Source organism: Hypanus sabinus, chromosome 10, assembly GCF_030144855.1.
Source record: "Hypanus sabinus isolate sHypSab1 chromosome 10, sHypSab1.hap1, whole genome shotgun sequence".
Taxonomy (NCBI): domain Eukaryota; kingdom Metazoa; phylum Chordata; class Chondrichthyes; order Myliobatiformes; family Dasyatidae; genus Hypanus; species Hypanus sabinus.
In genome coordinates, this window is record NC_082715.1 from 118,591,859 (window position 1) to 119,600,416 (window position 1,008,558).

The window sequence follows — 1,008,558 nt, forward strand, 5'->3', positions numbered from 1 at the left end:
AAACCTCAGGGAGTAATCACCCCTAGATTGCAGGAGTCAGGTACCGAAGTGTCTGGCAGGAGAAGGAAGAGAAAATGACAGCCATTGCAGAGTAGACCTATGAACATTCCCCTCAATATAAAGTATAAGGTTTTAGATGCTGTTGAGGGAGGGGATGGCCAACCGGGGGCGAACAACCAGGTCTGTGGCACTGAGTACTGCACTGTTTCAGATCTGGTCCATAGCATTCCAAAGGGGAGGGGGTGATGAGCAGCCAGAAGTCTTGGTATATACTTTTACCAATGACGTAGGTAGGAAAAGGCAGGAGATCCTGAAGAGAAAATTTGGAGAGTTAAGTAGAAAGCTAAAAAGTGGGAAGTCCAGGTTATTAATCTCTGGATTGTTGCTTGTGCCACATGCCAAAATGAATGCATGGCTGAGGAACTGGTGCAGGGGGCAGGGCTTCAGATTTCTGGATCATTGGGATCTCGTCTGGGGATAGAATGACCTGTACAGAAGTTATGGGTTACACCTGAACCCGAGGGGAACCAACATCTTGAGGGCAGGATGTTGATTGGACCAGATGGACTACACCCCAGGGTTCTGAAAGAGGTGGCTGAAGAGATCTCAGAGGTATTAGTAATGATCTTTCAAGAATCACTACATTCTGCTATGGTTCCAGAGGACTGGAAAATTGAAAATATCACTCCATTCTTCAAGAAGGGAGGGAGACAGAAGAAAGAAAATTATAGGCCAGATAGTCTGATCTCAGTGGTTGGGAAGAAAATGAAGTCAATTGTTAAGAATAATTTTTAAGAATACTTGGAGGCACACGATAAAATAGGCCAACATCGGCATGGTTTTCCTCAAGGGAAAATCTTGCCTGACAAATCTGTTGGAATTCTCTGAGGAAATAACAAGCAGGGTAGACAAGGTGCCACATGTGAGCCTGCTTAACAAGTTAAGAGCCAATGGTATTACAAGAGAGATATTAACTTGGATTGAGGTTTGGCTGTTTGGCAGGAGGCAAAGTGTGGGCATAAATGGAGCATGTTCTGGTTGGCTCTTGGTGACTCGTGGTATTCCACAGAGGCGTGTTGGCACTGCTTCTTTGTCTGTATGTCAACGATTTGGATGACAAAGTCCTGACAAAGGGTCGAAAGGCCCGCAATGTCGACTGTGCTTCTCCCTATAGATGCTGCCTGGCCTGCTGTGCTCCACCAGCATTTTGTATGTGTTGTTGGTTGAATTTCCAGCATCTGCAGATTTCCTCGTGATGGCTTTGTTGTCAGGTTTGCAGATAATATGAGATAAGTGGAGGGGCAGGTAGTGTTGAGGAAGCAGGAGTGCTGAGTGCTGCAGAAGCACTTAGACAGATTAGGGAAACGGGCAAAGATTCGGCAGATGGAATTAAAGTGTTATGAAGTGTATGGTCATGCACTTTGGTAGAAGGAATGAAAGCATGGGCTGCTTTCTCAATAGGGAGAAAATTCCAAAATCCAAGTTGCAAAGGGATTTGGAGTTCCTTCCGTAGGATTCTCTAAAGTTTAACTTGTAGGTTGAGTTGGTGGTGAGCAAGGCAAATGCAATGTTAGCATTCATCTCAAGAAGACTAGAATATAAAAACAAGGATGTAATACTGGACCTCAATAAGGCACTGGTGAGAGCACACTTGGAGTATTGTGAGCAGTTTTGGGCCTCTTATGTAAGAAAGGATGTGCTGACATTGGAGGGGGTTCAGAGGAGGTTCATGAGAATCATTCTGGGAATGAAGCAGTTATTGTACAAGGAGTGTTTGTTGGTTCTGGGTCCGCAATCGCTGGAATTTAGAAGAATGGGGGGGGGTGGAATTTTATTTAAGCCTACTGAACATTGAATAGCATAGTGTGGATGTGGAGAGGATGGTTCCTACTGTGGGGTCTAGGCCTCAGAATAGAGGGACGTCCATTTGGAATGGAGATGAGGAGGAATTTCTTTAGCCAAAGGGTCATGAATCTGTGGAATTCTTGATTCAGTGGGCTGAAAGGGCTGTTTCAGTGCTGTATGATTTTAAGGTTAACCCTAAATGTCATTTGAAGTGACATTTAATTGAGTAAAACGGTAACAGTATTGACACCGTTTTTTAACAGTGTACTTATTTCCAGCAAATATAACCTCTCACTTATGCATCACAGAGCTCCATAAATTGTAAGCTGGCAACCATGTTGATTAACATGTAAGTATTGTCTTGGAAACTGGGGGAACCTGTTCTCCAAAATAATCTCATTTTATATCAATGTTAGAGTGTTGACGGTTGGTGGGAATGACTTCTTATCTGAAAAGCATGTAAATTGATAAAAGTTGTGTCGTTTATGGTCAAATGGTCTGCTGTCCTTCAGTTCTGTAATAGCTTCCTGTTGGGCTACAACTGGTAAGATCTTTGTTCTACCTAAGCACAATGTCACAGCAAGGAGAAGCATAGAGGGAAATAAATGATAAGAACAAGACATTTTTAAACTACATGTACGCAACGCTTCTCGTGTGGTTTTGATACTTTGCACATTTGTGAACTTCCTTAGTAAAGTGATAACCGCATCAACAGAAAGGAAATTTCCATTGCCGCCTCTCATTGTCTCCCATAGGTGGCACCATTGATATCTTTTATCTTCTGCTGCTTGCCAGTGAATCAGAAGCAAGTTTAATATCACAGGCATATGTCATGAAATCTATTGTTTTGCGGCAGCAGCTCATTGCAATACATGATAATAAAAGCTGCAATTGCTCATGTAAATATGTGTGGAAAAAAGCGAGATAGTGTACATGGGTTCATTGTCCATTAGAAATCTAATGGCGGAGTTGAAGAAGCTGTTAATGAAATGCTGAGTGTGTGTCCTCATTCCAAGAACTCCTTCCTGACCGTAGCAATAAAAAGATGGCATGTCCCGGATGATGAGGGTCCTCAGTGATGGATGGTGCCTTCTTAAGGCATCAACTTGTGAAGGTGTCGTCGATACTGTGGAAGCTGGTGCCCATGATGAAGTTGGCTAAGTTTACAACTTTCTCCAGCCTTTTCAGATCCTGTACAGTGGTTCCGCCATACCAGATGGTGATGCAACCAGTTAGAATGCCCTGCATGGAACATCTATAGAAATTTGAGAGAGTGTTTGTTGACGTACCAAGTCTCTTCAAACTCCTAATGAAGTATAGCTGTTGTTCTGCCTTCTTTGTAATTGCACCTAGAATAGATCTTTAGACACGCAGGAACTTGAAACTGCTCACGCCTTCCACTGAGCACTGATGTGTGTTCCCTCAATTTCCACAATCAATTCTTGGTCTTACTGACAGTGAGTGCAAGGTTCTTGTTGTGACACCACTCAACAAGCTGATCTATCTCTCTCCTGTGCAACTCATCAACCTCAGAAATTCTGCCAACAGTAGTTGTGTCAATGGCAAATTCCCAGATGTTGTTCGACCTGTGCTAAGCCACACAGTCATGGGCGTCGAGAGAATAGAACTGTCGGCTAAGTACGCAGCCTTGAGGTATACCAGGGTTGATTGTCAGTGAGGGGGTGTTATTTCTGATCTTCCTGATCACCCTGCTCTGCTGAGTGAGAAGCTGACAGTGATGTAGGTGGATGCTTCCCTAGTGTCATGGATTATCGACTGTCCTGTCTCCCTTTCTCTTCACCATCTACACCTCAGACTTCAACTACAACACAGAGTTTTGCCATCTTCAGAAGTTTTCTGATGACTCTGCCATAGTTGGATGCATCAGCAAGGGAGCTGAGGCTGAGTACAGGGCTACGGTGGGAAACTTTGTCACATGGTGCGAGCAGAATCATCTGCAGCTTAATGTGAAAAAGACTAAGGAGCTGGTGGTGGACCTGAGGAGGGCTAAGGCACCGGTGACCCCTGTTTCCATCCAAGGGGTCAGTGTGGACATAGTGGAGGATTACAAATACCTGGGGATACGAATGGACAGTAAACTGGACTGGTCAAAGAATACTGAGGCTGTCTACAAGAAGGGTCAGAGCCGTCTCTATTTCCTGAGGAGACTGAGATCCTTTAACATTCGCTGGACATTCTACGAGTCTGTGGTGGCCAGTGCTATCATGTTTGCTGTTGTGTGCTGGGGCAGCAGGCTGAGGGTAGCAGACACCAACAGAATCAACAAACTCATTCGTAAGACCAGTGATGTTGTGGGGGTGGAACTGGACTCTCTGATGGTGGTGTCTGAAAAGAGGATGCTGTCCAAGTTGCATGCCATCTTGGACAATGACTCCCATCCACTCCATAATGTACTGGTTCGGCACTGGAGTACATTCAGCCAGAGACTCATTCCACCAAGATGTAACACTGAGCATCATAGGAAGTCATTCCTGCCTGTGGCCATCAAACTTTACAACTCCTCCCTCGGAGTGTCAGACACCCTGTGCTGGTCCAGGCTGGTCCTGGACTTATTCCACTTGGCATGATTAACTTATTATTATTTAATTATTTATAGTTTTATATTGCTATATTTCTTCACTATTCTTGGTTGGTGCGGCTGTAACGAAACCCAATTTCCCTCGGGATCAATAGAGTATGTCTGTCTGTCTGTCTGTCTGTAGTCTTCCAGAGAGAAAGTCAAGGATCCAGTTGCAGATGGAGGTACAGCGGCCCAGGTTTTGGAGCTTGTTGATTAGAACTGAGGGTATGATTCTATTGTAATCAATAAACAGCAGTTTGATGTAGATGTTGGTTTTGTGCAGGTGTTCCGAGGCCAGTGGAAAGCCAATGAGATTGCATCTTCTGTAGACCTATGAGGCGATAGGCAAATTGCAGTGGGTGCAGATACTTGCTTAAGCAGGAGCTGATTATGACCATGACCAACATCTCAAAGCACTTCATCACATCAGATGTGAGTGGAACTGGGATGATAGCCATTGAATCAACTCACATTGCTCTTCTTGGGCATTGGTATGATGGGTGTTTTTTGAAGCAGGTGGGGACTTTCAACTGCAGCAGTGAGAGATTGAAGATGTCCTTCAACACTCTCAATAGATGGTTTACACAGGTTTTCAGTGCCCTACCAGGTACACCATCAAGGTATGATATGTCGCAAGCTTCACCCTCTTGAAAGTTTTTCTGACATCAGCTTCCAAGGCAGAGATCACAGGGTCATCAGACGCTGCAGTGATTCTTTTTTCTGCAGTGTTGTTTTCTTTCTCCATTTCAAAAAATGCATAAAAGGCATTGAGTTCATCTGGGAATGAAGCATCACAGCCACTCATGATGTCAGGTTTCACCTTGTAGGAAGTGATGGCCTGCAAACCCTACCAGTGCTGATGTGCATCTGATTTCATCTCTAGCTTCAATTGAAATTGTTTCCTCACTCTTAAAATAGCATTCCGTAGGTCGTACCTGGATTTCATGTACAGTTCGGATCACTAACTTGAGCGCCACAGATCTAGCCTTCAGCATACTGTGTACCTCCTGGTTCATCAACGGCGTTTCATTTGGGTATGTTCGAAGTGTTCTTGAAGGCACACACTCATTCTCAAAAGTCTTGATGAAGTCAGTGACAACTGTGACATATGCATTCAAATTTGAAGATGAATCCCAGTCCACCAACTCAAAATCAGCTCTGTAAATGCTCCTCCACCTCACTTGGTCATACCTCCTTGATCCTACTGATGCAGTGGTCTTTAGTCAATGCGCCAGTGAATGTACAGGCTGCTCATGAAATATGAATCCTTCCATATATATTTCCATATTATGAGGAAGTCAGGCTAAGATTACCTGCCTCTCTGCGGAGAAGCACAGCGGTGCAGCTGTTACAGTTAAAACCAAACTGCAGGAACTGGAGGAACTCTGGGTTGAGCAGCACCTGTGTGTCTGGCAACAGGTGTGAGGGTAGGAATTGTCATGTTTTCAGTACAAGACCTACATCAGGACTGAGAGTGGAGAAGATGATGGACAGTAAAATGAAGAGAGGATCATTAGCAGGACAGGAGCCTGAGGTGACTGGAGAACTGAGGAGGGATGAAGAAAAGAGAGAGAGAGGCTGGAGCTGAGAATCAGAGGCAGGTCGATGATGGAAGCAGACGGAACAAAGGTCTGATGGAGTGACGTGGGGAAGAAGGGAGGGTAAAGGTGGAGATAGCTGTTGGAAGGAGATAAACAGGAACACAGAGGTCCCCAGAGATGGAATCTGTTAAGTAAGGAAGGTGATAACGGGAACTTCTGGAGGAGAGGTGAAGGGCAGATAGAACCAAAACCAGAAGTGAGGATGGGGGAACCAGTAGGTGACATGGGCGTGCAGTGGGTAGATGGAACTGGGAAAGGGAGAATGATGAAAATGGATGATTGGAAACTGCATGAAAAAGGAATAGAAGTAGGAAGATGGAAGGAGAATCTAAAAGGAGAGCAGGATGTGAGGGAATAACACTGGATGTAAGGGTTACCTCAAATTCTAAAAATCAATGTCCAATCATTGAGCAATAGACTACCCCAGCAGAATATGAAGTGTTGTTCCTCTTGTTTACCTTGGGCATCACCCTAACAGTGGAAGATGCTGAAGATGAACAGGATGGTGTGGGAATGGGAAGGGGGATTTGAATGGAATGCAACTGGGAATTAGGGATGGGCATTATGAGCAGAAAGCAGCTGCTCTGCAGGTCTCTTATCTGTAGGAGGAACTGAGCAGGTCAGGGAGAGTCTGTGGGGGTCATGTTTCAGTCAGGCACCTGTAACAGAACTTATCCCTTTGCCTCTACAGATGCTGCTACAACAAAGTGTTTTTGCGCAGATTACACCATCTGCAGTCTCTTCCTTCTCCTGCTGGTGAAGTGATCTCCTCATGACCCCAGATATTAGGGTTCATTGTTGACCTTGGGTTCTTCCTCTTCCTCCCATATCTCAGAAATATGTGGTTTGGTAGCTTAGTGTGTAGATAAACTGGAGGAGACTGATGGAATTACAGGGAGAATAGGAAAAAATATATACTGGAATGAGCCAACATCAATATGAAAGGCAAATTACCCTTCCATAACGTATGGAAATATGGATCCAATTGAAGTAGTTTTAGAACATCTCTTGACAAGTCTTCAGGCATGTAACCTCTTGAGCTTTAGTGTCTGCCTCTACCATTTCCTCCGGCAGCTCGTTCCAAATACGCACCACCTATGTGAAAGTATCCTTGGTGCAGGATTTTGACCCAAGACATCACCTATTCCTTTTTGCCTGCAGATGCTGCCTGACCCATTGAGTTCCTCCAGCTGATTTCTTGTGCTTCCAGCATCTATGGCTCAATTGCACCTCAGATCCCTTTTAAATCTTTCCCCTCCCACCTTAAACCTATGCCCTCTGGATTTAGACTCCCCTACCCTGGGGGAAAAAAGACTCTCACCATCCACCTTATCCTTGCCCCTCATGATTTGATATACCTCTATAAGGTCTGTGTTGTGTACTAGATGCTTTCTCTTTGTTCCTATCTACTTGTAGAGAGATGGGACTTCCCTTTATTCAATCAGGAGGGTGGGGGGGGGGGGGGAGATAAAACATTGGTCCTGAAGCAATCTACAGATAGCATTTTAAAAATTCCCTAGATGTTTCATGACAATGCTGGGGGCACGTTCCAAAGAAGGTTCACACACGTTACACACACAAAATGCTGGTGGAACACAGCCGGCCAGGCAACATCTATAGGAAGAAGCACAGTCAACGTTTCAGACTGAGACCCTTCGTCAGGACTAATTGAAAGAAAAGATAGTAAGAGATTTGAAAGAGGGAGGGGGAGGGGGAGGTCCAAAATGTTTGGAGAAGATAGGAGGGGAAGGGATGAAGCCAGGAGTTGGAAAGTTGATTAGCAAAAGGGATACACAGCTGGAGAAGGGAGAGGATCATGGGATGAAAAGCTTAGGGAGAAAAAAAGAGGGAGGGGAGCACCAGAGGGAGATGGAGAGCAGGCAAGTAGTGATTGTGAGAGGGGCAGAGAGAGAAAAATGAGAGAGGGAAAAAGGGGGGGGGATAATAAGTAAATAAACATATAGATAGATAATAAATAAATAGATAGATAGATAGATAGGGGATGGGATAAGAAGGGCATTAACGGAAGTTAGAGGTCAATGTTCATGCCATCAGGTTGGAGGCTACCCAGCCAGTATATAAGGTGTTGTTCCTCCAACCTGAGTGTGGCTTCATCTCGACAATAGAGGAAGCCATAGATAGACATATCAGAATGGGAATGGGGTGTGGAATTAAAATGTGTGGCCACTGGGAGATCTTGCTTTCTCTGGCGGACAGAGCATAGGTGTTCAGCAAACACGTGTTATCTTGGCACAATAATGTAGGAACCAATGTGAACACTTATTCGCCATCAGCACCATCAAAGCTCAAAGACTTGGACACCCTGTATCTTTAAAGGTGATCTTGTTTTAATTGTTTGGCTCCAAAATGGGTGCATTGTAGGAAATGATAGCATTTATTGACCATCACTAATTGCCCTGGAATTGAGGAGGCAGTTGAAAGCTAACCAGACGGGTGGGTCTTCAGTTACAGATAGGCCAGGACAATTAAAGGCAGCAGGTTTCATTCTCTGAAGGACATTTGTGAGCCAGATGGATTTTTACGATCTAATGGCCAGAATTACTGAAACAGGTTTTACTTTTAAACAAATTTCAAGATTTTAATGAAGAAAAGAAGAAGAAGAATTTGCAAGGCCTTGTCATTTTGGACATGTGGTTGACCACTGTTTTCAGCTACAGGTGACTGCTGCTTTACAGCTGCTCAGTAATGGAATTTCACCCTTACAGAATTCAGAAATATCTCCCAAAAACTCTAGAATACAGAATTCAAATTCATTCTTAAGACATTTTTGTGAAAGTAAGTAAATAAATGAACACAATTTATTTTCTTTGGTTTGCATTTCTTGATATATGTGTAGATGACATAGCTTCACATTATCAAAAATTGCGAACTGGACTGATTTTGCAGAACATAGCTCTCCCTCAACATTGCTATTTTCTGCAAAATATTAAAATGTCTATACTATAATATATGTTATTTTTATAATCCATTATATGTAGAAATGTTACCTGAAACTGTCTTCTCACCATTCCAGTAATGGTAAGTTCTGTCATTACTTCACACCTCACTGCCAGAAATCTCCTCTTTGTGATGAATTTGCAAAGCAACGAATTTCACTTCATTTAAGTTACTACTAATAAATATGATTCTGAATTAACTTAAGGGCATCTGGAAAAACTCGGCAGGTCAGGCAGCATCGATAGAAGAAACCGAACAATGCCTCGGCTCAAGATAGACTCATCATCAGGAGCCTTCATCAGCCAGTCCTCAGGAAGGGTCTCAACCAAAACATCAAATGTGTTTTCCCTCCATAGATGCTGCCTAACCCACTGAGTTCCTCCAAAGTTTTGTATATTGTTCCTGATTTCAGCACCTGCAGTCTCCCTTGTGTCTGTGAATCTGAACTGATGACTCCTATTTCATAGAGTTACAGAGAAGTACAGCACAGAAACAGGCCCTTTAGCCTGTCTAGTCCATGCTGAAACCATTTAAACTGCCAATTCCCACGGACCTGCACTGAGGCCATAGCCCTCCATACCCCTGCTATCCATGTACCTATCCAAACTTTTCTTAAACTTTGCAATCAAGCTCGCAAGCATCACTTGTGCTGGCAGCTCATTCCACCTCTCATGACCCTCCGAGTGAAGAAGTTTCCCCTAATGTTCCCCTTAAACTTCTCACTTTTCACACTTAAGCCGTGTCCTCTGGCTGTAGTCTCATCCAACCTCGGTGGAAAAAGCCTGCTTGCATTTACCCTATCTATACCCCTCATAATTTTGTGTGCCTCTATCAAGTCTCCCCTCAATCTTCTATGTTCTAAAGAATACAGTCCTAACCTATTCAATCTTTCCTTACAACTCAGATCCCCGAGACTCGACAACATACTTGTAGATTTTCTCTGCACTCTCTCAACCTTCGTTACATCCTTCCTGTAGGCAAGTGACCAAAACTGCACACAGTATTCCAAATTAGGCTTCACCAACATCTTATACAACTTCAACATAACATCTCATCTTCTGAACTCAAGCACATTGACTTATTCAGATTCAGATTCAGTTTATTGTCATTTAGAAACCACAAATGCAATGCAGTTAAAAAATGAGACAACGTTCCTCCAGAATGATATCACAAAAGCACATGACAAAACAGACTACACCAGAAAATCCACATAATGTTTGGCAATCCCCAATCCAGAGTCCGGAGAGGCTGCTGCATATTAATATCACGCTACCATCTTAGCGCGTTCTCCGGAAAGGAGCTCCAAATCCACCAGACAAACAAGACCAAAAACTAAAGCTACAAGACCTGCACAAAACCACATAGTTACAACATATAGTTACTACAGTGCAAACAGTAGCATAATTGATTAAAAAAAAACAGACCATGGGCACAGTAAAAATAGTCCAAAGATGTTAAAAGACTATAAGTTTGAAAGAGACCACCATACCGTTCCCACAAGTCCTCAGGGTCCCGACAGAATCACCATCCCACGCAGGCGGCAGAAGGGAATGCCCTCGCTATGGACTTCCATGGAGCTACCAGACTCAACCTTGCAGACACAGCACACACTGAAAGCGACCTGACCGCAGCGGACTCCGAGTCTGTCAAACCTCTGAGCCTCCGACCATCCCCTCCGGCACAGCTTCTCCGAGCACCATCTTCTGCCGAGCGTATTAAGATGGCCCCGCCAACGGCCATCGGCAACGCGACCCCGAGGACTGGGGGCCTGTTCTTCCCAGCAGAGTCCTGGAGCTCACAGCAGCAGCAGCAACGAAGAAGGTCTTCCTGGAGATTTCCAGATGTTCCTCTGTACTCCCAAGTCCGTTTTCAATCAATTATGATTGTGCACGGCACCCTGCTTCACAAATAACAGATAATCAACTTCGGAGTGGCCGCTGCAAGCTGCGTCGCGCCGCCATCTTGGATCGATGAAGGCCAATGTGCCAAAGCTTTCTTTACGACACTATCTACCTGTGCTGCCACTTTCAATGACTTATGTACCTGTATTCCCAGAACCTTTTGTCCTACAATACTCCTCAGTGTCCTGCCATTCACTGTGTAAGACCTACCCTGGTTGGTCTTACTGAAATGCAAAACCTTGCACTTTATTTAAACTGCATCTGCCATTTATCAGCCCATTCTTCCAACTGATGCAGATCCCTCGGCAAGCCATGATAGCCTTCCTCACTGTCCACTACACCTACAATCTTGGTGTCATCTACAAATTTACTGATCTAGTTAACCATATTATCATCCAGATCATTGATATAGATGACAAACAACCCAGCATCAATCCCTGTGGCACACCACTAGTCACAGGCCTCCAGTCAGAGAAGCAACACTCTACTACCACTCTCTGGCTTCTCCCACAAAGCCAATGTCTACTCCAATTTATTACCTCATCGTGAATGCCAAGCGACTGAACCTTCTTGACCAGCCACCCATGTGGGACCTTGTCAAATGCCTACTAAAGTCCATGTAGACAGCATCCAGTGGCCTGCCTTCATCCACTTTCCTGGTAACTTCCTCAAAAAACTTTATCAGATTGGTTAGACATGACCTACCATGCACGAAGCCACGCTGACCCCCTAATCCACCCATTTCAATCCAAGTACTTATATATGTACATACATGTTTTCAATGAGGTGAGGGATTGACACCTAAAGTAGATAGTGAGTCACAGGTCTTTCATATTGACTACCGTCAAATACTTCAAGGCAATCTTGAGAGATACCACGGAATATTTTACCCCCATCAACCCTTAGAGCTGGGGTTCCAAGCCTGGGCTCAGGGATCCCCTGTTAATGGTATTGGTCCATGGCACAGACAAGTCGGGAACCCCCACTTTACAGTGACACAGCTGGTGGAGCTGTCATCTCACAGCGGCAGAGGCACGGGGTTCTATCCTGACCTTGGGTCCCATTTGTGTGGAACTTGCACATCCTCCCTGTGATTACAGGTACTCCATTCTCCTCCCACATCTCAAAGACATGTGGGTTTGTAGGTTAGTTGAGCACCGTCACATTCCCCTAGCTTGGAGGAGAGAGGCAGAATCTGTGGTGAATGATTGAGAATATGGCGAGAATTAAATAAAAAGAATGAGAATCAGGTTTATTGTCACTGACATATACAGTATTTGTTATTCTGTGGCAGCAGTTCAATGGAATTAATGCAGAATCAGTGACAATAGATGCTTGATAGTAGGTCAAGGGGTTATTCCTGTGCTATATTCTTTCAGGCTCTATAAATGTCCACTGTTATTAAACCTTTAATATAGGCTGTTGGCTAATAGAACAATATATTAACAATATGTGTGAGAAAGTAAGTTGCAGGAAATAAGTAAGTAAGTAGGAAATAAAGCCAGAGGAAGGAAGACTGGGTATATTCAAGTCCAGAAGGTGATTGGACCACACAGTGGCACAGCCAGTAGCGTCGCTCCCTTGCAGCGTCAGAGACCTAGGTTCAATCCTGAATTCGGATGCTGTCTTGTGTGGAGTTCGCCCTCTCTCCATCTGACTCATCTTTTGACTCTGTCTAAGCCAAAGATGCAGCAATCCAGAATAGGAAGGAGGAAGGCATCAGCAGGGTCTAAATTACACTGCCTCCCCTATAAAACTCAGTATGATTGATAAGATGGAAACAGCGGAACAAGTGTATTTGGATTTCCAGAAGGTTTTCAATAAGGCTCTGCCCTGGAAGTGGTCTACATGGCATTGTGGATCAAGTTCGAAGATGGACTGAGAATTAATTATTGGAAAGAAAGAAAAAAGTAAGGATAAATGGAGACACGACAGACTGCAGATGCTGGAAAAAATTGCAAAGAAATGAACTGCTGGAAGAGATCAGGCAGAATCTGTGAAGGCAAAGGTTTAGCCGATGGATTGGGTCAAGAGTTGTGACAAGACTGAGATGTACCACTTACTAGACTCTTCCCTATATCTTTTCCCTCCCCATCCAGTTCCACCTACCTGCTTTTTTCCCCTCATTTGTTTCCATCTATCACTTACCAGCTTCTTCCTCTCCCCACCCTCCCTCTCTCCATATATCAGTATCTCCTGGTAGACAGAGGATCCTGATGCAAGGCCTTGACCCTAAATGTTGACAAGGCCCACTGCCTGGCCCGCTAAGTGTTTCTAGTAGCTTGATGTTTGCAATTACATTAACGGAATCTTTCTCAGGTCGACAGGATGTGACTGATAGATTATTGCAATGAGCTGTGTTCAGGCCCGAACTTTTCAAAATCTGTACCAATGATTTGGCTAGGACAATCAAAAATCATTATTTTCAAGTTTTCTGAATATATTAATAAAGGGGGGAGAAGGAAGTAATGATGCTAGAAGGGTTGATGAGCAATCTGAGTGTATGGGGAAAACGTACCAGATGGTACGTAAAACAAAGAAAAATGAGGTTATTTACAAAACAAAGTACTTGTTAAATGTGAGAGATTTGCTGGTGTTAATGGTCAAAGAGACAAAGGTGTGTTGAAAGAGCAGCAACTGGAATTTAACATTCAGGTGGAACAAGCAATTAGAAAGGCAAATGGTATTTATGTAAATGGATATTACAAAAACATTTGATTTATAAGAGTAAGGAATCTGTATTACAATCGTACAGGATCCTGATGACACTGCACCTGAAGTAATGTGTATAACTTTGGTCTGTTTATCTGAGAAAGGATGTGGTTGCAACTGAAGGAGTGGAACAAAGATTCACTAGACTGGTGCCAGGAAGGGCACATTTGCTGTATTGGGCAGAGTAATACTATATTCCCTAGAGTTTACTAAATTCTTTATACTCTAAAGAGAGCTCATTGAAACTTGCACATTTTTAAAGATGAGATACAGGAAGAATGCTACTCCTTTCACAGGAATCTAGGACCAGGGACACATCTTAAGAATAGAGGCTAGGCACATAGAATGGAGATGAAAAGATTCTAGATGTCTAGGTCCCACTTAAGTTTTTGAGAAATGCAATTGAGTTGAATATTGACTTGGACAGTCATCAGAGACTAGTAAGTTTCTACAGACGTACTGTGAAGCACATTCTAACTCATTAAATCTCCACCTTGCATTGAAGGGCCACTGCACAGGATCGGAAAAAGCTGCAGAAAGTTGTAAACTCAGCCCGCTACATCATGGGCACTAGCCTCCCCTGCACTGAGGACACTTTCGAAAGGTGATGCCTCAAGAAGGCGGCATCTATCATTAACTCTAATCACCTAGAAAATGCCCTGTTCTCAATCCTACCATCAGAGAGGAAGTACAGGAGCCTGAAGACACACACTCAACATTTTAGGAACAGCTTCTTCCCCTCTGCCATCAGATCTCTGAATGACAATGCACTAACCCATGGACACTACCTCACTTTTTGTTTTCCTCTCTTTTTGCACTGATTATTGAACTTAATTTTTAAATATATAAGTGTGTTTCTTATTGTAATTGATAGTTTTTTTAACGTATTGCCTGTACTGCTGCTGCAAAACAACATATTTCATGACATAGTCGTGATATTAAACCTGATTCTGGTTTATCATTGACACCCCTACTTCTGACCGTCTTAATGATAAAGCAGCTGAAGAGGGTTGGGAAGAAGACACTGACCTGACAACTACCTACAGTGTTGCTCAGGAGCTGGAAAATGATGACCCACCCACCTCTCCCCCCTGCAATCACAACCACATTTCGTTTGGGTCAATGAATCACAGTTACACAGCAAAGAAACAGGCACTTTCGTCCATCGTGAACATGACATCAAAAATGTCTGCCTCAGTTAGTTGAACGTGCCTGAACTTAGTGCATATCTAATATTCTTTTCCTATGATACTTTTGTCTGACTTCAACAAGATTCAAAATTGAATTTACTATCATATACATGAGTACATATATGCACAGGTACAATGTAAAACTTACCTCCAGCAGTATGTCACTGGCAGATAGATCATTTTAGCAGCATCCCAAAGAAAAAAACATAAAATGTACACATTTTTACAAGAGTGGACACAATTAGATTAAAAAAGTTGATTTCACTGCAAAGTGACTAAAGTGATCATAGTGTTGCTATACCGAAGCAATAGTTGGAGGTACTGGTTGGTTCAAGAAGCAAATCATTGTCAAAGTAAATTTATTCACCACAAAACTACATTAAGATTCATTTTCTTGCAGGTATTTACAGGAAAATATAGAGATATGACAGAATTTATGCAAAACTATGCATTAACAAAGACATGAAGTCTGAAAACCAATGTGCAAAAGAAGACAAATTGTGTAAATTTATGTATTTATGTGTGTGTTCATATATATATGTGTGTGTGTATATATATAGATATATATATATAAATAATACTGAGCTTAAAGGGAAACTAGAGGCTGCAAATTGCAGCGATGACAGTTCAGAAAATGTGCATCTAGTAGTTTTCTGAGCTTCCCACAAAACATCGCAGTATATTGCCAGCTGTTCTTGAACCTGCTGGTGTGGGACTTCACTTTTCTGTACCACTTGCCAATGTTAGAAGTAAGAGGATGACACTGGAATGTTTTCCCGTTGATGCACACCAACTTTCCCTTTACCGAGATCCCGGGATCACACTGCATTAAATGCTCCCTTGATATCAAGAGCCTTCACTGTCTCTCCGGGATTCTACTGATTGAATAGTAGTTGTGATGGGTCCTGGAGCAGGGTGCTCTGGGGTGGAACTCAATTCTTGGTGAGTCTGTTAATGGCCTGTATGTGCTGTGAGTTAAAGATATCTATCTGTTGCTGCTGCATATATTTAGATCGAAATCAGTTTCAGCAGCAGCAACAACAGGAAATGGTATCTGTAGACAGGAACTCTGCATCCTTCTTGAGATTGCCGATAAGCAAGCCACATTTGCGTCAACCGCAGTTCAAAACATAACACATCTGAAAAACCATTTTGTGCTGATATTGCTATCCCTAGATATTTGTACATAAAATCTCGAGCCTTTGCTCTTCCTTGAGCTGTTAGTCTTTAATGGCCCATCTTTGCTGTCAGCCTACTACAATTTACAACAAACATCATTTACCTTTATCAAGTGCAATGAAGCATTTAAATGCATTTATCACTCCATGACATGACAATGCATGATGTGTGCTACTTGCCTTCATCTGACAAGATTATAGGCTCTGAAAATCCTTTCATAAACTTTCTCAACTATTTGCTGGAGCACAATAGTTCTGACAGTAATTGTGGAGGGAAATAGACAGTTGATTTTATAGGGTGAGACTCTTCATCTGGTCCAAAAGAGTGAAAAGGGAGATAACTGCTTTGTCAAACATACATAAAATGCTAAAAGAACTCAGCAAGTCAGGCAACGTCTACGGAATGGATTAAACAGAAGATGATTTGTTTAATGTTGTCCCCTTGTTCAAAAAAAGTAATAGGGATAGTCCAGGTAATTATAGACTGGTGAGCCTTACGTCTGTGGTAGGAAAGCTGGTGGAAAAGATTCTTAGAGATAGGATCTATGGGCATTTAGAGAATCATGGTCTGATCAGGGACAGTCAGCATGGCTTTGTGAATGGCAGATCATGTCCAACAAGCCTGTTCGAGTTATTTGAGGTGGTGACCAGGCATATAGACGAGAGTAGTGCAGTGGATGTGATCTACATGGATATTAGTAAGGCATTTGATAAGGTTCCACACGGTAGGCTTATTCAGAAAGTCAGAAGGCATGGGATCCAGGGAAGTTTGGCCAGGTGGATTCAGAATTGGCTTGCCTGTAGAAAGCAGAGGGTCGTGGTGGAGGGAGTACATTCAGATTGGAGGGTTGTGACTAGTGGTGTCCCACAAGGATCGGTTCTGGGACCCTTACTTTTCATGACCTGGATGTGGGGGTAGAAGGGTGGGTTGGCAAGTTTGCAGATGACACAAAGGTTGGTGGTGTTGTGGATAGTGTAGAGGATTGTTGAAGATTGCAGAGAGACATTGACAGGATGCAGAAGTGGGCTGAGAAGCGGCAGATGGAATTCAACCCGGAGAAGTGTGAGGTGGTACACTTTGGAAGAACAAACTCCAAGGCAAAGTACAAAGTAAATGGCAGGATACTTGGTAGTGTGGAGGAGCAGAGGGATCTGGGGGTACGTGTCCACAGATCACTGACAGTTGCCTCACAGGTAGATAGGATAGTTAAGAAAGCTTATGGGATGTTAGCTTTCATAAGTCGAGGGATAGAGTTTAGGAGTCACAAGGTAATGATGCAGCTCTATAAAACTCTGGTTAGGCCACACTTGGAGTACTGTGTCCAGTATTGGTTGCCTCACTATAGGAAGGATGTGGAAGCATTGGAAAGGGTACAGAGGAGATTTACCAGGATGCTGCCTGGTTCAGAGAGTATGCATTATGATCAGAGATTAAGGGAGCTAGGGCTTTACTCTTTGGAGAGGAGGAGGATGAGAGGAGACATGATAGAGGTATACAAGATATTAAGAGGAATAGATAGAGTGGACAGCCAGCGCCTCTTCCCCAGGGCACCACTGCTCAGTACAAGAGGACATGGCTTTAGGGGTGGGAGGTTCAAGAGGGATATTAGAGGAAGGTTTTTTACTCAGAGAGTGGCTGGAACGTGGAATGCACTGCCTGAGTCAGTGGAGGAGGCAGATTCACTAGTGAAGTTTAAGAGACTACTAGACAAGTATATGGAGGAATTTAAGGTGGGGGGATATATGGGAGGCAGGGTTTAAGGGTCAGCACAATATTGTGGGCTGAAGAGCCTGTAATGTGCTGTACTATTCTATGTTCTATGTTCTATTTGGGCTGAGACCCCTCATCAGGACTCAGACCAAAATGTTGACTGTTCATTCCCCTCCGTAGGTCCTACTTGACTTGCTGAGTTCTTCCAGCATTTGGTGAGTATTACTCAAGACTTCCAGCATCTCAGAATCTCTTGTGCTAATGATAACCTCTTTGTACTAGCTCTCTCCCAATCTTTCAGTCTGTCTTTGACTGAAAGACTGGCTGTCTTTCAGTCCAGATTTAGGGTTCTTATCTCAAAATGTCAACTGTTCTCTTTCCTCCTCAGATGCTACCTGCCCTATTGAGTTCTGTACAGTCCTTTACTCCAGATTCTAGTGTCTGCAATCTCCTCAACTCTTTACTTCTCTTTCCTGCTTTGAGACATGTTTTAAAAAGTTATCTTCTTGACCACCTTTATGAATACCTGGAGATGCTCCCAAGAGCAATATTGCTGGACAAGAACTGTCTGGAGTTATAAATAAAAACAGAAGTTTCAGCAGGTTAGGCAGCATCTGTGGTGAGAGAACATCTTTTGGTTCTTCAATTTCCCTGATAGTCAAGAACATTTAAATACTACCCAAACATAATAAACAATTACAATAGTTTTAAATTGTTAAGTAGAAGTCAGAAATTGTCAAGGGTGGCACTGCAGCGTAGTGGTTAGCATAATCAACACATGCAAACAAGCTGGATGAACTCAGTAGGTCAGGCAGCATCCGTTGAAATGAGCAGTCAACGTTTTGGGCCGAAACCTGACGAAGGGTCTCAGCCCAAAACGTTGACTGCTCATTTCAACGGATGCTGCCTGGCCTGCTGAGTTCATCCAGCTTGTTTGTACGTGTTGATTTGACCACAGCATCTGCAGTGTACTTTATGGTTAGCATAACATAGCCAGTGACCGGGGTTTAATTCTTGCCACTGTCTGAATGGGGTTTCTACGTTCTCTCTGTGACAATGTGGATTTCCTTCGGGTGCCTCTCACATTCCAAAAATGAATGAGTTAGGGTTAGTAAGTTGTGGGCATGCTATGTTGATACCAGAAGCTTGGCTATACTTGCGGGTTGCCCCCAGCGCATCTTCGGGCTGTGTTGGTCGTTGATGCAAAGAATACTTTTCACTGTGCATTTCAATGTACATGTGACCAATAAAGGCAAGCTTTAATCTTTAATCTAATCAAAATCAAGAGACACATTTTTCTTAAATAACATGCTAATAATCGTCAATGTGTTTTAGGGGATATAATTTGAAAGATTTTGTCCTGTGACCTGACGGCTGACTGAGCTGCACACTGTTGAGTGAGGAATCTTCCAAATTTAGTGCGTCTGTCGTAGAACACCACAGTAAAACATTTGTCCTAACGCTGGAAGAATCTCCTTTATTTAGTTAAAGTACATTTGCTGTGGGTTTGAATTATAAACTATTTTTTCAATAACTTATAGAATGAAATACAGGATACTGAGACAGAAGTAATTAAAAGGATTACTGTAAATGCAAATAATTTGAAGAGAGTGACATAGAATATATGACCCATGGTCTGACATTTTACATTGAAGCCAGAAACTAAGTGAACTCAGTAAGTTTCTGAACAAATCTGGCATTGGATGTGAGGGCAGATTCTCCAGCAAAAACATAGGGGAATCTTGACTAGCAACAATTCGACCAACAGATGGAGTGCTGCGCTGCATTATACTGGTATCACAATGGAAATTTCCAGCAAACTTGTAGGGGCATTTTTAAAAACTTCAGAGTCTTTATTTGTTGAGATACAGCGCGGATTAGGCCCTTCCAGCCCTTCAAGCTGTGCTGCCCAGCAACCCCTAATTTGCCCCTTGCCTAATCACAGGACAATTTACAATGACCAATTCACCTACCAGCTGGTAGATTTTTGGAATGCGGGTGGAGACCGGAGCACCCAGAGGAAACTCACACAGTCACAAGAAGAACGTACAAACTCATTACAGGCAGTGGCGGGAATTGAACCTAGGTTGCTGGTACTGTAAAGCATTGTACTAATCCCTATGCTTCCGTGCCACCCCATACGTAATGTGCAAGACCCACGTATGACAGCACTTACAAAGATAAATGTCAGCAGTCCGTGTATAATTCAGCCTAAATCCAGTGTGTTAACACTCTCTGAGATTCCACTAGAAAAATTGTTACACAACCTCATGATCTCCCAGTCAACCTTGTCGTGGCTCATAGACTTTATTTGTCTACCTGCGCTCACTTTCTCTGCAGCTATAATACCACATCCTGCATTCTGTTTTCTATTTCCCCATCCTGAGAGTTGGCAAAGTGGTGTACGGTATCACAGCAACTATATCTCCCTTATTCTCTTTGGTGACATCTGCATGGAGTTTTGCACATTCTCCCTGTGACGACATGGGTTTCCTCTGGGTGATCTAATTTCCTCCCACATCCCAAAAATAAACAAGCTGGTTAGCTAATTGCCCAGTATGAAGTGCAGAGATGAGTGGCAGAACTTATTCTTTGGAGGAAGGGGGAGGCAGGGGAGGAAGTTGAGGTGAATGTGGCAAGAACAAGCCAAGATTGGTGTAGGATTAATGTAAGTGAGTGTTTGATGTTCACCCAGTGGACTGAAGGGCTTGATTCTTCTTATGATCTAGCTAATGTTCCTGTGAATGGTATTTAAACTGAAACATTACATAGAACATTGATGAGTACAGTACAGGAACAGGCCTATGATGTTGCTGCTGAACACAGTACTGAATTAAAATAATTAAACTAAACCTTCTGCTTGTATATGATCCATTTCCCTTCATTTCTGGTTTAATCATATACTGTACCTGTCTAACATCTCATACATATCAGTGTAGTATCTGTTACCCACCAGCACTCCAGGCAGCCTGTACTCTCTGAGTGAAAAAAACATGCCCTGCATATCTTCTTTAAACTTACTCCCTCGCCCCTTAAATGCATTCGTCTAGTATTTACATTTCCACCCTGGGAAAAAGATTCTATCTATCTTATCTAGACCAATCATAATTTTATAAACTTCTATCCATTCTCCCCACAGCCTCTGACATCCCAGAGAAAAGTAAGCAAAGTTTTTTTCCATCCTCTCCTTATATTCTCTAAAGTAGGCTGCATCCTGGTAAGCCTCTTCTGTCCCCTTTCCGAAGCCTCCCCAATTTCCTGGTAATTTTCTGGAACCCCCTTCCTTTTTCCTCAGATCCTGCCTGACCTGCTGTAGGGTTCCAGCAATTTCTCTTTAATTTCAGATTTCCTGCCTTCACACATCTGAAGTGTTTCTGCTTAATTTTTTATTTTTCTCCTGAAGGATTGGAGTATTGACATTGACATAGGGAGACATTTTTGTTGTATTAAAGGTGCTAATAAAGGCAAGCCTTTGACAACATAAAGCACGAGACTGTACTACTTAACCAGAAGTAGCATCTAATTGTATCAACAGAAAACAATAATTAAAATCATGAACTATTTCCAAGAGGCTTTCAGCTAATAAGGCTCTGTTAATCACATGGATCTAATTGTGTTGTGTTGTCTCACTGCCTGTTAAGGGCCTGTTACTATGCTGAATCTCTAAATAAAAATTAACTAAAAAAGACTCACCAAGTGTCTGCACTATAGTCAATTTATGTTCATTGGCAAACCACTGATGCCATTCGGTTCCTGTTTATTACCCTCTCAACTGCCTTCAGTCTTCACACTTTCCTACCCTCCTTTCTCCACCTGTTTCAATGTCTTGCTCCATCTATCATTCACCTGTATGTCTCCCTCCTCTTCCCTTATGTGGTTAGACCTGCCTGACATGTGTCCTCAATTCAGCAATCACCCCGGGCTCCTTTCTCACCACTCACTTCTCCTCTTTATCCTAGCCATCTCCTGTCTCTCCACTCTGATTCAGTGTTCAGTTCCTACCAACCATACACCCCACCCCACAGGTACCACTTGACCTGCTGAGTTCCTCCAATAGTCTGTTGTTCTTGACAGTCATTGTGATTGCAACATCTTGAGGTAAATTATATTTTGTCCAAATCAATCTCATTTGGCATGTGTTCAGTGCGATCCATCTAACTCTGATGACATCAGACCCAGATCATGTTGATCAAGATTCACTATAGAGCGTGCAGATGATCAGGAGGTACAGTCCAAGGTTTTCATTTCCATGAAAATAGCCGTAGAAATGCTTTTATGGAACCTCCAAAATAGCTCTGAGTTATATGTTCTTGGGTAACGTGACCCTGTCTGTTCCCCAGTACCCAGCAAAGCGAAACTAACTGCATTTACCCAGATCAGCTTTGTTCCAGAAAATGTGGATGCTTTGAAGGCAACCATCGTGACATACTGTATGCATTTTCCCAGAGGGTATAAATTACTGTGGTTGAGAACAGTTTAGTAGTTTACTTGTGCTTTCACCAATATTGTGAAATGCACTTGGTTCCTGTGAGGTGCTCTGCTCACTTGAGAAAGCAAAAGCAAATTGGATGACTCCTTTGCAGAATGCTGATTGTCACCTGAACTCTTTTGTCTTTGATTTCATTTACTGTTATTGGGTAGGTCCAATGTAAGTTTGAGGAGCAACAATGTTGATGATCAAAAGTGTAACCAGCATAATAACCCTGAGTTTGACCACTTTGATGCCCTTGCACATAGTGGGATTTGTTTTTTCCTCTTCTAATTGAATTCTTTCTTGAAAAAAACTGTATATAATTAAACTTTAATGTATGTTTTATTTTTCTCGTGAATGCTGTTTATCTGATTCTAGGTGCCCGTGATTCTGCTGCAAGTAAGTTTTTCCTTGCACTGATGCATACATGTACTTGTGCATATGAGAATAAACTCGTCTTTGATTTTGAGCTTAATACCTTCTGCGTAGGCAGGTTACTCACTGCCCTTGGCATTCAACATTAAATGCAGCAGTTTCAGAAAGGCTGACTTTTCAGTTTGTCGCAGATGGGCAACTTTTGATGAAGTCGACCTATAAAGTTAACTCAGTCTTTCCTTCTGTAGTGGCTGGGTATTTCCAGGTCTTTCGCTATATCAGATTTACAGTAAATGACATTCTGTTTGTCCCACAGTTCCAGCACTTAACTTCAATTATTCATGTATGAATACGTCAAGGATAGCACTGTGGTTGGTAGAAGTTCAGATGATGACAGATAGGCATACAGATTTACTGGTTGAGTGGTGTCATAACAAGAACCTTGCAGTCAACATCAGCGAGACTGTGGACTTAAGGAAGGGGAAGTTGGAAGAACATGCACCTGTCCTCACTGGGGATGGGGGAGGAGTCAACAGCGGAAAAGGTGAGCAGGTTGAAGTTCCTGGGCATCAGCATCCTGGAGGAATTATCCTGGACCAACCACAATCAAAGGCAACACGAGTGAATCTGCAGATGCTGGAAATAAATAAAAAACTGAGTTCTGCCAGCATTTTGTGTATTTTATGACAGTAGCTCAACTATTTTAAGATTTTGAGGAGATTTAGTATATCATCAAAGACTGCAAATTTCTATAGATGTATGGTAGAGAGCATTCTGACTAGTTGTATCTCAGCCTGATATGGAGGCCTCATTGTTCAGGATCACAAGAATCCGGAGAGTGTTGTAGACTCAACTAGCTTCATCACAGACACATCAAAGAGGATTCCATATGGAGCAGACTCAATGGGCCAAGAAGCCTAATTTTGCTCCTTTGTCTTATGGTGTTATAATTTACCATCTTCTGGTTCAAGATATTCCTCCTCATCTCTGCTCTTAAGGGATGTCCCTCTATTCTGAGGCTGAGCCCTCTGGTCCCATTTGAAACATACTCTTCATATCCACTCTATCTAGGCCTTTCAAGATTCAATGAGATCCTCCCTTAGTCTTCTAACTCCAACAAGTTTCGGCTCAGAGCCATTAAATGATCCTCGTATATTAAACCTCCTCCTGATCTTTTCAAATACCAGCACATCCTCTCTTAGATATCGGGCCCAAAACTGCTCATAATACACAAAATAGGCTTAAGGTATTCTACTGATGCCTTATGAAGCCTTAGAATTATATCTTTCCTTTTATAATTTAGTCCTTTCAAAATACATGATAACATTTCATTTATCTTCCTTTCTGCCTGTAAGTTAATCTTTAGGGATTCCTACACTAGTTCTCCCAAGTCCTTCTGCACCTCTGATTTTTGAATTCACTACCTGTTTTGTTTCCCTACTTCAGAAGGTTTATATTAGTGCTGGAGGCAGCCCTAAACTGATTCACTGGGCTTATCCTTGGAATGAAAGGGTATTTCAATCACCAGCAGTTGAAGGCACATGATTTGTATTCTGGGTTTAAAAAAAAGATCAGTAGTCTCATTGAAACAAGCAAAGAACCTACAACATCAAGATGTTTCCCACTAGTGGGAGAAGCTTAAATGAGGGATTTTGTTACAAGCTAAGGGAGCAGTTGTTCATGACAGAAGTGCAGAAGAATTTATTCCCTCAGAGGCTAGCAAGTCTCTGGGGTTCTCCAACATGAAGGGTTGTGGATCTAGAGGTAACTGAAGAATGATAGATCTACCTTTGAGAAATTGGGGAATTGTCTACACCAGGAAACTGGCTCACAAGAGGAGATGAGGCTTGGAGCAGATTGGCCATGATCATTTTGAACAGCAGGCTTGAAAGTCCGAATGTGTAAACAAACCTTTCCAATTCAAGTTTATTGTCATGTGCACGGGTACAGTGAGGGATAGTTATAATGAGTACCTTGCTTGTAGCAGTATCACAGGCACATAGGTATGGACAGCAGACAGAATATAAAGTTATGCACAAAATTCAACATTCAGTAAAAGAAAGCACCGTGCAAAAACAAGACCTTAGTGCAAATCAAAACAAAGTCATAAATGAAGAGGAGTTCATCATGATAGAGCCAGAGGTGGTCCATCATGTTGCATTGCAGCGTTTGGCTCGTGCTCGTCAGTTCATGAACATGATGGCTCTATGAAAGTTCCTGAACCTGGTGATGCAGGACGTTAGGCGTTTGAACCTCGTGTCTAACAACAGTAGTGAGAGGATATTGGCCAGTTTCTCACAGTTTATAATCTGCTTCTTTTCCTATTACTCCATTTCTCCACACTGTTTTTGCCACAATTACTGAATCTGACTTGGTGTGCACCGATCATTCCAAACCAATTTTATACCAGAATCAGAATCCAAATCAGGTTTAATATCACTGGCATATGTTGTGAAATTTGTTGTTTTTGAGGCAGCAGTACAATGCAATACATAATAATAGAAAAAATGTGAATTAGCACAAGTACATATTAAAGAGTTATATTAAACAAGTAGCACAAAAATAGAAATTAAAAAGGTAGTGAGGTGGTGTTCATGGGTTCAACGTCCATTCAGAAATTGGATGGTAGAAGAGAAGAAGCTGTTCCTGAATCACTGAGTGTGTGCCTTCAGGCTTCTGTACCTCCTACCTGATGTTAATGAGTACAAAGCATGACCTGGGTGTGATACAAGCTGGCATCAGTGATTCACCCTCCTACTTACCCTGGTGCAGTGCCCCCTAATTGAAGTGAAGATGGCCCTGAATGACAACCTGAAATGAGAAGGATCTCTTCTAGTTTTTGGCCGATACACTGGTATTTAAAACTGAAATTTGTAATTAGTAATGGTTTATTATTATCATGTATGAGAGGCACTGAAAAGCTTTCTTTTGCAGGCCATCTAAAGAGATCAGTCCAAACGTAAGTATAGTGAACGTAAATGTAGTGTCACAGTTACAGAGAAAGTGCAGAGCAGGTATATAACTAAGGAGCAGGGACCATAACAAAGTAAACAGAAAAATTGAGAGTTCACCTTTCTCCTACAGGAGGTCCATTCAAGGCTCCTCTAACAGTGGGATAGAAGCTGTTCTTGAGCCTAGTGGTACATGCTTGAAAACCTCTTCATCTTTCGTCAAATGGAAGGAGGGCAAAGGGAGAATGACCGGGGTTGATTATGTTGATTATGTGGCTGCTTTACTAAGGCAGTGGAAAATGTAAGCAGAATCAATGTATTTCACAATAGACTGGGCTGAGTTCAAAACTCTGCAGCTTCTTGTTGTTTTGGATAGAACTGTGATGCATTTTTTGATAGGATGTTTTCTGTGATACATCCATTAAAAAATCATCATCAGGGTCACGCCTTTCTTTGTTGTCCCATACAATATCAGTGTGGGAATCCTTTCTTCTATATGGTAATTGGCCCAACCAGAGAACTGACCTACCTGGGTGGTCCCAAGTTGAGTTACCCCAAAATTGTGTTGTTCCCAGATATCCCTTCTAGCAGAATGGCTCAAGAATACATGGACAGAACTAAACAACTTTAGCATCAGTTAATCCTTACTAATTTATACTAACCATTCCGAATTAATTTCAAATCTACCCCAGAGTGTTTCTTCCAGTGGGACTGTCTATGGTAGGTCAGTCATCATAGCAAGGTGGTACAAGCTTTGCCCAGGTCAATTTTGACTCTAACTTCCAGGCTCTGAATGACTGAATGGTTACTGCTGAAGTGATAGAAGAAGAAGAGTGGGGTTGTGGAGAAGGGGAAAGAGAGGAGGGATGAGGAAAGGCTAGGGAACAGAAAGAGGAAATTGAGTGGGCAAAAGGAGGAGGAAGAAGAGGAGGAATTGAAGTGAAGAGAGCAGAAAATAGGAGGAGAGAAGGCATGCAGGAGATTGCGGGAGAGATGATGAGGTGATAGATGGAAGAAGCTCAGGACAGTGGAAGGGTCATTGGATGAGAATAAGCTATTGGAGCTATTCAAAATGACATCTCCCCAGCTTCTGGAGACCCACCTTGCATGTGAAGCAGAGTCAATATCTTTTGGTCATGTTTGAATAGAAGCACGTAGAATCTATGAAATGTGAGGTTCAGGTTTGGGATGGTTAGGAACTATGAATACTAGGTAGGAGTTCAGATTGATAGAGGTTGTTGGTTGTTTATTGATATGAGTTGGAGGCAGAGGTAAATGGTAAGACCATAAGACATAGGAGCAGAATTAGGCCATTTGGCCCATTGAGTATGCTCTGCCATTCAATCATGCTTGATCTTTTTTTCCCTCCTCAACCCCATTCCCAGCTTTCTCCCCATAACTTCCAATCAAGAACCTATCAATCTCTGCCCAATACACCCAGTGACCTGGACTCCACAGCTGCCTGTGATAACAAATTCACCACCCTCTGGCTAAAGAAATTTCTCCACATCTCTGTTTTAAATGGATGCCCCTCTATTCTAAGGCTGTGCCTTTTTGTCCAAGACTCCCCCATCATGGGAAATATCCTTTCCACATCTACTTCTAGGCCTTTTAACATTCAAAAGGTTCCAATGAGATCCCTTCTCATCCTTGTAAATTCCAACGAGTACAGACCCAGTGCCATTAAACGTTCCTCGTATAACCCTTTCATTCCCAAAATCATCCTTGTGAACCTCCTCTGGACCCTCTCCAATGCTGGCACATCTTTTCTTAGATGAGGAGCCCAAAACTGCTCACAATACTCAAGGTGAGTTCTCACCAGTGCTTTATAAAACTTCAGCGTCACATCCTGTTCTTGTATTCTAGACCTCTTGAAATGAATGCTAACATTGCATTTGCCTTCCTCACCACCGACTCAACCTGCAAGTTAATCCTGAGGGTGTTCTGCATAAGGACTCCCAAGCCCCTTTGTATCTCAGATTTTTGGATTTTTCTCCCCATTTAGAAAATAGTCTGCACATTTACTTCTTCTACCAAAGTACATGATAATGCATTTTCCGACATTGTATTTCATTTGCCACTTTCTTGCCCATTCTCCTAATCTGTTTAAGTCCTGCTGCAACCTACTTGTTTCCTCAACACAACCTGCCCCTCCACCAATCTTATATCATATATCATCTGCAAACTTGGCAGCAAAGCCATCTATTCCATCATTTAAATCATTTATATACAACATAAAAAGCAGCCCCAACACCAACCCTTGTGGAACACCCTAGTCACTGGCAGCCAATCAGACAAGGATTCTTTTTTCCCCACCCGCTGCCTCCTATTGTCGGCAAAATTTTAGATGGTGACGCGAGGGCATACAGGAGCAAGGTACATCAGCTAGTTGAGTAGTGTCGCAGCCTTGCACTCACTGTCAGTAAGACCACAGAACTGATTGTAGACTTCAGAAAGGGAACATACACCAGTCCTCATCGAGGGATCAGAAGAGGAATGAGTGAGCAATTTCAAGTTTCTGGTTATCAATATCTCCGAGGATGTATCCTGGACCCATCATATGGATACAGTGACAAAGAAGGCATGACAGCTGCTGTATTTCATTTGGAGTTTGAGGAGATTTGCCATGTCACTTATGACACTCGTAAATTTCTGTAGATGTAGCGTGGAGAACATTTTAACTGGCTGCATCACCAGCTGATATGGGGGATGGGCGTGGAGTAGGGGGCTACAGCACAGATCGAAAGCTGCAGAAAGTTGTAAACTTAGATTGATCATGGGCACTAGCCTCTGTAATATGCAGGACATCGTCAAGGAGAGATGTCTCAAAAAGGTGGCCTCCATCATTAAGGACCCCATCACCCAGGACATGCCCTCTTCTCAATGCTACCATTAGGGAGGAGGTACAGGAGCCTGAAGGCACGCAGTCAATGATTCAGGAACAGGTTCTTCCCCTCTGCCATCAAATTTCAGAATGGTCATTGATTCCATGAACACCACCTCACAATTTTTTTAGTTTTTATTTTTTCACTATTTATTTAATTTAACTATTTAATATATACCGTATATACACTTACTGTAATTCATGTGTTTTCTCTCTGTTATTACGTATTGCATTTTTCCGCATCTGCAAAGACAACAAATTTCATGACATATGCCAGTGATATTAAACCTGATTCTAATTCTGATTCTGTCGAGCAATGTGCTTTGCTTTAGAATCACATACCTCTTACTCAAAGTCAGTAAGTCAGGAACAAGCTGATTATTGACTTCAGGAGAAGGAAACCAGGGGTCCATGACTGAGTCAGCATCAGAGGATTAAAGGTGGAGGGAGTCAGCAGCTTTAAATTCCTTAGTGTTATTAATTTTAGAGAATCTGTGTGAGTCCAGCATGTAAGTGCAATTGCAAAGAAAGCACAACAGCACCTCTTAGGAGCTGTTAGGAGCTTGCGAAGATTCAGCATGACATCTAAAGCTTCGACAAGCTGCTGTAGATGTATAGTGGAGGGTATACTTACTGACTTCATCATAGCCTGATATGGAAACAACAATGGGCTTGAATGGAAAATCCCACAAAAAGTAATGGATTCGGCCCAGTACATCCCAGTAAAGCCCTCCCCACAAATGAACACATCTACGTAAAACACTGTCACGGGAAAGCAGCATACATCATCGCAAACCCCTCCCACCCAGAATATGCTCTCCTCTCACTGATGCCATCACAAAGAAGATACAGGAACTTCAGGTTCAGAAATAGTTATTACCCCTCAACCATCAGTTTCTTGATCTCAACTTCACTAGGCCCATCATTAAAAAAGTTCCCACAGTTTATGGGCACACTTCCAAGGATTCATCATCTCCATCTCATGTTCTTGATACTTACTGGTTATTCATTTATTATTTTTCTTTCTTTTTGTATTTGCACAGCTTGTTGTCTTTCGCACACTGGTTGAGTGCCCAAGCTGATGCGGTCTTTCATTGATCCTGTTATAGTTACTATTCTATGGATTTATTGAGTACGCTGCAAGAAAATGAGTCTCAGGTTTGTATATGGTGACATTTATGTACTTAGAACATAAACTTACTTTGAACGTACTCTTTTAATGTAACCATCATCAGGAGTCAATACGCGATGTCAGCATTTGTTGCCTGTCGCTGATAGTTCCTAATCTAAATGACAGCCATTTCAGTTGCCCTGGCAGCAAAAGTACAGATGCAGGATGAGAATCTAAGGAAGAACACCTTCCCTGCAGGATATCTGAGAGACTTTCAATAACTTTCTGGCAGTTTCATAGTCACCACCAGTAAAAATTCACTTTTGATTTCAAATTTATTGAACTAGTGAAACTACTTTTTTTTTACAGATGGTGGGATTAAAATTCTGGATCAATGACACAGACCACTAATTGTTAGCATCCACTTTAAATCCAATGAACAACCCTTTCTCCACCACAATGTCAGGAATTCTAGACTCATCATTCTTTGGAGAAATTCTATCCCTCAGCTTCCTTCTGACCTTTCCCCCATGACAAGACTACATTCCCTAGCCATTGCCCTGTCTCAAACCTGCTCATCATGTCTAAATCTTTCATTATCTTACAGAATCAGGGAAAGTTATATACTGAAACAGTGGCCCAACAAATCCACGACCATTAATCACATATTCGCATTAGCCAGTTCCACAATTAGATCTCCCCTCAGCAAGCAGCTAGTGGAGCTATTGCTTCTCTGTAGTAACTCAGAGGTCAATCCTGACTTTGTTTGCTGTCTATGTGGAGTTTGCACATCCTCCCTATAGGTTTCCTCTGGGTGCTCTGGCTTCCTCTTAAAATTACAACTCTATGCAGGTTGGTGCTTCAATTGAACACTGCAGATTGTCCTTAATGTGTAGATGACTGAGAGAATCTGGAGGGGGGTGGAATTGAAAGGAGTGTGGGGAGAACAAGATGAGATTACTGTCATGCATAGTAGCGTTGGTGTGGATTTAATAGGCTTGAAGGCCTGTTTTCATGCTGTGTTAACTAACTCTATCACTCTCTCGTGTAGTATTCCCCAGATCAAAAATATACCCTAAATGTGGTTTTGCGTTTTATACAGATACCACATAATCTTCTGAGCCTCATTCAATAACCATGCAAGCCTTCCTAATCACCACATCTGCAGATCTCAAGCTACAGAGCTGAGCCTGCTCTTGTAATACTATGTGTGGTGAAATAATGGTTAAATCATGTGCTAGTGGCCAGATATCATTGAAATGTATTTGAATGGCAGCTGGAAAATTTAAGTTGAAGTGATTACAGAATCCTGGAATAATGAAGTGGTTTGGTCTTAGCGATGGTAGCCATAAAGCTACTAGGTTGTTACAAAAATCCATCTGGTTTCCTTCAGGGAGAAAAATCATCTGCTTCATCTGGACCTAGTCCCAGTGTGACCCAGACCCACAATAATAGGACAGTACAGCACAGGAACAGGCCCTTCAGCCCACGATGCTGTGCTGTAATTAAGCTAATATCACCTAACTGGAAGTCCATATTCCTTTGCTCTGCATATTCATGTGCCTGACTAAGAGCTCTTTAACATCTCTACTGTGCTTGCCTCTACCAACACCCCAGTAGGCATTCCAGTAAACTATAAACACAAGAGTTTCTACTGATGCTAGAAATCCTGCGTAACACGTACGAAATTGTGCTTCAGACAAAGCCAGCCTTATCTTTCCAATGCCTTTTTATAGCACATGCCCTCTAATCTGGGCAGCTTCCTAATAAACCTTTTCTGCACCCTCTCTGTAGTTTTCATGTGCTTCCTGTAATAGGGTGATCAAGAATGAATGCAAATTTCCAGATGTGTCCTAACAAGAGTTTTATAAAGCTGCAACATAACTTTCTGACTGTTTTTCTCAGTGCCTCGATTGATAAAAACAAGTATATCATACTCCGTTGTTATCGCAGTGCAGGCAACCACGACCATATGGTTACCTTCATTGTGTCCTCAGAGCACTGGCCAGTGATGTATAGTAAAACACTGATACTCTGAAACCTTTGGAACTTGCAGATACTCTGGATTGTTGAATATTACTCCCGTCAGTACCCCAAATCCACTTCTAAGTTACTATTTCTGAATGCAAACACAGTGGCATAACAACTTTTCCAGTGAACCGTGTGAGGTCATAGAGTGTGTAGGAAATAGGTCCCTGCAGAGCTTAGGAGCAGTGGGTGAGTGGGGCTGTGGAAAATTCAAAATGAGATTGAGAACTTTGCCCTGGTCATATTAAAGACGTGCGCAGCAACAGGATTCCAGTAAGCTCAAATGGAGCACAGGAAACAGGGCCCTAGTGGGTTTAAAGAGTGTGCAGGATTCAGGTACACCTGACTTCATGGAAATGTGGGCAATAGGGCCTCAGCGAGTTTAAAGAAATATCAGGAATGCAGTCATAGTGGGCTTAAAAGGGAAGTGCAAATTGGGCCTTGATGTTTGGTTAAAGGGATTGTGGGAAATGAAACCAGGCAAGCCAGATGTCAAGTCATTGTGTCTTCCTAAAAGTATGATAATGAGTTGCCCTATTTTTACTGCAATGAATGAATAATACAGAAGATAATTGGCTCCTTGCTTTCAACTTCTTTGTAGCCACTTGGGAGGTTTGTTATGGATATTCATGAGATCCTGATTTTCCCATTGTGGAAGGCTGGGTCACAAGGATGTGATACAAGAGACTGTAGATGTTGGAATCCGGAGCAACAAACAAGATGCTGGACGAAGGCAGCATCTGTGGAGAGAAATGGACGGTTGAAGTCATGAGTTGAGACAATTCATCAGGACACACTGTTGAGTCAGTCCTGTCTAGAGAGGCTCCCCAGATGGCACTCGTGTTGTGGAAGTGGAGGATAAAGTTACAGGAGATACGGATGGCACAGCTACACACTAGAAGAAAGAATGCAATGGGTTTAGGTAAGGTTGAAACAAATACATGCTTGATAGTCATTGTGGACTCAATGGGCCAAAGAGCCCCTTTCCGTGCCTTATCTCTTAATAACACTGTGATTGAAGAGTAGTAAGAGTTATGGTTAATATAGTTGCATAGCCTCAAGATAAGATGTGAACAAAGATTTTGCAGTTGATTCCTGCTGGCATAGCCACCCCTTCTAGGAGATGGCTCAGAGCTTTCTCCAAAGTTGCCCATTGGGAGTACTTGAGGAAATCTGCAGATGCTGGAAATTCAAACAACAACACACACAAAATGCTGGTAGAACACAGCATTTTGTGTGTGTTGTTCATTGGGAGTACTTGCTGGAGGATCCGAGTCCTGAGAGGAGCAGTGCAGTAAAGCAGCCTTACTATATTAGAGTCATGGAAACAGCAGGGAAATAGACCCATCGAGTCCATGCAACAATCGACCACCCAAATATACTAATCTCACCCTAACCCATTTTATCCTCCCACAGTCCCAAAAACTCTCTCCTGGATGCCACCACTCATTTACACACTTCGCAGTGGCAATTTGCCATGGACTTGCCAATCTGCACATGGCAACAGGAAGAGCATGCAGACTCCATGCAGACATCTCTTGGGGTCAGGATTGAACCCAGCTTGCAGGATCTCTGAGGCAGCCACTCTGCCATTGTGAGATTCTTGGTGCTATCTCCTGCAGGAGGCGATGATGAAAATCAGAACTGCCACCTAGTGATATGTAGGAGAGAGTTGAGGTTTATTGACAAAGGTAAATCAGGTAGCATCAACTTGATGAAGAAATTACCATGAAGGGTGTTGGATCTGAATTATTTACTCTTTTCTCTCTCTCCACAGATGTTGCCTGACCCACTGAATGATTACTGCATTTTCTGTTTATACTTCAGGTCTCCAGCATCAGGAGTCCTTTGACTTTCATTGAGAGATTAGATTTATTGGACAAACTGTTACTTCGCTTCTATTATACATCTTTTGGTAATTGGTAATAGCCTCTCCTTCCTCAAGAGATATCAAAATTCAGTGTGTCCCATTTGACCCTCAACTATTTTTAAAAGTACACCATAGCATTTACATTACACAGTAGGGTCATGTAGTGGTTAGCATAATGCTTTAAAGCACCAGCATTCGAGGTTCAAGTCCTGATGCTGTTTGTAAGGAGCTTGTGCATTCTCTCTGTGACCATGCGGGTTTCCTCTGGGTGCTCTAGTTTCCTCCCACATTCAAAAAACAGTCAGGTCAGTGAGGGTTAGTAGGTTGTGGACTTTTGGCACAGGAAGCACAGTGACTGTTGCAGACTACCCCTCAGCACATCATCAAACTGTATTGGTGATTAACACATACAACACATTTCACTGTATGTTTTGATGCCAATTTGCACATGACAAATAAAGCTAATGATGAAATATTTTAACCTTTGGAAAGCAACCTGTTCAGATGCATCATGACAACTTCTCTGCTTGAGGTCACAAGACACTACAGAGAGAGCTCAGCACGTCACAGAAAGCAGCCTCCCCTCCATGGACTCTATCTACACTTCTCACTGCCTTGGTAAAGCAGCCAGTGTAATCAAAGACCCTATTCATCCTGTACATTTTCTCTTCTCATCCCTCCCACTGGGTGGAAGATTGATAAAAAAAAGCCTGATGGCATATACTACCAAGTTCAAGGACAGCTTCTATCCCACTGTCATAAGACTGTTAAATTGTCTTCAATACGATAAGATGGACTCTTGCCCTCACAATCTACCATGTTATGGCTTTGAACTTTATTGTTGGCCTCCACTGCATTGTCTCTGTAACTTCAACATCTTATTTTCCATTCTGTTTTTTTTTACCTTGTGCTACCTCAATGCATGCTAAACAAAGATTTTCACTGTATCTAGGTCATATGATAAGAGTAAACCGTTTAATCATTTTATCAATTTATCAATCAGTACATTAAGGTAGTATAAGGGAAAAGAAATAACAGAATGCAGAATAATATGTTACAATTATGGAAATATAGAAAATGTAGTGTAGACAGACAATAAACTCAATTTTGAACCTTGTATTAGTTTAATGTTTTGAAGTTACAAAGCATAAGCATTGGCCACAAGGTATTTTTAAAGTGAACCTGAAGCAGATAGCGACCTGTTAAAGAAGCCCATACTGAAAAAAAGAACAGTGCCCAGCACAAGCGGAGATGGTTGAGTTTTAAAAGAAGGTGGGTAGCAAATGTTCTTCTGAAGGGAAGACACGATTAAGTTTTCTTTCAAAAAAGGCAGAAAACTGAAGAATTCCCGGGTTAATAAAGAGTAAGCACCAGTTAATAATAATAATTTTAAAAATCAGAAATGGCTGGCTACATCGGAAAGTTTGATGAACATGATTACACAACAGTTAATTGGCTCGTGTATACTGAGCTGTTGGATCAGTATTTTGAAGTGAAAGGACTGTCCAAAGAGAGTACCAATTTTCATTAGTGCATTGGGTTTTAAAGACATACTGTTTGCTTCAAAGTTTGACTGCTCCAACTGAACCAGAGCTTTGCTGATGTAGTAAAAGTAATGAAGGAACACAGAACCAAAGATATTGTTGATTGCAGAAAGCTTTAGGTTTCATAAGCAGAATCAAAAGGAAAAGGGAGTCCATTTCAACATACAGGCTGATCTGAAGAGATTGCCTAAGCATTGTCTGGGCTTTATACTGAGAGATCTTTTAGGTTGTGGAATGAAAAATACATACTAAAACAGCTCCTAACTCATGACAGTGCATCTACGAGAGCTGGTGCAGCTTTAAAGGCAAAGAGTAGTAACACCAAATAGTGATTTAATTTAGACTTTTATTACTGTTTACTGCTCTTTATTGTAATTTTTTGATATTTAGAAACTTTTCATTTTATTGTTTTTGAAAGCACCTTTGCTTTCAGATTTTTTTTACATAAACTGGGACCTCTTCCCACAGACTGTTGTTTCAAATGAGAGCATCAAATTGCATGCATTTGGAACCACCTGTTAGAACTATTCATGTCCCCTACCATATTCTCCCTGCCAGAACAATCTACTCTTCTCCAACTGCACTGAAAAGTTGCTGTGGGGCAAAAGTCAAGAGTTATGGTTTGAATGGATTGGTAGCTGTCTCCTCCTGTGTCAGGATGAAGGACGGACATGGCAGCGGTCTTGCATTAAGATTGCCATGTTGGAAGTGTGTGGGTTGCATTGGAAGGGTTCAGCAAGCAAATGTCTGACAGGAAATATTGACAGGAATATTCTGTGGAGCTGTGTATGGAAAAAAGTAATAAATTATACAATCTTCTTGTTATTTTAAAAGGAAATGGAAAATTATTTGCCAAGGAGGTCAGCAGATTATTTTGAGTGGATTTCTAATATGCCAAATACCAAAATAAAGTAAAAGAATCTAGAATATCATTGTGAAATGAGTAAATTTACTCCTCTACCTTGTGGTAAATTACTCTCCGATGACACAGTTTGTCAATGTACAGGCCTATAACTCAGTTGTAGACTTTTCTGTAAATTAAGCAATACTTGGAAGAGCCAAAACATTCATTTTAAGGATGAAATATTAAAGAGTGTGTCAAAACTATTATGATAAACATGCCATCTATGAATTTGTACTGAAGATACAACAGGGCAAAGAATTCCCAATGCGCTTCCCTTGAATTGCATATTTGGAGTATTAGACTCTTTAACACTGGCAATTCTGCTGAATATATTGAGTTCAGAAAATGATTGGAAAAGCAATGCAGTCTAGGAAGCTTAGGGTAAAGATTCAAAGTTAATTGCTCAAAAGAGACTTGGAATTCAATTGAATTTCAAGTTTTTAATATTTTGAATATTTAATCCCTAGGAGTGATCATAGCCCAGACCCCAATTGAAAGGTCCAGTGGGTTTAGAATCATAGGATTGTAGAATAGTTCTGGCATAAAACAAGTATAGTCAGTCCATTGTGTCTGCACCAGCTCTAAGCTCAATAATTCTACTAATCAGCTCTTTCAGCAATAGTTTTTTCTCTCCATCCTATATTCATCCAGTTTCCTCTTCTGCATTCTCCCAATCCTTTTCCAATTGCATATCGCATAAAAAATACAGATATTCATGTCACTCTTAATTCTCTTCCCTTTATTTCACACTTTTGAAAACCAAAGGAATCAACTTCCAACTTTCCTCTCTGTCCAGACCCCACATCACTGTATATACTTCACATTCTCTTCTTTAACACAAACAGTCTCATTATCCGTAGGCTCTCATAAATGTAGTTCCTCATCCCGGAAACTATTCTCACAATTTTTTTTCTGGTCCCTCTCAGTACCCTGACATCTTCCTGTAATGTGGTGACCAGAACTGAACAGAAAACCTTATTTCAGACTGAGCCAGTGTTTTTATAAAGGTTTGGCATGACTTTCTAGCTTTGATGCTTCTATTAATTAAGCACAGAATTGCGCATACCTTATGAGACTGTTCTATCACTTCCAATGGCTTGTGTACCTATATCCCTCCCCAGACCCTGACTCGGCCTCCAACTCTTTCAGAACTGTTTCCTTAATTCTATATTTTCTCTCTTTTCTTTTTCTCTACCAAAATGCATTACCTAACATTTAGTCTGGTAGCGATTATGTTTAGGAGTCTAATTTGCTCGGTTTGACAGGGACAATGACAAACCAGTGAAGTTGGCCTTGACACTTGAGGAGGACACAACACTGAAACCGAGCATGGATGAGGTGAGACGTGCTCTTCGCAGTATCAACACACACAGAGCAGCTGGACCACACGACGTACTCGGGGACTACAAGGTAGAGGTTTACACTGAAATCTATAACCTCTCTCTGCCCCTTACTGTGGTCCCTGCATGGTTCAAAACATCAACCATATCAACCCCAAAACAGTCAGTGGTACCATGCCTCAAAGACTCTAGACCAGCTGAATTTACCCCGTAGCCGCTAAGTGCCTGGACGGACTGATTACGTCCCACATTAAGAATATCATCCCTGCCCTTCTGGACCGGCACTAGTTTGCCTTTAAGGCAAACAAGTCAACCAAGGCTGTCTTCTCCATCACTCTTCACATCATTCTGGAACACTTGGTGCATAAGGACACCTACACCAGAACACTTTTTATTGACTACAGTTCTGCCTTCAACACCATACTCCCCGACAAATTGACCATTAAAATACACAATCTGTGACAAAATACGTCAAATTCTGGACTTTCTCACCAATCACACACAGGCAGTCAGACTAGGCAGGTACACATCATCGTCCCTGACCCTGAACACCAGTGCACACAGAGATGTGTACTGAGCCCACTGCTTTACACTCTTTTCACCCAAGACTGCTCCCGTGCCTGTGTCACCAACACCATCATCAAACTTGCAGGTGACACCACAGTGATTGGTTTTATTACAAATAATAAAGGAACAGCAGATAGAGAAGAGGTGCAGAAACGTTCTGGATGATGCTATTACCATAACCTTTCACTCAACATAATAAAAACCAAAGAAATTATTATTGATTTCAGGAAATCAAGTTGTGAATAAGCTCCATTATTCATAAATGGTGAAGAAGTGGGAAGCATCTCCAGCTTTAAGTTCTAGGGAGTGAACATCACAGAGGAGATCTCTTGGACCACCAACACCTCCTTGGTAGTAGGGAAGCCTGAACAGCACCTATACTATCTTAGGAGTTTAAAGAGAGTAAGTCCACCCCAAAAGCTGCTGGTAAGCCATTATCGATGTGTAATTGACAGCATGCTGACCGACTGCATGACGATATTGTACACTAGCCACAACAGGATAGACCAAATTGCGCTTCAGCAACTGATCAGGACTGCACGGAACATCACTGGGACACAACTACCAGATATGGAGACAATCTACACAACTCTCAGCATCTATGGTAGGCTCACAAAATCGTGATGGATTCATCCCCACCCCAGTAATTTCCTGTACAATTTCCTACCATCCAGCAGGAATACAGAAACATCCCTGCATGGACAGCCAGGCGGAAAAACAGCTTTTTCCCCAGGGTTGTCAAACAACGGAACAATGCCCCATTTTAGAGTTGGTTGTTTTTAATTCAGTTGTCACTCAGATGTTATTTTAAATTTAGTCCTTGTGTTTTTAGTAACTGAATTGCCAGTAGGCTGTCATGTATCGAATGGAGTAGAATAGCAATCTCATTGTCCACAGCAATGACAATAAAGCTCCAATGAACTAACTAATCAAGGGATATGGATGGTTCATGTACTCAACAATGCAGAGCTGGAAGTGAATACAGACTGGGATCTAATCAAGGGGTTCAGGGAGTTTATAGATAGAATAATGGACGCCTGGGATTGATTACGGACTGGAATCTAATCGTTCTTTGTATAGCTTTGAACTCGTTCATGTCCAGAATCAGCTGGCTCAGCATGTTTGTCTTTATGGTTTGTGAGAAGCAAGGAGACATCTAGACTCTTGTATGTCGAATGGTCTAATCCTTGATCATTCCCAGTGAATGTGATTACTGATGCAAAGGTCCTTTGATTTTAAATTGCAATGGTCAGGACAGTCCTTAAGAGCTTTGTATTCATCCTGATCAATGAAGGATTCATCAGTGTTTCATTGTCTTCTGGGCAAGTGAGAGCAGCCTCAACTCAGCATAACGCACTGATTGTGAAGGACAACTAGGACAATATTATTGATAGTACAGATTCTGGAAAGGTTTAATGTCAAACTAACAGAGAAGTACAATACAGAAGGGAAAATGTTGACTGTATTTTAGTCCTCACTAGAACTCTTTGGTCTAATCCTGCACAAAATGACGAAGGAGCTCAGCAAATCAGGCAGCATTGATGAAGGGAAATGAAAAACCAACATATCGGGTTGAGCTTCCTAGTCAGGGTTGAAAAGCGAGAGAGCAGAAGCAAGAAGCTTTTCCTCCCTTTCTTCTGAAACATCAACTGTTCATTTCCCTCCATAGATGCTGCTTAACCTTCTGAGTTCCTTCAGAATATTGTCTGTGTTGCTCAGAATTTCCAGCATCAGCAGAACTTCTTGTGTTATGGTCTAATCCCAGTTCCTACATTTTATTGAATATCATTGTATCAAGGTTAATCATATTTGACAGAGTCTCAAATGGCTCCTCTGACAATGCATCCCATCATGAACTACTCCTTTTTAGCTTTTAGATTTAGACATCAAGAAGAAAGTATGATTTTTGTATTGTGCTTGTAATGAACAAAAATTAGTTCATTTTTGTGTTGGGGGATTAATTTGGGGGTGATTATGAGAGTCATGAGATCAGACCTTAGCATAACACAATGTCCAAAGGTAGCTTTAATGTAGGACACCAGTACACAATAAAATAGGAACAGGAGTCCTGCTGAAGGGTCTCAACCCAAAATGTCGACTGTACTCTTTTCCGTAGATGCTGCCTGGCCTGCTAAGTTCCTCCAGCATTTTGTGCGTGTTGCTCAGATTTCCAGTATCTGCAGATTTTCTCTTGTCTGGTATTTAAGAGATTGGTGCCTTGCAGCTGTTTGTGCATGGGAGGGGGGGAGCTGGGGGGGGCCTCTGGGGTTCTAACATTTAACTGTCATTCATACTTTCAGGCACTCCTCTGTTTTCGTGAATGTTGGGGAAGAAAAATACTTCAGGGTGTATATTGTATACATTCCTCTGACATTAAATTGAACCTTTCTCCTTAAGCCATGGCTGGTTTGGTGGTCAGTCCACTAGGTATCCGGCTTATCAAAAGCAAGAAGTCTTGATGGCCAGACTGAGCTGCCAGTTACCTGGGAGGTGCGGGACTAACTTTCTGAGAAGCAGTATCTATGGGTATAATGGCCTCAGCTGCTGCAGATATGTTGTGCTCAATGGCATGCTTGTTCTATCTGGTTATAGTAGCCCTCGGATCTCATGCTCTTCATTCACCTCCCTGCCCCACACAATTTCAGGTCTACTCGCACTAAGATGGTACAGTGTACCACTAAAGAAATAGCCAATGTAATCAACTCAAATAAATTAAGTGTTATTGCTGTGACCCTACCAGGAAGACATTTAAATTACTCTCACCCCTTGTTTTATCTTACTTTCTTCTTTTTACAAAAGAGAGAAAAATCTATTGGTGAACATCTTATGGTTTGACTGAGTAATAGTCCAGTAGGTGAAACTAAGGGTGAAGTTGAGAGAAAGGTGTAGTAGATTGATTGTGGATGCAGTTATATGAGTGATGACAATGCACTGTTTTGGTTACCAATTCAATTGTTGAGTGAAGAGTTTGTTGATTCCTTCATTGACCTTCTAAAGCGGGGGGTTCCCAACCTTCTTTATGTCATGGACCAATACCATTAATCAAGGGGTCTGTGGACCCCTGAATGGGATACCCTGTCATAGAGGTATCAAGTCTTGAATTAAAGTGACAATGGGATTAATGTGAAGATGAAGATAAAGTGACTGTGATACCCCTCTGCATTAAGATATTAGTTTGTAAGTTGCTGGTATAAAATAATTGAGCCAGGTATCGTGAGTTGTATTGAATTGAAATGAATTGGTTTATTATTGCCAGATGTATCAATGTACAGTGGTAGCCCTGTTTTGTACGTCATCCATACAGATCATTTCAAGACTACAGTGCATTGAAGTCATACAAAGAATGACAGTAACAAAATGCAGAATGAAGTGTTACGGTTACAGAGAAAGTGCAGTGTAGACAGAAAATAAAGTGCAAGACCATAACAAGATAGACTATGAGGTCAGGAGACCATCATACTGCACTAGGTGATCAACTAATAGTTGTATAACAGCAGGGTAGAAGCTGTCCTCAAGCTGGTGGTACTTACCTTCAGGCTTTATTATCTTCTGCCAGATGGGGTTGGGGTGGTGGGAGAAGAGAGAATTTCCATGGTTTCTGCTGTTTTTGATCATGTTGGCTGCTTTACTGAGGCAGTGAGAAGTGGAGACAGTGTCCATGGATACCGTGATGTGCTAAGCTGTGTCCATAACTCTACTGTCAGTGTGTGAACTGCTGCAGTCCTTCTTACACTGGGTCAGGAGTTCTGGGACTTAAATCCAGCAACTGCAAGTTCAAGTTCACATTTATTGTCATAGGCATACAGACCCAGGCCAAAAAATGATGTGAAAGTTAGTCTTTTGTGACAGTAACAATACTGTACATTGCACACATGATGAGCGTAAATTATACTTAATTTGCATTACATAATAAACAAAATTTCATAGCATTATTGAAAATTGAGGTACTGTAAATATAGTCCTGGGAAGAATTTGGCTTTTTTTTTTGCTGGCTCAAAAACCTATTACTGAAACTTGAGATGTGAGTCTTCAGGATCCTGTACCTCCAGCATGATTACGTCAGCCAAAGAGGGCATGGTCCGGGTGATAGCAATTCTTGATGCTTGATGTTGCCTTCCTGAGGGATTACTTCTTGCAGATGTCTTTGATGGCTGGGATGGTGAAGGACGAGTGATACATCAGCATGGTCTACAACTTGGAGGGGAGTCTAAAGGTGACAGTGTTCCCACTCACTTACTGCCTTCATCTTTTAAGCTTGGTGGGTCTGGAATATGCCTGGGTAATTAATGCAAAGTATTTTGTTGATAGCAAATGCGACAACCACTTTATGCCAATGGTGATGGGAATGAATGTTTTACCTTGTGGTTTGTGTGCTGCTCTGTTCTGGATGGCATCACGTTTCTTGGGAGTTATAGAATCCTAAAGTAGGGAGGGAGGTGCTTCAGCTCATCTGATCCAATCTGACCAAGTTGTCTGCCTGCACTGATCCCATTTGCCCGCATTAGGCCCGTATCCCTCTAAACCTTTTCTATCCATGTACTGGTCCAAATATATTTTAAATGGTATCATCATTCCTCCATCTGCACTTCCTCTGGCAGCTCCCCATGCCCTGTATGTAAATTTGTCCCTATGGTCCCACTTGAATTTTTTTACCTCTCAACTTAAACATATGCTTTTTACTTTTGGACTCCCCTACCTCGGAAAAAGACTGTGACCATCGACCTTATCTATGCCTCTCGGCCATCCATGAGGTCACACACTTCTGGTCTTCTTATAGCCCAATGCTTCCAGTCCCAATAACATCCTTGTGAATTTTCGCACATCCTTCCATCTTAATCCTTTTAGTAGCCGGGCAACCTGGACAGTGCACGATATCCATCAATGTCTTATATAGTTGAAGCTGTAGTCATCCAGGTAAGTTTTTCCATCATGCTCCTGGCTTGTGCCTTGTTGATGGACAGGCAGAGACGAACCACTCACCACACCCAGCCTCATGGAGTTCATCCAATGGGACAGTTGGCCATTCAGTCAACTGGGTCCATGCCAGTTCTCTGGAGACCACGTTCAAAGCAAGTTGAGGTTTTACATGAACAAAATGTTTCCCAAGGATATGAGTAATAAGTATTTTTGCCAGTTTAGACTAGTCAGTTAAATTTAATGATGTCAAGGGTCAGAATGTTCTCACCACAAACACAATAACCAGTTTGTTTTAGTTCAGAACATGGCTGACTGGTGAACATAACATACGGTTGAGGTTAAGTTACACTACTGTGGGGCTGTTTCATGAAGCCTACTGAGATATGTCACAGAAAGTATGAACAAACCATAGACAATAACACAGACATTAGTTGGTCAGATCATGAAGCTGCTAGATGATAATTAAAATTTAAAAGGGTTCGCAATCCCAGATGGCAAACCATTCAAGCAATATTCACCGCACTCCTTGCATTGAGCCATAAGGCAACCTTGGGTTAGTGAACTCCGTAGTTGGTCCACTGACCAAATGATGCTGCTGACAGAGGGGCAATCAATGAGATGCTCCTTCCCCACAACCACTGACAGTAAACAGACCCTGCCTATAAGTAAGAGAAGATTTAAGAGGGACCTGAGGGAGATCTTTGTCACACAAAGGATAGAATGTATATGGAACGAGCTGCTGGGGGAAGTGGTTGAGAAGCAGTTGGATAGCAAAAGTTTAGAGGGATATGGTCCAAATGCAGGCAGGTGGAACTAGTTCAGGAGGACATCTTGTTCCGTACCGATAAGGGGCCTGTTTCAGTTCTGTAAAATTCTATGATGCTATCATTTCTACTTTCTGGGCGCACACCATCAAAAGTTGTGTTCACATCAACCCGTATGGAATGGTGAAAAGAGAAAGCAGTGCGGAGTTGTGATGCAGCGTTTTGACCAAGAATGCCGATGATTTCTTCCATCCTGTAGATGCTGCTCGACCCGATGAATTCTTCCAGCAGCTTTAATCATTGCTATAACAGATGGTAACATTTGCTTACCATATCCCAGCCCTTCCATTACTGAGTCTTCTTTCAGAGGGATTTGGACCATGAAAGAGTTTTCTTCATTCCAAATCTTTATATCAACCACTAACCAAACCTATTCTCCTCCATCTTACTCCAAGTCAGCCTTAACTCATTCAGTAGAAATCTATCCAGTGTGTGCCCTCTTGTCTAGAGACAGGCTTCACCAGCCTATATTCACAGACCCAATGTTCCTTTTGTACCTTATGTCCAGTGGAATTGGGGAGAAGAGAGAATGTTCAGGTGAGAGAGGGTCTTTGATTATGCTGGTTGCTTTTCTGAGGCAGCAAGTAGTGTAGACAGAGTCTATGGAGGAGAGATTTGTTTCCCTGATGGACTGAGCTGTATCCACAACTCTCTGCAATTTACTGTAGTTTGGGGCAGAGTAACTGCTAGACAGATAAGAAGCTTTCAGTTGTGCCTCCATAAAAGTTAGTGAGGTCTAATGGGGCCATGCCAATTTTCATAGTCTTAATTATAAGGCGTGTTTGGATAGGTGTGGTTTATCCTCACTGGAACATAGGAAGCTGAGGTGTGACCTCACAAAGATTATAAAATAATGATAGACACTATCTTTTACAAGACAGGATGAATAGTCAGAGTCTTCTGCCTCAGATGGGGAGCCTAAAACTGGAGGGAATAGGATGAAGGTGAATGGAGAGAAATTCAGTGATCTGAAGGGTAAGTTTTTAAACACTGAGGGTGGTGGATATATAGAACAAGCTGCCAGAGGAATTGGTGAAGGCAGATACAGTTAGAATGTCGGGAGGTACCTGAATAAGAACGGAGTGGAAAGCTTGGGCCTAAGGTGGGCAAATGAGATCAACAAGGGTGGGAATGAATGAACTGGCCCTATGGGTCTGCTGCCATGTTTCCATGCTGTATCTATAAACTTACCCTATGATTAAAAACATACATTAAAGCAAAATAACTTAATTAGCTGCATACATATAAGATTGTGGTGAACTATGTGCCTGTCTGGACACGCCCCCTTCTGACTGCTCCTGTGGCTCCTCCCACAGGCCCCTGTATAAAGGCGATTCAGGTCTGATCCTCTGCCTCATTCTCCAGGATGTAATATGATGGTCACTCACTGCTGGTTCCTTCTTCAGTCAATAAAAGCCGATATCTCGCCTTACGTCTCAGAGTGAGTTATTGATGGTGCATCAATTTTATTGACTGAAAGTTTTAAAACATGGAAACCGTTTTACGTCCGGAAAGGTTGGATTTGGACCCTCAAGACCCTGAAGCAGCTCTTGCCTTTGAACTCTGGCTTGCATGCTTCCAATCATACTTGGCGGAGCTTTGTGCGACTGACCCTGCCGTTATGTACAGAATTCTCCTCTCGAGGGTCACCCCAAAAGTTTATTCCATTATCCGGGACCTGCTGACCTACGAAGGGGCACTGGACGCCCTCAAAAGACAGTACCTGCGGCCGGTGAACACCGTCTACGCGAGACATCGTTTAGCTACCCGGCATCAGCGGCCTGGAGAATCGAGCACCGAGTTTCTCTGAGCACTACAGACACTCATCCGAGCTTGTGACTGCAAGACGCTCACGGCAGAACAGCATGCGGAGCTGCTAGTGCGAGACGCCTTTGTGACGGGACTGAGGTCAGTGTACATGCGCCAGCGATTGCTGGAACACTCCGACCTTACCTTACGCTCGGCGATCTAGACGGCCAATGCTCTGGAAGCTGCGCTGCACTACGCCGACGCTGTCCAGTCACGTGATTCCCCGCCAGTTCCGTGGACGCCTCAGACCCCGCCACCGCCGGCTCCCGCGAGCGAAATCACCGCTGCCAGTCGCGATTCCACGAGCTCCCGGAACCCGACCACAGCGGCAGCCCATCAGAAGCCCGTGCTTTGTTATTTTTGTGGCCACAAAAAGCACCCTCGTGAACGCAGCCCAGCGCGAGAAACGACCTGCTCCAGCTGTGGAAAGCGGGGCCATTTCGCCAAGGTCTGTAAGTCTAAACTGCGAGCGGAGTGCAGCGCTGCGGGTGAAACATGGGGGCCGCCATCTTGCATGCCCGGATGTGGGCGGCCATCTTTGTCGGCGTCAGCACGCCCCGCCCCCGACCCTCCGATGCTTACCGGGTACCCCGACGGCGATTCAACTCTGGCCACTGTAACTCTCGACCAAAGCGCCCCACACCAGCTTGCAAGGTCCATGATGGACATCCGGGTGGAGGGGCACAGGACTAGCTGCCTGTTTGACACAGGCAGCACTAAGAGTTTCATCCACCCGGACACAGTGCAACGCTGCGGACTCGCAACACGGCCAGTAAGTCAGAAGATCCATTTGGTTTCTGGATCGCATTCCACAGACATCCGGGCGGGTTGTGTAGCGACATTGGTGGTGCAAGGCACAGAATATCTGAACTTTGCACTACTGGTCATGCCTAATCTGTGCGCACCTGTGCTATTGGGGCTGGACTTCCAGAGCCACCTCGAAAGTGTGACTATGGTATATGACGGGCCCCTCCCACCACTCACTGTCCGGAATCCTCAGTTCTGTGAGCCTTCATCACCACTGACCACACACACACAGCGACACACACATCCCATCCAACACGACAGCTGCGCTACCGACACTACTTGCAGTCTCTCCACTCTCAAGGTCCCTCCCCCGCCGCTGTTCACCAACCTGACCCCGACTGTAAACCGGTGGCGACTAAAAGCAGGAGGTACAGTGCAGGGGACAGGGCCTTCATTCAGTCAGAGGTGCAGCGGCTGCTCAGGGAGGGGATCATTGAGCCAAGCACAAGCCCTTGGAGGGCCCAGGTGGTTGGATGGTGGCCCCACCCCCCCCCCTCGCGAACTCCTATTCTCTTTTCCCAGGAAGTCTGTCACTGGGACCGCTCTACCAGTTTGGCTGATGTCCCCGGGGCCAGTGCTGCTCCGGAAACATGTGAGGAGCAATAAATACTCCCCGCTGGTCGAGAGGGTTCACCTTCTGCATGCGAACCCCCAGTATGCTTACGTGGTCTTACCTGATGGGCGGGAGGACACGGTCTCCATCCACGACCTGGCGCCCGCAGGTGCAGCAGACCACTACCCTGAACACTCTCCGGTAACTATGAACCCTGTACCCGAGGTGACACCACGCTCACCAGGCCCTACATGGACTCCTCATGACACTTATATACCAGGTGCCTCGCACATGCATGAGCTGGAACCAGCACAACCTCCGTCTCCTGTGCAATCTCCAATGTTGCCGGCATCGGTGCAATCACAGCCGGTGCTACGTAGATCGCAGCGACAGATTCGACCACCTGATAGACTTGACCTGTAAGAAACTTCGCCACATGGGGACTCTTTCAAACAAAGTGGGGGGGGGGGTGAATGTGGTGAACTATGTGCCTGTCTGGACACGCCCCCTTCTGACTGCTCCTGTGGCTCCTCCCACAGGCCCCTGTATAAAGGTGATCGAGGTCTGATCCTCTGCCTCATTCTCCAGGATGTAATATGATGGTCACTCACTGCTGGTTCCTTCTTCAGTCAATAAAAGCCGATATCTCGCCTTACGTCTCAGAGTGAGTTATTGATGGTGCATCAAAGATAAATCATATAACAGTACAGCACAAGAAAAAGGCATTCAGACCATGATGTCTGTGCCAAGCATGATATAATTTTGACCTATTCTCTGCTGCCTACACATGATCTATATAACTCCATTCCCTGACAACGCATAGGCCTATCCAAAGGCCTCTTGAATGCCACTAAAAAACCTACTGCACAATACAGGCCCTTCAGCTCAGAATGCTGTGCCAGTCATGTAATTACTTTAGAAATTACTAGTGTTACCCATAGCGCTCTATTTTTCTATGCTTCGTGTAGCTATGCAAGCGTCTCTTAAAAGACCCAATCGTATCCGCCTCCACCACCGTCGCCGACAGCCCATTCCACACACTCATCACTCTCTGTGTAAAAAACGTACCCCTGACATCTGCTCTGTACTTACTTCCAAGCACCTTAAAACCGTGCCCTCTCATGTTAGCTATGTACTTCCACCACCACCATCGGCAGCTCATTCCATACACTCAGTAGACTCTGTGTAAAAAAAAAAGGCCCACATATCCTCTTTAAACAATCCATGTTACCCTAAAGCTATGCTTTCTATGTATTCAATGTTTGTAGACAGGAGAAAAAAAGAGATTTTCACTGTCTATGCTATTTATGCCACTCATAATCTTGTCAACTTCTTTCAGTTCTTCCTTCAGTCTCTGACACTCTGGAGTAAAGAACTCAAATTTGTCCAACTTCTCTTTATAGATAATACCTCTAATCTAGGCAACATCCTGGCAAACATCTTTGGAATCCCCTCCAATTCTTCCACATTCATCACGTAATGGAGCATCAGAAATTCATCCAGGCTGAATGCAAGCTTACAAAATAAACCAAGCGTTTACATGTACTTGGTGACCAGTGAGTAAATGTTGATGGTCTTCTGCTGCTGTAGCCTTCCTCTTCAAGGTCCAATGTGTTATGCATTCAGAGATGCTTTTCTGCACACCATTGTTGTAATCTGAAGGTATTCAAGTTACTGTTGCTTTCCTGTCAGCTTGAACCAGTCTGTCCTTTCTTCTCTGACCTCTCTAATTACCAAGGCATTTTTGCTCACAGAGTTGCCACTCACTTCATGCTTTTTGTTTATCGCACAATTCTTCGTAAACTCTAGAGACTACTGTGCATGGAAATCCCAGAATATCAGCAAATTCTGAGATCCCCACACCACCCCATCTGGCACCAACAATTATTCCATGGTCAAAGTCACTTGGATCATATTTCTTCCCCATTCTGATATTTGGTCTGAACAACAACTGAACCATAAGACAAAAGGATCATAAGACATGGGGGCAGAATTAGGCCATTCGGTCCATCGAATCTTCTCCACCATTCCATCATGGGTGATTTATTATTCATCTCAACCACAGTTTGCCACCTCTTTCTGTAATCTTTGACACCCTGACTAATCAAGAACATGTCAACCTCTGCTGAACTATACCAAATTACTTGAACTCCACAGTAATATGGGGCAATACATTCCACAGATTCACCACCCTCTGGCTAAAGAAATTCCTCTTCATCTCTGTTCTAAATCTCCCTCTATTATAAGGCTCTGTCCCAGGCTTCCACAATATAGGAAACATCATCTCCAAATCCACTCTATATGGGCCTTCCAATATTCAACAGATTACAATGAGATCCTCCTTCATCCTTCTAATCTCCAGCGAGTACAGGTCCAGAGGCATCAAATGCTCCAGATACATTAATCCTATCATTCCCAGAATCTGTCTTATGAACCTGCTTTGGCCGTCTTCAATACCAGTACACCTTTTCTTAGACATAATGCCCAAAGCTGTTCACAATGCTCCAAGTGCAGTCTGACAAATGCCTTATAAAGCCTCAGGATTACATCCTTGCTTTTATATTCTAGTCCTCTCAAAATAAATGCTAACATTGCACTTGACTTCAAGTTAAATTTGAAGGAACCCTGATTAAGTACTCCTAAGTGCCTTTGCAACTCTGAATTTTGAACTTTCTCCTTGTTTAGAAAATTGTCTACATCATTATTCCTTCTACCAAAATGCATGTCTATACATTTCCCTACATTATATTCCAATTGCCACTTCTTTGCCCATTCTTCTTATCTGTGTAAGTCCTTCTGCAGACTCCCTGCTTCCTCAACTGTACCTACCACTCCACCTCTCTTCATATAGTCCACAAATCTGGCTACAAAGCAATCAATCCCATCATCCACATTTTTGACATACGATGTGAGAAGAAGTGGCCCCACGCTGATTCCTATGGAACACCACTAGTCACTGGCAGCCAACCAGAAAAGGTCCCCTTTATGCTCTCTCTTTGCCTCCCGCCAGTCTTCGAATTTTCTATTCATGCTCGCATCTGTCCTGTATTACCATAGGCTCTTGTAGAGCAGCCTTATATGAGGCAAAGGCCTTCTGAAAATTCAAATAAATAATGTCCACTGACTTTCCATTGCCTGTCCTGTCTGTTGTTTCCTCCAAGAATTCTAATAGATTTGCTAGCCAAAGTGTCCTTTTAAAGTGTGATTTTTGATATATTTTATTATGTGTCTCCAAGAAGCCAAAACCTCTTTCATAATAATGGATTCCAACATCTTACCAACTGCTGAAGTTAAGCTAACTGGCCTTTAATTTCCTTCCTTCTGCTTCCCTCCCTCTTTAAAGTGCAGAGTGACATTTGCAATTTTCTATTTCTCTGGAAACTTTTCAGAATCCAGAGATTCTTGATAGATCACTACTAATGCATTCACAATCAGTTCCACTGTCACTTTCAGAACGCTGGAGTGTCATCCACCTGGTCCAGGTGACTAATCTACCTTCAGTCCTTTCAGCTTTCCAAGCACCTTCTCCCTAATAATAGCAATTACACTCATTTCTACCCACTGACACTCTCAAATTTCCAGCATTCTGCCAGTATCTTCCACCGTGAGGACTGACACAAAATACTTACTACGTTGGTCCATCTTTTCTGTGTCCCTCATTACTAACTCTCCAATGCCATTTTGTAATGATCTGATATCCACTGTCACCTCTCTTTTACTCCTACTATATCTGAAAAATATTTTTGTATCCTCTTTCATAGTACTGGCTACCTTATCTTCTTATTTCATCTTTTCTCTCCTTATGGTTCTTTTAATTGCCCTCTGTTGGTTTTTAAATGTTTCCAACTCCTCTAATTTTCCACTAATTTTTGCTCTGTTATATACCTTCTCATTTCCTTTCATATTGTCTTTCACTTTCCTTGTCAACCATGGTCATTTTCTCCTCCCTTTAGATTTTTCTTCTTCTTTCAGGAGTATCTCTCCTGCACCTTCTGCATTGCTTCCAGAAACTCCAGTCATTGGTCATTTGATGTCAACACTGCTAGTGTCTTCTTCCAATCAATTTTGGCCAGCTCCTTTTTCATGTGTCTATAATTCTCTTTACTCCACTGTAATACTGCTGCATCTGACTTTAGCTTCTCTCTCTCAAACTGTAGGGTGAATACGATCGTATTATGATCACTGCCTCCTAAGGGTTCCTCTACATTGAACTCGCAGGTTGCCTTTTCCCTAAGAAAAATAATGTGAGCTGTCTTAATGACTATCGTCCAGTAGCACTCACATCGACAGTGATAAAATGTTTTGAGAGGTTGGTCATGACTAGACTGAACTCCTGCCTCAGCAAGGACCTGGACCCATTGCAATTTGCCTATCGCCACATAGGTCAACAGCAAACGCAATCTCAATGGCTCTTCACACGGCTTTAGGCCATCTGGACAACAAATACCTAAATCAGGATTCTGTTCATTGACTATAGCTCAGCATTTAATACATTCATTCCCACAATCCTGCATGAGAAGTTACAGAACCTGGGCCTCTGTATCTCCCTCTGCAATTGGATCCTTGACTTCTTAACTGGAAGACCACAATCTGTGCAGATTGGTGATAACATCACCTCCTCACTGATGATTAAAACTGGCATACCTCATGAGTGCTCTACTCTCTCTACACCCATGACTGTGTGGCTAGGCATAGTTCAAATACCATCTATAAATTTGCTGATGATACAGCCATCTCAGGTAGAATCTCAGGTGGTGACGAGAGGGCATACTGGAGCAAGATATGTCAACTAGTGGAGTGGTGTCGCAGCAAAAACCTGGCACTCAACGTCAGTAAGATGAAAGAGCTGATTGTGGACTTCAGGAAGGGTAAGATGAAAGAACACATGCCAATTGTCATAGAGGGATCAGAAGTGGAGAGAGTGAGCAGCTTCAAGTTCCTGGGTGTCAAGATCTCCGAGGACCCAACCTGGTCTCAATATATTGATGCATTTATAAAGAAGGCAAGACAGTGACTGTACTTCATTAGGAGTTTGAAGAGATTTGGTATGTCAACAAATACACTCAAAAACTTCGATAAATGTACCGTGGAGAGCATTCTGACAGGCTGTATCGCTGCGTGGACTGTGGGGGTAGGGGGGCACTACTGCACAGGACCGGAAGAAGCTGTAGAGGATTGTAAACTTATTCGGCTCCATCTTGGGCATGAGCCTACAATGTGCACAGGACATTTCAAAGGAGCCGTGTCTCAGAAAGGCAACATCCATTATTAAGGACTCCCAGCACCCAGGGCATGCTCTTATCTCACTGTTACCATCAGTTAGGAGATACAGAAGCCTGAAGACACACACTCAGCGATTCAGGAACAGCTTCTTCCCCTCTGCCATCTGCTTCCTAAATGGACATTGAACCTGTGAACACTACCTCACTTTTTTAATATATTATTTCTGTTTTTTGCACAATTTTTAATCTATTCAATATATGTATACTGTAATTGATTTTTTTTGCTGTCTTCTATATTATGTATTGCATTGAACTGCTGCTGCTAAGTTAACAAATTTCATGACACATGCCGGTAAAAATAAAACTGATTTTGATCTCTTTGCTTTTAATAGTCCTTCCTAAATATTTATTGTATTTCCTCAGTCACTTAAAGAATGTCAACCTTTCTTTGTTGACTCTCACCAGATGCAACATAAAACACATCCTATCGGGATGTACTACAACTTGGTATGGCAACAGCTCTGCCCGGGACTGCAACAGAACTGTGAGAGATGTGGACATACATAAAACAGACTTTCATGGACTCTATCTATACTTTTGCTGCCTCAGTAAAGCAACCAACATAATCAAAGACCCCATCCTCTTTTCTCCACCCTCCCCACCAGGCAGAAGAAACAAAAGCCCGAAAGCACATGCTATCAGGCTCAAAGACAGCTTCCCAATGTTTAAGACTTTTGTATGATAGGATGGACTCTTGATCTCACAGTCTAATTCAGCATGGCCTTGAACCTTATTGTCTGCCAGCACTGCACCTTCTCTGTAACTGAAACACTTTATTCTGCATTCTGTTAATGTTTTCCTTTATACTATTTCAAAGTACTGTACTGAGGTGATGAAATTATTTGTATAGATGGAAAGTAAAACAAAGAATTACACTGTACTTTAGTACATGTAACAATAATAAACAAATTTACTAGTTTATCCTAATTTCCTCTTCTGTTTCCAATGATTTATATCTGTGATATCAAAGTCAAAATCAATTAGCTACTTAAACGTCTGGATTCGATCCTGAAAAATGATATCTCATCACAGTTTTCCAAATCCCACAGGCTCCTGCCCATTTCACAATTTTGCCCTGTCATTCCTGAACTGGCCTTACCATTATGTTCTTCTTTGCAAATGTTGAGAGGCAGGCTTTCAAGTGCCCCTCTTTAGCAGACAATGTGCTAATTAATCTCAGACATAAAGTCATAGATTTATAACAATATGGAAACAGGCCCTTCATTCCACCTCCTCCAAGCTGACGTGTTTTACTGAGCCAACTTTGTTCCTCTTAACCTTTCCTATCCATGTGCTTGACCTAATATCTTTTAAACATTGTCATTGTACTCATCTTGACCACTTCTTCTGGCAGTTTGTTCCTGAAACCACCATTTACTGTGTGAAAAACGTTCCTCTCAATCACTTACAACGAAGCAGACATCTCTTTCAATGGCATTGATCTTGCCCAACTATTCTGTCATGATGTGTGGTCTAAGCATGTTCTTGACTTAACATGAATGTTTCCTAGACTATTGACATCAAATATATGGTGGCTGCAACATGATGCAGCGTGCCTTCATAGTGCACTTCCATTTAAATTTAAATATATTTGTTAATAAACTGCTTTAAGTTCATTTCAATGCTGCCTTCTAGTGTTTTCTCTAAATCCTTCTATCTCTTGTTGGGAAATGAGTAGACTCACTTGCCTTAATATTGGATGACTATGCTAAGAAGCCAATGAGAGTAAAGGTTAATAGATAAATTGTGGAAAGCTAACAGAGAAGTACTATACATTTATCAGTACAAGTGCAGAGCTAGAAAGCTCTGCTCAAGGTTGCTTCTGGTAGAATGTTGTATATAACATTTGCTGCTATGACTTTTCGGAGACAGAGATTAGTGCGTTATTATTTTGGTAGAATGGTACACTGATTAGTGTCTACATTTGCCCTGATAATGGCCCCAGTGATCAGAACAGCATGAGAACATAGCAGAAGAACAAAAAGAACAGGAGCATGAGTCTTAGAACCTACTCCACCTCAGCATCATTACTCAGTATTATCCCAATATTTTTTAATATCCAGGAATCAACCAAGCTCCTCTCTGAATGAAGACAAAGGAAAGTACAAATGCTGGAATCTGGAGCAAAACACAAAACATTGGAGGAATTCAGCATATCAGACAGTATCTATGGAGAGAAATAGACAATAGACATTTTGGGTCAAGACTTATCATCCTGACAGTCCAGATGAAGGGTTTCAGTCCGAAATCTCAAATGTCCACTTCTCTCCAAAGATACTGCCTAGCCTGCTGAATTCCTCCAGCATTTTGTGTGTTGCTTCTGTTCCGAATAAACTCAATGGCTAAGTATCCATAACCCTCAGGATAAAAATTTCTGAAGTTCACCACTCTGAGCGAAGATTTTTTTCCTTAACTCAACTCTAAACAATCCACTGTTTATTCTCAAATGTTGTCCCCCAGGTCCTAAACCCCTCAGCTGAAGGAATCATATGCTCTGGCAACTAGCCTATCAAACCTTTGAATAACTTTGCAAGTTTTAATGTGATCTCCTATACTCAAGAGAATACAATCCCAGACTACTTAATATCTGCTTATCCCTTGAACCAGTATCTTGAATTCTTAATGCACTCCTTCTATGGCAAGTGCACCTTTCATAGGTAAAGAGACCAAATCTGTACAAGACCATGTACAATTGGAACAAGACACCTAGAATTAAACTGTATGATTTGATTTGCATACAGTCTCCTTACAAATGATGTCAGATCATTCTAGCCTTACTGCCATCCTAAACACATGACCATTGGAAAGCAACATGGTCTAGGGAGTCGTTGTTATCCACACTAAAGTTCTAAATCTCAGCAGAGAGGAAATTAGTCATTGTTTGACAACATCACCATCTTGAGCCACTGAGAGATTCATCCTGAGGACAGAATTCGGGCTGTGTTGGAGCAGGATTATGGTCTTATGGAACTTTTCAGCCTACACCAAGCCGATATGAATCCTATTTATTTTCCCCACATTCCCATCGATTCATCCCAGATTCTACCGCTCACCACACATTTACACTAATTATGCTACCAGCTCACATTTCTTGGTGGCAAAATCCATATTGTGACAAGGAGAACATGCAAGCTCCACACAGATGGCACTCGAGGTCAGGGTTGAAACTTGGTCTCTGGACTTGTGGGACAGCAGCTCTGTTAGTTGTGGGTATTGTATTGTGTTGCTCCAGTCCCCTGTGCTGCAGAAATCAGTTTATTGTGTACACAGCAGGAGGGTCAGTTAGAGTTAAAGTAAATGCCACTTTTAAACTGGTTATAATAAACAATTAACAACAGCTTGCCTAAAGGTAACATACTGCTGATTTTAGAAATCTAAAATAAAAACAGAGAATGTTGGAAATAGTCAACAGGTCAGGCAACATCTATGGAGAGAGAAATGGCCTTGATGCTTTAGGTCAATAAGCTTTCAACAGATTTGGGAAGATTTACAAACAGAACTAATTTTAAGGTGAAAATTGGGGGGAAAGATGTGGTGTCGAAGAGGAAGGATAGTGAGAATTGAGGGATCTAAGCGGATACTGGAGATATTGACTGGAACTTCAAATTGCAGGGGTTTCAGATAAGAAATTGTTCCAAGGATTTTCCACAAATAATACCAGTGGAAAGGAGGAAAGGAGGTAATTGTCTTTCAGTCCAGATGAAGGGTCTTGAATATCCCTTTCCCTCCAAAGATGCTGCCTGGCCTGCTGAATTCCTCCAACAGTGTGCAAATCACTCCACATTCCAGTCCCTTAGGTCCTGACTTTAATCTTCACCAGACAGGGTTGAATATGAGTGAGGAGGGTGGAGGCAAGGATTGTACAGATCATGAAAGGATGCCCAAGGTTGCAGAGATAGGCCATGGAGGGATTTGATCAAGATGATGAGAATTTTACAATCAGTTGTTGACAATCCAGGACTCAACAAGCTGGTGCAAGGCTGGACTTCATCTGTAGATTTTAAAGACTGCAAGATTCCTGGATCTGTCCATAGTATTTCAGCTGTTCCAAATTCTTGACTTCTACTTGAAAACTAGCCCAGACTTTACAGGTCCTTGGGTAATCACTCATATCTCATTCCATCACTCTGCCAGTAATCTGTAATAAATGTGTCAAAACTTGAATGAGCAAATGCATCGCACACCCAGGAACAGATAAAGCATTAGGGATGGGCGGCACCGAGCTTTTCCAAGAAGCCCTTCCCTTCACTTACTGACATGCCAACGGCAAATTGTTGTTCCTCTCCAGGCCTTGTGGTACATCAGGTGGCAAACGTATTGTTTCTTTTAGCGTTTTGTCTATTTTGTTATGAAGCCAAGTTGCTAGTTTGATGCTCAGCCCAGCACGGATGAAAAGCGTGCAAGGAGCTGTCCGGATTCGAACCCGGGACCACTCTCTTCGAAGTCTGGTGCTGTCACCACTATACCACTGGTCAGCAAGGGTAAATTATAGGGCCGAGTTCACCTACCAACCCACACATCTTTGGGATGTTGGAGGGAACTGGGGCACCTAGAGGAAACTTGAATGAATGGAAAGAGCACAGGAAATTCAGCAATGAGCTGATAGCCATGACAAAGTCAAAAGCAAGTTTATTGTCGTATATACGTGTTTGCATAGACACAATGAAAATCTTACTTGCAGCAGCATCACAGGCATGCAAACATCATTCACTTGAAAAACGTAAACTGAACACAAATTATACACAAGCTTTACGAGAAAGAACACAATCAGAAGGGAAAAAAATTTAATTTAACGCGAAGTGGACTAAGTGGACTTAGTGTAGCTGAACTGTAGTGATTAGGGTTTATCTGGTTGGTTCAAGAAGCAAATAGTTGAAGGGATGTAGCTGCAAGAAGATGGAATGACCTGGTAGGTGGGAATCATTGATGACTGGTGTTGGCTTCTTGAGGCAGCACCAGTGCTGGGGTGGGATATGCCTATGATGTATTGGACTGAGTCCACAACCCTCACCAGTTCTTACATGCCAGCACATTCAAATTACTGTACCACATCTACGATGCAACCAGTTAAGATGCTTTCAACAGTACATCTGCAAAACTGAGTCAGAATGTTGGGAGATTAGCTGTACCTTCATAACCTCCTAAGAAAGAAAAGGCACTGATGCACATTTCTTGTGACTGCTTGGATTATTTAAAAGCTCCATCAAGACTATCTATGGTCTAATCAGTTATGGACACATCTTTACCACTCTCCTTCATTGGATAGGAAGGTTCTTAAATTGAGGCACCAAAAACTAAAATCACTTGAGAGTTCTGAATAGCATGGTATGGCGTATCGAGAGCAGTGCAATAATACAACTTGTAGAGCTGCCAGCTCACAGCTGCAGAAATCCAGGTTCAGTCCCGACCTCCGCTGCTGTGTCTGTGACCCTGTGACCACATTGGTTTCTTCTGGGTTCTCTGGTTTCCTGCCACATCCCAAAGGAGTGCAGGCTGTCAAATTAGCATCCTTTGCAAATTGACCTGAGCACATAGGTGAATGGCAGAATCTAGTCAGAGTTGATAGGGATGTGGGAGAATAAATTTGAGGATTGGTTAGCATTCTAAGTACCTAGTTCCCTAAAAGTGACATGCACAGGTGCACAAGGTGATGAAGAAAGCATGTAGCGTGCTTACCTTTGTAAGTCAGGACGTAGAATTAAGAGTTAGGATGTTATATTGCAACTTTATAAAACACTGTTCAGGGTACACTTGGAGTGTAGTGTGCAATTCTGATCACCAAACTCTTGAAGGGATGTGACTCCACTGTAGAGACTGCAGGAGAGATTCAAAAGGAAGTTTTGTGGATTGAATAATGTTAATTACGCCAAGTGATTTGATAGGCTAGATTTATTTCCAGGAGTGAAGGAGGTGGGGGAGGTGGGGTAACTTGATAGAAATATTCCTGATTAAGGGAGATGTAGGTAGGGAAGAGAGTTAAAATCTTTTTCTAATGATAGGAGAATCTAAAATAAAAGTGCATAGGTTAAGGTGAGTGGAGGGGATTTTAAAGGGGATCAAAGAGGCAGGTTCTTATGCACTAGTTGGTTTAAATCTAGAGCATATTGCCAGAGGAAGTAGTGGAATAAGATAAAATTGCTAGGTTGAGACATTTAAGCAAGGCATGTAAGGGGATAAAGCATAGAAAGGTACTTTGGTAATGTGAGCAAGTGAGGTGAGTATAAATGGGTAAAAAAGGTCCACTTCTGCACTGCACAATTCTCTGAATCGATAATTACGCGTCTGGTGTAAAGAGGCAGTTTTAGTCAGTGTGGGCTCAGTTGTCGCTGAGCTTTGCGCTGTTATGGCCCACAGCTGGCATTTACTGTAACTGAGACAAGCAGTTGCTTAAAATGTATTGATTAGTTATTGTCACACATACAGAGATAGAGTGAAAAGCTTGGTTTTGTAAGACATCCATACAGATCAATTAAAAACAAGACGTTTGAGGTAGTGTAAGGGGAAATCATTAACAGAGTGCAGAATACAGAGTTAAAGCTACAGAGAAAATACACGTAGACAATAAGATGCAAGGGCAATGACAACATCGATTGTGAAGTACCTTGTCTAAAATAACATGATGAAACAAATTCAGAAAAAAGTAAACATTCATATACCCCCATCCCAAAGTTCCATAAATGCCTGAAACTACTATGAACCCTTTTGGTTCTTGCTGAAGATAGGAAGCTGCACCATTAAAGTACTGTGACTGTTTTTCCTCAACCATCCACCTTCCTTCACACATGCCATTCAGCGACTAAGCTAAAAACGCACAGGAATTGCATATGCATGAAAGACAAGGGATTAACTGATGCTGAAACAGAAAGGAAGAATGAATCATAAAACCCTGTTTTTAATATTGAGTGGGGGAGGAATTAGGTCAGATGATATAAGGGTAAACAACAACCTAGTTTCCGATTACTCCTGAGGAACCAGAAGATAATTCTATGCCTCTGCTGCCCTGATGAGGGCTCAGCTGGAATCTTGCAGCAACCAACCTTCCTCGCATACCTGTGTTCAGGAGGTTAGCGGCTAGCTACCTGCTAGAGTGAAGCAGCTGACCAATGAAGGTTGATGAGGGCCAATCATTGTCTTCAGAGACATTCAACATCAGGAAAAGTCATTCATTGTTGAAACATGAACAGCTGCTGTGCTTCCTATATTACAACAGTGACCACACTGGAACAGAGGGAAGAATTTTATGCAATCTCAGACTGTGGAACATGTCTTTCATTCATTCAGTTTTACTGCTCGATTTTCTTTCAGCTTTGTGTTTCTCTTCTTTTTCTGATTTTTTTTTACTTTGTTCTGTCTTTTTATACTTCACTTTCACTCCCTTTTAACAGCTTACTTTCTCTTTCCATCTTTTTCCTCTGTAGTTTTCTATCCTCTCTCTCATGTTTTTCCCATCTCCATCATTCTTTTATTTATCTTCTTCTATCTCCACTTTGTCTTTTTTCTATTTATCTCTCTCCTCCTTTTCATGATTGTCTTTTTTACCCACTCTCTTCTTTCTGTTCCAACCCTTTTCATACTGTCCCACTTGATCTCAAAGCCCTTTGATTGAATTCTCAGTTGAACACGACTAAGGTTTGTGGCAGAGTTTCACATTTCAAAATGTGGAATGTGCAAAATATGATCCAAATTCCTCTTTAATGTGTTTGATGATTGCTGTACCATATTTACTTTTGATCCCTGTTGAAGTTTTCCATCAAACCACCTGTATCGGCAATATCTTAGTAAGACAATATCACCACTCAGTTTGTCTAACATGTAACTAAATAAACCGAGAACTTAATCTGATACCAGTAGTTTATACCCAGAACGGGGCAGATAGCAGCAGCAAGATGTCTAGATTGACAGGATAAAACCGAAGGCAATCACACGCTGCATAACAAGTGTAGAGCTTGTAAAGTCTGTTCAATGAGGCATGGAAGAAATAATTTGTGAATCAGTAATAACTTCATATTTAGTTCTTTCTCAGTCCACATCATTTTATGCATAGCTTATTTGCCTCTTTTATTGAAGATTTTGCAAAGTTTGCAGCAACATAAGAGGGGGAATAGGACTAAAGGCATTTATTTGCTAGGAGTTATGTTGGATGTGGTGAGCCAAATGGTTGCAGTAAAATTCTTTGTTGCAGTAAATTTTGGAATTGAATAATCCCTTCCTGAAGAGATTTAATTCAGTTTGTTCACTGGCAGATGGCACTGTGGTCCAAGAGAGATAATGCCCTGTAATAACTAACCTGAACATTTCATAGTTTTTCCTATGCTTCATCATGATGCCACCATTTCCATGTCTTCATCCAGGGCACCCGTATAACCTTCTGTCATCTGATGAAAAGAACATTTGAAGACCTGGAATTATTAAGTAAAAGCACATGAATGTGTGGAAGACCATGGAAGGGTGACTTACCTGGAATGAGCATCCTTCACATACTCCTGATTGATAACCAAATATCAGTAATCTAGATTAAAACATATCTACAATCAGATCTTTCTACATGAACGAGAGAAGTATCATTCTACCAGCTAGGATTTACTTTTTAAAAATAAACAGAAGACAGTGTAAAGTGTCCACCAAATACAGAGATGCCCACTTGACCCAACCTTCCACTCTGTTCATGAGAGGCTGAGCCCTTCTGCTTTCCCTCCCATTAAGGCAATAGTGTCCAAGGTTATTCATTCATACAACACTTAGGGAGAGTTGAGTGTCGTAGAACGGAGGGATCCTGGAATTCAGGAACATTGTTTATTAAAAGTGGCATCACAGATAGAAAGTGTGGTGAAGAAGGTGTCTGGCACGTTAGCTTTCATTCGTCAACATGTTCAGTATCCTGTAGAAATTGCATGTAAGTTTGCAATTGTACCAGATGTTGGTGAGGCTGCACGTGGTTTATTGTGTATACTTTTGGTTTCTCTATTATTAGAAAGACTTCTTAGAGAAAGGACATAAAGAAGATTTCATAAAGAGGGAGTGGTTGCACAGAATTTTATTCTTGATGTGAAGGAAACTGAGGGATAACCTTATAGAGATATATAAAATCATGAGGGCATAAACAAGGTGAATGCATGGCCCATTTTAATCAAAAACTAGAGGGTGTGGGTTTGGGGTGAGAGGAAAAAGATTTAAAAGGGACCTGATGGGCAACTTCTTCACACATTCCATTCATTCTTCATGTATGGAATGAGCTTGCGGAGAAAGAGGCTGATTTGAAAAATGGGTACATGGGTAAGAACTATTTAGTGAATATGGGCCAAGGGTGGCCAATGGAAACGGCTAAGATGGGAATCTTGGTTGGCATGGACTAGATGGGTTGAGGGGCTGGTTTCCATTCCATATCACCCTGTGAATCTATGACCTAACACAGTGGTGTTTACTTGACATGACTATGCTCTGAGTAGTCCAAATCCATTGCATTCAGTGTCTTTATCACTAGGGATCTTCCTAACTCTATCCAGGTCTTTCTGTAGCTTACCACCCGTCATATTTTTCGATGAAAGTTGGCTATGGCATACTGTATAGCTATCCAGAAGCCCACTCTGAATAATAGCATAGCCACAAAGGTAAAGAACATACTTCCTTCTAATCTCTAGCCTTATCCCTGCCATGTTTCTTTTTTTTATTATTTTTTATGAGTTTTTACAATGCAACAAAACAAAAAAAAACAATAAAGAAAGGTTTATGCAGTGCAAAACAAACATATCAAATGTACGGTTCATAACAATTAAGAAAAACACACATAGTAGAATGGTATAAAGTTAGTTACCACCCCACCCTCCCACCACCCAACTCCAAGCCAACCTTATGATATATAAAAAAGTTAATCAGAACTATATCACTACAGCTGTGTTGATAAAAAGGTATATTGCCTGCATTTTTAAAAAAACCCATAAATCTTAACTGTAAGAAGTTGGAAGTAAGGAATTGCCATGTTTCTTTTAGTGTATTTATACCTCAATAACATGGTAATCAGCAAGGGATATTAATATCAGAATGGAACAAAGTCACACAAGTGTATTCTTCTTTTCAATCACTCTCATATTCTGAGGGATTCTGAGCTATTTACATGAGGACATCGGCCTAGAAGTGCCTTGTGCATCTCAGGCCATTTACATGAGGACATCGGCCTAGAAGTGCCTTGTGCATCTCAGGCCGTTTACATGAGGACATCGGCCTAGAAGTGCCTTGTGCATCTCAGGTCAATGGATGCTTATTCCAGGAACCACAGCTGCATAATATCTTTCAACTTAAGTCCCTAGGTATTATTTGCAATGGATGTGTGCCAGTCTTTCTTCCTCACTAACACTGAGATACTGGTTTGGGTGGGGGGGTGTATATATTGGAGGGGTGGACAGGGGCCATAATTCATGCTGCTGATTGAGGGGAGATTCAGGATCTCAAGAAGGATCTCTGTTAGTCTTTTTATCATTGCTGTCATTACCAGAGGTTGTGGTACAGGGATAGTACCGATCCCAGCACCAGACTTCACAGGCTGAGACCTGAACTTGCACCTTTTCCTAACTCGGTGGAGAGCACGGTGACCCTGTAACAGATCGTAAACATAAAGAGATTTTGCAGATGCTGCAAATCTTGAGCAACACTCACAAAATGCTGGAGGAACTCAGCAAGTCAGGCAGCATCTATGAAAGGGAATAAATAGTTGATGTTTTGGGCTGAGACTTTACATTAGGACTGGAAAAGAAGGGGGCAGAAATCAGAATAAGAAGATGGTGGGGGAAAGGAAGGTGCACAATTAGGCAGGTAATAAGTGAAACCAGGTGAGGGGGAAGGTGGGTGGGTGAGGGAGGGGGAATGAGTTAAGATTTCGACATTCAATAGAATCATTTCTCAGAAGATGTCCTTGCTGGGTCTTAATCAAGAGTCAGGATTACTCTGTAATCTTGGACTTCTTAATGGAGAGTCTTCAGATAATCCACGTTAGTAGGCACATCTCTAGCTCCATCATGCTAAACATTGGTACCCCTCAGAACTGCATGCTCAGCCCACTGCTGTTCACAATCCTGATGCATGACTACTGCCAAATCCAGTTCTAATCACATCATTAAGTTCACTGATAAGACAGCTATGGTTGGCCTCATCAGCAACGATGATGAGTCGTCAGATAGGCAAGAAATAGAGTAGCTTGTGGATTGGTCCAAACACAACAATTTGAGTCTTTTTGTGGACAAGTCTAAAGAGATGATTGAGACCTTAGTGATTGTGCAGGTTGACCACTCCCTACTACACGTCCACAACTCCTTCATGGAGAGAGTCAGGAGAACCAGGAGTGCCCAGCATAGATGATTTCACCTCTTTGGTCAAGGAAACACAGCCACTCCTCTACCTGCTGAAGAGACTGAGGTAAGCAAGACTCCCAACCCCTATTCTAACCACATTCTACTGGAGCACCATCAAGTGCCCTGACCAGCTGCATCACCATCTGACATAAGAAGTAACGGGCATCTGACTGCAAGGCCCTGCAACAGATTGAGAGGACAGCTGAATCATCAGGTTCTCTACCCCCCCCCCCCAATATTCCAGGACATATACTAGAACCACTGCAGTTGCATTGTGAAGGACCCCACCCATCCCTCCCACAATCAGAAGCATAAGCACAAGGATTGATAGGCTGAGTAACAGCTTCTTCCCCTAGGCTGTGAGACTTCTAAACACCCACTACCACCCAGTACAAATTATTTATGATAGTAACAGGAGCTGTCCTGGTACTGTGGTATATATAGCTATATGACATATATGCACTTGATGTCAACTTGATGACAGAGTATTTTTATCTGTTAACGTTATTGTGTTAATGTTACTTTACAGTATAGGATATTTGTATTGCATTTTGCACCTTGGTCCCAGAGGAACGCTGTTTCGTTTAACTGTATATATGCGAATGGTTGAATGACAATAAATTTGAACTTGAACTTGAAGAAGCACAAGGGAAGAAGTAAAAGGTGAAGAGGAAGAAACTTGATAAGAGTGTACAGTAGACCATGGAAGAAGAAGGGGCTCCAGAGGGACGTGATGGGCAAGTGAGAAGAAGGGGTGAGAGGGGAATTCGATTGGGGAATGGAAAAAGAAAGGAGGGAAATGGGGAGGGGGAAATAAATTTCCCCAACTTCCAATATTTCTTCCCCCTCCCTCCCTCTCATTTTCTATTCCCCATTCTGGTTACCCTCTCACCTCGTCTGTAGTCCTCTGCACCTGTAATGTGTAGAGTTATTTCAAGATGAGTTCACACATTATTCATAGACTGAGCAGGCACAAGTAAAGCTCATGGATTTGACAGCTTTGTTGCCTGATGCAAATACTGTCTCTGACAGCTTCCATACATTTTCTAGGGTATATTAAAATGCATAAGTGTTCATCTTGAGCTGTATTAGAGCTATGTTTGCTCTAATGTAAAACATTCATTTGACCACGAGTGGAGCAATAACTCCTATTCTAGCCACTACACTTAGACATGAATATAAAGGACCATGAGCTAATGCAGAAAAGATTTAGTGGAATAGTTGTAAGAATGAGGAACTTTGACCACAAGCTTATATTTTCCTTAGAGCAAAGATTGATAATTTGAGAAATTTAACAGATAAATCAATTTATTATTGCCACATCTGCCAAGGTACAGTGGAAGAACTTTGTTTTGCATGCTGTCCCTAAAGATCATTTCATTGAGATGAAATTTGATGATGGAACGTAGAACAGTACAGCAGGGGAACAGGCCCCTTCGGCCCATGATGACTGCGCCGACTGTGATGCTTGTCCAAATTAATCTCATCTGTTTTCCCCTGGTCTGCATCACTCTATTCCCTGCCTGTTCATGTGTATGCCTACATGTCTCTCATATGCTATCATGTCTACTTCTGCTACCCTCACTGGCTGCATGTTCCAGGCACTCACTATGCTCTGTGTGAGAGACTTTCCTCAGAAAACTCCTTCAAACTTTTCCCCTCCTCTCTCCATAAGCTTATGCCTCAAGTATTTGGCATTTCCACCCACTCTGACCATCTAACTTACTCATGCCTCTCATAATTTTGTATATATCTCTGCAAGGTTGTCCTCCAACCTCCAGAGAGAACAACTTCTGTTTGCCCAGCCTCTCCTTACAGCTACCACTCTCTAATCCAAGAAACATCCCAATGATTAAGGCAAGTATGTCATACATCTTCTTCACCCACTTGTGGCCACTTTCAGTGAGTTGTACACTAACACCTCAAGGTCCCTATTCACACTTACACTTAACTTCCCAAAGTGGAACCCCTCATACTTGACCACATTAATATCCATCTGCCATTTCTCCTCACTGGGTTCCAACTGGCTTTTTTTCTCCAGTCCTGCTGAAGGGTCTTTGCCTGAAACATCGACTGCACTCTTTTCCATAGATGCTGCCTTGCCTGCTGAGTTCTTCCAGCATTTTGTCTGTGTTGACTGTATCCTGAGACAACCTTCCTGGCTCTCAACGCATTTGCCAATTTATGTGTTAAATAAAAACTTACTAATCAGCCTACATGTATTTTCATTCATATCATTTACATATTTCACAAATAACAGGGGTCCCAGCACTGTGGATCACTACTGGCCATTGACCTATAGCCAGAAAAATACACCTCTGCCATTATCCTTCATCATGTATGACCAAGTGAAGTATTTATTGACCACATCAACATGGATTCTGTGTGAATTAATCTTCTTGACCAGCCTGCCATGAGGGACCTAATCAAGTGCTTTCCTAAAATCCTCATAGACGGTATCCATGGCCTTGCCCCTGCAATCATCTTCATCACCTCCTCAAAATAAGTTTATTCAAATTTAGTGATGTTGGACCTCTGCCAGTTTTAGCCAGGGAGATTATAAAGTATAACTGGCCAATGTAAATTGTATTATCCAAGTATGTATATGTTACCATATAAAAACCTGTGATACATTTTCTTGTGTGCATAGTCAGCAGACCTATAGAATAGTAACTAAAACTTCATCAATCTCTAACAAGCAATGCCTTTTCAAATGCAGTAAGCACTATCCCATGGAATCTTCTCAAATAATTTCCTCACCACTAGTGTAAGGCTCAATGGGCTATAATTTTCTGGATTATCCCTTTAGTCCTTCTTAAATAAATAGTTCTGCATGGACCTCACCCAGGTTTGGAAAAGATACAAAGATTTCTGTCAAGATCCCAACAATCTCCACTCTTCCTTCCCTCAGTGGCTTGGGGTGGATCCCTATGGGCCCTAGTGTCTTATCCACTCTAATGTTATTCGAGATCCAGCCATTATTCCTTCCTCATATTGAAATGTCCTAGAATATCAACATACTCCCTAATGTTACCACCATTCATATCCTTCACCTTGGTGAATACTGATGAAAAGTACTCTTTAAGAACCTCACCATTTCCTTTGGCTTGCAACATAAATTCCCTCCTTTGTTCCTTCAGTGAAGCTACCCTTTTCATGCTACTCCATTGTATTTAATATAATGCTTTGGGATTCACTTTAATCTTACTTGGCAGGGTCATTTCTGCCTGCCTAATTCTTTGTTTAAGTTCTCTCCTGCTTTATGTTCCTCAAGGGCCTTGTGTAATTTCAGTTTCAAAAACCAAAATAAAAACAAATAATAAAACACTGGGCTTATCAAAACAAAGCACAGAAGCACAGAATGCTTGGAATGCCCAGTAGGTCAGACAAAGTCTTTGGAAAGAGAAACAAACTTAATATTACAGGGCAATGTCATTTCATCAGAACTGGGAAGATTGTTAAGACAGTCATGGAGTCGGAAGGTCATGCAGAACAAAAACAGGTTCCTCTGCTCAACTATTCCATGCTAATCATGGTGCCCAAATAAATTTGCTTTTGGTCTTAACTTTCTGTATCCATATACCTTTCCAATCCCTTTTAAATGTTGTTAATGTAACTACCTCAATGACTTCCTCTGAAAGTTTTCTCCCTATATTGACCCCCCCCCCCCCCCCCGGGAGAAAAAGTTGCCTCTCTGGTTACTTTCAACCCACTCTCCTTTTAACTTAGACTGAAATAGTCTAATCTGTTCCGCAATCCTGGGGAAAATACGTGCATTCAATCTGTCTATACCTTTCATGGTTTTATACACCTCTTTAAGATGTGGGAAAAGAGAGAAATGGCAAAGAGAGGGTGAAAAGCAGGAACAGTAATATGATGAAAGGAGATAATTATGCAAGGTGAGAGGATGCATTCTGTTCTTCCAATTCATTCCTCTTCCTTCTGTGCTGTATCAGAATCAGGATTAATATCACAGACACATGTTATGAAATCTGTTGTTTTACAGTAGCAGTACATTGTACATTGCAATACTATAAATTACAATAAGAAATATAAATATACAGTTATACACATACATATGTGTATTCGAAATGAAAGATAAGATTGGTAGCTCAGGTAGGCTGCTTATGTGTAGGGTTGTTTGCCAAGCCTGGAGTTCAGGTTGCAAATGTTCCATCACCAGTGCGCAACTGAGTGTTGTTTCTGCCGAGTGTCCGCGTTAATATTGTTCTGAATCATTGTTCTGACTGCTTGGCTGCCGTGCTGGGTCCCGGACAGCCAGATTGCTGAGTGATCCCCACTGGCCCGTATACCTGGCTATTGGTCTTTTAACCTTTTAACTCTGACTGAACAGACAAGAAAGAGGCTAAACCTACCATACATCAGGAATATTTCCAAAATGATGGCAAGACTGTTTCAACCACACGGAATAATGGTAGAATATAAACCCAGTACAACCATCAGAACGTTCATCTTGAGATCCAAAGATCCAACAGCCCACGTGTTGGATCAAAATACCAAGTTCAATGTGGAGACTGCCCCATATACTATGTGGGACAAACAGGGAGAAAACAAGGTTAATTCCTGGGATGTCAGGACTGTCTTACGCAGAGAGGTTAGAGAGACTGGGCTTGTACACACTGGAATTAAGGAGATTGAGAGGGGATCTGATTGAAACATATAAGATTATTAAGGGATTGGACAAGATAGAGGCAGGAAATATGTTCCAGATGCTGGGAGAGTCCAGTACCAGAGGGCATGGTTTGAGAATAAGGTGTAAGTCATTTAGGACAGAGTTAAGGAAAAACTTCTTCTCCCAGAGAGTTGTGGGGGTTTGGAATGCACTGTCTCGGAAGGCAGTGGAGGACAATTTTCTGGATGCTTTCAAGAAGGAGCTAGATAGGTATCTTATGGATAGGGGAATCAAGGGATATGGGGACAAGGCAGGAACCGGATATTGATAGTAGGTGATCAGCCGTGATCTCAAAATGGTGGTGCAGGCTCGAAGGGCCGAATGGTCTATTTCTGCACCTATTGTCTATTGTCTATAAAACTATCCACGAGACAACGTGAACATCAGCTAGCCGTAAGAAGATACATTTCTCTGTCACTTTTCTCAGTACACCAGTTTGTTTAGGAAACCACTGAAGTCCTGGCAGGAGTACAAAACAAGAAATCAAGAGAATTCTTAGAAGCTTGGTTCTCAATGGAAGACTCTATTAATAAGCATATTGAACTGGATGCAACTTACAGGATTAGCTGCAGGATTGGGGCAAAGGGGTGAGCCATGGACACACAAGCAGCCAATGCACACAAGGACCAATAACCAAGTATATGGGCCAATGGGGATCACTCCTCCAGTCCCAGCAAAAACTTTGTAAATCAACTTCCCCATCCTGAAGTCCACAATCAGCTCCTTGGTCTGTAGAGGAATTTGCTGTCTCTGTTGGGCAAAGCTGATTGAATCTCAATTTAGTTTGGTTGCCCAGCAATTCATTTTCACGTGCCAGAGACCAGAACAAGGAACTTCTCCAAAATAGAAAGAATTAAAAGTGATCATAAGGCTTCTCACAGAACAAGGAATCTGAACACGTGGTTACACGTGCTTGGGTTAGTGCATATATGGGTTCCCTCGGACACTGCAGTTTCAAGAAAGGGCAGATTCTGAAATCTGGGGCATACGAGAAAACTGCTGGATTATCTCAGAGGGTCAGGCTGCATCTGTGGTGGTAGAGGAACGGTTGACATTTCAGTTTCAGACCCTGGATCAATACAGAGAGTGTCAAGAGGAGATAGCCAGTGTATATAAGTAACAAGAGCTGGAATGAGACTGGGGAAGAGAGGGTTTGGGAGGAAGCAGGAGTTGCCGTGAGATGAGGGATGATGCAGGCAGCACCAGATGGAGGAGGAGCACGTGGGAGTTTTGAGACTGGCGGATGATCGGTGGAAACAGATAATGAAGAAACAAAATGAGCCAGATGGAGCCAGGTGGAGGGAAGGGATGGAAAATGGAAAAGGTGGAAAAAAGGAGAGAGAACCAAAGTGGACCAATAGGTGTGGGTTACCTGAAATTCAAGGGCTCTGTCTCGGAGTGATATAATGAAGAAGGTTGTCTAAGGGAAATGGTCAATGTAACAGCAGATGGATTTTAACTCAGGCAAATGCAAAGTCATGCATTTTGGGAAGTTAAGCCAGAGCAGGACATATGCAGTGAATGGCAAGTCCACGAACAGAGACACCAAGAGGTATAAGCAGACAGCTCATTGAACGTGATGGCACAGGTGGATAGAGTGATGAAGGTATGTGACACATTTGTCTTCATTGGTTGGAGCAGCGAGTACAAGAATGGGGAAAATCATGTTACAGCTGTACAAGATATTGTTGCAATTACACTCAGAGTTTTGTGTGCAGTTCTAGTCACTGTGCTACAGAAACGATATCAATAAGCCAGAGAGGATGCAGAACAAATTCACAAGGAGGTTGCTGGGACTGGATGGCTTGAGATAGAGGAGATACTGGTTTTCAGCTGTTTCCACTGCAGTGGAGGAGGCTGAGTAGTGACTTTGCGGAGGTTTATAAAATCATGAGATACACAGATAAGGTGAATGGTCACACTGCATTTTCCTGGAATCTTTGGGTGGCAGGGTCGAGATATGTCTCTCAAAAGGAGGTGTAAGGTGCTCCTTCCCTCCACTAGCCTGCAGGTCACTCTTGGGCAAGGTGGAGCACCTGCTTAGCCCCCAATCAGGGCCACATGAAGCTATGGGAGTAGATGGTGGATGGTCGTACAAGCAGCTGGTGCATATCACAAGTCCTGGTTATGTGACCACTGATACCAGGCAGACAACCTCTGAAGAGTATTAATAATGTCTAGGGTCACCCGCCTTGTAAAGACACTGCCGGAAGAAGGCAATGGCAAACCACTTCTGAAGAAAAATTTGCCAAGAACAACCAGGGTCATAAGACCACAATCAGCCATGTCAAATGACACGGCACATAATAATGATGGAGGAGAATACAAGATGAGAAGAGAAATGTTTAAAAGGAACATGAAGGATAACCTTTGCACACAGAAGGCAACAGATACACGAAATAGACTGCTGGAGGTGGTGGTAGAGCAGGGTACAATTACAGCATTAAAAGAACATTTAGATAGGATAGGAAAGTTTGAAAGTAATATGGGCCAAATGCAGGCAAATGGGACCATCTCAGGGATGTACCTTGTTTGGCATGGATGAGTTGAGCCGTATTTAGTATTTCTGTATAACTCTATAACTATGGTTTCTGCTCCAAGATACTCAACAAAGTTGATGAAACTTCGTAAATATCAATCCATCATGTTCCAGAACCCTCTTGACTCAGGAATTATTTCCTTCAATCACACAATTGCCATTGCCATTTATTATTAAAGAAAAGTTGGATTGATAGAGCAGGGAGTTGTAGTCCTCTTTGTCTAGTTTTAGTTGCAGGGAAAGCTCAGCTCTTCACCTGAATATCTTCCCTGCACACTCTCAGTTCTGATGCAGGGTCTTGACTCAGAATGCTGACCATTCCTTTGCCTCCATGGATGCAGCCTGATTCATTCAGTTCCTCCAGCAATTTTTGTGCAACTTCCTTTGAGTTACAGGCTGTACATTTTCCTATTGTGCCTCTACTTTGTTTCAGGGAACTGCTGCAGTTTTTGTGTCAGACCCATGTCCCCTGACTTTATTCCAACATCCCACAAATCTGCACGCTTGTACTTCAATTGGCTCAAAGTGTGGGTCGTAAAATCTGCGGGGTGTTGATGGGATCATAAGGAGAATAAAATAGGATCAGTGAAAGATTTTAGTAAATTGGGTGCTTAATGGTTGGTATGAACCAGATGGACCGAAGGGCCTGTTTTAATGCCATCCAATCCAATAACTTAGTCATTTTGTCCTTGGACATTTATTGTTTTGATTCCACTTTGAGCTCTTATCTCTGTCTGTGCCTTGACAATTGGTTTTTCACATACATCAGCTCAGTTAATCCTCTTTTTAGGAGCATTTTGTTGTAATTTTATCGAAAGCATTTCTGGGTTTAAAGTTGAATTGAAATTTTCACTGCTTTGATTATCAACACTAGGCAATAAGTAATCAAGTTGTACATTGCATTTGAGACTGGTGTGATGAGTGAAGAATGTGTAGTAATTAAATGAAATTTGTAGCAAATAATAAATGTGATCTGGATTAATTAGAGGACAAATGTAATCTTGATTTACCTTGCAGGTTAGAAGTCCTAAAATTCCAGATTTTTAATTTAACATCACCCAATGACAAGGGCAGTATCATGTAACAAAGCACATTCAAAAGTGAACAATAGTAAAGCTGTTGCTTAAGGAAATCAAGGACATTTTTGTAATACTGTTACAGTAAAGAAGCAGGAAATTTGGCCCTTTGAGTCCATATTGACCAGTGGTATTGTTTCTCCCTTTCCCTATTGCACCAAGTTAATGTTTCCATCCAATTCTTTTTGAGAGCCTTGATTAATTATATTCTGTCACCCCTACAAGAATGCGTATCCCAGATGCTAACTATTCCACCTCGAAATTTTCAACTTGCCTGTTTCTACTTACAGATATCTTTCCCCAATCTCACCACCCAATCTGAATGCTTTCCTTCTTGAAGTGGAACATTTTATACTTACCTGTATTGAAATTGATTTACCAATTTTATTCTCCTTGAGCAAGATTAATAACATCCGTTAATTACTGTCTTGCATTTTTCAGAATGATTGAAGCTGATGTAATCATTCTGTCCCAGGATACCCAACACCGAAGCTCTAACCACAATCTGTTGGCTCCAATACTAGACTCCCTAAAGGCCTGGATGGGTGGACATGGAGAGGATGTTATCTATAGTGGGGGAGTCTGGTACCAGAGGGCACAGCCTCAGAATACAACAATATCCCTTTAGAATAGAGACATGGAGGAATTTCTTTAGGTAGAGGGTGGTAAATCTGTGGAATGTCTTGCCAAAGATGGCCGTGGAGGCCAGTGCACTGGGTATACCTAAAGCTGAGGTTGAGATTTCAATGGTTACGGGGAGAAGACAGGAGAACGTGGTTGAGAGGGATAATAAATCAGTCATGAAGGAGAGGCAGAGCAGACTCAAGGAGACAAGAGCAGAGTAAGATTCAGCCTAGTTCTGCTCCTTCATCTTATGATCTGCTGGTCTCTGAGGATACCCAACACTGAAACTCCAAGTACAGGCTGTCAGCTACAATGCTAGACTTCTGATACTGTGGTGGAGATTGGCATATTTTGCCTGTAAGTGACTACCGGTAGGAAAGAGGAAATGCTCCCAAAGCCATCCTTACTGACTCGTGGGATCAACAGAGAAAAGTAATATCCTGACACAGAACACTGCGAATCACTTTGAGGAGAGCACAGCAGGTCCCTAAAGTAAAATGTAGTTGAGCACGCTTATTCCTAAATTATCTACCTACTTTGAGGATTACAACAGAACTATAATGCTATACTACTGAGGCTTTAAAAGCATTGGTCGGACAACATTTGGAATAGTACAGTATGAGCTCCCATATCTAAGGAAAGATATACTGGCAATCGAAAGGGTGCAGCAGAGGTTCACAAGAATGATCCTGGGAATGAAAGGGTTAATGTAAGGGCAGCATATGATGGCTGTAGGCTGGTATTCGATGGAGAGGGGAGGGAATCTCATGGAAACCTATGGATACTGAAAGGCCTGGATAGAGTGGAAGTGGAGATGATGTTTCCATTAATAGGAGAGTCTAGGATATGAAGGCACAGCCTCAGAATAAAAGAATGCTCCTTTAAAACTGAAGTGAGAAAGAATTTCTTCAGCCAGAAGGTGGTGAATCCGTGGAATTCATTGCCACAGAGAGCTGGAGCCATCACTGGGGTGTATTTAAGGCAGAGGTGGATAGTAAATGATTGGCAAGGAAAGGGTTACCATGAGATCACAAGGCATGGGATCAGAATCAGGCTATTTGGCCCATCGAGTCTGCTCCATCATTTGCTCATGATTGATTTTTTTCCTCTCAGCCCCATTCTCCTGTCCCCATAACGTTTGATGCCCTTACTAATAAAGAACATCAACTTCTGCTTTAACTATACCCAATGGCTTAGCTGCAACAGTTACCCGTGGCAATGACTTCCTCAGATTCACCATGCTCTGGCTAAAGAAATTCTTCCTCTATCCTCTTCTGAAGGGACATTCTTATATTCTGAGCCTGTGCCCTCTGCCCCTAGACTCCCCCACTATCGGCAACATCCTCTCCACATCCAACATAAGCCTTTCAATATCTGGAATGCCAATCATGCATTAACCCTTTAAATCTCAGGTTAATTTGTGTGACCCTCTCCAATGCCAGCACATCCTTTCTTAGATAACTGGTCACAATACACCAAGTGTGGGCTGATCAATGCCTTATAAAGCTTCAGTTTTACATTCTTTATCTTTATGTTCTAGTTCTCTCTAAATGAATGCTAACAAGATTCCTCTTAAGTTTACCATGATGACACCCCAAGTGGTGAATATTTGAAAAGGATTATTTTTCAGCTTTGAAGCCTCTTTTTTGCGGCACGGTAGCGTAGTGGTTAGAGCGACACTGTCAGAGCTCGGGGTGTGGAAGATAGGTCAGTGTTCAATTCCAGCACCATCTAGTCTGGGTTGCCAACCTACGACGGACTCCTCGGTTAATGATAGGGGTTCATAGCATTAAAATGGTGGAAACTCCTGGGACTTGTCAAAGATGACTGGTTAGTATTCTTTAATACCTCTGTAACTAGAGAGAATATGCGGAGACCAGGCAGAATCTTTGGGGAAAAAAGTACAAGGTACTTGTCAGGCCAAGATCCTGCATTTACTTGGCATAATTTACTTATTATTATTTATTTATGGTTTTACAAACCCCATTTCCAGAAAAGTTGGGACATTTTCCAAAATGCAATAAAAACAAAAATCTGTGATGTGTTAATTCACATGAACCTTTATTTAACTGACAAAAATACAAAGAAAAGATTTTCTATAGTTTTACTGACCAACTTAATTGTATTTTGTAAATATACACAAATTTAGAATTCGATGGCTGCAACACACTCAACAAAAGCATGTTTACCATTGTGTTACATCACCTTTCCTTTTAATAACACTTTTTAATTGTTTTGGAACTGAGGATACTAATTGTAGTAGATTTGCAATTAGAAATTTTGTCCATTCTTGCTTGATATAAGACTTCAGCTGCTCAACAGTCCGTGGTCTCCGTTGTCTGATTCTCCTCTTCATGATATGCCATACATTTTCAATAGCAGATAGATCTGGACTGGCAGCGGGCCAGTCAATCACACACACTCTGTGTCTACAAAGCCACGCTGTTGTAGCCCGTGCAGAATGTGATCTGGCATTGTCCTGCTGAAAAAAGCATGGACGTCCGGGGAAGAGACGTCACCTTGATGGCAACATATATCTCTCTAAAATCCTAATATATGCCTCAGTCAATGGTACCTTCGCATACATGCACCGCCATACCTTCGCAGATGCTGGCTTTTGTAGAAAACTAGCTGAAATGTGGACTCATCTGACCACAGCACACTGTTCCACAGTCTTTCGGTCCATCTGAGACGAGCTCGGGCCCAGAGAACTCACCAGCGTTTCTGCATAGAGTTGATGTATGGCTTCCTCCTTGCGTAATACAGTTTCAAGTTGCATTTCTGGATGCAGCGACGGACTGTGTTAAGTGACAATGGTTTTCCGAAGTACTCCGGAGCCCAGGTGGCTATAATCGTCACAGTAACATGACGGTTTCTTAGGCAGTGCCGCCTGAGGGCTCGAAGATCGCGCGCATTCAACAGTGGTTTCCGACCTTGCCCTTTACACACTGAGATTTCTCTGAATCTTTTCACAATATTATGTACTGTAGATGTTGAAAGACCTAAATTCTCCACAATCTTGCATTGGGAGATGTTCCTTTTGAACTGACCAACAATTCTCTCATGAATTTTGGCACAAAGGGGTGAGCCACGACCCATCCTTGCTTGCAAAGACTGAGCCATTGATGGGTGCTACTTTTATACCCAGTCATGATACCTCACCTGCTACCAATTAGCCTACTTAATGTGGAGTCTTCCAAACTGGTGTTACTTGAATATCTGTGCACTTTTCAATCTTATTTTAACTCTGTCCCAACTTTTGTTGAGTGTGTTGCAACCATCAAATTCTAAATTTGTGTATATTCACGAAATACAATTAAATTGGTCAGTAAAACTATTGAAAATCTTTTCTTTGTACTTTTGTCAGTTAAGTAAGGGTTCACATGAATTAACACATCACAGATTTTTGTTTTTATTGCATTTTGGAAAATATCCCAACTTTTCTGGAAATGGAGTTTGTATATTGCTAAATTTCTACACTATTCTTGGTTGGTGCGACTAATGAAACCCAATTTTCCTCAGGATCAATAAAGTATGTCTGTCTGTCTATCTCTCTCAATCAACAAGGGAACAGGTTGTATTAGATCTCATGGTAATCAATAAGCTAAATATAATTGTTAGTGTAATGGTGTAGGATCATTTATCATCTTATAACAGCATTAAATTTAAAGTTGTTTAAAATTGAGAAATGCTGACTGAAGATTCTAAGTGTGTGCAAGACTGACTTTAAAGTGACAGTCCAAGTTAACTAGACAGCCTTGTAAGGGCAAGTTAATCTGACGTATTGTTATTGCTTGGGAGAAAGGAGGAAAACATGCCAAAAAATCAAAAGTTAGAATCACGTGTCAAAGAAATGGAGGTCATGTACACAGATCATCAAAAATTCACAGATAAGGACAGATGATAATTCAGACTTGCCACTTTATCAAAGGCCATGTTTGGAAAAGCAAGGTTAATACATCAACTGCATCTGTCCACCCACTGCCTGATTTTGAGTCCATTGTGTACATTGACAACCACGTTAAGAGTTGGTGTTTGCAACAAATATAAATATACCATTATTAAATTATTTTGTCCAAATTAAATCCAAAATACTTGCAGGGTATTATAAATAGACGAACTAAGCTTTGCAGAAAAGCCATAGAAGATGGACTATGCTTGGCATCCTGTGTAACTCATTATCAATTCTGGGAAAATGTTTTATTAACAACCTTTCACCTTTAATTTTCAAATATACTGTTGACTATCAGTAATTATGTTGGATAAGAATATTTTATTGTGTAGATTTGCAGTGGAATTTCATGCTTATTGCCCACGCATTATCCTGCATTACATGACAGCATTAACAGTGCGATCCTTAAACATCTTGAACAAATGATAGTTATCAGGGAGCTGTATCTGTATCACTCCAGCAGATGTGCCAGCAAAAAATTATCAAAATGCACAGTAAAGCTAACATCACCCAGAGCAATTGCCACATAGAACTGCTCATTGATAACATAAGTTATAAAAGATCTACTTGAGATATCAGAGCCATGATAGACTGCCAAGAATCGCTTTGCAATAAATACTTGTTGAGACTTCCTCATTTAGCTTATTGGCTTGAAAGTGGTCACTACTGCGAGAATAAACTGCAGTTTAACTGAAATGCATAATTTATGAAAATACTCTGTAATGTCCATTGATCTGAAAGGCTAATTCTGCTTCCATCTCCATGGGTGCTGCCTGACGGTGAATAGTTTTATTCAGAGGGTGGGTTCAATTTACAACCTGATCCAGTATCTAGAAGCCAGGATCTCTGTTCAGGGATCGATTGCATCTGAGAATGCATGTTCAGATAACTAAGTACATTTGGAATAAAATGCTTGCTTCAGTAATTGTGATTGGAAGAAGTCCAATGTACTTTCATTGGGGATCAAGGTTTACAGTGAAAGAATCATGATCAAAACACTAATTAACTGCCCATTACTGTAACTATCAGAACACTGCATCTCTCTTGCCGACTCCATTAGGATACTCCGATCATCAAGTACTCATCTACACCAATTGCCATTTACCATCTCAGGGCCTGTAGCCTTCTATGCTCTGGAAATTTAAGTTTTTCTCATAATATTTCTTAACTATTGAGAGAGCTGTGACCTCCTCGACCCTCTCACTGCGTTCCAGATCACACCCACCCTCTCAGTAAAAACTATCTTTCTCAGATCCGTTCTAACCTGTTATACCACACCTTAAACCTATGCCCTCTAGTTTTAGATAAGGCAAAAGTTTCCTACCATCAAAACTCCCTGTAGATTTCATCATATTATGCTCTTCTTTCTTGATTCCCCTTCAGTCTCCTCAAAGAGAAACATAACCCAGCCTGTCTAGCCTCTTTCTCGGACCTAAAACACTCCATCCCAGGCAACTTCCTCGTGGACCTGCTCTGCACCCTCTCCAGTGTAATCACATCCCTGCTAATGTGTCATGACCAGGACCTCACACAATACTCTGCATTCTAGCTGTCTCCGTAAGGAGAGTTAGGGATAGGCAATAAAAGTTGGTCTCGCTACCAATGGCCTCTTCCAGAGAAGAGGTTCTAAAAATCTCTATGTTCGATATTTATTCAACATGATTCAACATTGATTATTGAAGTATGCATTCATGAATACAACTCTGAGGCTTGTCTACCTGCAGGCAGTCACAAAACAAAGAAACACCATGGAATCTGTTCAAGAAAAACCATCAAAGAGCCAATGCACCAAAGAAGAACAAGTTGCACAAATGGCAAAAAGCCAGTGAACGACACATAGAATATCAAATCAGGAGTCCAGGAGTATTCAGTGTAGCCCAGCTTGTTGGTCGTATTCATGTATTTAAAATGATGATTTTACCAAAATTTTTATATTTATTTCAGAATATTCCTGCTTTTTTGATTAAGAATTTATTTTGATCGGATTGATTCTATTATTCTATCTTTTATTTGGAATAATAAAAGACCAAGAATTAGTAAATGTCATTTACAAAAGTTGAAAAAGGACTGTGGTCTTGCTTTGCTTAATCTAAGAATGTATTACTGGGCTGTTAATTTGCGATATATGTCCTTTTGGTTATATTGGGTTGATAGGAATGATTGGCCAATTTGGGTAGACCTGGAACTGAGAGCTGTAAAACAGTTTTATTTAACCTCATTATTGGGAGTTGCTTTACCTATACAATTAGCTAAAGTTGCTCATTTAAACCTATATCCTGTGGTTAAGCACTCTTTACAAATTTGGCTCCAGTTCCACAATTTTTTTTAATCTTAAAAATTTAAACTTTGTAGTTTATTTTATTGTAATTACTTTTTTAAACCTTCTTTGAGTAATCCAATTTTTTAAACTTTGGAAAAAAGGTATTAATTCTTTTTTGGATTTATTTAAGGAAGGCAGATTGATGTCTTTTGAACAATTAGTCAATAAATATTCTCTCATTTTTTACAATACCTTCAAGTTAAATATTTTTGTAAAACAGGTTCTACGTAATTTTCCTTACATATTGGAGGCTGACCTGTTAGATACTATTATGAGTATGAACCCTTCGATGAAGGGTTCCATTGGAAGAATTCATAATTTATTATAAATGGGATAAGCGTCTTTTACTTAAGATTAAACAAGATTGGGAAAAGGAACTGAATTTGACTTTTATATGGAAGGATTGGGCACGGATTCTGAAGCTGGTTAACTCTTCTTCGATCTGTGTTAGTCATTCACTGATTCAATTTAAAATTGTACATCGTTACCATTTGACGAAGGAGAGACTCTCTAAAATATTTCCCAATGTTGATAGTTATTGTGATAGATGTAAAACTGAGATAGCTACATTGACACATAAGTTCTGGTCGTGTTCTATATTGGAACAGTTCTGGAAGCCAGTCTTTTCGACAATTTCTAAAACACTCAGAATTAACCTACAACCTAATAAACTGACTTCGCTTTTTGGAATAATTCCTCAAAATATCCATGGTATTTCTTTTTCTGACCAAAATGTTATTGCATTTGTTACATTGATAGTTAAGAGGGCCATTTTGTCGAAGTGGAAGGATATATCAGCTCCTACTTTGTTACAATGGCTCTCTTAAGTGATGCTGTGTCTTAGCTTGGAGAAAATTAGAAGTCAAACCTTTGAACCGTTATTTGATTTTAAGAGATGGGGCTCATTTGCTCGCTATTATCATTTGAGCGAATTGATAGATCTTTTCTATGATCTAATTGTAAATTTTTTGATATATTTTTCTTTCTTGCTGGCAGTTTGTTTATTTTTAGAAGCTTTTTGTATGACGCGCGGCTCTGGGGTTGTACCCCCAGTGGGTTTTTTTTCCCCTTCACTTTTTTGCTTAGTAGGGTTTTTTTTAATTCACACAATTTTCAATCTTTTAGATAATTTTTTCCTTGAGGCATTGTAAGTGTTGTTACTTCAATGCACTTGTGTTATTTTTGAATAATATAATAAAAAGATTTGAAAAGAAAAGAAAGCTCAGTTCACCATTGCACAGTTAACAGAATGCATGCAGCAGAACCAGTCCTTCGCCAAGGCGCCCCACTTTGCACCAATCATCCCTCTCAAACGAAGGAAAAACATCAAAAGAGAAGTAACCAGAATCCAGAAGGACATACTACATGAGCCTCAAAGTCCCCTGAAAAGAGTTCACAGCCACGGGCCTTGCCAATCAACCCTTGCAGCATGAAACCCAAGACATCTGCACTTCCCACCCAGAGCAGCTAGGGAAAGGGAGAGGAAGACTGGTCAAAAGCCGCCAAACACCCACCTGTCCTCTGCTCCTGACCTCATTGGCTTCAACCTTGCACGACACCTCAATCGGAGAGAATCAATGGAGCCAATCATAGGCTGCACCTCACCTCCAGGCTGTGTACTCTGCTCCAACCTTCATCAAACTCCCTTGGAGACAGTGAAGTACAATATTACTCAATCAGCACAAAAACACCATCAAAATGTAAATCATAGTTCTAATCACACGTAGTTTAGTAGTGGAATCATATTTGAAAGAAATAAATGTGCTAGAAGAAGTAATTTTGTGAACTGTCTTCAGGACATCACCATTGGTGAGGTTGTTCTTCCTGAACAAAGATCAAGGCAACTTGCAGCTTTCCCTCCTGGAGTCTTCCTTATTCAGTGTAAAGCACTTTGATGGGACTTACTGTGTAAAGACTGATATATCTGTAGGAACAGAAGATGTTGGCAATACTCAGCAGGTCAAGTAGATTCTGTGGGATGAGAAACACAGGCAATATTTCAGGCTCAGCCCAATACATCTCATGCACATCCCTTCCCAAAATTGGTACTATGTCTTTGATGATGGGCATTGCCTTCTTGAGATGCATCAATACTATCTCAAGAAGGCAACATTCATCACCAAAATCCTGCCATCCTGGACATGCCATCCTTTTGCAGCTATCATCAAGCAGAAGGTACATACACCTGAGGTCCAACACCACCAAACTCAAGAACAGTGACTTCCCTTCAGTTATTTGGTTCTCAAACTAAATGCCAAAGCATTAATAAGTTCAGTTCAGCAACACCATAATCTCTTTGATTACTTTGAACTAAAATTGACTGTTCTTTTGTTCTGATTGTCTGCTTTCTTGTAAAAATTGTGCATTATTTTTTTCATTTATTCTCTTTTTGTGTGAATGCTACTTAGCATTTTCAATGTGCCTGTGATGCTACTACAAATAAGTTTTTCATTATACCTCTACACACATGTACTTGTGCATACAACAATAGAATTGGCTTTGAGATATTTGGAACTCTGAAACTTTTGCAAGAGTGATTACTAAACACAGGGCAAGTGAAGCTTTTTGTAAGGCACTAAGGGCAGTAAGATCCCTACTAGTTTCCTCACCTATGTTGAGCCGAACGGATCCATATTCATCCTCATCACTATATGTCATTTGGCACAGGCATTTGTCATCTATATGACCATGTTTGTTCTTGGCAAATGGTTTGATAAGAAGTGGTTTGCCATTGCCTTCTCCTGGGAAGTGTCTTTACTATTCGGGTGTACCCAGCCATTATCAATACCCTTCAGAGATTCTCTGCCTTGTGTCAGTTGTCCCATTACCAGGACTTGTGTTATGCAACTGCTGCTCGTCCGACCATTCATGGGTTCACGTGGCCCGGATCAGGAGGCTAAGCAGGAACTACACCTTGCCCAAGGGTGACCTGCAGGCTAGTGGAGGGAAGGAGCATCTTACAACTGCTTCGGTCGAGACTTATCTCCGCCCCGCCACCCAGTATCCATAGAACAGTGATAAAAGAGTAGCAGAGATTCCCAGCCATATCCATTGTCTGGGTAATGGCTGCAGTTTTAATAAACAACTTCTTCCCTCCACCCATCTCCCCCCTCATCTCCATCACACTTTCAAGCTAGCCACTGCTTCACAATGCCACAGACCTAGGTTCAAGCCTGACCTTGGGGGTTTCTACATTCTCCATGTGACTGTATGAACTTCCACCAGTTTATCCCATTTTTTCTCACATCTCTATGGAGTACAAGTTGGTAGGTTAATTACCAATGTAAATTGTCCCAAATGTATATGTAAATAGCAGAGGGTGGGAGACTAGACGAAAATTTTGGGAGCATAACATGAATTAATTTTAAATTAATGTAAAATAGAACTATAATACAAAAGCAAGGATGTAATGCTAAGGCTTTATAAGGGACCAGTGAGGCCTCACTTGCAATATTATGAGTTTTTGGTTCCCTTATCTAAGAAAGGATTGAAGAGGGTTCAAAGGATGTTCATGAAAGAGGGGGGCATCTCAATGAAACCCATTGAAAATTGAAAGGCCTTGATAGAGTGGATGTGGAGAGGATGTTTCCAATGGTGGGGGAATCTACGACAAGAGGTATCAGAATAGAGGGACGTCCATTTAGAACAGAGATGAGGAGATTTCATTTAGAACAGAGATGAGGAGGAATTTCTTTGGCCAAAGAGTGGTTAATCAATGGAATTCGTTGCCATAAGGGCTGTGGAGGCCAAGTCATTGGGTATATTTAAGGCAGGGGTTGATAGATTCTTGATTAGTCAGGGCATGAAGGGCTATGGGGAGAAAACAATAGCTTGGTACTGAGAGGGAAATGGATTAGCCATGCTAATACGTCAGAGGAGACTCATTGGCCTAAATGCTTAATTATACTCCTGTTTCTTATGATCTTATGGTCTAAAATGATCGGTTGTTGGTTAGCATCGACACAGTGGGCCAAAAGGCCTGTTACCCCACTCTGTGATTTTGTGCTCGGAAGATGAGTTCAGCTAAATATTGACAGCTGGTTGGCAGGTTAACTGACCACTGTAAATTGCCCTTGCAAGTTTTAGGTGAATACCTAAATCTGGTTTACTGGTTCTCTATTGTCAGACGCACTGAGATAGAATGAAAAGCTTTTATTTCAGGTGCCCCCCAGATAGATTATGCCATACACGGAGATAATAAAAGGAAAGCAGAATGGAAGTAAATGGGAATATAGGGAGTGAGCACTCTATATATTGAGATACACTGAATATCGAAACATTCCTTCTGTAAACTGGTTTATGACGACAGCCACTGCGATGAGAAGCTCAAAGAATCATTGACCCAGTGGACTTGCCCTGAATGAGTTCCCGCATCACAACAAGGTTATAAAATACTGTCAAAGGGCTCAAAGGTTCTTTCAGCACCATAGATTAATAAACAGGTGTGGTGCAGTTTATAATTAATGTACTTTACCTGATAAAGCTGCCAGCTGTATCATACTCCTGTTATTAACAGTCCTTGATTTGATAAGACTGAAATATATATATTTTGTGGTGCGGAAGAGAAACTAGAACACAATGTAGCTGAAGAAAACAAGAAGCCATTGTTTCAGAGAGTTAACAAGATGGTTATAAATATTTCATCTGGTAGTAACAGTAAGTAACTATTAGCCCACAGATCACTGCAGGCCTGGCACATGGCTGTTATTTATTATTTTCTTCCATTGTTCTCCAGGGGCCTATTTCAGGGTCACCAGCATTAAAGGAATGACAAGTGTGAGACTTTGTGCCTCCAGTAAGGAACAAGGTGTTTGAACCACTCATATGACTAAATGCACAATTGCTTTCAGGAAACACTGAAGATGCACTGAAATCTTGGCTCTTTTCCTATGAACATGGTACTACGTACCATTCTTGAAGCCCCCAACCTCAAGGACAACTTCTACTCTACTGTTATCAGATTCTTGAACAGACCTGTCAAACACTAGAAGATGAAAGCTTTGTTTCCCAATCTACCTTACTTGTCTATCTGTGTGGCTTTTTCTGTGTAACTGTAACTTAGCATTCTGCATTCTCATGCCAGTTAAACTTCTTTGTAAGCAGGCAGTGCTCGAGCCAGCAGCACAGTGGTGCAGGAAGTGGAGCTCCTGCCTTAGAGTTCCAAGGATCTGAGTTCATTCCTGACCTCAGGTGCTATCTGCCTGAAAGAGATCCATTTTCTAATGGGGAGCCGGTTTCCTCTCACATCCCAGGTTTGGTACGTTTACAGTATTGGGGAGGTGAAATAGGGCTGCTGAAATTGCTCTTTTGCGAGCTGGCTCAGACCCAATAGATGGAATGGTCTTCTTCTGCGTCATAATAAGTAAACAAAATGCAGCAGCAGTTAATATGGTCATAGCAATGGCTGATAGAAATCAATCCTGATAAGTGTGATGCAATCTGTTTGGCAAAGAATTATAAGTGTAGGACTTGCACAGTGAATGATATGTCTATTGTTTCTAAGAAATAGAGGAGGCTTGATGTACATGCCCAAAGTTCCCTGAAGGTGTCAGCACAGGGAGATAGGTTGGTAAAGATGGCATACAGTGTACAAAATCAGGAAGAGCGTAGATAGGGTGAATGGGTATAGTCTTTTTCCAAGGGTGGAAGAATCAGGAATTGGAGGACATAGGGCCATGGACCAATTGAGCAAGGGGCCTACAGACCCCAGATTGGGAACTCCTTGTTCATGTGAGGAAGGGGATATTGCACAGGAACCTGAGGGGCAAATTTGTAACCCAGTGGGTAGCCCATAAATGGAATGAGTTGAGAAGCCATCATGACAGGTACATGAATGAGAAAGGTTTAGTAGAATATGGGCCAAATGTAGGCAAATAGGATGAACTTCGATGGGAATCTCGGTCAGTATGGACCAGTGAGGCCAAAGAGCCTGTTTCCATGCTGTATGACTGACTCCACAGGATAATTGCCTTTATTAGCCTGGACACACAATATAACATCAAGAAGATTATGATACAATTATGAGCAATCTAGTGACTCGTCAATTCTTCATCAGTTTCAGTCCATCACACAAAGCAGCCTCCCCTGCATGGACTCTGTCTACACTTCCTGCGAGCTCAGGAAAGCAGCCAGTATAATTAAGGACCTCACCCACCCGTTCATTGGCTCTTCTCCCCCTCAGCCCCCCCTCCAAGGGCAGAAGATACAAAAGCTTGAAAGCACATACCTTCAGGTTCAAGGACTTCTATCCTATCCTGCTGCCATATGCTAAAGATGAGGTCCATGATTTCCCAATCGACCTTTTTTCAGCAACTGCTCTTTATTTGTTTACCTCCCCTGGCCTTCCTCTGTAATCTAATACTAAAAGGAAAACAGAATGCATAATATTGTATCTCAGGTAATGATGTGTGGCATTAATTGTCTCGATGGCATGCGAAGATTTTCACCTTATCCTGGTACACATGACAATCAACCAACACACACCGTTTCAATCTGTTGAAATGAAGCCATTTCAATCTGTTGACTGCAGCAACCTTTGCCAGCTCACAGATCAATAATTCAGCAACACACACAAAATGCTGGAGGATCTCAGCAGGTCAGGCAGCAGCTATGGAGGTGAATAGATTGCCGACATTTTGGGTCGAGACCCTTCCTCAGGGACAGGAAGGATCTCGGCCTGAAACATTGTTCATTTCCATCGATGCTGCCTGACCTGCTGAGTTCCTCCAGCATTTTGTGTGCATTGCTCTGGATTTCCAGTCTCTGCATACTCTCGCTTTTAAGATGAATACCTCTACTTTTTTCCCTGTAAATTTTCTCTTTAAAACTTCCATAATCTCCATCTCCCCACCACGACTGATTCTACCCCTCGTCAATGCATGTGGAATAAATTACAGAAGATAATTAACCCAGCAAGCCACACATCTTTGGATAAGGAAGGAATATGGAGCACCCAGAGGAAACCCGCGTGAGGACGGCGCAGTAGCTGAGATTGAATCTAGAGATGAGGCAGTGGCTCCAAGTTGTGCCACTGTGCCAGTCAGGTGGCTGAGTAGGGTAGGTGTGTGGATTCATGTGCGTTTGTGAGTAGCACTGGGCAACAGTGGCTGAAGGTAAAGTTTGTTCTCAAGAATTCCCTACCATTTAAGATTCCAAGATCCTTGTACCCAATATATCGCAAATTGCAGCAGCCCTCTGTAATTTCCACAAAAATCAATGCTCATGGTTCAACCACATAAAGGCAATGGATAAGTTTTGTTCACAATTACGAGAAAATCTCCAGATGCTGGAAATCCAAAGTAACACTAACACACTATGTTGGAGGAACCAGCAGGTCAGGCACCATCTATGGTAAAGAGTAAACAGTTGACATTTCAGGCCAAAACCCTTCATCAGGACTGAAAATAAAGATGTGAAGTCAGAGTAAGAAGGTGGGGGGGGGAGGGGAGGAAGAAGTACAAGGCGGTGGGTCTTAGGTGAAACCAGAAGGGAAGAGGGATGAAGCAAAGAGCTGGGAAGCTGATTGGTGAAAGAGATAAACAACTGGAGGAAGGGTGAATCTGATAGGAGAGGACAGAAAACCATGGAAGAAAGGGAAGGAGGAGGTGCACTTGTGGATAAAGTTTGTTACTTGGAGTGTTGCAAGTGGCATAAGACAAACAGGACGCCATATCTGGTAAGAAGGAAGTCCTCATCAACATATCCCTTTGCTGACTAACTTTGTATTTTACACAGTTTAGTTCCACCAGTTCTAACAAAGGGTCTTAGGCATGTAATATTAAATCGAATTCACTATCAACACTTATTCCCAGAACTGCTGGGTTCTTCTGTTTTTGTTTCTGCTTTCCAGTATCTGCATTTGTTTTCAGTTTCATCTTTCTTCGCTATAACTTGCTATTGCCGTCTGATATCAGGAGTGTTTATGCACAAATATATCAGCTACTTAACTGGAAAATGGTCCTGAGTCACTCCGTTATCAGGTGCTATGAATCCCAGAAAGTATTTCAACTCTAGTGCAAGTAACTGGTGACCTTCTTGTTGACTCAAAGGTAGTAGCTCAACAGTCAAGCCGAAGTGTTTGTGAAAGTTATTCTATTCTCTGATTTTTTTTAAAAAAGAATGTTTTTCTCCCAGAGCTGAGTAACACTGGCAAGTTTTCCTTGAACTGAGTGGCTTTCTGATGCAGTTCAACATTAACCACATCAATGAATCAAGGATCTCATTTACACACTAAAACAAGTTTGGCGGATGTCCTCCTTTACAAAGCGTTCAGAAGCTGAGATTTTTTACAAAAATGTAGTGATTTCTTCTGGTCATTATTATTCATAAATAGGGATTTTCCTTTCAACTATGAATTAAATTGACATGGCAATCTTTAAACTCAGGCTTACCAAGTTACAAAGTCTAACCATTCATGCCTGTACTATCATCACCACTGTGGGTTGATTGATAGCACTCTCATCTCTTGAGGTAAAAGTTATCGATGCTTAAGGCAAAAAGCTGGAACTGTTGCAGTGCCATGCTCTGAGGGAGCTGAGGGAGTCATCCTTTTGAAGAGGCATTTAACAATTCCACGCCCAATTGGAAGCAGAGCATTCCAGTGTCCATCCTTCACTGTCCAAGCCCGCATTGTCCTCTCCTACACGTGTAAGGCCGAAAATCTCATTCCATTTGTGAGAGCCTGTCGTGAGCAATCAAAATCATGTGACCAAACTTCATACAATGTAAATAGAAGCTATTCTTTATCTGTAGAGGAGGGTTGTTCTGAGACGGAGTTAAGTGTTAGAAGGTTAAACAGTGCAGAAACAGGTCCTTTGGCCTAAGTGTTCATACTGGAGACTTTAAATGATCTCATTTACCAGCATTTGACCTGATCTTTCTATATCTTGGTGATTCAAGATTGTCCAAGAATCTCATAGTGCCTTTGTCTCCATGCTGCCTATAAAAATTAAGCTAAATTGGCCAGATCTAGAGCTAAATTAAGACTGTTGTCCAGTTCCAGGGACAGAAACCCGAATATTTAAAAGTTATGTAGACTCCTAGGCATTTAGGTTGGTGTAGGGATAGGAAAGGTTTAAAGGAATATGGGTCAAAGGTGGCAAATGCAGTAAGCTCAGGTTGGCAACTCGGTCGCCACAGACAGAGGATTATTGAGGCAAACAGAAAAAACAGATCCTTCAGCACAAATGGTCTACCCCAACCAAAATGCTCCTACCAGTTGTCCCATTTGCTGGCATTTAGCATTTAGTCCATAAACTTCAAAACATTTCCAAATCAGGTACCAGTCCAACAATCTTTTAAAAGATATTATTGTACCTGCCTCCAGCAGCTCATTCCACAGAGTTACCACCCTTTGGGTAAAACATTTCTCCTCAAGTTCCTCATAAATCTTTCCTCTCATCTTAAAACTCTGCCCTCGAGTTCTTAATATCCTAACCCTGTGAAAAAGACTACGGGCATCCATTATCTTGATCTCTTAGTCTGCGACACTCTAAGGAATAAACTCCGAGCCAGTCCACCCTCTCACTCTAACCCAGAACCTCAAGACCTGGTAGCACACTTGTAAATCTTTTCTGCACTCTCTTCAGTCTAATAGCATCTTTCATATAGCAGGGTGACCAAAACTGAACTCAATATTCCAACAATGGTCTTGCAGCTACCCAGATATGTCGGGTCAAAGTGCCTGTTTACATGTTGTATGACCATGTCTCAGTAACCCTAGGTAAGGATTTTGCATAGTGATAAAGATTTCAGGCTCCACTACAGTTGAATTGTTCACATACATAAGGAGTAAAAATTTTTACGTTACGTCTCCGTCTGGATGTACAATGTGCAAATTATAGTAATTTGGAATAAATGGAATGTACAGTAAGATATACAACAGGACAGTCAATATAGCTTAGAAATAAAATTATACCATTGTGAATTAATCAGTCTGATGTTCTGGTGGAAGAAGCTGTCCTGGAGCCTGTTGGTCCTGACTTTAATATTGCAGTATCGTTCCCCGGATGGTAGCAGCTGGAGCAGTTTGAGGTTGGGGTGACTCAGGTCTCCAATGATCCTTCAGGTCCTTTCTATGCACTTGTTGCTGTAAATGTCCTGAATAGTAGGAATTCCACATCCACAGATATGCTGGGCTGTCCACACCACTCTCTATGGAGTCTTGTGATTGAGGGAAGTACAGTTCCCGTACCAGGCAATGATACGTATCCTGATCCTGTCAATATCCTGATACCAGGCAATGATATGTATACGACTGACCAGGCCAGTTGGGATGCTTTCAGTTGTGCCCCTGTAGGAAGTCCTTGGGATTTTGGGACTCATGCCGAACTTCTTCAACCATCTGAGGTGAGAGAGGCACTATTGTGCTTTTTTCACCGCACAGCCAGTATGTACAGACCAAGTGAGAACATCGGCGAAGTGTATCCCTAGGAACTTAAAGTTGTTCACCCTCTCAACCCCAGGTCCATTGATGTCAGTAGGGGTTAGCCTGTCTCCATTCCTCCTGTAGCCCATGACCGACTCCTTTGTTTTTGCAACATTGAGGGAGAGGTTGTTTTCTTGACACCACAGTAGGCTTCTCTGTAGGCTGCCTCATTATTATTTGAGATAAGGCTAATCAATGTAGTATCATCTGCAAATTTAATTGGCAGATTGGGGCTGAGGGTGGCAACACAGTCATGGGTATACAGAGAGTAAAGGAGGGGGCTTAGTATATAACCCTGAGGGGCTCCTGTGTTGAGAGTCAGAGGGGTAGAGATGAAGGGGTCCACTCTTACCAATTGCCTGTGATCTGACAGGAAGTCCAGGATCCAGCTGCAAAAGGCAGGATGAAGCCCGAGGTCTCTGAGCTTCTTGTTGAGCCTGGAGGGAATTATGGTGCTGAATGCTGAACTGTGGTCCAAGAACAGCATTCTCACATAAGCATCCTTCTCCAGGTGTACAAGGACAGTGTACAAATCACCACTTGTTGCTTCCATACAAATGTAGGTTCCTACATTATAAACTCCTCTGCGAAAGATATATTCATATTTGCTGTGTTATTCTTCACTGTTTTGGCCCATGTTGACATTGTATTAAAATTGTACCTTGGTACAGCTGGTAGAGACCCTTCAATAAAAGACTTTGGCCGGAAATGTGGATCATTTACTTTTTTCCTTAGATGCTGCCTGACCTGCAGGGTTCCACCAGCATTGTATGTGTGTGTTGCTTTGGATTTCCAGTATCTGCATATTTTCTTGTGTTTGTGATATTTTTATAGAATTGCTTTCACTATTAAAAAACAACTATTTTTTTTTTTTTTTTGCCAATTTTCTACCTGAATCAAGCTCCTGGGCATTAAAAACATTAAAACAGCAAACCATTTTTAGGTTGAGCTAAAAGGCTGACATTATGCAGCCAAGCATATAATGAACAGTAGACGGAGAAGTGAGTCAGAAAAAGTAAGAAAGTCAGCTGCGTGATTTATTGCTGAATTAGAAGCAGCAAAAGACAAACTAAAATACATATGGGAATGTGTCCAAGCTCCAAAGAAAGATCTGGAAATATTTCTTTTTGCACAGTTTTGTTGGTGAATGGAAGCCTTTAATAAGCTCCCCATCTGTGGCTATCTCTGAATGAGGCCCTGTAGCTGATGTTTTCAACAACATGCTTGTTGTCACACAGTTACATTTTATCAGACCTTCTCACACCAGAAACTGTCATAAGATGGAACAAATCCATGAACCAAGATAAATTGCAACAAATTTGAAGGGTGCACAATGTGCAAGGAAAACAAATCCTCAAGTACCCAATCTGATGTGTCTTCAATAATTCCCACACTGCTCTTGACACACCTACCGTCTCCTTGCTCTCCAAGAGTTGAATCTCACCCAGTCTTGACTTTGACAAACCCCAGACCACTTATAGCTGGATGCATTGTCACTGGCTGACTCAGGAAAGGGACGTTGGGGGAAGATACTGTGGTAAACTATGTGTATACCTGCCTGGACATGCCCCTCTGCTAACTGTTCCTATGGCTCCTCCCACAGACCCTGTATAAAGGCGATTGGAGGCACTGCTCCTCCCTCAGTCTCTAAGATGTTGTGGTCACATTTGCAGCAAATAAAAGCCTATCGTTTGCCTCCCGTCTCCAAGAGTTATTGATGGTGCTTCAGATACAAATTCCTGAGAGCTCAAACCAACATTCAAGAGCACAAATAGGTTCAAGCACAGCTTCTAGTCCACTACCATCAGATCCCCAAGTAGACTTCGAATATGCTAAATGATGAACTCTTGATCTCCCAAACTATCTCAGTTATCCGTTTGCCTTCACTGAATTTTCTCTATAATTTATCACTACTGCATATTCTGCATTGTTTAATGTAATTATATATAGCATGAACTACCTGGATTGCTTGAAGACAGAAGTTTTTCACTGTATCTCTGTATCTGTGATGATAATAAACTAATACCAATAGAAGGATCATTGTGAAGACCTTCTCAACCATGATTCTGTCCTTACTATTAGTTATTGACATTATTATTATAGTCCCATGTACCAAGTTGCATGTCTTTCATACTGTTCGTACAGATCAGATCATTACACAATGAATAATGAGCTAGAATAAGGTAAAACAATAACAATGCTTAGCAAACTGTAAAAGTTACTGAAAAAGTGAAATGCAGGTAAATGATAAAGGCAAGATCATAATATGGTAGATTGTGAGGCCATGAGTCTATCTTATTGTACAAGTGATCAATTCAAAAATCTGATGAAAATGGGGTAGAACCTCTCCTTGAAGTGTTGGTACAAGGTTTCAGGCTTTTGTATCTTCTGCCTGAGGAGAGGGGGAGAAGAGAGAATGTCTGGAACACGTGAGGGTCTTTAATTATCTTGCTGTTTTACTGAAGCAGCAAGAAGTGTAGACAGAATCCATAGAGGAGAGGCTGAGGACCATGATGTGCTGAGCTGTGTCCACAATTCTGCAATTTCTTGTGGTCACATGCAAAGCAGTTCCCATTCCAAGCTATGATGCATCTCCTCCTTGTTGATAATCAACACAGGCACCCCTCGAGGATGCATGCTTAACCCACTGCTATCTCTATTCTCTTCGCTGTGTGGCTAGGCACAACTCAAATACCATCTATAAATTTGCCGATTAAACTACTATTGTGGGCAGAATCTCAGATAGTGATGAGGATGCTTACAGGGGCAAGATAGATTGGCTTGTTGAGTGAGTGTCACAACAATAACCTTGCATTCAATGTCAGCAAGACACGAAGAATTGATTGTGGACTTCAGAAAGTTGGGAGAACACACCAATTCCCATTGAGGAGTTAGCTTCACCTCAGATGCTATTCTGGGCCCAACACATTGATACAATCATGACAAAAGCACACCAGCAGCTCTACTTCATTGGGTGTTTGAGGAAATTTGGTATGTCACCAAAGGCTTTTTATAGATGTAATATGGAGAACATTCTGACTAGTATGAAGGCTCCAAAGCACAGCTTTGCAAGAGGCCGCAAGGAGTTGAAGACACAAACATCTGCATCACGGGCACAACAAGCCTTTCTAACATCAAGGACATCTTCCAAAGATGGTGCTTCAGGAAGACAGTATCTATCATTAAGGACCCTCACCACATGGAAAATGCCCTCTATTCATTACTATCATCAGGATGTGGGTACAGGAGCCTGAAGACCTGCACAGAACATTTTAGGATCTGCTTCTTCCCCTCTGCCATCAGATTTTGGAATGGTCCCTGAACACGTGACACCACCTCACTATTCCTCTTTTGCATTGTTTGTTTATTTATTTGTTTGTTTAGTATAACTTATTGCAATTATTTTACGTATTTAACTGTACTGCTAAGTTAACACATTTCACAGCATGTATACATCAGTGATAGTTAACCAGATTCTGATTTACTGAACATAGTCTTTGCTATTCTACCATTTCAAGAAAAATACAGGGACAGTACCAACCAGTACACATTGCTGTTGACATTATTACTCTTCTACGATAGTGCAACACCTTGCTCAAATTCATCTGTTCCTCACTAGTTTAAGTTGGCTTCCTAATGGAATGCAAACCATGATCCTCGTCAATGCCAATGCCAACCACTGGGTCAATCTCATTGGAAAACAAGGCTGTGCCATTGCCCAAGCTCTTCAGAAATATAGAACAGTGCAGTGTAGGAACAGACCTTCAGCTCACAATGGTGTTAAATTAAACTAATCAGCTTTGTCTGCACAGGATTCATATCCCTCCATATTTATGCATCTATCCGAAAGCCTCGTGAACACCAGGTTCTTTTTACTTCCATGACCATTCCTTCCAGGCACTCTCTGTGTAAACACTTGCCCTGCACATCCCTTTAAATATTTCCCCTCTGGCCTAAAGTTATGTCCTCTAGTATTCAACATTTCCACACTGGGAGAAGGATTCTGCCTCTCTACTCTATTTCTACCTCTGATAACTTTACAAACTTCTGCCAAGTGTCCTTTCAGCCTCTGATGTTGCAGAGAAGACAGGCTCCATGCCATCAGTGACTCAATCTTTGAAGCAGGGGCCCGCTCATCATCCACAAGACAGAACCCCTTTCCCTGTTGTAACACACCACAGTACAGCAATAAAGGTAACTGGCCACACCTACCAACAACAACCCCCCCCCCCCAAAAAAAACAAACATTCGATTTCAAGCCATCATGGGAAGGTATTCCTATGAAAACAAAGGAAAAGATTCAAAGCATAAACAGAAAAATTTCTGCAGATGCTGGAAATTCTGAGGAACACACACGGAACTCAGCAGGAAGTCAGTAAGTCAGACAGCATCTGTGTAGGGAAATAAACCATTGACATTAGGATGGTTAATGGTGCCTGATGGCAACTCCTTAGCTTCCATCTTCGGAAACAGCTCTATTTCCATCTTTAATATCTCTATTTTAGAGCTCTTTTGAAGACCCTGACCTAGAATTACATGCTAACTACGGTTCTTTGCGGGAATAGGACCCACTCTTGGGGTTCCATAACTGGCCATTGTTCGGCATGCCAAAGGATCAGCCTAACAGTCCAGCTCGCATCCAGAAGCCTAGGATCGATGTTCTGGAGACAGGTGGATCGAGGGTTGGTGTCACGATAGGAGACCTGTGTGTCATCAGGGGAGTTGAGATAACTGCTGTGTGCCTGAAGACCCTGGATCTTTGCAATCTTCAGGCACAGAGCTTGAAAAATGTGATGTACTGGACTTATAAAATCGTAAACCAGAGTTATTTATTAGGTCTCCTCACTCGCTGAGTAAATGGAGACATCTCTTTCTCCCTTATTAGAGAGAGAGAGAACCTATGGTATGTCGAATACCGGGTGAAATGCAAAGTCTTTGGGGTAACTGCAAGTCTGTTTCTTTGCTATTGCTTTGCTCACACTTAAGTGCTTAGTGGCGGTGCCGATGCTTTTGTTTGCCAGTGAGGGGTGAGGGGTATTGTTGCTTGTTGCCACTTATGCGCAGAAGGGGAGAGCTGGGGGGGGCACTTTGGCGTTCTAACATTTAACTGTTGTTCATTCTTTGGGGCACACCTCAGTTTTTGTGAGGTCAGCTGAAAAGATCATCGGGGTCTCTCTTCCTGCCATCACGGACATTAATACTACATGCTTTATCCACAAAGGAAACAGCATTATGAAGGACCCCATGCACCCCTCATACAATCTCTCCTCCCTCCTGCTGTTTGGGAAAAGGCTCCGAAGCATTCAGGCTCTCACAACCAGACTATGTAACAGTTTCTTCTCCCAAGCTATCAGACTCCTCAATACCCGAAGCCGTGACTGACACCTTGCCCTATTGTCCTGTTTATTATTCATTGTAATGCCTGCACTGTTTTTGTGCACTTTATGCAGTCCAGTGCAGGTCTGTAGTCTAGTGTAGCTTTCTCTGTGTTTTTTTTTTAATTACTTAGTTCAGTTTAGTTTTTTGTACTGTGTCATGTAACACCATGGTCCTGAAAAACATTGTCTTATTTTTACTATGCACTGTACCAGCAGTTATGGTCAAAATGACAATAAAAGTTGACTTGACTTGTTTTCGTGGATGGTTGCGAAGAAAACGCATTTCAGGATGTATATTATATACATTTCTCTGACATTAAATTGTACCTTTGAACCTTTGGACATTTCAGACTGACACTCTTCATCGGGAGTTGGAAAAAAAAGGAGGCAAAAGCCAGAATAAAATGAGTAAGCAATTTTGTCCCTTTGTTCCCATACAAATCTATCCCTTCTTATTTTAAATCTACTGTATTGTAGGCCGTCTACTCTTACTCTACTCCACACTAGGCAAAAGAAAGAACATCCACATTACAGCCCTAATGATTTTATGAACATCTCTAAACTCACCCCTCAACCTTGTTTGCACTAGGGAAAGCAATCTCAGTCTATCCAGTCTCACTATTTGCTGTAAACTAGGCCCTGCAATTCCAGCAGGGAATCTTTGGGAATCTTTTCTGCACCCTCTCTACTTTATTCACATCCTGGCTATAGTGTGGCAAAAAGAAGTTCACACAATGCTCCAAGTGCAGTCTTACTAATGTCTTGGGCATCTTGTATATGAGGTCCCAAGTCTTCTACTCAGCACCTTGACCAATGAAGCAAGCATGCAAAACGCCTTCTTCAAGATTGAGGTCAAGTTTGTTCTCCTATGTACAAGTTCATGTATGCACAGATGCAATAAGAAACTTGTTTACAGCAGCATCACTGGAAGAAAAACATCGCAGCATCCCAAGAGAAAAACTAACCTTAATATAAGTTATACAAGAAAGAGCACAATTAGAAAATATAAATAAATTCTATTTAGTGGAAAGTGATCAAAATGGTCACGGTGTTGCCAAACTGGAATGGTTGGAGTTTTGCTGATTGGTTCAAAAGCCAAACAGTGAAGGGAAGAAGCTGTTCTTGAACCTGGTGGTGTGGGACTTTGGTCTTCTGTATATTCTGTCTGACTGCAGACTGGTGAGGGGGAGGATGTGTGGGTGGGGGAAGGAGGTTGAAGTAAGAAGCTGGGAAGTGATAGGTGGAAGAGGTAAAGGGCTAAAGATGAAGAAATCTGAAAGGAAAGGACAGTAGATATTGGAAGAAAGACATGGAGGAAGAGCATCAGAGGGAGATGTTGGGCAGGTGAGTACAAGTAATCAGAGAGCAACCAGAATGAAGAATGGCAAAATAGAGAAGAGGGAAGGGGGAGGAATTACTGGAAGTTAGAGAAATCGATGTTCATGCCATTATGTAGGTGACTACCCAGACAGAATATGAACCTGAGTGTGGCCCCATCATTTCAATAGAGCAGGCCATGGACTGATATTTCAGAGTAGGAATAGAAATTAGAAGTTGAATTGAAATGGGTGGCCACTGGGAAATCCTGCCTTTTGCAGAGGACAGAATGAGAAAGCAGTCCCCCAATTTACATAAAGTTTCACCAATGTGGAAAAGACTGCACCAGGAGCACCAGATATGTCAGATGACCCTGACAGACTTGCGGGTGAAATGTCACCTCAATTAGGAGGTTTGTAGAGGCCCTAAATGGTGGTGAGGCAAAAGGTGTAGGGTTTGGGTAGCACATGTCCTGCTTGCAGAGTTAAGTGCCAGGTGGGAGATCAGTGGGGAAGGACGAGTGGGCAAGGTAGTCACATAGAGAGTAATCCTACGGAAAGGTGAGAGTGTGGGGAAGAAAATGAAATGCTTAGTGGTAGGATCCCATTGTAGATGGCAGAAGTTATGGGGAATGATAGTTCCAAGTTCATTGAATATATTTATCCAGGTGAGATGGGGAGGTGAGGAGGCTAGAAGGGTCTGTGAGAAATCGGAATATATGGGAGAGAATATGGCAGATGGAATATAATAAGTAAAAATACAAAGCCATTCACTTTGGTGCAAAAAATAAAAGTACTTGTTAAGTGTGAGAGATTGGCTGGTGTTGATGGTCATAAGGCTTCTATCGCCCCATTATCCTCCACCTCACCTGGCTCTGCTCAACACCTACCAGCCCTTGTCTCACTCTCACCCTCTCCTCTCTATCTTGGCTACTTTTCATTTTTGCACTCAGTCCTGATACAGGGTCCTGACCTGAAACATTAACAATTCCATTCCCATCACAGATGCTGCTCCTCCAGCAGTTTGTTTCTCTGTTCCAGATTCCAGCATCTGCAGTCTTTTATCTTATTGCAGACTCCTGAAATTTGCCTATCGTTATTTTCTCCATTCATATCTCTATTTAGTTTTCCATTAACATTCTTTGGTTTCCTGGTATTTGTCACTGTGAAAACAAATGTTCAATTACTGTTTATTCACTTCTTGATTTTCAAATACAATGTTTTTTTTAAATCTCTTCCTTGACAAGGATGTGGCCATTGCTGGCAAGGCCAATCTTCAATACCCAATAGCCCTTGAGAATACAGCATTATATAGAATCACATATAGGTATGTTAAATTAAATAAGTAATGCAAACAGTGAGGCAGTGTAGATGGGTTCATTGTCCATTCGGAGATCTGATGGCAGTGGGGAAGAAGCTGTTACTGAATCATTGAATGTGTGGTGAATGTACTCCTGCTGTTGGGCCAGGGGTTTCAGGATTAATCCTAGTCTTGAGTGTAGGATAGCACCGTGAAACTGTTGTTTCATAGATTTAGCAACCCAGATTCAATACTGACCTTGGGTGCCATTAACATAGAGTTTGGATGTTCTCTCTGTGATCTCTGAATGCTCTGATTTCTTCCCATACCCTGAAGATATGAGTTGTTTTGCTTATTTTCCCACTCTATATTGTCCCTTGTATATAAAATTTGGGAGTTGATGGAAATGCTCAAAGAATAAACTAGGTTTTAGGATTGAGTTAATATACATCAGTATTTGTTGACATGGGCAGTGAAATGATCTTCCCCTTTCCATGCTCTAACTCTCTTCAAAAATAACGTTGAAGGAACTGCATTTATTTTAAATCACAATAGTCTGCAACTTGGAGAGAATATCACAGGCAGAAATGAATCCGAACTAATTGTAGAGGTCATGAGTTGGGGAGGTGTTTTGTGCCTCCTGTACCTGTCATAAAGGAGTCCACATTACACCTGGCCATCTTCTGTTGTCATATGTCTGTAAAAAAAAATCCTTGTTGCTCTCAATCTTTCTCCTTGTCTCCCTTCATACCTCTGTAGCCTCTTTCCCAGTTACTCTTCTCCATCTGTGGAATCTCTGATATTCCTTGCCTTCACTGATGACTGTTTCTCGTTTGCTTTTGCTAACTAAAACTGGATAGTTGCATAAATAGAAACTTATCTTTGAAGGGTATGTGAAGGCAACACGAGTGAATCTACAGATGCAGGAAATAAATAAGAACACAAAATGCTGTCTGGCCTGCTGAGTTCTGCCAACATTTTGTGTTTTTATTTGAACGGTATGTGCATGTCTTTTACATCTAAAATACTTCTTTGGCACTGTTTTACCACTTCCATTAGGAAAATTTGGCCTTCTCTATTCAAATCTAAATATAAAACTTTATTTTATGCCCTTCCCTTCTCCTGTTTAAACCCAATAGCAAATTATTTTATATTTCACTCATTTTGAGCTAAATATTCTCACACTTTTGCATTTCGCTGATTATCTTAAAATGTTAATTGTTAACACGGAACCTAGTTTGGCTCCTAGATTAGTGTCAAGAGAGCTGAATTGATTGGGATAAGATAAGGGTTATAATTCATGTACATTCCAAGACCAACCTTATACTGAGCTGGCAGTGTTATCAGGAATGCGGATGGAAGTTATCAATATTCACAGAAAGGATGTTTGTACATTAAAAAGCTATTGTTACCCGGTAGAAGATCAGTAATGGGTGACTAACGATATAGACTGGTCACAAAAGGAACAAAGTCACCTCAGCTTGGATCACTGGAGCTGAAAAAGACCTGTTTGCAAGCTATTCCACTTATTGTTATCAGAACATAAATTGCCATAGAAACAGTGAGAACAAGCTCCCACAGGGCAAATGCGCTCTCTTAAAGGAGCAGTAACACTCTACAGGACCCCTTCCAACATTTTTGACTTCTGCACACTAACTTATATGTTTAGCTCTGAACTAAGGTGTGCAAGCAGCAGGTGACATTACTTGCTGGCATTCTAAATGTCCCTGATGCTGTGAAGGATGTGCCTCCCTCACTGCCTGAGCCAGCTGGATGTTGCCTCACTACCTGTCCTTTGTGGTAAAGTTCTTTCAGATAAGTACCATTGACCACAATTTCATCAGGCAGCGGTCAGCACGGAAATGCCCTGCGGGCGCCTCAGAAGTACAGGATTGTTGGGTGGTTTTCTGAGCAGACTTACAAAACTATCTTGCAGAAATGCTCATTGCCAGACCCTCAACAAGAAGCACCAGCCCTTGCTGGGCTGGCACTGTTAGGGGATCCTCTCTGCATGGTCATACCTCTTCCCCATTGCAAGCTGCCCTTGGGACAGCTGTGCCAGAGATGAGACTGGCACCCAGCTCTCCATCGGCTGTGAGTTTGCAAAGAAGGGCCAGAATAGGTTGCAAAAGTCCTGGTCAAGGTTCATCCCGAGCAGCTGCTTAAGAGGACTCGTCGATCTACAGCCTCTTCCTAGGACACATAGCATAAGGAAGGTCATCGGCACAGTGAGAGGCATACTGTGGTCTGCCTAAATCCTACTGCTCTCCAGTACAGAGAGACGTTTGCAACAAAGTGCTGCCAGCTGGCATATTCCAGGCTGCAAAAGTACGTGCTAAAGGATGCACTGAAGCTTGACAGCCACCACAAAGGGTTTGTGTGGAAGGCCTGCAGTGCAAAGTCCTTCTGCCAGCAGACATTGAGGGGATAAACCCTGTCTAAAAGCCTCTCAAACACTTGAAGCTGGCATCATGCAGCAGGCCACAGGCAGAGCAATGATGTTCTGTACACAAAATGTCCTAACATGGCATACATAACACTGATATTATGAAATAGAAGAATACTGTACACTTTCATTATATATTTCTGATATATTTTCATGAACACAAATCATATCTCGATAATGAACAGGTTGCATTTCTACAGATGTCCATACATTCACTTTGTCCAATAGTTAGAAAACTCTGGGGAAAAAAAAAATCACTCGATGTGATAATGATACATCCACAATATTGTAATGAATGGCATTGAAACAATTTAGGACAGATAGAAAAAACTATGAAAAGGGTGGAGAGAGGAAGAGAGAAAGAGTGAGAAAAAAAACTAGATCGCTATTCATTGGAATGATCAGCTGAATGTAAGATTCTGAATTTAATAGTATTATGAGAAATCACTCAATTGTACAGATGACCATAAATCAGGCTTGTGAAGATTATTTTTAAAATTTTAAAAATTGGGTTTTTAGCAAGTAGCCATAGTCCAATAGTAGCTGTGGTTTTGTAAACTCTTTCAGACTGTGTTCTGCTCCAGAGGAGTGAGGAATGTTTTATAGAATCAAGCAAAGTGGCAGATCAGCCACAACTGAAGAACAGAAAAGTTTGCTCAGAGGGCCAAGTAAACCAAATCCTGATGTTATAACGCAGGTCAGCTTCTCATGTGGGTTTTGAACTTATGTCCCTAGATTAATGGCCTGGAACTCTGAACACTAGGCTATTAAATCAACCATTACACTTCCAGACTCTGTAGTGCCCTTTTTGAATCTCCGGAAATAAAATATTTGCATTCTCAGAGCATTCTATAAAGCACTTTGAAAAATCTTGTCCTGTAGGGAATGCAAACAAAAGGGTGAAGATAGTCAATTAATTGATTTACATGATGGTGTGTAAAGGACAAAGATCATGCAGGACACTGGAGACAGCTCCTCTGTTATTCAAAATAACATGGGATTACATTACTTCCATCTGAGTAATCAGATGGAATGTCTCACGCAGAGGTCAGCAACCCAGGCAAGGTACTTCTTGAGTGCCAGCTCACAAGATAGGTTTAAGTGTTTATACAAGGACTTGAACCCGTGACTTGTCTCAGAGACAGGTCATGTGCCACGGTAATAACCAAACCGACACAATATTGTGCTAACAATGCACATTTCCAATTCAGTTACAGATGATTTTTTTCCTTTGCTGCATAGATCAGAGGAGAAGTGAGAGAACTACTATGATTCAGGGAGTGGCAAGATCTTGGAAATCACAGCCTCGAAAGGTGGTGGCCCTCAACAGCCCTCAACACCTGTAAAAAGCATCTGGACAAGTTCCTCTTCTTTGGTATCATAGTTCTTCTTCTTTGTCATGAAGGACAGAAACAGCCCCTTTAGACCAGTTCATTCATGTCAAACAAGATGCCAACGTAAGCTAGTCCCAGTTGCTGTATTTGACCCATTTCCCCCTAAACCTTTCCTACCCATCTGCCTGTCCAAATGTCCTTTGCAAGTTGTCAATATACCTGAATCAACCTCTTCCTCTGGCAGCTGGATTCATTTACCCACTACACTCTGGAGAAAATATTGCCCTTCTGTCTTTCCCTTCTCACATTAAAATCCCTCAGGATTCAGGTCGACTTCCTTCTAGTCCAGGATTCTGAGATGACCAATGTGAGAATCATGACCTTCCTCAGTCAGAACATGAGGTGGGCAGATTGCTTATTTCAGATGAAGTTTAATATCACTGGCATATGTCAAGAAATTTCTTAACTTAGTGGCAGCAGTACAATGCAATACATGAAAATACAGATAATATAATAAATCAATTACAGTAAATATATGTGTGTGTTCAATAGTTAAATTAAAGTTAGTGCAAATACTGAAATAATTTTAAAAATAAGTGAGGTAGTGTTCATGGGTTCAGTGTCGATTCATGATTCGAATAGCAGAGGGGGAAGGAGCTGTTCCTAAATTGCTGTGTGCCTTCAGGCTTCTGTACCTCCTTCCTGATGGTAACACTGAGAAGAGGGCATGTTCTGGGTGACCGGGGTGCTTAAAAATTGGATTCACCTTTCTCAGGTACCATTCCTTGAACATGTCTTGGATGCTGCAGAGGCTAGGACCCAAGATGGAGCAGGCTAATTTTACAACTTTCTGTAGCTTGTTTCGATCCTGTGCTGCAGAACACCACCCCCCCCCCCCCCACCCCATTCCGGAGTGTGATGTAGCTTATCAGAATACTCTCCACAGTACAGCTGTAGAAGTTTGAGTGCTTTAGGTGACACACCAAATCTCCTCAAACTCCAAATGAAATATGGCTCTGCACCTTCCACATAGCCTGGTGATTTCCAAATCCAGCCCATTTGCATCTGGGATGGCACAAAAAAAAACTCAGGTAAGTACCAAAGACAATGTTGGTGGTTATGGAGCTGGGAGGTGAGATTAGCCTCAATGAAACGCAGGGCCAATCGCCTCTTTCTGTGCCCTAGTTTATGTCCAGCTCCATCTACCCAGGACCAAACAAAAGGGTGGGAAGGATCTGCCTTCACTTGACATTGATGCTAAAGGCAGATCTGTACTCTGTGACCATGTCCTGTGTGGGAGAGGTTGATAAATCCTACAATAGTGGATTTAAAACTTTATTCTGTATCATTGTTATAGATAAGGGCTACGCAATAAGTGAAATATGTACACAATAGATAACATTCAAAATTTTCTGCAAAACAGAAACCCAATTTATTTTTTAAACGAAAGTTGGCACCATGGCAAGGTCATGTTTAATTGTGGCTGGCTTTGGAAAGGGACAATACTTGCTTACGTGAGTCATCAGGTTTCTTACTTGTTTGCTTTAAAGGCTCCTCCCCCCATGTTTATTTTGGACAGGTAAAGTCTATATACTAACCTCAAGTTATTAATAACTGTTTCTTCAGTACTTTCTCCAGATCTACTGTGGAGATTTGAACTCAGCCAGAGATTTATGATACAAGAGTGGGTAAAATCTGCCTTAAGATGACAAGTTGCAGACGAGACATATGTTTTCTTTGGTGGAGGTCATTAGAGTCATAGTCATAGAAATAGGCCCTTCAATGCATCATTTCCATGCTAACCTTTTTGCCCACCGATTCTGATCTAATTTGTCCACATTTAGGAATGCCCACAAATAATATCCTTCAATGCCTTTCAGGAATATACATGTAAGGCTGCTGCATAGCCCAGCATTCAAAGCAATCATCCCATCCAGACTTACCATCGCGCTTCGAGGCCTGGACCTCTGTACCTCTCTCAAAGTACAAAGTAAATTTATTATCAAAGAACGCATACTAAATACAACTTTCAGATTAATTTTCTTGCAGACATTCACAGGAAATCAAAGAAATACAATAGAATCCTGAAAATAAAATCACAAACAATGACTGACAAACACCCAATGTGCAAAAGGGGACAAATAGTGCAAATAAAAAAAAATAAACAGGAAATACATCAGACCTGAGCCTCAGAGTCCCCAAAAATGAGTCCACGGGTTGCAGAATTGGTTCAGCACTGAGGCAGATAAAACTTGTCCAGGAGTCAATGTCTACAGAACAACTATTTCTGAACCTGTCAGTGTGGGACCCAAGACCCTACACCTCAGACCTGATGGTAATAGAGAGAATAGAGGGAGACTGATCAGCCTCACATCAGTAGTGGGGAAGTTACTTGAAGGAATTCTGAGACAGGATCTACTGGCATTTGGTTAAACAGAGTCTGTTAGGAGCAGTCAGCATGGATTTGTGTGTGGGAAATCATGCTGGAAGCCTTTTAGAATTCTTTGAATAAGTAATAAGTAACAATAATGTAGATGAAGATAGGGCAGTGGATACTATCTACTTGGAATTCATCAAGGCCTTTGACAAACTCCTGCATGAGTAGGATGGTCTGGTCCCATGGTATCCAGGGAGAGCTAGGTGGATTCAAAATTGGCTCAAAAGTACAAAGCAATGGATACTTGATTGGAAGTTGTTTCTTGGAATGGAGAGCAGAGAAGAGACTAGTGGTGTGCCCTGGTGGCTGGTGTTGGGACACTTGTTGTTCACTAGTTATGTAAATGATTTGGATGCAAATGTCCAAGACTTGATCAGCTAGTTTGTGGATGATATGAAACTAGGAAGTGTCCTTGATAGTGAAGAAGGTTATTGCAGATCACAGGGAAGTCCTGATTAGTTAAGGAAGTGGGCCAAGGAGAGGCAAATGGATTTCAAAACAGGTAAATGTGAGGTGATGTATTTTTGACTTCAAACCAACATAAGACCTGTGTTATCAATAGTAGGGCATTAGCGAGTATGATGAAACAGAAGGACCTAACAGTGTAAGTGCATAGCTTGTGGAAAGTAGGTCGCAGGTCGACAGGGTGGTGAAAAAAGTGCTTAGCACTCTGGCCTTCATCCATCATGACACTGAGTATTTTATTTTATTTAGAGATACAGCACAGAATAGGCCCGTCTGGCTCTTCAAGCCTCACAGCCCATCACGGAATAACTTACAATGACCCACTAACCTACTCTGTGTCTTTGGATGGCAGGTGGAAACAGGAGGACTCAGAGAAGACCCACACATTCCATGGGAAGGACATTTAGAGACTCCTTACAGAGGACACCAGGACTGAACTTCTAACTCTGATGCCCCAAGCTGTAATAGCATTGCGCTAACAGCCACACTGGTGTGGCACCCCAAGTATAAGACCCGGGACGTTATGTTGGAGTTGTATAAATGATGCCACATTTGGAGTACTGCGTACAGCAACGGTCACCTTGTTATACAAAAGATGTGGTTAAGCTGGAAATAATGCAGAAAAAAAAATATTGCCAGAACTATGGGGCCTTGAGTTACAGGGAGAGGTTGGATAGGCTAGATTTCTGGAAACGTAGGAGAATGAGGGGTGACCTTATAGAGATATGTTTGAAGTTATGAGAGATATACATATGGTGAATGGTAAAAATCTTTTCCTCAGGGCAGGGGAGAACAAAATGGGGAGGGGGCGGGGGTGCATAGATTTAGGGTTAGTTGGGGAATGTTTAAAAAAAACCTAAGGGGGAACTTCTTCATGCATAGGGTGGTGAGTATGTGGAATGAGCTGCTAGAAGAAGTTGTTGAGGCAGACACAGTAGAATCATTTAAGAAGCACTTAGACGGGTACGTGGAGGCATGGAGCTTAAAAGGAGATGGATCTGCTGCAGGAGATTGTGATGAGATGTATGGGCATTATGGTCAGCAGGGACTCATTGGGCCAAAGGAACTGTACCCATGCTATGTCTCTATGCTATCTTGTGATAAGTCAGCTTGCTACGAGTGATGCTGCAACAACAACCTCTTGCTCAGCTAAAGAAGTGACTGATGACTTCAGGAAGGGGGAAGGAGGACAAACATGCGTCTGTCTACACTGGAAGGCTGGCAGTGGAGAGAGTCAGCAGCTTTAAATTCTTGGGTGTTATCAAGCGGCCTGTCCTGGGCCCAAAACGTAGATGCATTCATAAGGAAGGCACACAGGTGTCTTTACTTTCTTAGGAGGTTAAAGAGGTTTGGCAAACATTCTGACAAACTTCTACAGATGTACTGTTGAAAGTACATCCTGACTGGCTGCATGATGGTCTCACACAGTAGTTTGAATGTGCAGGAGCACAAGAAGCTTCAGAAAGTAGTAGACTCAGTCCAATACATTCAGAGGTCATCACTTCCTAACATCTCTTGTATCAGAATCAGACTTATTATCACTATCTACTATGATGCAAAATCAGTTGTTTTGTGGTAGCAGTACATGGCAAAGACATAAAATTACAATAAATTACGGCATAAATAAAAGGTGCCCAAAAAAGGACGGATAAGGTGGTGTGAATGGACAGTTCAGAAATCTGATGGAAGATAGGAAGAAACTGCTTCTGAATCATTGTTTCTCTTCAGGCTCCTGTAACTCCACCCTCATGGTAGTAATGAGAAGAGGACATTTCCTAAGTGACGGATGCCACCTCCTGAGGCGATACCACCTGAAGATGTCCATGGTGCGAGGGAAGGCTGTGCTCACGGTGAAGACTGGCTGATTACCTAAAGCTTAACTTTCAGGTCGGGTTGGTTGTAAAGAAGGCAAGTGCAACATCAGCATTCTTTTCAAGAGAACAATAATATAAAAACAAGGATGTTAAAGTTGAGGCTTTGTAAGGAATTGGTCAGACCACACTTGGAGCATTGTGAGCAGCTTAGGGCCCCTTATCTAAGAAAAATGTACAGTCATTGGAGAGGGTCCAGTGGAGGCTCATGAGAATGATTCCTGAAATGAAACGGTTAACATACGAGGAACATTTGATAGCTCTAGGCCTGTACTCACTGGAGTTCAGAAGAATGAGGAGGAACCTCATTGAAACCTATTGAATATTGAAAGGCCTAAATAGAGTGGATTTGGAGAGGATGTTTCCTATAGTGGGTGAGTCTAGAACCAGAGGGCAGAGCCTCAGAATAGTGGAATGTCCATTTAGAACAGAGGATGGAATTTCATTCGTTAGAGGGGGCTGGGTCAGTGGAATTCACAGCCTCAGATGGCTGTGGAGGCCAAATCATTTGGTATATTTAAAGCAGATGTTGATATGTTCTTAATTATTCAGGTTATGAAAGGTTCTGGGGAGAAGGCAGGAGAATAGGATTGAAAGTGATAATAAATCAGCTATGATGGAATAGCAGAGCAGACTCAATAGCTGAAAGGCCTAATTCTGCTTCTATGTCTTATAGTCTGAATCTCTTACCCCTTGTCTTAAAACTATGTTCTCTAGTTTTTTATCTACATCTGATGTGAGGATAAGTTTCCTGCAGTCTAATCCACTCATACTCGCTTAATATATCCCTCAATCATGTACTTTCCAAACCTCTTCCACTCTGGGGAAAACAGAAACAGCCTCTCAAATCGCTCTTCATGAATGAAATGCTTCATCCCAGTCAATCACCTCTGCACCTTCTCCAGTGCCGAAACATTGTTCCTATATTGAGGTAACTGCTAGCTTAATACCAGTTTTCTCCTTTATCTCCATATCTTGTTATTCCTTTCATAGTCAGAAATCTATCACTGGCTAGATTGAATAGATTCAGTGGCTAAGCTTCCCCAGGATAGAGAACTCCAGCTTATCCTCATGTAGTGCTAAATGTCCTGCCCCTAGGAATGCTGTATCCCTGGTTGTTTGAAGGGACATAAGCCTCACATAAGCCATCATAAGCTGATTAATGGATTGGTGCGTGTGTAAAAGTTTCCTCTGTTGAGAGAGTCCAAAACATGACAACGCTCTCTTGACACTAGAGCTGAGCTAATCACTAGTCTCATCAAACAAATCCTTCTGCACATGGAAAGGTAATGGATCAAATCCTCTCCCTCAGAAACTGGGAGAGTTGATTAAAAATTTGATACTAAGGTGCCCACGGCAAGTCCAGCAACCCTGTGCATCCTGATCCCTACCCAAGTATTAGGTACTTCAATGATGCTTCCAATCCCCTCACTGCCTCACTCTATGCAACTTCTCTAGATATGCAGCTGTCCAAGATAAAACATAACATTCTGCAAACATTCAGTAGATCAGACAAGTTCTGTGAAACAAAATAAAAGTTTCAGGTTGCTGACCTTACAACACATGAGAATTTTGTGCTTTGTTAACAGTCTGCAGAACTTGTTCTGGCATATTTAAAGGTTTGCAAACTTATCTCCCAAGGTCTGTTTGCTTTTGTACTCTTGTATCTTAGTTCAGTGTTGCACCTGCAATTTAATTCTTTTTTTCTCAGGCAGGCTATCAGTCAGTCATGTTGTCTCCTCATCAAAGCTTCCTCGACGATATACAACATCCTTGCTGACTCACAGGAACCTCTGGTGCATGACCTCTCCTGTTCAAAAAGGGGCATTCAGGACAGAACTGACAGCCTTGAGGCCTTGTATCAGGAACACACAAATGCTTCAAGCAAATGGTGGAAGTTCTCTTCTTCACCAATCATCCACCTTATCAAACACTTTTTAACCTATCCAAGGAAGAATCTGTGGATCCCACATCTGGTGAAAGGTGAAATATTTAAGGGGAATCTGTGGGGAAATTTCTCCAGTCGGAGGGTAGTGAGAGTGTGGAATGAGCTGCCAGTAGAGGTGGTAGATGTGGGTTTAAATGTAACACTTAAGAGAAGTTTAGATAGGTAAATATATAGGAGAGATAAAGAGGGATATAGTCTGGGTGCAGGTAGATGGGACTAGGCAGAAAATTAGGCCGCTATGGACAGCTAGGCCTAAGATCCTTCTTCTGTGCTGTAGGCATCTGTGATTCTATGACTCTTGGAGACATTGGAGAGAAAGGGTTTGCTTTTCTTGAAACAGTGGTAGCCATGATAGAGATATACAAGATTGTGGGAAAAACAGAGTGGACAGACTAAATAAAACTTACTTTGTGATTCAGAGGTTTGGAGATCGACTGTCGATTTGTTTTCAGTAAGAGATACTAGTACATACTGCCTAAAGTATTGGTGGAGGAGAGTAGTTTCACAACGTTTCAGAAGCACCTCAACAAGCAGCTGAATTAGCAAAGTAAGAAGGGTACAGATAAGTGCAGAATTAACATAGATGGGTACTTGATGTTTGTCACGAATAAAGGGGCCATTTCTGTGTAATATGACTTCATAGTCCCATCATCCTTGATCCCATTGGGCCTCTAAAGCTTATTTACTGTTGTCCAAGGCACAAATTATTTGCAAACTTTGAAACTGTAAGACGTTCATCCAGATTCTGAATATTATTGTTGTTCTGTCTGTACAACTACATTTCAATTAAATTAAGTGCACACACGCAGGAGATGGCTTTAACTGGAGTGTTCATATTGCAGTGAGAGAGAAAGAGATCAACATGCATGTAGAGACAACAGTCCATACGTACTGCTAAGGGGAGTCATACTTTAAAAGAAATAGATCCTACACTATACATGTACAAAACACTTAATTTCCCTTTTACTCACCATATTCCAAAATAAACATGCTTTCACAATAACACTCCATAATTAACCACTATACTAAAGATTCAGTCTTTTGGGTGGTGCTCTGTTTCTTTCAATAGAGAATAGGTGCAGAAGTAGACCATTCGGCCCTTCGAGCCTGCACCGCCATTCTGAGATCATGGCTGATCATCTACTATCAATACCCAGTTCCTGCCTTGTCCCCATATCCCTTGACTCCCCTATCCATAAGATACCCATGTAGCTCCTTCTTGAAAGCATCCAGAGAATTGGCCTCCACTGCCTTCCGAGACAGTGCATTCCAGACCCCCACAACTCTCTGGGAGAAGAAGTTTTTCCTTAACTCTGTCCTAAATGACCTACCCCTTATCCTCAAACTATGCCCTCTGGTACTGGACTCTCCCAGCATCTGGAACATATTTCCTGCCTCTATCTTGTCTAATCACTTAATAATCTTATATGTTGCAATCAGATCCCCTCTCAATCTCTTTAATTCCAGCGTGTACAAGCCCAGTCTCTCTAACCTCTCTGCGTAAGACAGTCCAGACATCCCAGGAATTAACCTTGTGAATCTACGCTGCACTTCCTCTACAGCCAGGATGTCCTTCCTTAACCCTGGAGACTAAAACTATACACAATATTGCAGGTGTGGTCTCAACAGGGCCCTGTACAAATGCAAAAGGATTTCCTTGCTCTTGTACTCAATTCCCTTTGTAATAAAGGCCAACATTCCATTAGCCTTCTTTACTGCCTGCTGCACTTGTTCATTCACCTTCAGTGACTGATGAACAAGGACTCCTAGATCTCTTTGTATTTCTCCCTTACCTAACTCTACACCATTCAGATAATAATCTGCCTTCCTGTTCTTACTCCGAAAGTGGATCACCTCACACTTATTCACATTAAACGTCATCTGCCAAGTATCTGCCCACTCACCCAGCCTATCCAAGTCACCCTGAATTCTCCTAACATCTTCATCACATGTCACACTGCCACCCAGTTTAGTATCATCAGCAAACTTGCTGATGTTATTCTCAATGCCTTCATCTAAATCGTTGATATAAATCATAAACAGCTGTGGTCCCAATACCAAGCCCTGTGGCACCCCACTAGTCACCACCTGCCATTCCGAGAGACACCCATTCACCGTTACTCTTTGCTTTCTATCTGCCAACCATGTCAATATCTTCCCCCCAATGCCATGAGCTCTGTTTTTACCCACCAGTCTCCTATATGGGACCTTATCAAATGCCTTCTGACTATCAAGGTACACTACATCCACTGGATCTCCTTTGTCTAACTTCCTGGTTACATCCTCGAAAAACTCCAATAGATTAGTCAAGCATGATTTGCCCTTGGTAAATCCATGCTGGCTCGGCCCAATCCTATCACTGCTATCTAGATATGCCACTATTTCATCTTTAATAATGGACTCTAGCATCTTCCCCACTATTGATGTTAGGCTGACAGGATGATAGTTCTCTGTTTTCTCCCTCCCTCCTTTCTTAAAAAGTGGGATAACATTAGCCATTCTCCAATCCTCAGGAACTGATCCTGAATCTAAGGAACATTGGAAAATGATTACCAATACATCCGCAATTTCCGGAGCCACCTCCTTTAGTACCCTAGGATGCAGACCATCTGGACCTGGGGATTTGTCAGCTTTCAGTCCCATCAGTCTACTCATCACCGTTTCCTTCCTAATGTCAATCTGTTTCATTTCCTCTGTTACCCTATGTCCTTGGCCCATCCATAAATCTGGGAGATTGCTTGTGTCTTCCCTAGTGAAGACAGATCTAAAGTACTTATTAAATTATTCTGCCATTTCTGTTTCCCATAACAATTACACCCAATTCATTTTTCAAGGGCCCAACATTGTTCTTAACTATCTTCTTTCTCTTCACATACCTAAAAAAGCTTTTGCTATCTTCCTTTATATTCCTGGCTAGCTTGCGTTCGTACCACATTTTTTCTCCCCGTATTGCCTTTTTAGTTAAGTTCTGTTGTTCCTTTAAAATTTCCCAATCATCTGTCCTCCCACTCTCCTTAGCTCTGTCATACATTTTTTTTTAATGCTGTGAAATCTCTGACTTCCTTTGTCAACCACTGTGGCCCCTTTCCCCCCTTTGAATCCTTCCTTCTCTGGGGGATGAACTAATTTTGCACCTTGTGCATTATTCCCAAGAATACCTGCCATTGCTGTTCCACTGTCTTTTCTGCTTTTCCACTGTCTCTTTCTGTATTATTTTGCTGTATTTAACATGTGCAATAAAACTAGTTACTGGGCAAAAGTGATTTTATTTTTATCTAAGTAAAAGTGAAACTTACAATTTTCCTTTTTTGGCCTTAACACTTTCACATCTTTGCCAAACATAAGCTACTACTTAAAAATGACTTTTTGGAAGTAGTGACAATTGTATCTATTGAATGTTTGCACAAGCAATCATTAATAAAGCACCTTTTTAAATGTATAAATCATGTCTACATCAGTGTTATCTTGTATTTCCGTACAATGTTACAGTAGGTTGTTACACATCTATTCTCAGAGAAGTACTTGCATAAATAGGTAAACCACCTTCATACAAGCAAGGACAGAAAACAGGGCAAAGTGAGTATACTTATTTATTCAGTAAGTTATGGGTCAAAGTATTTGGTGAGTACATTTCTAACTCTCCTGGCTTCAGTCTGTTCTGAAATTGTTAGGTTGTGTGGGGGGTTGAAATTCTCTGTCATACTGCAAAGCTGCAGTAACATTCTGCTCAGGGACAGTCTCCTGAAGTCATCCACCATTGTGGTTGTGGTGTTGGAGGTTGCATTCAAGAAAACAATGAAATGCTGCGCTGCCGCTGCCATCTGTTCCAACACACCATGACAACTTTTTTTTTTTTAAACGTTTCGGTTACCCCATACACACTACACTGCCCAATCGGCATTTTCAGATCCATACACTCTGGAGAGAGTTTTAGAAAAACTCTGTTTTTGGGGGAGGAAAACGCTGTTTCCATATGGACAGAGTGTCAAAACGAAGAGAAAAAGCTTTGGTTACGGATTTATCTGGTCTAGTGTGGACATAGCCTTAGAAAGCAATCTTTTGTCGTCAGACTCTGAAATTATAGACACCAGGCACATCTAGTGTGATCCATATGATTCTGTGATCTGCTTCAGTAATACTATTCAATTCTAGGCATGACATCTCACCTTTGTCAAACTTTGTTGTCTGATTTTGTTTCACATTTGGTCACATTTGCTTGGTTTTGTGTTTGAATCTTTTCCCTCAGTTGTGCTTTCTGTCTGCCTTGCACAATCTCTCTATGTGACCTTGTCTGTGACACTTCCTGCAAACTTTTTCCTTGAAGCAACGGTCATTTATATCATGGGAGGATTTGACACATCAATAACATTTTTGGCTTTTGCACCATAAGGACATTTTGTGCATTTCACATTCTATCCTTTTTTTCTATAGTTCCGCTGCATCCTTTGCTGCAGTCTCTCATGATATTCCTGATGCACCATCAATAACTCACTCTGAGAAGTAAAGGCGAGATATCGGCTTTTATTGACTGGAAAGAGGAACAAGCAGTGAGTGACCACCATGATACATCCTGGAGACTGAGAGGCCAGGCTCAGGCCTTGATCGCCTTTATAGAGGGGTCTGTGGGAGGAGCCACAGGAGCAGTGAGCAGGGGGCGTGTCCAGCCAGGTATATGTAGTTCACCACAATTCCAATGATCCATGCCTGTTCTAAAGTTAGGTCGCTTTCTGACAGTTACCTCTTCTGAGTGCTTTAACTGTGCAAGCCACATATAAGCCTGTCCCTTACTGCATCAAAAAGTCCATCTCTAAAGTCACAGTACTGGGAAAGTTTGCGCGGTTCTGCAATGTATTCAGAAATACTTTCATCCTTTGACTGGTTCCTTTTGTAAAATCTAAATCTCTCAGCTATTGCCAGCAGCTTATGGCTCAAGTGATTTTGTAAAATTGTAACAATTCCATCTAACATCTTGATTGCTGGGTTTTCAGGGATTACTAAGTTGCATAGAAGACTGTACATCCTAGCACCCATTAAACTAAGAAGCGTGGCGGCTTTCTTTAGCTCATCGATGTTGTTTGCCTTACAATACAGTTCAGCCCTTTTGATGCACAACTCCCAGCCTTCATTAGCACTATTGAATTCGTCAACTTTGCTGACTAGAGCCATGTCACATTATTTTCACTTTAACTCTCCTAGTTGTGCATCTTTCACTGTGTAGTATACCGTACTCGCATGTCCCTTTGTTAGCTTCCATGACCGCCTTCTCCATACTATTTAACTCTTTCCTCTCACTGTTTCATTCCATAAGTGTCGGTGCAATTGGTGATATTCTCTGACATTCAGGTTTGTACTTGTTGCCAATTTGTTGTGTCTGTTCAACTACATAATCCATTAAAAGAAAGGATCACACGCAGGAGTTGGGTTTAACTGGTGTATGCACATTGCAGTAAGAAAGAGATCAATAAATGAGGATGCATAGACAACAGCCTATACATTATGCCAAGGGGAAGTATTGCTCTAAAAGAAATAGATTCATACATTACAAATGTATACTAAATGCTCAGACCTACATCTCTTGCAAGATACCACTGCAATAATGAAAATAAGAAACATAGAAATATAGAAACATAGAAAACCGACAGCAAAATACAAGCCCTTAGGCCCACAAAGCTATGCCGAACATGTCCTTACCTCAGAACTACTTAAGTTTTACTCATAGCCCCCTAGTTTTCTCTGCTCCATGTATCCATCCAGGAGTGTCTTAAAAGACCCTATCGTTTCCACCTCCATCACTGCCGCCGGCAGCCCATTCCACACATTCACTACTCTCGGCATAAAAAATTTACCTCTGACATCTCCTCTGTACCTAATTCCAAGCACTTTAAAACTATGCCCTCTCATGCTAGTCATTTCAGCCCTGGGAAAAAGCCTCTGACTATCCACACTATCAATGCCTCTCATTATCTTGTACACCTCTATCAAGTCTCTTCTCATCCTCCATTGCTCCGAGGAGAAAAGGCCAAGTTCACACAACCTTTTCTCATAAAGCATGTTCCCCAACCAGTCAACATCCTTGTAAATCTCCTCTGCACCCTTTCTATCATTTTCACATCCTTCCTGAAGTCAGATGATCAGAATTGAGCACAGTACTCCAAGTGAGGTCTGATCAGGGTCCTATATAGCTGCAACATTACCTCTCGACTCTTAAAATCAATTCCATGATTGATGAAGGCCAATGCACCTTATGCATTTTAACCACAGAGTTCACTTGGCATAGCAGCTTCAAATGTCCTATGGACTCGGACCCCAAGATCCCCCTGATCCTCTGCACTGCCAAGAGTCTTGCCATTAATGCTAAATTCTGCCATCATATTTGACCTATCAAAATGAACTACTTCACACTTATCTGGGTTGAACTCCATCTGCCACTTCTCAGCCCAGTTTTTCATCTCGTCAACGTCCTGCTGTAAACTTTGACAGTCCTACACAGTTTCCACAACACCCTAAACCTTTATATCATCAGCAAACTTACTAACCCATCCCTCCACTTCCTCATCCAGGTCATTGATAAAAATCACAACGAGTAAGGGTCCCAGAACAGATCCCTGAGGCACACCACTGGTCACCAACCTCCATGCAGAATATGACCCGTCTACAACCACTCTTTGCCTTCTGTGGGCAAGCCAGTTCTGGATCCACAAAGCAATGTCCCCTTAGATCCCACGCCTCCTTACTTTTTCAATAAGCCTTGTATGGGGTACCTAATCAAATGCCTTGCTGAAATCCATATACACTACATCTACTATTCTTCCTTCATCAATGTGTTTAGTCACATCCTCAAAAAATTCAATCAGGCTCACAAGGCATGACCTGTCTTTGACAAAGCTATGCTGACTATTACTAATCACATTATGCCTCTCCAATTGTTCATAAATCCTGCCTCTCAGGATCTTCTCCATCAACTTACCAGCTACCAAAGTAAGACTCAGTGGTTTATAATTTCCTGGGTTATCCCTATTCCCTTTCTTGGATAAGGGAACAACATTTGCAACCTTCCAATCCTCCGGAACCTCTCCCATCCTCATTGATGTTGCAAAGATCATCACCAGAGGCTCAGCAATCTCCTCTCTCACTTCCCATAGTAGCCTGGGGTACATCCCATCTGGTCCTGGTGACTTACCCAACTTGATTCTTTCCAAAAGCTCCAGCACATCCTCATCCTTAATATCTACATGCTCAAGCTTTTCAGGCCACTGCAAGTCATCCCTACAATCACCAAGATCCTTTTCCATAGTGAATACTGAAGCAAAGTATTCATTAAGTACCTCTGCCATCTCCTCCGGTTCCATACACACTTTTCCACTGTCACACTTAATTGGTCCTATTCTCTCATGTCTTATCCTCTTGCTCTTCAATACCTTGGGGTTTTCCTTAGTCCTGTCCGCCAAGGCCTTTTCATGGCCCCTTCTGGCTCTAATTTCATTCTTAAGCTCCTTCCTGCTAGCCTTATAATCTCCTGGATCTCTAATCATTACCTAGTTTTTTGAATCTTTTGTAAGCTCTTCTTCTTGACTAGATTTATAACAGCCTTTGTACACCACAGTTCCTGTACCTTACCATCCTTTCCCTGTCTCATTGTAACGTATCTATGCAAAACCCCATGCAAATATCCCCTGAACAAGAGGTAAATATTTCATTGAGTATATGGTGGGTATATGGAAAGAGCTGCTGAAGGAAGTTGCAGAGACAAGTAAAATTACAATGTTGAAAAGAGTTTTGGAGAGGTATATGGAAAGGTTCAGGGGGATATGGGTTGAATGCAAACAAACAGCTCAGCAAGACAGCTTGGATTGCATGGACAAGGTGGGCCAAATGGCCTGCTGCTGTACTGTGTAACACAATGAGTCTATGAAAATAAACATTCGGCATGATTCTTGGCTGCCTCTTGGCCCATTTCACATAATAAATTTGCCAATACCCCTTTAATCCTATAATTTTTCAAATTTGTGAACAAGTCAACTGTATATATTATACAAAAAGCAAATGCCTTTTGAAATTCCTGGTATTTATCAAAACTGCTGCCTTTGCCCAGCTTTTTATTGTTTCATCAGAGGCAGTCGAATGTGAACCTTTTATTGCTCATTTGAAGATGTATGCAATTAAACTTCTATAAAAACAAAATTAACTGGTGACTGAATTCAATGACTTATCAGGTGGGGGGGTGAATGCAGTGATTTTGCTGTTGAGACACATCTTGTTTGACATGCAGATGCTTTCAGATGTGGAAGAAACTGGAATTAGGCTCACAGCTGGACATCATTTTTATAATTCCACTGATGTTGGCCCGGTCTGTAACCACAGGTTAAGAAGCAAGACTTAATAGAACATTTGAGAACTGCCTCAACATGGAAAATCAAAGACAGAGAAGATCATTTAGCCCATTGTTCTATGCAATTCCATCTTCCAACTTGGAACTGAAGCCTTGCAGACTGCAACTTTTCAAGTACACATCCATTTATAAGTGATGAACTGTCACCTGTACTTTTTGCCATAGATGCTGCCTGGCCTGCAGAGTTCGTCCAACATTTTGTGCGCGTTGCTCCACCACATACTACCTTAATTATCAAGAACCAGTCCACCTCTGCATTGGAAACTTTGAAATATTCCAAATAGTCATGGCCCTTAAAGTGAAAATGACTTGCCCCACTTCTGTCTTAATTACATGGCCCCTATACTAGACTTGTTTACAAGGGCAAACATCCTCTCTGTATCTACCCTGTTAAATTCCCACAGCAATCATTGATGTTGTACAACACGTAAGCAGGTCATTCATTCCACTCTGTCCATGCTAACCTACTTGCCCATCTACACTAATCTCATTTGCTTGCAATAGGAATATATCCTTCTATGATTTACTTATTTATGTTTCTTTCAAAATGCCTCCTAACAGAATTAATTACATCTGATTCCACCACCTTTAGCAGATATCAACCACGCTTGGAATAAAATTTTTACCCCTCCAAACACCAACCATTCACCCTAAACCTATGCCCTCTTGGTCTTGATACCCCCGACACGGGTGAAAGACTGACTGTCTACCTAGCTACACCTCTCATAACCTTAAGTGTTTCAACTAAGTGCCCTCTCACTTGCCTAAATACCAGCAGATGCAAGCCTAGCCTGTCCAACCCTACCTCATAAACCAACACACCCATTCCAGGTGTCAGTCTTGAAAACATCTCTAAACTGTTCCAATGCATTAAAACGTAAAAAAAAAACTGAAAATAACCTACATTGTTTTCTGTTTCATTAGCACAATATTGGCATTTACAGTTGTTTGCAGATGAATTTCCAGGCCATTGGCTTTCGAGGTATTTAATCACTTGAATTTAAATTCTCCTGAAACAATGTGGCAGTATGTGAAGTTGTCCATGTGAATTAAATCCTCTAAATATGTTCAGCATTCTGTCCAACAAATCAAATGTAGATGGCATGGATGTGGTGAGCCTGTTTCTATGCTGTATAACTCTGCTATTCTATGCTACTGTCCCTCATCACTTAAAAGGCAAAAATTGTCTATGTACTGCTTAAGGTGTCCAAGGATTGCTTGGAGCATGACCAGGATAGTACTTCATGAGCCTATGGTTTTAATATAGTTCGGCCCCTGAATGTGCGAGTTTTGGCCATGCCGCAAAAGGGGAATCCAGATGCAATAGAGAGATATTTTACAGTTGCTGCAGAAAAAGTAGATGTTAATGTGGGAGAGTTCTGCTCCTCCACGAGGTCATAAAGGGTCATCGACAATCTGGTCCAGCATTTCCAAGCACTGGGGAATGATGGAAAGGTACTCTGCTCCATGCCACAGGTGCAAGGATTTGTTGAAGATCTACCAACTGCACATGCTGGAGATCTGTGCTGTCTGTGTGGAGTCTGCATGTTCTTTCCATAACCATGTGGATGCTTTGGATTTCCTTCCACATCCCAGAGTCACAGGCTGGCTGGTTAACCAGCTACTCTGCAGGTAAGTAAATCAAATGGTGTTCTATGTGCGGTAGAGAATAAGCTTCAAGAGTACAGAGAGGTGGAATGGTTCTGATGGATTTGCTCTGCTGTGAGCTAGTATTGGCCCTAGGGGTTGAATGGTCTTATGCCTGAGATCACATATATTGATGGGTCTATATTCAAGAATTCCTTATCACATTGTAGGAGTACCTTCAGTAGAGAGACCACGTTTCAAAAAGATGTTTCACCAGATCTTACTCCAGAACAACTTGAGCTGTAAAATTAATGTTGACATAAAGAGACACAAGAGAGAAAGGGTCTTCAGTTCACCAAGTCCACAACCATTATTAGCCAGCAATTTGAATTCACTCTGCATTTTATGGATACAAGGAAAACATACGAACTCTGCAGAGGGAGGCACTGGGAGTCAGAATTGGACCTGGATCTCTGGTGCTGCAAGGCAACAGCTCTACTAGTTGTACCACAGTCCTGTAATCAGCTTCATCTATAAATTGTAATTGTATTAACAAAAACAATGGGTAAGTCATTCAGTCCCTTGAGATTGTTCAATCTACACTCAAACTCTCCATAGATACTTATTCTCCAAATCTCTTCATGACTTCTTCAATAAGCTCTGACCAGTATCAACATAATGTTGACAATCAGCCTAGCTTTGATTGTCAGTTGGGACCTGTGCATTGCTGCCATGTTCTACATGAAACAAACTGGCAACAGAACAGGAATCACAGAGACAGGGAGGAAGAATAATAGAAAGAGATGATGCACAAGGTGAGTGAGATAAAGGAACAAATTAAAGAACACACATACACCCCACACATCCACAATTCATACACAACCTATACATGTACACCTACACAAATTGATATGTATGCATGTGCAATAACAAATAGATGTAAATGTCAGGGTACGTATATGCACACATATAGAGTACTCAGTGTAGAATAAACAAAATGCTCAAACTCTTAGTAATTCCATATTTTTTCTTACAACATAGTAAGGAGCTATTTAGTCTACTAAGTCTTTACAAAACCTTGGAGCAATCTTGCTTCTCCACTTATTCTCCCTCTCATGCCTGTCAACTCTGCCTAGTTCTCTTGCCACCCTCTTTCGTAGGGGTAATTTATAAGAGCAAATTAACTTAGTGACTAGCACATCTTTGAATTGTTTTCTTTACAGAGTCTTTACTGAAACAGTATAGTGGCGCCAGAGATTGTGATGCCAGATGAGGTTTTGGAATCAGATACTATTATTATGCTTTAAAATAGGCTAAGTATATAAAGATTCAGTCCTAATATAGGCAAATGGGATTACTGTAAATAAAACATGAAGCAGTACAGCACAAGACAGGCCCTTCAGCCCGTGATCTTGTACTGAACTAATCAAACCAATGACTCGCATTTAATCTAGTCCCGCTTCCCCACACATTGACCATATACTTCCCTTCTCTGCATAGTTATGTGCCTATCTAAGTCTCTTAAATGCTTCTATACTATCTGCCTCTATCGTCACCCTGGCAATGCATTCCAGGCCTCCACCACTCTGTGTAAAAAGCCTGCATTGCTCATTTCCTTTGTAATTTCCCCCTTCTCACCTTAAGTATATATTCTCAAGTACCAGACAGTGGAAAAAGATACTGCCTGCCTAATCGATGCCTCATGTAATTTTATAATCTTCCATCAAATCTGCCCTCAGCCTCCACAGCACTAGAAAACAGCCATAACTCATCCAACCTCGCTTCATAGAGAGTGTAGTCCAAGTCGTGCAGCATCCTGATAAACTTCCTCTGCACAACAATCTCCAAAGCCTCCACATCCTACCTATAAAGAGGTGAATGAACTGAATGCAATACTCTGGATGTCGCCTAACCAAGCTGTAGCATAACTTCCTGGTTCTTCAACTCAGTGCCTCAACTAATGAAGCCACGTATCTTCCTTACCACCCTATCAACTACTCTTAGAGAGCTGTGCACCTGAACCACAAGGTCCATCTGTTCTTCAACAGTGTTAAGGATCCCACCAATACCTGCCTTTATTTGGGGTCTCCCAAAAAGCAACATATCATACTTGAATAGGTTAAACTCCATCTGATACTTCTCTGCCCATGTCTGCAACTGATCTACAGCATATCCTACTGAATATCCTTTCATAATCTTCTATGCAATCCACAGCCCTAACTTTGCGTCATGTGCAAACTTACTCACACACACTACTGCATTTTCATCCAAATCATTTGTAACTATGACAAATAACAGAGGTCCAAGCACAGAGCACCAGTAGCCACAGAACTACATCCAGAATAAGCCCCACCCACCACTACTCACTACCCTCCTGTGTAAGTGGACAAAAGGATTGGCATGGGTGTGATGGGCAGAGAGGCCCATTTCTGTGCTGTACAACTAATTCCACTATGGCCAAGTAGGAATAAGTCTTAGGGGAAGTATTCAATTCGCGGAAAACTTGTTCACAATGAGCCATAGGATCTCCTTCTATGTCATGGTAATAAAGTCGCCAGTATAGTAAATTTGTGCTTACTTTACATTATTTCTACAAATTATTGAATTGCAAGGATATACAGACATTGCTGTGAGATATAAACAAACTTTCTACGAAATAGTGCAATGGTGCTACATTCCAAAATAGGCTGGAACCAGATGGGATGTACTCCAGGCTACTATGGGAGGTGATGGAGGAGATTGCTGAGCCTCTTGCGATGATCTTTGTTTGCTGCATCAGTCGGGATGGGAAAAGTACCGGAGGAATGGAGGGTTGCAAATGTTACTCCCTTGTTCAAGAAAGATAACCCAGGAAATTATAGACCAGTGAGTCTAACTTCAGTGGTGGATAAGTTGTTGGAGAAGATCCTGAGGAGGATTTATGAGCACTTGGAGAGACATAATCTGATTAAGGATAGTCAAGGGTTGGTCGTGCCTTACCAGCCGAATTGAATTCTTTGACAAAACAACATTGATGTAGTGTATATGGATTTCAGTAGGGCATTCGATAAGGTTCCCCATGCAAGGCTCCTTCAGAAAGTAAGGAGGCATGGGATCCAAGGACACCTTGTTCTGTGGATCTAAAATTGGCTTGTCCACAGAAGGCAAAGGCTGGTCGCATTCTGGATGGAGGTCGGTGACCAGTGGTGTTCTGCAGGGATCTGTTCTGGGACCCCTCCTCTTTGTGATTTTTATAAATTACCTGAATGAGGAAGTAGAAGGGTGGAATAGTAAGTTTTCTGAATGACACAAAAGATGGGGATGTTGTGGATAGTGTGGAGGGTTGTCAGTGGTTACAGCAGGACATCGATAGGATGCAGAACCAGGCTGAGAAGTGGCAGATGGAGTTCAACCCAGATAAGTGTGAGGTGGCTCATTTTGGTAAGTTAAATTTGAAGTTAAATATAATATTAATGGTAAGACTGTTGGAGGTGTGGAGGATCTGAGTGATTTTGGGGTCTGTGTCCAACACTCAAAGCTGCTGCGCAGGTTGTTAAGAAAGTGTACGGTGCTTTGGCATTCATCAACCATGGGATTGAGTTCAAGAGCCATGAGGTAATGCTACAGCTATACAAGACTTTGGTCAGACCCCACTTGGAGTACTGTTTTCAGTTCTGATCACCTCACTACAGGAAGGATGTGGAAACTATGGAGAGAATGCAGAGGAGATTTACAAGGATGTTGCCTGGATTGGGGAGCATGCCTTATGAGAATAGCTTGAGTGCACTTGGCCTTTTCTCCTTGGAGCAACGGAGGACGAGAGGTGACTTGATCGAGGTGTATAAGATGATGAGGGGCATTGATCTTGTGGCTAGCCAGAGGCATTTTTCTCGGGTGGAAATGGTTAACACTAGGGACATAGTTTTAAGGTGCTTGGAAATAGGTACTGGGGGAAGTTTTTCCAGAGGCAAGTTTTTCCACAAACAGAGTGGTAAGTGCATGGAATGCACTGCCAGTAAAGGCGGTAGGGTATATTAAGTCTCTTGGATAGGTACATAGAGCTTAGGAAAACAGAGTGCTATGTGCTAAGGAAATTCTAGTCTGTTTCTTTAGTAGGTTACATGGCTGGCACAACATTGAGGGCCGAAGGGCCTCCAATGTGCTGTAGGTTATTACGTCTGTTTCTTTTTCTATTAATGCACAAAAGACAATTGAAACGTTCAAATGTATCTTGAGTGAATTGTGGAAAAGAACCAGTTGAGACAAAAATAAAGTTTTATCTTAATCTAAGCAAAAAAAAAATTCCCCGACATGATCAAACTTGTTAACCATTGAGCAAGTCTAACATTTAGGAATGGGAACTCGAGTGATAATTGAGGTAGGTAATTAAAAAATATCTTGTGAGAATATGGGAAATAATTTGAAATGTGTGCATAAGTAACTTAATTCCATCAAAGGATGCAGGATATCAAAGGATTATGATCTTGAGTAGATGCCAGAAGTTAATCCAATTGAAACAGCAATTTGCCAAAGCACAATGTTCTGCTGAATTGAATCAATTAGGGACACTTTTCTCCCGTCACAAAATGGATGGACCATCAACACAATTTCATGAGTAGGTCAAAGAGTAAGACTATGGAGAAATTAAATCTGCAAACCAAATGAAAATTTGACTCACTGTTTCTTTTGAAAATGGGAAGTAGTGTCGTGTATGCAAATACACTGTTTATCACTTGGTTGGTGTGAGTGTTAACATGAATTGTAGGTTGGTTATACAGTCATACAACACAGGAGCTGGCCCTTCTGCACAAGTAGTCCATGCCAACCAAGATTCCCATCGAAGCTTGTCCTGACCTACCACCCTACCAGCCTTCGCATCCAGCACATAATTCTCCGTAACTTCTGCCATCTCCAATGTGATCCCACCACTAAGCACATCTTTCCCTCCCTCCCCCACAGGAATTGCTCCCTTATCCACTTAACCCTCCCCAATGACCTCCGTCCTGGCACAAGCAGAAGCAGAACAAATGCCTCACCTGCCTTCACATTTTATCCCTCACTGCCACTCAAGGCCCCAAATGTCCTTCCAGCTCAGGCAACACATCACCTGCGAGTCTGTTGAGGTCATCTACTGTATCTGTTGCTCACAATGTGGCCTCCTGTACATCAGTGAGACCTGCTGTAGATTAGGAGACCACTTCACCGAGCACATACATTCCACCCGGCAGAAAACGCAAGATTTCTTGGTAGCCACCCATTTCAATACTACTTCCCATTCCAACTTGTCAGTCCATGGCCTACTCTACTGACATGATGAGGCCACACTCAGGTTGATGGAGCAACACATTATATTCTATCTGGGTAGCTTCCAACCTGATGGCATGAACATCGATTTCTCAAACTTCCAGTAATTACCCTGGTCATTTCCTTCACCATTTCCCATTCTTCATTACCCCTTAGACCTTATCTCCTTACCTGCTCATCACTTCCCACTGGTGCACCCTCCTCCTTCCCTTTCTTCCATGGTCTTCTGTCCTCTCTCTTCTCCAGCCCTTTATCACTTTCACCAATCAACTTCCCAGCTCTTGACTTCACCCCTCCTCCCAGTTTCACCTATCACCTACCACCTTGTACTTCTTCCTCCCCCTTCCCCCTACCTTCATGCTCTGACCTCCTCCTTCTTTCCAGTCCTGATGAAGAGTCTCGGCTCAAAATACCAACTGTTTACTCTTTTCTACAGACACTGCCTGACCTACTGAGTTCCTCCGACATTTTGTGTGTGTTACATTGAATTTCCAGCATCTACAGATTTTCTTGTGTTTTTCATCTATGCTAGTTACATTTGCTTGTGTTTGGCCCCAATGTTTCAACAGATTAAGTAGGTATATTTAATGTTAGAGAAATGTAAACAATATACATCCTGAAATTCACAAAAGCAGATAAGTGCCCTAAAGAATGAATGCCACTTAAAACATTAGAACCCCAAAGCCCCCCCCAGTTCCCTTACACACATAGCAGCAAGGTAATAACCCCACCCCCAAAAAGCATCAGCACCCTCCAACGAGCACTCAAGCGTGCAGCAAAGCCCCAAAAACTACTTGTTCACCCAGTAATTCAACATACCACAGAGTCTCTCTCTCTCCCCCTCTCCCCCCCCCAATAAGGGAAAAAGAGGTGCCCGTTTCAAGATGTTAAAAGTCTGTTGCATCGCTTTTTCCAAACTCTGTGCCCACAGAGTTGACACCAACAAGGCGCAGCTCTCTGGACACACAACCCCCGGCAGCTAACCCGTTATTCCCAATGATCCCTGTCCTCCCGCGATGCTTCAGTCAGGGGCACCAGCCTAGAATTAGCGCATTTCAATCAATGTTTCTAAATGTTCCCCATCTATGCACCTGTCCAAGCTTTCTCTTCAAGTGTTGTTAATGCAGCTACCTCAGCCATTCCATGCAGCTTGTTCCATACACTGACGCCATATGGATGATAAAGTTGTATCTTGGTTCCTATAAAATCTTTCCTTTCACCTTAAACCTATGCCCTCTAGTTTTTGTTTCCCTAGATCTGGGAAGAAGACTGCTCCTTCAACCTATCTATGCTCCATTTCATCATTAAGGAGAAAACAGTTGGAATAAGTAATTATTTTTCAGGTTGGGATGATGTAACCAATTGAGTGGAACAAAGAATCAGTTCTTGGCTGTAATTATTTAGTGCCAGTATTAACTACCAGGAGAAAGTAGCAGAGGGTAAGGTTGTAGTCAACATCAGTAAAATGAAAACTGATTGTGAACTTCAGAAAGGATAAGATGACGGAACACATACCAATCCTCAGAAGGATCAGAAGTGGAGAGAATGAGCAGTTTCAAGTTCCTGAGGGTCAAGATCTCTGAGGATCTAACCTGGTCCCAACATATTGATTCAGTTATAAAGAAGGCAAGACAGCAGCTATACTTCATTAGGAGTTTGATGAAATTTGTTATGTCAACAAAAACACTCAAAAACATCTATAGATGTACCATGGAGAGCATTCTGACAGCCTGCATCACTGCCTGGTATGGTGGTGGGGACGGGGGGAAGCTACTGCACAGGACCGAAAGAAGCTGCAGAGGGCTGTAAATTTAGTTGGCTCCATCTTGGGTACTAGCTTACAAAGTACCCAGGACATCTTCAAGGAGCAGTGTCTCAGAAGGGCAGCATCCATTATTAAGGACTTCCAGCACCCAGGGCATGCCCTTTTCTCATTGTTACCATCAGATAGGAGATACAGAAGCCTAAAGGCACACATTCGGTGATTCAGGAACAGCTTCTTCCCCTCTACCATCTGATTCCTAAACGGACATTGAACCCATGAACACCACCTCACTTTTTCAATGTTATTTCTGTTCTGCACAATTGTTAACACTGTATATTCAATATACATACTCTAATATTTATTTATTCTTCTATATTACATATTGCATTGAACTGCTGCTGCTAAGTTAACAAATTTCATAGGATATGCCAGTGATAATAAACCTGATTCTCATTCTATTCTGTTTGCCAACAGTATGAAAACAGGTGGAAGGGTGTGTTGTGATAGAGGTGATTATTTGGTTAAGTGAACAAGAGAAAGGCTGGCTTGCCTAATGAACTGAGGATGTTTTCACAATGCTCTGCAGTTTCTCTTCAGTAGTATCGTTGTATAACTCTCGATGACTCAGTAGGATAGCCTCGTATAAGCTAACTGATTTTCAAGATAAGTTCATTCAGAACTGAGGAGCATAGGAAGTACTTCTTGCAGAGGGCAGTTAATCTCTAAAATCCTTATCCTGTTGTGGAGGCTAGGCCACTAAAAAGAGGTAAATACATTTTTAAAAGACTGGGTAATAAATGGATATGGTGAACTGGCAGTGTAGTGGTGCCTGAGACAGATCAACTATGGATGTATTCTCTAGCACTCCTGTGCAGATGTAATGTAAATACATATGAATTTTGTCCAGGATGAATGGAATAAACAACAGTTACACAGTTCTTCATGTCAGCTAACAATTCACTACTTCTTTGGCTCTACATACCTTTAGAATAAGAAACTTGCACTGAAAACCAATTGCCCCATCCAGCACATGTTAGGCTCCAGGTGACAAAGTACACACAGACTACCTACTCCACACAAACACCATATTAGCTACTAAAATATATCATGGGCCAATTGAAAAAGTCTTTGAACTCCTCCTTCCTCCCCAACTTTAATACCAAACAGCACTTTTGGAGAGCTCTTTGGAACTGATTTCTGTCATACTGTACATCAACATCTAGAACTCATACACTGAAAAAAATGGAGAGAAGACCCCATTGCAGTTAAAAGGTGGAAATAGAACATGTTTTTAATACTTTGCAGGTCAGAAAACATATCTATTTCCCTCAGGATTTTATATGTCTCTGTAAGATCACCCGTCATTCTCCTACACACTAATGGAAATAGTACAAACCAATTCACCCTCCCTCCATAACTCACTCCCCTGAGTCTTGGTGAATCTCACTGGTGCTGCTTGCAATATTACTGTTATTTATTTTAGACAAGAGGACAAAAACTTACACCATATTTCAGCTGAGGTCTCACAAACAGCCTGCACAATTGCAACACAACCTCCATCTTTGTTAAACTGCAGCCTCTTTGCAATGAAAGCCATAATGCAATTTGCCTTCTTATGTACTTACCGAACTTGCCTGAATCACTTTTTTATTACTGATTCTTGCTCTAGAACACTTGGATTCCTCTGAATTTCAATCAGTTGCACATTTTTCCCATTTAGTTAATAAACCACTTTTTGATTTCTCTCACGTGACAATAATCCCCTCATTAAACTCTGCTTACCAGTCTTTTGCCTTCTCACTCAATCCATCTGTGTCCTGTTGGTGAATCACAATATGCTTATCACTCTTGATTAGCAGGGGAGTGGGAATGACTGGAAGAATTGGATTAGCCCATGATTGAATGGCGGAGCCAACAATGGGCCAAATGGCCTGCTTCTGTTCCTATATCTTATGGTCTTATGGTCTATATGTCCTTCCACCTATTTTTGTAACATTGGCAAATTTGGAAAACATACATACTGTTCCTTCCTCTCATCATTAATGTAAATAGTAAACAATGAGCTGATCTCTGTAGTCCTTCACTAGTTACCCATTTCTGAACTCAAAATAATCCATTTATTCCAAATCTCTGCTTTCTATGAGACAGCCTCTTTTTTTTAATCCATTGTTATAAATTCATCCATTCTGTCAAATGGCTTTTTGAAATCTAAATAGACAATTGCTACAGGTTTTTCTTTATCAGCTCACCATGTTACTTCCTCATATACCCTTGTTGACTTGGTTTAATTATATTCAGATGTTCTAAATTATTAGTTGTTTTCTGTCTGATTATTGACTTGAGTATCTTGTAATTAATAAATGTTAATCTAACTCAAAACCAAAGGTAAAGTCAAGTTTATTGTCATATGCCCTAGTTAATGTTTGCACTGGTGCAATGAAAAACTTACTTGCAACAACATCAAGCACACAGCATCAGAGACACACCATTCAAAAGAGGGTAGCAATGAATATCATCTAATAAAGATATGTCAAATTTCAACAGATGTTAAATTGCTTTGTTTAATGTTTCCAAAGAAAATTGCTTAAACAACTGTCAAAAATCAATTAGAAAAAAAATTAAAATGCATTGCTACATTACCATTTATTGTCAGATGAATTGGAGTGGAAAATCAGGAGGTTGTGTTTCAGTTTCTCCGAAATGAGCACATTTATGCTTTGGAAGCTGTTCAGAGGAGGTTTCCTTGACTGATACCTGGAACCTGCTCACAATACTCCAAGTGAGACCTCATCAGTACTTATAAAGTTTCAACATTACATCCTTGTTTTTATATTATAGTCCTCCTGAAATAAATACTAACATTGTATTTGCCTTCCTCATGATAGACTAAACCTGCAAGTTAACCTTTAGAGAATTCTGCACAAGGGCACCCAAGTCCCTTTGTGTCTCAGTTTTTCGTCTTTTCTCTCCATTTAGAAAATAGTCAACCCTTCCATTTCTTCAACCAAAGTGCATGACCGTACACTTCCCGACACTCTATTCCGTCTGCCATTTCTTTCCCCATTCTCTTAATCTGTTGCCTCTCTACTTCCTCAAAGCAACCTGCCCCTCCAGCTATCTTGATATCATCTGCAAACTTTGTAACAAAGCCATCAATTCCATCATCCAAATCATTAACGTATAATGTAAAAAGAACTGGTCCAAACAGACCACTGTGGAACACCGCTAGTCACCACCAGCCAATCAGAAAAGGCTCCCTCTATTCCCACTCTTTGTCTCCTGCCAGTCAGTCACAGTTTTATTCATGCTAGAATCTTTCATGTAATACCATGGGCTCATAGCTTGTTCTCATGTGTGGCACCTTGTCAAAGGCCTTCTGAAAATTCAAGTACTCAACATCAACTGATTCTCCTTTGTCTATCCTGCTTGTTACTTCTTTTTAAAAATAATTTTTTATTGCATTTTTAAATGATTACAAAGTATGAAAAAAACAATGTATATAACCCATACCCCCTCCCCTTAACCCCTCCCCCCTAACTACCCCTTAGAGAAAAAAAAAGAAAGAAAGAAAGAAAGAAAGAAAGAATGCCTGGTGGTTGGAAGATCTCCACATGCTCCATGGAGTTCGTAATAATTTTAATATGTATATTTATTTCTTTCCCCTAGTAACCAATTGTTTCATCTTAAAAGCATCTATATATTTAATCCTGTCTTTTGTAAATAAGGGTTCCAAATTTTCAAAAATGTTTCATATTTATCTCTTAAATTATAAGTAATTTTTTCTAATGGAAAACAACCATAGATTTCTTTCTTCCAAGAATCTATACTTAAATGTGAGTCCGATTTCCAAGTAACTGCAATAGTACCAGGAAACTGGTACTTTTTTACATTCGACATGGTCTTGCTCTAAAATTCAACCTTTTTGGACAAATTTAAGACTTTTACTGGAACAAATTACAGGAACACAATTTCCTCATAATCCAATATTATTTTTACTAGGTGATATTGAAGGGATAAAACCGAAACTCAAACTAAATAAGTATCAGAAAGAATTTATAAAAATTGCACTGGCAGTAGCCAAAAAAGCTATTGCAGTTGCTTGTTACTTCTTGAAAAGATTCCAACAATTTTTTTAGGGAAGATTTTCCTTTGAGGAAACCATGTTAACCACAGCCTATTTTATCATGTGCCTCCAAGTACCCTGAGACATCATCCTTAATAATCAACTCTAACATCTTCCTAACCACTGAGATCAGACTAAATGGCCTATAGTTTCCTTTCTTCAACCTCTCTCCCTTCTTGAAGAGTGGAATGACATTTGCAATTTTCCAGTCTTCTGGAACCATTCCGGAATCTAAGGATTCTTGAAAAATCATTAATCAACCACCTCTTTCAGAACTCTGGGGTGTACAACATCAGGTCCAGGTAACTTATCTACTTTCTGACCTTCCAGTTTCCTAAGATCCTTCTCTCAAGTTATGGTAACTTCACACACTTCACACCACCTGACATATAGAACTTCCATCATACTGCTCGTGTCTTCCACAGAGAAGACTGATGCAAAATACTTATTCAGTCCATCTACTATTTCATTGTCCCCCATTGCTACCCCTCCAGCATCGTTTTCCAACTGTCCAATATCTATTCTTGCCCCTCCTTTACACTTTATGTATCTAAAGAAACTTTTGATATCCTCTTTAATATTATGGGCTAGTTTACTTTTGTATTCCACCTTTACCTTCTTAATGACTTTATTAGTTACTTTCTGTCAGTTTTTAAAAGCTTCCTAATCTTCTAACTTCCCACCAATATTTGCTCTAATATATGCCTTCTTTTTGGCTTTTATGTTGGCATTGACTTCTCTCCTTAGCCATGGTTGTGGCATCTTTCCTTTTAGAATCCTTAGGGGTGTTGACAGGATGTACGTGGAGAGAGTGTTTACTCTTGGGAGAGAATCTCAAACCAAAACCACCAATCTGCACCACTCTCTGCAGAGTACTGCGATTGAGACGGAAAAGTGGTAGGAAGAGGAATTTTATCAGGATCGGCACTGAGACCATTGTTATTCACCATATCTTCAAACAGCTTGAAATCAGAAAATAGTTCTCTCGATATGTGTTCGGCATCTGCAATCATGTTTTTCTACAGACCTTCCTGCCAGGGCCTGCTGGTGTTTTGATATTGCAGCCCTTGTGCAAACAGCATGCTTCATTCAGAGACTGCTGTTGTGCAGTTTGCCCGGGTTCTCTCGCATCCCGCACCATTCCCCTCCTGTCCTTGGAGCACTATCCATTGGCAGCACACCCCAGGGACTGGAAGACTATTGATTTGTAATGATGTTCCTTTTTACGGGCTGATTAGAAAACCATCTGTGAAAACTTAGGATAAGTTAGTTGAGAAGGCAGCACCAGAATCTCATAATCAAAGGTCTCACTCTTTCAGGGACTTTCATAAGCAGTATTACAGTGACCCTAACACAACTTTAGAACACCAGAGGATAAAAGGCCCTCAGCAGTGGGGAAGGCTTTCTAGGCTTGCAGTTGCATCTGGACCAGCTGGAAAATTGGGCTGAAATTAATACAGTGAAGTGCAAGGTGTCACATTTTGCGATGACGAATGAGGATAGGTGTTACACAGTGAATGGCAGGGCACAGAGGAGTGCAGTAGAACGTAGGGATCTAGGAATACAAATTCATAACTTCTTGAAAGTCGTGACACAGGTAGATATGGTCATAAAGTGAGCCTTTGGCAGTAAACCATTGAGTACAGGAGTGGGGATGTTATGTTGAAATTGTATGAGATGCTGGTGAGAACAAATCTCTGTATTGTGTGCAGTTCTGGTCACCTATCTTCAGGAAAGTTATCAACAAGATTGAAAGAGTACAGAGAAAATTGATAAGGATGTTGCCAGAAATTGAGGGCCTAAGCTATAGAGCAAGGTTGAACAAGTTAGGATTTTATTCCCTGGAGCATAAGTGAATGATGGGAGGTTTAACAGTGGTATACAAGATTAGGAGAGGTATAAATCCAAGCAGGCTTTTTTCCATCGAATTTGGGTGATACTGGAACTAGAGGTCATAGGTTAAGAGTGAAAGGTGAGTATTTAAGGAGGACATGAGGGGGAACTTTCCTCAGAGGGTACTGCGAGTATGCAATGAGCTACTACTGGATGTGATTGATGTGGATTCAATTGCAACATTTAAGAGAAGCTTGGATAAGTACATGGATCGGATAGGTATGGTCCAGACAGGGATCAATGTGATGAAGCAAAATAATAGTTTAGCATGGACTAGGTAGGTCAAAAGGCCTATTTCTGTGCTATAGTACTCTATGAATAACATATGGACTCAGACAATGAAGCAAGCTAAGGCTTGTGATCCTTGAAATAATTTCTCTGTAGAAAAAAGGCAAGTGATTTTTTTAGGATTGACTAATGAACATTCTCCATGATATCTGACTTCTAAGAGCAAGCAAAAAGCAGGGATAGGTAATGAGAATTAAAAAAAAAATAATCATGCGTATGTACTATAAAAGTAGAAGAAACAATATGAACATCACATGTGACTGGTAATTAGTCATCCACCGAATGAGCTTGCTCAGTCAAAGATTGAGTACCAAATAGTGCAAAGGAACATAAAGAGACGGGAATGCATGGCCTCAGATTCATGAAAGTAGCAGGAAAATTACTGTAGATGTGCTTAATAAGCCATACAGGGTACCAGTTTATAGGCCTTCCAAACACAGGGATTAATATTAAAATTATAACATAAATTAAATTAGTGCAAAAAATGGCAAAGATAGTGATTTAGTGTTCATGGGTTGGTTCACTATCCTTGCAGAAATCTGATGGTAGAGAAGAAGAAGCTATTACTAAAATGCACAAAATGAAAAATGTTCTGACATTGGCCCCTGAGATAGAGATCACAGAGTCACCAGATGCTGCAGGGATTTGCACAGCTGTAGTATTATTCTCTCTTTAACAGTCCGCATAAAAGGCAATGAACTCAGTGAGTGAGGCATCACAGCCATTGGGCTTTTGCCTTGTAGGAAGTAATGGCTTACAAATCCTGCCAGAGCAGATTTATTTCCAACTTCATCTCTAACTTCAATCAAGATTGTTTTTTCACTCTGAAAATAGCCTTCCGTGGTTCATAGTTGGATTTCTTATAGAGTTCTGGATCACTGCTCCTGAGCACCATAGATGTTCAAGACTCAGCAGACAGTGACGGTCTTGATTCATCCATGGCTTCTAGTTTTGGTATGTCCAGTGTGTGCTCAAAGGCACACATTCATCCACCTAAGTCTTCATGAAGTCGATGACAACAGAGACAAATTCCTTCAGATCAAAGATGAATCTCTGAATTTTGACCAGTCCACCAACTCACGGCAGTTCTGTAAGCGTTGCTCCACATCCCTTGACCATACCTCTGCTCCTACTGGTGCTGCCAATAGAAGTGCAGCCAGGTAGTCAGACTTGCCAATTTGCAGGTGTGTGATGCCATGATAAATGTTCTTGATGGTAGTGTAACAGAGGTCAAGTGTGTTGGTTCCTCTGCTTCCACAGATTATATGTTGGTGGTTGCTGATCACAGATTTCTTCAAGCTGGCCTGGTTGAAATCCCCTGCAAAAATCAGGAAGGCATCAGGGTGTGTTGTTTTGTGACTGCTGATCATGGTCCTCAGCTCCATGGTGGAATTTTAGATTTATTAGCCATAAAAGGATTTTATCAGAGGTGTGCAATTTGAGGTGATACAATGACATAGCAAGTAAAGGTTCAGCCATGTATTTCCATGACCGGTGCTTAGTCCCTGACTTCTGGAGCTGACCGTGTGGAGTTTGTGCATTCCCTCTGTAACTGCATGGATTACCTGAAGGTAATCCAATTACATCCCAGATCCCAGAATTGTGCAGTTTGGCAGTGACCACTGAAAATTTTCCCTGGAGTGTAAGTGGGTGGCAGAGTTCAGGACAGTTAATAAAATGTGATCAGACCAGAATAGAGGGATGAGTGTAAATGGGTGCTTGATGGTCACCACAGAATTAATGGAAGAAAACATCTGATTCTATCCCACAAGATGGATAAAGGCCCTTCAGCCCACTGTCTGCACCAATTATCAAACACCCATCCACAGGAAACCTACATTACACCCATCACATTCTCCCCACACATTCTACCACTCACGTAGAGATTGATGGGCAATTTACAGAGGCCAGTTACTCTCCCAACCCACCAGTCTCTGGGATGTGGGAGGGGAAAGGATAACACGGCGAAAATCTATACAGTCACAGGGAAAGCCTACAAACTCTGCAGAGACAGCACCGGATATTTGCATTGATACAAACCTGGAGCATTGTGACAGCAGCACCACTGCGCTGCATGAATTTGTGATCATTTAGAAAAATTGTCTGGGCTGTGGTTGTTTCCTTTGGAAATGGAGAGACGGAGAAGTCATTGTGGAGGTATAAGGAGGAGACGTGCCTGGGCAAGGTGAACAGACATGATCATATCCCACAGCAATGAGTAGAGTAATTAATGCAATTAAATTAATTGGTTGGGGGGAGAAAACTCACCCAGTGAGAGGTGCCTAAGACATTTGCAAATTACATCTGGATGATCAGTTGAAGGAACATATCCTAGAGACTGAGAACCAGACAGTGAAATTAGGTTGTCTGACTTCACCGTAGCTGATTGGATACGAAGAAATGAGTGACAGCCCTGCGTGCCCCACCCCCACCCCCACAGTGTGCTTTAACACTTCCAAATAGCTTTACCTCCCAGGAAGAATCAAATTGCCTGTATTTCCTTCCTCAAGAAAAGTGTTTGATGCGTAACTTGATGGAGTGCCTCAAAGAACTTGAAAGCATTTGGAAAGCTTGACACATGCCTCTTCTTTCAGGCAAGAGCTGAAGTAGGGGCCATAAAGTGCAAGCGGTTTGCAAGAAATTCCCCAGAGAACGGAAAAGGTCTGGTAAAATGGGAAACTCACTGCTTAGGCATCAGTTGAGAGGTCAACAGTAACATCCACTTTGGAGAAAGTAGAGAGAAGAATAACATGAGGGAGGGTAAATCGAGACTCAGGTGAAGCATATGTCCATGGCAACAGATGGCGTTTTTTTAAAGGACTGTAAGATGCATCAAGATTAAAAAATACATAAAATGTCCCCTGCATTTATATCAGCAACAATGTAGACCATGACAAAATCTCACTTCCTTTTGGGTATTTTCCACTTTCAAGTTTCTTTTGAAGAACTTGTTCCCCCAACAGTGAGCATGAGTGAGATCACTGACAGGAAAATGACTTGTGGTTGATGATTCAGAATGCTAACTAAATAAGTTCAGATATTTATTTCAAACTGTTAGTAAGCTTTGACTACTAACTGACTATAGATTTGACTGTTCCTTCTGTCTATTGCATCATTCAAACCTTCACCCTTACCACCACCCCACTTCTAGTGTAGCTCCTTGATGCAATAACTCTCGGAGACGTGATTTAAGGTAGGCTTTTATTGGCTGGAAGAAAGCACTGTCAGCAGTAAGCGACCACCACACAACATCCTGGAGACTGAGGAAGGAGCAGTGTCTCCAATCGCCTTTATACAGGGGTCTGTGGGAGGAGCCACAGGAGCAGTCAGCAGGGGGGCGCGTCCAGACAGGTATATGTAGTTCACCACATTCACCCCCCCACTTTGTTTTAAAAGAGAGTCCCCATGGGGCGAAGTTCCTTGCAAGTATATTTACAGGTTAAGTCTATCAGATGGTCAAATCTGTCCCTGTGATCTACGTAGCACCGGCTGTGATTGCACAGGTGCCGGTGGTGATGATTGCACAGGTGCCGGTGGTGATTGCACTGGAGACGGTGGTTGCGCTGGTTCTGGCCTGACTGGAGGTGTCAGCCCATTAGGCGTCAGTGATCCCTCATGCGCGTGCGAGGTGCCCGGTACATGCGTGTGCGAGGCTCCCGGTATGGGAGTGTCGTGAGGAGTCTGTGCAGGGCTTGGTGTGCGCGGTGTCAGGTGGGTATACACCTCGGTGGGTACAGGGTTCATAGTTACTGTGGAGTGTTCGGGGTAGTGGTCTGCTGCTCCTGCGGGCGCCGGGTTGCAGACGGAGACCGTGTCCTCCCGCCTATCAGCTAAGACCACGTAGTCATACCGGGGGTTCGCATGAAGTAGGTGAACTCTCTCGACCAGCGGGGAGTATTTATTACTCCTCACATGTTTCCGGAGCAGCACTGGCCCTGGGGACGTCAGCCAAGCCGGTAGGGTGGTCCCAGTGGCAGACTTCCTGGGAAAAGAAAAGAGTCACTCATGATGGGTGGCATTGGTGGACGTACATAACAGGGAGCGGATAGAGTGGAGTGCCTCAGGGAGGACCTCCTGCCATCGAGAGACTGGCAACCCTTTTGACTTAAGGGCTAAAAGTGTGGCCTTCCACACTGTGGCATTCTCACTCTCCACCTGTCCATTTCCCCAGGGATTATAGCTTGTGGTCCTACTAATAGCAATGCCCCTAGCTAGCAGGTACCGGCACAGCTCGTCACTCATGAAGGAGGACCCTCTATCACTGTGGATATAGCAGGGATATCCGAACAGAGTGAAGAACTGGTGCAGGGCTTTTATGACAGACGTGGTAGTGGTATCGGGGCAGGGGATGGCAAAGGGGAACCGTGAGTACTCGTCGATAATGTTGAGAAAGTAGACATCATTGCGGTCGGTGGAGGGAAGGGAGCCCTTAAAGTCAACACTCAGTCGCACAAAAGGGCAGGTGGCGTTGATAAGTTGCGCTTTTTCAGGACGGTAGACGTGCGGTTTGCACTCAGCGCAGACTTGGCAGTCCCTGGTCATCGTCTTGATGTCCTCAAGGGAGTAAGGCAGGTTCCGGGCTTTCATGAAATGGTAAAGTTGGGTGACCCCCGGGTGGCAAAGATCTGCATGGAGGGCGTATAGCCGGTCGAGCTGCGCGCTGGCACATGTTCCCCGGGATAGGGCATCAGGGGATTCATTGAGCCTTCCAGGCCGGTACAGGATATCATAGTTGTAGGTGGAGAGTTCTATTCTCCACTGCAAAATTTTATCATTTTTGATTTTGCCCCGCTATTGGTTGTTGAACATGAACGCAACTAAGCGCTGGTCGGTCAGCAAGGTGAACCTTTTGCCGGCGAGATCGTGCCTCCAGTGCCTAATAGCCTCCACTGGCCTGGGCTTCTTTCTCCACCATGGAGTGCCGAATTTCAGGGCCTTGCAGGGTACGAGAGAAGAATGCTACTGGCCTGCCTGCCTGATTGAGGGTAGCAGCCAGCGCGAAGTCGGAGATGTCACTCTCTACTTGGAAGGGAATGGTCTCGTCCACCGCATGCATCGTTGCTTTGGCAACGTCCCCTTTAATGCGGCTGAAGGCCGCGCGGGCCTCGGCAGAGAGGGGAAATGTGGTGGACTTGACCAGGGGGTGGGCATTGTCTGCGTGATGAGGGACCCATTGGGCATAATAGGAAAAGAAGACCAGGCACCGTCTGAGGGCTCTGAGGGTGGTGGGAAGAGGGAGTTCTAACAGGGGGCACGTACGGTGGGATCAGGGCCAATGACCCGTTCTCCATGACATACCCAAGGATAGCGAGTCGGGTGGTTCCGAACACACACTTGTCCCTGTTATAAGTAAGGTTCAGGACTTTGGCCACTTGGAAAAATCATTGGAGGTTGGTGTTGTGATCCGGCCAGTCGTGACTGCAGATGTGATGTTACCCAGATATGGAATTGTGGCCTTCAGTTGGCACTGGTCCACCATCCGGTCCATTTCCCTCTGGACGACAGAGTCACCATTCATGGGCCCAAAGGGGATGTGCAGGGAGTAATAGAGCCTGCCGCCCGCCTTGAAGGTGGTGTAGGGGCGGTCCTCCAGGCGGATGGGGAGCTGGTGGTAAGCAGATTTCAGATCTATGGTTGAGTACACTTTGTACCGAGCTATCTGGTAGACCATATCTGTGATGCGGGGTAGGGGGTACACGTCAAGCTTCGTGAACCTATTGATGGTTTGACTATAGTCCACGACCATCCTATTTTTCTGCCTGGTCTGAACAACAACCACCTGGGCCCTCCAAGGGCTTGTGCTTGGCTCAATGATCCCCTCCCTGAGCAGCCACTGCACCTCCGACTGAATGAAGGCCCTGTCCCCCGCGCTGTACCTCCTGCTTTTAGTTGCCACAGGTTTACAGTCGGGGGTCAGGTTGGCAAACAACGGTGGGGGAGGGATCTTGAGGGTGGAGAGGCTGCAAGTGGTGTCAGTAGCACAGCTGTCGGCATAGTGCTGGGTGGGATGTGTGGGTTGGTGTGTGTGGGTGATCAGTAGCGGGGTATATGACGAAGTCCCACAAAACTGAGGATTCCTGACAGTGAGTGGTGAGAGGGGCCCGTCATATGCCATAGTCACACTTTTTAGGTGGCTCTGGAAGTCCAGCCCCAATAGCACAGGGGCACACAGTTGAAGCATGACCAGTAACGCAAAGTCCCGGTATTCTGTGCCCTGCACCACCAATGTCGCTACACAACCCCCCCAGATGTCTGTGGAATGCGACCCAGAAGCCATGGTGACACTCTGGCTTACCGGCCGTATCACGAGTCCGCAGCGTTGCACCGTGTCCGGGTGAATAAAACTCTCAGTGCTGCCCATGTCAAACAGGCAGCAAGTCCTGTGCCCCTCCACCAGGATGTCCATCATTGACTTTGCATGCTGATGTGGGGTGCTTAGGTCGAGGGTTACGGAGGCCAGAGTTGAATCGCGGTCTTGGTGCCCAGTAAGCACCAGTGGGTAGGGGGTGGGGCGAGGTGGCACCAACAAAGATGGCTGCCTCCATGCCTCGCACAAGGTGGGCAGGCAAGATGGTGGCGACCAAGATGGCCGCCCCCATGCCTCGCACAAGGCAGGCAGGCAAGATAGCGGTGACCAAGATGGCGACCTCCATGCCTCACACGCGGCACTGCTCGACCCCGCTTGTGGTTTAGACTTACAGACCTTGGCGAAATGGCCCTTCTTTCCGCAGCTGGAGCAGATAGCTTCTTAGGCCAGGCAACGTTTTCGGGGGTGCTTTTCAAGTCAACAGAAGTAACACTGTGCGGACTTGTGACTGGCAGCAGCTGTGGTCGCTTTGCTGGAGGGTTTCAGGGATTTTTGGACTCGCGAGTGGCAGCAGCTGTGGTCGATTCACTGGCGGGTGGCAGGGTCTGCAGTGTCCATGGGACCGGCTGGAGATCGCGCGGCTGGACAGAGCAGCATTGTGCAGAGCAGCCTCCAGCGTGTCAGCCAGCTCGATCATCGAGTGTAAGGTAAGATCAGCGTTTTCCAGCAGCCACTGGCACACGTACACTGACCTGATCCCGTAACAAAGGCGTCTCGTACCAGAAGCTCTGCATGTTGTTCTGCCGTCAGTCCCCTGCAGTCGCAGGCCCGCATGAGTGAGTGTCTGTAGGGCCCGGACAAACTCAGCGCTCGACTCTCCGGCCCGCTGCCACCGCGTCGCTAAGTGATGTCTTGCATAAACGGTGTTCACCGGCTGCAGGTACTGTCTTTGAGGGTTTCCAGTGCCCCTTGGTAAGTCGGCAGGTCCCTGATGAGGGAGTAGACCCTCGGACTAACCTTGGAGAGGAGAACTCTGTGCATAATAGCAGGCTCAGTCACGCGAATCTCTTCCAAATACGATTGGAAGCATGCAAGCCAGAGTTCAAAGGCAAGAGCTTCTTCTGGGGCTTGAGGATCAATGTCCAATTTTTTACGGACGTAAAATACTTTCCATGTTTTAAAATTTCCAGCCAATAAAATTAATGCACCATCAATAACTCTCAGAGACGTGAGTTAAGGTAGGCTTTTATTGGCTGGAAGAAAGCACCTTCAGCAGCAAGTGACGACCACACAACATCCTGGAGACTGAGGAAGCAGCAGTGCCTCCAATCGCCTTTATACAGGGGTCTGTGGGAGGAGCCACAGGAGGTGGGGTGCGTGTCCAGACAGGTATATATAGTTCACCACACTCCTGGAAGACAGTTCTCCAGACTGACATCAGTATTCACTGTTTACCTATTCTAAGGATGGCATGTTCAAATATGTTTACATTCTTCAAGGAAACTGCTATGCTTCATAACTTCAAAATTAATTGAAAGAAAACACAGGAGAGCCAGAGGCAACGTGTACACTTAGTTTTGTATTAATTTAGCAAGGTGCATACTTATGACATAGTGGCGTGATGACGTATGTCATTCACGTACTTTTACATACAACCCATAATGAATTATGTAAACAAACAAGGAATGCTTAATCAAACAAGATTCTTACAAAATTATTCAAATATAGCCAAAATATTAAATACACAACACTCCTCCCTGCTTGGCTATAAACTCCAACTCCATACAGAATGCATCTCAACTCTCGTGTAATATATAATACTAATACTATATAGACATCAATAGCATTGTAAGTTTTAAATTGCCCCATCCAGGCCCAGAGATTTAATCACTGTGGAAGTTTACAATGGGATGACAACTTCCCTGGCAAGTGAGGGCCATGCTGCTTAGCAGGTGAGACTTGTGGCTGTCACTCAATCTCGGGTTCTCGGGCCTCCTCTGTGATGGTTGTAGGGATTGAATCTAGGACTACAAGAAATGGTTCCGACAGGTTTTAACACCCTTCTTCTTTTTTCTTTATTCTCCAAGATCCTTTTGGCATCTTCCAAACAGTGCATGGGAAGTGGCTCAATCTGCTGATCTATCCCAGGCCACCAGACAAAGCTTCAAGCCAATGCTTTCATTTTGACCGTGCCTAGATGACAGGCATGCAGCTCCTCCAACACTTCAGCTCTCAGTCTGGATGGCACAACAAATTTCAATCCCCACATAAGAAAACCTCCAAAAGCAAGTTCATCCCAGCCTGTAAAAATGGAGAAAATGGAGTTTCTGTTAGACATTCCAGACATTTTGAGTGTTCATGTAAACCACAGATGGTGTGGGGTTTTTTTTTATTTCCCTCTGGACTATCTCTGCAGTAAAAGGGAGAAGTTTGATTTGCATTGGGGAGAATACGTTAAGAGGAGTATTGTAGCGGTGTGCTACACACAGCGCTAAAATTACGACACAGAGTCGGTAACTGCAGTCGAAGGAAAAAACTTTATTCGAAATCCTCAGCCTCACTCTTAAGCCTCCCTCAACCTGCCCCCCCCCCCCCGTGGCGCAGAGGCTCCAAAGCTCTGTGCTCGCAAACCCCCGTAGGCTATCTAATTGTGAGCCGGTTTGGATGTGCCAGGAAATGGGTCGCCACATAACCGCCCCCCCCAGAACCGGCGATACACCCCCCAATGTCCACAGTCTGGGCCAGAACCTGCTTGGGAGGTCAGCCTCTGCGCCGAGGTGCCGGAAACTCGGCCGGTTGTGCCAGGTCCACATGGGCCGGTTTGAGGCGGTCCACCGTGAAAACCTCTTCTTTCCCCCCAACGTCCAGCACGAACGTGGACCCGTTGTTCCAGAGCACCATAAACGGCCCCTCGTATGGCCGATGCCCGCCCCTTCGTACAAACACAAACTTACAGTTCTGCAGGTCTTTGGGTACGCAGGTTGGGTTCCGCCCGTGCTGTGAAGTGGGTATGGAGGCCAGGTTACCGAGCTTCTCGCGTAGTCTGCCCAGGACTGCTGCGGGATCTTCCTCTTGCCCCCGTGGGGCTGGTAGGAGCTCCCCGGGGACGACCAGGGGCGCGCCGTATACCAACTCGGCCGACGGGGCATGCAGGTCGTCCTTGGGCGCTGTGCGGATGCCGAGTAGGACCCAGGGAAGCTCATCCGCCCAGTTGGCTCCTCGCAGGCGGGCCATGAGGGCCGACTTCAGGTGACAGTGGAAACGCTCCACTAGCCCGTTCGACTGTGGGTGGTAGGCAGTTGTGTGGTGCAGCTGAGTCCCCAAAAGGCTGGCCATAGCTGACCACAGGCTGGAGGTGAACTGGGCGCCTCTGTCGGAGGTAATGTGGGCTGGTACACCAAAGCGAGATATCCAGGTGGTGATCAGGGCTCGGGCGCAAGATTCGGAGGTGGTGTCGGTGAGCGGGACCGCCTCTGGCCATCTTGTGAACCGGTCCACGATAGTCAGGAGGTGCCGCGCTCTGCGCGACACTGGCAGGGGGCCCACGATATCCACATGAATGTGGTCGAAACGCCGGTGGGCGGGATGGAACTGCTGCGGTGGGGCTTTGGTGTGCCACTGCACCTTGGCAGTCTGGCAGTGCATGCACGTTTTGGCCCATTCACTGACCTGTTTGCAGAGTCCGTGCCAAACGAACCTGCTGGAAACCATCCGGACAGTTGTCCGGATGGAGGGATGCGGCAAGTTATGAAGGGAGTCGAAAACACGGCGCCGCCAGGCTGTCGGGACGACGGGTCGGGGCTGGCCGGTGGCGACGTCACAGAGTAGGGTCCTCTCACCCGGGCCTACAGGGAGGTCCTGGAGCTGCAAACCGGAGACTGCGGTTCTGTAACTCGGAATCTCCTCATCTGCCTGCTGTGCCTCTGCCAGCGCCTCAAAGTCTACCCCTTGGGAAAGGGCATGAACGGTAGGGCGAGAGAGCGCATCTGCCACGACATTGTCCTTACCCAAGACGTGCCGGACATCCGTCGTGTGTTCAGAGATGTAGGACAGGTGGCGTTGCTGGCGGGACGACCAGGGGTCGGACGCTTTCATAAACGCAAAGGTAAGTGGTTTGTGGTCCGTGAACGCGGTGAAGGGCCGACCTTCTAGGAAGTACCTGAAATGCCGGATTGCCAGGTAGAGCGCCAACAGTTCCCGGTCGAAAGCACTGTACTTGAGCTCGGGTGGCCGCAGGTGCTTGCTGAAAAACGCCAGGGGTTGCCAGCGACCTGCGATGAGTTGCTCCAGCACCCCACCGACTGCCGTGTTAGATGCGTCCACTGTGAGGGCGGTAGGTGCGTCCATTCTGGGATGTACTAGCATTGCGGCGTCCGCCAAAGCTTCCTTCGTTTGAACGAAAGCGGCGGCGGACTCCTCGTCCCAGATAATGTCCTTGCTCGGACCTGACATCAGGGCGAACAGGGGGCGCATGATCCGGGCAGCTGAAGGGAGGAAGCGGTGGTAGAAATTTACCATACCTACGAATTCCTGAAGGCCTTTGATCGTGGTGGGTCGGGGGAAGTGGCGGACCGCATCTACCTTAGCGGGCAGGGGGTTGCCCCGTCTTTAGTAATCCTGTGGCCCAGGAAGTCAATGGTATCGAGTCCGAACTGGCATTTGGCGGGGTTGATTGTAAGACCGTACTCACTCAGTCGGGCGCAGAGTTGACGGAGGAGGGACAGATGCTGGCTATGAGGATGTTGTCCAAATAGATGAACGCGAAGTCCAGGTCCCATCCCACCGCGTCTATTAACCGCTGGAACGTCTGTGCGGCATTCTTCAGGCCGAACGGCATGCGGAGGAACTCGAAAAGGCCAAACGGGGTGATGACAGCCGTTTTGGGGACGTCGGCAGGATGCATCGGGATTTGATGGTACCCTCGGACGAGGTCTACCTTGCAGAAGATCCATGCGCCGTGCAGGTTTGCTGCAAAGTCCTGAATGTGTGGCACAGGGTAGCGGTCCGGTGTGGTAGCCTCGTTCAGCCTGCGGTAATCGCCGCATGGTCTCCAGCCTCCCGTCGCTTTGGGCACCATGTGCAGGGGGGAGGCCCATGGGCTGTCGGACCGCCGGATGATCCCCAATTCCTCCATCCTCTGGAACTCCTCCTTCGCCAGTCGGAGCTTGTCCGGGGGAAGCCGCCGAGCGCGGGCGTGGAGGGGTGGTCCCTTGGTTGGGATGTGGTGCTGTACGCCGTGTCGGGGCATGGCCGCTGTGAACTGCGGTGCCAGAACCGATGGGAAATCCGCCAGGACCCTGGTGAAGTCGTTGTCGGACAGCGTGATGGAGCCGAGGTGAGGGGCTGGCAACTGGGCTGCACCCAGGGAGAACGTCTGAAAGGTCTCGGCGTGTACCAGTCTCTTCCTGGGCAGGTCAACCAGTAGGCTGTGAGCCCGCAAAAAATCCGCACCCAGAAGCAGTTGGGCTACGGCAACCAGTGTAATGTCCCATGTGAACTGGCTGGAGCCGAACTGTAGCTGCACCTGACGGGTGCCATAGGTCCTTACTGTGCTGCTGTTCACGGCCATCGGGGGGGACCCGGTGCCCTGCTGCGGGTGTCGTAACTCGTCGGAGGTAAAACGCTGATCTCAGCACCAGTATCGACCAAAAACCGGCGTCCCGACCTTCTATCCCACACATACAGGAGGCTATCCCGATGGCCAGCCGCCGTAGCCATCAGCGGCGGCTGGCCCTGGCGTTTCCCGGGAACTTGCAGGGCGGGCGACAACGGCAGGCTTCTGCGCCCCACCGCTGGTGGTAGAAGCACCAGTGTTCATTGGGCCGGGGGTTGGCGGGCTCTGCAGCCGGGCCTGGACTGGTTTGCTGCTGGAAGCGTGGCTGGGAGATCTGTGCGATTTTTGCCCCGCTCACCTTTTTGGCGTTCCACAGCAAGTCCGCCCGGGCTGCCACCTTCTGGGGGTCACTGAAATCCGCGTCGGACAGCAGCAGGCGTATGTCCTCGGGCAGCTGCTGCAGGAATGTCTGCTCAAACATGAGGCAGGGTGTGTGTCCGTCGGCTAGAGACAGCATCTCATTCATTAAAGCTGATGGAGGTCTGTCGCCCAAGCCATCCAGGTGCAGTAAACGGGCAGCCCGCTCGCGCCGTGAGAGTCCGTAAGTCCTGAGGAGCAGGGCTTTGAATTCCGTGTATTTGCCGTCCGCCGGGGACGACTGTACAAACTCTGTGACCTGGGCCGCTGTGTCCTGGTCGAGGGAGCTCACCACGTAGTAGTAGCGGGTGTCTTCTGAGGTGATCTGGCGAACGTGGAATTGGGCTTCGGCTTGCTGGAACCATAGGTTCAGTCGCTGTGTCCAGAAACCCGGCAGTTTCAACGAAACCGCATGAACAGAGGCGGCGTCGGTCATTTCTGGTCCAAAAATCGTTTGGACAGTCGGGGTCACCAATTGTAGCGGTGTGCTACACGCAGCGCTAAAATTACGACACGGAGTCGGTAACTGCAGTCGAAGGAAAAAACTTTATTCGAAATCCTCAGCCTCACTTTTAAGCCTCACTTTTAAGCCTCCCTCAACCTGCCCCCCGTGGCGCAGAGGCTCCAAAGCTCTGTGCTCGCAAACCCCCGTAGGCTATCTAATTGTGAGCCGGTTCAGATGTGCCAGGAAATGGGTCGCCACAGTATCCTCTTTTGTAAATTTTTCAGGTATTTCCTTTTCCAAAGATAAAAGGGACAATCCACTAGCACTAGATTAGTCACCCTCTTGAATTTGATCTTGTAACCTCCACACAAAATGAAGCCTATCTGTGCATTTGTGTTGCTGCTATTAATGAAACACCCTTCTGTGGATTGAAAATGGACACCAGCAGCTGATGATTGGTAATGAGGGTAAACTCTCTCCCATACAAGTCAGGTTGAAATATTTCAGACTCAATACCAGACTCAAGGACTCCCTATAAATCTGTGCACAATATTTCTCTGCGCAGATAAGGGAAAGTGATGCAAAAACTATGGACATTCACTTCAATTACTCATAACTTGTGTCATGACTGCACCTATTCCTTAAGGCGAGTTCTCACAGGCAAGCTTCACTGGATGATGTGTCAGTACCATGCCTGACATCACCATTTCCTTTACCTTGTGGAAAGCAACCTCAGACTGCTTTGTCCATTACCATTTCTTCCCATCTCTGGCAATTTCAAGGGATGGAGCACATTAGCCAGGTTTGACAAGAACCCGTTATAGTAATTGACAAACTGTGAAAAAGGCTGCTACTGTGACATGTCCTTTGGTCTTGGTGCATCCAGCTCTGCTTGAATTTTCTCAGCACACTTGTGTAATTCTTGTTGTCAATGATGTGACCACAGTGTGTGATGCTTGGTTTAAAGAATTCACACTTGTTACATCATGCTCTGGGCCCATAATATTTGAATCTTTTTAACATAGTCTTGAGATTCTGGTGATGTTTCTTGCCATTCTCACCGGTAACAATGATGTCCTCGAGGTAACGCTAAGTGCCTAGACACCCTTGCAGCACCTGGTCCACAGCTTTCTGTCAGAGTACAGGTGTTGAAGCCACTCCAAAAATTAGCCTATTACAGCGATAAAGCCCTTTGTGAGTGTTTATGGTGAGAAATAATTTAGACCCTTCTTTCATCTCCATCTGTAAGTAGTCCTCAGCTAAGCCCACTTTATCGAAATGTTTTCCTCCAGAATGATCTGCAAAGATATCCTTTATTCTGGACAGAGTGTATAGATCTGCTTTCAGTACTGGGTTGATGGTGACCTTAAAATCACCATCGATCCTAAAAGATCCATTGTTCTTGGCTACTGGAACCATTGGTTGCCCATTGGGTCTACACAAACTTGGAAAGAATTCCTTCAGTCTCCGTATAATCTAGCTCACTGGCTACTTTTTCATGCATGGAATAAGGAACCAGGTGGGTTTTGTAAGACTTGGGTATAGTGTTTTCATTTAACAATATTTTACCTTTGATATGTTTTGAGTTTTCCAATGCCATCCTTGAACACTGCTGTGGCATCATTAAGTATCTTTCTTAATTTGCTTTCAGTTGTCTCTGTTGGAGGGAATATGGCAAGCAAATGGTGGAAAGATCTCCAAACAGGTTGTAGTTGGCTTAGCTACTCACAGCCCCACAATGCTGGCCATCATGTTTTTACCACGTGAAAGCCCAAAGTGGGTTGATGATTGTTGTATTTCACTGTTATGAATGCCATTCCAAGAGGAGTTATCTTTTCTCTAGTATAAGTTCTTAGTTGGATATCTGCAAGCTTTAGTTCAGTGTCTTTGAAATGTCATTCAGATTAATTTTGTGAAATGATTTAAAAAGCTGAGCCAATCTACTTTAATTAATTTGCCATTCACTTCTGGTGTAAGCCATATTGCTTGTCTATTATTAGTTTTCTCATTGTAAATCTCAAGGCTATTCAGTCCTGTGTCAATCTCATCATTTTGATCTTTATCAACCTGACTTTATCTTTTACTCTTCCCTGTGCAGTCCATTTATTTTTGTCTGCCCAACATGCTTTTTGTAGGTGTTGTACTTTGTTGCATTTTCTGCAAGTTTCGCCTATAAACCTGTATTGTTCTAGTGTATGTGAGCCCCAGCCGCAATTGTAATACAATTTGTTCTGCTAGGCAGGTTTCTGTTTATACATAATTTTGTCCATGCTCGATTTCTTTCCTGGCTACAACTTAAGTGTATCTCTGTCTGTGGTTTCCACTAACACAATAATTTCAACTGCTCTTTTTAATGTGAATTGTGCTTCAGTTAAGGAGCCATTTTTGAATGCTTTCTTGCATGATTCTACAAACTAAACAATCTCTCAGTGCATCTTTAAGCCCATTACTGAACTTGCAGTGCTCAGATAATTTCTTCAATTCAGACATGAAAGCTGAAATGGATTCCCTTTCCTTTTGATTTCACTTATGAAACCTGAAGCATTTTACAATCAACAATGGTTTTGGTTCTAAAAGTTCTTGCATTACTTTCACAATATCAGCAAAACTCACTTCAGCTAGCTTGGTTGGAACAGACAAACATGGAAGCAAACTGTATGCTTTCCCACCTATTGCATTCATCAAAAGTGGAGCTTGTTTCTCATTGGCTGTTTCAACACTTTACAGTACCAGCAATCTGGTTCAACTCTTGCCACTGCCTGTAAGGAATTAGTACATTCTCCCCATACCACTTGGGTTGCCCCCCCCCCACTGTCCAAAAATGCACCAGTTGGTAGGGTAATTAGTCATTGGAATTTGTCCTGTGATTGGGCTAAGATTAAATGGGAGTATTTTTGGGCAGCGTTCCTCGAAGGGCCATAAGGATGTAGTCTGCACTGTATCTCAATAAATAAATAATAAATAATAATATTTAGAATGTTACTCAAATATTAAATACACAAACAAAAAGGTACTTGCAGCTTCTGTGTAATCTGGATTGATACTTATGGGTGCCTCACAGCCATTGCTGAAAGGACTGTGGATAGGTGATGAGGTCCACGGAGGGAAAGTGGACAGTAAAGGAGGTGGTGGGCAGGTAAGGAGAGAAGGTGAGAGAGGGAAATGGGAATGGGAAATGGTGAAGGAGATGGGGTATTACCTGAAGTTTGAAAAATCGATGTTCCTGCCATCGGGTTGGAGGCCTCCCAGACAGAATATAAGGTGTTGGTCCTCCATCCTGACCATGGCCTCATTGCAACAGTAGAGGCAGCCACGGACTGACATATCCAAATGGGAATGGGAAGTGGAATTAAAATGACAAAGCAGTCTTCCATTCTACAACAGGCCTCATCAATATGCAGGAGGTCTCACCGGGAGCACCAGATACAGTAGATGACCCCAAACGACCCACTGGTGAGTGTCTCCTCACTTGGGTTGCTGTACTGAGCACCTACGCTCCATCAGCCAGAAAAAGCAGGATCTCCCAGTGGCCACCCATTTTAATTCCACTTCCCATTCCCATTCCAACGTGTCAGTCCATGACCTCCTCTACTGTCACAATGAGGTCATATTCAGGTTGGAGGAGCAACACGTTATATCCCTCTGGGCAGCCTCCAACCTGGTGGCATGAACATCAATTTCTCACATTTCCAGTAATGCCCCCCTGCTCTTCACCATTCCCATTCCATTTTGACATGTCAGTCCATGGCCTTCTGCCCTTTCTTTTTCTTTTTCAATCTTTTTATTAATTTTTATAAAAAAAACATAACATAGTATTATATTAAATAGGTTATGAATACATTAGACTTAGAATTAAGTTAGTAACAAGATAACAGTATCTTATTAAACTATCAGCAAGAAAAAGATCGTACAATAATCAATCTAATCTATATTGATTATACATGAAAAAGATTAAAAATAATCATCAAAAGAAAAAAAAGTATAAAATACAAGAAAAAATGTATATTTAAGAAATAAAAAAAAATAAACCTGAACTAACATGGGCAATAATAACAGTTTATGTGTATATGATAGTGTCAAAAACTCCGGAACTCCATACCAGAACAAGAATAAAAAGAGAAAAGGTCTGGAAGAAGCCAAATTAATTCATATGAAAGTGTCGAATCAACGGTCCCCAAGTTTCTTCAAATTTAATTGATGAATCAAAAACAGTACTTCTAAATTTTTCTAAACTTAAACAAGAAATAGTTTGAGAGAACCACTGAAACGTGGTAGGAGGATTTACTTCTTTCCAATTTTGTAATATAGATCTCCTGGCCATTAATGTTACAAAGGCAATCATTCGTCTAATTGAAGGGGAGAGTCGACTATCATCTTCTTTTGGTATACCAAAAATTGCAGTGATAAAATGAGGTTGTAAATCAATATTCCAAATTGAGGAAATGGTAGCAAATATGTCCTTCCAATAATTATGTAAGGTAGGACATGACCAAAACATGTGGGTCAATGAAGCCACATCTAAATGACATCTGTCACATTGAGGATTAACATGAGAATAAAACTGAGCAAGCTTATCTTTAGACATATGAGCTCTATGTACGACCTTAAATTGTATTAGAGCATGTTTAGCACATATAGAAGAAGAATTAACCATTTGTAAAATTTTTTCCCATTTTTCCGTTGAAATATTGTATTGAAGTTCTTTTTCCCATTCCTGTTTAATTCTGCCCGATACCTCTGGTTGTATCTTCATAATCATATTATAAATAAGAGCCACTAATCCCTTCTGACAGGGATTTAAAGTAAAAATCATGTCTGAAAAATCTATCAAAGTTGAATTAGGAAAGGATGGTAAAACTTTATACAAAAAATTTCTAATTTGTAAATATCTAAAAAAATTAGATTTAGGTAACTTAAATTTATTAGAAAGTTGATCAAAAGACATCAAACTACCTTCAGAGAAAAGATCTCGAAAACATATTATACCTTTCCTTTTCCATATGCTAAAAGCTTGATCTGTTAAAGAAGGTTTAAAGAAAAAATTAAGTAAGATAGGGCTATCAAGAACGAAGTTTTTCAGAGTAAAAAACTTACGAAATTGAAACCAAATTCGTAATGTATGTTTGACAATAGGGATTCTGCCCTTTCTTGTCAGATTTCCCCTTCTCCAATCAACTTCCCAGCTCTTTGCTTTACCCCTCCTCTCCATTCGGTTTCAGCTATCACTGAGTTTCTTCCTCCCCTTTCCCCACCTTCTAACTCTGACTCCATCTTTTTTCCTCCAATCCTGATGAAAGGTCTTGGACAAAAGTTATTGACTCTACTCTTTTCCATAGATGCTGCCTGGCCTGCTGTGTTCTTTTTGCATTTTGTGCTTGCATTTCCAGCATCTGCAGATTTTCCCTTGTTCGTGCAATGTTGTTATGTAAAACTTCAGTATGACTGGAATTGTTTTGCATGCATTAATCTTGAAGAAATAAGTATAATACCACACTTACCAAGGAATCAAGGATGACTTTGCTGATTCTGAGTCAGAAGGGCACAGATTCAATTCCAAAAGCTTGAATAACAAACAGCTAAGTTCTAGATTTAGGCTGCACTAAACCCTGCAGCAGAAGCACCAATTGCTTAAACCATGCTGCTATCAATTCTCCCAAGTGCCACATTATTGTCCTGAAGATATGCTCATGTGTCCGATCCAAGATTGATCTGCAAAGCAGAAGATTATTTTTGGAAAGGGAACTGCAAAGCATTTAACTGCACACTTGGGAAGGAACTGTTATCATCTCACGGAGCTTCCCTCATGACTGTTTGATTCTCTGCAGAAGAAAAAAATAACATTTTAACATTTAAAAAATGCATTTTTCACATTCTTATATTTGCATTGTTGAGTATGTGACCTTGCTGCATGCAATGGCCTGCTGTCATTTCAAGCCACCCAGGACATCCCTTCTTCTTATTTCTCCCATCAGAGAGGAGGTGCAGGAGCCTGAAGACACACTCTTAACATTTTAGGAAAAGCTTATTCCCTGTCATCAGATTTCTGGATGGTCAATGAACCTATGAACACTCTTTTTGCTGTTGTTGCGCCTCGCACATATATATGTATAGTACTGTGTGAAAGGAAGTGTTAGGCACATATATATGCATACCAAGGCTGCCTGAAACCTTTGCACAGCACTATATTTGTCAACGCGGAGTGGAGAGCGAGTTTGTAAATCCAGCAGGAGCAAAGGATGTTGGGAATGGTGAGTGTGGACAGGTGCAGGAGAGGTGTGGGACAGGTGGCAGACAAGGAGCAGCAGGGGCAGAGGCTTAGCGTGGGTGTAAATACACCCAGCCCTGAGATGCTAGGCAAGGTCATTTGGTTTCAAGTAATTGTTTTATTGGACATTACAAAATGTCTCTCCTCCCTCCTCTCTCCCTTCCCCTTGCCCTAATCATGATTTCCCATTCCTTGCTCCCTTCCCACTCTCAGTCCACGATAGAGACCCATATCAGAATCAGGCTTACCATCACTTACATGTCATGAAATTTGTTTTTGATTGTGGGAGGTGTGTGTGTATATATATATATAGTTCTTATTGAAATTTATAGTATATTTTATATATTGCACTGTACAGCTGCCACGAAACAGCAAATTTCACTATATACATAAGTGATAATAAACCTGACTCTGCTAGTGAGCTTTTTGATTGTATCCATATTAACAATTTGAATGTGAATATAGATGTGACTAATGTTTTCAGATTATATATAAATAGATAGATTCATTTGTCAGAGTCAATATATTAGAGTCAACAATCAAACATGAAATAGCTAATTATTAATGGCACCTGTATACCAAGGAAGAGTGAAAAACATTGTTTTGCATGCTAACCAAACAGGTCATTTTATCACATCAGCACATTGCTCAGGGAAAAGCAAAAACGGAATGAAAGATAGGGTGTTACAGTTACAGAGAAAGTGAAGTACAGGCAGACAATAACATGCAAGGCCATGACAAGTAGAAGGTGATGTCAAATATCCATCTTTTCCTATTAGTGAACCATTCAACAGTGGTATAGAAGCTGTCCTTGAGCCTAATGCTGCGTACTTTCCGGCTTTTATTTTTCATCAAAGAGAGGGGGAGAAGAGAGAGTGTTTGGGGTGAGTGGGATCTTTGATTATGTAGGCTGCTTTACCAAAGCAGCAAAGGTATAGACAAGGTCCATGGAGAAAAGCTGGCTACCATGATGTTTCTACAATTCTCTCTGCAGTTTCTTGTGGTCTCAGGAAGTTGAAAACCAAGATATGAGGCATCAGTCAGCATGCTTATCTATGCTATGTCTATAAAACTTGTTGAAGGTCAAAGGAGACATGCCAAATTTCTTTAGCGAGGAGTGTTGTCTTAGGCTGCAGGAAGATATTGATGGGCAAAACAATGGCAAGTAGAATTTAATAGTTGATAAGAACATTTTGGAAGCTGTACCATGGCAATGATATACAACATGAATGGTAGGGCCACAAGGACCCAAAGAAATATTGAAATACTGTGAACTTTACATACGGTGGGTAATAAGGTTCAACAGCAGGACCAGAAAACCAGATTTAAAACTCCCAAATGTTGGTTGATGTTTACAAAGTAGATGTCAGTATGAATCAGTGGATATACAATAGTCCTGTCACCTCTTATGCAGAGGGTTCATTAATTGCAGTACAGAAAATTGAGCTAAAAAATTTGGGCTGACTCTTCTGTGTTGGAGACACCATATGCCAGGTGAGGTGTTAAACAGAAGCTTTACTTTCTCAATAGGATGTAAATGATGTTTGTGGTATAATTGAGTTTGGTGGGTGATGGTTTAATAATGGCCAATATGTATCCCTTAACCAACTTCAATTTGACCATTCTGCTAGAGGCAGATAAAATGAGAGGATACAGATAAAGACAGATAAAATGGAAGATATCGACTGAGACAGATAGTCAACATCGAAGTTGATTTCATTGTCAGATGCACAAGTATATGTACACACGGGTGCAATGAAAACTTACTTGTAGCAGCATCAGATATATAACATCCGATACACAGCATTCACAAGAAAAATGCCAATCAAGCATAAATTATATGAATATGTTAGACAAAAGAAAAAATTAGAACAAAAAAAATCCATCTTAGTGCAAAGTGATCAAAGTGCTATACTGAAGTAATAAGCGCTGTGCCAATTGGATCAAGAACCAATTGAAGTAACTGTTCTTGAACTTGGTGGTGTGAGACTTCAGGCTTCTGTATCTCCTCTTGATGATAGCTGTGAGTAAATGGCATGACCAGTACAGTGGGAACCATCAGTGATGGATATTGTCTTGTTGAGGCAGCGCATCATGTAGATACAAATAACTTTTGGGATGGATACGTGTGCAAAACTGGAGGATGTTAATCTGAGAGTTAGAGAGGATCTGAGAGGAATCTCTTTCACCCAGACACTGAGACAGCAGGTTGGAAGCAGAATTGCTGACAGAATTTAGGGGTCACAAAAGACTGCAGATAGTGTAATCTGAAATCAAAACAAAACTGCTGGAGGAACTCAGCAGTTCCTCCTTCTGTGAAGGAAAAGGCATAGTTGTCAATGTCAATTTGGGTTATGACCCTGCAACAGGGGTTGAGAGACGGGATGAGAATGTGGTATAGGAGGATACGAGCTAACCACTCAAAGATGAGATTAATACAGATGAATACCCACTGATTAACATCGATGTGGTGGGTCAAATAGCCTATTCCATGTTGTATGATCCCATGACTCTCACATTCATGAATGCTTGCTGAATGCCAGTTGGCTGATGACTCCAGGGATGAGAACATTTTGTTATGCAGACTGACATGAGAAGCCAATGGAACAGAGAAGAATGCAAGTTACCCAATGGAGGTGTTTAAATATTCATGAAGTGTCTGGAGGAGAGAGTAAAAAAAGCTCTTCTCATCGGCAGAGGAGCCAAGAACTGGATGGTAGAATGATTGCAATGGTGGCAGAAGGATTTCTTTTTACACATCGAGTGGTTTGATTCAAAGAAGGTAGGACATAGAACATAGACTATAGAACAGTACAGCACAGTACGAGTCCTTCTGTCCATGATGCTGTATCGGCCGGTTAACATATTCCAAAATCAATCAAACCCTTCCTTCCTGCATCACCCATATCCCTCCATATTTCTGTCATCCATCTGCTTAAATGTCCCTAATGTCTCTGCCTCTACCATCACCCCTGCAGTGCATACTAGGGACTTGCCACTCTCTGAGTGAATAACCTTTCTTTGATATCTCCTCTAAACTTTCCTACTATCACCTTAAAAGCAGGTCCTCCGACATTAGCCATTACCACCCTGAGGACAATGTGCTAGCTATCCACTCTATGTACGCCTCTCATAATCTTTCCAACTCTATCAAGTCACCTTTCATCCTCCTCTCCAGAGAAAAAAAGTGGCAGCTCACTCCATCTTCCCTCATAAGCTATGTTCTCTGATCCAGGCAGTGTGAACTGCCAAGGGCAGTAATAGAGGCTGATTGAATCGTCGTATTTAGTGAGGAACTGGCTAAGTATCTGAAAGGGATTGGCAAGCTGAAGAGAAGAGAAGCTGGGTCTTTTGGATTTCATATTGAATTGGTAAAGCCTTACATAGAACATAGACCAGTAGAGTACAGGGATGGCAACTTCGCCCCATGACGTCTGTCCTAATTATGATGCAGAGATAAACAAATACCATCTGCCTGTACATGTTCTATATCCCTTCCACTCCCTGCCTGTTCAAATGTTAATCTAAATGCCTTTTAAACCATGATGATATCTATTTCCATCACTACCACACTCACCTCTGGAAACGTGGTGAAGACACCCACCACTTCCTGTGTAAAAAAAACTTACCTCACATATCTCCTTTAAACTATCCCCCACTTGGCTTAAAGCTATGTCCTCTATTATTTGACAGTTCCACCCTGGGAAAAAGACTCTCACTTATACCTCACATAATTTTCTAAACTTCTCTCAGGCATCTCCTCATCTTCCTAAGTTCTAGGGAAAACAAGCCAAGTTTGCCAACCTCTCCTTATGGCACGTACTCGCTAATATGCTGATGAACATCCTTTGCACTCAGTGCATAGCTCACTTTTATAAGGAAACCATGACCACTTTGACCATGTCTTTTTCTTTGTTCTAATCACGTTCTCTCTTGTGCAATTTATATTGTTACTTTTTTTCTTATGAACGTTGAGTCTGTAATAGAATGTGCCTGTGAAGATGACACAAGTGAGCTTTTCATTGCACCTCCGCATATCTGCACTTCTGCATGGGATGATAAACTCAACTTCGAATTTTACTTAACATGGATACTCTTTGGATCCTCTGTGTGAACTCTGCTCTTCTCCTCCCCAACTCCTGCTCTTCACCTCCCCACAAGACTGTGTCAGAGATTGATAGCTCATTGGAGTGAGGGTAGCCATTTCCTCAGGCACTTCCTGATGTTCTATACCAGATGGCTTGCCACAAAGGAAGAAGTGAGAGACAGCTCATCGCCAGGAAAACATAACTTTGAAAACAACTCTGTATATAAATGAAACTGCTTTTAGGGCATGGTTTGCACCTGAGGGAGATTTTCTAGCCAATATTTTGAAAATATTTTGCAAGCAATCCCCTGTTACACAATAAACACAAGAAAGTCTGCAGTTGCTGGAAATCCAAAGTAACACACACAAAATGCTGGGGGAGCTCAGCAAGTCAGACAGCCCGTATAGGAATGAATAAACAGTCGACATTTTGGGCCGAGACTCTTCTTCAGGACTGCCTCATTACAACAGCACAGGGCAAACTGCACACAACTGAAGTTGTTTGTAGCTGATCAAGTGATAATGTCTTTTAATGAAAGAAAGTGGAAAACAAAATAAACCACATCTCTCTCACTGATGGGTTACACCCCAAGTAATTGAGAGAGGCATGAGGTATTATTGCTGAGGCTTTGACCAGGATCCCTGTGACCTCTCAAGCCATGGGCAATGTCCTGGATGACTGGCCTGCTGAGTTCCTCCAACATTTTGTGTGTGTTGCTCTGATTTCCAGCATCTGCAGATTTTCTCTTGTTTGTGAAGCTATTGTATTGGGTCAGTTCCACTCTCTCAACCTCAGAAGTCCAGGTCCAGTGGTATGAACAAGTGTCACAAACTGGGCTCTTCCTTGGTTGCAGAGAGTGACACTGGCGACCTCTGTACCTTCTCAGGTCTCCGCAGAGCTTTGCAATTGTGGTGAACTATGTGCCTGTCGGGACACGCCCCTGCTGACTGCTCCTGTGGCTCCTCCCACAGGCCCCTGTATAAAGGAGACCTGCGGCCTGAAGCTCGGCCTCAGTCTCCAAGACCTTGTATGATAGACACTCACTCCTGGTTCCTTCTTCCTGTCAATAAAAGCAGATATCTCGCCTACGTCTCAGTGTGAGTTATTGATGGTGCATCAGCAATATTGCCTTCCTTGCTGTTGGATCTCACGGTAGATCTTATCCATCCAGACCATTGGAGGTGTTTTTGCATGCTCGGATAGGAATGCCCCTATCTCACCAGGATTTGAGGCCATCAGCTACCCTCACCTGCCTTAGACCGCCTGCCAAAGCAGAGTACCAGTGTGTGGCTGCCGTTTTGTGCAAACTGCTACTTGGAGCTACAGGTGAGAGCTGAGTATCCGGTGGAGACCAGAACGGACACAAGACAAGCCCCTTCCCCAAATGCGCTAACTCTCCATGGACATATATAAATATAAAAACTTGGGCGAGTGGTTAGTAAGTTTATAGATGATGCAAAAACTGGTGGTGCTGTGGATAGTGTAGGAGATTGCTAAAGGATACAGCAATATAGATCAGTTGTAGATATGGGCAGAAAAAATAACCAATGGAGTTCAATCCAAGCAAGTGTGAGGAGTTGGACTTTGGGAGATCAAACAGAAAGTACACAATTATGGCAGGACCAGAGATGTACGAGAGATCTTAGAGTCCATTTGAAAGCAGCTGTGCAAATTAATATGGTGGTTTAACATAAACATTTGGCAAGGCAGTGAGTTCAAGAATCAGGAAGTTAGGCTGCAGTTTTATAAAACTTTAGCTAGGCCACATCTGGGGTGTGCATTCATTTCAGGTCTCACCATTACAGGGAAGATGTTGGGGCTTTGGGGAAGGTGAGGAACAGATTTACAAGGATGCTGCCTGGATTAAAGGGCTGATATAAGGAGAGTATGGACACGCTTGGGTTACTTTCACTAGAACAGTTGAGGCTAAGGGAAGACCTGATAGAAATTCATAAAATTATTACAGACATAGATGGTTTGGACAGTCGGGATCTTTTTCCCAATGTCAAGCTGCCCTATACTAGAGAGCATGCACTTAAAAGTGAGGGTAAATTTAATGGAGATAGGCAGGGCAGGATTTTAACAAAATAGTGTTTGCCTGAAAGGCAGAGACAAACATGACGGTGGTGTTGAGGATTGAGAGACATCAAGTGTGTGCAAGCAGAAGGGATTAAGTGTGATTAGGCATCATTTGCTTAATTAGTTTGACACACCATAATGGGCAGAAGGGCCTTTTCCAGTGTTGCACTGTTCTACATTTTATGTTCTATGTTCTGTGCAAATTCAGCAAGCAATTAAGATGGTAAATCTTACATTGGCACTCAGGGTGAGTGGATTTGAGTATAGAGGTAAGGACACTTTGTTACAATTATGCAGGGCCTTGGTAACCTTCAGCATTGTGTGCAGTTCTGCTTTTGTTACCCAAGGAAGGACATGGGGAGCACAGCACAGCTCCTCCTGACTGATTTCTGAATGACAGAATGGTTGTATGAAGAAATATTTGAGCAATTAGGCTTATATTCACTGGAATTTATAAGGATTAGAGGGGATCTCATTAAAAAAAACAACAAAATTCTAACAGGGTGTTTCAGACTAAATGCTTGAATGAAGTTCCCAATGGCAGGAGTTTAGGACCAGAGGTCACAGAGTAAGGATTCAGCGGGCCATGTAAGACTGATATGAGGAGAAATTTCTTCACCCAGAGAGTGATAAGTTTGTGGAATTCTCTACCACTAAATGCAACAGAACCCAAAATATTGAACACATCTGGGAAGCTATTGTCCTTAAGGCCAGAGGAATCAAGGGATAAGTAAAGAAAGCAGGAACAGGAACAGAACTTGAATGATTAACCAGGTTCAGAATGAATCACAGAGCAAATATAAAAGCATAAATGTCTTGCTTTCTATTTTCTAAGCTGGGAGCCAATGTAAATAACCAAACACAGAGGTGGTCAGGGAACAGGGAGAAGGCTAGGCAGCCGTGCCATCTGAGCTCAAAATTAAGGCAGCAGTGAGGTTGGAGATCATCAAAGATGATTTTGAAATAGTTGAGTTTGATGAGAAGAAGGACCATCAGAATCCTGAGCTGGGGGTGGGGGGGTGGGCGGGGGGCTGATGTTGATAGGAGATGGTGAAAGAACTTAACTCTGTCACTGAACTCAAGCCACATCACAAAAAGGCAACACACACAAAATGCTGGAGGAACTCAGCAGGCCAGGCAGCATCTATGGAAGAGTGCATAGTTTTGGGCACAGAAGGGCAGATGAATTATTCCACTTCTAACATGCAGAGGACATTGAAGACAATTTGGTTGCTATGTCCAGAATCCAGCCCAACCTTGTTGCAAATAACAGCACCACTGACTACTGACTAAATTAGGACATTCTAACATAGGGTGGGGACATAACTGATTATTCTCTGGCATGCTTCCAGTACTCAACAAGCACTGACAACCACAGTAAAGTAATGTACAGTGCTCAATTGCCTCTGAAATTTCTGCAGTGCACAATTTCCTCCTTTACAAACAGCAGTTAGTCTAAAGTTCAAAACAGGAGTTCACCGTAACTGAGAGCTAACATTTGTACTTTATATAATGACAGTGTCAGAGTGTGGCAGAGGTATCATTATAGTACCATTCTGAACCCTGGTGTCTGCAGGTCTTTAATCAGAATCTAATGTGGTTATTTCAAGCCTCTCAAGGAGAGGTTTAGTAGGAACCTGAGATGCAACCTTTTTACCCAGAGGGTGGTCATTTTGGGGATGAGATGCCAGAGGAAGTGGCTGAGGCAGGTGATGCACCATCAATAACTCTGAGACGTGGGTTAAGGTAGGCTTTTATTGGCTGGAAGAAAACACAAGCAGCAAGTGACCACCACACAACATCCTGGAGACTGAGGAAGGGTCTGTGTCTCCAATCGCCTTTATACCTGGCTCTGTGGGAGGAGCCCACAGGAGCAGTCAGCAAGGGGAGCGTGTCCAGACAGGTATATGTAGTTCACCACAGCAGGTACATTGCCAAGCTGTAAAAGGTACTTGGACAAGTACATGGGTAGGAATTGGAAATGGCTTAGATGGGAACCTCAGTCAGCATGGGCCAGTTACGCTGAAGGACCTGGTTCTATGCAGTGACACCCTGACTGCAACACAGCACTGTGACTATGATGCCATTGGGCACATCTTTCAGCTAGGGGCCAGCTTGTCAGTGATATATGAGGCTGCAGCAGTTCGTGTTGCTGCCTTACAGATCTTGGGATCAGGCTTCAGAATCAAAATCAGGGTTTATATCACCGACATATTTCATGAAATATGTTGTTTTGCATACCTTATCATATATACAGTATACATATTCCAACATGTAAAAAATAGTGAGGTAGTGTACGTGGGTTCCTTCTCAATTCAGAATCTAATGGCAGAGGGGAAGAAGTTATTCCAAAAACATTAAGTGTGTTCAGACCCCTGTACCTCTTCCTTGATGGTAGCAGTGAGAAGAGGGCATGCCCTGGGTGATGGGGATCCTTTATGACAGATACCACCTTCTTGAGGCATTGCTTTTGAAGGTGTCATCAGTGCTGGGGAGGCTCATGCCCATGATGGATCTGGATCAGTTTGCAATATTCTGCAGCTTTTTCCGTACCATACCAGATATTTTTTCCCTACATACCGGACAGTGATACAACTAGTTAGAATGCTCTCCACCATGCAATTTAAAACCCTTTGATGACATAGCAAGTCTCCTCAAACTTCTAATGAAATATTGCCCCTGCTGTATTTCTTCATAATTACTTCAATACGTTGGGTCCAGGATAGATGTTCAGAGGTTGACATGCAGGAACTGCTTACTCTTTCCACTGTTGTTCTTGACTGGTGTGGGTTCCCTGAGCATTGCCTTCCTGCAGTCCACATTCAAATCCTTCGTCTTGACATTGAGTGCAAGGTTGTTGTTTCGGCACAACTCGACCGGCTGACCCAGCTCGGCTGTATGCCTCCTTGTCACCACCTGAAATTCTGTCATCAGCAAAATTTATAGATGGTGCTTGAATCAGCCACACAATCATGGGTGCAGAGAGAGTAGAGTAAAGGGCTACGCTCGGACACTTGAGGTGTGCCAGGGTTGGTTGTCAGCAAAGAGGAGATGTTATTTCTGCTGTGCACTGGAAAATACAGATGTGTTGTCCAAGTGATCCAAGACCTAGTGGAGAGCAATGAGATTGCATCCACTATAGACCTACTGTAGTGATGGGAAATTGCAGTGGGCCCAGGCTCTTGCTTAAGCAGGACGTTGGTTCTGCCCATAACCAACCTCCCAAAGCACTGCATCACAGCAGATGTGAGTGCAACAGGATGTCAGTCATTGATGCAGCTTATCCTCCTCTTGGCCACTGGTATGATTGCTGCTTTTTTGAAGCAGGTGGGAGCTTCTGACTGCAGCAGTGAGAGATTGAAGATGCACTCCTGCCAGTTGATTGGCACAAGTTTTCAATGCTCTACCAGGTAGAGCTTCAGGGCCTGACACCTAGTGAGGGTTCACCCTTGTGAAAGATGTTCTGATGTTCTGAGACAGAGGCTACAGGGTCACCGGATCCTGTAGGGATTTGCACAGATGTAGTTTTATTCTCCCTCTCAAAGCATGCATAAAACCTTATCGGGGAGTGAAGCATCACAGACATTCATAATGTTCAGTTTCACCTCGTAGGAAGTCATGGCCTGTAAACCTTGCCAGAGCTAAAATACATCCAATTCCATCTCTAAATTCAATCAGAATTGGGTTTTTTTCCTCTTAAAATAGCCGTCCATGGGTCATAACTGGACTTCTTATACAGTTCTGGTTCACTGGTCTTGAATCCCACACATCTAGCCCTTAATTCTCCTGATTCTCGGCTATTGGTTTATGTATGTCCAGTCTGTTCCTGAAGGCACACACTCATCCACAAAGGCCTTGGTGAAGTCAATGTCAACTATAATGTATTCATTCAGATCCAAAGATGAATCGCTGTATATTGATCCTAGGCTCAGACACATTGTATGCAGTTTGCACATCCTTCCTTACTGTATGTCTTCAGTGTCCTCTTACACCCCAATGGCATTGATAGTCCACTGTAAATTATCTCTTAGTGTACCAACATGGCAAAATAATCAAAGGGGAGTTGAAGGACACAATGAGAGGTATACAAGGAAATAAGAAGAAGCTGGTTTATGGCTCTGACTATAGAAGGTATGATGTTATGTTGCAGTTGTACAGGATGTGGGTGAGACCGCATTTTGAATATTGTGTCACTATCACTCTATCACTCTACTCAGATAGTTTCTAATATAGGCTTCATGAGACAAGTGCCCACCTTCTATGTCATAGTGAGTCATTTCATGCATAAAGAGGGTCTTATACAGGGTTTACTTTGGGTGCCAGCTGTGCCAATGGACAACCTATGGTCTAAAGTATTTTTAATGCATATGAAAGCCACAATTGAGCTGCTGAAGTCTTACTGTGTATGCAGTTGGGTACTTGCTGTGAGGGAGCCCGTGTCCTGCACCATAGCTCCCTGATGTGTCGGGTTCCATCCTCCCAGCAAAGGAATAAACTCAAGAACACATAATCCAAGGGTGGGTAACTAAGAACCTGGGGGCTGAAGTAGATGTCACCTCCATAATGCTTAATTAGCTTGACTGTTACAGAAGAAAATTGGCACCCAACCAACTGGGAGAATACTGGGAAACAGAAGCACAAGATTCTGCAGAAGCTGGAATCTGCAGCAGAAAATAAACTGCTGGAGGAACTCAGGGGGTCATGCAGCATCTGTGGAGTGTATGAGTAATTGATGTCTTTAGTTGAACCCCTTCATCTGGAAGCATTTCCCAAAGAGGTAGACCTGAAGAAAAATATCAACAAAGCTGAGGTGGTGAGAAGATTACCAAAGTAATATAGGATTAGTGCAAATGTCTGCTTGATGGTCAGAGCAGTCTTGATGGGCTGAAGGGCCTGTGCAGTGACTAAATATTTCTCATTTTCAAGAGCTTGGCAGCTGAAGGTGTGGCTAAGGTTGATGAAGTGCTCAAAATTTTAAAAAAAGCTTGAGTGATTGCTGAGAATGATTAAGGCCTAGTGGAAGCAAATGGGCTGGGAGGGACAAGGATTCATAATCAGCAGGTGCATTTTTCAAGTTGAGGTATTTCAGTACTGGGTTGTGCAATATTTGCAACAGGGACAATGGATGAAGCAAAGTATTCAAGTTAGGTAGCCTACCCTCACCAATCTTCTAGATTGGTGTAGGTTAAACAACAGCTTCTACCCCAGGTCTAAAACTATTGAGCTGTGTCTTAGTATGATAAAATGCACTATTGATCTCAAAATCTACCTCATTATGGCCTTTCACCTTATTGTCTTCGTACAATGTACTTTTCTGCAACAGTAACACTTCCTTCTGTGTACTGTTATTGTTTTTCCCATATACTACCTCAAAGTACTGACATGATGAAATGATCTGTATGAATGGCATAACCAACAAAGACTTTCTCTGTACCTCACTAATGGGACAATAATAAACAAATTACCAATTTGCATAAAAGCTGAAGTTCAGTGAGGGAGCCTTACCAGGAGAGCACTGGTATACTTGGTGTGATCTGATAGATGGCAAAAGGTTTTTTCTGCACCTTGGTACATGTTATGATTTAAAAAAAACAAAATCGATAAAACATGAATTATTTCTCTTCCCACAGGTGTTACCTGCCTACTGATTTCTTCCAGCATTCTCTGTTTTTATCTGAGATTTCCAGCACCTTCTACTTCCAATCTTCAGGAGCATATTGATTCCAGGAAATGAAAAGGAGAATAATTGAAACAAAGAGCTCGTGTGAATGCGTTGCTGTTAACAGTCCAGTTAACATGACCCAGAACAATGATCTTAGCTAAGCTCTCTATCCTAGACCAGTACATAGCCAGTTCCACTCCCTGCCATTTTTCAAAGAACAATGCAATCACTGATTACAAATCTTCCCATAGACCACTTGCCAAAACCAGTGATCCCAATGTGATCTCAGTTGATTAGGGTTTGCTTTAGTCTGGAATCAGCCATTTGTAAAATCCTGCCCAAACCCATGAAATGATGTCAATCCAAAAACCTACAGGATAACACCTCCTCTTGCTGACAATCAACTCAGGTATATCTAAATAATATGTGTTTATCCCACTGCTCTTCTCTCTCTACACTCATGATATTTGTGGCTAGACACAGCTCATACAGACCAAAAAGATAAATTACCTGAAACTGTCAAATTCAACTTTGAGTCAAAAAGGCTCTGGGGACTCAGTGTAGATTGGGAGACTGCTTCACCAAGCTGCCAGAAAAAGGGGTTCTCCCAGAGGCCACCCGTATTAATTCCACTTCCCATTCCCATTCGGACATGTCAATCCATGGCCTCCTCTATTGTCGCAATGAGGCTAAACTCAGGTTGGAGGAGCAACACCTTTAATCTGTCTGGGTAGCCACCAACCTGATGGCACGAACATTGATTTCTCAAACTCTCAGCAAAGCCCCCCCTTCACCATTCCCCATTCCCTTTTCACTCTCTCACCTTATCTCCTTGCCTGCCCATCACCTCCCTCTAGTGCCCCTCCTCATTTTCATTTTTCAATGGCCTTCTGTCCTCTTCTATTAGATTCCCCCTTCTCCAGCCCTGTACTCCTTTCACCAATCAACTTCTCAGCTCTTTACTTCACCCCTCCCCTCCTCGATTCACCTGTACCTTATGTTTCCTCCTCCCCTCCCCCCCTTCTAACTCTGACTCCTCATTCTTTTTCTCTCCACTCCTGATGAAGGGTCTCGGCTCAAAACATTGACTCTACTCTTTTCCATAGATGCTGCCTGGCCTGCTGAGTTCCTCCAGCATTTTGTGTGTGTTGTGTTAATAAAGGAAATACTAATTTCCATGATGCGCTAAGCTGTGTCCACAACTTTCTGCAGTTCCTTGTGGTTTCGAGCACAGCAGTCGCCATACTCAGTCAAGATGCATCTACATAATATGCCTTCTATGGGGCATCTGTAATAATTGGCGAGGGTTAAAGGGGCAAGCCCAATCTCTTTATCCTCCTGAGGAAGCAGAGGCACTAGTATGCTTTTTTGGTTAAGACGTCTACATGGTTGGACTAGGATAGGTTATTAGTGACGATCATTCCTAAGGACCGCTGAAAGAACTTTCAATCCCCTCGACCTCAGTATCGTTGATGTAAACAGGAGTGTGTGCACAAAGCCTTTCCTGAAGTCAATGACCATCTATTTTATTATACATGGTATGTATCATAGATTAGAGAGAAAAGAGATGGAGAAAAGAATTGTACTGTGCACCAAAATAATTTCAATGAGCTGAATAGGAAATGAGCTGAATAATTTCATCTGAAATATGTGCAAACCAGTGATTATTGTCTCCTGTCATACTTCAGGTCATCTTTCAACACAAGACCTAACTTAGTTGTGACTTTTTCCAAGCTCCAGAAATGTGCCAAAGGTTGCTCAGTTCCCAACCCACGATATATATTTTTTACACTGAGGGTCACTATGTCAATTTGCATACCTACAAGCGTGGGGAGACATTGAGCACATTGGGCATATTGTAGGGAGTGAGTTTTCTAAACATTACACAAAGCAAAAGAAACAAATTCTGCTCTTAATTCTGCCTCTGGTAATAGGTCCAAGCTGGCTCTCTGGTGTTTATGGAGGTTCGAATGCAGTTTGATATTATGGGCAGTAATTTCTGCTGTGAAAATTCACTGCGGTAACATGAAAATGATTGTGAACATGTGTTAGTTATGCCATTTTGAAAGGTTCCATCCTGGATCCCTAATTCAAACAGTTTGGTTAGCATTGAACTCCAAATCATCAAATTAAATACAGAGGCTCTGATAAGATTTATAATTAAATTTAAAATAAGATGCAATGTAACAGCAGACCTGAGGTGGCTTCTGTTACCTGCACAGGTGCAGTAGAAGAACCATGCTTTGATTTTCACTTACTGATGTTCCACATTAGCCAGAGGGAGGCGAGTCTGTGGAATTCATTGCCACAGGCAGTTGTGGAGGCCAAATCACTGGGTATATTTGAGTCAGAGATCGATAGATTCTTGATTGGTCAGGGCATGAAGGGATATGGGGAGAAGGCAGGAGACTGACGCTGAGAGGGAAAATGGATCAGCCATAATGAAATGGTGGAGCAGACTCGATGGGCCGAATGGCCTAATTCTGCTCCTATGTCTTATGGTCTATTACCTCTGGTGAATGATAGTATGAAGTTTGTTCGAGGGCATGGGAGTCCTGGCTGAGTGGGATTGATGGGAGGAGCACACAAGCTGCTGGAAGAACTCAATGGTCAATTCATTGTGGCATTTGTGGGAGGAAAGAAATTGTTAATGTTTTGTGTCAAAACTCTGCATCAGACCTGAAAGCATAAAGGCGAGGTGGCCAGAACAGAAGGGGTAAGGGGAGTGACAAGTGAGCTTACAAGGCAATTGATGGAGTGAGGAGGGGTGTGAGATGACAAACAGGTTGTGTTGGTAGGAGGGGTGAATGGGGGAGTGGGGCTGGAGGTGGAAGACTGTATCAGTTAAATGATGGAGGCTTGGTTCACTGCGGTTGATTGGAATAATGGTTTAGTGGGAATGATGAGAATCCCAGCTCTGTGGGATTAATGAGGAATCCTGCTTCAGTGGGATTAATGGAAATCTTGGTTCATCTGGCAGAAATCTGTTGTGTGAACTTTTTCAATTGGCTGACCACATGCCGATTACATTCTGTGAAATGAGATATGATCAACACAGTCCCTGAATATAGAATTGGATTCATTGATATGGGCAATTAAATTGACCTTATGCAGTTATTCACTAACTTCACACCTTGCCATGCCAGATGCTTTCTTAAACACCTTGTGTAGCATATCGACCTTAGGGAAGCAAACATCTTACTACCAACAGCTCAGACACTTTACATAGGATTGAGAATTTGCATTCTGTTTATGAATATCAAAACGAAAAAAGGCTGGTAGCAATAAAAATGACCTTAAGAGCCATAAAGCCATTGGATTGCGAGGAGAAAGCCAACTGGCCCACTAATGTCTTTCAGAGTAGCAGACTTCCTGTCTTGAGTCAGTCTAGGGGATACTTACTTCCAGTCTTGCACTCACAAGCCAATATAACAATTAGCATCATGACTAGCTCATTCAGCTCCCTGAGGCCTGGTCCACCGTTCGATATCATGGTTATGGCAGTCGACAGTACCAAAGCACTAAGATGTTCGGTTTTACAAAGTGTCTAGAATCACAGAAAAGTGCAGCAAAGAAGCAGGCTTCATAGCCCACTTTGCCCATGCCTACTATGATGCCTGTCTACGATACACTAATCTCATTTGTCTCCATTAAGTCCATACCCTTTCCTGTCCAAGCATATGCCCACATTATTTTAAATGTTGTCATTGCATCTACCTCGACCACCTCTTCTTTGGCACGTGGCCAAGTGGTTAAGGCGTTCATCTAGTGAACTGAAGGTCACTAGATCGAGCCTTGGCTGAGGCTTTCGTGTGTATCCATGAGCAAGGCACTTCACCACACATTGCTCTGTGACGACACCGGTGCCAAGCTGTATGGGTCCTAATGCCCTTCCCTTGGACAACATCAGTGGCGAGGAGAGGGGAGACTTGCAGCTTGGGCAACTGCCGGTCTTCCGTACAACCTTGCCCAGGCTTGCGCCCTGGAGACTTTCCAAGGCGCAAATCCATGGTCTATCGAGACGAACGGAGGCCTACTACACCACCTCTTCTTGCAATTCATTCCAGATAACCTCTGTGAAAAAACATATCCCACAGATCTTCAATTGTTCTCTTCTCACCTTAAACCCATGCCATCTGGTTCTCGAGTGCCTTACATTGGGAAATTATCTTTGTTCCTCATCGATGTTGAACTAAACCTATGTTCCTCCTAATTTTATAAACCTCTATAAGATCCTCCCTCAGCCTCCTATGTTCCAGAGAGAATCAGCCTAGCCTATCCAATATTTCCTTATAACAACAGATCCCTAAGCCAGACAAGATGATAGGAATGGATTATGGATACCAAACTTTGCTGGCAGCACCGACAATGTATGGCTGAATACATTTTTAAAGAAGGATGTGTTCTAGTTTATTTTTTTCTATTGTTACGAACCCAGTAACTGGGTCACTTACCAGCAAAGATAGAGAGGTCCATTGAAGTCTGATGGTACTATTTTTAACAGTATTTATTAGTAAAAATACACAAAAATAATATCAATGCAAATACACAGATAATATACGTCGTCAATACTAAATCTAAAAGTGTGAGTATAATAATAATAATCAATAAGAAATAGCTCTATCGTTCTCTAGGGGTTAATGTATTGTCCGATGGAAATATAAAAGTCAATCAGTTCATGCAGGCTGCAGCCTTTGGTTGGAGAGAGACAGATTTTAGAAACCTACCGGCTTTCCTTTATCCGATCTTGATCCGTATCCGTCCTTTAGCGAGGCCGTTCCGTGGACGACTTGTCATCCGGGCAAGGATGGACACACACACAAGTCCCCACCGGTCTCATACGTTTCTCCTGGTGCGTCTAAAGGGGTTGTTCCCCAGCCCCTCTTTTATCCTTACTCACGGGGTCTCAGATGTTAATCATGTTGGGATGATGCAATCCCTCAACCAGCCCACTCTGGTCATCCCCCTGAGGGGCTTCAGTGAATAGTACAGTACTCAATACACAATTCCGTCTCCAAGAGACAATGGCTGTTATCCGTGGCTTTGTCTTGCTGAGGCCAGGACACATTCCAAAACCTATGTATTCTAGATGTCTCCCTCTCATTTCCTGGATCCCAGACCCGAATTAATAGCGATCTTGCGATTCTCAAAAAGGAGGGGGCTACTTTGTACCCTTCGACCCCTCAGAGTTGTGGCACATTCGTAACACTATACATCTTTTGAACTGTTAGCAGCATAACGTAAGCAGGGAATCAAGATAACCTGACTGAGGCCCCAACAGGGAAGTGGGGCAGAGCATGAGAACGTATTGGTTAATAAGATACGGGAGAAAAGCAACAAAAAATCTGTTCGTACCAATCATAACTTAAAGATTCTCCAGGAAAATTGCTGCTAAATAAAAATATATATATGTTTTCCACATAACCTGTTCCACGGGATATCCTAAATTGTTTACAGCTTAATATAAACTCTATGGGCCAAATGGCCTTCTTCTGACCTTAAGAGAAATGCAATTAAAGTCATAGGACAAATACAGCAGCCAATTTATTCACAAGAATAGAGAACACTAATGAAATAACTAATGAGAAAGCACAAGTTAAAAGTTAAGACAATAAACAAGGTTAATGGTTTGAACAGCATCCATGGGGTGAAAGGAATTGTCAAAGCTTTGGGTTGAAACCCTGCATTAGGACTCATGTAGGGTTTCAACCAGAAACATCAGCAATTATTTTCCACCACAGATGCTGCTCGACGTGCTGAATTCCTCCAGTAGGATGTTTGTTGGTAAAATTCTAGTACCTGCAGTATCTCATGCCATCAGCTGAAAGTTAAATCTTGTCTGAAGCACAAGGAATACATCCCTGCCCTTCTTATAGTGCAAAGTCTAAGACATAGCGAACTTTGTTTGTTATATGCTGTGTCCTATGATGTAGGTGATCATGATCTTTCTATGACCATAACTGTTCTTGGCAAATCTTCCCACAGAAGTGATTTGCCATTGCCTTCTTCTGGGTGACCCCAACTATTATCAATATTCTTCAGAGACTATCCAGCTGGTGTCAGTGGTCGCATAACTAGCTCTTGCAATACACAACAGCTGTGCCTACAACCATCCAGAACCTGCTCGATCGGGTGCTAAACCCTTGCCAAAGGTGACCTGCAGGTAGTGGAAGGAAGGGGCATCTTACACCTCCATTGGTAGAAACGTATCTCCACTCTGCCACCCCAAGGTATCCTCACTTCATATCTCATCTTATTGCCAGTGTGGAAGTAATGCATAAGTTCAGCTTGATATATAAGTTCAAGTTTCAGGAGAGGGACTTGAACTCATAACCTTCTGTCTCAGATTCTCCATTCACCTACTTGAAGTAAAGTTGTTGCTGCAGCACAGTCATTAGCCTCCAGTAGTTTTATGAAAAAATAAACCCATTAGACAAAATAAGCTAAGGCAATGATTTACAATTATGAGCTAAATCCTAGTGAGCCAAGCAGACCCTCATGCTAGACAAAATAGTTGTTTTCTCTCAAGTCAACTGGAGACATCTGAAGGTCTAATGAAGAAATAATGTGTCAATACAAGAAGAGAGTACAGGGTTGAAGGATGTATTAGGAGGTGCTGTAAAATCATGTGGGTAGGCCAAATGGTCTCAAAAATTGTAAATTCTATGCTTATGATTATGCTCACATGCAAGTTTTGTATAATTTCTGTAATTTGACTCTCTTATGCTTGTCCTTGTCTTGTAATATACTGTGCTGAGAAAAATAAACAATAAACTTAATAGGGTTGAACTTGATAAATTTACCATCCTTATTTTCAAATCTCTCCATAGATTTCCGTCCTTTCTCCGGCACTGCCCTGACAACCCCAGGGGATCTCACATCGTGAGCTTTTCCAACTTCATCGTCACCTCAGCAGCTGAGACTCCCAGTCTCCTGAGCTCCATCTTAAAGTGAACATGTGCACGAGGATCATGGCTGTTCTGATTATGATTTCAAGTTCAAATTCCTAATAACCTTGCACTCTTTACTTTCTCAATATCTAACTACTCTGCATTAGAAAAAGCATTCAGACTGTTTCTACGGTCCTTGAGGAGGATAGTTCCAAAGACTGGGAGAAAAAAAATGCCAGTAAAACTCAGTTCATCTCTAATTCCAGTCAGTTCTGCCTCACGTGTACTGGTGCATAAACACTAAAAAGAACCAAACCCAAGGGATGTGGCCTCTCATGCCAAGGACAAATCAATTTACCTGCAACACAGAGAAAATGCTGGAGCAAGTCAACAAGTCAGCTAACATCTACGGAGGGAATAAACAGAGGAAGTTTTGGGCTAAGACCCTTCATCAGGACTGGAAAGGAATGGGGCAGAAGGCAGAATAAGAAGGTGAGAGAGGAGAAGGAGTACATGTTGACCGATGATAGGTGAGAGCCACAGATGAAGGGTCTCAGCCCTAAACATTGACCATTTATTCATTTTCATGGATGCTGCCCAACCTGCTGAGTTCTTCCAGCATTATGCCAAGTGAACATAGTTTTAAGATTAGAGGTGAGAAATTTAAAAGGGACATTGAGACAGCCTCTTTACTCAATGGGTGGAGTGTATTTGAAATGAGCTGCCAGAAGTAGTAGTTGAGATGGGCACATTAGCAACATGTAAAAGCCATCTAGATAAGGGCATAGATAGGAGAGGCTGAGAGGTCTATGGGCTAGCCAAAGACGGGCAGTTGGGCTAGCTCGTTAGGCAATATAGTCAGCATGGATGAGTTGGGCCGAAGAGCGAGAGCCTGATTCCATGCTGCATGTTATTCTGGAACAAATCACATTTTATTCTCACGTTGTCATTAACTCCACCCCAGACTTTGCCATTAATCACACACTGGGGCAATTTACAGTGGCCAGTTAACCCAACAACCTGTACATCTCTGGGATACAGTAGGACACTAGAGCACTGGGGGTGACCCACTCGATCAGAGGGACAAAAGACTGTGCAAAAACAAGATGGTGCAAAGAAAAAAGCAGACGAGGACATGAGCCATGATGGTGGAATCCTTGAAGTTAGATGCCAACTACTTAAGGCAGTGCCTCCTGTAGACACCGTCAATGGTGGAAAAATGGATGCAGCCATGATGACCAGCTGTATCCACTATACTCTTGTGTTCCTGGGCATTCAAGTTACTATACCAGGCCATGACACAACCAGGCAGGATACTTTCAACAGTGCGTATATAGGAGTTGGTTAAAGTACTTGGTGACATGACAAATCTCCTGAAGCTTCTAGGAAAGTAGAGGCACTGGCTTGCCTTCTTTACAAACTAATTAAATTATCTCATGATATTTTTGTGAGGAAACCAGATGTCGGGGTTGTGAGAGAGTGGAACAACCTGTCAGCGTGAGTAGTGCATGCAAGCTCCATTTCAACCGTTAAGAGAAGTTTAGATAGGTACATAGATGGTAGGGGTGTGGAGGGCTATGGTTCTGATGCAGGTCAGTGGGAGAAGGTAGTTTAAATGGTTTGGCATGGGCTACATGGGCCAAAAGGCATGTTTCTGTGATGTACTTTTCTATAGCTCTACGATTCTATGCATATTGTTAGGGGAGTATATGCAGACTCCACGTAGTCAGCACCTGAAGTCAGTATCAAACCCAGGTCACTGCAGCACTAACCGTTACACCACCATGCCACAGTTAACAGATTACACCTGCTAAATAATCTGAACTTTTGGTTAACAGCTAAGGTTTTCTTGCATCTTGGGTTTAATTTTTGAAACTCAAGCTCTTTCTGGTGTCCCTAAGTGAAAACAGTGAAATCCTCAGGTGTTTGCAAAACCACCACTTCAACAGGGAAAAGGAAGGAAAGACCTTTATTTTCATCATGCAATTTCAGCTCTCAAAGTGCTCATGAAATGCTTCCTGAAGATCTATCATTGGTTTAATACAGGAAATGCAGCAGTCTATTTATGTACAGCAAGCTCTGGCTAACCACAAAGCAACATTGACTTCAAACATAGTAGAAAGTTTGATTCTCGTTCTTGCTCTGCCATTCAATGAGATCACGGTCCAGCCTTCTACCTCAGCTTCAATTCCTGTCCTAATACTGTATCTATTCCCCCCTTTCTTACCTTAATGTTCATTGATCTCTGAATTGAACTTTCCTGGTGAACGAGCTTACATGAGCAGTTAAATTCCAAGATTCACCATGCTCTGAATGCAGAAATGTCCCTTTATCTTTCTATCCTGAATGGCTGATCCTTATGTGGAAACTGTAACTCTCTGGTTCTGGATATTTCATGCAAGTTAAGTTATTTCGGTGACTTCAAGTGAATGAAGGATAAATATTGGATAAGAATCGGGGTATGACTCTTCTCCAAAATAGTAGAGTGTAATATTGATTTGGAAGAGTAGATTGGATCCTGGCAAAGAGACACCCAAACTTTGTCCAGCACTCTGCAGAAGTAGCTTGGAGCTCTGCTGTGGGACTTCATAATCCTTTCAGTGGGGAGGAAACAGTTCCAACTGCATCCTCACTCAACTTTAACCTCTGTCTTTCTCAAGACTCCCAGCATAACGAAATAAGAAATAGAAGTATTATTGGACTATTCAGCCCCTTGTGCCTGTTCCATCATTCAATAAGCCCGTATCTGCTGCTTCCCTTAATATTTAGAATGTGTTGGTTCCTTTCTTAAACATATTCAGACCAAGAGCCTCTACTGAGGCAGCAACCATGATGCTGGGGAATGGGTCAGACAGCATCTATGGAGGAAAATGGATAGTTGACATTTCGGGTCAAGACCCTTCATCTAGGGTAGTCTGTTTCAACATTTTGCATTTTCTTCCATGGATGCTTGTGTGTTGCTCCAGGTTCCAGCACTTCTAGTCTTTTGCATCACCTTCTACTGAAGTGCTGGTAGAGATTTCCAAAGATTCAACTCTCTCTGAGTGAAGAAATTTCTTCTCTCCATCTTTAATGGTGGCTCCCCTCTTCTGTGAGTGTGACCCCTGTTTCTAGACACCCAGGCCAGGTTGGTGGGGATGGGAGAGGTATAAGATAGTGAGATTGTTTCCTGTCCTGGGAGTATCCAGAACCAGAGGGAATGGTCTCAGAATACAGTGGCACCTACTTAAAATTGACATAAAGAAGAATTCCTTCCTTCAGAGATTGTGAGTCTTGGTGTACAGAGCTGTAGGGATAGAGGCCCTTGAGGCTGAGATTAAAAGACTTTGAACCAGTAAGAAACCAAGAGTTATAGGGAAAGGGCAAAAAATGGATTGAGGAATGACATGCCTCTATGATCTTATTGGTTGATGGAGCAGGACAACAGGGCTGACTTGCCTATTTCTGTTCCTACACCTTATCAACATGCTATCCAGTTTTATAAAATGCCACTTCCAATGGCAAAAACCATTGTTTTCCTCTACAAAAAGGAAAAGGAAAAATAAAAGAAACCTGTTTATCACAACCTTAATTTGTCTGATAATGGTTTGCAGCTAATGAACCACTGCTGAGGTGCAGCCAGACTAGTGACATAGGAAAATGATTAGGCATCCTCTCAGATATGATTTGCATCGACGGATCAGAATTGTCCCGGATGCTTTCAGCTGTGCAGCTGATGTGGTACAGCTCCTACCAACAGCTATGCTTTACTTAAGTAAGGTTGACTGAAGTTTTTGTGTTGGTCAAGATATTGGGAATAACTTATCTACCTTCCTTTAAAAACAATGGGCGGCATCAATTTGAGTAAGAAAACAGACAATGGGTTCAATGTTTAAACCAAAAATTAAACAACTCTATATTCTTTCTATTAGTGATGCATGCATTCTGTGCCATACTTGTCATCTAGAATCCTTCACCTTGACTAAAAGGCAAGGATGTAACAAGGTTTGTAATCACAGGCCTTTTGGCCTATTGTGTTGACTATTAAGCAGCCAACTACCTGAATCTTCTCTTTAACCTACACATTACAGATACGAGAGATGCTCTGCTCTTTGGTTGTAGATACCCTTGCATGGGGAAAGTTCTCCAATTATCCACCCCTATCTATGTTCCTCAGCATATTGTATATCTCAATTGGGCCCCTTTTCAGCCATCTCTATGTTAAGAAAAACAAACCCAGCTTATCTATTCTCTCCACAAAACTGAAATATCCCACCTGCACAGTGGATACTAATCAGCTAAGACACTGGTTTGCTCTCTCTCTCCTAGAGTCTGGTCTCAGCATCTTTCTAAGACTGAGGCATAAAATCTAGAGCAAATTCTTCCATCCGATCAGCTAAACTAAATAATGACCTTAAATGCATCCAAGCAGGAGGCCATTAGCTGTGCATCGTTATCAGATGAGCAGAATTTGTGATACAGTAAATGCAAGTTTTAGAGATTTTGACCCTGTCAGTATGTCTTATGTTAGTGCACATAAGACATACTGACAGGGTCAAAATATCTAAAAGCATCTTTTAAGGTCAGATGGAGTAATTTCAATGAATTGCGGGGCAACTGGTGGGTAGCTGGAATAGACTGCCAGGGCTGGTGGTGCTGTCTGTTCTGTTCGGTGCAGTCTTTCATTGATTCTATTGTGTTTCTTATGCTCACTGTGATTGCCTTGGGGTTGCACATGGTGATATATGTAGTTTGATAATAAGTTTACTTTGAACTTTGAATAAACAAGATGCTAGGGTTATCAGTGGATCAGGTAGCATCTGTGGAGGGAAATGGACAAATTGTATTTTGGGTTGAGATCCTTCATTTGGACTGACAGAGTAGAGGGGAGGTAGCCAGAGTATAGAGATAAAGAGAATGAATTAGCATGTGTTACATGGATCCAGATGAAGAGCAGTAATAAGCAGATAGAGGAGGGAAAAGTGGAAATAGAGTCCAAGGCTGGGAGGTGACAGAGGGCAGCAGATGATGGAATCTGATAGGGAAGGAGGTGCATAAGACCTAGAAAAGGAGATAAACAGATAGAAACAGTAATGAGAGAGGTCCAAGTGGGAGGGGCAGATGGCGTTTGGGCAGAAGGCTAGAGAACCTGGGTGATAGAGGGATAGGGTGACTACAGTAGGAAATGGGTACATCCGATCCGACACCTCCTCCCTCAACCGTTCAGGGCCCCAGACAGTCCTTCCAGGCGAGATGACACTTCATCTGTGAGTCTGTGGAGGTCATCTATTTTAGCTGGTGCTCCTGGTGCAGCTTCCTCTGCATCAGTGAGACCCTATGTAGAAACGAGGACCACTTGGTTGAGCACATTTGCTCTGTTTATCATGAAGGACACAATCTCCCAGTGTCTACCCATTTTAATTCAACTTCCCATTCCTATTTTGACATGTCTATCCATGAAGAGGCCAAAGTCATGTCTGAGGAGCAACAACTCATATTACATTTGTTTGGCCTCCAGTCTGACAGCGTGAGCATTGATTTCTTCAACTTTTGGTGATCTCACTGCTTCCCTCCTTCTGTCTCTTTCCATAACCATTTCTGATAGCTTCTCACCCCTTCTCTTCTCCTCACCTGCTCATCACCTCCTATTGACTCTCTCTCTCTTTCTTGACTGTCCTCTCCTGTTAGATTCCTTCTTTAGCTTCTTAATTCATACCCTTCCCCTTCACCTGGTCTCGCCTATCACTTGCCAGCTCGTACTCCTTCCCCTCCTCCCACCTTCTTATTCAGGCTTCTGGCCCTCTTCTCCATTTCAGTCTTGATAAAGGGGCTCAGCCCAAGATGTCAGCTGTTTATTCCCTTCTGTAGATGCTGCCTGACTTGCTAAGTTTGTCCAGCAGTTTGTGTGTGTTATTCAAGATTTCCAGTATCTGCAGACTCTCCAGTGTTTCAGACAAAAGATGATGCGGGGATAACCTTAGGCCCTATGCTCTTTTTCACTTCCCGTTTTCCCTCATCCCACTGGCCTTTCCATGTGCAAGTGCAGGAAAGATACGACCTTTCCTCTCTCATCACTCTCTTCAACAAGCTCTATATTCTGCCGAAGGTCCGCACCAGAGAGTAAAGTGCACCTGCTCACAAATTGGATTGTGCTATTGGCCCATTAATAATTGTTGTTTATTAATCCATTAGTTAAGAATATCATAAAGCAGATAGGGCCTGATTAGAAATTCATCAGCTAATATCTCTATTGTATTGCTGAAAGTCACTCATTGTTTAAAATTGAGCAATGTGACCCAGGAAGTCTTGCGTAAGTGTTTCCCCACCTTGGTGGAGCCAGGCATATGAAAGTCCTGGTGTGTACACAGGAAGATGAACATAGTGTCACTGCCTACAAACTTTCTACATTGCACAATGGAGCCATGCAGTTATATAGCATGGAAATGAATCCCTGAGCCCTATTTGTCCATCACGATCAAAATGTCTGACTTGAACTAGTCCTTCTTATCTCTGTTTTACCCACATGCCACTAAACCTTTTCTATCCATATACCCATCCAAATTTTTTTTAACATTATAATTCTTTCAACCTCTACCACTTTCCTGGCAGCTTGTTCGTTGTACCCAGCATTCTGTGTGAAATTGTTACCTTTCAGATCCCCTTTAAATCTTCCATCACTCACGCTAAACCTTTACCCACTAGTTTTGGAGTCTCCAACCCTAGGGAAAAGACTGTGGCTATCCACTTTTTCTGTGCTGGGTGATAAAGTGAATGGTTATAAACCTTCAGCAAGAATGCTTTAATGGAATACAAACATCTTCAGCTGTAAGGATACCTGAATTGATTGTGGAGACAAAGGAGACTGCAGATACTGGAATCTGGAGCAACAAGCAATCTGCTGGAAGAACTCTGTGCTTAGTAGCATCTGTGGAAGGGAAGGATTTATTTAAAATTAACACCACTTTTATGTATTTTGGACTAGGATAATACTCTGGTACATGCAGTTTGTGATAACCATAAGGGTACAGAAAACATTTTCAAGGATGTTGCTGGGGGAAGTTTCAAAATGTGAGGAGTGATTTGATACAGCACAGAATGTAGAACATAAAACATAGAACAGTACAGGTTCTTGGGCCTACGATTTTCCAGCCTACTCCAAGATGAATCGCTCACATATAGCCCTCCATTTTTCATTCACCCGTGTGCCTATTTAAGAATCCCTTAAGCGTCCCTAATTTATCTGCCACTACCACCACTCCTGGGGCAGTATATTCCACACACTTAATACTCGTTGTGTAAAAAAAACTACCTCTGACACCACCCTTTCCTCCCATCACCTAAAAATTATGCCTTCTCATAATAGACATTGCTGTCCAGGGAGAAAAGGTGCTGGTTGTCCATTCAATCTATGCCTGTTGACATCATATGCCGTACACCTCAAGCCATATCTCATCCTCCTTTTCTCCAAAAGATAAAAGCTATAATTTGATACTATCTTCCCCTGAACAAAGGAGGTTGAGGCTTATTCAATTATGAGGGACATACTGTAGGCTGGTTAGGTAGTCACAGTCATTATTCCAGGGTAGGGGAGTCTAAAACCAGAAGCTATCGGCTTAAGGTGAGAGGGGAAAGATTTAAAGGGGATCTGAAGGACAAGTTTTTTGAAGGTGATATAGTGACTACGTGGAACAAGTTGCCAGAAGAAACCATTGAGGGGATACATTTACAATGTTTAAAAGACGCTTAGATAAGTACAAGTACAGAAAAAGTCTAAAGGGATAGAGACCAAATGCAGGCAGTGTGATTAGTGTAGGTAGGCATATTGATTGACATGATGCATTGGACTGAAGGACTATTCCTGTACTATAGGACCATGAAGCTTTGACTCTCATCTTATACTTAGAAGGTGGGGCTGAGGTTCTTGCCACAGCATCTAAGTACTTCCAGATTAGAGATTGCTATGTGGCTGAACTTTAGTGCAAAGGTGGAAATCTTGCTGTGTATTTCATATTTCCAGATGATGCCGATAAACCGGACGTTTATTTATTTGCTCAGAGGATGCAGTCTTCACTACCTGTCCCCAGTTGTCCCCAAAACTGAAGGGGAAGTTAAAAGCTGACCACGCTGACAGATCTGGACTAACATAAGGCTGGCAGATTTCCTCCTCTGAAGACGATTAGAGAGTCAAAAGGTTTACAGCAGCTCAGGAGTTTTATGGTTACCTTGACTGAGGGCAATTTTACTTAAAACAAAATACAAAATTCACTTTTTTATGCAGCGCGTTTGATATCTGGGACTTGCTGTCAGAAGAGGTGGTGGAATCAGATACAATCAGCACATTCAAGAAGCATTTAGACCTGGTGTTCCCAACCTTTTTTATGCCATGAACTAATACCATTAAGTGAGGAGTCCATGGACCCCAGGTGAAAGAATCCTGATTTAGACAGATACTTAAAAAGGGTGGCGGGTCTGAGATACATCTCTAACAAAGAAAGTATAAGGCACCCTTCCATCCGTTATCTTGAGCAAGATGTAGCATTTGTTTAGCAACCCCCCTCCCCACCCAGATCAGGATCATGTGAAGCCATGGGAGCAGGTGGTGGATGGTCGTATGGGCAGCTGGTGTATATCACAAATCCTAGTTATACAACCAGGAATCTGAAGAGTATTGATAACACCTGGGGGTCACACGTCTTGTAAACTCTCCAGAAGAAGGCAATGCAAACCACTTCTGAAGAAAAATTTGCCAAGAACGGTCATGGCCAATAGACCATAACCACCCAAAAGACACAGCACATAATGATGATGATGATTAAAAAAAAGTATGGAATGACATGGTGATATTGTAGGCTAATAGCATTAATGTAGAGGCCATACCAGGAGCACCGGATACAGAAGATGACCCCAACAGACTCACAAGTGACTCCTAACTCTGACTCTGCATCTTTTTTTCTCTAGTCCTGATGAAAGGCCTCGGACCAAAACATTGCGCTTTTCCATAAATGCTGCCTGGCCTGCTGAGCTTCTCAAGCTTTTTGTGTGTGATTCTTCCAGTCCACTGAAGAACAGACTACTTACTGATCATCCTCTGGGAAGGACGCTTGATAAAATTGGAATAATTGGACAAAGAGAAACGAAGTTAAGCTCCATGTAACGATATAAAATGTCACAAATGTTAATTATTATTTTCGTTATTTGTTTTTTGAGATCTCATCAGAGGTAAGGCCTCTGTTTTCTGCCCATCATTAATTGCCCCTGAATTAAGTGCCTTGCTTGTCCATTTCAGAGACCGATAGTGATGTACAGTGCAGAAAGTAGTTCAGCCACTACACCGTGCCAACTATTACACCACTCTATAATAAGCACTTTTATCAGGACTGACCCAACCGATGCCTTGGCGATTCAAATGTTTTTCTAGATGCATCTTAGATGCTGTGTGAGTGCCTGTCTTCACCAGCTCCTTAAGGAGCATGTTCCAGATTGTAACCACTCTGTGTGTGAGTAAAACATGGCTATTTAGTCAATGAGTGATTGGGAGCAGCTGAAGAGTGGGCACACAGGCAAAAGTACATGGTCAAAGAATGTGAACATTGCAAAAAATGGAGCACGGTGACAAACCCAGCAAGGCATTAAGGACTTACAGAGAGGCAAGAAATGAAAAAGAGAATTAGGCCGCTCGACCTATTGATTCAGCTCTGCAACACAATCATGGCTGATTTTGCTTTTAACTCCATTCTTATTAATTTATTTAGTGATACATACTGGTCTGGTTAGACCCTTCCAGCCACTCAGGCTATGTCACCTCAGCCATCTCCAACAACCCCGATAAACCCTAACCTAATCACGGGACAATTTACAATAACCATTTCACCTACCCAGTACATCTTTGGATTGTAGGAGAAAACCAGAGCACCCCGGGAAAACTCCATGCATTCAACGGGGAGGATGTACAGAGTTTTCTTACGGATCATGCCGGAATTGAACTCCGAACTCCTGCACCCCTAGCTGTAAAAGCATCATGCTAACTGCAACAATACCATGGCGCCTTCTCCCAGTAACCCTTAATCTACTTACCAATCAAGAACCTAACAATCTCTACCTGAAATTTCACAGAAACACCACCTTCTGGTTGAAGAAATTCATCTTCACCTCAGTTTTTAAAGGATGTCCATTTAGTCTGAGGCTACGTCCTCAGAACATTGTGAAATCAGTATACTGGATTGGGAGAATTGTATGTGAATTGTTGCTTCTCCTAGGAAGATTCTTTGGCTCCTGGGTGGAGGGAAGGAAAGAGGTGAAAAGGCAGGTGTAGCATCTCCTGTAGTTCAAGGGGAAGTGCCATAAGAGGGGAAACAGTTGATGGGAATGGAAGAATGGATCAGAGAGTCAGAAAGGGAACAGTCACTGCAAATGCTGAAAGCAGATGCTAGTGGCAGATATGTCTAGTGATGGAACCCATCTGAATGTGGTCAACATGAATGGACTCTTGATATCACCATCTACCATGCTATGGCTTTGCACTTTATTGCCCACCGTATGGAACTTCCTCTGCAGTCATAACACTTTATTCGGCATTGTGTTATTGTTCTTCCCTGAACTTACTGATGTGATGAAATGGTCTGTATGGATAGAAAGCAAGACAAAGGTTTCACAATACCAATTAACATTGCAGAAAATGGTTTATTGAATGTGAAGGTTACTGGGGTGAACGAAGGGCAATAATCCAAGAATTATAGGACAGTGATCCTCACGTCAGCGGTAGGGAAATTGTTGGACTGGATTCTTAGAGACGGGATTTATGCACACTTGAAAAAGCGTAGGTTTATTGAGGATAGTGAGCATGGCTTTGTGCACAGTAGGTTGTGCTTGCGAACTTTATTGAGTTTTTAAGCAGATACTGAAGATAGTTAATGGGAGAAAGGGAGAACATGTTGTCCACATAGACTTCAGTAAGCTATTCAACAAGGTCTGTTGTACAAAGCTGATTCAGACACACAGAGTTCATAATGACTTTGAGCCAAAGCTGGCTTTCCCATAGAAGGCAGTGAGTAATGTGGAGTGGTGTTATTCTGTCTAGAGCCCCGTGACCAGTATCATTCTACAGGGATCAATGCTGGGACCTCTATTGATTGTGATCTATATAAATGACTTGGACAGAAATGTAGGTGGATTGATTGCCAAGTCTGCAAACAGCACAAAAACTGGCATGGTTGTGTATGGTGAGGAAGGGTTTCTCAAGAGATTTAGATTCAGATATACCACACCATAACAGGGCTTTCTGTCCCAGCAAACCCAAGCTGCACTATTATACCCATGTGACCAATTAACTCGTACATCTCTGGAATATGTGAGGGAACAGGAGCACACAGAGGAAACACCTGTGGTCACAAGGAAAAAGTACAAACTCCTTACAAACAGCAGAGGGATTGAATCCATCTCACTAGTGCTGCTATAGCATTACACTCACCACTATGCTACCCTGCAAGTTACTTGTAAATGTTGGTGGTTGTCCATCATGTCCAGCAATAACTTGTTCCAGAGAGCTTTTAAAGTGGAAAATCCATTGCAATGGGAGCTCCACTCCCTTGACCTCAGAGTGTGGGTCTAGTGGTCCAAACAAGCATCACAAACTGAGGTCTTCCTTGGTTGCAGTGTATGACCATGACGTCCTCTCTCCCTCTCCATGGAGCGTTGCAGTACCGTCTTCCTGGCTGTTGGATCTCACTGTAGATCTTAGCTTCCCAGTCTGCCAGAGCTGACTTTGCATGTTACGATAGGCATGTCCCTATCTCACCAGGGTACGAAGCCACTGGCTACCCTCACCTGGTTTCGCTCACAAGTCAAAGTGATGTATGGGAGGGGCGGGGGGGGGGGGGGTGGCCGTTACCACATGAAAACAACTACTTGGAGCCACAGGTGAGAGCAGAGTGACCAGTGAGGACCAAAGAAGAGTGAGCTGCCACAGAATGGACACGACAAGCTCCTACATCAGACATGATTCCCCTTCTTGGACACCCCATATACCCCATTTGTAAATATAGGCAGAGAGGTGACAGATGAAGTTTAATTCAGGCAAATGTAAGAAAAAGATATATTTCAGGACCTTTAGGAGCATTGATGTACAGTAGGATCTGGGGATGCAATTCCATAGCTCCCCAAAAGTGGCAATGCAAGTAGGTAGTGTAACAAAAAAGGCATATGGTATATTTGTCTTTATCATCAGGCGTCCAAGTTTGAAAGTTGGCAAGTCATGTTGCAACTGTAATAAACTTTGCTTAGACCACATTGGGAGTATTGAGTTCTAGCATTGCATTAAAAAAAGGGTGTGAAGGATGCTGAAATGTTCACCACAATGTTGCTTGGATTAAGCTATTAGCTGTAGAGAGAGAGGGCGGGCCTGATGTAGATTGGAGGACCGCTTTGCCAAACATCTCAGTTCCGTCCGCAAAATGCAGAAGGTCCCAGTGACCAACCATTTCCTTTGCTATCCCCATTCCCATTCTGACATGCCAGTCCATGACCTCCCTTTCTGCCACGATGTGGCCACTCTCAGGTTGGAGGAGCATCATCTCACATTACATCCAAGTAGCCTCCAAGTTGATGACATGAACTTTGATTTCTCCACTTTCCCCTTCCACTTCCCTTTTCTTCATTTCTCCATTCTGGCCTCTTACTTTTCTCCTCCCCACTTCTTCCTTCCCTTTCTCCCATGATCCACTCTCCTCTCCTGTCAGATCCATTCTTCTCCAGTCATTTGCTTTTTCTACTTATCACCTCTCAGCTCCTTACTACATTCCCCTTCCCTACACACCTGGCTTTAGCTATCACCTTCCAGCTTGTCCTACACCCCAAACCTCCACCTTCTTATTCTTGCATCTTCCCTCTTCCTTTCCAGTCCTTGGCTCGAAACATCAACTGTTTTTTCATTTCCATAGATGCTGCCTGGCCTGACGAGTTCCTCTATCATTTTGTGTGTGTTGCTGGTGGCGGATAAGCTTGCTTTTCTCTGGAGTATTGGAGGGTGAGGGGTGACATAATAGAAGTATATAAAATTACTAGGAAGGATAGATTGTCAGAATCAATTTCCCAGGATGGAGAAGTTCAATCCTGAAGGGCATGGATTTTCGGTGAGTGGGGAAAGGTTTAAAGGAAATTTCTAAGGCAAGTTTTTTACACTGTCTGTAGTAGTTCCTTGGAACTTGCTGTCAGGGGAGATGAGGGAAGCAGGTACAATAGCAATATTTAAGAGGCAATTAGACAGACACATGAACAGATAGAGAATGGGGGAGGGGGTAACAGACCATGTATATACAGAAAGGATTAATTTAAATTGCCATCATGGTTGGTACATACCAGGTGGGGTGAAAGGGCTTCTTCCTGCGCTGATCTGTTCTATGTTCTATATGGTTAGTTGCTATGGTTAGGGAACTGAGATTGGCTCAGGTAGCTAGCATAGACAAGAAGGTCCACTAAGTCAACAAAGCCCAAGTGTCCCACTTGCTCAACCCACTCAGCAACCTGCAGCAGGTATAATCAACCTTCCCATGGTCTTCATGTTTGGCCCTTCCTTCAATTTAGGTATTGCTGGCAAAGCTAGCATTTACTACCATCCCCAGTCGACCTTGAAATAAATTGCCATTTATGGCTGGTTAAGAGCCAAGCACATTGCTGTGGTTTTGGTCTGACATAGAGCCTGAATTTATTTCCTTGAAAGTGAACAAAGAGATCTTTTACAAAGGTTAATAGTTATGTGGTCATCTTGCTTATTTATTACAGACAGTGTGTAAAATTCAGAAGTCTATGAATAGAATGAATGCAGACAGTATTCCTCCGCCCACCACCCCCCCCCCACCACCACCACCACCACCACCCCAAGGTTGTGGAATGAAGAACTGCAGGTCATTGGTTTGATGTCAGAGCAGAAAGATTGAATAGGGAGCTGAGGGACAACTTTTAGAATGAGCCGCCAGAGGAAGTGGTTGAGGCAGGTGCATGAGCAACGTCTGAAAGGTACTTAGACAGATCCACATGAACAGGAAGGGTTTCAAGAGAAGTAGGCCAAATGGGTGTAGCTTAGATGGAAATTTCCATCGGCCTTGACGGATAGGGCCGAAGGACCTTTTTTCATGTTAATATGACTGTATGACTCTAACACTGTATGGATGAGCCCAAGCCACTGTATTCCTTGAACCCTATTTAACCGCTGCTCTAATATTTCAAGCCCCACAAGCTCCTACGAGGTATCTTCATGATTTGTTGCCTTGATTAGTGGAATGTTGTTGGTCATGCCCTCAGATTTAATAAGAGTTTCTTGGTTTCGTAATTCTGAAGAGCTGGCTATGAAAGGTGGGCACAGTTTCACGGAATTTGTTTTTGTTGATTTAGTAAATATGGAATGCTACGTGTTTTCCACAGAGGCTTCAGTAGAGGAGTCAGAGCAGCAGCTTGGTAAACAAAAGGTTAGTAATTCAGGTCTAGAGGAAATTCAAAGCCAGAATTCAAAGAAGAGCGTGAGGAAGCATGTTATAAAGGGAAACAGTTGACTATCTCACATTTCAATGTACAGTACTTTGGGTTGTTTTCTCTGGAGTGACAGAGGCTGAGGGGAGACCTGATTAAGATTTATAAGATTACACAAAGCATAGATAGACAGCCAAATCTTTTCCTCATAGTTGAAATGTCTAATGCCAGAGGACATGCATTTAAAGAGAAGGGGTTAAATTTAAAGGAGATATGCAGGGCAGGAGGGTTACACAGAGAATGGAGGATGCTTGGAATGCACTGTGCGGGGTCGTGGTGGAGAAAGATGCAATAATGGTGCTTAAGAGATTCTCAGATAGGCACAGGAATGTACATAAAATGGAGGGATGTGCAATGTAGGCAGAAGGTATTACTTTAGCTAGGTATTTAATTGCTGGTACAGTTAGTTCGGCACAACATCATGGGCTGAGGGTCTGTTCCTGTGCTGTAATGTTCTATTACCTACATTCTCACTTTATCCTATTATAGGATATAGGTGTCAGTGGCAAAATTGTAGTTATTTTTCTACTATCCTGGAGAAGAGCCTTTTTGAACTATTACAGTTTATATTGTGCTGTTAGGTGGGATTGCTATCACTGTGGTGATGTAGTTTCAAGCTATGAAGACACCTGCACAACATTTTGGTGATGGTACAATATAATTTCCACTGAGTGAATCAGAGAGCGGGGGATAATTGACGTTGGTGCAGAGATGTTGGTCAGTAAGTTCCTTTCACTAGGATTCTGTCAATTTTCATAAGTGTTATTGCACTCCTCCAGCCAAGTGGAAATGATTCCTTCCTTCTCCTGACTGGTATCTTGTAAATGTGATGTCAGGAGGTAAACCAAACAACAGAGTCTAAGACAAAGTTGAGTTTGTTGTCATGCGTACAAGTACACATTTGTAATGAAAAACTGCAGCAGCATCACTGGCACATTGTATCATATAAGCAATGTACACAAGAAAAAACATATTTAACTTAAATTATACAAACATATTGCAAGAGAGAACAGAGTTAGAAAAAAAAGCAAAGTCCATTTTAATGCAAAGTGATGAGGTGGTCATAATGTTCCCTAAACTGTAGTTATTGTGATCTGCAGGTTGATTCAAGAACCAAATATTGAAAGGGATGCAATCACAGGTGAAGCCCTCCCCACCACTGAACACATCTACACAGAGTTTTGTCACAGAAAAGCAGCATTTGTCATCAGGGTCCCCCACCACCCAGGCCATACTCCCCTTTTGCTGCTGCTATCTGGAAGAAGGTACAGAGCCTCAGGACTCACCACGAGGCTCAGCAACAGTTATTAACCCTCAACCATCAGGCTCTTGAACCGAAGGGCAGAACTTCACTCAGCTTCGCGTGCCCCTCATTGAAATGTTCCCAAAACCCATGGACTCACTTTCAAGAACTCTTCATCTCATGTTCTTAATATATATTATTATTATTTATTTCTTTTCTGTACGTGCACATTTTGCTGTCCTTTGCACTCAAGGTGAACATCCAAGTTAGTGAGGTCTTTCACTGATTCTATTCTGACTATTATTGTATTATGGATTTATTGAGTATGCCTGCAAGAAAATGAATCTCGGGGTTGTATATGATGACACATCTGTACTTTGATATTAAGTTTGCTTAGCATTTTGAACTCTGTTCTTAAACCTGGTGGTGAGGGACTTCAGGCTTATGTACCACCTGCCAGATGGTAGCTGCGAGATTACATGGCCCAGATGGTAGAAATCTTTAATGAAGGATGTTGCTTTCTTGAGGCAGCACCTCCTGTAGATTCAACTGATGGTGGGGAGGGAAGTGCCAGTGATGTACAGTATTGAGCTGAGTCCACTACTCTCTCCATTTTAATTTCCATTCCAGTCTATGATACAACAAATCAGGATACTTTCAATAGTTCATCTATCAAAGCTTGCTATCACGTTCAACAAGTTGAACATCCATAATGATCTAAGGAAGTAAAAAATAAAGCACTGGTGATCCTGAGAAATACACACAAAATGCTGGAGGAACTCGGCAGATCAGGCAGGACCTGTGGAAAAGAATAAACAGTCTACGTTTCAGACCGAGACCTCTCTTCAGGACTGGAAAGGGAGGAGGAAAGGTTAGAATAAAAAGGAGGGCGGAGGGGTGAAAAAAACAGCTAGAAGGTATTAGGTGAATCCAGGTAGGTGGGAAAGGGCTGGACAAGAAGGAATCCTGACAGGAGAACCATGGGAGAAAGGAAGAAGGGGGGCATTAGGATGGAAGTAGAACAGGTAAGAATGGGGAATACAAGCAGATGGAGGGGGGAGGGGTAAATTTCCAGAAGAAGTCAATATTCGTGCCATCAGGTTGGAGGTTACCTAGATGGAGTATTAAGTGTTGATCATCCACCCTGAGAGAGGCCTCAGCATGGCAAAAGAGGAGCCATGGACTGACATCTCAGAACAGGAATGGGGATAGGAATTAAAATGGCTGGCCAGCAGGCAATTCTGCTTTTGGCAAATGGAGCAAGGGTGCTTTAAAAAGCTGTCCTCCTCTTTATGTCAGGTCTCAACAATGTAGAGGAGGCTACATCAGGCATCCATCTGCTGGAATGAGAACAGGTTACTGGAAGGAATCTAAAGCTGCTGACTCTTTGTACCAGTGTAAATGGTCCATTTAAATTTCGATTCAATGGTGATGGTGCGGAATGCAACAATGCCTAGATTGCATTTAAGGACAATGAAGAGATGGTCATGGGAGGCAAAGGAGTGGCTACCTGATTAATTTAAGTCAATGGACTTGCTGTGTTGAAGTACTCATTAGAGGATCTGAACGAATATACCATAGTTGTTGTAGAGTTTATAAAAATAGTCGTAGAAGTGTCTGTGCAACTACATATGAATTAAATAAAAGCACACACACAGGAGATGGCTTTAACTAATGTATTCACATTGCAGCAAGAGACAGAGAGAGAAAAAACAATGTGCATGCATAGTCAACAGATCAATATGCATGCGTAGACAGCAATCCATACGTAGTGCTAAGGGGAGTCATTGCTCTAGAAGAAATAGATCCAGACATTACACTTCCCTCCCACTTTAGATCAATTCAACATAAAACTGTATATGCATAAAAAATTCAGCTTCCCTTTCATAACCCATATATCAGATAAACATGCTTTCACAATAATGGTCTATAACCAGCTTCACTATTCTAAAGATTTCAGTCTTTTGGATGGCACTCTGTTTCTTTCCAGATAGCCACTCTGGACTATAGGGTGGCATTAGGTTTAACATGTGTCTTGTCTGGTGTTACATTGCTGTCAGTGACATGATCGTCACTGAGAGGTAACTCCAATGGCTGTGATGTGTCCATCTTGTTGGTTGCAATCTTAGGTGTGTTCTTCAATTGAGCATCCAGTACCTGGTCCACGTCATGTCTCCATGTATGATGCCCAACATCCACTGTGATCCAGTTCTTGTAGCCATCCTACCAAGTGTCCAGTTGTCTTCTCAATAATCACACACTAGGACTTCCTGTCCAACTTCGAAGTTCCTTACTAATTCACTTGGCAACTGGCTGAACTGTTTATTCAGCACTTTCCTCTATAGATCTGGTTTCAGCAGGTCTCTGCGAGATCTCAGATTCCTGCTCATGAACAGCTTTGCTGGTGTTTTATTTGTCATCACATGAACAGAGTCCTGATACACAAAAACAAAATTGTTCACCTTGTGCTGCAGAGAAATGTCTATAGCTTCAACGGACTTCTTGAAGGTTTGTTGCTGGATGGTGAGCAGCTGAATTGAAATGTCTGATGCCATTTTTCTTCATGAACAGTCGGAATTCTTCTGATGTGTATTGTAGACTGTTGTCACTCACAATTTGTTCTGGTAAGCCATTCCTGGCAAAGATAGTCCTCAGGGCGGAGATGATCATTACTGGGGTGGTTGACTTCATTGATACAACCTCCAGCCACTTTAAATGAGCATCCACGGCAATCAGAATCATAATGTCCTGAATGGTCCAGCAAAGTCAAAATGTACTCTTTGCCTTGGTGATGATGGTCACTCCCGTGACCGTGTAATGGTGCCTGTGGGGGTGCATTTTGAACTTCTTGGCATCCCAAACAGCTTTTGGCCAAGTCTTCAATCTGTCTGTCTATTCCCAGCCACCTCACGTAGCTCCGGGTGAGACTCTTCATCTTGACCATACCCAGGTGTCCTCCATGCAGATTCTCTGACACTCTGGCGTGCAGTTTAGAAGGAACCACAACACAAGAACCACACATCAGCATTCTTTGACATACCGACAGTTGGTCTGGTCTCACTGAGAACTCTAGGAATGTAAGGTTACCATGAGCTGGCCTTTCTTTCATGGTGATGTCATAGACCTTTGACAATGTCAGGCCATTCCTTGTTTCTCTTTGTTACCAGCAACTTGTCCACCAATGCCATGTGGAACACTTCTGCTGGGTCACAGTATGAAGACTTTTCTTCTTCAATTGCCAATAGTGGAAGACATGACAAGCCATCAGCATTGCTGTGTTATATTGGTGCCCTTGAACTCTATGTCGTAAGAGGGGGCTCCTAGGAACATTGCCCAACGTTGTAACAGGATAGCAGTCATCACTAGAATTCCCTTCTGGGGGTCATCAAGGAGTAGTGATGGAACTTCTTTATTACCTATACCAAACTAAGGGCCTGTCAGTTGATCTGTACATTGTTGTGTTCTGCACTTGTCAGTGATCTTGAAGCAAACACAATCAGGCATTCAGATCCATCCTTCGTAGTGTGTGACAAAACGGCCACAATGCCATAAGGGGATGCATCACACATTGGGCTGATGGGCTGCCATGGATCATAATGTGTGAGCAGTTCATCTAATGTTGTTAGTTTTCTTGCTTTCTTGAATGCTCTTTCATTTCTTTCTCATCATCCCCACTTTGCTCCTGTCTGTAACAGTGTGTTCTGTTGGTGCAGCACTGTAGCAATGTTTGGGACAAACCAGTGATAGTAGTTTACAAGGCCCAAGTATGACCTGAGTTGTGACACACTTTCCGGTTTGGGTGCTTGCAGCACTCCTTCAGTCTTCTCTTGTGATTTATGTAAACCATGCTTGTCAATGAAATGTCCACAATATGAGATTTCATTCTTCAAAAACTCACATTGCTCTCGCTTTGCGTGCTGACCATACTCACTCAGCCTGGTAAACACTTTACCAGGGTCCTAGAGGTGCTCTTCATCATTATTGCCAGTCGCAATAATGTCATCAAAGTAACAGTGTGTTCTTGGGATACCTTGGAGCACCTAGTCCATTGCTCTTTGCCAAATTGCTGTAGCTGATGTGACATCAAAGACAAGACTATTATACTGGAACAGTCCCTTGTGAGTGTTGATTGTGAGGAACTTCCTGAAATGCATTCTATTCGTGGCAGGGGATACTGTACAGTACACAGCACTGGGTTGATTCTCACCTTGAAATCTCCACATATGCATACAGCTTTTGACTTTCCCTTTCTTGATCATCGGGACAATGGGCATGGCCCAATCGCTCCACTCAACTTTAGAGAAAATTCCAGATGCTTCCAAGCTTTGCAGTTCAGTATCCACTTTAGGACGTAGTGCATAAGGCATTGAACCCACTTTATGGAATTTTGGTGTTGATTGTTCATCCAGTTCAATTCTGGCCTTCTTGCCTTTAAGTTTACCAATTCTCTTCTCAAACACCTTCTCATAAGCATTAAGCAGCTGTGCCACAGTTTGGTGAGGGCTACCATTTAGGCTGCAGTTGCCTGTTGATGCCACATTGGGAGCTTCGATTGAGTGCCTGCCTAGTTGGATTTTTCTCAACCATTCTCATCTGAAAAGTGCTGGCACTCCACTTTTTAATGTAAAGCTTTAACTTTATATCCATCATATTCACTTTCAGTTTGCCTTTGGGAGACGCTTTTACACTTGTGTAGGTCTTTAGCATCACTGAGGTTTTCTCTAATGGTATCTTAGAAAATAGTCTGTTGTAGACAGCCTCTGAAACTATAGAAAAAGCTGACCCTATATGCAGCTCCATTTTCAGTTTACACCCAACACATCTATTGTGATACTTGCACCATTCTGCATTGTAATCAGAAATGGTTTCAAGCTTTGACTGGTTCCTTTTGTAAAATCTAAATCTCTCAGCTATTACCAGTGGTTTAGGGCTTACGCGATCTTGTAAAATTGTAACAATTTTGTCAAACATCTTGCTTGCTGGCTTTTCAGGGGTTACTAAGCTGCATAAGAGACCATGCGTTCTGGCACCATTTAGCGAAGAAGCGTAATACTCTCTTTTGCTCACCCACATTGTTCACATTATAATGCAGTTCAACCCTCTCGATATAGAACTCCCAGCTTTCATTAGCGCTATCAAGTTTGTCAACTTTCCTGACCAAAGCCATCGCCACGTTATATTCACTTTAACTTTGCTAATTGCGTCTTTCAAGGTGCACTATGCATGATTACTCACAAATCCTTTGTTGGCGTCTGTGACTGCTTTCTGTGTTGTTCAACTCTTCCTTCTCACTGTCTTGTCCCATAACTGTTGGTGCAGTTTGTGAGATTCTGACTTTCACGTTTGTACTTGTTGCCAATTTGTTGTGTCTGTGTAACTACATATCAATTATACAAAAGCTGCATGCAGGAGATGGCTTTAACTGGTGTATTCACATTGCAGTGAGAGAGAGAGAGAGAAAATCAATACACATGTGTGGACAACAGATCATTATGCAAGCATAGACAATTGTCCATATGTAGTGCTAAGGGGAGTTGTTGCTTTGAAAGAAATAGATCCATACAATGTAGCAGATAAGTATTTCCCTGCAATATGACTCAGAGTTTTCCCCAACCAAACACCATGTATGAACCATGAGATCTGCAATCTGTTGAGGGCCAGATCAGTGGCATTCTGGTCTGGTAAACAAGCAAAATTCAAGAGGTCCAGGTATAATCTCTGGAAAGCTATCTCATGCATGAAGTGACAATTCCAGACCAAATCTGAATCACTGAAGAATGATCAATGGATGTGGTAGGGCATTCAAGCTATCTCCTCTGACAAAGTGTAGCCAAGCCACATATGTGTCAACAAGGTTTTGCTCCCCAAATGAGCTCAATGACTTTTGTGTTCACTTTAACCAGAAGAACATGGAGGCTGTGTTGCCTTTATGGCAGTTATTTAGTTTATAATATTTTCACTTTAGTAAGTCATTTGTTAGCATTCTAGTTAAAGTTAGGATAGTTTAAAGTAAATTCGTTGTCTGTGATATATCGCGGCATGCGATGATGTCACATCCGGTTTCGCCGCGTCCTGTGGGAAAATACCAGTTTGGAGAAACGGGAAGGTGAGGGCCACATATATGCGAGTCCAGTGCAAGAAAAGTTGTCTTTCCACGCATTAGAAACATAGTGAGGCAATGCCGTAAGTTCATGAGATAGTTGATATGTTGAATTAAAATGTTAACGCCGATTCTGTTAAAAGTTACGATGGTCGATAAGGTTTAAGTTTTCGCTAGTTAAAGAGTTGCGGATAGTTTGTGTTGAAGTGTATTTAAAGCAGTCAATGGCGTAGGTAGATTCTGACTGTATGCTGCACTTTAATGTAATGTAGTTGTTGTAGTTTTACCTTTGCAAGTATTTATGATGTAAATGTAATATCAAGAAGGAAACAAATGCTGTACAAATCTTGTATTGTTTTATCAACAGTTTTCACCATACATTAATATGGAAGAGTGAACAGTAAATGGTTAATCTTACTGTGACCCTGTCTTCATTAACAACGGTTTACCTTGGTGTTTAGTTCAGCATTATCTTACACGCCGAGCGAGAACACTACAGAAGCACCTTCACAAACTCCCACGGCCCCCAACAGTCATGTGATTTCAGACTCTGCTGCCATTGAGAAAGTATCCTTTAGAAAGGTGAATCCATAGAAAGCATCCAGCCTAGACAGAGTACCTGGCCAGGTACTAAAGAACTGTGCTGATTAACCGGCTGGAGTGTTCACTGAGATCTTTAACCTCTCACTTTGGCAGTCTGAGGTATCCACCTGCTTCAAGCAGAATTCAATTATGTTGGTGCCTAAGAAGAACGTGGTAACCTGCCTCAATGACTATCGTCCATTAACACTTACATCCACTGTAATGAAGTGCTTTTAGAGGCTGGTGATGAAACGTATCAGCTCCTGCCTCAGAATTGGCCTGGATCTGCTCCAATTTGCCTACTGTCACAACAGATTCACAACAAATGCTATTTCATTGGCTCTTCACTTCACCCTGGAATATCTGGACAGCGAAGCTGCAAATGCCAGGAGGCTCTTCATTGACAACAGCTCGGCATTCAATACTATCATCCTCTTAAAACCAATCTATAAGTTTCAAGACCTTGGCCTCAATATCTCCTTGTGCAAATGGATACTTGATTTTCTCACTTGCAGACCCACCACAATCTCCATCAGGATAGGAACCATAGAACCATAGAACATTACAGCACAGAAACAGGCCTTTTGGCCCTTCTTGGCTGTGCCGAACCATTTTTCTGCCTAGTCCCACTGACCTGCACCTGGGCCATATCCCTCCAAACCCCTCTCATCCATGTACCAGTCCAATTTTCTCTTAAATGTCAAAAGTGAGCCTGCATTCACCACTTCATTTGGCAGCTGGTTCCACACTCCCACCACTCTCTGCATGAAGAAGCCCCCACTAATGTTCCTTTTAAACTTTTCCCCCTTCACCCTTAACCCATGACCTCGGTTTTTTTTCTCCCCTAGCCTCAGTGGAAAAAGCCTGCTTGCATTCACTCTATCTATACCCGTCATAATTTTATACACCTCTATCAAATCACCCCTCATTCTTCTACGCTCCAGGGAATAAAGTCCTAACCTATTCAACCTTTCTCTGTAACTCAGTTTCTCAAGTCCCGGCAACATCCTTGTAAACCTTCTCTGCACTCTTTCAACCTTATTAATATCCTTCCTGTAATTAGATGACCAAAACTGCTCACAATACTCCAAATTCAGTCTCACCAATGTCTTATACAACCTCACCATTACATTCCAACTCTTATACTCAATACTTTGATTTATAAAGGGCAATGTACCAAAAGCTCTCTTTACAACCCTATCTGCTTGTGACGCCATTTTTAGGGAATTATGTATCTGTACTCCCAGAACCCTCTGTTCCACTGCACTCCTTAGTGTCCTACCATTTACCTTGTATGTTCTACCTTGGTTTGACCTTCTGAAGTGCAATGCCTCACACCTGTCCGCATTAAACTCCATCAGCCATTTTTCTGCCCATTCCTCCAACTGGTTCAAATCCTTCTGCAAGCTTTGAAAACCTTCCTAACTGTCCACTACACCTCCAATCTTCATATCATCAGCAAATTTGCTGATCCAATTTGCCACATTATCATCCAGGTCATTGAGATAGATGACAAATAACAACAGACCCAGCACTGATCCCTGTGGCACACCACTAGTCACAGGCCTCCACTCAGAGAAGCAATCCTCCACTACCACTCTCTGGCTTCTTCCATTGAGCCAATGTCTAATCCAGTTTACTTCCTTTCCATGTATACCTAGCGACTGGATCTTCCTAACTAACCTCCCATGCCGGACCTTGTCAAAGGCCTTACTGAAGTCCATGTGTACAACATCCACTGCCTTCCCTTCATCCACTTTACTGGTAACTTCCTCGAGGAACTCTAATAGATTGATTGGACATGACCTACCATGCACAAAGCCATGCTGACTGTTTCTAATAAGTCCCTGTCTATCCAAATACTTGTGGATCCTATCTCTTAGTATTCCTTCCAATAATTTACCTACTACCAATGGCAAACTCACTGGCCTATAATTTCCCAGCTTACTTTTTGAGCCTGCTTTAAACAACGGAACTACATGAGCTACATGAGGAGGGAGATTGAAAATCTGGCTGAGTGGTGTCACAACAACAACCTCTGACTCAATGTCAGCAAGACCAAGAGGCTGGATATTGACTTCAACAGAAGGAAACTGGAGGTCTACAAGTCAGTCCCTATAGGGGGACCAGAGGTGAAAAGGGCCAACAACTTCAAATTCCTTGGTGTTATCATTTCAGGGAATCTGCCCTAGGTCCAGTACATAAGAGTCATTATGAAGACAACACAGCAACACCTCTGCTTTCTTGGAAGTTTTCAAACTTTCAGCACGTCATTAAAACTTAGCAAAAATCCAGTGGATGTGCAGTGGACAGCACATTCACTGGTTGCATCACACAGAAAAGCCTACAAAGAGCAGTGGATACAGCCCAGTCCATCACAGATAAAACCCTCCCCACCAGTGAGCACATCTACACAGGAATGCAGCTTCTACCATCAGGGAACGCACCCCCCCCCCGCCCCCCCAAATCAGGATCACGCTGTCTTCTCACTGTTACTGTCAGAAAGAAGATATAGTATTCCAATACCTTCATGCTCTTGCAGCAGAGGGATAACTTCACTCAACTTCACTCACCCCATCACTGAACTGTTCACACAACCTATGGACTCATTATCAAGGACTCTACAATGAATTTTCTTGATATTTATTGCTTAATTATTTACTGTTATTCCTTTGTTTTATTTCCCTTAGTTTGTATTTGCAGTTTGTTGTCTTTTGTACATTGGTTGTTGTCTGTCCTATTGGGGGCAGTCATTCATTAACCCTGTTCTGTACTTGATGTGAATGCTCGCAAGAAAATGGATGTCAGTGTTGTATATGATGGTATATGTACTTCAATAATAAATTTAATTTGAACTTTGAAATGCGATGCCATTGAAAGCAGTGCACTGTTCACCCGATAACATTAATTTGCTTAAGAGCTGTGGATAGAATTAAACATTGTGCAGTTATCAGCAACATTCCCACTTTTAATCTTGAGATAGATCTTGAATCTGACGCAGATACTGAGCAGGGATAGGTCCAAACAAGGTTGAAAGGGAGTGTTGCATCAGGTTAGGAAGTCATGCCCTCTCTTTCTGAGCAAAAGCTAGAATATGCACCTTGAAATAGATAACGATGAATCTCAATCCAGCCTGTAATGCATCCAATTACACACAAACTAAAATTCACCTTGTGATTTACAGCGCACACTCATCTGTGTGTCATGGCAATGGTATGGGGTTAATCAATAAGTCAATATGTTTGACATCACACTGTATGTACTCGGCTTGTAGATAACGCTAATTTAGATGTAAAACTATGTGGCTTTGAGCTTTATCTTATCTTGAGTTCAATGTCCTTGTCTGGCTCACACATCTAACAACAGCCATCTTTGGTTCAGAAATTATCCGCCCTAGATTTACTACCCTGTAAATCTTAAATTTTCAGAGTCAGAATCAGGTTTAATATCACTGCTGTACCATATGTCATGAAATGTGGTGTTTTGCAGCAGTAGAACATTGCAATACATAATTTAAAAAATATAAATTACAATAAGAAATGAATATTTACAAAATTAATTAAGCAGTGCAAAAAGAGAGCCAACAAGATTGAGAGGTAGTGTATATGGATTCATTGTCCACTCAGAAATCTGATGGTGGATGGGACGGAGCTGCTCCTGAAATGTTGAGTGTCTTCAAGCTCTTATACCTCCTCCTTGATGGTAGCAACGAGAAGAGGGCATGCCCTGGGTGATGGGGATCTTGAATCGTGGATTCCACTTTTTTGAGGCCTCACCTTTTGAAGATGTCCTCAGTGCTGGGGAGGTTAGAGCCCATGATGAAGCTAGCTAAGTTTGCAGCTTTCTTCTGTTTTTTACCAACCCTGCGTAGTGGCCTCTCCGTACTGGACACTGTTACAACCAATTAAAATACTCTCCATGGCACATCTGTAGAAATTTGTTCTGGTCTCTGGTGACATAACAAGACCCCTCAAACTGCTAATGAAGTACAGCTGCTGCCATACTTTCTTTGCAATTGCATCAATGTGTTTGGCCTAGGATAGATCTTCAGAGATGTTGACACCAGGAACTTGAAACTGCTCACCCTTTCCACTGTAGATCCCCCAGTGAGGACTGGTGTCCATTCCATCAACATCTCCTTCCTGAAGTCCACAATCAGTTCCTTGGTCTTACTGACAAGTGCAAGGTTGTTGTTGTGACACCACTCAACCAGCTGATCAATCTCACTCCTATTCGCTTCCTCAGCACCATCTGAAATTAAGCCAACAATAGTCATATTTACATTTTCTCCCCACTTTTCAGGTATTGTGATAGAGTTCTGAGAGAAATCCAATGTAAAACACAGAGATAATTGGTCATTTATCCAATAGTGAGGAGAGCATAGAGCAAACTGGTTGTTCATTTTGTTACAGGACAGCTGGATGCCAAAAAAAATACCATTGAGATGCAGCAGCAATATAGCATGTTGCCTTCATAATACTTTTCTCTCATTACTCAAAGTGACTTTGGCCTTGTGTCTCTGCAAGTCTCCGTTATCACTGGTTATTAAAAGGTCATTTGCAGTTCATGGTCCTTCCTGAACTTCTCTGCACATCGCTCAGTTTTATGTCTCTTGGTGATAAGAAGTGCTGAAGAAGAATGTGATGTACGTTTTCCATCTAGTTTATCAACGTAATAGTTATTATGATTGAAAGTAGCATTAATGGCTATCCATTCCCACGCTTCTGCTCTCAAGTCAAGTCTCAAGCGAAGTTTATTGTCACTTAACTACATAAATGTATATAATGTATATAGAAACAAGACAATGTTTCTTCGAACCAGGGTATAAAACACATAACACACAATAACTTATGAAGGTAGGGATAAAATTTACAGATCAATCACACACACATAAATACGATTAACCAGTGACACTTTGAATGTATCCCCCTCTTCCTGAACAGAACTAGTCCTTATCATCCACCCCACCACTCCTCTGCATTCAATAGTTTGTCCTTCACAATTTCTGCCAACTACAGTAAGATTCTACCAGCAGACACATACTTCACTCGCTGACTGCTTAAACAGAGAACAGTCCAGAACAGGAATAGGGCCCTCACCTACCATGTCTGCAACAAACACAATGCCAAATCAATCTTAATCTCTTCTGCCTGCGAACAATCCTTACCCCACCATTCTCCGCATATTCATGTGTCTATCTATAAACCTCGTATCTGCCACTGTTGTATCTGTTTCCACTACTTCCCCTGGATGTCCATGCCATGCGAGGTGCAACAAACTTGTCCAGACTTGCACCTTTTCACCTTAAATTTGACACTTGACACCCCTAATATTTGACTTTTCTACCCTATCCATGCCTCTCAGAATTTTATAAACTTCTGTGTAACTGCCGTCAGCTGCATCATGGGCACTAGCTGCCGTAGTATCCAGGACACCTTCAAAGGAGCGATGCCTCAAAAAGGTGACATCAATCATTAAGCACCCCCATGACCCAGGACATGCCCTCTTCTCCTTGCTACCATCAGGAAGGAGGTACAGGAACCTGGAGGCACACACTCAGTGATTCAGGAACAGATTCTCCCCATTCTTCCCCTCTACTTATTTAATTAAACTACTTTATATCTATCTATCTATATATATATATACTTACTGTAATTCACAATGTTTTTTCTCTATTATTATGTGCTACATTGTATTTCTGCTGCAAAGATAACAAATTTAATGACATATGCTGATGATATTAAACTTGATTCTGATTCTGGCACTGATTCAGATCTCCCCGCTGCCTATGACCCTCCAGCAAAAGCAACCCAAGTTTTTCTAACCTTTCTATATAGCTCATGTCCTTTAATCCAGGCAGCAGCATGGTAAAATTCTTTATTACTCTTTCTAAAGACTCCACATCCTTCCTATAATAGGGTGAGCAGAACTGTCACAATACACCTGGTGTAGCCTAATCAAAGTTACATTCTGCTGCAGAATAACTTCCTGACACTTCAGCTGTGCTTTTCACCCTGCTACTCACTCCCCATCAATGTACTTTTCCATGTAACCGCAAGAAGTGCAACATCTATCCTGTCACCATCCATGAATCCCAGCAATTCTTCCAGGTGAATCCACAATTCACTTGCACACCATCCAAATTGAGGAACTGCACTCTGTATGCATGATGTGGTCTTCTCCGCATTGGAGAACCTAAATACAGATAAGGTCATGGCTTTGCAGGGCATTTGCACTCTTGCCACAGGAATGACCCTGAGTTTAATGTTATCTTCTGCACCCATGCCACTCACACACCGATCTGCCTGTGGCCTCCTACATTGTTATAACAAGGCAAACCACAGGCTTGAGGAACCATACCTCATTCTTTGGGATGAAGCAGCCTGCAGGTCTAAATATCGAATTCTCCAACTTTAGGTCATTCTTTCTTACCATCAGAATCTGCCAGTTTGGCCTGTTATTATTTTGGATCTGTTACTCTTCGATTCATATGGTCTTGGCGGCTGAACATGTCCCACAGCCTTACTGGTCTCAATGCTTTATACAAGTATAAAAGCATACATTCCCATTAACTCATGTGGTCTACCCTTTTTGGAGATAGTCCCTCAGTTCTGCTTATCCTTTCCATATCATTCCTACTTGGGTGAAGGGGTTGGAGATACTTCTTTACCAAAGGAGGTGTAAGGTGCTCCTTCCCTCTGCTGCCCGCAGGGCATCCTTGGGCAAGGTGTAGCACCTGCTTAGCCCCATGGTCATGGTCATGTGAAGCCATGGAGGCAGGTAGTGGATGGTCAAATTAGCAGCTGGTGTATATCAAAAGTCCTGGTTTGTGACCACTGATGCCAGGCAGACAATTTCTGAAAAGGATTGATAATGGCTGGGGTCGCTCATTTTGTAAGGACAGTGTCCAGTTAAAGGCAAGGGCAAACTAGAAAAATTTACCAAGAACAATGATGGTCATGGAAAGACCACAATCACGTACGATATATGATACAGCCCACAAACGATCATCCCTGCGACTGAAAGTGAACTTACTTTGTTCTCCTTCCCAGTTCTGAGCAAGGATCACACAGACCTAAATGTTAACTGTTTCCCCTTCCACAGCTGCTGTGGACCTGGCTATCGGAGTATTTTACGTCTCATTGTGACAGATGGCAAGTGCACATGGAAGAGGAATGAGCCAGGTTATAATTCTGCATTGTGTTTGATCCTTGCAATTTCCTGTCCTCTTTCTTTCTTGATCCTTTGTGGCCCTGTGAAGCTCCAGACCTTGAAGAAGTTCACCAAGATGCTGCTTGGATTAGACAGGGGAGATTGGATAGATATGGGCTGTTTTCTTCAGAGCATCATATGCATAGACGGGCTAGGCTGCCAGTATCTTCTTCCAGGCTCAAAATATCTAAAATAAGAGGACATGTATTTAAGGTGAGAAGGGGCGATGCTTTTACACAGAGAGTGCAGTTGCCTTAAATTCAAGATCTGTAGCTCAATGACATTCAGCTCATATGGGAGGATAAGGAGGTGATAGATAGGAGCTACAGGAGGTAGTAACCCCTGAGTTGCAGGAGCAGGTACCTGTGAGTGGGAAAGGGAACAGGCAGAGTATGCCTTTGGCTGTTCCCCACAATAGTAAGTATACCACTTTGAATTATGTTGTGGGGCATGACCTACCAGGGAGAAGCAGCAGTGAGGGGGTCTCTGGCATTAAGTCTAACTCTGTGGATCAGAAGGGAAGGGGAATGAAGAGGCAAGCTGTAGTGATAGGGCATTCATTGATAATGGGAACAGAAAGGAAATTTTATGGCTGGAATGAGATTCCTGGATGGTTTGATGCCTCCTGGGTACCAGAGTTAGGGACATCTCAGATCAAATCCGTGGTACTCTTAAGTGGGAGGGTGAGCAGACAGAGGCTGTGGTCCACATTGATACCAATGACATGGGTAGGATGGGAGATGGGGTCCTGAAAAGTGAGTTAGGTGCTAAGTTAATAGACAGGACCTCCAAGGTTGTGATCTCTGGATTGCTACCTGTGCCACATACTAGTGAGGCCAGAAATATGAAGATCACACAGTTTATCATGAGTTGGTGCAGGAGGGCTTCAGATTTTTGGATCATTAGGCTCTCTTCCAGGGAGGGAGGTTTGTACCTGAATTGGAGGGGGACCAATATCCTAGCAGGAAGGTTTGCTAGTGCTGTGGGGTGGGGTTAAATTAGAGAAGCAGTGGTATAGGAACCAAAGTGCTACAACAGATAGAGGAGTGGTTGTGGAGAAAAATATTTTTAAAGTTACATACAAGGTCAAGAATCAAAAGGTTGAGCGTGGTGAGGCTAATGTTCTGAGCTGTGTATATTTCAACACAAGAGTATTGTAGTAAAGGTGAATGAGTTTAGGGCATAGATCAGCACGTGGAACTATGACATTGTAGCCATTAGCCAGGCTTAGTTGTAGGAAGGGCAAGACCAGCAACTCAGTGTTCTGTGGTTTCATTGTTTTAGACGTAACAGAGCAGGAGGGATTAAAGGAGGAGCAGTGACATTATTAGTCAGGGAAAATATCACGATGGTGGTCAGCCAGAACAGGCTGGAGAACTCATCTCGTAGACTTTCTGGGTAGAACTGAGGAATAAGAAAGGTATGACCATATTAATCAGATTATGTTATAGATCACCCCAAAATTCTGTGGGATTTCAAGGAGCAAATTTGTAGAGAGAATGCAGACTGATGCAAGAAATATAAGGTTCTGATAGTAGGTGATTTTAACATTCCAAATATTGAATGGGATTCCCAAACTGTAAAAGGGCTGGATGGGATAGAGTTTGTCAAACATTTTCAGGAAACTTTCCTTAATGAGGACATAGAAGTCCCAATTAGAGAGAGTTGATACTAGATCTTCTATTGGGGAATGGGGGAATGAGACAGGGAAGGTGACAGAAGATTGTGTTGAAGAAAAACTTTGCATCTAGTGATGATAATGCCATTAGTTTCAAGATAATTACGGAAAAGGATGGGTCTGGTCCTCAGGTTGAGAGTCAAAATTGGAGAAAGGCCAGTTTTGATGGTATCAGAAAGGATCTGGGCAAGTTTGAATTGGGATAGGTTGTTTTCTGGCAAAGAAGTACCTCATAAATGGGAGGTCTTCAATGGTGAAATCTTTGAGAGTAGAGAGATTGTATGTTCCTATCAGAATAAAAGGCGTGGATAACAGGTTTATGGAACCTTGGTTTTCAAGAGATATTAAGGCTCTGGTCAAGAAAAATGAGATTCATAGCAGGTATAGGCAGGACAAATGAAGTACTTGAGTATAAGAAATGTAAGAGAACACTTAAGAGTGAAATCAGGAGGGCTAAAAGAAGACATGAGGTTCCTCTAGCAGGCAAGGTGAAGGAGAATCCTAAGGGCTTCTACAGATATTCTAAGAGTAAGAGGATTGCAAAAGACAAAATTTGTCCTCTGGAAGATCAGAGAGAAGCTGAAAGAGATGGGGGAGATCTTAAATGCATTTTTTGCATCTGTCTTTACTCGGAAGATGGTCACGGAGTCTATAGATGTGAGGAAAGGGGTGGGGGTGGTGTTCACTGTCTTAAGGCATGTGGAGTGGATAAATCTCCAGACCCCGATAAGGGGTTCCCTTGGACTGTATGGGAGGCTAGTTCAGAAAATGCAAGGGTCCTAGCAGAGATATTTAAAACATCTTTAGCCACCAGTGAGGTGCTGGAGGATCAGATAATAGGTAACGTTGGTCCGTTGTTTAAAAAAGGCTGTAAAAATAAGCCAGGAAATTATAGGTTAGTGACCCTGACATCAATAGTGGGGAAGCTTCTGGAAGGTATTTTGAAGGACCGGATATATAAATGTTTGGATACGCAGGGGCTGTTTAGGAATAGTCAACATGGCTTTATACATGGTAAGTCATGTCGAACCAATCTGATAGAGTTTTTTGAGGAAGTTACTACAAAATTTGATGAAGGCAAGGCAGTGGACGTTGCCTACATGAACTTTATTAAGTCTTTTGAGAAGGTTCCACAGGGAAGGTTTGTCAAGAAGGTCTAGTCTCTTTGTCTTCAAGATGAGGTAATAATTTGGATTAGACATTGGCCTTGTGGGAGAAACCAGAGAGTGGTTGTAGATAGTTACCTTTCTGACTGTGACTAGTGGTGGGCTGCAGGGATCGGACCTGGGTCCATTGTTGTTTGTCATCTATATCAATGATCTGGGTGATACTGTGTTACACTGGAGCAGCAAATTTTCAGATCACACCAAGATTGGGGGTGCAGTTATTTTGATAGCGAGTTAGATTATGAAAGCTAGTAGTGGGATCTGGACCAGCTGTAAGAATGAGCTGAACATGGCAGATGGAATTTAATGAAGACAAGTGTGAGGCGTTGCACTTTGGGAGGACCAAACATGCTGGTCAATGCAGAGTGTGGTAGAACAGAGGGATCTGGGAATACAGATCCATGATTCCTTGAAAGTGGCGCCACAGATAGGATCATGAAGAAAGCTTTTAGCAAATTGGCCTTCATTAATCAATGTACTGAATTGGGCTGTTAGGTTGAAATTGTACAAGATGTTAGTGAGGCCTAATTTGGAGTATCGTGTGCAGTTTTGGTCACCTAGCTACAGGAATGGTGTAAATAATATTGAAAGAATACAGAGAAAATTTACAAGGATGTTGCCAGGACTTGAGGACCTAAGTTATACTGAGAAATACTGAATAGGTTAGAACTCTATTCCCAGGACCATAAAAGATTGAGGGGAGATTTGGTACAGACATTCAAAATTATGAGATGTATAGATAGGGTAAATGCAGGCAGTCTTTTTCCACTGTGGTTGGGTGAGACTACAACTAGAGGTCATATATTAAGGGTGAAAGGTAAAATGGTTAAGGGGAACATGAAGGGAACTTCTTCATTGAGAGGGTGGTGAGAGGGTGAAACGAGCTGCCAGTGGCAAATGGTGGATGCAGGGTCGATTTCAACACTTAAGAAAAATTTGGATTGTGTATCAATGAGAGGGGTATGGATGGCTATGCCAACACATACAAACAAGCTGGGTGGACTCAGCAGGTTGGGCAGCATCCGTTGAAATGGGCAGTCAATGTCTTGGGCCGAGACGAAGGGTCTCAGCCCAAAACGTTGTCTGTTCACTTCAATGGATGCTGCCCGACCTGCTGAGCTCACCCAGCTTGTTTGTGTGTTGATTTGACCACAGCATCTGCAGTATACTTTGTGTTTGGATGGCTATGGTCCAGGTGCAGTCAATGGGACTAGACAGATTAGTGGTTTGGCACAGACTAGATGGGCTAGTGGGACAGTTTCTGTGCTGCAGTGTTCTATGACTCTGTGACCCTGACTCTATGACTATCAAAATATCCAGTTATGTGGCACAGATCCTGATTAAAAATTACAAATACAATCAGCCAAATGAATAAAGGAGTTGAGCTCTTACCCATACCGAACCAATGTAGTTCTATATTTCCATAGAAAGAGGCCATTTAGTCCATCTAGTCTATACTGTTCCTCAAAATGACTACATCATCAGGAGCCATTAGTGAAGGGCTGTAACTGCTGTCATTGCCACTTTTCACAAAATTCCGTGAGTTGATAAATAAGGATGAAAATTAATGTGTAATTGTATTATGCAACTCTGCAGCAGTATATAAACATATATAATTTTGGACACAGTAGTTATTAACTCAAGGCATGTAGTTTACTGGGAGGTCTTGGTGAAATTAGACCCTATTCAAATATCACTCATTCAGTTAAGTGATGGTTTATGTTTTTGCCAGCCTAAAATGGAAACTGGCAGGTGGACAAGACTCACGTCAGGACATGACTGCTGAACATTACAGTTCATAGAATCCAAAAGCCAAAGTATTTGAAGGCCGATGGGATGTTGGCCATTAATATATAAGCAAGATAGCCTAAATTTACTCAGTTCAAATCAGCCCAAGCTACTGGTTTGGAGAAGAGAGGAATGCAGATAACACAACCAGTTTTGCATCTATTAGATCTCAGGATACCAGTGGAAAGATTCCCGGTCCTGTCTATGGTAGAGCTCTGGAGAACGTTTTGCAGAAATAGGGGTGCAAACACTTAGTTCCCTGAAATGGCAACACTGTGAAGAAAGTGTTCAACATTTAATTGGCTAGAGCACTGTGTATGAGAATTGGGATGTCATGTTACAGTTGCTCAAGATGTTGGTGAGACCGCACTTGAAGTATTGTGTGCCGTCCTGAATACCTTTTATAGAAAAAACATCAAACTAGAAAGCATGCAGAAAATATTCACAAGGATGTTGCTGGGACCAGGGGAAGAAGAGGTTGGGTTATATGGAGAGACTAGATTGACTGGGACTATCCCCCCTGGAATGGGGGCATGAGTTTATAGCGGTTCATAAAATTATGGAGGCCATAGATAAAGTGGATGGTCAGTCTTCCTCCCAAGAACAGAGGAGTATAAAATGAGAGGGCATAGATTTAAGGTGAGAGGGGAAAAATTTAAAAGGGATGTGAGGGACAACTTTTTCCCCCACAAAGTGGATGGTGTGTATGTGGAATAAACTGCCAGAGGAACTAGTTGTGATACATGGATAGGCAAGGGTTAGAGGGATATGAGTCAATTGCAGGCAAATGAGACTAGTTCAGGTAGACAACCCCTTATCTGGCATGGACAAGTAGGGCTAGAGTACCTGCTTTTCTGCCATATAGTTATGTAACCTTATGTGGGTTTGTACAGATCCTGCATATCTATGTAGCTTCATGTGGGTTTGTACAGTCCCTGCATAACTATATAGCTTTCTGTGGGTTCGAACGGTTTCTCTTTGACAGGATGCATTTCCTGCCACTTCCTGAAGTCATGTGACATAGATTACTATCCCACAATAAATTGCCTCAAATGCAGCAGCAAATGGTGGTACCAGTAATGAGTCAATGAAAAAGCGGCTGAAGTGGTTGAAGGGAAATATTAATGGGGTGAGATTGGTTTTTTGGCAAGTCTGTATAGAATTGATGGGCAAAAAGATCTCCCTTGTAAGTAGAATAATAAAGCTGTATAAATGTGGGTAAAAAAGAGAGAAATTTACCATGAGGAAAACCAGGGAAGCAGTGTCTTCTGGGGGATATAGACAAGCCATCCATGACAAGAGCTTCATTATGGTTACAGCTTTCCCCACTGTTAACAAGACCTGCAAAAGGAGATAATTCAGGAATGCAGCATTCATCATCAAGGATCCCTCGCCATCAAGGCCTTGTTCCCTCCTCAATGCTGCCACCGGGCAGGAGGCACAGGAAACTGAAGACTCACACCAAAATGTTCTCTTCACCGTCACGTTCCTGAATTCACCTGGAAAACCCTAACTGTACTATGTTTCTTTTATTTTTCTTTTCTCGATTTGCACAAGTAATATCATTATGTTTATTTATTATGCACAATTTATTCTAGTGTGTTTTATTTTCTATAATGTACGGTGCTACTGTTGTATAAAGCTATGTTTCACAGCATTTATATTTGATTTTGCATGCTTATAGCAATAAACTTGAACTTGACTTGAGTGACTTGATAACAACATTGCACTTGATGAACTTTATGCACCTCGGGTGTGTGCTTATCCCACTGCTCTACTCTCTCTATACCCATAACTGTGTGACTAGGCATAGCTCAAATATCATCTACGAATTTTCTGATGATACAACCGTTGTTGGTAGAATCTCAGGTGGTGACGAGGGCGTACAGGAGTGAGATATACTAATTAGTGGAGTGGTGACACAGCAACAACCTGACACTCAACATCAGTGAAACGAAAGAGCTGATTGTGGACTTCAGGAAGGGTAAGACGAAGGAACACATACTAATCCTCAGTGAGGGATCAGAAGTGGAGAGAGTGAGCAGTTTCAAGTTCCTGCGTGTCAAGATCTCTGAGGATCTAACCTGGTCCCAATATAATCGATGTAGTTATAAAGATGGCAAGACAGCAACAATACTTCATTAGGAGTTTGAAGAGATTTGGCATGTCAACAGATACACTTCTATAGCTGTACTGTGGAGAGCATTCTGACAGGCTGCATCACTGTCTGGTATGGAGGTGGGGGGCTACTGCACAGGACCGAAAGATGCTGCAGAGGGTCATTAATCTAGTCAGCTCCATCTTGGGTACCAGCCTACCAAGTACCCAGGACATCTTCAGGGAGCGGTGTCTCAGAAAGGCAGTACTGTATTCATTATTAAGGACCTCCAGCACCCAGGGCATGCCCCTTTCTCATTGTTACCATCAGGTAGGAGATACACTCAGCAATTGAGGAACAGCTTCTTCCCCTCTGCCCTCCAATCCCTAAATGGACATTGATCCTGTGAACACTACCTCACCTTTTTAATATTATATATTCTGTTTTTGCACAATTTTTAGTTTTTTCAATACACATATACTGCAATTATTATTTTTTCTTCTATATTATGTATTGCATTGAACTGCTACTGCTAAATTAACAAATTTTGCAACACGCACTGATGATGAAAAACCTGATTCTGAAAGCCAAGGTGGTGCAGTAGGTGATATAAAAAGAACTTATTACATTGTTGCAAGCCTTAATTGCGAGACAACTGGAACATACATGTTAAGCTCTGTTACTGCTGTATTATATGTCCTTAACAGAGCACAGTGTGAGGTATCATACGAGTTCAGTTCTCCTCACTCAAGGAAGGAATTAGTTGCAACAAAGAAAATGCAATGAAGATGTACCAGGCTAATTATGTAATGGGAGACTTGCCATACTATGAAAGACTAAACAGGGATAAAATCTGTATAAATTTCCTACCAGTACGGTAATGAAACATTATTAATGGGCCTCTGGAAACCAGCAGATACTGATTCTACTGTTAATGGATGCCACGGTAATGTAATGGTTAGCTCAATGCTATTATAGCTTGGAGCCTTCCAGAGTTCAAAGTTCAATGCTGGGGCCATCTATATGGAGACTGTATGTCCTCCCCATGGTACAATTGGGTTTTCCCTGGGTGCTCGGGTTTCCTCCCACAGTCCAAAGATATACCGGGTAGGTCACTGTAAATTGTCCCGTGATTAGGTTAGGGTTTAATTGGGGTTGTTGGGGTGCTGTGAGTTGAAGGGCCTGGAGGGGCCTACTCCACACTGAACCACTACATAAAAGGAACAAAATAAACTCATTGTACAACAGAGTGAGACTGTGGAGGAGGAGTCTTTCACTGATTCGTTTAAATTATGATGAAACATCAACTGATTTCTTTCTGCCGGATGCTGCTTGGCTGGCAAAGTTCTTTCAGCTTTTCAGTTTGGCTTCAGAATTGCAGTGTCTGTGGTTTTCTTTGTTTTCTATTACCTGCTCGGCATTATAAAAGCTGTAGGGCATTTGACTGCTCGAGACTTCTCTTTCGTGCCGCTGATATGCGGCTAACTGAATAAGCCAGCTGTTTAGTTCAGACGTGAACGGTGGCAATTATGAAATATTAGAAGAGAATGCAGCAAGTAAAATATTGCAGAGACTGGGAAATAGAAATAAACTCAGCAGCTCACACAGGAGAAGAGTGCTCAAGGATTATGCTTTTAATTAGAACGGAGAAAAGTTGGGTGTGGAAGATGAAGAGAGAACAAGTGGAAGGGTGGGAGGCAAATGAGAGGAAACTAGGGGATGATGGAGCTGCGTAGCAATGCATAAACATGCAGGGTTACATACAGTAGAAGACAGAAGGAAATGATATGGTGTGGGGCACAATGTCTGACTTCACAGATTATTTAAAACTGCTTTAAGTATTATTGTCATAAAACCTTAAAGTCATAATTTTAAAATAACTAAAATGAGTCACTTGCTACTGTATACATATAAAAAAGTTTATTTACATTCTCAAACGAACATACACATAAATTAGGTCCACAAATTACAGAGACCATCCAAGACAGCACTTTACAAAAGACTTTCCAGGAATAAATACAACAATAGGTGTTGGAAGATCAGCAGTTACTTGATTCACATAAAAATGGAGTGATGCTGTGAAAGAGAAAGCTTTCACTCGTTCTTTTTCCTGCAAGGGCTTTCCAAAAATTGTCCCACCAGCGACACTCTTGCACTCTTGAAGAGATAATGAGCCCTTCAGAACATAAGGTGTGTGTGTGTGTGTGTGTGTGTGTGTGTGTGTGTGTGTGTGTGTGTGTGTGTGTGTGTGTGTGTGTGTGTGTGTGTGTGTGTGTGTGTGTGTGTGTGTGTGTGTGTGTGTGTGTGTGTGTGTCAGAGACAGCTAGATAAGCTAGTATTACTCTTCAGACATCTACTTTTAGTTATTACATCCACTGTAATCAGTTAATTTTATCACCACTGCCCCTTTACTCCCTTGTTCTGCTTGAACTAAAGTGACTGGTAATTCTCAGCAACTGATCATGTGAAAAATGCCTGGCAGCAAATGTTAAGGCAATAAGAAGTACTCTATATTTTGCCTATCTACTCACTGGTTTACAGAGTCATCTTAACTTCCTGTTTTTAAGAAGATCATTCAGTCATTGCTTTGTAACTGGCTCTTTGGTTTCCAACATCCAAAGTGAAGTCAAGTTTTTGTTGTACATTGGCTCTGCCAATGAAGTGTTCCAGGAGATTGGATATCTCCACAAAGTACAGCAGGACACTTGGTCCTGGCAGGCTTGTAGTTTGCTTTTCAGCCTTTTCTCTACCTTAGCCAACATTTTAAAAGTTGTGCATACTTCATACCTGGAGATGGTTATAAAAGGTTTCTTAATGAGACTTGCAAAAATTATCCCTGCAACTTAAAACCAAGTAAGGAGCGTGTTCCATTAAATATTTCTTTAGTTCCCATTTGTTAAGTCAAAAACAATAAAACAAAATTAAAACTCTTTGAAAAAATATTTATAATCCTTAATCACACTCCTTCATCTCGCAATTAATCTTTAATGGTTAATCAATGCCTCACCACATTGGTCTTCAACTCAGTTTATTAATCTAAGAAAGTTTTTTTTTTAAAAGTCAACTGCTTGGATACAAAGAAGAAGAATCCGGAGAGGCAAGATTCCACCATCTGGAAGTTGAAAATGACCTAACGGTCAGAAATTAATTAAATTGGAAGCATGGAGTTTTTGCACAAGGTTTCACCAATCTAGTTAAAGACGAGTTTCACTGGCAACCTTGCCTTGCATGTACAAATGCTATTGGCATCTTATGGACACTGTACCACTTTGGGAAATGGTCCCACTAATCCACGTTAGTGCGAGCACCTCCATTTAATAGGACCTTTGTTCTCAAGCGATCGTGGAAGTTCACATTAAAAGCAGAAAAGTGCAATGGAAATGAATTCCTGCAGCAGCTCCTTTCTGTAACCGATACATATATAGTCTTTAAAAGACATAACCACATTAACTAATGGATTAGATCAGTGAAAACATGCTTGTGGTATGTGTTTCTTTTGGCACACTTGGGTCTGACAATACGCAACAGGCCCCTGGATCCATCTGCCATCACCCTATCTGCAAAAGTCAGATAGCTGCCTGCCTCTCTCTGAAATGAGTACCAGTCTGGTGCTAAAATGTAAACAATTAAGTGCTAATTTTTTTTTGTGTTTTTTTCTTCTTTGTTTGGATACCTTCATCTCATACAAAAGTGCAACAACAGAGCAAAGGAAATCATGTACACTGGCTCAGTCGCACTGTTAGTTATGGATTAAATTGTGAAGTGAATGGGGAATGTACAATGGAAGGAGGCTTATCAGATAATCCTCACTTCCTCATCAGATAATTCCTCTGCTTCTAACAATGCTCAGATAAAGTTTCTTCACTTCAATTGAAATGTGCATAGCGGAAGCCACTTGACTTATTTAGGTGCCCTTCGACCTTTCAGATTGTTTACCCCTCTCCCCCAACACCTTGGAGATAGCCTGGGACAAAATTAGAAAATAAAACCTGCCTCCAAGTGTTTGCTGAAAAGTCAGAAACAGAGGCAAAAATAAAAATTACAGAATTTATCCAAGATTCACTGAGTAGTAGAGCCAAACTTTTAAACAGATGGGTTTACGGAGTGGGAGGGGCCAGTTTACTGCTCCACACAGATTCTGGCAAAAAAAATAATAATTTCATGACTGACATACGTGATTAGCGATAAACCTGACTTTGATATGGGTCTCTATTATGGTCTGGGAGTGGGAAGGGGGAGCGGAGGAAGTGGGAAGCACCAGAGAGGACTTTCTGTATTGATCAATAAACCAATCTGTTTGGAATCAAATGACCCTGCCTGGTGTCTCAGGGTGTATCTGCACCCAGCCATCCTCCACCACTGGCACACCCCCTCTGCCACCTGTCCCACACCCCTCCTGGGGCACTTCACCCTCACCCAACCTAATAGCCCCTTCTCCTGTCAATTTACAAAATCACTCTGCACTCCACACTGACCAATACAGTACTGAGTCTCAGGCCTCTTAGCTCTATATATCTGCCTAAGATTTTTGCACAGTACTGTAAATCCAGCTCTTAAAACCCATCCAACATCTAACCCCACCCCAAATTTCTCATGTTGAAAACACGAGCGTGTGGACCTTCTACATATAATTTTGGTACGCTGTTAAATCTAAGTCACAGGGAACCTTCTATATCAATATAGCCTCAAAAATACTTGGAACCAAAAGCAACGGCCTTGTTTATGATCTACAGTACTGGCTCGAAAGAATCTTCAAATATTTACTTTAAGACAAACTGGTCATTTGGGAAAAAAAAACTCACAGTATTTTTCAAGAAAAGTTCTTTTCAGTATCTTTACATGTGAAAACATATTCCACATCAGTCTATGTTTGTTCTGGAAGTTCTGCTCTCCAATTCTCCCATTGAAAGAGGGTTTTCAGTTCCCTGCCCTTCCTTCAGGCTGATAAGAAGAACATGCTTATGCCTTGGAGGCATTCGTACCATAGAGCCAAATGTCATTAACAGCTCTCATCTTTCCCCTTTTGCCCAGGTCACCTTGTTGAATGGGCAAGGGAGCGCCAGAGGAGGGGGTTTGGAGAACAAAGCCCAGATGCGCTTGGCTATATCACCACCTCAATGTTGTGTACCTTGTTGTAACCATTCATCAGTTGCTCATAGTCAAGTGGACCTCCCAGATTGTAGGTATGGAAGTCTAAATGGTTACAATCTGGTGATTCCACAAGTATGTCTGACTCTCCCTCCTCCATCAGGTTCTCATCCACCGACAGGCTGGCCTTCTCATCACTGCTGAGAATATTTTGTTCATCTATAAATCGGATATTGGCATTCTCAAAGAATAATGGCGGATGGTTGCGCGTGTCCCATGCTGAGTGATCTTCTGGAACAGTTTTATCCAGTTGATTCTCTTGCTGTGCGTGAGGTGTCTGAGCGTTGAGGTCTTTCTCTTCATTTAAGGGAACTGTAATTTCAGTGTCTTCAATGGCAGGCAGGTTGGGTGGGTCATAGCGAAACCTCTTCAGGCCTATTTTTCGGAACTCAATTGCACTCAGTTTAACACTACTTTTGTCCTTGGTTACCACTTTCACTGGAACCTCAACACTCAGTAGTTTATTGCTGTTATTCTTCAAAGTCTTTGAGCCGATCTGCTTGATGAGATCATTGTAGCTCTCCTGCTTCTGGGAAAGGAAGCGAAATATGTTCACCTCCGTCGAGTCTGTCATCTTAGAGTCTGCAAGTTTAGTGTTGAGAGCTCCAGGGCTCACATTTTCCAAAGATCTTCTCATTCGCTTTCGCCTCTTCTTGATGGCTTTGTGTGCCTGGACAAACATGCTCACTTTCCAGTTGAAGAAGAGGGAAATCCATGCCAGGCCCAGGTATATCCACAGCTCTACAAAGTACCTGTAGAGGATGTGATAGTCTGCATTTGGGTTGACACCTACAGTAAAAGGTAAAGTTACAAGTTAGTATGCAACAAAAGATGCAAAATTGTGAAAAATATTGTTCCAAAGTAAGTTGGATTCCACAGTGCATTTGTATAAGCACCACATCCTTTCATTTCCCCTTTATTCGGCCTTTCCAGTCTTTGAGTCACGTTAAAACTTCAGGTTGTTAAGAAGGTGTTAATAAGACTACAGGTTAATAGACCTCTGAGAAGCAGGAAATTCCAGTAACTACCCTTCATCTTCCCTCTTCCTATTCCACAGGGAGATAGCTCAAATTTCATGCAAACGGGCAGTGAAAGAGGATGGAATTAGGAAGAGGGTAAATTAAAAAAAAAGCCTGCTTTCACAGAACTTCATCACCCTGCTTTCAGGAAGGCCATAAGGTTTGAAAACGCAAGAGATCATAGATACTAGAATCTGGCGCATATGTATATATGTGTGTATGTATGTATATTAGAAAAAGAAACTGCTGGAGGGATTCAGCAGATCATGAAGCTTCTATAGAGACAAACAGATGGTCAATGTTTTGGGTTGCGACACTTCATCTGGACTGGGTTCCTCCAGCAGCTTGTTGGTTACTCCAGACCACTGAGTTTCACTGGTCAGGACAAAGAGGGGTTCAAAACACTAAACAAGTGGAGCATACACTACTGGCCAGCCACCGACAGGTCTACCTTCTCATCATTGCTGAGAAGATTTTGTCCTTCTATAAATTGGATATTGGCTGCCCAGACATTATTCAGTAAGTAACTAGCGTCCTTAAATGATCCCAGCATACAGAACTTCTCATGAGAAAGTTGATGGGGAAAATTTTGGCCTCGTGTAGAAATGATTTCCATCCTATCACACCCTTTCCCTTTTTTCTTTCTGGCCCTTCCTCCCTCGTTCTGTAATTTAAAATTTATTTCATTTCTAGCTTTCCCACTTCCGATGGTCATTGAATTTGTGCAGAGAGATTTGTGACAAGACTGTGGTTATTCAAAAATAAGCAATGTAAAACCAATACTGGCAAAAATAAAATTCCTTCTCATTCCCCATTCCCATTCCATTTCAATCTACCTGACCCTAGATTAAGTAACCTAATTGCAATAACTGAAGCTCATTATATGATGACATAGGTATATATATTTTGACTATAAATTTATTTTGAACTTACCTGCCACAAAGTCTCCAAAGCCAATGGTGGAGATCGTAATAAAGGAAAAGTACAAGCCTTCAATGTATGACCATCCCTCAGTCACCTTGAAGATGAAGGGTGGAATCATCAGATGAATCAGAACACCCCACACAATGAAAATGGCTGTGCAGGTTATCTGGGCCTTCCGCTATTAAATCAAAGGATGAGATATATTAAAGCAAGAACAGTATTCAGCACAGAAAATATTCCACAGCAGTAAAAACTACTTTCATGATGACATTACTATTGCTTCATTGTCTGGAATAAGGAGTTTTCCCTCCACCTAGAAAATATTGATCTTCCCTACTTTTAATTACCAAATAATTCATGACATTAAAATTGGAAAAGTGTGCAAGTAAGATGTAGGAGATTGTTGCCAGGATTAGAGGATCTGAGTTACAGAAAAGTTGAGCAAGCTTGGAATTCATGCCAATTAGAGAAGACTGAGTGGCGACCTTCTAGGTGGTATATAAAATCCTGAGGGACATAGATAAGCTAAATGCACACAATCCTTAAACCCACTGATTTTGGTTCCCTTTCCCTGCGGAAAAGGAGAGGAGAAAGATTTACACAGGACCTGAGGGGGTGAATATAATGTAGTGAGCTGCCAGGGAAAGGTACAATAACAACACTCAAGAGATATTTGAACAAGTTCATGGACAGGAAAAGTTTAATGGGACATTGGCCAAACTCAGGCAAGCTCGACTAGGCTCAGTTTTGTTGTTAGTATTCTTTAAGCCAGGTTAAAATCCCACTGCAGAGATGTCCAGATGATGCAGTTGGACACGTTCTTTCAGCAAGTTTCCATAAAGGGGATTTGCATTCAAACTATTTGTCATCTGCATTTCCCAATTTAGTTAGTGTAGCAATCAACAGGAAAAGGGAGAGTGTGACTCTTACCGGACTCACGCCTTTCCTGGTTAAGGCTTCCCCCAGCTTCTTGGCCCTTCCTCCAAAGAACTTGCCTAAGGCACTAATCCAAGAGAGGCAGAGGGGTGTGCCAAACAGCCCATAGAAGATGCAGAAGAGCCGGCCTGCCGAGGTCTTGGGTGAAATATTTCCATACCCTGTGCCATAGACGGGAGGAGAGGGGAGAAGAAGACAAGCACATAAATTATCCAGTACTCCAACAAGATCACCTCGATGTTGAGATGAACCATCAATGAAATTTACTTACCAATGGTGGTGATGACTGTAGCAGCGAAAATAACTGCGTTGGGCCAGTTCCAGTTGTTGAAGGTCTTATTGCCAGTGATGGTTACCCCTTGTCCAGCAGCTTCTTCAACAGTCTGAAAGCACAATTGGAGAATATTTAACAATTGATTGAAGATTATGAGACCCTCATAAATGCAGAAGGACTAACGTCAACACAAAGCAAACCCGTATTTTGTCTTCCTGAAATTATACTAACTCTCCCCTTCACTGTAAGGACATGGTAATTTACTTTAAAACTAGAGGCAATTCCACACTCTCCCCATGGTCCATTTCAAATCTGGGAAACATGCTTTTGTCCTGGTACCGGACAAGTTCTTGAAGATAAATTACCAAAGACATTTTCAAATGGATAAATGGACAAACCATCCAGTTTCCTCAACTCATATAATGCAATGCTTGTTCTTGGAGAAAACATCCCATGCACCATCAATCTTCAGGCCAGACTTGTGTTAATATTATTCTTGTGACTGTATGTGCTATCATAACTATATGTGCTCTGTGCTATGTGTGATTGTGCGTACTGTGCTTTACACCTTAACTCTGGAGGAACACTGTTCAGTTAGCTGTATATTTGTGTATGGTTGAATGACAAATAAACTTGAAATTGAACTGGAACTTGTAAAAATATCAGGAGAAGGCCCAATAGAAGGTGAGCACGCACATATACCTGGATAATAAGGATGAGAACAAGTTTGGGCCCATGGTTTCTGCATTGAGTGGAGAGGAGAATGCAGGTGACTATTTGGGGGAATTGGTGAAGGGGAGGTATGCATAGACACAGAAGGCAGCAAACCATCCTGAAACTATTGCAAATTGTGAGGTGTTGAGCAGACAGGGCCAAACGAGAAAGGTACTAAAGGAGAAACTGAATAGTCAAAGAGCGAAAAGCAAAGTGGGGGCCTTGGTTATCCTGTCTGTAATTGTCAGCAGGTGAACAGCAATGAGTCAGAAGGGAATTTCAAAAATGGTACCTATACCTGCCATTTGAATTTTACTCAGTCAAATTATGAATGTGAATGAAGATATGATCCAAGTTGAAATGGGGCGTTGCTGGTTAGAAATGAAAGCAATGCAGGCAATGGGACAGACAGAATGATGAATAGGGGCGAGACTGATCGGGGAACTATCTCACAGCTCTGGTAACTAGGGTAGAATCCACTGCTGCCCCGTGTGGAGTTAACACGTTTCCACACCCCCTCCCCCACCATCACAGATGTTCTCATTTCTTCTCACTCAAGAGAGGTGAGGGTTAGTCGGTTAGCTGATTCCATTGAAGGTAGGTGGCAGGAAACCCAGGGACGCGAAGGGAGTTAATGGGTGTGCGAGAGTGAATAGATTATTGGGAGGTATGGGAGTGCTCCAAGAGCAAGTGTAGAATCAATGGGCTGAATTTCCTTTCATGTCATAATAAAATATGGGAAACCGAAACATACTAGAGCTGTCAATAGACAGGCTTGGGAACAATGCGGATGAGGGGACTCTAGCAGAATGTACATTTACTCCATGAAGAATGATCTGCCACACACAATTTCACATCCAATGTCCCATGGCCAAGGGGACAGGCCAATTGCTGAGCAGATCTTGATGATCAACACACTGTGACCCAGACAGTGAGGAACAGCACTCTTAAACAACGTGTCACTTGCAGCCATTAAAAAAATGAGCACTCAGGTTGTGCCAGTCACATTTGCTGAATGGCCCCCAGCGATTTCACAGTCAATCATATTAAACATACTCCAGCAACACAGTCAGAAGCTTACGTTGCAGCATGTGGTTAGACCGAGCACACCTCAGGAGTAGGAATGGAACAGACAGACAGAATACACAACGTCAGTTTTCTTTTAAAATAGTTGAAGTTTCAGAACTCATTGTCATGGAATTTGAAAGCGTAAAGACCAGGCAGGATCTTAAAGAGCAAGACCACAGAACTGGTGAGGAGTAATTACAGAGAGGGTTGACAGCACAGCTCAGGAAACAGAAAGCTGGATCCGCCATTGACAGCGTTGTGCCCAGGAGAAAGTGGGCAACTTTGAGACTGGTGCTAATTCAGCAAGTGATCTTTACAAACTCAGCAAAACAATATGCAAATTTCTAGGAAATATTTAGTGTACCAGTGCCCTGGTGGCACCGCTGATGCTGACAGACCTCACTATTGCAAAAATAAACACAAATAATTTACTTTCTGTATATATAAAATATGGATAACATCAAATGCAAAGGCCATGTCCTCCAACCTCGCCCAATGCCAACCATAGTTTGTCAACCAAGAAGTCTTGAATTCTAATGCTGGAGCACATAGCATGGCCTAGTGTTGTTAATGGTTCTTTCTGCCTCTCACGCACAAGGGCTTCTGAGCCGCATGAACACCTGTGACTGGGAATTATACCAGCCTTTTCCACATCTGCCATAGTATCTCTTTTCCTCACTCTCAAAAACTCATTGTTAACAAGGCAATTCTTTGCCCACTACATGTGACGTTACTAAACTAATTACACTGTGAATTAGTTTCCCTTTATAATTACCCCTCCAGGATAATTTACAATGACCAATTAGCCAACCAACCATTAGGACTGTGGGAGAAAATCAGAGTACCTGGCGGAAACCCACACAGTCACGGGGTGAACACACAAACTCCTTACAGGCAGTGACGGGAATTGAACCTGGGTCGCCTGTGCTGTAAAGTATTGTAATACCTTGATGCATTTGTCTCTGTAATGATCTTTTTGGATGGCATGTAAAATACGTTTTGCCCACCGTATCTCAGTACATGTGATGTTACTAAACTAATTACACTGTGAATTAGAGCAATTGACCGTAGCAGAAGTACGAGCCTCCCTTTCTCTTCTGCCTGCTGATCTACTTATCTACACAGCAAGGAATAGTTATGGATGACAGGAAAAATACACCATCCTATTTGGAGAAAAACCAGCCTGAAACTGAAAGAAAAGCTCAAGAGACAAGTTCAGGCAAAGCTGTTATTTGCAGGGAAGGAAGGCAAGCGAACAGATCTCATAAACAATCTCTACTAAATCCACTGACTAATGACAGCTGGTAAACTACTGCTGTGCGGAAGTGAGAAGGAGACGAAGGGTTAAATGGAGTTAGATTGGTTGAATTATAGCCGCAGTTTCATTCCAGTCTTATGTCAATTAACACAGCAATGTACATGTGATGATACAGTTGTCCAGTTAGGTTCTGGAGTACAGCAGCTTCAAAAGAATATATAAAGACACTACTTTTCTGCTTCCTCACAGATGCAAGGAGTCACTGCACCGCACCACAGTGGTCTTGTTGGTTCCACTAGTCAGGAATAAAGACACTCAAAAAGCTGCTGTGCAGGTTGATGCAGTGGTTAAGAAGGCGTACGATGCATTGGCCTTCATCAATCGTGGGATTGAGTTTAGGAGCCGAGAGGTAATGTTACAGCTATATAGGACCCTGGTCAGACCCCACTTGGAGTACTGTGCTCAGCTCTGGTCACAGGAAGGATGTGGAAATCATAGAAAGGGTGCAGAGAAGATTTACAAGGATGTTGCCTGGATTGGGGAGCATGCCCTATGACAACAGGTTGTGTGAATTTGACCTTTTCTCATTGGAGCGACAGAGGATGAGAGGCGACCTGATAGAGGTGTATAAGATGATGACAGGCATTGATCATGTGGATAGTCAGAGGCTTTTTCCCCAGGGATGAAATGGCTAACACAAGAGAGCACAGTTTTAAAGGTGTTTAGAAGTAGGTACAGAGGAGATGTCCAGGGCAAGTTTTTTTTAATGCAGAGGGGGGTGAGTGCGCGGAATGGGCTGCCGGCAACGGGGGGTGGAGGCAGATACGAGACTCCTGGATAGGTACATGGACCTTTGAAGAATAGTGGGCTATGGGTAACCCTAGGTAATTTCCAAAATAAGTACTTGCTCGGCACGCTTTGTGGGCTGAAGGACCTGTATTGCGCTGTAGGTTTTCTATGCTTCTGAAGAAATACCTTTGAGCACTACTACTATTAGATTCCTGCTGAGCAGCTGCCCCACCCATTTCCTCTTCCTCTCCCAATGCCAGCTAATTCTACCCCAAAAAGTAGGGCAGCCAACACTTTGGAAGATGTCAGCCAGCTTTCTGTTCTGATGCACAACGAGAAATTCAAGTGTCATCAAGAAACAAACCACCTGCTCTCGTCTCTTACAGAGAGGGGAAAACTAATTGCCTGTGAAAGTGTCAACGGGGCCCAGACAGCAGCTGAAGTGTCGTGGGCTCCTGCTAATGGACGAGTGTTACTGCAGATGGTTAAAATGGGACTGAATGGGTTCTCTTGTCCTGTAGATTCGCATAGGTGGCTGTTTAAATAGTAAAGTTCTGCTGAAACACCAAGCAGTCTTGCTTCATGTATACTCCCAGTGACAATGGGCAGATGAAACAGACAGCAAAAATAATATTTCTACATTATCATCTCATCCATTTTGTTTGCTTCCATTGGTTTTTAATATCAACAACAATAATGAGGTGACATTGTTATAAGCTACTAAATGCACCACCTGGAAGAAATCTCAATGCTAACTATTGCCTAACCAAGGACGGTTTGTGAGGTTGGTTGAGGGAAGGTAGAGGCCATGACTTTAACTATACCTCCCTACATACATGCTGTTATTATGTGGTGCAGATAGATTTAGACATTCTAGAAGCTAATTTTATTCATTACAATATCCAGCCAAACTTGGCATCCAGGCCTGCAGTTTATGATATTTTGCAAACTTACAACACAACACAGTGCAGGCCCTTTAGCCTACAATGTCGCGCTGACCATTTAGCCCTCCATTTATCTTTCATCCATGTGCTTATCCTAGTGTCTCTGAAATGTTCCTAACTTATCTTCCTCTGCTCCCAGCCTTAGCAAAACATTCCGTGTACCCACCACTCTCAAAGTAAAACAATCTACCTCTGGCATCTCCCTATACTTTCCTCCAATCACCTTAAAATTATGTCCCCTCGTGTTAGATGTTTACACCCTGGGGAAAAGTCACTAGCTGTTCATGCTACCTATGCCTCTTATCCTTTTATGCACCTCGATCAAGTATCCGCTCATCCTCCTTAGCTCCAAAAACTCTGAGCTCGCTTAACCTCTCCTCCTAAGAGCTGCTCTCTAATCCAGGCAACATCTTGGAAAATCTCCTCTGAATCTTCTCCAGACCTTCCGCATTTATCCACCTATCATGTTACATGATACTCCAAGTGAAGTCTAACTAGATCTACTATGTATTCAACACTGGCCTTACAGTCCGAGCAGTGACCACCGCCCCCCACCCCCCCCCAACCAACACACTCCAACTCAACAACAATAAATTAAATCTCAAGAGGCGAACGTGAGAAAGAAAGGGGGTCAGTAGTCGCACCACTTGATGAGGGATGAAACTTGTTCACTAATATAGGGAGTCCCATCTAAGATTCAGTGAAACTGGCTTCAATTGTTCAGTTTATTTTGCTGGTGTTAAGGATGGCCAGGGTGCGTTGTGGTGGTGGGAAAGGAGCAAACTCATGGCCTTTGTTGTAATCTAACTTTAGATTTTGTAGATCCTTTGATGTGCACATGACAAATAAAGTTATTTTGAATCTATGAGTTTACTCTTCTAAATTTAAGACAATGAGGGACCAGCTCACATTCACCTTGCAACCTGTGATCTCTCTGTACCAGATATCAACAGGGAAGCCTCAAAACACCATGTTTCAGCCTTACCTCTGTTCTTTCCAACGCCTTTAGTGCACGTCTCTGTGACTAGTACAGATTACAATCTAATGCTCTTACGATAGACAACTTGTTCTCTAAGTCAAGCTTTAAAATCAAAAACAGCTCAAAACTCAAAATAGAGAGCACACCCCCTGGTTGCTTCCAGAAGGACACACCCAGTATGTTTGTTGCAATTAGCGGGTTGCTCTTTATTTTGATGCATTTCTCTTTGCCAGTTTTCCTTCTACCACAACATCACCCCTAGTAGTTTGTCTTTCATACCCAACAGACAGTCCCCTGGTTTTCCAGCTAAGATTAAGGGCATCTAATTCAAAACCCTGTGGAAAAAAAAAACTAACTGAATTATGCACTCATGATCTTCATAAACCTCTAAGGTCAACTCTGAATATTCTATGCTCCAGGGAAATCAGTTCCAGCCTATCCAAGCTCTCCTAATCACTCAAGCCTTCCAGTCTAGGAAACAATCCCGTGAATCTTATCTGCACCCTCTTTAACTTAATCACATCCTTCCTATCGTGTGACGACCAGAACTGTACAAAAGAGTTGGCATACAGCCTAACCAATGACTGGTATAACGATAACATGACATCTCAATTCCTGAACTCAGTGCCTTGGCCAAAGACAAGCATGTTGTATGTCTTCTTCGCTGCACTGACACTTTCAGGGAACCAGTTACTTGATCCCCACCCCCACCCCCCCAAAAGTTCTCACTGTTCAATAAAACTCTCAAAGGCCACACTATTCATCATATTCCCTTGACCAATTTACCCAGTTAACCTAAATCCTACCGTATCCTTAATAAACCTTCTTTACTGTTCACTACACCACTTATTTTGTGTCACCTGCAGACTTATTAATACTGCCAGATCTTCGATTCACTTTCAGATCATTAATACCTCTGATCTGCAATAAAGGACCAAAGCAGTGATCCCTGCACAATACTCGTAGTTACCGCTCTTCAATCAGAAAAACAACTGGTGTAGTGCTTCAGGAGAACAAAACTATCTTTGCAAAGGAGACCAAAACAAAATAAATTCCATTTCAAAGTACTCAAAAAAAAAGTCTAAGGTGTTTGTTGAAGAGCAGCTTCATCACTCCCACCTCTGCCACCCAACCCCACCTCCATGCTGTTTGGGACGACACAAACCCTTTCACCTGATGTCTACTGCTATTTTTCAGAGAACTGCATTCCTACATTACATTACGAAACTTAAAAACTTATACAGTGGCATTAGATTACCTTTGGGATGTCAAGGATGTGAATAGTGCAATAGAGGTTAATTTTTTTTCCCTCTTTGCTATTGATCTTAATGGGCAATAACTATTTGAAATAATTTTAAAGTGCTATGCAATGTTAGGATAAGCAGCCATAAACATGGCTATGTATGGTGACCAACCTCATGGCCATGATGTCTATGGCACTCAGAGTTGAAAGCAATGGAATAATTCAAATATATTTCCATCAATTGACATTCCCATTAATGTCATTCTATTTCCTTTAAAATTGTTTAAACAGAAACAAACTATAACAATCAAAAGGAGTATTAAATACAAATGTCATCTTGACAATTATGAAATTTGGCAAGTTAGTCAGGGTTGAATAAAGCTGTTGAACTCATCACACTCATCAAATCTAAATGTTCTCAAGCCATCCACTGAATGTCAGGTGAGTAATATCCACTAGAATATGCAGAAGTCCAAAATGTATACTCAACACTAACAAGAAGGTTTAAAACCTTGTAGAAATACCACAGTAAAGGCACCATTACTCATGAATCTCATTGGGGTGACTGGACCCATGGCAGTAATTTGGTAGTAATTTGATAGTGGATTTCCTTGCCCCACTTCAACTATTCTCCTTTCCACTGTGCAATGGAAATACGATGAAAGGGCCTTTTCATTCCTCAGCCTGTAGAGGCTGATAAATCCTGAGTAGCTGAAGTTACTATGAGTGAATGGAATGAAAATTTATGCAATAGTCCACCTTATCTGATGGTCCACCACCCACTTAATTGCTAACTAGGGAAGAGAGCTAAAACTTTAAAAGAACATTTGAAAAGTTGTATCAGCCATTTCTGACTAGGATCTACATTGAAATACAGTGGCAGACACAAGTGGTAAACATCCTATCAGTCTTTGTATATACAAGCACAATTTTTTTTGTCAGGTATCAAACTGACGTCTTGATGGTGCTGTTTATAGAACAGGCTCACGTCTGTCTAATGGTGAGCCACACTACAGGTAATCTGCCATTAACAAAGATGCCAATAATCTCACTGATCGTTCTTTTAGCTATCAGAAGCATTGCCAAAGGAAGTCTGCTGTAAGAAATAGCAGCAATGGCCCTGAAATGGCTTTGAAAGTTCCAAAACAACCAATATTTGTAGCTAGAAAAACAAAGCTGGCCAACCATAAAATCATAGACAATGCACACACAAAAAAAACCTTTGAGAAGGCTGGCACTCCACCAGGATTCCGGTTAATATTTATTACACACCAGTGTAGTTCATCAATTCAGGCAAATAGTTTTATAAGCAATGATTACATCAGCCACGATGACAGGGCATCTTTAGAATGGCTTTATAGCAATCCACTTATGGAAAAGCCAAGAAACAATGCATTTGTATTATGTTTTTATAACACAAGTAAAGTCAGAAATGGGAGAGAAAACCAACAGGGAATGGGGAGAATGTTTAGCCTCCACTAACACTGGAAGACAGGACTGATCCGGCGTCACTGAAACCAGAGACCTTTTGCATCACCTCCTCCAGGTCACATACTGGCTAAGGGTCCAAAGACTAATTTTTTTTTCCCAACTTGAAGTTCAATCAGTTGGGCCTCTGCCAAATTCTTTCAATACCCATTTCTCAAGGTCATGCAAATCTGGTTCATGGACAACTAACGGTCCATTCCTTCTCTACGCTGCCACTTATGTGAAAGCTCCCAGTCTCTTCAGATCTGGTTGTTAGAGGCTGTTTAAAACATACAAACACACATGCGCAAACACACATGCGCACACACACGTTACATCCAGTTTCACCTAATCCTGGAACACTTGGGCTCATCTCTTGCCAGTGTTAACACACAGCCAATTTGAATAATCAGACCATTTAATGTTGAGACTGATGGGGACCTTGTGTATTCAGAGTCAGGTTATTACAGCAAGGCCAGTATTGATTGGCCATGCATAATTGTTTTAGCAGAGTTGACAGTAAGACATCTTCATTATTAGCTGCAGTTGGTAAGAAGACACTCCTTTAGTGTTGTTCCAGAATCTTTGTCATGGCCTTTGTTCTAGGATTGGTGACATCCTTCTATAATAGGTTGCTATGCGGCCTGGAGTGGAATGAAGATGGTGATGTGTGAGAGAGGAAACTGAGGTGCAGACAGAAAAAGGTCAGTGTTTTGCTGTAGTACATCTTGTAGATGGCACAACCATTCAGCTTGGGTGTTCCAATGACTCTGATCCACATAAACTGTTCCTTAAAAGATACCAGCACCAAAGAACTACTAACTGAAACAGAAGTAGGAGCACACAACTGTCACAACACGAAGACAAGTGAAGGCAACTTCAGAAAGGTCAAAACAATTGAGGAAGGGTTGACTGAGAGCTAGGATGCAAGCCTTGCCATTATAAATGACACGGATGGTTTCACGCTCAGTGTTGACTCTGGCTCTGCCGAGAACATTTGTTTAGACACAGCCCCACTATCAAGGTGTTACGGAATCAGAATTATTTTCTGAAAACAAGTCCGAGCTGACAAAATCATCAACCGCAAAATAACTAACTTTCCACTTCTAAAGCATGTTTCTCACAGTTAAAAAATTCCCAAGGAAGGGCACAAGAGCAACATTGAAGAAAAATATTTACTCTTTGGTTTCTTGGTTAACGGAAAACTCACTCATGAGTGCACTGAGGAGGAAAGGCACAGGGTCTGGACATCTGAACGGCAACTAATTTTGGATGAGCAAGGTGACAGAAGTGGAGAAGGTCATGTTTCTCAAGAGGACAGTAGAGGGCAGTGGATTACAAAGGATAGAGCACTGACCAGGTAATTTAAAAATCAACTGGCTGCCACTGCAGTTCAGCAAATGCGGACTTAAAAGGGCAATTGTTTTTCTGGATGATTTAATGTTACAGGGGTGATGTGGGGGAAGAAGTTGGACTGAAATGGTCATGACGACACCACTGCCATAGGCCCATTCAAAGGTGGTAATGAATCTGCAATTGAAAATCCGGCTGATTGGTGCCATAATGACAACTTCTTACTCAACGTCAGCAAGGCCAGGGAGCCGAGTGGAGGACATTCCTGAACTTCAGGAGGACACCAGAGATCCGTAAGCCAATCTTCATCTGGAGATCAGAGGTAGAGAGGGCCAGCAACTTTGAATTCATCAGTGTTATCATTTCAGAGGACCTAAACCATAGGGGATAATTTCATTTGTCCCATCACCGAACTATTCCCACAAACTTTGGACTCCCTTCCAAGGACTCTTCATCTCGCATTATTGATTTTTTTGCTTATTTATTATTATTAGTTTTTCTTTTATTTTCCTTTTGGTATTTGCACAATTTGTTGTCTTTTGCACACTGGTGTCCACCCTGTTGGTAGAGTCTTTCATGAATATTGGATTTATTGAGTATGCCTGCAAGAAAACAAATCTTGGGATTGTACATGGTGATATACACAAACTTTGATAATAAATTTACCTTGAACTTTGACGAATGAGGATGTTGGCAATAGATAAGGTAATTAATAAGTTAAGATTCACCGGTGAACTACACAGAACTCCTAACTATTTGGTCCCACATAATTCTCCTATTGCAATAAACCTAATGATACCCACAGTTTCTTGTAAATCAAACTTAGAACAAGGCCCTTCAGCCAGCTGGCTGGGTGAGTACACTGCACTGCTGAGGCGTACGGAAGGGACTAACAGCCGGAGCACTTGTCCAAGTGCATCCAATGTACCTGTCCATTGCAGAATGATCCTTATTGTGTCCATACAAGTGACCAATTAACATTCTAGTCTCATTAAAACAAAACTGTCAAATAAGCAAACACTGATTTTTTGAGGGCCAATCAAATCAAACAGCTTGGAGTGGTTATTCCACCATAATTTCTCAACGCTATGGCCTCTAACCTAAAAGGCCTGTACGCACAGTGCATAATGTTAATATGTAACAACTATGAACTGAATACATTGGAAATGTCCATTGTATTTATGTTGACTTCTAACTTGGGCATCTCAAAATTAAGCACATTGCATCCCACCCACTGCCCCCTTGCTGTCTCCCAGAATTCCACACCAATTCTTTAATTTAGTAGATCACAGAGCATGGTTTGGTTGATGTTACTCCATGCAATAAAGAATTTAAAATTCCAACAATTATTCCCAGGAATTGAACTTTAGTTTTCTGCTTGATAAACCTAGGTACTTGTATCAATCATACTGTGCTTTTTTTTAAAAAAACAGGTAAATAATTCATTGAGTCACCTCGCAACACAAAGCAGAACTGCTCAAGTCACACACACAAAATGCTGGTGGAACGCAGCAGGCCAGGCAGCATCTAAAGGAAGAAGTACAGTCGACGTTTCGGGCTGAGACCCTTCGTCACTGTATTTCTTCCTGTAGATGCTGCCTGGCCTGCTGCGTTCCACCAGCATTTTGTGTGTGTGTGTTGCTTGAATTTCCAGCTTCTGCAGATTTCCTCGTGACTGCTCAGGTCATCTCCATAAAACAATGAAGGTGCAATTTATTACTAAGTTGGCTTTCGGACTGTTGGGCTGAAGTGCAACAGATAATCTCTATGCAAAATATCAAGGTTCAAAATTCAAAAGCAATCACTTTCTAATTTAATTATGCACCCTAAGCTGAAAACAGATATGTCTGAGGATATTTTTCTACAGTAAAGAAGCTATGGGAATACAATTTGCCACCAGTGACACGCTTCTTAGGAGTAAAAAAAACTATTTGCTCCTAGGATGAAGTCACAGACAAGGCCAGCATTTACTGTCTTTCTCTAATTGCCCCAAACGAAGACAACACTAAGAGTCAGCGTCACCGACAAGACCATAGGTCAGACTGTGCAAATCTGACAGATTCTGTTCCTGCAGGGTATGTGCACCAGATGAGTTTTTACAAAGTAGATGTTACACTGTTCCTCTTACTGAGACTTTTCAAACTCCATATTTTATCTCCAGCTGCAATGATATAATTAAACTTGTATCTTCATATCAATGATCTAAATATTGGACTGTTACCCCAGTCATTTGACCTTCACATCACTGCAGTCCTTAGGTTTTTATTACTGCATCAGGCTGTGGCTAGTATTCCACTCCAGATTCTACCCTTTAGATAATCGCCATTTTGTAGTGGAGTTTGCCCGGTAATTAGAACATTAAATATTTAATATCCATCAGATGAAAAGTGAAATCAAATCAAAATCTGAGACGGCTCTGGTGGAGTTTTCTGCCTATGAGGATTATGGTTACATTACTAAGATAAGGAAAGAAGGACTTTATAAAAACAAGTGCAGACCTCACTGACGAGATGCCAAAAGTTCTCCAATGTCAAGATCTAGGGTCTAGAACTAGGTGGCTTAAGTTTCATGATCTGGAATCTTGGCATCTGGCATCATCTGGAATTCTCCTATCTGTAGTTGCACATTCACAGGGCACACTTGAGGCTAAGATTATGAGATCTTGAGTTTCTAAAGGAATGAAGAGTAGTAATGGGATGGGTAGGAGTGGGCAAGGATCAATTGTGATTTGACCAAAGGTAGAGCAGGTTAAAGGGATTTTATGTTCTCCTCCTGCTCCAGAATTTTATGTTCCCAAATAAGTCAGTTATTAATAGATAACCATGCCTACACATTTGTATTTCATAATCTCTTTAACCAAAGCCCTATAAAATGCTAACTTTATGAAACCAACTACAATATTACACTAGCAAACAACTGCATGTTGACTTCAAATAAAAAAAAATCATCTGTCCATTGTCAGTTATGCATTATGATCAATGCAAAAGGTTAAATGAGAACAGAACAATGACTGAAGTTGCATCATTCTTTTGAATAACCTAACAGGTCTGTTTGCTGCAATTAACTCTGTTTTGCTTTCATCTCACACCTCCCCAGTTTCTTGAATTTTGGCGGCAATTTCCATAAGCACGTTCTCAAATGAGTGCAAGATTCTGCAGGGGCGCAAAAAAAATTGTGATTCACCGCTTGCTCAAGTTCTTGCTCAATTCAGTCATTCTTTCTTTCTATATGACAAGCTGGTGTAAAGAAACCACAGGTCCGATGACAGTTTCTGATGCAATGACATTAGCGGCACTGACAAAGATTGAACATTTGCCTGGATTCTAGTTTTTCCAAAACCAGACAAAATATTTCCTCAGCAAGAGATCCAATAGCATGCCAAGAAAATCACCGGTGTAATGAAAATTTTCCTGCGTATACAAATGGTCTGGCATTTTATATCCAGGAGAATGTTGTTTTCTGCCAACAGACTCAAGACAGGATGAGAAAAACTTCAGGCAATGAATAACCCTGCTGTGCAAGGGCTGAATGCTGTTGGTGCTTCAGCTGGATGATGGAAGTAGAAAACCTGGTTCACTCCTTTTGGAGTTGGGTGGTGCAGCAAGGGAGATGCAAGCATACTGGGAGCCTTCCAAATGGTCTCTTAGGTGCAGATGCAAAGGGAGGTGTGTATGTGTGCTATGCAACAAATCCAGTTTCTTCTCACTGAAAAAAAAGTATGAAGCAACATAGTCTACATACAAAATGGCAGAGTCCGGCCAAGCCAAACTAGGATCTAACCACATCTACATATTCTGCTGTTGTTTGGAAAGCTACAAGATGGGGAGAGGGAGGTGTGGATGGGAAATTTAATAAAGATTCTCCAGTTGTCATTCTTGGAAAAATGGAGAGAGTTACCATCAAGTGTTCTGGCAGAACTACTTCAATAAGCAAAGTGCCAGAGAGGGAAAGAAGGCCACTGACAAAGAAAATGAGAGTTTCCAGCACTTTCCAAGCACTGGAGAAGGTTTTTGGTATATCAAACTCAGTGCTATTCTGTAGCATCAGTAACTTTAATCATGAAACCGCACAAGAAATAGAAGCATTTGAAATAAATATATTTTGTTTCTAAGTAGCAATGGTTAGTATCAGGTGGGAGAGATTGTAAGCCGCAAATAACTACATTGCCTGAAATAACAACTAATACTTTTCTTGCAAACCATTCAATTTTAGTAAAAAAAGTATGCTTGCAGAACAAGTCTAAAACATAAAATATAGAGAATAAGGATGGTGCAAAGTTAAAAATGAGAAGTGCTGGAATACTCAGCACGTCAGGCAGCATCTTAAACTCATGACCATCAATACCAAGACAAAAGCTTTTTGCTTCACTTCTAATTAACACAATCAGCCCAAGACAAACCCTTCTTCTCTCTCCTCAGATGCTGCGAGGCTTGCAGATTTAAAATAAAATCCAAATGGGAATGGGATGCACATGAACCCAAGGTGGGAAAACAGTAATGCCTGAATAAATGGCTGATTCCAAAAGGCAAAATACCACAATACTGACTGGTTAAGAATTTCCTGTATCATTTCTTGCCCCATGCAAACTAACACAGGCTAAACAGAAAGTCACCTTCCCTCTTTTCAACCAAACATCATACCATTCCTTCTTTCACACACAGCACAAACTCACAATGACTTTTTCCCCTCTATTTACAATATACCAGCTCTACCGAGCCCGCCAAGAGTCTTGGGAAATGTCATCCAAAAGCAACATTGCTAAACACAACCATGTCTGTATTTACAATCTGCAGTTTACTTTCTGGAAGTGTGTCTACAATGCAGTCATTGAGAGCAGAGCTGGGTTGTGACAGGTTAGAATTGACATAAATCTTTTCCACTTCAGTCCATCCTTTTGTATTTCTGCTACCCTTGGCAATCAACTTTAAACAACCAGAAAAAAGGGCTAAAAATTTGGTTCAGGCAGCCCTACAATGGCAAACATCCATTGGGAATAATACTCAAAACTAAAAGGTGATGCCTGTATGAAATTGGTCATCAAGTCTCAAAGCATCAAGAAGATAGTTTTGCTGTGAAAGAGAGTGTCAAGTTTCTTTCCTGCTGTCTCCACACCAACGCAAAGCCAAAAGTCTACAGTTCCATAGCCTATATCATGCCAGCATCTGCAGTTTCTTTTAAAAAATCTTCAAGGTCAAGTGGCTGGAACTGGAAAAATTAGTTGGAATAAATATGGCAGATGCCTCAATTTTCCACGAGAACGCAAGTGTTTTATATTGGAAAAACGTGTAGAATATCACTAATTTCTCCCCCAGAGTGTCTTCAAAAGTTGTGTCTGCCAGCTCTATTTTGTTTCCTTCTGCAGTGATGGCAACAAACCAGTTGTGCTGGCCGGAGTCTCAAAGTTGGTTGCCTTCAAAAGAAGCCTCCACAGCGGTCAAACCTGCCACAATATTCCAAGATTAGGCACCAACACCTTCACTCTAAGGGGGGCGCCAGATGAGGTTGTGGCTACAGTACCTGCCTATAAATTTCACAGCTACCATCACAAGTTTAATCCAGCACATGTAATCTTTAACAAGGGATCTTCTGCTAAGTGGGTTAAGCAAAAGGAGATCCGTTCAGAAGGCAACAAGTACTATAACCACACAGAGCACATCCAGAAAACAGTATGCAATTATATCAGTGCTTTCAGGCTGATATTTAAATCCTCTGTGTGAGCACAAGTCAACAATTGTTTTGTAGCTGTACAACTGGTCTGTGAGACTCATTTTAACATCAGTAGAAGTTAAATAAAATATTACTGACTACTGACTTCTCTATTTATGTAAATATATTTGAATGTCAACAGTAATTTATGTGTACAATGCCACCAAGTACGACAAATGTCACCCACATATGCATATATAAGGCGGAACGGGCGTCATCAAGTTAAATTGTTCAACTTTTAAGAGTTGTTCAATGAAAGGCAAATCTGGTCACTCAAATTTAAGAGTACACCTTAAAGTGAATGAACGTTTGCAGACACTGTTGCCTGTTGTCTTTTCTTAGACATAGATGTGATGCATTTTAAGCACGACTCTGCACTAACTAAATCTGGGGGAAAATTTGTGACTTGCCCGTTGATACTCCGGTACAATTTCGCCCGAGTCCTTCTGTGCTCCCAGCAGGCAGCAGGGTCAAAATCGAGAGACATCAGCGTTCGTTGCATTGCCTCCAGCAGCACCCTGTTGCAAAACTTAACGCATGGAACAAAAAGAGAAAAGGATAAAGTTAGGAGTGAAAACGGAGACCAGCGGACCCCGGTGTGGGTGGTCAACTGGTTTTTATAGGCTACAGGAGGCAAAACATATGTAGCCTGATGGTCTGAATAAAAGGGGAAAAGAGAAAGAATAGCACACAGCTTCTTCCACAAAACCCATCTTGGGTGAAACCTTTAAGGGGCTATTGACTCTAGGAATAGCAAAGTTGTCAATCTAGAGTCTGAAGTCCACCTCTGGTCCAATGGACAACTCAAGAGAAATGATAAGTGGGCAGCTTGCACACTGGTTGGCCAATCTCCACAACCGTTTTTCCATCTCATCAAAGCTGAATTTCAACCCTCCCCCTCACAAACTACTTGGTCAGCGGTGTTGATGGTTTCCAGATCAGGTGAGTGGGGTCAGATGAAGAGTGAAAATTCCCTTTCATTTGGCCCAGCAATGAGTGGATATACTGGTCAGTGCAACTTTTGATTCAACCCCCCCCCCCCCGTGGCAGACAGTGTCCTGCAAGGCCGTCAAGAGAGACTGCTCACTATGAGCATGTAGCATGGGACATTTTTGTGCCATGGACTTTTAGAATACTTCAGAAGATGAAAGACCCCATGGAATCTGGGTTGTGTTTATACCCTATCCCCAGAGAGGACTGGAAAACACTAACACACAGATTTTTCCAAGAATTTTGTTCACCACAGGAAGGGGCATCATTGTTTCAGAAAATAAATAGATGGGGCTAGGGGGCAAAGGGGAGGGGAAAAATCTTTAAGAATAAAACTAAATCTTTGTCCATCTTTGTGGAAAGTAATGAGATTCTTCCCCACTTTCACTGACTCCTACTGGACATGTTAGGGTAGAACAGGATAAGCACCAGCTATGACTATCCCAGCAGTCCAACAACTAGCCAATGCCGACAGTCAAACCTTGCATAAGGACAATTTAGATGCAGAGGGCTCTTAATGACCCAGGGAACTGCACACCAAACAAGGTGTCAAAAAAAAAGACAGGGGAAGTCTTGTTTTAAAGTTACCAAGACACACAACAGATGGCCAGCACTTAAGAATGATTTGGATAGAGACCATGAGAAATTCGAAACAAGTCATTAGATGCATGTTGGAACACAATAATAAGATGCTATTAAAATGAGTGAGGGGCAATCACCATAGCTACAACGGAACTCAAGCAGATTCAGAATCAAAACAAAAGAGTTTCTATCTAACCCATTGTGGGGAGTTGGTGGAGGGGGAGTTAACATGATGCCTGGAGCTGAGACTGTAACGTGGACATTCAACCAGCTTGATGCAGAGGGAATTTAAACCCCTTCACAACAGTCAAGTGAAAAGAGAGGAAAAGTCAGTCATTTCAGCTTACTGAAGAGGGGGGATGGGGTCACCAACACTGCAAACTGCTGGACGGACTTTCCCACAGCGCTCACGCACGAGGCGACGTTACCCAGTTCAGTCACGGTGTAGTTACGTCGCCGACCATAAGCTGCACGAAAAAATACAGTTTAGAGTGCACTAAAAATAAAGACTTTCAGATGCCCGATCAGATCCCACGATGCAATTGTCCATATTGCAGCTATCGCAAGTGGACACTCTCCCCTCTCCCCAGCCCATTCCATCTGCTCCTTGGATTTGCAAGGACTTCTTCTGGAACAGTTCCACAAGCAGGGTGTGTGAGACAAAGCATAAATGAATGAATTCAGCTGACTCCAACATAAGTGGCTGTCTTCTTCACCAGCCTCACTGTTGGTGAGGGTAGGCAGCGTGTCAGCACTACTTATGCCATACACAAAGCAAGTCATCAAAAATTCCTCGAGCCACATGTACCTTTGATATAGTCTTCACGGCAAGCAGAAATATTTACGCACCTCATCACCTTTCCTCCTACCCCGAAGTCTTCCTAATGACTTGCCCTCCTGAAGCCACCAGTTTACTTCAGCAGAAATCCACGAGTGCCGGCTTCCTCGGATAGGTAGCGATTCTTCAGCTGAGAGCACTGGCTGGGAGATACCTCACAGTCAAAACTGACCAGGCATTTCAGAGGGTCTCTACATACACTTCCATCAGAATCGGAAAACTGATCGATTTGACCTGTCTCAACTAGCCAATTCCAGGACTGCAGCTCTGACCAGGACTGATTGGTGACAACCAATTTTTAAAAAAAATTTCTGTGCAATACCCAACCAGTATTCCTAAACTGAGTGCTGTTTTATGGGAGCTTGCTAATGTAAATGTTAATCAACCAAATAATGATTTTCAGTGATTTTTGATCAAGGAATAAGTATCTTTCAGGAAACCAGGACAGACTACCTGCCCTTTGGAATCTCCTCCTCAACCCCCATAACCTGACACACCAGCCTGAACGTCTATCTGAATGACTGCAGCTCCAGCAAGGTAACACATCCCAACAGCCACATCATGTGCTCAAGCAACAAGGGTGCATCTTCAACACATAATGCCCCTAGGAACCCTCATGACTTGCAGGCACACACACTACTAAACCAATGATGCTAGAGCCATTCAAAAATCAACACTGAGCAATGTCCTGTAGTCCATTTTAGGTAAAAGTGCAGAATCGTTATGGCACAGAATAAATCCTATCAAGTCTACACCGGCGTGAGTCAGTCCCATTTGACCCTTCCTCCCCAGGCCTCAGTATGATAGATACCCATTTCCTATACCGTTCCTTTTCAAGTCAACCCTGCCACACTTCAGATTCTCAAACTCTTAATTCTACTACTTGCTAGTGACAATCCAACATTTCTTGCTGCATTGTCTTGATTTGTACTACTATACTTTGCATCATCCTATTGATTTACTCACTATATTTATTGTATTTACAATTACATGGATACTGTTTTCTTTGTGAGGTTCATGTGGGTAAGGAATTTCATTGCACCCTGGTGTATGTGACCGACAGATCTGATCATCTCCACTTCCTGCACAGCAAGTTCCAGATCATTACTGTTCATTGTACAAAAGAGCTTTTCATAATATACCCTCAAGGTCTTCTGTTTGAACCTTAAACCTCAGTCCCATCAGCCAATGGGAATAGGCTCACCTCAATCAAAAAACCCCTCGAATGACTTTGCAACAAACAACTCCAGCCTAATTGTTGCATCAGCCAATGGGAATAGGCTCACCTCAATCAAAAAACCCCTCGAATGACTTTGCAACAAACAACTCCAGCCTAATTGTTGCAAAAATATCTTAACCCCTTGAAACCAGGATGGCCAACTCAAAAGTGTGGCGGTACTCATTCCTTTAAGATTCATATATAATTGCCACACCTTGTATTTTCAGCAGGATTGAATGCTCAGGCCAATTTACTTTGAGAACCTGATGCTGAGTGGAAGACACAAAAATGGGTCAAGAGAAAGCAATTTAAAATGCCGGTCTATTAAAAAATGAGGGAAAATCTCCAGATTTGGAAACTTTTAAGTTTGTGAGAACCTGTTGTAAAAACCAGATACATGGGTCAATCTACAGATAAAGTAGATATTTCACCATGCTCCAGTATCTTCACGCCAAATACAATTCAAAAACCAGCACAAGCAAAAAAGTAAAGTGAAGGATAGCCCTTTTTATCTTGAGTGCATTTATCTGGAAGGAACCGGGCCTCCACCTTGTACACTCTTGCACCAGACAATCTAGTGAGAATAAGTTGTCTAAACAAAAGCTTTTTGATGTGTAAAGGACATTAAAATAATTTTTTTAATCTGTGTTTTTTTTTTAATCCCCATTTCTGTGCCTTCCATGACAGTGATTCCTGAAAACAATGTATTTTGTGTGGCAATTCTGCAGATGCGGAGAGATTGCTCGGAATTTTACAGAAGAGAAGCAAAGTTCCCCTTCACACATTATTTTAATGGAATCTGTAGTTCTTTGAAGTGTCTCACTCACTACATGGATCTTAAATACAAGGTCCAAATTTTGACTGCTTGGGATAACGAAATCTCTATTAAATTAGATCCATTAGTTCCTGTAGAATTATTGAGGGATCGAAATAAGTTCTTCTTTAATGATGAGAAATGATTCCATGTTTTGACACACTCCCTATAACTGCCTTGCAGCTGCAGAAACCATTTGATTTTTACCCAATCACCCTCCCCTCAAACACTAGCCAATTCTGAGCCCCTCAGCAGCCTGGCCACATTTCAACACATCCTCCTTCCAGATATCAAGTGCTGCTGTCTGTAACCACAATGCAAATTCCCACCCACGGACACCACGATCCGCATTCTATTTCTCACTCACCAAGTTTCACTGCTGCCGAGAACTGCCAGTGGCGTCTCTGAAAAAACAAAACATGTGCAACTTGACTGTGCAAACACCCACCTGCTTGCACCCGCAGCTCCCAACCACCCCTCGCCCCTCAGCCATTTTGGACAAATTGCAAAGCAAGCAGGTTCACATGACACCAAGTGAAGATGACACGGGGTGGGAGGGGGCAGGGGAGTAGGGAGTCCAGCTGCTTCATGAAGCCGGTTTTGGATCAAATGCCTGAAACGGATCAGGAAAGAACTACTGTGCTGGCAATTTATTTCAGCATTCAGTCATCAGCCCTTTTCACTACTATTCGTAGAACTTTGGACAGATACTTGCATTACAGAACCCCTCAGTGTGCCTGCTCAGACATTCAAAAGTTGTGATGTTGGTTTTTGGCTTGTCATGAAAACATTTCAGTTCGGTCTCAAACCGTCATCTCTTAGCATTCACTTCTCAGCCACCCTGCCTTTTTTTAAATGAAAGGCCTATTCATTACTTGCACAAGCAACCCACAGCCCTCCCGCCCATCCACCCCTCGGCACACACAGTGTGACCCCATACCCTCTCGGGCTTTGCTCCTGCTGTCTGTTTTATATTCTTTTGTCTCCTCTGCTTGGTTGGTCTGTGTACACAAGTGCAATTCTGTCCGCTGTGCAGAAAGAGAGAGTGAATGAATTATCAATAAGCAAACGACACATTCTAATTCCTTGTTTCGAACTTCGGATCTTTTCAGGCCTTGAGGGAAGAGAAATGCTCGGGGAAAATAACAACTTTCTTTCAAAGGGTGGGGGTGGGGGGGGGGAGTCGGTCGCCTGCAATTTAACCCAGTGGTTCGCAATCTCCCCCCCCTCCCCCTCCCCCTATAGGCGAAGGAGGCAAACTCTGCATCCGCATGGAAAGGAACTGCCTGTTCTCACGGCTGTTCGCCGTTTAAGGGTAAATAACGTGGAAGCTTGCACACAAAATATCTACACAATCACGCTCAGAAAGTCCTCAGCATGTGCTAAGGAGGGGAAGAAGGCGATATGAAGACACTGAATGTGATCCTCAAGACAATCTGAAAGCCCACAGATCCCCAAGATACACTTTCAGGCAATTTTGGAAGGCTGGTGCACTTTCTAATTCTTTTAATCACACGTGAAGTCCATGATTACCTCAGATATACAAATCTTCCCCTGCTTGGAGCGAGCGCTCACTCGGGATCAACACTCCCAACTAGAGGTCAGTGAAGCGATAATCCAGCTCCAAAAACACTACCCCTACTCAGAATCGGGTTTCACTGGCATTTATTTTTTTGCTGCTCTCCTCGCGCTTCAAATAAACTCATTGCCAACACGTCTTTTATTCGAAGTACTGTAATGTGAAAATCTGACAGACACAACTTCTGTTGAGGGAGGACTTGGGAAACACTCCAAATGAAACAAGTCACGAGTTGTAGAGAACAAATTTCTGGCAGTCCAGCGTCTACAAAACAGCATCTGATCCCTCAAGGAAAAAATTATATTTTCATTTCCATGACGACTTAACGCTCTTCACCAAGAGCTCCTCTGACAGCAAAACGCCAGATAACTTTTTTTTGTGTTGGGCGTGGGGAAGAAAATTGCAAGACTAATACGAATCGTAACCCAGGCGCGATTTCAAACCATATGCGCTCGCATTAGAAATGGTCCTAATGAACAAATCGCTGAAAACACTTTAAAACTCTAAATCATAACTGTGATAGGTTAAAGTCATATACAGATTGTAACTCAGTAATTCCAATCACATTGCTACGTGCAATGTTGTAACTGTGAGCAACTTTAATCACACTGGCAAGACAGAAGAGTAACTATGAGTAATTTCAGTCACATTGCGACGTTTTAACTCCATATACATACCATATCTATGAATTGGACATTTAAAGTCATGTGCGATTGATAATATTAATGGAAAATTTTAAGTCTTAACTTAGAGGTTTTAAAATCGAAAGTAATTCCTAAAATTTAAGGGATTTATATACTTGGTTAGAACCATGGCTTAGAGGGGATGGAGCAAGTGTATTAAAGAATAAGTGAGCATTGCTGAAAGGAAAAAGGAGGATTAAATGATAGTTCTGAGAGCGGGAGGAAATGAATGAGACCAAGAGCTAGTGGTGGGAAAGCGAGTAGTGGTGGGAAAGCGAGTTGACTGGAGAACGGAGGTCCTTACCGCTAAGATCTTTTCCAGAGCTGCCTTGGTGAGGCAAGGATATTCTTCAAGGATCTCCGACTTTTTGATCTTGTACTGGTTGACGGCCTCGGTCCAGTTCGGCTCTTCCAACACTTGGAAGATGGCAGCGCCGATTGACAGATAGAAGATGATAGCGGAGGTCAATAAAGGGCCCCTGTCTACCATATTTCGCGCTGGGGTTCCCACTCATATACACCGCCGCCAAACGGGAGGGGAGTAGGGCAAAGTTACAACAAAAAAACCTTTATCCCTACAAAAAAAAACCCTCACACGTATAGGGTGAAAACTCTGGGAAATTAACATTCGAATTTCGGACGCTAATGTTTCGCGCCTGCGTCCCAGCCGCCAAACTTTCCAAAAGGGGGAAAAGCTTATTTCTTATTAATTTAAATGTAAACAGTTCCGTATAAATAGTCACCCCGTAGTCGGATTAAACTCAAGTCGACACGTATAGGAAATAAAAGTTAACGTTCCAACTAGATCCTTTCCCTAAATATATCCTTTTAAACTGTTTCAAGTTTGTTAACACCAAAAAAAGTCTGTTGCTTTGTGGAGGATTTTTCTTCCCTCTCTCCAACGACACGTGTCGGACTAAGAGAACGGCTCTAAGTGTGGCCAGCCGGTAGGAAAGTTCATATTTGAAGTGGCTGCGAGGAATTTCAGAGGGCGGAGCCACAGTAGTTTGCAGATATATACATTAACTCATCAACTCGGTTAGTAACTTCACTCTGATAATTTTCCTTCTCTCCCCAAACGTTAGGTGTCAACATTACCTGCTTAAACAGCAGACGACCAACAGGGTTCACACACACACGGGCGCGCGCGAGCGACTTAGAAGTTTAATTTTCTCAAATAAGTGTCTCCGCGTTTACACTTGGATGAGTAGGTGGGACACAGTTAGGGACGAGGATGGGAGTTTCCGTGGGGCAGTTGGAATGAATTTGCCTGAGATTTAAACTTTTTCTGTATGCGGTACCGAGGGGAGACTCGTATTCAATTCCTCCGACCCTTAGGCGGTGTTCGCTGGAGAGGAGTGTGGGGTGTGTGTGGGCGGGGTGTCGGGTGATTGTGTGGGGGGGGGGAGAGGCAAGATTGAGGAATACAAGGTGAAGGGGCAGAGTGTGGTGGAGCGTGTAGATATAAGTATGGACGTATGCTGGAGCATTAGGGGAGAGGAGAGTGGGGGGAGGGACGGTATTTTGGAGATAAGTGTGTGGTGGTGTAGGGGAGGGGACTTTAAGGGGTACGGAGTGTGGGAGTGTTTGGTTGTCGGGGAGAGAGGGGACGGGTGGGTGGAGGAAGTGAGGATGTTTGGTTATGTGCAGTGGTAGCCATAACAGAAGTTTGACTCACAATGAGACATAACTGGCTCTTAAAATATTCCCCGAATGAAATTGATTCATTTTTTTTAATTTAATGATACAGCCTGGAGTTGGCCCCGGGCCACACAACCCCCTCCCCCTCCCCCTACAACCCCCCCCCCCCCCCCCCCCCCCCGTCCCCGCCAAACCCGATTAACCTTAACCTAATCGCAGTACAATTTACAATGAGCGATTAATTTATCTGAAACATCTTTGGCCTGTGGGAGGAAACCAGAGCACTGGGGGAAACCCCAGGCATTCCACTGGGAGGACGTACAGTGACAACTTGCAGATAGGTGCAGCCATTGAACTTGGACACCCTGACCTGTAGTAGCATCACGCAGTATTCAGGAAGAGCAGGGAAGAAAATAGAGTATTATTCATTAAGGAAAATATTACATTGATAAAGATATGTCATAAGGATACAGATCTATAGAGAAAACATTCACTGGTTCTGTTCTATGAGTTACTAATGAGTGAGAGATAGCGAGGAGTTGGTGACAATGGTGGAACTTTAATTATTCAATTATAAACTGACACAGTTGTAAGGGCAGAGTGGGTGAATCACTTTGTAAATAGTCCAGATAATTTTCTTAAGCAGTGTGTTTCTGTTTGGAGGAGGAGGAAGTCAATGCTGGACCTGTCTCTTGGCAATGAGGTGGGTGAAGGGTACCAATTAGGAGATCACGATGTCATCATATTTAGGTTCAATATGGTAAAATAAAAGGAGCAATGCAAACTAAAGATGATTAGGAAAAGGGAGTCCGATTTCAATAAAATAAATGTGAATCCAGAAGCGGGAATAATCAATGAGCAGGTCTAAAGGAAGTGTTGGTTCAGGAGCAGTTAAGGCACGTTTCTGTAAGGACAAACAAATCCAGAGCTCTCTGCATGATGAAAATGGTGCACAGAGTGATATATCTAAAAATGGTTATGGATGATGAGCTTGGCCCATTTAAAAAGGATGTCGTGTGAATTCCACCACTCAGGCCATGCTCTCTTCTTCCTGCTGCCATGGGGAAGGAGGTACAGTAATCTTGGGTTCCATACCGCCAGGTTCAGGAACAGCTATTAGCCTTCAACCATCATGTTCCTGAACCAACATGGATGACTTCACTCAATTCAACACTGAACTATTCCACAACCTATAGACTCACTTTCATGGACCCACAACTCATTATTTATTAATTTTTGTTGTTATTAGTTTATTTTCTAATTGCACAGTTTGTCTACATTTGCACATTGGTTGTTTGTCCATTTTTCGTGGGTCATTTTCATTGTTTCTATTGTGTTTCTATGTATCTACTGTGGATGCCCACAAGAAAATGAATATCCCCTCCCCTCCTCCTATCCCCCTCCACCTCCCACCTTTTCTCTTCTACCCCCTATCTCTCTGTCTCTATTTATCTGTGATGGTGCCCAATTCCTTTTTCTAGGCAGATAACTGAAGGCTGGTTGGAAAGTACCGTTGCACTAGGGGGAATTAAGCTGTTGTTTTTGTATCTACTTGTTTGAGATAAATTTTGAGGTTCTTTTGATTTCTGGATTTTTATATTTTAATATGAGCTCACAGACCAATGGGAAGACTAATGCTACATTGGGGGAAGCAGAAGGTTGAGCAGAAAGTTCTCAGCTCAGTACGGAACTTGAACTCAAATGTCTGTGCCCAGTCAAGCCAAGAGGTTTATTGGCACGTGCAAGTACAGTGAGAAGGGTCACAGGCACGTGGGTCACTCTGTGTACTGTCTGTACCTGTCCGGTTGCCATGTACTGCTAATAAAATCGGTAATCACATGCTGTTTTCATTTTTATTTTGAAATATTGCCCTGTCAACTTTGATTCTGATTGCGCTACCGACTTTAAATTTGAAATTCAGTTGGACCAGGTGAGGACTGCAGCCATTTTGTTCCAGTGGCTTTTTCAGTCAGCCTGAAGCATGTTTGCTCAGGACTCTGTTGTCTTCCTTTTACTTGTGCCATTGTAAATCATCATCTTTTTACTCTAACTCAATTGTGCGTGTACGTGCTGCCCAAATAAAGCACCAGGAGTTTGGATGCCATATCCTTGCGCCCACCTTCAGATAAGTGGAGTTTACCTTGCTGCTGAATTGTGGACTTTCTACTTCACACACAAAGAGAGCAGTACACATGGACTGGGGTCCTGTGAAACACTTTGCTCTGTGCACAGATAATTCCATCACCGTTTGTGTGTAACTCTTCACTGATTCTATTGTGTTTCTTTGTACCTACTGTGAAAGGCCACAAGAAAATGAATCTCAGGGCAGTAAATGGTGACATGTATATACAGTATGTACTTTGGTAATAAATTTACTTCGAACGTTGAAATCCAGAGCAAAACAGACATAATGATGGAGGAACTCCAGGCAGCATCTTTTCAGTCGACATTTCAGGCTGAGGCCCTTCGTCAGGACTGTGCACCCTTCCTTTCCAGTTCTGATCCTGTTTAACTAGTAAGTGAATTTTTTTTAAAACAACTGACGTTGGAAATCCAAAATAAAAACACAGGAACAGCATTTTGTACTTTCAGTTCAGGATGAACCATTTCAGTAAGATTTTTGCTGAGGTAATGGAGGGAGTTAATCAGGGTAAAGCAGTTGATGTGAAGTACATGAACTTTCATGAAGCTTTTGACGAGGTGCAACATAACTGACTTATCAGTTGTGAATCATATAACAAAAGAAGGCATGTTGATAGCATAGGTACAAAGTTGGCTGAGTAACAGACAAAAGATTGATGTGACGAATGGGTTTTTTTAGACTGGAGAGAGGCAAGTACTTTCATTTCCAAGAGGCCAATCGCTTTTTTTAAGACCTGTATTAATGACAAAGAATTGGAAGTTCAAGCCCCAACGTATAAATTTATGGATGACACAAAACCTAGCAGTGTTGTGAACTGCAAAGAGGATACTGAAGTGATTGTTGCAGCCCGTAACCTGTCCAGTGGAACGGGCAGATGAAGTTTACTCTGGAGAAGTGTGGGATGATACTTTTTGATCGGAAATGAAGAGGAGAAACAATGTGAAATAAAGTATGTTGGTCACGTTGAAGGAGGGGTTGTGGACATCATGTGGCAAGGGAAATGTCAGGAGTGGTACAAGGAAAAGCTTTTTATGCCGAATGGGGTTGCAGTCTGGAATGCAGGTACATTATGGTATTTCCGTAGTGGCCTTTGAGAGGGAATTGGATAAATATGTGGTGGAGCAAAGCATACAAGAGATGAGATTGACGATGGGACAACTGAGTGGTTCTATTAAAGAGCCGGCACAGATGTGGTGGGTGGAGTGGGGTACTTCAGTGCTGTGGCCATTCTAAACTAAGTTAGTATCCTTCAGAGCTCTGCCCCTGCTAAGCTTTACTTTTAATACAGTACCTATTAGAAGTATTTATTCCCCCCCCCCAAGAAGTTTTCATGTTTTATTGTTTTACAATATTGAATCACAGTGGATTTAATTTGGCATTTTTGACACTGATCAACAGAAAATGACTCTTAAGTGTCAAAGTGAAAATAGATCTCCTCAAAGTGATTTAAATTAATTACAAATTTTAAAAAAACAAAATAATTGATTGCATAAGTATTCACCCCCTTTAAGTCAGTATTTAGTAGATGCACCTTTAGCAGAAATTATAGCCTTGAGTCTGTGTGCAGTGTCCATTTCTGGACACTGCATTTTTCTTCTATTCTTCTTTACAAAACTGCTCAAGCTCTGTCAGATTGCATGAGGATCATATCCAAGTCCAGCCACAAATTCTCAATTGGACTGAGGGTGAACTTTGACTTGGCTACTCGAGGACATTAACTTTGTTGTTTTTAAGCCATTTCTGTGCAGCTTTGGCTTTACGCTTGGGGTCAGAGTTGCTGGAAAACAAATCACCTCCCAAGTTGTAATTCTCTTGCAGAGTACATCTGGTTTTCTTCTAGGATTTCTCTGCATTTTGCTGCATTCATTTTACCCTCTACCTTCCCAAGCCTTCCAGGGCCTGCTGCAGTGAAGCATCCCCACAGCGTGATGCAGCCACCACCATGCTTCACGGTAGGGAAGATGTGTTTTTGATGATGTGCAGTGTTTGACTTCCGCCAAACATAGCGTTTAGTCTGATGGCCAAAAAGCTCAATGTTCGTTTCATCAGACCATAGAATCTTCTTCCAGCTGACTTCAGAGTCTCCCACATGCCTTCTGGCAAACTCTAGCTGAAATTTCAAGAGTTTTTTTCAACAGTGGCTTTCTCTTTGCCACTCTTCCATAACTGGTGAAGCACCCGGCAACAGTTGTTGGATGTACAATCTCTCCCATCTCAGCCACTGAAGCTTGTAACTCCTCCAGAGCTGTCGGTGTCTTGCAAATTTTCTCGTATCCATCTCCTGGCTTGTGCTTTTAAACAACCTTTTTCCAGAGCTGCTAGGAGTGTTCTTTTCTCTTCATGATGTTGTTTTTGCCTGGACACTGGCTCGCCAGCAGTTGGACTTCCCAGATAAAGGTGTATTTTTACTACAGTCAGTTGAAACGCCTTGACTGCACACAGGCAATCTCCATCGAACTAATTATGTGTTTTCTAAAGCCAATTGGCTGCACCAGTGATGATTTATTATGTCATATTAAAGTGAGTGAATACTTATGCAATCAATTATGTTGTGTTTTATATTTGGTATTAATTTAGATCACTTTGTAGAGATCTGTTTTCACTTTGACATGAAAGAGTCTTTTTCTTTTGATCAGAGTAAAAAAAAGCCAAATACGAATCCACTGTGTTTCAATGCTGTAAAACAATAAAACATGAAAAATTCCAAGGGCGGGAGGTGTGAACACTTTTTATAGGCAATGTGTGATTTGCAGTAAATGCAATAAACACAATAGGATCAATGAAAGACTGCCCCCAACAAGATGAACACACAACCAATGTGCAAAAGGTGAAACTGTGCAAATACAAAAAGAAAGATAAAATGAAATAATAATGAATATTAAGCAATAACTATCAAGAAAATAAGATGAAGAGTCCCTGAGAGTGAGTCCATAGGTCGTGGGAACAGTTCAGTGATGGGGCAAGTGAAGGTGAGTGGAATTATCTTCTCTGGTTCAAGAGCCAGATGGCTGATGGGTAATAACTGTTCCCAAACCTGGTGCTGTGGGTGCCGATGCTCCTGTATTTCTTTCCCGATGGCAGCAGTGAGAAGAGAGGATGGCCTGGATGGTGGGGGTTCTTGATGATGCATGCATCATCTGGGATTGGGACTGCGCTGCCTGCAGATGTGCTGAATGGTGGGGTGTGTTTTACCCGTGATGGACTGAGCTGTATCCATTTTTGTTTTAGGCATTTCTGTGAAAGGGCTTTGGTGTTTCCACATCAGGCCATGATACAACCAGTCAATGTACTCTCCACCACATATCTATTGAAGTTAGATAAAGCCTTACATGACAAGATGAAACTTTGCAAACTCCTAAGAAAGTAGGGTTTCGGCTTTCTTTGTAACAGCACTTACGTGCTGTTCCCAGGACAGATCCTCTGAAATGTTAGCACTGAGGAATTTAAATTTGCTGACCCTCCCCACCTCTGATCTCCTGATGAGGACTGACTCTTGAACCTTCAGTTTCCTACTCCTGAGGTCAATAATATTTAGAGGGGATTTGAGTGAAGAGTACCGGGAACACACTTGCCAACAAGAGTGGCGGAAGTAGTCATTGACAGTACTTCTGTGTGAGGAAACACTTACATTACCTAGTCACGGGAGGTCATGAGCCAAATGCTGAGAGGATGGAATTAACGTAGATCCTGAGGCATGGTTTTGGCCCAAAGTATTGACAATGCCTTTGCTCCCACAGAGGCTGCTCAGCCCACTGAGTTCCTCTGAATCTAGCCTGTCTGGACCGGATAGAACTCCGTAAGTTTCTCTGAGATCTGTTGAACTATTCCAGTCTCTCCTTGTACAGCAGTCCTACCACCTCAGGAATAAACCTTCACTGCATACGCTCCATGCCAAAGTCATCCTCCATTACAAGATGGTGATAATTGAACTTGGTCTATTATTATCACGTGCGCGGAGATACAGCAAAAAACATTTCATTTCCATTGCATCCAGGCAGATCATACCATACAGAAGTATATTGAGGTAGGAAAAAAGATAACGGTGCAGAATATAGTGTAACAGATTGGAGAACGTGTGGATAAACAAATAAAGTTCAAGAGCTCTGATTAAGAAGATTGTGAGGTTAATAATTCATCTGTAGTGTATGTAAGGACCGTTGAAGAGTTTGATAACAGTGAGATAGAAGCTGTCCTTGAATCTGGTGCTTGCTGCTCTCATGCCTCTGTACCATAACCTGACAGCTGCAGTAAGACATGCTTGCTCCTGTGTTCATGTTTTCTTGAAGTGAGATACAACATTGCATCAACTTCCCAGAGCCTGATGCATTCTGTTGCTTGTTGTCAGTGATTAGTATGCAAGAACTTTGCATCCTAAGACCAAACCTCACGTGCAGCAATGTAACTTCAATGATAACATCCCCACAAGCAACATCAGTGACATTATTTTGAATTACTTCTGGTTTTGTTTAAACTTGACTCTTCTATCCCATCAGATTCCTTCTTCTTCAGCACCTTAGCTCTTCCACCTATCACCCCCAACTTTTCATTTCTTATCCTCCCCTAGCCACCGACTTTCCCCCTCATCTGGTTTCATCTGTCACTTCCCATCATGTACTGTACTATTTCCCCTTATTCCACCTTTTTTTATTCTGGTTTCTTCCCCTTTCCTTCCCAGCCTTGAAGATGGGTCTCAGCTACACAAGTCAGCAGTTTATTCCTCTCTATAGATGCTGCCTGATCAGCTGAATTTTCACCCTCTCACTGCCACGGGCAGAAGTTCCCACTTGCTTCAGAAAGGCAACAATTATATCAGTGCCAAAGAAAAATAATGTGAGCTGCCTTAATGACTATTGACCGGTAACGCTCACATCGACAGTGATGAAGTGCTTTGAGAGGTTGGTTATGAGTAGACTGAACTCCTGCCTCAGCAAGAACCTGGACCCATTACAATTTGCATATCGCCACAATAGGACAACAGCAAATGCGATCTCAATGGCTCTTCACACGGCTTTAGACCACCTGGACAACACAAACACCCACGTCAGGATGCTGTTCATTGACTATAGCTCAGCATTTAGTACCATCATTCCCACAATCCTGATTGCAAAACCTGGGCCTCCCTCTGCAATTGATTCCTCACCTTCCTAACTGGAAGACCACAGTCTGTGCAGATTGGTGATAACATCTCCTCCTCGCTGACGATCAACACTGGTGTACCTCAGGGGTGTATGCTTAGCCCACTGCTCTACTCTCTATATACACATAACTGTGTGGCTAGGCATAGCTCAAATACCATCTATAAATTTGCTGACGATACAACCATTGTTTGTAGAATTTCAGGTGGTGACAAGAGGGCGTACAGGAGTGAGATATGCCAACTAGTGGAATGGTGTGGCAGCAACAACCTGGCACTCATTGTCAGTAAGACGAAAAAGCTGATTGTGGACTTGAGGAAGGGTAAAACGAAGGAACACATACCAATTGTCATAGAGGGATCAGAAGTGGAGAGAGTGAGCAGCTTCAAGTTCCTGCGTGTCAAGATCTCTGAGCATCGAACCTAGACCCAACATATTCATGTAGTCATAAAGAAGGCAAGACGGCGGATATAATTTATTAGGAGTTTGAAGAGATTTGGCATGTCAACAAGTACACTCAAAAACTTCTATAGTTGTTGCATGGAGAGTATCTGAGGTTACATCACTGCCTGGTATGGAGGGGCTACTGCACAGGACTGAAAGAAACTGCAGAATGTTGTAAATCTTGTCAGCTCCATCTTGGGCACTAGCCTACAAAGTACCCAGGACATCTTTAGGGAGCGGCATCTCAGAAAGGCAGCGTCCATTATTAAGGACCTCCAGCACTCAGGGCATGCCCTTTTCTCACTGTTACCATCAGGTAGGAGATCCAGAAGCCTGAAAGCACACACTCAGCGATTCAGGAACAGCTTCTTCCCCTCTGCCATCCGATTCCTGAATGGACATTGAAGCTCTGGACACTACCTCACTTTTTTTTAATATAATTGTTGTTTTTACATGTTTTTTTAATCTATTCAATATACGTAATTGATTTACTTGTTTATTTATTATTATGTTTTATTTTATTTATTGTTATTTTTTCTCTCTCTGTTAGATTATGTATTGCATTGAACTGCTGCTGCTAAGTTAACAAATTTCACATCACATGCCGGTGATAATAAACCTGATTCTATTTCTGATTCTGAATTTCTCCGGCATTTTGTGTCTGTTGCTGTGCTTAAATCATTCTGCTACTGGTTCTTCGTCATTTGCACTTTCCTGATAATTGCTTTTCTTCTGCTTTCTTTTATAAAAAAAGTTAATGATTGAAACATTCTTCAATCTTTTCAGTTGAAATGGTGCAGTTTCACTACTCTCCGAATTTCTTTCACTTCCCATCTTTCAGTTTTGCTTTAAAACTTTGCTGATTCCTGTTAAATATTACAACAGGAGGACCCTGAATATTTATTGCTTAAAAACAAGAACACAGGGAGAGAGCTCTGATTTCATGTGACAGCATGGACAATGAGATGCTTTGAGGTGCTGGCACTGATGTAACATGGGAAATGTGGCAGCCTGTCTGTGCACAGGGCGTCCCCACAAACTCCGTGACCTAGAATCACAGGGATGTTGCTGCAGACCCAGGTCATTCAGCCCCTCGCTTGTGCTCTCATGTCCAGTGACTTGTGGATTATCTCCACCTGTACATCTGGTTTGTTGCCTTAACTGTGTAGATGGTGATAATCCACAAGTGTCTTTTTAAAGAGTAGTAATGAAGAGGATGTGATAAAGCCCTCCCTACTAATGATTCATCTGCTGCAGGTGTCTTGCAGTTTCTGCGAACCCAGCTGGGAAACAATAACAAGGGATATTCAATATTCAGGAGGGATAGACAGGAAAGAAAAGGAGGTGGGGTAGCATTGCTGGTTAGAGAGGAGATTAACGCAATAGAAGGGAAGGACATTAGTCTGGAGGATGTGGAATCGATATAGGTAGAGCTGCATAACACTAAGGGCAGAAAACACTGGTGGGAGTTGTGTACAGGCCACCTAACAGTAGTAGTGAGGTTAGGGATGGTATTAAACAGGAAATTAGAAATACATGCAATAAAGGAACAGTAGTTATAATGGGTGACTTCAATCTACATATGGATTGGGTGAGTCAAATTGGTAAGGGTGCTGAGGAAGAGGATTTCTTGGAATGTATGCAGGATGGTTTTCTGAACCAACATGTCGAGGAACCAACTAGAGAGCAGGCCATTCTAGGGTATTGAGCAATGAGGAAGGGTTAGTTAGCAATCTTGTCATGCGAGGCCCCTTGGGTAAGAGTGACCATAATATGGTGGAATTCTTCATTAAGATGAAGAGTGACGTAGTTAATTCAGAAACAAAGGTTCTGAACTTAAAGAAGGGTAACTTTGAAGGTATGAGACGTGAATTAGCTAAGATAGACTGGCAAATGATACTTAAAGGGTTGACGGTGGATATGCAATGGCAAGCATTTAAAGATCGCATGGATGAACTACAACAATTGTTCATTCCAGTTTGGCAAAAGAATAAACCAGGGAAGGTAGTGCACCCGTGGCTGACATTAGGCATAGAATCAAGTCCAAAGAAGAAACATATAAATTAGCAAAAAAAAGCGGCACACCTGAGGACTGGGAGAAATTCAGAGACCAGCAGAGGAGGACAAAGGGCTTAATTAGGAAAGGGAAAAGAGATTATGAGAGAAAGATGGCAGGGAACATAAAAACTGACTAAAAGCTTTTATAGATATGTGAAAAGAAAAAGATTGGTCAAGACAAATGTAGGTCCTTTACAATCAGAAACAGGTGAATTGATCATAGGGAACAAAGACATGGCAGACCAATTGAATAACTATTTTGGTTCTGTCTTCACTAAGGAGGACATAAATAATCTTCCAGAAATAGTAAGGGACCGATGGTCTAGTGAGATGGAGGAACTGAGGGAAATACATGTTAGTAGGGAAGTGGTGTTAGGTAAATTGAAGGGATTAAAGGCAGATAAATCCCCAGGGCCAGATGGTCTGCATCCCAGAGTGCTTAAGGAAGTAGCTCAAGAAATAGTGGATGCAATAGTGATAATTTTTCAAAACTCCTTAGATTTTGGATTAGTTCCTGAGGATTGGAGGGTGGCTAATATGACCCCACTTTTTAAAAAAGGAGGGAGAGAGAAACCGGGGAATTATAGACCGGTTAGTTTGACATCGGTGGTGGGGAAAATGCCAGAGTCAGTCATCAAAGATGTGATAACAGCACATTTGGTAAGAGGTGAAATCATCGGACAAAGTCTGCATGAATTTGTAAAAGGAAAATCATGTCTGACGAACCTTATAGAATTTTTTGAAGATGTAACTAGTAGAGTGGATAGGGGAGAGCCAGTGGATGTGGTATATTTAGATTTTCAAAAGGCTTTTGACAAGTTCCCACACAGGAGATTAGTGTGCAAACTTGAAGCATATGGTATTGGGGGTATGGTATTGATGTGGATAGAGAATTGGTTGGCAGACAGGAAGCAAAGAGTGGGAGTAAACGGGACCTTTTCGAATGGCAGGCAGTGACTAATGGGGTACCGCAAGGCTCAGTGCTAGGACCCCAGTTGTTTACGATATATATTAATGATTTAGATGAGGGAATTAAATGCAGCATCTCCAAGTTTGCGGATGACATGAAGCTGGGTGGCGGTGTTAGCTGTGAGGAGGATGCTAAGAGGATGCAGGGTTAGGTGAGTGGGCAAATTCATGGCAGGTGCAATTTAATGTGGATAAATGTGAGGTTATCCACTTTGGCTGCAAGAACAGGAAAACAGATTATTATCTGAACGGTGGCCGATTAGGAAAAGGGGAGGTGCAACGAGACCTGGGTGTCATCGAACACCAATCATTGAAGGTGGGCAAGCAGGTACAGCAGGCGGTGAAAAAAGGCAAATGGTATGTTGGCATTCATAGCAAGAGGATTTGAGTACAGGAGCAGGGAGGTTCTACTGCAGTTGTACAGGGCCTTGGTGAGACCGCACCTAGAATATTGTGTGCAGTTTTGGTCCCCTAATCTGAGGAAAGACATTCTTGCCATAGAGGGAGTACAGAGAAGATCCACCAGATTGATTCCTGGGATGGCAGGACTTTCATATGAAGAAAGACTGGATCGACTAGGCTTACACTCACTGGAATTTAGAAGTTTGGGGGGGATCTAATTGAAACATACAAAATTCTAAAGTGATTGGACAGGCTATATGCAGGAAGATTGTTTCTGATGTTGGGTAAGTCCAGAACGAGGGGTCACAGTTTAAGAATAAAGGGGAAGCCTTTTAGGACCGAGATGAGGAAAAACTTCTTCACACAGAGAGTAGTGAATCTGTGGAATTCTCTGCCACAGTAAACAGTTGAGGCCGGTTCATTACCTATATTTAAGAGGAAGTTAGATATGGCCCTTGTGGCTAAAGGGATCAGGGGGTATGGAGAGAAAGTAGGTACAGGGTTCTGAGTTGGATGATCAGCCATGATCATACTGAATGGCGGTGCAGGCTCGAAGGGCCGAATGGCCTACCTACTCCTGCACCTATTTTCTATGTTTCTACAATTTGAAAGTGCAGGCTGAAATTCAATGACCAATAGTGGAATAGACAGGGCAACGACCGGAAATCCTTATTCCAGCACAAAAACATTCTGGGTTCATTGACCCTGTTCAGACCACCCACGATTGATTGGAGACACAAGGCACTGCAGATACTGGAACCTGGAGCAACATCAAAAGTGCTGAAGGACTTCAATAGGTCAGGGAAATCCTCTGGAGGGAAATGGATAGGCAGTGGTTCGGGTTGAGAGCCTTTATTTAGACTTTGACCTGAGGGAGGGTCTCAACTCAAAACATCAACTGTCAATTTCCCTCCATAGATGCTGCCTGATCTCCAGCACTTTTTGTAATACTCATGATAGATGTTTGCATGTTCAACACATGTGTTTGATGGTCATAATGTAACAGAAGCAGGCCCACCATAGCTACGTACCAATCCCAAATGGCAGCTCTTGTTCTATAGCTCTCTCTGCCTTGACGTTTCACATTCCTATCTAGATACTCCTTTGAAGTTGTGAAGTATCTGCCTTCACCTCCTCAGGCATTTCATTTCAAATTCCAGAAGGTTCTTCCTTCGATTCCCTCTAAACTTCCACATCCTTATTTGAAAGATGTTTTATGTTAGATAATTCTGCTATTGGGGAAAAATTTCCTACTACCTACCCTATCTATGCCCCCCCCCCCACCCCACCGAAATGTTGTATATCTCTAACAGATCTTCTCTGCTCCAAGAAAGACAAACGCTGCCCCTCGGTGATCAGCTCTAAATTCTGAGAAGAAGTTAAGACAGTCTCCACAATGTTGACATTAGCTCTATGTCCATTCACAATGTAATTCGGCATGAGAAAGCTCAGAATGCAGAGAAGATTTTAGAGGGACCCAGGTGAGCAGGTGGATCAGCAGGTCTACAGACTGGCTGCTGGCACTTGGGATTAGTATGAATGGGTACTTGATGGTCACCAGGACGTAGTTCCTCAAAGGACTTGTTTCTGGACTGGAGAAGCGTGACTCTGGAACAATATCAGAATAACTACACAAACTCCATCAAAAATGCATCAAGCTACAAAGTGCTGGAGAAACTCAGTGGGTCAGGCAGCATCTACGGAGGGCAATAGAGAGTTGACATTTCAGATGAAGACTCTTCACCTGGACTGAAAGAAAAAAATGGAGATTGTTATCCTAATAAAGGCAGAGAGAGGGGGGAGGAGCAAGAGCCGGCACACGATAGGTGAGTCCACATGAAGGGTGGGGTGATAGGCAGATGAGGGAAGGAGGAGATTGCTTCTCTGATAGGGCAAGACTGGAAAACTGAATGAAGTAGTCAGAATCAGATTAAGCTTCTGTTTCTTTCTCCACAGATATGCCTCACTCACTGAGTGATTTCAGCATTTCTATTTTAGATTTCCAGCATCTGCAAACTTATTTTTGGTTCTCTGTTATCGAGGAAGATCCATGTATGTAGGGAGTGTGAGTGAAAGACATCATTGCACCCACCACAAAACACGGAGGAGTGTATGATAGCTCCCAGACGTCCTTTAATATTACAGGCCAAAATAATTAAAGATGATAGAAGCTGAATGAAAAGTGCAGGGCCACGCACTCTGTCAAATGGGTTAGGAGCAACTTTATTACAGCCATTTGCGATGAGCCCTGCTGAATGTGAAGGCTTTGCTTTGCATACTTGCAGCAGGCTCAGTGCTCTCTGTAATAATTTACCAGATGTCACCAGCAACAGCAGCAGCAGCAGCAGCAGGGGGAATGGTCAAGCTGTAACGGTTTATGCAGGGCTTTATCAGCAAGTTGTCATCTGCAGTGGGGAGGAAGCAGATGTTCTTATTTAGATTTCCTGTAACAGTTTTTGTAACACTTCAAACTGAATTAGATCTCAATTTCCCAGAAATGCATTTCGCTGTTCTAGCATCTTGGTCAGACGTTTCCACCCCTATCTTCCACATTAAAATGCCCAAGTAATGGTATGCACTTTGTTTCAGCTCACTGTTGGCCCTGCATGGCTTCTTCTGCACTCCTTTTGTTCCTGCTTAGGTTCAGTCACAAAGCCGGGATCATTTTCACCCCTGTTTTCATTTGGCCCAATCCCAATTTTGTCCTATCCCCCAAGATTCTGACGACCTAATAGGTGTGCACCAGGACATTTTGTGAGCTCTGGCCTTCTGCGTCCTGTTTTCCTAGCTGTACTAGATGTGCCGTGGTGAGCATTCTGAAGGACTGTATCACACTCTGCTATGGAGGAGCCAATGCAAGGGATCGTAAGAGGCCTCAGAGACTTTTGGACTTAGCCTGCTCCATTACAGGCACAAGCCAATCCAGCTTTGAGGAGATCTTCCAAAGGCGGCGGCATCACTGCTAACTGCCCTCACCATTCAGGTCATGCCTTTTCTTATTATTAACATCAGGGAGGAAGTACAGGAGCCTAAAGACCCAAACTCAGTGCTATGGAATTTCTTCCCCTCTTTCATCTGACTTCTGAATGGTCCATGAATCCATCAAAACTACCTTGCTACTCCTCTTTGGTGCCATTTATTTATTTACCTTTACTGTAACTTAGAATAATTTGTTTTGCCTGCACCATACTGCTGCCATAGAACAACAAATTTCATGACTTATGTCACTGACAACCAACCTGATTCTGATTCTAACTCTTTCAGAGGGTAGTAGGATGGGCAATAAATACTTGTACTGCTAATGGTGTCCACGTCCCATAATGAATCAATTCTTTAACCAAAAATAACATCTTTTTAGCTTAACAGATCAATTCAAACTAGGACATGCTTGAACTATTTTCATCGAATCTGTCAGGAACCCTGTGGGCCTCTGTGGCTCGTTGTAAAACATTGGTCTTCCAGGTTTCTCAAGAACCTGTATTTACCAACTGTTATCTTTAACTAGAGCCGTTAGTCTTTGTGCTTTCAATTTAATCCTGTCAGGTTAATTGTGACTGGCATGTGGTGTTTGCATTCTATGATCATTTAAAGGGGTCTCTAGTTAGCTCTTCAGTGGAGTCCTACTGGGTTAAAGAACCATAGAACACTACAGCACAGAAAACAGGCCATTCAGCCCTTCTAGTCTGTGCCAAAACTTTATTCTGCTAGTCCCATTGAACTGCACCTAGTCCATAATCCTCCAGGCCTCTCCCATCCATGTATCCATCCAATTTATTCTTAAAACTTAAGAGTGAGGCAGCATTTACCATGTCAAATGGTAGCTCATTCCACACTCCTACCACTCTCTGAGTGAAGAAGTTCCCCCTAAATCTTTCCCCTTTCACGCTAAAGCCATGTCCTCTCATATTTATCTCTCCTAATCTATGTGGAAAGAGCCTACTCGCATTTACTCTGTCTATACCCCTCATAATTTTGTAAACCTCTATCAAATCCCCCCTCATTCTTCTATGCTCCAAGGAATAAAGTCCTAACCTGTTCAATCTTTCCCTGTAACTCAGCTCCTGAAGACCCAGCAACATCCTAGTAAATCTTGTCTGCACTCTTTCAATCTTACTGATATCTTTCCTATAGTTAGGTGAACAGAACTATACACAATACTCCAAATTTGGCCTCACCAATGTCTTATACAACCTCACCATAACATCCCAACTCCTGTACTCAATACTTTGATTTATGAATGCCAGGATGCCAAAAGCCTTCTTTACAAATCCGTCTACCTGTGACACCACTTTCAGGGAATTATGTATCTGAACTCCCAGATCCCTTTGTTCCTCTACACTCCTCAGTGCCCTACTGTGCACTGTGTAAATGGTACACAGAGAATGACTTGTCTTGAGGTGTCGCACAGTCATCCCTCCAAGGCTCTGTTGGTATCCCTATCCTCTTACTTCTGCCTCTTCATGAGGATTCGGCCATTCCTCCGCCCTTGGGTCAAGTCGTGAGCCTGCCGTCTGCCACTCCAGGGTTGAGCTGGTGCCAGTGACCACCTTGACAGAGAGTGTCTGCCATTCCTCCGTACTAGGGTCAAGTCCTACGAGCACACACCGTGACAGAATCATATGGTGCTGTTATCAAAACTCTTGCACTGACCTCTCCTATGCTAAAGGTGAATGTCTGATCTCCCAGTTACCTCGTGGTGGCATTGGCACTTAATTTGTGTACCTGCATTGCAGTTTTTCAGCAGCTCTGCATTCTCCATTCCATTTTCTTTTTACCACCTCAATGTCCTTAGGAGTGGAACGATCTGCCTAGGTGAATAAAGATTTTCACTGTATCTCAGTACATGTTACAAACCCAGTAACTGGGTCACTTACCAGCAAAGATGGAGACGTCCGTTGAAGTCTGATGATACTATTTTTAACAGTATTTATTAGTAAAAATACACAAAAATAATATCAATGCAAATACACAGATAATATATGTCGTCAATACTAAATCTAAAAGCGTGGGTATAATAATAATCAATAAGAAATAAGCTCTATCGTTGTCTAGGGGATAATGTATTGTCCAATGGAAATATAAAGTTCACTCAGTTCATGCAGGCTGCAGCCTTTTGGGACCGTTGGGTTGCAATTTGTTGGAGAGAGAGAGAGATTTTGAGAAAAACTTGCCGGCTTTCCTTTTATGATTTCGATCCATCGGAGTCTCGTTGGTGTGGCCGTTCACTTGTGGCCTCTCCTTTAGCTAAACCGTTCTTCCGTGATGAGCCCGCCACCCTGGCAAGGGAGGACGCACACGAGCCCCCACCGGCTGTCACTATTAAATGCTGTCACGGGATCTCTAGCATTTCTCCTGGTGCGTCTAAAGGGGTTGTTCCCCAGACCCTCTTTTATCCTTACTCACGGGGTCTCAGATGTCAATCAGGTTGGGATGATGCAATCCCTCAACCAGCCCACTCTGATTGTCCCCTGAGGGGTTTCAATGAATAGTACAGTACTCGATACACAATTTCGTCTCCAAGAGACAATGGCCGTTATCAGTGGTTCCATTTCACTGAGGTCAGGACACATTCCAAACCTTGTGTATTCTGGACATCTCTCTCTCATTTCCTGGGTCTCAGACCCGAATTAACAGCGATTTTGCGATTCTCAAAAAGGAGGGGGCGACTTTGTACCCTTCGGCCCCTCAGAGTTGCGTCACATTCATAACACCCCCTTCCTTCTAAGATTTTTACCACAGGTAAAAATTAATACAGAGTCTTACAGGATTTCAGAATCTAACACAATACAAAAGAGTTTTTTTTCACTACAGAGTAATACAGTTATACATTCAATTCAGCATCTAAACAGTTAGCGATTACATTGTCACTTCCTTTAATATCTTAACATCATGTACCTTAATAAATTTTTGTAGCATCAGACTCCAATTTAATAACCACCTATTTTTATTCCTTTTCTTCAGCAAAACACAACTAAAGAGTTGTGATCGAATCTTATATGTATATTACAAAAGGTCATGCAAATACTAATCTTTATTTTACTTTCAAACTTAACAGTCAACCTTCCATGGGGTTATCTTTATTCGTTACATGCTTTGTCGAAATCCCTTAAAACCGGATCCTGTTATTTAAAGTGGCATCCCGTCAACCCTCGCCCCTTTTCCAGTTAACTCCCACATGGTTAGCTTGTGCACCAGTGTGGAATAGGCTTTTGCATGCTCCTCTCTTAGGAATTATTTTATCAACAATGGTTTCCAAACGTAGCCCATTTGCCGAATTTCCACACAATTCTTTATTTTTAAGCAAGTCATTAATTTTATCTTCAGGAACCTTCATTCTATTAGTTTTCAATTTAAGATCTGCAAGCGATCCCTCCTTGTCCAAACAGCATTTCAAATTCTGCCTCTTCACAGCACACTCTTGAATAACAACAGTGCGTGGGGCACCTTTACATTCCAAATCAACCTGTAATTGATTCGCAGGCACCAAGCCATTGTCTCTGCAGCCTGGTTACTGCTTCTGACATCAATCCAGACTTTAAATTTTCTTCATTCAATTTAGGAACTACACTTTTCCCTTTTCCTTCAATAATAAGATTCACATCACCACCTTTTATCTCCTCACTAACTTTTAACACACCTTCGAACACAAACAACTGGGAATTCTCACTTCCCACTAGTACCACGGTTAACCCTTTCTTCACTGAACCAAGTCCATCTGACCCACAAGGACTGCATTCCTTTTCAACTGAATCAAATACCTCAGACTTTTTCTGAGTTCCATTACTAGGTTCAGTACCACGTGCATTCACATCTTGAACACACTCAAATGGGACATCTGCCTCTTCCAGGCTTTCAATACCTGTCCCCTTTTCAAATTCTAAGTTCCCCTGATCCTCCCAGTTTCTCTCTGGGCAACTCCCTTCCGGAGTAAACTCAAACCTGCGGGCTGAAACAACCTCATCTGCCAACCCAGCAGACTTCTTCAAGGTAATGGCATCCTTTTCATCTAGGACTGCCCTCATTTCATTATCGGGAACACATTTAAAATTTTCAACTTCTTCAGACAGTTCTGCCAAACCAGACAGATCATCCATGTCCAACCCTGGACCTTCTTACAGCCTTATCTGTTTCTCATTTTTACTCCATGTCTCTATAAATTTCCTCCTGGTTAAGGGCAGGTCTACCTCCCCTTACTCTCTTTCACCTCCCTATTCTCTATTTTACCACCCTCTAACCTCTCTTGGTACAGGGTCGGTAAAAACGTCTCAGCCAAATCGATACTGGCCTCCTTCTCAGCTGCCTTTCTCGACATGCTGCGAGTGGTCGCGCATGTGGGGTAGATCTTGGAATCTAGGGGTGGGTCCTCAACACTCACAGGCTGGCTCGGCAGATCCATGGCCGACCAAACATCACCACCAGTTAAATCGTTACCCAGAAGGATGTCTACGTCAGTTCTCGGGAATTCTGATCGCACCCCTATTTCAACTGGTCCAAATACCAGCTCAGAATTTATAATGATCCTATGCAAAGGCACAGCTTCTGTCCCTTTTCCTATGCCTCTCAAAGCTACCTCTCTCGTCTCAGGACCAAAATCTAGTACCGTACTGCGAATCAATGACAGTTCAGCTCCCGTGTCTCTCCAGATCCGCACTGGAACTGGTGTGTCTCCCTCTTTCACAGACACAGTTCCTTCTGAAATAAACTTCTCAGACCCCTCTCGTATTCTATCTACCTGGGGCTTTCTCGTCGATTTACTGATCACCACAATACATCCTGTAGGGACTGCTGTTCTCCATTTTCCTACCTCCTTCCTCGGAGCAAGGCACTTAGATGCAATATGACCCACCTTTCCACAATTAAAACAGGTCAAGCCAGGACCTCTCCTGCCGTCTTGCCTTTCCTCCTCCTTAGTTTTACCACTAGCTCCCGACTGGATCTCTGCCTCAGCCGGTGGGCTTTCTCTACCGTTCCCATGGTCTTTCTGGTAACTTTTATTCGAGGAAAAGTTTGACTTGTGGGTTAGGGCATATTCATCTGCGAACCTAGCAAATTCGGATATGGACTTATTCGGCTTCTCATTCAAATACATCCGGATATCATCCGAAACACAACCTTTAAATTCATCAATCAGAATTAACTCCCTTAAACACCGAAAATCCTCTTCCACCCTTTCTGCCACACACCAACAATCCAAGAGCACACCCTTCTCATAGGCGAACTCTGCATACGTCTGATTCCACACTTTCTTTAAATCTCTGAACTTTTGTCTATAGGCCTCAGGTACCAATTCATAGGTCCGAAGAATGGCCTCCTTTACTTTCTCATAATTCACAGACTCCTCCATGGACAACGCCACATATGCCCGTTGTGCCTTCCCTTTTAACAACGCCACCCACTGATCTCTGGGCCACTTCCGATTCACTGCCACCTTTTCAAAATGCAAGAAATAACTATCAACATCAGTCTCCTGGAATGGAGGTACTAACCTAAACTCCCTACTAACATAAAATCTCTCCTCTCGGTCTGCCCCTTGAGCTCTTCACTCTTGTCTTAACTTCTCCATGTCCAGCTCATGCTGCCTCTGTTTCTCCTTCTCCCTTTCCTCTGCGTCAAGCCCTTTTAACCTGATTTCATGCTCCCTCTGCTTCTCAGCTCTGTCCTGCTCTTTTTCCTTTTCGGCTGCTTCCAGCTGTTTTAACTTAATTTCATGTTCCAACCTTAATTTCTTCAACTCTAACTGAGCCGTCCCACTAGCTGGTACCTTTTCAGGGATATTTTCCAATACCTCAGCAGAAAACACATTCTTCACAAGATAATACTGAGTTATGGCCCTCCGCACCTCCCGCTTTTTCTTCGACAACCTCACCTCTGCGAGGTTTAGTCCTTTTGCAATATTTATCAAGTCCGACTTTGTGGCAGCCTCTAGCACCTCCAGAATTATATTTTATATAAATTTGTCTACGTCCATCTTTGCTGGCTCCCGTCTGGTTACCCGTGCAACCAGATCCAAGTTTGGATTTAAAAGCCCGATTCACTGGCCCTCCAATTTGGTATCGAATCTTGAGACGAGGCCCCACGTTGTTACGAACCCCGTAACTGGGTCACTTACCAGCAAAGATGGAGACATCTGTTGAAGTCTGATGATACTATTTTTAACAGTATTTATTAGTAAAAATACACAAAAATAATATCAATGCAAATATACAGATAATATATGTCGTCAATACTAAATCTAAAGGTGCGGATATAATAATAATCAATAAGAAATAAGCTCTATCGTTGTCTAGGGGATAATGTATTGTCCGATGGAAATATAAAGTTCACTCAGTTCATGCAGGCTGCAACCTTTGGGGACCATTGGGTTACAATTTGTTGGAGAGAGAGAGAGATTTTGAGAAAAACTTGCCGGCTTTCCTTTTATGATTTCGATCCGTCGGAGTCTCGTTGGTGTGGCCGTTCACTTGTGGCCTCTCCTTTAGCTAAACCGTTCTTCTGTGATGAGCCCGCCACCCTGGCAAGGGAGGACGCACACGAGCCCCCACCGGCTGTCACTATTAAACGCTGTCACAGGATCTCTAGCATTTCTTCTGGTGCATCTAAAGGGGTTGTTCCCCAGACCCTCTTTTATCCTTACTCATGGGGTCTCAGATGTCAATCAGGTTGGGATGATGCAATCCCTCAACCAGCCCACTCTGGTTGTCCCCTGAGGGGTTTCAATGAATAGTACAGTACTCAATACACAATTCTGTCTCCAAGAGACAATGGCCATTATCAGTGGTTCTGTTTCGCTGAGGTCAGGACACATTCCAAACCTTGTGTATTCTGGATGTCTCTCTCTCATTTCCTGGGCCTCAGACCCGAATTAATAGCGATCTTGCGATTCTCAAAAAGGAGGGGGCGACTTTGTAACCTTCGGCCCCTCAGAGTTGCGTCACATTCATAACAATGTAACGATAATAAACTATTTACCCATTCTTGCTATTCTGCTCCAGAATGTAACATATCCCAGCATATAGGCAGAGACTAAAGCATATAGGTGAGGACCAAGAAGGTATGGTCAAGTGAGGTGGAGAAGCCCTTACAGGATTGCTTTGAGCCGGTGGACTGGACAATATTCAAGGATTCATCTTCAAGTCTGAATGAATATGCAATAGTTGTCGTTGATTTCATCAAGACCTGTGTTGATGAGTATGTGCCTTCAACATATTGGATATACCCAAACCAAAAGCTGTGGATGAACCAGGAGATTCGTAGTCTACTGAGGGCTGGTGATCAAGACCAATGCTCCAAATCTACATAAGAAATCTAGTTACAAACTACAGAAAGTTATTTTAAGAGCAAAAAACAATTCTGATTGAGGTTAGAGGTGGATGCACATCAGTTCTGGCAGACTTTGCAGGCCATTACCTCCTAGAAAGTGAAATCTAGCATCATGAATGGCTGTGATGGTTCACTCCCAGATAAGCTCAATGTCTTTGATGCACGCTTTGAGAGGAAGAACAAAACAACACCTGTACAAACCCCTGAAGCATCATGTGCTCTCTATCTTGGAGGCCAATGTCAAAACATCTTTCAAGAGGATGAACCATCACAAGGTGTCAGACCCTGATGGTGCACCTGCTAGGGACTCTGAAAACCTGGGCCAACCAGCTAGTGGGAGTTTTTAAGGACATCTTCGGACTCTCACTAATGCAATCGAAGGTTCCCATCTGCTTCTAAAGGGAAACAATTGTACCAGTGCCCAAGAAAAGCAGAGTGAGCTGCCTCAACAAATATTGCCCAGTGACACTCACATCTACTGTGATGAAGTGCGTTGAGAGGTAGGTCATGGTTAGAATCAACTCCTATCTAAGCAAGGACCTGAACCCTCTGCAATTTGCCCATCACCACAGTAGGTCTATACTGGATGCAATCTCACTGACTCTGCACCCAGGGCTTGCATCACTTGGACAATAGGAACACCTATGTCAAGTTGCTGTTTATTGATTACAGCTCAACATACAACACATACCCTCAGTTCTAATCAACAAACTCCAAAGTCTGGATCTCTGTGATTGAATTTTTGTCTTCCAATCTGAGGGACCACAGTCTGTACGGATTGGAAATAACATCTCCTTCTCAGAATTAGAATCAGTTTTATTAACACTGGCATCTGTTGTGAAATTTGTTAACTTAGCAGTAGCAGTGGATGTAATACATATAATATAGATAGATAACCAAGTAAATCAATTGCAGTAAGTATATATATGTATATTAAATAAATTAAATATAGCACAAAAACAGAAATTATATATATTAAAAGAAAGAAAAAAAGTGAGGTAGTGCTCATGGGTTCAATGTCCATTTAGGAATCATATTGCAAAGCGGAAGAAGCTGTTCCTGAATTATTGAGTTTGTGCCGTCAAGCTTCTGTACCCTTTTCTTGACAGAAACAATGGGAAGACAGCATGCCCTGGGTGATGAGGGTCCTTAATAATGGACATCGCCTTTCAGAAACTCTGGTCCTTGAAGATATCTTGGATACTACGGAGGATAGTACGCAAGATGGTGCTGACTAATTTTATAGCTTTCTGTAGGTTCTTTCGGTCCTATGCAGTAGACCTCTTCCCCCTCACCCTCCCCCCCCCAATACCAGACGGTGATGCGGCCTGTCAGGGTACTCTACAAGGTACATCTACAGAAGTTTTCAAGTGCGTTAGGTGGCAAATCAAATCTCTTCAAACTCTTAATGAAATATAGCTGCTGTCTTGCCTTCTTTATAGCTACATCGATATATTGGGACCAGATTATATCCTAAGAGACCTTGACACACAGGAACATGAAACTGATCACGGTTGCGCCCCTGTCCAAACATTTGACACCCATCTTTTAGATAACTTTACCATAATATCAGCTCAAAAATGCAAGTCAAGCTCGTTAATCTTTTAATTAACAAATTATGGCACTGCATGAAAATTATAACTGCACCTTCCTTGCTTTCACTGGTGCAATTGGTCTATGATGTGATCAAAGTCAGTTTTGTCAGTTTCTTCTCTTTCTACGCTCAGCAGAGCAAGATCACAGAGTCTGCCTTGACCCATGGAGGCTCTCAAATACAAAAGTATTAGTTTTAACTTTCTGAATGATCTCTCACAGCTGGCAATGGAAACTGCAATGGTTAGCAATATCTGAATAGCAATGTGAAGATTGGGGAAGATGCTGTCATCTCCATACTGATCAATAAATTCAAGAAGCTCTTCAGGTCTTGATATTTTCATGTTGACCCGCCTTGATAACAACATTCTGCAATCCAAAATTTCTTCATATAGCTGCTGTCCATCAACATCAGAGCTGTACAATTTGGCCAAATTTTTGCACTTCTTCTTTAGGACATTACTGTCAGTGCCATAACACAGTCCCTCGACATCGAGAAGGAACCCAAACCTGGCGTCAGTATCGTGCAAATAAGCGAACCTTTCGTCCATTTCTCTGTGAAGATGGTCGAGTGTTCCCTTCATGACTCTCTCCTTTTCCTCTTTAGCTGTTAACCCAGCGTCTCTCAAGTTCTCATCAGCCATTCATTTCTTTCGTCTCTGATGTCTTTCAACTTCAATATTCCATTTTTGACAGAGACCGACTCATTCTTTGAGTGACTCACTGACCAACACTTCTCTTTCATCATAAAAATTACCTTGGAGGGCTTTCAAATCCAGGGCAGCATCGTGGAAGTTCATGCTAGGATCCTGCAGCCTCCTTTGAAAACATTCAATGCCATTGAGTACTTTGTTCCAAAATCCTAGCAAAATCAGAAAATCGTAACTCAACATGCAGTTGTACAGCTGCCTTGCATCACTCACTGGTCTTGTTTTCATTGTCTATCATGTCCTTTAAGTATCTCCTCAAGGTACTTGTTGACGAGCTTCACTGCTTCTGTCCTTGCACTCCACTTGGTTTCGGATCCAACTTAACAACCACAGTCACTGCATTTTTGAGTTTTTCCCAGCACTGTGTTGAACAAGAGAAAAACACATAGAGAGCTTCAATGGTTGCAAAAAATGTGACCATCATTGTATCTGCTTGGCTGCATGTACACCCACCGAGTTGAGTGAGCGATTGTCGCAATTCACAAACACTGCCTGGTTGTTTTTCTCACTTATTCTTTGATGAACACCACTTCTGTGTCCAGCCATCACAGCAGTGTTGTCATAGAACTGTGACTGACAATATTGAAGCTCCATTTCGTCCTCCTCTAGCTGTTTCAAGATGTCTTCAACCAAGCTCTCAGCATCCTTCTGGCTTATCTGGATAAAACCAAGGAAGGACTCTCTAACACGGACTGTTTTCCCTCTCAAAAACAACTTCCACATACCTCACTACTTCTGACATCTGCTCACGGTGTGCCTGATCAGGAGTCAAGTCAAACATGAGACCATTGCACTTGGCTTTACGAATGCTTCTCAGTAAACTCTGGAAAACAGTAGATGCCATCATGTGGATGAATTCATTCTGGACACCCGGTGAAAGATAACACATGGATCCAGTATGACTTTTCAAATGAGTGAGGTGTTCTTTTATGACAGGGTCAAAGATGGCCAGTAGTTTCAGTAAGCTGAGGAAATTTCTCACATTGGAGTCATTGTCTAGCTGAAGTGACTTCCTGTGTCCTTGCAAAGCCTGCTTCTGAGTCACAAGGAATCTTATGCAGTGAAGGGTTCTCATCAAGATATCACGCCACTTCTGCTTTTTCTTCTGAGTCTGTGACTGAAATACCACATCAATAATCCCTCTGTTTCCAGCTAAATTTCTTTCCATTTCTCTCCACTGTGTGAACCATTCCCAATGATTCTTGGCATTTTCATGAACACTAATCCATCAGGTGCTTTCCACGGGTTGAATCCACTTTCTTGCTCCAATGAGGATTGATGGTCTGACCGGGAATAGAGTAGACAACAGATACAAAATGCAGACTTTTTAGAAGGGGAATAGAACAGCCATGAGCAAGTCGCCTCCTCACCACAACCATTTCCCAATTTCCTCTTGAACTAAGTTTTGTTCATCGTGTTATTGGTAGGAAAGGCCACTCAACATTCTGGAAATACTTTGAACCCAGCTTTATTATTTCTGTTCTCAACGCGTCAGGCAGAATTGTTTTTCCAGTATCCTTGTCAAACTTCAGAAAGTCCAATGCATGCTGTTCAATCACTTCTGGTATGACAGTTTGAGGTTCTTTGACACCATCCAGTTCACTAGGTTCAGTGTCGTCAAGTCCAATCTCGTCAGGTAAAATCTTGTCAATAAACTCAACATCACCACCACCATCATCATCTTCCCCTCCTGTCATGTCCACATTCTCTGTGGCAACCTCACTCTTAATCTCGTCATACTCAAATTTGTCTGACTTGACTCCCTCCTCACCTTGTGATGCATTTGTACTTGTTCCACCTTCAGATTCTAACAAACGTAGCAGGTGCAGGCAACTCCATGGAACGTGTCGAACTACTTGTTCCGGGCTTTTCAAAGAAGGGCATGAAGAACTTGCTCAACTTCTTGCTTCCTCTGCTTCCAACTTTCGTCTCTTCTGTCCTTCAGCTACACTTTCTTTCTTCTTCGTGAAGAAACGTTGCATGGTCTTCTTACACAATGCTCTGAAATAAGGCCATCCTAGTGCTTCTCACCCAAAGACAGATCATACATCTGAAGAAAATTCTTTTTTCACTATCTGAGGATGGCTTGTCTGACTTTATTAGAAACTGCTCAGTGGTGCCCCCCTTCAATGGTGCCCAGGGCATGTGCCACACCTGCCATACCTTAGATACGACACTGTAAGGCTATGTGAAGAGCTATTGAGATTGCATCTGTTGTAGACCTATTCTGGCAAAAGGCAAATTGCAGTGGGTTCAGCTCCTTGCTGAGGCAGGAGTTCATTCCAGCTATGACCAACCTCTCAAAGTATTTCATCACAGTGGACGTGAAGGTCAGTGGACAACAGTCATTAAGGCAGCTCATACTACTCTTCTTAAGCTCTGGTATAATTTTTACCTTTTTGAAGCAGGTGGGAACTTCTGACCATAGCAGTGAGAGTTTGAAAATATCCATGAATACATCCGCCAGTTGGTTGGCACAGGTTTTCAGAGCCTTCCCAGATATTCCATCTGAGCCGGCCGTCTTATGAGGGTTTACCCTCCTGAAAGACAGTTTAACATCAGCCTCTGCGACAGAGATCACAGGGTCATCAGGTGCAGCAGGGATCTTCACAGCTGTAGTTGTGTTCTCCCTTTCCAAGTGGGCATAGAAGGCATGAGCTCATCTGGTAGTAAAACATCGCTGCCATTCATACCATTAGGTTTGGCTTGGTAGGAAGTAATGTCTTGCAAACCCTGCCAGAGTTGATGTGCATCCGGTATTGCCTGCAACCTCACTTGGAATTGTCTCTTGGCTCCTGAAATAGCCCTCGATAAGTCATACCTATTTTTCTTGTACAGACCTGGGTCACCAGACTTAAATGCCACAAACCTCGCCCTCAGCAGATGACAAAACTCCTGGTTTATCCACGGCTTTTGGTTTGGGAATGCACAGCAAATTTTCAAAGACACACACTCATCCACACAGGTTTTAAAAAAGTCAGTAACAAATGTGGCAATACTCATCCAGATTCAAAGGTGAATCGCTAAATATGGTCTTGTCTACCTAGTCAAAGCAGTCCTGTAAGTGCTCCTGTGTTCTCTGTGTCCATACTGGTGCTACAGTCTTCAGTCTCTGCATATTCTCAGGGAGTAGAAGTGGCTGGGGATCAAACTTTCTGAAGTGAGGGCATGGAATAGCACGGTGGGCACTCTTGATGGTGCTTTAACAGTGGTCTCTGGTGCTACAAGTGATTTGTTGATAATTTTAGTGACTTTTTCAGGCTGGCTTGGTTAAAGTCCTCCATGATGATGGTGAAGGTGTCAGAGTGTGCTGCTTCATGCATATTGATCACATTGTTTGACAATCAGCACTGGCACACCTCAAAGATACGTGTTTAGTCCACTGCTCTACCCAAAGTTGTGTGGCTAGGTATAGCTCATACACCATCTATAAATTTGCTGATAACACATTATTGTTGGCAGAAATTCAGATGGTGACAAGGAAATATGCTCTCAGCTGGTTGAGTGGTGTCGCAAACACAACCTTGCACTCAGTGTCAGTAATACCCAGGAACAGATTGTGGACTTCAGAAAGGGGAAATAGATGAAACACCAGTCCTCATCGAGAGATCAGAAGTAGAAAGAGTAAGCAGTTTCAACTCCTTACATATCAACCTCTCTGAAGGGCCCAACTTATTGATGTTACAAAGAAGGGACAGCAGCAGCTTGTTTCATTAGCAATTTGAGGAGAGTTGTTATGTCACCATACGCATTCACAACTTTTCTACAGATCTACAGATGTACCGTGAAGTCTTCTAACTGGTTTCCTCACCATCTGGTGAGGAGAGGCAACTGCACTGGAATGGTGTCAACTCAGCCAGCTCCAACATGGGCACTTTCCTCCTAAGCAGTAAGGACACCTCCAAAAGGTGATGCCTCAAAAAGGCAGCATCGATCATTAAGGATCTCCATCACCCAGGACATGCCCTCTTCTCATTGCGGCCAGTGAGGACAAGGTGCGCATGGTTGAAGACAGACGCACAACAGTTCCGTAGCATCTTCTTCCTTTCCATCATCAGATTTCTGAATGGATAATGAACCAGTGAACACTACCTCACTATTTTTTCCCTCTCTTTTTGCACTACTTATTTATAATATGTATATACACACTTCCTATTGAAATTTATGGTTTTTATTATTACGTATTGCTGCTGCAAAACAACACATTTCACAACATATGCCAGTGATGTTAAACCTGATTCTGTGCTGATCCTGCCAGACAGACTTGTGGTCAAAGGTACTTGTGTGAAGGAATTTTCTGTTATGTTTTGTCACTCCAGAAACTAAAAGAAAGAAGAACGGGAGTTGGGATATTTGTCTACCTAGTTTCCCTTTCCTGTAGCAAGGCACTCACATGTGGCAGCACAAAGACGTTTCTCATTCACATACAATACTTCTTACATATAACCTGTCATGAATTATGTGAACAAAGAAGGCTTAATCAAACAATATATTTACAACATTACTCTAATATTACGACAATATTGAATACTCTACACTTCCCTATGAAGCAAGTGGTACGGCAAGTCCAACTGACTGGTACACTGCATGACAATGGGGTCAGGCCTGTTCGTTACAATACGAAGTGCAGGTAGAATTGTAGCATGTGGTGCCATTTAGTTGTTGCAAACTTAAATTCTACATCTGGATGCAGCCATAAGCTAAGGTAGTCATCAGGATGAAGGCAATATGGACAATTTTTTACCCTTATTTTCCGGAGACTTGTGCATCACAACCTATTTGACGACCTTCAGCTTGGATCGCCACACATACCCAATCATAGGAGATCACTTTGACTTCTTCCTCCCTTGCAAAGAACATTACCATCTTTGTTACTGTGCTTTGACTCTATACAATAGGGCTTTAGTGGTCATATTTCCCAACTGGAAGGAACAGTGAGTTCAGATATCAAGACTTAAACTGGCCAAGTGAAATGGGGCAGAAGTCAAACATGAAGATAACATTCTCAGATCACAGCAGGAGAAATGTTACTGCTGTGATGTATAATGGTGCAAAGCTAGTGAACAATCAGAATTTCAGGACTTGCTACTCTGCTGTAGTTGAAGCGCGCCGTTAGGGTGGTTAGCTTATCTTCACCACACATTGCTGCTCAGTGGGAGGGACACAGGGCCCGGTCAAGCACACAACCTATTGAACCATTTATTGTCTCAGAAGATACTGACCTCTTGTCAAATGAATTGTTAGGATGTTAACCCATTCTTGTTGCTGCACAGCCTATTGTTTTCTGAGGTTATCAAAAGCACAGAACATTCCAATTTGGAATTAATCTGTTTCAGAAAGAAAATGAAATAATTCCTCTGTGAACAACAATAATGACTTGCATTTATATAGCAGCCTTAATATAGTAATATATTCTAAAACACTAGAGCGCTTAGAAACAATTATGTACTTCGAGCCATTATAAGGGGACTTTAGACCAAGTGGTGAAAGTGGTGTAGGGTTAAAGAGCATCAAAGAGATCATTCAGAATGTTTGAAGGAATGGTGGAGCAGCGAAAATTAGGGATGTCGTAGAGTTCAGAATTGGGACAGGATTTCAGAAGGTTAAGGTGGAAGTCCAATAGTGAATGTACCATATGCCCATTTATTGACCTGCATATTAGCTTTCAGTGACTTGTGCATAAGCACATCCATGTCTGTTTGGATGTCAATGACTCCCATTCTCTCACCATTTAAAATACTCTGCCTTTCTTTACTTTCTATAAAGGTGGGTGATTTTGTAACATTTCTCATCCACTCACTGAACTTGTGGTGCTTTCTCCACACTCACCTCTCTAAATGTTTCCACCTCTGGCAAAAAGGATATCTGTTTTTCCTCTTCAGTCTTTTCTTTTTACTTACCATGGAAGCTCCTTCAGCCTGTTTCCTCTTCCTCACCAGTATACCTCCACATTCTAACTTTCCTTTGAAATCAATTTCATGCTTCTCCTTTGCCAAGTTTTAAAATACCACCAAAGCTCAAGCCTACTGTTATTTCTATCAAATTTATATGTCTCCCTTTGATCTAATTTCCTCTGTCAGACACAAATGAATGACAAATAACAAAGATACAAATTTTGGCAACATGGATTTATCTTTATATCCTAATCATTAATTTTCTACTATCATCCTTTCCAATGTATTTTGCCAGTCAGCCAGAGACAAATTCCTTCTGATTATGGGCACTCTTCCCCCATGAACAAGATCATCATTTTTTTTCCTTGTCCAAAGTAATTGTTAATATAGAAACACAAGCAATTCTACAGATGCTGGAAACCTTGAGCAAAATGCTGAAGGAACTCAACAAGTCAGGTTGCATTCATGAAGGGAAAATGAGAAATTGACATCTTGGACAGAGACCTTACATCAGGACTGTCTATATATAACATGGCCTGATCTAAAAGCCATGTGGAAATATTCCATTAACTTAACTCACCCAGTTCATGTGTAGTTTAAAACCCCTTGTTTCATTCATTCTTTCTTGGTTTCCATCCCATCACAAGCATTCCTTTCTCCTCCCCTCTGCGACTTAAAGAATCTTCGATTTCTAACTTCTTCAGGTTTTAATGAAAGATATTCAACCATTGACAGTACTTCTGTTTTCATCTCCAAAGCAGTGGATGAAACCAAAGTTTTGGAATTCAGGAGTAATACAGCACTGAAGTGGTCTTGCCTACCTGCACATGCCATTAACCACCCATTTACATGTATCTCACATTAATCCCATTCTCCATTCTCCACACATTCCCCTCAACACTCCCCCTAGTACTCATTTATACTCACTAGGAGAAATTTACAGAGGCCATTTACCCTATCAACCTGCATGTCATTGAGATGTGGCAGCTAATGAGAGCGCCTGGAGGGAAAGTCCACATCCACAGGGAAACTCCACACTGTCATCATTTGAGGTCAGGATCAAACCTGGGTCTCTGCGAGGGAGTGGCTCTACTAAACTTTGCCCTGTCTTCCTCTTTCCCATTCATGTTCCAGTGCTTCTTTCTTCCAGTCATTTTTGTTATGGAACCCAGAAATAGAGTTTTTGGCCCAACCAACTTGACAGCCTACACAGTCCATTGGCCTGTGTTTGCCCCTTACTCCTTTAAGCCAGGGATTCTTAACCTGGAGTCCATGGACAGTTTCCAGGGGCCTGTGAACTTGGATGGGGAAAAGAATTTGCATCTTTATTTTCACTAACCTATAACTGAAGTTTAGTGTTTCTTTCAATTATGAATGTAGGCAACAAACCACAGTCTTAGCAGTACCTGTGACTTTGTCACTAATGGAAATCTCAGATATTTTCATATCACATTCCAAATATCTTAAAATATTGTTTATGGCACACTCATTAGTCCTGTGGTAGTTATTAGCTCTACCTCCGTGATCGCAGTTTTCCCGTCCACAGACACGTGCAATGTAACTGGTCAAGCATCAAGCAGCTGTGCAATTGGATGTTAACATGACATGTTAGCATGTTAACGTGGCTTTGTCAAAGACCAGCCCACAGTTTAATGTTCTTCATCAAGCTAAGCAACAGCAGCCTTCATACCAACATGTCTTTAAAAATGAAAAAAAAATTAACTAGTCTAGATTTTAGATGTATAGTCTTGTTATTTAATGTGTTAATAAAGAAGAACATATATTTTTACATCACAAATCTGTTTTTTATATTTTCATAACTGTATTTTGATATAAATGATTTCCGCTGAATTGATATGTACTTTATTTATTAAGATACAGCACAGTAAAGTCTTTGAGATGCACTGCCAGCATTCCCCTCCTCCCCCCAATTTAATCATAGCCTAATCATGGGACAGTTTACAACGACCAATTAACACACCAACCAATACATCTTTGGACTGTGGGATGAAATTGGAACACCCAGAGAAACCCACGTAGTCACAGGGAAATTGTACAGACTCCTTTCAGACAGCAACAGGAATTGAACCTGGATCGTGTTGTGCTAACCACTACGCTACCATGTTTAAATACATTATGCAGCATGGTGTCTATAGGCTTCACCAGACTGCCAAAGTTGTCCATGGCATGAAAAAAGGTTAAGAACTCCTGCTCTAAACCCTTCCTATCCACATAGCCGTCTTTTACACCTCATAACTGTATCTGCCTCAATCACTTCCTCTGACAGTTCATTCCATATACCCATCATCCTCTGTGTGAAAAACTTGTCCTTCAGGACTATATTAAATCTTTTCCCTCTCACCTTATACCTACAGTCTTCCCTCTAGTTTTGAAGTCCCCAACTCCAAAAGACATTCACCTTATCTGTGCCCCTCGTAGAATAGAGAGCAAAGCAACCTCTTTGGCCCAAGATGTCTGTGCCAATTATGATGAAAATTAAATTAAACCTATCTGCCTATACATTATCCATAACTGCCCTGCATGGTCATGATCTTGTAAACATCTGTAAGGTCAACTCAGTCTTTTATGCTCCAGTGAAAGTATATAGCCAGCCTAAAGGTAAATTTCCAGAGGCTTACTGCAATGTCAGAACAGACTTATGTAACTTGACTTTTCTGTTCCTTGTTAATCTCAAAAAAGCAAGTCATACTTTGAGAATTGTTTTTATTACAAAATACCACGGGTGTGCACCTCACTAAAGGACTGGATCTAAGATAATATATCTTCTGCACAAGAAAACCAGGTATGACTTGCGGAAGGCAAGTTCAGGAAACAAGAGACAATTCTGAGCGAGATTGTAGATGACAAGGGATGCACAGCAACTCTGGCAGTGTTTGCAAGACATTACTTCCTACGAAGTGAAACCCAATAGCATGAATGGCAGTGATGCTTCACTACCAAATGAGCTCAACACATTCTATGCCTGCTGTGAAAGGGGGAACATAACCACAGCTGTGAAGATCCCTGCTCCGCCCGTAGACTCTGTCTCAGAGGCTGAGGTCAGGCTGTCTTTCAGGAGGGTGGGCTCTCGCGAGGTGGCAGGTAAGGCTCTGAAAACTTGTGCCAACCAACTGGCAGGAGTATTCAAGTTCACTTTCAAATCTCACTGCTATGGGCAGAAGTTCCCACCTGCTTCAAAAAGGCAACAATTATACCCTGCCTAAGAAGAGTAGTGTGAGCTGCCTTAATGACTATCACCCAGTGGCACTATATCTACGGTGACAAAATACTTTGAGAGGTTTTTCATGGCTAGAATGAACTGCTGCCTCAACAAAGACCTGGACCCACTGTATTGCCACCATAGGTCTTCAGCATTCGCAATCTCAATGGCTCTTCACGTGGCCTATGATCACCTGGTCAAGTCAAACACCTATGTCAAGATGCTATTAGTTGACTCTAGCTCAGTGTTTAATACCATTGTTCCCACGGTCCTGATTGATAATCTACAGAACCTGGGCCTCCCTCTGCAATTAGATCCTCGATTTCCTAACCGGAAGACTACAATCTTGTGGATTGATGATATCTCTTCTTTGCAGATGATCAACACTGGCACATTTTAGGAGTGTGTGCTTAGCCCACTGCTCTACTCCCTCAATACCCGTGACTGTGTGGCTAGGTGTAGCTCAAATGCCATCTATAAGTTTGCTGATAATACAACCACCTCAGATGGAGATGAGAGGGCATACAGGAGCAAGTTATACCGGCTAGATGAGTGGTGTTGCAGCAACACCCTTGCACTCAATGTCAGTAAAATGAAAGAGCTGTTTGTGAATTTCAGGAAGGGTAAGGTGAGGGAACATGAACCAATCCCCATTGGTGGTTCAGAAGTGGAGAGAGGGAGCAATTTCGAGTTCCAGGGTGTCCAGATCTCTGAGGATCTAATCTGTTCCTAACGTATCATTGCAGCTATAAAGAAGGCATGACAGCAGCTATATTTCATTAAGAGTTTGAAGAAATTTGATTTTTGACCAATACAGTTGAAAATTTCTATAGTTGTACTGTGGAGAGCATTCTGACAGGCTGCGTTACTTCTCATATGTCGGGGCTACTGCACAGGACTGAAGGAAGCTACAGAAAGTTGTAAAATTAGTCAGCTCCATCTTGGGCACCAGCCTCCATAGTATCCAAGATATCTTCAAGGAGCAGTGCCTCTGAAAGGTGCCTCTCTGTCTTGTGGGGGCTGGGTCATTAGATGTATATAAAAAAGTAGTCATGAAGTGGCCATTCATTCCTCCCCTCTAATCTCACTTTCAGCACTTACCCCTGCAAGAAGCCTAAGCACTACACCTGCTCATTCACCTTCATTCAGGGCCCCAAACGATCCTTCCAAGTGATGCAACGCTTCTCCTGTGGATGTGCTGGGGTCGCCTAGTATGTCCGGTGTTCCCAACACAGCCCCCTTTACACTGGTGAAACCCATCATAAATTGGGGGACCGCTTCGTAGAGCACCTTAACACTATCCGCCACAAGCGGGACTTCTCGGTTGCTAAGCGTTTTAATTCCATTTTCCATTCCCATTCCAATACGTCGGTCCATGGCCTCCTCTTGTGCCAAGATGAGGCCACCTTCAGAGCGGAGGAGCAACACCTCAGATTCCTTCTGGATAGCCTCCAACCTGATGACATGAATCTTGATTTCTCCAGTAATCAAGTATCCCCCGTCCTCTCCCTCTATTCTGCACTCTGATCTTTTACTTCTTCTGACCTGCGTATTTCTTCCCCCTGAATCTCCTCCTCCTTCCCTTTCTCCTGTGGTCCACCCTCCTCTCTTATCAGGCTTTTTCTTCTCCAGCCCTTGACCTTTCCATCCACCTGGCTTCACCAATCACCTTCCAGGTAGACCCCTTCCCCTACCCCAACCTTTTCATTCCAGCAACGTCCCCTTTCCTTCTCAGTCCTGAAGAATGGGCTCAGCCTGAAACATTGACTATCTATTTCATTCCATAGATGTTGCCTGACCTGCTGAGTTCCTTCAGCATTTTATGTGTGTTGCTTTGCATCTGCAGACGTTCTGCATGTTTTGAATGACTTGAGGATTGAGGGCTATGGTGAACTGGAACTGAAGAGGGAAAGAGGCCTGGGGTAGATCAGCCATGATCATACTTAATGGCAGGGCAAGCTTGAGGGGGCAAGTGGCTTATTCCTGCTCTTTCTTTTCATGATCTTAGGCATCAGGTTTCTCTCAGATTTCTGCAGTTCACTTTTGTTTTTACGTTCTGAAATTTAGTTCAAATGATTCAACTCGTTCTGTTTTAACATCAAGAATGTATACGGTATAAAATCTGAAATTCGTACTCTTCACAGACATACACTGAGAACAGAAGAGAACCCCAAAAGAATGAATGACAGAAAATCATTAGAATTCGAAAGCCTCCTCTCACCCTTCCCACACACAAGCAGCAGTGAAGCATTAGCCCCCCCCCCAAGCAACAACAAAGCCCCCAATGGGAGAACATGATCTGCAGTCAAGAAAAGCTATTGTTTACCTGACAGTTTGATATGCTCTCTCTCTCTTACTAACAATGACAGAGAGATGTCACCATTCCACAGTGAAAGGGAAGACCAGCGAACAGTCGTCGTTACGATATTACAATCTACCACATCGCTTTTTATTCCGAGATTCTCCGACTCAACAGTTGGCAGCAACCTCTCCCCACCATCAAGGGCGAGCGATCGCCCGACTACAGAGACCTCCATCCTAGCATCTACCACCACAAAATCCTGATATCCTTTCTTCCGCGAAGACTCAGTCAGTGGCACCTGCCTCGAATTGGTCGGCCACGGGGCTGCATAGGGCCACACCCCAGAAGCATGCACCTTCCAGGCCACTCCTGGAGAATGTCGTTGAGCTCCGAGAGCGGGAACTCAGCCGTCGTGAAAAACCACAATCTGAGTGACATTGCAGATCAGGGACTTAGACAGAACCCCAGCAAACTTGAAAAGAGAATAAAAGAGACATTAAAGAGATGAATTTAGAAAGAAAAAATGTAGCAAAAATAGTGTTAACCATAAATCCTTCCGCTCTCCCCTTTGGTATTCGCTTTCATGGATGAGAGATGAATGCATCAATTTATACTAGGGCCAGGGTATGTGCACAGCAACAGTTGTTTCAGTGTGACAAATTTACAAATGGAATATAACAGGTCTTCACCCAAACTGTCCCATGACCAGAAGTGAAAAGAAGCAGAACTTGGCAAGTGTGGAGCTAAGCAAACTTTGCTCAATTTACTTCAAACTCCTTATTCGTGTATTACTGAAGGAATATAGAATAAACTAATGAACTAAAATTTACCTGCTCACACCACATAAGAAAACACTGGTAGACTATGTATTTTATCCACTTGTGACCGGCTTTCCTCTTAACCCTTATTTAACCTTAGTTTGAGGTGGTTCTTTGTTGACAAGGTTGAATGCTGCCTTAAGGCTGCTTTACTTTTATTGGAAGTCACTGGCAAGGCTCGTGTTTATTGACCACTCCTTTATACCCTTGAGAAGGTGGAAGTGAGATACTGATACAGAAATGCTGGAGGAACTCAGTAGGCCAGGCAGCATCTATCGAGAAAGTACAGTCAACACTTCAGGCCAAAATCCTTCAGCAGGACTGGAGAAAAAAAGTTTTCTTAAACTATTGTCTTTTTGGCTTAGGGGTCGTTCCAGGATTTACCACAGGTGATGGGTCAGTGGGGTGAGTGGCCTGGTGGTGAACCTTCAAGTGGTTGGCATTCCCCTGCATCTACTATTATTGAGCTTCCAGATGATAGAGTAGGTGAATTTAGTAGGTGCCTCTAAACAATGTTCCTCTCATCCCTCTTGTATTAATTGCGTATAGTCATATCTGGAATTATGTTGTTCTTGATGGAATCTGAACTGATTTTGCTGAGTGAATTATTGGTAAATGTTGCTTAATTTCTGATGACTTATTAAATCTTTCATTTAAGAGGAAGCTGAGCAAGACAGCTCTTTGTCAAGTCAAGTTTATTGTCCAGTGCAGAAATACAGTGAGGTACAAATGCAACAGAAAACATACAAGCACATTGGCTTAGACAACATATGGTCATAATTTGGACATGACTTATACAAAACATTAAAGAGAAACAAGACCTTAGTGAGCAAAGGACACGATCAAAGATGAGTTTATGGTAGTGCAAGAGATCTATAGTGATCCTTTGCTTAGCTAGGATTACACTTGTCTAGGTCAGTTTTAGAGCAAGATGGTTGTAGGGAACTGGTTATTTCTGAACCTGGTGGTGTGGGAATTCACAATCCTGTAACTCCTGACAGTAACACTAAAAAGAGAGCACAGCTCTGATGGTTTGGATCCTTGAAGGTATACAGTATGCCGCATCCACCTCCTCTAGATGCTGTCATTAGTTAGGTTTGGCTACGCCGGTGATGTGTCCGGTACTCCCTAGAGTTCCTGTGCATTGGAACTACCTTACCAGATCATGACACAATGAGTCAGGATACTTCTAACAGGGTATCTATAGAAACTTGTCAGGATAATTAGTGCCAGGCCGAACCTGCTGAAACTGATAAACAGGTAAATTCATTTAATTATTGTCACATGGGCGAAACTGTCTACACAAATTATGTAGTTGCAACAGTGCAATGGAAAACAGTAACAAAATGCAGAATGAAGTTTCACAGAGGAAGTGCAGAGCAGTCAGTTAATAAAGTGCAAGGCCATGACGAGGTAGATCGTGAAGTCAAGAGTCCATCTTATTGTACTAGTGGACCATCCAATAGTCTTAGAACAGTGAGATAGAAACTGTCCTTGGCCTGGTGGTACATGCTTTCAGTCTTTTGTATCTTCTGCCCATTGGAAGAGCAGAGAAGGGAGAATAGATGGGAGGGTGGTGTCTTTGATTATGTTTACTGCCTTACCAAGCTTCTAAGAAACTAAATGCTCTGGTGTGCTTTTTTCACAATATCAGTGTTTTAACTGGGTAGATATAATCATACTGATGTGTTACCAATTTTTAACACTGTTCAACACAACTTCAACTACTTATTTTTTGTTTGATTGATCTGTTCTGGTCAGAGTTTTAAGTCTTTACCTGGCTCTTATCAGCAGGAGTCATCATACAAGTACTAATTACTGTGAGGATATGTGTCGTGTCACCAATTCTACAGAAACTTGTCATCTATTTACACAAGACGGGTAACTACACAGAAATTGCCATAAAATATTTATAGAAGTGAAATACAATGCAGTAGGTGGAGGAGGTTAATGTCATGATGAAGTGTCAGAAAGAAAGAATGCCATGCAAGAATTTGCTTAAAACTGAAAGAAGAACTGGGAGACAACTGTGGTAAATTGCTGAATAAGTAAGTACAATTACTGAAAATGAGAGTGGTGCAAAAAATATTGTTGCTTGAAATATGCAAAAGCAAGAAAAAAAAAGTTCTCTTAATCAATAAAGAAAGTAAGGTTTTACATGAAATCTGTGAGTCATTAACATGTAGGAACCTGTATCAGTAGTCTTTACTTAGTGCTTTTGTTCTGTATTTTCCAATTGGGCACTGTACGTTTTGTGGTTTTAGCCACTTTGAACAAACAGCAATAACTAACGCCTGTGATTGATGAAGTGCTTTTACCGAAGCAAAGTGTCCCAAGGTGTTTCACATGAACATGATTAAACAATGTTTGACTGTGAAACACGATGAGATAGCAGAAAACTGCAGTCTAAGGAGTACTGAAATAAGAAATATAAGGAGTAGAAAGCCATTTGGCCCCTTGACACTTTGAACCTTGTTTCCTGTAAGAACACAATCTCTTTTCTCTTAGCTTCACTGTCTCTGTTGGATTTGTTCGCAAAGTGAGGATTTTGATTCTCATACTTCTGAAATGTCCTTCTTTTCCAGAAACCATGTACTACTGTAGTTAACAGGGCCCTCATTTTCATTTCCACCACCTCCTAGCATCGCTCTCAAACTTTCTCTCTCCAGTCAAAAAAGGGATAAAGTTCCCGGGGTCTCACCTTTCACCCACAGGTCTCCACATCTAGCATATTATCCTTCACCATTTCCACCAGATGCAGGGGGATCCCACGGCCAGTCATATCTTTACTTCTCCTACCATTTCAGTTTCTTGTGGGGACCACTTTCTCCATGTTTGAGGTTGTGGCCTGCTCCAGCTGTAGTGATGCTTGACTTTGCGTCTGTGGTCTCACAGCATTTGCTCGGCTCTGCACTGAACTGAGGCTGTGGCCTGCTCCAGCTGCAGTGATGCCTGTCTTCGTGTCTTTCTTAAGACTCCAGTTCTGAATGATATTTGTTTATTTTTATCTTTCACATGATATTTTTTTTCTCTCTGTCTCCACACTGGGTGTTTGACAGTCTTTTTTTAATGGGTTCTTTTAGGTTTCTTTGTTCTGTGGCTGCCTTTAAGAAGGAGAAAAATCTTAAGATACTTCGATAATAAATGTACTTTGAACTTTGTGTGTTAACACTTCATGTCCACTCCTGTCCATGTCACCCTTGTGCCACTTGGCTGCACTAATGCCATATTTTATGATTCCCTGAGAATCTAAAAATCTATAGAACAAAATAATTTGTTGAAGGAACTCAGCAGGTCAGGGAGCTTCAGTGGGATGAAAGAATTTTGTGTTGAAACCCTACATCAAGATAACGTATGCTACAATCCAAAAGATTGACAGTTCCTCCAGCTGTTTGTTTGTCGATCCAGATTCCAACATCTGCAGCCTCTTCAGTCTCTAAAAGTCTATAGATCTTGGAATGGAACACAGAATCTAGATCAGAATCAGGTTTATTATCACTGTCTTACATGATGTGCAGCAGCAATGGGTGTGAAATTACTATAAATTATAAGATAAATCAATAGTGCAATGAAAAGGACTAATGAGCTACTGTTCATCGGCCATTCAGAAATCCAATGGCAGAGGGGAAAGAAGCTGTTTCTGAATCTCTGAATGTGGGTCTTCATTCTCCTGTACCCTCTGCCTGATGATAGTAATGAGAAGAAGGGATCTACCGGATTGTGAGAGTCCTTCAGAGCAGGCGACAAGGCAGCCCTAACAACAGCAAGGGCCAAGCTGTCCTGAGCCATCAGAGAGGGAACGTCTGCACACACCCAACAAATCCATAGCCACTTCCAGGACAGTGGTGACACACGGTGCATGTGGAAGGGCATTCAGGACATCACCAACTACAGGACATCACCTGCCTGTGCTGGTGATGCCTCCCTCCCAGATGCGTTGAACAACCTCTACGCTCATCTTGAGGCGGAAAATGACGTGGTGGCGAGGAAGACCACTCCTCCTCCCAATGACCAGGCGCTGTGTCTTTCCGTGGCTGATGTGAGGAAAGCTCTATGCAGGGTCAACCCACGGAAGGCTGCTGGACCAGACAATATTCCTAGCAGAGTGCTCAGAGGATGTGCAGACCAGCTGGCAGATGTCCTCACTGACATCTTCAACATCTCCCTGAGCAGCGCCATCATTCCAACGTGCTTCAAGGCCGCCACCATCGTCCCCATGCCGAAGAAGTCTTCAGTGTCCTGCCTCAATGACTACCCTCCCATTGCACTCGCATCCATCATCATAGTGTTTCGAGAGGCTCGTCATGTGGCACATAAAGGCCCTGCTGCCCCCCTCACTGGACCCCCTGATGTTTGCATACTGTCCCAACTGCTGCTCAACAGATGACCCCATCGCCACCACCCTCCAACTGACCCTCACCCACCTGGACAAAAAGACACATACGTTCGAATGCTGTTCATAGATTTCAGTTCAGCATTCAACACAATCATCCCTCAGAAACTGATTGGAAATCTAAGCCAACTGGGCCTGAACACCTCCCTCTGCAACTGGATACTAGACTTCCTGACTGGGAGACCTCAGTCAGTCCAGATCGGGAGCAGCATCTCCAACACCATCACACTGAGCGTGGGGGCTCCCCAGGGCTGTGTGCTCAGTCCACTACTGTTCACTCTGTTGACCCATGACTGTGCTGCAACACACAGCTTGAACCACATCAGCAAGTTCGCCGATGACATGACCGTGGTGGGTCTCATCAGCAAGAACGACGAGACAGCTTACAGAGAGGAGGTGCAGCGACTACAGACTGGTGCAGAGCCAACAACCTGTTTCTGAATGTGAACAAAACAAAAGAGATGGTTGTTGACTTCAGGAGGGCACGGAGCGACCACTCCCCGCTGAACATTGTCGGTTCCTCTGTTGAGATCATTAAGAGCACCAAATTTTGTTGTGTTCACCTGGCGGAGAATCTCATCTGGTCCCTCAATACCAGCTCCATAGCCAAGAAAGCCCAGCAGCGTCTCTTCTTTCAGCGAAGGCTGAGAAAAGTCCATCCCCCACTCACCCATTCTCACCACATTCTACAGACGATGTATCGGGAGCATCTTGAACAGCTGCATCACTGCCTGGTTCGGAAATTGCACCATCTCAGATTGCAAAACCCTGCAGCAGATAGTGAGGTCAGCTGAGAAGAATATTGGGGTCTCTCTTCCCGCTATTACAGACATTTAGACCACACACTGCATCCACAAAGCAAACAGCATTGTGAAGGATTCCACGCACCCCTCACACAAGCTCTTCTCCCTCCTGCCATCTGGCAAAAGGTACCGAAGCATTCGTGCTCTCATGACCAGACTATGCAACAATTTCTTCCCCCAAGCCATCAGACTCCTCAATACTCAGACTCTAGACTGACATTGTAATTTGTCCTCTACTGTGCCTATTGTCTTGTTTATTAATTATTGTACTGCCCTGCACTGTTTTGTGCACTTTATGTAGTCCTGTGCAGGTCTGTAGTCTAGTGCAGTTCTTATATTGTTTTACGTAGTCTAGTGTAGCCTTGTGCTGTCTCAAGTAATCTAGTGTAGTTTTGTGTTGTTTCATGTAGCACCAGGGTCCTAGAGGAACGTTGTTTTGTTTTTACTGTGTTCTGTACCAGCAGTTAATGGTCGAAATGACAATAAAATCAACTTGAACTTGTGACTGTGATGCAGCCTTTTGCAATCCTGTGTGTTGGAGCCTGCACGTAGGCTGTGATGCAACCGGATGCTCTCCAACTTATATCTATAGAAACTTGTAATACTCTTTGGAGACATACCAAATCTCCTCAAACTCCTAACAAGGTAGAGCCGCTAGTGTGTCTTATTTATGATTTTCATCAATATGTTGGGCCCAGGTCAGATCCCCTGAAATGTTGACACCCCGGCTCTTAATGCTGCTCACCGTTTCCCTTGTGACCTCTCAATAAGGACTGATGCATGCTCTCTTGACTACCCTTTCCTGAAGGACACAGTCAATTTCTTGGTCTTCCTGACGTTGAGTGTGAGGTGGTTGTCACATCACAACTCAACCAGCTGATCTACTTCACTCCTGTACACCCCCTAATCACCATCTGGAAACAACAGTGCTCTCATCCTCAAATTCATAGATGCCATTAGAACTGTGCTTAGCCACACAGTCAGGCGTGCAGAGAACATAGAGAGTGAGCTATTCACACATCCTTGAGGAGCTTCTGTATTATTTTTCAGTGAGGAGGAGATATTACTACCAGTACTGACTGGTCAGAATTAATTCAAGCCTTAAGAGAGCATAGAGAGTGGGCTATGCACACACCCTTGATGTGCACTAATATTCAGTGATTTGGAGATATTATTATTGATCTGTACCGACTGGTAGGAGTTAACTCTAGTCTTAACCAACCTTTCAAAGCACTTCATGACAGTAGATGTAAGTGCTACCAGATAATGGTCATTGAGGCAGCTCACCCTGCTCTTCTTGGGCACCAGATCACAGCAATGAGGGGCTGAAGGCATCGAACACTCCAGATAATTAGATAGCACAGCATTCCAGTACCAAACTAAAAGTACACTGTTGCAGCCTGATGCCTTGTAGGGGTTCAGCTCTTTGACATCAGCTTCTGAGATAGAGGTTACGTGGCTGTTGAATGCTGTGGGGACTCACACAGTACACTGTTATTCTTCCTTGCAAACTGTTCATAAAAGACATTATGCTCACTGGGGACTGAAGCACCACTGCCATTTACGCTGTTCAGTTATGCTTTATTGGAAGTAATGAGATGAAAAACCTGCCACTGCTGTCACGTCTGTCTAATTTCACAAGCATGTGCCTTTTGGCTGTCAAGATGGCCTTCTGTAGGTCATACATGGACTTCTCATAGGGTTCTGGATTGCCAGTCATGAATGCCCCAGATCTAGCCCTCTGCAAATTGTGGATCTCCTGGTTCATGCAGGCCTTCCAATTTGGAAAAACTCATTATGATCTCCAGATCCGCACAGATCTTGAGGAAGATGATGATGGCCAAACCATGTTCATTCAGATCCTAAGATGGATCCCTGAATATGTCCAATCCACCATTCAAAGCAATCCTGTAAATGCCCCTCTACCTTCTTGACAATCCTCAGCATTGGTGATGTGATCCTCAGTCTCTGTCTAAATGTCAGGTGTTTGGTCTTGCCAAGGTGTGGGTGCAGGATAGCACGGTAAATGCTCTTAATAGTGCCATAACAGTAATCAAGTGTGTTGGCACCTCTGCTTCTTCAGGTGACTTATTGCAGATGATCTGTTAGGGACCGTCTTCAAGCTGGCCTGGTTGAAGTCCTTCATGATGATGAGGAAGGCATTAGGGTGCACTGTCTCGTGACTGCTGATCTTGTCATCTCATTCAGTTCCAGTTTACCATTTGCCAGGAGTGGAATATACACTGCTACTGGGATGACAGCAGAGAAAATTTATTACAGATTGCTATCAATTTCACATTGCACATTTAGATGGAGATATAACATAAAGATTTTTACTCCTCATGTATATGAAGGATGTAAGTAATAAAGTCAATCCAATTCAATTCAGCTCCCTCAACTGGTAGAATGGATGACACTTAACTGCCAGGGATTCCAAAAGGGAAAACAAGACTGAGTCAGATCTGTCTCATATGCTTTGTGACTGAACCTCTACAGCTCTCTTGGGTAGAGAATCCACTACCCCTCTGGTTGTCATCCAACTAGCAATGTGCCTGCCTCACACTGTAGTGACCTTGTTTCTAATCTGACCTTGGATGCTGTCTGTTTGTACATTCTCCATGTAATCATGTTGGTTTCTTTGGATGTTGAAATTTTCTTCTGAGTCCCACAGATGTGAAAGAATCAAGCTGCTGAGGAAACTTAGTGGGTTGAGCAGCATCTGTGGGGGGAAGAACTGTTGGTGTTTCGGGTCAAAACCCTGCCTCAGGACTGGTGCCTAACCATCATCATTCTCGCTCCCTCCTCAGCCTTCTCTGCTCCAAAGGAAAAAAAAACCTAGGCTATCCAATCTCTCCTGACTGAAGTGCTCCAATCCTGATACATCCTGGTGAATCTCCTCTGCCCCTTCTCCAACACAATCTCATCTTTCCGATGGTCCAGTGACCAGAACTGCCCAAAGTACACCCGATATGGCCTCACCAATGTTCCGTAAAACTCTAATACATCCCTGCTTGTAAAGTACATTTGCAAGATTCACCAAGACTGAGGCCTTTTCACAAATAACAAGGGCAAATGTAGCAGTGCCAAGGGATCAGATCCACAACATACGTCATCATCATCATGTGCTGTGTTGTACGACATAAATGATCATGATCTATCCATGACCATGATTGTTTTTGGCAATTCTTTCCACAGAAGCAGTTTGCCATCACCTTCTTCTGGGCAATATATTAAATGACTTTACAAGACAGGTGACCCCAGCCATTATCAATACTCTTTAGAGGTTGTCTGCCCAGGGTCAGTTGTTGCATAACCAGGACTTGTTATAAGCTCCAGCTGCTCATACCTGCTCCCAAGGCTTCACATGGCTCTGAGTCTTTAGTAGTCCGATCTTAATCCACCTTAACTACCAAGTTGACTCAAAGGTGTGAATCTCCAGAAATAGAAGTCATTGTGGCAACCTGATCAATGTTACCAAAATTGTCAAAGGGCCAGCTTTGTACAGGGCTTGTATCTGCTTCGTAGGAGTAGGAATCATGACCTCAAGTTATAAATGGATGCATCTCAGATGCGTGAGAAGATATTGTTCTTTCTCCAGAACAAACAGCAATCTGATGGATCGTGCAGCAGAGGCTGACTTGTTGTATTACTTCATGGAAGAACTGTGCTTATTTCTGATGAACTCTGCAGTCACCTTACACAAGAAGTAATTAGTTATAGAGTTATTCAGCATACAAACAGGCCCTTCTATGAAGCATCCATGTTGATCAAATTGTGTACTTGAGATAATACTGTTGCCCATATTTGACCTTTTAACCTTTCCTGCCCATGTCTAAATGTCTTTTAAATATTATTACTGCAGCCACCTCCACCATTTCCTCTGACAGCTTGTTCAATTTCTCCACCACCCTCTGTATTATAAGACACTTGAACAGGATTCTTTTCCGTTAAAGGCAAACTTCTGTCCACATAATATGCTTCATCATTACCTTGGTACCTTATTGTCTGCCTCTACTACACTTTCACTGTCACTATAATACGTTCTGTAATCTGTTATTGTTTTCCCCTGTACAACCTCAGGGTATTTATGCTTTGAAATGATCTGTATGAATGGCTCGCAAAACTACGTTTTTCACGGCATTGCAGTGCATGTGACAATCGTAAGTCAATACCTCCAGCAATACCTAAAGTTCTCTGATCTGTTTTAAACATTTCCCCTTTCAACTTAACTCTATGCTATCTAGTTTTAGACTCCCCAACCATAGGAGAAATCTGTACCATTCATCTTAACTATGCCTCTAATGATGTTATAAATCTTTCAGCTTTTATTCTAAGGAAAAAAAGTGCTATAATATCCATATTAGACAAGCCCTCCAGACCTGATTTCATCTTTGTGAATCTCTTCTGCACCACATTTGTGCAGGGAAGTTTAGTAAGTTTGCAGTTGCACTTAAGAAGGTGGATAACACTTACACCAGTGGTTTGCTTGATTCAAGCATGTTAATATAATGAAGTCAACGTTGATGTTCTGTAGTATAGTATGCATGATTGGGATGTCCAGCAGTATTTGTGATGAGAGAAATAGATTTAATGTTTCAGATTGATGGTGCTTTGTCAACAAAAAAGGACAAAATAGAGATAAAACAAAAATTCAGAGAATGCAAGGAAGGCAGGGAGTTGGAAAGAGAAGGTCGACAATAGGATGAAGGGCAGGAAGGATTGAATAACAAGCCAGGCAATGAGACAAATGAAAGGGGAGAAATTAAAAGAGAAAAATGGAAATCCTTCACTGATAAGAGCAGATTATCTTCAAATTAGGCATTCTGGAGGACTTTTTTTAGCCAGAGAGTAGTGAATCTGTGGAATGCTCTACCACAGACGGTGGTGGAGGCCGAGATGTGACCATATTTAAAGTGAACATTGATCATTTCCTGATCGGTCAGGGCATCAAAGGTTATGGCGAGAAGGCAGGTGTATGAGGTTGAGTAGTATCCAGGATTAGTCATGATGGAATTTCAGAGCAGACTCAATGGGCTGAATGGCCTAATTTTGCTCCTATGTCATGGTTTTATAGTCTATTCCTGGACGAAGAGTAACAATGTATTGAATTATCCAATGTTAATATAATCCTTTGCTGAAAATAAACTAGAAAATAAACTAGAAAAATATTTAGAGCAGGCAGGATTGTGTAACAGTCTCCCAGAACTTTGGATGTCATAGGAAGATTTTCCACACCATTTAGAAAAATTCTATTCTTTTCCCATCTATAAATTTTTATTTAGGAAGATCCATGTCATAATGTAGAAGGGACTGTAATTATTTCAGGTAGACTATGTGATCCATTTCATTTTCACTAGATCATTTATAAGAACATCAGTGACCAAACAAAAGTGAGGGTGACATCCCTTCACTTGAAGCATTCACAATCCCCAAATGTCCCAAATCACCTTCAGGTCAAACTGGTACTTTTGAAAGATTGTCTATATCACAATTTGAGAAACAGGGTCTGGCCTATTTTCACACAGCAAAGTCCTAGAAAGAGAAATAAGATTAATGATCAGTGAAGCCTGTTGAAGAACTCTTTAAAAGAGTGTTTAACAGAATGTGAATGGTGATTTGGAATGGAAGATGGTTCAGAGCCCTGTTTCAAGAGTTGCGTCCATGAATGGTAGGTGGAAGGCAGTGAGAGATGTAGAAGATTTGAAAGTGTGAGGAACTCAGATGATTTGATAGGTTGGAAGGATGGATACATAAGGTAGCACCTGTTATGTCATAGAGAGCATTTGCATTACTCGTTTAATCAAGTATTATCATAATACAATCAATATTTAGTAATGTAATATGCAAACAGAAATGAAGAAAAGTTTTACCCAGTCGGAACTAACTAGATAAGTCACACACATCAAATGCTTCTGTGACAGAAAATGACATGCTGACCTTGTCAGCGGTAACAGAAAGTTCTCGCTTTGTAGCATACAGCTCGATGAAGTCTGATACCGAATTATGAAAGGATAAAAAGTATATTTGTTTGTCTATGTGGCTTTCTCAATAAAATATGTGTGAATTTTTACCCTATTACTTTGGAAAGAGAAAATACATTTGAGGATGTGGGTCACATAATCGTGGCCTAATTCAGGCAGGATTGTCACCCATATTGTTTTTGTCAAATTTTGTGACTTACCACGCTCCTGTGATGTATGGTACATTGTTTATTATGACCATGTGAAATTCCATTTTTAAATCTTTTTCAGTGCAGAGGAGTCATATTTCATAATTCCTTCCAATTTTTTTCATGAAAACATTTTGACCTTTAAAATTATTAAAGAAGTGAGCAACATCCCACACTCTATTGCGCATGAGGATCATTGAAATAAATAACATGGATTAAAAGCTCAAGCAAATGGAGGAAGACACTTCACGGATAGTCCCGGACTCAACAATATGTGTGGAAAACCAGGCTGGAACCAGGGCCGTGGATGAAGAACAGATGATGAGTAAATCCCAAAATGGACATGAGCCAGGTTCAGGAAGGGAGATGAACAAGTATCAGGAAAAGGTCACTTAACACCTCTTTTGCTACATCAGATGTAGTTGTCATGAAAGCAAATGTGTAGACTACAGATACCAGAGTCAAGAAAGCACACCATTGCCTCTATTTCCTCAGGAGGTGAAAGAACTTTGATCCTCACATCCTCGCAATTTTTTTTATCAATGCGCCATGGGAAACATCCGATCCGGATGTATCACAGCTTTGTATGACTGCCGCCCTGCCTGAGAGCCCACGAGACCGCCGAGCTGCGGACACCCCTCAGCACCTCAGTGAAACCAGGCTTCCCTCAATGGACTCTGTCAACTCTTCTCACTGCCTTGGTAAGAAGGCCAACATAATTAAAGACCCTTCCCATTCCGGACATCATCTCTTCTTTCCCCTCCCATTGGTTAAAAGATACAAAAGCCTACAAGCATGTACCAATAAGCTCAAGGACAGCTTCTATCCCATGGTTATAAGATTATTGAACAGATCCTAGCACAATATGATGGACTCTTGACCTCACAATCTACCTTGCTATACTGTAGCTTTACACCTCGCTGTCTGCCTGCACGGCAGTTTCACTGTATCTGTAGCTGTTGGCGTATTGTAACCGTAGACAGTGTTGGTGCCTCAAGAACAGTCACCTCAGAGTCCAACCAGAAGCCCTGGCTGAACACAAAGGCACACTGCTTTCAGGTCCAGTGAAAATCAGCCAGGGGAAATGTCACTTTGGGCATCAAGAGGGCAAACACCACCTAGGCAACAAAAAATTTCGGAACACCTGGCTGATAATAATCTCCAGCATATGTGACTGGGCATCAAGGGCATTACTAACTACACTAGGTAAAACAGCTTTGACTGTACCAGTGACACCTTTCTCCCTGATGCTCTAAACAAGTTTTATGCAACACAATGCTGGCCATGAAAGCTACTCCCCAGGCAGCACTAGTCTCAATAACAGGCTAGTGTCACTTTATGGACATACATAAGCTATCTTACGAATTTATATTTATTAAGTGTGTCTTTTCATTTTAATTCTGTTCTTTGTCTTTTTTGTTTTTTCGTGCTGGAGTAACAATTATTTCATTCTCTTACACTTGTATACAGGAAGTGACATTAAATAATCTTGACACAAGCAAGAGAAAATTTACAGTTGCTGGAAATCCGTGCAACACACACAAAATGTTGGAGGAATTTGGCAGGCCAGGCAGCATCTATGGAAACAAGTACCGTCGACGTTTAGGATCGAGGCCCTTCGGCAGGACTCAGTCATGAATCTTGAATTTATTCTGCATTCAGTCATCGTTTTACCTTGTGCTACCTCAATGTGCTGTAATTATCTGGATGGATAGCATCCAAAATAAAATTTTCACTGTAGCTCAGGACATGTAACAATAATAAACCAATTTACCAATTCTACAATTCAAGGCACAATCACTGGAATTATCATCACCGTGATCCCATCGAATTCCCTGGAGTGTCACAAATGACTGAGCTGGATACTTGAGTAAGTGGGAGTGGTGGTGTTCTAATTATGTACGTAACCCAACTATATTTTAATCTCAAATTTGAAGAAGGGCAGGTCAGATGTTCTGAATAACCCAAAGTTTGTCTACTACATTTATTGCACGTGAGAAATCGGAATTAAATTGAAACTTGCCAGAGTTTCTTGTGAATGTTGCTTAAACTATGCCATGTGTCTGCGATGCTGCTTCAAGGAAGTGTTTCATTGTACCAGTGCATACGTGTACTTGAGTAGGTGACAATAAACTATACTTTGATGTTGGACAAAATGCAGGTTAGATTGCATAAGGAGTATTGTGTACATTTTTGATCACCATGCTGCAGGATGGATATGATTAAGCTAGAGAGAATGAAGAAAAGATTCATAAAGATGTTGCCTGGACTGGAGGTATAAGTTGGAAGGAAAGAAGAATAGGCTGATCTGTTTTCTTTGGAGCGAAGGAGATTGAGAGGTGACTTCATAGAGGTTTATAAAATTATGATGAACATTGATAAGGTAATGGTCACAGAATTTTTCCCAAGTCCAAATCTGGAGGGCATTGCTTTAAGATGAGAAGGGAAAGATTTAAAATGGGATTTGAGTGGCAATATTTTTGCCCAGGGGGTAATAGGTATATGGAACGAGCTGAAATGAAGTGGTGGAGGCAAGTACAATTGCAGCATTTAAAAGACACTTGGATAGGTCCACAGTGGGAAAGGTTAAGGGAGGTGAGGGGCAAATGCAGGCAAGTGGGATTAGCTTAGAGAGCCATTTTGGTTGGCAACAAGAAGTTAGGTCAAAGGTCTGCTTCCATACTGCATAACTCTATGAATTAACATGGAACACAATAGGAATCTGGATCTCACTGGCCTGAAATCATGGCGGAGACACAAAGCCTCATGACATTAAAACAACTTCCTATTCTGTTAGCCCAAGGCTACTGGCCAAAAGCTGGAAGGCACGATTCATCTCAATTACTCATAGTTTGGATGTGATGGGCTGAATGACCTCTGCATAGTATATTTCAGTGACTGCATCATCACCCAAGATTTGTTTACCTTCTTGAAGTAAATTGGTGCCAGCCTTGCAAATGGCACCCACGGACTGAGAGTGAACAACACGTTCTCTGACGCAGATAATTGAGTTAGTTCCTGTGCTTATTTCTGCCCAGATGAAATTGGGCCAGGATTGTTTTTGTTCAAAGTGCTAAAAATATTCCTATGAGTCTACTGTCTTTGCTATTTTTAAATCTGAGAAGATGAAACCTCTTAAAATCTGTATTAATGTGGGTAACAAAGTTGAAGTCTGTGTATTAGTATTGGGGACGTTAATGCATTAAAACAATCAGGATTTATGGTTTACATTGATGTAGCAAAGTAAGAATTTCATTCTATCATGTTGATTGTTTAAGTAATAACATAATTGTATAAAATTGTGTTTAATAAAATGCCTTAGTAATTGGTGAAATATGTAAGAGTTAGCAAATAGTGTCCGAGATTCTTGCTGAAGTTCTTCCCTACTCAGTGATGAGTGGAAAACAATAAACATTGTTCCAATTTGAGAGAGACATCAGAGTCAGGATTTTGAGAATTCTAAACTTGTCTGCATGACAGCTGTGCCTGCTGAGCAATAGGGGAAATTTTTCTTTTTCCACTATCTGTGACAAGTCATTGCTTGAAAGGGATGTTTGTGATATTGTTGTGCATAACATGTAGAACAAATTCCTGCAGAAGGGGCCACCATAGTATTTTGCAAAACACAGTTCAGGCTATACAATTAACGTTACGGCTTCTTGAAGGCTTCAGGCAAGTCGGTTTAAAATGTATTAATATTTACTTATTGAGGTACAATACAGAATAGGTCCTTCCAGCCCATTAAGCCACGCCAGCCAGCAATCCCCCAATTTAATCCTAGCCTAATCACAATTTACAATGACCAATTAACCTACTGCCCAGTATGTCTTTGGACAGTGGGAGGAAACCAGAGCACCCAGAGGAAACCCATGCGGTCACAGGGAGAAAATACAAGTTCCTTACAGGCAGCAATGGGAATTGAACCTGTGTCACAACACCTATAAAGTGTTGTGCTGACCACTATGCTACCATACCCTCTGCTTTTAAGATTCATAGCACAGAAGCAGACCCTTTGCTCTATCATGTTCATGCCAACGATTGAGTACCCATCTAGGTTCAGAGGTTAATACAGTTGAATCACTGGTCACCAGTTTAACGCTCTTATACAGAGACAGTAGATGCCAGAATCTTGAGCAAAAATCAATACACTGGAGGAACTCGGCAGGTCAAGCAACATCCATGGGGAGTAGAGTGCCAAAAAAATGCCAAGGTCGATGTTTTGGGTCAAAACTCAGTTGGGCTTTGCAAGGTTTTAACGCAAAACCTTGGCATTTTCTGTTTCCCACAAAGCTACTTGACCTGCTGAGTTCCATCAGCAGATTCCATTAGTTTATGAAGAATCCTCCACTGTAACTGTGCAGAGAACTAACTGAGAGCAGGCACATTCTGAGATCAATCAGGCATTGGTGAGGGAATTTACAGATTGTCAGCTGCTTGCAAATTCCAAACTGCTGGTTAGCCAAAGAATAAATTTGACCACAGAAATTTTCTATTTTATGAAATCTAGGTATATATATTTTGACAAGGTGCTGTGGTGTGTCTGAAGTAAGATGTAAGCATTTTCATGGTGTTTACTAAAGGCATAATTTCCATATACATTTTGGGAGATCCCAAGGTAAACCCCTAGAGGAAACCCTAGGATTTCACAAGACCAAAAAAAGCTGCAGAGGGTTGTAAATTTAGTCAGCTCCATCTTTATAACTGCATTGATATGTTGGGACCAGGTTAGATCCTCAGAGATCTTGACAGCCAGGAACTTGAAACTGCTCACTCTCTCCACTTCTGATCCCTCTGTGAGGATTGGTATGTGTTCCTTCATCTTACCCTTCCTGAAGTCCATAATCAGATGTTTTTGAGTGTTTTTGTTGACATATCAAATCTCTTCAAACTCCTAATGAATTATAGTCACTTTCTTGCCTTTATAACTGCATCGATATGTTGGGACCAGATTAGATCCTCAGAGATCTTGACACCCAGGAACTTGAAACTGCTCACTCTCTCCACTTCTGATCCCTCTAAGAGGATTGGTATGTGTTCCCTTGTCTAATCCTTCCTGAAGTCCACAATCAGCTCTTCCATCTTACTGACATTGAGTGCCAAGTTGTTGCTGCGGCACCATCCACTAGTTGGCATATCTCACTCCTGTACACTCTCTTGTCACCATCTGAGATTCTACCAACAATGGTTATATTGTCAGCAAATCTATAAATGATATTTTTTCTGTGCCTTGCCACACAGTCATGGGTATAGAGAGATTAGAGCAGTAGGCTAAGCACACACCCCTGAGGTGCACCAGCGTTGAATGTCAGCGAGAAGGTGATGTTATCACCAATTCGCACAGATTGTGGTGTTCCGGTTAGGAAGTCGAGGATCCAATTGCAGAGGAAGGTTCTGCAACTTCTCAATCGGGATTGTGGGAATGACGGTACTAAATGTTGAACTACAGTCGATGAACAGCATCCTGACATAGGTGTTTGTGTTTTCTAGGTGGTCTAAAGCTGTGTGAAGAACCATTGAGATTGCGACTGCCGTTGACCTGTTGTGGCAATAGGTGAATTGTGATGGGTCCAGGTCCTTGCTGATGCAGGAGTTCAGTCTAGTCATGACCAACCTCTCAAAACATTTCATCACTGTAGATGTGAGTGCTACCAGGGGATAGTCATTAAGGCAGCCCACTTTATTCTTCTTAGGCACTGGTATAATTGTTGCTTTTTTGAAGCAAGTGGAAACTTCCACCCATAGTAGTGAGAGATTAAAAATATCCTTGAATACACCCGCCAGTTGGTTAGCATAGGTTTTCAGAGCCTTACCAGTGTTCACTCTCTTTAAAGACAGATGATGAGGTGCAACATGGATCTTCTCCCTTTCAAAGCGGGCATAGAAGGCATTGAGTTCATCTGGTAGTGAAGCATCGCTGCCATTCATGCTATTGGTTTCACTTTGTAGGAAGTAATGTCCTGCAAACCCTGCCAGAGTTGTTGTGCATCTGATGTCACCTCCAACCTTGTTCGAAATTGTCTCTTTGCTCTTGAAATAGCTCTCTGCAAATCATACCCAGTTTTCTGGTACAAGCCTGGGTCACCAGACTTGAATGGCACAGATCTAACCATCAGCAGACAACGTTCCTCCCGGTTCACCCTTGGTTTTTGGTTTGGGAATGTACAGTAAGTCTTTGTAGGCACACACTCATCCACACAGGTCTTCATGAAGTTGGTAACAACTGCAGCATAATCATCCTGGCTCGAAGATGAATCCCTGAATGCAGTCCAGTCCACTGATTCAAAGTAATCCTGCAAGTGCTTCTGTGCTTCTCTTGTCCAGACCTTCTTGGTCCTCACTTCTTTAGCTTCTCCTCCTCAAACTGCAGGGTGAATTCTATTATATTATGATAATTTTCTCTGAGGGCGCCCTTTACCATATGACTATTGTTATGAAATCCCGTAACGGGATCACTTACCAGCAAAGATAGAGAGGTCCGTTGAAGTCTGATGGTACTATTTTTAAAAATCTTTATTTATGAAAGGGGCACAAACGTAAGATTAATACAAATACTCAAATATACGTAGTCACTACTTAATCTAAAAGCGCGGGTCTAATAATAACCAGCAATAAGAAACAGCTCGATCGTTTGACTAGGGGATAAATTAGTGTCCGTTGGAAATATAAACGTCACTCAAATTCCTGCAGACTTCTGGTTTTCGGGGGGGGGGGGGGTGCTGGGTTTTCACTTGTTGGAGAGAGAGAGAGATTGGTGAGAAAAGAAAAACTTGCCCGGGTCTTTATGAAGCAAATCCGTTGAATCAGGGGAGCGGGCTTCTCCATTGTTAGCTAAAAGCGGTTTTCCGTGATTCCAGCCACAGATTCCAGGCCCGGAATCTAACTCACGTGGCTTCCTTCAAAATGGCTTCCCGCTACGACGGGATCGCTATCGTGTCTTCTTGGTGCGTCTGAAGGGGTTGTCCCCCCCAGACCCTCCTTTATACTTCCTCATGGGATCGCAGGTGTCAATCAGTTTGGGATGATGTAATCTCTCTCTCACCAGCCCACTTTGCCTGAGGGCTTTACACGTGGTCTCCATGAGACAATAGTCAATGTCGCCTTATTTTGCATCTCGGTGGAATGCGGTATTCGGCACGTCTCTCTCTCTCTCTCTCTCTCTCTCTCTCACTCTCTCTCCCATTTCCTGGGTCTACTGACCCCCCCTCAACGAGTGCTCTTGTGATTCTCACAAAGGAGGGGGTTACGGACATAACACTATCAAATACAGGAGCAGAATTAGCCCATTTGGCCCATCGAATCTGCTTCAAAATTTCATCATGGCTGATCCATTTCTCCTCTCAGCCCCAGTCTCCTGCCTTCTCCCCGTATCCATTCATGACTAATCGAGAAACTACCAACCTCTTGCTTAAATATGCTCAATGCCTTGGCCTCCACAGCTGCCTGTGGCTTTACATTCCACAGATTCACCACCCTCTGGTTAAAGAAATTCCTCCCCATCTCCATTCTGAAAGGACTCTCCTCTATTCTGCGGTGGTGTCCTCTGGTTATAGACACTCCCACCATAGGAAACATCCTCTCCACATCTACGCTTTTGAGACCTTTCAACATTCGAAAGGTTTCAATGAGGTCGCCCCTCATTCTTCTAAATTTCAGTGAGAAGAAACAAGATCCACCTTTTAAAAGCTCTTCAACTGACAAGCCTTTCAACCCCAAACCCTAAGCTCCCAAATCAAACGTGGGTCATTACATAACATAACACCCAATTCAGAATTGCCTTTCCTTCAGTGGGCTCAACCACAAGCTGCTCTAAAATGCCATCTCATACGCTTTCTACAAGTTTCCTCCCTTGGGATCCAGCACCTACCTGATTTTCCTAATCTACCTGCATGACAAATTCCCCGTGACTGTTGTAACTCAGTGATACCCACACATCACACCTGCCAATCTCTAACTGTGCTACAAGATCATCCGCATTTTTCTCAATACTCCATGCATTAAAAAATAACATCTTCAGTCCTGTATTCATCACTCTTTTTGAATTCCCCCCCCCCCCACAGTACACTAGCTCATTCCACTGACTACAATTTTGCTCGCTCACCTGACTCCTTGTTCACAGTCTGCATCTACCTGTATACCAACAGCCCATCACTCCGGTTCCCACCCCCCTGCCAATTTAGTTTAACCTGTTTAGTGTAGTATTTCTCTACAACTCTGTGACTCTGACACTAATTTCTGAGCATTAAGTGTTTTATCTGCATACATAAACACATTGAAAGCTTGGATTTCATCCATTGGCAATTAATTTCACTATGACCACTTGAGTTGTGTAAAATTACTGTGGTTAGTTTTGAAAAGACCCTTATGTCAAACAGCTATTGCGTAAGGGCCACATTCTAGTCAATTGCTTGGTTGACACAAATGTGTGTCCTGCAGATTGTTCCTTGTTTTAATATCAATAACAATTTCACCAACAAATAGGTTGAAGGCTTGTGGTTTCTACTAACTATACTCTGTGACCATATCTCTCTCTCTCTCTCTCTCATCTGTAGCAACAAGTGAATTACCAGAGGAACTCTGTGTGACAGGCAGCATCAGTGGACGGAAACACACATTCATCATCTTGAGCTGCGACCCCTCATCTCAAGACCACTCAGACCATTACTTCCTAAAAAGCAAAACCCAAAATCATCAATGGCAGCAATGCTTCACTACCAGATGAGCTCAGATTCTCTTATGCTCACTTTGAAAAGGCGAGCTATGGAAAGATGCTCTACTCTCTCTAAACCCATGACTGTGCGGCTGGGCACAACTCAAATGCCATCTATAAATTTGCTGATGATACAACCATTGTAGGCAGAATTTCAGACAGTGATAAAAGGGCATAAGAGAGCAAGATATCCCAGTGGTGTCGTAGCAACAACCTTGCACTCAACATCAGTAAGACCAAAGAGCTGATTGTGGACTTGCAAAAGGATAAGACAAGGAAGTTCAAACCAATCCTCATAGAGGGATCAGAAGTGGAGAGAGTGAGCAATTTCAAGTTCCTGGGTGTTAATATCTCTGAGGACCTAATCTGGATGCAGCATATTGATGCAACTATGAAGGCAAGATAGCAGCTATATTAGGAGTTTTAAGAGATTTGTTTTGTCAATTAAAACCCTCCAAGGTTTCTACAAATGTACCGTGGAAAGCATTCTGACTGACTGCATCACCATAGGCTGTTGGGGTGGGGGGTGCCGATAAGATTCAGAATCAGATTCAGGTTAAGTAATCTGCAGAAACTTGTAAAATTAGTCAGCTCCATCATGTCTCCATTAGCCTAGCCTCCATGTTATCCAAAACATCATCAAGGAGAATGCAGTTCAGTTTTTTTTCTCTACATTCATTTATCATGTATTTCATTGTACTGCTGTCATAAAGTTAACAAATTTCATGAATGTGCTTATGATATTAGCCTGAATTAACCTGATTTTGGTTCTGATTCATCTGGACTGAAAAAGCTGAAATAAACAGCACTGCCAAGAGAGAATTTGCAGATACTGGAAATGAGTGACCCACACAAAATGCTGGAGGAACTCAGCAGGCCAGACAGCATCTATGGAAAGGAATACAGTCGACGTTTTGGGCCAAAATAACAGTACTGCTTATGAAGATCTCTAACCAAAATGCCAACTGCCATTATAAAACCTCCACAGATGCTGCTTGAGCACTGGGACCCTCCAGAAGTCTGTTTTTAGCTCCAGAAACCAGCATCTACAGTGCCTTGGATTTCTACTTCTCCCTCGCTCACTTCCCTCCTCTCTAACAAAGATGATTAAAATTCATGACTGAATTGTTGTGCAGATGGTTCAACAGGAAATTGCAGGCGGTTTTGAAGAGGAAGTAAACAAATTCCTGCATCTGAATGGCTTCTGCTTGCTGACTGAAATGGAGATAAGTAAGTTTTGCTTGAAACTGAGGGGAAAGTGAGTTAAATAGACAGAGGTATGGAGATGTGGTGAGTGGAAGAGCTTAATGTGACTGGGCCTGAAGCTCTGGAAGGTTTTACCTCTGATTTCCACAATGATGTTAGTTCAATCTCACACAAGCAGTATAAAGATAAGATGTCATTTTGATGAATGCCCTCAGTCACACATTTGAGGTGTTATCACATTATTCTTGCTGCTACTGGGGCTACACTGAGTTCTGTACATTCCTAAGTAGCTGCAGAATTTACCACTGTGTTTCAAGTAAAATGCAACTAACCTCTGTACTCCTGTCCAACAGACGGTGTTGCATCTCCCCACCCCCCAGCACTGTGACTAGAACCAGATACCTTGGCACAGACAAGAGATCAAAGTTCATAAGATTAGTTTCTATCATGTCAGAGTGGTGATCCACTCTTTGCCCAATGCCATTGTTAATGGTGGCTTTAACAATGCAGCACCCCCACCATACTGTCGGACTGTTGAAGTCCTGGACTTAACAACATGTGAGAACGAGTTAGCCACATAAACCTCTGAATATACACTGCTTTTTGATAAGATCATGGATGATCTGATCATTGTTGTCTGGCCTTCAAAGCGCTTGCTTCTCAAATGATCCTCGAACATTTCAGCCTTGAAAGTGGTAATGACTTATTCATCTATAGCTCTCTGGATTAGAATATCATCGGTGAGGAAGGGAATCTGTGGATGGAAAGGCTCCTGGTGCAGAGGTTCGAACTGAATCATCAACAATTCCTCTCCTCCCACAGATGCTGTTCAGGTCACTGAGTTCCTCCTGCTGACTGGTTGTTGCTCAAGGTTTAGAGGGAAATGGACCAAATCCGGGTAAAAGGGATTAGTGTACATCAGCACCTTGTCAGGTATAGTCAAGATGAGCCTAAGGGCCTGTTTCCACACTTATAACCCTATATATCTATGACAAACATTTACCCTGTCAGGCTCCCTCATATCTAATGTGCTCAGTCCTATTTCTAAATTCTTGAGAATATGGGCCTCTTCTGCTCAATGTTTCTTCAAAACGAAATTAATTCTGGGAATTAACCTCTAAACCCTCCTTTGCACTTCCTCCAAGGTAAGTGTTCCCTTCCTCAAAAAAAGGAGACTAAAAACAGTACACAGGACTCCAAGTGAAATAGAGTTGTCAAAAAAAAATTCTTACTCACTTACTTTCTTCCCGTTACGCCACTAGTGTTTAGGACTGCAATGACGGTCCTCCATCTCTGGTAGTGTTTGTCATTCCAGTAGTTTCTTCATGGATTTCACTGCTCGAATAAGTCCTGGGTGGAGTCTGAGAGCTACAATCGCACTCAGGTACAGAAGGACTCTTCATTGTTGTGTCCGTAACAATTGTGTTTTACCAGTCAAGGTTGTTGGCCCTGAGCTGAACCCCTGAACCTGGAGGACTGGTGGAGCACCCTTAATCTGGCCTCTACCCTTTGACCTGTCCGGCTTGGTGACTCTACAAAGGATCAAAGCGTAGAACCCTGTCTCGAGCCAACACAGCTCTCTGGGTTATTAAGACATGCAACCTCCAAACCACGACAAGGTTGTGATCCTCTTGGAGGAAAATACACCTTCATAAACCCTAAATTCTGTCATCTTTTGCAATGAAGACCAGTCTTTCACTTGTCTTCCAAACTGGGGAAATGCTTTGGACTAGCTATTTGTGTAGGGACAGTACCCTTCACCTTCCTTTGATACTACCCAGCACTGTAGGAAAGATGTGATAGAGGATATTCACCAGGTTGTTGCTGGGTGAAGCATCTTAGTTAGGAGGAGAGACTGGAGAATCTAGGTCTGTTTTCTCTGGACCACAGGATATTAAGAGGGACAAGTCAGATATGTATAAGATTTTGAAGGTTATCTTAAGAACAGATTACAGGATAAAATTAGAAGATATGATTTTAATGTAATGGGATAAAGATTTGGAGGGAAATTGAGGGGGACTTTTATCACCCAAGGGCACTGGTAAGTCCCTGCAATACACTGCCAGAGAGAATCACTGACAACATCCATGAAATTGAGCACTTGAATCACCGAGGTGTAGAATGCTATAGGCCAAGCGCTGAAGAAGGGATTAACACAGATGGGCCAGGTTGGACATAGTTGGTCAAATGCCCTGTTCCTTTGCTGTACGTCTCAAAGCCACGAAGTCACAGTCTCCTGTATTCAAAGTCACAGTCAATGTTGAGTTCATTGTCATATGCAGAAGTATGTGTCTGCACAGGTGTAATGAAAAACTTACATGCAACGGCTTTACAGACACATAGCATCTTATAAGTGGTACCCACAAGGAAACATAAATTAAGCTTAAATCATACACAATTTTTTAGAAGAAATAATGCAACTGCAGGAATTCAGTTAGAACAAATTCCATTTTTGTGCAAAGTGATCAAAGTGGCTATGATGTTACTAAACTATAGAGACTAGGGTTCTGCAGGTTGGTTCAAGAAGCAAATGGTTAAAGAGAAGTAGCTCTTCTTGAATATGGCAGTGTGGGACTCAAGCCTTTGTACTCCTACATTGAACCTGTCTAGGTGGAGTCAAAGGTTACAAACGAGAGACGCTGGAAATCTAAGCAGCACACACTAAATGTTGGGGGAACTCAAACAGAGCCTTCAGATGAGGCAACTCTGATGAGTCTGTTGGAGTCATCTGCTGTATCCAGTGCTCCCAGTGTGACCTCCGGTAAATTGGTAGGGCCCAATGTAGATTGGGAGAACGTTTTGCCAAGCACCTACACTCCGCCCACCAGAAAAACGTGATCTCCCAGTGGCCATCCATTTTAATTCCGCCTCCCTTTCCCATTACGTCATGTCAGTCCATGGCCTCCTCTACTGTCGCGATGAGGCCACACTCAGGTTGGAAGAGCAACACCCTACATACTGTCAGAGTAGCCTCCAACCTCTTGGCATTGACATTGATTTCTTGAACTTCCAGTAATGCCTACCATCATCCATTCCCTTCGCCCTCTCTTGCCTTTTTTCCCTACCTGCCCATCACCTCCCTCTAGTGCTCCCTAACCCCACCTTTTCTTTTCTCATGGCCTTCTATCCTCTCCCATCAGATTGCCCCCTTCTCCAGCCCTGAATCTCTTTCACTGATCAAATTCCCAGCTCCTTACTTCACCCCTCCAGCTCCATCCTGCAGTTTCACCTATCACCTTCCACCCCTCCCCCACCTTATAACACTGACTCTTCATCCTTTTTCTGTAGTCCCGATTAAGGGTCTCAGCCAAAAACATTGAATGTATTCTTTTCTGTAGAAGCTGCTTGGCCTGCTGAGTTCCTCCAGCATTTAGACTGTGTTACAAGGGTTGCAAAGCAATATAACTGAATATGCTTCTGGTTATTAATTTGCTGTCCAAATGCTATACAAATACAAATCTACTATTAGCATACAGTACAGTTCCCTTTAAATGACAGTACTCTGCAGATCTCTCTTCAAATGTAAATTATTTTAAAACATTTCACCCATGATTCATGATTTCAGTTCCTTTGTAAATTGCTAACGTTTGCCCCTGAAGGCTCCTTCCTTAATGGTATAAAAATCACACCTGTGACAATTTGATTCAAGCAATGCTCACTTGTACAAACTTTATCAAGTCTGGTTGTAAATCTATGAGCTAATTAACTTAGTAAACCAGTCCATTGTCAACAAGGTGTTATTATTCTATTCGATGTTCACTCATCATCATCGATCAGGTGTTTAGATTGTTAGTTTCAAGTCTGCCTTATCCCATTACCCTTGATTCCCATGTTGTTCAAAGGTTTTGCAACTGCAATCTTAAATATGACGACAACGGGAGGGGGGGGGAAGCTCTGAGTATATTACAATACCAAAAGGCTGCTGAATATCATTTTCTTAGGAGGTACTCCGATGTCAGTGCTTTTAAAGGGTGCTGGGGATTAATTCAGATCTGGTGCAACTGTGGTTGTTAAAGTGGGTTCCAAGAAGAAAGCAGCAGTTAAACTCCAACAAGCAGATATCATTGTGATCCAATTACTTTATTTAGTACAGTGGGTTAGTGTAAAGTCAGTGGCGTGTTCCTATCTACATACGTGTGTGGATGTGTAATTGGTAAATTGGTTTATTATGTCCCATGTACCAAAATAGAGTTCTGTTTTGCATCCAGTCCTCACAGTCCATTGATGCAGTGCAAGGGGAAGCAGTAACCCAATGCAGAATACTGTGCGACAGGTACAGAAATGTACAGTGCAGGCAGACAATAAGGCACAAGGCCATGGCAAGGTCGATTTTGAGGTCAAGAGTTTAACTTATCATAGAAGATGGCCATTCAATACTCTTACAACAACAGGATAGAAGTTATTCTTCAGCAGGGTGGTACATGCTTTCAAGTGTGTGTGTGTGTGTGTGTGTGTTGTCTATATGAGTATATGGAGTTTGAGTCTATACGTCTTGCTGCCTCAGTAAAGCACTCAGCATAAACAAAGACTTGACCCAACGCGGACATTCTCACTTCTCCCCTCACTCATCGGCCAGAAGATACAAAAGCCTGAAATCAGGTTGCATGGATATCTATTTATGTTTCACTTAGTCTGTGTTTTCAGGTGGAACTGTTCAGTACCATGAGTAAAGGATGTGAAGCAAACTGGATTGATTACACAACAATGAGTTCCAACAGGCCTTTGGGCCTGTATTATACCTCTGTTATAATGAAGCTCAGTGAGACACAGTTCTCAAGTTAAACTTCATGATCACAACTCAACAGCAAGATATCATGTTACTGTGAAAACATTAGCCCAGGAGGCTAAGATAAATTTCAGTGCTACTTATGTTGCCTTTCCAGGCTTCTGGTGACCTTTGTTCAACTAATTTGAGGAGAGCACTCTCAGTTTTTCTCTGACCCAGATAGGTACATAGAAACATAGAAAATCTACAGCACAGCACAGGCTCTTCGGCCCACAAAGTTGTGCCGAACCTATCCCTACCTTAGACATTACTAGGCTTACCTGTAGCCCTCTATTTTTCTAAGCTTCATTTACCTATCTAGAAGCCTCTTAAAAGACCCTATCGTATCCACCTCCACCACCGTTGCTAGCAGCCCATTCCAAACACTCACCACTCTCTGAGTAAAAACCTTACCCCTGACATCTCCTCTGTACCTACTCCCCAGCACCTTAAACCTGTCCTCTTGTGGCCACCATTTCACCCCTGGGAAAAAGCCTCTGACTATCCACACGATCAATGCCTCTCATCATCTTATACACCTCTATCAGGTCACCTCTCATCCTCCGTCGCTCCAAGGAGAAAAGGCCGAGTTCACTCAACCTATTCTCATAAGGCATGCTCCCCAATCCAGGCAACTATAAAAATTATTTTACAGTTTAAAATATTTTGTCATTACAATTTCGACTTAAGTTAAATTATTGCTTGCTGGCAAGCAGTAAATTTGCATGGGCTTGTCAGTGTTCATACAAGTAAGTACTAATTCCCCTTAAAGGAGCATTCAAACTGTTACGTTCTATATTTACCCATATCATATTTGAATACAGTCGGCTCTCGTTATCTGCGGGTTCCGCATGCGCAGATTCAACCTGCCACGGATCGGGAAAACCCGGAAGTTCTCTCTCCAGCACTCGTTGTTTGAGCATGTACAGACTATTTTTTCTTGTCATTATTCCCTAAACAATACAGTATAACTACTATTTACATAGTATTTACATTGTATTAGGTATTATAATTAATCTAGAAATGACTTAAAAGTACAGGTAGTCCCTGGGTTATGAATGAGTTCCATTCCTGAGTCCACCTTTAAGTCGGATTTGAAGTCAGAACAGGTACATCCAGTATTATTTAGCATCAGTTAGTCAAACATTTGTCTTAGTATATAGTACATATTTTACCTTTCTATGCATATAAAACACTTAAGAAATGTATGTATTTCAATAACTAAACCACTGCGTTGCTTAGTAATAATTGTAGCTTTCATTGGGGCAGGGCCTTTCACATGCTCCATTAAAATTGTTCCGATCGTTGACCGACTGTAGCCTAACACTTTTCCAATGACCGATGGCATTTCACCTCTTTCTGATCGCTTTATTACTTCCACCTTATTTTCAATCATGATCGTAATTATTTTCGTGAACAGAAACACCACGAATTCAGAGCTACACTGGCGGGTCCTAATGTCCACTGCACTGAACATGTTAAATAAAGTCTGGGGTTCTGCTGGGTCCTAAAGACCACCTCACTGAGCCAGGTTAAATAAGGGACTTGAGCATCCGCGTTTTTTGGTATCCGTGGGGTGTCTCAGAACCAATCCCCTGCAGATAAGGAGGGCTGACCGTATGTTTATTTATTGGCAAGTCAAAGGTCTATCCAGTTGCAGAGGGAGATATTAACTGCCCAGGGTCCAGGGTTTGGTGATGAGTTTGATTGGCATAATAGTATTGATGGCAGAACTATGGACCACAAACAAAAGTCTGACCTAGGTGTCTTTACTGTCAAGATGTTAAAAATGTCTGCAAGTACCTTTGCCGTCTGATCTGCACAGGCTCTAAGGACACAGGCCATGGGCACCATATGACCCTATAATGCTATGACTCAGGCACTAAGCAGCCTACAGCCCACAAGTCTTTGGGACGTGAAGGGAAATTTTAGTATTGAGTAAAACCATGATCCCTGATGAAGATGGTGGAGCTTGTCATCAAAACGTCAGTTATAATCGATCCCTGTACCTGACAGGAAGCTCGAGAAGAGTTTATTTGACATATCTGCCGGGAAAGCACAAGATCCTTTCTCAGTAATAAATCAATTACCAATTACCAGGAGAAGGTGCGAGAATGGGATTAATAAAAATCAACCATGACTGAATGGCATAGTAGACTTGATGTGCTGGATAACTGAAGACCATAAGGCTATATGACATAGGAGCAGATACAATTGACCTGTTGTATTTGCTCTGCTACTCCATCATATCTGATTTATTATCCCTCTCAACCCCATTTTCCTGTCTTTTCCCCGTAACAGTTGTGAAAGTGCTTTTCACCCAGTTATTACTGCCTCACCTTCTTACCTCTTCTTTCAGGGAATTGGCAAAAGGTGGTAGGTTCTGCTAAGACAAGACCGAACATGGGTAAGAAGTGCTGGGGGACCATTGGTCATCCAGGAAGTTGGTGATTGGGAGGCTATGGGTGAGGATAATATGGGGAACATCTGTAGTGGTGGGTTACATGCAGCTGGAGTTTGTGGCTGGTAGGATGGTGCAGGTGCATGTGCTTGGTTGATAAAATTTAAAATGGACAAGGTTAATTTAGAGAGGTTGCGGAGGAGGTTCACCACTGTGTTGACTGTGTTAACCAGCAGCAATCAAGTCAAGTCAAGTCACTTTTATTGTCATTCCGACTATAACTGCTGATACAGTACATAGTAAAAATGAAACAACGTTTTTCAGGACCATGGTGTTACATAACACAGTACAAAAACTAGACTGAACTATGTAAAAAAACAACACAGAAAAAATACTACACTAGACTACAGACCTACCCAGGACTGCATAAAGTGCACAAAACAGTGCAGGCATTACAATAAATAATAAACAGGACAATCGGGCAGTAAGGTATCAGTCCAGGCTCTGGGTATTGAGGAGTCTGATAGCTTGGGGGAAGAAACTGTTACATAGTCTGGTCATGAGAGCCCGATTGCTTCGATGTCTTTTCCCAGACGGCAGGAGGGAGAAGAGTTTGTATGAGGGGTGCGTGGGGTCCTTCATAATACTGTTTGCTTTGCGGATGCAGCGTGTAGTGTAAATGTCTGTAATGGCGGGAAGAGAGACACCGATGATCTTCTCAGCTGACCTCACTATCCACTGCAGGGTCTTGCAATCCGAGATGGTGCAATTTCCGGACCAGGCAGTGATACAGCTGCTCAGGATGCTGTCAATACAACCCCTGTAGAATGTGATGAGGATGAGGGGGTGGGAGATGGACTTTCCTCAGCCATCGCAGAAAGTAGAGACGCTGCTGGGCTTTCTTTGCTATGGAGCCGCTGTTGAGGGACCAGGTGAGATTCTCCGCCAGGTGAATATCAAGAAATTTGGTCCTCTTAACGATCTCTACTGAGGAGCCGTCGATGTTCAGCGGGGAATGGTTGCTTCGTGCCCTCCTGAAGTCAACAACCATCTCTTTTGTTTTGTTCACATTCAGAGACAGATTGCTGGCTCTGCACCAGTCCATTAGCCACTGCACCTCCTCTCTGTAAGCTGTCTCGTCGTTCTTGCTGATGAGACCCACCACGGTCATGTCATCGGTGAACTTGATGATGTGGTTTGAGCTGTGTGTAGCAGCACAGTCATGGGTCAGCAGAGTGAACAGCAGTGGACTGAGCACACAGCCCTGGGCCCCCCCGCGCTCAGTGAGATGGTGTTGGAGATGCTGCTTCCAATCCAGACTGACTGAGGTCTCCCAATCGATATGAAGCTGAGGCAGGGTTTATAAACAAACCACAAGATGTATTAACCTCTGCTCAAAAACATTGAAAAGTAAACAAACAACTAACTTAACCAGAAGTTAAGAATTAGGCAGCTATATCTAACAAACAATCAAACTTAGAAACTGTTCTTAACAAATTCTCATCCAAGCACAGGCCTAGAGTGGTAAGTTCAAAAGTCCATGTGATTTATACAGTCATTAAGAAGAGACTTCCCCGAAACAATGATACCTTCGAAGTAATGTCGAATCTGCTGATCCCACAGCCAAAGAAATCATAAGGAAATAAAAGGAACTGACTTCTTAACTGGAGAAGTTTCACTGAAAATCACCTTGCAGGTGTTTAACTCAAATGTGCACGCCACAATTCCCGAATGAAGATTCAAAAAGGTCAGTCATTCCCAGGACGCTGAACGACATTAACTTTATCCAATCCTTTGAACTCGGATAACTCCGGTAATGCCTTTGCTCTCCGATACTGGACTGTAAGGGAAAAATAAACGTGCAACAAACAAAACCAATGGCATCTCCAAACATCCAACTGACAACAACAACGTTGCACAAAATTAAAAATGAGAACTGCCTCACAGATCGCAGGCTTTGTTAAAATACTGTTTGGAACATGCCATCACATGACATTAATATCACCCATGGTCATGAGACAATTACAACATCCACTCACAAGACCATTGCATCATCCCACTGTCCCGTGATCAAACTGTAGGCAGGTAACACCTGGAATGGAGTGTCCTAGAGTAATACAGCAAGGCAACAGCGAATCCGCACCAACACTTTTACCCTTATCCAACCTTGATCCCGTTTTTTGCTATTCTCCCCACATTCCCATCAATTCCACCCAGATTCTACCCCTCACCTACACACTAGAGGTGATGTGAAGTGGGTGACTAAGCTTGCCAACCTGCACGCCTTTGTGATGTGGGAGGAAAAGGGGGCACTCAGCCTCATTTGTTATTTATGTACCTGTTCAAGTGCCTTCTGAACATCATATAGATGCCTACACCTCTACAGCTTCGCTGGCAGCTCATCCCATAACCTCTGTCTGCAATATTTGCCCGAGAGACTCTTCTACTCTTTCTCCTCTCACCTTAGACCTATGCCCTCTAGTTGACTTCCATACCCTGGGAAAAACACTGTGATTCTTTACTTTATCTATGCCCCTCATGATTTTATTTACCCCTCTCTTAGGTCATCTCTTAGCTTCATTTGCACCAGAGCAAACAATCAGCCTCTCCTTATAAACCAAGCCCCTCAGTTCTGACGACCTTCTTGTGAATCTTTTCTGCATCCTTTCTGGCTTATTGGCTTCTTTCCTGTAGCATAGCAAGTAGAACTGCACACAGATGTGCAAGGTGCAACTCAATGGGCTGAAGGGTCTGTGTCTCTGCTATAAATCTATGTTGAGTATGACAATGGGTTAGGAGGTGTGAGCGGTCTCATCTGGTCACTGCAATTGAGAACAAAAGCAAAACGTTCTTGAGGGCAGATGATATTAAAATGTTGGGGGAAGACAGAGAAATGCAGTGACGGTGGAAGATGATATTGTAGGTTCTGGTAGGGACATAGATGATGGTAAGTCTACAGGAGTCACAAACAGGATCACACAAGTGTGAGAACCCATGAAAGCCTTGGAGCTAGGATATGGCAGATACATCCAGGGCCAAGAGGAATGGTGGATGAACATAGAGATACCTGCAACTTCCAGACCATTTGTGCTGGGTCATTACAGTGTCACCTAGTGTGTAGATCAGTGGATGAAAGTACTGAAGTGGCCTTAATGCTATGAGAAGCATGTGGATTTGTATCTGTCCAAAGGTAACTTGGTAAATTGGTTTATTGGTTTAGTATTGTCACACCTACTGAGGTAATGTGGAAAACTTTATTTGGCATTGATATAGTACAATGGAAAAAGAATGCAAAGTGAAGTGTAACAGTTCCAGAGAAGGTGCAGTGCAGGCTGAGAATAAGGTGTAAGATCATAGTGAGAAAGATTGTGAGGTCAAGAGTCTACCTTATCACCCACCAAGTGGCCAGGGTAGAAGGTGTCCTGAAGCCTGCTGCTACATGCTTTCACACTTTTTACATTTGGCATCAAGTGGGTGTCACTTCCATCCAGACACAGCTCTGAGATGCAAGTCTGAACCAACACCAACGCCGTGGTCATTTTCTTGGCCAAGTTACGCAGATGCTAGAAATGGATTTGGTAAGTCATATGAAATCAAATGTCAGGAGGCCTTGTCAGGGAAATATCAGCAAGCATTCAAATTTTTAATCTGGTGCTTTATTTGGGAATAGTATGAATATGTAAGACTCTGTAAAAGTGAAGAGCCGGTAAGGATGTTATGATACTTAAAGCCTGGATAGAGAGGGGCAGAAGTGTGTAGGATGCTCCTGCTGCAGCACTGTTGAAATGGATGGAGAGGAGATGGGAACAGGAATGCCTAATAGTCTTTCTTACCAACCAAGGAGTGTGATAAGGAAGCAACCATAAGTGTATGCAACAATACTGTTGCACATTTGTTTGTCCTGGGCCAGGAATGTATCAGAAATTTCCAATGAGGCGGAGCAAAACAGCACCGGGGACACCTACAGGAAGGAAGCTCCGTCTGGGAAGAGTCCATTCCTTGATATCAAGGGACAAAATTGACCGAGTTGAAGATCAGCATGGCCATCTAAACATGGAGCCGAAAGAGACATAGGAGGTCTTAAATGTATGTTTTTCCCATCTGTATTTACCTGGGAGACGGACACAGAGTCTAGAAATGAGGCAAAACTGTAGTTAAGTCATGGACAGAAGGAGAGATGTTTGCTGTCTTGAAGCAAGTTAATGTGGAGGTGTTCTCTCAGACCTTATGGTCATCAGATTGAGATTGTGAATTGGAAAAAAAAGCCAATTTTGATGGCATCGGAAAGGATAAGGCAGACATGGATTGGGATAGGTTGTTTTCTGGCAAAGATGTGCCTGGGAAGTAGAAAGCATTCAAAAGCAAAATTTTGAGAGACAGAGTTTGTATGCTCCTGTTAGAATAAAGGCAATGCTAATAGGTGCAGAAATTGCAGGGGCCCTGGCAGAGGTATTTAAATGTCCTTAACCCTGAGTGATGTGCCAGAGGGCTGGAGGATAGCTAATGTTGGTCTATTGTTCAAGAAAGGCTTTAAGAATAAGCTAGGAAATTTCGGGCCAGTGAGGCTGAGATCAGTAGCAGGTAAATTATTGGAAGATGTTCTAAGGGACAGGAATATATCAGTATTTGAGTAGACAGAGCCTGAATAGTTAACGTAACTTTGTGCTCATGTCTAACTAACCTTACAGAGTTTTTCAAGGAGCTTACCTGGAAAGTCGATGAAGGAAAGTAAGCGAGTGTTATCTACGTGGACTTTAGCAAGGCCTTTGTCAAAGTCCCACATGGGAGTCTGATCAAGAAGATTCAATTGTTTGACTTTCAGGTTGAGGTAATAAATTAGATTTGGTATTTTTTAAGTGGAGAAAATAAAAAGTGTTGGTAAATCATCGCCTCCCTGACTGGAGGCTTGTGACTAGTTGTGCACCGCAGGGATCAGTGCTGGGCCCATTATTGCTTGCTATCCCTATCAATGAAGTGAATGATAGCATGGTGAACTGGGATCAGCAAGTTTTCAGACGACCAAGATCAGGAACATAGTAGACAATGAATAAGGCTATCAAAACTTGCAGCAGGAAATGGACCAGCTGGGAAAATGGACTGAAAAATGGCAGATGGAATTTAATGCAGACAATTGCCTGGTGTTGCACTTTGGGAGGACCAACTAGGGTAAGGACCCACACGGTGAATGGTGGGGCATTGAGGGGTGCAGTAGAATAAAGGGATCTGGGTATGCAGATCTATTAATTCCTTGAATGTGGCATTACAGATAGATAAGGCTGTAAAGAGAGCTTTTAGAACTTCGGCTTTCATAAATCAGAATACTGAGTGCAGGAGTTGTAATGTTGAAGTTGAATTAGACGTTTCTGAGGCTGATACAGAGTGCCACCACATCCCTCATGAAATATGGTAATCAGAACTGCATCCGATACTCCAAGTGGAGTCTAACCAATGCCTTGTGCAGCTGTAACATGATGCCCCAACCTTTGTACGCATAACCTTGCCTAAGAAGGCAAGCAAGCTAAGTGCATTCTCCTCTACCCTATCTACTAGCTTTGATTATGATTTCCCCCTTTTCATTTGTTTTTCCAAGCAGCAACATGTATCAACCTACAGACAGCAGATCTCCCAAATCCCCTTCATGTCCTCTTCTTCAAGGAAGATTTGAAAAAATGAAAGCTAATTGTGTTCACAAATAGGAATGAGAATCAGATTTATTGTCTCTGACATACAGTAGAAGGCATGAGATTTATTGTTTTGTGGCAGAGGCAAAACTACTATAAGTTACAAAGAGAGTCATAAGCAGGTTCTTCAGCCCAACTCATCCATGCCAACCTGAGCAAGACCCGCTTGCCTGCATTTAGCCAACATCCCTCTGGAATTTTCCTATCCATGATCTTATCCAATTTCTAACTCCTTTTCCTTTCTGCAGCATGGTTGACCATATTATTCATCTCAAATCTGGATTGTTTCAACATCAAGGATCGTGTTTTCAGTTTACACTCAGAAGCCTGGCTATTCTATAAACTAACTCAGTTCTGATCATCTGTCTAATATCTCAGTGACAGAGTATGCTACATTTCACTGCTTGTCATACAGCACGTGTCAGACTTGCATTCGTCATTTGGAATGAGAAACAAGGGTTTTTGCTTTTCCTGCTGTTTGTGCCTGTTTGTTGCTGGCTCATTCAGCTTGGAAACAGGCCTTTTGGCCCATTGAGTCTGGGTTGACCAATCAGCCACCCATTTCCACAAATGCTGAAAAAAATGTACTTTATTCTGCCACACCATCCAATCAACTGCCCCATGTTTTACTATGCACTTGCCCACCGGGGGGTTACTTGTTTAGTCTATCACCAGCACAACTATGGGATGAGGGAGGAAGTTGGAGAGTGTAGAGGAGGCCCAGGGCACCCAGAGAAGCAAGGTGCAGACCCTACACAGTGAGCAGTGGAGATCAGGACTGAACTTTGATCGCTGGGGCTGAGAGGAAGCTGCTCTACTAACTGTGTCACTGTACTGCTCTTTGGAACTGATTGCAAATGCTGTGCTACAACGCTGGGTCTAACACATTAACTACCAGAGCTTGACATGCACAAGTCTTTGCATTGTAATCATAACAACACATCGTCGGTTGTACAGCTCCTCAGCCTACCTATCCTGAGGTCAAGAAAGTTTGGATTATAGTCTGGGATGACTTTTACCAAAGTATCAGCAAGATTTTTTTAAATCTCTGTAACCGGAGGGAATTAAACACAAAAGCACAATGAGGCAGGTGTTACCAATGCCCAAGGTTAAATAAACACAAAAAAAAATCCTTTCCAAACAAAAACTACAGATGACCTGACGGAGCCAAGTGAAACTCAGACGTGCCCTGCGGTTGGATTTCGATCACATGCCACATAGTGAGCTGTTGATGCGTCAGTGACAGGCCATGGGACGAAGCATTTTGCACCAAGGTAAAGCTCTTGTCTGGCAGCTGGATTACCATCATCTGCGCCCTCTCTGCTCCACCTGCCACCTTGTTGACGTGATTGGACAGGGTCTCGGCGCTGTTGCTGGTGCCATGGTCCAACGAGAAAGGCAAACATACAATCCATCAGGTCGCCATGTCAACGCAATCCTGGTATTTCAAGAGAAGATCATTACCCAACATTGGCAAACACCACATGATGGCTTCGAGCTGTTCCGTGTACTTACATTGATTTCATTTAGTTTGTTAATTCCCTGATCTGGAATGTTTTTTTTCAGTGCTGAGCTGTAGGGTTGGGAGCAAAGAGAGGTTGGTGCTGTAGTGAAGAGAGGTGAAAGGCAATGGCGGGGGGTGGGGAAGCACTTCCAGCTTCCTTTTACTTTGGAGTCTTCCCTTAAGCTGATTTTGTCATCCCATGGTTTCCAATGGCCTTAAATTGCAATTTCTTCAGCTGGGGTGGCAAATCTGTGGAATTCATTGGGTGTATTTAAAGTGGAGACGGATAGAGCATGGAACAGTACTGCACAAGAACAGACCCTTCAGCCTTGGCCTACCGTGTTGTGCCAAACAAACACTTTCATGAGCCTATTTATGGGACTCATGACTCTTAGGCAAGTATTGTATTTGCCTCCACCACCATCCCAGTAGTGCATTCCGGCACCCACCATCCTGTGGAAAAACAAACTTGCTCCTAACATCTCCTTTGAACTTGTTGTATTTGAAATTCCAACCCTGGGAAAAGTATATTTGGCTCTCTATTCTATCTATGCCTCTCATGATCTTATAGGCCTCTATCAAATCGTCCCCTAGTCTCTACCACTTCAGACAAAAAAATCCAAGTTTGTCCAACCTCTCCTTATACCACATGCCTTCTAATCCAGGCAGCATCCTGACAATACTCTTTTGCACCCTCTCCAAAGCTTCAACACCATGTTTATAAGGGCTGATCTGAATTAAATGCAATACTCCAGGTGCAGTCTGGTTAGGGTGTCAAAGGTTAAGGGGAGAAGGCAAAGACAGTGGGTTAGAGAGAATTACACAGTACGTCAGCCATGATTGCATAGTGAAACAGGTGTAATGGACTGAGTGGCCTAATTCTGCTCCTATGTTGCATTGTCTTATGGGCTTGATTCAAGCTTTATATTGGGTCTTGTGTTCTCTGGACCTTGGGGTTGAGCTCTGGCAGAGTTATTTGGATTGGAAGCAAACTCTTCGGCCCATCTCATCTGTGCTGCCCAAGCTGCCTTCCTGAGCTCATTCCATATTTGTGTTTGGCCTATATCCCTCTAAACTGAGACTATTTATCCTATCTCTGCATTTCATGATTCTGTACACTTCTATTCGGCTTCCTCTGGCCTCTAATGCTCCAGAGAAAACAATCCAATTTATCCAACCTCTTCTGCACCCCCTGAAAAATCTCCAAATCCTTCCCACGGTGACCAGAACTGTATATATTACTCCAAATGTGATCTATTAACGCGTTATATAACAGCAATTTTGCTTCCCAACTTTTATACTCAGTGCCTTGACCATTCCAGGAAAACAGGCTGTGTGTTTTATTTACAACTCTATCCACTTGGGTTGTCACTTTCAAGGATTTAGGAGAAATATCAGAAGGTTAAGGAATCCCTTTCCCAGGCATCTTATTTCTTCTACCTGCCAGGTTAATAGTGTCGTGGAAGCAGTTAGGGGAAGATTTACAGGGCTTATTTCAATAACGGGCAGGTTGCTTTATGAGAAACAGTCTGTGTCTGCTGGAGTTTAGATGAATGACAATCATAGAGACATACAGCACAGAAACCGGTCCTTTGGCCCAATTGGTCCATACCAGCTAGGATATTGATTCAAACAAGTCCTACTTGCCTGAATTTGGCCTACATCCCTGCAAACCTTTGCTATCCATGTACCTGTCTAAGTATCTCTAAAATGTTAACCGCTTCTTCTGGCAGCTCATTCCATATCCCGACCCCCTTGGGGTGAAAAGCTGCTCCTCGGGTTCCTTTGAAATTTATCCCCTCTCACCTTAAACCTTTGCCCTCTGGTTCCTGATTCCCAGTCCCTGGAAAAAGACTGTATGCACTCACACTATCTATACCCCTCCTAATTTTTTACCCTTCTATAACATGCCCTATGCTCCAATGAAAGATGTCCTTACTTAATCAGCCTCTCTCAATAAGTCAGTCTCGCGTGTCTCTGTAATATCCCTGTAAATCTCATCTATACTGCTGCCATGAGGCCACATTCAAGGTGGAGGAGGTACTCCTTATATTTCGTCTAGGTAGCCTCCAACCTGATGGTATGATCATCAATTTCTCAAACTGCTGGTAATTGCACCCCCCTTCACCATTTGCATTCCCATTTTCCTCCTCTCTCGCCTTATCTGCTTCCCTTCTTTCTGGTGCTCCTCACCCTTGCCTTTTTTCCATGGTTTCGACCATCTCCTTCTCCAGCCCTTCATCTTTGAACTTTGTTATTGCTGCTGCAAGACAGCTAATTCCATGATATAGGCCAATGATATTAAAACTGATTCTGAGTCTGAGATACAGCGGCTAAGTAAGCCATTCGGCCCATAGTGTCCATGTTGATCATCGAGATTTACACCACCCCTACATTAATCCCCATATTGTTCTCCCCACATCCTCATCAATTCCCTCTGGATTCAGCCACTCACCTACACACTGGCAGCAATTTCCAGTGGCAAATTAACCCACCAGCCTGCACGTTGTTGGGATGTGAGAGGTAACCGGATCAGTCCGGGAGAAAACCATGCGATCACAAGGAGAGCATGCAAACCCCACACAGACAGAAGCTGAGGCAAGGTCTCCAGTGCTCTGAGGCAGTAGGCCTTCCAAGGACTTGTGAGCAACTCAATAAGGAAGTTCCCAGATGCTCATCTCTGTTTTTTTTTGCCTGAACTAATACTTACGGAACAGAATCTCAGTCTCAGTCTCAAACTTGTCAACAGCTGGTCTGAAATAGTGACTAAGGAACAGGAGCTTGCCCTTTGGTCATAGAATCATAAGATTCAGCCAGACCTCGCCTGCGGAAAGACAAAAAAATCTGCAGAAGCTAAAAATCCAAGCAGCACACACAAAATACTGAAGGGACTCAGCAGGCCAGGCAGCATTTTCCACAGATGGAAAAGAGCAAACAGTCGGCGTTTCAGGTCTCAGCCCGAAACATCAACTGTTTACTCTTTTCCATAGATGCTGCCCGGCCTGCTGAGTTCCTCCAGCATTTTGAGTCTTTACCTGCAGACTATTGGGCAATTTAAAATGCACTCATTACGTCATATTAAAACTACAACTTCAACTGGTGTTATATACAGTATTTATATGGCACTGGAGTAACTAGGATCAGTATACTGGAACAGAACACAAACACTGCTGGGCTCGGAGATGAACTTTGGATTGGGATCAGGCATGGCAGCTGGAGGTTGGCAAGGACCTCATGAGCAATCTTGCTGTGCACTGCCATCTAGTGGATCTATGTGGACCTGCGACCTTTCGCAGAGATGAGAGACTGCAGTTGCTCGAATCTGGAGAAGCATGTGGTCTGCCAGAGGTGCTCAGCAGGTTGACCAGTATCTGTAGTTCTGATGCGGGGCTTCAATTCAAAATGTCAACAAATCCAGTCTTCCCACGGATGCTATTGAACCTGCTGAGTTCATTCAGTAGATCGCCGTTGTAACATCTCATGTTCCACTTGAGCAACTTAAATCAGTAAATCGGTTTATTATTATTACTACATGTACTGAGGTGCTTTGTTTTGTGTACTGTACACTTGGGTCACTTCATCACATCAGGACATTGAGGTAGAACGAGGAAAAAGCATTAACACAATGCAGAACGAAGTGTTACATTGACAGGAAGCGCAGTGCCGGCTGATAATGAGAGGCGAGTCGATAATGAGGTAGATCGTGAGGTCAAGCGTCCATCTCATTGTGCAAGAGGTCCATTCAAGAGCCACACAACAGCGGGATATTAGCTGCTCTTATGACTGGCAGTACATGTTTTCAGGCCCAATGGGGGAGGATAAAGAGAGAAGACACGGAAGCCATTAAGCACGTACCATCAGCTTCATGGATAGATTCTATCCAGCCGTTGTAAGACGACAGAATGGACCTCTTGAATGCGACAACCCAGTAATATGAACATTGTGGGGAGAAAACAAACTGCTGGAGGAGCTCGGGGTGGGGGGGGGGGTGGGGATGGACAGTCGACTCCATAGGCCGAGGCCTTTCACGTGGACTGAAAAAAAGAGGAGAGGTACACAATATAAAGCCAAGAGGGGAAGGGGCAGAGCAGAAGCTGGCAGGTGAAAGTTAGAGAGCATATGGAGGACATATGGGAGTCTGGGTGGAGTGTGCGGTGAAGGGTAGTGAGTGTGGAGGAGGGGATAGGAACTGGGTAGTAGGGGTTAGGGACTGAGGAGCAAGAACTGGGTAGATCAGGAGAAGAGAGAAAAGGAAAAGAGGGGAACAGGTCACCTGAAGTTGACCAGGGCTTGAAAAAGGGGAAAATAGAAATGGCTCCTCAGAATTTACATTAGTGGGCCAAGGAATTTTATCCATAAAACTTGTACCAATAATGCATGCATTCTTTTTATTCTGTGGAAACAAGAGGAAAGGCAGTAGGTGGAACTAACACATCTTCTTATGAAATAAAGGGTGCCGGGCTGTTGATGGTAGTTACATAGAGCGGCACAGCCAAACAAATTAAATTAGTAAGCAAATGGCCAGCTAAACTAATCTCTTCCCCCTACACAGTGTCTGTATCCTTCCATTTACCTCACATTCATGGTTGATGGTCAATGGACCACAGAGCCTATTTCTGTGTTCTGTGACTCTAGCTCGCTGACATTCGGCTCAAACAGTCTGTGCTGGTGCTTCTGCTCCATTCCAGCCTCCTCCAGTAATTTATCATTCTAATCCATCAGTGTAACACTCTCTTCTTATCCCTGCCAAAGGAAACTGAATTTCTTCCAAATCCCCTCTGACTTCTTGGTGACTATCTTATATTCATTTGTTTCCTCACAAGTCACAGAGCCACAATGAACGTAGAATGTTCAGCCCATCAAGTCTACATTGGCCATTATGCCTTAACTTACACTCATCTCTTTTTTTATTCTCCCCACACTACCATCTACTCCACCCAGATTCTACCAATCACACACAAGGGGCAGTTCACTTGGCCAGTTAACCTACCAAACCACATGTCCTTGGGATGTGGAAGGAAGTTTAAGCACCTGGGGAAAACCCATACAGTTGAAGGGAGAATGTGCAAACTCTACATAGATATCATCATAGGTCAGGATTGAACTTGGGTGACTGGAGCCAAGAGGAAGCAGTTCTACTAACTGTTCCATTGTGCCAATGTTTCCACCTCTACATTCACTCCATCACAACCTGTAGACATCCATAAGATAATCCTTCAACTTTTCCTGATATAAGCATCCTCAGATTTCACTGCATTTTGTAATAGTATGTCATGATTTATTAAGGGAAGTTAATAGACCATAACTGTGGTTAAGAAGGCCTATGATGTATTGGCCTTCATCAATCGTGGAATTGAATTTAGGAGCTGAGAGGTAATATTGCAGCTATACAGGACCCTGGTTAGACTCCACTTGGAGTACTGTGCTCAGTACTGGTCGCCTCACTACAGGAAGGATGTGGAGGCCGTAGAAAGAGGAGATTTACAAGGATGTTGCCTGGATTGGGGAGCATGCCTTATGAGAATCGGTTGAGTGAACTCAGCCTTTTCTCCTTGGAGCAAAGGAGGATTAGAGGTGACCTGATAGAGGCGTACAAGGTGATAAGAGGCATTGATCATGTGGATAGTCAGAGGCTTTTTCCGTGGGCTGAAATGGTTGCCGCAAGTGTATTGGTTGTACTGAGTAAATTAGGTAATTGCGCCATATTTCATAAGAAGATTTTGTGTTAGTTTCATTTACTGTCTTTCCTATTGTGTCCACAAAAACTCGTATTCGGTATGAGAGTTGGAATGTAATGGTGAGGTTGTATAAGACATTGGTGAGGCCGAATTTGGAGTATTGTGTGCAGTTTTGGTCACCTAACTACAGGAAGGATATTAATAAGGTTGAAAGAGTGCAGAGAAGGTTTTCAAGGATGTTGCCGGGACTTGAGAAATTGAGTTACAGAGAAAGGTTGAATAGGTTAGGACTTTATTCCCTGGAGCGTAGGAGAATGAGGGGTGATTTGATAGAGGTGTATAAAATTATGATAGGTGTAGATATAGTGAATGCAAGCAGGCTTTTTCCACTGAAGCTAGGGGAGAAAAAATACAGAGGTCATGGGTTAAGGGTGAAGGGGGAAAGTTTAAAGGGAACATTGGGGGGGCTTCTTCACGCAGAGAGCGGTGGGAGTGTGGAATGAGCTGCCAGATGAAGTGGTGAATGAGGGCTCACTTTTGACATTTAAGAAAAACTTGGACAGGTACATGGATGAGAGGGGTTTGGAGGGATATGGCCCAGGTGCAAGACAGTGGGACTAGGCAGAAAAATGGTTCAGCACAGCCAAGGAGGGCCAGAAGGCCTGTTTCTGTGCTGTAATGTTTTATGGTTCTAAGAGGACACAGGTTTAAGGTGCTGGGGAGCAGGTACAGAAGAGATGTCGGGGTAAGTTTTTTACTCCGAGAGTGGTGAGTGTGTGGAATGGGCTGCCGGCAACAGTGGTGGAGGCAGATACGATAGGGTCTTTTAAGAAGTTTTTAGATAGGTACATGCAGCTTAGGAAAATAGAGGGCTACAGGTAAGCCTAGTAATGTCTAAGGTAGGGATAGGTTCGGCACAACTTTGTGGGCCGAAGAGCCTGTGCTGTGCTGTAGGTTTTCTATGTTTCTATGTACCTATCTGGGTCAGAGAAAAACTGAGAGTGCTCTCCTCAAATTAGTTGAACAAAGGTCACCAGAAGCCTGGAAAGGCAACATAAGTAGCACTGAAATTTATTTTAGCCTCCTGGGCTAATGTTTTCACAGTAACATGATATCTTGCTGTTGAGTTGTGATCATGAAGTTTAACTTGAGAACTGTGTCTCACTGAGCTTCATTATAACAGAGGTATTTACTTTACATACAGCGGTAAAAGTTCCACACGTCTATCTGTACATCAGAGTTGCCCGAGGCTGCGTTAGAAACGTGAGCAGCAGTTCTTTAAACGGCGATTGCACTTTACATGGTGTCGACCATTCTGAATTGTTATGTATTTGGGGGTAAGTCTGATGGTAAAGCTGATCGTTCCTGAGAGATTGATGTTTCCACTTCTGGGCACCATATTTTGGGAAGTGTGTCTAACATTAGAGACGGTGCAGAGGAGTTGTATTGGAATTGTACCAGGAATGAGTGCAGGGAAAATAGAATTATTATCCTCAGAGAAGAAAAAAGTTGCATTCACTCCATTTGGCCATAGCCTCCTCCAGCTCCAACACTTGGCAGGTATATAACAACACTTGAAGTGCAGCTTCTTAATATTTCCCTAGGTAATTGCACCATATTTCATAAGAAGATTTTGTGTTAGTTCCATTTACTGTCTTTCCTATTGTGTCCACAAAAAGCAACAGGAGTGCATGCATTATTATAAGGGATGGTCCAAGTCTTTTGGCCAAAATTCCTTGGCCCATTTATGTAAGTTCTGAGAAGCCATTTCTTTTTTCCCCTTCTTTACGTGTTGACCTTGGAATATATTTCTCTGTAAGTCATGCAGCCACATCAGCAACATCCTCCAAATGGACAGAGCTATTTTGCAAGCATTAAAGTTATATATTATGCCATTGTCTTTTTTTTTTGGTATAGTTACCCTCCACTTACTAATCAATTGCTTGCTATATTGAGTAGTGCTTATCCTCCGTCTTAGAAATACATTTATTGCAGATAATGAAATGTTTTCAAGTTTTTATAAATCAAGCGTTCCCTCAACAGCTTTCTTTAACAATTCTAAAGGAAATCCATTGTCAGAATTTCAATAGGTCCTGTGCAGATGAATTGAGCTTTTGATGAATCAAACAAACAGAAGCAGGAACTTCAGCCCATCGAACGTCTGCTGACCATGTAGGGCCCTTTTATATTAAGATTTTTGTAATCCACTCCCCCCTATATTCCCATCAGCTCTCCCCAGGCTCTACCACTCTCCTATATACCAGGTGAGGATCGAACCCAGGTCATTGGAGTTATGAGACAATAGCTCTGCCAGTTGAGATACTTTTCAATGTGTGCAAACTGTTCAATGAATCAAGCTTCAAGAGAGTGCCTTGCTCCTTTGAAGAGGGTCTTATTCAGAGAAAAGCCTTCCCTTCTCAAGAACTGGCACCTGGGAATCAAGCAAATCAAGGAACTTGGTTAAGGGAATGTTGTCTCAATATAGGGTGATTTGTGAGGGTGATAGGCAGCTTAATGACATCTTTCCTATAAGAAGATGACAGAAATTGGCACACCAATGTCTTATACATAATGGCCCAACTCCTGTATTCTGTGCCATCCCTGACTGATGAAAACCAGTATCCCAAACGCCTTTTTCAGGACCCTGTATGCCTGCGTCACCCCTTTCAGGAAGCTCTGTGCTCGTGCTCGTAGGTCTCTTTATTCTACAACACTCCATTGACATGCATCAGTCGAGAGAGGAACAGAGCTAATGGTCCAGGATGATCACCTCTCCTCAAGAGTGGAAACTGAGAAAGATGCCTTTCAGGTTGCAAAGGACTATATTGTGATCAAATGCAGATTGACTGAGACCTGAATGACACATTCTTGCTGCTTCACACCTCCAGCAGCCCAGGTTCAACCTCAATTCCAATGCCATCTCATCTTCCCTCAAATCCCCCCTAAATTCCTTTCTCTCGACTTAAACTTATACCTTCTTGACTTTGATACCACTTACCAAGGGGAAAAACGATTCTGTCATTCCTATTTATGCCTCTTATAATTTTACAAACAGTACCTCTGTCAGGTGCTGCCTTGGCCACCTTCACTCCTTAGAAATCTAGCCAAAAGCTATCCAATCTTACCCCCACCATAATGAAAATATTCCATCCCGGGCAACATTCTGGTGAACGTTCTCTGCACCCTCCCCATCCTTCCTTTGGGGCAATGCCCCAAGTGAGGCGTAACATTCCAAATGACACATCAAGCACTTAGATCTGTTGGTATTTTGACAAATTGGTTCAATTTATTACCCAGCTAAAGACAGGGCAAGAGGGCGGATCTGAGATCATGGAGATATCTTAGTGAATGAAGATGGGCTTCTGGCAGCAAAATTTCCAGTGCTTACTGCATTCTCATTTGGTGTGCACTATCAGTAGAATGATCAATCCAATCTTGTCATGAAATACTCATTTTCCCCCAGTACTCCAGCTTCCTCCCACATCCCAAAAACATTTAGGTTAGTAGATGGATTGGCCAATCTAAAGTACTTGGACTGCAGTTGACGTGATAGAACAGTCAGGGTGGAGGATGGGGGAAAAGAGATGATGTGCATGTGATAAAAGAGAGATGTAAGTGGGTCTATGATATTGCTCCACAAGCCAACATAAACACAATGGGTGGAATGACCTTCTGTCTATGGAAATGAGAAAGTAAATAGAGTTCTGTTATAGGGTCTTTACAAATGCCAATAGGCAAATATTAGTTGGGTAAAAACCTTCAGAATGCGAAAGGACCTGTTTGTTTACACATGGAGCCTCCAAAACTTCTACCGGCAACAACAACGTTGCACAAAAATAAAAACGAGAACTGTGTCACAGATCGTGGGCTTTGTTTAAATACCATTTGGAATGTGACATAATATCACCCCACGGTCAAGAGACAATTACTTCACCCCACTGACAAGACCACTACATCATCCCACTGTCCCGTGATCAAACTGTGAGCATGTAACACCTTCCTCCATAAAGGGGAAATTTTGGTCTACTATGAGCAAAATTTTAACTGCCATTTACAAAAAAATAACAAATGTATAAAACCCACAAAATATACATATAATTATTATACAGCACCTTACAAACTAATTATGCAGTAGGAGTTTTACAAATATTAAAATTCCACTCCATAAAAAAATTTTACATTGAAAATGCAGCTCTATAAAACTCTAGTTAGGCCACACTTGGAGTACTGTGTCCAGTTCTGGTCGGCTCACTATAGGAAGGATATGGAAGCATTGGAAGGGGTACAGAGGAGATTTACCAGGATGCTGCCTGGTTTAGAGAGTATGGATTATGATCAGAGATTAAGGGAGCAAAGGCTTTACTCTTTGGAGAGAAGGAGGTGTACAAGATATTAAGAGGAATAGACAGAGTGGACAGCCAGTGCCTCTTCCCCAGGGCACCACTGCTCAGTACAAGAGGACATGGCTTTAAGGTAAGGGGAGGGAAGTTCAAGGGGGATATCAGAGGAAGGTTTTTCACTCAGAGAGTGGTTGGTGCATGGAATGCACTGCCTGAGTCAGTGGTGGAGGCAGATACACTAGTGAAATTTAAGAGACTACTAGACAGGTATATGGAGGAATTTAAGATGGGGGATTATATGGGAGGCAGGGTTTGAGGGTCAGCACAACATTGTGGGCCGAAGGGCCTGTAATGTGCTGTACTATTCTATGTTCTATGTTCTATGTAAATTCAACATCCGAACAGACTATTGCCAGTCACATTATCTTTGCCTTTAATATGTGTTATTAAAATATCATATCACTATGAAATTAAACTGGAGTTTTGTTGTAATGTTAAATTGGAGTTTAATTAACCATTTCCATTTTAACCAGGTGGAATGAGAACATCAGGATTTTCCTGAACTTTTTCCACTTTAATGGAAGAACCAATTTAACTCCCTGACCAAACAGTTCTCTAGAACCAGAGTTCTGATTCTCGGACCTTAACTTCACTGTTGCTAGCTCAAAATCCCTTCGTTTTCCTGCAGCTTCTAATCGACTTCGTTCCAAGTCAGCTTCTAACTGTTTCTCAAATGCTACCTGTTCCAGGTGTAACTGGATCACTTCCATACTGACAGGAAACTTATCTAACTCCTCTTCAGCCAAATCTCCTGAATTTGCATAGTGTTCTGCGATTTTCCTCTGAAGTACTAGCTTTGTTTTAACCGTCAGTATTCCTTTAAGCTTTGGATCTTTAGTATTTTCCCGCATCTCACCCGTTACTCCATACTCTAATGCTGCAGGGGTTGGTGACTTCAGAAAGTCGTCAATATTTATTGCTGCCAAATTCCATCCACACCAATCAAACAAAAGGATTTGATTATCTGTCTTTTCTGAATCAGATTGATAATTAAGCAATCTCAAAATGGGTTCAAATTTGGACGAGCCCCCATATTTGTTATGAATGCAGCAGCAATGAATATGAACCTGAAACAGGGTTTAAAACAAATCTCGAGATTTATTAACCTCTGCTCAAAACTTAGAAAAGTAAACAAACAACTAACTTACCAGGATGTTCACAGTTAGGCGGCAATATCTAACAAACAGTCAAATTTAGAAACTGTTCTTATTGAGTTCTCATCCAAGCACAGACTTAAGGTGATAGTGAGCATGTAACATAAGTAATTAAATCAATTCAATCCAATCCAATCTACAAAGCAGTGCCCCAATTTACGATGGGTGTCACCAATGTAGATGAGGCCACATTCGGAGGACTGGATACAATAGAAAACCCTAACAGATTCACAGGTTTGTCTCACCTCTAAGGACTGTTTGGGGCACTGAATAGAGAAGAGAGAGGTGTAGCACTTTGGCTATCCGAAGGGATAAGTGCCTGAGAGAGATTAGTGGGGAGGGACAAATGAACAAGAGAGTCACAGTGGGAAAGATCCCTGCGGAAAGCAAAGAGTGGAGGGTGGGTGTTAGGTAAAGATGTCTTTAGTGGTAGGATCCCTTCAGAGATGGCGGAAATTGTGGACAAAGGAATATTCTATCTAAGGCTCATGGGGTGGTAGATAAGGACAAGAGGTATGGTTTGGAACATGGACTGTTCTACATCACCAGTAAAAAGGTGCCCATGGCTACCCTTGAGGCTGGAGAAATTAGGAAGAACCGAGGGCGAGGATCAGTTCTGCCGGATGGAAGAGGGTGGTACTAGAGAGGAACTGGTTTGTTCTCTTGTTGAGAACGAAGTGAAGAGCTCTTAGGCCTTCTTGAAGTGGAATTTGAAGTGTATAGGGACTGGACAGTTGTGGTGAAAATGAGGCCGCCAAAGCCAGGGAATTGAAAGTCATTGAGGAGTCAGGGTCAGGGAGTTAGAACTTGTTGAGGATGGCCAGGAAATTGAAAGTTGTTGAGAAAGACCAGTAGTAGTGGATACAGCCCAGTCCACCACTGAAAAAATCAACAAGGAACTCTGCCACAAGAAAGCAGCATCCATCATCAAGACTTGTTCTCTACTTGCTAATACCATCAGACAGGAGGCACAGGAGCTTCAGTCCCTACACCACCAGGTTCAGGAACAGTTATCACCCTTCAGCCGTTCAGCTCCTGAACCAGTGTGGATAACTTCACCCACTTCAACACTGAACTAATTCCACACCTAAATACTCACTTTCAAGAACTCTACAATCATGTCCTCAGTATTATCTATTTACTTATTCAGCCATCTGTTTATTTATTTATTTATCTACCTACCTATTTATTTATTTATTTATTCGTTTGTTTGTTTATTTGTTCATTCATTTATTCAACCATTTTCAGCTCAAGCTGATAAAACCTGAGATGTGGCCATATCCAAGCACACTCATTTCTCAATTTCACACTCAGAACTTTCAGACTATTCATAGGTTTACATACATACTGCTTTGAAGGGCTAATTGTATAATGCAATTGTGCAGTGACATTGGGGTAATACCAGTTGCAGATATCAATATTGGGGCAATGTATACCCTGTTCATTTTCCATAGTCTGAATTTCAGTTTTTTACTTCATCATATTTCTGATGCTTTTCGCTTATTGATTTCTCTAAGTCATGTATCTTTGGAATGGCTGTATCAATGTTTTTGCTGTATCCTGTATTATTACATCCAGATGATTATTATGGATTGTCCTATCTGTAATAATGCACTGGTCATAATATAATTTGTCGGGCTCAGATTTTAAAGCTGGATCATGCTTTCACTTATAGCATGGTGTCTTCTATGAGTCTGTGTTTTAAAGCAAGGTTTTGGTGAATAGTGTTTGCCATTTGATTGTGCCTGTGTAAGTCATCAGATTGAGTTAAACTGCTGCAGGATCCTGTAATACGTTGGATTGTTTTTCATTTCTCTTTGCATTTTCTGCATTTATTGTCTTGAATTTATTGGTCTTTTATTATGTATTTTTGTTTTATTTTGTGTTAACCACCAGGTCCTGTGCTGCCAACAGGAACCCCTCTGTTTCAGGCAAGAGGTCTCCAACTCTGAACCAAGCACTTGAAGCCTTCTTGTCAACATCTAGTCTGCTCAGATCATGGGATTGTCTTCTATGGAGGGTCATACTCTTAGAGAGAAGTCCCTTCCAAAGGCGCTGTGAGGCACTCCATTCTAGCAGCTAGTCTGCAGGTTACCCTTGGGCAAGGTGGAGCACCTGCTCAGCTCTCCCCGAGCATGGTCACAAGTAGCCATGGAAGCAGATGGTGGATAGTCATAAGTGCAGCTGGTGCATAGTACAAGTCCTGTTTATGCGACCACTGACACCAGGCAGACAATCTCTGAAGAGTATTGATAATGGTTGGGGTTATCTGTATTGTAAAGACACCACTCAGAAGGTGGCAATGTAAATCTTTTCTGTAGAAAAATTTACCATGGAAAGAATATGATCAGACACGTCATAAAACATGGCACATAATGAACGAACGATCCCTCTTCCTCCTTCTGTTCTATGAAGTGCATTCAAAGGTACATTGTGTTTTCTAAAATTTGTCAATTGAGTTCTCAGTTTTCTTTGTAAAATTTCCAGGTCAGTTTCCAAGATATTATGCCAAAAGAATACATTAATATGGGTATAGCAAAAGTGTTTATTGCCTTTGTTAGATTTTTACTGTTGAGCTCTGTTTGAAAGATTTTCTTAGGCCTTGATGCAAATTCTGTCAAAAGGTTTTGCTTTATTGCACTATGATCTATTTTCTTTGCTTGTTGATGTCCCAGTTACTTGTATGTTTTATAGTCATCTATCAGTTGTATTGTATCCTGCTGCTCTGTTTTAGCTGTTTTGCACTTTTCTTTATGTTTGTCTAGTCCAAAGTTCATGTTTACATCTTTAGAAAACATTTCTACTATTTGAATTAAATTGCTTTAGCTTTCCTGATGAAAACGCATAATTTCAAATCATCCACGTACAGAAGGTATGTCAAGATATAATTCATTTGGATGTCTTGGATTTGATGCCCTTTTTTATGTCCAATTCAGTAAATAGAGAGTGGGGTTAAAGCCAGACAAAATCAAAGTGGGTTTGGAAAGTTGCCCTGGAAAATGCCTCAGTTTATTTTGATAACAATGGTTGTTAATACTATTTTATGTAAATTAAGAACTTCTATTAACCATGAGTATAGGACAGAATCAAATGCTTTTAGGTAATCTATATAACTGTCATAAGGGGGGCATTGGGAGTGGACCCAAAAGCAAGACACAGACACTGATCTACCAGGAACAGGACTAAGAGTGAGAAGGAAGCAAGGAAAGTGGAGAAGAAAGGATGCTGGACATGACACAGGCCTCGGATGAGACAAGGATTCCGGGCCTGGGCTGGGACTTGACGAGGATAGTGGAACCAGGACATGGAACAGGGAACTAGGAGCCTGGGCTTGGACTCCGAGCCAGAGACTGGACAAGGACCCAGAACCTGGGTCTTGACTCGGGCTCGGACTCCAGAACCAGGCCAAGACAAGACGTAGCTACAGGACGAGGTGAGGCACAGGACTGGTGTGAGACTCCTGGACAGGACGAGAGAACCCCAGCACAGGACGAGGGAATCCCAGCACCGGGCTGGGCAAGTTACTCCTGGGCTGGGCAAGGCACATGGACAAGACGAGAACCCAGAGCCTTGGTCGAGGGAGAGACAACAGGACTGGACGTGAGACTCCTGGACAGGACGAGGGAACCCCAGCACAGGATGAGGGAATCCCAGCACCGGGCTGGGCAAGGTACTCCTGGGCTGGGCGAGGCACATGGACAAGACAAGAACCCAGAGCCTTGGTCGAGGGAGAGACAGGAACATGGAACACCAGAGCTGGGACCCCTCCTTGGGTACAGGACGTAGGGCCGGGACTCATTACACAGAACACGACAAGGCAGTTCCAAACAGGACTGGGCTGGGCTCCAGGAGGAAGATGAAGGGAAGGGGTTTGGACAGGAACAATCTAGCAGCCCGAGGCTGAATCCTGAAGCTATTTATGAAACCAGCCCAAACGAGAATCAGCTGCCTCAACAGAAACTGGGGAAACCCAGAAAACCTGGAATAAGGAACAGGAACCCAACCGCGAACCCAAATGTGGATTTCATAGACTGGACCATGACAATAACAAAATGAAAGATTTCTGTTTTTCTGCCAGGCTTGAGTTAGAATTGCAGAATGTATAATCAGTTGTTCTTTACATCCTTTCATACCCTTATGACATCCTTTCTGCTCTTTTGTCAGTATATTGTGGTTATCTAAGTGGGTGGTGATTAGTTGCGAGATACATGATGTTACAATTTCATATATAGTTAATAAACAGTAATAGGATATTTTGATGGGCCATTTGTGGTTTATCCTTTAGGTATTACCTTCTGGCAAAAATTCAGGTACTTTTTCAGGATTTTTAAGAAAGTTGATGATGTGCATTAGTAGGTACTGATGAAGGCAAGTAAATATTTATACCAATAATTATGAATATTATCACTTCCAGTAGTTCTTCAGTTGTGGGTATTTTCAATAACCTCTTTCAGCATATCCATTGCAACTTCAGGTATTTGGATTTGTGTGCGTTCTGTTTTCTCTCCAATCCACTTTAACATGTATCACCCTGTTTGAGCAAATACTGGACCAAAAGTTCATTTTCTCTTTGTTGGTAATTCTGTGCTGGTGTTGATGATATTTTAGTGTGTTGAATTCAGTTTCAATGTCCATTATAAAGGTTTTTCATTATTTCTGAACAGATAATTCTGTCTTCTTCTTTTGTTGAATTTCATGTATCTATTCTGTCTGGATTTGTATGCATCAAGCTTTTGTTTTAGTGTATAAACTTGACTGTATTTTTGTTAGGCTGGTTGAATCTTGTATCTTGCTTTGAATCTTGCTTTTCTCTTAGCTTTCTTGCTTGAGTTATCCTTTCTATACTTCATTAGGTGGGCTATTGCTGCTCTTAAAGTTTCAAGGTTATTTTTAATCTCTTCTTCCATTTTGATGTTCTAATTTCATTACTCAGTCTTGAGTTTCTATTAATGAGTGCATTTATTTTGTTAATGCTGTTAATGCTGCACAGTATGTTACTGTGTGTAGTTCTTCAAATATTTCATGTTTTCCTACTGTATATGTTGTGGTAATATAGAATTATCGAGAGTATTAATAATTTTTTGCAAATTTTGATTATGTATTTTGCTCTTTTTGTTGGGTCAATACCCATATTAGGATAATATTGTCTATAAGCTCAACTTCACCACCAGCATTCTGCGGAGTCTCTGGAATTGTGTTGTTGTTAACGTCCAAATGTGAAGCAGTTGAAATAATTGTATTTTCATCTGTGCCTCGGTGTATTGCATCTTCATTATTTTCTTGCGTAATATTATTGTGGTCTTTCGGTTGGTTTCTTTCTAGCTCTTGTGCAACTTCATGTTTTATTTGAAATTATTTTTTACTATCACTCTACAGTGTTCTGATATTTGTTGTGCATTTACTTGGAAGGAGGGATATTGCGCTATAACCTGTTGAAGCATCCTGTCATATCAGTCTAAAATTTCGTTACTCAATAATATACACACATTATAAATGTGTTTACTGCTGATGACCATTTCATGCCTGTCTTTCTCCTTGCAACTGCTTCAGTGGTCTCAGATGTAGGTAAGAACCCCCTGAGAAACTCCAGCATCAGTCACAACCTCTGGTGATGGTGGGCTACTTTGAACACTGGCAGTATCTTTTCCGGGTTTCCCAATGGCTGCTGCCTATTCAGCTGTGCATCTAATGGTTCTCTTACTGTCATGCCCATCGCTAGCCCCGGGCATGCCCTGGTGATTCCCAGGTAGTGGCCGTATCAGTCTGTTCTGTAGACATCTCTCCATTTCTAAAGTGAAGGGTATTGTTCTTTATACCTACAGTCAGGTTTAAGTTTAATCAAGGACAAGACCCACCCAGCCAACACACTTTTTGTCCCACTTCCCTCTGGGAGAAGGTTCAGGAGCACAAAGATTCGTGCGGCTAGATTTGGGAACAGCTTCCTTCCAACTGTGATAAGACTACTAAACGGATCCTGAACCGGATCTGGGCCGTACCTTCCAAATACCTGGACCTGACTTGCATTACCTTACTTTCCCTTTTCTATTTTCTAATTATGAATTATAATTTAAATTTTTATTATATTTACTTCGATTTGTACTTCAGGGAGCTTGAAACGCAGAAACAAATATCACTGTGATGATTGTACGCTTCAGTATCAATTGTTTGGTTACAATAAAGTAAAGTATAAGTTTCAACCATGGAGAACAGACACTGACCAGAGCACCGACTGGAGGGGTGAGGGATGGCGGCCACGGCTGATTTTACATTGGTCGATGTCTTATCCCCGTACCTTATGCCCAGATTCCAGGCTGTCCTGCAGAACGCTAAACCAAGCCCTGGCTCCTCACTTGTCCTCCGAGTCTATGCAGCTGAGCAGCTAACCATCTGACGAGATCTCCAAACTTTGCCTCCCGATGCCGGAGGCCGGAGCTCTCGCCTCGTCCAGTCCACGGTGGTGGTGCTGTCTGGCTGCCCCTGGTTCCCTGGTTGTATATTATTTGCTTTTCTCTCAGATTAAGCTGGAAAAACCTGAAGTAGGGGCAGAGCCAAGCACGCTCATTTCTCAATTGCTGGGAATTTTTGGACTATTCTAGAGGTGTTTAGTGTTCTGGTGTTCTGGAGATTTACATGGATATTACTGGGTAGCCCATATCATTTAATGCTATTGTGTCCTGCCTTTGGGATGACACCAGTTGTAGGTATTACTATCAGGACAATGTATACCCTGTTCATGTTCCAAAGTCTTTCAATTTCCTCTTTTAATTCAGCATATTTCTAGTGTCTTTGACTTACTGATTTCTGTTAAGTTCTGTGTGTTTGGAGTGGGTGTATCTATTAAATAAGTTTTCTTTTTGCTTGTTTATCCTATATTATAATATCCGGACAGGTTATTATGGATTGTCCTATCCATAATAATTGATCAGTCATAATATAATTACTGGTATTCTGACTGTAAAACTGCACCAGGCTTAGTAAGGTGTGATTTCTTTTATGAGTTTGCATTTTAAAGCAAGATTTTGATGAAAGATGTTTGCCACTTGGTTTTGCCTGTGTACGTCATCAGGTTGTGTTAAACTGCTACAGGATCTTGTAAGGTGTATTGTTTCTATATTTTCACATCATTTTCTACATTTATTATCCGGAATTTGTTGGCCTTTTATTAAGTATTTTTGATAACATTCTTTGTGTTAATCACCTGGTCCTGTACTGCCTCAAGGAACCGTTTTGTTTTTTGGAAGAGGTCTCCAGCTCTGAGACAGGCTTTCGACCCTTCCCCGTCGACACTTAGTCTGCTCAGATTGTGGTGACATCTGTCTTAGAGGGTCACGGTCTTCCATCGGTTAACTTTCTCTTCAATAGTGATAATCTCTTCATTTAAGTTAGCAGTGTGTACATAGTGAATTGCATAATATTATTCTTACTATTTTGTGGTGGTGGCATCTGTCGGTCTCAAGAGACCATGGATCTGCGCCTGGAGTTTCCAGGGCGCAGGCCTGGGCAGGGTTGTATGGGAGACCAGCAGTTGCCCAAGCTGCAGGCCTTCCCCTCTCCACGCCACCGATGTTGTCCAAGGGAAGGGCACTAGGACCCATGCAGCTTGGCAACGGTGACGTCGCAGAGCAATGTGTTGTTAAGTGCCTTGCTCAAGGACACAAACACATTGCCTCAGCTGAGGCTCGAACAAGTGACCTTCAAGTTACTAGTCTGATGCCTTGTCCACTAGGCCACGCGCCAACAAATATTTTGTATTTGCTCAGTTTATCTTTTATTGCACATTGTTCATTGTGCAGTTCTCATTGACTGTATAGTGTTTCTTTGTTCCTATGAATGCCTGCAAGAAAATGAAACCCAGAGTAATATATGGTGACATATATTACTTTGATAATAAATTTACTTTCAGCTTTGAACTTCATAAGGTGTGGAAGATTTTAATTTCACCACTAATCATATAACCTCACTGTAAGTGTGTAGGGACATTGTCATTATGACCCTATTGTAAAACTTTGCCGCAACTATAAAAAATTGCATATAGCTGCCAGGAATATAATTCAGAACTGTGACTTCGGAACATTGTAAGAATTGTATTTACAGCTGACACACATATCAGGTGGGGTGGGGGGGGGGGCGAGAGAGGAAGCCTGTTTGCTCAGGTCAAGTGAGGAAGGAAGTAATGTTAAACTAACATCAAAGAAGAAGCAATGATTAATTCATGGTAAGAGGGGCTCTCGATTATGGAGGTACTGCATTCATGAAGGATGCCCTGGTCAGAGAGCAGATGTTGTTCCTCAGAGAATTGATGTCCAAGACGATTGCAAGTATACACAGTGCTTGTCTTTGGAGGGATAGAGAAAGGGAGAGGAGGGTGTTATCGGGTCAGCTGTTACATTAAGATTACGGCAATCTCCTGACCTTCAGTAAAAGTATTTCACCACAAGATATGGAATTCTGGTCTTTTACCAGGAACACATTAATTAAAGTGATGGAAGCAGATCGAATAGCAGATAGATGCAGGGAATGGTGCAGTATTGAGGATGCGCAGTTTAAATTTGTTGCCGTGGTTGTGTAATGACTTGTGCAACGGTTTTACAGCTCGAGGCATTGGAGTTCAGAGTTCAATCCCAGCATCCCCTATAAGGGGTCAATACATCCTCCCCATGGAATGTGTGGTTTTCCCCCTGGGTCCTCCAGTTTCCTCCCACAGTCCCAAGGCATACCAGATAGATTAATCGGTCATTGTAAATTGTCCCACGATCAGGTCGGGGTTAAATTTGGATGTTGGACAGTGCAGCTCAAAGGACTGAAGGGCCTGTTCTGTGTTAAATAAATTGGCATCATGTTCAGCATAGATATTGAGGGCTGAATTGCCTACTCTTGTAATGCTTCTGTGTTCTAATGGCCTGGAACTCTGCTGCAAATGTGGCCTGATCTGCTGAACGCTTCCATTATTTTCTGCTTATCCACACTTATCCTATTAATTCACATTGGTCCACTTTTGCTGCTTATCTGCCCATCTGTAATGTCTTCCTTTACTTAGTTGTCAGAGGGTGGTAAATCTGTGAAATTTGTTGCCACAAGTGGCTATGGAGGCCAAGTCATTGGGTGCATTTAAGGCAGAGAGTGATAGGTTCTTGATTAGCCAGGGCATCAAAGGGTATGGGGTGAAGGCAGGGGAGTGGGGATGACTGTAAGAACTGGATCAGCCATGAATGAATGTTGAAGTAGACTCGATGGATCGAATGGCCTACCTCTGCTCCTAACTCTTATGGTCTTATGTTGTCCTTCTCAGTCCTGACCACTTATCCTATCCAGTAGTGCCTGCAAATTTGAAAATGTTGTTCTTAATTTCAAGGACAAAGTTGTCCATGTGAGTTGCTGGTATAAAAGTGGTCTTTGCACTGATCCACGTTGAAGAACATGGAATATGGGACAGTGCAGCGCAGGAACAAACCCTTTGGCATATGATGTTGTGCCGAACTACTTAAACCTGCTGATGCCTGATTACATGAATCCCTGTTTGCACATGGTCCATCTTCATCCACTGCACTTGACCAACCCATTAACCACCCCTCTGTAGGCAGCTGAATTCCCTTATTCCACCATCTCTTGCTTTATCTAATAGTCTTTAATGGGGAAGCATATTTAACACTGAAATTATAAAGAAATTATATCAACTGCATTATATTCATCTACTCTCTGCTATTCAACAAAATGTGTTAAACCTAGTGAAATCCTTGCTGACTATTAATTATTAGACTTTTCATTCCTGAATGTTATTTTTGTTCTCTCAGACAACAAAGGATTCTATTATTTTGTTCAGTAACCAATGTAATGCCAATTGTTGAAATTCCCTGTACTCGTTCTACTGTCCTTAAATACAGCTACAAAATTAACCATCCTTAACTACATCTTTTCCTAATGTGGTGGCAGAGGACAAGCATACAGTTAATTTAATGTCTGGGTAGCACTGACTTTACTTCTTCTCTGTATTTTTTTAAAAAAATACACCGTTGCAATCTATCTACACCTGAGGTTTTTTCTCCATAAACTTTGGTTGCTCTATTTAGTATATCTATTGCACGCACTTATTGCATAATAATGAGAAACTAAATATTATGTGCACCTGTTCCAGCTCTTCAGCAAATATCAAATCAAAATGATTACTTAATATTTTTGAAATTTCCCTGTTCTTAACCATTGCTGTCCTTCAAGCCTCTAATGGGCCTATTCCAATTCCAATTCCATCTTTGGTTTTGTATTACTGCAGAGAAATTAGAGACACAATGTTGGAATCTGGAGCAACAAGTGAACTAGTGGAAGAGTTCAGCAGGTCAAACGGAATCTGTGGAGGTAAAAGGATGGATAATGTTTCAGGTTGAGACCCTGTGAAAGGATTGGATGCTTTAAATTTCTTGATAGTTTAATTTCATTGATCCTCATTGCTTTCCTTGTTGTTCTCTTCACTTCTATTTAAAACCCTTTGTAAACTGACTTAATATGCTCTCTGCTTTCAACATGGAGTCACAGATTTGTACAACACAGAAACAGGCACTTCAGCCCAGTGGGTTCATGCTGATATTTTGTGCCTGTCTATGCTAACGTCATTTGCTGCATTAGGGCCCTATCTGTCTATATCTTAAGATATGGCTTTTTCCTTGGCCTCAAATTGTTCCCTTAAACCTTTACTAATCCATGGTGTCCAGTTTGTTCTCTCAGCAAAATGTACTTGTTTTTCGCTCTCTATTGAAGACCATCTTAAATATTGCAGCAAGGAAGATTGAGAAGATTGCAGGGAGAGTGGTATAGTGGCGCAGTTGACAGAGCCACTGCCTAATATACATCCAGTGACCTGAGTTCAGTCCTGACCTCTGGTGCTGTCAGTGAGTGCACTTTCTCCCTGTGACCACATGGGTTTCCTGAAGAGCTCCAGGTTCCTCCCACATCCCAAAGTTGGCAAGTCGATTGACTGACTAGTGTAGGTGGTCAACTGGTGGGAGTAGTGTGTATCTGAGAAGGTTGCAGGAAAATAAATGGGGAAATGGAGTTGATAGCATTACTTTGTGAGCTGAGTGGCCTCTTTCTATATCATGAAGAAGAATAATGGATAGGAAATATTAACATATAAGAACAGCTGGAGTATTAACGCAACCATGCTTAATCCTGAAAGTATCCCGATGGGTTGCATATCTGTGGCATAACTCCTACCGGCCTCTACGGCTTGTCATAGATCGTTGATCTTCCTGGTATCTCGAGTACCAGTATTTACTAACTGTTCTCTTAACTAGAGCCAGTAAGCATTTGTGCTTTCTGTTTTATCTTGTCATGTTGATAGTGACTGGCACGTTTCTGACAGTCTATGATTATTTAAAGGGGTCTCTAGTTTGCTCTTCAGTGGAGTCCAACTGTGCTTTAGAGAATGATTTGTTTTGTGGTGTCGCTTAGTCGTCTCTCCGAGGCTCTGACCTCTCCTAACCTCTTGTTTCCGTCTCTTCATAAGGATTCGGCCGTTCTTCCGCCCCTGGGTCAAATCGTGAGCCTGCCAGTATTCACCATGAAGGAGGGAGACCACAGTTCCTCTGCTCTAGAGTCCAGTCCTCCAAGCACACACTGTGACAATCAGCTGGATCGGCAACTACTCTGTACTGACAAAATCCACAGAGATGGGTAAACCTTGCCCTGTCCATCACCGGCTTATTACCTCCATTCTGAGCATCTTCATGGTGTGTTGGTAACAGTGTTGGCAAGTATGCCTGCCACCTTAACCAACCCTTTTCTTCTCTTCTACCTCCCATCAGAAGATACAGGAGCTTGAAAGCTTGGACAACCAGACTTCGGAAGAACTTCTTCCCCACTGCTGTCAGACTTGTGAACCAATCAGCTTATTCACATGCTCAGCACACGGGTGCTACCACAGTTCCAAACTCTTAATTCTACTTATTGTCACTTCAGCATTTCCATTTGCATTACTTCAGTTTGCACTAATATACTTGTATCATTCTATTGGGTCAACCGCTGTTGCTGTATTTATTATCACAGTATTTACACTGTTAATTTCACACAAGCGAGGAATTTCATGCTGGTCTATATGGCGGTGTGGAGTTACATCTCCACCAAAGGATCAGGTGGCAGATGGTTGTATGAGCAGCTGGTGCATATCACAAGTCGATTATTGATGCCAAGCAGGCAACCTCTGATAATGGCTGAGGTCACCCATCTTGTAAAGACATTGCCCACAAGGAGGAAATGGCAAACCACTTCTGTAGAAAAAATTGCCAAGAACAATCATGGTCATGGATGCAGAAAAGAATAAGCAGTTTAAAGACGGATAGAAGACCATGATTGCCCACATCATACAACATGGCACATAATGATTTTGTTTACTTATTGAGACATGATGCCGCCCAGCAACTGTCGACTTAACCCTAGCCGAATCATGGGACAATTTACAATGCCCAATTAGCCTACCAGCCAGTATATCCTTGGCTTCCAGTCAAGATGGCACCAGCAAATAACGAATACCTCTTCCAGATCATCAATCATTTCAGCTTTTCCACATCTTCTACTTACTCTTTTTATCTAATTTTGTTTTTGAAATTCTCGGAGCCTGGGACTTACAATCTGTAGTTCGATCGAGTGAGCTAGCACTCTGCTGTCTTTGAGAAAACTCCAGGAGAGAAACTTGAGCATGACCTACCATGAGGAGAAGCTCACAGACGAGTTGAGGAGCCATGATCAGCGACATTTCTCGCCGGTTAAAGCGTCAAGGAAGATTGCAACATTCAGGTAAATGCAGAGAGGAGCGAGCGGTTCTCAGAAAGGCCGCTGGTTTGTGGCTCTGCTCTCAGAGGGGCTGCTGGTTTGAGTCATTGACCTTGAGAGGGGCCGCTGGTTTGGGTGGCTGCACTCGGAGGGGCCGCTGGTTTGAGTTGCTGGCCTCGGATAGACCACTGGGTCCCAAAGCTCTCAGAGATGTTATCAGAATTCTGAGATTTATGGATTGGTCTGTAGTTCACATCGGCCTCTTTCAGTTCAAAGATTTTTTCATGTTCTCGCCCATATTCTTGTTGTGGATTGACAGGCAGGGGGTTTGGGAGATCTGTTAGTTTTTGCGCAGGGGAGGGATTTGTGGTTTGCGAGTTTTTGTTCCTTTTTCTTTTCATCTGGTGGGGTTTGATCTCTTTCCTTCAACTACTGACGTGATTTTCTGTATTCAAGGGCTACCTGGAGAAGACAAGCTTCAGAATTGTATACCGCATACATACTTTGATAATAAAATGAACCTTTGAATCTTTTGTAGAAACCGGAGCACCTGAGGAAAATCCATGTGGTAATGGGGAGAGCGTTCAAACTCCTTGAAGACAGCAGCATGAATTGAACCTGGATTGCTGGTACTATACAGTGTTGTGTTAACCACTACGCTACCCTGCCACCCACTGAAAGTTTTCTTTGATTAGGCACTGGGCTATATACCCACAAAGCAATCAAGTTTTTATTTGAAAAGTGGTCATGATGTATATGACAACACATTAATCTGAATCTGAGTCACACTGAGATTAGTTTTGTTTTGGACCTGTGCTGCACATCATATGGAGAAAACAATTAACGCTAATAATATTGTTTCTGAACACAGTCCATTTTGTGGAGTACTCATCATTTGTCCCTTTTGGATGATGGAGCCGTGAGTGTTGATAACGATCGTAGTACTGATGCTGCTCTTTACATTTTTTCTGGACGTTGTTGCTTGGGGAAGATCAATTAGAAGGACAAATGGTACCTTGGCCTGTATTATTAGAAAATTTGAGTACGAGAGTAGAGATAGAGACACACAAGCCCGCAGGTACTGAAATCTAGAACAATACTTAGGTGCTGGAGGGACTCAGTAGGTCAGGCGGCATATAACGAAGGAAATGAATAACACAAGAGACTCTGCAGATGATGGAAATCCAAAGCAACGCACACAAAATGTTGGAGGAACTCAACAGGTCAGGCAGCATCTATGGAAATGACCAAACAGTTGATGTTTCAGGCCAAGACCCTTCTACAAGACTGGAAAGGAAGGGGGAAGATGCTGGAATTAAATGTTGGGAGTGGGGAAGGAGGATTGCTAGAAGGTGTTAGGTGAAGCCAAGTGGGTGGGGAAGTTAAAGGGCTGGTAAAGAAGGAATCTGATAGGAGAGGAGAGTGGACCATAAGAGAAAGGGAAGAAGGAGGGATACGGGGGGAGGGGATAGGCATATGAAAAGGGTTCGAAGCTAGAATGGGTAAAAGAAGAGGATGGGAGGAGTAGGGAAGAAATTACTGGGAAGGGAAGAAAAATCAATATTCATGCCATAAGTTTGAAGGCTACTTACATTCCATTTGGGTATAAGTTGTTGCTCCTCCACCCTGAGGCTAGCCCCATTGTGGCAAAAGAGGAGGCCATGGGCCAACATGTCAGAACAGGAATGAGAATCGGAATTAAAATGCTTGGCCACAGGGAAGTTCCAATTTTGACAGATGGAGCAGAGGTGCTCGAAGAAACGATTTTCCAATTTATGACGGGTTTCACCATTGGGAGCTCCAGATACAATAGGCAACACCAGCAGATTTGCAGGTGAAATGTTACCTCACCTGGAAGGACTGTTTGGGGTCCTGAATGGAGGTGATCGGGGAGGGGAATGAACAGGTGTGGTAGTTTGGCCGCTCACAGGGATAAGTGCCTGGAGGGAGATTAGTGGGGAGGGAATATCCCTGTGGAAAGTGAATAGCGGGAGGGGGATCTCAGGACATGTTTGGTGTTAGCATCCCTTTGGGGATGGCAGAAGTTGTGGAGGATGATGTGTTCTGTGTGGAGGCTCATGGGTGGTAACTAGGAACAAAAGGAACTCTAGCCATTTCTGCTCTGGACCTTTTCTCTGAACTGAAAGATAGAGGAGTGCTAGCAAGTATTAAAAGGTGGAAGGAAGGGGTGGAGTGACCACTAGAAGGTGATAAGTCGTCCCACGTGAGATGGGTAATAGGTACATAGAGGAGTGGAGCGAGGGAATAGTAGCAGATGCTAGCAGACAAAAAGTGGAAGGGTTGAAGATGATGGAATCCATGTGATTTTCCCTCCAGGTTCTTCAGTTTCCTTCCACACTCCAAAGATGTACGGGTTAGTATTAGAATTCGAAGTTTATTTCTTACATCCATCTCACAACATGAGGGAGTAAAATTCTTTATGTTGCGACTCCGTCGCAATGTACAAGCAATAAGGGAGGGAAACATGGGAGGATATTGTCCAAACACCAAGAATGTATACATAATTGTTTTGTATAAATGTACATACAGTCAGATACACAATCAGATCAGTGTTTACTGCTAATTCTGATAGCCTGCTGAAAGAAGCTGTCCCATAGCCTGTTGGTCCTGGCCTTAATGCTATGGTACTGTTTACCAGGTGGAAGCTGCTGAAACGGTGGCTGGAGTCCCTGATGATCCTTTGGGCCCTTTTTATACACCTGCTGCTCTAAGTCTCTTGAGTAGAGGGAAGTTCACATCCACAGATGCAGTGGGCTGCCTGTACCACTCTCTGCAGTGCCCTGCAATCGAGAGTACTACAATTCCCCTGCCGGGCGATGGCACAGCCAGTCGAGATGCTCTCACTGGTGCCCCTGTAGAAAGCTCTGAGGACTTGGGGACTCGTGCTAAACTTTTTCAGCAGTCTGAGCTGGAAGAGGTGCGTGCGAGCATCTCAGTTGTGAGCATGCTATGTTGGTGCTAGGAGTATGACAATTTTGCAGGCTGCTCCCAGCTCAGCCTTGGGCTGTGTTGGTCGTTGATACAAGCAGCACATTTCTCTGTTTTCATTTACTTGTGACAAATAAAGCTGATCTTTAATCTTTTGGAATCTGATAGGAGAGGTAGTTGGAGCATGGAATGAAGGAAGTGAGATGGGAAGGGCAGATGGGAAACAATGAGCAGAAATAGCCAGGGGATGGGGGCTGAGGTGGGTGTACAAGGAACTGAGTAGATCAGAAAGAGACTGAAAGGGAACCAAGGGACTTGGGGCCCCAAGCTGCAGGATTGCTTGCTTTTCAGCTGCCGGTGGAGAAACATCCAAGCCATTGTGCTTTACCAGGGATAGTACAGTGCAGTTGTGGTCGACTAAAAATTTCAATTGAACTGAGGGGTCTGGATTATATACATTTATCTTTTTCTGGTTGTATTTTTACTTCTATTCTTCATGCCTCTATATGTGAGGACTAGGCTTCTAAGCCACGATATTGCCTAGCTGGTGTCAGGCATCAGGAATGGTCAAGAGATGATCTCGATGGGCTGGGGAGTCTGGACTATATACCTACATATTCTGTGTTGTTTTATTTGTTTACTGATACTCTATATGGGTTTGTTGACCTGCACATGCGAGGACTGACCATCAAGCCACAGGTATCGTTTGGAGGGGGGTTCTTTTATTCCATTAATGTGTTCTTGTGTGTGACTGTTGGTAATGTGTTCACCTTGACCCCACGGTGACACTGTCTTGTTTGGCTATATTCATGAATATTTATGTATGGTTGAATGTCAATTAAACTTGAATTGAATTGAGTTGAACAACACACCAGACTGACCTCCCTACTTAGTTGTGCTACAGGGAGAGCAGTAAAGGTTCATCATATTAACTCCAGGTGAGAATTCCCCTTTGAGTGGCAAATAAGCAGATTGGCTCCACCATATATCATAGTTCAGAAGAATGAAAGCTGATGTCACAGAAACTTGCACAACTTTCCAGGAGACATAAGGGTCTATAGATGCTGGAACCCAGAGGAGAACATTGACTGTTGGAGGAACTCCATGGGTAATGCAGCATCTGTAGAGGGAAATGGATAGTCGAAGTTTTGGGTTGAGACTTTTCATCTGGACTTAACGGGCAGCACAGGGGTCAGTGACAGTGAAGGGGAGCTCTCCAGAAGTGATGAGATCTGCAATGTATGGGAGACAGTGACTTGATTGTTGGTGGGGTCAGGGTCAATGGGAGAAGAGCAGATGTCTAAGAACTACTGCTGACCCTCCCCAAGATTAAGGCCAGCCTATCAGATGACAAAAGTACTTTTAAACGGTCTTGAGCCAAAATGCCGACTGTCCATTTCCTTCATCAGACTCTACCTCATTATTACTCAACATTTTGATATGGATTGTCAAGGTAGATGGAAGAATGGTGTTTTGCTTGGCATGAGAGGTCTTGATGCAAGAGTTTCAAGAGGTCAGTTACTTAGACCTAAAATAAAAGAAATTCCTCTGCTCTCCAGCAGGGACCTAGCTTTCTAAAAGTGGAGTCACAGCTAGAGAAGGTGGTGAAGAAGGCTGTTGGCATACTTCTCTTCATCAGCCAGGGTAATGATTATAGAAGCTGGGATGACAGTTTGCAGTTGCACAAGACCATGCTGAGGCTACATTCAGAATATTATTTTCAGGTTTGGTCAGCTCTCGATGGAAATGATGGCATTAAATGGAAAGAATGTAGCGGAGATTATTGAGAATTTTGCCAGGACTCAGGCGACTGAGTTCCGTAGAGAGGTTGAGCAGTTTCGGACTTTTGCAATGGAGTATAGGAGATTGAGGGATAATTTCATAGAGGTATATAAAATCATGAGAGACATAGATAGCATGAATGCACACAATCTTCTTCACAGTGTTGAGGAATCAAGTACCAAAGGGCATAGGTGTAAGGTGAGAAGGAAGAGATTTATTAGCAACATGAGAGACTATACAAGTCCAGGTAAGACCTGCGGAAGGCTATTTTAAAGGCAAGAAAACAATTCTGATTGAAGTTAAAGATGGAACCAGATGAAATTCAGCTCTGGCTGGGTTTACTGGCAATCATGTCTTTCAAGACGAAACCTAAAATCATGAATAGCTGTGATGCTTCACCCCCAGTTGAGCTCAATGCCTTCTATGCATGCTTTGAAAGGGAGAATAAAACTACACCTGTACAAATCCCTGCAGCATCTGATGACCCCTGTGATCTCTATCTTGGAGGACAATGTCAGAATCCTCCAATGGCATTAGGTCCTAATTAGGCCCTGGTAGAATATTGAAAATTAGCGCCAACCAACTGGTGAGAGTGTTCGAGGACATCTTCAATCTTTCACCCCTGCAGTAGGAGTTTCCCATCTGTTTCAAAGAGGCGACGATCATACCAGTGCTCAAGAAGAGCAGGGTGAGTGGCCTCAATGACAATCACCCAGTTTCACTCACATCTACTCTGATGAAATGCTTTCAGGGGTTGGTCATGACAAGAATCAACTCCTAAGCAACCTAAGCAAGGACTTGGACACACTGCAATTTGCCTGTCACTACAATAGGTCTTCAGCAGATGCAATCTCACTGGCTCTCTATTCTGCCTTTGATCAGATGGACTACAATACCTACATTAGACTGCTGTTTATTGATCACACAGTGTTCAACACAATCATAACCTCAGTTCTAATCAACAAGCTCCATATCCCATGCCTCTGTTCTTCCTTCTGCAACTGGATCCTTGGCTCCCGCACCAGGAGACCACAGTCGGTACAGATCAACAAAAGTTCCTCCTCACAGATAGTCAACACTGTCACAACTCAGGGATGGGTGCTGAGCCCACTGCCCTACTCTCTCTCCACTCGCAACCATGTGGCTAGGCACAACTCAAATGCCATCTGTAAATTTTCTGAAGACAGAACTGTTGTTGGCAGGATTTCTGATCATGAAGAGGAAGTGTGCAGGAGTGAGGTAGATCAGCAGGTTGAGTGGTGTCACACCAACAATCTTGCACTCAATGTCAGTAAGACCAAGGAACTGATCGTGGACTGTTGGAAAGGGAAGTCGAGGGAGCACACATCAGCCCTCAATGAGGGATCAGCAGTAGATCTACAGTTGTACTATGCAGAGCATACTAATTCATTGGCTCTCTTCCAGGGAAGGTGGGACTTACACAGAAGAGTCAGTTTACACCTGAACTGGAGGGGCTAATATCCTAGCAGGAAGATTTGCTGGTACTGCACAGGGGTTGGTGGGGGGTGGGGGGGGGGGAAGTTTAAACCAGAGTTGCAGGGGGATGGGAACTTGAGTGCCAGAACAGATAGTGGTGTGGTTGTTGCTAAGCCTACATACAAGGTCAGGAATCGAAAGGTTGAACACAATGCGACTATTTTCTGCGTTGTGTATGATTCAATGTAAGGACTATTGTAGGAAAGGTGGATGAGCTTAGAGCATGGACGTGCATGAGGAATTATGACATTGTAGCCATCAGTGAGACTTGGTTGTAGGAGGCGTAGGACTGTCAGCTCAGTGTTCTGGGGTTCCGTTGTTTGAAATGTGACAGAGTGGGAGAGATTAAAGGGGGTGGTGTGGCATTATTGGCCAGGGAAAATGTCACAGCAGTGCTGAGTCAGGACAGACTGAAGAGCTCCTTTATGGCAAGAATAACAGATTTATGGAATCTTAGTTTTTGAGACTAAAGCCCAGGTTAAGAAAACTAAGGAGGTGCATAGCAGGTGTGGCCATTTAAGAACAAAGGAGGTACTTCAGGAGTATAAGAAATGCAAGACAACACTTAAGAAGGAAATCAGGAGTGCTAGAAGAGGTTCCTCTAGCAGACAAGGTGCAGGAATACACTAAGGGCTTTCAAAGATTTATTAAGAGCAAGAGGATAGCAAGGGACAAATTCGATCCTATGGAAAATCAGAGTGTTAATCTTTGTGTGGAGCTGAAAGTGATGGGTGAGATTTTAAACAGATTATTTATGTATCTGTATTTATTCGGGAGGTGGACACAGAGTCAATAGATGAGAGAAAAACCAGTGGCTAGCTCATGGGCCCAATACAGAGAGGTCATGGGTTAAGGGTGAAAGGTGAAGTGTTTAAGGGGAACATGACGGGGAACTTCTTCACTCAGAAGGTGGTGGGAGTGTGGACAAGCTGCTAGCACAAGTGGTGGATGTGGGGTTGATTTCAGCATTTAAGAGAAATCTGGATAGGTATATGGATGAGAGTGGTAAGGATGGTGATGGTCTGGGTGTAAATTGATAGAACTAGCCGGATTAATGGTTTGGTACAGACTAGATGGACTGAAGGACCTAGTTCTGAACTAGTGTTGACAACCCTTTCACCCCTTGTTGTACTTGGCTTGTGCTGATGTTCAATAGATAGCTTATTGTGGGATGGAGCCTCATGAAGAACAGGGAGTCAGTTTTTGAGATGTTTGAGACTTTTCTAGCCACCTCTCAGTCCTGCACCATCTAGTTCACAGTGGGATAGAACCTTGAGTGCCTGGGGCACAGGTGGTTTTGGCAGTACGAAGGAATTCACATGTTATGGCTTTTGATGTATGGTGTTTTTCTACAACTATTTGTTTTTTTTTGTTCAGATAGCTGTTAAACTGTTTGTCTTTCATCAAGAATCCTGGTTGCTAATCAATCAATCAATCAATCAATCAATCTCTCTCTATCTCTCTCTCTCCCCCTCCTCTCTCCTCTCGCTCTTTTTCCCTCTCTCCATCTCTCTCTATCTCTTTCCCAGAGTCTCTCTCCCCCCTTTCTCATGCCTTCACTCTCCTTTACATCCTTTTTCTCTACTCTTCCTCTAGCTCTCTCTCTTTCACACTCTCTCCACGCCCGTCCTCATGCCTTCTCTCTCTCTCACCCCTTTCCCTCTACTCCTCCTCTCTTCCTCTCTCTCTCCTTCTCCCTCTCCCTCTAACATCCTTCTCCCTCCTTCCCCTCTCTCCTTCTCTTTTTCTCTCCCTCTCCCCACCTCCACTTTTCCTTCTTAGGCAGTGCCTCAGGATCAAGGCTGACTCATTTCCATAGAATTTGTTTTCCAGTTTGTGTGCTCTTTTAGCAAGCACACAAGTGACAATAACATTTTGACGGAGGGAGGACTGTGTCCGATTGCCCAATGGCAAGAGATCCAAGATTAATGGAATGCAGGCTAACCAAGTGAATGGACATGCAGAAACATACAAACCAATGCTGCACAACAGTAATCAGCTGATGTGAATGCAGTCACGATCCAACTGTACAGACTGACGTTCACTCAGCAGAATGAATGCAGTCCTGCTCCAGTTACTTTAATGGTATGCTGTAACATTTCTGTATTTTATGAAGGAGAACCTTGCTTGAAGAACTCCGGCCTCTGCCGAACATTTCCGCAGGGGAGCGCCACTCGGAGCATAGAACAGTAACACACATCAGCCCACAATGTCTGTGCCAAACGTTGGGCCATATTAAACTAAAACTGCCAGATGCTAGAGTCCAGTCCTGATGCACTGCTTTGACCTGAAGTGTCGACAGTTGCTATTCACCTGCAGATGCTGCTCAACCTGCAGAGTGCCTCCATCAGATTGTTTGATAAACCCAATCTCTACTGTCCCTATCCTTCCCTGAATATTGATGTGTCCATATAAAACCCTCGAAATCACCACCCGTGTAAATGCTTCTACACCTGGCAGCCTGATCCAGACTCCCACTTCTCTCTGTGGAAAATAAAAAGCTTTTCACGCACATCTCCTTTAAACTTTCCTCCTCTTACCTTGAATGCACGTCTCAGGTATTTAACATTTCTACCACGAGACAGAAAAAGAATTCTCTCTGTCTACCTTATCTCTCACATAATTTTATAAACTTCTGTTGGATCTCCCCTCAGCCTCTGACACTCCAGAGAAATAAATACAAGTTTGTCCAACCTTTCCTTATCAATCGTACCCTCTCATCTGGGCAGCAACCTCTTCAGTACCTTTTCCAATGCCTCCAATGCCTTAGGTGCTCCTCTGAGTAATTGCAGGAGCTACCTCATTCTGCCCTGTAGTCTCTTCCTCAAATGTGGTAGCAACCGTCTCTGTCGCTGTGTGTCTCTCACTAGGGATTGAGCCTCTAAGGCCCGACTCCTTTCTCTGAATGCTGTACAGCACAATGCCAAAAATTGAGTGAGGTTCTACTGGCCTGATTAACATCTTAAAGTACAGCACAGGAATCCACTCTTCAGCTTACTGTGCCTGCGCCAAACACAATGGCAAATTAAAATGAATCATTTCTGTCTGCATGTAGTCCCCGTGTCCCCATTCCCTGTACACTTGTGAGTCAATCTAACAGCCTCTGAAATGCAAGTATCACATCTACATCTACCAACTCGCCTGACGGTCCATTTCAGACACCTATCACTCTGTATAAAAAAATGCTTCACACATGTCCATTGATAGAATGCAAAACTGGGCTGAGAGGTGGCAGGTGGAGTTAAACCCAGATGAGTGTGAAGAGGTTCATTTTGGTAGGTCAAATATGATGGCAGAATATAGTATTAATGGTAAGACTCTTGACAACGTGGAGGATCAGAGAGATCTTGGGGTCTGAGTCCATAGGACACTCAAAGCAGCTGCACACTTTACTCTGTGGTTAAAAAGGCATATGGTGCATTGGCTTTCATCAATCATGGGATTGAATTTAGGAGCCGAGAGGTAATGTTGCAGTTATATAGGACCCTGGTCAGACCCCACTTGGAGTACTGTGCTCAGTTCTGGTCGCCTCACTACAGGAAGGATGTGGAAGCTATAGACAGGATGCACAGGAGATTTACAAGGATGTTGCCTGGATTGGGGAGCATGCCTTATGAGAATAGGTTGAGTGAACTCGGCCTTTTCTACTTCGAGTGACGGAGGATGAGAAGTGACCTGATAGAGGTGTATAAGATGATGAGAGGCATTGATCGTGTGGATAGTCAGAGACTCTTTCCCAGGGGTGAAATGGTTGCCACAAGAGGACACAGGTTTAAGATGCTGGGGAGAAGGTACAGAGGAGACGTCAGGGATAGTTTTTTATGCAGAGGGTGGTGAGTGCGTGGAATGGGCTGCCAGCAACAGTGGTGGAGGTGGATATGATAGGGTCTTTTAAGAGACTTTTGGATAGGTACATGGAGCTTAGTAAAATAGAAGGCTATAGGTAAGCCTAGTAATTTCTAAGGCAGGGACATGTTCGGCACAAATTTGTGGGCCAAAGGGCCTGTATTGTGCTGTAGGTTTTCTATGTTTCTATGTCCTTTAAACTTCCCCCATCTCATCTTAAATGCATGTAATCTAGAATGGGACATTCCTTCATTAGGGAAAAAAGACTTTGACTGCTTACCTTGTTTAATTTATCCACACTATTGTTTCTGGATGTAAACTACCTTAACATTACTGCGCTTTGGCCAATAAAAACAACCCCATTGGACATTGGTGCTAACTATAGCCATATTTGATTTGGAGTTTATTATCAAATATGGATACAAAACACTCTCTGGATAGTTAGCACTGGCAGGAAAGATGCCTCTTCACCTTGGTTCTTAACCACTATGAATTAGAATCAGGACACTACCAATAGCCTGTCTTAGCTAAGGCACGTTGATGCCACAGTTAAGAAAGCTCACCAGCACCTCTGCTTCTTCAGGAAGTTAAAGAAATTTGGCTTGACCTCTTTAATCCTCACCAATCTTTATTGATGTACCATAGAGAGTACCCCGTCCAGAGACATCAGAGCTTGGCCTGGCGGCTGCTCTCCCAGTATCTGCAGAGAGTTGTCACTGCCTCGGTAAACCAGCCGGCATAATCAAAGACCCCACCCACCCTGGACATCCTCACTTCTCCCCCTCCCTTGAGGAAAAAGATGCAAAAACCTGAAAGCATGTACAACCAGGCTCAAGGACAGCCTCTACCCTGTCGTTATAAGGCTATCGAACAGTTCTCTAAAAACGTCAAGAAGGACTCTTGACTTCAGTCTATTCATAGTGACCTTGCACCTCACTGTCGACCTGCACTGTGTTTCCTCTGTAACTAACACTTCACTCTGCTCCGTGCTACTGATTACCATGTGTCACCTCAATGCATTGTTGCAATGAATGTTATAGATGTATGAATGTATAGATGGTATACAAGACAAGTTTTGTACTGAACCTTGGTACATGTGAGAGTAATAAATAAATTTATCAATTTACCAATCAGAAACCATACAAAAGTCAGGTCATGAAGAAATATGGAACCGAAGTGGCCCAAGGGTTCCACACCAACCATAAGGCACCCATTTCATACTGACTCTGCTCTAACTACTCTCTCCGCATTCCCGTCTATCCCCCTCCCGCCACCAGATTCTGCTACTCACCATTCATAACCTACTGATCCACACTTTTTTTGGATGTGGGAGGAAACCAGAGTGCTCGGAGGAAGCCTGCAGAGTCACAGGGAAAACATACAAATTCCACACAGACAGCATCCAAAGTCAGGATCAAACCCAGGCTTCTAACACAATGGGGCTGCAGACCTACAGCTTTGCCACTGCATCATCCACCTAAAATGCAGGGGAGTTTCCATTTCATTGTACTAATGCCCCTCGCAACAAAAACGCTTTGGCAGTAAAAGAAGAAAGGAGCACCAAATCAGGTTATGGGGGGAGATGAAAGGGGGAATCTAAACAGAGAACGAGGTAGTCGATTAAGAGGTTTAAACACAATGCAACTAGGTGTAGCAATCCTCATGACTGGGACTGCGCTTATCTTCCTGCTTTGATTTCTCTCTGTGCCACTTCAGCTGGAACAGCCGCTCCATCACACCACCACCCAGATTAAAGAGCAGGGCCAGCCAGGCCAACCCGACGATGATCCAGACTCCAGCCAGGCCCCTGTAGATGGTGATGTAGTGCTTCTCTGGATCTGTGCCTGAAACGGAAATAGTAGAGTCATCAGAAAAAGGTGTTGGAGGCGGAGGAGTTAAAAATTAACTCTAAGCAGTGTAGATCTGAAACTTAAATAAAGGAAGTGGTGCAGGAACAGGTAGAAGTGAGAAATTGGCTAGGCTAAGCCTTTATTCCTTGGAGTGTCAGGATTTCAGGGGTAACCTTACAAAAGTGTTTCAAAATAGGAGAGGCGTAATGTACAGCAGTCTTTTCCCCAGATAAGGGGAGTGTAGGAATAGCTTTAGTGTGGGAGGGGAAGGATTTAAAAAGAACCTGAGTGGCGTTGTTTTCATGCAGAAGATGGTGAGCATATGGAATGAGCTAGCAGAGGAAGTGGTTGAGGCACCAATAGTATCATTTAAGAAACACTTGGATAGATACGTTGAGGGGTTCAGTCGGAGGGACATTGGCAAAATGCAGGGAATCGGGACTAGCTCGGCAGGCACCAAGATTGGCATGGACTGGTTGGGCTAATGGGCCTGAATCCATGCTGCATTTGTATTGGAAGTCACTCTAAAGAGCAGCAGATTCTCGGATGGGGGTTTAAGCCCTCGGTAATCAGTTCCTGATCAGTGAGTGTGGCCTTTCTCTTTGCAGAAGCTGAGAACTGTATATTTCCAATGCCCTTGATCCCCACAGGAAGTGCCCAGTGGCATCACAAGCTCACTGAAGTGGGGGGGGGGCAGACAAATGTACATGAAATATAGAGTTGTTTAAAGTAATGAATGTTTCAGATGAGACTGCAATAGGTATGCCACAAACAGTGCAAGACTGGACAACACAGGAAGCTGCTATCTTCCCATTACTGTGGGCAATTGTAGCCCACAGATACATATATAGTTAGGGTGCCCAGACTTTTGTATAGTACTGTATTTGTCAATGTGAAGCAAAGAGCGGGTTTGTAAATCTGGCGGAAGCAAAGGATGTTGAGAATGGCAAGGGTGGGGCACCGCACGAGGGGTGTTGGACAGGTGGGAGGGAAGGAGTGTATGTGGTGCGGGTACAGACAAACCCAGCTCTGAGACACCAGGCAATGTCGTTTGATTCCAAACAATTGGTTTATTGATTATTACAGGATGTCTCTCTGGTGCTTCCCCACTCCCTCCCCTCTCCTAATCATGATTGCCCTCTCCCTGCCCCCTTCCCGCTCTCAACTCACAATAGCGACCCATATCAGAATTAGGTTTATCATCTCTCACATATGTCGTGAATTTTTTTTGCAACAACAGTACAGTATTGCAATAGTACAGTGCAATACATAAAATTATTATAGTACTGTGCAAAAATAGGTGCACTATCTATATACATTTGTACACAAGACTTTTGCACAGAACTGGACTTAAAGAATGATCTATTTGAGTGACATATATTGTGTTTCAGTATATGTGACAATAATAACACTGGACAAGAAAGATTTTGATGGATTTTGGGCTGCTGATCATGAAAATCACCATGAAATTTTCCTATCACCACCTTTTTTTAAAAATCACCTGTATTTGTTATTTCAATTCATAATTCAAGTCAGAATAACTGATGCCAAGATTAAGGAAGGCATTTTAGTTGGCCCAGAAACAGGTAATCAATGACAGGCAATTTGAAGAACTTCTCGTGGGACTGGAGAAAATCACCTGGAAGGCATTCAGAGATGTTGTTGAAAATTTTCTTGGCAAAAACAGAGCACCAAACTATGTGCAGCTGGTTGGCAACATGCTTCAAGCATACAAAACCATGAAATGCAACACGTCGCTAAAGATTCATTGTCTACACTCCCATTTAGACTTCTTCCCTGCAAATGTTGGCGCTGTCAGTGATGAACATAATGAAAGGACATTGTGATCATGGAGAAATGGTATCAGGGCAACAGCAACCCATCCATGCTGGCTGATTATTGTTGGACTCTTAAGAAGCCTCAGACACTGAGTACAAATGAAAATCATCAACAGAACATTTTTAGCTTAGTTAAACTATTGCAAAGCATCAGCACCATTATGCAATTAAATGCATTATATTCAATAAAAATTAATTTCCTGTTTCTCCAAATTCCTACAATGTGCAAATAGTCTGAAATTATATTTGCGGTCAGCATCAAACGATCCATCATAAACAAAGAAAAAATTCTGAGGAAGCTATACTTTTGAAAAAAATTGGTGTACAGTGTAATTCAATTACTGATTACTTCCTGTCTCACACAGAGATACAGCGGAGAAACAAGCCCTTGGGCCCACTAAGCTCCATGAACTACTCATTTGCACTAATCTATATTATTTCCATTATTTATTCTTCCCACATTCGCATTGTCTCCCTCAGATTCTACAACACTAGGTCAAGTTACAGTAGCCAATTAACCCACCAATTTGCATGGCCTCGGGATATGGAAGGAAATTGGAGCTCTCAGAGGAGGCCTGGGTGGTCACAGAAAGGCTATTGAGTGAACCGAGAGTGAACCTGCAAGAACAGCCTCCTATTCAACATCGGCAAAGCTGGCGAGCTGATCATTGACTTCAGAAAACAAGGTGAACATGTAGCGGTGGAGAGAGCCAGCAATGTGAAATTCCCGGGCATTAACTTATCAGATGACCTGTCCTGGGTCCAGCACTTAGGTGGAATCATAAGTAAAGCGGGACAAGGTCTTTACTTTCTTAGGAGGTAAAGGCAGTTCAGTTTATTACTGAACACTCTGACAAACTTCTACGGATATACTGTTGAAAATACCCTGACTAGTTATGTCATGGTCTGATGCAGAAATTCGAATGGTGCAGGAACATAAAAAGTCGCAGAGGGTAGTGAACTCAGCTCAATACATCATGGGCACATCCCTCCCCACCATCAGTAGTATCCACCAGAGGCATGACCCCAAGAAGGCAATATACATCATCAAAGATGCCCACCATCTGGATCGTGCCATCTTTTCACAGCTATCATCAGGTAGGAGGTAGGTTCAAGAACAGCTACTTCCCTTCAACTGTCCGATTCTTGAACCAACCAGCAACATCCTATAATCACTACAGTTCAGCAACATCATGACCACTTGGATCATTTTGCACTAAAATTGACTTATTTTTTGCTTTCATTGAGTTCTTTCTTATAAATATAGTGTTTATGTTCATTTAATGAATGCTGTTTATATGATCTTGTGAGCCTGTGATGCTACTGCAAGGAAGTTTTTCATCACAACTCTGCATGCATGTACTTGTGCATATGACAATATCCTTGTCATATCTTTGTGCAGTATCATTCAGGAAGGTGAACCCATGAAAAGTATCCAGACTGGATGGGGTACATAGTTGAGTACTAAAGACCTGTACTGATCAACTGGGTAGAGCTTTCACTGATATCCTTAACCACTCAATACCCCAGTCAGTTCGAATTGGAAACAATATCTTCTACACAGTCTCCATCAGCACAAGAGGGAGATTAAATATCTGGCTAAGTGGTGTCACAGCAACAACTTCTCACAATGTCAGCTAGACCAAGGAAATGATTATTGACTCAGGAAGAGGAAACAGGAGGTCCATCAGCTAGTCCTCATCAGGGATTCAGAGGAGATGAGGGTCAGCAACTTTAAATTCCTAGGTGTTAACATTACTGAGGATCTGTTCTGTACATAAGAGCCATTGGGAAGAAAACACAACAGCACTTCTACTTTCTAAAAGTTTTTGAAGATATGGCATGTCATCTAAAACTTTGACAAACTTATATAGACATGTGATGGACAGTATATTGACTGGTTGCAACACAGCCTGGCATGGGAACACTAAACCCCTTGTATGGAAAATCCTACAAAAAGAAGTGGATCCATCACTGATCCGTCCCCTCTGGACTCAGCCCACTTTCAAGGACTTTTCGTCTCATGTTCCTGATAGTTATTTCTCATTTACTAATTATTATTATTTCTTCTTTTTCTTAGTTATTTTGTATTTGCACAGTTTGTTGCTTTTCTTTTTGCACATTGGTTGTTGCTTGTCCTGTTGGGTGTGGTCTTTCATTGATTCTATCGTGTTTCTTGCATTTACTGTGATTGCCCGCAAGAAAACAAATCTGAGGATTATATATGACGACATGTACGTATTTAGATAATGAATTTAATTTGAACTTTGATCTTTGCAACAATCTTTTCAGTGTGAGAGGTCCTAAGGTACTGGTGTGCGAGGGTTGATTATGAAGTTGGTGAGCGTAGCACCAATTTGTACAGAACAGCAAAGAGATCACCACTAACACAGATCCTGTAGTCTTGATTATTGTGTGTAGAACCTAGGTGTTTGATATACACTAGGTTCTCTCTTTGGGTGATCAGCAAGGGCTGGAGGTCACCTCAAACTAACTTCCAGCAACTGCCAACAGTGGAGGGAATATGGACAGGACAGAATGTAACATCATTAAGTGCATGACAGATACTTGACAAACATTGGCTGTACCAATCTTAATGAAATGCACAACCAGGTTCCCAAGGCTCACATTTTCACTTGGATAGTCTATCCCAGGAAAAGCCATATGAAAAATATGTGGAAATACATCTAATTTCTTAGTTAAAATCTGCTGGAAATACTCAGCAAGACAGAGAGAAACAGGGCTAACTTTTCAGATCAAGGACCCTTTGTCAACAGTAGGGAGGAAAGAAAATTAATTTGTATTAAGCTGCAGAAAGCATAACAGGGGGATGGGTAGGACAAATGGAATATCTTTGATGGAGTGAGGCTAAGGTAGCATTGGGGATAAGTTGTATTGGAAATAAAAGGGTGTGTGAGTCTGGGACCCTAGTGATTGGAAGAGACTGCAGGAACAAGGGTTCCAGTGAATGCAAAGGAGCATAGAAAACATTACCTGCTGAGCCAGATGCTGAACTGGGAGGATTTTAGAATGGTCAGGTAGCAGATTATTGGAGTTTTACCTATTCCAAAATGTTTACAAAATTCCTAAGCACTCACTTCCCACAGGTTGCACAATAACCTTACCAAAGACCAACGTAATGATTGACCAACACAGAACCTGCTGGAAGAACTCAGCAGGTCAAGTAGCATCTATGGGAGGAAAGCAATTGCAGATGTCTTGTGTGGAAACTCTGCATCAGGTTCTGATGTGTTCAGATGCAGGGGTTGAACAGATACACTGTCAATTCCTTACTCAACCAGCTGAGTTCTTCCAGCAGATTGTGTGGTTGCTCGAGATTCCAGTCTCTTGTGTCACTCTAATGATGTCCTTGCTACCATGTGTGGCATTGTTTGCAGGTTGTATTGTTTGGTAACCCTCAGGCATCACTGGTTTATTGTGCATCTGGTCATACCTATGACATAATCTCCAAATCCAATGGTGCTGAGAGTGATGAAGGCAAAGTAAAAGCTCTCGCCAAAAGTCCAACCTTCCACGTAACTGAAGATCAATGGTGGAAAAACCAGGAAGAGAACTGTGCCAGTAATGAAGAAGAGCACTATTGTGAAAATCTTCATCGCTTGCTACAGAGGGACAGAAAATGACATTAAATTAGAGACACATTCTCCTTAAAATATTTGCCCCACTGTGAAAGCACTGGTCTTTTTCTTTAACCGTTCAGATCTGTTAGATCTCAATTTGCCTATGCATTTTGCTCCAGATCCCATAATACACTTAGTTAACAAAATTCACCAAGGATGTTGCCAGGAACGAAGGGCTTGAGCTGTAAGGAGAGGCTGAATGGTCTGGGACTTTTCCCCTGAGATGTAAGAGGGTGTGGGTTGACATTATAGTGGAAATAAAATCGTGAGAGACATAGATAAGGTGAATGGACACAAATTATTTCCTCTGGGGAAGACAGCCTAAAACTAGAGGGCATAGGTTTGAAGTGAGAAGTGAAAGGTTTGAAGGGGGACCTGAGGAGCAGGTTTACACACAGAGGTTGGTGGGTATACGGAACAACTTGTCAGAGGAAGTGGTTGTAATTAAAGTTTTAAAAAAACCTATTTAGACACGTACATGGATAAGGAAAGTTTAGAGCAGGGGTTCCCAACTTGGCAACTACTCAGCTCTCAGTTAATGATAGGTATCCGTGTCATAAAAAGTTTGGGAAACCCTGGTATTTCTCTAATATGAGAAAGCACAGGCAAATGGGATCAGCTAGGTTAGACAATGTGGCCAAAGGTCCTTTGCCTGTGCTGTATGTGGTCAGAATCAGATTTATTATCACTGACATGTGTCGTGAAATTTATTGTTTTGTGGCAGCACTACAGTGCAATACATGATAAATATTCCTATACATTACAGTACAAAATAGGAAAAATATAAGTATTGCATGAAGAGAGCAAAACAGTGTTTAGTAGTGTTCTTGAGTTCATGGTCCATTCAGAAACCTGATGGTAGAGGGGAAGGATCTGTTCCTAAAATGTTGAATGTGTGTCTTTGGGTTTCCCTATAACTCTATGACTCTGGTTTTGATCTCTTTTATAATCTAGATTGCATCTTCGATATTTTAATGGACGGTGCGCTAGTCTATGCTGGCGGGGTTAAGAATGTCTGCTGCAAGTTCTGCTAGAAAGTTATATTTTTGGCAAGACCTCTCCCACCTGGGAGGCAGCCACTGGATGTGATGCTTACCCTGGGATTGCTTGATTTCTCAGCATTTTTCTCCAGCCTCTTCATATATCCATTCATACTTCTTCCAAGGTGGTTCAAGAAAGTTAGATTCAAAGGGATTCCAAATAATGCAAAAAATACACAGAAAACCTGCCCTCCTACAGTGCTGGGAGAGAGGTTTCCAAAGCCTAGAGGAAAGAGAAAAACTGAGCCTTGTTCTCTTTGTTGTTCCACGTGTACTGAAATAGCAGCAAGACCTGGGAAGCAGCTCTAGAGGACAATGCCTTGTTTTATATAATCAGGACTACAAACATCATAAAAGTAACTTCCATTTAGTTAATGCCTCTCACATGACAAACATATATACCTAAATACTTAACAGGAGAATTAACAAATGAAAAGTTGACAATTGTTTCCAGAGACAATATGTGGGCAACTGACTAAGATCTTGGCCATAAACAAAGATTTTAAGGAGGTTGTTCCTTTTCTATAGAAGTATATTCGTTCAAGAGATGTGGGTTTCACAGGCTGAGCCAATGTTTATTGTCCATCCTTGATTGCCCTTCAGTAGATGGTAGTGAGCTGCCATCCTTGAAGTTGTGAGAATGTCTACAATGCTGCTAGGGAGGGAGCCCCAGTATTTTGACCCAACAGTGATGAAGGAATAATGATACAAGTCAAAATGATATTTGGCTTGGAGGGTACTTCCAGGTGGTGGTGTCCCTATGTCCTTCTAGATCAGGGTTCCCAACCTTTTTATGCCATGGACCCCTACCATTAACCAAGGGGTCCATGGACCCCTGGTTGGGAAACCCTGATCTAAATGTTGGTAGCTGACAAAGGAATCTTGGTGATTTTCTGCAGTGGATTCAGCAGAAATGCTGCTGCTGTGTGTTGGTGAGGTTAGTGAGTGGCTGTAGATGGGGTTCCTATGTCCTGTACCATGTTAAGTACCTTGAGAGGTTTTGAAGCTGCACCCACCCAAGTCCGTGGAGATTCTGACACTGAGCCCTGTGGATGGTGGACAGACTTTGGGGAGTGAGGAGGTGAGATACGTACTGTAGGATTCCTAGTCTCTGACCTGCTCTTGAGGCCACATTGTATACATAGCTACTTTAGTTCAGAATCTGGTTTTTGTTACTGATTTTACTTACTTGTAACAATCCAGAACAAGGCTATTTGGCTCATTGGGTCCATGCCAATTTCCTTGAAGTCCCTTCTTCGTATTTCCATGTATACCTGTAATTCTACCTCTCCCGTCAACTCCCTTTTCACAGTTACACACACCAAGCTGTGCAACTAATGCACACTCCTTTGGGATGTTGAAGGAAACCCAAGTGGTCACGGAGAGTATGTGCAAGATCCTCACATACGGTGTCAGGATCGAACCTGTGTCACCAGAGCTGTGAGCCAGGTGCAACCACCCTCATGTTCACTGTCAGGAAGTGACCAGGATTTCAGCAGTTAAGGGAGGGCATCAGCATATCCTTCACTTGGGCAGTCAATGCCGGCCTTCCCAGCAACATCAGAAAGGAAATTAAATACAGAAGAGCTGAGGGTGGGAATTCTAGAATTAAAAACCTTAAGAGCTGAAGCTGAGTTGGCAGGGCCCAAAGGGCTAATGTTTGCTTTCTATCATGTAACAAATAAGCAAGTATTAGTCTCCTTAAAACCTACGTCTTTGACAAAGATTTTAGCCACAGAATATGGACAGTACAGCACAGGAACGGGCCCTTCAGTTCATGATGTCTGTACCAACCATGATACCAGATTAAACTAAGCCCACCTGCCTGTACGTAGTGCACCTTCCTTCATTCTCTGCCTCTTCTTGTGCCTGGCTAAATTCCACTTAAATTGTGGTATCTTATCTGTTTCCATCCCCTCCCCTGGTAGCCTGCTCCAGGTAATTCAAGTTGCCTGTGCAGAGAAACTTGCCTCACACATTCCTCTGAATCTTTCTCCTCTCATCTTTGAGCTTCTATCCTGGGAAAAATATACTGACTGTCTGCCTTTCCTATACCTCACATAATTTTATGTAATTCTAGTAGATCTCTCTTCAGCCCCCAAATCTTCAGTGAAAACAATACAAGTTTGTCCAACTTCTCCTTATAGCTAATTCTCTAGTCCAGACAACATTCTGGTGAATCTCTTCTGCACTCTCTTTAAAACTGCCACATCCTTCCTGTAAGGTGGTGCTCCAAATGTGGCTTAATCAGCTGAAATATGGTTTCCCAAGATTTATACTCAATGCCCAATTGATGAAGGCATGTATGCCATATGCATTATAAACACTGTTACTTCTATGAATCAATTCTCAAATGTTCTATACATTAGCTTGTGAAAAGCGATGGGGGTTACCCCCAAGAATTGCAAGGGAATTTACAAGGCATTTCTCATCATCTTCAATCACAGCTTCAATCACCAGAAGGAAGTTTCAATGTGTGATTTTTCAGTCATGTAAATGAACAATCAATAACTTTGAAAGAGTGCAGAAAAAATATAAGGACATTGCCAGGACTTGAGAGCTTGAGTTATAAGAAAAGTTTGAATAGATTAGGACGTTTTTTTTGCTGGAGCACAGGAAAATGAGCAGGGATTTGATAGAGATATACAAAATTATGAGGGCTATAGATAGCAGACTTCTTCCACTGAGATTGGGTGAGACTAGAAGTACATTGTCGTGGATAAAGGTGAAAAGTGAAATGTTTAAGAGAAACATGATGGGAAACTTTTTCAGTCAGAGGGCGATGAGAGTGTAGAACGAGCTGCCAGCAGAAGTGGTGGACGTAAGTCGATTTCAACATTTAAGACAAATTTAGATAGGAGCATGGATGAGAGTTTATAGAGGGCTATGATTCGCGAGCTGGTCGATAGGACTAGGCAGACTCATAATTTGGCATGGATTAGATGGGCTGAAGGCCTGTTTCTGTGCTGTTGTGTTCTGTAACAGTCAACAAATTAAGTGCACAAGATACCTAAAATTTCTCAATTGCATTGAGACTTAACTTGACACTTTACAGAAGTAAAAATTCCCGCCTCAGAAAGGAAAGTTGTTTCAAAAAAGCAGATGCCAATTTAAACAGATGTCCTTAAAATAGAACTCCTTACCTATTGTAGTCACTACAGTTCCTGCAAAGAAAAATGAGCTACTGAAGTCCCAGTTGCTTGGATTCGTGGAGTTTCCTGTTGGGTTTACACCTTTCTCCCAGGCATCTATAATAATCTTAAATACATCAGAGAAAAAGGGATAATGAAACATTTCTAAAGCCTTCAGAAACCTGAGTGTTACTGAAAAACGTTGCTAATCATCCTGTGGGAAACAAATTATATTCATGAACAGCAGCATAGGTCATGATGAAGTCAAAAATATTACTTGCATAGAACATAAGACCAGGGAGGTTATGATACAAATTTATAAAAACATTCCTTATCATGGAGTTCTGTGCACAATTGTAGCTGCCACACTATAAGAAAGATATGATCACACTGGAGAAGGTACAGAGGAAGTCTAAGTTGAAGAATTTCAATTATGAATGAATAGGTTGGATTCATTTTTGTTATGTTTTTCAACTACAAAACAGTAAACTAATTCAAAGGAAGACATGGCAGTCCAAAATGCGGGTCTAACTTGGAATTTACTTTAAGTGAGGCATGCGTGTATCACATGGTAATATGATAACGTATGCAGTTCACGTATTAACACATATAACCCATAATGAATTATTTAAACAAACAAGAATGCTTAATCAGCCAATGAGGATACAAGATTTCTCAAATATTATTGACATATTAAATACTCAACAATTTTCCTTGGAGCAAAGAAAGCAGAAGAGCCACATGTGGAGTAATATACCGGATTAAATCCCAGAAACCTTGTGATGTCCACACAGTTGATCTGTGGTTTGAAAGGTGAGCACCCCAGGTAACCAATTGACAAAAGCTTTCATTTCAGGAAACTCAGATTGAAACTCTCTAGTCTCGCATTCTGTGGTCTGACAGTTCCTGCAGCCTGGCATATTTTCAATCTGTCATACAGATCTGTCTCAATTAATTCCAAGATCTAAGATCTGTATGTATATTTAGCTTTCCTGAATTGGAAATACTGTTGGCAGGGATCATAACATGGAGAGTGACTAAAGTGACTGTACTTAAAACATAGAACAGTTCTGCTCAGAAGAAGATGGCAGTGAGTAATATTAGTGGTTTGGCAGGTCCCAATTGAGAGACTGAGAGTTTTAATCCATATCTAACTTGTTGCTTATGCTTAGTTGGTTTTTATTTAGTGCCTAGACATTCACACAGAGGAAACAGAATTGGAGTTCAACTGCTCAAGGTAACTGTGCATGCATTTATCACTTGTGACATTGGGTGAATTTCAATCCCAAGGAGTAGCAATGACATTGGAATCTTAAAGTGAGATAGTTCAGAGATCCCAAGTGAGACCCTCACAAATCAAATTGACAACTGAGATTTCAGAAGACTATTTGCCACTTGAACCTATTTCTGCTTGCAGGGACAGGAGGACTGAAGATTGAGTATTTTAATTGGCATAGTGTCACTGGCATGCAAATCGGTCTTTCACCTGTCCCCACTGAGACCATGCTAACAACCACCTACCCATTTACTAATCCCAACCTAATCCCACTTTATTCTCTGCACATTTTCATCAATTTCATCTGACTCCTCCCACTCGCCTACACACGAGCAACAATTCACGGTGGCCGCTAAACTATTCGTCTTTGGGGCATGGAACTCAGAGCATTCAGAAGGATGCAAACACGCAAACTCCACACAGGCAACAGGTTCGAAATCAAAACCGCTGGAAAGACTCGGGGGTCAGGCAGTGCCTGTGGATAGACCAAATGTGGAAATCCAATAACGGACTGAACACACACACACACACACACACACACACACACACACACACACACACACACACACACACACACACACACACACACACACACACACACACACACACACACACACACACACACACACACACACACACACACACACACAGTCCAAGCGCAAATCCCTCTGTGCTAAGCTGGTCCTCCCTGCAAAGTTGCTGCCTAACTGAGAGATCAAGTTGGATTTCATTGTTGTCAGTGTCAGGTCATTCACATTGAATCTTTGTAAACCAATTGGTTCATGTCTAAAGAAAATTAAAATATCAAGAGCATGGGCAGAAAACATTCTAAGAGCTTTGTGGAATGAGGGGGTGGAAATGATGATATAGCTATAAAATGGTGACTTGGTTCACATCCATATTAATGGAGCCACTCAGGGAAGCAGTCACTAGAAACATTAACTGTGATAATGTAGTTTTGGTGAAGATTTTCTGGATTATTGGATGCATTGCTACTAGTATTCCAATGGTCCTGATGAAGGGTCTCAGCCCAAAACGTCAACTGTTTATTCATTTCCATAGATGCTGCCTGACCTGCCGAGTTCCTCCAGCATTTTGTGTGCATTGCTTTGGATTTCCAGCACCTGCAGACTTTCTTGTGTTTAGAATTTCAATACTTCCAATTTTTTAAAATGTTAGATCCCATGATAACAAATAAGCGTGATAATGAATTTTCCAGTGAGTCGGGTAAGTTAGAGTCTGAGAATCTGGAGTTGAGAGAGAGTGCAGGAACCAGAGCTCCAGTGAACATAAACGGAATGCCAGAACAGGCCCCAGACACTGGAAAAAAAGACCAATGGGATCAGGGCTTGGCTGAGTGGGAAGGGGTGCAGGAAACAAGTCAATGTGGGTGGAAGACTGGATCAGAAAGGGAGCAACCAGTCTGTTGGGAATATTTTATAGATCGCTCCCTCTCCTCAGTAGCAACAGAGCAAGGAGCAGATCAGAAAGCCGCAAAATGGACAGGGTTGTTGTCATGGGGGACTTCAACTTCCCTAGTATTGATTGACACATCTTTAGTGCAAGAGATTTGTTGGGTGTGGTCAGGAAGGATTCCTGATACAGTATGTAGACAGACCAGCCAGAAGAAACGTCATAGTGGATCAGGCAACAAATCTCTTGGTGGGTGAGTACTTTGGAGGCAATGGCCACAACTGCCTGACCTCTAGCTTAGCCTTGGACAGCTGGTATGGGAAAGTAATTGGGGGAGGGTTCATTCTGATGCTAATAGGCATGAACTCGGGAGTGTAAATTTGGAACAGATGTTCTCAGGGAAACAGACTATGGAAATGTGGAAGTTGTTCAGGGTGCACTAACAAGGGGTACTGGACAGGTTTATCCCTTTGAGGGAGGAAAAGGAACGTATGGTGGAGAAACAATGGTTGACAAGAGAAGTGAAGAGGATGAAGGAAGCAAGGATCATACGGGGCTGTTGAGAGATATAAGATGGCCAGGAAGGAGCTTATGGAGAGACTTAAGAGAGCTAGAAAGGGACACGAGAAGGCCTGACGGGTAGGATTAAGGAAAACACTAAGGCGTTCTACACGTATGTAAGAAACAGGAGGACTACTAGAGTGAAGGTAGGTCTGAATGTGGGATAGAAGAGGAAACATGTGTCTGGAGTTGGAAAAAGTAGGGGAGGTCCTTAATGAATACTTTGCTTCAGTATTCACCTGTGAGGGGGACTTTGATGAATGTGAGCTCAGGTTAATATGCTGGAACATGTTGAGGTTAAGGAGGATGTGCTTGAACTTTTGAATAAAATTAGGATAGAGGCCAGATGTGATATGGCCTGTTTCTGCGAGGAGCAAGGGAAGAGCCTGTTGCGGCTTCGGAGAAGATTTTTGATTCCTCACTGGCCACAGGAATAGTTCCAGCCCATGTGGATGGCGCAGCCAGTCGAGGTTCAGGCACCGCGGCGCAGAGGCAGACCTCCCAAACAGAGGCTGATCCAGACTGTGGACATTGGGGGGTGTATTGCCGGTTCTGGAGGTGGGGGGTTTATGTGGTGACCCACTTTCTGCTCAGGCGAACCGGCTCACAAATAGCCAGCGCGGGGGGGGGGGGGGGGGGAGACTTTGGTAATGCACCTCTGATGTCATTTCCGCTCGGAGAGGGCGGGCATTAGGGATAAAATGCCAGCGCCGCGAAGTTTGAATAAACTAGTCTCGAAACGACTTACCGACTGCGTGTCGTCTCTAGCTCTGTATGTAGTATATCGCTACAGGACTCAAATAAAAGTGCAAGTATCCAGTAAAATCAGTTTTATGCTGAATATGGTAATAATCTTCCACTCACTCACTACAAGGGAACTGTAATGGAGTCATACAGAGCCCACCAAAGGGAATTAGAGCACCACTTGAGGGAAGAGGGTCATAGGAAAGAGTCAGCCATTGGAACTGTTGGGAGTGTGCAGCAAGGAGCCTGTTGAACATGCTGTTACAGTTCTAGCATTCCACGATAACAGACATATGATAAAATAGGTGTGGCAGAGGGGGAGAAAATCGGCTGGCAAAATATAGTACATACCATTGAGTGTTTTCAGTTCTTTCAGAATATTAACCGAAGGAGATGCTGAACAAACTTGGATTATTTTCCACGGAGTGTCGCAGTCTGAGGGGAGACGTGTTAAATGTAGGTACGACTTAAATGCGACAAAGGGGAGACAGTCGGAGACTTTTTCCCCGCTTGGCTGTTGTATACACAGAGAGTGGGAATATGCCTCTGGGGCAGCAGTGGAAGAATATAGCATAGCAACACTTAAGAGGCAGATACATGAACATGTAGGGGAATCAGGGATAGGGACCAGGTGCAGGCCAATATGCAGCTTAAATTGACATCATGGTTGGCACAGACATTTGAGGGCTAAAGGGCCTGTTCCTGTGCTGTACTTTTCAATGTTCTATAAGCACTTCCATCATTCAGAATGCACTAAAAAGAAATCATCCAATATAATGAATTATAGAAACAAACAGGGAATCTGCCAGCCAAATAAATTATTGACTCAAAATTTCATCCCTGATACAGCATTTACTTTGCCTCTTAATCTTCTACTCCCACATATACCTTATTAATAATAATTGCAAATATAAAATACAGTACATTTATTTATTGCCATTCCTTATAATAGTCCGATCATTTCACTTGCTGGAATGTTCACGTTATATTAGCAGAACATCAGTTCTTCCATTCTAAGTGTTTTGTGGGAGAGGGCTTACACACCAGTTCCAGTTGCTCAATGTGCATGGGGGGAGGGGGGGGGGAAGGAAGAGCTTTAATTTCTGCTTTGCTCACTCAGCTGTCCCCACTTCAGTGTCCCTTGCAGCATGAGATCATGTTCCTTGGAATATATTTTCCTGAAATTTGGACCATGGGCATATCATTACGCAAGACCGGCACAATTTCAGGCAGACTGGAAAGCGTCTCTCACTGAGCTAATAAGTTACAGTGGCAGTTTGTGTTCAACTCAGGGTGTGATCCTGGCAGTACCTGGCATAGCACAGAGTCCAGTGCAACTCAGGGCATGAGATGACAAAGTCTGCATCTCTTTGCAGACCTCCTTGGTAAACAGACACAGCAGAAGGAAATGTGTGTGTCTCGCCTATGTTGCAGCTGCCTCAGGACATGCCCTTAGTTTGTAATGCAAGCCTTAGAGTTTAAGCATCATTCAGCACAATTCTGCTTTCAAGCCCAACACATTAAATCCTGATGATTTGTCATCCAGTTCACCAGATATTGCACTCCCTTTCCACTGGGATCCTGATCTACGCATTCCTTTTCACACAGCATGCCTTTGATTCCTGTACTCCCTTTTATCCACTGAGATCCTGTTTCAGCATAGGTAAGACAATCCCAGTCATACACACAGTAGCCACTTAATTAAGAGCCTCATGTACCTATTGGAGTTCTGTGTCCTATCGGTCACCTGTTGTACGACCAACTTCTATACTATCCACTACATCACCAATCTTTACGTCATCTGATAATTTATCAGCACAGCCTTCCAGTTCCTCATCTAAATCACTTACAAAAATCACAAAGAGCAGGGGCTTCAGAACAGATCCTTGCAGAACGTCACTACACACGGACCTCCAGGCAGAACATCTACTACCACGCTTTGCCTTCTATGGGTTGGCTAATTCTGAGTCCGCGCAGCAATGTTTTCCTGACTTTCTAAATAAGCCTATCATGGGGAACCTTGTCGAATGCTTTGCTCAGAATGATATACCCACATCCATTGCTCTACTGTCAGTAATTTATTTTACTGTCAGCAATTTACTTCTCAAAGAAGTCAGTCAGGCTCATAAGGCACAAACTGCCCATCACAAAACCATTCTGACTGTCTCTAATCAGTCTATGCTTCTCCAAATGCTTGTAAATGCTGTCTCTAAAAATCTTTTTCAATAGTTCTCCCACCACTGATGTAAGTCTCACTGGTCTATAATTCATATATAGACCAGTGGCTGGTATGAACTCTCCCGGGACGGCTGGGGTGCACCGTACACCAACTCGGCCGACGAGGCGTGCAGATCCTCTTTGGGTGCTGTGCGAACTCCAAGCAGGACCCAGGGAAGCTCATCCACCCAGTTAGATCCTCTCAGGCAGGCCATGAGAGCCGACTTCAAGTGATGGTGGAAACGCTCCACTAGTCCGTTCGACTGTGCGTGGTAGGCAGTAGTGTGGTGTAGCTGAGTCCCCAACAGCTTGGCCACAGCCAAACCCAGGCTGGAGGTGAACTGGGCGCCCCTGTCAGAGGTAATGTGGGCCGGTACCCCGAAGCGTGCTACCCAGGTTGCAATCAGTGCTCGGGCACAGGAATTGGCAGATGTGTAGGTGAGCGGGACCGCATCTGGTCACCTTGTGAACCAGTCTACCATAGTTAGGAGGTACTGCGCTCCTCAGGACACTGGTAGGGGGCCCACGATATCCACATGAATGTGGTCGAACCTCCAGTGGGTGGGTTCGAACTGCTGCGGTGGGGCTTTAGTGTGCTGCTGCACCTTGGCTGTTTGGCACTGGGCGCACGTTCTGGCCCATTCACTGACCTGCTTGCAAAGTCCGTGCCACGCGAACTTGCTGGAGACCAGCTGGATGGTTGTCCTGATAGATGGGTGCACCAAACTGTGTATAGAGTCGAAAACTCGCTGCCTCCAGGCTGCCTGGATGATGGGACGAGGTTGGCCGGTAACCACGTCACACAGGAGGGTCCTCTCACCTGGGCCTACGAGAAAGTCTTGCAGCTGCAAACCCGAGACTGCGGTCCTGTAGCTGGGCATCTCGTCGTCTGCCTGCTGCGCCTCCGCCAGTGCTGCATAGTCCACCCCCAGGGACAGGGCCTGGACAGCTGGTCTGGAGAATGTGTCTGCCACGATGTTGTCCTTTCCTGAGACATGCTGGATGTCCGTCATATACTCGGAGATGTAGGACAGATGTCGCTGCTGACGAGCCGACCAGGGATCGGACACCTTCGTAACCGCAAAGGTCAACGGTTTGTGGTCTGTGAACGCGGTGAACGGCCTGCCTTCTAAGAAGTACCTGAAATGCCGGATTTCCAGATACAGTGCCAACAGTTCCCAGTTGAAAGCACTGTACTTGAGTTCGGGTGGCCGTAGGTGCTTGCTGAAGAATGCCAGGGGTTGCCAGCGCCCCTCGATGAGCTGCTCCAGCACCCCACTGACTGCTGTGTCGGATACGTCCACCGTGTGGGGGGTCGGAACGTCTGTTCTGGGGTGCACCAGCATCGCGGCATCTGCCAAGGCTTCCTTGGCTTTAACGAAAGCGGCCGCGGCCTCCTCATCCCAAGTAATGTTCTTGCCTTTACCCGACATCAGGGTGTACAAAGGGTGCATGATACGGGCTGCTGAGGGGAGGAAATGGTGGTAGAAGTTCACCATACCAACGAACTCCTGCAGGCCTTTGACCGTGTTGGGCTGGGCAAAGTGACGGATCGCGTCTACCTTGGAGGGCACAGGTGTTGCCCCATGTTTGGTAATCCTGTGGCCCAGGAAGTCGATGGTATCGAGACCGAACTGGCACTTGGCCAGGTTGATCGTGAGGCCATATTCACTCAGTTGGGTGTAGAGTTGACGGAGGTGGGACAGATACTCCTGACGACTACTGCTGGCTATAAGGATGTCATCCAAATAGATGAACGCAAAGTCCAGGTCATGTCCCACCACATCCATTAGCCACTGGAACGGCTGTGCGGCATTCTTCAGGCCGAATGGCATTTGGAGGAACTCGAACAGGCCGAACGGGGTGATGAGTGCTGTTTTGGGGATGTCTTCAGGGTGCACCGGGATTTGATGGTATCCCTGGACGAGGTCTACCTTGGAAAAGATTCTTGCCCCGTGCAGGTTTGCTGCAAAGTCCTGTATTTGTGGCACAGGGTAGCAGTCTGGAGTTGTAGCCTCGTTCAGTCTGCGGTAGTCACCGTATGGTCTCCAGCCCCCTGTTGCTTTGGGCACCATATGCAGGGGGGAGGCCCATAGACTGTCGGACTGCCGTCCGATCCCCAATTCCTCCATCCTCTTGAACTCCTCCTTCGCCAGGCACAACTTTTCCGGGGGGAGCTTTCATGCGCGGGCTTGGAGGGATGGTCCCTGGGTCGGAATGTGGTGCTGTACCCCGTGTCTGGGCATGGCTGCCGTGAACTGCGGTACCAGAATCGATGGAAAGTCCGCCAGGATTCTGGTGAATTCGTTGTCCGACAGCGTGATGGAGTCCAGGTGTGGGGCCGGCAACTTGGCTTCACCAGGGAGAAGGTCTGGAAAGTCTCGGCACGTACCAGTCTTTTCCCTTGCAAGTCGACCAGCAGGCTGTGAGCTCGCAAGAAGTCCACACCCAGGCGCGGTTGGGCCACGGCGGCCAGTGTGAAGTCCCACTTGAACCGGCTGGTGCCAAACTGCAGCTGCACTGTGCGGGTGCCGTAGGTCTGTATTATGCTGCTGTTTGTGGCCTCTGGGTGGGTCCTGGCTTCCTGTTGCGGGTGTCATACCCCATCGGGGGCAAGACGCTGATCTCCACTCTGGTGTCGACCAAGAAGTGGCGTCCCGACTGTTTGTCCCAGACGTACAAGAGGCTGTCCTGGTGGCCAGCCGCCATAGTCATTAGCGGCAGCTGGCCCTGGCCCTTGCAGGGCGGGTGAAAATGGCGGGCTTTTGTGCTCCACCGCTGGTGGTAGAAACACCACTGTTCACTGGCCTCCTCACACCTGCCTCTGTGTTGTGTGCGCCCCCCTGCCGGGCCTGATCTGGTCTGCTGTTGGGTGCGTGGCCTGGTAATCTGACCGATGGACGCCATGCTCTCCCTCTTGGTTTTCCACGGCATGTCTGCCCGGGCCACCACCTTCCGGGGGTCGCTGAAATCTGCGTCGGCCAGCAGCAGATGTATGTCCTCGGGCAGTTGCTCTAGGAACGCTTGCTCAAACATGAGGCAGGGCTTGTGTCCATCAGCCGGGGACAGCATCTCGTTCATCAATGCTGACGGCAGTCTGTCTCCCAAACTGTCCAGGTGAAGCAGGCGGGCACCCCACTCACGCCGTGAGAGGCCAAAGGTCCCAATGAGCTGCGCTTTGAATACTTCATATTTGCCTTCTTCCAGGGGTGACTGTATGAAATCCGCAACCTGGGCAGCCGTCTCCTGGTCAAGGGCGCTCACCACGTGGTAATAACGCAGGGAATCAGAGGATATCTGCTGAATCTAGAACTGGGCTTCTGCTTGGCTGAACCACATGCGTGGTCACAGCATCTGGAAAATTGGCAGTTTTAGCGAAACTGCATGAACAGATGAAGAGTCAGTCATCTTTGGTCCAAATCCCGTTTGGACCATCGGGGTCACCAATGTAATGACGTACTACATACAGAGCTCAAGACGACACACAGTTGGTAAGTCGTGTCATTTCGAGACTAGTTTATTCAAACTTCGTGGCACTGGCATTTAATCCCTAGCGCCAGCCCTCTCCGGGCGGAAATGACATCAGAAGTGCATTACTAAAGTCTTCCCCTGCGCGCTGGCTATTTGTGAGCCGGTTCGCCTGCACAGAAAGTGGGTTGCCACAGTCCCCTGGTTTCTTGAAGTATTTGTAATGAGCTCTTCTGGCCTGTGTGGGGTGCCAGAGAGCATTAGGCGCCGAGGTTTTTAGAGCACCCTAATTGTTAGAGTTCCTTGTGTTTTACCCAAGCAACTCACTCTTTGTAATACATCTCCTGACGCCTTCTGTTTAAACCTGTTATGTTTACTTTGATAGTCTCAGAGATTCCATGTTACTTGTATTGTTTAAGCAGATGCCGGATTAGTCCTAGTATTCAGAATGTTGCTTCTCGCGGTGTCCCTTGGCTGAATCACTGACGTTCATTTGGAATTATTATGAATAAATCCTCATCACCGTCTCTGCACCAAAGTCTGTCTTTCCTCTGCACTTGTGTTCCGATGTTGTCAGTGCACATCATGACACTGTTTGCTAATGGGAACAGCTTCCATCTATCAACCCAAAACAAGATGATGTAAACCCCTATTAACACTTCTCTTAACCTATTTTGCTACAAAGAAAACAACTCTACCCTCTCTAGCCTGATGTAGACAATGTTCTGCAATAAACAGTCTGCAGGAGCAACTCAGCTGGTTGAACAACATCCATAGAAGAAAAGGAATTTTCAGTATTTTGGGTTGAAACTCTGCACCAGGACTAAGGGTGGAAAGAGGAGATATCCAGTATAAAGAGATGAATGGGAGTTGTGAGACAGGGGCCAGAGGAGACTCGTGGAATGAGGTTGTGGACAGGAGATAAATATTGAAGGTCAGATTGAGCCAGATAGGGGTTGGGGGGGGGGATATGAAGTTGGGAGGTGCCGGCAGATGGAGAATAGTTGGGGGCAAACAAGCAAAAGGAAGGCGGCGTCAGGAGGGAAGAGGGGAGAATGAAGGTGGGAACAGCTGCTGGAGGTTGATAAACAAGAACACAAAAGCCAACCACGCTGGGCTCTGGTAATTAAGACCAACATTTGATGCAATGTTCCAGTCATGAGAACCATTAGGAAAGAGGGAAATGGGAAGTGGAATGAGGACCAGATGGGGGAGAGGGAGGGCGGTTGGGTGAAACACATGTGTAGTAGATACACAGTGCTGGAATGATGAGGACGAAAATGGCTGGTGAGGGTCTAGGAAAGGGGACACAAGTAAGTTATGAATAAGACTGAATGGGAGCATGGGTGGTTATTAAAAGAGAGGTATTGGAAAATTCAATGTCCAACCATTAGGTTTTAGATAACCCAGGTAGAATATGAGATGTTGTTGCTTTAGTTTGCATTGGATCTCATCCTGGCAGTGCAGAAAGCCATGGATGGACAAGTCAGTGTGGGACTGGTGAGGGGAATTAAAACAACATGCAACCAGAAGCTTGGGATGGGATTTGAAGAAAATGATGAATCTTCTCTATTCCCCCCTTGATGTTCTTATCTGTCTTAAAATTAGGCAACCAAAACAAGATGAATACTTCCGTAATGGGTCGGGCTGGCATTTCTTGCAGCTTCGTCCTACTCTCCCTTCTGAACTCTAGGCCTCTGTTTGAAAGTAGGATTTGAAATTAGGATCCTATCTTACTAACTACACACTAAACATGCCCAGCCGTGGGATTGCTCTAATACTGCTCACTATTTAAAATTTTGTCTTTTAACCCATATTGTCTCTTTTTCCACTAAAGTGGATAATTTCACATGTCAATATTAGCTTGCATCAGCTACTTGTCTGTCCATTCTGCCAGTCTAAGTATGTTGTCTTCTGGCTTACTAATAACATTTGAATTGGTTAACTCATGACCAAGCTAAGTACCATTCATAGATATAGAAATTTTACCCTGCATGTCTATGCCCAAGTTATTAATAATATCAAAACTTCTGGTCACACTATCATCACCACTGTCTATAACTTCCTATTCTTAAAAACAACCATTTACCTCCCACCTCTGCTCTCTGCCTTTAAGACAATTATATATTTACATAAGAACACATTAAGAGCGATGAGTAGGCCACTCAGCTCTTCAAGCCTGCCTGATGATCACTCCCGATCTATGCTGATCTCAACTCCTCTTTAGCGCTAGTTCCCCATAATCCTCAATGCCCTGATCTTTCAAACACTTAACCATTTTCGCCTTAAATATGTCAAATGATCTGGCCTCGACCACCCTCAAAGGCAGAGAATTCCAAAGACTCACTACCAACTGAGGGAAGGAGTTTCTATGCACCTCAGTTTTAAACATTCAGGGAAATGTACAAAGGAAATTTTGATGTTGTTTCAGGAGCAGTTGCATGTGGTTCTGGTCAGGTGTGTCCCATTGGGGCAGGTAAGAGATGGCAGGGCAAAGAAACCATGGCTGACAAGAGATATGGAACATCTAGTCAAGAGGAAGAAAGAACTATACTTAGGTTTAGAAATCAAGGAGCAGAAAGGGCTTAAGAGAGTTACAAAATAGCTAGGAAGGAACACAAGAATGGACTTAAAAGAGATAGAAGGGAATATGAGAGGGAGGTTGGTGATTTGCTGTGTTCCACGGGGCAGGGATCTGTTCTGGGACTCCTGCTCTTTATAATTTTTATCATTGACTTAGATGAGGAAGTGGAAAGGTGAGTTAATAAGTTTGCAGATAAAATGAAGGTGGGTGGTGTTACGGATAATGTAGAAGATTGTAGATTACAATAGAACATAGATAGAATGCAGAGTTGAGCTGAGGAGGATGCGAAAGCTTTATTAAGGGTGCAGTGGAGATTTACGAGGATGATGCCTGGATTAGAGAGCATGTTTTATGAGGAGAGGCTGAGTGATCTAGGGCTTTTCTCTTTGTAGCAAAGGAGGATGAGAGGTGATTTGATGAAGGTGTACAATATGATGATAAGTATAGATAGAATGGGCAGACAGAGACTTTTTCCTAGGACATACGTGACTAATTCGAGGAGGAATAATTTTAAGGTGCTTGGATGAAAGTTTAGGGAGGATGTCAGAGTGGTTGGTGTGTGGAACATGCTGCCAAGGGTGGTGGTAAAGACATTAGGGACATTAAGGAAACTATTCGATAGACACATAGATGAAAGAAAACTAGAGGGCTATGTGAGGGGGAAGTGTTAGATTTACCTTAGAGTAGGTTAAAGGGCCGTCACAACATCGTGGGCCAAAGAGACTGTACTGTGCTGTTGTGTTCTATGTTCTATCAAGTTACCTCTTCATTGGCACATTACTTTCATAGATCATTCCCTCCACCCCCATGCACCCACCTTCCATCTCGTCTGATATCGCCAATCACCCGCTAGCTTGTATTCCTCCCGTTCTCACCACCCTTTTATTCTGGTCTCTGCCCCCTTCACTCTCCAGTCCTGCTGAAGGGTACCAGCCCTTCTCTGACTGTTAATTGCCCTCTAGAAATGCTAACTGACATGCTGAGTTCCTCCAGACTTCTGTGTGTGTGTGTGTACTCCACTTCTTTTGCAGCTATGTCCCCTTGTTTGTTACTCTCCCACTATAGGAGGCATGTTCTATCATCTACACGGTCAAGCCCTCTAGGGATTGTATATGTTTGAATAGGGTCACCCTTCTTTCTTCTAAACTGTAAGTTACGTGTAGACAACACTTACTGTGTATTCCTTGCATTATCCATCTCCATCACCTGGATAAAAATTTCCAACGGATTATTTAAAAAAATAATTTGTCGTCAAAAAATCCAAGCGGCCTCACTTTCATTACTTGTTCCAAGGGCTTTTATTTTGCCTCTGTTATCCTCAACTGTCCTTCCAGTGGTCAACTGAATGGTGCTTCAGTTGGGCTTCTTTATTTCACCCATTTCATTAGAGAGTGACAAATACTACAGACACACAAGAGCCAGACGATGCCAGACAACAAACTGCTGAAAGAATTCAGCGGTTTGAGCAGCATCAGTGGACACAGAGGAATGGTGGAAGTTTCAGGTTGCGGCCTTGATCGGGATTGAGAGTGTGTGGGGGAGGGGGGGGGTAGAGAGCTAGTGTAAAGAGCTAATAGAGAGTGATGAGACAGAGGTTAGTGTGTAACGGGTGGAACCGTGCGACGGGAGGGTGGGGTAATGATTGTCAGGTGGAATCAGATGGTGGGGTTGGGGAAGAGGAAGGAGTTTTGAGACAGAAGTGGGTGAGCAATAGGAAACAGGAAATGGGGGGGGGGGTGAAGCAAAAAACAGACGGGGTCAGGTGGCGTGAGGAGAGGACCATAAGAGCAAAAGGGATAGGAGCAGAATTAGGGCAACGAGTCTACTTTGCCATTTCATCATGGCTGATCCATTTTCCCTCTCAACTTCATTCTCCTACCTTCTCCCCATAACCTTTCATGCCCTGACTAATCAAGAACTTACCGATCTCCGCCTTAAATACACCTAATTACCTGGCCTCCACAACATACCATTGGCAACAAATTCTACAGATTCACCACTCTCTGGCTAAAGAAATTCCAGTTCATCTCCATTCTTCGTGAACATCCCTCTATTTTGAGGCTGTACTCTCTGGTCTTAGATTCTCCCACAAGGAAACACCTTGTCCACATCCTCTCCACCTTTGCCTTTTAATACTCCATAGGTTTCAATGAGATCCCCAGTTATTCTTCTAAATTCCAGTGAGTAGAGGTCCAGAGCCATCAAATGCTCCTCATACAATAACCCTTTCATTCCTGGAATCATTCTCGTGAACCTCTTCTGAATTCTCTCTAATGTCAGCACATCTCTCTTTAGATAAGGGGCCTAAAACTGCTCACAACACCCCAAGTGCAGTCTGACCAATCCCTTATAAATCCTCAGCAGTACATCCTTTCTCTTGTATTCTAGTCCTCTCAAGATAGTGCAAACTTTACATTTGCCTTCCTCACCATCATCTCCGCCTGCAAGCGAACCTTTAGGGAATCCTGCACAAGGACTCCCAAGTCCCTTTGCACCTCAGATTTTTGAATTTTCTCCCTGTTTAGAAAACAGTTTACACTTTTGTTACTTCTACCAAAGTGCATGACCGTACACTTCCCAACACTGTATTCTCTCAATTGTCTAAGTCCTTCTGCAGACACCCTGCTTCTACAACACTACCGGCTCCACCTATCTTCGTATTGTCTGCAAACTTGGCCACAAAACCATCAATTCCATCATCCAAATCATTGACATTCAGTATTATGACAAAAAAAGTGAGGCCAACACCGACTCCTGCAGAACACCATGAGCTACCGGCAGCCAGGCCATTTATTCCCACTCTTTAGCTTTTGTCAATCAGTCAATGCTCTATCCATTGTAATACCTTTCCTGTCTTATCTTGTTAAGCACCCTCATGAGTGGCACCTTGTCAAAGGCCTTCAGAAAATCCAAGTTCACAACATCTATTGATTCTGCTTTTGGAAGAAGGTAGAGATGTACGATTGGAAGGTGATAAATAGAACTAGGTAAGGGAAGGTTTAGAAAAGGTAGACCAAGGAAGAAGAAACACAGGTGGATAAGGTGGGAGATTTGCAGATGGTAGTCAGTAATGAGGGCAACCTATAAAGTCTGATCACTCAACTGAACTTGAAAATGGCTAGCAGATGTCAGTTTTCGTGAATAGACTGTAAGTTCAAACCCAGTTAAAATTCCTATTAATATCCCCTGAGCCAATTTACTTCGAAATGAAAGACACATCAGAACAGAAGCACAGCTATGGTTTAGCTTGACTATAGCTCCCTGAAATTGCAAACACGAGTGGATAGGGTAGTCAAGGAGTCATACAAGTTTCTTGACTACGTCAGTCGTAGCATTCAGTATAAATTTTGGGAAGTCATATGGCAGCTATACAAAACGTTGCTTAGGCCACACTTGGAGTATTGTGTGCAATTCTGGTTGTCACATTTCAAGAATGATGTGGAAGTTTTGGGGAGAAGGCAGGACAAGTTCACCAAGCTGATGGACAAGTTCTATCCCACTGTTTAAAAACCATTGTATGGTACACTAGTATAATAAGATGAACTTTGGACTTTACAATCTACCTTGTTATGACTTGCCTCTTATTGTCTACTTGCACTGTACTTTCTCTGTAATGCTAACACTTTATTCAGCATTCAGCTATTGTCTTACTTTGCACTGTTAGAATGAAATGATCTGTATTTACAGAGACAAGATTCCTTTATACCTCAATGCAAGTGACCTGGATCAGAGTGTATTAGATATAAGGAGAGGTGGACACATGTGAATTGTTTTCTCTAGAGCGTGTGAGGCTGAGGGGAGAACTGATAAAACTATGTACAATAATGAGAAGAATTAAAAGTTTAGACCGTGAAAGTCTTTTTTCCAGGTGAAATATAAAATACATTGAAGCATAGGTTTAATTTGAGAGGGTGAAAGCCTAAAGATTTGCAAGGCAAGATTTTCACACACAGAGTGATCGGTGCTTAGAATGTGCTACCAGAGCATTCATGAGCAACACATAATGAGCGTATGTGCAGAAGCATGCACAGTCAGGTAATACAGGGTTATGGATCAAGTGCAACAGATGGGATTACTTTAGACTGGCATCATGCCTGGCATAGATACGGTAGGCTAAAGGGCATCTCTTATGCTGGACTTTTCTGTGTTCTTAGAAGAAGAAAATAGATGCAGGAGTAGGGCACCAGCCTCTGAAGCCTTCCCCACTGTTCAATAAGACCATGACTGATCTACGCCAGGCCTCATCACCTCTTCTCTGCTAATTCCCCATAACCTTCCCTGATCTTCCCCATAATCCCTGATCTTTCACAAACACACCTACCTCCGCTATAATTCCTCCCAATGCTCCAGTCTCTACAACTTCATGCAGCAGATAATCCAGACATTAACCACTCTTGTTGAGAAAACAAATAGTTGTGATTTAAATTACTTGCCCTTGTTTAAGACTTTCTCACTCATGAAAGCAGCTCGTCATCTCTCCTATCAAGTTGCTTTAGTTCTTCTCAACTCTACAGAATATAGACCAAACCTGACAAGCCTCACATCTCAGCAGTCTTGTTTGGACTGTTTCCAAAGCTACCGTATCCTTTCTCATTTAAGTAGACCATTTTTGTGAACAGTACTCTAGGTGAGCTTTCACCAACACCCTATACAATTGTAATAGAACTTCCCTATTTCTGAATTCCAACTTCTTTTACAAAGAGGCCAACATGCAATTTGCTCTCATAACTACTTTTTGATAATTGTCCTGTAACTATGATTGAAATGATGAAGTCCAAGTGGCCTGAAGTGTTTTGTAATTCTCCCAATGCTGATGCTGTATTTTGATTGAATAATTTCTCTTATTTTGCTGCAATCTTGCACCTAGTAGCAACAAGCAAAATTGAATTCATAATTGGAGACAAAAGAGTCTTCGGAGGTTGGAACCTGAAGCAAACTGAGCTGCTGGAGGGAAGAGTTCAGGTGAAAGGTCCTGACTCTCCACTTCTCTCCATCATAGTGTGTGGGCTGCTGAGTTCCTCCAGCAGCATTTTTTTTGTATTACATTTATTATTGTCTTTTTTTTGGGTGCAAATACGGCATTATAGTCTTTTATACAGTCTTTTAACATCTTTTGACTATTTTTACGGTACCCATGGTCTGTTTTTTTAATTAAATATGCTATTGTTTGCACTGTTGTAACTATGTGGTTTTGTGCAGGTCTTGTAGCTTTCGTTTTTGGTCTTGTTTGTCTGGTGGATTTGGAGCTCCTTTCCAGGGAACGCGCTAAGATGGTAGCACGATATTAATACGCAGCAGCCTCTCCGGACTCTGGATTGGGGATTGCCAAACATTATGCGGATTTTCTAGTGTAGTCTGTTTTGTTGTGTGCTTTTGTGATATCATTCTGGAGGAACGTTGTCTCATTTTTTAACTGCATTGCATTTGTGGTTTCTAAATGACAATAAACTGAATCTGAATCTGATTAGAGCAGCCAGATTTTTTTTATTTAAAGGCAGATGCTGCCACCTTCTGGTATTTTCTGCCATTACACAATTACTGTTCCATTTAGTAGTCTTCATTGTCTTCAAATGCTTTGTATGAAACATTCTCTTCAAGAACACCTCTGTGTCAATACCTGAGACAATTTCAACAGGGTTGGAATAATAGCGGCCTTGTTTCCTGCCCTAAAATGCTGAATGCACTTCAGAGATACTTTAAAAGACTGTGAAGTACTGTGAAGTTACTAATGTCATTAAACTTTTGGTTTGGATGCTGTGGTTGATTTTACTGTCACAGTGAAACTCATTCCATACTGATCATTTTATCACATTGATGTAGTACTAGGGAGAGAATGTCCAATATTTTGTTACAAAGTGCAGTGCAGGCAGACACTAAGATGCAAGGCCAATGAGGTTGATTGTGAGGTTTATCATACTCGGGGTCCATTCAATAGTCAAATAACACCAGGATACAAGCTGTCCTTGAGACCGGTGGTATGTGCTTTTAGGCATTTTTATCTTCTGCCCAATGGAGGGAAGGGGAAGGGGGAAGAAGAGAGAATGACCAGGGTGAGTGGCATCTTCAATTATGCTGGCTGCTTTACTGAGGCAGCAAGAGGTGTAGACAGAGTCCTTGTAGGGAAGGCTGTTTTTACAGCTCTCTGCAGTTTCTTGCGATCACAGGCAGAGTAGTTGACATACCAAGCTGTGATGCATCTAGATAGGATGCTTTCTATGGCGTATCCATAAAAATGGGCAAGGGTCTTTGGGGACATACCAAATTTGTTTAGCCTCCTGAAGAAGTAGAGGCGCACCACCAAATGGTGGCAAGTCTTTCCCATCGACAAGAGCAGACTCTGGATCCTTAAATAAAGTCAATGCTGGGATGGCTCAGCAGATCAAGCAACATCCATGGAGGGAGCAGAAAGTCACCTTTTCAGGTCAACGAACTCTCATTAAAAGCTAGTCTTTGTAAAAGGGGAGGAGGTAGAGAGAGCAAAAGGAATATTTACATTATGGTGGAGATCAAGACTAAATAGATAACAGAGGATGGTGGGTTGTTGATAGCTTAATGAGTAAAGTGAAGGCTAGTTAATGATTGAATTACAGAGTCATTGAGGATGAAAACAAATCCTTCAGTACACATCAAATATTAACCATCCATTTACAATAGTCCTAATAGATCTTAAAGTCGTACATCATGGAAACAGGCCATTTGGCCCAGCTGGTCCATGCTGGCCAAGATGCCTCTTCCAAGCCAGTCTCATTTGCCAGCATTTGGTCTATAACTGTCTAAACCTTTTCAATCCATGTACCTCTCCAGCGGTCTTTAAAAAGTTGTTACTGAACCTGCCTCAATCACGTCCTCTGGTAGCTCATCCCTTATTTTATTCTCTCCACATTTTTATCAACCTCGCAGACTCTGACACTCACCACACACCAGTGGCAAGTCACTGTGTTCAATTAACATACTAACCTTCATGCCTTTGGGGTGTGAGAGCAAACCAGAGCACCTAGAGGGGATGTTCACAGGGACGATGTGCACACTCCACACAGCTATCACCGACGGTCAGGATTAAACTGAGCCAACAACTCTACCAGCTGTAGAACTGTGCTGCCCTAAACGTAAAACTGCCTGGAGAAGAAATAAGTAGAGGGATTTGACTGAGTTCAGAAAAGAGGAGGAACAAAACAAGAAAACAAGCCATGTTGTGAGAGTGAATAAAAGGGAGTTATGGAAAAATGAAACAATGAGTAATACGGCACAGAAACAGGCCATTCAGCCCATCTGCTCCATGCTGACCAAGATTTTCAACCAATCTAGTCTCATTTGCCCAAGTTTATGCATATCCCCCAAAAAATGCCTTTCCTGTCCATGTATCTGTCCTACTGTCTTTTAAAAATTGTCATTGCACCTGCCTCAACCACTTCCTCTGCACCTCATTCCATACCTTTACCACCCTCTGTGTAAAAGGAATTCACCTTTTATGTTATGATTAAGTCTTTCTCCTCTCACCTTAAATCTAAAAACTTTAGACTTGATTCCCCAACCCTGGGAAAAAGACATTACATTCATCCCTTTAATACTCCTTATGATTTTGTACATCTCTACAAGATCACTCCTCAATCTCTTACACTCAAAGAAAAAAGCCCTAGCTTGTGGAATCTTGTTGATCCCTGTAAGTCAGACTCTTTAGTCTGAGCAACAACCTTGTAAATATTTTCCACACTTTCCAGTGTAATAACCTATAGCAGGCCAAACAAAACTGAACACTCTGCCCTCACCGACAGACTGTGGACTTCAGAAAGGGGAAGATGGGAGAGGCATTCATCAGTCCTCATTGGAGGGTGGTGGGGGGCAGCAGTGAAAAGGGTAAGTAGCATCGATTTCCTGTACGTCAACATCTCAGAAGATCTATTCTGAGCCTAACGGATTGATGCAACCCAGAGAAGGCATGCCTGCAGCTCTATTTATGAGCAGTTTGGGGAGATGTAAGACTCTAGCCCAAATATCTAGAGATGTACAGTACAGAGCATTCTGCTTGGCTGGATTACAGCCTGGTAAGGAAATTCCAATACACCGGATCGTAAGAACCTGCAGAGGGTTGTAGACTCAGCTAACTCCATCCTAGGCCTTGCCATCCCCACCATTGAGGACATTTTCAAGATATGGTGCCTCAAGAATCCAGCATCCATCTCATTATTTATTGCTAATTACTTATATTTGCATTTGCACAGTTTGTTGTTCATTGATCCTGTTTACAGTTACTGTTCTAAAGATTTGCTAAGTATGCCCACAGGAAGAAGAATGTCAGGGTTGTATGTGGTGACATGTATGTACCCTGATAATAAATTTTACATTGAACTTTTTCCATCATTAAAAACCCTCACCATCCAGGAAATGCCCTCCTTGCTTTACTACCGTCAGAGAGGAGGTAAGAGCCTGTAGGCCTAAACATATTTTAAAAGCAGCTTCTTCCCCTCCATCATCAGATTCCCGCATAGTCCATGACCACTAGCTCACGATTCCTCTTTTGTTTAGTAATATTTATTTATTATGTAAAATAATAAATTTCATGACACGAATCAGTGAAAATAGTGAAATGTTCTTTGGTTTAGTGAAAAGCTTTCTTTAGCATGCCACCAATGTAGAGCAATCCTGCACAAAAATACATCATGGTGGTACGAGAGAAAAGCAATCACAGAATGCAGTAAAGTGTTGCAGTTACAAAGAAAGTGCAGTGCAGGCAGACAATAAGGGGCAAGGGCAATGACAGATAGATTGTTAGATCAATTGTCCATCTTATCGTACTAGAAGTCCATTCAACAGCAGGATAAAAGCTGTCCTTGGCGCTACTGGTATTTGATGTCACGCTTTTGCATCTTCTACTGCCTTAGCCTCAATGGCCATCTTCATCACCTCCTCAAAAAACTTAATTATTTTGAATATCTTTTCACCCAATCTCTCTCCACTTGAACAATAGCCTGTATTTCTACTTTGTGCACTATGTGGATAACTTCACATTTTTCCACATTACATTCCATCTTCCTTCTTGTCCGCTCTCTCTCTCTCTCAGCCGTCTGTAGCCCCATGAAGATTTATATTCTTGTCCCTGACTCACAATTTTTTCTGGTTTTGTATCATTAGCAAATTTGGAGAAGTGACATTCCATTCTTTCAGACAAATTGTTAATGTAGATTGTTAATAGCAACAGCCAAGGCAGCAACCCTTGTGGTAACTTATGTAATCACAGACTGCCTGTCTGAGAAGGATCCATTTATCCTCATTGCTTTCTGCCTGAAAACAATTTCTTAGCTCACGTCAGTGTTGACTCCAGTCCCAAAAGCTTCAACTATATGACCAAAGACTAAATGCTGTAAAAAAGAACTTTCTGAGAATCTAAGCAAACCTCACAACTGGTGCCCCCTTATCTATTCTGATGGTGATATCCTCAACCAATTTCAGTGAATTAGTCTAACCTGGTTGTCCTTTCATAAATATGTGCTGACTCAAATTCAAAGGTATGTCTATTGTCAAACGCACAAATCAGCGCATGTCTGGATGATTGTATGCAGGTTTGGTTGGTCCCGTCACATGAAGAAAATGGAGTGAGGGCAGATGAGGTTTACCACAATGCTGTTTGGGTTATGGGGTATGAGTTATAACGAACAGTTGAACAAACTTGGGTTGTTCTCCCTAGAGTGTCAGAGGCCGAGGGGAGACATGACAGAGTGTTTGAAAATGATGAGGGACATAGCTAGGGTAGACAGTCAGAATATTTTCCCCAGGGTAGAAATGCCAAACATCAGAAGACAGGTTTTTAATGTTAAAGGAGGAAAGCTAAAAAGCGATGTGAGGAGCAAATTTTTTATAACACAGAGAGTGGTAGGTGCCCAGAATAGATTTAAGTTCAAAGTACATTTATTATCAAAGTATGTATGGAGATTTGTCTCCTTAAAGGCAGCCACAAAACAAGGAACGTGAAAGAACCCGTTTAAAAAGACCAACAAACACCCAATGCACAAAAACACCCACAATCAATAAAAGCAAGCAAAAGCATTCAGGACTGAAGTGAGTCCATGTTGACACAAAGCCCGGAGCAGGCCTGCAGCCTCAGTCTCAGTGCTGCGAAGAGCAGAGCGATTGTCACAAAGAAGCGAGCAGAACCGGCCTGACCCTTGTCTCTGGTCCCGACACCCTGCCTTTTCAATCCATCTTGCCCAGCATTTTAACTGTCCAAACACTGGGTCGCCCCTTGCACTAGGACCTGGGTCCTATCACATCAATATACTCTGGGCCTGGACCCCCAACACCAGATTTTGGCCTGGTAGTTAGATCACTCAACCCTCATTCTTGGTTTAGGTGGATGGGCCTGGAAACTCCTTTGTCTTGCACACCCTGACTCCATCTCGACCCTTCACCAATCACTTTTCCTCAAACATGTCTCGACCCTCAAGTCTGCCTCGCTTTTGCTCTCTTCTTCATTGTTTGCAGTGATTGTTTATCACAGTTTTCCACAGAAAAAAAGCTTTAATAATAAGATATTTAGTTGCGCTTCTTGCTTTATAAACTGCCAGTAAGCTGTCACCCCTCTTCAGTAGTGCCATCTTAAACCAAAGGTAATAGTGGACTCAGGAAGTTTGGTGAAAATTAAGAGGCATTTAGATAGACACACGAACATGAAGGGAATAGAGGCATATGGATGATACACAGAAGACTTTTAGTATAAATTAGCATTAAGATAGGCAGAAGATGATGAGCCAAAAGACCTTCGTATTGCTGTAATGTTCTGTGTTCTATGTAATTACGTGTATGCATGGGTGCAATAAAAACATATTTGCAGCATCATGTAAGCAGAATTAACAAGAAAAACATAAATTACTAACTTTTTTACAAGTAAAGACATATACCAAAAATATGCATTTTGTGCAAAGTGATTAAAGTGGTCATTGTGTTGTGAAACTGCAGTGATTAAGGTTTTTCCAGTTGGTTCAAGAACCAAGTGTTTGAATGGAAGTTGGTGACCTTGAAGGTGGTGATGTGGAACTTCAGGCTTCTCTACCCCCCACCTGGTGGTAGCAGCGAGAAAGTGGCATGGCCCGGATGGTATGGTTTTTCATTGATTCCATTATGGTTATTGTAGTTATTGATTAGTTGTTCTTCCTCTCACTGCCTTGTGGCATGTCGGGCAACAGCCCTGCCATTTCTTTAGCGTTTGTCTGTTATTTAACAGATGGAATTGCTAGCTCGGCGCTCAACCCAGCACGGATGGAAAGCCAGGTCCACGCAGCTTGAAGTCTGGTGTTGATGGCACTACACCACTGGCTGGCTACTTATTGTGTATGCCTGCAAGAAAATTAATCTCAGGGTTGTATATGGTGACACATATGCACCTTGATAATAAATTTACTTTAAACTTTGATCTTCAACGATGGATGCTAGCTTCTTGAGGCTGTGCCTCTTGTGGGTACTACTTGATGGTTGGAGGGATATGCCTGTGATCTGAGAAATGCAACTCTGCTTGATCCTGATGAAGGGCCTCGGCCCAAAAAGTCGGCTGTTTACTGTTTTCCATAGATGCTGCCTGGCCTGCTGAGTTCCTCCAGCATTTTGTGTGTGTTACTTGGATTTCCTGCATCTGCAGGTTTTCTCTTGTTTCTGTTCGATCCTATTATTTTCTTCAAACTGTTAGTCTCCAGGACTTCCTCTATAGCTGATGTTAGGTTAAAGAGATCAGCAGTTGTCTTTTTGCTTTCACCTTCCTTTTTCAAATAGTTGGGTCACAGGAACAATTCCAGAAACTAGGGCATTGATGACCAGAACACTCATTATTTCAACATCCATCTTTTTCAAAGCTCCACTCCTAGGCGTCATTTCAAGGGGTGAATAGCATTCACCTGTAAATCTTTCACAGATCATGTTTACATGGTGATATATTGCACAACTTTACATTGAGCAAGAGACGTTTCTTTGCCACAACAACTAAGGAAAATGTTGCTATTTCTGTCAGCTTCATACATTTTTCACTTGGATGAGAAGCTCCCTTTAATTTCTCCCCTCAGCCTCACTTTACCAGTTGGGATTTCATGCCTTATAGAAATATATTTTTCTCTGCCAACTGTACATTATATGTTAGCCTTTGCCTGTCTATTGTAATACTTTCCAATGTATTTTGCCAGTCATGTCCTTCATACTTTCATAGTTTTCTTGCCTGAGCTCTTAGATTCAGACTGAACTGCATTACTTTCAAATTCAATGCAAAACTCTATGATACTACCAGTTAATGCTATAGACTAATACCATTAAGCAAAGGATCCATCAACTCCAGGCTGGGAACCTCTGCCTTTGATAATTTACAAGATTTTCAATTAACCCTTTCTTATTTAATTAAACAAAATCTGAAACAGATTTTTCCCTTGTTAGATCTTCAATATTCTGATCCAAAAAACCACGTTGAACACTTTACATGAATTTGTTCATATTTGTTCATATTTCAGTATTCCTTTATGATGCAGAAAGAGGTCATTTGTCCTCTTGTGAGTCATGATCTCCACAGCAATATCTTTATCCTGCACCCTACTATATCTGCATTGGCCTCCACAGTAGTGACAACTAACAGTGGCCAATCCACCATCTTTGGACTACCTGGATAAAAACCACCAGTAACAAGAAGATGTGCAAACTCCATAGATTGGAGGCTGGGAGCCTCAGCTTTGGGTCACTGGAGCAGTGAATCAGCAGCACTACTAGATATGCTACCGTGCCATCCCAATTAGTATTAATGTGACATCTTCCACTATATTGACAGTATTAAATCCTGCATAATTAATTTATTCTGTTACATCTACCTATAATATTCCAAGAAAAAAATTGGCATACTCCAACTGCTACTATTGGCATACTCTATATTACTGATAATTCTAATATTGGCATACTCAATATTACCAACACAGCTTCTATCCCAATGTATCAGACTATTGAACTGAGCTTTCATAGGATAAAGATGAGCTCTTAATCTCACAATATAGCTTGTTGTGGCCTTTGCACTTTGTCTACCTGCACTGTACTTTCTCTGTAACTGTAACACTATATTCTGTATTCTGTTTTCAGTTTGGCAACTTTGATGTATTTAGGTATGTCATAATCTGTCCAGATCAGAAGTTCTCAGCCTGAGGTCCACAAGGTTGATTGGAGTATTGCACAGATGCAACAGAAGCATTCCTGTGCTGGTCCAGCGAAGAGCTTTAAAACCCGAGTCTCCATAAAAGAGAGGTATCGCTTAGCCTAGTGGTCATCGTGGGAGTGGTCATCGTTGGAGTAATATGCAGCAGAGTGGTAAGGTGGCAAGGTGGACAAACTCGTGTGCGATTAGAGATTGGTCAGTCTGACAATGTGGGCGTCACTGAGTCCTGGCTGAAAGAAGGCCAGAGTTGGGACCTTAACATCAAAGGATATACTTTGTATTGAAAGGACAGGCAGGAAGGCATAGGCGGTGGTGTGGTAAACTATGTATACCTGTCTGGACACGCACCTCTGCTGACTGCTCCTCTGGCTCCTCCCACAGACCCCTGTATAAAGGGGTCCTCCTTCAGTCTCCAAGACATCATGGTCCCTTTTTCTGCTAATAAAAGCCTATCGTTCACCTCCTGTCTCTGAGAGTTATTGATGGTGCATCAGGTGGTGTGGCTCTCTTGGTAAGAGATGAAATTACATCTTCAGAAAGAGGTAACATAGGTTCAGAGAATGTTGAATCTTTGTGGGTGGAGTTAAGAAACTGCAAGGTTGAAAAAAATCATTATGGGAATCATATATAGGCCTCCAAATAGTAGTGAGATGTGCGGTTGAGATTGCAAAGGGAGCTGGAAAAGGCATGTAATAAAGGTAATGACACAATTGTGATGGAGGACTTCAATATGCAAGGGGACAGGAAAATCAAGTTGGTGTCAGATTGCAAGAAAGGGAATTTGTTGAATGCCTAAAGGATGTTTTTTTTTAGAGCAGCGTGTGCTTGAGCCTACTAGGGGAAAGGCTGTCTCAGATTTGCTGTTGGGTAATAACTCAGATCTTATTTGGGAGCTGAATGTAAAGGAACCCTTAGGAGGAAGTGATCATAATATGATTGAATTCATACTGTAACTTGAGAGGCAGAAGCATAAGTCACATGAATCAGTATCACAATGGAATAAACGGAATTACAGAGGCATGAGAAAGCAGCTTGCCCAGGTGGATTGGAGGGAGATATTATGGGAACGATGGCACAACAGAGGTGGCTGAAATTTTTGGGAGTAGTTCACAAGATGCAGGATAGATATGTCCCACAAAGGAAGAAGTTCTCAAATGGCAGGGGTAGGCAACTGTGGCTGACAAAGGAAGTTAAGGACTGCATAAAAGCCAAAGACAGGGCATATAAGGTAGCAAAAGTGAGTGAGAAGTTGGATTATTGGGAAGCTTTCAAAATCCAACAAAAGGAAACCAAAAGAGCTATAAGAAGGGAAAAGATGAAATATGAGGGCAAACTAGCCAATAATATAAAGCAAAATACCAAATGATTTTTCAGTTATATAAATAGTAAAAGGGAAGAGATAACAGATACATTGGTCATGATCTTTCAAGAATCACTTGATTCTGGCATGGTCCCAGAGAACTGGAAGATATGCAAGTGTCAGAAGGGAGGATAGCAAAATAAATTACAGGCAGTTGGCCTAACCTCAGAGGTTGGGAAAGTGTTGGTGTCTATGATTAAGGATGAGGTTTTGGGGTACTTGGAGACTAATGATAAAATAACTGAAAGTCAGCATGGTGTCTGTGAAGGAAAATCTTGCCTGACAAATCTGTAGAGTTCTTTGAGGAAGTAACAAGCAGGGTGGACAAAGGAGAGGCAGTGGATGTTGTTTACTTGGATTTCTAGAAGGCGTTCATTAAAGTGCCTCACATGAGGTTGCTTAATAAGATAAAATCCTATAGTGTTACTGGAAAGATACTGGCAAGGATAAAGAAATGGCTGATAGGCAGGAGGCGAGTGGGAATAAATGGGACCTTTCTGGTTGGCTGCCAGTGACTAGTGGTGTTCCTCAGGGATCAGTATTGGGACCACTACTTTTCACATTGTTTGTCAATGATTTAGATAATGGAATTGATGGCTTTGTGGCAAAGTTTGTAAATGATACAAAGATAGGTGGAGGGGTAGGTAGTGCTGAGGAAGCAATGCGATTACAGCAGGACTAACACAAATTGGAAGAATGGGCAAAAAAGTGGCAGATGGAATACAGTGTTGGGAAATGTATGATAATGCATTTTGGTAAAAGGAACAACAGTGCAGACTATTATCTAAATAGGGAGAAGTTTCAAACATCAGAGGTGCAAAGAGACTTAGGAGCCCTCATGCAAGTCTCCCAGAAGTTTATTACAGGTTGAGTCTGTGGTAAAGAAGGCAAATGCATTTATTTCAAGAGGACTAGAATATAAAAGCAATGAGATAATGCTGAGCCTTTATAAGACAACACTTGGAGTATTATCAACGGTTTTGTGCCCCATATCTCAGAAAGGAAGTGTTTGGAGAGAGTCCAGAAGAGGTTCATGAGGATGATTCCAGGAATGAAGGGGGTAACATTTGAGGAGTGTGTGGCAGCTTTGGTCCTGAACTCACGGGAATTTAGGAGAATGTAGGGTGATCTCATTGAAACCTACCAAATGTTGAAAGGACTAGATAGCGTGGATGTGAAGAGGATGTTTCCTATGGTGGAGGTATCCAGAACTAGAGGGCGCAGCCTTGAAATAGAGGGGAGACCTTTTAGAACAGAGGTAAAGAGGTATTTTTATAGCCAGAGAGTGGTGAATCTGTGGGATGCTTTGCCACAGACTGTGGTGGAGGCCAAGTCAATGAGTGTAATTAAGGTGGAAGTTTATCATTTCCTGATCAGTCAGGGCATCAAAGGATATGGTGAGAAGGCAGGTGTATGGGACTGAATGAGATCTGGGATCAGCTATGATGGAATAGCAGAGCAGACTCAATGGGCTGACTGGCCTAATTGTGCTTTTATGTCTTATGGTCTTATGGACCCATTACTTAACGGTATTGGACCATGGCATAAAAATGGTTGGGAATCCTGGTCTAGATGGAACAGACAAGAAAAGCTTTTCTATGTATCTCAGTATATGCCCACCACTCAGATTTCTAGTATCTGGAGTGTTTTTAAATTTTTCATTTATTAGACAAATCTGTTTTAATTTGTTGGTGATAACAAATTATTGGTTTTAAAGATGTAAAGAATCTGGATTTTCTTCCACAGCCCACCTTCCAAGCCCTTTTCTGCAACTTGACAGTGTGTGGTAAAATAAATATAGCGTCAGTAATAGAACTTGGAAACATTTCACGCCTCCGTGAACAATCACTCATTCCGCTTTAGAATCGTTCAGCAGCGATGCAAGTGACAGCAAATCAAAGGGAATTTTGCTGACACTCTGAGATCACACCCCACCTCGCATGTTTACAAAGGATTAGTGTTTGTGTGTAGTAGAGTTTACCTGAGTCAATGCCTGATGTCTGCTGTTTGTGTTATAGGATACTTTGGGCTAGGTGTTGAGTGAAATAGGAAATACTTCAATATGGTCTCGTCCGCTTACTGACAATGTTTGCAGCTGATCAATGAAAGCTTGACAGAGACGATCTTCACCACTTGGGAGTTGCGTGCATCTTGCAGTGTGTTAGCTATAAAACCATATGATACAGGAGCAAAGTCTACTCAACAGTGCTGAGGGCGAGAGGGTTAACAACTGTAAGTTCCTTGGAGTGAACAGCACCAATAATCTGTCCTGATTCAATCACATAAATCCCATGGCTAAGAATGAACATCAACTCCTCTAGTATCTCAGGAGGCTAAAAATGTAGCATGACTCCTATGATGCTCACCAATTTGTACAGATGCATCACAAAAAGCATCCTTTCTGGACAATTCATGGCTTGTTATGGCAAATGTTCCTGCCTATGAGGACAAGAAAGAGCAGAGAGTTATGAAGACAGCTCAGCAATTCACAGAAACTTGCCTCCCGTCCACGGACTTCTTTCTACCTTGACCAAACAGCCAACAGAATCAAAGACCCCACTTACCCTAGTCATTCTCTCGTCTCCCACTCCCTATCAGGCAGAAGATACAGAAGTCTAAAAGCATGTACCACCAAGTGAAAATTTCAACTTAAAAGCATGGCCATTTTCTTCGCTGATATAAGACTTTTGAATGATCCCCTAATCATTCCCAAGCTGGGGTCCATGGACCCTTTGCTTAATGGTATTAGTCCATGGCATAAAAAAGGTTGGGAACCCCTGCCCTCGTACAATATGATGGACTCTTAATCTCACAATCTACCTTATCATGGCAAGAAGCCTTACTGCCTGCCTGCACTGAACTTCCTCTATAACTGAAACACTATGTTCCACATTCTGCTTTTGTCTTCCCCTTACTACGTCAGGGTACTAATGTGATAAAATAATCTGTATGGATAGCATGTAAGAAAAAGTTATTTTTACTGTATCTCAGTACATATGACAATCATAAACTATTTTTTATCCATTAAGATCATCGTGCTGGCTTCGTCATTCAATTATCTCTGATTTTTTTTCAGTTGTATTCTCCCATCCTCTCTCTATAACCAATCAAAAACGTGTCAATCTGTGCCTTTAATATACCCAGTAATTTGGCCTCCAAAACCCTCTATGACAATGAAGTTCAGAGATTCACAGCCTTCTGGATGAAAGAAAAACCTTTTCTTATTTAATATCACCAGACCAGACAAGCCCAGGCATCATCCCTGAAGAAGATGGCAGAGTTTGTCAACAAAACGTCGGTTATAATCAATACCTGTACCCGGCTGGAAGCCCAAGTAGAATTTAATTGCCTTATTTAAGTTCCAAAGGGATATTTCTTTATTTTGAGGTTGTACTCTCAGTTCCTAGACTCTGCTCTAATGCAAACATCCTCTCTATCCAGTCCTTTTGGCAATGATTGTGAAGAATCGAGGCTTGATCCCTAACCTTCAGAACATACACCAGGAGGCAGTGAGGGAAATGGTCACACTCTTAAGTTGAAGTTTTTAAGGTGAGAGAGGAATGTTTAAAGGAGATCTGTGAGGCAGGTGTTGACACAGAGTGGCGTGCCTGAAGCGTGCTGCCGGAGAAGGTGATGGAAGTTGATACAATAGCTGCGTTGAAGAGCAACAAGCTGAGGAACTCAGTGAGTCAAGAAACATCTGTCGAGGGGAAAAGGAATTGTTGACACTTCAGGTCCCGGTGCAGGGTTTCAAACAGAAATGTTGACATCTCCTTTCTCTCCACATATACTAATTGACCTGCTGAGTTCTTCCAGCAGATTGTTTGTAGCTCTAGGTTCAGACATCTCGCGTCCCTAGCAACATTTAAGAGACGTTAAAACAGACACAAGAACAGCTAGGGAATGGAGGGAATAGACCATATGCAGGCAGATGTGCATTTTAAATTGACAGTATGGTTGGCATAGACATTGTGGGCCAAATGTCCTGTTCTTGTGCTGTATTGGTCAACGTTTTATATTCTGTGACTGCGGATCTGGGCTGGTATATGTAATTGGTATACGTAACCAGCATCCTTGTCCCAAGTTACTACACCTCTTCTGCTATAGCAAGCATTTACAGAAGGTTGGGTTCAAAATAAGAATTTCAAGTTTGAATTATTTTTCCCTACTTCACTCACCCCGTAACCAATGCGTTGCCACTCCTACCCTTCTGCAGCTCCCATGCTCAAAAAGGGGAATAGTTTCATGGCCCACAAAACAGCATTCAAACCACAAGACATTTTTTGCCAGAACAGAGAATACATAAAAATAAATAGTCATTGTCTTGTGGTTATCGTCACATATTTGACAAATATGTCCTGGGATTTAATGCTATGAGAACTACAAATCTCATCACGTTGTGAGTGGTGAGATCTCATCACACATAAAAAAGATCAGACTTTTAAGATAAAAAATCTCTAGATCTCTGTGCTAATTATTGCCAATGATCAGAATTTTCCTCACTGGCCTATTCCTGATTTGACAGTACTTGTTTGAACTTTGAAAATGCTTATGATCCACAAAGTTTGATATTTAATTGGATCTTTTTCCCTGCTTTGAATTGTTTACGTAAATTGTTCTAAACCCATCGGTTATCACTCAGTCACCTACTTGCTTCAAAAGGTTAACAGAATTTTACCCCTCTCAGCTTACCTGGACAAACCTCTCCAGTGCTGGCCCATCCAGACAGCTGTAGTTTGTAAGGAACTTAAGCTTTGCCAGTTGGAAGTTATTCCGAGTGTGAGCCTCTGCTTGCATCTCCAGCAGCTGGAATACTGTAGCTCCCAGGAATAAATACGTGAAGTATCCCAGTAGCAGAACTACAGTGCAACTGATTCTGATGCCGTAGATGGTGAAGTATGACATGGCTATGAACGTATCTTCAAAACCCACTTCAGCACTAACCATCCAGCACCATCTCACTTGGCTGGGTGAATCAAATGGGCTGAGCTGCCGCTGGACTCATTATAGCAGCTGCGGGGTTTTCATTTCACCTTGTGTCCAGATGAAAACCTTTGCTTATTCTCTGCCGGCTGACTGTATTCAATAGATATCCACAGTCAATTTTCTTTTCTTTACAGGCCATTACACACCATTTACCTCACTCAGGCGTTTGTTATTTAGCAGGGCGTGATTTAGAGAAACAAGCGCATGCTGAACAGATGGTTAATAGGATTGTCACTGTCAGGGTTCCCGATTTTCCAATACAAACCTTGGATTCAGAGTCAGGTCTTGTGAGGTTATGAAAGATACACAAAATTTAATGTAATTTTATTTTTACTCTCTAATTAGCAGCAGAGAGCTACATTTTGTTTCCACTGTGGAAAATTTGTAAATTCTAATGTTAAGAACTGATAATGGTGTCATATTTTATAGATCATCATGAAAACAGGCCCTTCAGTCCAAATGGTCCATGCCAACCAAAATGTCCATCCAAGCTGGTCCCATTTGCCTCTGTTCAGCTCATATCCCTCCAACCCTTTCCTATTCATGTATTTATCTGTATCTTTTAAATATTGCTATGGTGCCTGCCTCAATCATTTCCTCTGGCAGCTCATTCCATATACAGACCACCTTCTGCATGAAAAAGTTGTCCCTCAGGTCCCTATTAAATCTTTCCCATCTCACCTTAAACTATGGCTTCTAATTATTGATTTTGAAGCCCTGATAAAAAGACTGTGTACATTCAGCCTCATGACTGTACATCTTTATAACATCACCCCTGAGTCTCCTAAGATGTGATGTGGGATGGAGGTGGGGGGATGATAAGGAGTTTTCTTTTACCTGCTGATATATTCTTGAGGTGTAATGATCATCACTAGGTTGTTCTTAATGCGTGGAATCACATTTATGCACCAAGAAGTGTCCTGAAGCTCTCCTCCATTTTGAGCTATTTCTTTACAGGTCTTCCTAATTAAACCTAATTAAACTTTCTCTTGAGTTTTATCCAAAAACTGCTCTGATTTCATTTTTGGTCAACTACTGCAACGTTTCTCTTTGCAGATTTTTGTTTGCTGACTCACCAGTGAAGTTTCATTAGACATTTAGCTCCATTAAAGTCCAGATATGTAAATACCAGATATTACTATTTCTTTTAGACTTCTTTGTATAAGAATTTCCTCAAACCTATTTGAACTTGACTGGTGAACTAAAAGAGTAGTATTATTCTAGGTTTCCTTTCCTATAACAACTCATGTATCTCTGTAAGACCAAGTTCCCGAGTGTGTCTTTAGTGAGCCAGTGACCTGCTCAAAGGCACAGTTGTCTGTTTAGTGGCTTTCATTGTCATTGCTACTTGGATTCATGACAGGGATCGTCACAGGAATCACATCCATTCAGTCTAGTGGCGCTGTACATGTGGAAGCCAGTTCACATCTCAATCATGCTCACTCTGACCAGCATCATCCCAAAGTCAGCATAGCTGTCTGTCTTGCTAAGCAGCCACCAGTCTTGTGCATAACTCAGTGACTGTTTGCAGAATCCTGGAAGTGTCTCCAACAAACCTCTGGGGGGGGGGGGGGATTCTGAGGTAGAGGCCCAAGGTGGCAGTAACTTTTGCAATGGGTGAAAGAATTCCGAGAGATTAATGGACCCATGGGTAAGTTTAAAAATTTACATCACCATCACTCTCATGGTGTCATAGAGCATATAAGCAGGCCTTTCAGCCCATCATGTCCATGTTAACTATCAAGTACATAACCATATTAAATGATGACTATCTGTATTTTAATGCATTACCAACACTCACTGCTGTACCTTGGCAGTTCAACTGTTTTCCACTCTAATAGACCATTACACATGCCAAAACCTATACCTTACTTCTTCTAAGGGAATTTTGTGAATCATTAGGTGGGAGTCCATTCCTAACTTGTCATTTTTACTGCTTTTAACCTTCACCTTCATTTCTACACCAAACCTACACCTTCATAAACCTAAAATTCATTATTTAGGGTCTTCTTCCACACCAATACTGACGATCATCTTTCCCACTACACCTTTTGATCCTCTTGCTACCCCTAATTTGTTACGTGGTTTGCTGGACATCTAATCTTGAATGAGACACAAGCTCTTTCATTTAAACAATCAGAATTCCAAAATGATTGGCTGAGCCCACCCTTACTAACAAATCTACTTCCATTACTTATTTTCTGGATTGGACTGATTTGATAAGGTGGATGAATTGACAGCAGAGGTAGCAATATGTGGCCAAGATCCAATAGCTACAACTGCAGGGTGATCGGAACTGCGCTGTAAACATGTCACGTTATACAATGGTCCAAAAGAACAGAAAAGCAGGCTGGATAGATGTGTTAATCAAGGGACATACCAGAGCAGAGCTGATTTGTGATATAGAGACTGTGAATAGTAATTTAGAATTGGTTTGGACCGAGATCATGAATAACCAGGAAAGAAGACATAGGCCCCAAAACGTGACCTCTTGATAGGGTAGAATATAAATGGGGAAATATCTAAAGCATACTTGAAGAACACTGTAGTTGCAATGAGGGATATTCATTTACATGACTTTTCAGAACAGTATGTTACAGAACTTGCCCAGAATAGGGCATTTTATTTGGTTGTGAGTAATGTGGAAAGATTAATAAGAGATTTGTGGTCATAGATCCCCTAAGAGGAGTTGACCACAGTATGATTTAATTCAAGTCTTGTATCTCTTATGCTCACCACAGAACAGTAACCACAGACTTCAACATAAACCAGGACAATGATAATGGCATGAAGGTTAAATTGTCTAAGGTAGATTGGGAAAGTGAGAGTCAGGTCAGTAGATGAAGATTTAAACAGCTAGTATATAACACTTAGCAGGAAATTATTCCAATTAATAAGAGGAGTTCCATGAGAAAGAGGTCAATAATTATAATAAATTGAATATCAGGGCAAAGGATGGTGGTATGCCAGAGGACTGGGAAGTTTTTAGGATCTCGTAGCAAAAGACAAAAATGCTTATAAAGTGAGATAAAGTTGGTTTTGTGAGAAACCACATTCAATATCAAAGCAATAAGAGTTTATATAGATGTATAAATAAAGAGATGGCTAAGACCAACATGGGGCCTCCAGAGAATGAGGCTTTGCTTTATTTGTTCAAAGGATGTGGGTTTCACAAGCTGAATCAGCACTTAATTCCCCAACCGCAATTGCCCTTGAGAAGGTGGGGGGAGCTGCCTTTTGAACTGCTGCAGTCCTAAAGGTTTATGGGCACACACATGACATCTATTGATGGTAAGATGCTGGATTCAAGAAGGAAACAGCTAATCATTCAGGAAAGCTGAACATAATTAAACCAAATCAAAGTTGTTTATGAAAGGTAAATCGTGTCTATCAAAATTGTTTGAATTCTTTAAAAATGTGACAGGCAGATTTTACAGTGAAACCTGTGCATATAATTATATTTCGATTTCCAAGATGAGGTGCTGGAGGAGGAAATGAAATGTAAGTTTTCCAAACATGTTGATGATATAAAACTAGCAGGATGGGCATATTGTGATGAGGCCATTGTGATTTTGCAGCAAGATATAATAGATTGATTAGTTGAAAACCTGGCAAATGGAGCTCAACATGGGTCTCTAATGATCTATCCAGGTCCCAACATATTGATGCAAACATGTAGAAGACACACTGCCGACTACACTTCATTAAGAGTTTGAGGAGATTTGGTATGTCATCAAATACACTAGCAAATTTCTACACAAATATGGTGGAGAACATTCTGACTGGTTGCATTGCTTCCTGGAATGGGGACTCAAATGTGAAGGATTGAAAGAGGCTGCAGAGGGTTTTAGATTCAACCAGCTCCATTATGGGCAACAAGCTTCCCTACCATTGAGGAGATTTTTGAAAAACTGTGCCTCAATAAGGTGGCATTCATCATTAAGGACTCCCACAATGCCTTCTTCACATTACATTTTCACATGACACATTTTCTGACAGAGGTACAGGAGCCTGAAAACCCCCTCTGGATGTTTTAAGAGCAGTTTCTTCCCCTCTGCCATCAGATTTCTGAATGACCCATGAACCCAGGTTTGTTTTTGATTGGTTGAATGATTGATTCTAACTTAAAGCGATGTTTACGTCTTGCACTGTACCACTGCCACGCAAAATTTCACAACATACGTTAGTGATAATAAAACTGGTTCTGAAAAGGTGGATTAATATTAAAATGGAAGGAGTCTGCAAATGAATGAACTTCAGCGGCATCTACAGACAGACATACTTTATTGATCCTGTGGGAAATTGGGTTTCATTACAGTCGCACCAACCAAGAATAGTGTAGAAGTATAGCAATATAAAACCATAAATAATTAAATAATATTAAGTAAATTATGCCAAATGGAAATAAGTCCAGGACCAGCCTATTGGCTCGGGGTGTCTGACACTCTGAGGGAGGAGTTGCAAAGTTTGATGGCCACAGGCAGGAATGACTTCCTATGACGCTCAGTGTTACATCTTGGTGGAATGAGTCTCTGGCTGAATGTACTCCTGTGCCTAACCAGTACATTATGGAGTGGATGGGAGACATTGTCCAAGATGGCATGCAATTTGGACAGTATCCTCTTTTCAGACACCACCGTCAGAGAGTCCAGTTCCAACCCCACAACATCACTGGCCTTATGAATAAATTTGTTGATTCTGTTGGTGTCTGCTACCCTCAGCCTGCTGCCCCAGCACACAACAGCAAACATGATAGCACTGGCCACCACAGACTCGTAGAACATCCTCAGCATCGTCTGGCAGATGTTAAAGGACCTCAGTCTCCTCAGGAAGTAGAGACGGCTCTGATCCTTCTTGTAGACAGCCTCAGTGTTCATTGACCAGTCCAGTTTATTGTCAACTCGTATTCCCAGGTGTTTGTAATCCTCCACCATGTCCACACTGATCCCTTGGATGGAAACAGGGGTCATAGGAGCCTTAGCCCCCCTCAGGTCCACCACCAGCCCTTAGTCTTTTTCACGTTAAGCTGCAGATGATTCTGCTCAAACCATGTGACAAAGTTTCCCACCGTAGCCCTGTACTCCGCCTCATCTCCCTTGCTGATGCATCCAACTATGGCAGAGTCATCAGAAAACTTCTGAAGATGGCAAGACTCTGTGCAGTAGTTGAAGTCCGAGGTGTAGATGGTGAAGAGACAAGGAGACAGGACAGTTCCCTGTGGAGCCCCAATGCTGTCCGACACAGTGTTGCAAGTGCACGTACTGTGATCTGCCAGTCAGATAATCAATATTCCATGACACCAGGGAAGCATCCACCTGCCTCACTGTCAGCTTCTCACCCAGTAGAGCAGGGCAGATGGTGTTGAACGCACTGGAGAAGTCAAAAAAACATGACCCAAACAGTGCTCGCCGGCTTGTCCAGGTGGGCATAGACACGGTTTAACAGGTAGACGATGGCATCCTCAACTCCTAGTCGGGGCTGGTAGGCGAACTGAAGGGGATCTAGGTGTGGACTTACCATAGGCCGGAGCTGCTCTAGAACAAGTCTTTCCAGTGTCTTCATGATGTAGGAGGTCAATGCTACCAGTTTGTAGTCATTGGAACCACTGGGGCGCGGCCTCTTCGGTACAGGGATGAGGCAGGACGTCTTCCACAGCACAGGAATCCTCTGGAGACTCAGGCTCAGGTTGAAGACATGGTGAAATACTCCATATAGCTGGGGGGCACAGGCTTTGAACACCCTGGGGCTGACACTGTCCGGGCCTGCAGCCTTGCTTGGGTGGAGATGTTACAGCTGTCTTCTCACCTGTTCAACTGTGGTGGTTTCATGTGGGGGAGGTGTGTAGTTGTGAGAGCAGGGTGGGGGGCTGTGAGGAGAGGTAGGATGGGAGAGTGGAGTATGTATTGGTTGGGGGCCGACAACAGATGAATCATGTGGGGGATGGGCAGGGGCTACAGTGTCAAATCTGTTGAAGAACAGGTTAAGTTTGTTGGCCCTGTCCACACTGCCTTCTGCTCCTCTGTTGCTAGATGTTCTAGTGCATGAATCACAATTCATTAGCAGGCAGGTTCAACAAGCAGTTAAGTAAGCAAACAGCATTTTGGCCTTTATTGCAAAGGGTTTGGTGTTTGAAAATGTGGATGTTTTGTTCCAGTTCTACAGGGTGTGAGCACTGAGCACTGTCCACAGTTTGGTCCCCCTAATACATCCATAAAAATGAAAGCAGTAGCATTGGAGATATTCCACAAGAGACTCACCAAGCTAATTCCTGGGGTAAGAAGGTTGTTCTATTAGGAGTGGTTAAATAATTTGAGTATACAGTATAGTCCTCAGAGTTTTGAAGAACGAGGATTGATCTTATTCAAACATGCAAGATCCTAGGGGGTATTTGACAAGGGGGGATGTGAAGATGCTTCCACCAGTGAAAGACTCACCAACAAGGAGACTTAGCTACAAAGGTGCTAATCATTTGCAAACAAGGTCCATTAAAATTTCTTCTGTCAGAGGGTAGTGAATCTTCAGAATTTTCTGCCTCTGAGGATGGTGGAGGCCAGATTATTAGATATATTTAGGGTGGAGATAGTTAAATATTTGAAAGATTGAGGAATGAGGGCTTGGGACTAACATTGAAGAGGAATTGAGACCATACGTAGAATGACCATTGTCATGAAGTTGGATGTGTCATCTTTTATGAATAACTTGAAGATGGTTGTTGACTTCAGGAGGGCATGGAGTGACCACTCTCCGCTGAACATCGACGACTCCTTGGTAGAGATCGTTAAGAGCACCAAATTTCTTGGTGCTCACCTGGCGGAGAATATCACCTGGTTCCTTAACACCAGCTCCATAGCAAAGAAAGTCCAGCAGCGTGTCTACTTTCTGCGAAGGCTGAGGAAAGTCCATCTCCCACCGCCCATCCTCACTACATTCTACAGGGGTTGTATTGAGAGCATCCTGAGCAGCTGCATCACTGCCTGGTTTGGAAATTGCACCATCTCGGATCACAAGACCCTGCAGCGGATAGTAAGGTCAGCTGAGAAGATCATCAGGGTCTCTCTTCTCGCCATTACAGACATTTATACCACATGCTGCATCCGCAAAACAAACAGCATTATGAAGGGCCCCACACACCCCTCATACAAACTCTTCTCCCTCCTGCCATCTGGGAAAAGGCACTGAAGCATTCAGGCTCTCATGACCAGACTGTGCAACAGTTTCTTCCCCCAAGCTATCAGACTCCTCAATACCCAGAGCCTGGACTGACACCAAATTACTGCCCTTTTCTGTGCTTATTGTCTTGTTTATTATTTATTGTAATGCTGCACTGTTTTGTGCACTTTATGCATTCTTGGGTAGGTCTGTAGTCCAGTGTAGGTTTTTTTTGTGTTGTTTTTTACATAGTTCAGTCTAGTTTTTGTACTGTTTCATGTAACACCATGGTCCTGAAAAACATCTTGTTTTTACTGTGTACTGTACCAGCAGTTATGGTCAAAATGACAATAAAAAGTGACTTGACTTGGTTCTCTGAAGTCCTCCAGCAACTCTAAGTCTTCCTCAGCAACTTCATGTCCCAGCAATGGCAGAATCTACAGGTTCTAATAAGCGCTCAGAACAGACAGAACTGGCGTGGAGGCAAATCTTCCTTGATCTCCTGAGAATCTCTCGATATACAGAGGTTTTGCTGTCCTTTGACACTATATCAAACCCTTTCCCATTAGTTTCTAAACAACAGGCTAACAGAAGTGACATTTATTTATCTTAAATAAGGCAGTGAGTTTAGCAAACATCATGAGATAGCACTGTGCTATGGTTGAAAGGCCAGTGAACTTTCAATATCTCAATAAACATTAAAAAAAAACTTAAAAGGTTTCTTCATCAGTTGACAGAGTGATAGTTAAAGCTCCAGCTATTGTTTGACAGTAACCTGCTTCATTGCCTTTGAGTTAATTCCATTCCATTTTGCATGAGTGTTTTTGGCCATCTTTTAAACCATTAGCTCTACCACAAACAAAATAATGCATCGGGCTGAGAGACCACCTTCAGCTATGACCACAAGACATACAAAGCCGTAATTTAAGGTAAACAGCAAAGTTTCCAAATTCCTCTTTACCTAGGAATGTGCCTTTGGGACCTTGTCTTGCCATATAAATGTACCCCGGTTTAACTTTCAAACTTGACAGGGTAGTATACTCAAAGTCCCATTGACACCTGCATAAGTGTATTCGCCCATGCCACCATTCTCAGGTTTGTGGCTCTGATTATACTCAGTTAGCTCCATTGGGCAGTCCACATCCATTATCAAACTCCTTAAAAATGCACTCTATTCTAAATTGTTGTATAGGAGAAGGTTATCAGGAGTTATTCAGAGTTCCTTGACAATGGAGTAATAGTCACGAGAGATGTACAGCACAGAAATAGGAAATCAGCTTATGAAGCCCATAACTGATATTTTACCCTGATTTTACATTAATCACATTTGCTTCACATTCCTGAGGTCAACATCACAGATATTCTATCCTGGCTTAGCACATAGATACTATTATAAAGAAGATACGCCAGTGTCTCTACTTTCTGAAAAGCATGACAAGATTTGACATGTGATCAAAGTCTCCACAGACAGTGGAAAGCATTTTGACTGATTGCATCACAGCCTGGTGTGAAAACCACAATGCACAAGAACGCAAGAAGCTACAGAGAACAGTGGTAGACTCAGCCAGTCCCATCATGGGAAGAGGTCTCTCCGCCATCCAAAAAAAAATTCTCCAGGAAGCGATGACTCAGGAAGGCGACATCTATCATTGAGGACCACCAGGGCCAGCCCCTCTTCTAAATGCTGCCATCAGGCAAGAAGTATAGAAGCCTGAAGGCCACATCTCAAGGTACAACACTGCTTTGTCCTTATTGCCGTTAGGATCTTGAACCAACTTCAAAACCCTAATTATACCTCAGACTATATTTCTCACTCTTTTTCTCTTAATCTTGTATTAGTGTCATTATGTTTATTTTGTTGGTTATTTTGCACGTGTATGTATAATTTATGTTGTCAGATTTATGCCTTGTAATATACTCCACCACTGCTGCAAAAACTAAATTTCACGGTACTACAATGTGTCTGTATGCTTATGACAACAGTAAACTTGAACTTCAACTTGCCTGCATGGGTCCACATCCTTCTATGCTTTATCTGTCTCAGTGCCTGTATAAATACTTCTTAAGCGCAGAAGCTTACTCCACCATCTCCTCTGGCAGCAAAATCCAGATATCAGTTACTTTCTATAAAAAAACTTACCCTTCAAATCCTCTTTCAAACTTCTTCTACTCATATGCCCCTATTTTTGATACCCCTATGTACCATCTCTGGCCAGTGCTCATCCAAAACAGAGAAGGAATATTCCGGTTGGTACTGAGAGTCCTGAGGCCAGGTATTGGTGCTAAAAGAAGCCCCATGTAAATGGTGGAGAGATTACACCACTTCACATCGGCTCACTTCTCAGCCATCTCAGCACCTAGAAAACTAGAGTGAAGGAAGTCATGACAATGAGAACAACAGACGTGTCCACTGGACCAAGTGAGGTGAGGTTAAAAAGTGAATTCTAATCTCCAGGGTTTGAGAAGGGACCCAGAAATTTGATTAGTTAATGTCAAGATTGGTTGCTAAAGTTGTTCCAGTTATGAAAGAATCTGGTTTGATTTCCTTGGAGCAGAGAAAGCTGGGGAGGGGGCAGGGGGAGACTGATCAAGATATACAAAATTATGAAGGGCAAAGATAGGTTACCCAGTAGTAAATTTTTCCATATAGCAGAGGTGTCTGTAACCAGAAGCATAGACTTAGTTTAAGAAGTAAAAGGATTAGAGGGGATACCAGGAAGAAACTTTTCACCCGAAGGGTAACTGGAATTTGTACCACACTGCCTGAGAGGGTGATGGAGGCACCTATTTTCACAACGTTTAAGAGTTGTCCAGAAAAGCATCTGATTTGCCAAAATGTAGAAAGCTACACGCCAAGTGCTGGTAAATGAGATTAGTATAGATGGGCACTTATGTCTAGCACATGATGGGCTAAAGGGCTTGTTTTCATGCTGTGTTATTGCAGACAAAAGTAGGGTCTGACGGAGCTGAGGAGTTCAATACTCTGAAGCCAAAGACTTTAGGACTACAGGGAGATGAGTTTGCAGTAAGATAATATGTCCAGGAATACAATCACCCAGGATGGTTCTAACACAGCCTGTAGTTGCTGGAAAGTTGGCAGCTGAAAAACATTTTCTGGGAGTATAATTGGTGGTGTGGGTTAGCTCAAAGGCTCTCAGAAGAAATAGCAGACCATTTGTCTGTGACAAAATCAGCCTTCTGGATAGTCAGGGGATGCTGTTACCTCAAATGGAAGAAACATTCTGCTGAACTTTGAATAAACCAATGTAATTAGAAATCTCAATGAACAAGTGCAGAAAGCCAAAGATGACATTAGGTTCAATGTGATGCATTGGCAGAAAATAAAGTCTCTAGCATAGTGTTGGATTGTAAATTTGCAGTTGTAATGTGGAAAGGTGTCAGTAGAACCATAATTAGTGAAGTTGAGAAAATTATCTAGGCGGTGTCTGGAAATACTGATTCTTTAAATTCTCCTTTCTTGCATCCTCATTCATTAAGATTTCTAATAATAAAAGAGGTGAGCTGCATAGAGCTGGAAACTCCTGGGTTTGAATTTTCTGCTGAACCATTCTCTGAGATGGTTAGTGCTTATTCTACTGGACTGAGTGTAGAAAACTTAGCATCTCAGAGATTAGTTTGCTGAGCAGATCTGTGTGTGCTTTAAACCCGTGAGCTTTCAGCTCCGTGCCTCACACCTCTTTATTATTTTCTATATATTTTACTTATTGACATGGCATGGGCAATATTGTCAATCCTGATTGCTTGAGGAGCATGTACATTGGTTGGCCTGGAGTACATAAGGGGCCAGTCCAGCAGATTTCCTTTCCCTGAAATACACAGAGAACCAATGATTATTTTAATGATAATTTACTGCTACTGGGTAGCTTCTAATTTACATTCAAGGTTTTTTTTACTGTATATAACTTTCTCAGTTATGATGGGGAGATCTGAATCCATGCTTCTGAATCCAGAGCTGCTAATCTGATAGTTTAACTAGCACAGTATCTTTCCCATGCAATTCAGTAAGCTCATGGAGTTGCAGATTTATTGATCTGTTAATTTGTTGCGGTGAAACAGATGGTATTGAGAATATGTTTCAGGATCCTGAGGGTTTAAACACTGAACCTGTACAAAGACAGAGTTAGGTGTGATCTAGCAGGCTGCATTCCTTCTGAGTTGTCAGTAACCAATTAGGTTTTTAGCAACAAAGACTGCATTTGTTAAACAATCCTTTATTGATTACAATTGCTAAATTTGTAGAATTGCGCAGGTTGTATCATTAAGAAATAGACCACTTGGGCCAAATAGTATTTACAGTATGCCCTGAATGAGCATGTTCCCACCCCTCTTCAAACTATCCATTTTCTTCTTTATGTTAGCCTGAAATCTATATATCCCATATGTGATTTATTGTTAATTATTATACGTATATGGCCCAAAATTCTGTTTTAACACCTGCTGTGTTTTGCTTCTGCTGAGTTGTTAGTCCAGTAACAAAACCAGCAGGTTACTTTATTCCCACAGTAACTGTTGTTGATCAATCATGATAAAGCACCTATGAAAAGGCACAGATAGTGAACATGTCATTAAAGTTGGGGACTGAATGCCTACAGACCAGACTATCAAAGCTTAAAAGACCAAGGAAACTAAAGGTGGCTTAGGAACAACAGGGAGAGTAAATTGGATTGAAACTGATCGCAAACCATATTTATCAAACAATATCGCTGTAACTACTTGTCTTTTGCAGAGAAGTTGTGACAGTCGACTTACAGTCAGAAAGCACAGGCAGATAACTGACAGTAATATTTGCATCCTGTTCTTTCTGAAACACATCCAACATCAGAAGTAAAATTCCATAGTTCATTTCCTGATTTAGAAATGTGAGTGCTGCTTTCCAGACCCTTCCAAGCAACCACCTGGGCTTGATCTTCACCGGGAACTATTTGGTTCTTAGACCTGCAATGTAAAATAATTCTTTTAAGGTTTGCATTTAAAAACATAACATTGCACTTTCACTGAAGAATTGGTGTCTCAGTTCAACATTTTTTTAAGTGCTGACTGTGGAGTTATGCCCAATTATATTTGGGGCTAATGGAAAGTCATACCAAGCCATTCATCACCCATTCTTTTCTTGCTCCCAGATGTATTTATTTGGCCACTGGGTTGGGGCTTTGCTGGCTAGTCTGGTATTTACTGCTCATCAGAAATCTATGTTGAGCTCAGTTCACTGCAATCATTTCAAAGGAAAATCAAGAATCAAAGATATTGTTGTGAGCTTGGACAATGCATGACTCTGGACCCACATATCTCTGAGCTGGATGAACAACTTGCTGAGTTCAGGGTGATTCAGAAAGGCTATAAACGATGGCTTACCTATGATGTCTATCAGTGAATAAAAGGGAATGAGAAAGGCATTCACTGAATGGCAGGTGTGCACTGGGCTCAACATGAACTCTAGCAGTGCTGGCTGACTTCCAAGATTCCTCAGCATTACACAGAGAAATCCCTTCTCAAATTCTAAGCCAGCTCTGCCCTGGACTAGAATCAAGGACCCCATTTATTTCATTTGGGATTTGAATTCGTGGTTTAACTGAGCACAAAAAAATTTAATTTATTTTTCATTAACTTCATTAGAATAAAATAGAACAGTACAGACCCTTCAGCCCACGACATTGTGCCAAACTAATTAAGATAGTAATTAAAAGCCTCTAAACTAGTTCCTTTTGCCTAGATAAGGCCTGTAGCCCTCTATTTTCTGCATATTCATGTGCCAATCTAAGAGCCTTTTAAACGCCATTATCATATTTGCCTCCTCTATCACTGCAGGCAGTGGATTTGAGGCACCACTCTCTGTGCAAAAATCTTGGCCTGCACATCTCCTTTGAACATTCCATCTCAGCTTAAATGCACACCCTCTAGTATTAGACATTGTGAAAAGATACCAGCTGTCTACTGCATCTAAGCCCCTCATAATCAAATAAACTTCTAACAGATCTTCCCTCAACCTCCACCACAAAACTAAGTGTGTACAACCTCTCCTCATAGCCCATGCCCTTTAATCCAGGCAGCATCTTGGTAGACCTCCTCTGTACCCTCTCCAATGCTTCTACTTCTTTCCTGTAAAGTAGGCAATTAAAATTGAATGCAATACCCCAAATATGACTTAACCAGAGTTTTATAAAGCAGCAAGTTAAAGCTTCACATTTTAATTTATTTCTTAAAATTACATATGTAAGCTTGTTTTCAACGCCTTTGGATGTGAAAGACATTTACATCCTATTAAAGAGCCTCAGAATAATAAAAGTCAAATCATTGCACTAGGCTGCCTTGCTGGCAAAGTCTGTCATGACATACCACACACAACACTGCTTTGAGCTAGACACTGCTTGATTTCAGGGTGCAGAGACCAGTGAGATTGACCTCTGCTTCTGGGCTAGGCCATTAGCACATACATTCTAATACAGGTATCAGCCAGGTAAAGCTCTTCAGCACATTCTCTAAGGCCTCCATATATGAAGCTGTGCACATGTTTTGAAGTTGATTTGTATATGCTTATGTTCCAGAATCTCATTAGTCAGTGGTCATTCTATTGCTCCCTGACCAGCGTTGTGTAACTACCTTCTGAACCTCTACGGCCTGTATTTGAACTTGTGCACATAGAGCAGTACAACATTAGACAAGCCATTCAGCCCATGATGTTGTGTCAATCATGATTTCAATTTGTATTAAATGTCCTCCTCCTGAGTATCATTCATATCTCTCCATTCCCTTCATATTCATGCCTACATATTTAAAACCCTCTTAAACTCCACCAGAAATTAGCAGCATACTGTAAAGTTGGAATGGAGCTCACAACACGGCTGCCATACGTGATGCCAACTTGACTGGCAAAATGACTGATTCCACTACCACCCCTGGCAGCCTATTCCTGCCACCTACCTCTTTCTGCATAAACTACTTGCATGTTCTTTGGTGTTTGACATTTCTATTATCCTAACCCTAATGCTATCATTCCTTTAATCTTTTTGTCCTCAACCTATTCCCCTACTACTGTGATTACTGTCCCCCTGCCATTCTAGTTTAGATCCTCTTGAGTACAACTAACCAACCTCTCAGTGAGGATATTGGATCCCCTGCACTTCAGATGCAGACAGTCTTGTTTGTACAGATCTTATCTCCCATGGAAGAGAGTCCCAAGAACCATAAATATGAAACCCTCCCTCCTGTACCAACTTCTTAATCATGGGTTGAAGTGCACCATGTATCTTTCTCACCACACTAGCACATATCATGGGTAGTACTCCTGAGATTAAAACCATGGAAGTCCTACTTTTTAAACTTTCTACCTAGCTCCTTAAAGTCCCTTTGCAGTACTTCATTATTGCTCCTGCCAATATCGCTGGTACCTATATAGAGCACAACGTCTGGCTTTTTCCCCTCCCTTCTCAGAATGTCTTGTGCTTGTACCATCTCATTCATCCATCTCAGAGACCAAGAATGGCTTGACAAACAATCTTCTGGAGGAACTCACTGGGTCGAACAGCATCTGCTGGGGTCAGGATTTGTTGATTTTTCAGGTCAAACCCTGCATCACAACCTGAAACAAAAAAAATTCCTTTCCAGCCACAGATGCTGCTTGACCGAGTTCCTCCAGCAGATTATTTGTGGAGCTAGATTCCAGTATCTGTAGTCTCTTGTGTCTCCATGATTGGCACTTGGCTCAGTTGTACCTTGTCATTAAAATTATAGCCTTCTAACTCATGCTCCTCCAGAAGTTTACCTTCCTGTCCTCTGTAACCTCCTCCACCCTACAACCATATAGAAGTCTGCAATGCTCCATCTCTAGCTACCTGCATTCCCTGCTTCCTTTGTCCCTCCCCACCACACCACTGCATGACTGAATGTTCAGGTGCCAACACTCTGAAAATGTTGTCCCAAATCTCTCCCCTCCTGTTCAAGACATAGCTTTTTGATCAATGTTTCAGTTATTCATCCTTAGATCTCCTTCTTTGGATTGGTGCCAATGTGGGTCTGGTTACACTTCTATAATGTATCTTGGAACATCTTACTGTATGTTGCCATCAAATTCAGATATTGGATTATTAGTTGCGACTTGGTTCCATACATCAGCATGCTGATCAGTTGAGGGCCATTTGGTCCAAATGAGACCCTACAACACTAAGGATAGTTAAAGGTCGAAAGAACAACAAACAGAAGAAACAAAATCATTCCTCTTTCAAATGTGTCATTTCTGCAATCACAGACTCCACTGTTTACTGAGTGCCAGAAGCCAGTGACAGATTAGATAATAAAGCAATGAATCACATTAGTGATAGCACCATCTGTCCACAGTCAGATATCAGCTAGGCAAATGGAAAATTCGGATGCGAGTGTAAAGAAATATCCATAACCTATGAATAACCTAATTGCCTTCTTGCTTCCTGTATTATCAATCTTGTATGTGTGTAAGACTAATTGGGAATTCAAATTACATGCTTTGTATGAGTATTGTAGATAGATATACTGTATGGAAATGCAAACTTTCGGTGATCTTCTAGCCTTCCAAATGGTCAACACTTTCCAATAAAGCTTTCCCATTGTTGCTGGCCAATTCCCTAATACCAGTGATGGGAAAAGTCAAGTGTAATTGACCAGCAGGTTCATGCATCCTGGCATAGAAAACACTTCCCATATGTATTTGAATATCTTTCCTGCAATCTGTTAACATAGTCTTTGCAATAAGATCCATCTTAATGAAATATTTACCAGAGAGTGGGCAATTCTACCCTGTCACACTACCTTTGATCCCTCTCGTATCTTTAAAATGATCAGATTGTCAGTCTAAAATATAGGACAGACAGAAATCTCGAACTAATTAATGGGATTATTGTTGTCTCTAATCCCCATCAAGTTTAGTTACTTACAATACTAAGTTAGTTTTTTGTTGCCCATGTATCAAGCTACAGTGAAAAACATTGTTTATCATATCAGTACATCGATGTAGTACAAGGGGAAAGTAATATAATGTTACAGTTATAGAAGAAGTATAGTACAGGTTGACCATGAGGTGCAAGGCCAAGGCAAGGTAAATTGTGAGGTCAAGGGTCCATTTTAGCATACAAGAGGTAGAGTTATTAGTCTTATAACAGCAGTGTGGAAGCTGTCCTTGACCTGGTGGTACATAGTTTCAGGCCTTTGTACCTTCCTGATAGGAAGAGGGTAGAGTTAATTTTAAAATAAAGAGCTTGGGCTGGAAGGCTTGTGAAAAAGAAATGGTTCAGGAGCAGTAGTAGTCCACTTGGACCTCCAATTTGATGGGAAAATGCGCAGTTTAATTATTTTGTTAAAAATTGTTACTTTTCCAGCATTTTTGAATAAATATCATTGGCAGATGGCTAGAAATTGAGGGGTAAAGTTACAGTAAAACAAACAATTTTTTGCAGGCAGAAAATGTGCAGTCTTTCCAAGGACAACAACCATTGCTTATAAACACTTTTCCCATTACAAAATGTTCCAAGGGATATCACAGAAGTATTTTCAGTCAAAGCTACAGAAAGAGTTATTGAAGTACAAGACAGCTTGGACAAGGACACATCTAACAGCTGTGGCTCACAGCTCCAGCAACCCAGGTTCAATTGCCCGCTTCTGTTTTATGTGAGAAACCTGTTTTTCAAATAATGTCTTCTAGATTTAGATTCTCTAACAAGAAACTCCCTCTCCACATCCACCCAAAAATCATTGTACTTTTCAATTAAATCAGTTCTTACTATGCTAAACTTCAATGCATACAAGATAAATTCCCATTCCAGTTAATAGCTTAGTGATTCTCTAATCCGCTTCCAATGTTTTAAATCTCTTAAATAAACAATCTAATCCTGTACACATTGTTCCAGATGTCACCTCACCAATAACCAAAGCATAATTTCCCTACTCTTATACTCATTTTCTCTCACAATAAAAGACAACATTGTGTTAGGTTTCTGTTCACTTGCTGGACCTGCACATTTGCTCTTTGTGAATCATGCACTAGGACACCCACTTTGTTCTATGTGTCAGAGCTTTGTAATTTATATTTGTTTTGTTCTTCCTCATACTTAGTTAGGAAAATGTCTGTTCATTCCAGTATTGGATGGATTTAACAACATAGAGATCAGGGTGATGCGATAGAACTGGGTGTCCTCACTTACCGTATGTATTATAGACACTGTTGCCAATTTGAATGGTGCTACCAAAGATAAGGTAGGAGTTTTGTATAAATTCTTGAAGATTCCCAGAATTAGAGTTACAGGCCTGGATGGTTCGCTGGCTTTCAGGTGAGGATGGTCAATGGTCAAATATCCTGAATGCCTATCAGATACTTTCAAAAGGCAATCATGCTGCTGGAACCTGCTTGATGGTAGCATATAACAATGATCTTCTTGATGGTTGTTTATAACAGAGCTTGCTTCCCTGCATATAAATGCCCAAACCCTTGATTGAGTGCCTGTGACATGCCCCAGGGAGTTGGGTGGCAACTGAGTTTATTGAAATTGGACAGTGTCTTCACTGTACAGATGATTTTGGGTAGATCACCTCTGAGCTTCTTTCATTGTAATAGTTGTGCTGGGTCATGGCATTGCCCCAGTTCCTTTCCTCAACCACCAACCCTGCACCCCTCAGATCATTCTTCCCTGAGAGCTTTACTCACCTTTCTTCTGCATGAGGTTTTGCCTTGCCCGCACAAATGCTAAAATGTCAGCATCTGTTTGCCCGTCACCGGTCAGAGGAATGGAAGAGCCAAAGTTTGAGGGCACTCTGGGTGAGACAAGAGAGACATGCGGAAAAGCAGTAATACAAAATCTCACAGTAACTTCAGTCAAAAGGAAGTAAAATTTATACGTGAGAGAGTTTACGTGTGTGATTACACTTCTGTGTGCTAGTGCATGCACAACCACTTATTCTTCCTACAAAAACAGCAGCTAAAGTAAACACAATTCAGTTTTTCACAAGTGGAATATCTATTATAGAACAACTTGCAGTATAGGAAATGAACAGCAGATCAATCAGGCTTTATCTGGAAGATAAGGGCTGTTTTATAGCCTGCTGTTTTCTCACTGGGTCAACCAGTCAACTGGATGAATCTCGTAGTTTCAAGATAAACTTGGTATCCTGGCCACTGCATCTCGCTCAACTCTTCTGAAGAGTGGTTGGTAGGAGAGGCAGTGATGTCAGAGAGTGATGAAAGGATAAGGCAGGTCAAACAGCATCTGTAATTAATGTGGCAAAGTTAGGATTATTGATTCTATAGAACACAGACCAGTGGTGTGTCACAAGGTTTGGCACTGGGATCTATGCAGTTGCTCATTTATTCAAACGATTACCTGTCACTGGCCAAAACAAAAGTGGTGACAAAAACCGTAAATAGGACAGAGACTGAAAATCTGGCTGAGTGGTGCCATAACAACAACCTCTCACTCAATGTCAGCAAGACTAAGGAGCTCATTATTGCGTACAGGAGGAGGAAACCGGAGGTGTGTCAGCTAATCTTCATCAGGAGAACAGAGGTGGAGAGGGTCAGCAACTTTTAATTCCTCAGTGTTATTATTTCAGAGGATCTGTCTTGCATCCAGCAAATGTACCTTTACAAAAAAAACATGGTAGCGCCTCTAATTTATTAGAAGTTTGTGAAGATTCAGCATTTCATCTAAAGCTTTGAGAAGTTTCTATAGATGTGTAGTACAGGGTATATTGACTGGTTACATCATGGCCTGGTATGGAAACAACAATATCCTTGAACAGAAAAGACCACAAAAAGTCATGGATACAGCCCATTCCATCATGGCTAAAGTTCTGGCCACCATTGAGTGCATCCACAGGGTGCATTGTCATAGGAAAGCAGCATCCATCTTTAAGGACTCCCACCATCCAGATCATGCTGGCATCAGGAAGGAGGTACAGGAGTCTCAGGTCATACATCACTAGGTTCAGGAACAGTCACTACCTCTCAATCATCAGGGGATAACTTCAATCATCCCTTCACTGAATTGTTCCCACAACAAATAGACACACTTTCAAGGACTCTTCATCTCACATTCTTGATATTTATTGCTTATTTATTATTATTATTATTTCTTATTTTCTTTCTTTTTGTATTTGCAGTGTTTGTTCTCTTTTGCACATTGGTTGTTCGTCCATCCTGTCAGATGTGATCTTTTATTAATTCTATTGTGTTTCTTGTATTTACTGTGAATGGCAGCAAGAAAGTGAATCTCAGGGTTGAATATGGTGACATATATGAACTTTGATAATAAATTTACTTTGAACTTTGAATGTGACTGCATGGTTAGTAAGTTTGCAGATGATACTAAAAGAGGTAGTATCGTAGACACTGAAGAAGGTTATCAAAAGTTACAGAGGGATCTTGATTCGCAATGTAAGTGGGCCAAAGAGTGGCAAATGGCTTTGAATTTAGAAGTGTGAGGTATATTTTGAGAAGGGCAAAACCTGGGTTGGACTTATACAGTGAGTAGTTAGGCCCTAGGGTACGTCATGGAACAGAGAACTTAATAGTCCAAATACCTAGTTTACTTAAAGCAGTGTCATGAGAAGGTAGAGTGGTGAAGAAGTTGTTTGTTACTGACACTCATTAGTCAGGGCAATGAGTATAGGAGTGAGAATGCTATGATGCAGTTCTATAAGACACTGCACGTAAGCTATTGAGTACAGTTTTGGTCACTCTGTAACATGAAAGACATCACTAAACTGGAAAAAGTGCAGAGAAGATTTACAAGGATGCTGCCAGAACTCAAAAGCCCAAGTTAAACAGAGAGGCTGGATAGGCTAGGATTATTCCTTGGAATGTAAGAGATTGAGGGGTGACCTTATGAAGCTGTATAACATCATGAAGGACATAGACACGACGAACACGCATGGTCTTTTCCTAGGGAAGGGGAAATAAAAACAAGGAGTGCTGGGTGGTTAGTGGAGGCAATTACAAAAGAGGCAGTTTAGAGACTCCTAGAGAGGCTTGTGAATGTCCAAAGAATGGAGGGATATGAACATTGTGTAGACAGAAAGGATTCGTTTGGTTAGGCATTGAATTACTGATTGGTTAGATCAGCACAATAATGTGGGCCAAAGGTCCTGTTCCTGTGCTGTACTGTTCTACTTCTATATTCTATTAGGTTCAATACTGGCCTTTTTCTGGTTTCTATATGATTCAAAAAGCTCTTCCAGGTGTATTTTAAAAAGTCTATCCCATCCACACCTCCAAGAGGACCACAACCTTGTTGTAGGATTTGGAGTTTTTCATGCCTCAATGACCCAAAAAGTTCTGTTGGCTGGAGTCAGGGCTTTGTGCTTTGGATTTTGGTCGGGTCACGCATGCCAAACAGGTCCAAGGGTAGAGGCCAGACTAACAGTGATCCACTGGTCCTCCAGGTTTGACGGTTCAACTCAGGGCTAAAAACCCAATTGTTACCAAAACAGCAATGAAGAATCCCTCTATAAAGACGTAGATGGGGGACCTTCATTGCTGCGCTAAACATCAGTGGCGTAACAGGCAGTAAGTAATCCCATCCACAATCTTTCACAATTGAGGAGATCATAGTTAATATTAGGAAATTGAAATTCCTTGTTAGTATGGTCTTATTATGGGGCAAATGTCCATTGTGGCTTATCATGGTGATGTTAATAAACACCAGATTAAAGCAAATGGTAATGGTCCTCAAAGTGATGAACTACATGTGGTCAAAAGTGAGGATAATATATGAGGGGAAGAAGAGTTACAGTTGATGTTCGCATGTTTCTGCTGCTCTACCAACTCGAGTCACTGGCTGTAGAGGCAGAGGGACATTTCCCACCTACACACAGATCAGCTATGAACATATCGGGTGGAAGGGCAGAAGATAGGGTCTGCAAGTCTCCTCCTGCTAATGCTCTTTTGTTTTGTTCTGTACATGAGAAGTTACAAAGGGGAACAGTGAAATGGAGAAGACTTTCAAATAAATATTTTCTTCCTTACAGGTGACATGGCATACCAGATTGGTCAGATTGGTGGGGAACTATTACAAGTCAGGAAATTAATATTATTAAAAATAACATAGTATATGAATCAGTAGAATTAATGACTCTAGAATCTGGTATGGTTCAATTAGGATTTATGGCAAATAAATCCTCTAGAAATGATGGTTTACCCCTTAGAGTTCAAAATGTGCTGGCTACTGAGATAATGGCTGTGAACTTCCAGAATATCAAGTAACAGCAGAGAGGAAACATAGTGAATGCTGGGGTAGTTAACCTGTTATCAGTTATTTAAATGGGATTGTACATAGGGTTAGAGTGAATAAGTAAATCTTGCTTAGGCCTAAGAGGTTTTGATGAGGTCTCATCTAGACAGCTGTATGCTGTTTTGAACTTTGAAGTCAGTTCACTATTGTCACCAGACTCTTTGGGATGAGCAGATCTTCCCATAATGATCGTGATTCAGAAGAATGAGAGATGGCCTAATTAAACCATACCAGATTCTAGAGTCATGGTCATAAAATCAGAGAGAGATTGAACATGTAAACAAGACCTTTGACCCACTGAGGCCATGCCAACCATCAAACACTTATTTATAGAAATCCTTTCATATTTTCCAGTCCCATCAATTCTCTGCATGTTCTACACACGAAATTCAAGATTGATTAATGTCATTTCCAGTAAGTAAAGGAGAACAAAATAATTGTTATTCCAGACTTGGTGCAGCACAATAAAAACAAAATAAGATAAATAAAACAATAATTTAAAAAACACTAAATATAAATACATAAGTTTCATTTACAAAAATCTAAAAAAGATGGTGGACTTGCACTTCCTAATTTAAGACTATTATTGGGCTGTTAATATTCGACAATTATGTTTTTGGCTATATTGGTTCGAAAAGAGCCAAAAACCAGCTTGGATTGATTTGGAATTAAAAGCTATCAAACAATTTAATTTAACCTCTTTATTAAGAGCTCCATTACCTTTACAACTCTCTAACATTCCAAATTTAAATCTCTATCCTGTTATTAAACAGTCCTTACAGATTTGGTTTCAGTTTCGCAATTTTTTAAATTTTAAACAATTTAAATGGTCTAGCTCTCTATATCAAATTTTTTTATTTAAACCTTCAATAACTGATCCCATTTTTCTATTATGGAGAAATAACTGGATCTGTTTTATTGCAGATTCATTTTGTGATGGTCAATTGATGACTTTTGAAGAGTTAATTAGTAAATATTCTCTTTCTCATACATACTTTTTGCAATATTTTCAGGTTAGATATTTTTTACAAAAATACTTATCTAAGTTTCCATATAAGCAAGAATCTGATTTGTTGGATACTATTTTGAATGAGTCCTTTAGTAAGAGGTTCTATTGGTAGAATTTATAATTTATTTTTACTACGAAAAGATAACCTCTCACTAAAGATTAAACAAGATTGGGAGAGAGAACTTAATATGACCTTTGTTAATGAAGATTGGTTGCGAGTTCTGAAAATGGTCAATTCTTCTTTGATATGTGCCAATCACTGTTTAATTCAATTTAAAATTGTTCACCGTTATTACTTAACAAAGGAGAGACTATCTAAAATATTTCCTAACATAGACAATTACTGCGATAGGTGTAAAACTGAAGTAGCCACTTTGTCTCATATGTTCTGGTCATGTCCTTCATTAAAATCTTTTTGGAAATCTTTATTTTCTACAATTTCCAAAGCTATGAAAATTAATTTACATCCTAATACAGTGAGTGTTCTATTTGGAATAGTTCTGCATCATATTCAGGGTATTTCTTCTTCAGACCAACATGTAATTGAATTAGTTACATTATTGGCAAGAAGGGCTATTTTATTAAAATGGAAAGATACCTCTGTCCCTACCTTAATTCAATGGTTTTCTCAAGTAATGTTATGTCTTAGTTTGGAAAAAAATCTGAAATAGAACTTTTGATCCTCGATTTGATTTTGAGAGAAGATGGGGCTCTTTTGCCAAATATCACCATTTAATTTGAACTATTTTATATGGTTTCCTTCCAATTTTATTTTATATAAACATGAATTGGTGGTTGATGATTCTTTTTTAGTATATGGATGATGGTAAGTCGTATTGCTCCAGGAGTTGATTCCTAATGTTTTTTTCTGTTTCTTTCTCTTGTAGTTAGTGGGGTTTCTTTTTCTTTAGTAAGTTGGGGTTCTCTTTTTTTCTTTAAAATTTTATAAAAATATAATTTTTTTCACTATCATATATTATCCTTTTATGACAAGTTTTTTCTTCAGCTTTATTAATTGTAAATACATCAACTTGTTGAAATTTTGTATCATTTTATAGCTGTAGAACATTATGTATCAATAAAAAGATTCTAAAAATGAAAAAAAAGGAAATCCTATCTTATTTTCCACAGTCCCATCAATTCATTGCATATTCTACTCATGAGAGTCGAGATTGATTAATGTAATTTCCAGTACTTAAGTGTAAAGGAGAACAAAATAACTGTTATTCCAGACTCGATGCAGCACAATAGAAACACAACAAGATAAATAAAACCATAATTAAAAAAACACTAAATATAAATACATAAGATAGCTTATATACATAACTTGATTGTATGTATATAAAGTGATGGTAGGTAAATAAGTATCTGTATCTAAGGAGATTCTGACAGGAAATGATAAAGTACTGGTGGTGGGGATGAAGGGGTAGGTTAGTGGGTGGAAGTGTTGATCAGCCTTACAGCCTGGGGAAAGTAACTGCTTTTGAGTCTGTAGGTCCTAGCATGGATGCTATGTAGCCTCCTCCCTGATGGGGTTGGGACAAACAGTCCATCAGCAGGGTGAGTGGGATCATTCATGATATTGCTGGCCTTTTTCCAGTAATTTTCTATGTATATGTTCCTGATGGCGGATAGGCTGGTGCCAGTGATGAGTTGGACATTCATGATTACCTGTTGCAGAGCCTCCCTGTCTGATGCAGTGCAGTTTCTGTACCATGTTAGTGATGCAGCATGTTAGGATACTCTCCACTGTGCATTTATAGAAGGTCCTGAGTATTGGTGTGCATGGTCCATTAATAGCTACATCATGTGCTCCAGTTTCCTCCCACAGTTGAAAGACCTATGTACTAGAGACAGTCTAAAGGGTCGATTGATTGGTTATTGTAAATTGTCCTGTGATTCAATTAGAGTTAATCGGGTTTGTCAGGTGTTGCTGGAGCAGCGCAGCTCGAAGGGCAGGAAAGGCCAATCTGCGCTGTATCACTAAATAAAAATTCTGAGCTTGCTTGACCAGTTGGATGTTGACCCTGGAGAACAGATGAAGGACTCACCTGGCCTCAGATGAAGAGGTTTTGAGGGTCCTGGCACTGTTCTGTGCAGTGGAATCTGCACTTCTATAACCACTTGTTTCAATGCTGCTGTAAATTGGATGAAAAAGCCACAAAAACAATTAGTGTCCAGAGATTACGAACCACGCCCATCTCCCAAGCAAGCAGTGCAAGTAAGAAAGCTAGTCTGACCTCATCATACAAAGTAATACAAGGAGCAGCCTGAGATGCTTTAGGTGCATTTCCCCAGGGATGAGAGTACAAGGAGACAGTCCACCACTGGAGACACAAGAGAATGTAGATGATGGAATCTTGATCAACAAGTAATCTGCTGCAGGAACTCAGCGGGTTGAGCAGCATCTGTGGGGGTTAAAGGAATTATCAGTGTTTTGGCATGATGCAGGGTTTCAACATAGTAACTGCTGAAACCCTGCATCAGGTCACCAGTCTACCAGTGATAAGCTAAGACTTGGTTGCAAGAGGGGCAGAACCAACAACTCAGTGGTCCGGGATTCCATTGCTTTATAGAAGATATAACAAGAGGGATTGAAGGGAGATGGGTGACATTACTAGTCAGGGAAGATGTCACAGCAAAGCTCAGATCATCTACTAAGGCTATATGGTGGAACTGAGGAATAAGAAAGGGCTGTCCACATTAATGGGATTATATTACAGAGAACCCAATAGTCAGTTGGAATTAGAGAATAAAATTTGTAGAGAGATAGCAGACTGTTGCAAGAAACATAAGGCAGTTTTAGTAAGTGATTTTAACTTTCCACATATTGACTGGGATTCCCATACTGTAAAAGGGCTGGATGGGTTAGAGTTTATTAAGTATGTTCAGGAAAGTCTCCATAATTAATACATACAAGTCCCAACTAGAGAGGGTGTGATACTAGATCTCCCATTAAGGACTAAGACAAGGAAGGTGACAAAAGTTTGTGTCTAGTGATCATGATGCCATTAGTTTCAGATAATTACGGTGAAGGATAGGTCTGGGCCTGGGGTTCAGATTCTATATTGGAGAAAGGCTAATTTTGAAGGGTATCAGAAATGATCTGACAAGTGTGGATAGGGACAGCTTGACTTCTGGCAAAGGTGTACTTGGTAAGTGGTAGGCCTTCAAAAGTGAAATTATGAGAGTACAGGGTATGTATGTTCCTAACAGAATAAAAAGAAAAGGTACTAGGTTTCGGGAACCTAGATTTTTGAGAGATATTGAGGCCTTGGTTGAGAAGAACAAGGAGGTTCATTGCTGGTAGAGCTGGAAGGAACAAATGATGTAATTGAGCAATATACGATATGCAAGAGAACACTTCAGAAGGAAATCAAGAGGTTAAAAATAGCCATGAGCTTTTATAACAGACAAGGTGAAGGACAATTCCGAGGGCTTCTACAAATATATGAAGAATAGCAAGGGACAAAATTGTTCCTCTTGAAGATCAGAGTGGTCATCTGTGCATGGAGCCAAAAAAGACTGGGGAGATATTTTGCATCTGTATTTATTTGGATGACAGAGACTGTTGAAGTAAGGCAAAACAGCAGTGAAGTCATGGATGGACCATATACAGAATACAGAAGAAGATCTGTTTGTTGTCTTAAGGCAAATTACATAGAAACGTAGAAAACCTACAGCACAATACAGGCCCTTCAGCCCACAAAGTTGTGCTGAACAATCCCTACCTTAGAAATTACCAGGCTTACTCATATCCCTCTATTATCCTAAGCTGCATGTACCTATCCAAAAGTCTCTTAAAAGACCCTATCGTATCCGCCTTCACCACTGTGGCCGGCAGCCCATTCCACACACTCACCACTCTGAGCATAAAAAACTTACCCCTGACATCTCCCCTGTTCCTACTCCCTAGCACCTTAAACCTGTGTCCTCTTGTGGCAACCATTTCAGCCACGGGAAAAAGCCTCTGACTATCCACATGATCAATGCCTCTCATCATCTTATACACCCCTATCAGGTCACCTCTCATCCTCCGTCGCTCCAAGGAGAAAAGGTTGAGTTGACTCAACCCGTTTTCATAAGGTATGTTCCCCAATCCAGGTAACATCCTTGTAAATCTCTCTGCACCCTTTCTGTGGTTTCCACATCCTTCGTGTAGTGAGGTGACCAGAACTGAGCACAGTACTCCAAGTGGGGTCTGACCAGGGTCCTATATAGCTGCAATATTACCTCTCGGCTCCTAAATTCAATCCCACAATTGATGAAGGCCAATGTACTGTACGCCTTCTTAACCACAGAGTCAACCTGCGCAGCTGCTTTGTCCTATGGACTCGGACCCCAAGATCCCTCTGATCCTCCACACTGCCAATAATCTTACCATTAATACTATATTCTGCCATCATATTTGACCTACCAAAATGAACCACTTCACACTTATCTGGGTTGACCTCCATTTCCCACTTTTCAGCCCAGTTTTTCATCCTATCAATGTCCTGCTGTAACCTCTGACAGCCCTCCACACTATCCACAACACCCCCAAACTTTGTGTCATCAGCAAACTTACTAACCAATCCCTCCACTTATCATCCAGGTCATTCATTAAAATCACGAAGAGTAAGGGTCCCAGAACAGATCCCTGAAGTACACCACTGATAACTGACCTCCATGCAGAATATGACCCATCTATAACCACGCTTTGCCTTCTGTGGGCAAGCCAGTTCTGGATCCACAAAGCAATGTCCCCTTGGATCCCATGTCTCCTTACTTTCTCAATAAGCCTTGCATGGGGTACCTTATCAAATGCCTTGCTGAAATCCATATACACTACATCTACTGCTCTTCCTTCATCAATGTGTTTAGACACATCCTTAAAAAATTCGATCAGGCTCGTAAGGCACAACCTACCCTTGACAAAGCCATGCTGACTATTCGTAATCATATAATACCTCTCCAAATGTTCATAAATCCTGCCTCTCAAATCTTCTCCATCAACTTACCAAACACTGAAGTAAGACTCACTGGTCTATAATTTACTGGGCTATCTCTACTCCCTTTCTTGAATAAAGGAACAACATCCGCAACCTTCCAATCCTCCGGATCCTCTCTGGTCCCCATTAATGATGCAAAGATCATCACCAGAGGCTCAGCAATCTGCTCCCTCGCCTCCTACAATAGCCTGGGGTACATCTCATCCCATCCCAGCGACTTATCCAACTTGATGTTTTCCAAAAGCTCCATCACAACCTCTTTCTTAATATCTACATGCTCAAACTTTTCAGTCTGCTGCAAGTCATCACTACAATCACCAAGATCCTTTTCCATAGTGAATACTGAAGTATTCATTAAGTACTTCTGCTATTTCCTCTGGTTCTATACACACTTTCCCACTGCCACACCTCATAGGTCCTATTCTTTCAAGTCTTATTCTCTTGCTCTTTACATACTTGTAGAATGCCTTGGGGTTTTCCTTTATCCTGCCCACCAAGGCCTTCTCATGGCCCATTCTGACTCTCCTAATTTCTTTCTTAAGCTCCTTACTGTTAGCCTTATAGTCTTCTAGATCTCTAACATTACCTAGCTCTCTGACTGGATTTATTACGTCCTTTGTACACCACGGTTCCTGTACCCTACTATAACTTCCCTGTCTCATTGGAACGTACCTTTGCAGAACTCCACACAAATATCCCATGAACATTTGCCACATTTCTTCCGTACTTCTCCCTGAGAACATCTGTTCCCAACTTAAGCTTCCAATTTCCTGCCTGATAGCTTCATAATTCCCCTTACTCCAATTAAATGCTTATCTAACTTGTCTGTTCCTATCTCTCTCCAATGCTATTGTAAAGGAGATAGAATTATGATCACTATCTCCAAAATGCACTCCCACTGAGAGATCTGACACCTGACCAGGTTCATTTCCCAATACCAAATCAAGTACAGTCACTCCTCTTGTAGGCTTATCTACATATTGTGTCAAGAAACCTTCCTGAACACACCTAACAAACTCCACCCCATCTAAACCCCTTGTTCTAGGGAGACGCCAATCGATATTTGGGAAATTAATATCACCCATCACAACAACTCTGTTATTATTACACCTTTCCAGGATCTGTTTCCCTATCTGCTCCTCGATATCCCTGTTACTATTGGGCGGTCTATAAAAATCACCCAGTAAAGTTATTGACCCCTTCTTGTTCCTAACTTCCGCCCACCGAGACTCCATAGAAAATCCCTCCATGACGTCCACCTTTCTGCAGCCGTAATACTATCTCTGATCAACAGTGCCCCCACCTCTTTTGCTTCCCTCCCTGTCCTTTCTGAAACCTCTAAAACCTGGCACTTGAAGTAACCATTCCTGTCCATGAGCCATCCAAGTCTCTGTAATGGCCACCACATCATAGCTCCAAAAACGGATCCACGCTCTAAGCTCATCCGCTTTGTTCCCAATACCCCTTGTGTTAAAATAGACATATCTCAAACCATCAGTCGGAGCGCATCTCTTCTCTGTCACCTGCTTATCCTCCCTCTCACACTGTCTCCAAGCTTTTTTTATTTGTGAGGCAACTGCCTTTTCCCCAGTCTCTTCAGTTCAGTTCCCACTGCCTAACAATTCTAGATTAAACTCTCCACTGTAGCCTTAGCAAACCTCCCCTCCAGGATATTGGTCCCACGGGATTCAAGAGCAACCCGTCTTTTTGTACAGGTCACACCTGCCCCAAAAGAGGTCCATGCCCCCTGCTCCAATCCCTCAGACACATTTATCCTCCACCTCATTCTATTCCTATACTCACTGTCACATGGCACAGGCAGTGATCCTGAGATTACTACCTTTGTGGTCCTGCTTCTCAACTTCCTTCCTAACTCCATGCAGTCTTTTTTTAGGACCTCTTCCCTTTTCCTACCCACGTCATTGGTACCTATACCATGACCTCTGGCTGTTCTCCTTCCCACTGCAGGATATCATGGACATGATCTGAAACATCCCAGACCGTGGCACCTGGGAGACAAACAACCATCTGAATTTCTTTCCTGCGTCCACAGAATCGCCTGTCTGAACCCCTGACTATAGAGTCCCCTATCACTACTGCCTTCCTCTTCCTTTCCCTACCCTTCTGAGCCACAGAGGCAGACTCTGTGCCAGAGGCACGGCCACTGTTGCTTCCCCCAGGTAGGCAGTTCCCCCCAACAGTACTCAAACAGGAGTACTCATTGTCAAGGGGTACAGCCACAGGGGTATTCTCTAGTACCTGACTCTTCCCCTTCCCTCTCCTGACTGTCACCCACTTGTCTGTCTCCCACGGCCCTGGTGTGACCACCTGCCTATGACTCCTCCTTGTTCTCCCTGACCAGACGAAGGTCGTCGAGCTGCAACTTCAGTTCCCTAACACGGTCCCTTAGGAGCTGCAGCTCGACACACCAAGTGCAGATATGGCTGTCCGAGAGGCTGGGAGACTCCAGGACTTCCCACATCTGACACAGGGGACAGAAAACCGGCCTCACACACATACTACTTTCTTTCCGCAATTAGCACAGGTAAACCTACCTCGCCTCATCTAGCTACCACCTATGCCCGTTGAGTCAAAGCCCTATCACTGTGCTGCCCCTCACTCCGCTGCCCTCTCCAAATGCTGGCTGAATAGCCAGGGACTAACAAGGGTAGTCCCTTAGACCTTCTGGGAGGCTTTTACAGAAATTGAAGGGGCCCTAGTAGAGATATTTAAAAAATCCTTAGCTAGAGCTAGGAAGATAACTAATGTTGTTCTGTTATTTGAGAAAGGCTCCAAGAATAAACCAGGAAATTATAGGCTGCAGAACCTAATATCAGTAGTGTTTAAGTTATTGGAGGGTATTCTAAAGAATTGGATGTTTAAGTTTTCAGAAAGACAGGGACTGATTGGGGTAATCAACATGGCTTTATTTGTGGTATGACATATCTAACCGATCCTATAGAGCTTTTTAAGGAAAATACCAGGGAACTTGATGAAGGCAAAGCATTGTCTACATGGACTTTAGCATGGGACGTTGGTCAAGAAGGTTCAGTGGCTTGCCATTCAGGATGAGATAGTAAGCTGGATGAAAGATTGGCTTCACAGGAGAACCTAGGGTGTGGTAGTAGATGGCTGCCTCTCTGACTGGAGGCCAATGACTGGTGATGTGCCGCAGGGTTTGGTGCTGCGTCCATTGTTTTTTCATCATCTATATGAACTACCTGGATGGTAATTTAGTAAACTGGATCAGCAACTTTGTGGATGACTCCAAGATAGGGGATGTAGTTGACTGCAAGGAACACCATCTAAGCTTGCAGCAGGATCTGGACTAACTGGAAAAGTGGGCTGAAAAATTGCAGATCAAGATTATGTAGACAAATGTGAGGTATTGCACTTTGGGAGAACAAACCAGGGTAGAACTTACACTGTGAGCAGTAGAGTGCCAAGGAGTGCAGAAGTACAGAGGGTTCTGGGAATACAAATCCATGATTCTTTGAACATGGCATCACAGGTAGATACAGTTGTAAAGAGAGCACAGTAAAGTAGAGTTGTAAAGTAGTATGTGTGTGAGGGCACACTGGTTTTCATAAATTAAACTAATGAGTATGGTACAGTATCCCACTCTTTTTATTCCAGCATCTTCCCCTTTCCTTTCCAGTCCTGAAGAAGGGTCTTGGCCCTAACGGTCAACTGTTTATTCATTTCCATGGGTGCTGCCCGACTTGCTGGGTTCCTCCAGCATTTTGTGTGTGTTGCTATTGACTAGTAGAATTGGAATGTTATTTTGAAGTTGTATAAGTCATTCGCAAGGCCTAACATGGAGTACTGCTTCCAGTTCTGGTCACTTATCTACAGGAAAAATATTAGTATGATTGAAAGAGTGCAGAGAAAATTTACAAAGATGTTGCCAGGACTTGAGGACATGAGTTATAGGGAAAGGTTGAATAGGTTAGGACTTTATTCACTAGAGTGTAGGAGACTGAGAGAAGATTTGTTACAGGAATTCCAAATTATGAGGAGCATAGATAGGGTAAATACAAGAAGGATTTTTTCATGGAGATTAGCTGAATCTAGAACCAGAAGTTATAGGTTAAAGGTGAAAGATGAAATGCTTGAGGAGAACATGAGGGGAACTTCTTCATTCAGAGGGTGGTGAGAATGTGGATGTAGGTTCAATTTCAACACTTAAGAGAAATTTGAATTGGTATATGGAGGCCTATGCTATGGATGCAGGCCAATGGGACTAGATAGATTAAAGGTTTGACAGTCTAGATGGGCCAAAGGGCTTGTTTCTGTGCTGCAGTACTCTATGACTCTATGATTCTATATGTGATGGGGTTGAGAGGCACTTTTTCCAATACCTGTTCCAAATATGCATAATCACATCCATCCCATGTGTATTCCAGCCCTTTAGTTGTAGTTTAACTTGGTCAATTTTCATTGATATAGGAAATGGAAGGATGTGTAAAAAATCAGGTATAAAGTTTGTGTACAGGTTCTCATTGACTTTAGAGTTCATAGACAAAGTCAAAGTAAATTTATTATTAAATTTTGTATATGTCACCATGGGTTTCTGGAGCTCTGATTCAAGGTCACATTTCTTCACACTTTCAGGCACAATGGGATTCTTAAGGAACTGTGCCTAATTTTCTTTTTGAAATGTCGGTCCCTGATGGAGTCAAAAGAATGGCATGGTAACAGATATTTCCTACTAATGCTGCTCCGGTGATGTTTTTGCACACAACCGTTCCTGTTTAATCACACACTTCTACGTCCTGATGAGAGCCCACTGGATAGTTTTTGTTAGCCCACAGGAAAGGAAATAAACAAAACTAGCTATCTGAAGGGGGGCACTTGTGGCTCCATTAAAGCAATGGTGCACAGTCAATTGACTGCATTGGAGCCAGTGGACATTGGTGATTGGATCTTGGTAAAGCAGCCAACATAATCAAAGGGCTCTCCCACCCTGGACATTCTCTCTCCTCCCCCTACCATTGGGGAGAAGATACTAAAGCTTGAAGGCACATACTAGCAGGCTCAAGGACAATTTCTATACCACTGTTACAGTATTATACTACTGAATGGTACACTTGTGTGATAAAATGGCATTTTGACCTCAGAATCTCCCTTGTCATGGCCTTGCACCTTAATGTCTTCCTGCAATGCATTTTCTCTGTAACTGTAACATACTATTCTGCATTCTGTTATTGTTTTTTCCTTTATAGTACTTTAATACTGTATACTGATGTGATGAAATGATTTGTCTGGATGTCAAGCAAAACAAAGTTTCTCATTGTATCTCAATACATATGACAATAATAAACTAACAGCCAATTACCTCAGTTGCCTGGAATGATCCATTATGATAATTATTAAGCTATAATGTTAATTGCATTAACATGGCTTGGACTGCTGGTCGAATCTGTGGTTAGCATAATTGCTATTTGGCGATTGGTTTATTATTGTCACGTGCCAAAATACAGTCAAAAGCTTTTGTTTGCATGCCAGCTAAACAGATCACTCCATATATAAGTTCATTGAGGTAATACAAAAGGAACAGAAAACAGAAGACAAAATATAATGTTGCATTTAAAGATTAATACCTTATCCAATGAGGGGGGAGAAGATTCAATGCCTAGGGTGAGAGAGGACCCCTGTTAATGTTGGCTGCTTTGCTGAGGTAGAGGGAAGTGCAGACTGAGTCAGCGGAGAGAGGTCTTGTTTTTGTGATGGATTGGGGTATGTCGACAACTCTCTGCAGTTCCCTGTGCAATATTTTAAGCAGTGTGCAACCTCTAAATTCACAGACATGGGCATTTACAGACAGGTAATGAGAGTAGCATTCCAAAATTTGAGCTATTTACCTGTTGTACTCTCCCAGCTCTGTGTTGTGATAATTGCAGCATTGTACCAAGAGAGAAAGAATTGGGGACAATTGCAAAAAAAAAGTGAAGAAAGAGGCAATGCATACCCAAATGTAGACGTAAGTGATTGCAGATGCTGGAATTCGAAGCTACACAAAATGCATTGGAGGATCTCTGCAATGGGCAATCATCTATTTATACAGGTCATCTGCCCTCTTTGCAGTCAAGATGAAGGGTCTCAACTGGAACGTCAAGTGTCAATTTCCATCAATAGATGCTGTCGGATCCACTGAATTCCACCAGCACTTTCTTGAGTAACATCTACCCTAAGGTATTTACATATAGCTCCTCCATTCCACCTGAAATTCCTTCATATTTTGAACTCGTTCATTAAAATATTAAATAACACAACTTGCCCTGAAACTGGCAGGGATTACCTCTGTTTTCACTTGTGAGGCCAAGTTTTATTCTCTGAGCCTCTCTTGCATCCCTCCCCAGAGCCTTTAAAAGGCACAGACAGTAAAATTCTCATCTGTTTCCAAGTCTGTTCTGCATGAATGCCATTATCCTTTTCACACATCTAGGTAAATAACCAGATACACAGATGGATGCTTGAATAAATAGATAATGCTCCCACGCAGATGACCACTGGGAGTGTGTAAGTGGGAATGCAGCCTTCAGTAAATGCATAATTGCTCATCTAACTGAGGATTAGACTGACGTATAGTAAAAGCTGGTTATGTGAAATGGATATTAAGCAGAGAATTATACTGTATGTATTTCAAAAGTAGCTGACAGACCAATGATTAGAAACAGAATCAGAATGAAGTTTACCATCACTAACTTGTGTATTAAAATTTGTTATTTTGTGACAGCAGTACGGTGCAAGACTTAATTTGTCACAGGCACAAGGTCCTTGCTAGCTATTTCCAACCAGTGACCAAAGATCTGCTCCCTCAAGTGCACTGTGGATTCTAACCACCTGGAATCACAACGGACATGATTTTCACTGTCCAAGGAGAACAAAGGAAGGAAGGGACTGAGCAATGTGGTTCTTGTGTTAGAGGAATGGTGTGGCATGGCTAGTAGAGTCACTGCCTTAACAGGGCCAAGCACCTAAATTCAATCCTGACCTTGGGAGCTGACTGCGTCGAGTTAGTACATTCTCTCTGTGACCGTGTAGGTTAACATGCACATCCCTGAGACCAGCAGGTTAGTAGGTTAATGGACACTGTAAACAGCCCATATTATGTAGTTAAGTGGTGGGATCAAGGGCAGTTGATGAGAAGGTGGAGAGAACAACAAAAATGTGATTAAAATAGGTTTAGTATAAATGAGAGGTTGATGGTTGGTGTGGATGGTGGCCCAAAGAACCTGTTACATGCTGTATCATTTTATGATTTGATGATTGCTTCTTGAAATTTGTCTCCATTCTACACCTACTTTGTGACACAATATAAGTGAGAGTCTTCACTAACTCATCCACAACAGAATCAAGCCGGGAAGATGGCACCAGTGACCACTGGCAACATAGCTTACACAACTTTGAACTTCGAACAAGCTCCATTCTGTCATTGCCTCAGCACCTTTCACAATTTTTCTCAGCTAGAACAATGGATAATTGTTCAAATTATGCACAGGTTAAATACAAGCTATTCAACTTCCTTTGCCTCCTGTACACAGAGGACACTCATGTATGCACACACTTGGAGGCTGAACTTCACATTATCATGTGTAGTTCTGGTCTCCCAGCTATAAACTATAGGAAGGATGTCATTAAGCCTGGAAAGTGTGCAGAAAAGAATGACAAGGATGTTAACAGGACTTGGGGACTTGAGATGTAAGCAGAGGCTGGGCAGGCTGGGACTTTTTTCCCGGGAGCATAGGATGCTGTAGGGTGACCTTATAGAGGTTTGTAAAATCATGTCGGGCATGGATCAGCTGAATAATCACTGTCTTTCTCCCAGAGCAGGGAGGTTCAAAACTAGAAGGTATAGGATGAAGGTGAAAGATTTAAAGGGCATTAAGGGGCAAATTTTTCATGCAGAATGAATATATGGATCTATCTGCCACAGAAGGTAGCAGAGGCAAGTACAATTGTGATGTTTAAATGATATTTAGATAGGTTTATGGATAGGAAAGGTTTACAGGGATATAGAGCAAACAGAGGCAAATAGAACTAGCTCAACTGGGCAATTTGATTGGCATGGATGAGTTCGGCCAAAGGACCTCTTTCCATGCTGTATAATTCTACAACATTTCACTTCATTGACTGAAGCATTTGAGAGTGAGGGTTTTTATACATTGACAAACCAAGTCTCCTCTGCCATCCTGTTCTCAATGTACCATACAGCTCTCACCAATAAAGGAGAGCCTGGAAACATGGACTTTTACCAAGAGGCAACACTGATAACATTTATCGTTAGCTTCAGTGCACCGTCAATGGAAAGAATTGTTTGAAAATCACCATCACAAACTTAGTACAAGCCTATGCTCTGCATGGCAACAATGCCCTTGTAGGGTAAGGTAATCTGTGACAGACGACCCATATTGCTCATAATAGGAACTGTTCTACATAATTCACAAGCAGTATCACTGAGTTGTGTTCACTTTAAGAGACGGTGTCTGACGTTATGAAATCAGTGTAAGGCGACTGCTTTTAGTTTGTTCACAATGGAAGTAAAGGGCTGCAGCTTTTGTTAAGCATGTAAAATAACTCACATGTTCCATTCACAAAATCCTATGTTGGTGACCCTGACACTCTCGGACGATTCTAGAGTTACTCAACAACATGCTGATCAATGCAGTCACTTTGAAGCTGCCAGAGTTTTGAAAGCAGCACGCTACGCATGGTTCCACAGGCAGAAGCCCAGATTGTGCTGCGAGAAATCACCACGGACTATACTAAATTTTACTACATCGTGGCATTGCTAAGTAGTTCCACGGCAGCCAGAATAGAGAGTCTACTGGAAGACCCGTGAACACATGATAAATATATCATTCTAAAAACTCACCTATTACAGACTTCTGGACTGTCTGAGTCTCAGTGCACCAAACAGTTGCTCTCCTTGCCCACCTGGGGGATGCCAGGCCTTCAGAGCTAATGGAGCACATGCTATCCTTCTTGGGCAATCACCAAAGGACTTTGAATTATTACACTGTACCCCCAGTAAGTTCCCCATGATGACTCTGTCTAGTGCATGCACCACCACATGTGAATCACTCGCTTGCTGGGCGAATCCCCAAACCTCACCAAGCCCATATTTTCCACTACAGTTACAAAGCATGGGTTCATGCACCATACTTCCACAACTGGCTCACCGATCCATGCTTGTGCACGTAGACTGGGCTCAGAAAAGCTAACCAGCCCAAAGGCTGGCTTTGCAAAAATGGAAATGCTTGGCTTTGTACATAGGTTGAATAGCTCTCAGGCTTCACCACTCCATATGTCCCTAAGCTCAATGGTGGTTGCTGTCCATTACTGCCACCTTGACAAGGTCTCAAACCCTGATCATTAACCCTTCCCACATATTCAAGACTTTTCAGCACCTTCAGCTGGAAAGATAATTTTTTATAAGGTGGACTACTACCAGGTGCCTGTGTGCATTGAGACAGACAGACAGACAGACAGACATACCTTATTGATCCCAAGGGAAACTGGGTTTCGTTACAGTCGCACCAACCAAGAATAGTGTAGAATTATAGCAATATTATACCATAAATAATTGAATAATAATAAGTAAATTATACCAACTGGAAATAAGTCCAGGACCAGCCTATTGGCTCAGGGTGTCTGACACTCCGAGGGAGGAGTTGTAGAGTTTGATGGCCACAGGCAGGAATGACTTCCTAATACGCTCAGTGTTACATCTCGGTGGAATGAGTCTCTAGCTGAATGTACTCCTGTGCCTAACCAGTACATTATGGCGTGGATGGGAGACATTGTCCAAGATGGCATGCAACTTGGACAGCATCCTCTTTTCAGACACCACCGTCAGAGAGTCCAGTTCTACCCCAACAACATCACGGGCCTTACGAATGAGTTTGTTGATTCTGTTGGTGTCTGCTACCCCAGCACACAACAGCAAACATGATAGCACTGGCCACCACAGACTCGCTGACCACAGAAAATCCTCAGCATTGTCCAACAGATGTTAAAGGATCTCAGTCTCCTCAGGAAGTAGTGACGGCTTTGACCCTTCTTGTAGACAGCCTCAGCGTTCTTTGACCAGTCCAGTTTATAGTCAATTCATATCCCCAGGTACTTGTAATCCTCCACCATGTCCACACCGACTCCTTGGATGGAAACAGGGGTCACCTGTGCCTTAGCCCTCCTCAGGTCCACCACCAGCTCCTTAGTTTTTTTCACATTAAACTGCAGATGATTTTGCTCACACCATGTGACATGGAGGACGTTCCCAAACTGCTGTTATAACCCCAATTCACCCACTTGAGTTTAAGTGCATGCTGTTTGGGCTGACAAATGTGGCACAGACTTTTCAGCAACTAATGGACTCTGTGTTAAAAGACCTAGATTTTCTTTTTGTTTATCTGGATGACATACTCGTCACCAGCACATCAAAAACTGAACACTTATCACATCTCTGCACACTTTTCAAGCACTTAAGCCAACATTGGCTGATTATTAACCCAGTTAAATGCCAGTTTGAATTGTCTACTATTGACTTTCTTGGCCACTACATCTCCCTGCCACCCCTGCCATCAAATATCACTGCTACTATGGGCTTTCCACTGTCCCACACTGCCAAAGCACTGCAAGAGTCTTCATACATAGTATTCCAGTACAGATTTTAGATATGAATTTCTATCACAATTTTCTTCCGTGATCTGTTGAACTTACGCTCCCCTTATCTGATGCCCTTAAAGGCAGTCAATGCTTGAGTGGTCAGTGGACTTGACCAGAACATTTGGTTAAAGCTCTTTCGAACGTAACCCTACCGCGGCACCACTCCTCAATGCACCCCTAGCCATCACTACTGACAGCTCAGACTACGCTGTAGGTGCTGTGCACAAACAGTTGGTCGGAGGCATGTGGCAGCCTCATTCGTTGGCAGCTTTGCACCCAAGAGGAAGTGCAGCCCATTTGACCGCGAGCTTCTCTGTCTCTATCTGTCCGAATGCCACTTTTGTTTTCTCTTGCAGGGTTGGCATTTCACGGAATTTGTTGACCACAAACCCCTCGTGCATGTAATGACAAAGCTTCAGACCCTTGGCCTGTATGGCAGCAATGCCACCTGGACTACATTTCAGAATTTATGGTTGACTCATAGCACATTGATAGCAAAAATAATGCTGTGGCTGATTGCCTCTTGTGGCCTGCCATCGATGCGGTACACATCAAGGTTGTCTATGCTGGTATGGCAGTCGACCAAGTTGCAGACCCAGAAAGCCAGGCTTACAGGACAGCAGTCACAGGCCTCCGGTTGGCTGACGTCAAGTTCAGGGATGCAGGTGTTTCTCTCCTCTATGATATCTCAACTGGTTGCTCTCACCCCATCGTGTCTGCACATTGGAGGTGCACTCTTTTTAACTCCATTCACAGTCTCTGACATCCGGCCGGGAAGAGTTCACAGCAACTGGTTGTTTTAATTTTTTTGTGGCAAGGCCTTAGGAAGGATGTGCGAGACTAGAGTGAAACCTATGTCATGTGTGTGTGTGAGCAAAAACTAACCGTCCTGTTTCGGCACCCTTGGTCCCTGAGCAGTAGCTTGACCATGTCAATTTAGACCTGGATGGTCGATGGTTTCACGCACCTTCTTCCCATGGTGGACCTTACCACCAGGTAAGCATCAATGATGGCTGCTGATGTGGCTCGGGCATTCATCAACACCTGGGTTGCTCAGTCTGGCATCCATCTGATTATTTCTTTTGAGAGCAGTTCCCAGACCTCTGGGCTGTAATGGCCCAGAATCTCAGCATTAAGTTGCATCACACCACTGCGTAATACCCGCTGCCCAATGGTCTGTGCGAGCAGCTTCATTGTTCCTTGAAGGAAGCTCTGAGGGCCTCCCTGATGGATGAGTGTTGGCACGATTGACTTCCGAGAGTCCTGCTGAGACACAGAATGGCTCCAAAAGAGGACCAGCAATCCTCCACCACTGAGCTGGCTTACTCCTGACATCATGACTGCCTGGCTGGCATTTCAGCAGTCTGCCGCCCTTCTCAGTAAACTCAATTCTTTTACAGCTATTTCTATCTCATCATGGCATACAGCATTCTTGGGTTCCAATTGATCTACGTTCTACCTCGTTCTTTTTTGTCCACCATAATGTACATCAACATCCCTTAAACCCTCTTACAATGCCCCATTCCATGTTTTGGAACGGGGTGAAAAGACTTTGATTGTAGATAAAAAGGGTAAACCTACAAACATGAGAAAATCTGCAGATGCTGGAAATCCAAGCAACACACACAAAATGCTGGAGGAACTCAGCAGGCCAGACAGCATCAATGGAAACGAGTAAACAGTTGGCGTGTTGGGCTGAGATCCTTCATCTAGTAAATCTAAATGTATTTCTGTAGATCGCCTTAAACCAGCCTACCTAAACTTGGATGGTTCCACTACCATAACCCTGCATTACGACATGACCATGTGTGTGTCAGCACACCCCTGGATGAGCCAGGGGTACCTGTTGTAACTCCAATCAAGGCACATTGGACCCAAGCCAGGCATCTCGTACCAGTTCCAGACAGACTCACAATGCTGGTTTCAGTGAATTCTTGGGGGGTGGGCTGTCTAGGTTTAGGCAAAAAGTGAACATATTGTTCATACTAGAAACTGTTCTGCATAATTATGTATGGCATAACAATACTTTCAAGTAAAGGGCTGCAGCTTTCATTAAACACATAAAACAACACTTGCACATTTTATTCAAAAACATCCTACATCCTTGTGTACAGATGGACAATTTACAAAGCACATCTCCAGATCACTACAAACTTAACAGCAATATTGTCTCCATATTATACACTGTTAACAGGATAAGTCAGCCAACAGCAATATTTTCTCCCAGGCCAACATCCCTACCATTAAGGCCCTATTAGTGCTCAGACAGCTACAAAACAGATACCACATCAAGTTCTATCATTGTAAAGGATTACTGGATAGACAATGAAGATGATTCTAGATATCACAAAGCAGTCTTGAAAAAATATAATGGTCCTGGTGACATGGGTATTGCTGTCCCATGAAAACTCAAAATGAAGAAGGACCATTCAGGAGGCAATTGACAACCTCAGGTCCAGTTATCAATATTGCACAGAAGCCCAGTGTAAGAAGCAAATTGTGCTTGCCACCTGTTAAATTACCCATCCTGTGGGGCAGCCTTTGCCTCAAAAGTGGCAGAAGCTATTGATTCCACACTGACCTTATGATATACCTCAGAATCAACAGAATTATGGAAGATCATCATTATTCCCAAGGGATTGCCTAAAAAGGAAAAAAAAAATCTGGAATGCAAAAAAGGCATCAGCCACCTAAAACATACAAGAATGTAAATCTACTAGTACTTAGCAATAGCTGTACTACATTTCATTCTGAAGTCATTAGCAAAATGCCCACACGATGGCAGTTCAAGCACATCCACTCAGCCTCAGCACAACTATATACAAGGAGAAATATGTATGCATAGAGAAACTTTATTAACGACAGCATCCCAAAGCAATCTACAGCCAACAGAGTACTTTAAGGAAGGGTCACTGATGGAAATAAGCAGAAAAAAATCTGGAAGCATACATAACGATTGGATAACAAGGATTGGTCAGCACTGAAGACTGAGTTCTGTGTAAAATTCTGTGGATTAGGATTCAAAAATGTGTGTCACCCACCACAGCACAGCTGAGAACTTGCAGTATTTTAAAAGTAGATGCAGGAAAGCAGAAATAAAAGCAGGGAATGCTGAAAACACTCAACAGGGCAGGCAGCATCTGTGGAGGGGGATATGGAGCTGATGTTTTGGATAATGATTCTTGGAATTACCTGATTGATCCTAATGTACTTTAGACCTATATAAAATTGTTTGGTTCTTCTTGCAAAGTTAGATTGGTCTATTACTGGCACATGTATTGAGGAACAGTGAACAATTTTAATTTGCATGCCATCCATACAAGACAAATTACACAAGAGGCTGCAGTTGCTGGAATCTGGAGCAACACACAAGATGCTGGAGGAACTCAATGTTCAGGCAGCATCAATGAAGGGAAATGTACAGTCAAAGTTTCAGGTTGAGACCCTTTATCTGGATTGAGAGATAGAGATGAGATGCCCAGTAAAAATGAGAAGGAAAGGGAGGGAGCAAAAGCTGGCAAGCAATAGGTGGACACAGATGAGGAAGGGTGATAAGCAGATGGTGGATGGGACAGTGTAAGTAATGACAGAAGCTGGGAGGTGATGGGTATAGACAACAAAGGGCTGGAGATGACGAAATCTGACAGGAAAGTAAGATGCAACATGGAAGCTGGTGAGGGAGTTAAGCAGGGAATATGGCAACAACACTTCTTCATGTCTGGATACATGCAAAGTTATTGTGTTGTTGGTGGTAGAGAGGAGAGCTGCTGTGGCTTTCTCATCTTGTGGAAGAGCTCTACCCTAACTATTTCAGAATGTCAATGGGAACTCTCTGCAATTTATCAATGAATGGGTGCAAATGGTGAGCTACAACAGATTATTCATTAGGGAGAAAAAAATGATATGTCACTGGGAACTGAAGGTAAACATACTCTTATCTGCCATGGCATCTGCACATAATCACAGAAATGCTCCAGTAATATCAGCAAGGAACAGGAACACTTATTTTTCAGAAATCAGGAACCATCACAACATTCTTTGTCTCATAAGTACTTCACTTGCAGAGAGGCAGTGGTGCCTCTCCCCTCTACATTAAAAGATTCATATTCCTAGCCAGCCTCTCATCCAAATGTTGACAGGGCTTGGACTACTCCAAGAGACAGCTGCACATTGAGTATTTCACTTACACCAGCAATATTAATCTCTGGAGACTTATTTGAGAATGATGTAAATACAAATACATATTTCCCTAGAAAGGAGTTGAGGACATTTGGTACGTCACCAAAGATACTTCCACATTTCTATAGATGTACAGAGGAGAGCATTAACATTGGTTGCATTAAGTCAAGTCAAGTCAAGTCACTTTTTATTGTCTTTTCAACCATAACTGCTGGTACAGTACATAGTAAAAACGAGACAATGTTTTTCAAGACCATGGTGCTACATGAACAATACAAAAACTACACTGAACTACGTAAACCAACACAAATGCTACACTAGACTACAGACCAACCCAGGACTGCATAAAGTACACAGAACAGTGCAGGCATTACAATAAATAATAAACAAGGCAATAGGCACAGCAGAGGGCAGTAGGTTGGTAGTCCGATGGTTTGGGGGAAAATCTGTTACATAACTAATCAGCTGAATGGCAGTGTCTGGGATTCTGTCCGTTTCTGTACTCCCGCTGAGTATTTCGTTGCACAGATGTTGTCAATTTAACGTCCATTTGAGAGCAGAATTAGCGTCCAGTGTTGAATTTCAAGTGCAGAGGAACCCACGAGGCTGCAGAGAGCTGTAGACTCAGCCAGCTTCATGACATGTACAGCCATTCCCACCATTAAGGTCATCTTCAAGAGGAGGTACCTCAAGAAAGTGGCAACCATCACTAAGGACTTTCACCTTGCACAACATCCTCTCTTCTTACTGCCATCAGGGGAAGGTACAGGATCCTCAAGACCCATGCTTAATGGTTCATAAAAGCTTCTTCCCCTCCACCATCATATTTCTGAATTGTTTATAAACTGATGAACACTGCCTTGTTGTCCTTTTTGGACATTACCTATTTATTTTTGTGATTTATAGTTATTTTACATCTTTGCAGTGTACTACTGCAGCAAAACAACAAATTTCATGTCACATAAGTCAGTAATCATAAATTTCGTTCTGATTCTGAAAATTCGATTTTTGTATTCATTAATTTAGTATGCGTATATATCACCCCGAATATTCACTGTATCTTCTTCACAGCTCACACTACTACACAACTTTATCAGTAAACTTAGATATACATGATCCATTCATCCAAACCACTGATAGAGAGAGAAGTAGAACAGTATAGCACAGGATCAGCAGAAGCCGGAGCATTGATACCTGCAGCACCCAAATGGTCACCACCTCCCAATATAAAATTCTTTTATTCCCTCTTTGCTGTGCACTAGCCCAAGCCTCAACTAGTGCAGGAATGTTACACTCCAAACCATGTTCAAACTTTAATTATCTCTTTATCTGTTCTACTACTCTATCTGGCCGGTGGCACAGTGGCCAGACTTCGGAAGTGAAGGCTCCCAAGTTCGAACCCAGACGGCCCCTCCCGGCCATGCTTTCCATCCGTGCCAGGTCGAGCGTCGAGCTAGCCACTCGGTCTCGTAAAAAAAACAAAGGTTGAGTTAGGAACGTTCATACCATGACCCGGTTAATCCAAAAGGAGACAAATCCTGACACCACGCGCCAGACAAGAATGGCTGACTGTCTGGTGTGACAAGCTATGAATTAATATTCTACTACTTAGATACTCAACAAAGATGTTTTAAGGCAATTACCCTTTTATAAATATATCTTGATTTTGTCTACCTCAGTGGCTATGTGCTAAGTGTTTTCTTATTACATGTTCAGTAAAAATTTCAGCATTTTCTCCATGAGAGATATTGGGCTAATTGACCTGTTGTTTCCAGTTTTCTCTCTCCCTTCTGTTTCAAATAGTGATATTACTTTTGACACCTTACCATCTACATGAAAATTTCCATAATATCTAGCATGTTAGAAAATGGCAATTAATGCATCCATTACTTAACAACTCTAGGACGTACATTAACAGTTCTTGGGGATTTCTAATTTTTCAGTCTAATTAATTTTTCCAGCATTTTTTAAGAAGTTATAATAATTACCTTTAATTCCTTTTATTCATTGGATTCTTGGTTCCCTAGCAGTTTTCGAGTGTTTCCTGTGTCCTGCTCTATGAAGAAGGAGCCAAGCCATTTCTGTGTTCCCTATAATAAATTCTGCTTCTGACTAATGGATCTACACTTATCCTAGCTATTTTTTCTAATTTTATATATGTATTTGCAGAGACTGTTACAGATGGTTTTTATGTTCATGCAAGGTAAACTCTACATTGTTATCTCTTATTCATCTTTTAATTAATCATCTGGTATTTTTTCCCCTGAATAAAATGTTTCCAATTGTTACTTGCTCCTTTCTCTAGAAACTTTATCTGATTCCTCATTGGATCTAATGTGTACTATCTTAACTTCTTTTTCTAGCCATAGTTGGGCTGTCTTTTTTGCTGTTGTGCTCTGATGCTAGAAGAAAATGTATAACTGTAAATCTTTAATTATTAATTATTAGCTTTCCAGAATAATGGTTTTCAATGATGTTTTCCAATTCATCATAGTTTGTACCTTTGTATTTTAATTTGAAGAGATTAACACTCTAGTTCTGGACTAACTGCTTTCCACCTTAATGAAGAATTCGATCATATCATATTCACTCTTCCCTGAAGACTATTAATCAACTCCTTTGCATTGCATAGTACCTCATACAAGATAACCTGTTAGCTCCTCAGAATAATAGTTTACAAAATCTTCCTGTATACACACCAGGAATTCATCTCCTATTGTATTATTGTTAATTTGGTTTGACCAGTCTGTACACAATTACCGTCTATCGTCTTCTGCCGTGTTCAATTGCTGTGGCTGCTATGATTTATTGTCCTTTTTTAATTTATTTTTTATGATTGCAAGACCCTGATGGACATTAAGACCTTAATGCACTGCAGGTCTACTCCATCAGTGAGTTGCTTGTTGGCAGAGGAACTGAAGGAGCTGGATGATGTGGTTTGTACTGCTGCTTGCATCAAAGAGGCATTGGAGGTGTCGGTGCATAAAGGAGGTGTGCAGTCAAACAGCAAGTAATCATTTTAGTCACTTTTCTTGTGATCGCAAGACCCTAATGGGCATTGTTAATGTGGAATGCTGCAAGTCCGATTCACTGGTTGACAGCCGTCTAGAAGAGAGACTTCAGAATCGGTATGCTCCACGGGAGACGTAGCATTCAAGCTGGAGTTGGTGCTGCCCCTCAGTGTTCACTCAGCAGAAGACAAGGCCATATCATTTTCGACTACAGATTCCTTCAACGTTCATTGGCTCAGGATTTTGGATTTTTTTTGTGTGACTGTATTTTACTGATATCTTATATGTGCTTTGTACTGTTGGTACTATGTGTGGCCCCTTGGCTCCAGATTAATGCTGTTTCAATTGACTGTATTCATGGGTATTCATCTATGATTGAATGACAATTAATCTTGAACTATGAACTATGATCCCATGATTACTGGATGTGATGGTGTTGAACGCTGAGTTGTAATCAATAAACAGCAGCCTGATGTAAGTATTTCTATTGTCCAGATGATCCAAGGCTGAGTGGAGAGCCAGTGATGTTGCATCCACTGTAGAGGGGGTTGGGATTTAAGGCCTCAATCGTACATGCAGACCAGCTCGTCTTCCATGCTTCCATTTTCATAAAGGGGAACTGCACTTGTGACCTAAGTGTGCAGTCTGGTTTCTGATGATTTTGAGTATCTTCAAAGATATTAACACAATGCGCTTACTGAAGTCCAGTAAGATTGCAATGGGATTGTGATGCACTGGATAGATTCCTGGATTCACTGAGGACATTATCCTCAGTAGAGAGACGAATCAGAACACTCATTCAGAAAACTTAGAGGTGATCTCATTGGAATAAACAAACTTCTTACAGGATTTGACAAGGCATGTGCAGGCATAATGTTTCCATTGGGATGTTTAGAACAAACAACTCAGACTTGAACAAAAGAATTGGCCATTGTAGGATAGAAATGAGGGTGCAGCGAATCTTCATCTACCCAAGAGGGCTATGGAGGCTAAGTGACTGAGTATGTTTAAGACAGAGATCAAATGATTTTTGGAAATTAGGGGAATCAAAGGAAATGAGTTAGATGGCAGAAAGTGACCATTTGAGTTGAAAGGTTAGCCATGAACTTATCAGAGTAGGCATGCTAGCAAATGGCTATCTCCTTCTTCTGTCTGCTATCTACTTATCCAAGTCCCTTAGAATTGTTCATCCATCTTTTGCAACTGAGCTCAAATAAAAATTATAGGCAGGTTTCAGAGGTGCTCTCTATTGGTACATGAAAAAGGATAAATGAAGAAGCAAACCAGGAAGGAAATCTTTTACGATGATCGTCTCACACAGAATTTAAATGACCATACTCTTTGTGTGAAACGAGCCAGATCTTTAGAAAGGCAGGGATTCTCAAAGATAGTACTTTATCCTATAGGGCATTATCTGTTTATGAACCAAGTAACTGATTAGATAATGAAGAGTCTTTGATTTGAGTTGTTAACTCCATTTCTCTCTCAACAGATGCTGTCTGGCATGGTGTCTGGTTCAAGGCTAACGCTTATATTCCTAAGAATGGACACTCTGAACTCATTGTGTTTGACTCCTCATTCATGGATTATAAGAGACAAACTGCATAGAAACAGGACTTTCAGCCCATCATATGTATGCTAACCATTCTATTAATTTATACTAAACCCATTTACCAGGACCAGATCTGTAGCCTTCTCTGCCTTGGTGATTCAAGTGCTCGTTGGATGTTTCTTAAATGTTGTGGGAATATCTGCTTCCCACAGCCTCCACAGGCAGTGTATTCTACATTCTGACCATCCTGTGTGTAATATTTTCCCCTCAGATCCTACCTCTCATCTTAAACTTAGGCCCTCTAGTCTTAGGAGCACCTCCCACCAGGGAAAAAACCCTATCTATTTCACATGTACTTCTTCACAATTCTGTTCATCGCTATCAGAACTCCCTTCAGCTTCCTCTGCTCCATCCTTTCCAATCATTCTTCAGTCCCAGCAATATCCTGCCTAAGCCACCAAATTTGGTTTGACTCCCCCCCCCCCCACCCAAACTAAGGGGAATGGAAATATACCTTCATAATTATATATACAGAGGTCCTCCACAGTTTATGAACAACTTATAGCTTCTACCTGTATTTGGGTGACGACTGGAGTGAATTTACTGGTCTGCAGGCACCTTCTGTTGTGTGGAAACTTGGACTGCAACCACAGTTTTGAGTTATAAACTATCATGACTTGAGAAGTATCTTAATATGTGCTTTCAGGAGCCTTAAGTAAGTTAAGGGATGACTGAAGTCCCAATGAAAGACAGCAACACTAATTCATCTCTTATGAAGTTCAACAGTGACAGTGTTGTAACTGGTATTGGATTCTTGATATTTGAATTATTTAAAAAAAGATCTTTAGTTAATACACTTCAACAAATTGCACATTAAAAATTCAAGTAATAACATATCCTTTATGATTGCCCTCCAGCCTTCCAGCTTAGCTTAATTATCTTACTGGAATTGCATGATCACTTTTGATGGCTATCAAAATGGCTATCATCTGTCAGACTGTTCACTTTTACAGGGAGGAGGCGTGGACTGAGGAGAGGGCAGCTGGAAATTGTGAGTGATCTCTATAATAATCTCTTATTATTGTCCAGAGGGACAATTCTTTTTACACGGTGGTCAGTCTATGGAACGAGCTGGTTGGGGCAGGTACGTTAACAACATTTAAAAGGCAATTAGGTGCATTGGTAGGAAAGATTTAGAGGGATATGGGCCAAATGTGGGTAAATGGAACTAGTTTAATGGTGATATTAGTTGGTAAGGACCAGTTTGATTAGTTTTGTTTGTTACATATACATTGGGACATCAAAACAGACAGTGTCAACAGCCAACACAGACTAAGGATGTGTTGGGGGCACCTGCTGTGTCACCATTCTTCTGGCACCAATATAGCATGCCCACAGCTTACTAACCATAACCCGTATATCTTTTGAATGTGGGAGGAAACTGGAGCACCTGGAGGAAATCCACGCAGTCATGGGGAGACTCTACAAACTCCTTACAGTCTGTGGAGGGAGTTGAACCTTGATTTTACAGCTGGTGCTGTAAAACATGACATTAACTGCTATGTTGCTGTGCTGCCCTGTGTGGAAGGGCCTGTTTCTATGCAGTATGACCCTTTGACCCCATGTAATCCACCAGGCCAGTGGAGTTCTTCTTTGATTAGGTGGATGTTAATACTTGCTGTGACCCTGATCACATAATTCAATTATCCAAGCCTCTTGACCCATGCTAACACTGATGAGTAAATACAGCTGCCTGCTTCCTGAGGGCAACAGTGTTCTCATGGTCATCAGCTCTCATTTAAATCGAAGCTGGGGGCAAAATGACTTCCTGGCTGCTGACTTTCAATGGGAGAGCTGTTTTCAAAAAGCCTTCAACTGAATTAAATTAGTAAGAACAAGAAATTTATCTCTGGTCTGTAGCTCTGAAATAAGTATATTGAAACCAGTTTGTTGTATTTTTAACACTGTCATTTATTGCAATGAAATGGAATACATGAGCTTCAGAGGCAGAGGATGATAGATTGATATAGAAAATTGATTATACGGAACACAGAACTTAGAGCAGTACAGCACGGGAACACTTCCTTGGTCCATGATACGGGCCGAGCATGATGCCAAATTAAACTCATCAATTCTTTCTGTACATGATCCATATCCCTCCACTCTCTGCATATAGTCCATGACTCTACCAACTTAGAGGAGTACACAGCATAAGTGACTAGCTACATCAGCAAGTGCATTGATGATGTTACTCTGTCCAAGACCATCACTATACGCGCTAACCAGAAGCCATGGATAATCACGGAGGTGCGTGTGCTGCTGAGGACCCGTGACTCTGCCTTCAGAGCAGGCGACAAGGCAGCCCTAACAATAGCAAGGGCCAAACTGTCCTGGGCTATCAGAGGGGCAAAGCGTGCACACGCCCAGCGAATCCACAGCCACTTCTAGGACAGCGGCAACACGCGGTGCATGTGGAAGGGCATTCAGGATATCACCAATTACAGGGCAACATCACCTGACTGTGCGGGTGATATCTCCCTCCCAGATGTGTTGAATAACTTCTACGCCTGTATTGAGGTGGAAAATGACGTGGTGGCGAGGTAGTCCACCCCTCCTACAAATGACCAGGAGCTGTATCTCACTATGGCTGATGTGAGAAGAACCTTGTGCAAGGTCAACCCATGGAAGGCTGCTGGACCAGACAACATTCCTGGTAGAGTGCTCAGAGGATGTGCAGACCAGCTAGCAGATGTTCTCACTCACATCTTCAACATCTCCCTGAGCAGCGCCACTGTTCCAAAGTGCTTCAAGGCCGTCACCATCGTCCACGTGCCAAAGAAGTCTTCAGTGTCCTGCCTCAATGACTACCGTCCCATTGCACTCACATCCATCATCATGAAGTGTTTCGAGAGGCTCGTCATGAGGCATATCAAGACCCTGCTGCCCCCCTCATTGGACCCCCTGCAGTTTGCGTACCGTCCCAACCACTCAACAGACGGCGCCATTGCCATCACAGTCCACGTGCCCTAACCCACCTGGACAAAAAGACACATACATTCGAATGCTCTTCATAGACTTCAGTTCAGCATTCAACACAATCATCCCTCAGAAACTGATTGGAAAGCTGAGCCTACTGGGCCTGAACACCTCCCTCTGCAACTAGATCCTAGACTTCCTGACTGGAGACCACAGTCAGTCCAGATCGGAAGCAGCATCTCCAACACCATCACACTGAGCACGGGGGCTCCCCAGGGCTGTGTGTTCAGTCCACTGCTGTTCACTCTGCTGACCCATGACTGTGCTGCCACACACAGCTTGAACCACATCATCAAGTTCGCCAATGACACGATCGTGGTGGGTCACATCAGCAAGAACGATGAGTCAGCCTACAAAGAGGAAATGCAACGGCTAACTGACGGTCCCTGAATGTGAACCAAACAAAAGAGACGGTTGTTGACTTCAGGAGGGCACGGAGCGACCACTCCCCGCTGAACATCGACGACTCCTCGGTAGAGATCGTTACGAGCATCAAATTTCTTGGTGTTCACCTGGCGAAGAATCTCACCTGGTCCCTCAACACCAGCTCCTTAACAAAGAAAGCCCAACAGCGTCTCTACTTTATGCGAAAGCTGAGGGAAGTCCATCTCCCAACCCCCATCCTCATCACATTCTACAGGGGTTGTATTGAGAGCATCCTGAGCAGCTGCATCACTGCCTGGTTCAGAAATTGCACCATCTCGGATCACAAGATGCTGCAGCGAATAGTGAGGACAGCTGAGAAGATCATCAGGGTTTCTCTTCCCACCATTATGGACATTTATACTACACGCTGCATCCGCAAAGCAAACAGCATTATGAAGGACACCACACATCCCTCATACAATCTCTTCTCCCTCCCGACGTCTGGGAAAAGACACTGAAGCATTCGGGCTCTCATGACCAGACTATGTAACACTTTCTTCCCCCAAGCTATCAGACTCCTCAATACCCAGAGTCTGGACTGACACCAACTTACTGCCCTATTGTCATGTTTATTATTTATTGTAATGCCTGCACTGTTTTGTGCACTTTATGCAGTCCTGGGTAGGTCTGTAGTTTAGAGTAGTTTTTCTTTCTGTGTTGTTTTTTACGTAGTTCAGTCTAGTTTTTGTACTGTGTCATGTAACACCATGGTCCTGAAAAACGATGTCTCATTTTTACTATGTACTGTACCAGCAGTTATGGTCGAAATGACAATAAAAGTGATGACTTGACTTGACTTGATATTCATGTGCCAATATAAAAGCCTTTTGAATGCCACTTTCATTATGATTTGGCTGTAATCTTGGTGCTACAGTTACACAGCACAGAAACAGGCTCTTCAACCAACGTGTTCATGCCAACCGAGTTGTCTACTTGTGCTAGTCCCATTTCCACATACCTAGCCCATATCTTCTCAATCCTTCCTATCTATTTTACTGTCTCAATGATTTTTAAGCGTTGTAATTGCACCTGCTCCTACCACTTCTTCTGGCAGCTACCCACCATACTCTCTGAAAAAGTTGTCCTTCAGATCCCTTTTAAATCTTCCCCAATTATTTTTACATATTTGCCCTCAAGTTTTAGACTCCCCTGTGACTATTCACCTTATCTAAGCCCCTCGTGATTTAATTAACTTTTATAAGGCCACCCCTCAGTCTCCTTCTCTCCAGGGAAAGAAGTCCCAGGTTATCTGGTCTCTCTTCTTATAGCTAACCATCCAATTTTGGTAATATCCTTGTAAATCTTTTCTGCACCCTTTCTAGCTTAATGATGTCCTTTTAAAAAGATACAAAATAATTCTACAATAACAGGAAGAATTGATTTTCCAAAAGAGCTGGTCATTGACTTCAGGAAGCGGATGGTACACATGCTCCTGTCTGCATGTAACACCCTGGGAAAGGTTTCACTGCTGATGTAATGGTCTTTCTGAAGAAGCAGTGCGTGAGCTATGATTTGGGATAATGGGTGCTTGGAATGTGAATTGTCCAATGACAGGAGGGTGTTTTCGTGCCATGTGCCTGACACCAGGGTGATCTGGGTCTTTTGTTCAGCAGATGAAAAGAGAAGACACTGGAGCGGAGACATGATCTTACAAAGACCAGGGAGATCAAAAGAGGATTGGCAGAGGGTAAACTGTGAGCTCTAAGTTGTGCACATTAAACTATTTCATTAAAATGGGGCCTTTTCTTTTTTTGCTTTTTCTTCACTAACCCTGTAGTCAGATTAAGAATTATAAAGCTAAATTGTTTAATTGTATGCAGTGTACTGTCTGTTATTTTGTGGTATTGATGTGTAACAGGGTATCAAATCCATACAAATGGGGGAGGGGGTTTCAGGATGGACTTGATTCTCAATCTATCAAGCAATTCAGCGATGTTTGCCCGTGTTTGATTGAAACAAACATGGGCAAACTCTTTACTTGCTACAACCATCAGAAGGTGTAGTCTTGGGTCACACAGCGGCAGGTTCAGGAGCAGTTACTGGCCTGCAGCCATTGGTCTTTACTCACTTCAGAACTGAATGGGCTCCACAGCTGAGGACTCACTTTCGGGAAATCTGCAGTTCATGTTCCAAGTGTTTATCTTTACTTGTGTTTACTACTTGCATGATTTGTCTTCTTTTGCAAATTGGAGTGTGTTGTTGTGTATGTGTGTTTTTTTATTGAATTCTATTGTGTTTCTTTGTTACAAGATGGTAAATCTCAAGGTTGTATATGATATACATACTGTGACGCTCTGGGGGTGGGGGTGGGGATAGGGGTAGGAGTGTGGTCGACAGCCTGCCCTGCATCTCTAATGACCAGCGCTATTTATTGTTCTTGTGTAATAATGCTTTCATGGATTTATGGGTAGAAAGTTCAAGTGTACTTATTGTAACATTTTGGTTTGGGTTATAAAGTTATTCACTTGTGTAGCTGTGGGTCACCCTGACCGTAAGCAGGGTGAGTGATGGTCACCTCCCTTATCTGTATGTGACTGAGTGGGTTATCTCCCAGGTCACAGTGCCCGGTCTGTTTTTGTGTTTATCACAATAAAAACGGTTGTTGAGTTTAATGCGCTTACTCCTCTGTCACCATTGACTGAATGCTTGCCACACTGGTGTCAAGAATGGGACTAGAAATGGACAAGATTGAAGAATGACCTTGCCAGATAGAGACCTGGGGAATAAGTTGAGGGGGTATGCTCTCCCCACGCTTCTGGGCTGGGCTCCTGGAGGTGGGACCTGGAGGAAGGACTTGGGAACCAAGCGTTGTGCCTTCTCAGGGAGGCCTGATGGAGCAAGTGTATTCAGGCTTCCCCAACCCAGGGGCCATGGCGGAGTGCATCACCCGCCTCCCTCGCGATTCACAGCAGGGAACCCAAGATGCCGCAGCCAGGGGAGGATGGGCAGCATGGCAGATGCTGTTGGAGCAAGGGGAAGACCAGCTGGCCTTGGCAATTAGCACCACAAGAGTTGCTCTGAAGCTCCCCAGATACAATGGCACCAACTGCCTGGAGCAAGTCAACTTGCCACATGGCACAAGAGGTGGAGCCCCACTGACACTGTGGTGCACCTTGCCCTGGTGCTGGAGGGCAATGCACTTTGAGCAGAGGCCATTGGAGGAAGCAATGAGGGATGAACTGGGTGGCAGATGGCGCCATGTGGGAGAAAGCCTGGGGGCATTCGCAGCAGATCTCTACCACTGTGCCCAGCAAGGCTACCACCCATTCCCTCCCATGGCCCAGGAAGAACTTGCCCTCCATGGCTTTATAAAGGTGCTGACACCAGAGTATCTTCTGCAGCACATCCACCTGACATCACCATCATCGCTGGCCGAGGGGCTGGAAGAGGTAGAGAGGGCAGAAGCAATTTTGGCCCTCCCAAGGCACTCTAGCATCGCCCTGCAGTCCACGAGCCCGGGATTCTAGCAGAATCCCTTTCTTGTCGCCTCTCCAGGTGGACTGTTTGGGTGAAAAGCAAGGTTTATATGTGGACTGCGTGGTAGAGGGCATCAGATGCCGTGTGTGGGTGGACACAGGGTCAACCATCACCATTATCTGTTCAGGTGTCCTCCCCAACATGGACCAGCCAACCTAGCCCGGGTGAACAATGATGGTCCAGCTGGCTATGGTGCGGCGATGAAAGGGAAGAGGTCATTGTGTATCACAGTGGGGAAACACGCAGTTGAAGCACAAGGTGAGACCAGCCAACATCCGGGAGTCCCGGACAATGGCCTGGTCCTGGTGTCCCGCTGGGGAGCCCATGTGGACGTGCTGGGGGCAACACTCTGCAGCTCCAGGAAGTGGACCAGGTTCACAGCAGCCTGCAGCAGTACAGCACACCCCACGGCCCAACGCAACGGAGCCGAACCAGGGACACGCGGCAGTGGTGGCGAGGTAGACCCTCCCACCGTCGACCAGCAGCCTCGCAGTGAGCAGGTGAGCGATCCTGTGCTGATCCAGGTGAGGGGATGTCAGGCTGAAGACTCGGCACTGGATCCAGAGACCAAAGCCCTACCCCCTCAGTGGGGAACACTGGGGGTGCTGTTCCAGTGGTGGCCATTTTCCGATGGCGACAAACATCTCTTGCGGGGCTCTCCGCCACAGTGCTGCAGTGGTTGCATGGACTGATGGGGGCTTGCCATTTCGAGGTTACAAAGATGTTGGGCAAGCTGAGTGAACACTTTTATTGGCTTGGGTACAGGCAGGACGTGGAGTTGTTCATGCACGTCGCAGAGGGGAGCAGACTGCCAGTCTGAGGCCCCAGTGCTGCAGTACGTTGTAGGGGCCTCAGTATGGGTCTACTACCCTCCCGTTAGAAGAGACTATCCCCGAAACTGGGAAGCCACTGGTAGAGGCCGGGAGAGCATCTCCGATGTGGTATATCTGGTGCAGTTCCCTGAGTGGTGGAAGGCAGTTGTGCTGCACTGGGACCGGCAGCCACCATATTGACCTTTGGCCACCACCAACCCAGTGAGGCTGAAAGAAGTGACACTCCGGTTGTCTCAATAAACAGTGCCTCCCCGAAGGGGTTCCAGAAAACCCCAGTGCCCCAGGAGACAGCGTCGACCACCACTGGGACTTTTGGACTTTGTTATGGACTCTGGGGCTGCAATCCCACGGGTGGGGGCAGTGTGACATTCCGGGGGGGGCCATGGTTGACAGTCTGCCCCCACATTTCTAATGACCAGCACTATTTATTGTTCTTGTATTTTGTGGGGTTATGGTGGGAAGTTCAAGTTCACTTACTGTTACATTTTGGCTTGGGTTGTCCAGTTATTTACTTGTGTATTTGTGAGTCACCCTGACTGTCACCAGGGTGAGTGATAGTCTGTATGTGACTGAGTGGGTTCTCTCCCCAGGTCAGAGCGCCCGGTCTGTTTTAGCGCTTATCTCATTAAAATGGTTGAGTTTGATGAGCTTACTCGTCTGTCATCACGGACTGAATGCTCACCACTGTACTTTGATAATAACTTTGAACTTTGAACTCTGAAAATATTCCGTGTCTGAATGCAAATAGGTTGGTATGGGAACTGCTCACACGTGAGCATGAGAAACTGCGGAGTTCTGCGCATAACTTACCACATCACAGGAACTAATAATGGACTCTGCTTCTACTTCCCATTGCCTCAGTAAAGCAGCCTGCATGATCAAAGACCCACCCACCCAAAATATTCCATCTTTTCTCCTCAGGTTGAAGATACAAAAACCTGAAACCATGAACCACCAGGCTCAAGGACAATTTATATCCCACTGGGATTAGATTCTTGACTAGAATTATTGTACAAAAAATGGACTCTTAGCCTCACAATCTACCTCATTATGATGTTGCACTTTATCATTACCCTCAATGCACTTTTTCAGAAGCTTTAATACTTAATCCTGCAGTGGTATTGTTTTAACTTATTCTAGGTCAATGCACTGTATATTAATTTGATCTTCATAAACAGAATGCAAGACAAGCTTTTCACTGTATGGTACATGTGATGACAATAAACCATTAACAATGCTGATACTAATATAATTTACAGTATCAAGCAGGGAACTTTTAAACTACTAACTGAGCCCGAATACATGCACACCTCAGTAGTTTGATATGAACCCATTACTGTTTACATTAATATTTGCATCTTAGTGATACATAAGCTAATTTCTAAATTATTTGCATACCTTGTACTTGTGCACATCATTAAATATTGTAAAGAAAGTTAATGGTTCATGTTAGAAATCAGAATCGGTGAGGTAACGACTGGAACAGATTCGAAATGCTTTCCACCACTTCAGTCAGTCAGTCCAACTGCGAGGAAGGCTATTTATTAAGTAGCATTATGCTGCTGCTTTTTTTTGGATTCCAGTCATAAAGGAAGTTGCTTTCACATAAACACATCTTGTGAACATGACACAGAACAATTTTGCTTAAACACAAAAATAATGAAACAGTGTGACTTGCAATGCAGTGCAGCTGATTATAAACAACAAAAATGGACGAATGCCACCAGGCTCATAAATCAAGAGGCACCCGTTAATACAGAGGGGGAAGATTTCTCCCGCATGATTGTGACAGCGAAGTTTACAACTTATCATAGAACCAGAAGGAATTCATCCAACAGTACGCATGTTGAAAGTGACATCCTTCTCTAATCCATCTAGTGTTTCATCCTTATTTCATGCCAACTGCACTTCAAGTGACTATTACTCCTTTCCTTCTTATCCTTTCTTTCCAAAGCTGCTGGCTCCTTATTGGAATCCAGTTTCCACAGTACTAGAACATGACCAGGTCAGTAACACAGCGGCAGATTGCTGGCGCAGGTTCGTGGCATTGGCACGTGAGCAGGGTAATACAAGGACAAAGACAGTGTCGTGCGCAGGAGTGAGCTACTGGCTCTGGAATGGTGTACTGGCATTAAAGCAGTACTGAGTGAGCAGTGAGGCAGATAACTAGCACAGAACGTGGATATGAGAGAAGCTATTGGCATAGGGTCACTCTGAACATGGGTACTATGCAGGAGCTGGGTATGTGTGCTAAGCAGAATAGAGTCACAGAGGTATAGAAAATTACAGCAGAGAAACAGGCCCTTTGGCCCAACTAGTCCATGTTGAACAATTTAAACTGCCTATTCCCATCAACCTGCATCAGGATCACAGTCTTCCTATTCCTACCATCCATGTACCTATCCAAGCTTCTCTGAAACATCGAAATCAAGCTTGCATGCACCACTTGTGCTGGCAGATTGATCCACGCACACATGACCCTCACACTGAAGAAGTTTCCCCTCATGTTTCCCTTAAACATTTCACTTTTCCTCCTTAAACTATCACATCTAGTTTTAGTCCCACCCAACCTCAGTGGAAAAAGCCTGTTCACATTTACCCTATCTATACCCCCCAGAATTTTGTATTCCTCTGTCGAATTTCCTCTCAGTCTTCTACGTTCCAAGGAATAAAGTCCTAACCTATTCAATCTTTCCTTATAACTCAAATCCTCCAGACCTGGCAACATCATTGAAAAATTTCCCTGTACTCTTTCAAGCTTATTTACATCTTTCCGATAGGTAGCTACACACAATACTCCAAATTAGGCCTCACCAGAGTCTTATCCAACTTCAACATAACATCACATCCCCTGTACTTAGATTTATGAAGACCAAAGTGCCAGAAGTCTTCTTAGTGGCCAGGTCACAACCTTGACTTTGTAAGCAATGGATTATTATTTACTGAGATACCAGGAGGCCATTTGACCCACTGAGTACCTGTTGGCCCAGACTGCCGAGCCACAAAACCATTCTCCAACATATTTTCCTGTGACCTGCTCTCTTTTTCATGCCTAACCTCCTTATTCCCCTTCTACCTACCTGCCCTGGGGCTAACTTACAGTAGACAGTTAACCTTCCAGCTAGCACACCTTTGGGATGTTGGGGGAAATCAGAATGATCAGAGGAAATCTATGCAGTCAGTGTGTGAAGTTGCAGACTCCACATAGAAAGCACCAGAGGTATAATTGAGCCCCAAGTTGCCAGAGCATTGAGGAAGCAAAATTTCTTAATCCCCTGTGAACAGTAAGTAACACCCCTAAAAAAAAATTACCACTTTGCTTTTCCACCTCTACTCTGATACTCTGATGCAATTCTCCATCAGAGCACCAGAAGATTACAAGATTATCAGTACACTATCCCAAGAGGACCTGGTGTTGTGTTGAGCCTCATGGTTGCACCCAAATCCTGAAAAGAACCAGAATAAATTCTATCAGGGAGTATTGTGGTACAGCTAGTAGAGTTCCTGCCTCACTGTACCAGTGAGCCTGGTTCAATACTGAACTCAGAAGTCTGCACGTTCTCATTGTGACTATAGAGGTTTCCTTCAGGAGCACCAGTTTCCTCTCACAGCCTAAAGATGTGTGGACTGCTAGTTTAATCGGTCACTGTAAATTATCCCCAAAGTACAGGTGAGTGGTAGAATGTGGGAAGCACTGATGGGGATGTGAAGAGAATAAAATGGCCAGACTGGGTGGATTGAAGAGCCTTTTTCTCTGTGACTCAATGACTCTACATTGAGGCTACAGGATCAGCAACACCAACCACTGTCTGCCTCTTATAATTCTTAGTGCAAAAGCTGATGAGAACAAATGCTAACTGTACTATTATAAACACTATAAACAAGCTTTAGAGTATTTGCCAAACTGTATTTGGAGTGTGATGTTGTTAGCAGAGATTTCACAAAGGTCTGCCAACATCTGCATAAACAGTCCGAACACTACGCAAAAGGAGTTAAGATAACAAAAGATGTATTCATTCTGCAGTCACCTGCACTTGGAAGGTTAGCGTACCCCCAAGTGCCAGAAGCACTCAGGAAAGTCTAGGACAAAGCACTTTATTCAACAACCTTCCAATTCACTTCTTTCAGCAGACTGCTGCACTTCCTGCAATGATTGTGGACAAAGCGGACTGCAGCAACTCAGCAAGGCTTCTTCAGCAGCGTCCCTTAGATCTAGGGCCTATGGAATCTAGTACAGGGGTCTCCAACTTTTTTTTGCCATACAGCCTTACCATTAACTGAGGGGTCCATGGACCCTGGGTTGGGAACCCCCGATCTAGTTGTACGAGAACAACAAATGCAAGGGAACACCATTATCTGCAAGTTCCCCTCCAAGTGACACATTCCACTGACTAGGAAATATATCGCAGTGCTATTTTATTGTTGACCCTTACTCCTGGAACTCTTCTCTGAACAGTAAGTGTGGAAGGATGTTCACGCACACAGGACTACAGTGCCTAGACATCATTGGCACCCCTTTAATTTTAAATATGTTTGGGCCAGAGTTTTAGACCCAATTTCTAACTGTGAAATATGTTGAGATGATTTATGTACCCAACTCCATTTTGCTTAATCAAATCAGTCATAGTATATGGACACCACAGACAATGCCAAGATTTATTGCTCATAATTCACTAGCCCTCAAACTGAGGAGGTAAGCACCAACCACATTACGAATCTGGACCTACATTTAAGCCAGACTGTGTAAGGATAGCAGATTTCTTTCCTTGAAGGACATTATTGAGTCCAGACGAATTCTTGCAACAAGCTAGTGATTTCATGGCTACCACTACTGAGCAATCTTCTAAACTCCAAATTGAATTGTTTGATGTAAATTCACCATTTAATGTAATGGGAATTTGAACTCATATTTCTGGATTAATGATCCAGAATTCTGTCTATCAAATACCATAACCATGGAGTCCATGACAACAATAATTTATAGTTCCTTTAATGCTGACACCTATCAGTGACCTTTGGAAATATTATTTGACACTGAGCTACAAGGGGGAATACTAGAAGATGTGACCAAAGACTTGGCCAAAGCAGCATTAAGGAAGGAATTTAGGAGCATTGGATGTGGCTAATTGAAAGAAGAGACTCCAGTAATGTTGCTATTACAAGGAGGTGGCTGGAACGACTCAAGTAGCAGACCCAAGTGCAGGACACAGGCATGGAGACTTGACACGGAGACAGACTTGGACATGACTTGGACTGGGACACGAAGCTTTGGACTGGGACTCAGAGCCTTCAAAACAAGACAACGACAAACCACTTGCATCCTGGCTCAGAGTGCGGCAAAAATGGCCGGACCTACTCACCAGAAAAGGAGGCGACAAAAACAAACAAAACAGACAAATCTCCCAGTTGCCACCCACTTCAACTCTGCTTCACATTCCCATTTGGATATGTCCATTCATGGCCTCCTCTACTGCAATGATGAGGCCAAACTCAGGTTGGAGGAGCAAAACCTCATATACCATCTGGGTAGTCTCCAGCCCCTTGGTATGAACATTGAATTCTCCAACTTCCAGTAATTCCTTCCCTCTCCCTTCCACCATCCCACTTTCACTCTGCCTCCTCTTCTAGCTGCCTATCACCTCTCTCATGATTCTGCCTTCTTCTGCTACCCATAGGGCTTTCCCCTTTCATTCCTTCTTCACCTCTCTGGCCTATCCCCTCCCTGCTTCCCCTCCCCCACCCCTTGATCTTTCCTCTGACTGGTTTTTCACCTGGCACCTTCTACCCTCCCCCCACCTTCTTTATAGGGCCCCTGCTCCCTCCTTCTTCAGTCCTGACGAAGGGTCTCGGTCCGAAACGTTGACTGCTCATTTTAACGGATGCTGCCTGACCTACTGAGTTCATCCAGCTTGTTTGTATGTCTTGAAACAGACAAAAATGTATTTTGACATGGAGAAGCTCATGAAGACAATCCCTTACAGCGGCTTGGAACTTGACTCGGGCTTGGAACTTACATAGCCGCTCTGCTGAGGTGATGAACTAGCAGCGAGTAGATGAAAGCCAGAGTTTATATGCTGCCAGTTCGAATGAGGATCAGATGCCCTCATCAAGGAGCCCAGTGGAACACGGGGAAAAGGAAATGAACAGAAATGAGTAGTTAACACACCGGACCATGACAGTTGCAAATGAATGCAATTTCAGCAATGAGACTACCGAGTGAATATATTCAGTTTGAAGCAGAGTTCTAGGTACAGGATTATCAAAGGTCCCATTGGTCATTTTGCTTGATGTCTTTGGATATGTTCTGAAACCATAAAACTACAATAATTCCAAGACAACTGAAACGTTAGTTCTCTGTTATTTCAACATGGACAGCAAAAATACTGGAAAATGGTATTAAGATTAAGTGAAATGTCAGTTCAGGACTTAGTCACCCATTTCAGTCACTGGTAGAGTGATCTCATAGGATACATAAGCATTTAACCCAATTGCACCGAGAGCAACTTAAGTAAAAAACGGAACCCATCTCCCTCCCTTCCTTACCATTTTCATCAAACTACCCTGTCTCCATAAATACCTATAAATAACACTTGGCAGAATATTGCAGCACATTAAATCAAGACGCCATCTGTCTCTTCAGTAGCATATTAAAAATCCCATGACATTATTCCGATGGAAAACAAGTTGTCCTCTCGATGATCTGCTGATGATCCCTCCCAGCTGTTTGAAGTGTGCTTTTGTTTGCAATTTTGCCATTAAAATAAAAGTTGCTGCATATCTGAAGTAATCCACCAGTTTCAAGGCACTTTGGGCCCATTCCAAGAGACTCAATACAATATTGTATACAACAGCAGTTTTTTTTTTGATGTTTATAGCCCTAAAAAATTTAATTAGACCACAATATCTTTTCTTCAAAAACATCCATAATGTCTTTTTTTCCCACTTTTATTCTTTAGTGCTTTTTGTGGCTGTTGAATTCAAAAATTTTTTGATTTGCAAAAAGAAATTGTTTCTTGTTTCACTCTAATGTTAGAATAAAGAAGCATAAGACATAGATTTAGGTGTCTAGTACTTACAAAAAAAAAGCAAATACAGAAAGTAACTGAAAAAGTTAATGGAATCCTCTCAGTTAATTAAATATTTTAAAACACCTTGGTTAGTTTTCCCCTTGATATCACACATTTAAGGGAATTCAACAGATTTATGCAATATCCCCTTGCAATGTAATCTTTAACACGTACAAAAGCTGGATGAAGTCAGCAGGTTGAGCAGCATCCGTTGAAATGAGCAGTCAATGGATGCTGCCCAACCTGCTGAGTTCATTCAGCTTTTGTACGTGTTGATTTGACCACAGCATCTGCAGTATACTTTGTTTTTAATGTAATCTCTAAACCAGGGGTGGGCAAACTTTTTGACTTGAGGGCCACAAAGGGTTCTAAAATTTGACAGGGGGGCTGGACCAGGAGCAGATGGACGGAGTGTTTTGGTAATACACCTCATAAGAGAAAATAAAATATCATGGGATATGTAGAAAACATGTGCTTTAATTTCAATTGAAAATGAACAAATGCATTACAACAAAATATTTGTCTTTGAAGTCCCATGGTATTTAGCTATTTATTGAAATGTCTTTTAAAACACTGAAAATTAAATGAATAAAATACAGCTTTTTTTAATAGTAACAGTTATTATTTTAAAGCACTGAAAATTCTGTTATCCTTCAAGATATTATCATCATCACTCTCCTCCTGACTGTCTTTATTTCAAAAAACGGTAGGAGATGCAGGTCTACTTGTCCTGCTCCTTCTTATTCAATTGTCCCCTGTGCCAAAACTCAACAACGACCCACACAATGACAGAACAGTGAGAGCGCGCCAATATGCGGAGCTCTGTGCTCGCAAATCCTCGCAGGCTATCTCCCTTAGCCGGAACGCTGGCTAATTGTGAGCCGGTTCGGATGTGCCAGGAAATGGGTTGCCACAAGGTCACAAAGTAAAGCGCAAATGTGGAGTAATACGCTGCACCTCAACAAAGGTCAATGTATATAGAGTGTGTCATCTATTGGGAAGACGCCAGAATTGCGGGGAAAAAACGTTAACAAGGTTTATTAATATAATTTCATCAAGTTCTGCGGGCCGGATTAAAAAGCTTAACGGGCCGCATATGGCCCGCGGGCCGTAGTTTGCCCATGCCTGCTCTAAACCTTTGAAAGTGATATCCAAACTGAGGCTCACAGTTGAGATCTAACTGCACAGATAAAGTTTTCTCATTAGCAAGGCATAGGACATCCCTCCCCACCACTGACAGCATCTACCAATGGAAATGCTTTTATCATCAAGAATATCCACCATCCAGGTCATGCCCTTTTCCCACTACTGCAATCAGGCAGGAAGTACAGGTCTGAAGTCCCACACCAGCAGGTTCAGTAACAGCTACTTTCAATTTCCCATCTCCACACTGATATGTCCGTGTATGGCCTCCTGCACTGCCACCTTGAAACTACGGACAGATTGGGTGAGCAACTCCTCATATTTTGTCTTGTAAGTCTCCAACCTAATGGCATGACCATCAATTTCTTTAACTTCCTGTAACCACTATCCTGTTTTTCTTTAACACCTGTAGCCCCATTACTGCTTCTCGCTCCCCTCCCCCACCCTCATGACCCACCCATCACCTAAATCTCCCGCCCTTTGGTTCCTTGCTTCTTTCCTTTATTGCATTCTCTTCTCAAATTCCTTCTTCATCAGCATTTTGTTTCCCTCACCTACTACCTCTCACCTGGATTCACCCATCACTTGCCAGCTTCTGCTCTTTGCACTCTCCCTATTCATTCATTCTGTCTCAGACCTAGCCCCAAACATCAACTGTTTATTTTCCTCCATAGATGCTGCCTGACCTGCTGAGTTTCTGCATTATTTTTTATGTATTGATACTTTCCTACAACCATCAGATTCCTGAACCTAGCTGCACAATCATAAACTTGCCTCAGGAACAGAGCTCTTCAATGGTCTTATCTGAATGTGAATCTGTTTTTGCAGTTTTTTTCTCCCCTCTCACTGTCCTTAAAACCATAAGACCATAAATATAGGAGAAGAATTAGGCCATTCTGTCCATCAAAAGTGCTTCACCATTCGATTGTGGTTAATTTATTTTCCCTCTCAACTCCATTCTCCTGTTTCTCCCTGAAAGCTTTGACACCCCTTACTAATCAAGAATTTATCAACCTCTGCAATAAATATACCAGGTGAAGATCGCAAGGTGGAGGTGTCAGGAATGAACTGAGGACCTCATACATGCTGTTGAAAATAAGTTACTTATAATTTATATTCTTTACCTATTTGCCTATGATGCAGCTGCAAGTAATTTTTTTCATTGTATCTGTGCCTTACAGTACTTGTGCACCTGACTACAAGGAAGAAAAAAAAGTGAGGAGAGCTTCCTCCTCATCTGGTCTTACTTATCACCCTGCTAGCTTGTACTCTTTCCCCTTCCCCACTTTCTTATACTGGCTCCGGTCCTCGTTCTCTCCAGTTCTGATGAAGGGTCTTGACCCAAAATGTTGACCGTATTCTCCTCCATAGATGCTGACTGACTTGCACTGCTGGTCAGATTCCTTAAGAATTTTGTGTGCCAAGCAGGTGATAGTTGAACTGGATTACTGATAGGGTAGTTCTTGAGCATTAACAGGAAGGAACTTAGGCCCAAAAGCCTATCAAACTTTTCACTCAGCAATAGTATACAAACAGAAAAGTGAATTATAGTCTTTTAATGTTAAAATAAAATTGACTACTAAAACTCATTGATAACTTATAGTAGCAGTTCTGCTGTGAATAGCACTTGTGACTGTGGGTTTTCTAGAGTATTTTCACACTTAGGCAAATAAGTCAAACATTCCTCAAAGCAACTTAAAATACCAGATCTTCGTGTGTGTTGAAATGTCTTGCAGACCATTTGTTTGCATCCCTCTCCATTCATCTCAGTAAACATACATATATGCTTGCATCTTTCCAATGCTTGGCCAACTGTTGTATTCATATAGATGTCGGAGAAACCACTTTATTGCCGTGGCTCCTCCGAAACTAGTGGCTCTTAAGTTTGCAAACTCAACGTGGAGGGTCTGTAAAACAATCCCAAAATCTAAGTATCTCTCATCAAGTTTACTTTTCATGCTGTTGCAGATAGCTTCATTGTCGTGCAAGTGGTTATTGAGTTAGAAACTATAGGCTGATTTAAAAGAGAATTACATTTCAAATTTAAATCCTGTTTCATACTTAAACAGGAACAAAGGTAAGGGAAATTGATCTATGGAGTGAAACCTACTGACTCTCACAGCTAGCTTGAACGGTTCTTGAATGCTGCTGGAACCACACAGTCATTTGTAAAAAAATGCTATTCCTTTTTCCTGTTCCTCCTCTCATCTGTTCTCAAGATGAGGCTTTCCATTCTAGAAGATCTGAGATATTCACTCTCTTCAAAGAACAGGGTTTCCCATCAACACCATTGATGCTGTCCTCAACAGCATCTTCTCCATTTCCCATACTCACCCCATACTCCCACTGTCAAAACAAGGATAGGGTTCATTCTGTTCTTACCTTTGACCTCACGAGCCTCTGTATCCAGTGATCCACTGTATCCACTGTATCCACTGATCTCCCTCCTGGCACTTATCCCCTGTATGCAGGACAAGTATCACACCTACTCCTACATCTCCTTTCTCACCATCACTTAGGGCCCCAAATAGCCCTTTTAGTCATTTCACCTGCAAGTCTGTTCAGGTCATCCGTGCCCCCAGTGCAGCTGACACAGATTGGGGAATGGCTTTGCCAAGCACCTTTGCTTCATTTGCTTACAAAAGAGATCAGATTTCCTGCTGGCCACCCATTTCATCTAATATCCTATTCCCATTCTGACATGCCAGTCCATGGCCTCCTCCACTGCCACAATGAGACCACACTGGTTGGAGAAGCAGTACCTTATATTTGGCCTGGATACCCTCCAATCTGGTGGCATGAACAATGATTTCTCCACTTCTCTCTTTTTCCATTCCCCATTCTGGCTCCCCTCCTATCCCTTCTTTTCTCCTCACTTGCCCATCACCTTCCTCTGGTTCCCATCCTCTTTTCCTTTCTTTCATGGTCTACTGTCCTCTCCTATCAGATTCCTTCTTCACTCCTTAACTTCTTTCTCCTATCATCTCTCAGCCTCTTATTTCATCTCCCTACCACCACTCACCCACCTTCTCCCTCAGCTGGTTTCAACTATCACCTTCCAGCTTAACTCCTTCTCCCTCTCCCATCATTTTTACCTTGGCTTCTTCCCACTACCTTTCCAGGCCTGATGAAGGGTCTTTCCCCAAAATGTTGAAGAAAGTAGGTTAAGCTGTTTCGTCTAGCTTTGGTTAAGCAATGAACATTAACCAGGATAAAACTGCTGACGCAGTCACAAATGAATAAAAACATGACAAAAACCCACCACGTTTCATTTATAGTGCATTGGGAAGTATAGTGCAAGATGAATATTTTAAATAGGTTGCACTTTCTCATAACTTACACCAAAGCATTCTTCCACACTCTGGTAAGTTTCAAGTTTTAAATAATTGCACACACAAACTAATACTGATTACTGTATTCATGAGAAAATAGTTCATTCAACAACTTCAAAGAGAAACTAATATCAGCTCCAGCAACTATTTAATCTACAAAAATTCCATTCCTGCAAATTTCCTGTTCAAATATTATTTTAATTTTAAATTTAATGAACTACTTGTAGAAGCAGACAAGCCATCAGAAAGTCTTTTGAAAAGGCAATCTCATTATGTGTGCTAATGAGCTATTCTCCAGGGAATGGCTCAATGGATTGAGTGATAATGAATTGCCTTTAACTCTACCATAGATGCCAGTATCAATCCCTGACTGTGCTGGATTATCTGGTTTTTAGAAGCCTCATTCCTGTGCCAGGTTTTGTGAGTTGGCTGTATGTTTTGTGTAAGGAAGCTGCCTGAGTGTTTACAGAAATTCACCTTTACACATGTGACACCCTGATGTCAGTGAAGACTTATGAGAAAGTAAGGAGCACTTTAGGGTGTATTGCGGTTGTCAATAATTATATTTAAATTAGCACCAGATATTGGTATTACAATATTAGTGGCTGAAAAATGGGAATTTTGCATTGACTAACTCCTCCTACAAAGGAGATCAGAAATGTAATGCAATACTCTCCATATTGAATGTGTGGTCCCAACCGCATTCAAGAACCTTCTAAGATGCTCAGTCAGCCAGGAAGAAGAACCTGGATGATCAGCACTTCATCAGCCATCTTCAACATCCACTCCATCCATAACTAGGGCACTGGCTGCTGTATAGACTGTCTAATGGACAAGTGCAGTAACTTGATAAGGCATCTTTTGCAGCACCTTGCAGAGCCCTGGCCTCTGCCATCTACAAGAAAACTCACCAATGTGTCTACTTCCTCAAGAAGCTAAAGAAATTTGGCATGATCCTGCTGACTCTCACCAATTTTTACAGATGTATCATACAAGTATCTTATCTGGATGTATCACACAGAAAATGCTGGAGGAACCCAGCAAGTCAGGCACCACAGCATCTAGGGTAGAGAATAAACATCTGAATTTTAGTCCAAGGTCCTTCTTCAGGACCTTCCATAGATGCTGCCTGGCTTGCTCAGTTCCTCCAACATTTTGCATGTGCTGCTTAAAATTTATAGCATCTGCAGCATCCCCTGTGATTATGATCTGGAGGTACGATGACTTGGTATGTGAATTCCCTTCATGGTTTATTTCTGTACTTTTCACTGCCTCAGTAAAGCAGCAACATAGTTCAAAGACCCCACCTAGCATGGATGTTTGCTCTTCTCCTCTCTCTTATTGGGCAAAATGTATAAAAACCTGAAAGCATGTGTCAACAGGCTCAAGGACACCTTTTACCCCACAGTTATAAGACTATTGAATGGTTCTCCAGTACAAGAAAATGGACTCTACCTCACAATCTGCTTCATTATGATTTTGTACCTTATTGTTTATACACTGTTGTTTCATTGTAATTGTAATACTTTATTCTGCTTTCTGTTATATTTTTATCTTTTCTACCTCGATGCACAATGTAAAGATTTGATCTGTATGATCAATATCCAAGACAATTTTTTCACTGTACTTCAGTATACGTGACAATAATAAATCAATACCAACTATGCTGCCACTTCTAAGTTCCTCTCCAAAACTACGTAGTATATTCCTTCTTTGTCACTGGGTGAAAATTCTACAATTTCCTACCTATAGTGCCATGACAGCGCTTTCATCTCCGAAACTGCAGTAGTTCAAGAGAGTGAGAATGGGTCAGCCACACCATCTCAAGAGAAATTAAAGAAGGCCAGTAAAGACGAACCTGAGCTGTCAACAATGATCACAACATGGGAACAAAGAACATCAGCAAGAAGGTCTATGCCTCCCTTAGGTATGCCTGCAAAGTGTTAATGTACAAATCTGTTATTTCTCACCTGCTGCTGTGAACGTTCCTTAGGGACGGTGTCGGAGTCACAGAAGACGTCCAGGTTTTCTGCGAAGTGGCCTCGGACGGTTGTTCCTGATGAGCCTGAAGTAATAGAGTGAACACAAAATGGCACAACAGTACTGCAATTAAAAAAAAGTTCAACCACCTCGAGTAGCAAGACAAAATCACAGAAGCTGCTGAAAGAAGTGTTCAGTGCCAGGTCAGAAGGGCAGCTCTCGAGTTTCAGCCTTCCAATTAACATGTTCAGGTGCGAGGAACATTCCAATGTGCGTGCACAAAAGCGTCAGGCTGGACATCTGGAAGGATTTAACTTCAGACTTAAAGCTACTGTCAGTGAACCTGATAATAAATGTTTTCCAAAGGGAATTCTGATTTCATAATTTGCTTCCCTAAAGGAGAAAATAATTGCTTGATGGATATTGTCTGAACAGAACATTCTAGAATAAGAATAGCATTTTTACTTTATGTTATACAGTACATAACTTTGCACCTAAAGTCCATTTTGTGCTTGTTGCAACATAAAAGTCATTCTGAGTACATCAAATCATGCTGACAATTACCTGTGCAAGGGGTTTCTTCATGTTACTCAGTATGTTAATTAAAATGGCTTCTTGTTATGTTTTAAGTAAGAATGTTTCTTTATTGGGGTAACTGGTGAGAGAGCGCTTTCTCTTACAGCTTGTTTGGGTTATAATTACTGATAACGAGAATTGTATTCATTTGTTAACCAATTGGGATAGATGTGATTCTTTCTTGTGCGCCTGTAAGCTAGTGTTGTGCGAGCTTTTGGGGAGGTCGAGGAGGAGATCATGAGGAAGGAGAACGTGCAGGATGCGCGCTGGTCGACCACCGAGGTTGGTCCCAGGTACCGGGTCGAGGAGGTCGGAGAAGATCAAATAGTGAAGACTTTGATAGTTGAGCTCCAACGTTTGTGCATGAATTGACTGAACTCTGATAAATTTTGGTGCCTTTTCTTTCGTATATATTGTATCACTATTAATTACCTAGTTCGAGTAAGATTTTTAAAGTGTATTTTGTAATCGTACATGGTTTGCAGTCTGATATTGTGTGTGCGAGTTTGTACCAGTGTGCATTTCACAGCATCCACGCACACGGGAGACATGGTTTGATGGGTGGGCGGATTTTCCCCTAGACGTACATCAGCCAATAGCATGAGCGTTACACCTGAGTTCTCATGATACTGGATTGGATGCATAACATTGACATGGACACATTTCATGGTACTCATACAACAGAATTCTCCCTTTCCCACTGATGCCATTAAGCTTATCTCTGCAGCAAGATCCAGTAAGGAGGTACAGAAGCCTATAGTCCCACACCATCAGGTTCACAAACAGCTATTTGCCTTCAACTATCCGGTTCTTGAACCAACTGGCACAACCCTAGTCAATGTAATTTAGCAATATGGCCACTTCAATCACTTTACACTAAAATAGAGTGTTTAAAAAAATTCTAATTGTGTTCTCTTCTAAAAGTTGTGTATAATTTATGGTTAATTTATATTTTACTTGTGAATGCTGTTTATATGACACTATGTGCCTGTATGCTGCAGCAAGTAAGTTTTTCATTGCACATGTGCGTACATGTCCTTGTGCATCTGACAATAAAGTCAATATTGACTTTGACTTTGCTATTGATCTAACCCCAGAGATGAACCTAAAGGCATCAGTGGAAGAGGAAGCATTATAATGTATTAGTACCTGTCTCAGATACTTTCCACGGGAGTTCATGTGTAGCTGGCTGTGCAGTTGCTAAATGTACCTCTGTTAGGGAGTGGTTTGTAGATTTGAAGGAATGTTTACCTTGAAAAACCTACAAAATAAATATCTATAAAAGAGGTGAAGAAAACAATTTCAAAGGACCAGGCTGGCTTGATTGCTACTTTAACTGCAGATGGTTGGCTGAGGTTTGTGTTGAAATAACAAATTATATGGGGTCACAGTCCTGGTAATCATGGTGGGTGGGCATTGTTACAACAGACAGGTGTGACAGGAATCACCACATTACTCTCAATGCCAACTCTGGATGACACCAGAGCCAGTAACAAACATGGCAGCGTGTGTCAATTTAAACTGGAAGACCAAAGGAACTTATTTAAAATCGTAATTTCGAGTGGGAGAAAGGTATGTTTCAACAAAAACAAAAACTTAGCTATCATTTAAATCTTCACTCGTGTTTCTCCCTTTGCAATTTGTATCAGTCAGCTGCTCAAGATGTGATCTTTGTGATGGATGGATGTTGACCAAAAATAAGGTCTTCACTGAAGGCTCAGCAGAGTTTTGTTGAATTTGATTGAAAACACACAGTTTAAAAACCTCAGTGGAAGTTCAGTGCCCAAAAGGTTCAAAACAATTCTGAACTGACTTCAATAAATCACAAAATAATCTGCTTTAGTACAGCGGCTTTTGCTGTCTCAAGAAAACCTACTGCTGCCCCAGGAGAACATTTTGACCGCAGATTTGCGAGGTAACTCCATGTTATGGGATCATTATACAAAATACTAGGGATTCTGGTTGATCGGGACACATCGGGACTAGTATATTTTGGCCCAATTAACCTAAATTTCATGGAAATATTTTTTAAAAGACTAACTCCAATTTAACTGAGTAAAAATTATGCAGTTAAATTAAATACAATACAAATTAGAACACTACTAATATTACTACATTGCAACTGTTTCTTTAAAAAAAAATTGCTCTATGTATGGTTTAGTGTCTAACAGCCAACTGAAACTAGTTTAAACCGTTATATCCTTCAAATCTTCATCTTCATTGTAACATTCAAGATGATTATCGACACCTTCAAATTCTTCATAGTTCCTAACTTACTGAAGTAGATAAATTGTTTCATTTTCACTTCTGGCCACGTATTGCATATCAAAGCCTCAATGCTTGAAACTACAGTGAGCAAAATGATTCTGAATTGTCTTACTGCTTATTTCTCACCAGCTATCAGTGACAAAGATCCCTGCTTTTTGAACACAAACAAATGATGTTACTTCAAAACTTTTCACTCTAACTAAGCATGATGTAGTGTCCAATGGCCACACAAGTGCAGGGGACTGACACTATTTAGGCAACAGTCTCCTTTACAATTAAGCAACATAGTGTTGCAAATAAATAAAGCAAAGCCCAACTGTTTTCTCAATTAGTTTTTGTTCTTTAAGAGCAGTCCCACATAGATTCCCACAGAAAGCCCCAATTAACCAGATTCCACTATACTGACCATTAAACTACAAGATATATATTTACAGAAGCAGAATATATTAACAACAGAGAGAAAATTAGCTGATTTTAACTATCAAAACAAATTCTGAACTGGTTAAATATTTCTGATAAACAATTGTTTTTGAAACCTGAATCATCCCACTTCCAGCATTCCATATGAATTAGTTCCTCTTCTAATGCCATTGTCAACAGCTTTCCCTTGGCACCTTCCCTAGCAAACACAGGAGATACAATAGCTGCTCTTTTACTTCCCCCTCCCCTTTACCCAGGAGCTTAAGTACTCTTTGCATATCAAGAACTTCATTCACATCTCACAATGTGGCCTCCTTTTCATCTGCGAGACAGTTTGTGTCACCACTTTGCAGAATACCATTATTCGGTATGTAAGAATGACCTCAGGATTTGAGTTACCTAACATTTTTTCACACTCACTGCCCATCACTTTCTCTTTGGCCTCCTATCCTGTTCAAATGAAGTTCAGCAAACAGCATTTTGAACATTACCTTATCACCCAATTCCACACTTTACAGCCCTTCCACAATGAATTTAACAATTTGATATTATCTCTACTCATAAAATTTTCTTACTAAGGTTTATAACATTCCCATTTCAGATAATAACTCTGCATATAATCAATCTCTAAAACTGACTGAAGCTTTCCTTACTTCAAGTTCACTGTCATTCAACTGTATACATGTGTATCGCCAAAAGAAACAACGTTCCTCCAGATCAAGGTGCACAACACACTACATATACCTCTCACACAACATATAAAATAATATTACCACAAATAAATTAACAAATAACAAGTTATATTCCAGAAGACTGATACTTAGCATAAAGTGCATTTATGACACAAGTTAAAAAGGAAACAGTAAAATGATTCATAAGAGATGAGATCTTATAAACACAAGAGATCTTATAAACACTATAAACTCAGAGTAACACACACAAATTGCTGGAGGAACTTAGAGAGTCAGGAAGCATCTATGGATTAAGGTCAGTGCAACATTCTTCTTTATTTTTCTTTCATTTTAACTACCATTCATTTTATCATTTAATCTTCTCTACCCTATTTCTCTGCATCTTAGAAATAGTTTTATCTATTGATATATCCAAATTCAGATGTAAGGACATTGATCCTTAACTCTAACTACTTCAGTACAAAAAGGGAGGAAGGACTGATTGATCTCTTGGCACACAAGATTGTAGACATTAGGGGCACAGTTTCTAAAAATGCTAATTCATGTGATATCAATAGTTAATTTTAAACCTGAAATTGCTATATTTTTGATTAAGGGATATCTGTAATACCACTGTTTTGAATTAGGTTGCAATTAACTCTGCTCTTTTCTTGAATTTGCATTATTCTCTAATTTGTCTTCTTTCTCTTCCATTGCTCTCCTTCAGCTCATTTTGTCCATGGTAACTAGATCCTGTTCCTTCTGATCCTATCCTCATTAAAGTGCCAACTATCCAACCTCCCATCCTGGTCCCCATGATAGCTGCTTTGTTCAAATATTCCTCCTCAGGTATGGCTCCTCTTTTTTTAAACCCTGCAGCCATCACATATCTCAGCATAAACAGAATCCCAATCTTGCGAACCATTTTTGTGATCTCTTTTGTTACCTTTGAACAAAAATCCATGCTAGAACCATGTTTGAATCCTTCTAATCATGCTTCCACTCTCTACCTCTTCCTTTGTCACAAAATATTTATGTATGAGGAGTGGGCTAGAGAATTAGGATGGTTCGTTGGGGTAGAAAGAGGAAGCATAGTTGCTAATCTCTGGTATATTTTGATATAAACAATGACATAGTTCAAGTAACACAGGTTCAATCCTGATCTCTAATGTGGAGTTTGCGTACTCTTCCTGTATGGAGGCTTGCTCCAAGTGCTCTGCTATCCTCCCACATCCTAAGTATGTGAAGTTTAGGTTAATTAATTAGCCACTGTAAATTGCCTTTAATGTTTATTCATTTATGGGATGTTGGTTTCACAGGCCAAGTCAGGAATTAATTGCCCATCTCTAATTGTCTTGAGAAAGTGATGGTAAGCTGTCCTCTGAGGCTACATCCACACTAGACCGGATAATTTTGAAAATGCCGGTTTTGCGTAAAAACAATAGACGTCCACACTAAAAACACAAAATGCTGGCAGAACTCAGCAGGCCAGACAGCATCTATGGGAGGAGGTAGTGACAACATTTTGGGCCAAAACCCTTCATCAGGAATGAAGTAACATGGGATGGTCGAGGAGGGATAGGAAGTGGGGGGAGGGATGAAGTAGAGAGCTGGGAAGTGATAGGCTGAAGGGAAATGGGCTAGGGGGAAGGTGGAGAATTATGGGAAATAAACGAGAAAGAAAGGTAGGGCTGGGGGGGGGAGATTATAGTGAGTGGGGAAAAAAGAGAGAGAAAGAGAACCAGACTAAACTAATAGATAGGGATGGGGGTAAGGGGGGGGGCAAGGGTATCAATGGAGATCTGTGAGTTGAATGTTCATGCTGGCAGGTAGGAGGCTACCTAGGTGGGAGATAAGGTATTGCTCCATCGACCTGCGTGTGGCCTCATCTTGACGGTAGAGGAGGCCATGGACAGACATGTCGGAGTGGGAGTGGTCTGTGGAATTGAAGTGTGTGGCCACAGGGAGATCCCACCACTGCTGGAGGACTGAGTGCCGGTGTTCGGCGAAACGGTCTCCCAGTCTGCGGCAGGTCTCCCCAATGTATAAATGGCCACATCGGGAGCACCGGATACAGTATATCACCCCAGTTGACTCGCAGGTGAAGTGGTGCCTCACCTGAAAGGACTGTCTGGGGCCTGGGATGGTGGTGAGGGAAGAAGTGTGGGGGCAGGTGTAGCACTTCTTCCGTTTGCAGGGATGAGCGCCCGGAGGGAGGTCGGTGGGGATGAATGGACAAGGCAGTCGCGTAGGGAGCGATCCCTGCGGAAAGCCGAGAGTGGGGGGGGGGGGGGGAGGGGAAGATGTGTCTGGTGGTGGGATCCCGTAGGAGGTGGCGGAAGTTATGGAGGATTATGCGTTGGATCTGTAGGCTGGTAGGGTGATAGGTGAGGACCAGGGGGACTCTATCCCTGGTGGGCTGGCAGGGGGATGGGGTGAGGGCAGAGGTGCGTGAAATACGGGAGACACGATGGAGGGCAGAGTTGATAGTGGACAAAGGGAAGCCCCTTTCTTTAAAAAAGGAAGATGTCTCCTTTGACCTAGAATGAAAGGCCTCATCCTGAGAGCAGATGCGGTGGAGGCGGAGGAATTGAGAGAAAGGGATAGCATTTTTGCAGGAGACAGGGTGGGAGGAGGAATAGTCCAGGTAGTAATAGTCTAGACATCCACACTATGCGTTTTTAAAAGTACCTCTGTCCACATAGAAACGGAGATTTTGGCGAATCTCCTCCTACTGCGCATGTGCAGGACACATCTACCGAATACAAGCAACATGTTTGGTGTTGAATCTCGCTGTGAAAGTGCGTGTTTGTGCAGTTACAGACTAGAAAAACTTAAAACGACAGACAGCTGTTGGCTCTGGCACAGGAGAACCTAAAAGTGAAAAAACAAATACTGGAGGGTACGGAGGCAACCGCCGGACAGTTTATGGACAGATTGACCTGGCTGACAATGAACATTGAAAAACTGACTAACTCTGTGGCATTAATAAAACCCCTTGTTAAATGTATAATACATGTCTGCATCAGTGTTATCTTGTATTTCCATACAATGTTACATTAGGCTATTACACATCTATTGTCAGAGAAGTACTTGCATAAATAGGTAAAACCACCTTCATATGAGCAAGGACAGAAAACAGGGCCAAGTGAGTATACTTATTTATTCAGTAAGTTATGGGTCAAAGTATTTGGTGAGTACCTTTCTAACTCTTCTGGCGCCAGTCTCATTGCTATCTGTTCTGAAATTGTTAGGTTGCATTTAAGAAAACAATGAAATGGCGCGCTGCCGTCTGACAGCGTTTTTAGATTTCTCCAGTTACCCCGTCCACACTGATCTGCCCGAGCAGCGTTTTCAAAAATACACACTCTGGAAAGCGTTTCTGAAAAGCTCCGGTTTCGGGGGACGAAAACGCTGTTTTAGTGTGGACGGAGGGTAAAAACGAAGAGAAAAAGCTTCGGTTATGGATTTATCCAGTGTAGTGTGGACATAGCCTTAAACTACTGCAGTCCTTGAGGTGTGCGTATATCCACAATTCTATTAGGGACAGCTCCCGGATTTTGATTTTCACCAGGGAAAAGGACCTTGGCAATTGTGGAGATGACTTACAGTGGACTGACCCGCTTGAGCATATAGACATTAAGAATGAAGATGTGCTAGAGCTTTTGAAAAGCATTAAGTTAGTTAAGTCACTGGGACCAGGCGAAATATACCCTAGGCTACTGTTGGAAGCGAGGAAGGAGATTACTGAGCCTCTGGCAATGATCTTTGCATCATCAATAGGGACGGAAGAAGTACCAGAGGATTAGAAGATTGCAAATGCTGTTCCCTTGTTAAAGAAAGGGAATAGAGATAACCCAGGAAATTATAGAGTCTTACTTCAGTGGTGGGCAAGTTGTTGGAGAAGATCCTGAGAGGCAAGATTTATAAGCATTTGGAGAGACATAATCTGATTAGGGATAGTCAGCATGGCTTTGTCAAGGGTAGGTCATACCTTACGAGCCTGATTGAATTCTTTGAGGATATAACAAAATGCATTGATGAAGTTAGAGCAGTAGATGTAATGTATATGGATTTCAGTAAGGCATTTGATAAGGTTCCCCATGCAAGACTCATTCAGAAAGTAAGGAGACACGGGATCCAAGGAGACCTTGCTTTGTGGATCCAGAATTGGCTTGTCCACAGAAGGCAAAGAGAGGTTTTAGATGGTTCATATTCTGCATGGAGGTCAGTGACCAATGGTATTCTGCAGGAATCTGTTCTGGGACCCCTTCTCTTTGTGATTTTTATAAATGACCTAGATGAAGAAGTAGAAGGGTGGGTTAGTAAGTTTACTGATGACACAAAGGTTGGGGGTGTTGTGGCTAGTCTGGAGGGTTGTCAGAGATCACAACAGGACACTGATAGGATGCAGAACTGGGCTGAGAAGTAGCAGATGGAGTTCAATCCAGATAAGTGTGAAGTGGTTCATTCAGGTAGGTCAAATTTGAAGACAGAATTAGTATTAGTGGTAAAACTCTTGGCAGTGTGGAAGATCAGAGAGATCTTGGGGTCCGTGTCCATAGGACACTCAAATCTACTGCGCAGGTTGGCAGTGTTGTAAAGAAGGTGTACGGTGCGTTGGCATTCATCAGCCATGGGATTGAGTTCAACAGATGTGAGGTAATGCTGCAGCTATATAAGAACAAACACGAGGAAATCTGCAGATGTTGGAAGTCCAAACAACACACACAAAACGCTGGTAGAACACAGCAGACGAGGCAGCATCTATAGGGAGAAGCGCTGTCAGGATGAAGGGTCTCGGCCCGAAACGTCGACAGCGCTTCTCCCTATAGATGTGGCCAGACCCCACTTGGAGTACTATGTGTAGTTCTGATCACCTATAGTACGTGGATACTATAAAAAGAATGCAGAGGAGATTTACAAGGATGTTGCCTGGATTGGAGAATGTGCCTTATGAGAATAAGTTGAGTGAACTTGGCCTTTTCTCCTTGCAGCAATGGAGGATGAGAGGTGACCTGATAGAGGTGTATAAGATGATGAGAGGCACTGATTGTGTGGATAGTCAGAGGCTTTTTCCCAGGGCTGAAGTAGCTAACACGAGAGGGCATAGTTTTAAGGTGCTTGGAAGCAGGTATAGAGTGGATGTTGGGGGCAAGTTTTTCACACAGAGAGTGGTGGGTGCGTGGAATGCACTACCAGCTATGGTGGTGGAGGTGTCAGTGAGTACAGGTCACAAAGCAAACCCATTACACCAATAATTTTCCCTGTAATCTATTCTCCTAGAATTACCCTACCAGATGGAACTTAGAAAAATAGATTGCTATGTGGTAGGGTAATTCAAGGCAGTTTCTAGAGCAGGTTACATGGTTGGCACAACATTGTGGGCTGAAAGGCCTGTAAAATGCTGTAGATTTCGAAAAAGGATGATGTCTGGCTTGGAGAGCAACTTGCAGGTAGGTAAGTGGTAGAATCTTGTGAGTTGATGGGAATGTTGGATGGAATTAATGGAATGTTGGATGGAATTAATGGAATACTAGGAGGATAGGTTATAGGGAAAATTATTGGGATAATGGGTTTGCTTTGTGACCTGGCATATAATCGATGGGTCAAGTAGTCTCCTTATAGGTCTAAATAAAATAAGGAAATTGGTAACAGTTGAAAGAAATGTCACATTAATGCAGATGAGAGAGATGTACTGCAGGAAAAGGCATCGGAGATTGTGTCAAAGATTACTAAAGCATTGAAAAGATAGAAAGTGCACCATTGGCAATCTTATTTTTGGATAATTTTGGCATTTCAGTATTGCCGAAACTCAATTTGATAGGTTCAACTATCAAACTGTCAGAAAATGAGGAACATGGGTCATGGTTACAACCATAAATTTCAAAACACAAAAGGTGACAGTGATAACAGGGAATAAGCAGGAGTATCATATTAAAATAGGTGATTACCAAGTTTAAAAGACATTTAGGCAGGTACATGGATAGGAAAGGTTTAGAGGAATATGGGACAAATGCAGGGAAATGGAAACCAAAGTAAACACATTGGTTATCATGGAAAAGGTGGGCTAAAAGGGTCATTTCCATACTGTATGACTGTATGATCAGTCATGATCATTATGAACGGCAATAAAGTCTGGAAAGGTTGGATGGCCTACTCCTGCTCCTTTGTCCAGTTTTTGTACTATATTTCTATTAAAAAGGCTCTTAGTGATTCCACACAAAAACTATGACTGTGGAACACAATCCCTCTTTGAACTTCCCTCACCTGCATCCTTCTCGAATGCCCATTCTCTGTGGTGTGGTTTGGTGGGACTACACTCTCTTGCTTTTATTCATATTTACCCAGTCATTGGCAAAACAATACTGGCATTGTCTTCTCTTTCCACTTCCATACCATTAATTCCAATGCTCCCATTCCCCAATTGGAAATTACATTCTAGAGTCCCTGGATATTTATCTATGATCTCCCTCTAAGTGGCGTCGCCTGAAGGCACAATGTTAGGCCTCGTGATGACACAAGTGACACCAATATTTACCTTATCACCACCTTCTTCAGCTTTTCCAATGATCTCAAAATTGTCAGGCTGCTTGAAACACTTCCACCATTGGCCAAATATTTTTTTTTCCCAAGTTCTGGCTTGACTAAAGCTATTGCTCGCTTTCCACTTTCCTATTTAATCACAGCTAAATAACCATTTGATGAAAACCAAGCTGTTCACCACCTTTATACAGTTTTTGATCCAGAAATAAGACCATCTCAATGCAGTTCTTAGCTGGCCATTTTCATTCTATCCAGTGCAACTGAGTTATTTCAAAACCTTTCTCTCTGTACCTTAACTGGAATCAATTGTTTGCATGCAAACCCTGTGCTCACTATACTGGTTCTGGGCTTAGCATTGCTTTAACTTTAAACATCTTAGAGTTGTATATGGTGACATACACATGTACTTTGAAATGCCTTGGAAAAGTTTTGTTACAATAAAGGTGGTTAAGTAATGGAAGGTGTGATTGTTGATATTATCTATCTTAAGGTCTGGATAATACTTCCAAGCTCTGTGAGGCCTGGTCTTTCAGTCTGTTTGCAGAAGCATGTTAAATTACTGTTCTACAAACTTCTATAGATATACAGTGCAGAACATTTTGATTGCTTGAATTATGGACTGGTATGGAAACTCCAAGGTCCAAGATCACAAGAGGCTACAGAAAGCAGTGGACTAAAGTTCCTTCAAGCGTACAGTTCTCCCACCATCAAGGACATCTACATAATATGGCGTCTGAGGAAGTCAACCTCCATCATCAGCAACCCCCACCATCTGGGCCACGTCCTCTTCTCTATGTTGCAATCATGCAGGAGGTACAGGAACATCTTCCTCACTGCCACTAGTGTTTCTCACCCTAAAATTACTTTGGACATTTATTTTCTCTCTCTCAACGTACACTAATGCGTTTGTTTATTTTGTGATGAAAGTTATGTATAATTTGTGTAATTTAAGTTTGTGTTAACAGATGTTTGTCATGCCTGTAATGTATTTTGCTGCTGCAAAAAGCTAATTGCCATGGCATTTAAACACTGTTTTTATGCCAATGACAATAAATTTGAACTTGAACTGCCCTTGTAACCTTCCTAAACATCTATTCCTTTATATTTTGGCTTAGCTGGGTGATAAAACTAATTGCTGCGTAACCCACAAGGGGTAGTATTCTTTCAATAATAGCACATTTGTCAAGATGGCCTGAGTTCAAGCCCTACTTCTTTGATTTGAGATGTCATCTACATTAACACTTTAGTGCTGAGTACCAGATGTGCTACCATGAGGTTAACTGAAAACAACCAGAAAAGAATAAATAAGAGCAAAAGGTCAAATGGCTTCTTGAGCTTGCTTTCTGCTATTCAACAGGATCATGGTTAATATTGCTGGCTTCAACTCCACTTTCTTGCTTGATCCCCATTCTCCTTGAGTTCCCAAATATCAACTTACCATAGCCTTGAATGTACGTTAATAACTGCAAATCGAGGACATCACTAGGGTTTTCTGGTTAATATCCAACCAGCATTAGTGCCTACACTTCATTGACTGTAGCTGAGTTCAGATTTACCTCTGCATTTCTTAATTCATACATTTAATAATCAAAAATAGTACAGCAACATCGCCAAATGCATACATGTATGAGTCACATTGAACTGCACGATTAAGTACTAAGGCTCAAAGGATGACAGCTACCAAGTTCACTTGCTTACAAAGCAACAAGTTACTTCCTAATTCCCTCACAAGATGGTGCCTGAAACGTCTTCAGCCACTGAACTCCACATTTGAATGCTATGAGAAGATGGTGAGGCTGGAGCTTTAGAAGGCGTGGGCCAACTTGACTACAGATCTTCAATCATCTAAATCTGTAAGATCAAGTCTAGATTTCAGCAAGCATAAAGCAGTAGCCAACTGATGAAGAGCTTGAAAGTGACCAATAGAAATTCATTTTCTAAATCACTGTCACTGCTTGATGCAGAATGATGCATTAGGGTTCCAGAAGAATTGATCCTTGATAACAGTCAAAATCAGAAACTTCACACACAAAATGCTGGTGGAACACAGCAGGCCAGGCAGCATCTATAGGGAGAAGCACTGTCGACGTTTCGGGCCGAGACCCTTCATCAGGACTAACTGAAAGGAGAGATACTAAGAGATTTGAAAGTAGTGGGGGGAGAGGGAAATGCGAATGATAGGAGAAGACCAGAGGGGGTGGGATGAAGCTAAGAACTGGAAAGGTGATTGGCGAAGGTGATACAGAGCTGGGGAAGGGAAAGGATCATGGGACGGGAGGCCTTGGGAGAAAGGGGGGGGGGGAAGCACCAGAGGGAGATGGAGAACAGACAAACAACTAAATATGTCAGGGATGGGGTAAGAAGGGGAAGAGGGGTATTAACAGAAGTTAGAGAAGTCAATGTTCATGCCATCAGGTTGGAGGCTACTCAGCCGGTATATAAGGTGTTGTTCCTCCAACCTGAATTTGGATTCATTTTGACAGTAGAGGAGGCCATGGATAGACCGTCCCTGACATATTTAGTTGTTTGTGTTTTGTTTTCTCTCTCTCTGCCCATTACCCTGCCTGTTCTCCATCTCCCTCTGGTGCTCCCCCCCACTTTCTTTCTCCTGAGGCTTCCCATCCCATGATCCTTTCCCTTCTCTAGCTCTGTATCACTTTCACCAATCACCTTTCCAGCTCTTAGCTTCATCCCACCCCCTCTGGTCTACTATCATTATGCATTTCCCCCTCCCCCCACTACTTTCAAATCTCTTAGTATCTCTCCTTTCAATTAGTCCTGACGAAGGGTCTCGGCCCGAAACGTCAACAGTGCTTCTCCGAATAGATGCTGCCTGGCCTGCTATGTTCCGCCAGCATTTTGTGTGTGTTGTTTGAATTTCCAGCATCTGCAGACTTCCTCATGCTTGCTCTTTAAAATCAGAAGCTCGACAGGGATGAACATGCACTTGCTTAAAGTCTCTCATTTTTACCGACGCACCACAGAAAGCTTCCTATACAGATGCATCACGGCTAGGTATGGTTAAGAAATCTGAGGTCCACGAGACAGAAATCATTAGGGGATTGAAGGTGGAGAGGGTCAGTAACTTTAAATTCCTTAGCGTTACCGTTCTATCTTGGGACAGTACGTAAGTACCATCACAAAGAAGGATCTCAACAGAGCCTCTATTTTCTTAGCAGTTTGCACAGATTTGGCATGTCATCTCAAACTTTAACAAACTTCCATAGCTACAAGTGGGGCATATCCTGATTGGTTACATCATGGCCTAATATGGAAACATCTATGCCTAGGAATAGAAAAGTCTACAGAAAGTGGTGGATACAGACCAGACCACAGGCAAAACTCTCCCCATCATTGAACACATTTACAAGGAGCGCTGCCACAAGGAAGGAGCATCCATCATCAAGGATCCTCATTATCCAGGCCATGCTTTCTTCTCCCATCTACCATTAGGCAGGAGGTGTAGGGATCTTAGGTCTCATACCACCAGGTTCAGAAGCAGTTGTTACCCTACAACCATGAGGCTCCTGAACCAGCATGATAATCTCACTCATCTCAATGCTGAACCGACTCCAACTTACTTTCAAGGCCTCCACAACTCACATTCTCAGCATTATTTATTCACTCTTTTGATTTATTATTATTATGATTTGTCTTGCCTTGCACACTGGATGGTTGTCAGTCTTTATTATGTGTAATTTCTCATAAACTCTGTTGTGTTTCTTTATTTTCTTGTAAATGCCTACTGAGAATTGTGGACACCATTTAGCACATCATAGAAACCAGCCTCACTTCCACGGTTTGGACGCATTTCTGACTAACTTTATAAAGCAGCAACAGAATCAAAGACCCAATGCTCCTTGGACATGCTCTCTTCTTTCCCCTCCCGTTGGTAAGAAGATATAAAAGCATATGCCACAGATTTCTCAGTATGATAAAATGGACTCAAAACCTCAGTGTATCTTGTTATGAAGTTGTAACTTATTGTCTATGTGCACCGCAATTGCTCTGTAACAGGAACACTTTATTCTGTGCTCTGTTTTACCTTGTGTTATCTTAATGCATCGTTGTAATGAATTGATCTGTATGAACAATATGTAAGACACATTTTTCACTGTACTTCAGCACATGTGACAGTAAGACATCAATTTATATTCTACAGTAGGTACAGCACAGCATGTTATGTGTACTGATACACATCATTTGCCACGGATAAAAACCTTTTTTAAATGGTCTGACACTTTGAAATAAAGTGTATTGAAATTGCTCAAATCCTCCAGAATCATACAATGGCTGCAATGTGAAGTTGGAGTTAGACTGCTAATGGGGATTATTGAGCCAGATCTTTTTGTAGACTAATGAGTTGTTCTTTATTTAACCAGACCATGGTGCAAAACCTGATCTATTGGTAAAAGACGAGAGACTGCAATCATTCAGAAATGAGTTGCTGTGTTAAATTATTGGGCATTGGAAACACATGGCAACACTTAAAATGAAATGTACCAAAAAGAAATGACGACGAGGAATCCTGCCAACATGTTATTTTAAGGTTCTTCATTGTTCCATTCCTTATACTGGGCAGAGATGTTATGTCTGGAAAACACAGAGGCTTTGAAGAATAACTGTATCCTTTCATAGCAGCTGGAAGGCCATGTAGTATAAAAGTTAGTGTGCCATTATCAGCACAGTAATGAATGGTGAAGCAGGAACAAAGCTGGTGCTCTGGATTGGACCACACCTCATCTGCTTTGCATTTCTCCTTGGAACAGGAATAAGCTAAGTCTTTATATAAATTACTCACTGAGATGGACTGGAAATAATGGTGCAGAGGCTATACTTTGTACATTAAAAATACAAATGTGCATAAGGATTATGTAATGGCAAATGCCAACATGCCAGCTTCAATCATGTCTGGAAGGCAGTGTCAAAAGGAGTTAATGAATGGATTCCAAGAATGTGCACAAGAAGTTGAAACAGGATGGTGCAGAGCAAACTGACCCAGGTTATTCATGAGTAGCTTTAATGAAAACACTGCCAGGAACCTGCAATCTGATCCTTCAGCCAGTCTCTCTTAAAAATGGATGTTGCACTTGCAAATAATATATAAAAGTACCTGCAAATGTACCCAAAAGGAAGCAATTGATACTTTAGTTTAAGTAAGGCACCTGCATCAAAGCAAACCAAGCAAATTATATACCATAGTTGGCTGATGAGCCCAAGTAAGAACATTTGGTAAAGTTATTGGGATTTCTCTAAATAGCAGCCCTCCAGGTGATGTCTAGACTCAGTTCCCTAAGATTGAGCTGAGCTGCACCAGTGGAGCTCGTGGAATACTGTCTGACATCATCTGACCGTTTACTCAAAGTGATAACAAAACAAGATACACAAAAAACCGCTGTCTCCATTTAGATACCACAATGTTGTTGATGTTTCCCAAACGAGACACTGAAAGTAGTCTGGAGTTGCAGAATTAGCCCAACTCTATTGCAGTAAGATAAAATCCATTTAGCAACCACGTTCCAGAATCCACTTCTATACTGAAAGAGATAACGGGAAGTCACAATGCTCATTTGCCTTGCAGGGGAAGCTCAGGATTAATGTTAGTTAGAAAATATAATAGTAATGGTTTAGGATAGACTTGTCTTAATGGCAAATCAAAGGCCACATTGCTGGAGTGTCCATATCTATTGCACAAAGTTCAAAGTTCAAAGCAAATTTATTATGTCACCTTATAACACCCGAGATTCATTTATTTGTGGATATTCACCGTAAGTACAAAGAAACACAATAGAATCTGTATACAATATAAATACAATATACAATAGAAAACTGTATACAAAGATGGACAAACAATCAATGTGCATAAGACAACAAATTGTGTAAATTAAAAAATACTAATAATGATAAATAGCCAACTAATAAATATTGAGAACCTGAGTTGCAGAGTCCTTGAAAGAGAGTCCTTAGATTGTGGTATCAGTCCAGTTATCCACTCTCTTCAGGAACCTAATGGTTGAGGGGTAATAAATGTTCCTGAACCTGGTGGTGTGAGACCTAAGGCTTCTGTACCTTCTTCCTGATGGCAGCAATGAGAAGTTAGCATGCCTTTGATAGCAGGAGTCCTTAATGATGAATGCTGCTTTCCTGCAAAAGTGCTCCTTGAAAATGAGCTCAATGGTGGAAGAGAGCTTTACCTGTGATGGACTAGGCTGTATCTACTATTTTTTGTATGCTTTTCCATTCAAGGGCACTGATGTTTCAATACCAGGATGTGAAGCAGCCAGTCAGTATACTTTCCACCACACATCTAAAGAAGTTCTTAAAGTTTTAGATGACATACCAAATCTTTGCAAATGTCTAAGAAATTGGAGGTGCTGCTGTGCTTTCTTTGTAATGGCACTTACGTTCTGGACAGATCCTCTGAAATGATAATGCTGAACAATTTAAGGTTACTAACCTGCTTCATTTCAGATACCCTAGTGAGTACTGGCTCATGTATCTCCAGTTTCCATCTTCTGTAGTCAATAATCAGCTCTTTGGCTGATTATTGATGTTGAATGTGAGGTTGCTGTTATGGCATCATTTGGCCAGATTTTCAATCTCCCTCCTACATGTTGATTCAGCACCACGTTTGTTCAACAACAGTGGTGTCATCAGTGAACTTAAATATGGCATTGGAGCTGTAAGCCTTACAATCATAAGAAGAAAGTGAGTAGAGCAGGGGGCTAAGCACACAGCTTTGTCGTGCACCTGTGCTGAAGGTGATTGTGGAGGAAATATTGTTGCATGACTCATGACACAACACCCAGTCCAGAAAATTGGTGTATAAGGTAATTTAGACAAGAATGTATACTTATCAAACAGGAAGACACATTCTATTTAACTGGGTCATGCACATGATACATGGCATTTCCAAATGTTCAATTGTTCATTGAGACCTTTTGAAATTAGGGTGTTGTGTGGCGATAATTACACAGAGTAGCATGGAAGGATTGCAGCAATAATTTCATCAATTTAAAAAAAAATAAAACCTACAGCTATTGGGAAATTGAAAACAGTAAATTCTGTTAACAGGTCAGACAGAACCTGTGGACAGAGAAATGGAGTTAGTTGTTCAAATTGATGACCTTTTGCCAGAAAATCATATGTGTTATTGGGTAAAGTTTAAAATTCAAAGTAAATTTATCATCAAAGTACATGTATGTCACCAAATACAGCCCTGAGATTCATTTCCTTGTAGGCATTCTCAATAACTCAGTAGAATAATTGCCATAATGGAATCAATGAGAGACTGCCCAAACAGGACTGGAACTCTTTGTCAGGCAACATTATGGAAAAACACATTATCAGACAAAGACAAATGAAAAAAAAAGGTTACTCATCACTGTATCCTCATAGGCAATTAATGATCTCAGCGGTGATCAGATCTGTAAATTAATAAAATGCTGCTGGAAATTATTTGGTGAATAACTCCACTGGAATAGCTGTAAATTCTGTTTGGATCTTGACCTTGATCAATGGGAATGCACTTGAGTAGGATACATGTAATGTTGTGACCTACAGAGGGATTCCAGGCAGGAGAAGTTAAACATAAGATGGTCTGTGCTTACCTACATGCACCCATATCTGCATGAGCAATTAATAGCTTTGAGTACATTTAGTAAACATTGCAGTATGTGCATGAACTCTTTCTTCTTTAAGAGACAGATGACACTAGACCAAAAGCACTATAAAGATATGTGAATCTACTAGTATTACTAGTATCTACTAGTATTACTAGTATCAACTAGTATTACAACTATTTACTACGAAAATGCTCTATTGCTTGTAAAAAACATTTTAAGACATACTACCGCTGTGAAGAGTGCTATATAAATGCAAGTTGTTTCCCTGAATGTTGTTGTAAATATTTTCGATGAGAATGCCATTCATAACCTTCTCCATGAGGAATGAAAAGTTAGAGTGAGCAGGAGCCAAGACAGTCTAATTGCCAAAAATCCATCAAACATTTCTGTAGACCCTGGTGCAACCACCTGGTGACAGGCAAAGGAAATGCTTTCTGTGGTTGAAGGTAAATAGAGGCAACAGTACTACTTTTTTATGGTATGCAAAAACATGCTTTTATAGTGTAGTATAACCCTGGCGCATGTACGCACAGTAACATTGAAAGATGTTCTATATTTGGCCAGACATGTTGCAGTACTGAAAACATTGTGGTCATAAAGTGGAGTTGCACAGACAACCAAGGTTATTTCAGGCAACCTGAGCAGTTGCCTAAAATGATACTGCAGGGGATTTACTTGAATGACCATGGCCTGCTCTACTGCTGCAATGAGGACACACTCAAGTTGGAGGAGCAAAAACTTATATTCTCTCCAACTTGATGGCATGAACAGCGATTTATTGAACTTCTGGTATTTGCAACCCCTTCACCATTTTCCATTCCTGTTTCCCTCTCACACCTTATCTCCTTACCAGCCCATCACTTCCATAAGACCATAAGACATAGGAGTACAATTAGGCCATCTGGCCCATCGAGTCTACTCTGCCATTCAATCATGGCTGATCCATTTTTTATCTCCTCCTCAACCCCAGTTCCCAGTCTTCTACCCAAAACCTTTGATGCCATGTCCAATCAAGAACCTATCAATATATGCCTTAAATACACCCAACGACCTGGCCTCCACAGCTGCATGTGGTAACAAGTTCCACAAATTCACCACCCTTTGGCTAAAGAAATTTCTCTGCATCTCTGTTTTGAAAGGGTGCTCCTCTGTCCTGAGGCTGTGCCCTCTTGTCCTTTCCACATCTACTCTGTCTAGGCCTTTCAACATTTGAAAGGTTTCAATGAGATCCCCCCACATCATTCTGAGTTCCAGCGAATACAGACTCGCAGAGCCATCAAACGTTCCTCGTATGATAACCCTTTCATTTCTGGAATTATCCTTATGAACCTCCTCTGGACCCTCTCCAAGGTTAGCACATTTTTTCTATGATCAGGGGCCCCAAAATGTCACAATACTCAAGGCCTCACCAGTGCCTTATAAAGCCTCAGCAACACTTCTTTGCTCTTGTATTCTAGGCCTCTTGAAATGAATGCTAACATGGCATTTGCTTCCTCACCACCGACTCAACCTTCAGGGTGATCTGCTCAAAGACTCTCAAGTCCCTCTGCATCTCAGATTACTGGATTTCTCCCTGTTTAGAAAATAGTCTGCTCATTTATTTCTACTACCAAAGTGCATGACCATGCATTTTCAAACATTGTATTTCATTTGCCACTCTCTTGTCTATTCTCCCAATCTTTCTAAGTCCTTCTGCAACCTTATTTTTTCCTCAGCACTACCTGCCTCTTCAACAATCTTCGTATCATCTGCAAACTTGGAAACAAAGCTATCTATTCCATCATTTAAATCATTGATATACAGTGTAAAAAGAAGTGGTCCCAACACTGACCCCTGCGGAACACCACTAGTCACTGACAGGCAACGAGAAAAGAATCCTTTATTCCCACTTGCTGCCTCCTACCAATCAGCCATTGTTCTATCTTAGCAACTTTCCTGTAATACCATGGGCTCTTAACTTGGTAAGCAGCCTCATGTGTGGCACCTTGTCAAAGGCCTTCTGAAAGTGCAACATCCACTGCATCCCCTTTATCTATCCTACTTGTAATCTCCTCAAAGAATTCCAACAGGTTCACCAGGCAGAATTTTCTCTGAAGGAAACCATGCTATCTTGTCCTGTCTCACCAAGTACTCCATCAGCTCATCCTTAACACTTGACCTTTAACATCTTCCCAACCACTGAGGTTAGGCTAACTGGTCTAAAATTTCCTTTCTGCTGCCTTCCTCCTTTCCTAAAGAGTGAAGTAATATTTGCAATTTTCCAGTCCTCTGGCACTATGCCAGTGTTCAATGACTTTTGAAAAATCATTTCTAATGCCACCACAATCTCTAACGCTACCTCTTTCAGAACCCTAGGTGCAGTTCCTCTGACCCAGGTGACTTATGCACCTTTAGATCTTACAGCTTTTTGAACACCTTCTCTCTTGTAACAGTAACTGCACCCACTTCTCTTCCTTCACACACTGCATCAGGCATATTGCTAGTGTCTTTCACAGTGGAGACTGACGCAAAATACTCATTTAGTTCGTCAGCCATCTCCTTGTCCCTTGTTATTATTTCTCCTGCCTCATTTTCTAGCAGTCCTATATCCTCTCGCATTTCTCTTTTATTTTTAACATACTGTACTTGAAAAAGCTTTTACTATCCACTTTGATATTATTTTCTAGCTTGCTTTCATATTTCATCTTTTCCCTGCTAATGATTTTTTTAGTTGCTCTCTGTAGGTTTTTAAAAACTCCCCAACATTTTGCTTTGTTGTATGCTCTTTCTTTTGCGTTTACAATAGCGTTGACTTCCCTGGTCAGCCATGGTTGTACTATTTTACTATTAGAGTATTTCTTCATTTTTGGACTACACATGTCCTGCACCTTCCTCATTTTTTCTAGAAACGCACACCATTGCTGCTCTGCTGACATCCCTGCCAGCATCTCCTTCCAATTTACTTTGGCCACTCATACCACTGTAATTTCCCTTACTCCACTGAAATACTGCTACATCAGACTTTTACTTTCTCCCTATCAAATTTCAAGTTGAACACAATCATATTGTGATCCCTGGTTCCTAAGGGTTCTTTTACCTTAAGCTCCCTAATCACCTTCGATTCAATACATAACACCCAATCCAGTATAGCTGATCCCCTAGTTGGCTCAAGGGCAAACAGCTCTAAAAAGCCATCTCTTAGGCAATTAACAAAGTCACTCTCTTGAGATCCATTACCAACCTGATTTTCACAATCAACCTGCATGTTAAAATCTCCCATGACTACCATAACATTGCCCTTTTGACTCGCCTTTTCTATTTCTTGTTGTAACCTGTGCTCCACCTCCCAGCCACTGTTGGGAGGCCTGTATATAACTGCCATTGGGGTCCTTTCTTAACTCAACCCACAAGGATTCAACACCTTCTGATCCTATGTCACATCTTTCTACTGATTTGATGCCATTCTTTACCAGTAGAGCCACACCAGCCCCTCTGCCTACCTTCCTATCCCTCCAATACAATGTGTAACCTTGGGCATTCAGCTCCCAACTACAACCATCCTTCAGCCATGATTCAGTGATGGCCACAACATCATACCTGGCAATTTGTAATACTGCAACAAGAACATCATACCTGGCAAACTGTAATATTGCAACCATATTCTCTCTGGTGCTCCTCCCCCTTCCCTTTCTTCCACGGTCTTCTACCCACTCTATCAGATTCGCCCTTCTCCAGCAGTTACCCTCTTTCACCTAGCAGCTTCCCAGCTCTTTACTTCACCCCTCCTCCTCTCCTGGTTTCACCTATCACCTACCATCTTGTACTTCTCTCACCAACCCCCCCCCCCCCCCACCTTCTTGCTCTAACCTCATCTTTTTCCCAGTCCTGATGAATGGTCCTGGCCCAAAACGTTGACTATTTACTCTTTTCCACAGATGCTGCCGGGCCTGCTGAGCCCTTTCAGCATTCTGTATGTGTCACTTGGACTTCTAACACCTGCAGATTTTCTGGTCTTTGACTTACTTGAACATTTTACCACAGAGCATCACAGAGCTCTGTAGAATAAACTGGAACAGCCTCCCATCAAAACACCCCTCCTGATTTTAAATTCCTGGGTCAAAATTCATATCCTTTAAATGAAGGTCCCATGCAGCTTTCAGTGTGCTTTCCAGACGTGTGAAAATCTAAGTCCAAGTCATGACTAGAAAACTAGATGCAAACAATAAACTCAGAGGATTGATGCTTGAAGAGTTTGCTGAAGTGACAGGATAGTGCTTGAACCCAGCAGCTGAGGCAACAGTGTTGCTTCGGAGACAATGCTAACAGTGTAACATCGTCCAGTGATTCTGAACAAGGAATATAATAAACAGATTCATCAGAGGAAAGTAACCAAATTGGGAAAATTAAACAAATGGGCAATTTTCAATTCAGAGTCAAAAATACCAAGGGTTAAAATTTCCTCCAGCTACAATCTGTCGGAGCACCGCAAATAGATTTTGCAAAGACTTACTTTGTCTGGCACCTCTAGCGAAATCATAAACACATTCTTATGGATTTAGAAGAGACTGGCAGAACCCAAGCAGACTGCGGTTAGGTCTGTGATGTGGTGTACCAAAATTTCAAAAAGATTTGGGTGAAATTTAACATGAAAGGCCTTGAAATTAACCAAGAATTGAGGGGATTTAGGGTAATACCCAGGAATGAATGAAAACGTGGTTGACAGGTTGGAAATAAAGAGCATTTGACAGAAGAGCATCATCAGGTAGGAAGGCATTATTGAGAATGACAACTTGGGGAACCAGACTGGGACCACTACTGTTTTTAATTTACATTAATTCTGAAACAATGCACTGCAGTGAAATTTATGGAACATCGCCTAGGAACATGCCCTTCGATCCATGCCTTGGCCAAGATGCCAAATTACACTAATCCCATCTGCTTATACATGATCCACATCCCTGCACCAGTCTAAATGCCTCTCAAGTGCCACTGTTATGTCTCCTTCCATCATCATACTGGCAGTGTGCCCATGCACATAACAATCGCTGTATTAAAAAAAATTGCAGATGTAGTTGAACCAAGAAGGAAAGTGAAGTTAGAAGGCAGCTCAACAATCTCAGAGTGAACTGGATGAGACAGCTAGGTGGAGAGGCAAGTGAACAATGACATTTCACAAATTGAAATGTAATCAGTAATAGCAAGGCAAGACTGGTTAAAGTCAAAGCCAAACTTGTCCTATAAACAAGTACATGTATATGCAAATGCAATGAAAAGGTTTCTTGCAGCATTCAGGGCACAGTACAGTACTGCACAATAGCATAGCAGTTAGCATTATGCTTTACAGTGCCATCTGTAAAATAGGGGTCCAATTCCTGCCACTCTTTTTACGGAGTTGGTATGTTTTCCCTGTGACAGCATGGGATTCTTCCGGGTTCTCTTTTATCCCCCAACATTTCAAAAAGACGTACAGCTTAGGATTAGTACATTGTGGGCATACTATGTTGGTGTCAGAAACATGGCTATGCTAAGCCTGCCCCCAGCACATCCATAGACTCTGCTGGTCATTGATACAAATGACGCATTTCACTGTATGTTTCGATGTACTGTACGTGAGACTAATAAAGCTGATCTTGAAACTTTAATAAATCTTTAAACTTTAACATAAGCAGCATTCACAAGAAAAATACAAATTGAACAAAATTTCATATTTGTCATAAGAAAACATAATTACAACAACAAAAAGTCAATTTTAATATACAGTGATCAAAGTGGACATTGCACTGGTCAACTGTAGTGATGAGAATTTTGCCAAGTGGTTCAAGAAACAAATGATTGAATGTGAGAGTGTGTTCATGATGGAGTTAAATATACAACACAAAGGACTTCTTTGAAAGAAAGAAAACGACTGAAGGTGAAACAGAATCTTAGAAGATTTTGAAAAGAGAAAGTGATAAAAATTTTATAGGAGTCTGGTCAGACTGCTCTGCCAATACTGTTTTCGGCTGTAGTGACCAAGAAACAAAGAAGGCAGTTTATTGCAATGGAATGGCAATATAGATAATGCACAGTACGTGAAAACTGAGTTATGAGAAAAATTAATGAGGCATGAGATTTTCAATTGGACAACTGTTCTAAAAGAGGCATATAAAGTTTTAAGAAAATAAACATTTAAAAATATTAATGTAGACAGAGTAGACAGAATCTCTTACTCTCAGAGTTTGAGAGTTTGAAACTGGAAGATAAATTTAAATTGAGGTGAAAAACAAAGGAGGTTTGAGGGTTAAAATTTTCAGAGGGTGAAAGTTAAATGGAACAAGATCTCAGAGGGGGTGGTGGAAGCAAACACAATTACAACAGTTAAGAGGCTGGATGGGATGGGAACTGTACTTAGCGAAGGTGCAGAAAATAAGTATCTAACGCAGGCAGAAGGGATTGGCATAGACAGGCATTACAGCTGGCATCAAAGAGGCGTGACAATGGACATTTTCTGTGCTGTACAGCTCTGTGACTATGACTTTCAATTTAAAATAAGTTTCCTCATGTACCAACCACTTGTTCTTAAAGTGAAGCTTGGATTTAATCCTGATGTTTTTCTTTAGATTCATCGAATTGTACAGCTGGAAACAGGCCCTTAGGTCTTTGACAACCAAGGTATTATCTATGCTTATCCCATTTGCCTGTGTTTTACTCATATCACTCTAAACCTTTCCTATCCATGTACTTGCCCAACTGCTTTATTTCAATGCTATAATTGCACCTGTCTCTACCACCTCCTCTGGCAGCTTACTCCATACAACCTCGATGTGAAAAACTTGTTGCTCATAACCCTTTTAAGTCTTATCCCTCTCACCTGAAAAAGGCTACTGTTACCTTTCTGGGTCTTTATTCCTTTTATTAATCACATTCTTTGAGGAGTATCTCCTTAAATCAGTATATTTTAAATCTGGACCCTCTAATTTTATTCAGAAATTCAATGCACATCAAACTCACAGATCAAACCAAATTAGGGAAGGTGGTGAAATCTTGACACATTTCAGAAATCATGGAATGAATTGTATAAGGTAAGTAAATAGGTAGAACAAAGTGAAATGATACTTAACAACTATGCCTTATCCTACCTATACAAGTCAGGATTTTTCTACATTGAGAAATTAAAATGGACAAAATACCCCTTCTCCTATGAAGTGATCCCAACCTACAGAGTCATACAGCAACAGAAATTATCCAAACCGCACACCATATCCATACCAAACATTACGTATCCAATGTTCTAGTAAACCTCAAATGTTGTTCCTCACTATTTTCATCTGATGATCATCTCTGCACTGTGATCCTTTTCCCAATGTTACTCTCCCAATCTTCTCCTTTCTGATATTCAGGAAGGATGTGGTAGCTTTGGATAGGGTTCAGAAGAGGATTACTGGATTAGAGTATTTGAGCTATATGAAAAGGAAGTCAAACTTGGGTTGTTGGTTGAAAACCTACAGCATAATACAGGCCCTTTGGCTCACAAAGTTGTGCCCAACATGTCCCTACCTTAGAAATTATTAGGGTTACTCATAGCTCTCTATTTTTCTAAGCTCCATGCACCTACTCAAAAGTCTCTTACAAGTCCCTATCATATCCACCTCCACCACCGTTGCCAGCAGCCCATTCCATGCACTCACCACTCTCTGAGTAAAAAACTTACCCCTGACATCTCCTCTGTACCTACTCCCCAGCACCTTAAACCTGTGTCTTCTTGTGGTAACCATTTCAGCCCTGGGAAAAAGCCTCTGACTATCCACATGATCAATGCCTCTCATCATCTTATACACCTCTATCAGGTCATCTCTCATCCTCTGTTGCTTGAAGGAGAAAAAGACCAAGTTTACTCAATCTATTCTCATAAGGCATGCTCCCCAATCCAGGCAACATCCTTATAAATCTCCTCTGTACACTTTCCATGGCTTCCACATCCTTCTTGTAGTGAGGCAACCAGAATTGAGCACAGTACTCCAAGTGGGGTCTGACCAGGGTCCTATATAGCTGCAACGTTACCTCTCAGCTCCTAAATTCAGTTCCACGATTGATGAAGGCCAATACACCGTACACCTTCTTAACCACAGAGTCAACTTGTGCAGCTGCTTTGAGTGTCCTATGGACTCGTACTTCGGAGCATCAGAGACTTGAAGGGAAACCCGATATAGGTTTATAAAATTATACAATGTACAAATAGATTGGACAGCAATAATCTGCTTTTAACTAGGGTACAAATATTGAATACTAAAGGGAATATATTTAAGGTGAGAGTGTGAATATTTAAAGGGGATGTGTAGGGCAAGTTTTTTTACTTAGAGTGGTGGACGCCCAGAATGTGGTAGTGGACACAGTTACAACAGTGCCATTCAACAGGCTTTTAGACAGATGCATGAATGTGCAGAAATGGAGAGATAAGGATCAAGTGTATGCAGAACAGATTGGTTCCATTTGACATCATACTCACCACTGACATTGTGGGCTGAACGGTTTTATGTTCTATGTCCATTCCTCTGTGCACTTGCTTTCCATAGTTCTCTCACTTTTGTGCCTCATGTAATCTTTCTCCCTGAGTATCTTCCCAACCACAATCTTATGTCACAATATCTTTTATGATTTTTGCCCAACTGTGGTGAACTACATATACCTGTCTGGACACGCCCCCTGCTGACTGCTCCTGTGGCTCCTCCCACAGACTCTGGTATAAAGGCGATTGGGGCCTGAGCCCGGCCTCTCAGTCTCCAGGATGTAGTATGGTGGTCACTCACTGCTTGTTCCTTCTTCCAGTCAATAAAAGCCGATATCGCCTTACGTCTCAGAGTGAGTTATTGATGGTGCATCACCGACTGTCCTCTCTCTCCAGATTAACCTTATCCCCTCTTCCCACCTACAAATGGCGGAGATGTGTAGCATGTGTGCGTGAAAGCTCTTGCCGGAACCAGAGCGGCCTGGTCTACAGAGCTGTGAGGGATAGAAAATTGTATTAGAGAACCTTGCCAACATAAAACCTCTTCAACACATGAAAACACATCCAAGCCTCAAATGCTTTATTTCAAGGTGCTCAAGAATAGCCTTGAGGTTTACCTTGACAGGATAACTACCGCCTTAATTTCACCCCATTCTGAGAAGTAACTCTCACTTCTTGCCCCTCCCCACTTTCCACCTTCCCTACATTCCTCACTTCACTAGTTTCCAAAATCAGGAATTTGACTGTGAAGAGAACACTACGGGAGAGCATTGCATTGAAAACAAGAAATGTTATCAATCATTCTTCATACTGAGGACCTCTCCGTTGTATTGACTGTCACTATAAAGAAACTAAATGAGACAGGTAGAGAACACACAAAATGCTGGAGGAACTCAGCAGGCCAGGTAGTATCTATGGAAAACAGTAAACAGTCGACGTTTCAAGCCACCCTTCAGCAATCCTGATAAAGGGTCTTGGCCCAAAACATCAACCGTTTGCTCTTTTCCATAGATACTGCCTGGCCTGCTGAGTTCCTCCAGGATTTTGTATAATTCCTTTGATTTCCAGCATCTGCAGATTTTGTCTTGTTTGAGGTAGAGAACAGATTCAGTTTCAGATTTAGATGCATTTATTTATCACATGTACATCAAAACATACAATGAAATGCATGATTTGCGTTAACAATTAACACAGCCTAAACATGTGCTGGGGTCAGCACACAAATGTCACCACGTACAGTATCCTGTGCTGTGTTGTTGTCCACAAACAGCAACACAAATATACACTACCACAATGTGCAACCTTGTGAAATGACATATCTTTCATTCTAACCTTACTGAGAGATCTACTGCGGCTCAGTGCGTCGTGTAGAAGGAATTGCTAAAAATAATGAGATTCACGCCATTAACTACAGGATTAACAAATAGCGAAACAGCATGCAATGTGCAGAGCAAAGCAGTATTACAGCCAACTCAGAAGTTTAAGATTCTGCCATCCTGCCTGTTGTCAATGGTGTTGGACAGCTGAAAGGCTAACATGAGACAGATCCCATCATCAGTAATGGTGAGAGCTAGCATAGTACTGAAGAAAAGCTTGAAGTACTTGCAATCATGTCCAGCCAGATGTGCAAAGATAGTCCACCTCTGCCTCTTGAGATCGCCATTGTCTCAGGTACCAATCTGATTGACTCTACATGAAATCAAGAAATGCCTGGGGGCACAGGTTACAACATAGATACATAATAGCAGCAGACAACAAAGAGTCATAAAGTCATAGAGTCATACAGAGAGTAAACAGGCCTTTTTGCCCAACTGGTCAATGCTGATCAAGATGCCCATTCAAACAAAGCTCTCTGGTGCAATTTTCTAACACACAGATCACTGTAGAATTGGCAAGTCTAGGCCTCACATGAGTATTCACACACATAACCTATATTTGGCTCATAACCCTCCAAACTTTTCCCATCCATATACCTGGTCAATTGCTTTTTAAAACTTGTTATTTTACTTGCTGCAACCATTTCCTCTGGCAGCTCATGATATATACAGTATATCCTCTAATATTTACCATGTTCATCCCGGGAAAAAGACACTGACCCATCAACTCTGTCTATGGCTCAAAATTTTATACAGTTTTATCAGTTCTCCCCTAAGTCTCTGATACTCCAGGGAAAACAATTCAAAGTTGTCTAACCTCTGCTTCAAGCTAAACTCGGAAACCCGGTTTCGGCCTGAAACCTTGTCACTACCTCCTCCCATAGATGCTGTCTGGCCTGCTGAGTTCTGCCAGCATTTTGTGTTTTTATTTATTTCCAGCATCTGTAGATTCACTCGTGTTGTCATTAAAAAGTACAGTACTGTGCAAAATTCTTAGGCACACTAAATTTTTTATATGGTTTCAGATGCTATGGCCTCCACAGAACCCTGATCTCAACATCATCTAGGATGACCTGGAGAGACAGAAGCAAGCGAGACAGCCAAAATCTGCAGAAGAACTGTGGAAAGTGTTCAGATATATTTGGAACAATTTACCAGCTAATTTACTTACAAAACTGCATGACAGTGTACCTAAGAGAATTGATGCAGTTTTAAAGGCAAATAATTACACCAAATATTGGTTTGATTGTTATTATTCTTTACCGCTCATTATAATAAATGCATAGATTTTTTTAATATTTAGAACCTTTTCATTTCAGTAGTTTGAAAGCATTTTTGCGCTAAGGGATTGTTTTACATATGCCTAAGGCACTTGCACAGCACCGTACCTTTCTTTTAGTGTCATCTTAAACTCGACTTATGTAAAAGTCTTCAGGAACACAAGGACATAAGTAAATTGGAGTAGATTAGGCCATTTTACTCCTGGTGCTGGCTCTGCTATTTCATTTGATCCTAGTTCATCTTTGCTGTCTTCAACTCCTCTTCTGGGTCAGCCCCCCATAATCCTCAATTCTTTAAATCCTTTAATCTTATAGGGACGGTAGAGGTAAGTGCACTTACAATATTTCAAAGGTATTTGGACAGGAATAGAAAATGAGTAGCGGGATACAGGCTTTACCCGGGAATGGAATTAGCATGAAGGGCTAAAGGGCCCATTTCTGTCCGAAGTAGTTCTATGGCTCTGCTTATGAATCTCCACTTTAAATCCTTCATATGATCTAGTTTGCAAGATTCACAGAGATTCAGAATTATAGATAGTTTGACAAAGCAAGCAAACACGAGTTGGAATGTTTGTGGCACAGAGTGACCACTCTCTGCTGAACATCGATGGCTCCTCTGAAGAGATCATTAAGAGCACCAAATTTCTTGGTGTTCACCTGGTGGAGAATCTCACCTGGTCCCTCATCAGCAGCTCCATAGCAAAGAAAGCCCAGCAGCGTCTCTACTTTCTGCGAAGGCTGAGGAAAGTCCATCTCCCACCCCCCATCCTCATCACATTCTACAGAGGTTGTATTGAGAGTATCCTGAGCAGCTGCATCACTGCCTGGTTTTGAAATTGCACCATCTCAGACTGCAAGATGCTGTAGTGGATAGTGAGGTCAGCTGAGAAGATCATTGAGGTCTCTCTTCCCGCCATTACAGACATTTACACTACACGCTGCATCCGCAAACAGCATTATGAAGGACTGCATGCGCCCTTCATACAAACTCTTCTACCTCCTGCCATCTGGGAAAAGGTACCGAAACATTCGGGCTCTCACGACCAGACTGTGTAACAGTTTCTTCCCCCAAGCTATCAGACTCCTCAATACCCAGAATCTGGACTGGCACCAACATACTGCCCTCTACTGTGCCTATTGTCTTATTTATTATTTATTGTAATGCCTGCACTATTTTGTGCACTTTATACGGTCCTGGGTTGGTCTGTACTTTAGTGTAGTTTTTTGTGTTGTTTTACGTAGTTCAGTGTAGTTTTTGTATTGTTTCATGTAGCACCATGGTCCTGAAAAATGTCTCATTTTTACTGTGTACTGTACCAGCAAATATGGTCAAAATTACAATAAAATGTGACTTCACTTGACTTGTGTTACCTGGAGCCTCATTGTTTCTTCAGACCACCAAGCCTCGAAATCCTTTTGTATCATCACCTTCGCCTTTTGCAGAAGATGTTGCAGGTGCTCAGTCTCTGTCTTCAGCCCCTTCAGCCGGTTGAAGGTCATTTTGTAGCTGAACATAAATGAAAGTGAAACAATGATTTGTGTGAAATTAATGGACGAGAACTTTGTGAAGCAATTAATGCATTTTGCTGCCATACCTACAGACCAAATGTACACTGACCTGATGTACAAGTCCTATTCATAATGTACCATAAGTTTGTAATTATGGTGCAAGATCTGTGCTGCGTTTAGATTGAAAACTGAGGAGCTGCTTAGGTTTATTCTGGAGGGATGCTTTAGAGAAGCTTTTAAGATCTGGTGAGAGAATAGGTTATACCCTAAAAAATGGTTTCATGCAACCACGCAGGCTGTAGTTTGCGAATTTAGTTAAATAAGCTAGTGAATGGCAAAATGAGACAGAGTTTCATCAGATGCTAAATAAGAGTAGGTTGTTTGGCGATTATCCAATGTGCTTTTCTGTGTTAACTGTTAATCATCTGTTGGGAATATTTATAGAAAAGTTATCATTTTGTTTTTCCAACTTACTACTTTCTGTTGCACTGTTATCAGAATCCTGAATGGACCTCTCATATGTTAACAATGAATACTCGATCTCCAAATCTTTGTAGCCCTTATACTTCATTCGTCTACCTGCACTGCACTTTCCCTGTAATTGTAGCACTTTATTCTGCACTCTCTTCTCCTCTTTACTCCTTTGATGTACTTCTATATAGACTGATCTGACTGGTTAGTATGCAAACAATATATTTTCACTGTAATTCAGTACATGTGACAATAATAAAAAAAATAACATGATTGACACTATAGGTTGCTGTACTATATTTGTAGGTTGCCTAGCTTGTTTCACTAAAAACTCATATGCAAAATTCATATGTTTCACTAATGTCTTTGTCCTTTGTGTCTCTGAGCTGATCTTCCAACCCCATGTTTTTTGCATCATTGAGCTTCAACTCATTCAGCTTATCTACCAATAAGACCTCAGAATACTCAGGTTCAACCAATGAAATGCGATCATTCTCCGACTTTGCATCATGGGACAAACATGAGTTCCTCTAATACTATGTCATCTCTGTCCTAACTCACACATCCACTAACCCAGGCTGACTGAGTCTGACTGCAAATTTCTTACCTCAGCTCTTAAATTGGCAAAATAAAAACTTGTTCTCACCCTTCCCATGATCTATATCTTCCTCTAATCCTATGATCTTTGGAAATGATCTTTCAAACCTAGCCCCTTTGTATTATCCAATTTTCCTTACCCTCCCTTGTCCAGCTGACTAGGGTCTCTCAGGGAATTTTCTCCCAAGACTTCATCTCCTCTCTATGTAGCTCTAATCTTTAAAACTAATCTTTAATATTTTAAATCTTTAGCACAGCGTGTTCTTCATTGATTCTGTTTACAGTTACTGTCTCTCGATTTGCTAAGAATGTCCGTAGGAAAAAGAATCCCAGGGTTGAATGTGGTGATGTGTACATACTTTGATAATAAATTTACATTAAATTTATTTCATAATTCTATATCATTGTGGTCCTGTGTCCAGAAAATTGAGTTGATGGTGCATATAGAGTGTTGTACTTTTTCTCTAAAATTCATTCTGTTGACTTCATTGGAATGAATGGAGACAAGAAACTAGTACTGGTGTTACTATATAACAGATTTAGCAATACTGAATGGGATGAGTTCCTTTTACAAATATCTATCCAGTTCAGAGTCAAATTTTATTTGCTTATATGAAATGTGTCTTACAATATTTTCATATGCAGATTAAAATACTATGTTCCATGTTGGTATTGTTTAGGGGAAGTTGTCTCCACCTTACTGAATCTGCTGCTACTCTGGGTAAGGCTATAAGGCAGTAGAAGTGGCAGGAATGAAGCCTGGTGAGATTTTAACTCCAAGGCTTTAATTGTTTATCCAAGATGGGTTTCCTATACCCAACAAGAATGACAGACTGGTGTACCTTTGGGAACAGGTAATTATGGAACCACACTAATGACTGAGAGGCACACTCCTCAAGGGAGAGGTGAAGTTTGTAGGAGGAGGGATGTGATCCTCCTTTTTTTTACAGTTTCCCCTCCTGTCTCATTTCCTTTTTGCTATTCCATTTCTGATGGGGAATTCTCAGAATCCAACTTGTTGCATCAACTTGTTGCGGCCGCAAACGAGACTCCAGGATGGTATGTTGCCTCCCTGGTGCAAGGGTCAAGGATGTCTCTGAGCGGCTGCAGGACATTCTGGAATGGGAGGGTGAACAGCTAGTGGTCGTGGTGCACATAGGTACCAACGATATAGGTAAAAAAACGGGATGAGGTCCTACAAGGTGAACTTAGGGAGTTAGGAAATAAACTAAAAAGTAGGACCACAAAGGTAATAATCTCTGGATTACTACCAGTGCCACATGATAGTCAGAGTAGAAATAGGAGGATAGTTCAGATGAATACGTGGCTTGAAAAACGGTGCAAGGGGGAGGGATTCAAATTTCTGGGGCATTGGAACCAGTTCTGATGGAGGTGGGACTGGTATAAACAGGACGGTCTGCACCTGGGCTGGACTGGAACCAATGTCCTAGGGGGAGCGTTTGCTACTGCTGTTCAGGAGGATTTAAACTAAATTGGCAGGAGGATGGGAACAAGTGCAGAGAGACAGAGGGGTATAAAATGAGGGTAGAAGCAAAAAGTAGTAAGGTGAGAAGTAAAAGTGGCAGGCAGGCAAATCCAGGGCAAAAAGCAAAAAGAGCCACTTTTCAACATAATTGTATAAGGGCTCAGAGTGTTGTAAAAACAAGCCTGAAGGCTTTGTGTGTCAATACGAGGAGCATTCGTAACAAGGTGGATGAATTGAATGTGCAGATAGTTATTAATGAATATGATATAGTTGGGATCACAGAGACATGGCTCCAGGGTGACCAAGGATGGGAGCTCAACATCCAGGGATAGTCAATATTCAGGAGGGATAGACAGGAAAAAAAAAGGAGGTGGGGTAGCATTGCTGGTTAGAGAGGAGATTAACACAATAGAAAGGAGGGACATTAGCCTGGAAGATGTGGAATCGATATGGATAGAGCTGCATAACACTAAGGGGTGGAAAATGCTGGTGGGAGTTGTGTACAGGCCACCTAACAGTAGTAGTGAGGTTAGGGATGGCATTAAACAGGAAATTAGAAATGCGTGCAATAAAGGAACAGTAGTTATAATGGGTGACTTCAATCTACATATAGATTGGGTGAACCAAATTGGTAAGGGTGCTGAGGAACAGGATTGCTTGGAATTTATGCGGGATGGTTTTCTGAACCAACATGTTGAGGAACCAACAAGAGAGCAGGCCATTCTAGATTGGGTATAGAGCAATGAGGAAGGGTAAGTTAGCAATCTTGTCGTGCAAGGCCCCATGGGTAAGAGTGACCATAATATGGTGGAATTTTCATTAAGATGGAGAGTGACATAGTTAATTCAGAAACAAAGGTTCTGAACTTAAAGAAGGGTAACTCTGAAGGTATGAGATGTGAATTAGCTAAGATAGACTGGCAAATGATACTTAAAGGGTTAACGGTGGATATGCAATGGCAAGCATTTAAAAATCGCATGGATGAACTACAACAACTGTTCATCCCAGTTTGGCAAAAGAATAAACCAGGGAAGGTAGTGCACCCGTGGCTGACAAGGGAAATTAGGGATAGTATCAAGTCCAAAGAAGAAACATATAAATTAGCAAAAAAAAGCGGCACACCTGAGGACTGGGAGAAATTCAGAGACCAGCAGAGGAGAACAAAGGGCTTAATTAGGAAAGGGAAAAAAGATTATGAGAGAAAGCTGGCAGGGAACATAAAAACTGACTGTAAAAGCTTTTATAGATATGTGAAAAGAAAAAGATTGGTCAAGACAAATGTAGGTCCCTTACAGTCAGAAACAGGTGAATTGATCATAGGGAACAAGGACATGGCAGACCACTTGAATAACTACTTTGGTTCTGTCTTCACTAAGGAGGACATAAATAATCTTCCGGAAATAGTAGGGGACCGAGGGTCTAGTGAGATGGAGGAACTGAGGGAAATACATGTTAGTAGAGAAGTGGTGTTAGGTAAATTGAAGGGATTAAAGGCAGATAAATCCCCAGGGCCAGATGGTCTGCATCCCAGAGTGCTTAAGGAAGTAGCCCAAGAAATAGTGGATGCATTAGTGATAATTTTTCAAAACTCCTTAGATTCTGGATTAGTTCCTGAGGATTGGAGGGTGGCTAATGTAACCCCACTTTTTAAAAAAGGTGGGAGAGAGAAACCGGGGAATTATAGTCTGACATCGGTGTTGGGGAAAATGCTAGAGTTGGTTATCAAAGATGTGATAACAGCACATTTGGAAAGAGGTGAAATCATCGGACAAAGTCAGCATGGATTTGTGAAAGGAAAATCATGTCTGACGAATCTTATAGAATTTTTTGAAGATTTAACTAGTAGAGTGGATAGGGGCGAGCCAGTGGATGTGGTATATTTAGATTTTCAAAAGGCTTTTGACAAGGTCCCACACAGGAGATTAGTGTGCAAACGGTATTGGGGGTATGGTATTGATAGAGAATTGGTTGGCAGACAGGAAGCAAAGAGTGGGAGTAAACGGGACCTTTTCAGGATGGCAGGCTAGTGACTAGTGGGGTACCGCAAGGTTCAGTGCTGGGACCCCAGTTGTTTACAATATATATTAATGATTTAGACGAGGGAACTAAATGTAGCATCTCCAAGTTTGCGGATGACACGAAGCTGGGCGGCGGTGTTAGCTGTGAGAAGGATGCTAAGAGGATGCAGCGTGACTTGGATAGGTTAGATGAGTGGGCAAATTCATGGCAGATGCAATTTAATGTGGATAAATGTAAGGTTATCCACTTTGGTTGCAGGAACAGGCAAACAGATTATTATCTGAACGGTGGCCAATTAGGAAAAGGGGAGGTGCAACGAGACCTGGGTGTCATTGTACACCAGTCATTGAAGGTGGGCATGCAGGTACAGCAGGCGGTGAAAAAGGCAAATGGTATGTTGGCATTCATAGCAAAAGGATTTGAGTACAGGAGCAGGGAGGTTCTACTGCAGTTGTACAAGGCCTTGGTGAGACCGCACCTAGAATATTGTGTGCAGTTTTGGTCCCCTAATCTGAGGAAAGACATTCTTGCCATAGAGGGAGTACAGAAAAGGTTCACCAGATTGATTCCTGGGATGGCAGGACTTTCATATGAAGAAAGACTTGATCGACTAGGCTTATACTCACTGGAATTTAGAAGATTGAGGGGGGATCTTATTGAAACGTATAAAATTCTAAAGGGATTGGACAGGCTAGATGCAGGACGATTGTTTCCGATGTTGGGGAAGTCCAGAACGAGGGGTCACAGTTTAAGGATAAAGGGGAAGCCTTTTAGGACCGAGATGAGGAAAAACTTCTTCACACAGAGAGTGGTGAATCTGTGGAATTCTCTGCCACAGGAAACAGTTGAGGCCTGTTCATTGGCTATACTTAAGAGGAAGTTAGATATGGCCCTTGTGGCTAAAGGGATCAGGGGGTATGGAGAGAAAGCAGGTACAGGGTTCTGAGTTGGATGATCAGCCATGATCATACTGAATGGCGGTGCAGGCTCGAAGGGCCGAATGGCCTACTCCTGCAACTATTTTCTATGTTTCTATCAATGTTGACTCCCTCACATTACAATCTATGTCTTGAATTGACTCAGTGATTGAGTCTCCTCAGATGTCTTGGGTAGTGAATCCTAAAGACTCCCTGTCTTCAGGGTGACAAAATTACTTCTCATCTTATTTGGAAAAAGCTGATCCTTTATTTTGAAACTGAAGCTTGGAATGTTGAATTCAGTTGTGGCCAACCTGCTAAAGGAAAGATGCCATTAAGTTGGAAAGAATGCAGAGAAGATTTATGTTGCTGTAACTATTTACATTGGAACATAGGAGAATGAGGGGTGATCTTTTAAAGGTACATAAATTCATGAGTGGTATAGAGAGGGTGAATGCACATAGCATTTTTTACCTAAGTTCAGGAATCAAGAACTGGATGACACAGTTTTAAAGTGAGAGGAGGGAGATTTAAAAGGAATCTGAGGGATAACTATTTGGGATAACTTGTTGGTTGAGACAGGTAGATTGACAATGTTTAAAAGGTACTTAGACAGGCATATGCATAGAAAAGAAGGATATGGGCCAAACAAGGGCTTAGATGGGAATCTTGGTCAACGTGGCCCAGTTGCACCAAGGCCCGTTTTTGTACTGTATAACTCTATGACTCCCTGCTGTAGGAAATCCAATTGAGGAAACGTCTTCTCTGTATCTACCATGTCAAGCCTGGTATGAATTGTATATACTTCAATGACATCCTCCCATTCTTCATTCTGTGTATGCCCATAATAATGTGTATGAGATAATAATCTCATAGAAATAAGTCTTTCAGCTCATCATGCCTATTTTGGTTTTCAGAGCAATCTCAGCAGTGCTATGCTCCCAAATTTTCTTTTTTTTTGCTCAATAATACTCACATGCTAACATCTGCTTAATTTCTTCTCCTGACACAAACTCTCTGTCCCAAGAATCAATTCAACAAATCTTCAGATGGGAGACTGGACCTGTGCACACTATTCCAGATGCAGTCTCACCTAGGCCCTTTACAAGCTGATTAACAGATCTTTACTCTTTGGAAGTAAAAACCAACATACTGATAGCCTTCTAATTGATTCCTGTCTGTGCACATGAATTCTCAGCAATACCACTTTAGGCTACATCCACACTAGACCGGATAATTTTGAAAATGCCGGTTTTGCGTAAAAACAATAGGCGTTCACACTATGCATTTTTAAAATGATCTCCGTCCACATTGAAACGGAAATCTCGTCAAATCTCCTCCTACTGCGCATGCGCAGGACACATCTACCGAAAACAAGCGACATGTTTGGTGTTGAATCTCGCTGTGAAAGACGGTGCGTGTTTGTTTAGTTACAGACTAGAAAAACTTAAACAACGGGCAGCTGTTGGCTGTCGCGCAGGAAGATTTAAAAGTTAAAAAAACAAATACTGAAGCGTATGGAGGCAACTGACAGGGAGTTCACGGACTGTATGACCCGGCTGATGACGAACATTGAAAAACTGACTAACTCTTTTGCATTAATAAAGCACCTTGTTAAATGTATAAAACATGTCTGCAGCAGTATTATCTTGTATTTCCATACAATGTTACAGTAGGCTGTTACACATCTGTTGTCAGAGAAGTACTTGCATAAATAGGTAAAACCACTTTCATACAAGCAAGGACAGAAAACAGAGGAAGTGAGTATACTTATTTATTCAGTAAGTTATGGGCCAAAGTATTTGGTGAGTTCATTTCTAACTCTTCTGGCACCAGTCTCGTTGCTGTCTGTTCTGAAATTGTTAGGTTGCGGTCAAGAAAACAATGAAATAGCACGCTGCCGTCTGACAGCGTTTTCTGATTTCTCTGGTTACCCCGTCCACACTGATCTGTCTCAGCAGCATTTTCAAAAATACACACTCTGGAAAGTGTCTCTGAAAAGCGCCGGTTTCAGAGGACGAAAATGCTGTTTTAGTGTGGATGGAGGGTAAAAACGAAGAGAAAAAGCTTTGGTTACGGATTTATCTGGAGTAGTGTGGACGCAGCCTTAGACACCATCACCTTCAATCTCTTGCTTTGGCTTTATCATTTTGCTTTCAAACTTTTGCTTTACTATTATTTTCCCAAAGCAGATGACATTATGTTTACACATTATATTTAGCTTGTTTATATCCATTTATTTAGCCTTTTCGTATCATCATTAAACTTTTCTGCATTTTATTTTTTAATAAACATGTTGATTCTATAGCTTATCTTTGTATCAAACTTGGATACAAGTTTAACAGTGTTCCCTACATCAATCAAATAATTACAGCCTCCCAACTTAAAAATTAACCATTTATTTCTGCTTCCTATTTTTGATCCATCTACAATGCATGCTTAAATTTATTACCTTCATTATATCCTTGTCATAAAATGTCTCACAATATGGAACTACAAGGAAAGATACTCAGCCTGAGGAGGCCCGTCACTTTTCTACAGTAAGTGTGATAAAATATATTTAATCAATCTGATCAGATGTCAGGATTCTGGGAATCATATGGTTAGCATTTCATGTGGTCAAGCCTCCAGAAATGATTCCAACCAGAGCTGTGATCACCCCAGATCCTCTGCTGAATATACTAAGTTAGATATGGCAATGTTTGCCATTACCACGATGAAATGGCTGCCACCAAATCCTCAATGCTACCATTGACTAGGCTGGCTACATGTTTCTTTGGCAGCGTTTCATTCAACTCCCTTCTCCCCAAATTCTTACCATCACCCAAAAGGCAATGGTTAGGAACAGAATGGGGTCTCTGAAATAATGCTGGACGCAGAAACATTTAACAGATTTGAAATGCATTTAGATTTGATGTAAAATAATTCGCCAGACTGTGGGCCACAAGTTAGAAGATGGATTTGTCTCCTTTATCATAGGATGAATGACCTCCTTCTGTTGCATAAATTCCTATGATTAACTAATTACAATAAACCATCTGAGAAGGGTTAAACCACAGACACCCTGAAGGGGAATCCTTAAAGTAGAACTGCATGGTTTCATTTCAGAAAACCTTGCTTAATTCACTATGACATGAGAATTTAGGCCAGTTGAGTCTTTCATATTCATGGTTCTGGAAGATTTATGTACTCCTGTCATTTCTTAACTAGGTGCACATGGCTGGATGTTGGGGCAGTGATTGAAGCAGGTTAGGGATATGGTCTGACCATATATTACCCCTTGGAGATAACAGGAATGTTGGAATCACAAACGAGGAAATATATTCACTTATGCATTGCAGCGTACTCCCAGTGATGGGTTATTTACAAAGATAATGCTTTTTTTAAAAATCTTCCAGGAATCTTCATGACAATAATCACCTCTAGATGACCTGCCTCCCTTGAGACAATTCTAAATCAACCACTGTCAGATGTATGGTGCCTTAAATTCTTCAATCTCTCCAAATAACTTAGTGCACTCTGGGGAAGCAGGGAACTCCTGCCCATTTGCTTCCTCCTACAACAGGGCTGAATTAGTAGTGGGCAAGGGGATTGGGAAATGAGAGGGATAGGTAAAAACAAGGCGTGTTTTATGATTTTGAACCACACTGGAGTTTACCCTCAACCGTATGTTTTTCAGCTGTTTGGGAAATACTGAATTGGGGATGGAGGAACCACCGTTGGATGAGACCAAGGAGGTGAATCCAGAAAGGGAACAAATTAGCATAATAATAATTAGTAATAGTGTGATAATGACAATTATCCAATAATGGCCAATGAATTTAAGATGCAGAATGTGATAATGGAATCATTTTCTCACCAGTTCACCTACCTAATCTCCTTTCTATGTCTAGATCCTCATTGCTAACCACATTCCTGTATTGGTAGCCTTTGTGTTCCTGCTTATCACTCTCCTGCAGCTGTTCCAACTTCTTTCCTCCTGGCTTCACCTGTCATTTATTTTCCTCCACTTCTGCTTCCACTTATCACTGACCCACCTTTGTTTTCCAATTCTCCTCCCTGCCGCCATCCGCCTTCTTGGGTCATCAATCACTCACTGCCTCTTGTCTCGCCCTTTCCCCTTCTCATTGATAGTTTTTGTCTCTCCACTTAGGCCTGATACAGGGTTTTGACCGAAAATGTCATTAATTCCTCCTCCCCCAAAAGATGCTAATTTCTCCAATGGATAGTTTATCAGATTCCATTATCTTCAGTTTCCAAAATCTGCATTTTCATACACTCCTTGGTGACATTGTTTATACATATGCTATTCATAAATTATATTAAACATGGCCACCAACCTCTTTTTCTCTTCTTCAAGTTTCTGTCGAAGTTCTTCTTCAAATTGATCTGGTTTATTGACATCTACAGGCTCACTAGTCACACCTAGTAAAAAGTTGTAAAAAGGAATATTGAATTGTAGTAGCAAGCAACATCCACCTTTTGAAAATTTCTTTGTTGCCTGCATTCTCAATCTCAGCAAAGCAGGCAGGAATCCCCATCTGAGGGTACAATGAAACATACAACTGTGGTGGAAGCTCTAACAGAAGGTTATCTTCTATTGCCCTTGATAGGGAAATCCTCTAGTCAACATATGTCACGGTAGAAGCATTTTGCAAGGCTGTTTCTGCCAAGGTCATAAATGAATCCTTTTCCTTAAAAAAAACAGCTCACTTTTGTTTGCATTTTTACAATCTTGCTTACAAAAGACAACTAGAGAAAATAGTTCCAATGACATCAGGTCAAAGGTAGTGCTCTGAGTAGAATGGCTAAGGGTGTAAGACCTACTTGAGGGGCTTGGTTGCCTGGTACATGATGATGCACTGGTGCAGTGCTGAGGGATTGCAATCCTGAATTGGGAGTCATAGAGTAATACAACCTGGAAATTACCCTTCAACACATCTCACCCAAGCTGACAAAGTTATCTACTTGAATTAGTACCTCTTCTCTAAACCAGGGGTTCCCAACTTTTTTATGCCATTGACCAATACTATTAAGCAAGTGGTCCATGGACCCCTTTTGGGAACCCCTGCTCTAAACTTTTTCTATCCACGTATAGGTCTAAATATTGTAGCAATACCCACTTCCACCACTTCTTCTGACAGCTCATTCCATATGCTGACCACCCTTTATATGAAAAAGCTGCTCCATGGGTTCCTTTTTAAATGTTTCCCCTCTCAACTAAGCCTATGTCCTTTTAGACCCTTGGGAAAGAACATGACTATTCATCTTACCTATGCTTCCTATGATTTTATAAACAATCCAGGACAGTACTAAAAGACAGGAGAAGCTAGCTCCATTTTCCCTGGAGTGAAGAAGATTCAGAGGAAATATAATTGATATATATAAAATTGTGAGTGGTAGACTGCAGGAAACTTTTTTCCATATCAGATACAGCTAACATATGAGGCCATAGATTTAGAATTAAAGGGGAGCTGAGGGAAATCTTCACTCAAAGAGTGGTACATTCTGCCTAAGTGTGATGAAAACAGTCTCTGACAGCAATTAACTGTCTAATTGAGCACTTTGATTAGCTAGGCATTGAAGGCTTTGTGCCAATGCTGGAAGATGGGATTAATATAAATTTGTGTCCACTACTTGGCATGGATACGGTGGGTCAAACGGTTTGTTTCAATGCTGTCAACTCTATGACTATGTAAATCAAGTCTATATACAACAAGGTTTTGCATTGACTCCTCAGTGAAAATATCTTTTATCTAGCAACTAAAGCAGATGAAGCTTCAGGTCATTTATCGTCCTCAACCCAATACGTCAACTATCTATTGACCTGACCCTACGAGTTCCTCCAACATTTTGTTTGTTGCTCCAGATTCTCACCATCTGTAGTCTCTCTTGCATGGTCATTATCTATCATCATTTGTGAAGTTTGTTTTGCTTAGCTAAGATAACAAATTTTCAATAAGAAACAAACATGAGAAGAAACGCACACAAAATGTTGCAGCAACAGCAGTCCAGGGAGCATCTATGGAAAAGAGTACAGTCAACATTTCAGGCAATGAGCCTTTATTGGGACAGACTACTCTTCATCAACTTTATCAATAAGACAGGTTACACTTTCTCATATTTCATATTGATCATATACCATTACAATGTAGAAGGAGACCATCCAGCCCATTGGGTCCATGCTTAGTCACTAAGTAATCCTACCAATCTTATTCTCATATGTGACCCTGTAACCCATTATCTCTCACATGTCTATTAACTCCAGCTAGATATTCTTACCATCCTTTTATACTAAGGACTAATCACAGTAACCAATTAAGCTCCAAATCATTATGTCTTTGAGAAGCAGAACAAAACCAGAGCATCATGAAGAACCTAAGTGGTCATAGGAAGAAAATGCAAACTTTACCCAAAATCAGGACTAAACCCCAGTTGCTGCAGTTGTGAAGCACAATTAGTTCCTGATGCTGCCTAGTGCAACGTATTGTATTGGCTTCCAAGCAGCATAGGTGGTTTAGATTACAAATAAACATGCAAGTATCCTTTACTGTATACGATGTTGTAGAAGGACGAGTCTCATGAAGGACATGGGAATCAGGCAGCGAAGTGTAAAGGAGAAACCTGAAGCATTTGCAAGATCATGAGCCTGAAGTACCAAGTGGATGTCCTACTCAACCTCTTCCACTGGCTCCCAGAATTATTGATGCCAGTCTTCAGCCAATTTGGTTTACTCAATGTGATTTCAAGAAGTGACTGAAGGTATTGAATACAGAAAAGGCTATGGTCTCCAGTAATGGTACTGAACATTTGTGCTCCAGAACATGCAGCATGTTTGGCCAAGCTTTTCCACTAGAGTTACAACACTGGCATCTGCCCAACATTATTATCCTGACTGGGAATATGACTATGGTATTATCCTGTCCACAAGATCCTAGACCATAGGTGTCAAACTCAAGGCCCACGGGCCATATCCAGCCCGGCGTACAATTATATCTGGCCCACGAGATCATTTTAGATAGATCTATTATTTTAATTATTAATGGCCTGGCGATATGAAGCCTGTGATTGTAAGTTAATACCAATCATAAAAATAATGCTTGCTCAGCAGTCTTCTTCATAAGAAACGGAATTTGTGAAGTGAAACACTTTGTAGTTATAGCAGAGACTGAGACACATGAGAACAGGCTGAAAAAACGGAGGCAATGAAAGCTGCGTTCGCACGCGCCCGACTGATCCGGCCCACATGAAGCTGCATTTTGCCCAATCCGGCCTGTGACCTAAAATGAGTTTGACACCCCTGTCCTAGACAGATTCAACCCAGCCAATAACATTCTATTAGCCTACACGCAAAAGTCAAAGGGGCAAAGGTTCAAAGGTTCATTTTATTATCAGAGTATGTATGCAGAATACAACTCGGAAATTTGGTTGAAGGAAGGGCTAATAGATGGAACTGCCAAGTAGCACTTGGTTAGCAATAACCAGCTCACAGAAACTCATTCTGACTTCTGCCCATGTCACTCAGCTCATGACCTAATTTGTCTTGGTTCCAAATATAGACAAAAGAGCTGAATCCACAGCTGAAGTGAGAGCAATTGCCCTTGACATTCGGGCAGGTTTTGAGCAAATATGGCATCTTGGGGCCTTGGTTAATTGAAGTCATTGGGAAGCATGAAACACGGCAATGCTTTGCAGGCAGCTTACAAAACCTCAAAATATACTCCTTCTGAACTACTCTCACTGCAGGTATGGCACCGTTAAGCGGATGAAGGTAAGTCAAAATGGCTGGAAGTAAGGGAGAAAGGGAGGACTCCAAGCCAGACTAAAAGGCCGAGGTGTAAAACTTGCTCTTTCCAGTATCTAGTTAGCAAAAGCACAGTCATTGGAGATCAAGATAGATGACCTAATGGTAAGATTGCTATATCAGAGGGAAATGAGGGACTACTAGATTCCCTGCTTATAACCATATAACCATATAACAATCACAGCACGGAAACAGGCCATCTTGGCCCTCCTAGTCCGTGCCGAACCCTTAATCTCACCTAGTCCCACCTACCCGCACTCAGCCTATAACCCTCCACTCCTTTCCTGTCCATATACCTATCCAATTTTACCTTAAATGACACAACTGAACTGGCCTCTGCTACTTCTACAGGAAGCTCATTCCACACAGCTATCACTCTTTGAGTAAAGAAATACCCCCTCATGTTTCCGTTAAACTTCTGCCCCCTAACTCTCAAATCATGTCCTCTAGTTTGAATCTCCCCTACTCTCAATGGAAACAGCCTGTTCACGTCAACTCTATCTATCCCTCTCAAAATCTTAAATACCTCGATCAAATCCCCCCTCAACCTTCTACGCTCCAATGAATAGAGATCTAACTTGTTCAACCTTTCTCTGTAACTTAATTGCTGAAACCCAGGTAACATCCTAGTAAATCGTCTCTGCACTCTCTCTAATTTATTGATATCTTTCCTATAATTCGGTGACCAGAACTGCACACAATATTCCAAATTTGGCCTTACCAATGCCTTGTACAACTTTAGCATTACATCCCAACTTCTGTACTCAATGCTTTGATTTATAAAGGCCAGCATTCCAAAAGCCCTCTTCACCACCTTATCTACATGAGACTCCACTTTCAGGGAACTATGCACAGTTATTCCTAGATCTCTCTGTTCCTCTGCATTCCTCAATGCCCTACCATTTACTCTGTATGTTCTATTTGGATTATTCCTGCCAAAATGTAGAACCTCACACTTCTCAGCATTAAACTCCAACTGCTTCATGGAGAAATGTCAGAAACGTTGGTAACACCTGTGGGCTTCTTGGATGAACTGGACTGATGAGGAGAGAGTTTATGTTTTATGTTAAACTCTTCATGGTTCGCAGAGGTAGTGGTCTCGAACTTTTGTTTCCCCAACCTTGAACATCTGATAATTAAGTGCCGACAATTCTATATACCAAGAGAGTTCTCCTCGCCATAATCAACAAACAAGAAACAGCCAACCTTGATGTCATTCAAATAAGTGTCAGGCTTGCTTGATGAAATCCATGCCCAATTATCATCAACATATTACCTGCAGTCAGGAGGTCCCAATACATTCAACCACTGTTGGGTCACAATTAGGAACGTCTACAACCCATTGCCCACATTTTGGGAAATCTGACCATCTTCTTGTATACAGGCAGAGGCCAAAGAGCAAGACTTCGAAGATAAGGACAACAAAGGGGAGGTCATGAGAATACGAATAGAATGAGGTGGCGGATAAATGTGTGGCTGAAGAGGGCAGGGATTTAGATTTCTGGATAATTGTGACCTCTTCTGGGGCACGAGTGACCTGTACGAAAGGGATGGGTTGTATTTGAATCTGAGGGGGACCAATATTCTTGCGGGTAGGTTTACAAGAGGTGTTGGGAGTGGTTTAAATTAATATGGTAGGGGGATGGGAACCAGTATGATAGAGCTGAGGATGACTCAGTCGGTTTACAAGTAGATGATGGGTGTAACATGAATGTAAGGAAGGACAAGCCAGTGATTGGGTGCAAATGCAGACAGAGCAAAGAGTTAAATTGTATCACAGAGGCAAAATTCAGAAGGGCAAAGAATGCAGGCCTGAAGGTGATGTATTTAAATGTGTGTAGCATTCAGGATAAGGTGGACAAACTCATGGCGCTATTAGAGATTAGTCGGTATGACGTTGTGAGTTATGGCTGGAAGAAGGCGATAGTTGGGAGTTTAACATCAAAGGACAAACTTTGTATCGAAAGGACAGGCAGGAAGGCATAGGTGGTGGTGTGCCTCTGTTGGTAAGAGATGGAATTACATCCTTAGAAAGAGGTGACATAGGGCCAGAGAATGTTGAATCTTTGTGGGTGGAGTTAAGAAACTGCAAGGGTAACAAAATACCATTATGGGAATCATATATAGACCTCCAAATAGTAGTCAAGATGATGGGGCTGAGATTGCACAGGGAGCTGGAAAAGGCATATAATAAGGGTAATGACACAATTGTCATTACTTCAATATGCAAGCGGATTGGTTAAATTAGGTTGGTGTCAGATCGCAAGAAAGAGAATCTGTTGAATAAAAAACACAAAATGCTGGCAGAACTCAGCAGGCCAGACAGCATCTATGGGAGGAGGTAATAACAATGTTTCGGGCCAAAACCCTTCATCAGGAGTGAAGTAACATGGGATGGTCGAGGGGGGATAAGAAGTGGGGGGAGGGATGAAGTAGAGAGCCGGGAAGTGATAGGCTGGAGGGAAATGGGTTAGGGGGAAGGTGGAGAGTTATGGGAAATAAAAGAGAAAGAAAGGTAGGGCTGGTGGGAGATGATAGTGAGAGGGGAAAGAGAGAAAGAGAACCAGACTAAAATTATAGATAGGGATGGGGTAAGGGGGGGGCAGGGGTATCAACGAAGGTCTGTGAGTTGAATGTTCATGCCGGCAGGTAGGAGGCTACCTAGGTGGGAGATAAGGTATTGCTCCATCGACCTGCGTGTGGCCTCATCTTGACATGAGGAGGCCATGGACAGACATATCGGAGTGGGAGCGGTCTATGGAATTAAAGTGTGTGGCCACAGGGAGATCCTGCCACAGCTGGAGGACTGAGCGCCGGTGTTCAGTGAAACGGTCTCCCAGTCTGCGGCGGGTCTCCCCAATGTAGAAATGGCCACATCGGGAGCACCAGATACAGTATATCACTCCAGTTGACTCGCAGGTGAAGTGGTGCCTCACCTGAAAGTACTGTCTGGGGCCTGGGATGGTGGTGAGGGAAGAAGTGTGGGGGCAGGTGTAGCATTTGTTCTGTTTGCAGGGATAAGTGCCTGGAGGGAGGTCGGTGGGGAGGGATGGGGGGGGATGAATGAACAATGGAGTCGCGTAGGGAGTGATCCCTGCAGAAAGCCGAGAGGGGGGGGGAGGGGAAGATGTGGTTGGTGGTGGGATCCCGTAGGAGGTGGCGGAAGTTATGGAGGATTATGCGTTGGATCTGTAGGCTGGTAGGGTGATAGGTGAGGACCAGGGGGACTCTATCCCCGGTGGGCTGGCAGGGGGATGGGGTGAGGGCAGAGATGCGTGAAATACGGGAGACGCGATGGAGGGCAGAGTTGATAGTGGACGAAAGGAAGCCCCTTTCTTTATAAAAGGAAGACATCTCCTTTGTCCTAGAATGAAAGGCCTCATCCTGAGAGCAGATGCAGCGGAGGCAGAGGAATTGAGTGAAAGTGATAGCATTTTTGCTAGGGTGGGAGGAGGAATAGTCTAGGTAGCTGTGGGAGTCTGTAGGTTTGTAGTAGACATCGGTGGATAGGCTGTCTCCAGAGATAGAAACAGAGAGATCTAGAAAGGGGAGGGAGGTGTCGGAAATAGACCAGGTGAATTTGAGGGCGGGGTGAAAGTTGGAGGCGAAGTTAATGAAGTCGACGAGCTCAGCATGTGTGCAGGAAGCAGCACCGATGCAGTCGTCAATAAAACGTAAGAAAAGAGGAGGACAGATACTGGTGTAGGGTTGGAACATAGATTGCTCCACATGGCCAACAAAAAGGCAGGCATAGCTAGGACCCATGCGGGTGTCCATGGCTACACCTTTAGTTTGGAGGACATGGGAGGAGCCAAAGGAGAAATTGTTAAGGGGGAGGACTAATTCCACAAGGTGGAGAAGAGTGGTGGTAGAGGGTGGCTGGCTGGGTCTGGAATCCAGGAAGAAACAGAGAGCTTGGAGACCTTCCTGGTGGGGGATAGGGGTATATAGGAACTGGACGTCCATGGTGAAAATGAGGTGGTGGGGGCCAGGGAACTTGAAATCTTTGCAGAGATGTAAAGCATGGGAAGTATCATGGACATAGGTGGGAAGGGATTGAACAAGGGGAGATAAAACAGTTGAGATAGGCAGAAATGAGTTCAGTGGGGCAGGAGCAAGCAGAGACAATGGGTCTGCCTGGACAGGCAGGTTTGTGAATTTTAGGTAGGAGGTAGAAACGAGAAGTAAGGGGTGTGGGAACTATAAGTTTGGTGGCCGTGGATGGGAGATCTCCCCAGATGATGAGATCGGAAATGGCTGGGGAGACAATGGACTGGTGCTCCCTAGTGGGGTCATGGTCCAGGAGTAGATAAGAGGAGGTGTCAGCGAGTTGTCGTTGTGCCTCCGCTATGTACAGGTCAGTGCACCAGACAACAACAGCACCCCCCCTTATCAGCGGGTTTGATGGTAAGGTTGGGATTGTTGCGGAGGGAATGGAGAGCAGAGTGTTCAGAGGGGGTAAGGTTGGAATTGGAGCAAGGGGTGGTGAAGTCGAGATGGTTAATGTCCCGACGGCAATTAGAGATAAACAGATCCAGGGTGGGTCGAAGTCCTGGGCGGGGAGTCCATGAGGAGGAGGAGGGTTGGAGACGGGAGAACGGGTCATCGTGGGGGTGGGAGAGTCCCTACCGAAGAAGTGGGCTCAAAGACGGAGCCGACGGAAGAAGAGCTCCACGTCCTGGCGACCGTCACAGGCCCCAGACTGTCCTTTCAGGTGAGGCACCACTTCACCTGCGAGTCAATTGGGGTGATATACTGTGTCCGGTGCTCCTGATGTGGCCATTTATACATTGGGGAGACCCGCCGCAGACTGGGAGACCGTTTCGCCGAACACCGGCGTTCAGTCCTCCAGCAGTGGCAGCATCTCCCTGTGGCCACACACTTTAATTCCTTAGACCACTCCCACTCCGATATGTCTGTCCATGCCCTCCTCTACTGTCAAGATGAGGCCACATGCAGGTTGATGGAGCAATACCTCATCTCCCGCCTAGGTAGCCTCCTACCTGCCGGCATGAACATTCAACTCACAGACCTCCGTTGATGCCCCTGCCCCATCCCTATCTATAATCCCCAGCCCCCCAGCCCTACCTTTCTTTCTCTTTTATTTCCCATAATTCTCCACCTTCCCTCCAGCCTATCACTTCCCAGCTCTCTACTTCATCCCTCCCCCAACTTCTTATCCCCCCCTCAACCATCCCATGTTACTTCACTCCTGATGAAGGGTTTCGGCCCGAAATGTCGTCACTACCTCCTCCCATAGATGCTGTCTGGCCTGCTGAGTTCTGCCAGCATTTTGTGTTTTTTATTTATTTCCAGCATCTGCAGATTCATTCGTGTTGACTTAGAATATGTTGAATGCCTACTGTACGAGATGGTTTTTTAGAGCAGCTTGTTCTTGAGCCTACTCAGGGAAAGGCTATCTTAGATTGGATATTGTGTAATAACCCAGATCTTATTAGGGATCTTAATGTAAAGGAACCCTTAGGAGGCAGTGATCATTATATAATTGAATTCATACTGCAATTTGAGAGGGAGAAGTTTTATTCACATAATTCAGTATCACAATGGAATAAAGGGAATTACAGAAGCATGGAAGAGGAGTTTATACAGGTGGATTGGAGGAGGGTGCTGGGGGTGGGGATGACAGCAGAGCAGAGATGGCTGAAGTTTCTGGGAATAGTTCACAAGGAACAGGATAGATATGTCCTACAGAAGAAGTTCTCAAATGGCAGGGGTCGGCAACCATGGCTGACAAGGGAAGTTAAGGACTGGATAAAAGTTAAGGAAAGGGCATGTAAGGTAGCAAAAGTGAGTGAGAAGTTTGATGATCGACAAGCTTTTAAAATCCAGCAAAAGGCAACTAAAAAGCTATAAGAAGGTAAAAGATGAAATATGTGGGCAAACAATAACATAAAGCAGGATACCAGAAGTTTTTTCAATTATATAAATAGCAAAAGGGAGGTGAGAGTTGATATTGGATCACAGGAAAATGAGGCTGGTGAGGTAGTAATGGGGGACAAAAAAATGGCAGATGATCTTAATGGGCACTTTGCATTAGAGTTCACCATGGAAGACACCAACACTGTGCCAGAGGTCTGTGAACGTCAGGGAGCAGGAATGAGTGGGTAAGTCACGTGGACCAGATGGACTACATCCCAGAGTCCTGAGAAAGGTTGCTGAAGAGATAACAGATGCATTGGTCATGATCGTTCATGAGTTACTTGATTCTGGCGTGATCCTGGAGGACTGGAAGACTGCAAATGTCACTCCACTCTTTATGAAGGGCAGATGAAGGGAAACTATAGGCCAGTTAGCCTAATCTCAGTGCTTGGGTAAGTGTTAGAGTCTGTGAGGCTAAGTAGAGTTCCAAATCCGGATATGTTTGCTGATGACAACTATGCTGAAGTCTGAATCAAAGGTGGTGAAGGATCAGCATAATAATAAAGGATGTGGTTTCAGGGTACTTGGAGACTAAGTTAGACTGTGAAGGGAAATCTTGTCTGACAAATCTGTTAGAATTCTTCGAGGAAGTAACAAGCAGGGTGGACAAAGGAGAGGCAGTGAATGTCATTTACTTGAAATTTCAGAAGGCATTTCATAAGGAACCACATGAGGCAGTTTAACAAGATAAAATCCTATGGTGTTACAGGAGAGATAATGGCATGGATAGAGGATTGGTTGACAGGCAGAAAGGAGTGAGTGGGAGTAAATGAGGCCTTTTCTGGTTCGCTACCAGAGACTAGCAGTGTTCCTCAGGGGTCAGTATTGGGACTGCTACTCTTCATGTTGTTTGTCAGTGATTTGGACAGTGGAATTGATGGCTTTGTGGTAAAGTTTGTGGATAATATGAAGATAGGTGGAGGGGTAGGTAGTGCTGAGGAAACAATATGATTGCATCAGGATTTAGACAAACTCGAAGAATAGGCAAAACAGTAGCAGATGGAATACAGTGTTGGGAAACGTAAGACATTTTGGTAAAAGGTATAATAATGCCACTATCATCTAGATGGGGAGAAGTTTCAAACATCAGAGGTGTACAGGCACAGGAATCCTTGTGCATGACTCCCAGAAGGGTAACTTAAAGGTTGAGTCTGTGGTAAAGAAACCAAATGTGATGTTGACATATACTTCATGGGGAATAGAATATCAAAGCAAGGGGATAATGCTGAGGCTTTATAAGACACTAGCCAGACCACACTTGGAGTATTATCAGCAGTTTGGGGTCCCATATCTAAGAGGGGATGCGTTGTCATTGGAGAGAGTCCAGAGGAGGTTGACAAGGATGATTCAAGGAATGAAGGGGTTAACATATGAGGAGAATTTGGCAGCTTTGGGCCTGTACTCACTGGAATTTAGAAGAATGCTGGGGGTGGGGTGGTGGAATTTCATTGAAACCTAGTAATGTTAAAAGGACTAGATAGGGTCAATGTGGAGAGTATGTTTCCTATGGTGGGGGGTATCCAGAACTAGAGGGCACAGCCTCACAATTGAGGATCAACCTTTTAGAACAGAGGTAAGGAAGTATTTTTTTAGCCAGAGAGTAGTGAATCTGTGGAATGATCTGCCACAGACTGTGGTGGAGGCCGCATTAGGGTTAGTTTCCTGATCCGTCAGGGCATCAAAGGATATGGCAAGAAGGCAGGTGTACAGGGTTGAGTGGGATCTGGGATCACCCATGATGAAATGTTGGAGCAGACTCAATGGGCTTAATGGCCTTATTCTGCTCCTATGTCTTATGTTCTAATGGTCTTATGACTACCGGTTGACCTTTAATACCATCATTCCATCAAAACTAATTAATAAGCTCTGAAAGCTAGGCCTCAATACTGCCTCATATTCTCGATTTCTTTGTTTGCAGACCCCTGTTATTTTGAATTGGCAACAAGATCTCCTCCATAATTACCATCATTACAGGTAAACCATAAAGCTGTACTGCTCTACTTGCTTTATACTTATGACTATGAGACTAAGTAGAGTTCAAAATCCAGATATGTTTGCTGATGACACCAATGCTGTTGTCCAAATCAAAGGTGGTGACAAATCAGCATTTTGGAGGGAGAACAAAAAAGAAAATTTGGCTGAGTTGTGCCACAACAATAACCTCTCACTCAATTCCAGCTGATTATTGACTACAGGAGGAGGAAACCGAAGGTCTATGAGCCAGTCATCATTGGGGGATCAGAGGTGGAGAGGGTCAGTAACTTTAAATTCCTCGGTGTTATCATTTCAGAGGATCTGTCCTCGGTCCAGCACATAATTGTCATTACGAAGAAAGCACGGCAGTGCCTCTTCTTTCTTAGAAATTTGTGAAGATTCCACCTGTTATCTAAATGTTTGACAAACCTTTATAGATCTGTGGTGAAGAGTACATTGACTGGTTGCACCACATCCTATTATGGAAGCACCAATGCCTTTGAATGGAAAAGTGCATAAAAAGTAGTGGATACAGCCAAGTCCATCACAGGTAAACTGCTCCCCACCATTGAGCACGGTTACATGGAGTGCTGTCGTAGAAAAGCAGCATCCATCATCAAGGACCTCTACCATCAGGGCCATGGCTCTCTTCTTGCTGTGGCCATCAGGATGGATATGCAGGAGCCTCAGGACCCACACTTTAAGGATCAGGAAAAGTTATTACCTCTCAACCATCCGGCTCTTGAACCAGAAGGGATAACTTCACTCAACTTCACTCATTACAACACTGAACTGTTCTCACTACCTTTGGACTCACTTTCAAGGACTCTTAATTTCATATTGTTGATATTTATTGCTTATTTATTTATTTTTGTGTTTGCACAGTTTGTTGCCTTTTGTACATTGATTGTTTGTCCATTTCATCATGAATGGTTTTTCATTGATTCATAAGAAATAGGTGCAGGAGTAGGCCATCCGGCCCAATGAGCCTGACCCACCATTCAATAAGATCATGGTTCCATCTACTTGCCTTTTCCCCATAACCCTTAATTCCCCTACCATGTAAAAATCTATCTAACTGTATCTTAAATATATTTAGTGAAGAAGCCTCAGCTGTTTCCCTGGGCAGAGAATTCCACAGATTCACCACTCTCTGGATAAAACAGTTTCTCCTCATCTCCATCCTAAATCTTCTCCCCTGAATCTTGAGACAATGTCCCCTGGTTCTCACCTACCAATGGAAACAACTTTTCTACTTCAATCCTATCTATCCCTTCAAAATTTAGTATGTTTCTATAAGATCCTCTCTCATTCTTCTGAATTCCAGAGAGTATAGTCCCAGGCAACTCAATCGCTCTGCATGGGTTAACCCCTTCATCTCTGGAATCAACCCGGTGAACCTTCTCTTTACTGCCTCCAAAGCCAGTATATCCTTCCTCAAGTATTTAATTGTGTTTTTTGTATTTAATGTGAATGCCTGCAAGAAATTGAATCTCGAGGTTGTGTATGGTGACACATATGTATTTTGATAATAAATTTATGTTTAGCTTTAGACTTTGAACCATGGATGACTGAATCTTCGACAGCACTTGGGAAACTCAGCACAAGAGGACAAAGCAACCTACATCATGGAGACCCTTTCCACAGCCACCTACTCACTCTGCACTAATGCACAGCAGCAGCAGTTTGCACCACCTACATGATGCACTACAGCAAGTGACCACTACCAGTTAGAAGGACAAAGGCAACCAAAGCACAGGGACACCATGACTTGGATATATATTACTGTTCCTTCCCTGTCATTGGGTAAAAATCATGGGATTCTCTGCCTAACAACATTGCTGATACACCCATATCTTAGGGACTGCAGTGGCTCACCACCATCTGTCATGGGCAAATGAAGATGTGTTAGCTCAGCCTGCAAAGCCCACCTCCTGTTCTGTTTATTTTCATTTACTCAGAGATACAGCACGGAGTATGCCCATCATACTCTTCAAGCTGCACTGTCCAGCAATACCCGACAACCTTGAATTCACTCGAACCTCATCACAGGACAACTTACAATGAACAAGTAACCTATGCAGTACGTCTTTGGACTGTGGGAGGACACTGGAGGACCTGGAGAAAATTGACACATTCTACAAGGAAAACGTACAGAGATACCTTAAGGAAGATGCCGGACTGAACTTAAAACTCTGACCTACCAAGCTGTAATCCATTCGTACCTTGGTTGGCAAGACTGTACTTTAAAAATAAAGTGGATGATGTATAAGATTGGCTATAAACTTAATTAAAAATGCCAAGGTTAAGAGCCGCTTGGTCTCTTTCACCTTGGTTGGCATGGCTTCTTTTTCATTTTGTATAGCTCTATGACCCTATGCTCCTCTTAGTATTGTTCCTAAAGTACCACTCAGTAATGAGAGAATGCTGCATGGAAAATAAACAGAATTAAGAAATTCAATCAAATCACAAGTAAAATGTCTATATCAGGGAGGAGGTGAGGAAACAGTCAACGGAATTTATATTTGAAGTTTTTCTTTCCTCTGAAATAGTTAATGAAATGAAAGATTGAAAACAGCAGCAGCTAAATAGACCTCCAATGATTTTGTAACTAATATTTTGAACTGCGGCGATAGCCTGATATATCTGTGATTGAGTTAGAGCAATGCCAGATCATTTTTGTTTAGATAACAAGAAAAAAATGGTGTCATAGTTATTCAGGAGTTTAAATGGATGCATTTTGCATGCTATTAATTCAGAGATGAAGACAGCAACTGTAATATGATTAGACAACATAACCCCACACGGTATTTTTATTTTGAGCAATTCCAGGCAATTAGTGTGCTCATTGCTAAAGCATACATATTTTATTAATTGTTTCCATGCATCTATAACTTCCATCAGATGTTAACATAACTGGAATTTCAGACACAAAAATACAGAGAACTCTTTCAAAGTGATTTTGTAACATTATATTGCACGTGTTGTGGTTTACATGATGGTTAGGAATTATATGCTTCTGCCTGAATCACTTTGAAATATTTGCTTATACCATCTTTCCATTTTTTTCAATGTATCTTGTTTCTTAAGAGTCTGTTTATGAAAGTTTCTATCTCTCAGTGTTTACTTTGGCAGGGTCACTGTTGCTGTTCTCTCTGGTCTCAATGAAGCAAGCCCTATTTGCCTCCGCCCTAGCCTCTGTTTCCTGCAGCTCACATCTCCACTTACTCCAGTCACCTCAAGAAATCTTTGTGCCTACTCGTTCACTCCCTCTGTGTAGTTAAGTTGTCTGAGCTGACAACAAAAGAACAATATAAATCTGAATATCCTGTAAGACCAGGAATGAGCAAACAGGTCCAAATGCACACCTCCTTGAAAGTGGCCATGCAAGCCTGGTAAAGAAGGCAGATGGCATGCTTGACTTCAGTGCCAGAGGCAGAATATGAAAGTCAAGAAATCACGTTGCAGTTGAAATAAACTTTGGTAAGGCTGCACTTGGAGTATTGTGTATTGTTCTTTACAGGACATTACAGGAAGGATCAGAAAGCTTTGGAGATGGTGCATGTGAAGTTTACCAAGATGCTGTCTGAATAAGAGGATTAGTTATAAGGAGAGTATATAAGTATTTATAATTATCTGGATAGACAGGATCTGATTAGGAGTAGCCAGCATGGATTTGCGTGTGGAAGGTCATGTTTGACAAACCTTATTGAATTTTTTGAAGAAGTTACGAGGAATGTTGACGAGGGTAAGGCAGTGGATGTAGTCTATATGGACTTCAGCAAAGCCTTTGACAAAGTTCCACATGGAAGGTTAGTTAAGGAGGTTCAGTCGTTAGGTATTAATGCTGGAGTAATAAAATGGATTCAACAGTGGCTAGATGGGAGAAGCCAGAGAGTAGTGGTGGATAATTGTTTATCGGGATGGAGGCCAGTGACTAGCGGGGTGCCTCAGGGATCTGTTTTGGGCCCAATGATGTTTGTAATATACATAAATGATCTGGATGATGGGGTGGTAAATTGGATTAGTAAGTATGCCGATGATACTAAGGTAGGAGATGTTGTGGATAATGAGGTGGGTTTTCAAAGCTTGCAGGGAGATTTATGCCGGTTAGAAGAATGGGCTGAACGTTGGCAGATGGAGTTTAATGCTGAGAAGTGTGAGGTTCTACATTTTGGCAGGAATAATCCAAATAGAACATACAGAGTAAATGGTAGGGCATTGAGGAATGCAGAGGAACAGAGAGATCTAGGAATAACTGTGCATAGTTCCCTGAAAGTGGAGTCTCATGTAGATAGGGTGGTGAAGAGGGCTTTTGGAACGCTGGCCTTTATAAATCAAAGCATTGAGTACAGAAGTTGGGATGTAATGCTAAAGTTGTACAAGGCATTGGTAAGGCCAAATTTGGAATATTGTGTGCAGTTCTGGTCACTGAATTATAGGAAAGATATCAATAAATTAGAGAGAGTGCAGAGATGATTTACTAGGATGTTACCTGGGTTTCAGCAATTAAGTTACAGAGAAAGGTTGAACAAGTTAGGTCTCTATTCATTGGAGCGTAGAAGGTTGAGGGGGGATTTGATCGAGGTATTTAAAATTTTGAGAGGGATAGATAGAGTTGACGTGAACAGGCTGTTTCCATTGAGAGTAGGGGAGATTCAAACTAGAGGACATGATTTGAGAGTTAGGGGGCAGAAGTTTAAGGGAAACACAAGGGGGTATTTCTTTACTCAGAGAGTGATAGCTGTGTGGAATGAGCTTCCTGTAGAAGTAGTAGAGGCCAGTTCAGTTGTGTCATTTAAGGTAAAATTGGATAGGTATATGGACAGGAAAGGAATGGAGGGTTATGAGCTGAGTGCGGGTAGGTGGGATTAGGTGAGACTAAGAGTTCGGCACAGACTAGGAGGGCCGAGATGGCCTGTTTCCGTGCTGTGATTGTTATATGGTTATATGGAGAGGTTGAACAAACCTGGATTGTTTTCTCTGGAGTGTCACAGCTTGAGGAGAGAGAGATTTTTATAGAATTATGAAAGGCATAGACAGAGTACACAGCCAGAATCTATTTTCCAGGGTGAAAATGATGAATACTAGACAGCCTAGCTTTAAGATGAGAGCGGATACATTTAGAGGGGATATATTTTACACTGAGAAATGGTAGTGGAAACAGATATGAAAGTGGTGGTTGAGGAACATTTAGATGGGCACTTGAATATGCTGGGAATGATTGCATATGGATCACATTAATTTAATTTGGCATCATGCTTGGCACATAGATCATGGGCTGAAGGACTTGTTCCTATGCTCTATGTTCTGTTCTAGAATACTGCCACCTTTACTCTCTCCTCTCCAGCCTTGCTCCATCTGCCTCTTTTTTGTCTGGCTCCATATATTATCCACTTGCCTCTTTCTCTCACCTCCAACCACCCACTTCCCACCCGACTCTATCTATTCATCCCCCTTCACTCCTCTTCAGTCCACCTGTCACCCACGGTTACCTATCTCATTGCTTCCCCCCCCCCCCCCCCCCAACCCCGTTGTACTGTCTATCTTCACTCTTGGTCCTGATACATGGCTTCAATGCAAAATATCGACAATTCCTTCCCCTACAGGTGCTACTCAACCTGCTGAATTCCTGCAGCAGATTGTGTCTTGATCAAGATTCCAGTACCTTAAGTCACTTGTGTCTCCAGAATAAAAAAGATTGCCTAGTTAGCGGAACATATGCAGGATTGTCTTGATAAAGGATCTTTAACATCCTTTTGCATTTTGTTGATAAATTGGAATATCATCCATTTCCAGCATTTTCCGAATTTTAGTTTCAAATTTACTGTAATTAGAACTTCTATATTTGTCTATTTATTCAGGATTGCTAACTTTTAGAAGGTGCACATTATAACATGTTCCTCATGGATCTAAAGCCATAAATCAAAACTGTTATTGACCATTTTGAGTTATGCCTTTAGACCCATGATGAACAGAGTTAAGGTATGCTTGAATTAATTTGACTGGGGAATGGGACCCGGAGTGATAGGGCTACTGGTTTACAAGGAGAGGCAGTTTATAATGAGACTCTCAGGAAGAATAAGCAAAGGCATAAGATGGAATATTAGAGGATAGGTAAACATTTAATGAACCAACAGAAGGGAACTAAAAAGCCATTAAAGGGGGAAAACATGAAATATGAAGGTAAACTAGCCAACAACATCAAAATTTTTACAAAATATATAAAGAGTAAAAGAGAGGCAAGAGTAGATATTGGACCACTGGAAAATGGCGCTGGTGAGGGAGTAACGGAGAACAAGGAAATGGTGTACAAACTGAGTAAGTATTTTGTATCAGTCTTCACTGTAGAAGACACTAGCAGTGTGCTGGAAGTTCAAGACTATGCTCAGGGTACACCTCAGGGGTGTGTGCTTAGCCCACTGCTCTACTCTCTGCATACTCATGACTGTGTCGCTAGGCATAGCTCAAATACCATCTACAGATTTGCTGATGATACAACCATTGTTGGTAGAATCTCAGGTGGTGACGAGAGGGCAAATGAGATATGCCAACTAGTGGAATGGTGCAGCATTAACAACCTGGCACTCAACGTCAGTAAGACGAAAGAGCTGATTGTGGACTTCAGGAAGGGTAAGACGAAGGAACACATACCAATCTTCATAGAGGGATCAGAAGTGGAGAGAGTGAGCAGCAAGTTCCTCGGTGTCAAGATCTCTGTCTGGGTAGCCTCCAACCTGATGGCATGAACATTGACCTCTCTAACTTTTGTTAATGCCCCTCCTCCCCTTCTTACCCCATCCCTGATTTATTTATTCCCCCCCCTTCCCTTTTTGTTTCTCTCTCTGCCCATCACTCTTTGCCTGTTCTCCATCTCCCTCTGGTGCTCCCCTCCCCCTTTCTTTCTCCTGGGGCCTCCCGTCCCATGATCCTTTCCCTCCTCCAGCTCTGTATCCCTTTTGTCGATCACCTTTCCAGATCTTAGCTTCACCCCAGCCCCTCTGGTCTTCTCCTATGATTTTGGATTTTCCCCTCCCCCCTAATACTTTCAAATCTCTTACTATGTTTTCTTTCAGTTAGTCCTGACAAAGGGTCTCGGCCCGAAATATTGACAGGGCTTCTTCCTATAGATGCTGCCTGGCCTGCTGCATTCCACCAGCATTTTGTGTGTGTTCTCTGAGGATCTAACCTGGTCCCAACATATCAATGTAGTCATAAAGAAGGCAAGATAGTGGCTATACTTTATTAGGAGTTTGAAGAGATTTGGCATGTCAACAGATACACACAAAAACTTCTATAGCTGTACTGTGGAGAGCATTCTGACAGGCTGAATCACCTTCTGGTATGAAGGGGCAACTGCACAGGACCAAAAGAAGCTGCAGAAAGTTGTAAATCTACACAGCTCCATCTTGGGCACAAGCCTACAATGTACCCAGGGCATGCCCTTGATGCACCATCAATAACTCACTCTGAGACGTAAGGCGAGATATCGGCTTTTATTGACTGAAGAAGGAACCAGCAGTGAATGACCATCATATTACATCCTGGAGAATGAGGCAGAGGATCAGACCTCGATCGCCTTTATACAGGGGCCTGTGGGAGGAGCCACAGGAGCAGTCAGAAGGGGGTGTGTCCAGACAGGCACATAGTTCACCACATTCACCCCCCCTTTGTTTGAAAGAATCCCCATGTGGCAAAGTTTCGTACAGGTCAAGTCTAGCAGGTGGTCAAATCTGTCGCTGCGATCTACGTAGCACCGACTGTGATTGCGCCAATGCCGGCAACATTGGTGATTGCACAGGAGACGGAGGTTGTGCTGGCTCCAGCTCATGCATGTGCGAGGCACCTGGTATATAAGTGTCATGAGGAGTCCATGTAGGGCCTGGTGAGCGTGGTGTCACCTCGGGTACAGGGTTCATAGTTACCGGAGAGCGTTCAGGGTAGTGGTCTGCTGCACCTGCGGGCGCCAGGTCGCGGATGGAGACCGTGTCCTCCCGCCCATCAGGTAAGACCACGTAAGCATACTGGGGGTTCGCATGCAGAAGGTGAACCCTCTCGACCAGCGGGGAGTATTTATTGCTCCTCACATGTTTGCGGAGCACCACTGGCCCCGGGGACATCAGCCAAACTGGTAGAGTGACAGACTTCCTGGGAAAAGAGAATAGGAGTTCGTGAGGGGGGGGGTGGGGCCACCATCCGACCACCTGGGCCCTCCAAGGGCTTGTGCTTGGCTCAATGATCCCCTCCCTGAGCAGCCACTGCAACGGTTTACAGTCGGGGTCAGGTTGGCGAACAGCGGTGGGGGAGGGACCTCGAGAGTGGAGAGACTGCAAGTGGTCTTACCTGATGGGCGGGAGGACACGGTCTCCATCCGCGACCTGGCGCCCGCAGGTGCAGCAGACCACTACCCTGAACACTCTCCGGTAACTATGAACCCTGTACCCGAGGTGACACTGCGCTCACTAGGCCCTACATGGACTCCTCATGACATTTCTATACCAGGTGCCTCGCACATGCATGAGCTGGAACCAGCTGGAACAGGCCCCTGTATAAAGGCGATCGAGGTCTGATCCTCTGCCTCATTCTCCAGGATGTAATATGATGGTCACTCACTGCTGGTTCCTTCTTCAGTCAATAAAAGCCGATATCTCGCCTTACGTATCAGAGTGAGTTATTGATGGTGCATCAATTTTATTGACCGAAGAAGGAACCATCATATTACATCCTGGAGAATGAGGCAGAGGATCAGACCTCGATCGCCTTTATACAGGGGCCTGTGGGAGGAGCCACAGGAGCAGTCAGAAGGGGGCGTGTCCAGACAGGCACATAGTTCACCACAGCCTTTTTCTCACTGTTACCATCAGGTAGGAGGTACAGAAGCCTGAAGGCACACACTCAGTGATTCAGCTTCTTCCTCTCTGCCATGCAATTCCTAAATGGACACTGAAGCTTTGGACATGACCTCACTTTTTTTAATATACAGTATTTCTGACTTTTGCACATTTAAAAAAATCTATTCAATATACATAATCAATTGACTTGTTTATTTATTATTATGTTTTATTATTTTTTTTCTCTCTCTCTGCTAGATTACATATTGCATTGAACTGCTGTTGCTAAGTTAACAAATTTCACGTCACATGCCGGTGATAATAAACCTGATTCTGATTCTGAGTGTCTAGAGCAGTGGTTCCCAACCTTTTTTTGGCCATGCCCCACTTAATCACCTCTAAAATCCTGATGCCCCCTGTGGTGATATATAATTCTTATTATTCAAAAAGTGAACTCCTATTCACCTGGAGGAAGCCTAAAAGACCATTAACTTGGTTTAAACAAGCTTCCAAAGAACATGACATTCAGGAAAGAGAAAAAGAAAAGAACCAAAGGACTGTTAAAGTTCTGAGGAAGAAATTACTAAGAAATTGTAAAAAAAAGAACATTAAGTGATATTAAAATAATAATAATAAATAAATAAAACAATGCCGATTCGTTTCTACAGCATACAAAGACAGATACACCGTTTAAAAGAGATGACGCAATGTACACACCTTCACACCACCAAGAACCGAAAGCTACTGCAAAAAGCAGCATTGATGCGACCTCATACGAGTTTCTTACGCGTTTGGACTTGTTCATTCGTTCCTTCCTACATCAGTCAATTCATTAATTTAATTATGAAAGCCATTTGATGGTTGTAATGATGGTGATACAGTATTTATACAGTACATACGCAATTACACATGTATATACACACAAGTATTTTTATGTATGCATACTGTATATACACATATGTATTAACTCGCACACACACACTCATACTCACACAGACTTACTAGAAAAAATTCACTGTTAATAACTCATTCTCGAATTGTCCCCCTTAAAAATCAAATTATGCCCCACGTTGGGAACCACTGGTCTAGAGGCAGATGTGATTGCTGTTGCTATTACTAGGGAGAAGGTGCTCGGGAAGCAGAAAGGTCTGAAAGTAGCCAAATCACCTAGACCAGATGGACTAGAACCCAGGGTTCTGAAAGAGATAGATGAAGAGATTGTGGAGAGATTAGTAATGAAAAATCAATCCCTAGATTCTGGAATGGTTCTCAAGAACTGGAAAATTGCAAATGTCACTCTGCTCTTTAATAAGGGAGGGAGAGAAAAGAAAGAAAATTATAGGCCAGTTAGCCTGAAGTCGGTGGTTGGGAAATTGTGGAGTCGTTTGTTAAGGATATGGTTTTGGGATACCTGGGGCACTTGAAAAAATAGGCAAAGTCAGCATCGTTTCCTTGAGAGAAAATCATGCCTGACAAATCTGTTAAAATTCTTTGATGAAATAAGAAGCAGAACAGACAAAAGAGAATCAGTGAATGTTGTGTGCTTGGATTTTCAGATGGCTTTTGACAAGCACACAAGGCTGCTTAACAGGATAAGAAACTATTGTATTACAGGAAAGGTACTCACATGGATAGAGCATTGGCTGATTGGCAGGAGGCAGAGGTGAGAATAAAGGGATCTTTTTCTGATTGGCTGCCAGTGACTAGTGGTGTTCCTCAGTTGGGACCACTTTTTTTTATGTCAATGATTTGGATGATGGAATTGAAACTTCCATGGCCAAGTCTGCGGACAATATAGAGAGAGGTTGAGGGGCAGGTAGTGTTGAGGATGTACGGACGTTGCAGAAGGATTTGGATAGATTAGGAGAATGGGCAAAGAAATGGCAAATGGAATACAGTGTTGGGAAGTGCAAGGTAGAAGGAATAATTGATACACTGTTTTCTAAATGGGGAGAAAGTTGCAAAGAGACGTGGGAGGGTAATTTGCAGGTTGAGTCAGAGGCGAGGAAAGCAAATGCAATGTTAGCATTCATTTCGAGAGGACTAGAATATAAAAGCAAGGAGGTAATACTGAGGCTTTATTAGGCACTTGGTGAGTACCATGAATAGTTTTGGGTCCTGTATTTAAGAAAGGATATGCTAACATTGGAAAGGGTTCAGAGGAGGTTCGCGAGAATGATTCCAGGAATGAAAGGCCTTACATGTGAGGAGCAATTGATGGTTCTAGGCCTTTACTCACTGGAGTTTAGAGGAACGAAGGGGAATGTCATTGAAATCTATTGAATGTTGAAAGGTTTAGAAAGAGTGGATGTGGAGAGCATGTTTTTTTATGTTGGGGAAGTCTAGAACCAGAGGGCACAGCCTCAGAATACAGGAACGTCCCTTTAGAATGGAGATGAGGAGGAATTTCTTTAGCCAGAAGGTGGTTAAACTGTGGAATTCATTGCACAGGTGGTTGAGGAGGCCTGGTTATTGGATGTATTTACGGTGGAGGTTGATAGGTTTTTTATTAGTCAGGGCATGAAAATTTACAGGGACAAAGCAGGAGAATGGAGTTGAGAAGGAAATTGATCAGCAATGAGAAAATGGCGAAGCAGATTTGATGGACCAAATGGCCAATCCCTTTTCTATGTTTTATGGTTTTAATCATCCATGTCTGTGAGATCTTTCATCTAATAAACATAATCCAGTGATTGAATTTCCCCAATTTTCAATAGCTTAATGGCTGCTTCCATTAAGCAATATCGACAGGCCTCATGAAAGGCTATTAACCTGAAATTTTAACTTTGTTTTACTCTTTCTAAAAGATGCTGTCTAACTTGTTAAACTTTTCTGGGGTCTTACTTTGGTGGAGAAAGGAAATAATTCAAACAAAACTACTAAACTGAGAGAATAACTTTGACTTTGACTTCTTTTTGTAGTGTGTTATAAGGAAGTGAAGATCTCAGATGAGCCTGTGCTAATCACGAGAAGACCTCATACAAAGCTGTTTGTATGGTTGGTGTAGAGGAAGAAACTGGGAGACTAAAGAATGGTATCAATGGACTGATAAGGAATGCATTGAAAGAGGACAGTTAAAAGGATGTGGACAATCAGACAAGGTAGTTTTGTGTTCTTTCAGGGTCCTGGAGGACTGTACCAACGGTTTATGGTCGAAATAACAATAAACTTGACTCGACTTGAAATAGAAGGATATTTAGGAGAATGGAGGAATATACGAATGTATAGCCACACACTCCAGAAGGTGGCATGACTTGATAAATAATCTAATTAAGAATGGAGTTCTTTTTTTAAAAACTGAATAGTTACCTCGAACACTGCACAGAGTCCTGGTCACCATATTAGAGAATGTATGTGAAAGTATTGGAGAGAGCTTGGAGGACATTTGGGAAGGTTCAATAACTGATTTACTATTAAAGCATCTTCCACATCCTGAGTAATTTCAAAAGCACTTTCAGCCATTGAATTACTTTGAAGAGAAGTCTTCATTAATCTTTATGAACCTATAACAATGAATTTGATCAGAACAGTGTAATCCAACAGGAAATGACATACTTATCAGTTGATGGGGAATATTTCAACTTCTACTGGTGGTGGGAAACATGCTGTGAGTAGTTTTAAACTATACGTCCTGCCTGTTCTTTACTTTCCACAGAAGTTAATAGAAACATAGATCAGGATAGAGGAATAATTGGAAGCTAATCCAACATTGGTTCATACTCCAATTTACAACATTTAAAATTACTCCTGACTCGGAGCCACAGGCGGAATATTGCATTCTTCCTTACTGAACAGCATCATGGAATTTTTTATATCCATCCAAATAGTGTCTGATTTTGATCATTGGTAATTGGTTTTATTATTGTTATATATACTCAGATTCAGTAAAAAGTTTTCATTTTGCATATCATCCAATAGATCATTCCATACATAAGTATATCAAGGTTACTACCTTGATATATACCTTGATATCCCTTTATACTTAAAGGGAAGAAAATAGAATGCAGTATTGCGTGTTACAGTTACAGAGAAAGTGCAGTGCAGGCAAATGAATAAATTGCAAGGGCCACAACAAGATAAACTGAGAAGTTAAGAGCTCATCCTTATCAAGAGTCTTATAACAGTGAGTCCGAGCAGTCTTTGAGCCTGTTGTTGAGTATTCTGCCCAATATGGGGGGGGGGGGGGGGGGGGAGAGAGGGAATCATTGGGAGTTGTTCATTGATTATTTTATAGCTGCTTACAATTAGTGTAAGTAGAGATCATGAAGGGAATTTTGCCAATCACCTTTCTGGCTCTCAGCTTCACCCCACCCCTTCCGGTCTTCTCCTATAATTTCACATTTTCCCCTCCCCCTCCTCCTTTCAAATCTCTTATTATCTTTCCTTTCAGTTAGTCCTGACAAAGGGCCTCGGCCTGAAAATTTAACAGTGCTTCTCCCTATAGATGCTGCCTGGCCTGCTGCATTCCTCCAACATTCTGAGTGTGTTGCTTGAATTTCGAGCATCTGCAGATTTCCTCGTGTTTGCTTCATGAAGGGAATGTTGCTTTTCATGATGGGCTGGGCTGTCCACAACTCCTCAATTTCTTGTCGTCTTGGGCAGAGAAGCTGCCATACCAAGCTGTGATGTATCCAGGGAGGATGATTTCTACCTGTAAAATTTGGTGAGGGTCATTGAAGACATGCTGAATTATATCTGATCCAACAGATGCTCCATTTTGCTGGAGTGCTTGGCTTGATCATTTACTTAAGGTTTGCAATGATAATTCAAGGTATAAATTTCATTATTTAAAAATGGAATTAGAACTAATGAGCTATTCCAACAAAGATGTTGATTCAGATTGTCTAATTCTAGCATCAAGCCAGTTAACCTAATACCAATCCAAGGTGAGGAGTAAACCCGGGTCTCTGGTACATCATGCAGTCACTCTTCTCTCTGTACCATTGTGCCTGCTCTCTCCACTGTTGTTCTTGAGTTGCTGTGTTTTCCTAATGCTTCTCATTGTTTTCATTTCAGATTTCCAAAACTAATCTATACTTTTCATGAGAATGTTGTGTGCCTATGAATCATGTCCACAGGGTGGCAGTGGAACGATCAATTCCACAGAGAACTAGTGTTCAGAGTCTTTGAGGTACAAAACCAGAGCCAACAATCAAATGAAGTCTTAAACGTTACTTTGTGCAGTCAGAGAAGAAGATGAAAATTTCACCAAAGTAACGGTTTTCCTAACAACGCTAGAATTCAGTGTTTGGTTGTTGTGTTCATTTGGTTGGGTACTGGCTGCCTTTTTACTCAACTCTTAATGATTAGCTGCAATGATGCAATATCTTTGAAAGTTATAGAGTTATAGATGTATACGGCACAGAAAGAGACTCGTCAACCAATCATGTCCATTCCAACCATCAAGTACCCATAAATTCCAACATAATTTATTAACTTTGTCCAGCATCTTCAAAGCTTTGCAAATTCAAGTACTTGTCCAGACAATTCTGAAATGTTCCAAGAATACCTGCCCCCATCACCGACACAAGCAGTGTGTTGCAGATTCCAACTATCCATCGGGTGAAAAAGCTCTTTCTCAGATCCCTTTAAAGTCTATCCCTTGCCCCAAATGTATGCCTTCTGGCTAGAGACACCACTGCTACATTCTGTTGTCGATCCCATCAACACTCCATATAATTTTGACTACAACTATACCAATCCAGTGGGTACATACCCCACTCATTTGCTCCTCAAAGGTTTCAATGATATATATAAGTTCAATGTGAGTATCTTGATGAAGGGTCTCAGCCTGAAACATCGATGGTTTATTTCCATTGGTGTTGCCTAACATGCTGAGTTCCTCCAGTATTTTGTGTGTTTTGCTCAATGTGTTCATCATCCTATCAGATAGCACTGCACAATGCTTTTTTACCCAATGCCCAATGTTTTGAGAGATCCACAAGTTAATTAACCTAATCCTTTCATCTGGATCACTCATAAATGAATGGATTAGGCTAATTAACAGAACATTATTAATCACTCTCAACCATCTATTCAAAAACATCAGTAATATACTTCACTGCTGACTCTAGGCCACATAATTCAGCGATTAACGCTGCATATTTGGCAACTCCAGCAATATTTATTATATCCGTTCTGTTCATAGTTCTGTATGAGTTCAGTAAACAAAAATTGTTAGCAGTTAACAGTTTAGTGGAAAGGGTGCAAAAAAGAATTACGAGAATGTACTGATCCTCTCCTTAAAATTGAAATTTTAAGGACAGGCTGGATAGGCTAGGACTTTTATCCCTGGAGTATAATAGATGACCTTTACAGAGAATTATAAAATCATGACGGGCATGGAAATGAGTGAATGGCCACAGTCTTTGTCTGGGGCAAAGGAAAGAGGTGGTTAGTATATAGAGCGAGCTGCCAGAGGAAGTGGTAGAGGTAGGTACAATAACAACATAGATATAATAACTATGTAGTATCCAAGACATCTTCAAGGAGCGGTGGCTTAGGAAGGCAGTGTCCATCATTAAGGATCCCCACCACCCAGGACATGCCCTCTTCACACTGTTACCATCGGGACGGAAGTACAGAAGCCTGAAGGCACACACTCAGCGATTCAGGAACAGCTTCTTCCCCACGCCATCCGATTTCTAAATGGATGTTGACTCCATGAACACTAACTCACTAATTTTTTATCTCTTTTTTGTACTACTTATTTTAACTTAACAATTTTTATATATATAAAATGTAATTCAGTTTTTTTCATTATATGGTGCTGTAAAGTTTGACAACAAATGCTGGTGGAATTAAATTCGTTTCTGATTCTGACTTAAAAAACACTTGGATAGGAACATGGATAGACAGGTTTACAGGAACATGTTCTAAATGCAGGCAAATGGGACAATCTCTGATGGATAACTTGATAAGCTGGGCCAAAGGACCTGTTTTCCATGCTGTATAGCTCTATGACCTTGACATATACATTTAAATAAAATGGGCAAAATAATAACTGGCTCTTATCTAATCTGGTTCATGAGTTTTGTTGCCAGAGAGATGATGTTTTTAGATTAAAACTCAAAACTCAACAGATTATGGAAATCCACTGAAAACTTGTAGCGTTAGTAAAAAGCAAGAATGTTGGAAAGACTCAGCAGTTCAAGCAATATCAGTGAGGAGATAAACAAGAATTAATATTACTGGTCAATGTTTTTTCAGCAGAACTCTAGCACTCAATATGTTAATTCAGATGTCCAGCACCTATATAGTTTTCTTGCTTTTCAATCCAATAAATTTAATTGATTGTAGAAAAAAAACACATTTAATGGGATCAGATGTACGCCAAATGCATTTGTAAATCTTTTGTCAGTTTTATTTAAATGTCTGACAAGCTAACAAACTGAGCTTATTAAACTCATCCAGAAATTGAGCTTCAAGGATACAATCAATATTATCAGGCTGCCAAATGCAGTGTTACACAATGTGACAAGGGCTACCTAAATTATGGCAGTGAATTATGTAGCCTCATGTCAGCAGTGAATTATCCTGCACACTCCACTGTCTCAAGTTATTTATTCTTACTTTGCACAAAGTAAAAGGAATTTACTCTATCAGAAAGAGACATAACACAATTTTTACCAGAATGATGAGTTGGCCAGATCATGGATATCACAGACTTGTCAGAATGCTGACCCAAAGGCTTTCAGATAAGTGGTAAAGTATTCTGAGCTGAAAATGTAGGCACACCAGAATGGGGTACCTTGATTTATTAATGCCACTAAACAACAGTAAAGTGTATTTATATAGAACCTTTAACTGAGAACACAAGAAAATAGGTGCAGGAGTAGGCTCCAAGGGCCCTCAAAACTGTTATTCAATAGCATCATGGCTGACCTATATTGATTCAACTGTCTTTCTGTGCCAGTTCCCCCAATCCTTAATTCTTAAATGTTTCAAATCCATCTCCATCTTATATATTCAACACCATTGGGGTAGAGAATTCCCGACATTGACTATCCCCTGAGTGAAGAAATTTCTAAGCACCTGTTTTAAATGACTATCCACTTATCTTGTAGCTCTGACCCCTTGTCATATTTCTATGCCAGGTCGTCGTTGTCTGAATCCTTAGTGCCGAGGTGGCACACGGGGCCTCCGCAAGGGTCTTCCATTTCTGCCGGTCTTTCGCTCTGCTGCTCACCGTTCATGCCTACTTCTTTCAGTTCTGCTTCCACACATCTTCGCCATGGCATTTTGGGCCTGCCCCTACTTCACTTTTCCTGTTGGGTCCACCTTAGTGCTACTTTTGCTAGTTGATCATTTGGCATTCTCATTACATGGCCTAGCCATCTCCATCGTCTTCTTTTCACACAAACTGACATTGATTCCATATTGCAAGGTGTATGCAAGGTGTAAGCAAGTCTCGGTTTCTGATTTTCTCAGGCCAGAAGATCTTCTTGCGAACATTCCAGCATCCAATATGGATAGTTTCTTTGGGTGAAAGAATATTAGCTCTCAGTCTGGAGATGTCCAGGTGGCTTTGATCTCCGTCCATCATAATTTCTGTTCCCAGTTCTGCATCACTCCTCTCACCGGCATCAATAAATTTCCTTGTTTCCGTTTCTGTAGCGGTAAGATTAACAGGGTAGGGTTGCTGGCCCTATGCTGAACCCCCAACCTGGAGGACCAGGTGCTGTATTCATCTGGCCCTTCACCTGGAACCTGCCCAGCAAAGTTGAACCTACCAGGGACTGAAGTCCCAGCTGGCATAGCTCCCGGGATCATTAAGGCACACAAACCTCCCCACCATGATAAGGAACAGCACATGGGGTAGTTATGTCAAGTCACATAAGGAGTAATTATCAAAAACTGAGAATAGTTGAAGTACCTAACAGGTCAGACAGCATCAGTAGGGAGATGCTTTGGGTTAAGGAACTTTCAAAGATAGAAAGATGAAAACAAAAGTGCTTTAAGTTACAGAGGGGAAGGAATAGAGAAGAAGTGCTTGTGATAGATCAAATTAGTTAAATTAGTTCAGGTTTAATTGTCATTCAACACATACATGATTGGCCATGTATACAGCCAAACAAGACAGTGCTACTCTGGGGCCAAGGTGCAAAACTTATCGATTACAGTATCAATTTATCAATTACATTGATAAAGATATCAATGTAACAACAACATTAAAATCAGCAGTTGATACAAAAAGAGAATGGAAACTATTGTAATAGAGAGGTAGAGTCATATCTGGTGGATGGAAAATAAACAGTGGGTACCTGAAATTGATACACTCATTACTAAGCCACAGTTGGAAAATGAAGGCATTATTATTTGAGCTTGTTCTTGGTAAGACAATGTAGTTGTTGACAATAGAAATCCATGATAGAGTTGAATTGAGAATTAAAAATGATCAGCAACCAGAATCTCAGAGTCATCCTTATTGACTGAGCAGCAATATTCTGCAAAGTGCTGACACAATCTTTCTCAAAGCTCTATGGGGTCTGAGCTCGATCCTGACCTTGGTGCTGTCTGTGCAGAATTTGCACATTCTATCTGTGACTGCATCGATTTCTCCAGGAAATCTGGCTTCCTTCCATATTCCAAGAATGAGAGAATTGATAGGTTAGTTGGCCATTCTAAGTCACTAAGGGTGACTTAAGGGTGACTAAGGGTGTATAGAGTGGTAGAATCTGTGGGGAGTTGATGGAAATGTGGGCAAGAATACAATAGGTTAGGGTGGGATGAGTATAAAAATAGGTGGCTTATGGTTGGTAGAGACATGGTGGGCCAAAGGGCCGGTATCTGTGCTATCTCTCTCTGTGATGCAGTAAACTCAACATGAAGTCCAACAATGTGGATGGTTGCATATAGCTGCTGGAGAGAGGGATGGGGTAATTGGTGATTGAACAGAGTTTGCAGTAGGTACCAAAAATATAGTGTTCAGTCTTGTCAAACCAACCTATCAATGAAGCTGGTAAAAAAATAGCTGTACACTCAACACCCATAAGAGAAAAGTCCCCTACCAACTTCTTACCACTGCACCACATTGCCTTGGTAAGACCCTGGAAAGTAGATTAATTTCTATATCTCAGAGTCTATCTCTCAAAAATGAAATTCAGTGCCACCTTTAATGCACCAGCACAGCCTTTAGTTGATTGTGGAAAAAGAGTGTTTGAAGAGCAAGCCCTCAGACCTGGCATAAAGCCCATGGTCTTTTTGACTTAAACCACCTTTAGCGGACATCTCAAGGCACTGGACAGGTACCATCGCTGTTCTCTCCACAGAATCTTCAAAGTTCAAAGTAAATTTTATTATCAAAGTACATATATGTCACCATATTATATATCATATATATCACCCTGAGATTTATTTCCCTGTGGGCACACTCTATAGAATAGAAACTACAACAGGATCAACTAGAGTGCAGAAGGTAACAAACTATGCAAATGTAAATATAAGTAAATAGTAAGAAATAATGGGAACATGAGATAACAAGATAAAAAGTCCTTAAAGTCCAATGAACATTCAGATGTTCATTGGTTGTGGGAACATCTGAATGGATGAGTAAGTGAATGTGGTTAACCCTCTGTTTAAGAGCTTGATTGTTGAGGGGTAGTAACTGTTCTTGAACCTGGTGGTCTGAATCCTGAGGCCCTTGTACCTTCTACCTGATGGTAGCAGCGAGAAAAGTACATGACTTGGGTGGTGGGGATATCTGATAATGGATGTTGCTTTCCTCTGAGACTGTTTCATGTAGATGTGCTCAGTGGTTGCAAGGGCTTTACCTATGATGTACTGGGCCAAATCTACTACCTTTTGTAGGATTTGCTGTTCAAAGGTTTTGGTGTTCCCAAACCAGGCCATTATGCAGCCAGTCAATACACCCTTGAATACATTGATAGTATTGAGACCATGGTTACAGTCATTTGGCTAGGTTGGGCAAATCACACTGCGTGCCCAACACCTGACTCTCAAAAACCATGCTCTATTTCAAGTTCTGTCATGGTAAGTTCACTTGGCAGAAGGAAAAACAATGCCTCAAAGTCTCCTTGGAAAATTGAAGTTCAAAGTTCAAAGTAAATTTATTATCAAAGTACATATATGTCACCATATACTATTCTGACATTTGTTTTTGCAGGCTTTCACAGTAAATGAGAGGGTGAACAGTTTCAAGTTCCTCAGTACACACATCACCGAAGATCTCACCTGGACTGTACACACCAGTTACATGGCAAAAAAAGGACAACAGACAAGCAGATACTAATGTCTATCCAGTCTTTAGTGAGCAGACTGGAGTGAAAATAAAGAATGTATTTGTTTTTATATTCATCCAAGCTAATCTAACATATGTGAACCGAACAGACCTGTTTTTTGTGCTAAGATGCTTCTGCTTTAGCAACAAATAATCTGCTGGAAGAACTCAGCCAGACAAGCACCACCTGTGGGAGGAAAGGAATCACTGACTTTCAGGTCAAAGTCCCGTGCTCATCTTTTGTGTTTCCACTGCACTTCTTTTTTAATTGTGTAAGTGGCAACATCTTTCTGACACAAATAACATAAAATAAAATGCTGGAAGAGTTCTGCAGATCAAGCCAAATAGATGGAGACAAAATGTGAATCAGAATGGAATCATAAACTTCATACTGACTCCTGAATTACAAAAAATGGCCCATTTTTTAAAATGGGATACCAACTTTCCATAATATTAACTATTTTGTTTAAACCATCTCATAACCTATATTACTCTAAAATCATTGTTTTGTAAATATAGAGAGGCCCTTTGGCCAAGCCATATGTCTATCCAAGCCAGTCTTATTTGCCTGTATTTGGCCCATGATATTCTAAACATTTTCTAGCCATGTACCCACTTAAATGTTTTTTAAACATTGTATTGTACCTGCCTCTAACAGAATTTTGTACAATTGGTCAGATGTCCCCTGGTATTTGTATTTCACCATACTTATATTCAAGGAAGGAGTGATCCCTCTTGCTGAACTGAACTTTTTCTTAGAAATCTCAATGTTTCTATGGTGTAGAGGTCTGCAATCTTACACATATTATTAGCATTTTTATTACATTTCATTAATATCATGGTCTTAATGACCCCCATGCCTGTTATAAATAAACTGAGTTAAAATCTTGAATTCTACCAGAATATTTATATAGCCTCATAAATATGTTAATTACCTATTAATATTCTGTCATTGTACCCTAATGTCCTCTGCATCTCTACAGTATCAAGAACACTTCAATTCATTGTATAATTAATGCAACTTCTTAGAATCTAGAATCAGAATGGAGACTTCTAGAGCAAAACACACAGCTCCAATTGGGTTTCCAATCCCCTCTCCCCTGTTGTACCCATCTGTGCACAATCCCTCCATTACTTGGTTCCACTCCACTTTTCATAGACTTCCATCCGTCACCTCCCAGCCTGTCAGTTTCCCTTCCCTTCCTTCCACCACCTAACCACTTATCACTTGGATTCACCTATCACTTTCCATTTTTGCTTCATCTCACCACCTCACTATCACCAGATTTGGATATGGCCCAAGATGCATCCGGTGCTCCCGGTGCATTCTCCTCTACATCGGCAAGACCCAATGCATATTAGGGGATTGCTTTGTCGAGCACCTCCGCTCCGTCCGGCACAACAGACAGGATCTCCTGGTTGCCACCCACTTCAACTTTGCTTCACATTCCCATTCGGATCTGTCCATACATGGCCTCCTCTACTGCCATGATGAGGCCAAACTCAGGTTGGAGGAGCAACACCTCATATACTCGCTGGGTAGTCTCCAGCCCCTTGGCATGAACATTGAATTCTCCAACGTACAGTAATTCCCTCCCTCTCCCTTCCCCCATTCCAGTTTCACTCTGCCTTTTCTTCCAGCTGCTTATCACCTCTCTCATGATTCTGCCTTCTTTTATTGCACAGTCCTCACATTCTTTCTTCACCTTTCCTGCCTATCCCCTCCCTGCTTCCCCTCCCTGCTTCCCCTCCCCCACCCCTTGATCTTTCCTCTGATTGGTTTTTAACCTGACACCCACCAGCCTTCTCCTTCCCACCCTCCCCCCCCCACCTTCTTTATAGGGCCCTTTCCCCCTCCCTCTTCAGTCCTGACGAAGGGTCTCGGCCTGAAACGTTGACTGTTCGTTTCCACGGATGCTGCCTGACCTGCTGCGTTCCTCCAGCTTGTTTGTACAGTTTTAAGGTGCTTGGAAGTAAGCACAGAGGAAATGTCAGGATCAAGTTTTTTACACAGAGGGTGGTGAGTGCGTGGAATAGGCTGCCGGCGACGGTGGTGGAGGCGGATATGATAGGATCTTTAAAGAGACTCCTGGATAGGTACATGGAGCATAGAAAAATGAGGACTTAGAGCAACTTGGGCTTAGGGCTATGGGTAACCCTAGGTAACTTCCAAAGTAAGTACGTGTTTGGCACAGCATTGTGGTCTGAAGTGCCTGTATTGTGCTTTAGGTTTTCTATGTTTTCTGTCCAGGCCATGCTCTCATTTTGTTACCATTTGCCAGGTGGTAAAGGAGCTTTAAGTCGCACACCACCAGATTCACCCTAAATTCATCAGATCTCCTTAACCAAATTGGATAACTTCACTCACCTCAACTCTGAACCAATTTCACAATATGCAAATTCAATTTCAAGGACTTTGCAATTTATGTTCTCAGTATTCTTTATTTAGTTATGTACTTCTGCACTTTTTTGTTTATGTTTATAGTTTTTCTTAAATTCTATTTATTTCATTTTAAGGCTGAGGAAAGTCCATCTCCCCCCCCCCTCCCCCTTCCTCATCACGTTCTACAGGGGTTGTATTGAGAGCATCCTGAGCAGCTTCATCACTGCCTGGTTCAGAAATTGCACCATCTCAGATCGCAAGACACTGCAGCGGATAGTGAGGTCAGCTGAGAAGATCATCGGGGTCTCTCTTCCCATCATTATGGACGTTTACACTACACACTGCACCTGCAAAGCAAATGGCATTATGAAGGACCCCACACACCCCTCATACAAACTCTTCTCCCTCCTGCCATCTGGAAAAAGGCACCGAAGCATTCGGACTCTCACGATCAGACTATGTAACAGTTTCTTCCCCCAAGCTATCAGACTCCTCAATACCCAGAGCCTGGACTGACACCTTACTGCCCTATTGTCCTGTTTATTATTTATTGTAATGCCTGCACTGTTTTGTGCACTCTATGCAGTCCTGGGTAGGTCTGTAGTCCAGAGTAGTTGTTTTTTTTCTCTGTGTTGTTTTTTACATAGTTCAGTCTAGTTTTTGTACTGTGTCATGTAACACCATGGTCCTGAAAAACATTGTCTCATTTTTACTATGTACTGTACCAGCAGTTACGGTGGAAATGACAATAAAAGTGACTTGACTTTATTTAGCGATACAGCACAGAGTAGGCTCTTCCGTCCCTTTTGAGCCATGCCGCCCCAGCAATGCTAAACAAACCAGATCAACCCTGACCTAACTACAGGACAATTTAAATGACCAGTTAGTCTACTAACTGGTATCTTTGGACTATGGGAGGAAACCAGAGCACCTGGGGAAAATCCATGCTTTCAACGGGAAGATTGTACAAATTCCTTACAGAATATTGCTGGAACTGAACTCCAAACTTCGGAATGCCCTGAGCTGTAACAGCATCAGGGTAACTTCTGCACTACTGTGGTGCTCATTTTCCTGTAAATGCCAGCAAGAAAATGAATCTCAAACTAGTGTATGGTGATATATATGAATTTTGGCAATAAATTCACTTTGACTTGACTTGGAAATCATAGCCATAGGTTATTGAATCAGCCAATAAGACTGAAATGACAAGAAATTTCTTTCCATAAGGGTCTGTGAATCTGCTTCAGCTGGCTGCAGAAGTTTAGACATTGATTTAATCAACAAATAAGCTTCTTTAGCACCAATGAAATCAGTAGGTGCGGGATTGGATATAAAAGTGGACAAGGTAGGGCATTATCCATAAATATCAGTGGATATACTTCTGTTTCTAATGTTTACTGAAATATAATTATCTCACAATCTAACAAAGAATGGAATCTGCCAAGTCTTGGGTAATTTTCCCCTCTTATCACTATCTTCCTGTCATTTCTCTTGCTCTTCTGAAGAACTGAGAATATTTTTGATTCTGGTATTATCTTCAAGTTTTGACACCACTCCTTAACTATTACCAAATCATCAATATAGCAATATATAACAACTGAATTAAACTTACTCAACTCTTCCAAAGAATGGAGAAAAAAATCAGCATGCTTGGTGGCTATCTAATTCAAATAACCTCTTCTGAATGCAGGAAAGGGATACAGAAGCCTGATGACACACACACAGCAATTCAGGAACAGCTTCTTCCTCTCTGCCATAGGATTTCTAAATAGATACCTCACTACTTGCTTTTTATTTATTTATGCTTTTTTGCACTATTTACTGTAACTTGTCTATTTAATATACATATGTACTGTATACTTTTTGTAATTCAGTATTTTTCTATATTTATCATTTATTGCATTGTACTGCTGCTGCAAAGTTAACAAATTTCACATAATGCTGGTGATATTAAACCTGATTCAGATTCTGAATTAACTACAAGATTTTAAAAAAGTTGCAAAGAAAGCACGTGGCCTAAAATGATGAAAAATTGGGGAGTCTTGTGCAAATAATGACACTGGTCATACACTGTGTGATTTCAATTGTCTAAGATCATCCTTTACATTCTAATGCAGGATCACTGATCTGAAATGTTAACTGTTTCTCCCTCCATGGAGACTACCTGACCTCCAGAACACTTTCTGTATTACCCCATTCTTTACAACCTTATTTTGGATCATGCTCAGATCAAGACCTATGAGTTTAGTTGGCAGATCCCAACATATTTCACCAATGTGCTAATCCAATTGCTACAAGTCTGAAATATTTTGGCATCTGTCAGCTAATCTGATTGTTATCTCCATTTGGGAAAAGTGATGGAAGTCTGCTTTACCTACATGCTTTTCTAATTTCTACTCGCACACTGAACCAATAATGGGTTGATTGCAAATGCACTTCATACCAGTAGCTCTACAGAGCACAGGCACCAGAGATCTGATTCTAATCAGCGCTCCCAGTGCTAGTTATCCAATTCCAAAAGAATGAGAAACATTGGTTTCAGAAGGCCGAGCGATGACTGGAATCTGCTCAAAGAAGTTCAAGCTCATGCCAGGCAGCTGCCTGATAAAACTAAGGTGATAGAATAATTCATTTCAGATGATAAGGCTATAGTCATCAGTAAAATGGAAATCTAATGTTTTCTTTTAATTTAAGGAAAGCACAGTGGGATGCTTTCTGTACATCACTACATAGGAACAGGATGATCAGAAAATGTGGTCAGCTGGAACGCACCATTATTTTAAACCTGCTGAGAATTTTCTGGCTGTCGGTATTTTTGTGCCAATCTGTTTGTCCATAATTTATGATACATTCTCATCAAGGGCCCAGAATGAACATAGAACACAGAAGACTGTAGCACAGGATGTCCACAATGATGTGCCAAACTAAGTGAAGCAGTCCATATTCTACTATTCTCTGCATATTCCTGTGCCTGTCTCAGAGTCTCTTAAGTGCTTCTATCGTATTTGTCTGCACTCCCACCACTGACAGCGCATTCCAGGTAACCACCTGGCCTGTGTAAAAGAACTTGCTCTGTCCATCTTTTTCAAGTTTTCCCTCTCATCTTAAATGCATGCCATCTAGTATTAGATATTTCAGCCCTTATACCAGATGTCTACACTGTCTATACCTTTGTAATCTTACAAACTTTTATTTGATCTCCTCTTAGCTTCTGCCTTTCCAGAGAAAACAACCTAAGTCTGTCAAATCTCTTCTCAGTGCACATGCTCTCTAATCCAGGTATTATCCTGACAAACCTCTTCTGCATTCTATCCAAAGCCTCCCCATCCTTTAAGATGTGGCCTAATCAGAGATGTATTGTTGTGTCTCCCTGACTCTGAACTCACTACATTGATTAATAAAGGCAAACACGTCATATGCCCTGCTTACTACCTTATCAACTTGTGCAGCCAGGATGAGGCTTTCCTCTCCATGACATCAGAGACATCCTCAATCTTCAATGAATTAAGTTTCCCTTTGTCACACCATCAGGTTTTGGTGAGGGTCCTGTGCCCTTATGAAGGTGTGGACTTTAATAAATCAGACCACAGGCCACAATCACACATTTGATGCAAACATATCTATTGTGTGCCAAAAGGTGTAAAAGTGCAAAAGTCTTTACAGTGAAAAGCAAAATGACGATATAGCAAAAATGAAAAACACAAATATGTAGCATTAGACCTTTAGGACTACAGATCCAAACCGGTGTGAAAGTAATACACCTTACCACACTCTCTTTCTCTCTTCACTTACCCAAAAAGACAGATATATCATCAATCCTCTCACACTCGGTGGAAGGGACAGTCCATTCTTTGGAATGCTGGGGTGTGGGGAAGTTGTTAACATAAGCCTGAACAATTTTTCAGAGGCCAGCACTTGACCCTATCCTCCATAATGAATTCTTTCACTAAGCCCACCCTGAGCACACGCATTTGGTAAGCATGACCTCAGCACAGACAGAGTAATGAGAATTACAAGGCTACTGGGGTGGGAGAAAGGAAAGATTCCTTGCGGCAGACCTAGTCTGTCATTCCCTTGTTCCACCATTTATGCTGCCCTCACCTGCATCTCCTTCAATTCCCTCACGCCATCTAGAATAGAGTTTCTCTTGTCCTCAACTTACCACCCCATCCAGCACATTATTCTCCACAATGACCCTCATCTTCAACAGGAACCTACCAACAAACACACCTTTAACCAACTCCCCCCCCCCCCCACATACTCTCTCTACAGGGATTTGTGCCACCATGAATGCCTTGCCCATTTGTCCCTCTCCTCTAATCTCCTTCCTGGCACTTAACCCTCCATGCAGAAGAAGTGTCACACCTTTCCATTCACCTCCTCCCTTTCCTCCATTCAGGACCCCAAACTGTCCTTCCAGGTGAGTCAACATTTCATCTGAGAATCTGTTGGGGGTCGTCTATTATACCCAGTGCTCCCAATGCGGCTTCATCTGCATTGGAGAGACCCAACGTAAACTGTGGACTGCTTTGACGAGCACCTTCACTGCATCCACAAAATGCAGGATTTCCTGGTGGCCAACTATTTTAATTCCAATCCCCAGTTCTATTCTGACATTTCAGTCCACGGCCTCGTCTACTGCCACAGTGCGGCCACTCTCAGGTTGAACGAGCAACACCCCATATTCCATCAGGACAGCTTCTAAACTGAGGGCATGAACATAGAGCTCTCCAGCTTCCTGTAACTATTTCCCCTCCCTTTAGTCTTCTTCAGTTCCCCACTCTGTCCCCCCCCTTAATTCTTTTCCTCAACTATCTAAACATCCTCATAGTCCCCTTCTGCTTCCCATTCTCCCATGGTCCATTCTCTTCTTCGATCGGATTCTTTCTTCTCTAGCCATTTATCTTCTTCACTTATCATTGCCCAGCTTCTTACTTCATTCCTCCATCCCCCACCCACCTGGCTTCACCTATCATCTTCTAGCTTCCCCCCCACCTTCTTATTCTGGCTTCTTCCTTTCCAGTTCTGATGAAGGGTTGCAGCCTGAAACAGTGACTATTTATTCCTTTCCATAGATGCTGCCTAACCCGCTGAGTTCCTCCAGCATTTTCTGTGTGTGCTGCTCAGGATTTCCAACATGCTGGACACAATTTCTCTTCTATGCTTCCTATATTCTCAGCCTTAAGAAGCTTGGGCAAATGCTGAGAGGACCGATATTGAACAACAGGTGAGCAAAAGTGAAGAAAAGCTACAGTATTTAAGGACTTTCTTTGGCTACAGCATTGAAGGAATTCTTTTGGCCTATTTGCTCGGTTCTGGTCAATGCAAAAGCAATTAGTCCAATTCTCCTGGTTTATATAGTCAGGTGTAAAATTTAATCTGATAATGCTCCTATTGAAGTGCCTTAAGACATTATTATCTCAATGACTCCATATAAATACACTGATCTAGAACTGCCTGACTGATGGATGGCACATAAATAGCATGCTCTAAGAAGTAAGTTATTTCTAAGGTATTAAGGGTTGTTACCAGAAAGTCTGTTGAACCATCTCGACATAGAACATTGAAACCGAGTCAACCCTATGACAAACTTTACAACATATTTCCTGTACCAAGTATATATGCATACCCACAGACTTTAAGATCTCACTCTGGGAAATGGGGTTCATCTCACTAAGTTCTAAATAATAATGTAAACTGATGAACAAACAGATAACACAACCCAGTTACATGCTCAACATTTTTGGTCATCTCCAACATCTGTAGATATTGTAGTTAATAAATTTTGCTATTCATTCTTTCTAAGTCTATATTTTTGTTTTATTTATATAATTGACCGATGCTGAATTTGAACAAATCTATTTCTTTACTTACTACTGGCAGCCCTTTGCATCCTTCTCTGTTCCAGTTGACTTTTCAATTGGTCTGCAAAAGAATAAGAAATTCAAACTTGATATTTGCAGTAACTGTAACCATCTCCATTTAACAAGATGGTCTCAGACATGTACCAGGATGTATATTATATTCTTACTATCAAGTGGCATACTAATAATTAGTTTCAGATGAGCAGAGGCAAATGAGAACAAGATCTACAAAATATGAGAAAGAAGCTACAGAAAATTGTGAAAATTGTAAAAATTATTCATTTCCATCTTGGGTACTAGCCTCCATAGTATCCAAGACATCTTCAAGGAGCGGTGCCTCAGAAAGGCAGCATCCATTATTAAGGACTCCCATCACCCAGGAAATGCCTGCTTCTCATTGCTACCAGTACAGGAGCCTGAAAGCACACACTCAACAATTGAGGAACAGCATCTTCCCCTCTGCCATCTGATCCTAAATGGACATTGAACCCATGAACACTACTTCACTTTTTTATATTATTTCTGTTTTTGCACTGTTTTTAACTTAATTTCACACATATATATACTGTAAATGATTTACTTATTTGTCTTTTTCTATATTATCATGTATTGCATTGTACTGCTGTGACTAAGTTAAGAAATTTAAGGGCATATGCCAGTAATGTTAAACCTGATTCTGATTTTAGAACATTTAATTCATTATTTTAACAGATTGCTTTAACAAGTGGAATTCACGATTCTTACGCTTGGAATGCAAGCTCAGTCAATGCAACTGTGTTCATTCATGTGAAGCAGAAACTTAGTTTCATTTACAACTGAATGTTATGTAGATGCTCAAGCACAGATCTCTAACCTAATCATACTAAGTTCATCAGATTCAGTCATGGAGAAAACAGCATTGAACATAATACTCTAGATAAGGTCTCTAACCACCAATTTATGGAGATCAAACAAAAATTCCTAGTTTCTACACTTTTCCCTCTTTTTGTAAAATTTGAATCCTGTGTATACTTTAAATGTGTTATTAGCTTATCTTGTCACTTTAAACAATCCTTAGTTGCAAATATCCAGACATTTTGCTTAAAGTAACATGAATAGCTGGAGTATTGTGTACAATTCTGGTCCTTAGGAAAGATGTAGTAACAATAGACAGAATGCAGGAGAGATTTATCAGAAAGTTGCCTGGAACGCAGGTTTAATGTTTTTGGGTAGATGGTATAGGCAGGGTTTATTCTCACTGGAACACAAGAGGCTGAGAAGTAACTTTATAGGTTTATAGAAGAGATTTCTGAAGTTATGAGGACATAAAGAGGATGAATAATCAATGTCATTTTCATGATGAAGAGGAGCCTAATTGGCCTTGAGGAGCTGTTGGACAGTAAGATTATGAACCAGCAGTGAAGAAATAGCACCGTAATCCCAAGCCAAGGCAGTGTGTGCCTTGTTGGAGCTGTACTCATCCAGGCAAGAGCAGAGTGTTCTACCAAATCTTGAGGACTTGGGATATGAGTCACAAAGTACAAAGTAACTATTCCAAAAATATAATACTGTAGATGCTGAAAAGCTGAAATAATATACAACATGTCAGAAAATTCTTCACAGGTCAAGCAGCATCTTTGGAGAAACATTTCAGGTCAATAACAAGTTATTTGGAAATTGTCAAACTACTAGATAGTTATGTAATAGTTTGAAACATTTCTTAATTATTTAGCTTTAAACAAATTTTCAAGACTTCTTCCTGACCAAAAATATAGAACATTAAGATAAACCTTCATAAAATACAGAAAAGAAAATTCTTAAAATACTAGTGGACCTTCCTTCTTTTGTACGACGGTAAATGGATCCTACCAAATGTCTCTTAAGCTTTTAAAAGATGTGCTTCTGGTCCTATGAATCCACTGAATTAGAAACAATTTTGTGTTTAGAATTCTGAACCATTAATAATTCATTTGTTTGATGATAGTTAATAAATATTGTCCTCATCTTTATGAAAATTCTTTGTCCTAAGAGTAGTATATTGCAACAAACTGCATATTGGTTATGAATTATGAAAGTAGTTGCAACTTTAGGGTCAGAATCTGGCCATTATTCATCTCTGTTACAGAATGTTCTTAAAAATCAAACCCTGATGGTCCAGATAAGTAAAGGTTTAAGGCTTTCTGAGTATAAATGTTTATAATAGCGAGTAACTGCATGTCCTTAGACCAACCTTGTCCGTAATAACTGCATGCTTGTACATGGGAAGAATCTTTCAATGCCCAGCCTTGGGTAGTCAATGCAGGGGAGAAGGAAACGGAGAGGTGGTAGGGGGCTGTGGGGGAGAGATAGAGAGAGCTATATGGAAGCTAGTGCTCATGATGGAGCTGACTAAGTTTACAACTCATCACTATCTGAAATTCTGCCAACAATAGTTGTATCATCAGCTAATTTATAGATGGTGTTTGAACTGTGCCTAGCCACAGTCATAGGTGTAAAGTGAGTAGAGGAGTGGGCTAAGATTAGGTACATTGTAGACCCTTATGGTGCATCTTTGTGTTTTTTTTGAGAGGAATGAAATACTCAGAACTGAAATGAAAGGAAAAATATGTAACGTTAAAATCTGGTGGTTATGAGCCAACATCTGGTGTGTACAGGAAATGGGAAAGCCAAAAGCTAATGTCTGAGAGAAACAAAATTTAGTTTAGCAACTAATTTCTACAAGTTGTCAACAATTTATGAAACATTATTGGATTAACCAGCTACTTTTCAGGTTGACAGTGAACAATCTGTTGCAGAGCTAGAAATCTGAGAATTCCCTAATGTCGACAATTTAAATCATGCTCGTGATATGGTAAATTCATGGAGTACAGTGTGGAAAAATGTAAAGTTATTCATAATGAGAGGAAAAGTTGTAAAACAGACTGTGTTTTAATGGGGATAAACCAGTAAATACTGGTATAGATGGGATTTTGTGAAAGTTAGAACAAAGAACATAGGGCAGTATAGCACAGCATAGGCCTTTCAGTGCAGTATATTGCACCAATCTCTTAACCTACAGTAAGATCAATCTACCCTTCCCTCCTACATAGCCCTTCATTTTTCTGATATCCATGTGTTGATCTGAGAGTCTATTAAATTTCCCTAGTATATCTGCCTTTAGCTACACCTCTGGCGATGCGATCCACGTGCACACCTCTCTATGTGCAAAGATCCTACCTCTCACATTCGTCCTAAATTTTCCTTGAATTACTTTAAAATTATGCCTTAAAATAACCTTAAAGAGGATATTTCTAGTTCACGCAACCTAACTTCATATTACATGCTCTCTAACCCAGGCGGCATTCTGGTAAATCTTCATTGCATCTTCTCCAAATCTTCCACATCATTCTCAAAATGAGGCAAACAGAACTGAACACAAATACTCCACGTGTTATCTAACCAGAATTTTATAGGGCTGCCACATTACCTCATGGCTCTTGAACATAATTACTTGACTAATGAAGACCAACACTTCGTACACCTTCTGAACAACCCTATCAATTCATGTGGCAACTTTGAGGGATCTACGGACATGGATCCCAAGATCCAACTGTTCCTTGTACTGCTAAGAATCATGCTACTAACCTTGTACTCTGCCTTCAAATTCAAACTTCCAAAGTGTATCAATTTACATTTTTCTGGATTGAACTCCATCTGTCAATTTCAGCCCAGCTATGCATCCTATGAAATGTCCAGTTGTAACAATGACAACCTTGTAGACTATCCACAACATGACCTACCTTCATGTCTTCTTCAAACCCACCTTCCCACTTCCTCATCAAAGTCTTTTACAAAAATCATGAAGAATATGGGGTCCCAGAACAGATACCTGCAGGACACTAGTCGTCACCAACCTGCAGGAAGAATATGCTTCATCTACTACCATCCTCTGGATTCTTCTGAAAGTTAACATAGCCAAATTTCACTGGATCCCATGCCACCTGACCTTCTGAAGGAGCCCACCACGGGCACCTTGTCAAATACTTTACTAAAATCCATATACACCACATCCACTACTCTACCTCCATAATTTGTTTTGTCACTTTCTTAAAGAATTCAATCAGGCTCGTGAGGTATGGCCTGCCCCTCACAAAGCCATATTGACTATCCATAATCAGACTATGCTTCTTCAAATATTCATAATTCCAGTCTCTAAGATTCCTTTCCAATAGTTTGCCCTGCACTAACGTGAGACTCACTGTTCTATAATTCTTAGAATTATCCCTATTAGCTTTCTTGAACAAAGGATTAACATTTTCTAACTTCCCATCTTCAGGTACTAATTCTATGACTAGCGAGGACGCAAAAATCATAGCCAAAGATGCAGTAATCTTTTTTCTCCATTCCCATAGTAACCTGGTGTATATTTCACTGGTGGCTTATGTATCCTAATGCTTTACAAAGGTTCCAACATATTCTCTTTCTTAACACTGACATCTCCCAGCATATCAGCCAGTCATCGCAGTCAAGGTCCCTCTCACTGGTATATATTGAAGCAAAGTATGACTAAAGACCTCCTCTACTTCCTCCAACTCCAACACATATTTCCTCTACTATCCCTGATTAGTCCTTCTTTCTCTCTAGTAATCCGACTGTTCACCATATACATGTAGAACACCTTAGGGTTTTCCTTAATCCTACTTGCCAAGGCCTTCTCATGTTCCATTCTAGTTCTCCTAAATCCCATCTTAAGTTCCTTCCCAGATAGCTTGTAACTTTAGAACCCCGTCTGATTCCTGCTTCCTAAACTTTAAGTAAGCTTCTTTCCTCCTCTTCAACTACATGTTCCACATCAACCACGGTTCCTTTCCCTGCCTCAATGGGACAAACTGATCCAAAATCCCATTTAAGTGCTCCATAAACAACCTCCACATTTCTGTTGTGTATTTCTCAGAGCACACCTGTTCCCAATTTACTCTCCCAATTTCTTGCCTAGTAGCACCATAATTCAGGGAGTCGTAGTCTCTGTCCCCGAAATGCTGACCTACAGAGAGATCTACACCAGATCACGTTCATTGCCCAGTATCAGATTCAGCATGACTCTCCTCCAGTCAGCCCCTCTTCATTTGGCGTCAAGATGCTTCTTGGACACATCCCATCTAAAACTTTTGTACTAAGGAATGTCAATCAATATTGTGGAAGTTGAAGTCACCTATGAGAACAACCCTGTTATTTTTGCATCTTTCCAAAATTTGCCTCGATCTGCTCCTCAGTTGTTCCTCTAAATGGTAAAGTAAACATTTGGCAAGTATGGCAGATGATATTTTTTTCTTTCACAATGGGGTTGGACTATAAGAGTTAAATTCACAAACTGGTAAATAGGTTAATTATTATTGTCACATGCACTGAGGTACAGTAAAAAAACTTGGTTTGCATGCTATCCATACAGATCATTTAATTACAACAGCTGTACCAAGGTAGTAAGGAGAAAAAAATAACAGAGTGTAGAATTAAGTGTAACAGCTATAGAGAAAGTGCAGTGCAGGTAATCAATAAAATGTAAGGCCATAACAAGGTAGACTGTGAGGTCAAGAATCAATCTTATCATATTATTGGGCTTTTCAATAGTTTTATAACAGCAGGATAGAAGCTGATCTTGAGCTTGCTAGTACATGTTTCCACACTTCTATATGTCCTCCCCTATGGAGTGCGGAGAAGAGAGAATGTCCAGACTGGGTAAGGTCTTTAATTATGCAGTCTGATTTACCAAGGTAGCAGGAAGAATCCATAACAGGGAAGCTAGTTCCATTACATGGTGAGCTATGGTCACAACTCTCTGCAGTTTCTTCTGGTGTTGCTAAACATTTTAAAGGATTTTGTTGAGAACATACCTGGAAAGCTATCTAAAGTTTGTTCTCCAAACTTAAGGCTAGAGCAACCTGGTTTAGCTTGTGCAGCATAGATCAGTCAGTTTGATTTCTAGAATAGGAGGGTCGTCCAAAAAGCGAAACTATCATTGATGCATAGAAGAATAGGAAGTGATTTCATTGAAACATTCAAGGCTCTGAGAGGGGCTGATGGAGGGGCTGTTTCCTCGGATGCATTTAAAAGACAAGTGGATATGTGCAGAGAAAGGGATGGTTCAGAGACTTATTGGTCAAACACAAGAAAATGAAACCAACTTAGGTGGACACATTAATTGGCAAGGACAAATTGGGCTGAAGGGCCTATTTTAATGCTGTATTGCTCTATGACTCTAACTAGGAGGCATGGTTTAGAATGAGAGGTTGACCTTCTGGGACTGATATGGGGGTTTCCTTTACTTGAAGGTTACAACCCTTTGTAATTCCCTTCTCCAGAAAGCAGTGGATGCTCAGTTGCTGAGCACATTCAACACTGAGTGATGGGAGTTTTGGCACCAAAGGAATTAAGAGATGTGAAGATAGGGTGTCAAAGTTGATGAATGTCAGAGCATGACTGAATGGCTGGATGGCCCTTAGCTGTTTGTATTTCTGTCCACAATGAACAGAACTTAACAATTCAACACCTCAAGCTTGTTCTAATATTTAATTCGATCACAACTGAACTGTAAATTAAAATTGTAGAATCATACCGCATAGAAGCAGCCCATACACCTCACACATGCCAACCATGAGACCTATCTACACGAAACCTATTTGCTTGAATTAGGACTACATCCATCTATTCCTTTCCTATTCAATTACATGACCAAATGCCTTTAAATGCTGAAATTGCATCTGCATCAATCATCTCATCTTAACACTATATGTCTTCTACACACCTTAGTTCTATAGTTTCCACCTCAAGGAAAAAATCATTTGATAAGTTTTTAATCAACACCATTCTTCTCCCTTTCCACTCAAAGCAGTCTCAACTTGTTTGAAGTCTGGAGACAGATATCTCCTGGCCACAGCGTGAAGAATTGGCTTCTAATGTCCATCCTGAATGGCTAAGTTATAATTCCAAGCATTTTGCATTATTTTCTAGAACTTCCAATCAAAGGAAATAGTTTCTCTCTATCTATCTTCTTAAATCCTTGAACTTTAGTCCATTGCTGTGTACACTCACTTTCTTACTCTTTCTGCATCTTCACTTAGTCGTAGTGCAAGCAAACAGCTCATTTGGCCTAGTTGTCTGATTGAGGTAGTCACGTTTTTCTTTAGCCCACATCACTCTTAACTTTTCCTATAAATGAACCTGCCTAAAAGACTTCAAAAAATTGTAATCCTATGCACCTCCACCATTTCATCTAGCAACTCTTTCCACGCATCCAGAGTGCGTCTAAAATTGTTGCCTGCAAGTCTCTTTTCAATTATTCCCTCTCTCACCTTAAACCTTTGCATAAGCTTTAGACACCCCAATGTGGTAAAAAAAAGATTCATCATCAATCTCTACAGCACCTTAGCTATGCCCCTCATGATTTTATAAATTTCCATAATGTCACCCCTCATCCTCCTGTACAGCTGGAAAAAGCCTTAGCCTATCCAGTCTCTCCTCATAATTTTAGCATTCGATTTCCAGTACCCTTGTTTGCACCCTTCCTTGCATTAATGATATTCTCCATGCCCAGGTGACCAGAACTGCACATAGTATTCCAAGTGCAGCTTCACCAATATTTTGTAAGGCTATAATATGATGCCCTAACTCTTGTAAGCAAGCATGCCAAACGTCTTCTCACCATTCTGTCTACATACATCTTCACTTTCAGGGAATAATGTACCTTGGTATATTCTCTGTTCTGTGACACTTTCCAGGATCCCTATCATTTATTGCGTAAATCTTGCCCTGGTTAAAATAACTAAGATGCAGCACCTCACACTTGTCACAAGTTAACTGATAGTAAAACACTATTAACCATAGTTCACAGTAAGTTGTTTTTGCAACAGCACTGTACAGTACTAGTTAACTCAAAGATATACAAGTGGATTGGAAAAGATGTAAGGCAGGCAATAAATGTGCCATCAGGCACTACTGAATGTAAGGTATTGTCCAGTCTACATGGATGTTTTGCACGAATAATGGCGACAGTTAGTTGTGGAGCTGTGGCATATTGAACTATTCACGATAGTCTTACAGCTGGGAGTCATAAGAGTCAGTACAGAAAAGCTTATTAAGCACACAAGTAAATATTTCCATAGAAGATGAATGTCTGCCTCATATTACACTGATCCAGAGATGACAGTCTTCAACTGAATTATCTGTCATTAAACTTGGCCTCATAAAAATTGAATTACTTCATGGGGACATGATTAGTTGAATTTCCAAGTGAGTAGCTAGTTTCTGAATCTTAGACTATTACATCCCATTTCTGAATGAAGTTTCTGATTTGGTGCCATAAATTCCAAACTGACCAACCAATGATCTTTGCTCAAGCAGTAAATGGTGACCTTATATTCTGATGAAAATAAATTAAAGAGTGCTGTGCAATATTTAGGGAGACAGAAAGAAAGCAGTCTGCACACTTTATTGTTAAAGATTCTAATCAATGCTCTGTTGAATAAAGAAGAAATGTATTGTCTGCTGTTTCAGGGTTATCTGCCAATTAAGTGTGTTTTTAGTTAATGGTGTTAACATGAATCATTGAGGCTTCATAATTTAAAACTAGGCTTTAATAAAGAACATTACAAACTGGTGTATATTGCTATAATGAGAGTCAACATGCATTACCATCACTCTATAAAGCTGACAGCAACTTCAAACATTAGCACATGTGCAGATAGAACTTATCATAGCCAATGAACCTGATTGAAACTGGATGATTAAAGTGGGGGCATATAATATAGCAAAAAACTTGCGGGAAGTTAGAGGATTGGGAAACTTTTAAAAATCAACAGAACACAACTAACAAAATGATAAGGAGAGAAAAGAGGAAATGTGAAGGTAGGCTCGCCAATAATATCAAGGAGGATACCAAAAGATTTTTTTCAGGTATATAACGAGTAAAAACAAGTCAAGAGTGGATATTGGACTGCTAGAAAATGAAGCTGGAGAGGTAGTAATGGGAAACAAAGAAATGGCAGATGAACATGAAGTATTTTAGCCAGTTTTCTCTGTAGAAGGCAGTATGCTGGAAATTCGAAAATACCACAGGGCAGAAGTGAGTGTAGTTGCCTTTACTAAGAAGGTGCTTAGCAAGCTGAAAGGTCTGAAGGTAGATAAATCACCTGGTCCAGATGGACTACACCCCAGGGTTCTGAAAGGGGTAGCTGAAGAGATTGTGGAGACGTTAGTCATGATCTTTCAAAAAATCCATTATTAAGGATGAGGTTTCAGGGTACTCAGAGGCACATGATAAAGTTGGCCGAAGTCAGCATGGTTTCCTTAAGGTGAAACCTTGCATAACAAGACTGTTGGAATTCTTTGACAAAATAACAGGCAGGATAGACAAAGGTGAGTCAGTGGATATTATTTCTGTGGACCTCCAGGGTCATTGGATAATGTCTCTTGTAGCATACTGGTGAAGTAGCAACTGAAGGCATGTTTTTGTCTTGGTCTCAGAAAATTAGCTGAATCGCAAGAGGTAAGGATTAGGGAATCACTAACAGTCATTCAAAATGTCAGGAAATGACCAGTGACTCCCACAAAGATCTGTGGAGGGGGCCAAAACTTAGAAATCCAATTTAGTGGCACTGACTTTTTATTCAGCAGCCTAATATTAAAGATAAATTTTATTCTTGAGTAGAATTGTGATGATTTCCAGGATGAATGTATCATTCAGGAATCTCCACTGACCATTTCCTGTTGTCAATCTGCATATGCCAATGGTGCAATGAAAGTAAAGTATAAGTTTCTCTGTAACTGTTACACCTTATTCTACATTCTGTTATTGTTTTTCCTTGTATCTCAATTTCACTGTTGAAATGATCTGTATGGATGGTATGCAAAGCATGTTTTTCACTGTACCTCAGTACATTTGACAATAATAACCAAAGTACACGATATCTTGTGCTGCCTTGATTAGAGTGATATTAGGAGAATTTCTCCAGTACATGATGCTGGTTGTTACTGATCCACTTTAATACTGCTGCTTTCTTGGCATACAGCATCTTTTAAAAGTCATCTCCTCTAAAAAAGTCTTTCACTACAGGCAATCTGTTTATGATTCAGCAACTTCATACTAACCATCTCTCCCACTGTGATCAGGCCCCAACTGGGTGAACTCCCACTGGCCAATAATCATTCCTTCTCCCACATGTGATGAGACTCCAACTCATCAAATTCCAGCCAATTGATGATCACCCCATTCGCCCAAAGCCCGTAACTCAGTAACTTCCCACCCAACATCAATTATCCCCTCTCCTACTGGAAGTCAGCCCCTAACTCAACAGTTATTTAGCCAACTGATGATCTTATTCCCATTGCCACAATTCAATAGCAGCTGTAGCACACCTCCCTATTGTTCCCACTTGCCCACTCTGACCAAGGCTCGAATTCATCTATTTTGTAGTGTACACTGGAAGTGTATGTGAAGGAAGAACCTCATCAACTTCTTAAGGGATAATGTTAATTTATCATCACTCTACATCTTGTGCTTCAAATGATACTAAACGTTTACATTTAGAAATTGTGGACCCATAGTTAAAATTCTTGAACTATTATTAGCCTGTATTTCTCAACAACTTAGATGATGGAAAATAACCTACATATCCAAGACACAAAGTTAAGTAACATTCCAAACAGTGGAGATGAAAACATATTATAGAGATATTAATAGATCATGTAGATAGCTGTACTAAAGATAATGAACTCCAGTTCAGAGAAATGTTTGCATTACTGACCCAAAAGGGATTGAATAATATACTTTATTAATCTAGAAACAATGGACTGCCAAAAAGAGATAATGAATCCAGTAAAATGCCATGGAACCTCAGACCATCTGGATTCCAGCACCTGCAGCCTCTTGTGTCTTCAGTAAAATATTATTGATAGATAGAAAGGAAGGCAAATGTAATGGAGGCTTTATATTGAGACTGGTGTGATTAAGCTGGGCAGGCAAAATATGACATAAAATGCATTTGTTATACAGGGCTGAGTGTATGCAAATAATTGTAGCACCACACCACAAGGAAGATAGGTTAGCCTTGAAAGGAATGCAGGATAAATTTAATAGAGTGATACCAGGATTACAATGATGAAGTAGTGAGTAGTGACCATGAAACCTGGGTTATATTTCCTGTAAATATGAGCATCAAAACATACAGAGAACATACAGTAGGTCACAGAATAGGACAGTACAGGGACAGATCCCATAATCCATCATGTCACTGCCAACCACAATGCCAATTTACAAATAATCCGAACTACTTGAACATGGACTATATCCCTCCATTCTCCACGGATATGTGTACCCATCTGAAAACCTCTTATATGGCATTGCAATGCTTGCTTTCATCACTACTCCTGGCAGCAAATTCCAGACACCAACGACATTGTGTACAAAGAAACACCTTTAACTTAAAGCTATGCACTCTAGTATTTGACACATCTATTCTAGAAAGAAATACAACTTACCCCGTGCCTCTAATAATTTTATAACCCTCTGTCATGTTGGTCTTCAGCCTCTGATACTCCTGAGGAAATAGTTTAAGTATGTCGAACCTCTCATTATAGTTCATGCACTCTAATCCAGGCAGCATCCTGGAGAACCTCTTCCACAGACTCTCCAAAACCTCTACATCCTTCCAATGATGGGCAAGTAGAATTTGGATATCACTCAGACAACAGTGAGAAAGTTCTGAGGAAGATGAAGAAGACTGTACATGTTAACCTGGGGTGCTGCCATACAACTCCAATGAACCAGGTTTATGAAGTGCAAGTGATGTGGCAATGAATGGGTGAAGAAAAGACAATGAAGAGTGTTGGGTGGAAGACTAAAGGTACTGATGAGAAAATAAGAGAATGTGAGGAAAACTAAAGATAATTCATGGGAAAATGATGTGTCAATATTTCCCTGGAGTGTAGGAGGTTAAGAAGTGACCTTATAGAGGTTTATAAAATCATGAGGGACATTGATAGGGTGAATAAGGGAAAGATTTCAGTGGAACCTGAGGGACAGCATTTTCAAACTGAGTGTGGTGGGTACATGAAACAAGCTGTTAGAGGAAGTGGTGGAGGCAGATATAACTACAACATTTAAAAACGTTTGAACAGGTTCGTGGATAGGAAAGATTTGGAGGGATATCAAACAAATGCAGGCACATGGGACTAGTTCAAGGATTGAATGGGCCAACAACATTTTTTTTATGCTGTATAACTGCAATTCTATCACTCTAATGTAGGAGAGAAAAAAAAGATGGCAAAATAAACTGAAGAAGATGTCTTTGCGGATTGTGCTTTCCCATTCTTGATGTGCATTGCTGATAGACATCTTTAGGCATGGGATCTGAGGTGCTTGAAAACAATTAGTCCATTGGTTGGGCAAAGGAGTTTGAAGAATTGAGAAGGAATAAGGGCTCAAAGTTCATAAACTTATAGCACTGAAACATGAAAAAAACATTAAATTGCCATTTTAAATTCATGGAATTTTGAAGTAATTGTTCTGAGAGAATGAAATGCCACACATGTAAAACAAGAACAAAGATGTTGTTCAGTTGTGATTGTACCTTGTATGTCAAAGATAACTGACATCTCATTTAATATGCAGTCAGATTTTTATTGCTTTTTGCAACCAAAGCATTACAAAATAGTTGAAACTTCACATTAATTCACAAAAAATGCAGTGATTCCCTTGATGTAGATTACAAAAAAGTAGCCTTTGAAGCAGACAGAAAATATGGGATTTCAAAGGAAAAGATCATGAGATCTTGGTGATCTATCACCTAATGCCATTCATCTGCCTCTTCTTTCATTCTCTTTAATTACTTGCTGATCAGATAGTTATGTCCCTTGCAGTCCAAAATGGATTGTATCTCTAATGTCCAACTGTACTGGCATTTGCTAGGTCACTTCAAATGCCTGTTATTTGTCAACATGATTAGTGTGCCTGAAGTCATAAGTAAGCATGATCAGCAAAAGGAAGTTGATTCCCTTTCCCAATAAACGATCTTGAACCTAATAAATTGTGTTCCTTAATTGTGTTCAATTGTGTTTGGTTTACAAATATTCACCCTTCACCATTGAGCTGGCAATTGAACGTACAGGAAGGTAAGCAGTTGCAGAGAGTAAAAGTCTCTGCCCAGTATATCATATGTACATCCCTCTCCATCATTGGTAGTATCTCCAGGAGGTGCTGCCTCAAGAAGACAACGTCTATTATCAAAGATCCCCACCATCTGGATCAAACCATATTTTGCATCCTGTACAGAAGCTTTATATCGCACACCACCAGTTTCATGAACAGCTATTTCCCTTCAACCATTCAGTTAATAAACCAACCAAAAAACCCTAATCACTACAGTTCTGCAACACTTTGACCACTTTGCACTTAAGTGTACTTCTTATTTCTAATTCTAATTCTTGTCAAAATTCTGTACAATTTATCTTGCAAATGCGGATTATATGATGCTATGTGCCTGTGAGGCTGTAAGTCACCTTTTCTTTGCACACATGTACTTCTGCATATGAAAATAAACATCCTTTAATCAACAATCATTAAGGAAAGAAAGTATGGAATCACTACTATTCTTTTGAGGCTAAATGGAATTCCTAGCTTTCGAGGCTTAAATAGCTTTTGACCATGTATCATGATTCGATCTGCCATTTGAAATTTCCATTTATTCTATTATAAACACAAGAGAACCTGCAGATGCTGAAAATCTTGAGCAACACTCACAAAATGCTGAAGGATTGCATCTGTAGTATTCAACTGTACTGGGTAGAATACTGGCCCATTTCAAAAGGCTGCTAACAGTCAACTGCATTAGTGTTCCCAAAGTCATAGGTAAGTGGAATCAGCATAAGAAAGCAGATCTTGGCACTAAACTGCTTATTCCCCTCAACAGATACTGCCTGACTTGCTAGGTTCCTCCAGCATTTGTGTGCATTGCTCATTTATTCTTTTAGTTCCCTAAGGATGTGGAAGCCATAGAAAGGGTGCAGAGGAGATTTACAAGGACGTTGCCTGGATTGGGGAGCATGCCTTATGAAAACAGGTTGAGTGAATTCAGCCTTTTCTCCTTGGAACGACAGAGAATGAGAAGCGACCTGATAGAGGTGTATAAGATGATGAGAGGCATTGATCATGCAGATAGTCAGAGGTTTTTGCCCAGGGCTGAAATTGTTGCCACAGGAGAAGCCTTGGTATCATTCATCATATTAGTGGAGATGGGGCACAGCAATCAACACAGTCTTCCTAGCCTCGGTGCTATGGAAAGAGGAATCACCATCACGGTGAGCAAACAATATCAGCTGTCACCTCTGATCTAGCAACACATTATGTTAGTCTGATAAATAATATCATAAATAAGATTAACTAATTTTCAAGATTTATACACCTGTAGAGAAAGATTATACAAAAGATAGTATTTCCACATCATAGTGAATAAATTTCATTTTATCAGAAAAGAAAACATGAAAATGGCTTAATAAAAGTCATGATGATAAAGCTAAGAGAAAAAAAATATCCAGTTCACATACTGGATAGGGTATATGTGGACATTCAAATAAAGTGTCTCATAGAAAATAAATTGCAAAGTGATAAGTTATCGGCACCTCAGGTTAAGTGGCTCAACAATTGGCAATAAGGATGAATGAATTAACAAAACTTGAGTGGTAGTGAAATACAGGTATTCATAGAATGATGAATGTTGGCAACATTTGCTGACTGGAGCAAATGGAACCATTGCAATGTTCTTTTGACTTCTTGCTGTTCGAGAAAATGCTATCAGATCTCACATCCATTTGAATAGTCAGTTTACCGGCACAGAAATGGAGATGGGTGCCACTTTGTCAGTGCTCATACACTCATGCACCTTTCTGAGATTTATTATGGGTTTCTTCTATTGTAACAGTACAGAGGTTAAGCTACTCTTCAAGACTGAGATTCTGGTTTAGCACTTAAGGACTGATGCTTCAATGAAGATGTATATTTTTTAAAGAGACTTGTGAAAAAATCAGTGGAAACACAAGAGTCTGCAGATGCTGGGATCTGGACCAATAAATATTCTACTGGAGGAATTCAGTAGATCAGACAATATCCTAATGGGTCCTGATGCAGGGTTTTAATGTGAAACATTGATTATTCCTTGATGTTTGAAGCTTATGAAGAAAAGACAATGTAATTTGGACAGGAAAAGAGAAAGAAAAATCTAGCTGTTTTAACTTAACAACTAAATATCTTCATCCAGTTCTGATGACTCTTCAGGAGTGACTGAATAACAGGGCCTGAGGGACTGTAAGAAAAGAGTTCAAGCAGTCACACTCATTTGGAAGTTACTGAGTCAGTCTAATCAGAAGGCAGCAATTCACATTAAACTAACCCAAACGGCTGAGAATCCCACTCAAACAAGCTGGCACAAGTTAGAAATAACGAAAATAAATAAAAGCAGACAGACTAATTATGCCCATTTAATTTGACCTGATCATGAAACAAATTGCATGAGTTGTAGAATTACAATTTACAATTAATACCATTTTAAAGAAGAGCTGGAGGCATTATCATGAATAATCTGCCCTCATTTAATGTGTTTACAGAGCTGCAGTGCTTTCTTGTCTCCTATACTTATTAAAAATTGTTCTCTTTTATTGTCTAGAACAATAATACCACTAGTGCAGCATAATGTGAATTCAGTAGCCTTGAAAAATAATTGACAGCTCTACCACCAGCTGTATACAGAAGTTTTCTGTGTGTTGAGGAAAACCACTCTTTGACCTAGTCATATACATGGCAAACACCAACAAGAGAATCCTAACTTATTATGAAGAAAGTAGTAAGGAAATTTTCTATCTAAACTCTACTACAAGGGTCATTTAAAGTAGGGTCTACAATCCATCAGTGCCAACAACAACCTGAATGGCTATGGTATAGGAAAATCAGCTCAATATTCTGCTACTAAAAAAGCATTCTGATGAAACAGAATATCATCCTGCAATCTTGGCCAAAGAAGATTATAGCTGAGAACTTAATGTTCAAGGATACACACTGCACTGAAAGGACAGGCAGGAAGACATGGGTGGCGGTGTTATTCTGTTGGTAAAAATGAAATCAAATCATTAGAAAGAGGTGACAAAACCCTGATGGGAGTTGTATACAGCCCCCCAAACAGTAGTAAGAATGTAGTCTACAAATTACAGCAGGAGATAGAAAATGCATGCCAAAAGGGCAATGACTATAGCCATGGGAATTTCGATATGCAGGTAGATTGGGAAAATCAGGTTGGTGCTGGAGTCAAAGCCACCATAAAACCCAGACAGCAAAAGTTAGTGGGAAATTAGAGGTTCGGGAGGCTTTAAAAAACCAACAGAAGGCAAATTTAAAAAGACATTAAGGTGGTAAAGATGGAATACGAAAGTAAGCTACTTAATAATATTAGAAGATACCAAAAGTTTCTTCAGATACATTAAGTGTAAAAGAGAGGCAAGAGTGGATATCAGTCCACTGGACAGTGATGAAGAGGTATTAATGGGGGACAAGGAAATGACGAATAAGTATTTTGCATCAGTCTTCACTGTGGCAGACACTAGCACAATGGTGTAAGTCTCAAGAGTCTGGAGTCATTAAGTATGTGAAGTAACCATTACTAGAGACAAGGTTTTTGGGAAACTGGAAGGTCTGAATGTAGATAAGTCACCTGGACCTGATTGTATACATCCCGGGGTTCTGAAAAAGGTTGCTGAAGAAATTGTGGAGGCATTAATAATGATCATTCAAGAATCATTAGATTCTGGAATGGTTCTAGAAGACTGGAAGATAGCAAATGTCACTCCGCTCTTCAAGAAGGGAGAGAGGCTGAAAAAAGGAAACTACAGACAGTTTGACCTCAGTGGTTGAGAAGATGTTGGAGTCAATTATTAAGGACGAGGTCTCAGACTGCTTGGAGGCACATGATAAAATAGGCCATAGTCTGCATGGTTTCCTCAAGGGAAAATCTTGCCTCACAAATCTGTTGGAATTCTTTGAAGAAATAACAAGCAGGATAGACAAAAGAAAATCACTTAATGTCGTGTACTTGGATTTTCAGAAGGCCTTTGACAAGGTGCTACACATCAGGCTGCTTATCAAGCTACGAGCCCATGGTATTACAGGAAAGATTACAGCATGAATAAAGCAGTGGCTGATTGTCAGGAGGCAAAGAGTGGGAATAAAGGAAACCTTTTCTGTTTGGCTGCTGGTGACTAGTGGTGTTCCATGAGGGCTTGTGTTGGGACTGATTATTTTATGTTATATGTCAATGATTTGGATGATAGAACTGATGGCTTTGTTGCAAAGTTTGCAGAAGACATGAAGATAGGTGGAGGGGCAGGTAGTTTTCAGGTAGTAAAGAGGCTACATAGGACTTGGACAGATTAGGAGAATGGGTAAAATAAGTGGCAGTTGGAATACAGTGTTAGGAAGTGTACAGTCATGCACTTTGGTAGAAGAAATGAGAGGTTGTCTATTTTCTAATTGGACAAGAAATACAAAACAAGAGATGCAAAAGGAGTTGGGAGTCCTTGTGCAGGATTCCCTAAAGGTTAATTTGCAGGTTGAGCCAGTGGTAATGAAGGCAAATGTGATGTTAGTATTTATTTCAAGAGGACTGGAATATAAAAGCAAGAATGTTATGTTGAGACTTTATAAAACACTGGTGAGACCTCACTTGGAGAACTGTGAGCAGTTTTGGGCCTCTTATCTTAGAAAGGACGTTGCTGAAACTGGAGAGAGTTCAAAAGAGCTTCACCGAAATGATTCCAGGATTTAATGGCTTGTCATATGAAGAGCATTTGATGGTTCTGGGCCTGTATTCACTGCAATTCAGAAGAGTGAGGGGTGACCTGATTGAAACCTATCTAAAGGTGGTAGCCCTTAATAAAATGGATGTGGAGGATGTTTCTTTTGGTGGGAGAGTCTAAGACTATAGGACACAGCTTCAGATTAGAGGGGCGTCTTTTTAGATCAAAAATGAGGAGACATTTCTTTAGTCTGAGAGTGGTGAATCTGTGGAATTCCCTGCCACAGATACCTGTGGAGGCCAAGCCTTTATGTATATTTAAGGCAAAAATTCTTGAGTGGTCAGGTCCTCCGTTGGTCAGAGTTGACCATGGATATTGTTTCTTAGCTGTCTAGATACCAAAGCCTGGGCAGTACAATATGGCGAGCAAGCTGTTGCCTGTGCAGCAAACTCCCCCTCTCCATCATCTGATGAACCCAAATGAACAGCAGAGACCAATATAGAGTTGCAGGAGCTGCCAGTCAGCATTGAATGTAAAGTAGGACTACTTTAGGGACTCCAGCTCCAGATTTTTTGAAGATGAAGATGATTATTTTTTATCTTCGATACCTCCTTTTACCAAGAGGTGCTTCTCAAATACTCCCGAAGCCTTTCCCAAGGGTGGGTATAGCTGCAAGCCAGCGGAGGTTTGAAATCAGAGATTACCCCCTTCTTGACAAACTGCCAACCACGGCTGATGAGCCCCATCTACCCAAAAGCCATGCTTTGAATGGTACATGACGACCCACAAGCTGGGAAACTATCCATGGAACAGAAGTAGGCCATTTTGTCCCTTGTGCTAAAGTTCAATATAAAATTTATTATCAGAGTACATTCATGTCACTGCATACTGAGACTGTTTATCCTGTGGACATACTCAGCAAATCTATAGAAGAGTATCAGTAAACAGGATCATTGAATAAGCAAGAGCATCAAAGACAGTAAACTGTTGAAAGGCAACTATAAATAAATAGCAATAAATAATAAGAACATGAAATGACAAGATAAAGAGTTCTTAAAGTGAGATCTTTGGTTGTGGGAACATCTCAATAGATGAGCGGAATAACCCTCTTTTGTTCAATAGCCCAATGGTTGAGGGGTGGTAACTGGTTTTGAACCTGGTGGTGCACGTCCTGGGATACTTGTACCTACTGCCTGAAAGCAGCAGAAGAGAAAGGAGCATGGCATGGGTGGTGAGGATATTTGATGACAGATGCTGCTTTCCCATGACAGAGTTTCATGTGGATGTGCTCAATGGTTGGGAGGGATTTACTCATTCTGTAGTGGACTGAGTCCACTTTTCTTTACCTTTTGTAGGATTTTCCACTCAAAGGCATTGGTGTTCCCATACCAGTTGTAAATGCAACCAATTAACACACTTTCCATTACACATTTATAGAGGTCTGTCAAGGTTTCTGATGTCATGCCAAATCTCCACAGCCTTCTAAGGAAGTAGAAGTGCTGTTGTGCCTTTTTTTGCAATTACAATTATATGATGGGTCCAGAACAGGTCCTCTGAGATAGTGAGACCCACGTAGAAACATACAGAAACATAGTAAGCCTACAGCAAAATACAGGCCCTTTGGCCCACAAAGCTGTGCCGAACATTAGAACTACCTAGGCTTAGAACTACCAAGAAATAGCCCTCTATTTCTCTAAGCTCGATGTACCTATCCAGGTATTTAAACTTACTGACCATCTCCACTTCCGGTCCTCCAGTGAGGATTGGCTCATGGACCTCTGGTTTCCCTCTCTGAAGTCTACAATTAGCACCTTGGTCTTGCTAGCTCCATCACACAATGAAAAATTGGCTGATCTTTTATCTTTGCGCTTTTTCACTTGCTATTCAATTTCTCTTAGTTTTTCTAATATCTAAACAAAAAAAAACCTGTTCATCTCTGTTTTGAATATATTTAGTGTTTGAGTTTCCACAACATTCTTGGGTATAGAACATGTTTAGGAAGCTGAGATTGATCAGATTGGCAGCATGGCTGCTGCCGACATGATGGGCCTAAAGGTCTATTCTTGTTCTGTATTATGTTCTATGTACCCTCCGAGTGAAGAAATTTCTCTTTCACATCAGTAATACGTCAACTTTGGCTTTCAGTTCAAGGCTGAGAGAAACCATGATTTAATAGGAGCTTCAGTTACAGAGGATATTGATGAGGGGCCTCAGCATGAATATTGACAAATTATTCCATAGATACTGCCTAACCTGCTGAGCTATTCCAGCATTTTGTATGTGTTACCCTGGATTTCCAGCATCTGCAGTTTCTCTTGTGTTTGTAGAGACTATTGATCCAATTTGCATATTCTCTCCCCAGAGATCAATCACTTTTTCCTTCTAGGACTATTTCTATCACAGGAATTAATCAATTGAACCCTTCTTTCACTCCATCCATTACAAGTATATCCTTTGATAAGCATGGAGACCAAAAGTGTACATAATATTTCACTTCAGTGCTGCCAGGACCTTAATTAATTCCAGTGGGACGTCTTCATTCTTGTCCTCAAATACTCTTGCAAATCATTTAAGTTAATTTCTATATTTCCATGTTAACTTCAGTGATTCAGAGATAAACCAGTTCTCTCAGAATTCCAAAAACTTTTAAACTTCCTCTATCTAAAGAAAACCCACCTTCATATTGTTCTACAATATATTCCACCTGTCCATGTCCTCACTCATTCTATATCTGCTTGAAGCTTACCTATATGCTCCTCATGTTTCACAATACTGACCAAGTTTGGAACATCAGCAAACCCTGATTCATTTGGTCCCTTTTTCCAAACCAATGAACAGTATGGTTCCAGCACAAATCCCTGCAACATCCCATTAGCTTCAGCCTTCCAAATAATCCCTTCAATGGTAATTTCTGTTTTATGTCTATGAATCAACCCCAAATCCATGCCCAAGGTCTAATTTTGTTTAATAACCCCTTACGTGACATCTTATTAGCTAAAGATCAAAAGTATCACATTCAGTCGTTCCCTCATATAATTCTGCCTGTTGAAACTCAATATTGACAAATAGGTTTGTTAATCTGAGTTTACTTTCGTAAATCTATGTTGACTTTGCCCAACCTCATAGTTGTTTTCAGAATCAGAACCAGGTTTAATATCACTGGCATACGTCATAAAATCTGTTGTTTTGGCAGCAGTACTGTGCAATACATAATAAAACACTATAAATTAGATAGATAAACATAAAGATAGATACTTTATTGATCCCGAAGGAAATTACAGTGTCACGGTAGCATTACAAGTGCACAGGTTTAAATATATATCTAAATAATTAAATAAGTCGTGTAAAAAGAGGAGGAAGTATTGAGGCAGTGTAAATGGGCTCATTCTCCATTCAGAAATCTGATGGTGGCAGAGAAAAAGTTGTTCCTAAAATGTTGACTGTGTGTCTTCACAATCCTGTACCTCCTCCTTGATGGTAGCAATGGGAAGAGGGCATATCCTTGGTGATGGGGGTCCTTTATCATGGTGCCATCTTTTGCAAGTGTCTTCAGTACTGGGAAAGCTTGTGCACATGATGAAGCTGGATGAGTTTCCAAACTTTCAACAGCTGTCTCTGATTATATCAGCGATCCCCTCCACAACAAACTAAACCATTTCATTCCTTGAAAAAAAGATTCTAGCAATTTTCCACTGCAAATGTCAGGCTCATTTGTCTGTAGTAATCATTTTCTTCCTTTCTCTTTTCTAGTGAGACTTCAATACTTTCTACCAATCTCTGTGAGCGGCACTCCAGAATCTCCTACAAAACCTTAAGATGAATGTCATCAGGCACTGGAAATTTATGTATTTAAGTCCCATTTATTTCATTGTGAAACATGAGGAGCACACGGTTAAGTTTCAAGCAGATCTGGAATGACTGAGGACATGGCCAGATAGAATATAATGAAGAAAAATGTGTTTTTATTATTTAGAGATACAGTGCAGAATTGGCCCTTCCGGCCCTTCAAACCACACTGCCCAGCAACCCCCGACAAGAAGGAAATATCTAGCTTTCAGAAGGCATCTGGGAGGCCAGGGAACAAATATACACAAATAGAATTAATATTGTTAGGTTTGAGTGGTGTGGTGGAGCTATGTCTCTACCAAAGGAGGTGTAAAGTGCCTGCTAGCCTGCAGGTCACCCTTGTAGCAGCTGCTTACCCCCCCCCCCCCCACCCCTGATCATGGTCACATGAAGCCATGGGAGCAAGTGGTGGATGGTCATATGAGCAGCTGGTGCATATTACAAGTCCTGGTTATGTGACCACTGATGACAGGCAGACAATCGCTGAAGAACATTGATAATGGTTGGGGTTACCCGTTTTGTAAAAACACTGCCCAGAAGAAAACAATAGCAAACTACTTCTGTAGAAAAAATTGCCAAGAACAATCACGGTCAAAAACCATGATCGCTCACATCATAACGAAGCATAAGATGATGATGAATATAATGCTGAGATTGACGACCAGTCATGATCCCACTGAATGGCTCAAGAGCCGAATAGCCTGTTTTCGCTCTTGTTTAAGGATATTGAGTGTTCAACACCATTTTCAATTTCTCACTGTTGCAGTCAGAGGTTCTCATCTGCTTCAAAAGGGTGACAATCATACCAGTGCCCAAGAAGAGCAGTGTGAGCTGTGTCAATGACTACCACCTAGTTGCATTCATATCAGCTGTGATGAAGTGCTCTGAGATGTTGGTCAGAGCCAGAAGCAACTCTTACCTAAGCAAGGACTTTCACCTACTGCAGTTTGCCTTTCACTATAATAGGTCTACAGCAAATGCAATCTCACTGACTCTGGACTCTGCCTTCGATCACCCGGACAATAGCAATACTTACGTTAGGCTGCTGTTCATTGACTACAGCAGTGTTCAACACAATCATACCCTCAGTTCTAATCAACAAGCTCCAAAATCTGAGTCTCTGTACCTCCATCTGCGACTGGATCCTTGACTTCCCCGTCGGGGGTGGATCAAGAATAACACCTCCTCCTTGCTGACGATCAACACTGGGTCACCTGAAAAATGAGTGCTTAGCCCACTGCTCTTCTGTCTCTACAGCCATGTCTATGTGACCAGGTACAGCTCAAACACCATCTATAGATTTGACAATAACATTACTTTTATTGGCAGAAATTCAATTGGTAACGAGGAGGAGGTGGACAGGAGTGAGATAGAACAGCAGATTCAGTGTTGTCACAACAACAACATTGCACTCATTGTCAGTAACACCAAGGAATTGATTGTGGACTTCAGGAATGGGAAGTTGAGGGTACACATCAGTCCATATCAGGATCAGCAGAGGAAAAGATGAGCAGCTTTAAATTCCTGGGTGTCAACATCTCTGAGCATATATCTGGGGCCCAGCATATTGATGTAATTACAAAGATAGCAGAACAATGGCTATATTTCATTAAGAGTTTGAGGAGCTTTGCTGTGGCATCAAAGATCCCAGCAAATTTCTACACGTATACCATGCAGAGCATTTTAACTGTCTGGTATGGAGGGGCAAGTGCACAGTATCACAAAAATCTGCAGAAAATTGCAACCTCAGCAGGATGCCAGCTCCATCATGGACACCAGCCTCCCTAGTGCCAAGTACACCTTCAAAATGACTACATCTCAAAAAGGCTGCACCCAGGACATGTCCTCTTTTCATTGCCACTATGAAGCAGGAGGTACAGTAGCCTGAAGACACACTCAACATTTTAGGAACAGCTGCTTCCTCTCCACCATCAAATTTTCTCAATAGACAATCCATGTAAACTAGCTCACTATCTCTTCCCTTTTTGCTCTCTTTTTACACTACTTAATGATATCTATATCTACACACACACACACACACTTACACGCACACATACACACATATATTCTTAGCAAGAAGCAAAGAGGCTGTGAGTTGAACCTCTGACAGGATTTTCAGAGAGAAGGCATTTTACTACTTGCGGTAAAGAGAGGCAAGACTACGCAGTAGAGAGCGGGAAGAGTTTAAAAAGAAGACTGCCATACACAGTGGGCAGCAGAGTGATAGGGCTTTGGCGAAGAACTGATTCGCAGAGGTTCACAGATAACAGTCTTTGACTTCCCCAGCGGACTCTTCCCTTTCTCCCGTGGTCCTCCTCTGCTAACGTCTGTTGCTCTGTCATGGCAGGTGAGCTCAGACCCATGTCATGCTCCTCCTGTGCCATGTGGGAACTCAGGGAGGCTGACAGTGTGCAGGAGGTGTGTCCAGCTGCAGCTCCTGATAGACTGCATGGCGGCAATGGAGCAGAGCAGGGACTAACTTTTGAGCATCCGCGATGCTGAGAATGTTGTCGCGAGCACATTTAGTGAGTTGGTCACACCGCAGTTTAAGGATCTAAGAAAAGATAGAGAATGGGTGACCAACAGGAAGAGTAGTAGCAGGAAGTTAGTACAGGAGTCTCCTGTGGTCATCTCACTCCCAAACAGATATACCGCTTTGGAGTCTGTTGGGGGAGATGGCTCATCACGTGAAGGCAGCAGTAGCCAGGATCATGGCACCGTGGGTGGCTCTGCTGAGCAGGAGGGCAAGAAAAAGAGTGGCGGAGCAGTTGTGGTAGGGGATTCCATGGTAAGGGGAATAGAAAGGAGCTTCTGTGGCTGCCAACGGGACTCCCGTATGGTGTGTTGCCTCCCGGGTGCAAGGGTCAGAGATGTCTCTGAAAGGGGATTCTGAAAGGGGAAGGTGAGCAGCCAGTTGTCATGGTGCATGTAGGTACTAATGATATAGGAAGAAAGTAGGATGAGGTCTTACTAGTTGAATTTAGGAAGCTGGGAGATAAATTAAAGAGTAGGACCTTAAAGGTAATAATCTCAGGATTATTACCAGTGCCACGTGCTAGCCAGAGTTGGAACAGCAGGATAGCTAGAATGAATTTGTGGCTTGAGCGGTGGTGCAAGAGGGAGGGTTTCAGATTCTTGGGGCACTGGAACCGCTTCTGGGAGAAATGGGACCAGTACTGGCCAAACGGTCTACAGCTGGGCAGGGCCAGGATCAATGTCCTAGCGAGATTGTTTGCTAGAGTTGTTGGAGAGGTTTTAAACTGATATAGCAGGGGGAATAGAACCCACAGAGAAGAGAAAAGGGAAGTCATGCAGAGACCAAAGCTAGAGTTAGTGAAGAAAAAAATAAGAGTACAGAGCAAAAAAAGTAAAAAGCAAAAATCGCATAGGTCACTAGATTCTAAAAGGACAATGAGTATAAGGGCACTTTATCTAAATGCCCATAGTATTAGAAACAAGGTTAGTGAACTTGTAGCACAGATCAATAGCAAGGCATATGATTTAGTGGCCATTACAGAAACCTGGTTGAAAGGTGGAGATGACTGGGAATTAAATATCCAAGGGCATCAGGTAATACGGAAAGATAGGCAGGAAGGCAGAGGGGGTGGGGTGGCACTCTTAATTAAGGATGAGATCAAGGCGATTGTGAGAGATGATATAAGATCTACGGAGCAGAATGTTGAGTCTATCTTGGTAGAGATTAAGAATAGTAAGGGAAAATATCACTGGTGGGAGTTATCTATAGACCACCTAATAAAAATATTGCAGTGGCAGAGGCAATTAACCAAGAAATAACTGCGACTTGTAAGAAGGCAACGGCAGTTGCCATGGGGAATGTTAACTTCCACATAGATTGGGTGAATCAGGTTGGTCAATGAAGCCTTCAGGAGGACCTCATAGAATGCATCTGTGATGGCTTTCTTGAGCAGCATATTAGTGAACCGACATGGGAAAATGCGATCTTAGATCTAGTCCTGTGCAATAAGATAGGTATATTAACGGTCTTGTAGTCAGGGATCCTCTTGGAAAGAGTGCTCATAGCATGGTTGAATTTCGAATACAGATGGAGGATAAAATAGTTAGACATAAAACTAGTGTATTTTGCTTGAACAAGGGAGACTACAACAGGATGAAGGAGGAGTTGGCGAATGTGGATTGGGAGCACAGCTATTTGGTAGGACAGTTGAGGAGCAGTGGAATACTTTCAAAGAGATTATTCACAGTGCTCAACAAAAGTATATTCCAGTCAAAAGTAAGCACAGTAGGTGTGGGGAGAGCCAGCCTTGGGTATCTCAGGAAATAAAAGATAGTATCAAATTAAAAGCTCATGTGTACAAAGTCACAAAGAGTAGTGGGAGACTGGAGGAAAACTTTAAAAAGCAACAAAGAACAACTAAACAAGAAATAAGGAAAGGGAAGATAGAGTATGAAAGTAAATTAGCACAAAATATAAAAAACATAGCACAAGTTTTTATAAATATATAAAGCAGAAGGGGGTGGCTAAAGTCAACATAGGTCCCTTGGAAGATGAGAAGGGGAAATTGATATTGGGTAACAAGGAAATGGCTGAGGCATTGAATGACAATTTTGTGTCGGTTTTCACAGTGGAGGACATGTCTAATATGCCAAAGAATGACGTTATGGACGAAATGGGAGGTGAGGTCCTCGATAAAATCACTGTCACTAAAGAGATAGTGATGAGCAAACTAGAGGGCCTTGAGGTAGATAAGTCCCCTGGTCCTGATGGGATGCATCCAAGGTGCTGACGGAATTGGCAGAGGTTACAGTAGACGTGTTGGTAATCATTTACCAAAACTCTCTAGACCCTGGGCAGGTCCTGGTGGATTGGAAGACAGCAAAGGTCTCACCACTTTTTTTAAAAGGATGTAGGCAAAAGCAGGCAACTATAGGCCAGTTAGCTTAACATCTGTAGTTGGGAAAATGCTTGAAGCTGTCATTAAAGAAGAAATAGCGAAACATTTAGAAAGGAGTGGTTCCATTAGACATTACTGGAGTTCTTTGAGGACATAATGAGTGCAGTGGATAGAGGAGAACAGGTGGATGTCGTATACTTGGATTTCCAGAAGGCATTCAATAAGGTGCCACACAAGAGACTTACAAATAAGATACAGACACATGGAATTGGAGGAAGTGTATTGGCATGGATAGTGGATTGGTTAACCAATAGAAGGCAGAGAGTTGGTATAAATGTGTTTTTCTCCGGTTGGCAGTCAGTGGTGAGTGGGGTGCCACAGCGGTCGGTGCTGGGCCCACAGCTGTTTACCATTTACATTGATGATTTGGAAGAGGGGACTGAGCGTAGTGTAGCAAAATTTGCTGATAACATGAATGAGTGGAAAAGCAAATTGTACAGAGGATGTGGAGAGTCTGTAGAGGGATATAAATAGGTTAAGTGAATGGGCCAATGTCTGGCAGATGGAATACAATGTTGGTAAATGCGAGTTCATCCACTTTGGAAGGAATAATAGAAGAGCAGATTATTATTTAGATGGTAAAAGATTGCAGCATGCTGTTGTGCAGAGGGACTTGGAAATGCATGCTTATGAATGGCAAAAAGTTGGCTTGCAGGTACAACAGGTTATTAAGAAGGCAAATAGAATGCTGACCTTCATTGCTAGAGGGATTGAATTCAAGAGCAGGGATGTCATACTGCAACTATACAGGGTACTGGTGAGGCCGCACCTGGAGTGCTGTGTGCAGTTCTGGTCTCCATACTTGAGGAATGATATACTGGCTTTGGAGGTTCACCAGTTTGATTCCAGAAATAGAAAAGCTGTTTCCATTGGTAGGTGAAACTAGAACTAGGGGACATTACCTCAAGATTCAGGGGAGAAGATTTAGAACGGAGATGAGGAGAAACTGTTTTTCCCAGAGTGTGGTGAATCTGTGGAATTCTCTGCCCAGGGAAGCAGTTGAGGCTTCTTCACTAAATATATTTAAGATACGGTTAGATAGATTTTTACATAGTAGGGGAATTAAGGGTTATGGGGAAAAGGCAAGTAGAAGGCGTTGAGTTTAAAGCCATTATCTTATTGAATGGTGGGGTAGGCTCGATGGGCTGGAGGGCCTACTCCTGCTCCTATTTCTTATGTTTTTATTGCAATGTATAGTTTAAAAAAATTATGTACTGTTGCTGAAAAACAACAAACTTCAGAAACAGAAGATGTCTTGGATACTACGGATGCCGGTAACCAGGGTGAAGCGGACTAATTATATAACTTTCTGTAGCTTCTTTCTATCCTGTGCAATAGTTTCCTCCACTCACACCTTCCGCCCCCCCCCACCCCATAGCAGATATTGTTGCAGTCTGTCAGAATACGCTCCATGGTATGTCTGTTGAAGTTTTCGTTTTAGGTGACAAACCAAATCTCCTCAAACTCCCAAAGAAATATAGCCGCTGTCTTGCTTTCTTTATAGTTGCATTGACATGTTGGTGCCAGGTTAGATCCTAGTGATTTTGATACCCAGGAACTTGAAGCTGCTCACTCTCTCCACTTCCGATCCCTCTATGAGGATTGGTTTGTGTTCTTTCATCCTACCTTTCTTGAAATCCATAATCAGTTCTTTACTTACTGACGTCAAGTGCAAGGTTGTTGCTACAACACCACTCAACTAGCTGGTATATCGCGCACTTGTACGCCCTGTCGTCGCCATCTGAGATTCTGTCAACAATGGTTGTATCATCAGCAAATTTATAGCAAATTTCACTACATATGCAAGTGATATTGAACCTGATTCAGATTTCTGATGCTTATTTCTCAATGTTTCTGTTCTTGAAGACAGATATAAACTATTTATCAAATTTCTCTCCCTTTTCCTTCTTCCCCAGTACAATTTCTCCTGTTTCAAGCTAGTACTGGGCAAGCATTAACATTTGTTACTCTTTTTGTTTTTAGATATCTACAGATACTTTCATAGTCTTTTATATGTTACTTGACTGATAACACTCAAATTCTGCTTTTCCCTTCGCTCACGAATGTCTTGGTCCTTTTTGCTGTAATGTTCACTTTCATTTGTCTTTCTACCAATATTGCACATCACTTTCAACATGGAGTTGTCTTAATCTACAGAACAGGTAAAAAACTCCAGTCTGCTTTATCCTCTAGATGAGACCACCATTCCTTTATAGGTTGTGGAAAATACATAGATATGTACAGTCGGCCCTCCATATCCGCGAATTCCACATGTGCAAATTCAACCATGAAAACTCGGAAGCGCTCTTCCAGCACTTGCTGTTCAAGCATGTGCAGACTTATTTTTCTTGTCATTATTCCCTAAACAATTCAGTATAACAGCCATTTTACATAGGATTTACATTGTATTAGGTATTATAAATGATCTAGAGATGATTTAAAGTAAACGGGAGGATGTGTGTGGGTTATTGTGGATCGGGATCGAAAAAAATTGGAAGTTCTCTTACTAAGTAAGTTGGAACAGGTACATCCGGTATTATTTAGCGTCAGCTAGTCAAACGTTTGTCTTAGCATATAGTATATATTTTACCTTTCTATGCATATAAAACACTTAAGAACGTATGTTTCAGCGCCAGGCTCGGGAAGTTCCCGAGTTCACTCCAGTGACAGACTGCTTCCGAATACGCTCTCCACCATGCCGGGTTGATGTGGAGGATCAAAAACCCAAAACCCCAAAACCCAATAATTAAACCACTGCATTGCTTAGTAATAATTGTAGCTTTCATCGGGGCAGAGCCTTTCTCACTTTACCCTTGAAAATTGTTCCAATCGTTGACCAAAGTAGCCTAACGCTTTTCCAATGACTGATGGCGTTTCACCTCTTTCCGATCACTTTATTATTTCCACTTTATTTTCAATCATGTTCTTGATTATTTTTGTAAACAGAAACACTGCAAATTCAGATCTCTACCGCCCGGTCCTGATGTCCACTGCACTGAGACAGGTTAAATAAGGTCTGGGGTTCTATTGGGTCCTAAGGTCCACCACATTGAAACAGGTTGAATAAGGGACTTGAGCATCCACGAATTTTGGTATCCGCGAGGAGCCCCGCAACCAATCCCTGCTGATAAGGAGGGCCGACTGTACAAAAGATTTGACATCTTTTGAGAGTCTAAAAACTACTGTGTAGTGTAAGACTTTCCTCCTTTAAAGAAAATCTATTATTCAAACAAGAATTTAAGTATATAGGACAGATGTGCTGAGAAAGACATATAGAAGAAGAATATGGCACTATGAAGGGCAACAACACAAAGCAAATTCCTGGATTTAAACAGAATGAGAAAGGGAGAATGAAGAAGGATTGCAGCATTGATCTTTGTAACCGTGAAGTGGTAAAACATGTAAAGGATTATTGAGTTTGAAGTAAAATACATTAACAGGACAATTACAAAACTGGGAGCGTAGGATAAACTCCCAAACTGTCAAAGGAAGATTTATGAGCTAATATATAGGTAAACGTGTTTCCTGCATGAGTGAACTTTATTAAAGAGAGAGAATAAAAGACTGAGCTTGTTTTCCCCAGAGTGAAGGAGGCCAATAGGGCACCTGATAAAAGTATGCAAGATTATGAGAAAAAAAGTTTGGTTGAAAATCTAAATCTTTATCCCAGCTAGGGATACAAAATATGAAGATACATTCTCTTAAGATGAGAGAAGGGAGATTTAAAGGGGATCTTTTTCACTTAGAGAGTGGTTGGTATGTGGAACGTGCAGCACTCAGATACAATTGCTTGACAAAGAATAATATAGATTCACATTTAAATGCACAAGGCATAGAACAATGCAGTCCTAATGTAGGCAAATTAGTACAGATGAACAAAAGGTTCAGCATGAATCTGATGGGTTGAAGGGCCTGTTTCTGTGAATCTATATAACTATATGACAATGGTAGAAAGGAAATAAGGCCAAAAAAGGGAAATTCAACTTCCTTGATATTTATGAAACAGAATCAAAATAAATAAAAAGCTTGGAGCATTAGTTTCCAAACTTATTTGGTCTGAAACTTATTTTAGATGATCTTTTTTTCTGGCCAAATTCCCACCTAACTTCCATTCTAATTACAATCATAGAATAAAATAATTTTATTTTTTCACAACCATAACACCCTGTTAATTTTCTCACTTCCCATATCTGGAGAGACAAAACTCAAAGTTTCAAAGCCTGGGTATAAGGAGGCATCAAATTATTAATTTATTTCAGCCAGTACAGAGCAAGCCCAAAAAGAGGAGGACAATTCTGTTTTCAGTTTTGGCGAACAAAGATTAAAGGATAGAAGGGGTAGTAGTAATAGAATATTTTAATGGTAGTAGTAAATCTAATAATTTTAAATAAATGTATTCATTCATGAGACGAGGCTATTGCTGATTAAGACCACATATAATTGGCAATTGATAAAAGGTTTGTTAGTGTCACATGTACAAAGGTAGAGTAAAAGCTTTGCTTTCTGTCATTCACACAGATCATTTCATAACATCAGGAGATCATGGTGGTACACCCTGCTGTTACACACCTGGAGAACAGGGATGCTTATGTGAGAATGTTGTTCTTGGACTACAGTTCAGCATTCAACACCATAATTCCCTCCAGGCTCGACAAGAAGCTCAGAGACCTCGGGCTTCATCCTGCCTTGTGTAGCCGGATCCTGGACTTCCCGTCAGATCGCCAGCGAGTGGTAAGAGTGGGCTCCCTCAACTCTGCCCCTCTGACCCTCAACACAAGTGTCCCTCAGGACTGTGTACTAAGCCCTCTCCTTTACTCTCTGTATACCCATGACTGTGCCGCCACCCACAGCTCCAATCTGTAAATTAAATTTGCTGACGATACTACACTGATTGGCCTAATCTCAAATAACTATGAGGCAGCCTATAGAGAAGAAGTCATCACCCTGACACAGTGGTGTCAAGAAAACAACCTCTCCCTCAATGTCACAAAAACAAAGGAGCTGGTTGTGGACTACAGGAGGAATAGAGACAGGCTAGACCCTGTTGACATCAATGGATTGGGGGTTGAGAGGATGAACAACTTTAAATTCCTCGGCATAAACATTACCGAGGATTTTACATGGTCTGTACACACCTACTGTGTGGCGAAAAAGACACAACAGCTCCCCTTTCACCTCAAACGGTTGAAGAAGTTTGGTGTGGGCCCCCAGATCTTAAGAAATTTCTACAGGGGCACAATTGAGAGCATCTTGACTGGCTGTATCACCACCTGGTATGGGAAATGTACTTCCTTTAATCGCAGGACTCTGCAGAAAGTGGTGCAGTCAGCCCAGCACATCTATAGAAGCAAACTTCAGGACATTTATTAAGACAGGTGTGTAAAAAGGGCCTGAAGGATCATTGGGGATCTGAATCACACCAACCACAAACTGGTCCAGCAGCTATCACCTGGGAAATGGTACTGCAGCACAAAAGTCAAGACCAACAGGCTCCGAGACAGCTTCTTCCACCAGGCCATTAGACTGCTCTTAAATCACGCTGACACAACTGTATTTCTATGTTGTATTGACTATCCTGTTGTACATATTACTTATTATAAATTACTATAAATTGCACATTGCACACTTATAGACGTAACATAAAGATTTTACTCCTCACATATTTAAGTAATATAGTCAATTCAGTTCTAATGAATACCATAACAGAATGCAAAATAAAGTGTTACAGTTGTCGAAAGTTCAGTGTTGGCAGACAATAAGGTTCAAGGGACACGGTGAGATACAAGTAATCAAGCATAATCAATGTGCATTTGCAATGGCTCGGTTTCACTAACTCATTTTTTTTGAGGAACTAGCATGGAGAATTGATGAGACTGGAGTACTTGATGCTGTATATGGTTTCTAACAACAAGATACAAAAGTCTAGAGTTGCTAGAATAAGGATTGATAAATAAAATGCTGGAGGAACATCAGAAATTAAGAAGGGCCTCAACTGGAAAATTCAACCATCCTCTTTCCTCTACAGATCTTAGATTCAGACTTATTTATCACATGCAGATAGAAACATAAATCATACAGTGAAATATGTAATTTGTGTTAATACCAGCACACACAAGGCTATTCTGGGGGGGCATCCATACATCTCAGCGCCAACATAGCATTCTCACAATGCCCAGTTGAACAGCACAGGATACAACAAGCAATAAAACAACAACAGCAAAACAAGTTCTTTCCTCCCACCCACATATACAGACAATCCTCCAACTCCAGGACATTCCTCCAACCTCCAGCCTTCCACCATTGGGTTTCTACTTCTGGACTTCTGATCAACTTTCAGGCTTCAATCTTTGGTATTGACCCCAGGACTAGCTGATGATGGAATCCCAAACTCCAGGTTTGAACACTGTATGGTGCCAACTCACCAGCCCTTATGACTCCTGTTTGAATGAATATCTAATCCCAAGACCCACTGACCCGGGGAAAGCCCAACATCCATTAACGCCTTTCATCACTCGTCCATATTGCTGGCCTTCACATTGTAGTGAACTCTGTACACTGGGTGTCCTTCATCACCTGTCCACATCGCTAGACTTTGAAGGCAGAGGCATGACCTTTAACTCCTCCACAACCCTATCCCTAAACCTTAACATGACAACTAACTTCCCTCTCTGTCCCTGAAGCTATCCCTATGAAGTAAAAAAAAACTAAGTCTGAGCCATGATCTCGAAGGAGACTGCAGCTCGACACATCTGGACTGGCAATGCTACTGGACCTTCCTTCAATATCTTGAGGTACATGATCTGAATTAAAATATGTGTGCAAATATATATGTAACTAAGATGTTTCATGAAATTTGCAGTGAGATAATGAGAAAGAAAGTTGAAGCTCGAGGAGTAACAATGAGAATCACTGAAAAATTTGCAGGTACTGTAAATCTGAAATAAAGACAGAAAGAGCTGGAAACACTCAGCAAGTCAGACAGCTTCAAGTCAGGAGTTCCCAAAAGTGCAAAGCAAACTCAATCTGAAGATGTTAAGTAGTATATTTAGGGAAGGACATGTGGCATGGGAATGTATATTCTTGGTTGGTGTGACTGTAACGAAACCCAATTTCCCTCAGGATCAATAAAGTATGTCTGTCTGTATACGGTAGAGAGAAGTGCCATGGAGTACAGTGTCCAAAGATTTCTAGAACAAGCAGGGTAGTAGTAAGGTAGTTAAGAAGTCTTATGTAATACCTGAGCAATTAACACTCTGCTGGAGGAAAACAATTAATATTTAGGGTTAATTGCTAGAGGAACTCCAAGGGTTGAGCAGCAGCTATGGGGGGGGGGGGGGAAGGAAATGCACAAGATGCTGCTTGACTTTCTGAATTCCTCCAGTAGATTCTGTGCTGCTCCAGTCCTGTCGAAGGGCTTCAGCCCAAAACGTCAACTGTACCTTTTCCCATAGATGCTGCCTGGCCTGCTGAGTTCCTCCAGCAATTTGTGTGTGTAGCATCTGCATTCTTATGTGTCTTCATACATGTCTACCTTTGTTTACTCAGAATATAAGAGCAAGAAGGATATACTACAACTGAATTAAAACTCTAGTTGGGTTACAGCTGGAATACTGTACATAGTTCTGGTAATCAAATCATTATTAATCAAATCCACAGAGATGGAGACTATTTATCATCCTTTAGGGCACACATCAATTTCCAAACAGCTTTTGTCTTTTTGCCAGGGCATGATATATGAGGACGGTGAGGTTATGAAACACCAGCTAGGTCAGAGTTAGTTTACTGCAAAGTTCTTGTCACCACATTACAGGAAGGATGTGCTTGCATTAGAGAGAGAACAGATGAGATTTATATGAATGCTGCAAGAACTGGATAATGTTAAGTATGTAAAAGATGCCAGGCATTGTTTTCTCTGGAGCAGAGGCAACTGAGGGGAGATTTAGTGGAAGTTTATGAAATTACAAGGGGCCTCAACAGAGTGGACAGGAAGGGCTTTCATATAAAAATGTATTGATGGGGAGGAGTGGGACTGAGGATTAGGAGGACACTGGGAGAAATAGTTTGGAAATGTAATCAATTAAAGAAGAATAAGTGGAGAAAGGATCAATATTTTGACCCTGAATGTTTTAGGAGGCTTTAAGCACAATGAATTAAAGAATGAATAAAACAGAAACACTTTTCACTTTAACATTCACTTAAAGTATCAAAATTTACCAGGTGATGAACTGAGAACTGCAAAGGTGGGGTCAGTTGTATAGTCTACAATGATATGAAATGGATAGATGGGCTGAAAGGTCTATTTTCTTGCTGTAACCTTCTATGATTTTATAATCTACTATTTGAAGAAATAAAGTAGATCTATTAATCATGCCAGATATAGTGGCATGGTTTTTGAAAGAAAAGGGTCTTATCACTCAAAGTATTTTATGCACATAAACACACAAATGCACATAAATTTTTGCAATAAAGTGTAAGAAGAACTTACCTGGTCAAGTCTCATGTATGGAAAATGATTAATATTTAGGGTTAGGGATGCATCCAGCGGTACTGCACTAGAGTGCCATCTTGGATTTTTAGGTTCATGTCTCCTTTCTCTGTTGGCTTGTGATTTTATGGCTAATTCCTTTTTTAAAGCACCTCCACCTGACTACACTTTCTATACTCCTGAAAGGTTTCTCATGTTTTTAGTACTCTGTATCTGCCAGATGTTTCCAACTTTTTTTAATCAGACTTTCAATATCACTTGATATCCAGGTTCCCAGGACCTGCTTGCTTCAGCTTTCAGTTTTAGAGGAACACAATGGCCTCAAACTCTCACTGCATAAGAGTCCCTCTTGCTATTTAATGTTATTGAAATCAACTTACTCTCAATTCAGGGATTTCTGGGATTCTCTACAGCTGAGGAGGCCAGGTCATTAGAGATATTGAAAGTAGTGATAGAAAAATATTTGAAAGATTGAGGAATTAAGGGTTATGGGGAACTGGAAAAGGAGTTAAGACCAGCATAGATCAGCCATGATCAAAATGAATGTCAGGGTAGACCTGAGGGGCTAAATGGACAACTTTTGATCCTTTCTCCTTGTGCTCTTACAGTTGTGTTCTTGTGATTTATGATCATTCTCCCCTAAATTTCGCACCTGCAACATCCTAACCACTTACTGGTTTCATTCCATAAGACTAGGCCAAGTACTGTCCTTTTTCTGGAACCCAGAGAGTGGCTCCAAATAGCTTTCCTGGATGTATTTTAAAAATTCTATAACCTCTACACCTTTCACATTAAGGAGATGCCAGTTACTATAGAGAAAGTGGAAATCCACTACTTCTAAAACCCTTTTTAATACAAATGTTCAAAGTAGCTCATCATGGTGATATTGACGAACTCTAGACTCTTAACAAGTGGTAATATTCTCAAAATAATCGCAGCAAAAGCTGTAACATGAGTGAGGACAATACATGAGTTTAAGCACAATTTGAAGTTGCTCTAACATCACGAGTTAATGGCTGCAGTGATGGAATGTTTTAACAATCAGTTCCTTCCCAGGTTATGAATTTCCAGCTTATATGAACAAGCATCTGGAATGTATATTGAGAAATTGGAAGAGTGGACTGAGTATGGCTGATAACACTAAACTGAGTGGAAAAGCAGATTATGGAGTAGGTGCAGAGTGTCAGCAAAGAGATATAGATCGATTAAGTGAGTGGGCAAGGGTCTGGCAGATGGAGTAGAATATCAGTAAATACAAGACCATACACTTTGGAAGGAAAATAGAAGATCAGATTATTATGTAAAAGTTGAAAAATGGCAGCATGCTGTTGTCCAGAGGAACTTGGGAGTGCTTGTGTGTGAATTGCTAAAATTTGGTTTGCAATTGCAACAGGTTATCAAGAAGGCAAATGGAATGTTAGCCTTTATTGCTAGAGGGATTGAATTTAAGAGCAGTTGTAGAAGATATTGATGAGGCTGCAACTAGACTTCTGTATGCAGTTCTGGTCTCCTTACTTGAGGAAAGGCATTTGGAAGTGGGTGCAGAAGAGTTTCATGAAATTAATTCTGAAGATGAGGGGGTTTAGCCAATGAGGAGAGATTGAATCATCTGGGACCATATTCACTGGAATTATGAGAAGGGATCTTATAGAAATACATAAAATTATGAAAGTGATCTTTAAGACAGAGGCAGGAATGTTGCTTTCACTGGTAAAAAAAAGGCTACAACAAGGGAACATAGACTCAAGATTCAGAAGAACAGACTAGGACAGAGATAAGAAGAAACTGCTTTTCCCCGAGAGTAGTGAATTAATAGAATTCTCATCTCAGGGAAGCAGTAGAGGCTACCTCATTAAATATATTTATGATACAGCTATATAGATTTTTGTATATCAGTGAAATTAGGAATTATGGGGGAAAGGCAGTAGGTCAAACTGAGTCCATGGCCAGAACAGCCATGATCTTATTGAATGCCGGAGCAGGCTTCATGGGACGATGACCTACTGCTCCCATTTTATATATCCTTATGTTTTTATGGCTTTGCCAATTGCTGCTTCTGCCACTTGGAAACCTGGTTTATGGCCACATTATAACCCAGGTTATAAACAGTTCACAGAAACAGAACCCTGTAGTAAGGTGGGGAGGTAGGGGGAACCTGTCTAATCATTTCCAGTCACTTGGCCTTAATTTACACTCAACAGATCCTTTAGTTATTTTCCTCAAATGACTCTAATCATGGACTTAAAGATCCTCTAGGTGACATTACTACCTTTGAGTTAGGAGGTAGTAAGTTGAATCTGAGAGTGCTTTCAGTACGCTTCTAAAGGAGCATGATGTTGCTGGAAGAACTATTTTTATGGAATATTAATCTGAACTCTTGATGCATAAGTCAGATGGACAGTTTCTGATATGATAAGAGGGAGTTTTGCTGCTGGCCTAGCCAACATTTACAAAAAGATTAAATAGTAGTTTCCTCTCTGCTGCCAGAATATTGACCCTGTCTGTTTATATATCTACACTGCCTTGCAAGTTATATTGAAGAACATGATAAATATTCGAAAAAATCAAGTCTTTTACAATCACCAAGTAAACATTAGGGAGACCCTTTTACCTAAGAAACAGTATGTTGAAAATAGTGGTAAAGTTACATTGCTGTTACAAAGCTTCAACTAATGACCTGGAGTCAAGAGCTCAAATCACATTATAACTGTAAAATGTAAATACAATTAATTTAACCCGTTGGAATAAAAAACTCTCACCTAATGGTTTTATGTTCAGCACCAGCAATGATGATCATGAAACTATCTGAATATAGTAAAAACCTATCAGGTTTGCTAATGTCCTTAAATGAAGAAACTTGATTTCTATACATTACTCCAGAACTGCTATAATGCAGAGCAGCAATTTTGATCTTGCAGATTATGCCCGCATTCTATAAAAAAATAATTTAAAAACATGACAAAGTGTCATTCATGCCAACATTAATTCCTACCAAAACCATGGTCTGGAATTAATAATTGCAACAACTGCCAACTTTAAAAAGGATTTGAGAAGACTACAGTTTTTTTTAACATATTTGCATAGACATATGGGTACATTGTAAATCAGGGGTAGGCAACCTACAGCTACAGATCTGGCCTGCAAGCAAATATTGTGATACTATGCTTATCTGGCCCGCAAGTGATTTTTCCTTATACTGAGTGTTTCACACGACCACACTGATGGATATGCATGGCATCTTGTTACACTGGCCACAAGTTCCATTTTGTTCCAAACCAGTCACCAGTCACCAGTCACGAATGATGGGAAGGCAGACTGCCTTATTAATATGTATTAGAAACTCACCATGCACGCACAGGTTTTCAGATGGGATTGTTGACATTTGTAAACAGCAGCAGTGTCACTGTGTTTTAACAAGAAATCCATGCTAAATATCCAGATATTTACATGTGCTACGATACCTGTTGAATAACTTGTGTTTCGAAATAAAATCGAAGAAAAAAATTCCAATGGCAATGAATGCAAAAGGCAGGAAGGTAGACACTGAGCGCTGAAATTTCCAAGACACTTGGACACTAGATTGCTTCTTCATCGAGCAAGCTGGGAAACCAGTTTGTGAAGAAGGTGGCAAATATCAGGTGACATTACGAGAACTGCCATAGTGGAAATTTTAACAAGTTTACTGAGCAATCAAAGAAAGATGAAGTTGAGTGAATGAAGGCTAGTTTCAGAAAACAAACGTCATTTTTTGCCAAGAAAAGCAGTGAAAATGAAGGAAATACCCGTGCCAACTACCAAGTCTCAAAACGTATTGCAGAGAAGATGAAACCTTTTACAGATGGAGATTTTTGTCAAAGAATGTGGATCATGCAAAAAAAGTTGGAATCATTGTTTGGCAGCACTTATCTGTGTGAGCAATTATTTTCGAAAATGAAGCACACCAAGAACCATTTGAGAACAAGATTGATTGATGCCCATCTGGATAATGTCTTGCTCTTGGCATCAACAAGTCTGACACCCGATATTGATAAGCTTTCAAGCAACAAACTGCATCAAGTTTCACATTGATTTATTGATTATTTGCATTATAATTTTATTTTTTATTATACTTAATTTATCACCATTCAATGCATCATTTTCATAAGTTTTATGTTTAAAGATTCTTTGTGTCCTTTTAATAGATTCAAAAGATGCCTTGATTGAAATAAACTGCAGCTAAACTGAGTTCTTTGATTACTAATTGGCATCCTTGGTTAAGCACAAATGATTTTCTAGCATACATTATTCATTAATTTGAGGAAAAACATAACTAGATGTTTTTAAATGCCTAATTCCCATATTTTGAGTTTTTTATGGCACTTATCTGGCCCACCATCCGCTCATTAATACGCGATCCGGCCCACAGAGACAAAAAGATTGCCGACCCCTGTTGTAAATGTTAGACTGATGGACCTGCCAATACAGTGGGATACCAAAATAGAGATACAAGAGACTGCAGATGTTGGAATCTGAAGCAAACAACAAAGAAATTGCTGAAGGAACTCAACTAGTTGATCAGCATCTGCGAGGGGGGGAAAAAATCGTTATGTTTCAGGTCAAAACTCTGCATCAGGACTAAAGTGATACGCAGCAAGTTACAAAATTAATTATATTTAATATAAATTACACCTCATTTTTTAAGTTATGTTGTCAGTTTTGAATGCATCCTGGAAGGAGAGTCTTTCTCTGCAGGACAATAAACATATTGAATTAGACATTTTGAAGGATATTCTTATGAATTATGAGTTGTTATATGCAAAAATCTTCCTTTTTATCAGAAGTTACTGTTGTTTCAAACAAGAGATCTGTTTGCTATATTGTATTGACACTTACTGTAGTAATTTGTAGCATTTAAGAGACCCTGCTTAGAGTAAATAGACTTAGACCTCAAATTCCAACTTATCTCCTCCTTCTTGTAGAGGCTATATAAATATACATCCAGACTTGTAAAGTCTGCTTGAAGAGTAAATAGACACTGTAAACCTCAATTTGTTAAATTAACATAGAATAGTTAAGGCTTGGTTCCTTAAGGTTGTTATAGCTGGGGGTGGTAATGGGGACAAGCTCCCACTACCTATTAAATGCTCTTACTCTGTACCTCATGTAGCCTCTGACAACCAAGTCCAACTCCTGGCCTTCATGTCTGGTTTAGCTACTAAACCAGGCAGAGGCGTTTCTACTGATAGAAGAATGGGCAAAGGTGAGTTATTAGCTCCTTAAAACCAGTTGATTCAGGCAGATGGGCTCATTAGCCGTGGTTGACAGCTCAGCTAGGAGAAGGAGAACTCTGATCTGAAATCTCCTCTGCCTTGTGGCTTCATGGGGATGGCTTTGGGAGTAAACTCAAAGGGAAAAATCTGGAACTGGAGTCCCTATGACAGTCCTACATTGAGTTCAATGATGACTATCAAGTCCCGCGATGCTGCTAGTACCAAACTGTATTGGTCTCTGCCGTTCCTTTGGATTCATCAGATGCATGGAGAGGGGGAGCTTAGTACATGGGCAACAGCCCGCTCTCCATATCAAACTGCCCAGGCTTGCAACCATAGATAGCTAGGACACAATATCCATGGTCAACTCTGACCAACGGAGGACCTCACCTCAGTTAAGGCTTGCTTAAAATTCCAACCTGCCTCCTCATTGCTAATTGGCCACAAATTTCATGTTACTGCGATGTTATTCACAGTATCTGTTAACAAGTGTAAAAGCTGCAAAATAAAGGTACAGGTCATAGATGCAATGCAACAAGGCTTGCATTCTAATGTTGGAATTTAATAACTATTGTGAGATATACAAAAGTATGCAAAAATAGGCATAAATTAAAAATAAGTCACTTCTTAGGTGATCCATTAATTTGCTCTGTTCCTTGGGCAGCCAAAGTAAAATCCAAAGCAGTATGTTTTCAGTATTTATCGTATGTGAAATGAATGTGGCCACTGCAATCCTCGATCCTATCAGATTAATTTTCTTTTGGAAAATGTTCTGTTTCATTGCATGAGAGTTTGTTTTAGTTTTTCATTGTCAGCATTTTTTTTAGTTAAAGAGGGAGAGCTGTGTTTACCATTCCATAACAGAACATGTATCATCTTCAACATAAGGATAAGGGAACGTGACAGCTTCCTATGCCCTGTGGAAACCATAGGCAGGGGGAATTGAAGATTAAACAACTGTGTTTATTTCAATGTGCATAAATACCTCATAATATTTGTTTATAAAGATCATTAAGTGTAAGCTCTGGGAACACTGAGCAAAGGAACCCTCAAGATACCCAGTAGCAGGCTTGCAGGGTTCAATGTAAAAATATTTCCTTGCATGAACCAGAAGCAAATCAATTCCTCAGGAGCAGAATGAGAGTTTGGATTTATTTTAGTATCAGACTCGTTCTATTTCCCGTTTGCAGAGCTCCAGTTAAAAACCCAACTCCAAATATCTATGGTTTTCAGAAACAGCATGGTGCAAAGAAAACCTTATACTACATCCAAAGATATTGTATTATACCATATTATATAACATACTATTCAAAACATTACAATATGCTGTATATTACTGAACTGTATATACCAAGATCTGAAATTGTGGATAAACTGAGATTCACAGTCTGCTGAGGGTAGATCTGTGGCTTTCAAGACCAACAATCTAGAGCTCTACAGGTACAACCTGTAATAGACTATCTGAAGAGCGAGAAAGCAATTTCATGTGTAGTTAGAGATGGAATCTGATACACATTAGCTGTGGCAGGATTTGCAGGCCATTACTTCCTACAGGATAAAATCTAATATCATTACTGCTGTGAGGCTTCACTCACAGATGAGCTCAACACCTTTTATGCATGCTTTGAAAGGGACAATTAACAATACCTCAGCATATGACAACCCTGTGATATCTGTCTCAGAGTTCCATATCAGAACATTTTTCAAAAGGGTGAGCCCTTGGAAGGATTTAGGCCCTGTTGGTGTACCTGGTACAGCACTGGAAACCTGTGCCAACCAACTGGCTGCAGTGCTCAAAAATATCTTTAATCTCTCACTGGTGCAGTCCAAGGCTTTCACCTACCACAAAATTTCTACAGATGTACCAGTGCCCAAGTAGAGGAGGGTGAGCTGCCTCAAACAGCTATTGCCGAGCTACACTCACATCAGCTGTGATGAAGTGCTTTGAGAGGGTTGATCATGACTAGACTTAAGCAAGGACCTGGACCTACTGATATTTGCCTATTGCCACATTAGGTCTACAGTGGTTGCAATCTCGTAGGCTCTCCAAGCGACCTTGGACCACCTGTACATCAGCAATAGCTACATCAAGCTGCTGTTTATTAATTACAGCTCATTACTAATCAATAAGCTTCAAAGCTTGGGCATCTATACTTCCCTCTACCGTGACTTTTTTACTTGGGGACCACAGTCAGTGCAGAACAGAACTAGCATCTCCTCCTCACTGATAATCAACACCAGCGCACCTCAAGGATGTGTGCTTAGACCACTGCTCTACTGTTTCTACACCTATGACTGTGTGACTAGGCACAGTCCAAACACCATTTATAAATACAACAATGACAAAATTATTGTCGGCAGTATCTCAAATGGAGACAAGGAGGCATTCAGGAGAGAGATAGATTGAATGTTTGAGCAGTGTTGCAACAACAGCTTTGCATTCAATATAAATAAGATCAAGAAATAGATTATAGACTTCAGGAAGGGAAAGATATTCCAGCATATTGATGCATTATGAAGAAGGCATACTAGTGGCTATAATTCATTAAGAGTCTGAGGAGATTTGGAATGTCACCAGACACATAGTCAACACTTTAGAACAACTTCTTCTCCTCTGTCGTCAGATCTCTGAATAGACAATGAACCCATGAAAAATACCATACTATTTTTGCTCTCTTTTTGCACTACTTATTCATTTTTATATATTTTTATTGTAATTTAGAATATATTTGATGTAAGTTATAGTGTGTTTTATGTATTGCATTGTGCTGCCATCTGCAAAACAATAAATTTCATGACATACATCAGTGATAATAAACCTGATTTTGATTCTGATTCAAAGACCATCGCCTCTGTTCTTTACAATGAGCAATAATGTAATAGAGTGGGTATTCAGGTTATCCATAGACTCTTAAACTGTGCAGGAAGAAACTGATTGATAACCTTTTATCAGAATTAGCAAAGCGAGAAACCAAAGGTGTTTGATATGGTAGAGAGAGGGCTGAAATGGAGAGTAAAAAAGGGAATTCCTGTGACAGAGTAAAGACCAAGGTTGTTCAGCAATTGACAACACACACTCTAGACAACTGGGTGACCCGCTGGTGCACCCTTTGAGAGAATGGTAGTGTAGTCTGATGTGACCAGAATGAACATTAAATTTCCCTGAATGCTATTGGTATTGCTTTGCTTTGGAAATTGAAGAAGAAAACGTCAGTTTACTAAAGAAGAACGATGCGTAGCAAGGCAAATGTAGCTCCTCCTCGTTTAATGCAGGACATTTTCAACGGCATAATTTCTGGTGGAACTGCCATCCTTGTGCCTCTCATCGTCATTCTGGAGACGTACAGCCCTTTCATCCGCTGTCTCTTCATCCCTTCTGCTGTTTATTCTTTGCCTCTGATTTTGGAGATGTGCATTTCTCTGCTCTTTTGTCTCTTCCTCTCTCCTCCTGTGTCAGTTGTTGTCATTCTGGAGACATGCATGCCTCTCCTCCTCTATCTCTTCTTCTCTCAACTTTTTTGTCCTGACTCTTGCTTCCCAACAGCGTTTGGTGTCATCTCGTGACCATAATGTCCCCTTCTCTTTCCATGCAATAGACAATAGACAATAGGTGCAGGAGTAGGCTATTCAGCCCTTCTAGCCAGCACCGCCATTCACTGTCATCATGGCTGATCAAACACAATCAGTACCCCGTTCCTGCCCTCTCCCCATAATCCCTTGACCCCGTTATCTATAAGAGCTCTATCTAAATCTCTCTTGAATGCATCCAGAGACTTGACCTCCACTGCCTTCTGGGGCAGAGCATTCCACATTTCCACCACTCTCTGTGTGAAAAAGTTTTTCCGCATCTCTGTTCTAAATGGCCTACCCCTTATTCTTAAACTGTGGCCTCTAGTTCACCCATCAGCAGGAACATGCTTCCTGCCTCCAGCGTGTCCAATCCCTTAATAATCTTATATGTTTCAATCAGATCCCCTCTCATCCTTCTAAATTCCAGTGTATACAAGCCCAGTTGCTCCAATCTTTCAACATATGACAGTCGTGCCATTCCAGGAATTAAACTTGTGAACCTATGCTACACTCCCTCAATTGCAAGAATGTCCTTCCTCAAATTTGGAGACCAAAACTGCACTCAATACTCCAGGTGGGATCTCACCAGGGCCCTGTACAGCTGCAGAAGGACCTCTTTACTCCTATACTCAATTCCTCTTGTTATAAAGGCCTGCATGCCATTAGCTTTCTTCACTGCCTGCTGTACCTGCATGCTTGCTTTCATTGACTGATGTACAAGAACACCTAGATCTCGTTGTACTTCCCCTTTTCCTAACTTGACTCCATTTAGATAGTAATCTGCCCTCCTGTTTTTGCCACCAAAGTGGATAACCTCACATTTATCCACATTAAACTGCATCTGCCATACATTTGCCCTTCACCCAACCTGTCCAAGTCTCCCTACATTCTCATAACATCCTCCTGACATTTCACACTGCCACCCAGCTTTGTGTCATCAGCAAATTTGCTAATGTTACTTTTAATCCCTTCATCTAAATCATTAATGTATATTGTAAACAGCTGCGGTCCCAGCACCGAACCTTGCGGTACCCCACTGGTCACAGCCTGCCATTCCGAAAGGGACCCGTTAATCGCTACTCTTTGTGTCCTGTCAGTCAGCCAATTTTCAATCCATGTCAGTACTCTACCCCCAATGCCAGGCGCCCTAATTTTGCCCACTGATCTCCTATGTGGGACTTTATCAAAAGCTTTCTGGAAGTCCAGGTACACTACATCCACTGGCTCTCCCTTGTCCATTTTCAAAGTTACATCCTCAAAAAACTCCAGAAGATTAGTCAAGCATGATTACCCTTCATAAATCCATGCTGACTCGGACTGATCCTTCTACTGCTATTCAAATGTGTCATAATTTCCTCTTTTATAATTGACTCCAGCATCTTTCCCACCACTGACGTCAGGCTAACCAGTCTATAATTCCCTGTTTTCTCTCTCCCTCCTTCCTTGAAAAGTGGGACAACATTAGCCACCCTCCAATCAGCAGGAACTGTTCCTGAATCTATAGAAAATTGGAAAATGATTACCAATGCATCCACGATTTCTAGAGCCACCTCTTTAAGTACCCTGGGATGCAGACCATCAGGTCCTGGGGACTTATCAGCCTTCAGACTCAATAGTCTATCCAACACCGTTTCTTGCCTAATATAAATTTCCTTCAGTTCATCCTTTACCCTAGTTCCTTTGGCCACTATTACATCTGGGAGATTGTTTGTGTCTTCCCTAGTGAAGACAGATCCAAAGTACCTGTTCAACTCATCTGCCATTTCCTTGTTCCCCATAATAAATTCACCCGTTTCAGTCTCAATGGCCCAATTTTGGTCTTAACTATTTTTTTGCTATTCACATACCTAAAGAAGCTTTTACTATCCTCCTTTATATTCTTGGCTAGTTTACCTTCGTACCTCATTTTTTCTTGGTGTATTGCCTTTTTTGTTATCTTCTGTTGCTCTTTAAAAACTTCCCAGTCCTCCGGTTTCCTGCTCACTTTGCTATATTATACTTCTCTTTTATTTTTATACAGCCCTTTACTTCGCTCGTCAGCCATGGCCGCCCCTTACTCCCCTTAGGATCTTTCTTCCTCTTTGGAATGAACCGATCCTGAACCTTCTGCATTATTCCCAGAAATATCTGCCATTGTTGTTCCACTGTCTTCCCTGCTAGGGTATTGCTCCATTGAACTTTGGTCAGCTCCTCCCTCATAGCTCCATACTTCCCTTTGTTCAACTGTAATACTGACGCATCTGATTTTCCCTTCTCCTTCTCAAATTGTAGGTTAAAACATATCATATTATGGTCACTACCTCCTAAAGGTTCCTTTACCTCGAGGTCCCTGATCAAATCCGGTTCATTGCACAACACTAAATCTAGAATTGCTTTCTCCCAGGTGGGCTCCAGTACAAGCTGTTCTAAGAATCCATCTCGGAGGCACTCCACAAACTCCCTTTCTTGAGGTCCAGTACCATTCTGATTCTCCCAGTCTACCTGCATGTTGAAATCCCCCATTACAACTGTATCATTACCTTTGCGACATGCCAATTTTAACTCTTCATTCAACTTACACCCTACATCCAGACTGTTGTTTAGGGGCCTGTAGATAACTCCCATTAGGGTCTTTCTATCCTTAGAATTTCTCAGTTCTATCCATACTGACTCTACATCCCCTGTTTCTATGTTCCCCCTCGCAAGGGACTGAATATCATTCCTCACCAACAGAGCCACAACACCCCCTCTGCTAATCAGTCTGTCCTTTCTATAAGATGTATATCACTGAACATTCATTTCCCAGGCCCTATCCGCTTCAAGCCACGTCTCTGTTATTCCCACAACATCGTACTTGCCAATTTCCAACTGAGCCTCAAGCTCATCTACTTTATTCCTTATACTTCGTTATACTTTATTCCTTATACTTATACTACATGCAGCATAATTAGGCTGACCATTGTTTTTACCATAATGCTGGATAGAAAATACGAAGCAGTAACACCAAAGCCTCCAGGATGCTGATTATTTTTGATGATGTGGTTGGCGCTCTCCTAAATGGACGTGATATAGTCACCACTGTTCTTTGACTACAGAAAAGGGTTTGATGGGTGTCTCAAGGTACGTCATTACAATAAGATTTAATTATCACTTATCATGGGTGGCAGTTAGAGCTGTCCCAATCCTGCACATGCTGATGGTGATGAGCAGAATATGACTGCTCGAAATAGAGCTGCCCTGCCCTTTTGCTCCGGTTGGCATCGCTCTTGTGAGAATCGTGAGCAGCTTCTGAGGCTGGCCGTGCACATGCGTTGTGGAGTCGCGTCACGGTTTCCATCATGGCTGACATCGGCTTTCGGATGAAAGCGGGGCTGTTGATTTTTGGCAAGTGAGCAATTTTATACGAATATATAACCCTGAACTTTACCTGCATTCTGTAAGTTAGTGTATTTTAAGTCGATTTAGCCAAAAATAGTGCCGCTGTAATGTACCGTCTGCACTAATTGGAGGTCAGAAACAGACAAATAGACAAACAAAGCATGAGAGTTTTAGTAGTATATAGATATATATCGCCATATACAACCCTGAGATTCATTTTCTTGTGGGCATTCTCTGTAAATACAAAGAAACACTATAGAATCAATGGAAGACTGTCCCGAATATGACACACAAAACTCAAAGTGCAAAAGATACCGAAGTGCACAAACACAGAATGAAAAAAAAAACCAAAATAATAATAAATAAGTAAACAATAAATATTAAGACAATATAGAGCCCTTGAAAGTGAGTCCATAGGTCTTGGGAACAAAATCAAAGGTTATTTATTGTCAAAGTATACCACTCTGAGATTCTTCAATCCTCCCGATAGCCAAGAAACCAAGAAAGAAAGGCAGCACAATTATCATCCCCCAAATCCCACCTCCCCACAAAATAAAAAAATAACAAAAACATAACAGGCACATCAACCTCTAAATTCCTGTTCCTGCACAAATACTGAGCAAAATGGATCAGGCACATTGACCCCCAAATCCAATTCCCAGCAAAAAAAAACCGAGAAGATCGGTCAAGAAAATATAGAATATAAAAACTATAAGACTGAAAGAAGGAGTCTATAGCCCAAGTCCAAATCCAAAACACAGAAAATAACTGGACAGCAATTTGTGCGGCAACAGCCTCTCCCCTCTCCAGTATAGAGCAATCAATCAAAAGGCAAGCAGCCAGCATTACAATAGAAGTTTTATCAGTGAATGGAGCAGTCCTGCAGCCTGCCCGTTACAAGGTTTGCACATGCTGCCCTTGCCTCCTGGAAACCTCTCAGAGACTGCAGAGTGTTGGAACACCCAAACCATCTCCAAACTTCTGCACTCGCCTTCATCGCTTAAGTCGGTGAACAATGGAAGCTATAATCACCAAAATGGGGTCAAACACTGGTTCGCGTGTCAGCCTGCAGCCGACATGCTACGAGGTTTTCTCACGCTGCCTCTGCCTTCTGGAATCCGCTCGGAGACTGTAAAGTGCTAAAGCACCCAAACCATCTCCAAACAGCAAAACGAGGTTTCACCAGTTCTAGAATCACATTAAAGATGAGAAACAAATTTAAAAGATATAAAAGAAGTCAAAATGATGCTTTATGATCTATCCAGAAGATGTTGACAAAAGGAGCATCGGCACAGGTGCCACCTTGACTGGAAGTCAATGATGTCATTCAATGATGGGATAAGTGAAGTTGAATGAAATTATCCTCTCTGGTTCAAGAGCCTGATGATTAAATGGTAATATCTGTTTCTGAACCTGATGGTGTAGGTTCTGAGGCTACTTCACCTTCCTGAAGACAGCAGTGAGAAGATAACACAACCTGGATGGTGTGGGTCGTTAATGATAGATGCTGCTTTCCTGCAACAATGCTCCATGTCGATGTGCTCAATGGTAGGGAAGGCTGTACCATGATGGAACTGCACCATATCCAACAGTTTTTGAAGGTTTTTCCTTTCAAGAGGACTGGTGTTTTTAATTGGCTGTGATACATCCAGACAATATGCTCTCCACCACACATCTATAGAAGTTTGTCAAAGTTTTAGGTGACATGCCGAGTTTTTGCAAACTTCTAAGAAAGCAGAAATGTTGCCGTGCTTTCTTTGTAATAGCATTTATGTGCTGGACCTAGGGCAGATCCTTTGAAATAATAACACCAAGGAATTTAAAGTTGATGACCCTCTCTATCTCTGATCCCCTGATGATCCCCTGAAGTGGCTCAAGAATCTCCACTTTCCTCCTCCTGAGGTCAATAATCAGCTCCTTGGTCTTGCTCACATTGTCACCACTCAGCTAGATTTTCAATCTCCCTCAATACATATAAGCCTTGCTTATTCATCACCAGCCTTGATTTGGTCAACAACAGTGCTGTCGTCAGCAAACTTAAATATGGCATTGGAACAGTTCTCAGTGTCACAGTCATAAGTATATGGCAAGTTGGGCAGGGTCTAAGCACACAGCTTTGTGCACCTGTGCTGATGGAGATTGTAGAGGAGATGTTGTTGCCAATCCGAACTGACTGGGGCCTGCAAGTGAGCAAAATGAGGATCCAGTTGCACAAGGAGGTATTGAGACCTAAGTCTTGATGTTTATTGATTATTTTTGAGGGGATGATAGTATTGAATGGCAAGCTATAGTCAATGGAAAGCATTCTGAAGTACGTATCTTGGCTGTCCAGAAGAGCAAATTAAATGGCACCTGCTATTGATCTGCTGTGACAGTAGGCAAATTTGAGCAGATCTAAGTTGCTTCTCAGACAGGAGCAGATATTGTTCATCATTAACCACTCAAAGTACTTAATCACAGTCAATATACGTAGGTGTTACCAGATAGAATCATGTGTTGAACTGAGGCTGAGGTCTCAACTAGGATCTGGTTTGCCTGCAGTAATGACTGGTATCATGGCTGTGAACTCACTTGCAAGAACTTTAGTTCTGAATGCTATTTGCTTACTTATTATTGTTCACATGATTTGTTCTTCTTTTTGCACATTGACAATCTTCTATTTTAATAGGTTCAATTTGGTTTATTTGTTTTGTGGCTGCTTGTAAAGAGATGAATCTCAAGTTTGTATATAGTGTATATATTTAGATAACAAATGTACTTTGAACTGATATTGAGTATAAGGTTGTTGTGACACCCCACAACCAGCTGATAACAGCTCCTTGTCACTATCCGAAATTCTGCCAAACAATAGTCGTGTCTTTGGCAAATTTATGAATTTATAAACCCTGCTGAAAGATGGTCTGAAGTCAGCATCAGAGACTGAAATCACAGAGTATTCAAGGGCTGTGGGAATTTATGAATGTATCTCCATGTTTTGAAGGTCAAAGAAAGCACAAACAGCAGTAAGCTTCTCTGGGAGCGCAGTCTTGTCTTTGACATTGCTTGGTTTCACTTTGTAGGAGGTGATAGCTTTCAAGCCATGCCACAGATGTCAAGTATCCTTCAGTGATTTAAGTTTAGTCCAGAATTGCCACTTCATACATTAAATGGCTTTCTAGAGATTGAATCTGGACCTCTTGTATTTTGCTTGGTTGTTAGACTTGAAAGCCACTGATATGGACCTCAGCAAATTGCAGATCTCATGGTTCATCTAGGTCTTCTATCATCATTTGATCTTGGGGTACAAGCCCATATATTCATGAAAGAGGAAACAGAATTAGATTGAATGGTAAAGAAGGCAAATGGCATACTTGCCTTTATCACTACAGGCAGAAACTATAAGAGTCAGGAAGTCCTGCTGGAGTTGTATAAGATCGTGAGACCATAAGACATTGGAACAGAATTAGACCATCTGGCCCATTGAATCTGTTCTGCCATTCAATCATTGCTGATCATTTTTTTTTCTCTCAACCCCAGTTCCTGGCCTTCTTCCTGTAACATTTGACGCCATGTCCAATCAAGAACCTATCGATCTCTGCCTTAAACAAACCCAATGACCTGGCCTTCACAGCTGCATGTGGCAACAAATTCCACACATTCACCACCCTTTAGCTAGAGAAATTACTCCACATCTCTGTTTTGAAAGTGTGGCCCTCAATCATGAGGCTGTACCCTCTTGTCCTAGATTCTCCAACCATGGGAAACATCCTTTCCACATCTACTCTCTCTAGGCCTTTCAGCATTCGAAAGGTTTCTATGAGATTCTCCCTCATCCTTCTGAATTCCAGCAAGTACAGACCCAGAGCCATCAAATGTTCCTCGTAGAACTCTTTCATTCCTTGAATCATCCTTGTGAACATCCTCTGGATCCTCTCCAATGCCAGCACATCTTTTTTAAGATGTGAGGTCCAAAACTGTTCACAATACTCAAGGTGAGGCCTCACCATTGCCTTATAAAGCCTCAGTATCATATCCTTGCTCTTGTATTCTAGACCTCTTGAAATGAATGCTAACATGACATTTGCCTTCCTTACCACTGACCCGACCTACAAGTTAACCTTTAGGATGTTCTGCACAAGGACTCCCAAGTCCCCTTGCATCTCAGATTTTTGGATTTTCTCCCTTTTTATAAAATAGTCCACACGTTTATTTCCACACCAAAGTGCATGACCATGCATTTTCCAACTTTGTATTACATTTGATCTATCCTATTTGTAATCTCCTCAAATAATTCTAATAGGTTTGTCAGGGAGGATTTTCCCTGAAGGAAACCATGCTGACTTTGTACTATCTTGTCCTCTGTCAACAAGTACTCTATCACCTCATCCTTAACAATTAACTCTAACATCTTCCCAACAACTGAGGTCAGGGTAACTGGTCTATAATTTCCTTTATGCTGCCTTCTTCCTTTCTTAAAGAGTGTAGTGACATTAGACTTTGGTTGGACATATTTGGGGTATTGTGCAAACACGAGGAAATCTGCAGATGCTGGAAATTCAAACAACACACACACACAAAATGCTGGTGGAACATAGCAGGCCAGGCAGCATCTATAAGGAGAAGCACTGTTGACGTTTTGGGCCGAAACCCTTCGTCAGGACTAACTGAAAGGAAAGATAGTAAGAGATTTGAATGTAGTGGGGGGAGGGGGAATTGCGAAATGATAGGAGAAGACCGGAGGGGGTGGGATGAAGCTCAGAGCTGGAAAGTTGATAGGCGAAAGTGATACAGAGCTGGAGAAGGGAAAGGATCATGGGATGGGAGGCCTTGGGAGAAAGGGAGGGGGGAAGCACCAAAGGGAGATGGAGAACAGACAAACAACTAAATATGTCAGGGATGGGGTAAGAAGGGGAGGAGGGGCATTAACGGAAGTTCGAGAAGTCAATGTTCATGCCATCAGGTTGGAGACTACCCAGCCGGTATATAAGGTGCTGTTCCTCCAACCTGAATTTGGATTCATTTTGACAGTAGAGGAGCCCATGTATAGACATATCGGAATGGGAATGGGACGTGGAATTAAAATGTGTGGCCACTGGGAGATCCTGCTTTCTCTGGCGGACCAAGTGTAGGCATTCAGCGAAATGGTCTCCCAGTCTGCATCAGGTCTCACTAATATATAAAAGGCCACACCGGGAGCACCGGACGCAGTATACCACACCAGCCGACTCACAGGTGAAGTGTCGCCTCACCTGGAAGGACCGTCTGGGGCCCTGAATGGTGGTGAGGGAGGAAGTGTAAGGGCAGGTGTAGCACTTGTTCCGCTTACAAGGAGAAGTGCCAGGAGGGAGATCGGTGGGAAGGGATTGGGGGGACGAGTGGACAAGGGAGTCGCGTAGGGAGTGATCCCTGCGAAAAGCAGAAAGTGGGGGGGGGGGGGGAAGGAAAAATGTGTTTGGTAGTGAGATCCCTTTGGAGGTGGTGGAAGTTACAGAGAATTATACATTGAACCTGGAGGCTGGTGGGGTGGTAGGTGAGTACAAGGGGATCCCTATCCCGAGTGGGGTGGTGGGCGGGTGGGGTGAGGGCAGATGTGCAGGAAATGGGAGAGATGTGTTTGAGAGCAGAGTTGATCGTGGACGAAGGGAAGCCCCTTTGTTTAAAAAAGGAAGACATCTTCATCCTGGAATGAAAAGCCTCATCCTGAGAGCAGATGTGGTGGAGACCGAGGAATTGTGAGAAGGGGATAGCATTTTTGCAAGAGACAGGGTGGGAAGAGGAATAGTTCAGGTTCCTACCAGTCCTTCCAGGTGAGGTGACACTTCAACTGTGAGTCAGCTGGTGTGGTATACTGCGTCCGGTGCTCCCGGTGTGGCCTTTTATATATTGGTGAGACCCAACACAGACTGGGAGACCATTTCGCTGAACACCTACGTTCGGTCCACCAGAAAAAGCAGGATCTCCCAGTGGCCACACATTTTAATTCCACGTCCTATTCCCATTCTGATACGTCTATCCACGGCCTCCTCTACTGTCAAGATGAAGCCACACTCAGGTTGGAGGAACAACAACTTATATATCGGCGGGATAGCCTCCAACCTGATGGCATGTACATTGACTTCTCTAACTTCTGTTAATGCCCCTCCTCCCCTTCTTACCCCATCCCTGACATATTTAGTTGTTTACCTGTTCTCCATCTCCCGCTGGTGCTTCCCCCCCCACTTTTCTTTCTCCCGAGGCCACCCGTCCCATGATCCTTTCCCTTCTCCAGCTCTGTATCACTTTCGCCAAACACCTTTCCAGCTCTTAGCTTCATCCTACCCCCCTCCGGTCTTCTCCTATCATTTTGAATTTCCCCCTCCCCCCACTACTTTCAAATCTCTTACTATCTTTTCTTTCAGTTAGTCCTGACGAAGGGTTTCGGCCCGAAATGTCGACAGTGCTTCTCCTTATAGATGCTGCCTGGCCTGCTGTGTTCCTCCAGCATTTTGTGTGTGTTGTTTGGAGTATTGTGTTCAGTTTGGCTCACTCTGTTGTAGGAAAAATGTGGTTAAATGGAAAGAATGGAGCAAAGATTTATAAGAATAGCCTGGATTATAGGGATAGGTTGGCTAGGCTAGGTCTTATTTCTCAGAAAGTAGCAGAATGATGGTTAACCTCATAGAAATGGTTAAAATTATTTGAGAATAAGGTGGATGATAACAGTCTTTTCCCCAGCGTAGGGGTGTAGAACCTGGGGACATAGATATAGGGTGAAAGAGGAGATATTTTAAAGGGAATTGAGGAGCAAGATTTTTCATGCAGGTGGTGAACATATGGAAAGACCAGCCAGAAGAAGTGGTTAAGGCGGATACAATAATATAAGAAACACTTTGCTAGGTATGGGGGTAGGGATTGTGTCAGGCTTAGAGGTACATGGACCAAATGCAAGAAATTGCAACTAGCTGGGTAGGCATGTATTCATTGGGCTGAAGGGCTGGTATCTGTTCTGTATTTCTCTATGACTCTCTCTGCTGGCCAATTTTTTGCACACACTGACAGGAGTGATAATGGGAGCAGATATAATGGTGGCATCAAGAGGCTTTTAAACAGACACATAGATATGTGAGGAATGGAGGGATATGGATCAAGTGCAGACAGAAGGGTCTTGTTTAGTTTGGCATCATGCCTGGCATAGAAATGTAATACTGTTCTATGTTCTTTTGATGTCACCTTGGGAACATATATAAGTTATAAACTGACTACATGCTTAAGTATGCAATCAGATAAAATCCAAAACAAGCAAATTAACAGACTTATCAACCAGTAACAGAGATGACACTTAATTTTTCCACAAATTTAATCAACACATTTTCGGTATCATCTTCAACATCAAGATCCATTATAAATACACTTGAGTGTCTAAAACTTTGTACAGAATTGGTAAAAAAATATATTTGCATACTTGATTGATCACAATCTCCCTCTGCAGGAGTTATAGTGAGAGGCTAGGAAGGCTAGGACTTTATTCCTAGGAGTATAGGAAATTGAGGGTGAGATTAGCGTGGGTCACAAAATTATGAGGGACATACTGTGGTGAATGGACAGTCTTTTCTCAGGGATGGGGATTAATGTGAGAAGATTTAAAGCAGCCTTATCAGCAACTGCAAAGGTCAAAGTAAAATATTATCAAATTATATATATGTCACCATATACTGTACAACCCTGACATTTATTACCTTCTTCACCTAGAATGTAGTGCAATATCTGGAAAAAGCTGCTACAGGAAATGGTAGAGGCAGGTATAACCAAAGCATTTATAAAAGAAGTATTTGGACAAGTATTTGTTAGGAAAATTTAAGAGTGATATTAGTCAAACATGGGAAAATGAGACAAGTTTAGGACCATTATTACTCTATGAATTTAAAAGATAGCAGTAGAAAGGAGAGAGATAACACTAGAATATATCAGTTGGAAACATTCCATAAACACAAGAGATTATGCAGATGCTGGTAATCTTGAGCAACATACACAAGGTCCTGGAGGAACTCAGCAGGGCAGAATAAACAGCCAATATTGCAGGCTCAAACCCTTCATCAGCACTGGAATGGAAGGGGGAAGGAAGCAGAATAAACTGGTGGGGGAAGGGAAAGGAGTAGAAGTTGGCAGGTTATAGGTAAAACCAGGCGAATGGGGAAGGTGCGTGGGTGGAGGGGAGGTGGGAAGATGAAGTAAGAAGCTGGGAGGTGATACAAAAGGTACTGAAGAAGAAAGAATATGATAGGAGAGGACAGTGGACCAAAGAAGGAACAGGAGAAGGGCACCAGAGTCAGGTGATGAGTAGGAGAGGCAAGGGGAAACAGAAAGATGAAAGGAAAAAAGAGAAAACAATATTCATAGCATCAGGTTGGAAATTTTGCTCCTCCAACCTGAGTATAGCTGCATCAGGGTAGTATGGGTATGAACCGTGGACTGTCATGTTAGAATGGGAATGGCAAGTTGAATTGAGATGAGTGGCCAAAAGTAAATTCCACCTTTTGGGGCAGGTGCCCAACAAAGCAATGCCCCCTATCTATGTTGGATCTCACCAATGTAGAGGAGACCTCACTGGGAGCACCAGATACACAGCTGAAGTGGTGTCTAAACTAGAAGGACTGTTTGTCACCCTGAATCCATTCTAGCACTGCATCCTGGGGGGTTATTCCAATATCCCAATCTTCTGTATAAGAACTGAGGGGGGACGTCACATGATGATGTAGGATTGAGACGTGGAAATCCAGCTCTCCCGTAAAAAAACAGTAAAATAATGTTTAAGTGAAGAAAAGTTAGTAAATACTTTTTAAAAATTACTTATAAACTGCTCAGGATTGTCTTAAGATATGTCTCCTAAACAGAAGCAGAAGAAAACCACTACTTTGAAGACAACACAAGTTGGAAAAGAATCATGAAAGAGCCTCGGGCTCAAGTGCAACTTACCTCCGGCGATACAAAACAGGAAACTGCGGCAACAACAAACGTTTCCAAAAAAAAAGAGCAACAGGAATTGCGCATGCGTGAAGGAAGGGGCATGCGCAAACACGAGCAACCCAAACTACAAATCCCAGCTATGATCGGAACTGAAAGTGAAAGTGAATATGAGGTGGAATCAGATTCTCTGGATAAATCAGACGAAGATGAAGAGACAAATGAAGAGCAACAGGAAGAGGTTGGAGGTGATATAGGAGACATAAAAAAATCTTTGGTGCAAATAATGCATGAATTAAAAGCATTAAAAGTAATTTAAAAAAATATTAAAAATGTGAAGATTATGTTTGATAAAATGACGAAAAGACAGGATAAAATGGACAAGAAAATTAAAAACTTGGAAGAAACAACGGGAGACACCATTGATGGACTGAATAAAATGGAAGATAATATTTCTGTCTGGACATCAGAAAGAAAATGGTTGTTGGAAAAAGTGGATGTACTTGAAAATTTTAGCAGATGAAATAGTATTAAGACTTTTGGACTTAAAGAAGGTACAGAGGGAGAGGATCCAATAAATTTTTTTCAAAAATGGATTCCGGAAATTTTGGAAATGGAAGAAGGAACCCAGTTAATTGAAATTGAAAGGGCTCACAGAGCCTTAAGATCAAGACCTCAAGTTGTTCAAAACCCACGATCAATCTTGATAAAATGCTTAAGATATCAAGATAAAGAAAAGATCCTGAAGGCGGCTGCCCAATGTGCCAGAAAGAGAAACGGGCCATTGATGATATAAGGGAAAACAGTTCTTTTCTACCCTGATATAAGTTATGAACTTTTGAAAAGAAAGAAGGAATTTAACCCAGTGAAAAAAGTTTTGTGTAAAAAGGGTTATAAATTTATATTGCGCCACCCAGCAACCCTGATAATTTCTTTGGATGACGGAAAAAGATCTTTTACTGATTATTGGGATGCGGAAGAATTTGCACAAGAACTCCCAAATATTCGCTAACCACAGCCAAAGATTTAAAAGTGAAATGGATTAAAGATGAAGACAGGGATAGTGAATGGAGTTGATGGATGTTTAAGGATAGAAGAATATTTAAATAGATTCTTAATTATATGATACAGGGGGAGAAAGGTAAAATTTGAGAAATATTAATCGAGAGTAGTGATATTATTTTTTCTTCTCTTATATATACTTTTTTATGTTAGGGGGTAGCTAGGGGAACGTTGGATCGATTGCTACGGGATTCATGTGTGTAATCATGGCGATTGCCATGACCCATACAATGGAGGGGGGTAATGTTGTGTTTTTTTTAATTCACAAAATTAGTAGGGGGGTATTTTTTTTTCTTTATAATCTATTTTTCTTTAATCTTTCTTTCTTTGCCTGGACAATCGGTGGGGGGAGACACATAGCAACACGGAGAATTTTAAAAAGATTCCCCAAGTTACTACGAAAGTTGAAAAGTTAGGTATTACTATAGACTGGAGTAACCCTGTTAAAAGTAATGACTAGTTTACTGAACTTTTAAAGTTTTAATGTTAATGGGCTTAATGGACCGGTGAAAAGAAAAAGAATTTGAACATACATTAAGAATATGAAAATAGATATAGCTTTTAGCTGCATTCCATTTGAAAAAATTACTTATAATTTAAGAGATAAATATGAAGTAGTTCTGAAAATTTGGCGCCCTTATTTACAAAAGATAGGATTAAATATATAGGTGCGCCGAAGATAAAATTATTGGTTATTTGGGGAAAGAAATAAATACATATACGAAAGCTATTATGAACTCCATGGAGCATGTGGGGATCTTCTGATATCCAGGCATTCTTTCTTTCATTCTTTTTTTTCTCTTTCTACAGGGATATGTTGGGGGGGGGGTTAAGAGGAGGGGGGAAGGGTTGATAATGTTTTTTTCCTTCTGTAACCATTTGAAAATTCAATTAAAAAAATTTATTAAAAAAAGGGAACTGACTGGGAACCTAAGAAACCAGGAACCACCTGAGATGGGATTATGATTGTCTAACCCTTCGTCCCCTTGTTGAGATTCTTGTGCCAAAGCACAAATATTGTCTTAGATTTATCCTTTTATTTTTCTTCATTGTTTCACTTTTTAAGATTCAAAATAGCAGGGAACATAAACCAAATTTAAATAATTCATCATAACTTAGGCTCCTAGTCCCAAAACAGCATGTGAGTGAGGAAAGGAAAGAGTAAGAGAACATAAGTGAAGGCAGAAAATATGCTGATGTTTTAATAGAAACCAGACTCTGCTTATTGAAGCAGGCTATCTTATTGAGTAGCACCAGCATCTGATAAGTGAAAATTTCAAGTAACTGGAATTCTAGAAATATGTCAATGTCACCTGATTGGATTAAAAATACCACAATTTAAACAGTTTACACAAATACTTCTCTAAAAACCAACATAAAACTTCGTGGCTTGGCTGATTTGCCAAATTAAACACAGAATTTTATAAATTTTCTTTTAAAGTTAATGAGCTAAAAATGTAGCTAAAAAAGAGTTCAATCACTTTGGCTCGCATTTGCACCATATCCTGCTATGCCTTGCCTATTTAAATGTCTCTAAAAGCATAGTAATTGCATCCGATTCTACCATATTGCAAATATCAACCACTCTATGTACAAAACTCACTCCTCAGAGCTCCTTTAAATCTTCTTCTTTTCACAAACCTATCTTTGTCTTCTTGTTTTTTTAGCTCATCATAAGAAAAAGCAGTCTTTAACAATATACTTTAGCCTCTAAAATGGTTCCATTAGATCTTTACTCGATGCCTTTGGTCCAGGGAGTACAAGCCCAAGTATCTGGTTTCACTCCGTATCTAATGTTTTCCAATCCAGGGAGCACTCTGATGAATCTCCTGTGCATTTCCCTCCAGCTCAGAAACACCTTTTCTTCAGTATGGTGACCAGACTGCACACAATACTCTAAGTGCAGTTTAACCAATGTCAGTAAACTCAAATAATCATTTAAAAAAGGCTTCTCTGTTCTTTAAAACTTAAATCTCATGCCACATCCTTGTCAATAATAGATAGGAGATTGGTGAGTAAAATCAGAGCTCATGGCATTGGGGGCAGGGTTTCAACATGGATAGAAAACTGGTTGGCAGATAGAAAGCAAAGGGTAGCAGTGAATGGGTGTTTCTCAGACTGGCTGGAGGTGACTAGTGGGGTACCACAGGGCTCTGTATTGGGACCACAGCTCTTTACGATTTATGTCAATGATTTAGATGAGGGCATTGAAAACTATATCAGCAAGTTTGCTGACGATACTAAACTGGGTGGCAGTGTGACATGCGAAGAGGACGTTAGGAGAATACAGGAAGACTTGGATAGGCTGAATGAGTGGGCAGATACTTGGCAGATGTCATTCAATGTGAATAAATGTGAAGTTATCCACTTTGGAAGCAGGAACAAGAGGGCAGAGTATTGTCTGAATGGTGTCGAGTTAGGTAAGGGAGAAATGCAAAGAGACCTAGGAGTCCTAGTTCACCAGTCAATGAAGGTGAATGAGCAAGTGCAACAGGCAGTGAAGAGGGCAAATGGAATGTTGGCCTTTGTTACAAGGGGAATTGAATACAAGAGCAAGGATGTTCTTTTGCATTTGTACAGGGCCCTGGTGAGACCACATCTGGAATATTGTGTACAGTTTTGGTCTCCAGGTTTAAGGAAGGACATTCTGGCTATTGAGGAAGTGCAGCGTAGATTCACTAGGTTGATTCCTGGGATGGCAGGGCTGTCTTACGCAGAGAGATTGGAGAGATTGGGCTTGTACACACTGGAATTGAGGAGTTTGAGAGGGGATCTGATTGAAACGTTTAAGATAATTAAAGGATTTGATAGGATTGAGGCAGGAAATATGTTCCGGATGTTGGGAGAGTCCAGTACCAGAGGGCATGGATTGGGAATAAGAGGTCAGTTATTTAAAACAGAGTTGAGGAAGAGCTTCTTCTCCCAGAGAGTTGTGGAGGTGTGGAATGCACTGCCTCGGAAGACGGTGGAGGCCAATTCTCTGGATGCTTTCAAGAAGGAGCTGGATAGATATCTGATGGATAGGGGAATCAAGGGATATGGGGACAAGGCAGGGACTGGGTATTGATAGTGAATGATCAGCCATGATCTCAGAATGGCGGTGCAGACTCGAGGGGCCGAATGGTCTACTTCTGCACCTATTGTCTATTGTCTATATGAGTTCTGATGAAGGATCCGGCCCGAAACCTCGACTATTTATTCATTTCCATAGATGCTGCCTGGCCTGCTGAGTTCCTCTAGCATTTTGTGTGTGTTGCCTTGGATTTCCAACATTTGCAGATTTTCTCATGTTAATAACAGATATCAGAAATGTCATGGTAATTAAAATCCTGATGCTCAGCCCAGCTAGAATATTAATAACCCTTATTAATCAAGTACAGATTATCTTGCAACATATGCATCCCATGAGCACATTGCTGAAATTATGAATGGTAAATTTGTAAGCAGAATTTGATCCCCAGCTTCCATTGTGGTTTCCCAAACCTTAGGTGGAATACATACCATAGACGGACATAAGGGTGCTTCTGAGAGCCAGAGGATGATTTGCCTTAGCTCTTTAAGACTTGTGCATATGCTTCTCTCTTGAGCACCCCTCAAGTGATCTGGAAGCCTAGATGGGATGGGAGGAAAGACTGAGTAGACACTAAAAATTGTCTCTTGCATTGTTCCCAGTGGCAGAATGGACTATGACTGCAACAGCTGTCACTCTGGGTGGAGTTCTAACCTATCCAACCTTGCCCTATAACTCACGTCCTCAAGTTCTGGCAACATCCTTGCAAATTTTCTCTGCACTCTTTCAATTGTATTAATATCTTTCATGTACTTATGTGACAGAACTGCACGCAATGCCTTCTCCCTAAAACCTTTCACACCCTTACTGATCAAGAACCTATGAACCTCCACTTTAAATATACTCAGTGACTTGCTCTCCAAAGCCAACTTGCCAACTTGCAAATGAGATGTACAAAAAAACATCTTTCTCTAGCTCATTCCTCAATGTGGTGGATATGTGGTTAATTGAGGCTGCAAGAATTGGGGGAAGAGGATGCAGTTGATGGTGGGTGCAGCTTTAACTGGTACAGCAGGACTTTGAAGTTCTAGATAAGACCACGATGGGCCAGTTAAATGTTAAATTGGTCCAGTGGTGTATGGCACAGAGAACACCTTTGTTTTGGAGTAAAAAAAGAACTTAAAAGGGAACTGCCTGTAAGTACTTTCAAGAACTGAATTCCATTGCCTCAGATTGAGCAAAGTTGGCCCCCTCATTTGAGTTCCTGAACTTTCTGGAAGTGATATCTCAGTGTGCACAGTATGAGGTTGGATGTCTCTGTGAATAAATATGCCACTTATAGAGAACTCAAAGCATCCCTGAGAAACTGCAACATAAGTACAATAACTTTCACATAAGATACATATACTTCGCTCAAGGCAGTAGAATTTTCAGGCTAATAACTAAAAGATGTATATTTATACACAGGTAAGAATATTAATACTCAGCCAGATTAATACAATTCTCATTGTGCTTATTGTTACCAGGAGAAGGGTGTAATTTAAAAATTGCCATTGGTGTATGTAAATTCATGTCATTCTACATGTTTCAATATATAATTTCTGTAAGAAAGCTAATTTACTACTTTAGTGTCTAAAAACAATTTGTTGCCAACATCTTATCTACCTCTGAAAATGGTCTGGAGGGAAATACAGTTCCACAAATACTAATAATCCAGAATTGCTCAAAACCTTCAGGTTATATTAGCAAACCACAGATTTAGATCTACGATTTATAAGACGCCAAGATGTGCAATAGGAAAGCATAGTACAATTATTCATTAAAATACCTAGAAACCATAAAACTTTGGTACATTATAAGAGTACTAAGGTTGCCACAGATTCTGAGTTTCCCACAGTCCATCCAGAATAGCTCCAAAGGTATTTCAGAACATATTTTCCCAATTTGTATTCTTTCTGAGCATACTGTCATACTATTGAACTGTGGCCTTATTCTCTAACATCTGAAGATGTTTTGCTTTTGAGATATGAGTCGGATAAAAAAAGAAACTAATTGTTCCTGGTCATGAGGTTCACATATCAGTTGGAATTCAGCTGCGCATTACTGGGTTTTCTAAGAGGGTGAAACAACAAGGCTACAAATTTGGTATTCAACATGTTGGGACGATACTCAGTGCAGATCGGAAATAACATCTCCTCCTTACAGCCTACACTGGCACCCCTCAAGAATGTCTGCTTAGCCCACTGTTCTATTCTCTAAACACCCATAAACTGTGTGGCTAGGCACAGCTCAAACACCGTCTATGAATTTGCTGATGACACAACTACTGTTGGCAGAATTTCAGTTAGTGACAAGGAGATGTACTGGAGAGACATAAATTTGGTTGACTGGCGTTACAACATCAACCTTGCACTCATCAGTAAGACCATAAAATTGATTGTGGGCCTCAGGGAGAGGAAGTTGAGCGAATACACACCAGTTCTCATTGAGGGATCAGCAGTGGAAAAGGGGAGCAGTTTCAAGTTCCTGAGTATCACCATCTATCCTAGACACAATACATTGATGCAATTACAAAGAAGGCACAACCACGGCTTTATGTCCTTATGAGCTTCAGGAGACTTGGTACGCCACCAAAGACACTCACAAATTTCTACAAATGTACTACATGGAGCATTCTAATTGGTTGTATCACCATCTGGTTTGGAGGGTCAGCTGCACAGGATCAGAGGATGTTGCTGAAAGTTGTAAACTCATCAGCGCTATCATGGGAATTAGCCTCCCCAACATAGAGTACACCTTCAAAAGTTGAGGCCTCAAAAAGGCGGCATCCATCATTTAGAGCCCTCATCAACCAGGACATGCCCTCTCGCCATCAAGGAGTTGGTACAGGAGCCTGAAGACACCCAGTCAACATTTCAGATTCTTCCCCTGTGCCATCAGATTGCTGAATGGACAATAAGTCCATGACTGCTACCTAATTTTTTTATTTATTTTTCCTCTCTCTGTTCCCTATTTATTTAATTTAATTTTTTGTTATACTTATTGTAAATGATTCTTTTTTATTATAATGTATTGTAATGTACTACTGTCACAAAACAACAGATTTCATCACGAGGAAATCTGTGGATGCTGGAAATTCAAGCAACACACACAAAATGCTGGTGGAACGCAGCAGGCCAGGCAGCATCTGTAGGGAGAAGCACTGTCGACGATTCAGGCCGAGACCCTTCAACACTCTCCACCACGAGAAGGTACCTGGCGTACCTATCACAATCCCTTCCACGCCTCCGGGACACCTTTTTCTCCGTTTGCAATGGACCCGTCCGTTATTTCATCCTCCATCTGATCCATGCGTGTAATCACCGTTTCTTTGATTTTATCATGTCCTGCAAGGATCGTAAGATCTTCCATCTGCAGACCCCAGAGCCTGCTAGCTCCACTACTAGTAGGCATGGACTTTGAACTGCGGCCCCGGCCGTCAATCTCGGCTGCCTTTGCCACCCAGGGCATCTTCACAACCTGGACTCCAGCACCATCAACGCGGGTTCCAACGACCATGGATTGGCCCCCGCCGTCGATCTCAGCTGCCCCAGCAACCCACAGCATATTCAAAACCCGGACTCTAGCACCATCAATGCATGTTCCAATACGTGTACAGCTTCAAAGTGATTGCGCAACCACCGACTGCGACTCCAGCCTGAATTCCAGGCCAGGTCTTCACAAGCTGTGATTGTGACTCCCGTCGCCCCTTCCCCCACCACCACTCTGCCATCCCCTCTCTCTCAGATCCCATCGTCAGCTCCTGGGCCCTCAGAGGCTCCATCTTCCTCTCACCCCAACCCTCCCCTCTTCACTGACACTACCAGCGTCTCTCCCCCCTCTGATCCCATCTCTCATCCGTGCCAAACTCATCACTCCAACCTTCAACTCTCTGAGGCAGAGTGCTCTGTCCTCAGTAAGGGCCTCACCTTTGTCCCCCTTCGCCCACACCTCTGCAAGTTCCGCGTATGCCATGACGTTAAACTCTTCTTCTGCCGGCTCCATCTCCGAGTTTACTTCTTTGGCAAGGACTCTCCTACCCCCACTGATGACGGCTTCTCCCATCTTCAACCCTCCTCCTCTTCATGAACACCCTGCTCTGGATCTCTTTATTGCTAATTGCCGACGGGACATCAACCATCTCGACTTCACCACATCGTGTTCCAATTCCAACCTCTCTCCTGAGTCCTGACGAAGGGTCTCGGCCTGAAACTTCAACAGTGCTTCTCCCTATAGATGCTGCCTGGCCTGCTGCAGATTTCATCACATACTCACATATGCCAGTAGATTTAAACCTATTTCTGCTGAGATTATGGAAATAGTGAATGAGAAATTTGCAAACACAAGAAACACAGATTACCTGTAACCACCTGCCCAACTGCTACTGCTTATTAGAACCCGAGACTGATAAAACACAGCAAGAGGTCATTTAGCCCATCATGCTTACACCTCCTTTTCAGTCACACCCCCATAAGATGTGATTGGACAAACTATCTTCAACATCACTTGCTTCATCTAGATTTTCTTGAGAACGCTGCATATGAATATGCTGTTTATATGATGTTATGTCCCTGTGATGCTACTGCGTGGCACCCGTGCATACATGTGCGTGTGCCCGACGCTAAATTTGAATTTACCTTTGATTAAGAAGACAGTGGAGAAACTCAGAAATCTGAGCTTCCAGCATCTTTCTGTGAAAAGGATGACAGAAGGCAAGAAGTTGGAGTAAAGGGTTGGTGCAAATTAAATTTAAAAAAACTTGCATTCTTCTGAGTGTAGTTATTCTTGCTTCAGATATTGTTACAAAGTAGGAAAAGCATTAGCTAATTTACATGCAGCAGTGATCATTTAAGCCACTTTTTAGTCATTTTGGTTGAAAATATAAAGTGTCTTATCAGCATACTGGGATAAGTCATCTACTTTCAAAATAGACCAAGGAGTCATTTGCATCCATTCAATAAGGCTAACATTAATGTAATTTATAAAATATAATAACAGGACACGTCAATGTAGTCTCAGTCTAGATCTTGTGCTCAAGTCTCTGATGAGTCTCTGACTCGAACTGCAAACTTTCTGACTCAGAGTCAAAAGAGCTACTCTCTGAACCACAACTAATTTGTGGCTAAAACAGGAGACTTGAGGAGACATTAGAATCATAGATTCGTGATAAGCAAGAGAGTGAAAGGTTAACTTGAGTCAATTGGAATGTAGGGTTGAGGTTTCAATCAGACTTCTGATGATCTTTGTTAAATGATAGAGAAGGCTCCAGTGCAAAACAGCTGGTCCTGCACTAAAGTTGTATGCGTGTGTATGTGCACACTAAAAGCCAACATCATGGAGAGCAGTATATGATGGAGACGTGAAAAGCATAAGGACAACACATCGCTTAAACAGGAACAAATTGATCCAGTAAATGTGGGGTGTGAATGCCCAACACGGACACCCTTTACACAGGAGTGAGCTGCCATAAATATGAATTCAACTAAATTCAAATGAGAACCAGTCTTGAAACAAAAGCCCCTTTACAGGTGAACTCACCACAGTAATCAGATACCATTGCCTTCCCAAGAACACAGGCTGCTAGTTTTACTGTGGGAGGCCATTTAAAGAGTTACACGTTTAGAAAAGGCCTCAAAGGATATGAGCCAAAAGCAGGCATATGGGACTGGTTCAAATAAACATCCTGGTCACTATAAATGACTTGGGCCTAAAGGCCTGTTTCTGTACCATGTAATTCTATGACACTATGCCTTGAAAATTGGTAAGGAATTATTTCTATTGATATTTGTGTAATGATGCTCTATTAAACAATGTAACATCCACTGATAATTCAATGCCATCAAAACCAACCAGTGAGCATAGGACATCTTGATTCTGTGCCAATCTAATTGACAGGGGAAGACCAGAAATAAATGTGCATGTTAATTGGCCCTCATCAGTATCACTCATTACAATACTCTAATTAACACACTGAATTATTTTGTGCCTTTTCTGAACAAAACAGATTATGTAAAAACAAAACACATTTGTAAACTGAAGGCAGCCTGTAATATTTTCTGACAGTTCAATTTTGAATGCAGGTCAGTACAAATTCACACAGTTAAGATTACACTTTGAAAGAAACTATCCATGATAAACAATTAACAAAGGAGAAGTTATTTGTCTTGATTGGAAATCGCAGAAAAAATTCTCTGATCAACCTCTCTCAATTACTCTTAAGTGGTGGTCCTGGATTCCTCTTCACTGTTTAAATATTCAATTGTCTTTGTAAGCATCTACTGGATCATATTGCTCCTTTTCAGGTAATGATGTCCAGATCACAGAATATTAGGGGTACAATAAACCATTCTCGATTCCTCTCTGGTTGTTCTACTAATGGATTTAAACCTCTGTCTTCTGGTTCCCGGCCCTCTGCCGGTGCAAAGAATTCTTAAATTCCCTCAAACATTAGACATATATAAATACTAGGAAGAACTTTAACATAGTTAGTCTTTTCCTTAAGGTTAGTGGAGTCCAAAACTTCGGGGCATAGGTTTAGGGTGTGAGAGAAAAAAATTTAAAAAGAAACCTGAAGGGCAACTTTTTCACAATAGAGGTACAGGGAATGAGCTGCTAGAGGAAGTGGTTGAGGTGGGTACAGTATAAAAGTTTAATTTAAAAAGCAGTTGAATAGGTACCTGGAGGCATAGGGCTTAAAGAGATATGCGTTGAATGCAGGAAATTGTGACTAGCTGGGTGGACAACATGGACAGAATGGACACTTCGGGCTGAAAGGCCTTCACTGGTGCTCTATGATTCTATGATATAATTCTATGCTATGATTCAATGATTGTAGTATATACACACAACCCCATGTATCAACAACAGAGTGGCCCATTTTTAACATGTTTTTAATTGGCACTAGACAACGGGGTAACCCGTTGGGGCACCCTTTGAGAGAAAGGTAGTGCAGTCTGATGTGACCAGAATGAATATTAAATTTCACTTAAAGCTATTGGTATTGCTTTGCTTTGGAAATTGAAGAATAAAAATCAGTTTATTAAAGAAGAAAGACGCATAGCAAGGCAAATATAGCTCCTCCTCGTTTAACAAAGGACACTTCTGATGGCAACACTTCTGGTTGATCTGCCACCCTCGTGCCTCTCGTTGTCATTCTGGAGACATGCAGCCCTTTCATGAGCTGTCTCTTCATGTCTTCTGCTGTTTGTTCTTTGTCTCTGATCCTGGAGACGTGCATTTCTCAGCTCCTTTGTCTCTTCCTCTCTCCTCCTGTGCCAGTTGTTGTCATTCTGGAGACATGCATGCCTCTCCTCCTCTATCTCTTCTTCTCCCATTTTTTTTGTCCTGACTCTTTAATCCTGAAGTCATGCTGCCCTGACCTCATCCAATTCTTGTTCTCTCCCTTTCCTTGCCGTTTCCTGACGATGTTTGGCATCCCCCTTCTCTTTCCACGTGGCATAATTAGGGTGACCATATTTTTTTTATATCCTAATGCTGCATATAAGATACGAAGCAGTAATACCAAAGGATCATTCTTGATGATGTGGTTGGCGCTCTCCTAAATGAACGTGATATAGTCACCGCTGTCCTTTGACTGCAGCAAAGGGTTTTACAGGTGTCTCGAAGTCTGTCATTATGGGTTACAGGATGTTATGTCTTGCTTAAAGGTAGAGAAGATCCAATAGACAGACAGACAGACATACTTTATTGATCCCGAGGGTAATTGGGTTTCGTTACAGCCGCACCAACCAGGAATAGTGAAGATATATAGCAATATAAAACCATAAATAATTAAATAATATTAAGTTAATTATGCCAAATGGAAATAAAGTCCAGGACCAGCCTATTGGCTCAGGGTGTCTGACACTCCAAGGGAGGAGTTGTGAAGTTTGATGGCCACAGGCAGGAATGACTTCCTATGACGCTCAGTGTTACATCACGGTGGAATGAGTCTCTGGCTGAATGTACTCCTGTACATTATGGAGTGGATGGGAATCATTGTCCAAGTTGGCATGCAACTTGGACAACATCCTCTTTTCAGACACCACCATCAGGGAGTCCGGTTCCACCCCCACAACATCACTGGCCTTACGAATAAGTTTGTTGGTTCTGTTGGTGTCTGCTACCCTCAGCCTGCTGCCCCAGCACACAACAGCAAACATGATAGCAGTGGCCACCACAGCCTCATAGAACATCCTCAGCATCGTCCAGCAGATGTTAAGGGACCTCAGTCTCCTCAGGAAATAGAGACGGCTCTGACCCTTCTTGTAGACAGCCTCAGTGTTCTTTGACCAGTCCAGTTTATTGTCCATTTGTATCCCCAGGTATTTGTAATCCTCCACTATGTCCATACTGACCCCTTGGATGGAAACAGGGGTCACCGGTGCCTTAGCGCTCCTCAGGTCCACCACTGGCTCCCTGGACTTTTTCACATTAAGCTGCAGATGATTACGCTCACACCAGGTGACAAAGTTTCCCACCGTAGCCCTGTACTCCGCCTCATCTCCCTTGCTGATGCATCCAACTATGGCAGAGTCGTCAGAAAACTTCTGAAGATGGCAAGACTCTGTGTTGTAGTTGAAGTCCAAGGTGTAGATGGTGAAGAGAAAGGGAGACAGGACAGTCCCCTGTGGAACCCCAGTGCTGCTGGCCACTCTGTCTGATACACAGTGTTGCACGTGCACGTACTGTGGTCTGCCAGTCAGGTAATCAATAATCCATGACACCAGGGAAGCATCCACCTGCCTCACTGTCAGCTTCTCACCAAGTAGAGCAGGGCAGATGGTGTTGAACGCACTGGAGAAGTCAAAAAAACATGACCCTCACAGTGCTCGCTGGCTTGTCCAGGTGGGCGTGGACACGGTTCAGCAGGTAGACAATGGCATCCTCAACTCCTAGTCAGGGCTGGTAGGCGAACTGGAGGGGGTCTAAGTGTGGCCTAACCATAGGCTGGAGCTGCTCCAGAACAAGTCTCTCCAGGGTCTTCTTGATGTGGTAGGTCAATGTCACTGGTCTGTAGTCATTGGAGCCACTGGGGCGCGGCATCTTCGGTACAGGGACGAGGCAGGACATCTTCCACAGTACAGGAATCCTCTGGAGACTCAGGCTCAGGTTGAAGACATGGTGAAATACTCCACATAGCTGGGGGGCACAGGCTTTGAGCACCCTGGGGCTGACACCATCCGGGCATGCAGCCTTGCATGGATGGAGGTGTTTCAGCTGTCTTCTCACCTGTTCAGCTGTGAAGCCCACCGTGGTGGTATCAGGTAAGGGAGGGGTGTAGTCAAGAGAGTAGGGTGGGGGGCTGTGAGGAGGAGTAGGAGGGGAGAGTTGAGTATGTGTTGGTTGGGGGCCAACAACAGATGAATCATGTGGGGGATGGGCAGGGGCCACAGTGTCAAATCTGTTGAAGAACAGGTTTAGTTCGTTGGCCCTGTCCACACTGTCTTCAGCTCCTCTGTTGCTAGTTTGCCGGAACCCAGTGATAGTCCTCATCCCACTCCAGACCTCTCTCATGTTGTTCCACTGGAGTTTCCACTCAAGCTTCCTCCTATACCTGTCTTTAGCCTCCCTGATCTTGGCTTTCTGTAAGTTAGCACATTTTAAGTCGATTTAGCCAAAAAAGTGCCACTGTAATGCGCAGTTTGCGCTAGTTGGAGGTCACAAACAGACAGACAGAGCATGAGAGTTTTAGTAGTATATAGAAGACAGATAGATACTGGTTGCTAGGAAATGATATTAAAGGCGGAGGCCTCAAGAGTTTCAAGGAGGGGTCTGCCTGAAGATGCTTTATTAAGGATTATGAAGGATAGGATTACATTAAAAGTGATTTTTACACATTCAACTAAGACATATGTTTCTTTCTGATGATTCCTCACAGGAATGAAAATAAAAGATTCAAAGTACATTTACTATCATTCATTATGTATATATAATACAAATGTGAGATTCATTCTCATGCAAGCAACCATGAAACAAAGAAACAACATGGAACACATTCAAGAAAACATCAAACACCCAATGTGCAAGAAAAAAATCAGATTGTGCAAAAAGCAAGGGAACAACACATAGAATATCAAATTCCAAACCAGAAGCCTCATAGTATTCAGTTTAGTTCGGATCAACACCACGCTGCTAGCTTAATAGAGGCCGCAGAGCTTCTCTTTGCCGAAGCGCCCCAGTACGCAACGCTCGCCTGATCAAACCACTCAAAAAATAGGTAACCCGAATCCAGAAACACATGCAAGATGAATTTCAAAGTCCCCACAGCTTCCTTGCAGCATGGATCCGAAGACTCCTGCACTTTCCTCTGACGGCAGCTCGTTTGAGGGAGAGGAAAACCAATCAAACGCAGGCGGACAGCACCCAACACCCACACCTCATCTGCTCTCATCCTCTTTGACTTCAGCCTTCCTCAACGCCTCAATGGGAGAGAAGCAATGGAGTCAAACATGGGCTCAGACCCTGTCTCCAGGCTTTCAGCTGTAAACTTCACACCAAACCTCACTGAACTTCCTTGCAGATGGCGAAGATGGGAAAGAAGAAATAAAAGTAGTTTTCGGAACTACGCACCATTGGTTGTGTTGCTCACTAGCAGCATTTTGAAGCAACAGGGAAGTGGGGAAGGTTTTAGATTCACTCACATGGGCATGGGATCTTCTGGGACCCCTACTCTTTGTTACTTTTATAAATGACCTGGATGAGGAAGTGGAGGGATGGGTGAGGAAATTTGCTGATGACATGGTTTGGGGGTATTGTGCATAGTGTGGAGGGCTGTCAGAGGTTACAGCGGGACACTGATAGGATGCAGAACTGGGCTGAGAAGTGGCAGATGGAGTTCAACCCAGATAAGTGTGAAGTGGTTCATTTTGGTAGGTCAAATATGATGGCAGAATATAGTATTAATGGCAAGACTCTTGGCAGCGTGGAGGATCAGAGAGATCTTGGGGCTCGAGTCCATAGGACACTCAAAGCAGCTGCGCAGGTTGACTCTGGTTAAGGTGACATACAGTGCATTGGCCTTCATCAATCGTGGGATTGAGCTTAGGAGCTGAGAGGTAATGTTGCAGCTACATAGGACCCTGGTCAGACCCCACTTGGGAGTACTGAGCTCAGTTGTGGTCGCCTCACTAAGGAAGGATGTGGAAGCCATAGAAAGGGTGCAGAGGAGATTTACAAGTATGTTGCCTGGATTGGAGAGCAAGCCTTATGAGAACAGGTTGAGTGAACTCGGCTTTTTCTCCTTGGAGCGACGGAGGATGAGAGATGACCTGATAGAGTTGTATAAGTTGATGAGAGGCATTGATCATGTGGATATTCAGAGGCTTTTTCCCAGGGTTGGAATGGTTAGCACGAGAGGGCACAGTTTTAAGGTGCTTGAAAGTAGGACAGAGGAGATGTCGGGTAAATTTTTTATACAGAGAGTGGTGAGTGCGTGGAATGGGCTGCTGGTGATGGTGGTGGAGGCAGAAATGATAGGGTCTTTTAAGAGACTCCTGGATAGGTACATGGAGCTTAGAAAAATAGAGGGCTATGGGTAACCCTAGGTAATTTCTAAGGTAGGGACATGTTCGGCACAGTTTTGTGGACCTCTATTGTGCTGTACATTTTCTATGTTTCTACAGAAAGAAGTACAGTCGACGTTACGGACCAAGACCCTTCGTCAGGACAGAAATTTGCATTTTATTTGCTGCCTGTACTATAACTTGTCTGAAGCTGGAACATTACATTCTGAAGTGTTATTTTTACTACCTCAACGTAATTACAGTATGTATGGCATAACCTGTCTGGATGAATACAACAGCATAAGACAGAGGAACAGACTAGGCCACTTGGCCCATTGTCTGCTCTGCCTATCCATCATGTCTAATATCTAATCCCCCTCAAACTATTTTCCCACCTTCTCCTCGTAAACTTTGACGCCCCGATTAACTAAGAACTGACAACCTCTGCTTTGAATATGCTTAATTACTTGATGTTGTGCCAACGAATTCCACAAATTCACCATCCTTTAGCTAAAGAAATTCTTTCTCATCTCTATTCTAAATAGACGTCCCCCTATACTCAGGCTGTGCCCTCCAATCCTCGATTCAATCACCATGGAAACATCCTCCCCATCTCCACTCTGTCTAGGCTTTTCAATATTCGATAGGTTTCAATGAGATCCCTTCTAATTCTTCTAAGCTCCAGTGAGTACAGGTCTAAAGCCATCAAACACTCCTCATTCCCAATCATTTTTGTGAACCTCCTCTGGACCCTCTCAAATGGCAGCACATCTGTTCTTAGATATGGGGCCCAAAACTACTTGCAATATTCCAAGTGTGGTCTGACCAATGCTTTATAAAGCCTAAGCATTACATCCTTACTCTTATATTCTAGCCCTCTCAAAATGAGTGCTAACATTTCATTTGCCTTCTTTACCACCGATTCAACCTGCAAGTTAACCTTTAGGGAATCCTGCACAAGGACTCTCAAGTCCCTTTGCACCTTGGATTTTTGAATTTTCTCCCCATTTAGAAAACAGATTATGCCTTTAATCTTTCTACAAATAAGCGTGTCCATACAATTTCCGACACCATATTCCATCTACGATTTCTTTGCCCATTCTTCCAATCTGTCCAAGCTGTTCTGCACACTCCCTGCTTCGTCACACTACCTGCCAATACACCTGTCCTTGTATTGTCTGCAAACTTTGCCACAAAACCATCGATGCCACTGTAACCCTTACCCAACAGGCTGGTATATGTCTATGGGTAAAAGGAGATCCAGCCACTCTTCAACCCACCTCCCGTACACGCAGGTGCTGTGAGAATCGAGTTTTATGCCTCGTGCCCGCCAACAGTATCAAACCCACAACAAATACCGTTATGACATACACTTTAAAGAGTTTACTAAAATTAAAAGAGTAGTAGGCAATACAATATATATATATACAAGGGAAAAAAACAAAAGGCGCCAACTTATCAAAGTTCAGTCTGTTTAGTGCACTCGTTGGAGCTCAATCAACGAACCAATCGACCCATCCGGCCGTCGCACCTGGGACCACCCCGGTGGTCTTACGAGCAGTCCAGCACACATCCACCTTCCTCGGCGTCTTCCTTGGCCTCCTCTTCCCACCAAAAACCCGTGAAAAACCCCTCCCCCAAGTTCCCAGCATCACAAGACACAATAACATTCCCCATTGATTAACAAATGAATACAATTACCATATCAGCCATTCTAAAGTGAAACAACAGCGAGAGAAACACTTATCCGACAAAGAAGCATTCCTACTTGTAACAAACCAAAGAGGCCATTTTGAGTAACATACACAGGACATTGTACACCACCATCCAAAAGGCTGACATATAATGTAAAAAAAAGCCGTATCAATACCAACCACTGCGGAATATATCTTGTCACCAGTGGCCAACTCTGTGCCTTCTGCCAATCAGTCAATATTCTATCCATGCTGGCATGTTTCCTGCAATACCATGGGCTCTTATCTTATTAAGCATCCTCAAGTGCAGCACATGAAAATCCAAGTAAACAACCTCTATTGACTCTCCTTTGTTTAACTGCTTGTTTAACCAATACAGTACAAGTCAAATCATTCTTTACAAGTGACAATAATAAAGCAATATTACCTGAATTCCTGCTCTAAGTTCTAAACTAATTACAGAGGCACTCAGAGTATTTTGCTGGCTTATTTCCTTGCCACTTAGATGATTATTTTAGAATCAGAATCTGAATCCAAATCTGGTTTAGTATCATTGGCATATGTTACAATATTTTTATTTTGCATTAGCAGTACACAACAATAAAAACAATACATTAAATAACAAAAAGTATATATACTAAAATTAAATTAAGTAATTACGTAAGAAATTAAGTAAGAGAAGGAAAAATAACAGTGAGGTATTGTTCATGGATCCATTGTCCCTTCAGAAATCTGATGGCAGAGGGGAAGAAGCTGTTCCTGAAATGTGAGTGTATGTCCTCTTTGATTGTAGCAATCAGAAGGCAGCACATTTAGGTATTAAAATTACTAAAAAGCACAAAGATTTATTTAAAGCTAACTTTTTACCTTTAATTGACCAGATTAAGCAACTTGTTGCCAGGTGGTCTCCACTATCTTTGTCATTGGTTGGTAGAATTAATGCTATTAAGATGATGGTATTACCCAAATTCTTATATTTATTTCAAGCATTACCAATTTCTATTCCTAAATCTTTTTTTGATATTACTGACTCCAAAATATCTTCTTATCTTTGGCAGAATAAAAATCCTAGACTAGGCAAAAAATATTTACAGAAGCCTAAGAAGGAAGGTGGTTTGGCTTTGCCAAATTTGAGATTTTATTACTGGGCAGTTAACATACGATATTTAATATTTTGGACACAAGAATTGACTACAGCTGCCTGCCCACAATGGGTAAATTTGGAATGTAAATCTGTACAAGACTTTTCGTTGTTTTCAATCTTAGGATCTTCACTTCCTTTTTCTTTATCTAAATTGAATAAACAATTAACTAATCCTATTGTCAAATACACATTGCGAATCTGGTTTCAATTTCGTAAATTTTTGGTTTGAATAAGTTTATTCTATCATGCCCTATAGTATCTAATTATTTTTTTCGGCCTTCCTTTATGGATCAAACTTTTTTTTAATGGAAAACAAAAGGTATAACATGTTTTCATGATTTGTTTTTAGATGATAACATTATGTCCTTTGAACAATTATCTAATAAATATAATTTACCTAAAACTAATTTTTTTAGATATTTGCAAGTTAGAAATTTTTTGTACAATGAGTCACAGTCTTTTCCGAAACTAGGTCCAGTGGACATTACGGAAAGAATTTTGGCTCTGAATCCTTCTCAAAAGGGTTTAGTAGCTGTCATTTATAATATGATTATGAATATACAGCCAGCTGTATCAGAAAAAATTAAGAAGGAATGGGAAGAAGAACTTCATTGTCTTATATCCACTGAGCAATGGGAGAAAATGTTACTATTAGTTAATTCGTCCTCTATTTGTGCTAAACACGCTCTAATACAATTTAAGGTTGTACATAGAGCTCATATGTCTAAGGATAAACTTGCTCGATTTTATTCTTATGTTAATTCAACCTGTGACAGATGCCATTTTGATGTTGCCTCATTAACCCATATATTTTGGTCTTGCCCTTGTTTACAAAATTACTGGAAAGATATTTTTAGTATTATTTCAAGAGTTTTAAATATTAATATCCAACCGCATCCTTTTACTGCAATATTTGGCTTACCAATGGTGGATAATAGTTGTCTATCCTCTTCATCCCGATGAATGATTGCATTTGTTACACTAATGGCTAGAAGATCTATTCAATTGAATTGGAAAGAAATTAATCCTCCAGCTATATTTCAGTGGTTTTCCCAAACCATTTCTTGTTTGAGCTTAGAAAAAATTAGAAATGTTGTTTTTGACCCTTCAGTTAAATTTGAAGAAACTTGGAGACCATTTATTCAACATTTTCATATGAGTTGAATTGTCTTTTCCTAAACCTTACTTATATTATCCTTAATTGTTTGGATGGAGGTTCGGAGTTATTGGCACTACTGTATATGTACTTAACATTATTCAATGGCCCATGTTGGTTAGTGTTTTTTTTTCTCTGGGGTCTTTTTTTTTATTTCTTTGTTCATCAATGTTATGACTTTGGGAGGTTATCTATTTTATTATTATATAAATGTCTATTTAAACTATTAATTATGTACTCTCAAACACTTTGTATTCATGTTTTATTTATGTTTGTTTAAAATTAATAAAAAGATTTAAAAAGAGAAGACAGCATGGCCAGGGTGATGGGGACATTAATGATGAATGCTGTCATTTTGAGACTTTGCTTTTTGAAGGTTTTTTAGATGCTGGGGAAGGTAGAGCCTATGATGGAGCTGACTGAGTTTACAACTTACTGCAGCTTTTTCTCATCCTGTGTAGTGGCCCTTTCATACCAGATGGTGATGCAACAGGTTAGAATGCTCTTCAAGCATTTCTACTTCTGTAGAAATTTGCAAGTGTCTTTGGTGATATATCAAGTCTCCTCAAATTCCTGATGAAATAGGGCCGCTGCTGTGCCTTCTTTATAATTGCATCAATATGTTGGGTCCAGGATAGATTTTCAGAGATGTTGACATCCAGGAACTTGAAACTGTTTACCCTTTCCACTGCTGATCCTTCGAACAGAACTGGTGTGTGTTCCTTCGACTTCCCCTTCCTAACTTCTGCAATCAATTTCTTAGAGTAATAGATGTTGACTGCAAAGTTGTTGTCACTCAACCGGCTGATCTATCTCATTCTCATATGTCTCCTCATCACCATCTGCAACTTTGCCAACAGTTGTGTACTTGGCAAATTTATAGATGGCGTTAGAGATGTGCCTAGCTACATACTGTAGTTGTGCGTGTAGAGAGAGTAGAACAGTGGGCTAAGCATGTATCCTTAAGGTGTGCCAGTGTTGACTATCAGCGAGGAGGAGATGCAGATTTCAATCTGTACTGACTGTGGTCTCCCAAAGAAGTCAAGGGTCCATTTGCAGTGGGAATTACAGAGGCCCAGGTTAAGTTGTGTGTTGATTAGAAATGAGGGTATGATTGTGTTGAACGTTGAACTGTAGTTAATAAACAGCAGTAAGTCTTATTGTTGTCCAGGTGATCCAAGGCCGAGTGGAAAGCCACTGTAGACCTATGGTGGTGATAGGCAAATTGCAGCAGGTCCAGGTCCTTGCTTAGGCAGGAGTTGATTCTAGCCATGACCAACCTGTAAAGTATTTAATCTCAATAGATGTTGAGTCAGCTCACCCTGCTTTTCTCGGGCACTGATATGATTATCACCCTTTTGAAGCAGATGGGAACCTCCGACTACAGCAGTGAGAGATTGAAGATGCCCCTGAATACTCACACCTGTTTTTATTTAGCGATTCCAGGCAGAGTAGGCCCTTCTGGCCCTTTGAACCACACTACCCCAACAACCTCTGACAAACCCAAATTAACCCTAAACTAATCACAGGACACCAATTAATCCAGCAAGTACATTTTTGCACTGTGGGAGGAAACCGGAGCACCCAGGAAAAACCTCGCCATTCCATGGGCAGGAAATACAGAGGCTCCTTACAGAGGATACTGGAATCGAATTCCAATATCCCGAGCTGTATTAGTGTCATGCTTACTACCCGGCGATTGGTTTTCAGAGCCCTACTAGATAGAGCAGAAGAGGCTAATGCCTTGTCCTCTTGAAAGCTAATCTGACAATGGCTTGTGAGACAGAGATACCAGAGTCATCATCAGCGGCCACAGGGATTCGCACAGGTGTAGTTTTATTCTTCCTTTCAAAATATGCATAAAGGTATTTTCCTGAACAGGGAGCAATGCATCACATGATACTAGAAAATAATGGCCCACAAACTCTGTCAGAGCTAACATGCATTTGACTCTGTCTTTAATCTTAACCAGAATTGGATTCTCGCTCTTAAAATAACCTTCTATAGGTCATACTTCGACTTCTTGTATAGATCTGGTTTACTGGTCTTGAATGCCACAGATTTATCCCTCAGCAGACTACAAATCTACTGGTTCATCCTCAGCTTTTGGTTTGGGTATGTCCAGTTTGTTCTTGAAAGCACACCCTCACCCGCACAGGTTTTCATGAAGTCGTGACAACTGCAGCTTATTCATTCAGGTTTGAAGATGAATCTCTGAATATTGTTCAGTCCACCAACTTAAAGCAATCTTGTAAGCACTCCTCACATCCCCCCCCCACCCCCCCAGACCTTGAGCATACCTTCTTGGTCCTCAACACTGGTGCTGCAGTCTTTAGTCAGCCTGTACGCTAGGACTAGAAGTACAGCCAGGCAATCAGACTTTCCAAAGTGTGGGCGTGGAATGGCACAGTAAGCATTCTTGATTGAGGTCAAACAGTGATCAAGTGTGTTGGCTCCTCTGGTTCCACAAGTAATGTTTTCTAGTAGTTGTTCAGACTTGTCAAGCTGGCCTGGTTGAAATCTCCCACAATGATAAGGAAGGCAAAGTAGGTTCTGTTTCATGCCTTATAATTATGGTGCTCAGCTCCTCCACTGTCTGCCTAAAGTTGGCCTGAGGGGAAATATACACCGCTACCAGGATGATGCCAGAAAACTCCCTCAGCAGATAAAATGGATGATGTTTGACCACTAGATGTTCCAGGTTGGGTGAGCAGGACTGATAGAGAACCCCCACATCGGTACACCACAATGAGGTAATCAACAGGCATGCTCCACCCCATCTACCTTTTCTGGTATTGAAAAGAGTCAGCTGACCTGTCTTTACAGTGAATGATCAATCAATCACGCTGCAGCGTTGTGTTGGAAATGGCAGCAGTGAGTTATGTTTCTGTGAAGCAAAGTACAAAGCAGTCTCTGATGTCCCTCTAATGCAGCAATCCTGCTCTGAAGTCTTCAATTTTATGTTCCAGAGACAGTACATTTGCCAGCAGGAGTGGGCATCTGAAACCTCTGCATTTGAATTGTACCCGTAGGCTGACACGCCATCCCCAATTCCATTTTCTTAAGGGAGAATTGCTTTCAACTCTGCCATCGGGGACTGCCAATTTTGATTATCGACAGATTTTGTAAACATCTTAAATGCTGCTGCTTACTGAGCACCCATGAATATGACTGTGGATTTCAGCAGCAGCAGTCAAAAACAGGAATATTTGAAGATTCCTATCACCATCTTAACACTGAAATGATCATTTTACATCAATAAACACAGTGCGTCTCTGTTTAAATATCAGGGAAAACAATTTTAAGCAAAGAAAATCCAGTAAACATCTCAGTACTAAAAAGGGTATCTTTTGCAGACTGCTGAGTTCATAAACATTTAATATTGCTGCATAAATAAAATGATTTTCGTAAGCAATTGAGGCAGTGTAATTGATCAACATTTCAAGTTAGTCACTAGTTTAGGTATTGCCTGCAGGCTCAAAAGCATTTGTTTTATATTGAAACACGTGGAAATACCACTCACTTATTGTGCATGTCTGTTCTATGTTAACAAGGGCTGCAACATATTGTCAACAGATTCTGTGATACTGAGTCACAGCCTTTCAATCAAACCATAATTTGCAAGTTAAGGATGATTGCAGTATGGATGCAACTGCTACTATAAGTGTCATCTTACAATGCAAAATTGCCACAGAGAAGCAGCCCACATTGTACTTGTTGGGAATTGACTTCACAAAGTCAACGTGTTCCAGTTATTCTTCAACACATGACTCCCAAGAATAGTCCAGAAATTTTTAGTAAATGAAGTAACAGAAAAGGGAAGTGAACTTGATGCCAACTGTGTCTAGAGTTTCAGTTGCTTCTACACATGTTTCTGGTTGGAATCTTCCCCAGAGTAGACTGCTCAGCGGTAGTTCTCCTACTTAAATATTTTGACACTCGTTTTCAGAAAACAAAAATGAAAACAGCAAATTCAGCAGGTCAGGAATTATTGCCAACAGAGTTATTTTCTTGTTAAAATGCTTGGAACACTGTCTGATCATTGCTGAGTTGTGGCTGAAAGAAGATCATAGTTGAGAGCATAACATCGAAGGATACACACTGAAGTGATCATAATATGATTGAATTAATAAGTGAAATTTGAGAGGGAAAAGCAGAAGTTGCATGTATCAGTATCGCAATGGAATAAAGGGAATTACAGAGGTATGAGAGAGGAACTTGTCCAGGTGGATTAGAGGGAGATACTGGCGTGGATGATGGCAGATCAGAGGTGGCTGAAGTTTCTGGGAACAGTTCACAAGACGCAGGTTAGGTATGTCTCACAGAAGAAGTTGTTCTGAAATTGTATGGCTAGGCAACTGTGGCTGACTGGGAACTTAAGGACTGCATAAAAGCCAAGGAAAGGACATATCAAGTAGTAAAAGTAAGTGGGAAGTTGGATGATTAGAGGCTTTTAGAATTTAACAAAAATAAACTAAAAGAGCCATAAGAAGGGAAAAGATGAAATATGAGGACAAACTAGCAGATAATATAAAGCAGGATATGTAAAGAATATGTAAAGTTATGTAAAGAATAAAAGGGAGGTGAGAGTTGATATTGGACCACTGGAAAATGATGCCGGTGAGGTAGTAATAGGGGACAAAGAAATTGCAGATGAACTTATTAAGTACTTTGCTTAAGTCTTTACCGTGGAAGACACTAGCTGTATGCCAGAGATTGGTGAGTGTCAGGGAGCATTGCTATCACAAAGGAAAAAATGCTAGACAAACTTTAAGGTCTTAAGGTGGGTAAGTCACCTGGACCAGATGGACTGCATCTCAGGGTCCTGAAAAACGTTTCTGAAGAAGAATGAGCATTGCTCATGATCTTTCATGAATCACTTGATTCTGGCATGGACCTAGAGGACTGGAAAATTACAAATGTCATTCCACTCTTTAAGAAGGGAGGAAGACAAAAGAGAGGAAATTTTAGGCCAATTAGCCTAACCTCTGTGGTTGGGAAAGTGTCGGAGTCCAAGTCAAGTCACGTCAAGTCGCTTATACTGTCATTTCAACCATAACTGCTGGTACAGTACACAGTAAAAGCGAAATAGCATTCCCCCAGGACCATAGTGCTACATGAAACAATACAAAACTACCCTAGACTACCTGAAACAACACAAAACTACATTAGACTTCAGAACTACACAGGACTACAAAAAGTGCACAAAACTAAGGATGGGGTTCTAGGGTACTTGGAACTAAAGATAAAATAAGTCAAAGTCAGCATGGTTTCTGTAAAGGGAAATCTTTAGAGTACTTCAAAGAAATAACAAGGTGGGTGGTCAAAGGAGAGGCAGTGGATATTATTTTCTTAGATTTTCAGAAGACATTTGATAAAGTGCTTCACATGGGGCTGCTTAACAGGATAAAATCCTATGGAATTGCAGGAAAGATACTGGGATGGATAGAGGAATAACTGGCAGGCAGGAGGCAGTGAGTGGGAATAAAGGGGGCCTTTCCGGTTGGCTGCCAGTGACTAGTGGTGTTCCTCAGGGATCAGTATTGAGGCCGCTAATTCTCACATTGTTTTGTCAGTCATTTAGATAGTGGAATTGATGGCTTTGTGGCAAAGTTTGCAGATGATACAAAGATAGGTGGAGGGGTAGGTCGTGCTGAGGAAGCAATGCGATTGCAGCAGGACTTAGACAAATTGGAAGACTGGGCAAAAAAGTGGCAGATGGAATTCAGTGCTGGGAAATATATGATAATGTAGCGGTGTGCTACATGCAGCGCTAAAATTACGACAGGGAGTCGATAACTGCAGTCGAAGGAAAAAACTTTATTCGAAATCCTCAGCCTCACTTTTAAGCCTCCCTCAACCTGCCCCCCGTGGCGCAGAGGCTCCAAAGCTCTGTGCTCGCAAACCCCCATAGGCTATCTGATTGTGAGCCGGTTCGGCTGTGCCAGGAAATGGGTCGTCACATAACCCCCCCAGAACCGGCGATACACCCCCCAATGTCCACAGTCTGGGCCAGAACCTGCTTGGGAGGTCGGCCTTTGCGCCGAGGTGCCGGAAACTCAGCCGGTTGTGCCAGGTCCACATGGGCCGGTTTGAGGTGGTCCACCGTGCAAACCTCCTCTTTCCCCCCAACGTCCAGCACGAACGTGGACCCGTTGTTCTGGAGCACCATAAACTGCCCCTCGTATGGCCGCTGCAGCGGTGGCCGATGCCCGCCCCTTCGTACAAACACAAACTTACAGTTCTGCAGGTCTTTGGGTACGCAGGTTGGGTTCCGCCCATGCTGTGAAGTGGGTATGGGGGCCAGGTTACCGAGCTTCTCGCGTAGTCTGCCCAGGACTGCTGCGGGATCTTCCTCATGCCCCCGTGGGGCTGGTAGGAACTCCCCGGGGACGACCAGGGGCGCGCTGTATACCAACTCGGCCGACGAGGCTTGCAGGTCGTCCTTGGGCGCTGTGCGGATGCTGAGTAGGACCCAGGGAAGCTCGTCCGCCCAGTTGGCTCCTCACAGGCGGGCCATGAGGGCCGACTTCAGGTGACGGTGGAAACGCTCCACTAGCCCGTTCGACTGTGGGTGGTAGGCAGTTGTGTGGTGCAGCTGAGTCCCCAAAAGGCTGGCCATAGCTGACCACAGACTGGAGGTGAACTGGGTGCCTCTGTCGGAGGTAATGTGGGCCGGTACACCAAAGCGAGATATCCAGGTGGTGATCAGGGCTCGGGCGCAAGATTCGGAGGTGGTGTTGGTGAGCGGGACCGCCTCTGGCCATCTTGTGAACCGGTTCACAATAGTCAGGAGGTGCCGCACTCCACGTGACACTGGCAGGGGGCCCACAATATCCACATGAATGTGGTTGAAACGCCGGTGGGCGGGATGGAACTGCTGCAGTGGGGCTTTGGTGTGCCGCTGCACCTTGGCCGTCTGGCAGTGCATGCACGTTTTGGCCCATTCACTGACCTGTTTGCGGAGTCCGTGCCAAACGAACCTGCTGGAAACCATCCGGACAGTTGTCCGGATGGAGGGATGCGCCAAGTTATGAATGGAGTCGAAAACACGGCGCCGCCAGGCTGTCGGGACGACGGGACGGGGCTGGCCGGTGGCGATGTCACAGAGTAGGGTCCTCTCACCCGGGCCTACGGGGAGGTCCTGGAGCTGCAAACCGGAGACTGCGGTTCTGTAACTTGGAATCTCCTCACCCGCCTGCTGCGCCTCTGCCAGTGCCTCAAAGTCTACCCCTTGGGAAAGGGCATGAACGGTAGGGCGAGAGAGCGCATCCGCCACGACTTTGTCCTTACCCGAGACGTGCCGGACATCCGTCGTGTATTCAGAGATGTAGAACAGGTGGCGTTGCTGGCGGGACGACCAGGGGTCGGACGCTTTCATAAACGCAAAGGTAAGCGGTTTGTGGTCCGTGAACGCGGTGAAGGGCCGACCCTCTAGGAAGTACCTGAAATGCCGGATTGCCAGGTAGAGCGCCAACAGTTCCCGGTCGAAAACACTGTACTTGAGCTCGGGTGGCTGCAGGTGTTTGCTGAAAAACGCTAGGGGTTGCCAGCGACCTGCGATGAGTTGCTCCAGCACCCCACCGACTGCCGTGTTAGATGCGTCCACTGTGAGGGCGGTAGGGGCGTCCATTCTGGGATGTACTAGCATTGTGGCGTTCGCCAAAGCTTCCTTCGTTTGAACGAAAGCGGCGGCGGACTCCTCATCCCAGGTAATGTCCTTGCTCGGACCTGACATCAGGGCGAACAGGAGGCGCATGATCCGGGCAGCTGAAGGGAGGAAGCGGTGGTAGAAACTGACCATACCTACGAATTCCTAAAGGCCTTTGATCGTGGTGGGTCGGGGGAAGTGGCGGACCGCATCTACCTTAGCGGGCAGAGGGGTTGCCCCGTCTTTAGTAATCCTGTGGCCTAGGAAGTCAATGGTATTGAGTCCGAACTGGCATTTGGCGGGGTTGATTGTAAGACCGTACTCACTCAGTCGGGCGCAGAGTTGACGGAGGTGGGACAGATGCTCCTGACGACTGCTGCTGGCTATGAGGATGTCGTCCAAATAGATGAACGCGGTCCAGGTCCCGTCCCACCGCGTCCATTAACCGCTGGAACATCTGTGCGGCATTCTTCAGGCCGAACGGCATGCGGAGGAATTCGAAAAGGCCAAACGGGGTGATGAGAGCCGTTTTGGGGATGTCGTCAGGATGCATCGGGATTTGATGGTACCCTCGGACGAGGTCTACCTTGGAGAAGATTTGTGCGCCATGCAGGTTTGCTGCAAAGTCCTGAATGTGCGGCACAGGGTAGCGGTGCAGTGTGGTAGCCTCGTTCAGCCTGCGGTAGTCGCCACACGGTCTCCAGCCTCCCGTCGCTTTGGGCACCATGTGCAGGGGGGAGGCCCATGGGCTGTCGGACCGCCAGATGATCCCCAATTCCTCCATCCTCTGGAACTCTTCCTTCGCCATTCGGAGCTTGTCCGGGGGAAGCCGCCGAGCACGGGCGTGGAGGGGTGGTCCCTGGGTCAGGATGTGGTGTTGTACGCTGTGTCGGGGCATGGCCGCTGTGAACTGCGGTGCCAGAACCGATGGGAAATCCGCCAGGAACCTGGTGAAGTCGTTGTCGGACAGCGTGATGGAGCCGAGGTGAGGGGCTGGCAACTGGGCTGCACCCAGGGAGAACGTCTGAAAGGTCTCGGCGTGTACCAGTCTCTTCCTGGGCAGGTCGACCAGTAGGCTGTGAGCCCGCAAAAAATCCGCACCCAGAAGCGGTTGGGCTACGGCGGCCAGTGTAAAGTCCCACGTGAACTGGCTGGAGCCGAACTGTAGCTGCACCTGATGGGTGCCATAGGTCCTTACTGTGCTGCCGTTCACAGATCTCAGGGGGGGACCCGGTGCCCTGCTGCAGGTGTCGCAACTCGTCAGAGGTAAAACGCTGATCTCGGCACCAGTATCGACCAAAAACCGGCGTCCCGACCTTCTATCCCACACATACAGGAGGCTATCCCGATGGCCAGCTGCCGTAGCCATCAGCGGCGGCTGGCCCTGGTGTTTCCCGGGAACTTGCAGGGCGGGCGACAACGGCGGGCTTCTGCGCCCCACCGCTGGTAGTAGAAGCACCGGTGTTCCTTGGGCCGGGGGTTGGCGGGCTCTGTGGCCGGGCCTGGACTGGTTTGCTGCTGGGAGCGTGGCTGGGAGATCTGTGCGATGGACGCCCCGCTCACCTTTTTGGCGTTCCACAGCAAGTCTGCCCGGGCTGCCACTTTCTGGGGGTCACTGAAATCCGCGTCAGACAGCAGCAGGCGTATGTCCTCGGGCAGCTGCTCCAGGAATGCCTGCTCAAACATGAGGCAGGGTGTGTGTCCGTCGGCTAGAGACAACAACTCATTCATTAAAACCAATGGAGGTCTGTCGCCCAAGCCATCCAGGTGCAGTAAACGGGCAGCCCGCTTGCGCTGTGAGAGTCCGAAAGTCCTGAGGAGCAGGGCTTTGAATTCCGTGTACTTGCCGTCTGTCGGGGTCGACTGTACGAACTCCGCGACCTGGGCCGCTGTGTCCCGGTTGAGGGAGCTCACCACGTAGTAGTAGCGGGTGTCTTCTGAGGTGATCTGGTGAACGTGGAATTGGGCTTCGGCTTGCTGGAACCATAGGTTTGGTCGCTGTGTCCAGAAACCCGGCAGTTCCAACGAAACCGCATGAACAGAGGCAGCGTCGGTCATTTCTGGTCCAAAAATCGTTTGGACCGTCGGGGTCACCAATTGTAGCGTTGTGCTACACGCAGCGCTAAAATTACAAAACGGAGTCGGTAACTGCAGTCGAAGGAAAAAACTTTATTCGAAATCCTCAGCCTCACTTTTAAGCCTCCCTCAACCTGCCCCCCGTGGCGCAGAGGCTCCAAAGCTCTGTGCTCGCAAACCCCCGTAGGCTATCTAATTGTGAGCCGGTTCGGATGTGCCAGGAAATGGGTCGCTACAATAATACATTTTAGTAAAAGGAACAATAGTGTAGACTATTATCTAAATATGGAGAAAATTCAAACATCAGAGTTGAAAAGGGACTTAGGACCATCATGCGAAACTCGCAGAAGTTTAATTCACAGATTGCGTCTGTGGTAAAGAAGGCAAATGCAATGTTGGCATTTATTTCAAAGGGAACAGAATACAGAAACAAAGAGATAATGGTGAGCCTTTATAAGACACTAGTCAGGCAGCACTTGGAGTATTGCCAACAGTTTTGGCTCCTTATCTCAGAAAGATATATTAACATTGGAGAGAGTCCAGAAGAGGTTCACAAGGATGATTCCAGGACTGAAAGGGTTAACATACGGGGAGGGTTTGGCAGCTTTGGGCCTGTACTCACAGGAATTTAGAAGAACACAAGGGGATCTCATTGAAATGTACAGAATGTTGAAAGGATTAGATTGGGTGTATGTGGAGAGGATGTTCCCTCTGGAGGGGGTATCCACTCTAGAGGACACAGCCTCAAAATTGACAGGTGACCATTTAGAACAGAAATAAAGAGGAATTTTTAAAGTCAAAGATGGTGAATCTGTGGAATGGTCTGCTACAGGCTGTGGTGGAGGCCAAGTCCATGGGTATATTCAAAGCAGAAATTGACAGATTCCTGATTGGATGGGGCATCAAGGGATATGGTGAGAGGGCAGGTGTATGGGGTTGAATGGGATCTGGGATCAGCCACAATGAAATGGTAAGCAGACTCTATAGGCTGAGTGGCCTAATTCTGCTCTTATGTCTTCTGGTCCATGGTCTACTGTATTGAAATAATAGTCAATATTGGAAGAGGGGTTGGGGTGACTCTGTTGGTAAAAAATGAAATCAAATCCTTACATAGAGGTGACATGGAATTGAAAGATATAGAATACTTCTGGGCAAACACGAGGAAATCTGCAGATGCTGGAGATTCAAACAACAACAATCACAAAATGCTGGTAGAACACAGCAGGCTAGGTAGCATCTATAGGAGAAGTACTGTCGATGTTAGTCCTGACGAAGGGTCTCAGCCCGAAACGTCGACAGTACTTCTCCTATAGATGCTGCCTAGAATACTTCTGGGTAGAGTTTAGAAACTGCTAGGGTAAAAAAAAACCCTGATGAAAGATATATACAAGCCTCTGAGCAGTAGTTAGAATAAGGGACACAAAATTACAATGGGAGATAGAAAAGGCATGTAAAAGGGCCTATGTTATTATAGTAATAGGTGATTTTAATATGCATGTAGATTGGTGTTGGAGCCCAAGAAAGGGAATTTGTAGAATGTCGATGAAATGGCTTGTTAGAGCAGCTTGTGGTTAAGCCCACTAGAGGAAACACAATTCTTGATTAGGTGTAGTGTAATGAAACAGATTTGATTTGGGAGCTTAAGGTAAAGGAATCCTTTAGAGCCAGTGACCATAGTATGAAACAATTCACAGTGCAGTTTGAGAGGGATAAACTGAAGTCAGCTGAATCAGTACTACGGTGAAGTAAAGGAAATTACGGTACAGAGGTGTGAGACAGGAGCTAGCCAAAGTTGTTTGGAAGGGGGCACTAGTAGGGATGGCAGCAGAACAGTAATGACTAGAGGTACTGGGAGAAATTTAGTTTAAGTGGTTTGGCACAGACTAGATTGGCCAAAGGGCCCGTTTCTGTGCTGTATTTTCTATGACTCTATAACTCGGAAGCACAGGATAGATACACCTCAAAGAAGAAGAAGTATTCTAAAAGGATGATGAAGCAACCACGGCTGATAAAGTCAAAGACACCATAAAAGCAAGAGAGAGGGCATATAATGTTGCAAAAATTAGTGGTAACTTAAAAGATTGGGAAGATTTTAAAAATCAGCAGAAGGCAATTTAAAAATTTTATAAGCAAAGATGAAAAATGAAAGTAGGCTACCAAATAATTTAAAAGAGCACACAAGAAGTTTTTTTTCAAATATATAGAGTAAAAGGAAAGAATGGATATCAGACTGCTGGAAATTGACAATGGAAAGGTAGTAATGGGGGAGAAAGAAATGGCTGACGAACTTAATAAGTATTTTGTGGTAGTCTTCCACTGGCAATATGCCGGAAATTTGAAAATATTGGTGTAAAAGTGAATGTAGTTGCTAGTACTTAGGAGAAAGTGCTTGTGAAGCTAAAAGGCCTTGTTAGATAAATCACCTGGACCAGATGGACTACACCCCAGGGTTATGAAAGAGATTGGGGAGGCATTCGTAATGACCTTCCAAGAATCACTAGATTCTGGAATAGTTCTGCAGGACTGGAAATATGCAAATGCCTTTCCAGTCTTTGAGAAGGAAGGCAGCAGAAAAAAAAATCATACGCCACTTGGCCTGAAACCAGTTGTTGGGAAAATGCTTGAGTCTATTATTACGAATGAAGTTTAGGGTACTTGGAGGCACATGATTAAATAGGCCAAAGTCAGCATGGTTTCCTTAAGGAGAAAACCTGCCTGCGTTTTGGTTGGAATTCTTTGAGGAAATAGAAAGTAGGAAAGGGACTCAGGGGATGATGTGTACTTGGATTTTCAGAAGGTCTTTGACAATGTGCTGCACATGAGGCTGCTTAATAAGGTTAGAGCCTATGACATTACAGAATAGACACTAGCATGGAAAGAAGATTGGCTGACTGGCAAGAGGCAGAGTGGGAATAAAGGGGCCTATTCTAGCTGGCAGCCAGTGACTAGTGGTGTTCTGCTGGGGCTGTGTTGGGACCTCAGTTTTCATGTTAAATGCTAATGGATTTAGATGACAGAATTGATGGCTTTGTGGCTAAATTTACAGATGATATGGAAATCGGTGGAGGGCAGGTAGTGTTGAAGAAGCAGGGAGTCTGCAGAACTACTTGGACAGATTGGGAGAATGGGCAAAGCAATGGCAGATGGAATATAGTGTAGGGAAGTATATGGTCATTCACTTTGGTGGGAGGAATAAAGGCTTAGAAATAGGGAGAAAATTTTTATAAAATGAGAGGTGCAAAGGGACCTGAGAGTCCTTGTGTAGGATTCCCTAAAGGAAAAGTTGCCTGTTGAGCCGGTGGTAAGGAAGAAAATGCAATGATAGTATTCATCTTGAGAAAACTAAAATATAAAATCAAGGGTGTAATGCTGAGGCTTCATAAAGCATTGGTCAGACCACACTTGGAGTATTGAGAGTGTAACATGCTGTAAGGTTTCACTGATAATGTAATGGTTTCTCTGTGGCAGCGATGTTTGGATTATGACTAGAGATAACGGGGTTTGGAATGCTGTTGTTCCTTCTCGTAAGCTGGAAGAGAGATTTTCGCGGTCTTTTGCCTGGGGAGAGATGAGGAGAGGAGACATGAATAGACAGAGTGGGTGGATCACTGGATGGAGTGGACTTGGAGCGAGGGTCCAAAGGGCAGCGATGATCGGAGGAGGTCGATGGTGGACTATTGACTTATCAGTGAGCTCCAACATTGCGCAACAGACTACTAAGTAAGATTGGACCCTTTATTTTTCTTTTTTTCGTTTCTTTACTAACCATATAGTCGAAGTAAGAATTATAAATCTTAATCGTTTTATCATATATTGTGTGCTGTTTGTTATTTTGGGGTACTGATTTGTAACAGGGGACACCGCGCAGCATCCACCAACACTAGATTTCTTAAGTTTCGCCAGGCCGGGAGCTATCATCCCCTATGTTAAGCCGCTAGCCAAAGCGAGAGTCACATGAGCATTTTTGGGTCCCTTATCTAAGAAAAGACGTGTTGGCCCAGAGGAAGTTCACAAGAATGATTCCAGAAATAAAAGGGTTAATGCATGAGGAGCATTTGGTGGTATTGGGCCAGTATTCATTGGAGTTTAGAAGAATGAGGTGGGATTTCATTGAAATCTATCAAATACTGAAAGGCCTAGCTGAAGCGGATGTGGAGAAGATTCCTACAGTGGGGAGTCTAGGACAAGAGGGCACAGTGTCAGAATTGAGGAATGTCCATTTAGAATAGAGATGAGGAGAAATTTCTTTAGCCAGAGGGTACTGAATCTGTGGAATTCATTGCTACAGATGGCAATGGAGGCCTAGTCATTGAGTACATTTAGAGCAAAAGGTTGACAAGTTCTTGATTAGTCAGGGTGTCAAAGGTTGCGATGAGAAGACAGAAAATGGAGTTGAAAGGGATAAAAAAAATCAGTCATGATTAAATGGCTCAGCAGAGTCGATGGGCTGAAAAGCCTAATTCTGCTCCTATGTTTATTGATCTTATTGTCACATCTGTGTGGCACAGTGGTGTAGTGGATAATGCCATACTTTACAGAGCCAGCGTTCAGGGCTCCATTCCCACCTGATGTCTGTCAGGAGTTTGTCCGCTCTCTCCATGACCTCATGGGTTTCCTCCGACTGCTTTGGTTTCCTCCCACATTCCATAAATTATATGGTTAGGGTCAGGCAGTTGTAAGCACGCTATGTTGGCACCAGAACTGTGGTGATATTTGCGGTCTTCCCAGCACAATCCTCACTGATCTGATATGACGCTAATAACACATTTCAGTGTATGTTTTGATGTGCACCTGACAAATAAAGCTAATCTTCCTGAAGCTAATCGTCACAACTAACATTTTGTTACATTTTAACATCCAATGGCAAAATTCACCAGTCCAAGCTCTGGTACGTATCAGAATATATCATCACCTGAGTGAAGGGCCTCAAAGATGTCCACATCATCTGTCCTCTGGCCAGTATTAAGGAATGACAGGGCCCTGGAGAGTGTTGTAGAACAGAGAAACTTAGAGAAACATGGTTCCCTGAAAGTGGCCAGGCTGATGAAGAAGGCATATGGCATACTTGCATTTATCAGTTAGTGAAATAAATATTGGAATTAGGATGTCATATTACAGCTGTACAATACATTGCTGAAAATACATTTGAAGTACTGTATGCAGATCTGGTCACCGAGCAAACAGGAAGAATGTGATTAAGCTAATAGAGTATAGAAACTATCCACAAGGAAGCTTCAGGAACTTGAGGGCTTGAGTTAATGAGAGGCTGGAAAGACAAGGACTGCTCTCCCTGCTGCAGAGGAGGCTGAAGGGTTGATAGGAATGTTTGTATGGATATGGGCAAAGCACTTGTCAAAGCTACCTACAGTCTAAACATTTAAGGCCTCACTCCGAGAGTTAAAAACAGAGGACACTCATCACTCAGTTGACTATCTCTCAACCACAACTTTGCTATGAAGTGTCCTGAACAGCATCCCAAACAGCCTGCCCAACTCAATATTACCTCAACTCCTGATGGACAAGGAGTCAAAAAAGACCAGCTCAGAGCTCAATGACAGGTGGCAATCCATAGATGATACTAATGAGAATCACAAAGTCATAGTGGAAAAATCCAGGCAGAACTTGTGTTGCTTAAATCTTATGGTTCTCTAACAATTTAATCCAGTGAACTTCAAAGAAACATGTGGAAACGAGCAAGGAAGAGGTCTGTGTTACCTTACTCACTTGAAAAGAGAGAAGGGCCTCTCCTCCTGGCTTCAGAGTTAGTTGCTGTTGCCTTGCCCTCAACGTCACTTGCGTAAATCCTGAATCATGCCTATAGCCCAACCAGAAACTATCAAAGCCCCTTGTATCCAAATTGGGAATCTTTAAAGGATACAGATACTCTGGGATATTCACGTACCTGCAGATCACTGGTTAAACAATCTTCTTATCAAAATAACCTTTATTCATAATAAAAATGTATTTACAAGCAGTGCAATGCTTTTTCATTCTTTACATTCATAGTCAATGAATTCAGTACTGTTCTATTATATTCTTACACATCGGTAGAACTGCTGCCACTCATGTGGTCCCCTGAGGTGGTAACATACAATAAGCACTAAGCTTCAGCATGTCCCTCAGCATATCCTCCTGCAGCCTAAAATATGCCAGTCAGCAGCATTCCTCCACAGACATCTCAATGTACTGGCAGACTAACAAGTTTCAGGCAGACCAAAGGGCATGTTTCACTGAATTGATGATCTACCAACAGCACTTGATGTTCTTCTGTGTGTATCCCAGGGAACAGCCCGTAGATCAGAGTCCGATAACACGCAGCTGCTCAGAATGAATCGTGACATAAGCCATTACATCTTCCTCCACAACTTCACAAACCCGTAGTTCACAAAGAGGTGAGCTACTGTCTCTTCCCCACTAGTTATCCCATTGGCAGTGCAAGTTGTGAGTAATAGTGGAGGTATGTAGGAAGGATTTGACCGGGCTGGCCCCTCTCAACGTCAACCAAGCCTGTTGGTTAGGTCTGCCGATGAGGCATTCTGCGAGGTGGTCTGGACGGTCTGCCCAGGGAACCATCTCACTGTGTTCATTGAGTCCTTCTCTGGCAGTGCCAGGAGGATGTTCTGTGCTGACCACTTCCTGATGGACTTATGGTCAAAGGTGTTGGTCTGGAAAAACTTTTCTATGAAAGACAGGTAGTGCAGCTATGTCCTGCTGACTGGATGCTGTGTGACAACAGGGCCAGAGCCAGCCTTTGCAACATTGGGGACTGGTTGAACCTCAGCACATAGTGGTACCTGATGCTCATGTACTTAGGTTCCACAAACAACCTGATGCAGCCACGCACAAAGTTGATCATCAGGGTGATGGTGGCATTGGGTATGTTTTTACCCTCATTGTTTTGGGACTTCTGCAGTGTGACTGATCTCCATCGTGGATCACCAGATGACCATGAAGACAGCTTGGGTGGTATGAGTGTCTGGATGAACATAGACTGATTAGGGACAGACAGCAAGGCTTTGTTTGGGATAGGCTATATCTAACCAATCTTATGGAGAGTTTTGAGGAAGTTACCAGGAAAGTTGATGAAGGCAAGGCAGTGGATGTTGCCTGCATGGACTTTAACAAGACACTTAAAAAGGTCCCACATGGGAGGTTGGTCAAGAAGGTTCAATTGCTCGGCATTCAAGATGAGGAAGTACATCGGCTTTGTGGGAGAAGCCAGGGGGTAGTAGTAGATGGTTGCCGTTTTGTCTGGAGACCTGTGACAGTGGTGGCACATGGATTGGTGTTAGGTTGGTCTCTTAGTGTTTGTAATCTATATCATTGATTTCAATGATAATGTGGTTAACTGGATCAGATGACACCAAGGTTAGAGGTGTAGTGGAAAGCAAGAAAGGCTATCATGTCTTGTAGAGGAATCTGGATCACATGGAAAAATAGGCTGAAAAATGGGTCGTAAAGAAAGTTTTTGGCACATTGGCCCTCATATATCAACCTATTGAATACAGGAGATGTTATGTTGAAGTTGTATAAGACATTGGTGAAGCCTAATTTGGAGTATTGTGTGCAGTTTGGTCACCTACCTACAGGAAAGATGTAATTCAGGTTGAAAAAAATACAAAGAAAATTTACAAGGATGTTGATAGTCCGAAAGGATCTGAGTTATAAGGAAAGAATAAATAGCTTAGGACTTTATTACTTGGAACATAAAAGATTAAGAGGAGATTTGATTTGACAGACATATACAAAATTATGAGGGGTATAGATAAGGTAAATGCAAGACCTTTTCCATTGAGGATGGGTGGGACAACAACTAGAGGTCATGCATTAAGGGTAAAAGGTGCAAAGCTTAAAGGGAACAAGAGGGGAAACCTCATCACTCAGGGGATGTGAGAGTGGTGCATGCCAGCTTGCTTTCAAAGTTTGAGAAATTTGGATAGGTACATAGATGATAAGGGTATGGAGGGCTATGGTCCCAGTACATGTTGATGGGTGTAGGCAGTTTAAGTAATTTGGCATGGACTAGATGGGCTGAAGGGCTGTTTCTGTCCTATACTTTTCTATGACTCTATCTTCCTGTCAGGTACAGAACAGGTTTAGTGCTGGTAGATCATCTGTCCCAGAACAGACTTGACCCTGTTGGTGAAGACCTTGGACATGATCTTGTCATCTACATTCATTAGCAAAATGGGTCTCCAATTCCTGTTGTCATCCCTCTCCCCTTTCTGTTTGTAAATAAGGGTAATGTTGCCCTTCCTCATGGAGTCTGACATGTCACCACTTCAAGCAGGTCTGAGCCTAGACAGTCCCATAGAGCCATGTACAACTCAGCTGATAAGCTGTCACTTTCGGGAGTTTAATTTGATTCAAAGGAACAGATTGAGCCAGTCAGCTCCTCTAGGAACAATGGTCGATTCAGACTCTTACACTTGCTGTTGTCTCACACCTTTGTGATAGAGGACAAGAAGTTTACAGGCTGACATATAAGGATCGGCAGATCCTCAATATGCCTGACTGTGAGGATGCTACTGAGCCATCCTCTTCTTTAAGGCTGTGGATCCCCCCATGAACCTTTTGGAAGAAATAACATGAACACATCTCATCCTATTTGATGGTGTGGACCCTGGAATGGAAAATGATCTTGGAGGACTTGGGTTGAAAAGCTGAGATTCTCGGCCTCTCACAACTATCTCACATCCACCCCAACAACTGCAGAAAGCAAAGCTGCTGCAACTCTACATTGTGCTTGCACAGTTCCTTCCGATCCTGTCTTGCTTTATGAACCCCTTTGCAGATGAAGAACCTCTTGATGTTCTTCTTGATTGCTTCTCACCAGTGAACAGGGAATCAATGAGCAGTTTTAAGGTTCTTTAACCTACATAATTGCTCTCAGGTTCATCAATGTTGTCTCAGATTAGCAGCTTAAAATTCACTGGTTAAACAATCAGGATATCCAGTGTGAATTTGACACATCCCCTACTTTGGAATGAATGCTTTAACATACAGCATACAGAAAAGGGACACAACTTCAACACATGGTGTCTATGCCAACAATGATGCCAAATTAAATTAATTCCTGCACATCACTTATACCCCTACAACACTTGCCTGTTCGAGTGCTTTTGCAAATAATTTTTAAATATTGCCATCATGTCTGTTACCAACACCACTCCTGGCACTGTGTTCCTAACATCTATTTTATTCACATTCTTCCTGGTTCTAGCTTAATAGTCTGTAAACTTGTCATTTATTGAATTAATTAAGAGATGATCATTTTGCCTATCTCACATCTTCAAAAACAGAAGCAACTTCCTTTCCACGTGCTCTCCACAGGTCACACTGAACAGCAAACACTGCCATGAGCTTATCAGCAGAAGCAGTAAACATTTACAGTGTTTCATGATTGACAGTGCACAGTGGGAATGTGACAATATATACAGTATACATCAAATTCAGGTATGATGTATGATTGGTATGTACATCTAAGATTATTTATTTACACCATAAATATACTAAGATATAAACAGAAAATACTAGAAGAACTCAGCAGGTTTAGAAGCACCCATGGAGAGGGAAGCAAATTTAACATTTTAATCGGAATAAGGACAGTCATAAAGTTATAGTCAGCTGGTTGGAAGAAGATAGTAATTGTATATCATAATTGATCTGTTTGGAAGAGAAATAATAAGAGGAGGTGAATAAACAGGAGAAAGAAACGTTATAACTGTGAGACACCAATGTAGAATTTTGTAGCTTGACTGTCAGGAACATCACTGGAACAGTGAGTAAGATGAATCTCAGAGGTCAAAGTGGAAGTGCAATGGAAACTTAAAATGAAAGGCAACTGGAATCTGAGAGTCAACTTTTGATCTGATTAAATTGGGGATGGTGACAACCAGACCGATTCCTGAGATTGTGGCACTGTTATGTGAGAGTTCAGTATGACCAGGTTTGCATTCTCTGAACTTCAGAGGATTGAAAAAAAAATCTAATGGAAAACTACAAAATTCTCATGAGACAGACTGGATGGAAGGAAGATGATTCCCCTGGCCATGGTGTCTAGAACAGGGGGCATTGATCTTAAGATGCAAATTAAGTGATTGAGGACAAAGACATGGAGAAATTTCTTCACTCAGAGAATGATGAATCTGCAGAATTCACTACTTCAGAAGGCTTTAGAGATAAGAACAGAGAACATACAATAATACAGAAAAGAAAAGACTCTTTGGACCAGCATGTCTGTGTCAACTATGATGCTAATCCAAACTAAACCCATTTGCCTGCACTAAGCCCTGGGAAACTTCTTAATCTATGTATCCCATAATTTCATATACTTCTACCAGGTTGTTCCCCAGCCTCCAAAGCTTCAGAGAAAACAACCTATGTTTGTCCAACTTCTCTGTGCTCTATTCAAAGCCTCACAGCACTCCTATACTGTGACAAACAGAATTGCAAGGATTGTTCCCTCTGCAATTCCCTTGTCTACTTGTCCCTCCCCACTAATCTCCCTCCCAGCACTTATTCCTACAAGTATTGGAGTATAAAAATTGCAACTTGCTATTTGCTAGAGAATGAAATCTTAGGAATGTAAAAGACAATGGTGTGTTAATGAGAGGTAGCTAAGATATGTAAATTATGTAGTCTGAGTTTGCTATTTGCTATGCATGTACCAAATTTAGTAGGAGAATGAAATATTAAGAATGTAGAAGACAATGGTGGGTTAATGAGAGGTAGCTAAGAGATGTAGATTAGAACATGATTAAGTCAATGGGTAGAAACAATAGTGGCGGATGTACGTGTGATACGCAACTATAGACCGATTGGATATGCTAATGCAACTAAACCAGGAGATTGCTATAAAACATGCTATGTCCACGGATCGGTGGGCAGTCAGCGACTAGCTCAATGACTGCCTCAGCTTTGAATTGCAAATTAAAGTTTAACCCTTCTCGAAGAATCTTCTACGTCTCCTGGTCATTTATGGGGCACGAAAAACCATGACACAAGCTGCCTAGTTGGTACACCTGTCCATACACCTCCACATTCACCTCCATTCAGGGCCCTAAACAGTCCTTCCCGTGCTTCCAAGGTGGCCTCCTCTACATTGGTGAGACATGCCGTAAATTTGAGGACTGCTTCATTAAGCACTTCCACTCCAACTACAAGCAGAAATTCATGGTGGCCAACCATTTTAATTCTGACTCCCATTCCAGTTCTGACATGTCAGTCCATGGACTCCTTTTGCTCCAAGATGAGGCCATCCTCTGGGTGGAGGAGCAACACTTTACATTCTGTCTAGGTAGCCTCCAACCTGATAGCATGAATATTGATTACTTTTTCGGGTAAAAAATTCCCCTCCCTTCCTCTTACTCTGTTCCCCACTCTGACCTTTCACCTGTTCACACCTACATGTTACTTCTCCTTGGGTTCCCTCCTGCTTTCCTTTCTCCTACGGTTCATTCTCCTCTCCTGTCAGATTCCTTCTTCTCCAGTCCTAGAACTTTCCCACCCACCCACCTTCACCCATCACCTTCCAACTAGTCTCCTTCCTTTTTATTCTGGCATCATTCCCCTTCCTTCTCAGTCTTGATGAAGAGTCTCGGCTTGAAGCACTGACTGTTAATTCATTCCCATAGAAGATGCCTGACCTCCTGAGTTCCTCCAACATTTTGTGTGTGTTGCTTTGAAATTCCAGCATCTGCAGACTTTCTCATATTTAAGAATTACACACTGTCCTCCACATGAGACTAAATAAAGTTTTATACAGCTGCAGTATTATTTCTCAGCTTTGATAGCCCAACATGAAGGCATGCTGTACATTTTCCTTGCTACACAATCCACTTGCATTATCACTTTCAGGGTGCTATTGATAGGGTAAATAGGCAGAAACTGCTCCCATTGGTCTTTGTGGGGAAACTATGAAGTGATTAGAAAAAGAACTAAAAGTGACATTGGGGAAATTATACTAACACTGCACTTGGTCTGGAATGTGTTGCCCGCAGTAGTACTATAGACAGATTCAACTGTAGCCTTCAAAACGAAGCTCGGTATGAACCTAAAAAGGACAGAATTTGCAGGATTGTGAGGAATAGATGGGGGAGTGGGACTAGGGGTCAAATGACTTTTTTCATGCTATGACCATTCTGTGAGTCTGCAGGTTTTGCTTTTGAAACTCGGTGAGGTGCAGAGGTGAAGATACAATTTGACATCTGAAGTAGATAGAAGACACATACAAAAACTTTGGAGGCACAAGCAACTGCAGATGCTGGAACCTGAAGGAACAATCTGCTGAAGGAACTCAGTAGGCCAAGCAACATCTGTGGGAGGAACGGAGTTTTATGCCCTTAAGTTCTTTTTTGATGTTTTATGTCAAAACCCTGCATCAGGAATCGACCCAAAAGGTTGACACTCCTTTCCTCCTACAGATGCAGTTTGACCCACTTACTTCCATCATCCATAGTCCTTTATCACCTCCCAGTCTCTGTTGCTATTTCCACCCTTAACTGCTCTAACTGCCTCCCATCTCTCTCCATCCTAATCCACCTATCATTTGCTCACTCTTTTTCCACCCCTTCCCTCCCTGTTTCTAATACCAGCTAACTTCCCTCTACCTTCCAGTCCAGATGAAGGACCTAGAACTGAAATAATACCTATTCATTTCCTTCCACAGATGCTGCCTGACCTACTGAACTCTTGCAGCATTGTGTTTACTACTAAGCAACATGTTCCATGTTTGATGACAAATAATAAAATTATGATTTACATTAGAATAAGATTATCCTGATCAAGCACTTAACCTCCCAATAACTGTGAGACATCTTACGAGAGATTACTCCCTGTATAAGCAATTGCTATTTTGGAGAGTTACCAAAGACACCATCGTTCTATTAAAGGCATTAATTTCAGCAAATGGGAGAAATATTAAGTAATGATGTTTTGTCTAATTCATGTGAAGAATAGCCTTAAAATAACTATTTGAATACAATGTTAATCCAACTTCATTTTAATGGAGCTTAAACTGGAAAGCAGCATGTAAAGAATGAAATGTCTATGTGACGTCTGTTGTTTAAATCTACTAAACCACAGCAGCTGAGGGGGTACTTAAAAATCCTAAATAAAATCAGCCTGTTTGCCTGCCTTAAAACAGATTTTCCATTGTTTAGGCCATTTGTAATGATATATGGAAAAACTGTTCCCTGGGTTTTGTCTGTGCTTGTGTGCTAACATAATCATAAAGGATTTCTTTGGAGAGTGAGAGACCTCTTTTTGTGTGGCCCTATCGAGGCTGCTGAGAAGTAGATTGAATTAACTCCCATTAAACAGCCATGGCAGCTAATGCTTAAAGAAACCCCATGTGGCTAAAGCGTTGATAGATAAGTATAGGTTTGGAAATAAATCAAAAAAAGTAATCCAAATCTGATGAATCTAATGTCCTTACAAATGGAATACAACTTTTGACTAAGTAAGTCAGATTATTCTATAAACATTTAGGATGCTGAATTAATACAGTGACATAGGTGGATAGTTGAATAAAAAGTCAGCTTTCTGAAGAATTATGTTAGAGTTGAGGCAACTGATGAAATTGATACCGGCAAACATTTTACTTAATAGGTGGCATTAGCTTCAGTTCTTGTTGCTTTTTGATTAAATATTTTAAAGAGAGACCATGAGGAAATGAACTCTTTTTTATGAAACCAAATCATGGAAAAAGGAATAATTAGCATAGTATAGGATACCACCATGTATCAAAAGAACAATGACTGGGCAGTTCATTGAGCAGAAAAGAAGGGAGAAATTCAGGTATCAGTACAAGATGTGCTGACAATATGAACGCAGAGATTAACTACAGTAAATGCAGAAATAATAGAAAAAATCTGCATACTTACATTCAGTTAAGAATTATAAAGATATACTGTACTTGGAGGGTAACCCAAGCAGTTCTGGTTTAAAAGGCTTAGGTCCAAGGTGCAGGAATCTTGACTGCCTGGCTAATAAGCAACTGCAAGAACAATGATGTTGTGGAAGGAAGGACAGAGGACAACAGGCTCCTGTTCAATGGTATTATACAGTGCCTATAATCCTAGTCATTCTTCAATAGATCAACGGAGCACTCTAGTATCCTGGGGCCTCCCTTCAAGTGCTACCTAGAGCTAGCTGCAAATTTTCACAGCAATACTCATGGCTTGTTTGAAATTGTTTGGGCTGTAAGATGAAGTACTGGCTCAAAAAACAAGCAGCTGGAGCAAGTCGTGTAATACCTGTGGAGGCAATGGGATATTTGATGTTTTGGATCAAAGACCCTGCAGCAGGATCATGCAGATGCAGCATTTTCAAATGTTCTTCACTGAGGGAGGTCAACACTCATTTCATGTTAAAATAGTGACAAGATCTCTATGTTTATTGATAGTGAACAGAGTCTTTTAAAGAATATAGTCAAGTAAGCCATCAGCCTTTCCCTGTAGCTTGGCCTATGGACATCTTGATTTGACTCACCTTTGAAAGTAGTATCAGCTCAGGCCAGTTATTTCAATCCCAGATTCTTTGCACTTGTGTTTGATGTCTCATTATGTGCTCTCCTCTTTGTCTATCCAAAAGCATTGGCTGTATATGATATGAGGTTTTCTCTTTGATCTATGATTACTGAATGCTCATTGACAAATATATGCATCATAAATTTTAATCATTTTAAAATTCCTATGTTTTTTTTACCAGAATTCCTATTCTATTTGATTGTGTTTTCTGAAAAGTTTGAAGCTTATGCACTCACATTTTCAACCATGGTCAAAATATGTCTCGTTCAGTTTTTGGATGAATTTGCGTTTTGCAGCCTTAATTAAAGGTATTGCTGTTATCAAGAAATAACTACTTGCAATGCAGGATAACCTGCATATGGGTGAATTCAGCAGGACATGTACAGTAGTCTTTAGATGAATACATTGGAGTCAGCTTAAATTTACATTCTGCCTCTGCTGCACTGAAAATGTGCAGATTAATCATCTACTACAATCAAGTCCATTTTCAGGGGAGAGAATATTTCTTCCACTTCATTTTCATGATCCTACTCACATCAGTGAAGTGTCAATTTTGCAATATTTTACCTCATCAATGTAATTGACTTACTAATTTTATTCCTTGCTTGATTCACTTTTTCTCCAAGGGACTTTGCTTCCGTGTACCTGGTGAGAAAAAAAATCATCGTTCTACATAAAAAATTAAGGTCTCCAATAAATAATTACGCACTGGTACATATAAATCTTCTCTCATTGTGATTACTCTGTTAAGTGCTGCACACAGAAACTTCCATTCCTGATATTTTCCTTGACAACAGGGAGAGTGATCCTAACGAAATGGCATTCAATTTGATTTTAATGCAGTGGCCAATATTCCAGATAATAGCACCATGCTTAATTCCCGAATTCAAACGGCTGAAAACTTGAGCTGGGCACCTGTGATAGGCCTGTGTTCTGTTTACCTTATTTTAATACTCCCCAAATCCAAAAAAAAAGCCCGGTATTCTTCAGTTTAATAAACCTTGATAACAAAAATGGAAAATGCTAGAAATACTCCACAAATTGGGCAGAGAAACTTTCTGCATTTCAGGTCACTGTCCTGGTTTTGAGAAGTTAGCTCTGTTTCTCTCTTCACAGATGTGTCCTGGTCTGTTGAGCATTTGTAGCATTTTCAGCATCTCAGATTATCTGCAGCTTTTCTGTGTTTTGATTAAATCAAGTTTTGCCCATGGTTGAAAATGGTATAAGTGTGTTAATGCTTCATTTTAATATTCCTTTCAAATCTCTTTGCATCATTGAACTGTCCAGTTGATGTAAGCATCTCAAGCTTTATAGTTCCGTGATCCCAGCTCTCATCAAATTCCTCCTTTTGTGCATCCTAGATTTTACTCACTCCATGTTTCATGGCCATACCTTAAACTGTCTGAGTTCTCTTAAGCTATGGAATCCCTCCCTATGTATCTCTATCTCTTGCTCTTCCCTTAAGATAGTAATACACCACGTATACCTACATTTATGTTTCTATTGCTTGCTGTCAAATTTTATTTGATAATGCACCTGTGAAGTGTACAGGGCTGTATTATTGTATTAAGTTTGAGAGATGTTGCTGTTGTATTGATGTATAGTACTTGAACTGTGTTTGGACCGCTTTCAAGCTTCCTCCATTCACCCTCAATTGCTGATGAGCTGTTATGTGGTAGGAAACAGATACACTTCAAAAAAACTCAACTCTTGGCTGACATTTCCAAATTGTATTAATTCCAGTACCTTACCCAGCCAATAGAATACTAATGGGCCTCCATGGAGAAGCTCTTAAAACAGCTTTTTTTAAAACTTAATTGAAGACCTCAAGCTTTTTTTCATATAGAACAACAGGGGATCTCAGATGGAAAAGGAAACCTAACCTCCTAATCCCCAAAGCCATCTAGAAGTGTAACGAAAACCAGAACAATGAGTAAGTACCTGGCCAAAGTCATTAGAACTCTCAACATCAGCATTGTTTTTTTCTTATTAAAAAGCAGCTTGTTTGGTAATGAAATGGGACCGCTCTCTAACATTTCAAAGATGAAAATCTCAGGATCAACATTAGATTAGGCCCATAAGTGTTAAGACTGCCAGAGTCTATGAGGTTACTGGAAGGTTACCTTTACTGTACTGCCTGTGTGTCTTGCTTTGATAGTATCCTTGCATCTGCTAAGGGGTGGCCAATTAGAAATATCTTCTGGACCCCATCTTTATTGGCCAAGGCTTCACTGGGTACTTTGTCATCAATTTCATATTGAGTCAATCTATAATTGAGGCTTACTCCAGAGGTTTGGATTATTCTCTGGCACCAGGCAAACATAGTCCGTAAAAAATTGGTTGAAACTGCTATCAAGTTGAAAGACCAACAACTTTCAGCAAGAAAATCTTCATGACTGTCTCTCTCTGAAAGGAATACAAATTTCTCGTCTTTTGGCAAGTGATAATTGGTTTATTATTGACACCTGTATTGAAACAGAGAGAAAAACTTTGTTTTGCATTCCATTCAGACAGATCATTCGATACAGAAGTCCACTGAGATAGTACAAAAGAAAAACAATAACAGAATGCAGAATATAGTGTTACCAATCATGGGGAAAGTTCAGCGCAAGAAAACAAATAAGGTGCAATCAAGAGAGAATCTGTAGATGCTGGAGATCCAAGCAACACAAAATGCTGGAGGAACTCCAGGCCAGGCAGCATCTATGGAAAAAAATTGGTCTCCGTTTAGGGCCGAGACCATTCGGCAGAACAATGACCATTAAGAGGAAGATTGAGAGATGAAGAGTTAGACCATAAGACCATTTAAGGCCACATGGTCCATCGAGTCTGCTCCGCGATTCAGTCATGGCTGATCCTTTTCCTTTCCCTCCTCAGCCCCACTCCCTCGTCATCTCTCTCTAATCTTTGATGCTGTGGTCAATCAAGAACCTATCAATCTCCACCTTAATATACCAGACCTGACCTGCCTGAAATAACAAATTCCACAAATTCATCACCCTCTGGTTAAAGAAATTTCTCCGTATCTCTGTTTCAAATGGACAGCCTACTATTCTGAGGCTGTGCCCTCTTGTCCTAGACTCTCCCACCATAGGAAACATCCTTTTCACATCTACTCTGCCTAGGCCTTTCAACGTTCAAAAGGTTTCAATCAGATCACCCCCCCCCCCCCCCATTCTTCTGAACTCCAGCAAGTACAGAAGCAGAGCCATCAGACATTCCTCATATGAAAACTCTTTCATGCCTGGAATCATCCTTCTGAACTTCCTCTGGACCCTCTCCAATGCCAGTACATTTCTTCTAAGCTGAGGGGCCCAAAACTGTTCACAATACTCAAGGCGAGGCCTCACCAGTGCCTTATAGAGCCTCAGCATCACACCCTTGCTCTTGTATTCTAGACTTCTTGAAATGAATACTAACATGGCATTTGCCTTCCTCACCACTGACTTGACCTACAAGTTAACCCTTGGGGTGTTCTGCACAAGGACTCCCAAGTCCCTTTGCATCTCAGATTTTTGTATTTTCTCCCTACACCAAAGTGCATGACCATGCATTTTCCAACATCCTTCTTCTCCAGATGTGTAAAGACAGTTGTAGAGCTGTGGCTATTATGTTATCTGTCAATTGGTTGTGTTGGTAGGTGAATTGTAGGGGACCAGCTTGGGTGGCAGCATGCTGCAGATGTAGGCCTTGACCAATCTCTCAAAGCATTTGCTTATTATTGAGGTGACAGCAATAGGATGTAAGTTGTTCAGACATGTTACCTTGGTCTTTTTAGGTACAGGAAAAATGGTGGACGTTTTAAGCAGGAGGGCACTCTACACTGGGAAAGAGAGAGATTAAAAATGTCTGTAAACACACCTGCCAGTTGCGCCACTCATACTCTGAGTACCTGCCCTGGGATGCTGTCCCATCCTGCAGCCTTGTTGGAAACACCTGCATACTTCAGCTTCAGAGATGACCAAGGTGCAGGTCACTTCAGCAGCTCTCCTCAGGGGCTCAGTGTTGGTGACATCAAACAGAGATTAAACAAGATTTAGCTCATCTGGGAGAGAGGCAGTGATGTTGGAAACACCACTGTGTTTAGCTTTGAAGTCTGCGATGGTGTGCAGACCTTGGCAGAAGCTGTTTGTGATGTTGGTGGAGAGCTATGTCTGGATCTTATCCCTGTACTGTCGTTTCGCTGCCTTGATGACTGTGCAGATCGTAGCTGCATTACGTGAGTTATGTTGATTACCGGCAACATAAGCTCCATGTCACGCGGTAAGTGCTGCTCGCAGGGAACTGTTGATCCAAGGTTTCTGGTTTTTGATAGACCAGGACCGATTTCTGGAAAGTAACATTCTTGATGCACTTCTGGATGAAACTCGTAACCCCTTCTGTGAACTTGGAGACATCCTCTCATGAAAGACATTCCAGTTGACGTCATCAAAGCAGTCCTGTAGCATGGAGGCCAATTGGTCAGACCAACAGTGGACAGTTTTAACTATGGCCACCTCTTGTTTCAGTTTCTGCCTGTACCACGGCAATAGCAAGATGGAGGAGTGATCCGACTTTTCAAATGGCAGGCAGAGGAGCGCTTTGTAAGCGTTACGGAAGGGGGAGTAGCAGTTGGCAAGTATGATATCTCCCCGTGTGCTCACCTGGATGTGTTCACAAAACTTCGAAGAGACTTTAGACAGCGACACTCTGTTAAAGTCACTGGCAATGATGAAGGCAGCCAGGGTGCTGATGGTCTCGTTTATTTCCTTGAGAGCCAGGTCAGTATCAGCTTGCGGCAGAACAAACACAGCTGTGATAATAACAGCCGTGAACTCTCTAGGCAGTCAGAAAGGTCTACACAGCAGCATAAATACTCCCGATCTGGGGAACAAAAGCATTTGAGGGCATGTACATTCCAGGGAGTGGAGCAACACTTGCAATTTTCCTGTCCTCCGGAACCATGCCAGAGTCCAATGATTCTTGAAAGGTTATTACTAATGCCTCCACAATTTCTACCGATACCTCTTTCAGAACACTAGGGTGCACTTCACCTGGTCCAGGTGAATATGTATCCTTAGGTCTTTCAGCTTTTTGAGCACTATCTCCCTTGTAATATTAACTGTACTCACTTCTCTTTCCTCACACCCTTCAACACCTGGCACACTGCTAGTGTCTTCCACAGTGAAGACTGATGCAAAATACTCATTTAGTTCATCAGCCATCTTGTTATCCCCTGTTATTCTTTCTCCAGCCTCATTTTCTAGCAGTCCTATATTCACTCTCATCTCTCTTTTATGTTTCATATACTTGAAAAAGCTTTTTCTATCCACCCTGATACTGTTTGCTAGCTTGCTTTCATATTTCATCTTTTCCCTCCTAATAATTCTTTTAGTTGCTTTCTGTGGATTTTTAAGCTTCCCAGTCCTCTATCTTCTCATTAAATTTGCTTTGTTATATGTCCCCTCTTGCTTTTACATTAGCATTGAGTCCCTTTTCAGCAACAGTGGCACTATTTTGCCAATTGAGTATTCCTTTGTTTTTGGAATACATCTACCCTGCATCTTCATTTTTTCTAGAAACTCACGCCATTGCTGCTCTGCTGTCATCCCTACCAGCATCTCTTTCCTCCTCTCTCATACCACTGTAATTTCCTTTCCTCTACTGAAGCACTGCTATGTCAGACTTTACTTTCTCCCTATCCGATTTCAAGTTGAACTCAATCATTTGTGATCACTGTTAATTAAGGGTTCCTTTCCTTAAGCTTCCTAATCTCCTCCATTTCATTACATAATACCCAATCCAGTACAGCTGATCCATCTTTACTGAGATCTTTACAGAGTTCTGTTCAGGGGGCTGATATAGGGGCTGTCCTTGAGCCTGGTGTGATACGTATTTTCCTTTATAATACAACTGTAAAGCTAAAGAAGCAGGCACAGACACAATGGTGGCATTCACAAGAAACTTTGGGACCATTGTGTTAATTTGTCCAAAAGTTAGGGAGCACACCGACAGATTTAACTTCTAATTACACTACATATTTTACATGAGACACATATTAATCTTTCATTTTCCACAGCAACTTTAGCTTGGGTTGTAATGCATTTGCAATTGTGGTAATGATAATCGGACCACATTCATTTACAAACACAGCATGATAGGGATTTTATTTTCAATGTCACAGTACGTGTATGAAAGTATGTTGGGTTTTTAAAGGTTGAAAATGTAGATGGCAGATTTTGCCAGATCTCACACTGATGTTAAGTATGAGCATTAGCAGATGATTCTGAGTGCAGGGAACAAATTGCCAGGATCTCAGGCATTCTTAGCTTAATGCTCAGTCAAGAGTAAATCTCCTTTAGCCAATGAATGATAAATGTCTGAAATAATCTGCTGAACAAGGAAATACTGCGGCAAATTCTTAGGAAGTACATATGGAATTAGAAGGATAAGTTTAGATTTTTTTTTAATCCCTGTACTTTGATTTTTCGAACTCTCACCACACAAAAAATCTCTTCAAAATGTGACATCTAAACATATATTATCAACCCCTTATTCATAAGTAACTACCATCAGCTTCCTCCACAGACTCCAACATGATCCACATAAATCAAACTATTGCAGCCTTGGAATAGGGCCCCCTTAATTTCTCCAGCAGTTCTTAAGGATAGACATCCTGGAAAGCCATGGATTCGCTGGGAGCACTGAGACCTATTTTTAGGTTTTCTGGGGCAGGATCTAATTTAAGCAGTTCATAGATGGGAAACTGTTGAAATTCCTGAGAAACTGCAGTATTTTGCTCCATTATTAATCGCAGAATGTAAGCATTTGTTTTCATTTACAGCTTTCAACATGAACTAATCATTCATCATTGCAACAGATATATTCTTTATGCCTCTACATTTTCTAAAATATTGTACCACTTTGATTTTTAAACATGACCCTTTTCACTCTCCTTTTTTGAGTTGGTTCAGAAGAACATCAGGGGGAGGTAGAAATAGCTGTAAGGGCTTCACCCAAGAGGCTATTCTTTGTCTTCATGTCTAGACAGTGAGTGTTGTATGTACTCTGACACTGAAGCATATTCCATCAATTTTCACTTGTATGAGTCTAGTTTCCAAAAGAAAAATTATTATATTCCTGTGATCTAACATTATTTTTACAGGACACAAACATAATCTGTTCAATTCTCAAATAATTTGTATTTCACAATCAGAATCTGAATCAGTACCAGGTTTATTATCACTGACATATATAGTGAAATTTGTTGTTTTGTGATACCAGTCACAGTCCAGTACATAAAATTAATATAAATTACAGTAAGAATATATATATATATATATATATAAAATAGATGAAAAAGAGAGCAATCAGGAATCTGATGGCAGAGGGGAAGAGACTTCTCCTAAAACGCTAAGTGTGCATCTTAGGGCTCCTGGACCTCCTTGTTGATGGCAGTAATGTGAAGAGGGCATATCTTTGTTGTTGAGTGTTCTTCATGATAGATGCTGCCTTCTTGAGGTATTGCCTTTTGGAGATAACGGGGAGGTCAGTTCTCATGATGAAGTTTGCAATGCTCTGCAGCCTCTTTTGTTCTGTACATTGGCACTCCCTCCATACCAGACGGTGAAACAGCAGTCAGAATGTTCTCCACAGTACATCTAGAGAAATCGGCTGGTCTTTGGTAATGTACTGAATCTCCTCACACACCTAATGAAATATAGCTGCAGGTGTGCCTTATTTATAATTGCATCAATACATTGGGCCCAGCGTGGATCTTCAGAGATACTGACACTCACCCTTTCCACAGCAGACCCCCTGATGAGAACAGCTGTGTGTTCTCCCAATTTCCCCTCCCTGAAGTCCGCTATTAATTCATTCGTCTTACTCCCACTGAATGCAAAGTTGTTCTTGCAACACCTCTCAATCAGCCAGTCTATCTCACTTCTGTATGCTTCCTTGTCACTATTGGAGATTCTGAGAACAGCTGGGACATCGGCAAATTTATAGATGATGTTTGAGCTGTGTCTAGTGACACAATCATGAGTGTAGAGTGAGTACATTTCCTACCTTGATACGTGAAAAATAATTATGGACTGTCCAGATTACGTCCAAAAGTGTGCGTAACTGCTCGAGTATTCTGTTTAAAAGAATGAGGGGTGACCTTATTCAAGCATATTAGATCTCAAGGAACTATAACCCTATGAGGCCACAACCATATTCAGTGGCAAGGTAGACTCAAGGGGCTGAGTGGCCTACTGGTGCCACTACCTTCTTGCATTCTACAGAATGTTGGTTCTGCATTATAACATTGTGTAAAATAGGACAAAAAAAATGTACTGTTTTTACATGTGCCCAAAGGCAACCTGGCAGCAAATGTATACTGTATTCTGTTCCTAAAATATGGTTTAATTTACTTTAAGGGTGCTTAATTTCAGGACTAAGCATGATGCAGAGTGTTACTGCACTGTGTTTGACATAGATGAACAAGCGAAATACCTTTTTTTGAGTCATAGAGTCTTTGGAACTTACAGTTCAGAAAAAGGGCCCTGGGTCTGCCATCCACTGCAACCATCAGAAAGCAATCCTTCGCAATTTTCCTTGTAACCTATTCTCCCCACATTCTCTTCAATGGCCTTCATATTCTGCCACCCACCAACACACTAGGAGATATTTACAGTGACCATGTAACCAATCAACAAGCACATCTTTGGTGTACGAAGGAACCAAAGCACCCGGAGGACCCACGTAGAGTTACCTGGAGAAGATGTAATCTCCATACAACCTTAAAGAAAGGGCTATAAGATAAAGAGGACTCCTGGCCTCACAATCTACTTTGTCATGACTTCACACCTTATTGTCTGCCTACATGCATTTCCTTTGTAACTGTAACACCGTATTCTACTTTCTGTTATTGCTTTCCCTTTGTAAAATCCCAATGTACTGATATGATGAAAATTATCTGTATGGATGGCATGCAAAACAAAGATTTTTACAGGACCTTGGTACCTCCAATTTACCTGGGTTCCTGGCAATGTGACACCGTGGCTCTGCTAGCTGAGCAAGTATCGCCTTAGTTCTGATGAATACCACATATATCTCAAGAAACTTCCATGACAACGAGAGTCAGCTTTATCTACTGGTACTCATTTCAAGGAAGGGTTTTCAATACTTTATCACTGTTTCTAATATTACTCATTAGGAGAATCATGCAGTAGAAACCAATTTTTAGACAACAGATGGTCCTTTTTGTCTTACAGGGACTGTTCAGCAGTGACTCACCTCTGCTTCAAAAGATGCTTGTTGTCTTCAATGGTTATATTTTCAGCATAGTCTCTTCTGAAGATCTCAAAAGCTTCCTGACGTCCAAGAGACATTTCTCCTGCTGAGGATAAATGGAAGACAGAGCTGTTAAATGAGTATATTCACTGTAAATTTTGCACCTATATATGATGTTGATCATAGAAATTTCTTAAACAGAGACAGTGGCTATATTTCATTTGGAGTTTGAAGAGATTTGGTCTGTCACCTAAAACACTCGAAAACTTCTACAGATGTACCGTGGAGAGCATCCTGACAGGCTGCATCCTGTCTGGTATGGGTGAGGCTACTGCACAGGACTGAAAGAAGCTTCAGAGGATTGTAAATTGACTTGGCTCCATCTTGGGTACTATCTTTCAAAGTACCCAGAACATCTTCAAGGACCTTCAGTACCCAGGGCATGCCCTTTTCTCGCTGTTGCCATCAGGGAAGAGGTACAGAAGCCTGAAGGTACACACTCAGTGATTCAGGAACAGCCTCTTCCCCTCTGCCATCCAATTTCTAAACGGACATTGAACCCTCAGACATTACCTTACTTTTTAATATATTTTACTGTTTTCTGCATAATTTTTAATCTATTCAATATAAGTATATTGCAATTGATTTAGTTACTAATTAATTATTATCATTATTTTATTTTGGTTTTTTTCTCTTCTGTATTATGTATTGCATTGAACTGCTGCTGCTAAGTTAACAAATTTCTTGTCACAAGCCAGCGATAACAAACCTGATACTGATTCTATCTTTCTATCACTTATTACTGATAGCCCTTGAAAAGGTGGTGGTAAGCTGTCTTTTGGAACCACTTTAGTATTTGTTAAGGTAAAGGTAGCTTATGGTGCTATAGGAAGAAAAGTTCCAGTATTGGTAAACTGGCTCATTTTTGTCACGAGGTGAAGTACAGTAAAAAAAAGCTGTTTTGTGTGCCATCTACAGAGATCATTTCATCACATCAGTACATTGATGTAGTACGAGGAAATATAAGTTTACAGAGAAAGTACAGTGCAGGCACCAACAAGGTCAAGAGTCCATCTTATCATACAAGAGGTCTGTTCAATAGTCTTCTTATGTTTTGATAGAAGCTATCCTTGAGCTGGTGGTATGTGCTTTCACCCTTTCAGTGCCACAGTTTTCCCACACTGTATACAGGCAGTTTAATGTCCAGTTATGATGAGGGAACAGTCACAAAATATTTCCAAGTCAAGATGGTACCTGGCTTGGAAAGGAACTCATGTGCTCCTTGCTGGTAAAACTTGAAGAGTGTTTAAAACATATGCGGCATGCACACCAAAATTAACCTTCAACTTGGGCCAGTTGTACCAGCATCAAACATCCTCTGCCTGGGCCCGACTTCGCCTCTCGGTGCCCAAAGCGACCCAACTTTGCACCTGGCTCAGTTGTACGAGCATTGGAACTCCAACTGCAGTGATTCTGCAACACACCATAATGGCACATCTGTGAACTCACCTCGCCATTGCTCACCCCTTCTCTGTTTGTGGCCATAGTGTAACAGAATTTACCTCAGGAAAGGCATTTTTAATGATGTTTTTAGTCAGATATCTTAACTTTTTAACTACCAGTGAGTTGATGTTTGTCTTTGGTAGTCCCATCTTAGCTGGAAGTTTAGTGATTACACATAAACCAAAGTGGGCTCAAAAATGTGTACTCAAATAAGTGTATTATGAGGCCCTACACCGATGTGTCAATACACATATATGCGAACAGGAACAAGCCTAAGATTTGGGGTAAGAGACAGCCAGCTGTCAGGAAGCTGATTGCGGTCTGGTGAAGTGGAGGAGAGCTCTGGTTCTTGAATGAAAAATCTAAGCCAATGGAATGTGAGGTGCATGGTGTCTGAAGGAGGAGAGAAAAGTGACAGTGCTTATTGGATGGGATACTGCCCACAACAGCTTCATAATGGGCACTCTCAAGACAATGTGTACTAGTTTTTCCAGCAAACAAGATGTTGCATGTGAAGTGATCACATTTGATGCACAAGGGTGAATTTCAACTTCAAGTGATGGCTCAAATCTCAGAGATGGCACAATTTGACCCAACAATGGCCACTTTACTTTTCACTTGGAATAAAATCAACTTCCATTCACATAGAGGTGAAAAAAAACAGCAGCACTAGAAATATAGAAATTAGACATCCAAATTTATCTGCCAGAACGTTTGAGAGTATCTGATTTGAGAAGATTTACGTACTGTTTGTAACAAACTAGTCATAAAGTTATAGAAATAAATAGCATGGAAACAGGTCATTTGGCACACCTCATAACAGTGACTAGTGAACACAATTCAATTAGTCCCACCTTCCAGTGCTTGTCCCACACACTTCTATGTCTGGGTGATTCAAAAGATAATTTAGACACCTTTTGAATGTTGTCAGTGACTCTGCTTCCACCACTCTCACTGGCAGAGAATTCCAGGTTCTCACATCTTCTGGCTAAAAAAGATCCTCCTCAGATCTCAGATCTTATACCTTGACATATATCAAAGTCAAAAGTAGAACTTATTATGTGTGTACATATTCTGTATGCTACCACACAATATCTTGAGATTCCTTTTTTTGCAGGTACTTACAGGAAAATAAACACAATTTATGGAAAAAAAACTGCACATAAACAAAGACTAACAAACACCAAATACAAATTGTGCAAATAAAAAATATGAGTTGTGGAGTTCTTGAAAGGGAGGCTGGAGGTTGTGGAATCCATTCAGAGCTGTGGTGAGTGAAGTTAGTTATCCATGGAGATTCAGGAGCCTGATGGTTGTGCTGTAATAACTGTTCCTGAACCTGGTGGCGTGGCAAAAGAGGCTCCCATGCAAAAAGAGTATATAGCCTGGATGATGCAGGTCCTTGATGATGGATGATACTTTCCTGTGACAACACTCCTTGTAAATGTTTTCAGTGGTGGGGAATGCTTTACCTAAGATAGACTGGGCTGTATTCACCAGTTTCCGTAGACTTTTCTGTTCCTGGGCATTGATGTATCCATTGATGCATCATTGATGCAGCCAATTAAGATACTCTCCACTACACATCTACAGAAAGTTTTTGATAACATGCTATATCTATGCAAACTTCGAAGAAAGTAGGGGCACTCGTGCTTTCTTTGTAACGGCACTTATGTGCTAGAATTGGAACAGATTCTCTGAAATGATAACACATTTAATCTGCTGACACTCTCCACCTTGAATCCCCAAATAAGGGCTAGCTCATGAATCTCTGCCTTCCTCTCCCTGTAGTCAATTATGATCTCTTTGGTTTTGCTGACATTGAGTAAGAAGTTGTCGCTGTGGCGCCATTCAACCAGATGTCCAATCACCCTCCTGTATGCTGATGTATCACCATCTTTGACTCGGCCAAATGTTGGGTGTCAAATGTATGTGAATGTAACAGGCAAAGGTAGCCAGGGCTGATTCTGTTGAGCAAAGAGCAGTTAGGCTCTGCAAGTATCAATGAATGAGAAAACATTGGTGGAGAACAAGCTTAAAGAAACAAATGGAAATCCTGCCAGAGGTAGCTCCATGTTAGAGATGAAAAGTCAACTAGGATGGAGCTAGCAGCAATAATGAATTAAACTTATTAGCTGTGATCCATATTTATAGACAACAAAATGAGTTAAATCACTTTTTGTTATGTCGACACTAAGGTCTTAAGCTCAATGTGGTAGTAGAGTACTAAGCAGCAAAATAATTACATTATTTGCTAGCAATCAAAAGACTGGATTAGATAAAGATGAATGAATAATCCAGAGAGAATTTCTAATCCCACTGTGACAGTTTAAATATCTAATAAAAATCTAATCTTAAAACTCTACTAATAGTACTGTTGAATAGAAAACCCCTAGAATGCTATAAAGTCTTATCTGGTTATTCATATCCTTGGAAAACAAGTAAAACTGTAGTGGACAAAATGGAAATGTTGACTGAACTCAGCCATTCAAGCAGCATGTGTGGAAACAGATGCTCGTTCAAGTTTCAAGGTAAAAATCTTTAATCAGAGATATATTCTAATCGGATCTAGCCTAATTGTAATTCCAGACCCTAACAATGCAGTTGACTCTGGGTTAACCTCCTCAATGATCCAGCAAGTCACTCAGTACAGTTAATGTTGTGCTGACTGAATGGCTTGCTGGGTCATTGATGAGGTTATTTTGTGTATGATTTTATTAAATACTACTATTGAATGAAATTATACAGAGTATATATCCTGACCAATAAGCTGGCTCTTTCGAGGGCTTAAAAATCATATCTAACTGGCAGCATCCGCAGGTGCTGCTTGAACCACTAAACACCCCAGCAGGTTGTTTGTTGCTCTGAATGTAACTGCATGTTCATTATTATCTATTCAAACTGATAAAAAGACTCCACCTCCTCAACAAACTTGACCGCAGCTCAGTTGGTATGCATCCAAACCAGAAAATAGAATACCCCAGTCTCCACAATACATTCGGCCTCACATCCAAACTGATGCTTCAAAGAGCACCCTGAATCTTTTACTCTTATCTGAAATTCCCATTTCTCAAAGTTGTAGCATTCTTGTCAGTTTTCACACCAGTATTTTATTTCTAGTCTTATTTCTTGCGTTATTGAAAATTGTACACGTCAGCTGACAGCAGTGCCCCTTCCTGTGCAAAATGACATTGTGGATGCCAAAACTGAGGTGGGGACCTATAGAGTGTTGATGAACAAAGGGAACTGGAAAGTGTCATTTGGGAAATTAAGGCCAAGAACAACATGATACAACTTTATATTATGGTTGGGAGATACCTAGAATATTGTGTCAATTTCTGGATGCTATATCACAAGAAGAATATGAAAGAAATGGGAAAGGTACAGAGGATACTCAACAGGACGCTGCTTGGATTGGAGCATTTCATTGACTCATAGTCACAGAATTATACAGTACAGATACAGTCCACTCATCCATGCCAAGCGAAATATTTCCCTGAACTAGCCCTATTTGCTTGTGGAGAAAAATGAACAGTCGATGTTTTGTGCTGAGACCCTTCATCAGGACTGGAAAGGAAGGGGACGAAAGCTAGAACGAAAAAGTGAAGGAGGGGAAGAACCACAAGCTGACAGCTGATAGGTAAGATCAGGTGAGGGGGAAGATGGATGGACAGGAAAGGGGATGAAGCTAAAAGGTGATAGGTAGAAGAGGGGCTGAAAATGAAAAAGGAATTTATTAAGAGAGGACAATGGAAGAAAGGGTCAAAGGAGGAAAGCAGAGGGAGATATTTTCCCCTAGGTATCCAAGAGGGAATAGGCTTAAGGTGAGGGAGTGGCTGAAGACTGGAATGTGTTGCCTGAAGAGATGGTCATGGTGGTTATGTAAGGAAAGTCATGAGGGAGGAGCCAGATCAATTGAAACGTTTAAGGTGGAGGTTGAAAGGTTAAGGAATTATGAGGAATTGGCACTCTTTCTACACTCATGACTGTATGGCTAAGCAGAGCTCAAATGCCATCTATAGATTTCTCAATGATTCAGAAACAATGAATCAAAAGCAGATTCAGTTTTATTATCATTGACATATGATGTAAAATTTGTCCTTGTGAGCAGAGTATAGTAAAGTAATAAAAATTTCAATAAGTTACAAGTTAAATAAATGCTACAAAAGCTGAATAGTGAGACAGCGTTCCTGGGTTCACAGATCATTCAGAAATCTGATGGCAGAGGATAAAAAGCTCTTCCTAAAACATTGATTGCATGCCTTCAGACTCTCATAGCTCCTCCCAATGGTAGAGACACAAAGAGGGCATGACCCAAATAGTGAGAAACTTTACTGGTGGATGCCGGCTTCTTGAGGAATTACCTCTTGAAGATAACATAGATGGTGGGAAGGGGTGTCCTTGTGATGGAACTGGCTGAGTCAATAATGCTCTGCATCCTGTTGTAATCCTGGCTTTGCAGCCTCCATACCAGACCGTGAAGAGACCAGGCAGAATTCTCTCCACTGCATATCTGTAGAAATCTGCAAGCCTTTGGTGATATACCAAATCTCCTCAAACTCATAATGAAGCAGAGTCACTGGCCTACCTTCTTTATGATTGCATTGATATGTTGGGTCCCGGATAGATTCTCTGAGATATTGATCCACAGGAAATTGAAGCTGCTCACCCTTTCCACGCAAACCCCTCAATGAGGACTAGTGTATATTCTCCCAACTTCCACTTCCTGAAATCCACAATCAATTCCTTGGCTTGCTGATGTTGAGTGTGAAGTTGCTGTTGTGACACCACTCAAACAGCCAATCTACCTCAGTCCTGTACATCTGTTCATCATCATCTGAGATTCTACCAACACTGATGTCATCAGTGAACTTATACCGTTAGATGTACTACCAACACATTTATGCAAGCAACACGAAGGTAGGCCAGCAGCTCTACTTTGCAAGGCATTTGAGGAGATTTGGTGACCAAAGGCACTGATAAACTTCTACAAATATATGATAGAGAGCATTCTACCTGACTGTATCACAGCATGGTATGAAGCCTGCATTAAGTGGGATCACAAGAGGCTGTACTGGGTTGTAGACTCAGCCAGCTTCAACACAAGTATAACCCTCACCACTATCAAGGACACTTCAAGCAGTGGTGTTTCAACAATGTGGCATCCATCACCAAGGACCCTCACAATCCAGAACATGTCCTCTTCTCATTATTACTGTCAGGAGGGAGGTATAAAAGCCTGAAGACTCACACTCAATGAGTCAGGAATAGCTTCTTTCCCCCCTCCACCATCAGATTTCTGAATAGTCCATAACAGACAGACAGACATAATTTATTGATCCTGAGGAAAATTGGGTTTTGTTACAGCCGCACCAACCAAGAATAGTGAAGAAATATAGCAATATAAAACCATAAATACTTAAATAATAAGTTAATCATGCCAAGTGGAAATAAGTCCAAGACCAGCCTGGACCAGCACAGGGTGTCTGACACTCTGAGGGAGGAGTTGTAAAGTTTGATGGCCACAGGCAGGAATGACTTCCTATGATGCTCAGTGTTACATCTCCGTGGAATGAGTCTCTGGCTAAATGTACTCCTGTGCCTAACCAGTACATTATGGAGTGGATGGGAGTCATTGTCTAAGATGGTATGCAACTTGGACAGCATCCTCTTTTCAGACACCACCGTCAGAGAGTCTAGTTCCACCCCCACAACATCACTGGCCTTACGAATAAGTTTGCAAACACGAGGAAATCTGCAGTGCTTCTCCTTATAGATGCTGCCTGGCCTGCTGTGTTCCACCAGCATTTTGTGTGTGTTGTTACAAATAAGTTTGTTGATTCTGTTGGTGTCTGCTACCCTCAGCCTGCTGCCCCAGCACACAACAGCAAACATGATAGCACTGGCCACCACAGCCTCATAGAACATCTTCAGCATCGTCCGGCAGATGTTAAAGGACCTCAGTCTCCTCAGGAAATAGAGACGGCTCTGACCCTTCTTGTAGACAGCCTCAGTGTTCTTTGACCAGTCCAGTTTATTGTCCATTCATATCCCCAGGTATCTGTAATCCTCCACCATGTCCCCACTGTCCCCTTGGATGGAAACAGGGGTCACCGGTGCCTATGTACACCACTGTATTATTCTCTTTTTCACTATTTAGTCACTTTTGTAATTTACAGACACACTACATATAAATTTATAGATATATGTAGGAGCACATTTGCTCTTACACCTCTTCCCTCACTACCATTCAGGGCCCCAAACAGTCCTTCCAGGTGAGGCAACACTTTACCTGTGAGTCAGTTGGGATCATCTTCCGTGTCCAGTCCTCCTGGTGTGGCCGCCTGTATATCAGTGAGACCCAACATAGATTGGGAGACTGCTTTGCCAAACACCTACACTCTAACCACCAGAAAAAGTGGGATCTCCCAGTGGCCACCCATTTCAATTCTACTTCTCATTCCCATTCCAACATGTCAGTCCTTGGCCTCCTCTACTGCCATGATGAAGCTACACACAAGTTGGAGAAGCAACACCTTATATTCCATTTGGTGGGCTTCCAACCTGATGGAATGAACACTGATTTCTTGAACTTCCAGTAATTGCCTCCCCCCACCTTTCCTTCACCATTCCCCATTCCCATTCTCACCTTATCTCCTTACTTGCTCATCACCTCTCTCTCTGGTGTTCCACCCCCTTCCCTTTTTCCCATCATCTCTTGTCCTCTCCTATCATATTCCCCCTTCTCTCGCCTTTTATAACTTTCACCAATCTTCCAGGCTCTTAACTTCACTCCTCCCCCTCTCCTTCTACCTAGTTCTTCTTCCTCTCCTCCCCCACCATCTTACTCTGACTTCTTGTCTCTTTTTTTCCAGTCCTGATGAAGGGTCTCAGCCTGAAATGTCAACTGTTTACTCTTTTTCACAGATGCTGCCCAGCCTGCTGAGCTCCTCCAGCAATTTGTGTGTATTACTATCATTATTATTATTATTATTATATAGATTTTTATGTCTTTGCTAACCAACAAATTTAATGTCATACAAGTCACTGATAGTAAATCTAATTGATAGGATGAGATGAGGGCAACATAGATCAGCCATGATCATATTGAATGGTGGAGTTGGCTTTAGGGGCCTAAGTGTTTACTCCTGCTGCTTTTCTTACATCCCTATATGGTGGTAGCTCATACTCTCAGGGCATTAACAAACCATCTATATAAGGCATAGAAGACTATGGACCTAATGTGAGTTAATAGGATGAGAGTAGATTTACAACAGGCAACACTGGCATGGTGGCCCATAGGGCTTGTTTCCACATTGCAAGATTCTATGACACTATGAAGCAGATCAAAAAAGTCACAGGTTTATTAAGTGACAGAGCATTCTTGAGAATCTGTATTCTTACGCCAGACAAGAGAGAATCTGAAAATGCTGGAAATCCAAGCAATACACACAAATCGCTGGAGTAACTCAGAAAGTTCCAAAGCATCTATGGAAAAAGGTACAGTCGACGTTTCGAGCCAGGACCCTTTCTACCCAAGATCTGCTTTCTCTTTATTTCCGGACAGTCAACCAACTCTGCAAACCAAAGATGTTTGACATCACTATTCTGGCCTGTTGTCTTCAGTTGTCAAGAACTCAAGCTCTGAAAATCATTCTGTATATCTGCCTCCTCCAACCCTGCTCAACTGCACTGGACCATTCTTGCCTGTTGAACACTATTCAGTAGGCACTCCACTGGCAGCAATACCTTCAGTTGTCAAAATTCCGAGCTCTGCAGTTCCTTGTTTAGATCTCTTTCTTTACCTCTCACTCCTTCTTGATCAAACTTTTGGTCATCTATCTACTTGTGTGGCACAGCGCCACATTTTGTTTGAAAATGCTGCTATGAATAAGTGAACATTTGAACCTTTTAAAATCTTGCTTTTTATTTTCCTAGTTTAGAGGTGCTATATATTTTTTTGCTTTTTGGTTCTATTTTATCGAAGGTCAAGGTAGTGAAAATTAGAGAAGGAAGTGACCCACTCTATCAAGTGCATGGGGTTGGATAATTTGGATGGAATCATTTACAAAGTATACAAAAATGTTGAAACTTCTATCGTCTGCTTTGCTTTGGAAAAAGTGTGTTGACTGTGTAGATTCCTGGCACAAACAAACAAACAGTGATTCTGGCAGAAACCTAAGGATATCATAGCATTTTGCTTTCCTCAGTAATCAAGTAACTCAAAATAACCACATCTCAACATGGTATAATAAAGGAAGCTTGTTTATTTCAATGTCTACCATTTTCTGCTCACTGTGTGGTGGATATAAACTAAGGGAGCAAAGTAAATATTTTATGTAATCTGAAAATGTTTAAAGAACTGGAAAAAAGAGGTGAACATTTCCGTTTTTGTCCTCCAGAGGTTTATCTTTCTCTTAGATTTCAGGATTGCAGTTTGAAATTAAGATCCAAAACTTAGCCTGAAATGTGGGCCACTCTGTATGGAACTGCATGGAAACTATATGGAAGCTTGGGACTCGTGCATATGCCGGTATGAATGCTTAAATCCCAAATCTCTGCACAGTTGATTACTGGGGATTTCCCGACTATGCTCAGATGCTTGAGTCCTCAGACTTGGCACAGGCTCAGTGTCTCCATTTATTACAGCGGAAAGCATGGTTACAAGGGGGAATGGATAAATTACAGGTACTTAAATTAACTGAGTTACATTAAATTGTTTTTAAGCATTTCCAAATTCACTTTTTTTAATTTTTGCATTTTTAATAGCAAATTTAACAATTTTTGAATATGTTTTTAATAACTGTTGAATTGATTTTTTTTGTAAATTTAAGCGTTTTTTAATTTTTTTAATGAAATTTGAGATTAGGTTTGTTTGTCACATGTAAATCAAAATATTGAAACATACAGTGAAAAGCATCGTATGTGTCAACGACCTACACGTTCCAAGGGTATACAATGGCAGCCCACAATTGTTGCCATGTATCTGGCCCTCAACCTACTAACCCTAACCCATACATCTTTGAACGAGGCAGGAAACTGGAGTACATGGAGGAAACAAACACGGTCATGGGGAGAATGTACAAACTCCTTACAGACAGCAGTGGGAATTGAACCCTGATCAGTGATTACTAGTGCTGGGAAACACTGTGCTAACCAGTACGCTACTGTGCCGGCCAATCTGTACTGCTCGATCTGGGTGATTGACAAAAAATTTATAGGCATTACTTTTATTTCCAGTAGTAAAACAAGTTTAAAATTTACAGATCAATGAACAATGAGTTTGAAGCTTCTCAATAATCTTAACAACACTCCACATCCAGAGAGGATATAGAATATAAAACATAGTACAGTATAACACAGGAACAGGCCCTTTGGCCCACAGTATCTACACTGAACACAATTCTGCCATCATATGATCTCTCTTCATATTAATATGCCTGTGTTAAAGTCTCTTAAACACCTTTATTGCATCTGCTTCCACCATTAGTCATGGTTATCCATTCTAGATACCAATTATCAGGCTCCTGAACCAATGTGGATAATGTTTAACTTGCTCCACGACCTGTAGATTCACTTTGAATGGCTCCACAACTCATGTTCTCAGTATTATTTTTTGTTATTATTTCCACAATATGACTTGTTTTGCACATTAGTTGTTTGCCAATCTTTATTATTTATAGTTTTTCATAAATTATATTGTGTCTCTTGATTTTCCTATAAATGCCTGCAAGAAAATGAATCTCAAGGTATGCACATGGTAGCCTGGCGTTAGTATGACACTATTACAGCTCAGGGTATCAAAGTTCAGAGTTCAATTTCAGTGCCATTTGTAAGGAGTTTCTGCATGGGTTTCCTCTGGTTGTTCTGGTTTCGCCCATCCAAAGACGCAGCAGTTAGTAAGTTAATTGGTCATTGTAAAATTGTCCTGTGACTACTTTTTCTATAATTTGCAAAATTTGTCTACTTTTACATTTGGTGTCAGTTCTTGTTATTTATAGCTTTTCACAAATTCTATTGTACTTTATTTTCCTGTAAATGATTCTTAAGGTAGGCACCCTGAATATAAATGTGTCCTGTACATAAATCAATCTATGCATATAAGCCTACTTATATATTTATATTTATGGCGTTCTTTAAATTGTGTTCTTAATCTTATTGTGTTTTTTTGTGCAGCATCAGATCTGGAGTAATGACTATACTGTTCTCCTTTATACTTGTGTACTGGAAATGACATTAAACAATCTTGAATCTTGAATTAGGGTTAAATAGGTGGCTTGCTCAGTGGCATAGCTCATTGGGCAGAAGAACCTGTTCCACGCTGCATACTGAATGAAAAAAAAAGTACTTTTATAATAAATTTACTTTAGACTTTACTACTCTGTATGTAAGATACTTGCTCTACACATCTCCATTAAATCTTCCCCCTCTCATTTTAAATACATTCCCTCTGGTATTTGATATTTCCACTTTGGGAAAAAGATTTTGACTGTCCACACTGCCAATGGCTGTCATAATTTTAAGAACTTCTATCAGGTCTTCTCTCAGCCTCTGACACTCCAGAGAAAACAACTCAAGATCGCCCAACCTCTCCTTTTAGCAGATTCCCTCTAATCAAGGCAGCAGTCTGGTAGACCTCTTTTGCACCCTCCCAAGATTCCACAGGGTGACCAGAATTGCACACAATACTCCAAATACCCAATGACCTTCACTTCCTTCATGGATTCAGTCATATAGCATGAATGCAGTTCCTTTTGTTTGCATCCATGCTAAACATCAAGCACCTATCAACACATGGGCCCTCTTCTATATATTATCATCCAAATACTTTGCAAATGTTAACAGAGTGGTATGCTGCCACTAGCTCATCAAACAATGTGTTACACTCATGAAAAAAAAATACCTCTTCAAATTCCCTCCATCTCTCACACACATACCTTTAATAATAGAGACATCTAAAACTATTAAAATAATGGCTTTAGATGTTTCCATCTTACAGGAAGGTTTCCAACCACCCACCCTACCTATCCTACATAACTTTATTTACCTTGACCAGATTCCTCATCAGCTTCATCTACTCAAAGTAAAATAACCCCAGCTAAAACCAATCTTTCCTCATGACTGAAATGTTCCATCCCAGGTAAATCTCTTTTGCCATCTCACCAGTGCAATAATGTACTTCCTGCAGCATGGTAACCACAACTGCACACGATGCATCCAAAATGTTGTCAGTTAAGCATTGTACCAGTAATTCCATGCTGTTCTATTCCAGGTCCGAACTAATGAGAGCCAGGATCCTTACTGTGCCTAAAAAAAACTGTTTCACAGGGACATTTCTAAATGAGCTAACAAAAGCTAATCCATGGTTTGTAAACTATTTGTCATTGCCTGGTTTGTATGGCTCATTACATATAAGTGAGTTTTACATCAACACCTACATGGTGCACGCTTATGTGATTTAATATCATACTCCTCTGCCACTGATCTCAAGCTGATTTTTACACTGATAAAAAGAAATTCATAAGGAAATCTGGAATATTTTTCTGAAATTACAGTGTCTGACTGACTGGCTTGCTTTAGGGTGAGGACTTAAGAAAGATGAAATGTGTCATCTATTTATTCGATGGAGTTTAGCAGAATGGAAGATGAACTTGTTGAAATACTCAGGATTCCTTTTTTAAATATCATATATATTTTATATATAATATAAAATACACACACATATATATATAGATAAATATATATTTCTATATAAAAAATTTCTTTTATGATGACTTATCTTTAAATTTTTGATTAGAGTGGTATACCTTTATGTGTTATGCTATAACATGCTGATCAATTTTATTACAATATATGAATGTACACAAGTTATGCTACGTGTTGCACTCTGTAAATCTTGTTTTTTTTCTGACTAAAAATATTGTAAAAAGAAAAAAAAGGATTCTGAAAGGAAGACTTTCCTTCAGAGAGTACAGAACTAGAAGTCAGTCTCACTTAAATAATAAACCATTTAAAACTGAGATCAGGGAGTTAACCACCCTGGGGGAATATTAATTTTTGGGATCAGTGTTGAAGTACATTTGAGGTTACAATCAGCCATGGTTTCCAGGCTGTTTGAATAGGAATGCTCATACCTACTTCTGTGTCTTACGCTTTAATAGTTGATAATTTTGTTAAATAAAATGCATACAACATGATTTTGCAACATGCTTTTCAAAAAATTTTGGTACCTATAATCTCATCACAAGCTGTAGAATAGCAGTGATTTTCAAATGCCCCAAGAGGAATGGAAGCTCATAGCTGTTGAATGCTTCTAGCTTTGTAAATAACATCTCCATAAATGGCCACATACAGCTGACCTTAAAAAACAGCTATAGTAGTTTCTGGATAATTTTCCTGGGTTTGCTTGGAATCAATGCAAAATAAACAAACAATCACAAACAGATACAACTCACTTATCCTTTTGGAACAAGAAGTAAAGATGATGATAAGATGAGCTCATTCACTAATTCGTGGCACACAGTAACTTTGCATATTCTTAAGCAAGATTATGGGGGAAAAGAGCTTTTCATGCTTGTAAGCATTACATGTTCAGTCCTTGTTTAATGGGTTTCTTCAAACGAGCTCAGGGATTACTGTTTCATTTGTTAACAATGATTGCTGAAGGCTGCCAAGCTGAAACACTCTCTCTATCTGGTCTTCTCTGTTGTTTTTTTAAATTTCTAACATCTACATTGTTTTCATTCATTTTCTAGATAAACCTGTCCTATAGAACATTGAAGAGTGTAGCAGAGGAACAGACCCTTTGGTCCAGGATGTTGTGTCGAACAGTAATTAAATGCATTAACAAAACTAGTGCCTTATACCTAAACTAGGACCCTGTACCTCCATCCACTGTACATTCATACACTGGTCGAAGAGCTTCTTAAACACATCTATTGCATTTGCCTTTACCAAAACCGATAGCACATTTCAGACAGCTACCATTCTCTGTGTAAAAAAAATTGTTCCCAAAATCTCCTTTGAAATTACACTCCTCACATTAAAGGTATGCCCTCTCTTGTTACACATTCCAACTCAGGGAAAAGTACTAGCTATATAGTCTATTGATTCTTCTCAATCTTATAAACTCTATCAGGTCTCCCCTCCGTCTCCATCACTCCAAAGGAAACAACATAAAGACCAGAGAAAGACAGCAGATGCTAGAAATCTGGATCAACACGAACAAAAGTGCTCGAAGAACTCAACACATCAGGCAACATCTATAGAGAGAAATGAAAAGCTGATGGTTCTGGTTGAGACCCTTTATCAAAAAACAACCCTAGTTTGTCCAACAACCCCTTATAGAACCCACTGAATTCAATACTCCAATGCAGGCTAACCTAAATTTATAAGACTGCAACATAATTCCTGACTATTGAATTCAATGCATCGACTAATAAAGGAAAGCATGTCACACACCTTTTTAACCACCTCATCAAACTGCTCAGATACTTTCAAGCAGCTATGTGCTATGTTGAAGAACCAGCCTGCACAATGTCACTTGTTCGTGACACCCTTGTGCAATATATTGGGTAAAATAAGGAATGGAAAGTCTACCATTCTCACCAGTAACTCTCTTAATAAATGTTATGCACATTCTTTTTAAAGAAAAATATATTGATAAAAAAAGATATACTGTACTACAAAACCTCTCTACTGCAGATCATTTCTTGATGTTTGACAATGACATGCACATGGTGATAAGGTTGCACCATAACAGAACACAATGTTCAAAATCAGCTTCAATGCAGCACAGTTAAAGAATACAATAAAATAGGAACAGGAGTCCTGTTAAAGAGTCTCAGCCCGAAATGTAGACTGTACTCTTTTCCATAGATGTTGCCTGGCCTCCTGAGTTCCTCCAGCATCTTGTGTGTGTTGCTTGGATTTCCAGCATCTGCAGATTTGCTCTTGTTTGTGACAGGAGTGTGCCACCTGATTCCTCAAGTCTAGTCTCACATGGTTGATTTGCTCTAGGCCTCATCTCCTCTTCTATGCCAGTTCTCCAAAGCCCTCACTTTATCTACATCCTCTTCAAAAACCTCAGTGATCAGCCTCCACATCACTTCAGGATAGAAAATCCCAGATATTCACCACCCCCTGCAGGAAGTCTAAACTCAACAGTGAAGAATAACACAAAACATATATACAGCTCAGCATTTCACACTGGCTTCCCCTCCATGGACTCACTCTCTCTCGCTGTCAGTAAAGCAGACAACATAATCAAAGATCCCGACATTTCCTCATAAGGTAGAAGATATGTAATCCTGAAGCACGTAAAATCAGGCTCAAGGACAACAATCATACCTGTGCCCAAGAAGAGATGGGTGAGCTGCCTCAATAACTATCACCCAGTAGCAATCACATCTACTGAGATGAAATACTTTAACAGGTTGGTCATGGCTAGAATCAACTCCTGCCTAAGCAAGGACCTGGACCTGCTGCAATTTGCCTATCACCACCATAGGTCTACAGTGGATACAATCTCACTGGCTTTCCACTCGGCCTTGGATCACCTGGACAACAATAAGACTTACTGCTGTTTATTGACTACAGTTCAACGTTCAACACAATCATACCCTCAGTTTTAATCAAACAGCATCAAAACCTGAGCCTTCCACTGTAACTGGATCTTTGACTTCCCCACTGGGAGAGTACAATAGTGCACCGCAAGGATGAATGCTTAGTCCACTAGACTATTCTCTCTGTGCCCTTGATTGTGTAGCTAGGTACAGTCCAAACGCCATCTATAAATGTGCCAACAACTCAACTATTTTTGGCAGATTTCAGATGGTGATGAGGAGGTATAAAGGAGTGAGATTAATCAGCTGGTTGAGTAGTGTCACAGCAATAACCTTGCAGCCAATGACAGTAAAACCAAGGAACTTATTGTGGACTTCAGCAAGGGAATGTCATTTTAGTTCATAAGAATTGTGCATGTGTTTTGGAAATTCTTTAATCCTTTGTGTGTTTACAAATGCTTTTGTGTTTTAAAAATAGTTTGTAATTTGGAAATATTTAAGATAAAAATCTTCTGTGAGTTTTAAATGTGTTTGAAGAATGTTGTTTGGATTTAAATGTGTATCACTAAAAATAAATGAACTATGTTCTAAACTGTTTTGTTAGCTGGAAGTATCCTATTCTTGGTAGGGAGAGGGGATCCACCTTTTGAACAGTGGGTTATTGCCAGCTAAACCTGCAACTGAGAATAAATAGGGAAGTAAACTAGCTTCTGAAGATTGGGTAGCTATGGTATAGTCATCCTTTAATGAGTATATCTGTGGCTATTTACAGTGTATCCTTGGCTATTTACATTGTATCTGACACGGCTTAAGCTCTTTCTTTGACTTTAGAACTTACATGGTCAATAAACATTCATAACAAATCACAACTTCTATCCAGTTATACAACTATTGAATGACCCCCTAGTACAATAATATGAACTATTGCCCTCACAGTCTATCTCATTATAGGCTTACACCTTATTGTCTTCCTGCACTGTAGTTCCTTTGTAACTAAAACACTTTGCTCTGCATACTGTTCTTGTTTTCCCTTGTACTATCTCAATGCACTGACGTGATGAATTCTCTTCAGAGACAGCATGCAAAATAAAAGATTTTCCACTGTATTGTGGTAACTGACAATAATAAACCAATTTACCAATTTATTACAGCAAGGATCAGGTCTTTGGACTTGCTATAAGATGGCGACACGTTCAGATACAGTGGCCACTCGACGGCCTACCAAAGGTGATCTTGTCTTTTTTAAATGTGTTTTTACGATCGCAAGACAATGCTAGATACAAAGAACTTCAAGTACTGCAGATCTACCCCATCCGCAAGTGGCTCGTTGGTGGAGGAGCGGGACTTGGTGCAGACTGTGTTACCCCCTGCTATAGGAAAGCATCGGAGTCAGTGTGTGAAGGCAATGTGCTGTCTAACAGTGATCGCAAGACATCTCTAATGTAAAATGCTGCAAGTCCATTTTGCTTGTTTATTGGTGAGACAGATGGCGAGGGAGCTGCATGGCCTCAGTTGTAGTGAGGACTACGCCTCAGGCCAAAGGCTTGCCCGTTTCAACAGCCCAAGAGAGGAGATGGTAACGTTGTATAGCACAACGTCCTTGCTGGTTTGGGGACTGGACTCTCCTGTCAGTGCTGCCCTCCATTGTTTGATTGGTGGAACAAGATGCCAGATTGCATGCTTGCATGCATACATTCATCTGCAGGGTACTGAGAACCACTTGTCATTGCTGATAACAACCATGCACCGTCAGTTTACAGGACATGACCCTGATCCTCAGGGTCTTGGGATATATATATAATGTGACTGTAAGTTTACTTGCTGGCTTTTATGTGCTACATGTGCACTGCGCTGTGTATGACTGTTGGTAGTATGTTTTGCACCTTATGGCCCTGGAGGAATGCTGTTTTGTTCGGCTGTATTCATGACCATTCATGTATGGCTGAATGCTAATTAAACCTGAAAAATGTTTGTGCTCACCATGATGTCAATTTAAAGTAATCCTATTTGCCTGCACATTGTCAATATCACTAAATATTCTCTCTGTCATGTGATCCAGCTATTTTCTTAAAACAGGCTATGTGGCATCATTTGCACAATGTGTATGAAAGGCTCTTTTTTCAATGTCATAGACTGGGTATCAATTCTATTTTGCACAATCCAGGAATGAAAAGACACTAACATTTCCTTATTATTCTCATTCCTTCTGTAACCTGGCAAAGGCACTGGTTAAATAGCAGAGTTAAAGAGGGACAAAAAACAAACATCATGCTGACTGGCATCATTGCTGGTTGGGAGGCATCCAAATTGGGAAACATCTGTACTGGCTAGGCATCCAACGGCTATGCCAACATGAGTTTACAGGCTGCTCTTGACTGTCGAAGTATAGACATCCTGTGTTTGCGACCCAGCCTCAAAGTTAATTTAATAAGTTCCCCTTTATTCTGACATGACTTCAACTGCTTCACACAAAAAGTCTATGTTTGGAATATGGAAGCGAAGTAATACCATCTGATCACTAATCTGGCCCAGGAATGTTTAATTCTTCTTCCCCCCACCAAGTACTGCTTTTGATATTGAGCGTGAAAGCTGGAGTATTAGATTCAAAGCCAGCAGGAAAGGCAAGATAGCTGCACGTGCACGTAATCCTATGACATGGAAACCTGACTGCTGTTTCAGTTGTGTCCAAGGATATAATGAGGAAACAGCAGGATATATGTCAATGAATTAACACATTATCAGCTAGTCCCCTGAGGATTCAAACTAAAATCTCAGTCAGTATTATATCTGACTGAACTATACAATAGTGTTCAGTCAGGTATTTCACTCTATATTTACAAGACATAAGCAGACTTAATATTTTCTTTGTTCCTCCTGGGAGGTGGAGTATTATAGTACAGACAGGCTTTTCATACAGCAGTACATTTAAAATTGACTCAATACATCATTTTAAAAAGAGCATAGTGCTGTAGTGCTGTATGAGACTATTACTGCTGGGAATGGTAGATTTTCCAGTCTTAATTTTACTTATTTTATTGCATGTGAACCTCACAGACAGAGCCAGGAATAATTGCCCTTAATAAGATGGCGGTGCAGCATCTTCTTAAAGGTACATCTCACTATGGCATTGCTTAGGGAGTTTTGCGGACTTGGATCCAGTTGCAATGGAGGAAGAGCACTACACTTCCAAATCAGGCTAGTTTGTGACTTGGAGGAGGATCCACAGGCAGTGATGTCCTAATGCAGCTGCTGCCTTCATCAAGTACATCTTAAGAGGGTAGCATCCATCACGAATGACCTTCGCCATCTGGAACACGCCCTCCTATTACTTACACTGGGAGGAAGCTCAGACCACACCCGGTGATTTTGAACAACTTCTTACCTTCTACCTCAGATTTTGAAACAGTCCATGAACCTAAGAACATTACCTCAGTATTCTTATTTTTGCCCCATTTATTTATTTTGTAATTTCCAGTAACATTTATGTCTTTGCACTGTACTACTGCTGCAAAACAACATCACATCATATAATTCTGTGATAATAAACCTGATACAGATTCTGCCCTTGTCATTCTTGCTGGTATAGGTCACATTTTTGGGATACGCTCAGGAAGTAAATGCAGGACATTTTGTGAATGGTGCAAACCACAGCCACTGTGGACTAATGGTGGAGGCACTGAATATATGAGCCGTGGAATGTGTGCTTTGAAGCAGCTGCCTTATCCCGGATGGCATCAAATTTCATGAGTTTCATTGCAGATGCCCACACCCAGGAAAGTGGAGGGTATTTCATCACATCATTGCCTGATGGAAAGGCTTTGGGGTGTCAGGATGTGAATTTCTAATATAGAACACACAGCCAATGATGTGATCTTGTAGCTTAACATCTACATATCTGCAAGCACGAGGAAATCTGCAGATGCTGGAAATTCAAACAACACACACAAAATGCTGGTGTAACACAGCAAGCCAGGCAGCATCTGTAAGGAGAAGCACTGTCAGTTCCTTTGCTCCCAGAGATGCTGCTTGACCTGCTCAGTTCCTCCCACTAAATGTTCCTTGCTCCAGATTCCAGCATCTGCAGCCTCTTGCGTTTCTTGCATTTGCTCAGTTATTTCAGATTTGCAGCATTTGCAATATTTTCCTTTTGTGCGATAGCCTGAGTGACAGGTTTGCCTTTCAGATGCACAGAATCCATTCTGAAATGGGCTACAAGTAAGCAGACACTGCTGCTGGCAGAAATGTGGTGAGCAGAAAAGAGTGGAGGACAATTCAGCAGTGTGATAGTGACAGATGCAGGATGGAGGTAAGTGAGGATATGGGGTGCTGCTTAACCTTCTAATAATTCTATTCTGGTTTTATAAACTTTGATTAGGTTGCTCACTTCAAATACTCATAAACACACCCCATCACAATCACTGCCTGCTAGAGTTAGTTCCCATCCATATGTTTTGAAAGACCTCATGAATACAATGATTCATTAAACATTTGCAAATGTTTATAAATCTTTTGGATCAAGATTTATCCAAATAACATGATGGGGAATGATGAACAACACATACAAAATGCTGGGACAATGCAGCAATTCGAGGTCAAATCTACGGAAGGGAATAAACAGTTGATGTTTCAGGTCAAAACCCTTCATCAGGACTGTAAAGGAAAGGGAAGAAGCCAGAAAAAGAGGTGGGGGTAAGGGAGAAGGGAAGAGTAAAAGCTTGCAGGTGATAGGTAAAACCAGGTGAGGGGGAAAGTGGATGGAGGAAGGTAGACCGACTGAATTCATGTCTGCATACCTCAACTCCACTTTGTCCTCTTGGTTCGGTCTCTTCCTATCTGTGTCCTATCATGACACTTCACTTGCTCTTAATATTAGCCCCTTATCAAAGGAAGGATATGCTGGCATTGGAGAGAATCCAGAAGAGAAAATGAACAATCAAATTAGCTCTGTAGAATAAAGATGGAGTAATTACCATTGGGCTGAGAATTTTAAGTATTCTCTGACAGTTATGATTTCCAGTAACTGATTTTTTTTATTTCATAGTATTAGCCTTGTTTTTTTCCCATTCATCCACAATTCTCATTTATTTTGATCTAGTTACATCTCTTCCAAATAGATGAGTTGCGAGTAAAAGGCATGCAATGACCTGTGTCAGCAGCACCAGCACTTTCACTCTCACCCTATCACAGGCATTTGTCTCCACCGCATACCCATCCTTCTCTGCAACTTGAGTCACGTTTGATTTGCAACAGTTCTTCCAAAAGTTCCTATTGTTGCAACTATTCCTGATGAAAGCCATTGGCAATAAAACATTAAGCTTGCTTCTCTCTCCACAGATGCTGTCTGATCTGATGAGAATTTCCAACATTTATTCCAGACTTTCACCATCTGCAGTTTTTTATTGCTGAGGTCTGTGTATTATTGATATTAACATGTGCCCAAATAATTATTGCTTAAAAGTGATTCAAGAAGACATTTTGATGAAAAACTTAAGAACAGTAGAATAGAAAATTACCTGATGTTTTTTGTATGTTTAAAGGTCAGTAATAAAATGGCAGGAGTTTATAGCCTTCAAATATATTGAAATTTGAGAATGCAATTTAGAATAACAGGGAAAAAAGGTGTGCTCCTTTTTTTTATGGCAATGGTAATTTCATTCCAATTGATATTCTCCCATGGTATTAGGGAAGGGTCTGTCAGGCCATGGGGCTCTAATAATGATGTCTATAAAGGAAGCCAGGCTGTCTCTTTGGTCTGTTTCAAGCAGGGTCTTTTTCTTCAATGTTTAAGCTACATATGATGATGATAATATCTGGGGAGCTGATTTGAACAACTAAGTCAGTTCAACAATGTGATTTAAAGAGTGTAGTTAAAATGAAAATCCCAGCAAAGCATCCAGTTATTTCCACCCATATTAAATCAGTTTCCTCACACTGTCAAGGTTCAGTTCCTTCTCACAACTAGTTCCCCAGATATCATAAGCTATGACAGTTTATCCAAATGAAACTTCCTATTAAGCAACTGATTGAATCAGGCCTTTTGCCAGCATGAAGTCCACGTCACAGAGTAATATAATAAAACCTCATTGTTAAGGAGTATACCAATGAGTGGGCCGATTATGAATAGGACTTTCAAAGCTCTGTGTAAGTACCTATTTAATCAAGTATATACTTCAATTCCATTTTAGTTTGTGCAATCCTTTGTCCACCTATGATTGTAAAGACATGCTATGTTTCTATTTTTTGATGGTTTTTATTTTTTCACTAAATTTACACATGGAGTATTAAAAAAAACAGGCACATGGACCGTTCAGAATGAGGGTTAGAAGCTGCTTCTGAATCGTTGAGTGTGGGTCTTCAGCCTCCTGTACCTCTGCTCTGCCTTGATGTTAGCAATGAGAAAAGGGCATTAGGGTTAGCTATGGTGAAGTTAAGGGACATATACAGTTTGAAGTGAGCTATTTAAAAAAGGCACCTTCAGAAATTTAGAGATGAATAGACAGTACACATTGCAGCTATGGTGTATCAATGGAGGGAACAAATGCATTAAGTGGTAAATGGAGAGCCAATGGTGAGATTGCTTTGCTCGTGATGGGGTCAGGCTTCCTAAGCCCTCATTCAAGCAAGTGGAAAGTATTTCATTGTGCTCCAGATGTGGCTTATGGGTGGTAGATGGGTTCTGAGGCTTTAGAAGATACAATTTAGCACAGGGTATCCAACCTCTAATTTTTTCTGGTGGATACAGTAATTGTAGGGCTAACTCAAATTGAATTTTTGATCACAGGTCACTCAAAAGTTGCCATGGAATATAGGTTTGTTTCTCATGTTGCATTTATTCTCTTCCATAGATGCTGCCTGACCTGCTGAGTTCCTCCAGCATTTTGTATGTGTTGCTTTGGATTTCCAGCATCTGCAGACTTTCTCCGGTTTATGGGAGATTATCATTGTTTCACACTTCTGTGGACAAATGTTACTTGGCCAACCTGCAAATGGTGTAGGTCTTGCTGTATTGAGTTAAAATGGCAGAAAACAAGCATCTGTAGCGAAGGGGATTTCAAGAGGAAGCCAATCTGGATCTTCCACTTTTAGCTGGACATTGTGGCTTGAGGGCCTCGGTTTTATCTACAGCATTCATGTCTTAGGCTCCTTCATCATTGACATGGATTATTCTCCTGTAAGGATCCATCAATGTTCATGACTAGGTGTGGCTGCACGACGGAGCTTTGATCTGTTGATTATGGAATCAAGGACCTGTTTTTTATTGCATGCTATTTAATATTCACGTGGTCTTCCTTTGCAGCTTTACCAGGTTGGCAACTGATTTGTAGAAATGTCAGAACTGGTGTTGAAAGAAACAAACAAAGAATTTACTTTTATGAGGTGTTCTTCATGACCTGATGGGACCTCGAAACTACCGACAAATCTATTAACATGTAATCACAAATGTACTGCAGGAGACATTTGTTTATAAATTACATTGTAGTCTCAACAGCATGAAAATAGTTTCCTTGTGCTTGTGTCGTTACACTAATTGATTCTAAGATGGCATTGAGTCACAGCTCAGAGTTAGTTCTTGTTTTGTTTCTTTAGGTCTTAAGGTTTCAGGGACAGGGAGGACAGTTAGGGTTTAGGGACAGTGAGGGAGAGGAATTATAGGTCAGGACAGAGTCTAAGTCTGTGCTCTGCGTTTGAATTCCAGCGACATGTACATAGGACATCTGTGGTTGGGTGAACAGACCAGCGTGGATGAGGTCTGGTGGTCCCCTCCACCTCCAGGACAAGCTGTCAGCAGATTCCAGAGTAGAAGTTATGTGCGGGCAGGAGGAAAGGGTTCAGATGAACCCCTGGGTTCATGAATTAGTGAGTCCAGAGTTCAAAGTCTCATATTCAGTGACTGGCATGTCCTGGGAACAATGCTGAGGTTCGAGGCCTGGGAATCAAATTGGAAGTCCAGAGGTCAAGGCCCACTGGCAGGAGTCAAGTCTGCAAATATCCGTAAATTCACAGCTGGGGTCTGTAGGTCCAAGTCAAATCCGCTGGAGGCCTGAGCTGGGGTTAAGGGACTGTATATGTCCATGGGTGGGAGGTAGGAATAGGGCTTGTTTTTGCTGCTTGTTGTTTTTCTGAGCATTGTGTGTGTGCTATCTTGATGTCAGAATGCGTCACAACACTTGTGGGCTGCCTCCAACACTTTAATGCAAACGACACATTTCATTGTATGTTTTGATGAACACATGACAAATAAACTTGAATCTTGGGATAGGAAACTGTCAGAAGTTATGGTGATAATTGAGCAATTTCAGTGCAAGTCTGAGGGAAAAGGACTTGGAATATCTGAAGCATGCATTCTGAAAAGAGCAACAGAGAAGGCGGCAGGGAGTGGACTAATTAGGCAATACTGTTAAATACTAGTGTAACAACAATATATATATAAGGCATAGAGGTGAACTATGCACTTGCCCTGTGCTGCACTTGTGACCCTAAACATTATTTCATGTTCATGCTGGATTTATAGATTTCTATTTCACCACTTTAAAATATTTTCAACATCACAGGAGAATCTAGCACTTTTATTGTCTGTCTGAATTCCAAAGACTTGAATGTAATTAATGTCAATCATTTCCATTTAGCACTTGGCTTTAACATCAACCTTTAACATAATAAGGTATTTCTTGCTAGGATTATGGTTCTGGATATGTTGTCCAGCTTAATTCATGAAATCTATTTACTGTACGTCTTTGTGGACCTATGGATACTTCTAAGGTTGCACAGATTTGAAAATGGGTAAGGGGAGAATGCAGACTAGTGAATTACATTTGATTGAACTGAATGATTTTCTATGATGCAAATTTCTAGGTTCAGTGTAAGTATCCAATTAGAGGCAGATGTCATTATCAATTCACTTCATGTCAGCCCACTACGACTTATTATTTAAAGAATTAAGAAAATGGGTATGAATGGCTGTTTTCATTATTCTGATGATGACTGCCTTACTCCTTTCAGACAGAAAAGTAACATGATTCCTCCTTATTGTAATCACGCACTGGTATCCTAAAATAAAGTCTTCAGATGGCCTATATGGATGAAGGAAATTCTGTAGTAGAGAAAAGATATCCAAGAATTTAGTTGCTATTCCCACTTCCTAATTTTAACCATTAAAAATGCTTTGAAGTGGACCTGGCTGAATGACTAAAGAGGAACCTGGTTAGAAAACAACAATTATATACAGAAAAGAATTGATTCTTAAGCAAAAGTTTAATGCATATTTCAAAAGAGGAAAAATTATATATTGATCACAGTAAAGCTTGCTAACTGAAAAAATGAATCAGGTAATAAAATGTTTTTGTTCACTTTGCAATCTGATTCCAATAAAGATGAAATGTTATAGAAAATCAGGACTTTGCATGGTATAGGTGTTCGGAGAAGACCTCAATTTTCATTCTGTGCAGCTTCTCAGACTTTCTAAGGTTAGTGCTACTACCCATCTAATGAGATTTCATTAAAGGTAGATGTTTTGCTGCTCTTCCTCGTACCAGACACTTCCACTATTCTGTTGATTCAGACTGTACCACAAAAACATCTTTCACTCCCTCACACCCACACTCCACTTTCTGAAGAGATTGCTTTCTCATGAATCCCTTGTCCACTCATCATCCCTACTGATCTTCCAGACACCTCCTCCCTCTCCACCAAACAGGACTTCAAATAGCCCTTCCAGGTGAAGCAACACTTTACCTGCGTGTCTGTGGGAGTCATCTACTGCATCCAGGTCTCCTGGTGTGGAGTCCAATGTAAACTTATAGTCACTTCATCGAGACACCTCTGCTCTGTCCACCACAAAAATCAAGATTTCCGGGTAGCCACCCATTTCTTCCAGCACTTTGTGTTTGTTCCTCAAGGTTTCCAGCATCTGCAGAATCTTTGGAGTTCTCTTGTGACTTCTAAGTTTTTCTCATCCAAAATCTTATGACCTGATCCCTAGCCCCAACCACTGATTCCACTGTGATCTTCTAACCCACATCTATTGACCACACCCCCTCCATCACATGAATAACTCACAACCAGCACTATCGTCAATTCTCAAACCCTACAAACTGTAATTCAATAAAAACACAAAATGCTGGCAGAACTCAGCAGGCCAGACAGCATCTATGGGAGGAGGTAGTGACGACATTTCGGGCCGAAACCCTTCATCAGGAGGAGTCATCCATCACGACATTGTAGTTATTACTGAGAGTTGGTTGCAGGAGGTGCAGCTCAATGTTCTGGCAATCCAGTGTTTTAGATATGATAGAGCAGGAGGGATTAAAGGGGTAGGGTTGGTATTATTAGTCAGGAAAAATGTAATTGCAGTCCTCAGTCTAAACTGACTGGAGAGGTTATCTAGTGAGGGTTTATGGGTAGAACTGAGGAATAAGAACAGTACAACCACATTAGTGGTATTATATTGGACCACCCAACAACTTGCAGGATATAGAGCAGCAAATTTGCAAGAAACATGAGGTTGTGATACAAGTTGATTTTAACTTTCGACATATTCACTGGGACTGGGAAAGTCTGTCATATCTGTTCGAGAAAGTTTTCTTAACCAGTACATGGAAGTCCCAACTAGAGAGACAGTGCCATATGAGATCTCCTATTAGAGAATGAGACAGAGCAGGCGGCAGAAGTTTGTGTAGGGGAACACTTTGCATCCAGTGATGATAATGCCATTTGTTTCAAGGTAATTATGGAAAAGGATAGGTCTGGTCCTCAGGTTGAGATTATAATTTGTAGAAAGGCCAATTCGAGGATCTGGTAAATGTGCATTGGGACATGTTGATTCCTGATTCCTGTTGTACTTGGTAAATGAGAGGCTTTCAAAAGTGAAATTTTGAGAGTAGTGTTTTTATGTCCCTATGAGAATAAAATACAAATATAACAGGTTTATGGAACCTTGGTTTTGTAAAGATATTGAGGCCTTGGTGAAGAAAAAGAAAGTGGTGCATAGTAGGTATAAGCTGGCAGGAACAACAAATGATGCACTTGTAATTAGGAAGTACAAGACAGTACTTAAGAAGGATTGATGCAAGAGGCCTGTTTGGTAGCATAACACGACTTGGAGCTCTTGTCTTACTGAGTTTTCCAGTGGCAAACAAAGCAATGGCTGTCTAATGGATTTGAAAATGCCACGTTTCAGAAGCTTTTGCCAAGTTTCGGAATGGCTTTATCTACCTTAGCTTTGAATGATACAGGGCTTCAGCTAGTGCCTTCAATCTAATTCATTACGGTATATGGCCATCCCAGTTCCTGAATGAAATAAATCTGTTTTGTTCTTTGGTCCTCATGGTATTATGATCTGCTGGCTGAGACTAAATGCTGGGCTCAGTCACCACCAGGAATATAATTTATATTAGATAGCTAGCTATAATATGCTTTTTTAAACAGAGCTGATATAGAAAAGCTGTGGAGCTTTATGCTGCAGTATTTGCATGAGCAAGGAGGATACAAGTGAAGTGAAAAATATCTGAAGACCATAAGAACTGCATTGACCACTGTGGATGCTTTACACTTCCACCTCTACCGGCTAGCAGCACACAAAATGGTAAGTGCAATCTGGGCGGGAGAAATTGCAAGTAGCAGAATCAAGTTGGAGATTTTCTAGAGGCTATAAGGGAAGTCTTTATGACCCAGTGGGCGGACCGAATTTTGAATGCACTGCCTGAGCAGGGCAGTGGAGACAGAGTTGCTGACAGCATCGGGTACCTTGATGAACACTTGAAATCACTACAGCACAGAAGACTAAATTTGAAAAAGCATATGAAAAGTATGAATGCGAAATGGCAGGGGTATGAAGGGCTATGGTCCCAGTCAATGTCAGTAGGTAGTTTAAATGGTTTCAGCATGAATTAGACAGGTCAAAGGGCCTGCTTCTGTGTTGTAATTTTCCATGAGTCTATTACTCTATGAAAGGTCATGAAAGTGTGTAGGAGATTCATAAGAATTAATTGAAGGATTTCATTTGCAAAGGCAGGTGAGATTTTTTTCCTTCACTTTCTGGATGTAGGCATCTCTCGTCCAATCCTAATTGTCTTCTTAAACACCACAGCCATTTGATGAAAGCACACACACAATTCCATTGGAGAGTTTCAGTATTTGGAATCTGTAACAATAAAGAAATCATGCTCTTTTTTTTAAACCAAGTCTTCAAAGTGCATGATTTGGTAGAGAACTTGCAGATGACTCCCCTGGTTCCGTTTCTGAACTGACAGCGTTTTTAATTGATGTTTCAGATCAGAGAAACTGTTGCTATTAGTAATGTAGTTAAAGATCAGAAAGCATGGATTTAAAATGAAATGGCAAAAGATGCAGGAGGAATTGAGGAAATAAAAAATAAACATCAAATGATTATGATTTGACATGGGTTGCCTGAAAATGTGAAGGATGTGAATTCAATTGTGGCTTACAAAAGGGAATTGAATAAATAATTGATTTTAAAACATTGCAGAGCTTGTGGGAGAGAATAGGTGAATCCAACTGGCTGGCTGCACTACACAGAACATGATAGAGAATGAATTGTTTGCTTTCTGTATTGGAACAATCATTCATTTCTCAGATTCTTCACTAAGATGGACTGTATGTCCATGGCAGCAATCAAACCAGCAAGTTGAGAAGATTTTAAACTTTGACAAAGGAAATGAAGCCCCTGATATCTAAATCCCAAAATGGAGTGTTTGCTATTTTCTTTAGTAGAGAATGCTTTAATTTTTATGAATGCTTCTATTTCAGTTCAGATCTCTGAAGATCTTCTTGTGCCTTATGAAGCTAATGTAACAAAATATTGATGAGGAGATATTTATTCAAAGCTTATTAGGAAAGCATTTCTGTTTGATTACCCAAGAACTCAGCAGCCAACATACATTGCAAGGGATTTATTTTTGTCAATTTGAAGCAGATTTACAAGAAGCTATGTGTTAATATACTCCACACATGGGATCTGGTTTGACCTTTGTTTGAATTCAGCACAGAGGAAGGGGATAAAAATAGTCCTTTCATGAACAAAATGAAATTGAACGGTTTTAACCCAATTCCCAAATGACTCAAATATAATGCACAAAAGCACTCGCCAATTGGCACCAAGTGGATCAAACTCAGAGGCCAGAAAAATAAAGAGTGCACGAAATGTAAATGCTACACTGGGGAAGACTGAAGTAGTTACATACTGTTGAAACAATGCAGTGAAAAAGATGAATTGTGCATCTGGCAAATTTTGTTTCCGATCTGAGGCCAAACATTCAAGTAATGTTCCTTTCCTTTCCAACTCATGCCCTTTGTCTCGATGAGTATTTGTGCGTTTCCCAACAAAGCAACGACTGCTTTCATTCATGGTATTACTGGCATCCAACTACCCTCTCAGCTGTGTCAATCATCTACCCTTCGACACTTTATCCCCTTCTTTAACCTGTACATCTGTGGATGCAAAAACACTGAATAGCTCTTTGACACTTCAGAGTTAAATTACTGGTTTCAAATTGGACTCCATAATTAATTATAGTATGTATATAGTGAGGATGCAGTTAAACAAAAGGAGTCTCTATTAACCTTGTATCCTCAACTTTCACTACATGGCCTGAACTACTATTTAATGCTTAGATAGTATATTTTTCCCAGGGGAGGGAAAACTCCGATTTCAAACCTCCGCTGTCTTGCGGCTATACCAGCTTACAGGAAAAGCTGTGAGAGTAAACCCCAAGGAAAAATCCGGAGTTGGAGTCCCGAAGGCGGCTGACTGCTGTACCCAGCACCGGCACGGCAACTCCTGCGATGCTGCTGGCACCAAACTGTACCGACTTCCTTCGTTCCTTTCGACCTGTCATCAGCGTGGAGTGGGGGGAGGTTCCACTGCATGGGCAACAGATGGAGCAACTCCGCCCTGGCTCGTGCCCTGGAGAGGCCGCTCCTGCTTCATTTCAGTGACTACCAGAGGCGCAGTACCCATGGTCAACCACGACCAACAGAGGCCCCACACACACACACACACACACACACACACACACACAGAGTATATTTTTCTGTAAATTTTAGGGAAGAAAGATTGCAGTAAATGATAAAAATTATATGGGCAGGCACTGCTTATGATCAATGCAGCACTAAAAGGCAGCTTTCTACCTTATAGAAACTTTCCATAAATAAAGCACAGCCCACAAATAAATAAGAGTGTTGACTAAGTCAATAAGTACTGAGGAAAATAAGCTGAACATGTAACTATTTCTCCTGACAACTGAGATGGATAAAACATTTTATCAATTGTAGAGTGCAGCACTGTGAGAATACAGCATTGCATTGAAATTGTCTGTCAAATGAGGTCAAACCAAGGCCCTGTGGATAAGTCATAGCTTATGAGAGGCTCAGATTATGCACTCATTTAAAAGCACTCACTTCAAATGAAAAAATAGCTATATCATAAAGTATTAACGCTGGGTTTTACACAACGTTGACCAGAGGCCAGATCACCTCATGATCAAGGGAGACTGAATGCTAGCTGATACAGCAGGCCATCATGGGTGATTTTTATCTGTTCAAAGCAACTATTTACAATTATTACATGGTAACTTCCCAAAGAATTTTGTGGAATGTGTGCCATGGTGGTAACTCAGATGATGGAGGAATTAGCTAAAACTTAGACGGGCTGATTTTCAAGAGATACTGCAAAGCCAGTTTTGTCAGGTGTCACTTTATTAAATGTTCCACAGAGGAGTGTCATTGTTCCTAAATTTCACCTTCTTATTGGAGACATAAGAGCCTGCAGCTGCTGAAATCTGGGGCAATAAACAATCCACGGGAAGAACTCAGCAGGTTGACCAACAACTGTAGCAAGAAAGGAATTATTAACATTTTGGGTCTAGAAATGTCAGAAAATTGGTAATAGACAAACCTAAAGAGATGTCAAATTACACAGCATTGTACATCTACTGAAAGAGTTGTCCAATTAGTCCAACTTCCCTGCTCTTTCTCTGTAAGTCTGCATTTTTATCTAAATGTCCAATTACTTTTTGAAACATGCTTTCAAATCTGTTTCCATTATCCTTCTAGGCACTGCATTCCAAATTATAACAACTAACTGCTTAAAAAATACTTAGCTCAACGAGGCTCTCGTCTACGCTTACAAATATTCTGTAGCTGGATAAAGTCCAGGAGTTAGAAATTTGCTCCGGTCATTTCAAGATTCTTTAGGAAGAATGCGTGAGGAACTCTATTCAGAGCTATTTCAAATAATTAATGTGAATGGAAGTGAGTTCACTGAATCTATCCTCTGCAATTCTCATGATAGTGAAATCCAGCTTATTGTTTTCTTATTACTCCATCCAGAGTCTCTCCAAGAAAAAAGGAATGGCACCATAACCTGACCATTTCATCATTACTGATTTCAACAGCAGCTTTTAGTGGTTTCAGGATTCACTAAGATCAGTATCAGTAGAAACCACAACATTGTTCTGGTATCGAAGGTATACATGTCTCAAATGGAATTCTTAGCATTGGCACTCATAAAGATGGTTACAGGAAAAGTCAGCACATTGGAACAGCTGTTAAAAATTTTGTTTAAATACCTTATCTAGTGATGTCAGAGATCACTTCCTTCCACAGGGCTGGCTCATTAAAGTTGTCGATCAGTGCAAGAAACTCCACTAGTTTTTTCTACCTACTGATGCCAATAATGACCAGGAGAGAATGATGGGACAATTGGTAAAGGTTCAAGGAAGTGGTCAGAAATGATCCCAAGTTAATTTGGAATTTTGAGATGATCAACTTTCTTCCTCTGCCAAGTAAAGACTAAAAGGCTGTAAGGTCAAGAGTGGGAATGGCTATATTTATTAGAGTGGGTAGGATGGCCAAACATCAAAGAGAGGTAAAAAAATGGAAACTTAGAATACGAAGAATAAAGAATCAAGTGCAGAAGCTGAAGAAGAAAAAGTATCAATCAGAGGAACCCCTAGAGCCCAGAAAAGAATTAGAGAACAAGATTTAGTTAAAAGAGGAGAGGAGATGAATAGATTGAGGTGACCAAAGCAAGAAAAGGTACAGGAAGAGGACAGAGGAAGATCAATGAATGATTTATCTGACCATATTGTGGAAATTATGATGAGATGATAAGGTTTCAGTCTGGAAAACTATCACTATAACTGGCACTATTGCTCTCACAGTATACTCCATTCTGTGTGTCTTTCAATAAGGTAAAGCAACCTGCTTTGCCTTTTCCAATTGACTGTAAACTTGGGTACTGCTAGCCACAACGCTTTTTCCCTTACCAGGCCGACACCATTATCTCAGCTGCCCTCCAAGGATCTATCCTTGACCTCTTCCGACCTCTCATCCACATGGTGCTCACTGTCACCTTTTGCTGTGTGGAGTGCGGCAAGCATAATAGTTGTGTTATAGGGCAAGCAGTGAGAATTTTGGACCATTGATCCAGAATCATCACATTGAATACCAGCATGGCAGCTGGGAAACTTAAATTCAAATCATTAGTTAAATTGGCCATTTTTTAAAAAAGGCTTTGTTCAATGACAATAACCAGGACTTTATTTTGATTATTATCAGGGAAGGAAACCTACTACCCTTACATGTAGTTCAAGGCCATTAGTATAGTTGCCTCCAAATTACCTTCCTCATTCCAGGGGCAAATAGGGATAGTAAATAAATGCCAACCTTGCCAACAGCTTCCACAAAGCAGTAAAGAATAACACTTCAGTTTATATATGTGTGTTGACTCATGGCCTGTGCTAACCCAAGCTCTCCACTATGACTAAAATGACAGACTAGTTGTTCAATATCTGGCAATGATGAGCAGAAATTTCTCTAATTAAATACAATGTATGAGGGGTGATTGATAAGTTTGTGGCTTAAGGTAGAAGGAGTCAATTTTACTAAACCTAGCACATTTATTTTTCCTATATTTAAGCACTTAGTCCAGCAGTCATGGAACAAATGGATCCCTTCCTTGTAGAAGTCGGCTTCTTGGACCTCCAGAGGTGGTCCACGGCATGGGGTGATTGATAAGTTCGTGGCCTAAGGTAGAAGGAGATGAGTTATTAACTTCAAACTTTCTGCATTTTCACTCAAAGAGTTGAACTGCACGTGCATTTAAGGAGAGTTGTATAACTCATCTCCTTCTACCTTAGCTCAGGAACTTATCAATCACCCCTGCTGTGGACCACCTGGAGGTCCAAGACGCTCGCTACATGCACGTGCAGTTCGACTCTTTGAGTGATAATGCAGAATGTTTGAAGTTAATAACTCATCTCTGTCTACCTTAGGCCACAAACTTATCAATCACCCCTGCTGTGGACCACATTTACAAAGAAGGGATCCATATGCTCCATGATCACTGGACTAAGTGTGTACATGTAGGAGAGGTCTATGTTGAAAAATAAATGTGCTAGGTTGCCTAAAATTGACTCCTTCTACCTTAGGCCATGAACTTACCAATCACCCCGCGTATGACTAGAAATAATCAGAATGCACATAACGAAGACAATCAAATAACCATTATATAATGAGAGATAATCTGCAAAGGTATACATGTTGTCAATGTCATTTAAATGAATAAACCTATTCTTCAAATAATGCCTTGGGATCTTTTAATTAAGCAAATGGGCTCTCAATCTAATACCTGATCCAAAAGCTAGCACTTCTTTTAGAATTTTGCTGAGGATTAATTAGCTGACAAGTCTCTTGAGGTGGCTTGAACCCATAACCTTCTGATTTAGTTGAGCACACTACAAATGGAATCATGGCATAAAATCAGGAAATATTTTAAATAAAATCAGAGGTTTTGAAGGTGAATACTACTATGTTCCCAAACTTGATATCAATTTCTGTGTGCTCTTGGCAAAAGTATTAGCAAAGCTTTTTTATTTTCTTAAACCTTGCAAGTTATCTTAGTCTAAACTGGCTTAGGACTTGGAGGCAGAATTCCAGAAAATTATCCTCTCATACTACCTTCAAGCAGAATCTACCAGGATTGCATGAATGGGACGTTATCCAGGACTAAGGAAGCATGCTGACTGTTACATGGGTAAATGCAGTTCCATGGTGTGTGTCTGGTGAAATCGAGGCCATCCTAGGTCAAGGTAATGTTTACAATTTACTTTGTAAATGCAGCTTAAGAAAGGAGCAGGAAAATTGCTTCCATATACTACCGCACGTAATTCTTCAAGGTCAATACAGCAAATAAATTACCTCTAAATGAGTCACATAATATCCCACAAAAGCCAATTGAGCTAAATCATCATAAGGTGACATAAACCAATAAGGAAGGTTGTCCAGAACACAGCTGAGCTTCCTGCTCTTCATCAATCAGTGCCACAGATTATATGTTCCTATTTTGATTTGGTTGAGCTCAAAACTTTCTGATTTAGATGTGAGTACAGTGAAGCTGATATCACATGCATTATTCTACATATTCTATGAATTCACCTAATGGCCATGTCTCAAGAGGAAAATGCTCAAGTTATTTTTTGTTGATTTAGTTCTGGACTTGGAAATCAGATTTCCTGCGGTTCTTTATAGCATTAAAAGATAGGTTGTCAATTATTCTCCATCATTTGTCCCTCAACATTTTAATACTTTCCACTTGTCACTGTTAAAATTAAATTTCCTATCAATATTTTATTATTTCTGGTCACTGCTAGTGATAATAGGTCACTAATTGTTATGATAATAATTCTTATTTGCTTCCCAATCATGGCCGCACACAGTATTAGTCTATTTGCAACTTTGACATCCTAAAGATGGTTTAACTGAAAAAGCTTGGGCAGCAAGTAATGGATTAAAAAGCAATAATCTCTGGATCATTTTCAGGGCAATAAGATTTTAGATCAAAGATCAATACAGGCTGTTAAGAAGGGTCTCAGCCTGAAACATCAACTGTTTATTCATTTCCACAGATGCTACCTGACCTGGTGAATTCTTCCAGCACTAATACAGTAGAAATGAGTTTTGGTTCTGGAATATTAACATCAGCACTATAGAAAAAGACAAGGATGCTCCATTGGGTTGGACAATATCTAACTAAGCTGGGACTGAAGTTTTAGAAAGTGGAATAACCAGGGAGATAAATGGGGTAACAAATGAAATAATGATCAGATAATAGAGGAATATAGCAGTGGATATAAATCTAGAATTGTTCATGAAAAAGACAGGAAAGCAGTGCAAAGAAAGTGATTGGAGTAAGGATAACAGAAGTATGTCGGGAAGGGACATGTCTTGCAAACAAAAAGTACATTAACAGGGGTCTGCCAGGTAAGAAATAAAAATGGTAATAAAGCAAACAGGACCATGGTAAGAGAAGGTTAGGAAATCTGAAAATAAAATAAAACCATGGAAGTTTTACATGAATTCATGAAACATGAGGCTGCAAAAATTAGCTGTAAACAAATAGAATTGCTATTTCCGAGGCATAGATGCAGAGTGACCAAGGTTGGTTACTGAAATTACAATATTCAATATTAGGAAGAACAAAAAGGGAAAAGAACTGGGTTGGCACGTCTCGTGAAGGATGAAAATCAATTATCAGAAATCAGTCTGTGTGGAACAAACAGCAAAATAAGCAAAACCAATTGAATTGTAACCATCCGTTGGCCTTCAGATAGTAGTGCTTATGTAGGGATGGCTTTAACAGAAAATTGAAAAATAGAAGGAACAATAATAACAGGTGACTTTACATATAGACTTCGTAGAACAAATCAACAATGTCACAGTGGCGTTGAATTCCTGGAGTGTGTGTTATTTTTTAGAGCAGTTAACTGAGGAGTTAAGTGGGAAAGAAACTATTGTGGATTGGGTATTATGCAAAGAGAAGGGTTATTTAACAATCTTGTTGTGCAGGATTCATTAGAGAAAAGTGAGTATGTACAGTATGATTAAAGATGGAAAGCAAGTTAGTTCAATCAAAAACTAGAGTCCTAGATTTACGAGGGGTGAGTGATAAGTTCATGGCCTAAGGTAGAAGGAGTCAATTTTAGAAAACCTAGCACATTTATTTTTCAACACAGTCCCCTCCTACATGTACACTCTTAGTCTAGCGGTCGTGGAGCACACAGATCCCTTCTTTGTAGAAGTGGTCCACAGCAGGGGTGATTGATAAGTTTGTGGCCTAAGGTAGAAGGAGATGAGTTATACAGCTCTCGTTACATGCACATGTAATTGACTCCTTCCACCTTAGGCCATGAACATATCAATCACCCCTTGTAAATTAGAAAAAAATACTATGGTGAACTGAGAAGTAAGTTGGCTATGATAGATTCAGAGATGAAAAGAGACTTCCAGGAGATTCAGAGAAGTTGAGTGAGTGACCATACATAAGACATAACCAATATAACTTGGATAAACGAGATGTTATTCACTCTAGTTATTTCCTGTAACTGGGGTGGCTTAAATGTCACAGGGCACAGGATACAGGATAAGAAGACATTGAGGACTGAAACTGGAAGAATATTCATACAGAAGATGGTAAAAGTGTTAAATTTTCTACTCTGGAAGATATGAAGAACAAGACACAGAATACATTTGATATGTTTCTAGCCACAAAAGCAAAGCGAGGTATGAGGAGTGAGCAGCAATATTTATTTATTTATTGAGATACAGTGCAGAATACACCCTTCCGCTGCACTGCCCAGCAACCCCCGATTTAACCATAGCACAATCACGAGACAATTAACCACGACCAATTAACTTACCAACCAGTATGTCTCTGAAATACTGGAGGAAACCGGAGCACCCAGAGGAAATCCACAAGGTCATGGGGAGAACGTACAAACTTCCTACAGATAGCAGCAAGAATTGAATGAAGGTCGCTGTTACTGTAAAGCACTGTGCTAACCACTATGCTACCATGCTGCCATGCAAAATCAACCATGATCATTATGAATGGTGGGCAGCTTTGAAGGGCTCAATAGCCTAATCCTGCTTCTAATTTCAATGTTTCCTTCTCATAAAGTTGATCTTGTGAAACTGGAATTCTATTTATTACAAAAACTGAGCTCTGCCACCCCAGCATATCTGCTGCTGAAACTCTATTATTCAGTTTCCTCTCCTCTAAACCTGATCTCCAAAGTTCAAAGTCAATTTTCTTATCAAAGTACATATATGTCGTCATATACAACTGTGAGATTCACTTTTCTTGTGGGTATACTCAACAAATCTACAGAACAGTAACTATAACATACAAAGACCACCCAACTATGGCATTCAACCAGAGTGCAGAAGGCAACAAACGGTGCAAATGTAAATATAAATAAGCAATAAACATCAAAGACATGAGATGAAGAGCCCTTGAAAGTGAGCCCATTGGTTGTGGGAACATACCAAGGACAGCAAGTGAAGTTGAGTGTAGTTATCCACTTTTGTTCAAGAGCCTGATGATTAAGGGGTAGTAACTGTTCCTGAACCTAGTGGTCCAAGTACTGAGGCATGTCCTCCTGTTCTCCTAGCTAGCTTCTGTCCTCTTTAAACATGAAGCCATTACTGGACTCCTTTGGCTATATTTTATTCCACTTCCAAATATTGCCTTGTGTTCCAAAGCTAAAATGTAAAATCCCTTTTTTGACCTATCACTGTGCAACAAAATGAAGGGAACTACTTTCTTTCATCTCCAGGAGTATTGGACAATGGAGGGAGAAAGAAAATAAAATTGAGATTAAAAACACAAAATAGGTGTTTTTTAATCTCCTAAATATGCAGTAAAAGAACAAAAACCTGCAGTCTGGAAAGTGTTAACAATGCGAGGCAAGAAGTAGACTCAAATTCATTTGTGCAGATCCCATGTGATAGAAAACATGTGTGTTACAAGTAAGACTGAGATTCAGTGCTCAGAGGGTAAACTCTCTAGATTTATCACAAACTAAAAATTTAAAATATGCATTCAAAGAAAAGAACAAATGGTGAAACTTTTAACATCAATAAACACCACCCCCCATGAATTGCTGCATCAATTAAGTACTGCTGAAAAATCAACACAAAGCAGATAAAGAGATGGAATTTTGGCTTTCTTATTTGAATTCGAAACTCCTGGTCTCTGTGCAAACTCCTCACCCTTTCTTTAGTTCATAGTGAATTAGTGTAATGCTTTATTTCACTTTTTCTTTGTGGAAAATGAGTACTATTAGCCAGGTTTAGAGGGATATGGGCCAAACACAGGCAAATAGGACAGGCTTGGGTAGGAAAGTTAGACAGCCTGGATGAGTTGGGCCCACGAGCCTGTTTCCATACTGTATAGATCAATGCCAGTAGGTTAGGATTCAGTGATTATTCCTAATTACCTCTGAGAAGGTAGTGGTCAATGGTTTCCTTGAACACAGGTCTAAGAAATGTTAGTAGGGAGTTCCAGAAATATGGCCATTTGGTGAAGAATTGTGGAGTATTTCCAAGTCTGAATGGTGTGCAACTTAGTTGCGAATTTCTAGTGATAAAGCTCCAAAGTGCTTGCTATCCTTGTCCAAGATAGAATGTGCAGATTTTGGAGGTTTGTGCAAGAAGCTTTTGGTCCATTGGTGTAGTGTGTTTTGTAGATAGTAGACTAAGGCTATAGTGTGGTCATGATGGAGCCATAGTAGGTGAATGGTCAATCGACTGTCCGTAGTGGTGGTGAGCTTCTTGACTGTTATAAAACTGTACTCAAGCAGGCCAGTTTAGAAGATTCCATCACACTCATAACTTCCGTGTCACAGACCACTTGAGAACTACTACTAACCAAAATTAGCCAGAATATCCATAGTATCTGGAATGTTTTGCCTTCCACCAATATTTGTACCTATGAGCAGACTGGCTTCTTCAACATAAAAATACCAGCACTGATGCAATGAGAATGATCAGGAGATCCAGCAGCTAATTAATCGCAAACATGCAGCATTCTCGGACAAAAAACTATACCACTCAAGGTAAAAGAAACTGTTTATCTGAAGCTTGAGATCCAACAGCAATACATTGACCAACTGAATAACTGGTCAGTAGAAGACCTATAGGAAAGTTTGTCTAGTAATTGATACATTACAATGACCAGTGTGAATTTTTTGGCACTCTGGCCCAATCACCCAAGTGTGCACCCTACTGAGAGTCAAAAACAAGATGAGACTGTCAAGGACAGGCAGGTAGTCTAAACATGCTGTAAGCAATGCTTTGCAAGAGACAATCTCACCAAGGCTTGAGTGTGTTAGCCATGAGCCGCTTGAGTACAGTTTTCATACAGTCAAGAAAGTGACTCTAATATCAATAAATTTACTGTTCATCTACAAAACTAAATATTCACTGCCTGTACCTCCTGACTTTGTTGCATACTATGATCCTGGTCTACCATCTGCTCAATGTATTACATTGATCTGCAAAACGCTTCCCTGTTTGAACCCCCACCCCCAAAACCTCACACATTTTGGGCTAGGGCAGAAGATCACATGGGAATGTCATCCCATAACAAACTACTCTGTCCAGCCTCTTCACCATCCCAGATTTGAAAAGGCTACTTGCCAAATGAAAATAAAAACATAACGTAGTCTTAAGAGAAGATGTTATTCCTGCTGAAATTTAATAACTTGGCATAGAGAAACTGTAGTAAGAAAGTCACTACCTCAATTTGCATGTCTGGGAAGAAGGGAGCAGATAGAATGACTTCAAAGATGTTGTAATTGTTTCATCTTCAAGAAAGGAGTCAAATCTGACTGTGGGAATCACTGGGAGGTCTCCCTACTATTTGTTACAGGTTAAGTCATCACCAGTATTCTCACCAGCCATTTATTCCTGTGGCCAGTGATCTGTAGACATAAGAGAGACTGCAGATGGAACTTCGCGGGTCAGGCAGCATCCATGGGTAGAAATAGACAGTCAATGTTTTGGGTGAAAACCCTTCATCAGGACTGGAAAGAGGGCCAATGATCTGTTCTCCTATTCATATGTGAAGTATGTTGAATTAGTGACAAACTAGACATGATGCTCAACATGTGCCAACTCCAAAAGAAATACTGGAGGCAGAGTCAATATCTATTCATACCCTTTAGTACCCTTACAAAAGCCTTTGATTTCATCAGCTAAGAGAGACTGTGGAATAGACTTCTGAAGTTCAGCTACCTGCTGAAATTTGCTTCCATTTTTTCAGCTGCAGGATGATATGCAACTCATGATCTTAATCAATGAAATCACAACAACCTCTGCAGACTGTTTTCAACCAACACCATGACATCAACCCAACACTTTATTTCAATCTTTCTTCTTGTAGTGCTGCAAAAAGTTTCTTACTGGAGTGAAGTTAAATAATGAGAAACAATGACATTGCCGCTACTTCCAAACTTGGGTCATCCCAACTTAAGTCATTGAGCTGCAGTATAGAAGTGAACTTCTGCAAATATATCTGGTTAATGGTCAAACACTTGTTATCTTAAACTCATTGGTGAAGCATATGAAGTGGAGAAATCCTTGATCAAACTGCCACTACTGTACAACACGGTTTTCAACAAATCTCTTTGATGAGACCCTGGAAAACATGAGCATCCCAGAAGCTACCTCTCAGTAATGACAAGATAGAAGCTGCTTTGGAACCTAGTGGCTTTTGTATCTTCTACCAAATGGGAGGGGACAGAGGAGACAATATCCAGGGTGGGAGGTGTCCGTGGTTATGTTGCCTGCTTTCCCAAGGCAGTAGGAAGTACAGACAAGTGTCGATAGCAGGGAGGCAATTTTATGTGACAGATTGTCTCTGAAGACAACTGTAAATTCTTGTAGTCTTAGGAAACCTGCTACCATACCAAGCCATGATGCATCTGGAAGATGGGCATGAGAGAGAGGCTAAGTTACAAAGTTGTAGGTTACAAGGCAGAGTTGAAGGAAATTAAAATCAATAGGATTGCTCTGCTGATAACAGGCATGGACACTTTGGACTAAATGGCTTCCTTTATGTTGAAACAAACAAATAAGTAGTTGAAGCTCACTAGGCCAGGGACACTGCCCTGGGGATCTCCTGCAGTGTTTTCTAAGGTTAGAAGATTGACCTCCAACAACCATAATTATCTTTGTTTTTATTTGGTATGACACCAGTCAACAGAGAACTTTCCAACAGACTTCAAATTTTACTATGGCTTGTTTCAGGCACACATGAAATTCCAGTAATCTCATTTCACCTCTGGAATTCATTTCACCTGTCTACATTTGTTATGGCTGCAATGAGGCCCCAGCAGATCTGAAACTATGCATTACTAACTCAATTATCAGTGAATCAGTGCATGTTGATAACATTATTGATATCACCTCCCAACTCTCTGCTGATGATTGAGAGTAAACAATATTCAGACAAGTTGGCTTTATTCTGTTTACTTTGACATTCATGGGCAACTTTCTGCATTGGGGAAATGCTGTAAATGTACTGGAAAAGCTTTAGTAAAGATGCCGATAAATCTGGAGCTCATCATCAGGAGTTCAGCTAGGATCTTGTTGGGGTCCATGGCCTTCACAGTATTCTATGCACTCGGCATCATTTAGTTATCATTTGGACTGGTTAAACGCAGGTAAGCTAACTGCAATAAACTCAGTACAAGTCTGAAATGAACCAGCTGCTTGGCACTTCTGGCTGAAATTATCTTGACTGATTGGATATGGTCTGATATGGCAATTCAAATGCACAGGAATATAATAAGTTGCAGAGAGTAGTGGACTCTGCACAGTACAGGCACATCCCTCCTCATTATCAGTAGCACCCACAGGAGGCGCTACCTCAAGAAGTCAACATCTATCATCAAAGATCTCCATTATCCAGGCCATATTATATTCTCGCAGCTATCATTAGACAGGAAGCATAGAAGCCTGAAGATCCACACCACCAGCTACATTTTTTCAACCATTCAGTTCTTGAACCAATCGGCCCAACCGGTGAGATGGTGGTGTGCTTAGTCACAGCAGCCTCTCTGCATCCAACAATCAGTGCGAATGATTGTTGTACACATTTTTAAATCACATGACACTGTTGGACATTAATAATATAAAATATTATAAGTCCAGTTCATTAGAGAGACTGACAGGGAGGAGCTGCATAGCCTTGGGTTATTGCACTGACCAGGCCCTCCTATTGCAGCATCACCTGTTACAGCCATCCATGGGAGGAAGGGCTGGAGTGTTTGTGTAAGAGAGCACGCTGGAATCCAGACTAACCCCTGCAGACTGTTTCTCCCATCAATACTACTCTCCAATGTTCATCTCTTGGACCTCAACCTTTATTGTAACTATATGCACTATTTTGTGACTACATGTATTGTGTTTTGCACCTTGGCTCCAGGGGAACGATGTTTCATTTAGCTGTAAACATATGTGACAAATAAACTTGAACTTGAACTCAAATCTCTACAATTTAACAACACTGCAACTATTTTAATTACTTTGCAGTAAAATAGTTTTTATTGTAATTATGTTCTTTGTTGTAACAATGGTGTATAATTTATTTTTCTTGTAGGTGTTGCTTATATAATGCTACTCACCTGTAATGCTGCCACAAGAAAGTGTTTCATTGCATGTGTATACATGTACTTATTTATGACAATAAACTTGACTTTGACAAAGTTTCCAGATGCATTGGCCTTGTCACTATATCTCAAAGTTGAGTATGTTCAGGGCACTCCTTCCTCCCATTTGCCTTGTAATTGTCAATACTAATTCAGGAATCAAATCCTATTTTTCATGACATATATGGGGCCCTCAGCCCCCCACATCTGTACGAGGTCTCAGAACAGTTTCTTCAGCCCCTTTTTCCTATTAATTTCTTTGTACTCTATTCTTTCTAAAATGCCCATTAACTCACCTCCAATTATCTTGCCACCTAACTACACTCAGTGTAATTTACTGGGCAAAATTAATCCATCAGTATATCATTGGGATGCAGAATGGAATTATAGCACTCGGGAAAAACACACTGCAGGCCGAAGAATGAGCAAGTTCTACACTGACATCACCAATGCCCAGGATTGAAAGTGTGTCCTAGGACTGTAATGATAAATTAGAGTGCAGGAAGAAGATAGAGAGCTTGGTGGCACGGTATCATAATAACAACCTTACCCTCCATGTCAGCAAAACAAGAGATAGTGATTGACTTTAGGAAGCTCTTGCTTACAGTCAATGATGCTAAGGATTGGAAGGTTGAGAGCTTCAGGCACCTAGGAGCAAAGACCACCAATCACCACTCCTCATTCAACCCAAGTACACCCCATGACCAAGAAAGAGCACCAATGGCTCTACTTCCTCAGGTGGCTGAAGAAATATAGCATTCCTCCTTTGACAATCACTGATTTTTATAAATGTACCATGGAGTGCATACTATCCAGGAATAATGCACCTTGATATGCTAACTGCCCTGCCCAGGACTGCAAGAAACTGCAGAGTTGTGGACATACCTCAGCACATCAAGAAAGATCAGCTCTACTGCATAGACTCTGTCTAAACTTCTTGCTGCCTCTGTAAAGCAGCCAACATAATCAAGGACTTCACATATTCGGAACCTTCTCTTTTTTTCCCTCTTTCCACAGAACAGAAGATATAAGAACCTGAAAGCACTTACAACCAGGCTCAGGGATAGCTTCTGTCACTGGTAAGACTACTGAATACTCCCTTAGTACAATAAAATAATCTTCCTACAGGCTTCTGAACCAGAGTGGATTACTTCACTCATCTCAACTCTCCATTGATTCCAAAACTTATATACTCACTTCCAAGGATATGACCACTTGGGTTCTCAGTATTATTTATTTATTTATTTGCCCAGTTTGTCTTCTTTTGCACATTGGTTGTTCGTCAGTCATTATTTATATATAGTTTATCATAAATTTAACAGTATTTCTTTATTTTCCTGTAAATGCCAGAAGGACAAGTCTACCTGATGGCAAGAACATCGATTTCTCGAACTTCCAGTAACGGCCCCACCCCTCTCCTCCACTGTTCCCCATCCCCCTTCCCCTCTCACATATTTTCTTGCCTGCCCATTGCCTCCCTCTGATGCTTCTCCCCATTTTCTTTCTTCCATGGCCTTCTGTCCTCTCTTATTATATTCCCCCTTCTCCAGCCCTGTATACCTTTCACCAATCAAGTTCCCAGCTCTTTACTTCACCTCTCCTCCTCCTGGTTTCACCTGTCACCTGGTGTTTCTTCCTCCCCTCCCCCTACCTTTTAATTCTGACTCCTCATCTTTTTTTTCTCCAGTTCTGCTGAAGGGTCTCGGCCCAAAACGTCAACTGTACTCTTTTCCATAGATGTTGCCTGGCCTGCTGAGTTCCTCCAGTATTTCGTGAGTGTTGCTTGGATTTCCAGCATCTGCAGATTTTCCCTTGTTTGTGACTGGACCCCTTCAGATACTACTGGGGAAACAAACTATTGGGGCACAGCAGCAGCAGCCAGGCCAGGGGCACTGTAGCTGCCTCTGAGGCTCAGCAGAGAAGGGTAAATATAGGCAGAGCAGTAGAGATAGGAGACTTAATAGTTATGGGGACGGACGGGAAATTCTGTGGCCACAAAAGAGATGCCAGGTGATCGGGTCCAGGATATCTGAGGGCGGCTGCAGAAGACTCTGGATTAGGTGCTGTGTAATGAACCAGCTTTGATTTGGGAGGTTAAGATAAAGAAACCCTTTGAGGCAGTGGTCATAATATAGAATTCATCCTGCAGTTTGAGAAGAAGATAAAGTCAAATGTACAACGTTTGTATTTTATTTTTAAAGTGGAGTAAAGGAAATTAGACAGGCATGAGAGAGGAGCAGGCCAAAGTTGATTGGAAGGGGACACTATTGGGGATGACACCAGAACAGCAATAGCTGGAGTTTCTAAAGGTAATTTGGAAAGTGCAGGATAAATTAAGTAGTATTCTAAAGGAAGGGTGAGGCAATGAAGGAAGTTACAGGATTGCAAAGATTTTAAAAACCAACAGAAGGCAATTAAAACAGCCATAAGGAGAAAAAAAATTAAATATGAAGGTAAGATGGCCAATAATATAAAACAGGATTCAAAAACTTTTCTCAGATATATAAAGAGTAAAACAGAGGTGAATGTTGATATCAGACCACTGGAAAAATGATGCTGGAGAGGTAGCACTGGGTGACAAGGAAAAGGCTGATGAACTTAATAAGTATTTTGTGTTAGCCTTTACTGTGGAAGACACTAATAGTATGCCAGAAATTCAAGAGTGTCAGGGTGCAGTAGTGAGTGTAGTTGCTATTACTAAGAAGGAGGTGCTTGGAAAGCTGGAAGATGTGAAGGTATATTAGTCACCTGGACTAGTTGCACTACAACCCAGGGTTCAGAGAGGTACCTGTAAAGGCTGTAGAGGTATTAGTAATGATCTTTCAAGAATCACTAGATTTTGCAATAGTTCTGAAGACTGGAAAATTGCAAATGTCACTGCACTCATTACGAAGGGAGGGAGGCAGAAGAAAAGAAATTATAGGCCAGATAGACAGACTCAAGTGATTGAGAAGATATAGGACTCCATCAATAAGGATCAGGTTTCTGAGTACTTGGAGGCACATGATAAAGTAGGCCAAAGTCAACATGGTTTCCTCAAGGGAATATCTTGCCTGACAAATCTGCTGATTTCTTTGAGGAAATAACAGCCAGGATAGACAAAAAGAGGACAGTCAGTGGATATTGCTTGCAACACACACAAAATGCTGGCGGAACTCAGCAGGCCAGGCAGCGTCTATGGAAAAGAGTAAAAATTCAGCATTTCAGGCCAAAACTGATGAAGGGTCTCGGCACAAAACACAGACTATTTACTGTTTTTCATAGATGGTGCCTGAACTGCTGAGTTCCTCCAGCATTTTGTTTGTGTTGCTTGATTTTCCAGCATCTACAGGTTTTCTTGTCTTAGAGAATATTGTTTACTTGGATTTGTAGACTTTGACAAGGTGCCACACACATGAGGCTGCTAAACAAGGAAAGATAGTAGAATGGTTAGAAGATTTGCTGACTGGCGGGAGGAAAAGAGTCAGAATAAATGGGGCCTTTTTCTGGTTAGCTGCCAATGACGGGTGGTGTTCCGTAGGGGATCAGTGTTGGGACCACTCCTTTTCATGTTATATGACAAGGATTTGGATGACGGAATTGAAGGCTTTGTGGCCAAGTTTGCAGATGGTAAGTTAAGCATACAGCATACTCCACCTCCTTTATCTTTAAAAGACTGAGCTGACCTGTCATTGCAGAAAATGGTGCAGCAATCGGGCTACACCACAGCATCTGAAATAGCAGTGTTTCCATGAAGTAAAGTACACAGCAGTCCCCAATGTCCCTCTGGCACAGCGTTCTTGCTCTGAAGTCTTCAATTTTATTTTCCAGAGACTGTACATTTGCCAGCAGGGTAGTCAAAAGTAGGGTTCTAAGGCCTCAGCATTTTAATTGCACCTGGAGACTGGCACTCTGTCCCCAATTCAGTTCTTATAAAGACTGGCACTCATGACCTGTGTCTGCTATTCGGGGTTTCTCGATTTTGAGTATCAATAGGGTTTTTTAAGTGTCTTAAAACAAAGCTGCATACAGAAGCACCCATGGCTGTGACTGTGGCTGTAGTAGTCCAAAATAGAAATATTTGATGATTCCCATTGGAACTGTGCACAAACAGTAGGCGCACATCAGCATTATCTACTGAAAAACATGCAAAACAAAGTTTTTTACTGTACCTCAGTATACCTGATAATAATAAACCAAATTTACAAAGCCATCTATGTCACTGTGACTCTACAGGACAGTGACCTGTTAACTTATTCTTTAGATTTGTTACCATACATACAAAATGGCAGCATCTATGGAAATGAATAAACAGTTGACATTTCAGGCTGAGACCCTTCTTTAGGACTGGAATGGAAGGGGAAAGATGCCAGAATAAAAAAAGTGTGGGAGGTCACGGAGAACTAGCTAGAATGTGATAGGTGAAGCCAAGTAAGTGGGAAAAGTAAAGTGCCAGAGAAGGAATCATTTTGTCTTTGAATTCATTATCTTTGGTTGTGATGGCCTCCCTAATGACAAGCACAATTTAAAATTCCAGAAACTCTTAAATGACATAAAATGTCTTAAAATGTATTATCAAACAAAATTCAACAATAACCCACATAAAGCTCTTCCCATACTGATGGCCTAAAGATTGATTGAGGAAAATCTTGAAGAAAGAGGTAGAAGTAGAGAAAATGAAGGTAGATATTCTAGAGTTCATGGCCTTGTCAGCTGTTAGTGTCATTGGTGAATCAATTAAACTTAGAATGCAAAAGAAGCTAAAGCAATAGAAGTTACCCAGGGCTATATAGAGAACAATTCAGGTCGAGGTGGTGCATGTAGAATACACCAACCAGTTCCATTTTGCTTTCTATCCTTCAACAGACAAAATTACATTTACTGCCAATTACTGCCATATAACTGTTCTCCACAATTGACATCAGTATTTAATTACAAAAAAAAACATTTTTAACATTTAAAAATACTATAAATTGGTCATCTGTTTCTGACAATTCAGATAGGAATGAATGACATTCAAATGTTGCATGCTTGCTGTAAAACTTGTGAAATCTCAGACAGAAGACATCCATAATTGCAACACAAGTCAGAGCTGCATACCATGGAGAGGCTACAAACACTTTTCTGTCAACAGCTCGCTCAGTAGATATTTTCAGCCTGGTCTTGGCAAGATACAGTTAAATATTTTCATCAGTATGTTTTAATGAAATGTGCTGATGTAAAGCCTTTGGTGAGGGCTAAATTCTCAACCTCTTACTCAACTTCACTTGGTCAGTATTCAATTTATTAGTGACAAAAATATGAAGACAAAATGTCTAAAAATCCTTCAATGGAAACCTTATGCAGCTCTTTGTTAAGTAAATTAAATTTATTGTGTTCCATAAGACAAACACAGGGTCATAATGAAAACAATTATTAAAGCATGAATGCTCTAACGAGCACAATCTTTGCATGGTGAAAGTTACTACCTGCAAATTTACCTTCTTGGATTTTGGAGCACTGTCAAACTATAAACCAGCTAGCGTGTACCAACTACTTTGTGCTACCCTGGCTTGTTGATACACAAATTCAATGCGTAGCAGCATCTGAACAGAAGCCTAAAACTGACAGTGTAACATAATTTCTAGACTGTACCAAGACTAAAGCTTTTCACAGTTACTAGTTGAGATTAGTTGCCCTGTCTCCCAGGGTACATTTTTCTGCACAGTATTTTCCCTATAAAAATCAGCAGCAATATTTCATGAGTACCTCATGTTTTATTTTTCTGCTTTTGACTATAATTGTTACCAAACAGCACCATGCTATACATTATTATCACTGCACATAGAACTTACTATGAACATAAAGTATGCAAGAATTAGATTCATAATAAACATTAGATTCTGAGAGCACAGCCTCAGAATAAAAGGACATTCCGTTAGAACTGAGAAGAGAGTGGATTTCTTGAGCCAGAAGTTGATGGATTTGCGGAACTTCTTACGAAAGACAGCTACAGAGGCCAGTTATATAAGGCAGAGCTTGATCTTGAATGGTAAGAGAATTGATTAAGGAATAATGAGGAGAATGTAGTTGAAAACAAATCAGACATGATCTATGGTGAAGCAGACTCCCTCCGAGCCAAATGGCCTAATCCTACTCCAAAATACTTTATAGTCTTATGGTTTTTGCTCTGGCTTTCACCCTTGCCATTCTCACCCCCCATCCATCCTTCCATTGGGCAGAAGATGAAAAGCCTGAAAGCACATACCAACAGACTGAAGGACAGCTTCCCACTGCCATAAGAATGTCAAGCGAATATTGAATCTTGTTTGACAATATGGACTCTTGACCTCACAATCTACCTTAAGGTCCCCTTGAACTGCACTTCTTCTGTAACCGTAATATTTTATTCTCTATTCTGTTATTGGTTTCGCTCATAGGACTCTGATGTACTGTTAAGATGAAATGATCTGCACAGATGGCATGTAAACCAATTTCTCACTGTACCTCAGTATATATGACAATAATTAACCAATTCACCTTTTTTTTTTGGTGATTCTGCTGCTTTGCTTTCTTCTCTTTTTGCTGTCCATCTCTTTCTTTCCTTGATGCTATTAAACATTTTAATAATATAATAGAAAGGAAGATTCTATGAAGGCCCATGGACATCTGACATTATACTTGTATAGAACTTCTGATTAGCTTATCTGCACCAGCCTGCAATGAAATTACTTACTCACATGAAACTCAGAGAGGAAAGAGTAAATGTAGCAATGATAGCAACGTGTGCAAAACAGCAAAATGGTGCAAAGATTGTAATGCAATCTGAAGTAGTTCAAAAATAAATGTTAGAATGGCAGTAACAGAAGAGGTAGATTAAGGGTTCAAGAATGTGACAGCACTACCAGGAAAGTGATGTGGAAAATGGTGATTGTTTCAAAGTCTATCAGCAGTAGGGAAAAAGTTGTTCTTGAGTCTGGTTGTCCAGCTCCTGTATCTTCTCCATGAAGGTAAAAAAGAGAAAAGGAAGTGGTCAAGATGGAAGGTATCCTTAATGTTATTAGCCTTCTTAAAGCAACACACTGCAAGGCAGAACTGGACAGAAAGAAGTGATGATCCTCTGGTGGATTGTGACTTCTGTGAATGAAGGATATAGATTATATCACCAGATATGTAAATTGGCTTGTAAAGACAGTCAGGTTCATGGGAAAGTGGATCCATCATCTAACAGATGAAATAGACCAGGGCCCCATAAGACTATAAAATATAGGAGCAGAATTAGGCCATTTAGTCCATCGAGTCTGCTCTGCCATTTCATCATGGCAGATCCAATTTCCTCTCAGCCCCAGACTCCTGCCTTCTCCCCATATCCCTTTATGCCCTGAGCGGTCAAAGATCTATCAACCTCTGCCTTAAATATACATAAGGATTTGGCCTCCACAGCTGCCTGTGGCAAAGATTCACTCCTTTGGAGCTCAGAAGAGTAAAAGGAAACAGAATAGGAACATACACAATTCTTAGCGATCTTAATATGGTAGATTTAGGTAGGATGTTTCTCCTGGCCAAATAGATCACGTTTTAATCTATTTAGCAATACAGCCTGAAGTAGGCCTTTCTGGCACTTCAAGCAATGCTGCCCCAGCAACCCCCGGCAAACCTGATTAACTCCAGCTGAATCACAGGACAATTTACAATGACCAATTAATCTAGCCAGTATGTCTTTGGACTGTGGGAGGAAAATGGAGGACCCAGAGGAGATCCATGCATTCCGCAGGGAGGACATACAGAGACTCCTTACAGAATGGCACCAAGCTGAACTACGAACTCCAAAACCGTAATAGTGTTGCGCAAGGTGCAAACTGAAGTAAGAAAAAAATTCTTCACTCAGGGTGCTGAATCTTTGAAATTCTCTTCCACAGACACAAGTGGAAACTCAGAATTTGGGTGATTGATTGATTAACAGATTTCTGGATGTTAAAAGGATAACCGGAAGAATGGCATTTGAGGCTTAATATCAGTCATGATGTTATTGAATGATAATTAGACATGAGAAGCCTAGTACCTTCTCTTGCTATTTTTTCTTGTGTTTTTATATTCTTATTTAGGTCAATAATATTGACCAGTAGGATAAGAAGTTTAACAGTGATTCTGGTTTCTTTATAGATATCAAGTCAATGGGCAGTTAACATCACTTGAAAATTAATCCATGACACTTTGTTCATTTCAGCCACCCTGTTTAAACTGCTCTTTTTAACAGTGTGAATGAATGGCCAATAGCAACTCTGTGGAGTGTTAAAGTATTATAGTCATGCTTTGATTAAGTCATTGGCACTGACTACATGTAAAGTCATATTCTAAGCAGGAAAGAAAACATGCCTTTCTTGTATAGTGAAGCTTTCAGGGAGTTATGTTAGGAGCAGAGACAGCTCAAACAGATATTGAAAAAAGACATTTTTGTTTTCCTTCCGCAAGACATTGTCACTTCATGTCAGTGATTGAAGGACCTATCTTAAAGCTTTCTTTCTGGGCATCATTTCTTAAGCTCATGCAGGTGACTTCCTATTGCCCGATATTCTAAATTGTCTTTTCCTGTGTGGTTACAAGCAAAACTGACAGGGAATATGTAGATAAAATCTGTGGCTATCAAGATCAAGATGATTTATGACTTGCCTGGAGTACCAATCACCTAAATCCCAAAGAAGCTTAACTTTTCAAGCACAAATTCAAGTCACCACACTTCCACTCATAAATAAATGAGTTAGAAGATGAGGAAAATGCTGATCTTGTAGCGGTGTGCTCCACACAACGCTGAAATAACGACACGTTGTCGGTGAGCTGCAGTTGCAAAAGAAGTTTATTCAAACGTCGCGGCCTCGCTTTAAAGCCTTCCTGATCCTGCCCTCCCCGGGCGGGAATGCTGTAGGGGGCGTGTATTCACAGTCCCGTCCCATGCGCGGGCTTTTCCCCTTGCTGGTGAAGCAGGCTTGGTGTCCTCTTTGGGACTGGCTTCAATGCCGGCACGCGCCACTTTGTGAGCCGGTTCGAGTGTGCTGGGAAGTAGGTCGCCACATAACCCACGCCCTCCCAGAACCGGCGATACACCCCTCAATGTCCTCAGTCTGGGTCAGACTCTGTTTGGGAGGTCTGCCTCTGCGCCGCGGTGCCCGAATCTCGACCGGCTGTGCCAAGTCCACATGGGCCGGTTTGAGTCGGTCCACTGTGAAAACCTCCCCTTTCCCCCCAATGTCCAGCACGAATGTGGACCCATTGTTTCTGATCACTGTAAACGGCCCCTCGTAGGGCCGCTGTAGCGGTGTCCGGTGTCTGCCCCGTCGTACAAAAACGAACTTACAGTTTTGCAGGTCTTTGGGTACGCAGGTTGGGTTCTGCCCGTGCTGTGAAGTGGGTATGGGGGCCAGGTTACCGAGCCTCTTGCGTAGTTTGCCCAGGATTGCTGCGGGTTCTTCCTCTTGCCCCCTTGGGGCTGGTATGAACTCTCCTGGGATGACCAGGGTTGCGCCGCACACCAACTCGGCCGACGAGGTGTGCAGATCCTCTTTGGGCGCCGTGCAGATTCCAAGCAGGACCCAGGGAAGCTCGTCCACCCAGTTAGGCCCTTTGAGGCGGGCCATGAGAGCCGACTTCAGGTGATGGTGGAAACGCTCCACTAGTCCGTTCGACTGTGGGTGGTAGGCAATTGTGTGGTGCAGCTGTGTCCCCAAAAGGCTGGCCATAGCTGACCACAGGCTGGAGGTGAACTGGGTGCCTCTGTTGGAGGTAATGTGGGCCGGTACACCAAAGCGAGATACCCAGGTGGCAATCAGTGTTCGGGCGCAAGACTCGGAGGTGGTGTCGGTGAGTGGGACTGCCTCTGGCCATCTTGTGAACCGGTCCACGATAGTCGGGGGGTGCCACACTCCTCGCGACACTGGCAAGGGGACCACGATATCCACATGAATGTGGTCGAAACGCCGGCGGGTGGGGTGGAACTGCTGCGGCAGGGCTTTGGTGTGCCGCTGCACCTTGGCTGTTTGGCAGTGCATGCATGTTTTGGCCCATTCACTAACCTGCTTGCGGAGTCCGTGACAAACGAACCTGTTGGCTACCATCCGGACGGTTGACCTGATGGAGGGGTGCGCTAAGTTGTGAATGGAGTCGAAAATGCGCCGCCGCAAAGCTGCCGGGACGACGGGGCGGGGTTGGCTGGTGGTGACGTCACAGAGTATGGTCCTCTCACCTGGGCCAATGGGGAGGTCCTGGAGCTACAAACCAGAGCCTGCAGTCCTGTAACTAGGAATCTCCTTGTCTGGCTGCTGCACTTCCGCCAGTGCTTCATAGTCTACCCCCTGGGACAGAGCTTGGATGTTAGGGCGGGAGGGGCGTCTGCCACGACATTGTCCTTTCCCGAGACATAACGGACATCCATCGTGCATTCGGAGATGTAGGACAGATGTCGCTGCTGGCGGGACGACCAGGGGTCAGATGCTTTCATGAACGCAAAGGTAAGAGGTTTGTGGTCCGTGAACGCGGTGAAGGGCCTACCTTCTAAGAAGTACCTGAAATGCCGGATTGCCAGGTATAGCGCCAACAGTTCCCAGTCGAAAGCACTGTATTTGAGCTCGGGTGGTCGCAGGTGTTTGCTGAAAAACGCCAGGGGTTGCCAGCGACCCTCGATGAGTTGTTCCAGCACTCCACCGACTGCCGTGTTAAATACGTCCACATTGAGGGTGATAGGGACGTCCGTTCTGGGGTGCACTAGCATCGTGGCATTTGCCAAGGCTTCTTTGGTTTTAATGAAAGTGGCGGCGGATTCCTCGTCCCAGCTAATGTACTTGCCCTTACCCAACATCAGGACGAACAGGCAGCACATGATTCGGGCAGCTGAAGGGAGGAAGCGGTGGTAGAAATTCACCATACCCACAAATTCCTGAAGGCCTTTGATTGTGTTGGGTCAGGGGAAATGGCGGACTGCGTCTACCTTAGCGGGCAGAGGGGTTGCCCCGTCTTTAGCAATCCTATGGCCCAGGAAGACGATGGTGTCAAGCCCGAACTGGCATTTGGCTGGGTTAATTGTCAGGCCGTATTCACTCAGTCGGGCTTAAAGTTGACGGAGCTGGGACAGATGCTCCTGACGACTGCTGCTGGCTATGAGGATGTTGTCCAAATAGATGAAAGCAAAGTCCAGGTTGCGTCCCACCGTGTCCATTAACCGCTAAAACATCTGTGCGGCATTCTTTAGGCCGAATGGCATGCGGAGGAACGCGAAAAGGGTTGATGAGTGCCGTTTTGGGGACGTCATCCAGATGCATTGGGATTTGATGGTATCCCCGGACGAGGACTACCTTGGAGAAGATCCGTGCGCCGTGCAGGTTCGCTGCAAAGTCCTGAATGTGTGGCACAGGGTAGTGGTCCGGTGTTGTAGCCTCGTTCAGCCTGTGGTAGTCGCTGCATGGTCTCCAGCCCCCTGTTGCTTTGGGCACCATGTGCAGTGGGGAGGCCCATGGGCTGTCGGATCGCCGTATGATCCCCAATTCCTCCATCCTCTTGAACTCCTCCTTCACCAGTCAGAGCTTGTCCGGGGGAAGTCTTCAAGCATGGGCGTGGAGGGGTGGTCCTTGTGTCGGGATGTGCTGCTGAACGCCGTGTCTGGGCTGCCGTGAACTGCGGTGCCAGAACTGTTGGGAAATCCACCAGGACTCTGGTGAAGTTGTTGTCGGACAGCGTGATGGAGTCTCGGTGTGGGGCCGGCAACTGGGCTTCACCCAGGGAGAACGTTTGAAAGGTCTCGGCGTGGACCAGTCTCTTCCTTGGCAGGTCGACCAGTAGGCTGTGAGCTCACAAAAAATCAGTTCCCAGGAGCGGTTGGGCTACGGCGGCCAGTGTGAAATCCCACGTGAACCGGCTGGAGCGGAATTGTAGCCGCATCATACGGGTGCTGTATGTCCTTACTGTGCTGCCGTTCGCTGCCCTCAGGGTGGGACCTGGTTCTCTGTTGTGGGTGTCGTAACTCGTTGGAGGTAAGATGCTGATCTTGGCTCCGGTGTCGACCAAAAAGCGGCGTCCCGACTGCTTATCCCAGACATACAGGAGGCTATCCCGATGGCCAACTGCCATAGCCATCAGCGGCGGCTGGCCCTGGCATTTCCCGGGAACTTGCAGGGCAGGCTACAGCAGCGGGCTTCTGCGCCCCAACGATGGTGGTAGAAGCACCATTGTTCGTTGGTCTCCTCACCCCTGCCTCTGGGGTTAGCGGGCTCCGCGGCCAGGCCTGACCTGGTTTGCTGCTGGGAGCATGGCCTGGCGATCTGTGCGACGGACGCCCCACTCACCTTCTTGGCTTTCCACAGCACGTCCGCCCGGGCCGCCACCTTCCAGGGGTCACTGAAATCCGCGTCGGACAGCAGCAGGCGTATGTCCTCGGGCAGCTGCTCCAGGAATCACTGCTCAAACATGAGGCAGGGCTTGTGACCTCCGGCCAGGGACAGCATCTCGTTCATCAAAGCCGATGGCGGTCTGTCCCCCAAACCATCCAGGTGCAGTAAGCGGGCAGCTCGCTCGCGCCGTGAGAGTTTGAAAGTCCTTATGATCAAGGCTTTGAATTTTGTGTATTTGCCGTCCTCCGGGGGTGACTGTATGAACTCCTCAACCTGGGCGGCTGTCTCCCGGTCGATGGAGCTCACCACATAGTAGTAACGTGCAGCATCGGAGGTTATCTGCCGAATGTGGAATTAGGCTTCTGCTTGCTGGAACCATAGGTGAGGTCGTAGCGTCCAGAAGCTTGGCAGTTTTAACGAAACTGCATGAACAGATGCGGCATCATTCATCTCCAGTCCAAATATTGTTTGGGCCATTGGGGTCACCAATTGTAGCGGTGTGCTACACACAGCGCTGAAATAACGACATGTAGTCGGTGAGCTGCAGTTGCAAAAGAGGTTTATTCAAACTTCGCGGCCTCGCTTTAAAGCCTTCCTGATTCCACCCTCCTTGGGCGGGAATGCTGTAGGGGGCGCGTATTCACAGTCTCGTCCCGCGCACGGGCTTTTCCCCTTGCTGGTGAAGCAGGCTTGGCGCCCTCTTTGGGACCGGCCTTAATGCTAGCGCGCGCCACTTTGTGAGCCGGTTCGAGTGCGCTGGGAAGTGGGTTGCCACAATCTCTCAATTTACAAACAGTGGAATTTAGAGAACACTCTTACTCAAATGGACAGCACAGAAGAGCATTGAAAGGATTTTGGAGATTAGGTAGATAAATACTGTAGCCAATCCACAGGTCCCATAGATTGCAAAAGAAGCTAATGAATTTTGCTCTGGAAATTGAGGAGTGACCATTGAAGAAACCTTGTGCAATAGTTCTGATGAACAGTCGTTGACCTGACTATGGTTCTCTGTCCACAGATTCTGCTTGACCAGCTGCATATTTCCAGCAAACTGTTTTTTACTAACTCAGATTTTCAGCATTCCCCCTATTTTGCTTTTTGAGAGATGAAACATTTGCTGAGCAAGCAGAATGCGAAAATGTTGGGACCCAAAGGGAAAACAGAACATGTTGCCTTCAGATTCATATTCTGTACAGCTTCTACTCAGTTCTTTTGTAGTCAAGCCATGTGAGCAGTTTATTTTGTACATTCATGTCTACTGGCAGTGAGCTGAGGCCAAAGAGCAGTCATTGGTATAAAATAAACATAAAATGAAACCGACCCTCAGAATTATACAATATTTCTTAAATTGGTCTCAGCTGTCGCAAGTTAAAAATAATCGATTTACCACACAATAAAACATTCTGAATTAAAATATTTTCCAAATTAAAGTTGTGCTCAAACCCCTGTACAGCTGCTGGCAAGATGATTTTTCTTTAACCATGTTTTGGAAGAGAAGTCCATATGAGAAACCTGAGATGATCATTTTGCACAGAAACCTGTGTTATTTGTGGGGCCACCTAATTGCCAGCAGAACAGTATGTCAACCCCACCTCTCCAAAATACACAGAAGTGGAAAAACAGGAAAATACTGCCAGTCACATTTGTTCCAATTAGAATAACCTGCAATCAGCTGTATAAACCTGACTGTTGGTCAAGGATACAAAGGTCAGCATAACCTGCTGCAGTCCCAGGCATGGGTGTTTCATCTTGGTCACATTTAAATGGTACTTTCATCAATGGCTTGTGGTGGAAGAACTATATGTCACTCTGATTCCATTGCCAATTTCAAATGTGAGGCAGAGCCAATTTTGTAACTGTACAGAGAATCATAGAAACATACAGCACAAAAACAGGACTTGTCCATGCCAAAGGTGATGCCTATCTATGCTAATCCCATCTGCCTGCATTAAGCCTATATTTCTCTAATCAATTCCTATCCAAATACATGTCCAAATGCCTTTTAAATGCTGGAAATGCATTTGCTTCTATCATCTGTTTGAAAAGGTTATCCAATAAATCTCCTTTAAATTCTTCCCCTTTCATTTTAAACTTGCACTCTCCAGTTCTAGACTCCTCTACCTAGGACAAATCTCCAAGATGCTGACACCCAGGAACTTGAAGCAACTTACTCTATCCACTGTTGATACCTCCATGAAGACTGGTGTGTGCTCTCCAGACTTCCTCTTCCTGAAGTCCACAACAGTTGCTTGATCTTAGTAACACTGAGTGCTTGGTTGTTCTGACGCCATTCTAACAACTGATCTATCTCACTCCTGTATGCTTCCTTGTTGCTATTTGAGATTTTACCCAGAAAAATGGCGTCAGAAGGCAGTTGAGCTGTGCTTAACCATACAGACATGAGCGTGGTGTATAGTAATGGGTTCAATAGAGCCTTCTCCTGCCTTGAGACTTTGAGCCAATATGTTTCCTTATTGTTGACATAGAGTTCAAGTGTACTCCCTTGCCAATGACATATAGGTCAAGCCAACTATTAATGAGGCATCACTCCAGTGTTATTATTTGTTTCTGACATTACAGTGTCATCACTTGTCACTGACACATGCCAGTTTAATTGTTTATCAGTGTCTCATTGTGTCACATTGCGTATTATTAGACCTTACTATTAGGCCAGCATTTGACTCTGTAAATCATCCTGCCCGTTGGCAGGTACTGTCCAAAGTCGGGTGCTCAGAGAAATACCTCAAATTCCTGCAGTTCTTACACAATGATATGACTGCAACAGTCATCATCTACCGTGGATCTGAAACAGCATATTTTCAGATTGAGACTGGGGTCAAACAGAAGTGCATCATTGCCCCAACTCTATTTGCTGTTTTCATTGCAACCATTCTTCACCTCACACGCCAAGACCTCCCACAAGGAGCCAAGATTCTCTGCAGGACAGATGCGGGGGGTGGGGGGGGGTGCTCTTAAACCTTAACAGGTTCAAGGCAAAGAGCAAGGTGTCAACTACTTCCACCATGGAGCTCCAAAATGCAGATGACAACGGCATCATAGCTCACTCTGAGGAGGATCTGCAGTTACATAATGGATGCTTTTGCCAGAGCATACAGGCTCCTGGGACTTGATCTAAACATCAAGAAAACCCAAGTCCTGCACCAACCTGCTCCAAATCAAACTCCTAAACCTCCAACCATCCAAGCTGACAACATCCTTCAGGAGAACACTCTTCATTTCCCATACGTTGGCAGCCTTCATTGACCTTGAAATAAACTGAAGAATTGGCTGTGCGAGTAGAGCTTTTGCCAGGCTGAGAAAGAGGGTTTCTGAAGATCGGGATAACTAGACCAACACTAGGCTTCTGGCCTATAAAGCTATATCTCTCCCCTCCTTACTATATAGAGCAGAGTCATGGACAACATACAGCAGGCACATAAAATCCCTAGAAAATTACCATCAAAGATGTTTCCGAAAAATTCTGAGAGGTAGCTGGAAGAACAGGCGTACTAACTCCAGCATCCTGGAGGAAACTAACATTAACTCCATAGCCACAGTTGTGACTCAACACTGATTATAAGGGTTCAGGCACATCATCTGTACACCTGACTCCCACTTCCCTAAACCACTTCTGCATGGGCAACTCACGGATGCAAAGTGCACTCCTGGAGGGCAGAAAAAGTGCTTCAAGGACAATATCAAAAAACACCAGAGTAAGCGCCACATCAGCGTGAATGGATGGGAGAAATTAGCACAGGATAGGAAAAGCTGAAGAAGGACTGTCTATAAGGGGACTGCATAGTTCAAAGAATACCACTGAGACTAAGCGCTTTCAATCTAAGGACAGACTGGAAAAGGCTCAACTAGCTACTTCCAACACTACTTCAATGACCTACACCTGCCAACACTGCAACAGGACTTGTGGACCACGGATTGGCCTCTTCAGTCATCTCAAGACACACAGGTGACCAGACCAACCACCAGAAGAATCATACTTGCCTACAAGTGATCGCTGATGATGGTGACTATTAGTACATAATGACAGTGCAAAGGGTTACAAAGGCCTATTGCACTAGTGTACTCATTTCTCTCTAGCACATGGAGCCAGTTAATGGTTTGTCAAGAGCCAATGGACATTTTATTTACTTCTGGATTAATCATATTTTGTTAGCTTATTTTTTCATGATTTTTCAGAAAAGTTACATCTTTTTACTTTATCATCCTGCATAACCTCTTTTGTATTTTCTTTATGGTGGCATCTCACAGGAGTCTGTTTCCAGGGTTCCTTTGACATTGTGATATGCAAAATACCTGGATTTAGACTCTGTGATAATGAAGTCAATGTTTTAAAAGCGTTGGTGAGTCTGCACTTCTAATACTATGCTCAATTTTGGTCACCCTGCCATAGGAAAGGAGCCATTAGGAGTGCCAAGGGCATTTATGAGGATATAGCAGGGATTCAAGGGATTGAGTTATGGAAAGAGACTGAGCAAGTTGGGACTTCTGTCATTAGAGCGTTATCAGAATGAAAGGTGATCTTAAAGCAGTCTAGAAATTCAGGAGAGGCATAGTCAGTGCACAGTCCTTTTTTCTGGGGGATGAGGAATCAAAAGCTAGAGGGCAAAGGTTTAATAAGAGAGGGGAAAGATTTAATAGGAACTGAAGGACAAGGTTTTGAACCAGAGGGTGATCAGTTTATAGAATGAGCTGCCAGAGCAAGATATATTAACAATATTTAAGAAGTACTTGGACAGGTACAGGGATTGTAAAGAAAAAAGAGAAGACAGTATGGTGTAGAGCATTTGAAGTATGGATTTATACCAGTACCAAGCAACCAACAGCAGCCAATGTGCCAGTTATGTGGAAAAGATTTTCAAATGAGGCAATGAAACTGTCCAAGCTCCTTAAACATTCAAAGAGAATACACTCTGATAAAGCAAATAAGAATTTAGTTGATTTTCAGTCACTCCACGAAAACTTTCAGAAACCGAAAACACTTCAAATTGTGTTTGCCTACGCTTCATACATTTCATTACTCACTGCTAAAGCCCCATAGAAGATCTGATTCTGCCAGCAATATTAGACATGACATTGCTAATTTGTCAAAATTATTCACAACATTTAATAAAATCAAACTTCAATTTCAAGGAAATGATGTGAATCTTATCAAAGCCAGATCAATCGTCTCTACATTTTTGTCCAAGCTAACCCTATTTTACTTTTAGTGCAACACTGGCCGTTGTAATCTTTTCCAATTTCCAAGCCCCTCTAAGTTGAAAAGCAAAGAAAGAATATCAGATGATGATCTTCAAGTATACTGTGCCCACCTGAGTAAGCTGCATATAGACATGTCAGAGAGATTTCCAGATCTTGCCAGGATCCAAATTCCAGATTGGGTAATAAATCCACACTTGTAATCAGGAAGGATGGAGTAAGAACTGATCTTGCTACAAAATGAATGAGGTGAAACCAAAAACTCATATAAAGACTTCTGTTTGCAGAAAGAAATCTCTGAGCACCATTCTGCACTGTGGAAAAAGCTCAAGATGTCCTTTATTGCTTTTCCAAAATCATATCTAGTCGAACACGGTTTCAGTGCAGTTGCTCAGCTTCTTTCAAAGCAACAAAACAGATGGCAAATTACCGAATGTAAGGCCCTGAGACTCCTTCTGAGTGACATTCAACTTTATGTTGAGAAGCTGATATCACTGCAGCAAGCCCATCCATATCATTGAAGGGTGATAAAACAATGAAGTAGTGAATAGTTGGACTTCTAATGTATGCACTAAAATTGTTAATGAGAATTGTTTTACTGTAATTAAATAGTTTTATTCGTAACTTTCAACAGATTTTTATAATTTTTCCAATTAGTTGTCACTGCTTTGAATTTACAGTTCCTATTTTCTTCTACTGTGCATCATAATTCAAAATTCTTTAGTTTTAATGTAATGGCTGGAAAGGGACGGGGGATGCTGGGGATGTGATCTAGGAGCCAAGGCGGCTGTAACCCAAAAAAGTTTGGAAATCACTGGTGGAGAAGAATATGGCCCAAACACATGCAAATTGGAATTTTGGTCAGCATGGGCCAGTTGGGCCAAAGAATCCAGTTCTGTACTCTGTGAGTCTCTATCATTGAAGTAATTATGGCATGCAATTTGGAAGAGAACTGAGAGGTGAGAGTGTTCTTGTGATTTTCTTCATTTATCATTATTATTGATGAATGTCATAGACTGACCATTTAATAAAGATTTAACAATGTAGTTACCTGCTCACTAATTGTGTTTACTGACCAATGTTGTAACATTCACAAAGCCTCGTTTTCCAACATTTGCAAATTTTTTTTCTATGGTCTACCCCTGTGACATCAAATAGGTCAAAGTTGTGGGACAACAGTAAGTCTAAAAGACAGTGAATCTTAATAACCATTAGGAAAGAGTTACACAGTCCACTCATCACTAGTGAAATCTCATGCAATATGAATAGCTCGTAAAATCTCATGCTGTGTATCACGATGTAACAATTCCCATTAATTCACACCACGATTATTTCAAATTCTCATAAGTTATATGCCTGGAGCATCAAAATTAACATACCACATTTCTCTAACAAGCCAACTAAGAAATACTTTGGCAACTTGTAGCCCAAAAAATGTTTCTGTGAATACAGTATGTACAAAATGTGAAGGGATATCGCAATCCCAACTATTTATCTGAAGAAATAATGGACAAGTGTGCTCTGCCAAGTTCAGCAATATGCTGAGTGACTGCAGAAGTTCATTAGTTTGCCAAGCCGTCCTCTTTTAACCAAATTCTCTCCTCAAAAGTGGATTTGTTGCAGAGTGGTGCCACTCTGGGAGGTACTGCCCACCAACATTAAACCACCACAAATCTCCTGCAATTTTCCCTCATTGTTCTCACACTGACTCAAACACAAAATTTTCACAATGCATTTAGAAGGAAGTAGAGTATGGATGCATAGCTTGTGAGATTGCAACAAAGAGGGCAATTATCACTATTAATGAAACAGCAGCCATAGCAGCCTTTAGGGAACTAATAGACCATAGGTCTGTAAAACAGCCGCAGAATTAGCCATTTGCCACATCGAGCCTGTTCCACCTTTCCATCATCGCTGATATATTATCACTCTCATCTCCAATCTTCCCCTTCTCCCTGTAACTTTGATGCTCTTACACATCAAGAACCTATCAATCTCCACTTTAAATATACCCAATTACTTGGACTCCACAGCTAAGTTCCACAGATTCATCACAATCTGGCTAAGTAAATTTCTCCTTATCTCTGTTCTAAAGGGATGTCCTTCTATTCTGAGGCTGTAGCCTCTGGTCTTAGATGCTCCCACTATATAATCTCAGAATCAGGTTTAATATCACTGGCATATGTCTTACGGCAGTACCTGATAATATAGAAAAAAAGTCAATCAATTACAGTAAGTATATATATTAAATAGTTAAATTAAAATAGTCAAAAACAAAGATAATATTAAAAAGAGTGAGGTAGTGTTCATGGGTTCAATGTCCATTTAGGAATCTGATGGCGGGGGGGGGGGGAAGAAGCTGTTCCTGAATCGTTGCATGTGTGCCTTTAGGCTTCTGTACCATCTTCCTGACAGTAACACAGTAACAATGAGAAGAAGGCTTGTCCTGGGTGATGGGAGCGCTTAATATTGCTTGCCGCCTTTCTGAGGCACCACTCCTTGAAGCTATCTTAGATACTATAGAGGATAGTTCCCAACTTGGAGCTGGATAATTTTACAAATTTCTGTAGCTTCTTCCGATCCTGTACAGTAACGCTGGACCCTTCCCCACATACCAGACAGTGTTGCAGCTTATCAAAATACTCTCCATGTTACATCTGTAGAAGTTTTTAAGTGTTTTAGATGACAAATAAACTAAATCTCCTCAAACTCCTAACACAATATAGCCGCTGTCTTGCTTCCTTTATACATCGATATGTTGGGACCAGGTTAGATCCTCAGAGATCTTGACACCCAGGAACTTGAAATTGCTCCCTCTTTCCACTTCTGATCTCTCTATGAGGATTGGTTTGTGTTCCCCAGTCTTATCTTTCCTGAAATCCACAATCAGCTCTTTGGTTTTACTGACTGAGTAAACTGACAACGTTGTTGATGGGACAACACTCAACTAGCTGGTATATCTCACTTCTATACGCCCTCTCATCTCCATCTGAGATTCTAGCAACAATGGTTGCATCATTAGCAAGTTTATAGATGGTATTTAAGCTATGCCTAGACACACAGTCATGGGTATAGAGAGAGTAGAGCAGTAGGCTAAGCACACATCCCTGAGGTGCACCAGTGTTAATCATCAGTAAAGAGGAGATATTATTACCAATCGGCACAGACTATGGTCTACTAGTTAGGAAGTAAAGGATCCAATTGCAGAGGGAGGTACAGAGGCCCAAGTTCTGTAGTTTATCAATCAGGACTGTCGGAATTATGATCTTAAACACTGAGTTACAGTCAGCAAACAGCACCCTGACAAAGGTGTTGTATTGTCCAGGTGATCTAAGGGTGTGTGTAGAGCTATTGAGATTTTGTCTGCCATAGACCTAATGTGGTGTTAAACAAACTGCAGTGAGTCCAGGTCCTTGCTGAAGCAGGAGTTGATTCTAGCCATATACAACCTCTGAAAGCATTTCCTTACTGTAGATGTGTGTGCTACTGTTCAATAGTCATTAAGGCAGTGGTATAACTGTTCCCTTTTGAAGTAGGTGGGAACTTCCGACTGTATCAGTGAGAAGTTGAAAATGTCCTCGAATACTCCCGCCAGTTTTCAGAGCATTATCAAATACCCCATCAGGGCCCGCCACCTTGTGAGGGTTCACATTGCTGAGAGACAACCTGACGTTGGCTCCAAGACAGAGATCACAGGATCACTAAGTGCAGCAGGGATCTTCACAGCTGTTGTTATGTTTTCCCTTTCAAAGCAGGCATAGAAGGCATTGAGCTTGTCTGGTAGTGATGCATGGCTGCCATACATACTATCGAATTTTGCTTTAGACCATAAGACTATAAGATATAGGAGCAGAAGTAGGCCATTTGGCCCATTGTGTCTGCTCCACTATTCAATCATGGGCTGATCCAATTCCTCCAGTCATCCCTGCTCCCCTGCCTTCTCCCCATACTCTCTGATACCTTGGCTAATCAAGAACCTATCTAACTCTGCCTTAAATACAGCCAATGACTTGGCCTCCACAGTCACTCGTGGCAACAAATTCCACAGATTTACCATCCTCTGACTAAAGTAATTTCTCTATATCTCTGTTTTCAATGGATGTCCTTCAATCTGAAGTCGTGCCCTCTTGTCCTGGACCCCACCTACCATGGGAAATAACTTTGCCGTGATTAATCTGTTCAGGCCTTTTAACATTCAGAATGTTTCTATGAGATCCCCCCTCATTCTCCTGAACTCCAGGGAATACAGCCCAAGAGCTGACAGACATTCCTCATATGGTAACCCATACATTCCTGGAATCATTCTCATGAATCTTCTCTGAAACCTCTCCAATGTCAGTGTATCCTTTCTAAATTAAGGAGCCTAAAACTGAACACAATACTCCAAGTGGTCTCACGAGTGCCTGTTAGAACCTCAACATCACATCCCTGCTCCTATATTCTATACCCCTAGAAATGAATGCCATCATTGCATTCGCCTTCTTCACTGCTGACTCAACCTGGAGGTTACCTTTTAGGGTATCTGTACAATGACTCCTAAATCCCTTTGCATATCTGCCCATTTATTTCTTCCAACAAAATGCATGACTATACAATTTCCAACATTGTATTTCATTTGCCACTTCTTTGCCCATTCCCTAAACTATCTAAGTCTCTCTGCAGGCTCTCTGTTTCCTCAACGCTACCTGCTCCTCCACCTAGCTTTGTATCATCGCCAAATTTAGCCACAAATCTATTAATCCCATAGTCCAAATCATTGACATACCTTGTGAAAAGCAGCGATCCTAACACCGACCCCTGTGGAACTCCACTGGCAACTGTCAGCCAGTCAGGATAGGATTCTTTTATTTCAACTCTCTGTTTTCTGCCGACCAGCCAATGCTCCACCCATGCTAGTAACTTCCCTGTAATTCCACGGACTTGCTAAGCAGCCTCATGTGCGGCACCATGTCAAAGGCCTTCTGAAAATCCAAGTACACCATATCTACTGCATCTCCTTTGTCTACCCTGCTTGTAATTTCCTCAAAAAATTGCAGTAGGTTAGTCAGGCAGGATTTTCCTGTCAGGAAATCATGCTGGCTTTGGCCTTTCTTGTCAGGTGTCTCCAGGTATTCCATAATCTCATCCCTGACGATCGATTCCAACAACTTCCCAACCACTGATGTCAGGCTAACAGGTCTATAGCTTCCTTTCTGCTGCCTCCTACCCTTCTTAAACACCGGAGTAACATTTGCAATTTTCCAGTCATTCGGTACAACACCATAATCTATCAATTCTTGAAACATCATTGCTAATTCCTCCACAATCCCTCCAGCTACTTCCTTCAGAAACCAAGGGTATATTCCATCAGGTCCAGATTTATCCACCCTCAGACCACTAAGCTTCCTGAGCACCTTCTCAGTAATAATTTTCACTGCACATACTTCTTTTCCCAGACCCTCTTAAATGTCCGGTATACTGCAGATGTCTTCCACTGTGAAATACGCATTCAGTTTCTCTGCCATCTCTGCATCTCTCATTACAATATCTCCAGTGCCATTTTCAATTGGTCCTATATCTACTCTCAACTCTCTTTTACCCTTAATATTCTTAAAAAAGCTTTTAGTATCTTGTTTAATATTAGTCACCAGCTTCCTTTTCCTTCCTAATGACTTCCTTAGTTTCCTTCTGCGAGTTTTTAAAAACCTCCCAATCCTCTATCTTACCACTAGCTTTCGATTCCTTGTATATCCTCTCTTTTGCTTTTACTTTGGCTCTGGCTTCACTTGTCAGCCATGGTAGTGTCATTCTTCCGTTCAAAAATTTCTTCTTATTTGGAATATATCTGTCTTGCATTTCCCTAATTTTTCACAGAAACTCCAGCCATTGATGCTCTGCTGTCTTTCCTGCTAGTGTCCCTCTCCAGTCAACCTTGGCCAGTTCCCCTCTCATGCCATTGAGCAAAGTTTGTAATTTCCTTTATTCCACTGAAGTACTGACACATTGGAATTTAGCTTTTCCTCAAATTTCAAAGTGAACTCAATCATATTATGATCACTGTTCCCTAAGGGTTCCTTAACTTTAAGCTTTGTAGGAAATAATGCCCTACAAACCCTGCTAGAGTTGATGTGCATCCGATGTAGTCTCCTACTTCTCTGCAGCAAACTTCCTCTCTACCTCGGCCTTTCAATATTCTACAGGTTTCAATGAGATCCCCCCCAATCCATTCTTCTAAATGCCAGGTCCAAAGTCATCAAACGGCAAACACTTGATATGCCCTGTTTATTTGATGCAGCTGCACCAGTGTTGCTGGCAGATGTTACTAAAATCACCATTGACATTTCAAGTTTGGTTCTGATGCCAGAATGTACATTACCTGCTGCTCAAAATAACTACTCTCTCTTCTTACTTGTCATATAGGTGCTTCTGCTGTACTTGAATGTCACTTTTACAAATACTCAAGGACCATTTTTAGTTCTCATGGTGCCTGCCACAAAGATTAATGCAATTCCTCAAGAGCATTTCAATTAAATGTGAAAAACATCTTATCCATTTAGCATTCTTATATACTTGGTCTTAAATACAGAAGACATTCAAAGTTCTCTATCATTATTTTTCCTGCTGAAAAAATTGCTGCTCACCAAGCAGTATAGAAGGCCAACCAGGAAGAAACACATCATCACAAAAACTTTTAATGTAGAAGCAGGAGGAATAAGCTCCTCACTCAGGGGTTTATACACTTAGAATATACACTTAGGGGATTATTCTCCATCTTTACACCACACCCAAAGTACTGTTTCAGTAGTGTCGCTACACTACAGGAAGGATGTGGTTGGCTGGAAAGAGTGCAGAGGGTATTTACCAAGATGTTCCCATGTGACAGTTGCCCTTGTCCTTCTTGAAGTTGACTGAAGTGCTAACTCTGTTTCTCCCTCAACAGTTGCTGCTGGATTTGTTGTGTATCCCCAGTATTTTATTTTAGAACAACAGCAACTGCAGATTTTAATTTGTTTTTAATCATTGTAATATAAATTACATAAAAATGCTAAAAAGCAAAGAGGGAGAAAAAATCCTTAAAGTTGTGAAGGTGAACTTTCTTGATTAAATGTTTCCAGTTTTATTTAGAAGGCTTGTGCAGAGGAAGATGCTGCACAATCAGAGCACTCTTTTGGTTGTGAAATCAAATCCTAATATTTGTCTTCCCACTAGGATTTTTAAAGTTTGTTTAAAAAAACCTCACCATACTCTTCAGGAAAGAACAAAGGTAACTTGGCCAACAGTAAAACAGATGATCTGTTCATTAACATAGCAGTATTTGTAGTAAAGACTGGTGTTTCCATCCTGCAATACAAAAGTGCTAATTGAGTGTCAGAATAGCCTGAGGTTGTGAAAAACACTACATAATCAAGTTTTTTTTTAATTTTACATAGTAGGGAATGCATCAAAATACAAAAAAAATGTACAGAAGAAAAAAGTTCAAAGGCATTATATAGAAAATATGAATGAAAAGATCAGAAGGCACACAAAAATCTATAAATCTGCAAATAATGAAAGGAATAATGAGGTGCAATATAAACTAAAGGCTGCAGTTTTAAGTGGAATGCCAGAAAGAACATAGACCTAGAATTCAAACATATAATGGATTCTTGTTACATGTATTGCGATTGAATTGAAATGCAAAATCAAAATCTGAGTCCACGGTGCAAAGCAAAGCTCTATTGTACCTGCCACACAGAATTCACTGAATGTACAAGTCAAATAACAAAGCTGTAAGATTTGAGCACTTGTGTGTCTCAACCAAGAAATCAGGGTTTAGTGGTATGCTTGTTGCTTCAAGGCCCAGTACTCATCTGAGCTGTATTGGAGTATAAAAGTTGCACTGTTTGCTGTGTAACCAAAACTATGTAGTCAGCTTTGTATTTGCTATTTGCTATGTATGTATCCAATTTAGTAGGAGAATGAAATCTCTGTATTGTCTCTGTACTATTGAACACATCAGTGACTTAAGAATGTAGACAAATAAGAAGATATAATGGTGTGTTAATGAGAACACATCAGTGAGTTAAGAATGTAGCCAAATAAGAAGATAATGGTGTGTTAATGAGAGGTGTAACCAAAATTATGTAGTCAACTTTGTGTTTGCTATTTGCTATGTATGTATCCAATTTAGTAGGAGAATGAAATCTTCAGAATGTAGAAGATAATGGTGTGTTTCTGAGAGGTAGCTGAGAGATGTAGATTATAATGGTGTGTTAATGAGAGGTAGCTAAGAGATGTAGATTAGAACATGATTAAATTAATGGGTAGAAACAATAGCGGCTGATGTACTTGTGATACACAACTGTAGTTGGATATGCTAATACAACTAAACCAGATGATTGCTATAAAAAATGCTATGTACAAGGATCGGTGGACAATCAGCACGAGCTCAATGACTGTCTCAGCTTTGATTTGCAAATTAAAGTTTAACCCTTCTTGAAGAATCTTCTGCATCTCCTGGTCATTTGTGGGGCACGAGAAACCACGACTGCTGCAAATGAAAATTATCTTTTAATCTGTTCCACTGGTCCAGATGATTCTTGACAACCTGAAGCAGAGAATTCCCTTGAGAACAGCTGCTAGCAGATATACAGCTTTTCCTTGTACATGTCATGTATGGTTACTGCAGACACAGGCAAATTTCTTTTTGTAGAACGTGGTGAATTTCTGGAATTCTCATTTCCAGGTGGTTATGGAGGCTGAATTATTGGAAGCACAGAAGACAAATAAGGCATGTTTGAAACTTCATGAAATTTAGGACTGAGAAACTGACACAAGACTTGAAGCTTGGGACAGATCAGCAATGACCACAGTAAAAGCTGGGCAAACATGAGGGTGTGGCCACCCACTTTCTGCACAGGCGAACTGGCCACAAATAGCCAGCGCGCGGGGAGAGACTATGGTAATGCACCTCTGACGTCATTTCTGCCCAGAGAGGGCGGGTGCTAGGAATTAAATGCCAGCGCTGTGAAGTTTGAATAAACTTGTCTCGAAACGACTTACCGAAGGCATGTCGTCTCTAGCTCTGTAAGTAGTACATCACTACATCGGTGACCCTGACGGTCCAAACGGGATTTGGACCAAAGATGACCGACTCTTCATTTGTTCACGCAGTTTCGCTAAAACTGCCAACTTTCTGGACGCTGCGACAACGCGTGTGGTTTAGCCAAGCAGAAGCCCAGTTCCAGATTCGGCAGATATCTTCTGATTCCACGTGTTACTACCACGTGGTGAGCGCCCTTGACCAGGAGACGGTCGCCCAGGTTGCAGATTTCATTCAGTCGCCCCCAGAAGAAGGGAAATATGAAGCATTCAAAGCGCTGCTCATTGGGACCTTTGGCCTGTCGCGGCGTGAGTGGGGTGCCCGCTTGCTTCACCTGGACGGTTTGGGAGACAGACTGCTGTCAGCATTGATGAACAAGACGCTGGCCCTGGCTGACAGACACAAGCCCTGCCTCATGTTTGAGCAAGCTTTCCTAGAGCAACTGCCCAAGGACATACATCTGCTACTGGCTGACGCAGATTTCAGCGACCCCCAGAAGGTGGTGGCCCGGGCAGACATGCCGTGGAAAGTCAGGAGGGAGAGCATGGCGTCTGTCAGTCAGATTACCAGCAGACGAGACCAGGCACACAACATAGAGGCAGGAGTGAAGAGGACAGTGAACAGTGGTGTTTCTACCACCAGCGCTGGGGCACAGAAGCCCGCCGATGTCGCCTGCCCTGCAAGGGCCAGGGCCAGCAGCCGCTAATGACTATGGCGGCTGGCCACCAGGACAGCCCCTTCTACGTCTGGGACAAATAATTGGGACGCCGCTTCTTGGTCGACACCGGGGTGGAAATCATAGTCTTGCCCCCAATGGGGTACGACACCCGCAACAGGAAGCCAGGACCCACCCTGAGGGCTGCAAACAGCAGTACGATACGGACCTACGGCACCCACACAGTGCAGCTACAGTTCGGCGCCAGCCAGTTCACGTGGGACTTCACACTGGCCGCCGTGGGCCAACCACGCCTCGGGGTGGACTTCTTGCGAGTTCACAGCCAGCTGGTCAACTTGCAAGGGAAAAGACTGGTACATGCCAAGACTTTCCAGACGTTCTCCCTGGGTGAAGCCAAGTGGTCGGCACCACACCTGGACTCCATCATGCTGTCGGACAACGAATTCATCAGAATCCTGGAGGACTTTCCATCGATTCTGGCACCACAGTTCACGGCAGCCACGCCCAGACATGGGTACAGCACCACATTCTGGCCCAGGGACCACCCCTCCACACCCGCACACGAAGGCTCCCCCCGGAAAAGCTCCACCTGGCGAAGGAGGAGTTCAAGAGGATGGAGGAATTGGGGATCGTACGGTGGTCCGACAGCCCATGGGCCTCCCCCCTGCACATGGTGCCCAAAGCAGCCAGGGGTTGGAGACCATGCGGCGACTACCGCAGACTGAACGAGGCTACCACTCCAGACCGCTACCCCGTGCCGCACATACAGGACTTTGCAGCAAACCTGTGCGGGGCAAGAATATTTTCCAAAGTAGACCTCGTCTGGGGTTACCATCAAATCCCGGTGCACCCTGAAGACATCCCCAAAACAGCACTCATCACCCCATTCGGCCTGTTCGAGTTCCTCCAAATGCCATTCGGCCTGAAGAATGCCACACAGACGTTCCAGCGGCTAATGGATGTCGTGGGACGTGACCTGGACTTTGCGTTCACCTACTTGGACGACATCCTTATAGCCAGCAGTAGTCGCCAGGAGCATCTGTCCCATCTCCACCAGCTCTACTCCCGCCTGAGTGATTTCGGTCTCACTATCAACCCGGCCAAATGGCAGTTCGGTCTTGATACCATTGACTTCCTGGGCCACAGGATTACCAAAGATGGGGCAACACCTCTGCCCGCCAAGATAGACACGATCTGCCACTTTGCCCGGCCCAACACGGTCAAAGGCCGTGCAGGAGTTCGTTGGTATGGTGAACTTCTACCACTATTTCCTCCCCTCAGCAGCCCAAATCATGTGCCCTTTGTACACCCTGATGTCGGGTAAAGGCAAGGACATTACTTGGGACGAGGAGGCCGCGGCCACTTTCGTTAAAGCCAAGGAAGCCTTGGCAGATGCCGCGATGCTGGTGCACCCCAGAACAGACGTTCCGACCGCCCACACGGTGGACGCATCCGACACAGCAGTCGGTGGAGTGCTGGAGCAGCTCATCGAGGGGCGCTGGCAACCCCTGGTGTTCTTCAGCAAGCACCTCCGACCCCCCGAACTTAAGTACAGTGCTTTCGACCGGGAACTGTTGGCACTATATCTGGCAATCTGGCATTTCAGGTACTTATTAGAAGGCAGGCCGTTCACCACGTTCAAGGACCACAAACCATTGACCTTCGCGTTCACGAAGGTGTCCGATTCCCGGTCGGCTCGCCAGCAGCGACATCTGTCCTACATATCCGGGTACATGACGGACATCCAGCATGTCTCAGGAAAGGACAACATCGTGGCAGACACACTCTCCAGACCAGCTGTCCAGGCCCTGTCCCTGGGTGTGGACTATGCAGCACTGGCGGAGGCGCAGCAGGCAGACGACGAGATGCCCAGCTACAGGACCACATTCTCAGGTTTGCAGCTGCAGGACTTTCTCGTAGGCCTAGGTGAGAGGACCCTCCTGTGCGACGTGGCTACCGGCCAACCTCGCCCCATCGTCCCGGCAGCCTGGAGGCGGCGAGTTTTTGACTCCATACACGGTTTGGCGCACCCATCTATCAGGACAACCATCCGGCTGGTCTCCAGCAAGTTCGCGTGGCACGGACCTCGCAAGCAGGTCACTGAATGGGCCAGAACCTGCGCGCAGTGCCAAACACCCAAGGTGCAGCGGCACAATAAAGTCCCGCCACAGGAGTTCAAACCCACCCACAGGAGGTTCAACCACATTCATGTGGATATCGTGGGCCCCCTACCAGTGTCCTGAGGAGCGCAGTACCTCCTAACTATGGTAGACCGGTTCACGAGGTGGCCAGAGGCGGTCCCGCTCACTGACACATCTGCCGATTCCTGTGCCCGAGCACTAATTGCAACCTGGGTAGCACGTTTCGGTGTACCGGCCCACATTACCTCTGACAGAGGTGCCCAGTTCATCTCCAGCCTGTGGTCGGCTGTGGCCAGCCTGTTGGGAACACAGCTACACCACACTACTACCTACCACCCACAGTCAAACAGACTAGTGGAGCGTTTCCATCATCACTTGAAGTCGGCTCTCATGGCTCGCCTGAGAGGACATAACTGGGTGGACGAGCTTCCCTGGGTCCTGCTTAGAATTTGCACAGCGCCCAAAGAGGATCTGCACGCCTCGTCGGCCGAGTTGGTGTACGGCGTGCCCCTGGCCATCCCAGGAGAGTTCATACCAGCCACAAGGGGGCAAGAGGAAGAACCTGCAGCAGTCCTGGACAGACTACGCGAAAGGCTCGGCAACCTGGCCCCTGTACCAACTTCACAGCACGGATGGACCCCGACCCATGTACCCAAAGACCTGCAGAACTGTAAGTTTGTGTTTGTACGAAGGGGCAGACACCAGGCACCATTACAGCGGCCGTACGAGGGGCCGTTCAAGGTGATCAACAATAACGGGTCCACGTACGTTCTGGACATTGGGGGGAGAGAGGAGGTTTTCACGGCAGACCGACTCAAACCAGCCCATGTGGACTTGGCGAAGCCAATCGAGGTTCAGGCAGACCTCCCGAACAGAGGCTGATCCAGACAGACTTTGGTAATGCACCTCTGACGTCGTTTCTGCCCGGAGAGGGCGGGCGCTAGGGATTAAATGCCAGTGCCGCAAAGTTTGAATAAACTAGTCTCGAAATGACTTACCGACTGCGTGTCGTCTCTAGCTCTGTATTTAGTACATCGCTACAAGGGAATAGATGGCCTAATACTGCTCCAATGTGTCCTTGTGCATTTGTTAGAAAACAAAACAAAGATTTGTGAATTATGAAGATTACAAATCCAATTTATTGCATGCTGTGCACGAAAGGAAACAGGCATTAATCTCCAGCACAGTACCATACCAGTATACCGGTTTCAGGGACTGTGACGGGGGGGGGGGGGGCGTGGGGATTGTATATGTTAATGAAACAAACCAGGAGCTTTGCACTTTTCATTTACCATACGATTTTCTTAATATTCAGTTTCATTGACTTGAATAGGACCTTCCATCAGATAGGTTATATTACACTTAGTAAATGCAATTCCATTTGCCTTGTCTCCCTTCAGCCCAAATATGATTTAGTATTCAATGCCTAAAAGGTAGAAGTAGATTAACTGCCAAATAGGAATAGAGTAGATATTTGAAAAGGAAACATTATTAAGACTATTAGGGAAAAAGTGGGAAAGTGAGACTGATTAGACAGTTCTTTCAAAGAATATGCTGTGTGATTCTTTGTTGCTTTATGGTTTTATGATATATTAAATGAAAATGAGACACAAATCTTAATGCTTTCATAATGTAAAATTATTCAGTACGAATTTCTACTCTTCAGCTACTGAATGAATAAGGGTTGAACCCTTTTACTGGATTTTATGTATTATTCACAGACTGAATAATACATAGTTAGCTTTTAAGTTTCATTATCAGATGTTATATAGTCACAACAACTTCATACCTCAGTTCTAAAAAATAAAATGAAAAGGCCTGAAACCTAGTTCATATGGTTCCAAATCATTAATGTTTTAGTATACAAAATCAAAAATGTTGTGTCTGTTAATTATTTGAAAAACTTATATGTTAGATGTGTTGGTGCCTGTAGATATGTAAAACACAATCACACTGGGGAATATTTTCATACTGCAAACTCTCCTACAAACCTTATTGACATAAGCAGTATGCTACTTTTCAACATATGCATAACTACTAGATAGCATAGGTAGCAGACAGAGAAAAAAGCAGCTAGTTAAGTAGTAAAAAGGTTACTACCACAAAGTAGTACCACAAAGGTTAAAAACAAGTAAATTTATATTTCTGATTAGGTAGCAAGATAAACATATTGAATAACTTGAAGGAGTTCATCTTTTGCCATTTTGTACACATTTCATGCAAAGATTTTCTTTATCTCTATCCCATCAAAGCTGTTGAATGTAGTGAAAATCAGGGTGGGGTAATTGTCCACAATGGTCTGAATGCACTGCTGCATGTGCCTTGTGTGTTAGGTGTCAAAGAAGTGGCTGTATATTCTCTATGAATAATCCTATTTGCCTTCCTGATGGTGCAGGAAAGTGCAACTCCTGTTGACCTGACAGCTGTCTTATCTGTAGAATCTAAGTACCTGTAAAATAAAGTGAATAATAATGTGCCAGCTCTCCTCAGTTTCCTTTGAAATTAAAGGTATTGCTGCTGAGCTTTCTGAACTGTGCATGCTCTGGGACCACGAGAGTTTGTGTGTGATGTGCCCTCCCAGGAGTTTGAAACTGCTATGCTGCTGATGTAAATGGGACTGAGAGTGGTGGAAGTTCTCCTGAAGTTGATAACCATTTTCATTGTCTTGTTAACATTAAGGGAGGGGTTATTTACCAAGCCTCAAGCTCTTCCAGCTCCTCTCTGTAGGCCATCTCATTGTTATCTGTGATGAGTTCCACCACTGTCCTGTCATCAGCAAAGTTGATGATGTGATTATTCGGGTATTTGGTCACGCAGTCATGTGTGAGCAGAATATACAGCAATGTGCTCAGTACATAGCCCTGGGGGGTGGGGGGCACCTGTGTTGATGATGATGGGGAGGGAGGAACGGTTGTGTATCCTGACAATCTGAAGACTGGTCGTCAGGAAGTCCAACACCCAGTTGGACAATGGTCTATCTAGAGCAAGGAGTAGGAGTTTGTTCACCAAGGTCTATAAAATAGAGTTCAATGCTGAACTGCAATCCAGAAACAGCATTGTGATATAAGTGCCCTTGTTTTCTGGGTGTGTCAGAGTGGTTCTGTTGGTAAGCATATGGTGAGTATCCAATGTGCAGGAATGGAATTTTTAATATGTGCCATTATCAGCCGTTCAAAGCACTTCAGGATGATTGGCGTCAGTGCCAAGGGCAATAGTGGTTTAGTTCTGAAGATGTAGAGTTCTTTGGTACAGGGATGATGGTGGCTGAGATAAAGCATTTCGGGATAGCAACATGGATGAGTGAAGTGTTGAAGATGTTTGTGAAGTGGTCAGTGAGCTAATGTGCACACTCCCTAAGTATTCCACCTGGGACATTGGCTGGCCCAGCTGCCTTATGGGGGCTGACTCTCTGCAAAGTCTTCTTACTTCTGTTGCTGTTACAGACAGTGACTGTAAAGGGATTAGCTTTCGTGACCAGCTTTGTGTTGCAAACTACGAAGCATGCATAAAAGTTGTTTAGAGCATCAGGGAGGAAGACATCACTAGTACAGCCATGTTGGTTTTTATTGTAATGCACTTGACGCCCAGCTACATACACCAGGGATTGTTAGCAGACAGGTGTTCCTTAAATTTTTGTGCATAATGTTTCTCCTGTCTGCTCCGTCACCAGATTTGAAGGCAGCGTCCGGGCTTTTAGTAGGGAACATACCTCTGCGCTCAGCCAGGGCTTCTGGTTGGGTTCTGAGATGACCATTCTTGAGGTATCAATATTGTATACACACTTACACAATGCTTAATTTAATTTGGCAAATGTAATTCAGCCGACGACATTTACCAAATTAATTGAATCAGGAATTAAACACTAACTAAACTGATCCCTTCTGTCTACACAATGTCCATATCCCTTCATTCTCCGCACATTCATGTGCTTATCTAAGAGCATCTTAAATGCCCAATCTTATTTGCTTTTACTTCCAGCCCTGCCAGCATATTCCAAGAACCACCACTTTGCATGCAAAGATCTTGTCCCACACAACTTACCCAATCTCACCTTAAATCCATGCCCTCTAGTATCTGTCACTCCAAAAAACACGCATCATCTCTTCTATCTGTGTTTCTCATGATCTTATAAACTTCTATCAGAATTCCCCTCAGCTTCTGCCACTCTAGAGAAAACAGCCAGGGTTTGTTCAACCTCTCAAAGTTCAAAGTGAATTATTATCAAAGTACATATATGTTACCACATACAACTCTGAGATTCATTTTCTTGTTCGCATAGAATCTATGAAAGACTGCACAGCTCTCCATATAAAAATGTGCTCTCTAATCCATGCAGCATCCTGGGAAAACTCTGCACCCTGTCCAAAGTCTTCATATAATTCCTATAATGAGGAGATCAAATAAATGCAATACTCCAATTGTCCTAACTAGTTCTAACAAGCTACAACATAATTATGACTCATGGACTCAATGCCTTGACTAAAACAAAGCAAGCACTTTATCAAACTACAGCCACTTTCAGAGAGCTGTGGACTTGAATTCTAACATCAAATATGTCAAAAGCAGAAAATATATCCTGAACATAATCTCCAACTCAATTACCAATACAGATAATGGAGATCTCAGAAGAAGAGTGATACTCATGCAGGGTTTCAACCCACAACATTGACAGTTTCTTTCACTCCATAGATGCCTCTTGACCAACTGAGTTTCTCTAGCAAACAGCTTGTGCTACATATATAGGAAATGTTGATAAACCTTATCAGCAAAACTATGTAAAGTTCAGCAAGGCTACTTCTTAAAAAGAGATTTATGGTTAATTTGAAGAAAAACACACAATATTTTAACACACAATCCAATATTTTAACATTCAGAGATAATGGGTATTTTCGTCACAACCTAATTTCTACATTTTCCATTTTGAACTGCAACGTTCTCTTTTTGTGACTAAAAGTATTTACATAAATCATGCACATAATGAAATATTGCACTCAGCATTGCCTAAATGTTCCTGTCTGCATGTATGTCGAGCTCATGTACAGATGATGAGGTTCTTAACAATTTGGTTACAAAAGCATTATAGTCAGCCAAACTATACACTGTATCATCACAGTAACAATGTGTTTAAAAATTTCGTATTTTTCAAGATTCTTTTTACTGCTTTCAGGTGCCAATCTGGATATATTGCATTATGAGAACTGAGCCCACAAACCACATGTATTTAACAAATTAAAAACAATGAAGGACAAAATAAAACAGGGACACCTCACAAAGCAGACTCAAAATTTCTAGAAAGTGAGTGAAACAAAAAGCAGCTGTGAGAGAAAAAGAGGAAATTAGATAGATACAGGAGAAAAACACAATTGGGTTGAACTTTAGACTATTTCTTTTTTTTGTAATGTAATGAGATATGCATATTCACAATTTAGAGAAAATGATGCTCTTGGAAATTTTTAAAAACTATTTTGTCTACCACAATTTAACCTGAACCACTACTAACTTTAAAAGCCAATATAAGACTCCATTTCTAGAAAAAGTATCTGTAAATTCTGTGCCTTTTTTCAAGTTTGTAGCTTCTCATTCCTATCAATTTTCCACTTCCTTACTTTTCCTTCTGTTTTCCCTGAAAATATGTGCAAATCTCTGTTCGGAAGCAATTTAACATTCCTAAAAGTGAAATTTTAGAGGCTATATTAGGAGGAAGTTAGATATAGAAGAGGAGTAGCAGGGTGCTACCTAGATTAGAGAATATTAGCCATAAAGAGAAGCCAGACAGATTTGAATTATTTTCTCTGGCGCATCAGAGACTGCAGGTTGTTAGAAGTTTATGAAATTATCAGAGGCAAAATAGGGTAGAAATATCAAATACTATTGGACATAGAATTATGACATGAGCAGGAAAATGTAAAGGAGTTGAGTGGGGCAAGTTTTATTTTACAGACATTGGTAGGTGCCTGCAACATGCTGCAGGGAGTGGTGGTGGAAGCGGTATAATAATAGTAATAGTAAAGAGGTATTTAGATAGACACAGAACAGGAATGAATTGGAGAGATATAGGTCATGTGCAGGCAGATGGGATTAGTTTAATTCAGTATCATGACCAATATTGTGGGCTGAAAAGCCTGCTCCCATGTTATACTGATCTATGTTCTGTATAGGGGAAATGTGCAATCGCCTTCAACCTCGGAGGGTTTCTTCATCTGTAGCGTAATGGAAACAAAAATGCTTTAATTTTTTTTATTCAGTGATGCGCAGGTCATGAGATGGGCTGATATTAGACAAATATGTATAGTACAAAACATCTATCAAAAAAGCAGAATAAACAGCTTTGTTTAACTTCAGATCTACTCTCTCTGTCAGTGCTGCAAGAGTGAAATCAGATGAATCAGACTTCAGAAAACAAGTTGAAGGAAACTTTCAGCATGTTCGACAGTGGTGTAAAATCCAGCAGATTTTCATCTGGATTTCAAAGTCTGGAACACAACTTCAAAGTAAATGTGAAACATGAAGAAGTTCCTTCCATGTAACAGGAGGTCTCCTTCCTGCACTTCATACACCAATTTGCATTCATTTCAGGTAATTGTTTTCTTGGACAAGAAAACACCATGTTCAGTTACTTAACCACAAAAAGAAGTTATTTTATTCTTTGTTAACTGAACTTTTCTTGACATACAAATTCTTTGAAACAATTTGACATAGCAGAAGTGCAGTCGACAAGGTTTTAACTATATAATCCTTCCTAATGCATAGTCAGGCAACTTGCCCGCCTGGAAGATCATTTCTTTCCAAAAGAGGCAGAAAATAATCTGCAAGGTAACTCAACAACATTTTCTCACTTTTCCAGTTCTTCAAGCTGAAACATTAATTCTGTTTCTTTCTCCACACTTGCTAATTGGCCTGCTGAGTGTTTCATACATTTTAAACCCCATCATATGCAGTTGTTTATTTAAATAACATTAGAAAAGCAATATGCAAAGAAGATAATTTTACATTTCCCTATAAATCTGGGTATTTCTCCCTAAGCACAGGTTTTGCAAGATTTCAAATTTTCATCACGACTCCAGGTTACAGAATTGTAGAATCTTAGAGTCGTAAAGCACAGAAATGGACCCATCAACTCACTTTGCTGACATTTATGCCCTTCTATACTTGTCCCATTTGCCCATATTAAGCCATTACCTGTCCACTAGCTGGCTAATTGGCAGTTCAATAATAAATTATTGTATTTTGACTCCTCCACCTTGTCTGCAGCAAGTTGCAGATATCAACCACTATCTGTATAAAAAAACCATCCTGTTCCAGTATTCCTTCAAACTTCTTCCTCTCTCCTTGAGTGTATACCATTTTGTTTTTGATATCCCTACTATGGGAAAAAAGAACTATGATTACGCACCCTCTTATAATTTAATTTATCTTTAACTGTTCACCCCTCAGCCTTTGTTGCTGCAGGGAAAACAAACCTGGTTTGCTCACTCCCTATGTCTGAACTCTTCTCCAATCCAGGCAACATCCTGGTGAATCTCTACTGCAATGGTCCCCAACCACCGGACCGTGGACTGGTACCGGGCTGCAAAGCATGTGCTACCAGGCCGCGATGGATCGATATGATTTGGTTATATGAAACGATATGAGTCAGCTGCACCTTTCCTCATTCCCTGTCATGCCCACTGTTGAACTTGAACGCATGCGAGGTCATCAGTCGGTCATTAACCTACAACTACTCAATGAGTAAAAAAACAAACTTCGCTTGGATTTTCTTTGGAAGAGGTGGTACGGACATAAAAGGCCTAATGACGATGATAACGCAGAGACAGCTGAGGCTGAGACTGCAAAAAAAAAGGGAAAGCTTCCTTCAACAGTAAATGCGACAAGTCATTCAGAAAATATGGCTTTAATGCGACCAGTGACTCGCACGCTCCAAGCCCCCTGTGTGTGATATGTGGAGATAAGTTGTCTAATGAGGCAATGAAGCCCTCAAAACTGCTTTGGCACCTTGAGTCCAAGCACCCTGCACTTAAAAGGCAATCCCATTGAGTTTTTTGATCGGAAAAAATGTGAGCAAGTGGGCCAGGAGCAAGTGCTGAGAGCCACCATCTCCACAAACGCTGCTGCTCTGAGAGCATCTTACTTAGTGACTAGCCATATTGCTAAGGCTAAGAAGCCTTTCACTGTTGGTGAAGAATTGATTCTGCCTGCTGCCAAGGACATGTGCTGTGAACTGTTGAAAGAAGCTGCAGCTAACAAGATGGCACAGGTTTCTCTTTCAGCTACCACAGTTTCAAGAAGAATCGACGACATAGCAGAGGACATCAAAGCATAGCTGTTAGATCGGCTTAATGCGCTGTGTGTTTAATATTAAATGCATTAGATAAATCCTTTTAGAAATGAAATTGAGCATATTAGCCACTTGTAAGTGATTTATAGTTGACTTATCACCTATATTCTGGTCATGATTAATACCCCCCCCCCCCCCCACCGCCCGCAAGAATATTGTCAATATTAAACTGGTCCATGGTGCAACAAGAGTTGGGGACCCGTGCTCTACTGCCCTTACTCTAATGCAACCAGATGCTTTCTATAGTGTGGTAATAGAACTGTACACAGTACTCCAACCAGTGTTTTGTGACATTGTAACATAATGTGCTAATTTTCATATTCTATGTTCTAACTTATGTTTTAGGCCTCCTATCCTACCCGATCCACCCATGTTGCTATCTTTGGATTGAAATCCTTCATCAGGATTGCAACCAACACATTTGTCAATTTCTTCCACTCCACATATGCTGCTCAACCTGTTGAATTCCTTCAGCAGATTGTTTGTTGCTCCAGCTTCCAGCATCTACAGTCTCTTGTTCCTTTATTTTCCACAGAGATCAGACATATTGAGGTGTGATTACCGAAACATAAGAAATCCACAAGTGTCTTGCCCAGGTACATGCTAGGTTGCTCTTTCTTTTGGTTGTGTTCATGATCTCAGAAAAAGGTCAAGAGTGGAATATCTTCTTTTGGAACCTTGTTGAGATCTGGAATTTTCTCACCTAAAGAGCTGTATAATTAAGGCAGGTATTGGGTAGAATGTTTTTGGATACTCACAATATTAAGGAATATGGAGATACTGACAGATGGTTCCAAGGCAGAAGACCATGTGATGCAGCCATGACCTTACTGAAGCCATGATCTGATGAGATTGAAGCTTGATAAGAGCAACATGCCCCACTGTTGCCATTATTCCTTCTGCTCATCGAACATGAGGACTATTAGATGCAGCAACCATGTCTAAAGTTACCATTTGATCAAGTCATTAAAAATTCTCCCATCTGGCATTGGTATCTCCAACTACTAATTTCTACCTTAAAATGTTCACAGGACTTCAAACCTGATAAAGTGTCTGAACTATGTGTGACATCTATATGTACATTTCCAATGGAGTGTTAGCTTGCATACATCAATGCAAAAATGTTTCTATGCTTTTGTTTTCAAAATCCATTTTCAAAAGAGATTGTTGAAATTATTTCCTTGATAATTTCCATATAAACCTTTCATTCCATATAAACGCTGATGATCCTGCTGGTAAGTCTACATCAGGGCATCTCATCATTAAGAGGCAGCATTTTCCCTCCACTGGATTGAGAATTTCCAATTGATGGAAATTGAAATTTAATTTTAATTTTAGTTTAGCTGTATTTAACATGTCCTTCTTAGATGCCTCTAGAACAAGGCAATTACAAGAGTATTTTTGTCTTTTTCACTATGCCTTCCATTATAATAGATATACTTCAAACGGCTGGGTTCATGCTACAGAAAGTAGGCAAGAACTCCATGCAAGTATAAAGACTATTGAATGCAAGGTGGATTGCTGCTGAGTACTTCTTCTGAAATGTCCTTCCTGCTCTTCATATTGGTAGGGCAAGACTAAAAATCATGGCTTGTAGGCTTGAATCCTCCTCTACCAGATGGAATCTACATTCCAATTCTGATGTATATGGAGAGGGATTTGGATCTTCCTGCCAATGAAATTCCAATATATAAATTAGAAATAAAGTAAATGATCCAAAATAATGTGATCTTCATGGTTACATTAAGTAAGGTTGTAAAGCTACCCCGCTGACTCTTTCAACCAGATAGGTCTAGAACCAATTGTTTCAAAAGTACAGAACAAGAGGCATTTGGATTCTAAAGAGAGCCAGGGGGAATATAGCCAGATTTATTATTTCTTAACCTCTTTCATAAGGGGACTGTTTTTTTGGAGAAGTATTCTGGAAAGAAAGTAGAAGGTTGCAAGAGCTGCTATTTATAAACCCCATTAGAATTTGGTTTTGAATCCAAATTCAGCAAGTGGTGTAGATATCCAAAAAAAGGTAATGCTATGACAATGAATCCAGCATACTGGTTAAGTATCAGAGAACAAGCTTCTACTTTTCATCACACAGGTTGGATTTCTGGAAGCCAGGAAGTATCAAATACAAAAGCATCAATTGGCAAGCTGTCATTTCCTTTAAAAAGGCCATCAAAGAGCAGTCTGTTGGAACAACCTGACCTGACCTTGAAAAGCAAATCCATAGAGTGGAACATTAAAAGCATATTACGAACTTTCAACACCAGGACAGTTGAGGTCTATACTTTAGATTTTGAAAGAGAAATCAGAATGATTGGTCTTTTCAACACCCTTATCTGTGAAATATATCAGAGGGAATGCACAAAATGCACAAATACAAAATTGTTTTTAAGTTAGTAACCACATACTAATTTCCATGCATTTTGTCAATCATCTATGAACAATACAAGAGCCCTCATTGTGGTTTGTCCTCAAATGGATTTGAAGGATTTATCGGTAGCCAAATTAAGGAGTCAACTTACATCCTCCACATCAAGTAAATAATAATAAGTGCATGACTAAGTGAGTCGATCAGCAATTAACCCCTGAATTTGCATAGGATCAAGAAGATGTCATTCAATGTCATAGAGTTATTTACTCAGATACAGTTGAGTGGTAATTTATTACTCACCCCCCTCCTCACACATACACACACACACACAGACACACACGTGTGTGTGTGTGTGTGTGTGTGTGTGTGTGTGTGTGGGCTGTGTACAACCCATTATCAGCATTGGAATGATACATCAACTGTATCCTGTGAGAAGTAGATCATTGGCCTATAAATTTAAGCAGCAGTGGAAGCAAAAGCAACAATCACTTGACAAACAGATGATCTAAAAATCCTCAAATGCTTTAAGATCATTAACACTTCAGTTTGGTACAGAGCACAATGAAAATTTTATGACTGTTTTTATTCTGAAAAGAAGTCAACATACAAGTTAATATGAGGTGGCTTTGACTGCATAGAATATTGATTAATATAACTCCAGAAAATTACTGTAATCTGAATTTGTTTCCATGCTGTTAACAAATGTCCCTTGGGAACAATTAAAAAATTCTATGCCTACTGATGTTTCACTATAATAGTGTCATAAATTGTTTTTCCAAACTATTTTGGAATAAAGGCATATTACAATGTTATCCCAACATTTAAGAACCCTACTTCAGTAAAATTACCATTTGATTGTCTGAAGGAAAAATACTGCTTTTGTTGGACCTTTAAATCTTTTACTACAATTTTTTTCTTTGTCTAGCGAGTTTGACTTAAAATGGCTATCCTGGAAACAGGCTATCCTTTACATTTGCTTATATTCCCATTCCTTTATGACCTTTATAAAGAATGGTGATAATTGTTCCCAGATTTTCTGGAAAGGATTCTGTCTCTTCCAAAGAGCTACATGCGTGGATCAGAACCTATCCCAGAACTCAATTGATCCCTTTGAATTTAAGGGTCCTAATACACCCTATCCTTGGTATATGCGTCTTCAGACAATGCAGATTCACAGTTATGCGAGGAGCACTGCTTTCCCGCCAATACAAGTCACGTGCACACACCTCACCGTCTCACTGTTGGGACGAGAAGCACCACTTTCCTGCCAATACAAATCAGGTTCGTGCGCCTCACAACCTCACTCCCGGCGGTCTCACATTGGTTTTGGCAAGGTGCGGAGGTGCAATCTTGCACTCTTACTACTTTTGTTGGTTTTACTTACGGTGCAGTGATTCTGTGCTTGAAATATTTAACCATGCCTCCTAAGCATCCGATGTCATGTCCTGGGTCATCAGCCAAGCAGCAGAGAACCGCATTAACACTCAAAAAAAAATTGTAAAGTATAAACAGCGCAGCATCAGGTGAAGGGAACACAACTCTGGGACGCTACTGCCGGGTACAGAATCTTGCCTTTAAAGTTCTTTTGATGCTTGACAATGCGCCAGCCCATCCTAAACATTTGGAAAGCATTCATCCTAACATAACAGTGCGCTTCCTGCCGCCTAACACAACATCACTGATTCAACCACTCAACCAAGGTGCGATCCACATTCAAGGCGTATTTTTTTACAGCGAACTATCTCTCAAATGCTGCAAGCAAAAGACAATTTTGAAAATCCAGGGAGTTTACCAATGGTGAGGGAATGGTGGAAGTCAGAACATTTGACACAAATGGCGATGGACATGGACCCAAGTTTAGAACGGAGTCAGCATTTCAGTCATTCCCTGTCATCAACCTTTCTTCCCTACAAGCAAATTTATGCTGAAAAACAAAATGCTGCCAAGCAAACAACTTTCACCCCTTTCTTCAAACCGGTGTCATCTCCTGCTGCCGGCAGTTCTAAGAGTCCTGTGAATCTTCCTTCACCCCTTGCTGGGATTGATATGATCCTGACGACAAACATCAACCTTATCCATGTAAGGCTGCCCGACACCATAACAACCACTCACCTCCCACAGCGAACACACCTGCCACTGTTGGTGAGTACTGTACACCCTAGTATGTTAACTTTCTATGATTTATTACTTTGAATATTACCTTAAATCAATGAAATATAATACGAATGTTGCCTTGTGGTACAGCTTTTGTGTCGTATTGGTATGAAAATGTGAATAAATTACAGATAAAACATATTTAGGAAGCCCTCTGGAACGCATCCCTATTTTCTCCATTTAAATAATTGTTCACATTATGCGTTGACTACGAGGAACATATTCCCCCACATATAACGAGGATAGGATGTATTTGTAATAGTCTGCTACAGTGTAATCAGCAGCATTAGAATTTGATGATCTTTACATTCAACTATCATCTATGACTGATTTGCAAACTGAACTGACAGGTCAAATTTGAACTTCTATTGAGAAGTTGTGTAATTTCTGCTGTATTTAGTAAGCAGTATTCAGACTGAAATTGACCATTTCTATTTGTTAGAAATAGAGACTTGTTAAATTTTTCTTTAATACATGGTGAATATTGATAACAATCTGGCAAAAAGGATAATAGAGAGGCAAATTATAGAAAAGTTCAATAACAAAACTGCATGGTGTCTAAGTTGAAGTAATACAGGTGCAAGTGACCCTTCTCTAAGCAGACCAGCTGGATCAGAAGTGACAAGGCATTGCACCAATAGAATGGCCTATTATGGTCCTATATATTCATAAAAACCTACAAGGCAGTAAGAATAAGATAAAAGATAAAAAAGTTAGGAGGACCGTTTTGTCAAGCTTATAGTTATATTCTTCACTGCAACTGAGTGAAATCACTACAAATTCTAAAACAAGTGATCGCCATGGTTTCTGAATAATCAGCAAAAGTTGCAAGAAAGGAAAAGAACAAAGTATAGCAGTTACTTGAAAACAAACCCAAACTGCTGAGAAACTAAACCAGTGTAGTCAACACTGTATGACAAGCTTCCAAATAACAATTTTCCAAATCAATAAAGGTTCATTTAATCCTTTATTATGAAACCAGCAAAGACAAATGATCATATAGCGATAAAAAAATAACAAAACTAAATTTGCAATATAACAGTATAACTTGCGTCTAATAACTATATTAGCAATATTAGGCAGTATAATAGCATGATCAGTGTAACTAAGTGTTCCAATTGACATTACAAAAACATCCCAGTTAGTGACGTAACTAAGTTAGCGATATCAGTATTAGCATTCTATATGTATTTAATCAGCCAACAAAAGGAATCACTCTCTGTGGCTTACTCTGACCCACTAGACTAAACAATTAAGACAACGCGAGAGTATGTAACTATCACAAACAACAGAAAATCTGTAGATGCTGGAAATCCGAGCAACACACATGAAATGCTGGAGGAACTCAGCAGGCCAGGCAGCATCTATGGAAAAAAGCACAGTTGATGTTCTGGCCGAAACCCTCCGGCAGGACTGAAGAAAAGAAGCTGAGGAGTAGATTTGAAAGGTGGGGGAAGGGGAGATAGAAATGTAAGGTGATTGGTAAAACTTGGATGGGGAGAGATGAAGCAAAGAGCTAGGAAATTGATTGGTGAAAGACACAGGCCATGAAAAAAAATAACGGTTTGGAGGGGAGGAGATGTGTGGGCAAGGGCATTACATGAGAGAGGCAAAAGGGGATGGGAAATGTTGGGGGAGATGGGCAAGCATTATTGGAAGTCTGAGAAATCGATGTTCGTGCCATCAGGTTGGAGGCCACCCAAATGGAATATAACGTGCTGTTCCTCCGACCTAAGTGTTGCCTTATCACAACAGTGGAGGAGGCCATGGATGGACATATCAGAATGGGAGTGGGAAGTGGAATTAAAATGGGTAGCCACTTGGAGATCCTGCTTGTTCTGGTGGATGGAACATAGATTCACGGTGAACTGGTCTCCCAATCTACATCAGGTCTCATCGATAAACAGGAGGCCACAGTGGGAGCACTGAACATAGTAGATGACCCTAACAGACTTACAGGTGAAGTGCCGCCTCACCTGGAAGAACTGTTTGGGGCATATGAGGCACTTGTTCTGCTTGCAACCTTAAGTGCCAGGAGGGAGATCAGTGGGGAAGGACGAATAGACAAGGGAGTCGCATCGAGAGCAATCCTGCAGAAAGCAGAATGTAGGGGGGAGAGAAAGATGTGTTTAGTGATGGGATCCAGTTGGAGGTGAAAGAAGTTTCAGAGATTTATGTGCTGGACGAGGAGGTTGGTGGGGTGGTAGGTGAGGACAAGAGGAATCCTATCCCTGGTAGGGTGGCAGGAGGATCGGATAAGAACAGACGTGCGTGAAATGGAAGAGATGCAGTTGACAGCAGCATTAATGATAGAAGAAGGGAAGCACCTTTCTTTGAAAAAGGAGGGCATCTTTATCCTAGAATGAAAAGCCTCTTCTTGAGAGCAGATGCAGCGGAAACGGAGGAATTGAGAAAAGGGGATGGCGTTTTTACAAGTAGCAGGGTGGGATGAGGTATAGTCCAGGTAACTGCGAGGGTCCATTGGTTTATAATAGGTATTGTAGGATAAGCTGTCTCCAAAGATAGAGACAGTGGGATCAAGAAAAGGAAGGGAAATGTCAGAAATGGACCAGGTGAATTTGAGGGCAGGGTGGAAGTTGGAGGCAAAGTGGATGAAATTGATGAGTTCAGCATGGGTGCAGGAAGCAGCACCAATGCAGTCATCAACATAGCATAGGAAAAGTGTGGGATGGTCACCAGTGTAGGCTTGGAACATAGACTGTTCCACGTAGCTGACAAACAGGCAGGCATAGCTGGGGCCCATGCAAGTGCCCAAAACTACCCCTTTTGTTTTAAGGAAGTGGGAGGAGCATAAGGAAAAATTACTTAGAGTGATGTCGAATTCTGCTAGTTGGATGAGAGTGGTGGTGGAGGGGAATTGATTGGGTCTGGTGTCCAGAAAGAAATGGACAGCTTTAAGACCTTCCTGGTGGGGGATGGAGGTGTACAGGGACTGGACATCCATAGTAAAAATAAGATGATGGGCGCCAGGGAACCTGAAATCCTTGTAAAGATCACGACCATGTAAGGTGTCACAGATGTAGGTAGGAAGGGACTGACCCGGGGAGGGATAAAACAGAGTCGAGGTATGCAGATATGGGTTCAGTGGGGTAGGAACAAGCTGAAACAATGGGTCTGTCTGGACAAGCAGGTTTGTGGATTTTGGGTAGGAGGTTGAAAGGGGAGGTGTGGGGTGTGGGAACTATGATGCTGGTGGCAGTGGATGAGAGATCCCCAGAGTCAATAAGATTGGTGATGGTGTGGGAGACAATGGCCTGGTGTTCCTTAGTGGGGTTCTGCTAGAGGGGCAAGTAAGAGGAGGTGTCTGAGAGTGACACTTGGCCTCAGCAAGGTAGAGGTCAGTATGTCAAATTACTACAACACCTCCCTTATCTGCGGATTTGATGGTAAGGTTAAGAATAGTGGAGGGATTGGAGAGCTGAGTGTTCAGTGTACTCCCAGTGTGGCATCCTGTACATCAGTGGGACTTACATAGATTGGGAGACTGCTTCGCCAAGCATCTAAGCTCCATCTGCCAGAAAAAGCACGATCTTCCAGTGGCCGCCCATTTTAATTCCACTTCCTACTCCCATTCTGATATGTCCATCAATGGCCTCCTCCACTGTGGTGATAAGGCCACACATAGGTTGGAGGAACAAAACCTTATATTCCGTTTGGGTAGCCTCCAACCTGATGGCACGAACATCAATTTCTCAAACTTCCAGTAATGCATCCCTTACCCCCCCCCCCCCCCCACCACACTTCACCAGTTCCCATCTCCTTGACCTCTCTCACATGTTATCTCCTTGCCCGCCCATCAACTCTCTCTGGTGCTCCCCTCCTCACTTTTTTTCTTTCTTCCATGGCCTTCTGTTTCTTTCACCAATCAACTTCCTAGCTCATTTCTTCATCCCTCCTCCTCCAAGTTTCACCTATCACCTGGTGTTTCTCTCTCCCCTTCCCCCCAGCTTTCAAATCTACTCCTCAGCTTTTTGTCTCTAGACCTACCAGAAGGTTTCAGCTCAAAATGTTGACTGTGCTTTTTCCCATAGATGCTGCTTGGCCTGCTGAGTTCCTCCAGCATTTTGTGTGTGTTAATACATAACTATACTCATTTGCTTCTACCACACCCCAAACCACTTGACAGATTATCATAATAAACATACCACAAAATACAATACAGACAGAAAATTCATACATGACTCCAACAGACCGAAAATAGATACATGACTCTTACATCCCACTCGCTTAATTATTACACTATAATAATTACAACTACATACTACTAAAATAGGAGACATGATATCTTCAAGGACTAACACCCTAACATTTACACAAATGTCCTCTTTCTTCTTCCAGTCATGTCATGTAACTACAAACTATGTCAGCGGTTGCCTGTGCATAGCCCAGTAGAGTGATCTTTACCACCAATCTTTGTAAAGTCAGCAAGTCAAGTCAAAGCTTCTACAGCTGTATCTAGAGCAGTCGCATTATCAGAGCGCAGTTCACGAACTTGTCCTTGTGTTGCTATAAAGCGCCGAAGTGCATAACAAAGGAATTTGTTTCTAAAGAAGAATGCCACTTCGATGTGAACAGGTCATAAAACTAGACAGAAAAATATGACCCCATACTTCTTCACAGTACCCTTCTGCTCTTCACCTCAAAAGGTCCAAAGTAGTCCAATGGTCAAAGGTTCATTTTATTCTCAAAGTATGTATGTACAATACAACCCTAATATTCGCCTTCCAGATGGCCATTAAATACAGAAAAACACATGGTGGTTGTTGAAAACAAAAGCCATCACTTCTCTCTGACATGAAAAAGTAAAAGAAAGAAAATTCATGAACCCCCAAACCTCCCCAACCCCTCCCTTGCAAAAACTTCAACAATAACATCAAATCCTCAGCCCACTCTCACACACAAAAACTAAGATTCTCCCAAACAGAAAAACACTAACAAGTTCAAACACTAGACCCCAAATCCCGAACTTCTCCCTCACATAAAACAAAACATACTGTCCACCCACCAATAGGCCACAAGAAAGAAAAACACCAGAAACTGAAAGAGGCCAACAGAAAGTATATTCCGATAATCACATAAATCTCAGAACATCAAAAACATCCCTCCGTCAGCTTTCAAGGAGAGCTGCCGCACAAACTCAGTCCTTCCTTGAAGAGCAACCACCATGATGGGTTTGAACACGAATGCCACCGATCTGACTACTGACCCTGTGGCCTCCATTGAGCGCGATCACTGACCTCCTCCGCATTCACCTTGCTGCTTCAGAATAGAGTCATTCATAGCCCTGCATCCTGCCTCTGGTCTTTCCCACGAGTCAGCTTATGTTCTCAGTCCTTTTCAGGGTTTCCATCTCTGGTCTTCTCCACAAGGCAGCTCTCTGGACTCAGCAGAGCACCAGATCGACATTCGATCAAATTCCAAACTACACATCACAGGCTCCAACAATTTCCGCAACACAATAAAGACAAAAAGAACAAGCAGAAGATGAAGAGGAAGTGAAATAATTGAAGAGATTGGCTATCTGAAAGATGTCACCCATGGAGTCGTTCCTTGGCACCACCTTGACCACTCCAGCACTGTTAATTGAGGTTCACCTGGAGAGATCCTGTCCAGAGGTAGATCTGCCATGTACGGGCATCCTGGAGCTGTGTGCAAACAACAACAGACAATACACAGACAGACTTCTTCTTCTGGCTGCATTAGCACCAAAAATCCAGTGTTTTTGGTGGAACCTGGATAACATGAGGTTACTGCCACCATGCCCCAGCTCTTGAAGCACATGCCTCAGAATGAGGATCTTTTGCCAGTATAACAGGATGTTTAGACTCTTCAGGTATGGCTGCCCTCCTAAGCCATCCACCAACTCTCAAGACCATCATCTTCAAGTACTGGATGGAGCTTGAAAATATGGCTGTTTCTTTTCACATGTTCTCCCCTTTGCAAATTTGAGAATTCATCTGGAATCTCTTTCCTTGGCAAAAGTCAGTAATCTTCATTGCAGCCTTTCTGAGCTCCTCCACTGAGAGGCAATCGCGGCCACTCAGACATTTGACTTTCTCAACAAAGAATACTCCTGTTGTTCTTTATCCAAGTCAGACTGAACAAGAGTGATGTTCAATTGCTCCCTCTTCTGACTAAGAAACAAGCACTCTAGGCAAATGTCTTCCTCAAACAGGTTCAAGTCAAGAAGTGATGGATTGAATATATTACTATGTCCATCTTCTCATAAACCTGCATAAGCATGCATTGTAACACTCCTCTTGACTTCCAGATCATCTACCAGAAGCTTTCCAGAATGAATGGGATTCAAAGGCACAATCACCTTTCCAGCTCTTAGTTACATCCCACCCCCTCTGTCTTCTCCTATCATTTCGCATTTCCCCCTCCCCCCACTACTTTCAAATCTCTTACTATCTTTCCTTTCAGTTAGTCCCGATGAAGGGTCTCGGCCCGAAACGTCGACAGTGCTTCTCCTTATAGATGCTGCCTGGCCTGCTGCGTTCCACCAGCATTTCGTGTGTGTTGTTGGGATTCACAGGCTATTCCCTTTCAGGCTGAAGAAGGTACTGAGGCCCTAACACCCATGTCTCATTCTTCAGGAATGCTTTCCCCTTCAACCTCTTGAGGCTACATCTGCCAATTTGCTTAAAATGTTTACACATTTCCATTAAGATGCCTGTGAGACATTAAGAATTTCTGTAAATCGTTTTCAATGAAGGTTCAGAACCTGAAAATTTCACTCTTGATGTACGTCAGCACAGAAGTACTATCAGTCCAAAACATTGAGTCATGAAGCAGATGTGCAACTCCTTCCTTCATAACATGTCCATACAGCTTGTCATTATAACAGCAGTGAGCTCCAAATGAGGGATGGAAGCTGACTTCAATGGAGCTACCCTAGATTTTCCCATGATAAAAACACTATGTACCTGAGAGTATTTGTTGTGCAACAACAGATAAGTCACTGCTCCATGCTCATCTACAATTGCATCTGTAAAGTGGTGCAGTTGTGCAGCAGTGACTTCTCCAAAATCTAGGTGTTTCAAGCATCTAGCCACTTTGAGGTCTTCCAACTGGCAGAGTTCTTCCAACCAGGTTGTCCACTCATGAGCAAATGAAGTTGGTATAGTGTCATCCCAGCCATGCCCTTTCTTACATAGACTTTGTAGGATCTACTTAGCAAATGGCACCACCAATCTCAAGATTCCTATAGATGGAACTAACTGTGGAGAGGATCCCCCTTTCTGGTGAGTGGTCTGTCTTGGATTGTAATCTTAAGCTTGAAAGCATCAGACTGAATGCACAATTGCACACCCAGTACTCTCTCCATCGAAGAAATATCTTGTTACAAATCCAAATCCTAAGTTTTTCACTCTTCTGGTATCACAGCTAGCACAAATCAATATAAAGTCATAACGGAGAGACAGTGCTTCTTCCTCAGAGGCACTGACACAAGACAATCATCAACATAGAAGCAATGCAAAACGTTATCCACTGTCTTACGGGTGACTGTGCTTCATTGTCTTCTGCACATGTTATAAGAGTGAAATTGGCACAGCTCAGTAATGAAGTTGCTCCAAAGAGATGTACCACCATTCTAAAGTCCACCATATCTTGGCTGAGGTCACCATCAGGTCACCAAAGAAACCTTAGTATATCTCCATCTTCCACTGCTCCTTCAAACTGATGAAACATTGATTGAATATCTGCCATGATCACCACTGGTTCTTTTCTGAATCTCTTTTGACTTCAATCAGTGAGCTCGTAAGATCTGGTAACTGTAAAAGCTGAGCATTAAGTGATATTTCCTGAAAGATCACTCCACAGTCAAACACAACACACAGTTTCCCTTTTTTAGGGTGATAAACACCATTATGTGGAATATATCAGACATTCCCATCACTGTGTTCCAGATCCTCCGTTGCACTCTTTTAGCATAATCTTTGGAGATGACATCCTGCATAAAAGCTGCGTAGTCAGTGTAAACTGACAAATTCTTCTTAAGCCTCTTCCTTAGAATTAGAGCATGCTATTCAGCAATCTTCCACAGTTAAAGCTCATCCAAGTTCAAAATTGAGATCCTATTAACTGTCATCTCTGGCTGTGCACACTGCTTCCATCACCATGGTCTCCCTTCAATGGTCCATTCACAGTCAAACCCAATATTGTTCCCAACATAGGGTCCATCATTAACACAGCAAATCATATGCAATGGTTCCAATGCTTTAGGCACATTTGTCCCTATCAGCAGCTCGAATTCTGAAACAATCTTTGGCAAATGGACGTTTCAGATGGGACCATCCCCGGAAGTCATTCTGTGTGGAATGTTCCCTTTGCGGACAGGCATACTTTCCTATGTATGTTAAGTAGTTCACAATAGTTTTTACCATCTAAGCAAGCCATTTCCAGTCCTGAAACAATGTAGCTCCTCGCAATCTTCTTTGGACAAATGGTGCATCAGAGACTGCCTGCTCTTTTCCCTGTGAGGTTGAGCTTGTTCATGAGGCCCATTGTGTACAACACTACTGTACTTCCTTGATCTAGGAAAGCATAAGTAACCACTGTCTTGTTTCCCGTCTCAGATTTCACGTTCTGGAAATATAAGTTTACAATCACAATTGCCAGCCTCTGTAAGACCATTAGGTACCAGGGCACTACTTTCTGCTGTGCCTGATTGCTTGCTGTGATTCCGCACTCTTTTCATTTGTTACGTATTCAGGCAACAATAAGTATATGAGATAGTCAAGGGTTTAAATAACAAACAACACGTTTATTAAACACTGAAAACAAACCCCACCAAAAGTAAACAAACACTAACGTAACCGGAAATCAGCTGCTGTGCGGCAGCTGAAACAGTTCTTAAAGCGATGCAGCTCAAACAGTTCTTAAAGCAATGTTGCAAAAACAGTTCTTTAAAGTAGTATTGCCATAAGTTCAAAATGCTCACAGTCCACTTAAAAGGAGAGACTTTCTAAGACGATTTAAATTCTCTTTCACGTCGCTTTACTTCAGTCCCCGAAGTCGAACTTTGTCCCACTTCAGAGGTTCAGAGTTCCTCATTAGAGCAGGCTGAGAGTAATCACTCTGAACTACCTTTTAGGGGTCTTGTTCATGTTTCACAGATATTTGAGGAATGAATAAGTCAGCACTGACATTGGGCGATTTTGTTTTTCTTTGTGCTTTTACGATATAGGAACTCACACCATATGACTGTCCTGCTGGAGCACTTTCAGCACTCTCCACACTTGAAGTCCTAAGCACATTAATCTTAGCCATATGTGTGGCAATTTATTCCTCCAGCTTGAGCTGTTCCTTCCTTTTCTGTAGATGCTCCTCTTGCTCTTCCAGCAGGATCCTTCAATAATTGTTGACGTGCGATTAATGCTGCTAAATCAGCCTCTGTTTCAATGAGTGCAGAGGAGAAATTAGATACAGAAGGTGCTCCTCCTGCCACAGAACATTGAGCACTGACATTTGACACCTTGTCTTGTCGGTCTACGTCATCCTGCGGTGCTCTGCTATACGCATAGTCAAAACATGCTTTGGAATTTGAGAAATATCATCTGATAAAAGATGAGACCCATATTCATTTGTTGCAGCAACATGACCTTTGATGTATCATGTTTGGGTCAGACCTTGCTTTGTATCCTCTATGAATTAACAGCAATAGTGATCAATGCTTTAAAAGTATTGGTTCTGTTTTTCTTGTTCGTCTTGGCAAGAAATGAGATTTGCATGTGATGATTCTTAGCACCAGCTTCACAGAGAACAGTCAAGTTCTCAAAATGAGATTGTTCTTGTAAGGTATTTTTTTTAATTTCATAAGATCATTAATTGGTGATACTAAACCTTTAATTTAGTTCACATTTGTTTCATACTCCTTTTAAAAACTTTCATTTGGATTAGCCTCACCTTTAGCTTTCATTTCTCTTTTGCAAGCAACAACTGCAGGGTTACTGGCACCAATCCCATGCTTTGATACGCCCATGATGCTTTCTCTCACTGTGCAACTTGCAATTAGCTGTTTGCCCACAGCACCAATGATATTCAATGCAATAAACATAGTCAACAAACAAACTGTCTGCACATCCACACATATAAACCAGACCTAAAAAACAGCAAGAAAATCTGCAGATGCTAGAAATGCAAATGACATGCACAAAATACTGAAGGGAACAGCAAGCCAGGCAGCATCTATGGAAAAGTAAACTGTCTTTTTTTCCCCAATCCTGATGTCTCAGCCTAAAAGATTGATTGTTTACTCTTTTCCATTGATGCTGACTGGCTTGCTGAGTTCGTCCAGCATTCTGTGCATGTTGCCCAAACACCTTTCAATTCAAATGTCAGCAACTGGAATACTTTCACACTTCAATAATACAAAGCAATGAACCCTTAGACGAATAGCACACAATTGAGCAATAATGCTAACCTTTCAAAACTGTGTTCAAACCACAAACATACAACATAAATCAACAAAAGGTCACAGATAATCCTATTGCCAGCTGCTCCTGTTTCCAAAGTGTTGTTCTCAGTGCTTCAATAACAATTTCATCAACGGCTTCAAGATAATCCTTTGCTGTAAGCTGGTGTTTGTTTGGGTTAACAATTTTTAATTGACGAAATGTAGTGGTTACTTGAAAACAAATCAAAACCAGGGTAATTGACACTGTATGGCGCACCAACAAATAATGAATTCCCAAATCGAGAAAGGTATGTTCGATCCTTTATTATGAAACCAGCAAAGACAAATGGTCTTGTAGCGATAAAAAACTAACAAAACTAAACTAGCGATACTAAGTGGTATAATAGCGTAATTAGATTAACTAAGCATTCCAATTGGCTTTTCAATAATGATCCAATTAGGGAAGTGTCAAAGATAGGGACAACAGAATTAGCATTCTATCTGTATTTAAGTGGTCAATAAAATTTCTCTGCGCTTTAACCCCTCTCCACAAGACTAAACTAAATAACTAACTAAGACAAAGTGAGAATACTTAACTATAAACACGAGAAATTCTGAAGGTGGCTGGAAATCCAAAGCAACACACAGACAATGCTGGAGGAACTCAGCAAGTCTATGGAACTTAGCAACATCTATGGAAATGAATAAACAGTCGATGTTTCGGGCTGAGATCCTTCTTCAGGAATAAGATGTCACAATAAGTAACTATACTCACTTGCTTCTACTATGCCCCAGTCCATGTGACAGAATATTACAATAAACGGTCAACAAAATACAATACAAACAGAAAGTTGATGCATGGCTCCAATGGACAGAAAGCAGGTACAGAGCCGCTACAAAGGTGGTAGCTTTTCTTCATTCATTTCTGTAATGCACTATTTTTAAGCAACTTTATTTTCTTCGGGAGAAAGTTTGTTATTTCCTGCTTAAAATATGCATGTGACTATCGGTAGAGGGGTAGCATTTCTATCTCACTTACGCCTGGGGATTGAACCAAACAAAAATCTGGCAGATTTTGTCATCGTCTGAGCATTTAGTAACAAAACCAAATGGAACAAAATAGAGGTGGCAGAATGCATCTGTTTGTTACACAGGTAACATCAGTTACATCATGAGCTGGGTTCTAGAGTAACACACACAAAATGCTGGAGGATCTCAGTAGGCCAGGCAGCATCTATGGAAAAAAGTCCAATCAACGGTTGGGCCAAAATCCTTCAGCAGGACTGGAGAAAAAAAGCCTGAGTAGATTTGAATGGTGGGGGGGGGGGGGGGTGGAGGAGAGAGAGAGAAAACGCCAGGCGATAGGTGAAACTTGGTGGGGGAGCAATGAAGTAAAGAGCTGAGAAGTTGATTGGTGGAAGAGACAGAAGGCCGCGGAAGAAAGAAAAAAGTGGGTGGGGGGAGAGGAGCACCAGAGGGAAGGAATGGGGAATGGGCAGGCAAGAAGATGAGGTGAGAGAGGGAAAAGGGGATGGGAAATGGTGAAGAGGGGTGTCAAAACCAGAAGTTTGAGAATTCTATGTTCATTTCATCAGGTTGGAGGCTACCTAAACGGAATATAAGGTGTTATTCTTTCAACCCAAGTGTGGCCTTATCACAACAGTGGAGGAGGCCAAAGATGATCATACCAGAATGGGAATGGTAAGTGGAATTAAAATGGGTGGCCACTAGGAGGTTCTGCTTGTTCTGGCAGATGGAGCGTAAATGCTCTGTGAAGCGGTCTCCCAATCTGCATCTGGTCTCACCGATATACAAGAGGCCATGGCGGGAGCACCGAACACAGTAGATGACCCCAATAGGCTCACAGGTGAAGTGTCACCTCACCTGGAAGGACAGTTTGGGGCCCTGAATGGTAGTGAGGGTGGAGGTGTAGGGTTAAGTGTAGCACTTGTTCCGCTTGCAAGGACAAATGCCATGAGATAGATCAGTGGGGAGGGACGAATGGACAAGGGAGTCTCGTAGGGAGTGATCTCTGTGGAAAGCAGAAATTGGGGGGTGGGTGGGGGGGGGGAGGGAAAGATGTGTTTGGTGGTGGGATCCAGCTGGAGGTGGCAGAAGTTTCAGAGAATTATGTGCTGGAGCAGAGGCTGGTGGGGTGGTAGGTGAGGTCAAGTGGAACCTTATCCCTGGTAGCATGGCGGGAGGATGTGGTAAGAGCAGACGTACGTGAAATGAAAGAGATGCAGTTGAGGGAGGCGTTGATGGTGGAGGAAGGGAAGCCCCTTTATTCTAAAAAGAATGACATCTCCTTTTAGAGTCCCTGTGTGATGGAACGTGGCATCAAAAGATTAATTTGTATAACATTTACAGGAAGCATTTGTTTGCCAGAGCAAACTTAGTATGTTCTGGGTTCAAGAATCAGAAACTGTGCAGCACACTCGGGATGGCAGAAACTGTCCGATACAGCTGCAGATTTGTTTAGACTAAAAATATCAACGTTGCAGTTGAGAAAAAGGAATCTGGAGAATACTGAACAGTCTGTGCCTTTTATATTTCAACCCAAGTATAAATCTGAGCCATACACCATAAATGCTTTAGCACAAGATGTTCATGCCTAGAGGTTTTGAATGACTAGCAAATGTTGAGGGAAAAGAAAAGAACAGGGTGTAACTTCTTTATTATTGATTTCTGTAATTGCTTATTTTTATAAACTAAATATTCTTCTTGAAAGCTTGTTATTTCCTTCATGAAGCCTTCATTTGACCATTGGCCCTTGATAGGACAGCATAAACACCTTATTTTTCTTTTATCATATTTCTGTTATGGCACTAAACTGCAGTCATTTTCCTTTGTATCCTCCCTAGAAATATTAACTATTTCATTACAGATTTAGCCTCAAAAGGCAATTACAACTACTTACAGCAATACTAAGTGAAATATTACTTCTTAACATTTCCCTATTAGCAATATATTCCATAATATCACTTAAAATATACACCCAAAGGAAGATAGACACTTTTGACTTCTCTGAGATAGACAACTAAAGAGGGGAAATGGAACCAGCAAAATTTGTGAGTTGGTGGTACCTTGGTCAAACCATTGGCCCACAATGCCTGTGCCTAACATGATGCCAATATAAAACAATTCCATCTCTGCCTGCACATGGTCTATATCTCACCATCTCCTATGTACCTGTCTCAATGCCCCTGAAACATTGCCATATTATTTGCTTCAACCACTCCCCCTGAAAACTTGCTTCATAAATCTCCCGTCCCTCTTAAACCTATGCTCTCTGGTCTTTGATATTTGTGGAAAATATCTACCCTACTTAGGACTCTCACAATTTTACACACTTCTCTCAGGTCTCCACTTCAGTCTCCGATGCTCCAGAGAAAGTATGTCCACCTTTCCTGACAGCTGATATTGTTTAATATAGGCATCATCTTGATGAACATCTGCATTCTCCCCAGAAACTGTAAAGTCAAAATCAAAGCTAAAGTAGCATTTATGCTTTAAGTGTATGCACAAATGCAATGAAAAACGTATTTGCAGCAGCATCACAGGAACATGGCATCACATAGGCAACATTCATAAGAAAAACATAAATTAAATATATATCATGCACAATTTTTACAGAAAAGGACAAATTTTTAAAAACCACAAAGACTGCTTTAGTGCAATAGGTTCAAAGTGGCTATAGTATTGCTAAACTGTAGTGACTAGGGTTGTGCTGGTAGGTTCAAGACTGATGGTTAGAAAGAAGTCACTGTTCTTAAACTGGAGGTGTAAGACTTCAGGTTTCTGTGATCCTCCACATCTTTTCTGTCATGCAGTGGCCAGACCTGTACAAAATACTCCAAATGTAGTCTAACCAAATACAAAATTTTTGTACCTTACTTTTTTTCTCTTATTACTTGAAATTTTGTCTACATTATAATGTAGACCAAGCTCACAAATCTTCAACAAAGCTGTCTCAGAAGCATTTTTCATTCAGTACCATAGAATGGTTACAGCACGGAAGGAGGTCATTCAGTTCATTAGTTGATTGAGAAAACCAACAAATCCCACAAAAGGTAGCCTTTGAGTTTCTGCTTCTCACCATCCTAGCTGTCAGCATCTTCACCAATCTACCTCAATTTGACTCCCTTTTTTTTATGTCTGCCTTCATTTATCATCCAACTATTTCTTCTCACCCATCTCCAACTCTTCCCTCCTCCACTTGGCACAAGTCATCATTCACCCCTCTTCAATCTAATAATGACCCTGGTTTCTGTCTCACCCCTCCATTCTGCTGCAGGGTTTTGATGCAAAACATCAACATTCGCTTTCCTGTCACAGATGTTTCTCAACCAGCTGAGCTCCTGCAGCAGACTGCTTATTGCTTCAGATCCCAACATCTGCAGTCTCTTGTGCCTCCAGTCCCCTTTCTGTGCCCTTTTTCCGAATCTCTGCTAATTCTTTCCTTTTAGTTACTTATCCATTCAGAGTATTACAACTGATTCTGTCTTCATATCTATTCCTGATCCTACCCATACAAACTGTCAATTTATTTTTATTTACATCAGTGTGTTTTCTCTTGCCAGTCGGCTTCATCCCCAGTCAGTGATCTGTCTGCCAGTGGACAATGTTTCTTCATCTAATCTGTCTATACTCTTCACAGTTTTAAATAGCAAACACGAGGAAATCTGCAGATGCTGGAAATTCAAGCAACACACAAAAAATGCTGCTGGAACACAGCAGACCAGGCAGCAACCATAGGGAGAAGCACTGTCGACGTTTCGGGCCGAGACCCTTCGTCAGGACTAACTAAAAAGAAAGATAGTAAGAGGTAACTTTTTCCTCTTACTATCTTTCTATCAGTTAGCCCTGACGAAGGGTCTCGGCCCAAAACATCAACTGTACTTTTTTCTATAGATGTTGCCTGGCCTGCATTTTGTATGTGATGTTTGGTATTCTGGAATCTTCAGATTTTCTCTTGTTTGTGATTGAACCTCTGGTTCTTCTAGTTTATCCACACAACTAGTCACTGACCCTGAAATTATTTTAGTAAGTTTCTTCTGTGAATTTCTATAGTCTGTATATCTTCTGATCTATAATCCCTACTTTTAAGTAATAATCAGTAATATCTACTGTTATGTATGCATGGTACAAGAACTACAACTGAGTAGTATTATTAAATGTTTTTACTGAGTTTTGTTAGTACCAGTATATGTTGGACAATTTACAGCGTGGGAGCTAAGAATTGGGCCCCTGAGATGAAAAATATGCACACTTGAAAGCCTGCACTGAAAGGGAGTGCCTTCTGCACACAGCAGGCCCAATCGACTTACCCTATGATTGAACGAAACGTTCACCTATTAATAAGCAGTTGATTGACTGTTGTATAGTTTGAACCCCATTGATTTTCCAGTCATAAATCGACCATTTTCCTTTGATTCTTACCATGGATTAACCAGATCAAGTTTTCTATTCTCCTTAAGATTTAAATGTTTTTACCCACCATTATGAAATATGTCAAACATCTTCCTAAAATCGATGCAGATTATAACAAACATTAGCCTCCATTGTTGTATCTTCAAGAACACTATATCCTCTTGCTCCTTTTATATCAGAAAAAGTCTTTGAATTTTATGCCCTCTCTGGGGTTTCATACTTTTCCTTTTAAATTCACTCCTACACTTTTAATACACTTTTTAGGATTTCTGCAATATTAAACTCTAGCATACAGTGTATCTTCTCTGTTTTGCCTTGTCCTGATTTGTATCTTATCTTCTAGATTTGACAAAACCACCTTTTGCTTTATTTCTCGGAACATAGTTCCCCTGAATCCCTTTCTTAAATTACTCTTAGACTGATTCACCTCATGAAACTATTTAACTACTTCTACTAAGAAACTTAGCTGTCTATTAAAATTAGCCTTATCACAGTTTAGATTCTATACCCCAATTTTGCGGCTGCAAGGTCCTGCAATTCCTCTTTATCTTACATTTTTTTACATTTATTTAACATATTACCTTATCCCACAGAAGAGGGCTTTTCAGTCTATTGAATCCATGTTGGGCTTTCAGAACACTCCCATCAGTCCTATTCCCCCAGGTAGTCCCTTTCAATGTATTCTCTATCATATGCTTATCACTTACTGATTGCCACTGGTGTTTAGGGCAGCAATGAAGGTCCTCCATCTCTGGTGGTTTTCAGGGCTTCCTTCATATGTCAGTACCCTCCTCTTGGTGTTCATGACTGTCAGTCATGCAAGTCCTGGATGGAGACTCAGAAATACCATTGCACTCAGATGTAGGATGATTCTTCATTGCTGTTTCTGTGACAACTTTGTTTCACCCGTTAGGGTTTTTAGCCCTGAGCTGAATCCCCGAACCTGGAGGACTGATGGGCCACTATTAGCCTGGCCTCTACCCTTTGACCTGTTTGGCATACGTGACCTGACCAAGAGCCAAAGCATAAAGCCCTGACTCCAGTCAATATACTCTCTGGGCCATTGAGGCACGCAAGCCTCCGAGCCATAACAAGGTTGTGGTCCTCTTAGAGGTACACGCTCATCAACTTCTCTCTTAATCTTCCACCATCCACCCATACTAGAGACAAATGAAAAGAGAAACACAGATGTAGGATATCCTAAACAAAATCTGCAGGAAAATCTTAGTAAGTCAGGGGACATCCGTAGAAAGAGAACCGTTAATATTTCAGATTTGAGATCTTCCATCAGAATTGAGAATGAAAAGAAAAACAGGTTAGTTGTGGTGGCCAAGAGGTGGGGGAAGGTGATAGGTGGAACAGAAAGGTAACTTCTCTGATACAGGAAAATAATATGGCCAAAAAGAGGTAGTTGTTATCTGGGCACGACTGTATAATCAAGGTGACTGGGACATGACATTACCAGGGTAATCTACAGAGGCCAATTAACTAACCAACCATGCCTTTAGGATACGAGAGAAAACCAAAACATCCAGAGGAAATCCACACGGTCACAGCGAAAACAAGCACACTTCACGCAGACAGCACCAAGATCCAGGATCAAACCTAGAGCTGTCAGGTGGCAGCACTATCTGCTATATCACTGTGTTCAGTATCCACTAAGTTGATGAGTATCTCCCTGTAAATGCATCTCCCAAAATGAATTACATCAGTCTTCTCTAGATTGAATCCCATTTGACATTTTTCTGCCTAATTTACCTGACCACCATTATTTTTCTGCAGTATCAATCTTGGCCCTCGATTGCCAAGCAAAGTGTCCTTTTCCACATTATCCTAAATTTAGCTCAGATACAACATTAGCACAAACGTTATCATACTGATACTACTTCCAGTTTTCTAGTTTGATTCCCCTAAGCTGTCTGGAGCCTCATCTCATCTTGTTGGGCTTCATCAGGTTCACACCCAATGGTCTGTTTGCATTTTAGTTCAACTGACATAGCCTCATTTGATCATCTTTTACACATATCATCGCTTTTCACCATCTCAATTGTTCCTTTAATCAACATTACCAACCACTCCTCCCACTCCTTCTCTTAATCTCTCTATCTCATCTGAGAACTTGTAAAAGCATTAAACTGCCATTCCTATCCATATTTAAGCCATGAATCAATAATATTTATAATTCATACTGAAACATGACAATCTGCACTTTTATCTCCTCTACCTAACTCATTTCAATCCTTATATTTAGATATATATCATTAAGCATAACTAAACTTAGTCTATTTCTCAACTATTATTTATTCTGCCTTTGAAACCCCTTCCTAATCTTTGCCTTCCATTTCCAACCCTATTTGTCTTCCTTCCAAATCTAGAAGCAGTAAAACCTCCACAAAAAGGTATTGGCTCTGAACATGCTGAGATACGATACTTTTGGGACTGCACAAGATTCACCATCTTCAGATCCAGTACCACTGTCCCAAGAATCCAAAATTCTTTCCTTGGCACCATGTCTCCAGCCATACACTCATCTGCACAACCCTGCTATTTCTATGCTCCATAATATTTTTGACTTTAACTGATTTTTCCATTTCTGGGCACCTTCTGAATCTCTCCCCACTGAATTTCATTTCTAATTTATCTAGAAAACAAGTCTGTGCAGCCTGGAAAAAGACAGGAGACAGAATTTGATGGTAAATGCAGTAAAAGACAATAGAAACAAGTTATTCTGATAGACTTCAGCTTACAGTATTACTCCTCCCATATATAACTACTTAATATTCTTTCTAGTCACTGTTGGATTAAAAATTAATTTCCTTTCAAATAAATATTTGCTGTGTTAGGCAGCAGACTGTTTATGAGTCAGCAGATTGCATATTTTTCAGCTGATTCATAAACTGCTGCCTTATGATTTTGTAAATCTTATAGAGGCTCAATAGACAATAGACAATAGGTGCAGAAGTAGACTATTCGGCCCCTCAAGCCTGCACCGCTATTTTGAGATCATGGCTGATCATCTACTATCAATACCCGGTTCCTGCCTTGTCCCCATATCCCTTAATTCCCCTATCCATAAGGTACCTATCTATCTCCTTGAAAGCATCCAGAGAATTGGCCTCCACTGCCTTCAGAGGCAGTACATTCCAGACCCCCACAACTCTCTGGGAGAAGAAGTTTTTCCTTAACTCTGTCCTAAATGACCTACCCCTTATTCTCAAACCATGCCTCTGATACTGGACTCTCCCAGCATCTGGAACATATTTCCTGCCTCTATCTTGTCCAATCCCTTAATAATCTTCTATGTTGCAATCAGATGCCCTCTCAATCTCCTTAATTCCAGCGTGTACAAGCCCAGTCTCTCTAACCTCTCTGCGTAAGACAGTCCGGACATCCCAGGAATTAACCTCGTGAATCTACGCTGCACTTCCTCTACAGCCAGGATGTCCTTCCTTAACCCTGGAGACCAAAACTGTACACAATACTCAAAGTGTGGTCTCACCAGGGCTCTGTACAAATGCACGAGGATTTCCTTGGTCTTGTACTCAATTCCCTTTGTAATAAAGGCCAACATTCCATTAGCCTTCTTCACTGCCTGCTGCACTTGCTCATTCACCTTCAGTGACTGATGAACAAGGACTCCTAGATCTCTTTGTATTTCTCCCTTACCTAACTTTACACCGTTCAGATAATAATCTGCCTCCCTGTTCTTACTCTCAAAGTGGATAACCCCACACTTATTCACATTAAGCATCATCTGCCAAGTATCTGCCCACTCACCCAGCCTATCCAAGTCACTCTGAATTCTCCTAACATCCTCATCACATGTCACACTGCCACCCAGCTTAGTATCATCAGCAAATTTGCTGATGTTATTCTCAATGCCTTCATCTAATTCGTTGACATAAATCATAAACAGCTGTGGTCCCAATACCGAGCCCTGTGGCACCCCACTAGTCACCACCTGCCATTCTGAGAAACACCCATTCACCGATACCCTTTGCTTTCTATCTGCCAACCAGTTTTCTATCCATGTCAATGTCTTTCCCCCAATGCCATGAGCTTTGATTTTACCCACCAATCTTCTATGTGGGACCTTATCAAATGCCTTCTGAAAATTGAGGTACACTACATCCACTGGATCTCCCTTGTCTAACTTCCTGGTTACATCCTCGAAAAACTCCGATAGATTAGTCAAGCATGATTTACCCTTGGTAAATCCATGCTGGCTCAGCCCAATCTTATCACTGCTATCTAGATATGCCACTGTTTCATCTTCAATAATGGACTCTAGCATCTTCCCCATCACCGATGTCAGGCTGACAGGTCGACAGTTCTCTGTTTTCTCCCTCCCTCCTTTCTTAAAAAGTGGGATATCATTAGCCATTCTCCAATCCTCAGGAACTGATCCTGAATCTAAGGAACATTGGAAAATCGTTACCAATGCATCCACAATTTCCAGGGCCACCTCCTTTAGTACCCTAGGATGCAGACCATCTGGACCTGGGGATTTGTCAGCCTTCAGTCCCATCAGTCTACTCATCACCGTTTCCTTCCTAACGTCAATCTGTTTCATTTCCTCTGTTGCCCTATGTCCTTGGCCCATCCATACATCTGAGAGATTGCTTGTGTCTTCCTTGGTGAAGACAGATCTAAAGTACTTATTAAATTCTTCTGCCATCTCTCTGTTTCCCATAACAATTTCACTCAATTCATTCTTCAAGGGCCCAACATTGTTCTTACCTATCTTCTTTCTCTTCACATACCTAAAAAAGCTTTTGCTATCCTTCTTTATATTCCTGGCTAGCTTGCTTTTGTACCTCATTTTTTCTCCCCGTATTGCCTTTTTAGTTAAGTTCTGTTGTTCCTTAAAAATTTCCCAATCATCTGTCCTCCCACTCACCTTGAGAGACACATAGCTCATGAGAGACACAGGTAAGGTGGATGGTCAGAGTATTTTGCCCCAGGTAGGGGAGTCTAAAACTAGATGGCAAATGTTAAAGAAGAAATGGGAAAGATTTGAAGGGCACTTGAGGAGCATCTTTTTCACAAAGGGGGTGTTGGTTATATGGAATGATACCACAGGGAACAGTAAAGTGAGTACAATTACATTGTATAGAAGACTTCTGGATAGGTACATGGATTGCAAAGGTTTGGGGGGAAATGGGCCAAATGCAAACAAACAGTACTAGCTCAGGAAGGCACCCTGTCAGCATAGATGAGTTGGGTCAAAGGGCTTACTGCATCCTGCATAAATCTATGACTCTCTTCCTCCTGACTTTCACTTTAATGGATCTGAAGAGGTAGAGATGAAGAAAATGTTTGCACTAAGTGTGTACAAAGCTGCAATTATGAAAGGGATAGCAATTAATATATTCAAGAGCGATGGAATCACAATTTATTTCGACCAAGAGTGGTTGAAATAGATAACAGTGAAAAAACAAGCACTTAATACTTGGGTAGTGTGATATGAATGGATAATAGAAGGAAGCTAGTGTAGAGCATAAACAAAAGATTCAAGAATACCAAACAGCTTGTTTGTTTGTTGTACGAGGTTATAATTGGAATAGCCCATTTTAATAGCGCTTTGTAATGGCTGAGTTAATTCACATTCTTAAACTCCAGCAGACATTGCTGCAAAAGTATTGTTACTGAGTCTACTGAATTTTGATCCAACTGCAGGATTAATAATATAATTCAAAACTTATCAAACAGACCCAGTCTCTGGTTCATGTCCTGATGTAGGGAAACAAGGTATTGCAAGGACACTAAGAATTGGATGGACCTCTAACTTAACTTCAACCATAGCCTTTGGTAGCTCTCCTCCCAGTAACCATGAGCTTGTTCTGGGGATTCCTGAGAATTGATGGAAAGCCCATGGCATGAGAAACATAGAAAACCTAAAGTAAGTGTCATTTTGCTAGATGGTGCAGGAGCAGGGCTACATGTAAATGCAAAGATCCTTCCTAAACACAGTATAATGGCATTTATTAGATATACTCAATCTTTCCTTTATTTGCACTTTTTTCATTTCCTTTCTTGAAATGACTCCAAACTTGCACAGATAATTTGAGCTTCAATAAAGCAGCTTTGTCAGATAATGTAAACGCTGCTTTGGTAAGGGACTTTATTCAACCTATTTTTTCACCTCATCAAAGATTTCCTTAAACTCATTTTCACTCTTCACCAATTTTCCAAAAGAAAAATTGAACAAAATTGTTAGTTGCTAAGACATTGTGAGTGGCTAAACCAGCAGGTTTTCCATACTTACAGGTTTGAGAAATTATACTCAAAATCACCAATATTTACTTACTAATTTCATACATAAATATATTTAATTGTAGGCAAAAATATCAGCTGGTACAGTAATTCAGTTTTGTAACTGGCTGACTTTCTTCAGAAAAAAATAAATTAATCAATTAAGATTTGATAATAGTCAACAATTGTTGGATTATTTGACTTAAAAACAGTCTTTGAACATGCATTCTAGATCATACTACTCTGATCCACAGTATTGTTCATTGAGCAAACTGAATTTCACACCATTGAAAAATTAAGTTTCAACTTAAGAATTAGGAGAATAGTAATCAATGCCACTTTCCAAGCCCGCTATTCTTAGTAATAGCGTTAGTTAGGGTTAGTTAGCAATCTTGTTGTGCGAGGCCCCTTGGGTAACAGTGACCATAATATGGTGGAATTCTTCATTAAGATGGAGAGTGACATTGTCAATTCAGAAACAAAGGTTCTGAACTTAAAGAAGGGTAACTTTGAAGGTATGAGACGTGAATTAGCTAAGATAGACTGGCAAATGATACTTAAAGGGTTGACGGTGGATATACAATGGCAAGCATTTAAAGAACGCATGGATGAACTACAACAATTGTTCATCCCAGTTTGGCAAAAGAATAAACCAGGGAAGGTAGTGCACCCGTGGCTGACAAGGGAAATTAGGAATAGTATCAAGTCCAAAGAAGAAACAGATAAATTAGCAAAAAAAAGCAGCACACCTGAGGACTAGGAGAAATTCAGAGACCAGCAGAGGAGAACAAAGGGCTTAATTAGGAAAGGGAAAAAAGATTTTGAGAGAAAGATGGCAGGGAACATAAAAACTGACTGTAAAAGCTTTTATAGATACGTGAAAAGAAAAAGATTGGTCAAGACAAATGTAGATCCTTTACAGTCAGAAACAGGTGAATTGATCATAGGGAACAAAGACATGGCAGACCAATTGAATAACTACTTTGGTTCTGTCGTCATTAAGGAGGACATAAATAATCTTCCGGAAATAGTAAGAGACTGAGGGTCTAGTGAGATGGAGGAACTGAGGGAAATACATGCTAGTAGGGAAGTGGTGTTAGGTAAATTGAAGGGATTAAAGGCAGATAAATCCCCAGGGCCAGATGGTCTGCATCCCAGAGTGCTTACGGAAGTAGCCCAAGAAATAGTGGATGCATTAGTGATAATTTTTCAAAACTCCTTAGATTCTGGATTAGTTCCTGAGGATTGGAGGGTGGTTAATGTAACCCCACTTTTTAAAAAAGGAGGGAGAGAGAAACCGGGGAATTATAGACCAGTTAGTCTTACATCGGTGGTGGGGAAAATGCTAGAGTCCATTATCAAAGATGTGATAACAGCACATTTGGAAAGAGGTGAAATCATCGGACAAAGTCAGCATGGATTTGTGAAAGGAAAGTCATGTCTGACGAATCTTATAGAATTTTTAAGATGTAACTAGTAGAGTGGATAGGGGAGAGCCAGTGGATGTAGTATATTTAGATTTTCAAAAGGCTTTTAACAAGGTCCCACACAGGAGATTAGTGTGCAAACTTAAAGCACACAGTATTGGGGGTATGGTATTGATGTGGATAGAGAATTGGTTGGCAGACAGGAAGCAAAGAGTGGGAGTAAACGGGACCTTTTCGAATGGCAGGCAGTGACTAATGGGGTACTGCAAGGCTCAGTGCTAGGACCCCAGTTGTTTACAATATATATTAATGATTTAGATGAGGGAATTAAATGCAGCATCTCCACGTTTGCAGATGACATGAAGCTGGGCGGCGGTGTTAGCTGTGAGGAGGATGCTAAGAGGATGCAGGGTGACTTGGATAGGTTAGGTGAGTGGGCAAATTCATGGCAGATGCAACTTACTGTGGATAAATGTGAGGTTATCCACTTTGGTTGCAAGAACAGGAAAACAGCTTATTATCTGAATGGTGGCCGATTAGGAAAAGGGGAGGTACAACGAGACCTGGGTGTCATTGTACACCAGTCATTGAAGGTGGGCATGCAGGTACAGCAGGCGGTGAAAAAGGCAAATGGTATGTTGGCATTCATAGCAAAAGGATCTGAGTACCGGAGCAGGGAGGTTCTACTGCAGTTGTACAAGGCCTTGGTGAGACCGCACCTAGAATATTGTGTGCAGTTTTGGTCCCCTAATCTGAGGAAAGACATTCTTACCATAGAGGGAGTACAAAGAAGGTTCACCAGATTGATTCCTGGGATGGCAGGACTTTCATATGAAGAAAGACTGGATCGACTAGGCTTATACTCACTGGAATTTAGAAGATTGAGGGGGGATCTTATTGAAACATATAAAATTCTAAAAGGATTGGACAGGCTAGACGCAGGAAGATTGTTTCCGATGTTGGGGAAGTCCAGAACGAGGGGTCACAGTTTAAGGATAAAGGGGAAGCCTTTTAGGACCGAGATGAGGAAAAACTTCTTCACACACAGAGTGGTGAATCTGTGGAATTCTCTGCCACAGGAAACAGTTGAGGCCGATTCATTGGCTATATTTAAGAGGAAGTTAGATATGGCCCTTGTGGCTAAAGGGATCGGGGGTATGGAGAGAGAGCAGGTACAGGGTTTTGAGTTGGATGATCAGCCATGATCATACTGAATGGCGGTGCAGGCTCGAAGGGCCGAATGGCCTACTCCTGCACCTATTTTCTATGTTTCTATTCAATTAGATCACAGCTGATCTGATCTTTGGCTTTGATTGCACTCAGCTGTCCAATCCCCAATAGATCAGAAATCTAATTACCTTAATCTCCAAAACACAATGCTTCAAACTCCACTGCTCGTCAGAGTAGATTTCCAAAGGTTCAGACTCTCCAAAAGAAGTAATTACTCCTCATCTCAATATCGTAGCTCGCCATTTACTCTGAGATTATGGTCCCTCCTTTTAGACCTCCTCCCCCACAGTGGGAACATCCCAACATCTAGCCCGTCAAGGCCTCCCAGAAGCTTACATTGGGTAGTCACCAAGTAATGGGTAATGGACAGTCGGATACCACCAAGTATTGCCATGAAATTAACTGATGGAAATGCAAAGAATGCTTGTCAAAATTAACTAACAAATAAATATTTTCAAAAACACAATCAAATGTTAAGGCACTTACCTATTCTCCTGCAAATGAAGGCGGAGTCAGATTCTGAATTGCTTGTGGTACTGGTGGATCTAACTTCAGAAAGGCACTTTGACTGATGGCTTGCGTTGAACTCCTTTGAGGACTGGGCACTAGAGGGAGGTATATTCTTATAGTTGTCTAAGTTTATTTTGCTGATGGCATCCTGTGCCCTCTTCTTCTCTTTCTTTAACATGTTCACTAAAATATCTAAAGCATTCAATCAAGGAGGATAACTGTTATATTTGAAGGAACTGGCAATTTAAATGACTACCTTATATGTTTGGACAATATTGGAAATGGATGAAATGCCATTAGTACAAGAAAACTAAAAATAAGACATGGGAAGAAGTTGATTATATTTAATTAAGAAAATGGCAATGATAAAGAACCTAGAATAACATGAAATATTCCTGTAAACTACAAATGTTTTAATCATTGTTTGGTAAAGCATTGTTTGATCAGGGATGGCCAACCTATATGCGCCAGAAGTGGCACATTGGATGATTAGAAGTACACATTGCAACCCAGTGATAATAATAAAAAAGGAAGCCTACTCATGCAAAAAGTATTAACCAAAAACCGATTTGTAGAAAAAAAATCTATAGCAGGAATTCAAGTAGCTTAGAGCTAGAAATGAGTTTTACTGAGAATAAATCTAAAGCTTAGCAATTATTTTTAGCGATTTTATTATTTTGTGCACATCTTTTGGCGAATGTTACCTTCTTTTACATTAATCTGTTTTTAATTTTAAAAAATGTTCAATGAGTCAAAGTAGGAAAGAAGGACTTTTGTTCTGCAGTTGTTCCATAACTGTTCAATACACGTTTGATACTTGTTTGATCCGAGGCGCCAGGAGTCTGCACCAGCGGTGCGTCACAGGTTTTTGCCAGTCGGTTTACAATTGACACTCGTGCGCTACAGAGTTGTGCTTTGTTCATCCTTTGTGAACATGAGCAGTTCTGTAATTTTTTGAAAATTAAGCCTTGTTTTTACAGTCAGTTACCCATCACAGTGCAAAAGAAAATTAGCAAAAGAAAAGCAGAAAGTGACAGTAAGCATGAATTCAATGAACAGTGGGAAAATGAGTTCTTATTTGGAGCAGGTCCGTCAGGAAAACCGTTGTACGTTGTTTGTGAAAACACTTTCTCACATAATAGAAAACATGATCTTAATAGACACTATAAAGCACAACATCAGACTGAAATAGAAGGAAAATTGAATTTAGTGCTTGGGTCTGAGTTACGGAAAGATTAAGAAAAAGGAAGAAATCAAAAGAAAACAAAATATATTTGCCAAAAGTTTCAGAAGGATATTAATGTTTATTTTGTTTTTATATTAAATCAATATATTAAGTAAAAATGCTAAACATCTCTATATTAACATATTTTACAAGAATTGAATGGGGGTACAAGAGTTGTATGGTGCATCTGAACTTGTGCGTGAAAAAATTGACGCATGGAATGTAAAAGGTTGGCCACCCTTGCTTTAGATACCAAATTGAAAAACAATTGATGTCACAAAGGTGGGGGACCCAAAAACCTGCAGAGTTGAAAGCTAATGTAATTTGTGGAAAAGTTAATGAAACCTATCAACAATGGGAAAGCAATAGAACATTTGAATGATGAGTGGAGAAGAGAGTTAGTATGGATATTTAAAAGTCATTTCTGAGTAGTTAAGTTGATGAAGTCATTAAAAAGATATGCAGTGTTATTTAATAAGCACTAGCTTTATGGTGTCCAGAAGATTTTTTTAATATAATATTTTGCACAAGGGAACATTAACAAAGTAAAACTGAACATCGAACATGTTACAAGGAACTATTCACTGAAAAGCAGGAGACTAGGAAAAAGAACGACCGCTAACATAATAGACAGGGAAACATTCAATGGATATTATGAAGACATTTAGAAGATACTTGATTGTGTTCTGTGATAATATTAGCTGTGGAAATATACAGAATTGCGTAAAAATCTTAGGCGTAAATATATAGCTAGGGTGCCTAAGACCTTTGCAGAGTCCTATATTAATGGTATGTTTACACTGTACTGTTGCCATACAGGAAAACAAATTTCATGATTTATGTGAGTGATGATAAACCTGATTCTGATCTGTGTCTCTCTTGTGGACAGAAAACGGGAGAGTGCAGGGGAATCATGGTTGGTTTACGGCAGGGGTCGGCAACCTGTACCACTGAGAGAGCCATTTGGACCCGTTTCCCACAGAAAAGAAAACACTGGGAGCCACAATACCCGTTTGACATTTAAAATGAAATAACACTGCATACAACGTTTTTTTTTGCCTTTATGCTATGTATAAGCAAACTATGTGTTTCATTTATGAGATTTATGAACTCCTGCAGAGAAAATGAAATTACATTTCTGCATGCAACAAAAACATTGTGAACTCTGAGAAAAAGACGTTGGGTTGAAGGTTACTTTTAAGTAAAATAATCAATGCCTATTTGAGTCCTTCTTGTATTTATGAAAAATGCTGAACTTAAATTGTCCACCAGCAGCAAACCAAAAATAACATCAGCTAGCTGTCAACGTGAAAAATAAAAGGACTATTTCACTGAATAATGAAAAAATATGAATATACGTAAAATAGTAGGCAATTAAAATATTTATCATAGTTGGTTAATGGGATTTCTGCTCCTGGACCTCAGCGCACAGCGTCTGCACATCAGGGCTGTATGACGTCACCTTCATCTTTACACAGGATCGCAAGCTGTCATCTGTGAGGCGTGCACGATGTTTGTTTTTAATAAAGTTCATGGTGGAGAACACCTGCTCACATACATATGTGGATCCAAAGATCGACAGGACTCCAAGCGCATACTTTTTAATGTTTACATAAATGTCGGAGATAGCATTCCATGTTTCGAACACAAGTTTGTCCGGTTCGCGGAGGTTTTCAATATCACTCCATTTGTGATTCTGAGCAAGAATTGCCTTCTGACGGGCAACATCTTCAAGGTCTGTTGTCAAGCGTCTAAACTTGGACACCCATATGTCTTTGTCGGCTATGTCAGCCAGTTCCATCTCAAGATCAGGTTGACTCACACCTGCCAATGCAGTCGTATTCAGTAGGGGTGGATCGATGCTTAGGGGAGTGACCGGGAAGGATAATGTGTTTTTTTCCTCTCTGAACTCACAGAAGTATTTCCCAAACGATGTTTGCATTGTGATGTTTGCAGAATGTAAATACTCCGAATTTATCATGTCGTGAGCTTGTTTGAACTCTCTCAAATTGGGGAAGTGAGACAATGTGCCTTTCTGTAAATCTCTGGCAAGCACTGTCAACTTGCACTCGAATACCAAAACATCCTCCAACATGTGCAGGGCTGTGTGTCCTTTCCCCTAAAGAGCTGTGTTCAGCGTGTTCAGGTGCGCTGTCATGTCTACCATGAAGTGTAGCTTTCCAGCCACTCTGGCTGTTCCAGCTCAGGAAAGGTGAACCCTTTGCTGCCTAGGAAAGTTTTCACTTCTTCCAGACACGCGACAAAGCGTTTCAGCACCTCCCCTCTGGACAGCAACCGGACTTTGTTGTGTAGCAGGAGATCAGAATATGCGCTTTCCAACTCGTCCAGTAACAAACGGAATTGACGGTGATTTAAACTTTTTGCCATTATTTTATTGACAATCTGAATGACAACATCCATTACTTCTGTGCATTCCGGAGGAAATGTTTGAGCGCAGAGTGCCTCTTGGTGCATGATGCAGTGAAATGTCAGCAGGTTTCCGTCCAGTGACTTCTGCAGTAAAGCCACAAATCCCTTGTGCGCTCCTGTCATACTTGGTGCCCCATCAGTAGCTACTAACACCCGGTGGGTGGTCTTTATTCCTTTGGCGCTTAAACAATTCAAGACAGCCTCACAGATGTCCTCCCCCCGTGTTTGGCCTTTTAGAGGTATCAACTCAATCATTTCTTCCAGTGGCCCGGCAGAGTTTACATACCGGCAGAACAGCGCTATTTGTTCAATATCACCTTTGTCTTTAGACTTGTCACAGGCAATCGAGTAGGCCACAGCTGAATTGATGTCTTTAATTTGGTGTCTTGTGATGTCTTCTGCCATTTTTATGGTTCTGTCTTTGCAGAGAGGGGCATATCCCTGATTTTCTGCAGAATTTCACTCTTGTTTTTAAAGTCCGTGAATAGATGTTCTGAAATTTTAATGAAAGATTATTTTATATATTCACCATCTGTAAACTGCTTCCCGTGCCTGACTATTTCCTGAGCGGCAACAAAACCAGTATATGTAGTTGATTTTCCAGACTCCATCCACTTCTTGAAATTATTTTTGCTCAGATCAACCTTCCGCATTAGTTCCGAAACGGCTTTTTTTTCTCTCATTTCCATCCGGATATTTTTGAGCAAAGGCTGCGTGTTTATTCTAGAAAGGTCTTGCGACATTTGACTTTCCGGTGTTTGTTAGTTTCTCATTGCATATTAAGCATACCGGTAAACCAGTCTCGTCAGCAGTGAAAGCAAATGAACCTGCCCACGTATCATTAAACGTTTTGTTTTCTTCAGTCACTTTTCGTTTTTTTAGAATTCTCCATAGTTAGCCTACCTTGGATCGAAAAATTAAAGAAATCGCGCCCTGAAGGGTGTCAGGCATTGGCAGTGGTGACGTCTATAAAAAGCGACAAAAAACACATTTTATTTAGATTGTACAAGATCACCATAATCTGCAAATTTAGAATTACATTTCAAAAACTAACAAACTAACATAAAATACATTTTAATTAAATACTCATCATTTATTTTCCAAAGCCACAGGGAGCCGCAGCAGAGATGAAAGAGTCGCATGTGGCTCCAGAGCCGCAGGTTGCCGACCCCTGGTTTAGGGCAAGGGAGAGGGGAGGGAGTGGGGAAGCACCAAGGAGACATTCTGTAATTATCAATAAACCAATTGTTTGGAATCAAATGGCTTTGCCTGATGTCTCAGGGCTGGGTGTGTCTGCACCCCGGAACTCCTTCCCTGCCACCTGTCTCGCACCTCTCCCGTGACGCTCCACCATTCGCCATTCCCAACATTATTTGCTTCCGCCAGATTTACAAGCTCTCTCTCCACTCCATGATGACAAATACAGTACTGTGCATACATCTTAAGACACTTTGGCTATATATACGAGCCTAAGACGTTTTGCACAGTACTGTAAAGCTGAAGCAGCAAAAATGTTATGATACATGATTGATTACCGCTCAGAATACAGCAATAATATTCCAACATGGTTAAATGTGCTGCCCTTGATTGTGAAAAAATTCAACTATAGAAGAAAGGTGTTTTGTTGTAATTATATAGGGCCTTAGTATAACTTTCCCTTGAGTTTTGTATGCAGCTAGAAAATATAACATTGAGCAGTATAGCATAGGACCAGGCTCTTGGGCCCATAACATTGTGCTAAACTAATTAAGGAGTAATTAAGTGCCTAACCACTTCTGCCCATACAATGTCAATATCCCTGAATTCTCTGCACATTTAGGTATCTATCCAAAAGCCTTGGCAGCATATTCAGGGCACTCACTGCCCTCTGTGTGAAAGACATGCCCTGCACTGTTTCACCTTGTAGTACCTCAATAGACTGTTGTAATAAACTTACTCGTATGAATGGCATGCAAGACAAGTATTTCACTGTACCTTGATGTATGTGACAATAATAAACCACTTTACAAATTTCCTGATTTCGTATTACCTCAATCCACTGATGTAAAGCTGTCATCGAATAGCAGAGCAGACTCAATGGGCCGAATAGACTAGTTCTGTTCCTATGTCTTATAGCCCTTATGCTAATAAAATGATTTGCATAGACTGCATGCAAAACAACGTGTTTTGCTATATTATGGTACATGTGACAATATAACCAATATATCAACCTTCCTTTAGATGGTGTCATTGAAGGAAAGAGCCAAAGATAGAGTTTTAAAACATCCAAAGTAACTGTTAGTTCAAGAAGATTAATCCAAACATAAAAAGGATACTGATTTCATTATCTCTTTGCTGCAATAATTCTCTTAATTTCATCTCTGCGTCGTTGACAACATCTTCATTGGTGTCAGGGGGTGAGACTTCATTTTCAATTATCAAGCCTGGTCTACACTGCTGCAACTCTTTCACCAAACTCTGCGATAAGAAAAGTGAGTAAATAATCTGATAATGCCCTTTTCTTTCCAAAGTCTAACATTCCACATTCTACTCAGAAGAGATTATAAATACTTGGCTATTTTCCAGATTTATTTTTGGAAGTTGACCAGCTTCTCCCTTTAACAGGTTTAGAAAAAATAAAAGCACCTGGCCAATAAATACGTCATGAGTCAATATTTGTGTACACTAATGTGAAAAATTATCAGGCTATCATTTGCGATGCACAAATAATTGTGAGCTCCATGAAATCCAAACTTTTCCTTATAAATAATGGACTCCTCCTCTGATATCTTCACCCACGTATGCATGTCGCATAGGGAGCTAACAGAGTGACAGTTCTCCCTACTCTACAAACCACAGCCTACCTGTGTATCTCCTTACATGCAGAAAGTCCATCGAATGTGAGCAGTGTATGACTTAGTGGACACCTTTGCAGCTTCAACCCAAAAGAATGCACCAGTGACAGCATCGATAAGATCTTCAATGTCTCACTGCTGCAGTTACAGGTTGTCACCTACTTCAAAAGGGCATCAATCATACAGGTGTCAAAGATGAGCAGGGTGAGCTGCCTCAACAACTGACACTCACATCTATTGTGATGAAGCGCTTTGAGAGGTTGGTCATGGCTAGAATTAACTTCTGCCTGAGCAAGTACTGGACCTGCTGCAATTGGCCTGCCACCACAACAGACCTGCAGTGGATATAATCTCAATGGCTCTCTGCTCAGCCTTGAACCACCTGGATAGCAGCAATACCTACACAGGGCTGCTGTTTATCTATTACAGCTTGGCATTCAATGCCATCATTATTACTAATCAACAAGCTTCGAAACGTGGATTCTGTATTGCCATCTGCAATGAGATTCTTGACTTCCTCATTGAGAGACCAAAGTCAGTGTAAATCGATAATAACATTCTCCTCCTCGCTGACGATCAACACCAGTGACACCTCAAGGACACAGGCATAGCTCAGTGCTCTACTCTTTCGACACTCCTACTGTGCAGCTAGGCATAACTTTATAACTTCACTTATAACACCACTGGTTTTGTTTGAATGTCCAATGGCAATAAACTGGCTTACAGCAGCAAGATAGATTAGCTTGTTGAATGGAGTCATAGCACAATCTTGCACAATGTCAGCAAGACCAAGGAATTGGTTGTGGACTTCAAGAAGGGGAAGCTGAAAGAACACACACAGACCCTCACTGAGGGGTCAGCAGAGGAAAGGGTGAGCAGATTTAAGTTCCTGGTCTTCAACATCTCAAAAGGTCTATCCTGATCCCAACATACTACTGAAATCACAAAGATTTCTGTGGCATGTACCATGTATAGCATTCTGACAGGATGTATCATTGGGGTATGGAGGCTCCAAAAGAGGCTGAAGTAGGTTGTCATCACCATGGGCTTCAGTTTCATCATGGGCGCAATCCTCCCCACCATTGAGGACATCTTTAAAAGGTTGTCCTTCAAGAAGACAACATCCATTATTAGGGATTCTTACCACTAGGGAAATGCTCTCATCTCATTACTACCATTAGGGAGGAGATACAGGACCTTTTTATTTATTCATTTATTTATGGGATGTGAGCGTTGCCAGCTAAGCCAGCATTTTTTGCCCATCCCTAATTGCCCTTCAGAAGGTAGTGATGAGCTGCCTTCTTGAACTGCTGCAGTCCCGGAGGTGAAAGTACACAAGCAGTGCCATTAAGGAGGGAATTCCACATTTTTGACCCAGCGACAATGAAGGAACAGGGATATGTTTCCAAGTCAGGATGGTGAGTGACTTGGAGGAGGATTTCCAAGTGGCGGTGTTCCCTGCTATCTGTTGTTCTCATCCTTCTAGATGGTAGTGGTTGTGGGTCTGTTAGGTACTGCCTTAGTAACTCTGGTGAGTTGTTGCAGTGCATCTTGTAGATAGTACACACTGCTGCAACTGTTCGTCGATGGTGGAGGGGTTGGATTTTTGTGGGAGGGGTACCAATCAAGTGGGCTGCCTTATACCTGCATGTCAACATTTTAGTAACAACTTCACCCCCTCAACAATGAAATCTCTGAATGGTCCATGAACCCACGAACACTACCTCATTATTCCTCATTTGCACTATAAATCTATCTATCTGCTTCATCATCATCATGATGTGCCATGCCATTTGACATAGGCGTATCTACTGTAGCTGTCTATCTATTATTGTAACTTATAGTAAGTTTTAATGTCTTGAACTGTACTGCTGCCACAAAACAACAAATTTCATGACACATGTTAGTGATAATCAATTTTTTCTTATTCTGAAATATCTCGATCCCTTCCAGAAATTCAAGGTGGATATATTTAAGATAGGGCCTATGAATCATCATCATTCCAATACAGCATGTGCTGATACACAGTAAATAAATTGTTAAGTTACAGCACAATACAATAAGATGTGGGAGCAGTATAAGGCCATTTGGCCTATTGAATCTATTCCATCATTTCATCACGGTTGATCCAATCTTCTTCTCAGCTCCCATTTCCTGCATTCTCCCCATATCCTCACATATGCTGACCAATCAAGAAACTCTCAACCTCTGCCTTAAATATACAATAAAGACTTGGCATCCACAGCTACATGTGGCAAAGAATTGCACAGATTCACCACTCTCTGGCAAAAGAAATTGCCTGTCATCTCAATTTAAAAAATGACACCCCTCTATTCTGAGGCTATGAGCTCTGCTCTTGGACTTTCCCACCGCAGTAAACATCCTCCCTGCATCCAATCCATCAAGGCTTTTCACCATTTGATAGGTTTCAATGAGGTCACCCCTTGTTCTTCTGAATTCCAGTGAGTACAGACCTAGAGCAATCAAATACTACTCATATAACAAGCCTTCAATCCTGGAATCATTTTTGTGAACCTCCTTTGAACCCTCTCCAGTTTCAGCATATCCTTTCTAAGGGGCCCAAAACTGCCTATATTACTCCAAGAGAGGGCTCACCAGTGTTTTATAAAGTCTCAACATTACATCTTTGCTTTAATATTCTAGTCATCTTGAAATGAATACTAATGTTGCATTTGCCTTTCTCACCACAGACTCAACCTGCAAATTAACCCTTAGGGAATTTTGCACAAGGACTCCAAAGTCACTTTGACCCTCAGTTTTTTTTATATAGTTTCTCTCCATTTAGAAAATAGTCAATCCTTTCATTTCATCTATCAAAATGCATAACCATACACTTCCCAACACAGTATTTTGTATGCCATGTTGCCCATTCTCATAATCTAAGTTCTTTTGTGGCCTCTCTACTTCCTCAAAACAACCTGGCCCTCCAGCTATCTTCATATCATTTGCAAACTTTGCAACAAAGCCATCAATTATAGCATCCAAAACCCTGATAATGTAAAACGAATCGGTCCCAACTAGTCTCCTGTGGAACACCAAAAGTCACTGGCAGCCAACCTGATAAAAGGCTCCCTTTATTCCCACTCATTGCTTACTGCCAACCACTGTTTTATCCATGCTATAATCTTTCATGTAATACCAGGGGCTCGTAGCTTGCTAAACAGACTCATGTGGGGCACCTTGTCAAAGGCCTTCAGAAAATCCAAGTGCACAACATCAACCGATTCTCCTTTGTTTATCCTGCCTGTTATTTCTTCAAAGACCTTCAACAGATTTGACAGACAAGATTTTCCTTTGAGGAAACTATGCTGACAATGGCCTATTTTATCACTTGCATCCATGTACCCTGAGACTTCATCCTCAATAATCGATTCCAACATCTTCCCAAACACTGACTGGCCTATAGTTTTAGACCAAACTAACTGGCCTATATTTTTCTTTCTTCTGTCTCTCTCTTTCTTCCTTCTTGAAGCGTGGAGTGACATTTGCAATTTTTCCAGTCTTCCAGAACCTAGTGACTTTGAAAGATCATTACTAATGCCTTCACAGTCTCTTCACCCACTTCGTTCAGAACCCTGGGGTGTACACCATCTGGTCTAGGTGACTTAGCTGCCTTCAGGCCTTTCAGTTTCCCAAGAATCTTTTCTCTAATTATAGTAACTTCACATGCTTCATGACCCCTGACATTCCACATATTGCTAGTGTCTTCCACAGCGAAGACTGATGCAAAATACTTATTCAGTTTGTTCACCATTTCCTTATCCCCCATTACTAACTCTCCATCATTTTCCAGTGGTCTGACATCGATTCTCGCCTCTCTTTTATCTTTTTGATTCTGAAGAAAATTTTGGTATCCTCTTTAACAGTATTAGCTAGCTTACTTTTATATACTGTCTTTAACTTCTCAATGACTTTTTAGTTGGCTTCTGTGGTTTTAAAAGCTTCCTAATCTTCTAACTTCCCACTAATTCTTGTCCTTTCTGAACTGCTTTCAGAAATTCCAGCCATTGCTTCTCTGCCATCATCCCTGCCAGTGTTTTTTTCCAATCAATGCCTGTCAGCTTCTCACTCATGCCTCTATAATGCAGTTTACTCCGCTGTAATAATAATACATCTGATTTTAGCTTCCTTTTCTCAAATTTCAGGGTGAATTTAATCATATAATGATCACACTCCCCTAAGGGTTCTTTTTCCTTAAGCTCTCTAATCAATTCTGATTCATTGCACAAAACCCAATCAAGAATAGCTGATCTCCTCTTGGGCTCAACTAAGAACTGCTCTAAAAAACAACTTCATAAGCATTCTAGAAACCTCCCCTCTTGGAATCCAGCACCATCCTAATTTTCCCAATCTACTTGCATATTGAAATCCCTAATTATTACTGTAACATTGCCCTTTTGGCATACATTTTCTATCCTGCATTGTAATTTGTAGACCACATCCTTGCTACCATTTAGGGGTCTATATACAACTCCCAACAAGGTCCTTATACCTTTGCAGTTCCTTAGTTCTATCCACAACAATTCAACATCTTCTGACCCTATGTCACCTCTTTGATTTGATTTCGTATTTTATGAACAGAACAACACTGCCCCCTCTTCCTTCCTGCCTGTCCTTTCAATACATTGTATATCTTTGGACATTGAACTTCTAGCTATCATCTTCTTTCAGCCATAATTCAGTGATGCCCCGAACATCATACATGCCAATCTACAACTGTGCTACAAGTTCATCTACCTTATTCCATATACTATGCGCATTCAAAAATAACACCTTCAGTCCTGTATTACCTTTCTTGATTTTGTCCACCTCTGGCATTACAACTCATTCTATTGACTGCAGTTTTGTCCTATCAATAGCTTCTGCTCACTACATATTGCCTCTGTTTTTTAAAACAGCTACCTCATCTTCAGCACTATCATCCACCTTTCCTACGATACAGTGAAACATACGCAGCTCAGGTCACCAGTCACACCATGTTCAACCTTTTGATTCCTAACTTTGCCTGAGGTCTTACTAAAATCTGCCTCCACAACCTCTCCACTAACTGTTCTCTGTTTTCCATCCCCCTGCAACTCTAGTTTAAACCCTACCGTGCAGCATTAACAAACATTCCCACTAGGATATTAATCCCCCTTCAGTTTAGGTGAAAATCATGCCTTCTGCACAGATCCCACCTCCCTGGAAGAGAGTCCAATGATCCAAAAATCTTATGACCTCTCTCCTGCACCAACTCCTTAGTCAAATTAAAGCTTGATAATCTTTCATGGTCTGGCATCATTAGCACATGGCATGGACTGCAGTCCTGAGATCACAACTCTGGAGGTCCTACTCTTTAACTTAGCACCTAGCTCCCTGAACATCCTACACAGAACCTCGTCACTTGTCCTAGCCATGTCATTGGTACCTACATGGACCGCAACTTCTGGTTGTTCACCCTCGCACTTAAAAATGCTGTAGACTCGATCTGAGATGTCCCAGGTGGAACCCAAGAGTCAATGTATCATCTGGGAATCTCGTTCTTTCCCACAGAACCTTCTGTCCGTTCCCCTAACTAACGAATCCTCTAGCACCAGAACATGCCTTCACTCACCACTTCCCTCTGAGTCTCAGAGCCAGACTCAGTGTCAGAGACCCGTGCCCTCTAACTTTCCTCTCTTAGGTCAAATCCCCAACAACATTCAGAGTGATATAGCTGTTGTTGAAGGAGATGGCCACAGGGTTACTCTGTACTGGTTCCTTAAAGTCTTTGCCCTTCCTGACTGTCACCGAGTTTCCTGTGTCCTGCACCTTGGGTGTAACTACCTCTCTATATGTCCTAAAGTCATATTATCATGGCTGAAATGGTTCCTTTCAAATGGTTCAATCATGCAGAAATTGTTAAAAGCAATTAAGTATTTATACCTTTGACCAACAGCTCTTAGTAAAAGGTGCAATTGTCAAGATATTCATATTAATAGTACTTTGCAAGCGTGTTGACTGAAAAGTGATTTGACACAGAGTATATTGTACTTGCAAACTTTTACAGTTCAATTCACAGTAATTGTAAAACTGTATTTGGCTCTATCAGTAATGAATCACACGCATCAGGGACATAGGTGATGATATCAGCACTGATTTTAAGAACATTGCAGTTTGGAGTATCCTGACGCCTCTGAAATGGTGCTGATCTTCCATCTGTTGTGCTTCAATCCTCCACTGTCCATAGGTTTGTGGTTGACCTCCTAAGAGCAACCTCAGAGGAGTACATACACCCCATTATGGTAATGGAATCATTTCACATTTAACAGACCCTTGAGCCCATCAAGTTCCCATCTGCACTAATCTCATTTAATTCATAGTCTTCTATGCCTTGGTGATGCAGGTGCTTATCCAGATACTCTTTGGTAGTGTATGAATGCCTTTCGCTACTACCCAAATGAGCAGTTATTTCTGAATTCCAGCCATCCTCTGAGTGAAAAGTATTTCTCCGATCCTCTCTAAAATTGTTATTCTTTATTCTAACCATAACGTCTCTAGTTTTAGGCACTACTGCTCTGGGGAAAAATTTCTTGATAGCTACCCTAATGATGCCTCTCGTAATCTTAGACATATCTTTCAGGACTACCTCTGCTGCCTCAACTATGAGGAAAACAAATCATTGTCTCTAGTCTTTCATCACAGCTGAACCTCATCTGGACTCCTCATGTATAATCACATCATTAAGCATAAAAATGTGCTACTGATAGTGACACGCTACTGAGTCCCAAAGTTATGTCCTTATCTGTGACGGTGTCATTTGATAAAATTATCATATAGACTGAGAACAGACTAAATTTAAATAACTTAAATGCTGACCTTTAGTAGATGGAAGCAGTACTGAATCTTCCGCATGTCAGGTCCAATTTCCAGTGAAGACTCGGCGTCAGTGTCCTCTAGGTAATTATTGACCAGCTCATGCAACCTTTGCACAAAACACAAGATGAATAAAGAAATCCATCAGATTGGCAGCAATTACCGTTCAGCTTACTGAGTAGATGCTGCAATGCAATCCTGTGAATACTCTGGCTAGGTCACTTGTGACGAGATGCATTTTTCAGCAGCTGGTAAACAGAATAGCAAAACCTTTTTCCCATATTTAAAGTTGAAATTCAACATGAAGGAATAATTAGGGAAAAGAAAAATATCCCAGGTGTACAACATATTTAGAATAAAATCAAACAATCCAATACTTTAAAAATTGCCATATACAGTTATTCATAAATCACATAATCGCCAGAAAGACTCAAGTACATTGTGCTGTGTTTATTTTGTATGTATTATCTGCCAAAGTAAATTGTTCAATGTCTTTGTTAAATAGCTAAGTCATTTATTATTAGCAATGCAGGGTACAATTTATTTAATGTATCCATTATCTTCATTAACTTTTTTTTATTTTTAGTGCACATGAGCCTTGTGTTTGAACAACCAGCAGAAGTTACGTTGACCCAATAAAAACTGTCTTAAGACGACGTAATGAGATAACCAACAATGAACAAAGACCGTAATAAAACTGAACAGGACATTTAAAAAAAAAACTTAAGAAAATGCTTAATTGACATGGTGGATGCTGAAGGACCGATGCTCCTGGCTATGAGGTCTGGAATTACATGTCATAACCTCAAAGTAAGGGATTGGATGGAGAAGCACAGGATTCACTGAGAAAGCTGTGAATCTTTACCCTCCTCTCCTCCAGATGCCAGGTCTGTCAACAGTCTTGTGACAAATTTTGCACTGCATATTCTCCATCATTTTCTGTTACATGTAATTGATTAGCAGACAGAAAGGACATCAAACAATATGAGCAAAGGGGACAAATTCGAGTTGGGATATGCTAACCATGATCTTCCCAACCAGCAGAGCAGATGCAAGGGACTAAATAGTACACCACTGCAATCTACTTACAACAGGGCACTCATTATACAAATAAAAATGAAGTCAAACTGTTATGATTAAAATCCCATAACCTATTGCTGCTCTTTCACATGTTGGCTGCCTATATTTCCAGCACACAGAACATACTATGTCTTTGAATGTACTGGACTGACAATCTCAAGTATATATCTGCCCTTTACTATAATTGTCCATAATACCATAACCAGCCTTGGTTACAGTGGTCCTATTGTATAACATTAATTTCTAGATTTAATACCAAGATTTGCCTGCACAGAACACTGAACTGTTATTATAATATTTAAAATTTTATGGCATGAATAATAATTTCATAAACATATTTACACAGTCATTTGGAATACAGATATATTTAAAAGTACTACACCATATTAGTCATTCAATTAGAAATGAATTCATTCAATAATCAGTTTCAAAACATTCACATAAACTTCACTGTACTGAAGAATCTCAGCTTGAAATCAAGCAGTAATGACAATGATGCTTCAAATATAACTCCTGCTCTTACATATCGCATCCTTTGATGACAAACCTGCTTATCATCTCCTCTGACTGGATGCCCAAGATCAGAAACACAGAGGTTAAAATGAACTTTTTTCATGGTTTCAACACCAGAAATGGAGATAAGTACAATATGCTGTGCCGAATTCTTTTCTATATATAATACACTCCCTTGTCTTGTAACCAAATGACATTCATTTTTGTGAATTACAGACTACATCTCTCTTTTTGGATACAAGTAGAATTGTTCATGAATACGCTAGAGTCCTATAGTTGCACCATCTTTCAAAACTTACAATTTGCAAGTCTCTAAGGATCAAATACACATCATTCATCCATATGAGCTGTGGTCAACCAAAACCCCTAATGCAAGTTTGGGTTGCAATTATACAATATTGGATCTATTTTAGTAACAACTTTTTATTCAGTGGGATTGGCTGTTAATTTCAATCATTACCTGATTAAAGTACGTCACTCACCTTTGAAACAATTAAATCATAAATACACTGAGCACATTCTAGTCTAGCATGTACAAAATGCCAGTCTCTTCCAAGCTTCAGCAATCTGTGCCTCAAAGCTCATTCAGCTCTGTCTTCACTGCAGATAGTTTTAGTTACCTGAATTTCATGAAGTTGAAGTACTTAGCCTGGGCTGCTCAGTACTCTTGGCCAAAAACAGTGGAATAAAACCTCATCCAGAATAATAAAATTTGTCAGTAGTAATACTGAAATTAAAGCACACCAAAGGGAGTGCTAGATTGAACATTATTAGGGACCTCTGGTTTTCTGAGAAACACACCTCTTGCTCTCTACGGAAGCAAAATAATAATATACATTTAATCTAGATTTTTAAAAAAATCATAATTGCTAACCAATTTTTTAATTGAAAACTTCTGTGTGCTGCTTCAAAATTTAAACTTCTCAGCTGTAATGCATTTAAGAGCATTCACATAAGCATTTAAATCATTTTAGAATCAGAAAGCTGTGTACCAAGTGCTAGGAGATAAGGTTGGATTTCAATGGTTGATGTGGAAGAGTTGGGCTGAATGATCTGCTTATATGTTGTCTGACTCTAGAATAGAAAGTACTGAATAGATTGGATGAATTCAAAAGAAATTGACATCTGAGCTTCACGCAAGCAAGGTATTTAGCTGTACCCTGGGGTATATAGCAATAAAACTAATCTGAAGCTGAGGAATAATAAGCAAGAAGACTATTGTCACATCAGTGCCAAAGGTTCAGAGATCTTGAATTCTCAGTTTTTACATAACAATTTTCAACTTCTAAAGAACTTAATTTCTTGGTCCTTAAACTCAAACTTGCAACAAGGGTCTTAGACTGTTAAGTATTTCTCTTCCCATTGATGGTACCCGACTTGTACAGGATATCCAGCATTTTCTGATTTTATTTGTGCTTTTTCCATGTTTAAGAAGGACAATAAGGACAAACCAGGAATTACAGGCAATGACCCTTACATTAGCAGTGAGGAATTTATTGAATATTCTCAGAGGTAAGTATTACTCATATTTAGAAAATCATGTACTTATTAGGGATATCTGGGAAGGTGTAGTGCAGGGAAGGTCATGTCTCACAAGTTTAATTGTGTTTTTTGATTGAGGTGACAAAGATGGTTGATGAGGGTGGGATAGGGAACAAAACACAAACGAGAAAATCTGCAGATGCTGGAAGCAACACAGACAAAATGCTGGAAGAACTCAGCAGGTCAGGCAGCATCCATAGAAAGAAGTACAGTCGAAGTTTTGTGCTGAAGCCTGGTGAATGCTGGTTATGTGGACGTTGGTCAAGCATTTGACTGTGTTCATCTTATAGGCTGGTCTAGAAGATTATGTCACATGGGATCCACAGTAAATTGGTAAATTGGACAGAAAAGTAGCTTGGAAAAGTTGCTTTCAGAGGTTGGTTATGACTAGACTGAACTCCTGCCTCATCAAGGACCTGGACTCAATTTTCCTATCGTCACAATAGTTCAACGACAGACACAATATCCACGGCTCTCCACCGCCTAGACAACACGAACACCTACGTTAGGATGCTGTTCATCGACTACAGCTCAGCATTTAATACTATGATTCTCACAATCCTGATTGAGAAGTTGCAGAACCTGGGCCTCTGTACCTCCCTCTGCAATTGGATTCTCCACTTCCTAACTGGAAGACCACAGTCTGCGGAGTTTGGTGATAACATACCCTCTTTGCTGATGGTCAACACTGGCGTAACTTAGGGGTGTGTGCTTAGCCCACTGCTCTACTCTGTATACACATGACTGTGTGGCTAGGCATAGCTCAAATACCATCTACATATTTGCTGACCATTCTATCATTGTTGGTGGAATCTCAGGTGGACGTACAGGAGTGATATATGCCAACTAGTGGAATGGTGCCGCAGCAACAACCTGGCACTCAACGTTAGTAAGACGAAAGAGCTGATTGTGGACTTCAGGGAGGGTAAGACAAAGGAACACATACCAATCCTCAGAGGGATCAAAAGTGGAGAGAGTGAGCAGCTTCAAGTTCCTGGGTGTCAAGATCTCTGAGGATCTAACCTGGTCCCAACACATTGATGTAGTCATAAAGAAGGCAAGACAGCAGCTATACTTTATTAGGAGTTTGAAGCAATTTGGCATGTCAACAAATACACTCAAAAACTTCTATAGATGTACCGTGGAGAGCATTCTGACAGGCTGCATCACTGTCTGGTATGGAGGGGCTACTGCACACAACTGAAAGAAGCAGCAGAGGGTTGTAAATCTAGTCAGCTCCATCTTGGGTACTAGCCTACAAAATACCCAGGACATCTTTAGGAAGCAGTGTCTCAGAAAGGCAGCATCCATTATTAAAGACCTCCAGCATCCAGGGCATACCGTTTTCTCACTGTTACCATCAGGTGGGAGATCTGGAAGCCTGAAGGCACACACTCAGTGATTCAGGAACAGCTTCTTCCCCTCTGCCATCCGATTCCTAAGTGGACTTTGAAGCTTCAGACACTACCTCACTTTTTAAATATACAATATTTGTTTTTGCACATTTTTAATAATCTATTCAATATACATAACTGATTTACTTGTTTTTATTATTGTTTTATTTTATTCATTTTTTTCTCTCTCTCTCTACTAGATTATGTATTGCATTGAACTGCTGCTGCTAAGTTAACAAATTTTACATCACATGATAATAAACCTGATTCTGGTCATAGAAGACTGAGAGTAGTGCAAGAGAGGAGCATTTTTCTGACTGGAAGCTTGTAACCAGTAGAGTTCTGTAAGGAACAAAGGTGAGATCTCTGTTACTTTCAGTATATAAAAATGAACCGTATGAAAGTACAGGTGGTCTCATTAGGAAGTTTGCACATAACATGAACATTAACTGAGTCCTGGATAGTGAGGCACATTGTCAAAGGATATAGTGGGATATCAAGAGGAAATCTGGATGGAGATGGAACATAATCTAGACAAGCATGAGATAATACAAGTATGATGTCAAATACAAGAGGAAAGCATGCGGTAAATGTTAGGATCCTTAGGAGCAGTTATGAACGGAGGGATCTTGGATTGCAAGCCCGAAGCTGCCTGAATCAGTAACACATGGATATAATGATAAGGAAGGCATACAGCATGTTTTGGATCTAAGGACTCATTTTGGTTCAGAACGTTGTTGCTCGCTTCTATAGCTTCAATGATTTGTGTTCTTTTTCCTCTTTCTCTGTGCATCAGGTGTTTATCCTTATTTCATTATTTTTAATTGGGTTCTTTCAGGTTTCTTGCTATGTAGTTGCCTGTAAGCAAACAAATCTCATGGTTGCATAATTTATAAATTCTTTGATAATAAAGTTTCCCTCTGGTGCAGCTCCCCCTTTTCTTTCTTCCTTTATCTCTTTTACCAATCAACTTCCAAGCTCTTTACTTTACCCCTCCCCTACTCTCACTTTCACTATCCCCTACTACCTTGTATTTCTTCCTCCCCTCCCCCCCACCTTCTTACACTGATTCTCTTTTTTCTTCTCCACTCCTGATGAAGGGTATTGGCCCAAAACGTTGACTGTACTCTTTTCCATAGATGCTGCCCGGCTTGGTGAGTTCCTCCAGCATTTTGTGCATGTTGCTTGCATTCTTAGACAACACCAGCTTTTGCTAAGCCCATTTTTGCATGGGGGGAGGTGCAGAGCAGACAACCATGTACTCAAGGTGAAGAACCTCCCTACTTTTCAGCAGGCAGAGCAAGCTCAGGTATCTGTTTGCATTGTAGGCTTCATCGAAGTGTAGCACTTTTGCAGCAAAGCTCTTTATAGGAACTTATCTGTCAATTTCCTTCTGGGAGCTCTTGATTGTAGCCCAGGAATGCATCTTACACAAAAAGTCATGCCTCCTGCAGGTATTGATCTTTGCCAATCTGTCCAAATCCCTTGGGGACACTTCTCCACTCCACAATTATTTTTTTAAACAGGAGAACTCATGAGTAGCAAGAAGAGGGATGCTTACACCATGATATGTGCTTGTAAGAGATGGCTGCTGAAGATGCAGCTGCAACTGATCAATCAACCAGTCATGGTGAACTGAGGTCCCCAAGGTATGATTTTGACATGAATGGGACCCTCAAAAAACAGATATACAACATTGCTTCAATACCATTAAAAAGTCATAAGTCAACTCCACCTGGAGTTCCCTGTGGAACAGTGCAGTTCCTACCTACTTTAGTGCATGATTCTGGGTACAAAAGCTTCTGATATATTGACCGCATGGAGGTTGATCCAAAATATCTGAGCCTCAAATATTTTCAATCAATATTTTATGTTGAGAATCCAACTAGGCGTTAGTGGCACATGATTAGTGCACTGAATGCAGGTTTGAATGTATCTGTTTATGGAATGTGTACATAGTTGGAAATGTGAGCATATTTTAGTTTACCCCTTAAGCTGAAGGCCGTTAAATGGGTCTAATATTACAGATAGACTAGAGCAGCTGAAGATATAAGATTTCCTTCCCAGGTGGACAATTATTAACCATTCTTACACAAAAATCTGAACATTTCATGCTTTCTATCACTGAGATTAGATTTCTTCCAAATTTCCAGATTTATTTAATTATTGCAACTAAAGTTCCTCAGTTGCTATTCTAGGATTTGACTCATGTCCTTAGTAGTCAAGAACATAGATTGCTAGTTCAGTAATGTAACCCACTAAACTACAGTACCTCATTTGAAATTCACCATAGCAGATGAGAAATCTTATCAGCAATAATGAGCATTTTAATGTATCTGATTTATTAATGTTATCTGAAGGAAGCAATTCTTTTCTCTTTGTTTGTCAATCGTCTTTTCAAATGACATGGCCTAGCACTCAAGCGCAAACAAGGATGGATGTAAATGCTGAGCACACTACTGATGCTCGTTTTCAATGAATAAATAATAAGGAAGCAGATCTATTATAAAGCTATATTTTAATTTCACTTATGTTTCCTCATAAGGCCATAGAACATGGAAGCGGAAATCATGTGGCCAATAAAGTCTGCTCCACCATTCAGTCATGGCTGATTTATTATTCCCTTTCAACCCCATTCTCCTGCCTTCTCCCCATAACATTTGATGCACTTACCAATCAAGAACCTATCAACCTCTGCTCTAAATATAGCCAATAATGTGGCCTCCACAGTGTCTGTTGCAGAGCATTCCACATATTTACTACTCTCTGGCTAAAAAAAATCCTCCTTACCTCTGTTCTAAAGGGTCACCCCTCATTTTTGAGACTGCACCCTCTAGTTCTAGTGCTCCCACAATAGGAAACATCGTCTCCGCCTCCACCCTATCTACTCCTTCCAACATTTGGTAGGTTTCAGTGAGATAGCCCTGCATTCTTCTATGTTCCAGTGAGAACAGGCCCAAAGCTGCCAAGCGCTACTCATATGTTAACCCTGTCATTCCTGGAATTATCCTCGTGAACCTCCTCTGGACTCTCTCCAATGACAACACATCCTTTCTGAGTTATAGGGCCCAGATCTGTTAATAATACTCTAAGTGTGGCCTGACTGGAGTTTTATAACGACTCAGCATTATCTCCTTGCTTTTATATTCTATTCCCTTTGAAATAAATGCCAACATTGCATTTGCCTTCGTTAGCACAGACTCAACCTGTAAATTAGCCTTCTGGGAATCTTACACAAGGATTCCTAAGTCCCTCTGCACCTCTGATATTTGCACTTTTTCCCCATTTGATCCTTTTTTACCAAAATTCATTATCATGCATTTCTCAACACTGTATTCCATTTGCCACTTTTTTGCTCATTCTTCCAATTTGTCCAAGTCCTGCTGCAAACACCTTGTTTCCTGAGCACTACCCACCCCTCCACCCCCATCTTCATATCATCTGCAAACTTTACCACAAAGCCATCAATTCCATTATCCAAATCATTGACAAATAATGTGAAAAGTAGCAGTCCCAATACTGACCCCTGAGGAAAACCACTAGTTTTCAGCAGCCAACCAGAAAAGGTTCCTTTTATTTCTACTCGCAGCCTCCTGTCTGTCAGCCATTCCACTATCCATGCCGGTATCTTTCCTGTAATGCCTTAAGAATTTATCTTAAGCAGCCTCATGTGTGGTACCTCATTAAACGCCTTCTGAAAATCCAAGTAAATGATATCCACTGCCTCTCCTTTGTCCACCCTGCTTGTTACTTCTCGAAGAACTCCCACAGATTTATCAGGCAAGATTGCCCTTCACAGAAACCATGCTGACTTTGACTTATTTTATCATTAGTCTCCAAGTTCCTCAAAACCTCATTTTAACAATAGACTCCAACACTTGCCCAACCACTGAGGTTAGGCTAACTATAGCCATGAGCTCTCACCTCATTCTTCTAAAACTAGCAAGTACAGACCCAGAGCCATCAAATGATCCTCATATGTTAACCCTTTCATTCTGGGATCATTCTTGTGAAGCTCCTCTGTATCTTCTCCAATGTCAGCACACCTTCTCTTAAGGGTGGAAAACTATGCACCATATTCCAAGTGAGATCTGACTAATGCCTGACAAAGCCTCAACATTACAGGCTTGCTTTTATATGCTAGTCCTCTTGAAATGAATGCTAACATTGCATTTGCCTTCCTTACTACCAGCTCAAACTGCAAGTAACCTTCAAGGAACTTTCAAGGAATTCTGCACTCGGGTCTCCCAAGTCTCTCTGCACCTCTGATTTCTGAATTCACTCCTCAGGAAGACCAGGAAAGTTAGATCTGAAGAGCAGGCCGATACTTAAACACTGGTCAATACCATTAAAACAATATCTCTTATTATTGCAATTTGTGATGTTTCAATTATTTTTAATGACAATGTCTTTAAAAACATTATTAAAACTGGGTTTAAAGCTCTTTGACACAAGCTAAAGGCCTAAAAAATAATATACAATTCCTTTTTATCCTTTCTCTATTTTTTAAAACCAGAGTCACACAAGACTGTCTACAATTTTCTTGCACTGCATCTCACTTGAGCTGTGTTAACTGGAGGATAAGTTGTACGTATGGTTTTATAGGTTACTTAACCTTGCCAGCAACCATTGCCTTGAAACATCCTTTCAATATTCATGTTAAAAATCCATTTTACTGACCAGAACAATTGCTGCTGGCCAGTACTCTGTACATTACCTGCTCAAATCTACACAAATCATATACTATCAGATTACAAAAAAAACAAGTTATGGCATTTCTCCAACACATACAACTTGCTTTGTTTCCAAGCAATTAGTGCAGTAACAGTGACACCATGGAAAATGCTAGTGTGCGTGTTTGTGTGTGCATTTTAATCTTTTAAACTGTTGTTTCAACAAACTGAGAAAACAATTTGTAAAAATTACTCCAGTTATAATTTTGAACAAAACAGTGCTTTCTTTCTTCCTTGTAAAACCTCTTTGTTCAGGCAGCTAGAGCCTATTTTGTACTTCTCTTTTACTTAGTAATTTCCTGGTTTCCTGTCCCTGTATGGTTGAACCAGTTCCAGGATTTTGGCAACAACGTTTTCAGGCTCAAGTCAGGTATAATATAACACTGTCAATACAAAAGGAACATTTTATGCTCTGTTTCACTACTGCTGCCAAGTATCCTAGCACAAAGCTGAATACATTCAACCAAAGGTTCAATTTTTTAATGTAAGTTTCAAGATAGGGGATATTGTCCTAGATACCTTGCAGATTCCAATAGCTTAAGATGCTCAAGACAGGATTGTGCTGGAAGATTCTGCTAACTTACTAATTCAGCTTACTAGTAGGTTAATTTCCTGCTTCAGTGATAATAAGCAAACAGACTCATTACGTGTGAGCTACATCAGTGTGTTTACATCAGCATCTCCAATCAAGCGCTAGCTTCTTGCCATTTGCAATTTGCTATTTGTTTTGCTGCATCTTAGCTTGTGATATTTTGGAGAATTTCCCATTTACACATAATTCAAATCAAAGGCAAAGCTGCAGGTTCAGTTAAGATTCATTCTCTTTCATTAACATGTGGTAAATATTTCTTAGTGCAGAAAATTAAATTTAAGGCAATTTCCTGTTCACTGAATCATTCATATTGGAATAGCAAATAAACTGGTTCTTAAAAGCTTGGCTTGTCACTTGGTGAGTAACTCTTTAAGAACACTGCATCTGGTACACAGTTTACATAGCTGGGCATCCCTAATCTGTACTGTTTCCAGCACTTGAACTTGGGCAGCAATGGGCTGGCAATATTAGATAAGTGAGATTTTTAAAAAAGACTATTGCATTACCGCAATTGAGTGTGATCTGTGGGGAAGCTCTGTGCATGTTAGCTTGTTGGGTCTTTTAAATTCATATTGAATGAAAATGGAAGAGGTAGCAACATCCAAACAATAAGTCAGTTTCTCATGAGACGAGGAGGAAAAATTTTGGGCAACAGTATTGAAAGACATTTTTTCAAATTTGATTTGATAAAAATCAGTAAAAGCTCTCACAATCAAAGGTAAATTGAATTTCCTTTCAGTAATGAGCCACACAGCACCCAGATGATTAATCAGGTTTTACAAAGTGCCCTAATGTTCCATTCCCACTTAGCTAAACTGCACACATTACTTAATGTTTAATGGAGTTTAATAAGAACACTGACTTACCCAAATGAAATAAAAACTGTAATGGCTGCAATTGCTCACTGGGATGGGCAGCATCTGTGGGAATTTCAGATCAATTTTCTTTCAAAAATTTGGCTTTTCCTAAAGGAGGTAATTTATTGAAATCTTCTTTTGAGTGTTTCCAATCCATAAAGAATGAGTCACTGAATTTCAGGTTGATGATCAATGAATTTCCATTGATCAGTTTCACTGGTTGTTGTTTTGAGAATAGATAGCCAATGCTCCTCAAGAAGAGAGATACCAATCATTGGAATTTAAACAGTTAATTGCACAAGAAAAAGAACCATGCAAATATCAAGAGAATCAACCTTATAGACATAAGAAGGAAAAAGTAACTGTGAGAATTGTGAGGTGGAGGTCTCTACCTGAAAATTTCACTGTCCTTTTACTTATATAGATTATGCCTGCCCCTCTAGTTCTTCCAGGGGTTTGAAGTTGTTGAAAAATGTCAAAGTGTTGTTAAAAAAGAAATCGTGACATATGTATTTGAAGAAAAGTGGACAACTGTAGCAAAAGGAAGTCAGCACAATCCTGAGAAGAAAATTGAAGCCTGTGCACACAAAAGTTTTCTGAAAGAGATGTACTAAGATTAGGATTCTTTTCACTTATGCCTTAATTAGCTTAATTTTGATTAACTGACACAGAGACCAAATTAGGATGATTAAAGTACAGGTTTCAAGAAAAATGAGCACCAACGTGCAGGGTTTCTCCATTACATGCCAAGGATCACTATCTTAACCACAAAGTACCAGAAAAGAACAGGGACATCAATTATTGCAATACTGTGCCTCCTATCCAATTCCTTCCACACTTGTTCCTGCCATTCTACTTATTATCAAAAACTTGGTTCTAATTTTTATAACAGCACGAATTACTGTAAGCAATCTTCCAGAATGTTTGATCTAGTGATAATATATATTGAGAAAACTGGGACATCTAAAACAGAAATATTTACAATGATGAGTTTAAGATAAATAAATTAAAACATAGACTGGATAAGGTCAAGACTTTGTTGTCTTATTGCAACATTTTTAAATCAATGAGCAATAATCATTTCAAGATTATAAATACAGGCCAGATACATTGACAAATCCACACTGTATCCAATTATTTTTATGCCTTTAGTCCAGAGACTGGATCCATTAGTGTGTTCTTTTAATACCTAACCAGCAAATAAAAGTGGCTATTATTATGCTAGTAATAATTCACATCCATTGGTCCTTTGCGCCTCAAGTTTACCTTAGCAGGAATGACATTTCCAGCCATCTGTCATTGATCTAAAGACATCATAGGTTCCAAAGTGCATGCTTCCCCCCTTGCTGAGAGTGATGTACTACATTACAATTCTCTTCACCTATGCCTTAATTATCACCTTTGATTAGTTGACAGAAAGACCCAAGTAGAATGATTGAAATGTAAGATTTCAAGAAAATTCAGCAATAATGGGCTAGATTTTGGCAATTACATGCTAAAAATTACTGTCTTAAACATGAACGAAGTACTTGAAAAAGCAGGGCCATCAACTATTGCAATACTGTAACTCTGACCCAACTCATTCATTTGGGGGCAGCCTATGACCTTCATGGAATGTTCACTACTGGTTCTACAGTGAGACTCTGGGAAATGTTGTTGAACAGTAGGGTTTTGGAATACAAGTACAAAGTTCCCTGAAATTAACAACACATTTGCACAGAGTGCTTGCCTTCATTAATTGTGTCATTAAGGACACAAGTAGGGACACTACCTTATATTTGTATAAATCATTGGTTTGGCTGCATTTGGAGTATTGCGTGCAGTTCGGATCTCCCAGATTTAGGGAAAAAGTGATTAAGCTGGAAAGGGTGCAGAAAAGTTTCACAGGGATATTACTGGGACCAAAGTGCTTGAAATTGGATAAACTAGGGCAATTCTTCCTGAAGTGAAGGAGGTGGGAGGTGACCTTAAAGAAGTTTATAAATTTATAAGAGCTATTGATTGGGTAGATGGTCATAGTGCTTCTCCAAGCATAAAGCTAGTGATCATGGATTTCAGATGAGAGGGGAAAGATTTAAGGGACAATTTTTTCCCACACGGAGCATGATAGGTAAATGGAAAGAGTTGCAAGTGGAAGTGGTAGAAGCATGTACAATTACAAAGTTTAAAAGATATTTGAACAAGTAGCTGGTAAGGTTTAGAGAGACACGGGTCAAGCACAGGTCAATGGGTTTAGTATACAGTCACCTCGGTTGGCATGATCAAGTTGGGGCAAAAGGTTTAGTTCTGTACTGTTTATGAATCTACAAAGTGAACTTGATTTCCTGAACATTGCTAAATACCCAACATGTCAGAATCATGACAGCAATGGTCACTTCACTATTCGCTCTCTTTTCATAAGGGTCAAATCTGAACGAGTTGTTATAAATTGGCAGCAGGAATAGGCAGGCTATTCAGCCCCTTGAGTCTATTCTGCCAACGAATATCATGGCTGATATGATTTTGAAACCTCAACTGTGATATCTGTTTATCTGTTACAGTCTTTAACCCTTTTGCTTACCAAGTAACCCCTTGGCTTTGCCTTAAAAATATTAACAGTCTATATTTCAACCATCCTTCTGAGGAAAAACATTCCAAACTCTCATGACCAAAATGGATATTTACTTATTTTTAAACAGTGATATTAGTCTCAAAATACTCTCCACATACTCTCAAGACCCCTCAGGATTTTATACTAAGCATCAATCAAGTTCTCTCTCACTTTACTCCAGTGGATACAAAGTCCACCCTTTCCTCTTATGGCAATCTGCCTCCTTCAGTTAATAGCCAAGTGAACCTTATTTGAACTTCTAATGCATTAACATTTTCCTTATATTAGGAGGGCAATATTATGCACGGTACTCTAGATATGGTCTCATCAGTATCCTATATAGGTGAAGCATAACCTCTCTATTACTGTATTCAGATCTCATAGCAACAAATGATAAATCTTGATCAATAATGACCATTGGACTGTGAGGAATTTGCAGCTTTATCTGCTCTTTTTCAAGAAAATCTGTCTTCAATTAAATCCAAAGACGAGTTTACATGTTTACATCCACGTGCCTGTGGGCATGATTTACAAAAGTTCAGTGGATTCTGGTTAATTTCAGATGTTTATTTCAGACAACTGTTATAGAAAAAAATCTTATTGAGAAAATAGTTAAGATTCTCTTTCTTTATTTGGGACACTATGCCGCTTAATTGGGGCAGGAGACTTGCAGAAGTTTCTAACTAGCATCAGTTGTGTGCACTCTAGTGTCTGTTTGACACTACACCATGCTCAGAGCAAACAGACTTTAAATGACATCATTTGCATGTGTTTCTGTCTAAATAGCAGTGATTTTTGTGACTGATATTTAGCTAGAAATAAGTAGTAAAACAATCCAGAACTGTTTTCTTCACTGCAGTTTCAAACATTCAGGCTTGAAAATGCCAGAAATGGCCGCGAGTGAAAATTAAACTATTTCAATATTTCAACAAGTTAGAAATTATATAGATATCAACAGTCATCTTGAATATTACAATGAAAATGAAGATTTGGATGATGCAATTATCGAAATGATTGTATGAAGGCAGTCCATCATCTGCACTAGGTGTCTGCACTGATTTTGTTCATTTACAGTCAATCAAAAGAACACGGTAGCATAAATTCCTCCATTGATAACTGTTACGAACTAATACACAGTTTCATAGTACTGTATTAGTGTTGGTAGTGTTTTAATTTGTTCTGTATTTCATTTAAATACATAATTTGTTACTCAGTTAAAAGATATGCCTTTTTAACTGTTTCCATGAAACCTCAGTTGATTGGGACAGCTGCTTAATTGGGCCAAAATACACTGGTGTCGATGTGTCCTAGTTAACCAGAATCCACTGTATATATAAATAGTAGGCTGCTAGTTTATAAAGAGCTCACTGGCACATCTTTGCAAAATGTTTATTGTTAGTTTTGTGGAAAACTCCTACATTGACCTTTAGCTGTAAGGTTAGTTCCATTACAAACTAGTTTGAAGATGCATGACTTTCTTGTCTCCGGGACTATTACAAAGTAGCAGTCAATTGTTTAATCATGATTGTTCTACAAATTTATTCCAGGAGCTGCTATAGTGCACTTTTTATCAATTCCATCTGTTGGAATGCGCCATTTGCAAGTATAGGTGCCATTTTTCTAGACAATAACAATGAAATCCACTTTGTTTTGCTCTAGATTTACTGCCCGGAAAGCAGCTCTCAGATAGTTCAACAGTTACAATATTATATGTTAGCAGTACAAGGGCTCATTGTATCATCTTGAGGAGGATGATTCAGGAAGATTAGCCTTTCAAGAGGGCTAATATTTAATAAAATGAGGTCTGAGTTTAATTGGACCATGTGATGAAAACAGGAAGATATTTCCTAACTGAAAAGAAATTAAAGAAAGAAATTAGAATTAAACTTCAGTACCAGCAACATCTAATCATAAGGTTATATAGATTAGCAGTAGGTCAGTGTTTATGTAACTCCACATCACTATAATCAGAGCACAACTGCTAGATACAATTAAAACTTTATAATACGAGGGGTGATTGATAAGTTTGTGGCTTAAGGTAGAAGGAATCCATTTTAGGAAACCTAGCACATTTATTTTTCAACACAGTCCCCTCCTACATTTACACACTTAGCTCAGCGGTCGTGGAGCATACAGATCTTGGACCTCCAGAAAGCGTCCACAGCATGGGTGATTGATAAGTTCGTAGCCTAAGGTAGAAGGAGATGAGTTATACAGCTCTCGTTACATGCATGTGCAGTTCAACTCTTTGAGTGATTATGCAGAAAGTTTTAAGTTAATAACTCATCAATTAATAACTCATCAGGGGTGATAGGTTGTGGCCTAAGGTAGAAGGAGATGAGTTATTAACTTCAAACTTTCTGCATAATCACTCAAAGAGTTGAACTGCATGTGCATGTAACAAGAGCTGTATAACTCATCTTCTCCTACCTTAGGCCACAAATTTATCAATCACTCCTCATATAGTACTTCAGTTCTTATCTTTGTCTTGAGCAACAAACAATCTGCTGGAAGAACTCAAAGGGTTGAGCAACATCTGTAGGGAAGAAAGGAACCTTCAACGTTTCAAGTCAAAACCCTGCATCAGATTTCAAGTCCATTCACTCCACAGACGCTGCTCGATCAGCTGATCTCCTCCAGCAAGCTAGTTCTTGCTCCAGTTCCAGCACTCTCTTGGATCTCCTTGCCTGTCTCAGTTGTTTTGCTATAACTGATAAGCAATCACCCAAAAGATTTATCAATAAACTAGTCATCTGAATAATTCAGATCTCTGTTTGTAGTGAGACTTGCAAGATACAGAAAATCTGATTCAAGTTCATAAAGAATATCTGCAACAATGAACCAATCATTAAATTTAAGCCATTAGTTAGGCATGCTGTGAAGCCACTTACATAGTCGTAGATAGAAATAGAAAGAGATGAAAGCATGAATGGTGTAAATTTGAAATTGGTACAATTGATAGAGGACCATGTTAATTTAAATGATCTTCTTTATGATAACTTAGTATGAAGTCATATATCTGTCTCTTGTTTTACAATACAGGTGAGACAAATATAAAATCTGTGGACACAAGTCCTTCAAGTATATTCTAGTAGGAAAACATGTAAATTACAAGGAAAATTTGAGATTGCTAATAGTGGTACTAACAGAAGGGTTCGTCATAATTTTTTGTGATACTTCTCTCATTGATTTAACAAAGCATACAAATCCATTCATTTTAAGATTAATTTGTACAGCTACTGAGGATAAAAAAGATGAATGGTACTTCAGTTTTTCCTCTTCTGAGAGGCTGTCAGTCCTCGTCTGTCCAGTGACCATTGCTAGCTCATCCTTTAGCTCCTGGATTTCTTTCTTTAAGCGAAGAATCAACTACAAATGGAGACAATAATAACAGGGGAGAAAAGACAGCTGGAGTTAGTTTCCTGATGTAAGCTCTTTTAAAGTTCTTTTTGAATTGAGCCAATTTTTGGCTTCATCACCACAGAGATAAATTACAATGATATTTTATATAAAAATGACTATTACTGTTCCCAAAATAAACCCATTTTGCAGTTATAAAAATATACATTATGAAAATCTTGTTCAAATTCATAAATCATTGGTTTTCTTCTGGTTTGTACGACAGCTGCATTCCTTGTATGGAGGACCCAGGAGTACAGTCAATTCCTGTAAACTAAACATAAACCGGGTTGCTAAATATTTTGTTCACCTGTCAGAAATAATTTAACAGATACACGCAATGATGTATTAGCCTATCGTGGGGCACTGTTACTAAATACATATTGCTCCTTGTTTTTTCAACCTCCCTCTATAGTACTTTCAATATTTGGTAGGTGTAAATGAAATCACCCCTCTTTGGGAGTGGACAGTAAAGAGTATCCTAACTGGATGCATCACTCGTATAGAAACGCCAATTCCCAGAAACAGAAAATGCTACAAAAACTGGTGGATACAGCAGAGTTTGTCACAGGAAAAGCCCTTCCCACTATTGAGTACAATTGCACTCAGTGGCCACTTTATTAGGTACACCACTGCTCGTTAATGCAGATATCTAATCAGCCAATAATGTGGCAGCAACTCAATGCATAAAAACAAGGTCAAGAGGTGCAGTTGCTGTTCAGACCAAATATCAGAATGAGAAAGAAATGAGATTTAAATTACTTTGAACATGGAATGATTTTTAGTGCTAGGTGGAATGGTTTGAGTATCTCAGTAACAGTTAATCAGAGGAGAATGTCCAGACTGGTTCATTAGCTGTATTGAGGACCTCTGCACCTCACTTTGGCTGTCTTAACCAGCATGTTCATAGTTAGTGAGAAGATGATCACTGAGATTGTACATTTGGTTATAATACCCTTCTCGACTCAGTGCCAACCTGATGTGGTCATTCCTGAGGAGACTCTCAATCTGAAGTTCTTGTAGTAGTCCAAGATAGGATCCTTTATTTTCCTCTGAAGATGATGCCACTTCAGCGCAATCTCCACCAGCTTATGTGGTAATGACCCGTACATGTTGACAAGGTCTAGCCATAATACAGCTATGTCTCCCTTCCTTTGCACACTTCCTTGATCAACTGGGAAACTCCACCCCTGTGTTCCAGACAAACTGGCACTCTAGGAATCCCTCCTTTCTGTACAGATGTATTGATGTAGCCATTTTGAGGAGAAACTCAGTTAGGTGAGATGAAACAATACTGAAAAATATCCTCCCTTCCACACTGAACAAGCGGGATGGATCTGAACCGCACAATGTCCTTGCAGTCTTCCTCTTTGGAGATCCAGACTCCCTTTGCACACCTCCACTGGGTCACAACCTTTCCCCTAAGTCAGATAACCCTAACGAATTTCCAAGGTAGCTGGAGGAGCACTTGTACATCTTATAGGGTACACCACTGGTACCAGGGACAGAACTCGCTCTGGCTGCACCGATACTTCCTGGATTTCCTTCCAGCTGGGACCCTTGCCATTGAACTCAACTGCAGGAGGAGGAGGATTTACTAGAGTGCATGGTCTTCTAGCTCCCACTCTCTCTCTAAGTCGCTGAGGATATAGATATAGATCCATCTCTTGTATGGAGCATGCGAGGTGCTCACTATGCTTCTGTTCTAGCAGCTGCTTACTGAATTCATAGGAGTTCACAATAAAGGCAGCTCACTTCTTGGCTCTCCCTCTTCCCTGTCTTCTATGCTATTCTGCCCTATGTAGTGTCATAAGCTTACTTCAGAGTATGTTACAAAGCTTAGAAAATGCTGGTTTCTCTTCTTGACTTGCTCCCTCTATACTCTTTAGCCAGAATCAGAGCTCTTTGTACAGCTCGTGTATTTTGGCTGTTCAATGTCTAGGGGCCTTTACTGGCTTTCTTCTCTACTAGGCCGTATCTATCAGTAGCAAAGCTGACGATGATTGTTGACATAGTTGGGAGTCATCAGTCAACATCCCCTTTGGCTATTGCCTCAATGATAGCCACTCGCTTTGATGGCTTGCTGGAAGCAACTTAATCTGCTGCTCTGCCTGGAGTGGTAGTTTCTGGCTCTTGGAGGTTCTGAGCACTCTGGGATGACTCTGGGCCAGGTTCATCCTGCATCTCACCAGGAATAAATCCTGTGCTCTCTCCCACTCCAGGCATTTCATCTCGGCCTGATGTATTGGAACTATCTACAAACATCACTCTGGAAGAATATTCAGTAGAAGGACAGCAGAGGTTCAAGAAGCAACTCACCAGCACTTCCTCAAACAGTTAGGGAAGGGTCATAATCTCTAGCCTTAACAGTGGCACCCACATCTTATATAAAAAAATATATTCAGATCATACTGTTAACAAAAAAATCACCAATCCTTGCCAAAAGCTTTATTATCTCAGTAAACCTTTAAAAATATCTTTGATGTGAAATTTATTCAGACACAAATAATAGGGGTAAAGCAAATGCTCATGAATCACAAGTAAAAAAACTAAAAAATGTTATGATTCTTCTTTAGCCATATCAAACATTATTTCTTAGCATTCAGCTGATCGACTATCAAGCTTCTTTTACTATTATTCTCAGACTATCTTTGTATATTTCAGTTAGTTTTTCTTGGTACCAAGTTCTTCTTCTGCAACTCTAACCATGGTGCACTTTCTGACCTTGCCTTTCAAAACCTCGCTGCAACTTTGACGAGTCAACCATTTCTTCCTACTTCTGAACTTTTCATTTGTTGTCCAGCACTTTGGGATTGTCCTCACTTGATTTCAATCTGATTTGTGACCAGAGGATCCCTAGCAATAGTTCCTCTTTATTGGCAGGTAAATCATTTTTCCCCCTGTAGATGTGGTTGTGTCTTTGTTTCAAATTGTTATGCTTCTATTGGTTTCAATATTATTTTATTATAATATATTGATAATATGCAGATATTTAAAGCAATTGTCACCTTGACATTTTTTGTCCTTTGTGTCGATACAATCAGAAACATTCCCTCTGTGCTTTTCATCATCTCTTTTCTACAACTTAAGACCAGTATGTCTTGTTACTTTTCACACTCTGTTGAAAGATCCTTGACACAAAATGTTGACTTGATTTGATATTATTGAGGGGGTGGGGGGGGGAGTGTGGAGAATGACCTAACAGAGGAAAGCCGCAGCAGTCAGGTCTTGGGCACTGAGTCTAGCTCTGTGGTTCAGAAGGGAAGGGGGTCGAAGAGACAAGCTGTAGTTATAGGGGATTTAGCGGTTAGAGCAATGGACAGGGGGCTCTGTGGACTAGAACGATGTTATGAAGCCTCCCAGGTCCAGGGTCAGAGACATCTCAAATCGAGTCCACAGCATTCTGAGATGAAAGAGTGAGCAGCCAGAGGCTGTTGTGTACTTTGGTACTAATAAGATGATTAGGAAGGGTAACAAGGTCATTCAAAGTGAGTTCAGAGAGTTAAGTGCTAAGTTAAAGTACAGAACCTCTAGGGTTGTGATCTCAGGATTGCTACCCATGCCATGTGATAGTGTGGCCAGAAATAAGAAGATCATACAATTTAGCATGTGACTAACTAGATGGTACAGTAGAGAAGACTCTAAATTTTTGGATCATTTGGCTCTCTTCCAGCGAAGGTAGGGCCTATATAGACGGGACGATTTGCACCTGAACTGGAGGGGGACTAGTGTCCCTGTGGGAAGGTTTGCTAGTGCTTGATGGAGAAATTTAAACTGGAGTTGCAGGGGTATGGGAACCAAAGCACTGGAACTGATAACTGAGTAGTTGTGGGGAAGATGTTGCAAAGCCTACATACAAAGTCAGGAATTGGTGGAATTAATATTCTGAGTTGTGTATATTTCAAAGCACAGAACATTGTAGGAAAGGCAGATGAATTTAGGGCATGGATCAGCACATGGAATTATAACATCAGTGAAATTTGATTGGAGCAGTGGCAGCGCTGATGGTTTGAGATTCTGAGGATCTATTGTTTCAGACGTGATAGATTGGGAGGGATTAAAGGGGGAGGGGAAGCATTACTGGTCAAGGAGAAGGTCACAACAGTGTTCAGACAGAACAGGCTACAGAGCTCATCTATTGATCCTCTATAGGTGGAACAAGGGAATAAGAATGGGAGAGTTTAAATTAATTTGGCAAGGAGATGGGAACCAGAGTAATAGGGCTAAGGATGGGGCAATTGGTATACAAGTCGATGCAGTGTATAGTGAGACTGTGAGCAAGGACAGGCTGATGATATGGCAAAATTGCAGTCAATGGGATGAGTTGAAGTGTAACATGGGGACAAAATTGAAAACTGTGATGGACACTATGTAAAAAGTGTTGTAATTGTATACACATTATATGAAATAACGTAGATGATATTGTAGCACAGTTAGAGATTGACAAGACTATATTGTGGGCATCACTGAGTTGTGGCTAAAAAAAAGATCATGTTTAGGGACTTAATTAATATCCAAGGATACATATTGTACCAAAAGGACAGTCAGATAGGCATATCTGTTGGTAGCTCTGTTGGTAAAAAATGAAACTAAATCCTTAGAAACACATTACATAGGATCATCAGATGTAGAATCCTTGTGGGTAGAGTTAAGAAAATTCAAGAATAAAAATTCACTGATGGGAGTTATATACAGGCCCCTGATGTGGAGTACAAATATCAATGGGAAATAAAGAAGGCATTTAATAAGGGCAATGTTATGATAATCATGGGGATTGGAAAAATCAGCTTGATGATGGATCCCAAGAGAGGGAATTGTAGAATGCCTGTGAAATTGCTTTTTAATGCAGCTTGTGGCTAGGCCCTCTAGACAAAAGGCAGTTCTGGATAAGGTGTTGTGTAATGAACCAGATTTGATTGCGGAGCTTAAGGTACAGGAACCCTTGGGAGGCAGTGATCATATGTTAGAATTCCCCCTGCAGTTTGGAAGGGAGAAGATAAAGTCAGACATATCAGTATAGTGGAGTAAAAGGAATTATAGAAGCAATGGGACATACCTGACCAAAGTTCACTGGTAGGGAAAACTAGCAGGGATGGTGGTAGAACAGCAATAACTGGAATTTCTGGGGGCAATTCAGAAGGGACAGGATAGATACTTCACTGTAGAAGACACTAGCAATTTGCCAGAAATTGGAGAGTATTGGAAGCATAAGTGAGTCTAGTTGCTATTACTAAGGAGAAGATGCTTCAGAAGCTGAATGTCTGAAGGTAGACAAGTCAACTGGACCAGATGTACTGTACCCCAGCATTCTGAAAGAGGCAGCTAAAGAGATTGTGGAGGCATTACTAATGATCTTTGAAGAATCACTGGATTCTGGAATAGTTCCAGAGGACTGGAAAATTGCAAATGTCACTCCATTCTTTAAGGAGGGAGGGAGACAAAAAAGAAAAGGAAATTATACACCAATTAGTTTGACTTCAGTAGCTGGGAAGATGTTAGAGTCCATTATTAAGGACTTGGAGGCACATGAAAAAAACAGACCAAAGTCAGCATGATTTGCATAAAGGGAAGTCTTGCTTGACATATCTGGAATTCTTTCAAGAAATAACAAGCAGCATAGACAAAGAGAGTCAGTGGTTGGTGTATTCAATTTTCAGAAGGTCCTTGACAAGGTGCAGTACACGAGTCCGCTTAACAAGATCCTACAGTATTATGAGAAAGATACTAGCATGGATAGAAGAAATGCTGACCTACAGGAGGCAGAGTCAGAATAAAGGAGGCCTATTCTGATTGGATGTCAATGACTCGTGGTGTTCCACAGGTGTTGGTATTGGGACTGATTCTTTTCATATTTCAGGTCAATGATTTGGATGACGGAATTGATAGTTTTGTGGCTAAGTTTGCAGACGATACAAAGATGAATGGAGGGACAGGTAGTGTTGAAGAAGCAAGGACTCTGCAAAAAAAACTTGGACAATGGGCAAGGAAGTGGCAGATGAAATATAGTGAAGGTGAGTGAACGATCATTCACTTTGGTAGAAGGAATAAAGGCAAAGACTATTAACAGGGTGCAAAATCATATATCAGAGGTTCAAAGTTCAAAGTAAATTTATTATCAAAGTACATATACGTCACAGTATATAATCTAGAGATTCATTTACTTGTGGTGTAAAGAAACTCGGGAGTCCTTGTACAGGAATCCTTAAAGGTTAACTTACAGGTTGAGTCAGTAGTAAGGAAGGCAAATGCAATGTTAGCATTCATATTGAGAAGACTAGAATATAAGAGCAAAGATGTGACACTGAGGCTTTCTGAGGCATTGGTCAGACTGCACTTGGAGAATTGTGAGCAGATTTGGGCTCCTTATCCAATAAAAGATGTGCTGGCATTGGAGAGGATCCAGACCTCAAGGCCTAATTAACAAAGGCTAACATACTATACGCCTTCTTAACCACCCAATCAATCTGCAGTGTAACTTCAAGGGACCTATGAACTTGGGTCCCAGATCCCTCTGTCCTCCACACTGCTAAGAATCCTGCCATTAACCTTCTATCATGTCTTCAAGTTTGACCTTTCAAAATGTATGACTTCGCACTTTTCCAGATTGAATTCATCTACCATTCTCAACTCAACCTCTCTACTCATGCACAATACCACCAACCTTTATGGCATTGTCAAACTTACCCACCCCTCCTCTTCCTCATCCACGTCATTTACAAAAATCACAAAGAGGAGGGATCCTGAACAGATCCTTGCAGAACACCACTAGTCACTGACCTCCAGGCAGAATATGTTCTATCTACTACAACCCTCTGCTCTCTGTATGTTAGCCAATTTCAAGTCCACACAGCCAGGTTTTTCCATTGTCCCCATGCCTCATGACTCACTTGATGTTGTCAAATGGCTTACTAAATTCCATGTACAGGACTCTCTGCCTTCATTAGTTCGTTTTGTCACTTCCTCAAAAAGCTCAGCCAGGCTTGTGAGGCATGACTTCTACCTTACTAAATCATGCTGATCTTCCTCAATCAGACTATGCTTGAATTCTATCATAAATCCTATCCCTAAAAATTCTCTCCATTACTTTGCCCACCAATGATGTATAAGTCCCATGATTATTGTTGTTACCTTTCTTGAACAAAGGAACAACATTTGCCATACTCAAATTTTCTGGTGCTACTCCTATGACTAGTGTGGACACAAATATCATTGCCAAAGGTGCAGCAATCTCTGCTCTCACTTCCCATAGTAACTTGGGTATATCTTATCCAGCCTTAGAGACTTATCTATCCCAATGTTTTTTTTTAAAGCTCCAACAGTGTATCCTTCTTAACCTCTACACACTCCAGCACGTTAGCCTGTTCTATGCTGACTTCATATTTCTCAAAGTCCACCTCCTTGGTGAACACTGAGTCCACCACCCGGCAAATATTTCCCTTTTTATCATAAGCAGTACTACCCTCTCTCTACTCATCATTCTGTCCTTCACATATATGTATAGTATCTTGGGGATTTCCTTAATCCCTCGTGCCAAGACCTCTTAAATCACTCTTTAAGATCCTTTCTGGCTACCTAAGAAACTCTCAAGAGTCCTGTCTTATTTTTGCTTATTAAACTCTAAGTACACTCCCTTTTTAACTGAGTGTTCCACCTTGTCAATCATTCTTCCTTCACCCAACATTCCTTTTCCTGTCTTATTAGGAGAAATCTATTCAGAACCCAATGCAAATGTTCCCTAAATGACCTCCATATTTCTGATGTGGGTTTCGTTGAAAACATCTGTTCCCAATTTGCACTCCCATATATTACTGCCTAATACCATCATCATTAGCATCCCCCCCCCCCCCCCAAGCAAGTACTTTAGCATATTTTCTGCTCATATCCTTGTCCATGGCTATGCTAAAGATTAAGGAGTTGTCATCACTATCTCCGAAATGCTTGCCTATGAGAGCTCTACCACCTGACCAAGTTCATTGCTTCATACCAGATCCGGTTTGACCACACCTCTAGTTAGCCTGCCAACATACACTGTGAGGAATCCTTCCTGGAAACACCTAACAAATTCTGTCCCATCTAAACCATTTTGCAATACTAGTGGATCAATATTAGTTAAGTTAAAGACGACAGCCATATTACATTCAATCTGTCAACATAAATCAAATGAATAAAATAGCCTTTTTCAATGTTGTAAGATGCAATGATTCAATGGCCCTGAGAATTCGGCTGCTAAAATACAGTATAATAATCACAATCACTGAGCTGATCATCGAATTAGTCACATCTTCATGAAGCTGATGAGAATTGAACTAATGGCTCTAGATCCTTAATTGAATTGCCTAGGAGATATATTTGACTATGCTCCAGAGGTCCAATCAGTGTTGGGAGTAAAGCTCTTCAAAGAGGTTACTCGCAAGTCAGCAAAGCTAGTATAAAAGGAGAGCTTCGTGGACTTTCGGACATTCCAGACGTCCATTCAGCGTTGGGAGCAGAGCACTTCAATGAGGTTACTCACAGGTCGGCAAAGCTTGAATAAAGGAGAGCTTCGTGGGCATTCAGACATTCCAGAGGTCCAATCAATGTTGGGAGTAGAGCACTGTGAATTAAATAAAAATATAGAAGGGGCAAGGAGGGTGGCCATTGTTGGAAGTAGGCCAGTGCTATGAGTAGGAGCATCAGGCTTTGACTCAAGATGCTTTGACAAAAAGAGGCTGAAGCCAAAGAAAAAGATTAGAGAATTTGGTCCTTTGTACTGTGCAGGCAGGATGGCAGATACAGCAGTGGAATGCTCCTCCTGCAGAATGTGGGAATTCATGGAATCTGATCGTCTCTATGATTACTACACCTGCGGGAAGTGCAACCAACTCCAGCTCATGAGGAGCCACATGTGCAGCCACATTAAGGAGCTGGCGCTGGAGTTGGATGAACTGAGGATCATCTGGGAGGTGGAACATTTGATAGATATGAATTTTGAGCAGGTGCTTACATCCAGAGTGCAGAATTCGATGAGTAGATGGTGATCACAAAGAGAGGTAAAGGGAGAAGGAAGTCAGTGAAGTGTCCCCTTGTAGCAATACCCCTTTGGATGCTGCCGAGGAGGATAACCTATCTGGGCAAGGCAAACACAGCCAGACCAATAGCACTGTGGTTAGCTCTGAGCCTCACAAGGCTAGGGTGAAGTCAGGTGGAGCAATAGTCATAGGGGACTTGACAATTAGGGGGGCAGATAGACAATTAGGGGGGAGATTTTGTGGCAGCAAAAGAGATGCCAGGATAGTGTGTTGTCTCCCAGGTGCTAGGGTCCAGGATGTGGCTGAGCAGTTGCAGAATATTCTTGAAGGGGAGGGTGAGCAGCCGGAGGTCATGGTACATGTTTGTCCCAATGACATAGACAGGAGAGGGGTAGAGGTCTTGCACAGTAAGTTTAGGGAGTTAGGAAGGAGACTGAAGAGCAGGATCTCAAAGGCGGTAATCTCCGGATTACTACCAGTGTCATGAGCTAGTGAAGGTCAGAACAGGAAGATAGTGCAGATGAATAAGTGGCTGAGGAGATGGTGCAGGAGGCAGGGTTTCAAGCTCTTGGATCATTCGAACCTTTTCTGGGGAAGGGGTGACCTATACAAGTGGGATGGGTTGCAGCTGAACTGGAGGGGAACCAATATCCTGGGAGGGAGGTTTCCTAATGCTATTGGGGAGGGTTGAAACTAGATTTGCATGGGGGTAGAAACCAAAGTCAAGAGGCAGAGGATGGTTGGTGCACAAGTAGTGACACCTTGGAGGGAGTTTATGAGAAAGGATAGGCAGATAATAGAGTAAAGAAGCACTCAGCCAGATGGTTTGACATTTGTCTATTTTAATGCAAGGAGTATTATAAGCAAGGCAGATGAACTTAGAGCGTGGATCAAAACATGGAACTATGATGTTGTGGCCATTACAAAGACTTGGATCATTCAGGGGCAAGAATGGTTGCTGGCTTTAGATGTTTCAAAAAGGACAGTGAGAGAGGCAAAAGAGTGAGTAGCACTGCTAATCAGGGATAGTATCAAGGCTGCAGAAAAGGAGGAGGTCATGGAGGGAATGACTACTGAGTCATTACGGGTGGAAGTCAGAAACAGGACAGGGGCAATAATTTTATTGGTTTTTTTAATAGACCCCCCCCTCCCCAATAATAACAGAGACATCGAGAAGCAGATAGGGAGGCAGATTCTGGATTGGTGTAATAATAATAGGATTGTTGTGATGGGAGATTTTAACTTTCTTAAAATTGACTGGCAACTCCTTAGAGCAAGGGGCTTAGATTGGGTGGAATTTGTTAGGTGTGTTCAGGAAGGCTTCCCAACGTAATATGTAGTTAAGCCAACTAGAGGAGAGGCTATACTTGATCTGGTATTGGGAATTGAACCTGGTCAGGTGTCAGATCTCTCAGTGGGAGACATTTTGGAAGTAGTCATCGCAAATCTATCTCCCTAACCATAGCCCTGGAGAGCGATAGGAGCAGACAAGTTAGGAAAGCGTTTAATTGGGGTAGGGGGAAATATGCTATTAGGTAGGAACTTGAGAACATAAATTGGGACTTGGGAGCAGATATTCTCAGGGAAATGCACAGCAGAAATGTAGCAAATGCTCAGGGAATATTTGCATAGCATTCTGCATAGTTATGTTTCATTGAGACACAGAAAGGATGGGAGGGTAGAACAACCATGGTGTACAAAGGATGTAGAAAATCTAGTTAAGAAAAGAAAAGCTTATGAAAGGTTCAAGAAACTCGGTACTGCTAGAGCTCTGGAAAATTAGAAGGGTGCCAGGAAAGAGCTCAAGAATGAAATTAAGAGGATAGAAGGGGCCATGTGAAAGCCCTGGCAAACAGAATTAAGGAAAACCCCAAGGCATTCTACAAGTATGTGAAGATCAAGTGGATGGGCCATGTGAGAATAGGACTAATCAGGAGCGAGTGTGGAAACGTGCATGGAGCCGGAGGAGGTAGTGGTGGTACTTCATGAATACTCTGCTTCAGTATTCACCAGTAAAAAGGACCTTGGCAATTGGGGGGATGACTTACAGTGGACTGAAATGCTTGAGTATATAGACATTAAGAAGGAGGATGTGCTGGAACTATTGAAAGGTATTAAATCACATAAGTCTCCAGGATTCTACAAGATATACCCCAGGCTACTGTGGGATGCAAGGGAGTAGATTGCTGAGCCTCTGATAATGATCTTTGCATCATCAATAGGTACAGGAGAAGTACCAGAGGATTGGAAGGTTGCAAACATTGTTCCCTTGTTAAGAAAGGGAGTAGAGATAACCCAGGAAATTATACACTAGTGAGTCTTACTTTAGTAGTGAGCAAGTTGTTGAAGAAGATTCTGAGAGGCAGGATTTCTGAGCATTTGGAGAGTCATAATCTGACTAGGGATAACCAGCATGGCTTTGTCAAGGGCTGGCCATGCCTTACAAGTCCAATTGAATCCTTTGAGGATGTAACAAAATAACATTGATGAAGGTAGAACAGTGTATGTAGTGTATATGGATTTTAGTAAGGCATTTGATAAGGTTCTGCATCCAAGGCTCCTTCAGAATGTAAGGAGGCAGGGGCTCCAAGGAGACCTTGTTTTGTGGATCCAGAATTGGCTTGTCCACATTAGGTAAAGGGTAGTTATAGGTGGTTCATATTCTGCATGGAGGATGGTGACAAGTGATTTTCCACAGGGATCTGTTCTGGGACCCAGTCCTATGATTTGTATAAATGACTTGGACAAGAAAGTAGAAGGGTGGGTTAGTAAGTTTGCTGATGACACAAAAGTTGGGAGAGTTGTGGATAGTCTGAAAGGTTGCCAGGGGTTACAGCGGGACATTGATAGGATGTAGAACCGGGCTGAGAAGTGGCAGATGGAGTTCAACCCAGTTAAGTGTGAAGTGGTTCATTTCGGTTGGTCAAATTTGAAGACAATGTAGTATTAATGTTAAGACTCTTGGCAGTGTGGAGGACCAGCGAGATCTTGGGGTCCGTGTCCATAGGACACTCAAAGCTGTTGCGCAGGTTGACAGTGTTGTTAAGAAAGAGTATGGTGTGTTGGCCTTCATCAATCATGGGATTGAGTTCAAGAGCTGTGAGATAATGTCACAACTATATAAGACCTTAGTTAGACTCCACTTGGAGTACTGTGTTCAGTTCTGGCCACCTCATTACAGGAAGGATGTGGATACTAAAGAGAGAGGTTGCAGAGGAAATTTACAAGGATGTTGCCTGGACTGGAGAGTATGCCTTATGAGAATAGATTGAGTGAACTTGGCCTTTTCTCCTTGGAGCAATGAAGGATGAGAGGTGACCTGATAGGGGTGTATAAGATGATGAGAGGCAATGATCATGTGGATAGCCAGAGGCTTTTTCCCAGGGCTGAAGAGGCTGAAAGAGGGTGCATAGTTTTAAGATGCTTGGAAGTAAGTACAAGGGAGATGTCAGAGGTAAATTTTTCACACAGAGAGTGGTAGGTGTGTGGAATGCACTGCCAGTGAAGGCGGTAGAGGCAGACACAAAAAGGTCTGTTAAGAGACTTTTAGATAGGTACATGGTGCTTAGTAAAACAGAAGGCTATGCAGTAGTGAAATTCCAGTCAGTTTCTAGAGTAGGTTCGATGGTCGGCATAACATTGTGGGCCGAAAGGCCTGTAATGTGCTGTAGATTTCTATGTTTCTATGCTCCATAATGCTGCTCAATAGAAATGCTCAGCTAAAAGAATTTCACAAGGATTTGACCAAATTTTGTCATATGCGGCACAAGAAACTGTATTCTTCGACAGGAGATAGGCAGCATCTCAGACTACGCACATGAGCATGGACAATGGAGTTGATCTAGAAATATCACTGGAGTAGACTTGTAGAGTCGTAGAACTGCAGAGCACAGGAAAAGGCCTTTGGCCAATACATTTCCATGCCAATCAAGATGTACTGTATATTCAAGCTAATCCCATTTTCCAGCACAGCCCATATCCCTCTTAACTCTTGTCATCCATATAGCCGTTCACATCCTTCTTAAATGTATTTAAAGTATCTGTCTCAACCACTCTTTTAGGAGCAATGTCTAAGCACTGTCCGTGGGAATTTGAGATCAGCCACAATTAATACACAGTTCAGGCACTCAACGGAGCACTTCAGAACCAATGCTTCTAACACTCATAAGCAGGTGCAACGTTGCTCAATTTCTCAGCATGAACTGTTGGTTTGTTTAGTAGTAGATCATTTACAATTTTACATCAAATCTTTAATGTAAATAATGTCATTGTGGCATTACAATTTTTAATTTGACAAACTATTAAAACAATAAACCTAACTTGTCAGTATAGTGAATAATAAATATAATTCTGACAGGCTCTCAGACTTGCTTAGGATTGTCCTGTAGTGCATATGGTTAGCATTTATCTTCAACCATGAATATATGTACCTCTTGATAATTACCAATTTTGCAATCAGAAAATGCAATATCTTCTCTTGAAAGCTAAATTATAGGGATCACAAGAAACATACGTTAAAGCCAAAGAGTGAAGCCAGCTGTAAATGGCACCATCTTTACATGATCCTACATTAGGAATTGTGATGAAAGATTGTTGTCAACCCAAAGCATGGCAGGACTCTATTTCCCACTGCATAGAAAGATGCAATTTGTTTTAATTTGCATCTGATTCACATCAATCCACATCTTTTTTATAGGAAGTTGGCTCTACTTGTGTCACTAAAATAAATATTGACATCATCAATTATAAATTTTTATGCCAGACTACTAATGCTGCCCAGTTACCCTGGAAATTGAACCATATCCTTAATGCAAGCCTGATATACACTAACTACCTTCCAGTTCTATCTGGACACCATACGGGCATTGTAGAAACATTACACTGTGTTAGTATTACACTACTTTGGCAATGGAACTATGCTCCTTTAAGGCCACGATGGCTCACCAAGGACAGACTGAAACCAAGGGTCCACTCGTCTTCTTGAGTTTAAATGGTTGCAGTTTACAGGCAGTAGATCAGATGACTATTTTGCATCTCAAGTTAAGTGAGATATTTGGAGTAAGGACATTTAGATCAAAAAAATAGAAAATGGCGAATTGCAATCCAGGTTTTCCTGTAGATGACACACACAAAATACTGAAGGAACTCAGCAAGCCAGGCAGCATCTATGGAAAAGAGTACTGTTGAGGCCCTTCATCAAGACTGGAGAAGAAAAGATGAGGAGTCAAAGTTAGAAGGTGGGGGGGGGGGGAAGGGGAGGAAGAAACACAAGGTGAAGGGAAACCGGGAGCGGGAGGAGGGAGGGATGAAGTAAAGAGCTGGGAAGTTGACTGGTGAAAGAGATGAAGGGCTGAAGGCGGCAGAATCTGATAGGAGAGTCAGAAGGCCCTGGAAGAAAGAAAAGTGGACAGAGCATCAGAGGGAGGTGATGGGTAGGTAAGGAGATTAGGGTGAGAGAGGGAAATGGGAATGGGGAGTGGTGGTGGGGGGGTGGGGGGGGTGGAGTGCCATAACCGGAAGTTTGAGAAATCGATGTTCATGTCATCAGGCTGGAGGCTAACCAGATGGAATATATGGTGTTGCTTTTCCAACCTCTGTGTGGCCTCATTGTGACAGTAAAGGATTCCATAGACTGACGTGTCGGAATGGGAATGGGAAGTGGAATTAAAATGGGTGGCCACCGGTAGATCCCACTTTTTCTGGCGGATGGAATGTAGGTGCTCAGCAAAGTGGTTTCCTAATCTATGTCGTGTCTCACTGATATAAAGGAGGCCACACTGGGAGCATCAGATACACAGATGACCCCAAAAGACTCACAAATGAAGCATCGACTCTCCTGGAAGAACTGTTTGGGGCCCTGAATGGTAGTGAGGGTAGAGGTGTAGAGACAGGTGTAAGTGCCAGGAGGGAGATAAATGAAGAGGGATGAATGGACAAGGGAGTTGCGTAGGAAGCTATCCCTGTGGAAAGCAGAAAGTTGGGGGTGGGGCAGGGGATAGGAAGACGTGCCTGGTGGTGGATCCCGTTGGAGATGGAGGAAGTTACCAAAACTTATGTGCTGGACATGCAAGCTGATGGGTGGTAGATGAGGACAAGAGGAACCCTATCCCTAGTGAGGTATTGGGAGGATGGGGTGAGAGTGGATGTGTACAAATTGAGATGCATTGATGGTGGAGGTAGGGAAACCCCCTTTGATGAAGGAGGACATCTCCTTAGTTCTGGAATGAAAAGCTTCATCCTGAGAGCAGATGCGGCAGAGACAGAGGAATTGAGAGAATCAAATGGCATTTTATTAAGTAATGATGTGGGAAGAGGTATAGTCTAGGTAGTTGTAAGAGTCAGTGGGCTTATAATAGACATTAGTAGATAAGCTATCTCTAGAGACAGAGACAGAGAAATTGAGAAAGGGGTGGAAGGTGTCAGAAATAGACCAGGTAAATTTGAGAGCAGGGTGGAAGTTGGAGGCAAAGTTGATGAAGTTGATGAGCTCAGCATGGGTACAGGAAGCAGCACCAATGCAGTTGTTGATATAGCATAGGAAAAGTTGGTGACTGATACCAGTGCAGACTTAGAACATAGACTGTTCCATGTAGCCAACAAAAAGGCAGGCATAGCTGGAACCCATGTGAGTGCCCGTGGCTACACCTTTTGTTTGAAGGAAGTGGGAGGAACCAAAGAAGAAATTATTGAGAGTGAGGATAAGTTCCGCCAGACGGAGGAGAGTGATGGCGAAGGGGAGCTGGTTGGGTCTGGTGTCCAGAAACTGAGAGCTTTGAGGCATTCCTAGTGGGAGATGGAGGTGTATAGGGACTGGACATCCATTGTGAAAATAAGATGTTCAGGGCCAGGGAACTTGAAATCATAGAAAAGATCAAGAGCATATGAAGTGTCACAGATGTAGGTAGGAAGGGACTGAACCGGGGGGGGATAAAACTGAGACGAGGCGTGCAGATACAAGTTCAGTGGGGCAGGAACAAGCAGAAACAATGGATCTTGTATCTGGACAGGCAGGTTTGTGGATCTTTGGTAGGAGATAGAAACAGGAGGTGTGGGGTAAGGGAACTATGATGTTGGTGGTAGTGGATGTGAGATCCCCAGAGTTAATAAGGTCAGTGATGGTTTGGGTGAGAATGTCATCCTTAGAGGGATCCTGTTCGAGGGCTAAGTAAGAGGAGGAGTCTGACAGTTGGGCCTTAGCAAGGGAGAGACCAGTCTGTCAGACTAGTACAGCAACACCCCCCCCTCCCCATCAGCAGGTTTGATGGTGAGGTTAGGAATAGTGCAGTGACAGTGGAGAGAAGTGCGTTCAGAAGGAGTGAGGTTAGAGTTAGAGAGAGGAGTGGTGAAGTCAAGACTGTAGATGTCCCATCATCAATTAGCACTGAAAAGATCCAGAGCAGGCAAAAGACTAAAGTGGGGAGTGGAGTGTTCAGGAAGAGGAGGAGGGTTAAAGACAGAAGAAGGGGTCATCAAGAGCATCGATTTCTCAAACTTCTGGTAATGCCCCCCCCCCCCCCCCAGCTCTCCTTCACCATTCCCCATTCCCTTTTCCCTCTCTCACCTTATCTCCTCCCTCTGGTGCTGGTGCTCCTCCCCCTTTTTCTTTCTTCCATGGCCTCCTGTCCTCTCCTACAGATTTCCCCTTCTCCAGCCCTGTATCTTTTTCACCAATCAATTTTCTAGCTCTTTACTTCACACCACCCCACATTTCACCTAACACCTTCTGTTTCTTCTTCCCCACCTTTCCACTTTAACTCCTCATCCTTTTTTCTCCAGTCCTGATGAAGGGTGTTGGCCCACAACATCGATTGCACTCTTTTCCATAAATGCTGCCTGGCCTGCTGGATTAAGGCAGCATTTTGTGTGCGTTGCTTGGATTTCCAACATCTGCAGATTTTCTCTTGTTTGTGATTGGTTCCCTGTAGGTGGCAAGCTTTATGTTGAACAATCCAAAATATTCCTTGTGTTATTTCTAACCTTAGTTAGAAACGGTTGGGACAAATACCTCCTTACTCAGTCTCACAAAAACTAAGAAGTCATAAGTACAATTGACTTCAGAAAAAAATTAAGACTGATCCAAGTATGCAATAGCAAACGATCAAAGAACTTCCCATTCACTCTTATTAAATTTAACTTTAGATCCAAGGACAACACTTCAAATACAAAATTCTGATCCGCATTAAATGTTCCCAAACATCCTGTTTTTAACACTCTGCATGCTAAAATACACCATCTCAACAGCCAAATTTCACCTGGAGTCAGAAATCTGATCACTTCAGTGTAAAAGATGTTTTCATTCTGTGGTCTCTGTTGGGATTGAATTGCTGAATGGACTGTGCTACGAACTTTTGGCAAGTGGTTGTTTTCATCTGAAGTTGAGGTCCAAACTGAACCTTGCGGCAGAGTACATTTATCAGAAGCCAACTATATTTTGAAGCAATAGCCTGTGTTTTGAACAAGAAATTATAGGAAAGTGCTCTAAAGTAAGGGGAGATCAGATCTGAGAATTAATTCAGAAAGTAATACAATATACAGTGGCTGAATTAACAAAGCAAAAAGAAAGCCATCTAATGCCTTAAAAATAAATGTTGAGCATATGCTTTAAAATAACACTCCTGGCAAACACAGTCTTCCATACTCGTAAAACCAAAGACAATTTTACATCCTCAAATATCTTAGCTATGAATCTGCACCACTGGTCTATTCTTTTATGTGCTTTAATGTAACAAATTGACATCTTAGCTCTGAACGTGGTTCTCAAATACTGTATATTGCAAAATGAGCACTTTAAAAGTTAGTTTTTAATGTATTTTAAACACCAAAACAAGTTGCTTTCATATACGAGATCACAACATGAAAGGATCCCTCCCACCCTCATCATTCTCTCTGCTCCTCTCTCCTGTCAGGCACAAGATACAGAAGTGTAAAAACATGTACCACTAGACTCCAGTACAGTTTCTATCTAACTGTTATCAATCTCTTGAATGGATGCTTCATACACTAAAGATGAATCCTTGACCTACCTCATTGTGGCCCCTGCATTTAATTTGTTTACATGCACTATACTTCCTCTGTAGCTGCATTCTCCATTTGGCACTGTCTTCTTTCACTACATTGATACACTTACATATGGCATGATCTGCACTACATGCAAATAACAGCCTCTCATTGTTCCTTGGTAATAAACTACCACCCATTAACTTCTCTTCTTATTATTGGCATCATACAATAGTCTCCAAATCATCAAGTGGTTGTATTTGCATCACTGTTGAACACATGGGTAGACTTGAGAGTAGCGAATGTTGTGCCTTACTTAAGGGCAAATAACTTGGGAACTAAAGGCTTGTAACTCTAACATCTGTGGTAAGACAGTTAATTGGTGAGGATTCTGAGAGGTAAGGAATACACACATCTGGAAAGACAGAGTTAATTAAGTATAGTCGGCATGGGAGATTATGTCTTATGAACTTCATTGAATTTTTTTAGATGAGGGGACCAAGAAAGTTGATGAGGGACAGACAAGAGAGGTGGTTTATATGGACTTCAGTAAAGTATTTAATAATGGTTCACATGGTAAGTTACTCTGAAAGGTTAGATGGCATGGAATCTAGAGAAAACTGACTAATTGGATACACAGATAGCATGATAATGGAAGGTTGTTTCTTGGAATGCCTGTTGTTTATCACGAATATTAACGATTTGGATAAGAATACATAAGGCATGGTTAATAAGCTTGAAAATGAAACTAAAGTAGAGTGGCTTAGTGGACAATGAAGGTTTCAAAAATTGCAGTGGGCTCTTGATCAGCTGAGTAAATGAGATGAGGAATGGCAAATGGAGATAGATTCAGATAGGTGTGAAGCAGTGCAATTTGCAAAGTCAAATCCAGGTAGGACTTGAGTCACATAAAAAGCCGGACTCTGGGCAGGTGGTAGAACAGAGTGACCCTTGGAGTACAAGTACATGGTTCAATGAAAGTAGTATCATAAGTAGAAGGGGTGGTGAAGAAGGCTTTTGGTATGCTGGCCTTCATCAGTTAGGCATTCAGTACAAAAGTTGGGTTGTCATGGTAAGGTTGTATAGGATGCTAGTGAGGCCACACTTGGAGTATTATGTTTAGGTTTCATCACCTGCTATAGAATAGATGTTATTAAACTTAAAAGAGTGCAGAAAAGATTTATAAGAACGCTTTCAGAACTTCAGAGACTAGGTTACAAGGAGACATTAGACAGCCAAGAACTTTATTCCTTAGAGTATAGGAGACTAAGACATGATTTTATAAAGGTGTATAAGATCATGAGAGGCAAAGATAGGGTAAGTGCACAGTATTTTTCCCAGGGTTGGAGAATCAAGATCTAACGGGAATAGATTTAAGATGACAGGGGAAAGATTCAAAAGGAATTTGAGGAAAAACTTTTTATCTTACACACAAAGGGTGGTGCATAAGTAAAATGAGCTGCCAGAGGAAGTGCCTGGACAAGGTACATGGATTGGAAAGGTTTGGAAGATCATGGGCCAAACACTGGCAAGTGGGACTAGCATGGATGAGGCATTATGGACCAATTGTATCTGTGCTGTATTGATTATGACTAAGACTGCTTGGGCACTTACCTACACGACAGGTTTGGCTGTACCTCAGTACACATGACAAAAATTAAACCGTTGCTATCAAAATTTTAAAAAAATCAACTTATATGCAGAATAGAAAAGAAGATGATTTGAACAGATGGAGTCTATTTAATCCATCTCTGTTTAACTATGCAGAAAATTAAAAAAAAAAGTCCACTGGTCCCTGAAAAGTAGTACCATGTAATCCCTGCAGCTGAATGAATAAACTCCAGGCTTACCTAATTACAGGACCAAGCCTCATTACCACTGCATCTAATGTGCACCTCAGATAGTTGGCTGGAACTTGGTCCTTGCAATGGCCACAATTTTAAATAATGGTTTGAGAGAAAAGTGATATTGCCAGAGTGTGCTATCAAGAAAAGAAACTTGGAGGATGATACATTTGCAGCCTGCCAATATTAAAGATTTAGCTGTCAGAGGAAAGATTTTGTTATCCTTTAAGTCTCCACAAACATATTATATCTCATCATCCCAAATGTTAGCCTAAAAGCGCTTGCAAAGACACATTGAGCAGATCTCTGCAGAATCTGATTTTGAGGTTTCCCATGGTTCAGTTTTGTTTTTGGGCCAGCCACTTTGATGTTCAGTATTGAAAGAGATTCAAAGTCTTTTGTGCTATGGAACAGGTATTTGGGTGTGAGGGTAGTCAAGTATGGGAACTGCGATCATCAGTCAGGGTGTGAGCAAGTAGTTGTTGTGTTCCTTACATGTACCGTGGGTTACTAAAAACAAACTATGTTCTGGAAGAATTAAAACTAGAACTTTTATTTACAACAGCAAACAGCAAGCACGTTTTAACACTGCCATGCTTCTAGATCATTCTGTCATTTCTGCGCATACACATAACTCTTGGCGAATCACATTCCGACACGTGACACATGATATCACCACATCTTCCTTTCCTTAAGAAGAAAAACAATTAGCAACATTAATTAAAACAAATGCATAATTTAACGTGTCTCTATCAGTCTCTCTGGGGGTTTACGAACATGAGTAGATCTACTAAGTGGTTCACACAGCTCCTGTGTTTTGTTATTTTCATGTTTTGTCTGGTCTGCATCATGGAAACTCTGAAGTTGGCTCTTTCATGAGGTCTTTGCAATTTCTTCTTAACACTGCTCTTTCTGTTTGGACCATGTATGATCTGGGTTGTACTTCAAGTACTGTAGCTTTCTGTGTTCATGTGTTCATTTTGTATTGTATCCTCACTTCATCTCCTTGGTGTAGTTCAGGTAATGGACGAGAACACCTGTCAAAGTATGTTTTCTGCTTTACTTTGTGTTCATCTTTCCATCTTTTCACTTGTTAATCTCCCTCTGTTCTCAGAAGGCTCTCATTTATTGGCAGATTGGATCTCAAATAGCGTCCCATCAAGAGCTGAGCAGGTGAAAATCCACATTCAAGTAGAGTACTATGATAGGCTAACAAAGCTTTATAAAAATCACCTCCACTATCTTTTGCATCAGTTTCTTGATAATTCCTACCGACTTCTCAACTAATCCATTGGACTGAGGGGAAAATGGACTAGATGTTGTATGAACAAAGCCCCATTCATGAGCAAAATGTCTCATGCATTCACCATTGAATCTATTATTAACAGATCATCTTTGTTGTCAGTTACAAACAGATCAACACCTACCGTCTGATAAGGTTTCTGAGGACTAGGATGTGGATGCAGTGGCTCCTTAGGGTTGCTAGGTTGGTATTTAAAGCATATTTGACAAGATGACACCAATTCTGCAATTTCTTGATTCATCCTTGGCCAAAACATCACTTCTCATGCCCACCTCTTACACTTTTCAATACCTATGTGGCCTTCATGAATTTTCCCAAGCATTTCTTTTCAAAGACATTTAGCAATTACAATTCTGCTACCTTTGTACAATATCCCATCCACAACAGAAAGTTCTGATCTGTGATTCCAATATTCTTCTACTTCTGATGTACAGTCGTGCTTGTCATTTGGCCATTCATCCATCACCACTTGTATTACCTGACTGAGAATTTCGTCCTTCTCTGTCTCAAGACGCAGCAATTCCAACTTTATGGGAGCAACAGGTACAGTTTCTATGACCATATCAATAAATACCTGAACATCAGTAACATTCCTGTGACTGTCTTTTGTTATTGGATCCACAGCTCTGGAAAGTGTGTCAGCCATGTACATGAATTTTCCAGGTGTGTATGACACATTCAATGCATTTGATCACTATTCACTGAATTCGTAAAGGACAGTCACTTAAAGATTTGTTAAACAATGCAATCAAAGACTGATGATCAAGTTCAACATCAACAGATTGCCCTGACACAAACTGATGAAATCTCTCACAAGCAAACAAAATACTGAGCAATTCTTTTTCAATTTGGACATACCTTGTTTCTGGATCGGACAATGCACAAGATGCATATGCCACTGGTAGCCATCTCTGATCACGTTTCTGGAGTAATACTGCCCCTAAGCCTGCTTGAGATGCATCACATGAGATTTTGATGGGTCTCTCAACATCACAGAATTCCAACACAGGTTCTTTGGTGAGCACTTTCTTGAGATTTTGCCATGCTTTCTCCTGTTCATGATTCCAGCTCCATTCGTTTCTCTTTTCTGTTAGCTGCCTCAATGGAGCAAGCTGTTCTGAAAGATTGGGTATGAATTTTCCACATAATTGACCATTCCCATAAACCTTTGATCATCCTTTTTACATTGCGGTCTTGGCATGTTCTCAATAGCAGAAACCTTCAATGGATCAGGACGCACACCCTCTTTGCTGATTATATCACCCACAAAGGTCAGTTCAGTTATTCCTAGCTGACATTTATCTTTATTCAACTTCAGGTTTGCCTTGCATGTTGCCTCTAAGCCTTGCCTGAGTCTGGTGTCATGCTCTTGTTTAGATGATCCCCAAACAATAATATCACCCGGGGAAGTATCTACGCCCTCAATGTGCTCATATGTGAATAGTTTTATTCACAAGCATTCAATGTGAATAGTTTTATGGTACACTTCAGGAGCTGATGCAATTCCAAATGGAAGCCTAAGAAAACAGTATCTGGCAAAAGGAGTGTTAAAGCTTCACAACTTTGAACTCGGTTCATCTAGTTTAAGTTGCCAGAATCCAGAGGATGCATCTAATTTACTAAAGTACTTTGCATTAGCAAACTGTGACATAACTTCTTCATGAGTAGGCAATTTGAAATGCTCTCTTTTAATGGCTCGATTCAAAGCTCTTGGATCTAAGCAAATCCTCAGTTTTCCATTTTCTTATCAACAATGATAAGGGAATTGACCCATTCAGTCGGTTCATCAATTTTTTGTATGACCCCTAACTGTTCCATTCTGTCAATCTCTGTTTTCAGTTGATCACATAATGCAAAAGGAACTTTTCTACATGGATGTACTACAAGTTGCACTGTGTTGTCAATTCTAATTATGTGCTCTCCTGGAAGACAACCAAGCCCTTTGAACAATTCCTCATACTCTTTCATCAAGTCACTGTGTTCTGACTCTGTGTCACCGTCCAAGACTAAGACTCTTTTCACCACATTCAGTCTCTCACAGGCAGATAAATCCAATATTGACTGTACATTCTTAGGCATGAACCCAAACGAAAGCGTGTGCACCATATTTTTGTATGATACTTTTGCCACACATGTTCCTTTAACTGGAATGTCTGCAGCTGAATACTCAGTCACTTTTATATTTGTCTAATGTAACTTTGGTCTTGGCTTTAATGCATTAAACTCAGATTTTGCAAGAACATTTACTTGTGCTCCAGTATCCAATTTAAACAGAATAATGTTTTGGTTCACTTGCAATGGAATAGTCCAGTCATTCTTACTTTGTTTTGTTTTCACAAAGCACATCTAAATAAAACTCCTCAGGTTCATTTTCAAGCACTACGTTTACGTGTTTTATTTCCTTTCTACTTCTGCAACAGTGTGAAAAATGATTACTCTTACCACAGTTGTTGCACACTTTCCAATATGCTGGACACATTTTAGATCGGTGCTGCCGCCCACAGCAATCACAAAGTTTTTTTCTTTCAGGTGACGTCTTGCTCTCCATCCGTTTCATTGTCACTTCATTATTTTTTCTAACATGTTCGTGCTTCACAGTGTCTACGCTACCATTCTCGATAAAAAGCTCTTTATCCTGCGACATCACGGTCTCCAAAGATTTACAGAGAGCTGCAGCTTTTTCCAAATGCAAAACTTGTTCTAACAGTCTTTCTCTCAGACCATTATCCAGAATGCTGTAAACAATTCTGTCTTTAATGAGAGAGTCTATAAGCTCTGCAAACTCACATCTTTTACTGTGGTTTCTCAACTCCGCAACAAATTGATCAATTGTTTGTCCAGGTCTCTGCCGACATCTGAAAAATTTACAGCGCCCATATGTCACCTTACACTTCGGTATACAAAATGCATCAAATTTGTCCATTATTCACATTGAAATTCAAATTCTCACCATCTTCAAAGTAAAATGGTTATATACCTCAACTGCGTCATCCCCAATCATGTGGAGTAGAATTTCAGCTTTTGTTTTCTCTGTTTTATTATCTGCTCTGGTCACCGATAAGTAAATTTCAGAACGCTGTTTTAATCATTTCTAGTTTTTAGCTATATTTTCAGTCAGCTGAAGCGTCGATGGGGATTGCAAAACTTCCATTCTTAAAGCTGTTAGCAAACAACAAAAAAGCTTGCGCTTTTTTTTTATTATCTTTGCTTCTCCCGTGTTAACGAAACAAATTATTTTTCCAGACCGACTTCTGACACCATGTTGTGTTCTTTATGTGTACTATGGTTTACTAAGAACAAACCATATTCTGGAAGAATTAAAACTAGAACTTTTATTTACAACAGCAAACAGCAAGCACGTTTTAACACTGCCACGCTTCGAGATCATTCTGTCATTTCTGTGTATGCTCATAACTCTGTCCAATCACATTCTGACACGTGGCACATGGTATCACCACAGTAGTTAGGTTAGTTAGGTTAGGAGGAGTCAGATTAGATGATTGGTATGTTGAGGGTGAGAGAGTGAAAATATTGTCATGGTCAATACCTTATTTTTGGAAAGACCTTTCCCCAAAGGAGAGCCAGAATACCTGGGGCAACACACACAAAATGCTGGAGGAACTCAGCAGGCCAAGCAGCATCAATTGATAAGAGTATACAGTTAATGTTTCGGGCCAAGACCCTTCATCAGGACAGTAATGTTTCTGCTCCAGTATTCTGAATACTGTCAGCCCTAAACTGCCCATCTAATGAAAGATAAAATTTATAGCAATTAGGGTAGGGAGAACGAAATATGACAAGATGGCCGCCACTGCCTGAAAAGAGATTGTATGTTCTCCCTGTGACCACATGGGTTTCTTCTGGGTGCTCTGGTTTCCTCCCAAAATCCAAAGATGTACTGTTTGGTAAGTTAATTGGTCATTATAAATTGGCAAGTGATTAGGCTAGGACTAAATCGGGATTGTTGGGCAGTGTGGCTCACAGTGCCGTAAGGGCCTACTCCTCAAGGGCTTCATCTCAACAAACAAATAAATAAGCAAATAAAGATGATTACAGGTGTTTTCTTTAACTGCATATAAAATTCACTTTTACTGTTTTCTCAGCATTTAGTAACATCAGATTAGCTGTGATCTTACTAAATGGGGCAAAAGGCTTGTGCAACTCAATGGCACGTTTGCTCCTAATATGTACATTCATGTGTCATAGTATTAAAGCTGAAATAAAGTTGAAAATAGATGTGCCAACTCCCATATTACCAGATAAATAGTATTTCTAAGAACACTAGGTCTGCCCTGCACAGAACTGATCTTTGCTATCAACCACATGAATGTTTTTGGATACCCTTTGACTCATACTCTCTATTTTCTCATTGAACTTCACTTTAATTGTACAAATTGTAGGATTGCAAGATAACAAGTAATAGTTGGACAAAGGATTATCTAGTATAGTCATGGAAGGGAGTTTTAAACATGGAGACACAAGAGACTGTGGTTTGTTTTTTGATTAAGTTTTAAACATGCAAGGTAGACTTTCTTAATCAGGTTTGCAGTAGCAATGGCATGGGAGAGAGTGTAAAAATGACCTTACCCCTCTGCCCAAAAGATTTTCCACTTTCATGTCCAATTGCTAAATACATTTCCTTCATTGCCATCTTGGCAATTTGGAATACTCACGGCGACATTTAACAGAAATATAAAACACAAGTAATAAAAGCAACAGTGGGCCACTTGGCCTCTCATGCTTGCTCTGTCATTTAATGACATTGTAGCAGGTCTTTTAGATCAACACCACATTTTTGTGTTAACTATAAATCCTTTGATTCCCTTATTATCTAAAAATGTATCAATTTTATCTTGAATATACTTATCCACAGCTCCTTTGCAGGTAGAATACTCAAAATTCACCACCTGATGGATAACAAAATTTCTCCTCATCTCTGTCCTATATGACTGACCATATAGTCTCTGTATGTGTATAGGACTACCGTTATTTTGAGACTGTGACCTTTGGTTCTAGAATCTAGTATGGGAGACAGAATCTGAGAAATTTGAAGTGACTGGGTTTTAAGCACAGTCCATTAATAAGCTTGAAAATTTGGTAGATTTTAAAAATTCTTACATATCCCATGCTATTTTCCAATTTAAAATGATGAGGTAATTATTTTCCTTCACTACCTTCACTCCACCAGCAACTTCTGCAAAGGAACAAAGGAAATTTGAAAAAAAAAGCCATTTTGCTCTTGGAGCCTGTTCCTCCATTTAGAACCATGTACCAATTTAGTGAGATTTTGTCTGATTCTTATTCTGATACCATAAATCTGCTTTTTCTCTGTATCCCTTAATGCAGATGGGTAACAAAATTCTAAAAGTTCCAACTTTAGAAATAACAATTGATCTGACATTAGTTCTTACTTCCAGAAGAGCATCCTCTGAGGTTCTGAATCTGGTGCTGTGGCTCAGAAGAGAAGAGAGTTGAAGAGGACTGCAGTTGTGATAGGTGATTCCATAGTCATAGGAATAGAGGTGAGATTCTGTGTATCCGATAGAGATTCCTGATGATATGTTGCCTTCCATGTGCCAGGGTCAGGGATGTCTTAGCATTCTAAAGGGGGAGGGTGACCAGCCAAAAATCTTGGTATATATTGACACCAATGACATAAGTTGAAAAGGTGAGGAGGTCCTGAAGAGAGATTTTAAAGAGCTAGGTAGAAAGCTGAAAAACAGGACCTCCAAAGTCATAATCTCTGGATTGCTGCCTGTGCCATGCACCAGTGAGGGTAAGAATAGATACATTTGCCAGTTCAATGTGTAGCTGAGGAACAGTTCAGTGGGCAGTGTTTCAGATTTCTGGATCATTGAGATTGATTCTGAGGAAGATATGACCTGTACAAAAGGAACATGTTACCTGAAGCTGATGGGGACTAATATCCTTGCTGGAAAATTTGCTAGAGCTGTTCAGAAAGGCTTAAATGAATTTGGTAGAGGGATAGGAACTGGAGTGATAGGGCTGAGGATGGGGTGGCTGGTTTACAAACACGACAGCTGGCAGTGAGACTGCTAGCAAGGACAGGCTGATAACAGGGCAAAATTGCAGTCAGTGGGATGAATAGAAATGCAAAAGGGGGACGAAGAAAGGACAATGAATTCAAGACAGAATGTGTTATATTTGAATGCATGCAGTATATGGAATAAGGTAGATGATCTTGTAGCAGAGTTAGAGACTGGCATGTATGACATTATAGGCATCACCGACTTCTGGGTCAGTGAAGAATATATCTACGAGCTTAACATCCAAGGATACAAATTGCATCGAAAGGAAAGGCAGGTAGGTAGAAGGGGTGGGGTGTCTCTGCAAGTAAAAAATGAAATCAAATCCTTAGGAAATGGTGACATAGGATCGGAAGGTGACGAATCCTTGTATGTAGAGCAAAGAAACTGCAAGGGTGAAAAGACCCTGATGGGAGTTATAGATAGGTCTCTGAACAGTAGCCTGGATTTGGGCTACAAGTTACAATGGGAAATAGAAAATGCTTGTCAAAAGTGCAACATTTTGATCGGCACGGGGGATTTCAATACGCAGGTAGATTGGGAAAATCAGTTTGGTGCTGCATCCCAAGAGGGGAGATTTGTAGAATACCTGCAAGATCACTTTTTAGAGCAGCTTGTAGTTGAGCCCACTAGGGGATCAGCTATTCTGGATTAGATGTGTAATGAACCAGATTTGATTAGAGAGCTTAAGGTAAAGGAAAATTCCTGGGATGTCCGGACTGTCTTACGCAGAGAGGTTAGAGAGACTGGGCTTGTACATGCTGGAATTAAGGAGACTGAGAGGGGATCTGATTGCAACATATAAGATTATTGAGGGATTGGACAAGATAGAGGCAGGAAATATGTTCCAGATGCTGGGAGAGTCCAGTACCAGAGGGCATGGTTTGAGAATAAGGGGTAGGTCATTTAGGACAGAGTTAAGGAAAAGCTTCTTCTCCCAGGGAGTTATGGGGGTCTGGAATGCACTGCCTCGGAAGGCAGTGGAGGCCAATTCTCTGGATGCTTTCAAGAAGGAGCTAGATAGGTATCTTATGGATAGGGGAATCAAGGGATATGGGGACAAGGCAGGAACCGGGTATTGATAGTAGATGATCAGCCATGATCTCAGAATGGCGGTGCAGGCTCGAAGGGCCGAATGGTCTACCTCTGCACCTATTGTCTATTGAAAACTGAGGGGAGTGATTATAATTAGATAGAATTAACCCTGCAATTTGCAAGGAAGAGGCTAAAGTCAGGTGTATCAGTAAAACAGTGGATTAAAGGGAATTCCAGAGGCATGAGAGAGGAGCTGGCCAAAGGTGATTGGAAAGGGATGATGGCAGAGCAGCAATGGCTGGAATTTCTGGGAGCAACTTGAAGGCACAGGATAGGTATATCCCCAAGATGAAGTATTCTAAAGGGAGGACAAGACAACAGTGGCTTTCAAGGGAAGTTAAAGCAAACATAAAAGTCAAAGAGAGGGCATATAATAGATCAGAAACTAGTGGTAAGTTATTGGATTGGGAAGATTTTAAAAACTAAGAGAAGGCAATGAAAAAAGTCATTAAGATGGAACAGATGGGATATGAAGGTAAGCTACCCAATAATATAAAGAGGATACTAAAAGTTTCTTCTGATATATAAAGAGTAAAAGAGAGGCAAGAGTAGGTATTGAACCACCAGAAAATGATTCTGGGGAGGTAGAAATGGAGAACAAGGAAATGGTGGATGAACTGAATAAGTATTTTGCACTTCACCATAGAAAACACTAGCAAGATAACAGAAGTTCAAGAGCATCAGGGGTGAGTGAGTGAGGTTGCCATTATTGGGGAGAAGGTGCCAGTACTATACTAGGGAGAAGGTGCTTGGAAAACTGAAAGATTGGAAGATAGATATATAGTCTGGACCAGATGGTCTACACCCCAGTGTTCTGAAGAAGGTGGCTGAAGAGATTATGGAGGCATTAATAATCATCTTACAAGAATCAACTGATCCTGGCATGGTTCCAGATTAACCCAAAATTGCAAATGTCATTCCATCTTCAAGAAGAGAGAGAGGCAGAAGGAGGTGGTTGTGAAGATGCTGGAGTCAATTTTTAAGGATATGGTTTCAGGCTACTTGGAGGCGAATGATAAAATAGGCCAAAGTCTGCCCTGACAAATCTGTTGGAATTCTTTTAAGAAATAACAAGCAGGATAGACAAAGGAGATCAGTGGATGCTATACTTGGATTTTCAGAAAGTCTTTGACAAAGTAAGGATGCTTAACGAATTAAGAGCCCATGGTACTAGAAGAAAGATACTAGCATGGAGAGAACATTGAATGACTGGCAAGAGGCAATGAGTGGGAATAAAGGGAGCATTTTCTGGTTGGCTGCCGGTGTCTAGTGATGTTTCACAGGGGTCTGTGTGCGACTGCTTCTTTTTACATTATACGTCAATGATTTCAATAATAAAATCATTGGCTTTGTGGCCAAGATCGCAGACAATACGAAGATAGGCAGAGGGGCAGGTAGTGTTGAGTAAGCAGGGAGGCTGCAGAAGGACTTAAGACAGATTAGGAGAACAGGCACACAAGTGGCAGATGGAATAGAGTTTTGGGAAGTATATGGTCATGCACTTTGGTAGAAGAAATAAAAGTGTAGACTATTCTCTAAGTGGAGAGAAAATTCTAAAATCTGGAGTGTAAAGGGACTTACGAGCCCTCATGCAAGATTCCCCCAAAAGTTAATTTGCAGGTTGAGTTGGTGGTGAGAAAGGCAAATGCAATTTTAGCATTCATTTCAAGAGGATTGGAATATAAAAGCAAGGATGTAATGTTGAGACTTTATAAAGCACGGGCAAGGCCTCATTCGGAGTATTGTGAGCAGTTTTGGGCTTCTTATACAAGTGTAACGTGCTGTAAGGTTTCACTGCTAATGTAATGGCCTCTTTGTAATGTTTCACTGCTAATGTAATGGTTTCTCTGTAGCAGCAGTGTTTGGGTTATGACTAGAAATAACGGGCTCTTTGGAATGTGTGCCATCCAATGAGAGGCATGTTGTTTCCTTCTTGTGGGTCTGACTATACGGATTCATGGTCTTTTGTCAGTGAGAGATGAAGAGAGAAGATGTGAATGGAGAGAGTTGGTAGACGGCCGGAAGGAGTGGACTTGTAGTGAGGGTCGGTGAGGCTCAGAGGAGGTTGACAGGGAATGAATGGACGGAACCATGAGCTCCAACCTTGTGCATTAGACTGTTTCATGAGAATGGGCCCTTTTCTTTTTTTGTCAACTTTTCGGGCCGAGACCCTTTATCAGAACTGCATTAACTCCAGCCTTTCCACAACATTGGACCCCTACCAATCCTGATGAAGGGTCTCGGCCCGAAACGTCGACAGTGCTTCTCCTTATAGTTGCTGCCTGGCCTGCTGTGTTCCACTAGCATTTTGTGTGTGTTGTCTGAATTTCCAGCATCTGCAGAATTCCTCGTGTTTGCCCTTTTCCTTTTTTGTTTCTTTACTAACCATATAGTCAAATTAAGAATTATAAAGCTCAATCATTTATTTGCATATTGTGTACTGTTTGTTATTTTGTAAGTACTGATCTGCAACAGGGGAACACATTAGGCAGCATCCACCCAAACAAGATTTCTCAAGTTTGGCTGGGCCGGAGGCTGTCTTGCCCTAGACTAAGCTGCTGGCCGAACCTGAGGGATAAGAAAGGATGTGCTGAAGTTGCAGACTGTTAAGAAGAGGTTCAGGAGAATGATTCCAGGAATGAAAGGGTTACCATATGAGAACTGATTGATGGCTCTGGGCCTGTACTCACTGGAATTCAAAAGCGTGAGGGGGGATCTCCTTGAAACTTGTCAAACATTGAAAGGCCTCAATAGAGTGGTTTTCGATGGCTGGGGAGGGCATGTCATTGAGTATATTTAAGGCACAGGTTGATAGGTTTTTGATTAATCAGGACAAGAAGGGTTACAGGAAGAAGACAGGAAATCAGGGCTGAGGTGGAAATGGATCTGCCATGATGAAGTGGTAGAGCAGACTAGATGGGCCAAAAGCTCTAATTCTTCTCCTATATCTTATGGTCTTTACTGATGTGAGGAAGACCCTAGACAGAGTCAAACACACAAAGCTGTAGGGCCTGTCAACATTCCCAACTGTGTGCTCAGTTACTGTGCAGCCCACCTAGCAGATGTTTTCACTGACATTTTCAATATCTCTCCAGATCAGACCACAGTCCCCATAGGCTTCAAGGCCACTATCATCATACCAATGCTAAATAACCAACTGTATCTTGCCTCAATAACAACTCTCCCACAATACTGACCTCAGTAATAATGAAGTGCTTTGAATGGATAGTCATAAACTGCATTAACTCCAGCCTTTCCACAACATTGGACCCCTAGCAGCTTGCATATCACCCAGACTGATCCACAAATGATAACCACAGCTTCTGCACTTTATACAGTCCTGTCCATCTAAAAAATGGTGTATCCTATGTCAGAATGCTGTTCATTGACTTCAGTTCAGCTTTCAGTACAATCATTCCCCAGAAGCTGTTGGGAAAACTATCCACCTTCCTCTGTATCTTGACCTTGGACTTCCTGATGAATAAACAAGACGGTCCATTTTGGCAGCAACATCTCTGACTCCATCACACCAGCGTTCCCCAAGAGCTGCGTGCTCAGCCTGCTGCTGTTCGCACAGATAAAGCACAACTGTACTGCCAAATCCAGTTCCAACCACAACATTAAGTTCACTGACAACACAACAGTGGCAACAATAATGAAACAACATACAGAGAGGAGGTACAGCAGCTTGCGAACTAGTGTAAACTGAATAACCCGTGTCTCTATATGAACAAGACTAAAGAGGTGATTATGGCCTTCAGGAGGGTTTACGTTGACCTCACCCGACTGCACAGCAATGGCTTTTCCATGGAGAGGGTCAGAAGCACCGAATTTCTTAGCATGCACAACCCTGCCAATCTCACCTGGTCCCTCAACACCATCTTGTTACCTTGAGAGCAAATAACAAGTGAGGCTCCCACCTCGCCATTCTCCCCACATTCTACTAGAGCACCATCAAGTGTGTCCTTACCAACTGCATCAATGTCTTGTGTAGGAATTGCAATGCATCAGATCACAGGAACGTGCAACAGGCAGTGAAGACTGCTGAAAGCATCATCAGGGTGTCTCTAACCCCATTCAGAAGTGCTGGATACACTGTGCCTCTAGCACTATCAAAAACTCTTCCCATCCTTCCCATGATCTCTTTGACCTTCTGCTGTAAGGCAGAAGGTACTGCGCCACAAAAACCATAACTATTAGGCTGGGTAATAGCTTCTTCCCCCAGGCTGCTGGACGTCTTAACACCCTGCTGCCACCTAGCACACATGTGCACCCCGTCTGAATGACCTGCTGCCTGCCCCCTCACTCCCAACTCACAGACACACTCTCATCCTGCACTAACCACTTTTCATCTTTTACTGTTGGTGTTTTGGATATTCATACAACTGCTTGCTTTATTTTTACAGTGCCAGTGACATTATGCTAACATAAACATGCACCTCACACTTTACGTTAATGTGTCAAATTTCAGGCCATGCCACTCCGGGGCTTGTGCCAATTTTATTTTGTGACTGTCTGTGTTGGATCATAACTTCATGTGTTGTGTGTGACTATGAGTATTGTGTTTTGCACCTTGGTGCCAGAGGAACAACATTTCGCTTTGCTATATACATGAACATGATTGATTTTGAACTTGAATAGATGCCGCTGTAACATTGCTCTTACTGGGACATCTTTAGATATGTTTTACTATTCTCAGTGACTTATCTGTGGTTCCCTGGTGTTCAACAAATTTCTTAGCCAGGTCAATTATTTATTTTCAATCTATTAGTGTTAAACTTTGCAGTGTCTTTGAGGAATTTTAGGTTAATTTAGCCATTCCTTAAACCATTCCCCATTTGTTAGGAACAACAAAGCTTTCACAAATCTGAGTGAAATCAGCTGAAAACTTTGAAGGTGTTAAGTTACTCTTTTATTAATCATAAACTACAGTTATTTCCTTGCAAAATGGGGTAAGGATGTATGTATGTGCCAAAGGTACATAGGACCCATATATGAGTAGTTGCAGAATATACAAAGTTTATTCAAGTTTACTGGAAAAAGCATGATATTCCAGCTCACAGTATTCTTAAAATATCCTTGCATGTAGATTTAATGGTGAGAGTAAACCCAAAGTAAAACAAAATTCATATTAAGTAAATTAAAATAGACTACTATAATGTAAAATGTCAAGGTTAAATTGATCACTTTTCCCTCCCAAACTAAAATACTCCCACAAATGCAAATACATTCAAGGGAACTTCCAACTATCAAAATGACAATGCACGCAGAAAAAAAGAAGTGGAAATGGGAGTATAGCACCCTGCCGTTGAAGTGGTCTTCATTCAAAGCAGAGGTTAGATTGCTAGGATATAACAAAAATTAATAAATCTAAATTTTAGCTATTTCTCTATCCAAAGATGCTGCATATTTTCAACGTTTTCTGTTTATATAAGCATTGCTAAAATACTAAGTGTTTCCAATCCTCCCCTCCTTAGTGTTTTCTTTTGTTGAAGTTAATTCAAGAGATTTGTCACCAGAATGCTAATAACTTGTGTAATTTCAAAAGAAGTCTTCTTTGAATCAAGGCACCATTTTTTGAGGTCTTGATCTTAAGGCTCTGTGAGCCCTTTTAATTTCAATTAACTGGGTTCCTTCTTCCATTTCCAAAATTTCCAGAATCCATTTTTGAAAAAAATTATTGGATCCTCTCACTCTACACCTTCTTTAAGTCCAACAATCTTAATATTATTTCGTCAGCTAAAATTTTCAAGTACATCCACTTTTTCCAACAACTATTTTCTTTCTGATGTCCAGGCAGAAATATTAACTTCCATTTTATTCACTCTATCAATGGTGTCTCCTGTTGTTTCTTCCAAGTTTTTAATTTTCTTCTCCATTTTGTCCTGTCTTTTCATCATTTTATCAAACATAATCTTCATATTTTTAATATCTTTTTTTATCACTTTTAATGCTTTTAATTCATGCATTATTTGCACCAAAGATTTTTTTATGTCTCCACTATCACCTCCAAACTCTTCCTGTTGCTCTTCATTTGTCTCTTCATCTTCGTCTGATTTATCCAGACAATCTGATTCCACCTCATATTCACTTTCACTTTCAGTTCAGATCATAGCTGGGATTTGTAGTTTGGGTTGCTCGTGTTTGCGCATGCCCCTTCCTTCACGCATGCGCAATTCCTGTTGCTCTTTTTTTTTGAAAACGGTTGATGTTGCCACAGTTTCCTGTTCTGTATCGCCGGAGGTAAAATGCACTTGAGCCCGAGGCTCTTTCATGGTGGCCAGCCTTGATTCTTTTCCAATTTGTGTCGTTTTCTTCTGCTTCTGTTTAGGAGACATATCTTAAGACAATCCTGAGTAGTTTATAAGTAATTTTTAAAAAGTATTTACTAACTTTTCTTCACTTAAACATTATTTTACAGGTTTTTTATGGGAGAGCTGGATTTCCACGTCTTGATCCTACGTCATCACGTGATGTCCCTCTGTAATCACTCTGACAGCCAGTATGGATTTCATGGATTGGATAGCCTCCTTCTATGTTGTGAAAACTGTGATAGTCCGTCTGCATTAAGATCATTGCTGATCTGAGAGTTGAAGAACTGTACAGTATGGACACAGGCCAGTTCATCTGCGACAACCTTCTACCTCATCATTATGCATTCACAGATCTCTTTCATTTCTATTTATATTTTATTTCTATTTAACATTATATGACAATTTCTAATTATAAATTGAAAAATCTGCCTGGCACTATTTGCGCTTGTTGATTAACTTAGTATAAGAGGCCATGTGTTCAAGGTATCACTAGCAATTGACTGTCTGGTTCCTTAGTTTTGGAAGCTACAAAGTCAAACCTTGTTTTCATTGTTAATAGATTTCAAAAGAACTTTAAACTCACTATGGCTCTGCAGTCCATTGGCAACTTGGTGTACTATCATCCCTCTGACAATTATCTCTCATTGACAGTAACTGCCAATGTTTTCTAGAGAAGACTACAGACCACAAGTAAACATAAAGAATCACTGCCATTGAACTTCAATGATGAACTTGTGCTGATGTTAGCCCATCTCTATTACTGACTGATTGTTCAACACCATTTCCAAATTTACTTTATGTGAGCAATCTCAGCACGCAGGAGAGCACTTGAAAATAAGGGACTTGTTCGCAATGCATTACTGGTAAACTTGATAATACCCAAGCCATCATTAATGCTAATCTACCAACTAGAATAACAATAGGTAATATAAATAAACTTATTGCTGACCAGAAATAGGGTGAATAGTGGGAAGTTGTAATTAGAATCTAATTGGAAAGTATAAACATGTAAATATAATTTGATGGACTTCAGAAGTCCAGTACAGACAAGTCAAAAGTTTTTGTCATATGCGTGAGTACATTTGTACAAGGACAATGAAAAACTTCCCTGTAGCAGTATCACGGACACATAACATAAAAGCAGCACTCACAAGAAAAATATAAACAAAACGTAATATATTCTTGTAATCACAAGAATACAAGAAAGAATACAATCAGAACAAAAAAGCTAATTTTTGTGCAAAGTGATCTAAGTGGTTATAGTGTGGCTAAACTATAGAGATTAGGGTTGAGATAGCTGGTTCAAGAAGCAATTGGTTGAAGGTTATTTCAGTACAGGAGGATGCCATTTATCCCATAATAGCTGCATTGACTCTTTGAAAAGCTCTCCAAATACACTGACATGCCTGCCAATCTCTTAAAGCCCTACAGATGCTTCCCCTAGCTATCAACCACAGAATTTGACTAAGCTGATAGAAAATTTCAACAAGTTTGTTTTTCATTCCCCTTGTCTTGAAAGTTATCGCCGAATTTTCGTCCTCTAACCTTGAAGGTAATTCACTCTAAATGACCATAGCTTGCTGTGAAGATAATTACTCCTCATCCTTCCTCTACTTATCTGCAAAATGAACCATCTTCCTTTCTTTATTCTGATCACCTTCAATAAATATCAATTTCACATGACTTTAAAGAGAACAGACAAATTCTTTCTTCCCTTTGATGAACTAAATTGAATTTACTTGTTATGTGGGGAAAAAAAGCTGCTGGAGAAACTCAGCATTTATAGAGAAAAATGAACAGGTTACAGGCCATATTAAGAGTTTCAATCCAAAACATCAGCTGTCCATTTCCCTCTTCAAGTGTTGCCTGACTCGCTAAGTTCTTATGGCAGCTCATTGTTTTTTGTTCCAGATTCCAACTCCTGCAGTCTCTTGTATAATTATAACTTGCCACAACTCACAGCAAGCAGACTCCCTGTGATATTCATGGCAAATAGAATTGTGGCCATTTATTGAGATTTTACTGAAGGGATAAATGGGGTGGCATTGTGTCACCAGGGAAAGAAAAAAGATAATTGGAAAAAAATACATTCACTCTTTTAAAGGGCAATGGGTCTGAAATGCTCTGCTTTGTGAATAGCTGCTATCAACTCAAATGGGATAAAAATCTGAGATATCCTGAATTAGGCATTTCCTTGCTCTTATTTCAATAATGGCTAAGATTTGTTGAATTCCCACCTGCCAACAAAACATAGCCAGTCCCAACTTGAACTATGGAAAAGAGGAAACAGACCATCACTTTTCCCATTAGACCAAATCATTCACATTCTTTGCTCTTTATACTTTGCAAAGTGCCATGCCCTCAGTCACCCAAAAGAACAGGAAAACAATGTGGCACGAGAAATAATATGATATGTAGATATCAGTACAGAACACAATAATGGAATGCGTAGAAATAAAGAGTAATAAAAATCTGCAATACAAATTTAGAGGAGATTAAAACAGGCACATTGCTGGAAGAATGTTGTTTTCCCTTTGGATTAAGATTATACTGAAAACCATAAAGGCGTAGAGTCATATAGTAATGCAGCATGGAAAATTACCCTTTGCCCCAAACCGGTACATCTCAGCTAGTCCTACTGCAGTGAGCATTGCATCATGTGTATAGAAAATGAAGAAATTCAGTCTTATTTTCTATTTAGAGTCTATATACAGTGACTATAAAAATATTTCACCCCCTTGGAAATTTTCATGGTTTATTGTTTTACAACATTGAATCACAGTGGATTTAAGTTTGCTTTTTGACACTGATTAACAGAAAAGGACTCTTTCGTGTCAAAGTGAAAATAGATCTCTACAAGGTGTTCTAAATTAATTACAAATATAAAGCACTAGATAATTGATTGCATATGTTTTCACCTCCTTCAAGCCAGTATTTAATAGGTGTAATTTCGGCAGCAATTACAGGCTCGAGTCTGCGTAGATAGGTCTCTATCAGCTTTGCAAATCTGGACACTGCAATGTTCCCCCATTCTTCTTTACAAAACAGCTCAAGCTCTGTCAGATTGCATGGGGATCGTGAGTGAACAGCCCTTTATAGTCCAGCCACAAGTTCTCAATTGGATTGAGGTCTGACCTGGCCACTTCAGGACAATAATTTTGTTGTTGTTTAAGACATTCCTGTGTCACTTTGGCATTATGCTTGGGGTCATTGTCTTGCTGGAAAACAAATGTTCCCCAGTTCACAATTCTCTTGCAGACTGCAACAGCTTTTCCTCCAGGGTTTTGCTGTATCTTGCTGTATTCATTTTACCCTCTATCTCCACAAGCCTTCCAGGGCTTGCGGTAGTGAAGCATCCCCACAGGATGATGCAGCCACTACCATGCTTCATGGTAGGGGTGGTGTGTTTTTGATGAAGTGAAGTGCTTATATGCCAAACATAGCATTCACTCTGATGGCTCAATTTTGCTTTCTTCACACTTTCATCCAGCTGACTTCAGAGTCTCTCATATGCCTTCTGGCAAACTCAAGCTGAGATTTCATGTGAGGTTCTTTCAACAGTGGCTTTCTCTTTGTCATTCTCCCATAAAGCTGCAACTGGTAAAGCACCTGGCCAACAATTTTATGTGCAGTCTCTCCCATCTCAGCGACTGAAGCTTGTAACTGCTCCAGAGTTGTCATTGGTCTCTTGGTTGTCTCCCTCACTAGTCCCCTTCTTGCACGGTCACTCAGTTTTTGAGGAAGGCCTGCTCTAGGCAGATTTGCAGCTGTACCATATTCTTTCCATTCCTTGATGATTAACTTAACTGTACTCCGAGGGATATTCAGTAGCTTGAACATTTTCCTGTATCCATCTCCTGACCTATGCTTTCTAATAACCTTTCCTTGGAATTGCTTGGATTGTTCTTTTGTCTTCACGGTGTAATTTTACCAGGATACTGACTCACCAGCTGTTGAACCTTCCAAAATACAGGTGTATTTTTACTACAGTCGGTTGAAACACCTTGACTGCACACGGTGATCTCCATTTAACTGATTATGTGATTTCTAAAACCAAGTGGCTGTACCAATGATGATTTGGTGTGCCATATTAAAGAGGGGTGGGTGGACTGAATACTTAAGCAAACAACTATTTTCTGATTTATATCTGTAATTAATTTAGATCACTTTGTAAAGATCTGTTTTCACTTTGACACAAAAGAATCTTTTTCTGTTGATCACTGTCAAAAAAAAACAAATTAAATCGATTGTGATTCATAGTTGTAAAACAATAAAACATTAAAAATTCCAAGGGGGGAGTTGAATACTTTTTATATGGGCTCTGTATAGGGCTCAGAACCATTCTATGGATCAGAAAAAAAGTACCAGAGAACTGATGCCAGAGGAATGTGCATGACTTCCATTATGATGAAAGAGAAGTTACGTAGATTCATGTTCAGGCACATCAGATTCCAGTGCAGGACAGTCAACAAAGCTGAATATAAGCCTGGATGCAATAGCTGCCTGAATAATTGGAAGCTATGGGGTTCCATTTCTGACCTTCTGTCCCTTCTTCACCAAGATAATCCACGAGTGCTTTCTGTTAAGGATTACTCCCTCAGCATACTCCACACAATACTTGCAGTGTAGTGTGCAATTCTAGTTGCCCCATTACAGGAAGGATGTGAAGGCTTTGAAAAGGGTGCACAGTACGTTTACCAGGAATAGAGGGTATGAGTTATAAAGTCCAGTTGAACAAATCTTTGGAATTTTCTTTGAAGTCTCAAAGGCTGAGGGGAGACCTGATAGAAGTTTGTAAGATTAAGATACACAGATAGGGTAGACAATCAGAATCTTTTATCCTCAGAGCACTAAAGAACATGAATTTAAGTGAGAAGGGGAAAGTTCAAAGGAGATGTACAGGACAGGTTTATTTACACAAAATGGTAGGTGCCTAGAATGGGCTGACAGGGTTAGTGTTAGAAGGTGATACAAAAAAATTGGTGCTTCAGAAGCTGTTAGGTAGACACATGAATATGCAGGGAATGAATGGATATAGATCACATACAGGTGGAAGAGAATTAAGTTTAATTTGGCATTGTGTTCAGTGGAGCCATGGTGAACACAACTGTACTATACTGTGCTGTACTATTTATGTTCTGTGCTAATGTTTTCCTGAGGCACCCACAAGACAACAGAACTATTTGTCCATGTCTGGGGATAGGGATGTGTATATATTAACAGCATCAGGCATACCAATCTACATGAAAACTTCATGAAATTGTCATCCTGAGGATGTAAAAGAAGGTGATCGTCAACAGTTTGTGCACCTCTCTGCAAATAAAGTTCAATGTGAATTTATTATCAAAGTACGTATACATCACCACATACTACCCTGAGATTAATTTTCTTGTAACCAATGTGGAAAAGGAGACAAACTGCATATACAGAAGAACCTGGATAATAATAATAAATAATACTGAGAACATGAGTTGTACAGTCCTTAAATATAAGTCCGTAGGTTGTGGAATTTCTTCAGTGTCCAGGTGAGCGAGGTTATCCATACTAGTTCAGGATCCACACTATGGTAATAACTGGATAATGAACGCTGCTTTCTTGTAGCAGCGATCCTGGAATCTTCAACTCAAGTTCTCAATATTATTTATTTATCTGTTTTCTTTTTTTTATGTATTTGGAGAGTTTGTCTTCTTTTGCATATTGGTTTTTGTTGGGTTTAGTTTTTCATTGATTCTATGAACCACAATGAACCAATGACCACAAAATATTGACAACTCTTAGTATCAATGTAACAAGTCTGTATTTTGTGGTTCTATTCTTAACCTTTTTATGAATCCCAAAAAGAAAACCATATAGCTTTTCATTGACTTTCAATATGCAGTATTTTGCTTCTGCTGAAAAAGGACTCGTGTACTCCCCCTGCAGACTACGTAGATAATCTTACCATCATCTGCAAAAGCAAAAGGACTCGAAATGCAAATCACACAACCAGTGAAATTAAACAGGTGAACTTCCTGGTCGTACAAGAATACAGGTTTTTCTAATATGTGCTAAACTGAACAATCAGTGTTAAATTGACAGTGTATTTTCCTACACTGGCTACTCACAGGGAAAATGGCAGAGAAAGCACATAATGTTATAATTATCTATGCTATGTGTATACGTATGTTATTTTATAAGTGCATACCAAACTCTTACATCATTTAGAGACATGGCCCACACATTCTCCCATTCCCACAAATGCTCAACAAATCATCTGCCAGAACCTTTAGATCTTTAGTAGAATGAAAATTATTGATTGGGAAATGCCAAACCAATTCTCCACACTGAAGTTCACAGATAGGGCAAAATGATAGATTATAGACAGGGTGAATGTGCAGAGACTTTTTCTCAGGGTTGGGAATCAAGAAATAAAGGGCAAATGCTTAAGGTGAGGGTAAAATTTTAAAGTACCTGGGAAGCAACTTCTACATGATGTTTCTATGAATTAGCTGCCAGTGATTAAGGCAATAACAACATTTAAAAGACACTTAGGACAGGTACATAGACAGGAAAAGTTAAGAAAGATATGGGCCAAATGAGGGCAATTAGCTGAGATAGGCATATTGGTCAGTATGAATCTGTTGGGCAAAAAGGCCTTTTTCTGTGATCTATTACATTAAGATACTATGATTCACATCTCAATGTGATGCACATAATTCTTCAAGTGGTTAGAATCTAATTCCTTAGCTTGCTGGTTATATTGAAGTGATCTGGGATGGGGAAGGAGGTTAAGAGAGTGATACAAATGTTTACCTTCTTCATTTCTGAACTGTCAACTCCCTCAGCACACCCCACCTGATCCCAGCTTTACTTTTCACAAATCTTCTAACACCATTACACTCTTGGTCAAAGGTGCTGACAATTTGCTATTTCAGCTTTGTGGTTAAAAGGCTTGGAATGTTTGCATGATTCCGTGCTGAAAGGAAGTGTAAAAGGACTTTCTGAGTCCACATTCCAGTTTAACTCCACACTAGTAGTTAGCAGTTGAACAAATTGTCAGGGGTGCTCTTTGCTTCAATATAACAGAGCAGCAGCCTCAGCCATAATATAAGACACAACTAAGATGAGAGGTGGACAGCTTGCGGCTGTGCATCAAAGAACATTATCCTGAGTGGGTCAATACCCATCCAGTCATGGAAAAGCTTTTCAAGTGTTTGCCAAATTGCAACTCTTTTCTGAGAGAGTACTTAAAGGGTGCACAGTGTGAAACATGGCTCATGGATCTTGTTTCCATGCCCAGTTGCTGATGCTAATGAAAGCACTTTTCAGCTGCTAGTAGAGGTCATGAAAGATTTTCATAACTATCGGCCAATGTCACTGAAACTTATAACAAAGACATTCTTTGAGGTTAGCAGGAAAAGAATGGTTGGGCGTCAGCAACTATGCACCTTTCAACGTTAAGTACCATACCACCCTGGAAGGTGCTGTACGATTATGTCTTTGCTGCAGTCATGAAACTAGACCTGTGGACATGACTTTCTTAAGCCTGTCCAGATTCACAATGTCTTAAATTTGTGTACTTTTTTAAAAAATTTAACGGTGGAAATAATGGAATGATAATCAGTATATAAAGGAGGGGTGGAGGACTGGAGCAGAAATTAACCAGGATAGGTGGATGCATATGAAAGGGGTGATAGGCAGGTAAGGGCAGTAATAATGTCAGAAGCTGGAAGGTGAGGTAAACATCTGAAGATGTTGGAATATGAAAGAAGAGAATGGTAGGGCATGGAATAAAGGGAAGGACTGAGGTGAGGAAGGGCAGTGAACTATACAGACGTGAAACACTTAATAATCCTTTCTTTTATAGCTAAGGGTGGGTAGCAGAGATGGCCAAAACTGAAAGTCACAAGTGTAATGCAGGTCCTTATTCAAGTGGGTCAGTATGAAAGGAGTATCAGTGAATGTTCAACAATGTCATATCAGCAGACCCAAGAATACATATCAACAGAATGTAAAGAATGAGTGGTGAGTAATGTCAATGATTGAAAAAGATTGGCTTAACTGAGATACATTTAAATACCTTGCTGGTCATAAGACAACATAACATGTTGATGTGGAGTGTCTGGTTTCAAGAACAAAGAATCCTAATAAAAAATATACACATTTCTCCATGAAAAGAAATGAAGAAGGGTGACAACCAGCCAAAATAAAGGATATAAGAATACATATAAAGTGTATTTTCTTCCTCTTTCCTTCAGATTCCTATTCCCTACCATAAGACCATAAGACAGAGGAGCAGGTTAGGACATTTAACTCATCAAGTCTGATCCGACATTCGATCGTGGCTGATATATTTGCCTCTCAGCCCTATTCTCTTGCCTTCTCCATGAAATTTTTGATGCCCTCACTAATCAACAATCTATCTGCATTAAATATACCCAATGTTCTGGCCTCCACACCTATCTGAGACAATGGATTCCACAGGTTCACGACCACCTCACTAAAGAAATTCCTTTGCATCTCTGTTGTAATGAGGTTGTTATAGCAACTTCCAATCTAATTATTCCTTCCATAATACTGCAAGAAGTCAAGATACAAACAGCTCAAAAAAACCACAAAGTCATATTCAAAGGCATCTGTGAACAAGAGGTTAAGGTTGGGATACCTGCCATATAGAGGTACAAAGTAATAACTGGTCAGGGTAATCCTTACAAAATTAAATGTAGCAGCCAATATCCGAGACTTATTTTACATGCTTCTCAATAGCACTTCAGAAGTGAAAATACAACTTTTGGGGAAAATGATCCTGGGAATCCTCAACTTTGATTTTAGGTCCCATGTCCCAAAGCTTTAGGTCATACATTTGTATTCCTTCTGCTGAATAAGACTCCAGGACTGTGGTGAGTTGGGTCAGTGAAGAGTTGAGGTTATTGCAATGTCCAGCATTGAGAGACTTGGGGCTTCCACTAAGGTCTGAATTAATCAAATCCTGAAAGGCACTGGTGTAAGAACAGATTTTTAGTAACTGCTGAGATAATAAAGGATTAATTTACAGTTGCTTTGGCCTGAAGGAGATTGACTTTCAGTCATGAATGATGATTATATTATTATAATTGTATTTATACAGATAATCGTTAGACTTAACTTTAAGTGGGAAACTAATAAAACAATTCTGTGACAATTACAGGGCAGTTCCACACACCTTCACAAGGTTAATGGCACAACATTGCAATTTATTCAGTAAATTTATTTGCAATTGATGGGGCATGCAGCTAATTTGTGCCATTATCACAACACTGCCAAATTTGTAGCAAAGCTGGAAGTTGTAAGAAGACACAAAATAGTGCATTCTGATAAAATGATTACTGACTACCCAACCAGTTTGTACAGCTGGGTAGTTCTCTGTCTAAGGTGGTGGTAAGTGGCACTGGAGTGCCACAAGGGACTGTCTGGTCTCCATTTCTGCTCACACTGTACACCTCAGACTTTCAGTACAATTCTGAGTCTTGCTGCTTGCAGAAGTTCTCTGATGACTCTGTGGTGGTTGGGTGTAACAGCGGAGTCGGAGTACAGAGGACTCATGGACGAGTTTGCGGAGTGGTATGGGAGGAATTACCTGCTCCTGAATGTGGCCAAAACCAAGGAGATGGTGATTGATTTTATGAGGAAGAGGACTGTAATGAGTCCTATATACATTTTGGGAGAAGAGGTTGCAGTATTGGAGAAGTACAATACTTGGATATTCATCTCAAGAACAGATTTGTCTGGAAAGCCAACACCGTGGCCAACACATGAAGGGGACGAGCAGACCCTATTTTCAAAGGAAGCTGAGATACTTCAAAGTGTGCAGCAGGATGTTGGAGATCTTTTACCAGAATGATGTAGTGAGTGTAGTCTTCTTTGCTGCTTTATGTTGGGGGAGCAGCATCAGTGCTGGTGATGCAAAAAGACTAAATAAGCTCATCACAAACAAGAGAACATTTGCAGATGCTGGAAATCTGAGCAACACACACAAAATGCTGGAAGAACTCAGCAGGCAAGGCAGCTTCAAGGAAAACAGTACAGCCAAAACCATTCAGCAGGACACCCCATAAACTCATTAGAAAGGCTGGATCTGTCGTTGGCTACAACCCGGACACTTTTGAGTTAGTGGTGGAGAGGAGGTCACTGAACAGACTGTTATCTATTATGGACAATCTGGCGCATTCTCTCCATGACGTACTGAATAAGCAATAGAGCATCTTTTCAAATACTCATTCAGCTCCACTGTCACAAGGATCGTTACAGAAAATCTTTTCCATCAAATGCAATAAGCATATACAAACAATTCATCTCTGTGTGACAGGAGAACACATATCACAGTACTATAGTCTCTCCTTTATTATTTTGTACATTATCCTTGCACATTGGTACATTATTATTACATATATTATTATTCTATACTTTATTATTAGTTAAGTCTATACACTAAGTGTGCTTTTAAATGTTGCTGCTGTAATGAAACAATTTCCCACTCGAGATCAATAAAGTACTTACCATCATCATCATCATTATTATTATTATTATTATTATTAGGACAACAATCTAAAGTATTAACTCTATTTCTCTCCACATGGCTACTGTCAGAGCTGGGAAGATGCATAGACTTTATATGGAACCAAATAATGATATCACAAGAGAGTTGGCAAATAGAGACACTGAGAGTAGACTCATAAAAGGAGAATAAGAAAAATTAAGCCGATGAACAAAAATAGATTATATTTACCAAAAAGATGTTCCTTCTAAATAAAGAATATATTTTTCTTTGGCATACAGTGTATAACATGAAACTTATTAAAAGCTCCAAAGTTTTCTTCAGGTTTCTGACCACAAAATGCAAAAGAACACAGACAGGAAGGTGTGATTATTCTTGCACACTTTCCTTCTTGTCATTTCAAATATATCTATTGGATGACTGAATTGTGGGTTTGTTTTAGTATGCAAAGACCTCATAAATCTACAATATAAAACCTATACCAAATGACATGTAATTCAAATCCAATACCGTACACATCATAAAAAGAAAGACTTGCATTGATGGTGGCAATCAAGACCTTAGATGTCCGTAGGTGTTTTCCAGTCAATTATTTTGTCTTCTAACTTATGAACCAATGTTCTTGACTAAATGTCAGAAACATGCAGCCAATTTATGGATAGTATGCTCTGACAAGCTACAATGTGGGTGGGCATGGCCAAATAATCTGTGGTTACCTATAGTGATAATAGCAATGATTTAAACATAAATATTGCCTGATCCAGTAAGCATAATTCCCAGGCGTTCTTCAACATCACAAGATAGTTGATGACATGGCCTTTATCAGTCTAGTGGCCATGTTTAATATATCAATATCACCCTAACTCAACAGGATTGTAATCCAATTTAATCATGCAGCATTGTCTGCCAGTATAACTTAGTGGCACTGCATTTGATATATTCCACTTTAACCCATGGATCAATATATTTGCATGATCTATTGAACTGAATGCTTGAGAATACTGTGCACACTAGAAAATGATTATGTAACATGATGCTGTGCTATGCTTAACATTGTTGCTCGGTTTCCATAATTTTTTCCTGAATTAAATATCTATAAAAGGCAAATAGATTTTTAATGTGCTTAATTTTGGAGGCAAATTTCAATGTGTACATAAGTTTGCACATAAAACAGGAAACAAAATATCTCCAAAATATCTTAAGGCACATTGGCCATATGCTTTTTTCCTTGACTTTGTAGGTTTTTTTAATATAATCTTACCAATCTGGGATCAACTTCTTCATTCAGAAAAGCTTCGTTCTTGATCAGTGCAACCCTCTGTGCAAATCGGCATGTTGAAATAGATTCCTGAAAGAGTAAAATAATTCTGTGTACAATTCAGCAACTAAATTAAAGGAAAATAATGAGTCACATTCAATCTTTCAAACCTGTTCCATCATTCAAAGGAATCACGAGTAAGGGAAATCTTAATTCCACTTAGCAGCCTTGATTCCATTACCTCAAATAACTTGACAAACCAAGATCGGAGTCTTAGCTTTGAAATTCTTAATTGACCCCTAAACTCAAGAGTTACTTGAGGGTAGGAGTTCTAGAATTTCAATTAAGTTTTCTATTAAAAGTTTTCTGACATCACCACAATAACCCAGATCAAACCTTTATAGTCGTTTGCTCTAGACCCTGCCATCAGAGGAAATAATTTCTTTCCATATTCTTTATCAATGCATTCTATCATCTTAAATCACTCCTTACTATCTTCAAAGAGAAACAAGTCTCAGTCAATGAATTTTTTCTTCATAATTTTCCGTCATAGAATGAATGAAATACCCTAACTGGCGTAAAAGAATGCAAGAATATAAACGGTTTCAGGAGTGGGCAGTAAGACCCTTCGGAATTGCTCCACCATTTAGTATGTCTATTTCAGTGTCATTTTCCTGCACAAACCTATATCCCTTAATTTCTTTAACAACTAAAAATCCATCAATTCCTCATGAATGTACTAAGCAATTGAGACTCTGCACCTTCTAGAGTAGCAAACTCCAAAAGACTACCTCCTTCTGAGTGAAAAATTGGTTGATCACCTTTTCCTGAGAAAATTGCTCTGGACACCACAGCTAGAAAAACACCAACTCCAAATCTAAAGCCTCATTTATAACTCTCAAAATGACTCATCTTCTTTTAAACACAAGAGTACAGACCCATATGACAAACTTTTTTTTTTCTCTTTCCTTTTTTTTCTATGCCTCATTATTGCAACGGAGGCTGACATACCATTTGCTTCCTGATCACCTTCAATGCTTGCATGTTAAATTGAAGACAAACACCTTTCAAACTCACTATTTAAAAAACATAATCCAATTTGCTATTGTTTTTCTGTCAAAACAAATGGCCGCAGATTTTTTGCTACCTCCTTCTGCCATGTCCATGCTCATACCTATTCACCAAACGTAAGTCTCTCTGGATCTTTTTCAGTGCTCACACTGCTATACTGCTTCATTTTAAATGAAGAGGTCAAGGTAGCCAAGCTAAGATCATTCTTGATGCTTCGAGACTCAAAAGGCCCTGTCATCGAGAGCACCCAGCTGGATGTGAGATCAGGCAAGAAGTGGTCAGCCCATGTAGCAGTTGATGAGGCAAAGTCTAGACTGAAGCACAAATACCAGAGGTAGAAGAGAAGAGGTTAGCTAAAACAGCTGGCCTGGCCAAACAAGGGGCTTAGAAAATGGTGAACTCACAGTCCCATGGGAAGACAACATCGATGAAGCCCATGAGCGCAAGTTAACCAAGTATGCAGAATTAAGATCAGAGTGCAGAGACAGAGGGTGGAAGGTCTCATGCTATCCATTCGAAGTAGGTTGCCGTGGCTTTATTGTGTTCACTTTCCAGAAGTGGCTGCATGACCTTGGCTTCACTAGAAGAGAGATCAAGACAACCAGCAGGGCTGTAGCTGAGGCAGCAGAGACAGGATCATCATGGGTGTGGACCAAGTACATCCAGAGGGGCAGATAGTCGGACAGTGTATCAATCTTTTGTAAACTCTTCAGTAGCTGCATAGACACCTGAAGAGTAGACTATCTGTTGGATAGAAGCGACCAACAACTCTGATAGAGGCAGATGCCAAGCTTTTAAGCTCACCAGTGGGAGGTGGTGCTTTAGCACTGCTGGCCCACCAGCTTGAGGGAGTCTTGATTATAAGCGGGCCGAAACTCATGAAGACGGGTGGCAGATCAACTGATGATCCCACTAGTGATAGCACAGGACAGTTAACATCTTAGTCCAAGTGTATTTTCAATTCTATTCCCTAAGTCTCTCTGGATCTTTTTCAGTGCTCATACTGCTATACTGCTTCATTATAAATAAGCCATCTCTCCAAAATTTGTTCTCATAAAGGAAAATGAGAAACTAACCAATGGACCCCATCTTGTCCCAACTCTTTTCAGCCCATTTCAGATCCAGATTAGAATCACATGAGGTTTCATTCAAGCCCAACCCTCATATTAGAACAAGAACTCCCAGCTTTGCATAGAAAGTTTTGCTTCCTATCAATTGCTGTGATAGAAAACATTAACTTGAGGGAACCACCTTTCAATTTCCACCCAGCAGGTAAAGTTGACTGCCATAGAGTCGTAGAGAGATACAGAATGAAAACAGGCCCTTTGGCCTTCTAAGTCTATGCAGACCATCAACCACTCATTTCCACTAATCTTATATTAATCTTATCTGACATCCTCATCAACTCCCCCCCCCCCAAAATTCTACCTTTCATCTACAAAAAAGGATCAAATTATTGTTAATCAATTAACCTTTGAGACATAGAAAGAAAGTGGAACACCCAGAGGAAGTCCATGTAGTCACATGGAGAATGTGAAAACTCCAGACAGGTAACATCTGAGGTCAGGATGGAATTTGGATCTATGTCTCTATGAGGCAGCAGCCCTACTAGCTGTCTCTCTGTTTGTAACATTATGTAATAAAGGTAAAGAGAAAATAGGAAACTACAAACCAGTTAGCCTGACGTCATTACTGCAGAAAATGTAAGAACCTATTTTCAAACTAATTATAATAGAATACTTAGAAAATAATTATCATCAGATTAGGTAAAGTCAATATGGATTTATGAAATGGAAATCATGCTTAACAAATCTGATTGAACGCTTAGAGAGTATAACTAGAAGAACAGATTAGGTTGAACTAGGGGATTTCGCACTGTTTGAATTTCCAGAAGGAGGCACATAGGAGATGATGTATCACATAGGAGATTATTAAACAAACTTAAGTACACAGTATTGAGGGTGAGATACATGTGTAGATTCACAATGGAATACAGAGAGAAGAATTAAGTGCATAAGGTTCAGATTGGAGGCTACCCAACCAGTATATAAGGTGTTGTTCCTCCAACCTGAGTTTGGATTCATTTTGACAGTAGAGGAAGCCATGGATAGATATATCAGAATGGGAATGGGACGTGGAATGCCCGATGGCATGAACATTGACTTCTCTAACTTCCGTTAATGCCCCTCCTCCCCTTCTTACCCCATCCCTGACATATTTAGTTGTTTGCCTGTTCTCCATCTCCCTCTGGTGCTCCCCGCTCCAGCTTTCTTTCTCCCAAGGCCTCCTGTCCCATGATCCTTTCCCTTCTCCAGCTCTGTATCACTTTCGCCAATCACCTTTCCAGCTCTTAGCTTCATCCCACCCCCTCCGGTCTTCTCCTATCATTTCGTATTTCCCCCTCCCCCCACTACTTTCAAATCTCTTACTATCTTTCCTTTCAATTAGTCCTGACGAAGGGTCTTGGCCCGAAACGTCGACAGTGCTTCTCCTTATAGATGCTGCCTGGCCTGCTGTGTTCCACCAGCATTTTGTGTGTGTTGTTTGAATTTCGAGCATCTGCAGATTTCCTCGTGTTTGCTCTTGACCTACATTAGTAACCTGTTTTCACATTACAAAGAGGATATTCGCTTTTACGAAAATGTTTCCCATATATATTAATGGTTCTTCACTTTACACCATTTCAGCTTAAGGAAGGTTTCATAGGAATGCTCTACCTTTGTAAAGGAGGGGACACCTGTATGCCTAGTTTTGCTCATGATACAAAGCTAAGTAGCAGTGTGAGAGGAGGTGGACAGTCAGGTGAATGTGCAGGGAAATGACAAATTAAATAGGATGTGAAAAATGTGAAGTCATCCACTAGGGTAGGAAAGGTAGAAAGACAAATATTTTTTAAACAGTGAAAAATGGAAACATGATCCAGGTGTCCTTGTGCACAAATCCCTTATAGTTAGCATGTAGATATGGAAAGCAATTAGGACGATACTGCTCATGTTGGCCTTGACTTCAACTAAGAGAGTGAAGACATCTGACTGAAATGATACAGGACCTTGGTGACATTGCACATAGTATATTGTGCCACCCATTTCAATTCTACTTCTCATTCCAATTCTGACACATCAGTCCACAGCCTCCTCCTCTGCCATGATAAGGCCACACTCAGGCTGGAGGCCTTATATTTCGGCTGGGTAGCCTCTAACATCAATTCTTGAACTACCAGTAATTACCACCCCCAATTCTCCTTCACCATTTCCTATACCAATTTCCCTCTCACACCTTACCTCCTTACCTGCCCATCACTTCCTTTTGGTGCTCCTCCCCCTTCCCTTTCTTCCATGGTCTTCTGTCTTCTCCTATCAGATTCTTCCTTCTCCAGCCCCTTATCTCTTTTACCTATCAATTTCCCCTCTTCTCCTGGTTTCACTTATCATCTTCTACCTTGTACTTCTTTCTCCCTTCCCCACCCCACCTTCTCGCTCCGACTTTTCATATCTTTTTCTAGTCCCGATGAAGGGTCTCAGCCCAAAACGCCAACTGTTTACACATTTCCATTGACGCTGCCTGGCCTACTGAGCTCCTCCCACATTTTGTGTGTATTACATGGTATACTGTGTATTGGTTTGGTCTCCTACATGAAAAACAATATACCTGCAATAGTATAGATTGATTTCTGGAATCAGGATGGGGCTAGACTATTGGACTATGAGTTATGATAAGTAGAGTGGAACTAAACTCAGCTCAGCTAGAAGAACAAGATGTGGAAATATACAAAACTGTTGTGGAGCTTGCCAGACAAGATGTAGGTTTAATCCTTGTCCTGGCAGTAATGTCCAGAACATGGATAACAGCTTCAAAATAAGTGGTTGGCAATTAAGCATAGGGATTAAAGAGATTTCATCACCCAGAAGCTAATGAATTTTCAGTAGCCCTACCCAAGAGGACTGTGGTAGTTTAATTATTGATTAAAAACATTGATTAATGTAAATTATTGTTAAGTAGATTTATTATTGTCACATGCACTGAGGTACAGTGAACAACACGTGGATTGCATGCCATCCATCATTTCATTACAACAATACATCACGGTAGTGCAAGAGAAGACAATATCAGGATACAGAATAGGGTGTACAGTTACAGAAAAAGTGCAGTGCAGACAGATAATAAGATCCAAGGCCATAATGAGATAGATTGTGCAGTCAAGAGTTTGTCTCATCGTACTAGGGGATCATTCAACAGTCTTATAACAGTGCAATAGAAGCTGTTCTTGACCCTGCTGAAGCATTGTTTTAGGCTTTTTTTAAATCTTTTGCTCAATAGGAGTGGGGAGAAGAGAAAATAATTAGACGTCCAGATATTAAGAGTATGCTCTACTCTCTGTATACACATGACTGTGTGGCTAGGCATAGCTCAAATACCATCAATAAGTTTGCTAAAGATACAACCATTGTTGGTAGAATTTCAGGTGGTGACGAGAGGGCGTGAGATATGCAAACTACTGGAATGGTGCCACAGCAACAACCTGGCACTCAACGTCAGTAAGACGAAAGAGCTGATTGTGGACTTCAGGAAGAGTAAGATGAAGGAGCCATACCAATCCTCATAGAGGGATCAGAAGTGGAGAGCGAGCAGCTTCAAGTTTCTTGGTATCAAGATCTCTGAGGATCTAATCTGGTCTCAACATATCGATATAGTTATAAAGAAGGCAAGACAGCAGCTATATTTACTAGGAGTTTGAAGAGATTTGGTATGTCAACAAATACACTCAAAAGCATCTATAGATGTACCGTGGAGAGCATTCTGACAGGCTGCATCACTGTCTGGTAATAGAGGGGCTACTGCACATGACTGAAAGAAGCTATAGAAGGTTGTAAATCTAGTCAGCTCCATCTTGGGCACTAGCCTACAAAGTACCCAGGACATCTTTAGGGAGCGGTGTCTCAAAAAGTCTGCGTCCATTATTAAGGACTTCCAGCACCCAGGGCATGCCCTTTTCTCACTGTTACCATCATTAGGAAATACAGAAACCTGAAGGCACACACTCAACGATTCAGGAACAGCTTCTTCCCCTCTGCCATCTGATTCCTAAATGGACATTGAAGCTTTGGACACTACCTTAATTTTAATATACAGTATTTCTGTTTTGCACATTCTTTTAAATCTATTTAATATACATAATTGATTTGTTTATTTATTATTATGTTTTATTTTATTTATATTTTTTCTCTCTCTACTTTATTATGTATTGCATTGAACTGCTGCTGCTAAATTAACAAATTTCATGCCAGTGATAATAAATCTGATTCTGAAATAGGGAGTTAACACAATATAAACAGATGACCGGATAAAGAATCAACCATGAATTGGTACAGTTCTGATCTAAAATGAAAGGGTTCAGATGAAATATAGTATATGGAAGTGTGGGATTATGCACTTCTGTAGGATGAATAAAGAATCCAAAATAGCCTCAAAATAAAGGTACATCCCCTTAAACCTGAGATGAAGAGGAGTTCTGCCAAAGGATGGTCTATCCATGAATTTGTTGCCACAGAGGGCTGTGGAGGTCAAGACCATGGGTGTATTTAAGGCATACAGATTCTTGATAGTAAAGGGCTTAATGGTTATAGGGAGAAGGCAGGAGGATAGGGTTGAAAAAATCCAAGATTGAATCGCAGAGGAAATTCAATGGGCCAAATGGCCTAATTCTGCTTCTATATATTACAATCGTATAGTGAGGGAATTAGATGACTAATGGAATCAGAAAAAAAGTACAGATAATAGAGAGTAGATACTCTTTCAAAGAGCAGGCTTAAGCATGTTTCATCAACCAACCTTGTTCTGTACTGTTTCGTTATGACTCTTCCCAATGAGAAAGAATCACTCCTTACAGCAACAGAAAGTATGGAAACTGTAGACTTATTAACTATAATTCATTGTGGAAAACCTGATATCTGCTTTATCTCCAACTCAGACTCTACACAATACATAATTTTTCCGTCTCCCAAAGGCACTCCAAAGCACACCATCTTTCCCTCTTCAAGATTTTTTCTGGATTATTCAACACTTATTATACACATATTTTATTTGTTCCCGGGAACTAGACAGGCAATGTCGATATTTATCAATCTTGAACTCAGCAGGCAGATTAGTGGGTCAGGTCTCATATGCAGACCAGTCTATGTAAGGATGTCAGATTTTCTTCTTTGAAAGACATTAGCGTACTAAAGAGGTTTTACAGCAATGTAGAAGTTCCATGCTTACTGGTGCTACTACTACTTTTTGTTTCAATTTATATAATTACTTGAATCCCCTCAGATGGCAATTTCTTGATCTCATTACCGCTAGCATCATATCATATATCTATTTTAGCTCAAGTTACTTACAATTCTTAAGGGGAGTGGAGGAAGGGAAGGATTTAAATCTCTAATGTGCTTTGACCGTATTAATATAGACCTCCCATAAGTTTCCCTGTAATTTAACTTTGAGCCAGACAATTTATTTCATGTTTTAATGTGAACCAAATAGCAAACTTTGCTCTTCAAATATTTGGTCTTTATTTTTCCCCATTCAGGATTGATTAACAGCAAAGTATCAAAGTCTGACAGTAATAAGACGAGTAAATCATGGCAATATAGTAGTCCAAGGAGTAAAAAATACAAATAAGTGCATTGTCTTGTAATTGGGAATGTCACTAGAATTTTATATAGTAATTAAAATCCACAAAAAATGAAGAAAAAAGCTAAACAAAAAGGATCTGGGAACATTGCATTATAATGTTCATTTTATAAATATAACAGGAACTAGAAATCATGTAATAGAAAGTGAGAAAGTGAGAAAGTGAGCTGAGATAGACTTATTTCTCCTGCATGGCTCCTGTTCTCATAACATCATTGTATATTTTAGATTCCACCTCAGTAGCTGCACATTATCTAGTGTAGTCCTGATAAAAGGTGGCAATTCCTTGTGTTTTTTTTTGTTGCCATATACCTAGACTAAGTATAATCTCTATTATGCATGGATGCCTTGCAGCATTTTTAAAATCTGAAACATCTCAAATTTTAGCCCACTGAAAAGAAGTTCATTAAAAAACCATGTTCTGGATAGGGTTAAATGGAATAGCGCTACTTGCATTCAATTTTCTAATGTTACTTTATAAGAGTAGCTGGAAATTACATGAGTATGAGAACATTCTAGATGCAGGAGCATTCAACTTTAATTCCAAGGAATCAGAACTACTAAAGATGACAATCACATGAAGGTATTAAAATTTTATTTATTTAGAGATACAGTGTTGAACAAGCCCTTCCAGCCCAATGAGCCACACTGCCCAGTAACCCACCCCTTTAACACTAACTTAATCACAGGACAATTTACAATGACCAATAAACCTACCAACTGGTACATCTTTGGAATGTGGGAGGAAACTGGTGCACCTGGAGGAAACCCACACAGTAATAGGGAGAACACAGAACACAGAAATCCCTTACAGACAGCACATGAATTGAACTCCATATACCCCAAGCTGTAATAGAGTTGTGCTAACTGCTATACTACCATGGTGCCCACATCCCCCCAGAATTCATCCAAACTAACAATTAGTGTTTGCCAAGGTTGGAAGCCAGGATCCAAGAACAAACAATGACAAATGAAAGGTCAAGTGTTATGGAATTTCTACAACTATGTGGTAAGGAGCCTAGTAATCACTCATTTGATAGTTGCTGGAGTAGTTGAGTCTATTACATGCCACCAGCCCCACTGCGCATCGTTTAGGTGTCACTGCTTGCACTAGTTTTACACTCAACACAAGCAGCAAGGAGACTTTGTGGCATTTAGCACAGCACTGCATCTGTCCTCACAACTAACAAGCATAGTTACATTACTGGCAACTACCTAACAATGCAGAATATTGGCCAGCTATGCCTTGTCCACAAAAGGCAAGATTAAATCTAATCATACTAATTATTGTCCCAGAATAATCAAAGTTATGAAAGATATTGTTAACAAGGCCATCAAGCAACAATTCCATACTACTAAGACTGCTAAATTTAAGTGTCACCAGGACCACTTGGTTCTAAATCTTATTATAGATAGGATTAAAATATAGATGAAAGAACTGCCTGAGACAAAATAGGCATCCATTAGTCTCATGAGACCATGGATTTGCCCCTTGGAAGGTTTCCAGGGCGCAGGCCTGGGCAGGGTTGTATGGGAGACTGGCAGTTGCCCAAGCTGCAAGCCTTCCCCTCTCCATGCCACCGATGTTGTCCAAGGGAAGGGCACTAGGACCCAAGCAGCTTGGCACCAGTGTCGTCGCAGAGCAATGTGTTGTTAAGTGCCTTGTCCAAGGATACAACACGCTGCCTCAGCTGAGGCTCGAACCAGTGACCTTCAGATCACTAGACCACTAGGCCACGCGCCAACACCTCTGCCTGAGACCTGTAGTTGAGAAAGGCATCAAGAAACTTTGGTCACTGGGAACAGAGTAGAAACCACTACAGTGGTTGTGGCTACTGAAGGTCAAACATTTCAGCCTGAGGAATTGCTGCAGAAGTTTATTAATACAATTCAGTAGACCGGAAACAAATATAAATATGGGAAATAAAAACTGAAGTATAACCATATAACAATTACAGCATGGAAACAGGCCACCTCGGCCCTTCTAGTCCGTGCCGAACACTTACTCTCACCTAATCCCACTGACCCGCACTCAGCCCATAACCCTCCATTCCTTTCCTGTCCATATACCTATCCAATTTTGCTTTAAATGACAATACCGAACCTGTCTCTACCACTTCTACTGGAAGCTCATTCCACATAGCTACCACCCTCTGAGTAAAGAAATTCCCCCTCATGTTACCTCATGTTTTGGGCGATCTCTGTTTTGTAGTAGTATCTGGCGATGGTAGATAATTGCTGTGTTATCCATGTGCCCTAATCGAAAATTCCTGGAACTGTTGCTAAAAAATGTACGTAGTACTTCAGATATGATCTCACCAGCATGTATACCCATTTTATTCTCTAGACAATAAAAGACAACAATCCATTTGGCATCCTAGCATGCTAGCTTTGTGTTTCATGTATCAAGAAATGCAGATCACCCTTCATTACAGCATTCCCTAGTCTACCTCCAGTTAAAAAGTGTTCTGCTTTTCCTATCTAACAATCAGCTTCACAATTTCCCACATTATATTTCACTTGTCAATGTTGTACCTTGCACAGTTACCCAATCTATGTCTTGCAATGACTCTTTTCTCCCCCTTTACAACTTGTGTTCCCACCTTTATATCGTCACAGAAACTGGCTTCAATACATCCTATAGTCAATGACACCCCAGAGCTTTTCCATTGTTTACAGAGCACAGTTATGGAAGGATACTTTTTGTTTGGATGGATGTGTGCAACTCACACATCCTGAAACTCAACAAAATCAGGAAGAAAGCTCCCCATTGAATGGCAGCCCGTCTACCACCATAAATGTTCATTCCATGTATCACATACAAATCATGGCTGCAGGTACTCCACCTTCGAAATGTGCTGGAGTTCCTCATCTAGTTACTTCAATAACACCTTCCAAACCCACGGACCCCAGAGCAATAAAGCAGAGCAGCAGCTAGTGCGTGAAAATATCACCCACTGACTCCGCTACAAAATGCACACCACTCTAACTTGGAAATATAATGATACTCCTTCAACATCACTCGGTTAAAATCCAAGAACTCCCTGCCTTATAACACTGTGAGAGCAGCTACACCAGAAGGACAATAATGATTTAAGAGATGATTCTCTATGATGTTCTCAGTTTGCATTGGGGATGGCTGATAAATGGTAGCCTTACCAGCATTGCCAACGCTCCAAAACATGAACAACCAAGATATCCATGTGAGTAAATGCTACTATGGGGGTACTTGGCTATCAACCCTCTAATGAGCCTCTTTATTGCCCAAACACATCAAGTAGAACATTATCTAATTGATACCTATTGTGATAGATTAAGCAATTAACGGCCATACAGAGAAAAATAACTTACAACTGTTATGTCTGCAGCCCCCTCCTTTGTGAGAATCGCAAGAGCACTAGTTGAGGGGGGGTGAGTAGACCCAGGAAATGGGAGAGAGACGTGCTGAATGCCTCGTTCCACAGCGATGCAAAATAACATGACATTGACCATTGTCTCCTGGAGACCACGTTTGTGGATTAGGGACTATGTTACGTGCAAGCCCTCGGGCAAAGTGGGCTGGTTGAGAGAGAGATTGCATCATCCCAACCTGATTGACATCTGAGACCCCGTGAGGAATTATAAAAGAGGGTCTGGGGGGGGGGACAACCCCTTGAGACGCACCAGAAGAAACGCTAACGATCCCGTAGTAGCGGGAAGCCATTGGAAGGAAGCCACATGCATTCGGTTCCCCTTTTGCTTGGGAGCTGGTGGCCGGTACCACAGAACCAATGTTCTTGAACTAACAACGGGGAACCAACTTTCCCGATTCAACGGATTTGCTTCATAAAAGAGCTGGGCAAGTTTCTTTTCTCACAAATCTCTCTCTCTCCAACAAGTGAAAACCCAGCGGTCCCCAAAGGCTGAAGCCTGCAGGAACTGAGTGACTTTTATATTTCCATTGGACAATATATTATCCCCTAGACAAACGATCGAGCTGTTTCTTATTGATGGTTATTATTAGACCCGCGCTGTTAGATTGAGTAGTGACAACGTATATCATCTGAATGTTTGTATTAATCTTATTTTTGTGCCTCTTTATAAATAAAGACTTTTAAAAATAGTACCATCAGACTTCAACGGAGCTCTCTATCTTTGCTGGTAAGTGATCCAGTTACGGGATTTCGTAACACAACAATTGACCACAGGCTCATGAAATATTTAAGACCACAGGGAAGAAAGAAAAACAAAACTCTCCTTTATAAACAGAAGATGCACACCCTTTATACTACTCTGACCTATAAGGAATGTAATTGCGCACAAATATCCTTGGCAAACAAGGTAGACAAATACAGGCACCGACAGGGTAGATAGTCAAATTCTTTTTCCCATGGTGGTATTAAAAACAAGTGAGCACAGATATGAAGGATAGCCAACCACCCTCAAAGCCTTGTTATTGAACCAGCATATAGTGGTGCTGTGACAGCAGCTCTTGAGCTTCTTTCCCCGTATTACTGTGTGATAGTTAACTGTTGTAAAAGACCTCTGAACTTTGAAATGTCTCTGATCACTTTGAAAGCAATAACAAAAGATTGAAATAATTTTGAAAATTATAAATTTGCTCAGGTACACCTTCAAACACTTTAAGTTAATTAATAATATTAAGGTTATGTAAAACAAAACATAAAAGAAACTACTTCCCCTCCATCTACCTTCTGAATCATGATTAATAACCCAATTCAAAGCACTACACCAGCAGCCATTTCTGCCTTAAAGCTGAGTCAGATGCAAAATGTTAACAGTGAGACTTAACTGAAGACAGCAGATGATTAATCACATAAAATACTGTTGTTTTGTATTTGCTGAAAACATTCTTCAGTGCGCTCGTCATCCATTGACAGCTTACAAAAATCCATTCATCATTTCTTACCCTTTCCTATCAATTGATTGATTATTTCAGTGCTTTCAATGTCCCACAAGGTTATCTTATCTAGACATCCAGACAACACATTTCATAATACTTGATCAGACAGCAGCTTGCTGAGACAGCAGCTCTTGAGCTTCTTTCCCCGCATTACTCTGTGATAGTTAACTGTTGTAAAAGGCCTCTGAACTTTGAAATGTCTCTGATCACTTTGAAAACAATAACAAAAGATTGAAATAATTTTGAAAATTATAAATTTGCTCAGGTACACCTTCAAACTCTTTAAGTTAATTAATAATATTAATATTAATAATATTCCTCCAAGCATGGTAAAGTAGAACATACTGTATATCAACTCATCACAGGATACAATACCAATCTATAAAAATGCCTTTCTCAGCGAAATATTCACTTTCTGGAAATAAACAGCACTGGCATTAAATCATGAAACATCAAAGAAAATCTATCTTCTTTTCATGGAAATCCCTTTTAATTCACTAAGGCAGCAGAACACAAGAGCAGATTTATAACTGTTAAGTTAAGCAGGGGCAATGCTTTCTTTCTAACAGTTAAAATTCAAAGAAATCACTGCATATTTTAATATAAAATTTGATAGGGTGGAGCAACAATGCACTTCCACGTGCATACTATGAATCTGAATAGGAAATACTGAGAGAAATTCAAAGGACATACCTCCAAGTTCTTCTTATCTACAGATAAAGTTGCAACCATTGTCGTCATACAATTTCCACCCAGGCTGTCTCGCAGAACAGATGTCATCATGGAATTTCGATAAGGGATGTGTGCACGATTCTTTTCTGCCAGTGCAATAATAACCTGCAATTAAAATGAATAGTTTTAACTGAGCTTCTTGATATAATGAAGAACTAACATGTACATTAACTGTAAACTGATTCTTTACTGATATCTTTGCCCATCAATTCCTTTAGACCAATGTTCAACTTGATGCCAAAGTATTAAAGACCTAGCTTAAAAAAGGTAAAAAAAAATTAGGAATAGTAAGGGATAATACTAAGTAAACTCTTTAATATGATGCACATTTTTTCAAACAATGTAAGAGTCTGAATTACAGCCTTGATGAACAAACTCTAAACCAAATTAAAATATACACCCTGAAGTACAAAAGTAAATATTGCAACTACATTAATTACAGTAAACCTTTGTCTGGCATGGCACTTTCAAATCTATTAGCCTTACAGCCCTATTGCAGAAGTAATCTAAGTGGCAAAATGTCATTTTCAAGACTGAGTTATGAGAAATATCTGTATAAACAAACCCATCAAGCTGTGACTTCTCAACAGTCCCAGAAGTAGACATATTATATTACACTGCTAATTCAACTGATATTACTTATTTTTGAAGCTTCTTTAAACTTTCTGTGGAAAATGGAAATAACCTCCCATCTCATACTGTATATATATATATTCTGTAGTCATCCGTTGTGCTTACTTATAATGTCAATCATACAATGTCAACTGACTGGAGTAATTGTACTTCTTTTACTGTTTGATACAGTGAAAAGAGTAAATTCTCTCATCCTTTGCCACAATTTAACTAAGATTGCTTGGTGAGATCTCCAACCTTACCTGTTCCAGGTATGTCAGAGAGAGGTTAATGTACTTTGCCTCGGTCAATAGCTGTCCTCCCACTCCGGTCTTTGTAACACGCTCTGATCCAGCCAAGTCCACTAGGTGTAGTTTGGACCGACGGATGGTAGCAGAGCCTGGTTCACGACTGGAAACATGAATTGTAAAAATACAATGGGAACGGGTTGAGGCCTGGTTCATAGGAGTCTGTTAAATGAAAATAAAAGTGCAATTATGGTAATATCACAGGATTGTTCATTTGTTTAAAGGAATTTAGATATTACACAAATAAATGCACATAATTTCTTAGAGGATAGAGAGACTTTGTAAGAAACATGTGGCATTCTGGTTTTCCTCCACACTGTTATACACAGTGGTGTTGCACTGAGCCTGCCTTAATTTTTTTCATTTCCTGTTGTGTACTATATATATTCTCTTCTAGATCTTATAAGCTAAATACACTCTCAAAAAATACTGCATTGAAGATTGCAAAAAAGCCTTTCTCCAACCCTTGTAACTCACAAAACCCAAGATTGTTAGATACAACAACCTCAAATTCTGAATACATAGAGAGCTGTTATGTCCTGTCATCATGGTAATAATTAAGGGTCTTCTATAAACCTAACAAATGCTGCTCAAATTGAATAGATCATGTGGGGAAATACAGTCGATGCTCTTCAAACCCAAGATTACTACTCTATTTAATGGTACAACTTTTAATTAAACAGTGAAATTACAAACTTCACTCTGTTACAGAACATAAATATCAGTCCTGTTTATTAATCTTCCTTTGGAAACATCATTGATTTCGAACTAAATGAGAATAGGCAAGCAAAGCTGTGGTCACTGGCTTCACAAGAAAAAAAAATGTAAAAAAACAGCTATGACTGCAGCTAAACTAATCTGATTATGGTTCATATCAAGATCTCTTGCTCTAAAAGAAATTCTTCAGTGGTAGCATAATATCTGCCTTCCAACCGAACCTGAAGACACAGGACTGATCCAAAACTTCGACCAACAAATATAAGGCAGAACGAAGATTCACAGTGGTTAGGTAAAAGAAAAGATTGTATAAAACTTTAGACATATGTACTGCTTTCAAAATTCAAAACTACTGAACAAAGGTACTCAGTGGTACTGCATACGGTTGTCATTTCTCTGGAGAGTCAATAATATTATAAGTACATCTATTTAATTGACAATGTAACGATGAGGACAGCTGACCATGAAAGGGAAGAAGGGGAACACAAGGGAAGTAATAGGCAGGTAAGAAGAGAAGGGAAATAGAATAAGGAATGAACAAGGAGAGAACAGAAGAGAGAAGAGAGAATACTGGAAGATGGAAAAATTGATGTTCATGCATCAAGCTGGGGGCTACCCAGATGGAATATGAGGTGTTACGTCCAACCTGACTTTGGCCTCATCATGGCAGTACAGGAGGCCATGGACAGACATATAATGTCCTTGATGGTGGGTAGGCTGCTGCCGGAGATGAGTTGGGCAACTTTGTCTGTCAATTTTAGAGCCTTCCAGTCCTCTGCAGTTCAGGTTCTGTACCATGCAGAATTGCAGTGTATTAAGATGATCTTTACTGTGTATCTGTTGAAGGTTGTGAGTATAAATGTGCATAGCCCAGCTCTCTTAAGCCTCCTCAGAAAGTAGAGGTGTTAGTGAGCTTTCTTGACTGTGTAGGAATTGATCTGGGACCATAAGAGTTTGTGAAAAATGTGCAATCTCAGGAGTCTGAAAGTGCTTGCAGTTTCCACCATTGTGCCACTGATGTAAAGGCGGGTGTGAGTGGTGAGAGTCCTCCTGAAGTAGATAACTATCTTTTTGTCTTTTTGAAATTGAGGATGAAGTTATTTGCCTAGCACCATGCCTCAAGCTCTCCCACCTCCTCTCTGTAGGTTATTTTATTCTGTTGATTCTGTTGGAGATGGCAGAAGTTATGAAGAATGATGTGCTGGATATGGTGGCTTGTGGGATGGTATTTAAGTACAAAGGGAATCCTATCGATGTTAAGATGCCGAGAAAATGGGGTGAAGGCAGATGTGTAGAAATGGAGGAGATGCGAGTGAAGCTGTCATAAATGGTGGTGGAAGTGATACCTCATTCTTTTCAAAAAAAGAGGACATCTCATCTGTTCTAGAATGGAAAGCCTCATCCTCAGAACTGATGCAGTAGAGAGGGAGGAACTGAGAAAAGGGAATAGCATTATTATAAGTGACAGGGTGAGAAGACATATAGTCAGGATAGGTGTGAGAGGCAGTAGTTTTGTAAAAGATGTCAGTGGATAATCTCCAGCGATGGAGACAGAGAGATCAAGAAAGGGGACAGAAGAATCAGAGGTCTACGTTGGGTCTCACCTACGTAGTGGAGGCTGCACTCAAGAGTACTGGATACAATAGATGAGTTTGATAGACTCACAGATGAAGTGCTGCCTCACCTAAAAAGACTGCTTGGGGCTCCTGTATCGGAGGAGTATGTTCAACGTTGGATGAAATTAAGTTTGGAGGAACAACAGAATACGAAGATAAGCTGGAGAATAGACTTGAAACATGGTCAACCACGAAGTTACTACCATGCGAAACATGACAGAAGGGTTATTTGCCTATGCTGTCTTGCTTTTTTAATGGTCTACCTCTTTGTACATATTCTTCATGATTTGCCATGTAAGCAGGTAGATTAATTTAGTTCAGCTTATATGAATACTGCAGAATGCCATTGTAATTTAACATTGCACCTTCCAAGATTGTCACTGCAAAAAGATTAAATGCAAGAAATTCCAGAATGTCCTATGTGCAAGTTTTAACCTTCGGATGGATGCTAAAATCCCTAAAAAAAAGAACAGAAAACTAAGCAAGGTGCATAATCAAATCAGGTTTATTATCACAGACTAATACGACATGAATACATCATGCATAATGGGTGATTAACTTAAATGATTCAGATTTACTTGTCCATTGAAATTGAAGTCCCATGCTTCATATTCCATACTCATGAATACAGCTAAGTTCAAGAAACAAACATTATAGCAATAAAGTATCGATGGAATGTTAGATCTAAATCTCCTCCTTTAAATTATACAGGAATACAACATTCATGGTTTTCTTCTTCAGTGGTCTAGCTAGATGAGGATCTCTAGGTGATTTAACATGTAAAAACATATGCACAGTAACAAGGTGATGACACATTGGAAGACCATTTGTGTCTTTTGTTCCTACAGCAATAAAATAGTGTTTCAAGATTCCTATCAGTGCTTTTGAAATACAATATGATTGACATTTACAGTATCAAAAAAATCTACTGACTAATAACAACAAACTATGACCTTGATAATAAAACGACCCAGATAGACTGAAAAGACAGGGTGTCAACATCCAGAGCAAGAGCTGATTACACTCATTCTCTGTGATGGTCACTCCTCTTTCCCTATGGCACCGAGGCTATGAAGATTGCCCCGGCAGTTGTGCCTCATGTCCTCTAATATGATGAAGAGATAAGCAAGGCTTTGAGCCAAATCCAGGCTGCTCTGGGGTCCAGATCTGAGGACTCAATTTTGGTTTGGATTGTTGTTGTTCACTTCAATTGTCTGCATGATTTGCATTTGTTTATCTCTATCCCTTGCCTATAGGGTGTTAGTCTTTTACTTTCAATACTTTTTTTCTTTAATTGGGTTCTTTCAGGTTTCTTACTTTGTGGCTACCTGTGAGCAAACAAATCTCAAGGTTGTATAGTTTATACATTCTTTGATAATAAATGTACTTTGAATCTACATCATTAATATTGCACATGTAGCAGCAAATCTGTTGTTGACATTCCATAGCAACACAGTAAAATGCAATAAACAAAATGCCATTAAGTAACATTAGTACGACTGTACATGAACCCCTTTCGGGAAAAAGTGTTGTGATATCATTTATTCTAGCAATCAAATTGGCAATGTTCCACAATACCTGTGATTTCAAGCAATATGAATAATGCTGAAGAATGCGTAAATTCTATATGAGGGTAGTAAAGAAAGTTTTTAACTCATTGGCCTTCATAAATTAGGCCACTGAGAACAGGAGTTGGGACATTATGTTGAAGTTGTATGAGTCGTTGGAGAGGCTGAATTTAGAGTATCATGTGAAATTCTTGTCACCGATCAACAGGAAAGCTATCAATAAGCTTGAAAGAGTGCCGAGAAAATTTACAAGGATATTATCAAAAATTGAAGATATACAATATAGGTAAAAGTTGAAGAGCTTTGGACTTTACTCCCTGAAGCACAGAAAAATGAAGAAAAATCTTATAGAGGTAAACAAAATTATGAGGGGCATAGATAGAGTGAATGTATGCAGTCTGTTTCCCTCTCATGTTAGATGAGACTAGAACTAGATTATATAGGTTTAGGATGAAAGATGAAATACTCGAGAGGAATCTGAGGGGAAGCTTTTTCACTCAGAGGGTGGTGCACGTGTGAAACGGGCTACCAATGGAAGAAATAAATGAACATTTATGAGAAGTTTGGATAATGCATGGATGAGAGGCTTACAATAACTGTCCTCCACAGCTTGTTCTAGAGTACAGATTAAGTCAGAACAATACCTTGGTGATATAATAGAAAAGTGAAATGTTAAACAGAATAATCAGTTCCTGATAGAATTTAAAGACCACTTTTTTATGTCAGAATTTGGAAGGTAGGATGGAGCATGGGACTTCTGAATGCCAATATTCCAAAAACAACAGTTACATATCATAAGGAGTCCAAAATAAGCACTGTTTTGGTCCAAATACTAAAGAATTCTGTCATTTCATGAGAACATTCTTACAATTATGAGGGAGCCATTTAACAAGGGAATAAAAAAGTAAAGATAAATTTCCAAACCTAAGTTCTCAGTGAAATACATCATTTGCATTGACAACCAACACAAGTGAAAGACGTGCTGGGCAGTTTGCAAGTCTTGTCACACTTCCAGGTGCCAACATAACATGCCCACAATGTTCAGCAGAATAACAACAGCAAAACAAGTCCCTTACCTTGCATTCATCCACCAATCCATAAACATACACACAAAATACTCTAACTCCAGCCTCCAACAGACTCAAACATCGCCTTTCACAGTGAATTTGCAGGCTTGCAGACCCAGGTTTCAGCAATTGGGCCTCAACCTCCGGACTTCTGATTGGCTTCAATCTTTGCTATCAACCCCAGGACCCACCAATGATGACTATTGAGGTCCCTCGATAAGACGCTGAGGTTCAGGCCTTGAATTCTGGACTCCCGGATGATGGGACTGTCAACATGAGGCTTTCAACACTACTCTCATTGATTTGCACACCTGAGGTGGGGGGTGGGTCACTAGCCCTCATGCCTCCTGCCCACATGGATCACTGACTCTGGAACCTGGTGATGACAAACTGACCTGGGGGAGGGATTTGGCCACCAGCCTTCATTCTTACTGGTCTGCTAGCCCAACATCTGACAACAAATGTCCTTCATCTCACATCCACAGCATTGGCTTTTGAATGCAGGGTGGAAGCCTAGACTCTGCCCAGACCTCTAACTCCCCCACCCCATCCCATATCCCTGCCACTAAAACCTACCTTGACTCTAGAAAAACAAATATCTGAGCCACAACCTCAATGGAAACTGCAGCTCAGCACCATCTTGATCAGAATCTGTCTGGTTTTCAACACAATCTAGCACCTTTTCCTCCTTTAACTTGTTCCTTAATTTCTGGAACCTGCTGAATAAAATAGTTAAAGTTTGAATATTTTCCCTCTTCCAGGTTTGTATGCCTGCCCCACAAGTGCAATGTTTGAGATTACACTAGGTATATTTTAGAATTCAATTCATCAAATTACTCCTTTTTCTCTTCTCCCATCCTCATAACATGCCCATCACCTACACCTCCCCCCTTTCCTTCCCTTCATTCCGTCATCCACGACCCTCTACTATTATCTTCCACCTTTTCAGCCTTTTACCTCTTCCACTAACACTTCAGTTTCTCACATCATTTCCATTTCCTTCCCTTCCCCTGCTTTACATTCCTACCTTCTTCCTCTCATATTGATTTATTTTGGCTTCTGCACTCTTTCTTTCCAGCCATGATGAAATGTCAACTCTTCATTTTCCTCTCATTTTCCTGCCTGAACTCCTAAGTTCCTCTGGCATTTTTCATGTATTGGAATACTAATAGTAGTAGCATTTAATAGTCTGGAAGGTGTGCAGTCCAACACTACTGATGGGTTCTAGATTATCACTTTTACCATACAATTTCCGTAAGATCATAAGACATAGGAGCAGAACTAGACCACTTGGCCCATCCAGTCTTCTCCACCATTCTATCATAGCTCATCTATTCTCAACACCATTCTTCTGCCTTCTCCCCACAACCTATGATGCCCCGACTGATCAAGAACCTATCAACCCCTGCTTTAAATGTGCTCATTGACTTGGCCCCCACAGCTGTCTGTGGCAATTAATTTTACACATTCATGACACTCAGGCTGAAGAAATTCCTCCTGATCTCTGTTAATGAACAATCCTCTATTCTGTGGCTGTGCTCTCTAATCCTAGAAACTCACACTGTAGGAAACATCCTCCCCACATCCAATCTAACTAAGCCTTTTAAAATTCGATAAGTTTCAAGGAAATCCTCCCTCATTCTTCTAAACACCAGCAAGAACAGGCTCAGAGCCATCAAAATCCTCTCATGCATAAATGTTTTTATTCCTGGAATCTTCCTCATGAGCCTTCTATGAACCTTCTCCAATGTCAGCAATCTTTTCTTAGATAAGGGTCTCAAAACTACTCTCATTACTCCAATTGCAGTCTAACCTCAGCATCACATTCTTGCTCTTATATTCTAGTCCTCTTGAAATGAATGCTAATACTGTATTTGCATATATAACCTATAAGGAAATTCTGCACAAGGACTCAAGTTCCTTTGCACCTCTGAAGTTTGAATTTTCTCCCATTTAGAAAATAGTCTACACCTTTATTCCTTCTATCAAAGTGTATGGCCATACACTTTCTTACACTATATTCGATCTGCCACTTTGCTCATTCTCCCAATCTGTCTAAGTCCTCCTGCAAACACCTTGCTTCCTCAACATTACCTAACCTCCAACTATCACTGTATCATCTGCAAACCTGGCCACAAAGCCATCAATTCAATCATCTAAATCATTGATATGTAACATGATAAGAAGCAGTCCCAATACTGACTCCTGCAGAACACAAGTCACCATTAGCCAACCAGAATAGGCTCCCTTTATTCCCACTCTTTGCCTCCTGCCAGTCAGCCAATCTTCTATCCGTGCTTCTATCTTTTCTGTAATACCTTGGGGTCTTATCTTGTTAAGCAGTCTCATGTGTGAACCTTGTGAAAGACCTTCTCAAAATCCAAGTAAACAACACCCACTGACTCTCCTTTGTCTATACTGAGAATTCCAACAGATCTATCAGACAAGATTTCCCCTTAAGGAAGCCGTGCGACTTTGGTCTAATTAATCATGCTCCTTCAGGTACCACGAAACCTCATCCTAATGGGCGTCAATATGTTCCCAACCACTAAAGTCAGGCAAATTGGCCTTTAATTTCCTTTCTTATGCCTCCTTATCATCTTAAAAACTGGAGTGATGTGCAATTTTCCAGTCCTTCAGAACCATTCTAGAATCTAGTGATTCTTGGATGATCATTGGCGATGCTTCCACAATTTTTTCAGTTACCTCTTTCAGAGCCCTCGGGTGTAGTCTGTCTGGTTTGTATTACTTATTTATGTTTAGAGCTTTCAGCTTCCCAAGCACCTCCTTCTTGGTAATAGCAATTACATTCAATTCTACCACCAGACTGACGTTTGTCGTTGCCTTCCGTTGCATTTTAAAAGCCTCCCAATCCTTTAATTTCCCACTAATTTTTGCTATATTACCTGCCCTCTCTTTTGCTTTCAGCAGTCTTTAACTTTCTTTGTCAGGCATGGTTGCTTCATTCTTCCTTTAAAATACTTTGTCATCTTTGGGATGTATCCATCCTGTGCCTTCCAAATTGTACACAGAAACTCCAGCCATCATCCTTGACAGTGTTGCCTTCCAATCAATTTTGGCCAGCTCCTCACGCTCTCATGCCTCTGTAATTCCCTTTACTCCACTGTAATACTGATACATCTGACTTTCTCTTCTCCCTCTCAAACTGCAGGGTAAATTCTATCACACCAGGATCACTGTCCCCAAAGGGTTCCTTTACCTTAAGCTCGCCAATCAATCTGATTCATTGCACAACACTCGATCCAGAATTGCCCTTCCCTGAGTGAGCTCAACCACAAACTGCTCCAAAGAGTCATCTCATAGGCATTCTACAAACTCCCTCACTTGGGATCCAGCACCAACATAATTTCCCCACCCTACCTGCATATTGAAATCCTCTATCACTATAGTAACACTACCTTTATTAAATGATTTTTCCATCTCCCATTATAATTTATATCCTGCATGCTGGCTACTGTTTAGGGGTCTGTATGTAACTTCCATCAGCCTTTTTAGCTTTGCTGTTTCCTAACTCTACCCACAAGGATTCTACATCTTTTGATCCTATGTCACCTCATTCTAAGGATTTAATTTCAGTTTTACCAATAGAGCCACCCCAACCCCTCTGCTTATATATTTGTCCTTTTGATACAGTGTGTATCTCTGGATGTTAAGTACTCGACATCCAGTACTTGATGGTGCCCAAAACATCATACCTACCAATCTCTAACTACATGACAAGAACATCTATCTTATTCCCTACACTGCTTGCATTCAAATACAACACCTTCCGTCCTGCAATTCATCACTTTTTTCAATTTTGCTCCCACGTTACACTTCAACTCATCCCACTGACTGCAATTTTCCCTTATCACCTACCTGTCCTTGCTCAAAGTCTCACTACACACTGCATTGACTTGTACAGGTAGTCCCCGAGTTACGAACAACTCATACTTACGAACCGAGGAAGGAGAACGCCGTCCGCCATTTTAAGTCATTGCCGTTGACACTGGGTTGAGTGTTTAACTTTCTATTTGGCTTAAATTTTTCTTAGTAAGATTCACACTGATCCCGCCCTATGCACCCCCCGCCCCCCGTTCCGGTCGGCTGGTGGCGCAGTGAGATCAGTGTCGGGCTCGAGAACAGAGGTTGCCGAGTTTGATTTAATGACAGACCATTCCCGTGCTGGGTTGATGTCAATCCAGTGACTCCCGTACCATCTGTGCCAGGTTGATGTCCAGCTCACAACTCAACCTTGTAAAAAAAAAGACACTGCCACCTCCAGTTTAAATTCCCATGCGAAATATTATGGAGGATCAAATACCCAAACCCAGCACAGCCCCCACTTGTCCCATTTAACCTGTCTCAGAGCAGTGGAGTTTAGGACCTGGGGAATTCAGTGCTGTGGTCTATAGGACACAGCGGACCTCAGAACCCGGTGCAGGTTGGGACCCGCTGCCTGCAGTGTTTCTGTTCCGTTGATGGGAAGCGATCGCGATTGAAAATAAAGTGGAAATGATAAAGCATTTGGAAAGAGGTGAAACGCCGTCAGTCATTGGAAAAGTGTTAGGCTACAGTCAGTCAACGATCAGAACAATTTTAAATTATAATGGATAAAGTGAGAATAATGGAGCATGTGAAAGACCCTGCCCCAATGAAAGGTACAATTATTACTAAGCAACGCAGTGGTTTAATTATTGGAATACATACATTTCTTAAGTGTTTTATATGCATAGAAAGGTAAAATATATACTATATACTAAGACAAACGTTTGACTAACTGACACTAAATAATACCGGATGTACTTTTCCAATTTACGTACAAATGCGACTTAAAGACAGACTCAGGAACTGAACTCATATGTAACCCGGGGACTGCCTGTATACCAATTGTTCCATCCTTAGCCCTTTCACTCTGAGTTCTATCACCCTGTATCAAATTTGTTTATATCCTTCCCAAAAGCACACCCAGCAATGATATTGGTTTCCCTCAGGTTCAGGTGTAACCTGCCCTTTTGTACAGGTCATACCTTCGCTAGAAGAAATCCCAATGATCTAGAAATCTGAAACCCTGCTGCCTCCACCACACCCTCAGCCACTCAGTCATCTCTACTCTTATCCTATTTCTACCCTGACTAGCACATGGTACTGTGAATAATCCAGAGATTACAATATTCTCCCTGACTTTCAGCCTCTTCCCCAACTCCGTATACAAACTGCACAGGACCTTTTCCCCCTTTCTACTTATGTCATTGGTGCCAATCTACACCATAACCTCTGGCTGCTCATCCTCCCTTGAGGATCTTCTGTAGCTGTACTGAGACATCTGGGACCCTAACACCTGGAAGGCAATATACCAACTTGGCATCTCTTTTGTGGCCACAGAATCTCTTCCTGTGCACACCCTCACCCCCCACAACTGTCGAGTCGCCTGTCACTATCACTCTGACTGACTTTACCCTTCCCTGCTCAGCCTCAGCGCTGGCTATAGTACCTTGCTTCTGCTGCTTTGCCCTAATAGGTCATTCCACCCCCAAGCAGCACCCAAAGGGATATAAATATTGCTGAGGGGAATGGCCATAGGGGAATCCTGAACCAACTGCTTACTCTCGTTACACCTCCTGACGGTCACCCATCTACTATCTGAATTCTGCACCCTGGGTGTGACCGCATCAGTAAAAATTTCACCTATGAGGTTTTCAGCCTCCCAGATGTTTCAAAGTACATCCAGCTCCAGTTCCTTGATCTTGTCAGTCAGGAACTGAGGTTGGGTGAACTTCCTGGTTTCACTACCCTAAAATCCCACATCTCACAGTAGGAGCATTCCACTGCCTGAACTACCATCCTGTCTGCACATTAACTTCTCAAGCTTAAGTTCTAGCCTGTGCCTGGTCTCGCCAAAGCCTGGCCATTCTAATACTGGCTTTTCTCTTAAAGACATAGCAGATTTTCTCTGTGTTGATCACTACCTGTGCACAACTCTGAAATGGCACCATGGTCAGGCTTTGAAGTTACTCACCTCCGCTATCATTCGGTTAGTATCTCCCAGGAAGAGCAGATTAAGGGATTCTTCCTCATTGTTTGCCTGGTGAAGGGAGAGATTCCTAAGATGGATATGCTGATCAGAATCTTCCATAATAGTCACCTTGCTGATAGATGGAAATAAATATGATTAAAATCAAGTACCATCTGCATTTTAAAATCCAACCATCTTGATATGGGCTCTACTGGTCTGAAATAACTTTATCATGGACATAGACATATCAAAAAATGAATGACCAAGAAACACCACTCGAAGAGGGAGGAATAGTTCTGTGTCCTTGGTGACCTGTGCTAAAGTCTAAACAATAAACTCAAATGGTTGGGCTTTTTCCTTTGCTCCTGTTCCAACCATGTCAAAGTGAGCAAGCTTCATAAAGAAGGTACAATAATAAAGAAGAAGAATATTGTGCCACAACTAGCACAAGAAAACAAAATTAAATTTTGACCAGAGATTCTCATAAAAGCCTGAACTTTTAGCATTTAATCTTCCCTAATTTTAAGAGAACTGAATCAATGAGACGTATAAACTAGTTAAAAGTCAAACATTTTGAATTATGAACCAGATGATCAATATTTGAAAGCAGAATATGTTACATAAGACTAGAGAATGCTTGAAATCTGGCATAAAAACATAAAGCTCCTGCAAATATAAAGCAGGTTAAACAGTATGTCTAAAAGAGAGACCCAAGTTGATGATTCAGTTTACAGAATAAATGAAGCTTAACCATCCTGAACCATTAACTCTGTTTCTCTCTCCACTGGTGCATTTGTAGCATTTCTTGTTTTTATTTGACGTTTTTTAAATTCTGTAATTCTTCAACATCTTTTTAGTGAAGTATCTTAGGCCAGCTAATGCTTTCCAATGCTGATTGTATATTCCATACTCAAGATTTATTCAGACACCTAAATCTTTTCCAGCTTCATCCATCCCGACATTTCTTCTAAGCTCTTCTAAAAGTTGTTTTGATCGAGGCGTGGTGCATATACGCAGATCCTTCTTGAGAAGAACAAGGTCTATCAGTAACCTGACTTTGTGCATCTTTGTTGTAGGGCAGGGCACCTCTACAACACACACCTCCAATCTCAACTCATTGATTGGAACACCTGACTCCAAATAGCTTTTGTAGAAGGCATTACCCCAGAGGTGCTCATACTTTATCCAACAAATACATGTAATATTGGTTCATTATTATCAATAAATAAATAAGTATAACCTTTTGTGTTATTTATTTAATTGGGCTCCCTTTATCTAATTTTAGGATTGGCATGAAGATCTGATCACATTTTAGGTCATATTTATGGAGAAATAGAGGAAGTTCTACACAGTACACAAACTTTCTAGCACCACTGTATTCTATCTTTTTAGTGTATCCATGCCAGTCAGCCTTAGGTAATCCCACTTCCCAGCTCTGCTAGTTTTATCTCTTCATCTGTTTGTGTTCATCCAAAGACTAGTAAATTGGAGACATTGTTTTGCTTCCAGCAAACATTTCAGGCGGTGAGTTTCACATTCCAATGTTCAGAAATTAAATTTTCTTCAATCCTTCATATTTTACAGATAATTAACCCTATACCTTCTGACCTCTCTGTTAAAGGAAATCAGTCACTTTCTCAGGCTTTTCCAGATTTAAATAGATGCAAAGAATAAAGAATTACTGTAAAGTCATAGATAAGAGATAGAGCTTTTTTTTTTCAAACGAGTATGGCTATAAGCTGAAGTGAAAGTACATGGAAATGGGATAACAGTAAATGACTTTTATTTGGAGACAGTATAGGCAAAATGGAAGCAACAGTTTCTTTCTGTGACTATACTTCCTTGATTCTAAAGAAAACCAATAGCTTCTGAGTAAAAAGGATTCTTGGGCATTTTATTTTCAAAGAAAACTTTACAACATAAAATTAGCAGTAAATTCCTGCTTAGTAACAAAATGCAAGCTAATGCGTTCAGTGAATAGAACACCATCAGTGTCCACCACATGACAAGGCCACCAGAACTTTCCATAATTTGCTCACTTAAAATCTTACTCCATTTAGCTAATAGTCTGCCTTTGAGTTCTCTTAATGAAGTGCATGATCTCATACTTTCCCACACTAAATATAATTTGTCAAGTTTTTAACATTATTACCTTATTTACCTTAATCCCTGGTGCACTGTTAAAGTATCCTTATTGCAACATACCCTCTTAAACTATTTTTGTATCATGGGCAAACTTAGATACCTGAACCTCTATTCCTTCTTCCTTCCATAATATAAGTTATAGAGTCATGATGAATCAAAGAGTTATACAACAGGGAAATAGGCCCTTTGGCTTAAGCCATCCACGTCAAACAAGTGCCTCCCTGAGCTTGTCCCATTTGCTTGCATTTGTCCTATACCCTTCTGATCCTTTCCTATCCATGTATCCACCCAAATGTATTTTGAATATTGTAATTGTATTTGCCTCTACCACATGCTCAGCCCCTCATTCTATACGCTCACCACCTTTTTTTGTCAAAAACTTGCCTGTTGTGCCTCCTTTCCCCTCTTATCTTAAAACTGTGCTCACTAGTTTTAGACCCCCCCACCCCAAAGCCTGGGAATAAGACCATGATCATCCATCTAATCTATGCCCCTCATTTTTTTTTTAATGTATCTCTATAACATTAGTCTTAGCCACTTTTGCTTGTGGGTAAACAGTTTCAGCCTATCCATCTCTCCTCTTAATTTAAGCTATCAGTCCCAGCAATGCTTGTGAATCTTTTCTACACCCTATCAAACTCAATCACATCTTTCCCAGAGTTTGGCAATCAAAACTACAAGATGTTTCTGGTGCCGCTCCACCAACTGTAACGCAACATTCCAATTTTTGCGCTTTATGCCCCCTCCATTGAAGTTATAACTCTTTGCCATCTGATCTCTCTATTCTTTATTTCCTCCCAGGGTACTATTATTCATGTGTACTGTAGGTTCTGCACTGGTTTAATTTCCCATAATGCAACACTTCACAACTATGTTAAATTTCATGTCATTCCTTTATCCACTTTCCCAGTTGGTTGAACTCCTTTTGTAACCTTAGACACTGTCCATCACATTACCAATTCTCATGTCATTCAAAAACTAACTATGTCATGCCTATCCAAATTGTTCATTCATGTGACAAACAACAGTGGCCCTAGCAATGATCCATGTGGCACATCGCTGATTCAATCTGAAAAACACTAGCATCCCATGACTTTTGCCAGCAAGCCAATTTTGTGTTCAACTGGCTAAGTGGATCCAATGTGAACTCACTTCCAGATATGTCTACCATACTGGGCCTTGTCAAAAGCCTTACTGAAGTCTATATAAATGACATTAACCCCGCGGCCCTTATCGAGCCTCTTGGTTATCTCTTCAAAAACATTTTCAATCAAAATTATAAATAATTGGAGATCAAAAATGGATTCATTGACACTGTACAGATTATATCCTTTGTATCTATCAATTCTCTTCAATGGTATAACCAATCTTCAATCCATGTTAATACACTCCCAACACCATGAGCCCTTGTGCATGATTTTCCTAATGTTGCTAACTGTGACCTTACAAATAATGCACTGTCCAAAGTCTGTTATTTGTTTTCTTGCAAGTAATCTATATTTGAACTTTATGAATTGAGAATTACTTTTAAAGTTAACTGCACTTTTATCAATTCTTGTTAATGAGTTAAGTTATTTGTTCATTTTTTTTTTGCATTTTTGAGGGTGAGGCTGGGACCAGAGGGCATTGCCTCAAAATAGAGGGACACTGCTTTATAACAGAGATGATAAGAAATTTATTTAGCCAGAGGGTGGTGAATCTGTGGAATTTTGTTACCACAAACAGCTTTGGAGGCCATGCTGTTGGATATATTTGAATTGGAGTTTGATAGGTTCTTGATTAGTAAGGGAGTCAAAGGTTATGGGGAGAAGAGAGGTTGATAGGGTAGAGAGGAGTAATAAATCAGGCATTATGGAATAGCAAAGCGGACTCAAACGGATGAATGGTCTAATTCTGCTACTGTCTTACATGTTTAGTTTTTTTTGGGGGTGTGAATACTGTTATCAAGAGCAGCATTTATTGCCTATCCTTAGTTGCCACTACAAATGGCATTAGTCTGTTCATACTAGGCCAGATCAGGAAGGATGGCATTTTTCCAATTCTGTGGTCAGCATCAGTGAACCAGATAGGTTTTAATGATAATTTCATGGTTATTTTAACCAATACAATTTTAAAATTTAATGTTATTGATCTGAATACAAATTCCACAGATGTCATGGTGGGATTAGAACTTGGATCTCTGGGATCATGAGTCTTGTAGTTTAATTGCTGCACCTTCAGTATCCCGTCATCAGCACCATACCCTCACAGCACAGATGTAATGGTTAAAAATCTCCATACAATCTGAGCAATCAAATTTAGAAATACAAGAATGCAACAAATTGACATTGATATTCACTGCTATTGCTTTGATTTATAACAGAGGAGTGCCAAATCAAATTAATGTGAACAAATATGAATACAACTGTAATCCTGAAAAACACCATCACAGGCTCCACCTTTACCAATCAATAAGATTCCAGCTTTTACTACAGCAGATACTCATTTGTTTATTGAGGGTTTCACTAAACAGCATCTAAGGTGAAATTCAATCTTACAGTAATGAGTTTATGTCAATTCTAATCGTATGCAACCAACTTTGACAAGTTATTTGAAAGATATAGACATGATAGAAGTGTTCAAGAACATTAAGGGCATAAGTAAGGGCATAAGGAAAAATGCCAGCTGCCACATCAAAATTAATCCATTAACAAGGGGTCACAGGTGGAGACTGGTGAAAGAATGAGTTCAGACTAACATCAGGAAGCATTTCTTTACATGGCGAGCTGTGGACACATGGAACAAACTACCTAGTTGTGTAGTTGAGGGTAGTATCTTAGAGACTTCAAATCTAAACTCAATAGGTATTTCAACACACTATGTGAATGGGAATTTCGCAAGCTTTGTTGGGCTGAATGGCAAAATTTTTCTGATCAAAAACTTTCTAAACTTTCTAATAATGTTCTAATGTTCAGAATGAAATATTGTTTTCTCTGATTTTCCCTTCCTTCTTACAAAGCTTCTGCGAGATGGCCTATTAATCTCACATTTTCTACTTTATTTCTTTCATTCTCTCACAAATATCATCTAGCTTTCTAAATTCTACAAAATTCTTTGATGTTTTCCAGTCAAAATTCATGTCAAAAAGTTTCATAACATGCGCATTATTTATTTGAAGCCAACCATGGGATTCAATACAACTCAGTTTTCAGCTTCAAAGATGAACTTCTGAAAGTGTGATAACATTAGCTGAACCATTCTCCATAGTGAATATACCCAAATAGTTGCTGTTTAAAAAGTGATGTGATTGTTCTGGGATTCAGTTGCTCTTAGAATGATATTTTAAACCCAGAAATCTGCACATTCATTCCAAGATATTTGAGCTAATTGGTCCAAGTAGGTTTATGGACCACAAGGGAATCAAGAGCTCTAAGGATCAGGCATGAAATTGCAAGATGAAAGATCAGATTATCCAGGATGCTGAATGGCAGACAAGCTCAAAGAACCCTGCAAGGCCAACCATTTTTTATGCTTACAACTTGCTGGTTGCAATAATAAGTAACTGTAGGTTTTCACAAACAAAAGGGCAAAGATATATTACGTTTCAGAAAAGCAATAGCAACTCATTTGTTGAACACCAAAAAACTGAACACAAAGTGCACTAAAAATCATGTAATAATGTCATCATGTCAGATCTGGCTTCTAAAGAGAAACACCAACTCAATGTCGATGGTTGGAAACTACATTACCCACCCTTTCTGCTGCTGTAATAGTCCGGGATGTCTCTGACCGGGTGCATGACATCCTGGTAGGAGAGGGAAAGCAACCAGAATTCGTGATACATGTTGGGACCAACGACATAGGCAGGAAGAGGGATGAGGTCCTGAAGTGTGACTTTCGGGAACTAGGCAGAAGGCTGAAGAATAGGACCTCAAGGGTGGTTTTCTCAGGATTGCTGCCAGTACTACGTGACAGTGATGGTAAGAATTGGAGGAGATGGCAGTTGAATGCGTGGCTGAGGAGTTGGTGCAGGGGGCAGGGTTTTAGATTTTTGGACCATTGGGATCTCTTCTGGGGAAGGTGGGACCTGTACAGATTGGATGGATTGCACCTGAACTCGAGGGGGAGGAATATCCTTGCAGGTAGGTTTGCTAGCATGGTTCGGGAGGGTTTAAACTAATTTGCAAGGGGGATGGGACCCAGAGCGATAGAGCAGTGAAAGAAGTGCATGGAGTAAAGCCAGATCTAACATATAGAGAGGCTTTGAGGAAAGAGCAGCAGAATGAAGGGTGTAAAGGTAGTAAGGTAGAAGGACTAAAGTGTGTGTACTTCAATGCAAGAAGCATCAGGAACAAAGGTGATGAACTGAGAGCTTCGATACATACATGGAATTATGATGTAGTGGCCATTATGGTGACTTGGCTGGCACCAGGGCAGGAATGGATTCTGAATATTCCTAGATTTCAGTGCTTTAAAAGGGATAGAGAGGGGGAAAGGGGGAGGAGGGGTGGCATTGCTGGTTAGGGATACTATTACAGCTGCAGAAAGGGTGGGTAAAGTAGCAGGATCCTCTTTTGAGTCAGTATGGGTGGAAGTCAGGAACAGGAAGGGAGCAGTTACTCTACTGGGGATATTCTATAGGCCCCCTGGTAGCAGCAGAGAATCCGAGGAGCAGATTGGGAGGCAGATTTTGGAAAGGTGCAAAAATAACAGGGTTGTTATCATGGGTGACTTTAACTTCCCTAATATTGGGTGGCATTTGATTAGTTCCAAGGGTTTAGATGGGGCAGAGTTTGTTAAGTGTGTCCAGGATGGATTCCTGTCCCAGTATGTTGACAGGCTGACCAGGGGGAATGCCATACTAGATCTAGTATTAGGTAACAAACTGGGTCAGGACACAGATCTGTCAGTGGGTGAGTATCTGGGGGACAGAGAACACTGCTCGCTGACTTTTAGCATTAACATGGAAAGGGACAGAATCAGAGAGGACAGGAAATTTTTTAATTGGGGAAGGGCAAATTATGAGGCTATAAGGCTAGAACTTGCTGGTGTGAACTGGGATGATGTTTTTGCAGGGAAATATATTATGGACATGTGGTCGATGTTTAAGGATCTCTTGCAGGATGTTAGGGATAAATTTGTCCCGGTGAGGAAGATAAAGAATGGTAGGGTGAAGGAACCATGGGTGACAAGTGAAGTGGAAAATCTAGTCAGGTGGAAGAAGGCAGCATACATGAGGTTTAGGAAGCAAGGATCAGATGGGTCTATTGAGGAACACAGGGTAGCAAGAAAGGAGCTTAAGAAGGGGCTGAGAAGAGCAAGAAGGGGACATGAAAAGGCCTTGGAAAGTAGGGTAAAGGAAAACCCCAAGGCATTCTTCAATTATGTGAAAAACAAAAGGATGACAGGAGGGAAGGTAGGACTGATTAGATGTAAAAGTGGGAAGATGTGCCTGGAGGCTGTGGAAGTGAGCGAGGTCCTCAATGAATACTTCTCCAGTATTCAGCACTGAAAGGGAACTTAATGATGGTGAGGACAATATGAGTGAGGTTGATGTTCTGGAGCATGTTGATATTAAGGGAGAGGAGGTGTTGGAGTTGTTAAAATACATGACAGATAAGTCCCCGGGGCCTGACGGAATATTTCCCAGGCTGCTCCACGAGGCAAGGGAAGAGATTGCTGAACCTCTGGCTAGGATCTTTATGTCCTCATTGTCCACGGGAATGGTACCGGAGGATTGGAGGGAGGCGAATGTTGTCCCCTTGTTCAAAAAAGGTAGTAGGGATAGTCATGGTAATTATATACCAGTGAGCCTTACTTCTGTGGTGGGAAAGCTGTTGGAAAAGATTCTTAGAGATAGGATCTATGGGTATTTAGAGAATCATGGTCTGATCAGGGACAGTCAGCCTAACAAGCCTGATAGAGTTCTTTAAGGAGGTGACCAAGCATATAGATGAGGGTAGTGTAGTGGATGTGATCTACATGGATTTTAGAAAGGCATTTGACAAGGTTCCACACGGTAGGCTTATTCAGAAAGTCAGAAGGCATGGGATCCAGGGAAGTTTGGCCAGGTGGATTCAGGATTGGCTTGCCTGCAGAAGTCAGAGGGTCGTGGTGGAGGGAGTACATTCAGATTGGAGGGTTGTGACTAGTGGTGTCCCACAAGGATCTGTTCTGGGACCTCTACTTTTTGTGATTTTTATTAACAACCTGGATGTGGGGGTAGAAGAGGGGGTTGGCAAGTTTACAGACGACACAAAGGTTGGTGGTGTTGTAGATAGTGTAGAGGATTGTCGAAGATTGCAGAGACATTGATAGGATGCAGAAGTGGGCTGAGAAGTGACAGATGGAGTTCAACCTGGAGAAGTGTGAGGTGGTACATTTTGGACGGACAAACTCCAAGGCAGAGTACAAAGTAAATGGCAGGATACTTGGCAGTGTGGGGGAGCAGAGGGATCTGGGGGTACATGTCCAGAGATCCCTGAAAGTTGCCTCACAGGTAGATAGGGTAGTTAAGAAAGCTTATGGGGTGTTAGCCTTCATTAGTCGAGGGATACAGTTTAAGAGACGCAATGTAATGATGCAGCTCTATAAAACTCTAGTTAGGCCACACATAAGAGTACTGTGTCCAGTTCTGGTCTCATCACTATAGAAAGGATGTAGAAGCATTGGAAAGGGTACAGAGGAGATTTACCAGGATGCTGCCTGGTTCAGAGGGTATGGATTATGATCAGAGATTAAGGGAGCTAGGGCTTTACTCTTTGGAGAGAAGTAGGATGAGAGGAGACATGATAGAGGTGTACAAGATATTAAGAGGAATAGATAGAATGGACAGCCAGTGCCTCTTCCCCAGAGCACCACTGCTCAGTACAAGAGGACATGGCTTTAAGGTAAGGGGAGGGAAGTTCAAGGGGGATATTAGAGGAAGGTTTTTCACTCAGAGAGTGGTTGATGCATGGAATGCACTGCCTGAGTCAGTGGTGGAGGCAGATACACTAGTGAAGTTTAAGAGACTACTAGACAGGTATATGGAGGAATTTAAGGTGGGGGGTTATATGGGAGGCAGGGTTTGAGGGTCGGCACAACATTGTGGGCCGAAGGGCCTGTAAACGCGCTGTACTAGTCTATGTTCTATGTACATTTCTCCCAATTATGTTACCTAATACAGGACTCCAAACCCAGAATTGACTAAACCCAGCATTGGGAGCCTGTTTGGAGCTTGGATCGTGGTTTCCGTGGATGGAGGTACAGCAGGTGCCTCTGGCTCATCCAGAGCAGTGTTGACATGCTCATGGTCACATTGTGACTGTGGGTGCAAGGCAGCAGAATACTCCAAATCTCGGTGGGCCAGTTTAAAGCAATCTACCAAAATATGTTCAGGTTTACATCTCTTATCTATGATGGATGTCTTTTTTCCCCATTCCAAAATTCGGAACAGACCATCAGGATGTTAAAGGGATGCTAGTGTGTGTCAAGGCAGACAGAAACAAACGAGACACAATGTAGGTCAACAGAAATCCAAGAGTGCCATACACCATGATGGGAGGTAAAAATAGGTGAAAGGGAAATAATTTACTGAGGAGAGACCAACCAGGAACAAAATCACCTGGCACTCATAACAGCTGCCCATATGTCAACTCAGCCATAGATGACTGCAGGTCCTCTTTTGTAGCTGTTCTGAGCACCAGCAAGACTCACGGGAGAGGATCTTGCCAATACTCATCAGCCCTCAGAGCAGCTTTGTTCACATAGGCCATTGGACTAAGAGTGATACACTGTGGTGTAATGAAACTCAAGGCTGAAGATCTGGGCCATTGCAGTCCAGAAGTTTGAAATGAATTGGGGACTGCGGTCAGAGGAAATATTAGATTGGGTGCCAAACCAAGGAACACAGGTGCTAATTTGGCTGTCGTGGATGCTAGAAGAATGATCTAACCACCTGGTGGTACAGCCCACCATTGGAAGAAGGTGCGGTAAACCGTGGAAGGGGGAAGAAGACCATCAAGGTCCACATTTGACATAGTCAAACTGTCACTCTGGGACTTCAAAAGGTGCCAATGGCACCTCAACATGACAGTCAATTTGTGCCCACTGACACTCCACACAGGCTGCAATCCAATCGTGCACATCCTTTCTGAGGTCATACCAAACACACTGTAATATAACCAGTCTCTGTGAGGCCTTCCAGCAGGACGTGAGAGGCCATGTATGGAGTCAAAAACAGCCAATCTCCAGTTTGCGGGTATGATGATGCGAGGGCAACTGATTGAGATATCACAAAGGAGAGAAGTTCCAGCTTCCTTGAACTTATTGTCAGCCAACCGCAGGTCCATGACTGCTGTTTGGTAAACCTAAAAGTCAGGATCAATAACTTGATTTGCTGCCATGACGACATAGTCAATCCCAATGTGTATGGCCTCAACAGCTGGCCACAGCATTATTTTTCCCCTTGATATGTTGTACAGTATATCTGTTGTGAACTCTGATATGTTGGCCAGATGGTGTTGCCTCAGCGTACAAGAGCAGTCTGATATTTTGGCCATTACGTGCACAAAGGAGTTGTGGTCAATGAACACTGTGAAATGGCGACCCTCTAGAAGAATACAAAAATGGCAAACAGCCGAATAGAGAACTAGAAGCTCACAGTCAAAAGTGTTGTACTTCCTTTCGGACAGATAGAACTGCCAGCTGATGAAGACGAGTGGTTGCCACACACCCACAGCATAGTCTGAGGTATCAGTAGAAATGAGTAAGGGTACACTGGGGAGTGGGTGTGCTAGTAGGGTCACACTAAAAAGAGCTTCTTTGATATCATCAAATGATCAGTCGAGCAGATGATTAGAGGTATTACTTTTAAGCATTATACAGGTGGAGTATAGCTTAGCAGCTCGCAGAATGTAGCAGTGATAGAAATTTACCATAACTGAAAATGCCAGTAGTTTTTTTTGCAGTGTCACCGCCCCAGTGGGAAATCCATAACAGCAGCTACTTTGAAGGGACGGGTTTCACATCTTCTGCGGAATGCGACAAGAAAGTCAATTGTTGACAGCCCAAACTGGCATTTAGCAGGGTTAATAATCAAGCCATATTTGCTCAAAAAGTGTGCAGAAATAAGCTATATGTTCGGATTTAGATGCACTGATGACAAGTATGTCGGCCAGGTAAACAAAAAGAAAATCAAAGTCTTTTAATATAGAGTCCATCCTATACTCATACAGATTAATTAATTCGTAACATTGAAATATAGTATGGAGTCTTTATATGTGATTTAATATAATGTATATATTTTTTCTTGTACTCTGTATTCTTATATGTAAATTAATAAAAATATTGGAAAGAATATAGAGTCCATCAACCATTGGAAAGTCGGTGCTGCATCTTTCAGTCCAAACAGCATGCACAGAAACTCAAAAAAGCCAAATGGGGTTATCACTGCCATTTTGGGAATCTTCTTTGAACACACAGGCACCCATCGGTAGGCCCTAACTAGATCAACTTTGGAAAAAATTAATTTGGATGTGTGGGACTGGGCAACAATCAGGGGTCGTGGCCTCTTTAAGGCATCGGTAATCACCACATGGACGGCAACCACCACTGGACTTTGGGAACACATGGAGGGGTGAAGCCCAGAAGCCATTCGAACAGCAAACAATTCCAAGTTTTTCCATGTTGGCATACTCGGCCATTGTGGTTGCCAGCTTTTCTAGGTCCAGTCTATGTGCATAGCATGAACTGGTGGGCCAGTTGTGGGAATATGGCTCGGACCCCATGTTTTGTGACTATAATGGAGAATATGGGCTTGGAAGAGTCCGTGAATTCACCCAGCAGTCGAGTAAACTCACATGCAGTGGTACATGCATTTGACAAAATCCTTGTGGGGAATTTATTGGGGGAACAGGATAACAACCTAAATCCTTGACATCCAAAGCCAGCAGTTCTTAAGATCAACTAACAGTCCTTGTGCACACAGGGATCTAGTGACTTTAGCCAGGTGAAAGTCCCAAAAGTAATGTCGCTCTCTGAAGCAGAATATCACTCATTGTGTCCCATAGGTCCTGATCTTGCGGCCGTTGGCAGCTTCCAGTGAGGTTTCATTGATCTTTGCCTTTTCATCAATAGGTGATGCAGGCAGCACATTTACTTGAGCACCCATATCACACAGGAAGCATCGCCCTGAAAAGGTGACCATGAATAACTGGAGCCCATCGTGTTCACAGACTTCTGATACCCTGATACACTGGCAATTTTGAAGCTGCACGGCAGGCAGCTCCTCCTAGCATTCCTACCAGTGCGAGCACAGTAAAACCACACGCACAGCATCGTCTGTTCCACAGGCACAGGCATCCTCATGCTGGGGGCCTTGCTGAACTAGAGTTACTGAGGCAGGGAAAGGAAGAGGACTAATGCATCACTGCCCGGCTATGTAGACCATCAGCCATTTTAGCAAGCTCTCTTTAGTCCATCACAGGTGAATTAGCGAGGGCTATGCAACCTTGGTCAGGCATTTGCTGCCTGAAAAGTTCCTTAAAAATAAAATAAGAATAGTAATTTCCCAGGAGAGACAGCATGTGGTAAGCTCCGAAGTCTTAACATCACCGAGACCGAGTTAAGGACAGCAACTAATCAGTGCGCTCATACTGATAGTCCAAACATCTGTAAAAGGTGAGTTTTCAGCAATCGGTCTTTATCGTGTTCAAGCCGGTGTTCTGGTAGGCTCACCACTCTCGCAACTCTGGAGTTGCTGAGTGATGCTACTCCATAGAAATATTTGGTGTTGTTGGCAGAGATTCCTCGAAGCATGAGTTGAGCCTCAGCTTGTACGAACCAAGAGACAGCATTTTGCTCACAAAATTCTGATAGATTCAAAGCACCTGCATTGTCCGACTCCAAAATCAGAATCACCAGTGTTGGATTTCACAAATAAAACAGCAGCAGAGATGTTCTAAGTTTCAGAAAATCCATAGCAGTTATTAAGCATAAAAAAACACAAAGTACGCTAAAACTCTTTATATAATAATTTTGTTATGTCAGACCAACCTCTTAAAGTAAAACCCCAGATCAATGTTAGTTGTTGTGAGTTATGTACATTGCTCCCAATTACATTACTCTACATAACCACTGATGTTTGCTGTGAACTGACAGCCTTCAGATATTTATCCATGTGTGCTACCATGTGAAAATTTTAAGCTTGTATTCAACAACTTTGTACACACACTGCAACTCCCTCCCCCATAATTAAGCAGAAGTTATTTGAATTAAAATCATTGGAATATGTGCTATTTTGAACTTGTCTCACTGCATGTTTGTATGATACAAACTGTAATTCTGCTCCTATGTCTTATGGTCTAAGTATAACGTAGATGTCAGAGTACACCATAATTTCACAAACTGTTTTAATTTAAGAATATAATTGCATGTTTATTTATATTTTGCCCACATTGCGCATATATGTATTCTCCACCTCTGTAATAATGCTAAAAATCATGAAATATTGCTTCCTCATTTTCTATCCAAGAGAATTTTTTTTAATACCTTTGGCTCTTCAGCCAGTTTGGTGACACCACAACTACAGAACCTCTTGATCTAATACACAACAGCAGCAAGCTTCAGGCAAAGGGGCTTTCTCACCACGGATTATTCAGTCTTTGTCAGGAAGTAACCTTGAAGGCATTGAGAGGAATCAACAGCTCCACCACTGATCTAGAGCACAGAAGCACTACTACCTTTCTGAGCTTCCGTTTCATTAATTCATGTACTATACTGCAGTTAGTGCAAGCAACTAGAGAAACTTTTCTTCCAGAATACTGTAATGTGTATGTAGCCTTAAATGGTGTCATTCAAATGGATATCACTGAAAGAATTTTTATGAAACTACAGATGCTGGAAATCTGAACCAGCAAAATTATGTTGCAATTATTTCTTTCCAGTTCAAGATTTTCTTTTGATAAAAACTGAGATAGGAATGTACAAACTATTTTAGAAGTGACAAGCTTTTCACTGAAAATTCTATGCTTTTCCAATTTGTGAATGGTGTTTGTCATTCCTGTTTGCTGTAAGATTTTTAAATGGAATTGGAATATTATTCAGATGTACCAAAATACAGTGAAAAGCTTTGCGCGCCTTCCATCAAGGTAGTAAAAAGGAAAATCAGAATGCAGAATATAGTAAACACAAGAGACTCTGCACGTATCCTTGTAAGCAGAACAAGTGCTACACCTGCCCCTCCATCTTCTCCCTCACTACCATTCAGGGCCCCAAACAGTTCTTCCAGGTGAGGCAACACTTCACCTTTGAGTCTGTTGGGGTCATATACTGTGTCCGGTGCTACCAATGTATATCAGGGAGACCTGACATAGATTGAGAGACCCCTTTCCTGAGCACCTATGCTCTGTCCACCAGAAAAAGTGGAGTCTCCCAGTAACCAAACATTTTAATTCCACTTTCCATTCCCATTCGGATATGTCTATCCATGGCCTCTTCTACTGCCATGATGAGGCCACACAGGCTGGAGGAACAACACCTTATATCCTGTCTAAGTAGCCTCCAAACTGATAGCATGAACATCGATTGCTCAAACATCCGGTAATGCACCCCCTCACCATTCCCCATCCCCTTATCCTTCTTTCACCTTATCTCCTTGCCTGCCCATTGCCTCCCTCTGGTGTTCTATACTGAAGGATAACTTAAAAATAAAAGCACTGAGAACAATCCACATGGAAGTGAATTATGAATGGAAAATCATATTTGTAGATATGACAAGAGTGAGAGGCCAGTGGAAGTGGTGTATTTGAATTTTCTGGAGCCATCTGACAAGATCAGCAAGGTTGGGGTACATAGAGTTTGAGGTAACATACCAAAGCAAATTAAGAATAAATTATCAAATGGACCAGAGGTAAGTTACAGATGGACCATAAGACCATAAGCATGGGAGCAGAATTAGGCCAGTCAACCCATCAAGTCTGCACCGCCATTCTCAAAGAATTCCAACAGATTTGTTAGGCAAGATTTCCTCTTAAAAAATAGAAAGATGGAAAAAAAAGTTTGGGAAGCTTAGTGAATGGACATTATGGGGGATGAAAAATAATGTGGATACATATGAGTTTATCCACTGTGGTGCAGAAAAGCAGAGCATTTTCAAATGGTGAGAGATTGGAAACCAACATGCAGATGGTCATATTTCTAAACTCCAGAGATTACAGGTTTAGTCTACCTAGTTCTTCCTCATATGACAAACCCAATATCCCTTGAATCAATCTTGTACATCGTTATTGAACTTGTTTAATGGCAAGTGTATTCTTTCTTCCATGAGACCATAATGTACGCAATGGTGCAGGTGAAATCCAGTCAAAAGAGTACACAATTAATTTTCTTACGCACATTCGCATCCTCTACCAATACAGAAAAAGAGGACATTAAGAGATATGACAGGAAATGTCATTAAAATTCACAAATTTCATTGAGAGGCTGGGTGCAAGTAAGATGTTTTCCATGGCTGAGTAGTCTACACCAGGAGGTCACAGTCTCAGGGTAAGAGTTAAGTTCTTTATGACTCACATAAGATTTTTTTTTCACCATTCAGAAAGCAATGAATCTCTAGAGTTCTCTATCCTAGTATGTTATGGATGAAGTTATTGAGTCACCAACATCACACAAAACAGAAATCTGATCTCTGGATATTAAAGGAATCAAGCCATGTGGAAATAGTGCAGGAAATTGAACTGCGATCAAAGATCACGATGAATGGCGGAACAGGCAGAAGGGTTGGATGGTCTGCTCCTTTTCTTCTAATATCCTTAACCAGAAGTGCTGTTTTACCTAGGCTGCTGTTATTTTTTTTGGTCAACCCATACATCAGTTGAGAGGATTGGTGTTACTGCAGTTAGTGCTTTGCCTCAGGGCTGTTGGATCTTGGCACAATCTTGACATCTGATATCTATCTAGCTTACAGATTTTTCTCACTACCTTGAGAGTTTCTTCTGGGTGCTGTATGGTTAACTCCCCTATACCAAAAATGTGCTGGTAGAAAAACGAATCCCTTGACCAGAAGCCAGTCTAGATCTGATGGGCCAAAATGCATCTTTCTGTGCCATAATAAGAATTCCTTGTTTTTCAAGGAATTTCAAACAGAACTTTCAACATGAAATGCACAAAGCATTTGCCAAATTTATATTGGGATAAACTAAATGATGCATGTTTAATATTAAAAGAAAAATGCTATCAACTGTCATCAGGCCTGAAAGAATCAGGAAGATAATAAAGCAATGGGAAAAGGGTATGATGATGCTTTGAAAGTCATATCAGGGCTCGATGTGCTGGAATGGGCCATGAATGGATAGCAGTTGAGAGCTATAAATGGTAACCATAAATTCTAAAGCAGTGAATAAATGCATTTACATTTTTCATGGAAAAACAAGTCATTTTATTTGAGTTGATCTATCTTCTACACATTCTCTGCAGTGATAAAGTGAATGTAACCTCTGACTCTAAATCTGTCCCTGGTCTTCTGCACTGCTGCAATGAAGCCCAGCTCGACTATCAAACCCCGATTCATCTGTCTGGGCGTGTCACAGCTTTCATGATCAAATATTGGTTCACAACTTCAGGTAAATCATGCCCTTTTCTAACTCTATTATAACTGGCATTGCTAGCCATCAACATTTTAACTCAATATATATTTTTCCTATGTCTATAGTCTGGGCTCCTTTCACAATTGGACAGTCCCTTAGTGCAGGAAGAAATTTTCTTGCCTGGCATTCTGTGGTCTGGCAACATCCATGGTCAGAAATGTTTTGAATTTGTAATGCAGATCTATACTAATTAACTGATCCCAAATAAACTAAATAAACTCTGTATTAAGCAATAGCTAATTAACTTGAGCTGCGACGTTTATGGTCTCAGCCAATAGCAGTTCCACCTTTTGGAAACTTCAGATTGCAGGCAGGAGAACAGTTCTACTCAGAGGAAGGTGATCAGTGGCTACTTCCATGGTCAGGATTTTCTGCAGTTTGCTACCAGTCAGATGCCAAGGGTGCTGGAGAGTTTCAATCTATATAGGTAACATACTACCAAGAAAGAGTAGCATAATCTTCTTCTTAATGCCACATTAAGCCAACTGGTCTCACCAGAACAGTGATCTACCCATCCTTCACTGCAACTGAAAACCAACTTGTTTTCTTTTTCTCCCAGTTCTAATAAAGGCCCACAGAAATTACGTTAAGTTTCTCCTCCTGTGGATGCTTCCTAAACTGTTGAGTGTTTCCAGTATTTTGTTTCTATTCCATATTTTGTTTTTACCTTGTTAACTATGTGGCATCATAACTTAACATTTCTTATGTGCGTGAGTCAACTGGCAGAAGGAAAAAGGCATGTAAACAATTTGTTTTAAAATGAGGGTAGAGCAATATGAGTTTTTTTACTTAATCATAGAATGCACAGCTTGATCATGCTTCTACAACTTACGTTCTTTACACCTACAGAGATGTCACATGGCTTACAGTTCACGATGTGACTAAACACATTGATGAAGGAAGAGAAGTACATGTAGCGTATATGGATTTCAGCTTGGCATTTGATAAGGTACCCCATGCAAGGCTTATTGAGAAAGTAAGGAGGCATGGGATCCAAGGGGACATTGCTTTGTGGATCTACAACTGGCTTGCCTACAGAAGGCAAAGAGTGGTTGTAGATGGCTCATATACTGCATGAAGGTTAGTCACCAGTGGTGTGCCTCAGGGATCTGTTCTGGGACCCCTACTCTTTGTGATTTTTATAAAGGACCTGGATGAAGAAGTGGAGAAATGGGTTAGTAAATTTGCTAATGACACAAAGGTTGTGGGGTGTTGTATATAGTGTGGAGGTCTGTCAGAGGGAACACAGGACATTGATTGGATACAAAATTGGGCTGAGAATGGCAGATGGAGTTCAACCCAGATAAGTGTGAGGTGGTTCATTTTGGTAGGTCAAACGTGATGGCAGAATATATTAATGGAAAGGCTTTTGGCAGTGTGGAGAATCAGAGGGATCTTGGGGTCCAAGTCTATAGGACACTCAAAGCTGCTGCACAGTTTAACTCTGTGGTTAAGGAGGCATACGGCACATTGGCCTTCAACAATCATGGGATTGGGTTTAGGAGCCGAGAGGGAATGTTGCAGCTATATAGGACTGGTCAGACCCCACTTGGAGTACTGTGCTCCGTTTTGGTCGCCTCACTACAGGAAGGATGTGGAAACCATAGAAAGGGTGCAGAGAAAATTTGCAAGGATATTGCCTGGATTGGGGAGCATGCCTTATGGGAATAGGTTAAGTGAACTCAGCCTTTCCTTGGAGTGAAGGAGGATGAGAGGTGACCTGATAGAGGTGTATAAGATGATGAGAAGCATTGATCGTGTGGATAGGCAGAGGGATTTTCCCAGGCCTGGAATGGCTAGCACGAGAGGGCACAGTTTTAAGGTGCTTGGAAGTAGGTACAGAGGAGATGTCAGGGGTAAGTTTTTTTTACGCAGCGAATGGTTAGTGTGTGGAATGCACTGCCAGCGACAGTGGATACGATAGGGTCTTTTAAGAGAATCCTGTACAGGTACGTGGAGCTCAGAAAAATATAGGGCTATGGGTAACCCTACGTAATTTCTAAGGGAAGGACATGTTTGGCACAGCTTTGTGGGCCAAAGTGCCTGCATTGTGCTATAGGTTTTCTGTGTCTCTATGTTTCTATCACATTTTGATGGATTCAAGTTTTATGTTGGGAAACAAAGTCTATAATAAACAAGGTGAGTAATCTGGAAAACACACCATCTCCAACATGATACAATCCAGAAAATCAATGGAGTTTCTGCTGGGTGATAGGTCAAAAAGCATTTCAATGAATAAGATGCCTCATTGGAACTGTGTCAATTCTTCCAAGCCACTTTATCTGGTTATTAATTTCCTTTAGTTATTTATTGCTTGTTGTCTACCTTCCGCCTTCCCAACACAGTCCAGATGCTGCATGAAGCATCATTCATACTACCATTTTCAAACTGAGTCTCAGCCAAACTGTGTGGAAAAATCATGTGTGGTCCCAGTACCCAAGCAGCCTTTCAGCTGGCCCTTCAATTACTACTCTCCACTGGCCTTGACCTCATACATCAACAAAATCTGAGAAAGGGTGGTCCTGGGTCACCTCCGATGGCAGGTCAGATCAGCCAGCCCTCGATCCCCTGCAGTTGCGAACACACTAGAGTTGATGATGCTGTCATTTACCTGATGAACAGGGCCCACTCCCATTTGGATAAGCAGACACATATATGAATGTATACACACACGCACATAGACATGCACACACAAGCATACGCACATGTATATGCATATACATACAGTTGACCCTCAGTATCTGCGGGGGATTGGTTCCAGGAACACCCGCGGATACCAAAATCAGCAGATGCTCAAGTACCTTATATAAAATGGCATAGTATTTGCATATAACCTGCACACATCCTCCCGTTTACTTTAAATCAGCCGATGCCGATTCTCCCATGATCTTTAAGTTCTTGAGGCTGTAGTGCTTTACGTAGCTAGCCAACCATCCCTTAGTAGCCTTAAACTCCTTCCTCTCGCGCTCTTCAACTCCTCACAGTAGTGCTCATAGAGGCTAAGTGTTTTTAACGCATAATTTTGCCATCAACAGGGATATGCTTCTGTGACATGTCCTCTAGCCACACATTTAATGCTTTCTCAGTCTTTGCAAGCACTTTATCATTAACCAGAGAGACCATTTTTGTCACTGTAGGGGTAGCACTAACATTTCCATGAATTTCAGCTTCTTTCTGCTCTATTGTGTGAATGCTCGATTCGTTCTTACCAACCTTCTTACCACTTACGGCACCCTGTGCTTGTTAGGGTGCTTGTAAATTTTGATTACTAAATTCAGAGGGAGTATACATCAGAGAAGGTAGCCACATGGTCCATCATGACTGTGTTGATTCTAAAAGAGACCATGCAGCCTAATTCCACCTTCCAGTACCAGGTATCCTCTCCCCCAATTCACCCGCCTCCCAAATTGTGTAAATTTAAACTTACCAGTAATTATAGACTCACGTAAATTTTAAAACACAGGTCAATTTATGCCTCTGAAGGAGAGCTGCCCAGCCTGATCTGTCCTTCAAGCACTCGATCTATAGTCCCAAAGGTATTGGTTCTTCAAATGCACATCCAAATACTGAGCTTCCTTCTGCTGCTCCTTCAGGAAGTGAGTTCCTTGTTCTAATTTGTCTTTCTGCTACTCTTTCTGCCAGTTACTTTAGATCTAGTTCCTGATGTTTGACTCCTCTTGTTGAAGGAAATAGGTTTTCCTATTTACTTTAATTCTATGCACATCAGTTAATACATGGGATAGCAATTAGAGTCAGACTATCTTATCCATGCTAGCAAAGCTATGCTACTAAGCTACTCATTTGCCTGCACATGGCCCATGTCCCTCTAAAACTTTCCATTCAATGTACCTATCTTGCTGTTGCACTGCTACCTGACAACTCCAAATTCTGATCAGTTGGCACTCACACATTCTGACAAGAACATTCTCCTTGTGACCATACTTGCTCCATGGGGTGTTCCCATTTCCCCCTATGTTCCAAAGGTTATTTGGCTACTGGAAGTTACCATTGAACATATGTCAATAGCAAAATAATCAAAAAGGAATGGATGGACATGTAAGAAATAATTAGTTCTGGGGCTGCAGGAAAACAAGAGGCTGAATGGGATTGATGGAATTGCTCTGCTGAGAGCAACATTTAACCAACAAGCTGAATGATGTCTTTATGTGGCATATTAAGTTACCCCCTCAGCCTCTGCTATTCCAGAGAAAGCAGCCTTTGCTTACCCATTCTACAATTTCCCACTGGAAATCATTTCAACAAATCTCACCTGCATCCTTTCCATTGCATTCACATCTTTCCATTAACGTGTGATCAAAATGGTACACTGTGCTGAACCAGCAGCCTAAACGTTGTTTACAGCTCTGGCATAACTATCTTTTTCCTATGCCTCAGTAATGAAAAAGTTATCCCATGTGTCACATTCTCTATCCTACTGAGCTGTCCCCTCACCTTTAAGGACTGAGGATGTGTACTTTGTTCCTTCACACTTCACTATACTCCTATGCATTGCAAAACCCCTTGCCTTGCAGCATCTCATGAAATGTATTACTTTATATTTCTCTGGAGTAAATTCCTTTGCCACTTTGCTGTCCAACTGACCTGACCATCCAGACAGACCTGTAGTCTAATCTGTTCTTCCTCACTATCAACCACATGCTCAATGTTTGTGTCATCTTTAAACTTTTTTTATTATAACCCTGATCTTTGCATCTAAATCAGCCTCCACTGAGGAATTTTCAGATCCAATTTGCCACTTTCCTTCTGATCCCATGGGCCTTAACTTTTTCACTAGAGTACTAAGTACCTTCTGTTCCCAGAATCATGATAGACTACACCAAAAGGACCACTCTCATAAACCCCTATCAACTTCTCAAAAAATCAATCAGATTGCACAGAATCCAGACTGTCACTGATGAATCTATGATATTCCAATTGACAGACTCAAATATAGAGGACTCATACGATAGAAACAGCAGCTAGGGAATTTTAATTCAGTTAGCTAAATAAGGAATATGAATTTTATTATAAATCATGTTCGCTAACATAAATTAGGAAGAAGAAATCTTTCAGCTTTACTTGGATGAGCCTGCAGATAGTTTCAGATGCTCCAGATGCACCCACACGGTTTAGTCTTAGCTGAGCTTTGAAATGACGATCCAACCACTAAGCAGAGGGGGCAATTAGAAATGAATAACAAATGCCAAATATGCAGTGACAAAACATCTTATGACCACATAAATGAAAGAAAATGAAACAATGAAGACCATCCTAATTACCAACACAGAAATAATTTGCTATATGCTGCTATTCTTTTTGCCTTGGACTCTTCATAAATGTACTGCATGAAAATTTCTATGTTGCAAATGCAAATATGTGACTGACCAATCTGAAAAGCTAAATGGGAGTTGCATTTTTTTTAGAGTAGCCTCTTGAAAAAGGTTTGTAACTTTTTTGGAGAAAAGGAGATTATGCATTAAGGGACCACTCTTTAATTGACAGCACATAATTAGTCATACTCCCCAGATACAGAGCTATGAGTTTTTTTTAATTAATCTTATATCCAGGTTTACAATTACACTAAATTTAGAAAGATACTTCTGTAGATGGTAAGCAAAAAAAAAACAGGAACAAAACAGGGAGTGGTTTCTTTCAATATTGGAAAATATGAAGTCATCTTATTTGAATCCAAAAAAGAAAAATAAGAATCTTTTAATGATGAGAAGAGATAATGTGAGCGAACAAGAGAATTTTAACATAAATCACTAAAATAGCAAAAGAATGCTTATCATTATCTTAAGATCGCTGAAACATGAAGGGGAAAATGGTTCCTCAGTTATACTGTTCCTTGGTTAGTTGAGAGGCTGAATCAATCACAGATGAGCTCAAATATGATAAGTTATCCCATACTTGGTAATAATGACATGGCGACTTGAATCACATTTCTTGGGTACAAAATAAGATGATAGATATATTGACCTTGAATGAGTGCATATTACTTTCAGAATAATGATAGAGGAGTTTAAAAGCTTTATTTTTGAAACTGGATTTCATAACTTGCCTTATATCCCTTGTTCTAGAAGGCAGAGAGGATATGCTAGTTGTATCGAATAAATATTGAGAATTGATATAGAATGCGCAGCATGTGGAGAAACTTCACAATGAGCACAATCTTAAAGCAATAATTAATTGTTTAGAATTGAAATCATGATTATTAACGGCTTATGGAAACTTATAATGTTGTTCCACAGAAGGGCACGGATGTTGAATGAATCCAAGTGATCAAGACTCAAGGGTAGCAAAAGATGTGCAGCAAATACAAGTAAATGGAATTAGGATACAGATCAGCCATGCTTAGATGAATAGTAAAATAGGTTACTGCCAAGCAAGAGATATGCCAGTGTTGATCTCCATAAGACCATAAGACAAAGGAGCAGAAGTCAGCCATTCGGCCCATCGAGTCTGCTCCGCCATTTCATCATGAGCTGATCCAATCTCCCCTTTAGTCCCATTCCCCCACCTTCTCACCATAACCTTTGATGCTCTGACTACTCAGATACCTATCAATCTCTGCCTTAAATACACTCAATGACTTGGCCTCCAGTGCCACCCATGGCAACAAATTCCATAGATTCACCACCCACTGGCTAAAAAAAATGTTTCGCAGCTCTGTCCTGAATGGGCGCCCTGCAATACTCAAGTCATGTCGTCTCATACTAGACTCCCCCACCATGGGAAACAACTTTGCCACATACACTCTGTCCATGCCTTTCAACATTCGAAATGTTTCTGTGAGGTCCCCCCTCATTCTTCTAAACTCCAAGGATTACAGTCCAAGAGTGGTCAAACGTTACTCATATGTTAACCCTCCGATTCCCAGAATCATTCTAGTGAATCTTCTCTGAATCCTCTCCAAAGTCAGCACATCCTTTCTTAAATAGGGAGCCCAAAACTGCACACAGTATTCCAAGTGAGGTCTTATCAATGCCTTATAGAGCCTCAACATCACATCCCTGCTCCTGTACTCTATTCCTCTAGAAATGAATGTCATTCACCTTCTTCAACCTGGAGGTTAACCTTAAGGGTATCCTTCACGAGGTCTCCCAAGTCCCGTTGCATCTCAGAACTTTGAATTCTCTCCCCATTTAAATAATAGTCTGCCCATTTATTTCTTCTACTAAAGTTCATGACCGTACACTTTCCGACATTGTAATTCATTTGCCACTTCTTTGCCCATTCCCCCAATCTATCCAAGTCTCTCTGCAGACTCTCTGTTTCCTCAGCACTACCGGCCCCATCACCTATCTTTGTATCATCAGCAAACTTAGCCACAAAGCCATCTATTCCATAATCCAAATTGTAGATATACAACATAAAAAGAAGCGGCCCCAACACAGATCCCTGTGGAACACCACTGGTAACCAGCAGCCAACCAGAATGGGATCCCTTTATTCCCACTCTCTGTTTCCTGCCAATCAACCAACACTCTATCTATGTATGTAACTTCCCCGTAATTCCATGGGTTCTTATCTTGTTTAGCAGCCTCATGTGCAGCACCTTGTCAAAGGCCTTCTGAAAATCCAAATATACAACATCTACTGCATCTCCCTTGCCAAGCCTACTTGTAATTTCCTCAAAAAATTGCACTAGGTTTGTCAGGTAGGATTTTCCTTCAAGGAAACCATGCTGAGTTCTGCCTATCTTGTCATATGCCTCCAGGTACTCTGTAACCTCATCCTTGACAATCAACTCCAACAACTTCCCAACTACTGATGTCAAGCTAACAGGTCTATAATTTCCTTTTTGCTTCCTTGCCCCCTTCTTAAATAGTGGAGTGGTATTTGCAATCTTCCAGTCCTCCTGAACCAGGCCAGAATCTACCAACTTTTGAAAGATCATTGCTAATGCCTCTGCAATCTCCACTGCTACTTCCTTCAGAACATGAGGGTGCATTCCATCGGGTCCAGAGATTTATCTACCCTTAGACTATTCAGCTTCCTGAGTACTTTCTCTGTTGTAATTGTGACTGCACATATTTCTCTTTCGACACTCTTGAATGTTCAGTATATTGCTGATGTCTTCCTCGGTGAAGACTGATGCAAAATACTTGTTCAGTTCCTCTGCCATCTCCTTATCTCTCATTACAATTTCTCCAGCATTATTTTCTATCAGTCCTATATCTACTCTCACTTGTCTTTTACTCTTTATATACTTGAAAAAGCTTTTAGTATCCTCTTTGATATTATTTGCTAGCTTCCTTTCAAAGTTCATCTTTTCCCTCTTAATGACCTTCTTAATTTCCTTTTGTAAGCTTTTAAAAACTTCCCAATCCTCTGTCTTCCCAACTAATTTTTGCTTCCTTGTGTGCCCTCTGCTTTGCTTTTACTTTGGCTTTGACTTTTCTCATCTCACCCGTGACTTATTCAGATTCAGAGCTATGACTTTCACTGCTCTGCATTAGTCCCATGCAACCAAACCAAGGAGATGCCTGGAAAACATAAGTGAAGCCTTGCCCGGAATTCTCCTCAATCTTACGCAATAAAGGCTACGTTGTCTTTATCCTCGTGGGTGTTTCCATTTGTGGTACTTTTTTTTAGTCTTTTAATTACCATAATGAAGCATTCTGAAAATAGGCAATGTATGTTGAACACACATTTTACATTCTGGTTCAAAGCTGCTCAGCCCATGACATCCTACTGGTGACTATGAGATTAAAGACCTTTTACTTACCACAAAATATTAATTCATTATGAATATTTGGATTGTTTTTAAGGCATAATTTCGGTGAGGCAGATAAACACCAAATAAAATTTCTTAACAGAAATAAGATCAATATTTCATTTGATTTTCATTTTTGGGAAGGCAGTGATTAAAAGGGGAATAAAGCATAACTAAATTAAATGCTGCAGCTTTCCTGTTATATGTGGTGGTTCTCACTAGAAATAATCTAGTGCATCTACTTATTTTTCTATTTTGGGGTTACTTTCAGGAAACTACAAGGGATTGATGAAACACAGTCTTAAAATCCTAATGTAAATCTTTTTCAGCTGCTTCTCCAAACTAAAATAAGTAATTTTAAGCCAGCATACCCATATGTTTGCAGCAGGAAGACATTTAAAATAGTTGTGAAAATATCAGAATCAATTTATCACTGGCTTAGATGACAAGAAATTTGTCATTTTGCGGCATCAGTACATCAGAAAGTTACTATGAATTATAAGAATAAATAGCATGACAAAAAAGGAGTAATTTGGTAGTGTTCTTTGGTTCATGAAATTCCAGAAATTTGAAAGCTTTTTCTGAAGCTTTGAGAGTGGGTCTTCAGTCTCCTGCACTTAAAGACCAACACTCAATTAAAAAAAAGAGGGCATGTGATTAAAAGAGAGCAAGCCTTAGTGATGGGGATCACTTTCTTGAGGCATCATCACTTGAAGATATCCCTAATGATGGAGAACACTGGTCTGTGATGGAGTTGGCTGAGTATCCAACCCTCTGCAGCTTCTTATGATCATCAGCAGTGAAGCCTCCATTTCAGACTATGATGCAACCAGTCAGAGTGCTTCCAAACCTCTTCAAACTCCAAATGGAGTACAGCAGCTGGAATGCCTTCTGTGTAACTGTATCAGGAGCCCAGGATAGGATATTGATGCTCAGGAACTTAAAGCTGCTCACCCTTTCCACTGCTGATACCTCAATGATACCTCAAGGTCTGGTATGTGTTCTCCTTACTTCCCCTTCTTTAGGTCCACAATCACCACTTCAGATTGAATCCTGTGGAACATTGTGCTTCACTACCTTTATATTTTATGTGCCAAGGCACTTATCAGTTACCAGCAATAAATTTGTTAGCTGTTCTATAACGTGCAACATCCTTAATTGAACACCTTCCAGAACCCTGAGAACTGGAATTAGAATTGCAATTGATTTATTATCACATGTACTAAAAACTGTGAAATACGCATCTTGTATACTGCCAATACAGCTCAATTCATTACACAGTGCATCGAGGTAGAACAGGGTTCAACAAAAACAAATATAGTATAAGTGTAGCAACGACAGAGAAGCTGTGAAATCACCACAAGGTAAATCGCTACGTCATGAGCCCATCTCATCATATTAGGGAACCTTTTCATAGTCTTACATATTATCAAAGGGATAGCAGTACTTGAGCCTGGTAGCATGTGATTTCAAACTTGTGTATCTTTTACCCAATGGAAGAAGGGAGAAGAGGGAATGGCTAGGATGGGGCCTTTGATTCAGTATTCATTCAGTACAATCTGGAAAATAATTTTAAGGTAAACTGAAAGGAGATACAAGAGACTGAAAATGTTGGAATGTGTAGCAGCAAAAAAGAAGCTTGAGAAACTCAGCAAGTCAGGCAGCATTCCTGGAGGGAAACTAACAATCCATGTTTCAGGTCAAGATTCTTCATCTGGACTTACTATAATTGATAGCTCTTCTTCATTAGGTCAATGAGACAGGAGTGCTCCTCAAGACCCAAAAAGGAAGTTCTGAGCATCTGCTGCTTCAACTTTCCTTCCTTTTTCCATCGCCTGTGCTAGTGCACAATGCTTTCAATATCCTCAAATCCAAGCACCATTTCTGTTTAAGATGTAAATTAAGTTTCCACAGTTAAAATTATCTGAAGTTAATGTCAGATCTCTCAGTCAGATTTAATTTCTGGATTTACAGTATATGCCACTGGTTATAAGAATATTACAGTGTGTCATCACAAGAACTTCAAAGTCCACCTTCAAACAAATTTAAAATTCTATTGAATTGTAATCTTTGATATTGGGAATGGATTGATGCAACAGCTCAATAGGACTATTGTGTTCAATAGTCTTAGCCAAATATTGAACCCATTCCTGATTTCAATTACCTTATTCAAAATATTTTCTCCCTTAAATTTCAGACCATGCCAAATAAGGTAAAAGCAACAATTTAGTTTGCATATTCTCACATTACCTTCCATGCAATTTTACCAAAAGCACAAAGCATTTCTCTCACCATGTCACTGATTGCTACAAATATAATCAACTTAAGCAAACATAGTTGTCATTTTTCCATATTACATATGTGAAAGACAAACTAAACTTAAGAGGAGATACAAAAGAATGAAGATACTAGAATCTGGATCAAAAATTGCTAGAGGAAAGAGGAAACTAGTGGTGAGATTCTGTTGCAACTGATGAAAGTGGTGAAGGATGATATGCTTGGTGTGGAATCTTGTGGGATGAAGGAGAAAAACCAAGGGATATTACCACCTCTGTTCTATCTGGGGTGTGAGAAGGTGAAACGATAGAAGGAATCCACATTTCTTGAAAATTCCCAAAATATTTTGCTGGACTTGAAACAAATAGCTGTACCCTGTGGTGGTGATGGAAGACTAGAGAAAGGTATGTCATCAGACAGACAGACATACTTTATTGATCCCGAGGGAAAATGGGTTTTGTTACAGTCGCACCAACCAAGAATAGTGTAGAAATATAGCAATATAAAACCATAAATAATTAAATAATAATAAGTAAATTATGCCAAGTGGAAATAAGTCCAGGACCAGCCTACTGGTTCAGGGTGTCCGACACTCCAAGGGAGGAGTTGTAAAGTTTGATGGCCACAGGCAGGAATGACTTCCTATGATGCGCAGTGTTGTATCTCAGTGGAATGAGTCTCTGGCTGAATGAACTCCTGTGCCTAACCAGTACATTATGGAGTGGATGAGAGACATTGTCCAAGATGGCATGCAACTTGGACAGCATCCTCTTTTCAGACACCACCCTCAGAGAGTCCAGTTCCACCCCCACAACATCTCTGGCCTTACAAATGAGTTTGTTGATTTTGTTGGTGTTCGCTACCCTCAGCCTGCTGCCCCAGCACACAACAGCAAACATGATAGCACTGGCCACCACAGACTCGTCGAACATCCTCAGCATCTGTCCGGCAGATGTTAAAGGACCTTTTCAGTCTCATCAGTCTCCTCAGGAAGTAGAGACGGCTCTGACCCTTCTTGTAGACAGCCTCAGTGTTCTTTAACCAGTCCAGTTTATTGTTAATTGGTATCCCCAGGTATTTGTAATCCTCCACCACATCCACACAGATCCCTTGGATGGAAACAGGGGTCTCCGGTGCCTTAGCCCTCCTCATGTCCACAACCAGCTCCTTAGTCTTTTTCACGTTAAGCTGCAGATGATTCTGCTCACACCGTGTTACAAAGTTTCCCACCTTAGCCCTGTACTCCGCCTCATCTCCCTTGCTGATGCATCCAACTATGGCAGAGTCATCAGAAAACTTCTGAAGATGGCAAGACTCTGTGCAGTAGTTGAAGTCCGAGGTATAGATGGTGAAGAGAAAGGGAGACAGGACAGTCCCCTGTGGAACCCCAGTGCTGCTGACCACTCTGTCTGACACATAGTGTTGCAAGCGCATCCTTTCATAATACTGGTGAGAAGAGGTACAGTCGAAGTAGCTGTGGGAGTCCGTGGTTTATGATAGATATCAGAGTATACTTTGTTCAGAAAAGGGAGAAGGTTCATGTTCCTTCCACCTGGTTCAATCTGCCCATTGTTTTTTTGCCTTTTCCTTATCTGTTTCAGCTTATCATTCATCAACCTCTACCTCTACCTCCTTACCAACATGCCCAGCTCCATCTGCATATCATCTCCCATTTCATCTGATTCCACCTACCAAAGTTTGTTTCATCCCTCCCTCTCACCACTTTACAATGGCCATCTTCCCTCCACACTCCCAGTCTTGATGCTGGATCACAACCTGAAATATCAACTATCCCCAACCTCCATATATCTTCTATATTTCTCCAGCAGATTATCCTAAGAGTACTATGACATAATATGATACTATTCATACCATGCCTAAATTTAGTAGAAGCCTGGGATTTTTCCTGCTCTTGACCACATGTTTAGATTTGATGGATCAGGAGGGAGAGTGACTGAGCAAAGAGAGTGAGCAAAGGTTGAACCTTCTTTTCTTCTGAGAGAGTACCAAGAATTTTTATTTCATTTCTGGCTTTTGATTAATAACTCTATTTTATATTTTATTTTTATTTTGAGATACAGCACAGTAACAGGCCCTTCTGGCCCATGAGCCAGCACTCCCAATTACACTCGTGACCAAATAACCTACTAACTCGTATATCTTTGGGATGCAGGAGGAAACCTGAGCACTTAGAGGAAACCTACAGTCATGGAGAGAACATACAAACTCCTTATAGATGTTTGAGTAGCAGAAAAATAATATACCTTAGCCCAGTGCACACATTCTTCAACTAAAACTATATGCAAATTCCAAGACTGAAGAAAACTAATAGCATGATTATATTCCATGTGGAATCAATTGCCATTTCCTTACCACTTACAATATTGGGAAAATATGCAATTGCCTTGAAACTCATTCCTGGACAGTTTGCTACATGAACTATAGAGATACAAAACACATTGTATTTCACCTCTGAAATTCAGTTCTAACTTCAGCACTACTGAACAGTGGTGAATTTCTAGGTAAATCCCATGTGCTTCTGATATATAGACGACATGTGAATACCATTCGTAACCAGTAACATGTGGATACAGCTTTTGTAGCCAATAAGCTAATCTACATTTAATCCAAATCTCTCACTCTAGTTCAATAAGCTTTACAATTACGTCTTGATTTCAGTATTGAGTTCAGTTTGAATTGCTTGTCCTTTTGCTTGGTGTGCATGAGAAACGAGAAAGCTTGCAGAAGCTCAACTGCAGTCAACTAGTATTATAAACCTGAATGGCAGAAAAACAAGAAAAAAAATCAAATCCTTATTTTAAATTTATGGTTGCTCATTTCTTTCAGAGTTAAAAAAGGAGTCTCTTACATCTGTTCTTAATGTATCTTAGTCATAGAATGCAATAGATGAAACATTTGCTCTGTAAAAATTTCCTACGTGCCACCAAGAAGAGAAGAACGCCAGACAGTTTACTGCTGCATGTATTTGGAACTTAATACAATTGCCCTAAATTAACACCAGCTATAACCACACCACAACATTAATTGTGTCATTGATATACTGATTGGAAACTAGAAGTATTATCCATCAGAAATTCTATATTTAAATATACATTTCTAGTCCCTTGATTCAATGATTTCACACAGCTACCAGAAGTAATGCAAATTACATGAAATGAATTAAAATAAATGATTTTAAAAAATGGCTTGATAACTTTGTGTGGAAAATATAACATAGTGGCGCTGCTGCCATATAACTCCAAGATTCAGATTCAATTCTAATCTCCAGCGATATCTATGTTGAATTTGCATGTTCTCCCTCTGATGACATGAGTTTTACCCCAGAAACTGTTTTCTTCCCACTTCCTAAAGACATGCAAATTGGTAAGTAAATTGGCCACTATAAAGTGCCCCTAGTATAGGACATTGTTAAGTGTCAATGGTTAGCATGAACCTAGTGGGCTGAAGGGCCTATAACCATTACTCTAATTAGTGCAAAACATAATTCACATTCAGGATGTTAAGAAACACTTCACAGCTCATTTTGATGTGTAGTCACTTCTGAAATTTGGAGATCAATTAACTATTTATCTGCTTTCTATTAAAAGTTAACAGAAGAGATTTTCGTCAGCAAAAACTTGAAAACTATTGAAGTTACATCATTAATCATACTCTAATATGCAGCAATCAAAAGCAAATTCAGGCCACACCAAGGAAGTATATCTAAGGGAGCTCTGCACTGCTGGAAGACAAAAAAAAATTAAACAGTTAAAATTAGATCTCTCAAGGACTTCAATCAGTTTTCAATAAGTTTCTACAGGCTGCATACCCCTTATCTAAAATTCCAATATCTGAAAACCTCCAAATTACAAAACTTTTCTGAGTGTTCACATGACATCACAAATGGAAAATTCCCCAAGGCACTGGGAAGGTTCCTAGGCGATGCGCAGGTCTCTACTCACCACACACAGATCTGAGAAGTGACCTCACGTATGTAATGAACAAAAGTTAATGAAAAATCAAAAAAAAATTGCATAAAGCAAAAAATGAAGATCTTGATTGTATATGGTCAGTGTCGGATTGAACATATGCCATTTATCAGAATGCTCATTGTAAAACGACCAAAAGATCTATTACGATGAACTGAAAATTGAAGGTAGCTGTGAATATTCAGCAGGATGGTTGGAAAAATTTAAGAAAAGTCACAGCACTAAATTTTTAAAGTATCTACTGATCAAAACAAAATGTAACATCAGAACAAGTCTATAATGCTGATTGTCTTTATATCTTATATAGTGCATTAAATTTTTTAAGTCGATGAAATTCTAACACCAAATGAGTCTATAAATCTGATTTGTTTTTATATTTTACATAAAACAAAAAAAAGTAAAACACAAATACAGTGTACTGTAACCTTTCAATCAAAACATGGCATCGTAGGTGGAGGCTGAAAACCTGCTGTTGTTCAACAGCTGATTCAGGTACTCTACTGATACTGCTGTGCTGTTTTTATTACACTGCACACATTATATTAATGGTATGTAATAATTTTTACCGTTAAGTACACGTGTGTGACGAAGAAATGTAAGACAAAGATAGTACATAAATTCAGAGTCGGAATGGATGGCAAGCCCAAGCTGTCTCATTGTATGTATATTCCAAAATCAGAAACAATCCGAAATCCAAAACACTTCCAGACCCAACTATTTTGAGTAAGGGGTGCTCAATCTGTAATAGGGAATTGTTCTTTGACCTATATTATGTTTGTGGAATTTTGCTTTTTTCAAACCGTTTTGTTGAAATGTTTTGCCATTTGGTGAGATGCATTAGGATAGTCGAACCATATGAGAATGAACATCTCGATTAAAGTCTTATTTTTAATTTTCTTTTGTATTGCACCTGCTTCCATTAAGCATGTTGTCATTGCTTTACACATATACAGCATAGAAACAGGCCTCAGCCTAACGGGTCCAGGTCAACCAATATTCCTGTATAAGCTGGTCCCATTTGCCCGTGTGTCCCATTAGCCAGAGGTATAATTGGCATATCCATGAAAAGAAACAGAATATGAGTTAATTTCCCTTTTACTTAAAACAGTCCATCTAAGAGGCAAATAAAAACAGCTGTTAATTAGATATACAGCGGGTAATTCCCAGCTTATGAAGGCCTGACTTAAGCGTACCTTATACATACAAATGAGCATTTGGAAGACTGGTGGGATGGGTTTGGCCACTGTTGCAGGACTGTAGTCACCTTCTTATATCTGGCACCCCAGCTCGTGGCCACAATTCCAACTTGCAAACTGTTTAGTTTATGAACAGTTCTCAGGAACTGAACCCTACTGTAACCTGGGGTGAACTTGTAGATAAATCAGAGAGACCATTCAGCTTATAGAATGCTTATTTCCGCTGGATTATGTTCAAAGAAAGCACCCAAATACACTACACAGGGAGGTTACATTCCTACAAAAGTGCTGTATCATGAGTTTCCATAGCACAAAGCCACATCATCCATGCATGCATCAAGAAGCACAAATTGAAAACAATTGTGTTTGTCTATTTACTTTGTTCAGATGAATGCCATGACAGTGAATCTTATCCCATCTCCAACTTTTGGGTAATGATATGTGAATTCTTTAAGGGTGCATTTCCATAACATGAATAAACACAACGCAGGAATTGCCTGTAATTGTTTCAGTTACCACAAACTTCCACGGCAGATGGTTCAGTTCATCTTTGCTCTCAGGCAAACTGTGCAGATTTTGTTTAACTGGAGCATATCTTAGCCCACCCTATTTTTTAAACTTAACTTTGAGTTGACCTTGGAATCTACTGAAGGCCCATTCTGATTTCAGAGAATGACAAAGGCATAATGACATATGGGGCACTACAGTGAATGTCAGAATTAGCTATCTATTATGTTAAGCAATGAGAATCTGAGAACAGAACAATGCAGTGGGAATGGAGTTACATTCGATGTTGAAAGAAACAAAAGATTAAGTAAAATTGAAAAGAAAAAGCAAAATTGAAACTGTGGTCCTGCCTTTTTAAACATCTGTATATATGGTCTATATTGTTTGGAATTTTTCACATAAAGCTAAAATAAAGGCTGGACTACAGTGTGCAAATGTGTTCACAGAACTTGGTGTTGATCAAGGTAATGAATGTCAGTGCTAATAAATAAAATTAACATTAATTGCTTAATTGGATTCTAAGAACAGCATAACACACAGATATAGCTCCTTCAGCTTTTGCAATATAACCCTCAATTGTGCTCTGCAAGTTCACAGAATCATAGAAATGTGCAACACAGAAAAGGGGTCTCACAGCCATCTCATGATACCTATCCAAGCCTGCATTACGCCCATATCACTACATACTTCCTATCCAAATACCTGGCCAAATGCTTTTTAAATATCACTGAAATACCTCTACTACCTCCTCAGACAGCTCATTCCAGATATTTTCACCACTCTGTATATGAAAAACATCCTTCGGATCTTCATTAAAGTTCACCCTTCACACCTTAAACCTGTGCCCTCTAGTCCTACGTTCCCTTGCCATGATTCTGACTATCTATCCTATCTACGCTCTTCATGCTTTTATCAATCCCTGTAAGGTCATCCTTGAGCCACCTTCGTTCCAGTGAAAATAAATCCTGCCTATCTCTTTTTAACTACAGCCCAACATTCCAGGCAACATCCTGGCGGATCTCTCCTATTGTACATCTATTGTGCTATATATTTTATTGCTATCACAATCTTCTTATAGCATGGCAACAAGAATTGCACATAATTCACTCCAAGAGTAGTCTAACAACAATAATGTGACATACCAACTCATCGGCTTTGAATGCAAGAATAACAATTGCCCTTTTCACTACTGAACCATCTGAGTCACCCACTTTCAGTAACCTGTGGACTCACACACCTCAAGGTCCCTCCATATACCTATGTTCTCAAGATCTTTGCCTTTTACTAAACTTACCATCTATGTGGCCTACTTTACAGCGTCACAAACAAGAGAAAATCTGCAGATACTGAAAATCCAAGCAACACACACAAAATGCTGGAGTACTCAGCAGGCCAGGCAACATCTATGGACAAAAGTAGAGTCAATATTTCAGGTCATGACTCTCCAGCAGGACTAGAGAAAAAAAGATGAGGGGAAGACTTAAAATGTAGGGGAGGGGAGGGAGAAACACAAGGTGGAACCAGGAGGAGGAGGGGTGAAGTAAAGAGCTGGGAAGTTGATTGGTGAAAGAGCTCCAGGGCTGGAGAAGGGGGAGTCCGACAGGAGAGAACAGAAGGCCATAGAAGGAGGGGGGAGGAGCACCAGAGGGAGGCGAAGGGGAGGCAAGGAGATAAGGTGAGAGAGGGAAAAGGGGATGGGGAATAGGAAGCGCAGAGGAGGCCATTACGAGAAATTCGAGAAATCAACGTTCAAGACATCAGGTTGAAGGCTACCCAGTACAGAAGGCCATGGCTTGACATATCAGAATGGGAATGGGAATGGGAAGTGGAATCAAAATGGGTGGCCACTCAGAGATCCCGCTTCTTCAGGCAGGCAGAGCATAGGTACTCGGCAAAACAGTCTCCCAATCTAAGTCGGGTCTCACCGATATTCAGGAGGCCACACAGGAGGCACCGGACACAGTATATGACCCCAACAGACTCATAGCTGAAGTACTGTTTACAGCCTGGAATGGTAGTGAGGGAGGTGGTGTAGGGGCAGGTGTGTAGCACTTGTTCTGTTTCTAAGGATAAGTGCCAGGAGGGAGATCAGTGGGAAGGGATGAATGGACACTGGGGCCGCGTAGGGAGCGATCCCTGCGGAAATCAGAAAGTGGGGGTGGGATGAGGGAAAGATGTGTTTGGTGGTGGGATCCTGTTGGAGATGGTGGAAGCTCCACAGAATTATGAGTTGGATGTGGAGGCTGGTGGGCTGGTAGGTGAGGACAAGAGGAACCCTATCCCTGGGTAGGGTGGTGGGAGGATGGGGAAAGGCAGAAGTGCGTGAAATGATAGAAATTACAGGGTCATGCTGTTTCTGAAGTCTTATAATCTTGCTTTTTAATGTTTTAAATCAGATTTTTTCCTCCATACTAGCTGGCTATCCTCATTTCTTTTTTAAAGTTTTCCTTTATATCCCATACAAACATCATAAGTCATTTGATAATTTCCCATATCCCTGACAGATACTTCCTTCTTTTCCCTGATCAAACTTCTAATCTCCTTCTAACCAGGATCCTTTGCACATATCACCCTTGCCACTTACCTTTACAGCAGAATACTGATTCTGAACTCTTATTTAACTTGCTTTCAAATGTCTTCCAATTAGTTTCTTTTCCTCAGTGTAGCTGTCCCCAATCTACTTCTTCCAGGTCCTGCATTACACCGCTGAAATCTGCCCTCCCCAGTTTACAGACTGAAGATCCAATGCTATCCTGTTCCATCACTACTTTGAAGCTCACTAAACAATGGTCACTGTTTCCAAAGGATTTCTCCACATGCACCTTAGCCACATGCCCTTCCTCAATCACTATAAAAAGTTCAAGAGCAATACCGTTTCTCAAAGGACTCTCTACAGACTGTGCTTCAAAAACCACCAAAATATATTTTACAAATTCTTCCTCATCTAAGCCCCTTGCACTTCAGAAATCCAAGTCAATATTGGGAATGTTATGCTCCCCCTACTTCTATAACATTATTGCTTTTATATTATTCTGCAATCTGCCTATATATCTGCTCCTGTAATGCTATCTGACTATTGGTAGACTTAAGGTAACTCCAGCAGTGACAGTTCCTGTATAATTCCTAAATTCAATTCTTAACAGCCCCCATTGGTCTTCCTCACTCTGGGAATATTTAGTGTAATGAATTGATAGTGTATTCACTTTGGAGACTAACCAGCAGCTCATCTTGACCTGAATTTAAAAAGGAGATAAAAATTCATCTGTTTAAACTACCTTTTAGTTTAAAGTTTCTCAAAATACACAAAATATTCATGGGGGAGGGAAGAACTTTTAAGAGATTAACAGCAGCACATTACTTTACCTGCTATATTTATAGAATAATGGAACTTCAAGGCAAAAGTGAGGCTATGTCTGAGCCACCTAAAAATAGGCTTTAGATGACAGCCAAGACTTTAACCCATCCATCACAATGCAGCTTTCAAACTGCTCCTTCAGGTGCATTTTAAATATAATAAGAGTTTCTGCCTCAAACATCATTTCAGGCAGCAAATTCCAATTATCTACTACTCAAGTTTTTTAAAAACTTCCTTCAGCTAACCTTCCCCACTGATCCTTCCATCCTTCCAACTGAAATCTATGGCTTCAGTTATTGATTTCTCTGCCAGGGGAAATTGGTTGCTTCCTGTTCACCCTGTTTGTGCCTCACATAATTTTGTGCAGCTTAATTAAATGTCATCTCAGTCTCCTTTGCCACAAAAATGCAGTCTCCATTGAACCAGTCTCCTCATAAATGTAATTCCCTCGGCCTGGCAACATCCTCATTAATCGTAAACCCATCCACTTTAGTGCCTTCACATCCTTCCTGCAGAGCGGTGATCAAAACCTTGCACAGTATTTTATACAAATATACTATGATCTCCCTTCACTGATGTTCTAACAATAAAAGGGATACTTGCTATATGCTTTCCACACTTTGTTATCCACTTGTGTTGCTATACTCACAATGCATCTCAAGTTTCTTTATTTATGGTCTGAAATTACAGTAATCAGCTGCACTTACAGTATGATTCAAGTCTAAGACTGGAGATAACAGGGAAATTCCATTTGCAATCAAGTTAAGCTCCATGTTGCTGTCAATATTTTAGTTTATTTATCTTTTATTTAGAGATACAGCATGGAGTAGGCCCTTTCAGCCCTTCAAGCCATGCCGCCCCATCAACCCCTGACTAACCTGATTAATCCTAACTTAATCATGGGAGAATTTATAATGGACAATTGACTTAACTAGTACATCTTTGGACTGTGGGAGAAAACCGGAGCACCAATAGAAATCCCACGCATTCCACAGGCAGGACGTACAGACTCCTTACAGACAGCAGCAAACTCTGGAACACCCTGAGCTGTAATAGTGCCACACTAACCATTATACTACCATGGCAAACCACGGTAACCTTTGTGAATGTCAGGGCTAATTAAATAATAACTTTTCTATTGAACCATCTTCCATTTATTGTAATTTTGTGCTAAAACTGTTCTGCTTTTAATGGTAAAATTTTTTTGTCTGGTCTGTTTCTTTTGCTCTTTAAAGAGATCATTTCCTGCTCTTAAAATAAATCACTTTCTAAGTACAGTGATCTTCTTCGATACAAAGACAGACACCCCTCCCCAGTTCCATATCATTTGTTGTTATCAAAAGAAAGCCTACAATAAGAAAAGTAGAAAATGAAGTGATGTAAGTGACACAGTGGTGCTCTTTCACATTTTCCTCATAGATATTAATGGAGTACAGTAAGTGGTTGGAACAGGGGACCTCAGTTTCCATCTGGTAAGGTCACCATTTACTGAGCCTTGAAGAATGTAACTGGCAGGTTCAATCAGTGACAGGTGGTGAACTAAACTGCAGATGGTTCCAGTCACAATGCACCTGTGTTTATTGCCGGTGAGCATTAAATAGTATTGGGAAGTGTTAACTGGTACTGGCTGCTCCTAATATCAGCCTCTCCCTGCTGAAGCATCCAAAATAGCGAGCAGTAGCTGAGCTGGATATGATAATCCATAATGTAAAGAGATTACCACTTAATGAAGTTCAGCTTGATAGATTAACCCTTGTAGTCCTTGGCATGGATGTGGTGTTGTGGCACTCCAACCAGTTTAACGTAATTGCATGTAACTTACACTTATCATGTCTGCAATGTACAGTGCTGCTGCTGAAAATGACTAATTTTTATTACATTTATACCCTGGGTATTCATTTCCATAACAATGAACTTGAAGAGCTAATATATTAACCTGAGCAATTGAGCCCAGAACTAACAGAAAAAGTCTAATTTGAAAGTACAGCTATTTTTGATATTGCATCCAATATTATTATAATTTTAACTCTTCAAAATTAATTCTCCATTGGAATAATATTTAACAAAGGTAAAGCAACCAAGTTTGCTTTTTCTTCCGTCCCTTTTTAAATATCCAATATCCAAAATGTGTCAAAAAATGGTGCTCTAGAGTCCAAATACATGTATGTATATTTCTGTGACAGCCTAGCCTTCATCTGGCAGATCCCAGAGTCAAAAACAGAAATCAGATAACTTCCCAGATTGCAGGCCCTCCTTGCTGATCCATTACAAACATGGTTTACTTTCTTGGTGACGTTAGGACCTCATCGGGAAACTCTTACTTTTATCTTCTAAACAAAAGTGCCTACTGTAATCTGTACACAGCCGATGTCTTTATCTGATGCCTGATGAAAACCTAAGAAAATGTTGCAGAAAGCATTTTGAAATTACTCCAGTACATACATCCAAATTAAATGGCCCCATGTGTTTTGGTTGAATGCTTTGTGCCTGATTTGAAGAACAAGTACAAAAGGACTCAGTATTATGTGTTGCTGCTTGAATTACCTCTGCCTAATGCCCAGAAACAGACGTTAATCCTCAGAAAATCAGCTCCATACTCCTTACTGGACATAAACTGGGGGGCATATTTATGATTAAAGAAGTAGAAAGCAATTAGATAATTATTCATAAGACTGAAATCTTACTTCTTGACAATGACTGGATTTATATCTTGGTGCATTTGGTAAAAGCATCAGTTTAATTCCTATTAAAGTCGCAGATGCCCATTTTGCTTTTCCTTTTTTTTAAATAGCTCTATATTCAGGGTCTTTGATCATCTGCCAGGTGAAGCCAATTAAACCATAGCTCAAGGGGAACTGAACCTAAATTATTACTGTTAAGAGTTAGTAGGTCATGAACCACTTAAGCATCATCTTCATCAAGTAAAACTTTACTCATAGAAATGTGTGCAACCTGAAATGCTTATGCTTTACACTTTTAACATTTTGGCAAATGTATAACTTTTCAGTGAGGTTGGTGTAGAAGAATGAGTTTTTCATTTTGGATAACCCCAGCGTGAGCTTGAGCATTCCCAAATCAAACACAGCGTAACTAGATGCTCTGTTCTCAATGTGTTTCACCTCCAAACTCAAAAGAGCAATCACACTGAACCAATGTAAAGTTTCTACTTTCAACAAAGTCATCCTGATAATTTCAATTAAAACTGATTTCAGGATGCTTTTGTGCTTTGAATCTATGTTCTAGAGCATAGGTGTCAAACTCAAGGCCCGCGGGCCATATCCAGCCCGGCGTACAATTATATCCGGCCCACGAGATCATTTTAGATAGATCTATTATTTTAATTATTAATGGCCCAGCGATAAGAAGCCTATGATTGTAAGTTAATACCAATCATAAAAATAATGCTTGCTCAGCAGTCTTCTTCATAAGAAATGGAATTTGTGAAGTGAAACACTTTGTAGTTATAGCAGAGACTGAGACACATGAGAACAGGCTGAAAAAACGGAGGCAATGAAAGCTGCGTTCGCACGCGCCCGACTGATCCGGCCCGCATGAAGCTGCATTTTGTCCAATCCGGCCCGTGACCTAAAATGAGTTTGACACCCCTGTTCTAGAGGAAACAGATTGAAAATGCACACATTCAGATGACATGAATTCATCATGCCAGTAAAGGCCATTTGAGACAGGGGGTGAACCACATAAAGAATTGTGCATTAATGGTTAATCTGGACACTGAGCCATACATGCCAAAGGCACCAAACAATCTAATCAGACTTGTCAAGATCAGGCCCTTAGACTGCTCAAGCAACAATTTAGAACATAAGGCATAGCAGCAGAATTAGGCTATTTGGCCCAATAAATCTGCTCCACCAATCAATCATGGCTGATCCTTTTTCCCCTCCTCAGCCCCACTCCCCGTAACCTTTGATGCCATGTCCAAATAAGAACCTATCAGGCTGTGCCTCAAATACACCCAATGACCTGGCCTCCACAGCTGCCTGTGGTAAGAAATTGCACAAATTCACCACCCTCTGGCTAAAGAAATTTGTATTAAATGGACGTCCCATTATTCTGAGGTTATGCCCTCTTGTGCTAGACTCTCCCACCATGGAAAACATCCTGTCTACATCTACTCTGTCTAGCCTTTCAACATTCACAAGGTTTCAATGAGATAAGCCCCCCCCCCACCCCTCCACCCTGCTAAATTCCAGTGAGTACAGACCCAGAGCTATCAAATATTCCTTGTAAGGTAACCCTTTCATTCCCAGAATCATCCTTTTATACTTTCTCTGAACCTTCTCCAATGCCAACATGTTTTTTCTTAGATGAGTAGCCTAAAAGTGTTCCCAATACTCAAGTTGAGGCCTCACCAGAGCCTTGAAAAGCCTCAGCATCATATCTCTGCTCTTGTATTCTAGACCTCTTGAAATGAATGCTAACATTGCATTTGCCTTCCTCACACTGACTCTACTTATAAGTTAACCTTTACAATGTTTTGCACAAGGACTCCCAACTCCCTTTGCATCTCAAATTTTTGGATTTTTTTCCCCATTTAAAAAAATGCACATTTATTTCTACTACCAAAGTGTATGACCAAGCATTTTCCAACATTGCATTACATTTGCCACTCTCTTGCCCATTCTCCTAATCTGTCTAAGTCCCTCTGCAGCCTACCTGTTTCCTCAATACTACCTGCTCCTCCACCAATTTTTGTACCTTCTGTAAGCTTGGCAACAAAGCCATCTATTCCATCATTTAAATCACTGACATACAGCATAAAAAGAAGTGGTCCCAACACCGACCCCTACGGAACACCACTAGTCACTGACAGCCAACCAGAAAAGAATCCTTTTATTCCCACATGCTACTTCCTACCAATCAGCCAATGCTCTAACCATGCCAATAACTTTCTTATAATACCATAGGCTCTTAAATTGGTAAGCAGCCTCATGTGTGGCACCTTGTCAAAGGCATTATGAAAGTCCATATATACATAAGAACACAAGAACATAAGAAATAAGAGGAGGAGTAGGCCCTCGAGCCCATTGAACCTCCTCCACCATTCAATAAAATCATGGCTGACCTGACCATGGACATCTCCACATACCTGCCTTTTCCCCATAATCCTTAATTCCCATACAATGCAAAAATCTATCTGACCTTGCCTTAAATATATTTACTGAGGTGGCCTCCACTACTTCATTGGGCAGAGAATTTCACAGATTCACCACTCTTTAGGAAATGTTCCACATCTTTGCCCTAAATTTACTCCCCCGAATCTTGAGGCTATGTCCCTTAGTTCTAGTCTCATCTACCAGTGGAAACCTGCCTTTCTTATCTATCCCTTTCATAATTCTATATGTTTCTATAAGACCTCCTGTCATTCTTCTACATTTCAGAGAGTACAGTCCCAGGTAACTCAATCTCTCCTCAAAGTCTAACCCCCTCATCTCTGCAATCAACCTGGTGAACTTCCTCTGCACCACCTGCAAAGTCAGTATATCCTTCCTCAAGTAAGGAGATCAGAACTGCACATACTACTCCAGATGCAGCCTCATGGGACGGCTTCTTTCTACAAGCCATCAGACTTTGAAATTCACATGTCTGGACATTGCAACTGAGTCATAATGCAAATATTTTTATTTCCATATGTTGTGGGATGGATATAAGATTTAAATAAATTCTAATTCTAATTCACCAGTACCCTCTACAGTTGCAGCATAACCTCCCTGCTCTTAAATTCAAGCCCTCTAGCAATGAAGGACAACATTCCATTTGCCTTCTTGATCACCTACTGCACCTGCAAACAAACCTATTGTGATTCATGCACAAGCACTCCCAAGTCCTTCTGCACACCGGCATGCTGCAATCTTTTACCATTTAAATAATAATCCGCTGCATCCCCTGTATCTATTCTACTTGTAATCTCCTCAAATAATTCCAAAAGGTTTGTCAGGAAAGATTTTTCCTTAAGGGGAATGAATGGTTATGAGGAAAAGGTAAGTAGGTAGGTAGAAATGAGTCCATGGCCAGATCAGCCAATGGGCCAGTTGGCCTACTCCTGCCCCTATTTCTTAAGTTCTTATTAAGGAAACCATGATGACTTTGTCCTACCTTATGTCACTAAGTATTCCGTAACCGCGTTGTTGGCAACTGACTCCAACATCTTCCCAACCACTGAAGTCAGGTCATTGTTCATCTAGTGATAGTCACATATATTCCTAGATATATCTTGTCCCGTTGACAAACCAAAGTAACAAAGGATGTAGCACATAGACTCAAGAGTTATACAGCATATGGTTCTTTAGTTGGCCTTTTTGCCATCTACAATAATCCCATTTGCCCACATTAGGTGCATATCATTTTATGCATAGTCAACTTAAGTATTCATAAATGCTCTTTAAATGTTATAATTGTTCCTAAAATACCACCAGCTACTTTGTGAAAGTAGTGTCACAGGTAGATAGGTTTGCAAAGAAAGCTTTTGGTACATTGGCCTTCATAAATCAAAGTATTGGGATGTTCTGCTGAAGTTGTATAAGACATTGGTGAGGCCTAATTTAGAGTAAAATGTGCAGTTTTGGTCACCCACCTATAAGAAAGAAATTAGTACGATTGAAAGAGTGCAAAGAAAATTTACAAGGATGCTGCTGGGAGCTGAGGACCTGAGCCATAGGGAAAGGTTGAATAGGTTTGGACTTTATTCCCCAGAACACAGAATACTGAGCAGAGATTTGATAGAGGTATATAGATAGGGTCAATGCAAGCAGGCATTTCCCACTGAGGTTGGTGAGACTAGAACTGGAGGTTATGGGTTAAGAAGAAAGGTGAAATGCTTAAGGGCAACATGATGGAGAATTTCTTCACTCAATGAAGACTGTGGAACAAACTGCCAGAAGATGTGGTGGATGTGGGTTCAATTTCAACATTTTAGAGAAATTTAGATAGGTACATAGATGTCATGGATCAATATGGAGGTCAAATGGGACTATGTAGATTAATAGTTTGGCACAGACTTGATGGGCCGAAAGCCCTGTTTCTGTGCTGCAGTGCTTTATGATTCTACGACTCTAAATTCATCAGATCCTGCTCCAGCACCATAACCTGGTTAGAAGTTCTGTTTGCTAATGTAAATGCTGCTGTTTTATATTCTTTATTTTTAAAAGAATTTGAACAGCCTGTTCCAAATCAGCCAATGATCCAAGCACATTCCTGTTCATATTTTTGTAATCTATCAAATGAACATGGCAGTTTCCTGATTCTGACTGAAAAGATGGTCAAGGAATTATGCAAAATGCTGCTACCAATGTAATCTAAAATCAATAGTTTGCAAATATACTGTATTTGAATATGGTTAAGAGTGTGAGTTACAATTAGAAACTACAAGTTCCACTGAAGATCCACTGTTACTTATGCAGAGCGATTTCTGTTAAAATGGGCCGAAGTAGTTGTTTAGAGTTTTCTCTGTAGCATGTAATTATTCCAGTGAAAGTTTATGGAAAATATTCAAATGGGAGCTCTTCAGATTGTGCTATAACAATGACAATTCAATAAAATTTAAGAGTTTGTTGAAAGTCACGTTTATTTGGTGAAAATACCTTTACTTTTTAAGTAAATGAGGATAATGGTGTTAAGATGTCAGCATCAAAATCTGCACATATAAATCATGGAATTTACAAATCTACAGGGCAGGATGTTCATACAATGAAATAGGTCCAAACAAATGAAAGCTAATCACCAAAACAGAGTCGAGAAATGTTTTTGCCATCAAACCAGTATTTGAATGACTACATTGGACTATGAAAGTCTTATAAAGTGTAAGAACTTCAATTGCACGGTTAACAGAACAGCATGATCATGTTTCTCTGTGTAAATCCACATCTATTCCAATGCAGCTTTCTTTATTGAATATACAATTTCTTGCTGCTTTTAACTACATAGCACAGCAGGTGCAATCTTTGCTGCTAGCTCTTAAAGGAATATACCACAATCTTAGCAAAGCTCTTTGAATTGGTGGGGAGAGTCTGCAACTGCTTCTCATCATTACAGTAAACATTTATTTAGATGGCACGCTCTCCAGGAGGTCAGAAGGACCTGGACAGGCTATGTAGGGGATATGTCTTTGCACAGAGGCCTCCGGGGTAATAGCAGAATTCACAGATTACATCTGCCCTACAGAGATCTCCTACAATTGCCTGACAAGAAAGCCTAGTCGTAATTAAAAACATAAAAAATAGAAGCCAAGACACCCACGTATGCATACAAAATTTCCCTACTCTAAATTAATACAATTTTTAACAGCAATTCAACTTGTGCTTTCAGAGCTGTGTTTAACAGTCTTTTTCAGTCTTGGGTATTTTACATCAGTGGTGGAAAGAGTATCCAGGGAGGGGTAGCACACCTCTGGTGAAGAGGCTTGTCATGTCCATTCTGGGGCAGCTCACTCACCTTTGGTCCCCACCAGACACTCAGCTCTCACCTGTGGCTCCAAGAAGCTGTTTGCATGTGACAGTCGCCACATCAGAGCAGACCATTTCAACAGGTGGGCTAAACCAAGTGAGGATAGCTAATGGCCTCATACTCCAGTGAGTTAGGAACAAGCCTGTTCCAGCACATGGTCAGCTCCAGGTGATTGGGCAGATGAGATCTACAGTGACATCCAATGGCCAGGAAGGCAGTCCTGCAACACTCCGTAGAGAGCAAAGGGCACGACAAGTCACAGATGACGTCATGATCATCCACTGCAACCAAGGAAGACTGCAGTTTGTGACACTTGTTCATACCACTGGAATTGGACTTCTGCGATCAAGAGAGTGGAACTGCCCCAGTTCAATGACTTTTCCATTTTAAAAACTCTCCCACACAGTTTTTCTGTCATTGTCGGACATGATGGACAACCACCACCAGCATTTTACAATTCAATGGGTAAAAGGACTTGTAGGTATAGGGCATTACAATGTCTGTTCAAGAAAAACTCTAAACATCATTAAGAAGCCAAAGAAATGGCCAAACAAATTATGTGCAACACACACAAAATGCTGGAGAAACTCAGCATGCCAGACAGCATCTATGGAAAAGAGTACAGTCGACGTTTTGGGCTGAGACCCTTCGGCAGGACTGGAGAGAAAAAGCTGAGGAGTAGATTTGAAAGGTGGGGGGTGGGGAGAGAAACGCCACGTGACAAATGAAACTTGGAGGGGGAAGGATGAAGCAAAGAGCTAGGAAGTTGATTGGTGAAAGAGACAGAAGGCCATGGAAGAAAGAAGTAGTAGTGAGGGGGGGGGGGGGGAAAGGAGCACCAGAGGGAAGGGGAGGGCAGGCAAGGAGATAACATGAGAGAGGGACAAGGGGATGGGAAATGGTGAAGTGAGGTGGAGGCATTACTGGAAGTTTGAGAAATCGATTTTCATACCATCAGGTTGGAGGCTACCCAAATGGAATATAAGGTGTTGTTCAACAGTGGAGGGGGCCATTGATAAACATATCTGAATGGGAATGGGAAATGGAATTCAAATGGGTGGCCACTGGGAGATCCTGCTTGTTCTGGCGGACGGAGCATAGATCCTCAGCGAAGCGGTCTCCAAATCTGGTCCTGTTGAAGGGTCTCAGCCGAGAATGTTGACTGTACTCTGTTCCACAGATGCTAACTAGCCTGCTGCATTCCTCCTGCATTTTGTGTGTATTGCTTCAACTTCCAGCATCTGCAGATCTTCTCTCACTTGTGAATGAATTATGTGGAGGCTTTAAAAACGATGAGTTGAATTAGGCAACGGTATTTGGAAAGAGAATTCTAAATTTAAAGAAAGAGAAGTGAAAGCAATGTCATTTTTAAGGCTCTTGACCTCAGAAAAAAAAATCAGAAAAGTAAGGAGCACACACATACAAACAGCTGGAGACACTTCTGTACTTAGGCTGTGATGAGTATGTGGTGGGAATTGAAGATGACTTTAAGGATCTTGAATGCAGTTTCACTACATCTACTACAAATAACATGGATGAACAAAAAAAGTACAGAACATAATGAAGGATAGCTGAAATTTTCAAAAGAAATCAGTGAAAAGGACAAGAATTATTGACAAAGACAGGAAAAGACAAAGACAAAACAAATTGGAACTTTGGCAAAGGCTCAGGACAAAATCTAGTAAGACACAGAGATTGTGCAGTATCAGGGTAATGAGATAGGAAGGTAGTAGAGTTAGTGCTGAAAGTCAAATGTGATGGCTTTGGTTGAACAGTGAGACTTATACATTACACAGTTGGATTGCAAAAGAGTGGAGACCAATATGAAAATGCCTATGGAGTAGATTTAAAAAAGAACAAGAAAGTGGCATGAAGGATCACATGTGAAAAAGAGAAAAGAATCCAATTTTATAGCACTGCAAAATTCTATCAATAAAATATAATATGAAATAAATGATTTTGCATCTTAATTTTTAAGTACAACATTCTGAAGCAGGAGCAGGCTATTTGGCTTCTTGTGCCTTCTTGCAATCAGTAAGATTATGATTGACTTTTTCCCTCAGCACAACTTTCCTGTACTAACTTCATGCCCTTGATTCCCTTCATATCAAAAAATCTTTTAATTTCATCAATGAATTTGCTGACTGAACCTCTGCAGCCTTTCAGGTTAGAGAATTACAAAAATTCATTACATTCCCAGGTGAAAAAATACCTTCTGTCATGAATGGCAAAGCCTTATTTTAAGAATGTAACCTGACTCTAAATAACACAGACAGAGAAAACAAGATAGCAGCTATCTTGTCGAGTCCCAGATTTTTCATGTTTCAGATTTTTTCACCGATAAACATGCGTCATTACCTGTTTGGGAATTACAGACATTATTCAGATCTCAGGCCGCAAGAAAGTCTGGTTTTGAAGTCTCTTCTGGATCCATGAAAAACTTTTAGCTTCACATTAATTACAGGCAGAAGTAACTCAAAATCTCAGCATATATCTTGTATTTCATAAGAAATTGTAAACTAAAGACTGGAAAGTTGTGTTTTATATTCAAGAATTGTGATTCATCATTGTTTCAATGCTGCACCCAGTTAAACAATTTCTAACAACTGGCATTCCCCAATTCATTCTACAAGTTTCCACAATGACTGGTAGATGCTCATTCCTCTGAGAGAACATAACAATTTGGTTTTGCTTTTAAAAGAAAGAGAAAATAAACAAAGACCAACTTCAAACAAAAAAAAACATAACCACAAGATCTTCAAAGCTATAATCAGCCCTCTTCAGAAACAATGAGTCAATAAATGTTTTCAATGTCATAAACAGACAACCAATGTGGATGGATACGAATGTTGAAATATCCCACAATCTTTCCTTTTGTAGTTATAAATATTTTCCTCATATGAACTGCTGAAATGGCGGGGGTGTGGTACTGAAAAAAACTAAATTAAATTAATAAGTAGCCAAGATGAATTAAACTCACGGCAAGTCTTCAAGCTTGGAGGCTTCATGACGTGGATCAAGGAGATCATAACCACATTCATTGTAAATTTCCAAATAGGAAATATGGGTTGTGTAGACTTTGCTGCTGTCCTGATCCAGGAGAAATGAAATAAAATTAAAATAATGAATAAGTCCAATAAAGTTGGTTGAAAATATAACATAGTGGCATCCCCTATAGTTTAACTGTTTCATTCCTAAATTTTCAGCTGAATAGTTTCCTGGAACAATTTATTTTAAACATCTTCAGATTAGATATTTGCCATCCAGTTAACAGCGAGAAAATAATCTGCTCAAGGAACTCAGCATGTTAGGCAGTCTCTACAGAGGGAAATGGACAGTCCAAATGAAGCCATTCAATTTGACTGAAAAAGCAAAGGCAAAATAACCAGTGTAAAAGAGGTGAGGGGAAGGAGTGGGACAGGATCAGGTGAGGAGGTGTGATCAGCAGGTGACCAAAAAAAGGTTGCAAGTTGTTTGAACCAAAGCCTCGGAAGTGACAGTGGAGGCAACGAGTCCTGTGTTTTCCACTTCATTGACAAATCATTACAGGTGGGAAAATCATTATCCAGCTTCAGAAAGTGAGGGTAGCTAATGGCCTCATTTTTACATTGCTCCACTGTTGCAAATTATTTAGAAAAGGAACTAAGATAAGTAACAAGAATGGAAGTTGTGGATGAAAAGCTTAAATACCAATCTTAAAGGACAGTACCTTTAGGAAAATGCATATGTTAAGGACATGGATCTGGTCACGTTGGTCTGCCCTCAGTTGCACAGAAGCAGAATGCACCTCTCTCGTGAAGGTGAAAAGTTATCATATTTCATTTGCACACAGGAAGTAAAATGACGAAGTTACTGAATTAGTATGCAAAACCTTGAACTGCTAATCCAGAGGTGACTTCAAAATTCACAATGACAGCTGAGAAATTTAGATTCAAGTAGTTTAATACATCTTGAATGAAAAGATATTGAAAAAAATTAAGTTGCTTAATAGTCATAAAAATTCCCATCTGACTCGGCCAACATTTTTTAGGGACCAAAAGCTTTACACATACCTGGTATATTTTTAGAAATCAAAATCTACCTTGGTGGAATTGAATTTCAGCTCCACTCAGAAAATACCCAACAAGCCACACCACTTGGTTGAAAGGCCAAGCAAGAATGGGCAATAAATACTCATCACGTCGACAATGCCCACATAGCATTAAGAGTACAAAAAACTAACAGCATTCCACAAAAACCAAATATTCAGTACCCACCCAGTCAGAACTAGCAATAGGTTTATTGCAAAAATGTCATTGCACTGCATACAGAAATGACATGATGCATAGTAATAATTAAAAGACCATTAAGGATAAAAATAAAAGAAAGCACAGAAATTTTCACTTTTTTTTTGCACTTAATGCATATATTTCCACAGCTACACACTGTGTTCACCTCTGAAATTCGGTTTCACAGGAGTCCATGGGACCAAATTCAGAATTTGGATACAGTAGTGTGTTAATGACAGTTATGCTATTACTACAATTAAATTCACATTTAATGCAAGGGATCAAGAATAAACCTACCCATTGTCTTGCAGATTAAAATTCTGCAATTCTTTTACCCTCATCTCAATATTTCCTTTATAAAGAATACCTTTATTTGACACCAAGATACTTTCTCAAGTTCCAATTCATGACTTAGTAACTTACAAACTTTTGACAACATGCTACTTTCCTAGATAATGTAGCCAAGTGTAGAATGACTTTAGCACTGAAAGCACATAAGCAGATGAGACATTTTACCTTCTGAAACTCTCCAAATATATATGAGAGTGTCCTGGGAATGATGCCTCTGTCACTATACCGTTCAGCCCCTCCTGTGACAGTGAACGTCTTCCCACTCCCTGTCTGGCCATAAGCAAAAATTGTCCCATTGTAACCTGCAAGAACACTGGAAGAAAAATAAAGCAAGTATTCACATACAGAACTGACAAAGGTGACAATTAACAATTGAGAAAAACCTGATAATTTAACAAATATGGACCGAGAAATTAATTGGTATTTGATGCTAAAGCCAAATCAATTGCCATGGACTTGCCTCGGTAAATTTCAGCAGCATCTGAAGTGAAAAACAATGGGCATAATGAAAATGGTCACACAAAAGATTGTGAATGCTGGAACCTGGAGAAAAAAATCAAGATGCTCGAGGAACTGATCGTCATCTTGTAAATCTTTGATAATTTTTTTTCTCCTCTCAGCTTAAACCTACACCGTCTTTTATTGGAAAGGAACGGGAGAAGTAAGAATGAGAAGGTGGCAAGAGGGAAAGAAGTACAAGGTGACAGATGATAGGTGAAACCAGCAGGGTGGGGAGTGAAGTAAAGAGCTGGGAAGTTGATTGATGAAAGAGATAAAGGACTGGAGGAGGGGTAAAAGATCATGGAAGAAAGGGAAGGGGAAGGAGCACCAGAGGAAGGTGATGGGCAGGTAAGGAGATAAATTAGAGAGGGAAACAGGTATGGGGATGGTGAAGTGGGGGGAGGGTAATTACTAGAGGTTTGAGAATTCAAGGTTTATGCCATCAGGTTAAATGCTACCCAGTTGGAATTTAAGGTGTATATGTGAATATGAGACATCTCATAATTTTATATGTAATTATCAGGTGACCTCGCAGTCTCAAATGTTCTAACAAAGACACTGAAATGAGACCATTCTTTCCTCAAGGCTAACCATCTCCAAACCAGGCAATATCCTGGTGAACCTCTTCTACACCCTCTCCAAAGCCTTCACATCCTTTCTGTAATGGGGCAACCATATATGGAGACAATATGCTGCACAAAGCCTCACCAAAACTTTATACAGTTACAACATAATTTGCCAACTTTTATACCCAATGCCCAATGATGGCAAATATGTCATACATCTTTTTACAACCCTATCACTTGCTATATTATGTGAACTATGGACAAGCACCTGAAGCTCCTTTTGTACATCAGTACTCCTAAAAAGACCTGCCATTTACTGTCTACTGTAATTGAATCACTCAGCACCAAGCAAGCCACTTAATATGACAAGTGCAAGCACATTAGATCATACCAACATTAAAACACTGCAGCATAAATATATCATACCATACTATTTCTCTTAACTTCAGAATCCAAACAGAACAAGCAGAAACCAAAACAACACAAGATAATTATACAATAACTAAAAAGCTAACTTCAGCAAATCCATGATGTGCAGTAACTCAAACCACAACCAAAGTTTTAGGTGCATTCCAAAAGACAAATACATGAGGAGTTGTAGTGTATCAGTGTGAGCCAAACAGAATCAGCCTATGTGTTGCAGATTCAATGTAACTGTATAGGAACTTCAGATTAACAATATGTAAATCACTACAGGAGATCTACAAGTGGAATCATATGAGTTCTATGTGAAGTGGAGCACTATTAACATACTGTACTAGCTGGACAACCTGATTTAAAGCAAAACAACAGCAAATGAATAAGAGGAGAAATAGTTAAAAATATAATATCAATCATCCACATTAATGTGAGCATCTTGCATTCATAAATTCAGATCAATTTTTCTCAATAATTATATCAATACTATCAAAAAGATTGAAAACATCGGAAATCTGTTCTGCAGAAAGTAGATGATAAAAGGGATTAGCATACAACACGTAACCACCCAGACCAGACGATGAAGATAGAAAACAGTTACAATATTAAGTGGTTAATAATTAAGTTAATTAAGTGGATGGTATTGGATAATGTCAATGTACTTCCTGGTGGGTGAATGGCCACTGGGGAAAAACACACATACTTTAGTAGACTGAGAACCTAATTAGTAATGAGTTCCACATCAGCCAGTCAGTCCAATGTCTGGTAAGGACTTGTTTAGAGAAAAACCCATGAAAAGAGAACATAACTGTTCAACATAAGTACTGTCATGAGGGCGTTACGGTGCTTTATGAAACTACAGACAACTAAATCCTGAAAGTTAGTGCAAGACAGCAAATAATGGAACACAATACTTAGGAGGTTTGATTTCTGAAAATACAGCTCAACACAGTCACTACATATTCATATGGAAATAATTTAAAGGATTCCGTTTTGAAGCAGCATCAGATCATAATTGATATTATTGAACAATTTAAACAAATAATAGTCATTATCAATTCATTATAGTGTGATCTCTCTAAATATACCACAGCCTGTAATCCATTCATCATGTCAATTTTTAAAAAGCTGAACATTAATATTTTGCTAGTCATGATGCTGGATTCCTCTCCCACACACAAATAATTTCCCATTCAAGCCATCATATGTTGATGCATCACCTCAAAGATATGAGTGGAATCCAAAATCTAATCCAGATGCCTTTCCTTCATTAACCGAATAAATATGGAATAATCTGGGTAAGAATGGAACAATGGACCTAAAGGTTAAACTATAACCATACTTTAAAGGACAAACCACTTTCTTACAAAATTTATAGATAGAGCCCCATAAGCCAAAAGTACATGCTTCAGTGCTGGCTCTTTGAAGGGAAAATCCTTTGCATTCCCTTGCTCTTTTCCTCACATTACTACAATGGATGTAGTCCCACTTTACAGCTTATAAATGGATAATTATTTTTCTTTTAAGTCAGCTCCTGGGACCAAACATAATTGCTTTTGCTCTGGTTTTGAGGGTTCTGAAGTAGCTGAAGAGCCCTCTGTAGGACTCTGCCATAGATGGAACAGGAGGTGCTTCACAAGGCAGGTGGGTAGATCCATTTGGATGTTGTATTATTTTCCTATTTTTTGTCCAGGAGCTCCAAGTGCTCCCGTTTTAGATAGTAAAGGTGTTTGAGACTAGAGTCAGTAATTTAAATGATGTGGCCTATCCAACCCGAGATGGTAGTAATGATAATGTTAGGAATTTGGTCTGAGAGAATAAACAAGCATTGATACATCCATACTGCCAACTGATTTGGAGGGTTCTGAAGAAATAGTTTTAGTGATACTTCTTCAAATCTTTAGGGGAGCGACTTGTAGGTTTTCCTTAACTAAAGCAGACAGGAAGGCAAAGACCACAAGTATTCATTCATTATCATGAATAAGGTGTCAGCTTTTGAGATCTGGGTCTTCACAATTTCCTTCCTTCCATCATGATGGCTTTTTGGAGATAGTGGTGATTTTCTTCATCAAAGTCCTTTTTTTGAGAACTACCTTTAAGTGCTGAAAAGTAGCTGCTAAATAATGGCAAATGGTGTAGAGACTTTCGACTATTGGAAATTTAATATATAGCACATCCTCACAATTTCGAACTTGACCTCCAATTGCGCAAGTACAAGTGTCATTTGCACACTGTAATCCATTACCCCAACTGTAGAAGAAATAAGTTAATGCTGATCTGTATGGTCGAATGCACCAATAATCCCTGTACATCATTGCCTTCTTGTCATGTGGGGTCCAGAGTCTGTCAGCGGGGGGTAGGGAGTGGGGGAAGGAAAACTACTTTAGTATCTATTTAGTTAGGGGATTGCACACTTGGATTCAAAGCCCACTATCTTTCAGTTACTGTGAAGATGAGCACTCTAATGAAAGGAAAATGCAACAATGAAAAACTTCAAACTCAAAGATGCATTATAATGAGAAGGTCAATATTATCAGAAACAGGCATTTACAACTTCTCCAGAAATAATATCTGGTGTTTCTCTATAGAGTTCTGGACCTTTCAACTTATTAAAGATGCAGAAGGCAGAAAAAAAATAGAAACGATCCCTTTCAGTCCTCTTGTTCAATGATCTCCCTACTTTCTTTACAAAATAATTCTCAATTATTATACAGTTGAAGTCAGAAGCTTACATACACCTTAGCCAAAAACATTTAAATTCAGTTTTTCACAATGCCTGACATTTAATCCTAGAAAACATTCCCTGTCTTAGGTCAGTTAGGATCACTACTTTATTTTAAGAATGTGAAATGTCAAAATAATAGTAGAGAGAATGATTTATTTCAGCTTTTATTTCTTTCATCGCATTTCCAGTGGGTTAGAAGTTTTCATACACTTTGTTAGTATTTGGTAGCATTGCCTTTAAATTGTTTAACTTGGGTTAAACATTTTGGGTAGCCTTCCACAAGCTTCTTACAATAAGTTGCTGGAATTTTGTTCCATTCCTCGAGACAGAACTGGTCTGAGTCACGTTTGTAGGCCTCTTTACTTGCACACACTTTTTCAGTTCTGCCCACAAATTTTCTATCGGACTGAGGTCAGGGCTTTGTGATGCCACTCCAACACCTTGACTTTGTTGTCCTTAAGCAATTTTGCCACAACTTCAGAGGTAAGCTTGGGATCATTGTCCATTTGGAAACCGCATTTGCGACCGAGCTTTAACTTCCTGGCTGACGTCTTGGGATGTTGCTTCAATATATCCACATATTTTCCTGCCTCATGATACCATCTATTTTGTGAATTGCACCAGTCCCTCCTGCATCGAAGCACTCCCACAACACGATGCTGCCACCCCCATGCTTCACGGTTGGGATGGTGTTCTTTGGCTTGCAAGGCTCACCCTTTTTCCTCCAAACATAATGATGGTCATTATGGCCAATCAATTCAATTGTTGTTTCATCAGACCCAAGGACATTTCTCCAAAAAGTAAGATCTTTGTTCCCATGTGCACTTGCAAACTAGTCTGACTTTTTTTCTGGCAGTTTGGAGCAGTGGCTTCTTCCTTGCTGAGCAGCCTTTCAGGTTATGTTGATATAGGACTCATTTTACCATGGATATAGATACTTGTCTACCTGTTTCTTCCAGCATCTTCACAAGGTCCTTTGCCGTTGTTCTGGGATGGATTTGCACATTTCGCGCCAAGGTACATTCATCTCTAGGAGGCAGAATGCATCTCCTTCCTGAGCAGTACGACAGTTGCGTGGTCCCATAGTGTTTATACTTGCATACTATTGTTTGTACAGATGAACGTGGTACCCTCAGGTGTTTGGAAATTGCTCCCAAGGATGAACTCAACTTGTGGAGGTCCACAATTTTTTTTCTGCGGTCTTGGCTGATTTCTTTTGATTTTGTATGTTAACTTCTGACCCACTGAAAATGTGATATAGTCAATTAAAAGTGAAATAATCTGTCTGTAAAAAATTGTTGGAAAAATTACTCATGTCATGCACAAAGTAGAGGTCCTCAACGTCTTGCAAAACTATAGTTTGCTAATGTGAAATTTGTGGAGTGGTTAAACAATGAGTTTTAATTACTTCAACCCAAGAGTATGTAAACTTCTTACTTCAACTGTACATTCAATCTCTAATAAAGAACTTTAACTCAAGAGGAGGTGTACTCATTTCATACTTTCAAACATTTGAGAGTAAATATTAACAAAATACAATTGTCCCCAAGAATAACTTCCATAAGGATGCATTTCCTTTTGTGTTTTCTTTTAACATATTTCATTAATTACATGGTTACATTCAAGCAGGTACTAAACTTTAAGAAATGGTTCCAGGAGAAATACAAACTTGATGATACCCATTAGTCTTACACCTCATAGGACAGAATGAATGCAAGCTCAAGCAGAAGGAAACTATAGCGAATTTATAAAACATCTGTACCATCACATTCATTTGTCTGTTTGTGAATTAGAGATGCTGTTTCTGATCAATTATATGACATTATGCACACTCACCATAAAAAGAATGGGACTTCTGGGATGGCTGCTACCTGAGAACTGAATTCTCTTGAGAGTTCATGCCTGAGGCATCTATAGTTCAACAAAAGTTGATAGCTTTTCTCCCTGTTCTAGATTGTGAGCATTACTTGCAAGAGCAGCATTGATTGTCCATCTCCAATACCCATCAAGAAGGATGTGGAGAGCTCCAACTACTGAAATCTTTGTGCTTCATGGTGAAGGTGCTCTCAGGGGCTCTTATAGTTATCAACGCATTTTAGTGCAACTAAGCAGTTTAGTGGACTTTAGTACAGTAGATATGAAAATCAACATTATTCCTGGTACAGTACCACTATCATAAAGTTGTACGTCACAGAAATGAGCCCTTGGGCTCACCTTGTCCATGTAAACCTCTTCTCACTATCCCCACCCCCATCTAATGAAACCCATTTGCCTGCATTGCACTGTTACCTATTGAAACACATGTCAAAATGCCTCTTACACATATTATTTGAATCTGATTCCACTACTTCCTCTGGCAGCCAGGCCAGGAAAGGACAGCAGATTTCCTTCCCTAATAGCACTATTTTCTTTTAAAATGGCAATGACCACAGATCTAGATTTTTAATTATGCATTGTTTAGTTAGCTGAACTTAAGATTGCCACAGTGGACCCCTGCTTGTATCATTGGACTGGATAACTCACACGGTAACTTAAGCACCAAGCAAATGGTCTTGATACCAGGGTAAATATACTGATTCTTATTTAACATGAAAAGTTCTGGCAGACAACCTTGATTCTACATAGCACCAAGGAAACTACATGCCAGTGTGACACAAAAGCAGGGGAGTTGTAGTCCATGGAGAATCAAGATTAGATGAAGGAAAATAAAAATAAAACAAAAATAGAGTTGCCCAGTTGATTATTGAACGTGTTCAAATGAGTGCAACACACACAAAAAAACGCTGAAGGAACTCAGCAGGCCAAGCAGCATCTATGGAAAAGAGTATAGTCGATGTTTCAGGCCAAAACCCTTCTTCAGGGCTGGAGAAAATAAATGAGGCAGAGCTAGAAGATGGAGGGTAGAGAGGAAGAAACACAAGGTCCTCCCTCACTACCATTATAAGCCCTAAACAGTCCTTCCAGGTGAGGCAACAATTCACCTATGAGTCTGCTGCGGTCATCTACTGTAACCAGTGCTCCTGGTGTGGCCTCCTATATATCAGTGAGACCAGACATAGATTGGGAGACAGTTTCAGCAAGCATCACTGCTCCGGCCACTGGAAAAGGCCACCCATTTTAACTCCACTTCCCATTCCAACATGTCCATAAGACCACCATAAGATATAGGAGCAGAATTAAGCCATTTGGCCCATTGTGTATACTCCATCATTCAATTATGGCAGACACTTTTTTCCCCCTCCTCAGCCTCCAGTCCATGGTCTACTTTACTGTCACAATAAGGCCACACTAAGATTGGAGAAACAAAACCTTATATTCCGTCTGGGTAGCTTCCAACCTGATGGCATGAACATCCATATCTCAAACTTCTGGTAATACCACCGCAAACTTCACCATTGCTTGTTCCCTCTTCCCCCTTTTACCTTACCTCCTTAACTGTCCATCAACTCCCTCTGATGCTGCTTCACCTTTCCTTTCTCCCATAGCCTTCTGTCCTCTCCTATTCGATTCCTCCTTCTCTAGCCCTGTATCTCTTTCACCAATCAACTTCCCAGCTCTTTACTTCACCCCTCACCCCTCCGAGTTTCATCACTCACCTGGCGTTTCTTCCTCCTCTCCCCCCACCTTCCAACTCTGACTCCTCTTTTTCTCTCCAGTTCTGATGAAGGGTCTCAGCCCAAAATGTCAACTATACTCTTTTCTATGCATGTTGCCTACCCTGCTGAGTTCCCCCAGCATTCTGTGGATTTCCAACATCTGCAGATTTTCTTTGCTTGTGTGAGATGATCTTCTCGTTTGTCATTTTTGTGCAGTTCAAAGCATTCAAGTTGGTTGAAACCTGCTGTTTGTGAATTTCCATTGAACATATTGATCAGATATTATAAATAAATCTTAAATTTTGGTTGATGGACAAGCTCCCGATATCCTTTTTCATCCTCAATTCATATGAAAGTTGGCACTGTCTCAGTGAGGAACTGCCTGTTGACTTACTGCATATGCTATCCAGTAGATAGTTACTTTCCCAACAATAACAGTATCATGGTTATGATTCCAATTTCCTACTGACAAATCTAGTCTTTAGACTTCATAAATTCAAGGTGAAAGCAGGAATGAACCACATAGGTTGCTCACAGGCTGTTTTCCAGTTCAGCCTGAGTCATTGTGGGAAATTTGCCAATCAAATTGCCAATTCATCCAACTCAGATTTCAATACCACTCTGCCTGAATGCAAACACATCACAGTAATCCATCTAGCATCCTTTTACAGTCAATTACATTTCATGAAGTCAATAGCTTTTGCTGAACAGGCAAACCTTAGAAGCAAAGAATGCAAAACATCCACATTATTATCAGCTAAGCAACATCTACACCAAACTGGAGTTTCAAGTGCAATCACCCATTGCAGTGTTGCCAAAGCAGTCAGTTGCGTGTATTTCTAATCAAAAGGCAGTAATTTTTGGCACTGATGTTTGCAAGAAATAAAGAACAAGACAATTTAGAACTATTTTGCTCACTGTGCTTTCAAACGTTCAGGCTTGGAGGTGCCAAAAATGGCTGGGAGTGAAATTGAAATTATTTCACTACTTCAAGTTAGGCACTACAAAGAGTTTGAAGGTATCAACAATCATTTTGAATGTTACAATTAAAATGAAAATTTGGAGGATGCAATCCTCGAAAGGATTGTATGAAGGCAATCCATTCTTTACACTAGGGGTTGGAGTTGATTTTGTTCATTTACAGTCAATCAAAAGTACATGGCAACATACACTGTATTAATTCCTCGATTGACAACTATTACTAATACTCAATTTTTATAGTACTGTTGTATTTGTAGAGTTCTAATTTATTCTATGGCTCATTTACATACATAATTTGTTACATAATTGTAAGTTATTTTGTCTTCTTTTATACCTTAGCTATTTCCATGAAACTTCAGCTAATTGAGGCAGTCACTTGATTGGGCCAAAATATACTGGTCCTGATATCTCCCAATTAACTAGAATCAAACGCATTCTAGTATGACACACAGAAAGAAGTTTCAAATTATGCAGTCTACGAATGGTGCTAGAATAAGAAAGAAGAAAGAAAACACCTTCAAGCCCTCTCAAACTGATGAAGTATTTTAAAGGGTAGCCACAAGACTCAAAACACAGCAGTTAAGCTGCATGTTGAAATCTCCCACAAAGGTCAGAAACTTTTAACCTACTGGACTGATAACCATAGAAAGTAAAATCAAAACACCGCAGATGCTGGAAATTGAACTTTCAGATTAAGGTTCATTGATCTGAAACATTCCTCTGTGCATAGATGCTGTCTGACCTGAATGTTTCCATCATTTTCTTTTATTTACTATTTTGAAAACAAGCTTAGTTCTTAGATCCATAACCATCTCCAAATTAAATTTTCCCCACTTAATGATACCACTGAACCAAATATAATTTACAAACAATATGTCTATAGTCTTTAACAAAATTTATTACATAATCTTTAACACATCTCTCTTCTGCAAATTAGGCCTCTGGAATTAGTTTTTTGGCTAAACTATCATCCTTCATTCAGTTTTTCCAGGGGAAAGTTACCAATATCTTCATTTTTCACTCCCACATTATCAACTCAGAGTCCAAACATTATTCTGTGGCTCACTCCTCTGTCTCAATCATATACCTCACCTTAATAAGTGTGAAGCAATGGGATCAATTTGCATATGTATGGCAATAAAATATTTTTTTTTTGCTTAGCTTCCAATTTTCTTTTAACTAAACAGTGGCAAGACTGAGGACATTTCTTAAGCCCCAATTAAACTTTCAGAATCCTTGTCAATAATAACAAACTTTGCACACCATCTCAAACAATTCAAGATTTGCCCTGCTGTTCAAACCCAACACTGCCATTGCTTTGTCATCTCCAGCCTCAATTCAGATTGAAAGTACCTTTTGCTGCTAGAACAAGGCAAAGTAAGTTGCTGTTTTGCTTTACATTCTGTCCAATTTTCCTTTCCAGTGGTAGTTTGAAGATAAATTGTGTTGACTGGATTGTTAATTAACAACTCAAGCCCCAGTTCAAAATATGTGGTATCATGAGAATATAGATATCCAAATCACAGTGCTAGAGATGTAATTGCTTTAATTTTACCCATAACAAGTACATTAAACTTATGGTCACCTTTGCACATTAGCGTTTATTCAATGATCTACGGTTTGGAAGTAATTTACCTCTGTTAATTGCTTGAACTTAATTCAAACACTGAATTTTATTTTGCTACATTCAAGAACACAAATCTGTTTTATAATTTCAAAATGGTCTGTCAAATTTCAGTTACTGCATAATACATCAAGTAGAATGACTGGTAATTGCATGAAACTATTCGAGACTTCCTTATTAGCTGCATTTAGTAAAAGGCTAAATTATATCGGTGAAAACAAAAAAAAGAGCCAATATGTATTCTCCAAGTAGCAAATATTTCTTTCATCCGATAGCCTTCTTAGTGCACTCACGGTTTTGGAAATAGATATTTATAAAGAATATTTTATTAAAATTTCATTCATGACTAAGACTTTATGTTGGATAAACATTGGAAGGACTAAATATGAGTGGCAGCTCTCCTCGATGCTAGCAGGAGGCGTTGGCAAGGCTTGTGATCGGCAGTCGACGAGGCCGTGGGATCATTGATCGCTCTCCAAGGAAGGACTGTATTTGAGCGGTAATGCTTCTTGTTGCTAAACACAGAATGATTTTGAAATTCTAAGATTTATGTGATTATTGCACTGTAGTTCATATTGGTCTCATTCAGTTTTCTGTATTTTTGTCCTTGTTACTGGTTGGAGGGTGGGAATTTGGGGTTCTGTGTGGACGATATGTTAGTTTTTGTGTGTGCAAGGGGGAGTAGGATATTTGAGGTCTGATGTTCTTGTCGGTGTTTATCTGTGTGCATGAGAGGGAGCTGTGGCTAGTATCACTGTCCTTTTTTTCCGCGGGGGAAGTGGTTGAGGGTTTGGGGTTCATGATGTTCTAGATTCTGTTTTCCAGGTGGGCAATCTGTTAGTTTTTTTGTGTGAGGTAGGGGTTGGGGAATTTGGGGTTAACAAGCTCTTATTGCTTTCTCATGCGAGAGGGATTGATGTCTTTTCTTTCAACAATCCCATGGTTTTTCTGTATTTCACGGTTGTTTGGAGAGGACAAATATCAGAGTTGTATTGTATTCTACATGCATACTTTGACAATAAAATGAACTTTTGAACATTTGTAGGTCCAAATAATGAAGCCAATTTTCTTACAAATTCTAAACATACAGAAATGCATCTTGATTTTTTTTTAAATGTTCCTTTGTTCTAAATAGTTTACACATGTAACACACTCTTACACAGCATCGGGAAATTAATAAAAGCAGGCCTACAATTCTACACTGGCATTTATTCAATAAAACAAAACATTTTATTGTAGTAGTCAGGATAACAGACTTTAAACATCTTGTCATTAGACATTGTGATCTTTCTAGCTGTCTATAATCTGTAATTTTTTTTAAAACATTCTACAATTTACCATTGTTTGGGTAGCACAGTAGCACAGCGATTATAGCAACACTGCTAAAATGGCAGCTCTAAGATTGGGGTTCAATTTTTGCCACTGTTGTAAAGAGTTTCTACATTCTCCCTGTGACTGCATGAATTTCATCTGGGTGTTCTGGTTTCTTCCCACATTTCAAATGGTATAAAATTAGGGCTAATGAGTTGTGGGCATGCCATGATGGCTGTAAGCAAACCAACACTTATGGGTTGCCCAGCACAATCCTCGCTGATCCTCTGACACAAACGCCGTGTTTCGCTTTATGTTTCAGCATGCATGTGACAAATAAAGTTAATTTTTTTCTTTACAATAATCTCCTTTGACATGAAATAATTACCTCCGCCTTCTGTTCACCTCACCTTTTTTTGCCCCCATACCGTTCCATAGCTACAATTCAAAATTTACTAAATAGTATTTTTAATTAATAACAGTAGGCAAACTTTTTCAATTAAAATTAATGGAACAGCCATGCAACCTGAAAACACATAAAACAATGCAAAATAACACTTTGAACTCTTGATTACCAAAGCAGCTAGCGGTGAAATTAAAACGAAGAACTTGCATTTCAGTGGCATATATCATGACTTTATAATGTTAAGTTTGTAGGGATGGTCACAGAACCTGGTGAACAGCCCTCTAAAAACTAAGCAACCAACCCAAGCTACCAATCTTCTCTTTCATTTAAAATGTTCTTTATAGCCAACAAAGAGCTTTTGGAGGAAAATCCCCATTATTATTTAGAAAAGGTAACAGAAAATTTATGTTTCAACACAAAGTAATGAAAAAAGCTATAGGACTAACAAGTTCAGCTTGAATCTACAAGCAGAGAAATGAAAGTGGGAGCAGGTAGGTACTTGATGAGTAGCACAAAGTGGACCGAAAGTAGCCAGGCAAAGAGTGAATGGCCAAGACAATGAGTGATGGTAGTGAACAACCTGAGGAGAATGGTGTAACCATTCAAAAGCAAGCTGTAGGGCTCAGAGCTCCCCAGCCAATGTAAAGGCTATTGGCCATTAGTGGGGAATGAAATTGCCTGCTCCATGTGCTGATAGACTGCCCAGATCCTATATTTGAAGAAAGTGATGAAAGCTGCTGTCTCACCATCTGTTTGGCTGTAATCTTTCCCCATCCAAGAGATTTCACTGTGATAACAAACAGTCTGTCACTACATGGAGTAGCCACTACTACTCTCTAGTAATGACCCATATACTGGCTTAGTGCACAGATTTCTGGTATAAAATAGATGGAGGAAACAATGGCTTATGAAGAAGTTTAACGATTATATTAGATCCACACAGAGGCACCCAAAGTTGCCAGGAAAGCAGCAGGCCTAGGGATTGCAAAATTTGAAAAATTTAACAAAGGACAACAAGATTTATCAAGAGAGCAGAGAGGGGTTCAGTAGGTTGAACGAGAAATGGAGAAAATAAAAAAAATGATTTTAAAAGCTTCTATGAACATGAGAGAAAAAAGCTTAATGAAGACAAATAAAGCCCCCCCCCCCCCCAATGTCAGAAACAGAGGAAATAATTGGGATAATAGCAGAATTTCATTCTGTCTTTGTTAAGGATGACACAGTAACTTACAGATGTTAAGGTGCTAAAATTCTAGAGAGGAAACTGATTTATTTATCAATAAAGTATCAGGGAAACTACTAGGCTAAAAGGCAGAAAAAAATCCCCAAGGCATGATTATGGTACATCTCAGAGTACTACGGCAGGTGACCATAGAAAACATCCTTCACCCTCCGGACCACTTCCTACAGACCAGGGGATAGCAAATAGCTGCAACCATTTTTAAGGAAAGCAAGAGGAAAACAAAGCAAACCAGTAAACCCAACATCAACAACAGTAAATGTCAGAATCAATTATAAAAGATACAGTAAAATAATATTTTGAAAACAATGGAATTTAATGAAGCATGTGTTTACAAAAGGGAAGTTATTTAACAAACCCTGAGTCTTTTTTTGAGGTTATAACTAATAGATTAGGTAAGGTTATTTAGATTATTTAGATTTTCAGATGGCTTTTGATAAGATCGCACAAAACACGTTAGGATACAAAATTAAAGCACATGGGATCAGAGGGAATACACTAGCAAGGCTATGAACTGGTTGCAAAATCAGAAACAGAGAATATCACCTTCTTCCCAGTGGCAGGCAGTGAATAATAAAATGTTGTTTAGATAACATAGGTAATTTGGATAAGGAAATAAAATGTAGCATCCCCACATTTGCTGTCAGAAAGTGGGAGAGAGGGTGGAACTCTAATAAACTATAGATGAAAGCATCCTGACTGGGTTGCATCATGGCCTGCTACTTAAATTACAAAGCACAGGAATACAAGAGGCTACAAAGAACAGTAAACATAGCCCGGTTCATCATGGGCAAAGCCCTCACTACCTCTGACAGCATGTAGAGGAGGTGCTACCTCAAAAAGGAAGTATCTGACATCAAGGATCCCCACTATTCAGACCATGCCCTCATCACACTGCTACTGATAAGCAGAAGGTTCAGAACCTTGAGGTCCCACAACACCAGGTTAAGAAACAGCTACTTTCTTTCAGACATCAGGATCTCAACTGCTCTGCACAATCCTAATCTTATATCAGCAATGGAAAACTATGGATCACTTCTTGCACTACCATGGACTTGTCTCTGATTGTGCCTTTTTTTAAGAATCAGAATCAGGTTTAATATCACTGGCATATGTCATGAAATTTGTTGTTTTGAAGCAGCAGTACATTGCAATACATTATAATTTTTAAAAATTTAAATCACAATAAGAAATGCATATAAAATATTAAATTTAATGCAAAATGACAGCAAAAAATATGGTCAGATAGTGTTCATAGGCTCATTGTCCAGTAAGAAATCTGATGGCAGATGGGAAAAAGCTGTTCCCAAAACATAGAGTGTGTGTCTTCAGGCACTTGTACCTCCTCCTTGATGGTGGCAATAAGAAGAGGGCATGTGCTGGGTGATGAGGGTCTTTAATGATGGACGCAGCTTTTTTTTTAAGTGTCTTCAATACTGGAGAAACTAGTGCCCATGATGAAGCGGGCTGAGTTTACAACTTTCTGCAGCTTTTTCTGATCCTGTGCAGTGGCCCCTCTACACCAGTCAGTGATGCAACCAGTTAGAATGCTCTCCACAGTACACCTGTAGCAACTTGCTAGAGTTTTTTTGTGGCATACCAAGTCTCCTCAAACTCCTAATGAAATGCAGCTGCTATTGTGCCTCCTTTGAAATATGCTGGACCCAGGATAGATCCTCAGAGACATTACACCCAGAGAAGCGCTTAAGTTTTATTTTTGCAGTTTTTCTTCTCTCTTGCTGTCTTGTATAATTTATATCCTATGTGTTGTCAGTACTAACGTGCCTGTGAAGCAGCTGCAGACAAGCTTTTCATTGAACCTGTACCTCACCATACTAAACTTGACTTTAATCTGAGCTACAAAGAGGATGCGAAGAAGCTCCAATATGATTCAGACAAGCTGGCTGAGTGAGCAAAATCTTGGCAGTTGTAGTTCAATATTGACAAAGTAAGCTTATCCCTTTTAGATCCAAAAACAGCAAGGTTATTATCTGAATGATGGTAAGATAGGTAAATGGAAAAGTACAATGAGATCTACATGACTTTGGACACAAGCTGCTGAAAGCAAGTTAAGAGGAGAAAAGGTATATTGGCCTTTCTTCCAAGAGTAACTCAGTCAGGAGCAATATGTTTTTGCTACCATCGTAGAGCCTTGTGGAGACTACAAATGGTACTTTGAGCACATCCTTACCTGAGAAAGGATGTTCTTGGCATGGAGTGTCACAGAAGTTACTAGAAAGATTTCTAGGATAGCAGACTGATGTATAATGACTGATTAGGTCAACTGGGTCTACATTCACTGTAGTTCAGAAGAATGAGTGGGAAATCTCACAGAAGTGGAATTCTTACAGAATGGAACAGATCAGATACAGTACGTGGAGGCTGTTCACAACAGCAGGTGATCCAGAACTAGGAATCAAAGTCTCAGGATGCAAGACATGACATTAAAAACAGATTAGGGAAAATTTTGTCAGCCAGAGTGTGTCAAACTTGTAGAATTCTCTAACTAAATCTCCAACTCCATCAAGTATATTCAAGAAGATATGGTACATAAATTTTAGAAAAATAGATGGCTACGGGTAATTCTGGGTAATTTCTAAAGTGAGTACATGTTCAACACAATATTGTGGGCCAAAGGGCCTATACCATGCTGTAGGTTTTCTATATTTCTAAGGCAGCAATGCTTAACGCTAAAGGGATCAAGAGATACAAAGGAAATAGGTACTAAAGTGGATGGTCATATTATAGAGTTATAAAGGGATATAGCACAGAAACAGGTTCTTTGGCCCACTGAGTTTATACCAACTAGCAACCACCTATTTCCACTAACCCTCTCCACATACTCATTAACCCTAATGATTTTACCAATCACCTACACAATTTACAGTGGGAAAACAACCTACCAACCTGTAAGCTTTTTTGGGGTGAGGGACAAAACTGGAACACCCAGAGAAATCCCATGACAAACATGCAAACTTTATACAAAAGCACTCAAAATCAGGATTAAATCCAGACCTCTGGTACTGTGAGGCAGCAGATCTATCAGCTACACAATGTGAATGGTGCAGCAGACACAAAAGCTGCATCTATTCCTATTCTTATTTTCTATGCTTCCATGTTTCCAAGTTGCCATGGTGCTTGCCCTACCTATCCCACACCAGCCCTCATTTATAGGGACACTTCACATTGGTTCACACCCAGGCTTGAAACAATGAGATCATTATTTCACTGCTAAAGAAATGCAAGATTCCAGGAGCAACAGCATACAACCCATACAAGTGCCATTTTAAACTAAAGTGGAGTACATAACTGTGAATATTTGGATTTCAAGAGCAGAGCACTATAATCAATAAGCACTCTGTGAGTTAACACTAAGCACTGCATCAATGTACAAAGCCCCTCTGAATTTGATGATCTGAGGGACTTAGAAGAAGAAATAGTGGACAAGTCAGTTGTGATGTTTCAAAATTCCCCCCATTATAGAAAAGTTCTAGTAGGATGGAAAACTGTAAATGTAATGTCCATATTTTAGAAAGGAAAAAGACAAAAACAGGAAACTTTGGTCTAGATAGCCTTAAATCTGCCGCTGGCAAAATGCTGAAATTCATTGTAGAGAGATCTCCTGACATTAGGAAGGGAAATGCAATTGTACGAAGAACATAGAAGATTTGCAAGAGACACAGATAAGTTAAGTGAATGGGTAAAACTTTGGCAGATGGAGTCTAATGTGTGATAACATTTTAGGAATGCAAGAATGCTTGAATTTACGTAAATTACAGAATGCTCCAGCATCTCAATACCCTCATACTGTACTTGGAACAGAATATTACCATGCTGGGATGAAGTAAGATTCAAGGCAATCTCACTGCAGCTGAACAGGCCAAAAGTGAGCCCGTACCTGAAGTGCTGTACGCAATGCTGATCTCCAATACAATCCCATGATGTAAGGAACTTGAGAACAAAAAGCTATTCCGCCCCTCTTGTCTGATCTGCCATTCAGTAAGATTGTGGCTTACCTTTTACTTCTGTGCCATTTTCCTGCACTAACCACATATTCTTTTAAAATCTAATAGTCATTTTTTTCTTGAATATACTAATCAAAGATTCATGACCCTCCAAGACACAGAATTTTGAAGATTCACCATCTTCCCAGAACAAATATTTCCTTTCATCATTGTTCTAAAATCCCAGCATCTTATTTTGAGAATGTGACCCCTGGTTCTAGACACTCCAACCTGAGGAAATATCAATGACACATTGATAATTGCAAGCATTTTAGTTTTGTTCTTCAAAATTCAAGAGTGTATCAACACAGCTTGTTTAATCTCTCTGTAAGTGAACCATTCCAGGAATCAATCTGATCAACTCTGCTGCACTGGTTTCATTGCAGGTGTAAACTTCTGGTACAGAGACTGGAGCCCTGTCACTGACCCTGTCAGATCTGGCCCTGACACAAATGCCTTGTAATAAAGGCCAGTACAGTTTTCTTCCATAATAGCTTGCTTACCAGCACATTAAGTAATTCATGCATAAAGATAATTTAAACCCTCTGAATGCTAAGATCTTTCAAGCTCTTACCATTTACATGAGAACTCTATGTCTTCCACATTTCGCAACATCATATTCAATCTGTTATGTCCTTCACCAAATCCTACTGAAGTTAGTCCACATTATTCTCATAGCTCAGACTATCACCTAGCTTGAAAATCTGGAGTCCATGCAGCAGGCAGCAAGAGCAAAGGGAGCACATCACCTGTCAAACTGCCCACGTTAGACATCTACTTGTCTGTCCGTGGAAGAACCTTTGATTCCAAATTGGAATCATCATAAACCTCAGAACTGAGAAAATTGGCAAGGTGGCAAGTCTTCTTTAATCCAGAGACGCTGTCCAAAAAGGATGAATTGCAGACGGGTCCGTAGAAGATTTCTCCTACCCACCTGCAAGTTTGTGTTCAAAGGCTATCACTTATCGTGCAGTATGATGCTCAGTCCAAGAATCTGTATGGATATCCCAGATAAAACAAAAAAGGAAGAACATACAAGTAATAAGAAAAACAGGTCTTGCAAACACAAGGTTGTTCCTCCACCAATAAAGTCAAGCCTGATCCTCCATTTGTAACTTGTCCTCATATTTTTCATTTCCTTATTTCAAATAAATCTATAGATCTAATCTAATATTGAAATAGAGAATTACTAAATTTCACTGAGTGAGATTTTTCTTCACTTAATCATTGTACACCAATCCCTTAAACTGATACCATGGCTTTTAATTCTACATTTCCAAACCATCAGTTAGAGTGTGGTTCTCCAACCTGAAACTGATGGAACCAACCGTATGGATCAGGTTTTGTCAGTTCCTGTGCTATTGAGCAATAGCAGTGTACATAAACAATGTTAAGACTTTTTTTTTCTGATAGCCACAAACGTCCCTGGGTCCAGTCAAATCATGTTTGTGGGAAAAAATATCATCTTATTTCACACTAGCTTCAAATCACTGGTGACATGGTCCAGCTGGATTATACTATTACCCTCAAAAGATTTGAGTCTTGAATTACTTCCTTGGTTGGTAAATCTGAACACTGTACATTGTAGGGAATGTGCTCACAGAGTCAGTCATACTGCATGGAACAGGCCCTTTGGCTCATCTCACTTATGCCAACTATGTTGAAGAGTATTGAAGTTCCATCTGCCTGCATTTGGCCATACTTCTCAAAACCTCTCCTGCCCATGTGCTTATCTAGATGGCTTTTAAATGTTGCTCACGTGCCCACTTCAGCCACTGTTTCTAGCAGCTCATTACAAACATGCACTAAGCGTTGTATAAAAAAAAAGCCCGAATTATCCTTTTAGACCTCTCCCATCTGATCTGAAACCTTTGCCCTCTTGTTTTTAGGAATAAAGTCCTGGCCTGCACAACTTCTCCTTGTAATCCTGGCCCACAGTGCAGCCAAGTAACAAGGGGAACAGAAAAATAGCAGGTAATAAAGGAAAGTACTATGGATTGCAAGAAATCTGGAAGGCAAATCACAGAGTTGAGTACTCCCATGACCCTGCTCTTCTATACCTTTGAGTACTTGAAGCTGCAGAGGATGGAAGTGCTGTCAAAGTACCGAATCATGAAATTTTGGCTGCATAATTTTATCTTCAAATATCATTCAAAATTGGAGGTGTTACTTGCAGTCTGTAACTGGCCAAATACACAAAATTAGTTATTCTTATATGAATAAACATAATTTTTTTTAAATAGGCAGAAAAGTGTAATAGGAAAGGACATACATAGCAAGTACAAGTTGTAGTTGGTCACCATTGCAAAAAAAAGTAGCAAGCTCCTGATTAAAGTCATCCAGTTATCCACACAGAAGTACATCAAAACACTCTCAAAAATGTATTAGTTCTTAAAATAGAATATCCTTCAGGAATATTCTTAGTAGGTAGTATGTCACATTTAAAACAATGGGTAGCACACTAAAGATATAGAAATATTTAAACAGACCAAGATTATAAAAATCCTAAAATTGTAGAAATATTGCTGGATGGGTAGTTGTACTTCCACAGCTGATTATTACCATCTGCTGCAATGATAATTTCACCATTCATGATCCATTTCCACATATTCTACAATTGATGGCATATAGTATGGCTCATTTTCCAACCAAGAATAAGCACAAGCAGAAAATGAAACCATAACATCAAGTCTCATGGGAACTTTATTTACACACTGATCAAGATAAATTTCACAAGCCCTAATTTTAACTTCAGCTTCTTTGGGGGCACAGCTAGTGCAAAGACAAGGGCTACTGGGCTACAGCTCAAAACTTTGCCAGCATGAGGCTTAGGTCATTTTAATCCCTTGGTTTTACTGGCATCTGCACAGAGCTGCTTGGTATTATTCCTAGGAGAATACCGAGAAATAAAGACTTCCTGCAGTTTACAATGGATTGTAATTTTCGTTGCACAATAAAGCTACAATATGACTCTGAAATCAGGATTTGACTTGTGGAGTGAAAAAACAGGTTTGCATTCACACAGTGCTTTTCAAAGCCTTTGATCAATTCAGAGTTTTTATAGCCTGCAACATTCTCTTCAATTACAATACACATAACATTCTAGAGATACTTAACTAGTTAAGCAGCATCTATGAAGGAAAAAAATAGGCATTTAAGTATCAGCTCAGTGACCTTTCATGGAGTCTGTGTCAAACAATCCTTCAATCGCATTTTTGTCATCGATCAAGTACCCATTCATGAGAAAGCCAAGGCCAGAGACCTTGTGCATTAATGCTCCTTTCCTGTTTTCTATAAATGATGCCTAATGTGCAGAACATTTCCAGCAATTTGTACCTTTATTACAAATTTACAACTTCATTTGTAGAATAAGCTTGTACTTTTAAAATAGTTATTGTTATAATGAGAAAATGTAGCAACCAATGTGAGTACAGCAGGTAACTTCAAACTGCAATATGATATTGAACAAGTTAACTATTTTACTTGTCTTAATAATTATTGCTCAGGGGATAATTTGAAATAAAAGCCCCCAAAAATCTGGAGGTACTCAGCAAGTCAGTGGAGGGAAAAACAAAGTTAATGATTCAGGTCAGTGTCAATTCAATGGAGCTGGAAAAGTGAGAAAACTAGTGTGCTTTATGTTGCAAAGACAAAGTGGCGTGGAGAGAATAGCGATAGGTTAGAGCTAAGAGAATCCAGATACAGGACTCTGGCAAGCCATTGTTGATGGCAGGGGTAATGGGCTTAACTAACTACAGTTGTGTCCTGCACCTCAGAGTCCCAGAGTTATTTCTTTTTTCTCCCCTCCTGTGTCTTTTTTCCCCCTCTATTTACACCTTTTACTGAAAGTGTAATTAACAAGCCTTCAGCATGCTGCCTTAAGGGATAGTAATAACTCCTAATCAACTGGACTCTCTTGGTCACCTCAAGGTTCTTCCTGGACTCTTCACCTTTTCCCTGGAGTACAAGTTAAAACTTGCTTCTTTTTCTCTCTTTTCTCATACTGTTGAAACATTAACTTTGTCTCCCTCTCTGCAAATACTGTCTGATCTGCTAAATATCTCCAGTGATTTCTGATTTCCTTTCAGATTTCCAACAGCTGCAGCATTTTGCTTTTAGAAGATTACCAAGGATCATGACCGTCCTGTTCCAAACAGTCCAGGGCAGATCTATTAAAATAATAGATGAGATTTTGTTTTGTGTCTCATCTGAAAGATGACAGCTCCAAAAGTTTTGATTAATTATTCAGCTACAGGATGTGTTCTTTGCTGGCAACCCAACTGCACATTATGCATCCCAACTGCCTCCTAAACTAACTGCATTGCAAAGATAGTTCAAAGGATTGCCAGAGTCAACCACATTGGTGGGTGTGCAGTCTGATTTAAGCCAGACTGGTGGAGGTCAACAGATTCCCTTTCCTGGTAGAAATTGCTGCAACACTTCTTTAGTCTGCCACAGTTACACTACTATAATTTTTTTATGCTCAAATTGCTGAAATAGAAATAAATTAACAAACTTTTGATTTGGAAGTATGAGCCATAATTGAAAGTTGCATAAAACAGAGCAATGCCACGGGGAGGAAGATTTAGTTTGCTCCAACCTTAATGAAATGCAGTGTAATCTGAATCTAGGGACCTTTCATTTAAGCATACAGTGGATTCTGGTTAATTGGGACACATCAGGACTAGTACATTTTGACCCAATTAGCCGTTAAAAGATATAAAAATTAAAACACTAACAAGAGAAATTCTGCAGACGCTGGAAATAAAAGTAACACACACAAAATGCTAGCGGAACTCAGCAGGCCAGGCAGCATCTATGGAAAGGAGTAGGGTCGATGATTCGGGTCAAGACCCTTCAGCAGGACTGGAGGAAAAAAGATGAGGAGTAGATTTAAACTCCGCTGAGGAATGACTTGTGCATTTAAATGATAAACAGAACAAATGAGAAAACTATCAATACTACAGAACTATAAAACTGTGTATTAATTCATAATAGTTATTGGCGGAGGTATTATTCCAGCGTATGCTGTCCTTTGATTGACTATACCTTAGCAAAATCAGCACAGGCACCTTGAGTAACTAATGGACTACTGTAGGTTTCCACAAATAAAATGAAATGAGGTGTTTTATGTTTAATGAAATCCGTAACATATTTTATTGAACTCCACAACAAAAGTATGCTAAAAACATTTTACGTAATAACATCATCACATCAGACCAGCCTCTTAAAACAAAACCCCAACTTAATGTCAGTGATTGTGAATCATATATATTTCTCCCGATTATGTTACCCCTCAGAATTCACTAAACTGGCATTATGAGCCTGTCTGGAGCGCCAACAAGCCGCCTGGCTTGGGTCCTGTGTTCCATGGGTGGACAAACTGCGGGTGCCTCTGGCTCAACCAGAGGTGTTTTGACACACTTGCGATCATGTACTTACGACAGGGCATAGCAACGGAATACTCCAAATCTTGGTGAGCCAGTTTAAGGTGATTTACCAAAATAAGTTCAGGTTTACCCCTCATCTATGATGAGTGTCTTTTCTCTCCATTCCAAAACACAGAATAGGCCATTGTAAGGGGGCCTAGGGGGACGTTGGTGTGCATGATAGCGGACAAAAACAAATGAGACAGAGTGCTTTACGCCATAATAGGAGGTAAAAAATAGATGAAAAGGAATAGAATTTACTGAATTTGCTGTTAAGAGGCTGACCAGGCAGACATAGCATCAGGAATGAAATCACCTGGCACTCGTAATGGCTGCACATATACCAACTCAGCTGTGGATGACTGCAGGTCCTCCTTTGCAGCAGTTCTAAGCCCCAGCAAGACACATGGGAGCTGATCATGCCAACACTCATCAGTCAGGGAAGCCCTCACAGCAGCCTTTACGGAGCTGTGAAATCTCTCACTTAGGCCATTGAACTGCCATGGTGTGATGTATTCAAATACAGAGGTTCTGCCCCATTGCAGCCCAGAGGTCTGAAATGAATTGGAGAACACGGTCAGTGGAAATATCAGTTGGGGTGCCAAAGCAAGCAACCCAGATGCTGATGAATGCTCGAGCCATGTCTCCGGCTGTCATCAACACTAGAGGATGACCTCTCACCACCTGGTGGTACAATCTACCATGGTAAGAAAGTGCTTCAGACCATGAGAATGTTGGGGGTTGGGAAAGAAGGACAAGTCCGCATTGATGTGGTCACTTGGTTGGCTGCCATGTTGGTAAAATCAACCCTTATGTATACAGCCTCAACAGTTGGCCATGAGAGGCAATCAGTCATGGCATTATTTTTCCCCCTGATATGTTGTGTACCTGTTGTGAACTTGGATATGGAGGCCAAGTGGCGTTGCTGCCATGTAGGCCACGGGTCTGATATTTTGGCCATCGGGTGTATGAGAAGTTTGTGGTCAATGAATGCTGTGCAATGGCGACCCCCTAGAAGACAACAAAAATGACAGCCAGCTAGATAAAAACCAAGAAGCTTACAGTCAAACTTGTTGCTTGCTGCACTAACTTTTTTTGGGGGGCAGGGAGAGAAACTGAGCTACCGACTGAAGACGACAAGCGACTGCCACACATTCCGACCAACTGTTCATGCACAGCACCCACAGCATAGTCTGAGGCGTCAGTAGTAATGGCTATGGGTGCTCTGGGGAGTGGGTGTGCCAATAGGGTTGCATTAGAAACAGCTTGTTTGGTATTATCAAATACCCTGGTCGTGTCTGCTGACCAGTCAAGCAGTTGATTAAGGGTATTGCCTTTGAGCGCACTTTACAGGGGGAACACAATTTCATCATAGCAAAAGGATTTGAGTACAGGAGCAGGGAGGTTCTACTGCAGTTGTACAAGGCCTTGGTGAGACTGCACCTAGAATATTGTGTGCAGTTTTGGTCCCCTACTCTGAGGAAAGACATTCCTGCCATAGAGGGAGTACAGAGAAGGTTCACCAGATTGATTCCTGGGATGGCAGGACTTTCATATGAAGAAAGACTGGACCAACTAGGCTTATATTCACTAGAATTTAGAAGACTGATGGGGGGATCGTATTGAAACGTATAAAATTCTAAAGGGATTGGACAGGCTAGATGCAGGAAGATTGTTTCCAATGTTGGGGAAGTCCAGAACGAGGGGTCACAGTTTAAGGATAAAGGGGAAGCCTTTTAGGACCAAGATGAGGAAAAACTTCTTCACACAGAGAGTGGTGAATCTGTGGAATTCTCTGCCACAGGAAACAGTTGAGGCCGGTTCATTGGCTATACTTAAGAGGAAGTTAGATATGGCCCTTGTGGCTAAAGGGATCAGGGGGTATGGAGAGAAAGCAGGTACAGGGTTCTGAATTGGATGATCAGCCATGATCATACTGAATGGTGGTGCAGGCTCAAAGGGCAGAATGGCCTACTCCTGCACCTAATTTCTATGTTTCTATCAGCTCATGGTATGAGGCAGTACCATAGCTAAAACCTCTTATAGTTTTTTCATAGTGTGGAGCAGTGGGAAATCCATAATAACAACACACACAAAATGCTGGTGGAACACAGCAGGCCAGGCAGCATCTATAAGGAGAAGCACTGTCGACGTCTTGGGCCGAGTCTCCTTATAGATGCTGCCTGGCCTGTTGTGTTCCACCAGCGTTTTGTGTGTGTTGTTTGAATTTCCAGCATCTGCAGATTTTCTCGTGTTTAATCCATAACAGCTACCTTTGATGGGAGGGGTTCACACCTTCTGCAGAGATGCAATGTCTGAGAAAGTTAATGGTTGACAACCTAACTAGCATTTAGCAAGGTTAATAATCAACCCGTTTTGGCTAAAGTGTTTGGAAATGATATACATTTTTTGGATTTGGATGCTTTAACGACAAGTATGTCATCCAAGTTAAACAAAAAGAAAATCTAAGTGTTTCAATACAGTGCCCATTAGCCATTGGACTATGCTGCATTTTTTCAGTCCAAACGGCACATGAAGAAACTCAAAAAGGACAAACGGGGTTATCACAGCTGTTTTGGGCATGTCCTCTAATCACAAAGGCCTCTAATGAGATCAACTTTGAAAAAAAGCTAACCTTCCAACTAAACATGCCTAAAAGTCCTAAATGTGTGGGACCAGGTAACGATCAGGAGCGGTGGCCTTGTTAAGACATCGGTAATCACCAACTGGGCAGCAACCACCACTGGACTTAGGGATCACATGGACAGGTGAAACCCCTAGCTACCATTCCGAGTTTTTTCCATGTTGGCAAAGTCAGTCTTTGTGGTTGCCAGCTTTTCTATGTCCAGTCTATGCTCACAAGCATTGACTGGCAGGCCAATTGAGAGAATGTGGTTCTCGACCCCCTGTTTTGCAAATGTGGCGGAGAATGCGGGCTTGATGAGGTCTGGAAATTTGTCCAGCAGTCGAGTGAACTCACATGCAGTGGTATATACATTTGACAGAGTCATTGTGGGGATCTTACTGAGGGAGCAAGGTAACAACCCAAAGTCCTTGACATCCACACGCCAGTAGTTCTTATGATTGACTAACAGTTCTTAGGCACACAGGAGATCTGCACCGAGCAGAGGTCCAGCCTCTTTTGCTAGGATGACGCCCCATTGAAGCCGAGCCTGTAAGTCTGAATCTTGCTGCCACTGATGGCCCCCAGCGAGGCTTCATCACTCTTTGCCTTTTCATCAATAAGTGATGCTGGCAGCACGTCACCCTGAAAGGATGTCTATGATAAACAGTAGACAACCCTGGCAGCTGGAACTCACGGTGTTCACAGACTTCTGATGTCCTGATGCATAGACACTGTCAAAGCTACAAGGCAGCCAGGTCTTCGTAACATTCATACCAAAGTCAGCATGGTAAAAACACAGGCCTGGCATCGCTGGTTTCGCAGCCACAGGCTTCCTTATATTGGGGATCTTGCTGACCTGACTTATTAAGGTAGAGAAAGAAAATGACTGAAGACTATCAGCCATTTTAGCAAACTCCCTATAGTCCGTCACGGGTGCATTAGTGAAGGCTAAGCGAACTGGATCAGGCACTTGATGCATGAAGAGTCGGTGGAGATTCCTCACAGGGCAAATAGGGCCTCTGCTTTTACAAACCAAGCGATGGCGTTTTGCTTCCAAAACTCAGGCAGTTTCTAAGTGATTACATTGGCTGAGACATTCAATGATTCCAGAACCATCCTAGAGTATCAGGAGCACCAAAGTAGGTTTCTGCAAACAAAATGAAGTGAAGCCCTTTATAGTTAACAAAACCCATAACATCTTATTGAACTCCAAGACCTACATAACAAAAGTGCACTAAAACCTTTTCTGTAATAACGTCATCATGTCAGACCAGCCACAAAGTGAAACCCCAGCTCAACGTTGGTGGTTTTGAATTATGTTACCCTACACTACACTCCCAATTACATTACCCTACACTACCTTCATAATTCTTTGGATATTTCAACCTCCAAATCTTCATTTTCATTGTAATTTGATGATTCTTGATATCTTCAAATACTTTGTAGTTCTGAATTTGATGAAGTAGTGAAATAGTTTCATTGTCATTCCCAGCCATATCTGGCATCTCAAAGCCTGTATGCTTGAAAATTCAGAGAGCAAGCAGTTCTGAATTGTCTTATTGCTTACTTCTCACAAACTATCAGTGACAAAAATCTCTGCTCTTTGAACACAAACACATGGAATTGACGCTGTCTTAAAAACTGTTCACTCCAAGCACGTGACTAACTCTAATTAGAAACTGCTTGGCAACAGTCTTCTGCCCCAATTAAGTGGCATAGTGCCACTAATAAACAAAGGGAATCCAGACTATATTCTCAATTAGTTTTTGTTCTTTAAGAGTGGCCCAAATAAGCAGCTATCCTGACTGACCAATGGCCCAACTTACCAGAATCCACTGGACATACAAAATAGAATATTCAAAGGCTTTTTAATTTGCACAACCGCAGGATTATCTCTAATAAGACTGCAGAAAGTTTTCAGCACTGACTGTAAGTCATAGAGTAAGAGAAAATTACAGCATCGAAACAGGCCCTTTGGCCGATCTAGTCCACCAAAACCACTTCAACTACCTACTCCCATCAACCTGCTCCAGGACCATAACCCTCCATATCCCTGCCCTCCACGTATCTATCCAAACTTTGCGTAACTATTGAAATCAAGCTCACATGCACCATTGGTGCTGGTAGCTCGTTCCACACACTCAAAACCCTCTGAATGAAGTATCTTCTCATATTCCCCTTCCAAATATTTGGACCTGACTTGCACTACCGTACTTTCCCTTTTCCATTTTCTAATTATGATTTATAATTCAAATTTTTATTATATTTACTTCAATTTGTACTTCAGGGAGCGGGAAACACAGAAGCAAATATCACTGTGATGATTGTATGCTCTAGTATCAATTGTTTGGTGATAATAGTATTTACCCTTTCACCCTTAACCCATGATCCCTGGTTGAGGTTGCACCCAACCTCAATGGAAAAAACCTGAATGCATTTACCTTTTCTACAGCCCTCATAATTTTGTATACCTCTATCAAATCCCCTCTCAATCTCCTACACTCTAAAGAATGTTATATATTTATCTATCTATCCTTATATGTCAATATCCCTGAGGACCTAGCCTGGATGCAACATATTGATGCAGCTATAAAGACAAGACAAGGGCTATATTTCATTAGAAATTTGAGACAACTTGGTTTGTCAACTAAAACACTTGAAAAATTTTACATATATACTATGGAGAGCATTCTGACTGGCTGCATCACAATTTGGTATGGGAGAGCTACTGCACAAGATCAAAGTAAGCTGTAGAAACTTGTAAAGTTAGTCAGAGCCTTCATGGGTACCAGCCTCCATAATACCCAAGACATCTTCAAGGAGTGGTGTCTTAGGAAGGCAGCATCCATCATTAAAGACCACCACCATCCAAGATATGCCCTCGTCTCATTGTTACCATGGGTAAGGAGGTACAGAAGCATGAAGGCACACACTCAGCAATTCAGGAACAGCTTCTGCCCCTCTGCCATCCAATTTCTATATGGACATTGAACCCATGAACACTATCTCAGTACTTTATTATTTCTGTGTTTTTTTTAAACTCCTTACTTTAACTTAACTATTCAATTGACTATTCAATTACTTAGTGTAATACAGATTTTTTTTCTCTGTGTGTATTTATCATGTATTTCATTGTACTGCTGCTGCTATTTAATTAATTTCACAACATATGCTGGTAACATTAAACTGATTCTGAAAATTTACCGAGTCGTCACCACATTCTACTTTTGCATAATGAGCATGAGTTTGGCACAGTGTGTCCTTCCCTAAAATATCTCATTAAGCTATGGTTGCACAGTAGTTAAATACCATAACTAAACCCCAAGGCTACATTAATAATCCAGAGAGGTGAAATCCCAACTTGGAACTGGGAAACTTAAGTTAATTATATAATCTAAAACAATAACCAATGCCATAGAACCCGCTTCTCCCTATAGATGCTGCCTGGCCTGCTGTGTTCCACCAGCATATTGTGTGTGTTGCTTCAATTTCCAGCATCTGCAGATTTCCTCATGTTTGCCTTCATAAAAATCCTATTGTTTTTTAATGTCATTTTGGGAAGGAAATATGCTGGCCTAACCAATAAGAGCTCTTAAATGGTCCAGAAGATCCCAAAGTCTGTGGTTTTTCCATCAATAATGTTCATACTCCATGAATTAATAAAATCAATCAGAATTTCAGATTTGACAAGTCCTAGATTCCACAAATTACAAGCTGAGTTCAAATTCACAGTCCCAGATCCAAAAACTTAAATCAAAATGAAGCTCACTTTTCAGCAACAGGTTTTGCAATATTTTCAAAAATTTCCTCTTGCTTTGCACCTTGATCAAAGATCTGCTGGAATCTGCAAAAGAAGAATTTTTTCAGAATAAAATGTGCTTGTCTTTCATAAAATACATAAATTTATTTTTTAGAATATACAACAACCACACTAAACGTCAGCAAGACCAATGAATTGATTGTGGCATCAGTAAAAGAAGTCAGGAGAATAACTACCAGAGCCCATTGAGGGGTCAGCAGTGGAAAGGTCAAGCAGCTTCAAGTTCTTGGGTATCAACATCTATGCTGGACCTTACACAATGACCCTACACTTCCTTAGAAGTTTGAGGAAATTTGGTAAGCCAGTCCATCTTGGGCTTTGTATTATCAAAGACCTCCAAGAGGTGGTGTCTCAATAAGGTGGTCTCCTTCACTATGGATCCTCACAATCTGGGGCACGTTCTCTTTTTGCCACATGCCCTCTACTTGTTGAATGTGGGTCTTCAGGTACAAGAGCCTGAAAACCCATACTCAATGATTCAGGCACAGCTTTCAGGTGGTGATGCAACTAGCCAGAATGCTCTCCACTGTTCATCTGTAGAAATATGCCGGAGTCTCTGGTGACATATCAAATCACCTCAAACTGCTCATGAAGTAGAACCAATGGCATGCCTTCTTCCTGACTGAATTAATGTCGATGACAGATCCTCATATGTTGACACCGAGGAACTTGAAGATGCTCACCCAGTCCACAACTGACCCCTCAATGAAGACTGTTGTGTATTCTCCTGTCTTCACCATCCTGAAGTCCATAACCAGTTTCTTGGTTCTTCTGATATAGAGTGCAAAATTGCTGTTGCAACACCACTCAACTGCCAAACTATCTCCCTCCCATATGTATCCTCAACACCCTCTGAGATTCTACCAACAACAGATGTGTCACTACCAAATTGTCCAAATCAATCAACAAATGTGGGTCTCTGGAATTTCATTTGGCCCTTTTCTGAGCTCAAATCTTCCATTTGGAAGGATAAGCATCAGTAGTCGACTCACAGCCACCAGCAATACTCTCATCCATCATTGCTGATCAAATCTTAATCCCACACAACTTCATACACTAATTCCATTTGGAAAGATCTCAAAGTCATGAGTGAAATAAATTACCGTAAATTCCAGACTATAAGCCGCTACTTTTTTCCCACGCTTTGAACACTGCGGCCTATACTACGGTGCAGCTAATGCATGTTTTTTTTTCATGCCGCCAAAAACATTTTGCCTCGTAACAGTAGACCAATAAAATTGATGAGTAGTTCACAGAGGTCCAATGAAATTGTACAATAAATCAAGCGCACTTTCACAATTAAATTATTGTAAATCAGTCATTTGTACTCACCCTCATCAACATGGAAAACACTCGAAGAAAAGCATATGATGCAGCTTTTAAGTTAAAGGCGATCAATCTGGCGGTTGAAGAAGGAAATCGAGCTGCTGCACATAATCTTGGCATAAATGAATCGATGGTGAGACGGTAGAGACGCCAGCGTGAAGAACTGAGTCAATGCAAAAAGACAACAAAAGCTTTCAGAGGTAATCATAGCAGATGGCCCGAACTTGAAAACTTTCTTGAAGACTGGGTTAACACACAGAGAGCAGGCGGCCGCAGTGTTTCCACCATGCAGATCAGACTGAAGGCTAAAGCAATCGCCACCAAAATGAAAATCGAAGATTTTAGAGGTGGGCCATCGTGGTGTTTTAGATTTATGAGACGAAAAGGCCTGTCCGTCAGGGTACGCACGACTCTGTGTCAGCAGCTCCCTCCCGACCACGAGGAAAAACTTGCTAACTTCCGCACATTCACTCAAACAAAGATAGCGGAGAATTCCATCGGGCCAGATGATATCATAAATATGGATGAAGTACCTTTGACGTTTGACCTGCCTCTCACTCGGACTGTTAATAAAAAAGGTGATTCGTGCATCACACTGAAAACAAGTGGCCATGAGAGAACGCATTTTACTTGCGTTCTGAGCTGCACAGCATCCGGACTAAAGCTTCCACCGATGGTGATTTTTAAGCAGCTGACAATGCCAAAGGAAAAATTCCCAAAAGAAATCATGGTTAAAGTCAATAAGAAAGGTTGGATGATAGAGAGTCTAATGAAGGATTGGCTGAGAGTGTGCTACGCCAAGCGACCAGGGGGATTTTTTCACAGAAAAAAACAGCGCTGCGCGTTGAGTGGGAGGCTTGGATGACGAGCGGCGAGAAATCCTTTACCAAAACAGGACACATGCGAAGAGCATCTTTAACTCAAGTCTGCCAATGGATCCTATATGTGTGGAGCCGTGTCACAACATCCACCATCACCAACGGGTTTCGAAAGGCTGGATTGCTGCGTGATGAAGAGGACCGCGTGTGCTCAAGTGAGAGCGACAACGAAGAGACTGAAATGAATGACGAGATCCTGAGGTTGATCAATTCGGACACTGAAGAAGAGGACTTTGATGGTTTTAGTGCGCAGGAGGAAGATGAAGAAGGCGATCAATAACTTTTCCTGGTAGGCTGCAGTATATATATTTTTTTTACCAGTCGTTAGGAGATATTGGAATGTTGTTTGTGCACTGTTCAGTAAAAAAGTGTACACAACGTAATTTGTGTGTTACCGATACGTATGTATATTTAAAAGTAGTTGTGTTACAGGCACTGTTCGAAAAAAAGCATTTGCAATATGTATTTGTTTATGTTACCATACGGATTTAATTAAAAGTTAAAAAATCCTCACGTGTAATATCTTTCTGTGTAAATATCTCATATTACAACGTGGGACACATGCGGCTTAAAATCCGGTGCGGCCTGTACAAGTACAAAATTGATTTTCTTTCTAAAATTAGAGCGTGCAGCTTTTAATCAGGTGCGCTCTATAATCCAGAATTTACGGTAAATGAATCAATTAAAAAAAATCAGAATCATCCCAATAATCACCTCTGCAATACTGCCACATGGGTATCACTGTATTCATGCCTAGTAATTATCAGCACTAATTGTGTAAGCTAATGAGAATATGGGGAGAATAAAGTGGGCCTAATATATAGTAGGATGAGTGTAAATCAGTAGTTAATGAATGGCATGGAACTGGGCCTGCTTGCATACTGTATATGACTCTATAGATTACACTCTGAGTATGGGACCAACTTGCTTTACCTCTTTCTGCACAGTAACACCCTAATTTCAGGAACCAACCTAGTGAATTGATCTACACCACCTCCAACATAAATACAGTATATCAAGTATGACGACCAAAAATGTTCACAGACCTCCAGGTGCTGTTTCAAGTACATTAAAACTCCCCGACATAAATATTCTCCATACCCCTTGCAACAAAGGGCAATATCCCATTAGCCTTCCTAGGTACTTGCTGTATTGATTCCATTGTACTATAACACTAGCATCGAGGGCTGAAGAGTCTGTTCCTGTGTTGTACTTTTCTATATTCTATTAGATACTGGAAGGTTCCAAGAAACAGGTTAAGTATACTCATGGGCATGCTAGTCCTATTTTACAAATGGAGTGATATCATGTCATAATGATCCCTTATGCAACCTCCTCCATGTAAAACAAAACTTTGTGTCATTATTAAGTTAACCTATATTTGGATTTTCAGAAGGCCTTTGACGAGGTGCCATACATGAGGCTGCTTAACAAGCTACAACCCATGGTATTACACAAAAGGTTCTAGCATGAATAAAGCAGTGGCTGATTGGCAGGAGGCAAAGAGTGGGATTAAAGGGAGCCTTTTCTGGCATACTGCCAGTGACTAGGGGTCTGTGTTGGGACTGATTCTTTTTATGTTATATGTCATTGATTTGGATGATAGAGTTAATGGCTTTGTTGCAAAGTTTGCAGACAATGCGAAGATAGGTGGAAGGGCAGGTAGTTTTGAGGATATAGGGAGACTAAAGAAGGACTTTGACAGATTAGGAAAATGGCAAAGAAGTGGCAGATGGAATACAATGTCATGAAGTGTATGGCCATGCACTTTGATAGAAGAAATGAAAAGGTTGACTATTTTGTAAACAGAGAGAAAATTTTAAAAAACCAAGGCGCAAAGAGAATTGGAAACCCTTGTGCAGGATTTCCCAAGGGTTAATTTTCAGGTTTAGTCGGTGGTGAGGAAGGCAAATACAATGTTAGCATTCATTTTAAGAGGACTAGAATATAAAAGCAAGAATGTAATACTGAGAATTTATAAAGCACTGCTGAAGCCTCACAGAGTATTATGTGCAGTTTTGGGCCCCTTATCTGGAAAGTATGTGCTAAAACTAGAGAGGGCTTAAAGGAGGTTCATGAAAATGATTCCAGTATTAAATGGCATGGCACTTGAAGAGCATTTGATGGCTCTGGGCCTGCATTCACTAGAATTGTGAAGAATGGGGGGGGGGGGGCGACTTCATTGAAACCTATCAAATGACGAAAGACCTGGATGTTTCCTATGGAGGGAGAATCTAAAAACAGAGGGCACAGAGAATCTAAAAACAGTCTGAGAACAGAGGGGCATCTTTTTAGAATGGAGATGAGGATATGGCAGACCAGACTCAATGAGCCAAGCATCTTAAAAATGTACATGTATAATTTCTAGTCACTAATTTTCAATTCACAACTTAGGCTCAACATAGGCATTAATAACACTCAAAACCACCCTCTACAATTTGGAAAAAGTGAACAGATTGCTCATTATGCAACCTAAGTCCAAAACCAGGAGGATTCAGATACTCAGCAGTTGAGAATGTGTTTATGGGAGTGAGTGAGAGAGATATATATATATATATAAAATTTGCAATGTTTCTGCTTTACTGGCACTTAGAGAGTGAAACTAAAACAATTTGGTACAACCAATAACAGAACAGAGACACTCTGTTCACTGCAATGATCTCAGGTTAAACACATTGCCAGACACATCAACCCAGATTCTGCAATGAGCAACAAAGCAAGTCACTTTTTGCTGATCTTAAAGATGGGTGCCCACATCAATCCAGCAGTTACTACAATGTGAATTTCCCCTTTGAGACAGAGGTTGCTGTCAACCATCACATTTATAATGCCATCAAGCTGGCAGCACAGCGTATCATTTAAGGAACTTTCATAGACAGAAAAGTAAAAGCATGAAGTACAATTCTCACTTTTTGAACATTTTACAATGCTACATAACAATCCAGCACCCTGGTGCACATCACAAATCCTGGTTATGTGACCACTGACATCAGGCAGACAATCTCTGAAGAGTATTAGTATTGGCTAGAGTCACACATCTTGTAAAGACACTGCCCCAGAAGGAGCCAATAGCAAATTACTTGTGTTGAAAAATTTGCCGAGAACGATCATGGTCATGGAAAGACCATGATCACCCTGTTATACATACCACACATAATAATGATAACGATGAAGTAAAGATCAGGACATACTTGCACGATTAAAGCACAAGCTGAAATATCCTGAATGAACATTTTGAAAATGTGAAATCCATTTCATAGCATAGAGAATTAGGGGCAGAGAGTTTGCCAAGTGATAATTGTAGCTTATTACACTATTAAAAACCTACACAGTCCTCAAGCAACAGAAGTAACATTTTCATAGAAAATATATATTCTTTGCTTAGAGGAAATATTTCTATTTGCACCGTATAACTTTATACAACTTGAACCAATTCACCACTCAGTCTCCTCTTCTCCAAAGAAGGAAAAAGCAGCCTATTAAGTGGCTGCTCATAGTAGAAACGTTACATCCTGGGCAACATCCCAGGCAATCACCTCTGCACCCTCTCCAGTACAACCACATTTTTCCTATAATGTGAGAACCAAAGCTGCATGCAGAACTCCACCAGTTGCTAGGTTGTGCCATAACCTCCAAAAACTCTTATACTCTATACCAAGGGTGGCCAACCTTTTACATTCCATGCGTCAATTTTTTCACGCACAAGTTCATGTGTGCCATACAACTCTTGTACCCCCATTCAATTCTTGTAAAAATGTTAATATAGACATATTTAGCATTTTTACATGATATATTGATTTAATATAAAAACAAGATAAACATTACTTACATTACATTAAAGAGGTAAAAGAAGCTTGGAGAGAAGCTGTTTTTTTAACTGATCGCAGCAAAGAGGCTAGACTGCTCAGGCGCGTGACGTAGTGCACCAAAGGTTTAAAAAGAAAGACTGCCATATCAAGTGGCCATCGTCGGAGTGGTCTGAGGCAGAGTGGGTCGGCTTTGGCTCAATCAGGCTTCGGCGAGAACAGGCAGAGGCAAGGTTTGAAGGGGCACAACTGCGCAAGCGCATGAAGTCAGCCCGTGAGGCAGGGAGAGAATTTAAATAGCAAGCAGAGGCTGAGTACGAGCTTCACTCCAGGTGAGGTAAGGCCAGGTAAGCTCCTTTAATTAACCTACTTAGATTAGGAGTAGGTAATGGAAGCAGCAGTTAGAGCAGTTGAGTGCTCCGTTTGCAGTATGTGGGAAGTCAGGGCAAGCACTGTTGTTCCTGATGACTACACCTGCGAAAGGTACATCCAGCTGCAGCTCCTGACAAACTGTGTTAGGGAACTGGAGCTGGAACTAGATGAACTTCGGATCATTCGGGAGGCGGAGGCAGAAATAGACAGGAGTTTCAGGGAGATAGTCACCCCTGGGAATCAGGAGGCAGGTAGTTGGGTGACTGTCAGGAGAGGGAAGGGGAATAGACAGGAAGAACAGAGCACCCCTGTGGCTGTTCCCATCAACAATAAGTATACCATTTTGGATACTGTCGGTGGGGACAACCTACCAGGGACAAGTCGCAGAAGTTGCGTCTCCGGCACCGAGATTGGACCCTCAGCTCAGAAGGGAAGGAGGGAAAAGAAGAGAGCAGTAGTGATAGGGGATTCGATAGTTAGGGAGACAGATAGGAGGTTCTGTGGAAGAGATCGAGAATCCCGGATGGTCTGTTGCCTCCCTGGTGCCAGGGTCCACAATATCTCGGATCGAGTTCTCAGTATTCTCAAGAGGGAGGGTAAGCAGTCGGATATCGTGGCCCATGTAGGGACCAATGACGTGGGTAGGACGAGTGAGGAGGTCCTGAATGGTGAGTTTAGGGAGCTAGGTGCCAAGTTAAAGGACAGGACCTCCAGGATAGCAATCTCAGGATTGCTGCCAGTGCCACGTGCAGGTGGGTTTAGAAATTGTAAGATAGTACAGATCAACACGTGGCTGAAGACATGGTGCAGGACGGAGGGCTTCAGACTTATAGATAATTGGGCAGTTTTCCAGGGAAGGTGGGACCTGTTCCGGCGGGATGGTTTACATCTGAACTGGAGGGGGACAAATATTCTTGCAGGTAGGTTTGCTAGAGAGGCTCCAGTGGATTTAAACTAGATATGAGGGGGCAGGGGAACCAGAGTGTAGGAACAGATGTATGGGAGAAGGAAGAAAAAGAAGACAGTAAAGTTCTTCATACTGTTAGAGATAAACAGAAAGGAAGAGGTGGAGAATTTCTTAAATGCATTTATTTTAATGCTAGGAGCATTGTAAGAAAGGTGGATGAGCTTAGAGCATGGATTGATACCTGGAAATATGATGTTTTAGCTATTAGGGAAACATGGTTGCAGGAGGGGTGTGATTGGCAACTAAATATTCCTGGATTTTGTTGCTTCAGGTGTGATAGAATCGGAGGGACAAGAGGGGGAGGTGTTGCGTTGCGTTGTTTGTCAGAGAAAATATTACAGCTGTGCTCTGGCAGGATAGATTAGAGGGCTCCTTTAGGCAGACTATTTGGGTGAAATTGAGGAATGGGAAAGGTGTAGTAACACTTATAGGGGTGTATTATACACCACCTAATGGGGAGAGAGAACTGGAGGAGCAAATTTGCAAGGAGATAGCAGATATTTGTAGTAAGCACAGGGTTGTGATTGTGGGAGATTCTAATTTTCTACACATAGACTGGGAAGCCCATACTGGAAAAGGGATGGATGGTTTGGAGTTTGTAAAATGTGTGCAGGATAGTTTTTTGCAGCAATACATAGAGGTACCAACTAGAGAAGGGGTAGCGTTGGATCTTCTGTTAGGGAATGAAATAGGTCAGGTGATAGAGGTATGTGTTGGGGAGCACTTTGGGTCCAGTTATCACAATGCCATTAGTTTCAATATAATTATGGAGAAGGATAGGACTGGATCCAGGGTTGAGATTTTTGATTGGGGAAAGGCCAACTTTGAGGCAATGTAAAAGGATTTAGAAGGACTGGATTGGGACAATTTGTTTTATGGGAAGGATGTAATAGAGAAATGGTGGTCATTTAAAGGTGAAATTTTGAGGGTACAGAATCTTTATGTTCCTGTTAGGTTGAAAGGAAAGGTTAAAAGTTTGAGAAAGCCATGGTTTTCAAGGGATATTGGAAACTTGGTTAGGAAAAAGAGAAATATCTACAATGAATATAGGCAGCATGGAGTAAATGAGGTGCTCAAGGAATATAAAGAATGTAAGAAAAATTTTACGAAAGAAATTAGAAAAGCTAAAAGAAGATACAAGGTTGCTTTGGCAAGTAAGGTGGAAATAAATCCAAAGGGTTTCTACAGTTATATTAATAGCAAAAGGATAGTGAGGGATAAAATTGAGAATCGGAGTGGACAGCTATGTGTGGAGCCGAAAGAGATGGGGGAGATTTTGAACAATTTATTTTCTTCGGTATTCACTAAGGAGAAGGATATTGAATTGTGTAAGGTAAGGGAAACAAGTAGGGAAGTTATGGAAACTATGTCGATTAAAGAGGAGGAAGTACTGGCGCTTTTAAGGAATATAAAAGTGGATAAATCTGCGGGTTCTGACAGAATATTCCCTAGGACCTTGAGGGAGGTTAGTGTAGAAATAGCAGGGGCTCTGACAGAAATATTTCAAATATCAGAAATGGGGATGGTGCCAGAGGATTGGCGTATTGCTCATGAGGTTCCATTGTTTAAAAAGGGTTCTAAGAGTAAACCTAGCAATTATAGGCCTGTCAGTTTGACGTCAGTGGTGGTAAATTAATAGAAAGTATTCTTAGAGGTGGTATATATAATTATCTGGATAGACAGGGTCTGATTAGGAACAGTCAGCATGGATTTGTGTGTGGAAGGTCATGTTTGACAAATCTTACTGAATTTTTTTGAAGAGGTTACGAGGAAAGTTGACGAGGGTAAAGCAGTGGATGTTGTCTATATGGACTTCAGTAAGGCCTTTGACAAGGTTCCGCATGGAAGGTTAGTTAGGAAGGTTCAATCGTTAGGTATTAATATTGAAGTAGTAAAATGGATTCAACAGTGGCTGGATGGGAGATGCCAGAGAGTAGTGGTGGATATTTGTTTGTCAGGTTGGAGGCCGGTGACTAGTGGAGTGCCTCAGGGATCTGTACTGGGTCCAATGTTGTTTATCATATACATTAATGATATGGATGATGGGGTGGTAAATTAGATTAGTAAGTATGCAGATGATACTAAGGTAGTTGGCATTGTGGATAATGAAGTAGGTTTTCAAAGTTTGCAGAGAGATTTAGGCCAGTTAGAAGAGTGGGCTGAGCGATGGCAGATGCAGTTTAATGCTGATAAGTGTGAGGTGCTACATTTTGGTAGGAATAATCCAAATAGGACATACATGGTAAATGGTAGGGCACTGAAGAATGCAGAAGAACAGAGTGATCTAGGAATAATGGTGCATAGTTCCCTGAAAGTGGAATCTCATGTGATAGGGCGGTGAAGAAAGCTTTTGGTATGTTGGCCTTTATAAAACAGAGTATTCAGTATAGGAGTTGGGATGTAATGTTAAAATTGTACAAGGCATTCGTAAGGCCAAATTTGGAGTATTGTGTACAGTTCTGGTCACCGAGTTATAGAAAAGATGTCAACAAATTAGAGAGAGTACAGAGAAGATTTACTAGAATGTTACCTGGGTTTCAGCACGTAAGTTACAGGGGAAGATTGAACAAGTTACGTCTTTATTCTTTGGAGCATAGAAGGTTGAGGGGGGACTTGATAGAAGTACTTAAAATTATGAAGGGGATAGATAGAGTTGACATGGATAGGCTTTTTCCATTGAGAGTAGCAGAGATGCAAACAAGAGGAAATGAGTTGAGAGTTAGGGGGCAAAAGTTTAAGGGTAACATGAGGGGGAATTTCTCTACTCAGAGAGTAGTAGCTGTGTGGAATGAGCTGCCAATAGAAGTGGTACAGGCAGGTTCGGTACTGTCATTTAAAGCAAAATTGGATAGGTATATGGACAGGAAAGGAATGGAGGGTTATGGGCTGAGTGCGGGTCAGTGGGATTAGGTGAGAGTAAGCATTCGGCACGGACTAGAAGGGCCGAGATGGCCTGTTTCCGTACGGTAATTGTTATATGGTTATTACTTATCTTAATAAGACTTTTGAGTCTGTTTTGATTTTGCCAAGCTTTTAATGTTTGGAGTTAAATTAGTTACTTGGAGCAGCAGAGAATTCTTCAAATTTGAATCAGTCAGTCGCAACCTCGTTTTGTTTTTAATCAATTTCATGGCTGAAAATGCTTATCCACATCTGTACATCATTCCGAAATGACAGATATAACTCTGGGCGAATTTTCTTACTTCTGGAAAATGTTCACAGGGTAATGATCGCCAGAAATTAATCATGTCAGGAGCATTTGGGACTGAGGGAAGCTCATCAAATTTCATGTTCAATAATGAATTTGTTTTCAAGTCAATAAGTTCCATTTGTATGTTACTAGGCATCTTCATGATTTTTTGTTCACTAAGAGAAAATGGGTTTATAAATGCAAGTATACAGTCTACTTCTTTAGCAAAATCAAGAAAATGACTTTCAAATGACTCTTGCAATAACCTGAGTTTTTCAATATATTTTGTAAAATTGCCATTATGTTCAACATATTCACTCTGCTCTTTTAAGTGTGGAAACTGGCTCAAACCATTTTCTAACTAAGAGGTGAACAGTTTTAACTTCATCTTGAATGCATTGATATCATTTACTAAGCTAGGAAACAATTTGTTCTTGCCCTGGAGTTTCAAATTTAGATCATTGAGATGACTGGTAACCTCAACTAAAAATGCTGAATTTAGCCAATTGTTATCACATAAAAGGGTTCTTTCCTCAGGCAGCTTATTCTTCTCTTCTAGAAAATTATGACAGTGTTTTTCAGTTTCCAAAATCTACTCAGAACCTGTCCTCTAGAAAGCCAGTGCACCTCACAATGAAGGACGAGATCGCCATATTCCAAATCTAACATTTCACAATATTCTCTCAATTCTTGTCTGTTTAATCCTCTTGCTCGAATTTTATTCACACATTTCACAACAAGTAACATAACATGCTGCAAATTTAACGTTTTTCCACACAGTGACTCTTGGTGTATAATGCAGCGATATTTTAGTAGAGGACAACCCAAAAAGTTTTTAAACAAATTTGTAGTATCAGCAGCTTTACCCATCTTTGATGACGCTCTGTCAGTACAAACACCGATGTGTTTACTAGAATCGAGTTGTAGATTTTCTAGGCATGATTTTACTTTGTCAAATATGTCTGATCCTCTTGTTTTTCCCATGAAGAGACTCAAGAGCGATAAATCCTTCAAAGACGCTTCAATTCTTCTTATAAAAATGCTTAACTGGGCTAAATCATATATGTCAGCAGTTTCGTCCAAAGCCAAAGAAAAGAAAGTACAAGCATGGACAAGGTCTTTCAGTTGCTCAGATACATCATGACAGAGTTCTTCGGTGCATCTCGTAACTGTTTGCTTTGACAGAGCAATTTCATCTTCTTTCCTTTCAATATTTTTATCACTAAGACATCTTGCAAACATTTGGAGACAAGGCTCAACAATTTTTTCTCCATCAGAGAAAGACTTCCGTTTATAGGCCAATGCTAAAGCAATTTCGTAGGACGCTTCTGTGATCATCAAACTTTCACAACTTTGGTCTTATTTTAACTTGTTCCTTTTTCTTAATCACATATTTTTTCCGTAACTCAGACCAAAATACTAGCTTCAGTTTTCGTTCTATTTCAGTCTGATGCTGTGTTTTATAGTGTCTATTAAGATTATGTCTTCTATTATGTGAGAAAGTGTTTTCACAAACAATGCACAACGGTTTTCCTGATGGACTCGCAATAAATAAGAACTCATTTTCCCACTGTTCATTGAATTCACGCTCACTGTCACTTTCTGCTTTTCTTTTGCATGTAATGGGTAACTGAATGTAAAAACAAGGCTTAATTTTCGAAATAAGTACAAAACTGCAAATGTTCACAAAGGATGAACAAAGCACAACTCCATAGCGCACGAGTGTCAATTGTAAACTGAATGGCAAAAATCTATGATGAACCGCTGGTACAGACGCCTGGCACCTCAGGATCAAACAAGAATCAAACGTGTTATGGAACGACTGCAGAACAAAAGTCCTTATTTCCTAGCTTGACTCATTGTACATTTTTTTAATTGAAAACAGATTAATGTGAAAGATAACATTCGCCAAAAGATGTGCATGAAATAATAAAATCGCTAAAAATAATTGCTAAGTTTTAGATTTATTCTCAGTAAAACCCATTTCTAGCTCTAAGCTACTTGAATTCCTGTTATAGATTTTTTTTCTACAGATCGGTTTTTGGTTAATATTTTTTGCATGAGTAGGCTTCCTTTTTTATTATTATCACTGGGGTGCAATGCACCACTTCTAATCATCCAATGCGCCACTTTCAGTACATGAGCGATAGGTTTCCCATCCCTGCTCTGTACCCTGGTTATTGAAGGCAGCTATCCCACATGCCTTCTTCACCACCTGTGCTACTGCCCCCAGGAATTCTTAGACTTTTACATCAATGCCCCTTCTTTTCCTCAGTATCACTTACAGTCCTACCGTTTACTATTTCTCGCAAAGTACATTATTTGCTACTTTTCAAAATTAAATTCCATCTGCCTTTGCTCTGCCCATCTAACCCATTCATAAAATCCACCCTGGAGCTGAAATCTGTTCTCCACATTATTAACAAAGCCACAAACATTTCTGTCAGCTGAGAGCTTACAAATTCATATCCATGTTGTTAATGTGCATGATAAACAGTAAGGACCCCAACACCTGCAATGCACCATAAGTCACAAGCTTTGGATCACAAAAACAACCCTCTACTATCACTCTTCATTTCCTAGCATCAAGCTAAGTTTTGATCCAATTTAAATTGCTCTGTGTACCTTGGGTTCTTAGCTTCTGGATCAGTCTCCCACATACTGTAGGTCCTTGTCAAAGGTGTTCCTTAAATCCACATAGTCCACATCAACCACACAACACTCAGTAACCATTTATCTCTTCAAAAACATATCAATTATATACACAGGGCATAAAGCCATGCTGACTATCTTTTACTAATCTTTGCTTTGCTGTTCAGATTAATCTGGCCCTTCCCTACCATAACATAAAACTCAACTGTCTAGAATTGTTTGACTTGTCACTGCTGCCACTTTTCAATAAAGGAACCACATTCACTGCTTCCAGACATCTGGTGTCTCTTCTCTGGCAAGAGATAACTTTAAAACATCTGTCAGAGCCCCAGCAAATCTTCTCCTTTGCTTGCATAGTTGCCACGTATGCATCTCATAAGGCTTCGTTTAATCTAAGACAATTAATACTTTCATCTTTTCAATTGAAAATTGCTCTAGAAGTCCACCAACCCCAACGAGATACTTTTATAGTAAGGTTAACTTGTAAATACCTTAAGAAAATGCAAAACTCTAAATTGATGTCTATTTCACAGAAACACCAATAGCTTCAAAGTGGTGATAGGTCCTAGATCTGGAACTCTGCTACATGGAAAAACTTCATAGCACTACTGTATCACTGGAAGGCAATGTATCTTCAAGGATAAATGTAAGTAACAAAATTGATGACAAGTCATTTACTGTGGCAATGAACGTGGTAAAACATCACCCCTATGCTTCTGATGGAATGTATGTTGGCATCAAGTCCTTCCAGGAAGATAACAGTAAGAAGTTTGCTTTCTACAAATTAGTAAGACACTGAAAGTCATTCAGAAATCAGCAATAAACAAAGCTAAAAATCAGACACTTTGGACTCATCACAACCAATGAAATGTGACCAGTTTAATTTAACCTCCAAGAGGACCACAACCTTGTTGTCGGGTTTGGAGGCTTGCATGCCTCAATGAGCTGGAGAGCTATGTTGGCTGGAGTCAGGGCTCTTGGCAGTGTCGCCCAAGGCAAACAGGTCAAAGGGTAGAGGTCAGACTAAGATTGGTCCTCCAGGTTTGGGGGTTCAGCTCAGGGCCAACAACCCAGACTGGTTAAAAAAATAATTGTTGCAGAAACAGCAATGAAATGTCCTCCTACATCTGTATCTGATGGTATGGACAGACAGAGATGGAGAACCTTCACTGTGGCCCTAAACGGCAGTGGCATAACGGACAGTAAGTTACATGGATAAAGTGTGATACAGAAATGATAAATAACACATGGTACTCACTTAAATTTATAGCTTTCTCGTTTGTTATTTATAAATCCATCAGCTGCATCATGCGGCACCACAAACTCCAACACTGAGATTCCATTATCGTCATCCAATGAGTAAAGCTACAATAGACAGAAACTGAGAACAATTCCAAGTCTAACAAGAACATCATACAAGAAGAAAGGAAATTTAATGTACATTATGTCCTCAGCTTGGGGCAACTGAAACACCTCCTGAAGGAGAGAGACAGAAACTCTAACCTGGTCTATTGCTGTTCCACTATGCACCTGTGGCACACCAGGTAACCTTGCCATTTCTTTAGCATTTGTTGTTTTTTTTAAAACAAGGCTGAGTTGCTAGTTTGACACTCAACTCAGCATGAATGGAAAGTGTGCAAGAAGTCGTCATATTCAAATTTGGAACCATTCGCCTTAAAGATCGGTTCTGATACCACTACACCACCGGCCAACTAAACCAGATCTATAAAGCACCTGAAATAATTACTTGAAGAGTCATAACCCACAGAATAATAGATCAAGAGCTGGAGAGCTGGGAAGTGGGATTAACTTCTGAGTTTCCCTGTCCATATTAGCCTGGCAGAGACACAACCCTGTACGTTTCTATACTCCTAAACATTTCTTGAATTGGCTTTAAACTCAGTGAATTACTTTTGCTTGGACACTCCAGTTGCAAATTTTGTTCAACATGGTTCCAAAAGTGTTAAAAAGAGTTATTTGGTGATTGGTGGTGCTAGCTGAATTTAAGCTAAGGTACAGAGAACTCCTCACACTTGTTTAAACCAATGGGACGTTAGTTTCGTATCCCAAAGATAGCACCTCTAACAACTCAATTTAAGTTTCATATTATGGTGCACATTGCAGGAGCCATGGAGCGTGAGAGCTGGATGGGGATTGTTGGGGTGAAGATGAGTGGGATTAGGGGGGAAATCACAGACTAATTTGTTTGAGGTCTGGGCTGATGATGTGCGGGTGAGAAGGGGCTGAATCCAGGCAGTGTGGGTGAACGAGGGAGGGAGCCACTGCAGGGCTGAAAGTGAGTGGGTTGGTTAGTGGGGATAGCTTCTGCAGGCTTGACGATGATGGATACGGGAGCTATTGCAAGATGTGAACTGAGTTGTGATAGGTAGTGTGAGAATTTTGCAAAGTACTGAGTATTGCAAAGATGACAATGAAACGAGGACTACAGCAGGCAGGATGTGGGGCATAATGACGGTGTTGTGGGAGAGATTATTTTAGGGCGTGTATGGGTCATTGTCGGGCTGGCAGTGAGCGGTATTGCAGGAATGATTTGTGTGCGCTTGTATAAATGCATCATTTTGCAGGATGGTGTATTAGGGTGGATGGTTATTTCAGGGCTAGTGGTATTATTTCAGAGTGTGGGGGGTTTGCAGGTATTTGAGTGTGGGTTTATCATAGGGTCTGGACTGGGTCAGACCACGGGGTCTTGTTCCTCGGTACCGGGAGAGGGTTTTAAGACCCCACCGCTCGCCGTTCCCAACCCGGACCCTCACTCACCGCCACCGGCCGCTTGGTAGGCCGTAGCCTCGCAAAAATCCGAATCGTCTGCTTCACCATGCCCAACACGCCAGAGCTGTAACCACAGCAACGGGAAAACCTCCCGCACTTCGCCACCTCCCTCTCTTCGATTGGTTGCCCTGGTGGCCGGCGTGTGAACAGTTTTGAGTATCTTGGCTCTTGATTGGATCTCCGCAGAGGTCCCGGGCGATTTGCAAGAAACTCAGATATCTACTTTGTAGTCTTATAATACAGAAAGTATATTGGTATAAACAACCTAGTTGATGCAATCCCGGTAACTACACCTTTACAGACAGTGCGACCCTATATATCGATGCAATCCCGTAACAAACGGAATCTAAGATTCCTATAAATGGTTACTGCAATGTCTTCATCGCAGTCCTATAGAGCATACCATGCAACTGTTTCAACAGTCCAGTAAAATAATAGTTAATACATCCCCTTTTTAACAACGTTGTCAATACAATCTCATAAGGTAGTCAGTGCAACTACAAATAATGCACCCAATAACACCCACAGGTAGTATAACTCAAGAAGAGAATGTATATATTGCAGTTGTGAAAAACAATGCAATCGGTACAACATCAGGAAATAATGGAGTCATTGTCACCCCAAGTAATAACGCAGCAATGTGACTCCATAAAATAATGTCGTCGGTGCAATCCACTTAAATAATACCATCAATGCATCGCCCCTATTGTTCATATACTTTGGATAAATTAATAGAGTTAAAACATTTTTGGCAGCTGTGGAATTTAAATTCTGTTGATGAAAACAACCCATAGCCTTTTATTTTGGGGGAAAAAAGACTTAATCTAGTAATTAAGCTAGTGAAATTGCAACAATTCTTTTCCATTTGCAAATCTTCAAAAAGTGAAGTTGTCCATGGCAAGATGGCATTCGGCTCCAGACTGCTGTGGCATAATATTCTTACCAATGATCAAAGCAAATCAAAATTTAAATTGAAAAACAAAATTAAAACGTTTTTTTTTAATCTGTGATTACCAATGTCCAAAGGTGGATCGGAGGTCCGGGTCGAAGCCGGAAGATCGATTGGAGGTCCAGATCGAAGCTCGAAGGTCGATCGGAAGTCAAGGCTGGATGACCGGAGTCCGGGGCCGCGAACTTCAGTGAGTGCGCTGATACTCCGTGTCTGCGAATCCACTAGTCCTCTAGAGGCTGAAGGAGATGCCCCGTGTATGGTCCAGTCGGCCAGTTCAAGTCTAGAAGACTGGAATGGTCGCGGGTGCATTTGCTGCTGTTGTTGGTTAGTATGTTGTGATTTGTTCTTTTGTGTGTTGTTTTGAGCATTGTGGGCATTCTGTGGTGACACTTAGGCCCCCAGCACGTCCTTGGTTGTGTTGGTTGTTAGTGATAAGTGAATCTCCAACTAGAGTATAGCTAACCACCTGCAGTGTTATTGGCGTGTTCTCTCGAGGACGATGTGGGTTTCTTCCATGTACTCCATTTCCCAGCCATACCCCCCAGAGATGTGCTGGTAGTATAAATTACTGCTAAGTATAGGTAAATAATTAATGTAGAGATGAAAGAGAATGGTTACGAAACACCACAGGCCAAATAGCTGCCTTTTGTAAGTTTAATATGGACTTCCATTGCACCTGAGTACATATATATGACAACAAACTCAACATCTGACAGAACCATCCTAATAAATACGGCAGATATTAGAGTATATTAACAAGGTAGGCCACTTGTGTGCACAGAACCAGCAAAATACGAAAGATTCAACACCAACAAGAACAAGGGGATCTACTTGACTGGTATCTGGCCATCACAAATATTTTGCATCAGCAAGCTCTAAGGCTTTGATGTAACCATCTACACCAGGTGTTCCCGTCCTCTTTTTATGCCAAGGACCAATACCTTTAAGCAAGGGGTCAGCAGGCCCCAGGCTGGGAATCTCTCATCTAAGCCAATCCCAAAACATTTGAAATAAAAGAGCAGTTAGTATATGTGAATAACACCTATAGGTAGCAGACCATCCTGATATGGAAGTATTTTATAGTTGCTGGATATCATTCCTGCAAATCTCTGAGAGAGTATATTCACTAGAAATACACCTCAGCTCAGTGTTTTCTCAAGGACGGTTCAGACTGGTGTGCCAGTGGTTATTGGCCTCCAAAAAAGAGGGAGAAGAGGAGTTGTATGCACCTTATAAACACAAGAGATTCTGCAGATGCTGGACATTTTGAACAAATGATGGGGGAACTCAACAAGGCAGGCAGCGTCTATAGTGTTGACATTTTCAGCTGAGACACCTCATCATGTCTCGGCCAAAAATGTCAACCATTTATTCCCTTCTGTAGATGCTGTCTGACTTGTTGAGTTACTCCTGCACTTAGTGTTCGTTCGAATTCACCCTAGACCTATTGAAATCTGGTTTACATAGAAGTGCCAATGGCAGGCATCACTGAGGCAGCAGATTCGAAATGTCTAAAAGAAACTTTAGGGATGATTTTAGTTGATGTACAGTACTTTTTGAAATGTACATGCCGTGAGCATGATTCATATCAAAAAGATCATGACCAGTTTCTGTAATTACCGAAGTACAGTAACTCATTTTCATATTTCACTTCATTAAGATGGATTTTTGTCACATACCACTGAAATTACCCAGTTAGTACAGATTGGCAACAAAATCTGTCTGAATGGCGCCACAACAACAACCTCTCACTCAGCATCAACAAAAGCAAAGAGCTGATTAGCAACCACAGGAGAGAAGAAGCCGGTGGTCCATGAGCATATCCTCATTAGCACAATAGAGGTGGAGAGGGTCAGTAGCTTGAATTTCCTTGATGTTTACATATCAGAGAATCTGCGCTGGGACCAGCACCTGTCATTACAAAGTGCCTGTCTTAGACCTCCAGCTAGCATAAACCCTTCCACCACTACCCTCTGACTTTTATGTTCTGACTGTAAACTATGAGGGCTCTGCGGATGACACGCATTCCATGGATCAACATACCATGAGGGACCTCTAGGCCTCTCCCCAATCACCTGCGTCAAAAACCCATCTAGACCTTTCCCCATCACCTTTGTCAAAAACCCATCTAGACCTTTCCCCATCACCTTTGTCAAAAACCCATCTAGACCTTTCCCCATCACCTTTGTCAAAAAAGCATCTAGACCTCTCCCCAATCACCTTTGTCAAAAACCCATCTAGACCTTTCCCCATCACCTTTGTCAAAAACCCATCTAGACCTTTCCCCATCACCTCTGTCAAAAACCCATCTAGACCTTTCCCCATCACCTTTGTCAAAAACCCATCTAGACCTTTCCCCATCACCTCTGTCAAAAACCCATCTAGACCGCTCCCCAATTACCTTTGTCAAAAACCCATCTAGACCTCTCCCCAATCACCTTTATCAAAAAACCCATCTAGACCTCTCCCCAATCACCCGTGTCAAAAACCCATCTAGACCTTTCCCCATCACCTTTGTCAAAAACCCATCTAGACCTCTCCCCAATCACCTTTGTCAAAAACCCATCTAGACCTCTCCTCAATCACCCGTGTCAAAAACCCATCTAGACCTTTCCCCATCACCTTTGTCAAAAACCCATCTAGACCTCTCCCCAATCACCTTTATCAAAAAACCCATCTAGACCTCTCCCCAATCACCCGTGTCAAAAACCCATCTAGACCTTTCCCCATCACCTTTGTCAAAAACCCATCTAGACCTCTCCCCAATCACCTTTGTCAAAAAACTCAGTTAAGTTTGTAAGATATGAACACCTTACAGGGCCATGCTGGCTAGCCCTGATCAGGCCATGCCTTTCCAAATGCAAGCAGATAGAAAGGTCAGGAGAAGAGAAGATGTACAAGGTGAGCCAGAGTGGGGAATGGTATAAGAAAAAGGCAGGGGGAGGGGGAAAATTACCAGAAGTTATAAAAATTGATATACAAGCCATCAGTTTGGAGGCTACCCAGATGGAATATGAGGTGTTGCTCCTCCAACCTAATGGTAACCTCATAATCTAACCCCTAATTTTTATGGAGAGTAGGCAATGTTGTTTCTTTGTTTAAAAAGGGAAATATGGATAATCCAGGAAATCATATGCAGAATATCCTTCTGTCAGTGATAGAGAAGCTATAGTAGAGGATGGGATAGGGTTTACTTGCATTTGGAAAGGCATGGCCTGATCAGGGCTAGCCAGCATGGCTGAGCAAGGCAGTATTTTGTATGGGTTACTTGGGCTAGTCTCCACTTCTCAAGGACCTTGCCTGTTGCAACTGATGATACAAAAACCATCAACAAGGCCCCAGTAATCTCCTGTCTTGCCTCTTGTAATTCTGATACTTCTAATTCGGGCAGATGATGCAAACATTAAGTAGTTTTAATTTTCAAATCAACGCAGTTCTGTTTGCGTTTTTTGTTTCCCTCGTGCATATTAGAAGCGTATTTAGCATACACCCATACCAGGAAACTTGTGATTGGAACAGATTTCACATCTTACAGATTGTAAAGCTACAAGTTGTTACCATGTAACAACATTCTGCTGTTATTCCTATTTTATGGTTATAATGACACAAAAAGAGGCCATTTGGCTATTGGTCCTGGCTGGTTCCCAAGAGAGAATCCCGTTTGTCCCATTTCTCTCCTGTTTATTTCTCTCTATTGCTGCAAATTAATTTTCACTTGCATATTTAGAATTTTTGCCACTGACTTACGCTGAGTGGTAGTATATAATCAACCTGCTAGTGAATCTTTCGGAAGTGAGATGAAACTGAACCAACCAGAATTAAGTCCGTATTTTTACGAAGATACATTGGCACAGATAGAACTGAAGTCAGGATTGATCCCAATTCCCTGTTGCAGTAAAATCTTTAGCACCCACAGCCTATTTCTTCCAATTAAGAAATTACCACAACAAAGCTAAAATGTTGCCAAGCAAATAGTGGGTGATATTATAATTGGTTTATTGAGAAGCAGAATCAGGTTCAGTTTTAATATCACTGACGTATGTCGTGAAATTTGTTGTCTTTGCACAGCAATACTATGCAATACATAACTATAGAAAAATTGTGAATTACAGTATATATAACATAGTATGTATGAAGTGCAAAAATAGAAATTAAAAAGTAGTGAGGTTGTGTTTGTGGGTTAATGGCCGTTAAGAAATCGGATAGCAGAGGGGAAGAAGCTGTTCCTGAATTGCTAAGTGTGTGCCTTCAGGCTTCCGTACCTTCTCCCTGATGATAGCAGTGAAAACAAGGCATGACCTGGGTGATGGAGATCCTGAATGAAGGATGCCAATTTTGAGGCATCGCTCTTTGACGATGTCCTGGATAATACAGAGGTTAACGCCCAAAATGGAGCTGACTAAGTTTACAACCCTCTGCAGCTTATTTTGTTTCATTGCAGTAGACCGCCCCCCCCCCCCCCCCCCCGACAATACCAGATGGTGATGCAGCCATTTAGAATGCTCTCCACGGTATATATGTAGAAATTTGCAAGCATCTTTTGTGACATTCCAAATCTCCTCAAACTCCAAATGAAATAGAGCCACTGTCGTAGCATAGCTAGAAAGTTATAAATGACTCTCGAATATAAAAGATCAAGAACTACTCTGCCACCATGGATGGTATACTGGTGCAGGATGAAAATTGGTCCCTCGCAGCTCCATGACCCTGTGTTCAATCCTGTGAAAGAGAATAGGTTAGAAATATTCAAGTTTATTTATCACGTATACTTTGAAGACTACAGGGAAATGCAAAGTTTGTGTTAACATCCAACACACCCGTGGGGTTGTGCAGAGCAGCCCGTAAGTGTTGCCACATATACTGGTGGCAACATAGCATGCTCACAATGCACTGAATGGCCTCCTTTTTGTAAAGGGTAAGATAAATAAAGGGAAATTGTTCCCATCAGCAGAGTTCAAAACAGGACATAGACTCAAGTTGACAGTCAAAAGACAAAAGTGTAGGTAGGGGGTGATGTGAAGAAAAAAAAATTTAGATAAAACATTATTACCACTTGAAACTTACTGGCAGTAGAACAGAGGAACTACAATTAGGAATTTGTGAGAAAGATTTGGAAAGAAATTTATGGAGTCATAGTGTTACACAGCAGGAAATGGGCTCTTCAGTGCCAACCAAGATGCCAATCTGAGGTGGTCTGATTTGCCTCTAAATCTTCCCAATCTAGAGACTTATCCAAGTGTATGTAATTGGACCCACTTCTACCACTTCTGCTGGCCACTCATTCCATATACCCATCAACCTCTCTGTGGAAAAACCTGACCCAACATTTAAATTGTAAGACTTAGGAGTAGAATTTGACCATTCAGTCCAACAAGACTTCTCCACCATTTCATCATGGCCAATTCATTTCCTTCTCTACCCCATTCTCCTGCCTTCTCCCCGTGACCTTTCATGCCCTGACTTATCACGAATCTGTCAACTGCCATCTTAAATACACACAATGATCTGGCCTCTACAGCTGCCTAGCTGCCTATAGCAATGAATTCCATAGATTCACCACCCTCTGGCTAAAAAAATTTCCCCCATTTCCATTCTAAATGGACATCCCTCTATTCTGAGGTTGTGCCCTCTGATCTTAGACTCGCCCACTATAGGAAACATCCTCTCCAGATCTACTCTATGTATAGACCTTTCACCATTCAATGTGCTTCAATGACATCCTCATCATTCTTCTAAATTCTGGTGAGTACAGGCCCAGAGCCATCAAATGACAATAAACAATAGACAATAGGTGCAGAAGTAGACCATTTGGCCCTTCGAGCCTGCACCGCCATTTTGAGATCATAGCTGATCATCTACTATCAATACCCGGTTCCTGCCTTGTCCCCATATCCCTTGATTCCCCTATCCATAAGATACCTATCTAGCTCCTTCTTGAAAGCATCCAGAGAATTGGCCTCCACTGCCTTCCGAGGCAGTGCATTCCAGACCCCACAACTCTCTGGGAGAAGAAGTTTTTCCTTAACTCTGTCCTAAATGACCTACCCCTTATTCTCAAACCATGCCCTCTGATACTGGACTCTCCCAGCATCTGGAACATATTTCCTGCCTCTATCTTGTCCAATCCCTTAATAATCTTATATGTTGCAATCAGATCCCCTCTCAATCTCCTTAATTCCAGCGTGTACAAGCCCAGTCTCTCTAACCTCTCTGCGTAAGACAGTCCAGACATCCCAGGAATTAACCTCGTGAATCTACGCTGCACTTACTCTACAGCCAGGATGTCCTTCCTTAACCCTGGAGACCAAAACTGTACACAATACTCCAGGTGTGATCTCACCAGGGCCCTGTACAAATGCAAGATGATTTCCTTGCTCTTGTACTCAATTCCCTTTGTAATAAAGGCCAACATTCCATTAGCCTTCTTCACTGCCTGCTGCACTTGCTCACTCACCTTCAGTGACTGATGAACAAGGACTCCTAGATCTCTTTGTATTTCTCCCTTACCTAACTCTACACCATTCAGATAATAATCTGCCTTCCTGTTCTTACTCCCAACCTGACACTTATTCACATTAGACGTCATCTGCCAAGTATCTGTCCACTCACCCAGCCTATCCAAGTCACCCTGAATTCTCCTAACATCCTCATCACATGTCACACTGCCACCCAGCTTAGTATCATCAGCAAATTTGTTGATGTTATTCTCAATGCCTTCATCTAAATCGTTGATGTAAATCGTAAACAGCTGTGGTCCCAATACCAAGCCCTGTGGCACCTCACTAGTCACCACCTGCCATTCCGAGAAACACCCATTCACCGCTTTCCTTTGCTTTCTATCTGCCAACCAGTTTTCTATCCATGTCAATGTCTTCCCCCCAATGCCCTGAGCTTTGATTTTACCCACCAATCTCCTATGTGGGACCTTATCAAATGCCTTCTGAAAATCGAGGTACATTACATCCACTGGATCTCCTTTGTCTAACTTCCTGGTTACATCCTCGAAAAACTCCAATAGATTAGTCAAGCGTGATTTTCCCTTGGTAAATCCATGCTGGCTCGGCCCAATCCTATCACTGCTATCTAGATATGCCACTGTTTCATCTTCAATAATGGACTCTAGCATCTTCCCCACTACTGATGTTAGGCTGACAGGTTGATAGTTCTCTGTTTTCTCCCTCCCTCCTTTCTTAAAAAGTGGGATAACATTAGCCATTCTCCAATCCTCAGGAACTGATCCTGAATCTAAGGAACATCAGAAAATGATTACCAATGCATCCGCAATTTCCAGGGCCACCTCCTTTAGTACCCTAGGATGCAGACCATCTGGACCTGGGGATTTGTCAGCCTTTAGTCCCATCAGTCTACTCAACACCGTTTCCTTCCCAATGTCAATCTGTTTCATTTCCTCTGTTACCCTATGTCCTTGGCCCATCCATGTATCTGGGAGATAGCTTGTGTCTTCCTTAGTGAAGACAGATCTAAAGTACTTATTAAATTCTTCTGCCATTTCTCTGTTTCCCATAACAATTTCACCCAATTCATTCTTCAAGGGCCCAACATTGTTCTTAACTATTTTCTTTCTTTTCACATAACTAAAAAAGCTTTTGCTATCCTCCTTTATATTCCTGGCTAGCTTCGTTCGTACCTCATTTTTTCTCCCCGTGTTGCCTTTTTAGTTAAGTTCTGTTGTTCCTTAAAAATTTCCCAATCATCTGTCCTCCCACTCACCTTAACTCTGTCATACTTCCTTTTTGTTAATGCTATGCAATCTCTGACTTCCTTTATCAACCACTGTGGCTCCTTTCCCCCCTTTGAATCCTTCCTTCTCCGGGGGATGAACTGATTTTGCACCTTGTGCATTATTCCCGAGAATACCAGCCATTGCTGTTCCACTGTCTTATCTGCTAGGATATCCGTCCAGTTAACTTTGGCCAGCTCCTCCCTCATGGCTCCATAGTCTCCTTTATTCAACTGCAACATTGACACCTCCGATCTGCCCTTATCCTTCTCAAATTGCAGATAAAGACTTATCATATTATGGTCACTACCTCCTAAGAGCTCCTTTACTTCAAGATCACTTATCAAATCCTGTTCATTACACAACACAAAATCCACAAAATCCCTGGTCGGCTCTCGTACAAGCTGTTCCAACAATGCTTCCCTTAGGCACTCTTCAAACTCCCTATCCTGGGGTCCAGCACCCACCTGATTCTCCCAGTTCACCTGCATGTTGAAATCCCCCATAACTACTGCAACATTACCTTTGCCACACACCAATGTTAACTCCCTATTCAACTTGCACCCAATATCTGGTGGCCTATAGACAACACCCATTAGGGTCCTTTTGCCCTTACTGTTCCTCGGTTCTATGCACACAGACTCCACTTCTCCTGATCCTATGTCCCCCCTTGCAAAGGACTGAATCTGATTCCTCACCAACAGGGCCACCCCACCCCCTCTGCCCACATTTTTGTCCCTACAATAGCACGTATACCCATGTACATTCATTTCCCAGGTCTGATCTCCCTGCAGCCATGTCTCTGTTATCCCAGCAACATCATAGTTACCCATTCGCACCTGAGCTTCAAGCTCATCCGCCTTATTTCTGACACTTTGTGCATTCAGATGTAGAATTTTTAGCCCATTTCTCCTCTCTCTGTTTGAATCTCTGCCTATTGTGCTTAACCCAGCTCCCCGAACTCCCATCGGGCTATACGCCCCTAGAATTTTGTTGTCCTTCCTAAATTTACTTATTCTTTCTGCACATTTAACTCTATGTTCCGTCAGACCATCCCTCTGTACATGTCTCCTCCTTATCACTTGTTCCGCCTCACCTTTCTCTACTACACACTTAATATTCCAGAACCGTGTAGTCCCCACCTGTCCTTTATTCTTTATCTCACTATCCTCTCTCACATTCTGGATCCCTGCCCCCTGCAAATTTAGTTTAAACCCCCCGCCCCCCAAGAAGCACTAGGAAACTTCCCTGCAAGAATGTTAGAATTGCTCCAGTTCAGGTGTAAACCGTCCCTTCGGAACAGATCCCACCTTCCCTAGAACAAAGCCCAATTATCTAAAAACCTGAAGCCCTCCCTCCTGCACCATCCTCTCAGCCATGTGTTAATCTGTGTAATCCTTCTGTTCCTTGCCTTACTCGCATGTGGCACAGGTAGCAATCCTGAGATTGTTACCCTGGAGGTCCTGTTCTTCAGCTGTGCACCTAACTCCCTGAACTCACTACGCCGGACCCCTCACTCATCCTACCCACGTCGTTGGTCCCTACATGGACCGCAACATCTGGGTTCTTGCCTCCCCTCTCGAGAATAACCTGCGCCCGATCTGAGATGTCTCGGACCCCGGCACCAGGGAAGCAACATTCCATCGGACACTCCCGATCTTCCCCACAAAATCTCCTATCCACCCCACTGACTATAGAATCCCCGATCACTACCGCTCTCTTCTCTTCCCTCCTCCCCTTCCTAGTCAAGGGTCCAACCTCAGTGCCAGAGACAGGACCACTGCAACTGGTTCCTGGTAGGTCATCCCCACCAACAGTATCCAAAACGGTATACTTATTGTTGATGGGAACGGCCACAGGGGTGCTCTGCTCTCTCTGCCTGCTCCCCCTGCCTCTCTTGACTGTCACCCATTTGCCCACCTCCTGACTTTTCGGTGTGACTACCTCCCGATAACTCTTATCTATCTTTGCCTCCCGAATGCTCCCTGGTTCATCCAGCTCCTGCTCCAATTCCCTAACTCTGTCTGATAGGAGCTGCAGCTGGATGCACCTTTTGCAGGTGTGGTCATCAGGGCCAACTGTGTTGACCTTGACCTCCCACATACTGCATACGGAGCACACCACTGCTCTAACTGTCTCCCCCATTACCTGATCCCAGATTAGTCAGAATAAATGAAAAAAGAACCTACTGACCTTACCTTGTTACCTCAACAAGCACATACTCAGGCTCACTGATTTCCTCTCACCGAAGTACTCTTGCGCTGAAGCCCGCTGAGCCAAAGCCCAGCACTCTGCTCCCACGCACTCCGCTGCCCGCTCCTGAAAGTGGGCCTCTTTTTAAAGCCCGCGCCTGCGCAGTTTTACCTTCCTCCTCAGGTATTCTGCAGGTAGATCCGAGGGTCTCGGCCTACCTACAACGGCTGATCCTCCGATCCTCCGATCTCCAGTCGTCTGTCGACCACGAGCACTCCTTACTGCCACTCTGCTGCCCGCAATGCTCCTCATATGATGAGCCTTTCATTCCCAGAATCATTTACATGTACACCTGGTGAACGCTCTCCAATGTCAGCATGTTCTTTCTCAGATGACAGGCCCAAAATTGCTCAAAATACTCCAAGTGAGGCCTTACCAGTGCCTTATAAAACCTCAGCATTGCATCCTTGTTTTTATATTCTACTTAATGATAACATTGTATCGCCAACAATTCAACCTGTAAATTAACCTTTAGGGAATCCTGCACGAGGACTCCCAAGTCCCTTTGCACTTAAGATGTTTGAATTTTTCCCCGATTAGAAAACATTCGATGCTTTTATTCCTTTTACCAAAGTGCATGACCATACACTTGGCAACACAATATTCCATCTGCCATTTCTTTTCCCGTTCTCCTAATTTGTGCAAGTTCTTCTGCAGCCTCCCTGCTTCCTCAACACTACCTACCCCTTCACCTGTCTTCATAATATCTGCAAATTTAGACACAGAGCCATCAATTCCGTCATACAAACCATTGACATACAATGTAATATATAGTCCAAACACTGACCCTTGTGGAACACCACTGGTCAATGGCAACCAATCACAAAAATGTCCCTTTAATCTCAGTCATTTCCTCCTGTCAACCTGATATCTTTCCTGTAAAACCATGGGCTTGTAGCTTGTTAAACTGCCTCATGTTTGGCACTTTTTCAAAGGCCTTTGAAAAATCCAAGTCCACAACATTCACCAATTCTCCTTTAACTATCATGCTTGTTATTTATTCAAATAAATCCAACAGATTTGTTATGTAAGATATTCCCTTGAGGAAACCATGCTGACTACAGCTTATTTTATCATGTGTTTCCAAATACTTCGAAACCACATCATTAACAATTGATTCCAACATTTTTCCAGCCATGAGGTCAGGCTAACTGGACTACAATTTCCTTTCTTCTGCCCTCACCCCTTCTTCCTGAAGGACGGAATGGCAATTGCAACATTCCAGTCCTCCAGAACCATACCAGAATCTAGTGACTTTTGAAAGATCATTGCTAATGCCTCCACAATCTCTTCTGTTTTCTCCTTCAGAACCCTGGGGTGTACACCATCTGGTCCAGTTGACTTATCTACCTTCAAACCTTTCAGCTTTCCAGGAACCCTCTCCTTAGTAATGGCAACATCACTCACTTCTGCCCCCTGACACTCTTGAACTTCCAGCATACTGCTAATATCTTCCACAGTGAAGACTAATGCAAAATACTTGTTCATGTTATCTGTCATTTCCTTGTCCCCCATTACTACCTCTCAAGCGTCATTTTTCTATGTCAGATATATACTCTCAACTCTCTTTTACTGTTTATATATCTGAAAATACTTTTGGTATCCTTTTTCACGCTATTGGTTAGCTTACCTTCATAATTTCATCTCTACTTGGAGTACTGTGTTCAGTTCTGGTACCCCGCAACAGGAAGGATGTGGATACTATAGAGAGAGTGCAGAGGAGATTTACAAGGATGTTGCCTGGATTGGAGGGCGTACCTTATGAGAATAGGTTGAGTGTACTTGGCCTTTTCTCCTTGGAGTGACAGAGGATGGGAGGTGACCTGATAAAGGTGTATAAGATGATGAGGGGCGTTGATCGTGTGTATAGCCAAAGGCTTTTTTCCCAGGGCTGAAATGGCTAACATGAGGGGGCATAGTTTTAAGGTGTTTGGAAATAGATATCAAGGGTATGTCGGGGTAAGTTTTTCACACAGAGAGTGGTGGGTGTGTGGTATGCACTGCCAGTGGCAGTGGTGGAAATGGATACAATAGGATCTTTTAAGAGCCTCGTAGACAGGTTCATGGAGCTTAGAAAAATAGAGGCCTCTGCACTAGGGAAATTCTAGGCAGTCTCTAGAGTAGGTTACATGGTCAGCACAACATTGTTGGCCAAAGGGCCTGTAATGTGCCATAAATTTCTATGTTCTTCCATCCTTATGACTTCCCACATCAGCCATAATTGACTCATCCTCCCTTTAGAATACTTCTTCACGTTTGTGATGTGACTGCAACTTCTGAGATGCTTGCAGAAACTCCAGCCATTGCTTTTCTGCCTTCATCTCTACTAGTGTCCTCATCCAGTCAATTTTGGCCGGCTCCTCTGCTGTTCCCTTTACTCCACTTTAATACTGATACATCTGACTTTACCCTCCCTCTTAAACTGCAGGGTGAATACTATAACAAGGAGGCAGTGATTTAACAGTAAGTAGATAAAGATCAGGTGAGAACTATCTTCTGTTTTCTCCATTCCGGTGACATTGAAACTAATTGCAGTGCTGCATCCTCTGCCCCGACTTGCATTGGTTTAAATCACAGACCAATAATCGCAACTAGAGAATTCAGCTGCTTCTAGTTTAGTGCTTCTTCCCAGCAGTGCATTACGGAGCCAGCTGATTAATTTCCATGATTAATTCAGCAAAGGATGTTGTTCTCAGAGAAGCTAACAAGTGAAATTTTCGAATATCGTTCAAGGGGAAAGTGGCTGAAGAGTGAAATACTCAAAACAAAACCATGGAATGTTTCCCAGCCTCATGGAAAGGTGGTCCTGATGTGGTGGAACTTTGAAATGGAAGATCTGAATAGTAAAAAGTCTGGGAGAATACTGGCAAAGTTTGAAGGCATATTTGACCATCCTGGTTATGGTCCTACTGACTGACTGACTAAGCCATTCAGGAGTTCTAAATCCTTAAGCCACGCTGCAAATTCCAGTGCCAAGAATAGCAGCATCTTCTTCTCTTTACATCTTTCTCCACAGAGTAATATATTGTGTTTCTATTCACTTGGCTTTGATATAACCCATGATATCATCTGTGAGAGCTTTCATTGAAGCATGACATAAATTTGGCTGAAATGATGAAGGAATGCACTCAAGATGAGCTGAAATTGAAAAATGTTTATCACAAGTCAAGATTTTTTTTTAAATGCTGAGTAGAAATTATCCATTTTTTAGCACCTGAGAAAATGAATCTCAGGGTTGTATATGGTGACATATATGTACTTTTACTTTGAACCTCTCAGAACTTCTTTCAATTGCTTTTGCACCACTTCTGAGTCAATTAGACATTCCAGTCTTTCATATTTCACGGCCAGGTAACATATCAATTCACATCACCTGACTGAAGTACAAGGTACATTTTTCACTCCGCTCCTGTTGACAATCTCCGTTGTGCAGCAGTTATAATAGAAATGGGATAACAATGTAGCATAGTGGTTAACACAAAGCCTTACAGTTCCAACATCCCGAGTTCAATTCCTGCTGCTGCCTGCAAGGAGTTTCTATGTTCTCCCCGTGATGGCAAATGTTTTCTCTGGGTGCTCCATTTTACCCCCACATTCCAAAAGTATACCGGTTGGCACACTAGTTGGTCATTGTAAGTTGTCCTGTCGTTAAGCTAGGATTAAATCGGGGGATTGCTGGGTGGCGCAGCTTGAAGGATGGAAGGGCCTATTCTGTGCTGTATCTCAATAAATATATGAATCAATATAAAAATATAGGCATGTGATCTAGGTCATGACTCCTGCTCCTTGATTTAAACCATAAAGTAAACAAATTAATGGTTATTCATCTATCAGATGTTTATCCTTAATTGCCCTTGAAATTGTTCTGAACTACCTTTTTAAATTCTGCAATTCTTCTGGTGATGGTGTTCCAAAAATATTGTTGGGTAGGACGTATGGGATCAACATTTTAATAAGGAACAAAACCTTATGGTTAACACGAGAGAACACAGTTTTAAGGTGCTTGGAAGTAGGTGCAGAGGTGATGTCAGGGGTAAGTTTTTTACACAGAGAGTGATGAGTGTGTGGAATGGGCTGCCAGTGACGGTGGTGGAGGTGGATACAATAGGGTCTTTTAAGAGACTCCTGGATAGGTACATGGAGCTTAGAAAAAAAGAGGACTATGGGTAACCCGAGGTAATTTCTAAAGTAAGTACATGCTTGGCACAGTGTTGTAGGCCAAAGGGTCTGTATTGTTCTGTAGGTTTTCTATGTTCCTAAACCCTGTTGTTGCTTTAACATACGTAGCAAGTTTTGACAATCCATTGTCACATTCAAAAGTTTAGAAGAATATAGACTAAATACAGGTAAATAGGACTAGCGTAGGGAAGCCTCTGGTCAGCATGGTAAACAGATTAGCGAGATGGCAGTGACACAGTTTGCAGCGGCCTCTCCAGAGTTGATATCTGTTATTTGTTAAGCGGGATGCCGTGCACAATCCTAATCTGATGAAAAACGGACGTGGGAGCACGGAGGAACATCTGGAAATCTCCAGGAGGGGCTTCTTTGTTGCTGCTGCTGCTGTGAGGTCTGAGTCTCTGCTGAGAAGTACAGGCTCCCAATCCTCGGGGTTGTGTTGCTGGTGGCCGTTGGTGGGGGCGTCATAGTGCGCTTGGCAGAGGATGGTGCTCAGAGAGGCTGTGCTGGAGGGGATGGTCGGAAGCTTGGAGGTTCGACGGACTCGAAGTCCGCTGCGGTCGGGGCACTTTCACTGTGTGCTGTGTTTGCGAGGCTGGGTCCGACGGAGATTTCATTGTGTGCTGCGTCTGTGAGGCTGCATCAGCGCCTTGGAAGTCCATAGCGGGGGTATTCCCTTCTGCCACCTGCATCAGATGACGAGTCTACCAGGACCCTTAGGGCTTGTGGAAACTGTGTGGTCGTTTCTTTCGAACTTATAGTCTTTTAACATCTTTGGACTACTTTTACTGTGCCCATGGTCTGTTTTTTTAATCAATTATCGTATTGTCTGCATTATTGTAACTATATGTTAACTATCACTATATGTAACTATGTAGTTTTGTGTAGGTCTTGTAGCTTTAGATTTTGGTTTGTTGGGTGGCAGGATTGGTCTTCTGACTTGGTGTGACTGGGTAGTCTTCTTTTGTCTGGTGGGTTTGGAGCTCCTTTCCGGGAAATGCGCTAAGATGGTAGCAGGATATTAATACGCAGCAGCCTCTCCGGACTCTGGATTGGGGATTGCCAAACATTATGTGGATTTTCTGGTGTAGTCTGTTTTGTCATATGCTTTTGTGATATCATTCTGGAGGAACGTTGTCTCATTTTTTAACTGCACTGCATTTGTGGTTTCTAAATGACAATAAACTGAAACTGAACTGAACTGAAAATTGGGCTGAAGGGCCTGTTTTCATGCTGTATAATACAATGACTCTATAATTTATAAAGCACTTTAACAATTCCCAATTCTCCCCATACTTAGAAACATAGAAAACTTGCAGCACAATATAGGCTCTTTGGCCCGCAAAGCTGTACCAAACATGTCCTTACCTTAGAACCACCTTGGCTTACCCATAGCCTCTATTTTTCTAAGCTCTATAAACTATCAAGGGGTCTCTTAAAAGACCCTATCGTATCCGTCTCCTGCATCACTGCCAGCAGCCCATTCCATGCACTCACTACTCTCTGCATAAAGCACTTTCCCCTGACATCTCTTCTGTACCTACTTCCAAGCACCTTAAAACTATGCATTCTGGTGCCAGCCATTTTAGCCCTGGGAAAAAGTTTCTGACTATCCACACAATCAATGCCTCTCATTATCTTGTACACCTCTATCAGGTCACCTCTCATCCTCCGTCACTCCAAGGAGACAAACTGAATTCACTCAATCTATTCCCATAAGGCATGCTCCCCAATTCAGGCAACATCCTTGTAAATCTCCTCTCCACCCTTTCTATGGTTTCCATATCCTTCCTGTAATGAGGCAACCAGAAATGAGCACAGTACTTCAAGTGGGGCCTGACCAGGGTCCTATATAACTGTAACATTACCTCTCGGCTCTTAAACTCAGTCCCACTGTTAATGAAGTCCAATGCACCGTATCCCTTCTTAACCACAGAGTCAACCTGTGCAGAGGGACCCCAAGATACCTCTGATCCTCCACACTGCCAAGAGTCTTACCGTTAATACTATATTCTGCCATCATATTTGACCTACCAAAATGAACCACCTCACACTTACCTGGGTTGAACTCCATCTGCCACTTCTCAGCCCAGTTTTGCATCCTATCAATGTCCTGCTGTAACATCTGACAGCCCTCCACACGACCCACAACACTCCAACCTTTGTGTCACCAGCAAGCTTACTAACCCATCCGTCCACTTCCTCATTCAGGTCATTTATAAAAATCACAAAGAGTAGGGGTCCCAGAACAGATCCCTGAGGTACACCACTGGTCAGCAACCTCCATGCAGAATATGACCCATCTACAACCACTCTTTGCCTTCTGTGGGCAAGCCAGTTCTGGATCCACAAAGCAATGTCCCCTTGGATCCCATGCCTCCTTACTTTATCAATAAGCCTTGCATGGGATACTTTATCAAGTGCCTTGCTGAAATCCATCTACACTACATCTTCGGCTCTACCCTCATCAATGTGTTTAGTCATATCCTCAAAAAATTCAATCAGACTCGTAAGGCACGACCTACCCTTGACAAAGCTATGCTGACTATTCCTAATCATATTATACCTCTCCAAATGTTCATAAATCCTACCTCTCAGGATCTTCTGCATCAACTTACCAACCACTGAGGTAAGACTCACTGGACTGTAATTTTCTAGGCTACCTGTACTCCCTTTCTTGAATAAGGGAACAACATCCACAACCCTCCAATCTTCCAATACCTCTCCCGTCCTCATTGATGGTGCAAAGATCATCACCAGAGGCTCAGCAATCTCCTCCCTTGCTTCCCACAGTAGCTTGAGGTACATTCCATCCAGTCCCGGTGACTTATCCAACTTGATGCTTTCCAAAAGCTCCAGCACATCCTCTTCCTTAATATCTACATGCTCAAGCTTTTCAGTCCACTGCCAGTCATCTCTGCAATTGCCAAGATACTTTCCTGTAGTGAATACTGAAGCAAAGTATTCATTAAGTACCTCTGCTATCTCCTCTGGTTCCATACACACTTTTCCACTGTCACACTGCTTGGTACTATTCTCTCACGCCTTATCCTCTTGCTCTTAACATACTTTAGAATGCCTTGAGGTTTTCTGTATCCTGTTTGCCAAGGCCTTCTCATGGTCATTTCTGGCTCTCCTAATTTCCTTCTTAAGCTCCTTCCTGCTGGCCTTATAATCTTCTGGATCTCTATCATTACCTAGTTTTTTGAACCTTTCGTAAACTCTTCTTCTTGACTAGATTTACAACAGCCTTTGTACACCACGGTTCCTGTACCCTACCATCCTTACCCTGTCTCATTGGAACATACCTATGCAGAACCCCACACAAACCTTCTTTCCCATATCTCTTTCCTCTACACTCATCTTGTTCCTTTATAAATGTCAGAGATGCCCAACCTAGGGTCCAGTGACACCTTGGTATTGGCCTCGGGCATAAAAAGTGTTGGGGAGCCCTAATCTAAGGAATGCTGACATCAGGTATTATCTTATCTACAGTACAATTTCCTTAACTATCTGACACCATATCAATACACACAAAATACTGGAGGAATGTATTGTGTGGAGGTAAATGTACAATCGGCATTCTGGGCCAAGATGCCTGAATCATCCACTGTTCATTTCCCATCTGTAGATAGTCCCTGACCTGCTGAGTTCCTCCAGCATTTTTCTGTGTGTTACTCCATTCCAGCACACCTGCAGTCTTTGTTGAATCACTGTAAAAAGTTGTGGTCATTTTTAAAGATATGAAGTCTCATTTATTGCATGAGTTAATCATTACTTACAAAATTGCACATTGGTTAAGCTGTTATGACTGAGAATCACTGGTGGATATTTTAATAGTTAATGGTTCTGCACAGTTTTAAGCAGCTGATTCCTAATATGTTTCTAAACTTGCCCTCTATATCTTGGTGAGATTCTGCAAAATCTAAGCTGACTCCTCAGTATAGGACCAAGAGAATGCTCTACAGTAAGAGGTGGTCCAGAGGACATATAGATTAGTTTGTGTATAGGAGGGACATGGCATCTATGAGTTGAGCCAATGGGCCTATTTCTATGCTCTATAACAGTATGAATTTTTCATACAGGGTCTCCTGAAGCTAATCCTTAAAATTGTAGAGAGGATGGAATATGGAGCATAGTTACTGACTGAATGGACCACATTATCCTCATACTGATCTTTTTTGTTAATGCATCCACCATCTATAGGGATCATTCCACTAACATAACCAATGATACTGGTCTTATTTGGAAAATGATGGTCAGGATCGGTTGTCAGAAAGACTCCCTGACTGGTGATGTGGATCCTTCTACTCTGTCCTCTGACCAGGGTAAAGAAGTTTAACCAGAGTTTCTCCAGGTTTGGAGAGTAAGTTTCAATTGTGCAGACTTACACAAAATTGATCCCTTCGGAATATTTAATGTGCCTTGTCCACTCTACTTTTCACCTACGTATTCTACGAGGGGTAATTGATAAGTTCGTGGCCTAGGGTAGAAGGAGTCAATTTTAGAAAACCTAGCACAAATATTTTTCACCCTCTTCTAGTGTTACTACCATGTCCTCGTGGACCTCCTTGGCTGATAAGCCCTTGAGATCAAGGTAGCAGATGACTGCACGAAGGCCAATGTTGTCCATTTTCTCAGACAGTGCTTACTTGCAATTTTCAATGATCTGAAATAGAAATACCACGGAAGTTAATAACTTTCTGCATAATTACTCAAAGAGTTGAGCTGCATTTGCATGTAACAAGAGCTGTATATCTCATCTCCTACTTTAGGCCCCAAACTTATCAATCTCCCCTGCTGTGGACCACTTTCTGGATGTCCAAGATGCTGACTTCTACAAAGAAAGGATCCGAATGCTCCACGACCGCTGGACTAAGTGTGTAAATGTAGGAGGGGACTATGTTGAAAAAAAAATGTGCTAGGTTTTCTAAAATTGACTACTTCTACCTTGGGCCACGAACTTATCAATCACCCCTCATACAGTTGCCAAGGAGTTGTCTTTAGAGTTGTTGAATGAGAGCATATTACTGTGATACGAGGCAGAAAACTTAAGAAACTGGTGTGGTCAGTATACCAGTGTAGGGTACCAAACATAATGAATAGAAATTTGTGCAATCTGGGAATTGGGCTGTAGTGTGTTTTGACTGCTTGTGTTCACAATCATGGTTTTCTCAATATGATAGGGCCACCAAGTCAAATAGCACAGGAACAGCTCCTTCAGCCCATCATATCTATGCCTACCATTATAACTATCTACACTAATCCCACTTGTCAGACTTTTCCCAAATCTTTCCATTCCATGGCAAATCAAGTGCTCATCTAGATAGCTTAGAGTTCATGGAATCAAGGGCAAGGTTATCTGGGTGAAAGACAATAGGGGATTACTAGGAGCTCATGATCACAGCTGTAGTAAGGGACAGTTATTGGCCTCCTTACTGCTCATTATGTATATTGACGGTGTAGATGTGAAAGTTGGAGATTTGAGTGATAACTATGCAGATGGCATAAAAAGCCACTGTTCCTGCTAATATTGACACATCTAGTCACGGAGCACAAGCAGATCAGAATCAGAATCAGAATCAGACTTTAATCGCCAAGTACCTGTGCACATACAAGGAATTTACTTCCGGCAGATGTTGTCTCTCTGCTCATAACAATAATAATGATAAATATAAATGAAAATATAGATTATACACATAAGTAGTGCATTCCAAGTAATAGTTAGCCGACAGTTAACCGGCAGTTAACTGTTCAGCAAAGTGACCACAGTAGGGAAAAAACTTCTCCAATGCCTATTAGTCTTAGTCTGGAGGGATCTGAAGCACCTACCAGACGGAAGCAGTTCAAACAGTCCGTGCGCAGGATGGAAGGATATTAATCAATCTAAGATGGACAGAGCAGTAGTAGGTGGAATTGGTCCTGATAGGTGCGAGATGACGCACTTTGGGAGACTAACAAGGGTTGGAAATGGGTAGTGAATTGTGGGGCCCTGCAGAGTGCTGAGGATTAGAGAGAACTCAATGTAGAAGTCCAAGGATGCCTGTAAGTGTTAGTAGAGGTGAATAAAGTGATGAAGATGGCATACAGGATATTTGTTTTCATTACATTGAACATAAGGTCATTGAGATTACCGTGCAATATCACATTATAATGTTAGATACTTCTTAAATGTTGCAAGAGTATCTGTCTCCTTCCCTACCCTGTTGGGTAGTGTGCTCCAGATACTAACTGTTCTCTAGGTGAGAAAGTTCCTGTTCAGATTCTCTCAAAATATCTCAGCCCTCACCCTATTCCATGTATTCTAGTATTAGATACCCCTGTTATGGAGAAAAGCTTCCTATTATCTACTCTGTCCATGCCCCTAATCATGGGTACATTCCTCCCACAGGAGGTGCTGTCTCATATAGGTAACATTAATCATCAAAGATCCTCAAACTCCAGGCCATCTTTTTGCAACTGCAGAGCAAGGAGGTACAGAAGCCTATAGAGCTAAGATGGTGCCAAATGGCTGCCTCCGTGAGCTCATCTTTGAAAACAACTTAACTTTCTCTCTTTAGTGTCTCAGTTTTCCTCACTTTTCAAAGTGGCTGGGGTTCTATCCAGGTCCCTGATCTGCAACGGCACTCAAACTGCAGTGTTTCACGGCATTCCATTCCCATTTTTGGAGCTCACTCACCGACCAACCATTTTCCGACAATCTCCAGGCGCGGCATGGAAAATGCTGGGATGCAGGGTACGGCACTATGGACAAGTATTCCAAACCAGTACCGCTGACTAATGCATCATGGGAGAAGGAACAAGAGGATTTTATGGTGCTGGATTCTACAGAGTTCTCTGTACTCAAGCGACCCCTCCCTCTCTCTCTTTCTCTCAATGGTAGGGAGAGTTTACTGCCAATTTTCGAGTTGGAGAACCTCAGAATAAAAGGCGACCCGGCAGACTGTAACACCGTAACACCAACTGTTGATTTCCCCTTTCGCTGTGAAATGGGTGACACCTCTCTGTCCCTTGTTAGTGAGAGGAGAGCCTGTGGCATGTCAAACTGTCGGGTAAACAATACTACTTTGTTGACTGCAGATCATGGTCTGTCTTTGGGGGACTTGCTGTTCAGCGACACCATGACCACTTTGTTCACTTTTCACTAAAATTGACTGTTTTTATTTTAATTGTGTTCCTTCTTGAAATAACTGTGCAATTTTATGACAAGAGGAAATCTGCAGATGTGTGTTGCGTGGAGTTTTATTCTTAATCTACGTTTTTCTTGCCTCTTACACAATGCCATGTGCCTGTGATGCCATGTGTTCTTCATTACACTCGAGAACATGTGTTCTTGTGCATATGATAATAAACTCAACTTTTTCCTTTTCCAATTCATAGGCCCTCCCTCAGCCTCCTCCTGTCTATGGAAAACAAATCAGCCTATCTAGTCTCTTGTCATGACCGAAATGCTGCATCCCAACCATGATCTCTTCAGCGATATTATGTCCGTCCTGCAGTGTGAAAACCGGAACTGTGCCCTGTGGCCCAGCTGCAGCCAGCCAATGTTCTGCACCGTAACCTCAATGCCCTATTTTTCTATGCTCTGCCTTGTGTAAACAAGAATCCTGCGTATCTTCTTCACTACTTTAATGCCTTCAGCAACACTCAAACTCTTGGATCAGTGGTCTTTCTATTGCTCAATAAACAGCAAATATAATAAAGGACCCTCACACCCTGGTCATTCTCTCCGCCCCCCCCCCCCCCCACCTCCCTCTCCCCCACATTTGGAGGAGATACAAAAACCCTAAGAGCATGAACAACCAGACTCAAGGACAACTTCTATCTCACTGTTATTGCACTCTTGACCAGACTTTTCAAACGCTAAAGGACGAACTCCTGATTTACCATTTCCTAGCCCTTGTACTTTATTTGTCTACTGCACTGCCCATTCTCTGTAACAGCAACACTATATTCTGTATTCTGTTTTCTTCCTAATACTTCAATGAGCTTTACATATGGCATGATCTGTCTGGATGGAATGCTTAAACAAAAGCTTCTTGGTATCTCAGAACACGTGACAATAATAAACCAATACCTCAGGTCCTACCATGGTTTGATTTCATAGAGTAAGAGAAAACATTTGCATTTATGAGAGTCTTCTAATATCCCCAGTATGAACTAGAATGCATTGCAGTCAGTGAAGTATTTTCTCAGTGCAGTTGCTCATAGTGTAGGAAATACGGCAGTCAATGTATGCACAGTAAGATACCACAAACACCAATGTGCTAATTACAAGACAATCTTATAACCATATAAACCATGTAACATTTGCAGCATGGAAGGAGGCCATCTCGGCCCTTCTAGTCTGTGCCAAACGCTTACTCTCACCTAGTCCCACTGACCCGCACTCAGCCCATAACCCTCCATTCCTTTCCTGTCCATATACCTATCCAATTTTACTTTAAATGACAGTACCGAACCTGCCTCTACCACTTCTACTGGAAGCTCGTTCCACACAGCTACCACTCTCTGAGTAAAGTAATTCCCCCTCGTGTTACCCTTAAACTTTTGCCCCCTAAGTCTCAACTCATGTCCTCTTGTTTGAATCTCCCCTACTCACAATGGAAAAAGCCTATCCACGTCAACCCTATCTGTCCCCCTCATAATTTTGAATACCTCTATCAAGTCCCCCCCTCAACCTTCTATGCTCCAAAGAATAAAGACCTAACTTGGTCAATCATTCCCTGTAACTTAGGTGCTGAAACCCAGGTAACATTCTAGTAAATCTACTCTTTATCTGTGATGTTGAATTGAAGGATACATACTGGCAAAGATTTTATAAGACCGTAAGATGTAGAAGCAGAATTGGGCCATTTGGCCCATTGAGTATGCTGTGCCATTCCATCATGGCTGATTTATTACCTCTCTGAACCCCATTCTCTTGCTTCCCTGTGAAATCTTTAACACGCTTACTAATCAAGTATCAATCAGCCTCTGCATTAAATATACCCAATGACTTGACCTCCACAGCCATTTGTGGCAATGAGTTCTACAGATTCACCACCCTCTTGCTCAAGAAATTCCTCCTCATCACTGTAATAAAGGGATATCCTTCTATTCTGAGGATGTGTCTTTCAGCCCTAAACTCTCCCACTATTTGCAACATTCTGTCCATATACAGTCTGTCTTGGCCTTTAGATATTCATCGGTTTCAGTGAGCTTTTCCCACCCCCAATCTTATCAACTCCAGTGAGTACCAGTCCAGAGCCATCAAAACCTTCATACTAAGGGTCAGCACGGTAGTGTAGCATTTGCAGAACACTATTACAGTGTGAGTCATTCCGGTTCATTTCTGCCGCTATCTGTATGTTCTCCCCATGATAGCATGGAATTCTTCCGACATTCTAATGGGTTAGTCGATTAATTGGTCACATGGGGGTAACTGGGTGGCATTGGCTCACTGGGCTAAAAGGGCCTGGTACCATATTGTATCTCTACATAAAATTTTTTAAAATATGTTAACCCTTTGATTGCGGGGAACTTTCTTGTAAACCTTCTCTTGACCTTCTCCAGAGCCAACAAATCCTTTCTTAGATAAGGGGCTCAAGATTGCTCACAATACTCCAAATGTGGTCTGACCAATGCCTTATAAAACCTCAGCATTACTTTCTTGTTTTTTTTATATATTCTAGTTCTCTCAAAGTGAATGCTAACATAGCAATTGCCCTCCTTACTATCAATTCCTGAACTAAAATTCCCTAAGTTCCTTTGCATCTCCAATTTCTGAATTTGTTCCCAGAACTGCATGACCATACTTTTCCCTATAGTGTATTCCATGTGCCACTTCCTTGCCCATTCTGCTGATCGGTCCAAGTCCTTCTGCCAGAAAAGGCCCCATTTATTCCCGTTCTTTGCTTTCTGCCGATCAGCCTATCCTCGTGAATCCCTATCTTGTTTAGCCATCTCATGTGCATAATGTTGTGAAAGGTCTTCTGAAAAATCCAAGTAAACAACATCCACTGACACTCCTTTGACTATCCTGCCTGTTATTTCCTCAAACAATTCCAACAGATCTGTCAAGCAAGATTTCCTCTTGAGGAAACGGTGCTGATTTTGGCCTATTATGACCTCCAAGTACCCCAAAACCTCATCCTTAATAATGAACTTTAACATCTTGCCAACCACTGAAGTCAGGCTAATTGTTCTATAATTTCCTGTCTTTTGCCTCCCTCCCTTCTTAAACAGTGGAGTGACATTGTGATCCCCCAATATTCCTGCTGAGTATGAGATCATGAGAGACGTTAACTGATGCGAGAGGCATCAGATTTAAAAATCTGTTGGGACTCTCTGCTCATTTGGAGATCAATAGGGTTATTAAGCAATTGGCAAGGGCAAATAAAAAGAGGCTAGATTTAAGCGGAGCGGCCGCAGTGGAGTTAGGATGGGGAACTGTTTTGCCTTCCTGTCAGCTTGAACCAGTCTGGTCATTCTCCCCTGACATCTCTCATTAACAAGGCATTTTTTCCACACAAAACTGCGGCTTACTGGATCCTTTCAGTTCTTAGACCATTCTCTGTAATCTGTAGAGACTATTCTGTGTGAAAATCCTAGGAGATCAGCAGTTTATGAGATACTCAAACCATCCCGACTGATACCGACATCATTCCGCGGTCTAAGTCACTTAGATCACATTTCTTCCCGATTCTGATGCTCGGTCAGAACAGCAACTAAACCTCTTGACCATGTCTGCATGCTTTTATGCCTTGAGTCATTGCTTTATAACTCTCTGATTAGATATTTGCATTACCAATCAGTTGTACAGGTGTACCTAATAAAGTGGCCACTGAGTGTCAACCCAGGGGTTTTACATTATTTTGAGAGTTTTGAGCAGGCTCCTGTTTATTTCTTCTTCCTGGCTGGTATCAGACTTGCTTCAGCTCCAGTTTTATGGGCTCTGAGGTGACTAAGTCAGACAGACATGGATAATATACACTCTTCGAATATGAAGTACTGCAGCACAGAAACAGGCCCCTTCATCCCATAATATCTGTGCTGACTCTGATGAAAAATTCTATCTGTCTGCACATGTTCCATGTCCCTGTGTATTCATGTACCTGCCTTTAAGCCTCTTAACCTCTGCTGTTGTGTCTGCACCCTCTACCACCCTTAAAATTCCAGGCACCGAGCACTAAAAAAGAACTTGTCCTTCACACCTACTTTAAACTTTCTCACTCTCAACTTAAAACTGTGCCCTCTATTATTTGACATTTCCATCCTGGGTAAAAGACAGCGACAATCTGCTCTCTCTATGCCTCCCAGGTTGCTTCTCAGCCTTCAGCACTCTAGAGAAAATGTTTCTACAGTTATTTCACAACCCAGGATCACCTCTGACTTTACAGTACTCCCTAGGTCCTGAATTAAAGTACCCGTTTAGACTTTTATCCTTAGATTTCGAGATTGGGACATGAACCCATAAACCACTGATCCATACCTGATGAGACATGGTCAACACTTTAAAAGAATCAAAGTTTTTCCCCCAGGAGGTTTATCTCCCTGAGGATTTTAAGACTTTTAGCTTTTATATTTCCTCTTCCAGCAGTGTTCAGTTTAAGTGCTAGAGAGATTGGCAGCAGCATGCAAGGACTGTCACGCTGCCAATTAACATCTAAATGATGGCAGTAAAGGTAGTCATTTGCAAGCCAGGGTAGCTGGAACACATCAAAAACCAATTGCTTGCAAAGTGCCGAGTTTTCCTGTTCAAATACTTCCACAAACTTCTCCTGGGTTGAGAAACTGTAAACCTGCCTTTGGATATTTTTTCAGCAACTCAGAGAACACAGCCATATTTAAACACATTTCTTGCTCTTTTAAATTCACAGCACAAGTAAAACGAGCTTTCCATGAGCAGACCACATCTCCTATAAATCAGACCTGTTCCTTTGTACCTCTTGTGTTTCCATGCCTAGGGTTTATAATTGCCCTTTGTATTGTGACATTGGCAACTGAAGATCAACTGGGAGACCTTGAAATTCTTTGGTAGGAAATGAAGTGGTTTAAAAGAAACTTATAAAGACAATAGTGTATAGATTTATTTACAAATAGAATAAAGGCATTCATTAACTTTAAATCACAGAATGCCACTTAAACAATAAATCATAATATATGAAGAAATGGTAGTAAATCAGTCTATTCCCAAATTTTTGCTCAGGTCAACAAATGGAAATGTTAAATGTTAATGGAGGCTGCATGACCTGTTGCGCATTTCCAATCCTTTCTCTTCTCATAATAGTTTTCTACTATTTCCTGTTGTTAGAATGAGAATTGGAATCAGGTTTCGTATCACCGGCATTATTGTGAAATTTTATGTCGGGTTTCCAGCATTGGCCGTGTTTTGGTTTTCACATTCCTTTAGAAGTGTCTTTTGTGAAGTTTCATAATATAAAGTGTACATAACAATATATTTCTAGATTCACTGGAGTAAAAAAAATGCTAACAGTCTAATTTATTCATATGCAAGTTCTTCAACTTATAACCACTTTAAATGGAAACCTTAATATTCAGTAAGAATTGCATGACCATCAGGCAAGTTGTTGAGAGAGTTGATGAAAATCAGTGGAAAATAATAAATAACCAGATTCAGATCATTGATTCATATTCAGATTCATTTATTACTTACATGCACGTCGAAACATACAAGAAATGCATCATTTGTGTTAACAGTCAACACAAGCTAAGGATATGCTGGGGACAACCAGCATGTGCCACCACTTATTCCAGTGCCAATGTAGCATGCCCACCATGTTCACAGAACAACACAAGCAGTAAAAAACAACAGAACATCAGCAACAAAACAACTTTGCCCTTTGCCTACCTCCCCACCAACACACTCATACAGACAGTCTCCTAATCCCAGGGCAGGCCATCTCAGGGCCTGCAGCAGACTCATGGACCTGCAGATATTGGGTCTTCAATTACCCCAGTGGACTGGCAGACCCAGGACTTTGAACATCCCGGGTATTACAACAACATTGGAGAATGCCATTTGGCCCATCTGAGTTTATACTAGCTGCAAGTAGAGCAGTACATCAATCCTGTTCCCCTGTTCTTTTACAACAGCCATGCCAATTATCCTGAAGGTCCTATTTAGTCCTTTTAATTTATCAACCACTCCTTCGGGCATTGAGCTCCAGATCATTATCACTAAATGAGCAAAGAAGTTTTTCCTTGGGCTCTCCTTTATAGCCTTTGTTCATAATTTTAAATTTGCTCAGATGCTCTCTTAATGGAAACAGTTTTCCGCTGTTTACTCTGTCTAAATCAATCACAATCTCATTTGCCTCTTTGAAATCACCTCTTGATCTTCTTAACTCAAAGGGAAACAATTCCAGCTTCTCCAACCTTCCAACCAGTCATTGGAAGCGTTTTTTTTAATTTATCAGACTTCACACTCATCAGGTTTAGGCAACCAGACTTGGCGGAGTACTCCAGTTGTGACCTTGCCAGTGTTTGTTCAGGTCCCATATGGCCTTTCTGCTTTCGTACTCTCTACCTTGATGTATGAATCCCAGGATCCCAAATGCTTCATGAACTATTCTCTCAACCTGCCCTGCCACTTGCAAGATTCATGCGGTTGAATCTGCTTGTTTGAAGTAGAGGCAACTCAAGGCCATAAAGACAGTGAAAAATGGCTGCTGACACTTTTTAAATCACAACAAAAACATATAACACAAAATTCCTCATCCAGTGGTTTAGTCATAGGGTTTGCTCTTTGCATGCTAGGGAAGTGCCTTACCTTTACTTTTTTCCAGGATTCTTTATATTAGAGTGATATGTTGAAATTATTTTTTTTTAAATGAGGAAGCAAAACCTAACCAACTGTCAGATGCACAATAACACATCAAAATATGTATGCATGAAGAGGAACATTCAAACCTTCTCTCTTGGTTTGCTGAGGTACCTTGTGCATCTGTTGCAACAGCTAATCTTCTGCTGAATTCTGCTGAATGGAACTCCCTGTATCCTAATGGGAAAGCGTGAGTGTGTTAGTGGCCATCATACACTGTTGTCAAACCAGTTGAAAATTGGAAAGACTATTATCACAGGAAAGCTCTCAGCCACCATAGGTGTCATTACTGGAGTTTAGATTCAGATTATTCCTTTGTCATAATCACCAGGGTACAATGAAATTCCATGCTCACATGAGGGTCACAGAGTGAACAGTACAGTTGGTAACAATAAATGTCACAATGAGCACAGGCCAGAAGAATGGTCTGGAGATTGCCATGCTGTCTGGCTTGGTGCAAAAAGAATTAAGTCTGTGAGATTGTGTCAGCACCACCAGGAAGGGGATTGTCAAAGAGGTAAATGGTTCAGAAGTCTCATATCAGCAGCCTTTCTTAAGTCTTGACATTTGGGCTTTCAAGCTCCTATATCATCAGGGAGAAAAGGGTGGCAGGCATGCTTAACAATATTAGCCTTCCAGAAACAAGCACCGTGAACAAAGAACAATACAGCACCATACAGGCCATTCAGCCCACAATGTTGTGCTGACCCTTAAACCCTGACTCCCATATAACCCTCCACCTTAAATTCCACCATATACCTGTCAAGTAGTCTCTTAAATTTCACTGTTGTATCTGCCTCCACCACTGACTCAGGCAGTGCATTCCACGCACCAACCACTCTCTGAGTGAAAAACCTTTCTCTAATATCCTCCTTGAACTTCCCACCCCTTGCTTTAAAGCCATGTCCTCTTGTACTGAGCAGTGTTGCCCTGGGGAAGAGGCACTGGCTGTCCACTGTATCTATTCCTCTTAATATCTTGTATACCTCTATCATGTCTCCTGTCATCCTCCTTCTCTCCAGAGAGTAAAGTCCTAACTCCCTTAATCTCTGATTATAATGCATACTCTCTAAACCAGGCAGCATCCTGGTAAATCTCCTCTGTCTCCTTTCCAATGCTTCCACATCCTTCCTATAGTGAGGCAACCAGAACTGGACACAGTACAAGAAGTGTGGCCTAACCAGAGTTTTATAGAGCTGCATCATTACTTCGCGACTCTTAAACTCTATCCCTTGACTTATGAAGGCTAACACTCCATAAGCTTTCTTAACTACCCTATCTACCTGTGAAGCAACTTTCAGGGATCAGTGGACATGTACCCCCAGATCCCTCTGCTCCTCCACACTACCAAGGATCCTGCCATTTACTTTGTACTCTGCTTTGGAGTTTGTCCTTCCAAAGTGTACCACCTCACACTTCTCCAGGTTGAATTCCATCTGCCGCTTCTCAGCCCACTTCTGCATCCTATTAATGTCTCTCTGCAATCTTCGACAATCCTCAACACCACCAACCTTTGTGTTGTCTGCAAACTTGCCAACTCACCCTTCTACCCCCACATCCAAGTCGTTAATGAAAATCACAAAAAGTAGAGGTCCCAGAACAGATCCTTGTGGGACACCACTAGTCACAACCCTCCAATCCGTATGTACTCCCTCCACCACGACCCTCTGCTTTCTGCAGGCAAGCAAATCCTGAATCCGCCTGGCCAAACTTCCCTGGATCCCATGCCTTCCGACTTTCTGAGTAAGCCTGCTGTGTGGTACCTTGTCAAATGCCTTACTAAAGATGAATTGAGGATGGATTGGATGAAAGTAAGTGATGGGCCTCTGATGGACTGGACAGTGTTTACCACTTTCTGAAGGCTCCATCACTCTAGATCAAGGCAATTGTAATGCCGGGCTGAGAAACAACCTGTTAAAAATTCTCTCTCTAGTGCTTCTGTAGAAGTTCAAGAGAATCCTTGTGGACATTCGTTTTCTTTTCAGATAACCAAGAAAGAAATTTATGCTGATATGCTTTTTTTTTGATCAGTTGATCAGTGTGAAGAACAGGTGAGATTGCTGGTGATATGGACGTCAAGGAACTTGAAGCTGTCAACCATCTTTACAGAAGCTCCACTGATTAAACTAATGTGAGGGACAGCACCTTTGACAATGACTTGCTGCCTCAGCACTGCACTGGAATCTCAGTGCTGGTTTTTTGTGCCAGATATTATTATTCCCAACTCACAGCCGAGACCGCTACAGCACTATCTGAGCCAATTGCTGACTCCTTTACATTGATTATGCTTTTTTCTGTGTTGCCCAAATGGAAATTGTTTTTATATTTTTAAAAACTGCATAAGAAACATATTTACTGTGAGACTGGATGTTTATTGCTATCTTACATGTGCCTCGTGCTGTGTATTGACTGTTGGCACTGTGTTTGCACCTTGGCCCCGAAGGACCGCTGTTTCATTTGGCTGCATTCGTGGGTCTTTATGTGTAGTTGAATGACAATTAAACTTGAATTTGAACTTGACTACACAGAGTATGGTTTAGCCTGGCATCATTGCAGGCCTGATGATGCATGGCTTGGAATGGTAACAGGCTGACATGATGGAGAGTTAACCAGACATTGACAACGAGGTTGGAAAATATTTACAAAACCTTAACATGCGGAGGGTTTGTTATAACCTGTAATATTATTGTGAAATTCATATCACTTCAGCCACGGGCACTCACAACAGTCACCATAATGCAGGGTCTGTATGAGCTCTGCAACACAAACCCTTTATGGCGGCTGTATGAACATCCGGTGTATCCCACAGCACAGTATCCTGCACCTCGGGGTGTGCCATTCAGTAGCATTCGGTTGTGAATGATACCTTGCGATGGACAGTGAAGCTGGTAGAGCTGCTCTCCGTTCCAGTGCCCTGGGTTTGATCCTCATCTCAAGGTGCAATGAGAAGCTTGCAGCAGCATCGCAGGTACACAGTATCCGATAAGCTGCATTCACAAAAAGATTCAAGGTGCTTCAGTTCCATCGTGGCTCCCATAAATGTCACCTGCAGGATTCCAGTTGACAAGTGAAACAGATCAAGTGTTCTCAGAGCTAAAGTGATGCTGCCCCAGTGCTGCAACATCTTGTTCATTCATCGTTGAGGGTGATGCACCTGATGCCAGTATTGGAGCTGTACTCTCCCAGAGCTCTTCAGTAGATAATTGGCTGCGCCCCTGTGATTTTCATTCCTATTGCTTGACTCCTGCAGATGTCAGGATCCAAGAACTTCTGGCTGTCAAGGAGGTCCTGGAGGCTGACGACACTGGCTGGAGGGAGCAGAACGCCCATTTTGGTATGGACAGAGCACAAAGACCTCTACATTTGTGATGCTAGAAGACTCCACTTTTGTCAAGCCAGTTTAGTTTCATTTTCACCTACCATCCTGCCAGCAAGAATACCATGGCTGATGCTCTCTCCCAGTCATCTTACATCTCTGAGCACAATGCCAATCCAGAGACCATCCTTCCCTGCATGTGCATACGGTGATTTTAGAACAGAAACAGATTATGGCAGCCCAACAGTTGGATGCAGGCCCAGGTGGAGGACCGCCCAACCAACTGTTTGAACCTGCCTCTGTGAGACTCATAGGGTTGCCATGGAGTCACTCTTCCCATCTGGTTGGCCAACTGAGGATTCAACAAACCGTGGAATTTTATAAAGTGATAATTTTGGTAGCCATCTATGTCCCAAGATGCCCATGTCTCAGTCTGTCCCATTTGTGCTCAGAACAAGACATCATGTCATCCCCCGCACGTCTGCTTTGCCCAGTGTGTGTACCTCACTGCCCCAAGTCCCACCTCTTGGTGGATTTCATCACTGTCTGCCTCTGTCAGATGGAAACACTACCAGTCTGGTAGTTGTGGACCAGTTCTCTATAGAAGCCTGTCCCCAAGCTCCTGTCAGTTCATGAGACTGTCACCCTCGTGGTTTCAGCATTTGTTCAGATCGCATGGCTTCCCTCATGACATACGTTAGTGTCTGATCAAGGACCACATTTCAGGTCCCATTTTTGAAAGGCTTTCTGTTTTCTTATGGGAAGGAACCACAGCTAGCCTCTCATCAGGTTCAGTCTAACAGCCAGACTGAGAGAGTGAATCAGGAGCTGGAGACGACCCTCACTGCCTTGTCTCTTCCAACCCCACATCCTGGAATTCCCAAATGGTTTGGGCGGAGATTGCCCACAATAACCTCCACTGGCATGTCCCCCTTGGAACAATAAGAGAGATTTTAGTTACTACTCTTCCCTGACCAAGAGATTGATGAGGGAGTCCCTGCTACTGAACAGTTTATCCAGCGCTGCAGGTGTATGTGAAGACACATCAGGGCTTCTCTGCTGCATACCCAGAAACAATATGCCCAGCAGGCTGATCAGCTCTGCCGACAGGTGAGGTCTCTCAAGCCAGAAAAAAAGTCTGTCTGTAGTCCAGAGATCTTCCACTGAGAGTAGAGAGCCACAGTCAGCCTCATGCTATGTGAAACCATTTCCCCCAGAGTTTCTTGATTCCCAGATCAGCCCAGTGACTTCCTCCCCCCCCTCCTTCAGTCACCCCCCCACACCTGCCCCTCCTTCCCACTTGGTGGATGGTTCCCAGTTTATTCTGTGTGGCACCTCCTTGTATCTCACCGATACCAAGGCAGTGGCTAGCATCTCATTGATTGAGATAGATATGGCCTGGAGGAACATTCTTAGATTCCGGCTCAACACATCCTGGATATGTTTCTCACCTGGGACTTCCAGCACGTACAGGCCTCTGGCACCTCTGGAGCTGCTCCTTGGGAGGAGGGCCTTCTCACAACCACAGACTCTGGGCGCTCTTGCAGATGGGCAGCTGAAAGAAGACAGCAAGAATGCATACATTCCAGCCAATTAGGGTTTCTTCATAATCATATTTAATTCTCTTCCTTTTTTTTGGCACACTCCCTGTTTACCTTAGAGAGAAAGAAGATTAATGATTTAGATAGACACTATCAATGTTGTTAGTTTTTAATTAGTGTGAGTTTTTAGTTAGTGGCCCTGTTGGCCTAGCAATGACTATTTTCCTTTATCTTGTACAACGCTGATTAAAATTCAGTGAACTGCTTATTCCGTGTCTGTGTCTCTCCCTCTGTACTGAGGCTATCACTGAACTCCTGACAACTGAACTTCTTGACCACGCCTGCATGCACTTATGCACTGAGTTGCTGCCACATGATTGGCTGAATATATATTTACATTAATAAGGCAGGTATAGAGCTGAACCTCACAAAATAACCACTGAATGTATTTATCTTCATATGACATAGGGGAATGTCATTTAACCCATCAAATCATTACCAGAAATACCACTAATCCCACTCCCCCACTTACATCATTGTAACCTATTCCATTTTGCATGCCCATAAGTTCCACTCTGATTTTCTTGCCATCTACCATCCTGCCATATTTACTTCATTCCACACACTAGGGGTATTCTACAATAACAAATTAACCAGCATGTTATTTGGATTTCTGTAGAAACCCACATGGTCACAGGAAGAAGGTGTAAACTCCATATAGATAACAACAGAGGTCAGGTTAGAATCAAGATCACTGAAGCTGCCAGGTAGCTGCCTTACTGCTGCACCACTGCAGTGTCTTCTGCAGCATGCCCTATCTATAGCGTGCACCAGAAGGGATAGTGCCAATGGTGTCCCTGCACAATCCCTCTAATCATTAAAAAGTTCAAAGAAAATTTTATTATCAAAGTACGTACACGTCACCATATAAAACCCTGAGATTCATCTTCTTGTGAGCATACTCAGCAAATCTATTGAATAGTAGCTATAACAGAATCAATGAAAGCTCAACCAGGGTGCAGAAAACAACAAACTATGCAAAAGCAAATATAAATAAGTAGCAATAAATAATGAGAATGTGCAATAATGAGATAAAGAATCCTTAACTGTGAGATCATTGGTTCTGGGAACACTTCAATGATGGGTCTGTGGCAACCCACTTTCTGCGCAGGCAAACCAGCTCACAAATAGCCAGCGCGCGGGGGGAGACTTTAGTAATTCACCTTTGATGTCATTTCCGCCCGGAGAGGGCGGGCGCTAAGGATTAAATGCCAGTGCCGCGAAGTTTGAATAAACTAGTCTCAAAACGATTTACCGACTGTGTATCGTTATTTCAGCGCCGTGTGTAGCACATCGCTACATTGGTGACCCCGATGGTCCAAACGGGATTTGGACCACAGATGACCAATTCTTCATCTGTTCACGCAGTTTCGCTAAAACTGCCGACTTTCTGGACGCTGCGACCACGTGTGTGGTTTGGTCAAGCAGAAGCCCAGTTCCAAATTCGGCAGATATCCTCTGATTCCACGTGTTACTATCACGTGGTGAGCGCCCTTGACCAGGAGACGGCCGCCCAGGTTGCGGATTTCATACAGTCGCCCCCGGAAGAAGGCAAATATGAAGCATTCAAAGCGTTGCTCATTGAGACCTTTGGCTTCTCACGGCGTCAGCGGGGTGCCCGCCTGCTACACCTGGACAGTTTGAGAGACAGACTGCCTTCAGCATTGATGAACAAGATGCTGTAACTGGCTCCCTCGAGCCCTCCCTCATGTTCGAGCAAGCGTTCAAGAGCGACTGCCCAAGGACATACGTCTGCTGCTGGCCAACGCAGATTTCAACGACCCCCGGAAGGTGGCAGCCTGGGCAGATGTGCTGGGGAAAGCCAAGAGGGAGAGCGTGGCGTCAGTCAGTCAGATTACCAGACCACACGCCCAACAGCAAACCAGACCAGGCCCGGCAGGGGGGCGCACACAACACAGAGGCAGGAGTGCGGACGCCAGTGAACAGTGGTTTCTACCACCAGCGGTGGGGCACAAAAGCCCGCCGTTGTCGCCCGCCCTGCAAGGGCCAGGGCCAGGGCCAGCTGCCGCTAATGACTGTGGCGGCTGGCCACCAGGACAGCCTCTTGTACATCTGGGACAAACAGTCGGTACACTGCTTCTTGGTTGACACCAGAGTGGAAATCAGCGTCTTGCCCCCGACGGGGTATGACACCTGCAATAGGAAGCCAGGACCCACCCTGAGGGCCGCGAACGGCAGCACGATACAAGGTGATCAACAACAATGGATCCACGTACGTTCTGGACGTTGGGGGGAGAGAGGAGGTTTTCACAGTGGACCAACTCAAACCAGCCCATGTGGACTTGGCACAGCCGGTCGAGGTTCAGGCACCACGGCGCAGGGGCAGACCTCTCAAACAAAGGCTGATACAGACTGTGGCTGGTTTCGGGGAGGGTTATGTGGTGACCCACTTTCTGCGCAGGCGAATCGGCTCACAAATTACCGACTGCGTGTCATTATTTCAGCGCTGTGTGTAGCACATCGCTACAGGGCAATGGAAGTTGAGTGAAGTTATCCCCTGCTATATAAGAGTCTGATGGTTGACAGGTGGTAACCCTTCTCGTCCTCATAGAGGGATCAGAAGTGGAGAGAGTGAGCAACTTCAAGTTCCTGGGTGTCAGGATCTCTGAGCATCTAACCTGGTCTCAACATATTGTTGTAGTCATAAAGAAGGCAAGCCAACAGCTATACTTTATTAGGAGTTTGAAAAGATTTGTCAAGTCAATAAATATACTCAAAAACTTGCATATTTGTACCATGGAGAGCATTCTGACAGGCTGCATCACTGTCTGGTATGGAGGGGCTACTGCACAGGATTGAAAGAAACTGCAGAAGGTTGTAAATCTAGTCAGCTCCATCTTGGGCACTAGCCTACAAAGTACCCAGGACATCTTTAGGGAGCGGTGTCTCAGAAAGGCAGCGTCCACTATTAAGGACCTCCAGCACCCAGGGCACGTCCTTTTCTCACTATTACTATCAGGTAGGAGATACAGAAGCCTGAAAGCACACACTCAGCGATTCAGGGACAGCTTCTTCCCCTCTTCAATCTGATTCCTAAATGAACATTGAAGATTTGGACAGTGCCTCACTTTTTTAATATACAGTATTTCTGTTTTTGCATATTTTAAAAAAGCTTTTCAATATATGTAATTGATTTACTTGTTTATTTATTATGTTTTATTTATTATTATTATTTTTCTCTCTCTGTGCTAGATTATGTATTGCATTGAACTTGCTGCTGCTAAGTTAAGAAATTCCACATTACATGCTGGTGATAATAAACCTGATTCTGATTCTGAACCTGGTATTAGTCTTGAGGCTCTGTTACCTGATGTCAGCAGCAAGGAGAGAGCATGATCTGAATGGTGAGGATCTCTGATGATGGATGCTGCTTTCCTGCAACAGCAGGAAAGATGTGTTCAATGGTTGTGAGGGCTTTATGCTGGGCCAAATCTACTTTTTGTAGGGTTCAAAGGCATTGGTGTTTCCATACCGGGCGGTGATGCAGCCACTCAATATATTCTGCACTATAAATCTATAGAAGTTTGTCAAAGTTTTAGATTTCATGCCAAATCTCCACAAACTCTTGAGGAAGAAGTGCCAATACCATGCTTTCTTCACAATTGCGTTTATGCGCAGTGTCCAGAACAGGTCTTCTGAAGCAGTAACACCCAGGAAGGTTTCTGTGGGAAGAAGTCATTAGCAAGAAAAATAAACCAGTCCCGGTGTCCATATCCAGGAGATCCTAATTAGTCAGTTCTGAGGTACAGACAACTTTGTTTGCTTACCAATTTAGACTCATAAAACATTCCGTATGAGTTCTGTCAAGGATTCAGATGAGATCAGTTTCTTGTCATATACTCCAGAGTTCAATGAAATTCCTTGGTCGTAAGATTAAATGGAGCAAACAGTCTACATGATAAGAAATAAATACAACAGTGAACACAAAACAGCAGAATGGTGAAAAGATTATAGTGCAAACTGAAGTAGTGCTGAAAAGAAATGCTGAAGGGACAATGATGAATAAGGATACCAGAATGTAACAGCATCACAGTGAAAGGGATATAAGAGAGGTGATTGGTTCAGAAGTCTGACATCAGTGGGGAAGAAGTTGTCTTTGAGTCTCATTGCCCAAGCTTTCAAGCTCTCCGAAGAAGGTAGAAGAGCAAAAAAAAAGTGAATGACCAGGGGGCTATTCTCCTTGATGATGCCATTAACAATCCTGAAATTGGACTGGGTGGTAGGAAGTGATGAGCCTGTGATAGACTGGACGGTGTTTACCACTCTCTGCAAGTTCTGTCAGTCCCCAGCAGAGCAAGTGCCAGACCAGGTGGAGGTGAAACATCAGAATACTTTCTACAGCACATCTGTAGAAGTTAGGGGAGTGCTTGTGGGCAAGCTGAATCTTCTCAACGGCAGGAAATAAAGGAAAGTAAGTATTCTGATGCACTTTCTTTATTGTTTCATCAGCACGGAGAGACGAGAAGAAGTTACTGGTGATATAGATGCCAAGGAACTTGAAGCTGTTAACCATCTTTGCAGCATCTCCATTAATGGAGGCAGAGTTGTGCTTACTCACCCACCTCCCACTTCCTTAGGTCCACGACCATCTATCGAGGTTGTGAACACCAACTTACTGATATTCAGATCTAGGTTGGTAATCTGACACCATGGCATAAGGTGCTAAATCTGTCAACAATGTTGTTGATCCAACTGAAAACCATGGTATTAGTGAAGTTAAAGATTGAGCTGGTGCTATATTTGGCCAAACAGTCGTGTGTTTACAGAGTTTAGAGCAGTTGACTGCATGCTCAGTATAACCCTGGCGAGAACAGTACCGAGGGTCAGAGTGGATGAAGAGTTTTGACAAATTCTAATCATCCAACGTCTGCCAGTCAAAAAGTCTATGAACCTGCTGCAGATGGGGGCCCCGTTTGCATGGGGGAGGAGCCTCTTTAGAAAGTGTAACTGGGAAATCATGGCCTGTGAATGTTCAAAACAGAGAAAGGGAATTGGGGGTGGCATGGAGAACTTCAAGTCCATAGTGTGGAAGTACATAGAAACCCAGCTCATAACGACCCAATCCATTTGCTCCTTCAAGCACCTCGCACCCAATGTTTGGCAGAACCTGCAGCTCCCACAAGGGGTTCCACAAATCCACAAAACCCATAATGGAAGAATGTCAAGCTCAACCTCAATGGAATGTCGAGGAGGAGAGATGTTAAAGGAGAAGTCAATGGAAAGCCAATAGATGCTGCTTGACCAACTGAGTTCCTCTTGCAGTTTATTCTCTCTCTCTCTCTCTCTCTCTCTCATGTCTACACAGAGATGCAGTGAAAAATGTCCTTGCAGCAGTATCACATAGCATTAAGTTAGCAACATTCAAAAGAAAAAAAACTAAATTAAACATGATTTATGAGGAAGAGCACAGTTTGCACATGAAAGCCCATTATAGTGCAAAGTGAGTGGTGTTCCTATACTGAAGTAGTGATTAGGGTTGTGTGGGTTGGTTGAAACACCAAATGGTTCAAAGGAAGTCGCTGTTATAGAACCATAGAATCATACAGCAATAGTTCAAACTTTAAAATTTAAAGTCAATTTATTATCAAAGTACATATATGTTACCACATACAACCTTGAAGTTCACTTTCTTGTGGCCACATTGAACATTTCAATAACCATTATAGAATCAATGAAAGACTGCACCAATGTGGTGGAATACCAAAGTGAAAAAGTCAATATACAAATACAAAAAGAAGGAAAAAATATAAATAAGTAAGCAATAAACTTCAAGACCATGAGCTGCAAAATCCTTGAAAGTGAGTCTATTGGTTTTGGGAACAGTCCAGTGATGGGTGGGGGGGGGGGGGCAAATGAAGTTGAGTGAAGTTATCCCCTTTGGTTCATGAGCCTGATGATTGATGAGTAATAACTTGCTGATCCAGGTAGTATGAATCCTGAGACTCCTGTACCTTCTTCCTGATGGCAGCAGTGAGTAGAGTGCATGAAATGAATGACAGGGATCCCTAATTATGGATGCTGCTTTTCTGAGACAATGCTCCATGTAAATGTGTCAGGGATGGGGAGGGTTTTACTCATGATGTACTGGGCTACATCCTTTACTTTGTGTGGGATCTTCCATTCAAGGGCGTTGGCATTTCCATACCAGACAGTGATGCAGCTAGTCAATATACTCTTCACCACACATCTATAGAAGTTTGACAAAATTTTAGATGTCATGCTAAATTGTCACAAACTTCTAAGGAAGTAGATGCACTGTTGTGCGCTTTGGTCCAACCAGTCCACGATATCCTTCCAGTGAGGCATATATGTCTCCAAGCTCCATTCCCCCATTCCTCCATTCCAAGGGCTTTTTCAACAACACTGCTGTACCTTCCTCAACCCCTTCTGGCCGTTCTTGAGCGTAGTGCTGTGGGACATTACGCTTCTATTTCACCTGCTCATTGGTAGCTCTGAAAACATGGTATGGCTCCAATCGTGGGAAATCATAGTCCTGGAGGAACGTTGTTTCGTTTTTACTGTGTACTGCACCAGCAGTTATGGTTGAAATGACATTAAAAGCGACTTGATCTTGATCTTTGATTAACTTCATAATTGATCTTTGCTGTCTTGTACAATTTGCATACAATTTAACTTCTACATATTGTCTCTACCTACATGCAAGCAAATTTTTATTCTACCTGTACTGCATCATACTTGTGCACAAGACAATAAACTCCACTTGCCTCGAAACGTTTCCTAACTGGGTCCTACAAAAGCATTTAACAAACTACGTCTCCCATCATGCCTCACTGCATCTCTTGGAGACAAAAAACTCCCATCTCATAGGCTAGCGTTACTTTTCGGCACTCTTTCAGTATCTAGAGTTGCGTTTGGCTGGGAAGGCCAGCATGACGTCGCAGGCTGTCCCGAGGAAGATTAAAACTAATGAAAACAAATCAGTGTGAGTGAGTGAGTTGAGAGGAGGTGCTCTGTGCGAGTCAGCAATCGGTGCACCGGTTGCATCTGCAAAGTGGAAGTTTTACAACTAAGTTGCGTCCCTTCGCTTACTGTTTCTGACAGAACTCCAAGGATCTATTTGCAATTAATAAAAAAAAATTGCTCCTCTATTTCTTCCCTTGGAAATCTCGGTGTCTTGTTCTACAGACGAAGAAAACGAGGCAAGAAATCAATAGAAATGCTTTGAGTGTAAGTACAACATTGCAGGCTTTTGCACTGATTTTTGAGGCGAGTGCCCCTTCTTAGTATCATTTCCATGTGGGCTGATGATTTACTGTGACTGAACTCCTGCTGCCAAGCCGGCGGTTGTGAGGGGGAATGCACCTTCTCCTGTCTGAAGAGCCTCGGTTTTCTTTGAATGGTTACTTGCGTTAAAACGAACGGTACTGAGTCATGTTTTCTGTTTTCTAATGGAATGCTGTGAATGGTGCCTGAACTGAGAAATCGTTCAGAGGTATTGATGCAAGTTTACGATTCAAAAATAATGTTTGCATGAGATATGTATTTTCACATTCTCAAACATCGCTGAGAAAGAGAACACATTATTTTCTGCTCTTGCGTTTTTGTTCTTGATTTTTCATTATTTTGAGAACTGAGCGATGACCGACAATGTATTTTCTTTGACATTAAAAAAAATCTCTTCATCGCTAATTTGACCAAATATGTTGAAAAGAGGAATGAGGAGGTATAACAAGAGCTGAATATTGGGGCAGAAGGCGGAATTTTTTTTTTGGGGGGTGAAGAGTATTTGGTGTGTTTGTGGCTGCGCCCGTGTCGTGTGCCTGTGAGTAACACAAAAATGTAAGTGGGGAGTCTGATCTAGCGTGATACATATACTGTGGACAGACTTCTGTTAAAAAAAATGGAACAAGACTATTTGCTCGTAACCCAGTCGTTGCTCCCGTTACAGCGCAACTGCTACTTTCTTTCCAACGGTAACTCTTTGAGGTCTGGGTAACAACCGATTTTTTTAATGATAAATTCTGAACTGTTACAACTTGATCAACGAGTAGTTTGTACTGACACGTAAAGGATGTAATTTTAACAATGATTTCTATTCCATTTCCTGACCTGTTTACAACTTTCCACAGAATTTATAACCGACTTATTTGTTGATTCGATGTCAGCGTTGGAGGTTTGCGAACGTTACTAGTCACTATAAGACTTGCGGCAGCGTCATGGTAGGGGGCTCCTCGTACTGCCACCTCCCGAATTAGTGAAACTGTCACCTGCTTCTGCTCTAGCGTAGTGTCTCGACTGTATTCCCAGATATCGCCCATTGGCCGGCCCGTCACGTGGTGAGTGTCCCAACCTGGGCAATACCTGATCCAAAGCTGAGGGGCTTGGATTTCCCAGCTAGCATGCCAGACCCAAATTTGATCTTCTCTCCAGGCCCAAACCATGTATGCCAAGCCCAGGGCAAAGCCCAAATTCACATTCCAGCGGAGGTGCCTTTCTTTGGAGAGTTGGAACTTTGGATAGCAGGGCCGCGGCCGTCCAATGAATGAGTGTAGGTGTTCCAGATGAGGGGATGGTCCCGCTGGGTCGAGAAGGAGAGTGGAGGCTGGCCGGTTTCCAACAAGTGGGAAGCAGTCAGTCTTCAGGGGGACCTTGAAATTTAGGATTCTGATTCCGAGAAGGTGTGATCGTTATCCCGTGAAAAAGGGGAGGGTCTATTTCAGAGGTCCCGAATCCCAGAGAGAAGAGTATTACGGGTTCACAGTTCAGTGGACAAAAATCGTTTCAATACCGAAGCTGAGGAAGGGGTCGAAGCTGTGTTGTTGGGTGCAGTTTTTATGGGATCGAAAGAGGGTTACGTTGGATCATGAGAGGGTCCAGCGCAATGGAAGGGGGCTACATCGTTGTTAACCTGTGAAAGGCGCCTGTTATTGGGGATTGCAGTACCTTGCAGAGGGGATGGTTTACGCGAGGCAGAGCTTGTAGGACGACTCCCGGGGCAAGAGGGAGGAGGCTGCATTGTAACTCTAGGCTCCAGGTGCGGTGATGGGTCCTTTTGTTTCAGATAGTTATACAGTACAGAAACAAACCCTTCGGACCAACATGCATGCCCGCCACTATCTACGCTGATCCCTGTTTCTTGTGATTGGCCCACATCCCTCCACCCATGGTAGGCGCGGAGGGGGAGGAGGAGGATGGCGAGGAAGGCGCCAGTCTCGTGGGAGAAGCATGTGTTGCGGATCCCAGTACTGGGGGTGGGGGGAGCGTATAGTGATCATAGAGGTGCGGGCCCCGCTAGCCCGCTAACTTGGGGTGTGTGGGCGAGGGGGCTTACATTGACATCCTGGTTGTCCTGAGGGAAGTTTCACGGAGGTTCTCAGTCAGTATTCTGTATTGGACGCCCCAGAAGCCGAGAGGTTCTTTGCCTGCCCTAGTGCTTGGATCGTCGGGGAAGAAGCTTTCGGGAGGATCCCAGCATCTGGGAAGGGGTCTAGTTTGAAGAGGGCTATATTGGGTAGGGATCTGCATTGGGGCCACAGTTCTTTCAAATCGGTCTGAGAAAGGCGCCCGGAGCCCGTGGTGTGTGCATTAAGATTTTGAGAGAATGTAATTGGATTGGGAGCTAGTACCTGGGGAGAGGTCTGGAGTGGGGGAACAGTACTTCGAGATGGTTCTGGTTTGGGGCGGTCAGTACCTGGGGTGAAGTCCGGATTGAGCTGGTCAGCACCTGGGGAGGAGTCTGGATGGGAAGAGGTGCTGTTGTCTTAGTGGTGGGGGGTGGGGGGGACTGGAATGGAGGACTCCATTAGTGGATGAGAGAGGGTCCGAGTCACAGTGGCGGTGCAGAAAGACGGCATGCGAGTGCAGTGAGTGACGGATGATTCAGAACCAGAACCAGGTTTAATACCACTGACATATATCGTGAATTCCTTGTTCTGCGGCAGCAGTGCATTGCAATACATAATATTAATCGAAACCAGAAATTAAAATAAGAGATATATGTCAAATAAATTAAATAAATGGTGTAAAATAGTGAGGTAGCGTGGCGGAGGGGAAGAAACTTCCTGAAACGTTAATTGTGTGTCTTCAGGCTCTTGTACCTCCTCCTTGATGGTAGCAATGAGAAGAGGGGCATGTCCCGGGTGATGGGGTTATTAATGATGGGTGCTGCCTTTTGAAGGTGTCCTCGATGGTGCCCGTGATGGAGCTGGTAGAGTTTACAACCTTCTGCAGCTTTTTCCCACCCTGTGCCGTACCCCTCCCCCACCAGATGCGGATGCAACCAATTAGAATGCTCTCCACCATGCATCTGTAGATATTTGCGAGTGTTTCTGGTGACATAGGGAGTCTGCTCAAACTCCTAATGGAATATAGCCGCGGTCGTGCCTTCATTGTAATTGTATCAATAAGTTGGGCCCAAGGTTGATCTTCAGAGATCTTGAGGACCAGGAACTTCGAACTGTTCACCCTTTCCACTGCTGAGATCCCTCGATGAGGACTGGTGTGTGTTCCTGTGACTTCCCCTTGCCGAAGCCCACGATCAATGTCTTGGCCTTACTGATATTGAGTGCGAGGTGGTTGTTGCGACGCCACTCAACCAGCGGATCTGTCTCGCACCTGTACACCTTCTCGTCACCACATGCAACTCTGCCAACAATAGTGGTGTCATCGGCAAAACCTTTTGATGTGGACACGGCCGGTCCCGTGGGCCTGCTCTGTGAGGAGGTTGTCCGAAGAAACATGGTACGAGCTATGTGACTTCTGCAGCAGACCATCAGCGGAGGGATGGCCAGGGGGAATAAAGAGGGCTTACCATGGGCAAACACGAGCGGTGCCCAACCCCTTTCATCAATGAGGCAAAACGCGAAAGACCGGTCCCTTCATCGACCCGCCTTCCTAGGGTCCTACTCTGATATCCCGGAGCCGGATTATAAAATTAAAACAGCGTCCAACGAAGCGATCTGTTAAGAAGTTGCAGTTAAATGTATTTAACGGACATGCATTTTTTTAAGGTTAACTCGTTGGATTCCGTTACATTATAGAAGACATATTTCCACTTTGCCGTGCCTCTTTATAAGCGTCAGGGGACCAATAATTTCTGTGTGTGAGTATGTGTGCGTGCTCTGTAATGTGTATGGGCAGATCTGATGCCTGTCCCTGTGCAATGCCGCCAGACAGATGAACTGCCACTGGGTAGACGATTTTTTTTTTGGTCGTGTTTATAACTCGGCGGAGTTAAAGCGCGAAGCGATTTACTACGGCGGTCGAAGTAGCGACGGGGCCGATTGCCATCCAGTCAGCTGCAGGAGAACATTGTCTTCAGTTAACAAACGCTGCCCACCTCCCTGCCTTCCCTTCTTCCTATTCATCTGTTCTGTCGAGCGAGGGGATTGCAGTAGCCTCTGAATCGCAGCCAGACTCGCCCTGATGTGCGCAATGATCGGCGCTTTCCTGTGGCGTCAGTCCTTTCCCAAACTCCCACATCAAGGAAACGTTTGGCTGTGGAACTGCTCAGCATTCAGAGCTGATTACAGACCGCGTTGAATTGGAATCTGCGGTTTAATACGTCCCAGCACGCAGAAAGTTAATATCTGAACACAGTGTTCTGTATTTATATATACTGCCATCAATACATGAGAATTGACACGACCTGTTGTGAATCTCGGCATTTAATAAGTAAAATATCCAACGTGAGTGCTGATTTGGTTGTTTGGTACCGCTAAATAATTCATCGGGAGTGTTAATTCCAGTTTGAGTATGGGTTAGTCCCAGTAGACTGGGAGACACGGTAGTGTAGTGGCTAGCACAGCGTTTTACAGTACAGACGAAGTGGGTTCAAATCCCGCCGCGACCTGTAAGGAGTGACCACGTGGGTTTCCTCCGGGTGCTCCTGTTTCCTCTCACAGTCCAAAGACCTACTGATAGGTAGTTTAATTGGATGAAATCAGGGTATTGCTGAGCAGTATGGCCAGGAAGGGTCTATTCCACACTGGATTCACATGTAGATATTGGAATGTGGAGCGTTCAGTGGGTCAGGCAGCAGGTCTGTGGAAGGAAATCGACAGCTGATGATTGCGGTCAAAGCCTTCGCTGGAAAGGAAGAGGAGAGTATAAGAGCCAGTATAAGAAGTTTGGGTGGGGGAGGGGTTGAACAAGAGCTGGTGGGGCCAGGTCAGGGATTGGTATAAGACTGGTAGAGTATGGGAAGTGACAGGTGGAAGTGGCAAAGGAGTGAAGATGATGGAACATGGGAGAGGACGGTGGTGGATGGAATAAAAGGAGGGTGATGGGGAAGAGAGCTGTGGGAGGAATGTGTGAGTGATACGGAGATGGAGGGAGTGTGGATGGTGGGGTGGGGGGGGACACATAGTGATGGGGCCCAGTTTGACCACAGGGAGAGAGTAAAACTAATCAGAATAGGGGAAATGGATAGGGGCACGGTTAACTGGGCGAACCAGTCAATTCTCTGCATGCTGTGCTTTAAACTACATAGATCTGTATTCGTCTTGGTCCCTATTGACTGAATCTCTACAATACCCAACCTATATTAAAGTCAGATACCGCTCAAAGTTGCTGAGCAGGGGGATTACCAATTTTCTTCCACAACAGTCTATATTGTCCCCTTGAAGATTGTTTTTAGCTTGGTAAACTATTTCAAATTTCATTTAATCCTCCTCAATGGTCTCTCACACTCTCACCCATCAGGCAATGATTTCTTTTAAAATGTTGATCCAATTAACCTTTCAGAGCAGTAATCCTCTTGAACTGTAAACATCTGCACCCTTCTCCTACCCATGTGGTCTGACCACATCATTTGCTGCAAAATGACAAATTCTGTTACTCATTCAAAACAGATTGTGCCTGTATCTGTACAGAAGGAAGTGAAGAATGCTGGGAAGATTAAGTATAATTCCAGGGTCTTAGCCTGTAAATGTTATTGGTTATTTTTATGGTAATCAAGTCGGACCCATTGCCCATTTTATTTGTCCTGCCCCTGGCTCACAACTGTTCATCCTGTCTTGCCATAAAGTGAAGTTTGGCAGTGTCTGGATTGTGTGAGCTAGCAGCAGTGTATAATTGCATTGTGAGGAGGGTGACACAGTGTGAAATCTCTCCCGTGCTGGTGATTGGTAGCACCATCTTCGCCCTTTCACAAGATCAAACATCTAGTTGAAAGAGTCAGTTAATCTCCCTGAGCATTGACAAGTGGTGGGCCTTCCTGTACTCTCTCCCACTCATCAGATATGAGGAATGATTATGAGGGACTTATTATCACTGAAGAGAAAAATCCATGATGGAAGTGTGGCTGAAAATGGACACTAAACAGAAGCATTATCAAACACAATTCAGCACCAACCCATGCATGGTTAGAGTGTCTGACCAAACTCATGGTCAAGAGGACACCAGAGAAGCTGGACGTTCTTTACTTACTGCCTGTTATGCTGCTGGTGCTTAGGCCAACAATAAAGGTCCTCCATCTTCATTGCTATATCCATCTTTTTTACCATCAGGGTTGTTGGCACTGAGCTGAACCCCCAAACTGGAAGGGCTACTCTTAGTCTGGGCTCTTTACCCTTTGACCTGTATGGAATGGGTCACCCTCCCATGAATCAAAACACAAGGCCCAGACTCCAGTCAACATAGCTCCTGGGTCACTGAGGCATGCAATCCTCCAAACCCTACAACAATTTTGTGGTCCTCTTGGATGGAGAGATGCTGGAATCTGGATGCAAAAGGAAAACTGCTAAGGGAACTCAGTGGGTCGGGCAGCATCTGTGGACAATCAACACTTTTGGACAGTCAACACTTTGGGTCAGGACCCATTCATCTGAACTATTCATATTAAAGGTAGCAACCTGAAATGATAGCTGTCCTTTTCCCTCCATAGATACTACCTACCTGCTGAGTTCCTCCAGCAGTTTTAAGAAGTTACTCGAAGAAGAGATTCCAACACATGGGGCTTAGAAAGCCAGAGACACTGCCCCTAATGATGGAACTATTAAATTCAGGGACATTCCAGAATCCAGAATTGGTCAAGTGCAGAGATCTTGGAAGACTAGGAGAAGTGCTGAAGCCATGGAGGATATGACAACAACACTATGGGGGTCAATTCATTAGGAACAAGTTGAACATAGTGTTAATGGGTGCGTGGGACTTCTGCATGCCAGAGAGCAGGCATCAATGGATATAAAATAATTTTTTGAAATCTCAAAACCATCAATATCTCAAATCTCAAAAGTTTCCTTTCTGTACAAGATGGACCTGACTCCTGGTTTCCTTGGACAAAATTACAGAATGTGAGTTTCAAAACTTCCTTCATAATCCTGGAATCTCTTGTGTAATGGAATTGGAATTTGACTTATGCAGCCACTGTACATCAGTGTCTTTGATTATAAGTGCTGGTGGGAGGAGCAAGTCATTGGTGCTATCGCCAAGCAAAAGCACCAATATGAAGTCTTGAATTAAACCTAATTTTAGCGTGTTCTCAGCCATCAATTGGGAAAATCTGGTTGACTCATATTTTTAAAATAACATTTTCCCCAAACAGTTTGAGATACTTTGTGGTTAATAGTTTGTCTGACAGAGCTGAGAGAGAATTACTAGAATTCTCAGTGTGATACTGGCAAGGCTGCATCAGTATCCATTCCTCTGAGATGATGGTGAGAATTGAGGTGTAACAGCCCCTGTGGAGCTAATGCTGATTCTTTAGTAAATCCAGGGTATTGAATGATGTGAAATCAATGATCAGGCAATCAATCAGTCAATCACCATTGTAATCAATATGCTCTATGTAATTACTATGCAGATTTCACAATGGCAGACTGGTTACAAAGCCAGTGATGCTGCTCGATTAACTGCACACCGACTGACTTATCACAGGATCACAGGGTTGTTGCAGCACAGAAGGGGGGCATTTGACCCATCAGCTCCATACTGGCTCTTTGTAAGAATGATGCAATATCTCATTATTATATAAAACAGAACATGCAGGAAAATGCTCAGCAGGTCAGTCCTCATCAACGGGCAGAGAGACTGAACCCTTTGGGCCTCATACCGGAAATGTTAACTGTTTCTCTTTGCTACCTGATTTGCTGAGTTTTTTTTTTGTCTGGCATTTTCTACTTTTATTTCAGATTCCCAGCATTTGCAGTGGTTTAGTTTTGAATGTTCATCTTGGCTCTTTTATTTTCTCCCGATATCCCTGAAGGTTCTTTTTCCAGATGCCCAGCTGTCTTCTGGAAACAGAACCTACAGTTAAATCTACATCAACTTCAACCCATGTCAATACACTCCTAATCATTCTCTTAGTTTAAAAAAAAACTTCTTTTTCTTTACTTTTGGTTCTTGATTACTTCTCCATCTCCTGTTCCATTAGCAGGACCTGTGTACTAGGAATCAGATGGATTGTATGCTTTTCTGCACTGAGCACAATTCCTGTCTGCTCCCTTCCCCAATATGCTGCTCAAAGAAGCAGTTCTTAATTTTACAACAATGGTACTCTAATGACAACAGTTCTAGAGCTTCTGGAGCAATTGGCGATTAAGTTACAAAAAAATCAACACAGGTAAGAGAAAACTAGGAATAATTTTCCAATGTTATCACTATCATATCAAGGAGGTGGTTTTTGGTTGAGGCACTGTCCTACCTCAATTATACTTCCCAATTTAAATAGGGATAATACTTTGAACCTTTTGCCCATAGATGCAGCCTTAAACCAGACGACAAAAGTTTAAAGTAAGGAGTAGAAGGTTTAAAAGGAATCTGACAAAGAATGTTTTTCACTCAGGGAGTGTATATACTGCCTGCCAGGGTGTGGAGGCAGAGACAGTCACAACGATCTGGACATGTATATGAATCATCAAGCTTAAGGGCCAGTTACTGGTAAATGGGTTTAGAATAGATGAGTGCTTGATGGTCGGTGTGGACTCTGTGGGCCAAAATATTTTATATATTTTGAATCACTGATGAAAGGAAAAGCTAAATAGAGAAAATTGGGAGTTGTAAACCAGGTGAGGTACAGTTGGGGGGGGGGGGGTTGTTGGGTGGAAAGGGATGGAGGTGGGGTTTGAATGGAGCTGTGGAATGAGAAAAAGAGGGGAAGGGGAAAATGTGGAAAAGTTCTATTGAGGAGTGTGGGAAGGGGAGGAGTGTTGGAAATTATGTGGGGTGGGGAATGAAGAAAATGAAAGTTATGGATTCATAAACATTTCAGATGACTCTGGACTTGGCCCACCGAGTTCAAGCCAGCCATTGAGCATATTTTACACAATCGCATTTTATTTTCTTCCCATTGCAATTAATTCCAACCCAAAATTCTACCACATGCCTGCACACTTGTGAAGAAGATGGAGAGTGGAAAAGAATGGTGCAGGTGAAGGGAGAAGCGAGTGTCTGGGCAAAATTAGAATGGGAGCGGGCGTGGCGATGTAGGTTAGAGAAGGAAGTAGACTGAGGAGGTAAAGAACTGTTGTGGGCTTTGGAGAAGGGAAGGTGGTTTAGCTAAAATTTAGAGTTGGTTGGTGAAAGAAAAGTGGTTGAAGAGACATCTGGTTTCTGCATCCAGCCATTCTTCCAGTCTGGAGATGTTTCAGGCAGTGGTTCAGTCCAGCTCCAGACTTATTTCCCTTGGTGCAGCAATGTATGTGGGATTTCCTGTGTGTCACCAGCATAGAAGCTCCAACCATTCTTGGGTTTGCAGTCAGGGTAGTTTTTCAGGAAAAACATCCTTGTGGCACAGAAGCTTCATCATTTTGTGTTAATGTGGCAATTTGTCGGAATGATTATATAGCATATGAATATATTATTGTTTCTATGGGGAAATCATGCATACCTTCAAGCTCTCCCTTATCTAAAAAATTGGTTAAGAAGCCACAAGTGACAAAAAACAAAAACGTTTGATGCCTTAGAATTATGCAGGGGATAAGAGAGTAATTACTGGCTGTAATCCTGAAATCTAATTGAGGGATTTGGGGGTTTTACAGATAGATTAATAGATGCCGGTGCTGTGAATGCACGTTTTTTTTTTCAGAGTGGAAGTGGAAGTTTTTGGGAAAGATCAGCATTTTTGCCCATCCCTGACTTATGCAGCAATTGTAAAGAGCACTTACGAACCTAGTTGGTGTGCCCGGAGTTGCACACTGACCATAGTAGGTAGGGAGGTAGAATTCCTTCTCCAATGAGTTTTCATTACATTCCATTATCTTCGCAGTCACCATCGCCGATATCTGATTTTTATCTGAAATTTATTTAACTACTTGCATTTGGATTCTCCAGTCATAGCCCCCAATTAAGACTCTAGGTCTCTGGAAACTAGGGTTGGTGGGTTCTTTGGACACTGGAAATCGTCCTTGGTATATAAAATCAGAGGTAGAATCTGAGGGAGCTGAGGGGAATGTGGGGAGAATAAAATGAGATCAGTGTAGATTTAAGACTAAATGGGTACTTGATGGTTGGTCTGGACTTGTAAGTCCGAAGAATCTGCTTCCAAAGTATATGATTCTGTGGCTCTAGTCCAGTAACTTAATCATTATGCTACCATATGTCAGTGAATATGTGCTTTCACTGATGGATTTTATGTTTGGTTCTCTGTTCTGAATACATTTTAAGTGCCCAATCTCCTACTCTAATTCATTTGTTTACACAATCTGAGAGCTTTGGTTCTCCCCTTACACTCTACAGGTTTCTAATCCTAAATTTGGCTTCGTCCAGCCAGTCCTTCTGGATTCACTTTGTCTTATGTTCTCCCATTTTGTAAGGAGTCCAAAATAAGAGCTGGCATTTATAAGGCACCATTCACAATCCACAATTTCAGGATGTCTTCAGATACTTTACAGCCACTTAAGTACTTTTTTTTCACTGTAGCTGCTGTTTTAATGGAAGGAAACGTGGCAGCTGGACTCTGTTGGGTTGCATGAATAGAAATGGGTTTTAAAAATGTTTACATGGTATTGGTTGAGGGGGTGAAGAATTGGCCAGGGCACTGTGGAGAAATCTCCAGCCTTATGAGCACATGTATCAAATCTTTGAGGTCATCTAGGACTTTGGTTTAATATCTTGAGGGAAAAGCAGTAGTCTTGCAGTAGAGCCTTTCCCCAAGACTGCAGTCAGTGCAAAACTTGGCAGTATTTTTAAGTCTTTGCTGTGGGACTTAGCAATGTAACACTCTGACTTGAAGGCAGTAGTGTGCTTCTGTCTGGAAACAATTGAAATACTTAGTTGCTGTTTGGTATCTAGATTTTGCTTTATCATTTATTTTTCTATTTATCTAGTCTCTTTTCTAATAAAATCTCTTTGAGCTGCACTTAGTTTTACAGAAACATTAAGAGTAAATAAATTATCTGATATTACTCTACCTCTCCACTAGGAGGAGCACCAGAGCACATCACTCAGTCAGTCTCAATCCCACTGCAACATTTCTGAGTCTTGCCTCTTGGCCACCTTGGCATGGGGGATGTATTTTGTTTTAATCAATGTAGAGTGGCCTCTGTATGCTGCTTTAAAAGCAAAGCAGAAAAAAATGGCTCTCTGTAAATGTTTTATTTCGTTGAGTATCATTGTGGTGTGTTAATAGGAACACCAAGTTCTGTCTCTCGAGGCAAAGTGGGCTGGGTTACATTGCCAGTCAGGGAGTTCTTGACAAGCCACCTTGGCTGTGAACCAAGTGGGCTATTAACCAGTGTTTTCAGTGAGTTCTGGCACTAAGATCTGCCCTCTGCCTTTTAAGCAATGCCTGAAATGCCTGATTCTTTTAACAAAAGATCTGCTCTTTTGATCATTTACCAAGAACATTTTTAGTGTAGCTAACTGCAGTTACCAGCTGTAAAACACCTGATAACTGCAGATGTGCAAAACTCATGTTCTTAATCCACCAGTCTGTATTTCCATCTTCAGAGTAAAAAGCAGAGGAAGATTTAAGAAGGGAAATGCTATTCGGTTTGACTTGCCTGCTCTCCTTTGCTGAACATAATTCATTCCTGGTTTGCCCCGACCTCTCTCTCTCATGCAGGACATCTCACCCTCTCCTGAAACCATTTTTCCTATTCACTTTTTGGTAATTTGTTCACTTAGGCTAAGGAGAGTTCACATGTTTATAAAATTGTTTTAATCACTTCCTCAGGATATCCTGAAGTGGCTAATATCCGATGAATTACTTAGCATGTGCAAGAATTAGTCTTGCAAAAGGATGCTCTTGCTACAGAGTATTGAGTAATTAGGGGTCAGGCTGAATTTTGTGTGCGTTCAAGTGAACAGATGGAATATTGTTGGCTTTCCCAGAAATGAAATTACTGACTTAGATGATATGAAACTTGTTTTGCAGCAACGGTACAGTGGAAACATAAAATTAGTGTAAATTCCAAAAACTAAACAGAGCAAAATAAAAGAAAGTGAGGTGGTGTTCACGGACTGTTCAGAAATCTGACGGTGGAGGGGATGACGCTGTTCCTGAATCATTGAGTGCGGTGGGCCTTCCACCTCCTATACCTCCTCTCTGGTTGTAGTAATGATAAGAGAGCATGTCCCTGATGGTGGGGGTCCTTAGTGATGTATGCTCCTTCTTGTAACAGTATCTTGAAGATGTCTTTGATGGTAAAGAGGGTCGTGCTTGTGATAGAGTTGCAAAAATCTGATTCTGTGGAATGGAGCCTCCATTCCAGACTGTGAGAAATTTGTAAGAGTCTTTGGTGACACACTAAATTTCCTCAACTTAATGAAGTAGAGCCAATAGCACACTATCTTTGTTAAAAATGTGATAGATTGTGTCTGCATGTATGAGTCAAAAATCACAAAAAATGTAATTTTGTTATTCTGTAGAAATGGATTGGTTAAATGGTCATCGTTTGATGCGCTAGATGGTTTTGATCTCCCTCCCAAGAATTCAGATGGCAGATCTATCATATGAGGAAGGATTAACTAGGTATTCCTCCCATCCTTAAGATTAGCAGTATGATGGGTGACCTAGGTGGTTATACACCATAGTGTAGAGTTTAGCACAACGTTTTACAGTACAGGCAACCCAGGCTCAATTCCCGTTGCTGCCTGCAAGGTGTCATCATCTATGTTGAATAGCAGAACAGGCTTGAAGGGCCAACTGATGTCTGTCCACTTATTTCATTTTCAGTTGAGGAGATAAGAATAATAAAACACTGCCTTGGTGTTGCTATGTGACTTGTCCAGCATTACCTGACAAAAGAAACATAGAAAACTTACAGCACAATACAGGCAAGACCTGATGCAGTTTGGGGGACCGCTTCGTTGAGCACCTATGCTCCGTCTGTCACAATAGACAGGACGTCCCAGTTGCCACCCACTTCAACTCTGCCTCTCATTCCCATCTAGATATGTCCATACATGGCCTCCTCTACTGCCATGATGAGGCCAAACTCAGGTTGGAGGAGCAACACCTCATCTACTGTCTGGGTAGCCTCCAGCCTGGTGGTATGAACATTGAATTCTCCAATTTCCGGTAATTCCCTCCCCCTCCCCCTTCCCCTCTCCCAGGTTCCTCTCTGCCTCTCTCCCCTTTCAACTTTCTGCTTCTTAACCTCTACAGTTCTTTCATGCTTATTCCCTCCCCCTCCCCCTTTATCTTTCCTCTGATTGGTTTTCCACCTGGCGCCTCTAGGCCCTCCACCCCCCCCCCCCCATTCCTGATGAAGGGTCTCGGCCCAAAACGTTGGCTACCCTTTTCTCATGGATGCTGCCTGACCTGCTGAGTTCTTCCAGCGTAGTGTATGTACAATACAGGCCCTTCAGCCCACAATGATGTGCCGAACATGTACTTACTTTAGAAATTACCTAGGGTTATCCACAACCCTCTATTTTACTAAGCACCATGTACCTATCCAGGAGTCTTTAAAATACCCTATCGTACAGTTAGTCCCACAGTTGGAAAGTCTGCAAGATGTGCTGGGGAAACCTGGCAGATTCCTTGTGGATAGTCACAGGAACCAGATGAAAAGTGAAAAAAAAAACTCAGCATAACCTCCACAAGTGTTTACTGTGGATGTGGAGAATCTGAACTAAAATCAGAACAGAAATACTCAGAGTTGTTTGTTGACAGGGAAAGAGGCAGCAACCAGCTGACAAAGGCTCCAGTCCAGTTAACACATGCAGTATCGAGGATGCGTTAAAGTGATTCACTTTTTTACTTATGGGAGCTGCAAGAAAGCAAGTTGCATCTCATGCTCACGATAGATTGCAGTATCACTAAAGACATTGTGCAGAGCAGGTTACTTGTTTCATCTGTACATAGAGATAGTATTCCCTCGCCCAATTAGTCACACCTTTCATGTTCTGTTTAAAGAACTATGAATTTTTATGCAGAGGCCTCCAAGAACAATGAAGTAAATTCATGTGGACAACTCATCAGCTAGCTGCTTTGTATGCAGTCATGCACTGTAAACAGAGGAACGATACAGTTGGCTTGGTCAGTCTTTTTGTCTCCAAAATGTAATTGTATTTCAGTCCTCTGTGTTCAGTTGCACAGGACTTGTGCACAACAACTCAACACTTTGTTATCTGCCGGAACAAAGACTCGAGATCAAACCTACTTCCCAAGATTGATTACCTAGCTTCGCGCAGTTTCTAAAAGAGGAGTACCCAGGCATAACTTCCTTCCCATAAAGGCAGGAGAACGGGGTTGAGAGGGATAATAAATTGGCCATGATCAAACAGCAGAACATACTCAAGTGGCTTAATTGCTGTCCTATGTCTTATAGTCTATGGTCTAATAAATGTCTGCTCATGCCCCCTTAACAGAAGTCCTGACCATTCATTTTGTAATTTTATGAACAACGTGCTTTTCAAAGAACCTTACTGAAATGTCCCTTTTTGTCCATTTGATCCATGTAGATTTTCATCCCATTAGTCCCATATTCCTCCTCTCTTTTCCAAGTACCTGTTCAAATGCCTTTTAAACAATGCAATTGTATCTGTCTGCACCACCCAGCTCCTCAGACAGCTCATAGTGTATAACCACCAGACACTGCGTGCATAACTTATCCCCCAGATCTCCCGTAAATTTCTCCCCCTCTCACCTTAAACCTGTGTCGTCTACTTCTAGACTTTCCGGTCTTACATCTCTAGATACAGAATCCCTGTAGGTAGATCAAGAAACTGCAAGGGTAAGAAGACCATGATGTAAGTTATATAAAAGCGTCCAAACTGTTGCCAGGATGTGGGAAGTTACAAAGGGAGATAGAAAGGCATGTGAAAAGGGCAATGTTATGATAGTCAAGGGGAAATTTAAATATACAAATTAGATTCGGAAAATCAAGTTGGTGCTGGATCCCACGAGACGAAATTTGTAGAATGCCTATGGGATGACTATTTTAGAGTAGCTTATGACTGGGTATTGTGAAATGAACCAGACTTGATTATGGCAATTAAGGTAAAGAGATTCCTGGGGGGCACTGATCGAAATATGACAGAATTCACCCTGGCCTGGAAGAGGCACTAGAATGACATTCGCTGAAGTTTCTGGGGGCAGTTTGGAAAGCACAGGATAGATACATCCCAAAGAAGAAGAATAATTCTAGTATGAGGATGACAACAGTCATGGCTGACAAGGGCAGCGTAAAAGGAAAAAAGAGGTTATATAATATAGAAAAAAATAAGTGGGAGCTTAAAGGATTGAGAAGCCTTTAAAAACCTACAGAAGGTAGCTAAAAGAGTCATAAGGAGAGATAAGATAAAATATGAAGGTAAACTAGCTATTATATAAATGAGAATACAAAATATTTCTTCAAATATATAAAGAGTAATAGAAAGGTGAGAGTGGATATCGGACCACTGGAAAATGACATGGAAGAGATAGTACTGGGGACAAATAAATGGTGGAGGAACTTAATAAGTATTTTGCATCAACCTTCACTGTGGAAGACACTAGCAGTATACCAGAAATTTCAGAGTGTCAATGGTCAAATGTGAGTGTAATTTCTATCACTGAAGAGAGCGCAGAGGAGATTTACGCGATGTTGCCTGGTTTGGAGGGTGTACCTTGAGTTCAAGACTGGGTGGTAATGTTACAGCTATATGGGACCCTGGTCAGACCCCATTTGGAGTACTATGCTCAGTTCTGGTCACCTCACTACAGGAAGAATGTGGAAACTCTAGAAAGGGTTCAGATGAGATTTACAATGATTTTGCCTGGATTGGCGAGCATGCCTTATGCGAATAGGTTGAGTGTAATTGGCCTTTTCTCCTTGGTGCAATGGAGGATGAGAGGTGAACTGATACAGGTGTATAAGATGATGAGGGGCATTGGTAGTGTAGATACCCAGAGGCTTTTTCCCAGGGCTGGAATGGCTAACACGAGAGGGAAACAGGTATCGAGGGGATGTCAGGGTTAAGTTTTTCACACAGACAGTGGCAGGTGCGTGGAATGCACTGCCGGCGACAGTGGGAGAAGCGGATACGATAGGGTCTTTTAAGAGCCTCCTAGATAGGTACATGGAGCTTAGAAAAATAGAGGGCTATGCAGTAGGGAAATTCCAGGCAGTCTCTAGAGTAGGCTACATGGTCAGCACAACATTGTGGGCCAACATTGGTAATGTTGGTAATGTGCTGTAAATTTCTATGTTCTATGAAGAGAAGGTGCTTGGGCAGCTGAAAGGTCTGAAGGTAGATAAGTCAAAGAGGTAGCTGAAGAGATTGTTGAGGCATTAGTAATGACCTCTGAAGAATCACTGGGTTCTGGAACGGTTCTGGAGGACTGAAAATATGCAAGTATCATTCCAGTCTTTAAGAAGGGAGAGAGGCAGAAAAAAAGGATATTATAGGCCAGTTAGCCTGACTTCTGTGGTTGGAAAGATGTTGGAGTCCATTATTAAGGATGAGGTTTTGGGGTACTTGGAGGCACATGATAAAATAGGCCAAAGTCACCATGGTTTCTTTAAAGGGAAATCTTCCTTGACAAATTTGTTAGAATTATTTGAGGAAACAACAGGCAGGGTAGACAAAGGAGAGTCAGTGGATGTTGTTTACTTGGATTTTTAGAAGGCCTTTGACAAGGTGCCTTGTGTGAGCTTCTTAACAAGATAAGGTGCTAGCATGGTCAGAACATGGGCTGACTGGTAGGAGGAAAGGAGTGGGAATAAAGGGGACCTTTTCTGGTTGGCTGCCTGTGACTAATGTTGCTTTGCAGGGTCAGTGTTGGGATCACTTCTTTTCACATTATATGTTAATGATTT

General features: G+C 41.7%; 4 protein-coding genes and 2 long non-coding RNA genes across 11 annotated transcripts in view; 2 read left to right on the forward strand and 4 right to left on the reverse strand.

The window, feature by feature from the left end:
• Positions 1-79,973: 79,973 nt before the first annotated feature.
• Positions 79,974-90,419, reverse strand: LOC132400337 (uncharacterized). The gene is made up of 4 exons (XR_009514228.1): positions 90,299-90,419; positions 84,687-84,820; positions 80,366-80,431; positions 79,974-80,105 (listed from the first exon to the last, which is right to left on the reverse strand). It is a non-coding gene; the product is annotated as an uncharacterized LOC132400337 (long non-coding RNA).
• Positions 90,420-100,997: 10,578 nt separating this feature from the next.
• LOC132400338 (uncharacterized) lies at positions 100,998-108,251 on the forward strand. Its single transcript, XR_009514229.1, has 3 exons — positions 100,998-101,062; positions 105,291-105,474; positions 107,149-108,251. It is a non-coding gene; the product is annotated as an uncharacterized LOC132400338 (long non-coding RNA).
• A 98,721-nt stretch (positions 108,252-206,972) lies between these two features.
• kcnk5a (potassium channel, subfamily K, member 5a) lies at positions 206,973-236,269 on the reverse strand. Its single transcript, XM_059982791.1, has 5 exons — positions 235,614-236,269; positions 213,081-213,192; positions 212,804-212,970; positions 211,883-212,051; positions 206,973-210,719 (listed from the first exon to the last, which is right to left on the reverse strand). Exons 1-5 carry the CDS (start codon positions 235,797-235,799, stop codon positions 209,884-209,886), a joined length of 1,470 nt encoding a protein of 489 aa, XP_059838774.1. The 5' UTR covers positions 235,800-236,269; the 3' UTR covers positions 206,973-209,883.
• A 108,027-nt stretch (positions 236,270-344,296) lies between these two features.
• Positions 344,297-385,845, reverse strand: kcnk17 (potassium channel, subfamily K, member 17). Its single transcript, XM_059983482.1, has 5 exons — positions 385,633-385,845; positions 354,165-354,279; positions 351,078-351,244; positions 349,795-349,963; positions 344,297-344,496 (listed from the first exon to the last, which is right to left on the reverse strand). Exons 1-5 carry the CDS (start codon positions 385,843-385,845, stop codon positions 344,297-344,299), a joined length of 864 nt encoding a protein of 287 aa, XP_059839465.1.
• Positions 385,846-397,291: 11,446 nt separating this feature from the next.
• kif6 (kinesin family member 6) lies at positions 397,292-950,590 on the reverse strand. Of its 3 annotated transcripts, none has more exons than XM_059982793.1 (22): positions 950,513-950,590; positions 948,993-949,099; positions 934,493-934,567; positions 905,463-905,610; positions 903,659-903,768; positions 855,429-855,558; positions 844,397-844,603; positions 843,483-843,626; positions 830,147-830,233; positions 783,631-783,734; positions 767,068-767,173; positions 759,691-759,832; positions 753,697-753,912; positions 643,585-643,687; positions 634,913-634,968; positions 534,320-534,370; positions 494,615-494,699; positions 484,647-484,782; positions 454,040-454,134; positions 410,403-410,486; positions 403,763-403,869; positions 397,292-398,031 (listed from the first exon to the last, which is right to left on the reverse strand). In XM_059982793.1, exons 1-22 carry the CDS (start codon positions 950,570-950,572, stop codon positions 398,015-398,017), a joined length of 2,370 nt encoding a protein of 789 aa, XP_059838776.1. In that variant the 5' UTR covers positions 950,573-950,590; the 3' UTR covers positions 397,292-398,014. The 3 variants fall into 3 exon arrangements, with proteins under 3 accessions (XP_059838776.1, XP_059838775.1, XP_059838777.1); XM_059982792.1 differs by having other exon boundaries at positions 410,403-410,489; XM_059982794.1 differs by lacking the exon at positions 934,493-934,567 and having other exon boundaries at positions 410,403-410,489.
• A 40,766-nt stretch (positions 950,591-991,356) lies between these two features.
• The window catches only part of daam2 (dishevelled associated activator of morphogenesis 2), a 310,900-nt gene continuing 293,698 nt past the window's right edge, over positions 991,357-1,008,558 (forward strand). For all 4 annotated transcript variants that reach the window (XM_059982795.1, XM_059982796.1, XM_059982797.1 and 1 more), the window contains exon 1: positions 991,357-991,597. The gene's annotated coding sequence lies outside the window, so the exon portion shown is untranslated. The remainder of the gene's footprint in view (positions 991,598-1,008,558) is intronic.

Coding starts and splice junctions, on each gene's coding strand:
- kcnk5a (XM_059982791.1), bottom strand. CDS start 235,799: ATGGTAGACAGGGGCCCTTTATTGACCTCCGCTATCATCTTCTATCTG. Junction 213,193..235,613: donor CTCTGGAAAAGATCTTAGCG/GTAAGGACCTCC, acceptor TTGTGCTTTCAG/ACTGTTGAAGAAGCTGCTGG. Junction 212,971..213,080: donor TACAGTCATCACCACCATTG/GTAAGTAAATTT, acceptor TCTATGGCACAG/GGTATGGAAATATTTCACCC.
- kcnk17 (XM_059983482.1), bottom strand. CDS start 385,845: ATGTCATACTTCACCATCTACGGCATCAGAATCAGTTGCACTGTAGTT. Junction 354,280..385,632: donor CACTGGAGAGGTTTGTCCAG/GTAAGCTGAGAG, acceptor GATGTATTTAAG/ATTATTATAGATGCCTGGGA. Junction 351,245..354,164: donor AACTGTAGTGACTACAATAG/GTAAGGAGTTCT, acceptor TCTTTCCTCTAG/GCTTTGGAAACCTCTCTCCC.
- kif6 (XM_059982792.1), bottom strand. CDS start 950,572: ATGGTGAAGCAGACGATTCGGATTTTTGCGAGGCTACGGCCTACCAAG. Junction 855,559..903,658: donor TCCAAGCTTGAAGACTTGCC/GTGAGTTTAATT, acceptor TCCATCTATCAG/CAAGGTGACTATTATGGAAG. Junction 759,833..767,067: donor ACTGCTTCCATCTACTAAAG/GTCAGCATTTAA, acceptor TTCTTATCGCAG/AGTTTGGTGAAAGAGTTGCA.